Source organism: Rhinolophus sinicus, chromosome 11 (genome assembly GCF_057876585.1).
Source record: "Rhinolophus sinicus isolate RSI-liver-muscle chromosome 11, RSI-T2T, whole genome shotgun sequence".
NCBI classification, from domain to species: Eukaryota; Metazoa; Chordata; class Mammalia; order Chiroptera; family Rhinolophidae; genus Rhinolophus; species Rhinolophus sinicus.
The window spans coordinates 10,740,412-11,853,526 of NC_142511.1; the positions used below are offsets into that span (position 1 = coordinate 10,740,412).

General features: G+C 46.2%; 12 protein-coding genes, 4 long non-coding RNA genes and 3 pseudogenes across 32 annotated transcripts; 8 read left to right on the top strand and 11 right to left on the bottom strand.

The window, feature by feature from the left end:
* Positions 1-1,607: 1,607 nt before the first annotated feature.
* On the top strand, positions 1,608-44,543 carry KIAA1614 (KIAA1614 ortholog). Of its 4 annotated transcripts, none has more exons than XM_019733836.3 (10): positions 1,608-14,017; positions 15,676-16,622; positions 17,291-17,354; positions 26,020-26,166; positions 30,372-31,933; positions 33,049-33,205; positions 34,910-35,168; positions 38,069-38,196; positions 38,979-39,163; positions 43,311-44,543. In XM_019733836.3, exons 1-10 carry the CDS (start codon positions 13,968-13,970, stop codon positions 43,502-43,504), a joined length of 3,693 nt encoding a protein of 1,230 aa, XP_019589395.3. In that variant the 5' UTR covers positions 1,608-13,967; the 3' UTR covers positions 43,505-44,543. The 4 variants fall into 4 exon arrangements, 3 of the variants coding, with proteins under 3 accessions (XP_019589395.3, XP_019589472.3, XP_019589560.3); XM_019733913.3 differs by having other exon boundaries at positions 33,079-33,205; XM_019734001.3 differs by having other exon boundaries at positions 41,343-43,453.
* A 6,807-nt stretch (positions 44,544-51,350) lies between these two features.
* On the bottom strand, positions 51,351-81,784 carry STX6 (syntaxin 6). Its single transcript, XM_019734272.3, has 8 exons — positions 81,467-81,784; positions 71,242-71,411; positions 68,965-69,059; positions 66,321-66,383; positions 65,721-65,846; positions 64,451-64,557; positions 60,508-60,602; positions 51,351-56,561 (listed from the first exon to the last, which is right to left on the bottom strand). The coding sequence occupies exons 1-8, from the start codon at positions 81,499-81,501 to the stop codon at positions 56,485-56,487; spliced, it is 768 nt and encodes a 255-aa protein (XP_019589831.3). The 5' UTR covers positions 81,502-81,784; the 3' UTR covers positions 51,351-56,484.
* A 5,202-nt stretch (positions 81,785-86,986) lies between these two features.
* LOC109444414 (major histocompatibility complex class I-related gene protein) lies at positions 86,987-102,972 on the top strand. Its single transcript, XM_088801830.1, is given in 9 exon segments — positions 86,987-87,052; positions 96,613-96,771; positions 96,774-96,857; positions 97,497-97,658; positions 97,661-97,771; positions 101,266-101,541; positions 102,160-102,222; positions 102,225-102,262; positions 102,946-102,972. Coding segments are annotated over 8 exon segments (774 nt in total). The 5' UTR covers positions 86,987-87,052; positions 96,613-96,758.
* An 18,798-nt stretch (positions 102,973-121,770) lies between these two features.
* Positions 121,771-123,945, top strand: IER5 (immediate early response 5). Its single transcript, XM_019734162.3, has one exon. It carries the CDS (start codon positions 122,003-122,005, stop codon positions 122,969-122,971), a length of 969 nt encoding a protein of 322 aa, XP_019589721.3. The 5' UTR covers positions 121,771-122,002; the 3' UTR covers positions 122,972-123,945.
* An 87,358-nt stretch (positions 123,946-211,303) lies between these two features.
* CACNA1E (calcium voltage-gated channel subunit alpha1 E) lies at positions 211,304-666,384 on the top strand. 6 transcript variants are annotated; one of them, XM_088801607.1, is made up of 51 exons: positions 211,304-211,507; positions 211,774-211,869; positions 213,739-213,817; positions 326,897-327,332; positions 385,245-385,510; positions 412,342-412,448; positions 413,249-413,388; positions 469,142-469,245; positions 470,307-470,459; positions 471,613-471,794; positions 528,043-528,146; positions 576,770-576,885; positions 581,166-581,219; positions 581,833-581,922; positions 583,276-583,485; positions 584,270-584,382; positions 586,003-586,115; positions 586,459-586,590; positions 587,068-587,140; positions 588,000-588,117; positions 590,232-590,299; positions 590,982-591,079; positions 595,239-595,295; positions 596,470-597,117; positions 597,535-597,848; positions 599,883-600,045; positions 601,196-601,325; positions 601,904-601,963; positions 602,733-602,839; positions 615,504-615,600; positions 617,981-618,141; positions 618,671-618,808; positions 619,641-619,842; positions 620,643-620,807; positions 621,446-621,556; positions 625,565-625,648; positions 626,393-626,518; positions 629,562-629,627; positions 633,391-633,482; positions 634,048-634,213; positions 638,316-638,443; positions 643,086-643,182; positions 645,494-645,599; positions 646,436-646,543; positions 647,033-647,133; positions 647,390-647,496; positions 651,468-651,579; positions 654,263-654,391; positions 655,328-655,508; positions 656,381-656,571; positions 658,015-666,384. In XM_088801607.1, exons 1-51 carry the CDS (start codon positions 211,391-211,393, stop codon positions 658,558-658,560), a joined length of 7,662 nt encoding a protein of 2,553 aa, XP_088657733.1. In that variant the 5' UTR covers positions 211,304-211,390; the 3' UTR covers positions 658,561-666,384. The 6 variants fall into 6 exon arrangements, with proteins under 6 accessions (XP_088657733.1, XP_088657734.1, XP_088657738.1 ...); XM_088801608.1 differs by lacking the exon at positions 595,239-595,295; XM_088801612.1 differs by lacking the exons at positions 595,239-595,295; positions 654,263-654,391 and having other exon boundaries at positions 211,305-211,507.
* On the bottom strand, positions 387,517-394,638 carry LOC109448671 (MORF4 family-associated protein 1-like; annotated as a pseudogene).
* On the bottom strand, positions 652,255-656,378 carry LOC148756617 (uncharacterized). Its single transcript, XR_016022745.1, has 3 exons — positions 656,264-656,378; positions 655,267-655,582; positions 652,255-652,329 (listed from the first exon to the last, which is right to left on the bottom strand). It is a non-coding gene; the product is annotated as an uncharacterized LOC148756617 (long non-coding RNA).
* On the bottom strand, positions 656,475-761,637 carry LOC141569336 (uncharacterized). Its single transcript, XR_012492864.2, has 4 exons — positions 761,508-761,637; positions 757,876-758,003; positions 753,986-754,120; positions 656,475-656,597 (listed from the first exon to the last, which is right to left on the bottom strand). It is a non-coding gene; the product is annotated as an uncharacterized LOC141569336 (long non-coding RNA).
* LOC148756618 (small nucleolar RNA U3) lies at positions 731,508-731,600 on the bottom strand (annotated as a pseudogene).
* A 10,223-nt stretch (positions 761,638-771,860) lies between the features above and the next one.
* On the bottom strand, positions 771,861-780,314 carry ZNF648 (zinc finger protein 648). 2 transcript variants are annotated; one of them, XR_016022746.1, is made up of 3 exons: positions 778,873-780,314; positions 773,062-775,568; positions 771,861-772,008 (listed from the first exon to the last, which is right to left on the bottom strand). XR_016022746.1 is itself a non-coding variant. In XM_019727417.3 (2 exons), the coding sequence occupies exon 2, from the start codon at positions 775,505-775,507 to the stop codon at positions 773,909-773,911; it is 1,599 nt and encodes a 532-aa protein (XP_019582976.3). In that variant the 5' UTR covers positions 775,508-775,568; positions 778,873-780,314; the 3' UTR covers positions 772,599-773,908. The 2 variants fall into 2 exon arrangements, 1 of the variants encoding a protein (XP_019582976.3); XM_019727417.3 differs by lacking the exon at positions 771,861-772,008 and having other exon boundaries at positions 772,599-775,568.
* A 55,576-nt stretch (positions 780,315-835,890) lies between these two features.
* Positions 835,891-855,668, top strand: LOC109449188 (uncharacterized). Of its 2 annotated transcripts, none has more exons than XR_002137664.3 (3): positions 835,891-835,988; positions 843,847-844,028; positions 852,030-855,668. It is a non-coding gene; the product is annotated as an uncharacterized LOC109449188 (long non-coding RNA). The 2 variants fall into 2 exon arrangements; XR_002137668.3 differs by lacking the exon at positions 852,030-855,668 and adding an exon at positions 850,806-851,543.
* Positions 855,669-909,018: 53,350 nt separating this feature from the next.
* On the top strand, positions 909,019-940,985 carry LOC141569335 (uncharacterized). The gene is made up of 4 exons (XR_012492862.2): positions 909,019-909,144; positions 909,961-910,933; positions 938,147-938,287; positions 940,501-940,985. It is a non-coding gene; the product is annotated as an uncharacterized LOC141569335 (long non-coding RNA).
* A 14,392-nt stretch (positions 940,986-955,377) lies between these two features.
* GLUL (glutamate-ammonia ligase) lies at positions 955,378-964,546 on the bottom strand. 3 transcript variants are annotated; one of them, XM_019735502.3, is made up of 8 exons: positions 964,420-964,546; positions 963,355-963,496; positions 961,749-961,927; positions 960,267-960,428; positions 958,541-958,687; positions 958,015-958,142; positions 957,629-957,828; positions 955,378-957,085 (listed from the first exon to the last, which is right to left on the bottom strand). In XM_019735502.3, exons 3-8 carry the CDS (start codon positions 961,912-961,914, stop codon positions 956,767-956,769), a joined length of 1,122 nt encoding a protein of 373 aa, XP_019591061.1. In that variant the 5' UTR covers positions 961,915-961,927; positions 963,355-963,496; positions 964,420-964,546; the 3' UTR covers positions 955,378-956,766. The 3 variants fall into 3 exon arrangements, with proteins under 3 accessions (XP_019591061.1, XP_019590979.1, XP_074178293.1); XM_019735420.3 differs by lacking the exon at positions 963,355-963,496; XM_074322192.2 differs by lacking the exons at positions 963,355-963,496; positions 964,420-964,546 and adding an exon at positions 962,490-962,708.
* RGSL1 (regulator of G protein signaling like 1) lies at positions 964,159-1,052,858 on the top strand. Its single transcript, XM_074322193.2, has 24 exons — positions 964,159-964,270; positions 976,279-976,421; positions 1,007,432-1,007,558; positions 1,011,642-1,011,724; positions 1,013,935-1,014,009; positions 1,015,265-1,015,394; positions 1,018,231-1,018,335; positions 1,019,347-1,019,508; positions 1,020,548-1,021,515; positions 1,024,121-1,024,183; positions 1,024,616-1,024,838; positions 1,027,789-1,027,896; positions 1,030,598-1,030,703; positions 1,033,420-1,033,613; positions 1,035,017-1,035,134; positions 1,035,552-1,035,669; positions 1,038,097-1,038,226; positions 1,040,047-1,040,221; positions 1,042,891-1,043,029; positions 1,043,270-1,043,394; positions 1,045,620-1,045,735; positions 1,047,490-1,047,582; positions 1,048,632-1,048,698; positions 1,049,599-1,052,858. Exons 3-24 carry the CDS (start codon positions 1,007,537-1,007,539, stop codon positions 1,049,633-1,049,635), a joined length of 3,357 nt encoding a protein of 1,118 aa, XP_074178294.2. The 5' UTR covers positions 964,159-964,270; positions 976,279-976,421; positions 1,007,432-1,007,536; the 3' UTR covers positions 1,049,636-1,052,858.
* LOC141569351 (transmembrane epididymal protein 1A-like) lies at positions 971,499-973,056 on the bottom strand. The gene has a single exon (XM_074322252.2). It carries the CDS (start codon positions 972,504-972,506, stop codon positions 971,601-971,603), a length of 906 nt encoding a protein of 301 aa, XP_074178353.2. The 5' UTR covers positions 972,507-973,056; the 3' UTR covers positions 971,499-971,600.
* On the bottom strand, positions 980,124-982,915 carry LOC109449389 (transmembrane epididymal protein 1). The gene has a single exon (XM_074322199.2). It carries the CDS (start codon positions 981,358-981,360, stop codon positions 980,455-980,457), a length of 906 nt encoding a protein of 301 aa, XP_074178300.2. The 5' UTR covers positions 981,361-982,915; the 3' UTR covers positions 980,124-980,454.
* LOC109449451 (transmembrane epididymal protein 1-like) lies at positions 1,001,089-1,001,847 on the top strand (annotated as a pseudogene).
* Positions 1,052,859-1,055,551: 2,693 nt separating the features above from the next.
* RNASEL (ribonuclease L) lies at positions 1,055,552-1,074,736 on the bottom strand. Of its 3 annotated transcripts, none has more exons than XM_088801613.1 (8): positions 1,074,620-1,074,736; positions 1,074,084-1,074,259; positions 1,070,874-1,072,537; positions 1,064,052-1,064,137; positions 1,062,688-1,062,893; positions 1,061,893-1,062,037; positions 1,059,386-1,059,519; positions 1,055,552-1,058,720 (listed from the first exon to the last, which is right to left on the bottom strand). In XM_088801613.1, exons 3-8 carry the CDS (start codon positions 1,072,351-1,072,353, stop codon positions 1,058,582-1,058,584), a joined length of 2,190 nt encoding a protein of 729 aa, XP_088657739.1. In that variant the 5' UTR covers positions 1,072,354-1,072,537; positions 1,074,084-1,074,259; positions 1,074,620-1,074,736; the 3' UTR covers positions 1,055,552-1,058,581. The 3 variants fall into 3 exon arrangements, with proteins under 3 accessions (XP_088657739.1, XP_019591536.3, XP_019591709.3); XM_019735977.3 differs by having other exon boundaries at positions 1,074,062-1,074,259; XM_019736150.3 differs by lacking the exon at positions 1,074,084-1,074,259 and having other exon boundaries at positions 1,074,620-1,074,730.
* A 6,427-nt stretch (positions 1,074,737-1,081,163) lies between these two features.
* On the bottom strand, positions 1,081,164-1,087,287 carry RGS16 (regulator of G protein signaling 16). 3 transcript variants are annotated; one of them, XM_019736270.3, is made up of 5 exons: positions 1,086,816-1,087,287; positions 1,085,826-1,085,936; positions 1,084,743-1,084,807; positions 1,084,291-1,084,457; positions 1,081,164-1,083,050 (listed from the first exon to the last, which is right to left on the bottom strand). In XM_019736270.3, exons 1-5 carry the CDS (start codon positions 1,086,857-1,086,859, stop codon positions 1,082,829-1,082,831), a joined length of 609 nt encoding a protein of 202 aa, XP_019591829.2. In that variant the 5' UTR covers positions 1,086,860-1,087,287; the 3' UTR covers positions 1,081,164-1,082,828. The 3 variants fall into 3 exon arrangements, with proteins under 3 accessions (XP_019591829.2, XP_019591909.2, XP_088657740.1); XM_019736350.3 differs by having other exon boundaries at positions 1,082,678-1,083,050; positions 1,084,743-1,084,804; positions 1,086,816-1,086,994; XM_088801614.1 differs by lacking the exon at positions 1,086,816-1,087,287 and adding an exon at positions 1,086,256-1,086,413 and having other exon boundaries at positions 1,082,678-1,083,050; positions 1,085,826-1,085,934.
* Positions 1,087,288-1,113,115: the final 25,828 nt, after the last annotated feature.

The following is a 1,113,115-nucleotide window of genomic DNA, read 5'->3' on the forward strand; positions in this document are numbered from 1 at the left end:
TTAAGTGATATGAGAAGTTTGCCTGGGAATGGAGAGGAACCTGCTGATTGCTATGGCTCATAACGCCTTTCTTGTATGAATTGGCAGAACTCTGATACTGAGTTGCCCCTTAAAAACAACCTTCCAGAATGTATTTGCTTACGGTGGAAGAAGTGAGAGGGACAAGATGAGAGTTTCCCCTGACATGAAGAGAATCATTACACTAATTTTCATCTAAGGTATGTTTCCTTATAGCAGACCTTTGGTTTATTTTATTATTAAATCACAGCCACCTTCAGTTTTTCTATGGTGCCAGCCCCTAAGGAGGACAATCAAATAACCAGTTGTTTGCCTTGGAGTCAGTGTGTCTGCTATTTACACAGTCTCATATGCCTTCAAATTAGTTGCTTGATTAAACCTCCACCTTACCTTAGTTATTTTTATGCTCTTTCCTCTGTACCACCATCAGTCAGAGGGAAGACTTTCCACCAGAAAGATGTGGACTTCTAAGAAAGAGCAAGGATTCCTTCTCACTATCCCTTGATCGTAATCTCTGAAGTTCCTACTCACACTTCCTGATTGTCCTATTTGCAACACCAGCATGGTGGGAATAGGCTGAAAGATTGCGGGGAATCCCAAAAGAGGAATCCATCATGACATTGTTATTCTTTTGAACTGTAAAGTAAAGCTGTGAGCCACTCATGTCTGCAAAAAGAGCAGAACTCTTTAAGCTCTGTCACATTGTGAAGATTAATTTCTTGCTATTTTCCAGAGTAGCACAGAAGCTTGTATCAATGAAGAATATGTAGGAGGGGAATAGGGTGTAAAATGTATGTTTTCAAACCCTCTCCCTCAGTTCCTTCACCCCCTACCACATTGTGTTGGCCAAATGATGCTATTCTATGAAACCCTGAGCTATAGTTGTCAGAAGTAACTATGGAATGTGATTAGTCCTCTGTGGGTGCTTTTTCCCCTCTTTTTCCACCCTTGCTTCCTTACTCTCTCCACTCTGGTAAATGGAAAAGGTGACGTCAAAAAAATGATGCTTGCTTGGACTCATGTTGTATCTGTGACTATGCTGTTAGCTGTCTCCTTTTTCCTTCTTATATGGGTAGAATTCTTATGAAATGTGGAGTTCCCTTCTTGATAAGTAGGTTAAATGCACAATGTGGTACTGTTTTATAGTTTCTAGATGGTTGTATAAAGCAAAAAGTTAATGTGGTTATGTGTTTTTAAAAGAAAATAAGTGATTGGTTACAAAACTCTGTCCTTTTTTCATTATTACAAGCTCTCTCTCTCTTTTCCAACAGCTTGCTGACTCCTTTGTCACTGGCGAATGGTTTGTGTGATTGTGTTTTTCTCTCTGGGTTTCTTGGATTCCTGAACATGACTCTTCTTAGGACTAACTTGTATAAGGGTTTAGGGCAAACAAATCAAGGGTGAAATTTTTTTTAACTCTTTCACTAAATTAAATAATAATCTCCTATGGCCTTTTTTCTTTAGGTAATATATGAAGTATGGTTCTAAAGCAGTGGGATTAATGCAGCAAGTCATTTTTTGTTTTTGTTTTACTCACACAAAGAAATTTCAAGTGCTAGGTGAAATAATATATTCAGTTATATTTTGGAGAGCTGGAACCGGTTATCACTACGTATCCGTGCCCTCCCTGTGTGGGAACACTGAACTTGATGAAGAATTCCTAATTAGTTACCACTCCTTACATCTGTCTGTCTAGGAAAAAAATCATAAAACTAACTGAACCTAGGATGAATATACTTAAAATGCAAAGACACAAAATATTTGATTGACCAAAGCACAGAAGCCTTTTTATTTTAATACCACAAGCTTTATTGCTATATTTCTGTATAGACTATACCAGAATATAATGTGGAGTTTACAGATTAAATTCAAGATAAGTTGTGAATACATATGCATCACAAGATACTCAGTACCCCTTCCTATAATCTGATGATAATACATGCTCAGCGTTTGTATGACTATAGTATTTTACACTTTCCAAATATGTAGCGTCTCAGATACGTGGGTTAACAAGTCATTTCAATCTGTAAGTGACTAGACAAAAATCTAGACCAGCTGAGTGTACAATCCCAAATGATTCGCTCTGTTTATCCTTTTTAGACACGTTCAGAATCTTGGGCTGTTTTTAGTGACCTATATCTTTATATGGACGATTTTGATGAGATCTTTTTTCTAAGTCTATGAGAACAATAATGACCAATTTTATACTTTCTGATTCACTTCTTTTTCTAGTTTCCCACATCTTCCTAAGGGAATTAAGGAGTTCTGAAGTTTTAAAAATTGATTTAGTATGTATTTATTGAGTTCCTATCATTATAGGTTTATGAAGACAAGCAGGGAGAGGTGATAAAATCATTTCTAAACTACTTATCTAAAACCACGGCCTAAACCGACAGACTGTCTTTTTACTCGGTATCCACCCCAGGGTAAGCTGAATTTTCTGTCTCAAGGTAGCGATTCCTCTTTGCCTCTTCCCAGGCGGACATTATTCTTTTATAAATCCTTTTAAAAATAAAAGTATTAGATTTGTGAAGATTTATTTCTTCAGAACTTTCTATTGCCAAAAAACTGTCTTTATGCTCCATTTTATAATTCACTTACTTAGGCATGTCTTACCTGAATGGATGTGTTTTTTTTAACAACTGGGGACAGCCTCCCACACAGGAGACACTATATAATTAAGTAACACATGAGCATCAAAGTTCAACCAATGTTTACCTTTATAAAATGAAGTTTCCCCCCAAATATTAATGCATTTTATATTGACTGCATAGCTGAATGAGAATGAGGATGATAACAGCATTCCGCCTTGCTCCAACTGGGGCAGCCCTATGGCTTCTTTTCTATGTGAGTGAATAGAGTAACCAAAGTTAACGTATGATTTTTGGCAGTAGATTTGCTATGCTATTCTACTTCCTCATGGTAAGTTTGTAGGAGATAACCAAGTAACTCAAGAAATAGGTAACAAGAGAATCCAGGAGAAGCATATTAATAATATTAACTCCCAAATCCTTTGTTTGCCACTTCACTAAATTTAAAAATTATTATATATTATGTGGTTGAAGTAAACAGAAATTTGCTTATTTATGTTTTCTTTAACTCTGCCTTCTGACTAGATGAGCCAGTAAACTTAAAAACTTTAGTTAATCAGGGCTTCTGTAGCCCTTCGATGAGGAAGTATCAAAGATAGTTCAGAAACATCGGTTCACCAAAGATTATTCCTGTAACTGGGATTTAGAAATTTTTTTTTCCCCACTTCCATAGATTCTTTAGAAAACTTGAAAACCTCCCTGGCAGCCTTAGTCAATAGACTTACTGGGTAGGTTGTGGGCCCTGCTGCCAGCTATTGTGTCCATGAGGTCCTACCCTGGTTTCCTTCTGTGGCAATACCCAGTCTTGACTGGGCTGGAACTCTAATAGTAATACAATTCAAGGGAGAAAAGACACTTTTTCCCCAAATGTGCTATTTACCAAAATGTTTTAAACACCTAGTGAATGGTAGGGGCTTAATAAATATTTGTTAAGCTGAAAGGTAACTTCTAGAGCCTATCAGTAGATGAGCTGCCGAGTAAAACTTAGGAGGTAATTGGCTTTTTTGGTTGACTGGTAGAGGCTGTGCCTCTTAAGAATACTTGCTCGCTGGCAAACTGGCCAGTCTCCTCACTTTGATCCCTGTGTGAAAACTTGATTCTGATGCCCCCTCGCGATAATTAGTTGATGCTTCTTCATCTGTGGACTTTCTGTTCCCTCCCACAGAGAACAGACGTGGTCCCTCCAGGGCCAAGGAGTCACTGCTGATTCTCGTTGCCGACCACAGGGCAGGCACAGCGCACCTCCGCGTGCATATGTAGTGAGAGAAGTAACTCCCTGGTCACTGCAGTCATCACTGAACCTGGGGTTAGCACTCGGTTCTGACTGGCTCTACGGTCCACATTCTCGCTCCTTAAACAAGAAAAAACGGCAGGAAAAATAGGTTTTTAACCTGCTTAGCAATCATCTAGGAGGTGACTTGTGAATCATTGCTTCTTCTGAAAGCTATGCTTGGTCAAGATCAGAATATAACCATTTTAAAGAATCAAAAATACTATCCTCCCTCCCACAAAACAAACACACCCACACACACAAATTGTAGGTTGCTCAGTAGGCTGAGTCCCACTGATTGCTGCTTTCTGGGAATTTTGGCCTCTGCCCCCTAGGGAAGACAGCGCTTAGGACTTTTTTCTTAAACTAATAAATTAGCTCCCTAATTGACTGCTTTTCACAGGAGTCCTCTCCCTTGAGCCGTCCACCTCCCTCCCTTCCTGCCAGTTGTTAAAATCTTCACTGGTGGTGAATTGGAATGGTGTACTGGAGGGAGGCGTGCACTTGAAATGTATCAGGCATTTGATGTAAAGAGGAGACAGGCGCTATAGAGCAATGAGATTGGATGGCTATTGCTAAGTGCCATTGATGCCTACAGAGGGACAATGAACAGCTGAGGGCAAGTACCAGGCAATTGCAAGCCAGATATGGAACCAGAGGGCCTCTGGCTGCATGCAAAGAAGCTCGCATCTGCAGTGGGAGGGAAGGGAAAGTGAGGACCAAGCCCAGGACTCGAATAGAGCAGAACTTCAAAGGTAGTTAAATACCCAACCAGGGCAGGTCTGTTATGCAGGGTCAGGGCCCTGATTGGGAAAACCTGACACATCAGGTGCAACATCTGGTCAGGGTCCTCCCCCCAAAGATTTTGACTCCCCATCCCTATTCCATCCATGATGGGAGAGATGAAAGAGGCCTCTCATGTGCCAGACAAGATGTGCTCAGGGTCCTCTGTGACTCAGCCGGGTCCATGCTGGCCCTGCTAAGGGAGGATAGGGACTGTGCATCCAGGCAGCATGTGCTGATGGGACCGGGAGCGATCCCTGATGGTGATCGCAGAAAGGGGCCAGATTACAAGAGTGAATAGAAAAGAATCTTGGACAAGATACGAATTGTACACTTGAAACCTGTATTTTATTAACTAATGTCACCCCAATAAAAGTAAAAAAAAAATTTTTTGTCTTAGATGCTCCATACTGAAGAATTAGAAAAAGGTAACCCCTTTTTGGTGACTTGTAGGGTTCTACCAACCATGATTTTCACCACTGCTCTCTTGGGGGCAGAGACAAGTTTCCTGGACCCAGCCCCCAAGGCTGCTACAAAATAGAGCTGGACATTGGGGGGGGGAGCCCAAGGGGAGAAAGGGGAGTAGGAAACTAGAGAGATGATTCTGGGTGAACAGCATATTAAAGGATAAACAGCCATGAACCACACAGAGTACCTTTCAAGACATGGCTGCTTATGAAAGGGTGACGTGGGGCCCAGTGGGGCAGGACTTTGCACATATAAAATCAGAGCTTTTAAGTGCTTGACAACCCTCAGACACTGGCACTCCTAGAAGGCTTTCTAAGAAGTTGTAAGAACCCACTTTGGCCTGATACCTGGCCGCCTGGGGACTCTGAGCTCTCTGCTCTCCTCAGCTCAGTAAAGGTGGCACTCCAAACCCTGTCTCAGCCAGCTATGCTCTGAAAAGGGCCACTGTGTCACAGCTGCTTCACTATTAAACACACACTGGTGCATACAACCCCAGATGTCCCCCAGGGGCTCCTTGGGGTAGCATCTTCCCTTTGAACACCTAACCTCTCCCAGATCCCATCCACCCCTTCACTCTCCACCATCATTCTGGACCCAACCTCTTGAGTAAGTAGCTTCTCACCTTTTCATTAATAGCTGATCCTTTTATTACTTCCAAGGACTCTAAGTTTGTAAAGATTTTGTCCAACAAACCAACCACATTTATTGCATAATAATCCTTGTCCCCATGACAACCGATATTGTCATACTGAGTTGATACAGTACCAGTCAAAAGCAAAGACACTTCTGATGGTAAATGTATAATTTCCATTAGACTTCTTTAAATATTGGAAATAGCTATGCTCTCCTCCCCACGAGGTGTCTGGGAACCCCAGGTTGGGAAACTTCTGTTCTGAGGGCTAATGTTGAGTGAGTGCCAACAGTCTCTCTAGTTCTCCCTTTTCACAGGTGGGCAAACTGTGGCTGTTAGTTTTAAGGTGAATAGGCTGAATCAAATTGACAATTAGTGGAAATTGAGATTTTTTTTTTTAGAAGTCTCCCCCTTTTTTGTCTCTAACTCCTCATAGTACTAGACTTTCTAAAAAGTAAAAGAAAGCTGGGATGGGCCACTTGCACTCGAGGGAGACTCTTCTGCTTGCAGTCTGGCCCTTTCTGTGGAACCTTGGAATTTGGTATACAGCAGGCAGCTACTGTACTAGGTGGAGAGGCTTAGACTATCTCAGCAGGAAGGAGAGGGTATCTGGATCAGGTTGTCCCAAAGTGTATTCCATAGGAGATTTATTGCTACTTTGAGGGAAATGGCTTCTGTGGTCAATTACTTTTGAGAAACGCAGGGTTAAACAAAGGTATAAAGGTGTAGTTTTGTTTTCACTTCAGGATTTTCCTGAGCCTTTGAGACTCAACTTTGAGCCTAATGGCCTGCCAGGAGGATGAGATGGCACATATTATGTACCCAAACTTACTGGACCTGAATTCTCTTTTTCAAAAGAGACCTATTAATACCTCATGGGACCCTGGGGTTCTGAGGAATTCCGTTTGGGGCCTTAGTCCAGTCCACCATTTGTAGGTGAGGAAACTGAAGTCCACTGAGTGCCCGGGCTTGGTCCCACCCAGAGATATGGCCTAGCCAGAGCCGAGTCCAGTCTCCAGAGTCTAAGCCTGGACTTTTCAAATTCGAGTCTTTCCCTCCATACCTCACCCACCACATATCTTAAATTAACCCAAGAAAACTTTCCAATGGACCGCAGAAGTGGAGGGAATTCTGCTCAGAGAGAGGCTGCTTCTGAGGCTTTTTTGTGTCCTCAGCAAAACCTCCAGGCTGGTGGGGACAGGCGGGAGTGGGGACACCGGAAGCCCCACAGGACAAGGCATTGCACAGTCGGGGGGCTAGAGAGGGCCCCAGCTCCTGGAGGCCCCAGGTAATGGTTGACCTGAGGAGGTAATGGTAGATCAGCAGGAAAGCCCTGAGGGCAGCTTCCACAGTGGCAAAAGCAGGTTCACCGGGCCCTGCAGACTGGCCTCTTCCGGTGGGTGCCCTGTAAGCCCACATCTTGTGGCCTGGGCCGGTTGGAGACATTTGGTCTGCAGCTGCTGGTAGGGCTCTCAGGTACTGTCCCCACTGTGATGGGGACGATGTCTCCAGGAGGGAGAGAGGATTTGACTGCTCTTTCAGAGCTTGTCGAGAAGCATCCTCAGCCAACAGTGAGGGGTCAGCAGGGCTCCATGCTGACTTCCCCATTTGCTTGAGGCCGTGTTCAAGGGGCTGCCAACAGCAAGATAAATAGGCACTTGGCTCCCTTCCCAGAGTGGCCTCAGACACCCAGTCCGCAGGAAGGACACAAAAAAGACAAAAATGAAGAGCTGGGGCTTTCCAGTGTCATAGTGCTACCTTCCACACAGCCAAGATGTACTGTCTTTCCCCTCTGTCCAAAGCAGCTTCTGAAACTCCGAGGAGACCCTCCCCCACCCAACGCTGAGCCACTCTGCTTGGCCAGGTCAGACCTCCACTGGCACAGCCAGACCTTCTTCCCTCCCCGCCTACCCCCAAAATGTGGGAGGGACACAGTAAGCAGCTGTCTTCCATGCCCCAGGTGACCAGCCCCAGCACAAGCCTTGTTTCCCTTTGGGCATTAGCGGGGTTGAGGGGCTCTGATTGGAGAGGGAAGCATTCTTGGGGGGCACCCATCTGAGAGCTGTGGTCTGGTGGGGCCATGTGTGTGACTCTCTGAAAGGCTAGTCTCTGCTATAATTCAGACAGCAATGTGGTTGGCAGGCCTGGAGAGGGGCTGGGGCTGGGTTACTCACCAGCCTTTTAACTGTGGGCACATTTCCTAGGCGTCCTTGAGTCTTAGCTCCTTCCTCTGTGAAATTCGAACTGGAGGGTTGTTGGGGAGTGTTGAGGAGTATGAGGTGCTGCTCTAGGACAGTGTGAGACGAGTGTGTAACCCCAGTCCCTGTGGAAGGGGGAGGCGAGCGCTGTGGGGAAGGACGTACACAGCCCCGCTCCCAGCGTCAGCCTGAGTGAAGCTCCTTAGGGAGCTCCTTCCGTAAGTGAAACAGATCCACGGTCCTCATTACCCTTCTTGCACTTGATCAAGCTCGTACACAGACCTGAGCTTGACCCTCATCCAAATTAACTACTAAACAAGCATATCATCTACAAAGTATTATGCCTTTATACTCCTTTAAAATAATTATGCATTATAATCATACTCCTTTTTAATAATTATACGTTGCAGAATTTATAGATCATTGTTAAATGACTGTGGTTACACAGAGCATTCTTGTTCAGTCTCTAATTTTGAAAGGACCACCCTGGGGTTTCACCATTTTGTAATATGTTAGCTGTTAGATGTTGGATTTGACAGAGAGATTTTTATCATGTTAAGGAAGGCTCTACTTCTAGGTACATTGTTAAATTTTGTCAAATACCTTTTCAGCTTCCATTGAAATAATTGTAATTTTTAATTGAACTGTTGGTGTGAGGATTATACTAATATATTTTTTCATAGTCTCTCATATGTCTTAAGCAAATCATTAATATAATACCAAGTACTTTCTGTCTTTTCTCAAAATGAAAAATGGTCACAAAGGTGACTTTAGGTCTCAGTCATCCTCCAAGAATTTTCTCCCTGAATCTGCTCTTATTTCATAGATGAGACAATCGACTTGGGCCACGATGACAGGTTGTTGGCAGGTTCAAGGCAGGCTGTCCTCATCCCGGCGACGGCCTCCACGGAGCAGGCCTGGTCGAGTAGGAGGGAGAGTAGGAAAATATTTTCCTAATCTCAGCCATTTCTCCATGATTAGGATTATGAACTGAAAGCCTACAGTTTGTACTCGGGCATGGGAACACATGTCTAGCAGAGTCAGGGTGGATACAGGGTGAGTGGGCATCAAAGGCAGTGAAGTTGGGATCCATATCTCTGGGGAAGGTCCCTGCCTGCCAGGGGAGGGGAACGTGGTGCAGGCTGACCCTGACCTTGACCAGGTAAGAACCACACTTCTGTTTTCATTGGAACTTACTCAGTTCAGCAAGTGTGGCATAGGAGAGCACAGTGTACGTGAGTGTGTGTGTGTGTGTGTGTGTGTGTGTGTGTGTGTGTGTGTGTGTGTTGGAGTACACAGAGAAGCATAACAAGGAAGTAAGGTGGCTGCTCTCTGGAGATGCCCAGTTGTCATGTTGCCCAGCTGTCTGTATCTCTGAGATCCTCTCCCAGCCTGCTTTCCATGCTTCTCTCTCATCTTCTCTCCCCGTCCCCATCCACTTCCTCTTCTGGCAGCTATTTTACCTTCGCCAGGCTCACTCATAATTGAAGTATAAGGCCCACCCCACTATCTGTGATCAATGGCCATTTTGGAAAGAGGGACGAAGGGCAGAGGCAAAAGGGCCTGAGCATCAGGTGTAATTGGGCATCAGTCAGGGAGCCTGGGTGCTGTCCTGGCCTTGCTATGACTGACTTTCTCACAGGCCCTGGGGCAGGCCTGGCCACACTGAGAGAATGAAGCAAATCCTTTAGAAGTGACCTCGATCCTCTTAGGCATCCTCACCTGATAGGGATTTTTTTTCCCCCTTAACTTTAGCATCTGGCATTTAGTCAATACCTATTATGTGGTGGGCACATGTTAGGGGCCAGGAACAAAGCTGTGGATCAGGACACGCTCCGTGAAGTGTCACATGTTGACGGCCCAATGCGGTAGGCTCTGGCCCAGGTCAGGAGGACTGTGGAGGGTACTGGGGAAGGCTTCCCTGAGGAGGTGACATCTGAGCTGAGTGTGGACTGGCTAGTAGAAGCCAACCAAATTGGTATGTGTGTGTGGAATGAAGCAGGAGGGAAAGCCTGAGCAAAGACAAGGAGACATGAAGCAGTGGAGAGTCGAGGGAACTAGAAACAATTCAACATACGGTGGGCATGCAGGACAGGCTGTTGGGGTGGTGAGAGCTGAGGCAGAAGGGACCATGTGCCGTACAAAGGAGTTTGAGTTGTAATCCCAGGACTTGTGCTTCTCAAAACTGAGTGGGCCTCAAAATCACTAGGGAGGTTTATTAGAAAGCAGACTCCTGGGCCTTTCTCCAGCCTAAGGAATCAGAACCTCCGTGGATCCAGAGTCCGCCTTGCACCAGCGTCCCAGGGCCTCTCTAGAGGCACAGGTCAGACCAGCCCTCGCGAAGTTGTGGGAGGGCTCTGAGCAGGGGAGAGGTGGTGCCCGGGTGGCAGTCCCAGCACTCTCTGGGGCCTCTGCTGCAAAGGAATGACGAGGCCTGAGTGAAGGGCAGAGAGCAGTGTCCCCACTGGCTGCTCCTCAGACCCTGTGCCCCATGGGCAGCCGAGCAACCAGAAAATGTGGGTTTCCCACTGGACAGGCAGAGGCATGGCAGAGGTGTCCCTCCCACCCCATCCTCCCAAACCTGGCTCTGACGTGTGACCTCCAAGGACTGTTTCTCACCTATCCCTTCATCCTAAGTGAAACCTGATTTCCACATCCTACACGGCTACTTATTCAAGCTGAGTGTTCAGAGCGCTTTGTTGGAAGGTGGAGAGGTGGAGTGAGGCTTGTGTTTTCATCCAGGCTAAGTGGAAGGAGGATTCCTGGGGTGCTGAGTTTCCCTGGTTGTTCAAAGGAAGAAGAGGGCTATGTGATTGCTGCTTACCATGTATTTGTGTTCCTCCTCGATTTCTCTACAAAAGACGGCTATGAAATGAAAGGGTGTGATATGTAAGGACAGAAGGTAGTTCCCCAGCCCAGAAACATGCCATGCTTGAGGGTAGACAACCTTCTAGGGACTTCCTCTCCACAGGATAGAGTCCAAGTTTTTCACCCGGACCCCAACAGGCCCTCAGCCAGGCCACAGCACCCTGCTCTGCAGCCTCAGCCCTCCCCTTGCTTTTCCCACTTTAATTTTTTACACTTAGTAACACTGAAACCAGGCAGTTTCACACCTGGATGCCTGTGTTTATGCTAATCTCTGTCTGAAATGCCTTCTGCTACCCTTCCCCTTTGGCTAATTCCTACTCAGTCTCCAAGACCCAGCTCTCGGTGGTGATGATACGCCCTCCCACCCAGCACATACTTCAACCTAGCTGCTCCTGTGAGCTGACCAAAGCCACCACCTTATGCCCACCTCACTGGGAGCACTTATAGATAATAGGAAGCTTATGTGCCCGCCCCTCCCTGCCCCTACTTGACCAGCAGTTCCTCAAGGACAGGCTCTGTGGTATTACATTTTGTCTCCCCAGTGCCTGGCACATAGAGGAGCTCAACAGATAATTTGCTGAACCCAACAGAATTCAGATGAACAAGAAGTGCCCTCAGATGTGTGAACGTCGTGATAATGTTAACAGCAGTCTGAGAATTTGCTTCTTGGTGTTTGCAGGACAGGTGGTATGTTAAAGCCTCTGTATAGATGTGACACTACATCCTCCTAAATTAAGTGTAAAATAACAAACTTAATGAGTAAACTGAAGATGATTATTTGTGTCTCAAAAGGTTGGGGGGCAGGTTTCTTTTAAACATTAAGCCTTTGCTGGAACTTTCAGAAACTTGCCTTACAGATCATTAACTTCTGGGGGAAGGGTGGGGGCAGGAGTCACGGGAAAGCTGTCTCTAAAAGTCTGAGTCCTGAGATGCCTCTGAAAGGAGGACGCGAGGCAGGAGATCTGGGAGCCAGATAGGTCTGGGTCCAGATTCTGGCCCTCCTAGCTGGGCGGCCCCAGGCAAGTCCCTTAACCTCTCTGTGCCCCAATTTCCTTATCCCTAAAGTGGGGGAACACTATACCTACTGTACAGGGCTCTTGTAAAGATCTGAAAGAGCCTGCGTGGAGTACCTTAGCTCACAGGCAGTCCCTGATAACTGTAATAGTATTGTTGTTATTAAGTTTGATGTTACACATGGAGGAGAGGACCGATTTTACCTTGGATGGCAGGAATAAGGAAGGCAGAAAGGGCTGACTCGTAGTTTGACTATCACAGCACTTCACAATTTTTTTTTTTAACTAAAGCTTTTCATGTTGAATGGCAGAATACTGGCACATGTGAAGTGGAGTTGATATGAGGGTCTTGGACTCCAGAAGGCCTGCCACTTACTAGCTCTGTGACCTCGGGCAGATCACCTCAGTTTACTCATCTGTAGAAAGGAGTCAATAAACAGTATCCGTCTCTTAAGGTTGCCATAGGAGATAAGAGATGCAATGTGCTTAGCCCAATGTGGGTGCATAGTATGTCCTCATAAATGGAACGTGACTCTTTTACGAAGTGACCAGTACAAGTAAATAGTGCTAAGTGCCATTGGAGCAACCACTTGCTCTGGGAATATGCAGGGGGGAGGGGATGAACTGCAAGACTTTGGAGACCACCTGTCATGAGAGCTGTGGGACCTTGGCCCTGTTCTCTAACAGAGGGTTTGCCCTACATAATCTGTCAGGTTCCTAAATTAACCCAAGGCCAATCTACCACATCTCCCCAAACAGCTGCTCTCAGACCTGGGTGCTTTGGCCCTGCCCCGATGTGGGACGTTTTGCAGGGGAACTCCTACTCAGGAGGCAGGCCTCCTCTGGAAACGTCCTTGGCCTCCGCTCCGACGCTCTTTGCTCACTGCGTGGTCCTCACTGTTGCTGTGCCTGTCATCTAGACTGTGACTGTCGTGCACAAGTGCCAGTAGGAGAGCAGAAGCTTGCTGGCGACAGGAGAGAGGGATGAGCACTTTCCTTTTGTAGAGATTTCTGCAGTCTCCTGGGTCCTCATTCTCTCGTTTCCCATCCTTTGTGGGAAAATAGGTTTGGAAATAGGTGAGGCTTTGGCACCTCCCTCTGAGTGGAAAGAGAAAGAAAGCTCCATTGGTGTGGGCCACAGCTGCGAGAGACTCGCTCTGCTGCTCCTTCCTCCCAGGTCTGCAAACAGCGATAAGCTCTCTTCAGGAGTCCGAGGACCCTGAGAATCGGTCCCTATGCAGGGAGGCTGGCAACACAGGCACCAGGGTCTCCTCTTAGCAGGACAGGATGAGGGAACCCACCTCCACTCCAGGCACCCTCCAGCCTCCGGAAAGCAGAACCTAATGACCTTGACCTCGGAGGAAGCCGTACCCTAGGCTGATGGGGGCGTCCCCTCACCGAGGGCAGAAGCCTCCTCTGGAAAAGCTGTCTAAACAAAGGGCATTCCTTAGCTTCCACCCGGATAGCCGAGCCTCCCACCAGGCTCCGGGTGTAGAGTTACACGCGTTCCCGCGAAGCTCAGGAAGAACGTGCTGTTTTCTTAGCTTTTGCTCGGGTTGAGCCGCGTCCCACAGCTGCGCTCCCTGCAGCCGCCCTGGGTCTGCCACCCGCCGCGAAGGGGGTCAGTCCCGCCGAGTGCCCCGCGTCCCCGCGCAGGGCCCGGGCATCGTTCCCGAAGTCGGCCGGGGCCGTGCCTGCCCTCCCGCCCCTCTGACGTGAGTGAGGCGCTGGCTCCCTGGCCGCGGGAGAAGCAGCTCCCCGGGACTCAGGCGTCCGGCCGGCGGAGAGGGCCCGCGGCTGCAGCGGGCGCCGAGGGCGGCGAGGCCGGGCGGGGCAGGCCCGGCTGCTCCAGCCCCTTCCGCTCCCCTCCTTTCTGCGCTCCGCTCCCGCTCTCCCCATCCCTGCCCTGGAAGGCGCCCGGCTTGGCCTCTTTCCCCTTCGTGGCACAGCCGTGAACTAGCAGCCGATGCCACTGCCTTCCCCTCCCGGCCCGCTTCCCTCCTCGGACCCGGAGGGAGGCCGTGGCCGGACCCCGCCCAAGCCCGGGGCTGCCCGCTGAGCCGGGAGCAGAGCCCGGACCCCGGGCCTAGGAAGGAGAGGGGTAGAGGAGGGCTCGCCTGTCCAGGGATGGACGGGATGCAGGAGGAGGCGGCCAAAGCTGCGGGCGGCGGCCCTCAGTGAGTACCGAGGAGGCGAGGCGCCCGGCCGGCTGGCGGGGTGGCCGGGTGGCTGGGCCACGGAGCCGGGAGGGTGCGGGAGGGGGAGGCCCGCCCTTCGTGTCCATCTTCAGTTCAGCCTTTCTGAGTTTGAGCAAATACAGCCCTGGGCCGGCGCCTCCGAATCAGGCGACCCCGAGCAGCGCGGTCTGTCTCCGCAGACGGCCCCGCAGTGCCCCGGTGGAAGGCGCTCATTCCCGAAGGTCTCCCCGATGCGTTATCTCTGCGATGACTGGTCCAGCGTTTACCGGCCAGAAAGTTCTTTTCATTTAACTGAAGTCGCCCCCATTACATCCTAATCCTCTGCTCTATGAACTGAACCTTAGAAGATCAGTGAGTGGGCTGCATAGAGAAAGTCGGTACATTCTAGATTAACTGGTAGAGTAAACGATCTCGGCCTTCCAAAGAGAGTCCTTACACTTCACTGGTTTAAAGCAGATGTAACATTTTGTACTATGTGTGTATTTTACTTTATGAAATATGTACATTCCTGAAACATGTATAAATTGAATTGTAATAAACAACTATAGAGGAAGGGACTTGCCGTTTAAGAGACTTCTGTGGTGAATCTTTAGTCAATATACGAAGGGAATAATTAACGCCTAATTTGTAATTTAGGTCAATATAGATTTTTACGTTTGCAGTTTACTTCAAGGGGGACATAGCTAGAGGTATGATGTTGAGGGAGCATTTTCTCAGAGAGCAGGATAAATATTAAGACGCTGGCCTGTATGTGTGCACAGAACAACTTGATGAAGAAAATCCCGTGCGCACTGTCATTCCCTGTGAACACATTGTCAGCCCTGCCACCAAGGAGCTGTCATTCTGTCAAGTCACTTAACCTCTCTAGACAGGATATTCTCATCTACAGAATAAGGGGAATGGGGTTAAGTGAGCGCCGAGTGTTTTGGAAGAGCCCCAGCCTTGGAACGAGAAGCTTTGCAATCCAAACTGGCCTCCCCTGAGCACCTGTGTGACATAATCTCACTGTACCTCAGTTTTTCCGTCTATAAAAATGGGGATAATAATGCTCTTCTGGCCGAATTGTGTGAGGACTTTCTGAGAGAGTGTGTTAGAAAGTACTTGAGGCCTGCCTGGCGCAGAGCAGGTGCTGGTAGGGCCTGGTGACTGATTATGACACCCTTTGAGCAGAGCCCCATGCTGAAGTCCTGGGGATTGGAGGGTGAGGGTGGGGGGTCCACAAGACACCTTCCACCTGAGAGTCAGATCCTGAGCTCCTGTGTGATGTCACAGCCACCACCTGTCAGGGAAGCAAGAGGCCAGGGATTGGGAAATCTGACTTGGCTTTTCACTCTGGTCCACACTTGGCATAGGATTAGTTGTTTGACGCTGGTGCCCCTTATGTAAAATGGGGATAGAAAATTGAGAACACTACTCAGTCTTGGAAGAAAAAAATCAATAATATTTTATTTTTATCGTCCAATGATTTATACGTTTCAGAGTGTATTCACATTATCTAGAGGGTATCCCCTGCTCCATCCCCAAATTAGTCTCATCTGGACAGGCCTCAATCTGAAGGCACTTTGGGGACCCAAGAGGTTGTTGGAGCTAGCCAGGCCCTGGGATTAAGGAGCTCTCTGTTTGTTTTTCTCTTCCAGAGGGCCCAAAACAGGGAGCAGAACAGCCAGCTCCATGGAGGTGACCTCAGCTGTAGAGAGAAGTGGCACTGAGCCACAGCCCAGTAATGGACACCTCCCAAGATCCTGGCCCTGCCCTGAGGAAGACAGAACACCCAGCCTGGTGGCCCCCCAGCCTCTTAGGGCATGGGGGCTACAGCTCCAAGGCCCCTCTGTGCTGGAGTCCAAGGTCAGGGCCTTGAAGGAGAAGATGGCAGCAGGGAAACAGGGGGTGAGCCCCTGCCTCACTGCCCATGAGTGGTCATCCCCCAAAAAACCCAAATGCCGACGAGTCAAGGCGGCTGGAGCCAGGACTCCATCAGAGGTGTCTCCCCTGCCGGAAGCTGCGGGGGTCCTCCATGCTCAGAACCTGACTGACAGGCAGCTCCTCAGCAGTGTCAGTGAGGAGGAACCCGCCAGGAATGGGGGTCCCGGACCTCCCAGGCCACCTCTCCCTGGGCTCAAGTGCTGGAATGAGAAGAGCCCATGGCCTCCAGAAGCCGTGTGGACACTGCCTCACCACGAGAGGGGGCTGCTGCCAGGTCCCGGCTCTTTGCACGAGAGCCCCATCCACAGACTCACTCCAGGCTGGCCTAGGGGCCCCGGGCCTTGTAACAAGGTCACCCATACGCCCAACCCGAGGAAAGGAAGGTCACACCTTCTTTGGGATGGTCTAGGCACAGGGGGAGACCTGGATAGCTTGTCTCTGACCCCCAAAGAGGATTTTGTCCCCAGGCCAGCCCTGCTGGGAGGGCTCTGGAGAGCTGGAGACCTAGGGGCCCTGGACACGGGGGGCAGTGCCTTGCCCCTGTCAGACCGGGTGGAGAGGAACCGCCTTCTGCTGCAGGAGATGCTACTTGTTGGGGGGAAGGGGCCCCCCAAGGTGGGACTCCAAGCCTGGCCTCCATCCTGGGACAGAACTGGACCAGGTGAGGCTCACTCTGTAGGTCTGGGTGGTGGGGTAACAGGAGGAGGAAAAGGGGAGGGGGGATATGGAGGGGGGGGGTAGTAGAGGGAGGAGAGCACAGTTTATCACCAAAATCATCCAGATGTCCTCTTATGCTTGGCTTTGACATAGATTCTTTACCACCTCGCAGCCAGTCCCATCTGCAAAGACCCCCGTGACTCCCCATACCAATGGGAGGCCACCCCCTGTGCGTGGGGGTGGAGGCTACCACAGCTTCTTCCCTGTGGCTTATACCCTTCCCTAGAGTGGCTTTTTGTACCTCTTTCCAACGACATGCCCTCACCCCCCTTGGACCGCTCCCCACATACCGGCTGAGCACCCTGTCAGGTGGACTGACCTCAGGTGGAAGCACTGCTGCAATGAGCGAGTGCTCGCGCCTGAGAAGACCCCTTCTTCCCCTTCTTTCCTCCCCACCCCAAAAGCTCATTCCTCATCCCTGCCGGCCCCACAGCCCATGGCAATCACTGCCCACCTGCAGTCGCCATGACAGGCTGTGCCTCCACTTCTGGCAGGTTTATCTGGGGAGTAAAGGGCTTCTGAAGAAACCCTTCTCCTCAACATTCATTAAGTGGCAGCTGAGAGCCCAGTTTCCTGCTCTTCCCTGATCTCTGCTTCCCTTCTGGATCCTAGAGCGACCAGCAGGGGACGTGGATTGGGACTCGGGAATCTCCCTGCAGGACTCGGACCAGAACAGGTAAGAGCTCAGAGCCCACATTTTCTCTCCTGCCTTCCTCGCCATCATCCCTCCATTTACCCAGCGTCAGGAGAGTGGGAGACCTCGAGAAAGCACGAGGGCAGGCAGACCCGGAGTGGCAGACCAGTGGACAGTGGGCCAATATCAGTCATCATCCCTGAGACCACGTAGAGTACCCGTCAGTCACCCCGTGCCCTAGGGGGCCTGCCTGCTACTTGGAAAAAACAAAACACTGGGCATGAGGCAACGTGCAAAGAACATCACAAACAACCCACTCTGCATTCTTGGGAGTCGGTTCCCCTGCCCGGCCTCTGTCTCTTCATCTTGAAAGCGGGCTGAATAGTATCTGTGTGGTGACTGCACAGGACTGCATAAGGCTAAAACGAGATACTGGTTGTGAAAATCCTTAGGGAAAGTACATGAAAGCAAAGCATTTACTACACCAATTCCTTCCCCAGTCAAGGGGATGTGCTGGGGCCATGTAAGGCTCTCAGCTCCTCTGACCTCATCGTGCCATCCCACAGACTTTGCTCTAGTCCCTCTACCCATGTGCTGGGGCAGGGGGACACACTGAGGAGAAGAGCGAGCTCACAGTGGGGGTGAGCGCCACCCAGGGGCCTGAGCTGCCCCCGCTGGTGTCGCTCAGAGGCTGGCCGCAGCCTAAGTCTGTGCCGCGCTCCAGGCCCACGAGGCTAAAGGAGGTCCCAGAGCTGGGAGCAGCCCCGTTTCCCCAGCTGTGCAGTCAGGAGCGTCTCTGGTCTCTGCTGAATGCAGAGGTTGGCATGTTGCTTGTCCATTTTCAGGCCACTCCCTGCATAAATGCCACGTAGTTGGTCACAGAGCAAGGGCTGCCCAGATTTAGGTGGTTCAGCTTCTGCTCGGCAGCTGGCCCTCTGGGTAGCAGAGAGGGCCAGCTGGAGAGGGGCTGGGCTGGCTCCTTCCCCGTCGTTATGTGTGACTTGGAATCGGTGTCACTCCCTCTGCCAGGGGTCTCTTCTTCCTCCCCCATGGCCAGCACTTTCCACCTCTGCTCATGTCCCCACCCAGCCCTGCCACAGTGTGGAGGAGTGTGACACTTGTTCCTCCTTTCTCTCCTCTCCTCCTTCCCTGGGAGCCCATGGAGGAGACAGGCTTGGGCAGATGCCCCAGACACCTCGTGTCCGATGAGATGGTGGCTTTTTTCCCCACAGCTGCTTCTTCCCACCGTTGCTCCCAGGATGGGAGAGAGGCCTAGCTGCAAGATGCCGCCACCATCCCCTGGGGGTTGTGTCAAGAGGTCTCTAGTGAAAGGAGTCAAAGCTCCTGCCTGGCATTTTGGATAATAAGTAATAAAGGAGAACATCAGGCATGAGGTAGGGAGGGACTTCCCCCAGTCCTGTGAGGGGATGGCATCTGTGTAGCATCCTCAGAATGGGGATTTCTGGACAATTTTTTCATCTGGCAGGCCATCTGCAGCATTCTCACGTTCAGGCAGAGTATGGGTGGGCATGTGTAGGATGTTTAGGCCTGTATGTGTGTTGTATGATACGTATGTATATACAGTGTGATATATATAGTATGATATATATATATATATATATATATATATATATATATATATATATATATATAGTATGGTATATATAGTGTGTGTGTGTGTGTGTGTGTGTGTGTGTGTGTGTGTATATATATAGTATATATAGTATATATGTACATATGGGGGGTGAGTACATGTGTGGAGAGAGACGGGGAGAGAGAAAGTGCCTTAGTCAGCTTTACGGTTCTGCTCCCCATATATCGAGGCAGAAAGTTGACATGAGGAAAATTTTGCCCTCAGGTTTGTTTAGAAGGTCGTTCAGAGTGCCCCGTTGACCTCTCCTGCCGATTTACAGCCAGGCATGTACTGAGTAGACACCCAGAGAACATCTCTGGTGCAAGGATGAGAGAAAGGTCAACTATGTTTCCAGTTGCCCCACACAGGGCAACTCGCTTGGCATGATTCCTGAGTCTCCTGGACAGATATTAAAGTGGTCCCTAAGGGAACCCTTGTGCGCTGTTGGTGGGATTGCAAATTGGTGCAGCCACTATGGAAGACTGTGTGGAGGTTCCTCAAAGAATTAAAAATAGAACTGCCTTATGACCCAGCAATTCCACTTCTGGGTATTTGTCCAAAGAAATTCAAAATACTAATTCGAAAAAATATATGCAAGCCTATGTTTACTGCAGTGCTATTCACAATAGCCAAGATATGGAAACAAACAAAATACCCATCAATAGACAATTGGATAAAGAAATTATGGTACATTTATAAAATGGAGTATTACTCTGCCATAAAAAAAGAATGAAATCACCATTTGCAACAACATGGATGGACCTAGAGGGTATTACGCTAAGTGAAATAAGTCAGACTGAGAAAGACAAATGTCATATGATCTCACTTAGGTGTGGAATCTAAAGAACAGAATGAATGAGCAAACAAAACAGAAATAGACTCATAGATACAGAAAAAAACTGATGGTTGCTCAATGGGAGGGGCTTGGGGGACTGGGGAGAAGGTGAAGGGATTAGAAAGTACAAATTGGTAGTCATAAATTAGTCACAGGGACGTGAAATGCAGTAGGGGGGATATAATCAATAATGTAAAGATCATGTAGGGGACCCGATGGGCACTTGTATTATTGGGGAGGCCACTTCACATGGATGGTGTAGATGCCTGACCACTGCACTGTACACCTGAAGCTGAAGTAGAGTAATGTTGAATAGCAACTATAATTAAATGGTCACGGATGTAAAGTACGGTATAGGGAATATAATCAACGGTACTGTAATAGCTATGTACGATGTCAGAGGGGTAGTAGACTTGGGGGAAGGAGGATTATCACTTTGTGAAGGATGTAAATGTCTGATCATTACATTGTTTTGTACACCTGAAACTAATATAAAAAATTAAATTAATTTTTTTTTAAAAAGTGGTCCCTAAGACACAGCAGGGCTCCATCTCTGCTTTACAGGAGATGATTTATTGATACCACTTCTGTGTAGCTGAACTTCCCAAGAGACCTTTGAAATGAGGCACGTTTCTCTTAGCTCTGTCCTGCAGGAGTGCCAAAGGGCAGCAGGGTCCTGGGCTTAGTGCCTGCACTAAGTGGCATAGGACCCTGGCACCATGTTCTGAGGCTGTGGCCGTGCGTCATGATGGCCAACCTGACACGGACCGGGACTCCTTCAGGACATGCCCTGGCAGTTAGCCCCTCCGACCTTCTCAGGGTTGGAGGCATAAATCGTCCTGCTTCACACTCAGTCAAGTTTAGCATCAGTGCGGTTCAGTGTTGCAACTAAATAACCATTTTGACCAATTTACTCAACATGTATCTAATTATGTCCATAATTGTTACTGCTCTACGTGGTGATGAAACATGGTGATGAAACAAGAAGCTCATGACATGACGATGCCGGCAGAGCTAGATAGTTACTGTCTGACTGAGGGGACAGGCCCAGCTTGTTGGGGTGTAGTCACAGGGAGAGTCAACCATGGAGGTGAGACCCTCGAGATGCCAAGGGCACACCAGAAGTGCCCCAGGACCCTAAATGCTTAGGGTCACATGTAGAGGCGACCTCCCTTCCCTGGCTCCTAGGTTGTCCCCTCTACGGAGGACCAAAAGAAGACCTGGTCCTAGAGAGCCAGACATCCTGTGGCCAGTCCTTCCCGCTAGAAAACCATGCCAGCCAGCCTTGCCACATTCAAGCCATTGTTATGTGCCAAGTACTGTGCTAAATGCTGTGTCCATATTCTCATTTCAGCTCTTTTATTGTGTCTGTTTCACTGACAGAGAGACCCCTCTGGGGAGAGGTTAAGTGACTTGCCCAGCATCATACTGCTACTAAGTGTTGGAGCCAGGACTCGCACTCAGAGCTACTTGGCTCCAAGGTCTGTGCTCTCACCCTTAAGCTGCACTTCCACAAGCTGTCTCTTTGTGCCCCCACAGGCCACTCCTTGAGTTAGGGGTCTGAACTTCTGCCTCCCCCACCCTGGTGTTCTCAGATGTAGGCAAAGGAGGGTAGGTGACAGGCACCATTGGATAAGCTTGTTTTTCTCCTAAGTCACTGTTGACATGATTCATGAAACGGGGTTTTCATTTGGGGGGAGAGGATGAGGGGAGAGGTGAGCACTTCAGGGAAGGCAAAGTGGGGCCAGGGTTTTCAGTGGCCTTGTCTGTGGGTTGACGGGGAAGGGAGGCCTTAGAGACAGGGGAGGGGAGGAAAGGGAAATGCCGTCCTCAGCCCTTAGCAACCCTGTGAGCTCTCAGCCTCTTCTTATGTAAAATGGCCAGGACCAGCTTGGCCCCTTCCCTGTCTTGAGGTCATCTTGTAATCGGCTTACAGATTGCCTTAGGATCCCAAATTAACCCAGCTGGAGCGAAAAGTGTGTGGAGCCAGAGGAGCAGTCAAAGCCACGTGTACCCTGGGCCCCATACCACAAGGAAGTCAGTGCAAAAATTACTCAGGGTCATGGGGCTGCTGTGAGCACCAGGGCGACAGGCAGTCATTTCAGAGGCTGTGCTATGACCCAGCCTCTCTGGTTCAAATCAGGACCTTCTGTGTGAGGGATCTTGGGGCCACCCGAGTATCTTTGATTATTGAGCCTCCCGAGGGCTTTAATGACTTCTCTGCTGGGGGGAAATAGAGAGGAGAAGGTCGTATGTTTTATATGTGCTGTGATGAAGGAAGTTGGGAGGATTGCCTAGGTCGTTGATTTGCCCCATCCCTGTGGCAGAATCATGCCCATTTATCGATACACAGCCCAGTCTCCAGTGTACACATTTCTTCATGAGAAGAGAGGGAGCAGCAGAGAGCCCGCCTGCAGCTGCTCACACTTTGGTGGGTCCCACTTTTGGGGTCGCTGTTGGGATTGCTGCGGTCAAAACTCTCTGCCCTGAAGCAGGGCTAATAATAACGGCAATAATAATAATAAATGCTAACATTGGATTCTTACCAAATGCCCAGCTCTGTGCTAACCTCTTCTAAGGGAATCAATCTCACTTAATAACTGAGCCTTTAGTTAGCTGATGAGGAAACTGAGGCCTAACCCCGTAGTAACCTGTCAGGGTGACACAGTTGCATTCCAGAATTAGACCCTGGACAGGCTGCCCCAGAACCACTGCTCCCAGGTCTGTCCTGTCAGCGTCCTGCAGCCCTGGGAAGAAGACGCCCAAGCATCATGGAGCACATGGCCCGGAATAAAAAATTCCGGGCCTTCCTTTCCTCTTCTCCTCACTCAGGAAACTGCACACAGTATGACAGCAGGAGAGTTCTCTACTTGGTCATCAAATGGCTTGATAATATACAAAAATGGAACAAATGCTAAGCAAAAAGCTTTATATAGTATGTTCTCTACACTAGATATTTTCCCTTTACCTGCTGCATCTTGGAATCTGGGAAGTGTCAGGTCACGTTACTTTCCAAATTATTTCCTTAATTCATGTTCCTGGGATGAAAGGGTTAAATCCAGACTTGCTGGAGCTTATCGTTTTAATCCGGGTTTATAATGGCTGCAGAAAGAGGCCACTCTGTCCCATTGACCTCCCTGGCTAGGAGAGAAATGGTAATTGTCCTGACTTGAGCTCTTGACCTGCCTGAGTATGAGGGGAGCTGAGCTCAGAGCTAAGCCTGTCCCTCCACCAGGAAACTGGCTTAGCCAGGGAGACCAGAGGGGAGCGGCCCACACGCTACCCTTTGTCCTCGGGAAGCAGCTTAGGACTCCGGTAACTAGGAGGGGAGAGAGAAGGGCCGGAACACTCCTGTGCAATTCCAGTTGTCCCTAACAGTTAGGTCTTTGTAGGGTTTGCTGCTCCTCGAGGACCAAACTTCTGTGGTGTGAACCCCCCAGGGAGAGGACCTCAAAGTCCCTCACCCCACCTTGGGGAGCACCAGACTACCTAGCCAAAGGCCCAGACTCCTAGGGTACTGAGTCCTCTCCCCTATCCAATTCCTGTTGTTTACAGATGGGGAAACTGAGGCCCAGGGAGGAAAAGCACTCAGCCACTTGATCTGTATACCCTACCTGTGAGTGAATGAGTCCCAGATGTGCAAGCTTTCAAGAAAGAGTGACAAACGCTGTCTTTTCTTAGGTGGAATTGCCTTTGTCTAACCACACACTAACTGCCCCAATCCGTTCAGGAAAGTTCCAGAGGAATTGTGAAAGCTGGGATTGTGGGTTATAGTCCATGATGGGAAGGTGTTGGCTCCAGGCCTGTGTGCCCTTGGTGGACGCCAGGGTCAGATTAGACTGGAAAGGCTCCCTCACATGGAAGAGTCTAAACCCGTCTGCTGGTGGGGTTGGCGCCCCTGGGGTGGGCCAGGACGATGCAGCGATGGGAGATGGGCAGTTAAAGTGGGCCAGGCTCCTAGTCCCACAGCCCCGCACCTGCTTGAGCCTGCCTCTGGGGTGAAGGAATGCCTCCCCCGCAGGGCCCATTAGGGCCTGCCCGCTCCGGGTCCTCCATGACTCGGAGGTGCTTGCCCTGCTGACGTTGGCTGCCATCTGTGAAGGTGACTGCCACTCTCCCCCTTGCTCAGTTTGTTTACTCCAGGTGCCTACAAAGCCCTGCTTTTCTAATCAGTGGAGAAACCAGCTTTGTCTGCCAGGAACCAGAGCAGGGCAGCTGATGGGAAAACAAAAAATACCAGGTCCAAGTTGAGGGAGAGAAAGGAAACAGCAAAGCTGGAATATGGCTTAGGAACCTGGGGCAAGGCTGATCCTGGAAGCATCAGGCCAGCTGCCAGGGGCCGTCCTGCCTGCCCACCAGGTCTTGTGACAAATGCCCTCCGACAGCCGGGGAAGCACAGCTGCCACTGGAAGGCTCTGAGCGTGCGGGCGAGCAGCCAGCAGCCCCCGGCTGCAGGGGCGGCTCTCCGGGCTGGTAACCTCATTATCTCTGCTGTCGGAGCAGGAGCCCCAGGGAACACAGCTGCTCTCAGCAGCGCATTGGAGGAGCTGCCTGCTCGGGAAGCTGTGCAAAGGGAGGCCTCTCCTGCCAAAGGAGGCTTCACAGAGCAGCAGGCCTGGAGACGCATGTTCACATCGCTCCAATCGACCCTCCTGCTTCCAAAACTGTGCCTGCGCCCTGCCAGGGTTCACGGGCACAGATGGCGCCTTTATTCTAGCAGTTCTTTTTTTTTTTTTTTTTTTACCCCTTGGGCTCCAAAGCAGGGTTAGGTACAAATCATAAGAACAGGAGAGAGAGAGAGAGAGAGAGAGAGAGAGAGAGAGAGAGAGAGAGAGAGAGAGAGAGATACACGGAAGGAAGAAAGGGAGGGAGGCAGGGAGGAGGGAGGAAGGAAAAAGCCCTAGACTGCCCAGAGCTTGTCCAAGGATTTCCAAAGGCAGCCTCAGAGTTGTGCCACTCATGTCAGTCATCTGTCACCTGCACGGCCACTTTCTCAGGTGACATACTGGGTGGGTAAAGCATGGCGTTGGGCAGGTGGCAGCCTGAGATCTGGGCCCTGCTGAGTGTCTCCCTGCTGAGCTCCTCCAGTGGACCCTCCCCGGTGAGGACAGCTCAGCGTATGTGACAGTGAGGACAGGAGCAGCCAAAGAGGATGCTGAAGTCACCTCACAGAGTGTGTCTGACTCCAGCCACAAACATCTGCAGCCAGCCGGCCCTGGGACCCAGGAAGCAGCGGAAACAGGATATGGGAAGGATGCTGGAGGCAGTGGGGCGGCTGTTGCCTGCTCTGCTCTCAGTTGCTGTTCGACCTTGAGCGATGTGCCAAGCACGCCTGTCTGCTCCGGAAAACCCTCATCTGTCAAGTGGAGAGCACACCTGCCCTCGGCCAGCCTGGCTGGGAGCGCGGGCTCTGCGCAGAGAAATGTCTTGTCAGTCAGAGGCGGTGGGGCTGCTGTTACTGCTGTAACCCGCTGTGGGCTGTATGTCACTGTCTGGGAGACAGCTTTGAAAAAGGGCTGCTGTCATTTTCTGCAGCTCTGGACTGGCTGGGGAGGCAGCACACATGTAGGTGGTGAGGGCTGGTAGAGAACCCTTGTTATTATGAAAAATCAAGCCATTTGCTGACTTGGTGTGGGTTCAGCTCAATTTCTCTCGGCCCTCAATGGATGCCTGGCGGGTTTCGATTGGGAGCGAGGCAGAAAAACAGCAGGACTTATAAAAATGTCATTCCCCCAAGGGCAGGGCCCTGAGTCCTTGTTTCTGTGTGTGTGTGGGGGGGTGCAGGGTGGTGCTGGGTGAGCTTGAGTGGGTATGTGTGGGTGCAAAGAGACAGAAGGAATGAAGGAGGTGATGCGTGTAAAGACCATCTGGCTGGGCACAGGCCCAGCCCAGCAACCCAGGCCCTTTTCTCTCCCTCCCTCCAGAAAACTCCCGCTGTCTGCCCAGGGAAGGAACAATAGAATAATGTGGAGACTCCCCTACCCTTTTCTAGATCTTCCTGGGGTCTCTGCCTCTGGTCCCTGAGCAGATGTCCAAGATGGGCCAGCTCCACAGCCCTGTCCAGAGTGGCTCAGGGCCAGGCCCCAGGCCGGGTGCCCTCTGTGTGGGAGCTGGACGAGGACGGCTGCACACGCAGGGCTTTTCCTGGCACCGCCATGCCTAAGGCTGGTAAAGCCCTCCTAATCCATGTTATTTTCTACTCCCTCCCCCACCCGCTCTGGCCTGTGTGCCACCTGCAGGACCTCTGGACCCAAGCCGGAGCCCGTGCTGAGGAGCCCCAGGCATGAGGAAGGCAAGCATCTGCTGCAGCGTGCCCGCATGAAAGCCAGGACCCGGCCCCTCCGTGCCAGCCATGATATCGTGCCCACCGTGGCCCAGGGCAGCCGGTGAGTGGGGCCTGGGCCGGGCTGGCCTGGGAGGGCTGCGGCAGGGAGAGGAGATGGGACCCAGCCCAAGTGGGACGGCTCACTCCTCCCTTCTGCCTGTGTGCATGTGGTTCCCACATCAAGCACTTGCTTTAGCTCAGTGAGTGGGTCAACACACTTTACTGAGGTACTGAGCATTCGAAGGTGAATAGAACATAATCTGAGCTCCCCGGGGAGACGAGGTCACTGTCTCCAGGAAGAAAGACAGGCAAACAATCAGTACAATTCTGTGGGCCGTGGTGTAGGAGAGGGAAGAGGTACGTGCAGGCCTGGAACCCTGAGGCTCCACCTGGAAAGGACGGGGGAGGCTCGAGAGGAGGTGGCTTCTAAGCTGGGCCTTGGAGGAGATACAGATATTCGCCGGGCAGATGAGGGAGGCCAGGGTGAGCATCTGAGGCAGAAACCATGAGCAGAAGCACCATGCTCAGGAGTTCGGCCAGGCTGGAGCCTGAAGGAATGCTGGGTACATGGTGTGAAGGCCAGAGAGCTCCCTAGTGGCCGGTTGTGCGGGCCTCCAGGCCAGCTGAACAATTGGCATGTCTCCTGCAACAGCTAGTACCTACTAAAGGGTTTTCAGGGGCTGGGTAGCATGATCACATTTGTGTTTTCAGAAAGTCGTTCTGGCTGCAGGGATTGTTGCATCTGGGGGCTGGGGGCCAAGAGGAGGCTGCACCGTGGTCCTGGTGAGATGTGACACGGAGGATGGTTTGCAGATAAGAGATTGCCAAGAGCCAGAAACAAGCAGGTTTAATGAGGCAGCAGAGAAGTTGATAAGAGACTCCAGAACCAGAAGACTGGGTTTGAATTCTGGCTCTGCCACTTATTAGCTGCGTGCCTTTAGGGAAATCTCAGTGCCTCAATTGTCTCATCTGCAAAATGGAAATTATAATAGTGTCTGTATTACAGAGTTGTTGTGAGGGTTACATGAGTTAATATTGGTAAAGTGTTTAGAACAGCACCTGACATGTAGTGAGTAGTACTCTATGCATGTTACCTCTTAATATTAACTCATTTACAGTTGTCCCCCCTGATGGGCAGGAGATATTTTCCAAGATCCGCCGAGGATGCCTGAAACCTTGGATAGTACCGAACCCTACACAAACTATGCTTTTTCCTGTACTTGCATAGCTTTTCACTGAAGGAAGCACTCTGCAGCTTCTCTGGCATATCTGAATTGTCGGCATCTCTACTCTTGCCCTTGGGGGCCACTATTAAGTGAAATAAGGGGTACTTGAACACAAGTACTATGATACTACGACAGTTGATCTGATAACTGAGACAGCTACTAGACTCCTGGGTGGGTTGCATGTGCAGCGTGGAGACACTGGACAAAGAGTGGATTCAAGTCCCTAGTGGGACGGAGCGGGACGACATGAGATTTCATCTCACTACTCGGAATAGCGCGCAATTTAAAACTTATGAATTATTTATTGCTGGAATTTCCCATTTCATATTTTCAGACTGCAGTTGACCGCTGGTAACTGAAAGGACAGAAAGTCCCCACAGCTAAGGGGGAACTACTGTAATGAACTGGATGGGGACAGTGTGAGAGGGGGGCATCCAGGATGCAGCCCAGGGTTCTGACTTGGTGTCTGAAGGGTTGGTGGGGCCTTAGCCAAGGAGGGAAGCTTAGGTGCAGGGTCAGGCTTTGGAGGGGTTTGCCCAGAGAGCATCCACTAGAGATTCTTATCAGGCAGTTGGATACAAGGTCTGTAGAAGAGGAAAGAGGTCAGAACTCCAGACTTGGGCATTACCCTGATTTCACGATGCCAGAGCCATGGGTGAGGGTGAGTGCATCAGGGTGAAGAGACGGGAAAAGAACAAGTTCAAGGACATTCTGACCAGCACTTTGCATGCATGGCTGCTCTCTGATGACATCCCATCCCCACTGTTGTGCCTGTTCCATGTACGGTGTCCCGCAGAAACCACTTACACCTGGAGGTCACCACACCAGCGCTGGCACACCTGGGCCTGAGGTGGGACTGCCAGCCCACACCAAACTGCACCAGGCTCAAGCAGGACCCCCCATCTGAGTGGCTGACAAAACCCGCGGCTTCCTTCGCACGGTGGGCCTGCTGGTTTCCATCACCACCCGGCACAAGAGGGAACGAGGACTCTGAGTGGAACTGAGCCATCTGCTCTTTGATGGGAGTTGCTGAACCCACTCCTGAAAGGCAGAGGACCCGCACAGCACCTTTGAAATGACCCTGGCATGAGCAGAGGGCGGCAGCCTGCCTCAATGTCCAATGTCACTGTGACCTAAGGAAACGGCTCAGGAGACCCGATACCCTGGCTGGCAAGAAGTGCCAGACCAGGTGCCCTTTTATTTCCACATTTGGTGCCTCATCTCCCTCTGGCTGGAGGGCACTCCTTAGGAACGGGCATGGCTTCTCTGCAGCATCCTAACTGTTCTTCTCTGCACATAACGGGGCTCAGAGTCTTCAACTTCCACAGAATCCTCCTGTTCCCCTGTCAATAGGAATGTAGGTTGGGTTGGGTAGCCTCAAAATAGGCAAGCAGACCGGCCAAACAGATCTGATTGTAGACACTTACTCTTGGACACTTCCTCTTCCCTGTATCATGTCAGCAGCTCACAACAACCCCAGTCATTAACCTTAAAGTAGGTTCCCCTTTGCCAGGCTGTCCCCTGGCTGTAGAAATGCTATAGAAATGCAAGGTGACCCACTTTAGCAGCTGCTGTGTCCAGAAAAGAATTACTTTGACTTGGCAGCACTGGTGAATCCTGAGAGGGCAGAGCTGAAAATCACTGCCAGATGCTTGCTGCAGATGCTTCTAAAGGTTACGTTTGTCAGATCACCCTGGAGAGCCACGCTGAGTTAACATGGAGATGCCACACAGGCCCTGGGCCTCAGTTAGATGCAGGAGCTCCCCACCCCCATCCTCTCCAGCCTGGAGGCATCACTGCTTCCAACGAGCAGTTTGGTGAAAGGTGATGGAAGAGTGGGGGCGGCAGAGCCCTCTCCAGAGGCCTTCTTTATCCTGGGTCTGGTGGGGGTGGCTGGGGCACGCCTGAACAGACAGGCAGGCTTTTCCCAGGAGGCAAAGGGGCAGCAGGAGCTGCATTTTCTGGAAACAAATCCCCGTAGATATCGAGCAGCTCTTGGAAGCACATGCTTGTGCTGTTTGGGGGACAGGCACACCTACTCCAGGGAGGGCAGAACAAGCATGTCAGCACGATGCAGGGCCTGGGAGGTGACACCCTAAATGCCATTGTCCCCTGCCAGAGTGGCTGTGTGAAGACTGGGTCGCACTGATTGTGTGATTAGGACAGCATTGCTGCCGGAAGTGGGCCTCCAGCAAGGGGCCTTCCCACCCTTCCCATAGGGCCACTCGAGTCCAGGTTCTGAGCCAGATAGAATCCTGCCTGGGAGGGAGGAAGGCCTCAGCCTGAGAAGCTTGGCAGGGGTTGTTTGCTCACTGCTGAGGTGCCTCATTTGCTCCGCACTTGTCCTCCCAATCCTCATGGCACCTTCATGCTCTGTCCACAGCCACAGTACCTCCCAGAGCAAAGGCTGATGCCAGAATGAGGAGACTCTTCCTAGCCCAGTAATTCTCGTCCCAGCTGTGCAGGACCAGAGTGTGTGTGAGGGGCTGGGGAGTGGCAGGTACAGGAAGGGGGTGTGCAAGCTGACAAGACGAGCCCCCAGGGCATCGCTCACTGTCAGAATTGTGTCAACGAAGAGAATTAGGAACCCCGAGTGAGAGCAAGAAACCCTGGCTTCAGATCCCACACAGTCGGTCTCGCACACGCTTCCCATTAAACCTTTCCAGCAAATACAGTATTGCCACAATTCATTACCAGATGCTGTGATGGCCAGGGCACTTCCTCTCTCTCTCTCTCTCACACACACACACACACACACACCACGAGGACTTTGATGTCGTCCTTCTGTACGATCCTGAGTTTAATAATGTTTCACCTTGAATCAGGCTGAGTGGACAACGTGGCAAAGACAATAAAGACCGTCGTGATGACTTTGTTTAGCGCTGTGTCTCAGGATCAGGATGGGCTTGTAAGCTACTCGGATTTGCTGCCTGATTCCCCAGGAACCTGCCTTGGGGGTGTAGTTACTGACTGGCGTCGCCTAGGGTACCTCCCTCCCCACCTTCTACCTGTGACCTCTCTCCTCCTGTCTCCCCATCAGAGATGGCGGGAGAAGCCCAGCCCTGGACCGGAGGACGCCCTTGGCCTGCAGAGAGCAGCTCCAGAACGGAAGCACGAGTGACTCCTCCAGCGGGGAGTCCAGCAGTGGGCAGTGGCCGAAGCGGGGCCCCTCCCCGTCCCACGTCCGCTTTGAGGACGAGTCTGCCCGAGAGGCCGAGTCCCGCTACCTGGAGCGGCTGCAGCAGCGCCAGCGCCAGGTACTGAGCCCCGCGCTGCAGACGGGCGGCCAGGGTCCCCTGCGCTCCAAGCCCGAGCTTGCAGACTACATCGCCGGGGGCCTCCAGCGCAGGGATGCGAGGGAAGGGGCTCTGCACGGGCTTGTGGGCCGCCTGGACCAGAGGGCCCTCCCGGCGCCGCTGCCCACACGGGGCAGCCAGAGAACGTGCAGAGCCTGCGGCAGCTGCATCGAGGACCGACGGCCTGTCCAGGGGAAAGCAGCCCCCAACCCCAGGGTCCCCCAGGAGCGCGAGGCTGCCTCCGGGCTGGAGGGACCGTCGGCTGAGCCCCTTGGCTCCTGCGGCCTGAGCGCCCCCGTCTGGCTCCTCCCCGCCAAGCAGGGGCTCCGCACCGAGTGGCTTCGGGAGACACACGTTGGAGACTCGGTGCGCGCAGAGGAGGTAGACTCAGCCCTGGACAGCACGGACACATCGGACAGCTGCAGGACCGACAGCGAGGAGGCTGGGACCTCGCAGCCCAGCAGGGCCCGCGGCCCGGCCCGAGGCAGCAGCCCCCGTCCGCGGGGCTCCAGGCCTCGAGGAGGCCACAGATGGTCCCGGAAGGAGCCGTCCGAGAGCCCTCGGGCTCCGCACTACCTGCCTGGCGTTGATCTCAAGGAGGTTTCAGATGAGGCAAAAGAAGGCAGAGGACACACGCCTGAGGGGGCTCTGTTCCCCAGAGAAGACGCTTTCTCTCAGCCTCCTGCGCAAGGCTCTGAGAGGGCCTCCCTGGGGTCCCAGTGGCAACCAGGACCAGGAATGGGAAACCCCGGTTCTCACCCTGTGGATTCCTGGGCTCCGTTCAGGAAAGCCTGTGCCACCACCTCATTCATGAAGCTGGCGTCCCCTGGGCCAGACACACAAACCCAGGTTGTTGAAAGTCACGAGTCTCTGGAAACGGAGCCCCTGCAACAGAACCACGACAAGCTCTCTGCCCCGCATCAGGCCCAGCAGCCAGCTGCTTCCCTGTCCCCCGAAGGATGGGTGCCAACTCCTCCCTCTTCCCGGAACACCACCTCACCTGGGTCTCACCGGAAGGCAGCCCTGGCTGGGCCTCGCAGGCCAGGTGACCAGGGAGAGACTATGGACAGCCCCCCATCTCCTTCCAGAAGTGTAGTGCCCACGGCCTGCGAGCTCAGCCCCCCGCAGACCGAGTCCTGCAGCCCCCACGTCCGCCAGCCACTGCTGACCCTGTCCACCAACAACTGCAACAACAGCATACCTGGGAGGCTGCAGGAGCCCTGGGGAGGCGCCATCCATGAGGGCGGGGTGCTGCAGGGCACCCGCAGCCAGGAGCCCGAGGAGCCCCTGGACAACTGCAGAGATGGTAAGGGGCTGCCCTGGGGCTAGGGCACCAGGCACAGTAACCAGCAGGCAGAGCTCCCATGAGGAGCGTTTGGGTTATGCTCTGGCGCCTGAGCCCTCCCAGACCCCCCGGCCCTGGCAAGGATGTAGGATGTCACCTCTGCCCTTGAAAGGGGTCCTCGTATTGTGGGCAAATCCCTGATGTTGTGACAATTTGACCACTCACTCTTAGGCAGAGGTGACAGGCATGCCCCACGTGGCCTTGCCTTATTGTGCCCACAGCTCTGGCAGCCGGGGATGGGGTGGCTCAGGAGGGATCCAGGGCTTGGAAACAGTGTAGGGAGAGGGCAGAGACGACAGGCCATACGGACCTTACCGAGGGTGTGGATGCCCCCGCCTCCCCCACGTGCTGGCTACCCCTCCACGGCACACAGACACATACACTTTCCCTCTCCCTCCCTCGCTCACGTGAACCTCAAAGAAGCAGGTCCCACCCTGAGGTCGCTCCCCCTCTGCTAAGGTGTGGTTTCCTTCCCTCAGTGGCTGTAGGCTGGCTGCTAGCGGCCCCCAGCCACTTCCTGGGAGGTTTCTATTCTGAGAGCTGCTGACCTTTCTGGGCAGCCTGGCCTTCACCTCCCGGGGCCTGGAGTAGAGGCCCAGGTGAGGCTCCTCCTTTCATTATTAGCCAGGAGGTCCTGGACACGTCACCTAACCCCTCTGCACTCCAGGCTCCCCTGATGTTACCTGAGGAGAATAATAGAACCTGTCTCCTAGGAGCTCATGAAATAATCTCTGTGGAGGGTTTAAAGCATTGCGTAGTTCATCATGGATGCCCCAGGAATACAAAACTTCCCCCTGCTCCCAACTGTGTCTCGATATAGGAGGGACATAGCTTATCACAAGCAGCCCCTTCATTTCACAGACGTTTACGAATCATCTGCTGTGTACCAGGTGCTGTGCCGGGGTGATGGGGTGACAGCAGTAAGACCCCGTCACTGCTTTGTGGGTCTCACTGCTCGCTGGGGGCCTCTCCAGCTTCCTCTGGCTCTTCTGCCTCTGGATTGGACATGTTCTCTCCCCTGATCATGACCTGTGAGGCTGGGTCAGTGACACGGGAGGTCTCTGTCGTTGTGGCAGGAGGACTCCAGGACTGTCTCCCCTCCACAGATGTCGGCACCATCAGCTCTGTGGCTATCACCCTCTCCCTGGCCTCAGAGGAGCCAGAGTCCAGCCGGGAACCAGAGGGAGGTCTGCAGAGGACAGAGCTGAGTTCCCAAGGGCTTGTGTCATCCGGGTGAGTGACAAGAGCAAGCAGCAGCCCTGACTGTAGGGGGTGGGGCCCGGAGACTCTAGGTGAAGAAAGAGCCCTGTTGGAGTGGTCGCACGACTGACCTTACTGCTCCCAAATCCTCGCATGGTACCCCTATATTCCTTTCCCAACCTGTTCCTGTCTAAGGTACTTGATTATTCATGCAAACGTTTGTTGAACGGCCTCAAGCTCCAGGCGCTGTGCTGGACGCAGCTGGCCAGCCAGTCCCAGCCTCCCGATGCTCCAGGATCAGGTGATCTGTGTGTGGGGCCTTGCTCCTGGCTCTGGGCTTGGAGACCACCAGACGCTGCGGAAACAGCCCGCATTCACGTTTCCATTCTCTCGAACGCGTGCGGTCTGAGCCTGTGCTCTGGGGCCTCAAAGCCTGGGCGAGCCAGTCCCCTGGTCGGGGCTTCCTCCTGTCCACTATGCACCATTCCTGGTGACGTGGCCCAAGGTGTCACCTGCACTGAGCGCCAAGGCCCCATCTCCAGCCCTGTGTGCTCCCCAGAACTCGAGACCCCACATGTCCACTAGCGTGTCTGAGAGGACTAACTGAATTCTCCATCGCTGCTGACAAAAACTGCTTCTCCCAGCAAACACAACACTGGCCACAGCACGCTCACGCCCCAAATCTGGTGTCCTCTTGGCTGCTCTCTCTTCCTTCTCTGCGTCTCTAACCCCCTGGCCAGTCCTCTCCGGCTCCTGCATCCAGCTGTACCGCGTTTCTCCTGGTCTAAGCTGCGTCCCTTCTTTCTGTACGACTCTTAGAGGCCACGTGCCCTCTGCCCTCACTCCTGCCCCCTCCAGTTCCTTCTCCACACAGTGATGGGGTGATGGGGTGACAGCATTAAGACCCTGTCAAATGCTGTCAAAGGGATCTTTCTAAAACCTTCATTAAATGATGTCATTTCTCCTGCTTGAAACCCTTCCGTGCTTTTTCCTCTCAGAATAGACTCCAAACCTCTTCCCTCGGATCACGTGCTCCGTGTTATCGGGCCTCGGCCTGCCCGTGTGACCTCACCTGGTGCCTCCTTCCTCCTTGCTCATTACATCCAATCCTATTGGCCTGACCCTGTTATGTTCTTGAAAGCACCGGGCCTCTTCCTGCCGTAGCACTGTGGTGCCAGCTGTTCTCTCACCCTGGAATTCTCACCTCCTGGCTTGGCAGGACTGGCCTCTTCTTGCCATGCAACTCCCAGTTTAAATTTCATCTTCTCAGAGAGTCCTTTCCTGGTCAACCTGTCATTGTCTGCTTCACCCCACTCAGCAGTCACTGGTGGTTTCTCACTCTGTTTCCTAGTCTGCTGTTTATAAGCTCCCGAGGAAAAGGACCTTGTCTGTTTTGTTTACCACGTACCCTCATTGTTTGCCACATGTCCCAGTGCCTGCAAGAGGCCTGGAAGAGGTTCTCAAGAAATAGTGAATGAACAAGTGAATGAATAAATGACTGGGTGACTCCACAGTTGCGTGTGACACCAAGGGTCTTGTCTGAGCTGTTCTCCCTAAAAGCTACCCACGCAGAGTCCCACGGAAGCCCGCTCGGCCTTTCTTTCTGCAGCCTGGCTGTCACTTCCTCCACAAGACATTGGTGCTGGCCCACCTGGGGCCCACAGACCCTTAGATACAGCCTGCCTTCATCTCCCCCAGCCCTCTCCCACCCACCTCACGTCCACCCTTGCGTTTCAGAGCACTACCGGGGGTCAGTGCGAGACCCGGCCCACCCTCAGCTGCCCCTTCTGACAGGAACAAGAAAAGCAGCAGCAGCATCGCCTCCACCCTGGGGCTGAAAAAGTTCTTCTTGGCCCTGGGCCAGGGCACCCGGCCCAGGTTGGGCAAGTCCCGCAGCTGCAGTGTGGAGCAGCTGCAGTCCCCGCTGCCTGGCTCGGCTTCACACACCAGCACCCCCAAAGTGAAGAGAGCCCCATCGTTACAATACCTGCATCTGGTGAGTCCTAAGGGCCCAGCCAAGGGGTGTGTGAGGCCAGTGGTGGTGTAGCCACCATTGGAGTGAAAGGAGAAAGAAAGCACACAGGCGGCCCCCGCCCGGAGGCCAAGGTGGAGAAAAGGAGGCTGCTGGCTTCCCTATACTTCATCCCTGAGGCTTGAGTTCCCCTGGACACGGTGGGGGTAGCGGCATCCACACTTCTGTTCTTCCCCCAGCTCCCCGCGCCCGGGCTCATCTTAGATTCCTCCTTCAACTCTGCCACCTCTACCAAGACCTGGAGTCGACTACCTGGTCATTCTAGAACCTTCTTCATGGTCTCAGTGACTCAGTCTAGCACAAATCACTTCACACCTGGATTAGCTCCACGCCCCCGTGACTGGCATCCCTGCTGCTCCGAGCCCTGTCTTTTCCCCGTGGCTCCCAGAGTAGCTCCTTCTGATCAGCAAATCTGGCCTTGCCACCCCCTTACGCAACACCGGCCATTGGTCCCTCGTCACCCTCAGATAAAGTTCAGCTCACTTGGCAGTGCTGAAGGGTTTCTGTGATCCGCTTTCGTCTCTCACCACTCTCCTTCTCACACTTGACCCCAGTGATCCTTGACCTTGCAGTTCTGTAATCAGGACACACATGTCTAACTTTGAACCTTCACCTGGAATGTTTCTCCCACCTTCCCTACCTGCTAATATTGGCTCATCCATCGACACTTCAGCCATTGCCTCCTCCAGGAAGTTGCTTCCAACCCTTCCTTGGGCTCAGCTCTGGGCCCCTGCTCTGTGTTCCCATCTCATCCTGGGCTTCCCGCCTTCGTGGAACTTGCCACATGGTATTTTAATTGATTTTTGTCTGTTTCCCCTCGCTGGAATGTGAATATCTGAGGAAACACCATTGATCTTTGTGTTCCCGATATGCAGTATGATGGCGGGTATGGTAAATGTACTCAGTACACGGTGGGAAGGAGTGAAGGCAGAGCGGCCTCCCCATGTGCAATAGGACAGACCAGCAGAAGCTCACTGACTCTCAGCTAGCTTCCTGGAAACGCTGTTCTATTCCAGGTGTTTTCAGGTACTGTTTGTTCTTCTATTCCCTGCACCCCTCCCCTGGGCAGAGCGAAGTAGGTGATTATGGTTTGGGGCACTGGAGGAGAATGCAGGCTGAGTGGAAATTCCACTGGTTGTCTGGCCCAGGAACACTACCTGGGACGTGGTCAGTGCTCAGTAAGTATTTGCTGGATGGATAAACGGAAGGCCAAGCGATCATAAGCTGGGAAGGGGAGCCTAGACTGACATTGTGCTCCAGGAACCCACTTTCCTCCTGACATTAATTCGTCCCTGTGTGTCTGCGCCAGAGCACCCAGGTGCACTGCCCTCAGAGCTTTGGTCTCTGTAAACCCCTCAAGGGAAGTGACGACGACGTTAGGGTAGTAGAGGAGCGGGCAAAAAGAAGTAGGAGGCTGGCCGAGACACGGTGGGAGCAAGTGCAGGAGGACTGAGCGGTGGAAAGAAACGTTCAAGAACTGGAGAAAGAATCCGTCTCACCCAGCAGTGTTGATGACAGCTACTTCCTGTCAGACCTGTGCTGCCAGGTGTGTGTGTGTGTGTGTGTGTGTGTGTGTGTGTGTGTTTGTGTGTGTGCACGGAGAGGGTAGGCGGATGCTACAGCAGTTTGGTTTTCATTTTGCCCTCCTGAGTGGGCAGTGGCCCTGTTCTCACACACGACCTCCAGGGGTCGTGGCTCTTTGACCTTTGAACCTGCATCTGGAAGGCTCTCCTCCCCTCGCCCCTTTCCCCTTTCCCTAGGGAATGCCTGCTTGTTCTTCGGGTCTGAGTTATGCGTGACTTCTCCCAGGAAACCTTCTTAAACTCTAATACAAGTCAGCCCCTCTCCGAAGTTTCTTGATCATATGCTTTACTTCTTTGGAGCGTGGATTCCAATCATAATAAATGTCTTTAATATTTGTTTAAAAGTCTGTTTCTCCCTGCCTCCGTCTTCATCACTCCCACCTCCCACCTTCAGTGCGGCCTCCTCATTGGCTCAATTTCTAGCACACAGATCTGATCTTGTAACTCTTCTGATTAACGTCACTCAGGGGCACCTCAGGAGGCCATATGACGTTCTCCCAGGGCTGGCCCCGGCTCCAGCCCATCTCTCATCCCCTCTGCAGCCTATGACCATGAGTATGTTCCAGAACCTACCATGCTTTCTCTAGTCACTCCATGTCTTTGCATCTGCTGTTTCTTCTTCATGGGGCACCTCACCTCTGTCTTCACCTGGAGAGTTTATGCGTCAAGCCCCACTCAGGTGTCAGCTCCTCTAGTGTCCCCAAACGCCCTAAGCCAAGCGAAGTCTCTCTCTGCTTCCCTGCACCTGGTTCGCGCTTTCAGCCGAACACTTACAACTGCACTTAGGGCTTTGACCTTACCTGTGCTCACCCACCCCCATCACTGGGGGAACTCCTGAGGTACTCACGTTTTGTCTTTTCCGTCTTTTTATTCTGTGTTTTAAGGTACACACTTAGATAAAAATTTTTGAATGTAAGTGATCATAAAAGAATCACAAAATAATATTTATGATTTTAACTCTAAAATTGTAGTTATTCTATAACTTGCTTTCACTTTTTTCTTACCAAGACAATTAGATTTTCTTAATAAATGAGATAATTAGTATTATAGTACTAGTAAGTTATTTCAGCCAAAAAAAAAAAAAATGAAAGTTCAGATCACCTGTGTAGGCCCATCTAATTTGAGTAAGTTACGGAGATTCCTGTTGGACACTTTGAAGTAATGACAAAAACGCTACCACTACTTTCTTGCAGGGCCCTCAGATTCATGGTTGGGGTCAGGTCTGTCAGGCCCTTGCAGGGGGCGCTTTTCTCACCTGCAATATTGTATCTTTACCACTAGGTGTCACCCCCTCACCAACATCGAAAAGCTGCCTCCTTTCAGAACCTCCATTCTCTGCTGAGCGGCAAGGTGGACCGATCCAGCCTCTACCTGGTAGGGGAGCCAGGGGACGACAGTGCAGCTGGCAGGTAAGAGTGGACAAGTGAGCAAGTGGTTTGGAGGATAAACTCAGAGTAGACAGTGGAGCTGTAAGCTTAACTCTTTCCTGCCTCAGCTGCATGGCCCTGAGTGGGGTCCCATTCCGAGAAACGGACACCAACTTCCTGACCCTCAGGTGCCACAAGAGGCTTGGAGCCCGTACCTCAGTGCCCTTGCCCTGTGCGATTGAGCTCTGAGAAGGTGTGGCAGTGCTAGAAGGGGTAGAGTAGGAAGGTTTGGTTCCTCGGTGCCTCTACTATCTGATGACATCTTGAAATCCGAATGTTCAGAGAGCTTCTTAGCCCAGTTAAAGATCCAATTAAAGCTCCAGAGGCAGAGACCCCAAAGAGGCCCTTGACCTGTGAGCCTGCCTACAGAAACCCCGCCCTCTCTGATGAGACCCTGTAGGCTGGCTGCTCTTACCCCGGGCTCCATGGAGGGGTTTCGGGGGTCCATTAATTCCTGGAAATTTTATATAAAATCATAGCTTTCACCAGGTTCTCAGAGAGGTCTCCGCACCCAAAAAGATGAAAACCCACTGCTCTTGGGCGGGGCGGGGCGCTTCTGGTTTTGTGGCGCCGGGCTCTGAGGGACCTCCAACGGCTGTGAGGAGCAGCACCTCAGCCCTCGCAGGCTCTTCATGCTGGTTAGATGTGTGGTGCCCCGGCAGCAGCTCCGCCAGCTAAGAGGCAGCAGTCATCTTTAAGCCAAGGAGTGACTGGGGCCCAGTGCCCAGCCCTCTTCCCTCACTCTGTCCTTGGTGCCCTTGCAGGTTAGCCAAGGCCCCACCCCGGCGTGCCCTCAGCGTGGAGGATGTGGGTGCCCCCAGCCTGGCTCGCACAGTGGGCCGCGTGGTAGAGGTGTTCCCTGATGGCACAAGCCAGCTGCAGCTACAACGCTCCCCGGAGGGCACTTTTGGCTTCTGTGTGGCCTCAGGGAATGGGCGCCGGGACTCAGGTATGTCCCCTCCACTTTCTGGGCTCCTCTGTCCTGGGTCCTCAGCAAACCAGTGGTGCCTGTGGCTGTGGTCAGAGGCATGTTCTGGTCTTTGGCTGAGCAGTGGAGCTCTGGACTCGGAGAACCTCTTACTGAAAAGACTGGAGTCCTCCCCATAGGGGCTCTTTCTGGAGAGTCACAGTGTGGGGCTGCCGGAGGGGGTAGCTGCCGCAGGCTTCACTCCACTGCCGCTCTGCTGTGTGCTGACGTTCTCAGAGTCAGAATCGTGAAGGCCAGCTCTTCACTGGAGAGCGAAAGGAGATTGTTTGTGCTTGCCAGTTCTCAGAGGCGATCCCTTTGATGTGGCTGATGTGTTCAAACGGTTCCCCCCTCTAGCTGCTGAATGTGTCTGGGCACGTGGAGTGTGCCTTCCTGTCTGTGCGTCCGGGTCCCTCCCTCAGGGCTGGCTCCTGGGGGTTATGTTCACATGCATCCTGGCTCCAGCCCTGGCAGGGTCAGGGAGGGGCTCTGGGCATCCTTCTGCACTTGGCCAGATCTCAGTTGTCCTTTACCCGAGGTCTGAGCTCCAGAAACCACCTCAGGGTGAGCCCTGAAAGATGCTTCCCAGACGCAGTGACTAGGGATGGAAGACAGGTATGCTAGAGGCGAGGAAGAAGCGAGGAAGAAGAGAGAAAGGGAGAGACAGGCACAGAAGGACTAGCTCAGAAGCCTGTCCTGCTGGGCTCTGCCGAGGAGGGTGTAGCTCTATGCTCTGATCGCTGGGATCAGTTCTTTAACCCGGAAATGGATCTGCCTGCTGCCAGATTTGCAGACTGCAGCCAGCTCTTGCCTCTGTTCCCTCATTCATTATTTCAGCAAATAGATACTGAGCACCTCTAGGCGTTGCCAGTACTGGGGACACAGCAGTAAATGGAATGGACAAACCCCTGTCCTCAGGAGCACACATTCCAGTGAGGGAGACAGACTACATCTACAAAAAATATACATTTTATATGCTGTGTAATACATGGCAGTGAAAAGTGCAGAGAAACACACAAATGAAGAGCAGGGTAAGGGCCCGAGGGTAGTGACTGGGGGGCGGGGGTGCCAGTGGGGCAGCTTTTCTGAGCAGACGCTGGAGGGAGGGAGGAGCCATGTGGTGTCTGGGGGACAAGCATTCCAGACAGAGGGAACAGCCAGTGCAGTGGCCCTGAGGGGTGGCAATGAGCTCAGCCTATTGGAGGCGCTGACTGTGGGCGGGTCAAGCTGAACAGAGCGGCCAGGGGGAGAGACAGAGCTGAGCTCAGAAAGGGGCGTCACACCAAGTGAGGGGAACGGTGGGGCTGGCAGCAGAGGCCGAGGAGCTCTGATTTACACTTTTAACAGGGTCACTGGCTGCTGTGTTGAGAACAGATTCTATTGGGCTTCAGGCGGAACCAGGCAGACCAGAGTGAAAGCTATTTCAATAGTCCAGGGAGGACAAGATGTTGGTGGTTTGAACTCAGGTGGCCATGGAGATGGTGAAACACGGTTGGATTCTGGTTGACTTGGAGGTAGTTTGGACTCAGTTTACTGATAAATTTTCCATGAGTGTGAGAGGTAGAGAGGAAAAGTTTCTCCCACTTTGCACCTCAGGAGGGTACAACGTCCGTCCTCACAGGAAGATGGCATTTGTTGACATATCTTGATTACCACAAAGCACCCAACAGGTGTTAGCCACCTGCCTTTTCTTAGCTTCCTCTCTCCTTGGGTGAGGGGAATAGGCCCCCAAAGAGGCAGCATGAGGGCCTAGAGTTAGATAACATAGCACGGTTTATACTCCAGCACCTCTGCTGGCTGTGTGACCTTGAGAAAGTTACTTAGCCCCTCTGAGCCTGGCACTTTTCTTCCCTTCCCTCTTCAGAAAGAGAATGTATTTGGGGAGCAGAACTCCAGATGGGTACTTGCATGGTCTGCATCATTTGTCAGTGTGAAATCATACACAACTGGGCATGCACTCTGCCCTGCCATCCTCTCCAGAAGTCCCTTTCAACCCCTTTGCAGGCAGTGCGAGCCCCTCCCCCATCACCTGTCATGGAGTTCTGATGAGCAGGGGTCTGTAGTCGCCAAGGGCTCCTTGGTGCACTTGGGCTCTGCCCTGGCCTGCTCCCTGGGGTGCCCCTCACCTGGGTCAGTGTGAGCTCTTCCCTGTCCTGCCCAGGTGCTGTCCTGCCCCTGCTCCTGCAGCTGGCCGCTGGCTGTCACACAGAGATCCCCCTGCACGTGAAACGTGGCTGGTGCTGGTGCCTCCTTGTCACAGACTATCCTCCAGCAGCGGAGGCTTGTTTCTCCTGGGACTCAGAGGGGCTGTGAGCGGGGGCCATTCACGGTCCTTGCTAAAACATCAAGATGTTGGTGCTACTTTGCTGGCTACCACATCCAATTCTCGACAAGCATGGGAGAATGGCAGGCTTTGCCTTCTGCTTCTGACTGAAGACAACACAGAGATCATACATCCTTAACAAAGGCCACTTCCCATAGACAATAAACGCCTACAATAGCAATCTCTCTGTCATATTTTTATCATGACTTGCAGTTGTGAAGCCCACCCGAGAGTCTCCCAAAATGGCTGGCATGACATCAGTGTCTAGTCCAGCTCTGGCTGCATTCTTCTGGGTTTTCTCACCGTTCCCCACCTGCCCTTCCTGCTGTACAGTAGCCATTTTTGCAGACTCCACCACTCCCCACCTTACTTGCCCTTCCCCCCATGCCACCAATGTGCAGACAGGGCAGGCAAGCAATTCAAACACTCAGACAGAAGAGGTAGAAGATAGGGCAAGGGCTGGGAGACAAGCCTGAGCAGCTGAGATGACAGATATGTCTGGTCGGGTGGGAGACAGCCTTGCAGAAAAGGCTCAGCTTGGCGGGGAAACACAGAAAGGGCATTCGACAGCTCAGACCAGGGATGGGGAATGTGTCAAAAGATTGGATTTGCTAAACCCAGAGCTACAAGCTTCAGGTGCCTTGGAGGAGATTTCAGTGTGCTTCCAAACCAGAATTTCAGAGGGTGGGCTCTGAAAAGCTTGACTTCTGTTGGACTGAACAAAGGACCTGTGGGGTTAGGTAGACTAGAGAGATGTCTTAAATGGCTTCAAGCCAGAGACAGAAAGCAGATGAGATGCCCGTTTGGGTCCCTTCTGAGGAAGCTGATTCTAGGAAGAGGTGGAGAGTGAGGCATGGGCCGCTGCTTGTTGTGGAGGGAGCCAGCGAGCCGAGCCTGGGCTGGGGAGCAGGGAGGGTGTTAAGGCGGCACAAGCTACCCCAGTGTGTGGCCAGGAGAGGCCGGGGAACCAGCCAACCCAGCCCACAGGCCCCACAAAGCCTGTTCCATGGACGTGGGTTCCCAGAATCGGACCCAGGAAAGGAGAAGCGGGTTCTCCCCAGGATCTGTCTGCACTTTAGAGACCCAGGAATGGTCATACTGGCCAAGCAGGGCCTCCTGGGGGCAGTGGATGGGAGAGGGTGTGTGTGACAAAAAGTGAGCTACCATGACTTTGAATGTGAGGTTGGACTTGTATATTTCCTGGGTTTTTGCCCAGAGGCCTCCAAATTGCAAGTGAGGAACCATAACCGAGGAAGACGGAGGCCAGGGCTCGTCCTAGACAATACCGGGGAGCAAACCAGGTTTGGGTTGGCCCTCAGCACCCCGGGGATACCTTCCCCCCACTGCAGTGATTTGGGGGCAGCCATGGAGCTCGTTTGTGGGTGCCCCCAGCACAGTACCAGGCACATCGTAGGTCTTTTTCTCAGTTTTTAAATATTATTTTCCTCCCTATTCTGCAATCAAAACTTATCTCAGAAAAACCTAAGATTAGCTCCTTCACACTGGGTTATAATATGAGTAACAACAGCTAAAAGCGTTGTTTGCATTAAGGGCATTTTAACAGAGAAGATGGAGAAAGGAAGTTCTACCATGGAGGCGGGCACACTGTATCTATGTATAAAGCCGGTTGTGGCTGTGAGGGGGACTGATGAGGGTGTGTGTGTGTGTGTGTGTGTGTGTGTGTGTGTGTGTGCTCTGTATGAACACCTGCCCCCCCTCTCCCCCCAAAACAGCACCCACCTGGTCAGCATGGCAGACAGGCATGTCTTTACTTCATATGTTAAATTCTCCTGTTCTCCTTTGCAGGGCTCTATGTGCAGGAGATGGCGGACACGAGCACGGCCAAGCTGTACTCGGGGCTGCTGGGGGTGGGGGATGAGATCCTCGAGGTGAACGGAGCCAAGGTTGCAGGGCTGGGCTTGGCTCACGTGCAGGAGCTCCTGGCCCACGCAGAGAGCCTGTCACTCCGTGTGCTGAGGCAGAGGCCTGTCCCACGGTGACCCACAGGGGCTTTGGCCGTCACTGTCACCCCTCAGAAGCCACGAACCACCCCAGGGAGTATGACTGGGAAAGCACTGCCCAAAGCTGCTGGAAGAGCAGGGTGGCACGACGTGAACACCCTGGACTGTGGCTGGGTTTTTGTGATTGACCACCCTAAAGAGAGGGAAGGAGCCTGTGTGCGTGTCTTGTGTAAGGATGTTAATTTATGCAGAACCAGGGAAAGATATGTGGGTGTCCATGCCTGAGGTGCTGTCAGCAGCTTCCTGCACCTTTGCTGGCAGGGGCAGGAAAGATTCAGTAGATCCTTCTGTTGGTCCCTGAGCTTCGGTCGCCTCTCCCCCAAGTCCCATCCCATCCTGGTCAAGGGCTCCAGCAGCTTCCCACACTCCAGAACCAAAGAAATGCTGGGCCGTACTGGCCTGGCACCTGCCTTTTTCAGTCTCATTTCTCCCAAGTCCCATTTGACATCTTTGCTCTTTTTCCAGAAATGGGTGAAGTGTCTCCAGTAACAGCCTTACAGCCACTGACCACCCATTCCAAAACAAAAGTTAGGACATGTGGTCTGTTGTAAGAACATCTGAGAGAGGTTATCTGGTAGCCAGAATATTAAGAACTTTTTTGATATATAAGGTTGAAGGAAAAAGTGAAACAGACCAATTTCAGGGAAGGGCTGCTGTGGCCAGTGAGACTGGCCAGACAACCTCATCCCCAGCGCCCTGCCTTCGGTCTCTACCCAGCGTGAGGCTGAAGCTACCAGAGCCTGGCCTCTCTTCCTCCTGTCGAGCTTGGACACTGGGCTGTATGTAGCTCATGCCAGGCTGTGCCCAGCCACAAGCTCTCTGTGCAGACTCCCTGACAGCAGCTGTGGTGGCCGGCCGGCAGGGCAATGGCATGGCACAGGCCAGGGCGATGGGTTGTCCCACCTGGCCACTTCCTCTCTCTAGGCTTGAATACTGCCCAAAGGGTTAGGACTTTCTGTGAGTGGACGGCTGTGTGTCAGTCTTAAATTATTAAAAAGCAAAGCTGTAACTTCTTCCATCCTGAGTTTTTATATTCTGGGCTGAACGCTCACTTGACCTTCACTAATCATGAGCAGGGGCCTGGAGTGGGGGAGGAGGAGAGCAGACAAAAGCTCAGCATGGGCTGTGTTGGGCATCCCAGAGGAGAAGGCTGAGGAGGCGCCCAGGGTTGGGGTGACAGCTAGGGTAGATGCAGAAGCCTCCAGAGACAGTCCTTGGGCTGGGAGAGGAGCCCTGAGCAAAGTGCATTTATCAGCAGGAGACAGAATGGAGCTAAGGGGACTTGCATAGATGCAACTAGGGGGGTGAAGTGGGCGGTTCAGGGCTGTTTTAGAATTTGGCTGGTACAGGTTGTGGTTACACACATACACCCTTCAGAGTTGGGTTAAGATGAGTGTTGCTGCAGCTTTCAGGGAGAAAGTTACTGAAGGAGGCATGTGGCCTAAGGGAAAGGTGATGGGAAGGGCCAGCAAGCCTGTGGAGTGTGTGTAAGCGAGTGTTCTCCCATCCTAGGGTCTTATCCTCAGGAGCTCGTTAAAACCCCTCTTTACTGCCCCTGCAGGATGGGGAAGCTGGGCTGACCTGGGGTGGAGCATAAAGGAGGAATGCGGAGGTTCTAGAAAGTGAGCAGAGGGGCCAAAGCAACAAGTATTTGGGCCTTCGGGATGTGAAGAGGGTACCTGGATACCTCACAGACCAAATCATATAAATGGTCCCATATTGGAACAACAGACATGGGGAACCCCTGGTGGCTCCAGTACCCCGATTCCTGGCCTTGTGGTGTTGACCCAAGAAGTATACCTTCCAAAAAGGACTCCTTGTGGTTAACAAGGTCCAAATTCATAATCAGAGCCTAATAGCCATTGTTTACAGAGGCCTTTCACAGACAGTGCATATCAGAGAGAAGGCACAGACTCAGGTGCCAGACCTCCTGCACTGAGTTCCTGCAGTCTGAGCCAAAGCTCCTAAAGGAGTTCCTGGAATTATATTTCAACCAATGGACTGAGACCGACCCCATCCAATGGGAACTGCACAGCTATAGTCTTATTTGCATGTTCACTGGCCAATCAGAGCAGCTCCATAATGACCAATCAGAACATGCAATTCTGACCAATCAGACGTACAAACTTGGATTCCTTATTTGCATAGAAAAGGACCAATCAGAGACTGGGGAAGGGACTTTTCTATAAAAGGTGGCCTCAGCTTTATCTTAGCAGTGTACTTTTGGTTTCTATCAGAGGTTGTGTTTCTGTGGTTTGAAAACTGTTCATTTATGTAAAGTTTCTCCTTTTTCTCCACTCCTGTTGATACCAGACTGGTGGCAGCAAACTTTTGTTGACAGAAGTCATGAAGCTTGAGGGACATTTCATGTCGAAAAAGATTTTAGGGGCTAAAGGCACCCTATTTACTCTGTATAGCGAGGTCTATGTGCCTTTCCAGCCCCAGCTGGGAAGAAATGGGGATGCTGGGACGGGGACAGGACAAGGAAAGGTCTCGAAGGAGTACTGAGCTCCCAGGTGCAGGGGGCCAGGCTCTTGACACATCTCACTTAGTCCTTAGAGTAGCCCTGCCAGGCATATCCTGTTTACTGTCTATTTGAAGGAACGGAGAACCAAGTACAGCAACAATAATAGGGCATTCAGACCTGGCCTGTCTGACTCAGGGCCCGCTCTTCCTACAACAGCCCCCACGCAGGGCCAGAAAAGCCTTGCTAGAAGGGCATGGAGGGGTGAGGGGGGGATGGGAAGGGGGTAAAAGGAGGAAGGGGGTGAAGGGTGAAGGGAGGAAGGAAGGGGAAGAGGGGGAAGGGGGGTAGAGGGGGACCTGGGAGGCGCTCTGGACCGACTGTGTGAAGCAGGCCTGCCTTGCTCTGATTCCAAGGAGGCCGCAGAAGGCGCTTCTTCCTGGGGTAAAGTGATGCGGGTGGGAGGGCTTTGGTTCCCCTGGGTGTCCTTCCGACCGTCCCATGTGGTCTCTGCTCCCTGGGGAGCTGCTGACCAGGTCAGCCCTGCGTCACCACAGGACCATCAGCTCTCGCAGTACCTAGAACCAGGAGCCAGGCCATGTGCCAGGCCGCAGCTTAGGGAGATGAGAAAGACGCCTCTCCCCGACACGGCCACGGTCTACGGGAGCCGCTCAGCCGTTACCACACGGCCAGGTGTGTGCAGCACGAGAAGCTGGCACCTGGTGCACGTGGGGTGTGGAGCCTGGGCGTGGTCAGGCCTCAGCTGAGGGTGGGAGGCTTAATTAGAAGGAGGTGCGCCCACGCGGGGTTTACTAAGATGAGTGGGAACTGGCAGGATGGGGAAGGGAAAGGACGGACAGCCACAGCCAAGGAGCAGCATGTGCACAGGTGTGGCTTTTTCTGTCTCGCGTACGACCCCCAACCCCAGGGCAGTTCCATAGTATCTGCAGTTCACACGAGGAACCTAAACACTGGGCCTACACGGAACAGAAAGGGCACCGATTTGGGCCTCAGACAAGTCAATATCTTTAGGGTGACGGGGGTGGGGGGACAAATTCTGAAGGCACCTCAGAAGCGCGCGCTCCTCCCGGTCCTGGGAGGACGACACACCCCACCACGCCTGTTTTGACTCGTTTTCGGGGTCGTCTCTTCTCGTTGGCGGAGGGGCCTATGCGAGGCGAGAGCGCGTCTCCTCGGTAGGGCGGAGGGGGGGACCAAGGTCTGTCGCAGGCCATGACCAGGAGGCGACTGTGCGTGGGCAACCGCCCCGCACCCACCCGCCCTTGCTCCAGTCGCCCGCGCCGTCCGCGCTGCTGGCCTCCCGGAGGTGCCCGACGCGCCAGCCTCCCGGCCTCGGCCGCGCCCGGCCGCCTCTCGCCACGGTCTGTGGCCGCCCTCCCTCGCCTCCGTGGGGGCGGAGATGGGCCCCGCATGCCCTGCCCGCCTCTGGGACGCACAGCGGGGCACGGGCTCGGGTAGAGCCACAGCTGGTCAGGGCCTGGTGTCCGGGGCTGGGTTACCGGGAGGTTACACGCACCGCGCCCCCTGCCCCACGAGACACTTTGCTGGGCGCCACAGGCCAGGATGAAGACACCTGGCTTTGTCCTTGAGGAAGGCATGATGAGCAAGAAGGCGTAAGGCAGAGGGAACAGAGGCTGGCAACTAACGGTGACGACACCTTGGTATTTTAAAAGCTGATGGTGGAGGCGGCGCGCCCAGCGCTGTCCTGGTTGGAGCCAGAGTTGGCGAAAGGGGTGGCAGGGGAAAAGCGGGGACCAGCCTGCGTGTTGGGGGCACAGGGATGGGAACCGGGTGCGCTCAGAGTCCCGAGATCTGAATCATAATGGAGGAACCGCAGGAGCAGCTCGAATTTGGGAAATCAAGGTTAACCTGGGAATTCAGGGACGTCCGGTCGCTGCACAGTCTCCAACCCTGTTCTCACTGCTCCGCAAATGTCCCAGAGCCTGTTGGGGACCTTAAGGACGCAATCCCGAATCCTTAAGGCAACTCTGCGAGGGAGTTACCTTCACTAGGGCCGGCATCGGCATCGGGACTTGGCTTTGGTTTTCCTTCAGGGAAATGGGGTTGGCACTCCCACCTGCCCGCTGGGGGAGGGGAGAAGGACCGACAGATCACTTTCTAGAACAATGTTTCTGAACTGGAGGCTCGTGGGTCACAAACGCTATCTTGTGGGTGGAAACTAGCATTTAAAAAAACAGTGCCTACCACAAGCCAAGGGTAGGTTTTGTTTCGGGAAAGCTGCTTTCAGATGTGTGTCCAGAGTTGTAATTTAAAGAGTTGTCAATGGCCCTGCTCTGGGTGCAAAGAACTCACCCTCAGGACCAAGGGAGGGAAGGGTGGGTTGGTCTAGAGGGCGGAGTGGGGGGGGGGGAGAGGGGGCGGGGGAGAAAGCCGACTGGTCCTCCATCCCACCCCTCCGCTGGATCCACCGTCAGACCTGCGCAGGGGCCTGTGCTGCCTGCCAGAGGCTCCTGAAACCTTCCCCGCCTGGTGGCTGGTCTGTGTGCCTGCTTCTGGGGAAGAGGCATCCTTGATCCTACATCCCTGTCGCCAAAGGAAGCCCGTGTGCCAGAAGCAGACTGCCATGTGCCTGGCCTTCCCGGTCCTCCAGACTGGCCTCCAGGCAGCAGGATTCCCATGTGAGCATTTATTGGCAGGAGCTGGGTTGTTGGTTTCCTGACCCATGCATGACCCAACTCCATATAGTCCTTCATCCGTCCATTTGCTTAGCTTATTTGTATGCCTTTGCTGGCACACCCTTCCCCAGTCCACCCATGGACCCCCTGGCAGCCTTCAAAAATATTTGCAGTACCTGCCCTGAGAAGCACTCCATGACATCTGCATGCTGACTTGGGCCCCTTCTCTCAGTTCCCATAGAATCTGATGCCAAGGGCTCTTTGTTGTGGCTCTTTTCACATAGCACTGCTGTTTATCCTGCACCAAACGTGCAACAACTGGGCTTCCTGGCCCACCTGCCCAACCCATTTCCCACCCCAAATTCCCAGGCGGGTTCTGGAGCTATTCAAAATGCCCTGCTGCCAAACGGTCCCCCCCCCCCCGCCCTCTCCCATCCTCTATGAAGTTCCCCTTTTCTACAGAGCCAGAGCACCTGCTTAAATGGCAGCAGCCTTCCTTGGCAAGAAGCTGTGCCCAGCTCTCCCAGGCTGAGTTTGACCCGGTCGGAGTGCTGGACCCCGAGGAGGGGGCTGCAGGATTAGTTCTGATATCTGCCCATGGAGCCGGCCCTTAACAGCTGCCCTACCAGGCCTGGAGCGCATCCGGGGCACTCCAGTGCGTGTCGGGCTGCCTGCTGTGCCTGCCTTTGTCTTGTCCTTCTGCACTCTGGGCTCTGGCCCCAATTCAGTGTGGAGCTGCCCTTTGGGGTCTGGCAGGGTGCCTGGCACTGGGGAGAGGCCTGCCCTACCCTTGGGGAGCCCATATCCCCAGGTGGAGACAGCTATAGCTGTGGAAAGAGACAAACCAGTGTGCCAAGGGCTACAATGGGAGCGCCAGGCGGGAGACCAGATTCCACCTGGTGAGTAGAAAATCTACCCAGAAGAGCCATCCGCAGGCTCACCTCCCTCCATGCAGTTCTGTTATCTCAGAAACAAGGAATGCTGGCAGGCATGGGGGCTACAGCAGCGTCCAGATGCCACAGCTTTGGTTCTCATCCTGGGCTCCTCAGACAGTCTCCAGGCTTTCCTGAGTTTATATAATAAGGAGTTTGGCTTGCTTACTTTTTGCACATTTCCAGCCAAATAAAAGCTCCAAAACACCTTATCAGCAAAGCTGACCTGCCTGAGATCCTGGAAGATTTCTGGAACTCCAGTGGTCTTATAAGGTTTGACATGTCAAAGCCAAGGCAACTGGTGTCCATCTTTGGCACTGCTAGTCCAATGCATTACTCCACTGTGACCTTGTGCCACAGCTCTTTTGATCCCTCTTCCTCTCTTGAGCTTTATGCTACCATTTCTCTGGTTAAAAGACGACTTAGTGAAACATCTGCTTGCCACCACTGAAATCTAAATGGCATCTTTTTTCTTTGAAGAGAGGCTGCATAACGGTCCAATCAGACCCGGGTTCCAATTCTGACTACCGTTTACGAGTGGTATCCTTGGGCAAATTTCTTAATTGCTCCATGCCTCAGTTTTTAGGTATATAATGGGCCGCAACAGTATTTCCCTCATGGGGTTGTGAGAATGAAACATATATAGTGTTTTGCTCCCTATTAGGTCCCTAATGCTTGGTCAAAAACCAGCCTGGCACATCAGAGCAAATGTTAGCCAGAAGTATTGCTATTTTGCAATGAGAAACGAAACTTGAGAAATTTGCCCCTGGAAGAGTTATGGCCCCTTCCCAAAGGCCGGCCAATCTTAATGTGAGCTTTTGTGAACAGAATCAGAAAGCATTTAAGCATGTGCACAGTGAAGGGTGTGGGGAGGGAAGTCCAAGTCCAAGGTGGCTTCTGGAACCCGTCCCTCCCCCTCTGAGAGGTGTATTGGTGGGAACTTTGTGTCCAGGCTCTGCCTCTCTGCCTGTGCCTGCACCAAACAGGAGCCACCACCAAAGTGCTGGGTGTCAGCACTGTGGTAGGAGGGGCTGTGTGTCCCATCCCGTCCTAGCTGCCTATTATGACATTAGGGGGAAATGAAGCTGAGGATTTGTGAAGCACAGAGGTGCCAATTTCTGTGCCAGGCACTGGGGGCATAGGAAGTGGCTCTGCCTCTCATCAGCTGTGTGACCTTGAGAAATTACTTGTCCATTTCCTCATCTGCAGATTTGTTATTATATGAGGAAACGTCCTAGTTTCCTACAGCCAATTTAAGTATTATATATATTCCTCCAGAGTGCTAATTACAGTGCCTGGTACATCATAGAAGGAACTCAATAAGTGAGGGTGACGATGACATATGGATTAGTGAGGTCCCTGCACATAGGGATCTCCTGCTCTTTCAACTGCCAATTCAGATGGCCAGTATTCTTGTCAACACTTCAGTGAGGGGGCTCATGAAGGACTCAGTTCCTTTTGTGTTCTAGTCTCTCTGCTCCCCAGATTCCCAGTCCCAACTGAAACTCCATGCTGTACAATATTCTGAATACGTAGAATGGTTATTTGGGGATTTAAGAATCCATACGACTAGCTCAGCCAGAGAAAGCACAATTTAGCATTCAGATTTTCCTGCAGCCACAAACTTTTCCTACCCCAGGCATATGCACATGTCCATGTTTATGAGTGGGGGCAGAAGGAAGGAAGGGAGCCGTGTTTAGGTGTGGAAGGAACTAAAAACAAAAACCAACCAAACAGACTTTAAAAAAAAACAAAACCCAGGACAAAGCTCATGGTCGCTCCATTTCTCTTTAATACTGAACAGTATTATTCATACAGTTGTAACATGAGTTCAAGAGCAGAAGTAAGAAACATTACCGATAGACTTCAGGGTGTAAAAATACCACTTTTAAGGATGGCTAGTTAAGGGGTGTTTGTTTTTGTTTGTTTTTTTGGTTTTTGGTTTTTTTACACAAGTATTTTTAAAAAGTTTTCAAGTGTATGGTGTCATCAAATTTTATTTCATGTCAGGATTACAATCAAAGCTGTGGAAGCTGTTAAGTTGCAGGGACGGTTGACTGTAGCCTAAGTCCCACAATGCAGCAGCAGTGATTCTCAACCTAAAGTGGGCGACGGAATCCCCTCGAGGGCGTGGTAAACACAGCCCGCTGGCCCCACCCCAGGTCTGTGATGCAGAGTCAGGGTGGGGCCTGAGAATCTGCATTTCTAGCAAGTTCCCAGGGAATGCTGCCACCGCTGGTCCCACAGCACATTTGGGGACCCACCATCTGGAGAAGCAAGACCTATCTACCTGTAGCGAGGGCTGTAAACTTCTGGCACCAGAGCTCTGGCACTTTCCTGGGGTGGGGGGCAGCAGGGAACAGGAAGCACCATTGGGCAGTCACCCAGGCATTTTCAGTTCTAATTCTAGATCGCACGTCTTTAGTTTGTACCTTCTAGTTATTTAAAAATAAAACGCTATCAGGTTATTTATCCTTGGAAGAAAAATCTGACAGTTTAGTCCTGCTGAGTACTACCATGTATTACATATTCTATTTTTAAATTACACCAATTTCTAATTACAAATGAGCCAGGGAAAGCATATTTCCACTTACAGAAACTGAATCTATAATCACTTACAGCTTGTTTCCTTGGCCTTTTCCTGGTTTCCAGGCCACCCCTTCACCCTGGGCATTCTCCTAGCCTGGGTCAGTCAGGATGTAATCCCATGGCGCTTACAAGCAGTTCCATTAACTTAGTGGGACACCTAGCCGGCCTCTCCTCACCCTGCACAGGCGACCGGGCACAAATACTTTTTCTGAGGATTAGGACGTCTGCGTCTCCCCAAACAAACCTTAATTGCAGGGTAGCAACTGCCATTCAGTAGTGGGTCTCAGCTAAAACCTACTTTCTGCAGAGCAGGAAAGAACCACCTTGAACTTGGCCGCACCCCGGAGCTGACAGAAAGCTTGGCTGGAGTGGAGCATGGGCTGCCGCCAGGGCCAGGAAACAGCGCCCGAGACGCTTTGGTCAGCGAACAACAAAGCTGGGTGGTCTTATTTCTAACACCCTCTGAATCATTAAGTGGCTTCTGGGTTTGCAAACCATAACCTTATAAAAAGAAATGGCAAAGTACACTTTCTCACAAGGATCTGGCTGCAGTAGGCAAACCCGGTCCGAGAAAGGTTCCCGTGAAGCCCAGCAGTAGGGCGGGTCGTGGGGCGATCTAAGCACAGCTCCCATCAGCACAACCTCGAAGAAGCGCCCAATGTCCCATCAGAAGGAAAGCAGCACCAACACGTTAGCTTATGTCAGAGGGAAACAAGTTCCTTTTCTTTCTTCCTCACCTCCCAACATAGCTGTATTGTAAAGAGGCTATAATATAAAGAACTCCCAAATACGTGCAGACCACAGCAACATGACCAAGACGCCACTGTAACTTTCAGAGCTTTAGTGTCAGGGGGGGCGCAGATCGGCTATGGGGCTGTCAGTCTGTGAATCCTTCTCTCTGCTCTCGATGGACAAAGAACACTTTAAGAATAATAATACTAATAATAATATTCTTAAAATATCCAGGAGGGAAAGAAATGCCAGTGAGAGGAAGACAAAGAGGGAGAATGGAAGGTAGTGCATTCCAGACATTAGCTCTCCAGACAGTCCGAAGTTTGTCTTTACAGATTCGTCCCACGGTACGAGGTAAAGCCAAACAGTTCAGAGTCCAGAGTTGAAAAACAATGCATATTTATCACTCAGTTTTGAGATCCTGCAATGCTATGAAATTCTCTAGAAAGGTAACGGTCTCACTTTACAGACGGGAAAATTACCAAAAGAAAAATCTTGGCTCTGCCACCTCCACTTCCAGAAGGTACAGCACTTAACAGAGACAGATTTCTGTTGGAGTTTGACTGGATTTCTCTTCACAGCCCTTAATCGCACGAGGTGAGAAGGAAAGGAAGTTGCCAAGTCGTTGGCTCCCAGACCCATCAGTCTGTTTAACTCTGGCTGAAAGCAGAGAATCATGGGCAAGTGACCAAGTCTCCCCCTTCGGCTCTGGCATGTCGATCCTCATGTGACACATCACAGTGACACACACGGAGCACCAGTGATTGTCCAGTCAACACAAAGACGATTCAATAATTAGGACTGAAAACTAAGGTATTTTAGCTTTCCAGTTGGACTCCTACTCTGGCAAACTCTCTCTGGTTCATTCCCCATTCTGCCCCAAATCAGTTGATCAGTAAAATGTTCTTCCAGTAAACACAAATGGAGCTCTTTCTCCGTTACCCATCTCATTCTGCCAGTTCTTTAGAAATGATGAATATGGGATGCGGTGTGGACGACTGAAGGAGAAAAGGAGCCCAACCCTGTGACAGGGTGTGCTTCTAAGCAGCATGGGGGTGTCACCTGTGCCTGCTCCTCTGCCGTCTGTGACAGGCAGCCAAGGGACCACGCGGGTGCCCTCCAAAGCCTGGTAACATTAAGATCACTGAGGAGGAAATACTGCCTTTAGAAATAAACCTAAGCCCCTGGCTTCTTCTCTGTGACCACCCAGTGTGGGTACAACAGGCTCAGACCCCAGGATCAAGCCAGTGGGGCCAGAAGTGATGCTTGGGGTAGAGCCGGCTCTGAAGATACACTGAGAGGCCGACTATCAAAGAACAGCTCCATCGAGGCCTGGAGAGCGCAGCGACCCTACAGGGAGGAAGCACGCAGCATTTGTATTTTCAGTAACTGTTCTCTTTCTAAATATCTCCCTATTGCGTTTGAGACCGAGTCTGCCTCACAACAACCACTCTTTAGCTAAGACCTGAAGTCAGTGAGGTCAGTGTGCCGATTCTAAATATATCCAAATACTGAGTAATTAAGCCTCACGGTCACAAAACCTGGTCGCTGAAGTCAAGAGTGTATCTTACTCATCAGTGATCAGGCGGGTTCCCAACAGGCCGCCCTCCTGACACACACGACAGTTCTGCAGGGCTTAGTAAACCTAGGAATAGTGGGACAACAGCATGGCTTTTCCGTAAGGCCGTCATGTAATTCTGACACCGGCTGCCTCGCATAACATGGAGAGCATGGATGACAGTACTGAGACAAGGTCCACATTTAGTTTTAACACAGACTTGTATATTTTAATGCAAATCTAACGCCCGTCCCTGTTCTAAGTTTATAGAAGACTTATTTGAATAAGTCTCAAAACTTTGTAAAACAAATGATCTAGTACCCTATACATCTGAAGCCCTTTGTTAATAATCACTTTTTTTTTGCTAATTTGAAAAGAAATAACTTATTTATATCTCAAATAGAGTTGAATGTAAACGTGGATGTCAACCACCCTTTCAGTTTTATAAATCTACTTTTAGCTTTCATCAACAGGCAGATTTCCTTACCTACCATGATCCTAAATATGAGAAAATACCCTTCTTTAAAAAATTGTTATACACATTTATTAAAAAGTGCAATTCAAAAGTTAGCTGGGCAAGTACATCATTGCAAATTGCAAAACACAAAAAAAAAAGAAAAAAGAAAAAGGAGGGTAAAAGCCCCAAAACAAAACAAAAACCAAGGAATATACACAAAACAAGAAAAAAAAAAACTTTGAAAAATTTAGTGTGCTGAAAAGTGGACCCCAAAAGATGAGGAAATGAGAAGGCAAAGCTACAAGTCTGTCCAGATGTCGCTGTGCGTTCCACGTGCAAAGGAGATGGGTGAGGAGACAGCAGCCTGGCTGCCAGCCTCTGGCTCTGGGTTCAGCTGCTACTTCAAAATTAGGTTATTCATCAGGGAGGTTATAAAAACATCCTATACACATGGCCACGTTGGAGGCATTTGCAAAGTCACCAGGAGCTTGAACTTTAGTGTCTCAGCAACTGAAACTCAATTTGAAGCATCTGTTACTTAAATTTGGACTGGCTCAGTTATTTGAATGGATGATAAAAATCAAGTTGTCATCTTAGGGAAACAAAACAAGTTCACCTCCCTCTTCTTGCCATGTCTCACAGGGTTAAGAAAAGCCTGGTCCCAACTAGCCTTTTTTGTCACGACAGTTTCTGACTAAATGTAGTAAATGTACTAACCCCTCCCCACCCCATCCCGCCAAGACGGAGGGCCACAGGATCTTACCCCACTCAAGTGTGCCGCTCAGCAGCCATATATATAAAAATACAAGGCGCACCCCTGGGGAGGAGGCCGTAGGGCAGCCACAGGAATTCAGCCAGACCTTGTCCGCCCCGCGCTCGGCTGTGCACACATAGGGTCCTGCTGCCCTTCCTCCTTTCAATTCAAGACATGCACTGTTAGCACCCCCAAACCCCAGTGCTTTTCATTATTTTCCATGAGTTATTCTTACCACAAACAAAAATGTGCCTGGAAAAGCAATTGTATCCCTGTACTTAGCCCTGAAAAACGAACCACTGCGTTTTCTGTCACAAACTACTTCTGGGCCTTACCCCCATAATGACCAGCTCTCGGAGGATAAGGGGCGCTCCCACAAGGGGCAAGGGAGCAGACCCGGGCGCCCAGTCCCAACAGGGCTCCTCGGGACGGGACAGCAGCTGCAGTCAGAGCAGGGGGTTCTGAGCTGCGGAGGATGGGACGCAACGAGCAACAGCGAATGCTAGCCGAGTCTGCAGATTTTTCTGGATTCCTCAGAGGCCCTCCACAGGGAGAGAGGTCCAGGGAGGCAGAGCAGTGGCAAGTTGTCCTCAGAACAGGACAGGCGGTGCCAGGAGTGTGCAGTCGTCACTTCCTCTTCCCACGGGCCCCTCCGGCGCTGGAATGGAGGGGCTGCCTCCATTGTGGGGTCACAGAGAGAAAAGTCAGCGCAGGCTGTGTTTCCAGGAGACGGAGGCGAGGAGCCGGCACGGCTTGCTGCTTCTCCTCCTCCCCGGGTCCGTGTGCAGGAGGCAGCGTGTACGCGTGGCGCTGCCGTCACAGCACTAAGAAGAGGACCAGCACGACCAACAGGACTGCAAAGAGGACGGCTATGGCACACCACTGGCGCCGATCTGCAAGGCGGGACACGAGGATTAGCTCTCTCGGGACTCGACCTTCCCCAAGATACAGTCACACGAAACTGAAGCAGAAAAGGGACAGAGTGTGTAGCTGACAGGGGCAGAGAGGCCCTTGAACCTGTCCAGGCACCCGGTACTCAATGCCGCTCTGCTCTTGGCCTGCACTGCACCTGCCGCTCCCCTGGAAGCTGCCTCGTGGGAAGGATGTGCTTCCTGCCTGGCGTCTGTAAAACCCGTGGCTCTCAGCTTTCAGTGGGTACTTACTGTGTCCCTGGGAAAGACGTTGGCACTGGCGTTCCAGATCAAAGCCCACCTGCTTTAAGCTCCCTCCAACGTCAAATCATTTAATTTGACAATAATCCTATTCTGCTCACTATGGAAGGATGGAAAGGAGATGCAAGTTCCTGCTAGTCACTTCCGGAAACAACAAGCTGAGAACGCAAGCCCCAGTGATTCATTTTACACCACACCTCGTCAAGAAAGTGAGATTACTCAACCAGAAGCGTGTTGAAGTAATGTATGCAGCTTTTCTGTAAATGAAAGTGAACTGTCTTTTCTGAAACAGAAACGGTGGCTAGTCCAGCAAAATGGCTGAGAGCAAGGCCATGATCACACAGGCCCCGGGGGATCCCGGCACCAGCCCACAATCCTGACTGTGGTGGCCCTCCGACCTCTACAACGGCTGCCTCCCAGGGCTGCTGTTTGAACTAAACCACACACTCTTGGGGCACACGTGGGGTACACGATGCTGTACTCGTCAGGATGGTTCCTTAATGTGGACAGATGGAGAAAGAACAAGTGGTCTTGCCACTGATAAGTCCTGCTGTTCCCACAGAGGGTCAGACTGAAAGGAAAGAATTTCACTAGCCTATGAAAATGCTACAAATAAGAGTTCCATTTAAATAGAACTGTAAATGTAGACCGAGTCATCAGAAGTTTATTTGAAAGCCTGCAGATTTTAGCACATAATAGCTATTAAGAATCACATTATAAGAGGGTCTGAATCTATAGGAAAATCGATTGTAAAACTTTCCACAAGGCAATGCTAAGTCTACAGAACATGAACTTAAATTATTTAAATGTGCTGGAGAGCAAACTCTTAAAAGCAGCCAATAGAACGTCCACTAAATGATATAAGTGAAGCAAATACCTCCTTGGTGGTGACCACTTTGCTCTGCCTCAGGCATGCTAGAAACACACTTGCTAACTGCGAGTCAGGTAAAGACCCCAGCTCTATCCATTCCTTTTCTGAAATAGGACTATTCCAAAGTATTCCAGAGTTGGCCTATGCCAGATTCTATTTTTAATCTTGTTAACTATCACTTCCGTGGTCAAGAAAACCCTAGTATCCAACATTCTTTCATCTATTTTAAAATGTTTACAATAATTTAAAATCACTCATTGAAATTAGATATTCTTCCAGGACAAAACAATCAAGGTAATTGCTTCCTAACTACCCTATCTCCCATCTCACACCTAATTTCTGCACTTACCTCCCCCCCCCACACACACACACCCCAGGCTGCCTGCCATTTTCAAACCCAGATTTCCAATATTGAACCAGCTTTCCACTTTTTGGTTTTCCATCAGCCTCCACTAAACCCCCTCAATCACTTTCTCTTCTGCGATTGAATTAAATAGAGGTTTTCATCAAGGAAAACATCCATCACACAAGCTAGCACAACCCAGGAATGCTCTTTTAAAGCTCTTTTCCTTTGAAGTGGTTACCTTGCTTCCATGAAGCATGAACTAGGTAATAACCCCAGGGAGCTGTTACCTGAGCTGACTTCTCCCCAGAAGGGGCGGGACTAACCATAAGGGCTTTTGTGACCTCAAGTGAAAAGTCTTACTCAGTCTTTCTGCAAGATCAAGACCTGCCTCAAAGAGCAGAGGGGAACAAAGACAACTCCAGGGGTAGTTTTGTTTTCCCCTCCCCAAATATTTTTCTCCCCTAAGGTGAAAAGACGAACAATATAATTTTGGAAAGCGAGGGAAAGACAACCTTAGTGTCTACTCACAAGAATATACTTTCTTTGGGTAGGAGAAGGATGGGATGTGTGTCTCTTGTGGGTCATTCAACAAGTCAGTGTGGCATCTTGGCTGATGTCTGCCCCCGGAGCAGCCAGCCATGGGAAAGCAGAAGTCCTGTCTCTCAAGAAGGGTGCAGCATGCGTGTGTGTTCATAGGTACTACCTCATCGAACGTCAGTGTGTGTCTCGATATCCTTTCTGTACGTGCAGGCTTGATTAAAAAGCAGTGAACTTTCCCCAAAGTTACGGAGAACAGAGACAAATACAAATTGCCTTTGTCGTCAAACTGAAGCAGACACTCCCAAGCAGGAGGCGCTTAGCGATCTTTCTCTCAGGAGCAAGCAAAGATGAAAATGAAAACCACAGGCACGCTGTCCAAACTGAAGGTCCTTTCAGCCTAAATGCTCTGTTTCCTGGCTCTCTTTCCTAGACAAATATAACCAAAGTTCTTACTTTGCTCCCCAAACCTTTCTTTCGGGAAAAAGTAGAATAAAGCATAAGCAAGTTTCAGTGCTATTTATATACACTGGACGGCTTATCACAATGCTAGTTCTTTTCTAAATTATTCATACCCGGAACGCTGAGGAGTAGACACAGTGCATCTTTGTTCGCTTGGTCTTCCGCAAACAAAACTGGTGCTGAAGTAGCTACTTGACTTTGCGACTAATACATACACTAGTGAGAGGCCTGGTGTTTAAACTGGTTATATAATACTTCATTAAAGCTTTCTTCTTCTTTTCTCTCTTTTTTTTTTTTTTCCAAGCAGAGGGGTGAGGGGTGGAAAAGGAGAGAACAGAGGGAATCAGAAAGGCGACTGTGCAAACCTGTCTCTCAACGTGTCAAAGATGAACTAAGCTGGTGCCTGCTTCAGGCAATGACGGGCCTGCTAGAAGCATAGCAGGAGAGCAAGGAAGTAAGTCTAGCTATGAGCTTTCCTTTGTTTTGGGTCCTTTGCTTCTTTGGGCCATCTTCTGCCAGTCTTGCATTTGTTTTGTGTTTTTTAAACAACATGTACTAAGTACTAATACATGGGAGACACTGTTAAACAGTTGTGCATTAATTATTATTATTTCATTTAGCTCACAATGATCTCCAGAGGACGGCATCACCCTATTTATACATAAAAAAACTGAGCCTCAGAGAGTGGCTAATGTAGCCTGACTATTAAACTCCTGGAAAGCAACTGTGCACAAGTATTTAAATCTTGCCTCAAAAGGCTAAACGGTTACACTCTATAACATGTACCTGACAGGGGGAAACCAACAGAAAAATGAGGTGTCAAGAAACGGGCGTTTTCATGGGGCAGGGGGTGCTCTGGTTCACGAACACTTAAATTACCTCAAGGAGTATCTCCGTTCCTCCCTTCACCAAGCCACCCCCGCCAAGCAAAGAAAAAAAAAAAGGTACCAGATTTTCTTTGATTTAAACTATACTATTATTTCTCTTGTACTAGGGGAAGTGGTTTTAGTAATCGAAAAACTGTCACTGGAACCCATCTTCCTACATAGCAACTAATTCGGAAAATGTTACTTCATCCCCATCCTGGTGCAAATTTGCTGGAATATTCACTATGGATTTAAATGTAAACAATTTAAATTTGATCTAAAAGGGCACTTCATCTGAAATGGTAGTGGTTTTTCTTTCAATGAAGTCAGTCCAGGAGAAACAGTAACTGGCTTCTTGCTTTCATTTTAAAATAAGTTCCCTATTTGGGTGAGGAAATAGGAAAAACAAATAAAAAAGGATTTGTAACTGCAAAGAAAAGCCACCCACCACCACCAGCTGTGTGCAGTCCACACGTGGAAAAATGTGCCACAGGAAAGGGATCTGAATGGACACACCCGTGAGAGAACCCCCCGAGATTGTGTTTCCAGAATGAAGAATTCTTACACTTGAAACACCATACATACCACTGGTCATGTGAGACGCTTTTGCAAGTTTCTTCATTACGTTGTCCAGCCGAGACTGAGTGCTCTCCAACTCATGAGAGAAATCATCCAACATTCTAGAAAGAGAAGCAGATGGAGAAGGGGAGAAGGTCGCTGGTCAACTCCGAGCCTTGGCAACGCCGTGGTCGTGGAATTCAATGAGGACCTAAGCCTCGGTTTTAGCAAATGAGAGAGGCAACACTGGGATCCAAACGCCCAATTTATCATCTGGAATCCCTGGGACAAGATATGCGTTTGATTTCAGGATTACTGGCATTTTAAAAAGTACTAAGTTATATGTGCTGTATGTTAGCCAACAGCCCTAGCAAGGCCTCGGGGCAGCCCCATAATCAAACATGCTATTATTTCTGCAGAGAAACAACCATGAGCAGTCATACTTGCAGTCTATTCAGGTCAGGTTTTACTGTAACATGAGCTTGCTGCAAAGTTACATTTTTTTAAATTTATTTTTCTAGATTTCAGAATTGCAGACAAGGAAGTGTGGACCTGACTATACAACCACACAAACTCCGTGTTAGTGCAGCGCAGCAGAAAGAAGCCTACGTGAAGTCACAGCCAGGCCTTGCCACTTGCTGACCTGGCCACCGTGGACAAAGCACCCTACAGCTGCTGGCACTGGTTCCTCATCTGTGAACCCAGCTTCCCTGCCAGGTCTTCTAAGCACCAGGTAACAGACAAAGAACTTGACAGCACTATGTATGGGTGAAGAACCCACTTTCATCGAAGAGTAACCTCCTTTAAAGCACTTTGCGCTTTATCATAAACCCAGAGGCCTCCCTGATGCTGTGTGCCCCTCGTCTACACCCACAGAGAAGCCGGTATTTCTCCCTCTGAGGGAACTGGCCCCACGAGGCTCACAATATTTGCTGTCCAAGGTGCAACTAGGAAAGAAAACACCAAAAGACTCCTATTCCAAGTGTTTATTTCATGAGTCACTAAACATTCCAGACGTGTCAACCTTGGATTAACACGGTTATCCTGAGGCTAGAACGTAACCTACCGATCAGTACAGAGGTCTTACTAAACAGGCTTTATTACTCTGACAGCATCAGTGGCAGCTAGAAACTGCGTGTCTAGGTCTGGGCCCACACGAGGCACCTGACAGCCCTGCAGGATTTGGGGCAATCAGGTCTTTATTATGTCAATTAGTAAATGAACTCCATATTGACAGCTAAATGAACAAGTCTTTGTCCCTCACCTGGATTTTCACAAACACTTTTAGCTCATGGTAGACCCCGCTCGCCGGCATCTCGGCCCTGCAGCGGCAGACCTGTCCAGGCAGGACCACAGCCTGAAAACCAGAGCTACCTCGGGGCGCTGGGCAGGACTTTTCCTCCTGAAGACAAAACAGGCAGGTCGCCCAACCTCTAGGCCAAGGGTACCCACTACTCAAGTTTCTAGCCCAGATCTACCGAACTCAGCGCTGTCCTAAAGAAATATTAGGTTGGTGCAAAAGTAATGGCACTTTTTGCAATTATTTTTAACCTTTGAAACCACAATTACTTTTCCACCAACCTAATAGAAGGTGAGTCACACATGCCATTTAATACTGTCTAGTAGTCAGGTTAAAAAAAAAGGCATACATTTAATGTTTTATTTAGCCTAATATGTCCAAAATAGTATCATTTCGACATGTAATTAATGTAAAAAATCACTAATAAGCTATTTTACATTTTTTTCAAAATCTAGTGTGAATTTTACACTCAGGGCACATCTCACTTCAGACTGGCCACGCTTCACATACTCAGTGACACACGTGGCCGGTGGCTCCTGCACTGGACAGCACAGGTCTCAGTCCAAGACCCACGTTTCTTTATTTTAATGTACTTGTTATTTGTATCAGAGACACACATGTACATAGTTTAGAGAACTAAATAGTCCTACGAGGCTTTTTATTAAAAACCACAGATGTTTACCGTTCTCTCCGACAAACGCTTTCAACCCCTCACACTAGTCTCTTGGTGCTTTCTCTATTTTTTGAAGTAACCCGCTGACATCTCTGTATCCTGGTCCCGCTGACTCCCCACCGTGAAAGGCTAGGGCTTAGCTCTCCTCCCACTGCACCCCCACCTCTGTGTCCTCCCCACTTCTCTTCCCCTTCCTTCCAATACAATGGTGTCAGTTTGATGACATCAACTTTCAGGGTTCAATGTCATGAGTGAGGAAGTTGTCTTCCCAGCTGGGGTTTTTGCAGCGTGAGTCACACGGCTCCTTGGCTCTCCCCTCTGCTGCCTGAGCAGTCTACTTTCTCTGGTCTGCTGAGTCCATAACCATTCAGCTTTCTACTTTTCAGGATCTAAAGTGTTACTCTGGTTACTGTTCCTTAGTCTATGCTCGGTGTCCATAGGTTAAAGCCCTAGCAAAATCCCTTTGCTACTGTTCCAGCGGGCTTTAGAGCGGGAGTAGAAATCAGTGTGTTCAATTCACCATCTTTCCCTGCAAGTCTGCCAGGCTCTCTCTCTCTCTCATCTACCCGGGAGCTCAGGCAATTAGTCCTTTCCCATCCCCAAACTGGAATAAATTTTATTAGACAGAAACTAAATGGCACGCTCCGATTCCTGCTCCTCCAGCATCCTACCGAGGGGCCCCTACTTCCAGTCTGGCTCCAGTGGGCTCATCATCTAAACCCAAGACCGAGGGACCTTCCAAAACTGTAGGCCTGACCATGGCATTACTGCTAACAAGCCCTCCCTGGCTTCCCACCACCCTTAGAGTGAAAAGTCCGAACTCCTTCACATGGCTTCTGAGTCCTGCCCAAGCTGTGCTCTGCCTCCGTTTGACCTCTACAATGCCTCTCCCAGGCCCCATGCTCTAGACACTAACCCTTTGGTTCTATGCACCGTCTCATCTCCTCCAAGTCTTCACAGGTGCTCCTTCCTCCTCCAGGTGGACCCTCACCCTTCACATTCCTCTTCCACCCCCACTCTCACCACACCTGGTACCTTCCAACACATCCTTCCGGTTCTCAGGGACCTTGGACAAAGTTGGGTCTGCGGCTTAGGCTAAGGTAGGGCTCTCGAGGCACCAGGCACTTCCCCCATCACAGCACTCCTGCCGCTTCTCTGTCGCCATTCAGTGACTTGCATTCATTCGTATCACGTCTATTCTACCCAGTAAATGGTAATCTCTGTGGCAGAGACACTGTCTATTCTGTTTGCTCCTCTGTCGATACCCAGGGCCTCCCAGAACACATGCCTAGTTTGAATTTATAATAAATGAATGTATAACACTGAACACAGAACTGAGATGGGAGGCTTTCTAACATATCCTAGTGGGACTTCCTTACTTTTTTTCAGAAACAAAGTTGTAAAATGGTAAAGGTATTATGTGGTAGCATTTAAAAATGCTGATTTTGGTGTCATAGTTCAGAATGCTTAAGGAAAAACAAGTTAACCTAGTTATGTTTCCTTGTGTGTTTTACTTTTGATTTTTGAAGGGGAAGATTTTTTTATTAATTGGAGTTAAGTTTATAAGGTTTTCTCAGGAAGCTGAAATTTACGATGCAAAGCAAAAAGCTTTGTTCGGTGTTGTGTTGGAGTCATGGGATGAGACAGCTAAGTTAGCTCACGTCCTACTCTCTTCGGGACACGACTCCCCACAGAGGTGACACAGCCGTATCTGTTTCACATCTCCATTCACAACAACACTTCAAGTCTCTGCTCAGAGGAAGTTGTATCTGTTTTTGCAGGTGTTGGAAAAAAAAAATCATAATCATATCTCTGCCTAAACCCTGTTGAATATTTTACCTGATAATTTGCTTCTTTTGGAGAGACTAGTCTGTAAAGCAGAATAAAAATGCAGCCACAAATGAAATAGCTTTGGGGTTTACTAGTCACATAACCATCAGGCTTTTTAGGCTCCTCCCCTCAATGTCACGGCCGTGACAGGGGCGGCTGGCACTCACACGGCCTGCTCCTCCAGCTCCCCGCCGATGCGCTGGGACATGCTCTTCAGCACCCCGATGCTGCCAGACACCAGCTCCAACTGCTCATCCTGCTGTGCCACGATCAGCTGATGCCAGAGAAGGGGGGACAAGCCATTAAAACCCCTCTTACCTGGTTCCGAGCCCAGCACGCTAGCAGCTGCTGGCTTCTTTGCCAACTTGGGACAATTCGCATTCAGAAGCAAAGCCCAGAAATCAAAGGACCAGACCGCCACCTCCCAGAAAGCGCTGCTCCAAAGGCTGAATTGTCAAGCTACTGATACCTCCTGCTGGTCCCACTTGTGAACAGCCAGCGAGGCTTAAACCCACCCCGAGAGATTTACTCTGCTTGGCTGAAGTCCCACAAGGGAACAGACAAAGGCCCAAAGCACCTGTACGGTGAACACTGAGACATGGGGACGCTTGGGAAGAGGAGTCCCACCGCCAGGGTCAAGGTCTCAACCCATAACAGACTTAAATACAAGAGAGTCTGGTAAATCTCTGGACGTGGGAAAACCATGCACAGAGTCCTTTGCTCCCTCCTCAAGGACACACTGGAGGAGGCCCCGTGGCAGTAAGTTACCCCAAGGACATACTGACTGATGAATCTGCCTCCTCACTTTTCATAAAGAAGTTTGCTTGGTGAATAGCAATTTAAGCAGACAACTGGTTAAGCAGACATACAAATGGAAAAAGAACATATAAACTATATAAAATACATACATAAAACACGATATTTAAGAACCAGTAGTTGCAATGGATAGATAATCCTCAAATCCCCAAACACATTATTAGCCTCCTTTTATTAATACAACTATACATCAAAAGCAGCAACAGAATCAGCCTCACTTTCCTTCTACCCCTTCACCTCCACTAAAGCAATCATTCTTATATATAATGGAACCAACAATAATTTTCAGTGAAGAAATCAGAACTGCATTTTTCTGCAAGTTCACCTGTGTTGAACTGAACAAAAACACTGAGCATATGAGTGGAGGCCGGGAAGAGGATTCTGTTTGTTTTTAAATCAGTGACCTTGTCTATCAGTTTGGGAGGTCTGGTCTGCTTTTCCTGAGAGACCTAATCAAGCTTGGTTCTCCAGAAACAGCCGTGCTCTGGAGGTGGTTTTAGGAACCCTTTCTGTACGCAGTCACTCCGCATGCAGCCGTGGGCAGCCGCAGGGCAAGCTCTGGTCCAGCCTGCCTGGCGTCCTTCAAAGTCCCCCGGCTGGCAGACGACCCACTTTCTGTACCTGCTGCTGTGCCTGCTGCTCCTCGATGAAATGGGAGTTGGCTAACTGGAGCTCGGGGTCCAGGCGCCCGTATTTATCTGGTGGTCCAGCGCTCCAGTTCTGGCCGCCACTGTCTCCCAGCAGCGCCTGCAAGAGCGGGGCAGGGGACAGCCAGGTCAGGAGGAACCGATGGTTTCCCACTCTGAACGAGTACCCCATGACAGCGACATATAGAGTTCTCATACTGCTAATCATCTCGGTCCCCCGGGGCGGCCTTTTATGTAGTAGTGGAGGTGCCTACGTGCTATAGTTTAAGGAATGCCAGGAGGGGCACGCTGTCCCCAAGCTCTCCCAACAGGACTGACAAATAGGCTTTGTCCCATTAAAATGCAAATAAATGTCAACTTGAAATCAACAAATGCCCATCTTGTGACTGTGGTGCTGGGGCAGTCAGCAGAGAGGTGACTGGACTTTCCCCAAACCTGCCTGCCTCCTTCCAGGCTCGGCATACACAGGGCTTCTGCACAATCACACGACACACAGATGTCAGCATTTTAAAATTCCAAATATCTAACCGTGTATTTTCTTTGATAGATACCGTATGTTGAGATGTTTACGCACCTGTCTGTTTTTCCTTTCAGCTAATGCCTGCACAGATGAAGTCGACATCTGATCCTTCATGTCCTAATGAGATAAGTAGAAGACCAGAAAAGAAATGAATATCCTTAGATGAAAAAGAAAAATCATGGTTAATATTTGGCACACAAGCAAAATATGCGTAAGTTATTATTAAGTTTTTTAGCAAAAAGACAGCATTGCTTGGCTTTTTTCATTCTCGAAAATAAAGGAAATAATGAGAACACCATCCCCTTAAAAACAGGTAACCTGGATACTAAATTGAAATAGGAGCAAGGAGGAAGGGAACTAGCATTTCCTGGGAACCTGCCATAGGCCAGAAACACTGTTACATGCTTACGCACATTATCTCTGAATTTGCACGATGACTGTAAAGCTGGTGTTATCTCTACTTTACAGTCGAAGAGATTGAGATCTAGAAAGGCTAAGACACTTTCTCAAAGTTACATAGTCATAAAATGGTAATCCTTGGGTAGACTGCTCATGGGCTAGCATTGTCTTATGTGATACATGTACGAAACCAGGCACTTTACAATAATTACCATTAAATACCAGAGAAGACTTTTGAATAGTGATATAACAGGTCACTTCTTTTTGAGTTGGATTCAGTATAGGTTACTTCTAACATCAGAGTGAATTTCCAGAGTGACATCAGAAATAATTTTGCATGGAAAGAAAAATGAATGGACCCATTCCTTACTGTGAAGCCGCTTTATTAAATATAAGCCACTTTGCCTACCATCTTTAACCACAAAATGATTTGAGCTGAGTACATGATTACTGTAACACAATTTTTCTTAAAGGCTGCCAAAATACTTTATAATTTTCTGTTGGCAAGTAGACTATTTTATACATGCAAATGTTGAGGTATTAGGCTTTCAGAAACGTCTTCTAAGACCTGTGCATGACAAGCGAATGGTAGATCAGACAGTGCCACAGCTTTCGTAACCCCTACAGTGGGAAGTCTGAATAAGAACCACCTTGCTTCTACTTTCAAAGAGCCCATTCCATCCTTCGCCTCCACAGGACGTCAGCTGGACTTCATTAAAGTCAGATCAGCAAAAGCTCAGTGAGGTACTGTTCACCCTCCACTGGCAAATACTAACTGCCTCTCAAAAAGGGGTCATAGATTAAAACAAGAATGAATAAAAACCCTACGGAATTCAGTTGGATCGTATAGTATGGTTTAGATCTTAATTCTAGACTTGATTTAGAATACTTCTTTCAAAGACTGCACTTTAAAAAAACTTTACAGATATTAGAAGACAAACTTTGGATTCTACTTCCAATTATACTAACTTAACTTTCAACGTATTGACCTCTGAATTTCCATTAAAGCAACTCTAATGACGAAGGTCAAGAATATGTGCTTCACAGCAAGGCACCATTTAAATACCAACATCTACAGAAGTGTCCTTCAGAAAAATCTATTACAAAAAATAAAAAATCAAACTTCATTTGTAAAATAAATAACTGGGGAATGATTTACCTTTCCAAAAAAGATGTCACATAGCAATGGAGCTTCCTTGTCAGAATAGCTTTCTGAACTGGCTAGAAATTAGGAGTGTCTAATCCAATTCTCATTATATAGATGGGGGCAGATGAGGTCCAAAAAGGTTACTGTACCCATTAAAATGTGGGTTTATTTATAAACAATTTAGATATATGTATATAGAAAGGCACCTAATGAATAAAACAAAGAACAAGAATATTTCAAGTTCAGTGATAATCCACCACTTGAAATCTTGTCCAAAGGAAATCACATGATATAAAATCTTTGGCAAACATATCCCAAGGTTCCTGCCTAAGATGCCTCTTAAAGCCATATGTCAGCACTGATATGATCCCAAGTTTTTTTATTCAAGGAAGCTGCTTTCTAGTACATATGCTAAAGACAGCTGGTTGTTTTACATCTAGTTATGCTAATCAAACGGCTTAGCCATATAGTTTCAAAATACAAACAATACCTTAATGATACAAGATTTTACTTAAATGATATTTTCACTGAGGTTTTTAAACAATAGGTTATTATCTAGATAATTTGAGATTAACTATTTCTTCACTTCGATTGGTTTTTTTACACTCTGATAGCTGCTTGCTTGCTTGCTCTGGATACCTCCCGAAAGGCTGTCAAGCAGTTGTATATGGAAATGTCAATAACATGGGTTGCAAGAGTTCCAGAATTCAGATGGTGAAAGAGGCCGCCATCCAAACCCAGTAAGACTCACCCTTCACAATGCAAAGTGATTACAAATCCATCAAGAAACCAAATGGTTTCTACAATAGTAATTCTTCCTTTTGCCCAGAAATATAGTATACTAAGAACTAAAGAGGAAAAATGACAACTGATTTGGAGGAACGAGAGGTATAGACAAACAGGACACCACTGAAGTAACTTCCCAAAGCCAGCAGTCTATGCCCTCATTTTTGCTCTAAGAAATAAGTCTGACAACACTGAAGATAGGTTTTTTATTTTTTTCACCTAGAGGAATTCTACGTGGGAAACTGACATTTAATTCATACGAAAAAGTGGTTCCAGAGTTGACCTATTAGTTTAAAATTAAGGGAAAGAGTTCTGAGAAGTTTGCTGTTTCTTACACAAATAACACAAAGGCATCATATTCCTTACCCTGACAACTTGCCGAGTACTTGTGATGAAGGCTTTTCTTATACTCAATTCGGTGGCGTCGAGATTGAATTTTCTAGGATTGGCTTCAACTATGCGTGGGTCAAAAAGTCAAGGTAAAGCCATGTCATCATAAAAAGTCTAATAAATGATGTCACGTTAAACCATTGATTGTCTCACAGACAAACAGTAAAGTCTGGCCCAATGTGTCTGACCCACGGTCACCTTGACACTAACCATTCTCAGACTTTCTCTGCCCACAGCCATAGGCAGACCCTTGCCCCCAAGGCAGAGAGGACCTGCCAGGCTAAGAGCTCCAGCCCTGACGGGTCACTACATGCCCAGGGCGGGCTGACCGAGAGCCAGGGGCTGGGCTCTTTCAGATGCCTGCTAGCACTTCGTAGCTATTGTTTTTCTTACTCCAGATCACCTTTTCCATGACACCTTTCACAAGCCTTTTTCATTTGCCACCCCAAACCATTCCACTTATATCAAGAAGCTCGCCCTGCTTCTTAATCTAGAGAGATGGAGGCTTCCCAGGGAAGCTTCCTGACCTCACCCTCAGGGTAGTCCTGCAGCCCCATGTCAGGCGCCCACAAGGCTCTCAACTTTCCTCTCCTAGTGTGCAGTATGTATTTGTGCTATGATGGAATTAATGTCGGTTCCCCTGCCCCCAGGCCCTCTTTACCCTCCACTGTAAATTCCATGAGGGTTGGTACACTGTTTTGCTTATCATTCCAGCTTCAGTAACAAACAAAATGTCCAGCACATGGTACACTCAATAACTATTGACTAAATAGCATCTCTGAGTATCTATTAAAACTTCTGTCCTTTTTCTCTCACAATTTCTCTATTTCCCCCAATCTTTTTCTCTTCCCTCCTATCAAGGGAAAACGTAACTCCCTGGAACTGTGCTTTTTTTTTTTTTTAATTTTTATTGGGGAGTACTGGGGGACAGTGTGTTTCTCCAGGGCCTATCAGCTCCAAGTCATCCTTCAATCTAGTTGTGGAGGGCGCAGCTCAGCTCCAAGTCCAGTCACCATTTTCAATCATTAGTTGCAGGGGGCACAGTCCACCATCCCATGGAGGGAACTGAACCGGCAACCTTATTGTTGAGAGTTCGCGCTCTAACCAACTGAGCCATCTGGCTGCCCCTCCGGAAGCTCAGTGGCAGCTCGTTGTGTTCAATCTAGTTGTTGAGGGTGCTGCTCACCGGCCCTTGTGGGAATCGAACCTGCAACCCTGTTGTTCAGAGCTCACGCTATAACCAACTGAGCCATCTGGCTGCCCCCTGGAGTTGTGCTTTTGATGCCGCCCTCTAGCATATTCTGTTCCACTCATTTTAGAGAACACACTTGTCTTTGAATAATTTAAAAGGTGGCTGGCGTCATTACGATTGGTAGAAATGATGTGCTCCACACTTTAACAGAGAATCCCGTGCTGAGTATGGGGGATCCTGACAAAGTCTGGTTCGCTTGATGTTTTTATCACAATGAGAGAAAAAACAAAACAGAGCTCAGAACATGCAACCAGCATATCTTCAACCTAAAGTTTTAATTAAATGGGATTTTTCCCGTGGAAAAGGCCACGTAACGTGGCTTTTACAGTTTTCTGGTTCATCAGTCCGATCAACGGACGTATTTATTAGTAACATCGACAGCGAAACTTAGCACCACACACGTGCTTTTCCTAAATGCAGTTTCAGGGCACAGATGCCTCTCAAGTAGACACTGGCAGTGTCCCGTCCCTTCTTGAACAGGAGGAAGACAGTCTACAAAAGGAGTTTCTTTTGATCTCTCATGACCAATGTGGCACAGGGCTCTGTATGTGCCTCTGTGTGATCACAACTGCTAACACTTTCACAGACGCCCACTGCGTGTCAGGCTCCGTTCCAAGCTCTTTACCTGTTAAACTTCCAACAACCGTAGGAGCGCGGTGCTATTAGCATCCCAACTTGCTACCGGAAAGCAATCTGAAGCACAGAGCCATGTGCCTAGTCACACAGTGACCAGCGGGCCAGGACTCAACACGCAGCCTGACGAGGGCATAGCCACTGTAGGACGCTGCCTCTCCACAGCAGGGGATGCCCTGCGCTCTAGAAGAAACTGGCTGCTCTCCCTGGGCAATTCTTTTAAGTATGTCGGGGTACACATAAGAGCAACATCCGTCGATTATAAAAGGAAATGCCCGATCTATGTGTTTGAGACATCTGAATAAAAAACTCGCCCATTTCATCTGCCTGTTGGGCCCACAGGGCACAGATGCCACAGAAAAGGATATTGATGGTTTCGTCCAGGTCCTCTAGGTCCCACTCTATGCTGCGGAGGTTGTTCCTCAGCTCGTTGGTGGTCCAGTCTGTTTCCTCCCGCGTTGCCGTGGAGGGGTCCTGGAGGAGCTCCGTCCATCGCTGAAACAGCCCCTGGGCAGTGTTGACTGCTTTCTGTACTTCTCTGTGACCAAGGTGAGGGAGAGGAAACGAAGGTGAGGAAGAGGAGGACAGGTTCCCTAAACAAGTCACTACGTGACTTAAGTGAACACTTACGGGCACACACCATCCTCGGCAACCACCATTCCCACAAGTGTTGGTAAGTCTTTCTAGAAGGCTCCTCACGGACAAATATCAAAGTTCAAAACTGTAAAGTAACCATCTGAGGATTATGTTCTCAGCTGAGGTTCAGAATAAAATAGCCATTATTTAAGCAGCTATAATACCAAGTTTGTTTGGGAAAGACAAAAATCTAATTTTGTTCTGAACAGACTATGCTTGAAGAAGTTTAAGAAGCAATCCTACAAATTAACTAAAGGGCCATTAACCTTCCCACATGCTGCCATTTGGTGGGATAGTAATTTATATTCAGATGTAAAAGTCTTAATACAGCTTTTCTTGTCTTGGGGGGGGGTGTGTAAAAGGGTGGAGAAAGGGCTCCTCTCACACAGCTAGCCTTTGCGGGGTTGAGTATTTTTATTTCTGACATTTTTAAACCCAAGATCTCATTAGAAGAGTTTCAAACATTATTAACTTAACACATATCTACTTCCCTGGACTAAGCAATGCTGTGGAGCAGACTGCTGTGTTTCTTGTTTAGAGACGGGGATTGGGCCGTAAATGCTATGATGGAGGATGCTTTTAGATTAGATACAGTCACCAGGTTTTAAACACTTGCCCCCCTACCATTGGGCCAATATCCTCCATTTAAATACTATAATCTAACACGATGGCATATAAAAGCCAAAAAGGAGTCATTGTATAATCACATGGTCTCTTGTGTGCAAAGATAATAACCTCACTGCTCTCACTAAAAGATCTGCTCTGGTTCTTCTGTGATTTCTCAACCAGCTCTCCTGGGTGTTCAGGGTGTCTGCTGTCTACAGCGTCAAGACAGACTCTGCATGCATCCTATTCCTGCTGACATTTCAAGTACCAGAAGAGAAAGCACTAACAAAAATAAGGAAAGTGCCTTACAATATTCCAGTCTGCGGAATACTGATGAGAACTAAAAGGCTGAGTGTTAAACGTTTCGCTATCAGGTCCGGGCTGACTAATAAATCACTGAGCTGTACGACCAGCAATGACTCTACCAAGGGACGTTCATATCCACTTGATGGGTTAGGTAAGTCTTCTCCTGGTTTCTCTCATGTCAGCCTTTACTTTCAGCGCTAATGAGAAACTCTACTTGAGATAAATGGGAAGGACTAAGTAAGTGAGATGTAAATTTACTATCTTTACTCGTTACTGAGGTGTCTGGCTGATTTGGTGGAGAAAGGGGTACACATCTCCCCATAATACCACATACTTGGTTTATCTGTAAGTGTTTACTATCATCTATGATAACGGAAGACAGTTAAAGAGGGATCTATAGCAATATCTCATTTTAAAGAATATAAAATGTATCAACTCTGTAAATATAAATTCCTTTTTGAGAACTAAACCTAAGTTTTCAAACCTAAGAAGACACGGGCAAGGGCATATCATGTTTTCTACAACCAGTACACAAGTCTGATGCTGGAATTCAATTTTCTTAAGCAGCAATCCATACTTTTTTCCTTGTCTCTCTTTTTGGTCTCAGGGCTCTTTTGCACTCTTCAAAATTATTGACGATTCCACAGAAATTTATGTAGAAATTCAAACAGACATTTAAAAAAATTTATCAATTAATTAAAGCTATAACGAACTTACTACATGTTAACACGTTTGTGAAAAATAACTAAATAACTTCTGAAACAAAAAAAGTAGAGATCAAAGTGGAACTGTTTAACATTTTTATTTTTGCAAATCTCTCTAATATCTGGTTTAACAAAAGGCAGCCGGATGCTCATGTTTTCACATTCAGTCTGTTGACATACATTTTGGTTGAGTATATGATGAAACTCCAGCCTCATCCAGATATACAGTCGGGAGAGAGAGGAGTATTTTAATAGCTTTCGCAGATAATTGTGGATATTCTTTTTGCTACCATACCAAAATGTGACAAATGGCAGTTTATTAAAGGTTAGTTGCAATGTGGAACCTGAAACTGTAGCAAACTTTGAACTCTCATACATTACAATGTATTTTGAACGGATCTTTTACCCACATATGATTTTATAACTTCATGACTGGTCATTTGAAAATGTATCTTTCAAATGCTGACTCACTTCATTACACAATATCCAAAATCACATAATAATATCACCACCAATCTCATCAGAAAAAACTAAAGTATTGGGAATTTGTAAGGTAACATTAGTTGGTATAAGCTTTCCAAAATTCTATTTAAAAAATGGGGAGGTTCTAATGTTATCATCAGCAAAAATACTGTCAGCTGTTATCCATGAAGTGACAGGTTCATTCTCATTCATTTTTAAGAGAATATCTCAAGTATTTTTTAGATAATTTTGAGATCTGAGAACATATTCAAGTCTTAATAACCAATCTGTCAGTTATTCTTTCAAGTAAAAGTGAGATTCTGTGTGGTGAAGAAAGCGAGCTGTTTCAGCCTGCATCTCAATCTCAGAAGTGCTTTTCGTGGAAACAGCCATCTTATTTCACAATATAGCAAAAGTGCTTTATGCACGCTTTCATTTTGACACAGAATATTAAAATGTGTAGTAAGGCAGGGAGAAAACTTTCTCAAATTACATATCTGATGAAGGACATATCTAGAATATAGTAACACTCCCAAAATTTCACAAGAAAACAAGTCAATTTTAAAAAGGGCAAAAGATTTGAATAGTCACTTCACCAAAAAAGACAGAGAAATGAAAACTAAGCACACAAAAAGATGTTCAGTGTCACTGGTCATCAGGAAAATGTGAACTAAATCCACAACAAGATACCACTACATACTTCAAATGGCTTAAAAAAGAAAACAAAAAACAAAACTGAAAATGCCAAGTGCAGACCAGGTGCTGATGTCACTGGAACTCTCGAGCGTTACTGGTAGGAAAGCAAAATGGTCCAGCCATCTTGGAAAACAGTTTGGCTGTTTCTTAAAATTAAATGTACACTCACCATATAACCCAACAATCCAACTCCTAGGTGGGTAAACAGTAATTTTCCAATGACTTGTGGGGAAAAAAATTTCTCTTTGCTGCGCTACCTACAGTTATATACACTTTTGACCGTCGACCTGCGGCTGTTTCCACAACTCTCCTGGATAACACTGCCGCCAGTGACGCTGCAGGTCACAGCCGTGACCTGAACTCTTCTTCATTTTCAGTGTACTTGACACTACGGCCTTCATATCTACTTTCTTGAAACTCTCTCTTCCTTTTACGACATTGTACTCCTCTAGTTTCTACCAATTTTCTCTTTCCTCTTCCTCCATTTGGTCCCCATGTTTCTTCTTCAGTAGTCTTTTTGCAGCTTCTAGGTCCTCATCGACACACAGGTTCAAAAGATGCCTTTCTGACCCCAACTGCATTTCCAGCCCTAACCATTCACTCAGAATTAACTCCTACATTTTCAGCTGCCTATAGGACTATTCCGTTTGCCTAAAACCAAGCTAATCATATCCTCCCTACAAACAAAACAAAACAAGCAAGTATTCAGACAAAAAGACAAAGCAGGGGGAAAAATCTGCTTCCTTCTCTCACTTCCCCATTTTAGTAAATAGTGCCACTATTTTCCAACAGTCAAAACTTGTCTAGACAAGCGTCATCACTGACTCTTCCTCTTCTTTCTCACCTTGCACAACCTCTACTTAAGCTCAATCATTGGATTTGAGATCTGGAAGGAACTTTCAAGATAACTAGTCTGCACTCATTGAGCAAATAAGAGAGCTGGGGCTCAGCCACGTTGGCTTCTTGCCTCAAGTTCTTCTGACTCTGAGGACGAGGTACCATTCACCAGTAAGACCTATTCAATCCATCTTTGCTAAGGCTCCAGGCAAATCTATTTTCTTTGTGGACTCAGAAGACCTGGGTTTAAGCCCTGAAAAGTTGTGTGACCATAGGCAAGTGGATAGTAACTGCTAGTTAAAACTGCCTTCTGATTAAGAATTTACAATAGGAAACAGGTTAAATTGAAACTCCTCGGCTGGGTATTCCATGCGTCCGCTTCCCCCAAACTGGCCAGCCTTAATATCCAACCTGATTTCTCACTAAAGCAAATTCGGTTTCAGGTCACAGGTTGTCTTCCCATCCTCCCTTTTCTCATTCCTGGCTCTAGACTTCTGCTAGCTGCTTCCCTTAAGGCCCAGATTGAGCCCCCACTTGCCTCACTCAAGTGTCCTTGACCAACATTCCCTTTGCAGGGGGGTGGAAGGGGGGGCTGTCTTTCCTTTTTTCAGTCTCCAGGGTATCCCAACTCTATTCCAAAATCTTACACACAACGCATATTGTCTTTCACATACACTCTCACATGCTGCCTAATGTTCTCCAAACTAAACTACAATTTCAGGAGCCAAATATTGTATTAGGCATTCAATTCATTTAAAAGCAATGTTTGCAAAGTTGTTTTTTACAATGAACCATCTGATTCTGATTTTTTTTAAAATAGGAAATGTGATTTGACTTACATTCAATTGTACTGAACTAAAATTACTCTGCAAGTAAGGATTAATTTTTTTTCACAGTGACTATACCAATAAAAAGACTTTTCTCAACACTGTGAATCAAATGCACAATGCCTGCCTTCAAAGAGCTCATACTCTAGTGTTAAAAAGGTTGTATATACAGACAAGAGATGGATAGAGGCTACCACAAGATAACACATGCCATCTTGCTCATCTGCTTACTTATGCCATTATTTCAACACTGATCCACAGCCAAGAACCTGGGAATAAAACTCTCCTTGTTCAGCCACACAAAGCCTCCAAACCAGCAAAATATTACAGAGCCGTCCCCTTTCACGCCTTTCACCTAAAGGAGAGGCTCACTCGGTACCAACATACTCCATAGTCCAAGGCTCAAGTCTGTGGTTTTCTCAGTGGTCTGTTTGATTAGAAGTCGCACATGCTAAAGGTTTGCCAAAACAAGAAAGGGAAAACAACTATAGAGCCCAAAACTTAAAATGGATTCGCTCATCAAACAAGCACTGCATTAAGTTCCCAGATGAAAATGACACAATTCAAACACGGTATTTTTCTCCTGGCAAAATAGTCACTATTTCTTCAAATGAGAATCCCAGTATTGGCAAGGGATCAGGGAAATGGGCCCCTCACACCCTGGGGTGGGGAGTCAAGTGGAGACAGGCGTGTATTTTAGAGGGCAATCTGAAATATGCATCAGAAGCTTTGAAAATGTGCATGCCCTCTGATTGAGCAATTCTATTACAGGAATACAGGCTATGGGAAAATCAGAAACGGCAACAGAGACTTGTGACAAACAGGCTTGACACTATATTAATTGTAATACTGAAAAAATTAGAAACATCGTAAATGTCATCCTGGGTGATAAATTATATTACATTTATATGACAAAGTACAATGCAATCAGTAAAAGCCCTCCCTGCCACATTTTAAGGATATAAAATAACACAGGTGAAAAGATTATAAAACAGTATAATCCTAATTTCTAAAATGAGTATTAATATTAATAATAATACACATATATGAAAACCTTGTCCTTTCCACCTCCAAACTTATGAACTTGAAGTTTTTCTTGAAGTTTTCTTTACTAAGTGTTATTTTCTTCATTTCTAAAATGATGGTAAGAGTACTAATACCTATTTCATAAGGATTAAAAAGACTATTCCTGTTGGGTTCTTAGCACAGAGACAGATATATAATAAGAGATCAAAAATGGATTGATAGTATCATATAAAACTATTAATAGAAACAAAGATAAAAAAAGACACCAAGATTTTAACTAATTATTGGAGGATGGTGGCATTTCAACAAGTTTTTATTCTCTTTTTTATATTTTTATTTCCTAAGTTTTCTAAAATAAGCATGCCTTAATTTTAACATTATTTTAAATGTTACTCAGAAAAAAAAAAAAATAACCAATAAGACATGGTCTTTCCTTTCAACAAGGGCAGCCTATTTGGATGAAAACATAGAGAATGTTTATTGAACAATTAATATGTGCCCCAAACTGAGCTAGGCAATTTACGCATGTATTATGTATTAAATGTATTAATGCATGTAATCCTAATGACCAATAAAGTAGGCATTATTAAGCCAAGTTTGTATGTGAAAAAACGGGTTCCGAGAGGATGATTAACTTGCCAAAAATTACACCAAATAATCGATAGAACTGAGATTCCAACCTTGGATTAGCCCGATTACCCAAGCTCAGTTCTTACACCAAACCTCACCGCCTCCCAAAGTCCCATAAAAGGAAACACTGCCCCCAGAAGACACATTTTCATACTTCTCCTCACAGAACCCATGAGCACCTGCCACGCCGTGTTTGGTTCCTCTGTATGCTGCGTGTCCCTGGAATGTGAGCTCCGTAAGGACAGGGATGTTGTTTGCTCGCTCCTGTGCCCTCGGCTCTCAGTAAGTACTTTGGAATGAAGGATTCGGAAAGGAGAAATGACCTGAGCATGTCTCTGTGGCCTTAGCTGGTAGCAGTGTGATGCTCGCGGCAGAAGCTGCTTATACGAGTCCAGGTGGGAGGGGGCAAGGACATGAACTAGAGCATTAGAGAAGGTTCCAGAGAGAGCCCCGTGGTGGCACATACTGGCCACAATGACCAAGTGGTCCTGGGACTGAAGGAGAGAGGGCGGAGTCAGGAGTGAGGAGGGCTAGGAGGAGGATGCATGGGTCAGGTGTTGGTAGGGAGGAGGAAGGAGAAGAGAAGGGGCGGAGATGCACGCCACAGGGTGGGAAACAGGGAATAATGACTGGAAAAGAGAAAAACACTCAGGAGAGAGTTGGGTTAGAGTGACTGGGGAGCAGGTGTGTACACACCCAGGGAGCACGGGCGGGAATGGGGACTATCACGCTCACCCCGCGAGAACACACACAAGGATCAACTAGAGCAGCTACGCTTAAGGGATGGATGAGGGACAGAGGTGACAGCAGAGCCAGGAGGTTCAGGACGAGGTCTGAATTACACTGTAGTGGAAATACCGTGGTGAATGGCTGCGTAGAGTGGGTGCCTGGGGACTGAGAGCTTCCAGGACCGTGGTCAAGTTCACTGCACTGAGGCAGGCGCTGCTGAGCACTGAGCTGTGGGCAGGCAGAGTCCGACGAGGGAGAGGAGGGCTGACTCATGCAGGCCATGAAGTGTTTGGACTTTATTTTGTAGGGAGCTGGCAGCCACTAAGTGATGGGAAGTAGGGAAACCCTTCTTAGAGTCCAGAAAATTACTCCTGTGCTACCCACATGGAGCTGTGAAGCCACATGTGCCTACTGAACGCTGGAAATTTGCTAGTGTGACTGAAGAATTAAAACTATAATTTAAATTAAACTTTAAAAACTGATATGCAATTCAGTTACCAGAAAATATTTAAGAATGTTGGGAACAATTTGGGTATATGAAGCTACTTTTCAACTATAAGTTTAATAAATACAGATCAAGTATTTCTGATGAAAATTTCACATCCAAATTGAGATGTACTATAAGTGCAAAATATATACCAGGTTTTGAAGATGTCATACTAAAAAGTAAAGTATCTCATTACTAATCTGTATATTAATCATGTTAAAACATTTTGAACCTATTAGGTTAAAGACGACATTAAAATTAATTTCACCTATTTCTTACTGTTTAATGTGGCTACTAGGAAATGTAGAATGGCATACATGGCTCACATTATATTCTGTATAACACTGATCCAACAGAACCCAGGGCAGGGGAGAGGAAAGAGACTGGGAGCAGGAAGACCAATTAGAGACTCTGGTAAGAGTCCAGATGAGACACAGTCCTGAATTATCTGAATTCTACCCATCTTCAAAATCTGATTCAAGATTTACTACTACCTCCAAAAGCTTTTCCAATCATTACTCATCCCTAATGAGTCACCTTTCTCCAAACTCCTGGGTCACCCATCTTCTCTAGCATTCACCTCAGCACTCAATCATTTCCACTTGCTTTTGTGGCCAGTTATTTCTCAGTTTAGACTATCAGCTCCTAGGCTAAGGGCCACAGTTAGGTGTCTTTAATTTTTCTACATTGTGTGATGTGTTTTCAATACATTTAATAAACAGAGGTGCATGGCTCCTCAAGTAGTCTGTCACAGTCTGTCTGACAGACTGTATGTGGCTAAATTTACCTTTGCACAGCAGAAGATATTGAGAGTCTCATTTCCTTCATATACGTGAAGGGCAATAAAATGATGTCAAAATCAACCAAGACTCCAGGCCAATGTTCCAATACAGCAGTGATATCTAATCAGTGAGCAAGCACAGACTGTCTTGGATACTCTCAGGGAAAAAAAGAAAAAAAAAGTCCAGATGGCACAGCAATTTAGCATTTTCACAAATTCTATTAAAAATCAAGCAAACAAAATTTTTCTGATTCTCTCTGGTCTCCATGGCCAGAGATAACCTTTGCAACCTAAGCATCAAGAACTTTTCATTCAGGGGAAAAACACACAGTTTTAACATTTAAAAGTTAATCCCTAAATCGATTCTAACAAATAACACATTTTCCAGGTAGAGAGCCACATATTACTAAAAAATCTACAATTCGGCATTTTCCCACCTAAGTTAAAGGACAGTGGGGTCGAAGGGGGATCCAAGATGGTGGAGTAGATAAATGCTGTGCTTGCCCCCTTCTGTGACCACATTAAAATTACACCTAAATTATAGAACAATCAACCTGGAGAACCACCTGAAGTCTAGCTGAACAGAAGTCCTATTACTAAGGCGATAAAGAAGAAGCCATGTCAAGACTGGGGAAAAAATTAATTAAAGGTGAAGAAAAACCTTTTTAGGGAAACGTTAAGAAACTTATAAATATATTTACTGTATCGTAAATAATAAAGTATTTCACCTAAAGCACCATTTACATTTTCTAAGAACCCTTACAAAAATAAGTAAACACCCAGGTACCTGGTCAGCTTTCACCACTCCCCAAATAGGAAGTAAGCAGCACCTAGTTGAAAGCAAAGGGACCCTTTATGATTTTCAGTACTGATCATCTGGGAACTTTGTGGTTCTCAAATTTATGTTTGTTTGACATTTAAAACATAAAGTTGACAAGTGGTAACAACGTTAAGAATCCATCTTTCTTGCAGTTGTTTAATGGCTACAAAACCGATACAGTAACAAAGTGTTATTAAAGTTTCTATCGCCAAACAATCCAACAATCAAAGATGGAGTCAGGACAGCTCAAAGGGAAAAACAAGTAGGGAAACCTGTCAAATAGCCTGGATGAAATCAGGGAGTTGAAAAGAAAGCACTCATTTCCTTTAGCACTGTGGGAAAATCCCGGTGCTAATAGGAAGCCGAGGAAAGTTTAGTTTGGCTGATTTCATTTTGTTTTCCTTCCAACATCATCACTGAGTATGAACGATTGCTTTCCTCCCCTCCCATTACTCAATAAAAACTCCCCCACTGAATTGAGCTGTCTTCCGCAGCCATCCTCCCCAGCCTCCCAGATCCACAGCGCCCCAGCCTCCCAGCCTGCAAACGTGCCTGGACGCCTCCAGGCCGGTTGTGGTCCCACCAGTCTGCCGGCCAGCGCTCCCATCTCAATGGACAATGGGAGCTCACCCCCGTCAACACCAACTACAAAGCTCAGGAGGGCCATTTCCCTTTTCCTGCCCAGATGCTGTTTTCCCTCCTTCGAAGCAGGGCCTCATGCTCCACTAGAGCTGGGACCCGCGTCTCTCTACCCACCTGCAGAGCTGCTGAACTCCTCGACCCCCAAATAAGTTACACCGCAGCGCACAGGCCAAAGGGGACCCCCTCCCCAGGGGATTGGTTGGAGGCACGGATTTCACAGAGCAGGTAGGACGGGGAGGGGATGTCTCTGGACTCTTGGTCAAGGCTCTGAAGGCTAAGCCGTCCCCACCGTCCCCTCCCCAGCCTCAACTTGTCTCCCCTCCCCCTCCAGCAAGGAGAGCGGGGAGGTGCGGGCAGGCAGCATCGCCACCTCCCCCTTCAGTGGAACTCTCGGCGACACTCACCCTTTCACCACAAAGAAGGGGTCCTCCATGGACATGGCTTCCCGGCCCCCAGCCGCCTCACGCCCGCTCCACGCACCGGGCGCCCGCGCCCTCCGATCCTCCCTCCGCCCACCCGATGGGCCTCCCGCAGCCGCCGGCGCCTCAGCCTGGGGACCCCAGAGCAGCGGGCGCGCGCAGGCCGGGGTGATGCGGACCGCGGCTGGTCCAGCACTCGGTGGGATTGCAGATCGAATCCCAGACTCCGGCGCCGGCCCCCGCAGCTGCCTCCTCCCCCAGCTCCTCCCGCTGGTCCGGCCGGCCTGACCCCGCCCCCGGGGCCCACAGCCTGGGCCAACCACGAACACAGCGCGCTGCACCACTTCCGCACCCGCGCTCACGTGACCAGGACCTGCCCCCGCCCCGTCGTGGGCGGAGCCTAGGCAAGCGTCGCTCGACCCTGGAGGCGGGGCTCCGGGAGAGAGGGAGAGGGGCCAGTCTTCTCTCAACCCGCTCCTCAGGATTCAGGGGGAGGAGCCGCCTTTTCTCTCCGAGGAAGACAGGTAGGTTTTCAGGATGTGAGGTAGTACCTGAATTGCACAATCCTTAGAACTTTTCTCTACGTACTTTTAATACTTGATTTTGATAACGTATAAATCCATCTCACCCTCGACTTACAGTAAAGCGTGCTCATATACATGATCTGATTATGACAATGTTGCACAATTCCTTTAGGTCTTACTATGTGTCCAGCATCGGGATAAAGGCTGTTTATGCATTATCTCAATGTATCGTGTCGGGGCGAGGTATTATTATTCCCATTTTGTAGAAGAGAAAAGTTCAGAACGGTTTCAAGATTTCCTGTGGTCACACAGCCTGGACAGGGCAGAGCCACAGGTTCTGTCCACCTTTAACCAGACTGGTGTGTATTTTCGTTTGCTGTGTATTTTGCAAGTAATTAGTAAGGTAATTTTTTCATACAGCATATGGTGCTTCCCAGGAGAGAGCACCTTTGAGGGACAAAGAAGGGGCCACGCATGGCAACCTGCTCTCAGCTATGGTTCAAGAGCTCTTCCCAACGCATTTTGGTCAGAACAATTAGCCAACTCTTACGCTAGATGTGCTATGTGGGTTGTGAACTTCAATCGCTGATAATCACTGAGCAGTTACTGTGTGTCAGGCACTGTGCTGTTATCTCAGTTGCTCGCACAGTGAGGTAATTACTGTTAGTGTCCCCATTTTACAAATGAGAGTTCAGACTCTTGGAGGTTATGTGACTTGCCCAAGGTCACCAGTCTTTCTGGAGTTGGAAGAGTCCTCTGAGCCAGACAAACCCTGTTTGAACCAGGGTTCTATTATTCAGTTCCTCATCTATAAGAAGTGAAGAAGAATATTTACTTCATGGGCTGTTATGAAGGTTAAATGAAAATGCAGGTACACGCCCAAGGCCCCAGCGGAGTAAGGTAGTGAAATCAGGGAAACCAGTCAGGAAGCTGCTGTGCTCATCTGGTCTGAAGGGATGAGGACCAGACCAGGATGAATCTGACAGATATTTCCAAGGGAAAACAAAACAAAACACCTAGATATGATGAGAGATTGAATGGGGTTAGGGAGGAGACAGGTGTAAGTCCAGGCTTCTCGGAGACCTGGAGGACTAGTGGAGGTCAGATGTGGGGAAAAGAAACTATTGGGAGAGAACTGTTTATTAGGCTGTGGACATATTGAGATGGGGAGGTGGAAAAGGGTCATCATCTTTCATTCCTTCAACAAACACATGTAAATTGAGGGGCAGATGAGAATGGTGACTACGAGCCACACTTGGAGTCAGATTGCCTGAGTTCAAATCCCAATTCTGCTACTTCCTGTTGTGTCTTGGGCTTCCTCTCTCACTGTCCTGAAGTAGACACCATAATAGTGCCTTTTGCATAGAGTGTCATGAGGATTCAAAGAATTGATGTGTGAAAAGTGCTTAGAACAGTGCTTGGCACGCGCTGTGTGATCTTACTATGTGCTAAGTGCTAAAGACAGAGAAGAACAGCCTTGGTCCTTGCTGTGAAAGAATTCTCAGACCCGTTAGAGAAATAGGCAGTTACACACAAGGAGAGAAGGGCACAGGTTGCCATAGAAACACAAAGACAAGATACCAATTTGGGGGGGGGGGGGTTGTTTCTAAGCAATGGCTGGAGGCAGCCAGGAGACTGCATTGCAGCCTGTGGGGGAGCCACGGCAGAGGGTGATGCTGGCATGTAAGGAACAGGATGTAACAGGAGGCGCTAAGGCTGGAGTCTGACAAGGTCAGATGACCAGGGCCCTTGATTATGATGTTAAGAACTGTAGACACTCTCCTACAGATCATGGCAGCTGAGGGAATTGGCAGGGTCAGACTGGCATTTGACACTGTGGTGGCTGGGAGGTCAACTGGGAGGTCATGGTCTAGAGGAGGAGAGATGAGGGTGTCTTGAGATAGGCTCATGGCAAATAGGATGGAGAGGAGGGATGCATTTGAGAATAAGTTAAAGGCAAAGTCAGTGGACTTGGTGACTGATTGGTTCAGGGTGTTAGGGGGTTGCTGAAAGCAGAGGGAGGAAGGCTTGCAGGCCTTTCTGGAGTTGGAAGTACGTAGGTAGTTGTTAGTTCCAATCACCAGGAAAGAGAACACAGGAGGAAAATTAGATGGAGGGTGGATGTAAATTAGCTGCTAGCATATTGGTTTTCCCCACTGAACTAGAAGCTTCTGGAGGGAGGGGAGACTATGTCAATATTATTTTACCTCAATGCCTAGCATACCCTCTGGTTATCTATTCCATGAGCTTATTAGTTAAACCACAAATGAGAGGTCAGAAACACAGCAGAAGCATAGAAGATAGAGGACAGAGGCTTGGAGAATTCCCATAATAAGGGATTTGTAAAAATACCAGCAATGGACATAGTGAAGGGTTGAGATATGAAATGTGTATTGGAGGGTATGGGTGTCCCTTTCTTTAATGTCACCCTCCTTCACCCTCTCTCAACCCAAACAAGACATTGGCCTCCACTGCCCTGGGAACAGGGAAGCTATAGTTAAAATGCAAGCATCTTTTCATGGGCTTATTGACCATTTGTATATCTTCTATGGAGAAATGTCTATTGAAGTTTTTGCTCTTTTTTTAATTGGGTTGTTTCAGGTTTTGTTGTTGCTGAGTTCACCCTGCATCCTTTTTGAAATAACACTGAGTAAGGGAGAAAAGTGTTGCATAGATGTTAGATATTATACTCTTCATCATTATCTCAATCTTTTAAAAACCCTGAAATACATATGCGTGCTCTGGAATACTCCAGGAAACATTCGCTCACATTGGCTTGCACGGATCCAGCCATGGCTGTCTGCGTTTCCCAGCCCCAGCTACAGAAAGTATCCATCCACACACCTGTCCACACACACTGGTTATGTTTCCTTCACTCTCCTTGGTTGCTACCAGCACCTCTATCCTTACCCTCTACACACTGGTTTAAAATAAGGAGGAATTCTAGTCAAGTTATATATCCAACACTAGAAAATGATTAAGAGTTTATGGAATATCCATTTGATGGTCATTAGAAATGTTATTTTAAAGTATGTAATGACATGTATAGAAGATTGCAAGACAAAATTGTATATATGATATTTCAACTCTGTTCATTTTTATACATAGAAAAAATGTATTTAAAGTTTGGCATAATGAAATGTTTACTTGGATCATCAGAAATACAAAAAGTAAAAACATAAAAATAAAAAATAAGAGAAGTGAGACAGTCGTGGCCACGTATGCAAAACTACAACAAAAGTTAGCAGTTTAAAATGATTAATTTTAGAGTAAGGCAAGTTAGAAATGTATAAATGAATGGATATTGGCGAGTATTAAAAGTTAAAATGTTATTGGAATTCGGTGAAATTCTTGACGAAACAGTGAATTTGAACCAGTGTAGGAGGACAGGTATGATCTTTACGATCTCTATGAATTTGTTGGTGTGCAGGGAAGGAGCAACCACACTCTGGTGGTGAAGTAGTGAATAACAACAGTAACAATGATTGTTAATTACTACGTATGTAGCAGACATTGTGCTGAGCAACATACACACATAACCTTCAGAAGTGGCTCCAGAATTTCTACATAGGGCAGGCTTTAGAATTTAACTTAAAGTTCAGACGGCAGGACGAGGAGGCTTGAACTGAAGTTACATGGCAGACCCACTGTCTTTTCTTAAATTAGAGGTTTACTTGGGATGGCTCAAGAGGACTACTGGTGATTATGTGTATATGATAATAGTACTGTGAAATCCCAACAAGTGACAAGTCTCTTATTGCTGCAGTAACAAATTACCATAAACTTAGCGGCCTAAACAACACAAATTTATTCTCTTATAGCTCGGAGGTCAGAAGTCCAAAAGTGGGTCTCACAGGCTAAAATCAAAGTGTTGGCAGGGTTGCATGCTTTCTGGAGGCTCTCGAGAAGAAGCTGTTCCTTCTCCATCCTGTTCTAGAGGCTGTCTGCATTCCTTGGCTCCCTTCCAGCAATAGCATGACTCCCACCTTGCTTCCAAGGTCACATCTTCCCTGACTCTGACACGTTTGCCTGCCTCTTATAAGGACCTTGTGATGCAAACCCAGGTCACTGATCCAAGGCCTGCCTCATGGGCTTGCCTCCACTCATCTCTCCCACTAACCTCCACTTCCTCTTGCTTGTCTGGGCCTGTCCTCCAGCTCCCTGGACAAACTTAAGCAACTGTTTCCCAACTTGCCATGCTCTCCCAATGACAGTGTAGTTGCAGCTTGACCCCGGGGATTGCTAATTAAGCAAGCCAAGTGTATGCCTCTCGGAATCTTCGTTTAGGCCTTTTTCTTGCTCTCCTTTATTCAACAAACATTTTTGAGCTTATTGTGCTGGAGGATAGACCTAAGCTAAAAATGGCAAGACAGTCTAAGCCATAGGTGCTACGTCACATCAGTCACATGAACTATACTATTGTAGGAAGTCAGAGCAAGGAGTTCCAAATCCTGGGAACCTTGTGTGAATCTTTCTCGTGCACCCTGGGAGAAAGAAGCAAAAGCTTCTTTCCTTTTGAGCTCCACGAGGGACCAGGGGTGATTAATCTTTGTGTTCCCTGTGCCTTGCGCATAGCTGTGCTCCATAGATGTTTAAAAGTTGGGAACAGGACCACCTGAAACTAATATAATATTGTATGTCAACTATAATTGAAAAATAATTTAATAATAACTTTAAAAAAAAAAAAAGGTTGGGAACAGGGCCAAGAGACACACCAAAAAAAAAAAAAAAAAAAAAAGCAAGCAGTGTCTGAAAACAGCAATCGGTTAGAAGTTATCCTGAAAGCCAGTCAGCACTTTCGTCTCTCTCTATTCTACCTAGCAACTGCTGACACCGCGCACACCTCCTATTTTTATTGGGAGAGAGCCCTGAGCGTCGCGCAGTCGCTGAATCTCTGAAGAGCCGGAGGAGTCTAGGCTCTTGAAAGATCCGCAGGGACCCGTCGGTGTTTTGGTTAAAAGAATCTGAAAGGAAAGGACTTTAGAGGGGCTGACGGTGCTCCTGTTGCGTCTCCTTATTGTGCTAACGGTGAAGCACAGCGTTGCCCGTGAGTATCCCAAGTTCTCTTTGCTCCGAACGCCCCCGCTGAGGCGGCGTAGGGGGCAGCGCTTGTCCTAAAACGTGTGGTGAAATGTGGAAGAAGCCGGGCGGAAAAGTGTGTTTATGAAACCCGGGACTTGGTGGAGCGCCGGACTCGCTGAACAGTTGTCCCTCCGGTTCCTGCGTGTCACCCACCTTCTGAGAGGGTGGAAGCCATGCTGGGAAGACCTCCCGGTGACTTCCTCCCGTCTCAGCGTCGCTCCCTGTCTTTTCTGCTCAGACCCTTTCTTTGACTTGTGTCTCCTCTTCACGAGCGCAGTGAGTCTCGCGACGAGTTTCGGGGCCTCGCGCCGCGGCACAGAACCCCTGGGCCATGCGTTTCCTCCTCACCACGAGCCCCACCAGTAACCAAAGATCCCGGGAAGATGAAAGCGCGGTTCTGGACGCGTGGACTGGATGGAAGAGGCACCAGCTAAGCAGAGGAGACGTTCTTCGTGGCTTAGGGGCCCGTGGCACGAGGGAAGCAGTGCCTTCCGTTGCCCCCAAACCATGAGAAGGCCCGTGGCCTGGAAGCACCGGGCTACTCTGCCCGACTGCTCTTCCAGCTACGGGCTGGCATTCCTGGGGGGGCGGGGGGGGGGCAGTGTCTAGAACTCAATCTCAGCCACCCCTGTAGGCAGGGACTCGTGAAATGACAGCGAGGAGCTCTTTCAAATCATGTGTATTCATTACACAGAGGTCGGTGGATGGCCCACCGCGTGCCAGGCACTTCGGAGGATGTGACAGTGAGCAAGACAGACATTGGACCTGCTTCTACAGAAATTTAATCCAGAAAAGCCCCACCATTTAAGTCAGAAATAGGCTCAGAAAACCCAGCCCAGAGAGGTCGGCTCAGCTCACATAACAAACAGAGTCTGAATCCACACAGGCCTTCCAGCCACAGTCGAGGGCTTTCCAATGTCACCGAGCCTCTGGATGTGGCCACTGGGCACTTTGATAATGGGTAGGATGCGAAATAAGCTCAGTCAGCCTATAAAGGGTAGGGAAAGTCACTTTATGTTGATTACTCTCCTTTTGACGCCTTAGACGCCCTTTTTCTCTGTCATGTCTTGTGCCCTGGAGGATGAGTGCCACTGCTACGGACTACGTCACCCAGTCCCTCTTGCAGGCTAATTTCTACCCAGTGGGAGACACTGAAAGGAGAGAGATCAGAGAGCAAGGAGGAAAAAGAGGTCGGAGTGTTTCATCTTCCTCCTTCCCCTCTTTCTGTAATGTCTCTGGTCGTAGCCGTGTCCCTCTGTAATACAGTTTCCCTAAATAGCCCCATCTTTATGGTTCCAGCTGCCACTGGGCTTTAGCACTAGTTGCTGCTCTAATCTCTGCCACCCTAGGGGTGGTCATGGCTTCTGGGTGCCTCATGCTCCCCTTAACCTTTCCTATGCCTCTGCAAGGAGTCCCTTCTTCGGGTCTCTTCATGTGACTCATCTGGAGTGAAGGCTGTTTCCTACCAGGACCTTGAGTCAGAATTCTTGAGCACCGAGGGATGCTGACAGGGAAGGGAGCCAGGGCTATGAAAAAAGACTTCGTGTGCTTGACATTTGTGCCTCATGCTGGCCCTCAGTAGCAGCTTCTCGTTGTGGAAATGCAGGGAAGAGATACCCGCGTGTTTGGGGTCACAACTCCAGGATGTTAAAATAACTCCAATATCACTTCCAGTGTGTTGCTTTCGTCGATTCCATAACATGCAGCAGACTGCTCCTTCCTTTGTACTCCCCTAGCTCCTGTTCACAGCTTTTTCATTTCCTATTTGTAAAAATCTGTCCTTCAAGGCTCTCCTGGAAGCCAGGGAGAGATCTCTTCATTTTCCTCTTCTGCGTTTCCCCAGCACTACCTAGTGACCTGTTGGCACTTAATAAATGCCTCCTGAGTGAATTGATGTTCAAAGGTAATGTTCCTAAGAAATTGAAGTTATCTGACTGTGAGCCATAGAGAACTTAGGCAGTAAAAACGACTACAGATTTGCAGCTGTGGTTTACTGTATTGCAGAATTTGTGCAAGAAAAAAAAAGATGTTTCAGGCTTTACACCTCATCCTGTTCTTCATTCAGCCTATGTGAAACGGACTGGGTGATGTGGGTGGGTGTAATTAGGCGAGGGCCGTGCATGGGCTCCCTCTTCCATAGCCACATGTGGTTTTGTGTGTTTAATTGTGAAATAACCAAGGTCAGTTTCTTGCTATTATTCATAATTCTATGGAGGTACGAATCTGCTGTATCATTCTGCTTCACGAAGGCAGGAGTCCTTCACAAACAAGGACTGATGGTGGATCAGCCCCCAAAATTGACAACCAAGCTAGTGTGGAAAGACAGACTTCCAGATTATAGGTTTCGAAATGACCTTGAGTTCAAAGAGTTAACATGAGAAAATATGGGCATTCGTTACAGACTTTTTTAGACTTCAGTCTGTTTCCATGGAGCTGTTGCCAAGGTACATGCAGCAGAAATTTCTCCAAGACAATGTTTTACTCCCCGAAGGCCCTCTTCTTCTTGGTTGACATTGAATCTATCTAAATCTGAGAAATTCAAATAATTCGTAGATTTTCTTCTGACTGGTTGGAATATCTGTTTATTCTCACTAAAATCCATTGCCCTTAACCATCCTCTCATGCCAGAGGATTGCCAAGAACTGCGGGGAGGGGGCCTGAGTTAAAGGCCCTGTTTCCCCGAAAATAAGACCTAGCCAGACAATCAGCTCTAATGAGTCTTTTGGAGCAAAAATTAATATGACCCAGTATTGTATTGTATTATATTATATTAAATTATATTAATTATATTATAAGACCCGGTCTTATAGTAAAATAAGACCGGGTCTTATAATAATTTTTGCTCCAAAAGACGCATTAGAGCTGACTGTCCAGCTAGGTCTTATTTTCAGGAAAACATAGGATCAAGTGCATGGCTCTTTATAGACACTTGTTTTATGAAACACAAATTGAAACACATGACAAAGGACATTCTTTCTGATGTCCAAATTGATATTTATTGTGGAAAACCTTTCAAGAATGTATGAATCAAGTCACATTTTTTTTTTACAACTTCAATGAATCATTTAAAAACAATAAAATTCACAAAATTTAAACATTCTTCTAGGAAATATGAGACATATGGTCATCACTGTATACAGAGAGTACTAAGGGGGAAAAAAGAATGCCACAGCTCATTCGTTCATTCTCTAAAGCCCTGTAGTGGTCTCCTTGCTACTCCTCAAACACATGGACCTTGCACCCTCCTTGACTTGGACTTGCTTTCCTGTCTGGAAGGTTCTTCTCCCATGGCTCACTTCCTCACTTCGTTATACATCTCTGCACAAATGCCACCTTTACTGGCCCGCCTATCTAAAAGGTCAGCCCTCTTCACACTCTATCTCTTTCCACGCTTTTTCTTCACAGCCTTTATCACTCCCTGATCTTGAATTATGTATGTACCTATTGTCAGTCTTCCTGCTAGAAATTAGCCTAGAGGGCTGGGTCTTTGATGTGTTCACTGCTGCATCCCTAGCAGCTAGCACTGTGCCTACAGAAATTCAGAAAAGAATACAACTTATACAAAAGGAGACATTGGTAATCCCCAAAAGGATAGCCTCAAAAGAGTAACTAAAAAGTCCAACTGTCACATCCACACTTTGAGGCCCTCAGTGAGTTCCTGTAGTTAGGAGGTTGTTAGGAGAAGGACTGGCCATCCTTGCTGCCCATAGAACCACCCACATCACTGCATATTGGAGAAGTGTCCAAGGGTCCTCTTGACTAAAAATATCACCATCCGCCTCTCCCCCTCACTCCCATGATGCCTGAAATTCCAAAGAGTAGTTCCCAGGAACTCTAATCACTCTCACTGCATTAAGGCATCAGGCTTCTTGGGAGGCCTTGGTTATCCAATCAGGTATCATGGCCACGTGGTGGGAAGGTCTAGAGCCTGGGCCTCCAGGGACTGGGGAATCGGTGACAGTGAGTCATGTTTGACAGCAGGGGGCGGGAGAGAGCAATGGATGGGGCAAAGAGCCTGAACTAGAGTCCGAGCTGGGGATGGACCCCTACCTGAGGACCTACTGGGTAGTCTAAGGCAGAGGGGCTTCCCATCTGCGAGATCAGAGTGTGATTCCTGGCTCCTCCACTTGTGGCTTCTAAGGATGGTCTCCGGCAGTTTTCTTCATCTCTCTCTCTACCTATTTTCTGGCCGTGAAATGGGAATTTTAAAACCCACCTGAAAGGGTTGCCATGAGGAGGATATGAAACTCCTGTTTATCAAAGGCTTCACCTGGTCCCTAATACACGGTATGTGCTCAGTGAATACGCGAGCTCTCATGGGGATGATTCAGATGCTGCTGCCTTTCGTAGCTCATGGAAGGCCCAGCTTCATGGAAGCTTTGTAACCTCCTCCTTTGAGCATTTCCGGATTGCTTCACATGAGAGCAGGCTCTCTCTCCTCTCAGCTGCTGGAGCTGGCACCTCTTTGGTGGCGCTTACTGCTTGCTGCCATGTGTCACTGCACCATATTTACTGATGTTACGTGCTTTAGTTCTCCTATAATACTCTAAGTTCCTGGAAGGAAGAACTGGTGTCTGATTTGTATTTCTCTTCCTGACATTGCCTCACAATTCCTTGTACATGGTAGATACCAATAAAAATCGCCCCATGGAGAAGTGCCTGAAAACACTTTACCAATTATTTTATAACCAGCGATTTTCACTGCCTTTTGTAAAAATGGCCAACTAGTTAATCTACAGTTTAAAGGGAACATAAGTTAGGACATCACATAGCCACTGCCTCTGGTCTCAGTGCTCTGGTTGTGGTGCTCAGGCTTCCCAGCAATGGCTGTCCGAGACTATTGGGACAGGCCAGCGAATGCTCTCTGGGGAGCAGCTTGACTGGCCTGGACAGAAAACCGAATTCTAAAATGTCGATTTCAGTTCAATAAGTGGTTCCATGCTGATCATCTGTTCATGGAGAGGAAGAGAGAAACCCAATTTCATCATTATTGGAGCAAGAAGAAAGAATCAGAAGATTCTTAGATTGAAGCATGTAGAAGTCCTTCCCAGTGATTCAGCCTTTGTAGTTGTACTAGACGTCTGACCATCTGGGCAGTATATCCAGAGGGTATACACGCTCACAAGGCCTAACGTACCGTGAGCAAAAGAGGATCACAGACGTTCCCGTGTCTTTTCTGTTCTGAGTTACTGACTTAACTTCTGTCCACCAACCTCCCATCACAGCTGACGTTGTGTTTTGGAAGCCCAACTAAGGAGCAAGCGTGACTCATACCTGTGGACACACCAGATGGGTAACTGGGCCCAAGGCAAACAAAGAGGAGAGGGCTGTGACGTCCTGGAGCAGAGCCAGGCTGCAGCTGCATGAGGGGTGGACCGGGCAGGTGACCGGCAGACGGAGGCAGCCTTCGGGGGCCGAGCAGCCTGGGAAGTCAGGGCCGGCCAGTGGAGCACTGCTCCGAAACCAGGAATGCGACTGAGACTGAGGTTGAAGGAAAGGACAGTCGCCTGGACTGGGACACCATTGGCAACAGACCGTATTTTTCTCTATTTACCTCTTGTAACTCGGGATAATGCAGATTTTTATGAAGTGATAGTTTAATAAGAAAGCGAGATTACGAGAATGATAACTATGTACTGTGTGTGGCAAGAATGTCAGTGATACTTAGAATAAATCCTCCCGTTGAGCGGTAACGCTCCAAGTTCTTAACCTTTTTTTTTTTTTTTTTTTAACTTTTTGGCATCTACTAGGCATGTAGGCCCCTGACGTCATAAAAGGAACCCCAGATTCCAAGGGAAGTTCTATACCAACCCAACTTAGCTCAGGAACACAGTCTCTTTTTTGAAAATTCCTTCTTCTTTCTCGCATTCTTTGCCTGGAATTTGATTTCTCTGAGTTTTTTCCCTATGAATAACTGTGGAAGCAAGCCCTACATATTTCTTTTCCCCTCACTCCCTCCACTCCAGCCACAGGCCTTCTTGCTGCTCCTGGAACATGCCAGGCATATCCTTTCCTCAGGACCTTTGCACAGTCCCCTCTGCCTGGACTGCTGTACCCAGACACCTGCCTGCCTCCCTCACTCCCTACAGGTACTTGTTCAGAAGTCACCTTCTTGGGGAGGCCTCCCATAACCATGGCTGCTTAAAATTGTATTGTTTAGTCCTCTTTGTAGCTTCGTTTTTCTCCGTTGCCCTTTTTAAAAGACAAGTTATGTAATTCGTCTATTTTGTATTGTCTGTCTTCCTCCCTCCCTCCCATCAGAATGTAGGCTCCATAGGGCAGATATTTTATCTGCTTCGTCCGTTGTGTGCTCATGGTTTAGAACAGGGCCTGGCACAGGGGAGACACTCACATGTTTGTTGAATATACAACTGGATGTGAAGAAAGTGTGAGAACCGATGTTCGTGACTTGTTTTTCCTTTTGCCTCCATCTTTAAACAGTTGCTCACCTGCAGTGTAGCCACAAAAACCTTTCCAGGTACAGAGAAATAGGATTGCTTCAAAGTCAGTTACAAATTCAAGCATATTCCCCTTTTGCAGATTCCAGATTTCATGTAACTCAGATTTCAGCTCTGCTCTCCACTCACCAGGCGGCCCTCTAAGAAAAGTACTTTTTAAAGTATAGGTTCCAGGTTAGCTTCGCACTCATTTCACCTTGCTTATTTCATTATTTCAAAGCAGAGAAATAAAATGTTTTGCGAATAATTTAATTCACAAATATTTATAAAGGTCCTCCCATGCGCCAAGCTCCCTGTGCTAGGCCTTGCAGGAAATACAAAGGGAGAAAGTTACGTCCCAGTTGCTCAGTGCCTTAGGATGCAGAAGTGAGAAGAAGGTGACAAAGCTGAAGAGACTAGAAGGCAGAAGGTGGTACCTCTTGATTTGGGGCTAGAACTTGTGCTTCAGTCCTGGCTCCTGTCAGAAGACGCAGCACCTGTGTGGGGAGATGCCCAACCTCAGAAGCTTCCACTGTGTCGCCTCCTCACCCCTGGCCCCCTCCCCAGGAAGGGAAACGGGGAGGTAAAAGGTCAAAGCAGTGCAGAGGCGTCCTTGGGGACCTGATGCTCTGCCCAGGCCTGGGGAAGACCAGCCTCCATGTTGCTCAGAGCTGCAGCTGACATGCAGGATACCACCTCCGGGAGGGGCCCAGGAGGCTGGGGCACCTCCTCTGAACCCTGCCAAGCTGCTCCCACCCCAGCTAGAGGAGCGGGGAGCAAAGGGAGAAAAGTTCTGCTTTCACAGAACTGGTGGGATCGGGTGAAAGGGGGCTCCGCAGGCCTGGTTCGGTCTCAGAGGATCCTGTCTCCCCTAGTGGTCAAGGTGAGGGTACCTGGACTTGGGGTGGTCAGTTCTGACAGGCAGTGTCTGCACGTTACAGATTCTTTCAGAGATGGGTCCCGAGAAAAGAAAAAGATAGACAGACTTGTATGCACAAAAGCTGAACCAACTACTTTATGAGCTGATTTTTACAAGTGTGATAAATGTATTTATAAATGCAGAGGAAGGAGGGAACATCAGTAAGTGGTATTCAGCCTGGGGGCTGGGAGCCTGACACCCATCCAGGGTTCTCTGCAGTGACACGGGCCACGTGGGAAGATCGAGTGCTGGGGAGTTCACAGCTGGGACAGGGCATTGGGCTGGGCAGTCAGGCACGGCTTTGGGGCTGTGGTGTCTAGTACAGCCTTTAGACCGGCCCGAGGAGCCCCGGACATGGACGTGGACCCTCACTTTAGAGGGCCCTGCTCTGACCCTCTTACCCACATCCTTCACTGAGTGAGGAGTCCATGGGGCCAGGGGAGGTGCTCACCCTGAGACTGGAACTCGCTGCCCAGATAACTTGGGGCTTCTTGGGTTTACGAAGGCCTCTTCCTTGGGTCCACCTTCCTGAGGATGAGCCATGCTCTGCTAGGCCCGAGGAGGTGGGGGCGGGGGGGGCGGCGAGGGGCAGTGATGTGGCTGGAGCTTGAATGAGAGACCAGGGGTGTCTCATGTGGGCACGAGGCCCTTGGCAGGACTGGATGGAGCCCGGGGTGGGCAAAGAAGGGAGTGGGTCTTCGGCCCAGGGCCAGGGGATGAACAGCGGGGGACAGTGTTGTCTGTGCCACCCAATTCACGTTCAGCATGTCACAAAGTCTGAGATTTGTACATTTGAACATGGCATTCGAGGTCGTAGGAAGGACTATTTGTCAAGGTAGAAGGATAGAACATAGGTAACAGTTTGTTAGCTCGGTTTATTTCTTTTACGTGTTTGAATCCTTAGTCTTCTTGACTGGCCACGCGCATGTCAGGGCTGGTCCTGGGAGTGTCTTTGGAGATGGGGTTTGATGACTGGGAAGGACTTCGATGGGTGAGGATGGCAGCGGGTAACAGGACAGAAAGCGCGGGATGGGCGTTTGCCGACCGAGTGAGCAGTCGGGGCAGGAAGCCGGAGCTGCAGCACGACGTCTGCCTGCCAGCCCTTTGGCACAGTGTGGGGGCTCGCCTTCTCAGCCGGGCTCTGCTTCCCTGTCGGGTGTCACGTCTCCCCGTCTCCTCTGTGACACTCAGTGTGCTCCCGCCCTCCTCGGCCACTGGTTCCCAGCATGCTGCGCTCTCTTATGCCTCCTGCCGCATACATGGTTTCTGTTTGGCTGCCACCACTCCCCTTCCTATGTCCCCACCCAGCCCCTTGGCCTGCTCACCTCCTGCCTGTCCCTGAGATCTCCCCTAAGACATCTCTTCTCTGGAAAGTCTTCCCGAGGGCCCATGCCCCGTGCTCACCCCCATCAGGACATCCATCACACGGTTTTGAACCTGCCCTGTCTGTCCCCACCAGACCGTCAGCTTCTGGGATGAGCTAAGTTCACTGTGGAAGTGGCAGGGAGGGCCAAACAGGCTTGTTTCACGTTAGCTTCCTACTGACACTTAGTAACCACCACAATTCTCAGAGTGATAATTGGCCAGAATAAAAGGTAGAGAAAAGCATAGCAAGCCAGGTGGCAGAGGAGGTTTGGCATAATAGGAAAAGAACTGCGCTTTGAAAAGATGTTTTTCTCAGAAGGCCTGAATTCTTATGTGGATTCTCCCTCTGACTGACCTGGGTGTGTGTGTGTGTGTGTGTGTGTGTGTGTGTGTGCGCACACATATAGGGGTGGAGAGGGGGCCCTTATTTATCCACCCAGAGCCCTCACTGGTAAAACGGGGAGTTGGGTTATCAGTGTTTGCAAACCCGGAGGCCCAGTGAGTGGTCTGGGCCCTTCCCCCCACAGACCAGAGCAGCGCTCCCTTCTTCACGTACAAGTTGAGGTTACCTGTAAAATTTCATCCTAAGGTTTTCAAACCTGAACAAAAAAGGCTCCACGTCTCAGGCTAGAGCTGTCCAGTCCTTTCCAGCCCCTAGCTCCTAGGGTTCCGATTCTGTAAGAGGAAGCAGCTGGGGCCCAGGAGGGATGGACGTAGCTGAACACCGTGTGGGGATGAAGTGGAGGGCAGCGCAGGGTGAAGATGGTCTGTGACTCTGATCCTCCTTCTTTGCCTCCCTCCCAGGGACTCACTCTCGGAGATGTTTTCGCCTGGGCGTTTCAGATCCTGGCCATGGGATCCCTGAATTTATTTCTGTGGGGTATGTGGACTCTCCTCCCATTGCCACATACAACAGCATCTCTCGGCTGAAGGAGCCCCAGGCCCCATGGATGGCAGAGCACCTCGCCCTGACCGCTGGGAGCGGTACCCTCAGCTGCTGCGGGGCTGGCAGCACACGTTGCAGCTGCAGAGGCACTACAATCACTCAGGTGATGAACGCAGCAGCAGGCTTTCCCCCCCTCGTCCCCACCCCTAGAGCCGTCCTTGGGCGATAGCACATGGGAGCAGTTGCTCTCGGTGGCGTTGGCAAAGCCCAGACAATCTGGTGGATGGGGTTCAGTGCCTGCCATCTGCCCTGTGCAGCTTCCAAATTGTGTGTTGTCCCCAGGAGCCCTTTGTCCTGTGCTCCCCAGACCCCTACTGGGCTCTCATTCATTCAAGCTCTGACCTGGATCTTCTCCTGTCCCATCTAATGTGGCCGCCCTGGGCCTCTCTTCCTGGGGGCCAGCCTTGGTGAGATGCTCGCTTATGCATCATGATTTGTGACACTGACTGTTTCAGGGGTGGTTCTGGCTACTGCGTAGCTCCCCCTCCTCCACTGTGCTATAAAGTTTATCAATGAATCGTTCCCATTATAGGAAAGCTCCCCAAGGCAGGAATCATGTTCCTTGGCGTGCAGTAGGTGTGCCACCAATGCTCGTTGCTAGGGGATGACGTCACAGGAAGCTGCTGGAGACGGTGTTGCCCTGGTGGGCCAGTGGGGTGCTCTGTTCTGGGGCAGAGCCACACCTCCAGTCCCATCACCTGGGCACCCACCTCCACACCCCTGCTCTGTGTGTATGTTCCAGGGTTTCACACTTATCAGACGGTGACTGGCTGTGAGTTGCTGAAGGATGGAAACAGTGCGGGATTTCTGCAATGTGCGTATGACGGACAGGATTTCATTATCTTCAATAAAGATACGCTCTCCTGGACGGCTGTAGATAACGTGGCACACATCACCAAGGGGTGTGAGAGGCCAGTCAGCATGAGTTACAGTATCAGAAGAACTGGCTGGAAAACGAATGCATCGCGTGGTTGAAGAGATTCCTGGAGTGCGGGAAAGATACCCTACAAAGGACAGGTAAGGGGAAGGGAAAATACCTTTGTCCTCGCACCCTCAGCACCCTTGGTTTTATATACCTTCCTCTGCTCTAGGTTATGGTCACCCTATTCTGAAATCCTTGTTCGTTGGACTATCGTGGTCTCTCACCCCCTGTGAAAACTTTCCCTCGCTACTTTTTATCAGTGTCTTGACAAGATTCAAGAATTCCACTTGTCTTGACAGAGTGAACTACCTCCAGGCCCCCCTCCTTTTGGGGGAGCCAGTGACACAAATCCTTCCATCTCCTGTCAGTGATAGGTTGGGAACTACTTTGGGTGGTGGAACAATTCTTACAAGTTGTTTACTAAGTAAGGGCTCCTGCAACACCGGTATGCGTAAAAATCTGGACCTAACAAAGAACAAACAGAAGGTGTTTGCTAAAGGATTTATGATAAGATTTCTCTCAGTAAAAAGCTCCTGTTACACAGTAAAGATAGGATTCAATCGGTCAACTTTTAGTTAATACAGAGCTTTTTACTCATAATCTTATTCAAAATGAATGATGTGTGTATTGTGCCATGGGAACCTGCTAGACCAATGAGCCTTTTCCCACAGCAGTGGTCTTGAATGGCGGGACTTTGCAGAGCTGTGGGGCCCTTGGGAGGCATGTGGCCCACGGTCATAAATATGGAGTGTCTCTCTAAGAGCGTCAGCTTCGGGGGCAGTAACCGGAGTTTGAGCTTCACTCTCCCACTCACTAGCTGAATAGCCATCTTAATTGTAAGGTGGCGGGTAACAGAAACCTACTCAAACTGGCTTAAACACAAAGAGGGGAGCTGTTTAAAAGGCAAGAATCAGGGCAGTGTGGGGACCTGAGGAATTAAAACCAAGATTTGAATGGCTTTCTCCCAGGTGAGGACGTGGCAGCCAACACAAATCTCAAATCCTCCTAGCATCACCATTCTAGAAGAATGGGCTTCTCTCTCCCAGCTCTAGTTACAAAAAAATTTTTTTATCACAGGAGGGCTCTGGTTGGCCTCCGTTGGATCATGTGACACCTCTTGCACTAATCGTCGTGACCATCGGGATAAGTTTCTAACATTGTCCATGGGTAACAGAGTCCTGGCAAGAACTAAATGGCATACTCAAAATGGTTTAACTGAGGAGAATTCAATAACGAGATTATTTACAGAGATACAGTAAGGGTTGAGGAAACCAGTAAGGGATAGTGAAATACCTAGAGATTTGCAACAGAAGGAAGCCATTACACCCCCTAGATCTGAAGGCACTACTATTACCAGAGCCCAGCAAGGGCTGGTACCCAGGAGGAACCTTCTAACAAGAGCTGTGGCCTGGGAGAAACACAATCGCTGGCAGATCACAGTGGCTGGGGGACTGGTGGACAAGACCCAACCACTCTCTCCCTGAGTTGTACGAGTTTTTGCTGAGGATGCTTCACCCACAGGCCAGCCCCAGCCAGAAGCTGGGGGCAAGGGAGCCCTGGAGGTGGTCAGAAGAGCACAGCCTCCTGGGGCACAGAGCAGGGCTCAGAAGGTCAGAGGCTATATCTGGAGGCTAGCGAAGAGAGAATAACCAGGGCACACAGTTGGGTTATGTTTGGGTGGCAGGATTAAGATTGGTACCTCTTCACAGAAGCACCTGTTGGGGTGGGGTCGACTAATTTTCCAATACGTGGCATGTGTTTGTCAGGAGAACGGGTTCTTGTTATTAGGAAAAAAATGGGGCAAACATATGCTAGGCCAACGAAACAATGACCTTGAATAAAATAAACAAGTGTGATATGACTACCTCACAGAAACTGATGTGAAATAATATACATGCAAACTCCATGTATACTGTAGATCTCTGCTCACACATTTAATGTTATTATTGTTGCCAGACTGAAGAATGTCTGGCAGCTCAGGATCTAGGTGAAGTCTATGGCCAACTTGGGTTGCATGGGACCTTTCATCATGAGACAGTCAGGCCTGCAGAAGGGCTGTGGGAGTCTCCACTTCTCATCTGGATGAGTGGCATAGTCTTTAGCTGCAAACAGGGAAACCCCAGTTGCCTGGCCTGCTGTTCTTGGTGAATCCAGCACTAGGGAGAAGGTAGGGAACTAGCAAAAAGGTGCGATGAATTGGGATGAATTGGGATTTGAGGGTTAATAGTAATCCTGTTGATCCTCTCTGGGGTGCAGAGCTCTTTGGAAAACCGGGAAGAGGGACGTCTGGGCACCTGGGGTGTGTGAGAAGAGTGTGGGAAGTGTGACTTCCCCTTCCAAGCCTCCTCTCTCTACCATGAGTGTCCTAATGGGGTCTCCACCCTGTGGTCAAAACCCACTCCTAGGAAAGGATCTGTCAATAGGCAGATTCTCTCTCCTGGTGGCGATTACACGTGCTTTTTAACGTTGGAAAGCCTTTTTCTCCCACTCAATGTCATGCCTCAGGAAACAGAAAGGGAAGGTATTGTCGAGGTGTAGGTTATTCCCTGTATTGGGGTGGCAGACAGCACAGTGGGGGAAGGGGCTGCAGGAAGCAGCCCCCCGGGCATGACATTGGGCTCTGTGTGGCTCACGTTTGGATATGACCCGGTGTCAGCAGGAAATATTAAGAACAGCACCACGTGGGGAATGCGCAGAACGGCCAAGTGGGAGCAAGGCCACGGTGGACAATTCCTCGTCGTCACTGTGCGTGCCCATCTCTGATATGAATCTCTAGAGCCCTTTGAAGGGCGTAACCATCACATATATTTTTGTCTGATGACAATCGCTATCTCAGTCCCTTTGGGCGGCTACAACAAAATACCACAGCCTGGGTACAAACAAACAACAGAAACTTGTTTCTTGTAATTCTGGAGGCTAAAACCCAGATCACGGTACCGGCATGAGGGCTGGTCAGATGCAGGCTCTGTTCCGGATTGCAGACCGCGGACTTCTTGCTGTGTCCTCACAGGGTGGACGGGGGCTGGGGATTTTTCTGGATCCTCTTTTATAAGGCGCTAATCCCATTTTTGAGGGTTCTGCCCTCATGAGTTAAGCACTTCCCAAAGGCCCCACCTCCTAATGTCATCGCCTTTGGGGGTTCGGATGAACGTGGGGGAGGGAGGAGACAAAACCATTCAGACAAACAGCAATCACCAAAGTACCAGCCTGAGTACACAAGGCCATTCAGAACCAAAGCTGAGCTGAAATGGCTTGATATCTGTTTGCACTAGCACACAATTGGAAAAGGGAGTGTTGAGTTCTGATCTCCAATCTTTTGCTGACTTACTTCTCATAAAGAGTCACTTTCACGTTACGTAGCTCAGTTACGTGGCTCCACTCCACATTCATTATTCTCCAGCACACCGCCCTCGCAGACAGTACGTAATAAATAAGTTTGTTGTTGATGAGCCTGGGTGCTGGGCCATTCTTGGTTTCAGATGTTTCCCGCAATGAAGAAAACTGACTGGGAAACCCAGTCACCAAGTTCTAATATTTGTATGCTCAGTACATGCGATGTTTCTATTTCACTTTACATTCTTCTTCCTAGAGCCCCCACTGGTCGGAGTAAGCCGCAAAGAGACTTTTCCAGGGATTACAACTCTTTTCTGCAGAGTTTATGGCTTTTATCCCCCCGAAATTTCCATGATCTGGATGAGAAACGGTGAAGCAATCCTCCAAGAAATGGATTATGGAGACATTCTTCCCAGTGGGGACGGGACCTGTCAGACATGGGTGTCAGGTGAGCTGGAGACTCAGAGCAGTGACCTTTACTCCTGTCACGTGGAGCACTGTGACGTCCAGATGGTTCTCCTAGTCCCCCAGGGTAAGAACCGGGTGGCGCTGTCTGGGAGATGAGATCGAGGAAGGGGGGTAAGCGGCAGGCAGGGATCATGGTGTGTGTTAGAACCGGTCTGAAATCAGAGCTTCTGTCCCTTTTTGGTCTTGGGACTCCTTTATACTCATAAAAACTTTTATGCTCATGAAAATTATTGAAGACCCCCACAAAGCTTTTGTTTATGTGGGTTATATCTGCTGCTATTTACTGGATTACAAATTAAAATTTTTTTTAATTTTTTAAAGTTAAGAAAACACAAGCACCGATTCCATTCACCATCAGAGCAAAGATGTCGTCGTGTAGCCTCTAGAAAGCTCCCCTGTGCACATGTGAGAGGTTGAGATTTTTTAAGAAAAGGGCAGGGGAGGGGGATCGTGACTTAAACCTCAAGGACCCTCTGAGAATCTTAAGGACCCCGGGGGCATTCAGGCTCCACGTTGAGAACTGCTGTCCCTGTTTTAGATCATTGCCCTAATGGGGCTGTGACGTGAGAAACAGAAAGAAAATGGTGTTGGCTTCCTGATGGGCTCAGCGACAAAAGCCGCCAAAAGTTAATGCAGAAGAGGAGGAGGACCTGTGGATTTTTCCTCATGTGCTTGCTTTCAGAGTCAGGAGCTGTCCCTCTGCGGATGGAAGCTGTCCTTGGGTCCGTTGTCCTCGTGATTGCCCTGCTGGGGTCGGCATCCGAGCCTGGAGAGAAGGCCCCAAGGTGAGAGGCGCGTGGAAGGGTCCGAGGGGGCCACAGACTGTCGCTCCTATAGCTCCACACGCTTGCTTTCCTGCACCTGCCACTCCAAGCTCCATTTGGGAATGGGGTGGGCCTCACTCTGTGATCACAGAAGGACTTGGAACACCTCTCCCGCCACACAGGGAACACACACCAGGGGTAACGCTTGCAAGGAGAGTGGTCTGTTTCATAGGTGATGTGACGCTTGACATCAAGAGAGGAGTTCAACTCCTGTCCAGGTGAACTGTCCTCCTAGAAGCTGGGTCAGAGAAGACAGAGTGATCTTGATTTGTCTTTTTCCAAACTAGATCTTTATTATTCATTACTATTGACTTTTTGTTTTGCCCTTTGTTTTGAGATGGCAGTAAGTTTTCCCATTTGACAAACATTTTTCTGCCCCAATCATATGAAAGACCTTTTCCTTCTAAATTCATCTTTTAATACATGAAATGTTGAAGAGTCGACATGGAAAATAAGACTCAGGGAAAGGAGAAATGGGAGAGATATAGGGTCTTGATACCTTGGGGGTAAAATTCATTCATTCTCTAAATATGTATGAAGTACCTACTATGTTCCAGGCTGTGTACTGGACTCCGGGATGTAGCAAAGCAAAAGGCAGACGTGATCCCTGCTGTCTTGTGCGGTCATTGCCCCCCTGGATTCAGGAGGTGCTCAAGTTGATCACAGCCTAATATTGATGGGACCTAGAACACGGGTGTGAAGCCGGTGGGGGACGGGGGCTTGGAGGTAAAACCAACCCCTTTCATAGAACATCAACTCAGTGAGTTAGTAGGTCATTCTGATGTTTTCTTTATAAAGTACAGCGCTAATCCCAAGGCAATAAATGAGAGCTGCTGCCACTCCTCTCTCAAGAACAATACACACTGGGAGTTTCTGCTTTTTATCTTGTGGAGTTTGTGAATTTGAGTTAAAATTTGTCGGGTACTGAGAGAATCTTGACAAAGCAGACTAAAAGTGTCAGTGCCAGCTTCTTGGATTTTGCTGAACATTTCGTAAATTTTTTTTTTTTTTTTTTGAGCTATAAGGAAAAATGCACGTATCTGACTAAAAAGTCTTCCTTTCAGAGCAAAATGGAGTCATCTACCTTCCTACCCCAGATCAATGATTGGAGATAGCTCTTGTCCAGTTGTCATTCCTCTGGCTGCGAACCGTGGTCTCCTCTGGCCCCTGTGGACTCCAGTTCAGGGCTCAAAATTGTGCCACACCCACAACAGACCCGGATGTTACAGGATTGAGCATTTATGGCAGAAGATAGAGCCACAAAGTTTTCTTTGTTCTCTGGTTTCAAAAAGCCTGTTGGCTGTCAAGCTCCTTTGATGGACTCCTGTACCACATTTGGCTCTGAGTATAGCTTGTCTCATGACATAACTACCCTCCGTCCTATTGTCAATGATGACTTACAAATAAACAGATAACCTCCGAGCTGGAAGGAAGCTTCCAATCGAGTGCAGGAAATATCTTCTCCATGTCTTCTCCAAATGTCTTCTGCCTTTGACTTGAGCACCCAGCCTCCACTTGAGTTCTACCTGTGAAGGGCACCTCACTACATCATAAAATGGCCTTTTGCGTCTTTCATGAGAATGTTTATTATGCAAGAGCTTTGACAATCGTGGGTGCCATGACGGTGACCCAACAAACAGGTTTGGACCACCCATGAGAGTAGCCATCAAGTTTCTACAATGGCCTGTGAATGGCCAGATTATTTTACACATTTTCTGGCCTGAGAGAAAGCTTGAGTGCCCTCGTCTAAGGGCATCTCTGCCTGTAGCTTGGAATCTTGGAAATATGCCTGGTTGGATCTGTGGAAGTGATCTCATTCTTTCTGTCTTTTGTGGGAAAGTAAGAGCAATAAGTACCAGGCATATTATCACCTCCAATGGAACTAGAGAAATCTAGACCCAAGTGCAATCTTTTAATATAAAAATGACAGTATGTTTATGGCTCAGAAGAGGGTTAAATTCTAATTCCTGTTCTTCCTCTACTGCTTATTGTAGATGGGCCCTTATACCCTATGCTTGTTCTCTGCACGTTTGCACTAGGAGTAAATAAAAGCCCCACCGTGAGAGTTAACACCCCCTCGATCCTCCTCACTCTCCTCCCCCTAAAATTTTTGCTGTCATTTACCTCTTGTTTGCCTGCCATTTTTGATTCTCTACAAGAAGGTCACATCGTGCCAGAGGGCACGTGCTGATGTCTTCCATAAGTTAAATATGAGTTCAGACCCAGGACCCTAGACTCTCCTGGACATAAGATTTCTGGAAACACTCAGATGGAGGGGAGCCCATATTGTGATTCCAGGACAACTCAACAAGGCTTTCACTGTGGTCTCCTTCCCCAACAAGGTTCCTTTCTGCTTCCCCACAGTTGGCTTGGCTGAGTTAAACGAACACCAAATATGGCCACTTCCAGGAATGACTTACCACATAGCAAGAAACACCATATATGGCATTAAATGTACCTTTGTTGTAAATCGTGTTTGATTACAATAAACTCTGTCCATGTATTCTATTTCTGGCTTGTAAACCAACTGAGGACATAAGCAGGGCCACAGCTCACCAAGATGGGACATTTGTGCAAATTAGAAAATTGTTCCCTTCTTCTCGGTGGCCACTGACTTAGGTCAGGTCTCATGACTTAGCCTGCAAACCACAAAGTAGATTGCTGCCTCGTTTGCCCCCTTGGTGTGTGCAGGGCACAACGTTACATGGTAGATCTGGTCATACCATTAGAACATAGATGGAAATTGGCTATAGACTAAGATGAATGAATTGATTTGGAAGGGCGGGGTGATAGTGGGATAAAAACAGGACAACTCATTCAAAACGATAGAACTAGAAGCCCTGTTTGTATATCCAAACAGCTAAAATTATCTGAAAGGTTTCACATAATCCTATCATGGAGTTTATTTATGGCAATCTATTTTTAAATTTTTATGTCATATTACACAGTCTGTTTGCACAATGCCTTGTATGTAGTAGGAACCCGGTAAATACTTCTTGAATGAACCAGTACAGTATTTTAATTAGCTACTCCTCACGTACTGGTGCAAAAGAACAGTGTCATCTTACAGCTGAAATCATAGAGGGGAAATATCCCGTTCAGGATCATATGACATTCTAGGGGCCCAGGAGAAACACCCCAAGGACTTGTCTGAATTTTTCAAAGGTATCTGTAGCATTAACATTCTTTATTTAATACTTTATCTTGTAATTGCCGTGTTTGTGAAAGTTTCTAACTACACTCCCCCCCACCCCCCGCCACACACACACACACACACACACACACACACACACACACACGAGGGACAGGGACAAAATTCAGAGATCCTTATAAGAGGCACCGTTGTTTCTTGAAGGCTATGAGAAGACATGCTGAGAAATGAGTTCTCAGTCATGTTGGGGTCCCAAATATCTGAAACCTAGTATCTGTCTTTTTATTCTTACGGCCTATAGTGCTGTTATATAATCTGATTTTTCCCTTCTGTCGTCATTTGGGTATTTAGTTCATGAAAGGTCTTGAAATACGAATTCCATCAATTCTTGTTAATGACCTAGGAAATATGTGAAACTGCTGCTTCTAAGGAGCCCTGATCATGTATGTATTTCCTCCTCACCCCCCTCCTCCTTCGTTCTTCCCTGAATTCAGTGTTAGCTGAACCCATCAGGCAGGAGCTTCTACATTTGTCCCTTGGCAGGGATTGGGTGTGAGAGAATGTTTGGGACCAGAAGTTTCTGAGCTGGTTGGAGCTGGACTTTTGGAGCTGAGGGCCGAGAGGCAGCTGGAAGGCTGGGTTGGCCTGAAGCCCTGGCAAGCCGAGAGCGGGGCTGAGGCAAGTGCCGTGGCAGCAGCCAGACCTCTGAAGAAGCAAAACAGGTCCAGAGAGTGGGAACAACGGAGGAGAAAAACAACTTCTGAGAAAACAGCTTCTCAAATGGAAAATAAGTGCAGGGAACAGGAGGCTACAGACCAAAATGGGAAGCCACCAGAATGGAAAAGGAAGTGAAACCAAGAAAGAAATGAGACGTTCGACCTCAAGCTAAAGCAGTCTTTGCTTTTTTTTTTTTTTTTTCAACTTTTCAAGGTGTCGGTGTGGATCTAAGGTAAATCTGTTACCTGAACTGAGTGAAAGCTCTATTTTTTTTTTTTTTTTTTTCTGAGCAACATGACAGTAGCATAAATAAAGAATTCTGGGAACACATCAAGAAGACACAAACTCTAAAAGGTGACAATTCTGGGGAAATTTGGAAGGCTGGGATAATAAAAAGTAAAACATTTGGAGTCTCAGCTGCTGAATACAATCCCTTGAGGTACTTTAAAAGATCTGAAAGCCTGTACTCTGCCTCTTACTCACAAAGCTACTACAAATACATGATGTGTGGATTACACACAACAGGAAGTTGCCCAACCAGATGTGACCTCCTGGGGCTGAGTATTTGGGCGGCCCTCCCTCCACCTTACTGAATTAGTTATTGATCCCTGAGATCAAGGAGGGTTAAAGACAAAAGGAAGCTCCTCTAACCCCGTGGAGGCCTTTGCAACGGAAATTCAGATCAAATTTGAAAGATTGATAAATGTGTCCAGCGTCATGGACTTGAAATCAGTCTACATGATGACATGTGTGTAGGCCCAATGATGGAATGTTCAAGGATTGTCCCCTGCCACAAGGAGTTAGTAGTTTCTCTGTGTGTCACTGTATATACTGTATTGTCATTACAGACACAGAGTTTGTTTGCTAATAATCTGCCATGGGTAGTGGTATTCACATGAAATTCTTACGGCCTTCTTTAGTTAATCAGCCATTCATAGAATGTTCCATGAGGCCTGAGACACTGGTGCCTGGCATATAGGAGGCACTCAATACTCATATATATTGACAAAGTAACTTTCAGTAATAAATAATCTACTGTGAGCCAGACTATATAGGCAAGAGAGCCCAAGAGATATTTTGAAAATTACCAGGTGCAGAAATGGCCCAGACATATGCCTGTAAGCCTATCAATCTTCCATTGTAGAACATGATTTTAAGGAAGGTAATTTAAAATATATTTCTGTAAACTAGACCCGCGGTTTTGTGTTAACAGAAGAAATACAACTCTGACAGTGACCTTTTGTGATAATGCTGAACAACACAGGTTGGATAAAACAATAGAATGAAATGGGAGGATCTGCATATAAATATCCCATTAATGGAAGGGAGGAGGGAGAGGGAGGAGTGGGATTGCTGAGTGCTGCCTCCATCCCCACAGCTGCTGGGCTGGGCTTCCAGGACCAACAAGCATTTGGATTTTTGTGGGGTTTTTTATTTGGTTTGTTTGTTTTATAAATTTTATTGGGGAATATTGGGGAACAGTGAGTGTGTTACTCCAGGGCCCATAAGCTCCAAGTCATTGTCTTTCAATCTAGTTGTGGAGGGCGCAGCTCAGCTCCAAGTCCACTTGCCGTTTTCAATCTTTAGTTGCAGGGGGCGCAGCCCACCATCCCTTGAGGGAATTGAACCGGCAGCCTTGTTGTTGAGAGTTCATGCTCTAACCAACTGAGTCATCTGGCCGCCCCTCAGGAAGCTCAGCGGCAGCTCATTGTCTTCAGTCTAGTTGTGGAGGGTGCAGTTCACTGGCCCATGTGGGAATCGAACCGGCAACGCTGTTGTTCAGAGCTCACACTCTAACCAACTGAGCCATCCGGTAGCCCCCAACAAGCTAATGGTGACATCTAGAGACTCAAGGATATTCAGCGAGACAGAGTAAGTTCTAGTCCTCTTATTTCCTTTTGCCTTTCCCGGCTGGCTAATCCTCAGAATGAACTCCCTCTCTAAACTTGTAAATGCTTTTTGGCTCTGCTGTTCAATTGCCACTTGGCTACTGTGTTGGTGTGTATCTGTTTCTGCACAGCATATCTCTCTGGATAGACTGTAAACACTGTAAGGACACAGTTTGAATTCCATCTTCTTCACTTAGTATCAGGGTGATCTTAAGTTATTTAACTTCTTAGTCTCGGTTTATAAAAACAGGTTTGTAACTACCTGTCTCCTAGAGTTAATGTAGGAATTAAATGAGAGGCGTGTGTGTGTGTTTTCAGGGACTTATTCTTCGTGTCCCACATAATCACAGCTCCCATTTATTGAATGCTTACTATGAACTGGGCACTTTACATATATCATCTCTGTTCCTCATAACACTTTGTCAGCAGGTGTCATTATCTCCATTTCGCTGAAGCTCAGATAAGTTATGTTTTTTGACAAGGTCACAGTTAATAAGTGGTAGAGACATGATTCAAGCCCACGTCCTGCTCCATATACAGCGTGTGCTCTTTCCAGTACGCCACCCTGTCTGCACACAGTAGGCACTCGGTTGAGGCTTGATGAAAACTGTACGGTATCATCTCAACACTATGCTCTATAGTGAACCTTGGGAACAAAGGAATAAAAACAACTTGACAGTGAATCAGAAGATCGATAAAGTCCCTTATAAATTTGTGAAAGTCTGATTGTTTTTTGTTCAGCCTTTGACAGTGTAACTTTAATGCTGAATAAGGAAGGCCTGGAGGGCCAGATGAAGCCATAGGGAGTTGTCACACATTTCTGGAAATGTCAGTGAAGGCCATAGAGGAGATTCATTGCGTGTTAATTCTTGTCAGATGAGAATAGCTGATGCACAACAGGAAAATTAAAAGCACCTCACCTTGCAAACAAACTCACCCATGGTAGATCCAGGGGTAGGATTTTAGAGCTGGAGGATTATTTAGAGGTCATATAGTTAAATTCTCTCATTTTACAGATTAGAAAATTGAGGCTTGGAAAGAGTAAAATGATTTGCCAAAAGAAACCAACTGTAAACTTCATGTCTTTACATAAATATGTTCAACATCACTAGTCATTAGGAAAATGCAAGTTAAATATATGGTGATGGAAGGAGAACTGACTCTAGGTGGTGAACACACAATGGGATTTATAGATGATGTAATACAGAATTGTACACCTGAAATCTATGTAATTTTACTAACAATTGTCACCCCAATAAATTTAAAAACTAAATTATAAAAAAAAAAGAAAGAAAATGCAAGTTAAGACCACAGTGAGATATCACTGCATACTTATCAGAATTGCTAAAATAAAAAATAGCAACAACACTAAATACTGACGAGGATGTGGAGAAACTGGATCCCTCATCCATTGTTGGTGGGAACAGAGAATGGTACAGGCATTCTGGGAAAGAGTTTGGGCATTTCTTCAAAAACTATATATTTACCCAACAATTATACTCCTAGCAATTTACCACAGAGAAATGAAAAGTGTGTTCATATAAAATCTGTACAGAATTATTCATAGCAGCTTTATCTGTAATAGTCCAAAACTGGAAACAACCAAGATGTCCCTTCACACTGTGTTTCCCCGAAAATAAGACCTAACTGGACAATCAGCTCTAATGCATCTTTTGGAGCAAAAATTAATATAAGACCCGGTCTTATTTCACTATAATATAATATAATGTAATATAATATAATATAATATAAGACTGGGTATAATATAATAATAATATAATGTAAATACCGGGCATAATAGAATATAACACCGAGTCATATTAATTTTTGCTCCAAAAGACGCATTGGGGCTGATTGTCCGGCTAGGTCTTATTTTCGGGGAAACACGGTAGATGAATGGTCAAACAATAATACATCCCAGCTATGGAATACTGCTCAGAAATAAAATGGAATAAACTATATATGTAACAATTTGGATGAATCTCAAGGGCATTTGAGATTGAAAAAGCCAGTCTTGGGGTGGCTGGTTAGCTCAGTTGGTTAGAGTGTGGTGCTAATAACACCACGGTTGACGGTTTGATCCCCATATGGGCCACTGTGAGCTGCGCTCTCCTTTACAAAAAAAAAAAGGAAAAAAAAAAGCCAATCTCAAAAGGTCACATACTATATAATTCTATTTCTATAGCATTCTCAAAATAATAAAATTATAAAGCTGGAAAACAGATTAGTGGTTGCCAGGGTTAGAGATGGTTTGGGGGAAGGGGGCAAATGTGACTATAAAGAGGTGACATGAGAGAGCCCTCTATCTCGATTGCAGTGGGGGTCACACGAATCTACACATGATAAAATGACATAGAACTATACACATACCAGTTTCAGTTTTCTGATTTCGATATTATACCATAATTACGTAAGATGTAACCATGAAGGAAAGTTGGTGAAGGGTACATGGCACCTCTCTGTACTATCTTTGTGCTTTCCTGTTACTCTATAATTATTTCAAAATATATTTCAAAAAACATTGAAGGACAATGCAGCAACTCATTTCTGTTATGATAACTGGTAATTATTTGGCTTCCATGAAACTAGTTCCACGTAGAAATTGGCCAAACAATAAAATCGACGGACAGTTCCAGCTTGTTAAAATGATCTGTGCCTGTTAGAGCCACCCAAAAACTCTTTTTTAGAAAAATCCCATTTCATTTGCAATCAGTAGTTTGTAACTTACGACACTTAAGGGGAACCATTAACAGTGGAATAATCTGAAAAGTCTATTAGAATTTGATGATCTCATGTTTTAACATTACAAGTAATTTGTTTGGGGAGTATTGGGGGGGGGGCGAGCATTTCCACGGTTTCAAAGTCCCATAGAAGAAAAATGCAAGGTATCTGGTGCCTGGATCTTGCTGCCATCTTTCACAATTTGAAGATGCCTCCACCTAAGGTGAGCATCATCTACCTGTGTGACTGAAAGTTTTCGTTGCTTGGTGGTAGCCCCTCAAGGTGAGATGAATTTCAGTCTCTTTTTGCACAAGCAGGGGGCTACCACTTCATACTAAGAGTCTTCGTTTGCAATTCTAGTCAATACAACTTGATTTTGTAAAACAAGCTCCAGAAATGCCTAGGATATTAAGTGATACTGGACTGCACAGAATTGTCAGTAGAATTAATGTGCTAATGAGGCAGTAGCACAGCTTTGCTCAGGATTAACACATTCAGGAGCCAACCAATTAACTGCCCTTTCTCACACCTCCCTGGCATATTCTGTGCTCAGAATTCGGTAAAGCTGCTGGCCTAAGTAAATCTCAGCTCTCCTATGCTCTCTGTTGGTTTTGCAGGGCACGGGGAGTGGGGGCGGAGTTGGATAAATGAATGGCCTTAAAGCTAGCTGAATGCAAAATCCCGGATTGAGCTATCTTGTCTTTATACTCAGTGTTCCATACCTGTATGATCACGTATTTGCTTAGCATCGTCCCCGTCCTTTCTGGATACACACAGCCTTTCTCCCACTCCAATTTGGGGCAGAGCAGAAGCTGTGCTCTCTGGGCTGCAAGTGTTCTATTTTGCCTATTGTTCTGGCACTAGCATTGCTCCCTAATTTAATATCCCTCTATCATGCAGAGTTGTTGCCAAAGTAAAATGAATGTAAGCATCCCTGGTTCCGAAAGTCCAACATGTGAGTCAGCCACAAATGCCTTTGAAGGAGGGTCCTTTGGAAATATGGCACCACGTATATACTCCTATTCTTCTCTCTTTACTTTAAAAGCCCATCCATAGTCTCCAAACTATCTCCTTTCATCATGAGGTTTTTGCTTCTTTAAGGTGTTTCACAGAGTCAAGGGTGGGAAAGGTAATGTCGTAAAATGCTTTATATTTGTATCACTGTATACTGCTCCTCCAACCTCTTTCCTGGAAACTTCTTCCTCAAGGGAAAATAGCTGTTTTCTCTCTAAATCATGAATTCAGCAAACGTGTGCTGACTGTAACCTCGTGCGTGCCATGTACAGTGCTAGGTGCTGCAGAGGATATGTGAGGAGAAGTCTCGTTGGAAAATCAAAGTCAATCATAACACTTCTCTGTTTTGCCTATCTGTCAGAAAAAAGTTTGTCAACTGTATATTCCCTTTTCTAGAATATCAGGAGAAAAAGAGATAATGTATAAGTATTCCAAGTGTCTTCCTCTACTATCCATCCATCCATCCATCCATCCATCCATCCATCCATCCATCCATCCATCCAACACTTTAAGAGTCCTTCCAGCAGGCTGAGCACCCAGCATTTCAGTGCCTCCTTTGGACCAAGTGCTGTACTGGGCACTGAGGATACACACAGGAGACCTTCTGCTGCCCTGGGGAAGTCCCCACCCAGAGGGACACGGGAGTATGACCAGACCACCATCTAGAATGTGACTCGTAGAGTGGAAGCAGGTACACAGGACAAAAGGAGCCCAGCCCACAGTTTCTAGCAGCTGAGCTTGACTGAATTAATTCACAGAACAGATTTCTGGTTTGGATAGCTCCTTTAATACCCTCTGGGCGTATTTTCAGGGAAATTTAAAAACAGCAAAATCTAGACTCCAATTTGAGATGTGTCATCTTTGACTCCTCTGGGAACATGTTCAGTCCTTCCATTTCTCTGCCTGCCTCCTTTATCTTCAGGCTCCTGACCTTCTCCAAGGCCGGGTTGCTGGAGTGTTCCCTTTGTGTAGCGCATTGTGTGCTTTTCCTTCCCATCCACATCCCCATTCGTGACAGGAGACATTTCAGGACCCCAGAGAGCCTGGACTGGCAGAGCAAATTGACATGGGGGAGTGTGAAGGCAGCCATTCAGAGAAAAGGAAGAGGAACAGGTAAAAATGGCAGGCCAAAAGAGCAGAAAATGGGGAAGGGAAGCAAGAACGAACGAGGACAAAGCAGAGAAGAAGGGGAAAAAAGAAAAAATGATGAAGAAAAGACAACACCAGCCCTAATCAGATCTCTCCAGACCTGGTGTTGAGCAATGTCTGTACCTACGCAGGAGTCAGGTTGAAAGGGCTGGCTGCAACAGTCCTTCCAAACATGGGGTGAGGTGAGCAGAATTGCAGGAATACCAGAAGACCTGACTCATTCACTGAGCTGCATCTCAAAGAGCGATTTTGCTTCCAAATTATGAACTGAGGGGAAAAATGCCTTCCCAGCATCTATCATGTGTTGCTTTTGAAAATTATTATTTTGGAGCACGAAGCTGTTTCCTGTCTTTAAAGCCTATTATCTATTTCGCTTCCAGGTGGAGCCTGGGCTGCCTGCTAATTTAATCCCCTGGGTTTTCCCCTCTGCCTTCAAGATCTCACAGAGATGTAGGCTTCATAAAGGGGGCACCTTTGTGTCTTCTTCCCCTGAAGGTCCCCCATCTACCCTGACAGCAAAGGAGATGCTATTTTGAGAAACAGCAGCTGAGTGGGAAGGATTGTTAATTGTCAAACCCTTCCAGTTTAGTTAGATCTCATGGCAAAAAAAAAAAAAAAATAGGGCGCAAAGCCGTACCCTTTCCTTCATTCTATTTTACTCTCCCATCCATGAGAGGGGAAGGGGGTAAAGGGCTCCTGCTGCTCCTCAAGCACAGGCACACAAACTAATGTTTTTTTAAAAAATAAACCTAATTCTTCTACGCAATTGGAAACACATGACAAACATAATAATATTGGCCCCCAAACCTAGCAAAGTACAATAATTTAAAAATCATTTATAAACCTTAAAACAAACAAACCCAAACTCCCCCTCATAACAGAAAAGCTACCTCAGGGGCCCTGTGGTCCATTTGGATCATTGCCTTTATTCAACCCCCTGCAGCCCAAATGACTAAGCCGATGCCCCTCCCACCAACACCCACTGACACACTCCCACTGACACACTGGAAAACAATTCTACCGAGACTCACCACTAGGAACACTCATGGTGACACACGCTCACACCATCACAGCGTGGACAAATTCAAAATCAAACAGCGAAAGGGCCAAACTGAAAAAAGCCTCCTTGGGACTCTGCCCCACCACACTCTGAAACTTCCTAAGCATTAGGTCAGCCTTGGCTGGGGATGGGGAAAGACTGAGAAACAAAATCTTAGGCTTCTTAGAACCAAAATCTTTAAAGACAGGAATGGACAATGGCCAAAGAACATTTTATAGTTAACTACCTGTAGTTAGTTTTTCTCCCTTGACTGATTCTCATATGGAAGGATGTCTAGTCCACCATCACTTTTATTTTTAATTTATTTGGGTGACAATTGTTAGTAAAATTACATAGATTTCAGGTGTACAATTCTGTATTACATCATCTATAAATACCATTGTCTGTTCACCACCCAGAGTCAGTTCTCCTTCCATCACCATATATTTGACACCCTCACTTTTAAAGGATACTTTTTTTTTTCCAAAATGATCTTTTGGTATTTTCAGGGATTACCAAAAGGAATTATCCCTTATTCTAAGTGGAACTGGACTTGGAGAACTTTATAAATGATAGCGATGCAGGGAAGGACGTAAGCGTGCTGCCTAGTTTACAGTCATTTTTTCCTCAAAAGAGCTCAGACTGCCTTCTAAACATAAATCTGCTAATCCACACCCTAGCTCCTGGTTAAACAGCAGGTCTTTAACTTCCTTTTACACTGGAGGATGTGTCTGTATAAATACTCAGAATTTGCTTAGTCAAAATGAGCATGAAATGGGTTAGTGATTTTTTGGTTTTCAAACTGAATGAGCATTCATGTTAGAATTTAGATGAGCTATGTGGATCTAAAATGGACTTGACTGATGAATTAGAACTTGTTCTAGTAGCTATAGCAATTAGAAGGGAAGTGGGGAGACAAGGCAAGAATTTCCGATTGGCCAAATGATATATGTTGCCCCCAAATGAGGTGCTGACACCCAGTGGGGTTTTCAGGGCATCACTAACCTGAAATACGTGTTGAATCAGAACTGAGTAGGCAAGCAATTACTCAGTATTAGAATCATACATTTGTAAATAGAATAGCAGGAAAAGCAAACTATCAAAAATCAACTTGTTTTATGTGAAAAATAGCTTTTATAGGGAAATGGTAGAGCCTAGGGTCATGAATAATTATGATCTAGGGTAAGATGAAATGTATTTGCAGTGGCAGTTTGGTGAATGTGCCACTGGAATAGCTTATGTTGAGTACTTTTTTTTTATGCTCAAGTTGGCTGGGTTTGAATATTTTAGCCTCAAGAAACCCATTAGTTAATTTATTTATCAAATAGTTACTGATCCCTTGTTATGTACCTAGCAATATTCAGGGTTCTGGGTGTAGAGGAGGCAGGGTGCAAAAAAGTGTAATGTAGCATCTCCGAGAACTGTATATTGTTCCTGGAAAATGAGAACTATATCTACACAGAAGTTAAATAACATGCGACTAAATAAAATACAAAACAAAAATAAGGGTTATCAGAAGATAATGAGTGATATTGTGGTTTTAAGTAACAAAGGACTGTTAGGTTATGAAAGAGAGTGTGTGAGTCCAAGTGAGTGCTGTAAATACCAATGGCTTCTTGGAGGAAGTGGTGGTACAGAATTTGGGCAGGAGGGAGAGGGCATACTGTTGAGGAAGTAGGAGATGAGACATACACTCTTGATTAGACCTATGGGGCAGAGTTGGGGCATTTATTTTGTTCAGAGTGGGAGAAAGGTTGGAAAGATTTCCCTCGACTCGGAGAAGCATAGAATTTCAGACCTGAAATGATCCTAAAACAATCAGTCCTAGTCCACTGGTTCTGCAACGTGGCTGCATATTGTAACCACCCAAGGAGCTTGAAAGAAGTCCAATGCCTGAGTCTCACCCAGGAGATTCTGATTTAAGACATCTGGGGTGAGGCCCAGGTATCTCCATATTTAAAAGCTCTCCAGGTGATTCTAATGTGCAGCCCTGGTGTGAGGATCACGGATTTAGTCCTACTTCCTGCTTTTACAAGGTAAAGACCTCCTGCAAATCTGCCCACACGTAGCTGGTGAGGAGCCAGGCTCTGTTCAACATTCGAGGCTGTTTGTCTTTGACAGTGTGCTGTATACTGCGCAGAAGACCAGGCAGGAGGGTTGGATTTTTGCCATGAAGGTCATGGAGAACCACAGAAGGTTTTTGTGCAGGAAAACGGCACACTGAAAACAAATGGTCCTGCGACTTCCAGATGGACACCCGAATAGAAACGAATGAGTGCACCCTAGCAATGCTCGAGAATGACGCTATCCCAGTGAGTGCCGCCTCTTTGAAATTTAAGTTTACATGTTTATATTTTGAATTTAAAAGTGAGATTGCGGTACTTTCTGTGTCATCATATTCAGATAAGTAGAATTGTGTTTCTCTACTTTTGTGGTGACTTCTCAATTCTACAAAGGACTTTCTGCTGGCTAGTTAGCTCTGTATTTTTCTTTGACTTTCTCCTCAACTCCACAACTATCTAAGTGTTTTAGGTTTCCTTCTTTTTTTAACTTCCTTTTCCCTCTTCTCTAATCAAGGACATTTGTTAATTGCTCACAATATGCTCATGCATATTTATATGTCTACACCTCCCTATCCCTTTATTATCCCGAGGGCAGTGTTGTCCAATTGAAATATAATTTGATTTGCTAACAATTGTCACCCCAATAAATTTAATAATAAAAAATATAATTTGAGCCACATGTTAAAAAAAAACAGGTTAAAATTAATTTTAATGATATATTTTAGTTAACCCAGTAGATCTGAAATTTTATTATTTCAACATGTAACCATTCTAAAAATATTAATGAGATATTTTATGCTGTCTTTTTGATACTAAGTCTGAAACCTGCTATGGATTTTGCAATTACAGCGTCAATCCCAATGCTAAATTTTCAAACTTCAAAAATATGGCAGTAAAGTTGGGTTTCAGGAAAAGGAGTCTATATATCCTGTTTTCGTTTTTAGATGTGAATTAAAGGAAATTTAAAACTCAGTTCCTCAGGTGCATGAGCCACAGGGGCCTAATGGCTACTGCATTGAACAGTGCAGATCTGGGGTTTTATATGGTAGTGTTTTCTCAGTTTGTGGCTTGAGAGGGTATTAGGTCCATGTGAATGAGTCCAAGTGCTCTACTTATTGAGGAATTTGTTTTCCTTTGCAGTATTAAAGAAGGCACAGTATGACAAAGATTATTCTAAGAACCACCTAAGACTTTCTGAACCAAGACACAACATTTAGGACAAGAAGGAGGGTGGGGCTGTAATAATTTAGGAAAGGAAATGGGGAGGAGGAAAGAAGCCAGGTTTCCGTGCCCGCCCCTAGTCAAATGCTATTTGAAGATAAAGAAATTCTATAGTTGCTGAGCAGTCAAGAGGAAAGAAAGGATATAAAATGTGCCAGAACTGAGGGAGAAAAGGTTGAATGAAAAAGTGGATTTTGTGTGTTCTCAGAGGAGCAAGAGGCATATTGCTTACGTAGAATGCTAACAATGTAGTTTTATAGAGCTTTCCGCCCTAAACAATTCAGGATGTCATACAAATCACTATTCACTCACATGAGCTACTTTGACTTAAAAAAAAATTTCCAAATGTTCTAACATTGAGAGGTAGGCACAGTGCAGATGTTTTTATTTCACCCACCCCCTTCTCGCTCGTTTCTTCTCACGGAGCTATTGTGTGTATAGTCCACAGTGTGTTTGCGTTGTTCTTATATAGACTAGACTCAATTTAAGGCAATACAAGCTCTGCAACCATCTGATGATAATACTTAGCCTTCAACTAGTCATGCAAACAAGACAAAGTCAATGGCAGTGGGTAGACAGCCCTTTCCTGAGAGGAATCCCCAGGCTGGGGACCCATAGGGCCTGATTGGGAACAGCTGTGGCCAGCGCTCAGCGTCCTCATCTCCTTGTGCCCAGCGGAGAAGATGGGGGATGGACAGACAGACCAGACCCAATGGACATGCGTGGCCACTTCTTCCAGAGCACAGAGCAGTTGCTTCCTCTGTCCTTCGGACACCCCTAGTGTTTCTCATAGTGCTACTAGTTATTTTTTTCTTTTTAACTGAGAAAATCTCAAAGATTGATGACAGCAAACTCTCTCAATTACCTGCTTCCTAAAGTTTAGAAGACTGTGTTCTGTATCTTCCCACTTTTTCTGGGAGGTGGAGGTGAAGCTTGCTGACCCTAAGAGCCTAGGCCCTCCAAAGAGGAGTTCTCAAGGTTGTACTTTGTTGTCTCAGGATTAGAGGATAATAATTGTGATCACGCTCAATTTCAAGTCAGCAGATATTTATAGAGCACCTACTATGTGGTATAATAGAAAACGCATTCAAAATTCAACTGGGACTAACAGTGTACCTACTGTGTGCTTGGTACTGAGCTAGGCACTGGTATAACAATAACTAGACTTAGTAAGTGCTTGTATGGTGCTAGAGACTGTACGTATGTTTATTATTCCCATTTTACACAATAGGTGACTAGGCACAGGAATGTTGCAAAACTCAGACTGGATTTTCTTATTTCACCGAGATGTGAAATCACTTTCCAAAAGTCATATAGTAAGTAAGAGGTAGAATAAGGTAGGGGCACCTCACAGCCCTTCCCTCAAGCTTTAAATAGGTTCAGAGTTGAAACCCACCCTCTCTGCCTACCGCTGTATGACTTTAGGAAAATTACTTAAACTTTTGAAATCCTAGTTTCCTCATCTGTAAATGGATATAATGATATGTAATATTTTCAGAACTGTCTACAGATGATAAATAATGCCTGTAAAGTGACTAGCGCAGTGCCTGGCAGACAATACCATTATTAGGGATTCATAAATCCAAATGCGTAATCACTCAGTATACAGTGGTACGGCCACCCACCCCTGTTGTTAAAACATTGAAAGGCTTCCCTGCCAGTTGGCAGACCCCTTGAGTGCCCCACGTCCTGGCCATCTTGCCCCTCCTGTAGGAGCCTCCCATAACTCCTGGCCCTCTAAGGGCCTCCAGGACTCCGCTCTGATGCTTAGTGCCTGTGTTGCCCAGTTGTTAAGTATTTTCACTATCGCCTGGCTACAAATATGAGATGGACTCCTGCCTCTGTTGAGAGCACAGTTTGGGAGGGGCCCTGGGCATGACAGGGGAAAGTGAGGAGGTCAGTGATGAAAGAGACTGTTTCGCATGGTGCAGGATGGTGATACGCCCCGCCCAGATGGGTCAGGACGGCTTTATCAGTGACCGGTTTAGGTGGGTGGAGGCATCCCAGGTCATCACTAAAGCTCCTTTTGTCTCTCAGTTTTTTTCATTCTTGCCACCTCCACCGAGTTCAGGCCTTCATGACCCTTTGCCTAAACTTCCACAAGTGCTTTATGATTAAGTGGTCCTCTTTATAATTAAGTATACTGTTCTAGAATCTATTCTTTGGTTCCCTTACTCAATAACCTTTTGTAGATTCCTGTGGCCACCATCTCCTTATTGAGGCATCCACGACCCACTATCATGTAGCACCAGCCTCTGTTTTCAGCCTTTTCCACCTCCTGTAAGTGTCTGGCACACCTGCCGAATGAGATGGTCCCCACCAGGGCTCTGTTGCTCCTGCTGCTTGGAACTTGTGGGTCCTACTTCAGGGTTTTTCTGTGCCCTCCTCAAATGCAACTTCTTTCTCCCATCTCCGTTCCTCCTCCCACCCCATGCCTCTCCTCCCACCCCAAAGTTGTGTTGGGGGGTGATGTATTCTGATAACTGAAATACATTGGTAGCTTATTATATGCCAGGCTGTTCTAAGAACTTTGCATGTGTTACCTTGTTTTAGCCTCACAAAAACTCTTAAGAGGTAGCCACTGTTGTTATCTCTATTTTAAGATGAAAAAGACCAAGGCACAGAAAGGTGAAATAACTTTCCAGAGGTCACACTGCAAGTAAAATGTGGAGCTGGGATTGCAACTCAAGAAGCTTGTCTTCCAGCCTGTCCTCTTAATCAGTGGTTTTTAGTAACTAATATCTCTCAAAGAAAGAGAAAATGGAAACATTTCTCTCATGTTATTACTCAAACTACAAGGCTTGCTTTTGTAATTATTTGTGTTATTATTTCCTCTCCTTCTTTATGTGAGCTGCAAATTCCTGGAGGGAAGGAACTCTGGGTGTCATGGACCGGTGTGTCAGTCACCTTCAATAAGTTGTGGGCATAGGTGATATTTCTGAGCCATCACATCCCTTGGAGGCCTCTGATTGTGAATTGGCCATAATCAAGCCCACTTTTCACTAGTATTTCTTCTAACTAAATACGGCAAATCCTCCAATGTCATTTTCTTCAACATTGTTTCATTATAAGGTTGATGAGATGCTGTGGGAACTTAACTCTTATTTATATCAATTAGCCTGTGGTAAAATCGGTTGTGTTCTGTGTCGTGTCTATAGACTATTTGGCCAAACTCTGGTCAGGCCAACAGTTCCGAGAAAGCTGTACTTTGTTTTATGATTCAGATTGTGGCTTAGTTGTCATTTCCCTTCTGCATAATAGAGAAGATGTGTGTGTGTGTGTGTGTGTGTGTGTGTGTGTGTGTGTGTGTGTGTGTGATTTCTCCCTTTTAGAGCTGGAGAAACTAAGGTGTTCTGAGATTATTCACTCAGTTGTCAGGCAGGTCTGTGGGGGAGCTTAGGTGGGACTAACTGAAACTGACCTCTAGGAACCCAGTCGAGGACCCTGGCCAACCCTGTGGTGATTCTGCCCTAATGCCATGTCCTAAGGATCAGTGGAAAGGCTAAGTTGTTGACTGACCAGAAAATTCTGGAACACTCTTCCCCTATATTTTTACCTTGACACAAAATAAAATTATGACATCATGATGAGAGCACAGGACTTCTCTATTTGTAATTTTAGAACTTGCTCGATTTTTGTCAAGGGTGGCTGGTCAGTCCTTGTGTTGAAGAAAAAAATCATTGTGGAGAACTTGTACCACCTTTCCTCATAACCTGTGTGACAACGGTTTGTTCTAAAATCTAGAGAACACACAATAACAGATGCTGGCTTTAGTGGAACACCAGTAACTTTGTACCTAGACACGATTCCTTGATAAGCAACCCAAACTGAGAAACTTTTAGAACCACCGTTTTCTTTATTCCGTGTTAGAATTGACGGCTGCTAAGAGTGCATGTGACTCTAGGGGGCAAGGGACTCATACAACATTAATATCTGCTAAATATCTTGTAGTACTATTGTTATCCAGGGGGTTTCCCTTGCTGCATTCTGCTGTTATCTTCATTTCTGTCAGGGTTGGCCAGGAGCTTACAGGTGTGTGCAGCCTTGAAAATGGACATGCGTGTGTGTGTGTGTGTGTGTGTGTGTGTGTGTGTGTGTGTGTGTGTGTGTGTCGGGGGGAGGTGAACCAGGACAGATCCGGACTTTATTGCAGAGCAAGGTCCACCACCATACTCGGATGAAAGTCCGAATGGCTTAGCTCGCTTTGGTTCTGGCACACCAGCGCACAAACCACATTCTTTACCTACAAACAACACGGTGGCTATGCCTCCTCCCCGTCACCCGCCCTAGGAGCACAGACGCTCCACAACCCGCCGGTCCCTTGCCACATGCGTAGTCCCCTTTAAGAGTCTGCTCCGCGGGACTAACGTTCGAAAGGCTCTGGCGCCCCTCCTCGGGCTCCGATTGGCCGCGCGTAGAGCACGAGGGCGCGTTGTCCCGCCCCGGAACGGTTGGCGGCCTTTCGCGATTGGCGGGCGAGGAGCATATATAAGGCGCCGGGGGAGTGGGACTGCCCTCAGTTAGCGACCAGGCACCAGACCGGACACAAAACTGGGTAGTTACCTGTTGTGGAGGGGACGCGGAGGTCAATAAGCGCGTCACAGGAATCGTTCCTCTCCGGAGTCTTAGGGAGGATTTGTTGACGCCTCCAGCCTCCAATTTCTCTCCCTGTTTTTGGACCCTAGCCGGGGCTCAGCCCTCCTCTCCGCGCCCGCCTGTGAAGGGGCAGCAGGCAGGATGGAGTTCAAGCTGGAGGCGCACCGCATTGTCAGTATCTCCCTGGGCAAGATCTACAACTCGCGGGTCCAGCGCGGCGGCATCAAGCTGCACAAGAACCTTCTGGTCTCGCTGGTGTTGCGCAGCGCCCGCCAGGTCTACCTGAGCGACCCGTGCCCCGGCCTCTACCTGGCCGGTCCCTCAGGGACCCCGATAGCGCTGCCGCAGCTGCCCGGGGAGCCTGCAGCCGGCCCCGCCGCGGGATGGGGAGAGCCACCACCGCCGGCCGTCCCGGCCGCCTGGCAGGAGACCGAGCCGCACCCGGAACGCTCCGCGGTCCCAGACGCTCAGCGGGCGGTTGACGCGGAGCCCGCGGCTCCCGGGATCGACGCCGGGGACACTATCCTGGGCGGACAAGCGGCGGCGGGACCTGTCTGGCGCCGCGTGGAGGGACCGCGAGAGGCCGCGGCCGGAGGACCCGGGACCCCCGCTGGAGGCTCGGAAGTCTTCCCCGAGGTGGCCCGGGCGCCGCGCCACCACTGCGGCCGCCCCCCAGGAGGGGAGGACCAGCTGGGGGCGCTGGGCGCCACCCCCCGCGGTGACTGCTGCTGTGCAAAGGAAGAGGCCCCCGCGCCGCCCCCCGTCGGCCCCAGGAAGCGCGGCGCGGCAGGGGCGGGCGGCGTCGGAGGCCAGGCGGGCTGCCCCGCGCCCAGCTCGACCCCGCTGAAGAAGCCCCGCCGGGACTTGGAGGAGCCATCGGGTGGGGCGGCGCCCGAGGAGGAGGAGATGGAGACCGGGAACGTGGCTAACCTTATTAGCATCTTCGGTTCCAGCTTCTCGGGACTCCTGCGGAAAAGCCCCGGGGGCGGCCGGGAGGAAGCCGACGGAGAGGAGAGCGGTCCGGAAGCCGCTGAGCCCGGGCAGATCTGCTGCGATAAGCCGGTGCTGAGAGACATGAACCCCTGGAGCACAGCCATCGTGGCCTTCTGAGCCCTCGGTCTCCGTGCGGGCAGGAGAGTGAGCAGCTGGCGTACCGACGCGAGGGCTGGGCCTCTCCCAGCTGCGAGGACGACCCGGAGACCGTGGGCGCCCAGCGCGTTGGGGAGACTGTGGCTGCTGCCCGGCAGTGCCCGCTGCCCGTGGCCTTGGGCACCCTGCTGTGCCGGCCTCTCTCTTGGGACCCTACTTGAGACTTGGGCATGTGAGGCTTATCGGAAGAGGACGCTCGTTCACTTGTGTGTCTGTGTATGTCTGTGTTGTAAGTTTGTTTTGTGATTTAAGACTATTTTGTCCTTCTGGAATGCATCACCCCTTCCCCAGGGCTTAGGAGACTGGGGGCAGACAGGGACTTTCCTCTGCCAGCAGCCCCAAGAAGGAAGCGGCGAAAAGGGCCGGGGAGTTCCCCATGCGTTCTTGGGGCAGGAAGGGACTTTACACACACCCCTCACATGAAAGCTAGAACGGTACCAGGGCCAGGAGTGGCGTTTCCTCGCAGGATTTCCTAAGACTAGAGGGATTTAGCCTGCAGTAGAGACTTGTATTATTTCTCTCCCTCCCCACCTTTCTCTCTCACTGAAGCACCGTTTATACCCTGTGATTACTCTGGGAAAGGGGAATCTTAGCGGCCCTTGTCTTCCCCAGAGGGAAAAAAGCTTGACGGACTTCACAGAAGAGTTCAAGCTTGGAAATACGGAGTTTATAGAGAAAAGATATATTTTTAAAAGCTCTAGTTCAGAACTACTACACAGTGCTTTTAAAAAATGTTTAATGAAACAAAGTTTACAGACAGAACCCTTAAGTGGAAAGACCTTATGGTTTTGTAGATATGGTGACTCCAGTCTTTGTTGTATAAAGGTTGGGGGAGCTGACAAGGTTTTTGTACAGTATTTTCTCCTTCGTTGTATTGATTTTTGTATAAAAATGTAACTCTACGTGTCTAACACGTATTAAATATTTTGAAGCAACTTCACTGCCTCCTTGCCTGTTCATCACCTGTCTGGGTTGGGAGGGGGGTGGGAGGAGGGAGACTGTGGTCCAGGCTGGAAAATTGAAGGTGTGGTTGGTTGTTAATATCAGTCAAGCACAGACTGGGGACATTGCTGTCTTCAGTGAGTAGTATCCAGAGAGACACGTTTAAGATTTCTCCCCCAGATCAGAGGACTGCTACTAGTTACTAATGTCAGTGGCCTGCCTGTTTCTTGAAACTTGCCACTCCAGCCACCTTTTCTAAAGTCATATTAGGCCAATTTGATTTTTTTTATCAGCTCAATCTGTTGGTGTCTTACTTAATATTAAATAGCTGAAGTGCCAACTTTTGAAGCAACGTTTTGTCTCCTGCTAAACTATATAACTTGGGTCCTCTTTCAGCTTTGTTATTGAAAAAAAGCTGACATGAGGGAAACGGATGAGACTGACTCGCCCAGCTGGTCAGGTCCACCTCTGCATTCCAGTTGACTGTCAGGATAGACTTTTTCAATGTTTTTTTTTTTTTTTCTTCTGTTGTTATATCTGTAGAAAGTAAATGCATCAGTGAAAGGAAATCGCTTGTGTCAAACCAGATAAGGGAGGAGGCCCAGGAGGCTTAAGCAAACTTATTTAGCAAAACTTCCTGATTTGCTTTTGTCGTGCACATGGTGACATCAGTGTTTTGGCCATGGTGAACACTTGGGTGACGACAGCCAAATCATCTGTTTATTTCAATCCAATTACTGCACTTAAGAGAGCTTTTTGTCTAAGGCAATTGATATTCAGTATTTGAAAGTTATTCACTGATCTGTTTCAGAAGCAAATCAATTAGAGAATGGTGTCTTAAAATACGGTTGATGGTATTGGCCTATAAAGCTTATGAATAAATAGAGTGTTTGAAAGATAGGAGAAATTGAGGAGAGATTCGATAAAGTTTTAAGTAAGGCTAGGGCCCTTGAGCAAAAAGGATCAGAGGAATGGTGCTTTGGCCTTCCTGACGTCCTGATTGTATGAACTTGTCACAGCTGAGTAGACCAGTGCTTTGTTATTTCTGCAAATCTATAAGTGATTCATTAAGCATAAGGAACTTTGTGCTATACGCTCTATCGCCATAATAATATATTCATAGAATTAAACATTCTCTAATCAGGGTTTTGTTAAAATTGACTTGTTTTTCTTTCAGAGATTAGCTACTGAAGTTCTGTTACAGCCTTAAGAGATTCATTGAGAGCTGACTGCTTAACCTGAAGCAAGTGTCTAGGGCTTTAATTTTGCAAACACTTCCTGTTGCTAGAAAGTAATTGTGATGCTTGAACAGCTATCTCAGTGCATTTTTATATTTGAAAGCGAGTAACATTTGGTGTGTAGAAGAGTTGATGTGTTGTGGATGAGACGAAAGTTCCTGTTGGTCCTTGTTTTCACATTAAGACCATGGGACCATGTGTCTGCTTAATTTAGAGAATGTAAATGGACATATTTGATTGGGAGATACAACACGGTAGGAAATCAGAAAAGGTCATTATCTTATTTGTCACAGAATTGTTGCAGAAGCACTTTTGATGTAATGGTTAGAGCATGGGCTCTGGAGCCAGACTTACTGGGCTTGTATCTTGGCTCTGCCACTTATTAGCTGAGGGACCCTGGACAGATTAGTTCATCTCTCTGCACATTTTCAAATGTGAGATTGAGATAATCATACCTACTTCCTAGGATTGTGCAAATTAATGATTTAATGCCCCTAAGGTTCTTAGAAAAGTATCTCATACTTAATAAGCACTCAGTATTGTTAATGCAGAAGTGAGTTCTATGTATAAATCAGATTTATTATGGTCAAAGAATTGTGTATATTTGGAAGAAAGGAAGGGAAAGGAGAATCTACTTTTAAATGATCCAGTGAATGCTGGGTTCTTTGATTGTTCTGCTTTTCTCTGAACACTTGGCAGTCACAAAGCTTCGTTCCATCAGCCTACTTTTGCTGTTTTGTACGTCTCGCACCAACCCTGCAACTTTCCTGATTGTGTCAAACAACTCTATTTTCAGGGAGGAGCAAGCAGGAGTGAAAACACTCAAGGAGCAAAGATCTTGTTGACATACAAATGCTTTCTGTGGATGAGGAAAGAGAAAAAAAATAGCCCACAGGGTTATTTTTAGCCTGAATTGCTTGGGCATAGAATGTTTCTTAAGCCGTGTTAATTGATAGGTCGGGGAAGGAGCCTTCCCAGTGCCAGGATGGGGTTATCAGACACTCCTAAATCAGATTCAGTGTGACTAGAAATGAAGCCATAGTTTTAGTACTAACTGCTTCTTGCCCGCTCTGGTAGGGACCTCTTCTCTTGAGCAAATTAACCTTAGCTCTGGTCTGGAAAAAATGCACTTTTGACTGCCATGTGAAAACCAGATGTTTAAAGTGCTTTTCGACAAGTCATCTAAGAAGATCACTTCAATAATGAATACAGGCGATACGTTTTAGTAGTGCTTCTCCACCAGGTCGCTTTAACCCAGTCTTCCCGCTCAGAAACCAGAGGTTGTGCTCGGGGAAGGAACTCATGATGGAAAGCCTGAACTGCCTCTCTGAAGTGACTGGGTTTGCTCTAAGACACCTCATGGAGTGCTATTAACCCCTCCATTCCTGCCATTCATCACTGATTGGATTTGGGGATGAGAAAGAAGTGGAAGGGAATGGGCCACTTAACAACGTTAGGAGAATGCTTCTCCAAGTAAAGATGGGCTAAATATCAGGAAGTGAATTAATAATGACGAGACTGCTCCGTGTCGTCGCTGGATTAGTCTGAGTCTCTTACTGCAACTTGCTAGGCATGGCAGCGCAGCTCAGAGCCTGTGAGGTGAGGTCGAAAGGCTACTACCCCCTGTGACATGCAGTTTGACGGACATTTATTTCCTTATACTTTTTTTTTTTTAAGTAGAGTTAGTTCAGTTCACTGAATAACCAAAGAACTTCTGATCTCTTGCCCTAAATATTTTATTCTTGTCCTGTTTGTGAAATTTTTATTCTCCTAGGCTTGCTTTTATCCCAGCAGTCACTGAAAGAAAACGAGAATGAAAAGAAACACTGATCCAACCCTCCTGTGACTATGAAAGAAGCCATTACTATTAGGTGCAGAACTCTGATGGGGAGTGAGGTCTGCTTCCCAGGATCCCTGGCACTCTTTCCAGTAATGAGCAGTTTGTCTCTCAGCCTTTGAACCATTGTTCACATTTAAAATTCTACCCAGTGGAAAGCCTTGAGAGGAAAAATATAGTGGAAGCAGAGTTGGCTAGGAAGCACTGTGATCTTAACTTATGTCCTCAGAGTTTTGCAGACCATCCTTGAGGGTACAGTAGAGAAGGGGGTATTAGCAGAGCAGAAAGTGTAAAAGGATACCCACATCTACTGTATTTCCCCGAAATAAGACCTAGCCGGACAATCAGCTCTCATGCGTCTTTCGGAGCAAAAATTAACATAAGACCTGATATTATATTATATTATATTATATTATATTATATTATATTATATTATATTATATTATATTATATTATATTATATTATTATATTATAAAGACCTGGTCTTATAGTATAGTAAAATAAGACCGGGTCTTATATTAATTTTTGCTCCAAAAGACACATTCCAGCTGATTGTCCGGCTAGGTCTTACTTTTGGGGAAACACGGTAGAAGAATGGTTACCTCCTGATCCAAACACAGGTTTTCCCAGTGCCTTCCCCCAGTGGGAATGAGGGTTTTAAAAATAAAATTCCTCTCTAGCAATTGCTCTCTCCCAGAGGAATACAGCCCAAAGCATCTTTGCTGGACTATATCCTGGGGTTTATCTCAGACCTTTGGAATCCTACAAGCAGGGCGGGAGAAGCCTCAGGGACTGCATTCCTGAAAGGGTCTCCGTGTGTGTGTGTGTGTGTGTGTCTCTCTCTCTCTCTCTCTCTCTCTCTCTCTCTCTCTCTCTCTCTCTCTCTCTCCATCCCCTCCTCCCCCTCCCTGTCTCCCTCTCCCTCCCTCTTCCTCTCCCCTCCACCCCCTACTCTCCTGGCTAGCTATAGCCTCCACCATTGGATGCTGCCCAGTTAAGGGCAGTTGAGGGAGAGTACTGTTATCAGCTTTTGAAAGCTGAAAGAAGAGAAGTTGTCCCTAGCGCCACCGATGAGCATGTCTAGCCATGATTCTCTTGGGATTGACATAAAATAGGCCTCTGATAGTTGGTGGTAAATCTACTTGTTTTATATAATAAAGTTTTCCGGGACCTGGTCACAAGAGACTCCTATGTCTGTGATAAGCCACATCCCTAACTTAGAGCATGAAGGTGAGACTCAGCTTCCCCTCTTTTACCCATTTACTGTAGCACCAAATCAGCCCTGGTCCCCGCCCTCTGCTTTTCCCAGGCAGCCCAATCATCCTCTCAGTTTTTCTAGGACTCAGGGATGTGCCAAAAGCCATGTGTTTCACCTGTTTGTGCTTCGACCCACTCTACCACTCAAGCTTTGGGGCACGGAAGCTGCTGCAAACTTGCTTCCTCTGCAGTAAAAGAAAACCATTCTATTCCCTGCTCAAGGCACTGAACTTGTCTCTGACGTTCAGGATTTCCCTTGGCTGCTCCCCACACTTGATCCCTTTCCTGAATCCAGGATACCACCCATTAGAGTTTTGTTCCAAGTTGATCCACATCTGTTCTGCTTGGCTATTTCTTTCCAGCTGGTATCCTCCTGTCCTTTGGGGCACAGATACTCCTGCAGTGCCCTAGCTGTCTTGTCTTGCTGTCACTGTCTGTCTGGGTCTTTCTAAGCCTCCCCTCCCTCCGTGCCCTCCTGAAGACACTCACATTCATTGTTTGCCTGTGGAAGAGTGAGTGGGAATGCCACCATCCGCTAAGAAGGAGCAGAGTTGGATTTCTTGACCTTGAGACTCAGTCTCCAGAGACCATGCCTCAGAGATCAAGCCACAGCTGTGAGAGCTGGCCATCCAATCCCGGAGCCTTGCCAGATCCCCAATTCCATCATTCTAGCTGGGGGTGGGTCCGGTAGTGTCCATCGTGGAACTAGAAGCAGCTGCTGAAAACTAGCTTGGCCTGTGGCCAGATGGAGGGACGGAGAGGCAGAGCCAGGGCCGCCCAAACGTGGGCTACACAGCATTTCTGATCCCCCTTCCCTTTGCTGGAATTCCATGTGCCACTCTCTAGGACAGATAATGCATCACAGAGCTGCTCTGATGAAGAAAATTCAAAAGCCTCTTTGCCTTGTTTCCCCTCTCCAGGCTTTGATTGACTTAACAGAAACTTTTCACTGTGAGTTACCCGAAGTGGGAGTGGGGGAGGATGATAACCCACTGGAATCATGCAACAGAGGTGACCCGTAGGAAGTGAGCTAGAGGGTGTGAAGAGAGAGATACAGTGGGTGGGGGGCCGTCAACAGGAGGAATTGCCACTGAGTCCAGTTCTGTTCAAGAAGGTCTGCTGTGGGCCGAATCCACAGCAGGAGTCCCGTCCTCTTCTTTGTCCCTGGCTTGTCTCAAGCTGCACCCCAACCTCCCATTTTCTTCTGACAATTTCCCAGTTTTATTTTTGGTTTGGAAAAGGGTGAAAGCGCCTTGGCATCTGCATTTAGCAGTCTCTCTCTCTCTCTCTCTCTCTCTCGCTCGCTCGCTCGCTCGCTTACTCTCACTGTGTGACCTACTTTAGAGACTGGAGTTGCTTTTCTTTTTATGGCCATGGGAGAAATCCCTGAAAGCAAAGATTCAGTTTCAGAAGCTGAACTTCAGGTACCTGGGACACCGTGCTGAGGTTGTTATTACTCTATGATTTCTGTGGTTTTTCTCCCCCCACCCCACTCCCTCTTCAAAATGTCTTTTAAAAGGCGCTCTTCCTCTGCACTGCTGAGAGCAGCTGTAAAGATGCCTTGCGTGGGCGATTCTGGCATGGGGGCTGGCCCAGCTGTCTGCTTCCCAACCTTCCAGGCACCTGGGCATCAGGCATCTGGCCTCCTACCACGGAACAGCAACTTAAGGCTCTCGAACTCCCCTAGGAGAGAAGGGGACAGAGAGGGTGAGTCTACTACTTATCAGTCAGGAAAGAGTAAATGCAGCCCAGAGAGCAAGTAGGTTGTCTCGAATGGTCAAGTGAAGAGCAGGCAGAAGCAGTGTTAGAATTCACTGTGGACTCCGTTCCTTGAGACCATGCAGAGCAAGGGACTTGTGGACCCAAATTTGAACATATGACTCACTACTTGGAGAGTCATTCATCTCTTTTTGTTTCTATTTATAGTAAAAAAAAAAAAAAAAAAGTACCCACTTGCCTCATAATTGTGATTTGAAGAGAAATCAGTGTTTGTAAAGCAAAGCTAGAAGATATAAACAACTCAGCCCTGGGTCCTATCAATTAAGTATTTATAGGAACCTTCAGAAGGGTTTCATCAATGGGGAAAACAAAGATGCCAATAACAGGATCCTGGCCTTTAAGTCAGATAACATTCCAGATGAGATGTAAAAACAACCCAGAAAACCCCCAGAAAATCTGACAGTAGATAAGGAAGTGTGATTGAGCCCCTTGCTTCTCAAAGTGTGGTCCATGGGCCAGCAGCACGGGTCTCAGGGTGACAGCTGCCGTTTACCAGAAATACAGACTCTCAGGCCCACCCCAGACCGAGCGAATCTGCCTGTTAACGAGCTCCCCAAGTGATTTGTATGCACACTACAGTTTAAAAAGCAGATATTTCCACTGATCTCAGGGTCAAGAGTGAACCTCTCAGCTTGAGGTCACTCAAGGCCTACTTCCCTCTTGCCATTCCTTCCCTCACAGGCTGCCTCCTGTCAAACGTCAAACGTTACTATCTACAGGCTTCCGGGCCTTTTCAAATGCTACTCCCCAGGGGGCACAGCCAAGTTCAGAGGTAGTCCTTAAAGCTCAGAGTATAAACTCCAGGCAAGAGAGAAGGGCCCACGCTAAGGACCTAGTGAAAGGGGGGCCTAGACGTAGGGGCTGGAAGTAGGATGAGGACACTGTCAGCAGAACACTGTTTGTGGAGAGGTGGGCGTAGAGCCAGAGGCGATGGCCAACAGAAGCGTTGAAGAAAATAAAAACAAAGAAAATGTCATCGAACTAAAGATTGTCATCCATGAGTTTGGAGACGTTCTGGTAGAAGACGGGAGAGAAAACCCTATTATAAAGGGACTGGAGGGAAGGTGTGGAGGTTCTAGCTGTAACTCCCCCTGCTCCCCCGCCAGAAATTTGTCAAAAGGCAAAAGAGAACCAGGATGATGGTTAGAGAGGACGCTGCGTCCAACGAAAGGCCCTGTGAATGTCTCAAGGCAGAAGCAGTGGGTGCAGAAAACAGCTCTATTGAGGTGAATGGGGCTTGAATATATAAACTGCTAAGTATGGGTCTCTTATCAGAAAGAATCAACACTTTCTTTTCCTTCTCCTGTCAAATAAAAGGAGACTGGAGACACTAATAACTCACTCCAGGGACCTTGTTAGTATCAGCAGTCTGTGTTCTCTTCCTCCCTCCCAGCCCGGCAACACTCTTGCAGCTTAAACTCCGGCATCCCACTCGGCAAGGTAACTGCGGGGGTTCCCGGAGGAAAAAGGACCACTCCCCAAACCTAGTGCCGCCAGCTACTACTCTAAGAAACATCTATATTTCTGATGCTTTATCCCTTTTATATATTAGGAGTTTAAAATGTACTGGACTGCAGGCTCGTGATATGAAGAAAGCAGGATTTGGGGTTCTCAGCAGAAAACACCTACACACACACACACACACACTCGTCTGTTCTCATACGGACAGCCAGTTATGAATGAGCGTGACTTCCTGGGTAAGAGATTCTCTCTTCCTTCCCTCCCAACCAAGTCTGACCTCATCTGTCATTTTCAGTGTTACGGGGGATTAGTCTGAGGCTGAGGACCGGTGGAGACGTGTCCAACAAAGAGGCTCCGGATGCTGAGAGAAGGGGAGAGAAGCTGAGCAGCTTCAGGTCTCTTCAGGCAACTGACGAGAGGGGTTAAGGAGATGAGAGTCAGCGTGGGAGAGGGGAGAAGAGGCGTGGACGGATGGGGAAGGCAAGAGAGACAGATGTCTGTGATGATTTCAAGAGAAACACAGACTAAAATAAACTCAGAGTCAGAAAACAGGAAGAATGTGAGAAAAGGAAAAGGTAGTACAGTGTATTTGATACAACATAGCCCCGTCCAGATGGAGAACCAGCATCGTCCCCCAGCAAAGTCCTTTGGAACACAGGGGCGGGGGAATGCAAAAGAATCAGCAGCTCTGCTTAGTAGTGGGACCATTTGAAACTAAAGATCGAAGAGATTTTACAAAGCCGCACCATTACTGGACCTTCATCACAATTTTCTGAAAGGATAAGATGAGGCCCTAACTCGTTACTCTTTGCATGCCTAGACCACCCAGAGACAAAATTCAACCCAGAGCTCAAAATTCCTGCAGTCTGTTTGCTTTCTGTCCTAATTAGCTGAAGCTATTTCTAAAAACAGATCCTCTCCTCTCGCAGATTCCAGCGCAGCCCTTTCCCCACTGCTACCTGTATCCAGTACCTTCCGCTGACTTCTGTCTGCTTCTTCTACTTAAGTTCCTGCTCAGGCGCCAGGGCTGCAGACCTGTCCCCACGCACTCCATCTTGCCATCACCCCAAACACTTGCTAAAGCTTGTAGCATTACCTTCACAGTGAAGCCCATTTCCATTCCTGCTCCCCAGATCCCACTGTCACCTTCTTCCGTCTTTACTTCAAGCTCTTACTACTTTTCCTCTGTTCTCCCCTCTCCCTCAAACCTCTCTTTCCCCTAGACTTACCTTAGCTTACTCATCTTACAATCTGGTTTTGGTGATGTTATCAGTCTCCAACTCAAAAGCCTCTAATGACTCCCCATATTCTCCTCTGAACTCCTCTGCCTGCCATTCAGCCTTTCCTTCAACCATCATTTTCTGTCTGCTCTGTGCCAGGCACTGGGTACAGAGATGAGTAAGGAACTTGATGCCTGGGGGTGGGGGGTGTGTGTGTAGAGGGATAGAAAATTCATTGCAATTCATATAATACTATGGTGATAAGGGAATCTTGATGAAGGGTGCTTAACCCAGACAGAGTGTCAGGAAAGGGTTCCTGGGAAAAGGAGATTATTTCTGTACTGAGCCCCAAAAGGCAATTTGTAGAGGAAAGACATTCCAAAAAGCTAGCGCTGCACATGCAAAGACCCTGGGGCCAGAGAGCTGGTAGTATCTGGACATCTCAAATGCTTCATTCTGGTTGAAACATGGGTGCGGAGTGGAACATGACTCCGAGGATTAGGACAGGTCAGGCATGTCATGCCAGGGGGGTTGGTTTCCTGTTGCAAGATGTGGGGAAGCCAAGGAAGGCTTCTAAGCAGGGGCGGGACCCAATCAGAGTTGCGTTCAGATCCATCACTGGCTATAGAGTGGGGACTGGATTGCGAGTGGAAGACTGGAGGCAGAGTGGGGCAGGGGCCGGTCAGAGGTTGTGCAGCGATCCCAGTTAGAAGTTACTGGGCTTAATAGCAGCAGCAACACTTCTCCTTGGCCCCTAGTGTACATGCTTTGTATTGTTATTATGTACATTTTTTTTTTTTAATTTCCTTACCTCTCCCTTCCCTACCGGATTATAAATTCTTTGAAGATAAGTGCTGGACCTTAATCTTATCTATGTAGAGGCCTTTCCGTGCCAGGATCTGCATTGATATCAATTAAGCCAGAGAGAGTGAAAAAAAAAAAAAAAAAGGCGGGGGTGGGGCTGGGGGTGGGGAGGGGAGTAGCCTAGAAGCCCAAGGCAGGAGGACGCCCACAGCCAAAAGAGAGAAAGGAATGTACAGCTTCTTTCACTCTAACCCCATACTTCCTGCAGCCCAGCTGGGCTCCCACTCCAGTTTCTGAGAAGCAAATTCTGAGTCACCTCTTTCTTCCTAAATTCTCTTCCCCAAAAGCGTTTGAAGATTGTAGGGGTACTGGGGTAGGGAGGGTGGCAACACCGTCTGATTCTTGCCCCGTCTCACAACATAGACAAAGAACAGTGGTGCTGACAGTGGCCAAGCCAAGAAGAATGGAGTAGAACTCTGAGAGACTGTCGTCTGCCTCTCAGCCCTGGGACCTCATTGCCATTGAGGGTGGAACTGCACTTGGAAAAGTAGGCAGAGGGTGGGGAAATTCGCCTTGAGAAGCTAGGTGGGAGGGGGCCCGAGGGAAGGCAGCTGCCTCTCCAGCACTGAGTAGAATCTAATATTTTAAGCCACTTCTCTGGTTACCGGGCTGTCTTGTAGGTAATTGCCTGTTTACTCATTTCCAGTTTGCAGAGGCTGTTGGACTCCTGCTGCTCTGGGAGTTGTGGGCTTACTGACCCCCCCCTTCTCCCCTCACCTTCTCCATGTATTGAACCCGCTGGGAAGGAACAAAGACCAGAGTTCAAGTTCTAATGAGGTCTCCAGTGAGGTAGAAGTGATAGTCTTCATTTCGTCCCAGAGAGATGTTGAAATCCCAGAACCAGCCTTTAAATTGGCTGTCGGCTGGCCTGTGGGGTGGGGGCATGTGGGGGTGGCAGGCCCCTGAGCTGGTTTCTGGAGTGGGGCTTGAAGTGCAGGTAGCCCTAGAGGGCTCATTTCCTCCCCAACCCACAGCCCTTCCCCCAGGGAGGGCACGTGAGGGCGGCATGCGTAATAAACCCCTAAAGTCAGAGTGGATTGAAGATGTGATACACACAAGTATGCAACTTGAACTCATAAAGAAAACAGTCAGAGATACGTGAATCCTCAGCATCTGACTAATGCTCCCAAAAGGGAACAGATAAAGGCTAGTCCCTTCATTAACCAAGGTCCTTATCTGCTCTGCATTTCTATTGTGAGAGATGGTCACGTATTCAAGTGAGACTTAAATACTTTGTGCCTCTGGAGGCCTTCTGTGAAAGCATTGACACCTTGCTGGTAAAAGTCAGAGGTATGCAATCTTCTCCTAATTAAATTCTACTTATTTACAAATGGTTAGGGTTGCACTAACTCTTAGGGAACCCTCAGGTCAAACAAACAAACAGAGATATGTACTATAGAATTTCAATAGGAGACTCATGGAAGAGTTTACTGTTGCTTCTCCTTTGGGAGATTAGGTCCTGGGGGCCTCTTAGCCTTCATCTCTCTTCAAGTTCAGTTCCTCTATTTGGTCAGGGCCCTGGGGAGGCGATCAGAGCCCTTAGGCAGGAGGAAGAAGAGCAGCGTGGCCAGTGGCATCAGGAGCGGCTCTGCCTCCACTGTCACCTGCTCTCTTTCCCTCTGTTGTCACCTGCTCTCAGCATTACCTGTGAGTCTCTCAACAGTCAGGTTGTCCCAGGATTCCTCTGCCTACACCGCTTTCCCCACATACCTGCGTTGCCCGTTACTCCTTGCAGACATTTCTCCTTGTAATTATTTGTTCACCTGTTTCTTTTCCTGACCAGGCTGTGCTCTCCCCACCTCTAAATCACGTTCATCTTTCTAGCCCCATAATCTAGATCGGAACCTAGCTTGTGGTACGTACTTAGCATTTGTTGACGAGGTGTTTTCTGGGGAGACTACAGGCCATTCGCAATCAGTGTGACTTTCAGCAAGTCACCGAATCGTTCTGAGTTTTAACTTCATTTTAGAATAAATCCTGCCAATTCCAACTGACATGGTTACGAATTAAAAATGAGACAACTGTGGAAGTACTGAACAAAAAACGCCAGGTGGTGGAGGTGGTAGGAGGGGCGCTGGGCTCCAAGCAAAGACACATTTGTCTTAGTCTGTTCGGGCTGCCATAACAAAATACCACAGACTGGGTGGCTTAAACAACAGAAATTTATTTTCTCCGTTTTGGATGACGGAAGTCTGAGATTTGGGTGCTAGGCTGGCTGGGTTCGAGTGAGGGGTCTCTTCCTGGCTTGCAGATGGCTGCCTTCTCATTACATCCTCACCTGGAGGTGGTGGTGGGGAGATTTCTCTTTCCCTCTTCTTATAAAGCCACAGTCCCTATGACCTCATTTAACTTCACCTCCTAAAGACCGTATCTCTAGATACAGTCACATTGAGAGTTAGGGCTTTGGCATGAATTGGGGTGCGGGGGGGACACAACCCAGTCATAGTAATATTAAATGAGACTCAACAGCACATAGAACCCGTCAGTACTGCCCCCATGCCCTCCAACTTGCAGATCTGGCACACCCCCTGTCCCCCGTCCTTGCTCTCTGGATAACAGATTGTCTTTCTGATCCTGTGTCAACATTTATTATTTTATAACCCCCCGTCTCTTACTGGGACTTGTCTTCTGGGCTTGGGTTTTGGTGCCAACACTTGGACTGTGTGGTAGTAGAAGCTGTCCTTTAGGCTAGGAAGTAAAAAGGAAGTCCTCTGGTGTTTAAAGCCAAACAGAGTCAAGGACACAGGAGTGGCCCTGGAAAAACAATTTTTCTCTGATGGAATCTGTTGCCCCATTCTGAGAAGACTGGAAGAGGTTGTCTGTATCTTACAAGGAGAGCTGGAGGTAAAACTGGCAAAGTTTTAGGAAAGCATTTTGCAGCGGTAGTACATGAAGCCTGACTTGTATACCAATTTATAGCTGTCCCAGGAACAAAATCATTTGTGTGGCGTAGCCTATGGCTCATGAAGAATGTTTCGTACATTATCTTGTCTTCACAACAACCATTTCACAGAGGAGGAAACTTAGGCCTAAATTGCCCAGCAAGTCTCATGCCTAGGTCCCCTGACTGTGTACCCTCAAACTCTTTCCGTCATTCCAAGGTAACCCCACTAGACTGCTTCAAAGAAAACAGGGGTTTCTAACAACTAGCAGAGTCAATTCTGTGCGGTTCCCCTATGATGATAGACGAGGCTCTAGTTTTATTGCCCTATATCGGTTGCCCTATATTGCACCTTCGAAATCTTCCTCTTGGGGTTGGGGTGGGCAGTAATACCAGCATGGGCCAAGAGGGACTTTTGTTCACGGGGTGCAGTGTTCTTGGGGAGGAGGCTTCCTGGAAGGCATGACCCCAGCTCCTCAGGGCGATTCCCCCTCCAGCCCTTCTTCCCTCTAGCCCAGTGCCCCCTCGACCCACACTTTCGGGTTTCTCCCGCCCTGGGTAAGAAAGAGGGCTTTATTTTCTGGGTCCCCTCTTTCATCTGGCCGTGCGGGCTGGGACCCTCCACCAAGGTCTCCTCCCATCCAGGAGGCAGGGCAGGGTGACCTGGGGAAGATTCCCAGGGGCCGGGAGGTCAGGCCGGGCCGAGCCAGGCTCGGAGGAGACACCGCTGTGAACACCAGCGCTCAGGCGGAGCTTCCTCGCTGCTCCCGCCTTTCCGGGCTGGCTGCTGCGTGCGGCCCGCCTGAGAGCTGGCCCTGGCGGGGGCGGGGGTGGGGGCGGCCACCTCTTGAGTCGCCTCCTGAGCGCCGCGGCCACCGTTGCCAGGGTAACGGGGGGGGGCGCTCAGGTGGGGGAGGAGGCCAGGGAGGCTGGGGGCCAGCGGCCCACTTAGCGGGCGGGGCGGGGCCGGAGGGCCCTCAGCGGGCGGGCGGGGGCAGGAGTCGCTGCCTTGTCACCATGGGAACGGTGCAGCTATTTCCAAGCCCCAGGCGGTGCCAGTGGCGCGGTGCCAGGGTGCGAGGGTATTGCAGGACAGCGGCAATCTGCTGCGGCCTGGGACCTAACAATGCGCCTCTTCTGCAGCGCGGGGCTCGCCGGCAAGAGGCCCCGCTAATCAGAGAGGCCGGGGCAGCCCCCGCGCTTCGAGCCTCCTCTCAGGTCCTCGGCGGGGAACCTGTGGTCCTGGGCGCTGCCGGCTGCACGTGCTGCCCCCGCCACCACCGTCCTCAACAGACAAAGCGGGGGTGGGGAGGGCTCTCCCAGGCGCGTTGCTTTGGCGCCCCCCTTCACCCCATGGACCCTTTGATTTCTTCCCACTCTTCGTCTTCATTGCTCCCTCGTTCCACCCCTCACCTGCCTCCTGGAGTGCCTTCTCTTTTGTGTTGCCACCTCCGATTTGGCCCTCACTCCAAAGCTGCCTTAAAACACGACTTCTGTTGACCTCGCCCCTCCCCCACGCTGTCATCTCCTTTGGTAGCTTAATACATTTATTATAAGGGCGACTGCTCCCCGGCTTCTTATGTGTTTCAGCTCCCATTACCTTTTCTATTGTCTGCTCCCCTGCCTATCAGAACCTACTTTCTGTCCTAAGCCTTTCAAGATTTTCAGAAACTCTCTTGACATCTCTGCCTCTTTCCTGGTTTCCTTTCCCTCTTTTTTTTTTTCCCCTCTCAGTGGACAGCGGAAAGGAGATTACAAATGGCTACCTAGATAGAGCCCCCTTCGTATCTCGCTGCCACCACCCTTTTTTCTGCGACCCTGAGATCACATTATTTGGGTACCGTGGGTGGGGCTGTATGTGGGAGTGTGGGGGTTCTGCTGTACCCTTAGCAATCCCTTTACTTGAAAACTTAACTGAAGGAAACTCCTGGGAGGCCAGAACCCCTGATGCACCTTGAGGAGTCAACATCTCTCTTATTCCATCCCTGCTTGGCCACACTTTGCTTTGCTCACACACCATGTGTCTCTTCCTACCTCTGGACTCCCTTCACCCCTGCCCCCCGCCCCCAGCATCACATTGTTCATCCTTTTGGCACTGGCCCTAGAAGAGGAAAGGGCAGGTCCCCCACCCCAGGAAGGAAGGTGGGGCAGAGCAGCTCCTGCAGGAAGGGAAGGAAAAAGGAGGGAAGGAAGGAAGTGGCCAACAGAAGAAGGTGGAATCCGGTGGGAGGGCTTTGCATTGTTTCAACGTCTTTTCTTTTTAGCTCTGCAAAGTCAAGCCCAAGGCCATCCCAGAACCAAGGTTCTGCTGCCATGTCCCAGAACCCATGCTGGGACTGCCTGCCTGAGCCTGGAGGGGACAGTCAGAGGTGTTGATGGACATATTTAAGGGAGGTGGGCAGAGTTCAAAGTGTGCTGCAGCCTGTAAGCACTTACATTTTTAATGTTTCCACTTCCTTTTGTTTCTTTTCTGTCCAACAAAGTCAGCTTTTATTTTGCCTTTTTTCTCCCCATAGAAAGCCCCAGGGTAGAACTATGCCTCAGGTAAGAAAAATGAATCTAAACATTTCCTGAGGATCTCTGTGAATCAACTCTTATGGTGTCTGATACTTTACATTTACATGGGGCGTTATCGTTTATAAAGGTCTGCCACTTAACACTACCTCATCTCAGCCATTATCCCTGCTTGATTCCCTTGCCCCACTAACTTTAATACTCAGCCTTTCAGGGAATAAATAGTCATCAGTATCGCTCTTTGATATTCTCTCTACTCTTCCTGGCCCAGGCCCAAATTGCAGGCTCCAGGAATACAGGCAACGAAGTGTTTTGGTCTATGCTACGCCCACGGTCCAGTACCGAAGGTGCTTAGTTATAGACGAAAAGGGTTGTCGTGTGACTGTTATTTACATAGTGTATCTTTGCATCGCCATTCACTTAATATCCAAATGCCTAGAAAACTGCCAGCCAGGTTTATGGCTCTACAGGCAGCATCTTGTTCTTTGAAAGCCTCAGAATGGAAAAAAAAAAAAAAATTGATTACTGCTTTGGAAGAGCTTGTCTGAACCTTGTCTAATGTGAACCCGCTGCTGTCTGTCTTCCCGCTTCTGGACTCATTGACAGTGTCCTGAACTCTGAGGGGAGGGCCCAGGGAGAGGAGCGCCCATCCCTGTTCTCTCTGTAAGCATGGCCTCCTGGTGGTGATGTGGTACCAACACCTTTCTGATGGCCTGGGATGTGGGTGAGGGTCGGGGAAGCAGCCCAGCAACTCGGAGATCTTTCTGTGCTCCTTTTGGTTTTCCTTGCTGTCTGGTCGGGGGAGGAAAGTATGAAGGGGCAGAAACCTGTATATGGAGCTGGGACAAGTACGGGCAGAGCCATGGGGTGGGTCTTCCCTTCCTGCTGCCCTACTTACCCAGCGCTCTAGAGGGAATTTGCTACAACCTCCAATTAGCAAACCAACCTGCCAGCCAGTTGGTCCTGGGCACTTACTGAGTTAGGGTGCTTCAGGGAGCTTCGTTTCTCACAGCAAACACTAGCCCTGCCAACAGTGCTGTGGTCGTTGTGTGGAGGGGTCTTGGATCCAGGAAAGGGGAGAGGAGATTTCTGGTAAATAGTAAAAGAGCATTTTCTCATAACCTGAGATCGAGGAGCCCAGACTCCTAGAGTTCATGGTCATGGAAATGGTCAAGGAGTCCAGGATGTCAGAAACTCTGCACTGCATGTTCCTGCCCCGGGTGGAGGCCAATGGGTGACCCCCACACTCCCTTCTAACCCCAAGAGCCTGCAATTTTGAAATACACTAATGATCCTAGGCAGCGTTCAGTGAATGGCTCAGCTCTATCGGGATCCCATTCATTGATTGTGTCTTGAGTGTGTACGTTGTACTGTTGCCCTACTAGAGTGTGGGAGATTCAGAGATGTGAGTGGTGGTGCCTAAGGTCTTTGCGGAGGCCGCTGGCACTCAGAGCAAACGGAGGCCAGAAGGGTTCCAGGCCAGGGTGAGAGGTCCTGCTCCGCATCACTTCTTCATCAAAGCACAGAGGTCAGCATCCTCTTACATCATTGCCCGTGATTTGTTTCTTCCTGAGATGCTGGATTGTAAGATTTCCAGGCCTTTGATCTGTAGGAGTGGGGCAGAAATGAGAAACTGTAATGATCCAGAGAGCAGTACCGAGGGAGTGGGGCTGTGTCTGCAAGGGTCAAGGCTGGGTGAGGAGAGCGCCCACCCTGTCAGGATACCCTGGGATGGGGACAGGAGTGAGAGACCTGGGAGGAAAAGGCGGTGGAAATGAATGGGCCCCTGCAGAAGTAGGTAATGAGGTGAATCCGGAAAATCTGTCACTGAGCTCCAAGAGGAGAGCGGGAGGTTTAAGCTCTCTTGGTCTTTTTAAAAGATGAGATGAGTCTGTTAGCGGCCTGGACTTATGAAGACAGATCTGTTTTGTTGGCTCCTATCAGGAGCCTGGGATGGAGCCGGTGGTGGCTTCCCATGGCTGCTGTGAAAGACGATGACATCCTAGCACTTGGGTGGCCTGGAATCAGCTCTGGGGCCCCTCTTTCTTTCCCCATCTTTGGCAAAAGGAGTCCTGCTAAGCCCCAAGAACTCCTTCCCTGGTCAGTGCTGAGCACCCCACCCCCGCCCCAATTCGGCCTCCTCAGGAAGAATCCAGGCCTTTGTGGGGAACGCTCAGGACCTGTGAGCCAGGGAGAGCGGTAGGCTGGGGGTGGAGGTGATCACCGCAGGACAGTGAATGTCTGGGGGACAGGAGGGTCCCTCACAAGGATTCTGATTGGCTTATCTATTCAGGAGGGTAACCCAGGAGTCAGTTTAGAGTCCTTGGCATTCTCGGGATGAAAACCACTGCTTGATTGGCTATGTTTGTGTGTGTCCTGGAAGAGCCTCTAAGAATCTCAGGTCCAGAGCGTCCTTCACGGGGTCGTGTCTTGTAGCTCTGGAAGGACCTGAGTGTACGATTTGAAGGGCCTTGTGTGTATGTGTGTGTGTGGGGGGAGAGGTGAGAGGGTGGGAGGGGAAGTGGGGGTTCAGCGGGGCTCACATTCCTCTAACCAGGACTCCCACCAGCCTGCAGCTTCTGTTGGGACCTCGGTCTAGTTTGAGACATAATCTTCAGCACTCACTGGAATGCAGATGCTGCCTGTGGGTATCATGCAGCTAAGGATCACCAGCTGCTGTAAGGAGCAGCCTGTGGGTGCAGGAAAGGGCCCCCCAGCACAGGCCAGGAGCCTGGAGGAGTGGGATTTAGGACCAGGAACTTTTGTTGGGGGTAGAGACAGGTCAAGGGAGAAAAACAATCCAAACAGCAGAGCTAGCGTTAGGAGCAGCCTCTTCTGTCTGCACTTCAGGCCTGTGAGCTTTGAACTCTGAGCTGACCCAGGGCCAGGCCGCAGGCTCAAAGTGCTCAACCACCTCTGAACCCTAGGGCCTGTGGACCCGCGGCGGTGTCCTAGGTTAGCTCAGAACCCTCTCTGGGATAGGAGGATGCTGGAATGGGATTTCATTCTCCTCCGAACTTGAGCACAGGAAGGCTGCTGCTGGGAGTTTTGCTCTTGTCTACATTCAGATCATCGCGGGGTTCTTTGCTTTGAAGAACGCGTGGAAGCTAGGGGCTCAGTTTGACAAGGGCTCTGCAGGGGAATTGCATGATGCATTGGGGGCTGCAGAAAGCTCCTCTCCTGCCCAGATGATGGATGTGATGGGCCTCTGTGAGGGATGCGGCCAGATGCCGGTTGCTTTTGTGGTTTTAGCTCTTGGTGGTGGGTTCAGCTACAAAGCCCTGGTAAGTATTTCATCTCACTCCAGAGATGCCTGGTCTTCAAAAGAGCTCGTGTCTTTTCTTTTCCAGAGAGCCTTTCCTGATTACCCTGCGCCGCCCCCCTTCCCCCCCTATGTCTCAGTCTGGAGTAAGATTTCTTTGCTCTGTGCTCCAGAGAAGGGTGTGTATTTACCGTACGTATTAGAATTGCGGTACTTTTTCCCTGTGTCTTCCCGACAAGAAAACAATTTCTTCTGGGTTTTCCTAGTGCTCAGCACCGAGTTTGATATGCAGTTAGCACTTGTTTATTTGGTTAGTTGCTAATTGTCAGTGTTCCCACCTCGCACTCCCCCCTGCCCCCCCCCAGCCACTAGAATTGAAGCTCCCTATAAGAGCAAGGATGTCGCCTTCCTTGTTCACTGCCAAACCCCATAGCACATAGTAGGCCTGCAATGAACATTTGTTGAATGAATGGATAGAAGTCAAGGACTGGAATTCACATTAGGACTCTTCCCCTGAGTGCCGTGGTGATGGTTTGTCAGTCACTCACCACGTGTATGATGGCGTGGTGGGGAGCTGGGCTGGGACCAGTCCAAAGCACTGTCCTGAGGCCCCACTTCAAGTCTCTGCTGCCTGGAATCTTATTCCAGCCTCTGCTGCCATGGCCGGCTCAGTGCAAGATTCCCAGCCTCGTGCGTGTGCAACTGAGAAATACAGAGGAGTTAATACCTGTGGGCAACTGCTTCCCATTTCTGCCGCCGTGTGTCACTTTCCCAAATATAGTCCTTACCTATCAGCCTTTGTCTCAGGCTCCGCTTCTGGGGGATGCCAGGTGAAAACCACCCGGCTCCACTCTTGACTCTGCTACTTCCCAGCTCTGTCTTTGGGTCAAACCACTTAACCCTCTGCTCCTGTGGCCTCCGCTGAAAATCGGGGATCCTAAGGCCATCATGTAAAGTGTGTGCGAGTGTCTGTGTCAGTCCCTCGTAGGGCAGGCACTCGCTAGGGTGTCTTTCTTTCCCTCCCTCCGGTTTCTGTTAAAAGGCAGGTCTAGAAACTGTGCTTTGCCTTCGAGCTGGTGAGGCCTTGTGAAGAAATGTCACCGAGCATGATCTCCGCTCTGGGGGGGAAGGTCCGAGCAGAAGAGCAAAGGGTGACTAGGCCAGATGACTCAGGCATTCTTCTCTGGAGCGTTCTGTAAACATTGGTGAATGGAATTTTGCAACATGCTTGACAGGTGGGCGGCAGAAAGAGGTGAGGGGGTGGAGGCAGGGAAGAGGCCGGACATGTTCGTCAGGGGCCAGGGGAGCATGTCTGAGACGCCCCTCTGGCACATGTGCGGGCGTCTTCACTGGGCGCGTGGGGTAGTGACTTCTTAGCTTCTCTTTCTGTCCTCCACTTGCTTTCCTTGCACCATCACCTCCTCTCCCAGATGGCATCCTTTTGCTGCAGAGAAGAATCCCAGAGTTTTTCATGCTCCTCCCTCCCTCCCATCATGCTTTCCCTCCAAAATAGCTTAAATCCCAAAGCAATGAAAATTCATTTCTGGTGCTACTCTTACAGTGTACCCTGCATGCCTCCTCAGCCTACAGGTAAGGCGAGTTCTGGGCACATTAGCCCATTGGCCACTGGGAAACGCTTTGAGAAATGATTCAGGAGGGCTGGGTCAGCTTTCTTGGCATTAAGTCATTATCTCTGCGAGCTGGAAGGCCTCTGCTTCCCACCCTCCCAGGCAGTCTGCACTTCCAAGAACCATGCTCACTGATTTGCAGAGGGTCTGTTTTTCTCTCTCCTCTTGGCCTCCTGACCCCAAGGGACCAGCGGAGGGGATATTGGGGCCAGGGTGAAATGTCTGGACACCACCCGCTCCACAGAGGTGGCCCCTTCTCTCAGAGCCACTCCCCTCCAGCTCCCAAGGGACTAGATTCCTGCCCTCCCGGAAATCTGGCAGACATCTGGCCTGGCTGGGCCCTCTGAAGGAGCCCAGGAGGGGAGAGGGACAGCTGCCAGCAGAAGACAGCAGCAGCTGGGCCAGCAGAGCCCCCGCCTCCTGCCTCTCTCTTCAGCAATCCGTCTCCCACCCACCCAGCCGGCGCCCCACCAGCCCAGCGTGTCCGCTCTCTGAGCTCCTCACTGTGCCCTCCCTGAGGTCTCTGTGCCTTGCAGCCAGGTGAGCTTGGAGACCTGTGGCTCAGCCCACTCTGCCGCTCCACGGCCTGCGGCCCAGGGAGCCAAAGCTCGGAGAACATTCTCTGAAGGGAAGTCACAGAGAGTGCAGGGGAGAGGGAGAGTGAAAACAGTGAGGGAATCATCAACTACGTTGTCAGGACCTTTCATCTCTGGGATCCCATTTCCCAAATTGCCACACTTGTCCTTCCACGGGTGAATAGTCACGTGCGCACACCGTTTGCTCAGCCGCCTTTCAGTGTAGGTGGCTCCTCAGTCAAACTCCTTCCCAGCCCAGCCCTCCTCTCCTCACTGTCTGATCCTCCCCGGACTCCAGCCCCGTGTAGCGGACTGGGGCCTTCATCACGGTGGTTCTCAAAGTGTGGTTCCTGGACCAGCCACATGGCTATCATGTGGGAATTTGAAATGCAGATTCACAGGCTCGCCCAGACCTACTGAATCAGAAACTCGGGGGCTCAGCAGTCTGCCCCAAGTGGTTTTGATGTTCTCTGAAGTTTGAGAACCACTGTTTTCTCAGAGCATCTGCGAGAGTCTGAGCAGAGGAACCCTTGCCCAGAACCAGCCAGGTCTCCTGGTGAACACCCCGCATCTCGCAAAAGGTGCTGGAGGCCCCCACCACAGATGCCCCCACCAGACACGTTCAGGAGCACTCAGTGGGCACTTTTCACGGACTCTTCTCCCACCAGAAGTGGGGCTCCCCAGGAGTAGAAGTGCATAGAGATGCTGGGAGATAGGGGCAGTGTAGTAAAAAAGGGGAGAGGGCTTCTCCTCTGGATGAAGTTCAGGGAACCAGCGACTTGCCTGAGGAAGCGTGTTCACTCAGAATTAAAATGCCATTGTGGTTCTGGCTGTGTGTCCGGTCGTCTTCCCAGGCAGGGGCACCACCAGTGACAGTGTCATTTAGTTAGTTGGGTACTTCTGGGTGACAACGTCTAATTTATGGAAGCATAGAGTACGGTGGAAGGAGCACTGGGTAAAGAGTCAGGAAACATGAACACTTTTGACACATCTTTGTTGTAACTTAGGTTAACTCTTTCTGGCCTCAGTTTCTCATTGTATGTAACGAGTATAGTATCAGCTCATTTACCTGAAATCAAAGCTTTGAGGCTAGGATAAGAGCCTTGTGAAAAATTTTTGAGAAAGTTGAAAGGGTTTGGTATCTAACCCTGCAACGCCAGATTTTTTTTTTTTAAAGCTGTTTCTGTACTCTGAACCGGAAGTGCAAGGAGACTCAGAGGGCAGGTTGGTGGTGTGTCAGAAAGAACAGTTGTCGGAGTCAGGAAGCTTGGGCCCAGTTTCAGTTTTGCCATTAACCAGCACTGTGGTTGTGGGTCAGCCACTTTCTCTGGGCCTCAGTTTCCTCGTCTGTAAAATGGGAACATTATAGTAGATTATAACTAATGTCATGCCCAAATTTAACAGTCTAAGAGTCCATGACTTTGATGAGTTGGTCTTCACGGCCTGGATTCCCACGTACACTCCATGATGGTCTGGCCTTTGCCACATGGAGGGAGGGAAACCAAAGAAAACAGATGGGGCACATCAGGATATCGTTGCTAGAGCCAGGATTCGGGAGCCAGGGCATGGAGGCTGCAGACAGAAGGCAGAGCTGGAAGGCTTTCTGGTAGGGTGACAAGTCATTCTCAGAGAGACAGTTTGCTAAAAGTCTGGGTGTTGTTTTTTTTTTTTTTTTTTTATCACCCATGAAGCTTAGGGCGGCAGCTCATAAAGAAGGGAGTTCCCAAGAGAGAAGTAAGTGGGCTGGCTTTATAAGTTTCTTCTATCCTTTTTCCTCGTTGGCTTTATAACATTGGATGGAATGTCACACTGACAAAGCTAGAGACAGAGATCAGAAGGGGCTGGGATCGGGGGCTGGGGGTAGAGGGTGGGGCTTAACATTCTCAGCTTCATGTGGATTCCTCATCCTTCGCCTGACCTTGAGTGGGCCACTCCCAAGGCAGAGAGTAGGTCATTGACTTCAGGAAGGAAAAAGAACGTAGCATCCGCTCAACAGGACTAGCACCTCTGCCTCCCAAACATCATCTCTGCTTCTCTTGGGCCTGGGCCCTCCCTGCCTCCACCCAGGTCAAGGGTATGTTCCCTGAGCCCCGCTCTCATCCTTCCTTCTGCCTCTATGGGGGCCACTCACAGTTTTGAGAGCAGCTTAAGTGGCAGAACCGGTGTCACAGCGCCCTGGGGCACTCTGAGTCTATAGCTTCTACTCCTGGGAACAGCCAGAGGCTATTTCTACTCCCTTAGTCAGCACAGGGTGGGAAGGGTGAGGGCCTGGGAAAGGCCAGTGGTGTGAGCTTCTGTAGCAATTGCTCCTCTGTAAACACCCTAATAGTAGGTCTGGATTATGCTTGTCACCCCCTGATAATTACCATCTGCAGCACAATACCCCCTAGGTGGGACACACCAGCCAGCTCATCACAGCACAGGGGGCCGTGGAGTAAGCGCTGGATTGCCCAGATCTCTTCCTACAGTTGCTAGGCAACTGGGAGTTTGTGCTGAAGTGGGGATCTCATTTAGGAAAATCTCCCCAGGTCTCCCAAATCTCTGAAACCTAAATTGATTGTTCTGTAAGTGGAGGCCTTGGAGGACAGAGCTCACTTGGGAGGGTCAGAGGCTGGTCCAAGTGCAACGAGAGGCCGGGCTGGTCACCAAATGATGGGCCAAGGCAGTCCAGAGGACCGAGGGGGAGGGGGTGGGGAGGCTGGTCTGGGGGCAGCCGTTTTGCTGAAATACCATGGCTGCTCTTTAGGGCACGGGGCTCAGTTAGTGTGTGTTATGGCTGTATCTGGTTGGGGTGAGAAGCAGCTCAGGGATGTCTGCTTTGCACTGGCCAGAGAAGTCGCACAGGTGACCCAGCAGAACAAGAGATGCAGAGGGGAGGAAGGTGGGTTGGTGCTAGTTGGCTTGTTTTTGGTGTCAAGCCCCGTCGTGGTGCTCGGGAGCAGGTTCTAGTGTCCTTGGCTCCACTAGACCAGTGTTTGAGACCATGGTTGGAGGAGAAAACTCTGGGAGCTGCCGCCCTGCTTGCCAAAAGTGATGTCATTTGGGGACTGGTGAACTGAACTTTATCTATTAAAGAACCTAATGCACTGTCTCAGGAATGACTTGGGAATCTATTCCCGAGACCCTCAGCATCGTAGGCTGGAGCAGATGCAGAGTTGGGAAGGAGGAGGAGGAAGCAGCAGGCCCTTTGGCCCTGGGACGTTATTAACCTTGACCCAGCATGAGTGACACTTCTCTGTTGAGTTTTGAGTCTAACTCTGCTTTCCTGATAGAATACCCTAGCTCAGAAGCAGACACCAAACACAGTCAACATTCAACACACCTTTCTGAACCATGTACTTGACCATGCACTTGGCACAGTGCTAGGATCCAGGTGGAAATGGGGACCTAAGGGACCCAGTCCCTGCCCTCCAGGAGCTCACAGCCTCGCCAGGGAGGTGTCATGCACTACATACCTGCACTACAGCAACCAGAGGTCATTTTTCTTGCTGGGAAGGAGCCTCCCACAGCCCCGAGTCTGTGGCTTTGTCCTAAGGAGGAGGTAATACAAACCTGTTTATCTTCCCAGAGCAAGACTTCCCTGGGGGCTGCTTGTCAGAAACAGGCTCTCAGTTTGCCTGAGTCAGGCTGGTCTCTGGAATCCCGTTGGGCAGGGAGGCTGTGGGGGAGTGGGAAGAGGCAAGGCATGTACCTGGCATGGGAGCTGAGGAGGTGGACGCCAAGCGCTGCCTTCTCAGTGGCTGGCCTCCCGGCAGCCCTGACCGCAGTGCCCTCCACCTAGGGCTCCCATAAGCCAGGCTCCAGTACTGCCCTGAGGGGACGATGATGAAACGAACAAGCTGCCCACACACTCATGGTCATGGGATTTAAACACAGACATATCGATGTCATGATCACCTTCAGTTCAACCAATATTCATGGAGTTCCCACTGTGTGCCAGCTCTGGGGCTTGGTGCTTTCCCGCGGCTGTCTGGCTTACTCTCCATTCGCTCAATAATTCTGTGAAGCGGGTATCAGCCTCACTTTACAGATGAGAAAACAGAACCTGGGGGGCCCGAGTGCACAGCGACTGTCACAGACTCAGAATGGAACTCTGTGGCTTGCAGGTTCTACCGGGCCTCACTTTGCTGGCCCTCGAGAATTTCACACCCATTTTATCTAAAACCAAGTTCACTGGTATTGACTCCTTACTTCCCTAAGTAAATGGCCATTGGTCTTGGTCCTGGAAATGTGGAAGTTATCCCAGATGCCTCCCTGTCTCTCATCCCTACGTTCTGTGTGGTTCTTTTTTTTTTTTTTTTTACCATTCAAACATCTCTTGAGTCTGTTTCCTCTTTCCATTCTGGGCCACTGCTCTAATCCAGGTTCCAGTAATTTATCAGCCTGGTCAGCCCAGTGGCCTCTGCCTGGAGCCGTCCCCACTCTCTCCCACCCAACATGCTGTTGGAGAATACTGCTCTGTGACCTTTCGGGTAAATGAAAACCTGTTCTTTTGAATCAAAGGCCCTTTTGAACTGGACCTTGGTTATTTGTGTGCCATGTCTCCTCTCACGTCCTCACGCACTGTCCTGTTCCCCGGGCTCAGGTCTTGTTTGCAGCCCTCCCTATCGCCCCCCCATGTTGCTCAGGGTGGTCTTTCTTTCTGGACGACTTTTATCTCAGCCCTCTCCACTCACTGCCTCAGCTCTCATGTATGTCTTCTGACCTAAGCCGGGCTTCCTCCCTTTGTGTTAGCATTTCCAGATGTCCTGGGTGGAGTTGCCCTTCCCTGCTACCTGCCCCCAGAGTGGAGCCTGGGTCTCTGCCGACCAGAGGTGGAATTATCTGGTGCGTGACAACCCTAGTGGTGATTTGACAAATGAACAACCTTAGAAAATAGTTTTCTTTTTTCAGTGGGGGAGATACTGCAACATGCCAATTACAAAAAGAAATTTGCTAAGGCTGGATGGATATAGCGTATAGGTCTTTACTGAAAGGCACAGAGCTTTAGCCTTTGTTGAAGTATACTGCGGACTGTGCCAGGTAGGCCACGTCATGTAATCAGTAATGCTGGGACCGTGTCACAGAGCCTCGAGAGCACAGCCACAGCCATTCAGCAGTGAGCTGCCACACCTGGGGTTCAAATCCGGGCAAATCCTCTCCTCCTTCCACTGCCTCCTGTGGCCTCTCCTACTTGGAGGCAGCATTTCCAGTGTGGGGCTTATCTTTTGGCTATTTGGGGGTCTATCAGGACTGTCCCAAGGGAGGAGTTAAGGGACGGGGGACCAGGGATGACAGGATCAGTTATGTCCAGGGGGCCACACCTCAACTTCCTGGTTTTTCTGGTGTATTTTCATCACACCTCACTATGTCTCTCCTGAAGCACAATTCCTACAGTAGGATTGTCACAAAGTGGCCTGAAGGCTGAGGTCACTGCGACTCAGCATTAGGTACATATGGCAGGAGAAAGAAGATACCCTTGGAGCTGTTCATGCCCCATATGTCCCAAGGCAGCGAGTATCCCCCAGGACAATGGGGAGGGGGGAGGTACAGCCAAGCGCCGGTCTCAGAGCAGGAAGAGCTTGGCCAGCTGGAGGAGCTGCACGGGCGGGACGAGCATTTCACAGCGGTGCTGCGTCGTTTTGCACCCTCCACCTCTCACCGTGTCTGCACTGGCAGCTCAGGGTGCATGCTGGGACTGCCCCACGTGACCTTCACTATGACAGTCATCTGGAAACTGGCTACTCCCACGTTGAGGTCGTCTGGCTGCCTTGTTTGTGGCTGCTCTTCCTCCGTGCGCCCTCCCCCTCCCCCCCTCCCTTCTGCTCTTCTTCCTCCTCCTCCTTCGTTTCTCTTTTCTTCTAGAGGAGGCCTCCCTGAAGGTCTTGTGAGCCCACACATATGAGGGCAGCTCTGGGAGCCTCTTCCACGTCAGCTTACAATATTTAGTTCTCCCCATCCCCCCAGTCCGTCTATTTTCCAGAAGTTTTCATGTTGGCTCATGTTGAGCCACTGCAGAAACCCCCTTGAGAGGCCTTAAAAAATCACAGCGACTGGCACAAACCCAACATTTCTAGTCTTCCTTTACGTCCTGTGTTCCCAGTAGTTCTCCCTCCTTGGCCAAACACGTGCCTGTCTTCTTTATGTCCCAGCCCTGCTGTGCTTTCTCGCAGGGCGTGCTGGGAAATGCTGCAGGGCCGTTTCTCTGCTGTAGGGGAACCTGCCCCGGCTGCCCTCTCCTCTGGTGGTCTGCCCCTCATCTCTGAGGTCTCCTTAGCATTCATTTGTTCACCCAACAGATCATTATTGAGCACCTGCTCTGCTCAGGTGCTGTTTCAGTCATGAGGAATGCTCTGGGAAACGTGACAGAGTTCTTGAGAAGCTTATGTTGTGGGGAGGGATTGGACAAACATAAACAAACAACGAAAGCAAGAACCCCAAAGCCCCAAGCTGTATATAAATAATATATTTTCACATAGTTATAAGTGCTAAGAAGAAAACAAAATAGGAGAATACACAAGAGGAGAAGAGAAAAAATATCCAGTACAAAGCACCCAGGCTAGGAAAAAGCTTGCGGAGTGGAAAGGAGGTGGCGTGGCCACATGTAGTGGCTGAGGGGACATGAGGTGCCTGGGGAGGAGGGAGCAAGGTAGGGACTGGGTCACGTGGGGTCTTATACGCCATAGTGAGGAGTTGATTTTATTTTATACACAGTAACAGGGGAGTAACAGGACCAGCTCTTGAAAATGACCACTCTGTCTATTGTAGAAAACAGCTTTTAGGGACCAAGAATAGGAACAAGGAGACCAATTGCGGGGCCTGGTGTAGTGACTCTGGTGGAACAGTGAGGGTGGATTTGGTTGAGGGCAGCAGAGAGGGAGAGACATAAACAGATTCAAGATCCAGGGTAGAGAGGCAGCCCCCATGGAGCAGGAAATGCCCTGGGACCCAGTCCTGGGATTGACTCCTGCGTCCCCCTCCCACCAGCTGTGGCAGTGTGTAGGACTACCCTCCTTCTCAGTCCGCTCCTCTAGAAAATGAGGATAAGGGCGCTGCCCCTGCCCTTTCTCAGGTGGGGAAAGGAGGCTGACTATACCCAGCAGGGGGCCTGGGGAGCCCGGCCTCAGGCCTCAGCCCTGTTCCTCGTGATGATGGTTGAATGTACGCTACAGTGGTGGCTCCACGTTCCCAGGGTTTCCTAGAACCCACTTCTCCTCAGCTAACAGGTGAAAGAGACAGATTCTCACCCAGGCTGCTGGGACTAGGGAATTCGAAGCCAAGTCAGTGAAGGGTATCTTTGGGGAGCATCCCCTTGCAAAGTGGGGAACTGGGTTTGGCCCAGCGCCTCGGAGATGCCCAGCACTACTGGAAATGCTCTGAGGGGCTGATGGACGGCTTGGACCTAGCAGTGAGCCTGTCGCCGTCCAGAGGGGCAGCTGCTAACGGTGGCTCTGGACATGTGTGCTTTGTTGGATGAGGGAAGGAAAGCAGGGAAAGCTTTGATGGACTCACAGGTTTCCAGAAACTCTCAGTGCGGTCGTGTTTTGAGCTTTTATGGGTGGAGTAGGTCAATGTCAAGCCCTTTCCATGAAGTTCTGAGCAGAGGTTCCACCCTGGAAATCACCTGCCCCATGCTGGCTTGTCAAGTCCGTCCTGCAGCCCTGTGGGAGCCAGCTGACTCTGGGGCAGGGTGCATGGCTTTTATGAAGGCATGAATCAAAGGTCAGTGTAACGTGAGCACTTGCATGGGCTACACCCCTTTCTCTTTAGCTCTCTGAAGTCTGGACTCTGGAACCTCAGAAGGGAAGTGAAGGTGAACTCATATCGTTTGTTTACGTACGGTGTGCCCAGCAGCATGGCAAGCACCGTGGAATACTCATGACGTGCTGGTGAAGTAAACGTTATCTCCATTTTGTTTATACTAGGAAACTGAGGTGCTGAGGGGTAGAAGGATCTTTTCCCAAAGTCATGTGACGGGTCATGGGAACCCAAGTCTGCCTGCTCCACAGGCCCTGCTGTCCAGGAGAGGCGGGGTGTACACCAGAATCGCCAGAATAGGGGTGGTGGCATCTTGATTGTTAATAAAAACAAGTCCCTCGGGTGCTTGCAATGCCAGCCAGGATAGGAGGCTTCTGCTCTGGAATGTGCAGCTTCCCGGAATGTCTTAGTGGGGGCATTTGGAGCCCAAAGAGAGAGTGGGCACCCATCTTTGGAATATCACCTTAGCAAGATTTACAGAATCCTAACAGGGAAGGAAGCTTTAATCTGTGTCAGCTGGCTTTCTGGCTGTGATGGGGTGACTCACTGAACTGCTCTGAGCCTCAGTTTCCTTGTCTGTAAAATGGGGATCCAAATATTTACCCTGCAGGACTATTGAAGGATAAAGGATATTACACAACGACTTAGCATAATGCCTGGCCCCACTCATCACTGAATAAGTGGTAGCGATGAACACTGTTTGCTGCATCATCAAACTTCCTATTTGTGGGGGGAGTTGGAGGACAGTTAGCTCTTTGTGGCCCAGTCACCCATTGTTGAGACCCCTCCTTGACACAGCATGTCCCATAGAAAGAGGAGACTGCCAGCTACTTTTCCTCCCTCCTGGGAAAGCCCAGTGTCCCCACAGGCCTTTTGGGCCCCAGTCCCCGGTGCTTGAGGCTTAGACATGAAGCGATGCTTTGCTTTTCAGCTGGCGAGCGTGCCTCCCTCCCCAGGCTGGCCGGGGGCAGGCTGGGCAAGGGGAGCTGGCAGGGAGAGCTGGCCTCGTGCTGAGGAGGCTGGCCCTGTGCCCTACTCCTCTGCCAGCTGGGCGGCTGGGCTTGGCAGCAGCTTGGACTAGCTCGAAGGCCCAGCAGGGGCCTCTGTGGGGTGGCAGCCTCCCTGAACCCCTCAGCTAGCACTAGGCCATCTGGTGCCTCTGTCCCCTTTTGTATGCGTGGGGAAAGAGGGGGAGGAGAGAGAGTTCTCTGGCCAGCTTTCTTTGGAACTGATGAGAAGGAGGAGCTTGAGATAGAGAGCCACAGGGCCTCAGGATGAGGTGGAGACATTTAGGACTCAGGGGGAGAAGGGACAGAGCAAGCCTGAGCCGTGAAAGGGGGTAGGGAAGGAAGAAAGCGCTGAAGGCGTGGGCTCTGGGGTGGGGGCTTTGGCAGGGAAGACAAAAGGGAGAGAGAGCAAGAAAGAGAAAGCTGTGTGGAGAGGAAAGCTTGAGTGGTGCAGACGAGGGAATAAAATTATGCAGAAAAGAATAAAGTCCAGGAGTAGGAAAAGGTACCCGAAATATCTCCAAGTCCAATGTGTGAAATGGTTGCTGTATTTCTGTTCTAAGAAAGAGGAAGTGAGAGCGTGTGGGCTGCAGGTGAGGGGAGGGCTGGCTGAGAGAGCAGGCTGGGTTCCAGCCCAGCCCTGCCCAGCAGCTGTGAAGGTTGGGTCCCCATCAGAACTGCTACCAACCGCAGACTTTTGGAAAGGCATGTAATGGTTCGTCTCTAGGGGTGGGGAGAAAAATTGTGTTGACAAATATGCCCTTTGATGTGGTTCTCTTGGGTAGTAAAAGTGTGCATTCCTGAGGCCCTTAGGAAAGTGACTTTAAAGAATTTCATATTTGGGGATTGATAGTGGCTTTGAGGGGGCTGTCGCCTGTCAGCGGGTGGCATATGCCGCCGCCTCCAGGCAGGCCCCCGGGCAGCGCACCCCGAGTAAAGCAGACACAGAAATAACAGTGTCAAGGTGCTGCCTGTGTTTCCCTGGTCTTCCTTTGGGCTCATGCTCTACATTTGTTGAAGTCACGAAGGACACAGAGAATGGTCTGTTTTTCTCTGCTTGGGACACTACGGACTGGCCTTATGTTGGGAGCACTGCTCCCCTGGCCCTTCTGCTGGCAGACTCGTTTCTGGATTCCTCTCAGAGTTAAGCTGTCTCCCCTCCTGGGGTTCTTCCAGGCAGTGCTGCCCCATCCCCGGCCTGAGATGCTGCCCCTCTGGGTGTCCCAGAAGTCTGCCCTGTTGTCTGTGTGCAGCCTTATTAGCTCTGTCTTCTGGTCCCATCGGCAAGGTGGGACTGATCACCATCCCATTCCCGTCCTTGAAGCGGGAAGTCGGCACTGAACTAATTCATGGCTGAGGCACTGGGAGGGCACATTAGGTGGCACACAGCTAAGTGTGATTGATTTAGTGCAAATAGGTCCATTTAGCAGCAACCAGCGTGGCAGTTTTTTTCTCCCCCATTAAAGTCACTTGAAGATCATAAGTTAGTGGCTCTAGGAAGTGCTGTGCGGCTCTGGTGGTGCTGGTGGTGGTGGTGGGGTACCCAGAGTGGGGCTAGCCCTGCTCAGTGAGGAGCAAGGTGGCGATGGGGGAAGCACCCGATGTAGCAGAGGGACAGCTGAAAATGAGCAGGGCTGACAGGAGATGGCTAGTCACGTGTGTTTGCAGGTGGGCTCACAGCTACTTGGGCTGCACCTCTGGAAGAAGGAATAGACTTTGTATCAACCGCTATTTATGGAGCATCTATGATGTACTATTACAATTAGTGCTCCCAGCACCCCTGAAGGTGAGGGAACCATGGCCCGAGAGGCCAAAGGACCCTCCTACCATCATTCAGCTAGTGGAGGGCAGAGCTGCTCTTCAAACTGTGGCCAGGGGACCCTGACGGCTGGGCGCTCTCTGCAGAGCTGCACCGCCTGATGGAGAAGGCCGGGAAGGTGGGGGCGGGGCTCAGGAGCGGCTTCATGGGGCAGCTGTTGAAAGGGCTCTGTAGAAGGAGCAGGGCTCTGACATGTGAGGGGTGGTGCTTCTGAACGGAGAAGGCAGCGGGCACAGAAGCACAGGGCCCACGTGGGGACATGGGCAGAGTGCAGGAGATGGAGATGCGTCCAGGGAGGCAAGTTGGAGCCGTCTTGTGAAGTGGCAGTGCCACTGTGGGGTGTTCTGTTTTCTTCAGTAGCGAGTGGGGTCCCGTGAAAGTTTTGACGAGGAAATCGCATGGCAGGGCTGTCCTGGCAGTGGTCTGAGGGGGAAGGGAAGGCGAAGTGATAGCCGCAAGGGCCAGGGTAGAAGGCCCTGCTGTGAACAGTGGGAGCGCAGAGATGGAGAAGCGTGTGGGCCCGAGGAGGCCATGTCCTCTGGGACACTGTTGCAGGGGAAAAGGATGAGCCGGCCAGAGAGTTGGGGCCTGGGAGGAATAATAAATGACTGAAATGTTGGCTGGGAGGTTGGTGGGGGCTGTTTATAGAAAAGGGAAAAGTCACAGGCAGGAGTTGCTTTTGGGTGGGGGCGGGGATGGGAAGATTTGATGTTGACCCTGGTGAGGTCAGTTGTTGGCTGCACTTCTGGGTGGCCATAGATAATCAACCCCAAAGTCTCATCGCGAACAATCAGCTTCCTCACTCCCTCCTGAGGAGTGGAGCTCACCAGTAGGAATTCTTGGCCTGACGTTTTGTGCCTCCAGCGGCATTGGAACCCTGGATGCGGTGGGAGCTGTGTGACCCAGTCACCAGTTAGGGCTGAGGGTCAAAGACAACAACCATGCCGTCCCTGCCCCCACGTGTCTGTCCTGGAGACCTTCAGGGAGGTCACCAATGAGGAATTTCCCTAGAGGGCTGCTCCTGCAAGGGCCTCCCATCTGTTTTCCCCAGCGAAGGCTCCAGGCCTTGTGGGAGCCACAGCAGCCCCGCCTGGACACCCGAGGTGGGAGACGGAGGCTGGTAGCAGGGTGGGGGTGGGCCTGCAAGGGTGCATTTGGGCTCAAGGGGCCATGGCAATGCAGGAGGGAAGAGACAGCTTCCTTCTGCTGCCTTTACCTCCACGTGGAGGGAAGGACCAGCCACTCCTCTTCCCTCATTTCAGCCATTCGGGGCCTCTTCTCAAATGCTCCAGCTGCACCAGGAAAATAAACCTTCTGAACCCAAATTTTGGATTTAGGTTAACCCCAATTCTTAGTGAGAAGGTTAAGCTCTAGGAGGAGGCAAATTATCATATAAATAAGACCCATTCATTCATTTTTAAAAATCCAGTGAGTATGCGTCTAGTGTCTACTCAGGGTCAGATAAAGGATAATAAGCTAAAGTCCTCCGCCTACCCCTCTACAAGACAAAGGGAACGGGTTGTAGGTTTCTAAGGATGGCCAACTGTGGGAAGGTAAATATACGTGGCAAACTAATGGAAGATAGGGGCTCGTTAGTTAGAGTTTATGCCGCAGATTCCTCCATGGGCTTCTCTGGGCTGATAAGGGTCTAGAGTTGTCTCTGGTGATTAACTTCGGACCTTCCTGGTAGAGAGGGGAGGGGAAACATCTTTACAAATTTATGTCCTGCTTTTAGGCAAATAGAGGGAGGACAGAGAGCTTTTCTTGTATGTTCTTCTCAGTTGCCTTCAGCTCAAAATAGTCCTTGTGTTAAAGTGGTGTATTTTGGGATGGCGTATTCTGCTACCCTTCACTCCCCGGGCCGAAGGGCCCCCCAGCACAGAGCAGGTGCTCAGGGAGGATGAAGATGGATCCACTGAGTTTAGCCAAGATGAAGGTGACGGCGATGGCCTCATTGCAGGTGGACGTGCAATGTAGGCTGCTCTCCTGATTTGAGCGAGGAAATTGTTTCCCCAGAAGATGAGAGACTTGTCAAAGGTCACTCTTCCAACCGACAGAGTTGGCATTTCAGTCTCAATTTCAGGAATGCTGCCTTAAGTGTTTTTCTGACTTTGTGTTGGCAATCCTGGACTTTCCCGGGGGAGGAATTGGGGAAGCTGCCGTGCTAGTCGCATCTCTCCCCAAGTGTCTGTGTGCCCCCAGCCATTTTCTGCCATTTGCCTGATTTTATCGTAGGTGATTTATCTTTGGTTTTTCACCACTGACCTCTCCAAAGGCCTGCCGACAATTTCAGAGATCAGGAAGGCTCCTGCTTTATTTGTCATTCCTGCCAGGAGCCCGTTTCTTCAGAGTCTGGGTCTCCTGACCTGGCAGCCTGGGGGTGGCACGCCTTGCAGGAGGCGGCAGCCTGGGACAGGGAGTGGCAGGATTGCTAGTGACGTGTTTCTGCCCGCATGTCCCTGGACCTCTGAATGTGTGTGGTAGCAGCCCAGCCTGAGGCTGAGGGTGAGGGAGACATGCCTGGGCATGTCTGGTGGGGCAGGCTGGCCAGGCCCTCTTGCATGAAGACTGCAGAGAGCCTTGTGAGCTGCATCTGGACTCTGAGGCGTGGCAAGCAGCCTGGAAAGAACCCTTAGTTAGGGGAGGGGAGGGGATGGGAGGGGGCTACGGGGCCTAGGGAGGGGAGGGAGGAGGGCCTGATGGTGGTGGTCGTGGTGGGGATCATTTATTCGGCACTTCCTATGGGCCAGGCACTGGGCTTCAGTCCTCATTAGGTATTAGATCATTTTATCCTCAGCATAATACCTTGAGGTGAGACTTATTCCCACTGTCAGAGTTTACATTTCATAGTTTATAGATGAGGAAACTGAGGCTCATAACTCCAGTCGTCTGTGGAGCCCCCATCTGTCTGAGCTCCTACCACTGTCCTCTTTCAGACCTTCTCAGGAGCCCTTCTGGAGACATCCAGAAACACTGGGTGGGGTGTCTTGGGGTGGGGGGGCTAGAGCAGGTGTGACTCAGAACCAGACAAACATGGCTTCCGACTATTCTTGTGTCTTAGACTGGTGGGGTCTGGGAAAACTTGCGTTACCTTTATAGGTCTTTAAAAATGGAATTGTTTTCACCCTGCTGCTGAAATAACGTAATTTCTTTTAGCCTTTGCTCTGAAGAAGGTATGGTTCTCTTTAAAAGACTCGTTTAAAAATGCTTCCTGCTATGACTCCTCTGGGCCATTCTACTATGAATTGGCACAAAAACTAACAGCTTAAACCCTTCTGGGCAAAACTACAGAAGAAAATAAATCCTGGAGTGTCGGAGTTGGCCTCAAGCTGAATATGAGTAAGCAGCAGAGATAGCGATTTGTACGAAGAGGCTGATTGGTGGCCTTGTGAGGTGTGAAAAGGGGACCAGGCCCCCTCCCTCAGTGGGGTAAGGCAGAGTAACTTCCTTATGAGTTGGGCTGCCAGGCTTTATTTATGGGTCACTTGTCAGGGACTGGGAACCTCTTCCTTCGCGTTCTGAAGCTAGCCGAGAAATAAATACTCACCTAGAGCTCAGAACCTCTTATTTGTGGTGCAACAAAAGGAGAAAGCAACTTTGCTGTGATGTGCATGTAATTTTCACCATTCCTTTGTCATGACCGGGAAATGCCCCATTGGTGCTTTATGAGGGGAGCGATGATGTCATGGCCAGAAGCACAGCTTCTTTCAATTTTCAGGTTGTTAGTACTTGGCATGCCGCTGCCTCTTCCTACCCCCGCCCCTATTGGATCTTTCTAGAAGGTTTTCGGCTCTCCCCCAAATCATTTACATGTGTGTGCACACTAATGCATGCGAACACACACACACACATGCACACGCATAGAGCAGGACACCTCTGCCAGGGCCTCCCCGTCCCCCCGCAGCCTGTGTCTGAGGCACGTGCCCCACTCTTCACCTCAGTCTGTCTCTCTGACTCCCCTGGTGAGATGCTCCTTCATGCGTTTTCCTAACGTCCGGAGACAACAATATGATAAAGGTCAGTCCTACCTGCACAATATACCTCCATCCACATTGTATCTCCACCCTTCTGTTGCCTCCCATCTTCATTACCAACGCGCTGGGCATCATTCTCACAGAGACAAGGGCGGTCGCCTGGCTGGCTGCTTTACTTCCCATTCCCTCCTTGCCCCAACCCCCAGTACCATTTTCCTCACAGTAGCCGGAGGGATCTGTGAAATGTTTCATCCCTCATGTCGCCTCCCAGCTCTACCCAGATCGTGCCAGGCCTGCCTCCCACCTCCTTTCCCTTTTCTCAGCCCCCACAGCCCAGGGACTTCGGGAGGAGCGCAGGCTCACCCCTGCCTCTGGGCTTCTGCGCTTGCTTTCCCCTCAGTCTGGAATGCTTTTCCTCCCTGCTGCCTCTTCTCCTCTGGCAGGTGTCAATGTAACTGTTGGCCCCCTCCTCGGAGAAGTCTTCCTGGGACCCCGCTCTCACACAATCCTGTTTATTTCCGTGGAAGAACAAAGGGCACCATCATAGTTCTAGTCTGTGCCCACGTGTCCCTTGTACACAGTGCATCTCTCCCACCAGAATGGAGTTTCGAAACCAGGCTTCGTCCAGCCTGTGGATCGCCAGAGCCCAGAAACAATGCCCGACAGCGAAGGTGTTCACAAGGGTTTGCTGAATGAATGAATGAATGAATGAATGAATGAATGAATGAATCTAAAGTGCATTAGAAAGAGCAAGTGCAAAAATGTGCCCATGCTAGGGAAATGTTACGGAGTGTGAAGGCATTTGGGAAGGTGGACGCCACAGAAACCCACAGAATCCTTCTATGTGGGGACGGGCCCCAAAGCTGAGATCAAGACAGAGTTAGCTAATAATCAATAATCTTGAGAGCCTGGTTCTTGAGAGGAAAAAGATTTTCTACTTTGCAGAAAGATCCCTTTTCTGTATCTGGAGCAATGTTTGGGAGTCTGAGCATAAGCGATGTGTTAGGACGTCGTGCAGAGAACCGAGGGTTCAGCACAAAGGAAGCGCCTGCCCTGTAGGACAGAAGAACCCATCTGGTGCTGGGAGAAGCTTGGAGCAAGACTCAGAAGGAAGGGATGAGGCGGCAGAGAAAGATGCGATGTGCCCGCTCCCCACCCTCAGACTGGGCTGGGGAAGGGCAGGGTGGTAGAAACAGCCCAGATCCAGTGACAGGAAGTGGAAAGTAGAGGGGCCACCTCACAATCGGATCACTGGACAAAGCATCCCTTGCAGGTGTCTGTAGCAGGTACCCACGGATGGCATGGTAGAAACACTGGCAAGTTGTGTTTCTGCAGAGGGAGGGCCTGAGACAGTGGTCTTGCGTCTACATCGCCTGCACGAGGTGTGTCCAGAGCTTCCCAGGTGACCTGTGGGGGTGCATAAGGAAGCGGGAATTAAGAACCAGCATGCCTGGTGTGGGGTGACTGGGCCAGGGTGACCCCTTGGCAGTCTCAGAGCGGACATCCAGAGCTGGGGCCAGCAGGAGGCTTAGTAGGTCAGCGGTGCCAGAGAAACTGAGGCTGGGTCCGTGTAGCAGAGGGACGGCTAGATTGCCCTGGAGGACTTGTTAGGCGTTGCCTACGTGGGGAGAGATGTCCTGAGCATCCCAAACACAGCTGGACAAGGGGTGAGAGAGGGTGTGGCTTAGGCAGCACGTGGGAAAAGCACTTCAGTGTTTTCAGTTGTGATAAAATCAAAAGGAGTCCCCAGTATATGAAGACCCATAATGTAAAGGAAGGGGGTGCAGTCTGGTTCCGTTCTTCTCTGTCCGCTCAGCTCACTTTTAGAGCACTGCACTCACGCAGGGGTCACCTCTGAGACTGAACAGACAAACCAGACCCCTCTCCGAGGCGAGTAGTGAGAAACTGCCACGTGAGAGTCGGTTGGAAGGAATCTAGACATCTGGAGCAGGACAATTCAGGAGTGACATTGCTCAGGTTCTCTGTGTTCCCCAGGGCAGACTCAACATATGGACGGCACAGGGAGAGAGAGTTCAGCTTTAAACCCCAGAGAACTGTCTAGTAACTCCAAGTTGGCCTGGGGTGAATAGCAGAGAAGGTACTTCCTGAGTGGGTGTGTGCTGGCAGCAGCCAGCCAGCACGCTGTGCAGGAGACTCAGACATCTGCCTGGTCGTAGGGCTGAACCACCTTCCAAATGTCCTCCCACCTGAAGATTCTGTGAATTGCTGAATGAAATGCTAAGTTTATAATTTCTGACTCACAGGAGGTTCTTACTTTGAGTCAGAGTATCCGAGTGGAAAGATCCCAGCTCCTTGGAGGCAGGCAGACCTGGCTTCCGAGATTGGCTCTGTCACTCACTAGCTGACGGAATCCGGAGAATTTCCTTTACCTTTCTGAATCTGTTTTCTTGTCTATAAGATGGTGACACTTACCTGGCAGTCTGTGTGTGTGTGTGTGTGTGTGTGTGTGTGTGTATGTGTTAGTGGGAGCAGGGAGACTACAGGACTTTTGAGGGGCTCTACAAGAGCATGACTGCCTACTGGTTAATTTTCTTCCGAAGACCAGTTGACAGAGCATCAGGTTTAATGGAAAAATGAGCCAGACTCTGCTGTGGGGTGGACAGATTCCGGCTTGAATCCTCTTAACAGCGAAGGGAAGGGTCCCACATGGGGAGCAGGGAAGACACCTGTGACCATGCTGGGGGAGGGACAAGGGAAAGTCATCCTCTGAGTGTTATAAAGGGACACTCTGTGGCCCTGTTTCCGGGTTCCTGGCTATGGCATGAGTCTGGCTGTGTAGACACCCACCCTCTTTGGAGAAGGGTGTGGGCCAGGACAAGCCCCCCACCCCCACTGTCTGTAGTGTGGCTTCCTTCAGTTGTGAAGTGGGCCAGGTCTTCTTTTGGCCTTCCCCACCTCTGCTTCTGCATGCATCCCCCCACCCCAACTCCCTCTTACTTAATCCCCAATTCCTCTGTCACAATGTTCCCCTTAGAAACAGCCCAACTTGTTCACAAAGCGGTATCAGTGACTGAGAAAGTTAGAAGCACGACCTCTCCCAGGGACACTTGTACCTCAGCTCCAAGCCAGGTGTGACTTTCCACTGGGGGCCTCTCTGTCATGGCGTGAGAGCACGGGTGGGAGCTCCCACCGGTGTGTCTCTTTGCAAGGCTGATCTGGTCTGGGCCAGGCCTTGACCGTCTTGAGCACTGGTGGACCGCGGTAGAAAAGCAGGCCCAAAGCTTTGCCTGGGCATGGGGGCAGTGCTTCCCCTCTGCCTGCTAAGAGGAAGTGAGTGGGTCCTGCCTCGGGCCTGAAGCTGACTCAGTGATTCCTGGAAGCTGGTGATGTCACGGTGACATAGCAGTTTTTCTCCCCAGCCAAAGTCAATAAGAGAGTGAGCGATGAGTGTCTCTCATTGGCATTGAGGACTGAGGCTCTCTTAGGAATGACCAGGTCCCCTAGATCTCACAGGCCAGCCACAGAATGCCACCTACATTAATAGCTCCCTTCTCCAAATTCCCACAGCTGGCACCATCTGTCCTTACAGGCCCCCCTCCCCCCCCCCATATCCTGGGCAATCCTGATTGATTTTCAACATTTTGCCCCTTTGTTTTCCCCAGTAAACAAATTCACAAATCATAGAAAATCATCCCCGGTCTGACCACGTTTCCTGGGGCTTTGGGAACACGGAGACACCACGCTTGATCCAAAGCAGAGCGTGTGACAATGTGTATCCTTGTGTCTTTCTCTAGTGTCACATGTGCATGTCTTTTCAATAATAGTAATAGCCTCTAAGAGTAGAGAGCTGTGTCCCTTTATTTCTTTTGTCTCCTCGAGGACTCCCATGGGGCTGATGGTGTGGGAAACTAAAAACACTTTTTTTTTTGGGGGGGGGGGGAAATTCCCCATCTAGTCCTCAGACGCTGTCCCCCATTGCGTCATGGGCGGAGAGGCTCCGCAAAAGGGCCCTAGGATAGGTAAGAAGGAGGTGCCTTTTGCCTCTCACAGATGAGCCCTGTCAGAAGGTAACAGTAGTCAGTCCTGGTGTGGGTTTGGGAAAAAGCCAGGGATGCTTTCAGAAAACCACTCTCTGCTCCCTTGTTCACCAAAGACCGGCTCCCTGGGAGGCGCGTGTCAGACCCACGTGGAGTAAAATAGGTCCTTTGTCAGCGGGAGTCTGAATTCAAACGCCTCCTTTGCAGCCCTTGCAGACCCGCTCCCTCGTGTCTCCGGGGAGTCCCGACGCTGTCTTATGCTGCCCCCTGCAGGACGTTCGCGCTCCGCATGGTGGCTTTTCATCAACTAAAGTTGTCAGAGCAGCTAATAGCCCATGAACGTGGAGAAAATTAGGCTTCTCCAAGTGAACTGGGTGTTGAAAGACTGAGATAAACGATGGAGACAGTGAGAATGACTGATGGAGAGTCAAATCTGAAATGACATAGTGGGAGCGGTGGTGGAAGAGGGAACCAGTGTTTACTCCGACCATCTCATTTAAATCAAGGCTCTCCGCCACCCGAGAGGCAGGTGTTCTGAGCCCCTATTTAATGAATGATGGAGTCAAGTCTTAGGTTAACTGGCGTGCCCAAGGTTATACGGTGAGTAATTGGGGGAGCAAGGACATGAATTCAGTGACCGCAGAGCTCTGTGACACCCCCATACAGAGAGAGCAGAATCCCTTTATCTATGGTGTGAAGTCGGTTCTTGGAACGAGATTTCAACATCTTCACTAAGAGAGGTTTAGCTGTAGCCTCCGGGATGCGATTTTAGAGATGCTGAGACGCTCTCCCGACCTGAAAATATCTCCCCAGCTTGCACATCACATTGCCCGAAATTCCACTAGAGGAGAGCCGTTCCCTTGATTGACACTGGCTTGGTGGTACTTTCTTGTTAACTGAGAATATGAGTCCTAAGGGGAGTCACATGACTCCCAGCTTAATTCCACCTCAGGGATTAGCTTGTCAGATTGCTTTACCCCTGTGACGGAGACATAAGAGTGCGGGGGAAGTGGAGGACGGATGGAGGTGTCTGATTTGTTACTGGACGTCCCAGAGACGCCTCAAGCTGAAAAGGCCCCAAACTAAAGTCTTCATCCTCTCCCCCACCCAGCTCCTGTCTTTCACATCAAATGGGCCCCAAAATCTTCAGTTACCCTTCACCCCTTCATTTAATAGGTGATGAAGTCCTGTCCGGCCTGCCTCTTAAGTGGCGCTTGAATCTTTTCTGTGCACACCCCCAGTATCTGGTCTGTTCGGGCCCTCTTCAGCTTGCTCCTGGCTGCTTTCTCGCTCTGGGTCTTCCTCATTTAAGCAAACCCCAGGGCAGCAATGGAAGACAGCTTGCTAGAATGTCAGTCTGATAATGCTGCATTTCTTCTTAAGATCTTTGTCATGGCTTCAGGTGCGTAAATTCCTTGATATTTTATACAGGTCCCTCGGGACCTCATTGCTACCTCACTCTCTAGCCCCAGCGCTTTCTGTCTCTGCTCTCTACCTACCTGCCTTCATCCGCCTCCTCCATCCCATTTCCCAGCCTTACTATCTGACATTTTTCCTTTGTCATCTCGGATGTTTCTTCATGTTTCCATGCCTTTGGCCATGCTTTGTTTTTGTTAGATAGCCCTTCCCCTTCGGTGGTCAGCTGACCCCTCCTCAGGTAGGCGATGACCTTCTGTGGGCTCTCACGGAGCCATCCATGGTTTCCCCCATCCCCCCCATGAGGTCAGTTTTAATGTCTGCAGTCTCTCTCACTAAGCCTGGGTGCATAAGTGAGTGACTGAATGGATGAGTAAAGGAAGACAGCTGAAGAGTGAGCTATCCGTTGCAAAGCATGTGCTACAGTTTCGAAATGAACGTAAACCAACCGTGGCTGCATTTGCGAATGCCGCTGGGATGCACTGGTGTGTGTGTGCACATTGGTGGGCTGTGCTGGCTCTGCGTTGATACATAATTTGATGGGCCTTGAACTTCCTCACACAGGCAGAAGAGTTTCACAACATTGCCATGGAGACGAATGAGGACTCAAGCAGCAGGGTACCACTTAGGCAGTGACAGATTTTACAGGAAATGGGCTTAGATACACCTTTCTTGTCAAAAAAAATAAAAAAAATAAAAAAAATCCCCTAGCTAATGGGATGAGTGCTCCAAGGCAGAATAAAACCTTGCACCACCCTCAATGGACAAAAAGCCTCCGAAGTTAGAAAAACAGGACGTAGCAGCTCAGGAAGAAGATCAATTCTTAGCGATAGACTGAAAGACCAAAGGAGAAAGAGGATGGGGGAGCCCTGATGTGATGTTGAAGTTCCCATTATTATCAGAAAATAAACAGAGGGAGGTATTTCAAACATATAATTACATTCAAGCACATGAGGAGGGAATCCTATTATGGGAAGTGATGGAATATCACAAAGAATATTCTAGACTGGTCCTTTGGAGCATGGCAAAGTGTTAATCATTTTTACATCACTAGAACTAAAGTCTTCCAATTCTCCTTAGTTTGCCTAGAATAACCTTCCCTGTCACTCCCCGTCACAACCCCCCAAATCAGGGAATGAACCTTGACACATCACCACCGTCCGGCCCCCAGACTCCCCCATCATTCAACATTTTCAAGCTGTCCCAACAATGTCTCTTTCTGATCCAAGATCATATCCAGGAATGCATGTTGTATTGTTCTCATGCCTTGTTAGTCTTCTCCCATCTGGAGCACTTCCTCCATCTTTCCTTGTCTTTCGTATTCTCAACTCTTTTAAGAGAGTACAGACCTCTTCTTCTGTAGGACATGCCTACAGAATGGTCTGTCTGCTGTCTTCTCATGACCAGGCTTGCTGCTGTGCTTTTCTCAGCGCATTACACGGGGGTGGGCTGGGGAAAACATGATGTCAGCGCATCCCACGACGGGTGATAGTATGTGATTTTTCTATCTTTTGACCACCTTTACGCATTTGGTGATATTTATCTTGATCCTGAGTCATGCTGGTGTCTGTCAAATTTCCCCCCTGTAAGGTCACCATTTCCCCTTTTTATATTGATTGGCATTTTGCGGGGAGATATTCCTGCTCTTTATCAAACTTCTGTCTGCCAATATTGGCCCCCACTGATGTCTCCTGCTGGAGTCAACCACCATTCTGGCAGCTGCCAAATGATTGTTTTCTATTTTCATCATTCCTTCCCCTTTTATTAGTTGGCAGGCTACTGGAATAAACAGCTTTCCCATTTTGCACATTTGTCTATAAATATATATATATTCAGGAAGGACTCTTATTTGGTTCAGTAGGTTGTATTTTCTTGCTATCCTTGTGTATTTTTGTGTTTAAGTTGCTCTGGACATGGCCAGTGGTCCCTACAGGGTGATTCCTGCATCCTTCTGAGTTGTCAACACGTTTTCACTTTCTGGCACAATAATATGTCCCAGCTTCCTCATGTACTTTTCCTGCTTGCGCCTGGAATTAGCCCTTTCTCCAAAGAGCCTGCTTCCTTTCCGTGCAGGATGTATGTAGAAATCAAGATCCGGGCACTTAGTATGTTTACTGCTTACCAGGGTGTCATTGCTTCTAGGTCCCTTCAGTAGAGAGAGCTAGGAAATACGAGGCCTGACAATTAAGTTCACGAACTGTTGCACCGATGTTTCTAACCTCTTGTGATATCAGAGGGATTATTTGTTATGAATTTGTACCAACTGGGAAAACAGTTAATTAACCAAGTTGCTATTTGGAAGTGCTGAAAATGCTGCATGAAAAAGTTAGACAACCTGAACTTTTCGCCAATAATTCATGGCTCTTGCATCACGACAATGCACCAGCTCACATGGCACTGTCTGTGAAGGAGTTTTTAGCCAGTAAACAAATAACTGTATTGGAACACCCTCCCTACTCACCTGATCTGGCCCCCAGTGACTTCTTTCTTTACCCAAAGGTAAAGGAAATGTTAAAAGGGAGACATTTTGAGGACATTCAGGACATCAAGAGTAATATGACGATAGCTCTGATGGCCATTCCAGAAAAAGAGTTCCAAAATTATTTTAAAGGGTGGACTAGACGCTGGTGTCAGTGCACAGCTTCCCAAGGGGAGTACTTTGAAGGTGACCGTAGTGATATTCAGCAATGAGGTATGTAGCACTTTTTCTAGGATGAGTTCACGAACTTCATTGTCAGAGCTTGTATATGTATACATGTGTACACACACGTATGTACACACACTTAAATCTATAACTGTTTCTATATCTACCCATTTTACATATTTTTAAAACCCGTAAGTTGATACGTATACTGCCAATTCCAATCTACCTTCAGTGTTCTTTACAGCTCTGTCCCTCTTCCTATATGTAACTCCCTTCTCCAACATGGCTCTCAGTTTCCTCAATATATGTACCTATTTGCTCAATAGGTTTACTTATTTGCTTAATGTGAAAACAAAATCTCCCAATCACACCAGCCGTGCCTTTTAGCTCCACTCCCTGCCCCCACCCTGCAGCGAGCCTTGTCCTTGGGTGCTCACAGGTGCACCAGCAAAGCACCTCCCCATGGCAGCCCTCTCTCCCTGTCAGTACCCCATGGGGGCCTGATGCTGACTCTTCCATGTTGGGAAGGGAAGGGAAGGGAAGAAGTAAGAAAGGGAAGAGGAAAGGAAGAAAGAGGAAGGCTGTACAGATTGTTTTAATTTAAAGCTAAAAGAAAGGGAATGGAGACGCCATTTTTACTGAACCAGCGAGGCCTTTATCAAGTATTGATTATTAAGAAGTACAGCTCGATGCACATACGTGCATGAATTGGTAATGCATATTGTTTTAATAAATTACCCACTTATTTATGTTTGAAGTAGAATACATTGTTAACACCTCTGTTTTCACAAGTGCCATAAACCTTGCCGATGGAGTGGGGATGGGAAATATAAAATAACAGTGACAGGGTCAAAGGAATGTCCAAAGGACAATTCACAGGTGAGTACAGGCCCCAAGACAGGGACACGTCTCAGAATTTGGCAGACAGAGTTAAAAAAATAAAAATTCATCCTCTGAAGTTGAAGGCCACAAAACTCAGCCCCACATGAATGAGAATAACCGCTTGTGGGCGGAGCCATCTTGAAAGAGGAATTGGAATCGCCTACTGGATACAATCGGGGCGCTGTCCAAATCTCCATCAAGGAAACTGGAGAGCCTTCCGAAACCTGCCTGTGCGGTCATTCATTCGGTCAACACTAGTCACATGGGTGTCTGCCAGCAAAGTTATCATTTTTCTTTGGAATTGTGTGTTAGTCTGTGAAGCACTGGGGGGCACGGAATGGGAGAAAACGCTGTCCTCATTGGAGGGACACACCAGTAAGTAACCAGGCCATTTCAGTACCTGTGCTCAGTGCCTTGAGAGGAGGGAGCATTGATCGGAAGCTGATGGCTTCAGGAACATGACACTCAGATTTTTTGTAATATCAGTGCCGGCAGACTTTGGACATGACCCCAAAAGGCATGGGCAGCATCTTGGCACCAGCGTCAGCCGCACCTAGATCCATCTGGGGAGTTTTCCGGTGTTAACCGGCAGGTGCTATTTATTATGTCACAGAAAATCCTCCTAGTCTGAATGACGTAAAGTGGCGGGGGGCGGGGGAGGGGGCGGCAAAGGCCACTTTTGGAAGAGTATTCCTATGTCGTTCCTGAAAAGTCCATGCTGCTTATTACGGGTTGTTGTGGTGATAAAAGGGTTGAGTTGCTAAACTGGGGAAAATGCTGCAAAGTAGGAGGAGGGGCTTAAATATTTCAAGCATTAAAATGTTGTCACAATTATTACTTTGATCTAGGCTGTAGAAGCCATTGCATCTTATCCCATGATACTGGTGGGCAATAAAGGTTGATGTAGCTCCAAAGAATTCACCAGGCAGTCTGGGCACCAGCCTCTCTGCAAGGTTGCAGCCAAGGAACGATGGCCCCATTGCTGGTCACAGACAACCCAGGTGTGTTCTGGGAGCCAGATTTAAGGGAGGTTAGCAGTGCCACGTGCGAGAAGCAAGCATATGGAGCAGATGGAACTTGGTTTGAATTCTGCCTCCGCCATCTGTGACTTGGGGCTTCTAACGTAGCCGCTCTGAGTGTCTCTGAGCCACCGTTTCCTTATCTGTAAAATGGGGACACAACACCGGTGTCGGGATCAAAGCAGATGGTGTATGTACTTGAGTGTGTACAGGCTCTGCCTGTTGACATTAACACGCGAGACCCTGTCTCTCAGGCCATCCTGACAGCGTCAGGATGCTACAGGCCAGGTGCCCATTTCCTCATGATGTTCATTTCCTCCAGGAGGCCTCTCTGACCCCCAGAAGCCAGAGGAAACTCACTTCCAAACCATTACCTTATCACCTGCGTGGATCATATACATTCGCTTTGCTCAGTGAGCTTTCTATGTCTGTATCTGCATTTGACTTCCACCGCTGGACTGTCATCTCTTTCAGAGCAGAGGCTTTCTTCATCTTTTAGGTTCCGTTTTTGAATCTTAGCACGGTGCCTTTTTGCATGCAACGCTTGCTTGAAAAACAGCCATTGATTGCTGTTTCACCTACTTTTGTCTCCTAAAAATCGCTGCAGAATCAAGAGCTGAACTCAGCCTGCATGAGGTCGTTACTACAAAGGAACGAGTTTATTCTTTTATCTGTTTATCTAGCAGCCCTGCCATGACTCACACATCCAAATGAGGACTGCTGCCTTATAAGGAGGTGCTATGAAGATTCTAATTCCAAGGAGCATTTTTGGAACTCCTGCTTTGAATCAGTGCCAGAGTCAAGCTGGTGAATCCTCACCCCTGCTGGGAGGAGTTATTTTTGGAAACAATGAATGTCATCTTGGCCAAGGGGGTGGGTGGGTGTAAAGAAGGAGGCAACGTGGACTGATAACCAGTTAATATTTAATTGGGCATCTCCAACGTGCCAGGTACTTTACATTCACTGTCTTATTTTAATCCTAGTACCATCTCTGTGAGGCAGACGCTCTTATTATCTCCATTTTATAGACAAGGAGCCTGAGGCCCGAAGAGTGTGAAACACAGTCTGTACACGGACGCCATTGCTTTTTGTTAATTACTAAGCTAGCATCAGGGGGCAGGAAGCAGGCAGGACAGACATAACCGAGTGGCCCTTCTGCACCCCTGCAGAGATGAGGGGCGTGGTCACCTTATCTGAAGGCAACAAAGCCAAGAATGGTGACATTGGAACTGGTGGGGGTGGAGAGGGCCCAGGGAATGTAGGAACCCCCGAGGAGCTGAGAAAACCAGTGTGTTCCTGCAGCACCGGAGTGCTGGCAGCCCGAGGGCTCCTCTGGGAGATGCCGGAGAAGAGGGGAGACGACTGGCCCATGATTGGGGACCCATGAGCAGAGTGGCGATGGTCACTAGAATTCCCAATTGGAAGAATTCCTTCAACGCCTCTCTTTTTCGCTTTCTTAAAATTCACCTTTGCTGACTAGAAAAGGAGTTCAAGTTCACGGACAATAAAAATGATCTGTAAATGACCCCTCCTCCCCAGATCTCAGTCCTTGCTGAGACAAGGCCGCCAGCCGTGGAGATCAGGACACACCAGGTTATTTATAAGCACCCTCCTTCCCACACACCCACTCCCCCCACACCCTGCTTGGCTAGAGAAAGCCCTTCAGCCAGGACATTCCCTTGCAGCCTCCTCAGGCTGCTATATAAAGCCCTGCCCTTCTAGGGGCTGGAGCAGGACGTTCCTTATCTCTTTGCAGCAGGATTCTGATAATCTGCCCAGTTGGCAGGCGCTGTGCGATGTGCCTGTGGGCTCTGGCTGCTGCTATCAGGGCCTCCAGCCCCCATGTGATCGTCTTCTCTGGTCCCCGCTGAGACTTGGCCAACGATCTAACTGAAACCTTGAATATAGGAAGTTGTTTGCGCGTTTCATTAGAGGGCACTTGCCAGATAGCTGAGATGGAACTTGACGGGCTTGTGGTGGGTGACGGGTGTGTCCCCCACCTGCTGGCTCCGTGGTCAGTGTTCCCCTCCTGAAGCAGCTGTGTCTGCCCCCACTCTTTCAGCCCCTGCCCTGATTTCCCTCCCCTTTGTCTTCATTAGTGCTTGGCTCAGAATCTTCTTTATCCATATGGCTTCTGCAGGCAAAGGCCTTCCATGGCTGGTGGCCTGCTGCTTTCAGTTCCAGCATTCTGGGCTGGACTTTTCCCTAATCAAAAATCGGACTATAGCCGATGGACTTGCTCTGCCAGGAAAATCAGTTTTGCCAGGGAGGCAGAACCATCTTCTTGCTGCAAGTTGGGGCAGAGAAGAGGCAAGAGAGGCATCCTGAAAAAAAAAAAATGCATAGCTTTTCAATCAGACAGAACTAGTGTGAAATCCTAGCTCCTTCGCTTTAAGAAGAGGTGTCATCTTAAGCCAGTTACATAACCCCACTGAGGCTTCATTTTCTCATCTTTAAGATGTAGAGCGTATCCCTATCTTAGAACTCAAGCAAAAATTAAATAAGATGATATATATGGAGCACTGAAAACATATATTTGATGGTATTGTGATAGCTATTATAATTTTTGTTAATAATATTATTTATGACCATTTGGGTGGGAGAGAGGTGGTGGCTTCTTTTTTCTCTCTTAGATTCAAGATTCAACAGGGGAACTCTTGATCTTGTTAAGAAATCCATCTAGGCAAGTAGGTGCATGTTTTCATTGATATTTAAAAGTGTTTTTCAAGTTCTAAGAGAATCCTTTCAAAGCTCCTGCTGGGCCCCAAGGAGGTCATGATTCACCTTTGTATTTGCCTCGTGAGATTCAGGTCAACCTTATACAAAAAGGCAAGTCATTGTACTTACTGTTCAGACAAAATTCAGTAGCAAAACATCCCTGCTGTAAACCACAAGGGATTTCAAGATGGAATGATAATACATAAAATAACTACAACGAAAACGTTACTTATCAGAACTTAGGAGGTATAGCTAAAGCAGTCCAGAGAAAAATGTATTGTGGGATTTTATGTGTCGACTTGACTGGGTCATAGAGTGCCCAGATATTTGGTCAAACATTATTCTGGGGGTATCTGTGAGGATGTGTCTGGATATGAGATTACCATTTGAATTGGCAGACAGAACAAAGCAGACTGCCCTTTCCAATATGGGTGGGCCTCACCCAGTCTGTTGAAGGCATGAATAGAATAGAAGGTTGAGTAAGAAAGACTTCTTTCTCTTGGTCTGACCCTCTTTGAGCTGGGACGTTGTCTTCTTCTGCCTTTGGATTCAGACTTGGGCTGGTACTTACACTATTGACCCTACAGTGTGCCCTCTGCAGATCTTGGGGCTTCTCAGCCTCCATAACCATGTGTGCCCATTTCTTAGACTCAGTTTCTTTATATATCCTATTGCTTCTGTTTCTCTGGAGAACCCAGCCTAATACACAGTCTTCTCATGATTTAATAAAATAGTAAACAGGCATGAAAAAGGAAACAAGCATCTAATCGAAGTCATTAGAAAAAAGGCAGTAAACCTAAGGAAAGCAGAAGAAAAGAGCTAATTAATACACATGAAAGCAGAAACCAATGAATTAAAAAAAGTAAGTCATAAATTCAAAGTTAATTCTTTGAAAAGACAATAAGATTTACAAATTGTCAGCTGACTTTATTAAGAGAAAAGAAGGAAGGAGACACAAATAAGCAATGCTAAAGGGAAAATAACCACAGATGGAGGAAATTTTAAAAATCCTTAGAGACTATTTTACTCAACTGCATATAAATAAATTTAAAGACTTACACAGTAAAAAAATTAACCTTACCCCAAAAGAGATCTGGCCACTGTCCTTGGCACCTGGCAGGTAATCTCTAGGCCCTTGGAATGTCCTGCCTGAACGCCTTTGTTTACCCAGGGACCTCAGACCACACCAGACAGTCTAACCACGTGATTTATGAGGGCCGCTTTGGCCACACGCTATTCACCCTCTCTCTGGAGGGTCTGGAGACTAAAGGTCAGCCCCACGGGCCGTCAGTCATATCTACGTGATCAAGCCCCATTAGAAACTCTGAACACTGAGGCTCAGGTGAGCTTCCCGGGTTGCCAACTCTGTTCATATTGCTGCATATTGTAGCTAGGAAAATTCGTGGCTCCACTGGGATAGTTCAACTGCAAGCTCTGTGCTTGGAAGTTTCTAGGGCTCTGCTTGGTGCATCTCTTTCCTTGGTTAGTGTTAATCCATGTCTTTTCCCTGTAATAAACTGTAACCATAAATACCAAGTTCTGCGAGTCCTTCTAGCAAATTATTGAACCCGAGGGTGACCTGGAGAACCCCCTAACTTTGTAACATCTGATACATTGGATACTTTTCTGGGAAAATATAATTCCCCCCCAAACTGACCCCACATCTTATTCAATGTCAGTTTTGCCTTAGCCCATAAAGTTCAAAGAAATCCCAATAAAACTAACAGTTCATATGGAAAAAGAAGCTGAAAAATGAAAGGGAAACTAGCCCTATAAGATATAATGCATATTATAAAACTACAATAATTAAAAGAGTATCGGACATCTTGCAGTTGAAACAAATTAGGAAGTCCAGAAATAGACCAAAACTTATTGGGAATATAGCTTATGATAATGATGATATTTTAAATCATGGGGAAAAAAGGATGAATTATTCAATAAATGGTGTTCAGAGAACTGAGTAGCCATCTGGAAACAATTAAGTTGGATCCATACCTCACTTATATCAGGGTACATCCCAGGAGAAATCAGTGATTCAAATTATTTTAAATGCTAGAAAAAACTATGGGGATTAAAAAGTAATCTAATGACTATTTTGGAATGGGGAAGAACTTTCAAAATATGACACAAAATACAGAAGCCATAAAGAAAAAACTTCCATTGCATTGAAATTATGTATAGAATAACCAGCAAAAGCGAATCCTAAAGAGTAATGTCAAACCAGGAAAAATATAGTAGTATTCCTAGTACATAAAGACCTTTTACTAATCAATAAGAAAAATGACTAACTATATGGTAAGAAAATGGGCAAAAGCTGTGAACAGAGAGTTCACAGAAAAGGAAACACAAATGATTTATAAATATATGAAAAGACGCTTCACATTACTCACAGTAAGGGGACTTGAAAAATAAAAATACAAAGAAATAGCAGATACCATTTTCACATATGAAGTTAGCAAATATAAAAAATTTGTTTATATAGTTGTCCCCCCTTATCCCCTGGGGATGTGTTTTAAGACCCCCAGTGGATACCTGAAACTGTGATAGTATTGAATGCTATACATCCTATGTTTTTTACCTATACATACGTACCTTTCCACATAAAGGAAGCACTTGCAGGCTTCTCCTTGGCATACCCAAATTGTCAGCATCACTACTCTTATTAAGTAAAATAAGGGGTACTTGAACAAAAGCTCTGCAATACCGCGACAGTCAATCTAGTAACAGAGATAGCTACTAAGTGCCTAACGGGCAGGTTGCATACACATCATGGAGACACTGGACAAAATGATGATTCACATCCAGGGCAGGATGGAACGGGATGGCGTGAGATTTTATCACGCTACTCAGAATGACGTGTAATTTAAAACATGAATTATTAATTTCTGGGATTTTCCATTTAATGTTTTCAGACTGTAGTTGCCTGAAACCATGGAAAATGAAACCGCAGATAAGGTGGGGGGGGGACTACTGTGCACTCTGTTGGTAAATGTATGGGGAACAGAAACTCTTATATGTTGATGATGGGACTTTGAATTCGTACAATCTTTATAGATGGCAAAAAGTATGTGCATTTGTATGCACATACCTGTTGACTAGCATTCTCCTTCTAGGAATTTATCACTTTTGGACAAAATTAAGTATGCACAAGGTCATTCATTGCAGCATTGTTTGTAAGAGTAAAAGATTGGAAACTATCAAGATGTCCATCAAAAAAGGACGGTCTAAATAAATTGTGGGGTATTGAGGCAATGGAATAGTATGTGGCTCTAAAATAGATTGAGGAATCTCTTATGTGCAGACAGGGAAATGAGCCCTCCGATACATTTGAAAGTGGAAAAAAAATAATGTGCAGAACAGTGTGTGAAAAAGAGTGTGCTATCATTTCTGTAAAATGGGAAAGAAAAGAACATCCATTACAGTGAGGGCTAATATGTGTTGTTTAACCTCACCCCCATCCTAGGAGGTAGGTACTATGGTTATATCTTGTTCTGCAGGTGGGGGTGGGGACAGGGAGAGGGAGAGAAAGTGGAGGAAAGAGAAGTGCTTTCTAGACCCCACAGGGTCTGCTTTCACAGAACTTCACTGTGGTCCTTTCCCCGTGAGGCTGAGCACATGAGGAAGTGACCTGTCCCCTCCAGTGCCCTTGATCTAGGCTACCGGACTGTAGTTCTGTCCACATCAAAGGAAGAGAAAACTCCCCTCCTCCATGCCAGGAGAATTGTTAGTTTTGCCAACAAGTATGCTTCCTCTTTTCTGATTTCAGAGAAGAGCTACACTTTTCCTTCAAGGAAAGGGGAACCAGTTCTTAAAGCTGTCAGAACAGTGGGCTGTGAGGTTTACTTGTTCTGGCTGTTGAGCGGGGATGATAGGCCCCTGACCCCAGATTCAGCCTTTGTCTTACCCCGTTCTAGGCCAGTGGTTCTTAGCTGTGGTTGAACAACAGTGTCCCCTGGGAAATTTAAAAAAAAAAATCAAATCCTATTGCCCAGGTAGTAGCCAGGCTTGGGAACTACAGTGTGTATTTTCCATAAATGCCTCGTTTTTTGGGTTTCTTTTTTTTTTTATAGCTTGAAAACCCATGTCTGGCAAAAAGGTGGGTAGGTGTTCCTAATATATTGTAATGTTTAAAATGAAAGAAAGTCATCTTGGCCTAGGGGAAATGTGAGTAGGGCAAAGGGCCATCACCAGCATAAAATACTTCTGAATTAGATTGCCACCCACCTCCTCCCCTTCGAACAGTTGTTTGTACCTGGCAGAGGCCCCCTATTCTTTCCCCCAAAGGGTCAATAAAATTCCACCTGAATCTTTCTTCTTGCTTCATTGGCTCCCTGTATTTATACAGACCCAGACTATTATGTATGTGTCTTAGTCAGCTTGGGATGCTGTAACAAAATACCATGGACTAAGTGGCTTAAACAATGGACATTAATTTCTCACAGTGCTGGAGACTGGGAAGTTCAAGGGCAGGGTTCCAGCACAATGGGGTTCTGGTGAGAGCCCTCTTCCTGGTTTGCAGATGGTTGCTTTCTTATTCTGTCCTCACACGATGGAGAGAGGAAGCTCTGGTGCCTTTTCCTCTACTTACAAAGGCACTAATCCTGTCATGGAGACTTCACCCTCATAACTTCATCTAAACCTAATTATACCTCAGATGTCCCACCTCTAATTCCATCACATTGGGGATTAGGGTTTCGACATATGAATTTGGGGGAAGGGCACACACATTCAGTCTATAGCAGCATGATTGAAAAGTTTTCTTATCCTTACAAAGGAGTTAAAAATACCTAGTTCATAACCTGACTTTGAGAGCTGAGAAATATACTGCGTAGGAAATGTCCAACATAATTCCTGGCTCATTCATAGCTGGAAGTAACATATGGTCATTATTGTTATTATTGTTCAGACGTGTTGTGCTTTTCTTGTCAGTTCTAAATTTTTGTAATTGCCATTGCATTTCTTAGCAATTATTTTACCTGGGGCCCATGGACTGTAATTACTTTTAATTTTTGTATGCCTGAAAAAGTATGTATATTTTTTCTTCTGATTCTTGAATGAATAATAGTTTAGCTGGGTATAGAATTCCATATTAATTAGTAACTTTCTCTCAGTACTTTGCAAGAGTTTCTCTCATGTTTTCTGGCATCTGTTGCTGATGATGTTGCTACATCAGTTTTTCTTCCTTTTACAGGTAGTCTTATTTTCTCAGATATGATTTTTGTCTTTATTCTTACACATCTTGCAGTTTCACTATGACGTATGGGCACTAGATACATCATAGTGAAAATATAAGTTCCTGTATATCCATAGCTAGAGTTCTTAGTGAATTCTAACATTAATCAATACTGGAAAACTTCAGGTATTATCTCTTTAGACGTCACTTCCCTCTCATTTCCTCTATTCTTCCAGAATTCCTATTAGCTGTATGTTGGTGTCTGTCAGTCTACCTTCTATGCCCCTTAACTGCTCTTTTATATTTTTAAAATACATTTTCTCTCTTTGTGCTGCATTATGGGTAATTCTTCAGTACTGCTTTCTAATTAATGAATTTCTCTTCCACTGTGACTTAATAGCATTTATACAATACTGAGTTTATGTATTCCAATGCCTATGTTTTTATTTCAATTGGTTCTCTTTCATAACTTCATTTTGTTTAATTTTGCCTATTTGTTTCATAATTTATGTTTTTATATATGGTTATCATTTTTTTTTGTGTCTTTGAAGATCCTACACGTTTCATCACAGCATTTGTTACTACTTGGCATGTTACTAATACATAATTTTAAAAACTTGTCTCTTTTACTAGAATTTAAATTAATTCCAGTAGAAGTTAGAATTATAAGTTCAATTGTCTGTCTCATTCCACTAGAATGCCCTTGAGGGCAGTTACTTTGTTTTGTTTATTATTATTATATCCTTAACTAGTACTTAGAACATTATAGGTGCTTCAAATATTTGCTGGATCAATAATGAATTCTTACTTTAAAATTCAATATCCTATTGCCCTACTGTTTTCATTTCATTTGAAGTGAATTCACTTCTTGCCATTACATTTTAATCTCTCTCATGCTCACCCCCGCCCAACCTAGTGGTTTGGCAGTTGCTTCCTCTTGGCCCTCATAGCCCTCAGCTCAGAACCAGATTTCCTATCGTCAGCTTGGGTACCCATGCTGTCATAAGTTGGGGATATTGCTGATCCTGTCACTGGATCAGGGGACCAGGTTCCTTCTCATTTTGGGGTAAGAAGCTCTGTATAAGCCTCAGCCTCAGAAGCAGTTTGTTATATATTTTAAGCCGCTGCTTCTGGGATGTGGGAGTCCCACACAGTCCCAGGTTTGGGGACACCTCCTCAGTGGTATTCCCCATCTCACCACAGGAGAGAAGCTCCTCACCACCTCTGCCTATTTCCTGGCCTGGAGCCCCAGGACCCCACAGTGTCTTCCCAGCTCACAGCCTTGTGTCTCTGCTGTTCTGATTCTTGGAAATGCTGATCTTTTTGAGAAAGGCTTTGACTTTTAATTTTTGCATTTTATCTGTTATTGTTACGTGGACTTAGGGGGCCTTAAAGCAGGAATTTATAGTACCACTGTGCTGGCAAGTCCTATAATTACTATTCTTTTTGACTCCCCACCAAACCTATGATAGCACCAGGCCCACAGTGTTTACTCTTGAAAGCTGGGTATGCCGAGGTTGGAGGAAGTGCTAAAGCTGAGCTCACTCCGCCTCCTCATTTCACAGAAGAAACTGAGGCCCAGTGCCTTGCTTGGGGCCACACATTTTGTTAGTAGCAGAGCCAGGAAAGTAAACCTGACTCTGCAGCCTGGGTCTTTGAACACCTGCCTTTGAACATGATTTCTCACGTATACAATAATGCTTTCCTCTGTCTGAGCCTCACTCACAGTTTAAGGGCCAGCACAGTCCTCTGTCAGCTCTCCCTCCTCCAGAAGCGTATGGCACTTAAAAGGGAGGGAAAGTGGATCAGCTCTAATAATTACTGAGTGCCTCCCTTGTAATGGCTCTGCCTGTGGGGTCTTCTCAGTTAATGGGTGTGTGAAAGCTCACATTTTTACATGCACTACTGCCCTCTAGTGGCCACAGAGGGCATCAAATGAATGGTCTGGAATAGCAACTAGTCCCCCAAGACCAGTTTGTCTTGAACACATTAAGGTTCCCATAGTCGTTACTTCCCTGCCCTGCATTGAAACACAAATTCAAGTCCTATTTACTTGGTATTTTAATGCCAAGTATATAAGATATATATGAATATTAATTTAGCAATGATTAGTGACAAATTCCTGCTCAATTGAGCCTTACAGACTTTGTTGCCATATACTTGGAGGATGGCACTGCATTTTCCCCCAGCTGGTTTGAAATGCAGAGTAATGGAAGCTGATGAAATACTAAAAGAGAAGACACTTTCTTTAGGAACTGTCTTTAATATCCTCCTAGGCTTTATAACAGGTGGTATCTGAAGTGGTACAGACTGTTTATAAATGCAAGCCTTTAGCTCTCCGTTCAGCTAGTTGCTAGGGTACGCATTAGTTAGCAGTTGTGTTTCTTTATCAAATATAACCTTTATGCGCAAGTTGTAATAGGGAAAAGATGTTAACAAATTGAAATTTTGTAAATCAAATAATTTTGACGGCTCTGGGACCTAACTATTTAAGAAATCCTATGGCAAATTCTTTTGTAAATTGAGTTATCAGCCTCTGTTTTTTTCTTTTTAATTTTTTATTGGGAAATATTCAGGAACAATGTGTTTCTCCAGGGCCCATCAGCTCCAAGTTGTTGTCCTTCAGTCTAGTTGTGGAAGGCTCAGCTCAGCTCCAAGTCCAGTCGCCGTTTTCAATCTTAGTTGCAGGGGGCGCAGCCCACCATCCCATGCGGGAATTGAACTGGCAACCTTGTTGTTGAGAGCTCGTGCTCTAACCAACTGAACCATCCGGCCGCCCCCCTCTATCTGTTTTAAAAATTCAAGCTTTAATATATTGTCTTGCCTCAGGGGAATGAGTTTACTCATATTAAAAAGTAAAAGTGATGCAAAGAAAAGATGGCTTCTTCACTGCTCCCATCCCACCATATTTAAATAGTGGCCTGTAATCGCAATTATCCAGCAAGCAATTACACTAAGTATTAATGAAGGGACCTTAGTCAAAAAACTTTGCCCAGGGGAAGGTTCTGCCTGAGAGTCAGGGTTAATGGCCCAGCCATTGTTTTAATGGATTTTCAATGAGGTGCGAAGATGACAGGCCAATAAGGGTGAAGTTTTATGCTGCAGCTAAATAAGCACAATTAGCAGCTAACCGTTAGTACCCTGACCTTGTTTCTCTTTATTTCTTTACAGTCCCGTTGAACTCATTCCCCGAATGTCAGTTTATTGATTTATGTTTAACACAATTCGTAGAGCCTTTGTTAACTCAGAGTAAAGGTGTCCAGAAACAAAAGCAAAAGGTACAGATAACATGCACACAGCTGACCGATGGTCAAACAAAATGTGGCCTATGCACACAATGGCGTATCATTCAGCCATAAACGGACTGAAGTACTGCTACCTGCTACAATGTGGATGAACCTCAAAAGCATTGTGTCAGTGAAAGAAGTCAGGCACACAAGGCCACCATTGTATGACTCCATTTATATGACATGTCCAGAATAGGAAAATCCATGGAGACAGAGAGCCACCTTAGTTATTGCTGGGGGTTGGAGAAAGGAGAAATGAGAAGTGATGGTTTAATGAATCCAGGGTTTCCTTTTGGGGTGATAAAAATGTGCTGAAAGTAGGTAGTGTTAATGGTGGCACAGCATTGTGAATGTACTAAATGTCTGAATCCTACATTTTAGAATGGTCAATTTTATGCTATTTTACCACATACAAAACCCAGAGCCCCTGTGTTCTGTATTCAAGTGAGAGGAGACAATTAACAAGGAAGTATACAGAGGGTGCCAAAACAAGTGTACACATTTTAAGAAAGGAAAACTGTATTAAAATTGTAATACTCAATATATACCGATAACAAAAGATGAATACAAGTCCCGCTTGTCTTCTGCAATTACAAGCGGTGCTCAAAGTGGTTACCATCAGCGTCCAGACACTTCTGATGACGGCGAACGACTGCTTGAGCAACGTTGACCAAAGTGTCCACTTGTATATATATTTTTGGAACCCCCAGTATATTTAACATAGGGGCTGTGAAGACAAAGAAGACAGGCTAATGGGACAGAGAGTGACGGAAAGGTGCTATTTTTAAGGTGGTCACAGTTGGCCTTTCTGAGCAGGGTGTGAGAGAAGAAGTAAGAATGTGGCTGAAAGGAAAGCATCCAGGCCAGGAGCAGAAAGGGCCGGGCCCTGGGGCTGGGGACCTGTACGAGGTCAGCAGCCTGAGCGGCCGGCAGAGGGGCTGCAGGAGAGAGGCCGTGGAGAAGAGGCCTGAGGCTGCCAGGGAGGGCCTGTGGGCCTGGGCGTCGTGGGAACCGGGCGAGACGGGCAGAGCAGTGACGGGACAGGAGCAAGCGCAGAAACTGGAAGTCTGTGGCAATAGGGATTTCTGTGAAACAGGGTGAGGAGACTGGAAGGCTCCCTGTGGCTGTGTCAAGCAATACTGAGAGTTATACAAACGGCATCTCCTGTCTTGCTTACTGTGCAGCAGGGGCGTAATTAAGCAGAGGCGTAACTAAGGGAGGCATTTTGTTGTGCTTTTGAGCCAGGGCCCAGGTATGTTCATTTACTTATTTTTCATTCAGGTTCGTAGTGAATGATATACTGTGTTTCACACAGGTGGGTGGTCTATTGTCCCCCTGCCAGGGCTGCCTGTCCCCCTGCTTTCTTCTTCCCCATTACACTTGCTTATATTACTACCCTGCACAAATACATATCCGTCATGCTTTGTTTCTGTGTCAGCTTGGCTAGGCTATAGTAGTACCCCGTTATTCAATCAAACACTAACCTAGTGCTGCTGTGAAGGTATTTGTATGTGTGTGTGTGTGTATGTTGAAGGTATTTTGTAGATGTGGTAAACATCTACAATCAGTTGACTTTAAGTAAAGGAGGTTACTCATGGTAGCTTAGGTGGGCCTCATCTAATCAGTTGAAAGGCCTTAACTGCAAAACTGAAGTTCCCTCTGGAGGAAGAAACTGCCTCAAGTCTGCAGCCATAACTCCTGCGTGAGTCTGCAGCCCGCCGGCCTGCCCTACAGATTTCAGGCTCGCCAGTCTCCACAATCACAGGAGCCAATCCTTTGAAATAAATACATATACAGATGTATTTACATCTATGTACACATTGCCACATATACATCTCCCCCTGGTTCTGTTTGCCAGGACAACCTGACAGATACGCAGGCCCTGAGGGTGCGGTGTGGCCTGGTTCTATCATGGCTGGGTCCCCGGTGCGTAGAACAGTACGTGGCAATAGTAGGTGTTTAGTCAGCCTTGTCTAATGGACAGTTCTTCCTAATTCTTGTTCATTTGTGTGGTTGTTGGCTCAGTTTGAAAATCAAGATGGGGGGGGGGGAAAAAGAGCAAAGGGAAAAAAAGGAGCCGCACAATAGTCTTATGTGAGCTGGGGATTTCTTGGTGGGGCCCAGTGCTGGGAGCTCTGCTGCTGAATGTGTGTCTGTCTGCAGTTGAGAAAAAGCTGTGGCCGTGAAGAAAGGTTGTAAATTTAAACTCAGGTTCAGGTTCTCCTAGCAACGTGCACGCCCCAGTTGCTGGCTAGTGTAATCCAAGCCCCAGCTCTGTGCAGCTGGAGCCGTTCCTGTTACTTGGAGAACAATGACTCCTGCTTCCAGCCCTTGGAGGTGACTGTTGGGGAAGTAGGAGGGCAAACCAGGTGGGTGTTGCCTTTTGTTTCCCGAGTCATTGTTTTAAAGCAAGGTGTCTGAGGAGGAGCTGGTGAGTGGGAGGAGGAGGGAAAAAGCACAAGTCCTGACTTTTGTTTGATTAGAAACTAGTGGTTAGTGCAAAGCCTCTTATTTCACGATATGGCTCAAATGGGTTTGCAATTAGGGTCCAAGTCTGTAGGAGCTGACGAAAGAACCAGCTCCCCACCCACACGGTTTGGCTCTCAGCCTCCACAGGCCGTCTGGATCACGACATAAAGTGTGGGGGTGCATTGGGGGTGGGGCCCAGGAATGAAAAGCATCAAGCCGGCATTGGGTGGGGCCCAGAGGGGTTTGGGTTTCCAGATTTTGTGCTCATTTAATTACATTCACAGACCATCCTGGCCTTGGTCCTCTATCCAGTTATCTTGGCCATGTCAGCCTGGTTGTAAAGGAAACCGGAAGGGCCCCCCAACCCCCGCAAGCCATGGCACCCCCCGAATCCCCGCAAGCCATGGTTCTTCTCTTACTTTGTTGGCCTGGAGGGACGTTAGCCTGGAGAGGATGTTGTCGTGTGGGTGGAGGAAGGCCTGAGAACATTCCACTCCTGGTTGCCCTTTGTATGTGTGGTGTCTAATTGGTGGTAACCACGTGGTGTCACCACTTCCACATGGCAGAGAAGGAATGTGGTGCCCGCTGATCCCGGAGGGCTGGGCTGTCCGAGGAGGTGACAAAGCTGAGAGCCAAGCCCAGCTCTGACCACCTTCTTTCTCCCACATCTGCTGCCCTGGTGAGATGACACATCTGCTACAAGGTTTCAGAGGCAGTGTGTGGAACGTTGCTGTGGGCTAATTTTCTAAGAGAATGCCCTAAAGAAACTAAATTCACCTCCTCCTAGAGAAGCCTCCGCTTCAGAAGGAGTAGGTAGTAGTGGAAGAAACACTATTACGTTCATTGAAGTGATTGTATCTTCCCCTTGACATGGGGAAAGACTGTTTCTGAGCTTCCACTGAAGCAAGACGGAGATTCTGGCCGTTGGATGGGGCGGTTGGGGAAGGGGGATTTGCTCCCTCTATCCTGCTGCTGGTCTTATGGCTGGTCTAATGATAAAACAATAAAACTGACACAGACTAGTTTAACAGGAGAAAGGCCCGTTTAACAAGCGTGCATAGGAGAATCACTGTATGATGCTCAGAGCATAAAATGGGGCTCAAAGAAATGATCAAATGAGGTGCCTTTTCACTGCTTTTTAGACAAACAACTAGGTAAGAAATTGACCCGACGAAGAAAGTCCGTGCTCATTAGAAAGGAACCTAAGCAAGGATCTGACTTAGGTAGTAAACGATTAGTAAAATTAAATTAACAAGGGCTTATTTATGGAGTTGATCTTGAACAGCTCGGGTTTGAGCTGTGCGGACCCGTTATGCATGATGGTTTTCAATTGACCCGAGCAGTTCAAACCTGTGTGGTTCAAGGGTCAGGTGGCAGCTGGGAATCTTGTAGGAGGAAGAAGGGTGACTTGTCACATGGCTGGGCTGAGCGGACCACAGTCATAAGTCTGTCTCTTCCTTAGTCTGATTGCTCCTTAGCCATTTCACAGCAGGACAGCAGGTGCATTTGTTCCTGTACAGGGGATACACCTCTGCAGGTAGGCTGGGGGGCGGGGGGGGTTTGTGCAAACTGAATAGATGCCCGCGGTGGCCAGGGGGTGTCATAGGCCAAGGTAAGGTCCCATGATTCTGGGGCTCTACCTTCGAAGTCGTTCTGAGTAGAACCCTAAGTAACTGTTTTGGCTTCTTCATCCTTCAAAAGTCTTGGGGATCGTACTGTCTGTCCCACTGGTTTCCGAAAGAGCAAGCTGCCTTCTGAGTTCCGTGGCATAAAATCCTTAAGACCTTCTTGATTGTTCAAAATTCCCACACGGAACTTTCTATGTTTGGATCTCAACTGCATGTGTCCCTGCCAAAAAACAAACAAACAAACAAACAAACAAACAAACTCTTGTTTGAGTTGTTTTCAATCATCAGAACTTGAGGGTCTTACTCATTAGGTAAGTGTATTTGTGTTTGCCTGTGGTCACATGGTTACTAAAGCCATTACGGATGAGAAACTTTGAACCGTGATTGCTTTTTGTTCTTCCAAGTGCGTTCCTCAGCATTCTCTCCTTTGAGTCTCACACCTCCTCTGTGAGGGAAGTTGGGCAGGCGTTTATTTTTATGGTCTTCATTCTCCGGTAGGGATGTCCAGGCACAGGCTGCGGGGACCCAGAGCCAGGGCAGAGCTGGGACTGGAATCTGGACTTTCCTGGGTCCTGTTCCCCCGACCCACAGATAGGGAGGACGTGCTGCTCCCGGCCTCAGATCTCCAACGGGGTGATACGCTTGGCCCAGGGAAGCTGGGGATATCAGGGGACAGAAGCCTCAGCCCCCAGCCAAGACAGCCCTGCCCAGGGATCACTGCTTTCCGTACTGAATTAATTACTCCCTGTGACATAGGACCTACCAGTCCTTGTGGTGACATACTCTCTAACCATCAACCTTCCCTTCCTTTAGCCTTCTGACTCCCTTTGTTCCTGCAGAGGCTGGGGGCAGCTAGGGCCCCCTCTGAACCCCCAGGCCCTGCAGCCCGCCTCCACTGCCGATACCGCACGTCGCCACTGGGTGGCGCAGCCGCCCGCGATGTGTGGGCTTGTGTCTCAGCTCTGGTTCCACACGGCGCCTCCTGCCTTCTGCCTCTTTCGACCCCCAGTCGTGGGCAGGGCCCCTGGGAGCGCTGGGAAGAGGATGCGAAGGGAAGGCGGTACCTTCCGAGATCCTGGGGGGCCGGCCGCTCCCGGGTTATGGGGTTCAGCGGGGTTTAAAAAGGCTCGGGGTCATTTAAAGAGAGACCAAGTTGGGTGGTGTGAGATGCCGGGATGAGGAGGATGCTGGAGTCTCTTTTTCCAGGGAAATCGCGTTCGAAGGCAGGAGGAGAAAATGTCTCTGCACACTGATTGTGTGATTTGGGAGGAGGGGTCCTTATCTATTTAACACACACAGCACCTACTATATGCCAGACATTTTACAGATGTTAACTCATTTAATCTTCACAACCACCTCACACCCATATTTTACAGTTGTAGACAGTGAGGCCCGGCTTGCCCAGCTAGTAAGTGGCAGAAGAGGGTTCCACCCACGCAGTCTGGGTCCCGCAGTTTCCCTCAGGGCTGGGCATCAGTCCTCGTCCTCCCTCATAGGGTGGGAGGGTGTCAGGAAGATGAGCTGGGAGGGCGGCGGGCCTGGCCGTGGCGACTCTGTAAGTTTAACTTTGATGCCCTCCTGCTTTATTACTTATTCACTCGTTCACTCACTCATTCATGTGTTCACTCAACAAATATTGATGTAGGACTGGCTGCTCGCAGGCGTGGTCCCTGGAAATTGGGCTACAATGGTCAGCAGAACGAGTCACAGTGCTGGTCCTGGTGGAGCCAGTGGGGGAGACAGATTAATCCGTGTTAATTAATCAGAGATTAATTCGTGTTCTAGAGAAAGGAGCACCGCTCTGCCTCTTCAGCCCACCCTGTCTCCAGGCCCCACTCCATCCGCTCCCATCCCCAGGCCCACTTGCATGTTCAATGTGCCAGCTAAGAGCTGGTAGCTCAGAGCTAGGGATGGGCAGTGACTTAACTTACCTGCACAGCTTTTTGTGACTTGGAAGGTAGATCACGTCCTTTGTCTTATTCAGTCTTGTCCAGGATGGGCTGGCGTGATTGTCCTGGGGAGGCAGGCTTTTCAGAAGAGGATGCTTCAATCCAGAGCAGATTCGGGGTGAGACTGGAAAAAGTCTTTGGTTTCAGACGCGGGTTCGAATCCAGGCTGTCATCTATCTGATTTGTCATGTTTACCAATTCTGTAGTCCATCTGTTGGTGGATTTCAGGTTACCAGTGGGATGTCATTGACTGAGGAGTTGGGAAGAGAAACACAAAGTGCAAGTGGTTTGACAATCGTAATTTCAGTTTCCTCATCTGTCCAATAGGCTAACAATACCTCCCTCAAAGTGCTGGCGTGAGGATTACATGACTTACTGTTGTCCCCACCTAGCTCATTGAAATCTTAGAACTGCCTTTCTTGTTATAATTATTTGGTTTCATGTCTGTTTCTCCAGCGAACTATGAATTCCTGAAAAGTAGAGACCATGTCACATTCATCTTTGTGTCCCCAGGGTCCAGTACAGGGCCAGGCACATAGTAAGTGCTCAATAAATGGGTCCCTTTCCAGCCCTAAGGAGAGAGCATGTGGTGGGAGTGTTCTATGAATGACAGCCACTCACTCCTGCAGAGGGCCCTTCCCTGGGGTCCTCCGCTGGGCTCTGGCTCTTTCTGTGACCCTGGGTGAGTCACCCACTCCTCTACCTGGGCTTCTCTCTCAGCCTGGGGACAGCTGACCTGCTGATCCCTGCATCGCTCTGTTTGGAGGAGCCAGTAGGAATCTTCTGGATCAGAGTTCAGCTTTCCACAGTCTATGCACCCTGTGCCATCTGAAGGCCGGTTGTCTGAAGGACCACCCTGAGTGTGTCCCTTGGGCCACCTGGAGGCCCGGAGATGGAGGCTGGAGGGGCGGGGGCTGGACACAGCCATGAGGAGTTCCTTCCAGGAGGCTCCCTGGCTCCTGCCCAGCTCTCTCAACGTTTCTGAAACAGGGTGGAGGGAATGCCAAGGTGATGATGTCGCCCCCCCAAACCTAAAAATCATGCCTATACATGGGAAAAGGAGCCACGCTGGCCCTTTCCCCGGAAAGCACAAATCTATCATCAGCCTGCCCGCCCAGGCTCTGATGGGGCTGGAAAGTCTCCCATGGACGTCACTGGTGTGAGACGGGCCCTCCCCGTTCCCTGATACCTTGCTGGTTCCGGCAGCCCCCCAGCTTGGCGCTACTCACTCTGCCTCATAAGCCTGCAGCTATTTCCCATCCCCGCTTCCCCTCCTGCTTCGTAGCTGCCCCTCTGCCTCCAGGGGTGTAGCCCTGAAGTGAGGGGCTAGACAGCATGGTGAGCAGGGAAGAGAATAATGGGGAGCTGATCTCTACAGGTGGCTGTGGTAACCACGTTCTCACTGTGGTCACTGTGTACTTTTGCTCACTAGCTGTGGCTGCTCCCACACAGCTGGTCAGTGGAGCATGCAAATGCCATTCCCCAGGGCAGCCCTCCAAGCCCGGAAGATTTCTTCTTCCCAGCAGCCCACTGGGAAGAGCCCTCTCCCTCCTCTCCATTCTTCACCAGGACCCTTGGTCGGGTATCTTTGAGGGCTCTTACCCTCCGGAGACCACATTCCAGTGGTTGACAAGTCCTATGGAGTCTGCCATCACTGTTGATTGGCTGTGTCCTCTCCTCTCCATGCCCATCACCACTGATTTCCTTATCATTTCACATCTGGACTCTTACTGTGACTTCCTAACAAGGTTTCTTGTCTTCTCTTTCCCCATCCTCTATATTCAAGTACGTTTTCCATTGTAAATCTATTCGCGTATTCATTCTTTTATTCCTTTCTGCAACAAGTGCACACCAAGTCCCACTTCTGTGCCAGGCACTGTTCCAGGTACTGGGGATATGGCCATGAGCAGGACGGATGGCTCTCGAGTATCCTCGAGTGTCCCATGGCCTCCAGGGCTTCCCAGGGCCCGTGGGGTGAGGCGCAGCCCTCAGTTTGGCATTTGGAGCAGTTCAGGATGTAGCCCCTTGATTTCCATTTCCTGCCTGTGAACTCAGCTCTGGCTTGGCCAGACCCGCTGCCTTCTCCAAACACACCATCCAATTTCTTTGGTCTGGAATGCCCTCCTTTGCTTTCTCCATCTGCTTCATGGCCCCCAGCTCCAAAGTAATGGCTCCGGCCTCCTGCATTGTGCGTTTCACGTGGTTGGTGCTCCCTGAACCAGTATGGAGTCAAATGGGATCAATGGATTGGGAAAACCAAAAGATACCCAGTATTTGCAAAACTGAGTAGAGAGACCCCAAATTTAACCTGCTCAAGCCACCTGAATGAGGTTCTGGAGTGAACTCTTCGTTTTCTTTGTCCATGCTTTAATCTCAGTAGGGTTCTATTTATTAGAAATTGTTGTGGTGAGTCCTGCATAAGTGTTTGTAGTTATTGTTGTTAGAAGATGACTCGGCTGCATCCCCCCAAACCTCACAAAAGATTTAAAGTCCACGGCATGAAAAGTATGAGATGACGGTCCATAATTAAAAAAATTGGGGACACCTCCTCTCCCTACTAGTTTCAATGAAAAACACAGAGAAAATAGTATCAAACACTGTTATTAAAAGACAGGAACCAAAGAATGAGAAGTGAGGGAAGAAGGTAAAAAATACTGGAGGGTGGCCGGATGGCTCAGTTGGTCAGAATACGAGCTCTGAACAACAGGGTTGCCGGTTCGATCCCCACATGGGCCAGTGAGCTGCACCCTCCACAACTAGACTGAAGGCAACGAGCTGCCGCTGAGCTGCCAGAGGGGCAGCCGGATGGCTCAGTGGGTTAGAACATGAGCTCTCAACAACAAGGCTGCCGGTTCAGTTCCCACACGGGATGGTGGGCAGCGCCCCTGCAACTAAAGGTTGAAAATGGCGACTGGATTTGGAGCTGAGCTGTGCCCTCCACAACTAGCTTGAAGGACAATGACTTGACTTGGAGCTGATGGGCCCTGGAGAAACACACTGTTCCCCAATATTCCCTAATAAAAATAAAAAATAAAAAAGGGAAATAGCCTCTTGGGTGGGACATTTATCAGCAGATCTCAGATGCTCAAGGTTAAATACCAGCTCCACCCTCACTGACCCTCACTGATGCATGACCTTGGCTGGTTACTTACCCTTTATACCAAGTGAGACAACTTATGTGAAACCCTGAGAACCAAGTGAGACACCTTATGTGAAACCAGCGTAGAAGGGTGCCCAGGTGGTGCGTGTTCAGTGAATGTTGCTGAGACACAAGTCGAGCTCTTCATAGCAGCCCGGGGGCGGGGAGCACAGCTCATTACTCACTACAGGTCCTCAGTCCCCTAAGTGCTGTTCTGACATCCAAAAAACTCTCAAAGCCCACATCTTTTCTACTGGTTTGTAAGAAACTAATTTGGTGGCCAGCTTACAGTCTTTAGAAATCCCGTTTAGCGTACACATTCAGTTCACGTACACAGTTCTCCGCAGAACTGTTAGGCTGTTTAATCAAAAGGTGCTAAGCCCTGACCTCCCGGGGAAATTACACAGTATAAAGTATCTGCACTCTAATCGCTCAAACGTTTGAAAACTCTAAATTCTAAAATGCTTCTAGCTCCAAGGTTTTCTGATACAGGATTTCAGACATGTTGTAGGAATTTCTTCAGAAGAAATAAATGCCTTGAGTTCTGAGAGGAGTTTATCGTGGTTTTGGATTAGGAGTCGTGAGTAATATTCATTCACCCAACAAATATTTATAGCAGTTTAAGAACAGTGCAGATCTACCTTTTTTTTTCTTTCAATCACTGTGGAGTTTCTCTGAACGTCTGTGACAGCAAATGGCACAAATGTGTGTTGGTTTTTGATGAGCAAGGTCTCTGCCTTGTTTCATCACCTTTGAAAAGTCATCTAAAGAGCCATACAGTAGTCCCCCCTTATCCACAGGGGATATGTCTCAAGACCTCCAGTGGATGCTGGAAACTGTGGAAAGTACCAAACCCTATGTGTACCATGCTTTTTCTTATACATACACTCCTTCTCACTTAAAGGAAACACTTTGGGGCTTCTCTTTGGCAGACCCTAATTGCCATCATCACTACTCGTGCATTTGAGGGCCATCATTACGTAAAATAAAGGGTACTAGAACACAAGCACTGGGATACTATGACAGTCGCTTGGATAAGCGAGAAGGCTACCAAGTGACTAATGAGTAGGGAGTGTCCACAGCGTGGAGATGCCCGACAAAGGGAGAACTGACAACGCAGGTGGAAGGAGTGGGGTGACACAAAAATTCATCATGCTACTCAGAACAGTGCTCTCTTTAAAACTTATGCATGGCTTATTTCTGGAACTTTCTATTTTATATTTTCTTTTAAATTTTATTTTATTAAATTTATTGGGGTTACAATTGTTAGTAAAATTACATAGATTTCAGGTGTACAATTCTGTATTACATCATCTATAATCCCATTGTGTGTTCATCACCCAGAGTCAGTTCTCCTTCCATCACCATATTTTCGATCCCCCTTACCCTCATCTCCCACCCCCCACCCCCAAACCCCCTTACCCTCTATTTTATATTTTCAGGCTGCAGTTGACCATAGGTAATTGAAACTGTGGGTACCTGAAATTGTGGAAGGAGAAATTGTGGGTGAGGGAGGACTATGGTAGTTGAAAAATCTAGATCTTATTTAAAATCTAGATTCTCACCACAAATGAACATCACTTGGTTAGAATTGGCTCCAACATGACTGAATAAAAGCATCACCAATAATCAATATCAAAAGCAGCGTAATGGGAATAATTACAGAATAAACATCATCTCCCACCCTGGGCTGCAGTTTCCTCCTACAAAACGAAGAGAACCATAGCAGCATCTATTGAGCACTTGCTGGGTGCTGGGCAAAATTCTAAATGCTTTACATACTATTTTATGTAACTCATTTAATTTTCAGAACCACCATATAATATCCCCAATTTACAGATGAGGAAACGGAGGCATGGAGAGATTAAATAACTTGCCCACGGCTATCCAGCTAGTAAATGGTGGCTCTGAGATTTGAACCTAGGCAGTCTGGCTCCAGAGCACAGGTTCTAATAATAGTTCCTCCTCCTCCTCCTGCCTCCCCTTTCTTTTTCTTGACTGCTGAAATGCTAATTACTGATCAGTCTAACGCAGTCCTCTAAAGAGCCCCGCTCATTCATTAGTTTAGCTAACTGGAAAGTTATATAGTTTAGTTGCCTTCTTCTCTTCATCTGTCCACTATCTATCCACCCATCTATCTGCCTGTCCATTTGTCCGTCCATCCATCCATCCATCCATCCACCCACCCACCCACCCCACCCATGACCACTGCTATGTAAATAGTTACAGGGTACCACTTACCCGCTGTTAGCTTCTAACCTCTCTGAAGATCACTTCACTCACCGGTATAGGATGGCATTGCATTATGTACCTGCAGACTGCTTGTGAGTATTAAACGAGCTGTTTTATGTATAATGTCTATCCTGGAGTTCATAATACTCTATGTAGTTGTAGGAGACATAATTACATTGAAAAAAATGCTACAACTGGCACTTTAGTTTTTAAAAATGTAATTGTGCTGCATCCTGGGAGCAGATAATCCTCCAGGCGATGAGCTGACTAAGGAGCAGACATCCACTGTGGCCACCCCCCTTTTCTGATGGAGGGGGCCATCTGCCTGTCAGCTGGCAGGGATTTGGGCACAGTGGGGCGGCCTAGTCTTCTTCCCCCGCTGAGCTTGCTATTGACAAATCTGGGCAGCCTTTCTCTCGAAGGAGAGGGTAGAAGGCTTTGGAAGGGGGCTGGCCCTTCCTTCTCAAGGGAGGAGGTAGGGGGTAAAGTGTCGAGGAGAGTGGGGTGGACTGGCCCTGGTGGCAGCTGGACTATGTATTAGCTTCTCGAGAGGGTTGCAACAGCAGGGCCAAGGACAGCTTTTAGAAATTTCTAGTCTTGTGCGCTTCTGATCCTGGATGTTGTGGGGAGTGAAGGCAGATGGCTTTTTGCCAGAGAGAGTTTGGCACACGGGCTCCTGCCATCTGGGTTGTGAAAGCTGTGGATGCGTGCATGAGTATGTGCGTGCGTGCGTGTGTGCGTGTGCGTGCGTGCGTGTGTCTTTGTATGTGTGTGTCTGTTCATAGACAGACTCTCTGGCCACATGTCAGAAAGTCTCCGACTAGGGGCAGGGGACGCCTTGATCAGCTGCCTCCCCAACCACACCCCATCCTGCCGCTTTCCACACGTTAAATGTAGAACAGATTACAATTCAAAAGAAGTTGAATGTTCATACATTTGTGGCCTTACGGGTATTATCCAGGTAATAAGCTTTAAAAAGAAACAAACAGTCCATATTCCATAATAATCATCCGTGGTAGAGGAAAGACGCAAACCAAAACATAAGGCAGACAAACCCAGCCCAGGCTTCAGAAAGCAGTCACCTCCCCAGTGACCTAGGAAGGAGGCCGACATTTCTGGGTCACTCTCCACAGTCAGGGAACGGGAGGGGACGCAGTGAGCTGAAGTATTGGTCAAGAGTCTGGGATGCCCATCGTGTGGGCCCACGAGCCCACAGCCCATAGCTGAGGCTGAGCAGAAAGCCACCGAAGACACACACACAGAAGGGTGTGGGAGTGAGGGCTCGATGAAGGACCCTTCCAAGGACTCAGAGGCAGGGTCTCCCCAGGTTCTGTGTGGAGCCCACGTGGAGTATCTGGAATGTTAGCTGGAGAGGAGTGGCCTGTTGCTTCTGGAATCTGAGGAGCAGAGAGCACAGGGCAGGAATAAAAAGTCACGTTCCTGCTCTCATGAATGTCAAGGCTCATGGAGCCGTTTGACCTTGAAAGGGTAGCAGTAGAAGGAACTTGCAACTAATGAGCAAGCACTTGGTGATTACCTGGGTCCCCCGCTTCACCCTGAAGATCACGTGATTCACTCACTCCACACAGACTTGTTGAGCACTTACTTACCTGTGGCAGGGGCTACCTGAGTGCTGGAGACACCGCAGGGCACAAACAGAATCAATAATCCTGCCCTCACTGAGCCTACCTCCTGGTGGGTGACACAGATCAGAAATAAGGAAACTATGTGGCATGTCGCCTGGAGACAAGTGTCTGCAGGGAAACAAGGGACAGGAAAGGGATGTTGGGGGGAAGGTTGTACAGTTTTACTAGGAGTGGCAAATAGTATCACTGAGGAGGTGATACTCAAATGAAGATGTGGAGGAGGTAAGGGAATGAGCCTTGTGGCTATTTAGAGAAAGAGTGGGTCAGGCAGAGGGAATGGCATGTGCAATGGCCCTGGGGCAGCAAAGGCAGAGCAGAAGGTACAAAGGGAGACTGGTTGGAGGTGATACAGAATGAGGGGTGGGTTTTGCAGGACCTTGTGGGTTACTTCAAAGCCTTTGTTTTTAGCTTGATGGGGGATAGGAAGCTGTTGGATTGTTCTAGTGGAGCAGTGACTTAAGGTTTTATAGGACACTTCCCCTGGGATGTTGAGAGAATGAAATAGTGTTTGGCCCCTGAAATGGGGGTGTGATGAGATGGTTCCCAGGAGTAAGAGGGGTCCCGTCAAGGCAGATGTGAGCATGGGAACTTGCTCATAGCTGAGCCTGTCTGGTGTGAGAGGCTATTAACGTCAGGTACCTGGTAGGGAGGAAACAGCGAGATAAACACACAAATGCCCTGTGACAAAAAGAAAGAAAACGTCAGCGTGCATAATGCAATTCCATCTATGTAAAATTGCATGCGTGTGTATGTAAGAAGTGTGAGATGCGTGCAAACTGGTCATCACAAGCAGGCAGAGGTTCTATGTGGGTGACAGGTGAACCTGCCTTTCACCCCCAATACATTTCTATATGGTTAAACATTTTTTATAATAAGCAGGTATTATTTATATAACCATGAAAAAAAAAAAGCCAACAGAGCTGTTTTCATCGTGGAAGAATAAGAGAATCAGTGCGATTACTGAAGACTCTGCGATTAGTTCTGTGCATTTTATGTTCTCAGGCCCCCAAGTAACCAACTTCAAACAGGAGATAAAACTAATTGAATGCAGATGGTGGCGATGTCTTCCTCAGCTGGTCAAACAGCTAAGTTTATATTCGAACCCGCGGTTGCTTAGCTCCAGCAGGATTCATTCCAGTTTGTTCTGGGTTTGGAAAATGCACAGCTGCAGAGCAGTTCTGTCTGTGCTACGAGTTAACTAACAGCCCGTCGGCATCACTCCAAGTTCATTACCATCCAGAGGTGGTAATGAACTAGTAAGGGGAATGAATGGAGATTTAGGGCCCAATCTCACCAGGTACCTGATTAAAAGTGAAGAAGCAATAAAGGAAGAAGCAAGTGCCGCCACCCAGAAATTCTGGGCCTCAGAGCAATCCTCGGCCCCTTGCCCCTAGCCCCTTGCAAGGACAAAGTATAAAAGTCTTTCAAAAAGCAGAGCAAGAAGGAGGCAGCAGTCAGGGCCTTCCCCTCTCTGACCCCTGCTTCCTTTCAGAATCCCCTTATGTGAATAATTAACCCCACAACAGGCGGAGGAACACACCTTCAGCAAGCAGAGATTTCATGAACATTGAAAGATCTGAAGCATCATGGGATATTGTTTTAATGGTGCCCTAAACATCTCTGAGAGCCCAAAGTCTCAGGGTCTTCTACATAGGCCACTGGGACATCTGCCCAGGCCTTCGGGGGCCCCATTACCTGGCATCTCTGCACAGGGAGAGGAAGCTGGTGCCTAAAGGTGAGGGTGCCCTGGATCCCTCTGCTTGATACCTGCGGGTGGGTTACAGGTGTCCCCAAAGCAGTGGCTCTACACTGTGGGTTACCAAGGCAACACCCGCTCCTCCTGGGACAAGGGAGGACGGCAGTGCTGACAGAGTAGGAATTCATGAGCTGCCTTTCCAAAGGGATCTGGGCTAAAAATACCCCACAATTGGCACTTGCAGGGATTCAGGAGCCTCAGCCGGTGTCTGACTCCCCAGCTGTGTTCTGATGCTCCTGGGCAGATTGTGGCACTGCCTGTGGTGAGGCGGGCAGGCCCTTGAGAAATCCCATGATGACCTTCATGGTTGCCTGTGGTTGGCAGGGGTGAGGCAGGGCTGGTGTGAAGAGGAGGGCAGCTGTTTTCCTGGCAGACACCGGGCCTGCCTTATCTGGTCGCATCAGGAGGCTTTAGCTTGGTCACTTGGGGCCGCCGACCTGCAATAAAACCGCTAGTCCCTGTGGACAGGTACACAGTGCTCTCGAGACTGCCTGGCCTGCCCGCATGGCTGCTAAGGGCTGAAGAGGCCCTCGCAGGTCACTGCCTGGCCTTTGCTGACCCTGTGCTTTTCCGGCTCCTTTCCTTCCGTGCTGCAGGGACACGCATCAAGGCGGAGAAATGAGCTCAAGCCGCTGCTACTCCCAGGCTTGCAGCCTGTGTGTCTGAAGGCAGCCCACGTCTGGGGCTGCGTGTGGTAGGACAGGCGCGCTTAGGTCTGCTTCGCGGCGACTGTCCCCGTCATGCTGTGGGCGCCAGCACGTCCCGGGACTCTGACCTCTGGGAACCTAAGGATGTGCATGGCAGGCCATTGAGTACAACCTCTGTGCCCTGTCCTAGGAGGGTGACGTGGAGACGCGAGGCTGTGACTGCAGGACCCCACACCTGGTGACAGGGCCCAGACAGGGGGTAGCTTGGCCGCCAGAGGGCCTGCCCAGCTCCCCCAGACTCCACCCTCACAGCCTGTGGGTTGGTGCTCCTCAGACCTTACGGACCAAGGAGTCACCAGGGAGCTTGTTAAAATATAGGTTCTGACTCAGCGGGGCTGCATGGGGCCCGAGACTCTGCATTTCTCACAAGCTCCTGGGTGGCGCTGACGTTGCATTTCTGTCCAGCAGCAGCTATGAGTGGGAAGGCTCAAAGGCACTGGTTTTTAACCAGGGGAGCAAATAAAAATCCCTAAGAGGCACTTTATTTTATTTAGATTTTTAAAAAATTTCTCCTTCCTTCCTTCCTTCCTTCCTTCCTTCCTTCCTTCCTTCCTTTCATTAGTTTCAGCTGTACAAGGCAATGTAATAGACATTGACACCCTTCCCTCACAAAGTGATAACCCCCCAATCTGCTACCCCCCGACATCATTTATAGCTGTTACTATACCACGGACTATCTTCCCTATGCTGTACTCCACCAAATTCATTTTTAAATTGCAGTTGACCTACCGTATTATATTAGCTTCCCGTGTACCACACAGTGATTAGACATTTCTATGCCTTACAAAGTGATCACCCCAATACGTCTAGTACCCATCGGACACCGTACATGGTTCTTGCAGTGTTATTGATTCTGTTCCCTCTGCTGTACTTCACATCCCCGTCACTGTTTTTATAACTGGAAATTTGTACTTCTGAATCCTTTCCCCTTTTCCACCCAGCCCCAAATCCCCTCCCATCTGGCAACCACCAGTTTGTTCTCTGTATCTATGAGTTGGTTTCTGTTTTGTTTGTTCGTTTCTCCTGTTATCTAGATTTCACATATAAGTGTGATCATATGATATTTGTCTTTCTCTGTGTGACTTATTGCACTTAACCTAATACCCTCTAGGTCCACCCACGTTGTTGCAAATGGCAAGATCTCCTTTTTATGGCTGAGTAGTATTCCACCGTATATACTACTATTTATTTATTTATTTATTTATTTATTTATTTATTTATTTATTTTTATTAGTTTCAGGTGCACAAATATACTACCTCTTCTTTATGTTGTCATCTCTTGATGGGCACTTAGGTTGCTTCCACATCCCAGGAGGCATCTTAAAACTCCAAAGTCCTGGGCCTCGTCTGTGACCTTCTGAATCAGAATCGTCATATGGCAATACTTTGGAAAAGCTAGCAGGTGATTGGCTGCTCACCTTCGATTTGTAACCACTGCCCTTGAGCTGTCCGTGGATGGCTAGACACAGGAGAATTGCCTCCCCCAAACCAGTGTGGTCCGAACAATTCTCTATTTTCAGTAAGATGTACTCTTTGCAAATCTGGCCTCCCATCACTCATTCTTCAGCAAATATTTATTAAGTCTCTTCTGTGTTTCCATAAGGGTCCATTCTTTCTCTTCTGGCTGGACAGACAGATGGCAGATGACAGACTCTGCTTTGTGCCTCCAAGGCTGCGCAACTGAATTAGAGAACTCTCCAGTGGCTTGGGGCTGACTAGGTTGGTTTCCTTACACGGTTACAGAGCTCCTAATGTGCTCCTAATGAGCTGCCATTTACTTATGCAAATACCAGGACACAGATGCCAGGGGGATTCGGGATTAGCGGAGAGGCCCGCCTCTGCATATCACTCATGGTTTAACACGGGAGCAGCTGCCCTTTCGGACCTACCCTTGTTTTTCATCTTTAATAGCTGCTGTGCAGGCAGCGTGGCTGTGCGTGCCTAAGTGTGTATGTGTGTGAGTTAGGGGGTCTCACCATGCCACCCTGGCATGAGGGCATCTCCAGGAGCCAGAAGTCCTGGTGGGAGTCACAGACCTGTCCCTGCCCACATCTCCTTGTGCCTGGCAGAGCTCTGTGAAGCCCAGTGAGGGTGGGAGGACGGGGGCCGTTGAGCTACCTGGTATAATGAGCTTGCGAGAGCCAAGCAGTGCTGTGGGTCTCATTTCTGATCTTCAGGACAAACTTTTGGTAAAGGTTCCCTTGTATCTTGTCAGAGGACAAAAAAAAAAAAAGAGAAAAAGTTTCACTGTCTTTGTCTTCCATTCTTCCAAGAAGCATCCCTGTCACATAAGAGAAGACGCTGCTCAGTGTGTGAGGGTGTGAGTTCTCTTACTGTGTGGTTGTAGCTTTGACGCTGCCATCTTCACTGGTACGAAGAGCATCTTGGAGGGGCTGCTGACGTTTGGTGTCAGACTAGGCACTGTCCAAAGAACCGAATCGGCCTCCGTCCTCATTTCCAAGAGCTTTGGGATGCCTGCCCTCCCTGCCATCTCACGATCCTCTTTTGCTGCCCCTCTCCTTCTCCTGCAGCACCTGACTGGTTTGCTCACTGCTGACACCAGACTCTCCCTGCCTAGCGACCTGCCCCAGGTGGGAGCTGCCCACTGCCAAAGACTCACAGATGCCGCCAGGTGAGGCTCTTCATATGGCTTCTCACAGATGCCACACTTGTCACCTGCCCTTCCTGTCCCCACGTCCCCTGCCTCTGCAGGCCCTGACGCAGCCCTTTCCCTGGGGCTGAGGATTTCTCTGCTGTGAACTCAGGTAGTTTCTTTTAGGCCTCCAGCCTGGCGGGGACCAATGCACAGCATGGCATCTGGGAAAATGGGGACATGTTTTGGTCTCCAGCCCAGGAGTTGACCCCCTTCATCAGGAGTGTGTGTCTCGAGCGGGGCGAGCGGACACCTGTGTCTCCAGGGGAGAGAAGGCTGTGTGGTGTGGCGGACGGCAGGAGTGTAGCATGGTAGATGGCAGTGTGGGTTTCAGGCCCGACTCCCACGTAAGAGTCGTGAGACAGAAATCTTGTCTCATGGGCCTCCCCAAAAGGAGAGGTTGGTCTGGCCCTATCGGGCCCATCCGAATCCAAAAAAGCAAAAAACAAAAATAAAAACAAAAATCCAAAGAACCAAACAAATGAAAAACCATTTGAGCTGACATTTTGAAGTCAGAGGTTTCATATAAAAGTATGTATTTCATATAAAAGCATATAGATTTCTTCCTTCTCTAGAAAAGTGGACATATTTGGCAATGTCCCTGCCTCTTGGCAGCAGTTGGCTGGAGCCACCCCTTTCTGTGGGCTGTGTTTTGCAGTGGAGTCCACTTTGGCTGACTTCTGACACCAGGCCGTTCAGTCAATTAATTGCTTTATGTATTTGGCTCTCTAGGCACGTATGTTAGTTTCTTAGGGCTGCCACAACAAACTGACTACAAACTGAGTGGCTTAGAAACAGAAATGTATTCTGTTACGATTCTGGAGACCAGGCGTCTGAAATCAAGGTGCTGGCAGGGCCGCGCTCCCTCTGAGGGCTCTGGGGGACGATCCTTTCCTGCCTCGTCCCAGCTTCTGGTGGTTGCTGGCAATCCTTGGTGCCCCTTGGCTGTGGCTGCCTCTGCCTCCATTGGCACGTGGCCTTGTCCTTGTGTGTCTCTGTGTTTCTTTATAAGGGCACTCGTCATTGGATGAGGCCCACCCTAATCCAGTAGGATCACATCTCACCTTCATCACATCTGCAAAGATCCTGTTTCCAAATCAGGTCACATCTGAGGTTGCTGGTGGACATGAATTTTGGGGGGGCACTGTCCAACCCAGTGTCGCATGTGGGCTGGCAACCAGCTGGCTTCATGTCCTGTTTTCTTTTTGCCGGCACTTTCATGTCTTTTTTTTTTAATTTTTACCTCTCTGGATATGACAAGGTGGCACCACAGTCATTGCTCTTCTGGGTTTTTCGTTTCTGTGTGTCACTGCAGCAAAGCAGAAGCTGCCCTAGGCTGCAATGGAAATATGCTGAGAGTGAAATACACTTTTTACATTTTTTTTCCTGGGTCAGATGCAGCCCTTAGTGGCACTGTCTCTGAGCAGCCCCTTCCCCGACCTGCCCCAGAAACCAGGCCCCCTCCTCTGGGCTCCCGTAGCACCTGGGATCTACCTTTGTTCTAGCATTGAACTGCTAAATGGCAGTGAAGTATTCACAGAACTGTTTCCTCTCTTGGCTCTGAGCTCCATGAGGTGAAAGACCACGCTTTCATCCAGACCTTCAGCTAGGAACCGGGTGGCCCTGTGTAAATGTTTAGTGGGATGATGCGTTAGGGAGCTTTACCTACTCTACCTAATCGGGGGGGCAGATATGCTGCCTGCCCCCTCTTTCACGCCACCCTGGGCCCAAAGCTGCTGGTTTCCTCTCGTGATGCTCCAGCTTGTGACCCTTCTGTGGTGTACCCATCCTTATTGCGTGGATAATCGAGACGAGATGGAGATTGGAGCCCTCCCTTCCTAGGCCTTGGCAGGGCTGGGTCTGATGTTGTGTGTGTTTTGGATTTTCCTCCCCCTGACCCCCGACCTTCAATCCTATTGAACAGAAACGTTTGACTTAGTGTCAGATGGGCATATTATCTGATCTATGTCCAGAGGTTGCATGATACCAACAGTCTGCCGAATTCTGGCCGACTTCCTGTCCTTTGTCAAGGTCCTTCATCCCAGTGACACTCAGATTCCCCACCTGCTAATCCATGCTTCATTTATTAAGTTTTTTGCCCCCCCCCCCCCCCCATTAAATATCTACTGAGTTCTGCTCATGTGCCAGGTGAGGTTTCTGTTGCTAGGAATGAAGCAGTGAATGAATGAACATGGGCCTTTGTCATGGAGTATTATTTGAGTGAAGCTGTGAGAGGTGCTGTACAGTTTAAACACAGGGTGTCTGTCGGGTGGATCTGACCCAGCCGTGAGTGACCAGGGAGCCTGGTTTCCTTGGAACATGGCATCTGAGCCGTGCTTTGAAGGATAAGTAGGAGGGTGATTGGTGACGGTGGGTGGGGAGAGAGAGTGATGGGAGCAGGACAGCAGCGGGATCCATGGGAGATGTAGCATCAGCAAGGGGAGGGCGAAGGCCCCGTATCTGGAGGTTGGAGCGTGAGGGGGTGAGGCATCCGGGGACAGGCCAGGAGGCAGCAGGGGCCCGGGCACGCCAGGCCTTGCAGGCTGTGATAAAGATTGCGTGCAGTGGGAGCAGTGGGAGCGTGGAAAGCAGGGGGCTAGAGTGACATGTCCCCATGGGCACAATCAGGTGCTCTCTGGCTGCACTGTGGAGGTTAGATTGGAGGGAGCTCGAGGGAAATGAGGACAGCGGGAGGCAGCTGCTGGAATCTTCTCAAGCGAAACTTGGTGATTGCTTGGACTGAGGTGGAGGGAGTGAGGTGGGGTAAAGAAGGTAGATAAGGGTGGTGTGGAGGAGGCCAGACGGATGTGGCAGTGGGTTGGATTTGGGGGCTGAGGGAAAGGGAGGTGTCAAAAGGGTCTCTGCTCTGTACAATTGGGTGGTGGCGTCTATCACGGTGAACAACAGTGGATGGAAGCCAGGTTTGGGGGGAGACCATTACAGGGACATAACTACACCTACTGGTACTTCCTGGGACAAACGGGAAGAACATTGCTCATAAAAACCTCGGGATCTTTAGAGAAGCATCTGTGGTTAGATTCAGAGACAAGCCGCTGTAGTCTCTTCCCCTAACCTTGAGTCCACTCTGACCCTTGTAAGAAGCAATCACTAAAAAACCACTCACTGGGGGTGGGGGGGCTAATTGATCTAGCAAGGTAACAGTTAGTACCTTGGGGCATTAAAAAATACGGTGCCCATGTGTTCTGAAGGAGTTAAATGTCCCTCCTGCAAGGAGCCACTCCCTCCGTCCTTATTACAAGCACAAGTGGGCAGGAAGCAGTGGACCTCACAGGTGGGCTTCAGCCACTCCTCTGCTCTGTGAACTTGGGAGGAACTTGTTTTGAGTCTCTACTTTTGATGGTGAGGCTGGAAGGACCGCTATGAAGGAACACACCGTGTTTTATTAATGTTATTGTCACTATGGCTGCAGCTCCCTGAAGGCACCCTCTGCTGGCCCCTGCAGATAAAGAGGAGGGGGACGTTTGTGTCAGGAGTACATCACTCAGTGGGGCTGGCTGTCAGCATTGCCCCCCCCCACATATGTGGCCCCACAGCCAGATTGTTATTGCATGTGACACTATTCTTACGCAAGAATTTTGCAAATTCAGTTCCTTGAGATATTGTGCCAAATCTTTCAGCAAAATTGAAGTCTTCCACATCTGCTCTGTTCCTCTTAGTCACTAATTTCGGCAATTTGATTATAGAGAAAACCCTCTCTCTCAAAGCTTTTCTGCTCTGGCCAAGGAAACTGGTTCTGCTTGTGGTGCCCTCTCCCCTCCTTCTGAACAGGTTGTTTTTACTTCATGTTTTATTCCTGAGTTTGGAAAAATACAGCATCGATGCAAACTGCCTCTAGTTCTTTGTCGAGCAGGGCAGGGAATAAATACATTCATATACACGTACATACTTTGGGCAGCTGCTTCTGGAAAGCTCCGATACCTGCGTTTGTTTTTCTCCAAAAAAAGGGACAGGCAGAGCGTTACAGACGACGTCACTTGTTGGCACCGGTTGCCTAGCCCGGCTGTTGGAGCTGTGGTTTCTTTGGGCCTCGGTTTCCCCACTTATAAAATGGAGGCCTCTAAATTGACCTTACTGGCTCTGAAGGTCATTCATTCATTCAACAAATACCTGTTCTAGGTGTGAGGGATGCAGCCGGGAACAAACCAGATACAAACTTCTGGCTTGGAGCGACCTAAATCCCAGTGCGGCCGTTGGATGGCTCATTCATTCAGGAAATAGTGGTCGCGTCCTGCTATGTGTCAGCCACTGTACTGGGCACCGAGGAAGCAGCGGTGGGCCACGTAGAAATGGGCGCAGCTTTGAGGGAAGATGCGAGCAATCAAAGGTCCTTACTGTACTATGATGGGGTGAAGCACAGGGTGCTGGGGAGGCACAGAGTGGGGGGCCTGCCCCTGTCTGAGGGTCAGGGAAGGTCTCCTGAGCTGAGAGGAAGGGGGAAGCAGGGAGGAAGGGGGGTGCTTGGGGCCAGGGAAGAGACTTTGAGAATCTGCGAGGAACTGGGAAAGGTCTGACATGGCTGGAGCGGGGAAAGTAAAGGGCTGTGGGCTTAGAGGAAGCTGGAAATCTGGACAGGGGACAGTTTTCCGGGGCAGGTCCCCCTCAAAGTCTAGGGGCAGGGAGACCCAGGGTCTCTGGACCCTTCGGAGAGTGAAGTGGCAGACTCGAGTGGCATTCAGGGTCTTCTACAGCCAGCCCAGTTCCCCCTTCATTTACACTCAAGCCCTCCGTGTTTTCTGGGCCATTGGAACACCCTTTACATTTGGTCTCTCTGATAACCTGCTCAGCCCTAATTTCTTTATTTTAACCATTTATCTCCCCGAGGAGGTGTTTATGTCAATACCCCAGGAAAAAGACCAGACATTTGGGCAAAGAGCTGGGATTTTAACTCCGATATGACTCCGGTGCTTATCAAATATCCATGTGCCCCTAGATATGCTGGCTTCCCTTGTAATTACACTGGGGCCATGCGCCTGATTATTTCTAGTGGACCAAGAGCGGAAGTGATGGGAGCTGTTTCCACATGGAGGCGGTTAAGATGCATGTGCCTCTCTTCATCTCTCTCTTCTCTTACCTTGAAGGTTATGTGTCCATAGGACATAGTTGCAAGATAGGGAAAGGCCTCCTGACATGCACCAGGCTTTTCGTGAATGAGAAATCAATTTTTGTTATATCAAGCCTTTACAATTAAGATTAGTTTTATTAAGATTTCAGGATTTATTTGTTACTGCAGCATACCATAGACTATCCTGACTAACACGCTTTTGCCATATTAAAGCTTTTTCATGATTCAGTTTTCTTAAAAGCAAAATATTTATTTCCTATAAAATTCATACCTGTTAACCAGATGGCTTCAGACTTTCTAAAATTTGTGTTAAGAATGCCAAGCATCTCACCAGTAATTTTTCAGACACCACAGCTCCTGCCAACATTTGGTTGAACGGGTCTCTTGCTAGTTTCCTTCCTGTTCTCCAGGAACAATGTTTCATGTTACGTAAATGTCTTCCAGCCCCTGCTGGCATTTCTGACAGCTCTAGAAGAAGGGTTCTGTTTGGCAGATTCCCAGAGTGTCTTGTACATTCTTCAATCTACCCTCTCCCAGGTGAGCTGGGGCAGAGAGCATGTTGGGGCCCATGTCGCGATCTCCTCCCATGTACTCAGTAGGCTCAGAATTGAAAGGCTCAGACTCTGAGCAGACAACCAAACAGCAGCAAACAGAACTAAACAAACAGTCCTTGATAGGGTAGAGGAGGCTCTTCTCTGTGGTACCTACTGAGAAAGAATCCTGCTCCTTCTTTCTCTGTGTCCCTCTGAGGGCCCTGGGGAGATGTCAGGGTCCTGCTGAGGGGGAAGGGTCTTCTGCAGGGCTAGAGGAGCTGGTATCAAACGACAGATCCTATTCGTGCTGAAGGCAGCCTCTTGCTTGCCTCAGGGTTGGATTAGCTGGCTGACCTTAGGCAAATCACTCCAGTGTCCTGTCTGTAAAATGAAAGTGAGTGAGTGGGGGTGAGTGGGTGATGTAACACTTAGTCATTTCCCAACCACTGAACCTCAGTGATCATAGGGATGGATAATAGGGACGTGGGACACTGTCCCTCTTTGCCAGAAAAGCCCTGCTTTATTTATGTCATTTAAATGGTGGGATAATCTATGGATCTAGTAATTGATCTGTTAATTCATGCTTTGTTATGGCTGTCATGAGAGACTCCAAAAAATGAGGTGAGTGTTTTTCCTAGATCTAGAGATTTGTCAACAACGTTTGAGTTTCCTGATGAAAAAGTCATGCACAGGGAGGGCCACTCTCCCCCAACCTGTGGAGGTGGGTAATGCTGGAGGGGAGGAGAGAGAGTTCGGGGTCAGAATGATCCTTCCTGGGAGAGAGGAGCTGGCAGAGGCCAGTGAGTGGGGAGACCCGTGTCTTGTCTGCCAAGATGGTGGTGGTCAGTGCTTTTTGGAGGTCAGGGCTACGGCCTTGAGAATTGCCATGAGTGGGTCTCTGTGGTCACGTATATCTTGGTGAATGGACTCACCACAAGGGTATTTCTGTGTCTTCCTGAACAGCAGTGCCTGGGAGATAGGAGAGGGCTAGGGAGGGTGGTCTCTGTGTACGGAGCAGTGGTAGATGAGAGGGATGAGGGAAGAGCCCCCTCCCCAGGGATGGGATGGGGGAGAGGCTGCTCCAGTGACTGGCTATTATTGATGCCAGACTCCTTGGCTAGCATGACGAGTAAGACTTGGTGCCAGATCTAATGTACTTCAGAAGAATAAGGAATGTGAATGATACCGAGGCAATCCTCGGCTCTGCTTGTTTTGGCCTTCTAGAGAAGAGTTCTTTTGGAGAAAAGGGGGTTAAACATGTGCAACCCTCTGTCCTGAATGACTAAGGTACTTTCTGGAGCAGACAGTCTGTGACACTGTTTTAATGATGGCTTCAGGGTGGGAAGTGTCTCCAACTGGGGCAAATCCTCTTACTCGCCCGCTCCTTCCTGCCCCCAGCTCTGCTCTGCACCAGGGTGCACAGCTGCGGAGACTGTAGAGTTGGGGAGTCAAAAAGGGTGCTCCTCCCAGTTTGGAGCCTCGGTCACAGAACACACATGAGACTCTGGGAGCAGGAGAGCCTGATGCATGATGGGAAAACCTGGATCCCATCATGCTTGAACCTGGATAACTGGAATCGCTCAGTGAATTCATGTGGTAGACCTCCTGGGTCACCTGAACTCTCTAGCTTTGTTGCCATCACTCAAAGGCATAGCTCCTGCAAATGACATGAGCCACTGGCCCCCCTAAGGGGCTAAGCTGGGGTTCATGTGAGGGACATACACAGAACAGCAGTTACCCAAGTGCATCAATGATTTGGGGGTGTTCATGTGTCTAGTCACCTCATCAACTGTCCTCTGTGTTTCACAGGCCAGTGGGGGCCTGGCCCAGGGCCTGCTGCACAGACTTGCCGGCTTCTTCTGTTCTCTCGAACTTGCATCTAAGTCAGTCACCTGCCTGCTTGCACTCAGGGGCAGATTTACCAGGAATATATGAGGCGGAGGCTCCAAGCCCTGGGGGGTACAGGGAGCTGAGTGTCCTAAGTGGAGAGGGGAATGGCTATGTCAGTATTTCTAGTAAATTGCCTTGGTAGAAAAGGTCCTAAATCTCTAAGCCTCCAATAATAACTTGTTATTTCTTATCTTATTCAACGAATGAATTCTTCATACGTAATTTTATATGATTTTGTGTCCTTTTTTTTTTACAGACGGCACAAAAATTACGTAAGTTTCAGGCATCACAAAACCCAGCTCTGTCCCTGCTTATGCTAATTCACATGTGACTCAGGATATGTTTGCAACAATCAGTGACTAGATAGGAGTGCATCCAGGATCCCCCCATAATGCATCCTGAACTCTCCGGCCCATTTCCCCTCCGGAAACGCCTTCCCAATCTTTGTAGTGGCTCCAAAGCCCAGATCCAAGACAGCCACACCTGAAATTCTCTGTCCAGGTGCGGCCAAGTGTAGTTTTTCCCCATTTCCAATAGTTCTGGGTGTTGTCTTTACAATCCATTTAGTGAGTTCTCATATACAACCTATGATACTTCTTCTATTGTTTGTCTTGAACTGAAATTTCAGTACTTTATTCTTACTCAACTTTTTATGGGTTTTTTTGGTCCTTTCTCCCCAACTCAGTGTGTAAGCATCTTGGAGATGGACTCTTTTCACAAAAAGAACTTTGCATTTTCCACAGAGCTTGGCTCACGGTAAACTTCTCAACACATTTCTGTTGCTTGATTGGAATAAGAATACCTACAATGTTTTCAAAGTTTTAAAAATTTACTATCTCATTCAATTAAAAAAGGCGGAACAGGTAAGTATTTTCTCCGCTTTCTAGATCTGAAAAATTCATTGGAGATGTAACTCCTGTAGGAACCAGAATTAAACCATTGTTCCAAAGTAGACAATTATAAACCATTTTAGAGAGATGGTTCTATCTTATTTTTAAGTGCTTGTAAGAACGTAGAAATTTCTAGCAAGTCACCCCTTTCTAGCTGGTCCTGTTTCTCAGAAAACCTTTTCTTCTGGCTACCCTAAACCTCTTCTCCTCTGATTTAAAGTTTATTTGCATTTTCCCCACACCAGAGAAGAGATCTTTTCAAAATACTAACCATGTCAGCTTCCTGCTTAAAATTCTCCAATGAGTTTAATAAAACTCAGCATCTTCTGTGACTCCCCACCCTGTGTGAGCTGGCTCTGCCTCCTTCCCCAGCTCTTCCTGCCCTCCTCTTCTTGCATTCTGCTCTAGTCACACGGCTCTTCTTACACTTCCTAGGACATGCCAAGTGCTTTCTGCCTCAGGGCCTTTGCACATGCAATGCCTTTTGTTCCTACCGTTCCTTATCCTTGGGGTCTCTGCTTAAACATTACTCCCTCCCAAGGGCCTTTTGGACCACCCATCATGAGGAGACCACTGCTCTGTCAGCCTCTATCAGCACCATATTTATTTCCCAGACAGAATTTTTCACAGTCTAAAATAATTTTAATTACTGGCTGCTGCAGCTGTTTATGATGCGTCTTCCCCACGAGTGAGTTTTACAAGGGCAGGAACCCTGTCTGTTTTATTCACTGTCACATCATCCCTAGTCTGACTCCTACTTGTCACATGGCAGGGGTTTCATACACATTTGTCAACTGGAAGACTGAAGTATTGAATTCATTGATTTTGGCATAAAGAAGAGCTTAGCCCCTCAGAGTAGTCATGAGTCTCCCCTGAGTCTGAGAGGCTTTGGCCCAGAGGCTACCTGAGGCTGGCGCCCATTTTTGGATCACGTCAGTCACCGGCCTGGCTGACACAGCCATGCTCTTAGTCACCATACCCTGCTGCCTCTTGACCCCTGGGGTCTGAGCCTGAGTCAACAGCCTTCAAGCTGCAGGGCGATCCCAGAGTGACCACTCCACCTTTCAGTAAGGGTCTCCTGGCTCCAAATGGGAGCCAGTGGCTGCTTTCAGCTGCTGAACCCCAGAGGTCACTTTTGAGCTTTGCAATGCCACGTGGGTCCTATTCCTAGAAAACTGTGACATGGCCTCAGGACGGGTTTGGCAGCTGGTTCCACTCTTGGCACCGGCATTGCCCTGCCTTTGAAGGCCGAGAAACACTCCTCTGTGTACGGGCGTGGGGGTGAATGATTGGCTTGTGTTTTCCTGGGCTGCCCCCGTCATCTCTTGTACATCTGTTCTCCCAGAGAAGGGTCGGGGTGCCAACCCCTGACAGGCCGCTGGGTGTGAGTTTCCGTGTGTGTGAATGTGGAAAATGAGACTGCAGTGGGACCACTCCAGGGAATCTACGATCAGGGATCTGCGGAGCTCTCCTTTCCCAGAGAGAGCACGATGGGTTTAGCGATTGTTGTGTTCTTCAGCAATTCTTCTGTTCTGCAATCTCCCACTGGCCTTGTCTCCTTCCTACTGGAAGTGAATCAATCAGATCTGTGTCGGGAGAATCATGATTCCAGTCCAGTTATGGGAGGAGCGGCAGGATGGGCCTCCCAGCAGGCAGATTAGAATAGAATAAACCCCACTGGGTCTTTCTGCTCAGCTCCGACCTGTCAGCCTGGACTTTCCATCCAGGCTTCAGAAGAAGGCCTCTGGGATCCCTGGGTCAGCTGACTCGTCAGGATGGAGAGACTGGGCTCAGGCTGCTGGAAGGAGACCTGGGGTTGCCCACCGGTTCCCCAAGGCACTCTGTACTGTGGTTCTCCAACCCCACTGCACGTTAGAATCACCTAGAAGTTTTAAAACACTGAGTTTGGGGGTCACTGAGAGAAAGTTGAAGAAATTGATTATAGTCAGGATGACTGACTCATCAAAATAAGCAAAACTATAAGTCTATTTGTTTTACTATGCAGGATTTTTTAAAATACCTATACCATATCGTAAATTCTTGTTTTCATCAAAGTAAGGTATATACATGAACTTAAAAGTTAAAAAAGTATTATAAGGATTATAATGAAAGTCATCCGTCCCCATCCAACTTCTTATCTCAAATTCCCGGAGGCAACTTTTAGCTCTTTCTTCTGGTGTTTAGCCTCCATATTCCCAAATGACATTAGTATATTGTTATTTCTTGATTTTTTAAATTTGAGGCATCCTCTGTTGACTTTCTGCTAAGGTTAATGATTCTCTTTTTCATCCATGTCTCTATCCCCCTTTCAACAGACCCAGGTTTCTCCCTCCATCTTCTCCCAATAGCTATCTTATAATAAGTTTTCGTTCAATAAAAATCAGTGTCTAGATTTCCAGGCAAAATTGTTCACAGCGAAGCCATATAGTAATTATGATTACGTTTTCTTTATGATGTAACTTAGATGTCTCTTGGAATAATCACTAGCTTAGCTTTAGTTTTCTAGGTACCTCTGGCAGAGACAGCTAGCTGTGTCCCAATATCTTTTCTCCTCTGGTTCTGGAGTAAGAGAATTTTTAGGTGTACACTGAGCCACCCAGCTGAAGCTGCAGTTCCTAGTGTCCCTTTAGCTGGGGTGGTCACCTGGATTACGTTGGGCCAATAGGAGGCCAGTGATATGCTGTGGCAACATCTGCGTCATGCCCTCAAAGATAGGAATGTACCTTCCTCTTTCTCTTTCCTCATTCCTGCTGCTTAAAGTCAGGGGTGGTGGAGACAGAAGGGCCTGGCATTTTTGGCTCACTGGGAAATGTGGGAACTGTGAGCTCCCCATGGGGTTGGCTAAGGCTGTCAGACCTGCATTGCTGCCCTATTCCCTCGGCCCTTTCCCTCCCCTTCCATGGGTGTTGATCCAAGAGCCTCCCTAATGGACCTCCTGACCGGTGAACTCCGCCTCCTTCACGCCTCCCTCGTCTTAGCACCTCCCTCCTCCCTTCTTCCCCTGCCAAGGAAGACACGGCATGGGATCCCGCCGAATGGAAGGCTGTAATGGCTCCTAGCCATGGATGGCAGAAGAGAAGCAGCCTGAAAAGCACAGCAGGGCTGTACCTGAGTATATCCACTCCGCTGTCAATGAGACTTATCGCCGTTCCGCGAGGGGGAGAGGGGGAGAACAGGGACACTGTGTGAGGCAGGGTGGATGAGGGCTAACGTGGAACTCCGTGTGAAAATCCCTAGCCCAGGGCCTGGCCAGAGAAGGCCCTCAGTCCAGTGATGTGTCCTGAGGGCCTGCCCTGCATGCAGGGGGATTCACCCTCATCCTTGCTTCAAGGAGTTCAGTGTGGTTGAGCATGAGTTTTCAAATCGCAGGTGTGCAGCAACTCCGTGTGTGCACTCACTCTGAAGTCGGCCTGTGTGGGTTGAGATCCTGGCTCCGAGTGAACCCTCTGTGCCTCAGTTTCCTGTTTGTTAATGAGGTGATAACGGATAGTAGCTGCCTCGGAGAATTGGTATAAGGGCTGCATTAATGACATGCATTAATTAACACGTGTAAAGTGTTGAGAATAATGCCTGGAGTATAGGTACGTTATAAGTGTTTGATCCATCAAAAGTGGGACTGGCACTTAAAGGGCTGCCACTCAGGGTCACACCTTTTGTGTGAATGAAGGAGAGAGGGTCCTAGGCAAGCCTTCCCAGGGACCCTCGGTGGCTCGCTGAGCCAGGCTGCCTGGTGGGCCTGCACAGGGCCTCCAAGCTCCACCTTGGACCCCTGAAGTCTGGTTTCTGTGGACGGGACTTGGGAATGAGCTTTGAAATGTCCTCGGGAGATATCTAAACTAGCTATGGAACCCACCGGGAGTATTGATTTGTCGGTTCTGCCTGTGTTTAATTTTTACTTTGGTCTGTGGAGAGCAAGCGTGCATAGGTGTGTGAAGTACCTTTGTCCTCTGCCTGCTCTGACAGAATTATGGTAATGACTGGTTTGAATACGGGCTTTTGTACCAAAGCTCACTCCATTGTCAGGCCAGTGAATGAACAGAGCTCATTGTTTCTTTCTGTGCCACAATCAAGACGTAGAGCTTTCTTGCTCTCTCTCTCCCTCTGTCTCTCTCAGTAGGCGGTGAGAATACGGGAAGGAACAGCCGTTCTCCATGTGTCCTACATCCCTTTCTGAGTCAGGTAGAAATAGTTGAGGGACAGCGGTACTGACAATCACTGTTCTCGAGGGTCAGAGAGGGAAGCGGAAGGACAAGGCCTGAGCTCCGTGTGAGGAGAGCAGGAGAGCTTCTGATACCTGGGGAAAGAAGCCCCTCCTCCGAGCCCTCCAGCTTCCTGGCACGTCTTAAGGGGACGGTCAAGTTGAATAATTTAGAATCACATCTCTAGTGGGCTCCCTTTTCATCTACACCCTCCACCCCCCTCAGAACCAGGATAGATAGCTCAAAACAGAGCTGTCTGTCTGTCTGACCTTCCTTTACTGTTACGGCGAATGGGCTGATTTCCACTTATGTAACCTCTTCTCCGGTAGGTGAAATCTCATTATTCCACTGCGTGGTACCCATCACGTCCTGGTTCATGTGGAGCTACTGAGAGAAACTGGGAACATGCTATTTCTCATCATTTCCACCCAGCAAGAGAATCATAGAAAAGCAGCTACACCCAAGCGAATTACATGAGGTCCTCAGGGCTGTTATGTAACCTTCCAGAAACAGTGGAGGGGAGCGGGCCTTGCCGTTCCAACGCGTGCACCGGCCAGGACAGCGTTTCTTCCTTACTCAGCAAGTCTTGGGTGAGTAAGTTCTCTTTCAAACCCAGAGGATTCTGAGGTGCATTTGTATGCAGTCATGTGTGTTTGGGGGACTCCTAAATGGCACACGGACCAACATAGAAGCAGTTGGTTGATTTTCACATGTAAACAAGAAGGAAGGGGTTGGGAAGATGATTGTATGTAAACCCTAGACTCAACTGCCCAGGCTGTGGACCACAGGCAATTTGAACTTGAATGTTCATGCAAGAAGGGAAGTATGTGTGCAGACTTATTTCCCCATCTTGTAGGTTTATGTCAAATGGAGGACGGTCACCATTGCGGAGAGGATGCCCCCAGTGGATATAATCTACATCCTGTTCCAAAGACGCAGCGTTGCACAGTGGGTAAGTCGTGGGCTCAAGAGTTCAAATCCTGGCTCCACTACTTGCTCTCTGGGTGACCTTAGACCAGCTCTGTAACTTTTCTTAGTGGTAGTTTTCTAGTCCATGATGCAAGAATAATAATCACGTCTCTCTCACACTCTCAGAAGAGTCAGTGAAATGATGTAAGACAGGAATACCATTTGACACACAATGCGTGTGGGGGCAGAGCCCCAGAAAGTAGTTTCCAGGCTCTCGGCCTCACATAGACAGGTGCTGGCTCAGGTAGTAAATGGCCATCAACTGTGATTGCATGGCCATCAGCTGTGGCTAGTTGGCCATCAGCTGTAACCAGTGAGCCATTGGCCACTAATATAACTGCTGTGGGTACGCTAGGGAAGGAGAGGAAAGAATGGGGGCTAGCAAGAAGATGGCGGCTGGGCTGGCAAGTGTGGATGGCGGTTTGCGGACAGTGTGGATCCAGCCTCCAGTGAGAGTATAGTGCCGCCAGAGAGAATATAGTGGTATGACTCCCCCACCTATGGCTCCGTGGGTGTTCCTTTTTGGCCTCACCATATCCTGCGTTCTTGTATGGGGAGCGGGAGCAGAGACCCCGCAGGCCTCCCTGCACGACACATGGCGCAGCGAGCAGGGTCCCCCGCACGACAATGCGTATCCTGCTGTTATCACTGGAGCTGTTGCTTTTCTGGTGACTCAAGCTGACTCGTCCAGGTGGTGACTCCAGGCCCCCACCCTGGTCTGACCCAGCTTTCCAGAGGCAGAAGGAAGTCCAACGTTCCTCAAAGCCACACAAAATGCCACCTGGGTGGAGAAGGAGCTGCCCAGGCAGGAGAGTGAAGCGTGGGGAGGGCCAGGGGCGAGGGTGCCTTGAAAGCCACGGAGGGCAGACTGATGGGTGAGGACCGATCACCAGTGTCGCTGGCTGCAGAGAGGGACCTGTGCTGTCCAGGGAGAGTAGATGCGCGTGTCTGAACCTGGCAGCTGGGGTGTGATGGTGGGGGGAGCCCCGGCGGCTGGCCCCGCCCTGCTGTGAGATCTCCGAGACTCCTGTCTCGGCCTTGCTAACTGTTCCAGTTCAGTGATTTCTTCTTTTAAGTTTCTTTTACCTTCAAATGATTCTACAATGAGACAATTGACTTCCAATTGGACATTCAGTCTCAATTCAACAGGTATTTTTGAGCCCCCAGAAAACTCAAGATTCTTGCTGTGTTCAGTGCACTTTAGGAGCACACACCTGGCTGGAATCTGGGATTTGTCATCCACGCTAGTTTGAACTTGGATGAAAGATTCAGCTTTCTTGACCCTCAGTGTCCACACGTGTTCTCATAGTTAGTGGGCACTCACGGCCCCGTCAAGGTGCCAGGTGCTTTCAATGAGGTGATCTCATGGACTACAACACGCCTCGTTTTCTTGCACACTTGCGTACACTTCACAGGTGTAGCGATTTGTACAAATGGAAGGTAAGACCCTCCCCCAGCAAAACATTACGACTCGCTTTATTGCGATCCTCGCTTTATGACGGTGGTCTGGAACCAAACCTGCACTATCTCCAAGGTGGGCCTGTACTTACAGCCCTGCAAAGTGTTTACAAGTGAGGAATAGGACTTAGAGAAGTTTCGTCATTTACGGAAGGTCCCATGTCCGTGAGCCATGGAGCGGGGAGGTGAGCACGAGTCTGCTTTGCCTTCTTCATGCGGCCTCTCCATGCCCGTTGGTCACCTTCTCTATCAGCAGAAGAGGCACTGCCAGGGCCATATGTCTGTACCATAGAGCAAACCTGGTGACTTAGAGTCCGTTATCCATCTGTCTCTCCTGCTTTATGTGAGACTCTTAAAAACGGGCTGAATCTGAATGACCCTTTTGTATTCCTAGAGTCTAGCAAAGCATCTGTACACACAGAGGCTCAAGAGATGGCAGACGAGGGCCAGGCGCTGGGGATACTTAAAGGAAGGTATGTGTGATATGCATGCATTCTCTTTTTTTGTGATTGAATGTCTCTTTGCAAATACATTCTGTTAATTTAAAAATCACGGTAATTTTAATTATGGAATTTTTCAAGCATATAAATAGAAAGGTTTTGATAATGAACATCTGAGTATCTCTGACCTAACTTTATCAAATCTTAACACCTGCTATATTGCTTCAAATGAACACGCGCGCACACACAAATGCAATGCAGACCAGCAGAAAAAAGCTGTACATTCCTTTAGTTCTCATTGCCGTCCGTCTTTAGAAGTAACTGCTAATGTGAATTTGGGTTTGCTATCCCCACGCATATTCTTATACACTATTGCTACGTATCCATAAGCAATAAGTAATCTTTTTAAAACTATATAATTGTTTTCATGACGTCTGTATTCATCCTTAACTTCTTTCTTTTGCTCAAAATGATTGTTTGAGACTTAGCCATGCTGATATCAGATAGTTTTAGTTCATCCATTTTAACTGCTGTGTGTGTAGTACTTCACATCACTTTTCTAGTGTTTTTAAATAACAAAAGTAAAGGAATCCTTGCTGCATTGTTTAGATAATACAGATGCATAAAAGGAAAGTTACCCTCCCCCTCCTTTTCTGTCTCCCAAGGTAACCCATAATGATTGTTTGGTGGGTATCCTTTCACAGAGTTCTCTTGGCTCAGAAAAGCATATATACAACGTATCTCCCTCCCTCCCTCCCTCCCTCCCTCCCTCCCTCTCTCCCTCCCTCCCTCCCTCCCTCCCTCTCTCCCTCTCTCCCTCCCTCCCTCCCTCCCTCCCTCCCTCCCTCTCTCCCTCTCTCCCTCCCTCCCTCCCTCCCTCCCTCTCTCCCTTCCTTCCTCCCTCTCTTGTTCTCTTCCTGCCTTCCTCTCTTTCTTTCTGTTAACAAAGTGGGATTCTACTAAACACATTTCTCTGAGCTCTGATCTGTTCCACTTACTCTGTGCTCATTTATTGAATGAATTGTTTACCTGCCTTTCACCTGTGAGAGGTTAGGTCAGGGGCCATGCCTCTCACCAGAGACAGGGTCTCTCTGCCTTTAAGCTGGTGAGAGAAGGTCCCAGGTCCCAAGAGAGGCAGGTGGGAAAGAGGCAGAAAGGCTCAACCCGACCATGCAGGAGCATTGGGCTTTGGAGCAGGAAGGGCCTTAGCAGTCTTCTAGAACAGCAGCTCTCCACAGACGTGGGTGCGTTTAAGTTGGAGTTAGGCTACAAGAAGGAGTTTTGCTTTTGTTTTAAAACGATAACTAATAGAAGCTTTCGAATTGTCTGTTCAAAGTTCTCCCTGGAACAGCCTCATTTTCCAGGTAACCCTGGGGCATCCATGGGCTGCGTTATATATCACACACCCCTGAGAACATGATTTCAACCTGCCTCACACTCCCTGCATCACCTCTGTATTAGGATGCAGGTTTTGCTAGTGTCATAGACCGGAAGCTGGAGCTTGCGCAAATGTTCAGAAATCTTGAGAGCTGGTTGTTAAACACGGCCACCGTTAACAACGAAATCATCTGAACTTAAAAGGGAAAAATCTATATTAAAAGCAAAGGTAACAAATATGCAAAATTCTCTACTTCCTCTACTGTTCATTTTTGGGTACATTTGACTATTTTCTGTGCTTATGGTGATTTACGTCTATTGCACGTGCATGGTGGCAATGCTCTGTAACGGTGTGATACTGCAGCCCGCAGTTCTGAACTCCAGGCTCCCCTGATCTTGCTGTTCTGGCATCTCAACACCTCTATTCCATCCTGGGTCCAAGGGAGCTTGCCTGAGCTCTACCATTCTTCCTGTACCCCAGCCAGAGGAAAGGGGGAAAAGTGGAGGGAGGTCCATGCCTTCTCTTTTCAATGAATTGTTTTGAATTTGCATACGTCACTTCTGACATCTCACTGGCCACACCTAGCTGCAAAGGAGTCTGGGAATATGGCCTTCGGCTGGCTGCCATGTGCCCAGCTAAAACTGTTAACTGGAAGGAGAGAATGGACACTTCGGGGACAGCTGCCACTCTCTGTTATAACATTTCAAGGGTTCTTCTTAGCTAGTCCTGAGCCCAAACACCCTATCCCACCCTCACCCCACCTCTTCTGAAGGCCTGTTACAGGGCTTCAGGGAAGGTTCTTGCCACAGTGCACAGCTATAGACATGCTGTCTTTCAGCAAATCTTGCATCTTCAGCCTCCAGGCAGCAAGAGGAGACTCAGGGTCACGGGAGTCAGGACCATGGAAAGACCACCAACAGATAAACACTGGCTCAGGAGCCCCCTCTACTCAGGGCTGACCTGGGCTCCGGGTGGGGAGGGCATAGTGATAACAGGAAAAATGAGATCGCGCCAGCCTCAAGGACCTTCTAGTCCAGACGAAACACTTGTACCTGGAAGATCACTAATAATATCGGCAGTAACTGGTAGAGGAAGTTTCTCCCTCATTTTAAATTCTGGGCAGAGAACCAGTTTCTGTGAGCAACCGACTCATTGTTGGACCAAGCTCTTGTTTTTAGCTCTTAACGGTTACAATCAAAGTTAGGTTGACGTTAGTTAAAGATCTACATAATTGTTCTGCCTGGTAATTAGGCAGACATGGTAAGCAAGTCACATAAATGACTATAATTAGCATTATTTTTGCATAGTCAAACAAAGTTTTTAATTTTCCCTGTTACCCCAGATAGTTTATTGGTTGTCACTCGTGGCTCCAGCCATAACTAACACTTTCTGGCAGGAGGCTGCACGGGCTCTCTTCAGCCTCTGGCCTGCGCCCTGAATGGCCTCTCCTGAACGCCCCCAGCAAGCCCCCTTGGAAAGCCAGATAGCACAGTGCTCAAGTGCTTGGGCTCTGAAGTCAAAATGCCTCCACGACTCACTCCATGGCTTAAGCTGGACACCTTCGTGATTCGTTTAATCTGTTACTTCCTTAGAATTGCCTAGGACATAATAACACATGTGAGTCACCGCGAGCTCATTTACTCATTCATCTATTCATCCAAGAAGTGTAGCATCTGCTAGGAACCCAGGGCTGTTCTAGGTGCCAAGAATTAGTGGTGAACTAAACAAAGTCCTGCCCTCCATGGTTTACATTTCAGAGGAAGGAGACAGACAATGAACAAACATCGAAGTTTGTCAGGTGGTGATAAGTCTGATGAAGAAAGCAAGAGATAGTAAGGTGTAAGGCTGAGGGAGGTTGCTATTTTGGCGGGTAAGTAATCAGTCAGGATAAACTAGGTGAAACTACAGTAACGAACTACTCCCAAATCTCAGGGCTTATGTTTGCTCCTGTGACATGTCCTCTGGCAGACAGCAGGGGACTCTACTCCCCATCTTTGTCACTTTGGACCCGGGCTGACTGAGTTTTTATCCTCTGACTGTCACTGGTCATCATAGCAGGTGGAAGGGGGAATGTGATGACGTATGTGACGTATATCTGGAAGTGACATTGGCTAAAGCAAGGGGCATGCTGTACTGACATCAAGGGAAGGGACAGGGAATTTGAGGTCCCGTCTGGTGCCCGGAAGGAGAGGAAGCAGAATAGTGAGGTGCTGCATCATCTCCCTTTGCCTCCCAAGGCAGATCTGTTCTCTGTGCTTCTCCGACCTGCTCTGTTCTCTTGCGCCTCAACTCCATGGACTGGATCCCTCCAACTCCCGGCTGGATTTGGCCAAAAGGGTGCACCCGCAGGAGACCCGAGGATGGCAAAAGGGTGGGCATTTGTTCTTCCTGCACTGCCACTGTTCTGCAATGGCTGCCATCCCACAGCCACAGCTCCACCAAGCACCAGCACACCCAGGGTTCCCGCTTCCATACGGGCTCTGGTAATACCATGTCCTCGCCTTGTTCCTCCAGGACTAAGGGTAACAAAGGATGGTGCCAACCTCCCAGGGTTGCTAGTTCTCCAAATCTCTTCTTGGTTTCCCCTGTGAACACTACCTTCATGGAAAGAAGTCTTCACAGATTGTAGCTGAGTGTTCCATCTGTATCTAGCTAGGAACTCCTGACACAAGAAGTCAACATATCTGTGCCACGGAGGCCCGTCTGAGGAGATGACATCTGAAGTGCGGGAGAAAGTCAAGTGGGCATAAGAGAAGGAGGTAGAACACACAGATCTGGGGGGAGGAGGGGAGAAGGGTGCTTGGCTTGTTCAAGGAACAGGCGGTGTGGCTGGAGATAGTGAACGTGGTGGGTTGTGGGCAGTGGGGAAGCCGTGGGCGTTGTTGAGACCAGAGGGGTGGAGGCCCAGATGACATGGGATTCTTCTAGGCAATGGGAGAGACTTTGTATTTTATTCTGAGTGACACAGGAAACCACGGGAGGCTCTGAGCAGGTGAGCACATGATCTGACTTACAGTTCTAAAGAATCACTCTGATTTTAGGGACAAATCGGAGGTGAGGAGATCAGTTAGGCGGTGACTGCAGAGGGAGATGTGGTGGCTTGGCCCAAGGTGAGGACCATGGAGATGGTAAGAAGAGGCCAAATTTGGGGTATCTGTTTAAGGCAGAGATGGATGCAAGATTTGCTGACCAGTTGGATGTTGGCATGAGAGAAAAAAGAGAATTCAAGAATGACTCCAGGGTTTGGCCTGAGAGGGAAAGATTGAGGGAGGGTGTAGTTTTAGGGTGAAGGTGGGGGTAGAAGTCAAATGTTCAGTTTTGGTCATATTTAGATGAAGATACCTGTTGGGGAGCTACTGAGTTAGTGGCTGGAAGGAGAGATCAAGCTAGAAATACAAATTGGGTGGTTTCTGATGGCAGGTGGTACTTAAAGCCAAGAAATGGATGGGCTCTCCTACCGAGTGAGAGCAACAGAGAAGAGGCCCGAGGGTCAAGCGCTGGGCATGCAAACATCTAAACGTTTGGAAGATAAGCCTCCAGTGAAGGCGACTAGGAAGAACGGGCTGAAAGGGAGGAAAATTAAGTGAAGAAAGTGTTTCAAGGAGGAGGGGTGTCAACTGCATCAAATGCTGCCGGGAGACTGGGTTAGCTGAAGGCACCCTTTCTGGTCTTAGTTTGGCCCGCCTCTCCTCCAGGAAGTCTGTTCTAACCCCACAGAGTGGACTCGGGAGCCTGCAGTGTCCTCCCATCCACCCACTGCTTCTTCTCTGTATTGGAATTCTCTCCCATCACGTCGATCTCCCCCACTGTACACTGAGTTCCTTGAGGATAGGGACGGTGTCTTTCTCGTTAATGACACTGAGCTCGATGCCAGGCACTTAGTAGGGTTAATGTTAATTCACAAATTACATGAATCAATCAATGTGCTGTACACACCCAGTCCTTTCCCCACCCCCAACATACCTCACTGTCCGAGGCTCTGAATTTTATCCCCAAGAGCTGAAGTTCCCTACTTTTTGCCCCTTCCAGGGGCCTGAAGCTGCGTGGGCTCCTTTTCAGCTTTTCATTATAGTAGCTGCGTCCCCACCAACAGTCCCCTTCCTTATGATGCTGAGAGCTTCCAGGACTATTTCCTATTTCCACTGGTCGAGCAATCTGGGCACCACAGGATGGGGCTGCAGAAACATGGAGATAAAGGTGTGTAGGTTGTCTGCTCTGGTGGTGACTTATTGAAATCTGAGGGAGACCCAGAGCGGGGTGAGGAGGAGGTGAGAGGAAGAGGGAGGCAGAACTGGAGGGCAGGAGAGAGGGAGGGAGAAAAAGAAAGACCCAGAACAGGGGTAGTAGCACAGCAAGCATACAAGAGGTGATCTTGGAGAAACAAGCTTTTCATTTCCTGGCACCTCAGAAATAAGTGCTGTAGCTTCCATGTTACAAAAGGGAAACGGATGCTGAGCAGTGAACGACTTACCCAAGATTTCAGAGCTGATGGTGTGGCAGAGGGGGCCTAGACCGCACGTCTAGTGTCTCTCAGTTCAGTAGTTCAGTGCGTTTCTGCAACATAGTGGAGACTTGAGAGACAGGAATTGTGGTCTCCTTCCCCAGGCGATTATCTTCTCCTTAGTCAATGATGCCTGGAACTGCTTTAAAAGGCAATCTTTCATTCCACAGACAAGAGCGGAAAGGCTAAAATGGCTGATGATGGAGACACAGCCGTGCTGGGGATGCTTCTCCACTGAGAGATAACTGGTGGTCGTGCCCCTGGGGACAAGCAGGGAAGGGCGACATCCCAGTCTGGCTGGGAAGAAGGCAGGAAAGGCTTGAGGTGTGGCATACAAATTGAAATTGGGTTGGTAAGATGGAGGGAAGAAAACCCCACTAGCCTTCTTCTGAGTTTTGATAGAACCATCTAACTCAACCAATCACACTTGAGAAGGAAGGACGGGAGAGGGGCCCAGTTCTCATCTGACCAGTGAGAGAGGATTCTCTGAATCTTGATTTTGCTCCTAGTGGGAGACAGATGGTCACTGAGGGCGGCTCAGGTTCGTGGGGTTTGCATGTGACCAAGTAGGGTTAGAGTTGGGGTGTCCTCCTTCCTGTGACTGCTTCAGTGTTCTCCCAGACAGCAACCCCCCTGTTGGCCATGACAGAGGAGTGCGCACTGGGCCTTGTTGAGATCTGAGAAGCTGGCTGATCCTGGGTTCGGCAGTGGCCTTGGTCCTCAGACCCATGAGCTGAGCGTTCCTGGGATCGTTCCATTCTGGGCCGTTGCCAGACTCTGTCTCACCTAACTCTTTCGAACAGTGCTAATTTCCAAACCCAGTCATTTCCACAAAAAGCCTGGCAGCCTCACCTCCCTTCTTAGTGAAGGTTTAATAGCATAGTGCTGAAACAGGTCTCGTTGCTAAGCCTTCATTATTTCCACAACATATACTACAGGACTCCTACTAATATGCCGTGAAGGACTCATGTTAAATTAAATGAGCAAAGTACATTGTATTAGCCCAGGCTCTGGCTTGCGAGTGTGTGTTTGTTTACTTGTGAATTGGCCAAGTTCAATAATCTACAGCAGCCTTTTCTTCTCGTTAGTACCGAATACTGATGCTTCAGTCTTGGTCTGCCGGGGAGCCAGCCCTGGCCTAGGAGATGGGAAAGCCGACAAGCGGTCCCACCGTGCCGGCTCGGAAAGCTGTTGAGCCCCCTGGGCTGAGGTTCTCCTGGAGCCAAGGGAGCATCTTCCTCACCAGGCACCCACTTCTCGTGGATGCTGCAGGGCTACTGAAAGTGGAGACATCTAAAGAGCTCCTAAGTATACTCCCCTCTGAGAGAGCTGTGATGCAAAGATAAGAGCCTGGAAGCCCAGGGGTCTGGCAGGGCTCTACCAGAGAAACAGAGCCCATAGGAGATGTCTCTATTTCTGTCTCTCTGTCTCTATCTCTACTCTATCTATATAGAGGTATGGGGTATCTATAATGTATATAGACAGTAGTGTATGTATACAGTATATACATATGTATGTGTATACATGTAAAGCTACATTGAGTGCATGGATTTGCCTTACACAGTTGTGAGGGCTGGCGAGGCAAGTCTGAAACCCACAGGGTGGGCCACCAAGGTGGGCAGACTGGACACTCTCAGGTATGGGCTGAAGCTGCCATCATAGGCAGAATGGCTTCTTCCTCAGGGAAACCTCAGTTCTGCTCTTACGGCCTTTCAACTAATTGGATGACGCCCACTTACCTATCTCCTTTACTTAAAGTCCACTGGTTCTAGATGTTACCGCACCTGCAAAACCGCTTCACGGCAGCACCTCCTTGACTCACTTGGTACTGCAGCCGAGTTAAGCTGACACATAAAACTGACCATCACAGCTGGAATCTGGAGACGGCCATCTGGTTTAGCACTATTGCCTTTGCTTGGCTCAGCTGGATAGAAAATAAGGCTATAAAGTCCATGGGTTCAATTCAGTTTTAAGAGAAAGATTCTCTTCCAAATAGTTCCCTCCTTAACATTTTCATCAGACATAATTTCGATCCTGGCGAGGCGCCTGGCTGTGCTAGGGAGCGGAGGCACGCGTATAAAGGAGCTGCGGTTAGTCTGTGCGACAGGAGAGCTTGAAGTCTGATGGGTGAAATGAGCATGTACACAGCAAACAACATGGTGAGTGTGACAAGAGCGAGATGCGCTTGGCTTTCAGGGAGCCCAGCCCAGGAAAATCTGAGAGGAAAATCAGTACTTCCAGGAGGAGGTAATGTGTGACTGTGAATAGAAGGGCAAGGGGAAGAAAGAGTATGAAGGAAATGGGCTAGAGGGCATTCCAAGCAGAGGGAATGCCCAGCTAGGCAAAGGCACCAAGGTGAGGAATGCCACGGGGACTGCAGCAGGTCTGAGAGCCAGGAATGGGGAGACTGAGGCAGGGGAGGGGAGCGAGGCCAGGAAGGTGGCAGAGGCTGCGTTCTGAAGAGCCTCAGGGAGGAGTCTGCACCTGTCCGTCGATGGGGATGATGTCATGACCTCTGCATGGCGAAAGGGCCCCCCTGGAATCTGTGGGGAGGATGTGATTCGTGAGGCCCAGACCAGGGTGAGGAAGGCCCAGGAGAGCTGGAGACATTGAAAGTCAGGACCGGGGCACTTATTTCAGGATCCAGAGATACTTGGGAGGTGAATTCCATAGAACTGGATGGTTGGTTGGTCCTGCGGGCATGTCCAGAGAGGCAAGAAGTAGAAGACGGACCTATTGCTCCAGACGGAGAGTATGGGGAGAGGCAAAGATGTACAGGGGAAGATGGCGAGCTCAGTTGGGGATATATTGAGTTTGAGGTCTCTGAAGAACACACAGCTGCCAGCTTCACAGATAGATAGAGGGCTCGAGGAAGAGGTCTGGGCTGGGTATGGGGCGTATTAGATGTGTGGGAGCCACTAGAAATGGGTGGTAGTCCAAAGCACGGAGTAGATAAGCTTGTCTAGAAACAGCTCTGAATCAGACATTGTGTCCAATTCACAGGTGAGGAGACTGAGGCTCAGAGAGAGTGGGTAGCTTGCCCAAGTTCACACAGCTAGGACCTCCCTCCGGTTTCCGTGTCCGTCCTCAGAGCACACACCCACCATGGTGTCCATCACACTGTGTATCTATTGCCATGTACCCGTCTGCCTCCCATACCGGACTCTGAGCTCCTGAGCACCCACGTGTATCATGGTAGACGGAGTGTGGATCATGTCACTAGGTGATGCCACGTGTGTAGATGGTTGCTATGAGAGCCTATCCCCCACCTGTTAACTGATGGCTGAATTTCTATAATTCTGGTTTGATTCTTGTGGTTTAAGGTTCCTATTTTGTGAAAAAAGGCAAACACTGGTGGGAAGTATTTGTCGTGTTATCATTCTCACCTACTTAATGAATGAACCATACTAGGCTTGCACTTTCTGCAGTCAAGCAGCCCTCTCTCACAGGTCAGGGGACTAAGGCTGGGGAGGTCATGCAGCAGCTAGGTGGCAGCTCCTAGGTGGCAGAGCCTGGGCTAGAGCACAGGTCCTTTAAATTCCAGCCTGGTCTTTTCCCCTTTGCGTGATACACAGTGGGACAGCTTTGATTGGGTGGGTGAGGGGCTCCCAGCAAGGTGGGGAGGGGTCCCAGGGAAAGGGGCCTGGGCTCATCAAGCAGCACAACACCAGGGCAGGTCCTGAGGGGGTCTCCTTCACACCAAGGTGGGTTATTGTCAGAGCGAATGCCCTGTTGCCAGCCAGGGGTGTTCAGAAAATAGCCCAGGCTGTAGTTAACCAATTAGCCTAATTTAGAACCAGCATGAAAAGGGGAAAGAAAAGAGAGCAAAGAAGAGAATCCAGCCAGGAGGGAGAGAGCCACCTCCCGAGGGCTCTCTGAGAGTGTGCTGGCGCCCAGGTCCATCTGGAACTACCAGCTGCAGCCAGTATTTTGGTAACTGAAGAGCCCCACGTGTGTGAGCTGGCCTTGACCTGCCCACCTGGTCAGTGTGCCCTGCTCTGCACAGACCATTTAGGGAGATGTTAGCTACAATCCAGTGTATTTTGCACAAAGGCAAAGGGATGTGTATGGGATCCTAGAACGTTAGTTGCTATAGCAACATCTGCCTTTATGATCACCTAAATCCATTTACAGTATAAATATAGTAACGATTTGACTCTCCACCCCCGGTCCACTTGGTAGAATTAAAAACAAAAACAAAAACAAACTGTGACCAAAAAGACCCACAAACTGCAATATCACGGGGTGTGTGTGTAGAGGGGACTTTGGAGGTGGGGGGAGCAGGAAGACATTTGTGGGTGGGGTAGTTTTCACAGGGCGCAGGTTAGTGGAGATGGCTACTCTTTACCACCAACTCTGGAAAGGCAAATTCCGAGAAGCAGTGGGATAGATTTCCAAATGGAAAGTTGAGAGAAGAGGAACAAAGTAGGAGAGGTGAGAGAGAAGAGGGGCGTATTGTAATGGAAAGAATTCTGATTTGTGATCAGAAAGACCTGGACTCAAATCTTGACATCACCGCTTAACATTGGGCCACTTAATCCTCTGAGCCTCAGTTTCCTCATCTGTAAAATGGGAAAACCAGATCCCACAGCCTATTTCAGTGACCTGATCTCCTTACGTAAGCCTGAAGAGCCCATCTCTAATGTCGGGCCAGAGCTTGCCATCTGTTCACCAGCAGGAGTTTGTATCCTATACCCCAGCTCCGTCCTCTGCAGGGGAAGGTGAAAAGCGGAAGGCCAAGCAGGGGTTGCTGAGGGTGACCTTTGTGCCAGTCTGGACAAGGGGGCCAGGCCCGGGCAGGGAAAATAGGGTGTGGGAAGGAGAAAAGTCCTACCAGTGGGTGTTCCGTGGGCTTTGTGTCCCTCTGAAGACCCATTTTCTGCATGTGAAGCTATGAACCAGGATTGCGTGGGGGTGGAGAAGGAAGCCATGGGCAGCATCCAGCAGACATTTTGGGGAGCCTGCAGTGAGCCAGGCACTGGGCTGGGAACTGGGATGTGAAGATGGATGGAGACCATCTCTCTGAAGCCAGAGGGACTGCTGCTATAGAAAGGACAGACACTCTTCTCTCACACTCAGCCCCAGCCCCTGGCTCCCTGGTTCCCTAAGATGCACTGATCTTTTTCTTGGAATCTAACTAACAAAAGCAAACACATATCGACTTGCATCTTGCCAGGCACTGTGCTAAGTGCTTTACAAATATTAATTCATTTAATCCTCAAAATAATTCCATAAGGTAGGAACTAATATCATCCCACTTTGCAGATGAGTAAACTGAGGCTCAGAGTGCCATGCACAGGAGTCGTGTGGTTCCATAGATACTGGCTCTAAGGGTGAGACCCAATCTGAGACTTCCTTTTTCTGTAATTCTCATGAGAGAACCTACATAAAGCTATTAGCCTGCACCTGCTTATAGTAAGTGCTCAAAAAATGTTGGCTTTTCCTGTTGTGATCGTTGTTCTCGGGTGGAACTATTGTCAGGCCCACTGAAGTTTAACCTTTTTTGGGGGGTCTTTTTGGAAATGGCTCTCTTTGCCCTCAAAATCTTGGCCTGGGAGAACCTCTTCCCTTTGTAACCAGAGCCTCTAGAAACAAATAAATCCTATTAGGAGGGAAGTGGGAGGGGACAAGAAAGGAGCCAGGCAGCAGAACTGGCCTCTGCCACCAGTCATTGCTCAGGAGACACTGACGATAGGCAGACCTTGGTTCAAATCCTGCCTCAGGCATTACTAGCTGTGTGCCCTGGGCAAGTCACTTAAACCTTCTGAGCACTGCTTGTAGTGCTATTGTGATGACTAAATCTTGTAAGGGCCGGAAGGCTCTTCCCTCAATGCCCCCTGCATAAGAATCACTTGGTAAGTGTGGCCCCTGCCTGCGACGGTGATGACATTGATGCTGACGCTGGGAATGGTGATGATGAAGATGAGGATTTGAACTCTTCCTGCTGCCATTTCTTGTGTTCGCTGCTCCTCAGCAGGTTCCTGAATAGAGGACTGGAAAGCAGTGTGCTTGTTGTATAGGCTCTGAGAAGTCCTGCAGTGAAAGCCTCTGATTAGTTTATGTTGAACCTAAATTTTCCAAAACTTGTTTGAGCACAAACCTCTCTGAGCAGAGAACCCTGGGCTGGGAGACAGACTTGCGGCTCGTTACCCAGGAGACCATCGTCATAGCCGGTGAGGGAGCTGGGCGCTCCCATGGGGCCATAGGGCTGCATGGGCGATGGCAGTGGCTCTTCCGCCCCCTTTCTCCCACCCTGGAGGGCTGTATGGACCTGTGAGGGGTGCTGGCAGGGTTGTACCCTCTGGAGATTTTAGTAGTAGAATGACCAACTGCCCTGCTTTGCCTAAGACTTTCCAGGTTTTGGCTCTGAAAACCCTGGATCTTGGGACCCCCTTGAGTCCTCTGGGCAAACTGGGATGGTTCGATGCCCTAGTTAGTCCCTTTCTGTCCCCCCTCCATCATTTCCATGAGGCTAGACTGCTTCGTCTTAAAGGGCGTACAAGCGTAGTAAGTGGGACTACAGATGAGAGTATAAATATGCTGATAATTCAGAACACGATAACTTTGGATCCAGATGGAAACCCAACCAAATATAATACCTGGATATCCAAATAAGACGGTGAAGCCCACATGAAGGAAACAGCATCTGTGACCTTCCAGATGACCTTATTCTGCAGTGCCATGGCCCTGAAGTGTGCCATTTCAACAATCCAGCCACCAGTCCCTTTCCTGTGCTGAGAGCAAGGCTGGCTTGCCGGGCCCTGCAGGGGAGACAGCGAGGGAGCCCAGTGGGTGTCTTCCATGAAACCGGCCCTGCCAGGCTGGGGAGCAAAGGCTGGGATGAGAGCAAGCTGGAGGGGCAGAAGACACTCGTCTCTGCTGGCTGGACACTGGTGGGCCACGGGCTTCTGAAGGGAGGACTCTGCCATGTCAACACGGCAGAAACCAAGGACGTTCAGTGCCTCAGCCCATCTGCACCCCCAAACACTTGCTTAGTCCTCTTTGTAGGCACCAGGGGGACAGCTCCCTAAAAGTAGGTGCACTAGGAGCACCTATTGAAGCCTTCTTCACTCACCTGTGGAGCTGATGTGCTCTTTTCATGCCCCTTCACATCTGCCTTCACTCAATGTGTTTTGTTCAAGTTGTGTTTGAGGCACACTATGTCTTTATAGCTTGTTTTAGACTGTGGTTTGATTATCTACTGCTGCGCCCCAAAACTTGTTACGCTCAGTGTACAGACCTTTCACCTCCTCGGTTAAATTGATTCCTAACTATTTTATTGGTTTTTGAGGCTATTGTGAATGGGATTGTGTTCCTTATTTCTTTTTCAGACATTTCGTTGTTAGTGTGTAGAAATGTGATTAATTCTTAGGCAGAAATTTTTAATGGGGTAAATTAAATCATGTGTATTCTCTCTCTCTCTCTAGTCTATTTTCTCTTCACAAGGTAACACGGCAAATATCCCTTTGTTTTAGAAACAGGACAGTCATTTTTTTCGTTTTGTTTTACCCATTCTCCCCAGTCAGAAGTAGATAGTTTGCAGATTGCCAATAAAAAACAAGAAACTTTCCTTAATGGACCTTGCAAATGGCTGATGGTGGGGAGATTTTTCTCCTCAGCCTCTGCCTAGCAATGGCCTCTAATTTGTGTCTGTAAGAGTCTCAAAAACTGACTTTGGAGAGCTTCTCTTCCAGCCTGAATGTACCTCCTGAAATGAATTTTAAACAAGGATTCTTGATAGAGACTTCAGTGAAGCCATGAGTTATTTCCTCCTTTTGTTTGTCCCTTCGATCCTCTGCATAAATTATTGATGCCTAGTGTGTGTGCAGTACCTGCAATCTCCATTATTCATGAACTCCGTATTTGTGATTTCACTCGCTCGCCAAAATGTATTGTAACCCCCAAATCCAGGCTCAGGGCTCTTTCAGGGTCCTTCATGGTCATGTGTGGTACAGGGAAAATTGGAGTCCCTCACCTGGCGCATTTCCAGCGGAGGGGGAACGAGGCATCCCTCTGCCTCCTTGTTCCCTGGCTCATACTCTAAACAATCATCCTTTTCGTGGATGTCTTTAGTGCCATGTTTTTGCATTTTTCTTGGTGATTTCTTTCTTTAAAATAGCCCCAAGGGTACTGCTGAAGGGCTGCCCGGTGTTTCTAAGGCTGGGAAAAAGGCTGGGATGTGCATTAGGGAGAAAATATGTGTGTTAGATAAAGCTTTCTTCAGGCGTGAGTGACAGGGCTGTGGGGCCATGAGTTTAATGAATCAACACTATATATTGAATAGGTTGTCTTTAAAGAGAAACATGCATACCACAAGGTTATGGATTGGTTGGTTGATGAAAGAGTTGTGACCAGAATTTCTCAGGAATCCAGCCCCGAGTTTTCCCCCCGGGAGCAATGAATGGTTCAATCCTGGCGACTTCAGTGTTCACAGCAACTCGATAGAACATAAATACCAGAAATAACTGGAATTGACTGTATATCAAAGGGTAACAGTTTACCTTGGGAGATGAGAGGAACACACATAAAACAAATAAAGGAACAACCAAAAGAGTAAAAGTGGTGCAATAACCAAGGGTGGAATAATCAGGGCGGTGGGAGGAAGGCTTTGTGAAGGCCGACCATGAGTGTGGGACCGGTAGAGCAAAGAGGGTTTATGCAGGCACAGAAAGCTCTCTGTAGCAGTGATGCTTAGTCTTTTTTGGGGAGGACAGGTTGTAAGCCAATTTGTTTGAATTTGAGGGTTATTTTGAAGCTGGGGCATATGAAGAGTGTGGGGAGAAGTTATGCAGGGCCCTCACTGTAAGTCTGAGAAGGTCAGGGTTTGTTCTTTTGACTACTTGGTTTATAAAAAACACACATTTATTGAGATATAATTTGCGTAAAATAAAATACACCCCTTTTAAGTGTACGGTTTGATGAGCTTTGACAAATGTGCACACCTGAGTAAAAACCCCCACAATCAAGATATAATGCAGCTCTATGACCCCAAAGTATTTCCTCATATACCTTTGCAATCAGTACCCCCAACACTTAGGATACTAGGCCAAAAATATAGCATCAATTTACCTCTTATAGAATTTCATATAAATGAAGTCAAATAGTAAGTACTCTTATGAACTTGGCTTCTTTTGCTCAGCACAATGTTTTTGAGATTTATCCATTTTGTATGTGGTATATTGTTAATGGAATAAATCATATTGCATTTTATGAATATACCAAAATTTGCTTATCCATTCATCTGTTGTTAGACATTTAGGTTGCTTCTAGTTTTGAGCTATTATAAATAAAATTGCTATGGCCATTTGTGTAAACTCTTTTTGTGGAAATACGTTCTCATTTTTCTTGGATAAATACCTAAGAGCAGAACTGCTGGGTTATATATAAGTGTATGTTTAACCTTTTTAAGAAAGTGCCAAGTTATTTTCAAAGTGGTTAAAACATTTTATATAAACCCAGCCACCTATAAAAATTCCATTTGCTCCATATCCTCACACCTGATATGGTCAGTTTTTTGTTTTTTTTTAAATTTTGTCATTCTAATGGGTGTGCAGTGGTATCTCATTGTGGTTTTAACTTAAATTTTTGTTATGACTAATGACGATAAACATATATTCATGTATTTGGTATTTGTATATCTTATTTTGTGAGGTGCCTGTTCAAATATATTCTCATTTAAAAATTGGTTGTTTATCTTATTATCGGGTTGGAGACATTGTTTAAATATTCTGGATATTAGTCCTTTGTCACACATATGCATTGTGAATATTTTCTTGTGTCTTGCCTTTTCATTTTTGTAAGGTGTCTTTTGAAGAGAAATTTTTGTTTTTGATGAAGGCCAATTTACCAATTTTTTCTTCTGTGGTTCATGCTTTTTGTATACTCTCTAAGAAATCTTTGCGTATCCCAAGGTCACAAATATTTTCCCCTATGTTTCCTTCTAGAAATTTTATAGTTTTAGCTGTTACATTTAAGTCTATTATCCATATCAAGTTAGTTTTTTTTGTATGCTGTGAGGGAAGGAGTGAAGTTCATTGTTTTCTCTATGAATATCCAGATGTTTCAGCAGCATTTGTTGTAACAATTGTTTTTCCCCGTTGGATTCTCTTGACAATTCTCTCAAATGTGATAATTGACCCATATGTGTGAGAATTGATTTCTGGACGCTCAATTCAATTCCATTCATTTATATGTTTATACATGTACTCATACCACACTGTCTTGGTTGCTGTAGCTTTATAGTAAGTCTTGAAATCAGGTAGTGTAAGTTTTCTACCTTATTCTTTTTCGAAATTATTTTGGATATTCTAACTTCTTTGAACTTCGATATCAATTTTAGAATTAACTTGTTACATTTTACAAGAAAACCTGCTGGTATTTTCATTGCAATCCCCATTTAAATCTACATGTAGATCAATTTAGGGAGAATTAATCTTAATAATACTGAATTTTCCAGTCCACAAACATGGTATATCTCTCCAATTATTTAGGTCTACTTTAATTTATCTGAAAATGTTTTGTGTTTTGCAGTTTATAGCGTTTGCACATATTTTGTTTAAATTCTATCTAAATATTTCATGCTTTTTCATGTGCTGCTTAATGATCTTTTCAAACAACCAGTTTTTGTTTTTATGTTTTTATGGATTTTTCTCTATTTCATCTATTTTCTATGCCATTGGTTTCTGCTTTTTTTTCTTAATTTAGGTTTAATTTGCTCGTTCTTCTTGCCTCTTAAGGTGGAAGCTTGGATAATTTGTTTTAGACCTTTCTTCTCCTCTAACATAAGTGTTTAAAGCTATGGATTTTCCAACAAGCACTGCTTTAGTTGCATGCCACATATTTTGATATGTGTGTTTTCATTGTCATTCAGTTCAATATATTTAAAATTTTTTCTTATGATTTTTATTTGACCACTGGATTATTTGGAAGCATTCTGTTTAATTTCAACACATTTTGAGATTTGCCAGATCACTTTCTGTTGTTGATTTCTTCATTCTGTTGTAGTCAGAGAACATTGTAAGTTCTCTGAGTACATGATGCTGAATGGGATGGAGTATTCTGTAAATGTCAGTTAGTTCGAATTGGTTTATGTGTTGTTCAAGTTTTCTGTATTTTTATTGAATTTTTAGTCTACTTGTTTTATCAATTACTGAGAGAGGAATGCTGAAATCTCCAACTATAATTGTATTTATCTATTTCTCCTTTCACTTCTGTCTATACATTTTGCTTCCTGTATTGAAAACTCTGTTGCAAGGTGCATAACATTTACGATTGTTATGTCTTCCTGAGGAGGTGACCCTTTTATCATTATTAAATTTTGGTTCTTTAGTCTTTTATTGCTTGTTATGACATTAACATAGACACTCTAGCATTAACATAGACACTCTAGTTATCCTTTGATTAGGGTTTGCATCATATACCGTCTTAACATCTTTTTAGTTTTAACTTATCTTTGACTTCATATTTAGAATTGGTTTCTTCTAGAAATCACATGCTTGTGTTCTACTGTTTTATTCAGTCTCATTATCTCTGCCTTTTAATTGAACTGTTTAGACCATTTGCATTTAGTGTAATATAATAACGTAATCACAGGTGGGTTTACGTCTCTTTTTGTTTTCTCTTCAGATTTGTTTTAATCTGTTCTTTGTTCATAATTTGCTCTTTCTCTACCTTTTTTTGGATCGAGGATTTTGTATTATTCTATTTTCTCCCCACTAGCTATACCTCGTGTGTGTGTGTGTGTGTGTGTGTGTGTGTGTGTGTGTGTTTAATGTAGGGTTTACAATATGCATCTTTAAGTTAACATAGTCTACTTTTAAATAATATACCATTTCATGTATAATATGAGAACTTTAAAATAATATACTTCTGCATTTCCCTCTCATGTCTTTTGTGTTATTGCTGTCATAAATTTTACTTCCACGTATATTATAATACATCGTTGTTAGTTTTTAAAACATTAATTTATCTTTTAAAAAGTTAAAATATTAGAAAAGTGGTTTTTACAGATCTCTTTTCTTCTCTCTTAGTTATCAGAGAGAGGTTCATTCACCCCTCAAGGTATCTCCCCAGGGCTTTTTGATTGATTTAGGGACATTGGAAGGGAGGGCTCACAACAGAAATCAGGAACAGTGTTGGGGTTCTCTGGGACTGCTGAAGTCTTTATTCTCATATTACAGAACTTCATGTTGACATCTTCCCATGCAAATTTATTGATCAGGCACAGTGTTTCTTTTTCTAGATTGTTGAAATAGTCATTTGAATTTATAGTTGGGGCTCAAGTAGAGGGAATAGAAAGAGCATGAAAGATGTTACCTCCTTATATAATTTTGGGGCTAATGCTCAGCTATGTGAGGGAGGCATAATAAATAAAAATTAATTATTTCATCAGCAGTTGGGAAGCACTTGCCGCTAAAGGATTTTAGTCTACAGTAAGCACATGCCATGCCATGTGACCACAACTTAAGCATTAAGTGCAGTTTAGGTTATATTCATAAAAATATAGTATCTAAGTGTCTAACATGAAGAGTTTTCATTTTACTTTACATCAGCCAGTTTATGTCTAGAGTGTTTCATACCTTTTTAGGGGCCAGCTTTTAAGAGAGATATAGAAAATTGATCTCTAAAAGCATTAACTAACCAAATGGGAAAAATGAAAGGATTTGAAACCAAGTGATGTCTGAGATGGTTGAAGGAAGTCTATATGTTGCTCTTGAAGAAGAAAGGACCCAAAGGACTTGAAAACTTTCAAATATCTGGCAGGCTGTCTTGTGGATCAGGAATTAGACTAGATCTTGGTGGACCCAAGAGATGGAATTAGGAGCAACTGAAGAAAGCATCAGGGAAATCCAAGAAAGGGAGAACATCTCCACAATCAAAACTGTTTCGAGATGGATTAGCTTGTCCATTGGGGTAGTAAGGTTCCCGTCACTGGATAGATTTGATGAGCGTCTGGGGATATGTTATGGAAGCTTCCAATATCTGAAAGACAGAAGGATTATTTGATTCTATGATTTTTTTTCCCTCTATGATGAATCCTGTCACACCTGAGTGCCCTCTGAGTGGTGAGAGGTAGAGCTCGTAGGAACCAGAGGATCTTTGATGAGCTGATAAAAAGAGTGACTACCAGAGACTCCAATTCTGAGTTATATTTGAGCTACCCTTAGAAGCAGGGTGGAGGGAGGAAAAGAAAATATTCCAAGAGGGAAAACACCTTCTGTTGCTCTTGGCAAATGTTTCAAACTACACCACCAGCCTTATGCAGCCCTACAGAAGGGAGGGTGGCTACTGGTCCATTGGCCCCGATGTCTGTCTACTTCCCAAGGTGGGAGGCTGATCTTACACAACCTCTACTTTATATCTGGGAGGTGATTAGGCCCTGGGGTGGTGGGTGAAGTGAGTATAGGTCTGTTATCACTGACTGGAGACAGATTAACCCAACTCTGAAGCTGTATTTGCTATTTCCTGGCACCAGGATAGAGTCTCAGTTGTTTTTCTCCCCTTTGGCTTGTGGGGCTTTCTGGGTCTCCAGAACATATGAGTCTTATCACCAGTACATGTAAACATTCTAAAATTTGCTGCTGATGCCTTTCCTCACTTGACATTTATGCATCCATCATTCACTGCCTTTGCGGATTCTCTTTTCACATGTGCTTATATTTCCAATAAATTGTACAAATCCTGAGGTGAGGATGACACTTTTGTGTGTCTCCCATAGCACCTAGCCCAGTGCTCTTGCATAATAAAGGTGCTTATTCAAGTATTAAGGCTAAATGCCAATTTGTCAAAGTAGACCTTTTTGTAAAGGAGATGATGTTAGCTAGTTTTTATCTAGGGAAGTTGTGGACTCTTCATTATGAACATTAATCATCAAACACCAGATCTTTTCTGTTTAAAAACCCCTGTGGGTGTATTGACTGGCTTATGTAATTTGAAAATTCCTGCTGCTGGGGTAGGTGTTGGACATCTTGAGTTCTCTCCTGGCCCAGCTTTTGGGGATCGCCGTTGAGGTCTGTTTGACTGTTACAGTGAGTTTTAGGGATTCTGCTGATGATGACATGAGTCTACTCAAAGTCAACAATACACTACATGCTCTCCTATGATTTGGGCTGTTACTTCTCCCAGTAGACCACATAGAAAGATTTTCAGGAAGCCACACATGCCTGTTAAGTTCTTAACTGTCCAAAAGGAAGAGGAGTCTAGAGTAGGGCAGCTGGAGTCATTATCAAGTGCTGGCTCATGTGTGGGTTGCAGGAGGATGGTGACCCTGCGTACCACAGCTCTTTGGCCCTTTTATTTTTCTCTCTGGAAAAGGCTTCGGGGAAAGGGCAGACAGCTTGGTACCCCTTAAAGCTGAGTCTTCCCAAGCAAAAGCAAGCCATCTCAAGGTGAGGTTGTTTCTACTGCCTGGCTGAAAGGTCCTGTGTGGGGAAACCAAGGAAACCACCTTTGAAAGGCTGCATGTGGATCAAATAATAGAATCTGAAACCGTGCTGTATTTTAAAAATAACAAAACTTGGCAGGTATGGTAGCACATCGTGATTTAATTGCTTTAGGTATTAATTAAGAAAGAGAACAGGCTTTCAGGGAGGGATTTTCATGACTGTAGGAGTGTTTGAACATTATATGTGTGTATATATATACTGGGGTGCCAAAAAGATATATACACATGACTTGTATTCATCTTTTGTTATTGGTATATATTGAGTATTACAATTTTAATATAGTGTTTTTTTTTGCCTTAAAATGTGTATACATTTTTTTGCTCTCTCCCTCTCTTTCTCTCTCTCTCTCTCTATATATATAAATATAAATAAATAAATATATACATATATGCTGTAAATCATTATGAAAACTAAGAAGACAAAGAAGAAACATGGCAGACTCGTTTTACTGCCCCAGCAAAGCCTGTTGTCTGCAGTGAAGTGCCCAGGGTACCTGTGGGCAGCATTCTCGGAGGCTCAGCCTTCCCTTTTCCTTTCTCGATTCAGCTTCTTCATCTTTGTTGCCCAATTATCTTCCCTTGTGTCACTCAAATTATTTTCCCTCCTTGATACTTCACAACTGTGAAACACCAAACCATTGTCTTGTCCCTTCCTTTTAAATCATTACCGACAGACTAACCTCGCTGGCTGGCTAAGCTGTTTGATTCTGATGTCAGCTTGTCCCTTGTAGTCACCTACTCGTTATGATTGCTCTTCTCTGGGAAACTTGCAGGTTTTTATGGCAACAGCTGAAAGAGCTGTGAAGAATTGTCTCGTTGCTCCCTGTTCAGTCTCTCTTCAGTGTGCCGAGCAGCCTTGCCTCATTTTTCTTCTGTTTTTTCGTTGTTTGTTTTTGATGAGAGGAAGTGAAAAAAAAAGTGTCTAATGCTGTCCCTAATTAGCTGTGACCTTGAGGAAGTCATTGCTCAGGGTTATGATTTCTCATCTTTAAAATGATGGGATGGATTGGATTCTCTCTAAAGGTTCCTTTGGCTCTACCGTCTGTGATTCTACTCTAGCTTAGCATTCTCCACCCAGGCTCCACACCACAGGACCCCCTATGAGTGTGCAACCGATAAAAAATGGTGGCATTTCAGGGGAGGGGGAGCTTGGCCCAAGGGAGTGAAATGGCACTTGCAAAGTCCTGAGAAGCTGAGCGCTGCTGCACTGAAGAAATAATATATGAACTCATTAAAATTTCCCAGTACAATACCCTGAGCATTTTAAGGAAAGAAGCTGTATAAACCTAATACACAGATGACTCCTCTCTCATTCTCACTCGTATGCTTTCTGTAGGCTAACATGACATCTCACTGGTGTTCAAGTTTGGGATGTAGATTTTTTCATACCCTTTTTGGGTGTGCTGTTCAAGGCCCATGTTTAATTGGGCTACAAGAAGAAGGAGGAAGCGAGGCCAAAGCTAGTCTGGGGGTGAGGGGTGTGGCGCTGTGGATTGAGCAACAGCCTGGTGTTGAGCAGAGGCAGCAGATGGAACCCACTTCTCTCACTGATACCAGAGCTGTCTGAGGGGCACAGCCATGGAGAAACCAAAGGAACCTTCACAGAAGCCCAGTATGGCCACACTAAAAACGTGGTAGTACATGGCGTGCGACACAGGACTGGGGACACAAAGAATGCGAAGCACCTTTAACCTGGAAAGGAGAAGGCTTGGGAATGGCATTGGGACAGTTTCCCAATACTTAAAGGACTGGCACCTGAAAGAAGAATTAGGCTTTTTGTGTGTGTGCTTTCAGAGTACGTTATCGATGGAAATCAGACTGATTTGGGTTCAGTTTCAAGAAAGTATTCTGATAGCGTGTCAGAAATTGGAATAATAATGTTTTACATCTTTAGAGTGTCTTACAGTAACAAAAGTGCTTTTCCTACCTAATTTAACAGCACTGTGAGGTAGGTAGAGCTGCTATTATTGTTCTTCTTATTTATTACCATCATTATTACCACCAATACCATTGTTTTAAATCAGATATGAAAACGGAGAATGTATTAAATTATTTCGTTAAAGTCATGAAACTATGAAGTGGGCAAGTCCTACTCCGTTTCCCAAGTTTTTCGTTAAATTTACAAACACGCACATACCCCCAAACTACAGAATGTGTGAGGACACAAGATACCTGCTGCCGCATCTTTCGTGACGGTCAGTCTGACCACCCCACGCTCCTCTTCAAACCCTTCCCGGAATTCTTCTCCTGGAACATTAATTTTGGCTTGCTCACGCCAGGGCCCCTTTACTCGTTCTCATGGGCCTAGAACGGCCTTTTTCTAACCTTGGCGTGGATCAGCGGGTGGGCCTGGGAACCTGGGGCATAAGTGACTACTTCAGGGTCTAACGTGTGGGGCCCCACAGAGCAGCTGTGTACATCCCAAGGTGCACAGCTGGTTTCTCACAATGTCGCTATTATAGGACTTTTGGAAATGGCAACCATCCTCAAGCAGCGGGGCCTCTTTTCTTGGGCTCCCAGGGAAATTCAGCAGCGATAGGCACTCTGCGCCCTTGGCAACCTTTGGCCTGAGGAAAGGGGAAATGACAGGACAGTGGAGAAGCACGATGACGCTAAACTCTCTTTAGTGAGGAGGTGAGCCTCCTTGTTAATGATCTCCAAGGAAGAATTCCGTATCTTGCTCCCGTTCCTCGCCGTTTCTGTATTGCTTCCTTGCCAAACCCAAATATGTCTTGCTGTTATTTAGTGAGTTGATAACACTTCCTGAGCTCTCCCTCTGTGGAGAGTGGATACGGAGATAAAGAACATCCACACTCCCTGACTTGAAGGTGTACTCAGTTTCAATTTCCCCAAAGAAGAAAGAGTTCTGTAAGTTGGCCTTATGATTGGAAATGTCAAAAACGCATGAAAAGAGCTATCAAAACTGGGACACAGAAACATGGTTCCATTTGCTATACAGGAATATATTTTGTAATGCTATTTTTTTTATGTCCAGATAGAAAATACAAACAGAAAAACTATGAGCGTGTAAGAGGTTGGACAGGAGTCGGGTTTGAGCAGCAAGCCAGGGACAGCCTTCCATCTGTTAGGTGTTTTCTTCCTTTCCAACTTCTTGTTCCCACTGCAAGTTGGAGTAGCCTAGGTCTCTCCTTCCTTGTTTCTTAGATCTTCTCCCAGTTATATTCTGAGAGCCTGTCAGTCCCAATTCCTCTCACCTGTCCTAGGGGCCGTAGGGCAAACAGGTCACCTTGCAGCCTGTCTAAACAGTCCAGAAGCCTGAGAGATGGTTTTGTAGAGAAGACCTGTTTGGACACCCAATCCAGATGGCCAACGGCTGCAGGCAAGTTGCTGTGCTGAGGGCTGCTGCTGTGAAGTGGGTGACCAGGATGGGTAGTGGGTAGTGTAGTCAGGCAAGATGGGCTGTCAGCAGGATTCTGAAGGTGGTGGGGGTTTTGCTTGGGGAGCGGGGGACTAGAGGTACAAAACATTGGAGAGAGAGGGTCCAGCCAGAGTTGAGTACGAGAGGCGAGGGGGCAGGGATGATTATAATAATTCAGATGTTTAGAAGCTGAGTCCCTCTTCCCTGACCCATGCTACCTCTTCTCTTTCCTTCTTCCTCCCATCTAGAAGACACCGATAGCTTTTCATTACACTGCTCTCAGAGGGCAGATGCATGGAGCTAGAACAAAGATGTCCATTGGATTTCTGATTGAATCTTCTCAGTTGCCTAACATAAACAAGGATCTTAAAAGCTAAGGATTTACTTTTTTTTTTAATTCTAAAAAACTCAGCTTTAAATATCAAGAGCCAGAGTCTAGAGAGCTGAGATTTTAGAAAGCAGGATGACATAATTTATTTCCCACTCAAAAGGAGATAAAAATGCGACCAGCTGGGGGAATGAGGAGAACCAAAGCAAAGTGCGTGTTGCTAGAACTTAGATGCTAGAACTTAGGAGTTTCTGTGAAGGGGCTCAGCATCCCTATCCCCTGGGCTGAATTGTGGGAGACGTGGGATTGGGCATTGAAACTGTAAGTGCGTTGAAAGGAGCTCCAAGAAAAGCAGACACTTGTGCTTCTCTCTTCCTGGATTGTGGTCCAAAGACCAAGTCACCCTGCCCGCAATGTGGCCCTGGGTTGTAGAGTAGTGACACCTGGGGAAATTCTAGGTTGGCAGGTCTGAAGACACCTCCTGGAATCCCACACAATTCTGTCCTCTCTAAGGTGGTGGCAGAGGGCGTGCAAAGAGTTTCCATGGCGTCCACAATGGGGGCTGAAGTGGCTGGGAACAGCGGGTAGGTCCTAAGGAGACCAGGCTTGGGTTCTACAAGGAAGATGCAGACGGCATGTGCCTGCTGGTGAGAAGCTATAGGAGGACATGAGTGGTGAGCACCAGAGAGGCTGAGGCGTGCCTCCGTGGAGTCGGCCAGCTCCAAGATTAGGTGTTTTCCCCCAGAAACCGGAACAACACCGCCCCTCTCCCAAAGAGGAATCTCAAACATCCTCAGCAAAAATAAAATTCCAAGTGGACCAGAGATTTACATATAAAAAAATTAAACCATACAGCTTTTCAAAAAATATGGGTGAATTGCTCTATAATTTTGGAATAGGGAAAACTTTCCCAGCTATGACTTAAAACCCAGAAGTAATAAAAAAAAAAGATAAACTTTACTACATAAAAAATAAAAAAAAAAACCCAAAAAACCCTTTGCATGGCAAAAAAAAAATTACCATAAGAAAAAAGACAAATGACAAAGTAGAAAAATCTACTTGCAACCTATTCATAAACAAAGAATCAATATCCTTAACATATAAAGCCTTTCCCGTATTTACTTCCCTGCCTCGGTTTGTGTAGGAAAAGCAAAATAAAGGCTTGATTCTTTCCTTTTATTACCAGTTTTCAAAAGAATGAGTTGATTTCTAAGGATGATCATTGAAGGTTTTTTGTTGTTGTTAAAAAGCTATTATTATATGTTTGTGGATTTAAACTGAAACGCATTTCAATTGACCGTTAATTGTCCTTAAGGACAAAGTCTTTGGTGAGTAGGAGCCTAAAGTTGGCTTCTGAGTCCATTTGACTTGACTCTAGTCTTTGATAGTTTCCTTGTTTTCTGGGAATTTTGCTAGATACTGTCAAATTCTTACCCATATTGTTATATCATTTTGCCTTCTTACCAGTCTTTCAAAAGAATATGTTGTCAAACTTAAGAGTTTTACTGATCTGATTAGTGAGAGGTGGTATCTCAGTGTAATTTTCATTTGCTTTGCTCTTATTATGAGTGAGGGTGAATATCTTTTCATGTAGTTAGGGGCCATTTGTTTCTTATGAACTCTCAATTCATATCTTTATTACATGTTATATTTTTTAAAGTGTGATTGGCCTCTTCTCTATTTTTAGAAGGTCTCTGTCTATGAAGGACATTAAACATTTGTTTATGAGTAAATTGCAAATAGTTTTTCCTACTTTGTCATTTGCCGTTATTCTTTCCTTAGACTATTTTTTTTGCCATGTAAAAGTTTAAAAAATTTTTATGTAATAAAATTTATCAAGATTTTTATTGCATCTGGGCTTTAAGTCATAATTAGGAAGGTATTTTCCTACTACAAGATTATAGACAAATTCACTCTTGTTTTTTGTGTGGAATACTTCTATGGTGTATTTTTTATGTTTAAATCTCTGATCCATATGGGATTTATTCTGGAGTACCATATGAGCTATGGATCTGATCTGATCTTTTCCTATATGATTATAAAAGCATACCATTGTTTTCTCCACTGACTTGAGATGCTGTCATGACTGTATACTAAATTTTCATATCGTGTATGAAATGTTCGTATCTGGGTTATTTCCCAGATTTTATTTTCTGTTCATGTAACAATACCAAAATATCATAGAGGCTTATAGTAGAGCTGAATTCTGACAGGACCAGTCTCCTTCCCTCCACAGCATTGCTCTTCATTTTAAGATTTGTCCTAGTGATTCTTGCTTGTTTATTCTTCCAAATGAATAACTCTTCTAACTCAAGATTGAAAAAAAAAAATCTTTATTGAGATTGCATTAGACTTACAAAATATCTTATAAAAAATGGGTATCTTTAGGATACTGAGTCTTCCTATCTCAAAATATGTTATCTCGTTTCATTTGTTCACTCTATTTTTTATTCTTTCTGAATGTTTTATAGTGTTTCTCATATAGATTTGGGGCATTTCTTTTAGGTTTCAGCCTAGGTATTTTATTTTATTTTTGCTACAGTGAAATGGATCTTTTTCTTCCATTAAATTTCTAATTGCATTTCTTTGTACATGATAATTTTAGTAAACTTGCTAGTTTACTAAGTTTCCCCGTTGCTTCTTTTCAATTTTTGTGACTCTATCATATGCAAATAGAGAGTCTTACCTCTTTCATTCTAATTCTTATTCCTCTAAATGCTTTCTCTTGTCTAATTTCATTAGTTCCAAGATGAAGTTAAATAGAGGAAGAGGTAGTATTTGTTTTGTCTTGTTACTGAATTTTGCAGAAAAGCCTTTGTTTGGTATTTCCTCTTTTGTAAGATGTTGGATTTGGAATTTTTGTCTCTTGTATTCTTTTTTCTGTCTATTAGGCCAGTCTTGAAATTAGTTAATATCTCTTCTTTGCCCTTCTTTTATTTCCACTGAATCTATTTTGAACTAACGTCCTTTCACTCCCAATTAATTCCTGTAAGGTAAGCTGTGAGTTTCTTTCACATTTCACATATTCTTTCCAGCCTCCTGTTTTTTAATGGTTGTGCTATACGGACATTGTCAGAACATATAGCTCTAATGTATTCCCTTGTAACTATAATTAATCTTAGATTTATTAATAAATATACACTTAATGTTGTAAAAACTTTAATTTTCTATTTGCTACTAGTGTATAGAAGTAGTATTAATTTTTGTATATTGACCTTGTATCCTGCAACCTTGCTAAAATTCATTTATTGGTCCTAGGAAGTGTTTTATAGTTTCCTGAAGACTTTATACATAAACAACCATGTCTATTTCATGGTAGATATTCCCTACCTTTTAATTTATTACAAGCGTATTTTCCTTTACCTCCCCGAACATAGTTATACTAGTTGTTTTAAAGACCTTGTCTGAGAATTCTAACATCTGGATCGTCCCAGGGTTATTATAGGTTGTCATTTCCCTTGAGAATGGGTCACATTTTTCTGAGTCTTCTTTTGTTTAATAATTTTGGATTGTATACTGGGCATTGTGAGTGTTGTATTGTAGAGACTCTGCATTCTGTTATATTTCTCCAAGAAGTGTTTTTTTCAGTAGACATTTAACTTGATTTAGACTCAGATTGCCAATTATCATGTGTCTGTTGGATGGTGGGTCAGATCTTACTTCAGTTCTTTAGGCCATAACTGTAATCTGCTTTCAGTTTTCTCTACATATGCATTGTTCAGGGGTGAGCCAGAGACTTGGGCTCTGTTTATATAGAGAGTTTGAAATTCTCCTTTTCTTGATCTCTCCTTCTTGAGGTCCCCCTTTACATTCTAGAAATCCTGGTTGTCATGGCTTTTTCACATGGTCCTGTGGTCGAAAGATGATGGACCTTCTATCAGAATTGAAGCCACCCCCCACCAGTGTTGCTGCAACCCTGGTCTCTTTCAGGGCAAAGCTACAATACACAGGAAGCTCATTCCATCCTGGTTACTTGCTCCAACTTTTATTCTCCTCAAAATAGACCTGCCTTTGTTCAGTCTTCAGAGTTTCCAGATAATTTTTTGTTGTACTTTCCCTCAGGGTTTATGCTGTTATTTGGTTTGGTAAGCATTTACTCCTCCATAGCACAAGCAGAACTTCTTTTAGTACTTGGAAAGGCCAAAGGTGTGAAGTTCATGAGGGAATTCATCTTGGGGCAGGTCCAGCACAGATTATTTTTGGTCATCATAGTCTTTCAACAGTGATTTCTGAACTCCATCTATGGCAAAGCCTGCCTTTCCTGGGCTGAACCTGGTGGTAGGTCTCACTGCATCTCTGAAGGGGTATTTCCTGCCCCTTGTGTTCTGACGCTCATTGCTCATCGTGGACTTTGCTAGCCATGGAGCTGGATAAAATTGGGATAGTGTCAGGTGTCACACCTCCCACCCCTGAGGCTGCAGGCCAGCGCTCAGCAAGCATTGCAGCTTACAGGGTAGGTGTAGTGTCGATTGGAGCAACATCTCTTTGAATCTCCTGATTTATGAGGATGCCTCTCAGCCTGACAGTGAGATGACCGCCTCATTTCCATCAGGCAAACATCATGTCTACAGAAGCACAGGAAGTGGGGATCAAGGATGGCGCTCCATTTCTTGAGTCCTGAGAAATGCAACCACTGGATGCAGCACACATTCTGCCTTTTGTATAATGTTCATACTGTCTTATGATCTCTTTCAAGTCCCATTACTTTCATAAAGCTTTTCCTAATCGTCACTAATCTTATTCTTTTAAAATCTCTCAAAGAATGGAGTGTCTGGGGCCTTATAGTCCCCTAATAATTTCTAATAATTTATTTCTTCTAATAATTTCATATGTACACATCCTGTCTTTTCTACCAGACAGTAATACTTTTGAGGGCTAGGTCCCATTTCTTAAAAATGTATCTACCTAACATAGAACATGTTGTCAAGGAAGAGTTGAGTTGAGCTTGAACCGAGGAACCAATTTTGACAGCTCAGGGCTCTGGGTTTGCAGCAGAAAGTAACTGCTGTAAGTTTCACAATAGGTGGTCTTAAAACCATGCTGAGAACAACCATGAAGGACAGGGCAATTTTACCAGTTCGGGGCTCTGAGTATGCAGGGCTGGATATTAGGAGTGGAACTTTAAAAGAAATAAGTAAATAATAGACCTGTGTATCTGAAGATTTCAACTTAAATGGAAGGGCTTAAAAGCAAGATAAGAACTATCAAGAAAGTAAACATGGCGATTTTAACAGCCTAGAGATTTAACCAAGTTAAATCTTGGGATATGATCCTGACACTTTAATTGAAATTAAAATTTAACATCAGTAAAGTAAGGACAGAGCACTGAATAAGAGCAGTGCTTATTCTTGTCTTGTACACTAAATGGCAACTTGCCTTTTTTTTTACCCAAAAGGTTCTGTGAGCCCCAGGAGTTGCCCGAGCAGGGGGCCTTCAGATCAGCACCTATAGTTACTTTATTCTTATGCTGGTCACAAGTGGTTTTGGACATTTTGCGTCCATCAATTTGCTTCTTGACCCAACAGGATATGCTCTTTAATTTGTTTTGGCAGGAGTGCCACTAGCTTTGTTTAATCCCTGTGCTTTTTCTCCTGATCTACCTTGGGAAGAAACCTCACTGATTTCTCCCTCCTCGGAAATCCCAGCACCTATTGTTCATGCTGTGCACACAGTCAAATCATCGCATTTTTGATGCTCAGCTAGTTCAACTCACTCACGTTACACATGAGAATTACCCAGAGTGCCAGTGTGAGTTTCCCAGTGTCACACAGTAATTCGATGGCAAAACTGTGATAAGAATCTGAGCCTTCACTGACAGTGCAATATGCTTCTACCCCCATGGCACTGCCCACACTTATTATTAAAAACATATAGTAATAATAACAATAATAATGTGATACTTCGGTATAATGCTTTATTTCTAGCTTTTTAAAAGCCTGCATAATAGTCCCTTGTATGAATACACCACATTTCCTTTATTCATTTGTAACTTGAAGGATTTTAAGCAAGGATGTGATTTAGTCTGTGATTTAGAAAAGTCACTCTGGGGGTGCAGTGTCGTTTTAGAAAGGAATAGAGGGGACCAAGTGGAAGCAGGGAGACCAGCGAGAGGCTGGTGCAGGTGTTCAGGCAAGATGAGTGTGGCCTGGCCTGAGGCATGGCAGGGAATTTGGATTCCAGAGACATCCAAGAGGTGGCATTGGCTGGATTTTGGTAAAGTTGACACCATATTTGTCTTAACTATAGAAATCCAGCGGTGGCTCTGTTCTTTATGCTTTATTTATTAAATTAACTTTTAAAAACTTTGATCAAGATCATACTGATTTGGTTAGAGGGCTAACCCCTAAGATGGGTGACACTACACCAGTATCTGGTCCCTAGCATCCAGCTCTATTTTTGGATGGGAATACTTCCTAGGACTTTCCATGGCCTGGAGAGAATGTACCAACACTGTCTTCCTTTGTTATGATTCTGGGCTCACCGAGCAGCCTCCGGTGACTAATTTGGTCTTGCAGATATGCTGATAATAAGAACGAGGTATGCTGGCTACAGAATTTGAGCACATTCCTCCAGATCTCAGAAAGAACAGCCCCTGTGTAAATTAATAAACTGGCATTCCAGTTGTTCAGTCCCTGGAAACTTTGGTTTATTGTGACTTTTCCCCCCTGAGACTGGCTAATTTCGAGGGAGCTAACGAAACAAAGTTTCTGAGACTGCACAGCTGAGGCCAGATTCTAAATGGAGATGCCTCTGCTGAGCTGTGCCAGCCTCTTGGGGCCATTCTGAGACAGAAGCCAGCCTCCCTCTTGGCTATTTATGAAGATTTCTTGAACTGCAACAACTCCAAATAATCACAGCTTTCCAAAGAGTTACTTAATTGATGACTTCTGTCTTTTTATGCCAAGCTAAAATTCTTTCACAGGCTGGATTTGGTACTAACAAGGGCCAAGGACAAAGTCAGACACACACCAGACTGAGGGAGACCCTCAGGCCGTCCCAGAGAGCTATGAGACAGAGGGGATGCCTGGCTTTTAATTCAGTTTAGAGTGGACAAAAAATAATAATAATAAAAGAAAATCCTGGAGTCAATGAGATTCTTATGTTTACCAAGTCTCCAGAAATTTCATGCTTACCTACATTTAGGCTAAACAATAAATGGGCCTGTACCTGTACTGTCAACTATTGCTACAATAATGCTCCCTTATAAACCACCCCAAAACTCAGAGGCTTAAAACAATAATCATTTCTTCTGAAGGAGGAGTAGGTCAGCTGGGGTGGCTTTGCTTCAGGTTGCAGTGGCTGGGCTAGCTCTGCATCTCGTGTCCCTCCCGTTCCAGCGGGCCTAGGACCAATGGGCCAAGCAGGGCGTGTTCTCTTCACAGTGGTGGCAGAGGGGCAGCCCTAAGATGCAAGCCCATTTCACGCTACTGCTTGTGTCATGGCTGCTGGCATTCCATTGGCCAAAGCAAGTCACATGGCTGAGCCAACGTCAAAAGCTGGGAAGAGTGCCCTGCCTTCTGTGGGAGAGACCACCAAACTGCACAGCAAAGGGTGTGGATACCGGAGGGGTGTAGGACATTGAGGCCATCTGCCCCAGCCCCAGTTTGGAATTCTTGGAAACATGATGTTGCTTATGTCCCTGGGAAGGATTTTTCTGAAGATGAGAACCCTTTAAAAGAGAATGTGGTAACAGTTTAGTGGCCCCTCCAAAAGTTCAACATAGACCCTGTCTCCAAATATAGTCGCATTCTGAGATCTTGGGGGGTTAGGATTCAATATGTGAATTTCGAGAGTGGAGACAATTCAGCCCATTCCACAGGGAGATGGAGAATGTGAGTCTCATTGAAGCCTTGAATGGTTACATGGACTCTTGTTCTTCTCTTCTCTATGGGGGATAGTCCCAGCTCTGCTGTTTGCCTCCGTCATGGTCTTTTCTCCAAGAGTGTATCCAATTTCATGTCCTGTTTTGTAAGTAGTTGGATCAACATTGAAATCACACTCTATTCGTTTACATCTGATCTTTGTCTTTCCTCCTACTGATTCGTAGATATTGCCCATTTGCTTGGAGGAGGAAATTTAAAGTAGAGATGGAGGAAATAAAAGAATATAAAAGCGTATGGCTATTTGGAAAATAATTCTGATTTCTGTCTTCACTTACCATTCAGGTGTCCCCTAGCCCTTGACCTGGGTCCCTGTACCTTGAACTACCAGGCCAAAGGGTTTCTCCTATACGTAGAAAACCAGTTGGGAGCCCTAGAAACAAAGAATTGCAAGATGCTGAGGCTGAAGGAAGCCAAGAGCCTTGCTTGAGGCCATCAGGCTGGCTAACGACTGAACTGAGACAGGAAACTAGGCTTCTGTTAACCACCCAATGCAGTGAGTTTCCCTGTTCCCATCAGTGACCTGAGCCCCGCCATGTTGCTCCACTGATTACATAAAACTATTTCCTTTCTTTACTCCTTTAGGCCATCAAAGTCTGAAGAAGAGTCTGGCCATTCCTGGCCAATAGACTCCCCGCTCTGTTTGTCTTGTTCGACTCATTGAAGGAAATGAGACATTAGTACGTGATATGCATTGATGTATTTTATTTGACAAGCCAGTTTGGGCCGTTTCCCCTATATATACATGGGACCATGTCTAAGGCCACATTCCCAAGAAATTTCTTTGCACCAAATTGATATAATCCCCCTGGAAAGGGCCGTGGAAAGGGGAGGTATCACTGTTGTTGGACCCCTCTTGCAATTTCTGTGGTCTATGGTGGGCTGGGTCCTTCAATTTCATTTTCTTAGAACTTTCTGTGAATTAGTAATATGTTTTTTCTCACCCATTGTGGGGTGGTTGTCTTTCTTGAATAGGGGAGATGGGTTGCGTCTATACAATCTTGGCTGCCCAACACCCTGGTTAGTTTCATACTCTGCCAGAGTAACCTGTATGTTGAACTCAGTTTTCAATCCCCTCCTTTCAAGGGGAAGTCAGAGCAGGTTGGACTCTATTACAATGTACTTGACTTGAAACAGTAATTGAACACTGGTGGTGATGAAATTCAGACAGAGCAAACCAGTAAGTGAGTGAGCATGTAGGAGTGAGCCAGCTGCATCTGTTGAATGGTGAACCCCAAGAGTTCAATTACCCCAGTTTGCTCTATAGAAGGTAACCATGGAAACCTCATAATCCAAAGCATCACCAGTCTCCAAGCAAAACACACCCCACACACCACACACACACACACACACACACACACGCACGCACACACGCACGCACGCATGTCTCAGGCGGGCAGCGTGCCTGTGTGTATATGTGCATGTGCTCGTGTCTCGCGTGTTGTGTATGTGGGGAGTGACGCCTTGACTGTGTGTATATATCAAATGAAATTAGCATGGGCGTTCGCTGCCACATGCTTTCCGGTTCTGTTCTCAGGGGTGGTGAAAGAGCGTAGGTTTGTCCAAATGTTTGGGTGCTGCACTTGGAGCTGCTTAGAGCACGTGGGAGAGGACAAGCCTTTTCACTTAGGAGGGTATTGTGGCATGGTTGGGGCATCTGGGAGGGTGTGTAGCTTATTTTTCCCCATATCAGGTTTCTATCACACAAAAGGACTTGGATTTTTCTCCAGCTGGGAGGTATTATTCCCCTGGGATGGAAAGCTTGGCCTGGACCCATCTTGAGTTTCTCCAACAGTGTAATGTAGATTCAGGTTTAGGGGTGTCATTTTCTTGGTCTCTTCTAACTTTCTGCTTCAAACCTTCCCCTTTCTCTGAAGCGTGGTCAGCCTGCCTGTGGTGTGAGGGATATGAGAACATGGCACTTGGGGAGAGGGCGGTGAGGACAACTCATGAAAGTGCTGATGAAATGTGTCATTCAGTGCGTGCGTGATACCAAGAAGATTGTGTCATGTGGCAGATCTTTGAGGGAAGGCAGCTCCATCTGGATTAAGGATTATTGGGGGGAAAAGCTATATGAAGGCTGGGGCTTCAGATCAACATACCTGGATTTCTGAGTCATGAATGGGGACTGTACCAGGCAAACCTGTGGGACCTGTGCTTGAGGGACCCCTGCTTCATGGAAGCTCTGTGGACACACGTATGAGGGCTTGTGTGCTTTTCAGTCCTGTACCTTCCGTTTATGGAAGGTCTGAATGAAAGAGAATTCATGAGGGAGCCCTGGGAAGAAACCCTTGTCTTCTGAATTCCTGCCTTTCATTCACATTTACAGCTAAGCTTTCTAGAATGGATAGGTCCTGCTTGTCCATCAAAAGATGACAGTCAAAAGACTATTTTCTTTTTTTAAAGCAGCCGTTTCCTGGATGACAGAAATCCACATTGATGGCTCCCAACAGGGACCGGAAACACTGCCCATTGCCGCCTGGCTGCCCAGTTGATGGTCTATGTGCCCGGGCACCCCCCTTTGTGGCATGACCCTGCCTCGTCATGGCACTGCTCCCGGAGGAAAGGAGTTCCTTGATACCAGCCACTTGCCTGAGGCTCTGACACCTTGGAGGGAACTCCCATGGCTGCACGGCTGGAGTTACCTTTTGAGTTTGCTCACATGGTGCCAGAGCAACCCCAGAGATGGGGTGAAGGGGCCCACTGCTGGTGTTAGCCACTTACCCCTTTCCTGCTGGAGCCCCTCCTCAGCCCTCCAGGAGCTACTTCCCTTCTGGAGTGTCCCCACTCCTTTCAGTGTCGGAGAGGGCCCCTTGACCGTGGCTCACCACCTCTTCAAAACAGCTTGGGGAGGAGCTCTCCTTGCCTCTCTCCAGGCAGTCCAGGGCGGCTGAGACTGAATGGGCTCCTGGCGGGCTTCCACCTCCTGGGCCCCTTCTGGGGAGTGTCCTGAGGTCTTTAACAAGCAGTGATTCAGAAACCTGTGGTTTGAGGTGATTTACCCTTTCATCCAACCGCTACTTGTTAAGTGCCTTCCAAATGGCAGTCCTGGGGACACAGCCGAGAGGAGGCACTTTTTTGCCATTAGTGAGCTCACAAGCTAGTTGGGGTGCCAGTAATACAATGATATAAGGTCGAGTAGAGGCCCATGCATGGCACTGCGGGAGCTGGTAAGGGGGCCAGGCAGGCCTCTTAGAGGAGCTCACGTCTGATCTGTAACCTGAAGGAGGAGGAGGGTTATCTCGGTAAAGCGAGGTGGTGGTGGGACACTTTCCAGCAAGAAGGAATGGTGAAACCTGATGGCAAATGGTATTCATTTGAGAGAGAGAAAAATATGAGAGAGACAGAGAGACAGCGAGAGAGAGATGGAGAAACATAGGAAACAAAGAGGCAGAGAGATGAAGAGACAGAGACAGCTGGACAGAGATGAAAGGCCGAAAGGTGGAACGATGACAGAAACAGAGAACCACAGAATCATGGATTGCTAGAGCTGGAAGGAACCACCGCGAACATCCGCAAGCCCCCCATTTTACAGATACGGAAACTGAGGCAAAGAAAGGTACTTGCCGCTCACAAAAGCAGAGTCAGAAACCTAGATCTCCCGGCTTCCAGTAGGTTTGAGAGAAGAAGAGATAGAGACAGATAAGATGGGGAGAGAAGGAAGTAAGAGATGGAGCAAGAGAGCAAGGGAAAGGCAGGGTGGCTGACATTCACCGGTGTCACCCTGTCAGGATCGTCGCACCATGTGGAGTAAAAGGCAAAGTTGAGATGAAATCTGAGCTGGGTCTCTTTTCCTTCCTCCTTTGCCTTCCTCCTTTCCTCCCTCTTTCCCCTTCCAACCACATGCTGCCTACAACTAGATGTCAGGGAACTGGTTGCCATGGCTACTAAATGGCATTCAAGCAGGCTGAATTATTAAACCAGGGTCTTTCCTTTGAAGCTGGGGCTCCAGAACGGAGTCCTGTTAGGGGGTGCGGTAAGTTGCTTCCTTGCTGATCTGGCTCAAGAGAGAAGAGTGTGTGTTGAGCACTGAGCCCTCTGCCCCTGCTGGGCACAGAGGAGGCACCTCTGCTGGGTGAAGAGGTGGAGAGAGGCAGGCAGTGTGTACGGAACGGAATCCTTACCCAGCCGACTTCCCCACCTCCTCCGCCTAGAGGAAAAGGCGCTGGACCACAGCCATAGCGCACCCAAAAGGGATAAGAATCAAAACCAATATTTGTACATCTGAAAGGATACCATATTGTTCTAATTAGTTGTTACTTGTAGCCAGAGAGGCAAGAAATAAAAGGGCAGGTGTGTCCGAGGTGTCGTCCTACTTGGGCACCTGGGCTTGTGATGCCTTCCTAGCTAGGTTAAGGGACTCCGTTGTAGAACCATCTGGAGGGTGAGTATGGCCCTCTCCCAGTAGTATGAATGGGCTGTCAAGGAGAATCTTGTTTGTGGGCACAATTGTTGTTTGTTTTGCTGATGAAGGGGGGTTGAGTATGGATGCTCTTCTCTGAAGGAGATTCCAAGCCAGGAAAACCATCAGCCTTCTGGTATCCTAGCTCTTTCAACTTTTTCATCATAAAAATAGACACAAACATTGTATTGTGAATGCTCCTGCTCACAGGCTGATGGTAGAAGGGCTTCAGCGGCTGGTAACTGTGCTGCGTCTGTGTGTCCTTATGGGTGGGGTGGGGGCATGAAGAACCCATTTTGGAACGAATGGAGTCATTCTCCTTTCCTCTAACAGATTTAGTAGATTCGGAGGTTGGTTTCGTAAAGTGGGAAAATCTCTTCCACTTCCTCCCTACCTTGTGTTTCTTCTCCCTTGAGAGGAAGGCTTCTGATTCCCCAGGATTCCCTAGGATTTACCTCCCTTTGGGCAGGGCCCAAGATCTCCACAAGAGAGGCTTCCATTGCGTTCGGATGCTTGCACGGGAAAAAAATTCTTAATATAGAAGACCAGATCTGTGAGACTTTCCAAAAATCTGTCAGCCTCTGAACAACTGATATGTAGCCCTGAATTTTTTTTTTTCCTCATGCTCAGTTGGAACAGTTTTTAATGTCACGGCTAAAGGCCTGGCTTTCCAAAAGTCTAATTCATTGAGAGAACAGACTCACTTCATTTCAGGGTTGGTGATAATTTTCAGGACTGACCTAATCCTGGGGTTGAAGTTCTGGGCCTTACAGAGTGACCCTCCCAACCAGACCTTCTGGAGGTGAATGAGAACCAGCCAAGGAGTCCCCACAGTAGACTCAGAAGAAGGGGAGAGGAGCCCTTGAACTTGCGGTTACCTAGTTCCCTTCAGTGCCTGTTTTCTGAGATGTGCCAAGCTGGCGGCGAGCGGGAATACAGGGTACAAAGTTGACTAAGTAGAATCCCATAGGGAGCTCACAGCTAAGTAGGAAAGGCCCACTGTCCTCATTCAACTCTGGCAACCCCCAAAGTAAGCGCCAGAGGTCTTGGCCCCTCTGTGCCAAGCCCCTGGGGAACAAGAGTTGCCAGGAGAGAAGTCTCCCATTTCTCTTTCTGCTTCTTCCCTGCTTCTTCCTCTATTTCTCTTCTTGCCCCTTTCAATCCTACTGCCTCCTCCCCTCTCTCTCTGGGGCCCTTCTGTGCTCTGATTCTGAGCTTTTAGTGGAAGGTGGGCAGCTGTGTATAGCCACCTGGCAAAGCCCCTCTGGGGACCTACTTGGACTGAAAAGAAGGGCTGGTGGGGCCCCAGGGGTTCACCAGCAAGGGCTCTGGGAGGCATTCCTGCTGTTCTTGGGGGAAAGATGTGCAAAGAATCAGAGACACCGTGGGCGAGAGAGCACTCTAAGGGATTCAGCTCTAGAAAGCCTCGGAGATGCTAGTTGGACAGTTTTTAGGGCTGCTTTTTTGTGCTCTTGAACTGCCCTGGGGGGAACAGGGTCTCCCTTAGAGCCCTTGGATGGGCCCTGGTGACCCTCAGACAGCCTCTAGTTCCCTCCAGAGGCAGCAGAGATACTCTGCCCTGTGGCTGGGCCCCCTGTGCTTGTGCCGCGTCTGGCTCAGGGACTGGTCCCTCTTCACTTCCCCCTCTCCATGAACTTGATTCTTAAAGCCACCGACTCTTCGCCGTTTTTTCTTTAGATGTAGTCATGCTCTCCCCATCCAGGTTCCTCCTGCCCAGCGACGCAAGCGCCAGGACCCTGGAGCCGGGGTGAGGTCCACGAACAGGACCTTGGCACCCACTCCTGCTCGTAAGGTGGGATGATGTTTCCGAGTGGAAATGGCCTGTGGAAGTTTGAGGCCACTGTACTTTTTGCACAGAAACCCTGCCTTAAGTTTCTCACCCCAGGCTGTTTACTACACAGAGCCCTGCCCACAGGCGATACTGCCAACTGCCCCCTCCCCGCCCCCCCCCCCCCCCATCAGCCGGGTGCGCCCCGCCCTAGCCCGGGTGTGCACGCTCACGCCTGCCGGGCGCCCACTTGCGCGCGCTCCCCCGGCCTGGACAGCTCTTCCTCCCTCGGCTCCGATACAGCTCCAGACTCCCCATCCCCTTTGTTATACCCCCACCCCACCCCGTCTGCCCCTCTGGGGGGCACGTGTGTGAGTTCTCTTGCAGACTGTCAGAAATTTCCTTCCACTCTGTGGGCAGGAGACAGATTTTTCAAAAACTGCTTCCCTTTATTTTCCGTTTCACTCCCTTACCTCCTCCTGCCTTCCTCCCCCCTTTTTTCTTTTGACTGCTCCCTCTTTCCCCTTCAATTGCACTGTCTCGCCTCTCCCCTCGCTCGGTTTCCCTCCCCCTACATGTTTGCTCTTTTAAAATCATTCAAGGATGTCTCTGGAATACTAGCACACTCTCCCCATTCAGCCGAGCGCGGGACTCTGCATTAATTCAAGGTAAGACCGGGCTTTGGTGTTTGCAGCCCAGGAAATGGTTGCTTGCGCCTTGGTGCCCGCTGCCTGTGGGGCGGTGCTGCCTTTCCCGGGGCCTCTGCCCAGGCTCGGTCCCTGGTACTGCTACCTGTTGGGGACGGGCGGACTGTGGAGAGTCCTAGTTTGCCTGAATCTTCTTGGAATCGTCCTCTAAGCTGCTTCTTCCTCCCCAAGCGCTGCCCTTTCCTTTGCAACTTCCGTGGCAGTTTCCCTGGCGTGGGAAAGCCCTGTGCCGTTGGGTGTTTTGGGGTGTATGCGGTGTGCCCCTTGGTGGAGGGCAGCGCTGGCATCTCGTTCGTGGTCGGGCTTTTGCTCAGCCGGCAGCGGGGGGGTGGGGGGTGGGTCGTGCTCCCTGGGAGCATAGATGGATTTGGAGCAGGTGCCATCACTGGACTCTGCCAGCCTGGGGCCTCCTGCCACCCAGCAGCCAGTCCTGGAACCTGGAAGTTTTGTGGGGGGACCCCCGGAGGGAGGGCTCGCTGAGCAGGGACTGAGCCTCCAGCGAAGTTTCTGTGAAGGAAGCTGTGTGCGCTTCTGGAGGTGTCAGGGGACTGCTAGGCTGGATGTCTGTGGGTAGAGCGGGCTGCCGGCGGCCGGTGGACCGTGTCCTGGGAGAGGGCTGGGAATTGCGGCTCACAGGAGGGAGGGGTTGTGGAGAAGAAGCCAGGCTGCTTAGAGTGATTTGCTTTTAGACACGGTTTGGGTCTCCCTGCGCCAGAGCGGTTAATTGCACGTCCTTTCCCAGGCATAAACCTCCCCGCCCTCTGCGCCTGTTTGCTTTGTGCCCTTTCCCGAGAGGATGATGGGAGACTCTACCCACATCTCCCTGAGATCAAAGCTTCCACCTTGCTCTGGGGACCCAGGTGGCAGTTTGGCTACTTGTTCAAGAGGGGAAGGCTCCCTTAGGCTGGACCTGCGACTCTGTGGCCACTCAGAGCAGGGGGTTCAGCCCGACCCACATCTGGGGCATTGAAATGATTCACCTGCTGTTGCCTTTGGAGGCCATTGTGTTGGGACATTGGTTCTTACCTGCGCTGGGGGAGCAGAGCCACACCATGTCACAGACACATCACCATTCGAGGAAGGGCTGGAGGAACCAGGACGGCTTAGTGCAGAGAAGAGTTTGCATGGAAGGAAAGGGTGCTTCTGATGCTTAAATGAGAGCGTTGCTTCATCTTCACTGACAGCAGAGCCAGGGAACAGGGACTTTCTTTACTGGGGCTTAAGCCGGGGTGGACTCCAGGGGGAACTTCTGGTTGACAGTTCCAAGAGGAATCACTGGTGGAAAATATAGAACTTTCTTTTCTGCAAATGGGTGGGTCTTGTAGGATTGTGCAGCCTTCTCTAGAGCGTAGAAAAAGATGACCTTTCCTTGTTGTTTGATTCAGTTCTACTGTTCTCTCACATGCTCAGTCTCCGGCCAGCTAAGATGTTCTTACCATTTTGTAGTATTGGGTAATCATGTAATTTATTGTCCAAGCCGGGACACTTTCGAGAGTGGACTGAGACATTGGTCATAATTACACATGAACAATAGAGGCTGTCCAGACAGATAAGGATGGATGATTGTCCTAAGAGTGACTGTAGAATCAGAGGCAGGGACAGTTCACTAGGCAACGTTTGATGCTTTCATGTCATGTGTGTATTGCATCTTCTTTCCTGGCGTGGTTCTTCCTGACTCAGATCTCAAATGGATTTTATTTCGGTTCCCTCTGAGAATCCAGCTCTGAATACAAATCTCTTTCTTTTGATGAACCCCTCTTTTCCCAACTCCACCAGTCCCTCCAAAAATCCCATTCCCAGAATGGAACTTCATGCTCTGACAACAGGGATTACAAATAAAGGGTGATCTACATCTTCTTCTGTCTGTTTCTTTGTGCTCTTTATGACTCTGGGGCTCCCAGGAGGCCATTACTGCCAGGAATTGTGAGTGTTGAGTTGATGGCGGCATGATATACAGAGACCCGACCCTTGAAGTCACATGGTTGGGCTGTTGGATCACCGCTGTCAGAACTCGTGGGCTCTCCTGAGGCTGGGGATGGGGTGTGTGTGTCTTGATTTCAAACTGAGAAACTCATGTTCAAGAAGCATCCTGTTGCAGGGAAATACCTGGCTTTTACCTCCTCTCTTGTGTGAGGGAGCCCCTGGGTCTGCTAGACACCCAAGTCCTTGCAGGGCTTCAGAAACTGTAGCTACCATTTGTCGAGTCGTTACTATTTTGCAGCTACTATACCAAGCCGTTCCTTGACTTTATTGCAGTTAATTCTTATCTAACCCTATTAAGTAGGTGCCTCTTTTATAGGAAAGGAAACTGAAGCTTAGAAATATTCAGTAACTTGCTCAAGTTCACGCAGGCAGTGGGGGCCGAGTTGGGATTCAAACCCAAGGCTGGCTGACTCCCTCCCTGCAATGAGGCCTCTTTGTGCTGACGTTGAGGTGGTCAGTGTTTGGCTCACAGATTTAGTCCCACCTGTGCAGGGTCCTGGAGGTGATGGATGATTCCAGACTGGCATGGGTTGGACTGTCGTCTTGTCCACCCTGCCTGGTTCTTGACTCATATGGCCCCTGTCCCTTGTGTCAGCATTGTTCTTTCTTAGTGTCTGTGAAGTTTGGGTACGGTCAGGCACTCTCTGCCCTGCTGGAGACGTCTCTCCCGCTCCAGTGTGCTCATGATTGCCTGGGGTGGTCGGATTGTCTCAGGAAAGACAGAGCATAGGTCACCGTCTGGTTTTTAGGGTCTGTCTGTACCTTAGTCATTGAAGCCCGTGTCTGTCAGGAGTGGAGTGAGCCCAGTTGTCTCAGAGACTGACCACGGCCTCGGCGTGGAGAGCACCTCCTCATCCTTCGGTTTGCCCAGAGGTAATTTGACAGATTACTCCTATAAGGGAACCTGACCATACCCAGCTGACAGTGTCTTGGTTAGGTCCCTCAGAGCCTTTTTCCATCTTGTAGGCAAAAATAGAGTCTTAAGTAGATAATTGTAGACATTATTTCCACCTACTCATCATTCCTATTTACCCTACAGCACCATAATCAGGTAGTCTAAGAACAGCAGGCTGGGATGGGGGAAGAGGGGATGACAGCTGGGGTTGGGGGTAGATAAAAGAGCACTGGCCTGGGAGACTTAACTTCTAGCCCTGACTCAACCCCATTAAGTAGCCGTGTGACCTTGGGCAAGTCATTGAGCTCCCTGGGGCTCATTTACCTTGCCTGAAAATGGAGGTTGGGCTTCAGGGTGACTTTGCACTCTGTGCTCTGCAAATCCTAGGCAGACTACAAATTCTTTCTCTCTCACCCTCTCTGGATAGGGGGTACAGGAGCAGATGGTGCTGGTGGATTGGAGTTAGAGGGGAGGGGCCATATACTTTCTAATCAGGGTAACAAAATCTAGGGCTACTCTGATGGACACGCCTTGTCATGATGGGACTATCACTGTAGTTGCAAAAATGCAACTTGAGGTCAAGGTAGCTCTCCGTGTCTTCTGTGCTGCAGAGGGTGTCTGTGTTTGTACCTCTCTTTTGCTTCTTTTGGGAGTCCCCCACTTTCTCCTGAACCAAACGTGTACAAAGCCTTTTGCTAGGAGGAACGGGAAAGTAAGATGCCAGTGACAGGGTTCTCACTCTCAAATAATTGGTTTCTAGCTCTAAGTATAGTACTTTGAAGAAGTCTTCATTTCTTTTACCAAATTACATGATTTCTGACTACAGCATAATGGATCTGGTCTTGCTCTGATCCTTACTGGCAACAAACCACATGCAAATCACTTAACTCCTTAGGCCTCAGCTATATGAACAATACTCGGGCCCAGTACCCCATCTTTCAGAGAAGGAGCCTGGATCCAGTGGTTGCTTGAGGCCCCCTTCCATTATAAGTGCAGTGTTTATTCTATGGTTTTTGTCTCCCATCCTTTCTCTCTCTCCCTCTCTTTATTCTTTGTCTCCCCCTCTTACCTAGTCATACAAGAGAATTTTTTATTGTTTGTTTGCTGTGTTTACTGAGTAGGAATTTTATTCTTCTTACTTTGAAAAGTGGTAAAGAACATTTTATATTTCTGCCTCTTCAAAGGAAGTAAATTGAATCTCTCTTGACTTATTTGGCCCCTGAGTGATGTTTTCTTCAGTACAATGATCCTAAATACAGACAAATTTCCATGCCTTCTGTAGTTAAGGATTTTGTAATGACAAGTGAACACATACCCAACCTCTGCCTCTCTTTTTGTCACATTTCAGACTCTGGATTAATGAGTTTTTCAGTGCTGAAGTCTCAGAGTTCTGGGTACTTCCACCCCTGTGCAGGAAAGCCAGCCTGTCCACCTCAGAACCTGGATGCTGGCCCAGAGTGGCCTCCAAGGTGGTTGGAGGGGAAGGAGACTGGGCTGGGGGGCAAAGCCCCAGATGTGAGCCTCCACTCTGCTAATTAGTGGACAAATCACAGCCTCTCCTTGTGCCCCACTCCCTCCTCCTCTGCCGTCCTCTCATCCCACCCTGCTTCCTTCCACAAATGTATTCTGGTGCCTCTTCTGGGCTAGGCACAGTTTGGGTCCTGGGAATCTAGCAGTGAACAAAGCAGACAAATTTCCTACTTTTGTAAAATTTATATTCTACTGCAGGAAAAGGAGAAGGGAAGGGGAAGGGAGGGAGATGAGGAGGGAGGGGGGAGAGGATAAATAGACAAATTTGTAGGAAAAAAGTCAGACTGTGATAAATGTCACTGAGAAAAATCATATAGGGTGACGTGGCACTGATGGGGTAGCTCTTTCAGATGTCAGGGGAGACATCTGAGGAGGTGATATTCCAGCTGAAGATCAGAATGGCAAAAAACGAAATAGGGTCCAGGTCCCCAATTCTCCATGGCCACTCTGAGGAATGAGTACAATTGTACGTGAAAGTGTTTTGTAGACTATAAAATAAGGGCAGTGCATTTCATATCCCATTAGGCAAAATTCCTTGAAGGCAAGCATTGTGATTAATTAGTGTTTGCAATCTTAGTACCTAGCATGGGAGTAAATGTGGGTTGAAAAAAATTACGTATATAAAATTGGGAGCTCAGGGGAGTTTTAAGAAGTAAAATAAGATGATGTCTGTGGCAGGCCTTTTTAAAAGAAGACAACGTTCCTTCCACTCTTGCCTCTACTGGGCTTCCCTGGAGATTTCCATATGGTGTCCTAGGGAGAGTGGGGAAGGTTCCCGGGGCATCACCAGGGCAGAGAGGGATGGAGAGGGATGGGCGATTCTGAGGGAGTAGCTTCCCAAGGAAGTCCCAGGTTGCTTTGTCTTGCTTTTCATGGTCTTCTTAACCCAGAGCGGAGGCTAACCTATCTGAAATGGGGAGGAGATGCCTGCCGAAGGCTCCCTTCCTCCCTCTACCCTGGGGAGGAAGGCATCCCTTCCCCCACTTCTTTCCTCTGGCCCCACTGCCATCTCTCTCTTCTCTCCAGCCCGGGGCCTGGCTCCTCAGGTGCCCAGAAGAACTCAGTCCGTTCTGCGGGCTGTTTTCTGTGACTCTGCAGACCTGCTCCCCTCCTTGCCCCCCTCCTCCCTCCCTGAGGGTTGAGTCAATGCAGCTCACCTACTGATTCCAGTGACTCATGGCTTTTCAAACTCGCAGGTGTGAATCACTCAACTTGAGATGTCTTGGGTGACAGCTAAGGGAGAAGACTGTGTGCCTGTCCCTTCCCCTCACCTTCCCATCGCTTTAATATGCTTCCTGCAATGAGAACCTAGAGCGCTAATCCCACGGCCCTTCACAAGACCAGTTCTGGAGTAGACGGAGTGGGTCTTCACCCACGCGGTGCAGTCCTTCAGGGAGCACATCTGTCCCAAAGTGTGGTTCCTGGACCGGTAGCATTAGCATCAGCCCAGACGTCCTGAATCAGGAACAGGCTGGGACCAAAGCCTCCAGGGGAGTCTGATGCACGTTAAAGGTTGAGCACCACTGTGAGAGGCATAGATGAAGGGATGATCCAGAAAGTTGGGATTTTACATCTCCTGGAGATACAGGAGTTGTTCATCCTATTTTATAGGAGCAAACAAAAGCCTCCAGAACCCAAGATCACAGTAGGTGGTGGAGCCCGGCTTTGACTCATGTCTTGGCTCCAAATCCAGAATCACTATGAGGGTTAGACCCCTACTGAAAATGCAAATATTTCTGGACACATCTGTTAGTAACAGTGAACACCTTAGTGCTAATCGCTTTCTTGGCCGTGTACTGTACCCTTTTGAGAAGAGAATGGAAGCAACCAGATAGCTGGTGTCTTGTGGGTGCTTCCACTGCTTGGTCATCTCTCTTCTGGTTGGTTCTCTCTGGCTGGGTTCCTCCTCCCGACAGGAACTGAGTGACCGACCCTTAAATGTAGGTGCTTCCCGGTCCCAACCCTGCCCTTTTCTTATGCTACACACTCTCCCAGAGGGATTTCATCCCTTCCCCTTGCTTCAGCCGTCACCCATATGCTGATGACTCCCAGATTTGTTTTCCACCCTAGGATTCTCTTTTGAATTTCAGAATTTCTCTCCAGTTGCCAACTGGACATTTCTACTTCAACACTTCATAGTACCGCAAACTTACCTTGTTCAAAGCAGAAGCCATAATCATTTGTCAGATGTTGTCCTCTTCTCAAAGCTCTTTCAGCAGACGGCACCACCTTCCATTCAGTTGCCCAACCCCAAATCCGAGAGTCACATGACTCCCGGCATCTACATCATTCTGAGGATCGTCCCTCCTTGGTGCTGCAGAATTCTGTCCCTTCTCCCTTCCCTTACTAGCACTGCACTTACCGTCTCTCTCCTGGTCTACTGCACACTGTCTTGTCTCCCCAAATCCGTATGCTGTACTGTGGCCATAGCCATCTTTCCAAAATGGAGATGTAAGCATGGCATTCTTCTTGACATCACTCCATGGAGTTTCTTTTTATTTCAGAATAAAGTCCTTACGTCATGATGTATGACGCCTTTCATGATCTAACCCGTTACCTGCCTCTCCAGTCTTGTTTCTGGATATTTCCACTTGCCTTATCCCTATACTCTGCCGCACCGAGCTACCACAGTTACCTGGACACCGCTTCCCCTCTTGTGCCATCATACCTTCGTCCATGCTCGTTCAGCTTGGCCTGTCCTAGCCCCTCCCCACAGGGCCTGGTGCACCACTGCGTATCCTCCAAACTCAGTAACTTCTTCCGGGAAGACCTCCTTGATCCCCTTCAAGCTGTACTCGATCCTTCCCCCTTGTACTCCCTCAGTGTCTTGCGCTGCAGAGGTGTCATTGGCAGCCTCCTGCCTAGAGCGCGAAATCTTTGATCGCAGGTGTGGTATCTCTTGTCTGTGTCACCTCCGTGCTTTGTATTTAGCAGGTGATTAATAAGTTTACTGAATATTTAAACAAGTAGAGAAGCCACTCTGGAACGTTCGGCAAATCCTGGTTAGCTTTCCTTCTGTGGCGGTATCATCTTCCCTTGGATTGGGACACTGTGACTTTAACGGAGTACTCATTGTTTGCTGACTTTGAAGTGACAGCAAGAACGGATCAACTCCTCTCAGAGAAAGTGGTGAGTTGACTGAAGGCTGTGAAACCACAGAGAGAGAGAGAGAGAGAGAGAGAGATCCCACGAAGCCTGAAATGGAAGAATCCAGGCATGTTCTATATTCCTGCCAACTTTTTACCCAATCATTTTTAATTATAGAAAGTGGAAGAAGGGTTTTCTCTGATTCCCCTATATTTTTTCCTTTAAGATAAAGAGTATCTTTTAGTTATGACTGTATGCCCTTCCTGTGTTGCCTGGAACATAGTAAGTGCTAAATAAACGTTCAGGTGGGCTGTGGTTATGGCAAGAGCCATAGGAAAGGTTTTGGGTTGAGAGACTGAGGGCAGGACCCCAAATGTATGATAGGACCAAGTCATTCCCATGTCTTTGGATACCATCTTTATGCCCCAAGCTCTTCTATCGGTTGACTTTTTCTGTATAATAAGTCATCCCCAAACTCTGTAGTTGATAAAAACAAACTTGTAGTATTTCTCACGGTTCTCTGGTTGGTTGAGTGGTTTTTTGGTCCTGGACTGGCTTGGCTGGGGTTGGCTGGCCTTACATAAAGTGTATGGGTCATTGGTGGAGGCAGTGGGACCCTGGGATGGCCAGAGCCTCCCTCTTCCTGATCTCTCACCCTCAGAAAGGCTAGCCAAGGCTTGTTCACATGGTTGCAGAGGGTTTCCAGAAGCAAGAGAGAGGGCAAGCACCAATGCACAAGGCTTTTTCAATACTTTCTTTGTGTCACAGTTGCTGTTGTTCCATTGCCTGAAGCAAGTCACAGGGTCAGGCTGAGAATCAATGTGGGAAGGTCCTCCCAGGAGCAGACATAAAGATCAGATTAAATGTGCAAAGATTTAATTAGGAGAAACACCTGTAAGAGGTAATGGGGAGGGAGCCGGGAAAGGCTGGAAGAGCTATCAGAACTCCACGCAAGTCTGACCCTGAGTGGTGGACAGAGGGAAGGAAGGTTGAGTGCAAGGGTCCCAGCCTGCTCTGCCAGCTAAGGGTGCCCACAAGGCTGCCGGGAAGCCCTCGAGCCAAAGTCGCCTGTGAGAGGGTCTCGTGTCTCCCAGGAGTGGGCCACCCTTTGTGTCCCTGCCCTGGTCCGTTGGCGCAAATGCAGTACTGGATTTCAGAGCCCAGCGGCTGGGGTTCTTGGTCATTTAAGCCTCTGTAGTTAGATGCCTGCCAGGTACCTTCTCACGGCTACTCCGGGGCCATTACTCAAACCATTTCTCACAAGTGCCAAAGTTAACATTTCCAGCGCAGACGTCTCTTCTAAGATCCAGACCTCTGGATCCAACAGCTTTCTTATCGTCTCCGCTTGGCTGTCCCAGAGATATCTCAGACGTAACGTGTTCAGACTGAACTCTTTGTCTCTACCGCCAAATATGCTTCCCGTCTAGCTTTCTCTGTCTTGGTGAGGGGCACCCTCAGCCACCCAGAACTCGGGGTCACTGTTGATGCTCGCCTCTCTCCAGGCCCTCAGGGAAGCCATTAGGAAACCCTGGCAGTCTAACTGCTCGAATACTTCTCGACTCCGTGCTCTTCTCGGCAGCACGGCCACCTCCTAGGTAAGCCTCTGCCACCTCTCCTGGAGACTGGCCACAACAGCCTCCTAACTGACCTCTCCGATTCCTGTCTGGTCCCCCTCACAGCTCATGCCCCACACGGTTGCTCTCATGACCTTGAAGAATAAACGTGATCATGCCACTCACTTCTCAGCTTGAAAGCCAAGGTCCTAGCCATGGCCTGTGTGCCCTGCACGTTCTCGCCCCCACTCTTCCAGCATCAGCTCCTACATCTTTCTCCTTTGCCCACCACCCTATAGCCACGCTGGACTCCCTTGGAATGGGCCAAGCTCTTTCTCACCGCAGGGCCTTTGTATGTACTGTTCCCTCTCTGTAATTCTTCCATCCTCTAACACCCGTTTATCAGGTGAATGCCTATTCATTGCTCAGGGCTCAGCTTCAATGTCATTTCTTCAGAGAGATCTTCCCAGACAACCACCTTCTCCCACAGTCTGTCTAGTTTAGGCCTTTCCACTGCACTCTCTTATAGCATCCTGCGCTTTTAGAGAACTCAGCCCAGTTGATGTGTGTATGTGTCTATCCATGTCCCCCAGGCAGGAAGTCCCCAGGGGAGTGGGGCCATGTCCCTGTTGCTCACTGTTGTGTGCCCAAGCCCAGCCCAGCCCCAGCACCTGGCAGCAGCTCCAAAACCTGGTTGAATGGATATATGTCCAAGGGAGTGAAGGAGGTGGGGGGACTGGGTCTTGTGGGGGTTCACACCTCCCATCGCTGGCTCAGCGTAGGGAAGGGGCTGGGATGCCAGGAGGAATTGAAGCTGCTCTGCTTCTGAGAATGTCAGCTCCCCGAAGGGCCCAGACTTAGCACTGTTTCTCCCGGCACACTTCTCACCTTCCCCCTTCATCCTGTACCTTCCCCTCCCTTCACAGCCAGGCTGGGGATGCCTCCCTACCTCACAACCAAGCCCTAACGGGATAGTGCTGATGAGCTGTTCTGGGATGGGCCAGGGGAGCTGGGGCCCCTCCCGCCCTCACCCCCTGATCTGTGAGGGTCTCCCTGTCCCAGGTCTGCATTCTGCCTCCAGCCTCCTCTGACCTTTGCCCACCACCTCTCTTCGCCATGGCCACCTTCTCCCAGCCCTCTCTCTCCCCCTCTTCTCTGCCTGCCTGCCTCTAGTTCATTATGGCTGAAATTAAGGCCGAAGCATCTCAGAAATATCAAAATAGGCGTTAGGCATCCCGGTGAGGCTGGCTGCCCAGGGAGTGAGCAGAGCGGAGCACCTGGGCAGGAAGGTGCCTCGGGAACCGGGCAAACACTGCCCGAGCGTGATGCGTGGCTGCAGCATCACACTCCGTCATGCCCTCTGCCTCGGGATGGGGCAAGCCTTGCTGGCCGCCTGGAATCGTTGAAATTCTGTTGCTGGAACATAAAGCTGCCCAGGTCCCTGTGACCAGGTTCCTGGTGGGCGGGCGAGTCTGGAGGGTATCAGATGAGCCATAACCAGGCAGATGGGGGCTCAGTTCCGTGGTGCAGGGCTTGGAGCCCCAGCCCCGGGGTCAGGCAGCTTGCGGCGAGGGTCCTGGCTTTCTCATTCATTGCTGACTAGCTTTGCACAGATGCCTTATTTTCTCTGAATCTCAGCTTCCTCAAATGTGTGTAGGAGCAGCACCTACCTCACGGGATTTGTGTGGAGTTTGAATCAGTATAAGCCATCAACAAATATTAGTAGCAATGTTGACTTGTCGTGCCCGCGGCCCACCCTCTTACTCTGCTATGTTACGGCAGCTCAGAGCCTCAAGCCCAGTACGGATCCGGCAAACACTGACTAAATGAGCATATCAGACATTCGAGGGAGGTAGACAGTGCAGATTGCCTCGGATTCCACCTCCTTTCAGGCAGGGCTTTGGTGGGGATGTGAAGTTGTGGGATGTAGGGGGGTGGTGTGCCGGTTAAAAATCGGCCATTCAAACCAGTAAGGCAAACACAATTCAATTAAAAGATACAAATGACAGCACATTGTATTGCTTTACTCTGCTTTTTAAAAGTTTTCATAGCAAAATTCTCAAAACCGAAACCTGAAGTGCCAGTGAAATAATTCGCTTTGTAAACTGGAGGGCGTGAAAAATACGTGTGATATCATTCATTCTGTGGGAAGTAGCTCAGGAGATGTGCCACTTTGTTTGGCCTGTAAAGGTGGAGGATGCTTGAGGCTTGCACTGCCATAAGCCTGCCGCTGAAGACTTTTAATCCTTGCTTTCATTAATCTAGAAGCAATCTTCTATTGGGGGGGGGGGATGTAGGAGGGGCCCATAGCGACATTTGAAGGAGCCCTAATAGGTATAATTATACCCCAGACCTCAACCAAACTCTGATACATCAAAAAATTATTAAACCTCTGGTACAGTGATTCTTAACCTTTGAAGTCACAGAATCCTTTGAAAATTTGATGAAGGCTGTGGACTTGACCTGGTAAAATGCACGTTCCAAATATTCATACAGTAAATATCAGAGGGTCCTGGGGCCTCATGAAGCCCATCCTTTTTGGAGCCTGGGTGGATTACCCAGATCAAGAATATTCTCAGCATCGTGAGTCACAGGAAGACTGGGCAGAGCACAGGAGATGGAGATGCCAGGTGGAGAGGCAGGCCTGGGGTGGGCCCTCAAGTGAAGCGTCACATCTGATGTACGGGACTCACGTGGTGTGCAGACCTGCCCTCTCTGAGGGTGCCTCCTGCACCCCCCAGGGCCAGGGCTCCCTCCGCAGCTGGGGCCAGACACCATCCAGAGAGCTGGCTATGGGTCCTTATGGCCCCCTGGGAAGCTATCTGTAGTGACACAGCAGAGGCTGGTGTGGAGGATGGATGACGTCATCCCCAGCTCCTTCCAAGAGGAACTTCTGTGGAAGGGGCATGCCATCGGGCCTCAGCCTGTGCTCACGTTACTTCCCTCCCTCAAATGCCCTGTCTTCTCCTCTCTGGCCATCATCCAGGGTCTCTCCTCCCCCGGACAGCATTTGGCACCTCGCCCAGCCCGCCCCCATCACAGCTTCTGTGAACTAGAGTGTCATTATGGCCGTCACGTCCTCCGAGCCACATGTTCCCGTGCTCCTGGTCTTTTTGGTGAACTGTTCAGCTGTGGGACTTGACTGTGCAGTTAGAGGGCAGCTTCTAAAGGTCAGAGACTACACCTTCTGCCTGTGCGAGGGGCTCAGAGTGGGGAATTTAAGCAGACACCAACTGTGCTGTTTAGGAGAGCAGCCAAGAGAAGCAGTAAAGCCCCAGCGAAAACCACGGGGACTGAAGGGAGATGCTGGTGGAGGGGACCACGTTCTTAAAACTCCTGTTTCCTCCTCCCGAAATCGTTCCATTTCTCTTCTCAGGTCAGTACAGTTTCTCCAAAGAGTTGCTTGTACCTGTTGGGTCCAGATTCTCTCCCTTTATTTTTTTCTTTTCGAGTTAGCTTTTTATTAAGGAAAATTTCAAATGTATACCAATGTAGAGAGAACGGTATAACGAACCTTCAAGTACTACCACCCACCTTCAATAAATGTCAATTCATGACCCGTTTTTTTTGTTTTTTTTCACCTAAATCTCCCTTCTCTATCTCCCCACTAGATTATTTTGAAGCAAATCCTGGTCATCGTATAACTCCATCCATAAATATTTAAGTACCAGTTGCTAACAGGTAATGGATTAGAAAAATAGTCATAAGAGCATCAATACACTTGCCCAAACTAACAATAATTTCTTAATATCCTTAGATATCTAGTTGGTGTTCGAATTTCCCCAGTTGTATCATTTTTTCTTTTTTAAAGCAGTTGATTTGTGTGAATCAGAATCCAAATAAGGGTCACATGTTGTATTTGGCTGAAAGGTTTCTTAAGTCTTATTCTGTAGGTTCCTTCCCCACTTTGCTTTTGGCTTTACCGTTTATTTGTTGAAGAAACCTGGTCTTTTTTCTGTAGATTTTCCCACATTCTGGATTTTGCTGGGTTCATCCCCTTGTGTTGAATGTTTCTGTTCCCTGCACTGCCTATAAACTGGTACCCAGTTCCATCTGAATCAGATTTGATTTTTAAAATTATTTTGCAACATGACTTCCTGGGAGTCTATGTACTTCCATCAGAGGTACTTAATGTCTGGGTGTTCGGACTGAGTCTGAGTTGCTCCAGGAATTGTGTCTAAGAAGCCCCAAGCCCAAAGAACACACCAGGTGGCAGAGTGTGAGAGAGACAGGTTTATTGAGACTTCCTGACGGGGGAGAGTGTCCGGTGGTGGCTAGAGAAGAAGCAAGGCTAGATAGGTACAGAAAAACAAAGATCATTCCGTGGGAGACACCATCCTGCAGGCCTGCTCTCATGCACACAGCGTCCCAAGAAGCCGGGAGACCCTGACTGCCTCTTAGCCGATCTGCCTGTGGGCCAGGTCCCTACACTGGTGTTTTTTTCTTCTTGTGACATTAGCAGCCACTGAGGATCAGTGTTTACATCAGAGTTGGCAAATCTTTTCTATTAAGGGCCAGACAGTAACTATGTTAGTATGGGGGCCATGCAGTCGTGCTCTATCACAGTTACTCGACACTGCCTTTGCAGTGTGGAATCGGCCATAGCCAATACATGCAGGACCAGGCATGGGTGAGTTCCACTAAAACTTTATTTACAAAAGCAAGCAGGTCATGAAGAGCCCATCATTTTCTGACCCCTGCCTGAATTGTCTGTGTCCTTAGGGGCTTATAAAAGGCAGCTATTCTAATCCTGTCATTCCTTCTTCCCTAGTTAGTTGGAATAACTTCTAAAGAGAGATTTTCCCCTGCACTAGTTGGCTACCCTCATTCTTTTAGAACCCTCTTTAATGAGGCTCCCTTTGCCCCCACACCAAAAAACTGTTCTTTCGAAGACCATCAGTGACCATCCCGCTGCTAAACCCAGTGGTCAATTTTCAGTTCTGGGCTTGAGATAGTTGACCTCTCAGCAGCAGCATTTCCGGCAGCTGATCACTTCCTGCCCCTTGAAATGCTTCACCTGGCTCTCACAGCGCCCTCTGCTGGGGTTCTTCCCACCGCCTGGGAACGCCTCAGGGGCTTTTAATCTTTCCTCTTTCATCAACCTGTGTGTCTTGGATGCTCTAGACTCAGTCTTCAGACTTCTCTTCTTTATCTACAATCGCTTATCCAGGGCCCTATCTGCAAACAACTTCTAAATATAGAAATATAGAGCTAATATATGGATAGTCAATGCTATACTTAATGATATTAAATATATAGCTCTAGTCTGCTCTGTTCCCTGATCCCTATGTGGGTTTCTCCAGTTGCCCATGAGACATTTCTACATGGATTTCCAAGAGACAGGTCAAATCTTACATGTCCAAATGTGAATTCTTGATCTGCACCATAAAACCTGCTTCTTCTTCAGTCTTCCCTTTCTCAGTTAATGAAAACTTCATCTTTCTGGTAACTTAGGCCAAGAAATCTTAGCATCATCGTTGACACCTCTTTTTTCTTTCACTCCCCACATCCAACCTGTCAGCAAATCCTCCCGGCTCTGTCTTCAGAATATATCCACTTCTCACCACCTCCACGGCTGCAAATCTGGTTCCAGCTATTGTCACCTCTCTCCAGGATTGTTGTAGCAGCTGCTACTAACTGAAGCAGGTGGTCTTGCTTCTCTACTTGGAGTGAATTCTTGACCCAAGCCGCTCAAAGGACCTTTTAAAAATAAGTCGGGATATCTCAGTCTTCTGCTCAAAACCCTCCAGTAGCTTTCTGTCTCATTAAAAGTAGAAGCCAGAATCCTTATAGTGGCCTACAAGCCCCACGGGATCTGAACTCCACCCCCGCCCCTCTCTCTCTGACCTCGTGTCCTATAACTCTGCCCATGTCTCTCCCTGCTTCAGTCACACAGGCTCCATGCCGTCCCTAAGGTGCTCGGCACCCTCTTAGCCTCTGGCTCTTCGCACTTGCTGTTCCCTCTGCCTGGGTTGCCCTTCTGCAGATCTTTGTGTGGCTTGCCCCTCACCAGCTTCAGGTCTCTGCTGAAATGTCACCTTATCAGTGAGGCCTCCACTGACCGCATTACTCTTCCCTCCACCCCTGCACTCCAGGAAAGAAGAAAGTCAGGAACTCAGGTAAGATAATCCGGGCTGTCTTTCTTCTGAGACCCTTAGGGAAGCTGACTGGGTGAGACCATGTTGGGACATCTCCCTGCCCTTCCTTTGCCTCAGCCCTGACCCAGCACTGCGCTTGAAGTCTGGGCTGCAGATGAACTGCCAAGGGGGAGAGGAGGTCCTGTCTTTCCCTCTCTCTCCGTGCAGGACCCCCTGAAATTCCCCCGAGAGAGACCTCTTTCTCTTCTCCTTAAGATGTAAGCTGTCATGGGGCGGTCAGTTAACTCTGTTGTTTACAGCGCGGTGCTCTTAACAGCAAGGTTGCCGGTTCAATCCACACATAGGCCACTGTGAGCTGCGCCCTCCACAACTAGATTGAAACAACTACTGTACTTGATTTGGAGCTGATGGGTCCTGGAAAAACGCACTTAAATAAAAGTTTAAAGGAAAAAAATAAATAAATAAATATATATATATATATATATACACACACACACACACACACACACACACACACACATACATATATACATACATATATATCAGCTGTCATCATCCTCTGGGTTGATAGGCTAGCTGGGGTTCCCCAGAGCTGATGCTGTTGTGGGGTACTCTCTCTGGATTCACGGCCAGCCTTGGGGTGTCTTCTTCCAGGTCTTCACTCACGAATCCTGTTTCAGTGATTTGTACCAAGGCCAGAAGCCTGGAGCTTTCACTGGCCCAGGAAAAGGCCTCCTCTTTGGACCTTCCTACCTTTCCGTCTGTCATCCAGGGATGACCGTGCCTTGTTTCCTCTCCATTCATCCATGTGAAAATCGCGTCTGTCATTTGAATTTGAACCTGCCCCTGACATATGGAGACTTGTGGTCCTCACTGGGGGGAGTTTGGATGATGTCATGAAGCAGAGATGTCTGAGGCTGACACCGTGGAGCCTGTCCCCAGCCACTCTGTTCCCAGTCCTGTCCTCGGCCCTCACTTTATAGCGTCACAGGCTCTCTGAGCCAGATGGGGCCCAGGGACCACCTCATCTAACCCTCTGAATCTCTTCTGCAACATGTCTTGTACGTAGCTATCCAGACTACCTCCCTGCTCTTCAGGATGGCACCTTCTGTTTTCAGGACAGGTTTCATCATTAGAAAACACTTCAAACGGTCCATCTACATGAGCCTCTAGTTTTTCTTCCTGAAGGGTACTTCCATGGTGACTTCTTAAACACTTCCTTCTAAAGCGAGGGCTTGAGTGAGAATCAGTAGGGTCCTCTTTACTAATCGGTGAGGTTCTTAAAGGCAGGATCCCATCCCGTTCACCTCTGTGTTCCCAGCAGTTGGCATAGTGCCTGGATATAATAGGGGCTCAATAAATGTTTGTTAAAGACAATACTAAGTGAGGCACTCCTGCTACAGGCTCTACTCTAAGCCCTGTATGTGTCTCAAAACACCCAATATAGTAGGCAGTACTATTACTACCATTTTATGGATGAGAAAACTGAGGCTTAGAAACATTAAGTATCTTGCTAAGGTGACGTACAACGTAGCTATGAAAGGGGGTAGCAAGGACTCAAACTTAGGAGCGTTGACTCAAATTCATACATACTCTGTATATTATTTAAGGTTTCTTTTTTTTTTATTGTGGTAAAATATATACAACATAAAATTTACCGTGTTAGCCATTTGAAGTGTATAGTTTGGTGGCATGAAGAGCATTCATATTGTTGTGCAACCATAATCACTTTCCATCTTCCCAAACGAGCACTCCATAACCATTAAACAGTAACCTCCTCACCCCTCTCCCCAGCCCTTGGTAACCACCACTCTGCTTTCTGTCTGTATGAATTTGACTACTCTAAGTACCTCCTACAAGTGAAATCACACAATCTTTATCCTTTTGTGACTGGCTGATTTCATGTAGCATAATTTCTTCAAGGTTTATCCATGTTGTAGCACGTGTCAAAACTTCCTTCCTTTTTAAGGCTGAATAATCCATTTTATGTATGTACTGCATTTTGTTTATCTATTCATCCGTTGATGGACACTTGGATTGCTCCAACCTTTTGGCTATTGTGAGTAATACTGATATGAGCATGGGTGTATAAGTATGTGTTTGAATCTCTGCTTTCAGTTCTTTTGGGTATATATCCAAAATTGGAATTGCTACATCATATGGTAATTATATGTTTAAATGTTTTGAGGAACTGTGATAATGTATTTCACAGCGACTGTACAATTTTACATTCCCACCAGTAGTGTACAAGGTTCCAATTTCTCTGCATCCTTGCCAAGATTTGTTGTTTTCTGTTTTTTAAATTTTTATTAATAGCCATCCTAATGGGTATACAGTGGCATCTCATTGTGGTTTTTTATTCCCATTTCCCTAATAATTAGTGAAGTTGAGCATCTTTTCAGGTGCTTATTGATCATTTGTATATTTTCTTTGGAGAAATTTCAATTCAAGTACTTTGCCCATTTTAAAATCAGGTTGTTTGGGGGTTTTGTTGTTGAAGTTCTTTATATGGTCTGGATGTTATCAGATATATGAGTTGCAAATATTTTCACCATTCTATAGATTTCCTGTTCACTCTGTTGAGTGTCCCTTGATACACAACAGTTTTAAATTTTGATGAAGTCAAACTTACCTATTTTTTGTTGTTGTTGCCTGTGCTTTTGGTGTCATATCAAGATATCATAGCCAAATCCAATGGCATGAAGGTTTTTTCCCCTATGTTTTCTCCGAAGTGTTTTTATAGATTTAGCTCTTATGTATAGTTATTTGATCCATTTTGAGTTAGTTTTTGTATATGATGTAAGTAATGGTCTAAATTCATTCTTTTGCCTGCGGACATCCAGTTTCCCCAACATCACTTGTTAAAAATACCTTCCGTTCCGTACTGAATAGTTTGGGCACTCTGGTCAGAAATCATTTGACCATATATACAAGGGTTTATTTCTGGGCTCTTTAATCTATTTCATTGTTCTGTAGTCTGTCGTTACGCCTGTACCATACTGTTATGGTTACTGTAACTTTGTGGTAAGTTTGGAAATTTGGAAGTGTGAGACCTCTAACTTTGTTCTTTTCCAAGAATGTTTTCGCAATTTTAGGTCCCTGGAGTTTCCATATGAATTTCAAGCTTGAGTTTTCTATTTCTGCAAAAACTGTTGAGGTTTTTTTTGATAGAGACTGCATTGAATCTATGATCACTTAGAGTAGTACTGCATCTTAATAAGTCTTCCCGTCTGTGAACATGGAATGTCTTTCCATTTATTTGTAAGTTCTTTAATTTCTTTTAGTAATGTTTTATAGTTTTCAGTGTCTTTATTTTAAAAACATTTCCTTGTTTTTAAAGTTTTCCCCAACTGCCTAATTTCCCTTTTAGAAGGTAACCACTGTTACCATTTTCTCATGTATCCTTCTATTTCCATATATAAATAAAATTACTTGTATAGTGTATAGATTTTTCAAAACCAAATAGTAACATATATAACTTACTGTTCTGCACCTAGGTATTTTTCCACTTAGGAATTGGTCTTGGAGAGCCTTCCAAATCAGGACACTGAAATCTGCCACAGCCTAAAGGCTGTATACATTCCATAATTTATTTAGCTGATCCCCTTTAGATGGACATACAGGTTTTTGGTTTTAATTCTTTTGCAATATTTCACTATTATATTAATGCTTCAATAAATACACATATAAAGATGTCATTTGCACACATGAGAATATACATGAAGAAAATTTCCTAAAAGTTGAATTGTGGAGCCAAAGAGAGAGTATAAAACTTTGCACTATAGTCTCAAATTGCCTTCCATGAAACTTGTGCCAGTTTATCTAATTTTCCAGCATGGTGGCTGTTTCTTTGCATCTTTGCTATAGTGTGTTAATAAACTTTTGGGGCCCTTGATTCTCTAAAAGATTAAAAATGGTATTTTCTAGTTTCAATGCATATCTCTCTTATTGTGAGATTGAACATCTTTTAAAATACTAAGAGCCATTTATATTTTCTCTTCGGTGAATTGATTGTTCAAATCCTTTGTACACTTTCTTATTAATTTGTGTGTGAGTGTGTTTTTTTTTTTTTTAAAGAAAATTAGTCCTTTTTCTATAGTATAGATGCAGGGAATAGTTTCCTAATGTGTAGCTCACCCAATTGGTACATTTTATATAGTTGAATTTCTCAATATTTTTATTACTGTGTTTTGGTTTTATAGCATGCTAACCAAGGCCTTCACAACCACAAAAACTACACATTAAAAAAAAAGTTCTAGCACTTTTATGGCTTCATTTGTTACATTTAGATCTTTGATTCATTGATTATTTATTTTGGCATAAGACTTGAAGGAAGGAGCCTACTTATTTTTCGCCCATATTTTGTCCCAATACCATATTGAATATTCCTCTCTTCCTCAGTGATCTGAAATGCAGTATTTCTCAAACATATTTGGGTCTATTTCTACATTTTAAAATTCTGTTCTATTGATCCATTTGTCCATTCATGTGCCACAAAGTATGTTTTAATTAATGCAGTTTTATAATATTCCTTAATGTGTGGTAGGGCTAGTTATCTTTCATAACATTTTCCCCAGCATTTTCCTGGATATTCTTTATTGTTCCATGTGAACTTTAGATTAAAATTATCTAGCTCTCCCTAAAATTTATTGGTAACTTTATTGAGAACACATCCAGTTTATAAATCAATTTCAGGGAGAATTTACATCTTCATGATGTTAAATTCCTTTATTGATGAGTTTCCATTTGTTCAAGTTCTTTTGCGTCCTTATACATAGTATTTTATATTAACCATTTCTTCATACATCTTGCCTATTTCTTATCACAGTCATTCTTAGGGCTCCTCTTTGTGGCCCCAAGCCTGTGCCCGACTGGATCCTGCCTCTCCAGCTCTGCCTCTCCCAGTTGCTTCTCCATCTCCGTACACCAGTCATGTCAAAAGGCCGCAGGCTTTGCACGTGCTGTCCCGTCTCCAGCATCTTCCCCCACTCCCACCGTTCATCTGGCCATTTCTGTGCACTCATCATGTCTCACCTGGCTACGTGTTTCCCCAGGAAGCATCCCTGTGTGTCACAGCCCCCAGGACTGTGTGAGGTGCCCTCCTGTGCCCTCTCAATCCCTCTTCATGTAGCAACCCCGCAAGCAGTCATCTCACTGCTCTGTACCTCTCTCTTCTTTTTCTCCTCCTCTGTTTGCCTCAAAGCTATTTGAGGGCAGTGATGGTGTCCTGTTCACAGCGGCACCCCCAGCAGCTGGGCCCCCAGCAGCTGCCCCATACTTGTTAAGGAAAACTCGTGACAAACACCTCTAGATAAATTACTTTATCACATACCCTCCTCTTGCTCTTTCTCTTCCACCCACAAACCCTTCCTCTTGGACACTCTCCACACCAAGGCTCACTTCCGTGCTGCTCCTTCCACCAGGATCCATGGAGACCTCAGGGAGAGAAGCCCCAGGGAGCTGGGTGCCATCCCGAAGGCTTCTAAGATGTGGATACTTTTCTGCCTGTGGGTTTGGAAGGTGACCAAGGGGGAGGCAAAGGTGTTACCAGAGAAGCTGCAAGAAAGAAGGGAGAACAGAATTCAGCTCTTCTGGTGCCCTCCCAGAAAAAATGACTGAAAAATGGCCTCAGGAGAAAACTGGGTTGAAATGGTTGAAACTGCTGTTTGTCCTAGGGAGACGTCTGGAAAGGACTTCGAATGATATGATATGATATGATATATGATATGGTATGGTATGATATGATATGATGTGATATCTCCTTCCTGCCTGACCCCCTCACCTCCATTTAGTGTGAATTATAGATGAGTCATTAACTGGAAAAAGAGCCACAGAAAGTGTGCAGTAGAGGGTGGCCTTTTGTGGCCCGACAGTGGTGAGGTGTCTCGGATGACTGGGAATGTGAAGTTGTTTGAAGAACTTGTTGGCAGAGCCGCGATTCCCTCTGTGGTTTTCACCGGGCGGGTGAGCTGAGGGATTTAGCCAGACCTGAGGTCATTCTTGCAATTATGCCAAGTCTCTCCCCCTGCCACACTGCGACCTGCCATCCGTAGGTGGCCAAGGTATGATACACTGAGTTTCATCCCCATAAGAAAAAGCTAGTCCAGACCCTGGCATGGAAGGCAGTGGAGAGGGCCTGGCAGCACTTGCTATGGTGTCAGCCAGCTGCCCAGTACCCATCTCAACAGAGGTGCCTGAGCCTCGCGGTGGGTCCCCAGCATAGACTGCAGACCCAGCCGCTAGGCTCTGGTGCGTGGGGCCGGGGAGGAGCTGCCTGGCAGGGTGAGCGATTGCCTGCCATGCTGACTGACGATGATTGCCTTGGAGTGCTGGTGGCTTATTTCCTCAGAAAGCCTTCTCGTCAGAGCTCTGCAGACCCGGGGGTTGGAGTCTCTCACAGTCAGTGTAAGCCCGGGCAATAGAAAACACTGGCTGCGCACGGAATCACTTCATTTCTCCTCTTTGTTTGGCATGGCCACACGTTGAGGTGGTGGGGCAGGTGGCGGTGCCTGTGGTGAGATCAGGCCACTGAGAAGGTGACGGGCCTGCAAGAATGCCCAGGGTCTGCTGGCTTCGGAGCCTCCTTTGGGCATCTGGCTGGGTGACTGTATAGGGCCACTGTTAGAAGGTCAGCTCATGGCCTGAGAGGGGACACCCATGAACATGCTGGCAAGGATGGGCTCATCGGAAGAGAGTGGGGCTTCCCAAGAGTTGGAAGAGATACTAGATATGAGTTACCCAACACCCTCATTTTACAGATAAACCAAGGCCCAGAAAGGTCTGATGAATTACTCAAGCTTCCTTGCTTCTTAAGTTGCTCAGCCAGGGCCCAACTTAGATTTTCCTTCTAGCCAAGGGTCTCTCAGCACTTTAGAGGTTCTGACAGAGGGAAGTAGTGGGCTCCCAGGGCCCCCGAGTGCCCCTGGAGGAGGGAAAGGGGTGGTCACAGGAAGGAGGGGCTGCAGGCACCCAGAGCAAGCTTCGCCTCCCCCACAGCTGTGTCCAAGGCTGGTAGCCTTGTCACACCTCTCACGCAGGACCAGGTATTCTGTAGGGAAAGGCCATTGACATTCAGATGGGCACCTTCTCCTTCTTATCGAGAAATGACAATATCCCAGCTGAAGCCGTAAAAGGTACTTGCATAGCGGTCATTATTGGTGCTGAGCACCAGCTCACCTCAGGGTGCCAGCCCAGAGGTGGCTTCTCACCGTATGGCCAGGAACACAAAGGCCACTCTTGGCAAGAGCCCAGGGCCAGACTGGGCAGGGAAAGGAGCTGGGCTTTGCGCCCTCACCTGTTCAGGTGACTAGTAGGTGACATTTGACCACTGTTGAGATGGGCTGACTTTCTGCTGGACCACTCGTTTGGATTGCCACTATCTGGTCATCGGTACTTAAGTTGGTGGGGGTTGGAGTGTGGGAGGGAGATGGGCAGGGTCACCTTCTCCAGACACCTTCCACCATGGCAACTTGTGGTTCTAAAGTGAGCAGTTGGCACTGATCGTTGTAGTAATAGACTCAGTCCCATTCCTTGAAGTTGTTTGTTTTGGGGACAGAGGATGTTAATGCCAGTTGTGACCTAGCACTGAGCTGTCGTCTGAGCTTAGATGGAGACTAGGTGGATGGGAGAGCCTTACAGTGGAGATGAAGGGTCATACGTGGGCATGCTTGGTCACCAGAGGAAAGAGAGGGTCACATGTAACTTGACGCTTCTAAGCCTGAGGTCTGCAGATCATAGGTGAGGCGGGTCTCATCTTCCCCTCCCCCTCTAGTCCATCCTTCCCTTCACGGTTGAAGAAAACATCCGTGATCTGAGGAGCTGACTTAGAGGGTCAGTATGGATTTGCTTCATGGCAGTTCTGCCTGTCATTCCCTTAATGATGAGCCTTGATACAAGTTGCTGGGCCCCAGGTCCAATTAACCATTACCGTGCTCCTTGGAAGATGTGTGTGGTGGTGATCGAATGTGTGTGTAAGTGTCAGGTGGGCGTATTGTTGCCTCAGAGGTTTTCATACCTTCCAATGATTACTGTACACTCTCTTCTGGGAGATGCCAGCGAGATTTCCAGGAAAAGGGCTAAGTTTCCTCTTTCTCTTACGTGTCCCAGACTTCTAAGGCCACATTCTACTTTCAGCTGCTCTGTTTGTCATCTGTGCATGGAGACATTGATGTCTCCCTAAGACTTACGAAAGTACAGGGCAGTGAGACTTAGGGAGCAGCGGTAAACTCTGACCCCCTCATCTAACAGACAGGAGGCTGCAGTGAACGGACAAAGGCATATGGTCCAGCTCCCGGAGTCAGGTAGTGGTGGGAGGCAGGATGAGAACCCAGGGCCCAGCCCAGAGCTCCCGTCCAGCACTCTTCCCACCACCCACACCACTTCTCCTGTCTCCAGGGCATGTCTAGAGAGGCCTCTGAAGGTGGGCGGGGAGAGTCGAGCAGGAGTTGATGTGCTGTCATCGAGTTCCTCAGATAGCAGCATCCTTGGGGTGCTTTTGGGGACACATGGAGAGCAGGGAGGTGGCAGGCCTGGGCTGGTTGCTGTTATGGGACAGAGAGAGGGTGCAGAGAAACATCACAAGGTAGAATAAAGTTGGCCCTTGGTGCGGTCCATGCCCATTAGGTGGGGACAGAAGCACAAGTCCACTGCGGGCCTGTCTAAGGCCATGCAAGTCAACAAAACCTGGACTGGACTTGTCTCCCTGATTTCTGAGGGGCCGGAAGTGATGGAGCACTCACTGTGTGCTGGGCTGGGGCGGGGCTACCGAGGGGAATCCACGTGGAATTTGCAGTCTTGTTGGGAAAATGGGATGAAACAGTCCTGCCTCATAGGAGACAGGGTAGAGTTCAGGGCTGGCATGTGTGATATGAAAACTCCAACTGCTGGAGTTGTTCAAAGAAGGGAATGAAACACTGATATGAAAAGGGGAAGGACAGAGCAGAGACCTTGAACTAAGGCCTTGAAGATGGGTGAAAATGACAGTGAAGGTGTGAGGGCTGTCAGGTGGGGGAGCATCTTGAGCGAGAGCTCGGAGATATTGAGTGACAACGAGAAGACAGGCCTGAGTAGAAAGGATTCGTACTTGTGCACATGTGTGCGTGCATGTGTGTGCCTCGGAGTGTGGCAGATGAGGCTCCAAGAAATGTGTGTGGAACAAAGTTGGGAAAGGTGTTATCAGGACATTTGAATTCCGGTCTCTACTCTTATATATGTTGATAACAACAGCTGTCACTTCCGTCCTCTTTACCTCTGTTTCCTGGTGTGCAGTGGTTGTTCCAGACCTTATCCAGCTGTACATCGTTAAGAGAGACATTTTGGATAAAGATCCTCCACTCCTTGAGTTACTGTCTCTGCGTACTTCCCCGAGGATGACAGGCAGGGACTAAGAGGAAAGCGGGCTTTTATGATCCTGCACCCTGGCCGGGAGACTGCCTCGGAACCACCAGTATTTATTGGGAGACATTTAGTGGTGCTCGCAGGCAAACCAGAGCCTGAATTAATGCTTTAATTATCCAGGCAGTCTTCCCTAAGGCCCCATTCTCCATTGTAATTTTGGGAAACTTGTATATGTGCTATTCTTTTCATGATCTGTCATCAGTCAGGCAGGAAACACTCCCCTGGAGCCCTATGGAGGACATAAGCGATGGCTACTGGTGGGCGGGGGTGGGGGGGCTCTATCATCCAGAAGGGGAATATTCCCGGCAGCTGCTGCTACCCAAGAACAGGGGAGTCCTGTGACAGAAAGAAGAAGCAGAGGGGAGTCCTGTGACAGAAAGAAGAGGCAGAGGGGAGTCCTGCTCTCCGGGGCTTTGAGCACCCGTCCTCTTTTCTCCCTGTTTCTCTTTCCTCTTCCCTCCTCTCTCATGTCCAAGGGTGAGGAGACTCAGGTGTGTCTTCTGGCTCCATGTCTCTGGTCGAACCCCATGGCCTAACCTGAGGACTTGTGGACCTCAGCTCACCCAGAACTGAGGGAATTTAAGACTGAGTGAATCCTCACAACTGCCAGGCACCTGTGTTAACTCTGGCCCCTGGGTGCCAGAATAACGCTAGGACAACACCACTGCAGAGAGGCATTTCCAACTAGTGGAGGAGGAAACAAAGATTATCAAGAAGCATTAACCAATGAGAAAGTAAAGTGTGCCATTAAGTGGCCCAGAAAATATATGTGGACCCGGCAGTGAAGTATTAGGGCTTTTTCAATTAAGAGACAAATTCAACTCAAGCTAGCCTACAGTGAAAAATGTTCACGTAACTGGGAAGAATAGGGGTGGTCTAGCACCAGGTCCAACTAGACCGACAATTCAGACACTGCCATCCTCCATTTTCCTCTTGATGACTCGCCCTTGCTCATGTTTTCTCTTCTGCTTCTTTTCAAGTATTGACTTTATCCCTCAGTGTCACAAATACGCTTTGTTTGAGTGATGAGGAGGATGGTATTTCTTGGCTTCCTATCCTAATGTGGCAAAAAAAAAGCGCTTCTCTCTCTCAGTATCCATAAATCAAATCTTAGGGAAGGACTCTGATTGGTCCAGTTTGTGTCATACACTCACCCACTGACCAATCAGGTTATGAGAAAGAGCTACTTTGGCTGGGCCTCCATCCCATGACCAACACTATGACGGAAGGTCAGGTAGGTACTGACCCATCAAAATCACTTGACTGAGGTGAGAGGAGCAATGCCTCTAAAGAAGAGAGGGTGCTGGCCAGACAATAGCAACAGATGCCCATTGTGGGTTCCAGTGGCCCAGGTATAATGATGGTGACTTAGCTCTGAGTTGCTCTGGGGACCCAAGCAGAAGGAGGAGGAGGAAAAACTGGGCCTGAGTAATCTGTGCTGAGGGGAGTTCTCCTGGCTGGGGTCCTGAGAGGGGGCTGTGATGAACAGTTCACGCCACAGTGTCCCAAGGGGCATGATGACCTCGATTCTCATCTGGGTGCAAGAACACGTGATGAGTGGGGGCATTGCAGCAAGAGTTTCTAGGTGGTGGCCATACTCATCAGGGAGGGGTGAGTGTGGTCTGACAGCTATCTGGATTGGAGCCGGAAAGGGGCTAAAGTGAAAATCAGGAAATGGAGGCAGCCTTAAAAAATATAGAAATTCAGCAAGGGTAGAGGGAAGGCTGCCCGTCCAGAGAGCCTGTGAGGCCAACCTGGAACATAGCAATCCTTGGTCTTATGAGGGCCCTGTTCCTTGGAGCGTGAAGGCGCTGTGGTGTTCTCTGTTCCATTGAGTCTAGGCAGAGCTGAAGCTATGGTGACGGGCTGAAGGGGCTGCGGGAACTGGGGGCTGACGGGCCTTGAAGGAAGGTGGAGAGGATTCAGGGAAGTAGAGAACGGCACAGAATTAAAGAGAGCATACAAGTACAGTGGTACCTTGGTTTTCGAACATAATCCGTTCTGGAAGACCGTTGGAGTTCTGAAACGTCCAAAAACCGAGGCACGGTTTCCCCATAGAAAGTAATGCAAAATGGATTAATCTGTTCCAGACCTTTAAAATCAACCCCTAAAACTGCAAATTTAGCGTGAATTTTACTATCTAATAATACCATAGATTCATAAAATGTACAGTGTTCGTAAACCGAAATGTTCGTCAACGGAGACGTTTGAAAACTGAGGTACCGCTGTAAAGCATTCGTGAGCACAAATCTCTTTAGCCGTCCTGACTGGGTTTCGGTTTCAACAGAGTCCTCCCCTTGCCTGAAACTTGGGAATAGTCAGAAATGTCCTCCTACCTCCTTTGCCTTATATGTCCCCATATTTTCTCCATCCATAACTTCAGCAGTTCAGGGATTAATTCATTAATTCAAAAAGTACTTTGTGTCTGCCATTTATTAGGTACTGTGTTGGTGCTGAGAATGTAGAGGGAGAACAAGGCAAATACACTTCCTGCACTTTGGGAGGGAGGCAAAGAAACAAATAAAAAAAGCAAGTAAACAAACAAATAAATGAAAAGAAATATTTATAACTAGTGATAAGTCCTATGAAGGAAACAAACAGGGATCTGGCAGAGAAAAACAGGAGGGGAACTCTTTTTTGATGTGTTTTGGGGAAAGGATTCTCTAAGAGGTGACATTTAAGTTCCAGGCAGGAGCCAGCCGTTTGAAGAGCCAGAGCAGCAGACTTCCAGATCGAGGGCATGGCTGGGAGCTTTGGAATCACTGGAGGGGGACAGGGACCTGGATTCCTCACTCTTGGACAGTGATGGGATCAGTGAGCTGCTGAGTGTCAGCCTGGACCGCCTCGGGGACCCTGAAGGGCTCAGGGTCCACCCGTGTATCGTGGAACTTGGCAGGTAAAGAACAGTCTTGCCCTGGACTCTCAAGACTGAGGAAAATGGCCCCAAACTGCCTGGAGCCGCAGAACTTTAGGTTTTCACTGTGGGGAAAACGTGCTGGGCTGTTTTGTCAGTTTTCTGCAGTGGCTGTAGCAAATTACCACACACTTGGCTTAAAGCAGCAGAAATTTATTCGGTCACAGTTCTGGAGGCCAGAAGGGAGAGATCGGTTTCACTGACGGAGATCAGGTGTCAGCAGGGCTGAGCACGCTCTGGAGGCGCCAGGGGAGGATGTGTTCTGTGCCTCCTCCAGCTCCTGGGCTACTGGCATCCCCTCCCACCCCTGTCTCCTGGCCACATTGCTTTCTTCAGTGTCAAATCTCCCTCAGTCTCTCTTGTAAGGACACTTGTGGAGGCCTACCCAGATGATCCTGGATCATTTCCCATTTCAAGATCCTTAATCACATCTGCAAAGTCCCTTTTGCCGTATAAGGCAACATTTACAGGTGCTGGGGATATTAGAATGTGGCCATGTTTGGGGTCCGTTCCTTAGGCTCCCACGGATGTGTTGTAAAGGAAGGGGAGGGGCTGGGAGGGCTGGGTCCAGGTGCCAGCATCTGAAGTAGACATGCTTGGTGCCTGGTTGGAGCCCCAACGAACACTGGTAAAAATACTTGATTTTATCTCCTCCTGTGATATTTTAATTTTTCATTACATCTTAATCCTGTCATTCTCAGGAGAGGATTTGACAGCAGGAAAGAGGGATGAGAAGTTTGGGGTGGCAGACGTCCTGAGCCTTTCGGGTGTATCAACTCTTTGTGTTTTCAATAAAAAGCCTTCTGACGCGAAATAAAAGGGTGCAGAGCAGTGGGTGTGGGTGAGGAGGGTGGGGGCTTCCACTGGTATTAACATCTCTGCTGACTTCAGTTCTGACTTATTTATTGTTAGATTTTAAGAATTCATGGACTTAAATAATGACACGAGATAAGATTAAATAAGAGAATACTGTATTTCCTAGGTCTGTCAAAGAAACATTAAGGCCTCCTCCCCAGTCTTTCCAGAAATATTGAATTGCTTTGTATTATTTCTGAACTTAAACAAGAATAAATTTGAATAATTAATACGTTGGTCTCTCTTCACCGCCTCCTCCGCCACTTGTTAACATCTATATTATCTTAAGAACTAGATCAGAGACATGGCAGTGCAATTTCTAGATATCAGCTAAATTGCTGGCTTGGCTGTGCGTGGAGGTGGTGGTGTGATGGGAGGGTGATGGGTCCTTGGCTGTAAGTTCTTGGGGGAGATGCCAGTGTCTGTTCCCATTGATCTGTCTTGAGGCAGAACTCGGGTTGGTGAGCTCTGTAAAATGAAACATCCTTTCTGATCGGGGCGAGCAGGGGGGTAAGTGCAGGCAGGATGAGAGGAGCGAATGGGTTGTCCCCAGGGAGAAGTAGTGAGCCCTGCTCTGACCCAAGAAAGGGCAGGACCGGGACCCGGATTGACCCGCAATATCCCTTGCAGAGTAGTCTCTGGGATCTTCAGTCCTGCTGCCCGGGCTTCTGGACAGCGGCTGGTTATTGGCTGTGCTACTGTCTATCTTAAGCAGTTCACTGCCAGCCACACGTATTGAGAATTATGGGCTGGTTAGGTATTTGGCTTCTGATCTGCCAGTGGCTTCCTGCACTAACTTAGAAGGGCCGTCACCTCTCTGGGGTCCTGTGAGAGGCCATCATTTACATATCCCGCAAGCGTTTAACGGGAGTCCGCTATGGGTCAGACTCTGGGGACACCACATGGCGTGGTACAGGCTTGGCCCTAAGTAGCTTTTGTCTGGTGGGAGGGACAGACAAGTAACAGGCAATCATAATAGAATGGGGTACAGGTTGCTGGAGGCCTGAGTGCAAGGTCATTTGAGAACACAAAGCCTGGTCTTGAGAGTCAAGAGTGGTTTTCTGGAGGAAGATATATCTACTCTGATGTCTGAAAGATAATTTGGGATGAGCCATGTAAAAAATGGAAGAGAACATTCCAGATAGAGGGGATACCATTTGGACAAACTCTGAATTTGTTTGGGGAACCACGGGCAATTTGGCATGAAGGTAGTGTTGGGTGAGGGATGGCGGTGGGAAGAGATGGGGGTGAACCAAGTGCAGGGCCTATGGGTGGGGCAACAGGGGACCAGGTTACAAACAGCTTTAAACACAGGGGTGATGTGATCAGACTTGCACTTACTATTATTTTAGAGAAATCACTCTGGTTGTAGTGTGGAGAATGGCTTGGGGAGGGGTTAGGATTCTTTCATAGGGACAGCAGTTCAGAGGCTGTGCAGTCATCTGGACAAAAGATATTGCTGGGATGGACTAAGGTCTCAGCAGTGGGGACGGGGGACAAGATATCTGAAATATTAAAAGAGTAGAAGTGACGGGAGTTGGAGGTCATGGAGGGGGCGGGAGGAGAAGGGATAGTGGATGACATCCAGGTTTCATTTTTTGAGCAACAGGCAAAGTAATGGTCTTATTTGCTCAGGTCGGAAATAGAAGAGGTGCAACAGACTTTTCAGGAAAGATGCTGGGTTTCAGATGCTTGTGGAACATTCAAGGGGAGGTGATACTGGTCTGGAACACATGCAACAGAACAGGGCAGGAGACACAGAATTGGTTCCTCAGCACACAGATTATAACTGAAGCCGAGGTAGCCATGAGAGCTTCCAGGAATAGCAGAGTGAGAAGAGAGGAGTCCATCACTTTCCAGTCAGCTATTGCTACATAATGAATGACCTGCAGATTTAGGGGCTTAAGACAACGATTTCACAATAGTTGTGGGTCAGGAATGTTTTGTGGGTCAGGAATTTGGGCAGGGCTCAGCTGGGCAGTTCTTCTGCCCATGTGGGGTTGACCCAGGTCACGGGTTGTATTCAGCTGGCGGATGGGCTGGTCTGGAGGGTCCAAGAAGGCTTCACTCACCTTGGTGGAGATGGCTAAAAGTTCAGGCTTGGCCAGCAAGGTGGTCTCACGGTAACTGAACTTCCTACATGGACAGTCAGGATTCCCAGATTGAGTATTTCATGAGAGAGGAGTTAGTGACTGTCAATTTCTCAAGGCCTACTGCAGAAACTGGTGCTGTCTTGTTTCCAGTGCTTTTCATTGGTCAAAGCAGTCACAGAACCACCCACAGAGATTCAAGGGGTGGGGGCATCGACTCTACGTCTTGACAGGAGGAGTGTCAAATTTGTGGCCACCATACTGAGGAAGGAAGATGATAGAAGGCTGTAGGAGGCAATGCTATTATTTAGTGGCAAGGAATTTGAAGAGATTCCATGACTACTGGAGTTGATAATTAATTGCTATGCACCAGTAGTGCTTACTGGGTTGTTAAAAATGGAATAATCCCATACATAGTTGACAAATAGCCACTTCCCCGAGCTCCTGAGTATTGTCTAACTGCCCTGGCTGACTTGGTTCCACTCCTGGACACACAAATTGGAATTTCACTTTATTTGCGTGTTACTTAAATTTAATATTTATCTGCATTTCAGACTGGAAGCTGAATAAGGGCAGAAGACCTTTTAAAAAAAAAAAAAAAGCCAAAAATAGTGTATTGTAATAGTGCTTGCCACGTAGTAGGCACTCAAAGTTTAACTCAATGAATAAATGAGTGAAACCAATATCTGTTGTAGATATATCTACCATGTGCCGGGCACATCTTGGGCATAGAGAGAGACAGATCATAAACAATTATGTAGAACCTACAGTATGTCCGATGTTGCTAAGTGCTGTGGGGAATATCCAGGCAGGAGGGCAGGGAGTGCCAGGGAGGAGTTGCTGTGTAAATGGGGCTCGGAGGGAAGGTTTCATTGAGAAGGTGAAGAGCTCAGCATGGAGGATTTATCCCACTGCAAGAGTAAGTTTTCCCAAAGGTTGAGAGGGGAGAGCTGTGAGGCCACGGCTGCCTGAAAGGGTTCCGGGGAGCAGAGGGATGAATGGGTGTGATGTGGAAACGCAAGGGAGTTGGAGTCCCATGTGGAAAGAGGAAGAGGGAGGAAGGGGAAAAGGGGGATTATGCCCACGAATAAAAATGAACATGGCCAACCTCCAGCCTCGTGAGTGGCATTAATAAACAGGGTCCAGGATCTTACGATCTCCTGGGCAAGACTTCCGGGAACCCTGGCTGTGTTCAGCTGAGCAAGGTCATGGGAGAGGCCAGAGTCTGCTGGGGCCCTGCCCCCTGAGGAGAAATGAACCCCACGTGGAGAAACCCCACAGAAGAAGGGGTAAATTTCACACGATAGAATAATCCTGAGGGGAAAGAGTCCAGTGAGGTTCAAGCTGGAAGAGTCCCTGAGCTGACTGCCTGGGTCCCAGTCTGGCCTTGGGCAAGATTGTCATCCTTTCCTCGTCTGACAAATGTGGGAAAACAACAGAAACCCACCTCGCAGAGTGGAGGCGAGGGTTCCCCGAGGCTCTGTGTGCAGAGGACTTAGCCCTGGGCACCCCTTGGAGTAAGTGCTCCTTTTCTTAACACACATTAGGAAAACAATCTGGGAAGGTCTCCTTAACAGAGCGCTCTCCCCGTCAGTGCTTGTTTACAGATCAGTAACTGCTTGACAGTTCGTTCCTGGAGGACAGAGGATGTTAAAGCTGACTTGACAGAAGGCATTGCTGAGTATTCAGGCATCAGAAATGAAGGTGACGCATCTCTGAGACTTGGGGCAAACTGGTGGGACAGTGAGACTCACTTTACAAGACAGTTAATTTGCACACTACTTTCTGATCCAGAATTTCATATAATACATGCCGAATTGTTTTAAGTTGTTCATTTATCCCGTTCCTTTCTTGCAATACCCTTCTTTGGCCTTTTCATTGGCACCGTCAGGGCACCCCTCTCCGTGGTTACAAACTAACGGGCGTCGTTTTGTGCCCTTCTATCATGCTATCATTTAAAAACAGGCCCGGATAGACTGGGAACTGTGTTTCTCAGTGTCTTATGAAAATGAGATCATTGTATGTAGTTTTTCTGCATCTTGCTTTTCTGGTTTAATAATACCTCCCACAGGAACACATTGATTGGGGAAAGGAAGCATTCGTGGGGTTCAGGTAGGTCTCAGCTACTTGCAGTGCGGTCCTGTTTCATAATCCATGCAGTGGTGAGGGCTGATGGGTATTGCTTGTGAGAAGTGGGCTGAGAACCTGAGCAGACCCTACTCTGCTGAGGTCAAGGGTAACGCCTTCAGGGCAACCCGCCCACCTGTGAACCCTGCCAAAGCAGGTACAGGTAGATCTCACCTTTGCATTCCCAGGGCTTTTACCGTGCCTGGTGCCCAGTGGTAGCAGCCATGTTGAAAGTGTGTGGTTACTCTTGGCTCACTGGCCAACAGGGGACTTCCTTGGCTCATGCAGACAGATTTATCAAGGATGTCTGGGGTGTCTTGGAGGTGCTTGCGGCAGTTACTTTCTTTGAACTGTGGGAAGTGGAGCCTGGGGATACAGAGATGGAGAAGGGTGGCAGGACTCTCCAGCCACCCTATTCCCTGGCTGTGGATTTCTAGTTGTTAATGTGTCCAGGGTGATTGTGACGTCATAGATAGTTGTTCCTGTATCATCTATTTGCTCTGTATCTAACCCATACCATCTGCCTGCCCCCTTATTTACCATCGGACTTTGTGCCTGGTGCTTGGGACACAAAGCTGCATGACAGACTCTTGGCCTGACTTGGTTCCTTAAACTCTTGGTCTGACTGTCCCTAGAAGACACACGTACTCTGGACTTGGCATCGCCTGCCACCTGGGAGAAGAGAGATCCGGGCCCGGCGGTCCTCAACCTTGTTTGGACTCCTCTGCTGTTGGCTTCAGAGCCAGAGCTGCCTGGGAGGCTGTTCCAGGCTCCACTGCTGTGCTGTTCCCACCAGTGCCAGGCTCCTCCTCCTGGGGCTTGAGGGGGTGGTGGTGGTGGAGGGTTCACGTCTCTATACCTTTGACGTTCTCCCCACCCCCAAGCCCTGGTAGGAGCGCTTAGAGTATTCTTTAGCTCCAGTAGACAAAACAATTGCTTGCTCACATGGTTCTAAATATAACCAGCACATCAAAGAGGCTCAGCTAGAGGGTATGGAGAAATTGTGTTTGGGTAAATGACTGTTTATTTCTGATTATTTTACAAATAATTGGAGCCACCCTCTCCCAGGCTTCCTCTTTGCTTTTTTTTTTTCCCTTTAGCAGCAAATGTAATTGTTTCCATTGAAGCGGTTCCCCCCCACCCCCTCCCTTTCCACCTGCTGCTTCCTCGCCCACCCACTGTTTGAAAGGAGTCTCTAAGCTCCTTCTTGGATTAACCCCAACAGCTCGCTGAGCAGGAAGTGGGCTGGGGCAAAGCTCTGGGAGCCCTGGCAGAGGGGGCTGGTGCCCACTCCTCCTTTTTTGGGTTCAGAACCCCCAGGCACAGGCAGGACCCCGCATTGCCATGCTCACGCGTCCCAGTGAGGCCCTTTGGGGACTTTTAACATCCACACCACTATTTATTCCCATCTCTGTCTGAGAAAACCGAGGTAGAGACATCATTCTGACTCTTCTCAGGCCAGCAGGTGAGCAGGGCTGGTCGCTCTGCCCCTGTCCTGCGCTGCTGCAGTGACCTCTGCCGTAGGTCAGGATTCTGTTCTTGTTTCCTTATTTTTATACATTTCTCATTTTGAAATAAAAGACGCTGCCAGGCACTCTGTGTGAGCTCAGTGGAGACCAGGTGATTGCAACTCAGAGACAGGGTGGCCCGCGTGTCACCCAAAGGACAGCTGCTTCTTGCTCTGCAGGGAAATCCAGCCCCACCTAATCCATTACTGTTCACTTTGAGGCAAATAGAAGGGTGTTTGGTTTTTTCCTGGATTTCAAAGCTGTGTAGCTTAATCCCCACACAGCGGAATGGCATTTGGCATCTAGATGCCGTGAACGTCCAGTCCCCTGGGGTGCCCACCCTGGGGACACACCATCCCCGGGATTTCTTCCTCTTGGTGTTGTGAGTGAGGGCAGCAGGGAGGTCACGTCCACCCCCGTAAGGCCTGTTTTCCTGCTGCTCATTCGTGGTGAGCAGAGGAAAAAGGCTGCGAGCTCCTGACATTTGCCACAGAAGGGAGTGCTCTCACTGGCTGGCGGAAGGTTCTGTCCGTCACCAAACGGGAGGTTTGGTCATCGGCTGAGTGCAAGGGGAGCTGAGTAGAGAGGGCTGGGCATGCCGTTCAGGAGAACAGGAGCGCGCTGGCTATCAAAACAGACTGGCTGCCTCATCTGCCGCTGGTTGTCCATGTGGAGGGTGGTGCTATGCCTCCTGGGAGGTAGTCAGTGACCTGAGCGGTCTTACACTCCGCACAGTTTCAGGGGACCCGGTGGGAGTAGCCTTTCTTTTATTTAGAACGGGTGAGTTCTACCTACTACTCCTGTTCCCTGGTCAGGAACTATTTCTGGAGGCGTCACATGCAAAATCATGCTAAAGGTCACATACTCAGTTTTGTTTTGCTGCAAGATGCAACAATGGGGTTTGTAATGATTTCTGTGCCAGGATATAAAGGGACATTTGAAAGAGCATTTGGTGAAATCTTATTCAATGTGTTATCTTGGGAGCGTCTACAATTTTGCAGGAGGGATTTACTTTAGAATTAAAGTAAGAGCTTTCTTACTGTGCTGGTGATCCAAATGAACTAAGGAACATTAAAGTTTCTCCTTCCTTAGAGGTTTTTTGGGAAAGTCTAGACAGCTGCTTTTCTGCATTGGGTTGAATGTGAATATTCTGTTTTGCAGGAGGAGTTTTGGTAAGTGGGGGATCGACCATTGCAGACCTGTGTGTTAGTTCTGATTTATTCTAAACGAACTGTCATTTCACATCAACGTAAAGCAGATTTCTAGAAACCGTCCTCCCTCAGAAGTACACCCGGCATACTACATAATGTCCTTGTCACATTTCCCCCCATATGTTTCTTCTTCAAATACCAGTCTAATACATATGCCAAAAATATTCCCCACTGATAAGGTTTCCTTTTATCATTTTATCAGAACTTTTGGGAAGCAGTCATGGGACAAACAGGAATTTTGGATGGCACTGTTTCTTTGGATACAATGTCTGGCCATTCCTTGGACAGCACCCTGGGTGTGCTGGGTTTCAGTGCTGGGTTTGCGCCCCGCCTCAGCTACCTACTAACTGTTGGAATTTTTGATGCGTCGCTTACCTTTCTTGGCCTTTGTCCCTATTTGTATCATAGAGGCTCAGCCTGATGAATTCACTCAACAGGTATTTATGGAACACCAGCTACGTGCTAAACACATGGGGTGCACAGGTGGATAAGGTACTGCCCTTTACCTGGAGGGGCTCAGATGGTCTTTGTACAGAAGACAGACATACAAACAAGTACAAGGCCAAGTGGGCCACGTGCTAAGGGGCGTAGATGAGGGATGGATGAATTCTGCCCAAGACGGCCAGGAAACGACTCACGGAAGGAAGGGATATTTGTGCTAGGCTTCGAAGTAGGATTTTTTTAGTGTACAAGGGGGAAGGCAGAAAGAACAGTGTGGGGAAAGACACAGAGGCATCATGGGTGTGGGGAAGGCAGCAGTCCAGTAGGGCTAAAGTGGGAGGCGGTGCCGGGGAGGAAACCGGAAACCAGGTGAAATGGGTCTCCTAGGCCATTCTGAGGCACGGGGGCTTCCCCTCCCTCTCAGGGCCGTCTGGTTCTCACAGGCTTCAGATCTGTGCTTCTTCTTCCCATTTTGGATAAAAACCCAGAGGCTTCGGTGGTACAGGGTTTTATGGCTTCTCATGAGCTTCCCTGGCCTCTACTCAGAGATTCTTCCAAGATTAAGTTCTGCAGTGGATACTTTCTCTAGGCACAAATTTAGGTGTGCCAGAAAGGGAATTTTATTGATTTCTCTATAATTTAACTTAATTTCTATAATACATTCCAATTCTGCTAGAGGGAAAGTTGACCTCTCTGACTGTGGAGCCCTCTCCTTTCCTCAGGGCTACAGCTGAATCTGAGGTGCAGGGAGGAGCTGGCTGATATATTCATGCTGGTCGTTGCTGAAGTGGTGACATCGCTGCCCAGCCTGGCCGTTCACTGCTGAGTGCCTTTGACTTCCCCTCTCTCAACAATAAGGCTTCTTCAGGTCTGGCTGTCTCTCAGTACAAAGGAATCATAGTTGTCTTGCTGTTTCCACGACACATTAGGCCATGGGCAGCTCCACGGGCTGTCAGAACCCCCATCTCTGGTGCAGTCTTTGTGGAAAGAGAGCCTCGGCACTGCCTCAAGAAGTGAGACACAGAGGTTTATGACCCAGCAATTCCGCTCCTGGATATATTACAGGCAGACTTCATTTTATTGTGCTTCGCAGATACTGTGTGTGTGTTTTTTTTTAACTGGAGGTTTGTGGCAACCCTGCATCAAGCAAGTTTTTATCAGTGCCATTTTTCCAATAGCATTTGCTCACTTCATGCCTCTAAGTCACATTTTGGTAATTCTCACAATAGTTCCAACTATTTCATTCTTATGTTTGTTATGGTGTCTTGTGATCAGTGATGTTAGAGTTTCCTATTATAATTGTTTTTGGGGTTCCATGAACTGCGCAGACTTAATCGATAAGTGTTGTGTGTGTTATAACTGCTCTACCCACCGGCCGTCCCCCCAGCTCTCTCTCTCTCCTCAGGTCTCCCTACTCCCCAAGAACCAACAATATTGACATTAGGCCAGTTAATAACCCTACTCTAACTATTCAAGTGAAAGGAAGAGTCATTTTAACGTCTCTCATTTTAAATCAAAAACTAAAAATGATTAAGCTCAGAAAGGAAGACACATTGAACCCCGAGGGAGCCTGAAAGCTGGGCCTCTTGTGCCAAGTTGTGAACGCAAAGGAAAAGTTCTTGACGGAAATTAGAAGTGCTACTCCGGTGAACACACGAACGATAAGAAAGCAAAACAGCCTTATTGCTGATATGGAGAAAGTTTTAGTGGTCTGGATAGAAGATCAAACCAGCCACAACATTCCGTTAAGCCAGAGCCGTATCCAGAGCAGGGCCCTAACTCTCTGCAGTTCTGTGAAAGAGAAGAGGGGCATGGAAGCTGCAGAAGAAAAATGTGAAGCTGGCAGAGGGTGATTCATAAGGTTTAAGAAGCTGTCTCCACAACATAAAAGTGCCAGGTGAAGCAGCAAGTACTGATGCAGAAGCTGCAGCAAGTTATCCAGAAGATCTTATTTAGGAAATGCATTCCGTAAGGGCTACAGCTGCCATAGACAGTGATTCCTCTGATGGGTCTGGGCCGAGTACATGGAAAACCTTCTGGGAAAGATTCACCATTCTAGATGCCATGAAGAACACTCGTGATTCGTGGGAAGAGATCAAAATATCAACATGAACAGGAATTTGGGAGAAGTTGGTTCCAACCATCGTGGATGACGTTGAGGGGCTCACGACACCAGTGGAGCAAGTCACTGCAGATGTGGTAGAAACAGCATGAGAACTAGAATTAGAAATGGAACCTGAAGATGTGACTGAATTGCTGCCATCACGATAAAACTTGAACGGATGTCTGTGGCTGTGATAACTCAGAGGAGAAAAACAGGGCTGCCAGCACGGCCAAGGAAGGAAGGAGAGAATCCATGTTTGGAAGTAGTGGGGACGCAATTGTGACAGTGTCTTAGGTCACTTCCCTGGAGGCAGATCCTAACATCAAGAGTGGTATGCAAGTGATTTATTAAGGAAGCACTTGCAGGAGGAACCAGTGAAGAAGCAGGGTGAGCAGGACAGGGCAAGGAAAGCACCCAGCAAGGACGCCATTCAGGTGACATTCCCGTCTCAGCCTGGTACCTCGCGGAGTTCTGGCACATAAATGACATGGCTGACTCTGTCCAACCTCTAGGCAAGGGACCTGGGCTTTCATAGTCCCACACATTGTCTGTTGGCTGCTCCAGGGTGGGGGGCATAGACAGCAGGCATGTCTGGCTCTCTGCATGAGGGTGGCAGCGCTCTCAACAGGGTCCCAGGTGCCAGCCGCCAGAACCAAGGCACACAGAATGGAGGGTGGTGCACAGAAGCCTGGAGAGCTGCTGTTCCAAAGAGTACTGTGATGGCTCCTTCTACATCCGGGGACCCTCTGCTCCTCATGGCCAAGGCAGACTCTTAGCAAAACCTATCGTTTGTCAAAGGTCTTTGTCCTGGTGCCTGATCTGAAGGGTTGCTTATGAGACTCGCTTTGGAACTGAACTGGCACCATCTCATCTGTCCTTTTACATTTTCTTGTTCCCATCTTGGGCCTCAGGAATTTCTTTCTCACTTTGTCCCGGGGCCACCTGGACATTTATTTTTCTTGTGTGCACGGCAATCTTGAAAAGCATTTAGGAAGCTTACCCCCTCAAAGGGGTATTGAATTTGCAGCTGTAGGAAAAATTAATAAAAACTCAAAGTTTGAAGCTTTCTAGAGGAACTTGAGTTGGGTTAATAACTATGTTTAGACTTTAGAAGTGAAGATAACAGAGAGTAACTAGTTGTCTTTAACTACCTAAAAGATTGTTTCATAAGGGATGGGTAAGATAGGGGAAGTTAGCTTTTATATTTTAATTATTTTCAAATGCAGCAAATATAATTCTGTTCCCAAACCGTGAGAAACATGCCACCTGATTTGTCATTTACTCCACGTTCCTTGAAAATAATGCTTTATTTCTCATATAGCTTTCAGAGTAACCTTACCAGTCTTTTCGATAGATTGCCATGTGAAATACTTGGCAAAAAGAAAATGCATCACATATCTACCAGAATAACCGAAAAGAAGATATTTATAACTAGGTGACAAATGAAAACTATTTCCACAGAGAAACTGTGGTACAAAATTTTATTGTTGAAACGACTTCTAAAAAGTTATTAAAGACATCTAAATTAGACATAATCAAAGCAGTTGAAAATCAAAATTAGCCTGAAATTAGAATACCAGTGTGAGCGAGAAAAAGGGTGTTCGGTTGTGTAACAGAAGCGATTCAGACATCTTTATGGAGCTTTTAGTGAATGCTGCTTTTCAAATGTTACTTCTGACATTTTCCCTCCTTTGTCTTGTGAGGACAGAGGAAAGCAGATGGGGGCGGAGCCCAGGCCCAAGACGCTGATGAGAATGGCAGCGTCTTGTCCACAATTATCATTAATACAAGTGGCTACGGAACCAATTTTGAAAAATCTTTTTGCATAAAGAAAGCCAAAAAAAAAAAAGACTGTTTTTTTTTTTTTTTTTTTTTTTTTTTTTTTTAAATATCGATTTACACTGAATTTGTTTCCAACTTTCCAAGAAGGAGAGAAATGCAATATCTTAGAGGCAGCCGGTGCAAACGAGCATGGGTTTTGGAGTCAGGATGCTCCATTCCACATTTGAGGGATGGAGCTATTGAAACCCTCCCTCCCCGTGGATTCTAAAAGGAGTAAAGATGACGTATATAAAGCACTTAGCATACAGTAGGTTCTTTTTTAAAATTACTGCCAGGACTTGTGTTGATGCTGATTTACCAAGATAATGACTGTGCTAAAAGAAGCATAAGCACACACATGCTGTAGAAAGGAGAGGGTTCTTTTGTCGAAGTGACGCCACTAGTTCAGGCTGGGACATTCCTCACTTACTAACGCAGGCCTGCAAGTACACCAGTGAATAGTTGCATGTCAACATTTCAAAGCTAGTTGGCTCCAAGGTGCTTCTAGCTTGGAAATTTCCACCAATTCAAGCCTTGCACAAAATGCAGTGTGGGGGTTGAACACTGGAGAACTTACCTGGCTTGCTACCAAGTCTTTTTAATGGCAGCGTTCTTCAGTCTGTGTTTCCCGGTCTGCTGGGCCCCAGGAGAAAACGGGTGCCTGTCGTGTCATAAGCCTCACTCTGTCAATCACAGTTCCTCTCAGAGGGAAGGTAATTCTACACACACACACACACACACACACACACACACACACACACACACAGGCATTCTGGGAACTTGTGAAGCACAAAAGGCCACGTTACAACTTTCTCTCAAGTGAATCTGTTGAATGAAAGTCACCTAATAGTTCCAACACATCGGCCTCAAAGATGGGGACCTCATTGACATCCAGGAGTCAGGTGGTGTCACCATGAAACGTGACACCTAGAAAAGCCAAGGAGCCCTAGTTCCCCAGGGCCGGGAGTCCCCAGGGCCAGGCCAGACCAGCCACAGGGCACTACAGACCTGCGAAGGCCCTGGCCCCCTACTTTGATGCCATTAAGATGCCCCAGTGCCTCCTGAAACTCTAACGTCATTTGATTGGTAGAAACAGCCTTGGTAGGAAACTCAACTCTTAATGAATTCCATTTTTGCCCCTAAAACATGAGATAACTTAAAAGAAACTGGTTTTAAGTCAGTAGCGTCTCAAATAACTTTGAATAGCAAGTTTAATTTTTCCCCCACCACCCAAGGGGTTGGGGTCAATCATAAAAATGAATTTGGTTTTCAAAACAGAAAGGTATATATTTTTTACATATCTGTTGTGCACTTAATTTTTGCACCCCTCCAAATATCAAGCAATAGAGATGAAAGACATAAAAGGATGACCAGAGTGAAGGAAAAATTGTGCAGCGTAGTTAAGACCAGACAGAAAGCTGGTGCTCTCTGTACCATAAATGCCTTCACGGTGATTTTAATCATCGCAGAAGCTCTCTGAAGTCGCTACCATTATGATCCCCATTCTGCAAATGTGGATTTCAGATTTGGCTCTGAGCTTCCCTTCTCTGCAGCCAGAATAAAAAGAGAAGCACAGTTAGTCCCAGGTGTCACATTTTTATAAGGTGAAAAAAAACCGGTTGCTGTGGAGAAGGTTTCCAAACACCAAACATGGAGAAACCACAGGTACTGAGCCAAGCAATCACGATACAATGGCGTTTGTTAATTCAATCCACAAATATTTATACGTAGAATGTGCACAGGATGCTTCCGTGCCGGGTGCTAGGGATGAAATAGTGATTGAGACTCGGTCCTTGCCCTCACAGAGCTTACAGCCTCCTTGCGTCTCAGGTAGCTGTTCCCTGCAGGTTTGTCCGTCCTGGCTGGGGGCATAAACCTTCAAAGCACTTCTGGCAAAAGAGGTTCTGTTGGGGGTCCCGTAAATGTCGGTTGGCTTTGTAGCTCATCAATAGTCTTGTCTGGAATTTAAGTTTTGATAAGAGGCTCCATAAAACGGCAAAGGAATTCACTCATTGGTTCCTCAAATATTTACGAGCACTTATTTACGCCAGCTGCTATGGGAGTCGCTGAGATGAATGAGATGTAGTCAAGACTTTCTAGAATCTCACGTGACAGTGATGGTAACACATGCAGGCTGGACCCATGTCAGGTGCTATTACAGAGGTGTGAATGGAGGTTTCTGGGAATGGCTGACTCTTCCAGAGGGAGTCAAGGAGGGGTCTGCCGAGAGGAGAAACTTGAGCTGGTTCTGGAAAGATCAGGAACAACCAAAGAACAATAGCAAACACTTGCTGTGTCAGGAACTATTCTAAACACTTTATGCATATAATACATATCTGATTAACTCCTTTTAATCCCCGCAACAGCTCTCTGAAGTCAGTACTATTATGATCCCCATTTTACAAATGAGGAAACTGAGGCACAGGGAAGTTAAGCATGTGCCCTCGATCACCTCACTAGTAAGTGATGTCAGCCAATGGAGCCCCTCATTCTGTTCATCTTATTTGGGGGAAGCTCTCCTGAGACCCCAGATGAGGCTGGGTTTCCTAGCTGTGCGCCCTAATAGCAGACACTGTCTGCTTTTCCTTAGAATTCACCACGTTGTGCAATTTTGCACTGATGCTATTTGTTTATGTCTTCTTCCTGTAGACGGCAGTCTCCATGGGGGCAGAACTTGTGTGCATTTTCTTACTATTTAATTGCCAGCGCAAGATTTTGACACATATAAGGCGCAAAACAGATATTCGTTGAGTGAGTGGAGCCAGGAAAGGGCCTGCGTGGTCTGAAGAACACGTGGTGGAAACCTCAGGTGGCATGGCGGTGGGAGGGGGGTTTGGAGATATTTAGGACAAACCTACAAATGAGGCCATCTATGTGGATGGCTCTTTTGTTGTTGTTGTTTGCTTTAAAATAAACCTCGGATTACCCACCCAGGAAGTGAGCTGTTTACTCGTCTGGGCAGAGACAAGAAGTAGGGAAGGGGGTCAGACAGAGACAGTTTGCATTCTTTGATAGCATTGACCTAGCAGATGTTTCCTGAGCCAGTTTAGGGGTACAGAACCTGCAGAGATACGTTTTTATATTTTAATTCTCTTTTCTTCCCTTGTCTCTAGGAGAGGGAGGTAGAGGGGACCTCATGCTGGGAGGTGGCTTGCAGTAGCCTTCCTTTGTTCCCTCCTTTCCAACCTTTCCGGAAGGTCCCTCACAGCTTGAGGTAGGAGCGGATGGGGAGTGGCTCCCACCCCCGGCTTTCCTCTTGCTTGGTGCCGGGCTGGCAGAAGCAGGGCAGTTCCAGGCCTGTGACACCATGTCACTCTTCCTTTGCATCCTGAGCTTCTCCTGCCTCCCAGTTTCTATTTCTAGGGGAGGATGGCAGCTGAGTCTATATTTGGTGGGATGGTCTGCTTCTCTTTGGCATATTTGACTCAGTGAGTCTGCATTAATTAGACAAGTTCAAGAGCCTGGGAAGTGGCAACCGGAGTTTCCTGGCCTTTGCTTCTCCTGTAGCCCGGAGGCTGCCAGGGATAATGTAGCTGCTTGGGACCCAGTTCTTCCTGCCGTTTGCATGATGAGGAGCTCAGCTCCTCCCAGGACAAACTGGCTAAGGAAAGAATTCACTGTATGGCTTTTGCCTTGCGTGTCCCCATTAGTCCTCTGCGTCAAATTAATTTATGTGTTCCTTGAGTAAGTGCTTAGTGAGTGCCTACTAGGTACGTAGGGTCTATGACAGGTTCTAAAAAAGGAAGTAAATAAATGTCATATGAAAATCATGGACATTTGTTGCCAAGGCTGCTGAGAGAACATAGAGATTGAATGTTCTGAGAGTGGTCAGGATAGATAGGCTTTATAGGGAGGTGGAATTTGAGTCGGACACTTAAGGATGGATAGGATTTCGATTGAGGTAGATTTGGGTGGAGGCGGGGCTCTAGAGTGGGATTCCAGTTGGAGGTTATTATGTGAGCAAAGGTCAGAAGGGGTCTGGCAAATGGATCAATATTGTTGGAACAAAGAATTCATGTGATGGTAGTGGTGGTGGGAAGATGAATTTCAAGATGAGGGCTGGGAATAGAGAGTATGAGCAATTTGGGGGTTACATGGGGAGCCACAGAAGCTTTTACAGCAGGGGTGTAATAGGATAAAACTTGGATTTTAGGAAGTATCTTGTAAAAGAAGTACATATCTCCTGGAGGATAAATGAAAGGGAGGAGAAATTACAAACAAGACCAGTTCAATTCAAGTCAGTAACACCAGCTAACACCCAACGCTTACTGTGTACCAGGCATTGTTCTGTTCACTTCACATATATTAAATCCTTTAGTCTCTAAATAGGTTGTGTTTCATACCATTATCATCTCTGTGTTACAACCAAGAAAATGAATGCAGAAGAAGGTTAAGTGACTTGCCCAAGGTCATATAGCCGGTGAATTGTGGAGCCAGTATTTGTTCTCAGGCTGTCTGGCTGCAGCATTACATACTCTATAATACTACACTATGTTATACCCTCTTCCTCTATTTAATTAGCCCCAGCAATATACAAGGAACTGCTAGCAACATACAAATGTAAATAATACATACATAGCTTTGTCCTTCCTCATTTAGTGAAGAAACAATTATTTTGATAGTTCAGACGGTAATTAAATTTTTAAAAATTGAGATATAACATTGTGTAAGTCTGGGTACAACCTGTTGGTTTGATACACTTATATACCCTGTTTCCCTGAAAATAAGAACCTAGCCGGACAATCAGCTCTAATGCGTCTTCTGCAGAAAAATTAATGTAAGACCCGTTATTATTATGTTATGTTATGTTATGTTATGTTATGTTATGTTATGTTATGTTATGTTATATTATATTATATTATATTATATTATATTATATTATATTATATTATATTACCTGGTCTTATATTATAGTAAAATAAGACTGGGTCTTATATTAATTTTTGCTCCAAAAGATGCATTAGAGCTGATTGTCCCGCTAGGTCTTATTTTCGGGGAAACACGGTATTGCAATATGATTGCTACAGTTGCATTAGCTAACATCTTTATCATGTCACATATTTATCATTTCTTTTTTTGTGGGAACACTTAAGATTTAGTCTCTTAGCAACTTTGAAGTTTATAACACAGTGTTGTTGAATGTAATCACTATGCCGTGATTACATCTCCAGGACTTATTCATCTACTAGTTGTAAGTTTGTGCCCTTAACGTCCCCCCTAGGCTTCCACCCAGTCTACTCTGTTTTTACAAGTTCAGGTTTTTTGTAGATGCCACATGTAAGTGATATCATACAGTAGTTGTCCTCTGTCTTATTTCACTTCACACAGTGCCTTCAAGTTCCATCCATGTTGTCACAAATGGCAAGATTTCCTTCTTTCACTTGGCTGACTAACATTCTTATGTGTGTGTGCATACTTTGTTTTTCTTTTATCGATTCATCTGTTGAGGGACAATTGGATGTTTTCCACTTGGCTATTGTAAATAATGCTGCAGTGAACATGGGGGTGTAGATACCTTTTTAAGATAATGATTTCTTTTCCTTTGGCTAAATACCCAGAAGCGGAATTGCTGGGTCATATGTCCTATTTTTAATATTTTGAAGAACCTGCATACTGTTTTCCACAGTGGCTGCACCAATTTACATCTCCACCAACAGTGCAGGAGAGTTCCCCTTTGTCCACTTCCACACCAGCACTGGTTATTAATATTTCTTGTCTTTTTTATGATAATGGCCCCTCTGACAGGTGTGCGGTGACCTCTCATGGTGGTTTGATTTGCGTTTCCCTGATGGTTAGTGATGTTGAGTACCTTTACATGTACCTTGTTGCTCATTTGTATGTCTCCTTTGAAAAAAAATGCCTGTTCAGAGCCTCTGCCCATTTTTAAATCAGATTGTTGGTTTTCTTTCCCTCTATTGATTTGTATGAGTTCTTTGTATATTTTGGATATTAACCCCTTATCAGATATGTGATTTGAAATATTTCCTTCCATTCAGTAGGTTGCCTTTTTATGTTGTTGGTAAGTCTCCTTTGCTGGGCCAACCCATTTTCGTTTGATGTAGTCCCACTTGCTGTTGTTGCTTTTGTTGCTTCCTTCATGAATATTGATTCAAGAATCTCCACACCAGCTGTAAATGGTGGGGCAGGGGTGGAGGGCAGAAAGGAAACAGCATAAATGGAGCAGATGGGAATGCTTAGAACAGGAAGGTGTCTGTGTGATAAAACGCCTTTAGAGAATGATGAATCTGAGCCTGAGCCTGACCACCATCTTTAAAACAGTCTACGGGGAGACTGTTTTAATCTCCCTTTAGGACCATCAGTCTGACTTTATTATAGAACTCAGTTGGGAAATGAGTTTCTCATTTTAGGAATTTTTTTAGAATATAGCTGTGGCAGAAACTGGCAAGTGCTTTCTAAACCCATTTTCTCTTCTTCCTGGGCTCATATCTTGACTATATTTCCCTGCCGCTCTTCAGTTAGGTGTGGCCGTGTGCCTGAGCTCTGGCCAGAGGTATATGGGCAAAAGTGATGCATGGCACCTTCAGACCTGGCCCATAAAACCTCCTGCATCATCACGCAAGTGCTTTCTCATCTTTGCTTGCTGGCTGCATGCCAGAGACCCAGGGGAGAGCAGCGCTACCTGATAGAATTTTCTACCATGATGAAATGTTCTGTATCGCTGCTGTCTAATATGGTAGCCATGTGCTCATTGAGCATGTGAAATATAGTTAGTGTGATTGAGGAACTGAATTTTAAATTTTATTTCATTTTAATTAATTTAAATAGCCACACATAGACAGCATACCTTTAGTAGGAGGGAGTCTGGTCCCTGAGTGACTGGATGGAGCAGAGTTCTGGTCTACCTGCCTTGCATGGTGATGTGCACGAGAAATAAATATTTACCATGTTAAGACGGTGAGACAGAATATCTGTTCCATAAAATGGGGGATACCTGCGGACTCACCTACACTGAAAACCTACAGAGTGTGCATAGTGGTCAGCAACAGGGCTGGACAAACCCAATATCTAATATCAAACCCAACGATCTAGTATCATTCTTAAATGGACAATCTAATCTCCTTTCACCTCTCTTGAACATCCAGCCCTGGTCCACCCTATCTTGTTGGGGGAGGGAGGAAGGAAGCCTCGAAGCAAACTCTGCTTCCTCCCTCCACCCCCTTCCCCGCACAGGGTCGAGACTGCCCCGGGTTCTGGTTTTCCCTCCCTCCTAGCTCACCGAGTGGACTTGGGCAAGTCACCTTGCTTCTCTGGCTATTGGCTTCCTCTCCTATAAAATAGTGATTTCTGGATTTGCCTCTCTTTCTAAAATGTGTCTTTCAAATATCGACTCTTTCCTACACAGTCTGTTCCTTCTTCCTTGAAGAGATGGTCCTCAGTTTCAGGGTTCCTTCCACATTCTAGTTTCTGCCTCTGCCTCCAGCCTTAGCATGCTTTCCTGGTTTACTGCCTCCTTCCTCTTTACTAACAATTATGCTCATACCTGCTGTCATGACTGCCTCACAGCTCACTCACCACCAGCCTCTCTGGGGCAGCCTCCACCTCGACTTCTCCGCTGAGATAGCTTTTAGGATTATCATTACGATGACCCTGTTTAGCTTCAAAGAGATGGGCTCTGGGGCCGGGATGAGTCTCTCTTGTCTGGACAAAGAAAGACATGTAATTCTGTCCCATGGCTCTTCTCCCCCCTGTATAAATTCTAATTGCTTACCTCCTTCACTCCCAGGGTGTCAGGAGAATTAAGTTTGTAAATTGCCACGAATTCCTTGGGGGATAACTAGCAAGTGTACAGAATGAAAATCATTTCATAGAAAGCTGTTGAAAAATAGGCAGTGAATTGATTCACAGTCCCCGCCAATGGGCTCTGATTATGAGCTTCTCAGATGAAATATCACATTTCAGCAAGACAGGTGATGCCCGTGTTAGGCTGCTAATTGTAATAAAAAGCTTCATTTGCACTTCTGTCTATTTCTCATTCCACTGGGGTGGGGGGTGGGGGAGACAAGGCCGAGGCTATTCAAGGAGGCTTTATAAGCCTGTCCTTGAGTTGGTGATGGGAAGATAATTGTCCTGGTACTGTATAGTCAAAGCCTGACTACTCGGCGCCATTAGCGCTCAGCTATTGTTACTCAGTAATGCCATCGTTTTTCCTGTCTCCCGAGGCAGACATTTTGCATCCATCATGTTACTCACTTACCTCTTCCTTATTTTTATCTCCGTCTCTCCTCCCTTCCTTCCCCCTTTTCTCCACTCCTTTCTCCTTCTCTCGTTCCCTCCCTGCCTCTTTTCCTCCCTTCCTTTCTTTTACCAGCGTTCCTCAATCATTTTTGGTCGCCTGCTATCCTGAAGAGACTGGAGATAAGGTGGTAAATGAGGTAAACAAGGTCCCTGCCCTCATGTAACTTGCAAGCTGTGATGGGTGACAAACAACGATAACAGGAAATCTAACAAAGAGTTATTCGTTTGCTCACTCATTCAACAATAATTATGGAGAGCTTACCATGAGCCGGGCAGCATTCTCGGTACTTGGCATAGCTGATAGTGGGCTATGGTGGGCAAAATGCAGACGTCTCTGACATTGCAAATAGGAAACCTTGTCTCATCTAAGTCATCAAGAGGACTCCCAGAGAAGGGGTGCTTTGATTGAACCCTGCAAGGTGCGAAGAAATTAGTTTGGCAAAAGGGGTAGGGGCAGTGCTTCAGCTCGTAGCTGGAGGGAGCAGCTTGTGAGCAGGACAGAAAGAAGCTTGTTCGGTGTGGTTAGCGCCTATGGCGCATGGGTCAGAGGGGCAACAGGGAGTCCTGAGTCAGGCAGGGGCCATCTCACATATGGCGGTGAGTTTGCAGTTCATTCTAGGGCGTTTGAAAGATGCTGAGGGGGGTAAGGACAGTTGGGATCAGAGCTGTCCGGCAGAACTTTCTGTGGTGATGGACATTCTGCTCTGGCCAATATGGTAGCCACGGTAACCATTGTACACTCGAAGTGTGACCAGGGTGACTGAGAAACTGAATTTTCAATTTCATTGTATTTAAATGTGAATAGCCACATGTTGCTGGCAGCTGCCACATTGGACAGTGCAAATCGGTATTGTCTGCTCTTCATATCCGGAAATATAATCGAATTTCTCTGGGAAAACACCCCATGGGGCTCGGCTGTTCCTCTTACATCTCCCCAAACCCGGAGCCTGTTGTACCAATGGAATCTTTCGGTTAACTGGGTAACGGTTTTCTCCCAGTTTTTACGTGTGCTCCCCTTCTTCCTCAATGAATCTTCACGCTCTCTGAATGGTGACTGCTCTTGGCTTTTGTTTTCATCCCATGGCAGGTCGCATGTAGCCTGTGTTCACTGAATAATGTTTGTTTCGTTGATTGGCTCCTGTTTTCCTTCATGGGCTGATGGGTAGAAAGCTCAAGGATACAGGGACCAGCTTGGATCATGGGTTGCCCCAGGAGGCGTGTGTGCCCCAGTCCCCTTAGAATGCATAGGGGACATAATGTGCCCGTGAGAAACTGAACCACATGGCCTCTCTGGAAACCCTTCCAGAATCTCTCACTTGCCCATCCCTCAGACACGTCACATGCTGTGAATGCAGTGAGGTGGAGGAATTCTCTGCTTCCCCATGGAAAGGTGAGATGTCACCCCATGGTACCTTGTCGCCACTCTGAAAAACTGTTGGGCCCACTCTTCTGATGGTGACACACAACTTGCTTTCCATTCTCTTGACAGTCAAGTCACTTTCCCACTGAGGTTTACAGTTTTTGAATGACTGGAAGAAGGACTTATTTCCACGCTTATGTATTCAGCTGAGCTTGAGACAGAAAAGGAAATATGGTAATTGCTCTCAGTCGATTTGGGCATAATCAATGACCTGCCACCTTTCTAGCATCTCTGTCCCATCAGAGCCAAAGACGGTGAAGCCCCTGCCCTGAGGGAGAGCCATTCCTGAGCCCAGTTCTCTTGTGTGGCAGCAGAAGGCCCATGGGACATGGTGCCCAGGGCCAGTCTCCTCTCTCTGGAAGTGCAGTTGATGTCGCCCCATTTCCAGAGTACACGGAGACTGGAGATATGGTAATTTTAGTGCGGTAATTTTGCCCTGGCGGTGTCTTGATTCCCACTTGGGGGATTTATTTTCCTGGAATAACAGATTCTCAAATATCATTTAGTCAGTGCTTACACTTTCTCAGTGTCCCCTTTGGTTGTTGTCACCTGCAGTGACAGGGAGCTCATTACCACATGAGATTGCCCTCCCATCCTTGGGCCCTTCTGACCATTGGAACACACTTCAGTGGGCTGAGCTAAAATCTGCCCCTTTGTAGCTTTCACTCCTGGATCCTGACCTTGTCCTTGGGACCCTGTAAACCCAGCCCGATCACCCCTCATCCATGTGACCATGCCTGGATACCTGACGACAGCTGTGTCTTCCCTCCTCCAGGTAGGCTCCCAGGATTCCTTTAACAGTTTCTTGGAGGACCAGGTATCAAGCACCATGGTCGTTGACTGACCGTCTTTAGTTTCTCCCCAGAGTGGAGCACCCAGAGCTATAACCTCACAGTCCACCAGTGGCCTCAGCAGAGTGTGTAGAGTGGAGCGTTCCCCTCCCTCATTCTAGATGCTCTCCTTCATTAATACAACCTAGGGGAGCCGAGGAAAACTCTAGAGCTCCCGTCACAGCTGTCCCTTGCTATTTGCAGTGGTCATGTTCTATAGAGTCACTGTGAACCCCAAATTAGCAAAGACTGAACCTTTGCTCCCAGGGGAAATACTGGGTCCGGTTCCTATGAGCCTCTGGATACAACATTTTCATCACCCGGTCAGTACACAACCTTGTTTCTGTGTATTTCTGTTCTAAGAAACTTATGTCATACACATTGTTGATGCATTAACGTTGAAGTCGAAACAAAGCGCTGTGATTCATGCCTGAATGAAACTTACCTGACCCACGTATTTTCTCCGTAAGACACATCACACCTTCCTGTGCTCGGGAACAGCAGATGAATTTTAGCTCTAGGCGTGGGGACCATTTTAAACAGCACAATCACCAACAGAGAAGCACAACAGTGCAAAACCCGTGGCACTAAATCGACAGTGAGAAGGGCTCGTGTTTACAGGGTGAGAGCTGAAGGGAGGAGGCCCAGCATCGCCTTGTCCAGTGTCAGCTGGGAGGCCTGCGTCCGTGACTCCAATTTTTTGCCACTCGGCACATGTGCGTGGATGATCGCAAAAGGGCCTCGAGTATTGATTTTGGGGTTGCATAGGCTTTTTGGTGAGTAAGTGAATTTGCAAATAAGGAATCTGTGAATGACGAGGATCGATTGTATCATGAGCACGAGGAGGAGGTAGAGAAAAGGAGGTGACCTTTACGCAGACAGGTGGAGAGTGAGTGCTCTGGGCAGGGATGGTTTGAAGCCCCCCACGTGTGTGCCCGGTACAGGGAGGGCCAAAGAAGTGTCCTTCCCACATCGTGAGTCATACTGTTTGTCCCAGTTCCTCAGATGGACTCAGCTCCGGGAGGACACGCCTCTCGTCGCACAGTGTCTCACCCAGAGTGGGCACTTGGTGACTCGTGGCTGTTGGGGCCATGGGGTGATCTCATGCTGGTTCAGAGCAGAGGGAGCTGAGGGAGAGAATGAAATGAGACAAGGGCTGTATGTGGGACCTGCGGAGCCCTTAAAGTGAGAACACAGAGCCTAAGGTTCATTCACAAAATATGAAGAGGCAGTGGAAGCCCCTGGAGGAGGAGACTGAGGTGAGTATAGTGACAGGAGAGGCAGACTCCATGTGCTCGGATGGGATCGCTGAGAAGCAGTTCCAAGACTGCGCAGGGCTGTGATGCCCACTGTCCAGATGAGCAAAGCGCCCGGGGGGTGTAAGCTACTTGCCTGAGGGAACAGGATCAGTGATGGACCCAAGACTGCCACCGTCACTGGCCTGACCATGGGGAGAGGCTTCAGTGAATTCAGTGACAGTCAGAAGAGAGGACGCCATTTTTAAAATTTTTTTTATGAGAAGTTAGGAAAGTGGAGGAAGTAGAGAAAGCTTGTAAAAGAAGACATGCTGTTCCTGCTGTTTGACGAGGTCAGTTTATTCAGTTCCATAGGTATTTATTGAGCCTCTGTGTGTCCTTCCTGCTGGAAAGAATGGAATCACGCAGGCTGGGCAGAGAAGGAATCTGAGCCTGTGCGTTAGTGACACCTGCCCATTCACAGGGCTGTGGGTTTAATCTGAGTTGGGGAAGGACAGCAAGGGCTTCAAGTGGTTGCTGAGAGCCGCGGCTTTTGTGTCATGAGAGACCGGAACTTGGAGACTGCAGCCCAAAGCCAGTTCTGTTCTGTCTGGCCACCAGCTCAGTGCTTTGCTCTCTGGCTCCACATCTGAGAGGCCGAGGTGCTGTGGGGTCACAGAGATGAACAAGACACAGTGAGCTGCGACAAATGACAGTCCAGCAGGGGAAGGAAGTCGGATGGACAGAAAGCTATATCATTATAATACTTCCCCTCGGCCCTGTGATTGCAAAGGAGGGAGAAATTGCTTCCTACCAGAAGGGCTGCTGGGAGCTTCATGAAGAAAGAGACGGCGTCACGTGCTACTGGACTCCCAAACTGCCCCTGCCCTGATCTTCCCATCTCTGCACTTTCCATCCAGTCAGTCAGGCAAAAATCTAGGCGTCGTCACTGACTCTTCCCTTTCCCTCCTCCCCCCTCCAGTCCATCACCAGTTTGCTTAGCATCTATCTTCAGCATGGAATTCAGTCCTGTCTGTTTCATTTTTTACTCATTGCCACCACCGAAGCCCTAGCCACCACCACCTGTCGCTGGGAATGTTGAAAGAACCATAGAGGTGGTTGAAAGTTCTACCCAGCTTCCTCTGCTGTAGTAGTTTTTTGTAGCAGCTGGAGTAATTCTTCCGAAACGTAATTCAAGATCCTGCCACTCCCTTGCTCAAAAACCTTTGTGGCTTCCTGGATTAGTCAGTGAAACTACGTTAGGCATTTCAAGCAGGGCATATTCATACACGGATTTTGTTGCATAGACACAAATGTAGGATGGGAGGCACCCAGAGCAGGAAGCCACTGCCACCTCCAGGCTGGAGGGAGCCAAGCCCCGGAACGCAGAAAGTGCTCAACCACACTGGGCCCGGCCTGGTGGGAGCTGGGGCCTTGACGGGAGGGGCTGTCTGGTGGAAAGCTGCAAGGGCAAAGGAGATACCACTGTTGCCATAAAATGCCAGCTAGAGCCGAGAGAGAAGAGAGGGAGAGAGAGAGAGAGCGCGAGAGCTGGTGTCTCTTCTTATAAGGGCACTAATCCCGTTGGATCAGGTTATCCCTTCATGACCTCATCTAACCTTAATTACCCTCTGAGGACACTGTCTCCAAATATGGTCACATTGGGGGTTCAGGCTTCAACATAGGAGCTTGAGGGGGATAATTCCAGCCCATGGCAGGAGGCATACCATAGCTCCCTGGCAGAGTCTGGAGGTCCGGAGCTGAGGCCCGGTGGCCTGGTGTCAGAAATCCATTCCATGGATTGTCAATTTGATCCTGGGCTGTCTTTGTGAGGACCATTGACGCTTAGGAATCACTGTGTAGACGGAAATGGGGAGACTCTGGACCTGGAGACCCTGCCTCTCGTGGGCTGAGTCACAGATGAGCCAAGCTCATCCTGGTATTCTGAAACACCCTGCAGTGGTTGGGACACGTGTGGGGCTGGGGGCCAAGTCAGGTAGCCACAGAGCTGAGCTGTATCCTGGAAGAGGGGGCTGCAGTAAACTGTCGTCTTATGGCCTGTCTTCAGGCGCTGGCTGAAGTGTTTATGCAGACTGGGTTTGACGCCTGGGTGGAACAGAAGGCCATTGAATTTGTCTGTCCCAAAGTGCCACAGCCCAGGAACCTGGTCAGCAATTCCAGATCTCTCCCGCTCCCCCTCCCCCTCCTCTCTCTTTAGTGGAGGGACAGACCTTTCTTGGGCCAGGGGTTGGGTAAGTGAAGGGGAGCCTCTTGCTGACCCTGGGATGATAAGCACAGAATATTATTCTTAAGAGAACTCCATGGCAGATCAGCACAGAGAGTGTGAAACACAGGTATTGTGGTGCTTCCAGAACGTAGTCTCAGTGTCTTGTCTTTTGGCATTAAAGCCTCTTAGTATTTCAACCAATCTTAATCTCCTATGTTTCTCCAACTGGGATTTTTTTCCTGATACTAAGCCTTGCTGACTTTACCCTCCTTGGCTTTGCATGTAAGATTCCTGTTGGCCAAATCCTATCCATTCTTCAAGAACAGCTCAAACCTCACTTCCTCCGTGAAGCCTTCCTGGTTTCCTCCAGCCCACAAGGAGCTTTCTCTCCTCTGAATTCGTAGAAGGTTTAAAGTTGCTTGCACTAGTTGGTTAACTCGCAGCTTTTCCAAAGAGAGCTATTTCAGAGATGTCACCATGATTTGCAGGCAGGGTGGATGCCTGACCAGCGTCTGGTGAGTGGTAATTTATGCAGTTCCAAAGATCAATCAGTCACTCCTAAAAAAAAAGGAAAAAAAAGGTAAGCATGAAGAAATGTGCGTGATTAATGATTACTGGGCCCCCCACAGACAGTGCTTCAGAAATAAGAGCAATACAGTTATTGGAAGCGAATCTGAAACTGTGGCTCTTGGAGAGAAGGGAGGCCGCCCTTAATTAATGGGTACCTGGGAAAAGACAGTGGTGAGAAAGGCTGAGATGGGAGCGGGCTGAGAAAGGTTCCCAGGAGGATATTGTGTGACGTTGGCAATTCTGAAGTGTTATGTTTAGCAATGAATAATAGATGACTGATCTAGCGGCAAGTGTGGGGCTGGTTCTCCGGGAAGGTAAGGACGGGGTGTGTGTGATGATAAGGAATTTAATGTGGGCAGCTCTATCAGAAGATAGGATGTCAGTTTGTTTACCAGTCGGGATGCTGTCTGTGAGTATGAATGGATTTTCTATGTGGAGTGCTGGAGGCTTCACCAGTTGCTGCAGGCGTTTACCCATTCCATATATTTTCTTGCTGCAGTGTGGTGTATCCATTAAATATAGGCTGTGCAGGTAGGCTGCCTGGGTTCAAATCCTGGCTCTACTACTTACCAGTTTTGGTACCTTAGGAATGTTACTCTCTGTGCCTCAGTTTCCCTCATCTGTAAAATGGGGTTAATAATAGTTCCCTTCCTTACAGTATTGTTGTGAGGATTAAATGAGGTGTAATATATGTAAAACATTCAGGAGGGTCTGGCGTGTTGTAAGAGCCAATATAATGTTAGTTTTTAGTACCGTTTCGTTTTTATTACTGTTAGTGGTCAGCCTTCACCAACTTCACGGTGTCTTTAAGGCTTTGAAGATGGGACTGATGGAAGGTGGGTCCCTTTTTCTGAGGGAGGCAGTGAGCAGTCATGGGCCAGTGGGCGCTTGCCTGCCCTCAAAGATTTTTGAAGCCCTGATATTTCAAATATTTGGAAAAATGTTTGCAACTTTCAAAAAGTGAATTATCAAGAACCTTTTCCCGGCTTTGAGGGTTTGAGGGACTAGAGCTGTTTGTGTGACTGTCAGTCCCCATGTGTCACAGGTGGGATGGGTGCCTACTCCTGGGACAGGAGGAAAGATAGGGATTTTCTGCTGGTCTCCAGACAGGAACCTTAAGGGAAACCACGGAAGCATGATGGGGTGGGTTTTCTGGACCAAAGACAGGTGTTACAGGTGACTGCTGACCCCTGACCAGTCCAGGCTGCAGTGGAGGAAGAGTGTGAAGCGTGGTGGGGCGTCAGGGCCAGCCAGGCCTGCATTCACCTCGGGCCTTGGCTTTTCACCACTTCCGTGACTTTAGGAAGCCACTTAACTTCTCTGAGCCTTGGGACACGGGAGGAATAAGTAAGACGACGGATATCAAGTGTCTGACACATAGTAAGACTGAGAAATGCCAATTCCCTTTTCCTGCGTTTTGTCTTTTGTAAAATGTGGATAATAAAAAAATCTTGTGAGGCTTTGGTAATAATTATAGATAACAGTTATTCACTCAGCAAATTTTTTTTTTTTCAGTGCTGACTATACGCCAGACACTGTCTTAGGGCTTAGGGCAGATCAGCAAATAAAACAGACAAAGATAACCTGCCTTGTTATGGTTTAATTTTCAGCCAGGGGAGAGAGACAGTAAACTAACATAAATGAATAATGTTGCTAGCGTGTTCAAAGAGGTTGAGTGCTATGGAAAAAAAGAAAACCGGAAGTGGGCTAAGGAGGCTCGGGAGAGCCGGGGGGTGAGGACAGTGTGCGTATTCGATTGGATGGCCAGGATGGGTCTCGTTGACAACGTGACCTATGAGCCAAGACTTGCAAAAGACGAGGGACTCAGTCAGAATGATATTTAGGGCAAGAGCATCCCATGCAGAAGCAAGAGCAAGTACAAATGCTGTGGGAATGTGCCTGGCACGTTGCAGGAGCAGCATGGAGGTCCGTGTAGCTGGAACAGAGTCACGCGTGAATAGAAGGAGCTCAGTCAGGGAAGTCACAGGGGAGCCGGGCCGTGGCGGGCCTTGCTGGCTCTCGGGAGGCCTTTGGCTTTTACTCTAAGGGAAATGAGGATCTAATGCAGGATACGGAGCAGAGAGCAGTGATGTGTCTGCCTGTTGGAGAGACTTGTCCTGCAATCTGGCTACTCTGTCCAAAGCGGGGAGACCAGTTAGAAGGTTATTGCTGTGTCGGGGGAGAGAAGATGGTAGCTGGGGAGAAGCAACTGGGGAGAGTCAGCAGGAGTCACTGGTGACGGGACGTGGGGTAGAAGGAAGACAGGAGTCAAGGGTCCTCTGCGCAGCGAGGAGGATGGAGTTGCCAGCGATTCGGAAGCCCGGGAGGCCGCTTCGCGTGGGAATGACGAGTTCACTTTTGTCTGTTGCGCTGTGTAGTAAACATCCAGGCGGAGAAGCCACGTAGACGGTTGGTTATGAGAGTCAGGGGTTAGGGAGAGAGGTCTGGCTGAGATTGACATTCGGGAGTTGACAACCTATAGATGGTAATAATGAGAGCCGGGAAACTGGAGGAAATGAGCGTAGACATGGCAGGGAAGAGGACCAAAGGCCACGTCTGAGAGCCTCTGACTCCAAGCCGTGGGGCAGAAGCAGGAGAAAACCATCAAAGGAGGCTGAGGCAGAGGGAAAACCGAGAGAGTGTGGTATGTGGAAGCCAAATGAAGGCTGTCAAGGCGGAAGGAGTGACCGACTGTGTCAGAGAACGTGCCGGGTTAAGCGGACTCATTACCGCGTAGAAACTTACTCAGAACTCAGTAGCTTCCAGTAACGAACCGTATTATCCCACAAAGTTTCTGAGGATCAGGAATCTGGAAGGGGCTGAGTGGGGTGTTTCTGACTCACGTTCTCCTGCAAGGGTGTCGTCAGGCTGTTAGCTGGGGCTGCGGTCATCGCGAGGCTTCTCTGGGGCTGGAGAATCCTACACCGTGGCCATTCCTGCAGTTCTTAGCGGTCCGCAGTGCTTCACCATGTGGCCGTTTCCACAGGCCGACTGAGTGGCCTCAGGACATGGCAGCAGCTTCTCTCAGAGAAAGGGATCCAAGAGAAAGAGGGAGTTCAAAAGAGCACCCAACATGGTTGTCACAGCCTTTTAGACTAATTTTGGAAGTGTCATGCCGTCTGGATGCTCTTGGTTCCCCAGAGCAACCTGGGCACCACGTGGGAGGAGACCACACAGGGTGTGAATACCGGGGGGTGGGGCATGTTGGCAGTTAGCTGCCACATCAAGTAGGACAAGAAGAATTGGTCATTGGATTTAGGACAAAGCCGTGAAGAGAGACGTTTGACTCAAGTTGGTATAAGAAAAGATGGGAGGAGAGGAACCAAGATAGAGTCTAATGAGTACAGACAACCCTTTTGAAGAGTTTGAGGCAGGAGGGAGCAAGGAAATGGGGTAACTGCTGGTGAAGGAAGTGTTTTTTCTAAGCCGAGAGAAATAACACTGTGTTTCTGTATTGGTGGGAATAGTGCAATAGAGAGTGAAAAATGGATACTGCGGAAGAGAAAGAATTACTGGAGCATTGTACTAGAGCAGGTGAGAGAGATAAGAACTTGTCAGAAAGCAGGGGTGCACTTTAGATGGAGGCCTCCTGGGCTTGTCTATAGTCAGAGTCGGGAGGACGAACTGTGTGGTAGGTGGGCAGATATGATTATGGGAGTTTGTGTAGCTCCATTTTTGTCAGCCAAGTGGGAAGTAAAGTCGCCAGTCGGGCTTGTTGGATGGTAAATATCTCAAAAACTGGTGGCTTTGATACCTTTGATGATGATGGGTAACTATGGCTGCAGTAAAAGCACCATCCCCACAATTCATTTTGCTTTTAGCCAAAAGGTAGAACTTTTATTTTCATAACTTATCCAGATGGTAGAACATCTGCAAAATCATGGTACTCTTTGTGGGATACTGTAGAAACAGATCTATTTAACCCCAAATAAATCTTTTATGCTAAAACAGAGAAAATCACCTACCACGTTCTTATATAGACAAGAGGTCACAGATCTCGAGAGTTTAAGACACACACACACACACACACACACACACACACGAGAGAAAGCTTAATACTGAGAAATTATTTTCATTCATTGCTTTTTCTTCTGGGAATGGGGAGACTAGAGTCTTTTTATTTTGGGAGTAGAACATACTGTTCAGCCTACAGAAGGTGCCTGGTTCGAAAACCTCTGTACTCAACCCGGCAAATGGAATGGCTGGGACTTTTAGGGTGCTCCAGAGTCCTGAAGAGAGTCAGGCTTGCAGTGTCCAGATTAAAGAATTATAGAGCTGACCAGGCTGCACCTGCAAAAGTGCAGGGAGCTGTGGGAGCTCTCAGAATATCTACGGAAGAAGCAAGAGCGTCAGCCTCATCCCTCTGCTTCCCAGGCGCCCAGCAGGCCTCTCATTATTGAATTCTCTCTGACTAGATCTCACTGGAATAAATAGCAATTAGGACTCTGCTCTGGACCCCCAAGCAGCCCAGCCCCCTGCCTGCACCAGGAAACAGTCTCTTGAGTACACGGGACGGCTCTGGGCAGAAGGAGGACAGTGAGAGAAGCTTTTGAATGGGCCACATCTGTGATGTTAGAATCCAACTTCAGGACCCAGCACCTCTCCCTCTGCTCTCTCCTCATCATCCCTTCCCTCTGTAGCCCTGGGACCTCCAGGTGCACGCCCGGCATGCTCCCTTGGCTGTCTTGTTCTGCAGGCTGTTCTCATGGGCACGTTCCTGCTTCTCAAAAAGCCCTCACCCCATTGGCTGGGGCAGAACACAACCCTGGAGATCCTGGATGCTCTCCTAGCAACCGTCCAGAGCTGGTGGCTGCCTCATTTTTGCAGAGACAGATGCTCCTGTAATGGGAACAAATCAATTAGCCAGCCTGACGCTGATGGGCTAATGTCACCTTGTCAAGCTGGTACTTGGCTCAGGGAGACACTATTTCCTCCTCTCCTTGTTCTGGCACTCAATTTTCCACTGTTGCTTCACCCCCAGGCTTCGGGGGCTCCCGGCCACAGGATGCCTCAATGGCTGACACTTGACCTCTGTCTATTCTGAGGTCAATTGTGAAATAAAACTATTGCCATCTCAGTGTTTATGAAGACAACCGGCCCTGCCCACGTGCTTTGGCTGAGGAGAGGGGCAGCTTAATCCCCATTCCTCACACAGTCTCTGGAGTGTGAAGAACAGCTATTCTTTTTCTCCCTATTTCCTGAAAAATAAGAAAAAGACGTGATACATCTTTCAATTAGATTATTATAATAATAACAACAACAACACTCTTCCGTAAGCTTTATAGCTTAGAAAGTGCTTTCTTATTCTTTATTGAATCTTCATAATAAATCCACTGGAGACAAGGATAATTACATACATCCATTTTACAGATGAGGAAATGGAGGCCCAGAGCGGCCACTGACTTGCTCAAGGACCTTAAGCTGGTAAATATCAAAACTGGGGATAGAGAAAAGGGAAGAAGGGCCAGAGAGGCGATTCAAAGCAATGGTGAGTCTGGAGGGAAGTCCTCCCGGCAGCTGGAGCCCGGCCACGGGGAGTGCTCTCCATCCTGGGTCCTTGCTGACAGAGACCTGGTTCTCTGGCCTGTCAGCACCTCTCTGCCTACCCCACTCCCAACCTGGGTCACCTTCCACTGTGACAACTTTCCATTCTGAGCATTTCCAGGACAGATGTCTGAGCAGTGCTGCAGGACCTGCTCTAGTATTAGGGCTTTCGTGTCTTTAAGCAAAACGGAGCACCTCTGACATCTGTAGCCCCGTCCCTAAAACTCGGCCTTTCAGCTCCATCAAAGGGCAAAAGGCAATGGAGAGCCAACTAGAAACAGAACACACTTCCTCCCTTCCAGGGGGTCCTGCTGTGTAGAATGTCACTCCAGCAATTCTGTGTACACTACGACGACGACATAAATATTAGGACAAATCTCCTCAGCGGATTCTAAGTGGACCTTGCTCTTTCAGTGAATCTCCTCACTCCACCTCCCAAATCCCTTAAAGTTTCATCCTAGTATTGGGACCTATCTGCCCTCCTGGAATTGTGGGAGTTGACTTTTCCTGAAATAACCAGACTCAAAACGTATTGGCTTGCAGGAAAGTTACAATTAGTTTTTCACTGGGAAGAAAGCTCAGGGAGATGTTTTATTTTATTTTTTTTTAAAAAAGGAAAAGTGGTGAAAGAAGAAAAAGAAGAAACTGACAAATCTGTGGTCTTCTGAGTCAGTTGAGAAACCACTGAATTATTTCAGTGGAGCGCTATTCCGGCAGGAGATGCATTGATTTCTGGCTTCTCTTCATTGTTTTTATTGCTGATTACACCCTCTTTTTCTACATTGTCAGCAGGGGGCAGAGGTGATGAATTCCTTTTCCTCACAGTCCATTGATTTCTGTGTTTACACACATCGATTTCAGCTTAGAATAAGAAAGACGGTCCTAATTGAGCTATCTAAAGCTGGAATCGCTGCCTTGGGGGCAGTGAGCTCTGGTGAGTGGAGGTGTCCCCCCCAGGCTGACTGCGGGGAGTATTTAGAGCTCACTCAAAGCAGTGACTGGGAGGATGGCTTGGGTCACCTTTAATGTCCTCTGTCTTGTGTTCAACCTTAAGCTGTTGAATGACTTATTCACTTTAAGACGAGCCTACGTGTCACCAGGAGAGTGTTTCCCACGTGGTGGTATGCGAAGTGATTTTCACTGGTGACGAATTTACTGTTTAAAACAGGAAAAATGTCAAACAGCAACGAGATACCATTACACACATATTAGACCGGCCCCAAATCAACCCCGACAACACAAAATGCTGGCGAGGATGTGGAGCCACAGGAACTCTCATTCATTGTTGGTGGGAATGCAAAAGGATACAGCCATTTGGGAAGACAGTTTGGAAGTTTCTTACAAAACTAAACATACTTGTACCGTATGATGGATCCAACAATCACGCTCTTTGGGATTTACTCAAAGGAACAGAACACTTATGTCCCTACAAAAACCTGCCCAAAGATGTTTCTAGCACCTTTGTGAACAATTGCCAAAACTTGGGGAAGCAAGGTGTCGTGCGGTAGGTGTGGATAAGTATATATAAACTGTGGTACATCCAGACAGTGCAGTATTATTCAGCTGCAAGGGAATGAGCTGTCAACCCATGAAAAGACCTGGAGGAAGCCTAAATGCATATTCTGAAGTTAAAGAAGCCAATCTAAGAAGGCTGTATACTGGATGATTCCAACCATATGGCATTCTGGAAGAAGCAAAATGGTGCAGACAGACGGTAAAAAGATGGGCGGTTGCCCCGGGGTTGGTTGGGGAGAGGGAGGGCTGACCAGGGGGAATACAGGATTTTTAAGGAATTGCAAATACTCTGTACGACACTGTAATGGTGGATGTGTGTTCTTATACATTTGTCCAAACCTATAGAATGCAGGACACCTCACGTGAACTCTAATGTAAACTATGGACTTTGGGTGATAGTGACACGTCAGTGTTGTCTTATCAATTGTGACAAATGTACCTTCTGGTGGGGGGACGTTGACAGTGGGAGAGGCAATGCATGTAGAGGAGAAGGAGGTAGATGGGAGCTCCTTGTACCTTCCTCACAATTTTGCTTTGAACCTAAAACTGCTCTAAAAAATAAAGCCTTTAAAAAAAAAAACTGAAAAAATAGTAAAAATGTAATTAGCACATCAAATCATGATTTTTATGAATTCCATTGCCTAGGATGAAGCTAAGACGATCGATACCATGGCAACCCACATTAAGACTGCCCAAATTACAGGTGGGCTCCGAAGCCATGACCATGAACATTTTAAACCTTTGTTGCTGAATTCCAGCCCTGTTCCAAAGAACGGGTAATACTGATGATCCAGATAAATAATATAGACTCCTGTCTCCTGTATTTCTATGCTATATCTTACTACTCTTTTCAGTGACTCACTGAGAAGCGGGTTTGAATTTGCACAGCCACAAAACTCAGGTTATAAAAATGTAGCTTTCGTTACTTCCAGAACCGTGTTTGAATTCTGAGTCCTCAGCCACTTCCACGGGAAACAACTTGATCTTTTCAAATTCATGGTTTTTCTTAATTCCAGCCAGGGATGTTTCGTTATTTCATGGTTTGTCATTCTTTTGATTAAATATACAGTTAGCTAATATCCTGTCTCCTACCCCTTCTTCTCTGGAACTCACGTGGCCTGCCATTGGGGTGGGGTACCTGCCTGCAGACTCTCCAGGGCTGGCTACAGACTGGCTGTGGCTGGAGTGCAGACGTCCTCCCTGTGTGTGGACGTTGGTGTCTTGGACCACTGCCTCAGCTGCTGGTCCCGCTGCATGCCCTGCCAGGCCTCTAGTCTCTTGTCTCTTCTTTGCCTGAACTGGAGGCCCCTTCAGGATGGTGGCAAGATCCCCACCTCTCTCTGTAAGCAGGTGTGTGCTGATTATAAGATATCTTCCGAGATACTCCTGTACCACTGGGGACAGGAGCTTTAGGGGTGGGCCCTCTCTCTGTCTCCATTTTTCCGTGTGGCCTGTTGAGCTCGTGTTGATCAGAACACTTTGCATCTCATTCTCTGCCCAGGGTTCCAGAGAGAAAGCAGGCACACTTACTGCATTTATGTTAAAATAGCGTCCCGCTGGTCCCCTGGCCTCTTCCCCTGCCTGCTCCCCTCCAGTCTATTCTCAACACCAACAGCCAGGCAGGCTAGGGACATGACTCTGCTTCCACCCCTCCAGTGGCTTCCTGTTTCACTCAGAGCAGAAGGCAAAGGCCCCCAGGTCAGCCTTCCACAGTATACCTATGACTTCATCTCCTGCTGCTCCTGTTCTAGCCGCACTGGTCTCCTTGCTGCTCCTAGAACATGCTGGGCGTGCTCCCTCATCGGGGCCTTTGCACGGCCTTCTCTGTCGTCCCCATATCTGAATTGCTCACTCCTTCCCTTTCTCCAAATTTGCTCACATGTCACCTTCTCCATGCGGCCCACCCTCCCCAGCTCCCACCCTCTCTGCCTGGCTGACACTTACATAATATACGGTTCTCAGCTTAAATATACCACCCTCCAAGCAGCTTCCCCATTGCCCTCTGGGGTCTCCCAAAGAACCTTACTCTTTTTTCTCATTTGAGCACTTACCGTGGTGTCAGGGCAGGATCTGCTTGCTGCTCTGTTTTCTGCCCCAAACGCCTAGCACCATTCTTGGCTTCTAACAGGTGCTGGTTATAAATGTGTTGACTAAATAAATGAGTGGCTAAACGAGCGAATGACTCAGTTCATTAAATAAAGAAAAAAATCTTAAAAGATTGTTGAGAAAGTTAGCTAGAAGGCTTATAAAGCCTTTAGTATGGAACTTGGCTCACAAACAGGTAATTTATATTTATAATTTATATGCTATGGGAGGGCTTCTTGCCACAGAGCTTCCTTAGTACCTGTAATTCAACTAGTCCTAGCAAAATGGCACTGGTTTTTATATAGAAGAAGTCAGACTGAAATGCTCAGGTAATGTGCGTTGGATGGAAGGGGCAGTCCTAGATTTTAGGGTATCAAGTTTTTCTTATGAGCCGAGGCCCCTCTAATCCCACCTGCTGTGATCCCTGCCTGGCCATGGGTTGCCCACCTCCCTGGAACACTCGCACTTTAGAAGGTGCTAATGTAGTTACCTGATTTTCATTTCACCTCTGACTAAGAGCCTTTCTCAAGTTTGGGGTGAGACAAAGAAAGGCAGGATGACTCGAACTAACTTGGAGCAGGTGTCTGATACCTAGATGGTCCATCCTTTGTGATGCCCTCCACTTTGACATAATTACCTTTTTGTCCAATACAGGTAACTATGTGCCTATTTCTTACCTATAAGTTTGCAAATCCCAAAAGAATAATTGTTTTCAGACCAGTTTTAATTTCTGGAGTGAGTAGTCAAGTGGCCTCAATCGGGGGGATTTTGTTTTAGAAGATTGTGGTGAAGACAGTCAGGAATCTGGCAACAGCTGGAGAGCAGTGTCAGGACCCTGGCAGCTGGAGGGTGGGATCCCGTATAAGGCGACGGGAAAGGAGGTGGAAAGATCCCAGCACTCATTTCGCCCATTGCTGCCTGGTTTCACCCCAGAGCAGAGCCCTTGCCTGATTCTCACTGGGTGATGCCCAGATGAGAGTGGTGACCCACCCCCTTTCCCACCCCTCTGGGCTGTCCCAGAACCTGCTCTCTGGTGATTCTGGGGAGGCCGAGGACTGACGTGCCAAGCCAAGGGTGCTCTCTGTCCCCATGCAGTGCTGTGCTTAGTTAGAAAATGCCACTGACCACAGCTCTGCTTCTGCAGTGCCAGGCCTGGGGGAGGCGCCAGGTAGAACTTCGCACAGACAGGCAGGAACGTATTTCTCCACACACATGCACACTCAGTCACTGAAACATGTTGTTGGTCTTGTACTCAAGGGATGGCATCATTTGAGATCTCATGTACTTTCAAAGTACACCTTCCCAGAGAGACACTGGGTGACGGATTAGATACTGAAGTCCAGATTCTGTGTTTATCGCTTTGTGACCTGGGGTAGATTTCCATTATTAAATGAGCAAGTGACAATACTTGTGTTACAGGGTGGGTAATAGACATGAATGAATGTCTGGCCCTGAGTAAGTGTGCAATACGTGGAAGTTATTACGACCACTACTGTTGTGACATTATTACTCACTTAGAGCCCTGTGCAATGCAGTGGATGACAGCATGACATTTGGAGTCCGTCAGACCTGGCTTAGAGGCTCTCCCTCTAATGGTGTGGCCTTCACCTTGGGGAAATTACTTAACCCTTTTAAGCCTCAGTCTCCTCATTTACAAAACTGAGTTACTGATGAGATTAGGTTGGTGCAAACGTAATAGCGTTTTTTGCCATTTTTAACCCTTGAAACCACAATTACTTTTGCACCCACCTCATCGTTGTTTTGTAAGACATTTTTCAAGAATTAAATGAAACCTTAAAGGCTCTTGTGGGGGCAGAGCCCCAGAAAGTAGTTTACAGGCTCTCGGCCTCATGTGGAGGGGTGCTGGCTCGGGTAGTAGATGGCCATCAGCTGGTGCTGGTTGGCCGTCAGCTGTAGCCATTGAGCCATTAGCCACTAATATAACTGCTGCGGCTACGAAGGAGAGCCGAGGAGAGTGGAGGAGAGTGAAAGAGAGTCGTCGGTGGGTTGCAGGCAAAACGGACAGCAGGTCGCACGTCCAGTGAACCCAGCCTCCAGTGAGACCGTAGTGGTATGACTCCCCTACCTATGGCTCCGTGGGTGTTCCTTTTTGGCCTCACCATATCCTGCGTTCTTGTATGGGGAGCGGGAGCAGAGACCCCGCAGGCCTCCCTGCACGACACTCTATTGCATGAAAGACCCTTCCTACAGTATCTGGCATAAACTAAAAAATTCAGTAAATAGTAACCGTTATATTTATTGATGATGTTGGTAATGGCGGCAGTGTCTACTCCGACCGCGAAATCTTTCTGTATTATACTTAATGGCAACAATTCCTTTCCCATATAATCCAATTGTAACGTTCCCTTCCCCACGTGCACCTTCCTGCTTCCTCAATGGAATTTAACTTTATTCATTTTCGCAATATACGAAGGATTGTTAGAATTAGAATCCAAGTCTCAAGAATTTTATGCAAGACTAGTGTTACGTATAATAGATGAACTACCACCGAAAATCATACAGGAGCGTGAGGGGACTTGCCCCCCAAAACAATTCAATGGTTTTATAGGCTTGTGGAGTAGTTAAACCTTACCATGGCGTGGATGGATATGGGGGCTCCTTCAGTTCGTACGCTTTGGGGTGCAAGTAACAGAAAATCTAAGCCAAGCAAGTGGGCTTCAGCCACCAGGAGCTGCATTGTCTCATATTGCTGGTGGCCTGGAAGTGGGGTGGCTTCCATGTTGACTAAATATGGTGGCTCTACCGCCATTGCCGGTGACTCTCTTGGCTCTGCTTTGCTCCGTGTGGCAGCCACATCCTCAGGTTGGCAGTGAGGTGGTGGCAGAAGTTCCATGGTTCACATCTGTGCAGGATTGTGTCCAGAGGGAATTCCCTTAAAAGCTTTGCTTAAAAGTTGGGACACTTCTAAAAAGCCTCAGGAAGCTTTACCTCTTACGTCATTGGCCTTCCCTGGGTCATGTGCTCTTTCCTTAACTGATCCCTGGGGTTACCTCGACTGGCTCAGTCCAACTAGCATCTACCTGGAGCGGGAACCCATTGTGCAAGGGTGGGGAATGGAAAGATCTTGAAGAGGTAACCATCATGCTTGCTCCAGGTTCTCTTTTTAGCTTGTCGGAAGATGCAGGCACTTTCAGTTTGATTGTAATTGTTGGTCTCATGTTACAAGTGCTCTGCGTCATACCACACAACTCTGGGGACAGCAGATTGAGTTGCCAACATGGTACACGGTGTGTATGTATTAAGCAAAAAACCCCTCAGGTCATATTACCCCTGAAAGCGCATATTTTGTTCTCAATGAATTCTTTGGCTTGAAAAACAGGTTAATGATAACATTATTATTAATGATTATGTGGTAAAATACACAATAAATGACCTGGGGAAAAAAAGCATAAACATGAGCAGTCAGAGCACAGATAAGAGGGTGTGGGATGAAGGAAAGAGTCTGAAAGCTTTCGGAGACCTGCTATGCTTTGGAGGGGTCAATATATCCTTGTTTCATTTCCATGGGGGCCTGAGTATCCAGCTTGTAAGCCGTACTCTTTCCATGTGTTGGCGGGCTTCCTTCTAACTTCCCATGTGTTTGGCTGGACAAAGGCTGGGTTCTGAGACAGGTCTGACATCTGGCCCTGCCCATCATGAGTGGCCAGCACTGGCAGACAGATGGGGCAGGTTTCAGCATGTGGAAGGATGTCCACCACCCCAGGGGCTCACAGCTGGCTAAAATACAAGGCCCTCGAGGGCTGTAGGCTTGTCTTGCTTCCCTGGGGCCACATCGTGGAGATTTTGAATGCTAGGCTGGGGGCTTTGCACTTTGTTTCTCTAGGTGGCAACTCAGACCGGAGCTCTCAGCGCAAAGCACGGTTCCTACTTATAGCTGCAGAGTGAGGCGCTGCACATGGGGGAGTGCCTTTGAGAGCCTGCACTGGTGTGAGGATCAGAGAGGAGATTCCATCTGGCTGCACAAACGGTGTCCTCTCCCATCCATAAGTTTTCTGTGGCAGTAACTGACGCCTCTTTAAAAGATGGCCTCCAAGGAAATCAACCCAAGTACTCTTGGTCTGCATGGGTGCAAGGCATATTATCAGGCATCAGCTGGAGCTCCCAGTGCCCCTGGGATGGACACTTGAGAAGGGTGTGGCTAGAAAAGAGGCTCTCAGAGGACTTTTTTCAGCACGGTAGATTTAGCTCTCTGAGCCTGACGCTGCAGGCATCCGGACAGACACCTTTCATTGAATATGTGTGGTCTCCTGGGAGGTAGCCCCCCAGCCCTTCTCTGTGCCCGGCCAGGCAGCGGTAGCACCTCTACTCTGTTTCCACAGGGCCAAAGGGTTTTTGCATTTGTTTTCTGTCCAGCTGTAACCATCACTGATTCCTGGTGACTTCTTCCAGAGACTCTCTGAGGAAGACAATGCTTCCTTTCAGGTCCTCAGAAAAAGTCCCCACCCCTTTTCATCCTTGTCTGTTAGTCTGTTTACATCCCGGTGCTTTAGGGGAGCAGAGAGAGTAACAGAAGTACCAAATCCTGGAAAAGTCACAAATGCTCAAGGAATCTCCAGATACTCTTGTACAAGTAATTCTTGGTGTATAGTAAAAAATAAGTGCACTGAAAAACAAACAAACAAAGTAACTGTGCTGGGCCCAACCCCATGGGTTTCTTTCTGGACTCTTGTTGTGGTACCATAAAGGGTTTCCCCTGCCTTGCTCAGTCCCCAAACACAGAGTTGGAGCGCAGTAAATGTTCGTTGAGTGACTGTCTTATCCTTTCCTACGTGATGTCTGCACAGTGGTATATTAAGGCTCCCCTCCCTTATTAAGGCGTCTTCCTTCCCTTCTGTAAGTCAGGCAGGTCCTATAGAGTTTCTAAGTGGCTTCTTAAAGCAGAATAATAAAGGTGACTATTTAAGCAAATTGGAAAGTTATAAGCAAAAGCCCGTTAAAACCACTTCTACCTACTCAAGTGTAGTTGTAAGGATGTCTGCAGAAGCTAACCCTTAAAGAGTCCTCATCTGTCGCAATAGTAAGCGTAGGGTATGGGTGACTTCCTTTCTCTCTACCTCCTACCTCCTCCCCCTCTCCCCTCCCTGCACGCCTTCCTTTTATAAATGTTTATTGAATGCTTACAAGACTGGGTGCCAGGGATACAGTGGTGAATAAAGCAGGTCCGGTCTCTGCTCTCTCGTAGCTTAAGGGCTAGTGTGTGTGAGGGGGTAGTTCTGAATCAAAGGACAGTAGAGACAGATATATCTGTGATGGGAGCCTGCTATGTAATTGATTAGGACCCACCAACATTTTACATTTTTGAGGTCTTGTTTTCCAAATCACCGGGATCCTTTGGCAAATGGCTGGTTTAATCACAACCTCTGTGGTGTCTCTCTTTTCTTATGCATAAAATGTATCTGTTTATCTCTGTACACATGATGACGTGGCTAATTTTCAGCAATTGATTAATACCCCAGTAGACTGGCCAATATTCAGTGTATTTGACATATTTGTAAGTATCCGCCTTTGTGTTTACTTTTGCGATTGTGTCACAGTACAGATAGTAGTAGTGTCATGGAGATTGCAAATGCTCCTCGGTGGTGGTTTTCTCTTCTCCCAGGGCACAGGGGCCTTGCATTTCTGCTCCCTTTCAGTTAAGTAGGACCCAGTGACAGAGTTCTGGCTAATGGAATATGGGGGAAGTGACAGGTCTGGCTTCTTGACCTCTTGCAAGATCTGCCAAGCTCTTTTTTTTTTTTTTTTTTTTTTTTTGTCTCAGGGCTAGAGAGAAACACATCTAGTAGAGAACTCGGAGGCTCCAGTGTTAGCTGCTTGTGTTTGTAAATAAAGTTTTATTGAAACATAGCCACACCCCTTTGTTAATGGCTTGGCTATGCCGCTTTTACACTACAAAGGCAGAGTTGAGTATAGTAGTTCCCCCTTATCCATGGTTCTGCTTTCTGTGGTTTCAGTTACCCACAGATTCAACCACAGTCCAAATATGTTAAATGGAAAATCCCAGAAATAAACAATTCATAAGTTTTAAATTGTGCATTGCTTTGAGTAGCATGATGCAATCTTGTGCCATCTGACTCTGTCCTACCCAGGCGTGAATCATCCATTCTTTTGGCTCCAGCATGGAGGCTCTTAACCTCTACTGTTTCCTCCATATTTGTATAACTTACAGTCTCCAAGTTCTTTCCCAGATGCTATCTTATTTGATTCTTGCAGACTTGTGTAGAACAGGTTGTATTATTATTATTATTGTTGTTCACGTGAGGAAACTGACCTAAAGCAGAGAATTACCAAAGGTTACTTGACTAGCAGGTGGCAGAACTGTACCCCAAACACAGAGATTCAGAACTGTACCCCAAAACCAGATCATGGGCCCTTTCTACTCCCCAAAGGAACTCTGGCGATCTTAAGTGATCACTCCACCTTTGAGGCAGAGTGATTTCCTTGGGTCTTGGTTTACACTCAGAATGCACTAGCCTGTTGAATTGCTGTTGGACATTAGCCCATCCTTGAACCGTCACCATAACAACACAGACATAAGAAGAGGAAGGCAGGATGGGCGAAAACTGACACCAGTCAAGGGAGGTTGGAGTTTTGTGGGGCATGGAGGGGGGTGGATCAAATAGCTCATGCTGCATGTTTTCGGTAACTTCATTTCATGATCGAGACTGGAAATAGGTGAGAGGGCTGTCCTAGGGGCCTTTACATCCTAATTCACCCCAGACAATACCTCTTACCAACTAAGCACAACCTCTCAGGACTATATGCTGCTTTGGGGACAGTGTTTCTCAGGACATGATACCTACGGGGACGGGTGCTTATTAAACACATAGATTCCTAAGCCCACCAAGAGCTATTGCATGAGAATCTCTGGAGGGAGGTCCCACAAAGCAGCATTTTAAACTAGCTGTATAGGTGATTCTGACATACATTAAAGCTTGAGAACCAGAGCCTTAGGAGGTCACAGCAAATGAAAATAATGTCCAGCTTTCACTCCTCTTTTGTGGTTGGGTAGCAAGTTGATTCAGATAAGAAAAATTCCTGGAGGAATATTTTTTCTCTCTGCCCCGGGGGTGTTTCCTCCCTGAGCAGGTGGGTGAGGGCAATAAGTAGGGTCTTCCCTTTGGATGGGCAGCAAGCCCTTAACTATGTTTGTTCTCTTCTCTAGAGAATCACGTGCAGGTAGTATCTCAGCTATGTCGTATCCTATCTTAAAAATTGCTTCTCATGTGTGATTTTTCATTTCTAACAGTTGGGAATTGGGACCCTTCTTCCCTCTTCCCGCCCAGGTCAGACAGAGGGAACAAAGCCAGGATAGCTCAGGGCCCGTTTTGGGGACACTTGAGTGCCCAGCTCTCATCTCTTAGTGACCATCAGTCCCATTTCTGTCCATCGCCCAGCCTGTGCCACACGGTGGTGTATGCAGTGGAGACTCCTTCCTTCTTGCTGAACTCAAAACTTTCAGGGAATGGAGACAGTCCATTGCACAAGAGCATAAGCTTCGTGGACTCCTGGGTGCATCCATTTCTCCTAAGGTGGCCGGGGGGTGCATATATGCTGGGGAGTCAGAAAGTGAGCAGTGGGAGGGTGGGAGTGGGATGGGCATGAGCCGAACTAGAGGAGGATGCGTGTCCTAGACGTGGAGACTCACCTGCTGGGCCTGAGAGGCACAGACTGGCCAAACGGATGCGTGGGCCATTATTTCTAAAGCCATCACAGCTAGATGAATAAAACTGAAAACTCTTGGCGAGACAGCAAGGGAAACATGGTGCTAAGGTGCAAGGTCTTTCTTTGTGGAAGGATGAGGAGGAGAAGATGTAGAGGCAGGAAGGAGCATAACTATTGGCTCGTGTGTCTGTGGCAGTGCAGGGCGCCAGGATGGGGTGGCGGAGGTGAGCCCTTCCCCCGCTACTCCACGCGCCCTGACAAGCAAGGTAAGAGTTTTGATGGGGCTGCTGGCATGCGAACGTGTCACTAACCTTCTTGCCCCTCAGAACCCCCATCATTTAAAATCCTGCCCATTAGCCAAAAGTAACAAAAAGAATCAGAAGAGAGGCGGGTGGAAAGCAAGGGTTAGAGGAGTGAGCCAGGTACTCTGGGGGCTCTCATGAGCTCAGCGCCAGTGTCTCGGAGAAGCAGGACCTGCTTCCCTTCCATTAGGGACTGGGAGTGGGAGCCACAGCAGCACCTTTGCCCTCAGGAAGCTTATCACTTGGTGTGTGCACCTTTGATTCTGTTTTGTGACTCCATCCTTTCCTTTTGCCTGCCCCCCACGGGCACAGACTGAGTGACAACAGTGGGGTTCAAGAGGCGCGGTTGAAAGGGGAAAGTGTACAAAAGTTTGTAAATAAAGTTTTATCAGAACACAGTCACACACATTCATTTGTGTATTGTCTGGCTGCTTTCATGCTACAACAGCTGAATTTGAGTCGCCATGACAGAAATTGCAGGGCTTGCAAAGTCTAAAATATTTATTCTCTGGTCTTTCATAGAAAGATTTTGACAGTCCCTCTAGGTCTTGCTTTCTAGATCTAGAGTCCTTGCATGGGCATTTAAATGCTTTGCCTTGAAGTGACACACATCATTCTACTCACAACTCACTGGCCACAGCAGTCACATGACCTCACTCAACCATAGGGGACCAGGAAGTACATCCAACTGTGTCCCCAGGAGGGGCATAACCGGAATATTTGGCACACAGTACTAATGACCACCACAGCAACCTACCATGTGCTGGAAACAGTACTGGGTGCTGGATATAGAAAGATAAGACAAAACCCCTGATTCAGGGAACATTGCCATTCAAATAATGCCAGAATGGGGGGTTGGTGGGGTAAGGCTAAGTCTAGAGTGGATTCAAGTGTCCTTCCCTGGAATACGTAGACTCTGTCTTCCGTGAATTGCCCGAGATAGAAGACGTTCTCTCAGCTTGATGTCAGCCAGACCTGGGGACTGGCCGGCTTGCCAGGCAGTGGGGGAGCGACAGATTTCTCTGATGAACACTTATATCAATAATAGAAGGGTTGTTTAACAGGAATTCTTAAAGGAAAGATGAGATAATTTCATGTTTTGATATTCATAAAATTGATTCCGTTGAAATAGGAGCTCTGCCGTGCATATTATTGTGCCTGTATTTTTGGCAAAGATGTAATTCACGTTGGCACCGTGTCTGGAAAGGGGAAATCCAGTAAGGAGAGAGGAAGATCGGGTGGGCCAGGAAGCAGAGGCAAGGGGCCAGGGCCTGGTGGCCCGGTGAGAGCTGGGGGAGTGGCCCAGCAGCCTTTGCCGTGGAGGGACACGAGGGAGAGGAGGCTGCAGGAGGCAGAACCGAGCCTGCCTGAGTTTCTGGTGGTGCTGAAGCCTGCAGAGGGAGTGGGAGCAGCCCAGGGAGGGATGCACGCATGTGTGTGGTGAGGGAGAGACATTTAAACATCGTAGGAATGAAGGATAAATTTAAAATCCATCAAGCGCAGCCGAGACACAATGCCAACGTGAGGAACATGAATCACTCCTTCTAGGGACCTACCCAACTGTTAGCAGGATCTGAAATGTATTTTCTGCTGCATTTCTCCCTATCGGGCTCCCTTGTCCCAGCCCTGATGGCCAAGTGTCTAGCTAGCACTGACCAGCACGTCCCCGTGGAGGAAAGGCAGGGTCGGGTGTAGAGGTCAGCATTCTGGGAGGACCCCTCCCTGGGGTTCCCTCTCAGTGCCCAGTGTGGAGTGGGTGCTCACAAGGCACTGGGTGAGCGATTTGGATGCCAGGGCTCTTCCAAGCCCGTAGAACACATGGCACGTCTTAGAGCCATGGGTCACTAGGGGTGTGGTTGGGAACGTGGGTGGGGAGGAGACTGGGGGTTTAAGTGTTGAGATCCTGGCTGAGAGGGAGGCAGGAAGTAGGTATTTCGCAAATGTGGTAAGTTCAGTTCCCCTCAAGCCGGAAGGACTGCCCCTGACCTCAGGTTTACCATGGGAACTCCTGAATCCTTTGAGTTCCCTCCATCCTCTCTGCTCAGCCTCTCCCGTTCATCAGCCAGCCAACCCTATTTAAACCCAGCCTCAGGGTCATTTCCTCCACTCAGCCCGCCCGGCCACCCCCAGGTGGGCTGAGGGGCCCCTAATGAGCTCCTGTAGCAACACACCTACCTGAGTCATAGCATGCTATGTTGTGTGGTGGAGATAGCAGAGCTTCCTGTTTCTCCCACGCGAAGGCCGTGGACTAAATCCAGCTCACCTTGGTGTGCCCACTGCCTGGCATATGGTCAGCCCTCGGTCAGGGCAGATTGAATGAGCACTTCTTTCACACGCAAATATGGCCACATCCTCCTTGGCATGGAGAAAGGAAAACAAGCCTTGAGCTGGTAGAGGCACCCGATGTCACCAGGCCCCCCAGATCCTATGGGGATGCACACATTAGCAGAGGGGGCAGGAACCCTAAGGAGACCCACTTCTTAAGAACAGCTGGCCTATGACTGGGCCTGGGGGAGAGAGCGAGAATCAGGGCAGTGGGGTGAGTGGGGCTTCCCCTGGGGAGTTGGGACACTGGGGGGAGGGTTAGAAGGATTCCCTCACCCCAAATGGGAGAGAGCTGCCAGCTGGCTGTCCGAGGTGGGGCTGAGCACAGGCTTTGGCCTCGTCCTCTCCTGAGAGCTGCACCCTGAGACAGCTATCCCTGTTGCATATAAGTATTTCCTTAACCTCCGTCTTCTGCACTAGACTGTGAAGTTCACGGGCAAAAAAATCAATTCGACTTTGTTCAGCGCTGGGTACCCAGCCTCTGGCACCCAGCCTGGTCCATAGTGGGCGCTGCTGAGTTCTGCCATCCGTTATTGAGTTGCTCCTGTGTGCCAGTGTTGGGGTGCCGCCTGGGGCTCAGCACAGAGCGAGCCTGAAGCCTTGCCCTGGGCGGCGATGTCATTAAGTTCTCTTCTGTTTCCCTCCTGGCCTTCCCTCTCTTCCCTGCCCTCCCACCCTCCCTACACACCTCCCCCTGTAGAGCAATGTTCTGTGATGGTGCCCGAGATGCGTGGACTGAGCCCAGGCCGCAGGCTGCCGGAGCCCATGCCCTGCCCGGCTGCGGGCGGGAGCCCTGAGCCCCGGCCCGCGGGACACCGCTGCCACCACGTGCTGGCCCTGCCCGAGGAGGAGGCATGGCGGCCCCAGCAGTGCGCCCTGCTCGAGGCCGACGCCTCAGACGAGGTGGGCATGCTGCCGGCCTCCCCGCACACCGCCGCCTCCGGCTTCGACAACTTCTTCCCGGTGCAGGAGGGCGAGGGCCCCGGCTGGGAGGGCGGCTCCAGCCCCTTCCTCCCTGTGAGCCCTGAGGTGATGAAGCGGCGGCGCGGAGGCCTCATCGAGCAGCGGGACATCATCAAGGCCCACGAGGCGCACAAGATGCAGAGCACCCCGCAGGCCCGGCGCAAGGAGTGGGAGTGAGTAATGCAGGGGCGCGGGTGGGGCAGCCAGGGAGGCGTGGGAGTGGGCAAGGCCCCGCCCCGGGGCTGGGGGTGGGGTCCCACAGGAAAGGAGGGGCCCAGTGACACACGCATATGTCTAAAGAGGGGTGTGACCTTGCTAGTGAAGTCCCTGAGGTCAGGCCCAGCCACAGGTGTACGGCTGTGAAATGGGGTGAATCAAGGTTGCCTCCCACAACACGCCTAACTTACCAAGAGCCTGTGGAGAAAGAGCTGGGGTCTGTTTCCCACTCTGACTACCCTGAAAAGAGGGGCTCTGTACAACCTTGGAGAAGCCCCTAAAACCGAACCCTCTATCTCCCCTTTCCTTTGGGAATTGGGGCCGACCCTACTCTTTCTAATATCATCCTTGAGTGAATGGTACACTTTGGGGGTAAGTCTTCCAGGGGATGGAAAAGATTGACCAAGTCCTGTGGCCCCCGTGACTTCATCTCTGGTCATTTTGTGTAGAGCAACAGGATTTGTGTTTTGTCTTAGGCTGTGCCTGTTGAGAATTTGGGCTTTTGTTCCTCGGAGTCATCAATTAAAGTTCATTTACGTCTCAGTGGCCCCAGGTTTCTCCCGCACCGGAGGACTTTTTGTCCTTTGGATGCCAGTGTGCATTCTGCATATCTGCCTGTCCCGTGGTCTGTAATCGTCAAGTTGTTAGATACTATGGTGCCTTTTGATTGTGGTGGTCACGGTTTCAGTGGACATTCGGCGCGGTACAAAGGGGGGTACATTGATCTCTGGGGGTCTTATCCAATGGATGTGAATCTGGTAGTTCATTCATTCATTCAACGAACCCTGACGTGTGCTGGAATCCTGGCATTCCCCCGCACTCAACACCCCTGTTCTCCTGTTCTTCATTTCCCAGTGCTGTTGGTCTTAAAAACCTTACTAGTGCTAAGTGCCAGCGGCATTCTGAGCACCTCACCTATATTCTCATGTTCCTCCTCACCATTCCTAGGAGGCGGGTATAATGCTTATCCACATTTAACCACTGAGGCACAGAGCAGTGCGGTGCTTTCCCAAGGACACTCCTGTTACTGTGACTGGTTATCGATTCATGATTTGAACCCTGGCAGTCTGTTCTAGAATCTGCATCTTGAACCACAGTGGTGGTTATTCCGGTCCCACAGTACTTAGCCTCTTCTCTCAGCCACCCATTGAAATGCCATTGGTAGAGCACGGGCTTGGGGCCTAATTCATTCCCAGGGTGACCTAACTCGTGGTATGACCTGGAGAAGGTCACCTCCTTGTGGCTTTGAAAGCGAGTAGGAGGAAGTAGATGGCGCTCGAGTACCATGCAGCTCCGATTGTTGGTATTTCTTTATATTCAGAAGTCCTATATTTTTATGCACCTCCGTCTTGTTTACCTAAGAGGACTCTTAACAACTTGAGGGCAGAGACTGCCATGCACATTCTTTATGTCACCAGTGCCTGTTCTGTGGCCTAACTCAAGAATTCCTACAATACTCACTGAAAATCTAGCTATTTCATGACTAGCAACGTGTGAATAGCTCTTATGTCTTTCTCTAAGGGAAGCTTTTGCTAGTTTTGCTAGTTGGAGGATATGTAGGTCTAGTACCAGCCACCTGCCAGCCACCACTGTGCCTTCACCTGGGCAGGTGAATGTGGAGGTGAAACAGGGCAGACACACCAATGACCTTGGGGGCATGTCCGCCATCTTGAGTGTGGCTGAGAAGGAGTGACCAGGGAGGTAGAGGAAAGCCTATAATACAGCAACAAAGACATGAAATGAATAGAGTGTGTATCAGTCATCTGTGTGAGATGTTGCCGAGATGTCAGATAAAATGAGGATGGGGAAGGAATCGCTGGTTCTGGCAACATGGAGGTGACCTTCATGGGACCAGTGGGTGATACATTCCTGAATCGGACCCACTCCCCACGCCTCCCCAAACCCCCTACTATCGCATTATCTGGGACTCACGTTCCATCATTGGCAAAACCCTGTGTCGTGCCCCTCCCCTAGGCACCCCTTCACCTCCCTGTTCTGACTGGAACCTGCACTCCTCTGAGAAGCTGCTGGACACCAGCTGCCTCATGCCTCATGTGGCGGCTGCCTTCCCTCCCTCACGGCTTCGTACTCTTGAGCCTGTAGGTGGGGTAGGTGTCTACTTGCTTCTCATCGTTGCTTGCAGGCCGTTGTTCCTCACACCTGCCCTGAAATGTCGGCTTTGGAGCTCACGCCATGAGGCACTCCCACCTGCTACTGCTTCCCGTTGCAGCCGCCTGCAGACTCCCAGGCCACTCCCTGCCTTCCAGGGAGAGCTTAGCTCTTGGAGACAGCCTCTCCCCACGTCTTCTGCTGGCAGTTCTTGGTGGTTTCCACATCCACTTAGATGATGCTTCTTGGAACCTGGCCCCTCGGTTCCTTACCCTCTTCTCCCCAGTGATTCTGAGACCTCACCCCCATGGCTGCCTGGGCCTTGTAACTATACCGTAACCTCGGTTTCAAGCACTCCCACTGTCTGACCTCCACCTCTTTTGTCCAGTTCACTCCTTCTAGTGCTCGAGTCCCCAGGTTTTCAATCTCCCTGGCACCCACAAGACATCGATCCTATTACTTCACTGCCTCCCCCCTCAACCATATCCTTACTCCCCTTCTTATCCAATTAAATTCCATGGTAAGCACCCAAAATACTCTCCAGAGCAAAATGGCGACATTTCACTTGCGGTCACCTCCTACCCTCTCAACTCTAAGGTAGAAGGAGTCACCAGCCAAGGATAAGAATGCCGGAAGCCCCCCAAGTTGGCTTCTAGTCTACTTCACGCTTTTCCGGCATTGTAATCGCTTCCTGTTTTCACCCTCAACTTCCCTGTCCCTCTTTATTGCTCCATTATCCTGGTCTGGCAAAATGCCACCCTGTGTATATGCCACTTGCCACCGCCCTTGGCAGCTGAACATTGTTATAGAAAATCTCACAGCCACGTTGCCTGGTCTCGCTGTAAATTCATGACCCACCCCCCAAGTCAGCCCTTTGTCCTGCCCAGAAATCCTGTTACTTTTCCGCTTTCCATTCACCCTCACACTCTGTTAGACATTATGTCACACACCTTTCCCTTAACTCTCAAATCCCAGTGTCTCCTGCCAGCCTGTTCCTAGCCCCTGACCTCTCTGCCCCAGCTCACTGGCCCCCCGGATAGTCTGTGAACATGCTCAGACCACTCCCACCCCAGGACCTTTGCGTTCATTGTTCCCTCTGCCAGGAGGGCTCCTTAGACCTGCCTGGCTCCTCCCTCCCTTCATTTAGGTCTCTGCTCAGAGAGGCCATCCTGATCACCTTATATAGAAGGGCACTCCTCGCCCCATTACTCTTTTCTCTCTTTATTTTGCTTTATTTTTCATCACAGCCCTTACTGTCATTTCCTCACCACACCTACACATACACAATCATGTACAGACACTCATATATACACCTACACACATACGTATTTTGTGTGTGTGTGTGTGTGTGTGTGTATGTGTATGTCCGTCTCCCAGGACTGAAGTGTAAGCTTCTTGAAAGCAGGGACTTAGTCTTAAGAGTACAGAACAATGCCTCGTGTGTAGTTGGCTCACAGTAAATATTTGTTGACTGAACGTGGAAATAAATGCACCGAGGGGAATTGGAACTGAGACCTATTCTAGTCAGCTAGCTTCCAGGGAAAGAGGCAGCTGAGTTTCCCGGGTCAGCTGTGTGGTTGTGCAGGTTGCTGACTGCACAAGGCCCTCTAGTTGAACAGTCTGCAGAGGAAATGGGGAGTCTCTTCTCTGCCCTCCTGCAGGGCGGCTCAGGACCCTGTGTGCACTGCACAGCCTGAAGAGATAGAGCCTCCGCCTGCCTGTGTCTCTTACCTTCTGGCTTCTCTGACTTCCGTTCCGTCGTCAGCCTCCTTCTGCACGAAGGCAAGAGCAGCCTGGCCCTGACTCTGGGCACCGGTTTACTGCAGTAGAAAGGAAGGAAGGATTGTGTGTTGGCAGCCCTGCCAGCTGCTTGCTCCTCCCTCAGCTTCAGCCCCTCTGAAGGCCCTGTCCACCGCCCGCATAGCCGACAGCCCACGGCACACCGCCAGCTGTACAAATCCTGCCTCTCGGGCACCGACTCAGGACTCGGGCGATGCACGAAGCAGATTAGAAACCAACCTGGGAGGTTTCCAGCATTTGTTGCCGTTGGCTGGGTGAGCCCAATTCTGGTCAGGACGCAGGTGAGAGGGTGGGAGGAGACCTCCAGAGAAGGGTCTTTGTTTCCCTGTGGACAGACTGTTGGTAATTCAGATGAAGCAGATTGTTTTGTGTGTGTAGGAAGTCATTTCCCAAAGAACCCATTAAGAGGTTTCCTCAGGCCCAGCGTGTGGGTTATGAGGACCTCTCCGTTAACACTTACGTATTCCTTGTGTACTAACTTTTGTAACTTTAGAGAGTGGGTGTGAAACTCTTACTAATACTTTAATAGAATTCCCTCCGTCTTCCAACGTGTTTTCATATGTACTGTCTAATCTGACCCTATGAACTAGCTATTATTATTCCTATTTTACAGAAGAGAAAAATAGGCCCCAAAGTTAGAGGTGGTGCTAGGTCCAAAAGCTTATGTTCTCATAATGACTCACAGCATTTAGGGGCTTTGCATGTATTATTTACTCTAATGGAAAGTCTAAAGAATAGAAACATTTCATATGGGACTGTTACTGCATATGGATTTGGAAGAAAGGAAATTTCTGCGTAGGTCGGTACACCTTACTCTATAAAGAGGGCAGCTGTAGTTTCGTAATCAGAGTACATACTTCTCACACTATATTGTAATTGTCTATTTACACGTCTGTATGCCCCACTAGCCTGTGAAGCAGATAAATCTGTCTACTCCCCATTGCGTCTCTGTCACTCACAACATTGCCTGGCACGTAACAGACAATAGATATTTGCAGAATGAAAAAGACAATGTGATTTTACACTCGGAAACTTAGGCATGATGAGGTTACGTTAGTTGCTCACGCACCTAATGAGAGTTCCCAGCAGGCCCTCTGACCTCAGCGCCCATCTCGTGCCACTGGGACTTTCTGGCCACACGAGTATCCCCTGCAGTGACCACATAGTGCTCAGCAAATGACAGGAACTCAGTTCGTACTAGTTGGGGTTGATTCTTGCCATGCTGCCTAGAAACTGTGGGACCTGGGGCAGGTTGTAACCTCTCTGCTGGTTTACAGTGGAGTTGGGCCGTAATACTTACCGTGCAGGTCTCTTGTACATCTTGACCACATGTATTCAATCACACATGTTGGCATGGGGCCTCGCAATGCTGGTGAGCTTCAGGGTGATTCTAGGGACCCTCTGCCTGCACAGTCTCCGTAGGTGACCTCAACCAGGCCCCACGTATCTGCAGGTGACTCCCCAGTGTGGATTTCCTAAGAACCCTCGTCTCGCATAGCCAGATGCTAGCCTGGCATCGTCACACTGTGGTCCAATCAGCAGCTAACACTTCCACGGCCAAAGCCAAGGTCTTGGCCCTCTGCTGACCCAACGTGGTCCCCTCAGCCCTCCCCATCTCAGTAAGTGGCACCATCTACCCAGGTGCTTACGCCAAAGATCCTTGTTATCCTTCACGTCTTTCTTCTCCTTCCTCCCTACTTCCAATCAGTTGGCAAGCCCTGTCTACACGTCTCCTAAACATATTCCGATCTGAGCACTTTTCCATGCCTGCTGCTGCCAGTCTCTTCTAAGCCACTGTCACTTGGACCATTGCCATGGTGCCCTTAATTGGCCTCTCTCTTATATCTTTGTTTCTCTGTGATCAGGACTGTGTCTATTCATACAAAACACGGGGACATTTTAAAAAAGGTATAAACCAAGTCATGATTCTGGGACATAACCTCCCTTCGCACTCAGAGAAAAAGCTGAGCCCCCTTCCCTGGCTTGAAAAGCCTGCACCACCCAGGCTTTGGATTGCTGCTGACTTGGTGGTTATGACTCTCTCCTTTGCTCCCTACACCCCCACCCACTGGGCTCCTTTCAGGCTAGGCCCAGGCCTGCTTATGTCTCTGCCCTGGCATCTCCCTCTGCCTGGAATATTCTTTCTCCGGATCTTAACAAGGTTGGTCCATGCTTGTCATTTAGACCTCAGCTTAAATGATACCTCCGCAGAGAGGTTGCCCTTCACCCCATAGTCTAAAATAGACACCTACTAACTCTGGGTCACATCACCGTATGCAGCTGACTGCCTCCCCCAACAAGAGTGGAAGTGCCACACTGCCTTGTCCACTCCATTGCCCAGTGCTGGGAGCTGTGCCTGACAGCTAGGCTCTCCGTGAATACTTGTGCATGAATGAATGAATGAATGAATGAATGAATGAATGAATGCTCAATAAACAGTTGGTGTGGTTATAATTAGGATCTACATACTCACCCAGCCTCTGACAGCCCCTAGGCATATTGTCAGGTCTAGGCCAGGGAGCTCCGGACACCAGGGGCTCTGGGTCTAGAGCAGGGTCAGCCCCTGGGCTGTGGGTCCTCATGGGCCGTGAAAACCCAGGTTGGTTACGTTGCAGGTTGTTCGGGCACCATCCTCCTTCACACCTTTGTTCGATCATCACTGAATGATGTATTCTTTGACCTTAGGAAAAATAGTTAACCTTTCTGACCTTGTTTTCCTCCTTTGTGAGATTGCGGATTAGGACAGTAACTTTTTTGAATTGTTGTAAAGAGCCTGTAAAGCACTTCGTCCAGGGCTAGGTTGTTTGCCCCTAAAGTCTGCTTTCTCGCCTTCAGGACCCTGTCACTTGCCATCACTCTCTGCAGCAGGGCCCCAGAGGTTTGCTGAAGCCTGTGGCCCCGGGGGGTGCGGTCAGCGTGGGCATCAGCTGCGGATGTCAGTGGGCCCAGCAGTTTTCAGGTGACTCGATGCGGAAATGCACAGTGCCCAGCGCGGGGTAAAGTCAGTTCCTAAAAGCTGTTACTGTTTTCCTCATCATCTAGTCCAGGTGCCTCATGTACAGATGAGGAAACTGGCGTCCTGAGGGCTGTGTGACTGCTGCTGCTTTATATCGCCCATTCTTCTGACACGAGGTCAGCAGACGTGCTGAGGGAAAAGGCTTGGAGGGACCAGCCCTGGGGGTCCCGCTCACGTCTGTCCTATGCCTGCAGTCCTATGCCTGGGAAGTGGGGCTGGAGCAGCAGAGTGGGGAGATGCTAACTCAAGCATCCAAACAACCTTCTCACCAGCTTTCACATCCTCAGTCAACATCAGCACTAAATCCTGTAAGGAAACAAACGTCTCAACCTTGAAGCTTTCTGGCTGAGTGTTAAAAGCCACTGGGCCAATTTTTCTCTGAATTCTTGAAAGGCAACTAACCCCTTGCAGATCTAGTCAGACGGAGTGGGGACAGCATTCAACATGCTGCCACTTGCTGGCAAAATTGGATGGCATCTGGCGAAGTTCTTGGAATACCAGAATCTGGAGAAATGTCATTGCCAGAAAGTCTCATGGGAAGAATTTGTTCAGTTGAATAGAAGTGCTTTGTTGAATGATCTTGATGTTGTAATACAATTTAAATGTGTGTGCTCTTAGGAGGGGTAGGAAGTCCCTAGGTCACCACAGTTCCCAGCATTCCCTACTGCCTTAGGGTTAATTATCTTTTAGATGACCGTGCCTCAAGTTGACTTAGGCACCTGAGTTTGCAGCCCTGCGGAGTTCAACCCCTTCACTCAAAGATAAGGCATTGCAAGCTCTTAGGGTTGTCGGAGAACAGACTTGAAGAAACCCGAACATATGCCGGTGGAACACGGAAATCATGAGCTTGCAATGCAGTGTTATCACCAGCCAACAGCACGTTTGTGAACCAAGCCAAATACGGACCTGGACCATATGCCCTGCCTTCTTGGAATTCTGAGCAGACCCAGAAGACACTGAGAATCCAGACAATTGGGCTCCCCCTGGGAACGGACACAGTTCGGGTGACTTCTAGAGATTTGTTTGACGATGGGCCCTTTGGGGGCGCTTCAATACACATTCTTGAGTTTCTTCACCTGTCCTCGGGGATTCATAAAAGGGATCTCATTCTAGGTCTGGTTTCTAGTGACTGTCCTTCCCCTCACTTCAAACCTTCTGGCAGTTATATAAAAGCGTCCCCTGGAGAACTGGCTGCAGGACACCATGGTGACGGGGACGTGGGGGCTTCCTGAGCTGGTGCCTTGCCCCTCACCCCTCGCCCACTGCCTGGTGACTGTCACCTCTCTGCTTCTTCACCAAGCCACTGGATGCCCTTAGAGAAAGCAGAAGTGTTTTCACTTTCTCTCTTTTGCCAGCAGCCAGGGGTCAAGTGCTTCTCTTTTGTCCTGGTTCTTCGCTTCAAGGCCACGCCAGGAAGGAGGAGGCAGAGGAGGAGTTTGTGACTGCAGCCCGGCATCGGTGGTGATGGGCCCCCAGGTCCAGTTCATGTCTGTGCTTCCCTTTCCGGAACCGTCAGTCTTTCCTGTCCCTGTGTTGAGGGGCAGGTGAGCCAGTGTTTGCTTCCCACCCCGGCCACCTCCACTCTGCCAGCATGAGCCCTGCCGGGGTATGTTCCGAAGGAGACCGTTAAGCCCCCGGAGCATGTCAAGCTATGAAGTGATTCTTCCCGCTAAGCCATCGTCTAGAAGAAAATGGGAAAAGCGGCGCCCTCTAGTGCCAACTGCGCAATTTGTCACACTTGCCCTCGAGATAATATTTCCTGTGTTATGGTGCCTTCACGCGGTTGATTCTGTGTAACGCAGCGACCGGCTTTCATGGAAGCTTTTCCCAGGACGCTATGCAGCTGGCACGGGCTGGAGCCCCCTAGTGGTCACCCAGCATATCACAGGTAAGGACACAGCCAGCGGGTGGAAGGACCTTGCAGAGCAGGGTGAGCACCCAGGGGTTCCAGTCTCAATCCCCCTCACCGCCCTGCACTGCCTTTCCTTCCTCAAAGAACTCACCTGGACGCATGGCTGCAGATGAGCCAAGGCTGTTTTTCTCTTGGATGTGACGGGATAGATGAAGACACGTAGAAATGGAAATACTCAGGGCTGAAGCATACACACACACACACACACACACACACACACACACACCACCTACAGTTTTCCAGGCACTGTAATAAACAAGACCTTTGGAAACATCATCTCACATAATTTTTCATTCAGTGTTCAGGTGAGTGAGAAAGTGGAGGTGCAGAGAAGGAAGTGCATGGCCCCCAGCCTTGCAGCCAATCTGGCGTGACCTTCAGACTCCGTATCTGCTGTTTTCCGAGTCTGCACGTCCTCTCAGCACAGGGCACCCCTTTGCCTGCTCCCACCCGACCTGCACCCTCTTCTTCCTCCTCTCTTCTGCTGTTGGCCTCTCTCACCATCTTTCTCTTCCTCTTTGTCTCTCCAAAGCCCAAAGTGGAGGAGGCATGAATAGAGGCAGGGCCCGGCTCCTTGTTTGCCTCGCTGCCCTCGCTCCCCCCCTACCTGGGCACCTCCGTGCAGACCCTCTGTTGCACTGCACGTGGTCCAGCATCCAGCGGCCTCTCTGGTCACCTCACTGCCTACTGGTCTTAGTGATGGGAAACCTACACCACTTCCCAGATTTATAAAGCATACAAGGAGGAGTTAGGTGAATTCCCTTTCTGTTCTTAAAGAAAGAAAACACAGAAATACTTCGCACTCGGGGACAGTGCTCTTTAGTCTGGGGCAGTGTTGGCCTGACACACCTGGCTGGGGTTCCCTGGGGTCAATCCATGTTATCCCCCTCCCCCAGCTGTCATCCACTGCGGTTCCTCTCTTCCCCTTAGGTCTTACTTAAACTGGAGAAAGCCTCGTGTCTCCTTTTCCTTCTGTCGTCTGTCATGAAAATGGAATCATATTACCCATACAAAGGGTGCCAAAAAATGTACACACATTTTAAGAAAGAAAAAACTGTATTAAAATTGTAATACTCAATATATACTGATAACAGGAGATGAATACAAGTCATGTGTAGATACATTTTTTTGGCACCCCCAGTATAAGTCTGCTCTTCTTTTCCTTTAAATTAATGCCATAAATATTAATGCCATATATATGTCATGCGCGTCTTTCCTTGGCTGTTGCTGGACAGATGTCCATACGGTTTCTTTAAGGCTGCGTAATATTCCTCAGCAGGGCTGAATTGCGATGTATTCATCAGCCCCGCCAAAGGGGAGCTCCTGGTTGCTTTGTAATTACCAGCAGTGCTGCAGTGACCCTCCCTGATGGTGCTTCTGCGACGTGAGCTTTTATTTCTGGAGGACAGAGTCCTGGAAGCGGGTCGTGGAGGAGGCTTTCCCACACAGGCCCTCGCCCCTGAGGACTGGCACCTCTCTCTCCCCAACACCCCTCCGCTCATCTCGGCCTCCAATTGAAATGTGAACTTTCACAGTCTGTGTTCTCTTTCTGGCCCCACCGGAGAGGCCTCGTGAATTAATAATCTGCCAGCAGGAAACAGAGATGGAATCATTAATTGTCAGCCAGTGCGCCCATCCTCTTTGGCTTGCTAATTAGCATGCTGACAGCTTCGGTTTTATCCGGAGCCAGGGCAGTGCTTCTGGAAGCTTGTGGCTCAGCGTGTAGCATCCGGCGCAGAGCGGTGAACCCTGGAGCCTTCCTGAGTGGGGTGGGCACAGCCTTGCAAGAGGCTTGCTGAATTCAGAAGTTCTTTCGGGAACCTTGTGTGCTGCCTGGACCAGGGAGGGGAGCAGGAATGGGGGGAGCATATGTTGCTGGTGATGTGTGCTATTCTTAGGCCCAGCTGACAGGTTTGCGATTCTGTTTCTGCTACTGGTGAGTGTCACTTGCCCAGCTCTGTTGGGTGTCGTTGTCTCAGGGAGGAGTCTCCCTTCAAACCCCAGGCTCCCTCCAGGGGGAAGTGGCCCAGGAAGTTTGCCTCAACACAAATACTATTCTGATTTCTTTCATGTACTCCCAGGAGGGGTAACATTAAATCTGGCACTGGCACAGTGCCAGGCTGGTGTAGGGTTGCTCAAGAAATGTTTCTGTAAAGGAGACTACCGTCAAGAAGCTGTGTGACGTTTGCCAAGCCTCTTCACCTCTCTGGGCTCTGTTTGTAATGTGGGTGAGAGGTAGCCCTTGATTGCTGTCCGAGGCAGTGTGGACAAGTTGGGTGGAGGGAGAAGGTGGGCTGTGATGAGTCTCCACAAAGACCTCAGCTGACCTCATGGAGGGGGACTCTGAAGCTTGGATGGTCTTCCAGAGTTGTCCCGAGGTGGGGCAAAGAAGCCAGGCCTTTCTGTTCCCCCATCGAACAGTCGTTGGATGCAGACTGCCCCAGGGACATGTCATGACCTTGGTCCAAAGGTCCGGCTACAGCCAAGGCAATTCCTGAGGCGGCTGGTAGCTGTGGGCTGTGTGCCAACAGTATTCCGGCAGCTGGGGGATAGGACCTGCTGTCCTGAAGGGAGATGGGCATGTCACAGTATCTACCATACTGTTTTAGGAGCTGTTGGCCTGGTGGCTCCTGCACCACACAGAGGGAGGGCGTAGTATCCCACCATCCCGACAGCCCAGACTGGCCTCTGATAAGAACAGGGGCTGGCCAGAACCTTCTGGAACACCAGCCCAACAGAGGGTGTTCCTCTGTTGTGAGTGCTTGCCTCTCTGCTCCGAGCTTTCCCCACGCCTGTGGAGATGGTTGGAACCTCTCGGTGGAAGGACTGAGTCTTTCCTAACTTTTGCCCTCAAGGATCATGCTGGGCTTTGCCTCTCGGGCTGCCCTCAGAAGTTTCCAGCAGCACAGTTCAGTGGGAGGCAGAAGTGTTTGGAATTAGGCAGATCCGGTCTGTTACTCAGTAGCCTGGCACCTCTCTTAATCTTTCTAGGATCGAGGACCACAGTATCTCAGGGTTGTTTATGTCCATATATTTGCCTTTACCAATGAGTTTCATGCTTTCTTATCCTGGAGTGATGTGCTTAATACCATTTTCACTAATGTTTATTATTAGTGTGTGCCTTAGTCAGTTTGGGATTCTAGAACAAAGTAGAAAGCTAGATGGCTTATAAACAACAGAAATTTATTTCTCCCAGTTCTGGAGGCGGAAGTCTGAGATAAGGTGTCAGCAGGTCGGGTTCTGGGGTGGGGGGCCTCTTCTGGGTTGCAGACAGCCGACTTTTTGCTGTGCCCTCCTGGGGCAGAAAGCGAGCAAGCTGTCTTCTGGCCTCGTCTTATAAGAACACCCCGTACATGGGGGCTCTACTCTCATGATCTGATCACTTCCCAAAGGGCCCCCTCCAAACACCATCACATTAGGGGTAGGGCTACAAAATATGAATTTCAGGGGACCCAGACATTCTGTCCTGCTTTCCCCTGGCTGTGGCTGGGAAGCAGAAGAACGATTTATGCAGTGAACGACCCAGTGACCCTGCTATCCCCATTCCCAGTTTTCTTTAAAAAATACGGGTGTCTGGACTCCAACTCTGAAAGATTCACATTCGGTTGCTCTTAGGTGGAGTTTTGGCATTGATACATGTATGTATGTAGCATGTATGTATGTATCATGCATGCACGCGTGGTGCACATACACACCATACACACATGTACCACACACGCACGCATGTGTGTATTGTATATGTGTGCGTGCATGTATATAGGAATCACCGTTTCAGGTGATTCTAAAGTGCAGCCAGAGTTTAGAACTATTGGTCTAGACCTGTGGCCACAGGGTGGACGGGCACCTGTGCCCAGCCTTTGTGAGGAGCAAGTCCCTCTGTCACCTTTCCTGGGACACAGCAGATTGTCTGAGACTCCGCTGGTGACCTTCACATGTTTTTTTCTGGGGTAGACTGCTCTTCTGGGTCTTTTAGAAGGTGATCAGAACTTCTCTGAGAGGATCTGGATCTCTGTAAAATAAGGTGACACTATACAACAACTTACATCCCTTTGGCTGAGTCCCAGGCGTGTGGGGTGGGGGAGGCTCACGTGTTTGGATCAAGTTTGAATCCAGCAATGCAGAGTTGTCAGATCCTGGATAAATTACTTAGCCTTCCTGAACTTCCATTTTCTTCATCCGTGGGACAGTATGTGCCTTACAATAATCGCCTTACATTTCTAGAACATTATCTAGCTGACAAAGCACATTCACTACTTCATCAAATTTGAGCTTGGAATGACCTGGCGAGTTGTGATGGGTGAAATCAAAGGCTCAGAGCGATTAAGTGTCTTCCTCAAAATCACACAGTTGGAGCTAGGATCGACCCCACATTATCATTTGCCTCTCAACTTTGCTGAAGACACGCCTTGCGTATCTACACGACGTAAGTAAGTAGAGTCCACACGTAGCTCAGGGAGTAAGAGACAGAAAGGAATGAGGCTGCTTATACTTACCTTTCTGGGGCTTTGGCAATTTTTATGTAGACCTGGAACTGTGGTGATATTCTCCACCCCAGGAACACATGCACGTCCAACATGGTGAACAATTTTGCCTGTCATTTATTTTATTGATTTATTTCACACGCATGAAATAGGAAAATGGTAGTCCAGAGAATTATGCCTATCACTCAATTTTGCATGTAGAAATTCATGACCGTTTGCTTAAAAAAAATTCAAATTTTGCAAGTAAAACAAAAGGTCGATGTAAGCTGTGCTTAAAAGGAAATTTCAAGAGAAGATGGTGGCTTGCCTTGAATAAGGAGCCAAAATATTGGAGGGATTTTTTGACGTGGCAGACTGGATGTCATCTTTACCATCCAGTTGCTTTTGACTTGGTTTTGATGGTAACATATAATGACCCTGAACTTGAGAGATATGTAATTTCATCATTTTGAAGACATCACGACTCTTGAAGTTTCCAGAAGAGCCTCCTCCCCCCCTTCCATAGGAATTCTTTAGAGATGGTGTGTTATAAGTCAGTGAAAACCAAGGATTGACTGAATGGCACGTTGAAGACAAATACTAACAGAAATGACATTGACCTTGGGTGCTTGAAGTTACTTGCCAGAGGCTTTACTTCCATTTGTTTTTCCCTCTGCCCTGAGCCAAAAGCAATGCAACCTTTTCCGGGGCATGTGGCTTCAGGAAGGTCCCTGTCGTTGCGTTCAGACTCGCGCTTGCCAATCTGTAGGATTTTTTGGGACAAGGTTTTGGCCTTGGGGCACCTAAGATTTGGGGAAGTCCCTGCCTTTTGAAATAGTTCTCTCATAAAATCATTTCATACTGTGTGATGGACAGATACAAGATGCATTTGTGGCCTCCTGGTTTAGACATTGAGTTTGACTTTTGAGGACAGTTGCCTGAACAACAAAGTGGGGTTTTATTTTCCTCATTGCAAGAAGTCTGGAGGAGGCAGCCTGGGGCTGGTGGGGCAGTTCTGTGAGGTCCTCAGGGTCTCACCTCCCAGCCATCCTCCCTTCCCCGTACCTTGCCCTGTCCATCTCTTCCATCTGGCTGTTTTTGAGTTATAGCATTTTGAAATAAATAGGTCATCTGGTAGGTAAATTGTTTGTCTGAATTCTTTGAGATGCTGTTATAAATTAATTGAACTCGATGAGGGGGTCATGAGAACTTCTGATTTACAGCCTATGTGTCAGAAGCACAGGTGACAACCTGGATTTGTGACTGGCTTCTGAAGTGAGACTGAACCCTCAAGTTGTGGAATCTGATGCTGTCTCCAGGTGGATAGTGTCAGAACTGAGTTGAATTGTAGGACACCTTATTGGTGTCCTGGAAATTGTTGTTGGTATAGGAACAGCCCCCACCCCCCAACCTCTACACACACACACTGTCATGTTGGCTTTGGGTCCAAGAACCTAAGAAACTAACCTGGAATTTACCTCCCTTCAGGTGTTGGGGAGGGGACCAAGCCTCAAAGTATAACCCACCCTGTCATCTGTCTTCCCATTCACCTCTGTCCTGTGCCTGAGCCACTTGTAACTATTTCCCTCGCTGCTGCTACTTAGATTAAGCTCGTGAGGCCTGGTCCCTTGTGTCTTGTCTTGGCCTGGCCGTGGAGAAACCCCACTTCCCCCCACCCAATCCTCTTCGTCTGGGCTGTTTAATGTTCTCTCAGTTTTGCGTTCCATGGCCTTTAAAATCTTCAACCATTTAAAAAAATGCAATGATACAGAGTTTTTTCCCCCCCTCTCATTACAAAAGACATACTCATTGGAAACAACTGGAAAATATGGAAGAATGTAAAAATCACTCAGAATCGACTCCTTCCAATCCAAACACTGCTAACACTGGGTGTGATTTTCCCTCTGGTCTTTTTCTAAGCATTATAGATAACATACGAATGTATTTTTAATTTCTTTTTTCTTTTCCCCCAAAATCGAGCTCTTAAAGAGTATACAGTTTTCTCTTCGTTTACTTTTCATCGTATTGTGAGCATTATAGCAATATCATCAAATATTGTTTGAAAACCTGAGTTGTCACAGCTGAACGTTGAACTTCAGGGAGAGAGTTTGGTGCTATTGTGCTGGTGTCAAGCTAGGTTCTCAGGTAAACGTAGTTCCTGTCCTGCTTCTTTTTCTTCCTCCCTGAGGAGCTCTTGACCAAGGGAAATACAAATTTGAAGAGCAGTAGCCAACTGTGAAATCAGCCACTACTTTATTTTTATCTCGGTGCGCGCCTGAAATCAGCACATCCACATTTCTGCGCTTGTTGGCCTAAGGGAAACCTCCACTTGCCCCCCGTGGAATCTTAGGTGATCTGATGGCCATGGGTGTGATTTACTTACTTGGCCCTGTGTGGCTTTGGGCAGATTACTTAACCTGTGTGGATATTTCCTCATCTGTAAAATGGGGAAAACGAGTGTGCTCACCCCACAGGGTTTTGTACAGATGAAATGGGGTGAACAGTACCTGGCAGAGAGTAGATGGTCAATAAATGTTAGTTTGACCATTTCTCTGTCATTGGCCATTTATGTGGTTTATAAACCTTTGACTATTATAAACGAATTGATCAATACTCAACCAATATTTGTTGAGTACTTACTGAGTGCCAAGTATTCTTCTCAATGCTGGGAAGTGTAGGGACAGCCCTGACTAGACAGGTGTCTGAGCTCATGGTGTTAACATTTTAGTGGAGAGATATGGAAGATAAACAAGGTAAGTTCAGGGGGTGCCAAGGGCCATGAATAAAATTGAACCAGACAATGGACTGAAGGAGTGGCAACTTCAGGTAGGGGGAAGACCTTTCTGAGTGGGTGACCTGAATGGTGAGGAGGAGACCTGGGAAAGGGCAAGTTAAAAGATTCTGAAGTGGGAATGAACTTGGGGACCTCAATCAAAATTCAGAAGCAGTGAGTAAAGCGGGGCTGGGGGAGGGGTCTGGGAGAGCTTTGGAGGCCAGGGTCAGGAGTGTGGGTTTCATCGGGAAGTGGCAAGGACACCCCCTGGAGGGTTTCGAGCCAGGAGTGACACAGTCAGTGGTGTGTTGGACGTGGCTCACAGGGGCTCGTGAGAGCTGATGATGTCTGTCTCTTTCCCACTAACTGGTCAGTGGCATCACCTTGGTCATTTGAAACGGCCACGGTGAAAGTATTCACATTGCAGAAAGTTTTAGCAGAAACTACAGATCTGGGCTTTGGTTTACCAGAGAGCCAGTGGTTAAACACTTACCAGCACAGCACTGGAGCAAATCATCTAGGTTTCAAACACACTTCTTTAGCTGCTCTCTGGAGAATGAATTATAGGGAGGAGATACTGCAATGAACATTCTTGAACATATGTTTTGACTGTCATTCTGAGTCTTTCCTCAGGAGAAATTACTAGAAGTGAAATTACTGCATAAAATTATCTGATTGCTCCCCACTGAAAGTTTTCAGCAATTTATACTTCTACCAGCAATGAGACAATTTTCCTGTACCCTTTCTAATACTGATTATTAGCGAGAAAAGAAATGGAATAAAAAAGAAAAAAAACGAATTTGTTAGATGAAAAATGGTATTCTATTTGATTATTACTGATTGGATATTTATTGATCATTTGTATATCTTTTTTATTGAATTATTTATTCATGTCCTGTGCTCCATTTTTAAGTTGGGTGTTTGTATTTTTCTTATTGATTTGTTAGAACTCTTTATATATTAAAGGTATTAATTTTTCATCATTATGTTGCAAATATTTTCCTTACTTTATTTTTTACTCTTTTAATTTTTAAAAAAATACATAGAAGTGTTATATTAGTATGGAATAAGAGCTATAATGTTTCTTCCGGAGCCTTCATGTATAAAACAATTCTTTTCCATCTTGAGGCCAGAGGAATTCTCATTTATGTTTTATTTACATTTTAAAAGAAAAATATATCTTTAATGCATTTTGGTTTAAGATCTTGGCTAACAATTCAATTTCATTTTATTCTAAGTGTTTAACCAACTTTCCCAGCACTGTATATTGAATAAGTATTTGTTTCTGCACTGATTTTTAATGTTGCCAGTATCATCTATAACTTTATGTATATTAGAGTCTGTTTCTGTCTCTATTTAGTTCCAGCGATCTATTATTTCCTTATTATCATGTTCTTTTAATTTTTAGATTATAATATACTAGAATATTTGATAAGGCAAAGTCCCATTTTGTACACTTTAGAATCACTTTGCAATAATATTTAAAAAATTAGGATTTTTGTTGGGAATTGCAACAACTTTTAATTGGTTTGGTTAAAAAGGACAATGTAATACTTATTTATTCCATCTTGGAACATGGCATTTATCCAAGGCTTCTCTTACCTTTGGCAGGAAAATAGTATAATTTTCTTCCTTTATGTAAGTCCTGTTTTGACAGGATTTTTTTTCCTATATATAGTTTTTATTGCTATTATGAACTCTTTTCAGACATGTTATCAGTAATCTAGTAAGTAAATTGTTTCTCTGAGTTCTAGACAAGTTATGATTTTTTGCACATGTATGTTGAACATTTATATTGGTGTCCCATTGAAATCTCAGCTTCCGGGGCCTATAAAATCGGGGCCTGATTGGGTACCACCGGCCCCTCCAGCTCCAGTTCCTATACCTGCTATGTTCTCTCTGTCCTCTGGGCCCTCTGGCTTTCTCTTACTTCCTCTGAGACCCTCAGCTTTTTGTTTTACCACTTTGCACAGTCTGTTTCTTTTATCTGGAACTTTCCATTCTGTTCTCTCTGCAGCCAATTCCCTTTTATCCTTCAGGTCTTGGTTCATATGTCCTTTCTTCCCAGAGGACTTTTCTGGGCTCCCTGTCATTCTGTGATTACCAATTTGCAAGAACCACGGTGATTTATTGACAAGTTATTCCCACTGCCTGGGACAATATGTGTCACGCAGTGGGCTCTCAGAATATGTTCTTGGAATGAAGGGACGCGTCTGGCTAACTTGCTGAACTCTCACATTGATTCTAAGGCAGTCAAGGGAGTTCTTTTACTTGCAGTGTCCAGGGTTGGCTTATTATCTCACAAGTCCAAAAAGAGTGACAGTGGTTGATAACAAAATATTATGCAATAAAATGCCTCTAAACATTTGTTAGCCATTAAACACGACAACTGAGAATGCCCACGAATTGCACGATTCGAGGGACACTGCCAGGACCTCTCTGAGTGGTCTCCAATGGCACTTCTTCCTGCTTGTTCTAAAGCCCAGCAGACAACCCATCACCATGTCCATAGGTCGCCTTCAATCACCACAGGCTTCCCTTCCCATGACACGGCTGATATGTGCATCTAACTTCTGACACTTTGCTATTCTTTTAAAATTTCCCGCATTTGCTCTTGACCTCACCCTTTCATCTTCCTGAACTCCCAGTTTCTGTCTCTCTACCAGATCCTTTCCACCGCTGTAAACATGCTACAGACTCTCACACTTAAAAAAGCAGCCCTCCCTTGACTTTCTCCTCCTCTTTAGCCTCTGTCCCATTTCCCTGCTCTCCTCGCAGCAAAACTTCTTGGAAGAGTTGTCAGTAGTTGGCTCTACGTTCTCCTCTGCTGCGCCGTCCTCCAGGCCCTCTGTTTGCTGGAACTGCTCTTGTGAAGGTCGTTAGTGGTGTTCCTGTTACGGGGCCCCAACGTTCCTTCTCTGCCTTTATTTTATTGGACTTCTCAGAGTATTTGGTACGGCTGAGTACTCTCATTCTTGAGACCTTTACTTCTCGTGGCTTTGTGGTGGCACGCTTTTGCAGTTTCCCTCCTGTCTCTGTGGCTGTTCCTTATAGCCTCTGTGGCCTGGTCTTCTTCTCTGCTATACACCTATTGTAGGTGTGCCCCAGGGCTGGAGCCTGCCCTCTTTTCTCTCTATATACTTACCCCCTAGGATCTCACTTATTCTTATGGGTTTACATAAATCCACATGCAGGTGGCTTCCACATTTTTAGATCCAGATTTCATCTCTCCTCTGAGCTCCTGAGGCTTAAATCCAACTGCATCCTTGACACCTTAACTCAGGTGTCTAGGGGGCATCTTCAACCTAATGTGTCCAAAGCAGAACTTTCGACTTAGCTCATCTATTCCTTCCCACGTCTTCCTGCTCCACAAATGACACCACCATCAATCCCAGCTTATGCTAAACAGTTAAGGAAGGCACGTGGTGGCAGTAACAGCTACACCCCCCAAGGATGCTTTACCAGGATGTGTCCTCTCTCCAATCCCACTCTCCTTTTTTGAAGTAGATGCATCAGAATGCAACGTGTGTGGCCAGTTCTGCGTACCCACCACTCCCACTTCCTGTCCCTTCTTCTTAGGAGTTTTGGGCTCATGATGAATCTAGAGGCAGAGGCACTGAAGGCTAGCGTGGGCAGCTGAGAAGTTACGTCCTGCAAGAGAAGGCTGGCTTCCTAGTTTTGTGGGCAGTGCAACCCCTGTGCCCCTCTGTTGTGGAGCAGGAACTGTGGGCGAGGGAAGTGCATTTATGGAAGTTCATTCAGGCCAGTAGGTGTGTTCTGTTCCAATTCAGTCTCAGTTTTTTAGGAATATGCCATTTGTCTTTGTCCTTATTTATTTATTTATTTATTTATTTATTTATTTATTTATTTATGTTTTGCTCTATCATCATGGGTGCTTTGGTGGGGAGTGGGAGAATCTAAATCAAAGACTGTTAGTCAGATGGTATGTTAAGCTAGAAATATCCAGAAAAATGTAAACGTAAACAATTATGAGAAACTTTATACCCATCAGAATGGCAGCTCCCGTGTTGGCACTGATGTGGGGAGATGGAAACTTTCAAGTACTGCTGGTGAGAGCATAACTGGTACACCAGTTCTGGGAAGTATAACCATTTGGCAGATTCTAGTAAAATGGAAGCTGTGTATGACCTATGATCCAGAAACCCCATTCAGGTATGTGTGTATATGCCGAGCAGAGCATGCCAAAAAAATGTATACACATGACTGGTATTCATCTTTTTTTATCAGTATATATTGAGTATTACAATTTTAATAGTTTTGCTTTCTTAAAATGCATGTACATTTTATATATTATACACACACACACACATATATTTATTTATTCTTGGCATAAGTCAGAAAGACCACGTACAAAGAGTTCATTGTAGTATTGCTTGTAATATAGGGAGTTAACAGCAACCGAGGTGCCCATTACAAAGGGAATCGATAAGCCAAGTATGGTAAAGGCAGTTGCTGGGTGTGGAGCAGACAAGCAAGAGCCCAGATATACACACAGCAACGTGGGTAGGATTTAAAAACAGGGTGGAGTGAAAAAAAAATTAGAAACTGAATGAAATTCAGAACATAATATGACTTATGGAAATGAAAAACGCCCCCCATAACATCTCATATTTGATAAAGATTCATGAATATTTAAGATTCTGTGTTAACTGTGTCAGAGAGGGTGCCGTGCTGGAGGAGGGGATGGAAAGTGCGCATTAGGGACGAAGAGGAGAGTCATTTCAGGCGTAGGGAGTAAGAACATGTGTAATATCAAAGACAGAAAGTGCAGATTTGAAGTATTTCTCCCAGGAGTTTCAGGAGCTAAGTTTATATTTCCCAGATGAGTGGGCCTTGCCTTTGTGATGGATGGCGGTTAGGGCTGCACGTGGTCTCCTTTCTGTCCCCAAACTGCTCCAAGTAGCAGACGACATGAACCCACTAGGCACAGTAAGTCACCCTCTGGTCCAGCGGCTGAGCCCATAAGGAACCAGGGCTTCACCCACTCACCTCAGTGTCCCCAGAACCTAGCTCCGTGCCTGGCAATGATAGGCTGTCAGTACTCGTTTGCCACTTTTAATGACACTTGGCTGCTTTCCTGGTACATATGCTTGCCCTGGCAAGAGGCTTATCAAGGTGTTGCCCCTGCAGAAAGGGCAGGTCTCGCCCAAAGGGACAGTATGGCACTATCTACCAAGAGAGCGACATGTTACCTGGTCACAGGTAAGAAGCATAAAAACAGGCTTTCCTGAATGATGGGCAACTCCATCCCCACAAGGAGACAGGAGCACCTTTTCCATGTAAGAAATGTCTTTGTGGAATTTTGGTCAAATTCATCCAATCTCACAAATACAAAGGGTGCCCCAAAAATGTATACACATTTTAAGAAAAGAAAAAACAATTAAAATGGTAATACTCAATATATACCAATGACAAAAGATGACTACAAGTCCCGTTTGACTTCTGCAGTTACAAGAGGTGCTCAAAGTGGTTGCCATCAGCATCCAGACACTTCTGATGACGGCGAACTACTGCTTGAGCAACACTGACCAAAGTGTCCACTTGTATACATTTTTTTGGCACCCCCGGTATATGTTGAATACCTACTATGTGCAAGGGGACAGAAGACTAGGGGACAGTTCCAACAAGATGACCAGAATATCTAGAGTGAGTGGGAAGTAGAGCGTGGTACATGGAGTTCAAGCCTTTATGCAATAACGTGAATAATAGGAAACAATAGAATGCTTTGTACTTTTCAAAAGTACTTTCATGTCAATTATCTCTGCGTGGCTTGGCGACCACAATCTCAGGCAGTACCTGTGATCGGGTAGATGTTTTCTGTGGAGAATAGTCTGCGGCACTGGGCTACCTACTTTTTTGGATTGCATGAGTGTGTGGGGGCAAGAGGCAGCTGTTCTCCACTTCCACAGAAGGAGATGAAGGAGCCAAGACTGAGAAATTTCCATCCCTAGGAGTGAAACTTTACATTAGTGATTCCCAACCCTGCTGATTGGTTCCCCAGGGGTGTCTCGAAATTCTTCAAAGGAAATTCATTGTAATTCACTTTCATTTTTAAAATACCCACATGAGCTGCATAGCACAATGCTCTGGCCAGGGGTGGCCCAGGGGAGGTGGCAGGAAGTTGTCTGTGTGTCAAGGAAGCTGTCAATCCACCAGAGAATAATAGGGAGCTGAAACTCCCCCAAATTGGGGGAGTGATTGATCTGTGTTCACACCTGCAGGGCACGCAAAGGCAAAAGCGGGTGGTGTCGGTTACTGAAAAAATTGATGTAACTTGTTGGATGACCTGGGGGACTCCATACTCTGAACAGAATATGCCCTGACTGGGCCTGCAGCTGTGAGGATGCCCAGCTCTTCCCAGAGCCTGGAAAAGCAGGCTTCTTAGCCCCCAGGGAGTGAGTATGTCAAATCTGTGGTCCACCGTGGGGGGTGTGGCCTCATTTTACCAGGATGGTTTTTAATTGGTGAAGTTATCGCCTCAATGTTTTTAACATTTGTGTGTTGAGGCCAAATGGCGTTGCTTATTGTTTTCCTCCTCACCCTCGTCAGTAATGCCAAGTTTGCCTTGTAGCAGGTGCCTAACGCAGACTCGCAGATCCTGTGTGTTCCGGGGCTCAGAACTTAAAAGGCATAGTATTAGATGGGGAGGAACTCATTTACGACGGGGCCTCCAAGGAATTCAAGTGCCGCCTCTGCTTTCCTCTTCCTGGGTTTGCACAGGAAGTGGGATCTGTGGGCAGCTGCAAGTGTTTGGGCTGGAGGCAAACTTGTGTACACAGCAAGTAGGAAAGGGGCCAGAGACAGTGGCTGGCATGAGGAGAGCCTCTGTTTTAGGGAACATGAAGCAGCTGGGAGCCGGTGAGGGAAGAAAGGAGGAGGGCAGAGCTCGGGGAAGCTGTAATTCATCTCCTCCGACAGCTCGGAGTCAGACGTCCCCTGTCTACTCATTCACAGGTTGTGTTGGCAAGTCAGTCCGAGCATTTCAGAGCCCACATGGACCTTGGGCTTTAGCATTCGCTGTAAGTGGCTGTAAGAATAGCAGCTCTGCTTCCCGTTTTTGGGGACTCAGTGAGAGGGAGGTTGGTTTAGGGGAGAACGGCACAGGGCTTCCTCTTTGCTCCTCATCTTGTTCTTGAGTCTCCTCTTTCCAGCTGCCTCCAGAAAGCTTCCCAGTGGCCTGCCTCCCCACGTCCTCTGTGGGGAGCGGGCCAGCTGCCTGCCACCAGGTGGCGGGGGGCCTCAATGGCCTCTTCCAGCTTCAGAATCTCCTGGTTCTATAATATCGCAGAAAGCGTGTGAGGACATGGTCATAGCCTTTAGATCAACTCAGATGCCCTGAATTCTCTGTCCTTCCACATGCTTCTGGTCCCTTTCTTTCTTCCACCCCCAGGAGGTGGAGAATGTCGTAGCCAATGGACCCACCTAGTGCCGTCTCAGCCCACGTGAGAGCACACGTCTCAGTGCCGCTGTGCCCAACTGTCCCATCTGCTGGCTACTCCCTCACGGGAGCTCTGTGTCTCTGGACCTGCCCTGCTCCTAGGAGCGCCTGTCTCGTCCTAGCCCCCGGCTCATTATGCCTTTCAGCCTTTCCCTCAGCACAGAGGGGCCAGAGCAGGAAGCTCAGAGTACAGAGATGAGCTAGCCAAGCACGAAGGGGCCGCCTAGTGTAATAGGAAACACGCTGGACTTGGGTTCAAGTCCTGACTCTGGCTTTGCAAACTCTGTAAGTTTGCATGAGTCACTTGGCTTTTTAAGACTCAGTTTCTTCCTCTGCAAAACGTCTCTGCATTCTCTCCCTCATAGAACTAATATATAACATGCGTTAAAGCACTTTGCAAAAACATTAAATACTAGATGGAAGTAAGGTACAGCCTCAGGCTGCTCAACCACGGTCCCAAGCCCTGTCCTCCGTAGACACGTGGCGTTAGTTCCTGTTGTCCCAAGCATGACCTCACACTTCACAGCTTGTCTCTTTCCCACATTTCCCCCCTGGATGGAAAAATGTGCTCGTCTTGTCTCTAAGGTATTGGAGGTAACTATGAAAATGCCTCAAACATATGTTGACTCCTGGCACTTTAACACAAAGTCAGTTGCCGAGGAAAAGTACAAGGGGTGTTGCAGGTGTAGAAAGAGGCAGACAAACTGTTGCAGGAAGGACCGCCAGCCTTCTCATCCCACCACAAATCCATGAAGATGACAGATGCTGAGATGGTATGTCTGTGACAACTGTGTAAGGTGGGGATTCCCATCCCTCTTTTACAGGTTAGAAAACTGAGGTTTTGTGAGGAGACAGAGTTCACCTCCATGGCAAGTGGTGAAGCCAGGATTTGATCCCAGGTCTGTCCAACTCCAAAATCCATCCTCTGCCGTCCTCTTGGCTGTGTGTGTGTGTGATCCAGAGAGGACAGCTGTCATCCTGCTGCTCCAAAATAGCTCAGAGCAGGACTTAGCACTTTGATGAATCTGCAGAATCAATCCAGCGTCACAGCACGTTGGTGAGAAATGGAGCTTTTACTGAGACTTTCTGGGGCCCGATGAGGAAGACATTCTAGGAAAACTTTCTCAAATTCCATGAATTCCTTTTTGACATCTCCCTTCTTCTCCCTCATGCTTCTCTCTCAGCTCCATGCAAGGGTGGGCTCATCTGTTTTCTCCCACTCCTTTCCTTTGGTCCCCACTGGTGCTGAGCCCATCAGCAGATGACCCAAGGGTGACAGCTAGGAGCACCCTGGCTAGGGCCAGATAGGTGGGGCAGTGTCCCAAGTGGACAGCCAGGAAGCCCTCCATTCAGAAAGTGTATTATCGTCCCTCAACTATGCTTCCTCCCGCCCGATCTCAAATCTGGCTCTCTTCCAGAATTCTCCCTCTCGTTCTACCGTGTTGCTGTAGCCAGAATCCTAGGCGTGGTCCTTTCCTTTCTCTGCCTCTCCAGGCGGCAGGGCTTGGGAAGTCCTGTAGTTCCACCTGCAACGTCTCAGAGCATCTCCTCCTCTCCTTCTCCCCTGGCCTCCCTGTAGCTTAAGCCCCCTCTTCTAACTCTCTCCTTCTTCGTGCTCTCCCACATAAAACCGTACAGAGAAGAATCCTATTTTTAAAAATAGCATAGTCCTCTCATCCCGTGGAGGACACCAACTCCATTGGGCGAAGACTTTGATAAGTCACTTGGGGACACAGTAGAATAACTGCAGGTGCTCACTGGATGGCGCTCAGTGGACGTCAGCTCAACTAACTGCACACGCTCCACTTTGTATGCTGCCCTGTGGACGCTGGCCTGGGTGGGCAATGAATGTTTTGGAACAATGGACCCTCAAGGAACCAGGAAGACAAGCGTGACACACAGATAGCAGCTGGAGCACATTCCAAGTTAGAGATTGAAACATTGTACCATTTGACAAATCTGGTCCCAGCTTCAGCTCCCTTGATGTATTAGCAGTTCATGCAATAAGCATCATTCAGGTTCCGAAAAGGGAGACATCAGTGTAGGGAAAGCATCTTTGCATCTGGCTCCTGAATTCCCATTGGTTCAGAGAACCCTCAGCAACCCCACTTTTGGGAGATGATTGCTCTCACGGCCCACCACAGTGAACACCCCAACATTCATGGGAAGAAGAGGAATGGAAGGTGCATCTACTTTCTTCTTTCTGCGAATGACTCCCTGAGTCATCGTGGAGCCCACCTGGCAGCTTGATCTCAAGGTCAAATAGCACCCTTTTCCTAGACCGGCTCCTTCTATGTTCCCCAGCAAGGCTGGCCTCAGAGTCTGGGGCATGGGGGAGTCTTAATGTAGCTCGCTAGACTCTGGCGTTCTTTGGGGGAGTTGCAGGACTGGGAGAGGGATTCGACAGGGGCGAGTTGGGCATCTCCCAGCCTCTGGGAGGTCACCACGCAGGTGCCATCCTGTCCTTGTAGCACAGCCTAGATTGTGCCTCTGCCTGTAACAGAGGTTGAAGTGGATCCCAGCCGAAGGGCCTAGGCTTGCGTGAGGCCAAGTGTTGCATTCTGAGCATGCGAGAATACAGTGGCCCTATGGGGAAAGCCGTCATAGATGAGCTAATTAATACAGCAGACCACGGTTTGAAACAGGGTCTGTGGGCTCTCGTCAGCGCACACCGCTTGGAGTTAGTGCCGTCAGCTTCTTGTTTCTGGTGTTTGGGGGCTAATGTACTATGTGAGTATTTGGAGACATTTAATAACACGATCGAATGCCACGCTGAATTAATGTTTGCAGTTTCTTGGCTTGGGCTTTCTAAATCCAGAAGTCCTCAGTACAGAAAAGTATGAATTTATCTTGATGCCACTTCTCTCTCTGCTTGTTTCCATTATTCTTTGGTGCCTGTGCCCTTGGGGACTCTTACATCCCATCCTTTGGTTGCACAGCACATTCTGAGATCATGGGAGACACCGTGAAATGGGCCATACTAGCGACCGGGAAAGCCCTTCCACGTGGCCAGTAGGGCGGTGGCTTCTCCTGGATCATTGCGTTATTTCCGGTTACCTGTGTTTGGAATAAATGGCATCTAGTTTGTTTCCTCCCTGCAAATCACACCATTCTTCAAAGTGTTCTTTGGGAACTGTTGCTGTTGGAGCCTTTCTCGATTGCAGAAGAATCTGGGCCATTGCGTTCTAAGCTTGTGATATTCTCCTGCGTTGTAGGGTGATTTGGTGCAGCTGTACTGCCAGGGCTCTGCAGCTCTTTCCAAAGGTACCTCATTTTACTGGCAGACCTCAGGAGGGAAGGGTCTGGATTAGAACCTCAGGGGTCAAATATCGAGAGTATCCAGGCGTCTTTTAGGAGTTCTTCACCCTAAAAGAAAACCTGAGTGTTATTCCACTTGGGGATTTTTTTCCTATCAAAATAGAACTCTATAAAGAGTTAAATCTTTCTATACAGTATAATGTATTAGTTTTTCTCTTGGTGTCACAACAAATTAGCACAAATTTGCCGCTTAGAAACCCACAGATTTATGACGTTCCAATTCGGTGTGGCCGAAGTCCGGTATGGGTCTCACTGACCCGAAATCAAGGTGTCAGCAGAATGTTCCTTCTAGAGGCTTCCTGCTCACTCTGGTTGTTCATTTCTTTGCGGTGTAGGGTTGTGGTCTCCACTCTTTCGGTGGCTGTGACCTGAGGGTTGTTTCCTTCTTCCAGAAGCTACCACAGCCTCTGGTTTGTGACCTCACGCCTCCATCTTCAAAGCCAGCAATAACAGGTTGAGTCTGCCTCTTGTCCCTTCTCTCTGACCCATATTTTTTGCCCCTCTTTTGCTTTTAAGAGCTCAAGTGATTAGATCAGAAATCATGTAATTAGATAAGCGAGGCCATGAAAATCCAGGATAATCTCTCCATGTTACTGGTCAGCCGATTAGCAACTTTAATTCCACCGGCAACTTTAATTCTCTTAATTTACAGGTTCTGGGGATTAGGTTATAGATACCTTTGGGGAGGGGATATGATCCTGCTTACCAGATGTAGTTTCTTCACAAAGTCCACAGCGCATTTATTTTAGTGCTAGAGGTTCCAATGGGGAGGAGGGAAACTAACATTGAGCACCTACTGTATGCCTAACTTCATGCTAGACCTGCACATGCATTATGTACATGAGGCAAGTATGGTCCTCAGTTTGCTGATGAGTTAACTGAGATTTGGAAAAAATTAGGTCACTTGCCTAAGATCCAAAAGCTAGTAAGTGACAGAGCCATGATATGAGCCCAGGAGGACGTGACTGCAGAGTCTGAACGCTGCTCTTCCCATCACATCATATTGTTTCTCCTGGGATCTCAACCAAGAGCCTCAGAATCAATGGCTTATTTAAATATAGTCGTTGCCACTAGGTCCACTATAGTCTGCTTGAGGTGAGTTTCTGGTGGAGTGTAGACTCCCCATTTTCCACACTTGAGTCTCTGATAAGCAGCAGGACCAGTTCTATGTTACTTGAACCTGAACGAGAAAGACAGTGTTTTATGTTACTTGAACCTGAACAAGGAAGAAATGAGGAAACTCGGTCTCAGGGTCTTGGGCTGGGCCCAGCTCTAAGTCACTGAAGAGCGGCTTAATGTGGAAACAGACATCTTGTCGGCTGGTGCCCTCCCCTGAATTTTGGAAAGCTAGTGGAAGCGTTTTGTTTGCTCATCTCAACTGCCTGGGACTCTGCAGGGGTGGCCGTGGGCAAGCAGAGCCTGCCATCCCAGTGGATTGGAACTGAGGGGTCTGGGGTGGGCAATCACCTGGTCAGAACTGGAAGAACTCAGCAAGGATGAATCTTCTAGGAACTGCGGGGAGAAAGGAGACAGGGTAGGGCAGACAGGCGTGCCAGGTTTGGTGTGGCTGTTGGCTGGGCCAAAGCTGGAGGCCTCCAGTTCCGTAAAACACCCCAGTGGTGGGATATTGATTTCCTGCGCGTGCATTATCTTTGGGTCTGTGACACTTTGGAAGCTCACAGTTCAAGCCAGGGATCTTTGGTTTGTGCCTCCATTAGAAAGATACCCAGAGGCACACAGCCCCCTCCTCAAGATGCCTTCCACAGAAACAACTCAGGAGGCTCAGCTATTTCGGTCTCGTGTACACACATATGCACACTCATGTACACATTTTAAATAATGCGATCAGCTTGTGTCCTGCTTTAGTAGTCTTGTGTTATTTTTTCTGCCAGTTTTGGTGCTGTTCCGACAGCCTGGCAGGGCACCATGATTCTGTCTTTGCACGTTTATTAAAACGACTCTGACAGTTCAGGATTGCAAGTTGCTAACTTGCTTTCAGGCTCTGGCTGCTGAGGAATTTATAATGTCTCTCCTAATCTCCCTCTTAGCTTATGCATCGAGAGTCAGGAGTGTGATATGAAGTGGTGTCGGCATCTTTCTGTTTGCACCCAGGAGGGTGGGGGTCCTCAGGCAGGAGTCTGGGTCAGCGGACACTGGGACCTCTTTCTGTGGAGGACCAGTTCCTACCCACAAACCACCTGCGTGGGAAGTACTGGGCTGCGGGCTCCTTTGTTTCCTCTCAGCAAACACTGATTAAGCATCTACTTTGGACATTCAAAGACAAAAATTGATAAACCTTTCCCTCAATTAAAGAGGCAAGTACAGTAGAGTTATAAATGCTGTGGGAGGCAGGGAAGTATAGGGTATTATGGGGACACATAGGAAGGTGTCTAACCCATATAAGGTAGACAAAACAAATAGGAGCTCTTCAGGCGGGGGCGGGGCGAGGGGGGGGAGAGAGAGAGAATGTAGGAGGTTCTAGAAGTGAAGAAGAGTTCTAGGCAGAATAAATGTCATGGGCAAAACCCCAGAAGCCAGAGAGAATTAGGCAAATGAGAGTTAGAAGCAGAGATGATGGGTGGGGCTTAGAGTGCAGTACGCTTATGGAGGGGAGGTGGAGAGAGGTTAGGTTAGCTGGAACTGAAAAACTAGAAAGCGATCCATAGGCCAAGTGAAGAAATTTGTGCTTTAACCTCAGAGAAATGGAGAGCTATTGATCAATTAAAGGAGAGTCGTTACATGAACAAATTGGGCTTTACCGAGGATTGTTTGAGCTGGGATGTGGAGAACGCTTGCAGGAGGGCAGCACCAGAGTCCGGGAGACTCACTACAGTCATCTTAAGTGAAAAAAAAGCAGTAGCATTGAGTTCTGGGATGCAGAAAGTGGGTGAATTTGAGAAACATTTAGAATTGCAAAGGCCAGGACATGGTGCTTGCTTCAGTAGGCTTCAGGGAGAGGAGGTGGCAGCAAGAATTTACCCAGATTTCTGTCTTAGGCAGAATGGATGGATGCGAGAGCCATTCATTGCTATAGGGACGTAAAAGGCAGAACGGGGGTGGGAGGCGGGGGTGGAAGCGATGAGCGCAGTGCGGACGTGTTGGATGTGAGGGGGTGTGGGATAGCCAAGATGGTGTTTTACTTGCTACTGACTCATTTGGCTAGGCTGGATATTGAAGTATAAAATAGTTCTGTACTGTTGATAGAGTCGCTGCCCTGAGCAGGCCTGCTTCCACGTTCGCCTTCTACCACCTTGCTTGGCCTAACTCACCTAGTTGCTAGGACCTTCCCAAGATCTAGAAACTAAACGGATACTGCAGATAAGGTGCAGCCTAGCAGGGGGTCTGCTGTTCGGACTGGTTGGTGCCCTTGCCATACGAGTTCAATATTTTCAACATCCCCTTGGAAACAGCTGGTGTCCTGCAGGCAGTTGGTGTTAGAAAGTCAAGAGCTCAGGAGAAAGAGAGGTCATGGCTAAAGGATACACTCTTTGAGGGCATCAGCCTAAGGGCTGAAGCCTTGGAGTGGGTGAGAGTCTTCAAGAAGAGTGTACAGAATAAAAAGAGAGGGCCTGGGGCTAAGGAATTTGGACATGACCCTGCAGGCAGTGAAGAGCCAATAAAATTATTTTAAGCGGGGACACGAGGCAGCTAGTGGAACTCTCGAGACTAAGAAGGATGCCCATGTAGTCTGACGGGGTTGCCGCGTACGATCTCACTGGGGCAATAAGATACATCCTGTCCTTTGGAAAGGAAGTGGCTCGCCACATGTGATGACTAAGTAGCCAGTGAGTGGCACTGTCCCACAGTAAGGAATTCTGCCCCAACACAGCCCGGTGCCCCCAGTGGGACGGCTCTTCCTAAACTTGATGGTGGGGTCAGCTGAGGGCTTCGTCAGTCAGTTTGCCTTTGCTTGGATCCTCCATGGTAGAGCTTGCTCCTTGGGACAGAAGGACTTCTGAGTTCCCTTTCAAAGCCTAGATTCTTGAATAAGCAGGAAGGGCTCTTACTAAAAGCAATGCTTTTGTTTGGCACTTTGTGGTTTTCAAAAGCCCTTGATGTGGCTTACCTCATGTCATCGCTTCAAGCAGGTAAGTTAGAGGATATTGCAGACATAAGGAACTGAGGCTCAGAGAAGTGTGAAGTGAGCTCATAGGATATGGAGCCAGCCTTCAACTCTGGGTCTTTAGAGCCCAAACATGGCCCTTCCACAGTTCTCCAGGGGTTTGCAAACTGTGTTCCTCAGAACCCCTAAGGGACTGTGTTAGGTCACAGGTGTTGGGAAGCCTCCAGGAGGCAGGGCTCAGCTCCCAGCTGACCTCAGCCAGTCTGTCAGCACCGGTCAGCCTTCTGGATCAGCTTTCCGTGGAAGATCCTCCCAGGGAAGCCTTTCCCAGTGTGGTAAACCTGCACAACCCTGTCTTCAGGACTTCTCTAGGCAGGCCGGTCTGTAAACCCTCATCCCAAATTGGTGGTGGTTCCTTTGCTTACCACACCCAAGGCCTAGCAAGCCACTCCCTTTGTTCTCAACTTAACCATTTGGCTCTGGCCTCTTTCCTTTGCACGCGTGCTCCGTGGTGCAGGTTCTTCTCAGCAGGGTATCTGTTTGCTTTGTGTCCTCCTGCCCGCTCCTGTAGATTCCTAGCACTCCAGAGACACTTGGAGAATGAACATAAAAATTTACCAGCTTAGATTCTTTCCTGGACATGCTTTGTTGCTGACCTTGTAATCATCAGCAGGACGGTCTTAGTATCTTTAAATCTTGATGAACTTGTATTAGACACTCAGTGGCAGTGTTTTCCTGAAACCATTGCATCTCAAGCATTTCAATTTACCAATTCCCTTGCCCTCAGAAATGATATCGTGATTAAAACAATTCCTTTTCCATTAAAATATATTTTTAAAGGCTGTAGGTTGCCTTGATGCACCAGTAGGTATGAGTTAGACGGTAAAGAGAAAGGGTCCAGAGTCAAAGAAAATCGTTTTATTTTCTAATTATATAGCAATATGACAAATTAATATTTCTGTGGTTTCCATTTCTGAGAACTCCCTAGAATTTAGTGGCAACTTCCTGACTCACAATTTGCATAGCTTAGTTCTAGACTCTGTAGGGGATACAAGGATTTTAAGAAATGGTTTCTCCCCTCAAGGGAGTTTATGGTCTCAGTGTACACTTAAATAACACAAGGAAAGGGTGGATGGAGTAAGTGCTGAGACTGGCCTGAAAGTACAAGTAATCAGTCTATTTCAAGATTCCAAGTTAGAACATTGGTTTTATGACAGGTGACCTTTTTATGTCCTCCAGAATTATTGGGGTTGATGGAAGAGTCCTACTGGGCACAGAGGGCAGGGAAGGTCCAGCAAAGGAGAGCTGACCCTGATAAATCAACACCCAACTGCTGGTGTGGACTCAAGTTCTGGGCTCAAGTTTGTCTTCTGCTGGGAGAAACTCAAGATATTTCAATTGTGTGTTTTTGAAAATTGACTTGATTACCAGTCGGTCCTGATCTCTTAGCCCCTGATAGACTGGAGCTGTGGGAGACCATCAGATCCGACAATGGGACAACGCAGGCTCTGGAATCAGAGTCCCGGGTTCAAGTCTCCACTCTCCTTCCCACTTGGCTGTGTTGGTTGCTTAACTTCTGATGCCTCAGTTTCCTTACAGTGCAAAGGGCAATAGTGCCTCCCTTGCTGGGTTATTGAGGAGATGGGAGGTGACACAGGGGAAGAGCTTCGCGTAGACACTCAACAAATAGTAGCTCAGTACTTTTACTGTGAGTGTAAGGGCTTCACGGTGGGACCAAGGACCACAGGCTGTGGGGGCCGAGCACAGAAGTTACACTTCACGCTCACAGTGGTCAGGACCGCCATCTTGGATGGCAGAATGAGGGTCTCGTGATCAGGCCCCTCCTCAGAGCCTCTCAGGGACCTTGGCTGAGCCTCATAACTTTCTCTGTATATTATTCCTGTTCCTCCACTGCTCAAATGGGAGTAAACAAAAATCACAACATTCTGTATTGGAAGGGCTCTTCCAATACAATCTAAAATATATAACAGGAGAAGCAGCTGAGGCCTCAAGGAGGTGAAAGGACACCCCGAAGACAAAGAGAATTTAGCCCTGTCTTGATTCCTGACATAACGCCCCTCCTCTCCATAGTTGTTCCAAACATTGGTGACCGCTCAGATGTTTGGAAGGATTAGTTCATGCATCATGGACTAATGATCCCTTTGGCTCGGCTGCCAAATTTTGTGGATGGTCCGCACCGATTTGTCAGATTTGTCATAGATCCGTTTTCACCAGTATCATTCAAGGATTCATAGCATAAAGGTGGCAGAAAATGGTAGTGGCAATGTGCTGTCCTCTGTTTTCATTGCTTAGTTCCCTCCTTACCTTTGGTTCCTTCAGGATTTCCCTGCTCTGACCTGACATTCACTCACTCAGTATTTCGTATTCCATGTGTACAAGGCTTTGAGTACTACGGCGGACACAAAGAAATAGAAGACAGAACCTGCCCAGGAAGACCTTGCTATCTAGCATGTAGTGTAGACATACATAGCTGAAAAGTTGCATCAACAATATGGGAAAAAATAAAACTAAACAGAAATGCAAGGCACTATATGATTGTCAAGTGGGAAGTCTGTAACTGTGGCTCCCAAATGCTAATTTATGGGTTGGTGCCCGTTCATGACAACATTTTCATCGGTTTGCTGTGCAATGAGAAAAACAGGGCAAGCAGTAATTAGTGCATCAGGCTAAATTTATACATTTTATGGGATTTTCCAAGATTATATCCTTGCAACATGTTAGTGCTAAAATGCCCTTTCTTTTATCAAATGATGGGGGAGAAATAGTGGTGGTTGTTTTTGAACAGCCATGCTTACAAAACTAAAAAAGTTGGTCGCATTATTTTGGTTCCCTTTGAAATTTCACACATCCTTGAAATCCAGAAGCCAGGGAACCATAGATGTGCAAAAATGTCTGGAGTCAGGGTAGGAGCAATTATGGGGTATTCAGGGAAAGCTCCCAGGACAGAGACAAACATGGATAAGGAGGTGGAACAATAGAAGGATTGATAAAGCAGAGAAGTATGGGGAGCCTTCTCCTTGAGGGAGTAATGTGAGAAGAGCTTTGGGAGTAAGATTGGAGGGCTTATTTAGGGGAGTAAGAAAAGTTTGGAAGCTTTGTCTATTTACCTGCTATGCCCATAGAAAAATTCACCAGCCATTACCACAGTAAACACAGATCTCGGGTTCCCTTGAATTAACCAAGTCACTGTCCCCAACCACTTGCCCCAGCCTCTGAATCAATGACCCAGTCCACTGTGGTGTATTCCAGTTGTGGTCTCGCAGGCCAGTTTTTGACCTTGTCTTAATACTTACACCTGGTGAGCAGTAACTCATTCCCAGTCTGGATCTCTCGTGTCCTCCATCCTTGACCACAATTTGGAGTCATTGTTGGGTTAGACTGACCTTGCTCTTTCTGGCCTTGTCCTGAGGTGTACACCCTAGGCCATGCCCTGGAGGGTGGCACCCACACTGGCACCCACACAGCTCCTGAGGAAGGCCCAGTGAGCAACGGTGAACAGGCAGACTGAGAGAATGGAAGCAGGCTCCATAGGACACGTGACTGGATGGAGTGGGAAGAACCAGTGGCCTAAGCCTGAGTGTCTGGGGCTAGGATGGTTGCCGTTGACTAAAATGGGAAGAGAGCCTGTCTGGAGGAGGCAAGGAATTTGTTTTCAGATTGGTTGAGCCCAGGAATGGGAAGGGAGGCCGAAGCAGAAAGATCAGGTCCCTTTGGATCAAGAAGGAGTCGTGAACTTCTGGAGAGGAGAACACATCATTGCTGCAGGTCCAAATGAGCACCCGGGAGGAGGAAACTGAAGAGAGGGTAGCCTCCCATGAAGGTTGGAAATCAGTGCGGTGGGCAGGAGGCTGGGGAGCCCGTGGCGGACCAGATGAGAGAAACCACTAAGCTAGAGGTCATAAACGTGGGTCTTGGCAAAGACCCAGCCTTTCTGGACTAGAAGTCAGGTTTCACTCAAGGTGAGCAGCCTGAGGGATTTGTTCCACGAGCCTCTGTGATCTGAGGTCTTCCTTCGGCTCAAACCTCTGCCTCCTTCGCGTGGTGTCTTCCTGCCTTTCCCTGCCTCCTCCCCAGGAGGCCTTGCTTCCAGGGATTGAGTGGCTCTAGGGCACCAAGAGGGTCGGAGCCAGGGGGCGCATCATTCCTTAGCCCTCCCTCACCGTTACTAAAAGCAGTGGATCTATTTGAGCTTATTTATGTGCCTGGAGTTGAGAGCCCATGTTTTGCTTGTTTAACCAGCTACCCACGCTGCCAGGAAGGTGCTAAGCAGCAGAGATTCATAGTCACCCTCTCCCCTCTCTCTCTTTCTCACTCTCTCTCTGGTATTCTTCAATGGGAGCTAATATTTACCTGCAGCATTAGCTGCGGGGCTGTGGGATGTGACAGCTGGAGGTGGAGAAGATTCTTTTTCTCCCTTCCTCCTCCCCATGTCTTTCCCTCAAGGTTTGAAAAGGGGAAAACATTATAATTGTAATCTTCAAGACTGCCTGGTTGAGAATTCAGAGATTGCTGGGACGCGTCAGGGGGTCCCGTGTTAGCTTCTCCACTGAAAGGCAAGGAAGGAAGGTGAGTTTGGCCAGTAAATGGCTTTTGGGAGACACCCTAGAGATTGGGTCAGCCACTGAGCAGCTCGGGAAGGGGAGTCGCTGCCAGGCAAGGGACACTGCTCCTTACAGTGGGAGTGGCTCTAGAGTTGGGGACCAAAGGGCATGAATGATAGAGAGTGAGGCATTACTGGAACTGATCTTGTTTGGTGCTGGCCAGCTTGGGCAACCTGTAAGGGGAGGCCTAGCCGATTTCTCCTGGCCAGGCACATAACTGCTCCCTGTCCCTGGGAATATGTACATAAAGGCAAGTTTCCTTCAAGCTCACTGCCTGGTGCTGACTCAGCCTGAGTATTCACCTGCTCATCACCTATCAGGAGTTGAACATATATAGCAAGCGGAACAAATGTCTGAGGCCAGGAATAGGAGCAATGTCTCAGCTCAACGTGGTGTGTGAATGACAGATGCATAACTGCTGGTGTTCAAAGACCTTGATACGCTCCTGCCATGGGAAAGAAGGTTTACAGGGATGCTGGAGGAAGGGACATGCAGGGGAGATGCGGTAGGGATGAAAAGAGGCCTCAGCGTTGGGAGTGGGTGGGATGTGACCCCACGTAGATTCTGCACGCGATGTGGTCTGTCGGCATGTGTGAGCTAGCTCTTCAGCGACCCCGATGCCCCTTCTCCACTCACTCCTCTAGTTGCCTTTTCCTGCCTTTCCAGCCATTTACCAGAAAGCCCGTTTCTGTTCTTCAAACTGGTCTTGTAAGTTGCATGACATGACTTTCTCTTGCCCCAATTTGTCCTCTTGTTGCCATGGTAGCTGACGAGGGGTCTTCAGCGGTCGGGGGTGTCCTGCAGGGAGGGCAGGGAAGCAGAAGACACACACAGGTGACCCGGAGCTGACGTAGCTGAAACTCCTGATGCTGTGAGCCCCCTCTGTGAACCCCCTGCCCCCATCTCCTTGCAGTTCCCACCAAAAGCCAAAAGCCGGAGAGGAGACAGTGGTGACGTTTTTCTTTCAGGCCATTACAGAAACAGCGTGCAAGGCGTGGCCTGCCCTTTAAAGGTAGAGCGAGCTATGGAAGAGCTGATGGGATGGTGTTGGGGGAAGAGCCCAAAGGGAACAAGTTGGGCCTACTTGTCTGTCCACAACTAGGAAGACAAAGGAGGCAGTAGAGAGGCAGCCAGGATTTGGCCTGTGAAAGGCTGCTCCTAAGAAACATGCATAATCTGATGTGCTGTGGACCTCTGACCTCTGTGAGCTAGGCAGCCCCTCGCTGGAGATCTGAGCCCATGAATCCAGAAGTTTTCTTATGGACTCTTCACTTTTGAGGGGCCTGTATTTTTGGTGCATGGTATTACCACATGTTAACCCTTTCATTTTTCACTTTGGTTTTCTATTATACTTCATGGCTATTTTTCACAAGATCTATTTTAAATCATTTATTTACTCATCCATCCATCCACCCACCCACCCACCCATCCACCCATCTGTCTGTCTGTCTGTCTGTCCGTCCGTCTGTCCGTCCGTCCGTCCGTCCGTCCGTCCATCCATCCATCCACCCACCCATCCACCCATCTATTCAATAAATAATTTATTGAGTACCTACTACAATTATGAGTTCCAACTATGGGGATACAGCAGTGAACAAGATTGCCTGTCTCTGCTCTCAAGTAGTTTACATTCTTTGGAGACAGAGCAACAACAAATAAACAAGAAAATACATCTAGTAAAAAGTGGAAAATGAACATACAGTGATATCCTAGAAGGTGCTGGGTGGGTGGTCCAGGAAGGCCTCCGAGAAGGTAGCATGTAAGCAGAGGTCAGAGCACCGGGAAGTAAGCAGAGGTCAGGCACTACGGGAAGGTGAGGGAAGAGCATTCCTAGCTTAGGGAACAATGAGCTTAGGGTGTAGGCTGGAGATTCCGGAGTGTGTGTCATTAAAAGGAGGTGATCGATCCTTATAAAACATTCCTCTGAAGATACTCAGGAGGCCAGAGTCCAGCCCTTTGTTTTGAGAGGCTCAAAGCCGCATCCATCTGTGAATGAGTATGATGGTGCCCTGTGAGATAGTTTGAGATAAATGTTGTTCAATCCTTTTTATAGATGGAAGGTTCTAATACTGGCAGTTGTGCCTTCGCACTTTGCAGTCAACCTCTAAGACATTTCCCCCCTCGATGCTGTGTTCTTCACTGCTCAACTAAAATAATGCTGGCCCTTGCAGAGTAAATCACCAATCGCGAATGGTGGCTGATGTGAGCAACTCCCAAGAACCCTAGGCCCAGCCTAGATGTAATAATGTGGGGTTTTTGTTGAACGCACAAATCTATTTTATGCTTATTTTAGAAAATATGGAAAAGCACACAGAAGAAAATGTAAGTTATCCACAATCCCATCGTATACAATTAAACACTAATATTAGGTAAATATTCCTTTTAGGGTTTCTCCCCACCTCCATACATACATATGTATGTACACTCACACACACATACCTACTTACATTTTGTTATACTAAATGGGGATTATAGTGGGAACATAGTGCTTTTGTAACCTGCTTTACCGATTAATAAATATGCTGGGAGCCATTTCCTGTGTCGTTAAATATTTTACCAGGTGCTTTATTTTAGCATGTGATTTTTAATAATTATAAAATAGTCCACTATGTGACTAGATGATAATGATATGTTAACCAGTTCCTTACTGTTGTTTATTTGTACTGTGCTTTTTTATATTATAATTTACAATCCAATGGACAATTTTATAAATGCATCTTTGTGTGCAAGTTTGATGATCTCATAAGGACAGATTTTTAGGATTGGAATTATTGGGGTATAGGCCATGCATGCAGTTATGACATGAGAAGTATTGCCCCATCTCGCTCAGGAGACTTGGTATTAGTTATGCCCTGCCAGTAGTCGAGACTGGACACCTTTTTGCCAGCTCTGTCCGTTTCAATTAGTACGACTAGCTGCTGAATATTTCTTGAACACTTATTTGAATTATGATGTATTTCAAACATTTAGTACAGAAACACTTAAGAAACGTCCATATATGGTGTGATCAAAAAATACGGTGAATGTTTAAATTTTAAAAAATGTATTACAGTAAAAGACACATTGTCATGAATCCCCCTCAAAATAGTCCCCTTCACTTGGAACACACTTATCCCATCGTTCTTGCCACTTTCTGAAGCAGTTCTGGAAGTCCTCTTTCGTGAGTGTCTTTAGTTGTGCTGTTGTCATTGCCTCAATGTCCTGAATTATTTTGACTTTGGGGAAGAGCCAGAAGTCTTATGGTGCCAGATCCAGTGAATAAGATGGATGAGGACACACCATAATGTTTCCATTTGACAGAAATTGTCGTACCAGAAGCAATGTGTGACACAGAGCATTGTCATGATGGAGGATGAAGTAAAGACACTCACATAAGAGGACTTCCAGAACTGCTTCAGAAAGTGGCAAGAACAATGGGATAAGTGTGTTCGAAGAGAGGGGGAGTATTTTGAGGGGAATTAATGACAATGTGTCTTTTACTGTAATAAAATTTTTATTCAAGCATTCACCATATTTTTCGATCATACCTTGTACCCACCACCAAGATGAAATGGATCATAATATTTGCCATATTTGCTTTATCTCTCTCACATTTTAAAGAAACAAAATGTTACAGATGCATTTACGGTATATACCCTCATCCCTATCCCTTGTCCAGAAGTTACCGCTCCTCTGAAATTGGTATCTCATAAACATGTGCATTTTGTAATTTTACTGTATATGAATTTATTAGTAAAGTATGTATGTGATTTTTTGTGAGTTTTAAAGTTTTACATAAATAATATATGGAATGTGTCCTTTTGCAGCAAAGTAAACATTTATCTTTAAGATTTACCACTGTTATTACATACACACTTAGTTCATTATTTCTTTCTGCCTGAACTACATTGTATGAATACATCGCAGGTTGTTCATTTACTCCCCTTCTGAGAGGAGCTGCGTTGCTCCAATTCTTTTGCTATTATAAGCCATGCTAAAATGATCGTCCTCGTCCATGTGTCCTTGGGCACATGTGTGAGAGTTTCTCTAGGGGAGATGCCTAAAAGTGGAATTGCTGGGTTTGGGAGTGCGCATTTGCAGCTCTGCTTTCCAGAGTGACTGTGTCATCTACAGTCCCACGGTATGCAGGCTCCCATTTCTGTATCTCTTCCATGACACTTGAGGTGATCAGAATTATTAAAGTTTGACAATCTGATGGGTGGGAAATCAAATCCAGTTATTGCATTTACTGTGTTTTCCCTGATTACTAGTGAAATGGAGCATTTAACATATACATGTGTTTAAGGAGATTTCTCCTTATGTGAGTTCATATCCTTTTCCCGTATTTCTTTCAGGTAGTTTGTGTTTTTTCTTATGATTTGTGAGAGTTCTTATATACATTCTACCACGTTTTCCTGAAAATAAGACCTAGCTGGACCATAAGCTCTAATGCGTCTTTTGGAGCAAAAATTAATATAAGACCCAGTCTTATATCATATCATATATCATATATCATATCATATCATACCTGGTCTTATATTATATTAAAATAATATTGGATCTTATATTAGTTTTTGCTCCAAAAGACGCATTAGAGCTGATGGTCTGGCTAGGTCTTACTTTTGGGGAAACACTGTAGATATGATTTGTGAGTTGTAAATATCTTCTCCCTCACATAGCTTGTCTTTTTCACATTGTTTATGGTGCTTTTTGTCATACAGCGTTATTAATATTATGCGGTAAAATTTATCTGCTTTTTTCTTTATGATTTTTGTTCATTTAAAAAATTTCTTCTACATACCAAGGCAAACAAAAACAAAAACAAAATCAAATAAACAAACAAAAAGCAAACCAAGTCATTTGTACTGTTTTAACCTAAAAACGTTAGTTTTGCTTATAACATTTGTCTCTTTCAAACCTGGAATCTGGAATTATTTTTTGTGTATCCTGTAAGGTAGGCTCTAATTTTATCTTTTATACACCCTCAACCCATGATTAGTCCTTTGTTCCAGCACCATTTAGTGACTAGTCAATTTGTTTCCACTGTTTCTGGGCATCTGATTTTATTCCAGTATTCTATTCCACTATTCCAATAGTATATCCCCTTCAACCATGTCTCACTAATATAGTTTATATTTATAGCTTTGTAGTTTTGATATGTTAGGGTAAATTCTCCCCATTCCACTGCCCAGTTGTCTTGGTTATTGGTCTTTTAATCATCCATATGACATTTAGGATAAGCTTGTAATATTTCATTTTTAAAAATGAGATTGTGATTGTAACTGAATTTATAGCTTTTTCTGGGGGAGGGTCGTGATCTTTAAGCTGTTTAGTTTTTCCATCCCTGAACATGATGTATTTCATCCTATGCTTAGATCTTCTTGAAAGTCCCTTGAGAGAGTTTAAAATTTTTCTCTACATCTTTTATTGCACATCTGCTATTAGATTTGTTTTCAGGTGCCTTATACTTTTGATGCTATTGCGTGACATTTTTTATCATTGTATTTTCTGGTTCTTTGTTGTTGTTGTATCAGAACTTGTATTTTTTGTATACTGATTTCAAATCCAGTATCCTTGTCGACTTGTAGAACTCTCTTATTACTTTGAATGGTTTTTATTTTTTGTAGGCTCTTTTATATTTTGTATGTAGACAGCATCAACTGTGGATAATGACAGCTTTGTTTTTCCTTTACAATCCGTACTCCTTTTCTTTCTTTTTCTTTGCTTATTACATTGACTAGTACCTCAAGCATAATATTGAATAGAAATAGTTTTAGTGGTTGTTCTAGTCACATACCTCACTTCAAAGATGTGTCTTGACTTCGAGTCTGTACTCCCTCTGGACAATATCTTACCTCTGATTACCCTTCCCACCTAATGTGGCACTGTTGTTTAGTGATATAGCGCCACTGTGTGTGTGTGTGTGTGTGTGTGTGTGTGTGTGTGTTCACAAATCTATCTATCTATCTATCTATCTATCTATCTATCTATCTATCTATCTATCTGTCTATCTTTTACATTTGTCCCCATATTTACCATTACCTTTGGCTCATCCTGCCATTTTCTTATATGCCATTCTTCCATTTAAATTTCTGTCTTGAGGAATATTGTATATTACTTATTTCCCTTTACTTCAGTGGTAAAGTCTTCCTTATTTTTCTAAGAAAGTCTTTATTGCAACCTCAACTTTGAGTAATAATTCAGCTGAGTATTTTTAACACATGAAGATATTATTCCATTATTTTTTGGTCTCTATTGTTATAGCTAATCATCTAATTGTTGTATCGTATAGGTAATCTGTCTTTTTTCTCAGGATGCTTTTAAGATTTTCTCGTCATAATTTTAGATCTTTAAATATTTCACTAGAATATATGTAGGTTAGATTTACTTTTGTTTATCCTGCTTAGAACTCATAGAAATTATGGACTCTGAGAATTTATGTCTTTTATTAATTTTGGAAAATTTATCCTTTAGCTCTTTAAATACTGTCTCTCTCCATTATCTATTTCTAGAATTCCCATTAGGTGTAATTTGTGTCTTTTCATTCTGTCCTCCTCCTCTCTTAACTTTAATCGTATTTTCATCTCTTTATCTCTATGTGTTGTATGCTGGAAAGTTTCCTCTGATGTATCTACCTGTTCACCAATACTCTCCTTAGTTATGTCTAACCTAACAGTTAATTTATCTACTGCCTTTCATTTTCATGGTTTCATTTTTCATTGTAAGAAATTATATTTGCCACTTAAAATTTTTTCTACTGTATCCCATTATTTTCTTTCTTTATATACCTTTTCTATTATGTCAAGCTCTAGTGCTCTCTCTTGTTTATTGTATAAGATAACTTTTCCTTATAGTGGATTGTTTCCTTGTGTGATTAAAAAATTTTGATTGCAAACTCATGTCTAGAGATGTTTGCTTTTCCCATGGAAATACATTGTAGTCTATTTTGTGAGAGTAGCCTCGTTGAGTGGTTTTGTTTGGTTCTCTTTCTTGATCCAAGAAAGTTACTAAAAGTAGTTTTTACTTTTTTTCTGGCTTAAGGGTTCCTGAACCCTCCTGAATATGTAGTGTTAATACAGCTTATAAATCCATGTCGCATACACTCTTGAGCTTTGATTTCTCAGGGTTTGGCTTTTCTCATTCACTCAGAGATAGAAGCTGCCCCATTATCTCTGTTTGCTGTAGAGTTGATTTTTCTGCAGTTCAATCTTTAACTGAGGGCATTGTCCTTCAAGTGTCCCAGCTTAATGCAGAGATTTAGTTTCAGCTTCTGCTCACAATGCTCTTAAGACCTTATCTCTTGCTCTTGAATGGGCATTAAAACCCATCCATTAAATCCTCTAGGTGACCAGGACTAATTACTGCCCGTGAGACAGCTGCAGTTTTGGTTCACATGCTTAGTCCTGTGCTTTTCATTTCCTCCTAGGAATGTCTTTTTATATTTTGCAAGTTCAGCAACACATTTTTAAAAATATATTTGAAAATATATTCCTGTGCTTTATCTAGTTTTCTAGATATTTGTAGCAAGAGGATTTTCCTATTTTGCCATCATGCTAGTACTGGATCCTTGAATGACTTTTATAAAGAGAATACTCTAAAATAGGAAAGCATGAGATATTTCCTGGGGGATATACAGAGCCCCCCAAGACATATAAGTGTGATGTTAGTCAGCCTGCTGGACTGAGCACAGGGGAAGATTTGATGAAGGAAGTTGGGAGAAACCGCAGTGCATTAATGGGCGATTACTTTCTGCCCCCTTAGATGGAACACGAGTGCTTAGCTAATGGCAGTTCACTTAGAAAAGTGATCGCTGGTAGGTTTTTACCAGCAGCTCCTAAAAATATCTTGCCTGAAGTGACTGAGTCTTTTTTGGGAAATGAAAGATCAGAATCTGTAAGCAGGGAGAGGATCCTCAAATTCTAGTGAAGAGAATTCTGGAAGCCAGCGGGAGAGCCACGAAGGGTGTTGGTGAAAGGAGAAGTTGAGGGACTCAAGCTCTACTCTAGCTTTGAAAAGTAGAAGGAGAAGCAGGCGTGAGAGTGTAGAGGGTCGAGTTGATACATGACCAGGCTTTCACAAAGACGAAGCCAGCTTGCGGGAGGAAAACCTATTCTCCATGGGACCTTGTGACCATATTTCTTAGTCTCCAGAATATCAGGAGAAATGCTAGTGTCAGAGATCCAGTCGCTAAGCCTGCAGTAGGTGGTGTTGGACTGTAGTCACTCTTATGTTTTTGGCTTGAGTTCTCCCTTGAGTCTCTGCTAGAAATATGTCTCTTTTACACTGAGGTGTGGAACCCCACGTCGGGCTCTGAGGCCATTAGGAAACCAGAGGTGCAGCTCTGATTTCACTCCAGCTCCCAAAGGCTGTGACTCACTGGATATGAGAAAGAACATTCCACTGGGAGTCACTGCCTTCCTGGTGGTGATGTCCATGAATTGTGTGACCTTGAACAACTCATGTAATGGCACCAGTGGTCTCAACAGTTTTGCCCCCAAGGGACATTTTTGATTGTCACAACTAGTGGGTGCATCTGGCATCCAGTGTTAGGAGGCCAGCGATGCTGCTAAATATCCTACAGTGCACAGGAGAGCACCCTGTGACAAAGACATATTTGACTCAAAAATGTCAATAGTGCTGAGGTTGACAAACCCTGCTGTGTGTGTCTTTTCTCATCTCTAAAATGGCGGGCTTAGAAGAGGAGGTTGACGTGTGTGGCTAGATTACATAAGCTCTCTATTCAGATTACCCATCTATCTAATGCAGACCACTTCGACCCACTTGACAGCCATAGAAACATGCAGCAAATGAAATAAATTAAAAACATTCTCCACCCCACCTTCTACCAAAGAACAAAAGCTTGTACTAAAATTCTGTGAACTTTGAAGGTTCACAGTGGCCACTGAGTTTGCCTCCACGCTCTGGGTCGTTCATCTTGTCATGTTACGTAGGTCTGCAAGTTGCACTTGTACCTGCGAGATGCTAGTTGAGGACCGTCTTCCTTGAACTGAATGGACTGTCTCCCAAACAGGTATTGTCACGTCTAGCTTTTCCCATACCACCTTCTCCACATGGCACAGATCCTAAGAAGCTCATATCCTGTTTGTGTCCACTTGGCTTTGCATATACTTACCATTCATTTATTCATGCCTCAATTCATTCATTCTATAAACACACATTCAGGACCCACAGCGCATAGGCAGAGCATTAGTTGCTATGGAGGATGCAAGGATAACTAAGTCAAGTGTAGTCATGGAGAAGAGATCCATACACTGTAGTATCTGAGGCAGGGTGACGTAAGGTGCCAGAGTTTCTCAGAGGAGACAGAGAGATCATGTTTGTTATATGATCACGCAATGCTTCATAGACAAGGTATCACATAAACTGGGCTTTTAAGTCTAGTTTTTCCACAGGTGGATGTGGAGAAAGGGGGAGGGAAGGGAGAAAGAAAATGAGGAGTGAGGTGCAAGAGGAGTATGTCAAGGTGCATTTGTGGAGTGGTGAGCAGTCTGACGTCACTGAAGCAGGCAGTGAATGTTGCAAAGTAGGAGGAGATATTGCCGGGAGCACAGAGTGGTGGTGGGGCATTTTGTTCAGCCCTGGTCCTTAAAATAAGGACTCAGGTTGGATGACATTTAAGTTTGCTTTCAACCCTAAGATTATAAAAGCTCATGCTTCCATAGGTGTATTTGCTGGGCACTAGCAAACTCACGTATTCATTCCATAAATAAATGTGTTGGATGATCTTTTGCCAGACATTGTACCAGGCACAGCAGATACAGTGTAGAACAAGCTCTTGAATTTTATTGCACGGAGGGTGGGGACAGGGTCAGAGGTGGACTATGCAATGAATTGTGATAGAACCTGGAAGAAGAAGATGGGTTAGAAAGCTCTTCTCGTCTTCTGAGGAGGAGGCATGACGTTCTGAACTTGAGAGACAGGGGTGCAAACGGGAAAGAAAAAAAGACTGTGAAAGTGGAATAGAGGGGACAAGAAGTGACAGGACTTGGGCAATGGTTGGAGTCGGAGGCAGCAGGAGGAAGAATCAAAGATGCACCCAAAGCTTTGCACCTGAGTTAGGGGGAGTCTGTGACGCTGCAAACAGCATTAGAGACCTGGGCAGGAGCTGGTTTGGAGGAAAAGATGAGTTTGTTTGTAAACCAGTTGATTGAGTCACAGTGCTTTCAGGTTATCGGGGTGGAGGAGCCCAGTTGTGAATGTGGTACCAGGCTTTGAAAAGCATAGGGCCAAAGATAAGGTTTGGGCGTCTCCCAGACATTAGCTTCAGGTGCAGCCGTCTGAATGGAGGCGCTCACCCAGAGGGTGTGTGTACAAGTACATGGAGAGAAGGTAGGAAACAGGCTCCGTGCAGCGTGTACGTTTAGGAGGTGGAAGCAGGAAAGGGGAACAAGAGGAAGGGGCAGGTAGGGGGTGGGAGGAGAACAGCGGATTGGAAATGCACCTGAAGGGGGAGGAAGGGGCAGGGAGGACACTTCCTGCTGAGTCCCAGATGCAGCACGTGTATGTGTATACACACCCGAAGAGCCTCCAGGGAAACAGACTCTGGTTTCAAAAATCCTGTAGAATGTTTAGCTGGAAAAATGTTGAGCCACCTGATGATTTGGGGAGGGGGAGGGGGAGGGGAGGGGGAGGGAGAGGGGGAGGCTCTCCAGTGAGTCATCCCTCACGTGTGTTAGGAGTTGTGGGTAAAAGGTTTGCTGCTTGGTTTGTTCTGTAAGAGGTTCCTGAGGTACTACGGCAACAACAGCACTCTAGAGACTGTCGTGGCCCCTGACGGGCATTGCCACCTAAGGAAAGACGTTGGGGGACTGTGTGTGACTGATTTTGTCTGTGCATCCTGTTCATCCTGTTCTCACTAGGCTGGATGGTGGAGTGGCTGTGTGGGGATTTGTAGCTCATGTAAAACCTACAGTTTCCAGGTAAAGTGTCTTTTCATCTCTTCACTTTTCACTGTGGAGGAGGCTTTGTGCCCACGGCTTGACTCCTGCGTGACCCTCAGCTCTGCCACTCTGGGCCCTGGAAACCTTTCTTGTCCGGCCTCAGGGTTCAGGCCGCCCTGGCTTCCTCAGCTTGTCTCTCGCTGTGAGGACTGGCGGTAACATGTCACTTCTGGTATCAGGCGGGTCCAGGTTCCAAGTCTAGCTCTGCCACTTACTAGCTGTGTGGTCTTCGTATAGGGACTTAATTTCTTGATTTCAGTTGCCTCATCTGAAAAATACTTGAAGCTAAACATGCCCACCTCGGGCAATTCTCATGCAGATCAAACGACGTAACACATCCGTAGGGCTTATTAGTTAGACAACTGTTTGTTATTGTTTCTGCTTTGAAACTTTTTCTTTCATGCTTCTGCTTCAGTCTCTTTCTTCTGAACTGTTTCCAGAATTTCTTTCCCTTTACCTCACGTTTTAACAAGTAACTAATTTGAAGAAAATTATAACCTAATACCCCTTAGCCAGCCCCTGTCTGGCTCCCTGGACAAATGAAGGACCTCGCATGCCTTGATTGTCCTGGTGTAATTCTCTTCTGGAAACAGAAAGCTGTCTTTTGGCATCACCTGTAATGCCTGGTATCTATCCCTGCAAATAGATACCACGGACGTGACGTGACACTCTAAGTTTACAAAGCATTTTCACACACGTAATCTCAACATCGTTTTGGAAGTTGGGTCTTTCACCCCGGTGAGCTGGTGACTGTCTCCAGTTTTCAGACATGGGCGTGTGTGCGCGCCTGAACTTGCAGGATAGTTTCTTTTCTTTTAACACAAAAAGCTAAAGTTTCAAAGCAGGTGGGGTGTGGGTTAAACACTGTTCTAAATGGCAGGCCTGCTGTTCGTGGGGAGGGAAAGTGGCCTGAAAGTTTAAAAATAACCTGAACAGTATAGACTTCCTGTGAATTCTACAGCCCGGAGCACGGTGGGTCTGTGGGTGTCTTACCTGCTGGAGTGCAGGCAGGAAAACAACAAGTGGAGAGGCAGGAGGATTTAAATTTGCCAAATCCTTTAGTGGCACGCGTTGGCAGCAGAAGTATTCGTGAAAAAAGGAAAAAAAAACACAATGAAAGCCAGACTTCATGGCCAGGATGGATATTCTGTGGCGTAGGGATACCCTTGGATTGGGGGAACACAGAGCTTTGGAGGATAACATGGGTCTGCAATGCAGGGGACCCTCCTTTTCTGCTGCGGACCCTCATCTCCTCCCCCCCCTTCCCTCCCTTCCTGACCCCTCCAGAGTTGGCTGATAGCTTTTCCAGGTAGCCACCTGAGACTGACCCACCAGGAAGCTCAGGGATGGGGGCCTTTGGGGTAGATGCGGCTATTCATTGAAAAACAAGTCAGTGGGGTGCAAAACCACGCTCATTGTGAGGAAATTGCGGGCAGTAATATACTCTTTGGATTTTGAGAAATTTGAAGTGTGTGGAGTAGAACTCGGTGCTTCCTGGCGTGGCTCCTGCTGCCGTGGGGCCCTGCCGTGCAGACATGGGGCAGGAAGGGTGCGGGTCCGGCTTCGCATACTGGCGTGTGTTGGACCACCATGCGCTTGAGAATCTGTGGTCCCAGCTGTTGTAGCATCACTGTCGTTGTTTTTGCACGTGGGATCATCGGCTTAGGCAGGACTGAGTGTCATGTCTACAACCTAAGGACGTGCTTATTCTGAGGCCCGTCCACACCTGCTGTGGTGTCTGAACCTGTTGGAATTGCAGGAGCATCAGGAAATAAAGCGACCAGCCCCCGTCTCTCTTAACAATACAGTGCGGTGGTGAAGACAATGGGTTTGAGAGGCGAATAGACCGAAGGTTGACTTTCGGTCTGTGTCATTCACTGCCTGTCAGACCTGAAGGGAAATGATTTCGTCTCTCTCCGTCTTGCTTATCTTATTGCGAACACGGAGATTCTAATAGTACCTACCACACAGAATTAGTCTGAAAAAGAAGGAAAGTAAAGGGCTTAGCACAGTGCCTTTCACATAATAAATATTTAACACTGATTACAATTAATATTATTAACCCAACGGTTTGTGATTCTTTTGGTTTGATGCAGGACCGTTTTTTCTTTGTTTTTGTGGTCTGATTATTTTAACAAAGGGAAAATAGCATAAGAGGAGCTTTGGGTTATTATACTAATACTTCACCACTTTACATCTGGCAGAATTGTTTTTGAAGAAACAATTGATGGAGTTATTATGTGAAATGATGGAGTGACTAAATGATGGAGTTATTATGTGGAAAAAAACAAAACCCACAAAACTAAAACAACAAGTCTATAAGGAAAAGGGTTATATTGTGAGTGTGTCTATGTGTGTGCGTCCAGGGGAATGGCTTGTTAAGGGCCTGAGAGAAGGATATTTCAGAAATTCTCTCTTTCAATGGAGAATTACGTTTCCACTGTTCCCATGCTTAAATGGCACATTAGGAATATTTAGAAATCTTTAAAAGAGCTTGTAATTCTTCACATTTGAATCTACCGTATTAAGCGCATCCAAGAGCTGCCAATAGCATAGGAAGATTACTTGCACGTTTGTACACTGTCTGCCAGAACTTGAGATCAGAGCAGATTCTCGTGTGTGTCTTTGCAGATAGGCAAAAGTGTGTGTCTCTTTCACCTGTAATTTCTCCTAAGGGAAAGAGGTATGATGATGCCATTTGCTTTTTTTGTAGAGAGAGGAGATAGAAGCAATGAAGAGTAGTAGATTTTGTTTGACGCAGAATTTTATTTTTCTGTCTCGCTTCCTGTGGAGAGGGATCTGAAAGTATTCTTTGTGTGGGGGTCTGAGTGTCTCTTTTAAATAACTGATTCCCCAAATCTTATTTCAACCACAGAAGGAGATACTCCTCATAAGAGAATGAACCATGAACCCTGTAATTTAATGATTGATAAAAAGAGGTTGCAAAAGAGCCCCCCGAGTTTGAGACATCTGATCTCCTACAAGGGACGTAAGATCTTTTCTTGAAACGGAAGGAGGAACTCTCAACTCAGAAGGAACAGCTGGGAACACCTGAACCAAAGCAGAGGCTCGGAGTCAGAGCCAGAGTGTGTTAGGGGAAGGGCAGCCCCCCAGGCAGGGACCAGCTGCCTGGTGATGCCAAAACTTTTCAAAGAGTTGCAGGAGACTCATTCATCCCTTCATTGACTGTGTATTTAGTAAAGGCCTGCTATGAGGATAACATAATGCAGCCCCTGGATGTAGTCACAGGAAGGGGAAGGTAAGTCCTCTGCTTTTGAGAAGCTGACACTGCAGTTGAGGAGACAAAGCATACATAACTGAACAAAATTAAATAGGAATGTCCTGGTGACGTTATATTCACGACAACCATGGCAGTGAGTAGACAAGGTACCGTATACGTGATGCTGAAGCGCTATGAGTTTATAGGAAGTAGAGGTCGTGAAGTCGGAGAGGTGATGGAGGGCTTCCTGGAGGAGGTAGATTGCACTGAACCACACCTTGAAGGATATCTCAGAGTTAGAGAAGCAGAAAAGAGGAAGGATGTTTTTGGCTCAGTCTGTATCAGGGGCTCCGAACAAGAGTTTTGAGGTCAGAGTGGACATGGCATGTTATCGCCATGTTAACACTATGGTACTTGGGGGGATGGTGTTGGAAAGGTTGATTGAATTCAGATTGTCTTGAATTGTCAGGCTAAGGAGTTTGACTATTTTATTTTAGGCGGAGAGGAACCACTGAAGTTTAGGTATTGACAGGGTGAATGATCTCACCTGAGTGTCACCTGATGTCACCTGAGTAGATACTGGTATTTTAGGAGAGGGAACCTGCTTTGAAGGAATATTAGGAATTCACTTTCAAACACATTGAATTTGAGATGATGAAGGATCAGAGTCCATATGGAGATACCCATTACTTAATGGGCCATTTGGATCTGGAAATGAGGTAGAAGGTGAGGGTTAGAGACTAGAGGTGGACAGAAGGGTGGCAGTTGAAACTGTGGGTAAGGATATGACCCCGAAGGGAGAGAAGTCAGAGAGAGAAGATAAAGGGGTTGGGGACAGACCCGTGGATGGGGTGCTCCCACAATAAAGTGACAGGAATACGAGAAGGAAACAATGAGAAACTGGGAGGTGTGGCGATAAGGACACTAAGGGGGGATGCGACTCTGAGAAAGAGGGGAGGTCAGTGGTGCCAAAAGCTGCAGTGGTCAAGGAAGCGGAGGGCAGAAGCAGGACTGATGGAGGTGGGGCAGGGGGGCGTCTCAGTTAACTTCTGGGGAGTGGAAGCGGCAGAGCCAGTGCATGGTCTGGCCGGGTGCACATTTCAAAACTGGCCTTAAGTCCCTATCATATGGGAATGCCTTATTCACTCTGATTATTTTATACCAGGTGGGTGTAACCAGCTGCTCAGTGTGGGAGAGAGTGGGAGAGAAAGGGTGTGGTGATGGACAGGTGGTGGCTTAATCTGAATCTGCTGATGATTCCAACCCAGGGAGCCCCGTAAGAGGCAAGCCTGGTGGGTGTGGTGGATTCAAGTTCTCTTCTCTGGCACTTTAGGGACCCTGTAGGCTCCATTTCGGCTGCTTTCCCTGCTATTCGGACTTTGTCTTCAAGAGTGAAATGTGGGGAGTGGCTCAAGCGCAGCGGGTTCAGGATCCAGCCCTGGCACCTTCTCATCCTAGGCTCTGGCACCTGACACCATACCTGACACGTGGAAGGGGCTCCATTTGCTTCCTGAGCGAATGAATCAGCCAGAGCCCACCCAGGCTGAACACGCTTTGCGATGTGTGGGCTGTATTCTGTTTTCTGAGTCAAGAGGCCAAGGGGGCGGATGGATGGGCACGCTTCCATCGTTGCTCTCACCCTCAGATGCCAGGACGCCCTCCGCTCACGGCCGTCAGTCAGAGCTGCAGCTCTGCGGAGTCGTCCTGCTGCACTAGACCTTGGCCAGGGAGCAAGGCTGGACCCTGAGGGTGGGAATGGAGGTGCACAGTGACAGGGCAGGGATCCTTTGCCGTCTGCGGTTACACATTGAGCCTCCAAACTGACTCTCCCCATAAGGGTTCATGTGCATTTGGTTAAACATATCTGACTTTTGTGCCCGCTGCAAAGTGACCCATCCTTTGGAAAAGAAAGGATTGCAGTGGTCCACTTGGAGTCTGTGATCCTAGGCTCACCGGAAGAAAATACAAATGCTGACTGGCTCATCAGTCCCATGCGTCTTGCCTGCCCTCCACAGCCTGACACGCTCAGGTCACATATGTCTGAACCACGCTGCTTCTCGATGCCTCCAGGGCCTTCTCTTTTCAAGGGAGCTCGCTGAGTCCTCCTGTTTCCTGACTGCCTCCAGCTGGAGGGCTTGTTTCCCTTCTCCATTCTCCCCCGTGCTCTCTTACAGTGCACACTACACCCTTCCTTGGATTAGAGCCCTTTATAGATACGTTTTTTTTCCCTTCTCCTTATGAATTAATAAGTAAACAAACACATGTTCTCTCAGGTAACAGAGTCTTTGGGCTCTTCAGACACTGGTCTCTAACATGTATATTTTTCTGTTTTCTTTTTGCTCAGTTGTCTTTCTGACCAAGTCTCAGGTACTTACACTTCTCTGCTCCCCCATCCACCCCCTACACACCAAAGCCATCTCTGGGGCTGCACTTCCCAAGTCTGCTATCAGAAACGGAATGCTGCCAAATTTGCAGTGTTTGCTGTGTGCCGCTATGGTCCCAGCTACCACAGCTGAAATATATTTAGCAAACACTTATGTGGCACTTACTGTGTGCCAGGTATTGTTCTAAGAGCATGCCACATTAACGAATATTCATGACAGCCCTATCTATGGGGTGGGTGGGCAGGGGGTGGGGTGGTGGTATGCATTCTTAGAAACTGAACCTTCTGAGAGACTGTCTCAAGGTCATTCTTTACCTCTTCAAGGTCCAGGGTCTTGTCTATGACTGGACTCTTATGCCAGGAGAACATTATTTTGGCATGCAGCATGTAAATAGTGGCCACACCTCATAAAGAATCATGACCTTGTTATCAGGAGATCCAGCTCTGCTATTTCCGAGCTCCATGCACTTGGACAAATCCTTGACCCTCTGGGCCTCAAATAATAGGAAGTGCCTCACAGTCCAGCAGTGAAGATGCAGGGAGATAACGTTACCCTGGTTGGCACCCAGGAAATATTGAGTTGTCATAAATGGTTTCAAAAACATGTCTTAAGCAAAATTTGCAGATCTATAGTTAGTTGATAGGGCGTTGGAGCTGTGGGGTGTCTCAGGCATAGGTCTGAGAAATGCTGATTCTAGAGCTGGACATTACATAAGGATGTGAAGTCATGTTTTCACTCCAGGAAGGGATGTAAGGTATTTTGGAAGCCACCAGACTCCCAAGATGTCTGCACTGCTGTAAGGCTCCTGTACTCTGCTATGAATTTGCACATGGTCTCCTGCCAACTTTTGTCTTAAGAACCCACTCCCAAATCCTCTCTGCATTATGTTCCTTAGAGCACTGCTTTGCATAAGCATCTATTTCTTGGAAAAGCTCAAGAAAGGAAAAATAGAACAAAAGGGGCTCTGACAGCTTCAGCATAAGCGATCTGAGTGTAACTGGCAGGGTGTGGGGGAGATGAAGGAGGGGCGCTGCTGGGAGGGACACCTTTTGGATGAGGCTAGATTTGCAGACTTCTCAGTGATGGGCTAAAATCTCACGTGAAGAAGGCCCAAGGCCTGAAAGGTCTGGGGAGAGCTTTAGGAATGAGGGCATTAGGCCAAGTGCTTCTCCCGTCTCGCCACTCACGCCTGTCCATCTTAGTAAAAACTGCCATGCCCTACCTGGTCTGTGGGAGTGTGCCCACCTTGTTTTCTTCCTTTTCTAGAGGAGATGAGTCACCTCCCCTCCTGCTTGCTTTGGATGGTACACTGCTAGAGTCGAGGGGCTCCAGGGTGAAAGCTTTGATTAATCTGGGAAAGTTTTTCACTGGCTTCCTCAGATCCTTTTTGGGTTTCTAGTTTGCAGGTAACTGCTTGCACAGAAAGCATGTAGAGCAATTAGCTGTACCATCTTAACTGTGTGTGTGTGTGTGTGTGTGTGTGTGTGTGTGTGTGTGTGTGTTTTGACCTTGTGCACAGTGTATGGGGCTGCACTTTCCAAGTACTGTGAGATGAGTTAGTTGCACTGTGGTAAAATTTGGGGCTTGGACCTCAACAAAGTGTCCCAGGGGTGGGGCTGGTGACGAGGTCACCTGTTTATATAGGAATGTCTAGGCTCTGAGGTGTGGTGCCTGGGTGGTAGCTGAGCTCGCAGTGTTGTGCCCATAAGTGACCAGTAGATGGTGCTCTAATAACAGGAAAATATGGCTACTGTCCCTCCTGGGCTGGAAAGGGCTTTTTGGAAACTGGTTTCCAATTTTCGATTTGTGGGTCTTTGCGAGAACAGTGGAACTAGGGACACCAAGAGCAGAATAACCGACTAACTTCTCTTACGAAGTGCATTATGGCCAGGACGTGATCTCAGGTTGTTTCTAAGGGTCTTCCTGGATCTTCAGGGCAGTCGACCAAATACTCCTGAGACTCAGCACGGGGCCGTATAGTTTCTTCTCTTGACAATGAACAGTTTGGAATGACACTATTACTGCCCAGAAGACATGAGCTTGGGTATAAGAAAGGGCCGTAAAGTAGAAATCAGAAGAGCTGTTAAAAGTCCAAAATCTGCCTCTTATCAGATATGGACCAACTACTTAGCATTTCTGAAATTCTGCTGATTTGTCCACCAATTCAGGGTCATAATACATATGTTGTCAGGCTGACCTCAGAGGTTTGGAGTGAGGTTTGTGTAAACTGAAACTGTTAAACACACATAAGATACTGTTCAGCCATTAAAATTGTAGCCTTCGGGGGGCTGGGAGAATGGGGCACTGGAGAGCATGAAAGTTCATAGATCTCAAAGGTCTCAAGAGTTGGGCTAAAGCCAGATGGGGGATGGAATATGAACATGTGCCTTCTTTCCTTAGTTCAAGTCCATTCCCAAAGCCATTTATGCCATCCTGTTTGCCTCTGTCCTCTTGGGCTGCAAGAATCACCGTTTATAAAGCCCTACAGAGGTGCTCATATCCTTAAATGTCTTCAATATTATCCCCACCCATGCATTTGTGATCCCTGTCTCCTCAGAAGGCAGGGATGCAAGTCTCAACTCCAGTGAGTCCTCACATTTCCATCTATAATTCCGCCTTGGGGATTCAACATCTTTCCAGAATTACAGCAGCCAAAGAGAACGTAGGACATTGTAGGGATAGCAGAGGAATGAATGCTGGACCTCTGCTGAGTGGGTGACATTGAAGACACAAGTCAAGGGTTCCTGATCTTCTAAGAACCTCCTCTGGGAGGAGAAAGTTGGCAGTCCCTGCTTCCTCTGAGCATTAGCAAACAGGTCTGCCACCCTCCAGCCTGCTAAGGCCAGGGCACAAAGGGACGGGGTGAAGCCGCAGTATAAGAATGAGGTCCATCAAACATTCTTGCCAGGTAGGTTAAAGAATCTAACTTAATCCAAGAAGAGGAAACCTTTTTGTCCTCATTATTGTATCCTCAGTGATTAAAACAGTGCCTAGTGTTCAAAAATATTTGTTGAATGTTTTGAATGAATTTTGTGCTGTGGGTTAGATTCTGGTCCTACCTGAAAGCATGGCTTTGATCATTTCTGAAACCCCTTTCTAATCCTGTGTAGTTTATCGGGTTACCGAGACAGCCACTTGTGACTGGCTCTCAAGGACTAACAGGCTGATGGGACTCCATGGTTCATAGCACCACCTTCCTTTTCACTTCTGACTGGTATTCAGACGGAAAAGGGCTCTCCAATGAAGGTACGTAGAAGGCTAGAGTGAGGGAGTAATGTGAAATCGAAATACTAAGTAGAGCTGACTCACCTTGAATGGTAATTTGGCCTGAAATAGGCTCCCTTAAATCAAAAGGTCAACATGCCGTCCCCCAGGGCAGCAGTGCCCGCTGGGGTGGACATGTTCAGACCGTTCTTTCGGTTTTCCAGAACCCAGAGAATTTCCCTTCACACTTGCACATACATCCTCACACAATAGACCCTTGTCAGTGCTCACGTGGCTTGCCCACACACAGACACGTACACGTAGGAATACACGTGCCTCCCTCACTCAGGCGCTCGTCCCTTCTCACCAGTTCATTTCACACACAGACACTGCGAAGCCACACTCACCCAGGAGTTCCACGGGGAGGAGGAGGGAGAAAACCCCTTCTCTTCCACAGCTCGGGTGGGGAGGACTTGGATGGGATTGTGTGTTGGGGCCAAGGCAGGAAAAAGAGGAAGGTGTGCTGCAGCTCGTGTGGACATTGGAAGGGGCAGCTGGCACCTGTCCTCAGTCCAAACCGTTGAGTCACCTGTGGGGAAGGGCTTGTTCGCTAAACCTAGGGACTCTTTCTCTGCGGCTCGGAGTCCACCTTCCCCACTTCTGCGGCTCAGTTACTCAGTTATGGGATGAGTTTGAGGAAGTCAGTGGACCTCACTTGGGGGTAAAAGATAGGGGTGGGAGGATCCCCCTGATGGTTACAATTTTGAGAAGGGTAGTTTCAGTCCAGAGCTCACCATCTAGGGCCTGGGTATCTGGACCACCCATACAGGAATGGATGCGCCGAGTTCTGCGAGAGCCAAACCCCAGAGGCCGCCCCAGGTCGCTCGGTTTGGAGAAGGAGGGCAAAAGCTCCCGCCAGGAGCTGGCACCAACACCAGAGTGCGGAGCCCCCAAGGGGTCCTAGCGTCCCTCCCGGGCCTCTGGGGCTGCTGTAGGGAGCGGGTGCCCTACAAAACTCCCCGGGGAACGTCCGTGCAGCGTGGGAGATGCGGGGGAGTCTCGGCACTGGAGCGCGGAGCGCGAGGCGCAAAGGCTTCGACTCCCCGCTAGGGCGGCGGGCCGGGCACCACGCCGGCACCGCACTGGCATCGCCCCTCTGTGGGGACAGAAGGCGCGAGTGCGTGTGCGCGTGCGTGTGCGCCCCCGCCGCCAGGCCTCAGCTTCTGCGGAGAGTCCGCCGCGCCGCCAGCTGCGCCCGCCCCTCTCTTCTCCGCCTTACTTGGGGGAAAGGTGACTCTAACCCGGACCTTTGCAGGGGTGGCCCGCTACCCTCTGGGTCAATCAATCAATCAGCCAAACCAACCCTGCATCCCAGGAACCTCCGGCCTGGCCGGTGGGCCGGGGTCCTTCAGGCTCCATCCTTGCTCCTCCCCGCCCTGCCGGCCCCGCCCCCGCGTCCACGGGCGCCACGCGTACCTCGGCTCGGCTGGCTCTCCCCCTCCCCTCCTGTCCCTTGCCCTCCCTGTCTTCGCCCCTGTTCCGTGGAGTCTCGGGATGCCGGGGTGGAAGAGGAAGACGGAGTCGTTAGTGAGCAAGTTCGGTCCTTGGACAGCTCCGGCGACAGGCCACCGCTAGGCTCGGCTGCAACCTGTTCCTCCCTCGTCCAAGTGCTCGCCCGCTGCCCGCCCGCGCCGCTCCCGCCCTCTCCCGCCCTCTCCCCGGCGCAGCCGCGGATCGCTGTTGCGTGCTGATCCGGGGAGGCGGCCGCGGCGGCGGCCAGCGCTCCGGGCGGATGCTGGCACTCGGGCTTCGCTGCTCTCTGGATACTGCTCAGCATCTCTGCCAGACGCAGGAGCTTTGAACTCATTTGTCTCTCTCTGGTTGGATCGACTTATTTTGATATTTTGGGCGTTGCGGTTTACGCAGGAATCTCTCTATTGCTCTCCCCTCTCCCTCCCTCTCTCTCAACCTTTGGATGCGTCTGTACTGGCAGATTTAAAGACCCAAGTCTTGGCTGTGGAATTTCTTGGATGGACTTGCAGGGGGCTGGCGTTTATAAAGCATGCCACCATAACCTCGTCCTTGTGTTATTATTTTTTTGTTGAAGTTCTTTTGTTTTCACCCCCCCGCCCCCAACCAATACATCACCAAACTGTTACCTAGCGGGTCGGTTGCCTGCCTCTCTCCCAGGACTAGGTGGTGCGTCTGCCAGAAGAGGAGCTATGTTTGAAGAACAGCCTACTCCGCCCCTCTCCTCTTCAGTCCCTGAACGCCACCGCACACTGGCATTTTGAAAAAAAAAAAAAAAAATTGCCTTCAGAAACTGAGCACCCCCCCAGTCCTCTCCTCCCCCCCTTTTTCCTCCTTGAGGAATGGAGCTTCGCAGAGGTTGTATTTAGATTCAACAGTTCAGAGCGGCGGGGTCCCTGCTGCCGCCTCTCCGAAGAGCTCGCGAGGCTCCCCGGAGGGGGTGGTCCCCGCGCCCGGCTGGATGCGGCGCTGAGTCTCCGTGTGTCTTTCTGCTTGTTGCTGTGTGCGGGTGTTCGGCCGCGATCACCTTTGTGTGTCTTCTGTCTGTTTAAACTTCAGGATGGCTCGCTTCGGGGAGGCGGTGGTCGGCAGGCCGGGGTCGGGTGATGGAGACTCGGACCAGAGCAGGAACCGGCAAGGAACCCCGGTGCCGGCCTCCGGGCCGGCAGCCGCCTACAAGCAGTCGAAAGCGCAGAGGGCGCGGACTATGGCTTTGTACAACCCCATTCCCGTCCGGCAGAACTGTTTCACCGTCAACAGATCCCTGTTCATCTTCGGAGAAGATAACATTGTCAGGAAATACGCCAAGAAGCTCATCGATTGGCCATATCCTTTCTTGCCCACCATAACTCCCCTCTCCGTCTTTGCATTTCTTCGGGTAAGGGGGGAAACCGAGCATGAAATTTATCCCCCACTCCCTTCCTGGTGCCAATTTCCCCCTTTGCTGAAGTGCACGCTTTACTTCTGTGCATACAAGGGGCAAGGTTGGTGCTCTAGAAACCAGTGTGGGCACTAGTGGTTATCAAGGTAAGACTTTTGGGTTTTGATTTTTCCTGTGTGGACATCTCTGGCATCTCTGGGTGCTTGGTGGTGTGGTTTTGTCCGATTCCCAGGCCCCCAGTCCCATCACATTGAATAGGTTGCTCCTAATCAGGGCTTTCTTTCATACTCAGTCCCCCTTTTTCCTCCCTCAGAGCCACCACTTCAGCCCCCACCCCCACCCCCTCCACCGCTGGGGAGACAACTGCACTCTCTGCCTGTAGGGGAAGTCCAGGCTCCATGAGGGATTTCTCAGTTCAGAAGCTTCAAGAGTTCTGGGCCCAAACCCTGTAGACAAATTGACAAATAGATAAATAAAACAGGCGTTTGGCTGGAGACCCAGCTAACTCTGGGGACTGAGTGGAAGTTCCACTGAAAGTGCAGTGGATGAGTGTGTCAGGGGAAGCAGTCTCTAATGACACAGCCCAAGCAGCCCAGCTGGAGTTCTCCTTTCAGCCAAAGAAGAGCAGTTTACCAGGGCCGCTCCTTTCCTTAGTCCTGGGTTGGGAGCCCCTGCGTCTTAATGCGTGGCCCCCCTGAGTGCTCTCTCAGTGCCCAGGATCCAGGCAGATCTGCCAGGCCTGAATTCATCTGCTGAAGGCTGCTCAGCTGAGCCCAGAGGTGCGCAAGCAATCTGTCTGTCCCTAGCTCCCAAGGAACGGCTCTCCACGTAGAGCTGGTGGGGCGTCTCTGATGGTGGCAGTGTCAGAGTGAACGGGCATAGAAGAAGCTTCTTTGCAGGGTTAAGCAAATGCACCAAATGTAGGCTGCTGTTTCTGCATCTCACTGCCTCATTCTTCACTAGGAATTTGGGTGTCTGGCAAGATCTTTAGGAATTGAGGGTTGCTGGGGTGGTGAGGAGGATTCGTGGTAAATATGGGGGTCGCCTTGGAGACATGGGACTTTGATGCTTGTGGAGAGAGATTTCTTGGGATGGATGCACCTGCAAAGGAGGCCCCACCTCTTCTTCTCTTTCCTCCCTCCTCCCCACCCCGACCCTCCAGGTGTGCAGCACTGACACAGCTGGAGCCGGACTCAGTTCCTAGTACCAGTGAGGTGTGCAGCTGGTGCCCCTCAGGGCCTGGGCATCTCTCTGCTGCCCCCACCCCAGTCTCTGGTCCTTCCCCCTTCCTCCCTAGTTCCCTGTCTCAGCAGCCCCGCGATTGGCTGGCGCGTGGTGCTTCCAGGCAGCACCCCTCATTAGAAAAGAAGGAGCATCTCTAAGCAGATATTCTTCCTGCTGCTGCACGCATCCTCCCCCAGCCCCCCCTGTCTGGGCTTCCTCTCTCCTCCTCCCTGCACTCCCCTCCCCCGACCCGCACCGAGAGATGGGGCCCAATGGGGCCTGAGTTGAACATGCTTAGGGTGGGGGCATTGGGGAGGGGAAGGGTTCAGTCCAGCAGGCCAGACTGCCGGGGCGCTGCACAAAGCGGACAGATCTCATTGTGTTGCGTGCTGCGGCGGCAAACACTCCTCTAGTCAGGTCTCTACTGATTTCCCCACCAGGCCCCCCCTCTCCAAGCCCGCCTCTACACTAAAATTTCTCACCCAGCAGGTGCTGCTTTCCTGTGACCCTCTTTTAGGGGCGTGTTTACTCAGACAGGCTCCTTCCCTTTCCTTGTGGTAGACAAAGCCGCCCCACGGATGGCAACGTGCCTGCAGCCATCGTTGGTGCCTTGGAGGGAGCCACCCAAACTCCCCAGGCGGCCCGGGCTCCGCATCCACCGTGGTTCAGCACCTTGGGCACTTCCAGCTGGGCCCAGGCTCCGGGCTGGGATCTCAAGCACGTTTCCTACACCACGCGGTGGCTCCTGTTCAGGTTTTTCTCTTCAGCTGGAAAGACACCGCCTTCCTGCCAGAGGTTGGGAGCGCAAGGTGCACTGTGGGTTTGGACTCCGCCCTTTCCGTGTCTCAGGCCAGAATGGGCTCAAGCGTCCAGAGAGAGTCAAAGGGAGGCTAGGGAGTTGATTTCAGTATCATTCTCAGTGAGTGGGCAGTGAGCCCGTCCCAGTGGTCTCTTCTATCCCCATAGTTGGGAATTTTCGATGTGGTTCTACAGCATGTGGGCAGTGGTAACAGTGTTCAGAGAACATCTGCTAAGGTGTGTAGAGGAGCCCTGTTGGCAAATATAAAATACACTGTGTTTGCTTTTTTCTCCTGGCTGTACAACGTCATGGACTAGTATATATCCCCTCTGCTGGTGACCATGTGGAAAAATTGTGCATCTGTCTGTCCTGTGTTTTCTCCAGTACCACGTGCATCTAAGTTCCTACTCTGATTTCTCTTCCTTTCTCAACATCCAGCTTCCTGAAATACCCGGTAGGGAGGCCGTGTGAGCGGCCCTTACCAGTGAAGCTTTAGAGCTAGGCTGTCTGGGTTCCCGTCCCAGCTCCTTCACCAGTTCTGTGACCTTGAAAAGTCACTTCTATTACTCTGCGACTCAGTTTCCTTGTTGGTGAAATGAGGAAAATGATCATGAGTTACTGGGAGAATTAAATGAGTTATTAATACGTATCAAGTTGCCTAGTCACCTAGTAAACACTAGCTATTATTATTAGTGGAGTCCTTCAGAAATTTCAGTGTACCTGAAGGGGAGGCATCTTAGTTCCAGCTCTTCTACATTGTTCCCTCTTGAAGACCCCAAGGGACAAGGGACAGCACCCTCATTGCCTGGGGGTGGTGGGGGGCAGCTTGTTGAAATTTCAGAATCCCAGAGTCTCACTTCAGACTTTACGAAACCAGTATCTGCGTGTTAATACCAACCCCAGGCAATTTGTGTGCACGTTAAAGTTTGGGACGTGCTTCTCTGCTCTTTGTAAGAGGCACCTTTTTGAGAAAAGGAAGGATGTTCAGAAAACATGTCAAGACCTGCTTTGAACTGACACAGGTACATGCAGCATACCGGAGGGTTTTGATTATTTGTGTACCACGCCTTTTGGGATGTTGACATCTTTCGTTGGCTGCAGAAAAGCCCCTGGACTAGGAAAGGTAGAGTGCACCTCTGTAAGCTGTGTTGGTGGTGACGTAACACTGCGTCATACGGGTCCTTCATCAGATTGGGCCGAAAAGATCAGTTAAATGAAAGGAATGATTTAATTTATACTTGTAGGACTCTGACTTGAGCGGTGGGTGTGGTAATTTTATCCAGTTATTAATAGGAAAGGTCTAGTTCTTGGGGGAAGAGAGGCCTAAAATAACCCAGACTTGTCATGAAAGATGGTGGCACCTCAACTGCCCACTCTTTCATTTTTCTTGAAAGTTACCTCTGCATAGGCAGATAATTTTATTTTCTTACAGCCCTCCCTTCTGCAGTGGAGGCCGTAATGTAACCTTTTGGAAAAAGCTAATCCGATTTAAATCATGGTATTACATTTTATATGATTCCTCTTTTTCTTTCTTGCTCATTTAATAGATCTAACAAGAAGGTTGTCTTTTTCTCAGGGAATTGGCTGCTCTGAATGTCATCCCACGTTCCCTGTGCCATATGCTTACCAGCTCTACCCTTCTGTGCCCAGGCCTGGTTACTCCGTGGCCATACAGGGTCTCCCTCATGGTGTGTGAGATGCCCCACACTTGTTTGCCCTTTCTCAGGTGAGAGGATGGAGGGAAGAAATGGAGTGTCTGACTTGGAGCCTCTGTGCTGCTGATGGGCAGGGGAAGATTTTTCCCCCCACTGATGGCGCGGGTCATCTCAGCAGGGGAGCACATGTTTCACGTGGAAGTGAACATGGTTTAAAGTAGGAAGATCAAATGTGTTGGCAGCCACTGAGTGGAGGAGGCTCATTACAGTGCACCTGTGGCTATTTATCTGCTTTTCTCCTGCTTTGCTTGCCTGTAAATATACAGCACCTCGAGGGATAGTAGACGGTAACCCTGGCAAGTTTTCAGGTTTGATGTGGCTGTAACGGATCGTGAGTCAGAGTGCCTTGATGAGGGCCGAGGGTGACAGCTAACCAGGACGAAGCGTGTGATTATACCCTACGAGCAGGTCAGGCAGAAAGGCCTCACGTCTGCTGTGTACGTGGGCACGGATGGATGTAGACAGTGAAACACGTAGCTACTGTAACTGGCACCCAGGCTGCAGGACATAGGTCTTCATTTTCTAAGGCTGTCCCAGGACAGCCTCCAAATGGCCTGTTGGCTCTGCCCTTGACATGAAGTGTGGGTAATGTTTCCTCTGGAAACCAGGCTGTGACTTGTTGTGGGGACCGGTTGTCATTGGGGTGCAATCTGGAAAGCGACGTGGAGTGGAAGAGTTTGACAGAAGCGAATGACTGAGGGATGGCGACAAAAATACCTAGAATGTGATAGTTTTGCGTGTTGGTTTGTATGTCGTCATTGCCCCAGTGGCTTTCCCTACAGTGGGCGCAGAGCACACTGTGATTAAATGAGGAGGAAAAGAACGAGAAAGCCCTGCCTTTTATCTTCTTCGGAAAGATCCAGACTCTAGAATTATTAGCTCCACCCACAATTACTTACCTCTTTTTAGCTGTTGCTGTACAAAATGTAGGTATTTCCTCCCTCCTCCCCGCCCCCCCAAACTCTGCTGCTTTCCCTTCTTTATAGAACAGCTGGTTTCTTTCCATCTTCATAGTCTTCGTTACAATAAAGCTGAGTCAAGGTCTGCGAAGCTCTCAGAAATCTTGCAGGCCCTTTGACACTTTGTGTTCCATCAGCTGATCTGTGGCCTCCGTTTTGTCATTCGCAGGGCTGCCTGGGACATGCGGCTCCCCAGCCAAAGCCCAGCCTGGCAGCCCAGCCGGACAGAGGCAACTGAGACCATCTTACTTTGTTTATCCCTGACCACAGAGAGCTGAAAGGGGGAACCTAAATGTGACTGTGATGAATACCTTTTTATTCAAGGCGAGAGAGAGACCAATCCATCCCTTCGGTTTCTTTTTCTGCCCAGTCCTCCACCCTTTTCGTCTTCCTGCATTTCTCCGTGTCTCATTTTTAGGTTCAGCCTTTGTGAATAATTCATTATATGTGTGGGTTTTTCCTAGGATTTTTCAGAAAAAGAAGGTTATTTGTCTTCCTCTTGGATATGAGCAAGATCTCTTGCAGAGGGCCAGCCTCCCAAATCAACTTTTTCCGTGAAGTCCTCTGTTGTGCATGGGACCGGGACAGAAGAGAAAGGTAGTTGGGGGGTTGGGGAGGGGTGGGACTCTCTCTTAACGTGCTTTTCCTTGCTGTTTTTATAATGACCGCGTCCTACTCAGTCCTGTACATTCGGGTACCTATAAACATGCAGCTATGCCCCTCTATTCAGAGAACACGGTTAACTAGAAGATAGTTATGTCCCCAGGTGCTTTTCACTCTTCATCCTCTGGTCATCCTGGATCTTCAAAATGATAGATGCTGAGAGACTGAGCTAAGAAGCAGGCTCAGTAACCGCGTCTTTTCAAATTCCAGTGAGTTCACATAGGAATCTGGAGGGGGGAGCAGGCATGGAAATTAGTGTCTAACACCCCCCTTCTCCCCGCGCCCCCCACACGACTACCAGCACCACATGGCCTCTGAAACAGCCTGTGGGGGCAGAGCCCCAGAAAGCAGTTTCCAGGCTCTCGGCCTCACATAGACAGGTGCTGGCTCAGGTAGTAAATGGCCATCAACTGTGATTGCATGGCCATCAGCTGTGGCTAGTTGGCCGTCAGCTGTAACCAGTGAGCCATTGGCCACTAATATAACTGCTGTGGCTGTGCTAGCAGAGAGAAGAGAAAGAATGGGGGCTAGCAAGAAGATGGCGGCTGGGCTGGCAAGCGTGGATGGCGGTTTGCGGACAGTGTGAATCCAGCCTCCAGTGAGAGTATAGTGCCGCCAGAGAGAATATAGTGGTATGACTCCCCTACCTATGGCTCCGTGGGTGTTCCTTTTTGGCCTCACCATATCCTGCGTTCTTGTATGGGGAGCGGGAGCAGAGACCCTGCAGGCCTCCCTGCACGACAAATGGCGCAGCGAGCAGGGTCTCCCACACGACACAGCCCCTTGCAAAGAGGGATACATGGGCCAGGGACCGGTATCAACACTTCTGAAACATTCCAAGCCCACACAGAGAACTCGGGTGGGTCACCAGTCACGTTTGCAGCATCGCTTTTCATTAAGGACAGAAAGTACAACACAAAGGTATTCGGCTCCTCCGACCTCATGATCTGTCTGAGGTATTCAGTCACTTCGGGGAGGTGTCTAGGGTGTATTGGGGCCCACTGAGTGCCCCAAGTATGTTTGTTTACTTAATTTTCCATTCCCTGTATCTTTGGCCAATCTTTGGCTATGACCTCTTCACCCTATTTATGAGTCCCCTGTCCGCATCTCTGGAAAGTGAACAGCCAGAGGGTATGGTTCAGGGGGAAACGGGGGACCTCTAAAACAGCACTGAATGACTTTAAACCTTGTCAGTTATCTGCACCTGGCAGAGCAGTGGGTGCTTCTTAGGAGCTGCTTTTCTTATTGTGTTTGAATTCCAAGTTTGTAGGACTAAAGTTTGTAGTTCCACTCGTAGCATTCTAGAATATATATTTTAAAGGCCTACAATAGACCTATTTTTAAAGTAGTTCACCTGGAGGTAGGTGGGCAGGGCTTGGGACTGTAACACTGGCTGTCTCCAGTTCCAGGCCCCTGTGGCCCAGCCACGTGCGTGGGGCTTCAGGGAGAGGCCCTGCCTGGTGCCTGTGCCAAGTGTGGTTTTTTCCCCGTGGGTGGTTGATTTGAATCACTGTTGCAACTGTGCATAATTTTGAGACTTTTTTTTTTTTTTTTTTTTGCTGCATTTGGTCCTGCTGCATGTGGTTCCCCCATCTCTGGAGACTTTGGAAAGCCTGGTTCCGATGTACGCATTGGCTTTTCTAGAGGCTTGTTTCATTAAAGCCAGGGGGTGGGGTGGGGTGTCTTTATTTCTTCCTCCCCTTTCCAGGAGGGATGTAGAGGATGTGGCTGAGCAGTGGGACGCAGGTTAGAATCGACGTCAGGAACTGAGGCCAGGGAGCATTTTCTGGAATCTTCTGTGCCCAAGGTGCAGGGTGCCCTGAGTGGCCTTCGGGACCCAGAGAAGAGGCTCAGAAAACCATGACGAGGAGGAAATTAGTTGTTCCAAGCCTTTCCCACCCTTCTGCTTAGCTGTAGGTTTGAAGTTTTTTAAACTTTCTGTGCCTCTTTCTCAATTTCCACACCATTGTCTCACGGGGCTGGTCAAAGTCAAGAAGCATGAAATGGATTTTCAACAGTCACTCACTAACATCCTGGCAATTTCCAGCTGTGTGCTTTGGGGAACTATTTTGCCACTGTTCTGTCAGTGACTTTTCTTTTCAGCAGGTGATTCCACCAGCATCCAGGCTAATTCCACTTTTAATTTCTTTGTTTGAAGTCTTCCATATTCACTTGGTGCTGCTCGTTCTCAAATTTCTGTGTGTCTCAGACGCTCCTGAAGGATTGGTTAAAATACAGATTCCTGGATCCCATGCCCAGAGTTTGTTTGTTTGTTTGTTTGTTTCTTTCTTTCTTTGTTTCTTTCTTTTATTCCAAGCAAATGAATACTTTTATTAACATGGTAATTTTTTTTTTTTAAACACATGGTAGGGTTTTGACCTCAAATATTTGTCAGGTCTGCTACTCAAATAAACTTCTAGCTGGACAACTTATGAACCTTGAAGACACCTAGTCCCTGTCCACTTTCGGGTCCAATGCAGACAGTCTTTGCATTCCTTCCCCAGCCCCTCGAGGGCTTTTGCAAATGTTTCTTTCATTTTATGCCCAGAATCCCCTGAAGTGCATCAGGGTAGTCTGTCAACTTGTGTGGAATACCAAGGTCTCATCCCCTATTCCAGGTTCCGTGTCAAATGAAGCTGAGTTATGTTGTCCAAACAAAGTGACCAGACAGATTACGTCAGATCGTGTGCCACATAACATTCAATTTTGAACAAAATACACCTCTCCTCCTTGAGTCTCACATAGAAATTTAAGTCCCAAAATACAGACAATACCCCCTTCCACCCCTTCTTTTGATGCATCAGTCCTAGCCAGATCAGCTCCATTCCCCGTTCCCGGATGAAGTCTGGTCCCTTCTTCAGCTTCTTTAGCAGTGGCTGCATGGAGTCTTCTTCTAGAAGTAAAGCAGCTCCTTCAGCACCTCCAGAGCTGGAGAACTTCAATTCTGAGTCTCATGTGTCATGCGCAGATGCACAGTTCAGGGAGCTATCAGATCACACAAGAAAGAACGAAACACCTCAAAACTTAGAAATAACTAAAGCCCAGGAACAAATGTGACTGCTGTTGTAAGAGCTTACAATCTAGGCCCTAATTCTTGCACGTCAGAGCATGTCCCAAATAGAAGTGACTTCCCCAAACAAAAACATTTAGCAGTCGAAACTCACATTGAGGTCATCAACCATAGACCACAGCAAAAACGTAGTGTACGTGAGGACAGAGGACAGACAGAGGAAAAAAGAGAAAACAAAGGCTGTCTGGTTTCAGCTTCTCCAGGGTGTCCGCCAGTGTCCATCAGTGGACCAGAATCCATTGGCTGCAAACTGGCGACTCTCATTCTGGGCGATTCGCTTTTCTCTATCCGCCGGACCAGCATCGCTGTCTGTCATCTCCGCAATCTCCTTGGCTTTCTCCTCGGCTTTCTCACACCTTTTGGTCACTCTGCCCTCCACTTCGTCGTTTGGATTCTGCAGATGATTCCGAGTGCTGTCCTCCGAGGCCTCCACCTGCGCTTTGATCTGGATGAGCATATTGTCCATCTCCCACAACTTGCTCCTGTTCCCTGTATACGCTTGCCCTGCTCCCAGGTGAGAGCTGCCATATCCTCCGGCATCTCGTGGCCGACTGGAAGCGGAAACTGCTCGAAATCCTCCTCGGGCTCCAGCACTTCCACCTCCTCCAGTTCTGCCAGCGCGACGATGTCCTAGGGCCGCATTTTCCGCCGCCGCTACTCCGGAACCGCAGAGAAGAGGCAAACAAGATCCAGAGTTTCTGACTCGGTAGGACAGAAGTAGGGCCTGAGAATTTGCATTTGTCACAGGTTCGCGGGCGACACGGGTGCTGCTCGCCTTGGAGCCACACTCTGAGAACCACTGCTCTGCATTGTTTTGTTACCTGCCTGGCAGTATTTTAGAGAAAGCCAGGGGTACAGATCGCTCAGGACAGCCCCCATTCCTAAACCTCAGCAGTCTGAAGGCCTGCTGGTGACAAAAGCTGGTTCTTTGGTTCAGGAAGTGAAGCTTTGAAGTTTCCTATCAAAGTGCAGAGGATTTTGGGTGGGAAGGCATGATAAGTTACTATATGGCGTTGTTGGCTTAGAGTTAGTTCTTATTTGTTGTGGCCTTATAACTGAGACCAGGCTCTTCTGAGCACAGGTGTAGCACATGCCCCACTGAACTATGCTAGGACTTGGTGGACATTCAGTAAATGGTCATTGAATGATTTAGTTAATCAGTACTATTGATTAATAATGGGCATTGATGAAGTGCCTGTGATGAGCTTTGTGCTGCTCTGACCTGAACCTGTGGGACCAGGTGTGGCCCTAGTGGCAGGAGAGGAGGTGGCTAGGAGGTAGTGAGGGCACTGGTTGGCTGGGAAGGGATAGAAGGGTCATTTCACAGGAATTTGGAGGTTGTAAAAGACAAGCTTTCCCTACTTTGCCATCTTGCTAAGGATTGTTGCAGGTTGTGAAAAAAGTATTTGTTGTTACTTGGAATTTTGTTAAACAGAACTCTATTAATTGGCAGCCACAGGTACATAGTACAATAACAAATGAGACTTGCACCGATAGCCGCCAGGCACCACAAAACGCCTAGTGCTTTCTGAATGTCGTCAACGAATGTCCAACATGGCTTCAGTGGTGTACACGCTTTATGGTATTCAGAGCTTTCGTAAATTATAATCCATACTGATTATATGAAACAGCTCTTTATCACGTGTTTTTTTGTGTTAAATTAACCAGAGCATTCTTCTCCAGCCACACCAGGTAACAGAGGAATCGCAACCTTGTTCTAGAAATTAGTCCTTTCAAGTCTAGAAATACTGTAGAACTTGGAGACGAATCCTGGTACAATTGTCATATTGTCCGGTGGTGGTTAGAACGAAAGCATTATTTCTAAGTGGATGGATAGCTCAGTAGGTCTTAGATTTGCAGGTTCTCCAGCTAGTAAGCTGGTAAGCATCTAACTGGGTGTGTGTGTTTCTGTAGGCTAACATTGAAAATGAACAACCGGTATTTCTAAGAGAGATTTCACTAGGCATCTCAGCAAGATGTTGACAGATGATACCTTCCTGAACTTGACTGAATTATCCAACCCTTATGCCTTGAGATGTTTCCATGCTCTTTTATACTCCCATCTCCTTTCTCCTTGGTAACGGTCAGGGGATGTTTGACTTCAGACTGTTCAGTTGCAGGTTGATGGTCTTTAGGTGCTTAAGGCAATGGAACTTTAGAGTCGGGAATGGCCTGAATGACCATCTTGATGACATATAGGTGAGTCTTTTTGGAGCTGTTAGGTCCCTCCAGTACAGTGTTTATTTGCTTTCTATATTAGGAGCACAGATCCTGTTGAAATCTGATCAATGCTATGGACTCCTCTTTCCTGAAAAATACACATACAATTGTGCATTCATTTCCGGGGGTGCAGGGGGGAGGGTGGTGGTCCATGGATCACAATTTAATAACGCTGACTATGCTAGAAAATTCCCACATTCTGGTATGTTAGGATGCTGGGCTGTCAGGAATAGTGATTCCCAACCCAACATCATATCCTTTAGGTACAAGTATGACAGGAACGCCCCGTGCACGAGCTACAGAGATATGTTTGCGCTAGTGCATCCGCCCGACAGCCATGATAAAACACAGACATTCTAGCCAACCGGCGTTCACTCAGTGCAGGAACTCTTTCTGCATCACCCTGATAGCTGGCCACTGGCTTCCAGGGACAGAATGCTCTTCTGTTACTAGAAAACGTAAGGTGTAGGATGTTGAAATAGTCCTCTGTGTAGCTTTTCTATCTGCTTGTTTTCCTCCTGTTTCTGTTTTATGAAACAATACAAACCGAATCTACTTCTTGGTTGCTGAGTGGTCCTGTGGTACTGAGTAGCGCTGCTGGTGAGAATGTTTTGTCATGATGGGTATCTTTTTATCTGTGCCGTCCAATATGGTAACCACTAGTCACGAGTGGCTCTTGCGCACTTGCTATGGCGCTATTGTCACTGAGTACTAAATTTTAAATTTTATTTGATTTTAATTCATTTAAATGTAAATAGCCACATGTGGGCAGGGGCTACAGAACCGAACAACAGAAGCAGAGCGGCTAGCAATGAGTCAGAAAGCCTCCGTCCTGTCTGGGTTCTGTCATTTGTTTGCTTGGTAAGTGGGCGAGGCCTCCCGGTTTGATCTCCCGGGCTTCTCATGGTGCACTTTGCACATGGCACCAGCTGCCTCAACCACCATAATCACCTTCTGACCAGCTGTTCCAAGGAACCACTAATGCCCGCAGGCACCATCCGCTCCCAGGCCTCCATGCCTCTGCACTTACTGCTCCCTCTGTCTGGAATGTCTTCTCTCTCTCCCCCTGACTTCTGGGCTTTAAGACTGTACTCAGTGGTCAGACAAGTTTAAATGGTTTCCACTACACATTGTCTCTAGACTCTGCTGTTTAATGAGTGAGTTCTCCACCCTGAGCTCTGTGTCGTCAGTAGACGGGCTAGGCATGTGCTTTCGTTCAAGTAACTGATAAAAATACGGTTAGAATCAGGCTCATCGTCAGTGCATGGGTCATTGCTCATGGAATGTTCACCTTTTCTCAAATGTTCTGAACTGTGCTTTAGCCAATTGACATTTCTCTATTTTGTCTGTAAGAATACTGTGTGAGATAGCCTTGTCACATGCTTCGCTGAAATCAGTACATACTTTTATGACTATTTCATGTCTGTTTTCGGCTTCTTGCTTCTCTAAAATCCACTCTAGGTATCGTTTTCAGAGACTCATTGAGACAATATTTTATTGCTTTACTTGATAATAGAAGTGTCGAACCCTAGAATCTCAGGAGTTTTAGGAGCTATTAGACGTTGTCTAGCCCAGTGCTCAGTTGATAAAAGCTTTGCCCTAGAATTCAGGATTTACTGTCCCTGCTTGGGAACATTAGAGCATCATGGTTAAAAACATGGCCTTTGGATTCAACTTTTGGTACCATCTGCACCCCTTCCTAGCTGTGTACCTCAGGGGAGCTCCTTAACCTTGCTGGGCCTCAGATTCCTCAACTATAACATGGAAATAGGATTTTTACCTAAAGGGCATATCTTCCAGGATGTTTGTGAAGATCAGTGAGATAACACATGTAAAATGTTAGAACAATGTCACGTAGTAAGCTGTGAATCAATTTTAGTTGTGCGTATCGAGTTAATTCTGGATGAATCGGAATTACACCTATGCCGCTAAGTCTTCTCCTTCTAACAATACCATCTACTTTCTCCTGCCTCTTGTCAGGTTTCCAACCTGAGCACTGCCAGGCAAGGATTACATGACCTCGTGTGGGTCTTGTAACCTCTCTGAGCCTCAGAGTCTTCAGGCGTGGCCTTGGGGAGATCACTTTCTCTGCTTTGCCTTCCTTACATGACTGTTGGGAGTTTGCATCTGCTGGTGTGTGTGAAAACCCTTTGTAAGCATGTGAGACACCCATTAGTACTAGTGTTACATTGGCAGAAGTCGTAAATCTCTAACATTTACTGAGTATTGACTGGGTGGCAGGTTACTGTGCTAAATGCTTTATTGCGTTTATTCCTCATGACTGTCCCACGGAGATATGCATTCTTGTTTTCTCCGTTTCACAGTTGGCAGGATTAAGGCCTGGAGAGGTGAACTCATCTGTCTGTTTACACAGCGAGTGAGAGCTAGAGGCCTGGGTCAGAGCCTGCGCTCTCACCTGCTACAGCGAGGTCGTCTTTCCACGAGTCTTTATTTTTCTTCTCCAAGTTACTGGGTTTACATTTTTTAAAGATAAATTTCAAAACATCTACATCAGAACTCATCTTTCTTCATATGTTTCCATTACTGAAATTATAACAATATGGTCCCTAAGGACACATTGGATTTATAAACCAGAAAAAAAAATCTTCAGGCAAAATAATGATGCTGAATTTTCCCAGCAAGCTTCTGATAAAAAGAGATCAGGTATTTAAAACCATCAACCTGTAACAAACTCACTCAATTTTGTTTTTGCTGGCACGTACATGGTAGCCAGAATTTTCCGATGGCCTGATCAGTGGCATATGGCAGGACCCCTCTGGGAGTGCCAACTCGGCCTCTGGGCAGTTTTCTTCTCAGGTTGCCCACCATCTAGCTAACTATTCCCTGTCCACTCAGGTTTTTGGGTCTTTAGGGTCTCCATCTTTGTTCTGTCAGAGAAGAGAGTCCAGATTGGGATCCATGAACTGTGGAGGAAGATTCTGGAAGGTTTAGAGGGACGTGACAGGGAGGTGGGAGCCCTCCTTGGCTTGGAGCCCTTGGACATTTGCCTAATGAGCTTGGCGAAGGTCATCTTACCAGGATACTAGAGGGCATGTTACCCGAGGAAACTGGACACTAGGGTGGATGAGAATGGAGAACTAGGATGGGCCACTTCGTTTCTGCAAACCAGGCAGAAGACTCAAAAGAAATTAGGCAGTGGACTTCAAAAAAAAAAAAAAAAAAAAAAAAAAAAAATTAAAGGAACTGCCTCTTCTTTCTGCTAACTTTGGATTGTATTGGAATTTGTATTTATGAAATAACTGAGCCATATGGATGCTCAAAGATGCGTGTGTTCTTCTGGTCTGTTGAAATGAGGAGCAGTTGAAGGGTGTGGGCTGGTCTGGAGGAGGGGTGGGTGGTAACATGAGGAGGGGGCAGTTCTGGGGATTCTGGGCCTATGTAGATGCAGAGGGTCTGGGCATTTTGGCAAGATAATGCTCCCTTCTCATAGATAGTCACGTATGTATGCGTTTACTTATTCTTGAGATCTCACCGTCTGCCCCTCCTCCCCCAAGTTCTATGGGTAAGGGTGTTCCATCTTCTCTGGGTAACTTCTTTCCCTGGCGATGATTAGAGAGTAACAGACAAATGGCCACCCTGAATGTACAGGCTCAGAAACACTGAGCTCATTGCTTTCACAAACATCAGTAAACAGGCTCAAAAGAGCAAAGCAAAGGAGTAGATTCTGGGAAATGAGAACGGTCCAACCGCTGCCCACATTTCCACTGGGAAAGAGGCTGGGCTCGGAGCAACACTGAACAGTGATAAGGTTTATCATCTTGCTTTTTCTCTTACCTTCATTTATTTTTATCATATGGTTCTTACCAACATTCCACAGGGACCATGGTCCAGACCTGGAGAGTCACCCGTTCCTCAGCATGGACTCTGGAGTGGATGGAGGGACTAACCTTTAATGCCTGTTGTGGGACTGACACTCTGTAGTGTCCTTTAGAGACATATATCATTCAACCCAGGCCTGTGGTGTTCTCATTCTATAGATGATTAGCCCAGGGTCACAGGTAGATACAGTCTGACTGACTCCGTGGGCTGAGCTCTTCCCGTGGTACCTCACTGCCTCAGGTCAGACCAGGAGACCAGCAGGGTTTCTTTCTCCACAGAGCATCTCTTTAGGAGGACACTAGGAACTGCCTGCCTGTATCTAGAGCGCCCACTGGGTATGAGACTAAACCCATAGAGGAGTGAAGGATTGATAGATGTGAGAAGAGCAAAGATCTCTTACCCATCATCATGGTCATCGTGAAATGGGTCTGAGACATCTTGTTGTGTGTCATTGGGACGTGAGCTTGACCTGGAATTGGGACTCTCTGCTCTTTTGTCTTCCCTTCACCAAAAGCTCCACTGCCACGCTTCCTTTGTCACTCTGCAAAGGATCTTTGATTTGGAAATGCCAATTCTCCTTTTCCTTTTCATTAAAATGTATTAATAATTTATTGATATCATCAGCATGTGAAGTCCATTTTCTTTCTTCCAGCCCTCAAGGAAGTCTATCCTCGGTCTTCTCTTTTCCGGGCCACCCGGATGTGAGTTGTAGTGTGGAGGAGACAGCTTTAATGACTTTTTCTCGAGCTTTCACTTTGCTGAAGACTTCTGCTTTGCAGCTCATTAAGGAGATGGGGGGGGGGGGGCAGAGGGCTGCATAAAAGACTTGAGTGTCCCGATAGAGGGTGTAGGAAAAGCTTGCAATAGGTTTATGGAAAGCAGCCTTATGCTCACCCCCACGCTACCATATGAGGATTCCAGCCTTTTATTAACTATCTCTAAGAGACGTTTCTAGCCAATCCAGCTTGTCATGAAGCTCCTTAATCTTGAAAATTTAGAAATATTCCCATTGACATTAGATACTTCAAGCGTATTCCTAGGTGTCCCAGGATTTCCATCAGTGTCGCCATTAGTAGATTCGTCAAAAATGCCTTCTCTAAATTGTAATAATGGGTGTTCCTTTTTCTCCCCAGACTTCCCGTCCTATCATGTTACCTATGAGCACGACAGAATACTAGAATATTAGAGTTACAGGGACCTAAGAGAAACGCTAACCAAGCCCTCATTTATCGGTAAGAAAGCTGAGAAGCCAGAGAAGTTGAGTGATTGGCCACAGGTCTCGCAGTGACAGAGCAGAGACTAGAATTCTAGGGCTCCTGACTCTAAGTCCAGAACTCCTTTTATCACATTTCCTCTTCTTTTCTTCAATATCCTCCTTTCTCTGTTCAGTCATCTTCCTGCTAGTCTCTCATCCTCTTCTGGGGCTTCCTCACCCTTTTATTCGTTAGCAAGTACGTGGTTTGGGTATTTCTCTTGGGGTGGAGTATGAGACTGGATTTAGGGATTGTGATTAATAAGAAAGGACTTAATTAAGAAAAAGTAGGAATGGATAAAAGCAGGATAATTCAAGAGAAGCCAACCGTCACAGATGCAATGAGAATGGGAAACAGTGATTCAGAACAATAGATAACACTCTCTTTTTCTAAAAATGTTGCCAGAAAGAAGTCCTTGAGAGCTGCCGGAGAACTTTATTAAATGATAGTGCTGCATTCAACAGGCAACGCTCTTCTACCCAGCATAAAAGCAAGGTCACGGCTCAGCAGATGGGAGAATGGGTGCTCAGGCAAGCACTCATCACAGAATGCTTTCAGGACTCTTCAGCAGCCCCAAGGAAGGTCAACCTTCCAGACCCTACCCTGGAAGGGCTATGCTCTTGAGAGCAACTGAGTGGGCCTGGGATGGAGGAAGTAAACTCAAATGAAAAGATCCTTTTCTTTGTTGAACCCTCAACTCAAGCCAAGAAGCCGGGGGAGTTTATTGGGTGGCGCTGAGAACAGGTTCCCCAGTTTCTCAGGGCACAGGGCTGATAATCCAGAGAAGATTCCAGATTCTCATCCTGGCTCTGGAAAAGTCTTATTCCTCCTCTGGTTTCAATATCTGTGTCTGTAAAATGAGTGTGTTGGAATAGTTATTAGAATGCTAAGGCACCTTTCCATTCTTCCCATTGTGTCTCTGGGATTCTCGTGTCCTCAGTTATGTCACCGGACGTTGAGGACACCATTAGCTTTCATTGCCTTCCAGCATCTAAAGCAGTGTTCTTTTCCTTGGTTGTACATTTAAATCAGCCTAAGTCCTAGAAATGCTGATGCCCAGACAGTAGCTGAGACAAATCCAACTTTTTGGAGATGGATTACCTGTATCTTTAATTTTAAAAGGCTTCCCAGGTGATTCTACTGTGCAGCCAAGGCTGAGATCTGCTGGTCTTCTAGATCAGGGATGTCCAAACTTTTTTCACCAAGGGCCATGTGCGGTAAAATACACAAACAGCCGGGCCACTCACTAGAGGTGAAGTACGTATTGCCTCACCTGGTTTATTTAAGTAAACTAAATATGTTTTTGGAATTTGCTGCGGGCCAATTAAAAATGGATTGCGGCCACAGTTGGCTCACGGGCCGCAATTTGGACACCCCTGTTCTAGATGGAGAAGTGAACCTTTTACCTGATTTGTTTCTTTGGATGGTGTTTTAGTCACGGGTCCTGGCTGATTCATTTCAGCCCTCTTGCAGGGTACCGTGAAATAGCAGGAGCCCCCGGGGTTCCCAGAATTCAGCCTGAGAGAACGGGCTGATTAATTTTTATGTTTCACGGTGCTGGCAAACCACTCACCTGTGGCTGCTTCTAGCACATACCCAGCTGCACAGGTACCAGCCTCTGTAATACAGGTGATGCTTCAGATTCCATGAATGCAGGGGTAGCTCAGGAGACAAGTTGAGGCTAGGGGAGAGGACAGAATGAGTCATGCTAATCCAGGAGGCCCTCGAGCAAGTGACTGGAGACTCACTAACCTTGCTTCCTACTCATTTGTTAACTAACCCTTGGGCCTATGTGGGTTGTTCCAGCTCAACTTCTCTCTGATCCAGGAATTCCTTCCTCAGTATCCTGAGTGGTCTCCCAGAGACATGGAACTTACAGTAAGTGGTGTACTGGGACAGGCTGGTCCCAGCTCTTGGATGTCCAGTGTGTGTATCTCTGCCCACTTCCATGGGCGTTGATGTCAAGTTGGCAGGTTGACATTGCCAGGGAGAGAGTATTTACACTCCAGAAATTGGCAAATGCTGCATATCAGGGCTTTTCTCCCTTTAGAGAGGCTGGTTGTTATTTCTTAATACAACACTTAGTTTACTGCTTAACAAAACACGTAGTCCATTCACTTATGGATCCGTACAATGCTTCTCTGTGTTGCCCCAGTCTGCCTCCGGTGGGTATTCCACCCTTTGGTCTGAGTCTTACTCTCGGAATAACTTACACAGCGTCTAAGCCCCCTAGGACAAGCTAGCCCTTCGGGTATTTGAAAACAGCTCTGAGGTCACTCTTAAGTCTTCTTCCCTTCCCAAGCAGAGTGTACTTCATGCCTCAGAGTTTTCTCACGTGGCTTAGAGGCTCAGTAGGTATCTTTGAACACGGGGAATATTGCAGGTGTTCAAAGGAAAACAAGAATTCTCCCAGAAATGATCTGTGGACTCGTACAAAAGGCTTTTCATTTTCTTTGTACATTCAGAGTACCGTGTTGATCTGAAGTAAGGTATAGACTTGGGTGTGGTTGCTGATTGCAGCCCACATTCTTCTTTTCCTCAAATGCATGTGGCTGCCGGAACTCGGGATGGGCTCGAATTTATCAGAGCGTCATCAAAACACAGCGTCTGGTTTCTGAAACAGGTAATTTTCCCACCGCTGTTTTGTTTTCTTCCTGAGGCTTTCTATACCCCACCCCTCTTCTTTCTTCCCTTTTTTGTACTGTTCAATCATTTGTCTACTGATCACTAAAGCTGTGGGTTGAATGACAGCGTTTTCAGTCCGGGCTTCAGTCAGACACATACAAAGTGAGTTTGTTAAGACTTCTCCAGCTGACTATCACGGAGGTGAAAGGCGGAGGGAGGGCAGCTGCTGCTGTCCTCATGCCTCTCAGCTACCCCTCCCCAGCCTTTTGGAATTGGGGCTCGGATGAGCCTGGAACTGACCTCAGTGTGCGTTTTACCCAAGTAGCAATAATGTGAACTTGTTTTCAGTCATTTGATATCGAGGGCAGGCCCGTGGAAGCCAGATGGGAATTCCTGAAAGTTTGAATGTAGCTTTAAGCCAACATTAAAGAGTCATAATGCTAAGAATCTTTTGCTTTGAGTAACTGAGTCCGTTGAGCTCCGTAAGAGAGCAGTGGACAGTAGTGGCAGATAGAAAGCCTTCGGGGTCTCTGAGCTTTGCTGTGCTCTCTTTGTCTTTCATTCATTAGGATTTAAGTCTTTAGGAGTAGGTGTAATGGCATTACCATCTTCTTGACAGCCAGAGAGAGCGAGCGCAAGCAAGTTGCACGCGTGTGTTTGTGTGTGTGTCTGTGTGTGTGTGTGTTTGCAGGACTGCCTGTCAGATGGTGAATTTGAACAGAGGCAGCTGTTGCCATGGCGATGGCAGGTTGCATCCCACCACCATGGAAACCAAAGTTAAAAAACTGATGTTAAGGCTGGAAGTCATGTGATACATTTTTGTTTTGTTTTGCTTTAAAAAAAGAAAAGGGGTTTGGTTTTTCAGTCTGTTTTTTTTTTTTTTTTTTAAATATGAGGTTGGTGAGTGGTGAGAAAAGTTGCAGTAAAGGGAAGCAGTGAGATAATGACATGGGCCAACATGAAGTAAGCACCTCTTTTTTTTTTTTTTTTTTTTAACTTGTTAACAGAGCACTTCTCCTGTCACGGGTGGGGGAGGAGATGCAGTGTGGATTTCCAGATGTGTGGCCAGAGTTGTGCACTGGTGACTGTCACGTGGTGAAGCACAGGGGTTCCACCCTCCTGCCATTCGGTGGCCCTGCCATGTGTGGTCTGCCCTTTGCCCATCAGCCCAGGACAGAGACTGGAAACCTAACATTAAGAACTGAAAAAAGAGATGGACATGGAGGTCAGGGTGTGACTTACCCCAGATATGAGGGTGGTCCACACGTGGGTGAGTTCACGTGACTAACATTGTTTTTTAGGAAATTGAAAAATTCATCTGTAGCCCCTCAGAACCTCCAAGAATACGGTTACTCTGTGTATTCCCTCCTTTGGGTGAGTCCTGTGGGTTTCGTTTTCCTGTTAGCTCAGCCACGGGAGTGAGTACAAAGGAATCCAGAAGGAGCCCATCCAGAGCACGTCAGCTCTGGGCCGAGGCTGCTTGGGCCTCTACTTACCTCTTTCCCTGGCCTCACCTGCTGGGGCAGGGAGGAGAAGGCTTGCTGAGAGACCCTTTGGATCTCCATCTTTTTCTCTCATACTCACTCCTGCTCCCTACCAGGATCTGGAGAGAAGGTGAAATATCCTTTCAGGAAGGCGCTGGCCCCAGGCCTGTTTTGACGGAGCTGCTTTTGTTCTGTTCAGTCTGTGGAGGGTGAAATGACCTGCACTCATGGCCTGTGTGAGAATACCAGCCTCTAAGGAGGATGAGGAGACAGGGAGGGAGCACACACACTCTGTGGAAATGCTGCTGGTGCCTCGAGCTGTGTCTGGGCTTTAGGCACAAGGTCCTGTCTCTTCAATATTACTGGTCCTTCCAGGACAAATGTGTCATTGTCCCAGCCCATGCGAGGGCGATATGATCTCACCCGTATGATCTCACTGCATTTCCATCAGGGTCGGTAGGAGCTGGAGCCGGACTTCTGTGAGAGTTCAACCCCTTCTGTTCTTCGCCTTGGCCTTGGGTGTGATTAATGTCCCTTCTAATCACTGGGAGAAATTGCATCAGAGCCATCAGCTTTATAAATCCTCCTCTGGAGACTGGTGTTTGGATGTGCTTTCCATATTCCCGGGAGGTGCCGGGCCAAATGTCTTTGCTGTCTTCCCAGAGACCCATTACCATAATTTTCTTTGAAATCCTTTATTGTGGTGGGTCTCTTCAGTGTCAGCCCATGGCTGCAGCCAGCCAGCCCGCTCCCGGAGAGGCCGTGACCACTCACAGATGCTTTCCCCAAAGTTTACAGCCATAGCAGATGCTTCCAGATTGATTTAGTAGGGTAATAAAATGACTGTGCCTTTGTGTAGCACCTTACGGTTTTCAAAAGGCTTTCTTTGTCGTGTATCATTTTAGACTTTGATCCTTTTGTATTTCTAGTTTGGTTCTGTGGGGATGGATGGCGGGAGTTTTCCCTGACTTGAGTACCACGTTGGGTGGTTTTCGCAGTGAGACCGCTGGCTCTGGTTTTCCATTGCCAACTTCATTTTCTCCATTGTGTTGCAGATCGCCAGGAAATTCTGAGTCTTCTCATGTAAGAAAAGTAGCATTAAAGCTTTGGATAGCTGTATTGCACTGTCGTTCATGTTTAAAATGTCTCTTTGGCGTGGTGCTTGAGGGAGTCACACGCGAGGCAGGACTCTTTCCCTATCACTGTCTTTGAGTCGACATTCCACTTGTTAGATGATATTTATGTGCAGGTGAGGGAGGGGTGGAAAGACATGTATGAAAACACACGGCCCTCTTCTGAGACTCCTCCGGCTCTCAGAATTAGACATCCATTTGCAGGACGCTGGTGTGGAAGGGAGGGAAAGGAGACAGACGTTCTCGTAGGGAGAGTGTTCTGGGCCTGGGGTGAGGAGTGGATGTGGGTACAGGAGGCTGAGGCCTGCTTCCCCTGAGACTGTGGGCTTTTCTAGACTCCCCAGAGGTTTACAGGAAGTGCCTGAGTGGCCACAGGCTACTCCCCACAAAAGACGGTTCTCCATTAGGCCTGGGTTTGGAGAGAGAGTACAGATTTGGGTCTGCCTGCACATTCAGTGTCCTTAGTGTTCTGATGTCGCAGGTTCTGAGACCAGTCAGCTGAGAGGAGTCTAGCGGGTGTCGAGATGCATGTTTCCCCTGGAGCACCCCCGATTTGCTGCTAGAGGCCTAAGTCCTTCCCAGTCCTGTACCTGAGAGGTGGTGATAGAGCAGGCTCTGCTGGTCCAGGCAGCGGGAGGGCTCGCCTCCCAGGCCAGGCCCCCAGCACTGGATTGACAAGCAGAGCCAACACCACCACTGCAGCCCGTGGGACAGCCCTGTCCCTTTGCCCAGCTTTCTGTGCTTCAGGAAGGAAATGAACAAACGGCAGGTGTGCAGGCCAACAAGCGCTGCTCAAATTAGCTGTGTTGCTAAGGAAACAAGTCAACCACTGGAAGGAAGGCGCTTTGGGTAAAGGAGATAAATCAATAAGCGAACCTATTTTTATCATTTCCCTAATGATTGTCTTGAAGCCGCTAGACAGGGAAGGGAAAGTTGGAGTGACACAGGTCCTCATTAGTGGGCTCAGAGGGAAAGAGGAGTGAAGGGGTGTTTGGGAGGTTGCCAGGAAAGTTTATGAGTTGAGGCCCCTAGCGAGCCAGGCGACAGAGACAGGTAAGGGAGAGGAGGTGTCTTTGCAAGTTTTAAAGCACTTTCATGGCCATTTCCTCACTGGGTCCGGTCCCTTTGTTCTCTCGCGTTTGATTTCCATGACCCTCAGGTTGGGGTGGGTTTTTGTCCTGGTACGATTTTTTTTCAGAGTAAGTATAGCTCTGATTGATTTTATAATGACAAATTGTTACATGCTCATCATAACACTCAGGACATACAGGAGAAGAGAAGGAAGTGAAAATAGCCCCACTACCCCAAGAAAATTCATTCTCTTTCTAGTAAGACAGATCTTTTTCATTTGCTCCTTAAAACATTTTTTTCCCCACATTAAAGGGATCTTCTATGCGTACTGGTTTCTTTTAGGAATAGCTAATGTGTATACACAGGATACAGTGCAAAAAGTTCAACTGTCTAGACAACATGGAAAAAGTACAGGGTACCTTTTGTAAGGATACCGCTAGCTCTGGTTTCTGTGTGCTGTTCACTTATCAGTTGATTGATTGATTGAATAATTGCTTGATTAAAGAATGGTTATTGAGTACCCACTGTGTGCTGGACCCCAGGGGTGCAGAGGTGAATAAGACATGCAAAGCCCCTGCCTTCAGGCTCCCACGTTGCACTGTTCTGTTACCTCTGTATGTTTAAGATCTCAAATCACACCTCTGTCTAGCCTGTGAGGTGCATTTGCTTGACCTAGGAGCCATTATTTGAGTCCAGGCTCTTCCCTTTGGAGATGTAGTCGAGCCATTGCTCTGGGTCGCGGAGTTCTGTGGCAGGAGAAATGGGAGTGGTGCCTCTGAGTCAGCTCGCAGGGTGTAGGGGGAGCAGGACCCCCGGCCTGAGCCCGTGAGGGATGACAACCCCGTCTTGTGATGGCGCCTCAATGGAGCTGCTGTTCAAGCAGATGCCACACAATTCATTCAGGCCTGCATTGAACATTGAGTGAGCACCTACTGTGTACCAGGAGCTCTGCTAAGCACTGCTGATAGAGAGATGAGCAAAATATGGTTCCTGCTTTCAAGGCATAGTTGTTTGGGGGGAGAGAAATACGAAGAGAAATGACAAAATTGCACCATGTCAGGAGCTGTAGGGCACAGGGAGAAACCTTCACAGACGAGGTGACATATTTCACCTTGATCTTGACATCTGACCAGAAAGGAGGAGAAAGGCCAGTGTAGGAGGAAGCAGCAGCCCCAGGGGCCCACTCTTTGAGCTGTTTCCTAAAAGGGAAGTGGACAGGAGGGTAGAGTAGAGGGCTGTAAGGGAGCGTGGCTGAGGCCCAGGCAGAACGGGAGTACTTCATGCTCTCCTCTACTAAGATTTTCTCCTCCACCATCCTTTCTTCCATCTAGTCCCCCAGTCTGACTTTTCTTCTGCGTCAAAATCTCACCTCTTCACTGTCCCAGTATGAATTCATCCTGAGCTGTAGATGATTTGTGAGACTTAAAGGGATGTCCGTCTCAAGGGTGGGTGCATTCGAACAGTTTTTGGAATTGTAAGCCGGAGAATCTCTGCTCTGAATGGGTCTTTGGACATCAGACCATAGACAGAGGTTTGGGGTGGGGGAAGGACATGGGAGTGGGGTCTGCTCAAACCTGGAATTACCAAACCCTCACCTTGAGATGCTGGCCTCTAGAGCCTTAGGCAGCACCACTCATCGTGACCCCAGGAATTCTTAGCCATCCAGATACCCGGCCAGTCCCAGGATGTCTGGCTCATCAGGACCCCGGGGCCGAGAGCCTGTCTCCTGCCCTGAGCACCGGCCGTGGTGACGGCCACACCTTCCTGAGGCTAGCCCTGGCTTCCCTGGCAGGTTTCATAGATCTGCACTTGGATTTCTGGGCTGTGTGAGCTTAACGATCCCAGCAGGGAGCATATACTGAGGAAAATGCAGGTGTGCAAGTGGAGCGGGGGCAGAGGGAGGGTGCAGAGGGGCTGCAGCAGTCCACGTGGGTATTGCTGGGTGGACAGTTGCCAGGACCAGCCTTGCCTATAGGTCAGCAACTAAGAGCTCATTTACTTTTAAGTCTGTGGTTATCACTTTAAGGTTGTGAGGGGAAGAAGGCTGAAACCCCCCCAAAGCAGTCATTGACCCCAATCAGACCAATGAGCGCTCGTGATGTCTGCAGCTTGAATGAGAATGTGCGTGTCCCTAGTCCCGCTTCCCAGGTCACCTGCTGGGCTCCTTGGTCCTGCTCAGCAGCTTTCTGAGCTCGCGTGGGGTGAGGCCCACACTTTGTCCCCACTTGTTAGGAACAAAGACGGGGCGTGAGGTGGAAGGGGCAGTAGTTTCACTCCGGGCACAGCCACGAGCCCTCCTCGCCTCCACTCATGGGGACTGGCAATCAGATCTGCCCTTTGCATCAGGAAATCCCAAATATGTTCCTGTGCACATTAGTCCTAAGAGAGGTGTTCCAGCCAAAGGGTTATATGGGGAACTGAGCTGGGAATTCTATGTGCTCTTCCCAAGCCCCTTTGCGGGAGGTGGTGCTCTCTGCATGCAATAGTATTACAGGCTCCGGGAAGTCTGCTGGGAGGAAATCTGCTTCACTTTACCGAACCCTGGCTTTCCATCATTTATTTGATCGCAAGTTCCTAGAGCACTAGTATTCCATGACTTGCATTTTAGGAACACAGCCCTAAACGCCTTCAACTTCTGTTGTCATTTGTCAGTGGCTTGCAGGATGTTCTCAGTTCCCTTTCTGCACCCATCCCCTAGGGATGGCCCCAGGAAAGGGCCTGGGTTCCTGGCCCTACTTCTGCCATGCTGCCGTCTTCGTTCTACCATTTGGGTGTGGGCAATTCTGAGTGCCTGACCCCAGCCCAGGACAAGCCAGCCTATTCAGAGGGCTTATGGGATACCGGGTCCTGGAGTGGTCCGTGGTCAGTTTACACTCATTGAGAGCTTTGAATTAGAGCCCATGATGAGAGTGGGGAGAACTAATCCCCCTGTGATCTGTGGGCACTGGGGGGCCTGGGTGAGCTGCGTGGGTGGTTTGTCCTGGGAAATGGGCACACAAGCGAGGTGGGCATCTGTGGTATTTGTCTGCCGCGTGTTTCGCTCTCAGGGGCCTAGCTTGGTACCCAGAGAGACGGAAGGAAGGGGAACGGCTAGGTGGGCTGAGGGGCTGCACTCAGACGGGGACAGTGAGCAAGCAGAGCAGGGAGACGCGGCAGTGGGCTGGCTCTGAGATCCTCCGAGCCCCGTCCGGTTTTCAGACCCGATGGCTGGGCTCCACAGGGCAGCAGAGGCCACCAGAGCTGTCCTTAGGACATGGGTCCGGTGTGAGTGCTGGGGTGCGTGGGAAGGCAGGACAGCCAGTTGCTGGAGCTTGGGCAGTGACTCAGGGATGCACGGGGATGGGGGAGGAGAGGCGCTGCCAAATGAGAAAGAAAAGTCAGTCATCTCAGCCCCTGCAGCCTCCCATTCTCGCACCAGGGCCAGCTGCTGGGGCAGCGCCTATCTCTTGCACATGCCACCTCTGCCTGCACATGTCCTCGGCCCTGCCCCTCTTCAGAGATGCCCTGGATGCCCATTTGCCATTGTCCACTGGCACCAATGTCACGGTGGGAGTGGGGGGCACCAGGAGCGTGTTAGGATTGGCCCACCTGGACTCCCTGGGGAGGGCTCTGGGTGCTGCATCCTCCACAGCCAGCCTGGACATGTGGGGAGACAGGAGAGCGGTCCCTTTCCTTCCCTCCACTTGGCCAGATATACTCCTCCCCTCTCCTGCCTGGGTTCCAGAAGCTGCCAGAGCATAGGTTGCTCAGCATGACCGGGGCAACAGCTGGCTTGTGTTTGTCACAACAGTAGTTCCAGAATACAAGCATAAAATCCAACGTGCAGAGCTGCTCAGCGCAGGAGCCTGTGGTTTCCTGTCTCTGTCTTTGCTAACAGCCCCCACTCCGACTCCCCGCTGGGCTTGTGGCACAGCCTTTCTGCAGGAGTCAGGATGCTGGCACTAGAATCGTAGTCCTGTTTTTCACAAAGGCACAGGGAGCCCCCTCACCTGTCTTCAGAAAAATGCAAGAGAAAAAGAAAACCCTGAATGCATTATCCATTCATTTGTAGTTTGGTTCCTAGACGCCCCAGCGATGCTGTCCCGGATTTAGACCCATGATGTGTGTCTGTTTCCTGCGGATATAGGAGCTTTGGAGAAAATAAGGTGGGGCACACAGTAAGCTTCTCCTGGCCCCATAAAATATTTCCTGAATCGGATATTAAATTAGAAAGGAGCTCACGTGGAGAGAATTGTTCCTTTTCTGAGGGCTCTGCTACTCAGGTGAGCAGAGGTTCTAGGGGCGGCGGCTCCAGCTGTGATGCCGAGACACAGCTGGATCCTTGCTGAAGTGTCATTGTCCACAGTGGTGTGAAGACTGGGAGATACAGGAGCCCGTGGTGTCATCAGTGTCTCTTCCTCCCTTCTTCCCACTTCCATTTTCAGCCCTAGTTAATTCCCGGGCATGTCAGTGAGTTCACTAAGTACCTGGAGTGTCTACCATTCATCTATCACTGTAGTATTTCTCGGCTCCACTTTTCCTTGGCTTGGAGAAGACGCTTTGTGTTCCGAGCCCCATCAGAGATGGGTATAGTCTCCCAGGACCATCCACGGTCCTGCCTGCTGCTGCTGCGACCCCCACAGACACAGTGGGGCTGACAGTTTGTGTTTCCGTGCACAGCCACCTAGGAGGCTGCGTCCCTCTCTCTGGTGAATCTGTCCCTTAACTCCTCCTTTCCCACGCCGTTTGAGTACATGATCCTGGCCACCATCATTGCCAACTGCATCGTCTTGGCCCTGGAGCAGCATCTGCCTGAGGACGACAAGACCCCGATGTCCCGCAGACTGGTACGTGGCCGCCTCCCCCGCTCCCTTCTCCATCACCTGGTCCCCTGCCCCCCTTCCCTGCCTTGTAGTTCTGTGAGGAGTTTGTTCTTCCCTGAGGGACAAGGTGGTGACAAACCCCCTCGAGATTCATAAGGACAAGAGGACTGACCTTTTCAACTCCCACTCCTAGGAAGGTTTGAGGGCATCGCAAACACGGTGCACACACTGCACGGTCGCCCAACAAGGGGGAAGCGCAGGCACGGGGTCCATTCCCTTCCTGCGGGGACTTTTGAAGCGAGAGGAGAAAGGGAGGTGAGGGACAGAGGACGAGGGGGCTCAGAGCCTGTGCGCGTTCACGGTTATGAACTTCCTGAATGTTACGTCCCTATTCTCCTTAGAGAAATCATGTATTACCCCTCAAGAGAGCAAACAAATTGTTTAAAATTCAGATGTGTGGGGAAGCCGTTCCCACTTGTGGATGAGAGCGCTTAAGCCTCCAATGTAAGTGAAGCCCAGCCATGGCCAAGCCGTGTCCGTCAGGGTAAAGCCAGCACCATCAGTCATCTTCAGGGGGACAGTCTGGTCCTGGGTGTGACCCCACATCCACCCATTTCTGCAGCTGGTCCCCTGAGCTTCCCTTGCTCCGTGCACTTCATGAGTCCACCAGCTCTCTCACTTCCCACCTGGACAGGGGGCAGATGTCCTGGTGTCCTGTAGGAGAGAGGAAAGGTCAGAGCGGAGGGGGTGGCAAGGCGTGCCTTTGCCTGCGTCTGACGAAGCACGGTCCCCCCTGACCAGTACCTCTGCTCTTCACCCCACAGGAGAAGACAGAACCGTACTTTATTGGGATCTTTTGCTTTGAAGCTGGGATCAAAATTGTGGCCCTGGGGTTCATCTTCCATAAGGGCTCGTACCTCCGCAATGGCTGGAATGTCATGGACTTCATTGTGGTCCTCAGTGGGTGAGTTCTCGCTCTTCTGTGTGTGTATGGGGGGATGGGGTGGGGGGGGGAAGAGGAGGTGCTGTGGTGTCACGAAGCGGTTGATGCAAGGAATTCCTGGGGTGGGGAGACACAGTCTGTGCAATAGGCACTGAGGAGAAAGTTCCAGGGTAAAATTTCCCATGGGGCCGGCCCATCGGTGACCATTCGTGTGGCCTTCTGTGGAGGGCATGGAACCAAGGCCTGGCTGCTGCTGCTTCTGGTTTTTCCATCCTGTGCGTGGTTAGTGCTGAACTCACATGTCCCAGCTGGTCCTGGCCTGAGGGGCACCCCCAAATCGTGGGCCAAAAGATGCCATCAAGTGCAGTTGCCTTTCAGAGTTTGGGGAAGACCCCAACCATATTTTCTGGACTGATAACCGAGACTCGTGTTCTGACAACAGAATTTTTTATGATTTGCAGATTTATGAACACGAGGAGGCATAACATTGAATCCCATTAAAATGTTAGATAAATCATTTCTTTGGAAATTAATATAGTCATACCATATTGCAGCTGACCTCGTGTCTTAGGCAGCATATATGATGACAGTACATTTATTGAAATATCCGAAACATCTTTTCTGTTGGACGTGAATATTATGTGCCTATATTGGGACTGGTCCAATACCGTTGGCGGCATATACGATGGGCCTTGGGACTCGTGGTGATGGGCACGTCTCCCTGGATTTCTGTGGTTTTCTGTTGGTGTTTGTGTCAGGTGGCTCTTGGTGCCTGCGGGAGAGGGGAGAGCCCAGACCCTTGGGAGAGCTCGCGTCCTGCGTGGATGTGGCAGCTAGCAGTGGGGCATGGAAATTCCCTTACCCACCCGCCCATCAGACCTGTGAGGGAAAGAAGAGAGTGGACTAGCAGAGGCAGGAGGGGAGAAATGTGAGCCACCATTATGATTGACCGAAAGGAGAGGGGAGCAGAGTGGAAATTTCTTCCAGGGAATAGCCAGAGGAGTGAGAAGAGTTGGGAATGTTTGCATTTAGTCATTGTCTCGTGGCATAGGCATAATACTCATATTTTTTACCTTCACGCCAATTGTGGTTAAGTGAAAAAGTTGAAGGTGTAATGGACGGGAGTGTACAAATGGAAGCTCAGAGGCAGCCAGCCCCTCAATACAGGGAACGGATAAATAGAGATGATAAGTTATGTTTAAAAACACGTGTTGCCCTTACAGAAGAATTTTCTGCAGGTGATTGTTCTAAAAGAAAATTCTACTACTGCATTTTAAATACAAGTTGGTGTATAAAGATACAGTTTGCTCATAGCATTTCAGAAGCACAGGATCATAGGAAATGCAGCACAACCGGGTGATGATTTATTATTTTTTCCAGCTTTATTGGGGTGTGATTGACAAATAAAAATTGTATTTATTTAAGGTGTACCATGTGATGTTTAGATATGTCTATACATGGTGAATGATCACCACAGTCAAACTAATGAATATTACCTATCACGTCACCTAGTTACTGTGTGTGTGTGTGTGTGTGTGTGTGTGTGTCTGTGTGTGTGTGTGTGTGTGTGTGTGTGTGTGTGTGTGTGTGGTGATATCAGCTCTTAGCAAATTTCAAGTATAAAATGCATTGTTATTAAATATAATTGCCATGCTGTACCTTAGGTCTTCAGAACTTATTCATCTAGAGCTGAAAGTTTGTACCAAGTTTATACCCTTTGATCAGTATTTCCCCCTTTTCTCCACCTTCCAGCCCTTTTTTTCTGTTACTATAAGTTTGTCTTTTCTTTTTTGACTCCACATGTAAGTGAGATCGTACAGTCTTTGTCTTTCTTTGGCTTATTTTACTTAATATAATGTCCTCTAGGTTCATCCATGTCGTCATGAATGGCAGGATTTCCTTCTTTTTTAAGTCTGAATAATATTCTACTGTGTACGTACTGTGTACACACACACACACACACACACACACGTTATACCACATTTCTTTATTCATTTATCTGTTCCCAGACACTTAGGTTGTTTCAATATGTTGGTCACTGTGAATAATGCTGAAATGAATATGGGGGTACAGGCAAATCTTTTCATTTCAAGATAATGATTTCATTTCCTTTAGATATATACACAGAAGTAGAGTGCTGGATCATATGGTAGCTGTATTTTTAATATTTTGAGGATGCTTCATACTGTTTTCCATAGTGGCTGCACCAATTTACATTCCCACCAGCCGTGCACGAGGGTTCCCTTTTCTCCACATTCTCGCCAACACTTAATCTTTTGACCTTTTGATAATAGCTGGGTGATGTTTGCAATGTCCCTGAAATCAATAATATGTGCTATATAGTAAAAGGCCTCAATGAGAATCTGAGTCATTTAGAAATCTTGTGATTCCACCTAGAAGAAAAGTACTGAGATGTATATATATTATATGTTACGATTGTGTGAATTCTCGGTCCCCCTGAGTTTTGTATGTGTCAGATGCCGTGTGAAATTTTCAATCTCATCTATTTATTTTTATTTTAGATTACTATATGTTCATTAAAGAAAATATGGAAAATACAGAAAAGTCAAAAGAAGGAAAAAACTGGTCACTGATTAAGAAAATTTTCTGATTATTTTGTGGTATTTCCTTCTGGCCCTTTAATGCTAAGCAAGCTCTTTTTTCAATGCTTATAATTTTGCTGCCTTTTCTCAATATAGTGTGAGCACATTATATATGACTCCATATTTTGGTTAAAATCTGTAATGACGGATCAGCCGTTTATTAAATAGATACACACAGCTTACTTCTCCAGTTTTGCAATTATTTGACACTTAGGTTACTTTCTGTTTTTGGCTATTATAAATCATTATTGAAGATGCGCCAATGTACATCTTTTGGATGTCACATTTTAAGAGGCCTTGTGACAGGTTGAAGGGCCATTCTGGTGCAGGATCTGAGGACTAGGAGGTGTGAGGGAGGATGGAGGCACTGGGCCGCTTGACAGGACGAGAGAAGACAAAGGGGAGCTCAGCCCTGCCTTTGCACAAGGGTGGCTGTGCCATGTGGGTAAAGGAACAGATTGCTAAGGGTCAGTAGGGTCCTCTGGTAGCCTGGCCGGAAGGCCCTCTGTGCCCTCGCCTGCATGTGAGTGGGTGCTAGCCTGGCCTGTGAATGTGTTCCAGGGAAAAGGCACTCTTTCTTTTTTTAAATTTTTTTGGGGAACATTGGGAAACAGTGTGTTTCTCCAGGGCCCATCAACTCCAAGTCATTGTCCTTCAATCTAGTTGTGGAGGGCGCAGCTCAGCTCCAATCTTTAGTTGCAGGGGGCGCAGACCACCATCCCATGCGGAATTGAACTGGCAACCTTGCTGTTGAGAGCCAGCGCTCTAACCAATTGAGCCATCAGGCTGCCCCTCTGGAAGCTCAGCGGCAGCTCGTTGTCTTCAATCCAGTTGTGGAGGGCGCAGCTCACTGGCCTATGTGGGAATCGAACCGGCAACCCTGTTGTTCAGAGCTTGTGCTCCAACCAACTGTGCCATCCGGCCGCCCCGGGAAGAGCACTCTTGAGTTCTGCACAGGGGCCGCGGTTCTACCCCACACGAATGGATGATCAGATTTGGTCTGACATTCACACGGTGTTTCCCACCACACATCGCATCCCTTCTCAGAGGCACATTTCTGGAACATCTCTACCATCAGCCCAGGTCTCACAATAATGGCCTGATAATGGTTTAATTGGCAGCGTTTCTCTTTCTTTCTTCGTGGTACGTAACGTCATGGGGCATCGTACCACTGCTGAGGTCTCAGATGTAGTGAACTGTGTTGCGCTATCAACCCAGGGAGGCAGAGAGAGCAGACTGTAGCGCTCCATCACCTGGCGGCGCTCAGAGAGGGGACGTGCTCAGCCCAAGACCACTTGCTTCTTGACAGCAGATCTGGGAGCTGAAACTGTGCCCTTTGACCCCGGGCTGGCGCTTTCACCCCTGCCCCAGGTTTCCTGACACCCACCCCAGCAGCAGTCCCTGCTGGCAGCTCTGACTTCCCACCTCAGCCCAGGTGTCACCTCACTTTTCCTTCCTGTGCACAAGAAGAGTGACAGGCCCTGGAGCACAGCACAGAGCCTTGGGCCCAGGCTGCACAGCTGCTGAGCTGTCAGTGTGTGAGGGGAGGGGCCAAGGGGTGCTGAGGTGTCAGCTGGCTCGGAGGAAGACTTCCATCCCTGACCTTTGCTGAGATGGGGCGTGGGGGCACCTGGGCCGCCATGTTCTGCCTGCACCTCTGACCTTCTAACCTTCCGTATCCGTAGGTCTGTGAGCTGAGGAGCCGGTGGCTTGAAAGTTAATTCATGTGCATTATCATCTAATCCTCCTATTCCTGATAAGGGCATCTTGTTAGTCTCGTTTTCTCGATGAAGAAAGTGAGGTTCAGAGAGGGTCGGGTCTGTTAGGAGGTACCTGATCCAGCACTTGAGCCCACGTCCTCTGGCTCCAAGTTCCTCCTCACACTCTCCTTCTCTCATGCTGTCAGGCACCTCACAACTTGACGGGCTCCATGGGTCTATAGCCCTGTGACCGCACGTTCCTTCTTTCCCCTTGAAGCGTGTGGGATGCACTCAGGGAGGGGCACAATAGGGCAAATGCTCCCCGTGCAAAGCTGAGGCGTCACCTGGGACTGGGAGAGACCAGAGCCCACGAGTGCGTCCTAAGACTTCTCTCTAAGGGCTTGGAGAAAAACTTTCTGCTCTGTGGTTAAGAAGGCATATAGCTCAACTCTTGTGGTTTAATGCGCCATGATCAGAAGTTCCCCTTATTTCTTCATTAGTTGGCTTGTTCATTTATCCATCCATCCATCCGTTTATTCAACAGAACTTTTATGGTTGAATAGTCAAGCAACTGCTGGGCTCGAGAAACAACAAAGTTAATGTGTTCTCATTTCTTCTAAAAGACAGTGGAACTTGCCATTTTTTAACAAACTGCTAGCTTTCATAGGTTGGGATCTCACTTGTATTGGTAACACTTTAGGAGATGCTATTTCTAAACATTTGTCAGGACACCTGGAGAATTCGAAATAATTTTAAGTTGTTATTATACTCATATATTCGTCTTAATGATAAGTCATACCATAGTACCTAGAACAGACAGGCAAGTGACAGAAGAGGGCGAGCGTTCAAAGGCGCTCCCAAGCCATGGGTAAGAGCGAGGGCAAAAGTGAGGGTGAGGACCGTGCCTCTGAACCCTGGTCATCTCTGGAGCCTCAGTGCCTGGATTCTAGCGGGTACTTGATAAATGCTAATTGAATTGATTATTTGCTTCATCTCAGATTCTCGTATCACCTATGGGATACAAGACAGAGTGCTGAGGGAAGCCTGGGGCTGGGCTGAGGGCTTGCCTATTCCGAGCCCTGCCTTCCACTTGGTCTGGCTGAGCCAGGCAGTGTCTACACCCCACTCAGGGAGCTGTGAGTCGGCCCCACTTGCTCATGTTCTGATCCCTCTGTGTGGGAGCTCAGTGTCTAGGCCGTTAAGAGGTATTGGGCTTCTAGTCATGTTTGGGCTTATTTATCCAGTTGTCATTGTCACCTCTTGGGGATTGCTTCCTGGGTGATGGGTTGGGAGCAGGGTCAGGGCTGAATATTGAAGACCCAGCCTCCTAGGGGTGGCTGTGCATTGCCGGGAGGAGAGGGCTAAGGACACAGCAGCTGTGTTACATCACGTGGCATTTCCCATTTAACTGAAGCTTCCATTTATTGACCCCTGTGCCAAAGACTACTGGGCAGGTAGGACTTGGCTGGACAGCGAAGCAGAAGAGCTTTTCTGGGGGAGAGAATGCTGCGTACGAATCCTTGAAGGTGAGAGCGGGTGAGCAGGACACTTCTGGGGCTTTGGCGAGTGGAATAGTAGGAGATGAGTCTGGAGAGGTCAGCAGGGGCCAGTTTAGGCCGCGCCAAAGCCCGTGTACGTTAGCCAGAGGCTGTGGGAGGCTTTGAGCAGGGGCGGAACGACTGGTGCCAACTCTGCTCTGGGTGCTGCACCATCTTTTTTTAACCTGGAATCAACTCCAAAGTCTCTTTTATCCTGGAATCAACTCCGAGGAAAGGGCATGGGAAGGAGAGGGGAGCCGTCCCCATACTCTTAGCTGCATTGGAAGGGATGTGCGTAACCCACATGGAGAAGAAGATGACGGGTAGAGGGAACAGGGAAGAGAAAAGCCTGAGGAAACGCTGCAGAGTCGCTGGGCGCTGCCATCGCTGGGCCACAGCTTCCTGCCAGTGGCACATGCAGAGTGGTTCAGCCTGCAGCTCGTGGGCAGGACGGACGGTATCGGAAACTAAATATACAGCGATAGGTATTTTTAGAGGGTTTCTGTAAGGAGGCCACCCTAATACACAAGTTTCCCAAGCAGCTAAAGATCCAGGAAAGCACACTTTTCCACTCGGAGCACGGTCTCTGTGGTGAGGGGAATAAGGGGGGGGTGTCGGGAATGCAGCCCCGGGGCCCCCAGCCTATTTGGATCTGTGCGGTAATAGTATGATAGCACTTGGTATTTATATAGCATCTCCATGCAGTGACCCTAGCAAGATTTTACAGACCTGTCTTTTACCCGTCTCCTCTGCTCTAAGTGGGTGAAGCGAAGAGGTGGGACGCCAGGAAAGGATGGTGTGGCGGGAGGAGGCATGAGAGCTTGTCAGGAGGAGATGGGGAAACTGAGGCTGAGCGAGGCAGTCTGAGGGGCTTGGAGCTAGTCAGAGGGGCTGAGTCAGCAGGAGGAGACGAGGTCCCCTGCCCCTTCACGCTGATCTTGGGGTTGTCCACTAGGCCTTATGCCAGACCGCTTGTCCCGTTCCGTGTCCCCGCAGAGTTGGTGGCTGCTTGTCTGACAGACCTCCACGTCCTCACCGGCTTCTTATTTTTTTCTAGCTCGTCACTGGGGAACGTACCACCACTTGCAGGATCTCCTTCCATCAGAATATTTCTCTTTTGATTGCATTTCGCTTCAGATAGGTGAATGATGGGAAAGACAGAGTTAGGATGTGGGATTTTGATTCAGGAGGAAAGGTGGACTAAAGGCAAAATGTAGACCTTAAGGGTCTCTCGTTAGCTCTGTGCTAGTGACAAACCCTGTTCCTTCAGGGAGAGTCCACGTGACAAGCCCCATGGGTAGCTGACAGGCAGTTGAGCTGGGATAACTCCTTGGGTGGTCAAAGAGTTTTCTCGTATATGTTCTGTGCCTTTTGTAAATTATTAGATACATCGTTGATTCATTCATCAGACAGTTATCGAGGGCCTGCTATGTTCTAGGTGTCAGACGCTGGTGTTGGGATGGTTTCTCTTCCCGAAAGGCTTCTGCTTGTGCCCTTCACTGATCGACAGGAACTGAAACTGGAGAGAACTGAGTGGGGACCTGAACTGGCCTTGGTGTCAGCAAAGGGGAGGAAGCCAGAGGAAGTGGAGGACGTGTCAGGATCCCTGGGCGGTTTGGTTTGGAACTATTTTTCTGGCTATTCATTCATTTAGAGTGACCTAGGGAAAGAAATGACAGCAAGGTGCTTTTTTTGAAGTCAGACCATCGTCCTGGGCTTGGAGCTGCCATTTGCAGGCTGTTCAGTGTCTGTACTCTTAGTCTGTACATGACTGTATGTGAAAGTGGGCTGCAGGGGGAACTTCTGAGGCATGTTTGCCAAGTAGAGATGCATATAACAGAAGTGTCCATTCTATAGATTTACAAGGTGGAGTCGAGACTTGAAAGGACTGTTTATATTCCTATTCTGCGGGTGACATACTCACTCGCGGAGAGGTTTGTCCACTGGTGTCTGTGTTGTAAATGTCGTCCCTGGTTAAGTACACACGTGTCAGTGGGGAATGAGAAATGCACCCGTACCATTTAATGTACATCACTGAAGTCAGGAAAATAGCAGGTGTGATGGGCGCAGTGTGGGTACCAAAGGGAAGGGGTGGGGTGGGGCAGCGCCTGTGCTGAAAGGAAAGGGAGGGTGTGCTGGTCTTAAAGGGACCATGTAAAGGGAAGTTCAGGTGGGACTTACTAAAACGTAATCACTGAATGTCAGACCTGGAAGAATGATGAATGTGTCCAGCTGTCCCTTATTTATTAGCATTTAGCATGTTTAGAAACTGAGGCCCAAGTGGCTGAGTATCTTGTCCAGGGCCTCCTAGCTGGAATGTGGGGAGCTGGGGTTCGGATCCTGGTTTGGGTAACTCCAAATTCAGGTCTCGGCTACAGTTATGCTCCACTGTCTCTGGCGGTGTTAAGAAATACGTACGATGGTGTTTTTTTTTATTAGTGAGCTAGAATATATATGTGCAACTTATATACAAACAGAGTTTAATCTGTTGGACAGAATGGATTCGGGGGCCCTGGGTTCAGGTCCTGACCCTAATGTACATTCTCTCTGTGACACTACGTGATACGTACACCATCTCAGCTTTGGTCTCCTTTATGAGACCTCACTGACATAATGAAGGCTGTCACCTGCGCTAGCTACCTCGCCAGGTCTTGTGACAAGCAAATACAATAATGACAAATGCTGATGACGACGGCTCCCATTTCCCCAGGAGACTGCATGTCTTCTTTTATAAGTGGAAGCCTTCACATGCCATCCCAGCCCTTGCATACTCATGCATCGTTTTAAACATGGGAACGTAAAACAAGACAGATGTCGTCTCCAATGTACAGATGAGGAGACCAAAACTCAGAGGCAGTCACATGCTTAAGGACGAACAGTTACTAAGGGGAGGGGCCAGCATTTTAATTCTGTTTTCAGCAGTTCTCAAGTCCATGCTCTATCCACTTAATATCACAGCTGCCTCAGCAAGAGTGTTTTGAAACACAATGAAGCGAAATATGAAATCAGTGAGCAGTAATAGCTTCCCACCGGACAGTGATATTATGAAGATAAATGTTAAAATACACATAAAGCACCTGAGTGCCTTAAAAAAAGGTATATACAAATTGAAAGTATGGTTCTGTAGCCCTCATTCAGAACAGTCATTTATCTCCATAAAACGTGCAACCACAGAGACAAGTTTTATTGCAACCTTTTGCAAATCCCCCAACTGGCGAATTTAAAATTTTTCATTAGTTGTCTTTTGGTTTCAAAGTTTAGTACAAATTGAACATAGGATGTATCTTATTTCCTGTTAGTAGTTAGTGTATCTAATTTTATCAAGAGCAGTCAACTCCTTCTGCAGTTATTATCAACAACAACAAAGAAATACCAAGAGGAAAAGTTAAAACAAAGGCCTTTATTTTTTAACCTTATCAACGATGAAAATATTATGCTTTCTAGATTCCCATTGTTTTTTGTCCTCCCTTTGTTTGTCTCTGTCTTCGGGCCCCCACTTCACACAAACGTCCATGGGTCAGGGGTCTGGATGTTACAAAGGAAGCGTGAAGAGAATGGCCTTTGCCCCCAGCAGGAATGTCCGCGAGACGAGAGACTGTGCCCAGACCTCCACTCATGGCTCTGAGGAGAGCTGACAGGACAGGCTGAGCTCTGACCTGTGCCTCCTTGTCATTTCCTTCTGTCTCGGCTGCCATTCTTTTTCACGAGTCTGGGCCTTGGTGACAGAATGGTTAGGAGAGGGGCTCAAGGCCATGGCTTTTCTCCCCGGCCTCAAGCTCTGGGACAGTGACTGGGAAGCAGAGTGATGGGTGTAGCTGTTCGCCCTTCAGATGGCATTTGCGACGAAGCATGATGATTTCCGTCACTGTGGCAGTCCCACACCTCTCACCTCCTCCCCGCCACCCTTCTAGGGCCAGGTGGGTCCCTGGGGAGTTGTTCCTTAGTCCTGGACCACACGAATGGCCGTGGGGGAGCTGAAACTGAAATGGAACTGGTTTGGGGTATCTTTGCTGTTGAGTCTTAATCAAAACTCTGGGTAAGGGGAGGGATAAGCAGAATGCTGCAGCTCCCGGTTCCTGCCCACTCAGGGCTGAGCAGGCCTGGCACCCAGACCTGAAACTTTGAATTACGGGTGAGAGCAAACATAGGGAGAGTCAGGAGAAGACAGGAGGGAAGGAAGGAGAGAGGCAGCCAGTGACAACTGAAACGTGCTGTGTTCCAGACATTGTGTGACCACAAGCGACAGAGCCGTGGACAGAGGCAGTTTCCATTGTACAGCTTGCTGTCTCGCAGGGAAGACAGATCCTAAATTACACTTAAGGTTGATGTCATGTAAAGTGCTGCAAAGGAGAAGCATTAGAGAGCTCGGAGGATTTTAAATGGGGCCCCGAAACCTAATCCGAGGGGAGGAGGGTTAAGAAACTGATGTTGAGACCTGGGGACAGAGTGGCATCTGGCTAAAAAAACACACAAGAAGACAAGGGGGAAGGGGACACGATGAGGAGCGCTGAGGCGGAGGGTGGGGGGAGTGAAGGGCTGGCGATGGGCGAGGGTTCGGCAGGTCTGGGAACAGAGAGGCCAGTGGCGCCCGATGTGCGGTGACGGAGGTAACCTGAGGGAGGGTGGAGAGGGAGGCTGGGGCCACCTCATTCAGGCCTCACCGGCATCACCAAGGATGCGCAGTGGGCAGCCACTGGCTGGTCTGACACAGGAAAGTGGACAGATCTGCAGAAGATGAACGAGAAAGGTCCATGTTTGCTGAGAAGAAGAGAAAACAGCTTCATTGAGTGAGTCTGAGTCTGCTCAGAATTAGGTGCATAGACTTAACATCCTCGAAGAGTCCCTCTCATCCTCCCCGCCTCCAACACGCCCTCAGCTATAATTCTGTTTAACCTATTGGAGCTGTGCCAAACCCCGGTCTACAGACCTTATAATCCAGCCCATCACACGCTAACAGTCTGGGAGCCCTGCCTGGAGAGGGGACATGGTCCTGCCTCCTGGGGTCACACTCTGAGCATCTCCTCCTGATCCAGATAATGGGTAAGAACGGATGAGTGCGTGGGCTTTTAGTTTTGATGTTCAGCAGGGAAATTATTTTAAAACTGCTTTGGTTAGAATGTTGCTGTATGATTATTATTTTTCTGAAAGAACAATGGTCAGAAGATCAAGCTAAGCCACATGCTTGTTTATGGGACGTGTCTCTTTTCTCCTGCTCTCAAAGCCTGTGACACATCGTGAGGCTGCGCGTGGATCCTAATTGAACCCTAGTTAATAACCACCGTAAATATAACCCTTTGTGATGTGGGGGCCTCTTCCGAGGGGAACTCCAAGTGCGCTGTAATTCACCCTCTACCCACTCCTCATTCGGGAAAAGGGAATGGAGGCTTTCCTCCGGGTTCCCTTTCGGAGTAGGCGTTATGTTCTCGGCTCTAGAGACAGGTCACCCGGATGGATGCTTCCCACCTGGGCTCTGGTGGTGGACACGGGGAGGTGTTCACTGCTGAGCCTGGGCTTCCCCACTGGCCACCTGCATTGCACACCTTCCCTTTAGACGAGTGCAGTCAGCTCTTTCATGTGTGGGTTCCCCGCTCCCCGTTCTTTCTTTGTCCTCCTCTTACTCTCCCTAACCCTTCTCTGTTTTCATTTTTACCCTGGTTCAAAATAAAAGACCGGGTGAGTTGAGGTCAGGTACCATGGAGGGCCTGTGCGTGTGCGTTTGTGTGTGTGTGTGTGTGTGTGTGTGTGAGAGAGAGAGAGAGAGAGAGAGAGAGAGAGAGAGAGAGAGAGAGGAGAGAGTCACGCTAGTACTGACAGACCCCCTCTTAGATCTCTAACTACTCGAGTGACGTTGACATCCAGCCCCTCTTCTCCAACAAACAAATCCAAGTTCAGGGTGAATTCTCCTTATTGGGAACCTGGTAGCTCCAAGGTTGACCGGCTGCTACCACAAATAAAGGCCTAGGAACTTCCGTGAACTTCACCTCCCCCCAGCTGTGACTGATCTGAAACCAAACTGAAGCTAAGCACCAAAAAGTCCCCCAGGAATCCAAATTTTAGGACCACAGACAGGAAGTTAAAGCAGGAGTGTATCGTAAGAGTCACCTCGTCCTATGCCAGTGGCTTTCCATCTGTGGGCCGTGGGACTCCGGAGAGCCCTGGAGTTGCTGCTGTGGGCGTACCGCTCCGTGGCCACACCCAGCACTGGCTGTGTCCTGAATAATTTTTCCCACAAGATAATCATGTATCACCGTATTATTTTTCTTAAGTGTGTGGTTACCATTGTGATTTATAAAATATAAACACATTGAACAGCACTGTGGAGTAAATAAGGGCTTTTTTCTTCACTTAGCCTTATAACATAGTGGTGAACAGCTCGGGTTCTGTAGACAAGCAGACCTGAATTCGTATTTCTGCTCTGCTGTTTACCAGCTCTGTGGCTGGGGGCAAGTGACCCAGCTTCTGTTGGCCTCAGTGTCCTCATCTCCATAAAAACAGGAGGATAGTGGTAGATAATAACATCTATTTAGCAGAGAGGTATGAGGTTCTCCACGTATGTTAATGAAATCACCCCTTCAGTGGGGTAGAGCGGGTCCTGGATTTTGACGTTAACAAGGGAATCTCTTGGAAGGCTAAGGAATGCTGGTCCAGTGTGACCCATCGCTACCGGGGAAGGGCCCCAGAGAGGGCTTTAGGATCTGGTGTGGGCGTGGTGGGAGGTAGAAGCAAAGGTTAGAGATGGCACTTGCACTCGTGATGGGACTGGTCTGATTGGAGGAGAATCTGGCCTAGATGGGAATAGGGCAGCTAGGCACAGTGCAGTCAAGACATAACTTAGTTCTGCATTGGCTGGTCCAGTCTCTAGGAGAGGCTAAAAGGGAAGAGTGTAAGTTGGGCCAGTGACACTCAGATCTCTGTCTGAGGTCAAGTAGTCCGTGGTCAGCCTCTGGAGTCGTCGTCTGTCACCACCGATCAGAAATGGCTTCTTGGATAGCTGACTCTCGGTCAGTGGTTGCTTGCATCATCTTTCCTTGACACTGTGTGTATAAACACCCTGTCTTATTGTCCTAAAAGAAAAATCTTCTCTCTCAAGCTTTTCAGTTTGGATATAGATCTTGATTTGATTACCGCTGTTTATAAAATATCCATGTTGGCCTGGATATCACTGCTGGTTAAAACATCTGTCAAACTCCAAACTCTGCGGCCAGTAGGACAAGATCAGGAGCCAGTTTCAAAGGGAAAACCAGCTTTTCAGTTTACTGATGTCTTTTCTATCCTTGGTTTGCACAGAGAAGGTTGAGAAGTCACACGTTCAGTAACGAACTGTGTACAACTACGACCGATAACATGGCGTCAGTCACAAGTAAATGGTTGTTGTGGGTCTTCAGAAAGGATTTCTTACTGTGGCCAGAGAATTGCAGTGACCCTTGGGGATGTCAATGACATTACATGTTGCTACAGTTTACTGCATGCATTCTCTATGGTGGTTCCATAATTAGACCTATGAGAGCTGTCGTCCTCCAAGGAAAGAAGACAGTTTGGTCCCAAGTTCACGACCCTAAAGAAAGGAGTTTCAGAAAGGAGTTGCCCCGGTTAGTCCGCCTTCATAATATTTCCTATGTCCCTCTGGGAAAGGGCTCCTTCGTTCAGCAACTGGCCCTTGTCTTAGCAATGCCAGGTCGGGAGGCAGGGACAGGGAGAATGGACCGAGAGCTGGGGTTACCTAGTTAGTTATTCAGGACTGCTGACTTAACGAATAGCTGATGGTCAGGGCTGAACACTGCATTAAACATTTTAAAGGGTTTTCTCCTTTAATTCTCACAACAGCCCCATGGGCTGCAAGTGTTATTACCACCACTGAGTGAGGAAACCAGGTTTTAATTGGTTCAGTAATTTTCCCATATCACACTGCTAGTTGGTGGAGCCAGGATTCAAATGAGAGAATCCGATTACAGAGCTCATGTTTTGTGACTGTGATGCTATACTGTTTTCTTAATGTATATATCATGGAGGCTGCCTGCTCTGGATTTTTTTACCCTGGATGTATCTTAACGAACAAAGGTAAAGGGATGTGTCTAGTGGTATATCAAAGTCCATCCAGGGGAATATGAAGCTCACTATGATTTTGGTTCCTGGGAAAACGTCTTTTATTGAAAGGGATTACAAGAAAAACAGATTATTAGATTTTCTGCATCACTTTGATCTTGAAATCATTTTGGACATAGTATCTATTTAGCCCTTTAAAATAGGTTAATGTTAACACCAGGACAGCCTGGCAGAATGGGAAGAACCAAGGCTATGGAATTGCGTAGTTGTGCATCTGAAACCTGAATCTGGCTCCGTGACCGTAAGCGAGGGATGTAACCTCTTAGCCTTGGTTTCCTCATTGGGAAATTAAGGATTCAGGGTATTTGTGAATATTTTATGAGCATCATGCTACGATGTATGTAAAGCAGTTGGCACAGTGCTTTGCACATAGTAGGATTTCAATACTTTCTATTATTATTTCCGAGTTTATTGATGAGGAAAGAGAGACACAAAATGAGCAAATATATAAATGAAATAAGAGAGAGACACATTCCCCAGGGTTTCACTTATACGTGGAATCTAAAAAACAAAATAAAGAAACAAAACAGAAACAGACTCATAGAGCAAACTCATGGTCACCAGCGGGAAGGGGGTGGAGGGACGGGTGAAAATGGCGGGGTTAAGAAGTCCAAATTGCCAATTATAAAGATAGTTACGGGATGTAGTATACAGCATAGGGAATATAGTCAATAATATTGTAATAACTATGTATGAATCGGGGTGATCACTTCATAAGTTATATAAATATCTAATCACCATGTTGTACATCTGAAACTAATATAATATTGTGTATCAACTCTAATTGAAAAATAAAATTTAAAAAATGAGCAGATATGTTCCTTGAGTGACTCTAAGCCCTGCAGAAATTCTTGATATAACCCGGATGAAATCAGTGCCCCCTTATTTTGAGTCTGTTGTTACTTGCACTGGATCATTCTAGCTTCTAGAATGTACTAAATCTTAGATGGGTTTCAGGGTCCCGGAATCACTTCGTACTTGATCTGTATTCACAGCTTTTGTTTACCTGGGATATAGGTTTGAAGTTATAGTTGACTCATGATATTCACCTAATGATAACGCAGGTCTCTACCTAATAAGGCACAATGTCAGTTGGCTCTGAGCAATAACAATGCTAGGCTGATGTGTGAGGTCTTCTTTTTCTTGCCTTACCCTTTAAAAATATTGTCTTTCCAGTTCTGGTTTTAAATTTACCTACTCTAAGAAATTGATCCATTTTCTTTCCTCTCTAGTTCCGCATTTACTTCCCATCCCTTCATACTTATATAATCAAAATCTCACGAGAGTTCTGTTTTATTTGTATGGCTTTCCAATTACACATCTGAGTCTTCTTCTAAGAGAACATCAATATGTATTGTAATAAATGACTTATTTGCTTTCATTTCTTTCATCCTTGCTATTCATTAGACTTGATTATTTTTTCACTTTTCTTCTCATTTTTTTCTGCATTGATCAGAATCGTATAAATCAGTTTCTTGTAATTATCAACCAAATTATTAAATTCTTGTGGAGGAGACTCTATTTTTTTAATCTTTTTTGTTTTATTTCCCCTCCCCCATTCCTCTGTAGGCTTATAAATATGCATACATAGGAAAAGCACTACCCTTGATGCTGAATTTATCGTAGATTTTCAGTACTTATTGTATAACTGACACTTTGACAGTCAAACGCATTCAGTTCCAGTGAGACAGCGTGTGCTGTAGTGGAAAGCTCATCCAGACCGAAACTGATCAACTCCTGGTATGGGTTTGACTGTGGGCTGGTTGCTTGACCTTCCTGAGCCTCACTTTTCTGCTCTGCAGAAAGACACAGCACTACTGAGACAGGTTAGTTAGTATGATTGCGAGGTAGACAGGGAGGTCCCTAGTGGAATAAACAAAAAAAACCAGCCATATCCTGAAACTCCAGGTTCTGGAATGTCTCCTTCACTCCAGGACAGAGACATGAGATACTCCTTGAGGTTAATAAATAATCTCAAATCCCTTCTGGCCGGATGAAGGAGCAGATCTGATAGATAGGAATGGGTTGGTTCGTTAATCCCTTCAGGATGGGCAAACAGGACAACCCTGATAGATGAATTCAATTAGAAGGTTCCAGACCCCTTCTCCAAGCAGGCAAGGGACGGTATAAAAGTAAGAGCTTTTGCTTCAGTCACTGGGCTTCCCAGTTTCGCGTACCCCCACCTGCTCGGGAGCTGCAACCTCTTCTTCTGCCTCTAATAAACTATCTTCCTTTACAACCTTTTGCCTCTCCCTGGTCCGTGTTTCCTTTTTTCGGCTTCACGAGACGCTATCCCGGCCCACACCCCAAAACTGCCGGCAGATCCCACATCATCTACATCATTTGGGGACGCACAGGAAAATACTCCTTCATTTCTAGCCTCCCAGAAGGGTTGAAGAGATGGAATGGAATGGCATTTGTGAAAGTGTCTGGCCCTTTTCCCTCTCTGTTTCCCCCTGTGCCTTTCTCAGCAGCAGAAGGAGCCATGGGGCACCTGAGGCCGTTATCTATTTTCAAGCCATGGTGCTGCAGAGAAGGGAGCCCATTAAAGTTTGATAGTGCTGCTGGGAGCTACTGGCCAGAGAGGTGAGATGGGAGAGAAGAGAAAGAATAAGAAATGAGAATAAGAATAAAAAATTTGGTAGCTCTTGAAGAAAATAGGCATAGGTTCAGGGTTTATGACCTGTCCGCATGTGCCCCTGCCGGTGGATGCTGTATATTCTTGCCTGAGGTTGCATCGAAGTACCTCTGTATCTATACTTTTATCTGTATCCTCTGTACTGTATCTCATTGTAAGGGAACTCTCGGATGCCAGCGGCCTAGCAGTTGTGTTCCCTTAGCAGCTTTCTTCATCAGTGATTTCATTAAAAGGATGTAAAAACCATTTCCTTCCTTTGGAGCAACAGATCATAGCTTGTTTCTATGAACAGTTCCAGGGGTGGGTCCCTGGAAACTGCTTCAAGGGCACCTCCCTTTCCTTCTCCCCACCTCATAGCACCCCCAAACCCCGGCCCTGACCAGTTTGTCCTGTTTTTGCCAGGAGGACCCAAGCCTAACACTTAACGGGGGCTTATCTCCCCAGGTCATCAGATTAGAACACAAGGCCTGAGCCTGGATGGACATGTGAAAATGAATTTGCCCCAGAGGGACAACGGGCCAGCCCCTATGTTGTTCCTGATTCCGACTCACTACATGAGGGCAGACCCATTTCCCAACAGGGCAAGCTGAGAGTGTCTTTTCTGCATTTATATGAAGTGGGGGAGGGATGGAGGAAAGCCTGTCTGATGATTTTTGAAAGGCAACCCCCTCCAAATTTCATCGTATATTAAAAACAAAAGCAAAACAAAAAGTCAAGGATTACAAAACAGATTTGTTTGTTTGTTTGTTTGTTTTTTGAGTAAACACAAAGGGACATTCCAGATATGGTAACTGCTCATACTGTGATTTTTATGTTTTTTTCTTCCTCCTTGGTTTTTCTCTTTGAACTGGAAATTCTTTCCTATAAAGTGACACCCTCTCCAATGCCACTCTTTCTATCAGTGGTGTCAGTAGTCTGTGTGGTTACAAGGAAAAGACCTTAAAGTGTGTCAGGGATCCTGGGATCTGCTCTAGACACTGCCAGTTCCTTCTGAGGGATGACCCCAGCCGTCATTTATTTACGTGCAGCCCGGAAAGTCTAGATGGATGGACTTCAGGGAATCTTGAATTGCCTGAAATGGTATTCAAAGTTGGTATATCTGTATTTTCCCACAGGGAAATGGTTCATAGCTTTTTATCAAAGGAACCTGTGACCCACATTTTAGGACCATTCTGTTAAATGAGCTCTAAGGAACCTACAAGCTTGATAATTTACTTGGCTTTTGTTACCCTTTCCGTCATGTAGAAGTTTCTGTGATGTTTGATGTCTTCGTCAGCCCAGCACCTTTTCTACCACCTGTCCCCTGGTGTGGATGGTCATCCATGGCTCCATCTGCTACTGGAGTTCATAACTTTACTTCCTGCCTCGGGTCTACCCCTGCTGTGCTATTGAATCATTCTTTCTTCATTTCTCGGACCTGCCGACAAACTTTTCTCTCCTCTTTGATATGGAGAAGAAGCTCTTTAGCTTGGCATCCCAGCATCCCTCAGCTGAATCTGCCCCCGGCCCCCACCCCATGCCTAGCCCGTCTTGTCTCATTACTGTCCCCAAAGGCTCCTTCACCGCAGCAGGGCCAGACTCGGCGCTGCTGTCTTCGTCATCCCAAAGCTTCTTCCTATATTCCTTTACTTGCTGTCACCTGCCTTGTGCAAATGTGCCCGCCTGTTACCAATCCATGCCAGGATGTCCTGTGTGTGGGAACCAGCTCCAGACCCGATTCCTCGGGAAGACAGCCCTGCTGTGCACCTTCTCAGCTCTTAGCTGCACTTTCCCTCTATCAACGGGTACGTGTGTTCCCTCTTGCTTTTCTTGTGGCCCTCTGTCTCTAAGATGAGATTGAGGCCAGGATCATCTTCTCCTTTCCCTATTCTCCAGGGTGACTTGGGTTTTCTCAGATCCATACGCGATGCCCAGCAAATGCAGGGTGAACGAGGAGGGGACAACGAGGGTGTGTGCCTGCCTGCCCGTGGAGCTGCGTGGGGAGGAGGCTATGGAGGCCATGGATGCAGCTTAAGCCTTGTCTTCCAGTTCCACTCATGCTCTGCCCAGCTGTGTGCCCCAGCCCTGAGCCCAGGTAGCAGGAAGAAACCTGCAGACCATGACCACGCCTGAGGCCCAGTAGCGATGTGTGGGTGGATACTGGGCTCTCAGGGCAGAGAGGCTGGTGAGGTGGAAGGTGGAGAAGGGATGCCACGGGGTCGAGTGGCTTTATTAGGACTCTGGGGGAGGGCAGTGTGTTTCTCCTCTCCTGTTTCAGAGGCAGCCCATACCCCATATTAGTTATCCGAAGAACTTAGAAGAGGCTGTTTACTTTCTCTTGGTGCTTTTCTGTTGTTGTTTCTGTTTTTTTCAAAAATGAAGTATTAATACTGCCAATTGTCAGATTGGCACGGATTCCTTTGCCTTCAATCAGTTGCTCTTCCCCCTTCACCCATCTTCCTTGGACAATTAGCAAAGCGTTTGGTCTTCGTTTTGGATGAATAATTGATTCAGAAGCTTTGTGAATGATTCATGGCCCATATGGTGGGGCAACAGGGTGTGTGTGTGTGTGTGTGTGTGTGTGTGTGTGTGTGTGTGTGTGTCCAGTGCCTCATACAAAAGGTCAGAGGCTTCTCCCTGGCTCAGCGGAGGGGCTGGTGCAGACTCCCCACCCTCGGGGCAGAGCAGGTCACCCCTGGTCTTTCTGTCTGTATTCTGTCCAAGGTGAGGGGCTTGGAACTTCTTCCCTGAAAGCAAGTCCTCTCTGGGTGTCTGCATTTCAGTCCCTTCTCCATCAGAGGTTCTGCTTTTGCTCAAGTAAGTCCATGAATTGCAGTTTATCCTTTACACCAGCTATGCGCCCTCCCCCAGGTGGATGGCTAATTTGACTTTCAAAGCATTTGAGGAAAGGGCATACATTGCCTTCCTTCCTTTGCGTTAAGGTATTTCACCTTCCTAGTTAGGGGACAGTATTTTCTTAGGTAAAATCTTAATCCTAGATTCTCCTTGCTTCTACCCTAATTCAGTTTCCTTGTACATCTACTTCACTAGAGTCAGAGCACACCTGGTTACTGTTCATTTTGCAGCTCTTCTTGGTCATTGTAAACTGTTATGAGGTACTTGTGTGCATGGGACAATGGGACTGGTACCTAACTTGTAGTAGAGTCACATTCCCTCGCTATAAACCTTCTCAGTTTTAGTCATTTTGTAGGGGAAAAAAGAACAAACCTGAATATGCCCTGAGCTTTGGGAGCCAGCTAAGAAAAAATAATTTTGTTACCTGAACAGTCATCGTCTTTTCAGCAGACTCCACGTTTTGTCACAGGGAGTTGAGACAGAGGCCGTGGATGAGTAACATGCAAGGCTCTGCTGGAGATATGGCAGGGCTTTTCCCAACAGGTCATGAAGATATTCCCCTATATTTCCTAGTACACTTTCAAAATTATGTTGGTCCTATTTAGGTCCTAATCCTTCTTGAATTTATTTTTGTGTATCAAGTGAGGAATAAATATACCTATGTTTTTTCGTAGGTTCCCAACTCCGTTTAGTGAACAGTACATCTTTGCTGCTGACTTGTAATGCTGTGTGTCCATACATGCGTGGTTTGGGTTGAGGCTTTCTGTGCTATCCCATTCGTTATCATTTGTCTATTCTATTAATGACAATATTTTTATAGTGCTTTTTGGTAAGTGATAGCACAAATCATCTCCCCTCCATTTTGTCTTTAAGATTGGCTAATCTTGGGCATTACAGTTCCATGTGAATTTCGAATTCACTTGTCAAAATCATAAGATTTTTGCCTGGAAATGCAGTGTATTTATTGACTAATTTGGGAAGAGTTGACATTTTCACTATGTTGAGGCTTACCAATATCTTTTCGTTTATGTGGGATATCTTTTAGGTCTGGGAAGAGTTTTGGAGATTTCTCCATTTAGCACATCTTTTATAATATTACAGTTATTTCTATGTATCTTATAATGTTATTGCGCTTGTGAATGAATTAATAGTTTTTTGCGTTTCTAATCAAACATTGCTAGTGTATAGGAAGATTACTGTTTCTGTTTGTTGATATTGTATCCAGCAATCATGTCAAATATTTTCATTAAATAAAATAATTTATTTGCAGATTCTCTTAGGTTATCAAAATGTAGAAAAGTACACCAACTGCCAATAACTTCTTTCTTTCCAATTCACCTACTATATATGCAGAGGGTGCCAAAAAAAAGTATACACATTTTAAGAAAAGAAAACACTATTAAAATTGTAATACTCAATATATACCAATAACAAAAGATGAATACAAGTCACGTTTGACTTTTGCAATTACAAGAGGTGCTCAAAGTGGTTACCATCAGCCTCCAGACACTTCTGATTACTGCAAACTACTGCTTGAGCAACGCTGACCAAAAGTGTCCACTTGTATACATGTTTTTGGCACCCCGGTATATTTTTCTTATTGCACTAGCTAGAACTTCTGGAAAGTGTTGCAGAATGGCAGTAATAGAAGGCTTTCACATATTGTTTCTGATACTAAAGGAGATGTTTTTAAAGCTACACCATTAAGACAGGTATTTGTTATAGTGTCATGGTGGATACCCTTTATAAAGAGTAACAATTAAATTAATTTCACAAATAGCTCAATATTTTAATGTAATTTATAAACTCAAAGGATTTGGAATTTCATTCTATAGGAGGTTAAACATTGAAATTACTATGAATGCTATTGAAAATTCACTTTAAAAGTTTAATATTAACAATAAACTTATTTTTGGAGTAATGATATACATGCAATTTTGGTGCAGTATGGTGTTATTGTACTAACAGTTTTTACTAAATTGAGAATCCTACAGAATGGACACAGAATTCTTAATCACATAATTGTTAAACAAGGTCTGGTAGGTATTCTAGATATTGAAATAGAAGCAATAGGCAAATAGAACCAGTAAAGAAGAAAGGTAACAAAGAAAATTCAGAAAGTCTATCAAAAAGTAAGCAAAGAGAGAAAAGAAACAGTTAGTGAGACAAACTGAAAGTGGGATTGTGGAAGTAAGTCCTAATTTAATAGCAATCAGAACAAATATAAATAGATTAAACTTCCTTTTTCAAAGATAGAGACCCTGTGATTTTATATAATTTTTAACCATGTTTAGAATATTTAGCTAAATAAAAATGATAATGGAAAATTGAAAATAGTGAGAGTGGTAAAAGGTGCTAGAGAAATGCCAACCAAAAGAAACTGATCTAACAGTTTTTTAAAAACATTAAAATAAAAGCATTAAAGGGGATGAGGATAATTTCATTCTGATAAAAATAAAATCAGTCAAGAAGATGTAAAACTTATGAGTCTTTATGTCACATCAGCGTAAATGTCTGTTAAATATTTAAGGGTAACTACTAAAGAGATTTCCAAGTGGTTTTGAACAAAATGCAAGCAAAATTTCTTCTTTGTACAGAAGTTCAATACCATTTCAATTCTCTCTTTCTTTCTCTCTCTCTCTCATGATTACCTTTAATATTTTAACCCGTTCTACTGTTGTCTTTTCTCTGTTGTGGTTGATGACAATTCTAATATCAACCTGATTATTTCTCTATGGAAAATTAGCATTTCCCCTTATTTTTGGAGTTGTAAAATTCCACTAATATGTATCTTATATGATGGTTTTTATTTATATTTTTATTTTGCATGCCAGTTTGGGGTGGGGGGCTCTCAATCCAAAGGTTCATATCTTTATTCAAGTCTGGGAAGTACTTTACTTTTGAATTGTGTTTTCTTCCCTTCAAATTACTTCCTCTTTTTTTTTTTAAAAAAAAAAATATTGCTTTCCCTCTATTTTATCTATTCTTTATTTCTGGCATTCATTATATAAGATGTTGGGACTTTTCTATATATTCTCTACATCTTTTAACTTTGCTTTTTAAGAAACCTTTTTATTGTTCTGTGTTGATTTCTGGGAATATTGCACAGTGTCATTTTCCAGGTCTCTAATTCCGCTGGCTATTTTGCCATTCAGTCTATTTAGTCATTTTTTACTTTTTCAGTTATTGAAAATTTTCATTTGCACGATCTCTAGCTAATTTTTTTAAATGCTTGCAGTATTCTCACATTTTCCCCTAAGCTAGTAATTATATGTATTCATTTTTGTTGTGTAAGTTCTTTGATTGTTGAATTTGTTTCCTCATTGTGGTATTGAGTTTCCTCAAGCATTTGGTGATTCTTGATTGTAATGTCATCTGTCATATCTGCTTGTGTAAACAGCTTGAAGGGGCATTAGACTATGAAGCTAACAGTCTAGTGAGAGTACGGGAGGGCTGAGACCAGCTGCTAGAAGGGTCATTTTCATGGCCATTCACCTGTTCTCATGCATAGAAAGGTGCAAAAGGGCACTGCTCCATTTTCTCACCCAACTTCCATGCCCATTGCTCCCGCTTATAGCAGACAGCTCTTTATTGCTGCTTGGTCCAAGGAGGTAAGGAGGGTAAGGAGGTAAGAGTACAGTGCTTGCTTGATCTTTGTGCTACTATACCCCACTGTCACTCCATTGGTCTCACCTGGATCCCTGTGGACCCCAGTGTCCACCATCTGCAGACAGAAGCTCTCACGGCGTCAGCCCACATGTATGACAGTCGCATCCTCCTCTGGAGGCTGGGAGCTGTTGTTTCCTTTTAAAACTCAGATCGCATCTACCTTCTGGCCTGAGGCATTCATCATGATCTGTAGTCTCCCAAGGGTTTGTTGCCCTTCCTGCTTTCCAGTGAGGTTATTGTATGCATTTATAAAGGTATTTCTAGGAATTTCAGGAGAGAAGAGCCCACAGTGTGGGCGCCCATCTTAGAGAGAAGTTGGGGCGACTTCTAACCTCACTTAGCCTCAGTTTTCTCATGTTCAACATAAGAAGATGGTGGTGGTGGTGGTGGTACTTAGCTAATATTTGAAAGTATAGTATACATCAGGTATTATTCTAAGTTCACACTTTACGTGTGTGAACTCATCTAATTCCTCAACAACCCTATGATGTATGTCATTCCTGCCATTTTGTAGATGAAGAAACAGGCACAGAGTGGTTAAATAACTTACCCAAATAAGTGGTGACCTACTTCGTAGGGTTAGTTTGAGGATTATTGAATTAATACATGTAAAACAGTTAACATGGTGTTTGAAACATGAAGAGCACCAAAAAATGGCAGTTATTCTTTTTCTCAGAGCCAACAATAGAGCTGGCTGGTAACAGGAACTAATAAATATGATGAGTGGATGAAAAGACACCAACAAATCACATTCTACTTGGTCTGCAGAAGGTCGTGTAGAAGTCATTGGACAGGAAACTCTGTCCTAGTGTTTTCTTATGCAATAAAAATAACTGTGGGTTTCTGGACGTTACCCATTTGGTTCCCACCCTACCAGCTCAACATTTTAGATTTTTAGGTATTGAGTTCTTGGAACTTGAAATGATTTTAATTTTTTCTGCTTTGTCATTTGGTATGATTGCAAATAACCTAGTGAATACGTTTTAAAAAATCAGCTATTTGTAATTACTCATGTTCAGAGTATTGAAAAAGATACTGACTTTTGCTGTCAGGCAGCTTACACCCTAATTTTTATATGCATATTTAATATACACCCATTGTCTCATTGCATGAGAAAAAAATTTCACTTAGTAGTACTCTAAGTGAAATAGTTCTCTAAGTACTCTAAGTAGTACAGATAGCTCAATATTTTAATGTAATTTGAAGACCAGCATCCAGCACAGGGTCTGGTACAGAGCAGGGGTCCAATAAAGTACTGCTCGGTAAATGAGCATGTACATGTATGTAAATTAGAATGCACTTCTCTGCCTGCATTGGACCCATCGTCCAATGGAAGAGAGAGACTTGGAAGAAGTAATTGGAATGCATCACCGCAGTGATTCTCCGTAGAATGTATCCTGGGAGCGTGGAGGAAGGAGAAGGTAACTGGGGGGGAATCACAGGAGAGATGATGTTTGTGTCAGTTGGGTGTTGAAGCTGGGCCAGGGGTTGCCATGGAGAAGAAGGGACAGGACATTTAGTCATGGAAAGGGGAGGATGTCACCCAATGGAAAGCAAACTGAATTGCCAAATCCTGAGAATGTACAAAGTGAAATTTGTCCCATGATACCATGTTAATCTCAAAAGACTTCTGTCGAATTTTGAAAACAGGTCTTGCAGAAGATGATAACCATGGGTGTTCAAAAAGCAGCGTGATCACGCAGTTCTTTGCTCAAAGCCCTTCAGTGGTTTGCTGTTGGCGGCAGAGTGCAGGAGCCATTGAGGTTCCCTCCTTTCTTCACCACATGCAGCCTGCCCGTCTGCACTGGACCACTTGCATCTTGGGCTGCTTCATGCCTCCTTCCTTTTGAACATGCTCTTTTGCCTGTTGTTACACCATGTTTGCCAACCCTTTGGCTAATTCCTCATTTCCCTCCGCCTTCCTTTCCTCCCTGGCCAAAGGAAGAAATGCCGGGTTGAACCTTCACGGGAGGCGGAATCTATCCTTCCCGGCCTCTGTCTCCTTCTCCCTTCTCTAATGGTCCTTTTAAAATGACTAATGCTGCATGTGAGCCCCTGAGTCTCTTGCATCTTACAATGTCTGAGTCCTGCTAACGTCTGCCTTCCTTGAGCTGAGTAAAAGCAACCTGAAAAAAAAGGATAAGGTTTCTTCTTAGTTAATAGAAATCCTTCCTTTGAAGGCTTACCCTCTGAATATTAGATATAAAACCATTACGTTACTTAGTGGTTACAGCTTCTGTGAAAACTTCTTTTCTCCATAGAAGACAGGCCCAGCGTGTAGCCTTTGCTCTCAGTTGCCATAGGTAAGAAGTGGTGTACAGGGAGGCTGTGCCATTTTACCTGTCATTTGACCTGAGGCCTTAAGTTAAAATAGGACAAAGGTGACATTAGAAAGCAGGATATCCGATTTCAGGTCCCCAGTCTTACAGCAAATCAGGGTGTTTCCTATTCAGTCCCTGTTGGGTCTGTCTCCTTATTTATCACTACCTTCAACAGATATGCAGCTAATGCCTGCTGTTTAGCTATGATGTCCTGTTGTGCGGTGGTGACGCAGTGCATGGTTAGAACCTGTTTATGACGAAGGAGGTGGAGGCTGTTCACAAAACCCACATTAACAAAACCACTTCCTGCGTACTTTGTGGAGTTGACTTAATGTCCTGCATACGCACAGTACATGTCAGAGGTCTCAGATTGGGTGCCTTTTCATCGGGAATTTCCTGCATTCCGGTTTCCCCTGTGTTCACGACCATAGCCTCCGTACTCTAAGGGAAGTGGTGCTACGTGATTTTATATGTGGCAGTGTTTAGGCCCCGTGTGTTACACTTAGTCGTCCAGCAATGTTTGATGAATATTGAACAAGCTAATGAATGAATGGCAGCTATGAAAATGGGGAGGATTTAGGAAGGCAGGCAAATATTTCAAGAATGTTTTTAAGGTCCAAAGGGCCCTAAGACTTAACATGGTTTTAGGCAAAAAATGTACTTTCCGTTTAGAAAGGAGCTGAGGCTTTCTACTCAACATTCTATTGCCATAATAATAGCAGTTAAAGATATACCTAAAATAAGGAGGGATTTTCCAAGGAATAGAGTTTTAGGAACTAGAGGTGCTACCGTGTCTCCCCGAAAATAAGACCTAGCTGGACCGGGTCTTATATAATATAATGATAATATAATATAATATAATATAATATAATTAATATATAATGTAATATACTATAATGTAATCCGGGTCTTATATTAATTTTTGCTCCAAAAGACGCATTTGAGCTGAGGGTCCAGCTAGGTCTTATTTCTGGGGAAACATGGCGGAGTTATGAGTCTCTCATTAGATGGGGGGACAGTGAAAGGAGCAGAGGGGCAGGCTTTATAGTGCAGCAGTGGCAGGATGGTTGAGAGCACAAACAGCAGTAAATGGATGCTCATCTCCCAGATTAGTTAAGAACCGCCTAATTAGCTAATGAACAGTTCCAGTCCTGTGTTCTGCAAAGCCTGCTTTCTGGGCAAGCGGCAGTGCTTAGCAGCAGCTGCAAAAGCATGTGGACACACTAACACCAAGCAGAGGAACACACGCTGAGTTCTGACCTGCAAAGGCTGGTTTTTTTGAGTTACCCGTTCTTACAGGAATATCAGCGAGCACGTTTAGGAAGAGTAACAGCGAGGCCACAGGACGCAGTGGCCTGGACTCTGGAACTAGACTGCCGGGGTCACTTTGCAGCTCAGTCACTTACTAACAGAGTGACCCTCACCTCCTGGTCCTCAAGCCCTTGCATCATCCTCACCGTGTCCAGGCTGGTCTGCGTGACACAGCAGAGGTGAGGGTGTGACTTTTGAGCCTTGGTTGTAAAAGACTTGGCCCCTTCTGCCTTGCTCTCTTGGGTCACTTGCTCTGGGAGAAGCCAGTTGCCATGTCATAAGGACACGCAAAGAGCCCTGGGGAAGGTGACGTGCTGAGGAACTGGGCCCTCCTGCCAAAGCCACGTGAGCGAGCCATCTTGGAAATCCAGAACAGTCATGCCGTCAGGTAACTGCAGCTCCTGCTTACATCTTGACCACAAGATCATGAGAGATTCTTTGCAAGAGCCACTCAGCTAAGCCACTCTGAGATCCCTGACCCACCCACTGTATGAGATAATCAGGGCGTATTGTTGTAAGCCACTAAGCTTTGCTCTACAGCAATAAACAGCTGAAGCAAATGACTTTGTAAAGAACTAGTTTAATGGCTATTGTGATCAACAGACTCGATTTGCTGAAGAAAATGATGGCATACCCTTTTAATTTCTTCTACCGAATTCTGTTAATGTAATGTTTCCCAAAATATCTTCTATGGAACACTAATCCTGCAAGATGCTCGTTATAGAAGGGGGGGTGGTACTTATGTAATTTTAGGGAAAGCTGCACACTAGATCTCCTTTTTGGAGATCCACAATGCTCATAAACATATTGAAGGATCTGCAACGTCCTGAGGAAAGGATTTCTCAGTTAGCCCCATCTTTCCCAAACTTATATTACCAAGAAAGTTCTCTACCAAATATCACTCGGTAAAATACTGTGGCGCACCCTGTAAGAAACATTCTTCTCTAGCAGTGATTCTCAGACTTCAGCCTGCAACAGAATCACTTGGAGAGCTTGTGAAACCCAGATTGCTGGGCTCCACTCCCAGAATTTCTGAGTCAGGTGATCTGGGTAGGGCCTCGGAATTTGCGTTTCTGGTAAGATCTTTGGTGATGGTGCTGCTGCCGGTGTGTGCCTGTGTGTGAGGGGAGTGGACCCCACTTTGAGAAGCACTGTTTAATAGGGTCCCAGGCTCTTGGGTAAAAACTTCAAAGCATGAGCATGTGAATGGCCAGTGAACACAGGAAGGGATGTTCAACATCACTGGCTATGAAGGCAATGCAAATCAAAACCACCAAGAGAGACATCTTCACACCCTCTGGAGGGTCGTAATGAAGGAGAGAGACAACAGTGAGTAGTGGATAGGAATATGGAGAAACTGGCCCCCTTACACACTGTTGGTGGGAATGTAACACGATGCAGCTGCTTTGGAGGACAGTTTGTCAGTTCCTCAAAATGTTGAACAGAAGAGTTACCATATGACCCAGCTATTTCACATCTAGATATATTATTAGGAGCAATGAAAACATGTACCCATACAAAAACTTCTCCGTGAACGCCCATAACAGCTTTATTCATAGTAGCAAAACAGCGGTAACCACCCAAGTGTCGATTAGCTGGTGAATGGATGAACAAAATGTGATTCATTATCCACGAACTACTATTTGACAATGAACAGGAATGAAGTCCTGATTCATGCTGCAACATGAGTGAACCAGGAAACACATGATAAGGGACAGAAGTCTTTCACAAAAAGGCTACATGTTAAATGATTCCACTTCTGCGAAAAGTTCCCAATAGGCAAATCCATAGAAACAGAAAGTAGAATAGTGGTTACTAAGGCTGGGGGGCGTGTGGGTGGAGAGTGACGGATACTGGGTTTCTTTTTGGAGTGATGAAAATGTCTTAGAAGGAGATAGTGGGGATGGTCATACAACTCTGAATATACTAGAAACCACTGAATTGTGTGCTTTCAGTGGAAGAACTTTGTGATTGTAAACAAATTCAATAATGCTGCCATATAGAAGAATACGTGTAGCCTCTAATTCAGGATAGCAACAAAAATACAGGTATCCAATTACAGCATACACTGTAACTCTTATTATCTATAAGGTGCCAGAGGCATGCTACAAAAGATGGCAGGGGTGGGCTGATGCAAGCAGGACGTTTAGTTTAGTTACGGATTGCCCCTTAAATCTCTTTTCTCCCTCCTTTCCCCCAGGGCGATAATAAATGTTTACTGTTGTTTTATTGTGGCTCTGCATGAGCTGTGGGAGTGATGGGGAAACAGCAGCTGACCCCAGACGTTTTGGTCTTTGGAGAGAGTACAAAGCTTGCTTCGGATCTGTCATTCACGTCATTCACGCAGGGCAGTAAGTGACAGATAGCAATTGAAAGGGTTACCCTTCCCAGGATTAATTGGTTTGTGTTGGTCATTGTTGCTTGTTTTGCATTTTAAAAAGGCTTACGGTTACGTCCTAAACCAGAACCGTGTTACTATAATCATCTGGGATTCTTGTTGGAAAAGCAGAATTTGGGCCTTACCTTGAGACAGTCAGAAATTTGCATGCTAAGTGAGCACCCCGATAATTCTGGTGCAGGGGGTTCATGGACCCTGAAAAACTTTGAGCTAGAAAAATACCTAATTATATTGGGAAAGTACGTAAGTCTGCATGCCCGATACAGGCAACCCCAGGGCAGTGCTTATTCTAGGAAGGTGGGGGAGAGAACCGGCTCGGGGAGAGCCAAGCTGTTCTTCAAATGGTTTGAAGCAAATATCAGAAAATGGTTGATCACTCATGTTAAATATGGGACTGTATATATGTACATTGTGTACATTGTGTCTTTTGTTATTTTCTGAGTATCTGAAATAGCTCATAATGAGAAATATATCAGAGTATTTTATAATCTTGGAATGTTAGGTTTGGGGGTTCTTTCAGGGACCATTCCGTGTTTCCTGTAGGGCTGTGTGCCGGCACCTCTCAGCTTGGAAGCCCACGGGTGAGCCGGCCCCACCGCTGTCCGCTCCCCATAGCCTTTCCTCCTGTGCCCTGTGACTGCTCCGGGCTCCACACCAGCTCCATCAGGGCCGGGTGCAGGCACTCTGGACGCCTCAGGATAGAATTTCTCCCGACAGAACAGGAAAGAGAGGAGGGACAAGCAAACCACAGCCTGTTGGTTGGTCCCAGGAGATGGCTGGTCAGGGAGATAGGGAGGATTCCATATTTGAATCACAACAGTGTAGCTCTCCTTTTTCCTTCAAGGGTCTCCAGAAGAGAGGACGTTTTGTTTCTTGGTCTAAAGCTACCTCAGGGCCCCCCCCCCCCAATCCAATCTCTTTCTTTGCTGTTTTCTTCAGGAGTGTTCTTTCTTTGGTCCCCTTCCACAAGGTCACACACTGGTGTGCAGATGAAGTCACCACATCTTACTCCAGGGCGGCCTCCTGCAAGGGGGTGGGGACAAATCAAAGGCTACGAAGTGTGAACAGCTGTCTTCTGGGGAGAGGGTTGGGAGAGCCTGGGATGGCCTCCTCTGTGGCGAGGGGAGCTGGGGCCCTAAGTGAGCTGCACAAGAGCTGGGGAGCAGGCAGGCTGGCCTTTGAGTCTGGTCAGTGGAGAGCACACGTCCCGCAGACACGACGCTCAGTTTGAGAGGGATCTATGCCAGGGCCCTACGCCGAGTCATCAAGTTTTAAAGCAGTCTCTGGCCATTGGGGAGCCTGCCAGTGAGTGCCATCCCCAAGGGGGAAGAAGCGCTTTGGCCTGAGAATTGAGAGACTGGGTCTCTTGCCAGCTGCCTCTTTCCCTAAGGTCTGCCCCGCTGTCTGAACGCAGGGAACGTCCTCCCCTACCTGATGGAGGGCATGAGAGAGTAAGTCGGGACGCTGGGAGGACTGCTGACTTGTAATCCTGCAGTCTCTGCAAGGCCTTCCTTTTACCAGCGTCCCCCGAACCCCCAGTTTCCTGCTACCCTTGGTTTCTCTCTGTCAGCCCCCACCAGGCTTTCCCCTCTGCTTTCTATCTCAAATAGTCCCCTTTCCCCTCACAGACTCTCTCTCTTCTATGTTTGATGACTTCCAAGGTTTCTAAAGCTCCATGAGGGATTATTTGGGGTTCAGAGTAGAAGAGGGGCTCTCAATTGATAGGCCACTGCTCACTCCACCCATTCTGGGCCAAGCACTGTGGTAGCTGCTGTGGGAGACAGAATCCTCCACGTGCCCTCAGCAGAGCACCCCACCAATCCTGCCCTGCCTCTTCCTGTCAGCTGCCCATCTGTCAGGGCGTGACAAGCTGTGGGAACAGGTGTTGGGCTATTTCAGACTCTGGGGATGTGGGGTCGGGGGTTAGCCTGAGGTCAGAAGTGGTAAGGTAGGTAGGTGCTGGGCTTAGCACTTTTCCGCATTCTTCATATTTGAGTCTGTCCTTTGCGAGTAAGCGACTGTTCTTCCCTTTGCTGGCTTCTTCCCAGCCATCAGCCCACATCCGCATGCTCTCAATAAGGTGGACGATTAAATGGCTCCTTGGTTGGCTCTTCTCGTCTTCATTGCCTCCCTAGTTTCAGCCCCTTGACTGTCATGAGAATCTCCCGAAAGCCCCTTCCACAGCAAGACAACCCTGGCATGGCTGCCGGGTTCCTGCGGCCGCAGGTCTGACCCCTTCTGCATGGCCTTTGAGGCGTCCTCAGTTGGTGGTGCTGTCCCCACCCCTGCCCTCGACACTAAGCCACCCTGTTCTCTTAAACACACCTTCATGACTCACTTTCCTTCCTGCTCTTGATCTGCCCTCATCGGAAGGCCCGTCTGGCTCTCTCCTTGGTCATCCCCTGTGCATCCTCCACGCTCTCCTCTGTCATAGTAGCTTTCCTCCACGACATCAGCTGGTGCTGGTGCATTCAGACCACACTTCATTCGAATTGAACCTTGGGGATCCTTGAGTCAAGTTTCTCTCCAGAGGCCCCGGCTTGTGATACAAACCAGGTGATTTCAAGACCAGGCCTTTCATTCCTTGTCCCGTCCTCCTTCCGTCCAAAAGATGTTTTGGACATGTTCTCGCCCCCAGCTAGTTGGGATGTTGTCATCAGCAGCCGTGGAAATGCTGTGGAAGTAAAGATTTCTTATTCACTGCCTCTGCCAGGCAGTTAGCGCTCTGTTATAGTCTGATCTCACTCTCATTGTCAGTTCCACGCATGGAGCCCTTTATTACATCAGAATATAACACTGCCTGTTCACTAATTACTTTATGCACGGCAGTCAAAACTGTCCTAAATATTTTTTACAGCCCATAGCATCTTGCACAGTTCCAGGCATGGAGGAGAACTCACGGTCTGTTTGTAGATTCGTTGAGTTTCAAGGACATTTGAGCTGTTAGTTGTGATGGGGACCCGCCCACCCACCCCACTGTTGGCTTTCCCTCAGCGCTTGGCTGGAGGCTTCCCAGAGCCTCCTGGTTAGAATTAGGTACTCCCTCCCCTCTGTTCTCATGGCTCTTTATTAGCACCTTGAGCGCTACTCCGATCATGTGGACAATTATGAATAGACCTGCTTCCTCCTGCGTCTGAGCCTCTGGCAACAATAGCAAGTCTTTCTCTGTATGGCCCATGGGTTTCTTTGGCCACACAGTTTCTTGCGCATGGTTGCGCTCCATACGTGGTTTTTGAATTGAATATTATGAATAGTGACACAGTTCACACCACCTTATCCACGTGTGGTTTCTCTGCACAGCCCAGGGGCTCTTTCCACACTGCGGCCAAACCCCAGGCTGGGATGAAGGCCAGGCTAGGAGGGTTTCGGATGGTTTCCAGATGGGCAGAGATAGTTGTATGTTTCTGAATGTGTCTCTAACTGCCTCTCAAAGTCAAACGTACAATAAATGTCTTTGGTTTTATCCATCATGGTTAGTTGGCTGAGTCTCTTTCTCCATCAGCCCAGATGACGAAGAGCTGGTGTTTTTATTGTGTTCTCTGTGGCACAGAGACTAAGGCGTGTTCTCAGGTAACGGGGCACAGGCAGCATTTTCCAGGTACCCAAACCGAAAGGGTCTGGGAAGGATGTGTCTGGGGGAGACAGACAAAGAGGAATCCAACTCCGAGAGCTGGAAGGTCGAAACGCATTTTATGAGTAAAGAATCGGAGTTCCAATGAAGGAAAGGCAGCCCAAAGCCAACCCCAGGGGCGGTGAAGGAATGGGGAGAGGAGTGGCAGAAAGAGCCTGCACTGCTGGGCCGTGGCTCTGGCCAGCAGGAATGGTTGTCCTTGACACCACAGATCCTCCAGTCAGGTCACTGGGAGAAATGTCACACAACTGGGTTGTCAGGCAGTGCTTCCAAGGCATTAAGCAAGGAGCGGAAGTGAATGGATTAGAAGAGGAAGTACAGAGGATCACCGAGGGGCTAGAGAGAAGCGAGGGGTAGAGCTGAAGAGAAAGGGACCAGGGGTTTGGCTTCTGATGCAGGGTACCGCTCCTCTGTGAGAGAGGAAGTAAGAATGAGAGAAGGCCATGATGATGCCACTGGGGGTGGTGGGGGCGTGTAGATATAACAGCTCACCCCCAGGCTGCTTCCAGATTCACGTATCTCTTCTCCTTGTAATGATATTGCCTCAATTTTAGAACTTTCTGGAAACTTCTGGGGAATGAATTGTCCAAAAGGGGAGGAGGAGAAGAGGGGAAGTTACCTTTGGGTTCCCATCATATCTGCTGGAACAAGGGGCGTTGGCAGGAGCTTTGATGAGTGGAGCCCCATGGGGCTGGACATATGTCTGGTGGTGAAAGGGAGTGGATAATAATGCTTAGCTTTCCAAAAATCTCTAAGTAGATCCGTAGTCCTAAGTCAATGATAACATGGAAAGGGGGAATTGTAAAGTCCTAATTAAGATTTCATAACTGAATAACTTAAGAACCCAGGTAGTAGAGCTATAGCTTTCCAGCAATGCAGATGAGAAAGACTGGCGTCATTGTGGTTTAACTAATGTTATCTTAATTTGCATTAGTAGAAATACGGAGTCCAGAGAAAAGGCAGTAATAGCCCATGTATTCTCCCGACTTCACTCCCTATGTAATTGATGTGCTAATTGAAGGTGCCATGCTGTAGAAGGGATGCTGACCATCTGGAATGCCCTCAGAGGAGGTGGCAAAACAGTGCGGAGCCCTGGAAAGCAGAGGACCTTGCTGACAGGTGTTTTTAAGTGCTTACTAAATGGCGAACCCTGTAATACGTTTGGGGACACAAAGATGGAACACACAGCTTCTTCCTGCAGGACTCAGTATCTTGGGATATTAGAATCCAGCCGCTGCAATCAGGGTGGTAAGGGCTGTAAGCGAGGCAAGTACTAGGTGCTCAGGGAGCAGGAAAAAGGAAGCATCTAGTTCTGCTTGGAGGAGTCAGGGCAAGAGGCCGCACACAGGAGCTGTTGCGTGAGTGGAAACCTATTCAGAAAGGGTTCCTCTGCTATGTGGTGGGGCCGGGGAAGAAAGCCACAGAGAGGGACACAGAAAAGACAGAGAAGCCAGAGCAAACATGCAGCGTTTGGAGAATGGTGTGTATGCTGTGTCATGTACAGGCGCCGGTGTGTTGGGAGCATGTCGGAAGGAGGTTCCAGATGGAACCAAACAGGCAGGCGGGAACATTAGGGTCTCGGCTCCCATGATAACACGTTTGGACTTTATTGTGAAGGCAGTAGAGGGTCATTACGGGGTTTAAAGCAAGGGACTAATAGACTCCCTGATAGAGACTCGGATTCATGTCTTGGTGCATGTATGTGGGTGGGATGGTGGTTTGAGAGGGAGGGGAAGACGGAGGCCCGAGGACCAGTTAGGGGGCCATCCTTCACATGTTTTACTGTCTAGAAAAAGATGAAGGTATCAGCCTGGCCTGTGTCAGTGAGACCGGAGAGGAAGGGACAGAGGTAATTCAGGGATTTGTACAATTTGGGGGGATGAAAGGGAAGGAAGAATCAGAACTGAACCCCAGGTTTGATGGATGGGGTTCCTTCCCTGAGAGGGAACACACTGGGTGAGGAACAGTCTGAAGTGAGGGGCGAGGGCTGGGCTGTGGCTTTGGGGTGTGGAAAGCCCGGAGCTCAGCACAGGGGTCTGTGTGGACATCTGTCGTGTAGTTGGTGGTTGAAACTGTAGACCTGGGTTAGACTGACCCAGGAGAGGGGCAGGGAGAGAAGAGGCCGAGGATAGACTCCAGGGGACCATGCACTAAACAGGTATGGAAAATATGGGTGACCTGGGAGGGAGACTGAGAGGCCGCAGGCAGAGGGGGAGGCAGGTGAGTAGAGACCATTAGCAGGGAAGTGAAGGAAGCTTCCAGAAGTAGTGAATGTACGTATCTCATGGTCCAATGTGAGGAGGGACCTCACTGCTGACATTCATTGGAGGGACCTGACCTTTTCTGCTCCCTGCCCAGGAATAAGTGCCTGTTGTTTGCAGTAAGTACAGAGGCCCTGCCCTGTGCATGGAAGTGTTATCGTTCCTGACGTAGATTCCACACGTCAAGTCTGTTCTAGGTCTAGGCTCTTGTCAAAGAGTAGAGCAAGGTCCCCCTTGGCAGGTGGTCCTGAGAGGCAGAGGGGCTGGGTGGAGGGATCAGTGCCTTAATTTTTGCCAGACCATCCGAGCTCCTTGGAAGGCAAGCTTTATTTCTACGTACATAGAAGTATTATTATTATTATTATTATTATTATTATTATTATTATTACATCCTCACGCTGTGTCAGAGCCAAACCCTGGATTCCTCAATACTGTGTTTATTTCCCTCGGCTTTTGGAAGGATGGAGAAGAACGGGTTGTTTAGGTTGCTAAGTGATCATGCTTCTAAAAATAATGAAATTCCCCAGTTGTTCTCTCTCCTGTTTGTTTTGTTTTGTTGTTTTGTTTTTTGTTTTGTTTAGAGTAAGAGGATGCCAAGGTCAAGTTATGTATGGCAGGCTATGTCTCGGGGTGGCCTCAGGGCGGCCTGGTGGGGAAGGACAGGAGAAACTCCCTCTCTAGTACCTCTTACCTTACTACTTCGGGAAATTGCAGGAAAAACTAGGCCTTCTCTGCCTGAATTGAAACGCCCTGTGAGGGAGTCAGCCCCAGTGGTTGCTATAGTGATGGTGGGTGGGTGGGGGAGGTGGCGATGCAGCGTTTGGCCTGTGTGGCTGAGGTCCCCAAAGCAGGCTCCTTGGAGCTCAGGCTCCTGAAGCTGTGGGCAATTGTTTAGGATTCCAGAGGGTCACTGGCTGCGCTGTTGAAATCTTCAGACAGGCCAGCCAGTTCATCCGGTTGAGCCCTCCACTGTTGACTATGCATCTCCCAGGCCAAATGTGGGCAGGTGTTCATGGGATTAAGAACTTCACAATGACCTTGATGGCGAAGGAGTGTGTGGAAGAGAGTTGTGCACAGGGCACGGGGGTTGCGATTACAGCCTCTGAGAATTGAAAATGGCCTTTGAGATCATCTAGTTCATCAATGTCTTCAACAACATCCCTTACAGCTGGTTGCCAAGGCCCTCGTTGGACTCTCCGTCTGATGGAGAGCTCACTGCTGGGCAAGGTATACCATTCCATTGTTGGATAGCTCCTGGATCCCCTCCTGTCCTGTCTCCTCTCTTTCCCTCCCATCCCCTCTCCTCCCTTCCCCTCCTCTCCCCTTCTTTCCCTTCTCTTCCCCCATCTTTCCTGCCTTCCTCCCTCCCTGTCTGTCTTTCCGTCTTTCTTGGCAAAATCTGGCCCCTTCTAATTTGATCCACTGACTCAAGTTGTGCCGGAAAGCAGCGTAAGTCTTCATCCAAGTGACAGCCACTTGCTGCCAAACAAAACATTTGTACTTTTCTCAACTACTTCTCACCTGACATCATTTTAAGACCCCCTGTGTCACCCCCATCGCCCAGCTTTCTCAGTATGGCTCTAAGATATGACACTCAGAAGTGAACACAGTACTCCAACTGGTCTGACTCACGGAGAGTTCTTTTGGGAGATACCACACGTCTATGAACAGTCTGAGCTTATTTCTAGCCCCCTCATCGCACCATTGGCAGATATGAAGCTTGTGATTGTCAAACTCATATCTTTTACATATGAATACTGTCACTGTCCTCTAGTTTTCTCCTTTTTTTTTTTTGCTGTTGTCTGCTTAGATGACCTCTAGAGACCTCCCTATAGGTTGAAATTAGTAACATAATTACATTAGTAAGTTTTTTTTGCTGCCTATCTATCTATCTATCTATCTATCTATCTATCTATCTATCTAATCAACACTCACTGGTCTTCTGAAATGGTTGCTATTACTATCACTATTTTTCTGATGAGAAAGTAGAACCACAGAGAGTAAGTTGCCCGAGGATTCACAGGCTCTAAACACCAAAGTCAGTATTTGAATTCCATCTCTCATTCACCGATCACTATAATTTGGGCAAGAAACTCACTTAGGGGTACTCGCTACCATTCTGAGAGTGTAAGCGATTTTGTCACATGGCTTGCTGAAATCAAGTTGTACCAAATTCTTACCAGTTTTCTGATCTGTTCTTCCAATAACCTATTTGAAAAAGGAACAAGGTCAGCTTGGATGGGTTTGTTTCAAGCAATCCCATGCTAATTCCTGATGGTAAGAAGCAATGATAATAGTGACAGTAACAGCCCTCACGTTTACTGAGCCCTCACCTGTGCCAGGTACTAAGCTCAGCTGTTCCCATGCATTATTTGATCATCTTGCTTTCTCATTGCTCACAAACTATTTACTAGTGTATTGCCAAGTTCTTTGGGGGTTGACTCTGAGCTCACTGGTTATCATTCTAGAATCATCTTTTTGGAAATCAAGATACTTGCCCAGATTTCTAAGGTCTCTGATTTTATCCCCAGTTTGATGTTCTTTCAGTGCTGAGTCTAAATGAGCATTGAACTTGGGAGCCGGACACTGGGTTCAAGTCCAGTTCTACTACAGCTTTTTATCTACAGGACTGACAGAAAATCATTCAAACTTCTCGAGCTGTGGTCTCCCCATCTTTAAAATGGGGACAGTAATCCCTACGCAGAATATTTCTAGAGATTTTTTTGAGATGCTCATGTGGGAGAATGTTTATGTAAAAGTGCTTCTCAGACATCAGGGTTCCAGACGTATTTGAGCCATTGGTATTATTTAAAATGCTTAGGTATTCTCTCTTATATAATCACCTGTCTGGGTTTCACTTTTCACAGAATTTGTCCTACCCCTTGTTAGTTATTTTGTGTATTTATAATACACACAGAGGTATGGCTGGCTGTTGGTCACCACACCCAGAAAGAAGTACCCACCTGCCATCTTCCCCACTGATTTGTGCTTGAGGTGTAGACTCGTGGAAAGAGAGGGTGTCTTTTTAGAATTCTACTGTCCAGAGTACAGCTTCCCTGTCTTCTCTAATTGGCCCAAGTCCTCCAAGAAGCAAGCCACATCGATCCTAGGAGGGGGCCATATGCATTGATTTTCAGTTTCATCTTTTTCCTTCCTCCCTCCCCAGTGTCAGCAGGATGACAATTTCTTCTGGTGTTACTCGGGGAGGGAGGGTTGCATCCAGCGGGCAACCAGCCTTTCACTTCTGCGGCACCAGCAGTCTTATTTTCCTATTGGGCAAAACTAATACACAAAAGAATGGGCGAGGACTTCCACGGTGTCATGACACCAGCAGAGCCAGGGGCTGCCCTATTCCATCACTGGTATTGGCTCTTGAAAGACGTGGTCCACGGGATTGTCAGGTCTAGGAGGGCAGGACCACGGCCGTCTTGCTTGTCGTTGCTTCTTAGCTCCTCACATTGTCTGGCACCCGATGCATCTGAAATGTTAATGTATGTACATGCAGGACTGAAGGAACAAATAAATGAACAAAGAAATTCTCCATGGGAATTGTGGTTCCTGCCAGTCTGAACAACATGCAGCCCTTAAGCTTCGTGAAGAGGACACCTGGAAAGAGTTCAGCAGAATAGCTCTCTATTCTTTACATCCCTGTCTAGAAGAATGGAAATGTTCTGAGATTAGTGGAAACATGGGCCTAGACTAGCACATGGTTTTGGGGTGACTTGGGTGTGCTTGGTTCTCCAGCTACTGTCACCAGTGAAGGGCACTGCAGTAGTAAAGATGCCGGATGTGTTTTCTGCCCCCAATGCGGTCTATACTAGCGTGGTCAAGGCCATTTCCTCACTGGATGTCTGGCAACGTGGCATCAATACCCCTTATCCATCTGGGATGGGAGGGGTGCGGTAGACCTTCACACAGGGTTTACGCTAAATACGACTGATCCCATGACATTTTCATTCCACAACATTCCTGAGCGATCCTCTTGCCTCCTCACGTCCCCATATTAGCCCCGTCTAACGCAAGAGTACAAATAAGCAGCAAAAACGCAGGCTCCCTTGATGATCGCAGCAGATCTTAACTGCTGGGAGGGAGGGCACGTGTGGGCGGCAGCGGCAGGAGGTGGCGCCGCTGGTTCGTCTCCCCAGGAGAACTCATCCCCAGAGAACCCCTGTGGGCACTGGTCTTTTGATGTCCTCCTTCCCATAATAGTAGCAGCACCTTCTCCCCCGAAGAGGGGTCACCCTGAGCTGCAGATCTACTTCCCATATGTACTGCACTGGCTTGGAGGGTGTGTGGCCTCAGGCCGCATTTATGGGCTGGTGGGAAGGAGTCGGGGTTGGGGGAGGGGAGGAGGCACTGTGGTCATGTTGAGGGAAGGAAATGCTAACACCTCCAGTTCTGAGGGGTTCAGATTCCTAACTACTCGCGTGGAGACCAGAACGTGGGCAGAACTGCTGCAAAGAGGTGTGAAACCCGAGTTCGGAGGGAGAACCAGAGGCAATTTGCAAGTTCACAGCCTTTCTCACAGTTCACACAGAATCTGGAGTCCTCGCTCTCATTGCTTTTCTTTTAACCATGTCAGACATCTTGAGCTCAGCAGGCACGGGATAAGAGCAAGAGGTGTGGTGCTCCGCTCCCTAGCTCTGGGAGAAGGGACCTTGGCAGGGCTGGGGGTTGTTTGGGTGTTGGCATGCCCGCCACTCTCTTCCCTGTGACCCTTATTGCTGGCTTCTCGAAGGCCCAACCTGTTGCCCTTTAGCAGGTCTTTTCTAACAGTACCGTGCAGGGGACCCCAATGATGAGGCTGCTGAGAGGAGATGTGGGCGGGGGCAGTAGAGAGGGCTGCCCCAAAAGCCTCGGTGGTGCTCAGGCACCTCCTGATTTTTCCGTACAGCCTTCTTTCCCCCTTCTGGAACATTACACCAGCAGCTCTGACCTTGCTGCCGTCACCCTTTGGAATACAGTGACCGGCTCAATTCTTTCTGACAGCTTCAGACATTTTAATAGTCCTTCTGCTGACAGCCATGTGGAGCGGGCTCGGCCTGTCGGGGTGCTGAGTATTCTGGGAAGATGGAAATAACGACTTCGTTTTCATTCCGGTTACTGCTGCCAAGTTCACAACCTCATTACGTCACAGCAGGCCTGTGGCACAGCCGTCTCCTTGCTCCCCTGCCCAGGTGTCTCTCCTCTCGCTGACCACTCTCTCCACCCCTGCTGGACGACGACCTTGTAAAACATGGCTCTGTGCTTGTTATCCCCATGGAAGGAACACATAAATGAGGGGAGAATTCTTTTCTATGGGAACTGTGGTTCCTGCCAGTCTGGAGGAAATGGGCTCCCCGCACTCAAGAGAGGAGTGGGCAGAGCTGGCTTAGCATTTCGTGGGGAAAGGACTAAGGATACATTAAGAGAGCGGAATGGCTATGAAAGGGATGATGCCATTCTGACCCTGTTGTAACCAGAGTTTAGGGTCCCAAACAAGATTCACACTGATCCCACTTATAAACTCAGTTCTGGTTTTTGCAATGGGTACCACCTTTGAAGAGGCAGAGAGGTTCCCGATGAAATTGTCTGGAATAAATAGAATTTGGCCTAAAGAAATATGACAGGGAAATGAGAAAAGAAATAAGGTGTAAGCCTGGAGAAGAGAAAAATTCCAGGTGCATATGACACTTATCTTTGAGCACTGGAAGGACAGTCTTGCAGCTACTTTAAGAGGGGGTTACTTTGTGTAACCTGCCAAGGTCAGGGATGGGCTCTCTTGAAAGGCTGTGAGTTGCCCATCCCTTCAAGGGTCCAAACAGGCTGGAATAATCTTATCCCAGGAACACTATGCAGTGGCTTGGAGTTTGGGCTTGATGTTTTCCAAGATCGTTTCCAACTTGAACTTGATCTGGTCACTCTTTCCTGCAACGTACATTGCCATAGATTGAATGTGTGTGCCTGTCCCTTTCCCCCCAATTCATATGTTGAAATCTAATCCCCAATGTGAGGATGTTTAGAGATGGGCCTGTGGGAAGTGATTAGTTCATGGGATTAGCGCCCCTGAAAGACGAGGCCCAGAGAGCTCCCTTCACCCTTCCACCATGTGAGGACACTGAGAAGACGGCGATCTATGAACCGGGAGGCGGGCCCTTACCAGACAACGAATCTGCGGACCCCTTGATCTTAGACGTCCCAGCCTCTAGAACTGTGAGAAACACGTTTCTGTTCTTTTAGCCTCCCGGTCTTTGGTATTTTTGTTACAGCAGCCCAAACGGACTGAGACATACCTCACTCCACATTGCACTGGAAATATGGAGACCTTGCCCTCAGAGAACTCAGTCTAGTAGACACAACAGACAGGATAACGGAATTATAGGGTAGAGCATTGAGGGAAAGGGTGATATGGGAAGACTTCTCAAAGGAGGTGCCCACTGCAGTTTTGAGGGAGATGTTTTGGAGGAACAGGTTATAAACAAGGAAAGGCACATATAAAGGCACTGAAATGTGAGAACCTGTAGGAAACCATAATTAGTTCAGGTGACTTACCTCAACTTACCACGCAGAGGCATGGTAAGAGGCTGGACAACTAGATGGGGGCTAGATGCTGGCGGTATTCTGAAGTCGGCATGGAGGTATTAGAGATTTAATAATGGGAAGCTACGTCAAGGCAGACTTGAATTTTAGAAAAATTAGGAATGGTCTGGAGATGGGATTGGGGGAGAAGGGGGCGGGGAGGAAGAGAGAACCCAGACGGTATTCATGTGAAAAATGATGAGGACTTTGACAGTGGAGCTAGAGATATTAATGGAGACAAAGCTACAGGAATTGCTAGAAAACAACCTCTTGAGAAACACAGAAGAGGTGATATTGGCGTCGAGACCGGAACGATGAGAAGGGCAGCGGTGTGAAGACGTGGGACAAAGAGTTCCAGCCAAAGGGCCAGCGAAGTCCTTGCTACAGAAATAAACCTGGAATGTTCAAGACACAGAAAGGAGGTGGTGCGGCTGGATCACAGAGAACAGTGGGAATGGTAGGGGGAGATGAGACGAGAGAGGGAGGCAGGGCCCAGGTCACGCAGGGCCTCACTCATGGAAAGGCTGGGATGTTACTGTACCTGTGATGAGAAGGTAGAGCATTTAAAGCAAGTTGATGTGATTCACTCTTGAGGAGGTTCACTCTGCTGTGTGGAGAATGAACCGTAGAGAGTACATGCAGGCCAGGAGTCGGTAGGAGGCTGTGGGATTGCAGAGTGGATGTGCCCAACAGGGTACTGGATATGCGAGGGGAGAGGTCTGCCCTGGAGCTAAAGACTGGGGAGTCATTGGCGTCCAAGAGACAGTCGGAAGCTTGGTTCTCACTGAGACCCTTTAGGGAGATTGTGTGGATTTGGAAACACAAGTGGGGGACAAGTATGAAACCTTGGGGTACATTGCCTTTTTTTTTTAACTTTTATTTATTTTAAGTGTGTTTTTTCAGGACCCATCAGCTCCAAGTCAAGGAGTTGTTTCAATCTAGTTGTGGAGGGCGCAGCTCACTGTGACCCACAGCAGGATCGAACTGGCAACCTTGTTGTTAAGAGCACTGCATTCTAACCAACTGAGCTAACTGGCTGCCCCGATGGGTACATTGCTTTTAAAGGCGAGTGCAGGAAGAGGAGTAGCCAGAGGAAAAAGGGTAACTCAGAAGGAAAGGGAGGACTTTCAAAGACAGGGCACCAAATACTATAGAGTTATAAAGGTCTATAACTTGAATCCCAAGAAGTACAGATTGTATTTGGAGACCTGGAGGCCATTGGTGACCTTTAATGAGAGTCACTTTCTTAGAGCGGTGAGGGCATAAGCCACCGCCCTGGGCAAACGAGGTGGAGTTGCAAGTGCTCCGAAGCTGGACAGTGAAGTAAGGAGGGTGAAGAGGGAGCTCCTTGAGCACCCACAGAAGAGCTGCGTCCGTGGATAGAGAATAGGGCTTTGAGCACCAGGGAAGGGGAGTCCCAGCCCAGTGCTGCTGAGGGCGAGGGACGCCGGACATCAGAGGAAGGGTTGGTCTTCCATGATGCAACATGGCGACCAGCCTCACCTCTGCTCAGTCCACATGGGTCTGAGAAGGTTTTCATTGTTTTCAGTAAGGATCCAATGATTATTGGACAATTCCCTTCTGTGTTGGTCGAATTTTAGTCACATTTGAAAGTGAACAATCACAACATATCTGTGGCTTTTGATATGGTGTAAATACAAATCCCCATCCAGTTTGGTGGCCCCCGGACAGGATCATGAAGAGTGGCTTTTGTGAAGAGCGCGTGAGTTGCCTTCTCTGATGTTGATTTCAGAAGGTTAGGGAGATACTGCAGGCAACTTTGCCTTTTTAAAAAACATAGTTATGTTTTTTGTGATTATAGAAGGAATATAATCTCATTAACGAACATTTGGAAAGTAAAGATAAGCATAAAGAAAATACAAGTAACCTGTAATCCCACCACCTAAAGATAGTCAGTTATACCATTTTTGTTGTGTTTCCTTCCAGCCTTTGTTCTTTTTTACACAGTTCACATTGTTGAATTTCTATTGCACATAAAATATTTTCCCTTTAAAAATATAGTGTTTCCACCTTAAGACTGTATGATAACCTTTTCCATGTTATTAAAAGTTCTGTAGAAATAGCATTTTAAGGGTTGCACAATATTTCATTGCATGCATTGTAGTTTACCCAACCGTTCCCCTATTGTTAAAACACTAAGGACTTTCTGTGGAAAATAGTTTGGCAGTTCCTCAAAAGATTAAACTTACTATATGATCCAGCAATTCCACTTCTGGGTATATACCCAAAAGAAATGAAAGCAGAGACTTTAACAGGTATTTCTAACCTCATGTTCATAGTAGCATTATTTACAATAGGCAAAAGGTGGGAGCAGCCCGAGTGTCCATTGACTGACGAATGGATGAGCAAAATGTGCTCTATACATGCAATGCATATTATTCAGCCTTAAAGAGGAAGGAAATCCTAACATGAGAACATGTCAGGATTTCCTTCCTTTTTAAGGCTAAATTTTGTAGCACAACATGGGAACTTGCGTGACATAATCCAGTCACAAAAGGGCAAATATTGCAATTCCACTTACATGAGGTACCTAGAGTTGTCAGTTTCAGAGGCAAAGTGGAATGGTGGTTGCCAGCAGCTGGGTGCAGGGGGCCTAGGGAGTTGCTCTTTAAAGGGTACAGAATTTTAATTGGAGAAGATGAAAAAGTTCTGGAGATGGATGGTGGTGGTGGTTGCACAACAGTGTGAGTGTACTCACTGCCACAAAACTGTACACTTAAAAATGGTTAAAATGATAAATTTTATGTTAGGTATACTTTACCACAATTAAAAAAATACTAAGGAATCTTGATTTTTTTTTTCTTGAAGTCAGATTTACTGAGGTATAATTTATATACAGTAAAATCTATAATTTATATACTATATGTGTATATATACATATATGTATACTATATATGTATATATATACACACATGTATATATATATATATACACATACACATGTGTATACATATATAACGTGTATATATATATATACACACATGTACAGAGGGTGCCATAAAATGTATACACATTTTAAGAAAGGAGAACTGTATTAAAATTGTAATACTCAATATATACCGATAAAAAAAGATGAATACAAGTCACATTTGACTTCTGCAATTACAAGAGGTGCTCAAAGTGGTTACCATCAGCGTCCAGATTCTTCTGGTGACGGCGAACTACTGCTTGAGCAACGTTGACCAAAGTGTCCACTTGTATACATTTTTTTGGCACCCCTGGCATGTATACAAGTATAGTTCCGTGTTTTGACAAATGTAAAAAGCATCACCACAGTCAAGATCAAGATACACCCTATTACCTTCACTCTGAAAGTTCCCTAAGCTCCTTTCTAGACAATCCCCTCTCCCCATCCCCAGCCTCTAGCAACTACTGATCTGTTTTCTCCTTATAGTTTTGAATTTTCCTGAATATCATATAAATGGAGTAAGACAGTATGTAGCCTTTTGATTCTGGGTTCTTGCACTTAACATAATGCTTTTGAAGATTCAGCCATGTTGCTACATGTTTTAATAGTTCATTCCTTTTTATTGCTGTCTAGCACTCAATCTTACAGGTGTGTCACTATTTATTCACCATTCGAGGCACATTTAGAGTGTTTCCAGTTTGGGGCAGTTACGAATATAGCTGTGATAAATAACTGTTCTTTGCTGGGTTATATGGTAATTGCAGTGTTTAAGAAGCTGTCAAACTGTTTTCCAAAATGGCTGCTCTATTTTGTGTACCCCCAGCAAAACATAAGAGTTCCAGTTGTTCCACAGTCTTACCAGCATTTGGTATTGTCAGGCTTTTTATTGCTTTGTTTGCTTTTTGCTTTAGCCTTATAATAGTTGTGTAGTGATAACCATTGTGGTTTTAATGTCCATTTCCCTAGTGATTAATAGTGGTGCATCTTTTCCTATGTTCACTTGCCAGTCAGATCTCTTTTAGGTGAAGTGTCTGTTCACCTATTTTGACCATTTTTTAAAAAATTGGGTTGTTTGTTTTCTTATTATTTACTTATAGGTGATTTAAAAAGTTTTTGCTATCATAAAAAACACTCCAGTGAATAACATTGCATGTAAAACTTTGCCCTCCTTTTGGAATGTGTCCTTAAAACAATTTCCTAAAACTATGGCTCAAAGAGCGTGAACATCTGCAGTGTCCTTATGTATGCGTCATGTGACAGCTTTTCAAAATAGTTTTACCAATTTATTGCCTTTCTAGTGGTAGCAATTTGATAAGCAGAAAAGGCTATTGTGTTGTTTTCATTTGAATTTCTTTGACTATCATGCTATGGAACTTTTTTCATATAATTATTAAACATTCTATGTTTCTTCTTTCATGAAGGGTCAGTGATAGAGTATGTGAAGCTCAGTGCCAGGAACAGTGGCTTACAGTATTTTCATAAAATATTAACCCAGTCTCAGCCTGCTTTCTTTCATGCTTAGAGGCCACGAGCTAATTTGCATAGCTGGCAAGGTAAAAATAACTTCAGAGCTGAAAAGAAAGATTATTGCCATCGAGTTAAACTTGGACCCTGGGTGCCAGTGCTTCTGCAAGGGCAGCAGTCTTTTCGTCTAGACTCCATTATTAATACACACACTCCATTGTTCCTTATAAATGGGAAATGGTGCTCTTTTCAATTCCTTTCTGAGAAAATGGCCATGACACTCTGTTCTGCTGCTGCAAGAGTAACCTCTTGATTCTTCCAACAACTCAGCATTTTATTTATTCATGATGAAAGTAGACTCAAAACCACTTACTTTGTGCTTACATATCTCTGTCAAACAGATTTGGGTAACAATTAAAGAGTTCCTGTATATAGGCACAATTCTCGTTAATTATTAAAATGGCTTGTATTTTATTGTATTCCAAATCGGTGGTATGGGATGTGATGTGACTCAGAGGTACTAGAATGAATTTTAGTTTAATGACTCCAAAAAGTAAAAAGCATTTTGTTTTCTCTGACAAATAGCTCTGGTTCATTCGGGTGCTCTATAGACAGTAGATATTTTAGAGCAACTTTATGGCTGCCTCTTCGTCATGGACTGTAATTGTAAGTTTGTCTGCTATGCAAGTATGGGAAATTATCTGGGTATTTTTTTTTTAATACTTGTCATCTAGAGACAGATGGCATATGCCTCTTATGCAAATCAATCTCTCAGGCATTGTAGGCAGAACTAGAAAAGTAGAGCAATGGACAAATATGCTTTTTCTAAAATGTATGGATCTATGGTATGTCTGAAAGAATCATTGATTTGAGAAGGTTTTTATAAACTCAAATGGATTCTTTCTTTCAGCCAGATATTTTCTAGCCATCCCCCTGCCCCCCTCCAAAAAAAAAAAAAGAACCCCAAAAAACAACAACCCTACTCTAACAAACAATGTGAAGGTAGAGTAATTTATTATCTAAGTTTTTCTTTTCCTCTTAATTTGAAGAACCCCTTCAATCAACCCTCCATTCAGTGTTAACCTGCATGCATCAGCATCTGATGTCTTGAGAAAAGGACTCTGGCTCTCTCCAGAATCATGAATGCATATAAGTTTTCAGTCTTTCCAAAGCTGCAGGGGGAACAATGTTTCAGTATCTTAGGAATTGAGCCACTTGCTAAGGTGACATCAAGAAAAACGCTTGTGCATTTTCTAATTGCTATATGGGCTTGATGGAAGGGCCATGGTTCTGAGTTTTTCTTTGTTTTTCATGTGTCTTTCTTAGCTTTTGTCTGGCCAAAGCAGTTATATCGACTTTCACTTTGGTTTCTCATCCAGATGGGATTATCTGGACAGAACAGGCAGTGGGTCATTGTGAGTGACAGGAACCAAACGTGGACTGGTTTTAGCAAGGAGGGGCTTCTCAAGGAAGGGGTATCTCACAGAACCACCTAGTTGCAGAAATGTCGGGAAGTAGTCAGGCTTCAGGAACTGCAGGATCAGGGCACTCGCTCCAGTGGAATTCCTTTCTTCTTTCATTCCTCTTACTTCCACAGGGTCAGCTCCCTTTCTCTCTCGCACTGTGGCCAGCTTTATTCTGTAGGACACAACGTGAACAATGACAGCCCCCGAAGCCTTTCATTTCATGGCTTTAGCTGCTTCAGAAGCAATCAACCAAACTCTGGTCCTAAGTGCAAACATCCCAGGGGAGGTGCTCCCCTGTCCCTGAACCTGTTAGCTGACCAGCAGTGTCACGTAAGAGCACTGCAGTTTTTGAAAAGAACCATGGGGATGGAGAGTTGTCGTCAGAGGAAGAGGCAGTACAAACAATAGGTGGCCACTCTGGTGGATAATACAGCTGGTCTCTGTAATCTGATACTAGAGTTCACATTCTTCTAAGGAGGCCGACGTCAGGGGCTTGGCCCCACATGGATAGTTAGCTGCGTTCTGTGTCTCAGCTGGGCTCTATTCCTGATCAGCCATCTCACAAATGCTTGTTCCTGGTCCTGAGGGAGACCTGCGGAGAGAAGGTGTGTGGGTGGTAGATCAACAGGAATCCCTCACCACTACTAGAAAAACAACTCAAAGAACATGTATTTATGTTAGCAAGTTCTCATAATGTGGGATTTCCCTCTGCAGCAATTCTCCTCCTTTGCCAACTCTCTGAAGCACAGTTTTGGTAACATTCATACCATCTTGCAATCACAGGACCCCGCAAAGCTCTGCAGAAAGGCAGCTCTGTAGTTGTCCTAGAGAAGGCATTTGTCTAATATATGTGCCTTTGGGATATGTTTCTAGCGATTAGCCATTACCTTTTGTAGCTACTGAAAGCATTCCAAATTTGGAATCTAAATTTCTGGGTTTGAGTCTCAGTGTGAACACTTACTATCTCAGTGACCTTGGGCTAGCCAGTTTCTCTCCAAGCTTTAATTCTCAAACTTATAAGATGGGAGAGAATGTTATCTCGGTGGAACGGGGCTATGGAAGCTGTGAAACAACAAGGGATTTACCTTTGTATCCTCCTCCTCATCTTCATCATCACCATCGCCATCATCATCTCTTTGAACTGAGTGAAAATTGTAGTTTCTGCCCATCGCTTGGCATTTCTTTCTCCTTGCTGTGTCTGAATAAACAATCAGGGACTGTTTCGTAAAAAAGAAAGAAAACTGGTGCCACTGGTAGGCGCTTGACCTTTGTTTCCATTACACTGAGGTTAAGCAAATAAACCCTCCTGTGTCTGTTTCTTTGTTCTTGACCATTTGGAGACCATTTTCTTTTGGATTAAGGCTTCCCGTGGAGATACATTAAGGTTAAGTTTCATGCAATCCCTAAGAGATGTTTAAAGAAGAAGACAGAAGGGTTTTTTCATCAATGCTGGCAGTTCCTTAAAATTATGACTTGTGGCTGGGGTCATCCTGGCAACTTCTGCATTTCTGCCTGGCATGGGGCTGTGTGTTTTTCTCCCAGAGTGGCTAGGGACTAGGTGTGAAGCGTGCATTGTGTTTAATCGTGCTGGTGCTCAGTTTGCAGGAATTGCTCTCTGAGAGCGTCTCCTACAGCAGTGTTTCTCAACCAGGGGTGCAACCTTGACAATGCATGGAGACATTTTTGGTTGTCGTAACCTGGCGGGGATGGGATTGGAGGAGGGGTTGCTACTGGCATCTAGTAGGTAGAAGCCAGGAATGCTGCTAAACATCCTATAATGCACAGGACCCCACCTTACAACGAATAATTATCTGGTCTCAAATGACAAGGCACCCTCCTCTCCTTGATGTGACATGGTTGGATTGCTGAACTTTCTTTGGGTGGAAAAAGGGGGGTTTTAGGCCATAATTTTTCTGCTCAGAAGGCATATTTTGGGCCTATTTCATATCCACTAAGATTCTCATGAAGCTTAATGAGGAACCCCGTTTTAAATTCCAGACCGGTTTCCTTACTTTTGTTAAATACAGAACTTCCTGGAAAAGGCATGGATCTTTATTGGAAAGGAGCAACTTGATCTACCCTGCTTCCCATCTTCCTAAGACATATGAGGCTTCCTGGCCTAATATTTATTTATTTTTAAATAAATGATTGCCAGAGGGGAGGACGGGGTGGGGGGGGGATTTAAAAATGGTGTAGAGACAAAAAAAGAGAAAAAAATAGGCAAGTAAAAAAAACAAACAAACTATTGACTGTTAACTTAAACCACATCAAAGAAAATTTGCTGTATAATTAAAAAAAAAAAAAGTTTTTAATTTAGTGTTTGTGGCCTTAGAGGAAAGTCCGTGTTTCACCCTGGCCATAAATTAGCTCAGACACAAGCACAAAACACACAAAACAAACAAGCAGAAGCAACCAAAAAAACAAACCAGAAACAGCTGGCCTCATGACGGCTTTGAAGGTCGTGGGTGTGTTTGTGGTCTCTTTAAGACTGCCCATTCTGGAGGACAGAAAGATGGTGATGCTGCTTCAGGTACCAGAGATGGGAATAGAATGTGACGTCTGCAGTTCTTGGAAAAGTGCAAAACCTGTCATCACTCTGGGAGAGCACCCAGAAGTGGCATGGGGCCATGAAGGCAGCAATTCATGTCGGTCCTCCCTGTCTCCTTAGAGAGAATATCTGGGTCTTTATATCTGGGTTTTTCAAACTGTGGGTCGGCCCCGTTAGAGAGTCATGAAATCCATTGAGTTGGTTGCAGCCCATCTTAAACAAAAGATAGAAAGTAAGAGGAAATAAGAGTATATCACATATAGAAAAGACATCATATAATTATATATGTGTATGTACCCTGGCTTGCGATGTAACTGTATTTCCTACTATCGGCTATGGTCAAAAAGCGTTTGAAAATAATTTCGTACATCAACCATCTTAGGAAAGCACTGTCCCCATTTTACGGATAAGAAAACTGGCTCAGCGAGGCCGTTGCATAAGGCCGGACAGCTAGTGTGAGTAATGGGATCGGTATTTGAAAACCCCCAGTATGACTGGGGAGCTTGTGCTTCACTGTTTTACCAGAAACCTAGTTCAAGTGTCTTTTGATTGTAGACTTTCCAAAGACAGGTGGGATGCCATCTGGCTCCTGAAGTCTGGATCATATTATTTAGGCAGGGAAGTGAAGGCCAGGGAGGACCCATCCTGTGCAAGAGGGAGGCTGGAGAGTAGGAGGGGAACCCAAGAGATGTGGTAGAGGAAGGAGGTGATAGACTTTGGTGCCCCACTGGAGGTAAAATAGTCAAAGAGATGAAGGAACCACCCACCTAGGGAACGCTTTTAAGTGGACACAACACTTTGATTGACAACTCATGGAGATGATATCCTGGCTCAACTCTGTGTTGAGTTAAGGATCTGATTTAAGTTAGATCCCTGCCTGTCCCCCTCCTAGTATCCTCATGCTACGGACTGGTTAAACCACCCTTTGCTAGTGTTAATCAGCCTTTTTTGCACAGATACGAACAACTTTTCAAATGCGAATGAGGTTCTCCCTTGAGATTTTTATGGGCAGAGACAAAACGGGTAACTTCTGGAACTCAGGAGGGAATCCTGGGCCTAATGCTAACAGACCCCTGGCTTGTGTCTCTGCTCAGAAGAGAACTTATGTGTGTTCAGGGCTGGGGCAACATCTGAGACGGAGACTCTTCACCTGGTCGTTTCTGCTCAGCGCTTCAGTAGAGTTGCCAGAGTCAGCGCATACAAATGCAGGATGCCCCATTGGATTTGAATTCCAGATAAACAATAGATAATTGAAGTGTAGTATCTGTATCATGCTTCAGGGTATTTTCAGCCATGGAAATGGACAGTGAAATAGTCCCATGAAAAAAGGCTGTTAGGCCTGGATTGACAAGGTTAAGACGGAACCCCAAGGTCAGAAGGATTGCAGGGTTGGAGAATTCTTTGGATGACTGGCTTGGGAAGAGGCCATTTTGGGCCTCACGTCCGTCGTCTGTTCTGCCATGCCACCGGCGTGATGGTCGTGCCTCACCCTCGGGATCCTATCAGCCTCCATTCTCTTCTTACCTGACAACTAAAAGCAAAAACCTTGGAGGCAGGGCTGCGCCATGATCTGTCAGGAGACCGTTCTGGAACATTTGTGGTGTGTGGAGCACCGCATCCATGCTGGGTGGTCAGAGGCGCGTGTTTGCTCTCCGACCACCCGCTCTGTGGGGATCCAGTAGTAAGTAGGCACCCCTCTGTGTACAGAGCTCTCCACCAGGCTCTGTGCGCAGGGTGACAAAAGCAATGGAAAACACAGCCTCTGCTCCGAGCACATGCGTATTCCTCTTGGGGCAGCCGAGAGCGTAGGCTTTTATTAACTCAGAGTTGGCGTTACCGCCAGTGGCTTCCCTGATGTTGCGGTGTGTGTGTCTTCATGGATGCATATGTGGATATTGTGACAATCATTACCTGAGGCGTCTGGAGCCGTACACCCTGCTGGTCTTGACCGTGACCAGTGGCAAGTCTGTGGGAGGTTGTGGCGTGTGGCCTTGGAATGAAGGGAACCAAGTTCATGGCTTATTCGGGGACCAAACACTGTGGCCTTGGTATGTGCGGTAACACAGTGGAGTGAGGAACGGTATTGCTGTCCAGGACTGAGAAGACATTGCGTGCCATGATGGCTCTGATATCAGAAGAGAACAGACGTCAACTCCTGGTCTTGCCATTGATGAGCAATTTCGTTTCTCCTGAGCCTCTATTTCCTCTTCAGTGAAATGAAGACGGTAGTAATATGAGGACATTTTTGAGGATTTCATGAGATAACATTTGAAAATGCTAGGTACTAAGTACTGTGTTTGTCATTGCAGCGTTTCTCATCCTCTTAAGACTTTGTAAACTCATCTGTTAGGACACTCTTTGTGGTGAATTGTAATTATTTCATTTCTGTGACTGTCTACTTCACCGGGACTGAGGGCCGGGGACTTTCTACTGTTCACTTACCCACGCCTCCCCCCTCTGGTCTGGTGCACCCGACGCCCAGAGTTGTGCTGAGCTGTATACACTTCAGTACTTGGCTTTTGCTGGGGGGCAAGCCTTTACATTTTGAATCTTCCTCCTTCCCTCCCTCCCTCTCTCTCTCTTACTGAAGACCCAGCAGGTTCTGTCCCATGGGATCTACTTGAAAACAGGAGGCTTAGGACTCTATTGGACGATCCTTCTTAGACTAAAATGCTCAAGGAGATTTCCAGTTCACTCCTGTCCCCTCAAACAGACGTGTAGCATCTGGGTAGCATCCCAGCTGGGCGACTTGCTCTTTTCATTGGTAACTTCTAGGATTTCCGTGGTATTTCTGCCCGTTGGATCTCTGCTTCATCACATTTATTACTTTCCTCGGTGCAGTTTGATCCCCACACATACCTTGAGCACCTCTCACTTGCTACACCTTCTGTTGGGTGTGGGGGACATAGAGACGAGGAAGACAGTATGGCCACTGGAGGCAGCTCCCTGGGGAGACAGATGAGAAAACAGAATTCTCTAGGATGTGGTAAGGGCAGTGACAGTGATAGGCGTAGAATTTTATGGGCGCACAGAGCAGGGCCCTTTTCTCAGTTATCTTTTCTGCCAAGAGGCCCATTGTCCCCACTTCTAGCAGGTGTGTGGGGGGAGCCACGTTGTAATTCCTGCCCTGAAGGATGATTTGAACTCTGGGAGTTAGGAGGCAGCCAGTGACTGGTATGTATCAGCTACAGGCCCTGTTGACAGCCCTCCTGCCCTGGATGAAAGAAAATTTCCAAGGTGTGGGGTGGGCACCCGGCCACAGGCTGCATGAGCCTGGCCTGAGTTTGGTAGGGCTTGGAGGATTTGGGGAGCAGGTTGGTTTGGCCAAGGGCTGGCTCCATGAGGCCCCTGGAAAAAAATACCCTATTTTTGCTTCGCTTTTTCAGGTTAGCTTTACTTTTGTTCTCTTTCCCTTGTGAGCTTTCTTATTTCTCTGACATTTACTTCTCCACCAGTTTTCATTTCTTCTTATCTCCCTCTGTTCATCTCTGCGTTTCCTTTCACGGCTCACTCCCCTGTCCTCTCATTCTCTTTGCCTCTATCATTCCCCGCTCCCCACACACACTGGTGCCTGCTTGCCTTTAAATTTTGTTTCTTCCCCGCCCTCCATGTTCTGAAATGTTCCTTGTTCAACTCAGGGTTGGGGAGGAAATTTTCATTTGCAACAGCCCTTTTTATGTTGTGAAAGAGCATCCCATGTGTAACTGGGTATCCTAGGAAACAGAAGTCTGGTTTCTGAACGGCACAGATTCTCCCTGCTGTGTTTGTAAGACAGAACCCGGGGGACCACACTCCCCCATGTGCCCCTCAGAAGACTCAGAGCCCAGGGCTCCTTCCTCTGGTGGCAGAACCAGCGGGGCACTGATGCCATTTCTTGCCACTCTGGTTCTCTATCAGTACATCTATACTTGCCGTTTCTTTTTACCCCTCTCTCCTCTTTCCTTTATTTTTTTTTTTCCTATCACTGTCCTAATTTTCAGTCCTATGTTCGTGTTTCTCCTTGATCTCTCTTCTCTTCAGTTTTTCTTACTCCTTAGAAATTATATCACTCCCCTCCCTAATTTCACTCTGAAAGACAGAGTCGGAAGCGGTGTCAGAGACTCCCTCCCCTACGTCCCCCCTTTTCAGATGAGGGCAAGGAAGTTGGGGTTGGGAGAGAGAAGACTTGGGAAACTTGCCTCGCTCCTGAGATTCTTTGCAAGAGTAGAATTTCTTTCTGGTTCTTACTTAGAGGTTGAATTAACATAGAATTACAGAACCTTAAAGTTCAAAGACCTCTCTCTTGGTCATTTAAATAAATAAGCTTCAACCCAAGCAGCCACCCTCTTAACGTCCTAATAGATAGAGCTGTAGTCTTCCTGGGGTATTTTTAAGATTGGGAAGCAGGCCCCCATACAGGGCGGTCGTCCGCTTTGTTGTTGACCAGCTCTCCTTGTTTCAGAGTTTTTGTTCGCGATGAGGATTTCCTGGGTCTGTGTGCTTTGTACCTGTGGACTCTAGAGCTGCTCCTTAGAGGTATGCAGCGTAAACCCTTCAATCACGTTCTCTGTCGTGTACTGACGGCACTTCAGGTGCCTTCCTCAATCCTTGAAATAGTTCACAGAAGTTCTACGAAAAATAATTCAGGGAAATAAAGTATTCTTGGCACCCTCTGACTACAGAGAAAACTCAGTTTTCTGAATGGCTCATTCCTTACTAGTTCCAGCTAGCTACAATTGTCCTGGAGTGGTTCTGAGGGAGAACAGGGAACTATCCCACAGAAAGAAAACTAAAATGAGGCAAAGTTGCAAAACCCGTTTTATTAATATTTGTGTTGGATGGAACGTCTATTTTGCACATCAGAGTTCACAGAACACTCTTACTATTCCATACCATGTTGTTTTATTTTTATCACTAGGCCTTGGGACTCCCCTGTTCTGTGGGGGTCGGGTGGGGGGGGTAGCGAGGCTCATAGAGGTCAGTGACTTCCCTGAGTTACCCAGTTCTCAAGTTCACGAGTCAGGACAGGAACTCAGTTCTTTTGACTCTTGGTCTTCTGCTGTGCCTTTCATTAATAGTTAAGTGGCTTTGTCTCCAAAACATCTGCAGTGTCATGGGAGTATATGAAATAAATTATCTCCTCTAGGCAAGATATGTGGTGTTCACAAACAGGATCGTTAGGAATTTGTTTTGTTTGGGTTTATTTGTGTGTGTGTGTGTGTGTGTGTGTGTGTGTGTGTGTTTCTGTGGATATGACGGTGGAACGTGGGAAAAATTGAAGCAAATAAACCAAATCCAGGTCACATGGTGATTATGGACAATTCGAAAAATATAACTATCGCATGGGGACTAGTGAACTTAGTTCCTAATTATAAGCATCACTGTGATTGATTTGCTTGGGAAAAATCCTGAGTGTCAAGGTGGAGAAGAGTTGAATTGCTCCTTTATTATAGTCAATCCAGAGAAATTTCCTGAAGGAGATAGGAGATGGGAATCTAAGAAAATTTTGAAAAAAAATAAAAAGTGAGGGCCTTCGTTGGTTGGAAAGAAGGGGAAAGAGGTTGGCAAGGGGCAGAGAGGGGTTTTACTCACGATTTGGAGCTAGGATTCTGATATGATGGTAAGTTTTCCTTCTTTGTAAAGTGAAACCCAGATGTGGCTACACTTAATTCCACTTGGAACCACTGATGATATACCCTAGCTCAGATGTACCCACACGCAGCTGGCATTAAGTGTGTGTGTGCTTTCCAGGCTGATTCTTCCTGGGACAGGGGGAGAAACCAGACTGTGGTAACCTGGACCCTCTGTGTCTCCATCTGCAGCATCCTGGCCACCGCAGGAACCCACTTCAACACACACGTGGACCTGAGGACGCTCCGGGCCGTGCGTGTTCTGAGGCCCCTGAAGCTCGTGTCGGGGATACCGAGTGAGCACCGCCATTCTTTCTCCTCCGCCGATAGCTTTCCCGATGTGTCCTCCACTGGATCCGGGTCTAAGAGCCTTTGGGATAAACATGAACCAGTTTCTCCTGGGAGGAAGCCCTAGTGGAACTAAGGAGTGGGGCTGCAGAACGTGGCCTGGCATTTCATTTTAAAATGTAGCAGCTTCTTTTTTTCATGTTAAAACTATAATGAAAAATCTTTATAGAAAATTTGGAAAGTAAAGAAAATGACATCAAATGAAAAGCACCCGTCCTTCCACTCAGAAATAACTTTGATTAACATTAGCATATTTTTTCATTCATTTTTTCCTGTGCATTTTAATATAATTGCAGTCATACTGCATATATAGTTTTAGATCCTGTCATAAGCATTCAACTTTCCTGACATTAAAAATATTTCAAAAATGAGATTTTAAAATCTGTATTGTAGTCTGTCTTATATGGGCAATGACTAATTTAGCTATTGCTGTGTTGCTGGATGTTTAGGTTATTTCTAGGTTTTTTTTTTTCCTCACTAGAAATAGTGCTGCAACAAACATTGTTTTACTTAAATCTTATTCACATCGCTGATTATTTTCTTGGGCTAGAGTCCTAGAAGTACAATTTCTGGGTCAGAGGATGTGGTATTTTATGAACAGTGGTACTAAATGTGCTCTTGCAACAGTGGCTGGGAGAGCTGGGTCCCAGGTGGGTAAGACGACCTTGGTCCTTGCTCTCACAGGACTTCCTTTAGGAAAGAAGCCCATTCTAATCAGTTTAATTCATAAAAGGAATCCAGAGGACAACATGGGTGAAACAAATGAGGGAAGGGTAATAGGCATGTAGGTCAGGAGGAAAGGATCGACCCCCAGGGGAAGCAGTGCCGGCAAACTTTGGCTTGACATGTCCTGGTTTCTGCTTTGTGAATTGTCTCTATCACCTCAGAACCAATGGTTCTTTTTCCTGCAAGACTCACCCTTCTCCTCCTGGGAGAGAGGAAACTGAGCCTGCTCCCTCCGATGGTGCTAAGTGAGGCTCTGTCTGTCATTCTCTTCCCTCCCTTCCAGGCCTGCAGATTGTGTTGAAATCCATTATGAAGGCTATGGTGCCGCTTCTGCAAATCGGCCTCCTGCTCTTCTTTGCCATCCTGATGTTTGCTATCATTGGCTTGGAGTTCTACAGCGGGAAGCTGCACCGCGCATGCTTCACGAACAATTCAGGTAGGGTCACTGTGTCCTGCCTTCTGCTTCTCCTTTGGGTCACTGAGTTAATTTCAGGGCATTCAGAGACAGCATGGAAAAGTCTGTCCTATTCCAACCCTAGAATTAGAACCGGACACCTCCTCGTCAGCAGCCTAAAGATTGCCATTGGCCACTGACATTGCAGAGCAAATAATCTCTTAGGTTTGCAGGCAGAGGATTGTGAATAGGAGGCCTCAGCTCCCCGAGCCCATGGTAGAACCTATCAGAACGCAGGTCAAACATCATCCCTCTGAAGAAATACCCTCTGTACAATGGCCTCTTTGGCCCATGGGCCACTAAGACCCAGGAATCCAGAGTCAAGACTTGGGTCCCTTCAGATCTGTGGACACATTTGTCCTTCATGGTCCATCTCTTGACCTTCCTCTCTCTCTGCTATGACCTATGCGTAGTGTGGAAAACTGAGGGAGCCCCGAGCTTGGCTTGGCGAGGTGTTTGGGAGATTGGTGGGGTGCACAAACCCCAAATTCTTTCCTCTTTGCATCTTATTTCTTCTCAAGTTATGTAGATTGCCCTAAACCAGATGGGGATGGAGGAGAGGTTGACGAAGCCCTATTAGGCCCCCGCCTTTTTTTTTTTTAATGAAAAGAATCTTCAAAGGACACCTTCCACCTTGGATTTTTATTTTTTATTTTTGTGTTTTATTCAAGACCAGGAACTTAGGCTGGGGGAGGTGGGCGGGAAGGACTTAAGACTCACCAGAGGGACTGTAGTTTATAATTGTCCCCAAAAACCTAGAAAGAACTCAGGGTCTATCCTGGATTCTGAAGCACAGAAAATCAGTAAGTTTCTGCCTTCACTTCAGACCTTTCTGTGCGGTCCAGCCCTGTAAATTCCTGGTGCTTCAGTGAAGGTAGAGGGTGTGAGTGTGGCCTTAGGAAATCAGGAGCCACCTGGAGGGGAGGCTCTGTTTTCAGAGGAGACTGGGAAGCACTGGGTTGAACACATGGTATGTGAATTGTAGGGAGGCCAGAGAAGGGAGGGAGCCTGAGACAAAGAAGGACAAATCTTTCTGTGGGAAACAGGGTTGTGTGCTTGTGGTTTCCTGGGGTCATTTCCAGCCCTGCACTAAACACCGTGTGGTTTATCTCCCACCCTCCGAATGTGTCTGCAGGTATTCTAGAAGGATTTGACCCCCCTCATCCATGTGGCGTGCAGGGCTGCCCAGCTGGTTATGAATGCCGGGACTGGATCGGCCCCAACGATGGGATCACCCAGTTTGATAACATCCTTTTTGCTGTGCTGACTGTCTTCCAGTGTATCACCATGGAAGGGTGGACCACCGTGCTGTACAATGTGAGTAGAGCTGGCGAGGGGCGGGAGTAGGAGGGCAGAAATGTGCAACGAGGCTTCAGGCATTGTTTGGGCTGGTTAGTCTGCAGAAAGGGAGGGCTGGGGATATGTGTGCGCGTGCGTGCATGCGTGCGTGTGTGCGTACGTAGTCGACCGTGGGAAACCTTAGCAGTTTCTATCCCTGCATTGTCTGGCTTTGCTAAGAGGAAGTACACAGCTTCTTAATACAATTAGGAAATTGTATCCCACACCGGGCAGGGGAATGGCTAGTTAAATCAGATCAACCCAGCACTTACAGAGTATGTTCTGTAAGAGGTATGACGTGGTGGTGGGGTTCAGTGAAAGCTGCCAAGAGGTATAGGTTTCTTGGGTACTGTCTTCTAAGAGCTTACCATCGGTTTGGGAAGATTTTACAGTGGCTCTCAACCCTGGCTCCACATTAGAATCAGCTGGGAGCTTTAAAAATTCACACCTCTTGGGCTCCACTCCAGACAAATTAAATAGGATAGTGAGGGGTAAAGGCCTGTCATTGATTTTTTTCTAAAGCTTCCTAGCTGGTTCTAATATTCAGTTATTGTCAAGAACTGCTGCATTACAGGCTCATATGAAACATGCTTAATTGTAAGACTTGCTAGGGATGCGGGTGAAAACTTCAGATTCACAGGCCTTTTCTGTGCAGGTTTTGATTGTGTGTTGCTTTGAATAGTTGGTGAGCTGTACTTTTTACAAGTGGCCCTGGTGAGTCATGTGATCAGGCATGTTTGCGAGGTTCTGAGCGGGGGCATAAGGCGTGGCTGCCTAACTGCCTGGCAGGGACGTTAGGGGATTCCTGCACGGGGACAGACGTTAGCCAGGTGACCACTGAAGGCTCTTCCACCTCCTGGAGTCTAATTTTAACACGTTCTGAAAGGCATGGTGCAGCGTCTCAGTTCTCAAATAAGAGGGGTGTGTTGGGGGGTGGGGTGGTTTGATGCATAAGCAGCTTAGGCGGGCAAAGCCATTTGGGCAGGTTGCGCTTTGTAAACAGATACTTACATAGGTCTGTACGCTCGTATGCATCCAGCCAGCCCACCTCAAGGCAGATTCCTTTGGAATGAGCATCCCTCTTACCTGCACTCCTGCCTTACCTGCCTGCTTTCCCCTAAGGTGCCCTCTCTTTTCTTTTACCCTGATTCCATCTGCATAAAACATATTGGGTGGGGCACAGCATGGCTTACACAAAGCTCCCTTTAGAAGGAACTCTGGACATAATCTGTACTGGAGGGAAAGGAAATGCTATTTCTGAGGAGATGCTAAACCAGATGATATTGCCTGAGTAGCCAGGATTTGCCTAAAGCCTGTACAAGTACGTGCTAGCAAATGTCCATTGCTAACCTGGATGCATCCCCATACAGGGTGAGCAAGGCGGGATGGAGCTTTGCAGAAAAGAGCCACAGCTGCTACACTAAAACTCTAAAGGGCAGTGAAGAAGTCCCAAGGACCATCTCATGCCCAGCAAGCCCAGGGGTTATATGTGACCTAGAAAAACCTGGAGGACACTCTGGGATTCTCACCAGTTGTGGGGGGGTGGCAGGAAGGCAGGAAGGGAGGGAGGCAAGCTTGATGGGAGCAGTCACTCTTCATTATATGTGACAGATGTCTTGAGGCCACGCCACTCAGATTAGCCAGGTGCCTCTGGAAATTACAGCACTGGCCCCACGTGGCTGGTGTCATTTGTGGGGCTTTGGGAGTGATGTCTTTCAATTATATGTGTAGACTCACCTAAGTGTTGTGATAAATGCATTGAAAGTCTGAAAAGGGAAGTGTTGCTTTTGAAGATAAGATTTGGAAGGCGTGATCTCTTGGTCCTCCTGAGCCAAGGCTCAGATGGTACTGAGGCAGGAACACAGCTGAAGAGTCACTCGTCACTTGTATTAGTCCTCCTCCCTTCCTCCCTCCTTCCGTCCCTCTCTCCCGCCCCCTCCCTCCCTTTCTCACATCTTAAGTAAGCATTATGGCACTGTCTTCAAATTCTTATCTCTCTCTGGTTATCTATCCAACTTGGCTATGGAGGTCACATGAAGGGATAGTGACCTTTCTCCTCTCTCTAGTGTTGTGCCCTCGAGGAAGCAGGCAGGAGAAGAGGTCAAGCTGCGACCTCTGAGACCTTCCATTGCATGGGCTCCCAGGGCCCCACACGCCCTCCCCACAACTGTCAGCGTTTCAGTCATGGCACTTCAGTTTACCGAACACTTCCTGCTGCACCTGTGACAGGATCCAGGTTGAGGGAAGTGATGGAGCTGTGGGGCTGCTTTCCAGACACTGGCTGGCTGCTCATGGGCAGAATGAGCCCCTGGAAATGACATCACTTTCCAAAGCATTGGCTCCAGGGGCAGAGCGTGGAGCCAGGAGGGCCCAGGCTGAGGGGACAGTCATAATGAGGTGGATGACCACACCTCGATTCAGGAGAAGTCGCATGGAAAAGATACCCAGTTTTCAGCCAGCAGAACAAGGACAAAGTCTGGCTCCCTAGGCAGAGAGGGAGCCGGCAAAGGCTGGGCTTTGGTTGAGCGGGGCACTGGGGTGTGACGCATGACCCAGGCAGAGCTCTGTTACAGGAGGCGGACACATGTCCTGGAGGAAGCAGTGTCTGCCCTGGAGGAGCGGGTTGAGTGTAGTGGACGCCTCATGGTGTAGGGCACGGGGCGTGTGGTACATGGTGGAGTCACATCATACAAGCTTTGAATTTACCCCTATTCAAACTCGGTTGGGAGAGGCCAGAAGGTCAGGGAGAGGGAGGAAATGGTTTACATAGTACAGACTTATTTACCTACCATTCCTTTCCATGTGAAATTGGAGATGCTTAGGACCTTGGCTGAAAAGCTGCCAATCCCGGTGTTCCACGTCAGTTCTACCTGGTATTTTGTTGTTTCTTTTACTTTTAACTCATGGCTTTGTAATGCCAGAATTTTGCACATAGATGAGAACGGGTTGCACCCCATGGAATTAACGATGAGCAGCTAGTCAACTTAATATGATAAATACACGTGTGCAGGGATGTATGTTTCTGCACAGAGAGAACTCGCTCGCTCTGCCCTTATCACCACCACTAATAAGATGCATATATAACTGTTGATTTCCCTTTCTACCCCTCGTTCTGGGAAGGCCCAGTTCATCCAGCTGCTGTATTTCCTCACGTAGGCCACAGGGAAAAGGGGAGCCCCTATTTTCCAGTCCAACACCCCTTCTATCAATGGTGGCAACAAATATGTAAGAGTCATTGGTGCCAGTTATGCCTAAACCAGTAGGAGAACCCTCAGGTTTACGCTGTACGCAGACACTCAAACACGCGGACTCAGTTTAACCTTTTTATATACAATGTAAATGCTTCCTAGTGTTTACATCCCTTATCTGCTGCACAGACTCTTCCAAAATGCCTCCTGTGACCTTGCGGTGCTCTGCCATTGGTTACTGTTAACTTCCTTTGCGTGTAGTTTTTCTCATTATGATGCATTATTATTGTAAGGGGGCGGTTCCATTGTCAGGGCAACCTGGAGGCCCGTGTACCGCAGGCGCTCTCTAGCAGTACTTCAGCTCTGCTTGGTCAAACTCCAACTCTATTCTTGGCTCCCCTCCCTCTTGTGGTAGGAAAAATGCAAAGCAGTCTGTGGTTCTGCCGGCTGCTCCTTCCTGTTTTGACGGCCTTTCCAGAAGTCTCCAACTTGCAAACTCTTGCCTGTTCTTATGAGTTTCATTCATATATTTCTCCTCATCTGGGTGGGTGTTCCTTCTCACTACAACACGTTCTCCCTCCGATCAGGGCCGTTCACACTCTACAAATCTGACTGTGGGTCAGGCGTGAATCTTTGACCCTCCTCACTTGGTCTGGATGTGACTCGGAGAACTGGCTTTCTCCTGGTTCCCGTCTTATTTCTCTGTTGTCATTCTGGGTTTGTGTTGTGAGGACTAATATACAGGTTGCCAAGGTTCCCTGTCTCTGTTTGCAATTTCTCTAATCTGTGCTCTTCAAGTCCAGTATTTTTTCGTCTGTGTTTGTGAGGCTTGATCTATTTCTCTTCTCGCATGGTGTTGATAAACTTACGCAGACGCAGACATTTCTTGGAGGCGTGCTTTCTCCAGCTTGGCAGGTATGCCAGCTGAATCGGTCATGATTGCCTAGGAAGCTCTGTGCTGCTATGGTGGGAGAGATTTTTATAGACGTTACTGGCTTTTGGCAAGAAGAGGCAACTGGTAGTCTGGATGCTTTCTGAGTCTTCCCGGCTCCTCAGGAGGCCTGTGGTCTGTACCATGCCTATGGCTCCCTTTGAAGTTGCCTTCTCCCGGCTGCACATGGTCAGTGTTGGTTATGTGGTTGATAGCTACTCACTTTTGCCTTCTTGATAATTTGCTTATGGGCGTCATGCATAAGCATGTTGAAAGAATAACACCATAGCCAAGGGTTGATGAAAAACTGCCATTTCCAGCTTCCTGAAGCTTCTTGGATGCTATGGTATCTGCAGAGAATGCTTTTGGTTCTGGGGACCATGAGACTAGGGGATGTGTTTACTCATCTTTGTTTCAGTGTCCCCTCCCCCACCTCTTCCACACGCACTGGGAGCAGAACATACTCAAAACTTACTTCACAAATAGGGGGTGGGAACCTTCCACCATCTTACAGTGCTAGAACAATAAGGCGTACCCACTGACCTAGGGTCAGGTATATAGTTGGTAAAATATGTATATGTCCCTTTATCCAGAATCAGTCACGCTCTGTAATAGGCTGCTTTTGACCCTCACATTCCTGTATGCATGGCCCTGTTCTTATGTCCTTGCCGGAGTCTGGGAGCCTGTAGTACAGATGACACTTGGGAACTGATACCAGTTTCTGTTCGTCTGTGGCTTAGACACAGAGGGGCTGATAACTGGATCCCGGAAATTAGTCTGTTTCCTCTCCCATGAAGACGGAGAGGTGAAGTAGGTTGGGAGGAAGATTAAGCATTGAGTTTGCACATGAATTAAGAAACCGCGAAGTTTATTTGATGTGATGGTGTCTGAAGGGAGTTGGATAAATGAGTTCAGGGTAGAAGCCTGGACTAGAGGTAAAATTGGGGAGTTTTCAATATAGATGGTGTTTAAAGTCACGAAACTGGATAAATTATCAAGGAAGTGAGTATCGAACTCTAGGGAGAGAAGAGGTTTCAGAACTGAGTTCCAACGTTAAGATGTTGGTGAGTTGAGTTATCAGCAAGAAGACGGAGAAGGAGCAGTAGGGAGGAAAGGTGAAAACCAGGGAGTGTGGAGGCCAAGTGAAGAAAGTGCTTCAGGAAAGAGGAGATAAAGGTGATCAACCGAGTTGCCTCCGTTGGGCCATGTGTGTGACGGCTGTGAATTCAACGTCAGAGACCATTGGCAGTTTGAGTGGAGTTGGAGGGCTGAACGCCTCATTGGAGAAGATTTAAGAGAGGGTCGTCAACAGTGAGCCCTGACCATTGTGTTGAGTTTTGTTTGAAAGGGAAGCAAAGAAAATGTGGCAAGTGGGAGAAGTACTGTTCATCTGCTGATAAGAATGACCCATTCGCGATTGAAAAGCATTGCCGATGAATGAGAGGGCGGACAGTTGGTGGAGCCACCTCCTAAAGTAGGTGAGCGGGGGCAGGTTTGCCGATCAGAGCCCAGGGGGGGGGTTCTGGGCTTGCTCAGAGATCCATGCTTCATCCATAGTCCTGGAGGGAAGGTGGCAGAGGCTCGGATGCGGGCCCGTGGACACGGTGGTGGAAGGTTGTGGAAATTCTCCTCCTATCACTTCTATTTTCTCGGTGAAGTAGGAAGTAGGGTCATCAGTGGTGGGTGCGAGGAGGCAAATTCTGGAAGTTGGAGGAGAAGGTGTGTGAAATAGTTTTCTAGGAGAGTGAGGGCGTAAATAGAGGGGATTCTGATTGCCAGGCAGCATACAGGACCCACTTGGGGTTAGTGGTGATGACGTTACCATGAAAGTGGTGTGTTTCCCTCTGGTCACATTTGCCCACTGAGGTTCAGGCAGGACGTAGATGAGAGCTGGCTTTTCCCAGAGTGCTCTTACCCAGTGAGTACAGCAGAATAAGAGAGGGTCCAGAGAGTGCTCTTTGCATGACAATGGAATTTGAGATACGTAGGGAGGAAAGAGGTGGCGGAGAGACTGGAAGGGAGTGCAGTAAATGGATTATAGCCCTTTCTGAAATATTACTCTCGAATCTTCTGGAGAAATTCCATCTGTGGAATAAGTTGAGAAACCTGTCTCATCTCATTGCATAGCGGAGTTAGGAAGTGAGGCTTGAAACCAAATGTTCTGATTTCTAATTTGATGCTTGAACTGTCCCCAGTAGGAGAAGAATGAGTGTGTGAGTGAGGTGTGTGCGCCCATGTGCAGAGTAAGCTGTGACTAGAAGGTTCCACACACCTCCTGTGCCCTCCAAGACTTCACTCTTGGGCGCCTGGCCTGGTTTCAGCCCAGCTGAGAACATTACCTTGGGGAACATTTGGGGACTGACACCCACCAGGCCCGCCCACTTTCCTCACTGGCGCTGTCCTCTGTAATCTTGTTCTGCTCCTCGGAGTGTCTGACTCTTGATTAAAACGCACTGACGTTTGCATTTGCTGCTGCTGCCATCTTTGGCAGCCTGGTCTCATGTGAAGTATTTGTCCTCACTCTCAACCCGCAATGCCTTGCCCCCTGAGCGCTGCCCACTCGGTCGGGAGCCTGCTCCACGGGTCCCTTCCTGTGAAGAAACTGTGCTTTTCCTTCCTCTCTTCCTTACACTCACATTTCCCCATCCATCGCTGCTTCCACCGTGAGATTATTTGTACTCTTTTCATATCCATCTTGGTCTCTTAATAATTTGTCAAACCAGAGATGCTGTTGTGTTTGGAGTTTATTTCAAAGACACTAAGTATGCCTCCTTACCCGCTGCCTGGTTGCAAATCACGCACCAGGCCAGTGTCCAGCTCTTTTGTCTGTGTGGAGCCATCAGCTGATGCAGGGTTCCCCTCCTTTCTCTCTGCCCACTCTACTGTGCAGGTTCATTTCGGATCCATGACCAGAGGCCTTGCGTGCCTGATGTGTCACGCAACCTTAGGCTATGGTCTCTCTGTTTTGAGGCAGCACCAGGCCTTAGGACTAACGGGCAGAAATTAAGTGGGTTGGTGTGCGGGTGACTCAGTGGCTGTTTTGGGCACTTCCCACTGGATCACTCTGGTGCCCAAATCCTTATGGAATCTCAGCCAGACAGTGTTGGCACAAGGCCTGTCTCTGGCACACTGGGCAAGCAAGAGGTCTCTATTGATTTCTTCCTCAATTTATCATTCACGAGAAAAGTAACATTTACCGAGTGCTTTCTTTCAGTGTGGTCCATCTTAGAATCATCTGGGGGCAATTAGTATAATTGCAGATTCCTGGGTTCTGCCTGGGTCTGAGGAAACAGCAGCTCTAGCGGGAGGGAGAAGAAATCTGTATTTTTAACAAGCTCCCTTGTGATTCTGGGGCCACACTGAAGTGTGCGAAACACCTGTCCACGTGACCATAATTACTAGGCCTGGGGAGGGTGAGACAGTGCAAAGTGGAGAGAATACTAAAGAAAAAGCCTTCAGCCTGTCTCCCCCATAGATGGGTTTCCATGAGGTCATACTTTTTCAATATTTGTCTAACATAAAGTGGTTCACACACGGGGTGTCTCAGGGAAGAGAACCAGGCCCACTGGCATTTCCATCCTCCCGAGGGCACTTTGCCTGGCGCCTCGCTCTCCTGCCCTCTAGGTCTCACTCTCCCAGCTACCGTCCCTAGGCCACTGGCCCTTGCCCTGAGCCGGGGACTTGTCAGCTGAGATCTGTAGATGGTTTTGGTGGCTTCCACAAAATTTGTCTCAAATTTTGTTTTTAAAATATATCTTTTAACTACCATATTTCTTTGAATCCAAGATACATACCATTGATGATAAGATCTACTAAAAATTTAATAACAGCATTTCAAGGGAGGACAAAACCCTACTAAAGTCCATATGTTACATATTCATATATTCTGAGTTGAAACCTTCAGCTGTGAAGAAAGGTGTATCTTAGAATTGAGGAAGTAGAAAATTACAAAAAAACAACAACATCCCTACAAAGCCCTGATTTAAAAAATCACACATAGTCAATGTGTTACAGACTAAATTTTCACACTTGGAGACCACCCATGGTCGTGTTGGCTTAATTTCTTTTTGTGCTGACCTTGGAGTACAGCTCCCTTTACTGTCTCTGCATTCATTTGAACTTTGTGTCAATGTGCTATTGATTAGAAAGCTTGTAGTTCAGTGTTAGTCTTTTTTAAAAATTCAGGCCTGAGCTTATTTGCTCACATAAATGATATAAGTGAACACACTATTACTTCTCTGTATGATTCAGGATTTTCTCAATACTGTGAAACTAAAACAAAATACAGAAATAATCCGGGTGCCAAAGGCTGATTCAAGACTGCAATAGTCATCCATAACCCCATCTTCACATGTTTATCTTGCTACAAACAACCTCATTTTTTGAGTGATTCTATATTAAAGAAAATTTTTATATTATTAATATATATTAAATAGGTAATATACCTTTATATCAAAAGGTGTCCATTTTTGTATTCAGTTGGTGCAAAAGTAATTGCGGTTTAAAAGGTTAAGAATAATTGCAAAAACTGCAGTTACTTTTGCACCCACCTAATAAGTTATGTGCATTGATGTTCTAATGAAGATCTTGTTTAAAAAATGATTTCTAGTGCTAGAGGTGGGATAATGGGTTAGGAATCCCGGTCCCATCTTTCTTACCTGTGGGTCTTGGGCAACTTACCTCTGTTCCTTAGTTTCCTTACCTGTAAAGTGAGGATGATTATGGAACGTATCTCAAAGAGTTGTAATGAGAATTCAGTGAGATAAGGTGAATAAAGCCCTTAGCGTATTCCTGGCACATAGGAAACACAGTGGTGATATATTATTACTTAGAACATCTTGTAACGGCCGCTCACCTAGTGTAGACAAGCAAAGCATCTTCTTCTGTTGTCCCCTGTACCAATCAGACTGGTCCCTCTGCCTCTCAGCCTAACCACTTTGTACCTTCCTTCCATTTACATCTTTGCCCACCTTGCAGCCATGTTCTGTGAATTCCCTGAGCTCAGTTTTTCCTCCAAAACTATGGTGCCACCTTCTCCACAGAGCCTTCTCTGACTCCCCCTGAGAAATTCAAAAGAGAGGCGATCTTTCCTCTGGGCCCTCTCCCTAAGAACTAAATGTTAGTAGAACTCATTTGGCACTTTTCCCAGATTCCCCCGTTATGAGTTGTCTTTTAGGTGTCTCTGTTCTTTTCCATATCGAACCATCATTCTATCTTCCAGTGCCAACCACATTTCCCCAGACGTGGTTTAGTATTCAGTAAGTATCCATCACTGGACTGGTTTTACCAGATGGCTCTGTGAACCCATCCAAAGTGCCATGGCTGCCAGACTGCCCAGCTTTCTGCCTATGCGCCCGGGCTCTGTGTTCAGATGAGTGAACTGCTGTCAGGAGGGGCACTGCTGGTGCCTGACGGTGGGTTGTCACCACCATTACTGCTGTTTGCTTTTCCTGTTCCACTGCAGCTCAGCTTCCTGCTCCCTTCTCCTATGACAGACGGGGTGTGGGGTGGGGGAACCAGTGAAAAGTAGAGGGATGGTAATTTGAGTGTTTACAGAGGGTTTGGTGTAAGTAGCAGTTTGTTTCTGTGACACAGTTGGCCTCCCTACCTTGGAAACTGGCACTGAAATGCTCTTAAAGGGACCCACACTTAGGCAATCTGAGAGATGGTCAGGGTTCTGGAACAGAAGGAAGAAAAGGCATGTCCTGTCTTCTGTGATGAAACGTGACCAAGAACGGCCCCAAACTGAAGATTCACTACACACACACACACACACACACACATACACACACACACGTGCACATGCACACACACACATACACACACACCCCACACACACACACATTTGTTTCTTGACTCCCTCACTCCCTCTCTGTTGCTGAATCCACCTTTGACTTGGACGTTTGTATAAACTCCATGTTTGACCTTCGGTACTACCAGCTTGGGATCCAACACTTACACTGAGGGTGGGGACATGGCCCCTGTATTCTGCCACGAGGCCTGTCATTGCAGGCAACACACCTACCTCTGTTTTTCAGTGCCCATTAGATGAATAAATAAATGTGACTTCTCCTTAGTGACGGGGGTAATACCACCTGCTGTTCCTGCCTCAGAAGAGCCTTGTAGCAATTACATGAGCTAAAACATAGGAAAGTGCTTTGAAAAATCCACTCAGCCCTCTGGATAGGCTGAGCTTTTTATGACTGTTTGCTTCGATGAGCTGTATACTTAGAAACTCAGTTTTGCTAAGTGAGCATTTATTTTTTTCTTATTCTAAGAGAGTGTCTCAGGGGCACGTAAGGCAAATCCTCCCATCATGTTTCCTGTTCCTTGGCGTCTGTTTGCTGTAAGTCTTTGTTCGATGTACTGGGTGTCCTCAAGACAGGTGGTTTTGCTCAGAAACGTAGTGTTGTTTATGTTATGTACATATTGAAAAACCTACCTGTATTTGGTGCAAAGATGGCTTGCGAATCCCTTTAAAGTGCTCATACCTGTTCTTGCTAACTTGCATAGCCCCTGACTAACTGGTGAAATGCCGATGGTGTGTCAGGACTTTCTGTACTTTGTACATGTTAGACCAGGGACACCTGGCCTTTCTATCCAGCTGTGTCCCTGAGTGAGACGAGACTGAGCCCGTGAGAACGTTTTTTACGTCTGGCACAATGAGAGAATAACGGAAACAAACTTTTGCATGAAGCTAGATTTGTTCAACTTGAAATCGAATTGAAAATTTTTAAATGTTAATGTCCTTTCTTGGCAAAACACAAAGTTAGCCACCCTACTGCAAGCCTGTATTCTTTTATTTTTGTTTTGTGAAAATTCTCTGATCTGGTGAAAGCTAAAGCAATGTTTGGTAATACAGATGTTTATCTAGTTAATAGATTAATCTATGAATATAATTATATTGATATAAATAATTTACTTGTGACTGCACACCGCAGCTTGGTGCTTGAGTTTTCTTTTCCATTCTGGTGACATTGAGCTTTTTACATTAGTTTTAACAGGAATTAGGTTGCTTATGTGACTTGTCAGCGAACAATGAACATCTTAGAAAGCCAGCGAGGCTGGTATGGGGAATCACGTAAGGCATAGGCAGTATTAGACATTGACTTGTACTCAGAAGATTGGGTTTGAGTCCAGGCTTTATTTCTTATTGACCCCCACCCCCACTCCACAAACACCTCTGATCTTCAGCAAGTCACATGATCTCGGTGAGATCCCTTTTCCTCTTCTGTTAAATTGGAACACCAGTTCGGTACTTAGTTCATATTATGGTTGTAAGAACTAAATAAGAACGTATATGTGAAAGAGCTTTGTGCACAGAGATATGCTTTATACATTGAAGGAATTTTTAAAATACTTTAAGGTTCTGCACAGTTATGTTAGGAGGATTTCTTTAATTGCGCTCTACAATGCACATTTTCCACATAATATCTTGAAATGTGTTTTGACATATATGGTCAATGGGGGTTCCTTGGAAGAAAGGTGGCATGCATATTCAAAATATTGTTAGGATCTTTCTTTCTGCTTTGTACACAAAGCATCAGAATACCATGACCTTTTTCAACCGTTTCTTTAATGATGTAAAACAGAGCCACCACTGCCTGAGTAATTTGTGTAAAAACAGCAGATTTCTAGATGGAGCAGAAAAGGAAGGGCGTGTGGGAGATTGAATCCTTTCCCAGGGGATCCCACCTTTATCTGAATGATTGAGGTGTGCCCTACCTGCCTCTGGGGTTACTGCTAGTTACAGCTGTCTTACCGAATCAGAGAGCCTGCCCATGATTCTTTGGAAGGAAAGACAGGACCCAAGGCACATGTACACCCAGGTGATCACGCCTACCTACCTCACCGCCAGTCATCGTCACATTCAAGTTCTTGGCAGCACATGTCCCGCAAATACGGGCTGGGCGGGGCTAGTCAGCCAGGCTGGTGCATCTCGGTCTCCAGCTTCCCTTTATTCCAGGTTTCCAATCAAGGCTCTCCGTCTTCGCTTTCCTCACCTTCCCCAGGTCTCCCACTCTCCTCTCTGTGACAGGTGCCTCTTCCTTAGCAGATTGCATCAGAGTGGCATGACACAGCCCCCCAGAGAGCGTGCCACCTGAGCAAGTTGGGAGGGAATAGCGGAAAGGGACGTATGGCTACTAGCCAAGTCATCAAGGCCATGCTCCCCAGAGAGGTGGGTGTCCAGGACAGCTTCCTAGAGCCCCTCCTGGGCCAAAACATTCCGTTGCATCACGGATCCAGCAGTCTTGGTTTACCCTCTAGGGCCTGAGTCTACCCAGGAGCGTGAGCCTTGCCTGCCTTCCTGTGCTACTAGAAGCAGCTGTGACCGGTAGCACACCCAGCCTGGGAGGGGGTACTGCGGAGGGTAGTTGCCTGTATTTAGCCTGTGTGTGCATGTGTGTGACAGAGTGAGAGGGTGAGTGCATGCCTGTCTTTTGTACCCAAGTTATTTATTGCATTTGTCTTATGACTTTCGTTTAGAGCTAAGTACATTGCAGAGTAGGTTATTTACAGTGGATCTCGGGTGCCTTTAGCAAGTGGGGAAGTGGACGGTGAAGCGGGGTGAAGGTGGGAAATTGGGTTGAGGCGATTCTGAGTTAAGGGGCCAAAAGGAACAACGTGGCTCCTCCCCTCCCTTCAGTAGGGTCAGGCACAGGGTCCTCCTTTTGGAGAATCCTAAAGAGCTTTCTGTGTCCCAGGCATTTGGGAAGCAGCCACCTGTGGACATACCTTGATTTACACTTGATATAAGTAAGTAAACGAAGGCATGGCACAGTCTGCAGTGAGCTACCCCACCTGGAAAGGTCGCTCCCCCTCTTTGACGCCAAATACGCTCCCATCCCTCCCTTACGGGGCCTGGCCTTGTGCAGCCTAACAGAGCAGGCAGGTAAGGGAGAATGTCCTCTGGGCATATTGTGGCCAGTGGATCCAAATGAGGCGTTGGGGGTCTCATCTCCACGGAGTGGAGTGTCCCCAGGCACGCGCCGGTGTGTGTGCGTTTCCAGCTCCCTGCAGGCCTGGGGAGCTCTTTGTCATTTCAAGGGACACTTGGTAGATCACAATCACTCATAAATTCTCTTCTGTACAGATTTGATAAAGGGTCTTCCTTGAGTACCAGAAGTACTGTACATAATTCATAACACGAAGCGAGATGAAGTAAAAAGAGCAAGAAAGATAATAACTGAGGAATTAAAAGTTTGAAGCTTTGTCACAAGCTGGGGCGATGAGTCAGCAGCACATGTCTTGAGGGAGAGCTTTGCATAGGCTGGATTTGGGGTCAGGGCCTAGGTCTCCAAAAGAGGAGGCAGAAGGAGGGGGGATGGAGGAGATGGGGAAGGGGCGGGGAGGAAAGGGGCAGGCTGGGAGTGGGGTGAATTCTAGCTCTGTCCTGCCTCCTCCCCTCACCTCGAAGAAAGGAAATATCCCGGGGCCTTAATCATCTCGCCATCTCTCATTTCTGTCCTGGTTTAATTAAATTCCTGTTCTAATTTGGAAGAGCTTGCAAATCCTTTCCTGCTGTGGTGACCAGTCTCTTTTATGAGGCCCACCCTAGCGCTCAGAGGAGCTGTGACCTCTGTGGGGACGTGGAGTCTCTGTGGCGTTTGCAGCCAGACACAGTTCAGTAGTGAGCAGAGGTTGGATGGAGAGGGCAAAGGGGGCATCTTGCTTCCCATGGCTTCGTCAGTCAACTTGCTTCCCATGGCTTCGGTCGGCCACTTCCCCTTATACTACCTGGATGGAAGCCTTCCATTCGTGTATCTTTATGTCTTTCTCACGTGTTACCTCTCATCTCTCAGGACAAAACACACTTTGTTGCGACCTCTTTGAACATCAGGTCTTTACTCTGTGAGTTCTTTCATGACCACCTTATTTAAAATTCAACTTCCACCTTCCCAGCACTCTCTGTCCCCTTCCTGCTTTCCTTCTCTCCAGAGAACTTATCACCAGTTACCGCAGTATATTTTACACATTTATTTTATCGAAAGGCTAACTCAGCCCACTAGAATAGAAAGCTCATGAGGGCAGGAAGTTTGTCTCACTGCTCTGACCAGTCGCTGCTCAGATCAATACTGGGCACGAGATGCGTTTTAAACAAATATTTGCTGAATGAATAACTGACAGTATGAGTCCACGGGTCGGAGGGAGGTCAGTATCTGTTGCAGTGTTTACTCCCCTGGCCAATGCACCAGGCTGTCTGGTGACCAGTGCATTTGTGAGATTGTTGACTGCCATTAGGAACCTAACCTGTGCTGGAAGCCAGCTGGCCCAGAGTCATTCACCTGGGTGTCCTTAGTATTTGTGTCATTGTTAGCAAGCTGACCATCCCAGGTTTGAGGTTAGATCCATCCATAAAGGGCCTCATTGAGGTCCTTTAACAAAAGCAACAGTCATTCATTTCCTGGTCGACAGGATCCGTATTTATGTGTGAAGAGAACTATGGCATCTCTGGCTGGGGGGTGGGGAGGAGATCACAGTTCCCCAGGGAGTCCCCCTGAAGCCTTCCTCCAGGCTCCAAGCTGGAGCCACAGCAAGCCTCAGGCATAGAGTTTGAACCTGTGAGTGAATTGGAGGTAAGGGAACCTGAAAACCAAAAACGAGAGCCTACTGGCCTTAAGACTTGGGTGACCTCTTGTTTATAGCCTTGGGGCTATTTAGCGTTGTGAAAGAACCAGGGTGAGGAATCATAGCAAATATTTACAGAGCACATATTAGATGCCAAGCACTGTTCTAAGCACTTCATAGATATAAATGCACTTGATTTTTTCCCCCCCAACTACCCTTTGAGATGGGGCTACTGTGTTTCCCCCAAAATGAGACCTGGCCGGACAATCCGCTCTAATGTGTCTTTTGGATGCATTAATATAAGACCGGGTCTTATAGTATATTATATAATATATAATTATATGTTATATATTATATAAGACCCGGTCTTATATTAATGTTTGCTCCAAAAGACGCATTAGAGTTGATTGTCCAGCTAGGTCTTATATTTAGGGAAACACGGTATCATCTCCCCATTTTACAGTTGAGAAAACCAAGGCCATCTCTTCCCAGAGTCTGTGCTTTTAACCATTACGTGACAACTGTCTCAAAATGAGTGTTGCTAAAGGGCCATTTAGGAGAATAGGGAAGTTGCTTAATATGCTTATGTGTTATATTTTGATTTGTGCTATTATTGTAGGGAGTAGCTGTGTGTGAAAACTGACTATTTTACGAGGCATACACGTGTGAACACTGTAATTTTACTTCTGAGAGAGCAGGTCTCCCTCCCTCCCACTGCTCCTAGCTGGAAACTGCTCATGACACATTTTAATTTTTTTATTTTTTTTATTTTCCTAAGAGAGAATGTTCAAGTAGGCTGTCCTTTTGATGAACATCCTGGAGGGTTTGGGACACTTGAAAATTGGTCAGATGCTATTAAACATTGTTCACCTTTGATCCTCTGTACTGAGGAATTCTTAATTACCCAGGAAGGATTCTGTGGTTATTAGAGGAATCCATTTCTTGTCCCATCTTATTTTTGTCTCTGCCTGCCTGCCTTTCCATCTCTGCTGATGTGTGTTGGCTCACCATCAGGTGACCAGGACAAGAGGGCAATCAGGTCCGTAGCAGACCGCCGTGTGGCCCTCTGAAGGCAGCTCAGGCAGAAAGCAGTGGTAGAAGGAAGCCACACAACACTTAGCTGAGACGAAGGCTAGGGGTTGCCCTCTGACCTGCTCCCCTCCATGCTTTGCCCTCCCCTGTGGGTGACAGCTGGCCAGCTGGTCTCATTCAGGAAGCACTGATTGTAAGAGAGGGGCAAGGCGTCTTGTGTTTGCTGGACTCATCCTGATTTGAAAGGAAGGCCCTTGTTGACGCTCATGAATGGTGCTCAAATGTCCGGCCTTTAAGCCCCAGTACCTTTGGAAGCCTGTAGCAGCTGACTAGTCCCACCCTGACCCTGCCTCATACTGGAATCCCATCCACCGCCAGAGTGTGGGCCTCTGGGGAACCCTCCCCACTTCTGTCAGTCTTCATTTTGGGGGAGCAGCCAGGACCCTCAGACCCCACTGCCTTCTTCCAGATAGATCTGAGTTCAACACAGCACATAGAACTCCCACCCTTCCTCAAGCAGGTTTGACGTAATGTTTTGCGTGGAGAGGGGCCGCTGTGGAGTCACTTGGGCATAGGGCCGAGGTAGGCTGCACTTGCCTTGGGGTAAGACTAGGAGGTGGGGTGAGATGGAGCAGCTGGGCTTGGCCCCTGGAGACAGTGCTTACGTGTGGCCAGTGGGTTCTTTCCGCACAGCGCCAGGCCTCACACTGTAATTAGGTTCCTACTGCCACTTTCTAGTGACAAGGGCGACTCTGCTGCCAAGTCACTTGCGAGAAATTGGGTCACCTGTCACAATTCCTGTGGGACTGAGGTAGAACTGTGCTTACTGCACACCTTGCCCTACTTAAACCTCCAACTGGATCTGATGCCGCGTCTCAGCTGGAGGGAGGGGAGGAGGCTTCTCAGGGCCAGTCTGATGGCCTCGGGCTGGAGACCTGGCCCTGGGCTGCATCCTGGGACCTAGCTGGGAGTTTCTAACAGAGGTCCCAGTGACTCTTTTATCCTCATCCAATTTGTGCAACAAGGGGAGGACAGTGACCCTAACTAAACCCCTTCCGGGGTGGGAGAGATGAGAGAGGCCCCTTTTGTCATTCTGAGCATGGAGGAAGGGATGGGCGATTTTGTCTTCTCTCATTGATAGCTCTGCTCTGAGAATGGAAATGAGAACTGTCCAGAGAACGAGTGAGCGAGGGAGGAAAGGGAGAGACAAGAAAGGAATTTTGAGTGGGTGCAGCATGCCCATATACTCATGTACTTAACTAAGGAGACAATTGGGGAGGAAAAGAGAAAGAGAGCAATTAGAACAATCCGGAAAAGCGCTGAGGTGGGGGAGGAAGAGGCACAACATGGACAAAAGGCAGGACAAAGTGCTGCCGGAAGAGGCTGTGAAAGAACAGCATGTAAGGGGACAGAGAGAAGAGGAGTGAGAAATGGGCAGAAAGCAGAGGGGGTCTGGGGACGCGTGTGTGGGACTCGTGTGTGTGTGTGTGTGTGTGTGTGTGTGTGTGTGTGTGTTGCACATGGGCTCTATTTTCCAGGTGCTATGACGTTACTTCCCCTGTAAGCCTGAGCGATGCCCAAGGCAGCATTAAAACCTCAAGCCAAAACGCGTGCAAGAAAAGAATCCCTTTTATTGTGTTTCCTTTATGTGTTTGAAACAAGAATAACAATCAAAAAAGAAGCATGGGGGGGGGGGGAAGAGACAGGGCAAAGCAATCTGTCAAGGAGGTATGAAAATTTAATCAACACCAATGTTCTTCGTGGTCCAGGCTCAAGCACAGGACTTATTATCTGTCTCTGCAGCTATTTCTGTCACCTCCCAGGGGACCTCAGCAGCACTGCCACTGCCCAGAGTCTGGAAGGCAGCGCCTGGGCCTCCACCATCCTGGGCTGGGTTGTGGGTGGGGAGATGAGAGGGTCATCTCGGGAAGCTTTCAGCCTACGGAGGTTTCAGGCTTTACCTGGTAGGTGTTTATGCAGATGGAGATTGCAATGTGGGCGTTTCTCCTGATGTGCTGGGTATAAACTTCAGGTTATTTGAGCCTTTCAAACTCAGCCTTGTTACCTTCGGTATATGGATATGGGTCTGTATATCCTGTTTTCTCTCTCAGTGACATAGTGACATGTAACGCAGTCGCCCCTCCCCTCCCTCTTGAAGGTCGTGGCTTAGTGCCACTCACTGTCCTGTTTCCTTCCATCTTTCTTCTGGTTGCTCCTTCTTTGGGCCCTCATTTCTTCTCACACACTCTTTCTCTGACGGATGGAGTTGAAAGTCCCCTGACTATATGCTGATGACTCAAATTTATATTTCTCACCCATAATTCTCTTCTGAACTCCAGGCTTATATATCTAATCACGTCCTGTGAGCAACATTCCTAAATACCTCAGATTAACAGCCTTCAACTGAAGCCTTGACTCCCTCCACCACCGTCTCTTTTTCCAGTCCCCCCCCCCCAGTACAAGAGCCCCACCCCCTGTTTCCTTGTACGAGTCACAAGCCTCTGTGTCATCCTATGTCCTCCCACTGCTTCACCTTCTGGCTCCTACCAAACACCAAGTCTTACGGATGCCGCCTCCAAAATATATCCCAGTCTGTCCTCAGGTCTCCGTCTCCACTACAGTTACTCTCCTCCAGCCACCATCTTCTTTCCTTGATGACTGCGACCATCTCTTGACTCTCTTCCCAGCCTTCTCGCTTGCGCTTCTTTAATCCATTCTCTACTCTGCAGCCATAATGATTTTTCGACACTGCACATCTCCTGTGTCACTTTCCTTTTCAAACCCTGGGTTCCCGTTGCACTTGACATATAGGCAGACATCTTTCAGATGACCTGCAAGGCACGTGGCCTCTGCCAGCCTGTCTGGCCTCGGTGGTCCTTGCTTTTTGTACTGTGGCCATGCTGGCCTTTGTCAGAATCATGCACCACTACCCCAGCCCGGGCTACGCCAATCTCAGAACCCATGGACGTGCTGTTCTGCATGCACGGGACTGTCTTCCCTTGGGAGCCCCTTCCCATGCTGGTTAACTCCTACTGGTCTGTCAGATCCCAGTTGGAAGGACATACCCTCCGGAACCATGAGCATTGACCCTAAACAAAAGTCAGCTCTCCTCAGAAGTCACACTCATGACTCTATTTTCCTTTGTAGCGTGTACCACCATTGTACTTTCCCAGTCATTTGTGTAATGTTTTAGCTGATGCATGCCTCCTACTAAGTGTAAATGCCATAAGAGTAGAGCCGTGTGGTATCTACAGGAGATGGCACCCTGCCTGGCCCATTGTAGAGACTGAACAAATGAAGGAATGTCCTAAACATGCCTGGGTCTGGGGCTTTGATCAGGCACAAGGTGGGGCTGGGGCAGGATGTTCAGAAAGGTGTAAGAGTCTTTGGCCTTAAGACCCCTTCCCATCTGGCCCTATTCGGTTTGTGTATCTGTGGGATCCTGGCACACCCGATGGCTCAAACGGCCTGCGTCCTGACGACCGAATAGCTGCATGTTCTTGGCCACGACTCTCGTTCTCTAGAAGCTTCAGCTCTTTGCAAAATGCGAATGAGATTATTAATGGTAATAATACCTTGTCTATCTTTCAGGGTTGTTGTGAGGAAAAGATGAGTTCATTTATGTCAAATTCTTTGAAAACCGTAATGCTCCATAGCGTGCTGGCATTAAGTCAGGGCGTTGGGGAGTGATGAGAGATGAGCAATCACTCTCAACCACAGTGGGAAAGAAAGTTTCTTGGAGGAGGTGGGGTTTGGAATGAGGCTGCAAAGATGGTCTTGCAGGCAGGATCGTGACAGGAAACAGAAGGTACCTTCAGCTGGGCTTTGAAGAGGATTTAATGAAGGGGTATGAAGAGAAGTGGACAGGGCCAAGAAGCCATGTTGAGACCCCAGGGCCAGATACAGTGGGCCGCCATTCCCACGCCTGGTCCTGAAGGAGCAAGGCAAAGAAATGGGGACCCGAGAGCCCAGTGAGAGCTGGGAGCAGGGGAGAGGGGCTGCCAGACTGTGCCAGACAGAGGGACCCAGCCCGACCACAATTGCCACACTAAAACCAGAGGCAGTTGGGAAAGACATGCCCCCGACTGTCTCCTGCTGCTGGTGCCTCCTGTGATAAGCTAGAAGGTCAGGGCCAAGTGACCTAACGTAGCTGGAAGGTGCTGCTTCTCAGGGCACAGAGAAGGGCGGGGCCTAGATGGGGGAGGGGCAGGCGACCGGAGAGGAGAAGAGCCACACAGACGGACACAGCTTGGGAAGAGGAGGACTAGGAGCAGTGAGGATGCCCAGGTCAGGATAATGGTCTGCGCCAACGCGGAAAGGCTGGAACATATTTAGGGAGCTGCTGATGACATCAGTGGGAAAATAGGATGTAAGGGGGTAGCAACCGAGCCACGAAGGCTGTTGGTCGTCAGGCAGGCATGGTTGGGTTTTATCCTGCCCGCAGGGAAGTTGCAGATGTTTCAACCGAGAAGACCCATTCTGAAAACGCTGTTTGGAGGAATGTTTGAGGCAGAGATAAGGGAAGCGAGGAGTGATTGGCGGGCTGTGCAGTTGGGCCTGATGTGAGGGGATGGGGGCCTGGGCTGAATGAGAGCCCAGCGAGAATGGAAAGTGCTCCATGAATGCAAGGCTCATTGGGAATGGATGAGGCTGCAATGCGAAGTTGCCATCCACCAGTTATGTCTACAGGAGACCCAGGGGCACTGAAAGGCCCCCAATCCTGGCATTTCTGGGCAGGATCCCTTTGCTTGCCCCTTCCTCTCCATCCCTGCCACCGCCTCCCCCCTTCACCCCCATTCTAGTTTCATGCCAGGAGTCTTTGTGACAAGTGCTTTTCTCTTCTCTTCCTTGGGGCATCTCTGCTATAGCTGCCGGCTTATTTCTGGAGGCCTCTTCCACATTTCTGATTACTGATAGCCCATTATTACTGTAAAACTCAGGTGTGATGGACCGAGGGCTTCTGAGCCTATGGGCTGGGCTGGAGCTGCCTCCTGACTATTTCCACCCTCTTCCCCAGCCTGGACCAGGACCGGGCAGGCAGCGTTAGACTCAGGAGACAGCCACACCCAGAGAGGGGCGGGACCAGGGTCTGCAAAGGGTATCAAGCTTGGGAAGAAGAAACAGAGAGCATTTTTCTTCCCTGGCTTTTTTCTTAGCTTTCCCCAGCAGGGCCTGTTCCTACTTCTATCTGGTGCCATTCCTTTATTGTAATGCTAATTCTTACTTAACATCTGCCAGGCACAAAAGGGGCATCGGGACAAGTGGAAACAAAGTGCGATGCTGGGGGTGCTGCCTGGACTTCGGCCTCACATAAGACAAACAAGAAAATAAAGCCTCGCCCCGGAGATGAGGGCCCAGGAGAAAGAAGGGCGGTGGGGCTGGCTGGCTTCGTTTAAGGCTGTCTGGCCCCCATGTCTGTGCTTTTTTCCTTTAAAACCTCGTATTCGAGGGATGTTTGTGTTTTGTTTGTTTCCTTTATTGTTGTTTTGGTCCACGGGAAGGAAATGGAGGCCAGATATTTGGAAAGGATGGATTTTGATGGGGCGTGTTAAACAGGGAACACTTGGCCAGGGATGATGGAGCGTTTAGGAGTAATTGCCCAAGTGTGGCAGCAGAATAGAAATAGCAAGAGGAGCACAGAGTGGGCAGATGAGTGGGGCACCCTGGATTGAGTGTGGTGGGAAGGGTAGGAAGTCGGGAGGGCTTTGCTTCCGTGCTTGTGTGCAAGTTTTAAGAAAATTGCTAATGAGCCAACACAAATCACAATCATTTATTCATTGTGTCATTAGGCGCTGTTTCGCTCCTTTATGCATTATCCTACTTAATTTTCACAACAGTTCTATGAGAGAGAACTATGAGCTACAGTCTATAGTTGACAAAACAGGCTGAGAGGGAGCAGCTCACTTACGGTCACGCAGCTGGTAAGCGGCACAGGTGGTGCTCACCCTCAGGTCGCAAAACCAGGGTAGCTGAGGCGTCTGCGTGTACAACTCCTCACTGATGGGATGGACTTAGAGAAGGGTTGCCTGCACCAAGCACCTCTCCTCCCTACCCCACCACCTCCCATGTGCTTGGAGCAGGCCCAGAGAGGGCCAAGGAAGGCTGCAAAGAGCCCCATCAGTTGGGTGTGTAGAAAGCCTCTTCCTGACCCGGAGCCCATCTTCTTCCTCTAAAAGCCATATGGGAAGGTTTGCTTCCCATATTGTGCAAGAAAAGAGGGGGCCAGCTTTTTGCCTCCAGTGCTGCATTGAAGGTCTGTGTCCTGGGCAGACTTCCTGAAATCGTCCCTCTTACAGCCTCTGCACGGAAGTACCAACTGGATACTTTTCCAGCCATTCCTCTCACCCCTATTCCAAATCACAGACCAGTAACCTAAGCCTCAAGCTTGAGAAGACGCCTCCTTCCCCACGGGTGTTTGGGTAACTGGGGGATCTACAGAACATATAAGAGGCCATGTTGGGAGATACCCGAGGGCATATCTCTTTCTACAGTGCTTTCTACCTCACCAGTTCCAGAAAAGCCAGCCGCAGCAGTCAATATTGTGTACCCTTGGTTTTTAAATTTTACGTGCCAAAGAGTCTTATTTTTTCTTTGCAACAGAGGGAGAATCTCTGATCCAAACGTTGTTTCTCATACTTCAGTCATTGAAAACCTCGAAGCAGGCCTTGTGAACTTGGCCATCGAAAGTCTTATTTGTAAAGACACACACTCAGTCAGCGAGCTGGGTCAGCCCTGGCATCTGAGGCTCAAGAGAGCCCTGCTCACACTGTGGTGAGCTCCCCAACCTCTGTGGGGCATCTGAGCTCGTTCCCATGAGGTCTTTTCATGGCCAGCGCAGCCCCATGCACAGCAGCACCCAGCTTTGCTCTGGTGTCTGTGCAAACAGTGGAAAATGAGCTTTTACTACACACTAAGCGCTATGTTGAAGGCTTTAAACCCATCATCCCTCACTCTTCCAACCACTGGGTGTAACATCATTATCACTTTTTAGACGAGGGAACAGAAACTCAGAAGTTTGTGACGTACCAAGGTCACACAGTGAGTAGGTCTGTCTGACGTCTGTGCTCTTAACCTCTCCCCAGTTAGGACAGACGTGCCTCCTGCTGTCTAGTCCTTCAGGGAACAGTTCTCCTGCTAATACTCCATTTCCATATCATGAGCATCAGAGCCAGGCCTTGGAAAAATGATGACGTGTGTCTTCCAGCTGCCAGCCTTCCCTTCCTGTCCCATATAAACTTTCTGTAAAACACCCCACCCCCATCACTATAATCAATACACACTTGTCTCTTGGTATTTCCCTATCAAATTCTCCTCCATTCATTCATTCATCCATCCATCCATCCATCCATCCATCCATCCATCCATCCATTCATCAATCCATCCATCCATCCATCCATCCATCCATCCATCCATCCATCCATCCATGTCATCAACTGGCGTTTATTGCATGCTCACTGTGTACTGGGAACCATTGTGGGCACTGCTCTAAGGAACGGTGCTAATTTTAGTTACATACACTTCCCTTTGATTTTACGTCAGTGTTTTCTCTTGGAAAACAATTGCTGCTAAGGACTTAACTTCTAATGAGAAAATGGAAGGCCTTGTCAATTATGCCGGTGGCGAGATGTTTTGGGCAGGCGCTCCCCTGCTGTCAAAGCCAGACAGCTGCCTTTGTTCCTCAGGAGGAGATTGACTTGAGGTAGAGTGGTGCATTCAAGTATGATTTGGAACCACCTCCAGAGGCTCCATCTCACTGGATCTGTAGATTCAATCGGGGCACGAGGCTTTCTCACCTAGAAATCCGCCCTCAGCCCCTGGCCGCATCCCTGTAGTGGCTCCTGGGAAGAACCTGCAGGGTCACGTCTACTGCCTTGGTTATTCCCGTGTTAAATTGTCAGTTACTCAACATTGAAAGACCCGGTGGTGAGATTTTGCACTGGGCCGCTGGCTTATGTTACAATTCTTAGGTGAGGACCACTCGTCTCTGGTCATTCTACTATACAACTCTCTCTGATCACCGTTGGTGAAATTTGACCTGTGGACAAACTGTTCCCTTATTGCATACAGAGGTAAAATGAGGTATCCTTTAAAAACACAAAAATAAGGGAAATAAGACCTCCCTCTGAATGTCAGTATGGAAAGCTAAGAACAGAGAATGCTAAATCGCCTTCCTGCTGTCTCTTCCAGGACAAATCAGAGTCCTGTTAGGGGATTAACAGGTGAATGAGAGGTGGCCCCTAGAGGGGGTGCTGGCCACCTGTGGAAGCAAGGGAATGAAGACCCCCAGAGGAAGCCTAGGTAGGACCCATCCCAACATCCATAGGGAAGGTGCTCTGCCCCAGGGCTGGACTTTCAGGGCTGTCTGGGACTTTTACTCCCTGGAGGAGAATGGCTAAGACCGCTGACCTTTCCAATCATGTGACTCACTCTCCTTGCTCTGAGAAACATTTACATTACATATTGCCTCCACAGGTACCTTACCTGTGTGTTTGTGTGTGTGTGGGGGGGTGATGGGTTAACCTGAGCACACGTGGGCCCTGGGTCCTGCGTGGTTTTATGTGTCCCTGGAAAGCTTGGTTATGGTGAGTCTGACTTGAGAAACAAATCAGTTCTTGGGGCTGAGAATCAGATTTGTGAATGAACCATGCTCAGGGCCATATTTTGTAGTATATGGAATTTATTCAGGGAAATGTAACAGTGGGGACCTCCTAGCAGTCTGTCTGGCCCCCAGGCAATAGCCTATGGCAGTGTCCCTTTTCTGAGTTGATGCCACCAGCCTCTTCTTCGTGGCAGTCAGTTGGGACACTCCCATGGAGTGTAAACTCACACACAGAGATCACACTTATAACTCTTTCCTGCATAGCCACCGTCACCTACAATGCCAAGCAAGATACCTCCTCATTCACTTTTTGAGTATATGTAAAACTATCAGGTTGACTAAGGAACTTTTCCCTTAGAATATCTTATGAAGATATTCTCCTGTCTTATTTTCTACAAGTTTCATTGGTTTATTTTTCACATTTACTTTTCAGTCAACTCAGAATTGACTTTTACATAAGTTGTGAGGGGGAGTTAAGATTCCTTTTTTCCCCCCCATATGGATGTCCAATTGACCTTGCACTGTTTATTGAAAAGACTATTCTCTCTTTATTACTCACTGTCACCTTATCATAAATGAAGTGACCATATATGTATGAGTCTGTTTCTGGATTCGCTGTTGTTTCATTGTGTCTATTTGTCTTTGCACCAAATTTCACAGTTTCTTAATAATTGTAGCTTTACGATAAATTCTGATATGAGATAATGTAATTCCTCCAAATTTGTTCTCCTTTTTTAGGTCTTGGCTATTTTTTTTTCTCTTAGCATTTTCCATACATATATTTTAGAATTGTCAATTTTCATTTTAAAAAAGTCCTGCTGGAATTTTGACTGGGACTCCATTGAACCTGTAGATTATTGGGGAGAATTGACATCTTTACAATACCGAATCATTCTGTTCATAAACACAGTACGTCCCTCCATTTATTATAGCTACTTTAATTTTTCTCAGTAATGTTTTGTAGTATTCTATTCAGAGGTCTGATGCATCTCTTATTAGACAATGGTTTTGATGCTCTTGCAATTGGTATTATTTTTAAAGTTTGTTTTCTAATAGTTCCTTGCTAGTATGTCAGCATACAAATAAATTTTGTATATTGAATTCGTATCCAGCTGTCTTGCTAAATTCACTTATTTAATAGTATATCTGAAGATCCTTTTGGATTTTCTGCATATGTAATCATGCCATCTGCAAATTATGATAGTTTTCTTTTGTCCTTTCCAATTCTTATACCATTATTCTCTTTCTTATTGCACTGGTTAGTACCTCCAGTACAAATTAAATGGAAGTGGTAAAAATGGGTGTTCTTTTCTTATTCACAGTCTCAGTGGGAAAGCTTTCTGTATTTTCTCATTAAATATGATGTTTGCCATAGGCTTTCATGTATAACGTTTTTCAGGCTAAGAAAATTTTCTTCTATTCCTAAATAAGTTCTTTGTTTGTTTGTTTGTTTGTTTGTTTTTATTATGGGCAGAGGTTGAGTTTCATTATTTTTTTCTATTTATTGCATCAATCACGATTTCTCTCTATTCTTTTAATATAGTGAATTACACTGATTTTCCAGTGTTAAACTTTCAACCTTGGACTAATAGAACTTTGTCATGTTATGAATTTTCTATAACACAGGGTTTGACTTGCTGTATTCTAATTTAGGATTCCATTATCTATATTTATAACAGTGATTGGTTGGCCTGCAATTTTTCTTTTCTTGAAATGTCCTAGACAGGTTTTGATATCAAGGTTAGGTTTCCCTTATGAAACAACATATGTTTCCTATTGTTTGTAAGAATTTGTAAGCTTGAAGGATTGAAGTTGTTTCCTTATAATTCATTCATGAAGCTATCTGGGCCCAGCTGGGTTGTTTCCACCCTACCCCCACCCCAAGTTTTATTTTGGCTTTATCCACATTTGAAATTTGTTTAACAGTGGAAAAATCAATCAGTGTAGTTCACTATATTAAAAGAAGGAAGGAGAAAAATCATCATCAATGCAAACATGATCAATATAGAAAAAGAATTTAATAAAGTTCATTTTGTGATTTTTTTTCTAGTAAAAGAATTAATTTCTTTGCTAGGTGTCAGTTTAAGTTGTTCTTAAAATCATTTATCCATTGCATCTTAATTTTCAAATGTAGTTGCATAAAGTTGTTAATCATACATTTTAATCTTATTTAATGTCCATAGGATCTGTAGTGATGTCCTCTTTTTTATTTTTCATTTCTAATATTGGTAATCTCTGCCTCTCTCTTCTATTTGTTTATTTTTTGATCAGTCTTGCTAGAGGTGCATCAATTTTATTAATCTTCTCAACCAATTTTGGGTTTTGTTGATTTTTCCGTAATATAGATACGTTTTATTTTTGTTTATGTTATTATTTCATTCTAATTTTGAGGGGTTTAATATGCTATTCTGTTTCTACCTTTCTGTGCATATTTATATTGAAGGTGTGTTTTTTATAAGCAATTTTTGCCTTTTAATTGTTATCTTTAAGTGTCTGTTTTGTTCATTTTGGCAAGTTGTACCAGGAATAGAACCTGGTGCACCCCAAGTGTTACACTAGAAAACAGTGAATGGTTGAGTAAACGAGCATCCAGGTCTTTGTCAAGAACAGGAGATTGAGACAGAGATAGTCCGGGATCTGAGTTTGTCCAGTCACAAGTGAAATAATGCAACTCCCTTGGGTGCCTGGTTCTCTGGTTGCCCCTCTGACTTTGATTACCCAGCTTTCATGCTTTTCTATTTCATACTAATCCCCTTATCAAGGACTTCTGCTTTCCGTCTCCCACACCCCCATCCCACACAATTGTAGCAGTGAGAGGTTCTGCAGGCCGAAGGGTATATACCATGTTCTTTGCAACATTCCTGTAGGCCCCTCCTTTTCAGTGTTCTCCCAAGGAAAGATTGCCTCCCACACTTCTCTCTCCATTACAAAAGAGCCCAAATGACTCTGGGTATTTTAAGGGGCACAACGTTGTGACAGTGACAGAGTGATGTGGTATTAGCACAATGACTCTTTTGGGAGTGCCATTAGGGCTTTTCATGTCATCTGGGTGACTGCTGCTTTGTCCACATTTAGCTGGGTGAGCCCCAGAGCCGAGGGAGTTTATTTTCAGTGTGGGAAGAAAAGCTTCTTGGAACCTCATGGCAGCGCCTTTTTTTTTTTTTTTTTTTTTTTAAAGACTCCAAACTTAATATGGCTTTTCCCCCTGCCATACTCCAGAGGCCCAAAGCTGCAGACACTGAGTCCCTGCAAGACATTTAATTTGCCTATAGTGGTGTTTTGAGTGTTATAATGAACCAACTATGAATTGGCTGTGTGTCTGTATTTATGTGGACATGTGAAATGGGACTAGATCAGGGATGTCCAAACTGCAGCCCGCGGGCCAACTGCGGCCCATGATCCATTGTTAATTGGCCCGCAGCAAATTCCAAAAATATATTTAGTTTACTTAAATAAACCAGGTGAGGCAATACGTACTTCACCTCCAGTGAGTGGCCCGGCTGTTTGTGTATTTTACCGCATATGGCCCTTGGTGAAAACCGTTGAAAAAAGTTTGGACACCTCTGGACTAGATGAACCAGAGAGAAACGTTCTTGGGAAGAGTAGGAAGATGCCAGACAAGGGATGACAGTGGGCAAGGCAGAGAAGATTCATAGCGGTAGAAAGGATGTCAGAAAATGATCTGGTTGAATCTTCTGTCATTGGGTAGGTCAAGTACCCTCATCTATATTCATAGACAACACAGTTAATATCCAGAGATGCTTCATTACTTGGTGAAGGAGTTAAAATCTGATTCTGCTAGATTATCAATTTCAAAGATCAAAGACTATTTCGCTTGATCACCATTATCTCCCCAGCACCTATTTCAGTACCTAGCACATAGTAGGTGCTCGATAAATGTTTGTGGAATGAACATAGCTGCTGCTAGTAAAAATTTCTTCAAGGTTGCTCTTGCAGCTATTCTTCAGAGTGTGCGCTTAATCTGGTCCTGTAGTACTTAAAGATAATCAAATTTATTGAGTCATAGGTACACAGTAGTACCAGGTAAAATAACAGTAGTAACAGGCTTCAGTTTCCTAACTTAGTGTTCACCCATTAACACAGTTTTATTGAGCATCTATTACGTATCAGGCACAGGTCTGGGTAAGGGGATATGGCAGGGAGCCAACAATCCAAAGTCCTGCCTACATTCTAAACAATGTAAAAGCTAACTACATAAGTAAATAAACGCTATATGTAGTGTAATAGAAGGGGATATAATCCAAAGGGGCGTGAGCAGTTTTGGTAGGCGGACCTGATGGTACCATGTTATAAAGGCCAGTTAGGAAAGGCCTCAAAGAGAAGTGGGCTTTTAAATAAAGACCTAAAGAAAGCTAGGGATTGAGACACACGCATATCTGTGGGAACAAGCATCCTAAGAAGGAACAGCAGGTGTGAAAGCCTGAGATAGAAGATCTAGAGGTGGAGGAAGAGGGCAGAGGACCATGTGGGTGGGGCTTAACAAGAGGGCAGTGGTAGGAAATGAGGTCAGATACGGGGAGTCACGTGATGTTGGGTCCTGCAGGTCGTGAGGAGGCTTTGACTTCTGCTTGGGTGCGATTGAAACCTTTGGAGAGCTTTCGAGACAGCAGCGACATGGTTCAGGTTGCATTTTAACAAGGTCACTCTGGCTGCTGTGTTAGGAACAGACTGAACGAGAGTGAAGATGGAAGGAAAAGGGAGACCTGTTAGAAGGCTGTTGAAAAATTCGAAATCTGAAATGATGGTGGTTTAGACCAGGGTGGTCACAGTATAGTTGGTGAGAAGTCAAGTTCTGGATATCTTTGGAAGGAAAGGCTGATAGATTTGTTGATGGACCAGAAGTTGAATGTGGTGGGGTGGGGGTCAAGCGTGATTTGAAGGTGTGGGGCTTGAACAACTAATCGAATGGCACTGTCATTACTAAGATGGGGAAAATTGAGGGAGAAGCGGGCTTGTGAGGAGACTAGCAGGAACTTAGTTTTAGACATGTTACGTTTGAGATGGCTATTGGACAACCGCAGAGAAACCTGAATAGGCAGCTGGATATGACACTGGAGTTGAGAGAAGAGATTTGTGGTGAACGTATATATTTCTGGGTTATTATAGCATATAAATGGTTGTATTCCTTATTTTTATCTTGTTTATTTTTATTTACACATATGTTTATTATTCTTACAGCCTATAGATGGCCATGAAAATTAGACGAGATCAAAGCCAGTGTCATGAGATCCATTAGTATATGGCCCAGGTAGGGTTTCCTTTCTGGGGAGCCCTTGATTAGTTTCAGAACCACTAGCCAGGTTAGCTGTGCCGTGCAAATACATGTTAACTCCACAGGTGAGCCTGGTGAGAGAAGGGACGGGTCGGCTAAGCCAGCCTCACTACTGGGAAAGCAGTCTCATTTGGTGAGTCAGCCACGTCATCATCCTTGCTGTGAAGGGGAGTACATCCGGATTGCTGTGACAGATATGCAGATCAGCTCACCTGGATAATGCCAGTTTCCCATGCTGACACCCCTCTTCCACATGTTGAGACATGGGCCGACGTGTGCAGTTGAATTCATTTCTTGTTTTTCTTAGGGTTCATTCATCTCAAGGTGAGACTGAGGTTGAGTTGACAGATGGGCCAGAGAGAACCCAGATCAAAGCATGCTTAGGGCTGGTCAACAGCTGACTGCCCATGAAACTGCGAAGAGAGCTACTGTCAGCACGCTGTCAGAAGGTGTTCCCTTCCAAGGCGTCCCAAATGGATCACACTGCATTCATAGCACGGGGGTGGGTACTGGGGGGCTTGCAAAGAGGTAGAAGATTTCGAGAATTCCCTTCAGGGACTTATTATCTGGGGGACTTACATGAACGTTCAAATGATAATGCAAGAGGAAAGGTGCTAGAAGGCCAGGGCATGGAGTAGACAATGTGTGTCATGAAGGATGCAGAAATAAGAGACACTCCGCAGTGCCGTGGAGTCAGAAAGGCTCCTTTCCACAGGAGATGAGGCGTGAGCTGGCCTTTGAGCAATGGATGGACTTAAATAAGTAAAAGAAAGCTGGGGGAGGACCCCTGTGTGTGGGTAGGACATACACCGCCCTAAACACTACCATATGTATTCTAATCACGTGTATAATCAGTGGCCCCAAGACAGAAACACTGCAGAGGGAAGAGGAGCGTGGAAAAAAAACAAGGAGGCAAAACTGGGCACGAGGTGGTCATTTGTGTGATGCTCGTCAAGCATCCCTTTACTTATTCAGCAAATTCCATTGTCTGGCAGCAACAAGCAGGCCACAGAGGCAGCAGGGGCGGATTCGTGTAGGAAAGTAATGCCACATCCGTGTGGTTGGTGCTACATTATGTGAAGCCTTGGATGTCAAGCTAAGTAAGGAGTTAGAACTTTGCCCTGTGGGCAGTCAGTAGACTAGAAATTTTTTCTTAAGAAATTGAATGTTTTAAAAATAGTGTTCTAGAAAGATAGCCTGGTAGCAGTGTGCAGGCTGGCTTGGGTTATGAGGTGACTGGTGGTGGAGAAATGAAGCAAGACCATAGGCTGGGAGAAGAGTTGAGAGTGTTAAAATAATGCAGTTAGTGTTAGTGGAAAGGCATGGAACCGTTTCCAAGCTGAGAACCACAGGGTTGACTGTCTATTAGCCAAATAGGTGCTTGTTAAGTATGCACCGCGTCTACAGTTCTCTAATATATGTAAAGGAGAGACAGGAAAAAGACGTTACACAAATGGCTGTCTCCCTCAATTGCTCAAAGTCTAACTGAATATAAAATGCATGTCTACATTGCAAGTCATTCTGGCAATAAGAGAAGACAATTTAGATAAGCAGAAAGAGATATGGTAAGTAAATTTAATAATTGCCAGTGCACATAGCATTTGTGGAGCTCCGTAATGGCTTAAAACATATGAGCATATATTATCACACTTGCTTCTCACTGCAATGCTATGAGATCGGTATTATCCCAATCTTACAGTGAGGAAACCATGATGCTGAGAGGTTGAATAACCTATTAATGTCACCCAGCCTGGACGTGGCAGGGCATGGTCTCAAGCTCTTGACTGCTGATTCCAGAAATGATGCCTTTTCTTCTTCCATGCTGCCTTGTGCTGCATTTTGTGTATCTCCTCTGTAGCCATGGAGACCTGGCAGAAAGTGTAGGTAGGATTGTGTGTGTGAGAGGAGGGGATGGGACATGCTCCACTACGAGCGCTGTGTGTCATCGGGTGGGACCCCGACTCTCGCCAGAGCCCTTGCCTGTATCAAGCTTAGTTTCTCTGCAATGCATAGGTAATAGAGTGTCTGCTCACAGAGCCAGCCTTACAAGCCGTGGTGAGGGTCATGCTCAGCCCCACTAAGAGGGGCATCCAAGACACTGCTGAGCTAAGACATCCAGGATGGGGCCCTCTCAGTACCGCAGGGGCCCCTGACCTAATTACAGTGTTTGCGAGTAGCAGAGTCCCTCCTCCCTTCTCCTGGATGGTGGGTCAACAGGGATCCTGGGCGCTTATCCAGCAGATCTACCTCACTTCCATTTCTACCCTCAGCTTTTGTCTGGCGTGTCTAAGGTGAGATGCTCCATTTTCTTCCCCCACGAGTCTGCCACAATCACTTGGAACTCTCAGAAAGCCAGCTCTTGGCTTAGTAGAAAGCTGTTCTCATCCAAGGAGTCAAGGCCCCTTCATTATTGAATCTTCTCTGATTAGGAAGGCAATATTAGATTAGCTGGTAGGTATGTTCATTTTCTAGGGAAGCCAAAAACAAACAAACAAACAAACAAACAACAACAACAACAACAAAAACCACAGGCTCAGGGGGGCTTACACAACTGAAATTTATTTTCTTCCAGTTCTGGAAGCTAGGAGTCCAAGATCGAGGTGACGGCAACTGTGGTTTCTCCTGAAGCTTCTGTCCTTGGCTTGTAGATGGCCTGCTTCTTGCTGTGTCCTCATATGGTCTTTCTCTGTGTGTGTGCCTGCCTGGTGTTGTGTCATATGTCCATAGTTCCTCTTCTTTATAAGAACACCAGTCAGATTGAATCAGGGCCCACCCTTAGAGCCTGGTGGTAATGCAGTCACTTCCCTACAGGTCTTACCTCCATATACAGTCACATTCTGAGATACTGAGAGTTAGGACTTTCACATATAAATTTTGGAGAGACACAGTGCAGCCCATAACAGTGGGCAAATTCTTCCTTACTCCACACTTCCTCCTTCCGTTGTCTTCACTCCCCCACACCTTTTCGGGGAGTCCATTTGCTGGATCCAGAGGATAAAAGGGTGGGATCTGAAGTGGTTGCTTAAAACCTCTACACAATAAGTTCCTCAAGAACGAGGACCATACCTAATATTTTTTCTGCCAGAGTTTAGTAGAGAGTAGACACAGAGTAGGTTCTCAAATGTTTTCTGAATGATTAAAGGACTAGGAGACTTGTCCAAAGCAGGGCTATTTCTTTGGCTCCATAAATTTAGAAATTTCTGTTTAATCAACTGTAGTACTTAATAGACTGTTGTATAGATTTTGCAGATTATGAATTTTGAAAAAAATCAAACTGTGATCAAATACATTTTAAATTCAAACAATATGGAACGAATCCCATGTTTCTTAGATGTGTGACATACAGCAAAGGCCACTAGAGCAAAGTTAGATTCCTCCTCTGCTTTTGAACCTTGGGAAGTTACTCAGCCTCTCTCAGGACCTTTTACCATCTGCAAAATGAGCGGATGGAATCTCAGATGACAACTAGGTGTCACATTGCATGCACTTTTCAGCCGATGGATTTGGTGGCCTGGAGAAGGATTCTGAGACTATGTCCAAACCCATCTTTGAAGAGTATCTTGAATGATAAGTCATGCCTACCAAATGCATTGGAGGGGGGGAAGTGGCCTTAGTAGAAACGTTCTCTGATGTCACGCTGAGCAATAAAATTCTATGAATTCATGATTTAGAAAACACATTTCAGAAACTCGAGGGGCCCCAGAGCCATCACGAAGAACATTTGCTTGCATTGTGCTGTTGAAATGTAGGCGTGTGCTCATTGGCAGAGATTTCTGGTCAGTCAAATGCTTGGTGAGTACATAGGGAGGGACTTGATCTAAATTCTGGAAAACATGCACAGGGCATAGGACTTCCACACGTGAACTTGTTTAATTGCATTGACATGAAATGTGCAATTAGGAGGGTAATGAGAGTGGTTATCTCTTGTTGATGATTGTGGGTAATTTTCATTTTCCTGTTTATGCTTTTCTGTACTTTTCAAATGTTCATGTATTACTTTTATAACTAGAAGACCAAATTCCTATTAAAAAAATTAACATCCTAACAGGGTGCAAGAACAGTGAAAAATTTCGAAGTTCAGTTCATTTCAACAAACACTTCTCCAGATCATTCAATACATATTAGCATTTACAATATTACAGATACTGTAATTAGGAGTCAAGCCGGAGAGCTGTTCAGAGGATGTTTTAAGAAGAGAAAGCTATGCAACTAGGCCTCATGGGAAGAACGGTTGATAGAACATGGAAGGTGAGCATCGGAGGCCGAGGAAACAGCACCTGTATTTGGAAAATGTAGCGTGTTATCAATGGACTGTGAAAGGCCAAGTTTGAGTATATAGGAAGGAGCCTGCCTGGGAGTGGGGGGGAGATAAGGCTCAACAGACAGACTGGGCCAGGTCGTAGTGCTCATGGCCTGCCCCTAATCGGTGAGTGGAGTGTAGCCACTGCAGAGCTCTGAGCAGAGAAAGCCGTAATAGAGCAGAATGTTGGCAAGACTGACTGTGGATTGGAGAGAACTCATCAGGCCAGCACAGTGGTTCAGCTATAGGGGAATATTGTCAAGGCAGTTTAGAGTTGAGAAAAAGACCTTTCAAGATGGCGGGCATTTCTGTGAACACCAGGCTCCTCCCCAGTGTTCTTCATTATTACATATTAGGGAGCGTGAGCTTTAAGTTGTCACTAGCATGCTTTATCCCGTGGGTTACACTAAAGGTTGCTAAACTGTTTGGAGTTATGCTGCAGTAATTTCATTGTTTTAGTGCAATGTCGTGCCAAGCCACCCCTGCTTTCTCTGTCTAGCCCTCTTCCACCCCACGACTGACGTTTAGTTCACATTCATTTTAGGACGAAAGTGAACTAAATTATTTCTGTATTACGAAATACACATCCAAGGGCGTGAGGAATATACTGGCATGCTGTAAGCTGGAATCATGGAACTGGTTAAGTGATATGTCTTAAAAAGAAAAAAATCACCAAGTTCGATGGAGTGATGAGGTGTTGAGATGGGCTGTGTATCCTTTAGGTGGCCGGTCAATATCAGTCATCTTTGGACCCTGTCCCAAGTCAAGTGTCTTTTTATGTGTCTAGCTCTGAGCTAGCCCCGGTGACCACTGAGGTGTCTCCGGAACCTTCCATTTTTTTCTCAGATTCTTTAGCCACCCCAGGGAATGGGACACTCATTCCCAGGGAATACATGAGACCACATTGGGGAATAATCCGCATTGCACTTAGAGTGGAAGCAGGGGTTTATTTCTAAAGAAAGACTCTATCTATCTTTCCTCTATTAAAAATCTGAAATCGTTTCTCCCGGAGGCTCACTGCTGGTGGCCTTCTTTGTAGTCTCATAGTCAGTTCTAAAATATGTTGCTTCTGGAAGATGTGAGTTTGAAGTATGAATGCTATCACATGGGTCATTTTTATCATAGAGGTCTTTCAGGTGGGGTGTTGATGTCAGGATTAATGCAGAGAAAATTGGCTGCACTTAGGGTTGAATGGTAGTGATCCTCCCAAACCTCGTTAAGAGTCTGAAAAATGAATATTGAGACTTGATCCTTGACCAAACCCCTTTGTCCCAGAGTGAAACATGGTAGCTGGGGAATGGCAGCTCAGCAAGCCTGAAGCGTAGGCGGGCCTTTCTTTATGAACCAGGCATGCTCTTGAAATGTTGTGTCAATCAGCTCTTTGTAAAAAAGCTGGAATCTTTTTTCCCCCATTAACTTACCCTGTAATTTCAGCAATGTTGAACGTTCATTCCTGATTGATCTTGAGTTGGCAGTGAACTACATACACTTGGCTTTGGATTTTAGTGCTTCTTTCTTGATCTCTTGTTCTTCGCTCCCTTTCAACAGCTGCTTCAGGAACAAACGCTGTGTGTCAGGTGCAGGAATAGGTGTTGGGAATACAAATAGGGATGACAGGTAAATAATTACCAAACGAGAGGTACGTGTCATACTGAGGAGTTCTGAGGATGGCCCAGACTCAGGCCTCCAGGCTGGGCAGTGAGGGTAGGTGCACGTGTTACTAGAACTGGGTGCTGAAGGAGATAAAGCTGTAAGGAGAAGCTTTCTTGGGTAATGTCCCCCCACAGATGACCAGGATCAGAGGCATGGCTGGGATTGACTGGCTGGAAGGACTTTGGTGTAGAATAGTTTGTGTTGGGACAAGCAGTTGGCAGTTGATGGTCTTCACTTAGCCTTCTTCATGGACTGAATATTGGTGAAAAGTTATTCTCAACCTTGGTGTCCTTGATTGTTGGGAGGAGTTATTTTACTGTTATTTTTTTCTCGAGTTTTCTGTCAGATACGCTTGTGGAGTTTGTCTTATTTCAATCTGTAAGTGCAACCTATGAGACCAAAATCTTAATATTCATGAAGCAGGGCACCCCCAATAATATTGTGAAGGAAAAGAACATGAATATTTTATTTTCCAGCGGGAACTCTAATATTTGACTCAGCAACTTTTAAAAAATTATGTAGAAATTATGAACTTTTCTATGGTAAAGGACATCATAAGTGATGTCAAAACACAATTGATAGATTGAGAAAAATGACACATGAAACAAAGTTCTAATACAACTGATATACAAAGAGCCTCTACAGATTTATAAGAAAAAGAGAACCATATGGAAAAATGGACAAGGGATATGAGTAAACAGTTCTAAGAAAAGGAAATTCACATGGCCCGTAAACACCTGAAATAATGCTAATACTCAGAAAAATGCAAAGTAAAGCAATAAATAGGACTCATTTTTTTGTCCATCAGATTGGCCAACATTTAAGAGTCATCATATCCACGACCTGAGAGGCTGTGGAGGAAGAGGCATTCATGAATTTCTGATGAGCAATTCGGTGCAGCACTGCAACCTTTGGGGGAATTGATACTGAAAATACATGTTCTCTTGGACCCTGTGAGCCCATTGTTGGGACACCCACCTATTGAAATGAAAAGACCAGTTGGTAAGGATATAACACAAGGCTGAGTATTTATTTCAGCCTAGTTTTACAGCAACAGAAACAAAAGCAAACCCCAGTAGGGAGACCAGTGGAGTGCTGCGTAGCTGTGGTTCTGTGTACGTGTGTATTTTAAAGAAGTAAATCTCTGGGTTGATCCTAGAGGGACATTCCCAATGTGTTTTAATTAAGAAAAGCAAGTTGCAGAGTAACATGTATAGTAGGATCCCATTTAAACAAAAAAAAATAAAGAGCAAAATGCTATCTGTTAGTTTGTGGGTGGAGGATGGGAGTAAGATACATCCCGGGCTGTAAACACGGCACGCTGGGAATGGAGGTGAGGCGGAGCTAAAGTTTTCCTTTATGCATCTTTGGATTGCTTGACTATTACTTGTCCCTAATATTACTGCTGTTGTACTTTAAAATTTCACAAGTAAAACTGAAAAAGTACTTAAAAATTAGGAACGGATTAGGACACTTTCTGCTGCTGTCTGGCCGTACCTACTATTGTTCAAACCAGCTAAAAAGCAGGTACCTGATGCCAGGATGGTGAGTTTCCTGCATCCCCCTTGGGACTTGGCATCATTCATCGAAGAAAGTGTGATTGACACCACCTGCTACACCTGTTTTCGCCTCCCCACTTTTAGGACCTCACATTCATTCCTTCATACATTTCTTACCTTAGTTATAGTTTATGTACCTCCATTATGTACTTTCCACATATACTAGCTTTGGGTCCTGCTTTGCTCCCAAGTGTTAGTGTTGTTTTTTCCAAGTCTGACCTAATTCCTCTCAGGCCAGGCAGGCCAGCCCCTTCTGGAATTGCCCTCAGGTAGCCAGAAGGCCTGACTGGAAGGTGCTCCTTGGAGGCCTACTCTCCAAGAACAAACAAACCCAGCCTGACCCTGGCTCAGAGGGCGCGTTCATGGGCTTGGTGCCCAGGGTGGCAGGGCTGCCCGCCAGGTGCCTGATCCTCAGTTAATTAGGTGATTATGCTCGGTCCCACAGCCTGGGTTGTGTGCTAATGAGTCTGGGCTGACATTGGAGACCTCTGGCTGAGGTCGGACTGCCTCTGCAAAGAGCTCTAATATTTCAGGTCTCAGGATGACTTTCATTCTGAGAAAGGCTTGTGGGATCACTCAGGCCCTCGGCCCCCATGCCCCTCTCTGAATGTCTGTTTGTTTGTTTTGGTATAGTATTTGTTGTGCCTTTCCATTCTCCCTGACCGGATGGTAGGCTCCCTGCGGTCAGGGAGTTCCTCTGCACAGTTTGCTCCAGGCAGCTGTGTTAGAGGATTCCAGGTGGTACCTGGGGCTGTATTCCCACAGCAGGGGCCTGTCGCAGCAGGCCAGCCAGTGGGGATGGGCCTTTCAGTCCCAGGACCACCTGCCAGCCCCTCAGCAGACTGATACCCCTCAGGGGCATGTGAACCCCGAAGCTCCTGAGGGAGGAGCGGAGGGAGAGGCTGGGTCCTCCGCTTCCAGGGTCCACGCCGAAAGCTCACCTGTGAAAATGCCCATTTTAGTCCGGCTTATTGCGCGCTGCACAGGAAAGAGTTGAGGAACCCTCGGTTTGACCACTTTTTTGAATGGGCGGCTCTGGCTGTGCCCCAGGGGAATTGTCTGGTCCCCATGCCTTTCCGAGGGCCCTCATCTGGCCCCACAGCCCAGGGAGATCAGATTCAGTTCAGGTTTCATGTGGTGACAGGAATACTGCTCAGTGGATCTCAAGACCGAACCAGAACCCAGAGTTTCGGGGGATTTCTGAGTCAGTGCACGAAGCTCGGGAGACGCGTGGAGACAGCAGCCAGTCTGCCTGGGGTCCCGAGGGAAGAGCTCATGCAGTGTAGCCCCAGGGACATTAGACTGAATCAGGTTCATGTTGGACCGAGTGAGCTGATGCAGCGTTGACCCCTGCACTTTCTCCACACGACTTGCCTTTTCTCAACCTCTCCGTGCCCTGTAGCCAAAAAAGGTATCACTGAAACAGGGGTGAGCGAACCAGTTTCATGGCACTGAAAGAGTGACGTTTGTACATTTCCCCCCTTTTTTTATACCTACATTTCCAGAGGAGCTCGTTACAGAGGGTATAGCGTAACCCAAGTATCCAGGTTTGGGAATAAGGGAGCTAGTTCTATTCCAAGCACTGTCGCTGTCTTTCTGTGTCACCTTGGTAGGAGGTAGGGTGGAGGGAGAATTCTGTCGGGATTGGCTGTCCCCCGAGGAACTTATGCCTGTCTCACAGGGATGCTGGAGCATCAGGTCAGAAGCACCTGTCTTTACAGATGTGAGCTTTGTTTAATATCTAATTTTTAAAGAACAAAGAATAAGAATAGCCCGTATAACCTACTTCCCTGGTTTGATTTGTATGGCCCATTTTCACAAAGTTATTCTGTCAGAGCGATTTCCTTTTTAAGTTCGTTACTGCTGAGATTGTGTGCCCCGGTTATGAGCCATGAGTGTCAACATTGTGGAAATGGAATCTGTACCCCCAAGACCCATGCAGATTGATTTGATTCTGGGCTGAATAGAAATAGGGCCAGTACCTGTCAAATACGATTCTAGAAGATCTGCTGTCTGTAGAGTGCTTGGAGGAAACAAAGTCATTCAAGACACAATCTTTCTCCTCAAAAAATGTCCGGTCCGGCCAACAATTTTCTAAAGCTTCCAGGAGTTGCATGTACAATATCGTAGTCCTTTGAGTTTGTAGACTCGTGCTTGCTGCTATAATTCCTCTTCCTTAAGTACTCTCTAAGCTGTGGATACAGGCACACCTCTGCGATACTGTGGGTTCGGTTCCAGAACACCATTGACAAAGCTTATATTGCGGTAAAGCGAGCTGCAATCCTTTTGCTGGGGGAGAGCCGTGCCTTCCGTTTGAACAACTGCAATACGATGAGGTATGCCAGTACTATCTTAGATTGGGGCTCCTGGAAGGCAGCCCTGCACTGGAGCATTGAATGCAGGATGTTATTGGGGTGTGCTTTCGGGAGATTCCCTTGAGGGAGTGAGGAAGGCAGAGGTGAGCCGAGGAGAGACTGACCCACCCTAGCAGAGCTAGGTGCCCCCTCAGAGGTTCAAGGGCAAGTCCCAGTGAGGGGTGGTGGCTGTGAGCTGCCAGAGGTACCTGTTCCCAGTAGCCAGGGGAGGGGAGTGTTCTCCCTGGGGAGAGGAACTGGCCAAAACACATGATCTCCACGCATCTAGCGCTTCCTGCCTGCCAGGCCGTGGCTGCATTATTTCTAATCCATGCATTTTCGACATGAGGCAGCTGAGAAGCAGAAAAGCTAAGAAATTTACCTAATGTTGCACAGCTAATACTTGGTGGGCAGAGGGGTGGGGTGGGAGTTAACTCTCAGACCACGCTTCTCACTTAACCCCCATCGCGGAGCGGTACTGTGAAGGTTATTCCTGTGACACAGGATGAGGAACCGAAGCCCTGAGAGGTTATGTCATGTGTCCAGGGCCACAGAACTAATAAGAGATGAGGCCAGGATGTCCTATCAGACTATAGCACCTCACACAGATAACCTGTCCCGTGACAGAGCTACCCAGTTCTGGCTGGAATAGGGTGACGGCCCTCAGGTGACTTATAAGCCACCAGTTCTCTCCCAGCTGCATTATTGTGAACAGGATCGTGTCCTTGGTGGTGGGTAAAGGTCTCTGATGTGAGTTCAAATCCTCGCTCTGTTTTTACTACTTTGCATGAAACTTCTCTGAGCTCAGTTTCCTCGTCCATAAATTGGGGGTGATACTGACAACTTCATTGGGTCATTAGGAGGACTGGAAGAAATCTGATATGAGAAATCTCTCAGCCCATTCTTCCCCACCTCAAATGACAGGGTTCAAGGCTGCACCAGGGTTATCTGAGGGCAGGTACCCCGGACACAATGGTGGCGCATTGATTCCGCCGTTCCTCGTTTGCTTCCTTCTCTCGCGGGGAGAGGAAGTGAGACTAAGTCTTCCAGGCAGTTTGCTCTGGATGTTGACGCTGGCCTGTTCATCTAGTCATAACACAGTTTGTCTTGGAAACAAACATAGCAACAACAATTATATCTTACTTTTAGTGTCAAATTGGCGCTAACCTCGCCTTTACGAAGTTATTTCCATTGACCGTGTGGAGCATGGTGCATTTCGCTTGTCTCGGTGTCTTCCTCCTGCAGCCCCTGTGTTGCTTTTATTAGAGAAGAAGCCAATTAGCCGTGTACCTTGTCGGTGCCCTGGAAGCTCCAGCCAGGCCCAGCGAAGGGCGGTGACAATATTGTGAGTCTTCAGCTCCTCATTAGGCCTCTGCTCTCCCCCCGTCTCTGGCCTTGAATCTTCATTGAGTTCTGCTCTGATTCTCCTTCCCCACTTGGGCTCCTCTCCTGGCTTCCGATGTAATCTTGCCTTGGTCTCTGAGCCCTGCCTCATGTGCCCGCTCTGCTTCCAGCCCTGCAGCTCAGTGGGTTCCCCGCCTTCCTCTTAAGCCTTTTCTCCCAGTAAGTCCTGCAGGGCAGCCGAGCCACCCCAGCCAGGCTGTGTTAGGGTGTGAGCCGGGGTGCAGAGGGACAAACCCAGGTGCCTCTGCATTGTGTTGTTTTCATTGCCTGTCAGGACCAATTAACTCCCATCTGCCCTTAGGAAGAGGTGGCCCAGCTTGGGCCAGAGCCCGTGCAAAGGGCCTTCTCCCTTAAGCTTTTCCCTCACTGTGTTTTTCCAACTCACTGAAGCTGAAATCCTTCTGCAGGACCAGGCGTAGGTGTGCCTATTGCCTGGTCATCCTGGGGAGGGAGAAGAAGGAGGGGCTGTACCTGTTGCTATGGCAGCACCCAGCTGAGATCATGAACCCATCTCATTCCCAGGAGGTTTCAGGGTGAATCAATCTCGCCCACTCCCTTCTCCTCCCTTTCCATCTCTCCCCACATCCTTCTGTCATCTTTCCTCCTCCCAACTCAACCTCAGGCTTTCTCCTTCCTCACATCTCTCTCTCTCTCTCTTTTTTTTTTTACTCCTGGATGCATCAGCATAGCAACGGAGGCTACCCATGGCAGACTTTTTATTTTTCTTAGATCAGTAGTTCTCATACTTGAGCAAGCCTCGCCTGCAGGACTTGTTACAACACAGATTGCTGAGGGCTGACCTTTATCCCGGGAGTTCTGATCTGAAGGTCAGTGTTGGGACCCAAGAACTTGCATTTCCTAAAAAGCCCCAAATGGTACTGACACGGCAGGGCCAAGGGCCACCCTTTGAGAACCACTGTCCTAGACTGAGTTCGCCCAGTTTGAACCAGTTACTGCTAGAATATTCCTTTGCATTTTGATTCTAAATGGTTTGATTAGCTCATTCATCCATTCACACAACAGAGCACCTTTTCAAAGCACTGTCGCAGGTACTTGCTATAAAGAAACACAAAACTCTGTCCTCCAAGAGTCCACAGATTGGTACAGGAGACAGACACGTAAATATTATGTGCTGTAAATATTACAATAACCTGCAAATAATAAGAGAGATTGGGAAGTTTAGAAGTGGGCCCCAGTCTCCTCGCACAAGACAAGTAAAAGATTTAGATGAAATTAGTATAAACAGTAATGATTATTTGTCATATTTATAGTATCCCCACCCCTTTTTTAAGGGTTGAGTAAGGGGAACTGAGCTTGACCTATATGAATAATCGTATCAACATCTAATGTTTGTGGAGCATTTATTATGTTTTGTTACTGGACCAAGTAGAGTGCTGGGGTCCGACTGCTGGGGTCCGACTGCTGGGGTCCGACTGCTGGGGTCCGACTGCTGGGGTCTGACTGCTGGCTGTAGTCCTGCCTCTGTCCCTTACTATCTGTGTCACCCCAGACAGGTTACTCAGCCACTCTGGGCCTCAGTTTCCTCATTAGAGATAAAGGCTATAATACTACTGTGTTTCCCGGAAAAAAGACCTAGCAGGACAATCAGCTCAAATGCATCTTTGGAGCAAAAATTAATATAAGACCTGGTATATATTATATTATATTATATTATATTATATTATATTATATTATATTATATTATATTATATTATATTATACCTGGTCTTATAGTAAAATAAGACTGGATATTATGTTATGTTATATTATATTATATTATATTATATTATATTATATTATATTATATTATACCTGGTCTTATATTATAGTAAAATAAGACCGTGTCTTATATTAATTTTTGCTCCAAAAGACACTTAGAGCTGATTGTCTGACTAGGTCTTATTTTCGGGGAAACATGGTAGTACCTGCTTCAAGGATTCTTGAAAAGATGAAATGTGCGAATGCAGGCAAATGTACATAGTAATTGCTCCAAAAAATACTGACTCTTATTATTAATATATTGTGACCTCATACTGCAGAGCAGAGCGTTGGCCTAGAGAAATGTATACTTTTCAGACTAAATCAACTGCCAGGATTTAGCCAGGGGAATGGTTTGGGGCTGGGTCTGAACGTGGAGATTAGAGGATCCCAGAGCAGCTGGAAAAGCCCCTACGGCACCAGTCAGAGGAAACAGCCCTCTCTGTACTATCAGGGAGTGAGTTAATCCAGATAGGGAATAAGAAGACCTTGAAAGATGGCCGGGATTTTGACAGTGCATTTATTATTATTAGTAGTAGTAGTAATAGTGGATCGATGTCACTGTAGTGAATCAGTAGTGTTAGTAGGTTGGAGAGGATGAGGGGGCATTTATTGGACTGAGACTTAAAAGCATTCCCAGCAGAGAGAACATCTCTACCTCACAAAGCTTAAGAGGGCAGAACTCTCAGGCTGGATCTAGAGGCTTTTAGGCTTAGCTTTGACATTGAGAGAATCAGGGTCACCATCCCTGAGAGATTTCTTCCTCCATCACCTTCCTGCCCAAATGCCACATGGGTGGTGCCGTCCGCATTGCCTGGGTGTGTCTTAGAAATGCCCACCAGGCAAAGAGGTTGTGCTGTTGCTACTTTCCCAGAGGGGCTGCCCTGTCCACTTCTAGATGCCACCCCGTATCACTGAAAGACATGATTCTCTGTTCTTCTGAGATCAGGAAGTGTTCCCATCATCTTTTGTTGAGGCCTTACAGGTCCACCTCCATGCTGAGTGTCAGGTCTGTGTTTTTTGCCTCTCTGGGGCCCAGCCTTACAGCTGAAACTCGCAGGATGAGATGACAGAATCTACCAGTGTTGTTTTAATCCTTTCTTGAGCTCATCAGAGATAAGAGCGATATGATAGAGCCTTTCTTCTTCCGGAGAGAATTAGAGGATGAAGCCCTTTGTGACGAGATGTATCTGGGAAGGGCTTAGTAAGTGATAATCACTGATAACCCCTGTAATCATGCACTGACTCTGCCCGCTTCGTGATGAAAAAACTCTCAGACATTTAATTAACTCTTTGAGAAATCCTCTCTCTCTCATCGCCTTTTCCCTCCTGCCTTAGATTTCATCAGAGACATACATTCAGCTTATTCACTTATTCATTTATTTATTCATTCAACAAACACTCGCTGAGCACCTCCAGAGAGCTAAGTTGGGTTCAGGGACAGATACATAGACAATAAGGTCTACTCCTGGTTCTTGAGGGGTGTTGAGTCTTGTCAAGAACGACGTATAAGCAAGCAGTGAGCACAGCACAGAGTTCAGTGTCAGGGTAGCACTCGGGGCAGGGGGTGATGAGAGTGACTGACGCTGGGAAGGTTTCCTGGTGAAGGTGACATTTAATCAGCATCTTGCATAGAGATGGTGGAGGAGGTATTCCAGGCAGGCGGGGGGACAACATGAGCAGAAGCATAGAGATGTGAAAGAACGTGACATAGGAGGGAATTGTGAGAGTGGGGGGTGGCTGTGGGAGCTGGTCCACAGGGAGCAGAGGCTAGGGGATGAGCTGGAGAGGTTAGGCTGGGGTCAGTCTTGGTGGGAGGTTTGGCAAGGGCAGCCATTGCCATTGGAGGGTTTTAAGCAGGGGAGAGACAGGACAGACATGTTGGTTAGCAATGACCACTTTCCCCTGCTCTGAGGACTGAAGCCAACTGTGGCTGGGGATCACTTGTCCCACTTTACAGGATCACCCTGGCAACAGAGCGTCTGTTGCATGGCTAGCCAGGGGACTTGCTGTGACAGCCTTATGAGACATCCCAGGCAGAGAAGAAGCCACTGAGTTCAGGTGTAGACATCAAAGGCATTGGAAAGTGTCACATTTGGATAGATTGGTCAGAAACTAGCTCCTCTGCTGGCATTGCTGTTGTAAATATAGCTGGCCCTCCGTGTGCATGGGGTTTGCCTCCATAGATTCAACCAACCTCAGATAAAAAATATTCAGGGGAAAAAAATGCCAGAAAGTTCCAAAAAGCAGAACTTGAATTTGTCACGTGCCAAGAACTACAGTGAATCCATGTGAATGGAGTGATGTGTGGGCAGACCCTGCCGCGGCCTGTGTGCAAATATCGGTTATGTGCACGTACTGCGCCGCTGTATGTAAGGGACTTGAGCATCTGAGGAATTTGTATCCATGGAGGGTTCTGGAACCAGTCCTCCACATGTACTGACGGACCACTGCATCTACATTCATAGCTCTGTTCTCACATATGTTCCATGCTAAAATGACATTGTTATTTCTATCCTCCCCGCTGTATCCCCCCCAGCCCCCCAATACAAAGGGCAACACAGTGTAATATCTTGAGGTCCAACATGGGTTTGGATTGGGGATCCACACTGTCCTGACTGTGGAACCTTGGGCAAGTTTCCCTAGCCTTTCTGAGCCTGGATTTTGTTGTTTGTTTCTAACATGTCAGCTTACAGTGGCACCTGTCTTGCACATGGTTGTGAAGTTCATACATATTATGCCCCTGGGTCCGTGTCCAGCATAGAATAGATGCTTAACAAGTGGAAGCCATGATTACTTTTCCTCCTCAGTGGCGCCGGAGCCTTAGGGTATAAGTCACAGGAAAACCTTTAGAGAAAGATGTTTATAATCAGGATCTCTTAGTACTTCCAGAAATAGGTCCGACTGAGTGCACGTTGGAGCTACCATCCAACAGCATACATGCATTCTTGTATTCGTCCGCTGTCTTCCTTGATCTGAGTACATTCCAAACTAATGCCCAGCAAAGGAAGTTGTGCAAAGAATGGGAAGAGCTAAAAGGGATTCTTTCCAATTGTTCCCATATTGGGGAAACAGTGAACATTATTATTTTATTATCTGTGTTCTGTTTCAACCTTGGTATTCCCCCAAATCAATGATAATGCTCAGTGGAATGAACTTGGTGTATCATAGGCGAAAGAGGAAGAACCGAGATGGATTTCTAACAGCAGAGTGAACAAGACAGGAGAAATCAAGAGATAAGAAAAGAGAAGGGTTGAGGGGAGTGGTGGAATCAGAATCTCAGCACCAGTGTCCAGGAGAGAGGAGAAGAAGCAGACTGTGGAATGTGGGTCTGAGTGGAAAGGCACCCCACATCTGTTGTCTGATGTAAGCACCTACGCAAGGAGGAATTCCCTTCTCAGTGTCCCTGACAGATGGTCATCTGGCACAGTGAATCTCATTCTCTTTCACATCATGGCACACACAGAAAATAACATTTGTGTCACACTGGGGTAAATGGACGAGGCTGCTCACAAGTGGAGGTGACCAGCCTGGGGACTCTCGCTGTAACAGGCTCTGTCAGTGCCATCAGAGGTGGGTGAAGCGGTATCTCAGGCACGCCTGTAGCCCAGTGTGCTTGGAGAAACTCTGAACCAGCAGGACCAGAGGACAGAGCCGTACGCTGAGGTCTTTAGGTGATAAATAGGCCTGTAGGACTGGGCATTTCATTATCACCATCGTCAGTACACACGCAAATGTATTGAGCATGTTTTCCAGTGACCTGTCTTGGACTCTGAAGATGCAAAATCTTAAAAGCCATGGTTTCTTGCTTTCAAGCCACTCATACTAAGGAGTAAGAGTGCTTCCTTTGGCCACACAGTAAATGAAACGAACTGGCCTGGGGCTCCTTCAGGTAATAGCAGAGTGAACAGAGAAATGACAGATGCAATCCTTTTTGTCTTTGAGAAACATTCAAACCTAATGGGAAGGTAGGACCAATATGTGAAAGAGACACATAAAGAAGGTCCGTAAATAAGTACAAGTAAAAACCCAAGCGCAGCACTTAATGTTTTGTTTTCTATTATAGGTGTTTATACCCATGACTTTGCCTCCTTACGGACACCAGGCCCTTGAGGGCTGTTTTCCTTTCGCATTCATCTTGTGCAGAGTACACACTCAGAAGTTTGAATGAAAGTGTGTGCTACTGTGGGGTGTGCCTAAGTGCGGGGGGAGCTCTGGAGTGAAGTGGAGCGATGTGGTTAGGGGAAGCTGTGGAGCGGCTGCGCGGTGTTTTCCAGTAGGAGAGCGCTCATAGTTTGGCAGACGGAGGGGGCAGGAGAGGGAAGAAGGAAGATTCAGGGGGAGTGAGCAAATCCTAACCTGCATTTAGGCCGCCATCCAGGGTCCTCCACAACCTTCCCCTCCTTGTCTGACTCCTGCCAACAGCAACTCTTTGTGGCCTCAACATTCCCACCCCTTCCCCTCTCCTTGGACTCTCTTCCTCCACGGGTTGGCCAATCTAGATCCTCCTTCTACAAGTCCAGGTGAAGGCACGGCCCCAGGAAGTCTTCCGTGACACCTCTAGCCTCACTCCGTTCCGCATCCAATCACACAGCAGTGTTCGCAGGTCCGAACTCCATTCTCTGAACCCTTCGAAGAAATGAGAGACTTCATCAAAAAGGTCTTCCCCTTGCAGTAGCTTCCCAATGAGGTCACGAGGCGAGACTAATTATATACAAAATAGCTACAGGGAACAATTTAGTGCTCAAGCTAAGTACAGAATAGTGGTGTAGAATAGAAGGGCTGTGCAGAGTGGCCTGCGGGCCAGAAGTCCTGCGTCCTTGTTCTATTTCTGTACCAAAATAGTGGAGTACCTTTCAGCAGTCACTTAGTGTTTGACCCTGGGTTTTTCTTCCATAAAATGAGGGATTTGTACAAGATGTTGTGATTCATTTTAGCTCCATAATCTGCAAGATGAGGAATGCGAGAGTACTCATATTCGACTGAATGGAAAAATAGTGATTGGTTAGCTGGCGAGGACAGGGACCAGTGGAAAAGCAGTAAATGATGGTAGCAAGGGTTGTTCCTCGCGGACCATAGAATAGAGTGGAGCACGGAATGGTCGAAGACTTGTTGCCCTGGTATCATCAGCACAGCCTTTCTAGAACACAGCAAACCCTGCTCAAAGCCCTTCCAGTGTAGAGGATCTGTCAGCCTCGTGTACCCTTTGTCCCCGGATCTCAAAGGAAGGGTCTTCTGAGACTCATCTCGTCTGTCATTCTCTGAGCTCTTTCTGGTGCCTGACTTTCTTGAAAGAAGGTATCCAGTCTCTCATTAGCAAGCTGTGTAGAATGGGTGAGGGCGATGTGTTTTAGCTGGTCATCACAGGACGCCTCCTATTTCGTTTCCTCCTTAAGTCACTTACTTTGGCCGACCCACATCCGGTGATGTCAGAGCAACACACCTTTTCCCTGCGTCTCAGCCTAGGTGGCTCACTATCGGGTCAACTGTCCTGCTTCCCAGTGGCCTCAGGAATGTCTGTCTCCCCAGCACCCTGGGCAGCAGTTGAAGGGCAGAAGGACCCCCTCTTTGATTTGTTTTCCCTAATACTCTTTATGTTTTCTCTGACCGTAAAAACAGACCAGAAAAAACTCTTACTGCAGAAAAGTTGCACAATACAGAAAAGTATGAAAAGACTTCTTTTTAATTACTCATTTCTACCCCCCCTTACACCCCCAGTTATCATCACTGTTAACATTTTTCACTATTTTGACTAAAAAAGGATTTTCTCTTAAAATTCACACAGAACCCTGAACTATTTAAACAAACGACTCAATTTTATTTTGGGAAAATGTTAAACGTTTTATCACAGAAATTTTCAAACATACACAAAAGTAGAGAGACTAGAACATTGAGCCCCTATGGAAGCCAAACCCAGCTGCCACAGTTATGAGACCTGCAACGGATCTGTAGTCTCCATGTTGGATTTCTAGGCCAGGGCTCAGACAGGGAAGGGATGGACAAGCACCATGTATCAGTGGTATTGGAATTATTAGGATCTAACCGGAGATTTTAAGCACAGCCCTGAGCCGTGTGGGTTTTGGGGCGCTGTGTTACGTGGGCATGGTCATGGCAGACGTCCTGGTCTGATGTGGCACCGCGTATCCTCCCCCGGTTTGATATTTACTCGTGAGTCTTCTTCACAGGAGGGTGGCTGCGTCTTCCCTGACACATGCATACCCCGTGCCCGGGGGCCACCGCCCACGTCGTGATGGGGCAGTGCTGGCTCGTGATGCTGAGCTGGGCTCCTGGCCTGGACCTGCTGACCTGGTCCCGTTGGCGTCACACTGCTGCCCATGGATGAGGGTGGAAGTGCTGTCTTTCTCTGGCTCTCCTCTTTGCCAAACTGGTTGTGCTCCGATTTCCCACTGGCAAGAAAAGGGGAAGAATAGGTGACGAAAAGTCCAGTAGGAAGTTGTTCCTGGAGGTGCTTCTGAACTCAGGCACTGATGCATCTTCAGGGACAGTCATTGGTGGTCCAGGCAAGTGGGAGAAAGTGGCTCCTCGCCATCAAGTCCGAGGGCTTGGAACAACTGGAAGGTGTGTGGAGCCTGGTTCCTGGTAACTTAAAACGGACTCCTGGTGAATCTAGTTTGTGTGTGTGTGTGTGTGGGGGGGGGGGCGTAGCATGTGTGTTAGACGTGCTCAGGGATCTGAGACATAATGTCCCACTTTGCCTCCAGGACTGGCGGTTCCGTTTCTTGCTGGGTGGGAAGCAGGTGGCTGTGTTTCATTCTGAGCTCTCTGTCCTCACCCTTTCCACTGACTCCCTCACCCCACTTTCCTGCTGGGGGGCTGGGAAGACAGCTCTCATTTTCTGGATGCCAGACCCTGGTGTTGGCTTTCCTACTTTTGTTCTCCCCTCGAAGCTGCTAATAGTATTGGGAGGATGCTTTGAAGAGACCTGGGAGTAAATGACATGTGGAGAATCCAGGGTTCTCAAGAAGTTGACCCATTGTGGCTCTAGAAGGTGGCCCCAGGTCCGCTCCAGGTCACTTAGCTTGTTTGGGCCTCAGTTTCCTCTTCTGCCAAATGATGTGTTGGATAGCGTGTTCTTATAATCTTCCAAGACCATGGCTAGACCACAGGCCTTTAGTTGCCCCATGGTTGTAGGGTACATGGTACCTTGCGTCCCTATCTTAAAATGAGGGCGTGGTCAGAGGAGTACAAGTGGCTCTGCCCTTAGAAACACCACCCAACGGTGTGACTGTTGCCGGCTTTGAAGGTTGGTCAAAACCCCTATGAGAAAGAGACACAATGCTTTAAGTTAGATTTCCTATACATTGAGTTGGGGGCACAGATATTTGCGGCAATGATTTATTGAGGGACTGTTCCCAGGAGAAACTTGGAAGGATCTGAAGGAAGCAGGATAGGTCCAGGGAAAATACAGGACAAAAATGTAATTTCACAAGTCTTAGGCTTAGTCTGAGCTCACCAGCAGCTTCAGAGTGTGGATTGTATCACAGGTTGTCCCACCCCGAGGCAAAGGAGCTGGTCCATTGATGTCCCTGCACCTGTTAGTTACTGGGGATAGGTCACCCCCAACCCATGGGCAGGCATAAACTCACAGGTGAGCCAGGGGCAGACTTCTGAGAAAGATACACGTGTGAGGCCTTCGCTAACCCACATAGCTGCTAGGGGATGGGTGTACCTGCCGATGAAGGGGACCTGAGTGGGGGCAGCCCAGAATCTGCTGCATCCCGGCTGGGGACAGCTAGACAGGCAGGGGGGCTGGCAGGTGGGAAAGAGCTATTCTGAATATGACTTCCTGAGCAAATATGAGTCCTGAGCAAAGAGGGAACATGGATGGCCCAGTGTATGCAAGGAGATTTCCGAGTTGGGCCTACTTACTGATGGTTCTGGAAGTCAGGATAATGCTATTTGAGGAGGGAGAGTTGGTACCTCTCCCTCATGAGGAAGGGTCATGAGGGCAGCACGGGGCATATGTTTCAGTATAACATCCACACTGGGGTCTGGGGGCTGCTGTTGCAGAGTGGTAGGGGTTCCCAGAGGAGTTTCCCACCCTCCTTTTTCTTCTTCTGTGTCCCCACCTCTTGGCACTTCGTAAACTTAGTCTTTTCCTCCTCTCTGTTTCACCTCCACATGAACCTTTTCGCTGCCTTTCTGGCCTCTGCTGTCTCAGTCAAGGTCACGTCTTAGAGACTTATGGGGTTCTTTTCTCTGAAAGCTTCAGCAGATCCTTTCCTGACCACCTGGACATGGTCAGACACCCCTGCCCATCAGCACACTCACCGCAGTTTAGCTGTACACATATCTGTGTGCCTGTTTATTTAATGTAGGTCTTCCATTATCCTGTGTCACAAGGGCCACAACCTGAGGCTGTTTTGCTCCGTATTTATCCCCAGCGCCTAGAAAGGATCTGCCACACAGTCATTCTGTGGTTCTCAGATTTGTCAAACGTCCTGTGGCTGCAGCTCTGAGGCGTGGACTCCAGGTCCCTTGGAGCGGGGCAGGAGCCATCATACTTGGTGCTGGAATGCAGTGGGGGCTACGGGGAAGCAAGCCGGGTGGTTAAGTGCCAGATGCCCAGGCGTGTTGCCCTTGGGGAAGGTGTTAGGCAGTTGAATCGGTCTTCCACTGCTGTCCCTTTCCTTCTCCACTCTTGCCTTCTCTGGGTGTTCTTTCCCTGGGTCAGCAGAGGCCTTGCATAAATGGTTCTGCTGAGCTGGACGGCCTGGCCGTTTCAGCAGTCGAGGGTAGCTGCTCCAACCATCCCTGGACCTGAGATGGGTTGGTAATTCCAAAGATCTCTCTTTGAGATTGAGCCGTGAGGCCAGCGGTCCTCAGCTAGAAGCGGTTTTTGCCCCCGCCCCGCCGCCCCAAGATATCAGACAATTCTGGAGACACTTTTGGTTGTCACACAGGGGGCAGGGGTGTTGCCGCTGGCATCTAGTGGGTAGAAGCCAGGGATTCTGCTGATGTCCCCCACAGGACAGACCCCCACAACGAAGAATTATGCAGCCCGTGATGCCCCTGGTGCCCTGGCTGAGACACCCTGCTCTAAGGCAGCCCAGGGCTTGCCAGCAGGCGCTGCCTCCGGCCTTGGAAGCAGGTGTGGTCCAGAAATCCTTTTTTTCCCTCCGGAAAGTACCTTGGAGTCAGTATCCTAGTTCTAGTCCCAAGTAGCGCAGCCTCGCTATGCTGTCATGTGTTGTTCAGCCTCCCGGTCAGAGCTGCTCTGAAAGGCAGGTACATACTAGAGGCCCTTCTGCGTGCTTGTCATGGAGCCCTGTGGGACCTTCCTAGAGACCGCTTTCCAAAGATGGGCCCTAGCCCTACCTATACAGCCTCAGGCCAGGAGAACCATGGGACTCTTTCTTGCTATCTCCATCCCTATCTTTCTCTTCAATCCTACACCCCCACCTTCCACCAGCCCCCCCAACCCCCCGAGGTTAATGTGATAATTGCCATGCGTGCCTGTTTACGCAGGGAGTGGGTGCACTCACCTCCCATCAGGCAGGTTCCCGAAGAAACACCTTCCCACTGTATCAGGACTGGTAGCCGCTAAGCACGCCTGTGCAGGTGGGCTGCCACCCCCGACTGCTTTCTCTGTCTGTCATCACCCCATTGTGTGCACTTGTGTGTCACTCAGGGAACCAGCAGGTGAGAAAGATGGAGAGCAGCCTGCCTGCCGGTCTAGGGGCTGGGCTGCACTGTGTGGGAGGAGAGCAGCACCGGAGATTCAGAGGGCATTGCCCCCAGAGAAGTGCACTCTTCTGTAACGCCGGGCACAGGGTAGGTGTTCAGTGCATGGTGTGGAAGGAAGAGGCTGGCACCCTGTGTAGCCTTCTCTGCAGGGAGGGGTCTGGTTTACACTTAGCTGCTCCGTAGTGGAGGTCTGGGCAGGAAAGATGTCACAGCGGGACCCTCCTGGGACCAGAATCCAGTGGAACACGCTTGGAACGCTGTGCGTCTCCTTCCCCAGGGTGTTGCTCAGGGACCTTAGCATGGCTGTCCCCTGGTTCTGAAGGGAGAGTGGCTAGGGAAAATAAAGTGCCTGGTCAGAGTCACAGAAGCAGAGGGGGGTTGGTGGAGCAAGAGGGAGAGGGAGAAATTCCTCTCACAGAGGCAGCCCTCCTCTCTCTCACCTCCTGCTGTAACAGACACATGCACACGCCCCGAGAGAGAACACAGTTGCAACTCAGGTTGAACCGGACACTTTTTGCTCGGTGTTCCGGATTCTCACCTTACGTCGTGGTTCCAGGGCATTTGCTGCCTTGGGAGTTGGCGGATCGCTTTCTTCTTTGTTAATATCAGGAGACAGTTTATTGTCTCTCCTACACTGGACAATTTTAAGGTTTTAATAGTGATGAATCAGGAGGAGATGGAAGCTGTAATTAGCATCAGAAAGAGCCTTGCCCTGTCGGAGGAGGGAACTGGGGAGTCTTCTGTTTGCCCACTTCCCGCTGAGGCCTGGTGGCCTGCTCCTGCTGCAGGAGCCATTGATCCATTGACAGGCACGTGAGGTGAGGGTGAGGCCCCCTGGGGAGGAAGGATGGGAGGGGAGGAACTGAGAGGAAACCTGAGGAGGAGAAAGGTGTAGAGAGGGTGCGGCAAGTCTATTAAAAGGTGTGTGAATAATCTTGGGAGCTGTCACGCTGCTTTCTCCGGAAGAAACTTTTAAGCTGTCAGTCATCTTTGCCAGCCCCCTAGGGCACAGTGCCACCTGTGCTGGGTCCTCCTAGATTTTCTTTTTCTCTTTCTCTTCCCTTCTTCCTCGTTTGTTCATCCAGCAGGCCCTAATGCTGCAGTGGGTGACATTTATTTTTTAAGCAATTCGGATAGAGCTTCATATATTGCGAGGAGAATAACAATGATTTGGGGGGGTTATGTTTGAAACATAAGAATCATCTTATTCCAGTTGTGGTTGTTTATTGATTAATTGAGCAGCTATTTGTGCCAAACCCTTTGTTGGGTGCCAGGTACAGAAATGAGCAGGTAAGGGTTAGCTTTAATGTAGGTAGGTTAAATGCAAATGCAAACCGGTCTCCCAAAATACTGAGTAAAAAGACACTGTTCATCGTTGGTAGTTTATAGAAGAATTGGAAAGTACATTCCAGACTCTGGGCCAGTGAGAGGAATCCTTTCATCCCTGCATTTCACAGGCTATATTTCCCGATCGGTGACTGCATTTTCTTTGTGAAAGGGGTTTCATAGTCAAGGAAATGTATAAAATGATAGAATAAACAAAATCAATGTCCCTTTATCCTGGGTCGTCTCATGGGCGAGGGGGTAGTATAGTTTGCTGTGTTTCTCGAGTTTCTTTGGTAACAGAAGCCCACTTTCCACAGCACACAGGAACCTCTTACAGTTCTCTCGCAATAAGAACACAATTTGGGGAATGCGCTTTATAGCGTCTCCGACAAATAGGCCCCCAACTGAAACTGCTTTAATCCTCCTCAAACTGTAGCTCAGTCAGTCCTTGACCCAAGGACACCTGAAAGGTCACAATTTCATCGTTGCCACTGCAGACGCTAATGTTTATTGGTATCTGAGCCCTGACCTGGGTGCTGGGAGCAGACCCAGTCCTTGCTGACAAAGCACACTGGTGGAGCCGAGGGGGACTGGCTAAGCCATAGAGTGAATGAAACTTGTGGATCTGGACCACCACTGGTGAAAGAGCTGAGCTAACAAGTCTTCACAAAATGTTGCATTTGTCATCATGAATAAAGGCAGAGCTGGCTATCCAAGGATCAGTCAGTCAGTCCATCCTTCAGCTCCTGGGACGACCCAGGTCTCAACTCTCTCAGAAAAAGCATTTTCTATGTCCATTAAAACCCCTTGCATCCCTTGGCATCTAGTTCTTCTGCATATTTGAATGGGGCCGTTTTCTGTGAAGGTCTGGTCCACATCTTCCTTGCTTGCATTGAACGGACCAGTGTGGTTGACCCAAAGAGTTAGATCTTACACAGTGAGATTGGCAGGTCCCTGCCTTTGTCCCATCCAGTGCAGAAGGTGTTTGTTTTCAATTTTTATTCTGCTTTATTAGCAACCATATCTCTCTGAACAGTATAGGGCAAGACAAAAGACACACATTTGCTGAAAGAGGTTGCCTGAAAAGCTCTTTTTCATGGGAAAGAAACTGCTGTGCAGTGATATAATCTATGGACTAACCTGTTTGAATGGGAAGCAGAAAGAAGTGAGGTAATTGGGGGGAAAAAGATAGAATGTCATAGAAATCCACAGGAAGCATGAGGGCAATGAATCAAAATATATTTGCAAAATTCGGTAGTGAGATGGAGAGGAGGGAAATCTCAGGGACAGGACACACTTCGCCAAAGAAATTCTCATTTCAGTTCTTCATTTTACTAATTTAGATGTGACTTTTTGGATATAGCACTTGACTTTGATGGTCTTGTTTCTCCAGTGAATTGGGGATGATATCTTTCCAGAAATTGATTTCTTTCTTTTTTTTTTTTAAATTACAGTTTATTGGGGTGACTTAGTTACATAGGTTTCAGGTGTACAAGTCACTTACATGTGGGATATAAAACTGAAAACAACACAGGATCAAGACAAGCAAATAAAGAAAAACGCGTAGACAGAAATTGAATTTCAATCGAGTATTCCAGTTTGGATGTGGTGAGGGAAGGGGGAAGATTTCAAAGCCCTGCATATGTAACGTGCAATTCAAGGAGACTATTTGGAAAGATTTGGGGTTAATGTTATGGGGAGGGACAGTCAAGATGAAGCTTAGTTGAGAGGCTCAGATGTTAGGACTTTTCAAAAGCTTCCATACTTGCATTTCAAGGTCCTGATAAGACATCCTGCCAAGAGTCACACGTATGGTATAATTCTCCCTCAACCCCCACCATTCAAGGACCTTATATCTAACGTGTGGTATAAGAATCTGTAATATATCCACTTGTGCACTTTTCAGGTTGCTGTGTGTTAGCATTAGAGAGAGAGCAAGGGGTCATTCTTCAAGTCTAGATTTAGTCCTTGTTCTGTCCAGAGCCTTGTGGGGGCCAGGCCTGGACCAACGCTATACGATGTGACTATGATGGAAGAAAGCCAGCCAGAGCCCAGAGAGCCAGAGGTCAGGTCAAGGACTGAGCCAGATGTGGGTGATGCTAATGTCTCCCAAGCAACCCTGTCTAGGCCTTTGCCAGCATCTGTGGAATAGAATGATGGACGGAACTTCCCTTCTGTCTTTTTGAGAATTTCTCCAATGTGGAGTGTCAACGCTTAGAACTGCCATCACCCAAAGAGTAAAACCAGTGGGTTTTGCATGGTCTTGGAAAAATATTTGACTCCTCGGGGTTCAGTTCTCTCATCTGTTAAGTGAGGGTGTTTGCTATTTCCAGCTTAGGGTGTTCCGTGAGGCTGATGCAATGGATGTCCTTCACCATGTACGACACGAGCTAACCCATAGTCCCAGCAGGGTGGGAGCGGAGCCAAGGCAATGTTTTTAACTGTATTGTACTGTGCTTATTACATTATCGTGTGTGAAGCTGCAGGAATGGAGGCCGTCACCTGGCAGATGGTTTTGCTGAAGTATTAAGGAGCCGTTTTTCTTTCTTTCAGACCAACGATGCCTTAGGAGCCACGTGGAACTGGCTGTACTTCATCCCGCTCATCATCATCGGCTCCTTCTTTGTTCTCAACCTGGTCCTGGGCGTGCTTTCCGGGTAAGCCCCTCGCCGCTCTTCCTCTTCCCCTCTTTTCAACTGGGAACTGATGCCCCTGACTCACGGCAGCTTCACCCATTGAAGATTCACTAGAAAACCTTTCCTGAGCAGCCACGACATGCCGAGTGCTGTCCTAGATGCTGGGAAAGTAGTAGTGAAGCGTCGTTCTGCTCATCTGTATTATTCTTGGGAATTAAAAACTCCTTAGATCGGGTACAACGTTGAGCACAGTATCTACTGAGAGTGCATGTATCCATCCGTTCTTTCATTTGGTCACTCAACAGTCATAGACCTTTTGTGTCAAACTCTGCTGGTTGTTAGGGACATACAGTTGAATAAGATACAGGTTTTTAACCTCAAAAGATTCCGACTCTATCATGTATTGGACATCAGAGCCCCTATTTGCAGCTTGGGGCTTGGATGAGTGTATATCAGTCAGCAAGTAGTCAAAGTCCAGAGCCATGCTAAGCATTTCAAGGAGCACGTGGAATAGTAGGCCCGGTTCCTGCCTTTCAGAAGCTCACTGTTGGAGGAGAGGGCAGCACACACACTAGAACCAGGGAGTAGGAGTTCTTTTACTGACTAATATAAGACACACATAACTTGTTTGGGGGAAAGTACAAGTCTCTGTCGTCTGAAGTTATCAGAGATGGTTCCATGAAGGATTGGGATTTCGCGTGGGAAACACGAATAAAAATAAAATGTGTGTTCCCGAGCAGGGGCTCACTGCCTGATGCACTTAGAAGCCAGTACTATGGCACCAGCTTTCGAGAAAAGAAAAAGGCTCTTTATTGTGAGGTCGACCCACAAGGCGACAGGAGGCAAGGCTTGAATCTGTCTCCCTGATCCAGGGTTCAGGATACAATTTAAAGGGTGTCAGCATTGGATCTTCCTGGACAGCGGACCCTTCCCTTCTGAAGGGGTCCCGTGTTCAGGATCCCTTCACGTCCCCGTCCTTTACTTCTGTGGCGGGAGAACTTAAGGGTTCACAAGTGTTATTCTTAAGTGGTGTAACCAAGGCTTAAACTTTGCTTCCAGGTCTGGTTAGAAACAGGATAGGACCAGTTTGAGCTGGTGCTGCTGTTGCGTATGTAATAAGATAAAATAGGAAATGTGGGAGTAAACATTCCCAGGAAGGGGAGTGTTACACCATCACCAAAGAGGAAGAAGTGGGACTTGTCATGGAGCGTGAAGCGATTGTACTGCAACCAAGCTTAATCAGCGTGGACATTTCACTTTGGGAAATTAAAGGTATAGAACAGGAGGGATAAAACAGGGATAGGTTTTAGAGAGTCTTACATTTTTTCTAAGCAAAAGTGTACTAAATTCCTTTTCTGAGTAGCATAAGTTCTTCAAGTGAAAAATTTATAAGGTGATACTACTGTTTATACATGGCAGATTGAACCAAGTTGGACATCTCTTGTAACTACTAACAGGAAATAAATTTTAAGAAGGGCACAGTGACAAAAAGGACAAAAGAGGAAGTGGCAACAGATGAGAGAGGTCAACAGAATTTTTGAAGCTAGAGAGTAACTGGTACCTGATCTAGTGATGGGAGAGCTGAGGTTTACTTGCCTAGGGTAAGGAATGCCCACAGAAAAGCAAAACGATTGCCCGAAAGAGCCCTAGAAAGGCTCAGGGACTAGAGGCACCAGGTATGTCTGAGAGTTGGGGACTGGGTGATGCTAAAAACAAGATAATTGGTCAAAAGTCCTTGTAAGGAACACTTCGAAGCCCTCTCCCCAGTCCCTTAGACAGTCCTTACAGGTATCTGCCACACCCAGCCTCTACCCCAGCCAAAGTTAGAAGTCTTACTCTCTCTAGGGGTTCAATCAGAGAAGCTGGGAATGGTAACATCAGGTGCTTCTGAGAGTAGGGTTGATATGTTGTGGTAAGAACAGGGTTCCATGAAAATCCACAAACAGTTTCAGTACTCCACCTCTACTGCATGATTCTCAAACGGTAGCCATCTGACAGGACCTCATAGCATCTGTGGGGAAATGATCCATCTTAAGAGAAAAGATCTGTGTATACTGATATTTGAGGGTGACCAGAGAAATGGTTCCCACCTATCACCTTCAGTGAGACTCAAGATATTAGGTTCCTTCCTATGGGTGCTGCAACAAATTACCACAAACCCTGGCTTAAAACTGTGAGAGAGATTGTTTCTCACAGTTCTGGAGGCTAGAGGTCCAAAATTGAGCAGGGCTATACTCCCTCCAAGGGCTGTAGGGGAGAATTTGTTTTCTTCCATTTTAGCCTCTGGCAGCTCCAGGCAGTCCTTGGCTTGTGGCTGTGTCACTCCAATCTCTGCCTCCGTGATCACATTGCCTCCTTCTTTTCTGTCTAGAATCCCCCACTACCTCTTTCTTAGGAGAACACTTGTCATTAGATTTAAGGTTACCTGGATAATCCAGGTTGACCTCTTCATCTCAAGATTTTTAACTTAATTACGTCTGCAAAGGCCTTTTTTTCCAAATAAGGTAACATTTACAGGTTCCAGGAATTAGGGTATTCCAGGAATTAGGATACCTTTTTTGGGGGGAGGAGGACATTTTAACTACGTACACAGAGTTTCCCATAAGCCTTTTGTGCCTCTCTCTTAAATATGAACACACAGCTTGAGGTCATCATCATTTGAAGAAAATGTCCACCACAAAAGACAAAAACAAAATAATAAATAGAAAAAAGGAACTTGAGGGAATAGGAACAATGCAGGGAGCAGAAGATAACTTTTAAAACACGTAATTGATATCAGCAGAGATAGAAAAGAAGTAATTTTATTCACAAAGTAACAGATTGCTTATTAAAAAAACATTTAGCAGTTAAGAAGAGTTGTTGGAAATGGGTGTAAAATGATTATTATAAAATTTATGTTAATGCAAAACGAATTAATGAAAAGATGTAATAAAAATAAAAAGATAGTAAATAATTGGAATATAAAATTGAACGAAACCACCTAAAAAGTAGGACAAAAGTGAGAAAATCAGAGAATATGTCCAACATTCAATTAATAGGGGTTTCACAAAGAGAGCAGGGAAATGGAAAGGAAGAAATTAGCAAAGAAAAATACTTAAAACATTCCCAGCATCAGTAAACTCACATTTCCAGATTAAAAGATGGGTTGAGACATGTACAAGGATATTCCTTCGAGCATTGTTTTTTGGCATAAACCTGGATATCCATACCTGGGAGAGTAGGTAGGAAAACTGTTGGATGCATACCTTGACATACTATTTAGGACTTAGGAGCAACAAATACCAGGTATACATGGCAACAGGGAGTATCTTAAAAACATAGAATTTAGTAAAAACAAGAAGAAAACCGTGTGACATACTACTATTTACGTAAATTAGAAGACATGCACATATAATACAATTCATAAAGAAGCATTCAAATAAAAGTAAACATTGAATATATTGTAATGGTCGTTTGTGTGGCAGGGAGATTAGAGGTGGATATGGAGATGAAAGGGAACAAATGAATTTAATTAATAAATAATGAAAATGCCCACTGAGCGCTCAGCACAACTAATGAAAAGAGACTGCTCTAAGATAAATCATCGTGAAATTTCAGAGCATCTGGGTAAAGAGAATATTCTAAAATTTTCTGTTGGTCGGGAGGTTTAGAATATTCTAAAATCTTCTGGTGGTTGAGAATATCCTAAAATCTTTTTTACCTACAAGAATTAGGAATTAGGATGGCTTTGGGCTTCTCAAAGACAATGAAAGTTAGAAACCAGTAGAGAAGTCCCTAAAATTTTCTGAAGGAAAAAAAATTGTCCAGGAAGAATTCTGTACCTTGCTAAAATAGCTTGCGTGAGGATGGGGTAGAAATATTTTCAGACACTCTTTCTGTAGAAGATACTGGATAATGTGAATCACTAAAAATAAGGAAGTAATTGAAGAAAGAGAAGGATATGGTTCTCATGAAACAAAGGATGTAATAGAGGAGAGAGGCAAAGGGGATTCCCAGAAAGATGATGAGGGAAGTCTGGGATGACAGCCTAGAGAGCAGCACGTTCAAATTTGAGTAGGATAACAGAGAGCTCTAATGATATCTTTAAGAAAAAAATGAAATTAATATATTCCCTTATATGTATTCATAAGAGAAGGGTTTAATGGTTTTGTGAAAACCATATATATGAATATATGTGTGTTTATATATAGATGCATCATAATTTGAATTAGATACATATATATATATAAACTATGTATGAATATATAAATGTATGTATTTGTATACACATACACACCCTGATCTAAGCAATTCTACAAAATACAAAAGTGTTACCACTAAAGGAATATAAGTATAGTAAGTCCTCTGTGTAGCTCAGCTGTCAACCAAATGTACAGTGTTAACACTGGATTTTGAGATGCCCCTTATCGTGCTATAATTGCCTTGAGAGGATGGGGGAGGATACGTGTGGGGAGGGAAAGGGAATGTCAGAGACTAAAATCTTAGGTTCCACAATAAGAAAGTCCTTAAGCAATCTCTAAAATTGAAAGATAAAGAAGTAGCAGTTGTATAAGTATAATATTTAGAAAATTGGAAATGAATACCAGAAGAAACAGGTAAAAGAATTATAAGTGGTTGCCTCTGGGGAGTGAGATTCAGAGATGGGGAACGGGTGAGGCAGTGAGCTGCTATTTTTTTCATTATAAGTCTTTTTAAAAATATTTGAATTTAAAACTTAACATGCATTACTTTAAGAAAACTAGAAATTAAATTTCAAAGTAAAAAATTGCATAAACAAAAAAGTGTAGGTCAAACGTAGTCGATAATTTTGTCTCTATATGGTGCCAGGTGGGTACTAGACTTGGCACGATCAGTTTGTATGTATTTATAAATGTCTAATCACTGTGTGGTACACCTGCAACTAATATAGTATTGTGATGTATGCGAACTATAATTGGAAAAAAAATTTAAATAGTGTAGGACAGGTGGAATAGATAAGACCATTCATCTAGCACCTGTGGGAAAGGACTGGCTTTGGGAGAGGCCAGATTCAGTAGGATTAAGGAGGAAACAACCACAGCCATTCACCTATGTGGTGACTTATGAAATGGTTGTGAAGGAAAAACAGGAGACAGTGCGAAGGACTTTTTAATAGCGTGTATCTTGAGAGAGTCGAAAGGCAGTATGGGATTTCTTACATATTGACTCATTCACTGAGCATTTATTGACACCCTTCAGTCCCAAGCACTGCGCTAGAGAATTCTCTCCACATAGCCTGTACCTACAACTCCAGTGTTCTTCCTTGTGACTGCCTGTGGGAGGGGCCTGGCCACAGACTCCTTTCTTCTCCTATTTTGACTGAGGGGATAATCTTTTGTTTGCGTAATCTTATCTGATGTTCTTTATCTTTACTCATTTACTCCTAAGTGTGTCCATGTTTCAATTTAGAAAATTCAAGTCAGAGTCGTACTATTTGAAGAGCGAGGAAAGTAGATGCTGTGCTAACAAGTCCCCGGTATTCCCGAGAAGGCTCCAACGTGGGTTCAAGGTGTACGTTACCGGAGCTAGAAGTGGGGTAGTTACTTGTGTCTGACCATATCCACTCTGATGGTATCTCTGGTTTGAAATTGTACCCTTGAATTCTGCTCCGTCCTTCTCCAGATGAGAAAGCATGGCACCTTGGGAGAAGCGTGCTCCTTGGCATCTGACAGTCGTGGGTGAGAGCCTAACCCTGCCCCTTATTAGCATTGCACGTTTGGACAAGTTGCTCTGAGCCTGCTTCCTCTCTATGAAATGGGCAGAGGCCTAGCCCAGGGTCTGGCATGGAGGAGCCAGTAGCTCTTATACCCTTTGATAATGCTGATGCTCGTTTTCTCCACCAGGGTTAGGTCTGAGTGGCTGTCATCTGAGTAGCCGCCTGTGATGTTTGGTTCGAACCAGTCGTGAGGCCATCAGCTCCTCTTTGACTGGGAGATGGCCTCCTCAGGTTGGGAGATGAAACAGAACTTGCGATGGCATATGCCTCCTTAGCACTTCTGGAGAAGCTAGGAAGTGACATCAGCAGCTGGCAACAGCTGGTGTGAATGAATTCTGACATTTAAAGGAGTGTTAACAATAGGGGCCTTCCAGGCTGGGACTGAAGTATTTCAGTCCCAGTTTCTTTGTCACGGTCTGATGTGCAACACGTATGGGGAGGGGTTTCACTGGTGTCTGCAGAGGGTTCTGCAGCTGCTCATTCTGTGCACAGGGGTGGGAGGGGCCTGGGCGCTCTCTTCCGCCTGGCCTGGCACTCAGAGGGTTCTGGAGAGCATGTGGATTTCCTCCTTGGAGTGAGGGTCTGCTTGGGGGTTGCACTCAAAAGTCAGGGAAAAGGGCTCTGAAGGTTTTCTCTCCAGAGGATATGTTCCCAGTGAGCCTCAGGCTCAGTCTGAATGTTATGTACCAAGGCTTTCCTAAAGCAGAGAGAGAAGGCAGTGGAAAGAGGCACCGCTGTGTGGGGCAAGTGATGAGAAGAGTCCAGGTGAGAGGGGCCGGGCAGCCTACCCTGGCACTCATGGCCCACGGGATACCAAGTGTGGAAATGGCAGAGGCACCCATCCCGGGGCCCGAGCATTGGCAGAAGGAGGGCTGTGAGGTGTATTTGTCGGCTTCAGTGTGTTTAAAGAGGAAGTGTGGATACAAGCAGTGTAGCATTTTTACTTGTCTCAGAGGAAATGGGATTTGATGAAAACCATCAGCTCAGGCTTGAAGAGAAGCAGAGCTTCCTGTCTCCATGGAAACAAACCATGGCTGCACAAGCACATCCGGAAGTGCGTCAAGGGCTACAGGGCAGAAGGCTCACACAGACAGAAAATGACCCTGAGCTCCCCCACTACCTCTACCCACTGCTCCCAGGGCTTCTGGAATGAGGGAGGTAAGCTTGGGGAGCACTTGTACTGTCCCCAAGCAGGGCCAGGGCCAGCCAGGCCAGGGACTACTTATAGAAGCACACAGGAGCAGTGGGAAGCCTCATGTATGTTAAGCATGTCATAGTTTTCAAAGCACCTTTGCTTCCTTGATCTTATTTGCTTCTTGTAACAACTCTGTGCAGTAGGTAGACTCTGTCTTTATTTACACATGGGAAGAGATTTACAGGTGCTAATCTCCAAGTAGTTACTGGCAGAGGCAGGGCCAAAGGTCAGGGTTTCCTACTTTCTGGTGAGGTACTTATTGTAATATACGAGGTGGCCTCCATCCAAGGATACTGGCACTGAAGGTGACACAACTGGAGAAAGTCTGCCAAGAGTTAACCTGGAATATCACCTTGACAATACGGATTTGGGTGTGAGTTTTAATCTGTACACATATGGGTGTTATTCACACACACGGGTGTTCATGTGAACAACGTGACCTGGTACATACAGGTAGTAGATGCCAAGATCCACTGTCCAGGTCCTCTTGCCTAAGGACTAATGGTCAGTGGTAAACTGTTCATATTAAAAAGGGGATTCTTCTGGTTGCATCTCTTGAATGAGTGGAGTGTGTCCTAGAAAAAGCAGGACAGTAGTATGTCTTGCCACCAACTCAGTGTCTGGGTGGGTTTGACAATTCAGTGCAATTCAGCAAACGTTTATTGAGTGTGTACTATTCGCAAGACACTTTGCTAGACTCTGAGATTACAGAGATGAATAAATGAAAGAGATTGTAGATTGATTAAGGAAATCATTCAAGATACATGTAATAGAGTCTAAGTTCAAGTAGATCTAGCATTCTGGCTCTATCAGAAGCTATTTAATATTCATATATGTCACATTTCTTTAAGATTCATAAATGTCACGTATTTTGGGCACCTACTATCTTACAAGGCATAGCGCAGGATACAGAGATGAACAGGACCTAGGTTCTGTCCATGAGGAAGAGACTAACAAGTTTCCCTTCGATGTTCAACCTTGGATCGCCTACATCACCCGCCATTGCTTCCCTCTGGATATTAGAGGTAGCACTGGAGTATTCCCAGGCCTGACTTTAGTCAGAAAAAGCTGGTGGTCTTAAGAAGGAAATGATTCACGCCCCGCTCAGTGATCCAGATGAGCTCTCTGAGGGGTTGATGGATATTAGTTTGACACGTGTCTGATCTTCCTAAAGGGGCTGATATCAAAGGGGGCTGGCTAAGATAAGTGTGTGGGTGAACCACACAGTAATTGGCCAGGATTTGGACACTGGACTCAACTGGTAGCAATCTCATCATCCACTCAGCTGACAATTACTGAGCTCTTGCTGTGTGTCACCTGCTGCTAGGGGCTGCTACCCTCAAGGAGCTTGTAGTCTGGGTCAGAGACAGCACAGGGTGGACATGGAAAATAGAAGGGGGCACGGATCGGGCAGGGCCAACTCAAGAAGGGGACATTGATGCGTACCTTTGAAGAATGAGGCATGGCTAGCCAGAGGAAGGGAGGAGGGCATTCCAGCAGGTTGGTGGTCATGAAGGCATAAAAGGCCATGCTGATTGACTTGAGTGAAACACATTGTTCCGGGGAGGGGAGGAGATAAAACCAGGCACAAAGGCTCATCACAAAGGGTTCATCTATAGACTAAACTAATGAGTTTACACCTAATCCAGAAGCTCGTGGGAGGCTCTCAAGGTTTCAGCATGGAAGATGACCAGTTTGCATCAGAAGATGGTCACCCTGGAGAAGGCGTATAGAGAAGCAAGACTGGAGGCAAGGAGACACGTGAGGAGCAATAGTGACGGAGAGATGCAGTGAGGCCTGAAGGAGGACAGTGGGGAGGTGGCGGGTGGGAAGGGCCGCATCCGGGAGGTGTTGGTGGGATTGGGTCGGCATGACGTGGTGACTGTGTAGGTGTGTCTGAGTGTGTACTAGGGGTGGAAATAAGATGGAAGGCTCTTGGACTGCTTCTAGGTTTCTGACTTGAGCCACCAGGTGGCTGGTGAAGAATACAACAAGGGTTTTGAGGGAACAAGTGTAGGATTTGGACCTATTAAGTTTGAGAAAGCAAAACAACACACCTTATGCCATTTGGCTAGTTCATAGCTAATGCAGGGCTGGTTTTTAGGTTGATCTTTTTTAAGCTATAATTTGTTGAGACTGAGCTATGCACGAAACACACTGTTTCGTTGAATCCTCAAAATGACCACACAAGGCGTTACTATCTTCTGTAAATAGGGTCACTGTGACAGGGAGGTTTGGCAATTTGCCTAAGCCCACACAGCTACCGAGCAGCAGTTTCAAGTGTGCCAGTGCCAAACACCTATGCGCTTGAACACGTCCTCCAGAGTTTAAATGTCCTTTTTGGAGGGAAATGATCTGGCGTCTAGTACGGCAGAACCTGATGTTCCTGAAGGGGCCCTCGGAGGCAGCCAAGACACACTGAGCTTTCCAGTCCTGCCGGCAGAGATCTCATGTTCCACACGGTGTGATGACCAGAGTGGAGTGGATCTAGTTCCTACCTGATAGAGGGACACTTTCCCGGATGTGTTGTGTGACCAGGTGGCAGTCACATATAAAGTTATGAGAGTTTGTTGAAAGACTGCATTTCCCCAAGACACTGCTTTGTGCATCAGTTGTCAAAGTTGTGTCTTCAAGTGGGATAAAAGTTAATGTGAGATAGAAGGAACTGTAAGTGCCGTGTACTCCAGGCCCCCACGTTACCGTTGACGAAACCTGGATAGAGAGTGAGGTGCCTTCCTGAGGTTACACACAGCTATTTAGTGGCACATGTCAACCTAGGTCCTCTGGCTTCCTGTCCAGAGTGCTTTCTTCTGCACTCCGGAAGTCATCGACGAGTAAAATATCGACTCTGTAAACATATCAGCTCTGTAAACAGTATACATCTGGGTTAGAATGCTGTTTCTATCACTTGCCATCTGTATGACCTTAGGCAAATCATTTCCCATTTCTGTACCCTCAGTGACCCAATTGCAAACGAGGATACTAGTATTCACTGTGTAGGATTGTTGGGGAAACTAAATCAGATCCTGCATGTTAAGTACCTGGGAGACAGGACATACTTAGTGTGAGTCGGTAGTGGCACATTTCCTCTCTCCAGGACCACTTTTAAACCTCGGTTGGTGGGGCTAGGAAAGAACCATTCCTTTTACCTACCAAGTACCCCCATTGAGTAATTAGCATATGCTCAGGTGTTTTCAGATACCACTGGTAGTACTGACCATCGATGGCCCCCTAAAGGGAGCAGTAACAATGGACCACTGGATTGCACCCCTGTGCCCATGTCTGCCCCTTATTGAATCCTCATCCCTCACAGCCTGTTTCAACTTGGACCTCTTTCATGAGATCTTTCCAGATCCATACCATTCTGCAGTGAGGATTAAAATCTTTCTCCTACATGCTCTATTATAGAACCTATTACTCATAATAACATTATACAATTTTGTTATAGAATTTAATAATAATAATAATAATAAAGACAAGAGCTAACATTTATTGAAATCTTGTCATCTGCCTGGCATCGTGCCACATACTTCATATCTTATGCGTTTTTTAATATATGTACGTTATTTTGAATAACTTCAATAACAGTCTCATGAGTCAGGCACTGTCGTTATTCCATTTTATACACGAGGAGATGGAGGCTAAGAGAGTTTAAGAGTCTTGCCTGACGCAGCACAGCTAGAGAGCGCCGAGCTCACCTGTCTCCCGGGATGGACCGTCTTCCTCATATTGGACTGAAGAACGTCCCTGTTACCTGTTAGGTTTTGTTTTGTGCTGGAGATGGCTTTCTACGTAATCGGATTTCTCCTAACATCTTACTTAGTGTCTTGTTCGTGTGCTCAATAAGTAGACGCTGAAGTGAAGGGAAACCCAGCAACACCAGGCCTGTCTTCGGGGACCCCTACCCCCTTGTGACCTGCAGAATAGTATTGCAGAGGCCTGAGGAAGGCTGATGCTCTCAAGAGCATCATCACTTGTATTGGAGGTCCAGGGAAAAGCTCGAGAAAGGCTCTTTATTCTGTGAAGTGATGGCCCTTGCTGGCAGCTTACAGGCATTACCGACAAGCAGTTATCACACGCTGAACATTTTTTCACATGGCTATTGATTCTTTTTTTAATTGCTCATGCCCTTTGCCCATTTTCCTATTGGCATATTTAACTTTCTCATATGAACTTAGAAGATTTATTTGTATAGTTAGAAGGTTAACCCTTTCATATCATATGTGGCAAATATGTAGGGAACAATCACTTCTAAAGGATATTTAAAGCTGTCGTGCTGTTGAGAATTGTGGGCAACTAAGTTTGTTGGAAGGAGAAAAAGATGAAAATGGTTCTGTTACTTTAGAGCTCTTCTTTAGAAAGCATTTCATGTGTGTTCCTTTGTTGGATTCTCACAATGATCCTGGGAAGTGTATTATCGCTATTTAACAAATAAGGAGATTGAAGCTCAGGTGGACAAGTGACATGCCTAAGTCCTCAGTCCAGAAAGGAGGCTGTGTCCTGACCCTTAGTCAAGACCTACTAATTCCACCTTTTAAAGATTTCATGAACTGTATCCTAGGCTATAGTAATTGCTTCTTTAAATGGTCTCCGTACTCTAATCTAGCCTGCCTACATGACCAAAGCCATCTTTCCAGACTAGACATTTAATTACACAATTTGTGTACCTTCATTATTTATAATGGCTTTTAGTACCTAAATCATAGAATCATAAATCATAGAATCCATTTGTTCAGTTTTTCAACAAATAGACATTGAGCTTCTGTTGTATGTCAGATGGTGTTCTAGAAGCTGGGAATATAGCAGAGAAGAAAACAGAGTCCCGCCCTCGTGAAGCTTGGATTTTAATACAGGGAGATCTAAGACTTGTATATTCTCATTTAGGTAAAGGAATCGTTCAAATTACAAAAATGTCTATTTCCCCTAGTTTAGTCTTTAACTTTAATATAATGTGAATAAACGCAAGTATGATTTTTACTTTATAAAGTGGAAATGTATTTGAAAACACGTATATAAGAATGGCCAGGACACATCTCTTACAAAGAACAATAAGAAGCAGGGACTTTTTCTACAAGTATTAAAATATATCCTAAAGCTACAATAATTGGAATATGACAATGTGGTATGATGTAGGCGTAGGACCAGAAAGAGACTCAAATATATATATTTGAATTTACAGTATTTATGTATCTTTCCATTAGTGAAGATGAATTATTCAGTGAATGGTATTGATAGCTGGGCAGTCATTTGGAAAGAAAAAAAAATGAATTGAACCCCATCTCTCATATTTTATACTGAAATAAATTATAGGTGGAGCAAGTATACAAATTTTTAAAATTAAACCATAAAAGTATTCAAAGAGGTTATGGACATTTAAAAAATCTCCAAGGGCGACAACCTTTCTAAGCACGAGACAAATCTATAAGCCATTAAGGAAACAACTGATAAATTTTAAATTGTAGAAATAAAAATACACTGATGACCATAACTCCTTAGTAAGATCAAAAGACAGAACTTGAGTTTGTTTTGAATTTTAAATTGAGTCTGTAGAGAATTAGGGGGGGTGGTTAAAAAAGAAAAGTGTGGTTGATTAGTAATAAGACTGTCAAAAAGCTTTAGTTGTGGACAGAAAATGAGGTTTTTAAACACTGATGACTGAAATGTAAAGGGAAAACTGAGGTGAAGATTTTAGCTGGTAAAATAGTCAGGACATGGGAAGTGATTGGTTGTAATGGGTGAGGGAAGGTCATTCTACGCTAGATCCCCAGACTCGGTTGTAAACGTCTTGGAGAACGTTGGTTCCATTTACTGAGATGGACAACAAAGCGAAGAATAAAGCTCTTGTTGTGGGAGGAAGATGTGTTCAATTCCAGTCAGAGAGAATTTGAGATTCAGGAAAGTCAAACAGGTAGATAGAATCAGCCATTTTCTGTGTTTTAAGAACAGAGGGAGAAAAGAAGTGACATGCTATCCGGACTTGATAGAGAAAATGATAAAAATAGATAAGATTGTCCATGGAGGGCATGTAGAGAAGAAAGCACAGCCAGGGACAGAAGTTTCTAGAAACACTAACCATTAAAGACTAGAACATCAAGATTGGTCAAAAGAATATCTGGAAAGCCCCATGTCACAGGGGACAAAGAAATACAGGATTTCAAAAAAGAATGAGAAAATCCCAAACACTGAATGATTCATAGGGATTCTCAATACAAAGATAACTAAAAAATAGCTGTTGAAGTCGGCATTGTGGAGGACCGGGCTGGCTTAAAAAAAATTTTTTTTTTTTTAAATTATTATAGAGTTGCAGGAAGTTGCGAAAAAAAAAAAAATGTACCATTCACCTGGTTTCCTCCTATGATAACATTTTGTATAACTAGTGCAATACCAAAACCAGGAAATTGACGTTGGTACAATCCATAGAGCTTATTCAAGTTTCACCAATTTTACGTGTGTGTGTGTGTGTGTGTGTGTGTGTGTGTGGTTCCATGCCATTTTATCACAGATTTGTGTAACCATCGCCATAATCAAGGTACAGAACTGGTGCATCACAGGACTCCCTCATGCTACCCCTTTATAAATCACAACTACTTTTCACCACCCATTCCCCAGAACCCCGGCTAACCACTGATCTCTCTAATTCTATCATTTTAAGAATGTTATATTATGTTGGTGCAAAAGTAATTGCAGTTTTGGCAATTATTTTTAACCTTTTAAACTGCTGTTACCTTTGCACCAACCTAATACATGTAAAGGAATCATACTACAGTATGGAACCTTTTGAAGTGGACTTTCTTTTTTTCACTCAGCATAATTTCCTTGAAAACCATCCAGATCATTGCATGTGTCAATAGCTAATTCCTGTTTATTTCTGAATACCGTTCCATTGTACCACAATTTGTTCAATCATGCATCCCTTAGAGGACCTTTGGGTTGTTTTCAGTTTTGAACTATTACAGGTAAAGCTGCTATGAATGCTTGCGTACAAGTTTTTGTGTGAACGTAAGTTTTATTTTCTCTGAGATAAATGCCCAAGTACAATTGCTGGGTCATATGGTACTTGCATGTTTAATTTTACTCTGTTTTTCAGAGTGTCTACACTGTTTTTCATTCCCGACAACTATATATGAGAGTTCTGGTTTGTCCATAGCCTCACCAGCTAGTTTAAAAAATTAGATAATACACAACGAGCATTAATAAGGATCACAAATTTATGTTGAAATTTTGAGGCACTGTAAGTAATGTAGGGCAATTATTATTAAATAGATCCTATTTCTGTAATATTATGGAGCAGAAAATTCTCAGAAAAAAGAGGAATAACAACAAAACCCAACGTTGGATGCGTCGAAATGAACACAAAGTTAATACCATTTATTTGAACAAAGGCTTTAAAATGATGATAATCACAAGCACAGCTTCAAGTGCTAGCTTTTCTCATCATGAATTTTTGAAAGAATCTATATTACGGATCCTTGTTTTGCATAACCTCTCAAAGCTCAGCCCCACCTCAATCCTACGTTCTCTCTCCTGTAGCACCACACACTCCCCGTTCCTGGATTTCCCCGGTACACACACCTCCATTTCTGTGTTCCCTTCACCTAGAAATAACCAACCTCATCACCCCCTCCACATACCTGCCTTGTTTGACTGGGGATTCCTCTTAAGTTTCCTCCTCTGTGTTCTCCTTGCTCTATATGTAACTGTGTTTTAGAGCGCTTGTCTTATTTCATGGTTATTTGTGGAGGTCTTTGCCTCTTTTGTAGGATTTTGACAGCAGGCAGCAGTATGGTGATTTCACCTTTCTTTCCCCAGCACTTGGTGAGCCTAGATAACAGGCCTATAGTGAGCTTCCAGTAGATACCCCCTAACGAATGAATCAAGGGCCAGCTTTCAGTGTGTGGCATGTCTGTATTTGTCAGAAATGTTCCTGAGATTTTGAGCATTGTTTTCAATGGGTCTAATTCCCCCCAAAGCCCAAGTTTGATATTAGTTGAAGAGCTGAGCACAGATTACTACAGAAGAACTCCATTATTTTCCAGTGTCAGGGATGACTCTAAGAACTGTGCTTAGACCTTCTCCATTATAGGGAGAAAAAAAGGAACATTTGTCATTATCAGTCTGATGGACAAGATCCAGTGTAATCAAAGTGTTGCTATTTGAGGGGCTTTTTAATGGCTTTTTTGTGTGTGTGTTTTTTTTCTGTCGTAATTTATCCCATATGCTCATTTCACTGTAGCTTTTATGCCACAATTTTAGGCTCTTCGAGATTAGAAGTTTTTTTTTTTTTTTTTTTTTTTTTGCTTGAATCTGTGTCTGTCTCTGGTTTATGGACTCTCATACTGTTTCCCCCAAAATTAGACCTAACCAGAAAATAAGCCCTAGCATTATTTTTCAAGATGACATCCCCTGAACATGAGCCCTAATGAGTCTTTTGGAGCAAAAATTAATATAAGATCTGGTCTTATTTTAGGGGAAATTCGGTAGTAATTGATTTTACCACGTGAAAATTCATAATAGTGTTAGAGCCTCGCTTCATTCTGACCTTATAGCCCATAGTTAAGCCCTTCTAATTAGACATGTTTTCTGTGCCCTTGCAGACATGTGCACACTGAGATGGCTGAAATGATACCTTCCAATTTCCCCAGTTGATAATCACAGTCTTTACAATGTGGTTATATACTCGGTGCTTGGCATTTCTAGCTGTGTAGTTCCGATGCTATTAGAGTTCCAGGAGAATTAAAAGTTCTTTATTTTCCCCTTGGTGTCAAGTGCATCACTGCATTCTCAACACTTAATTATCATTGTATCCCAAAATATTCCTCATTTAGCAAAAATATTGAAATTACTCTTGCCTGTTGAAGAAGCAAACTCTAATGTGCTGGGAGAGTTCTGAGAAGCCGTGTTCCACAGAGAATCCAGGAAAGGAACAGCTATTGAGAACGTTTGTGGGAACTGGAGGGACCCCAAGGCCCATTCAAGGGGCCATATCACCCTTACCCATATTAAACTAAACTTGATAACTAATCTGTTTACCAGTGGACAAGTCATAAGCTAAAGTTGGCGGACCACAGGAGTTCCCTTAACCCTCACCAGAGTTGACTGGAATTGCAGTAAAATGGGATGTGACCCTTCCCCACTCCCCCCATGACCTTCTGTGCTGTACACAGAGCAATATCTTCTCCATCCTTTGGCTGCCACATAATCACATTACACTCTTCCTTTAGATCAAGGTACCTAGTGATCAAATATCATATGGCGGAGGGGGAATTATTACCAGACATTAATACCTCAGCCAGCAGGTGTCTGAGACCAAGAACTAAAGGGAGAAGACACAAGACAAATTTTAAGTAGAGGAAGTCAAGTGGAAGAAACCTTCATTTGATTGTTGATTTACATACCTTGTCAGCCAACATTGATGAAGCTCTTGTGTGTTGGGCACTCTGATAAGTGAGTTAAGATGCGATCGCTCGCTCTCATGTAGTCTGATGGCTAAGACAGAAAACACAAGTAAACGAGCACATAACACCGTATTAACGGTAAATGTTAGGAAGGAAACGGACAGGCTTTGAACAGAAGCTCTGACTCTTTGGATGAGAAGAAAGTCAGACTTGAGAGACTAGCTACCGGCCTCTGCCATTCTGCCTGGGTCTGACACTGTCAAATCTGTGATGTCCTTTCCTCAGCTCACACGACTGCTCCCTCACTGTTCCCCACAGGAGAAATGTCGTGTGTTTTTCTCTAGTGGACAGTGTCCGTTATTCAGAAGATGTCATTTCCCAACCAAGGGGGCTCCAGTAGATAACCAAGCAACAGTATCGTGAACGCGTTAATGAACGCATGTGGGGCGCCACCTGTTGCCCAGTGGTGGCGTTAAAAAGGATGCCTGTGTGTTCATCAACTAGTGGATTAAGCAGCTTCATGTTCTTCCCAGAGATCATGAGTATGATTTTATTGATATCTCCACCCTCTACGGACTATGCTTTTATTGATATCTCCACCCTCTACGGTCCCTCTGCATTCACCTATGACTAGGAAAAACAGTCTAAAACGGTCAGAGGGAACCTCAAGGCCAAGTTGTGTCCCAGATTGTCTATCTCCAGAGAGGACATGTGTTGCTCATTCAGTCACTCATTTCTGGCCCCCTTTCTCAGTGCTGTCCTCAGAAGCAGTAGCAAATAGCTGTGTCCAGGTTGGGCTGCGCTGGTCCTTTTTACAGACAAGTTAAGCAAAACGTGTCCCTTCTTTCTAGGAACGTCTTGTCCACATAGTCTTTCAGCCCTGGTTAAGAAGATTTGCTCCTGGCAAAGTTTGAGAAGTACATAGCATTTGTACTTGAGATCACTCACCTTTGCGCTCCCCAAGTTTAACATCACCCTGTCCTTTTCCCCATCGTTCTGTCGGGGGAAATGATTGGATGGACTAATTAGTTCACGTCTAGTGTTTTGGTCTGGATGTCCCTGAAAGAAAGCCCTAAGGAAAGGATTGGGTGTAGGTGGTTTATTTGGGAGGTGACCCCTGGCTGCAAAAGGGAGAGAGTGGCGAAACTGAGACAGCCATCTAAGGAACCACATAGAATGTAACTGAGAATTGTTCCACAGAGAACTGGGGAATCATATTTATATGATTCCACTAATTCCTGTCCCTCTTTGAGTGGTAACACTTGGGACTGCCTTGTCTGTGGACTGAGCAAGCTCCTAGGGGACTGGAGAGACCTCTGAGGCAGAGAAACAGCGTGATGTGGTCACTTGAGGGAGATTTCACACCTGTCAAAGTGCACGGGATCTGTCCACTTCACTGCACATCAGGTCAACTCAGAGATGGGCTGAGGGCATATGAGGTGAGCATCCACTGCTTGCTGTCCATTAAAGGAATATTTCATCCATGTTTGTTGAGCACCTACTATGTCCCAGGGACAGTTTTTCTGAGGCTAGTGTCCAGGTGATTTAAACGAAGCAGGGTGAGAACAGAACAGAGGTATGAAGTGAGGGAGGAGAGCAGGTGGTCCACCGCCCAGAATGAGGACACCCCTCACAGGACCAGGAGATACGTGCTCTGGGGATAGGGATGCTGCTTAGAAGCCATGGGCTGGGCGGGACACTCCTGTCGCCTCCTGCAAGGCCAACCAGAGTCCTGACAGCTTAGGTCAGCATGACCTTACCCCTTTCCTGCAGCCTGACGCCTCTTCCCTATCCCATTCAGCAGTAGTTCAAACCTGCCGCCCGCCCTGCAGCTCCAAGTCATTACCCATTTCTCTTCTGCCTTCTGCCATTCCATTTCCTCCCAGGGTGCCCTTGTCCTGCTCAGCCTTCCTGCCCTTTTCACCCTCTTCTCTGTGAAGTACAGTTTTCCCATTATTGTTGTTTAGTCCCCCCATCTACACAGCTAATCCTGTTAAGGGCCAATCTAAGCAGTGCTAGAGTCTGGAGCTTTTATGACTTAAGCAATTGGGGATCTCCTTATGTTACCAACAATGAATGATATAATAAGTAAGCTGAGTCGCAATTAAAATTCTCATCCATCATGTTTGATGTCACAAGAGCCTAATCTCAAACTCAATAGGTCTGTAAATTAAAAATACTGGGTCTCAGTAGCTGGAGGGTCATTCTATCTTAGAGCCTCTGGATACTGTCTCCGTAGTCTGGGTCAGACCCCCACTGTCAGTTTCACACCCCCACGCTGCCAGCACAGAATTGGTGTGTTTTCTGGCCCTGATCATCTTCCCCTCTTCCTGGTGGGAAGAGTGGCAGAGACGTGGGGCTCCCAGGAGGAAGGAGGGATGCTGTAGCATCCACGAGAGTGTGCTTGTGCTGACCGCCTCTCTCGGGTCACCTGGACCCCCGCCCAGAAAGCCAGAGCAGACGTCTTCAGGGTGCCAACCCCTTTAGCAGCTGGGTGGACCCAGCAACCATTTCACCTGTGGATGCCCCCTTCTCATGCCAGAGTACAAGCACTCCGTCCCGTGGGTGACTGAGGCAGGTGGGAGCCAGTGCCAGCCTTTCTCCGATGCCTTGCATTCAGTGTGGAAGTTCAGGCTCCCCTTTTCCCCGTTTTGCTTTCTTTTCCCTTTCTGTCTCCATCTGCTTTTTGATAGCTAAGGTTGATGTTATAATTAAACAATCAATTTAGCAAATTTTCTTTGGGGATTTCCTTTCGGCAACTGTAGCGCCTCTGATCTCCAGAAATCCCCTGTGAAGAACATCTGAAGCGTTTTCACTCTCCCTCATCTCCAGTTGTTGTTTTAAATGCTGTTTTCCAGGGCTAACTAATGATAAATAACACACACCACGGTCAGCGTTTACAGAAGCAGGAAGGACTATATCTGCTTCTCTCTGCAGGAAGAAAGAAGAAGGAAGCACGCTGAGGGCAGTTACCCAAGGCCTTGCTCCCAAACATCGTGGGGATTTTAAAGTCTAAGAATATTAATTGGAAACAGCGAGAATAGAGGCAATTTCAAATACGCAAGTAGGGGCATTAATGTGCTGAAATAGTGTGTGACAGAAATTTACCTGGTGGTGATATTGGTCTTATTTTTTCCATGTTTTGTTTCTTATGTAAAACATATTTGTGGCAGGAGATGGGAATAGGGAAAGGGGAGTTCATGGAGGGGAGAAGAGGAAGAGAATTAAACTTTGAAAATTCTGGTTGCCATGACAACGTAATGAGCTCCCAAAGTGGCATCTCTGAACTAGTTTCGCATGGGAAGGCAGGGGAGCCCAGAAGGAAGGAATTAAAATAATACAAATAATAAAACAGTGATAATGAAGCAAAGGACACTTCTGAAGAAGCTGTGAGCACTTCTTGCCACCCTCTGAGGACCTGAACTGTGACAGCCGCTTGCTCCTGGCTGACGCGGGCAGACACTGTGTGATTGCGGTTCGCGGCTAGAATGCTTTTCGCAACCTCCTGGGCTCTGGACAATGCACAACGAACAGATTCTGACAAAAGAAACTGCATTTGTGTATGAAGCGTGGTGTGGGGAGAAGGCTCTGAAAGCCAGGCTTTTTTCTTGCTCTGTTTCTCCTTCCTTTCCTCCCTCCCACCCATTCTCTTGATAGCCCAGCCTCGCTCCTTTCAGTGGGTTCCATTGTTAGCCAAGTGACGTCGTGTGCGGCTTCACTCTGACTGCCGCTGTCTAAAACATGAAGGCCCCATTTCTAGGCAGTCATCCTCACTATAAGACTCTTCTCCTTAGCCAAGTTCCCCAGAAAATAGGGGCTTTACACAAAAGAAGGCAGCACTGAGAAGCACAAAATGTGGGGGCCAAGAGGATTCATAGGTCGTGGTTTGTTGGTCTGCCATACTCAATTTGGAGATGCAGCCAAAGCATCTTGGAATTGTTTATTCTTAAAAAGTGTATTTTAATGAAAAAATCTCTTAGTATTCCCTGTCCTGATTTAAAGATTGTTCATTAGAATAGCTACGAACACTGCAATACATATTCTGCTCTCACGTAATCTTTGTGCGTCTTACAGCATTTTGAACCAATCCATGAGTTAACACACTTGTTCTTAGAATTGGGTGAATTTGGAGATCCTGCTGCCACCTTGTGCTTGCTTGATAATGGTGCCCAGTAGTCTTGTACGCTATTACATCTCGACTGCCAAGCATAGTAGCTGGCACACAATAATTAATATGCAGTATGTTTGTTGAATGAGTGAATCAATGCATGCATGCATGAATGAATGAAGGAATAGTGTTTGATTCTGGTTGAAGTATCAGGCCCTCCTTATTGTGTGTACTATGGCTCGATTCCAACCATTGGCTCTTTGACAATAATCCATGTCAAGGTCAACAGATGACATAGAGGTATGTAATGAACTAATACCCCTGAGGAGAACAGCAACTCAACTGAAATGAGCAAATCATTAAGTGAGTTCTTTGGATCAGCAAAAACTAATCTACTGATTTTCCGGCCCCTTTCAGGTATTATCCAATTAAATTATTATTATTTGCATAATATTATTTTCATATATGTTAATTTTCATATATTTTAATGTCTTTTGCATCATAATGTTTTCAAACCATTTATTAGTAAAGGGAACCTCTTTTTCTCTGGCTTCATGTTTCCATGTTGAGGAAGTTCTGGAAAACACTGAGCTTGTCTGCCCACCCTGCGTTCATTATCCTTACTGGTCATTAGTGTGCTTAGAAGAACTGGGTAGACTTCTCTGTCTCTTTCTGGGTTTTTAGAACGGCCCACCCTCCAGCTGCATGAATACCTTCCTCCCTTTTGCTCATAGCTTACAGGGACAGCACGCTATGTAGGGCAGGCCTGGGCTCGCGTGCTTGTACGATGACAGGGTGCCTCAAAATGCTGGGATAAACATTAGCGATAGAGCTAAAGCCGTGTTCTCCAGGGGCCTTATCAGAAATAAGGCGGATGTTTTTGTCTTCATCTATGTCTCCTGTATATCTTGTTTCTCTCAGTTGTTTCCGTAATCGGGAGGAGGATAAATATATTGCTCCCCACGGTGCTGTTATGCTTGATTAGAAAGTCATCTTTTCCTTTAAATGTGCACTTCTAAATGATACATACGAGGTCTGACAATTAAGTTCGCGAACTCATCCTAGAAAAAGTGCTACATACCTCATTGCTGAATATCACTACAATCACCTTCAAAGTACTCCCCTTGGGAAGCTATGCACCGACGCCAGCGCCTAGTCCACCCTTCAAAGCAATTTTGGAACTGTTTTTCTGGAATGGCCATCAGAGCTGTCGTCATGTTACCCTTGATGTCCTGAATGTCATCAAAATGTCTTCCTTTCAATGTTTTCTTTATCTTCGGGTAAAGAAAGAAGTCATTGGGGGCCAGAGCAGGTGAGTAGGGAGGGTGTTCCAATACAGATATTTGTTTACTGGCTAAAAATTCCCTCACAGACAGTGCCGTGTGAGCTGGTGCATTGTCGTGATGCAAGGGCCATGAATTGTTGGCGAAAAGTTCAAGTCCTATAATATTTTCATGCAGCCTTTTCAGCACTTCAAATAGTAAACTTGGTTAACTGTCCAGTTGGTGCTAATTCATAATGAATAATCCCTCTGACATCAAAAAAGTTTAACAACATCGTTGCAACAAGTTGGCGAACTTAATTGTCCAATCTCGAACAATCGCAGATGTGACTTTTGTCACATCCAAGGAATCTAGAAATTTTGGACCTTGATATGGAACGTCAGTTGGGAAAGAGTAGTCGCAGAACAGAAATTATCTTTATAGCACATTTGATTCATGTATGACCTTCTGATCACCAAAAATAGGAGAATGCCAAAGAAGTATGAGCACTGGTTCTTTGGGGGGCTTATTTCCTCCCCAGGAAGCTAAAACCTCCTGTCCTTTCACATTGGCCATCTCTGCAATGGGTATTCTATCATTGGGGCTTCTACCAGAAAAGCAGCTTTGTGGAAGAGGTGGGATTTGAGGTAGGAAGGGTAGCTGGAATGTAGCAAAAACTAATCTAGGGATGGCCAGGGATGGCTTGGAGTGGGGTGAGGGTGAGGGGAAGAGCAGCTTTGAGGGGAGAAGCTGTGATTTATTTGTGGGACAGAGAGGACGTTGCATTTGAGAGTGGCGCAAACAAGACTGGCTTCATTGGGTCTGGCCAGATTGTGAAGGGTCTCACAAAAGAGGGGATTGGACCTGACCCTGCAGACGGGTGAGATACTGTGCATGCTGGATAGAGGATACAGGATGACCATGCAGGGCATGGCATTTTAGGAAGATTGTCTTGTAGACTTGTCCTGTGGGCAAGGACACCTGCGTTTCTTGGTCCTTTGCCACCTCCCCAACTCTAATCTTCTGGGATCTCTGAGCTGCGTCTGCAAGAGGACATGTTACCTACTCTCAACTGTAGGCAGACACGTCTGGCCTGGGAGTTAGGTTGGGCTGGTTCTACAAGAGGACTGAGAGAACATTTTTTCCACCCAGACTGTGGCTTCAAGATTGGACATCACAATGCACATTATTTCAAAAGAAAGACATTTTATATTTTAGAAAAATAAAAAATCAGAAATAATAAAGCCCCCATTCACCTGAAAACACACCACTATGTGGGAGCAGTCGCAAAGGCCTATATGCAGTAATAGTAATAGTAATAATACAAGCTACTGCTTAGTAACTGTTTACTGCACGTCAGGGCTTCTCTTACTGTGTTTTGTTACATATTTAACATGTACGTCTCTCACAAGGACATACTGAATAGGCATCAGGATTTTAATGTGTTGGGGGTAACTACAGACTGAAACGGCAACCCTTGGTTCGAATGTTTTGGCAGCGCCTCTTCCCAAACGTGGGAGGCAGTCTTCTCATGGTGCGTCTGCAATTAGAAGGCTCAAGCTTGGATCCTAACTCTCCATTTAACCAGTTGTATGACCAGGGGCAAACTTCCAGCCCCCATAAACTTCAGGTTTCCAATTTGTAACATGGGGTCCTAATACTTCACAGAGGCTTTTTTATGTGTGTTGGTTAAATAAGATAACGAATGCAGTGAACTTAGATCAGTGCCTGGCATCTAATAGATACCCAATAACGTATAATTATTACTAAGGGCCTCCTTAATTAGCCTCCTATGGAACATAATTTTTCTGTTATCCATTGCGTCTTTGACTTGAAGCTTCGTAAGAGCCTCTAAGTAACTAAAACTATGATATACGGTGAAGGTTACACATTTTCTGCCTCCTACCTCCTTTAACACCATTGCATGGTTCATTTATTAGCACCTCAGAATAACAGCGCCCCGGGAGACAGGCAGGACAGAATCATTTAAACAGCTAGGGAATGGAGTTGTAAAAGATGGAGGAATCTGGGAAAAAAATTAGAGGGAAGTTAACCAAATGCACTGAATAAGCACAGTTTGGTAGGAAAAATGTCAGGTGTTATCTATTTAATCGTCACAACGCAGTAAAATAGACTGTATTAGAGATGGGGAAATAGGGACTAGGGCAGATTATGTCACTTGCCCAAGGAGCCCCAGGCAATAAATGGAGGGACTGGGATTTGAACTCAGGTCTCTCTTAATCTAAAGCCCATGTGCTCTGCCGGCCCACAGGAAATACGCATAACCATGGTGCCTATGGGAGGAAGGCAAATTTAGGGGGCCATGGTTCCTAGGGAAACCAGGGAGAGGTTCAGGGAATAATGCCAGAGAGCCCAGTGTAAACATGTGAAAAAGGTAAACATGTTAACAGGGGAATGGGAAGAAAGTGGAGGAAAAGTGTACTTTCACAATTTCTACTTCCGGTGTCCTGTAGGACTGGCTTGGCCTGGGGGAGACAGACTGAGCCCCTGACCACACTCCCAGGGCACATGACTCATCAGGGGTTGGGGTTCTGAGAGGGGTGGTGTCTGGGCAAAGAGTCGGCCTGACTGGGCAGTGGCCTGGGGAGCTTAGGATAGGCAGGCCGCCTGTTACTTGCCTTAGCCATGTGCAGAATCGACAAATCCATACCCAGAAAGGGACCAAAGTCAGAGTGAGGGCTGTTGTTCGACAGCTGGTCCCCGATCTAAGGGGCCAGACAGAGAACAGGAGTCAGGATACAGGCTGGAGGAACCAGTGGTAGGAGGGAGGCAGGGCATGCACATGGGCATTGAGATGGCCCTGGATGTAGTCCCCGGGCAGAGTGGGCTTTTCATGTGGTTTCTGTGTCCTTCTTGTGAAGGTGAGCTGGGCACTTTTCAAGGAGCCTAGTCTGATGGGCTGTGAAGCATGACCCTCTGACTGTCAGGCTAAAGGATGTGATATGGGGTGAGAGCACAATCCAAGGGTGTGACAACCGAATGGGCTTGAGTGAGTGAAAACTGTCGCAGTGAGAAATGTGTAGGCTGCCAACCAGCAGGGCCAAGGACAGTCCAGGAAGCCTGGGTTCCGCCAACATGCTTCTCTAACTCACGTGCAAACCAGCCCCGGCCTAGCTGACCCTCCTCCTCGGGCTCCCTGCCTCCAGAAATGAAGAGCCAAAAAAAGAAAGCCACCTGACAGTGGTTTCTACACTTTTCCAGCAAACTCCACCACACCCCTGCCCCTGTCCTCCGTTGTCCCCAGGGAATCAGGTGGCCAAATCAATAGTCTCTGTCGTGACGCTCTTTCACGTCTTTGAAGCATTTGAAAACGTTGGTGACTTCATTGAGATCTTCTCTCTTCCTGCAGGTTTCTCTTCTTCACGTCCTGTGTTTCTGACCACTCCCTCTCAGTATCAGTTAGTATAGATTAGGCTATGCTGCTGAAACAAACAAGCCTCAAAGCTCAGTAGCATAACGCAACACAAGTTTATTTTTTGCTCCAGCTGCAAGGTTAAAGTTACATATCATGGATGCCTCTCAGAGACTCAGGCTGACAATGAAATGCGTTGGCTCAGAAGTGTCACCTAACAGTTCTCACATGTCATTGGTCAGAACTAGTCACGTGGCCTTGCTTAGCGTCAAATAGGAGAAGAGCATCCTCCGGGTGCCTGGAAGTCAGACCTGGGTAGGAGCCAGGAAGTCATTTGGAACCTTATTGTCCTGCTTTTCCTGGGACGATCTCATTTACTTCCATAGCTATATGCCTTCCATGTCCTTAGGGCCCTCAGGTCCGTATCTCCAACTTTTGCCTCTCTCCACGCAAAGCCGTGTTTTCAACCGTGTGGTAGATCTGAATGAGTTTCTTCAAGTTCATCACATTGCAAAACAAATTAACTTCTTATACCCAAATCCCCACCTCCTCTCTCCACACCCACTGAGCCATCTTGGAGGCCTCGGGAATTTCTGGCTCTTATTTCCTTTTTATTCTGTGAAATGTGTACTGGTCTATCCATCCTTCTTTCTACGTTCAATGCCCTTGGTCAAGTTAGGCCAAGATTCCTGCCATAGCCTACCAAATAGTGTCCCTTCCTCATCTTCAGTCTTTGGCACAAACATAGCTATTTTCCTAAAAATAGATCTAACCGTGTTGCTCCTTTATGTAAAGACTTTTGAGAATTTCCTACGACCCACAGAATAAAGTAAATTAAGTCCTTGGGGAACGGAGGTTGTATTTGAACAGAGCCAGACAAGGATTTGAATCCAGGTCTACCACCTACTAGCTATGAGTAAGGTATTTAATCTCATTGACTCAGTTTTCCCGTTTATAAAAAGAAGGTAACGATACCTCAACAGGGTTGCTTTACTTTTTGCTCACATTACCTGTCCGTCGTCCGGTTGACTGGGGGCTCAGTGCCAAGTCATCATTGTACCTTCTCTAGAACCTGGGCTGATGGAGCAGCCACCGTCTGACCTCGTTGTCCCCCTACTCTCTCCTTGCCCACTGCACTTCAGCCACACTTTCTTGCTCTGTGGTGTGGAAGAAGATATCTCTGGAAGACTAAGAAGCGAAAGACATCCCCACATAGCATTCCCTGGCATCTCAGACTCAGCGTGTCCACTCCTGAACCCTCATTATCCCTTCCGGCAAATCCCACCACCCAGCCTGTATTTTCTCAGTGGCTGGTGTCACCATTTATTCTCTACTTACTCTTCACATCACAGTGCCCTCTTCCCTGGACACCTTTCCTGGTTTCTCCCATAGAATTGGAGCCCCTCTCTTCCCTGTTTCATCCATGTTTCATTTATAGCATCTGCCATTTTTTTTGGTTCACCTCTCCATCTCATGGGAAGATTGGATTGATGTGTGTACAGAATGGTAGTTTACACATTTTTGTGTTTTCCAGCCTAGCAAGTGGCACTTCACTCAGTGCCACTGGATAAGATTCTATGTCTGAATGATTGAGAAAAAGCCCAATTTCCACAGCCACACAAACAGGCAGTGGCTGAGTTGGCACCAAAACCTCAGACTCCTGATTTCTTATTCCCAATCACTGGCCACGGGATTTTATTCCGCATGTAATTTTTCAGTCTTTGTGTCCCATGCTTGGGTTTAAGAGACTGTTTGTTACCAGATTTTCTTCTCTAGTCTTCATTAGGTTTGCTGGTTTATTTACTTTTCCTTTGGTGATAATACCACATTCCCATTCAAGGTGGATTTTCTCCCTAAAGAGAATGGTTTTTGTTTTGTTGTTTTTTGCCTTTTTAGTATCATGCTACAGGAAATAAATCAGTTAATTCTAATTTGCAAGTTGACAGACTTTGAATTAAAGGGGTCTGTGGTTTTGGGGGCTTACTGTATTGCAAAGACTGAGTTACTCTGTATGAAAGTGTTTTACAAACTGTGACTTGGCATTCCCTTACCAGTATTATACTTACCACTATAATGTTATATTATACTCAGCACCCAGAATCATGGCTGCTGCGTAATAGATGCTGAGTGAGAATTTGATGAACAAACAAAGTCTTTTCCCCCCTCAGGTATATGTTTACAAAGAATATGTTTCTTTAACTAGCCGGGTAGCATATATAGCCCACTTTTAACTTTTCAAACTATTTTTGCATCTATTATTTCATGTTGTCCTCATAACAAGCTGTTTTGCAACCACAGACTGTACCAGCTGTTTTCTGGAGGCCTTGTTCAGGTCCCAGGGGAACTGAGCTGGCATTATGGCTGACGAGCTCAGGGCAGTCTGTTTGCCCAGCAGCCCATGCCACCAGCTTCCTTCTTGGAAATCAGTCACCTTACCGCCACTGACGTGGACTATCTTGGATGCCTTCTTTCTATTTCTGAAAGGGTCCCAGGTCTTCCTCATAATGTTTCAAATAGCCATGTTTTGGGCAGATGTTTCCAGTTGTAAGAATCCTAGCAGGAAACCCCTCTCTGGCAGATGTTCTCAGTCCCCGTCTCATTCATTCAATAAACATACACAGTTCTTCCTTAGGTGCCCAGTGCTATGTTACGGTCTCTGGAAGAAGCATGAATAGACCTTCTTTTAAGAGACTCTCTCAAACTTTGTCCAGGTGACTTCTTAGAATAATGCACCTAAATCCCATAGTTTTGTTACCCCTGTTTTCCAAAGCTTACTCATTTTGTACCCCAGTAGTTTTACATTTCACGTATAACATGGCCTCTCCTTCCTAGTCTTCTTCCCCTCCATCTGAGTTCTCTGAATTTCACTTGCTGGGAGCAATCAGATGTGACTACCATTGGGCTTCATTTGCGTTGGAACCTTAGAGTGTTCAGGCTGGCAGGGCCCTTGGAGAACATTTCACAGCTGAGGTAAAGACACCCTACCTCACAAACGGTGTTGCCTAAGACCCCGAGGTGGTGAGTGGCCGGCAGGACTGGTCTCCAGGCCCCCTGACCCCTATTCAGTGCTCTCTGTCTACGTATCCTTGTCAGATGAACCTTTTGATATTTGCCTTCCATCCTTGTTACCCCTTTCTCTTGATTTGGTGCCACGACCACAGTTTCCATCCCTCCTTAGGCCGATTGCAGAGCCTTGCAAATCAATAAGACCCCAGGTTTCCAGACAATGGCTTCGAGTCTCTGAGTGTTGGCCTCTCAGGCCGATGCGCGATGGCGTCTCCGAGTGTTGGCCTCTCAGGCTGATGCGCGATGGCTGGGAGCAAAGGAACGAGCCTGTTTTAACCTTCATTGCTATCCGGACACTACAGCTGGGATTGCCGCTGGTCGGAATTATAAGGCCCTCCTCGTCCAGTGAGGACTACTTCAGAGGACAGGCCAAGGTGACACTGCTAGCAGGGCTTTCATGTGGAGGTTTCCCCCGTATGGAGGTGTTCAGGAAGTAGGCTTGTGGGCGAGGGACAGAGAGAATTCTCAAAAGACTCTGTATCAGACTTTCTTCTGGGTCACCTCAGAGGGAGGTGGAGATCCTGGATGACCGGTGATGCTAATTTTTAGTGTTACACCTGCTGGTACTATAGGTGTTTCTTTTGTCGTCTTCTTGGCAAGAGGAATGTGATTGTGAACATGAGACAGAGGGGGAGGTTCGACAAGCTCCCCTTCTTTCACAGATTTCAAGAGAGGTGGTTGGTGGGGCACAGAAGGCAAGGGAGCCAGATGGGAGCTGAGTCCATGGAGTTATCAGGACACCAGGTGCCAGAGGAGGGAGAAGAGATGGTCCTTTCCCACCAACCTTCACAGTCTTCTACTGGAATTTTCTGTATTCCTGCCCTATACTACTCCTTTAGTAAGAGCAGTGATTCTTTATGCTCTGCAGAGTCACTCAGGGCAAGATACACAGAGGTCAGGTTTGTTACTGATTTAAATGGCCTGGGGAGGGAGGTTCCTTGTCTGGCTCCTTGTGGCTTGTCAATCCCACCCCTTAGCTGGCTGGAGATTGGCCCTTTGAGAAGGTGGTTCTGTGCACAGCTTGGGAAGAAGGCGTGTCTAAGAGTCTGTTTAAGTGACTACAAGGCAGCTGATCTGAGAGACCCAGAGGCTCTCCCTGAACTTGGTGAGGATAAAAATTAAGATGGTTTCTGACTGCTTGTATACATTCTTGAAAGAAGAGTCACGGGGGCAACTGTAAAAGAAAGCAGCCAACAGACACAGTTTCTTGAAGGCGAAGAAGAATGATTTCCTGCTCATGTTTTTAAGGTCCCTTTATTCATCTCTGACAGTACTGCATGGCTTACTGTAGTTTCCAAAACAACTTTGTGTGTATTTTATTCTTTTACCCCCACCAAAGCTTCAAGAGAATTTTCATCCCCATTTTATAAAGTATGAAACAGGCTGATGGGTGACTTCCCCAGAATCCCACAGCTAGAATCTGTCAGAGTCGGGACTGAAATCTCGCTCTTCTCCTTCTAGTTCAGTCTTTCTTTATTATTAATATTCAAGGTAACTTGACTCCCTCATAACTGGGAAGCAGTGTGTTTTCATGAATTGCAGTTCATTGATTTACAAAAACCCTTCTGTTTGAAATATTTCCTATGTACAAAAGAAAACTATATATAAGTTTTTATGTAAGTAAATAAAATGATTATCTGGGTGCTCACAGTAAAGCTTAAGAGAAAGCATCACCAATAACAGTGACCCAATGGGCAATCCCCAACTGCGTCTCTACCTGCCCCCAAGGGTCGTGTTTATTATTCTTTTGCTCCTCATTAGTTTTACCACCTATGTGTGTGTTCCTACACAATAAATCAATGAATGATATATGAATTGTAACTTCCTTATCAGGTTTCAAGAAAACCTCTGTTGGGGTTTTTATTGGAATGCTTTGTATCCTGTAGCGCATTTTAGGGAGAACAGACATTTACAGCAGTAAGTCTAGCCATGGACATGTAGATGTCGTCTTTTATTTGTGCCTTCTTTAATGTCTTTCCATATAATATCATTACTCTAAAAAGGTCTCGCACATCCTTGGTTAGATTTAGTCCTAGATACCTCATAATGTTTGTCACTAATTTATTATTTTATTACTATTATTTGTTCTAGTGTCTAGTTTCAATTGATTTTTGGATATTGATTCTTTTATTCATTGCCATTGTTATACTCTCTTAATTCTGTTAAATTGGGTGTAGATTCTTGGGGGTTTTCAACACGGAGTCAATCTTATCAGAGAATCATGGCTTTTTTATTCTTTTTTCACTTTTTCTACTTAAGCTCTCTATCAGATTTGAAATTAACATTCTATTCTGTCCTTTCAGTGGCTGAATTTTAATTTTTTTCCAGACATGCTTAAATTAATGAAATTTTTATAAATTTACTAACTTAATGCCTCCTACCATGCAATGTAAAAACTCTGTAATTCATATTAGCCTGTGTTGGCTTGTAAGCTATTATGGACCAATGTGTAGTTCTAATTTATATTTTTAACCCAACAATTTTAGGCATAATCTTTAGTATTTTAAACATAGATTTTGTTAGGTTTATTCACATGTCTACCACGTTTTTTTCTTTGTTTCTTTGTTTTTACCATTCTTCCATCTTAGACGTTTCCTTTTAGATTGTTTCCCTTTCTAAAATACATTTTTCAGAGATTCCCTTACCAGTGCAAAGTCCTTCAGTTTTAATCTGAAAATACCTTTATTTTGACTACATTCTTAAAAGTTAGTTTGTCAGAATTCATAATTCAAAGGTGACAATTATTTCATCTTAGCATTTTAAAAATATAATTCCTGTATCCTGACCTCCATCATTGCTGATGACACCTAATTGTCATTCTTTAATAAGTGATCAATTTTTTTTTCTTAGGTTCCTTTAAAAGACTTTGTCTTTGGTGTTGTGTAGTTTTACCCTAATGGTTCTAGTTAATGGATTTATTTTAATGTATCCTGCTTTTAGATGTATCATGCTTACTATATATAGTTGAGTATTTACTTAATTCTGGGAAATTTAAGTAATATCTTTCAAATATTTCCTCTCCTCGTTCTATTGCCTCTCTTTTTATGGAACTTTGACTTGACTTATTTAAGACTTTTATCCTATGCGACATTTTTACTAATCTCCCTTTCATTTTTCCTCTTTTTATTTTATTGTGGTGCATTTAAAAAAAACAAGTTCTCTGACATTTTCTTCAATGCTATCTGCTCTGCTGTGTAACTTACCTTGGAAATTTGAATTTCAAAGAAAGAGAAAAAAAACACAGATTATCAACACCAGGAATGAAAAAGGGCATTATCACTACAGATCCTACAGAAATTAGATAATAAGGGGATAGTATGAAAATTTTATGCCTATAAATTCAACAAAGATAAAATGGCAAGTTCCTTGAAAACATGAATTGCCAAAACTTATACAAGAAATCGAAAATCTTAATAAACCCATATCTATTAAAGAAATTGAATTCGTAATCTTCAACCTTCCCGCAAACAAACTCCAAGCTATGTGGCTTCACCAGTCAATTCTACCAAACATAATACCAATCCTTCATGAACTCCCTTATAACATGGAGGAGGGTAGAACATTCCCAACTCATTCGATGTGGCAAGCATAACTCCAGTGATTAAACCTGACAAATATATCATAGGGAAAGAAATTTACAGAACAATATCCATCCTGAGCATAGATGCAAAATTCCTTAACAAAATATTATCAGTCAAATCTGACAGAATATAAAGGATAATATATCATGCCTGAGTGATGTTTAATTCATGAAAGCAAGGTTGGTTTAGTAGTTGAAACTCAATCAATGTGATATGTAGTATTGACAGTAGATAAGAGAAAAAGCATATGACATCTTGATAGATGCACCAAAAGAATATATGATAATCTAAGACTCCTTTTCAATAACAACTCATAGTAAACTAATGATAGAAGGGATCTTTCTCAGTCCAATTAAAAGGTATCTGAAAAACCTACAGCTTGCATAATACTTAATGGTGAAATGTTAATCCCTTTCTCCTATGATCTGGAAATGGGCAAGAACTTTCACTTTCACCACTTTTATTCAACATTGTTCTGTAGATCTGAGCCATTTAAATAAGGCAAGAAAAAGAAAGGGAACACAAACTGGAAAGGAAGAAGTAAAACTGTTATTTTTTCACAGACAATATGATCATATATTTTGAAGCTCTAGCACTAGAATCTACAAACTACTGAATCTAATAAGCAAATTTCTTAAGCTCACAGGATTTAAGGTCAATATACAAACAATTAATTGGATTATGTAGACGTGCCGTGATTAGTTTCAATTTAAGTGGATTAAAATTAATTTAAAAATGTTCTTAACACAAAATCAAATATCTAGGAATAAATCTGACAAAAGATGTGCAAGACCTCTATACTAAAAACTACTAAACATTGCTGAAATAAAGAAGGTCTTTTAAAAAATGGAGATATATACCATCTTTATGGATTGAAAGATTTAATATCATGAAGATATCCATTATCCTTTAATCAATATATAAATTCAGTGTAATCCCCATCAAAGTTCCAGTAGGCTAATTTGGAGAAATAGGCAAGGTGATTAAAAAATTGATAATGAAAATGCAAAGACTTCAGAGAAGCCAGAACAATTTTGAAAAAGGAGAACAAAGTTACAGGACTGGCAATACTTGATTTTAAGATTTACTGTAATGCTACTGTAATTAAGACAACATGGTATTGGTGTAAGGATGGACAAATAGATGAATAGCACGGAATAGAGAGCCCCTCATGTATGTAAGTGGTTGATTTTTGAGAAATGTGCAAAGTTGCTTCAGTGGTTGAAAGGAAAGTCATTTTACTAGATCATGCTAAATCGATTGGATATTGGTATGGGGGGAAAAAGTGAATGCAGACCCGTGTCTCTCTGTAGGTAAATATTAATTTGAGAATCTCTATGAGAATTTGGGGTAGAAAGATATTTCTTCGACAGAATCTGAAAGGCACCAACAATAAAACAAGACAATTGTTAGGTTGGACTTTGTCAAAATTGAAAAAACAAAATTCTTTTCATCGAAAGACAGCATTAAGAAAACGAATGCAGATAAGCCACAGACTGGGAGAAAATATTTATATAAAAGGTATCTGCTTTTGTGGGTTTTTTAACCGTAGAGATGTTTGTTACTTCCTGTGAGCTCAGGAATGCATTCGTTAGTGTGCTTGTTCAATTTATCCAGCATCCGGGAATTTGATGTAAAAGGTATCTCCTAACACTAGAGTGTCGTTCTGCAGAAGTAGAAGTCAGTTCTTTCACTTTGCAAATTGACTGTAAAACAACAGTTTTTTGAGCGGCATCAGGTGGAAACTCAGTTATAGCGTCACAGCAACTGCCTGATTTCACACGTCAGCAGAATTGTTTAGCCAAATCCTACCTAGTGACCTCTTCAGAAGTAAAGCCTGTATTAACTAGTTTCCCGGGTAGACGGCATTATTACAGAGGAGTAGATCAAGCTGTGGAAAAAACGTCGCATGGTGTATGTTTATAGGTGTCAGCCTGCCTGTGTGGGGCTCTGGCTGTACATGTGTGCATGTGCATACGTGTGTGTGTGTGTGTGTGTGTGTGTGTGTGTGCGCGCACCTTTCCATGACTGGATGTAGCCACAAGTATGTACAGAAAATGTTTTCAGGTAAGATGTATTTTCAGTTTAGAATGAAGATTTGGGAAGGAGTAATATTTTAATTTAAACTTAGAATTCCTTGTACTATTTGGAGTCTGGAGAGTTAAAAAAAATGATCAGTGTTTATTAACAGATGACATTTACTCGCAAAAGGATATGGCTATTATTTATGCTATTGAAAATTGGTGCTTTTAGTGAAAATCCGTTTCTCTTAGCTACCATTTGATCATAAAAGGACAAGGGAAATGTCCTGCTTCCTGCCCATGAGGAGAATGTGGATTTAATGCTTCCTGTGGTTTCCTCCCCTCGACTGCACAGAGCAGGGTAGGGCAGAGACATCCCGTAGTGAGTTCGGGGGCGTTTGTGACCCTTAAGTCCTATCCCTTGGCTGAGTGCATCCCCAGGGATGAGAAGCAGAAGGGGAGACAGAAAAGGATGAAAAAGAAGACAAACAAAAAGCAGAGGATGAGGACACAGAAAGAAGAGGAAGGTGCATTGGACGGATGGGGCAAAATGACACCCATGTACTCTTCGGGGCCTCAAGTGGTGCAGGCTCCTGACTGACAGACCTCTGGACCAATTTGTGGTCAGAAGAATATTGGTCTGTCACTGCTTTGTTTTATGACCTTGAGCAGGCTTTTAAACATCCTCTGGCGTCTTTTTCAAAATGAGATGACATCATGTATTTTGTATTTTGGGGGAAATTAAATGAGATAGTGCTTATAAAACATTTAGCAGAGTTTCTGGTACATCATAAACACGAAATAAATGGTAATTAGCATGATTATCTCATTACCTCATCTTCTAGCCACAGAGAAAGAAATGGTTTTGCTCCAGACCGTCCTTCAACTACCTGGTGAAGAATCACTCGTTAGCATTCCCAGTCTCTGATCTATATTGATACTTTTGTGAAATGCAATCATCGTAAAAATAAATTATACAAAAATGAAGTAAAAAACCAAAGAGATACAAAATATAAGCCCCAATTTTTATCCTTCTACTCAGTAGCTATAAAACATCCATCAAATTGTTATAGAAGTTATAAGCACTTTCAATTTTTCAATTTCTCTGGTCATGAATTAGTAACAATGTGCAAATGGGCGTTGGCCCATGGACCGCACTTGGAGAACCACTACTCTGTGAGAAGATGTACCGATGACTCTAAGTACATAAGGGTGGACTTTGCTAAGGGAAGGCCCTTGGAAGTTCCTAGAAGTCTACTGTGGGGTGGGAGTTATGGTTTAAGCTGGCAGCTCCCTCTCTGATGCTTTCATTTGCACACATGTCCTGGCACGTTCCAAACTCTAGAAAGTCTTCTCTGAAGGAAATCCTCATCACGAAAGCTTATGCAAAATGGTTTCTTCCAAAGGTGGTAGAGTTATTCAGAAGTCGGTGAGGGGAGCAGTCACGGTTAAGAAGTAGTCAAATCGTCTTCAAGTGTTCAGTACCAGATTTTGTCAAAAGTTGTGCTTTCCTCCTTTCAGAACCTCGCTAGTATCCCTTCCTTTCTGGTGTTGATTATATTATCCTTGACCCAAATATCTGTTTTGAGTTTGTACCCCAAGGGGGCAAAAGAATAAGTCATCCACTCACAGTGCTTTGGACTTGAAGAGAACCAGCTCCTTTGGGGCGTCCACTTCGGATCCAGCTTGCATGTATTTAAGATTTACCACGTTGGCACCATCATCCATGCATGCTTTTGCCCATTGACACAACAGCTCAGTGAACTTGGTATTTTAATCAAGGTCATTTATTAGGAAATCAAGCCTCAGAGAGGTTAAATGACTTGTTCGTGGTCTGTGATTCAAAGCTATGTGTACCAAGTCTTTTTTAATATACTACGTGTTTAATGATCTTTCCTGACATCTCGTGACTTCCGTTGTGTATTTATTGTTACTGAGTCTTCATTGGAAAGCGCCTAACCTACAATAACCCTAAAGCACTCATATCTACCACATGCCAGCTTTTCAGGAGAATCTCTTTGCTTGTATATCACCTGTTTTTGTAGTATTTGTCTCCAGTAGACATTGATATTTTCAAGGAGGTCAGAATTACATTTTAACAAAGAACTTTAACTGTAAGGCAAGCTAAAGAAGTTGGTGACTTATTGGATACCCTCAATTTCAGAAAGACTTCTAAGTAAAAGATAACCATCAACTTAAGTGAGACAACAGAAGGATAAGGTCTCGGTTGCAGCAGAAAATATTTAAGCTGAATACCCTAAAGAATTTCCTGCTGTGATGATGCTTTATAGTTTTGGGGTGGTTCTGAAAGATTATATCTAGTGTCCAGGAAAAGCTGCTCAGCTTGTTTTCAGATTGGCTTGGTTGAGAATTATTTCTCGGAGGTAAAGAGACTGACCGCACTACCAGTAGATAGGATCTGCCGTGGTCCTGACTCCTAGAGGTAACCTCCAGAAGAAAGAATACATAATTCTGAATGTTCTCTTACTATTACTCATCCAGCCAACAAATACTTGTTGAGTTCTCTTAAGCACCAGGCACTATTCTGAGCACTGAGAATATAATGGTGAACATGGCAGAAAAGACCCTTTCCCCAGGAAGTTTACATTCTTGTGGAGAGACAAAACACCAAGTAGTTAAACAAGGCAATCTTTTAGCAGCAAACTATTAATACAATATAACTGGTTGTTATAGACTGTGACAGGTAGCGGGATTGTTAATTTTGATTCTGTGATCGGGGAACGCCCCCTGAAGTCAGGGAGATGGAAGAGGGTCATACCCATGTAGGATCTCATAGCCTCTAGTAAAGAGCTTGGATTTTAACAATTGGATTCTAGGAGGAGAGTCTTAAGAGGCGGCTTGTGTGATTTATTTTGCATTTAAAAAGTCACCCCTATTTTTCTTCTATGAGGGGAATAAGGACATTGGGACAAAGGTGGGGAAAAAAAGTGAGTTAGGGAGGTTCCTGCGGGCGTCTGAAGGGAGGAAGCATTCAGTCAAGAGACCGGAGTAGCCTGGACTCAGGTGATACCAGGAAAGTTGGAGAGAAGACGGTAGGACGGCCAGGCATTACTTATGGGTTGGACTGGCGGTGCAGTGAGAAAAAGGAAAGAATGGAAACTGACTCCTAGCTTGGGTGGTGTTATTGACTGGAAGAGACTAGAGGAGAAGCAGTTTGGGGGAGAAATCAAAAATTCTGGTTTGGCCATGTTACGTGTCAGATGTCTGTTTGACACCCAAGTAGCTGATATCAAGTGAACAGTTGTGGTACGTGGGTTTGGAGCGCGCTGGTGTATTGAGGCTGGGGATACACATCTGGTAGCCTTCAGCGTAGAGTTGATGCTGTTTCCATGGGCCTGTGTGAGATGACCCAGAGGGAGAATGGCTGGAGGAAAGGACCTGGCCTGGGCTCTGGGGCACACCAGTGTTTAGAGAAGCAGAGCAGATTGAGGAGAAGCAAACCAGAGAAGCCTTACAGGAGAGGCCTCTCCTGGAAGAACAAGCTAGAATCAAGACCCACACGTGTCTCCCACGCCGCTGATTCTGTGCATGCTGGACCCATATCTTCAGGACTGAGACACGGGACTTACTCCGTTAAACCTGTTCCCTCCTCTTGGTGCAAAATCTGAAACTGCTCTCCGTCCCGTGGTTGTCTCTGGTGTGGGGTACGGTTCATTCACTTAGTAAACATTGATTGAACAGCCAATCTGTGCTGGGCCTGTGGATGTTACACTGAACCAGCCAACAGCCCCTCCCCTCAGAGTTTCCAGCACAACAGGGTCACCACCCAGTAAGTGCACACATGCTGTTTATTCTAAGCCTCAGTTTTCCGTCTGAAAGTTTCGGTGCTTTCTGATATACCCTGCATATGTGGATGGATGGGTGTGTGAATGAAAACTCCTAGATGACCCCTCATGGAGCCATCTAAAAGGGGAGTGAGTGGAAAAGCGCAGTCCGCCTTTCTGAGTGGTGAGCTCACGTTTGGTGTGTTAACCTGCAGCTAGTCTCCAAACTTTCTTCCCTCCCTTCAGGATTGCCTCCTCACCGGGTTCTCTCTGGCCCCTTTTCCTTCAGATTTCTGCCCCTCTCCTCACTACCCACCATTCCCATTCTGTCCGCAGTGGGCCTTCTCTTGGCTTGTCCATCCAGAAGCTGAAGAAAGGGCTTGTTTTACCAGGGAAGGATCGTTTAATACCGAACCAGGAAGGTTTCACCTTCCTGAAAAGGAATCTTTAATGTTTAAATTATCTGGAGACACCGAACAAAGGATTCTGGGAAATGCAAAGGTTTTGCAAAGGCAAAAGGGCCCACACAGTGTTAAGTGTGATAAACTCAGTCACTCCTTTGAACTGAGCCACACCCAGCCTTAGGCACCTCCAAACCTTTAGAGGAGGGCACAATTGCTGCCGCTTCTCAGAGGAGAGCAAAAAGTATTTCTTAAAAGAACACAGCCATTTGTCCTCTGTCAAGATGCCTCTTTCGCACTGTAATTAGAGTGCCATGGGGGGTGGTTTTGGGGAAGAAAGAAGAATAGGAAATGCTCTTACTTCCCGTAGTTCATTCTTTGAGCATCACAGGGCTTTGAACCCACTGAAATATTGTGACTGAAACTTATACTATTATATGCATAACGAGACAGGAAGTGACGTGTGTGCCAGGGAGTTTGTGCCCCAGTAGTGTCTGCGTGCTGAAACAAGGTGGCATAGGCTGGTGGGTAATTAATTAAAGTCAGGTGATCAGAATTCGTTTTGTATCTTTGTGTCTTTCAGTGGTCACGTTGATTCTTTAGGCCTTTATTTTTCCAGTCTTCAAAATAGGGGTGAAAGTGTGGTCCCAGTTCCCTTCTTAAAAGGTCAAGGACAAGTGTGTGAGAACACAAACGTTTTGACGGTGTTCGTAGGACAGGCTATTTCTTGACCAGCCCTGTTCATAGGAAATCATCAAGTAGTTGGAATGAAGTAGTGCAGCTTTTAAGACCATTTGAAGAGTTTTCTTTCATTTTGAATTTTATTCGCAGCAGTAGCAAGTATAATTTCTTCATTCTATTTTACTGAAAAATCAGTTAACGTCTTTCTAGCACATGCCAGCCGGGGTGTGGTGGGGAAGGGTGATGGAGAGAGAGTCGAGGATGGTTCTGTTTCATTCGTAGCAGACAATCCGTGAAGCAGTTGGCACATCTTATACGGACAACAGAGAATTGGTGCTGTTGGACTTGCCGATCTTTAATATACGTGTCAGGATAGCCAGACTTACATACACGGCTGAACGGATTTGCCCCCTAGAAACTGCTTTTCCCAGTGTCGTCTCTCTTCCGTCTCAGTTACACTCCATCCTTCTAGCTGCTCAAGCTGAAAACCTTGGGGTCGTCTTTGACTCTTGTCTCTCTCATACTCCACATTCAGGGTGTCAGTAAGTCGTCTTAGCTCTACCTTCACAATGGATCCAGATCCCTGGTATTTCTCTGTGTCCCCACTCTTCCAGCCTGGCCAAGGCAGCCACGATCTGCATAGAACCTGGAAGGTCTCCCTGCTTCCACCCTTAGCCCTCGTCAGTCTATTCTCAACAGGACCACCAGAGACATGGCTCTGAAATCTTAAATCAGGTCGTGTGACTCCTCTGTTACAAGCCCACCAGTAGTTTCCAGATCACGCCAAGTAAAAGTCAAATCGCTGCAGGGCTTCTAAGGCCATACGTGGTCTAACTCGCCACCTCCATGGCCTGTTACCCACTCTGACCTCATCTCATCCGTTTTCCCTTTAGTCAGTCCACTCCAGCCATGTTGACCCCTTTCTGTTCTGCAAAAGCTGCTCCGATGTGCCGGCCTTACAGCTTTGCCCTCACTGCTGCCTCTCTCCTGGAATGTTCTGCCTCGGGTATCTACATGGCTCATACCATCGCATCTCATGTCATTTCTCAAGTCTGCTCAGCGAGGCCTTCCCTGGCCACTCTACCCCAAATTCCAGGCCTCTTTCCCATACTTCCTCTTCTCTGCTTTATTTTTCCCTTAGCACTTATATAACAGGCTTTATATTCCACATATTGATCTTGTTTATCGTGAGCTCCGTGGAGGCAAGGATTTTGCTTTCATGTTTGCAGCTATACTCATATTCTAAAACAATGCCAACCACATAGTAGGCACTCAGTACATTATATTTTGGAAGCAGAATGAATATATGCATATTCATTATATATATCATACTCAAATATATGAGATGTATGTAATATGCAAATATAAAATACATAGCAGATATAGAAAGGCCCTGATAATAGGTTTTGTGTATCACGATACATTCTCTGGAGTGTCAGTAATACTTAAAATACGCACTTGGAACAGTTGCTCAGTGCTCGATACTATACTTTACACTTTCCAGCTGTTTTTTAATTCAATCCTCACAACACTTTGAGACAGGTATGGTGTTTATGCCTGTTTTACAAATGAGGAAACTGAGAATCAGAGGTTAAGAATTTGCCCCAGGTCACACCCTGATGGAGCCCGAATTCAAACCCAATTTGGTCCAGTTTCAGAGCTTTTAATCATTACGCTCTAACAGTCTGGATTACACCAGACTTCAGGTTAAACTGCCAAACAGGAAACATAGTTCAGCTCTTTCATGATCCCATCTACGTTAATTCCCAGGCCTCCCCCTGCATCTGCTCAAACAAATAAATTAACAAGATTGCAATGTCAAGAAAAGCGAGAGAGAAAAAGACCATGCATTCACTGAGGGCCAAAGAATTTGCCTCTGAGTTCTCATGACAGAAAATGTCATGAAGACAGTCAGTGGCGCTGGCTTTGGAACCCAGAGATCGAAGGGATGCTGCCGTCAGCCTCACACTGCAGACCTTGCACCAACAAGCCATCTGCCCTCCGTCCCTTGGTGTCCTTGCACGTAGAAGCTGAGGCTGACAGAGTTGAATTTCCAGGCCCTCCCCACCTGGTAGCCTGTGAGACCCTAGCCTATCTCTCATTGCTTTGGGTGGAAGGTGGAGGAGAGAGGTGGGGTACAGCGCTCTGTGGAAGGCCGGTTATTTGCCTTCACTGTTTTAGGGGAAGGAATTCTGCCCCTTGGGGAGCCCTCCCAAGCTCCTGCCCTCGAAGGAAGAGTGACATAGTCTGATGCAGTGCCTGAGTTGGTACATCCCTCACCCCCTTGGTTGCCCATCCATCCTGCTTACCAGAGTCAACACTGGATGGCATTTAGTGGACTGGATACTTTATTGACACCCTAAGTCTCCTTAAATCCTTTCTGGAACAAGTCAAGGGATGCGATGTAAATAACGGGAATACAGCCGAAGTGTGTGACCTTCAGAAAGGGGGTTACCTTCTCTGGGCTGTGTTTGCAAAGCTGTCCTACCTCCCCGCCCTCCTCCTAGCTTGTTTTCCAATGAGACTGAAATTAAACCACCACCAACACACAATTGCCTATCTGCCTTCCCCCAATTTCTCTGTTCATTTTAGAACACTTAGGGTTGAAGAGGCTTTTCTGGATGTCTAACCCAAATTCCTCCCTCCTGGAGCACACCTCCTACAGGAAGACTGGCAAGGTTCCCTTGGGGGCGGGGAAGCACTTTGGCAATATGGGCTCTGAAGATTCATAGGAATATGACCATGTAGCCATTTGTGTGCTTGGCAAAGTCTGCCCACATATGCCTCCACTGTCAGCGTGCGCATGTGTGTATTCATGCCGATGTGTGTGTGATGAAGTGTACAAGTGTGTGCAGGAGTGTGAGTAAACAGATCTTTGAGTCACGCAGGCAAGCCCATCCTGGCCGGCTTTGTCTTCCTTTGGTTGCCATGACAGCAGCGAGGGCCTCCACATCAGTAAACAAAACTCCCTGTGTGCATTGAATCAGCAGGAGGGGTCTGGAGCCAAAGAGTCCTCCAACTGAGCGGTTCCTGCCAAAGCAGACCTACAAGAAGTTCTAGATCAATGCAGAAATACCTGACAAGGGGCCCTGAGACTTCACACTGACATAACATGGTCAGGAATTTCAGGTTGGGGCAAGGCTTCAGTGAACCTCACTTCGCATCCGCCAAAGGGCTAGTTACCTCATGATAAACTCTAGATATCTGAATGACCAGAACCTCTCCTATCCCCCTATGGACTGAAACCAGTCACTTGAGTTTGTCAACATACAGATTAGCCACTTAATGAATTACCTGTGGCAGTGATTCCTTCATAGGTCAAGTCTCTAAGTTTATAAAATACAAATCAATTTGACTATTAACCTAAATACGATTTGAAAGAGAACCCCGCCTTCCCCTGATACACACCTCCAGTCACACGTGGTAAATGTTTTGGGTGTTATACCTTGTTTGTGATTATCGGTTTAATTCTTGCAGTTCGTCGAATTGGATTTGAATAATACAGAATTGGCTAGTATCAAGAGTTGAATTTTACAAATTATGCCTCTCATATAAACTGGAAAATAAAAGGAGTCACAAATGTAAATTCACTATCTAGGATTAAGGAAGAAAATTGTACTTAACCGTGCAATACAAGGAGATCAGCCTCCTTCTAAGTGCCCATAACTGACATTTCGAAACCCAAACCTTTTCTACATAAGTGATGACCAGAGCCAAGGCTCATCCCTGCTCACCTCACCTTCACTTTATCTGTGTACGCGCTGTATCCTGAGGGAAACTGCAGGGTATCCTCTCAGGGGGATAAACAAGCAACCAAAAATTATGCATAACAGAACTGGATAAGAGGTAGCTACTTTGAAACACAATTTACATTTTCCCCGGTTTCATTGAGATATTATCGACATACAGCATTGTATTAGTTTAAGGTATACAGCATCATGATTTGATACATGTATATATTGTGAAATGAATAGCACATTAGGCTTGGTTAACACTTGGTTAAATCATTTTATAATTTTATATAGTTAAGAAATTTTTTTCTGGCGAGGATAAGTCTTAAGATCTGCTCTCTTAATTTCAATTATGCAGGACAGTGTTATCAACTATAATTACCATGTCGTACATTAGATCCTCAGACCTTATTCATCTTATAACTGGAAGTTTGTGCCTTTCGACCCCCTTTACCCATTTCCTCTGACAATCACCCCCACCTCTGACAATCTGTTTTCTGTTTCTATGGTTTTTTAGATTCTCTATGTAAATACGATCATACTATATTTGGCTTTCTCTGTCTGACCTATTTCATAATGCCCTCAACATCCATCCATGTTGTTACCAATGGCAGGATTTCCTTTTTTATGGCTGAATAGTGTTCTAGTGTGTGTGTGAGTGAGTGTGGCACATCTTTCTCCATTCATCCATCGATGGACATTGCTTCCATGTCTTGGCTATTGTAAATAATGCTGCCATGAACGTGGGTTGTATATATCTTTTTGAATTAGTGTTTTCATTTTCTTCAGATAAATACCCAGAGTGGAATTGCTGGATCATATGGATTTTTCATTTTTTGAGGAGTCTCCATACTATTTTCCACAGGGGCTGCATCAATCTATATTCCTACCAGCAGTGCGAGAGGGTTTCCTTCTCTCCGTATCCTCGCCAGCATTCATGTCTTGTCTTTTTGATAATAGCAATTCTAACAGGGGTGAGGGGATATCTCATTGTGGTTTTAATTTGCATTTCTCTGATGAGTAGTGATGTTTAGCACCTTTTCAAGTACCTGTAGAACATCTGTATGTCTTCTTTGGAAAAATGTCTATTCAGTTCCTCTGCCTATTTTTAATCTCATATAAAATAGATTTTTAATCATATATATATATATATATATATATATATATATATATATATATATATATATATAGCTATTGAGTTGTATGTCTTCTTTATATATTTTGTATAGTAACCCATTTATTAGATATATGATTTGCAAATATTTTCTCCCAATCTGTATGTTGCCTTTTCATTGGCTTTTTATTATTACACAGTGTCTTGTAAGAATCTAGTTGGGACACCCAGTAAATCAGATTTACTCCTGCCCCTGGTGATGAGCAGAGAATTTTCCTGCCCTTCTAGTGTCAGCACTTACTGATGAGGAAACCGAGACTGAGAGGTGACTGCCCAGGTTATTAGCAGCAGACATCACCTGGATACATAGCTCTGAGAATAGATCTGGTCGTATTTCTGCTATATCATGTGGGGATTTCTTTTGGTTCCTCTGGTTTGGCATTCTGGAGTCGCAGTGCATCCCATCTTGAGCTCTCTTACAACTGTGGGTGTGGAACCCTGGGTGGAGCAAATGAAAAGCAGCCGATTACCCATCCTCTTACTCTAAGGCACAGGCAATGCCAACAGGACTTAAGGGAAATGCACACTCATATACTGTCAGCCAAGACTGTCTCCTTTTAAACTTCCTGTTGCTTAGTCCAAGGGAACTGGATAAATGGGCATATTCGAGGGCCACTCTCTGAGGTATCTTTCAGTAGGAAGGTTGGCAGTGGATGGCTAAGGTAAGGGTCATATGCTTTATCTTTGCAAAGGCATCGTCATCTGAATAACCCCCAGGATCCTTTTGGAAAAGGACATAGTACCCAGGTGCTTAGGAAAGAGAGGGCAACCAGTGGGAGAAACATGCTTACTTTTCCTGGGTCTGGTCACATATATATACACTCACGAGACTGATGGGCATATTGAATCTAAGATTAGAATAGTCACTTACTTGGGGGAGGTAATAGAGTTGAATCTTGTTTGTCCCTGTTCTCTCCAGAATGCAATATCCATATAAATAAACGGTGATTGATATAGACACAAAAATCAAGCAGTACATCACTAGCTTGACTAAAGCTATGAATTTTATAGTAGAGCTTTATTAACCCAACACAGCAATGGATTTTTATGCTGCTCTATTAAAAGGGTAGTGCTTTTACAAACAAACAAACAAAAACACAAAACACTCCTGTTTTTATATCCTTATTTTCCTCAACCTTGGGCTGGAACGAATTCCATGTTGTGGATTTTGAATGTTGACATCTAGATGGCATAGAGGACAGCTGAGGCATGTGGAAACGGCACTTAACCTGGAACCAGAAGACATTCGTTTGAATTCCGGCTAATTGGGTGATCTTGGATAAGAACCTTTCTGAATCTCCCAGGGTTGTGGCAAATATAAGTGAAATACTTTACATGGGAGTGATGTGTAAATTTAAAATTTTCGCAAGTATGTGACATGACTATCAGGTCTTAACGTGTTATTTCCGTCGACTATGGCATCTGGAATACCAAGCCTTGCATTCGTCTTCGTCGGTCCTGTTGGAATGTGACAGGCATAGGCTCTGCTTGGCTTCGTGGAGCCTGCAGGCTAGCCAGAGCCATAAGCCATGGGCACAGACAATTAGGATGGCAAGGCAGAGAGGGAGGGAGAAGTGTCATAAAAGACATGAGTGCCAGACATCCATCCTGCCCTAGACTCCCAATGAAAAAAGAAAACAGAAAAGGGCCCCTTGATAAATAAAACAAAAGAGGCCCACACAGCCCTTCCGCTGAGGTGCGGGGGCTGCTAAGGCAGCGTCTTCACCGCTGCACATTGTTTGTCTACTTCCTTTAGCCAAGAGGCTTCTTAAAAAGACCAGGCCAGATTCGGTGGGCTCTGAGCCGTGAGCCCAGCAAAGATGCCAGGTGGGCGGAAATGGGGCCTGCAATGACAGAGGAGATGAACGACGACGCCAGCTGGCGAGAGCGAGAGCCAGGAAACGTCCAAATACACAGGGAGGTTAGCCTGGGGTTTGTCAGCCTGTCCCACCGGAAATCAAGCTACGTGGTCATTCTGGGGGCTCGACTGAGGTGACCCCCCCGCTGCCTACTTTATAGACTGATTCTATAGAGGTGTTAGTGAAGGCAAACAAAGAGAACTCAGTGGTGGCAGTGTCTAGGAGTTACCTGGCAACCGGTGCATTCCCGCAAATTCACCTGGCTCCCTTTGGGTCAGTGCAGAGATGGAGTGTGACTTCATTCAGGCCTTTGGGAATAAGGCAGAGCTTTCCGTGTGCTCACCAAGTCAGCTTGGATATTTTTAATTAAAAAAAAAAAAAAATCTACTGAATGTATACTATGTGACAGGCCTAGTCTAGTCCCGGAGAACACAAAGTGGGGAAAGACGCAGAATGTTTTCTTCAAAAGCTCATATAAAGGGGGAAACCGTCACACGAATAGCTCTCCACAACAAAGGCCTGGCTGTAAAGATGAGCTGTAAAGAGATGCAGGAGAGATAGAATGGAAACCAGGAGACTAAAGAAGAGGGGAGGGATGGGAAGGGGAAAGCTGAATGGAAGAGGTGACATTTCAACCTGACCTTGAAGAAGGATTTTGACAGACTCCGAAGAGAAGGGTTTCCAGACAGAGAAGCAGTGTGAACTCACTGCATTTTCAGGAATAGTGAGAAGTGTGCTGAGGTTGGATGGAACATGACCGAGGTGGGTGGCAGGCAGGCAAGGGGTGGATAGGGATGATGGGGGGTGAGGTTTGAAGACAAAGGTCCGACTGTGAAAGACTTTGAAGGTCACGTTAGGTGTTTGTACTTCATTCCGCAGCGGGTAGACGAGGCTGTGGACGAGGAGGGGACAGAAGAGAAAGAAGAGGGAATTTAGAAGATCTGAGCGTCATGGTCCCTTAGTAGCTGTGTGTCCTTGGACACTTGCCCCCTCAAAGGGCCTCTTAACTCCCCTGGGATTCAGTTTTTCTGAGCTGGAAAATTGCGATGTTGGTAATCTCACCGTAGGTGCCGTAGGATTCTTGGGTTTCTCTGGTCCAGCCTGTTTAAAAGTCTCCTTTTTCAAGGTCTTGCTTGAAACCTTCCTGGATTCCCCCAGGGCGTAGTTGGAAAAGTAAGACGCACACGTATGAAACAATAAAGAAAGCAGCATACAAATCTGGGCAGATGACGTGGGCATGAGGAGCTTGGGCGCTTAGAGCAGACAGGTCTGGGTTCCAATCCGGACTCCATTTCTTCAACTTGAACAAGTTCTTTAACTTTTAACTTGAAGATGAAAATACCTATTCTACCTTCTTCTCCAAGTGGTTGTAAAGATTACATGAGCAAACTGTATGAAGGCGCTTGGAAATGAGAAAGCGTTCCACAAATCTCACATGCTTATCATTTGAGGTTTGGAAGTGACCAGACCCAGTTTTAGGAAGATAACTCTAATAGCTGTGAGGGGGAGGGAATGCAGGAAAGGGAGGCAGGTGGTTGAGAGACCAGGGCGGTGCTACTGTGATAGTCCAGGCAGGAACGGACGAGGTCCTGGACCGTGGCGGGAGGATGAAGAGGGAGGGTGCGTCTAGTGCCCTTCTGCAGATAGAACCAACACGACATTGGCACTGACTGGATGGGGCAAGCGGGAAGAAAGAAGACCAAGAGCCAATGGTGAGAACGTTGGTAGATGTTGACACCACGAACCAAGCCAGCCCCTTGTTACTTTCTCATTGCTGAAATCCAGAAACAAAGGTGGGGAAAGGAGATACCCCAGGGCTTGAATTCTGTTACCTTGTCACTCACTGGCCCTGGCTCTCTTCATTTTGACTCTCTCCCGCTCCATTCCCACACAACACCTTTAGTGGACCCCGCTGACCCTGAAACCATGCCCAGGAGAGTTTCTCCTTCCAGGGTGCCTCTTCCCATGCCTCAGCCTGTCTGTGAGCATCGTAAGGTATCTGTGCTCAGGGATGAATCCTGCTCTACCTTGGCAGGAGGGCCCAAACGAGATACCTCCCCTTCCTTTGCCCAGGGGCTGGGGCACATCCCTCAGTCCCTGGCTTGTTTCCTCCTTCCTCGACATGAGTGAGTAGCTGGCAGGAACCACGGCGTGTGCCAGATTTGCTCATCCTCAAGCTGTACCTCTATATTTATGGGGAGCCCCTTGAGTAAGTGGACAGCTTCCAGGGCAGTCAGAGAGTGCCTATGCCTTGGCTCTAGGGTTGCCACACCAGCAAGGGGCATCCTAGCCTGGAAGGGTGTTTAGTGATGGGAAGGGTGTTGGGAGAGGGGATTTCTGGAGGAGACTGTCAGCAAATGAATTATTTCTTGATCCCTGTTTGCTCACCATCTCCCTCTCTGCCAGGGACCCCTCATTCCTCGTCTCTCCTATTTTTCCATGGGGCTTTAGTCTTTCCACTGTGTGTGCCACGCGGAGTGGCTCTGGTCCCCCGTGCCTGGCAGTAGACACTGTCTCCCCCTGGACCCTCTCCCTGCCTCATTATCTCCCCTCCGTGTCACCCCACCTTGCCATTATCTGTCCGCTGGGGCCAGGTGCCCTTCTCATGTTCCTCCCTTTTTTGTATTTGACCTCTGCCAGCCACCGAACACCACTTCAGGCCTTCATGGCATCCATGTCCTTGGTCTTCAGTGGCAGCCCTCACTGAGCAGCGCAGAACTCAGGACCCCTTGTGTGGTTGGAGTTCCAATCCCAGCGAGTTACTTCTCTGAGCCTCGAGTCCCCGGCAGCTAAACTGGAATTTTACTAGTGCTTACTTCGTAGGGTGGCGTGAGGATTCAGTGAGTTGATGGGGGATGAAAAAGTTCATACAGGGCTGGCACATAATCATTGGTTAGTCTACATTAATCACGGCTGTAATTAAAAGCATAAAGGGTAGCTGTGCCCTCGGAGGGCTGAGGGAACAGAACACAGCATTTTGAAACCTTAGTGTGTCGCGTGACTAAGAACGTCCCTTTCAAAATAGAGCAGGCAGAGGGTGTGAGTGCTGACTAGAATGAAACTGATCCGGAAGGCTTCCTGGGGGAGGCCGAATGGGGTGCGTTTCTGTGCAACTCTCTTTTTTTCTGTGCAACATTTTAGGGAGATCATGGTTGCAGCCTGGGACCAAGGGGAAAAGGGGTGCACGGAAGTACCTGCTCCAACACTCTCTTCTGCTTGCCTTTCTCTTAGTCACAGCACTATCTGAACTTAGTGAATCCTATTCCCCTTGCCCACAGGGAGTTTGCCAAAGAGAGAGAGCGAGTGGAGAACCGGAGAGCGTTCATGAAACTGCGGCGCCAGCAGCAGATTGAGCGGGAGCTGAATGGGTACCGCGCCTGGATAGACAGAGCGGGTAAGGCCTGGTGGGCTGGGGGAGGTTGGTGGGGGCTGCACAGACGGCAGGGACTCCCCGCTTCTCACTCCCGATACTTCCACTCAAAGGGGCAGCCTTCACAAAAGGAGAGAGAAGCTTTGGGTGTCTGATTCGCTTTCGGGGTTCCCTGCTGGTCCCACTGTCTTCCTCTGGCATCTAACAGTCCCCGTTCTTCTCCCAAACACCTTTCGTGAGGCAGGCATTTTAGCAAGGTGAACTGAGTGAAAGGTGACGTAACCCGGTCCTGGAGCTGAGTTTGGGCCAGTGACATTTTACACTTCATTCCACACATAGTTGTTGCGGGCTGACCTTTGGACCAGGCCCAGTTCAAGTACTTGGGGCATAGCCACGAGCCAAAGCTCTACTCCTGTGGGGCGCCTCTAGTTGGCGAAGGCAGCCTTGGACAAAATAATACATAAGGAACTTGTAAGGTGATAAGTACAATGGAAACATCCAGGTAGGGTTTGGGGTGTAGCAGAAGTTGCAGTTTTAAATAGGGGACTCAGGGTAGGACTATTTGGGGGAGAGCCTTGAAGGGGATGAGGGGGGCCAGCCACCGGGAGGAAGCCCAGAGTGAGGAATGCTCCACCGCCAAGGCTGTACTGCGCAGCGGCCAGGAGACCTCCAGGAGCAGAAGGGGAGTGAGGAAGGAGAGGGGGCAGGAGACAGGAGGCGGGTAGGCAGGCATACGGGGCGTGGGCAGCAGGTCAGGAAAGGCCGGCGCTGTAAGGGTGAGTGAGGCGAGAACCACGGGAGGGTTTGGAGCAGAGGTGGGACAGGCTCTGATTTAAGATTTGGAAGGAGTGTTTGGTTGCTGCGTTGACAATAGACAACAGAAGGAGCAGGCCAGAAGCAGAGAGACCAATTGTGAGGCCATCGCAGGAAGCCAGGTAACAGCTGGTGCTGAGGCCCGGGTTTTCCTATTCCCTCAGCCGTCCTCAGTTCCTCGCTCTGTGGCTTAGCATCAGGAATGATTCTTGCGCAGTCCCCTGAGCCTAGGTCCAAGCCTGTCATGATTTCATTCACCCACGGAGCCACCAGATTCAAGTTAGACTCTGGGTCAGCTGCGTACGAGGGGCAACAGTCACCCCATGTCTGCCCGTGAAAAGGCTGCCTTTGCTTCCTTACTATGGTAAAGGTTGGATTGCATTGGTGTTATATGTCTTCGTTTTCTTCCTGAGCAAAGAGTAACATTTTTTAATCAAAAAGAAATAACACGATAGCATCTTTTCTCTATCCCTGGTAGAAAGCATAGCTAGCACAAATGTGAGGTCTCCCAGGAAAAATTTGGAATATGATTTGGTGCTTAGTTGTCTGAGCTTTGCAATGACACCGTGACACTCCTTCGGATCACGAACACACAAAGCTCTCTCTCTCCGCTCTGGGTTCACTTTTGATTATCTGTCAGGGGTGAGAGAGCATGTGTGATTGAAAATGCGGCTTCAAAGCCAGATAAAAACCACACACACGCCCTCGGGAGTCTGTATTTCTTTGCCTCCTTGGGAAGTATGAGCCATGCGGCTGACTACACTTCCGTTTCACCCTTTCTCCTCGGAGGCTCTTGTGTGGGGGTGAATGTGACTATCCCCAGCCCCCTGCCTGGAATGGTAACTCAGCTTTACTGAGCACACTGGCTGCCAGGCCAGGCAGGCAGCTTGAAGTCCCAACTGTCATTGGCTTCCTGGGTGGAGGAGCCATCTGACAGATCACCCTAGCGAGTGGGCTGGCGGCAGAGCTGGGCGAGAACCCTTGTGGCTTGCTAGGTCCCCACTCAGGGTCAGGCGGCACAGAGGCGGCTCTTGGAGGCTCTGCTTTGGAAATACATGCAGAATTGCAAGGCTGCCCTTTCTTCCAGTTGGCAAAGCCAGCTCTCTCCTCCTTCTAAGAAAAAAGACGCATTGCGACGTCAACTTATGCTTCCTGGCCCTTCCCTTTACAAATGGAGCGCGAGTGAATCAGAGACATATGGGTTACATTTCCCTAGAAAGACACTCTCAAGATCGAAAGCGAACTTGGCAAAGGCACTGGGGGCGTGGGGGAAGTTTCCACACATCCAGAGCCCTGCAGTGCTTCCCAGAGGTGCCCAGCAGCAGTACACACCTCCTTCCACCGAGGGGGTCCTCAGATCGGCCCACCCCAAAGCCCAGACACTGTACATAGCAAACATGACTCTGGCCAAGGTCATTCATGTTGCTGTGAGGTACTTTAGCAAGTACCTGATTTTAAAAGGAAGCCCTCAAACATGTGCTGTTCAATGACTGTAAAACCCTTTATGTCTGCACAAAGGAGAATCCCACCAATAACACCTAACCTGTTAACTTAAGAGTTTTGCCTGAGGCGCTACTTAAATCAGAAAGCTAAACATTGTGACTTGGTACAATGGCCATCCTGCACAGTACCCTCCGAGCCTGAAAATGTCCTTCCCTGGGAAGTATGTTATATACTCTCAATTTTATATGCAGGTGGAATTGTGGTAATGACTTTACCCTCTATGGCTTGTCCTTGTACTTGTAACAAGTGCTTAAATTAAACCATCGTTTAACAGGGTCTGCTGCAGGCTTTCCCCAGCAGCTGGAATCTTCGGGAGCGATTGTTTAGGCCACTGCCGGGTCTAGTACAGGCAGAGTGGGAGTGGGTGTCAAAGCCAAATCCCCCATCAGTTCAGACAGGGGACTCTGAATCCCACCAGACATGCGCTATTTTGTTGGCGAGTTCAGAGGGATGTGAGTGAGGCTTCTGCTAACAAGTCTTGTAGAAAACAGTGCCACACCGATGGTGACGCCTCTGTAGTGTACAGGGCTGGTTTTGAGGAGGACGAGAGGAGAGTCCATGGGTTCTTGTCCAAACACCAACAACCAGATACGTCACTCCGACCAACCAGTGCTGCCGTTCTCCGACATCCATTGGGTATCCACTAGTTCAGTTCAATTCTGACACTAAATACCACCCGGAGTTAGTGCAGACTCCACAGGTGAAAGGCTCAGTCCCACAAGCCTGCCCCTCCCATCCCTGCCCTTCAGATGCCAGCCACGGGCCGGGTCACCCGTGACCTGCATTTCTGCCCAGCTGACTACAAATTCAGAGGGTTCCAGGTTTGATAATTCAGTAGAACAACTTTCAGAGCTCAGAAAAAACGAACCAGCTTATTAAAAAGGGTGCAACTCACGATTGGCCAAATGGAAGAGCTGCAAGGCAAGGAACGGGCGTGGGGTTGGGGGGCACAGAGCTGCCATGCCCTCTCCAGACATGCCACCCTCTCAGCATCTTCGTGTGTTCACCAACCCAGAAGCTCCCTGAGCCCCCGTCGTTGAGGGTTTTTATGAAGCTTCCATCCCATAGCATGATTTATTATATCATTGGCCATTGGTGGTTAAAGAATTTCTAGCCCCTCTCCCCTCCCAGGAGACGGGAAAGGGATGGTGCTGAAAGTTGTAACCCTCCAATCCTGAGGTTGTTTTTTCTGGTGACCTGCCCCCATTCTTCAGCTATCTAGGCCTCCCCCACGGTGACTCATTCATTAGCATACAATGACAGTAAATTCCAAGGATTTTCGGAGTTCTGTGCCAAGAACAGAACATGCGCAAAAACCAGTGTCACAAGGAAAAGTTCACGATGGGCCCAAGCTTCCTCAGCTCAAGCTGTGCGCAAGCAGGGCCCGATGGAGTGGTGGGGATGGGAGAAAACGAGCCCACCAGGCCTGCTCCTCTCTCTGAGGTGCTAGGCATCCACCTCGGCTTAGGCAGCAGCCTGTCCTCAAAGAAGTAGACGGGCTAGAGCCCCACACGTGGCCTCTCTCACCTCCGGAATGAGCGGGCAGATGTTATGTTGCAGATAAGAGAAACTGTGGAGGCTCCCATCACTAGAAAAGGCTTAAGGGGATAGGAAAGACAGGAACCCAAGTAGAAGAAAAAACAGAAGTGGAAAATTTTCATTCCTATCCATTTAGTAGGAGATTTTAGTTAAACATCAGTTCTTCCTTTCACGGGTATCCTGCCGAACAAGGGTATCAGCCACAGAACTGAAGTTGACTAGTCGCCCCCCAAGTGCCCCTCACGAAAGAGCTTCCTTCCGTTCTGATGTGTCTCGGGAGCTCCCCCCATGACCCTGGATGTCCTTCGGATACTGGTGCCTGCTCCAAGCTGTGAACTTTTTCCTCTCTCTCAGTGGCCCTGGCGCCAGAGATGTCCCTGAGGGATTTCCATTTTGCAAAATAATTTGACATTTACAAATAATTTACTAAACCATTTGTTTCCATATAGAGGAAGTCATGCTTGCTGAAGAAAATAAAAATTCTGGAACATCAGCCTTAGAAGGTAAGGAAGTGCTCCCACCAGCACCTGACTCCATTTGCGTTGCCCCCTCTTGCGTGTGGCAGTCACTCTTGATCAAAAGAAAGAAAAGAGGGGTGCTCTGGGATTTGAAACCAAAGTCTCTTTGTCATAAAAATCCCTCATGCTTTCAAAGGAAAGGAATTGAATCACAGGTGTAGATGCTTTTTAAAGTGATAAAAATGAAATCCAAGAGTTACTTTGTTCCAGGGTGTGTCGTTGGTAACGGGCAATGAAGTCTGTCGTGCAACCAATGGTGTATAAAGGGATGTTCTCTGAAAATCTGGGGGGATCATCTCGGGACCACTTTCATTACCAGGAAGTGGCCTCGTTTATGAAGAGCCGGCACAAGTACTTATGGAGTGCCCGTTTCTCCGCGACATGTAGATAAGCTCTGGCAGGGAGTCCAGAGCCCTTGCATTTCAGAGGTGCCACTGAGCCACATTTCTGTAGCCTTTCAAAACTTCTCTAACCCTGGCTCAGGTATTTAAAGGCAGTCACCTGTGACACAGGGGCCTCTTGCCCACGTCCTCAGTGTTGACCCCAATGATCTGGGGGTGTGTGTGTTCACTCACTGGCCTCCCCTGTCCTGGTGCAGTGCTTCGAAGGGCGACCATCAAACGGAGCCGCACGGAGGCCATGACCCGAGACTCCAGCGACGAGCATTGTGTTGATATCTCCTCCGTGGGTGAGTGCAACCTGTTAGACCTTCCACTTCCCTGAATCTTTTTGCTTGTTTGTTTGTTTTTAGCTTGAGGTATTGTCCTTAGAGCCTGTCTTTTTCTTTTTAATTTTATTGGGATGACAATGGTCAGTAAATTGCATAGGTTTCAAGTGTACAATGCTGTAATCCATCATCCATATATCACATTGTGTGCTCACCACCCAGAGGCAGTTCTCCTTCCATCACCGTACATTTGACCCTGTTTCCTGTAACTCTTTTACCACCCCCCTCCCCCCTTACCCTCTGGTAACCACTAAACTGTTGTCTGTGTCTATGAGGTTTTGTTTCTTTATTTGTTGTTTGTCTTGTTCCTTTGTTGCTTTCAATTTTCTGTTTCACGTATCCGTGAAGGCATAGCGTTCTCAACTTTTTCTGTCTGACTTACTTCACTTAGCGTAATAATCTCAAGGTCTATCCCTGTTGTCACAAATGGTCCTATTCCTTTCCTTATGGCTGAGTAATGCCTTTTGAGAAGCACCTCAAAGAGGAAGAGAATTCAAAGCATCCAAAGGGATGTCACTAGGGAAAGGTGTGGGACTCTATCTACGTGACAATGACTTATAGGAAAAAATGGACCAGGCGATGCTGTTTATATGAAACGTGGGGTAGTAGGCTAAGAATCCAACCCAGATGCTTCAAGTGGTTGATGGGTCCCGTGCTCATATATGTCTTCTCTCACCTGGCTGTGATAACGAGATATTCTTCAAAGGATTGTGAGGGTCTGTTGCTTCTAGGGACCCCCATTGGAGCACCTGCAGTCATTTGCTTAACCACAGTAGCCCCCATCTACTTCCATGTGATATCTAAACAAATTTCTACTAACAACGCTTTGCATGACTGGTGTTCAGTTGGAGTCCTCTTAGCGATTCTCACTGATGGCAGATAGTTCTTCCCCAGAAAAAGGGGAGAGTCTCACTTCATCCGTAAAGCAGAAGCAGCATACAGAGCTCACTGCTGCTTTAGGCTTCTGGTGGTAGAAAGATCATAGATACAGCCGAATGACTCCATTGCCTGAAGCAGATTTAAAAGGAAAGGCCAGAGAGAAGCCCAATCTATTACATAAACAGGATCCTATAAGGACACTGGGTATAAGCCTGGTGTTCTACCTAGGGAAGCTTTCCTAGCACTGAGCTTGTCCAGCGGAGAAACGGGGATGTCTGCTGTGGAAACCACTTAATGTGGGGATTCCGTGGGCCTGCAGTGTGGCAGTCACCTCGCCGAGGGACTCACGCCACCTACCTTGCCCTTTGAATGCCGCCTTGCCATGGAGGGTGGTCTCTTGCAGCCTCAGTCTTCCTCTTGACGTTTCCCCCATAGGCACACCTCTTGCCCGAGCCAGCATCAAAAGTGCAAAGGTGGACGGGGCCTCCTACTTCCGACACAAGGAAAGGCTTCTGCGGATCTCTGTCCGTCACATGGTTAAATCCCAGGTGTTTTACTGGATTGTGCTGAGTCTCGTGGCTCTCAACACCGCCTGTGTGGCCATCGTCCACCACAACCAGCCCCCGTGGCTCACTCACCTCCTCTGTAAGTGACCAGCGACCACTGGCTCTCAGAGGGCAGCTTGGTTGGGGTGTGAATATCAGAGAGCAAGGTGTCATGCTGGGCCTGGCCGTGGTTCTGTCCACCCAGCGTCCTCTCTCTTTGGTGTAAGGGAGGCCAGAGTTGTCCCCAAGGGGTCAGGATTATCACATGACCATTCCCAGCTGTTAATGTTGAATCAGATAAACAAATCTCTGCTGATGAGTCAAGGAGATAGTGTTACACCTGGGGTGCTGGGATGCTTTAAGCCTTCACTTAGTGTCTAAAGGAGGCTCAGTGGGGTGGGGAGTTTGGGTCACCAAAGACCGAGGAGAGAGTTCTTAGGGCAGTGACTACCTCCCACAGACCAAAAAGGGAGCTTAGAGGTCGACTCTGGGGAAGGCTGCCCCTGGGTGTGAGTGAGGCTCCAGGATGCCTTCGCTACTGGATGTGTGTGACGCAAATCCACAAATCCGGCTCTCTCATGAAAGCCATGGTGACGCCCTTTGTCTCCAGAGAGCCATCTACCGTTTAAAGGGCCATGGCCGCCGCACCTGTTGAAGGAGAGCCAAGCTGATCTGCGGGGTGTGCCTGGGGCTCCCCTGGGTTAGAGAGAATTTAGGCACCATTAGGTTTTGCCTGGCACTGACTTGCCGTGGTCACTGACGGTCCTCGCGTGTGTGGCTCCTGCTGGTGTTCAGGGCTCCCCTGGAGGTGGGGTGTTGGGCTGGGGAGTCGCAGGGGCTCACGCCATCTGTGGAGCAACTGCTTCTGCTTTTGATGCTTTCAGACTATGCAGAATTTTTGTTTCTGGGCCTCTTCCTCTTGGAGATGTCCCTGAAGATGTACGGTATGGGGCCTCGCCTGTATTTTCACTCTTCTTTCAACTGCTTTGATTTTGGGGTAAGTGCTCGCGAGCCCGCCCATCCTGCTTTGAGGGGACCGCCAGTGTGAGATAAGCAACTCACGCCCCTGCTCGCCTGAGGCGCTGACCTCAGAAATTATAAAAGGGGAGTCGATAAGACGAGCTAACAGGAGATCAGAAAGGAGTGAGTCCTTGCCACACGAGGGTTTGTTCGGTTTCTTTTTTTTAAAGCTCCATTATTTTTAATGTTTGTATTGAAGCGGAACACACACACCGTTGAAGGAACACTTACGTGTATACCTCAATGAACTTGGCAAAGCTACCCACAGCCAGGGTTTTGAACCATTTATCATCCTGAGGGGTGACTGGGAGAGAAGAACGAAAGACTTGATTCCAGAAGGTGACTCAATAAAAGAGAGAAGCTTATATATTTGTTTTGGGGGATGTTTTAGTTCAGTTTAAAATTGGGAAAAGTACCTAGATAAACCCTCATACAAACATGCCCGTGAGTCTGCACACACACTCTTATTAGAAAGTCCCACAGAGACTATTTCGCCTGGTGTCTACTTCCTCAGGAATACCGACACAGAACTGTGTGCGTTGCTAACAGTCTTCAAGTGTTGTCACCTACATTTTTGGCGTGCGCTGCTTTCGGGAACCCCGTGCACTACATTACGTGTGAGGACCCAGCCTGCGCATGTACACACGAGTGAATGCAGGACCTCGTGTGAAAGTTCACATAGCCAGTTAGCAGCAGGACTAGGTCCCAAACCTCTGGGTTCCTGAACCACTTCTCGTTCTGCCGAATCTCCTTTTTCTGCCAACCTTTCAGTTATGTGCTAATGAGTCTGAGTATTTGCCAACCTGCACTTTAACTTAGAACATATGTTTCTGGGTATGGGCAATTTTCAAGCATAGCAGCCACTGAAAGACCATTTAAACCTTAGTTTCCTTACATACATATTCTCAGCATTGCAATGAGGATTAATTTTTGTTATTTCTCGTAGTGCCATGTGTAGACTATAGTAGACAGTCAATAGATACATAATTAAAACAAAAACAAATTGAATTATTCATTTGATATTGCTGCTTCCTGTAGCAGTCAGATTCTATGCCGCTGGGTAGTGCCATCACATTGGGTTGTCTGGGACCCCAGGGACTGAAAGGTATTTAATATACGTGTGACTGAAACATTCCTGTTAGCTCTCAATTCTAGAAGAATGGGAGAATGTGGACCCTCGCTCAGATTTTTATATTGCAATGCAACCTGTATTAATTCAAATTGTGTTTCCTTTGCTTCGAGGACCACTCTTTTGCCTGTCTGCCCAAGGTGTTATAATGTAAGGACAGTTGCGGCTATCATATTTATGCAGGAGTGGTGACATAGTTTTCACGAGGACAGAACAGCAGACAGTAAACCAGTCTACAGTGGGAATGGTTAAAGTTAGCGAGGGGAGTGGAGAGCGACGTGGTAGAGTCTCATTTGTCTTTGGCCACCTTCACAAATAGGTGGTCCTGCTAGAGGAGGGTTGGGGGTGAGGGGGGAGTTTGAATTTCACCATAGCCCCATGAGAACTGTTGATTGCTGAATACCAGAATGTTTCTCTCTCCTCCTCCTCCTCTTCCTCCTCTCACTGTGGCCGGGTTTGGCTCTTTAGGTCACCGTGGGCAGTATCTTTGAAGTGGTCTGGGCCATCTTCAGACCTGGTACCTCTTTTGGAATCAGTGTCTTACGAGCTCTCCGGCTTCTAAGAATATTTAAAATAACCAAGTAAGTGATCAGAATCTGGACTCTTCTCAACCACCTTTGAGACTGGAAGCTTCTTTCTGCATCATTCGATTTCCTTGCATCTCCTACTCCCCCCACCACGCGTTCCCCTTTCCCCCCCCACCCCTCCCCCACCCCATTCTTGGGCTCCCTTCTCCTCCTCTAGAGATCAAACCACAAAAACATCAGCGATGCCAGAGCCCATGGTATATCACTGCTCCCATCTCTCCTTCCTCCGGTTATACGAGGCAGCTCATTTCGTACACCCCCAAGCCGATGTCCAGCTGGACTTGGGGACAGTTTGGTTTGCGGTATTTACCGCTGTAATGTCGCCTGGGTTTTGTAGGTACTGGGCCTCCCTGCGGAATCTGGTGGTCTCCTTGATGAGTTCCATGAAGTCCATCATCAGTTTGCTCTTCCTCCTCTTCCTCTTCATCGTCGTCTTTGCCCTCCTGGGAATGCAGCTCTTTGGAGGCAGGTAAGCACCCATGAGCTTTCATCCAAAGGAGCCTCAGAACTTCAGCCTGTGAGCGCCAGGCTCACCAATGTAATCACCATGTTACCATCTTGCTTGCTCATCTTGCTTGTCCGCTGGCCCAAATCAACCACTGAGTGTATGTGTAGAACCAGGGTCTCTGCTTTCAATCTTTTCACAGGGTACAGGGTTCTTATTCTGAGGGCCCCTCCCTCTGGCGCTGTCTCTGAAATGTCCAGCACGAGGCCCTGTAACTCAGGATCAGTCCAAATCAGTCATTACCCAGACCCGTCAAAACGCACAGTCCATCAGTAATAGTCACTAATACCATCTTTATCAATCACATGCCATGGGGAGAGCATGGGAGAGAGGGGCCTGTGGAGAAGGGGAAAGAAGGGATGGAAATGGCAAAATCTTGGGAAGGGAAAACTTGGTGTGTGAGATTTGCATTCCATTCTTCTCTCTGAATTTCCTTCTCAGGTTTAACTTTAATGATGGGACTCCCTCGGCAAACTTTGACACCTTCCCTGCAGCCATCATGACGGTATTCCAGGTATGAGGCCACCTGACAGTTAAAAAATGTCCTGTGGGGTCACTGGGCACACACTGCAAGGTGACGTCCTAGGAGAACCCCGCTTTTCCCCTCCAGGCACGTCCCAGGCCACTGGGTATGCTTGCTTATTGAGGGATCGCCACCACGATCATTCCTGGGGTTTCTGTAGCTCTGTTCTTACCGATAATAGAAGAGCTCGCTTGTGATCACCTCAGTGGCCTTCTCCCTTTGTGAGTCTGCAGAAGACATTAAGTCAGAGACATTCAGTGACATATCACATTTATGGTTTTCTGAAATCAGAAGCATCTTCTAGCCCACGTGTCCATTTCATGAAGTATCTTTTCCACCCACTCCCCTCAAAAAGAAAAACCTCTTTTAAATCATGAGGGAAAACTGAAACTCTTGGAGCTAAAGAAAAGCATTGCTTAGGCAGCGTCTGAGGCTGACCCAGGCCCAGGTTTCCTGGACTGGCGCCTGTGAGGCTCTTTCCCATAGCGCTGCTGTCTCAGGAACTGTGCCTTGGCAGCTCTGGGGACGGGTGGGGAGTGGCCAGACCAGCTGATCTGGGTGACCCCGTAGGCCGGGCAAAGCGGAGGTGGGGGAGACTCTGGACTTTCAGGACTGGAGTCTTTCCTTCTGATGCTCTTCTTCCATTTCCAATGCCTAAAATTCCCTTCTGTATCAGAAGAAAGTTGAGGATTATGCGTGGGAGTGACCTTTTTGGTTTTTTCCCCCTCGGCAGGATGGCCAAGCAAGGGGGTAGATGGGAAAGACGCGGGCCCAGACGTTCCGCTTTACACTGGCCCCGTTTTCTCAACCAGTGCAGGTCGCTGACTGGCCTGTTGTTTGCTTTGTGTAGATCCTGACCGGGGAGGACTGGAATGAGGTGATGTACAACGGGATCCGCTCCCAGGGCGGGGTCAGCTCTGGCATGTGGTCGGCCATCTACTTCATCGTGCTCACCTTGTTTGGGAACTGTATCCTTTTGCGCATGCTCCTCTGGGTGCACGCCAGCATTTCAGGGCAAGGGGAAGGGGTGGGGGCGGGACGTTGCTCTGGGTACTAAGAGAAACAGGAATCTTAGAGACTTTGTACACTAGTGTGGTAAAGAGGATACATGTAAAGATGATGGAATAGCCTCCAAATCTACAGCATACTCGGGTAATAACCTATGACGCTGTTATAGGGAATAGTTGGAGATACTATAAGCTGAGGAAAAGAAGAAAGGACTGAGATCCTGGTAGGCTGAAACAGCAGGCAGATTGTAATACTAATGAGTTAATTACACGTGAATACAGACAGAGCCCGTCACATAGGAGGGTCTCCCAGATACGACCTTGTGATTAAGGCCGACACTCCTAAGCGTATCTAACATTGGTTGCATTCGTACTATTCATGAGTCCTGTACGTACCGAGTGCTTTGCTGGCACTATTTCGTCTAATCCTTGCCTTACAAGACTTAGAAGAAATAACTTGATGAAACGCAAACAATTATTAGTAAATTGTAAAGGGAGACCAAACCAAGTTCATTTCACTCCGAAACCCATGTCTGGTCACAGGATCTACATCGAGGAAGATAAGGTTTTAATCCCAGCCACTCTGCTCACCAGCTGTGTGGCTCTGGGAAAGTCACTCAGCCTTCTGAGCTTCTGGTTTTCACATCTGAAAGGAGAATAACAATATCTTATCTCCTTTGTTAGTTGTGATAGTAAATGAGATAATTTATTTGAATGCACCTTATAAACCACCAACTTCTACAGGACCATTACATGTTTGTGGGGAGGGAGACTCGCCTTGAATTGGGATGGGTTCAATACAAAGGGAGAGCCACGTGGTGCAGACGTAGTTTTGCATTTTCTATAATCTCGCAGAGAAAAGATGCTCCTTTAGGTTTTCTGCTCTCAAACCTAATAGCAGACGATCAACTAAACATGAGAAACCCATGAGAAGAAAGCTGTGTATTGCATCATAGAAGTGGAAGGCCAGTTTGTCACAATGGCGCCAGGATTTTCCTTTTCCTCCTAGGGTGGTCAGACCTGGACCTTTGTGCTAGAACTGGTTCTTTGTTCTAGAACATACAGGTCTCAGAGACCATTGGAAAATTGGGACTTCAGAGGTTTAGCGCGGAATAGAAATGGGTTCCATAATGATCCTGTGTGCTCTGTGACATTTTGTTAAATGAAATACGGAAACCGTCCAGGATAAGAAGAATGGGACATTAGCATCCCATTATTGAGAGCTGGTCAGTGCTGAGGCTGTGGGTTCTCATTTCTTTTCGTTTTTAAGGAGGAAAGTACCACTGGTCTAGCTGGGCTCAGTTCCAGCCTCTCAGAAAGGAGAGATGATGGGGCGGCCGAATGGCTCAGTTGGTGAGAGTGTGAGCTCTAAATAACAGGGTTGCCAGTTCAGTTCCCACATGGGCTAGTGAGCTGTGCCCTCCACAACTAGATTGAAGACAATGAGCTGCCGCTGAGCCCCCCGCCACGAGGGGTGGCCGGATGGCTCAGTTGGTTAGAACGTGAGCTCTCAACAACAAGGTTGCCGGTTCAATTCCCACATAGGATGGTGGGCTGCGCCCCCTGCGACTAAAGATTGAAAACGGCGACTGGACTTGGAGCTGAGCTGCGCCCTCCACAACTTGAAAGACAACGACTTGGAGCTGATGGAGAAACAAACACCCTGTTCCCCAATATTCCCCAGTAAAAATTTAAAAAAGAAAAGAGAGATGAGCTTCTCCATTGAGCTCCCGACCTGTCTACCGGTCTTATTGTTCCATGATTCTCTACCGGGTATTGCTATGAGTAGGCATCGTAGCTCTTTAAAAGCCTCCTCATTCCATCTTGGCCCCTGGGTGGTTGGAGTCGGGTATTTCCTTGTCCTGTGCAGAGAGATGATATGTGGAAGGAGGGAAGACATACTCTCCTTCAAACAGAGTTGCGTGACATCTCCATCCCTCCTCCCACAGTCGCTGCTTATGTACCTTTTTGGGGTCGCTTCTAGTGTCCCCATCAGCACAGACACGGGATGCCTTCTCAGCCTTGCCTGCAGCCGTCTGCTCTTCTTACTGCCCACCCTTAACCCACCATCCCAGACACGCTTCTGAACGTGTTCTTGGCCATCGCCGTGGACAATCTGGCCAACGCCCAGGAGCTGACTAAGGTAAGTTCTCTGGGGACCCGATCGTTCTCTCGTGCCCTCTGGCTTTGGGAGCTCTCTCCAAAAGTCTGCGTTGTCTGGCTCAGGCCTGCCGGGAAGGCTCCTTCTGGGAGCTTCTGGGCAGTTGGAGAGCCACACATCCGTGAAGGAAGCCTGGTTCACTTTCATTGAGTTTGATGAGCCTCAGGCCAGCCTGGGTCTCTCATGGGATACAGGAAATAACAGCTTAATCACTGTGAACCCTCAGAGGGGCCCTTTACAGGATTATACCATGAAGAAGAAAGAAAACGAAGGCCCTGGATGTACCTTACAGGGAAGAGGGCATGATGGGAGGTACAGCCTCAGGGCTTTACTTCAGGGGCTCTGCCTGGAAGGGCCCTGCTCCTCAGCTCTGGCCTCTCACCTGCACAGCTGTGGGCGGCTCCATGGAGCGCTGGGGGTTGGGGTCAACTCCAACCCTGGGCAGCCTGTGGGGCAGGGAGGAGACCCGAGTCTCTGGCCATGCCAGAGCCGGGGAGGCCTGGCTTCTGGTCATCTGTGGTCCTTAAGCCAATCTAACCTCATGCTGCCTTGTTCAACCGCTTCCCTTGCTTTCCTCATCTCTAGAACTCCACCCAGGGAGAGCCATGGGAGCTCCCTCTTCTTCATGGGGTCTTGGGCACAGCCACCTCTTCTTTGTGTCTAGGATGAGCAGGAAGAAGAGGAGGCCTTCAACCAGAAACATGCACTGCAGAAGGCCAAGGAGGTCAGCCCGATGTCTGCACCCAACATGCCTTCCATGGAGTGAGTCGGCTCTCCCTACCTTACTGCCCCCCAGGCTCCTGTGCTAATAGCCCATCCATCAACTCAAAAACTTTATCGTCCGAGGGTACCTGCTCCGTGCCAGGAAATGTCCTGTGAACACAGCAACGAGGCAGACACGGTCTCTGTTCTCGTGGAGCTTTCATTTCAGCGAGTGAGATAGATAAGAAATACACATAAATAATTTTCAGCAGTGAGAGTTGCTGTCAAAGAAATAAAATGGTAATAAGGCAGAGGGACAAGAGCTGGGTGGAGTATCTTTGGGCATTCTGGGGAGGGGTTCTCAGAAGACGTGATATTTAAGCAGAGACCTCAATGTGTATAAAGCGGTCCTGTGACATTTGAAGGAAGAGCATTCCCCTGCAAGATCCGGTGTGGGTGGTGTGCAGGGAACAAAGAGGAACAGAAGGAGCCAAGGTCAGGGAGGAGGGCAGGAGCCAGCTGGGGGAGGTCCTGAAGGTCCAGGTAAAGGATTTTAGCTTTTCTTCTAATTGCAACCATGGGAGAGTTTCAAGTGAAAAGATGTATGTGACATGATTTATACTTCTAAAAGGTCACTCTGCTTTGTGGAGAATGGATTGTCGGGGCCAAGAGTGGCGGCAGGGAGACAGGAAGTTGGTTCTTAAAGTAGGTGAGAGATGACTGGGAAAAGTTTAGACCAGGGTGGTGACAGTGGAGGAGGGGAGACGGAACCCCATTCAATCTCTAATGGATTCAAAGTGATGAGGGTGGGGATGAGAAAAAAAGCAGAAACGAACATTTCTCCCAGGTTTTAAGGTATGCGGCTTAAGCACCTGGGAAGATGGTGGTGACATTTGCCATCCCCTGGAGAATGCTGGAGTTCATTTTGTGGAGCATTAAGTTTGAAATACGTATAAGACATTCACGTGGAGATGTCGAATAGGCCATTGGTTACATGAGTCTGAAGCTTAGAAGAGAGGTGTGGGTTAGAAGTAAAGACTGGGGAAGCCATTTGCACTTGGATGGTATTTAGCTGCCAGCATGGGTGAGCTGGCCCAGGGAGAGTCGAAGTGGAGAAGGGGGGAGTTGAGGACAGAGACCCAGAGCCTTCCTATGCCTCAAGGTCTGGCAGAGGAGAAACCCCAAAAGGAGACTGATGGGGCTAGCGGAGGTGGGCGAAGGAATGAGGAAGCGTGGGGTCAGAGAAGGACACTCCTTAGAAAGGAAGGAGCTGGCAGTGGAGCTAAATACTGTTGAAAGATCACGGAAGATGAGGGCAGAGAAGGGACCGTGGGGTTTGGCAAAATGAAAGCTGTTAGGAACCTTTGCAAGAGTCATTTCTGTGGCCTCTGGGAACAGAATGCAGTTAGGGTGGATTAGGGAGAGAATGGGAGGCGATGAAGTGGAGCAGTGAGGACAGAGGGTTTTGAGAGGGTTTTGAGGAACCAGCCAGGACCTGTGGTTGCTGGTAGAACCGGGGGCTGTGGGTTTGGGCCCTGTGTGGGGCTGACTATGGTGCCAGGGGAAGGTGTTGGCGGAGAGTCTGAGACGTGACTTCAGACCGTGGAGCTCCTGTTGTTGCTTCTGGGCCTGCATGATGACTGTGTGAGTGGCCCTGGGGTGTCTATGGGGAGGGTCGGAGACCCCCCAAGACATGGAGCCCTATGCTGGCACCAGACCCCGCCCTTGACTACCTGAAGCCCCTCTTTGCCCAGAGCTCGTGGGAGGGGCTCCTGAGCCTTCTCTGCCTCGCCTCACAGGGCCTTTCTAGAATTACAGGTGGGGTCCGCCCTTTTCTGCATGGCCATCATCTGGCCCCACCTTTCCAAGCTGTGAAGGCCTGAACTGTGGGCCCCTCCTCTGTGAGTGAGAAAAATAACTCCCCCCCAACCCCACCCCACGAAACAAAAATTGTTAAAGAATGATGGAGCGAGGCAGACAACTGCTTCCTCTCTAGAATGTTCTCTGGGCCTTAAGTAGATTCTACTCCACCTTCCTCCCTGAACTCATGAGTTTGGGTTGAAAATATACACACACACACAGGTATCCGAACGTGCTGCTGGGTAGGTCTGGCTGTCACTTGCGGTGGGTGGTTCTGTTTACTGAGACGAGGGGGCCTGGGGGAGGAGTGGGTTTGGATGTGAGTTGGGAAGGTGCTTAGCCCCGAGTGGAAACTCACTATTTATGGAGTGAGAGAATGAATGAAGCGCTGGTAGGCACAGGGCTGTAGGAGCTGAGCCGTGTGTGTATCGGGCACAGTGAGGGGAAGAAGGTGCCGTAACCGTCCAAGATGAGTGGAGATCCAGGTTGGGCTGTGGCACGGGCTGCGCGTTGGGTGCCGCAGGCAGGAAGTACGTCGGGGTGTGTGCACTGCTCGGGAGTGCAGACAGGACGCTGGTGTCCTCGTGCAACCAAGTGAGAATGCCGTTGTCCTCAGAGAAATATGGCAGGAGACAAACCAACAGGCCTGGGTACTAGTCCTAGTTCTGTCACTCACATGCTCTGTGACCTTGGAGAGAGAACCCCTGAGGATCCGGGAACCTCTGCTTCCCCATCTTTGAAATGGGCAGAATACCAACTGGCCTCCTGGCCCACAAGGTGACGGGGGGCTGTCTGTGAGGTCCCAGGTGCCTGGGTTGGAGACACGTGGCTGCGTCTCTGCGTGATTGTAGGAAAGAAAGTATGTCCACGATTCTGACGGGTTGTGAACTCGGGTCTCTGCGCGTGTGAGTAGAGAAGAGAAGAGGAGTTTGAAGTGTGTGTCTGATTTGTGTGGGAATTACAGATTGGGTCTCTGTTTTGCCTGGTTGTGCGTGCGTGCGTGCGTGCGTGTGTGTGTGTACACATGAGAGAGAGAATTCTTCCACGTACATACACTCACACAGCTCCCCACCTCCAGCATTTGCAATGAGATGGTGGAATATGCTTTTCCCAGTGGGTGTGCGTGCTGCCTGTCTCGAGTGTGGGCTTCTGTTTCTATGTGCGACCCATGCCTCTTGGCACTGCCGCCCCAGGTGGGCCTCCTTGCGTTGGGGCTGTCAGTGCTGACGGGTGCACACAGGAGGGGCGCCTGCAAACCTCTCCCAGTGATATATGCATCCGGCCCCTGGCTGCTCTGTGCATCTTGCCTCTGCCAGACACCGAGGGAGGCTCTGACCAGCTGGCCCTGCGTCCTCAGCCCCACCGAGTATCCGGCTCCTCTGCAGCGGCGGACATGGCCGTTGAGCAGTACTAGTTTGCCTCGCAGGTTCTCATGGGTGGATGTCTCTTTTGTCAGGAAAAGAGCAGCATTTGTCAACTTGCAGGTCCAGGCAGGGCCCATTGGGCCAGACGGGATCTGTCTGCCCAGGAACTGGGGCAGGCTCTCTCCACAGGTGTCACAGGTACACTGTCCTCCACCTGAGCGGACAGCCGCATGTTCCCGGGAGTCTTGTCTGCCTTTCGGTGGGTGATGCCCGCACCCTGCCACTCTGATCTTCCATTGACTGTGTTTGGAAGGACACAGCATGTGTGTGTGTAGAAGAGATTTTTCTCTGTGAAAGGCTAAGAAAGTTAATACTGGGCTTTACAGACTGGACCTTCCATCAGGGCATCTGGCCGGGGCCACTGAGTTGCTCAAATGCAGGGGTCACTGCTCACATCCTGGCCTATGTGGATGGTGGCCCTTCCTTTGGCCATGGGCTACTTCTGTGGCCTCGGTGGTGTGCATGCCAGAGCATTGGTTCCCTGCACGTTTTGTGAGCTTGGAATGGTCACTGGGCATCACCCCTGCGTGGCTGTGATATACAGATGCTATCCTAGATTGGACAGGGGTACGTACAGCTCCTCGCCCAACTTATAGGATTTTCAAACTAGGTCTCTGAAGGCTAGAGGTGGAAGAGTGAGTGCCGTGGGGCATGATGGTTGAGCTTCTGAAGAGTCTGCTCTATGAAATGGTAGATCCTTTGTGTCTCTGTTTGTATGCTTCAAAATCTCCATCCACGTGTTCGCACATGGCAAGGAATCTGGTCCCTCCCTCAGAGAATGGAAGGTTGGGAGTCTGCAGAGAGCCACGGGCAAGGTGGAGAATGTCTGGACACACGGGGGGCTCGGTGCCGCTCCCTGAACATCGGCTGGTGGCTGTGGGGCTGTGGCTCCGAGAGGTTGGGGTGAACTGAACCTGTTCGTTTTTCTTTCCCAGAAGAGACAGAAGGAGAAGACACCACATGTCGATGTGGGAGCCACGCAGCAGCCACCTGTATGTGTGGACCGGTTTGCGTGTTTGTGAGTGGTTCTGTGTGGGTGCGGGGACACCGTGTCATTGCCCTTGCTGCGGACAAAGTGGCTCTGGGTGTGCACGTCCGTGTGTGCCGTGGTGTGTGCGCGTGTGTTCCATGCACATGGTCTGTGGATATGCCCCTGTGTCCCTTTCAACACCTGCTTGTGTCGGTGTGTGTAAGGTATGTGACCTTGTGTGTTGCTCGCTCTTCCGTGTGGCCTGTGAGTGGGCATGTGTTGGCGTGTGTGTACTTTTCATGGAGGCAGTTGTGTACAGCCACGTGTGGGCCTCAGTGAGGGTGCGTGTGGGCACACGTGCGTGTCCCCATCACAGTCTGTAGTTGTGCACCCACAGGCAGGCGTGAGGGAAGGCGTAGGTGACTACCCTTCCGCCCGTGGGAGCCCACTCCCGTGTGCTCTCTGTGTGTGTCACGTTCCTGTGCTCCTGCTGCCCCATGAATGCTCCTCTAGGCCTGGAGCCGAAAGGCTCAACTGCGGTTTGGAGGATGAGCTGCTGGTGGGCTTTGCACACAGTCAGTCCTCTGTGGGCTGGATTCGCTGTCGTGGAAGAGACCCACAGCACTCTTGTTTTTTGAGGGCGACGCCAACACTTTTTGTCACACGGGTCTGCGTGTCCCTGTCCTCGCCCTTCAATGGTATCTGACCATTGCACTTCTGTGCCCTCGCAATCCCACGCTGCAGGCTGAAAGGGAAAGGAGAGGCACAGCAGGAGGAAAAAGGTCTCTGACCTTGAATTAGAGGCCAGTGGTGGGCACAGAGTGGGTACAATTGATGCCCTAACGGCAGACAAGGGCAGGGGAGGGGAGACCTGGTAGCCTTTGGACTCCAGCCCTGCAGGCCCTGGGGACTGGGAGCTTGGTCCTGGGCCGACCGTGCCCCACCCGCTACGGAGCAGGGTTTTGCGTGGGGAGCCCCATGGGCTGGGAGGCACCTGCTCCTGCGTGGCCCACTCTGCTCCCTGTATCTCTCTGTGCTTCCTGTCTGCAGGTCCTGGGCTCTCTCCTTTGCACCCCCGCCATGTGTCCCACCCTTTTCCTAGGGCTGCTGAGGGCTGGCCAGCCCCTCGGTGGCTGCCCTCGTGGGCCTTCAGCCGGCAGATTCTGACCATGGCCCTCACCTTTGCCCTTTGCCAGGAGGGAGCGAAGACGCCGACACCACATGTCGGTGTGGGAGCAGCGCACCAGCCAGCTGAGGAGGCACATGCAGATGTCCAGCCAGGAGGCCCTCAACAAAGAGGAGGCCCCGCCCATGAACCCCCTCAACCCCCTCAACCCCCTCAGCCCCCTGAACCCGCTCAACGCCCACCCCAGCCTCTATCGGAGACCCAGGCCCGTGGAGGGCCTGGCCCTGGGCCTGGAGAAGTGCGAGGAAGAGCGCGTCAGCCGCGGGGGGTCCCTCAAGGGGGACGCAGGGGACCTCTCAAGTGCCCTGGACAACCAGAAGAGCCCCTTGTCCCTGGGCAAGCGGGAGCCGCCGTGGCTGGCCAGGCCATGTCATGGGAACTGTGACCCGACCCAGCAGGAAGCTGGGGGAGGGGAGAGCGTGGTGACCTTCGAGGACCGGGCCAGGCACAGGCAGAGCCAGAGGCGCAGCCGGCACCGCCGTGTCAGGACGGAAGGCAAGGAGCACTCCTCCGCCTCCCGGAGCAGGTCTGCCAGCCAGGAGCGGAGCCTGGATGAGGGCGTGCCCACCGATGGGGAGAAGGACCGCGAGCCCAGGGGCGGCCACGGGGGCAAGGAGCCCCCCATCCAGGAGGAAGAGCGCGTCCAGGACTTAAGGAGGTAAATCAGCCCCAGGGAGGCCCTGGGGGCACGTAACTTGGCTGGTGACACGGATTCTTCAATCTAAGCCTTTCTGAGCCTCAGTTTCCCCTTTTGTAAGGTGGGGATGATGCCCATGCACCCTTTATAAGGCATGTGTAAATATGACAGGCAGTGAAAACCAGGGTCTGTTCTACGGCGTCTCCTGTTGGGGGTGGGTCACGGGTGGACGGATGGGAATGAGCGGTGACCACAGCCCAGGGGTCTTGGTTCCTGTCTGCCTGGCTGGGGGGTGGGGGGTGAGAGGAAGCGGATGCCCCATGCTCTCCAGGAGGGCTCCCCAGGCTCCCCTCCCCTTTCCCTCTTTCCAGGCGCATCAGCCGTTTTTGCAACAGCTTCTTAAGATCTGAACACCAGCTGTGTCCTCTCCTTTAACAGGACCAGCAGTCTGATGGTGGGCAGAGGCTCCGGGCTGGCAGGAGCCCTTGATGAGGCGGACACACCCCTCGTCCTGCCCCAGCCAGAGCTGGAAGTGGGGAAGGACATGACACTGACGGAGCAGGAGCCAGAGGGCAGCAGTGAGCAAGCCCTGCTGGGGGACGTGCCACTGGACGTGGGCAGGGTCATCAGCCAGAGTGAGCCTGACCTCTCCTGCGTCACGGCCAACACGGACAAGGCCGCCACTGAGAGCACCAGCGTCACTGTCGCCATCCCCGACGTGGACCCCTTGGTGGACTCGACCGTAGTACACAGTGAGCCCACGTTCTCTGCCCTCCTCCCCACGGCCCATCCCTCCCGGTCTAGGGGAGCGGGCGGTCGTGGCTCTAGAGTCACCCCAGTAATGCTGCGTGGAAAACCCCACCAGCAGGATGAAATCATTCTTCCAAGTACAAAATAGTGGCAGTTTTATCCCAGTTTGCAGGAAACGTAAGTTAGAAGTTTCTCACTCTGAAGTTTTGCTCATGAAAGGTCCTTAAGCCTCTGGAGCCTGTGACCACCCTGGAGTCTTCAGAGAGGTCACGTGTGATTTTGTACCCAGTTATGTAGTCGGCTGTTTGATTTCATGTAGGAATATTTGATGGCCTTTTGCAGGACTTCCAAGGTGTTCTGCCACCTGGACAAATTAGGGAACCTCCAGTGGAGCAGAGGTGGCTCTGCTCAGTGTGTGGCCTCCAAGAAACCACTGTCTCTTCAGGCCTCAGTTTGTCATCTGCAAAGTGAGAGCACTGATGCCCTCTGAGGTCTCTGTACTAACATTTATGAATCTATTACCCTTATCTACTCTTTCCTCTAGGAGCTTTTGGTCTCACTTTCTCTCACAGTTCCCTCAGGCAAGGGATATTAATCTAGAAGACCTTCAAGGGAAATGGGGCTAAAAAACACTTAACCTACACTTAACCTATTCCTGCCCTAACCCCTCCCCCAGCCCAGCCCTAACCCCACCCCTTCCTACTCTAACCCCGCCCCAGCCCTGCCCAAACCCCACCCCCCTGACCCCTTCACCCCCCAACCCCCCCACAAACCCTGCATTAATCTTACCTGCTGCTTCATGGTCACTGAATTGTAACCATAGGATTCCACCTTTGCTTTTTTTCCCTCCCTGACTTTTTCCACATCTTTCTCTTTTCACAGAACAGTCCTTTCCTCTCCCTGTTTATTTCTTCCGCGGTTCCATCTCCATTTCTTCACCTTCTCTACACTCACTATGCCAATACTGTTTGAACAAGTGACCCCTCCCATGTCCACTGCTTCTGGGGGGGTTGACTGGGGCATGTCTCAGGATCTCAAGACTCACAACTTCTTTGGGTGTCTGTTTAATTTTATACTCTGATATATAAGTGTTTCGGACCCTCTTTTATGAAAAACAACATTAAGAACGGTTGACGCTCTCTCTGTTTCCGTTCTGGGGCCAGTCCGTGGCCTTGGTCATAAGTAAGAGCAGGTTTTCAGAGGGCTTTTGGATGTTTCAGATGGCTTACCTGATGGAAAGTTCCGGAAGGGGCAGAACCTCAGAGGTTTGCTGCTTACACAAGGTTCCTGGGCACTTTGCCTCACTCTGAGAGCCTGGACCTCTTGGCCCCTTAACCCTCCTGTGACTTGCGTATGGAAACAGAGCAGCCGGCCCAAGAGCTCCACTCAATCATGGCCTCTTCATCCTCTCAATCCTGGAATGCACTCTGGACCTGTATTCGCATGAATATTGCATTCTCATCTCTACATTAATCATGACTGGGAAAAGCACAGCCAGAAGGGCAGCCGCAAACAGAGTGATGGTTTCTTAAAATCTTCCACTGAAGTGTGATTTAATTAAAAGGATATAGAACTTTGGATCGGGAACCCATACTGGCTGTATGACCTTAAGATAGGAATTTGACTTCCCTGGGCCTCAGCTTTCCCATCTGTATACTGGGAATAACAAAACATGCCACTCAGGAGGTATCGATGTGAAAATTCAATAAGTGAATACATACAAAGAATGCATATTTTAAATATAAATAAATTTTGTAAACTTTACAATAGAAACAACCATTCTATTACCCAGGGAAACATGATGCGAATGATTTATATGGCCAAAAAGGATATGCCTTGTAAAATTAGGGCACGGGTCAGGGTAGGAAGAGAGCGAGAACTGAACTCAGTGTGATCTAACAAACACCCCCGTGGTTTGCAAGGCACTTGCCTACAGGCCTTTCCCATCCTCTCCATCCCACCCCCAGTGGAGGATAAAGGGCTCCTTTCTTGCATGTGGCAAGGTTTCTGAAGATTTCATCCCGTTCCTCTTGCAGTTAGCAACAAGACTGATGGTGAAGCCAGTCCCTTGAAGGAGGCGGAGATCAAAGAGGAGGAGGAGGAGGAAGTCGAGAAGAAGAAGCAGAAGAAGGAGAAGCGTGAGACAGGCAAAGCCATGGTGCCCCACAGCTCCATGTTCATCTTCAGCACCACCAACCCGTAAGACGCCCTCCCGTCGCTCCCCCTGCCGTGCCAGGGCGGACAAGCAGGGCAGGGGGGTGGGGAGAAGGAGGGGTGAGGGGCCACAGCTCTCCCGGTAGAATATGGTCAGACGTGTGAAGCATCCAGGCTGCTCAGCAGGTGGGGTGGGTCGTGGAGTTGAGCAGCCTCTGGACGCCGTGCCCATAGTCTAAAGAATTTAAGACAGGAAAGCATGAGAAATAGCACGAGGAAAGGACCCGTCACCTATTCTTTGGTCAGTAAGTGCGGTGGGTGGGGGAGATGGAAATCTACATGATGTGTGGGACCAACTATTTCATAGGTGGACAGAGCTGAGAAATGGGGAGCTTAGACTGACCAGATCACCCACTGGTGCTCAGGAGTATTTATTGGTTACACCGCCTTCCATGTGGATTTTGAAATTGATGGGTTCCATGTTCCTCGGAGCAGAGGTAGGAGGCAGGGTGGCAGAGAAGAATCTGGAAGGTTAGATTCAGGAAAGATGGCGTTCTGAAAGAAAAGCTTTCTTGTGCCCTGCAAGTAAGCAAACCACACGCAGACCAGCATCTGAGGCTAGGATGACAGGTGGCTCTCCGTGGCCATGTGGGCAGCATTCAGGCAAGGCTCTGGGAAGGGCGGAACCCGGCCTGAGCACTGTCATGTGCCCGAATGCAGTCTAAGGAATATAATCACCTTAATCGGAATTCCTGAGACTCATGAAAACCTGTTGCTGCTTTTATGGGAATCTTAGAATCCAGGTCTGTTTTTCTGATTCTTGGTTCTGATGATTTCCTTGCTCTGCCCCAGTTCCCATACTGTGGGGGAGCAGACGGCGACGTACACTGGAGGGCGTCGTGTAGCCGTCCTGAGTGTGTGGAGCCTGCTGCTGGCTGCCCGCATGGCTCAGACGTGCTAGCGGATAATGCATCTTGGCTCTTGTACTGCAGCCTCTGACCAATCTGATTACCTTCCCCCTCTGGGGCTTTAAATCAAGGGTGGTGCCTGAGAAATTAAATTGCTCTCCCCACGGCTTCCCCTGGCCAGGGCCTGGCCGTCTGGAGGAGGCTGATGTGCGTGGGGGTGGGGAGCAAGGGATGCAGATCAGAGGATGCAGGCCAGCTCAGCAGCCTCATCCCTCCCCACCCCCCAGGATCCGCAGGGCCTGCCACTACATCGTGAATCTGCGCTATTTCGAGATGTGCATTCTCCTGGTGATTGCAGCCAGCAGCATTGCCCTGGCGGCCGAGGACCCCGTCCTGACCAACTCGGAGCGCAACAAAGTGGGTGCACGGGGACCCTTTGCCAACGTCTGTAGTGCGCCGGTACCCATTCCATCCAGGACCCTTCCCATCCCAGCATTAGAGCTTCCTGGGGAAAGGGGAAGGATCCAGAAATCACTGGGGCCCACCAGGGTTTTGAAAGGGTTCTGCAGCCTCCCGTGGGCTTGGATGTGGGGCCTGACATAGGTCATGGATGATGCGTATGAAACAGCTCAACCCCGTAAGCAGACACATCTCCTAGAGGTGGCTCGAGGGTGTGGCTCGAGTGAGGTGGGGAGGATGGGAACTGGCAAGGATTCCAGGTCCTGAGCAAGAGCTGGAGAGAGGTTTGTGGGGCAAGAAGTTAAGTTCTGGCCAAGGGGAGGGATGGGCCAGGGACTGGTCACCGGGTCACGTGGCTCCAGCAGGATCCATGGCTCCTCCCCTCCCTGCATCCACCCAGCGCTTACAGTTTTGTTCTGAGGAGGAAATGAGTGGGGGTTGGGGGATGCAGGACCATGTGTCTCTGTGGGCAAGTGGAGTGTATATGGCCTGGTGGCCACACATAACCTCTTCCCCTCCATGTGTGTGTCTTCCAGGTGCTGAGGTATTTTGACTATGTTTTCACTGGCGTGTTCACCTTTGAGATGGTTATAAAGGTAAGAATGTCTAGAGAAAACCTGGGCTTCAGGCTTTGGACCAGTCACCTGTCTGCTCCTCTAGCATAGTGCCCTTCCCCAACGCTGTCACCGACTGGCCAATGACAGAACCTCAGTGAGGCCTCTGCAGACCCCTCGTCTGGCCTCAGGGTCCTGATAAAGCCTGTCGTGGCACCTTGTGACTGCATGGATCTGTTTAGATGGGGACGGACCTGTGGATGTGGCCCCAGGAGGAGCCAGGCCCACTCTCAGGAGGCCTGGGAGCACACAGACTTGGGGACAGCACTCGTCTCCCCAACATACTCACTGGTGTGAGCCTGGATATGTGCCAAGGCAAGGGGTTAGGTGGGGTCGAGTCTTCCTGGACTGCGTCTCGTCCCAGCTGCACTCACTGCCCTCCAAGCTGTCCCCATCACCCTGACGCATTTCTCTCTCATTCCCAATCTCGTGCCTCTGAGATGTTTCCCCATTTGTATGTGGTGATGCCTGGTACTCTGCGCCGTTAATGAAGGAGGGCTGTGGCAGGCAGGGTTCTATGATAGCCGAGGAGTCTGGCTGAACCCTGGTGGCTGTGAGAAGGGGCCTCATGCTCCCCAGTGAATGTGGAGAGCGTCCGTGGGACCTGTCTTCTTGCTCTTCAGGTCCCCATGTGGGGCTGGCTGTGGAGAGCGTGGCAGTGGAGGCATTGCCATCGGGAGCCCGGCGCTCAGGGCACACGGTTGCCCGTACCCCGTGGCTCATGGGTGGCTGTCACATCCTTCTCCTACAGATGATCGACCAGGGCTTGATCCTGCAGGATGGGTCCTACTTCCGAGACCTGTGGAACATCCTAGATTTTGTGGTGGTGGTCGGTGCACTGGTGGCCTTCGCTTTGGCGTAAGTAACTCTCTTTACCTGCTGGATTACCTTCCCGCCCTTCATCCCGAGACCCTGGCCAATTTGAGGCCACCTCCAGGGCCAGCCTGAGGAAGGATTCACGCAGTGATGCTCAGGAATGAGGCCCTGGAAATCTGCTTCCCAGTGGCCCTCAGCAAAGCACCTCAGAGTCTTTCCGCTTCCGCTCACATGCCCTGAGTGATGGGCTGGTGAAGGAGGAGCCGGGAGGGTCACTAGGGAGAAGTTAAAGGCCCTGAGTTCCTCCCTTAGAGACGAGTACGTGTGGGCAGGCACTCACCTGTGTGGGCAGTGCCTCCGTGGGCTTAGGGAGGGACCCAGGGACTGACGGCTGATGTACCCTTTCATTTCGTGATGCTGTCAATCAAAGAAGCAGCTGGAAAGAAAGATGCAGAGAGGAGAGCACAGTTGGGGGTCACAGGACCCTCGGTATGGGGAGGTTCTCTGCTCATGAGCAGGGGTACCCGAGAGCTATTCCAGGGACGTGAAAACCATGTTAGTGTGTTCTACTCCAGAAAGAAAGGCTTTCCCACCCTTCCTTCATAGCATGCAGGAAGACAGTCGTAAACCCTGATTCAGGTGACTAAACCATGGTCATTACCTTTGGGGAATTGTTTTTTCCAACGTTGATCCATCTGTAGAAGGTTTTCAACCACATTCTGACATTTCCTCTGGAATCCAGCCAAAGAAAGGGCTCTCCCAGCCCTCCAGGTTGTAGCTAGGAGGTTGGCATGTCGTCAGGGCCTTTTCCAAGCTGGTGTACAGAATGCCCCAGAGGGTGAATGACAGCCTTTGGGCGCCATCTGCACCTTGTTCCACTGCCAGAGCAGTTTCACCCTTTTCCAGGTGGTGCAGTAGAATTCCCTCATGCCTGGGTAGGTGCAGGAGAGAGCCAGGTCTTCTAAGTAAGGCTGGCGGCATGGTGTGATGCAGCAAAAGGAACACCTTTGGGAGCAGCTGTTACTGATGGCAGCTACAAAAGGGAAGGGACATAAGACCTCCCCAGCTTTGACCTTCCAGGTCCAAGGGGTCAGAAAGGGATCATCTGTCCCACCTTCTCCCCCAGCACCATAAGCTTCCATCTCTGTCTATTCTGGCAGAGGAAGAAGTGGGAGTTAAGAAGGAACGTTCCTCCCATGGCCGAGGGTGGGCAGCTGTCTGTCTGTAGGAGAGACGAAAGGGCCGCAGCTGTGCTAAGAAGAAGATCTCCCAGAACCTGGAAGTGGGCCACGTCCCTTGCTGCCCCAGCCATGGGGGACCCTCCAAAGGAGAGAGCAGTTGAGTGTAGCTTGTGCCCCTGAGCTGGACTGGCGGTCAGGACAATCCCAGTGTCCCTTGTCCCCATGTGTACCAGCACGCTAACTCCATTAGAGGGAGAATCACCTGTGCCTCTCTTCACAAGAAAGCTTCTGTTAGACGTGGCTGAGCTATTCCTGAGGAAATTTCACAAAAGCGTAGATTCTCACAGCAAGATAAAAATAAAGGCGCCTCTGGCTCCAACAAGGGAACCCAGCTCCTCTAACTGCTTCTTGGAAAGAAGCATTAATGTCTGCCTTTGTCCTCAGGAGACCCACTTTTTCTGGTTAGAGATAAATATTACACTTGGGATTTTAAAAGGTCACGTCCCCTTCTCATTTGTCAATTCATTTGCATACATTGTTCACCATATTGTTCTCTCTTATTTTGATCTCAGTAAAGGAATTTGTCTCTCTTGGAAACAAAGAGACGAACCCACGCCATCTTTATGAAGAGCAGAGCTCACTGGGGGTGGCAGGGCGGAGTGGCAGGAAGGGTGTGGGTTGTGGAGACAGGCAGACCATGGTTTGAATCCCAGCCCCTCTACTTCCCAGCTTCATGTCCTGGAGCTGGTCCTGTCCCATGTGGACCCGCTTCACCTCTGCTTCTTCTCTCTGAAACGGAGAGTCGTGTGTGAACAGCACGTAGCACAGGGCCTGGCACAGAGAGCGATCCGTACGTGTTCATTCCCTTCTTTATCTTTCCGTCCTCCTATCACCACGAATTGGAGTATCAGAGCAAAGTGTGTGTTGATACAGAAGTATACACCTAGTTGAAGGTGACCGAAGGTTGGTTTCCCAGCCTTGGTGGTTACACACACACACACACACACACACCCCGGTCTGTGCCTGGTAACCGGGCAGGCGTATTGGTGCCCGTGGGGAGGGCGGTACATTTTAGGGGGAGCCTTGCATGCCTGCCCCATGTCTCCAGTCCAGCTGTCTCTCCTCAGATCCAGAACAATGACGACGGGCTGGAGGGTTGTCATCTGTCTTGTTCTTTCTTGTCCCTTTGAGAAATGGCGGTGGTGGCTTTGGTGCTGGCGGCAGGGGAGGCCTTAACAGCCCCGGAGCTGAAGCCTCTCTGTGGGTCCTCAGACCAGGTACAGTGCAGGGAACCCCAGGAATCCCCTGGTTCTGGGGTCCATGCTTATGTGATGGAGTCAGAGTTATGAGCCATCACTTGCTTTTAGTGATGTCACTTCTTGACCTCTCTATTCATTTCTCACCGAAATGTAAATGGTAGTTGCTTATCCTCCATCCACTCTCTCCTGTTACCATCCTTGTGAGCTTGCCACGCACCTTTCCTCCCCCCTTCCTCCTGCTCACGGAATAGGCTCGTCCTGTCCCCTCCTCTGGCCTTCGACACATATACTGAGGTCCAGGTAACGCGTTTTCTTGCTCATATGCCCGCGCTTCCTAACTCTCTTCTCTCCCTTTCCTCATTCAGGGCACCAGAGAATTCAGCTCTCCCATCACTTGGGTGGGGCTAGCCAGAGTCCCCCCTGCCAGCAGAGCAAGGGCCTGGTATGGGGCGACAGCAGAATAAAGCACGTGTCCCACTGTGGGGCTGTGGTCAGGGGCTCAGGCGAACAGGAAGCTAAATGTGGCTTTTTCTGAAGGCTTTTCAAGGACCTCCCTCCTTGGCGTTACAACTTTCATTGTCATATCCCATATATTTGTCCCCTAGGAAGGTCCACCATTCAGATAACCTTACTCCTGCCCTGTCTCTTCTCCTTGAAATTGAACCTTGCCCAATGGAGGTTTCTGCAAAGGCTGTTGCTAATTTGAGCAGAACTGAGGATGATTGCCATGGTAACACCTTTATGGTCGTTCCTCAGAAATCAGAGGTGACTTGGCATCCCGGCCCGCCGGAGCCTTCTGAACCCAGCCCAAGTCCCAAGAGCAGTGCCCCTAACCAAGGGGAGGGAACGGCCTCCAGCTGAATTCTCAGTCGTGTGGTCCCCTAAGCCCTTCTATGGCAGAGGCCTGCATCTGCCATCATGTATGTTTTCCATAAGCATATATGTTGTTTCTGAAGAGAAATTCTTTTCTCTGTAACTGCGTACATCAAGTGAAGGGGTCCTTTATAATGTAAACCTGACAAATTCCATTTGGGAACTTTGACTTTTGAGCAAGATGGGAGGGAGATTTTGAAATGTGGGCACACCCGGGGATAAGAACATAAATGGAAAGATACCTGCATTGCACCTTTCCTGTTCTTCCCGGTGCGCTTTTACATTATAAAGCATTTATAAGAACACTCAGGTCTCCTTGTTTAAGCCCAGTACCTGTGTAGGGAGCTGGGCAGGGTCTTGGCAGAGGTTGGGTATGGCTCTCCCTCATCCCACTGCCCTCACAATGTCCCACTTTCTGGGCCCCATGGAGACAGAGTGTTTGCCAACTATAAATGTCCCGAGTGTGCCTTTTCCTCTTTGAGGTTTCAAGAAAAGTCTGGTGAGTGACTGGATCTATGAAACCTTTCTCTTTCATCTTTTTCTTTCTGAAAAAGAAGGATTCTTCTGTTTGATAACTATTTTACACCAGAAACCATTCTTCCCAGTTTCCTCACATCCTACTACTGTCACTTCCGCCTCCCGGCCTCCTGGGTGGGAAAGCAGAGATGGTTCCAGCCTTGGCATTTTTTGGGTATCTGCACATCAGGCACGTTCCCTCACTTTGGGGCACCCCTCAGAGCCAGCTGCCCTGTAGGGAAGTCATGTGACCACTATGCCCGGTTGAGTTCATGAGCCCTCTGGGAGCCTGCACAGTGACGTAATGCTGTCTGGGCCTCGGGTTTCACGTCTTCAGTGTTCAGTGAAGGGTTTTGGGCAGGCAGGTGGCCAGGGGACAGCATCTCAGCAGGGAACGCAGGAGAGAACTGGAGCATGTGTGTAATCCTGCACTCCACCCCAGGCCCCGCACCCTCTTCACTTCCATTTTCTACAACATGTTGTTACTTGCTTAGCAGAAGTCAGGTCACCAGGTGAGCTATCCTGAGCTGAATTCTGAATAGTAAACTCCCAGCTTATAATGGCTTGTCAACACAGACAGCTTAACAGAAAAATAACTAGCGATTTTGCTCCCACTTCCTCCCCTCCTTGGGTGCGTGCATCAGTCAGACTCCTGCAGGCTCTCTGGCAGCTGGCGCCAAAGCTTCCCATTGCTCTGTGCCATTGTAGTGGGGCACGCGGTAAGGTCAGGACTCCCTGCCACGTGGGACATCTGGATTACAGCCGTACTTGGCCTTTCATTACGCGGTCCTTAGCCAGAAAGGAAAAACATGAGTCAGTCTGCCTCTTGATGCCAGAAGGAACCGGATTTCCCACATTAGCTTTTATTGCATGCTTTTCATTGAAGTATGTCACTTTCCTGACACTTGACACTGTGCCCTAGCTGCTAAGATGGATAAGGTCTTTCGAATGCGTGCCAAACCAGCCGCAGTGGCTGAGCTGGTTCGGAATTCATTCAATGAAATACACAGGCACAGACGGTTTTCGATTTGGAAGGGCCCCAACGAGCCACAGGACGTGGTGCTCTGGTTCTGGTTTTGCTTTGGGGCTTTAGGTTTGTGAAGGTGTGAACGTGCACTGTTTAGAACTGAAATGCTCGTACGTCCTCACACTCAGCAGAGCATAGCAATGATAGAACGGACATCTCACCTGACACCCGGCCGACTTCCTCCTGCATTGCACCTTTCCTGTTCCTCCCGGTGCGCTTGTGTCCAAGGCAGCCCCCTCACACCTCAAGCTTTGCCTCTGGGGCTTCTTTCTCAACAGCCCCCGTTCTTCTAGAACTGAAAGGGGAGTCTCCCAGAGGAAGCTATTTTGTAGGGGAAGAATAGAGTGGGCAAAGTCCTGCTTCATGCACAGGAGGCCCATTTACCACTGAGCTAGGCAGGCCATTCAGTTCCGCCATTCTGTGGAAGAGAAAGAAGGATAAGAATTAAATCTGGCCGTCGGGTAGCTCAGGATCTGTGGGCTGAGGATGCCGGCTGAGCAAGAATTAGAAATTTCCAGCAGTGAACAGATGGAGAGATGTTGCTCCTCGAGACTCCAGATTTAAGAGTCACCTGGAGAGGGACTCTCGGACTTTGTGCCCAGCAGGGGCACCCAAGGTGATTAATGGCCAGGACTGTGGTGTCCAGTGCCGTATTGTGCTCTCACTGCCTTGAGAGGGTCCAGGGAGGGACAAGGTGGGAGCCAGATGGCGGGAGGGAAGGAGAGAGACGTTCCCAGTGTGCCTGCTCTGGGCGTTGAGGCTCAGTATACACGTTCTTCCCTGAACACTGGAGAACGTGTTGTCTGTTGCATGAGCTGTCGGCGCGCTGGGGAGCCCCGTGTAGAACGTGCTGGTGGAGGCCTTTAGCATATGAAGGCAATGGGTGTGAATGCTCCGGTCGTTCTTCTTACTAAGAGCACACTTGGGAGACGGTTGGTTGTAAATGGGATCTCAGCCTGTGGCCACAGCACCAAGCAAAATGAAATGGTCTAATCAGAGAAAATAGGGCCCCAGCCACGTGGGAGCGAGCTCCAGATGCAAAAAGCACCGTGCACAGGAAGCCATCCTTCATAGCCGTGGCAAGAGCCCAGTCCTACAGGATTAGTAGAAACACATCACAATGCCCTCCAGATTTAAATGTAGTTCTAGAGTAATTCAGGTCAGAGAGTTCACGAGGGGACTTGGGCTGTATCAGCTCAGATCATGTGACCTGCCAGCCATCTGCTTAATCCACCCTCACAGAGGCACAGCCTAGCATTAGGAATTAGTCTCCAGCTGGGCGGTGGGGGGTGGGGGTGGGTATTGGCTGGACTTCAGCCAGTATCAAGGCCTTCTTAGAAAGATCAGCAGATGAGGGGTCTTCGGGTCTGGTTAGACTGTGAAGACGAAGAAGCAGGACACATCAGGTCACTAGACTGACCAGACTGAATCACAGAACTGCTAGGAGACAGATGCTTTGCTGTCCCCTGCTGCTTCTCACTGCGTGGACAAAAATACCTTCCAGTTAAGAGCATGGTGCTGTGTTTTGCAAAGAAAAAAGTTTGCAAAGGCAACCCTGAGCCTTGTTGAGGGAGCTTATTGAAGTTCCATGTGCAAGAAGGAAAGAATTCTGCGCTAACTAACCATTTAGCATACTGCTCTGGTCACAGAGCAAAGAAAATGGCAGAGTCACAGAAGCTTTAGGGCTCATGGGTGACCCCAGGAGATGCTGAGGTATGGTTCAGGAAGAACCATAATAATCCCCAATTGGCAGCAGCTAAGCAGTGCCAGGTCAAAGTGCTGCATTGACATTCTTCACACAAATGGATGAATAAGCCTTCCCAATAGATCCTAGAGCGTTCTCTCTCCAGAGACAAGCATTGCCAATGCACAGAGAAAAACTTCCCTCATTTCCGCAGGTTTTTAGAATTTTTAAAGTGCGTACACACTCTTTATTTCAGTTGTCACTGGACAGTCCTGTTTTATAGTTAAGCAATGGATTGCCTGAGGTTTAACTAGTTTGACACATTTGACTTGTACATAGCAAAGCCAGTTCTTAAACAATTGATATTTTTTATTTCAAGTTCAGCGCTTTCGCCATGACATTAAGCTCCTCTCTATCTGATATTGTAGTTGGTTCTAAGCCATTAACCCCTATAAACTCACAGTGGTAGCTTGGTATGGCTCTCTCCTCAGCCTACAGAGCCTTGTGTCTCCTCCTGGAGACGCGCAAGACCTACGGGCCAGAAGGAAAAGGGCATTCCAACCTCGTCCATCTTGCTGTTTCATCTGTACATTTCTCTCTCCATGAACACTCACGGACCCTAAGCTGACTAAGGATGCTCGGAGACATATCTCAGTATTTGAGCTCAGGAACGGCTGGCTTCTTTTGCTGTTTCCTTCTTTGGCTAAAACCCTCCCATGGTTCCCATCTGAAAAGGCATTGTAACATAGTAAATAAGAAAGTAGGTTTCAGAATCAGGTAAACTTAGATCTGAATCCCAGCACTGTTCATTATTAGCTGCCTTGACTCTCTGAATGTCTACACACTCACCTGTAAGTGGAAATTAAAAAGAGCGATATTTCGGTCTTGTGAGAATTAAATAAGGTAAAATATATCCAGTGTCCCATATAGTGCCAAACATTTAGTAAGGGCTTAATAAATGGTAATTATAATTGCCTACAAATAATAGTCCAGACACTTTAGCAAGGTTCCTCCCAGCATGACCCCTCCGCTCCCACCCCACACCCCACACCTTACACTCCAGCGAGCCTGTCTATTTCCCTAATGCAAGAGATTCCTTCAAACCCCCCTGTTCTCTCCTGGGCTTGTGGCAGAGGGCAGAAGGCCATTCCACTTAAAGGAGGAAAGGCTTTCCAGAACCTTGTGTCCTTGCTCTGCCCCCCCATCTAGGGAGAATCAGTTTCTAGCAGATATCAATTAGAGAGCATGTCCTTTGAGAAAAGGGGGACCTGGAAGCTGAAAAGCAAGATTATAGTGAATGAGGAGTGATTACACAAGAAAGATCTGGAGGGCAAGTTGACAACTGAGCTGGAAAATTCTCATCTTTTACTGATGAGAGAAACATGGCATTTTTTCTGGAGGGCAGCCATGAACTTACCAAATAAGTAGGAAATAAATGGAAAATTGGGTAGCCCAATTAAGTCCCGATTTAAATGGGACCCGTGCATCCTAGCCTGTGGAAATTATCCTCAAATTGTAACTTTAGAGTCAATTTTTAAGCCTGATAAAATTTCAGTAATTAGCTAGGCAGTGTAAAAAAAATTCTGATTATACGTTTATTAGCAAAGATTAGCAAAGTGTTATCAACTGATTAGTATATTTAAGGGATTTGTGAAAAGCACATGAATTCTTTCTAAACCAATGTGTCTCAAAGTGCGTGAAGAGTTTGTCCTCCTGGTTTGATAAAACGTCTTCTTTGCAGTCTTACTGACTTCAGTAATGGATTAAATAACTCTGATATGCATGGATTTGGGAAAGGTTGGTTGGCCTAGCCTATGTGTAGATTACGATACAGTTTAATTAATGGGGGCTAAATTGTTGAGACTTTTCTTGACTCTGTGGCTTTGTTATCCAGTATTCCTTTCGTTTCACATGGCAACTTTCAAATCGGTGCTGAACACAGGTTAACACAACTGAGAATGCAAGCGTGCTTTTCTGCAGCCACATAAATTCAGAGCTTTTCAGTGGCTCCACTGCAGTAAGAGACCTGTTGGGAGATGTGCAGAGCAGTGACTAATCTTTATGTCCCTTCCCTGACCCAAACCTGTGTGAGTCAGAATGGGACAAGTAGCCCCATCCCCCACAGTACACTGGAAACTACAGGCAGCCGTTAAGAGCAGCGTGTACCATCACGGAACCCGGTTTTCCAAAACAAAGGACACACACACACAGTGGTCAGAGATCCCCTTTGCTCCATAGCATGATATTCTACTAGGATCCTGGGACAAAATTAATTGTAGAGAACAAATTCTGTCCTTTATCCAGGTGTGTGGGAGAAGCAAGAATTATTGGGCCTGCTTTCATGAGATGGGTATCAGTGAGTATGAACCTCTGAGAACCCTCAGGTGCCCTGGATATTAAGGTGGAAGCCTGGAGTATGTGGCCCTTGACCACCGGCCCATCCATTGATGCCACGCTGTCCTCTCATTTTAGGAAGATTCGCCCTTAGCTTTTGCACAAGACGAATGCAGCTTGGGGAAAAGAGGGTGACCTATGTCGTTGTTTTGGTAAACTTTGCGGGCAAATGATTCCATTTTTCCCGTGGCATGTCGCTTGAAATAATACTTCCATTCGTTTGCTTGTTTACTGGAGACCTGTCTTCCCTACTAGACTAGGTAAGTTTCAAGAGGTTAGGGACCTCATTTTTGTGTGTGTCCGGCACGTGGAGAGGGTTCCTGATGTGTAATAAGGACTCCATCAATGATGCTATTATTTGAATGCATAAAGGTATGCTTGGCTGACCTACCGAAACTCATGTGAAAGACGGTGTTATAACGCAGGGGCAAGTAGTACCTCTGCCCTCTGAACATTTGGACATTATCACATGAGGTCTTGGGTTTATTCCCCAAATCCATGTTCATTTGTCATTTGCAGTGAAATTAACACAATTTTGAATATGGGATCATTTACTGAGTAAGGTGGTCATCAGATGTCTTTGTGGCATATGGTGGTGTAATATAAGTTCGTGGTACATTTAAAAACATGTTTAAGAAAAGAAAGAGTAAAGGAACCTTCACAGCAACCAGCAACGAAGAACCAAAGCCTGAATTCTAGGCACTTCTTCGTAGCAGCAGCCAGTTTACCCGAGCACTGAGGCTCACTCACCCCGCCATCTTACGCAAGGGACATCTTCCTGGGCTGCAGTTTCCTTTGCAGCTAAGTGGACTGCAGGGATTTTTTTCCAGCTCTAGAATTTGGTGAGCTGTTTGAGAGAGAGTCTACATCAAAACCTGCTGGCGCTGAGGCTTCAGGATTCAGGGCAAAAGCTCCAAGCATCATACAGACTTGGGTCCCCATCCCAGCTCACCCTGCCAAGGCCGGGCACTCATTTAACCTCTCTGAATCTCATCTGTGAAGTGGGGATAATAATACCTACACCCTAAAATTATTAGGAGGTCCAAATAAAGAATTACACTAAAACTGTTTAGCACAGAGTCTAGCCAAACATAAATATTCAGAAAGATCGCTCTCATTATTTCTACCATGTTTCCCCGAAAATAAGACCTAGCCAGACAATCAGCTCTAATGTGTCCTTTGGAACAAAAATTAATATAAGACCTGGTTTCATATTATATTATATATGACACGGTCTTACATTATAGTAAAATAAGACCGGGTCTTATATTAATTTTTGCTCCAAAAGACGCATTAGAGCTGATTGTCCAGCAAGGTCTTCTTTTTGGGGAAACACGGTATCTCAAATATTTTACATTTATTTTCTCACCCTTTTTTATTGATGCTAAGCCTCACCAATAGAGCTCAGATGATTTTCCTTCAAGCTGCACAGTATATAGCTTACAATGGACAGTTGGCCGTTGAATTTATCAAAAGTCACCTGTTTGTGCGACAGCAGGACCTTGATAGATGCGTTCCCCCATATTTCGAGGTGGTTTGATGGTGTTGGTCATTGGCACTTTTGAGAGACATCCGAGTAGCCCTCTCAGGGTGGCCACGTGACCCTCTTCTAATGCAGTCCTTCATGGGTATAAATGTGCCACGATGACTTGAAAGACCTCTCCAGAGAGATTCTTTCTGGCCCAAAGCAGGTGTATGTCCTCTAGCCGGGTTTCTTATAACTGGAAACACAAAAAGTTTGTCTGAAGATGGCTGAGGAAATGGAAGGAAAAGGCTACCTTTAGAAAAGTCCAGTGAAGCTAGGCTCCGTGGGAGAAAGTACGATACGGAGCATGCTATCCAGCGGGAGGCAGTGCCTGTAAAGGGCTTTCACCCTTTGCGGGTTGGAGAGCTGGGTGTGGAGCAGGTGGTGCGGGCCTGCCTTTCCCAAAGCGTGTGGACTGTGCAAGTGCCAAGGCTGTAAGTGGGATCTCTCGGGCCTGTGTTTCTCCATTTTCTTGTCTTTAAGGATCTATTTTCTCCATGAAGTTTCTGACTCTTCCTTCCCTCCACCCTGTCTCTCTCCTTTTTTTTTTTAACTGCTTTCTGTTTGGATCCTCCATAGGAACGCTTTGGGGTAAATATTTTTCTCAATTTTCTTTGAAAGAAAAAATACAGGGAGTGGGTTGGAGGAGGGAGAAAGCAGGGTTGGGAGGGAAGGAGCTGGCTTCTTGAGAAAGGTGTGGTGAGTTTATGTGAGTGGGTAGCTTTCACTGATATCCAAGCGAACACAAATGAGGAGTCGCAAGGCTTCTTGACTGTTCTTATTGGTGTGGATGTGGATGTGTATTTGGCTTAGAGATTCCCTTTTTCAGATAGGCCAGTAGATGAACCTAATACGGTAAAAGAGTTTAGAAAATATTCAAAGCCCCTGGATGCAGAAGACCGTATCAGTGTAATACTTTGGGGGCGTCTATATTCAGATCTAGGCTTGAATGAAAGTTACTTGTAGATCATGACCTCTAACTGTTAAGAGGGTCTTTAAATTTGCAATCTGGGCATATCCAGCATTCCCTGAATGATATTAACTGTCTTCCTACCTTGCCTTCTGTGAAAGCATAGATGGACTTTTATCTCCCTGTCCAGGGGGGTGAGGGGTGGTATGCCAGGAAGGACAGAGTGAAAAGCAGGCGGAAGCCCTTGTAGTGCCCATCGGATGTTCTGCATCCCATTTCCTTGGGTAGTTGGTGTAGTGGTCTTCTGGGCCAACGCGAGGAAAGGACCACAGCCTGAGCTCACTGTTTAGAGTCTTAGTTCCCGCCATCTGCATGTTTTACAAATTGTAGTTGTTTGAATTGAATGCAGAAATCTCAGGGGATGAGCAGGGTGGAAAGAGAAATGCAGGTTGATTTACTCATTTCATTCCTAAAAATAAGAAGAGAATGTATTTTCTCCATTAGAAGCAGACAGTTCCGAGAGGCTGCGTAGGGAGGGTCATTGGCTGTAGGGCCAGGACAAAGGTGGGCAGGGGCCGTAGTCTGGGCCTTCTCCAAGTATGCGGCTCTCTCTGCAGCTTGTGCCCAGTGCAGACCATCTGAGAAGGGAAGGGACTGCGGAAAGAGCCAGCCACACAGAGATAACTGGGGGTGAGCCAAGGTCCTGGCAAGAAGCCCACCTGCCATGTGTCTGTGGAGCAGGCAGCCCAGCACAGCAAGGGTGCAATGTCCCTGCCAGCCCTCTTCACCCCGCTCTCCCCTGAACTAATGAACTCTGCAGAGGTGACAAACGTAGAGCCAAAGAAAGGGCTAGGGAATGTCCCCTAATGCGACATGCTTTCAACCTGGGGTTACTAATCAGGCTAGCCAACATCACTGGAGAGCCTATTGCTGAAGAAGCGCCAGCCCGGGCCCAGTGGGGCTCCCCAGGGGGCTACCAGTCATGTCCCCCAGTCAGTTTGTCATCCATGCTCCCTTCGTCAGTGAGGTGATGGGCAGCAGTCCTCTGGCTCTTAGGGAGAGGAAGTGTGTAATAATGAATGCGCGTGGGCGCCTCTGGGTATGTGCCTGTGTGTTCCTCTGTGTGAGTCTACACGCGTGTGTGTGCAAACCGGGGCGTGACTGGAACATTTTCCCAAAGCACGTTTTGTGGGGTCTCCCTGAAGGAGCCTACTCCGACCCAATTTCTGGCTCCTCGCCTACCTCTTCCCTCGTCCCCTGGGGCCGTTAATGCAATTGTGTTAATGTCACTTTTATTTTTCCCCGGCCCTGCGATTTCCGGGGGCTTCTCCCGGCAGAACCAACAAGGGGCGGGACATCAAGACCATCAAGTCTCTGCGGGTTCTCCGCGTGCTGCGGCCACTGAAGACCATCAAGCGCTTGCCCAAGCTCAAGGTAACGTTGTCCAAGTTCCTCCCAACAGGTGCCCCCCTCCTGTCTTCTCTCTGTAGCGATGGTTGGCTTCCTTTTGGAAAATCACCTCTGGGAACGTTTCTTTTGTTCCCACGGGGCCGGAGCTTCTTTCCATCTGCCTGAGCTACGGGGTCTTAGCTTCAAAGAAAACTAATGAACATCCCAAGAAATCTATAAGGGGGTTTTGCCTCTTGTGTCCAGCCTCCGATGGTATTTTCTACACTCTGGTTGTGGCGTGTCATCCAGGGAGAAGCCTGTGTGACTGTCCTGGCACCGCCTGGGTCATTAAGGTGGACCCAGAACACCAAGATGGAGCAGCGGGAACCCTCTGTGTATCGTGGTCTGCACCCGAGCTCAGGCTAAGTAACCGGGGATGGTTTCTCTCCTCTTAATTCTAGAGAAGGAAAGGGTGGTCTAGCATGGACCCTTCCTAGTTTTGAGGCACACATGGGTCAGTGACTTGCCCAAGAACACAGTCATTTGGGGCAGAAGCAGAGAAGAATGGGAAAGTGAGCTAGAGTGCACTAAGTTCTTCCCGTTGCCAGGACCTGCACTTTCATAGGTAGGTTGGTTCTGCTCCCTGACAGGGCCCTCGCTGCTCGACCCCCGCTGGGCACTTTCCCTGAGCCTTCCTGCCCTCGGGGTGCACTTTATCATTCAAGTTATGTGTGGGGCAGGTTGAACCTGTCTCCCTCACACACATACTTTGCTGTTACGGAAGCTGAAGCCTCATAGGAGAAAAATTCTCTCCTGAATTCCTGTGAATGAGCGACAGCTACCACCCGAGAGGGAACAAGGGACCCCACCGCCCCACCCCACCCCCGCTTCCTAGTTCCCCTTTCTCATGGGGTTCACATAACCTCTGATATTCCCCACCAACCCCTCTACCACCATCCGCACTGGCCTCAGGACACTGCTACCCTTTCTGCGTTCTGGTCCTGCAGAGAGGTGGCAAAACCAATGAGGTGTATCAAAGTGACTGCTGGAAAGTCACTTCTCAAAGGCCCCCAACTGGCCAAGACATGGCTTCCTCTCAGGGCCCAGGGCCCTGGCCCATCTGCTTGGATTCCCAGGAGAGGTACTCATGCCCTACAGGACGTGCCCTCATGCCTGCCTTCATCCTTTTCTGTCCTGCCTTCCTTCCAGGAGAAGGTATCTCCCACAGTGTCAGGCAGTTCTGTTCGTTCCGACCCTCCGCCTATAGGGGGCGCAGCACAGGGCCTGGCCTGGGTCAGTGCCCATACACACGCATTCCTTTCTGCCCCAACCCCAGCCAGGTTTGGCGGGAAGCCTGGGCCCTAACCACTTTGTTATCTGTAGCCCAGGCTCCTGTGGTCTCATCTCCTCTGAGGTGTGTTGGGGTCCTGAGGAAAGTACAGGTGGCAAGATGAGATTAGTTAACAGACTGGAGAGGCCACCCCCAACCTTGGTTAATTCCATTTAATTAGGAAGTGCTGGCTTCTCTCTGCAGCTCCATAACCTGAGGGAAATGTAGGTGACTCTCATGATTCCACAAGGCTGCGTGTCACTCACAGTCCCTGCAGTGTTGAACTAATTAAACCAGCCGTGTTCACCCAGCGCTTTGAAGAAGCAACTGCACAAATGTGACACCACCGTGGAGCGAGACTCTGCAGTGAGCTAAACCTAAAAACCTAGAAAAGAACCTAAAAATGGCTTGAAATGTGTCAAATTCCCATGTCGGTTCTCATGGCTTAGGGTTAGAATGGCTTCTCCAGAGGGAGATCCATCGCCTTGAACTGAAGTCCAACTTCCTGATTCGGTCCATGTCCAGGAGAGGGCAGCTCTCCGTCCCTTCCCACAGCAGCTGTTGCGTCTTTGTCCCCAACCCAGACAAGAACACGTAGGTAAAGTGTTGACCATAATTGGAGCAAATGTATGAACGTATTACAAGACATCATTAAAGTGAACAAAGATGATAGTTTATTATTACTCTCTGATCCACTTACAAAGGTAAAGAGAAAAACAATATGCCGTATATAAATGAAATCTAAGAATGTCACCAAATATATGTAAGCTCTGGGACAAGTTAATGGCTAAAATGGGCTACATGACCTCAAAGATCCCTTTCTGCAACAGATTTCTGTTTCTCACTTGCTACTGCTTTGGGTTTACTGTCCGATTCAGAGCACAGGTTCCTTCCCCAGGTTTTAGGTCCTTGTAGTCATGGCCAGCTCGGAAGCCAGCTCGGAAGCCCATGAGTGTCACTTCTTATCAGGGTCATATCTCTGGAGGCACCTTCTCGGTGGGGCTGACTGGTGGTGCCGTGGCCCCACTCGGCTCTGGGCAAAAGCGCAGGCTGTGCCAGGGCCTCACGCGCCTGGGTTCTCACTTCTCTCCACAGGCTGTCTTCGACTGCGTGGTGACTTCTTTGAAAAACGTCTTCAACATACTCATTGTCTACAAGCTCTTCATGTTCATCTTCGCTGTCATCGCAGTCCAGCTTTTCAAGGGAAAGTTCTTTTATTGCACAGACAGTTCCAAGGACACGGAGAAGGAATGCATGTAAGTGCCACCGGCGCTCACCGCTCACACCTCTCCCTTTCTGCTAAAGCGTGTTCCCAGGAGGCCAATGTGACCCTCTGTAGATAGGTCTGTCCTTTCTCTCTCGCCCATCTCCGTTCCTGTCTTAGGAAAAAGGCAGTTGCTAAACTATTATCGAGCACCTCTTTGTATCACACGTGGTACATGGCATTTGACAGCTGGTTTTTCCATTTTAAATCTTCATAACAACCTTTCAACATGAGTTTTATTTGCATATCATACATGTGGAAGCTGGGGTTCAGAACGTGTAAGTTGCTCAAGGTTGCAGGGTGGCGAGTGAAAGAATTTGGAGTTAATCTTCTGTGTCTACCGGGCCCCCAATCCCATTTGTATTCCACAATAATGCACTGCCTTTAATGAAATTCCTTCTTTCTTGCATTAATTTATATGCTGGCCATTATTACCCCCACGTTAGTGAAGTCCATAGAATGTCCTCACTCTCCCATGAGCTTTAGTGAAGAGGCCCCATTTCATTTCTAACTGCTTTTAGAGGCAACTACGTCGATCATGAGAAAAACAAGATGGAGGTGAAAGGTCGGGAATGGAAGCGTCACGAGTTCCACTATGACAACATTATCTGGGCCCTGCTGACCCTCTTCACCGTCTCCACAGGGGAAGGATGGCCTCAGTGAGTGATGAGTTCGAGTCAGCATGCTTCTCTGTGAGCTGGGGTGGGGCCACGCGGTTGCCCTGAGAAGCTGATTCAAGATGAACAGCCCTTTGTTACTGTACCAGGGAGAGTAAGTGGTTGTGAGTGGGTGAGAGAGGCAGAAGAGAGGAAGAATGAAAATCCTTAAGGCAAAACTCGAGAGCGACATGACAAAGTCAGGGAAATATTTGAGACTCGATGTTTCAGCCAAGTATTGAGGAGTGGAGCAGAGCCATCTGACTGCTATAGAACAAATGAGTTTTAAACAGCTCTCTAGCCCTTACAAGAGTCGCTGGGAGCTGTTTTAAATCGATTTATACTCCAAGTTGACCCTGCACCTGAGGATTGAGGGTTAAGGATGAGTTGGTAGAACGCAGAGACACTTTCTATGATCAGACCTCTTGTAAAGAAGGTAACAAATTACAGTTGTCTTCCGCTGCCCATGGCTGTAGGGTGATTTCTCAGAGACTTGGCCATTACTAAGCCACCCCTTTTTGGTGGCAGCATACCCTACTCGGCTGCAAAATGCCAAATGGAAATCCAAGAGTCTCATGGTATTGACTCAACTATAAAATAATGTCACTCTGTTGCTTAGAAGGTGGATGCATGATGGAACAGGGGCTAGAAGAGCAGTGGGTCTGAATCTCCACCAACGTAGCTCTTATGGACCCCAAAAATAGTAATGGAAGATCTGAAAAGCCAAGGAGGTCAGATAAGATAGTAGGTGGCATGTCTCCTAATGAAGCCTTGAGCCAGAGCAGCTGCCAAGATGGCCACCCACCATCCGTGCCCCCTCGTTCTGCCCCCACAGAGTCCTACAGCACTCTGTTGATGTGACAGAGGAAGACCGAGGCCCCAGCCGCAGCAACCGCATGGAGATGTCCATCTTTTACGTGGTCTACTTTGTGGTCTTCCCTTTCTTCTTCGTGAATATCTTTGTGGCTCTCATCATCATCACCTTCCAGGAGCAAGGGGACAAGATGATGGAGGAGTGCAGCCTGGAGAAGAATGAGGTAAAACGAGTGGGCTGGAGTGTGGGACTGTCACAAGGGCCCCAGAAAGGAGACTTGGACCAGCCGTGTTAGGAAGGAAAACTGAATTTCCTTAACTCTATTAAGAATTATAGAGAGAAGATGAGAAACAATTATTCAGTCATCAAATAAACATTTTTTTGAGCATCTGCTCTGCTTGAGGCCCATGCATGAGACACAGAGAACTGGAAGGGACGTCAGTTGTCTAGAAGTGGGGGAATGTGTGCCAGAATTATAATGTGAAGACATCTGCTCACCTGGCCGCGTCCCTCTGTGGTGTGTATTTGCTCTAGGGGAAGGGAATATGGCTTTTCTTATTATTGCTTTTCTAATAAGCATAGTTCTGGCACTTTGTATGGTTCATTATTTTTATAATGGAACTGAACTAGGAGTTGTTAAGAGACTATAAGGGAAATGCAAATAAATGCTATGGGAATGCATAGAGAGAGATTTTTCCTTTGGACTGAGGGCATTAGGTAAGGGCTCCTGCCTAAATATCTCAGCCACATGCTGTGTAGCAAAAGGACATTATTAATAACCACTAAGTTCTTATCCATGTGCTGGAACCCCCCCCCCCCCCCCCAGTTCTGTGCATTCGTTCAAGGTGACATCTCCCTGTGGTTTTGACCATACAATCTCTGTCGCCATTTTTACCTCTGCTCGTGCAGTTCTCTTCGGTTTGCACAGCCCGTCTTCTCCTTCTCACCATCTGACAGAACCACCAGTGTGCAAGGTTTAGGGAACTTGGGCTGGGGCTAATGACCCCCCGTGACTTTCCACAGAGGGCGTGTATCGACTTCGCCATCAGTGCCAAGCCCCTGACCCGCTACATGCCACAGAACAGGCACACCTTCCAGTACCGCGTGTGGCACTTCGTGGTGTCGCCGTCCTTCGAGTACACCATCATGGCCATGATCGCCTTGAATACCGTCGTGCTCATGATGAAGGTGAGGGTGGTGGCCGAGGTGCTGGCGGGGGCCCAACCTCGGTGATTGTCCCCTCCCAGAGCGCTTGCGCGGACGCCCGAGACCCTGGGAAAACAGCCCACCTTCCCAGTCTGCTGCCTCCTGACCTCCTTTTCCATCGTGGAATCTCTTTTTGATCTTATCCAACAGCTCAGTCTCTGGGTTTTATGGGCAAAATGCAGTGAAACATAGCAGCCGTCTAGTAGCTCCCAAGACGGAAGGTGGTGGCGGCAGTGAGATGCAGACAAGGGTCGCTATGTCCAGGGGTAGAGGTGACCGTGGCGTTCTAAAGGAGTGTTGGAAGAGATTTGATCTTATGTAATGCTCAATGGGCAAGGAATGAACTCTGGAAAATGTTTCTGCCCTGCCCACCTTCGTCTCGAGGAAGGCTGGCTGTGTGGCTCATGAGCAGCCTTGGGGGCACGGTCTGTGTGTCCCTCTGTTTTGTTTTGTTCTGCCACACAGGGTATGCCGTCCAGTCTTCCATGTCCGTCTCTCCGACACCACGCAGCAGAGTGTCCCCCGAGGGCAGGGATGAGAGATGGCCAGCGTCGCTGACACAGAATACACCTCTCACCTTAAGGGTCTGGTTCTTTCTCTCTTCTTTTCCCTTCCTGCAGTACTACTCTGCTCCCTGTACGTATGAACTGGCCCTCAAGTATCTGAACATCGCCTTCACTGTGGTGTTCTCCCTGGAATGCGTCCTGAAGGTCATCGCGTTTGGCTTCTTGGTACGTCATGGACCCTGTCCTGCATCACCTCACGCTTGTCTGCCCTTCCTTTGGGGTGCGTCCCAGCGTTTGTCGGCAGGAGGGTGATTAGCGCGCTTCAGAAATGGTTCCTGTACCTACCCACCTGACTGTGGGCTCCTTTTGATTGCCAGTAAACTGCCGCAGAGACGAGGCGATGGGTGAGGGTGTTAGGAGAGAGGGCAAAGGAAACCCCAGCACCATACTCATCTGTCCATCAGCTCTGGTCCTGACAGATTCTGTCAGGGGTGACAATTATATTGGGTCTTGTTAGCGCTGCAGTTTATACGTCATTTGGAGTAAAACACGGATTGGACTAATAAACCTTCAGTGCTTGTTTACTGGTAAAAGGCATAACATTTCATAACTCAAATGAGGAAAGATCTGTCCCTCTTGGCCTCTAACATAGCAGGTTATAGATTTTACCAAATTATCCGTTAGTTGCATGAAGAGTAGTTTCTGCCAACAAAAGTAAATGTTTATTACTTTATTACTTAAGCTTACAAAGGCTAATGACCTTTAAAGTGTGTGTGTGTGTGTGTGTGTGTGTGTGTGTGTGTGTGTGTGTGTGTCGGGGGAGCAGGGAGACAGATAAATAGAGATAGATATGTGTGTATTCTGGAATCAGGTTTGGGGAGGGTTGGGATGAGCTTTTTGGCGTGAGTCCTCCTTTTACTTCTCAACTACTAATTATAATTGGCAGATTTTTGCATCTGCTCTCAAGAGTGTTAAGCAAATCTAGCCCTTTGCTTCAGTGCCCTGTAAACAAAATAGGCCTCTCTGCACCCCCGCCTCACTTCAGCGTATACAGGGAGACCAGTGGGATGCAGATGAAACCACTTGACAGCTGTTTCACACTTATTTAGTGTGTGAGCTACCGTTCCGAATTATGTAAGTATATGGCTTTCCCTACAAGAAGAGAAACTTCGCTTGTTATCTGAAAGAAGGGTTTGTCTGGTAGCGGCTTCATAATTGCGAGTGTTGCTTTTGCTCTCCTGATGGTTCTTTGAAAAGTCATTAATTTGATGGTTTGGGGAGGCGAGTTGAAAGGAGACCGTTGCAGGTGGCTGTTTTCTTGTTTGCTTGACTCCCTTTTGAGTGTTTTGAGGCTTGGGGGAAATAAAAGAGTAAAAAGAAACCACCACCAGCAAAGATGCCCGGATAATACAGTCCAGCCCTGAGCAAGGTGAGCTGGGTGAGGGAGAAGTGGTGCCACGCGGGGAAGTTTCCCTGTGCATATTGATTACTTGTGTGTGGTACTGACACCGTCTGTGATGCAAAACGCAGTGAAACATAGCAGCCGTCTAGTAGCTCCCAAGTCCCCCATTATGTGTCTAATTATGGTGAATGCTGGATTCATAACCACAAGCTTAAACAGATGATTCGGCCCCAAAGCCTGCCTCCTTCCCAGCCTCACCTCCATGTTTACATTCAAGGTCTAGAGGCATTTTCGTAATATAAACGGCACCACTCGTCCCTAATACATCTGTACGCTGAGAGTACTCTAGGTTTTCAGAATATCCTACTGTGTCCTGTTTTGTCAGATCTTCTCAATGACTCTGAAATAGCATGGCACATATCATCACGGTCATTATTGTTGTTCATTTAAATGAGGAAATTGACGTTCAGAAAGATTACATAGCTTTTTAAAGGTCACACAATAAGAGGCCGTAGAATTGGAAAGTGTCAGGGGAATTTGAAAAAACAAAAAGGGAGAAGGAAAAACAAGGCGCGAATGAGCATACATTGGCTGTCGATTAAGTACCAAACACTTTACGTGTTACTCATTTTAGTTTCGTAAAGTTCCCTTAGGTAGGCAGTTGTCAGGAAAATGCAGGGCTCAGGAAAATTCAATACTTCACGCCAGGTTACAGAAAGGCAGAGCCAGTGTGCAGCTCCTGGCCTGTCTGCCTTGAAAACCCACACCGTACCCACGACGAGTCTGTCCTGCATTGTTCTGCTGTCTACCACATGGTATTAGAAAGCATCCTGCTCTGGGACCCAGGCCCTCCATCTTCTCATCCTCTCTGCTATATTGAGGCCTATCCAAGAATTAGGAAGGTCACCCCACATTGAGAGCAGGGCAGCCCTGAGAATGGAGGAGTTCAGAGACTCAATTCGAAGATGTAGGTATTGTTCATGGAAAGTGCGATTGTGAAGCTGTGAGCCTCGGTTTCTCTACCTGGCAGGTACCTGTGGCTTTGGAATCAGACATGCTCTCTAAGCCTCACTTTTCTCATTCATAAAATGAAGGTAACAACAGCTGCCTTATAGCCTTAGATACGCGTTGGGTGTAGCTAATCAGGCAGTGTGCCCAAGGCATCTAAGACGTCTAGTCGTGAGTAGGTGCTCATTAAATGTAGCTTCTCTCCCTGCACGCCTCTCTCTTTACTGCATAGCTCTCCCCACTCTCCTTGCTAACCCTGCCACTCAATAGCTTATGAACGTACGAGGTATGACAATTAAGTTCACGAACTCACCCTAGAAAAGGTGCTACCTACCTCACTGCTGAATATCACTATGGTCACCTTTGAAGTACTCCCCTTGGGAAGCTATGCACCAACACCAGCGCCTAATCCACCCTTCAAAACAATTTTGAAACTCTTTCTGGAATGGCCATCAGAGCTGTCATCATATTACCGTTGATGTCCTGAATGTCATCAAAATGTCTTCCTTTATCTTCGGGTAAAGAAAGAAGTCATTGGGGGCCAGATCAGGTGAGTAGGGAGGGTGTTCCAATACAGTTATTTGTTTACTGGCTAAAAACTCCCTCATAGACAGTGTCATGTGAGCTGGTACATTGTTGTGATGCAAGAGCCATGAATTGTTGGCGAAAAGTTCAGGTCACCTAATTTTGTCACACAACCTTTCCAGCACTTCTAAATAGTAAACTTGATTAACTGTTTGTTCAGTTGGTACAAATTCGTAATGAATAATCCCTCTGATATTAAAAAAAGGTTAGAAACATCGTTGCAACAAGTTCGTGAGCTTAATTGTCAGACCTCGTAGGTATCACTCCCTACCTCTAGGCTCCATGGGAGGAATAAATGAATTGAATGAATGCCAAGGGCCAGGGCCAGCATTGGGCACACATAGGAAGGACTCACTGATGCCAGTTGTGGGGGGTACACTTCTGCAGGGCTCTGAGTCTCTTATGGGAGGTGCTGCCCACGGGCAAGCAGGTGACTTTGGGGAGACTCGGGTCCTGTTTCTTTTAAGGAATCTAGTCCAAGGTCTGCATTCACCTGAGCCCCGGAAATGGGCACATAGCCCACTCTCGCTATTAAGCAGAGTGTTATCTGGTTGGTGGGTTTTCCAGGTCCTTTTTCCTCCTTCATCTCCTTCAGCTTCCTTGTATTTTATTTCATTACACCTCCTCAAAAGGTATAGCAGAGCAGAGAAAGGAGGGAAAGAGGAAGTCCTCGTGTCGATCAGTAGTTGGTTAGAAAAGGCTCGATGGAGTTCATGGAGATTTTTGGCACATCTTTGATCTTTAGTCACGTAGGACGTCTCTGTGACTTATTGATAACTGAAAGTCAGAAGTGTATGTTTACAGGATCAACATGATACAAGATGGATAATTTAAAAAGTTATAGTTGTAGAAAACCTTAGGTTAATGTTACAGATAATTGTATTGTCTTGTAGGTGACAATGATGATCTCTCTTTTTTGGATTTTATAATGTTCTTAGCCACAAATCTCTTTCATCCATGAGCTTTTTGAGTGACACCTTCAAAATCAAGGTCTTCAACTAGTGACGGAACTGCTTCCCAAATGAGAAATTCCCAAATCAACAAAGGAGAAATAACACTTCTGGTTAGAAATAGGAAACGGAAGCCAAAGTTAGAATGAACTTGTACCTGAATGACAAGTTTTTAACCCTAAGTGACAGTGTCATGTAATGAAAGATGTCTTTCCTCCATTTTTATTTTCTTCCCTGTTTTCTTTCCCTCCTCTTTCGGATGCTCCCATGACTGAATCCACTTGGCAGAACTACTTCCGAGACACCTGGAATATCTTTGATTTCATCACCGTGATCGGCAGTATCACGGAAATCATTCTGACAGACAGTAAGGTGAATGGCTCGTAGAGTCTTATCTTTCAGCTTGGCTCTGAAGTAGCAGTAAAGAAACCCGCTGCACCTTCATTCCATTTTTAACTCATCAAACCAAATGTGTAGCCCTCCGGGTGTTCGGAGTCGGCTTCTTCACTCCTGAGCTTTCGCCAGAACGCGCAAACACTGAAGGGTACTGGCTCTCGTGGAAGCTTTGTTTCATGGGCATGACTCAAATAGCACACATCTCTGTGGATACGTGGAGTGAATAGAGGGTGCCAGGAGAGATCTGGTGTGCAAGGTGTTATGCTGGATTCTTGGAGAGACACAAAAGAGGCCCAGAATCTGTGCCCTCAAAGTCGTTAGACCTGAATAGCTCGTCCCAAAGAAGACTTGGAGAGCTCATCACAATTCTCTGTGAATATCGGAGGGCTGTCACGGGTGGAAGGGATCGTTAGATCTGCTCTGTTGGCATCTAAGTGCCAAGTTAGGGCCACAGACTAGGGGGGCCAGCTCTGTGTAATGTATGCAGTGCACCCTTCTGGGGAACTTCCATACCCTCCACCGTGGGCATAGAAGGCAGGTCTGGGAAGGCTTAGTGACATGGTCCTCACTCGCCCATCAGTTGGGGATGGGGTTAAAAGCAAGACAGGATCCACGTCCACTTTTATGATCTGAACGAGGGATAAATACGCCAATACTAGTGCTTAGATTTTCTAAATGACTATAATGTCACTAATTACATGTTTGCTTTTGTTCCACCAGCTGGTGAACACCAGTGGCTTCAACATGAGCTTCCTGAAGCTCTTTCGAGCCGCCCGCCTCATCAAGCTTCTGCGTCAGGGCTACACCATCCGTATTTTACTTTGGACCTTCGTGCAGTCCTTTAAGGTAAGAGGTACCAGCTCCTGCTCTTTGATGGTTGAGGTGGCCCTGTCATAGCAGGCAGCGCAGCCAGGTAACCTGGCGCCATTGCACAAGTCCCTTCACCTCTGGGACACTGAAGCTAGTAGACATGGCATTTGTCAGAATCATTCAATACGTATGACCGTTCTTAGTTACAGCCCAACTCGACTGGGCAGTGGTCAGCTCATGTCTGACTGGATTGAATCTCATTCTAGAAAAACATCTCAACTTGATAACTCAGTTATCTTCTCTGTCCACTGAGGCAGGGGGGCTTGTTTGACAAGCTGTGCTGCCTCCTAAGGCATCCTGAAACACCCCATGCCATCCTGTTCATATCGAGCCAGCCACCTGTAGTCGCATGCCCTCTGCATCTTCAGGGATGCGGCAGTGGCTTTATTCCACGTAACAGTTTTTCACAGGACTCCTTGAGTTGTGTTTTACAGCAAGATGACTCATACCTGTCCCCCTACGTCGTCATCATTGTGTGTCTTCTGAACCCCTGAGTGTACAGCACGCTAATGGTACCTCTGTGCCCTACCAACTAATAGGGTGTCTGGCAAGGTTAACATGGTGAGCTGCTTTTGAACAATCACATGGGAACGTACACAGGTGTATATGTGATAAATGTAAGTTAAAAATCAATACCCGAGACCCACTTTACTGGCAGACCCTTCCAGTAAAAGGAGTTTTCTAAGCATATTTCAATATCTCCAGGCTCCAGCAAATACCATCATTAGTTATTCGTAAGGTTCTGGGGACCTAAATGCTGTCCAAATGCTTACTGTTTTCCTCTTCCAAAAGAGGAGTGTTTAAAATGACTATGTTTTAAAAATAGACTTGATGATATTAAGTGATTCAAAGATGAGAAATCACAGATTTGCCTTCTTTATTTTAATTATTTGTATTTTTAAATTACAAATTAGCATAAAGAAGTGAATTTGTGGTTTCTCGTCATGTTGAAAGTGAGTTCAGCCCACACCATCGTTACTGATTTACGTCTCCATCAGGCCCTTAGTGTTTGAGATGAGACACCAGTTCTAAGGCTTTTCAGGCCCCGCGGAGCTGCCTGGACACTTTTGTCGTACCCAGAGTAATTATTTGGTGTGAGAACTCCCACAGAGGCCTTTGGAAAACCATTTTTCCAAAGCTAAATGGCGGGGGAGACATCTGAAAAACCGTAGCAAGAATGTACCATCTGAGTTTCCAGTGAATTCGGATTTAGAACTTCAAACCAGATGCTCTTAAAATCTTTTTTTAGAGGCCTGCCCAACAAGCTCCCGTTGTTCGCAAACCTCTTAAAAAATATATGTGTCAACCTGTCATATTATCATGAGTGCCAGTTCTCTGTAAAAAGGGATACTATTGAGGACAAAGAAAAAGCGTGTCAAAAATTGATGGCCATGTGGTTGGCTGATCCCCGTGAATACACAGAGAACTGTGACAACAGGTGACTCTGCCTCCAGGTGACACTCTGATAGATAGGTGTTTCCTTTTCAGAACAGAGCTGCGACACAGCTTAGAAGTCGTTTTCTCGATGTTGACACAACAAAGGCTGGTGCTGCCTAGACACAGCAGAGAGCCACATGATTTAAAAAACATGATCACTGCCTGTCCCCACCCACCCACACCCCAGCCCTGAGCACCCCCCAGTTCTCCACCAGGGACCCCTACTCAGTTCTTCCCTCTTTTCCCTTATTTTGTGTTGAAATGTATAACATGATAAGAAAGATCAGAAAGAATCTTTGGTCCTTCTAAAGTTCTAGGGGTCGGGAGAGATGAGCTAGGGATTGGCGACGTTGGGGTGCAGAAGGGAGAATACGGGCAGGAGGTCAACATGGAAGGTAGTAAAAGGTAGCAGCACCCCAGGTGGCGAGACACCTGCTCCCTTTCCGCAGAGGGAGTCTTCACAGGGCCCCTCAAAATGCAGCCATTGTGCCCAAGGTCTTGCAAGTCAGCACTTCATCAGAGAGGGGCTCTCCCCCCAACGTTCAGCTGTGTTTTCATGTTACCCTTCACCCAAGTTGCAGAAGTCTCCGAGGCCTCTTCATTCAGGGAGCTCTGTTGTTAGCTCTGCCCTGCTCGTGCAGTCTGAAAGCCTTTAATTGATCCCCTGGGATCCGTGCTGTCCACACTGTAGATACGGTAGCGACACACAATTGCACTGTCTTCCTGGGAGCTTCCTGGATGGTAAAGAAGAGGGACGTCCATGTCAGCACCGAGATGACCCCAAAAATACAGTGCCCACCCTGTCCCCAAAACCAAACTGCCCTATGTCTGTGTCCTCCCCCAGCCCCCAAGAGCAGTTTCCTGTCTTACATCTCTGTTCCTTGCCCGCCTCACCCCCATAATTGAAACGTTATCTCAAAGCGGCGCTTAGCTTGCACAGTACAGGATTTTGTGCCACCCAGCTTCGTGGCAGGGTGTGGTGGTAGCTAACACTTAAAAGATATTGGGGATATTGCGTGACTCATAGTGAAATGTCAGGAGGCTTAAACCCTGGGAAAAGGTGTTTTATCAGAAGATGAAGGAGCTTTCTAGGAACTGACAAACAACTGAGACCCCATTTGCTTTGCTTACAGATTCTCCATATGGGCTTCACGTTGAGTGAGGGCGTGGGAGGGGGTAATACAGGGATTCAGGAGACAAAGCTGGATGCTTGCTGTGTAATTTGCATCATGATTGCCCAGGTTATTAATATTCCGCATGCAAAGTGGGATGAGTCCCCGGCCCAGGAAGGTTTCCCAGTTCTCCCTGTAGATCTGGGCCACATTTCTGGGAGAGGGAATATTCTTGGCAGAAAGTAAATTACAAGCCACTCTGTGGCCAACAGCGTACATATCTGTCAGAGGACGTGGACGTCTGCAAAGTATGGCACCCCAAAACAGAGCTGCCCCAGGAAACAGTCCTAGGAATGTCTGTATAAGTCAGCCTCAGGGCAAGAGTTCCTGGACTGCCCATGAGGGCAAGTGGTCGAACCTGGGAGCTGCCTGCCTTTGAATTCATGGTCATATCTCTGCTTTCCTTCCAGGCCCTCCCCTACGTCTGCCTTTTGATCGCCATGCTTTTCTTCATCTACGCCATCATTGGGATGCAGGTGAGCTGGTGCATCAGGGGCCTGGTTGGGGACAGTTGTTGCCCAGATTATCTCTGGCTCAACAGCATGAGCAAACAGGACTGAGGGTACTTTAAAGAACCCTTCTTGCCCAGGGGCACGCTCCCAGGATCTTGTAGCAATGTGACCTTGGCACTTGCCCATGTGCTGGGCTTCCCAAGGCAGTCGCCCAGATATTCAGGGGCTTCCTGTGAGGTTGTTAGACTATGGTGCTGACGTATGACAAGCTGGACTTCTGTGGGCGTGGCAACAGAACTACAGCAAAGATGGCACCATTGTTCTTAACCTGAGGGGTCCCCCATGAGACTAAGTAGGGGGCAAGGTTCATTACGATCCATTGTTTAGAATCTCCCATATTTGAGCTTGGTCTTAAAAAAGTCATTTAGTTGTTCTCCTGTATACAGCAACACTAAATGTATCCAAGTTCATCTTGAATGGCTGAGATTTATGCCCTAAGAGGCACCATTGGGAACAACTTGTAGAGTTCCTGGCAGCATGCCCAATTCTAGGAAGACCCAAAAGCCACATTCCAGCGAATTTCTCTCAAAGGGCCATGCAGCTTGCCGGACAGTTGGGTTACCACAGCCTTTCCAGTTTTGGAATTGAGAAGTGGGTCAGGTTCCCACCTTGGATGTTTATGCAGGTAGCCAGAGGGCCACTGAGTGGAAGACGCCAAAAGATCTTTCAAAGGCAACTGTCATTTATGGTGGGTGGGCTCCTACTGAAAACAGCCAGCAGTATAGCCCACGAACCCACCCAGTCAGATACAGAGGCTTTCTGCTTGTTTAGGGGAGCCTGACTTTCTGACTTGTAGATAAAGGAGAGTAAACCCCAGCCTAGAACTTCAGGCAAGTGGCAGTCAGGCAGTTTGGCCATCTTTGGACTGCCAGCTGTCTTCTCAATGGTACCTGCTGTCTGGAGTCATTGGACACAGTTCCCAGGCTTGCTGAGTCAGCAGCCCTTTCCGTAAATAGCATCTCCGAAAGTCTCTTCTTTTGCTCTTTTGCCTGCACTTCTTCTAATCCCATTACTAGGTAGTTTGTTCGCCAAAAATACAGTAGAATGTCAAGGTCAAAAGGTGTGACTTGGTTGGGAAGGAATGCGTTCTCCTTCACAGAGGACATGTCAGTAGAGATTGAATGACGATGTCCAAGTGTGTTGAAAGCTGAATCCCAGCCAAAGTTTTAAGGTTGGCTTGGTGACTTCTAAGTTCCTTCTAACTCTCAAACATTTGATTCTAGAATTAAAATGTTCTCGAACAGCCCAATGAAATATGATTAAGTTCTTTTTTGCTTATGCATTTTTGCTTTTTCATTTTCAAGCGAAATAAACTAGAATTACACCATCTCCAGCATTAACTTGTTACTAATAGTACGGCTCATAATGCTAAAGCGTTTCGCCCTAACTTGAAGTCCTGAGTGTGCCAGACACTGTGCTAGATGGATGCTCTTACCTCCTCCCCTCCTCTCTCTCTCTGTCTCTCTCTCTGTCTCTCTCTGTCTCTCTCTCTGTCTCTCTGTCTCTCTCTCTCTCTCTCTCTCTCAGCTTGTCACTAGAAAGATTGCATCTCTAATAGTTATAACAAAGCAGAGGGATCCATGCAAACAGAAAGGCAAAGGGCAGTAGACAAAGCACTGGAAAGATATAAATAACCACAAGATGTGTCTATGAGAACTGTTATTCTGAACTTTCAGAGGCATCTTGGAAGAAGAGAGCGTGGCAGAGGAATCTGCAGATTTGGAAGGAAGGCGTAACTTGCTGAGTATGGAAAAGAGCCCTGGGCCACAGGTCCTTAGAGGTGAGGCTTTCAGCCTCAGCTCTGCCACTGACCAGCTGTGCAAGCTTGGACAGGTCACTGAACCTCTGTGGGCCTTAGCACCCTCACCAGTACAATAGAGGACTGGGATAGATAGCTTCACGGGTCCTTTCTAGTTCTAAAGCTCTGTGAGTGCAAGTGAAGATGGATTTAAATACTTTCAGTAAGTTTTCTGACGGACCTCAGTATCCCTTTTTTCTCTTCTATACCCTTTTGATGTGTGAGAGATTTTGGTTTGTGACAAGGGCTAAGTACAAAGCTAAAAAAAAAAAAAAAAGTGAAAAACATTTAAAGACCACCTTCACAATAAATATACATTTCTGGCTTGAAAATTATCTTAGAGTATATTCAGTGTATCTTCTGTTTCTTTGGCTCTTCCATACATACCTCATGCAAAATCACAGGGCCCTCCAGCTAGTTCATGATTGAATAAGGTGTTTGAGAAAATCATAATGAGGACAACTAATGATGGCTTCAAGCGTGTCCTAGGGAGGAAAAAACACTGGAAGTTTTGTGAATCTGATGAATCAGGGATAGATCGTGGATTCTGAACCAAGAGGGTGAAAATAAAGAGATGTGAACACAGGGAAGGCTATATGACAGTTTCCTCCTGGGGTGTCCAGAACTAGATTTGATCATTTGGGATTGTTTTCAATGCCACTGTTGGTCTGTTTGGAGCCCATCTGATATCTGCTGAACACATCTCACCGCTTCTTTCTTATTTCCTCCCTAGTGCTGCGTAGCTCAACCCGCTCCATTCTCCCTGAGAAACAAGTAGTGTTTGGGTTTTGAAAAACATTAGGAACAAATTCCCAAAGCAGGTGTCAGTGGGAGTTATTTGAACAAAATAACTGGAGGCAGAGATTGTTCCTCAGTTGCACATTCTGAAAACTGTGAGGGGGGAAAATGTGTTCCATTTAGCATATATTAAATAAGCTGAAACATGTTAAAGATAGGCTGAAAGTTGTCTCAAATGGCTGGAAAAGTGACCTGTATGCCTTCAGTTGTACAAACAGGGCCTCCTGAGACTAGATCCTGATCCCGGAAACATGGACGGAGAGGAAAGTGCGTACATTAGGCCCCCTTCTCATCAAAAGAGACTGTGGCTCTACCTTGGCTCCAGCCGCACTGCATCTGAGAGCTCATCATTAGTCACTGTCTGTGGATAAAGATCTCTGGGTTTTCCCTCTTTTTTTCATGTGAATTTGCATGGTGACCCCATTCTGAGCCCAGCGACCAATAGCAGATTGGTAAATTCACGCTCTAGCCAGTTCTGCCCAAATCCGTTTTCTTTTTCCTTTTCCAAGCACCCAGCCGCCCTGACTGTCGTCATCCCGCTGGCCCGGACTTTTTATGGGTGCGTTCATTCTCAGGGACTCTAGCTCACAGACATATCGACCTTCTCAAATGTGACGCTCTGGACAGGAACACATCCAGAGAAGCCAGACATGGCCTTCTCTGACCTAACCTCCTTGCAAATTCCAGGGCAGCATCTGCCCAAGCCATAAATCACATCTGTAAACACAGACATCCCGTTACTACCTGGGACAGGAAGAGAGGGGGAGCTCCTTCCCTGGCTCTGGTTATGGGGTGATGTCTTTGACAGACGGCTTGAGTACCATGGTGACAGGTACCATGGGAATAAGAAGGCCAGCCTAGGTGTGGGCGGAGCTACCTGCAGGCAGAATAACGGGCAAAGATCTTGCCTTCTGTGGTCCTCTTGGCTTCCCTGGACACTATTACTCCTGCAGATCAGGCCGAGAGCACGGGCTCCAGCGGACTCTCTGGGTTTGGGTCGTTTGCTTCAGTGTCAGGAGGAGCCGTGCCCGTGGCCTTGGGCAGCCCTGCAGGTGCATCTAATATCCATACGCTGGACACACGTCACAGCTCAGTAATGCTCGTGGCTTCCTGTTGTTTTTTCTCCTCAAGGTGTTTGGAAACATCAAATTGGATGAGGAGAGTCACATCAACCGGCACAACAACTTCCGGAGTTTCTTTGGGTCCCTCATGCTCCTCTTCAGGTACCGGGAAGCGTAACTGTACTTGTAGCTGGAGTCCCCCTGAGGGAAGCAGTCGGTCTGCTCCTCCCCCCCACCCCTCTGTCTCTTTATGCTGCTTGTTCTGCTCCTGTTGGGGTGTACAGTGCAGTGGGGGTGGAGGCGCAGAGCCTCGGCAGAACTGACCAGACGACAGTAGAACGTTTCCTCAGCTTTTCTGACTCAGTAGTTAATTTGCAAACTGCCACTTCCACACGTTCTCCTGGGCTCTGAGAGGGGGAAGGAGAGGGTAGTTTTTTGAAGAGCAAACTCCATTTAAGGGCTGAAACCTTGGCTGGCCAGGTTTATGTGGGGACTTTGAGAGTCCCACCACTATCAGCAGAGAGTCTTCGAAAAACAGAGGCGCAGTGGGGAAGGGGGCAGAACCCAAGGCAGACCTCATTGGCACTCGCCATCTCTGCATGGAAAGCACTAGAGGGAGGCTGAGTGGCTACAGAGGGAAGCTTCTGGGCCCACGGTGAGAGAAAGGGGAAGAGGAGACAGGACACGCAGACCTGCTCCTACTAACCAGCATGTCCTCCGGACTCAGGAGCGCCACAGGAGAGGCCTGGCAGGAGATCATGCTGTCGTGCCTCGGGGAGAAAGGCTGTGAGCCAGACACCACGGCCCCCTCAGGGCAGAGTGAGAATGAACGCTGCGGCACCGATCTGGCCTACGTTTACTTTGTCTCCTTCATCTTCTTCTGCTCCTTCTTGGTGAGTAGCACGGTGTTCTTTGCTCGAGCGGTGGCCCATCCCATCCCGACTCACCCCCGTGATGAACAGTCAAGACATGTTTCCTTCAGCGTCTGTTCACACGTGCCCTGCGGCCCCCGGTGAGACACCTGATTTCCTCAGGAGAGCACTTAGCGGCCAGGGTACTCCTGGGTGGGTGACTTTCCATGGTTGACAGAAGACTTTTCTGCTTCTCGGGAAGGGTTGCTGTGAGAAGGGATGGTCAGTGAACAGAACAGTGAACTTCATGTTGAGTCTGTTGTGACCTAGCGTAACTCCTTCCCCTTCTGTACCTCAGGTGTTTCATAAGTAGGGCCAAGAATATCTTCTCTCTCTTTTGGGGACTTCTGAACTGTTTAAGAAAGGTGCCTTGAATATATAAGGCGATAGCATGAATAAGAGGACAGTGATGACAGTATATAACGGAATAGATACTCTTCTCTCTTACATCGTTACGTTTGATGACAGTTGGCCAGCTTGGTAGACGTGAAAGGACGTGATTGCTTTGCGCACTAGTAAATATTGAGTAGTATCTGTGGACACACCCACTTATAAAACAGTGAGAAGCCCTAGGTGCCACCTTACTTAGTCCCTTAGGGAGAAAGCAGGAATCAGCACCCGGCACCCGGGAATCTATCCTGCATAATCAGACAAGTGGTGATAAACAGAATAATGGACGAGGAGCTACCACATTAATAAAAGGGTCCGTCTGGTGTTTCTGGCCACCCTGACGTCACTCAGCTCTGCTTTACTGCTGATGCCACTGGCTGGACAAAGATCTAAAAGTAAAGCAGTGCCACTGAAAAGAAGGTCAGTTTCATGGCCGTCCATCGAAAAGTGAGTTAATTGTCTCAGATCCAGGCGTTTCTACCTCTTGGAAAGTGATCCCGCGGGGACGTGCCATGTGTCCAGCCCTCGGGTGTGGGGAGGTGGCTTGCAGATGGACTGTTAAGGGTGACCGCCCGGCTACGGGAGCAGAGATGAACCACCTGGAGACTCGGGGGGTCCACACAGTGCTGCTCCACCTGTGGCCAAGACACCTTCCCCTTTGTGGCTTCTATAAAACCGGAGGGAAGAGGACGTGGTAATCAGAGTGTTTTTTGCGTGGTGAGCGGATTCATGTGGTTGAATACACTGCCTTCTCATGGGTGTGGAAGGTTTCTAAATGAAAACAAAACAGTATCCTGTTTAAAAACATGGAAACTGTACAATGCAAATAACTGAAAGGCAACTTGGAGTCTTGAGTTGATTCATTCCCATGTTCAGCCCATTTTTATGGAGTGGCTGTTGAAGGCTTATTCTGAGCGAGGCCTCGGGGGTAAAGCTGTCAGTGAGGCACAGTCCCTTCATCAACCTGCAGTCAAAGGGTACAAGACATGCAGGTGTCACAGCGCTAGTGACAGGTGCGAGATGGAGCCTATGGCAGGGCCTGTCGACGGCTCGGTTTCATCCTACATGGTTCAAGTGTTTAATACTAAATATTTAAAAGAAACCAAAGCTATAACTGGAAAATTAATTAAAGACTTAAATGTACTTTTAGAGTTTTGAACTGGAGGGTGCTGCATAATTCACGTTAATGTTATTTTTAAAGAGACTATATTCAGTCTGAGGTGATCTGCTTTCCTGTCTCAGCCCTACGTGAGATTGACCTTGGGCGAGTCCCACAGCTTCTCAGCTCAACCAGCCATTCTAGAACGATTGACGGATGCGCTGTGACGTGCCGGGCTGTGTGCTTGGAACAAAGACTCCAGATGGGTGTAGGAAGCACTGTGTCCCTGAAGGGCCGCCTCCCACAAAGTTAGCAGGAGCGTTCAAGCAAATAATAGGTGTGAGTGTGCACACGACACTGTAAGAGACGACGCGTGTAACGCAATGATAATACTAAGTTTTTGTTCCCGTTAATACTAGGTACCGAGAAAGGAGTATAACAGAAATGTGTGGCCACATGGACAACCTTTGTAACCCATGTAGTGACTGAATATATTCACTGTGGCTCCAGTCCCAGCGACAGAAAGAAAGGCCCGTGCTAGGATCGGCTCAGCCGCCTGGGACAAAACTCCCTGAAGAACAGTGGCTTAACCGAGGGATGTTTATTTCCCCCAAACACTGGAAGTCTGTGAAGTCTGGAGGAAGGAGCATAGGCTCGTGGTGGCGCCACAGAATGGTTAGCGCCCAGACACCATCCCTCTTTCTCCGCCATGACCTCCAGGGAGTGACCCTCATCCTCATGAGGCTAGACCCCCAGGCATCCACATACATTGTAGGCAGAGGGAGGGAAGGAGAGAAGGAGGGAGGGAAACTGGCTACTAGGATGCTGCCAGCAGTCTCTCTGTATCGCAGAGAAGACTCCAGCCAGGTCCTTCCCGCAGACTTCCTCCTGACCTGGCTACCCCGCCTGCATATCTGGCACCTCCATCCACCAGCCACTTAATCTGGGCGTCATCCACAGAGACTCTTATTTCACGCCCACCACCCATTGGTCTCTTGCAAGTGACAGCCTGGCCCATCTGGCTGAAGTAGAAAGAGATTTATAGGCACATGGTGATGAAGGGTCCTGGGGCAGGACAGCCTGAAGTGGGCTTGATCTGGGGCTCCGATGACGTCATCGGGACAGGTTTCTTTCCTATTTATAGCTCTCTTGCTCTAGACTCTTCCATGTGAGCTCTTTTCTCAAACACCCCAGTCTGTGGCTCCAGGACAACTGCAGCAGCCACTCTAGATTTCGGTCCTCGCTCATTCAAGACCAACAGGGAGGAACAACTCTTTTGTCCAGAAGAGTCAGTACCATTTGTCGGCCTTGATTGGATCACCAGTCGCTCTGGTCCAGGGGAATGGGATCCAATGATTGGTTGAGTCCTGGGTCACAGGTGGTGCCCCATTAAACATATTAACTAGGAATAGGCAAGGGGTGGGTCCCCAAGATAGCAGAAGTATGGTCCGTGGGTGCTGCAGAGCCAGGAAACAACAAAACCGTGCTGTCCACTGTGGTCATCTAGTCCTGCCAATTCTACCTCCTTTCACTCCCCTGTTCCTGCTACTGTCCTGCCACTGCCGTGGGTTAGGGGCACAGTGACACCCTCCACACAGCTGCCCAGGATTCTTTCTGAATGCAGATTTCCCTTGGTCTCTCTCCTAGTTTAACCCCCTTTAGTGGTTCCTGTTCCCTACTCCATCATCCAGCCCCAAGGTTGGCAAACGGTAGCCCACAGGCCAACCCGTTTTGCCACCTGTTTTTGTAAGGCCCTTGAGCTAACAATGGTCTCTGCATTCTTCAGTGGTTCAGAAAGAAATCAAAATAAGTATTTCAGGACGTAAAAATTACGTGAAATTCAAATCCACACTTCTTTCTGTTTCCCACCGTAACCTGCATAGGGTGCTTTCAGGGATTTTTTATTTTTTAATCTGTAACATTGGTATGTTTCAAGGTGTCACAGTCTATACTAAATACTAAATCAGTCTTTAAGAATATTCGAGTAACAACATCTAGGGAGTGTCCGCTGTGTTTAAGCAATGCGCTCGGCATGGAAATGCATCTCTAGATAAGAACTTTCTTACCCCCCTTCCCTAACACCTGGATCTCTGTTGGGAATACAGTGGGTGGACGATAAATGTTGTCGCACAAGTAAGTGGCAGAACAAGATCTCAGAATCCACGCAAGAGCCGTGCATAGCTTCAAGTGGTCACACAGTTGGCCACACGTGTGGTCAGCTCTGAGACAGCTCATCAGATCTCTTGGTGGCTCCCTTGGTGGAGCCAGGCTGGGGCAGGGAGGCTGGCAAGCAGGGTTGGTATCAGGCTTTGACTTCCTCTACCTTTGAGCCTATTGTGGCTGCTGTTCCTTCTGCTCCAGTAACAGTCAAATGGAACAGGAAGTGAAAGTCAGAAGCGAAGGTGGAGTGCTTTGTTGGGAGACAGTGGCGTAGAAACGTGAACCGACGCTTACACAATGAGACGTGTGGTACTTTAATGAAGATGTGTTGCATTCACCGGGGTCAGCTGGGCTTTCCTTAGGGCCTTCGGCCCTGAGGCCTGGTTTTCTGCTTCAGGTTTCCCCTAACTCCTTTCCTCCCACCTTGTCCTCCAGATGCTGAACCTGTTTGTGGCCGTCATCATGGACAACTTTGAGTACCTGACGCGGGACTCGTCCATCCTGGGGCCGCACCACCTGGATGAGTTTGTCCGCGTCTGGGCAGAATATGACAGAGCTGCATGGTGAGTAGGCCTCTGGGCCAGCCCAGCGGGGCCTGTATCAGGTCGCTCGAGTTCCAAGGAAGAGGGTGGCCTCGGAGCCCCCCAAATGCTTGCCCGTGACACATGGAAAGGAGCTTCTTCTTGCTCGTAGCCCATGGAAGAGGCCAGGCCCTCAGCTTGGCTCTGGGATCAAAGACTTGGCTTCTTTATCTTCCTCTCCCCTCTCGTTCCCTTTCTTTGCCGATCTCATCACACAGCCCACACCTCAGAGTGTTTGGCTTCAATCCCCAGAGGAGCGTCCAATAATCTCTGTCTTGTTTCCCTGCCCAATGTCTTGGTGGACTCCTTTGAGTCACCGAGGGTGGGGACGGTGGGGCTACGAGCGTTTTCTGGGCCAGTTGGACATCTGGCCACCATGGTCAGTGACACTAGTGTTTTGTGTCTCTCATCCCTTTCAAAAGGTACAGTTTGAGATAACTCTGAAATTATATAAAAACCCAAGTAAGTTGTTCTTCCAACTGATCCCTTAAACACTTGTGGATTTTTATTGTGTGCAACTGAGTTAAATGTCAGGAATTTGTGGGGATAACGCCCCAGGTCTTGTCCACTGTCCAATAGTTCTCAAGTGATGTTGTGCCCTCTGGGCTTTAGCGCAGGGGTTGGCAACCCTCGGAAAGCCTGTAAGAAGCGCTATCTTTCATAGGAACAGGCCATGTTGCTTCCACCTGGCACCCCTTCATAATCTGAGACTCTTGCCAAATTTATTCTTCTCTGAGGCTGTTGAACTTGGGTTACTGCTTTATGGGTTAGAACTGTGAACCAGAAGTCCCCTTCCCCTCAGGAATTAGTAATGACTTAGAGTAATGACACGGAGTTCTCTACATCCATTCCTGTTACAATGGCTGAGCGATGGCTTTTACTCTCTGGCCTTCCTTTCCAGTAGACAGGCTGCTTAGAGAGCACAGGGCGGTGTGTTAGAGGGACTCAGCCAGGCCTGCATCTGTCAGCTCCGTGGCCTGGCACAAGTCCCTTAACCACTCAGCTTCCTCCTCTGTGGAAAGGTGATAATGCTACCTACTAACCTTGAGGGCTGGTGGTGAGGATTATATTCAATCACATAGGTAACTGTTACTATAATTGACAATCACCATATGGGAAAGCAACTGGAAAGTATGCAAAATCGGTCTGGAAAACATGGATGGCCATGAGATTGGGAACCTGAGAGAGGAGAAACCAACTGCACGCAAAGGAGTTCCATGCTCACCCAGCCTCGTGCAGGTGTCTTTGGCTCTCAGAAGCCCCAGCGTCCTGTGGCTTCACATTATCTTGGGACCCAAATGCCATGTGCATTAAACATGCCTTCCCGTCCCCGACCTCCCACCCTCCCAACACACGCACTCATTCCGGCTGCTGGGAAGAAACAATTCCGTGAGGACTACTCCTGAGGCTTACATACATGAGCTTTGAAGAGAGCAGAAAGGAAAAGGAGAAGCTCTGCTGTCCGCTTTGAAATTCATAGTGTAACGTGTTCTGGTTAGAGTTTCACTGGCCTCCTTTATGAGATGAAGGGGGAAAACTAACAAAGATACAGTGAGTCAGCGTCTTCAAAAAGAAGCCTGATCCAGGCAGCAGAGACCATCAGCCTATAGACAGCAGTTCCAACCCACCAATGTCCCAGTCTCAGTAAGAAAACGTAATAGAACAAATGGTTAAAGTACCTCCTCCAAGAGTTAAGAGGCGGGAAGTACTGATGAGCTGCGATTTGGAAGAACAGGAGGAATCAACACCAGAATTAAGAAAAGGCTAGAAGGAGTGAAGCTGGGGTAGAGTCCTAGTCTCCCCATGGCTGCTGGTGAGGATGCTGCTCGGAGATGCAGACGTGTGCTTATCGTTTCCGGTGGACGCTCTGGTTCAGACCAGGATGTGTCTAGATCCTTGGCTATTGCTTTCTTGTCCTGACCCCTGACGGAGCCTATGCGTTAGCCACTGAAAATGAATCAATTGTTAATTCTATCCTTTCTCCAGTGGGAAAAAGGGGTTGGTACGATGGGTCTCATTGTTTCTGGAACTCGGACTGTTTCACACCAAGCTGCCTGTGAGCTGGGCAGTGGGAGCGGACCTGGGGAGAGGACCACTCTCTGGACACAGATCCCCGCAAGCCCCTGTCCAGTGAAGAAGAGCTTGCCCAAGTCTCAGCTCAGGAAATTTCTGCCGCAAAGAGAAGCACAGCCCTTTGCAAATTTCCTGATGCCAACTGTACTCCTTGCTAATTAGCCTAATGGGAAATTTGTCTCTCGCCATCTGCAGAGAGACGCTGACTCCCCACTACCGCCCGACAAGCAGGTCTGAGGAACGGACTCTGGTCTGTGTCTGCAAACAACAAACAGTGCTGCCATCCATTTCACGGCAGCCTGGCATCCGCTCCTGACAGCGGGCAGAGCATTTGTGAATTGGCAGTTCTTTGAGACCTAGCTCGAGCTGGGGTCTACTTTTCTACATCTGGACAGGTGTGGGCCAGATAGGTCTCTTGGGGTGCTCTTGTCATGCAGCAGTCCCCTTGGGCACTGGACGGGCTCGACTGCCTTGGAATATTGGGGGCACTGTGGTTTGCAGGGTGAGCCCTCTCTGATGCTCACTGTTCTTCGCCTCCCCTGGTGTAGCGTTGCCAGGCCCCAGGAAAGAAGCTGACCTTCCTCTTCCAGCCATACGCTTCATGGCTAAGCTGTCACTTCTTTCCCGCCTTCTCTGAGTGTCCTATTAACCCACTTCTGCTTCCTTTACAGTGGCAGGATCCCGTATAAGGATATGTACAAATTAGTGCGGGTGATCTCGCCGCCTCTGGGCCTGGGAGAGAACTGCCCCTACAGGGTGGCTTGCAAGGTTTGCCTCCCAGTCCCCAGCCGCGACTGGCGGTGGGGTGCGACGTGGAACCCCTCCTCTGTTCTGCTCCACCACCACTGTGCCACATGAGGGAACCTTCATGCTGCTTTCCTTTGAGTTTAAAGAGGTCCCAACCCTCCCAGAACCAGCAGCTGTCACATAGGAAGAAGGGCACGTTTTGGGGGGAGGACAGAAGAGTTAAGGACTCAACCATAAAGGCTGATTTGACCTCTCGCACTTTCTTCACATGCACACACTCACCCGTGCGTCTGCACACATTCTCTTTCCCCACTCCACCTTAATCTATAGATATAACCAGAGGGACCCCTCCCTCCTCCAGAGAGATGATAGAAATCTCTCATCCCGGAAAGAGCTCTGGTTTCCCTTCGCTGGAGACAGACAAGCTTCCTGTTAGCAAAACAGCGTCATCGTTCCATAAATAATGTAGCAAAGTGTGATCCTTGTCACGCCTGCCCTCCAGCTCCTGGATAGTTTGGCCAGAAGCGATGATAAAAGCTATAGGAAGGAAAGCGGATGAAAAACAAGTTAGAATTAGGGCAAGAGGTGAGAGTAGGTAAGAAAGCCCAGCTTTGGTGTGTATGGAGAATTTCATAGCTCCGAGGGGTTAGGGAGGTCACAGTAGAGGACAGAGGGCCCCTGAGCAGATTTCTCACCTCAGCGTCCTGCCATACATTGTGGAGGGAGCCCAGGGGCCTGTCATAACTGCCGAGTCACTGCTTGGTTGTGAAACCAAGGACACTTTCAGAGGCACACGGGACCTCCCTCTCCAACTGGGCCAGTCCCTGGGAACTCGGACATCCCAGTGGTCTGCCAAGCCCCCTAGATAAGGAAGGCTCTCCTGGGGCTGCAGAGGGAAGCGTGGGCCCGGCAGCTGGAAGAAGACTTAGGCCCAGGAAGATGCCGGCCTCAGCTGGCTTGAGATGGAGACGCAGTAATTCCCATACGCGGGAGGCTGAACAGCTGCCTCTGCTGAGACTCTTTAAACTTGACCCTGGTGAAACCTGCAGCCGCATGACGGGAGAGCTGGGGAGGGCCGCATGGCATGCAAGACGCTCTTCCTCCTCCTGGCTTTGTTTCTCTGTCCCCAGCATGCCATCGCCCAGGGGCATGCTGGGAAGTAAAGAGCTGTCTCCTCCACAGAGCCAGGTGGAAGCAACGGGGCGACTGCTAAGCAGACACAGCCCACCACTCACGTCGCGCCTGCTGCACACACAGCGCAGAGGGGGATACGCGGCGTTCTGCCTGTGGGTGCAGAGCAGGAGAAAGGCCTGACTTCCAGGCCGGCGCCTGGACGTTCTACCCCAAGGCCGGAGCGCCGTTTATCCGGTTTATACCAGTCTCACACAGCCCTGGGAATGGAGCACACGCTTGTGTTGTACGGGGGCCATGGCGTGGACAGAGAAGTAGGGGAATGCCCGCTCAGGAGAACGCAGGCGAGTCCCCGTGACCGAGCACACGCGAGTCAGAGGGACCACACAGGGGATGCCACCAGCGTTCTCGGGTCTGTGTGAGGCTGACATAAATCCGCACCAGGATGGAGTCCCCCGTAGGATTTGCCTTGATTAACGGGTTTCCTGTTCTTTTCCTGTTTGTCCATTTTGTTTTGTTTCTTCCTCTCCTGTTTTCCGTATGATTTTGTTTGTTTTGTTTTTGCTCTCTGGGAATGCCTGTTCTCCCCTCCTACCCGTCTGCATCCTTCTCCCCACTCCCTTTCCTCTCCCTGCCCCCGCCCCCCACCCCACTTACCGCCCCCCATGAGCAGTGGCCGCATCCATTACACTGAGATGTATGAAATGCTGACCCTCATGTCACCGCCGCTAGGCCTCGGCAAGCGATGTCCCTCCAAAGTGGCATATAAGGTAGACCACCCCTTCCTTTGTTCTGGGCTAGAGACCAGCAGAAAGCGGGAGCCAGCTGTGGGGAGGCCAGAACCCGGGAGGAAGCTGGGCTGGGGAGGCGGAGGAGGGAACGAAGGAAAAGAAACGAGGAAGCTGCCGGTCAGGAAGGTTCATGGAAGGATGACGTCCTGAAATGACACAAAGGATGGTTTGCAATACGACTCAGCGCGGGGTTTTTTTTTCTGTTGTCATTCTGTGTTTAACGACAAGTGTGTGGCTTCTTGTGAGTGGTTACCAGAAAGGAAGTGTTGAGTAGCGTGTTTGCTTTTAGAGGAGGCAGAGTGGTGGCCTGCAGTGTAGTGTATGTGGGCAAGAGGGGAGCCTAACAGCAAAACAGATATCAGAGCTTATAAAAAAAAAAAAAAAACACAACCTCCAATCAGATAAGTTAGGGAAATAATGCAAACATTCTTCTAAACATGGTTCAAGAAGAAATGTTTAGGAGAGAAGAAAACTCTTAACAAATTTCTCCCGCGACTTAGGAAGGAGCTCTGGCATGGTTCCTTCTACGTAACAGAGAAACAGAGGAACGTGACTTCTAGCCCATGACATGTGGTAAAGAATGCAGCTCCCTTTCCCCGTGGGCTGAGCTCCCCAGTTCTCTTGCCAATACAAGGGGAGGGGTGACGATGGGCCCATGTGGCATTCAGGATGTAGATTTCCCTTCTCGACATGACGGAGCTATGGGACCTGGCACTGTATTATGGGTGGATTCCCCCTGGTTTGCACAGGGCAGCATTGTCCGTTGGGAGTTACCTGCCACTCAGGTGCTCATAGCTTTGGGGCCTGCATTTTTTCCTCTACAATTAGTAATACAGTGGTGCCTCGATTTTCAAACGTCTCCGTTGATGAACATTTCGGTTTACGAACGCCGTAAATTCCATGGATCGATAGTGTCATTAGATAGTAAAATTCATGTTAAATTTGCAGTTTCAGGGGTTGACTGTCAAGGTCTGGAACGGATTAATCCATTTTGCTTCACTTTCCATGGGGAAACCGTGCTTCGGTTTTCGAATGTTTCAGAACTTGAACGGTCTTCCGGAACGGATTATGTCTGCAAAGCGAGGTAGCCTTGTAGTTACTATTAAGTCCCCTTTGGTGTGCAGACGGCCCCAGAACTCTGCAGCTTTCATTCACCAGGAATCCACCCCAGCAGTGTCGCCACTTCTCTAGAAACTTAAGGAAGTGGGAGAGAGAGGGACCTGGCTAAGACACCGTGTCTGTGGGATCACGTTAGACAAGAGGTTCCAGTGAAGTCCCGGAGATCCTGCCTTAGGAAGAGAGCCATCCCTCCCTGCTAGGCCGGGGGTTCTGCCAGAGGACCTTCTCCTGCTCCCTCCAAGTTGTGTAGCTCCAGGCAGCATCTCATTGGAACGGCCCTGTTAGGAACCCTCCTACACGGCTTAGGGGCTGGCATCCTTTCTGCTCATGACGACCACATCCAAGAGCACCAGATGGTGGCATGTGGCCCTGAGTTCTTTGAGTTCCTGGGATGAAGCTTGAGAAGAGGAGTGTGGGAGCTGGAGGAAAAGTTAAAGAGTTCCAAAAGCAAGATACTCTCTGGAAAGTGGATTTGGCCATTTCAGTTTGATCCCTTCCTTTGGGTGAGGGGAACAAGGCCTGCCCACTCTGCTCCTGCCTTGGTCACCTTGTCTCATTCTCGCTTCTCTGCTCCTCCAGCCTCCTCACCTCCACCCTGTTTGCACGCGCACCTTTTCCATCCTGCTCCACCTCATCCATCGGAGACGTTGGACTTTTGTGCATGTTCGATCATGTGCTGGCAAATTTCATCCTCTAAAGACTCAAAATGGGGGCATCAGGATGTATCTTCCAAGTCAGATAAGCAAAGCCAAACCTGCCCCTCACTGTCTTTCCATCTGAGTTTTGGGGGTGTTCGCAGGACAGGTGGAAAACCAGAGCGGCCTTGAAACAGGGAATGGAGCCACCTCCCCGAGCTGACTCCTTTCCCTGAACCATGTGTTTGAGAAATCCCTTTCCATCTCTGAGAGAGACATTCTTAGGACCCTGGCCAGCGTCCTACAGAATGATCAGCCCCCTCCCTTGGAATCTGGCATCATTCCCTGGGAAAAAAACAAAACCACAGCAAAGGAGCCTCCAGTGAGAAGTAAAGAGAGTAGGGCCTCAGGGTTGGGGAATCCGTGCCCTTCTTTTTTGTCTCCGCATTTGACCTCTGCACTTCTCTCCCCTGATCACCAGGGTTTCTTTTGATATGTTGTTTTCTCCCGCTGTTTCTGTCCCCTCTTTCACACAGAGGTTGGTCCTGATGAATATGCCAGTAGCTGAGGACATGACGGTCCACTTCACTTCCACGCTGATGGCTCTGATTCGGACAGCCCTGGACATCAAAATCGCCAAAGGTGAGCCGAGGAAGGAAAATGACTCGTGCAGGGCGGTGCCAGGCAAGAGATTGTTGCACTTTCATCCGTCTAACAATACAGTGACCTGGAAATCAAACATTAGGGTCCTAGTTTCACCCCTGAGATTCTGTGACTGTAACATGTGTCTTTTCCTCCTGGTAAAATGAATGCTCATCGCTAAGGCTCCTTTCAGCTTGAACAGTGTGTGATCCTCAGTGTCTGGAGCTTAGTAGGCATTTTAGCAATGTGTGTCTATTGAACAAATGAGTTCTAATGTCTGTTTTCCTTATGTGGCATCCTGAACGTCTGGGAAGGCTTCTGTGGCAGGTGCTAGCGTCGTGGTACTCTGTTCCCCTTGATTTCTAACTCTCATTTAGGAGAGAAGAGGTTTATTGCTTCCAGATGGGCCTCCAGCCCTTCCTGCCCTTGTCTGATCCAAATCCTTTTTAAAATCAGGTCACTCTATGGAGTCAGAGTCCCTGGAAGAATCAATGGCCCTATAATGAGGCAGGGGAGGCTCCCTGGGGGCTCTTTGCATTTTCCCCTCTGATATATGGAGCACCTGGGAGGCTTTTCCTCTAAATGAAGAAGCTGATCTTGGTCTCAGGGCCTCACATCTCTGTGGCAAGAGATCCCTGAGTCACTGAAAATGGGAGCCAACATGTGTTCTGCTTCTTCAGCAGAAAGACCCAGCATTGCAAGGTCCGTTGTCACTATGCGCCAAGCTTTCCCCTGAGAATGAGTCGCCTGCTGGTTCAGCTCCTACCCCCACCTGCTCCCTCCATCCTTGTTGTTTCTTTGTGTGTCCTGTTTATTAATAACTTACCTTCTTCCAGGGGGTGCGGACAGGCAGCAGCTAGACTCAGAGCTCCAGAAGGAGACCCTGGCCATCTGGCCTCACCTGTCCCAGAAGCTTCTGGACCTGCTCGTGCCCATGCCCAAAGGTGAGGCGTCTCTTCCTGGGTCTCCTGGTCACTGTGGGTCCAGCATGCTAAGGCCACATCTTTGGGGGGGACCCAGAGTGATCAAGGCGATAAGGGAAATGTGTTCTTTTATCCTTAGGAAACGAAAATCCCTCACTTCCTAAGTTCCTTTTGTCATTATTAACTGGGAACATTTTCTCCACATGGGTCCCTGTGGTTGCAGTGAAACTTCTTGGGTGCAAAGGTCTCTCCCTCCGCAGAATACAGTGCAGCAAACCCTCGTGCATTTTTGGAAAAGGGGGTTGTTATTAGAGACGGAAATCTAGACCCGTGGAGGTGATGCTTACTAATGTGTCATCACCCGCCTTGGGTGGAAGCTCCCTAAGGACAGATATGGGGGCCTGTTTGCTGTGTCCTCAGTGCCTGGCACATACCTGCGTTAGAGGTGTCCTCACTCTCCCCCACCTGTCTTCTCCCTGTGCCCTTCCATGCCACGTTTGTGTTTTTCAGCCTCTGACCTGACTGTGGGCAAAATCTATGCAGCCATGATGATCATGGACTACTATAAACAGAGTAAGGTGAAGAAGCAGCGACAGCAGCTGGAGGAACAGGTGAAGGTCAACGGCAGCATGGTGGGTGGGCCATGAGGGCTCCTAGAGGGCCAGGCTGTGCGTCCCTGGGGCACCGCGCCCTTCAAGGGCTTAGCAGCAGAGGTCAGGGGTCCAGGGCCCAGGAACTAGGGCCTCAGAAACCCAGTGGGTCTGAGGTCAAACAGGGTGTGAGTCACGCGCCTATTTCACCCAAGTAAATTGCATGTCCCCCCGCCGTCCTCTGAGTTCCTCTGTTCTCCTTCCACTTTCAACACAGAAAAACGCACCCATGTTCCAGCGCATGGAGCCCTCCTCTCTGCCTCAGGAGATCATCGCCAATGCCAAAGCCCTGCCTTACCTGCAGCAGGACCCCGTTTCAGGCCTGTGAGTAATGCCGAAAGGCCCGCAGCTCCCCTGCCCGCGTTCTGGCACGCGTGCCATGGTGCAGGCTCAGAATCCCTTTGCCCAGAAGCACCTACTGCATAACCCTGACTCGGAGCTGAACGGGAGTCGAGGAGACGTGTGTGTGGGCATTCAGCAGGGGTGAGAGAAAAGCAGACCGAGCATGTTTAGTGCTGTGCCAGCTTGAGAGACAGTGAGCACAGGGCATGGACAAGGGAAGGGGGTGGATATGAGCATCGCCACTTGACAAATGAAGAAACCAGAGATGTTAAACGAGTGGCCGCAAACCAGAGGGCCAGCAGGAAGCTGAACTGGAGTCTAAGTCAGTTATTTCTAGCTCCAGGGTCTTCCCGGTCCACTGTGATATGGGAAATGAACAAAAGGAATTCTTAGATCAGACAGAAAAAAAAAATCTTTATTTTCTATAGTGGCAATGGAAACAAAACTCTAATTAAGGAATTTGCCAGTTCTTCTGAGTTGCAAGCCTTGGCCCCACTTTGGCCACTCGTCATAAATGATTAGAGCGTACACATCTCATTGCAACCTTACCTTTCTATCAGCAGCAAAGCATGTACTGAGTACCCAAGGGCATGAAGACCCTCTCCCGATGTAAATGAGTTTTTGTGATTGGTTTACTCCAGCCCATCACCATAGAAACAATAATCACTGTCACACCTTCAGTAATTATCAGGGGAGTGAGACCTCTGGCAGAAAGCCCTTTAGAATCACTCACACCATTTCTTTCTGCCTGTGGTGTTGGGGACCTGTTGTTGAAAAGCATCATTTTCAGAGCTCACCGTCCAACACATCTTGAAAGAGCAGAAAAGACCCAGAGTCAGGACCAAGGCCATCGGTCATGTTTACAAATATTTAATGTGATACGGTGGTAGCGTGTGTACTCTCCTGGCGGCAGGACACAAGTAGCTATTTCTCTTCAATCTGTACAGGAAGGAGCTATGACTGCAGCTGTGGGACCATCTCACTGGAAGGGTTTACAGGGTTTTTTCAAGGGTCCTTGGCTTAGAAATGGAGGACCACCCCCATCACATACACTCTGTTTTATCCACAACAATTTGCTGTACAAATTACCTTCCCCCATAGGACCACTCCAGCTTCTCTCCCATGTTTGTTGATTCATGTCCTTGTTGATGTGACCCCCAAGCGGGCTCAGGCACTGGAGAGTCAGTAGTCAACATAATCACAGTTCCCGGAAGGCCAGGCTGTTGCGCTGCCCTGTAACTAAAGAAAGCAGGGCACCTAGTTTGAGGGTTTGGCAAGGCTTCCCCGAGGAAGCAGTATTCACGTGAGAGGCAAGCTCTTTGAGAGGTGAGAGGAAGTGTGGTAAGTGTAAGGAAGCGAAAACTAATTGGATGCTTGGAGCACAGACAGAGCTCAGGGAGGTGGCAGGTATTGTATCTGGAGAGCTGCACAGGGGCTGGGACATAGCAGCATTATGAGCAAGATACAGAAATTCAAGTTCATCCAAGGATAATGGGGTTTTATGCATTAGAGTGACGTGATCAGATTTGCACTTTTTAAAGATCATTCGTGAATCCAGTGTGGACTCGGTGGATTGGAAGGGAGCAATTCGAGAGACAAAACACCATTTAGTAAGTGAGTGTCATTGTGTGAATTATTAATAGCTGTGGCTTGGACTAACAGACAGAAATGGGGAGAGAAGGTCAGACTTGAGAGTAATGGATGGGATTTGGTGATTGGTTTGCTACATGGAATGAGGAGAGGGAGAAATCAAATATGACCCTCAGGTTTCTGGTTTGAGCCTGTGGGTGAGTGTTGGCACATTCCTGAAATGGGGACGCTGTTGGAGCAGCGGCTGCTTCCTCAGGACCAGCTGTATTTCTAGAGCTTTATGTTGTTCGAGTGGTGAACGTGAGCGACAGGGCTCTTCTCTCATTAAGGTTACTTACATCTGGTGGAAAGCCAGATATGACACAGAGTTATTAGAAAGGAAAACAAAAAGATCATTTTCAATGATTTAATTACAGTTCTAATAGGGAGAAACAAATGCAGTGTGATCTGAGTGTGTGTGCTGTAGTAGAGATTTCCTTAAGAATTTTGAAGGATGAATTCAAAATAACATAGGAAGAGTTTTCGGGGGCGGGGGAGGCTTGGGAGTTGGAGAAAAGCACTCTGGGAACAGCCTGTGTTCAAGTCTTGAAGCGGGAAGAAGCCTGGCACATTGAACAAACTACCGTGTTTCCCGAAAAGGAGACCTAGCCGGGCAATCAGCTCTAATGCGTCTTTTGGAGCAAAAATTAATATAAGATCTGGTCTTATTTTACGATAATATAAAACCGGGTCTTATATAATTAATAATAACATAATGTGATATGATATATGATACAATATAATATAATGTAATATAATATAAATATAATACCAGGTCTTATATTAATTTTTGCTCTGAAAGACGCATTAGAGCTGATTGTCTGGCTAGGTCCTGTTTTCGGGGAAACACGGTAAAAGAGTCCAGTGTGTCTGGAATTCAGGGGGAAAGTGATGCAAGCCAAGGCTGGTGAGGCGGGGACCAGATCACCAGAGAGAGCCCATGTTCAGTATTCTGGACTTGACTGTAACAACAAGAGCCCAGACAATGTTTTAAAATAAGGAGACAGTCACTCGGGGTTCAAAGCATTCAACTCTATGAGGTTTTTCAGTAATTCCCAGGGTCCTCTATACCTATTGGGGATGCTCTTTATGGGTAATTATTTTCTGTAGGACAAAAGGGGACCCATTTCTTATAGCAGCCGTGCTCATCTTGTTCCCAGTGGTTCTCAGGAGCAGGCACACTGGGGAAGACCTTGACTGACCTTTTATGTGAGTCATGTACGTATCAGATCGCCCTGCAGCAGGTGAAAATTCTGCTAAAGCCCTCCATGGGAGCAAGGGGACAGGTTGGGTGGTTCTGTTCTTTAGATCTTTCCCTGTGATCCCACTGAGTAAGATTGCACCTGTGGGTTATTTTTAAGTAACTGGCAATCCTTGCTCAGGCCTCAGGTTTCCCATTGGGGTCCTAGCAGTAGACTCAATGATGAAACAGCTTTCTCTGGAGGGGGAGACTAGCCCCACCACCACTGAGAGAGCTGCCGCCATTCACTGCCCCTCTTCCCAGGACGCTCACTCTGCATTCTTGAACAGGTCAAAGGGTCCCCTGGAGCAGTGAATGGCGGCAGCAGGCATATCTTTAGGAAGAGTGGCTGCCTCTTTGTCTCCTAACCAGCCCAGTGGTTCCCACTGGCTAAGAGTGTCTCTTATTAAACCAGTGGTTTAATAACAGACATCCTGTGACAGCTCTCCGTACCTTTCATTCAGAGCCTCTAACCACTTGGCCGCCTTTGTCCCTGCCCTCGTCCCCACAGCCATCACCCCAGAGGTGGTCACCTCCTCAACACAACCTCTGACATCTTCTGCCCAGTTTCGGGCACAGACACTTCCATAAATGTTCATGGCATTGAATTGTTTAGTTTGGCCAGGGATGTTGGCACAATAAAACCATATTCTTACTGAACGAGGAGGAACTTTTTTAAAAGACCGTGAGTGCTTAATATTTAAACAAACTGTTCAGTGTTTAAACCATGGCATTTTTCTGCCGAATGGAGACACTGAGCAGAAACAGGTTTACAATCTAGCTTTGGTCTTCCATATGGCTGAGCGTGACAAATGATGTCATTTGTCACAGATATGTTAGTCACCAGCAGAGTGATGAATGGCTCCAAATGCCGGGTGAAAACAGTGCTTTCTCTTTTCCAGTGTTTTGTTTTTGTTTTGTTTTTTAATTTTCTATTCTAGGGCCAGCACCTGTAAGTTACCAGGCTTACAAGTCAGCCAAGACTAAAGAGTGTTGCCCTGGGTGGGAAGTGGGAATGGGAGCGATGGCATGTCTGTTTCTCTCTCATGCGCGCATTACCTGTGAATTTGGCGTTGTTTTCCAGGAGCGGCCGGAGTGCATACCCTGCGATGAGTCCGCTCTCCCCCCAGGAAATATTCCAGTTGGCTTGTATGGACCCAGCCGATGACGGACAATTCCAGGAGCAGCAGTCTCTGGTGAATGAATGAGTTACATGACTTCAAAATAGTTCCCTGGTTTCCTGAGCCCGCCCACTCTCATTTTCAAATTTTCTTTCATGGCCACAATCCATCAGGAAAACCCTTTCTGATAGTCCAACCAATTACCCTGGGCGTTTCCTGCTGTGTCCCTTTCATAGCTGAGTTTCTCTGACAAATGCTTCCTCCTTTGGTTTTATAATCCCAGAGGCTCCTTATCTGCTGAAGGAATTTATGCCCTTAAGTGTCAGAAAATCTTGCCTTTGATAATGCTCTTTTAGCAAAAGCTTGGGGTATGTCTTGGAGAAACACAGGAATATCTGCCGCCCCGCTCCCCACGCCCCGCCAGCCCCAAAATGATGGCATGGGGTAGGGTAGCATGACCAGCAGTGACAGCTGTCCGCCAGGAGATGCAGAAGCCACTCTGGCTTCTACTCGGTGTGGGTGCAGGCAAATTGACCCGTTTGGTCTCAATTCTGCAAGGTCAGATAGATTCTAAGAGAGGCCTGAAATCACTTTCCTGAGCCTCAAGTGTTTCATGGGCATAGCGGCAAAATTCCTGAGACATCTATTGAGTGCAGTTTAAGCTTCAAGAAGAGAAGACAGATTGCACTTTAGGTTTTCCTGATACAAAAAGGTAAACAGTGATTCCCAAAGACAACAGACTTTACTTACCATTATTCTGAGTTCAAGAGCCACGACATCAAGTTCCCTCCCGAGCTGAGAATTCAAGTCCAAATGTTCAGTGGCCTGCAGAAAAAAAGACAAAACCCAACATTTGCAAACGTCCATAGACAGCTTGTACTGAGTTCCATGTCCATGTGCGTTTTTCTCTCCTGACCTGAGTCATCCTGAAGGGATGACGTGGACCGCATGTCTGATGGAATGGGTACCTGTCAGAGGCGGCAAAACATTTCAGTAGCTCAAGCAGATGCCTGATTGCTGAGTCAGGGGACGTGCATGGTTGTGTTGGGGAGACAGTGAGACCAGATCCCAGTGTGTGAGTGCTGAGGCGGGTAGGAACCCTTGGAGTAATTCACCTGCCTTCCTCTCTGAGGAACTGAGCTCCAAAGCCCAGAGACTACTTGGTACAGAGAGTTGGAGTCTTAAAAGGGCCTCTTGGCATTTTCTGGTGGGGAAAAAAACCCTCAATAATGTGTCCTTTCTTTCACAGGGAGATTTCTTTATCACACCGTCATTTCTGCGGGCTCCCCAGGGCTGAGCCGCAGTGCCAGGACTTTTGGATATGTGTTCATCTCATTGTCAGTACTGGTGTCTGTGATGCAATTCAGGTGTGCTACACACTCACCACTGTGTACTCCTGCCCATCCCTCGGGGGCCCCCTGCTCTCCGTCCTGAGGCGTGGCCGTGACATGTGTGTGTGTGTGTAGCCTGCAGTGTTGTTACCACATGTGTTTCGAGTCAGACCTATGTGCTATATAAAGCATGTACTGCAAACACTGTAACTTCCTCAAGTGCACACATCACGTGTCCCGGGAAGGCCGTCCTCCTACGGACACCAGAGACCGCTCAGCCAAATAGTCAAGGCTGACCTTTAGCAGTGCCCTATTCATGTACCCATGGTTTTAGGGTGCCATTTCCTAAAACATAAAACAGCCTTTTCTTTTTTTTCTGGTGTAATCTCCAAATGTCTAAGATATATCCTAGGTCTCTGTTTGATGGCCCATGAGAGCATTTGAGGCAGCTCCATTCTTTATGCAGTGACACTAGCTGTTTCTTTAGAATGTGTACATTTGCCAAACTGACATTCTTTGACCAGGAAAATAACACAATGGGTTGGACAGGACCTTAGAGATAGTCAAGCCAACCTTCTAATGCTCTAGAGTAGCACAGCCCAATACACTAGCCACTGCCGTGTGGCAGTGGAGTACCTGAAATGTGGCTAGTCCAAATGGAGATATGCAAACAGTGGAAAATACATGCCAAGGTCAAAGACTGTGGTACCAAAAACATGTAAAAATGTCTCAATTTTTTATATTGATGACATGAGCATATTTGGATAAATTGAGTTACATAAAATATATGTTTGGTTTTCATGTTTCTTTTTACTTTTTCTAAATGTAGTTACTAGGAAATTTAAGATTACATAAGCGGTTTGCATTTTATTTCTATCAGACTGTACTAGTCTAGAGCATAGCTAACAGATGGCCACACGCACCTTTTTTTTTTTTAGATGGTTTCAATCATAATGAAACTCTTAGCTAATAAAATCATGTGTCCTAAGGTCTGAGAAGATATATTTAACATCAGATATTGGTGAGTTTCCTTCGAATACTGGTTTCTATTTAATTGATAAATGGTTTCTTTAGATTGAAAGAATAAACCACACACTACCTACCAACTCTCAGAACATACACTTCACATAAGCAAAAAGTCTTACTACCAATAATGTTCATTTACAAAGCTATAAAATCTGAACCATTGCTTAGCGATAAAATCAGGCGATACTGAAGTATCTCAGTCCATGAGAGCTTTCTGTTTGGGACATCTGGTAAACCACAGATCTGCCCCTCTAGACATACATACATATAACTGAGACCTTGAAATGCAAGTCTCTCTTCTAAAAGCCATTCTTGCTATGGAGGAGTCAGAATCATCCACTGAACATGAGAAGCACTGAGGTGGAACCAAGTCCCACAAGCTTGGCTGTGTTTATTTCCAGGAGCCAGAGGTTAGTGAATTAAAAAGCGTGCAGCCCTCTAACCATGACATCTACCTTCCTCCGGACACCCAGGAGCATGCGGGATCTGGGAGGGCATCCTCTATGCCACGCCTGACCGTGGATCCCCAGGTAAAAGCAACCCCCATCTACCACATGCAGTGGCGTCCTGGGCTGCATTGAAGTGGTGGGTTATGAAAAAAACATCTGATATTTTCAGGTGAGCCTTTGACTTGCCCCACCCTTTTCCTCTAAGCAAAACCTGGCTCGTGGGCCTTCTCTGTAGAACCCACTCCTCCATAGTGTGCCTTCAATGAAGCCAGCAAGATGCCATAACCCACTCCAGATGAGCTCAATATCCTCAAGACTCAACCAGCCATGCAAAGGACTATTTTCCAGGACTTTCCCTGGGGAATTCTCCTTCCCTTTTTCCTTTCCTTGCTCCTCAAGCACATGCATAGTTACTCGCACACAGCTCTGTCAGGACTGTCTGTCCTAACCAGTGCAGGCCATGCCTCATTTCTTTGTCTGTCCTGGCTTCTTTTTTCTGTCTGTCTGTCTTACATTAAGTTTTGACAGAGACAAGAAGTTTCTGTGGATTTGTTTAAACATCTGTGGCAAAGCAAAAATGCCCAGGATGGGGCTCGGGTGGGACAGATGATAGAGTGAGAGCAATGCATTCATAGTAGCTGCTCATGACGAGCCCTCCCAAGCTCGGGCCCTGTAGAGCAGGGCTGGCAAGGGTGAAAAACAAAAGCCCTGCTTCTTTCACGGTGTAGAAATTTTGACACTTGCCCTCACCTATGTCCAAGTGCCTAAGGTTCACTGCTTGCATAGTACACTCACTCGCTTGCTTTCCTGAGCCCTGGACCAGTCCCAGTGACATAAAGACATAACATAAAGACACTTTCTGGAACAACCTACTCCAGCTAAGGTCTGAGCAAGAGGGTGCCAAGGGAGGTGATGCTCTGCAATCTTCCACAATCCCAGTCCCACTTCTTTCTTACCTTTAGACCCTTTCAGTCATTAATCCATGCCTTGTGTTCCTCTGGCGGTTCCTACTTCCAGGTGGTCACAGACTCCAGCTCCATGAGACGTTCATTTTCCACTATTCGGGATAAGCGTTCAAATTCCTCATGGCTGGAGGAATTCTCCATGGAGCGAAGCAGTGAAAACACGTACAAGTCACGTCGCCGGAGTTACCACTCTTCCCTGCGGCTGTCAGCCCATCGCCTGAACTCGGACTCAGGTAAGGAGGTCTTCTTCGCTCTTCACCTTTTGGGCTCCTGCCCTGCTAGGCCGATTCTGGCAAGGACTGAAAATCTGTGGAACAGAATTCAGAGAAGAGTTGAGGAGAGGGAAGGAAGGAAGAATGCTCCTTACCAAAGGGGTGGGGAGAAGGGTTCCATATCTGACACACGCCCTGCAACAGGCCAAAGACCACTATATTTATCACGGCGGCCGACCAGATGCCCTCCTTCCAGAGATGGGCCATAGATGTCATTAGAATTGAAGATTTTCAGATGGCTTTCTGCAGAGCCATTCCTTAGGAATGTACATATTACAAACCCACCGACTCCACTTCAACCCAAGCAGTGCTACCCGGAATGGTTTTATGTATTGGGGTTTTCTTTGGTTTTCACTAAAGAAATCGGTAAAGAAAGCAGTGACTTGCTCTGGACCACAGGGCCAGTAAGTGGCCGAACTGGGACTAGAACTGAAGGTCTCACCCTGGCATTACGTTAGCTGTGCCACAGAAGTTCATCACAACTTCTTAATTCCTTTCTACTGCTGCCATCTTCCCCCTCAAAAGTTACGCACCCCTGTTTAGGACATAGAGAATTCGTGGGCCATACTGTTGGCAAAGATGCTAAATTGTGTCTTCGCATAAACGGAAGCAGAATTGATTACATCCTGTAACGTGCGTGTCTCTCCAGTGGCAGCTTGCACACTCCCCTTATCACACAAGCTTAATTCTTTGGTGTTGCTTCCCTTTTAGATCACCTGTTGACTGACATGCGTGGAGAAGCCAGGATCTTTAGGGACCGAGGCTCGAAGACTTTCTTTTCAGCAGCCAGTGTGGGCTGAGTTGTGATCGGTTGCTTTTGTCATCTCTCATAGGCCACAAGTCCGACACCCACCGCTCAGGGGGCAGAGAGCGAGGACGATCGAAAGAGCGAAAGCATCTTCTCTCTCCCGATGTGTCCCGCTGCAACTCAGAGGAGCGAGGGACCCAGGCCGACTGGGAGTCCCCAGAGCGTCATCAGTCCAGGTCTCCCAGTGAGGGCAGGTCACAGACCCCCAACAGACAGGTGAGCATGGCGAGGAAGCCGAGCCTCTGCAGAAAGGCAGGGAAAGGTGGTCTGTTAATGTTAGGTGCAAAATGGGGGCATGCAGCACCCCACAGAACCCCGGTTCACAGAAAACAACCACCACTGTGCATAGGCTTAGCTCCTTAATGCTGTGTACTCAGAGCGATAGGAATTCATAAAACCAGATAGTCCCCCAAGAACAAGAAAGACAATGGTGGCTCATTCCACCCTGGGCCTCAGAACGCTGAGGTACAAAGTCACAATAGGTAAGTTCACAAATAGCCAGCGGTAGGAGGAGAGGATGGTATTTTAGCCAGAAAATGGCCTTGGCTCTGTGGCGTGATCCTTCGTATTAGTTGGAATGGTGGCTCACCTCGCAGCACAGCCTTCCTAAGTCAGATTGACTCGTTTACCAAGCTTCCAGCCACCCCAAGAGGTAGACCATCTGTGTCCTTCCGGCCTGTTGCTGAAACACCAGTCTGTGCCTAAGAAATAACTGCCATTCTCTGCTTTCCTCATGATGCCTCTCGGGCCAGCCCTTCCCTCTCCTCAAGGCTCTCAGCCCGGAAGGGAGACCCGCTCAACAGCAACGAGCCTGTGGGGACAGGGGGCGTAAGGGGGGGTGGGGGGGACTGGGACTTTTAGAGACCGAGGCTGTTGGGAAGTGAACTTCTAGAGCAGTGATTTTCCAGTTCTAGTGCAGAACAGAATCACCTGTGGCTTCTTAAAACCGCACGTTTATGGGACCTCAAAGATTCTGTTTCAGTAGTGAAACCCAGGATTCTGCCTTTGGAAGGACCCTTCCCCAGGAGAGTTGGAGCAGGTGGTGCATAGGTCACTCACACCTCCAGAAACTGTCCTGAAGATCCATTTACCACCACCTGGGCTCAGGGACCCTTGGGAATAGGTGAGCAGGTCAAGTAAGGCCTGAATCAGCAGCTGAGGGTGTAGAAGCTGAGTTAACCTCAGCGAGCCATGGAAAACATGGAGGCAGAAGGGGACGTGAGGGAAGGTATGTGCCATTCCCTCAGCCCCACTTCCCGACACAGCAGCTGCAGAGCCTGCGTTTACCTTCCACGTTGTTGTCTTTCTATCAATGTGCCACTTGTTACATAGACAGAGCTTCCGGGTCAGCAGCACCGGGGAGCTTGTAGGAAATGCAGAGTTTCAGGCCTCAGCTCTTCAGAGCCCATGGCCATAGCTGAACAAGACTCCCAGAAAATCATAACCGTGCTGAGTTGCCATGCCCCAGTCTCGCGGGTGTTGACTTCTCACCCTCCTATCATCCCTGTATCCCTAAGTGGATGTGACTGACAGCAGAGGGGACCCCCAGCTCAGACTCCTGCCCTAGAATTCAGACTCCCAGGGCTCTCTGTGGGCAGGGTCCCAAGTAGGGATCCTGCCACGCTCAGTCTCTCATGCCATGTCTCTCCTGCTGTCCAGGGCACGGGTTCCTTGAGTGAAAGCTCCATCCCCTCCATGTCTGACACCAGCACCCCAAGAAGAAGTCGTCGGCAGCTGCCCCCGGTCCCTCCGAAGCCTCGGCCCCTCCTTTCCTACAGCTCCCTGATCCGACATGCGGGGAGCATCTCACCCCCAGCTGATGGAAGCGAGGGCAGCTCCCCATTGACCTCCCAAGCCCTGGAGAGCAATGACGCCGCCGGCGTGCCCGAGGCGTCCAGCTCCCGGCACACGCGGCAGGGCCAGCACCCTTCCCCACAGCGCTACATCTCCGAGCCCTACCTGGCCTTGCACGAAGACTCCCACACCTCAGACTGTGGCGAGGAGGAGACGCTCACCTTCGAAGCAGCCGTGGCCACCAGCCTGGGCCGTGCCAACACCATCAGCTCAGCCCCGCCCCTGCGGCACAGCTGGCAGATGCCCAATGGGCACTATCGGCGGCGGAGGCGTGGGGGGCCGGGGCCGGGCATGATGTGTGGCGCTGTCAGCGACCTCCTGAGTGACACGGAAGAAGATGACAAATGCTAGAGGCTGCTCCCCCCTCCGATGCATGCTCTTCTCTCACACGGAGAAACCCAAGACCGAATTGGGAAGCCGGTGCGGCCCGGGGGGGAGGAAGAGGGAGGAAGAAGATGGAGGGACACCGTGCGTTATCAGAGAAGAGGAAGGAAAGGACCAAAGGCAAACCAGTCAAACCCACCACATTGCAAGATGGCCACTGCCATAGTTCTGCCTCTTTGCTGGGGAAAGAAACTACAAGAACATGGAGGGTCATTCCCATGGGAGAGGGGACGGCAGGATGGCCTGCTTCTACTGCCCCTTCCCACTTTTCTAAGAGCCGTGGAGGAATCGAGCTGGCCTGTTTCTACACCCATTGCCCTAAGAGGCCTGGAAGACTTTTGGCCTCTTTAACTGGGGAGCTATGGAGACCACAGGAGAAGAGTCTCCTTCCTCCCTCGCCAGCACCATTGTCACCAGGCCAATTGCTGCAGCCTCCCGTGCATCACCCTGTGGCTTGCTTCCCCAAAGAAGCAGAGACTCAGTCCAGGAGCACCCGATACCAAGAGGAGGGGCAGGGAGGGAGGAAAAGCTGACGTGGGGGTCAGGATGCTGTGGCGGCAGCACGGGCTGGTCTGGATGAGCAAAGCCATAGCCCGGCAGCCCACACTGTGGCGGAGAGGGTCAAAGAAGCAGAGAGCCGGTGGTGCTGGCCTGTCACCCACGCAGTAGGTGCTTTGAGTGTTAGAATAAGCTAAGGAGGTCCCCCAGGGTCCACAGATGTGCCTGGGGCTCAGGTAAGGGTGAGATTTTAAAGTCTTTACCACCCATATGGCCAGGGCACCAGCTGATGAGAATGGAGTCCGGCCTTAGTGCTGGAGCCCCGTGTCACGCCTCAGCCCCCGTGATGCTGGTCGTGGGGAGCCCTGAGGGAGGGGTCAGTGTGGCAGGGGCACTTAAGGGACTCCAGGCAGAGTCTGTGTTCCCACCAGCACAGAAGTAATTCAGTATGGGGAACAGTGCTGAGGCAGCACATACTGGCCGGAAATCAGCTCAGACTCTGGTCTAGGAGGCAGCAGGAACAGTGCTATGCCAGGGGCCCAGCCTTCCCGGCCATCCCCAGACAGGACAGCCTGTCCAAGGTGGGCCACACGTCCGCTAGTAGGAACTTCTGTGGAGGGGACAGATTGAAAGAAAAGCGGCTTTGGGGAGAGGGGCAGAGTTCACCGAGGACCTCCTGCAAGGGGGGACCCTCCGTCTGGAGCTCCTACCGCTGGTTTGTGGTTGAGGGTCAGTGTGTCAGGAAATGTTCGTAAATATACCTCAGCTTAGACCTGGGCTGATCCTTCTAGCAAAGCAGGCTCTGATGGGGCCTTGTCACATTGTGTGACAAGACTGGGCCCTGACTATTTCTTTCTCTGGGCCAGGACTATGCTTTACCCCCTCCCCAGAGTAAAAGCTGAGCAGAAGACAGCCTCAGGCTATCCCTCAAAACTCAGAAGCATTGAGAAAAAGAGCCCTTACTTGGCAAATCGGTGTTCCTTTAGTATCATTGTGCATTTGGCAGAATATCATTGTCTTTACCTGGTAGAAATGGACCGTCCCCTTAAGTCCCTCCCCAGTCCCCCAGCACCATCACAGCAGGTGGAAGGGTCCCCTGGAGAAAAGTGCCAGGCAGGGCCCTCCTTTCCCAGCCAGGAGCAGATGGGCCCGGAGGCTTCTGGGCTGAGATCACAGTGGATAAACACGTTTCTCCTCCTCCAGACCAGACTCCGCCTCTTAGGTAGGAGCAGTCTGGGGCTATTATTTTTCTTACAAAGTTTTGCTTTTTGGGTTTTTTTGGGTTTTTTTCTTCTCCCAGTTGAAATAAGGCATTGCCACATCAGCTCTGAAAAGCCAACCCTGTGGCTGCAAATTCATTTGCCATGGCCCTGCCTTCTCTTTTAGAGATTAATGGAGCCTCAGGACCCTCGGCCCACCCCCAAACCAAAGTCGTCCCAGGGCAGGAGAGCAATGAGGCAGAGAGGAAGGCCGCCCCCCGTCTCAGACCCTCTTCCATTTTCCTCTCCCACTAGGCCGTCGCTGGGCATGTGAATATGACGATACAACACCCGAGTCCTGACAGGCGTGATTGTTACATAAGACTCTGACGCTGGGCCTTGTATCCTAAAGGTTCCCTCTGCTCAGCGTCATTTCATGCCAAAGTGTTGCTATGGGCAGCCTTGTGTGCACAAAATTGCTTTCTTCCACCTTGGAAACGCAGCTTGCCCTAGGGACAGCACTACAACAGGATGGCCATTCTGAGCCAACCAGTCTATTGCTTTGTTTTGAGAAAGGGAATTGAAGTGATAACCTTGAGCCATTTCAACAGTAGGAGAAATTTGGGCTGGCAGAGCTCTTAACCGGAAATGGAATCTGCCTCCAAACAGCATTGCAAACACTAAATGTCCTGTGCCAGGAAACCGTCCTGGACACCGGAACACCTTACACACACATACATTTGAGTCCTGATTCAAGAGGCAGAAAGTAGACATGGTCCTCTGACCAATCACCTGGGTTTTTTATTCTCGTTCCAGTAAACATATGAATTCTTTTATTCAGCTTCCCTTGACCAAGAAATCAGGTTTCTCATCCCATAGCCTGCCTTTTCCTTTCTAGTAATACCGTAATACCAGAAAATAAAAGAATTTTCTGCTACGTCACAGAACTCATTATCAGAATCATCTAACAGTTTCCTTCTGCCTCTGATTAAACGTCAACTCCAACTTCCCTCGAATAGCTGGCCAGGATATTCCTTCCTGGGGAGCAGATTCTGCCTCTTCTTTTTCCCTTGAAGAGGCCCCTTTAGATCTCAAACCCTTGCTTCCATTTGGATTAAAAATCATGGCAGCAGCTTGAGAAATTCCAAGCAAACGAGGATGACTGCCTGTGTTGAGATACACAGCACGATACATTGAGAACTTACTGGAGGTCCCTTCCGAAGAATCTTGAGCTACCTGTCGAGGTTCCCATGCTAATCTCAGTCTTCAGCATCTCCTAACACAAGAGAGACTAGGAGAGTGTGTGACCCCGGACTGCCAGGCGACCTTCAGACATGAACTCTAGAGTCCAGATCATGGTTCCCTCTTACAAGGCCAGGGTCAGGAAGGAAGGGTGGTACCCTTGAGTGTCCCCCAGGCTCAACATGAGCCATTGACTCAATTGCCCGATGTGGCCTATTCATCCATTCTTCTAGCTGAAGAACCTTTTTCTATTGTGGGCTTCCCCGCTCCCCTGCGGGATACTGAGATCATTGAGACCATGTCTCCGAAGCTGAACTCCAGATGTTCTGGAGTTTGCCCTCCCGTGACTCTCAGGCCACAAGGGAAGACCCCATATTCCACAGCCCTGCCAGCATCTCTTTCCCTACACACATTCACCCCGCATAGAGCCAGTGCGATGAACCCAAGTGCCCTCTGTTCTCCATCCCAGCCCTTGTTTTGCTGCATGTTAACACTGATTCAACGCCTAAAATGGCTAGATCCATCCAATCCAGGATTATTTGCTGACATGCCTGCCTGCCTGCTTCTGCTACACTCCCTGCTATTGGAGAATGCTTCATTCTCCCGAAATATAGTTGGGAACTCAACACGTGATACCTCCCAAGATGATTCAAAATGATGTAAGGTGCAGGATTGGTGGGGTGTGGGGGGAGTATGTATGAAAAATCCACATGCTCAAGGAAAGCCCACTGCAGGGACATTAGGTCTCTCCTGGCATAAGGGAACACAATTTAATAATTTGGGTTTCTTAAAGGAAGTTCTCAATTTTTCATTACATCTTATTTGTAAAGCCTGCTCTGGATGTCTCATTTTGGGACAAACTATTTCTTTAGTGGGTCAAGCCAGGGATAAATTGAGAGATTCTTTAATTTCTCAGCCTAGTTATAATATATAAATATTACGAGGTTGTATTTAAAAAAAAAAAAAAAAAAAGCATATGTATAGCAGGAAAGGATTTTGTGAGACTTGAACGTTAAGGAACTTCCACTGCTGTTTTTGTCACCTTTATGTGTTGTGTTTTGAGACCCTCCAAGGCCTGGTATAGACTCTTCCTCACTTGCTTTTCTCACCCGTCTGTCTGTCCTTCCCTCCTGGATTCCAGGACATTGAGCACCAGCCAGGAAACTCAGGAGAGGATGTTGTGACACAAGAAAGAAGGAAGAAGTAGGCCCCTTGCCAGTGGCCGGTCAGAGCATACCGGTTTAACTCCAGATGAGAGCCCCGTAAGGAATCAGGTCCAGGTTTGGATACTATATATCCACCCTGAGACTCTTATTTTGACAAAAGCCAGATGAAATGAACTCAGGTGTCCCGACCTAACCTATCCGTGAAGTGATCAGAGGCAGTCCCACAGGACTAAGCACGGCCTGTATTAGCAACTTCATCCTTTTGATTTTTGTGGTTTCCTCCCTGAACTGCCTAGTACATCACAGCCAGGCCTAACCCCACAGAGGAGGGGCCGATGGCCTCTCTGCTGGCTGCAGTAACAGGCCCAGCTACACACTGCTGGGGTGATTTGTCAGCTGTCACCTGCTGTTTCTCACCCAGTCAGAGAAATGGACGCACCATGTTGGGGGACAAAAGACCAGGCGCAGAAACAACCATCTTTGGTTTCTGATGGCCATCTTTTCCTTCACTTGAATCCTTTCTGCTTTGACCCTCTGTGGCTTATGCATCCCAGAGAGATCACTGTAAACCAAAGATAACAGATTTACAGATTGTTCCAACCTACGCTAAGGGCCTGGAAAACTTCTCTTTAACAAAACTCAAGCCAGTTAGTTGAGACGTGGGAGTGGGACTAACAACAGTCTGATCACATTGCTGGGGAGGCTGGGGCGCCCCCAAACTGCCCTTCTCCTCCCTCCCCCCGTGCCACGCATACGGAAGGCTTGTATCTTGAGCTTCTAAATGCAAAAAGAGATTTTATAATAAGCCATGCTACCGTGTAAATACAGTATTGAGGTTTGAATCCTTATTTCTGAGGTTTGAAAGAGTTGACTAGATCACGTAAAAAGAGGTAAGGGGATTTATGTTTATGTTGGAGGGGTTGTTGAGCGCTTGGTTTTTTATGACAGACCTGTTCTAGAAGAGCAAAGAAGGATAAACGTGTGCTCTGTGGTATTTCTGAATCAGCTTCTCTTTAGGAATCAACTTTTGTCAAATTTAATGATGTGATATTTGCATCGAAAATCTAAGGTTATTCAGAACCAGCTCCAGCTCCTCTCACTGGCTTTCTTTGTCTTTCTCCTTTTGTCTAAGCCTCTGTCAGCTGTTTCTCTGTCCCTATCTCTGTCTCTTCCTCTCGGGACTTAAAATATAATCTAGATTAATGAAAAAACTGCCTGAAATTTTAGGGAAGGCCAAGGAAATAATAGAATGGATATAGGAGTTTTTCAGGACATCTTTAACCAATAAATACAAAATTTATGTCTTGATCAGAAGGTGAAAAAATTTTTAAACAGAATAGTAATCTGGTAAATGATAATTATTGGGAGTCAAAAATAAAAAAGTATGTTCCAGCTTTCCACACAAACTTATGTTTTCAGCAAGGAGTTCCCTACTTTCCCCCATTAGGAAAATGGAAACACTAATGCTTGGCTTGTTCGTGGGTGTGTCAGGTGTTTGTAAGTAAGTTAATAACTCATTGGTTAAAGCTCTTCGTTTCCACAAATTGATTTGGAAAAAACCTTCACTCCTTATATCCCATGAAGGACCTATGAAATTCTTGCCGTTGCTATGACATTTAATTTTTTAAAGAAACAATGTTTAATGAAACCTGAATCCAGGATTTGGTTTCATTTCACGTTCTGTCCTTCCTGTTTTCCCTTCCCCTTTTCTTAGCTTTCTAACAGCAATCAGATTTTTTTTTTTCTTTTTTTTCTAAATCCAGGAAGGAAGTTGAGTTTTCACACTCAGAGCTTCCCAGTACCTTCTCTTTGTGGACATGTAGGCCACTGTTAGATCAAATACCCACAAGCTAGCACTTAGGGTCTTCAGCAAGACTTCTTCTCCCACTCAGCAGTGGAAACCTGAATAAGTGTCTCTCTCTCTCTCTCTCTCTCTCTCTCTCCCTCTCTCTCTCTCTCTCTCTCTCTCTCTCTCTCTCTCTCTCTCTCTCTCTCATTCAGAGATAGTAATATCAGAGATAGGGATGGATTGCTCTCTATATTCTGGAGTCAGATCCCAGAATTTGTGCCAGGTAGTGCCAGTTTCTTCTCGGTTCACTCAGAGGAGGGCCCCAAAACCGAAAGCAAACTACATCAGTCGGAGCTGCCAAGTCCGAGTTTAACCTTATTTGGTGACTCCATTCTCCTTCCAGTCCTCTGATTTCTGAGTGGTACAAGGACCACTGCTCAGAGCAAGTCTACTAGAAATCTTCACAAGGGATGAACAGGAAAAACACACTCCAAAATTTCAAAGTGCCATTAATCAATTTTTAAAAACAAAGGAAATAAGAAAATAGGGCTAAACAATGTAATCTAACTGTCAATTAAAGCATACAGTAGTCCTGGCCTGCATTGCATTTGATAAGGAGCTATATAACATTAAGCAGATCCCAGCAGATTTAGTAAAAACATAGGTATTGAATTTTAATGGCTACCAATGGAGATAATATATTTAGCCTGCAGGCCGAACTTCAATCAGTGTTTTTCTATCCTGGTGTTTTGTGACCAAGCCAATATTTATACAAAGCCACCCTAAGTGCTGCAATTGCAGAGGAACCTTCCTTCCTTGGTGGCATTAGAGAACAGTCCAACTCCACTCAAACTGACTCCAAGATTTGGAACTCACCCAGAAAAACAAATGGAGGAGAAAAATCTAATGCACCAAGTGTGCATGGCATTTCACAGCTGGGAAAATGGGGTAGCGGCTAGGAAGGCAGCTATAGAACAATGACAGGGTGAGGTGGACAGTACCAGCCAGTCCCAGGAAGACTTAGAGGTGTGTGACCTGGGCTGCTCTTTTATACCAGCTCACAGGTCAGCTTGTCAGCTTGCTGCTGGATTCAGAGGCGTTCTTTCTGTTCATCTCACCTAGGCTGGTGGATTTAAAGGCCTCAGAGCCTTAATCCCTGAAAAACGTTTCCAGATCAGTCAGATGGAGAGAAAGGGGTTTCTTGCTTTAAAGCAGCCCGAAGACAATCTCTATGACGTTAGCAACTCTTCAGGATAGTAGTGCCAACAGTGGAGAGAGATCATCGATCTTCCCAGTGGGGAAGTGCCGCGGGGGAGGAGAGGGGCCTTGCGTGGGACGGGATGAGCGTCATCAGAACTAGATTTCAAACTCTGCAGGCGGCACCGGTACTAGCCTCAAAGAACAGCATTGCCAGAGGTAGAGGTAGACGACAGGCTGTCCAGGCCATGCTCTTTGTCCTTTGGGACCCAAGGTCAGGCCATGCCCTCCTTAGTTTGCTCTTAGAGGATGAGCATGTAAGATGAGATCAACAGGGAAACGGGTGCTCTGCCTCAGGCTGTTACAACGCTGCCACCCGCATCACAAAACACGTGTGAGTCAAGGCGCATGAGACACTTCCTTTTAGGCAGCACCCACTGTGGTGTGCCAGCCTGATGCCCCTTCAATAACAGTGTTTGAATGGCAGCCAGTGCTGGCCCACCCGGGGTATCGGTGCATCTCTCCTAAAGCCAGAGTTCAGCACTGCATGTTGACCAGGCGGATATTCTGTAATATAAATGCTCGTTTGGATCCAAAAGGAAAACCATTAAAACAAAATAAATGAAAGATGAACAACTTTAATGTTTTTTTCGGGGGGGTCAAAGAAAAGAATAAATAAAACTTTGTTGTAAAGAATGAATCAGCCTGCTGCCCCTCATTCGATTTGTTTTGTTTGTTCCCTATAACGAGAGAGAACGGGAGTGACGTTTTGCCAGGACTCGTGGGGTAAGTGGGCAGCAGGTTCTGTAGTGCGGTGCGTTGACATCTGCTCACCCAGCTAGTTATGAGGCATTCCAGAGTTTCTCAAAGTTCCAAGGACACCCAAGCCTTGAAAGACTTTCTTTTAATTCTTTTATTAAGTGCCCTTGTCTTGGAGGAAAGAAAAAAAAAATAGGCTCCAGACAAACTGATTCCTTGAAAATGTTGAGATTTTCGGATCAGAAATACATTATCTCCAGGTCTGGAGTTTAAAAGGAGGCCCCAAATCTCTTTATGGAACACGGGGCTCCAGGGCTATAAGAACGATCGCCAGCCCCCTCGCCAAAAAGTGGGGAGAGTTATGGGGCATTAGCGTAGCTGTCAATTTCAGGAAGGAGCCGACTTCCTGAGACTTGAGAGATGCTGTCCATTCTTTCCTTCTGCCTGTGTCACTCCTCATTTACTTCCTCATAACAGCTTCCTTAATAAAAGGAAAGAAGCAGTGCCTGGGTGCACTGTTCCTTCTGATTCTCCTTTCTGAGGACAACTTTCTGTCCTGCTCCCTGAGGAAACAATGTCTTCTAAGTCTCGTGTTGGGTTGATTATTTTAATCTGAATAATTATTGATTTAATAGAAACCAACATTCTAGGATAAGTCCCCCATTTCTGTAGTTCAATCAAAGATGGGTTCTCAAGCCTTAAGATAGGACTTTTTTAAGAATTACCTTATCATCAAAACCATCTAAAAATGTGGTGGGTTGTCAAATGGTCAGCGTCCTTGGAGGCTGGATTGGAAATCTCCAAGATCTTGTTCAATTCAGATTTTGTGTTGTTTTCCAATCCTAATCTCTTTCCCATAGCTTCCATCTCCATTGGAGTTGGAAAGACAGATTTGAAGACTAGTTTTCCCTAACTTCACACTTTTATGGGATGACTAATTGGTTTGTTTGGGCAAAGGTTGGTTTGTAAGGAATTTTTACAATGATTGACGTGTGTGTGTTTTTGTTTTTTCCTTCCTAATCTAGACTTGTAGGTCCATAGTATTTCCCAGGGTAATGGTACTAGGAAACACATAAAAAAATAAAAATATTATGACCTTCTCTCTGGTGTTTCTGCGTTATGATTCTGAGCATCTATTGGTTACCCTAACACAATACGTCTCTTCACCAAAATCTTGCCTCTAGGATATTACAAACTTGTCTTAATACCACATTCTTTTGCTAATTCGCAAAACCCAAACCAAGACTTCAGTTCCTTAAACACAAAATATTGGGACAAGTCACAGGTGTATGTGTCTCGAGAACACTTGAAACAGGAGGCAACAAAGAGAAGGAAGAGATTACAGGCTATAAATGCAAGTTCTGGGGTCAGACCCAACTGAATCAAATCTATACACCGCTATTCATTAACTCTGTGCCCTTGAACAAGCCACGTAACCTAAAACTTACTTTGTTCATCTTTAAAACGGGAACAATGGGAATGACTATCTCATAGTGGTCGTATAGAGTGGACAAGTTATCACATATTAAGAGAACAGCCAGTGTCTGCATCATAATAGGCATTCAATAAAAGTCAGGTGCCACCATCACTGTCATTGTCGCATAAAGTACATGCCCCAGACCCGAGGAACTGAACCCTTCAGAGGCACTTTCTAAGTGGAAGGGTGTGCCGAGTGGGTGTTGCCCTTCTGTTAGCCAAACACAGAGAACTATTTGATCCTCAGACAGGTTTCTAAGGAAAAGGAAATAAATTAGCTTTAAAAATCAACCAAATGATTATTATATATTTTTAAATAGTGTCTCTACTCTCGTCTCAGACACAAGCCCTAATTTGCTTATTCTTCACTTCTAATTTCCATATTCATTTAATCACAAAATGGGAGAAACATTAGTGAGAGATAGTAATTGTAAAAGGAGCAATAAAGTTAATGGCAGCATTAAAAATACTGTACACATATAAACAGCAATATTCAAGGCAATTTGAAATATCAAGTAACTCAAATTAATGGCGCACATAAGTGAATCATAAATTCAGCATCAATGGCCTAAGTGTTGCTCCATTTAAAGACAAACAAAATAAGAGTAACCCTTTTAAAAGACCATTCCTAGGTGGTCAGTAAAGAACTCTTGATTCATAAGATATCAGCTCTAGACAGAAATAAATGGTGCAATGCTTCACAGGGGATTGCCGGGGAAATACTCAGGACACCACTAAGGCCCAGCAGCAACATGAAATTGAGGCCAGTTATCATGAATCCATCCAGGAAGGGGACTCCCGTGTCGCAGGGTATTGCTCCCAGATGTCTGGCCTCTGCTTCTGCATGCAAGACCATATGTGTGCATAAAAATAATAACTATAGCATCCATCAGATGCTATTTAAATGATTCGATAGCGCACAGGAACCACAGAACCCAGAAAGTTAGAGCAGGAAGGCACCCAAGTATCAATTCTGGCCCAGCCTATTTCACATATGAGAGATTTGAGATCTAGAAAAACTACAGTGGATTTTCCAGAGGTCAAGGAGTCTCCTGTGAATCTGAACAGCCACAGCAGACTCCTGAGGTGGCCCCAGCAACCCTAGCACAACCTTCTAAAAAAGAAGAGGGGTGAAAACAACTGCGAAAAACCCCAGGAGGCTCTTTTGCCCGCATGTCCAGAAGACTCCTTTGAGAATCTATTGGGCACTGTTTCGCAAAGGGCACAAACAAAGCTGAGTCTTCACACGCCCCAGTACCACCCAGCGCCTTTTTATAGCCCCTGCTCAGAGATATTAGGGAAAGACCAGGCACAAAACCAAGCCCCTGTCATCAAAGGAATTCAAAGGAAGAGCTGTGACAGATCAAATTATTCAGGCCTGGAAACAAGGGACAGAATCCAGGCCCAGATCCCGGGCATGTTGGAAACACTTCCAGATCAGGTGGGTTGACTTGGATGGGAGTGGAGTGTAGATGGCTGGGACAGGGTGGAGAGAGGCAAAGGATGTCTCATATAAATATGGCTCAGTAGATATGTTGACATAAGTGATAAGGAGACGTGGGTCTTAATTCCAGCTGTGCATTGAACAGTAAATCCACCATGTTACTTAGCTTCTAACCCTTGGTTTTCCCAACTGTAGAATTAGGATAACAAGACCAGCCTTGCATAGTTGTATTTAGGATGAAAGATCTCACACACACACTCACATACACACACAGTCTCACATACACACACACACACACACACACACACACACACACACACACACACAATTTCCTGGCATGGTACCAATCACGCAGCAGGCATTCAGCAAAATCTGATTGCTATTATTATGAATCCATTCACTCATGTATTAAATGTATTTATTAATCCCATACTATGGTGCATGCACTAGGGCTTCAATAATGAACAAGCCAGGTGAAGCAGTGGCCTTGAGTTGTCCACAGCCTAATGGGAGCTACAGACAAGAAACAAACCACGTGGGACTTCTAGTCAAGATGGTGGAGTAGATAAACACTGTGCTCACCTCCTCCCACAACCATATCAAAATTACAACTAAACTGTAGAACAACCATCATTGAGAACCCCCTGAAGGCTCGCTGAACAGAAGCCCTGTAACTAAAGATACAAAGAAGCTGTGACGAGACTGCAAGGAGGGGCAGAGACAAGGAAAGTGCAGGTCCCATACCCATGGAGTGGCAGTTAAGAACTGGGAGAGATATTTTAGCTACAGAGGTCCCCTGAGCAGTGAGGGGTCCCAGCCTCTCACTGGGATCCCCAGCCTGGGGCACCAGTGCCGGGAAGAGGAAGCCCCATAACATCTGGCTGTGAAAACCAGAGGGGATTACATCTGAGTGAGATGGAGAGCTAACCATCTCTTCAGGGGCCCATGCATGGGTTTGCTTGCGCACATACTCACTGGATCCAAGCCCCAGCACAAGGGTAATGGCTCAGAAACTACCAGGGACGTACAAGGAGGAGCTGAATGGACTGGCTTCAGGGTGAGAGCTGGAGAGGCAGGATTCAGGGCAGCTCTGCCTAGGGATGGAAGCACTGGAAGGTGCCATTGTTCCTTTGTTGAGCCTTCCCCCACATCAGCTGGTGCAGTGCAGGGGGGCACCAAATCTGAGCTCTCCATTAACCTGGTTAACACCTACCCCTGTCACCCCAGCCCTGGTGATTCCCTGATGACTCACTCCACCCTACTTGCACGCATGGCCAAAGCTGCGTCCACATGCTGTTCCACAGAAGCAGCCCACCTCAGCTCATGCTACAGACTTTCTTAAAAATATTTCAGAGGTCCACAAATCCTCAACTAGCAGTGGCTGGTGTCAGTGTGCCCTGTATCTCTTGCTAAGAGATGGCAATCCTGGCACAAGTGGTGACCAATCTCAACTTGCATTATAATTCCCATCAGGTGGCCCCAAGTCTGGCATAAGCTTCAGCCAGGATTGGCTTGAAACATAGCTTCAAAGAAGCAGCCACAAGCCTAGCACAAATGGCACTGGCCTCAGCTCACCTTGTGGTGCCCACTTTAACCATTTTTATTCAACATAATATTGGAAGTTCTACCTACAGCAATCAGACAAGAAAAAAATAAAAGGCATCCAAACTGGAAAGGAAGAAGTCAAACTGTCATTATTTGTAGATGATATGATACTATATAGCAATAACCCCAAAGATTCTACCAAGAAATTATTAAAATAAATGAATTTAGTAAAGTAGCAGGATACAAAATTAATATTTCAAAATCAGTTGCATTTTTATACATCCATAGTGAGCTATCAGAAAGAGAAATTGAGAGAAAAATCCCATTTACAATTGCATCAAGAAAAATAAAATACGAAGGAATAAATTAACCAAGGAGGTAAAAGATCTGTAGTCAGAGAACAATAAAACAATGAGGACAATACAAATAAATGCAAGGATGTACTGTGCTCATAGGTAGGAATAATTAACATCGTTAAAATGCCCATAGTACGCAAAGCAATCTACAGACTCAATGCAATCACTATCAAAATACCAATATCATTTTCCACAGAATTAGAACAAATAATCCTAGAATTTATATGGAATCACAAAAGACCCCGAATAGCCAAAGTAATCTTGAGAAAGAAGAACAAAGTTGGAGTTATCATGCTACCTGATACCAAACTATACTACAAGTCTATAGTAACCAACACAGCATGGTACTAGCATAAAAACAAACACATGGGTCAATGGAACAGAACAGAAAGCCCAGAAATAAACTCAGTGAATTAATCTATGACAAAGGAGGCAAGAATATACAATGGAGTAAATACAGTCTCTTCAATAAATGGTATTGAGAAAACTGGACAGAATCACGCAGAAGAATGAAACTGGATTATTTTCGTAGACCATATACAAAAATAAACTCAAAATGGATTAAAGACTTGAATATAAGACCGAAATCATAAAACTCCTAGAAGAAAACATAGGCAGTAAACTCTTTGACATTGCACTTAGTAATATATATATATATATATATGTTGATATGTCTCCTCAGGCAAAGGAAACAAAAGAACAAATAAACAAATGGGACTACATCAAACTAAAAGATTTTTGCAAAGTGAAGAAAACCATCAACAAAACGAAAACATAATCTACTAAATAGGACAAGATATCTGTCAATGACACCTTCAGTAAGAGGTTAATATCCACAATATATAAGGAACAACTTAATACCAAAAAAAAAAAAAAAATCTGATTAAAAAATGGGCAGAGGACCTGAATAAACATTTCTCCAAGAGACATGCAAAGATGCTCAGTATCACTAATCTTCGTGGAAATGCACATTAAAACCACAATGAGATATCACCTCACTCCTGTCAGAATGGCTATCATCAATAAATCAACAAATAACAAGTGTTGGCGAGGATGTGGAGAAAAGGGAACCCTTGTGCTCTATTGGGATTGTAAATTGGAGCAGCCTCCTCAAAAAATTAAAAACAGAACTACCATATGACTCAGCAATTCCACTTCTGGGTATTTACCCAAAGAAATCCAAAACACTAATTCGAAAAGATATAGGTACCTCTATGTTCACTGCAGCATTATTCACAATAGCCAAGATATGGAAACAACCTAAGTGTCCATCGATGAATGAATGTTTGATAAAGAAGATGTGGTACATACATATAGTGGAATATTACTTAGCCATAAAGAAGAATGAAATCTTGCCATTTGCAATAACGTGGGCAGACTTAGAGGGTATTATGCTAAGTGAAATAAGTAAGACAGAGGAAGATTATGATTTCACTTACATGTGGAATCTAAAAAACAAAATAAATGAACAAACTAAACAGAAACAGACTCATAGATACAGAGAACAAATTGATGGTCGCCAGATGGGAGGCGTGTCGTGGGTATGGGTGAAAAAGGTAAAGGGATTGAGAAATACAATTGCCATTTATAAAAATAGTCATGGGGAGGTAAGAACAGCACAGTTAACATAACCAATAATATCGTAATAACTGGTGTCAGACGGGTTCTAAGCAGGGTGATCACTTTGTAAATTATATAAATATCTAATCACTATGTTTTGTACAGCTGAAACTAATATAGTGTAGCTACTGTAAATGAAAAACAAAAATAAATAAATTTGAAAAAGAAACAATTATAGGGGGGAAAAAGAAACAAACCATTGCACCATAGGGTGAGTCTTACGAAGGTGGGGAACATTCAGGGTACAATGGAAGCCCCTAGGAGCAACTTGGGGAGACAGAAGCAGCTTCCCAACATTTGAACTAGACTTGGAGAAATGACAGGGATTAGCTGGGTCACAAGGATGGAGACGAGAGTGCCAAGGAGAGGGATGGGAGAAAGCAGCTTGATGTACTGCAGTTCAAGGGCTTTGAGCGGTCAAGGGACCAGGTTGGAGCGTCAAGGGAGAGCTCACCGATCACGTTTCGAGGTGAGCCTTCATGCAACCACTGGGTTGGCAAATGGCAACAACAAGTATTAAACCACGAAAACATGAGACACAGACGTCACACGGGTAAGCCAAACTGGGTTTGCTCACCTAAGGGATAAAGAAGTCGGGACAGTCAGTAGACACCACAGAGAAGTAATAATATTCCCTAAGACATCCAGCAATACTAGCTTCTGGCCACCAAATTCCCACACTCGGTGTACTTGGCTGAAGATGACAATGTGAGTGAGTAAAGGGTCACATCAGACCCTATGGAGGCTGAACTGTCTCCTCTAGGTCCCACTCATAAATATGACACTGCAGCAGTTCTCCATGTCGGTTAATCTGGAGAAGTGCCAGGGGACGTCTCAGCTGGCACGCCTCCTCAATCTGGAAATTACACTGTGGTGGTGACAGGGCTTGTGCAAGTCAGAACCCTCAGGCTGGAGAACAGCTCTCATTTATCACTCTCAACCCCAGCCTAACACAGTCCAGGCCATGTAAACCCCTGCGTTTAGTCTGCGGCATTCAACAGGGGCATGTCTGCCCCGAGCCTCTGCAGAAGGAGCCCTCTGACTGTGTTTATCCTCCGGCTTCAGCCTGAGGACCGTGAGCAGCCAAGGAGGTGGTTTGAAGCAGAGAAATGACATGGTCTGATGTGCAAAAGCAAAGCAAACACACTGTAGCGGAAAGGAGAAGAATGAGACGCAAAAAGGGGAAATCCGCTGCCGTGGAGCAGGGCACGGGCCTGGGCTAGGACGGTAATAGCAGAGATGGAAAGAAGCGGTCAGAACGGAGAAGTCTGTTTGGGGGGAATAGACAGGATCGGATGCCTGGTTGGTGTGTCACACTGAGCTATGAATCTGGTTCCCAACAGGTGAGCGAGCCAGGTAGCTAAGATGGTGCATTTGTTTCCTTTTGCTACTACAAAAAATTATACAAACCAATGGCTTCAACAACATGAATGTATTCTCTTTTAATTCTGGAGTCCAGAAGTCCAAAATCAGCTTCACAGACTTAAAGTGAAGGTGTCCGCAGGGCTGGTTCTTTCTGGAGTCTCTGAGGGGAATTTGTTACCTTGCCTTTTCAGCTTCTCCTGGCCACATGAATTCTTTGGCTGTGGCCCCTTCCTCCATCTTCAAAGGGTATCATTCCAACCTCTGCTTCCAGCATGGCATTGCCTTCTCCAGGGTGGGGCTGCTCCTTCTTCTCTCACATAAGAAACGTTGATTACGTCAGTCTACTCAGATAACCCAGGACAGTCTCCATCTCAAGGTCTCTCTTTTTTTAATTTTCAGTTAGTTGACGTTCAGTATTATTTTATATTAGTTTCAGGTGTACAGCAGAGTGGTTAGACACTTAAATAATTTACAAAGTGATCCCCTCCATTAGTCTAGTACCCTCCTGGCACCATTTGTAGTTATTACAACATTATTATCTATATTCCCTGTGCTGTACTTTACATCCCGATGACATTTTGTAACTACTTATTTGTACTTCTTAATCCCTTCACCTTTTTCACCCATGCCCCCCCCATCCCCTTCCCATCTGGCAACCATCAGTGTGTTCTCTGTATCTATGAGTCTGTTTCTGTTTTGTCTGTTTATATTTTTCTTTAGATTCCACATATGAGATCATATAGTATTTGTCTTTCTCTGTCTGACTTATTTCACTTCGCATAATACTCTCTAGGTCCACCCATGTTATCGCAAATGGTAGGACTTCAGTTTTTTTATGGCTGAGTAATATTCCATTGTATATATGTACCATCTCTTCTTTATTCATTTGTCTATTGATGGACATTTAGGTTGCTTCCATATGTTGTATTATAAATAACATTGCAATGATCATAGGGGTTCATATATCTTTTCACATTAGTGTTTTGGATTTCTTTGGATACATACCCAGAAGTGGAATTGCTGGGTCATAAGGTAATCCTATTTTTAATTTTTTGAGGAATCTCCATACCATTTTCCATAGCGGCTGCACCAATTTGCATTCCCACCGACAGTGCACAAGGGTTCCCTTTTCTCCACATCCTCGCCAACACTTGTTTGTTGCTTTACTGATGCTAGCCATTCTGTCAGGTGTGTGATCTCTCATTGTGATTTTAATTTGCATTTCTGTGATGATTAGTGATGTTGAGCATCTTTTCATATGTCTATTGGCCATCCATCCTCTATGGAGAAACGTCTCTTCAGGTCCTCTGCCCATTTTTTAATCAGATTGTTTGTGTTTTTGGTGTTCAGTTGTATGAGTTCCTTATATAGTGTGGATATTAACCCCTCACTGGATGTATCATTGGCAGATACCTTCTCCCATCTAGTAGGTTGTGTTTTTGTTTTGTTGATGGTTTTCTTCACTGCAAAAAACCTTTTAGTTTGGTGTCGTCTCATTTGTTTACGTTTTCTGCAAAGTCGTCTTTGCCATGTAAGGTAACATTTACAGGTTCTGGGGATCAGGATGCAGACATCTTGGGGGGCCATTTTTCAGCCTACCAAAGAGGTTATCTTTCATTTATTTGAGCAATGCCAGCTCTGTATCTGTGGAAGGCAGAGGGCTTGAGCAACTCTGGTGGAGCCGCCCTGGGGTCCTCCCTGCCCAGTGGCCTGCTGCTCAGAGAGACCCAAGGGACCCTCAGTGGAATAATTTCCATGCTTCCCTTCAAGGCACACACAGCTCTGTCACTCACACCCAGCTTCTCCCCAATGTTTCTCATAGGATGAGACAAGGACCGAAAAAAATCACACCAGTGTCTCATTTTCTGATAAGAAAATCCTGTCAGAATCATAACCAGTGGTCAAGATAAATTATAGAAGCTTGATTTGTCATCAAAGCATTTTTTGCTTCATTAAAGATTAGTTCAATAGTGGTCCCTTTATGTGTTTAAAAACATGATTGAGTGTACTCTACATTGATTCATAAACCACTTTCAGGAGCACATATTAAGCATACAGTGAAATATACCTCAAATGTTTGCCTCAGGAGAAGCAAACAAGTGCCAGAGCTGAAATTGGTCCACCAATTTGACTTGAAGTCCCCACTAAAAGTATTAAAATCCCTTTGCCTGGTACTCTCTATTTCCTGGTTATTTTTCTGCCCCAGCCCTATCAACTCCCCTTTCTTATTTTCCAGGTATTTGGAAACTGTCTTTTCTTTCGCAATCACTTTTCTTTTGCTTGTAACTGTGAGACATTTAGCAAAAATGGAGGAGAGGGTCTTCACAAATAGATCGTAACTGTGAACAGTTTCAGGGAAGTTTTAAATAATTCCTGCTTCTTAGAACCAATGGAAAATGAGCCATCACGTACGGGCCTGCGAGCTTCTCAGGGGATTGGTAACCCATCACAGACAGGTAGTAAGGGGGGTGGATGAGCTAACAGGGGGTCCCAAGCATTGGCTGGGCCACTCAGCTCCTCACTGAGACAGCCTGTGGTGTGGTAGCCTTTGCATCTGGGCTCTGGGACAGAGACAGCTGCCGCTCAGGTCTCACCTGAGAGGTGGTGGCTTGAACTTTGGGCAACAGAGTTCCGAATGGCAGCTGCTCTGCCAGATTGAGGGACTAAGAGAGGGTTTTCAGGCAGCGTACATTTCCTTGAGAGAGGGATACAAAAAGGAGGGGAAGCAGAGAGGAGGAAGAGGAGGGGAAAACATATGAACACATCCAAGAGGAGAAGTATTCACACAGGAATGTACAGTTACCAAGCATCACAATCTAGTCACCAAACATGGAAGAAAGGTTCTTTCATAATTAGAAAAATCAGCGGGTTAGTCACACACTAATCGAGACCTATTTTTGCCTGAATTAGGTCAGTCTTCGTTAAATGCCTCTCTAGGAGTAGGCGGAGGTTGAACTCCCCATGGGTGGTTTGCACTGATGCAGAAGAGATGACTCACGTTCGCTGCTCTTACACGCTGCACAGATGGCTGGGAGCGGCTGCTGGAAGCCTCCCTGCCGACTCCCCCGAGACTGACAACACCGCCCTCCCACCATCCTCACTGGAAGCCAAGCGAGTGGACTGCAGAGCGGGCAACGGTGGTGTCTGAGCTCATCCTCAGCAGATCCTCATGTGGGACTCAAAGTTTCTCTGACCCTTTGCTAACAGAATGCCGGGAAATGACAGTCTCAGCTGGCTGTGGTTTTGTTTGTTGGTTTGTTTTTTGTTTTTTTAAGGAGGGCGCAGCTCACAGTGGCCCATGTGGGGATCGAACCAGCAACCTTGGTGCTACCAGCACCGCGCTCTAACCAACTGAGCTCACCGGCCGCCCCAAGCTTTGTTCTTGTGTCTGGCATAGAGGAGCTCCTGGCATCTTTGTGGACCAGTAGGTTTCTGCAGTGGAATAAATAACCACTATAACTGGGTCCTCGTGGGGTGACCAGCTTTTTCAGTTTGTCTGAAAGGCCCGCATCCTGGGAATCCCCTCAGTGCTGGGTAATCCTAGGCCATCCTAGGTCTCTTATTAAAGGGTAAGACCCAGGACCAAATCTTTACTAGCAAGATACTCCAGGTTCTCCACAGTGAGAATATGGCCCAGAGAAAAGGGATATTAGTAACCATCTGACCCAGCGGTTCTCAGGCTTGAGCGTGCATCAGAATGCCCTGGGCTGTTTACCGAAAACACAGACTCCTGGGTTTCACCCCAGAAATTCTGATCCAATAGGTCTTGGGTATTTTTGCCATTTTATAATCACGCTGGTCCAAGGACTCATGTTTGAGAAACAGATTGAATGCCAGCCCCTCATTTTATTGACAAGAAATCTGTGCTGTGTGAGGCTATACAATCTGTATCATACAGCTGATCTAATATAAAACCTCAAATAAACACTGCTTTCCCAGTCCAAAGTTATCGCCACTGACAGCAGTTTTGTACAGAGGCGAAGAACAAGAACTGTGGGGGGGAAATGGTTGGGTTTCCCCGACTCCACCACTTACTGACCTTGGGAGAATCAGTTCCATCTATAAAATGTGAACAATTGTTCCTACCTCATGTGGTTCTTATAAGAATTAAATAGATTAATATACAAAGCATTTAGAACAGAACCTGGGTCTATAATACTTCAGTGCTTGCTAATCTAATTATTGTGCATATAATTTAGTCATATATATAGTATACTAGCTTTCTACTGGGGTAACCCCTTTATGATGGCATGGGTCATGAGATTTTGTATTTGTGCATCTAACATACTAGTAGTTCAGTAAGTATTGAGAGTCTATAGTTAGAATCAAAGTCCTTATGAAGTTATTGATTATTGGGTATTTTACTCGGAAGAAAACTTAGTCTAGTCTTATTTAATGAACAAAAAGAAAAAAAAAGGAAGCCCAGGGAAGTAACTCACTCACCCAAAGTCACACAGCTATGGATGGTGAAGTTCTTGGCATAAAAACAGGGTCATCTAACTCTCATTCCAGTTTGCCAGTGTCCAGAATGGTACCCAATACATAATGCGCACAAAAAATGTTTTATTGAAAAAAAAAAGAATGATTCACTTAGAATGTACTAGACGATCTAAGAGTCACTGAGTTTCTTTAGGCTTCTTTATTGCAGCCTGCAGTGAGTCTCACATCTCAGGACATAAACATACTTTTATTTACCTAGAAAATATTTTCCTGACTATATTTTGCCTAACTTCCTATTCAACTGTGGGAAGAACTGCAGCTGGAAACGTTTCCCAACGACCCAAGTCTGCATTGAGCATCTTTCCTGTGTCTTCCCATAGCACCCTGTCATTTCCCTATTATGGCAATAGCATATCATCACACCAAATTATAATGTGTCCGTCCACTCCACTAGAATGCAAGCTATCAGGGCAGAAACTGCTCACATTGTATATTCTTCGTACGACAGGGACCCCGCTTGCAGTGGTTACATTTTCAGATGAATATTAGACACTTTGGAAGATACTGATGATTGTTTCCTAATCTTCATTCCCCCAGATTCTTTCAGTAATAGTGTTTCCTCCACCGGCACCCACCCCCACTGGTATTTTAGAAGGTCACATGACCATTAAACCAGAGAAAACATTTCCCACCAACCTTCCAGCTAGATGTGGCCAGTGACTAAATTGTCGCCAAATGAATGTAAGCTGAAGTGATATGTACAACTTCCTTAAAAGGAGATGCCTGTCATCTACTTTTTCTCTTTCCCTCTTTCTTTGGGCTGGAAGGCAGTTGCAGGGCTGGTAAACCAGACTGGAACTTATGGAGACAGAAAACACCACAAGGGCAGCTGAAGCAAGAAGACAGAAGGAACCCAAATTCGTGGTTGATCTTGTAGGATAGAACAGCCTACCTTGGACTGGCTGTCGGACTTTGAAATGTTAAGTGAAGAATATATAAACCTATAACTTGTTTGAGTCCCTCTTTTGGGAGGGGAGTCTCTGTTACAACTGCTTCAGGCCATTCCTTAACTAAAATACAAAACAAAGAGCAAGGAATCTCAACAAACCCTGAGGAAGCACTGACCACACAAGACATTTGAAATTCTAGGCAGGAACAGTACTTAAGCTATTCTGCTGGCAAAAGATAGCTACAGTCAGTGAGATTAGCTCTAGTGCCAGAGGGAAGGTTAGCGCTGTCTTCCCGGAGGCAGCTTCAGACTCCACAAGTTCAGGGCTCAGTCCCTCGAGACTGGCACCCATCCCCACCTCAGAGATCACCTGCAAGTCCCAGGTTGTTAGCTGTGCTTCTAACCAACGGGCTATAGGTCGGAGGTTCCAAAGACCCTTCTTTGGGTTTGAATAATTTGCGAGAACAGCTCACAGAACTCAGAGAAACGTTTCGCTTACTGGATCATTATGGTTTATAATAAAAGGATATAACTCAGGAACAGTGAGATGGACGAGATGCGTAAGGCAAGGTCTGGGGAAGGGTACAGAGCTTCCATGCTCTCCCAACCAGGCTATATTCTCTGACCCTCCTTGGGGTCACCAACCAGGAAGCTCTCCTAACACTCTCCTTTTAGGTTTTTACAGAGGATTCATTACAGAGGCAGGACTGATTAAGTCATTGGCCATTAGTGATCCAGCCCCTCTTCCCTCCCAGGAAACCAGGGAGTAGAACTGAAAGTTCCAAACCTTTATTCTAGGTTGGTTCCCCTGGCAACAAGCTGCCTTCCCTACATTACTTAGGGGAGTTCCAAAAGTCACCTCATTAACATAACAAAAGACACCTTTACCATTCTCCTCACTTAGGACATTCCAGAGGTTATAGTAGCTCTGAGCTAGAAACGGACAAAAACCAAATACATATTTCTTACTATAAATCACGCCCTGTATTCTACTAACATATTCCGGGAATTAGAATGTGGGCATTTTTGGAAGCCCATTATTCTGCCTACTATAAGAAGCCTATGGGTAAAAACTGTCCAGCCTCTCATAATGACTGTCTATGTTTTCTTGTAGGGCAAACATTTTTTATTTTTTATTTATGGCACTGAGTTAGGGGTTGAGGTTCATTCATTTTTCACCCATACGAATATCCAGTTGTTCCAAACCATTAAAATAATCCAAAAAGAAAACCAAAATTCCAAAATGGCTATCCTTTCTCCAGTAAATCATATTGGATCTTTGGAAAAAAAAAAAAAAAAACAACGACAACCAATTGTCTATATACATTTGGGTCTATTTCTGGAATATTTATAATATTCCATTATTGTCTATATCCAAATTTACACCATCAGCATAATGTCTTGATTAGAGTAGTTTTATAATAAATCTTGAAACTGAGTACTGCTGGTTTTCCAACTTTTTTTTTCAAAATCCTTTTGGCTGTTCTCAGTCTTTTGTATTTCCATGTAAATTTTAGAATTAGTTTGTCAATTTCCTCAACAATAGCCTGTTATAATTATAATTATGGGATTGCACTGAATCCTTTTATACATTGTTGGATTGATTTTATAAATTGTCGGGCTCAATTTGCTAATATTTTATCATGGATTGTTTACATTTACGCTCGTGATAAGTTAGTCTATATTTTCCTTTTTCTGTAATATTTTTGGAATAAGATCAATGCCCGCCCTATAAAAATAATTGAGAAGTATTCCCTCTTCCACTATTTTCTGAAAAAGTTTGCATGGGATTCATACCATGTCCTCCTTAATATACCCATTTCTTTTATATTTAGAATGAGAATCTTATAAAAAGCCTATAGTTGGGTCTTGCTGTTTTGTTTTCCTTTGTCTTTTAAAATAAAACCTGATAATTTCTGTGTTTCAATTGGGGTTGGGGTATTTGGACCATTTGTAGTCAATGTCATTCTTTATATGGTTGAATAGGAAATCTACTATCTTCCTATTTGTCTTGTCTCTTTGTTCCTCTTGACCTGTTTTCTGCCTGTTTTGGATTAAGGCCTATCTCTATCTAATCTTTTCTACTCGGGTTCTAGAGCAGACTTCGTCTTGTAATAGACAAGCCCAGCCCTACTGCTAAGCCGTGGGGTCTCCACTGAATGCCCTGGTGTGACCACTCCTCATAGTTTGAATACCTCCTCCCAGCGTATACTTCTCACCCATCTGTGGGAGCTTTAGGGATTATTCAGGTTACAATTCTCTGGGTACACTTTGACTGGCTTTGTAGAGTTTTCCTCTGTGAATATGCAGCCTGATACTCAGCAAAGACTCATGAGCATCCTTTTCCAGGTTTCTGGAGTATTTTTTCTGCTCACATCACATTTTCCTGAAATTCTACACTGCAACATCCAACCACTTTCGCTGCCTTGAACGCTAATTTTCTGATTTCTATCTCCTGACTTCACTGAGACCATTGGGCCCCTCATATCCCACATACACCCATAGTCTAGAAGTTGGCTCCAGGCAGAAATCCGAGGTGATTGAAGGACTCATCTTAAATATTTCTCTCCATTTAGCTATTAGGGGTCATGGTCCTGTACCGCCTGTGTTATAATGTCTGAAAATAGGTTGTTTCATGCTGCTATAGACTGAATATGTGTGTGCCCCCAACATTCCTATGTTGAAATGTAATGCCCAAGGGATGGTATTTGGAGGTGAGGGTTTAGGGTTTCAGTAGGTGATTAGCTCATGAGGGCAGACCCCCACAAATGGACTTAATGCTCTTACAGGAGACCTTACAGGCCTCACACACAGCTCCTGCCTCCAAGTGAGGACACAGTGAAAAGTCTGCTGTCTATGAACCAGGAAGTAGGCTTTCACCAGACACTGAATCTGTGGGTGACCTTCCAGCCTCCAGAACTGTGAGAAATAAATTCCTGTTGTTTATAAGCCGCCTAGTCTATGGCAATTTGGTACAGCAAGCTGGATGGAATAAGACACGGGCTTTGCCTAGTTTTCTAGTTGTTTTATGATGAGAGGTTTGCCTTAGTCTTCGTCATTTCATGGCTTTAAACAGAAATCCAGTCAGAGACATTTCAGTTAATCAACTACTACAGAAGAACTAGTTTGAATCTTGACTCATTCGTGTAAATAGAGAAGAAAGAACAAGCAAAGAAAATGAATTGAAAGAGTGAGTTTGCAAAATATGAGATGAGATCCCTCCTCTTCTAACCCAAATCTGATTTTGATCATCTTTAGTTTTGTTTTGAAAGTATCAAAAAGGAAACATTTAGATGTTTTAGCAAGAGTTTCCTTTCACTGGCCTCTAGATACATTTTGCAGATTCTGAAAATAATTAGGCTGAACTAGCAAGCAAAAGGGGCTTTATTCCTCGAGGGAGGTTTAGATATACGGGCCTGTAACTCCACAGATTTCAAATTAGTTACAAGCAATAAACCCTCCCTGGTGTTCCCAAAGTCCTTTCATCCTGGAGGCGGATCAGACTTCCCTGGGAGCCTGAGCCCTTAGGACAACAAAGACCCATTGACACAGCCTTGAATGTGCACCAAGGAGCATAGAAAGCAGAAACCAAACGCAATTCCCAGGTAGAATTTATAAACTAACTAAATGGATAAGTCAATAGAGCCTAACTAAAGCTGAAAATAACTTCTACTGAAAATTTTTCTTTAAAAGCCTCCATTTCTTATCATTTAGTCTGAGCTGAGAGCTATTGGGGAAACCGAGGACTATCTGTATATATCTGAACTACCCTTGCTCTCTGTCAGCCTGGAGCTGGAGTGAGTGTTTCAACAGGAAAGACTGGGTCCCCTCGATGTAAATGCTCAGCATCTTCACTCCCAAGCATATTCCCAAGCATTCTCACAAGTATTCACATTCATAAGAAACAAAAACTTTTCCTTCTAAATTTCCTTCTAAATTTCCTTCTAAATTTCCTTCTAAATTCCACAGCGTCTCTTGGGGCGCTCTTCCCTTGCTTTGATCCAACTTGCAGAGCAGCAAATGCTACTGCTGAGGAGGGATGACTTTTAGAAAACACTGTATTGTCACCTCAGAATTGTTTTCTGTGTGAAAGCCTCAAGGCAGTACATACAAGGAAAGCCCAGGTAAGGAGGGTAGATGCCTATATAGTCAAAAACACAAATGCACATGGAATAGCACTTATTGAGACCATCCTAGATTCTAGAAACTCTGTTAAGTGCTATGAGGGATCTACAGATGTGAAATAAGGCAAGGACTTTTATGTCTAAGAAAAGCTACATCTGGACTTGCTGGGCAGGACTGTATGATACCTGGGCTCCTAGCCTGAAGCAGGTGCAGGGACTGGGTGAGGCTTTAGGTGGTGCCCTAGTGAGTTTGTCCTGTGTGTGAAAGCAAAAGTGAACGACTGCTATGATGAGATAGGCCCTCTTGCAGAGGCTTGCTAGATGCCATGTTCCTCTTTTTGAGCACACAGAAGACTACATTCCCCAGTACACTTTGCAGTTAGGTTGGAACAGTAAGAATGGGTTCTGGCCAGTGGGTAAGGGGTAGCAGTGACCATGCATAGCCCCTGTACTGTCTGATAATGGGGAGACTAAATTTAAATTTACGTCAAGTTAAAAATTCAGTTTCTCAGTCGCACGATACTTCAAATTCTCAAAAGCCGCTACCATAATGGATGGTGCAGATATAACCGATTTTCTTCATCACAGACGGTTCTATTCAACAGAGCTGGTCTAGCCCTTCTGCGGTAAACTTGGCAGTCGTTTCCTAAACGAGATGAAGCTCCAAATATTGGGGAGAACGGTGACTCTATTGATCAGGATAAATGTTATCTATATAAGTGTCAATTAGAAATAATAGATGCCTCTAGTTAAACAAGTAAATGGCCAGTGGGTGAAACAGTCCTATTTGTGCCTGTAGCAGAGAGTTGGGGACAAAGGGAATAATATTTACTACTTTAATAACAATTTTATCTTCCTTAACACTGAAAAATGTGTGCATCATTCATCTGCTTATGGTACTTGCACACTGCTGTGAAAATAAACCAACAGATTATCCAGACTTCTAGATTGATTATTGCCTCAGAAATCATATTAGCACACATGAATTATGCTCACTATGAAGGGAGAGTTTGTAAATCAAAGGTAAGCCTCAAGACTTGTGGAAACAAACTCTTAATCAATGAAGTCCTAGGGTGTTTGCAAAAGTGCTTTTGGAAATATTGAATATTATCTAAATTATGATTAGGGTTGATGGCTGCCTATGTGGCTGAAGGATTCCCTGGGGGGTCAGGTGGGGTCAAAAAATTCTTTCTACCTCTGAACCAACAGAATCAAGTTAATCAGAGCATTTCTTGAAAAGATTCAGAAAGAAATGAAGTGGACTCCCCCCCCCCCAAAAAAAAAAAAAAAAAAAAAACAGAATCCACCATAATTTCCAACCTGAACATGTTATCTTTTCTGATTTGGTTTTTTGAACATTTCTCCAAAATAACCTAATGAGTAACCAGCATCGTTCATGACACTAGCTTTCTCGCTGATGATTCTGACAAGGTCAAACAGCCCAGGTTAGTCTGGAGCCACAGGCGTTGTCTATGTGTTTGTTTTTCATGTATAAGTCTATATGTATTTAAATGTTATACCCCCTTCCTTTTTAAGATTTTGCCTTTCTGCATATCTAAATTCACACAAGTTCCTACACACACACAAACACATCGCACTGGTAGCATTTTGAGGGGAAAGACAAACAGCATGTTTCTACCACTAGTATCTGTGTGACCACAGGCAAAGTCGCCTAATTTTTCAAGACCTTGTTTCACTCTCTATCCTAAAATGCACACATGAACAAAACGAGCACTGAGACCTCTTCTTATTAACTTGTGTCATTTATGACTTCCTGATAAAGGAAAACCAAATAGAAAAATATACCAAGAAATACAGCAGGGCCTCGAATAACATTGTTTCGTTCAACATCATTCTGTCATAACACTGATGAGAAGCCACGGGACTTAACTCATTTATATCAATGAGTCTACAGCAAATATAGTTTGTTACACATTGTTTTGCTGAAAGTCACAAAACTTACTGATGGCATTAAATGGGGACTTACTCAAGTCTGCTTAATATTTCATTGTCCAGTTTAATCATTTATTAGTTTTAGACAAGAATATTTGACTTATTTGTTAATGCCTATAAAGAAATTCGTAAGAACCCTTGGCTGTAAGGGCAAACCATCATACCACTAAATACCTGGGTTGATAGGCTGATTTTCTTGGCTAGATAATCCAGGATCACATTTGCTGTGATAAGGAATTTCACCAAACCAAATGCATATTTTTGTCTTACAAACTGGAAAATTGTCCTGATATTTTATCTCATGTGAGGCCACATCCATCTAACTCTGAGTCACTCTACTCTCTCAAATATCTTTCTTTCAACAGGTATATTTTAAATGCCACAAGGAAACATACGATCCTCTGAGAAAATACTTGGTCCTCATCAATGTCCCCTAACAGCCCCATGGGAAAATAATATTCAGTCAGGAGGCACGACTATAGTGTGGAAAAAGTGTCACACTGAGAAACTGAAAAACTGAATGTGAGTCCTGGTTTCCATTGAACGTAAGAACCATTTATTGAGCAATCGCTATACCCCCAAAGGTTGGGCTAGCATCTGGAAATACAATGGGGAATAAGACAAAAATAGCTGACTAATTTATTGGGAAAGATAAGCACCAAACATAATTGCAGGTGTGGTGAGCATTTCCAAGGGGGAGATGGGATCACAGAAGAGGACACTTTTACTTGGTCGAAGAGATAAGATGAAATCAGAAAATTAAGTGAGAGTTACCAAGAGAAAAATACAGGAGAATTAATCCAAACAGTGGGAAAACTATGTGTAAAGGCTTACAGACAAAAGAATCACACGTATGAGGAATTAAAGGAAGGTCAGAACAACCAGAGTTCAGAGAACAGGGGAAACCAGCCTGCGATGAAGAGCAGGACCAGAGGAGTCAGGGTGGGAAACCCTAAAATAACACTAACTAGCTGTGGTCTTGGGGAAACCTTCTCCCTTCTCTAGGCCATTGCAGCATGGGACATTGGAGTAGGACAAAAGGACCGCCTAGCTCTAAGGCGGAAAGACTCTATGACGTCTAATTATTCCACGTCCCAGAGATCCACTAGCTTAAATTAATGGGTTGAGGGGAATGCTGCTATTTGGGGTAAACCTTAGCCTGACGTCTCAAGCAGTTTTCCACTAGTCCATGAATTTTATGCCTGTCTCTGTATTACAGGGAAAAGGCACACAGACATCATCCTGTCATGCTGTGTGTGGTTTAGTCATGGAGTGGAGATCCTGAGAGTGTGAGCTCTTGGTTCGGTCCTCTGCCGACTCACCAGTCTGGGTTGATTATTACTCTTCACTTTATCGCTTCCATCTGTTCCCCTGAAACTCTCATAAGGGCACTGAAAATGCCTCTCCTAGGATAGTCATCATGATTACACTGTGTAAAATGTTGTAAGTATCTGGAATGAAAGATATGGGCAGTAGAAGTGGTTCAGCTCAGCCCAGCCAGATAAGTCACCTGAATTTCAGCAAGATGACATTTCTTGATTTTCTTCTATGCTAGGTGAAATAATCTGGCCTGGAACAAACTTCCAGTAAGCAGATTCACAGCTGGCCAGCAACAACTGCCAAGACCCCGTGCCTAGCGCAACCAGGAAAACATCTTTTTTGTTCTGCTATATTTAGAAGACCTACACAGTGTTGGGATCACAGCTCAATAAACAATTATAGAACATGTAAATTAATCAAGGTGTCTCTTGGAATGGTTTACGTTGACTCACTTTGATGGACATGCAGCAAGAACTCGTAAAAATCATCAAGGATACTAACCCACATTTCCCAAACTGGTCCAATCCCCTCCTGTTTACCCCACTCTGATTTGCTTTGTACGACTCTTGACTTCCTCGGTTTTCCAAGTTTAGTTCGGCTCAGTCATTCAACGTTAAACTTCTTCTAATGCATTTCTGTCTTTGACAATCCATTGTGGGTTCCCTACTCCAGCTCCACTGGCTTCTCACTTTGCACCAAATGCTAATATTTGACCTTTGGAATAGCACCGTGATGGAAAACTTTAATTTAGTTCTCGGGTGATACAAAACAAGCCCCTTGAGAAACCAAGGTCCATGCATTCCTTTCATTACATTGTGGCAAAATGGCTTTCTTTACTTCAAGTCGTTTAACCTAAGACTTTCCCTTGGAGAAACAGAACAAGTCTAGTTTTTTCTCGACATGAAAGTCATTCAAATACATGACAATTAGTGATTATGTTCTTCCTCAAGTTCTTCTCTAGAAACTCTTTCAATCATCCTATGGCACATTGTTTATAAACCATCTATCTTTCTGATAAATGTGAGTGCATAAAAGAGAAATTGCATGGCAAAGGCTATCAAAACCAAAGTTAAAAGGAAACTAGTAAATCAGGAGAAAATATTTGCAGGATATGTCCCAGATTAAAGCTAATATCCCTAATAATACGTAAATAATTCATACGATTTAAGTGAAGCCCAAAAGTCTGATAAAAAGCTAGGCAAGACATTGGTAGACAATTCACAAAAACATATATCAAATGGCCCTCACATATATAAGAAGCTCTTCAATCTCCCTCAATTAGATTTTATGAAAATTAAGTAATACAAATTAAATTACGCTGAGATACCATTTCTTACCCATCAGAAAGGTGAAAACTAAGAAAAAAAGACATTTTGTTTGTGACGCTATGTACACTGCTAATGGGACTATAAACTAGTAAAAATTTTTTCGAGAATTTGGGATTACATAATAAAAAGTATGTATGTATGTTGTCTATTGACCCAGCAAAAGAGTCAAAGCAATTGCTATAGGTAGTCCTTGGAATTTACCCAAAAGACACACCCCTCAGAAATATAAAAATAAACATGTACAAGATTATTCATTGCATAATAATTTGTAATTGTGCAGTATTTGAAACACCTTAAATGTAGCAAAGTGATTGAATAAACTATGTTACATCCACACAATGCAGTACTATGCGGCTGTAAAAAAGAATGAGAACATTATAGATGAACTAACATAGAGTAACTTTTAGGGTATAATGTTAGGTGAATAAAAGCAACCTCCACAAGTGCGTCTATCATATGCTACTTTGAGTGTCAGAAGGGAAAAATAAGAAAATGTACACGAATGTGATCCTTTATGAAAAAAGAAAATAAAAGGGATGAACCAGAAACTAAAAAGATTGGTTATTCAGAGACAGTGGGTAGAAACAGGATGAAAAATGGGGACATGGTAGGAGAGCCTGAGGGACTGACAGTTCTTAAGCAAACAAAATTTTTTATAGATGTGACTCAGAACTACTCGTATGTTAATATCTCACATACTCAGAGAATAGGTATATAATTAAAATGAATGATGGGGAAGGAGAACCCCCCACCCCAATGGAATATAAACAAAACAGGATGAACCAGACTCTATTCCCAATTAACACAACCACACCAAAGAGGTATGGTAGTAGATAATTAACCAATGTAACTCTAGGAAACAATAGTTTTACTACATACTCTAGAACTAGGAAAGCAAAAAAGAAAACAAACTGTAACACAAGCATCGTACTTTACAGCGTTATGGGTTGGCTAGTCTGAAACCACTTTTATGTGTATTCTATGAATCGGCAAATATATTGTGCTTATGAAAACTAGGTTGCTCTTTGTCAGAGAAAGGAGTTTTGAATCAGGAAGACTAGACATAAGCCTTGTACAGTCAGATTGAAATTGGAGGCGTCAGTACAAGTTCAAGAACATAAAAATGTATACAGAAAGATATAGAAATAGTTACAGGTGTGTTGTGTATTCACACATGCATTTCATAGCTCTGTCTGCTGAGAAGGCCTAAAAGCAATTATACCCTTATATCAATGAGCATACGTATACCTATGACCTATTTTCTAGGAAAAGTAACTGTTTCCATCAAATATCATTCTCAAGAAAGGGAACCGGGACTCCTTGAAAAAAGGGCACATTTCAAGGGAAATACAAGATAAGCCTGAAATATCTTGTGGGGTCAGAGATTAGAAAATGTGCAGAAAATCATAGGGCATCAAAAGAATGCTGGAGCCGAGTGACTAAGCTCCCGATGACCAAATCCAGAACAATCTGAGCAGCAAAAGAATCATAGGTTATAACTTAGAGACTGAAACAAAATCCACGCAGATATAAGTAAATAACTGGATAGATACCTAAATGGTGGAGAAAGGAAAGTTCTTCCTTGAATTAGACTCGAATTAGTACGTGTAGAAGGGATACTGGAAAGAGAACTACCACCATTTGGCAAACACCACAGTAACGGTTTTTCAGTCAAGAATCGTCAGAGGCATCCTACAAAATCTGTGCATTATTGATTATATTCCCCAAACTGTCTTTCATATCCCCGTGACAAGATTGCAGTTACCAATTTATGCTGTCTAATCCCTTCCCTTCTCCCTCTTCCCCACCCGCCTCCCATCCAGCAACCATCAGGTTATCCTCTATGTCTCTGAGACTATTTCTGTTTACTTTGCTCATTTATTCAGTTCTTTAGATTCTAACTACTACATTGTTTTGTACACCTGAAACTAATAATAATAATAAAAGAAAAAAAAGAATCATCAGTGGAAGTTAAAATTAGTACCGTGTTTCCCCAAAAATAAGACCTAGCCGGACACTCAGCTCTAAGGCATCTTTTGGAGCAAAAATTCATATAAGACCCGGTCTAATTTTACTATAAGATAAGACCGGGTCTTATATAATACAATATAATTTAATAATATAATATAAATATTAATATAACATAATACCAAGTCTTATATAAGACCGGGTCTTACATTAATTTTTGCTCCAAAAGACGCATTAGAGCTGATTGCCCAGCTAGGTCTTATTTTCAGGGAAACACGGTAGACAAAGTATCAGAAACAAGATATTCGCATGGTTTCAAAGTATCTCCTCATAAGATACTTATTCATCACAAAGGAACAAAAAATACAGTGGGGGAGCCTGGAAGACACCACCTTTCTCAAAGATGGTCAAAGATGTCACCAGTAATGGGACGAGTCAACATTATGTGCCACCTTCCATGATGCATTGAGAAGGACACAATATCACTTCTGTGGCATTCGTGAAAAAATGCATAACCTGAATTTAAGCATAAGGAAACTATACAAATTGAGGAAACTGTATAACTGAACACTATGCTTCAAAATGTGAAGGTCATGAAAGACGAAGGAAGATTGAGGAATGTTCCCAACTGACGATCACTACAGAGACAGCTAGCTAAACGCAATGTGTGGTCCTGGACTGGACCCTCAATCTGGAAAATGACATACCTGGAACAATTGACCACATCTGAACAAAGTCTGTAGAACACACAGAATTGTATCGATGTTCAGTTCCTGATTTTGATGTGTCCCATGGGTGTCGTGGGCTGAAGTGTGCCCCCTCCACCAAATTCATGTGTTGAAGTCCTCACTCACCCCCAATACCTCAAAATGTGACAGTTTGGTGAGAGGACCTTTAAAGAGGTGATTAAGGTAAAACGAGGCCATGAGGCCCTAATCTCACACGTCTGATGTACTGATAGGAAGAAGAGATGAGCACACGACAGCACAGACGGAGGGGTGACTATGTGAGGACAGTGAGGGTGGCATTCTGCAAGCCAAGGACAGAGGCCTCAAGAAGAAGCCAAACGTGCTGACACCTTGATTTTCGATGTCTAACTCCCAGAACTGTGAGAAAATAAATTTTCCACTGTTTATGCCATCCAGTCTGTAGTAATTTATTACGGCACCTCGAGAAAACTAATAAAACATACAATAGGATATCATTCAGCCTTAAAAAGGGAGGAAATTCTGACAGTTACGGCATGGTTAAGCTTGAGGACTTAAGTTAAATGACATAAGCCAATCACAAAAGGACAAATACTGTGTGGTTCCACCTATCTGAGGTACCAAGAGTACTCAAATCCATAGAGACAGGGAGCAGAATGGTGGTTGCCAGGGCGGGGAAGGAGAACTGGGGAGTTATTGTTTCCTAGGTACAGAGTTTCAGTTTAGCAAGATGAACAGAGTTCTGCAGATGGATGGTGGTGATGGTTCCACAATGTGAATGGACTTAACGCCACTGCATTGTACACTTAGAAGTGGCTCAAGTGGTCCATTTTAGGTTAGGTGTGTTCTACCAGAATTAAAATAAAAAAGAAGAAAATTTGGATATAGAGATGAATACACGTGGGAGAAGCCATGCGACGATGGAAGCAGAAACTGGAATGACACAGCCACAAGCCAAGGAGCAGCAAGGGTTGCTGGGAGCGCCCAGAAGCTACACAAGGCAAGGAAAGACTCTCCTGTGGAGACCTCGGGGGAGCATGACCCGCTCACACCCGTGATTTCAGATGTCTCGCCTTCAGGACTGCGAAAGAATACGTTTTTGTTGTCTTAAGCAAAGGAAGGAAGGAAGGGAGGTAGGAAGGAAAGAAAAAAAAATTTTAAAAAGAATAAAGAACATAAAAGAAAGAAAAAGGAAGCTCCTGTCTGGAGCTTCTGTGACACATAACACAACACTGTATCTAGCCAGCTGGTAATGGATTTAGGAGAGTGAACGATCATTATTTCTGGTGAATTAAGTGCTGAAAATGTGCAGGTCTGAAGTGTCAGTAAGTACATCTGCCCAAATGGCAGCCAAGTCTCATTCTTTTCCCCGGGGGAAATACACTTGTCTTTGTAAGATCACAGCCTACACGCAGCGTTCCTACAAAGAAAGGGAGAAGCAGGTAAACTTTGTCTCCCAAATGTCAATCAACAAACTGCCATATGTCCGTGCAATGAAATACCACTCAGCCATAAAAAGTAATGAACTACTGATCTAACGACATGGCTAGATCTTTAAAAATTACACCAAGTGATAGATGACAAAAGAAGAGAGCACCTACTGCTTTCGTTTCCACAAAATTTTAGGAAACGAGCCCTCACATATTGTGGCTGAAATCATATTCCTGGTTGTATGGGGGTGGGGGTTGGCGTCGCAGAAGGGCAGAACCGCAAAGGGGCAAGAGGAAATTCTGGGACTGACGAATGTGTCCGTCTTCCTAGTTGTGGTGATGGTTTTATGGGCGTAGACATATGTCAAAACTTCGGCATTGTGCATTTTAAGTAGGTTTAACTCATTGTACGTCAAACAGCAACAACTATTTTGTTGAAAAAAAGAATCTCTGGAATAGGGGTCCATGTGGACATATTTTTTTAATGTTACATAAATGAGAGGAGCAAACCACCAACTTAAAACGGAGAAAGACTGGGAGAGGAGAGGAATCGTGAGTCGCCTGGAGAGTTGAAGTGAGATGAGCTGCCCTTAAAAACCACACCTGGAGGCATCTTGTCTCCAATGCAGCTCTATGTTCAACTATCATCTCTTGCCTGAAGCCACTGGCAATGTCGTTTGGCTTCTTTTTTTTTTTTTTAGCATAATGTCTATTTTTCTTATGATCCCACTTGTAGCCGCCCAGTGTTAGTCTTTCACAGGACAGTTGCTAAAATACCTGTCCAGGCCTCATCCTTCCTCCAGACATACCCACTGCAACGGTGAGAATATGTTTACAATTGTGAAACGGCTCGATGGTTGTTTTTTGTGGTTATTAATATCTTATAAGACTATAATAGGTTATTAATATCCTATAACAATATAAGATAAGAATGTGCTTCCTCCTATTACGCATAAGGAACCCTTATCTGTAATATCAATACTACCCCACCCCACCTTCTGTGAGAAGTTAGGGACCTTGTCTGTTTGGATCACCACAATAGCCCATACCTAGGACAGCGCCCCGTACAAAGCAAGTACTCCATGGATATTGAATACCCTGTGGGCTGAATTAGTTGGCTGAAACCCAAGTGTCTGATCAGTTTCAAAACTTGATTTTTTGACAATTGCTTCTCCCAGGAAATAGAAAAATTAAGCACAGGAAAAGGCATGAAGCATACTATATTTGGATTTCAGTATGGCATTTGACATGTCATCTGACAAGGCATCTCATGGTATTCTTTTCAGGAAGAAAACAAAATATAAATTAGATGTTATTAAGATGGTCAAAGTTACTGAAACCCAAGGATGCTGATTTCCAAATTACAGAAAGTTAAGACCGGACTCTGTCTTCTCAGTCTGGTTGAACATTTTTATCTGCCTTACATACAATCTTTGTTTTATTAACCAATATAACACCAGGATCTAGAAGAGTATCTGGCATATAGTAATGGCTCAATAAATATTTGTTAAAATGAATGAATGAATGAGTGAATATAGTGACATACTTGCTGAAGTTTGGATAACAGAATTGTAATGAAAGAAATACACTGGATGACCTCTCAGCAGTGTTTGATACAATTCATAATTTCTTTCTTCTTGCGAGTTCCTCACTGGTTTCCCATCTATAATTCTAGATGTTCCGTTTCTTCTTCCTTCGTGGAGTCCTCTGCCTCTTCCAAAATTTAAATGGTTGGATTTCTTCCATTCCCAACTCTTCCTACCACCCCTGACCCTCTTCCGTGTGTTCACTTCCCATCAGTACTCTGGTGATTGCCTAATCTCTAACTCCAGCTTGAATCACACACTCAGATCAACATTCACATACTCGTGCATACTTGTCATTTCCATTGTCAACCCAAACACGGCATATGCAAAACAGAACTTATTACCCACCTTTTGTCCAAGTAAACAAACAGCAAACACAAGAAAACCCTTGTTCCTCTACCGAGATCCTCTCTCAGAGAGTATGCCAGGTGTTCATCCAAGTAGTCAAGTCAAAAATCCCAGGTATTATTTCTACCACCTCCCTCGTGTATCCCCTACGGCCAATCCTTCAACACATCTTGCCATTTCTACCTCTAAATATCTCCTTCGCCTATCCAGGTTTCTCCATCACCACTGCTAATAACATGATTTAGCTCACTACCATCTCTCACCTGGAATATTGCAACAGCCTACCTGTTCTCCCTACCTTCAACACTCTTTCTCTCTTCAGTCCATTTCTCACTTTGAAGCCAGAGTGATCTTTCTAGAGTGAAGGTCTGATGCCACTCCTCTCTTTATAGTATTCAATAGCTCCTTATTTCTTTTAGTGTGAAGTTTAAACTCCAACGTGGCTTACCTCTAGTGTCTTCTTCTCTACTGTTGCTTCTGGATCCCACACTCCTAACCTGAGCTTAGAAGAGTTTTTCTCTTCTTTGCTCAAGCTGTTTTCTTTGTGATGTCATTATTACTCTTTGCTTGACAACATCTCCATCTCTGTCACTATTCAGCCAACGTATAACTTACAATACATTACACATAATTTATAACACAATTTCTTCCACAAAGTTTTTCTTGACTACCTCACTCAGGTGGTACCCATTAGACTAATAGCTCCTGTTCATCATTGGGCTGAAAGATTCAGGAGGCCAAGGAGTATGTCCACCATATTCATTAATTTATATTCCCACCCACAGTGTACAAGGGCTCCCGTTTCTCCACATCCTCGCCGACACTTGTTATTTGTAGTCTTTTGGATAATAGCCATTCTAAATGACTGCAGGATAGCAGAAGATCATAAAAATACACTGAATGAATGAACAAGTTAAAGCGAGTCCACCTCTAAGAACACCCATCTAAGTACCAGAATTGGCTCTTATTCCAAAAACACTTTTGCACAAGCAAGTGGAGAGAAGAAGTTGCTTACAACAGTACATGTGAGAGCAACTAGGAACCATGTGACTCAGGCTGAGGCTGAGTCAATACTCTGCGCTGTGACAGCCAAAGAACTGATTCAACTTTGGCAGCGTTAACATGAGCTGCCATATTTGAAAGATGGAATTCCTTCCAATTCTGACTTTCTATAGTTATAGTACTTAGGTCTCTTTATTGAAAATACAGGATGCCTAAGAATGTGATGGAAAGCAACAGGCCTCAAATATATTTGCTGATTGATTGAGAACTTTAACAACTGATTGCGGCTGCTTTCTTAACAAAAGGCCAAATGGTTTTCTTATTCCTGTGAATGTCACATAGTTTGCATATAATTAAATACTGATCTTCTATGCTTCTCAATATCTTGGAATTTTATGGTGGAAGAGTGAGGAGGATTCTCCAAGTTGAGCAATGTGGCTTTGCCACATTCCTTTGAGAAGGTTCAAGGGTACTTAATTGCCTCTGGTCTCTCTAAATCTGTGTGAGATTCCAAACTTTATGGTCCCTGATAGCTGTAACCAATTTAAGTAAAGCTTCTCAAAGTAGAGCCTATGGCCCATTTCTTCTTCCTTTTCATTCTGAAGTTTTCTGAATGCCTCTGCATGCAAGGTGAGTATTAAAGGGGTTCAGAATATACCACCCCCAAATATGTCACTTTGGCACAAGAATTATTTTGAGGTGAAGGCAATTGAAAACCAACAGATAAAGGAAGCACTCCCTGCCTTCCCCTTATCTGCTTAACAGCTGGGCAAAAATTTCCCTTTGATAAAGGGGCCTCCCCCACCCCCAACCCCCCCAAGGAAGAGAAGATCGCTCATTCCTGGAGACGGAGAGTTGACATGGAGATGAGTTTGCACAAACAGAGCTTGCTAAAACCACACTTATCTTCCATTTGTGTCTCCCCACCCCCATATATTTCCTAGTCACTTGCTCATGAGCTATCATCTCTTGAAGCCAGAGACCGGAAGCTGACTCCAAAGAGCTTCCTAAGACCCCTTTTCTTTGTTAAAATGGGATATGAGTCCCGAGTCTACCCACTTCTTTGAGTTCCGCTTTGGTGCTATGGACTCCCACGCACATCAATATTAATAAAAATTGTTTGCCTTTTCTCCTGGTCACCTGTTTAATTCACTGGCCTGACCCTAAGAGGGCTGAAGAAACGCTTTTCTTCTCTGACAGTATGCTCAATCCTATAACTGTGCTGGGCATGCAAGAGTTCATGCAAAGCATGATCTCTGTCCGTAGAATAAGCTACATGAGACACCAGAGGACAGTGGGATATTGCATGGGGTCAGTGGTCAGTAATAGTTAAATGTGAATGAAAAGGAACTACCTTGCCTCCAAGGCTTCGTTACTGGGGATTCGCTCTAAACACAGGCTGGTTTTCTATAAGTGGAGGCATTGCTAATGAAACCGATACAGACAGTGACACACATACCTGTTCTCATTCCTTAATCTGGGCACTCCTTTTTGCCCCAAACACTTTGCAGGTCTTGGGTACGGTCTGGAGAAGAAGGGATCACAAAACTTGGGCATTGTCCCCACAGTAGCCAAGCTCATGGATCTCATGCACACGGCATTTTGAGATGAGCCACCTGTCCCATTTCGTGCACAGTAGACTTGGAGATGGACGCCCTCACTCAACACTATTTACAAGACAGTAGATAATACATTTGTTGCCTGTGAAAACGTGTTCTGTGAAATAAGACCACAGAATCCAGCTTGGTCAGTGTGATTCTGGGGACCACTGAGTGGTTGATTGGCAGACAGATTATACTAAAAAGAGCCTTTCTCCGGAAGGGTTTCTGGTATTGCTGATAGAACTTAGAACAAATTAAGGCCACTCGATAGAAATATATAACATTGGCATTGAAGCTACTTGAATGGTGTCCATTCTTTGAATGTTAACAATGGCAAAATTCACAGCATTTGTGGTCATGTGCAAAAGTGCTGTCATAGATTTTCAGTATAGTCATACAACATGATTACGTAGTTTCTGACTTTCTAGCAACAGCTCAAATTTACTGACTGCTTACTATGTGCCAGGTATGGTGCTAAGAGCTTTTACAGTCTTCTTTAATTATCGTAACAACCATGTGGGGTAAAGAACTTAATTTTTTTTTTAAAAAAAATGATGAATGATGAAAATGCCTAACATTTACTGAACAATTAGCAGTCATGACAATCAGGCTTTAAGATCCTTATCACATTTAATCCCTTTAAGTAAAATGATCTAAAACTTGGAAATAAGGCAAAAAGACCATATCATGACCTTCCACATTTACATAGTAATGTCTGACAACTTGACAGTCCTATTATGATTCTCTAAGGGCAGTAACTTTGAGTTACCATTTACTGCCGTGTTTCCCTGAAAATAAGACCTCTCTGGACAATCAGCTCTAGTGTGTCTTTTGGAGCAAAAATTAATATAAGACCTGGCATATTATACTATATTATATTATATTATATTATATTATATTATATTATATTATATTATATTATATTATACCCTGTCTTATAGTATAGTAAAATAAGACCGGGTCTTATATTAATTTTTGCTCCAAAAGACACACTAGAGCTGATTGTCCAGCTAGGTCTTATTTTCGGGGAAACACAATATTGCTCAGGTCCAAGGCTCCACGTAGTTTTTAACTGTTAGAAAATCGATATGTTACAAATGATTTTTGTCTGCTAGAAAAATGACCTCAAAGATCATGGTTCTTTTCCTTGTAGGGCATTAACCAGTTTTGTATCACACGTTGCCGTCCAATTACAGCATCTCTCTCTTCCCAACAACTCTATCTCTGTTTCTTTTATCCTTTAAGCCAGTTTGTCATCTTCCTTGCTCCATCATTAACAAGTCCAGTAAATCTTTGATGCAATCCTCACCATATAGACCTAAGAGACTTTTGTTCTCAACCTTTTGAAAACTATACTTTGACAATACACACAGTGGTTCTCTGAAGAACTTGCTCTAGTCGTTAGCCCTAAGTAAAAGTTGTGGAAACTGGGACACGGAGTCAGGACTTGCCCAAGGACACACAGAGCCAGCAATGGAGCCAAGATGCAAAGCAGGCGGTGTGACATCAGCGCTCAGACACTTAACGTCTCAGTTGTCTTCTAGCAGTTAAATAACTTCACAAAGAACAGTCTGCTCTAGTAAGTGTCAGAACTTGGTTAGTCTGATTCTGACGCCACGTGCTTCACCCCTATGTGTGGCTCTTTTGCATGTGTAGGCAGTACACGGTCTAACTGGAACGAAGGGGCTTTAAGTAAACTTTAATTCGTCTCATACCTTTTGCTAAGTCCATCAAGGTGACATCACAAGAAACCAAAATCAAAACAAGACAATGAAACAACACCCCCCAGAAAGGGGGCGCGGGGGGACAGTCCAGACACCATAAGAATGACAAGTACTTTTCCGCATCAGCTTTTTCCTTCCTTGCCAAGCCAACAAATGAGCTTGCTAATTGCCAGTTCCAAACTCTTGGTTTTGCATTCACTCTGATTTGCACTTCGATGCCATTAGGGAAATTACTGGAAAAGAATTTGGAGGATGAACCCACTGCTGGTACAAATGCCACTGAGAAAGCCACATTCACTGCTTACCAGGTGAGTCAGTGCGGGAGGTAACTTACTGGCACTTATCAAATAGAGATTTCTAGGTAGTCAGGAAACCAAATGCTTTTAAAAACTATTTTTGCTACACTCTGAATTTGGGGGTTCTGTGGGGAAGAGAGTGGAGTGGAATCCTTTTACTCTCTGTGTGTATTCTTCCCAGGCTCCATCTGACTGAGAGCGATAGGACACCTCTTAAACCAGGGTTGCTAATGAGAAAACTCGCAGGAAGGTAACCAGAGGGTATGGGGTGGGGGCGGTGGCCTCACTCTGACAAAGAGCAGCCCTCATTCCTTCATTCTGCTGATCGGGGCCACATGTCAACACAGGCCCAGTGTTACCACATTATCCCATTTACAAAATGGAAACTCAAACTTCAGATTTTTATATATAATAAGAACTCCTGCTTGGAAATGTTGGCAATTATTTCAATTTTTTAACACTGTGCCAATGAAGTAAAACATATCTGAAGCTCAAATTTAGCCCAAAGGCAACTGGCCCATAACTTCTGCTTTAAATAAACCTATTAGGGGAAAAAGTCTAGATGTATGCAGATGTTAAAAAGTAGGGCATAATTATTGCTTTAAAAGATTTATCATAGATTCCTTCAGGGAGCAAGTTCTTCTCTGTCTTTAAAATGTTACTAGGTTCAGGGCAACTTAATTTTAGATTCATTTGAGTAATACATCAATTATGTAAAATATCTTATTTGCAGAGACTACCAAATCTTGCGTGGTCCTATCCGAGTTCTTTGAATTCAGAACTATTCTAATTAAGCTTAACATTTCACTCCATCAACAGACAGGTGTAAGATGGCCATTAAGTGACAAGACATGTTCAAGGTGCTGAAAATACCAGGGTAGATGAGATCTGGTCCTGGAAGAGCTTGTGTTCACAGGAAGGTAATAAGATATATGGTCAGAGGAGTGTGGATGCCTTTAGAACTGACAGACGTGGTTTGAGGCCTGAATCTGATTATTAGCTCTATTACCGATAACTGGCTCTATTCGCCTTTCTCAGTTTCAGTTTCCTCATTTGTAAACTGAGAGAAATAAGTCCACAAGCTAAGAAGATTTCATCAGATACATGGGGAAGCAGTAGGCCAACAGTAGGTGCTCAATAGTCAACTAAGTTACATTCCTTCAAAACTCAGTCTCTTTCTCTTTTTTCATTAAGTAGAAAATTTTGTTGCCATTGACATAACCTAATTCAAACTGGCTAGACAAAAAGCAAAGCTTTCTCTCTCTCTCTCTCTCTCTCTCTCTTTTTTTTAAGAATACAAAAATAAATTATGTAAGCAAAAGAAGAGTTGAATAACCAACCACAGCAGGCACAGGGGTGCATCGGGCAGGGACGGCCTGGAATGCCATCAGGGCTCTCTCTCCCTCTCTCTCTCTGTCTTACTATCGTTCAACTTCCTCCACATGACCGTACAGATGCCACAGGCAGTGCCCAAGCTTCATATTTCATAGCTTTTACCTCCAGGGAAGGCCCATCTCTTATTTTATTGCCCGTTCGCAGAGAGCCAAGGAAGGACCGTGACAGGCTTGGCTTGGGCCAGCACCCACTGCTAAAGCAATCACCAAAGACCACGGAGGTGGCAGATGTGAACACGTGGCAGTTCCTATAACCCCAGGAGCACCTGGAACAGAAACAGCTCGAAGGAGATGGGAAGACACGATGGCCAACAATCTCAGCCGCTTGGGACTGGGTCTAAGGCACGGACAACTGGATTCCCCTCCACCAAGAACATCTACCATATGGAGAGCAGGTGATCCTAAAGAAAACGCAAGTGCTGTTGGGCAGAGGGGATGGTTTCTGGACAGTCAAGAAATGACAATTATCTACCATGTGTTTGATGTCAAATTATGACGTTCCACCTTGATAAGCTGGGCCGAGGGTTTCTGCTCTGAGCTTGTATAATTCTCCAGTTAACGTGCCTTCCAAAGGGTTCTCCCCTTACGTTCCTTACTTCAGGAGGTTCTACCTGACAAGCCCACCAGTCTTTAAGCATACAGTCTTCACCTCCTGCCTCTCCTGTGTGCATGCAATAATTATATGACATTGAAGTAGTTAGCCAACGCTTTCCCACAATCAGCTAATTATTTGATGCTCACAGTAACTACACAAGAGGAAGGATACACATTACCATCCCATTTTGTAAATGATGAAATCATTCCCAATCAGATCACAGAACTGAACAGAGATCTAAGCCTATTGTATACTTTTTACATGGACTCTCATTGTACGCTGAGGCTGAGTTGCTATTTCCACTAGGCTCAGGCATTCCTCTAAGAACTAGACTCTCCTTGGCTTTAAATCATGAACACTGAGCAAAGGACTAGATTGCAATGGCTGGCAAGGTGACCTGAGCTGTCAATGGATGGTCTCACAGTTGTCTGCTGCACCCCTGAAACCATCCCAAGCTGCAGGTTCCGAATGCTCTAGAGATGGTCCCTCTCAATGTTCCACGAGCCAGGATAATAGGCTGATTATCCCCACTTCTAACTCCGCACAGAGAAAGTATCCCCATGGGATGCCACTTCCAGGCATTTGTAAGTTTTATTGAGGTGTAATTAATGCACTATAAACTGTACACATGTACCGTGCACAGTTCGATCTTTTAGCATTTTAAACATTATCACTACAGCTAGCCATCCCTACAATCAAGAAACTGCATATATTTCAATCCCCAAAGTTTCCTCCTTCCTCTTTGCAATCCCAACCCCATGCCCGTCTCCCCATCCTTACCCCTAAGAAAGCATGGATCTTCTTCTGTCACTATATGTTAGTTCGCATTTTGTAGAATTCTATACAGATGGAATCACGTAGTATTGTACTCCTTTTTTTCCTGGCTTCTATCACTCAGCATAGTTATTTTGAGATTCATCCATATTGTGATGTGTAATAGTGGTACATTCCTTTTTATTGCTGGTAGCATTTCATTTTATGAATGTACCACAATTCGTTCATCCACTCACCTGTTGATGGACATTTCGGCTGTTTCCAGTTTGGGGCTATTGCACATTCATCTGAGATGAGCAGTGAACAAGTTGCAGTATGGACATTGGCTTTATTTCTGGGGAAAACACCTCGGAGTAGAATAGCAGGGTAGGGCAGGTGTGTGTTGAACTTCTTCCGAGACAGCTAGATTGTGTTCCAAGGTGATAACTATCCCATGTTACATTCCCAACAGCAGTGTATGAAGTTCCGGTTTGTCCACGTCTCTGGCAACACTTGGTGTGCTCAGTCTTTTCCATTTTAACCACTTTAAAAGGTGCATGGTGGCATTTCCTTTGGTTTTAATTTGCATTTCCCTAATGAGCAAAGATGTTGAGCATCTTTTCACATACTTTGAAAAGTGTGCCATCCGTATGTATCTTGGGTGAAGTGTCTGTTGTGCATCTACTCTGCCCTTTTTAATATTTGGTTTTTTTCATATTGAGTTTTGAGACTTCTTTAGATAGTCCAGGGACAAGCTTTTTATCAGATATGTGCTTTGCAAATATATTTTCCAATGTGTGGCTTTTTAAAAAATTGTCTTAATGTCTTTCAAAGAGCAGCTTTTTAAAATGTTGGCGAAGTTCAATTCATTGTTATGTCATGCGTCACACTTTTGATGCCAGGCATTTTTGAGCCTTTGGAATTTGTTTGTAACTTAAAGCAGGAAACTGCAGAGAACGGGAAGGGGGAGGTGAAGGCGGGAAGGGGATTTACTAAAATTAACCAGTGATTTGGCTGTTGCTAGCAAACCTTATTGTAAAGGATTACAATGCTTTTATTCTGTGGGACACACACACACACACACACACACAGAGCTATTTAAGCACTTTCCAGAAGAGATGAAAATAGTATTTCTGAATAGCATTTCTGTCTACTGTTGTCACATTCGGTTGGCTTTATATTATTATTATTATTATTATTATTATTATTATTATTATTGGCTCCTATGTTTTTTCTTGACACAGAAAAGGTTAGTTTGGGCTCAGAACACTTATGTCCAAGATGTGGCCCTTTGGGCATTACTAGGAGCATCCAGCCAAGATTGACTTAAGCCCTGCGTTGAGGATGGTAAGAATCCCGACATAGCCCATCTCAGGGACTTGTGGCAGTGCTGGGAGTGTGACATGTTTGTCTCTGGGAACAGCGGAACAGATGCCCTGTGGCTGGGGTGCCGTTGTAGAACCAAGGAAGTGCATGGTGTTAACACACGTGTGACCGCACGCCTGCTGGACAATGCCGCAAGGACTCAGGAGCCCTGCACTGCCCCTGCACCGCGGGGTCACCGGGTGGTGTTTCCACCCTACTCCTGACATGACCACCTGACCGCAGCCCTCCCTGGGGTGCCCCGGGACGCTCAGCAAACACACGGGCTCCCTGGCTGCGTTCCAGTCAATCACTCTGCCCTGCTCTGCTCCCTGCACACTCAGCAGTGTATTGCAGCACGTTGCAGCTTCCCGTGGGGGGTGCGGCTGCAAATGAGCAACACCATCTGAGTCCTGCTGGCAGCCAGCATAAAACTGCAGGCACGGGCTCACCAGCTGGGGTCCCGCTGCAGGGTCTGCGGCTATGGCATGGCAGGAGCAAGTGGTGTTGTGGGGTAGTCCACAAAGGGAGCACGAACGATTGCAGAGTCATCGACAGCCTGCCTGATTGTCTGGAAATGCCCAGGGACACGGTTATGTCCACTTTTTTTTTTTCTTTTTTTTTTTTTTGCAGACCAACATCCATCACACACACAGACCTTTTATTTTCCCCCTGGGGTGAAGTAGTGATGTCTGAGTGAGAATCGTTAGGCACAGGGTTTATATCACCCCCGTCTTCCTGGATTCCTGAATATATCATGGAAATGATCTGATCGAAAGAGGGTCGGGCAGAGGAAGAAAACGAATAAGACCCATATTTCTGACACTAAAATAGCTACAATGTAGCAGGCTGCTCTCTAGTGGAACCCAACTTTCTTTTTTCTTTTTTTTCCTGCCAGAAATAGTGTTGGAGCCCACAAGGTGCTCCACAGGGTCATGCTTTATCTGGTAAATTCTCTCCTAATCTCTGAGGTTTCCACCAAAATATTTCATTGAATTTGGGGAGACAGTGGGGGAAGTGTGTTTGGAAAGAAGTAACTTTGCAGGCCCTGAGAGAATCTGGGACAAGAAACCACGTGGCATGAATTTCCAGACAATTCTGGGGAAAGTGTGGCTAAAGGGCCTAAGAAAGATGTCCTGGGTGGAAGAAAGCAAGTCTTTACAGACTTGAGGAACCAAAGGAAAGATGCTGGGCTTTTGGCCACTGGGCTGCAGACCTCCCACGGTGCCCTGGAAGGAAGACTTGGAGACAGACACTCAGGGGACAGTCACTTCCATGAAGGCGTCCTGAGGGAAGGAAGGGGATAATCGCTGATGGGTGGTCCACATGGGCCAGACAATGAACCCTGGGAGAAATGTGAGCTCTGACGATCCTGCACAAACCTCATCCAAACGATAATGCTGCTCACAGGACTTCCCTTAGCTCATGCACTGACCCTAACATTCACTGAGCCGCGTCTGTCAGCCCTCTGGCAGTCACTGGGGATCCAAAGACGAATGAGATGCAGCCCCTGACTTTGAAGAGCCATGATCAAAGCAGCCCAGTGCATGAGGACAGACACCTGAATAGCAAAACTACAGTACAGTGGTCTGTAACGTATTGTTTTAGGTCCACTGTTCACTCGGTCTGAGAGGCAGTGCAGTGTTATACAAGGAGTGAGACTAGAGAAAGGAGTGGTGAATTTGGCCTGGAGGGCAAAGGAATTATCCAGGCAAAGGTGGGGAAAGCACTTTCCGGAGTTTTGAGCTACTATCTCAGAATGGGTTTTGAGCCTGGCTGTCTGAGAGGGACACCATCGCTGTTCTGCTCCGAGGGGCCCAACCTTGGAGATTCCTGAGCTTCCAAGAACCGCCAGCCTCGGAAGGAACAGGACTGTCTCCAGTCAGAGCAGACGCCCAGGCTTCCAGGAGGTAAGATTAGCTCTGATGACCCCATTCTGATTCTGCTCCCAAACTGGTAGACCATTATTTTACTCCTGAGCATCTGAGACTCATGGGGGAAATTCTAAGCGCCTCTGAAACTAAGACAGAGAACCCCGATCACTTCCACCTCTCATGTGGGGGTCAAGAATAGTTCACGCCTCACAAAATCAGAGGAGTTACTTCTTAGCCCTTTGTGGTTCTCTTAGTGGCTAATGAGCGCTAATATTTATTGAGTGTGCACTAAGGACCAAGCAGTGTTCGTAATCTTTACGTGCATAAACTCGTTCCATATATGCAGCAGGTAAACTATGTTCCCCACTTAATAGCTGAGGAGAACGAAGCACAGAAAAGACAAGGTGATCTGGTGTGGACCCCGTATCAAGGCTGTGGTGGTCTACGGTAAGAGACCCAGAATGAAGTCTGTTAAGAGAAGCTCTAGAACTCAAGATGGGAAACTGCTCAGCACATTTGAATCAGAGCTATGCACCCCGTTTGGACAAAGGCTCCTCATTTTCCAAATCTTGTGTGTGTGACACTCCCACAATTACAGGTACCGAGTAGCTAGAGGTGGCAATGCAGAGGGACAGTGAGCAAAGGACAGAGTAGCAGTCTCTCATTTCACACGGTGCAGATGCTAAGATACATCTGCTCAGCACCTACGCCACCCTTACCTGCCCTTGACCCTCAAGAGAACCTGAGAAGGCTCCTGGCAGTATAACCCACTCTGCCGCCACATACACTGTACCTCGTGGGTGTCAGTCCTTTGGGACAACGAACTCCTTTTTCACACCTTCAAGGCTTTCCTTAAGGGTCACTGAAATCAGCAAAGAGCAACTTGTTCCAGATGCCACAAATTCCCTCTAGGAGGGCTTCGCTATGGGTGGTGTTTTGCGCTCCCTGGACATCCTGTCCTGGGCCTTCAGCGTAAACAGGTGGCTCCTCGACCCGTGGGATTGCACCGCTGACTTACTGACTTCCACCCAAAGGGACCCAACTGAGGCTTCAGCAAGAGAGGGCAGTGTTCTGCTAGGTGAACATTCACAGATCAAATTCTGGCTGCTGGAATCCTTTCAGGGCTTAAAACTCCTGTAAGCGCAAGGCAATTCTCAGACACCCCTACCCCCACCCCCGCCCCTAACCACAAGAATGTCAATTCCTTCCTGGCTACCCTTGGCTTGACTCCTGTTTTCCTCTTTCTTTAGACCCAGGAAGGTGTTTTAAAATGTAGGCTTTATAATATTACTGCCAGGTAGACCAAGGCCAACAGACCAAGGCATGATCGCCATTTGAAAGACAGTTTGCTATACTCACAGCTCCAAGAAGAGAGAGCATGCCAGGCCACAGGGGGACCGCGGGGAAGCCCCAGGGTCAGTCATGAGGCAGAGGGAGAGGGGAAAACCTGAGCAAGAGGGGAAAACGTCTGGGAGGCAGGGGAAGCAGGCTTAGTATGGTCTGATTTGAATAATTTGGGCAGGCTCCAGGGCATAGGCTGTCCCTGGTTGTCTGGTACCTGACCCTGGGGTGCTTAGGGGAGGGGAAGTGTGAGAGCCAGACACAGGTGGTTGGTGGTACGGGCTCTGGATTGGTTGATTTGTATATAAAAGCCATGCTTGTAGACCAGGCCTTTACTGTCTGTAAGAACTGGCAAACCCCCAGGCCCCAGGATGTCAAAGCATGAAAAAGAACTAGCAATCATGGTTATTACAGAAGGGAGCTGGGGGGTGGGGTGGGGGGTGAGGGTCTTCTCTGCCACCTCTGTCCAGGGTCCTGCCTTAAGTGGCCTTTAACAGACTGAGGGGCTCTGACTCATTCTAGGAACACTCCATTTTCTCTGATGTGCATCTGAAAATTAAAATATCCAAATTCAGCAGTGGGTTTGGAACTCACACCTCTCTGTGTGAAGCTGGTTTTCCTGGATCAAACATAACTTCCTCTTTCCAAGAAGGATTTTGAAGTACTGCTCTCGGTACTGCTGAAAACAGGGTTATGGATCCCTAGGTCACGTATGAATAACCAACTAGTTCAGCCAGTTGTGGGGCAACTGCTGAGAAAGCAACAAAACCCAACAGCAGCCAGTCCACACCAGTCACCTCAACAGTTTCAACAAGGAGGCAAAGGCCAGTCATTCTTCACACCAGCCGTTCTCAGCCCCAGCTGAGAATTCGAATCACCAGGGCAGCTTTTACAGCACACAGTATTTGGATCCTGCAGCAGACCATTTATTTAAATCAGAATCTTTGAAGGTGTGGCCTGGGGAACAATATTTGTCCAAAATTCTCTATGTGATTCTAATGTTGAGTCAGTGTTGAAAAACCCTGTCCTCTAACTAACTGAATTATTAAACACCTTGATCACACGTCCTTAGAATGGCTGCTTCGTACCCAGTGGATGACGTAATATTACAGCTGGGTTAATTTGGAACCATCTTCATTTTAGGACATAGAGTCCTTGCCCTGAGGCCCTCAGTGCCTGTTGCTTCCTCCAAAACTGTCTGCCTTCCCTCTCATGCTGCCTTGATGGACTAACCAGACTGGACTAAAAGAATACCCTCTCGTCCCATCACCGTGTATAAACGAAAGATTGTGGGAGGCTCTGGTAGATGCCAAGAGGCATGTTTTCACTCCGGTTGCCATTCTGGTGGGAAATCGGAGACCTACCCTCCAGCCGTAAGACATGTCTCAGCTTCCGATGGAGTGTGAGTGCAATGCCAGGAAGGAACTGAGGCGCCTGACTCTAGGTCCAGATGCCTCTTTTTTGTGGGCCTTCCAGATCCAAGGCTGAGCTCTTTGCACTTTTTGCACTCCAGTTCCTGAGAGAAGCAGCAGCAGAGCTCGTCGCCCAAATCGGCTCAGTCCTGCTGCAGCTCCTGTTTCCATAGGTACCAGGAAGAGAAGACAGTGTTCCTCAAGAATCCTCAAGGTCTCCATAAAATCCTGGCAAGGGGAGGATGCTCTCCAGTGAGCTGATCCATTTCCTGACGGATGTGACTCAGGTCATCTTTGCCGTGGGGAGGTCTTCCTTTTTCAAGTGAATCGGAACCTCAGGTGTGCTCCAGTTAAAGGCCCTTTCTCCCCTTCAGAGATGACCCGATGGCCTCCAAGCGCTGCTGGGGCTGGTGGGTGGTGACAATCACCTTGACAGGACTACACTGGAGTTGGTTGCTTTGCAGATGGTTCATAAACCTGTCTGACCCTCAAGACCAGGCCCAGACTGGCTGACGCAGGCTTCAGCACGATACGGGGGAGGCAACGTCCTAACTGTGCTTATTTACAGAGGGCCTGTCTGCTCCCTGTCTCGGTTGCTCTACATAATAATGAAAACTTAATCAGCGCAGGGACTGAGACAGCCAGGTCCCTTACCATCGCAGGCCAAAGTGCTCAGATGGGCACCGCAGAGCAGCCAGGAGAAAAAAATGATCTAAACTGAATAAATTTAACCTCGGTCCAAGAGCCAGAAATTGACTACGTGAGAAACAACCGTCAGGAAGTAACGTGATGGACAGGAGTCTGCAGACCTCTGTCTTCATGGCACAGAGGTCTGGGGCCCTTAAAGCCCTTTGACGAGAGGGAGTGACTTCTCAGGCAGCACCAGAGGCCTGGCTGGGCATACATCTGGTGAAGTCTGCAGAGGAAGAGTCACCTGGGATGAGGAGACGCTGCCCTCAGGTTAGAGGAATGAGCCTGTAATGTGCCTCAGTGCTGGGCTAGGAGCTCCGCCCTCCACCCCCAGCTCTGTGGCCCAACGCTTTCACAGAGCTTCACGAAGGACCTCCACAGACACTGTCACATCCGATCTTCTCCAAACCCAGTGAGCCAGGTAAGGCTGTGTATTAGTGTCCTGGGGCTCTCCATAATGAAGGACCACAAACTAGGTGTCTTAAACAATGGACATTTTATTCTTGCACAATTCTGGGGGTCAGGAGACCAAAATCAGTATGTTGGCAGGGTTGGTTCCTTCAGAGACTCTGAGAGAGAGTCTGTTCCATGCTTTTCTACTAGCTCCTGGGGCCACTGGCAATCCCTGGCATTCCTTGGATGTCTTCACATGGCCTCTCTCTCTGGGTTTCTGCTCTGTGTCTCTGTCGCCTATTCTCTCTCTTATAGGACAACCACCCTTGGACTCGGGGCCCATCCTAATGCAGGATGATCTTGAGATTCTTACTTTAATTACATATGCAAAGACCCTTATCCAAATCAAGTCACATTCTGAGGTTCCAAGTGGACATATAAGTTGGTGGCCATTAGTCAACTCATCACAGGCTGATATTACTCTTATTACATGGATAGGGAAAGCAAGTCTCCAGGAGGTTAAACTATCCAAATCACAAAAGCTGTTGGTGAAAGTGCCAGAACTGGAAGACAGGACGTATCATCCCATATCTCTGGGGACGATGAGGCGCTAGGACTCCTAGCTACCGCTTTAGCTATAAGGACATCTCAAGTTATGTGCTGTTAATTGTAGATGAAGGAACCATCTTTAAAAATTAAAGGGTCATGTCAACATCAAATCACCTTTACATACTTTTAGTTGCCTAGCTGCTTTAAACAGAATTTCCTCCTCAATTTGTAGCTACCATGTCTGAGAATGTACCTATTTTCAGCTTATTTATTCATATTTCTGTGACAAACGTTTATGAGATGCTTATTATGTGTGAGACACTGTCCTGGGAAGCACAGATGTGACAACATATAAGACACAGCCCCAGTCTGCAGGACATTTTTCTGTCCAGTGATGAACATGGGTGTTGAACAGAGCACTGGAGTCCAAAACAAAGATGGGGGTAACAGGGAATGTTCCAAATACCAAGAAAAGACCAAGGATGGAGACACTAATGGTGCCCAAGGAATACAGAGCAAGGCCCAGGAGGTAAGTTCTTATGGAGTCAGGAAAGAAAAGCACTGTTGCCTCAGGGACATGCACAGGGGAGAGGATTCCAGATCAAGAGAATAACATATGCAAAGGTAATTCCACATGAGTAAATAGGGCTTCTGGAGGAAGGCAGAGGGCCTATTAAAGGGTTGAAAAGGTAAGCAGGGGGGCATATTTCTACTAGACTTTCATGCTAGACCTGAAGTTCAGTTTTTAGCCCAAACCACAGGGAACCAATGATGAGCTTTAAGTAGGGTGAAGTGTGTATGTAAATGGGTTTGCATTTTGAAAAGGTCCAGTAGCAGGATGGAAAATATAATACATGGGTAGAGGGCTAGTTTGGAGGCCAGGAGACCATGAAGGAGCTTTGCAATAGTCCAGTTGTCGATGTTTACAGCCTGATGGGACGTGTGGCGTTGAGGATGTCGAGGAGGCATGAACTAGAAAACCGTTTGGTGATGCCTGCCCTGAGCCCCGCCAGGCTAAGCTCCTGTCCTCTTTTGTGCTCCCACTGCATTCCTGCCATAGCATATCGCTCACATACCACAGGACATCGTATTTTTAGTCTACAAGTCTACTTCCATCATTAATCATGGGTTTCTTGAGACTGTGCCTTATTCATCTTTGTTTCCCAGAACCGAACAGAGATGTCCAATAAATACGTATTGATTGAATTTTTAATAAGGCAGAACCAACAAGAACTGGTGATCGATTAGATGTGGGGAGTGAGGGGGGAGGGGGAGACTAGAGTGACTCCACAGGCCTTGCTTGTGTGGCTGGGGAGGTGGTGCCATTGCTAGTACAGGAAAGACCAAGAAGCTTTGGTGACTGGCGTGGGCTTATTGTGGCTATTGTTTGTTCTTTGAGGAAAGATACCTCATCAGACCCACCTTGGTATTGTGGGTCAAATACTTCATAAATTTTGTTAGGTTGACTTTCCTGATGGAAGAAAACTCACCATCTAATGGCTAAACATCACTGCAGTGGGTTTCAGAAGGGAGCTCTCCCCTTCCCTGGTCCTACTCTGCCACTTTCACTCTCTGAGCTCAGAGAAGAGGTCCAGCCTCTTTGCCTGGGCAGCCATGTTTGCAAGGCCAAATGCTTCAAATGCCACCTCCTCCTGGAAGCCTTCCCTGACCTCCCAATTTGATGTAATTTCCGCTTCTGATGGTCATAGCCTTCCTCCCCCACATCCCTGCCTCTCTCATGCTACTTTCATCACTCTCCACTTTTTAGTGTATTTCAGGATGCGCATGTCCTGATTCCTTTTATAGGTTAAAACTACCAAGAGCAGGATTCATGGCAAATTCATTTCCAGCAGTACGGCGCATAGCACCATTTTCAATCATTTTGCTGCATAAATGAATGCAACTCATTAAAAGGTGAAAAGACCGATCCTGAAGACTCCTTCCAGTTTTCACATGTATTTGATAATCATTGCCTGGTCTGGGGGATGAGCCTACTCACAGGGGAAGAGGAAGAGGGTAGATTTCTGGGAGAAAAGGACTCTGCCCTTGTAAACCAGGGTATCACACAAGACATCTCAGCCATTTCCCTGATGCTCCCCCCGCCCCCACCCCACTTCCCAGCTTAGAAAATAACAGGATGAGAATCTGGCCCAACTGAGTTTGGAAAAACATTAAAGCCATTCAGGATGGGCATGTTGCTGGTTCCCTGAGCCTCTGAGAATTGCCTCGTTGACTGTTCTCCTTCTTGTCAATGAGAATGCTTCCAATTTATAGCCTACACAAGCTTCCAGTTTGGCTCGCTGGCTAATTTCAGCGTCCAATTATCCGAACAGAGTCTGAAAGGATTCCTCCGAGAGGGTTAGGGTCACATACCCCACTACCCACACCAACATCCTTGCAGGGTGCTGGCTGGAGCCCCTGAGATCAGTGAAAGGCGCCCCCTAGCGCTGCTCCTAAATCAGCGCCTATGGGGGCGGCTGGCAGCGCTGCAGGCTCCTCCCTGCTGGGAGAGCTCCCATTTGTAATCGACTAAAATACTCTGAGCTACTGTGACTCATGCCCACCTGATATTTGCCTAATTAATTCTGGCTCTGAAATTCCCGCTCTCTCTTCCCTGAAGAGGCTGCTGGGAGCTGCGGGGGAGAGGTATCCACCAGGAGCTCCAGGTGAATGGGTGGCAGAGCCAGCAAAAGGACCGGCAGGTGGGAAAGGGCTCCTCCAGGAGAGTGGTGGGCAGCTGGAGCCCGGCCAGCTCTCCAGGGAACCTGCTGGGACAGACTGACGTTTCTGATGCCGTGCGGGGGAGGCCTGGGCAAGGCAGAGGTGCAGAGGGGCCTGCGGGGCCATGCCAGAGGCTGGGGGCTGCCCTCTTGTTATTGATCCCATATTGACACATATGGCCTCCTGGTAGCTTAGCGTTGCTAGGGGCAGTTGAGGGTCTGGCATATCTCCATTGGGGGCAGGAGACAAGTGAGGAGGCCTTCTGTCTGTAGCATGACAGGTGGCCCCCGCTATTGTTTCACCTGAGGTGTTTTGATGGCGCTAGAGATGTCCAAGGACGTTAGGCCTCAGGAAGGAGTGATTTGTAAACTCTTGTATATATTAAAATAATCTAGGAAACTTGTGAAAATGTAAATCCCTAGGCTCCGCCGCTCGGATTCATGGTAGGTATTATAAGCTCCGAGGTGACTCTAACGCAAGCAGTGCTTACACCAGCTCAGACACTGCAGGAGCCAGAGCTGGACCAAATGGTTATCCTGTGGCAAGAGGTTTCCCTTCCAGAAGTAACTGAGAGCCACCTTTGATAATGCTGCTAATTTTCTCTTCCTTCTCTCTAAACTCCTGTTGTGAACCCAACACCAAATCTATCCAATTCCTTCCTCCTTGGACGCTCTCTGTGCCTGGGACATGGTGTGCTGCTAGATAAACACACATACCCCGCTGGCTGCTGGCCCTCAAAGGCACGGCCTCTAACTCCGTGGAGCTAAGACCCAGCTACCCGACTGTGTCCCCGTCACCTCACTAACCTATTTCCAAGGACAAGTTTTACATCCCTTTGCCACTTTTCCCAACTGCCCATCCCACTCTTTGCAAACAGCTTTAGCTTGCACTTCACAGAAGAATAAAGGTCCTTGGGCTAGAAATCCATTTTCTCCCACTTAGAACCGTATCTGCAAATACACCCACCCTTCCTTCTAGTCTCAGAGAAGAGATTTCAGTCACATTCCTTTATCAGTGTCTTAATTATTCCTCTCTCTCTTTCATCTTTTCTTCATTTGGCTCTTTCTCTTTAACACATATACTTGTCTCTCCGCCTTAAATTCTCCCTCAACCCTATGCCCTTCTGTCACCACTCTAGGCTTTTCTTCTTCACCAACTTACCTTTATCTCCACTTTTCAACTCCTCTATTTGTTATACCCAAACTTTCCCATTACCCTTCTGAACTTGCTCTCATCAAGACAGAAAATGATCTTCCCTTGCCAAGCACAATCGACACGTTTCTCTCCTAGTCTCACTTGGTTTCTGGGCAGCTCTAGAACCTGTTCGGATCTTCTTTCTTGAAACTGTCTTCCTCCCTCGCCACACTGCCTACTGGTTTTCTACCTTTTTCTCTGACTGCTGATTCTTTTTCCTTCCCAGAGTCCTTTCTTTCCCTGGGTTCTGTTTTCATTCCACATGCTCTTCATGGCTTCAACCACCATCCATATCCTGGTGTCTCCCAAATTTATATCCTGAGCCAGACCTGCCCACAAGCTCTGATGTATTCAGTGGGGTATAAGGTATCGCCACTGAGATGCCTAACAGAGAGCTGTAAGTCATGTCCAAAGCAGAACTTAGCATTCCTTCATCCCTGCCATTTTACACTACATTCTGTAACTTTTCCTATAATCTATAACTCTGTTTCTCTCAACTTTTCACTTATTTTTGTGTCTTGGCAAAAATGTCACCTTTTCATAGAAGGTGCTCCAACTACTTTACCTAAAATAGCAATCCTGTCCCCACCTTCCATTAAATTCTATCCCCTATCGTGTGTTTTCGTCAGACTGTACTGTTACCTAAACATTATTATTTATCGCATATATTTTATTTGCTTATTTTTGGTCTCTCCCACTTTAAGGCTCTACAAAGGTAGGGAATTTGTGTCATTCACTGCAGCATCTCCAGCGCCTAGTATGACGCCTGGCACATAGAATATTTGTTGAGGGACTGAATGAAAGCATGGTCCAATAGAATTACTCTGTGGTGCTCTGAAAATACAGGAACATGGGCTCAGCTCCACCTACTAAATCAGAATTTCTGGGGAGGGAGTCCAGGAATTAGCATATTAAAAAGCTCTCTAAGCTAGTTCTTGAAAGAACTATTTCCTAACAGGATGGATGCCACTACCACCGACCCACAGACCTGCACGTTCTCCCTAACTCGTCCTCCTCCCTTACTTGGCAGATCTGTCACAGCCACACCCTATGTCTCTCTCCCCTTGTCATCTGTCTCACCTATTTCAGTGTTTTTGACATCACTTAGATGTGGACCTCCTTTGTATTTGTCAATGTCACTACCTTCATGCCACTACCATTTTTTTTTTTGTCAATTACCTAGGGATGTTTCTAACGGATATCTCTACCTCTAGTTTTGCCCTAATGTAGTCCATTTTTCTATCCTTCCTTCTGATTGAACATTCTAAAATGCAAATAACACATCACTCCCTCCCCTGTTCAAAAAACACCTTTCATCCACCCCCTTACTGACTTTGAAATTAGGCTCAAATTCGTTATTGTGTGCTGGGTACCATATATCTCCAGTGTCAGCCTTCTGCGTGAACCTTACCTTCTCTACTCCAATCAAACCAGACAACTTGCACAATAATTTACCAACTCCCCTCATAGTTCTGCGTGTTTGGAACTGCTGCTCCTTCTGTCAGAACGCGCTGCTCCCTGCTTTTCTCCCGAGCCGACCTCATTCAGTCACACCCTCCCACTCAGGGTTGGGAACCAGCTGCAGAACCAAGCGCACGTCTAGGTCACAGCCAAATTGGAGTGGCTTCTTCTACTAAACTGTAGGTCTCATAAATGTAGGACAGTGCTTTGAGCTCTGCCACCTGAGAACCTACAGACTGGGGTGTGCTGAACCCCACTCCCCTAGCTTGGGAGAGCCAACTGGGCACACGTCTCCCCAATTCCACATTTACATTGATAGCTTGTCATCAGCCATGGTGAAGAGTATTTATACCATAGAGACTGGCAAATGCTATAAATCCGGACTTTTTCCTCAAGAGCTAGTTATTAAACATTTGCCAGCATACACTGCCCACAGGGAAACAGTCTAACACCCAGCCCATACTCTGTTCAGTCAGTGTTTGTTGGGTGAATGGATGAACACGAGTGAAGAAAAATGTTAGGAGTCAAAATTGTCTCCTTGAAATTTCCAACTTTATGTTGTTTTGTTTTGTTTTTTTGTATGACACATTGCCCAATTATTCTCTCATAAAAATATTTAAACAAAATAAATAGCTGTCCTGGTTTTCCTTCGTCTCTTATGTTTCATACTAAAATTCCTTGAACTATCCCTCAGGGCACTCACTACACTAGCGATGTCTCTGACGAGGGTTCCTTTTTTAAAAACTGTGACTCCCAGATGTGACCCAGAGCTCCAGGGAGGGCCTGACCAGTGCTGGCCACAATGGAGCCGTGGACTCCAGTACCTCGTGTGTGGTGCTTTCACTGAAGCCCACGATGGGAGTTGTGCTCACGCATAGACACACCCATGTGCATACGCCACACGTATACACACACAATTCCATCATACATTTGTGCACTAAGTGGATATTGAAACGACAGGCCCGTTTTCACATATATCCTTATTAATGTGAGCTTGTTTTGTTCCAGCCTCAGTGTTCCAACCTTTTGAGATGTTATTTAATCTTGATTCTGTCATCTCTCAATGCTTTTTTTTTTCCTGCCCTGGCATCTGGATTATGAATTATGCATCAGAGACTCTTAAGTGGGCGACAGAAGAGGAACTATGGGAAGGAAAGAAGCTAACATTCATTGATGAATGCCTTTTACGCACAAGGTATTAGGCAAAATATTTTTACTTGTTTTGCCCTCTTAAATCCTAGTAGCAACCTGCAAGGTACTACGTATTGATGGTACTATTTTAACAGATGGAGACTTCCTGATGCCTCAAGGAGTCAAAGGACTTCTCCAATGTCAAGTGGAGCTAGAATTGGAACCCTCAGAATTTGTCTGAGTCTACATTCTGGTTCTGTGTACGCCATTGCACTGCTTCTCAGAAAATATTACTAATAACTAATACCAGCATTCATGAAATGTTTTCATAGCTATTTCCTGTTAGGATGCTAGCAACTTTATGAGACAGTTTCTATACCCCACTCTCTTTTGGAGACTAATTTCTTTGGCTAAATTTGGATAATCTGCTCTGAATGACCAAGGTCTATGCTGCCTGACTACATTGTACAATGTCACATGGGTGGGCCATCGCTGTCCTCTAGCCACGACAGCAGTCATAAAACCAACACTGTCTTTGTAGCATGTGTTGGAAACTTACAAGCCAAGCTCTGTGTAAACCCTGATGTTCACGTGTCCTTAGGTAACCTTCATGACCAGCGTATATTTTTCCTATTTTCTAAGTGTGTTAACTCAGCTGCTAAGAAGAGGCCGACCTGGGACTTGCTTTCTGCACCCATGTGCTCATCCACGACCCTCCAGGGCCTTCGTCACTCAAAGGAGAATAAAAGCTCAGACCGTCTCATAGGCCACTTGGAAAATTCCTAGCTTCGTTTGACCTTTTCTCTAAGATTCTCTTGGGTTTTCAAAGGGCAACTCGGGTATTTGCAATTCAATAACATCCAGATCCATATCCAAATTTAATTTATTGTTTAAATCTATGATACGAAGGAAAATAAGCAAAGGAAGAGGAGAGATGGAAGATTTGTGTCTGTCCATTCCAGAGCTGCCATGCTTTTCCTCCCCGTGTTGCTGCTCTGGCTGTGAACGTCTAGCTCCTTCCAGCATGTGCATATCTGACGATGTCAAAACAGTCAATCATCCAGGCTCTCAAGACTACCCGGATTCTGTATCAGCCTTCTACATGTCAGTGGCCCACATAGGCCAATAGATTTCTGACAGGTTTATTCCCCCAGAAAGATGTCTAATGCCTGCCCGCTCCGAAGAAAATGGCATCTTTTTCCCCTTCACTTGTCCTCTCTTATCATCTCTCTCCTGGACAGGTTCTGCCTAAACATTGGCACCACAGTGAGTGGTGAGCTGTCATGTGGAATGACTCGTCATACTGTAGGGGGCTTTAGCTGCTAACAGGAGCCTGAGATCTTAAGAAACAACCCTTCTGAAGCCTGAATAGCCAACCACAGAAATACTGCTAAGCTTAGGTGTTTGGCCCAGACCAACTCCTTTGAGCTCTCCCCTCATTTTGTCCTTAGAGGAACATACATGGTTCACAGGTGTGCTTTTGGTAGCTCTTATCTCTGATTCGGCTGCAGAGCCTGGAACTGACTGCGCACACTGCCTGGGTTCACACCCCTCCCGGCCTCACTTGCTTCGTAACTGAGTGGACATTCAGTCACTCAGGCTGCCGCCCCAGGCTGACTTTCCACAGTCCAGATTCTCCAGTGGAAAGATCACAGTTCCAACACATTAATGCTGCTACTGGGTGACTTCTTGGTTACCAGTGTGAGTTGTGCTTCCTGATTTCCTGTCTAGTGGGAAAGAGGCAGCCTTACTGACCAACTCAGTACAAGAAGGGTGCCCTCCACCCTTCCCGTTGGCTCGAGTCCCAGCAGACACCTAACTACACCTCTGTTTATGTCATGAAAGACCCTACAAGCTGCTGGAGGCTCTTCAACCCAGCCCAGCTTTGAGTGGCTGTGCTTTCATTAGAACAAGCTAGAGAAGTGTGTTCTGGGGCCCAGGAACATTCAAGGAGGTTTGAGAGGATACAACGCTCCCTCCTGATCACACCCCACCCCCCATGTATGAGATGGGCATCAGACACACCCATCCTTCCAGGACCATGACACCACGCTTACCTTCACACATTGACAAAAACAATCCAACGTATTCCCTGTCCCAAGGCCACCACCCTTAGTTCCAGACCCTACTGCCTTGTTTTTGACGGAGGTAAGTAACCATGCCCACTGCATGTCGCAGGTTTGAAGGAAATTCCTTAGGAAAGATTAAGTCTGCAATTCCACTGTTCACCATCCCCAAGAGTAATGAAAAAGGATTTAGGAAAATAGCCTTATTTAGGGGCTTTCTGCTTCCATAACAACTGGGCCATTCCTCTCCCCACAGTTGAGTTACTTATTAAAAAAACAAAAACAAACAAACAAACATAAAAAACCCCAAAACAAACAAACAAACAAGAACACCATCCGATGTCTACTCAACTTAACATACATTCACTGAGCATTGAGGTACCTGGTTTTGAGCTAGATGTTCAGGATGTAAAATAGATAACAGGACTTCTTCACTTGAGCAACGTATGTTCCAGTAAGAAGACCCCAATTTCTTACCTAATCATGTTTTGTGTGCAAGAAGAGAAGTATGTACAGGGTTCAGATACAGAAGTGGTTCTGTAGGTCTGGGGGCAGCCAGGGAAGGTTCTATCAGAGGCCATGCTACACAGGGACTGGGAGAAACAGGAGTTGCTTCCTGTTAAAACTGGTGGACGGTACACCCATTACCTCTACTAAGTCCTGAAACACTACTAAAAATGACAATGCAGGGTTGTTGTTTTTTTAAGACTAAATCTTTAAGGACAAAGAAAACACAATAGGAAATAACACCAAAAACATTATTTTGAAGTGGAAAAGCAGAGGGTCATTTGACAGCAGACACAACAGAGCTGAGAAGGATGAAATCTTGGCTGGCAGTGGAAGAAACTGCACTGCAGAACCCCCATGAAGTTACAAGATTCCTCCAATGGTGAAGGTGAAGGTGAAAGCAGAAGGAAGGGCTGAAAGTTAGTTTAAGAAGCAATAAGACCCTCATGCCTCCTTCCCTCGACCACCCTCCACCTTCCATGTGCAGAAAACTACCCCACTCCACCCTGGCAGGAGGCTGGAGAGGGTGGGCTGTAGGAACACTGGGTTGAGAACACAAGTTACAGGGAGAGGTGCTGCTCTGAAAACAGGGGGAGTCAATGAAAGTCTGCACATAGGACTGGAAAAGCCTTCTCCACTTTACAAGCAGGACAATACACTGGGCTCATCCCCTCTAGGAAGAGAGGGAAAGCTTTTTCTCTGAAAAAACTGACTAGTCCAAGAGAAAAGACTTAAAAGCTTCCACAGCAGAACTGTCCAGCCAGGTTACCCAATGGTGAGGCTGTTTCTAGTCAATGGACCCCACCTACAAGATGGAGCTTTTCATGACCCCACTCTGAAACTAGAGAGGACAGCCCAGATGTTCGAGAAAAGCCTTTCATATTAAAGATTAAAAACAACAACAATTAAAAAAATAAGAAAGAATTTAGAAGAAAACCAAGAAAATTCAGGGACAAGAAACTTATGAAATTATATATATTTTTTCAATATCCTTAGAAAGAAGAGGAAGAATGTTATTAGTGAAACAAAACCAGGATGCTCTACAAAGAAAGGGGCGTTCACCGGACCAAAACATAAAGAACTCTTGGAAATACAAAGCATGAAGTCTCAATAAATATTTGGAAGATAAGTTGAAGAAATCTCCCAGAGAACAGAACAAAAATTACAAAAAGATATGAGTAAAAGAATAAAATCAGAGAAATAGCCCAGGAACACTAAAGAATTCCAAAAATATAGGATGGCACAAACAGAAGTTATCAAATAACTAATTCAAGAAAATTGCCCAGACTTCAAAGACATTAACTTCTGGATAATGAGCGTCAGGCAGCCAGCAATGGAAGAACAGAGACTCACTCCAAAGCCCATCACTGTAAAATTTTAGAACACCAGGGATAGGAGACCCTAAGTGTTTGCAGGAGGCCATAACAAAGGATCAGAATGCCATCCAATTTGCTGAGTTTTCTTGTCTGTGCTTCCCACTAATCCATGGGCAACAGCACTGGAAACTAGACAACATGGAGCAATGCCTTCAAAACTCTAAAGGAAAATAATTTCCAACCCAGAATTCTATACATGGCCAAACTATCGATCCAACATAAGAGCAGTGCCAACCCATTCCCAGACATGCATGTTTTCAAAAACTTAACCTCCTATACATGCTTTCTTAGGCAACTACTTCAGGACGTGGTCTCACAAAGAGAAGGAGTAAAGACAAGAAGATGGGATGCAGGAAACAAGGGGTCCGTCACAGGAGAGAGGGCGAGTCTTGTAGGACGAAGAAGAGACATCAGAAAGACAGCTGCTCAGCAGTCCTGAAGTGCACACAGTATAGATGGGGGAGAAAACGTGACCGAGAAGATGAACTTGGTGGAATAACTGATGTGTGTGAATATATGGGGAGGAAATCTACATTTATGGAAGAATGCCTACAGAGGAATTCGTGGCAGGTGAACAGACAACCCTACAAATGAAGAAACAAGACAATTGTTAACTCCAAGGAAAATTGAAAGTTGTACCAGAAAGGAAATGTAATCATGCTTTTCTACATAAGCATGCTGTGAATATAGCCATAATTATGTAAACACTGGCTAATGATCTAACAAAAAATGATGATATAAATCTATTGGGGACCGAGGAGAGGAAAATTGTGGAGGTGGGTGAGAGAGGTACTAAATCTTATCTTCCAGAGTGAGAATTCAATAGGTAATTCCCAACACTGAAAGTCAAGGTTAGTGGTAGAAATGTGGAAGTAGATGCCCAAAGAGCAACAAAAACAGTTGTGTCCTGGGAAATGGGATTGAAGGAGGGAGAACGAGAATGTCAGGCACTGCTATTTTTCATAGTAACGTTTGTAACTTTAACTTTTCCAGAATATGCATAACTTAGATGAATTTTTTTATAAAAAATAAAGAATAAGTAAGATTTCCCTGACTGAAGAGAAGAAACGGTCTTCAAGGAAGAGGAAACAATATGTACAAATACACAGACGTGTGGTACAGTGTTGTGTACTGAGAATGGCCCTGGAGTGCAGAAGAGGCTCAGGAGACACGGAGAAGGTCACGAAGGGCCATGAACAATGGGAGACATTGTTCTCCCATTGGGAAGGACCCGGACAATGGGAGAAATCTGAAATCAGACTGCTGAACCGTGGATAATGGTGGAGCTGCTGGGGTCCACAAAATGGACAAATGTAGTCTGGCTTGCAGAACGGGGAAAGAGTTTGGTGCTGCAGGATAATTCATTCATTAGGTTAAATTCTAGCGTGCACTTTCAAATGGATGGTTTTAGAGAAGCAAAGGATAAGAAGAAATCAAGATGAGTTGGTGAAGTCATGCCAGAATAATCTCTCATTGTTCCCCAGCGTGGTTATGAGACTGAGAAACCAAGAAAGAGCTATGCACATGGGGTTTCTGAAATTCAATATCTGTCTTCCTGCTGTCCCTGTGGACAAGATGAAGACCTATGGGCTAGGTGACAGTACAGTGGGATTACTACAGAACGAACAAGCAACGGAGTCTGTCATTCACTCAAGGAGAGAGAAACAAGACCAGTCCGCAAAGCTACAAAGGAGACCTGTCAACACTGCAAGTAGTTACCTTCGTTCTCAGTGATGTCTGTCCTAAATCAATATTTTTAACCACGAATTGGACTGTGTCATTTTTATCAAGTTCCCGCATGTTAGAACCTGAGAAGGTTAATATCTGGAATGGAGAGGGCAGTCTCCAAAATGATTGTGACATGCTTGATAAATGGACTGAATCTCACAATGTGAGCTTACTAAGAACAAGGTAAATTCCTCCACAGAGAGTACATGGTCCCATCATCGCCTGGCCACCAGCTCCCAGGCCAGTTTTACTTGTTCTTTAAACTCTGAATAAAGATAACTCCTTGCAGTTTTGACACAGGCCTCCTTTGCAGACTGGCCTTGCTGTTTCTGTTTGCAATGTCCTCCCTCTCCCCCCTCCACCATCTATGCCTATTCAACACAAACTCAATTGTCCAATTCAGTTCAAGTCCTCTACAAATTTCTTTCTCAGTGCAAATTCTCTTTCTACCCCAATCCCCATGGAATTTAACATCCCCTTCTTGGGGCTCCCACTGTACCCAGTTGGTGCCTATCAGAGTAGCTGTAGCACTTTCGGGCCACTTCTTCCTTTCATTAGTGAGGCAGTGTGATGAGATGTTGGTTAAGTCCCTTAACCTCTGTGTGCCTCACTTTCCCCTCTATAGAGAGAGGGTGATAATAGAGCCTACCTTATAGTGCAGTTAAGAGGATTACGTGAGTTAATACTAACGACTAGAACATAGTGTTAGCTGTTCTTTTCACACATCTGTCACTCTTACTAGCCAATGACCACCTATCATTTGCATCTCTGTATTGCAGCACTCAATGAAGTACATGGCACGTAGTAGGACACCTGCTTAAAACCCCCAGTGGCTCCCCACTGCCCACCAGGAAGAAACCCAAATTCCTCAGCCTGCCTACTATCTGTCCAGCCTCCGCTGTCCTCTCAACACCCCTCAGATCCTACACTCCAGCCCTGCAAAAGTGAACTTTTCAGTGGCCAAAATATCTCTGTCATTGATCTTCTCCAGACCTTTGCACAGGAACGTCCTGTTCCCTCTAAATATTGATGTTCTGGCTAGAGCCACAGTCACGGCTAGGCAGCCTGGAGGTGAGTGACAGAACCAAGAGGGGTATAGTCAGGCTCCCCTCTGTGTGGGCACATCAGCTGGAGCAGGACATGGGACACCCTCAACGAGCCATCAGTCTCTTCCTTCATTTGAATGGCTTCCTGCAGAGCCTATTGGAACAGTAAAGGACCCCTCACCCTATGGAGCCAATGGCCCTTAGGGACAGCTTTTGCAACATGTCCCCACCCCTCAGTTCAGACATATCCAGCTAACTAAGACTATTGTAAAATTGAATCAGCATTAACCAGACCTGGGGGTGTTGGCTGAGAACACTCTGGTTTCCCTTACATGCTAAGTGAGTCGTGAACTTGGAAGCTGCACCCCAAACCTCGCTGCTGATTTTCATAAGCTGGAAGCCCCAGTTTTTGGGTGACTTGAAAAATGTCCTTTGCATTAAGAAGAAATGCTTACATTGCCCTCTGTGTCAACTTTTAATCACCACTTTATGTAAAAACAAACAAAGAAAATACTGTGTAAGTCCTATCGCTTTCCAGGGAATCTGGGCTCCCAAAACAAGGGCCATTTCCCGATGCGGATGCTAGTGCAGGGGGTGGAATTGCAGTGCCACCTAGTGGCCACTTAATGCAGGTTCTTCTTTATATTCCTGCGCCCGTATTTTTCCTAGGGACCCTGAAAGTGACCTGTAGTCCTGTAGTATAGAAACACGTTTCCCCCACATCATTGCAGTTGCTGCCTTTTTCTTTGGTTAAACATGCATTCACCTTTTGAAGGATTAATGTTTTATGAAATTTCTTGGAGAAAAATTTTCTCAAGGTGTGGTCCAGGGACCCCCACTGTGCGGGATCCCAAGAGCTTTTTAGGGGTTCTGCAAGGTTAAAATTATTTTCATAATGCTAAGACATTATTTGCCTTTTTATTCTCATTTTTTCATGCGTGTACACTGTAGTTTTCCAGGGGTCATTTGACTCGTGACAAAGCAGAGACAGATATGAGAATTGAGCTGTCTAGTAAGCCAGATGTTAAAGTGATTTATAAAGTTACAAAAACAATGTCACTTCTTAGTTTTTGTTTTGAAAAATAATTATTTTTCTTAAAATTATATTATTTATATTAACATACAATTTGGATTATTTTAAATGAATTAATTTAAATTTCTGTTTTAATTTTGAATATGGTAAGTATTGCAAGATATTACCCACTGACATGAACAAAAGCTTTCTGGGGTCCTCTATAATTTTAAGTGTATAAGACTAGAGAACCACTGCTTTAGAGGGTTAATTGAAACATCAAGCTCTGCCCTGTTATCATTTCTGTCCTGAATGGTACACAGGGGAGATTCATGATCTTACTGATATAGAACACAAAGAAATGTGAGTATACTTTTTTCTGGGGAGGACGTATTTAGATTTCATTAGGTTTTCAAAGATATCTGTATCACTGCCCACCCCACAAAGGAACCAGTTGAAAGTGGACATAGCCTAGAAGCTAGAAGGCTTGGCCCTCTCATCCTAATCTGTCTGTGCTTGAAAAGAAGGAAGGGGTGGGCAAAAGATATATTCAGTGTTTCCATTTATTCAGAACCTCCGTCAAAACTATGGAGAAATCAGATAACTCTCCATTTTCATTACTTTACAGTTAAAGAAGCCATGTTTCGTGACTTTTAAAAGGGCCATTTATACCATGCTATGTCCACAAAAGGCTTTAACCAACTAATATGAAAAAGTGTGATCTACCGTAGAAGACTAGCTTGGATTTAAAAAGCTTTTTGTAATATTTGTCCATGCTATTGACCTTTCAAAGATCTGATTATTGGATTTATCAATTCATTGTTTATTGTTGTTTTCTATCTAGTTCATTGATTTTTGTTTTTCTTGCTTGAATGTTTTTAAATTATTAATTTTCTGTAATAATTCATTTAACACTACGAATTTTCCCTTTAAGCACCGCTTTGGCTATATCCCTTAACTTTTTATATGCTTCAATTTTAAGAAAATTCTAAATAATCTATGATTAAAGTTTTAATGTTTTATCATCCAAAAGTTGAGAGGTTTTTAAATGTTTCTTGTTTTCTTTAAAAAATACCTCATTAGGGGCCGGCCCGGTGGCTCAGGCTGTTAGAGCTCCATGCTCCTAACTCCAAAGGCTTCCGGTTCGATTCCCACATGGGCCAGTGGGCTCTCAACCACAAGGTTGCCAGTTCAATTCCTTGAGTCCCACAAGGGATGGTGGGCTCTGCCCCCTGCAACTAAGATTGAACACGGCACCTTGAGCTGAGCTGCCTCCCGGATGGCTCAGTTGGTTGGAGCACATCCTCTCAACCACAAAGGTTGTCAGTTCGATTTCTCGACTCCCGCAAGAGATGGTGGGTTGTGTCCCCTACAACTAGCAACGGCAACTGGACCTGGAACTGAGCTGCACCCTCCACAACTAAGACTGAAAGGACAACTTGAAGCTGAACGGCACTCTCCACAACTAAGATTGAAAGAACAACAACTTGACTTGGAAAAAAGTCCTGGAAGTACACACTGTTCCCCAATAAAGTCCTGTTCCCCTTCCCCAATAAAATCTTTTTAAAAAACACAAAAACCTCATTATTAATTTCTAGTTCCATAGAATTGTTATAACAACTTTACAGAGATAACTCACATGCCGTAAATTCGCCCTTTGAAAATGTACAGTTTAGTTGTTTTTAGTATATTTAGAGTTGAATAATAATTACCATGATCTAATTTTAGAAGTTTTTTCACTCCATAAAGAAGTGCTGCATCCATTAGCCCTCATTCCCCAGTCCCCCCATATCCCCCAGCCCCAGCAACCTCTACTCTATTGTCTATCTCCATCTAGTCTCTTGTTGAGGACACTTCATATAAATGGAAGCACACAATTTGTGGCCTTTTGCATCTGGTTTCTTCACTTAGCATAACCTTCTCAAGGTTCATTCATGTTGTAGAATGGATGAGTATTTCATTCCTTTTTATGGCTGAATAACATTCCACTGCAATGGATATACCACATTTAGTCTATTCGTTAGTTGATGGACATTTGGTTTGTTTCCACTTGTTGGTTATTATTTAAATTGCTGCTATGAACTCTTGTATGCAAGTTCTCTATGCATATATGTTTTTTATATATTCTTCTTTGGTATATACCTAGGAGTGAAATTGCTGGGATAGATTGTAACTATATGTTTAACAATTTAATGAACTGCCAAACCATGTCGTAAAGTAGCTGCATCATTTTATAATTCCACCAACAATTTCTCCACATCCTTGCAAACAGTCTTTCAAAAGAATTTTCGCCATCCTAGTGGGTGTGAATGGTATGTCACTGTGGTCTTGATTAACACTTCCCTAGTGACTAAAGATGCTGACTGAATCCATTGCATTTTATCAGAGACTGTGGCCAAATTTTAGAACTTGTGATATTCCTTTGCTACTTAATATGATAAATGAAATATTCTATGAATCACAGGAGAACATTTTTTTTTTTGGTAGGACATGATGGTTAGTTTTCTTTGGAGAACGCTGATACATAATGTATACATTTTTATATACATATTATTTAATTATATCCTCACTTATTTACATGTTCAATTTATTTAAAACTCAAAATATATTAAAAATATTTTACTATTATATTTCAGCTTGTTCTCATTTTTCTAACAACTTTTCTTTAAATACATTAAAGTAGTGTTATTTGGCACTTAAGGGTTTATATAGTTTCAGCTTGGAGAATTACATTCTTGTTAAAATCTTTCTCTTTGTATGAAAAGTTTTGTAAAAAATAGGTTTTGACTGATATTGATATTGCTCACCATCAATATACTATCATTGATACTGTTTTTTGTTAGTTGCACTTGCATAAAATACTTTTGTCATGTTTACCTGTAAATTTTACTGCCATTTAGCTTGAAATAAGTCTCTGATAAATAGCATACAGTTAAGTTTGGGGTTTTTTTTTCTGTTTTTACTCAATCTAAACTTTGTCTTTTAATGGAGAAATTTATCTCATTTACATTTATTTCTAAAAATTGCAAATTTGGTCTTAGTTTTGTGGTGGTCTATATTTTTTTAAAGTTTTCTTGTTATTTCTCTATTTTTAGAACTTTGATAAACTATATTTTCTCTACATTTATGATTTATAGTTTTTGAACCATATAAGCAGCTCCTAATTATATACATAAGCAGTTCATAATTAAATCATTGGTTTCCCGGAAATTTTCCAAAAGCATTCTGTTAACTTCTATTTCTTTAAAATTAGAGTAAACAACTCAGCAATATTTTTTAACTCCCCTCATTTGACACCATTTCTCTACACTTTGATCACTTGCAACATTTAGGTCTTTGTTACCGTGATCTGGGCATTTTTGATCTATAGTGCTATTGTTATGATATTTTATACTTTTAATGTTTTTAATAATCATTTAAAATTTTCATGACATTTTATGATCAGACTTAGAGCAAGTATTTAGACAGCTCGATTTTAACTGGATTAGGCCAATCATCGCTGTTCCATTCATGTCCTAATTTCCCTAATCTCTCATTCATTTGCAACACAACTTCAAGTAGTTATTAAAAGAAATACACATGAATTGGATCTTTTCTCAATCCCTAAATATCTGAGAATAACTTTGTGTTGCTGACATACAAGGAAAGAAAGCTGTGCAGAAAATTCTTAGGTTACAAAACTTTGTAGATTGTAACAGTAAATTTCAGAAAATAATAGAAGAGCAAGACCTGCCTATGTCTCTCTGCCTTCCTGTGTCATAGGAAATCGGGTTGCTCCTGTCCTCCAGGTATAGGGAGGGCACCTTTCACCTGAGGATCTCATGACCTGTTTCAGAGGAAGGTAAGAAAATCCTTCCTAGTAAAAAGAAGGGATTTGGCGGTGTTACACCAATGCAATGGTTAGTGTTACACCAGCACAAACAATTAAAATGACAATTTGATGTAAAGTGACAGTCTATAATTAAGTTTGCACGTACAAAAGCAATGACAACCACCTTGGAACTCACCAGTCTACCTGAAAACTGTAGGTAGTTTTTTTAATGTCAACTGCAGCATGCATTTAATTTGGAAAGCTAAGACTGTCTTAACGTTTAGGAAATAGCTTATATAATATCAATGGGGTGTTGATGTTGTTTATCATTTTGGCTATTTTTTTAATGTTGCAATTTAATGTTTACTTGTCCAAACATTGTCCTCAGATGAAAATCTGACAAGATTACTGAGCACAGTGTTAAAGAAATATTTAAAGCTTTTGGTACACATTGCCAAATTGCCGTCTAGAAAATTTGTCTGAATTTACAGTCCTGACCAGAAAAGAGTACATATTCCTCTTGCCAAATCTGCTTTTACCATTTTTTATGTTGTAGATCTGATGGGCGAAAATGAAATTTTATTGTTTTAATTTGCATTTATGATATCTAGTAAGTTTAAACATTTTTCATAAATTCCCTATTTTCTAGTGATTTGAAATACTACCATATATGTGAAGACTATTAATACTTTATCTGTCATATGTGTTAAAAAATATATATTCCCAGTGTCCCATTTACATTATGACTTAATCATGGTATTCTGATCACACCAGCTTTCAATCTTAAAGTAATAAAATCCATCAATCTTTCCGTTTATTCTTTTCCTTAGCTATGATCCAGCCTGATTTTTCTCCACACTGGCTCCTTTTAAGGTTTTCTCTCTATTATCAACTTTTAACAAATTTATTTTGAGGATGCCGGGTGTACTTTTCTCTGTATTTATCTTGTTTGAAGTTTATAGTATAATTAGCCATCCATATCTATGGGTTTTCCATGGGGTAAATTCAGCCAACCGTGATCAAAAATATTTGGGGGAAAAAAGTTACATTGTTGCTGACGTGTTCTGCGTAGTTAGACCTCGCATGTTGGTTATGTTGTACTGAACAGGTACAGACTTTCTTCCTTGTCATAATTCTCTGAACAATACGGTGCAACAACTCTTTCCCCAGTATTTACATTGTATTAGGTATTAAAGTAAACTGGGAGGATGTGTGTAGGTTCTATACAAATACGATGCCATTGTATATAAGGGACTTGAGCATCTATGGATTTTGGTACCTGCTGGGGGTCCTGGAACCAGTCCCCCTATGGATACTGACGGATGACTGTACTTCTATGACTGTACTTCTATGTGTAGCTCTCGATCTTTCTTCAGTTTTAGAAAATTATCAGACATGATCTCTTCAAGTATTACTTCTGCCCTCATTCTTCCTTTCATTTCCTTGGGATTCAAATTACAAGTATGTTATTCCTTTTCTTAAATTTTTTTCTGTGATTTTTTGGTCATTTTCCTTTTAACTAATTCTTACTTTGTTATCCTCTTATCTATCTTCTCTCTCTTCCATTTCAGTTGTAGCTAAACCCATTTATAGTTTTAATCAGTTGTTTTTCTAGAATTGCCATTTGATTTTTGAAATAGTTCCTAGCTTTCTGCCAAAATTCTCCCTCTTGTCTAATTCCTTCAACAGTTATAATAACTATTTTAAAGTCCATACTTACATCCCTTTTTAACTTCCCATGGATTTGTTTCTATTGTCTGTTTTTATTGTCTCTTGGTTTTCAGTCAGATCTTGTGTTTTCACACAATTGGTTGTATTTGACCAAGTGCTATTGTTAATGAAAACTTGCATAGATAGTTGAGGCTCTGGATGATATTGTCTTCCTTCAGAGACAATTTGTTTTCTTTTCATGGGCCACTAGGGTGGAGGGACTAGAAATCCCAGATCACTTACTGCCACCAGATAGTTAGATGAGGCCAAGCTAGCTTTCTCCCCCTGTGGGGGCAGATCTATTCCTAATTCACTCTTATTCCTAGGGTATAACCCCTCAGGGCCCCACAGGTTTTCAGAGCCCTGAAAACCTGGCCCTGCCCCCCCAGTTGAGTTCCAAATCCAATGTTTGTCTTGTAGCCCAATGGGTCTAAAGCCTGCTCAGCTTTTTGTTGTTTTAGCAGCTGCTGTTGAACTTGACAGCTATCTTCAGAGGTACATGAAACTCTGGGCATTTTCCTTTTGTTTCCTTTTTCTCCGAGGTCCTTAGCCCCACAAATTCTCACTGCTTTGGAAGCTATAGTGCTTTCAAACCGGTGAAATTTTCTAGATTTCCTTGTTCGTATCAGGAGAGAAAACAATCTAGTCTACCATTGCTGAAAATGTAACCCTAGCCCATTAAAAAAAATTTTTTCTTTGCTGTTAGTCTGTTTGTTGATGCCCATAGAATTATTTTTAATTAAAGACAATTTGATCAGGCTATAGCTTGGTATGGGTTTCCTCTTAAAGTTACTAATTTTGCCTAAAGCCTGAAAGCAAACAGAGGTCCTTTTTCTTTCCTCCTATACTTTGGACAATTACATTGGTTCTACTTACTCAGATATTTTGTCCAAAAATATCTATTATACCCATCTACTGAGCTCTGTTTTCTACCATTTGTATATATCACCTTGGTTAGCATGTTCCTATATTTGTCCATTTAATCTGAATTCTGAAGACCTTCCCAATTTTTCCCACTGTTTCAATTCTCTACAATGTCAATTCTGCTCTTTATGTCTATCATAATAAAATTTAAATTTGTAATATTTGTATTGCAATTTTCTTGCAAACTTCTTATATCCACTTTTAATCTCATTTTATGATTCTCAGCTTAGTGTCCCTTTGTAACTTTTTTCCTCTTTAATTCAGAGTTCACATCCTTCAACTTTTGCATGTTGAATGGTTTCTTAAAATAATCTAAATCCTGCAATATAGCATTCTCAAATGTATGCTCATCCCTTGAGTCTCCCAGATGCTGTCAGACAGTTTTTCTTTATAATTTGCATATCTGTATAACTTCTACTTGAGGAACGATTTTAAAGGTACGTACATAAAGAACACATATTTTGAATCCTAGACTTTATAAATAACTCTTAGGGTCACCATCAGAAATGAAACAAGAGCCAATGAAACAAGAATAAAATTGGGTGATTATATTGCATTCTTCAAGTTTCAATAAATTAAATGGGCCCTAAAGCTGTAATTTAACTTGTTTAAATATTTGTAATACTCAAAACTACCTTAAATGCCAGCAGTACACTTCAGTTTTGTTGTTCACCAGACATTTACTAATTTCAGGCAGTAATAAAGGAAATACATATGAAAGGACATGTATACTAATTTCATATATTAGAGGATAAACAAGGAAAAAAACGTAATAGTGGAGAAAAGTATAGCCGATTTGAAAAAGGTTTGAAGAGGGAATTGGGAATTATTTGACCCATTTCATCCAGAGAAACTATGTATAATGTTGTCAGTTGATTTATTTGAACCCAATCCCAGAAATCACCTAAATTTTATGTGAATATTAATGTGAAGATATAGGAGGAACATGCTGCATTTGATATAAGAAAATCCTTGTATAAATTCAAGGTGAGGAGAACTGACTCTGGGTGGTGAACACACAATGGGATTATAGATGATGTAATACAGAATTGTACACCTGAAATCTATGTAACTTTACTAACTTTTGTAACTCCAATAAACTTTAATTAAAATAAATAAATAAATAATAAAAAATTCAAGGTGTATTATCAACTGCTATTACTTTTAATATAATTATCCTCTTCTATGCTTCTCTTGGTCAACAAAATATGATAAAAATTATTACTATTAAAAAAAGATAAAAGTTATTAATTTCAGAGGGCCAGTGAGAAAAATTCAGAGAGGATGCTGTTAGGATTGCTGTATCCTCAGAACATAACCTATTCACAAATAAATACATTTTCCTTATACTTCTTGGTGTTCTCTTGAATGAGAAAAGCATAAAAAAGCTGGTATTTGATACTTAAAACAGAGTTTTCTCATGAATAAAATTTCTAAATTAAAGAGTCTTATTGTTTCTTCACGTTCAGAGAAACTTCTCTGGTAACAAACTATAAAGATGATTGATCCCTGAAAGTATAGTCTTGCTGTTTCTTTATGTTTAGATTTTTTTTGCCTTGCTGTCTTTTTAATTATACAAAGTTTTTCCTACATTCCTTTGATTCTCTTCTATTCCCGTCATTAGACATTATTTTGTCCATTTTAGTAAGCATCAGTGCCCCAGATTGCCAGTGAGAATGTATAAGGTAATTATAGCTCATGATTTTGGGGTGTCTACAGGTCACAAGCATGGTCAGAAAAACACACACCTGTGCATACATACACCAGCATTGCAGAGATGACTTCTTCCCTGAAAATCTTAGACGTTTCCTGCCTCAGGTTCTACATGGTCAATCCACGGGTAAGTGGCAATGAAAATCACCATGACAACTGTTACATATCTTTTCCTTGCTTCGATGGCATGAGTTTGGCAGGATGGGAAGAGATCATATGTATTGCACTTTGCACTTCCAGTTTTATAGGAATGGAGATTAGGTGGAATTTTCTTTTCTTTTTTTTTTTTAATTTCAAACCCTGACCCCTCTACCCTCTTGAAAATGTACATGAAGAGTCCTTCCCATGAGCCACTAGCATTGAGTTTTATGGCACATTTTTCTGAAGCAAATTGTCATCCATAATTGCATGTTTTGGACATTTTCACAACATAGAAAGCAGTCTTTAATTCAAAGACCTGAAATAATTTCCCTCCTGATTCTTGATCTAGTGTTTAGTAAACTGCATAGCTACTGATTAAATAGGACGGCTAAGACAGAAACAGGGCATTGCAGTAACAAAAAAGACGTCCAAGAAGGGGAATCTTCCAGGAGAGGAGGGTTACTCATCTGACCACACTCTCTGCTCTAACTCCCCTCTAAACTTGGCATGGACAATTTAGTTTGGATTTAAGCTACTGATCCCAAAGTGTCTGCTATGCCATGCTGATCTTTTTTATTTCGAATTAAAGTTAATTGGGGTGACAATTGTTGGTAAAGTTACATAGGTTTCACGTGTGCATGGAAACAACCAAAGTGTCCTTCGATAGCTGATTGGATAAAGAAGATGTGATGCATGTACACAATGGAATACGATTCGGCCATAAGAAAAGATGAAATAGTGCCATTTGCCATGCTGGTCTTTGCACGCAAAGGACTGATTCTGAGAAAGTATGACGGATCCTAAGAAAATTCCCTATCATGACTGAACCATTATTTCAACAAATATCTACTGCACAGACTATGTATCGAAGACCATGCCAGACCAAAGGCATGGGAGAAACAGTCCTGGCACCAACAGTTTTTCTTAGGCTACCAAATTGTCTTCCCAAGTGGGAATTCAAAGTAAAGTTCAGAGGACAACTAAGCAAGCCAAATGTCAAGGCCTCTGGGCTCACAGGAGTGTAAAGCTCTGAATGTCACGTGACAGCACTGGGGCCCACGGGCTCAGGAAAACATAGCCGTAACCATAGCAGACATTTAGGCAGCACTTTACAATCTATACGTCACCAAAGCTCTTGTCCCTGCATAACAATCCTTTATCCACACAGCCACTCCCCAGCAACGTGACCCTGGGCAAGTCATTTCACCTCTTAGAGACTCAGTTTCCTTGTCTGTAAGAACGAGGATAGTAAGAGTCCCTAAGGGTTGTTCAGGAAATTAAGTATAGCACTTAAAACGCAGGCACTGAAAAGATAAGGCGTCGCTGAAAGAAATGAAAGAATATTGAAATAAGTAGACATGCCACATTCATGGACTGGAATAGTCAGTGGCATTAAGATGTCAATTTGTCTCCAGATGATCTGTGTATTACGTGTAATTCCAACTAAATTGTCAGGGGTTTTTTGTAGCACTTGATAAACTAATTTTATAATTTGTATGGAAATATGTAGAATCTAGAAGAGCAAAGAAAATCTTAAACAAAGTTCAAGGACCTATTTTAAAGCTACAGTGATATAAACATAAACACAACGTGGTATTGGTGAAAGAATAAGTAGAACAACGGGAAATAGAATAGAATAGGCCTACGCAGGCATCACCATTTGATTGTGACGAAGATGCTATGACAAGTCATTGGGGGAAACAACGGTCCTTTTAATAATGGCATTGGATCAACTGGATGTCAATATGGGCAAAAGAAAGGAAGGAGGGAGGGAGGGAGGGAGGGAGGGAGGGAGGGAGGGAGGGAGGGAAGGAAGGAAGGAAGGAAGGAAGGAAGGAAGGAAGGAAGGAAGGAAGGAAGGAAGGAAGGAACTGTCTCCCTTCACCTTGCACATACATAAAAATTAATTTAAGATGAATCATAGATGTAAACATAAAATGTAAAACAATAAAATTTCTAGAAGAAAGGACATCATCACAACCCTTGGGGTAGACAAATATTCTTAGAAAGGACACAAAAATCAGTAACCATAAAAGAATGGAGCTATTAATTGGACTTTTTTAAAATTAAGAACTATTGACAGAATGAAAAGTCAAGATACAGGGAGAAGATATTTGCAAGATATATGTGAATGTATGCATGTATCTGACAACAGACTCATATCTAGAATATATCAAGAACTCTTACAAACCAGAAGACAACACAAGCAACAACATTTAAAAGGCAAAAGACCTAAATTTCAAAAAGAGGTTATCCAATTGGCCAGTAACATATGAAAAGTTGGTCAGCACTGTAAATCATCAGGGAAATGTAAATTAAAGCCGCAATGAAATACTACTGTACCCCTACCAGAATGGCTAAAATTAAGAAGACTGGTAATACCAAGTGTTAGTGAGACTACAAAGCAACTGGCACTCTCATATACTGTTGGTGAGTAAAGATTATATTACACTGGGGTTGCCAAAAAAAATGTATACACATGACGTGTATTCATCTTTTGTTATCAGTGTATATTGAATATTACAATTTTAATACAGTTTTTTCCTTTCTTAAAATGTCTATACATTTTTTTTGGCACCCTCGGTATTTATATAATCATCCTGGGAAAACACTTGTTTGTCTCTACTAAAGGTAAACATAGAAATCCAAGATCCAGAACCTTCCATCCTGGATATATGTTCAAAAGAAATAAAAACATGTCCCCAAAGACTTGCACAATAATATTTGTAGCAGCTTCATGCACAATTGTAATATCCAGAAACAATTCAAAGGGACATCAACAACAAAATGGATAAATAAAGCGTATTCATGTAATAATACAGTGCACAAGAGTAACATATCATTGCTACATGCAACATGGATGAATCTCAGACCTAGTGTTTCATGAAAAGAAACACTTTTCAGGAAAAAAGAAAGAATGCATCTTGTATGAGTCCATTTATATGAAAGTCAAGAACAAGTATAACTAATCTATTTTGACAGAGGTCAAATAGCAGTTACCTTTGTAGATTATTGATTGGAAGAGTGCTGATATGGTTCTATATTTTGATCTGGACAGTGGTTTCACTAATAAATAGATATGTGAAAATTCATTAAACTTTGCGCACTTTATTACCATGTTTCCCCGAAAATAAGACCTCGCTGGACAATTAGCTCTAATGCGTCTTTTGGAGCAAAAATTAGTATAAGACCCGGTCTTATTTTACTATAACATAAGACCGGGTCATATAATATAATATAATAAATATAATATAATATAATATAATATAATTAATATAATATAATATAATATAATAAATATAATATAATAAATTAATATAATATAATATAATATAATATAATATAATATAATATAATATAATATAATACCGGGTCTTATATTAATTTTCGCTAGGTTTCATTTTCGAGGAAATATGGTATATGTATGTATAAATATTTATATATGTATCCCATATACATACTGATTTCTGTACATATATGCATATACACATATATACTTGTGTACACACACATACACACACACACACTTTCACCAGTGCCTGGTACATTGTATGCACTCAATAAATATTATTAGCCATTTGCCTTATTAAGACTCCCTGAAATAAACAGAGACCAATGCTGTCTTACTTCAGAGATGACAGAGGCGAAGCTTGACCACACATTCACACGCTCTCCTAAGCGTACAGATCTGACCAGGGGAGGAGCTGGGGTTCGAGCTTCTCCTGTGATGCTGGATCCAGACCATGGGTGCTGCCTGCCTTGCCTCCTAGTGCTCCTTCAAGGTGCATGGAACGCACTCTCTCCGCCTCCCAGCTCCTCGGGGCATGCTTTCTACCTCACCTGCCAGGTGCTGGGAGACTTCCCAAGCTCAGGTGGGCTGACAAGGGGACGGCAGATGGGCAATCAGAGCAAGCACATGGGGCCCTGACAGGATGCCTCACAGTAACTGGTAAAGAAGTAACGATGTATTTACAACTCTGCACAAATTGCTTCTTAGAACCATGCATTACTATAGTTACTCACAATTACTAACGTGGTATATTATGGCGCAGAACACAAGGATTGGGAAATAACGGGGTTCTGTACAGAGCAGGCAAGAGATGCCCCTACTTTCTGTATCCCCAGCCCGGCAGCTGGCTGTGTTCCATGCACAGGGTAGAACAAGCAGAGGGGAACATGTCACTCTACGCTGAGATTGCATTGTGTGTCCTCATGATTCCACTTCCTGTTTCCTAAAGTCCAAGTGCGGCTATTGTTTGGTATAATCTGAAAGGATTTCATAGGTAGTCACAGGTGCTACCACAATTTGCCTGGGCAGCTCTCAGGGTCTGGAGTAATGGCATCCTAGAGGGCAGAGGGAACAGCCAATGCAAAGGCCCTGAAGCAGGAGCTGAGGGTGAGGCTGGGGCAGGTGATGGGGGCGGGGAGACTAGTAGAAACTGAGGTCAGGTGAGAGGGAGAACTTGCACCGAGCTGTGTACTGGGAAAACACAGAAAGAAAGGACCTTCGAGATCTATTATTTTCTGCCTTCAGAGCCCCAGCATTGAAAGGTGTTGGGAAGGGAGAGGAACTAGAGCTGGATGCATTGGTAAACCCTGTGGGGCACCATTGTCTAGAAACAAAACAACACCCTGGGAATGATGTGGTGAGCTCTGAACTAAGGAACAGATTTTTTTAAATATTCAGTTCCCCTCTGCAATCTTGCCCAGATCCCTGGGCCTGAGGGCACCACTGTAGGTTGGTCAAGTTTCTGTTCTTACTTAGCTTCAGCCAGAATATATTCTCTCATATTCTTTCTCTCTCTCTCATGTTCTCTCTCCCCCTCATCCCTCTCTCCCTGAATCAGGCAGAGAAGGTACAGAATTTATTTTTGCACATTTGTGGCAAGGCTGAGTTATTTTTATCTTTATGAATTATTTCCCTTTAAAAAAAAAAAAAAAATTTTCATTTTAATGAGATGTATTTCTAAGTGACTAGGGTCATACATATTTCAAGAGGTACCCTTGGGGCTATCTGAGAACCTGGGCTTGGCTGGAATGTTTCTAATTCCTCCTTGCTTCTGTTCTGGGTATGACCCCAGAAGCGGGTGGTAACTGAGCCCCCAGAGAGAATGAAGATGGAGGATGCATATCTAAGGTGGGGGAAAGCAGAGGGACTCTGCCTTCCCAGCCCTCTATTAGATTGCCTTTGTCAACTAATAACTTTGTATTAGTTAAGGTCAAACTTCCAAGGAGTCTGGGCTAGAAGACAGCAGTAATGTGTCTCTCAGTCCTCGGGCAACAATTTTTACTGGAAACTGCTGTGTGTAGACCTTGTATGAGAAAAAATGGAAAAGAGCCTCAGTTCCTTCCAGCCTGAGTCAACATTATGACATCTACCTCTTCATCATGGACACTTCCAATTATGGGCTGAAAACATGCTGATGCCCGAGCAAACCTCTGAACTTTACAAAGGAGGCTGCCTTACATAGGAAATCTGTGGAAATCGGAAATGGCTTTCTGAGGTAGGAAAAAAGAAAGGAAACAGGGAGAACAGGAAATATGAATTAAAAAAAAAATGACAACAATAGCAATAACAACAATGGCTAAATACGACTGCTAACTAGTATGTTCTCATTATGGTCTGAATATGGAGCTATGGTCCTTCCGTTTATTATCTCATTAAACCTTGCCATAACTAGAAAGCAGCTATTATTAGTATTCCCATTTTTTCACAAGAGAAAACTGAATTTTAGAGAGGCTAAGTGACAAGTTCAATTCTAAACAGCTCACGTGCACCAGAGAAGGTCTGTCTGCTCCAAGTCTTCGGAGAAAAGAGAGATAGGGGAAGAAATGGGAAAGACATTGGGACAAGCGGAGAGCTCTGTAGGTAGAAATACAGGAAGTGAGTTCTGTATTGATGATAGAAGAAGAAAGACTACAACTGGGGCTTATAAAATGAATGTCATATCAGGAATCTCCATGATGTGTGTTTTCATAGACAAATGTTATTTTTTAGCTCGTCGACAGTTGTTACATTCGTCTGCAGTTTTTTAAGCAATAGCAAGATGGTTTATAAGATAATGAAAGGTACACACTTTTCCTGGGGTGTCATCTGGTTGGAGGGCGTAAGCGCTCAGAGAGCCAGCTTTTACTTATTATCACATTTATTATTTACTTTCAGAGCGGCATAATACTTACTTATTATCTACACTACTTATGATCACACTTTCAGAGAATGCAGTGAAAGTGCCCTGACAGTTCATGAGAGCTTGTTAGACTCACCCAACCCTTCTGCATTGAAGGGGTGTGACTCTAAATCACCTCTAAGTTTCCTTCCTACCCTAACGTGTCATGATTCGCTCTTCTCTCATGTTTTATTTATTCTCTCTCGTCCATCTACCTATTCTCTCATTTATCATCATCTCTTGATGGTTCCCAAACCTAAATCATTGCAACTACAGAATTGGACACGTGTGACGCTTTAAAGAGCTAAGATCAGGTAGAACACTAGAGTACATAATACTAATGTATATTATACTAGTATTAATGTATATTATACGAATACTAATAGAGTACAGAATACTGGCCCCTTGCTTAAGCACACAAAGCAGGGCTTTAATTCTCTAATTTGGTCTGCCCCGTCTCAAGTTGGCTGTGTGTCCTGGCAGGATGCACAGTGATAGCTTCAGGGGCTACTTTTTAGAGTTGGTCAGAGGCAGATGAGTCTTCCTGGTGATATGGCTGGTAGGAGGAGGTGGCAATGGTGTTATAGCGCTAAGACATCCCTCCTACTTTTGACCTTTCTGCCTTTAACTATGTTGGGGAGCACATTGGGGGAGGTGTTTTTATTACCACCTTTTGAAGATCTTCTTGGTATTCTGACTTGGGCTGAAATTCTCAAGCACCAAAGGACTAAGTCTTAGATTAGTCTACTACTGAAGGAGAGAAATAGAACTGATTTGTACTGGAAGCGCTGTACAGACATCTATGGATAAAATGGCTTCTCTCTCTTTCCACCCTTTCTATTCTTCTTTCTGTCCTCTCTTCATCATCTTCTACTCACTCCTAGAAGTAGGGGATTATAACTCTTGAGGGCAAGAACATGTAATCTTTATACGCAGCAAGGCATCTACTTCTGTGCCTGTAACGTAGGTGCTCAGTATTTGCTTGTAGGATGGATGGATGGATGGATGGATGGATACATAGAGAATGGACAAAGAAAAGAGATTTAAAAATCTAACACTGCCACCTGCTAGCTATGTGAATTAGGCAATTTGTCATGTTTAAGCCAGAACTCCATATCTTCCAAAAGTAAAAATTTCACCCACCCCATAGTTTTTTATGAGAAGTGAATGGGATAATCTTCAAAAGACACTTAGCACAGCACCCAGTACTATTAACCTGCTCAATAAACATAACCTAGTTAAGTGAAGATAGGAATAGATGTTAAGATGGAGAGAAAGGGAATGCAAAAAGTCCATGGTGAATGAAAGTAGGATATGGGCCTTTTATTCAAGTTGGGGCTTAGAAAATCTCTGTGGGAATTCTACAGGGTAGGGTCATAAGAACCCCAAAGCTGGTACCTGGCGAAGACAGAGGAAGGAGTAAGTTGGGAGGCTGGGATCTGATCATAGGTCAGAGATTTGGGTAACCATTTAATTCTCACCAAAATAAAAAAAAATAAAAAGGACACCAACATAATCTCAGTTCAAGATCAAGGAGTCAAGTTCCTTCTTTCACAGTACAGCTGACACAAGCCCTTCATTTAGACTTCCTTTCTTCTGTTCTTGTAGGCTTTGACCTAGCAAATAGTTTTTGAATATTGGTATTGTGTCATTATAAAGGGCTTCGAGGATCAATGGGAAGCCCACAGCTGCCAGTCTAACATAGGAAGAGTTTAGAAGTTGTCACTTCTGTCCTCAAAGCAAGTGGGGGAAAAGCTGAACAAACTGAAAATTACTCGTCTTAGATCAATCAGAGAATAGAGGTCACAGGAAACTGCCACCCTGAAAACTGGAAAGACAGATGAATACAAAAAAATCACAGCTTGCCTGAAACAGAAGCTGCTATAGGAACCAGCTAGGGACATTTAAGAGTAATTAACTAATTGCTGAAGACCAAATATGGACTAGCTTGAAAGATAGAACTCTTGGGGCCCCAGTTTTGAGGGGGTCAGTTCCCATACTTGCATGAGTTTTAATCTCTAGGAGCCCTACCATTTGGGGGTGAATAGTGAAGAAAGATTCCCCTGTGCTTCTGGCATGAAGAGCTAAAGCAAACATCAAAATCAGACTCAGATATGGCAGAGATTTTGGAGTTATCAGATGGGGATTTACAAATCTATGATTCATATGTTAAGAACTCTAATGGAAAAAGTAGACAGCATATAAGAGCAGAAGGGTAATATAAGCAAAGAGATAGAAATTCCAAGAAATAATCAAAAAGAAATGCTAGAAATAAAAAGCACTGTAAAAGAAATGAAGAATGCCTTAGATGACCTCATCAGTAGACTGGACATGGCCAAGGAAAGAACCAGTGAGTCTGAAGATATGTCAATGGAAACTTCCCAAACTGACAGTAAAGAGAAAAACAATGAAAAAAAAAATGGAACAGAATTTCTAAGAACTGTGGGACAATTATAAAAGGTATAAAGTACATATAACAGGAATATCAGAAGGAGAAAAAGAAAGGAACAGAAGAAATAGTTGAATTAACAATGGCTGAAAGTTTTCCAAAACTAATGACAGACACCAAACCAGAGGGCCAAGCAGCTCAGAGAAAATCAAGCAGGATAAATACCAAAAACCTATACCTAGATATATTCACACTGCAGAAAATGATTGACAAAGAGAAAATCTTAAAACAAGGCAGAGGGGAGAAGAATCATCTTACCTATGGAGGAAGAATGATAAGAATGATATTGGACGTCTCTTCAGAAGCACACAAACAAGGGTGGAATGAAATATTTTCAGTGTTGAAAGAAGCTCATAGTCTATAAAGGGAGAAGGCACGTAAGCAAAGGATTTTAGTGTGTGTTCAATGAGAGGACGAAGGAAGAAATGTTTAACTGCTAATTAAGTCAGGCACATGATAGGAGGACAACAATACATAGAAGGAAGAAAAGGAAATATAGGCAAAAAGACTAGCTTCTTAGTTGAATAAGTTGAACTACGTTATATAAGAGCTTCATGTTCCCATTTTTATTTCCTCAAATCTTACTACTTTCTCCCCCCCATTAAAATCACCTCCATGGAACAACAAAACAGCGTTCTGCAAAGGCCTGGATTCTTATGGAGGCGACTGTGACCAAGGGGGTGCCCAGTGTTAACCAGACAAACCCACAGGGTTAGCCTTTTCACAATCAAGTCCCAGTTGTCGGGGTTTTGTAACTCTGGTAATGCTGGAGAGTTCGGTGAATTACTATGGTTGAGAATTTGAGAACTGATAAAGCAGAAGGTCAAGGTCACAAGGGATCCTGTTGAACACATGGTCTAGAGTGAGACAGGAAATAAGTGAGGTTGGGAGTGGGAGGATGGGGTGATGGAATAAGGGCCAGGTCTCAAAGGACACAGGAAAACCAGGATGGGTATGTTCAAACATCTGCTTTATTGAACATATGACTCAAATAACGTGTCCTAGGGGTAGAAGGCGAGTCTTGCTGTCTTTATACACTTATCTCTTATTGCAGTGGGGTGATTTTTGATCCTCTGGGACAGAGCCCTCCAGTGGCCATTTCTTACCTATCACATCAGACTATGGCTATTGCTTTTTTATTCTGTAAGAAATTTCTTTGGAGTATGGAAAAGAGGAAAGGAAATGATAAACATCGCCACCTCCGTGGCCATTTATCTACTGAGTGACTGTCTCGTCGCTTGGCTTGAAATCTAAATTCGCCATCTAGAAAGCCAGAAGCTTCTGAAGCACCACCAGCTCTGAGCTGGGCAGGCCACTCCAGGAAAGGACTGACCACCACGTGGCAGGAAAGGAGGACTTGAGCCCCAGGGTGTGTGGGAAGTGTGCACGGTTGGCTGCAGAAAGCTCAGCATGACAATGATGATTATTTAGGACGAATGCCGATGCTCGGGAAAGGTGAAATGACAGGTCCTACTCATGGTCATCATCTAGACGGTATAGCCCTTCCTTTCGTTAGAACAGACAACTGCCTGTGTGGTAGGAATTGAGGGGCCTCATGAGGAAATGTCACAAAATCTTAAAATAATATAACTGAGAGGGACCTTTCACGTCCTCTAGTCTAGAAATGCCCTCCCTGCATGTGTATATGTGCCCCGACCGTTGGGGCAGCCTGCGCGGCCTGGTTTATTTCCAGGTGTGCCCCACAACTACCGTTTCTATGTGTGCTATGACGTGAAAAGAGCTGGGAGCACCAATTCGTCCAGGGCCATCACTTCCTATGCGAAAACCACAATGAGGTGAAGTAGCGGGGGCAGCTGTTTTGGGCAGAGTCACCCCTATAATCCGGACTTCCCACATCTACCTCTTCACACACCATATCTTAGTTCTTCCTCCACTGGCTTGAAAGCTCCTCTGCTGGTACAGTCATTCTATTACATTAGGGCCTGGTCATTTAAGGCTTAACTTAGACCATGTCAGTTCCCTTCTTAAAGCCGAAGGCATCCCATTGCAATTATGTAGAATCCAAGCTTTATACCATGGGTGACATAGCGCCCCTTGACCCCACCCCAGCTTACCTCTCTAGACTTACCTTCTCCTTACTCACCACACTACAGCCCCACGGCCTTTTCTCCGTTCCCGGCCAAGTTGTTCCCACCTCGGGAACTCGACGCTTGCTCGTCCCTCTGCCTGGCACCCCCTTCTCCAGATCTTGCTCCTTCTCTTCCTTCAGCTGAGGCTCAAATGGCATTTGCTCAATGAAGCCGTCCCTGCTCACTCTAGCTCACCAAATCACTGTCATGCTACCTGGCTTTATTTTCTCCCTAGAATTTAACCACTATTGCAAATAGTTTTATTGGTTTGTTTGCTTGCTTCTTGTCTGTCTCTCCCGCCTGAGCATAAGCAGGAACCTTGTCTGAATTGATCCCTAGAACAAGGCCTGGCACATGGTAGGCATTTCAGTAGCTGCGTGAATTAGCGCTCTCCTAATGTTAAAATGTGAAATATCCTACGCCAGTAATATATGACGTCATTATCAGTTACGGACAGATTGTTGAGAATTTATCAGCTTCTTTCCCCAAGCACAAGTTACCTGGATTCATGACTGTCTCTAGCAGCTCAGTGGGGAAACAAGAGAATTACATAGCATTGCAGATTGGGAAAGAGGTTTTATTATGGGGAGATATTGTCAAAGAAGGCCCAGGTGAGAGGCGCGGGCTGGAAGACGGTGCAGACAGGGAGAGGACCTGAAGGGGCTGCTGGAGAGGAGTTTGCCGTCATGACCACTGTCACTCTCCTCACCGGTGGGCTCAAAGCTGAGCCCACACATAGCAGTCGTCGAGGCCGACAGAAGGAAGCTGAAAAACATCAGCACATTGGTTCCAACGTAAATGTCACCGGCTTTCAATGACATCACCTGTGTAGCACACAACACAATCCTGCCTTGACCATCACGATTCTCAACACTCTGTACCACTTGCCAAGAGGAAGGTCAGAGAACCCTTATGGAGTCTTAAAACAGAAAAATGCATTTCTAAAAACTCTGAAGCCCTGACTCTTTCTGGAGCCATTCACAGGTGAGGCTGCAGAAAGGACAATGGGAGGGGACAGTGACATGCCCAGGGAACGAGGGTGGGTGGCCCGAGATGCCCCTTTAGGAATCAAATAGGAACAATGAGAAAGGCTTGTGGAAAGGATGAACGACAACCACGACAGCTCTATTCAGGAGGGAGAAATGGATAAATCTTAGAATCACCCACAACGTTTGGGTGGGAGGCACTGAACGGACATCACTTTCAATTGGTGGCACCAGTCACAGCTGGATGGAGAGAAAAAACCAAGGCTGGATTCTCCCAAGTTTCTTATCATCTCAGATTCTGTGGGATTTCTCTTGGTTCTTTAGAAATAAGGCTGTGTCCTTCCCATCTAATTATTCTGCAGGCCTGTGGCACAGACTTACATAAGACACATATTTAAAAAAAAAAAAAAAAAAAAAAAAACAACCAGGATTTCTGGGAAGCAGATCTTAAAGGCTTTCTTTCTTTTCTTTTCTTTTCTTTTTTTTTCTAACTGCATTGCTAAATTTAGGGAAATGATTCAGAAGACACCCCCACTCCATCACACGCACACCTCTCTGTCTAGTGTTCGTGCACGGTTAGCTGTTCTTCTTGGCATTTTATTTTTTCTCTGGTTTCAGCAAAGGGCCTTGCATTTGTCCATAAAGGCTCTTTCTGTAAGAACGGTTTGTCTCCCCGCCCTCATTTTTTTTGGGGGGAGGGTGAAGTGATGACTTGGGATAACATGAATAAAATATAAAGCAGAGCATGACATCTCTTCACACGGATCAGAAATTTGGGAACCGCATGGTTCATGAGGGAAAATATGTTCCTCCACTAAAGGCCTGGGAAGGCTTGGGGTCACTCTTGACCGTCACCCGGCATCGCTCTTTGAAATGCCAAGCTCAAAACAAGCATTTGGCATCAGATTCGTGCTAGTGGTTCATCCGTTCGGTTCTTTCCCTGTTACCCGGATGCAGGGTGCTGTGGGGTGACTCCCTGTGGAAAATGCACAGTAAGGAGAAGTCTAGATTCTAATCCCAGATGTGCTACTAATAAGGCAAATGTTTCTTTTGGCCTCATTTTCCTCCTGGATAGAATGAATCATTAATAAAATGGGCTGGATCAGCCTTTCCCAAACCAGTACACAGCACTCTAGCGGAAACACACAACCGCACATTTATCACTTCTCTTAGTCACTCACCAGGTTCAGAAGTACTTTAAGTGACTCACAACTTGGTTGCTCACATTATCTTCCAAACTAATTTGGAGATGATACAGCCCCTGTACCCCTCCCTCTGTCCTCCCTCAACTTTTTAACCTCTATCTCATTGAGCCCTGATGTTTCAAGGAACCCATCTGTGTAAATCCTAAAGTAGATGACCTTGTGGATGACCTTGTAAGCTCCCTTCAGCCTGGAATTCGCTCATTTCTGCCACGGAAGGCCCACTTCTTACTAAACATGTGCCCTGCCTGCAAGCCGCTCACAGTCACAGACTATTTCGGTCCACGTGATAGAAAAGCAGGTTGCCTAATGAGCTGATGACATCACTTTGAAGGGTGAGCAGGATGTCCCACGAGGCACATCAAGTATTGTTTATAGTTTATTGGCTGATAAATAAAGAGCTTGTCCTAAGTCCTTTGTTGTTCACTTGTGAATTCAACAGAAGTATGTGGATTTGTGGTGAAATATTGATGGGAAACTGTCACTGTTTCCTCAACAAATCCCCTCAACTCTGGAGTGAGAGCTGTCTCCTGGTTCTGGGGAGAGCCAGGATCAAATGTGGCTACTACGGGATAAGACGATGGTTATCGAGGAGAACGCAGATAGTGTCAGGAGCTTCTGCCCACGAATGTCACGTTCGATGTCATGTGGGAGAAATAAAATTCAATTGAGAACAAGAAGACTCCTGTTGGACGGTGGAGCTGCTTAAAATCTGTTCCAGTGTATTTTATCAAAACATGTCTCTGATTTGGGATTCTCTCTTCTGGGCAAGACAACTGCAAATATGCCTCACGCTTTACAGAGAGTGGCGCCACCCACCAAGTCTCCATATGGCCCCGTGACTAAGGACATTTGTTATAACTCTAAAGTGGCCCCTAACGGTGCCATAGGCATAATAGTACACAGTATCAAACTATTAGTGACTTAGTGGCAAAAGCTACAGAGAAAACAAGGTGACAGAAAAGCTGCTGCTTCAGGATGCACCGATGACAGATGGCTCACCGATGGCAGATGGAACACCTAAACCGCAGCTCACCTTTAATGAATACTCAGGAAGACAGGCTTTCTTGCTCTGCTTCCAATACAGTGTTGACAGATGACATTTGATTGGGAGAACAGTAAGTGAAAATGTAAAAAAAGAAAAAAATGTGAAGAGACTGTGGGAGGGGAGGAAGATGAGGAAGGCAATTTATGAGTGACAGGACCACAAGATGCTAAAACTGAACAAATGTGAACTGAAGAGAATGTCAGGAGTGGAGATGTAGTTGGGTTCAAGTAGACTTGAAATTGAACGGCTCACTCCCCCACCCCCCATTCGTGCAGCAGCAGGAAAGACAGAACAGTGTTCCCTCAGAAGAGAGGGGGATGCTAGGGAGAGAAGTGGGAGAGAGAGAGACAGCAGCGATTGTGTGCCACTGTGCGTTTTCCTAGACTGGACAGCCCCTTGAAGACCCGTGCTGCAGGGAGCCACGCTGAATCCCCTTGGGGAAGGGGACTTGCACTTTCTAAGCAGCCTTTCTCATCTCATTTCTGTGAGTCGGATGGGCCACTAATATCCCTGCAGCTTTGCCAGCCTAATGGCTTTCAGGGAGAAATGGGACAGCCGGGAGGCCACGTTCTGCTGCTCAGAGGCTGTGCCAGCACAGTAGGCCTTCAGGTTCAAGGTCTAGAGTGCCAGGAGGCCCAACCAGTTGCTAAGCCCTAACTTCAGAACCCCTTTCAGACCACTCCCTTCTCCCTGTCTTGTTCTTCCTCTCACAACGCTTGTTTCTCTATCTTGTTGAAACCTCGTTTTTTTTTTCTCTCTTGCCTCTTGGCCCTGCTTCCTCACTGTCCCCCACCCCACACCCACAGCTCATCCCATCAGTAACTGTCTCACCAGCACGTCACACAACTTTGGGTTTTTGTCTTTATCCTGCCATCGCTCTGCAAACTTCTAACTCCAAGGAACTCTAGCCATCTTTTCATTTGTTTCTGCTTGGATTGCTGATTGTGAGAGAGAAGTCCAACCACTTCTGCTTCAGCTGAGTCCTCTGTCATCTCTTTCCCTGCAGAGGTGACTTGACATTTTCACCCCCTTCCAAACCCTTTCTTGCTCCCGCTGTCCACCCGCCCAGCTCCCATCTCAGCAGACGGCTTTACTTCTACATTGCACACAGGGTGATATACGATCAAAACCAGGCAGCTGGATCTTATTGCATGGAAGGCCCTTCCAATCAGCAGAGTACCTTGATGAACTTGGATTTGCAAAGGAAGGCTTAGACCAGCAGAGGGGAGTAGGAGGTAGGGACAGTTGTTTGGCAGAGTAGAATGAGAAAATTCTAGCATCCCAAGGATAACACAGGAAAGAAGAAGTAAAGAGATAAAAGAAGAAAAAACGGGGGGAGTCGACAAGTTGGCCAGAGTAGGACGTCCTTGGGTGATGAAGCCAGTGAGAAATCCCAGTGGGGAAAACTCAAAGGTTTTTAAGAACTAGAGTCAGGTGTGTCAAGTTGGAAGCTGTTTGTGTTGGTAGGATAAATACCTCTCCTTTGCTCCCCATGAAAACCCTGGGTCGAGTCCACTGCAAATACAAGTGCTGAGTGAGAATGTTGTTTTATAGAACGAGACATAGGCATCACAGCGCCCACAAGACATAAGAAAATCCCTCAACTGAGCCAATTCAGTGAAAGCCGTGATGGAGGCCCAGGGGAGCCCAGGGAAATGCCAGCCCCAGGAGTCTGTGAAAATCCTGGAAGGCTTTGAGACTGTCACAAAGTTTGGAATGATACTGAGGTAATTTTATCATAATTTATTGGGGGCAGAGAGGCTCTCAGTGAATGGATATCTGAATTAAACAAAAAAAACCCATAGGCCTTCAAGCACAAATTTCTTCAATTTTACCCCCATTCCTCAAACGTATCTCCAGCTCTACCTGTTTTATTTCGATCTTATTCATCTCAAAGAAGAGGCTGAAACAGTGTGACATGCTAAAAAAAAGAAGGAACCTAGGTGGCAAACAGAACTGGTTTTTGAATGTTGACTCTAATCTCACTAGCTGTGTGGCTTTGAGCCAGTTGCTTAACCTCTCTGAGCCAAGGTCAACTTTCTCATCTGTAAACTGAGGAATAAATACAGAACTTGTGGGGTTGTTAGGCTTGAAAGACATGAATTATATGAAAATAATTCCATAATCCCTGGAACACAGACGGTGCTCAGTGAATATTCGTTTTTCCTAATATCTGCTACCTTGATCCTATTCCCTCATCTTTTCTTTGAGGTTGTTCCATCAATCATTATTTTTGTATCTTTTTATTCTCTCCATATTATCACATAAATATGCTTAAAACTTACTCTTACAAGACTCGTGTTTCCTACTGCCCTGTTTCTCTTCTCCAAGGTAAAAGTCTTGATACAATCAACTAAATCACAGCTACTTCTTCAGTGCCCAGTCCCCAGTTTTCTGCCCACTGGCTCTGCTCCACGAGTCCATGAAAGTTTCTTTTTGTGGATCACCAATGATCTTCAAAATGGTCAGATCCAGAGGACGCTGTTCAGTCTCTTTTTACTCAACCTCTCAGTGACATTTGCCGCTAAGGTCACTCCCTCTTCTTTTTGAGACATGGACCGCCCCCACCTCCAACTGTAGGCCACTACTCTGTTCCTTCTCAGTGTCTTCCTTTGATGGCCTTTTAAAAGCCTGTCCCCGTCCCCCAACCAGCGTTCCACTGCCCTTTATAAATTTATACTCTATATTATCATCCCGGGACAGCTTATCCACCACCAACCCTTCACCTACCATCCATATGCTGATGACTTTAATTAATTTTCTGAGCAAGAACTCTTTCTTAAACACTATGCCCATTTTTTTCTGACAGCTTACCTCTTCAGGTCAGCAAGCATTCATTGGAGTGCATGCTATGTGCCAGAATCTTCGCCAGGGATAAAAAGAGAAATGGAACCCACCGCCCTGGAATGTCGAGGGGGTTCTTCTTGCTTAAATTAAGTCCCAGCTTCCCCAGACATTCCCAGCTCCACTAATAGGGTTATGAAGGGGAGCCCCACACTTTTAAAGCAGGGTCATTCCTCCCTGAGAGAGGTAAGATTAAACTCTGCACCAGCACTAACACCTCAGACCTCCTACATGCCACAGATGGGAGTCAAAAAGAGAGGCCCAGACACCCATGGCTCCAAATGCCAAACACTCACAGCCAGATACTCAATGCCTCTTATCAAGATCTGCCTTGAGGGGTTCACATCCAAAATATATATAGGGAACTCATGTAACCCAGAGTAGAAAACCAAATAACCTGATTTAAAGAATGGACAAAGGATCGGAATGGACATTTCTCAGAAGAAGACACACAAATGGCCAACAGGTACACAAAAAGGTACTCAACATCACTAATCATGGGGAAATGCAAATCAAAACCACAATGAGAGACAACCTCACACCTGTTAGGATGTCTATTATCACAAAGAAAAGACAGGTGATGGTGAGGATGCGGAGAAAGGGAACCCTGGTGCACTATTGGGGGAAACATCAATTGGTACCGCCCTACGGAAAACAGCTTAGAAGTTCTTCATAATTAAAAACAGAACTACCATATCACCCAACAATCCCATTTCTTGGTATATATCCAAAGGAAGTGAAATCTGGAGCTCAAAGAGATATCTGCTCTCCATGTCCACAGCACCATGATTTACAACAGCCACGGTATAGAAACAACCTAAGTGCCCATCAAGGGATGAATGGATAAAGAAAGTGTGGCCTGTATACCCAATGAAATATTGTTCAGCCACGACATAGCCTCCAGTAATGTAGGGGCTGTGTTTCCTCCCACAGCCCTCAGAAGTAAAATTATGGGGGCAAAGTTTATATTTTCATAGTGATGTAGTTGGTAGGGGGAGGGAGGAAGGATGAATTGGGCATAAGCAGCTTCTGGCTGCTAAATCTGAAGGGGGAAAATTAACCTTGTGAAATAAGAACTTCAGTAGAACTAAGGCACAATAAAACCATGGGAAACATGTAGGAAATATGTCTGAGGTTATATGTTACAATCCAGTCAATTCAAATGATAAACTTTTAAGTCCGTTCCCTTCTCCAAAACAGTCAATTTTTCATGTTTACAGTTTTGCTTGGAAAAGTAACCGAAGAGCAAAGCAATAAAAAGGTGAAATACTAATTTCTGCTGGCACCATTTGTGCCAATTTGCAGAAAACAATTCTGGAAAAGGGTTTCAATGCTGTGATTTTTCTCATCAATAAATATTTGTGAAATTGAATTACTAAATTTTAATATCTCAAGAACTGCATAAGCACCGACATAATTCTGTGAAATCTTTGCTGATATTAGAGAGAAGAGAGTGGCTAGGAGGTCACATAAATCATGCGTATTGGCTACCTTCCTCCTGTATTATATATATTTCTGTTAACCATGATGAGCAGTGTTGACATTTCCCTTTCATTTTTTTCCCCGCCCTAGATTTTTCCATTACAAAAGAGATATATCCCCAAGGAGACAAGATGCTTTTTCATTTGTTTTTTAAAAGAATCTCTTCTCTGTCCCTAAACACAATAAAGTCACAGCAACATAAGAAACATGTATAAATCCACAAGAAACAAGGGAACAAAAGAAGGAAAGTATAGCTAAGAAGATTTGGCAGTTTGGGAAGATCTCATTTCTACTGAGTTTAAATACCAGATGGAGAAGCAGTGACAGACATTGCAGAATGGAGCCAGTACAGCCCACATGCCTGCAGAGAGAAAGGTAACTTGCCTAATAGATTCCTGGAAAGGCTTAGTATCTGAGACGCAGGCACCACTGAAGAGGAGGGTAGGCGAAGGACTGGAAATCATGACTAGGGCTTGGTTGGAACCTGTGTAAGGAGCAGTTGGGTCCTCCAGCGACCCTTTCTAAAACTACACAGCCAGACGACCAACCCCTACAAAAGGTCAGAAGTTGTTGGTTCTCCAGTGAAATTGAAGAAGAGGGATTCCAGACGTGGAAACACCAGGCACTGAAACAGGGGAATTCAGTGAAAGGTCACACTTTAAACAATGAAATTCTCAATTTCCTTTCCCCACTTTGCTCCTGAAACACACTGAATGATTACAAATATTCTACAGAACAGATATACCATATTTTACTTAACCCTTCCATGACGTTTGACTTGAATGTTGTTTCCCATCTTTTGTTGTTATAAATAAGACTGTCATGAATTTCTTAATGTCTAAATTTTAATTTAGGATTATTTTCCTAGAATGAATGTTTCCTCAGGCTTATTTCCAAAACTGTGAAGATGGGAGCAAACCTGATTCATATTTTCATAATTCTTCGTAGATTTTACAAAAATCAACTTCCACGATTACGCCAATTCATAATACATCCAGACATCCATGCACACACTTTTTCACCCACACATTCACCAGCATTGTATTTTGTTATCGAAAAATTTTCTAACTCGTAAAAAAATATCTTTGCACACGTTTTTCTGTCTTTTTGTTTACAATGATTTCATTTTAATGAATTATCTGTGTATAAACTCTGCTTATTTATCTATTTAGTGCTTAGTGTTTTTCTTATTAGTTTGCATGACTTCTCCCTGTGCCAGTTACTTCCTCGCATTTTAACTTTTTAATATATTAACATTTTAGAACTCTTCATGTAATCAAATCTGTTGATCCTTTCCTTAGTAATTTGTTACTTTATAAGCACATATTTCTACAGAAAGTTGATAATCACTTAACTTCTTCTTGTTTCACTATGATTAATTTTTAGGTCTATAGTAAAATAAGTTCACTATCTAATGAGTGCCTGTGCTTCAGGCACTGGAGGTTCAAGGTGGGTAGGAGAGGTCCCTGCCCTCCACGAGTTTATAGAACCGATGCTTCCTACAATTGTTAGCACCTCTGAGCACTATCACCACGCAGAACACTTTCTTTTCTCATTGATGTTTCATGTGTCACCAATTCTTATATGTAAACATAGTCTCTATCAAAATTCCAATGGCACTTTTCACAGAAATCGAACAAGCACACCTCAAATTTATATGGAACCACAAAACACCCCAAATAGCAAAGCAATCTTGAGTATGAAAAACAAAGCTGGGGACATCACACTTCATGATTTCAAGCTCTATTAGAATGCTATAGTAATCAAAACAGCATAGTATCAGCATAAAAATAGACACATAGTTCAGTAGAATAGAAAAAAAAGAACAACCCGGAAAGAAACCCACACATACATGGTCAGTTAATTTACAACCACGGAGCTAAAGACATGCAATGGGGCAAGAATGGTCTCTTTAATAAATGGTGTTGGGAAAACCAGACAGCTTCATGCAAAAGAATAAAACTGTACCTATCTTATACCATACACAAACATCAACTCAAAAATGGACTAAAGACTTAAATGTAAGACCTGGAACTATAAAACTCCCAGAAGAAAACGTAAGTGGTAAGCAATTTAACATCAGTCTCCACACTTTTTTTGGATTTGACACCAAAGCAAAGTCAACAAAAGCAAACATAGACAGGTGGGGCTACAAACTAAAAAGCTCCTGCACGGCAAAGGAAACCATCAGGAAAATGAAAAGGCAATCTACTGAATGGGAGAAAATATTTGTACATCATATACCTGATAAGAAGATAATATCCAAAACATAAAGAACTCATACAAGTCAATAGCAACCTCCCCCCGACCCGCAAAAAAAAATCCAATTAAAAATGGGCAGAGGATCTGAATAGATATTTTTCCAAAGAAAAATACCAATGGCTAACAGGTCCATGAAAGGTACTCAACATCGTTAATTACCAGGGAAATGCAAACCAAAAACACTATATCACCTCACACCTGCCCGAGTCAACATGAAGTTAAATCTGAAGTGAATCTCATGTATTCTTGCTGCCCATTATCATAACTGTACCCACCTTGGCTTCCGTCCGTGAATGCCTGCCATGTGGCCTCTGCTTTTCCAGAATCCTAACATCCCATCGCAATGAGGGAGTCCAGCTGTGTAACCATCAGTCCTAACCCACAAAACACAGCTACTCCTGAGATTCTCAGTGATGGTGACGTCCCCCCACCAGTGCCTTCCTTACTGCCTTGCTACATGGAGGGAACAGAGATTACTCCCGAGAATTGGTCAGCAAGTGAGTGTTCTGGCCTTACACAGCAGAGCCAATCCAGCGTACCCACTCCTCGGAGCTGATGCCTTCCTCCACCATTTGCTACAGCAGTTCTTGCATTTTCACTTCACTCTGTGCAGGCCATTGCTTTTTCTAATTTTCTAAGAGCCATCCCAGTCACAATTGAGAGGGCTCTTGTAGGCTTTTGTCAGGTTATTCACTTATGGCAGTGGTGGAATGCTCCCATAGCCACAAACTTTCTCTTAACCAACTTTACAGTCTATTCCCTCTTGGTCAAACACTCTCAGCGTCCTTCCTAGATACACTCTCCCAGCTTCTTCCAATAAATTTTCTCTAAGTCTTGAGGCTCCTTCAACATATAATATCACCTCCCTCTGGGCTGGTCCAGCCCTTTTCTGATTAAGCTGTGGTCAGATTTGATGCTAGTTACGAGTCGGGTGGCCAGGAGGAAAAATGGAAGCATATGCTGAAAAGGACCCTGCACTGTTTTATAAGGTCTTATCTTAAGTCTCTTTATCGTCTTTCAGCAAGGTGGGGTAGGAGGCTCTGTCTTCAATAGTGAGAAATAGGCCACATCCTTACAGAGTTCAGGGGAATGAAAGTTCAAAGTGCAGCTATGCAGAGATATCGCTATCACAGATCTCAGGGTCACATTCTTTTCTCATTAAAGCCCCAACTTTGGCTCAAGAGACTCCCCTCGGCTGAGAACTCAGCCCTCGGCGCTTTCCACGATTGCAATTAAGTCCCGAGCCCGAGCTTCAGCTGTTTCTGCCCCCACCTCATCCTAGCTGCAGGAGTTAAGACCTTCTGACTCCCACACTTTGCTTCACGTTTTTAACCAATAAATCTGAGCCTGTAATTCTCTCTTCAACTACCCATCCAATTCCAGACACCTTATAGTTATCTCCCCCACACACCGTTCAAACGTTGAGACATTGCACCAAATAGCACGTCTTCTTCTACCTGAATCCCCCAGCTCACTGTAGATAGAAATCTTAGCAATCGCATGTGTAGCATTAATTCTCCACCTACCTCCAGGTGTTGGGTTCCCCACTGCCAGCCAGTCAGCAAGCGAGCCAATTCCAGAATTGTGTCTTCAGGGTCAGCTTCCGAAGAAGACCACCTCTGATGCCAGTGGTCTTAAGTTGGATTCCTGAGCAGCTGGGACTGAGGTGAAAACACAGTCTCCTAAGTGATTGAAGATGTACTCCCAGAACAAGAGGAGCGAACGAAGCAGAGCAGGATAGGAGTAGAAAGTTTGAAAAAGTGTGTCGTGCGGGAGACCCTGCTCGCTGCGCCATTTGTCGTGCGGGGTCTCTGCTCCCGCTCCCCACACAAGAACGCAGGATATGGTGAGGCCAAAAAGGAATATCCACGGAGCCATAGGTAGGGGAGTCATACCACTATATTCTCTCTGGCGGCACTATACTCTCACTGGAGGCTGGAGCCACACTGTCCACAAACCGCCATCCGCGCTTGCCAGCCCAGCCGCCATCTTCTTGCTAGCCCCGTTCTTTCTCTTCTCTCTGCTAGCACAGCCACAGCAGTTATATTAGTGGCCAATGGCTCACTGGTTACAGCTGACGGCCAACTAGCCACAGCTGATGGCCATGCAATCACAGTTGATGGCCATTTACTACCTGAGCCAGCACCTGTCTATGTGAGGCTGAGAGCCTGCAAACTACTTTCTGGGGCTCTGCCCCCACAAAGTGGTACCTGGGGAAAACGCATGTCTGTTTGAATCCATGGTGAGGCTGCAGTTACACCACAAAACTAAACCCAACTCGAGCTGGGGGCCAGCCTTTTGTCTCACTAAGTCTGTTCCCATCCATGGAGACGTGCCCTGTGTGGTTGCAGGCGTTGCTCCTTGGGCAAGGAGACTTCTGGTTGACGGAGGGCTCGTTTCAAGTGAAGGGGCAGCTGTGAATTGTTATCGGGCAACAGGAACAGCTGCCACTGTCTGTAAAGAGGAACAGGTGGGGCACTAAGCAGCTCCATTGCACGAACTCTAATGAGTGCACACGAGAGGCTACGTTCTTTCCCACTGACTGTCTCCTGTGAACTTCACAGCAAGTCCAGGATGGAAGTATTGAGTGGCTCCATTTTACAGATAAGGAAAATTAACTTTGAGAGTTTAAATGACTTTCTTGTGGTTACATGATGAGGGTCTGTGTTTTCAGGTGTAATAAACTTGCAGATAAACAGGAATTCCTCAGCTTACTTGTATGTATTTTCAAAATGGGTGCACACAGCACCCATTTATGTCCGTATCTTTGGAAGCTTAAAGGAGGAACTCTGGAGTTAGCCAATTGGATTCAAATCCTGAGTTTTAAGTGCTTTGCAATAAAACGGCCTCTTGAACATAATTGTGAATCTTATTCTCTAAATATTGTTGATCTCATATGTTGATTTTTTTGTGTGTGTATCTCCTCCATTACTCATAATACACAGTTAGTTGAAACATCACATTTCCCAATTCCTCTGAATGACAGCTATTAAAAAATTACTAAGAGAGTCTCCATTAAGTAATGGAAAAGCCAGAAAAACACTCTAGATATGAGATTAATAATAATTTATTTAGCTTCTGGTTGTGTGTTAAGCACTTTATATCCATTTTCTCATTATGAAGCAAGTCCTAGCATCATATCCCATAATATAGATTAAAAAAAAAAAACCTGAGACTGTGAAGTTTATTAACTTGCTCCAAATCACAGAACTAGGAAGGGTTGGGTCTGGGACTTGAACCCAAACCACCACCTGACATCAAAACTACCGTGGACATTAATGGGAAGATGGCACAGTGTAGATGGACAGAGATAGAAACCATCGGAGGTGCAGTTCTTGGTATGGGGACAGGAAATTTTCCACTTTTTCAACTCCTTTTCACATAAGCCAGACCTGAAAGCTGTGAAGGAGATGGAAAATTTCAAAAACCACTCCTTCTCCCAGCATATCACTGAGCAGGAGAACATTCCCGAGACAAGAAAGAATCATGAATAATGCGCTGCTAAAATAAAAAGTGTTTTTCTAGAAGCAGTGCCCTGAGCTGATGCAGGATTGAATGGTTCTGACCCCACAGCTTGAATGAAATCATCACATCAAGTTCTCTGGCCTAGAAGAGGATGAGGTTTCGTGGCAGGGGTGGCTATTTGTTACCATGGAAACCATGCCCGTCACTTGCCCTGGATGGTGGCCTCTGCAGAATGCTACTGAGGTTTCCCTTGCTTCCTCTCCGTCCTCACCACCTCCTACCCGCACTGAATAAATCACTCACTGAGCCCCTCTATGGTCTGTTTCCTGGGGCCATGCTTAGAAAGTATATGTAAGTACATTGAGTGTGTGTGCACACACACATCTAGGACAAAACATTTCTCAATAAATTCAAATACCTCACACCTCACACTATTAAAAGTAGAAAGAACTAGGGGGAGGTAATATTACTTCCCTGTTCAAAACTCTCCTTGGCTCTCTACGGCCTATGAGATTAAGAGCAAAACCTGCCTTAGATGGAAGCGTCCCACAGCATGGCCCCAGGTTCCCTTCTCAGCCACCTTTCCCGTGAAACCCCACCTCTCACTCGTCAGATCTGCATTTGCTCACCTGTGTGTTCCTCTCATGCGCCTCTCTCTACTGGTCTGTCCCTCAGTTTTGCCAAAATTTTATCCCTCACGTGAGTCTCAGAGAGCATGGAAATTCTATGCAAATCAAACTACAGGAAAGTATAGAAATGGTGAGTATTCCATTCTTTCCATGTATCTTATCATTTGTTGTGGATGAAACTCCAATTTAAAAATGTTCCTTAATGTTATCAAACCATCTATTTTAAGTGCACGATTTGATGGCTTTTCTCAAAGTGCACATACCTATGTAACTACCTCCCAGATCAAGCAATATAATATTACAAATTCTCAAGTAGCCTCCTCCATGACCATCCTAAAGGTTATCTGCTTCTCCAAAGGTAGCTACCAGTCTGATAGCTAATAAAATAGATTACTTTTTCATTCTTTAAAACTTTATGTAAGTAGAATCCTACAGTATGTATTCTTTTGTGTATGGCTTCTTTTAATCAATATTATGTTTGTGATATTTATTCATATTTATTACGGCATGTAGCAGTCATTTGTTCTTTGTCCTTTCTTTATAGCATCCAGTCATTAGTATTTCGTGATTTGTTTATCCATTGTACTATATTGATAGGCATTTGAATTGTTGCCAGTGGGCTAATCAGGATCTGTGCTGGGAAGTTCCTCAGCTGAGTCACATGCATTTGGTCAGTCTGTGGCGCAGACAGTGCACATACAGTGTGGCTGCAGAGTTTGGGACAGTGTACCGAGATGTAGACATACACTCATCTTTCTCCTTCAACCACCCCCTCTCTCCAAGGCTATCATGACTTGGTCTGAGAACTTTCTTGAAGGTAGGGCTACAGAATTACAAGAGTTAGTTACCAAAAATGTCTCATGGAAGTTATGTTAATAGGCCCTTAAAAACGGCCATATGGACTACCTGCCGATTTTTTTCCATCCAATTTTAATCAGGTGTTCAGGAATTTGATTCGATTTCACTCTATACTTCTCAATGCACAACTAAATTTGAAGCTTTAAGGAAAAGAAAAATTCATGTAAGACCTAGAAAGTCAAGCATTTATGTTGAAATTGAAACTTTTCATAATACAAATCAATAATCATGATTTTTACAACTTCTCCAATCTGAACCAAAATGGACAAGATTTTAGTCAGTTTGATTATTTAATATTGATTTCAGGCAATTAATTTCATTGACCCTCTTTTGACTATTGATAAAATTCACTATGTATTTATGGAAAATGTCCATTTTATTACCTTAAAATATTTTTACATAACAAATAGTTTTTAAAATTTTTACTCAGCAAATTGCAATTCATTGTGAAAATTGCAGCATACCTTCTTTCAGTCTGTCTCTTTCCCCCACTGTTCAGGTTCTGGTACCAGCTTCTGCATTTCCATTTGTTTCCACATTAGCATTGTGCCTTCATTTTAAATGTAAAAATTTGTCCATACTTCTTTTTAACCTGGAAAAATAATTTAATGCATTATAATAAAAATAATATGTGTTTCAATTTAGTTACCAATTACAATTTATATACCACCATAACCCATGCTGTCTGCATAAAATATTCAAATAAATGCATTAAGTGACATTGGTGCTTAGGAAAAAGTCATTCAAACTGGATCAAAGGTTGGCACCAACCAGATCAGTGATGTGTTCACATGTACTAGAAATGATACGCATGCCTGACACACACACTATACTACAATAATAATATCTGAGACAATATGTTAGTTAGAGTGAAATAGGAGCCTACCAAAACAATAAAGCCATGTTTAATGGGGAAATATTGTACACTGCTGCAGTTTTAAAATTAAAATTAAATAAGTTTAAAAATGTAGTTCCTCAGTTGTACATTTCAAGTGTTTAACGACCGCATGTGGCTAGGAGGAAGGCAATCTCTGCCCGATTCCTACCTTCCTATTCTCTCCTCTATCACATGTTTAGCTTTTCTCCCCTTCCCCACCGAGAAGGAATTGTTAATCCAATTAGGTTCCAAGTCACTGATTGAACCATGTTCCCAACGGTTGTTTCTTCCATTTCTTAGTGTCATGTAGATGAGTGAGTAGATTGAACCAGGGTCTGCCTCCTTGCACCTCTTCTATTTCCTTTTTCTTTATAGCTAAGAGTCTGCCTCCTCACAGCTGGCTGGCCAACTGCCCATCTTGTTATCTCTCTCTCTCTCCTTCTGATCACCTAAGTGAGTTAGTTAAATTAGGGATTCCCTCTTCACAACATGTCCTGCCATCTTGCGCTATCTTCTGTTTTTCTCATTCATGCGCTGGTTTAGACTGAATATTCATGCCATCCCCCCAAAATTCCTATGTTGGAACCTAATCTTGATGGGAAGGTACTTGGAGGTGGGGCCCTTGGAAGGTGATTAGATCCCGAGGGGGGAGGGCTCATGAATGGGATTAGTACCCTTATTAAAGAGACCACGAAGAGCTCCCTGTGAGGACACAGTCAGAGAAGTCTGTCTATGCACAAGGAAGTGGGCCCTCACCAGACATCAAATCTGCTGGCTCCTTGATCTGGGACTTCCCAACCTCCGGAACTGTGAGAAATGAATGTTTGTTGTTCATAAGCCACTCAGTCAATGGTAATCTACTGTAGCAGCCCCAATAGATGAAGACATACACCTCAGTGCAAATCCTTGGCTTGGTCTCCAACAGCACGCCATTGACTAGAAATCAGCAAGATCCCAAGATTTTTATTAGGATTTAGGGAAAGAACAGAGCTGCAGTGGCGGTTAGGATTCGCTGCCTCTCCCTACCTAGGCTTACCAGGGCACTGCGCTACATAATATTTAGTCAGGAAACTCTGATGCAAGTGAAAAAATCCAATGTATAGTATTTGGGGGGGAAAAGCAATTTATTGGCTCATATAGTCAAACTATGGTAAGGGCAGGAAGGTAGCTATTCTACCTTTGGGGAAGGTGAGAACTGAATAAATTTGCCAACTTGACTTTAGAGTTGCTCTATTACTAAATCATTCTCTCCAGCTTCTACTTATCTCCAACCCCATCATTGAAAATTAACACTCTCCCTGGCGTGTCCTGAAATATAGAAATGTGTTTATTTTGTAATTAGAAATAGACTTAATGGGGACATGATTGCTCTCTTTAAATATCGGAAGGGCTGTCATTTCTAAGATGAACTTTTTCCTATATCTCCCTCAGGCAAAAGTAAGACTTATAAGTAGACTTAACTATAGGCCAATTTGGGGTTCACTCTAGGAAAAGCATTTTTAATAACAAGAGCAGTCAGATGGTAGAATGGAATGCCTAATAAATACGTGACATGTCTATTATTCCAATTACCTGAAGTGTCTAGGAAAAGGTCAGGTGACCATCTGTATGAATGTCTTGTACTAAGTTGGTGATTGAAGAAGACAAGCTCCAAGATTCCTGTTTTCTGTTTCTAAGAATCTGTAAACTAAAAGAAAGTCAAGTGGCCCTTTATCAAAATTTTGACCTGGAGATACTTAAACCTAAGTACTTTAAATCAGACTTTCATTGATCGAGCCAATTGTCTACATACGTATTGTATCAGATGGGGTGTCAGAGTCAAAGGTTTGCAACTTACAGGTATCTTTCCTACTATCAATCAGCTTGCTCTGTGTTTATGAGATCCAACAAAGATGGAATCCCACCAAACTGTTTCTGTCATCTTATTCATCAGCTGACCATCTATTAAATGCATGTTCCAGGCATTGGTCTAAACATAGGAGACAAGAGACTCAAAATACTCACAATATCAGGGTACCTTTGGGAATTAGGGAGCTCAGTATACTGCTCACAGGAAAACCTGTGTGCGTGATTGCAGAGTTCTACAGATGGCCTTAAGTTCTTTCTTGGGCCATATTCACTGTCCATGCTTTATTCAGCTTCCTAGTTTCTCTCTAGCAAGGTGCTACAAAGAGTTTGTAGGAAGACATTGTTATCCTTCCTGACAGCGAAGGCTATACATTAGCATACCCCTCTCTTTCCAGTAATAAAGGGCCTCAAAATTGTCATGGCCCAAATTCTAGGTGAAGAAAATTAAGCTTCTTTAAAATTTGGCTTCCAGGAAAGTTTAATTTATCTGCATGATATTTGTAACTCACACTGCTTTGAAGCTGAATTTGAGATTATTCCTCTGAGTCTGTATTACAATAACTCCCCGGTTGTATTTATTATACTCAGGCGATTTGGTGATTTATTATTGAACCTCTTAGAGTTAATTATGTTTATTGCATCAGTCATCTCAGAAGGAAACTTGGGAATTGTCTTTCTTATCCTTAATTAGAAAATCATAAAATGCAATTCTGAGGACATGGGGATTGTTTTCCTTTGCTGAATAAGACTGACCCACCAAGTTTATTAAACAAAACTCTCTCTTGGTACCAGATACAAAATTTTAACTTTGGTGTTGAAACGTAAAAGGATATTCTGTTAAATAGCACCTCAGCTTTACTCCTTATCTTCTGGTTCCTTATTTTATATTTTTAAGGCCAGAAAGGTTTTTTGTTTTTGCCTTTGCTGAAAACAGACTTTTCTTGTTAAATAACAGAATTGCCTTGTAAATGATAAATGTTCTATTAGTTTGCTAGGGCTTCTATAATCAAATACCACGAGCTGGGTGGCTTAAATGACAGAAATTGATAGTCTCACAGTTCTGGAGGCTGGGTGTTGGCAGGGTTGGTCCTTCTGAGGACTGTGAAGTGGAATCTGTTACAGGCCTCCCTCCTTAGCTTGTTGAGGGCTATCTTCTCCCTATACATGTCTGACTCTGTATCCAAATTTCCCCTTTTGAAAAGAACACTAGTCATTTTGGATTAGGACCCACCCTAATGACTTCATTTTAACTTAATTCACATCTTCAAATAAAGGTCCCATTTGGAGGGACTGGGTATTAGGACTTCAATATTATCTGTTTTCGGGGGAACACAATATAACCCATAACAAATGTCAAGAAAAATGTCCTACCATGTGAGTTACTTGTCCAGCAACATTTATGATTTATTTTTTTAAAAGCTGGAGTTCTCTTTGCAATCAATTTTTCTTCTTTATTTTTTCCCCTGCATGTTAAGTGGAGAAGATAACATGGTCTCAAAATATATAATGTAAAACAGGTCAAAACCAGAGAGAAGCAGACAAGCAGATAATCATAGTGGGAGCTTTTTATACCTACCTTTTAAAGTAATTTATAGAAGAATTGGACAAAAACTTAATAAGGATATAATACCAGGTAAGAATAATCAAGACACTTGACCTACTGGATAAATCTAGAACACTCTACCCACGTACTTCAGAAAATGCTTTCTTTTCAAGCATACATGAAACAGCTACAGAAATTGACTATAACCTGGACCACAAAGCAAGTTTCATCAAAGTTCAAATAAATTAAATCATATAGACTAGATGGAATATATTCTTGATCCTGACGCAGTTAAGTGAGTCAATCATAAAAGAAAACCAGGAAATTCTCATATATTTGGAAATTTAGCACATATCCTAATAGCCCATGGTCAAAGAAGAAATCGTAACAGAATTGGAAAATATTTTGAATTGGACAATATGAAAATATTACATATGAAAATTTGTACAATTTAGCTAAAGAAATCCTTAGAAGGACATTTATAACCATAAAGGCATATAGTAGAAAAAAAGACTGAAAACTGATGAGCAAACATTCTATCCATCTAGAGAAGTTAGAAAAGGATTTAAAAATAAGTATAAGTTGAAGAAATGAAAGAGTCAAAATAAGAGTAGAAATTAATGAGATGAAAAACACATATAGAATAGAATCAACAAACCCCCTCCCCCCCAAAAAAAAACAATAATAATAAGGACTAATAAAGCCTCTGGTGAGACTTTCCAAGAAAACAAATATCCATATAAGGAATAAAAAAAGGAGACAATACTACGGTCCTGTACACATTAAAAATATAGGAAGAGGAGAACTTAAGCAACTCGTTCAGACGGAAATTCTTTTTTTTTTTTTTTTTTTTTTAAATTAAATTTATTGGGGTGACAATTGTTAGTAAAATTACATAGATTTCAGGTGTACAATTCTGTATTACATCATCTATAAATCCCATTGAGTGTTCATCACCCAGAGTCAGTTCTCCTTCCATCACCATATATTCGATCCCCCTTACCCTCATCTCCCACCCCCCACCCCCCGCCCCCCTTACCCTCTGGCAACCACTAAACTATTCAGACGGAAATTCTTAATGTCTTACACTCCCCGCTCCCCAGTTTAGAGAAACTGCCAAAATTACTGGCTAAAATGAGTAGCTTATTAGCTAGGCCTTGAAAACCTTTACGCTATAGATTTTTTTGACAGCAATAATATGGGAGCCATCTCCTAATTATTAGTGCAAATGAGGGCCACAGGAAGTTCCTACAATTACATTGTTGGGGTCCTCAAATCTCCTTTAAATTAATAGTGTCAGCTCCTTTTCCCCACTAAATGGTAATGAATTCTCCCAACAAATAGTAAAATAGACCAATTTTAAGCTTTACCATCTTTCTCTCGAGTGGAGGTGGAGTGGGTACAAGGTGCAAACAAACACGCCATTTAAAAAGCCAAATATTAGGGAAATCTAAATTAATTAGTGCTTGGATAATTCAAGTTCTTTTATTATATGGGCACAACTTGAAATATTGAACTAAGGGAGCTTAGTACTATCAAGAGCTTAGTAATTTTATAGAGAAGTTGTAATGAACGTGAACATCTGTAACTCAGAAATACACAGTTTTGTACTGTTAAAATACATTTTAAACTTTGAGAGAATTTCCAGTTTTATCCTTGCATAAATCAGGATAATAACCAATGACTTATCACCGCAGAATATTTGGGCTCAAGAAGGCAGCACTTGTGGATCTGAATGTTCCTTACTAGACTGACGTTTCCATAAAATGAAGAACACATGCTATGACAATAAGAAACATGAGTTTTCTGTTGATAAGTATTTCTGTGGAAAGCTCTGATTTAAGGTTACAGTACTTGGTGTGGCCATCAGCTGAGACATATGGAAAGTTGTAGGCACAGGTGTGACTTGTCTTGTGCTCTATGTATGGGAATTGCAATCCATCAGAGACATAAAAACTTCACATACGTTTTGCTTTTCGCAAAAAGCGAAAGGTACAGACACATTGAAAGAATAATAGAGCAAACACATGTGTCTGCCACACAGAATTAACCAATATTAACAGTTAGTCATATTTTCCTCAGATCTCTTGATCTCTTTTGATGGGACGGGTAAAGTCACAAGACTTGACAAATTAATTTTAAACTCCATATCATCTCTTTTCTGGTGCTCATCTCTCTCTCTCTCCCCAGAGGACAGCACTATTGTGAATTTGTTGTCTGCTCAGTGCTTTTGTTTTTAGGACAGATTGAAATATCCATAAAAAATACGTAGCGTTTAGTAGTGACCTTGTTGTTCTGCAACGCACTTTTTTCACTCAACATTTTCTAAAGCTATCCATGTAGCTACTTATAGCTCTATTTCATTCGTTTTAAATGCTATGTATTATCCCATCCTATGAATAAAACACAGTTTATTTATATTTTCTCTTACCGAGGAGCATTTAGAATGTTTCCAAATTTTTGCTATTACAAATCATGCTGCAGTTAATATTCTTATATATCATATATATACATACATAGCTCTCTCTCTCTCTCTCTGTTTCTCTTTCTCTCTCTGTCTCTCTCTCTCTCTTTCTCTCTCTCTCTCTCTCTCTCTCTCTCTATATATATATATATATATATATACATATATATATATATATATGTATATATATATATATATCTTCTTATGCATATTTATTTATAAATTGTATAAATGTCTTGGCATAGTAATACATACAGTGTTTCCCCAAAAATAAGACCTAACTGGAAAATAAGCCCTAGCATGATTTTTCAGGATGACATCCCCTGAACATAAGCCCTAATGCGTTTTTTTGGAGCAAAACTTAATATAAGACCCGGTCTTATTTTCGGGGAAACACGGTACTATCCAGCATAAAATGTAACATTTTTCTTAAAACATAAAATAAATAAATACAAAGTTCTATTATTTTCTTCCCACATTCCATTTGAATTGCTAGGTTATAGAATATAGACATGGCCATCTTATATTACCATCATATTAATATTATAATTTAAAATTAATATTATCATTTATCAATATAATCTACATTATTATTGTATTACTCTCCAAAGAACTGTACTAATTTGCATTCCTTCTAGCAGATTATGAGTATTTCCATTTGCCTACAACCTTACTAACACTCAATACAAAAAGTGCTTTAGACGTTTTATTTTGAAAACAGTTTCAAACCCGCAGAAAGCGTGCCAGAACAGTATAATATAATGACCTCCTGTGTAAGCATCACCTAGATTTGCTAATTATTAACAATTTGCTACATTTGCTTTCTCGCTCTTCTCTCGTCCCTCCCTCTTTCCCTTCATATGTGTTTATATCTTATTTACATAATTTTTTTCCTGAACCATTTGAAAGTAAGTTGCAGTCAGTATTCCCGTATGTAGTTCCCAAGAGCAAAGATCTTCTCCTATGGAACCACGGTACAATTATCAAATTCAGGCACTTAACACTGATAGAGACCATAAAATGTTTTTTGGTCAAAACATTTAAGTCCTACTTTCTTAACAACTGTTAAGCATATAATACAGTATTGTTAACTATAGTCACCATGCTGTACAATTAGATCCCCAGAACTTACTCATTTTACAGCTGGAAGTTTGAACCCTTTCACCAACATCTCCCAAATTCCCCTACCCATCAGCCCCTGGTAACGACAATTCTACTCCCTGTTTCTATTATTTCAACTTTTGTAGATTCCACATATACTTGGCTGTATATATTTTAAACCACCACAATTGTGAAAAATAAAAATTAAGCAACCATTATTTCTAAACCAAAAAGTGGGAGATTTGCTGCACATTCCCCGAGTGGCAGACATGCGCCTATTTCTTAGACGGGCCTCAGAGACACTTGCTTAGCAATAATAGACAATAGCCATGATCTATTCATCTTACCTGTTTTCCTGGAAAGGAAAATTGTCGCAAACCCCATGTGGGAATATTTTTCAAGGGTTTCCCATAACAGATTGTTGTAAGGATTAATCGGGATAATAAAAAGTGCTCATGAAATGGTGACTGTTATATGGTCACCAAGCTTTATTGACTCCACCTTGTAAATCTCAGGCATCTCCTCATGTTATCTGCTATCCCCACTTGTCCTTGACTTTATCGGAGCTACCCCGTAGGAACCCTGCTTCTCTCCTTTCCTCTACATCTTTGCTTTATGGGACAGGTCTGCTTTTCTGTAAATCTCTATTAGAAGCATCATTCATTCACTGAGCCAATCCACTGAGTGACGGATGCTCCTGAGATGGCGAAACTCTGAGCCAATTTGACTGAGGGTGTAGGAGTGGTTAAGGAGAAAACAAGGAAGAGAGAGATATAAAAATATTATCCAGCCATAACGGAATTTTAATTTTTCTGTCATGGTTTTACGCAGAAAGGAGAGGGCAACTGATGTTAAAAATGAGCTTCCCTCTCAATTTTAAAAACATACCCTTTTCTGGTCTGATGAAAGCCTGAGTCATTCCATCTTTGGCAATATTTTCATGGGTCATTGAATTTGTAGTTTATAGTGTAGTTCTGAGTCTAGCAATGACATCTGCTTGAGGATTCTAGCAATTAAACTGATGCTATACACAAAATTTTCTTCCAAGCAAGAAGTTTTAAGGCCTCGTTGGAAGTCCTGGGTGATCTATTGTGTTCAGGTCAAGGGTAATATAGCTATTCAATGTGAATGCATTTTGATCATAAAATTTTGTGTAAATGTGGAGTGCCAAGATTCATTGCCAATATTTTTCTGTGTACAGAATAGTCACAAAGAGCTTCTTCAGTCAGCGAGATAAAACACTCCTGGGCCTTCAAGGAACCATCACTCTTTTAGCTCGAATCCCTTCCTCCTGGCCACCTTATTGACCTTGGTTTTTCTAAGGAGCGATTAGTAGATGCCAACCCAAGCTCTGCCAAACCCATTCTTAGGTAATTCATAGGTCGTCTTCCCTGACTCGTGCCATAATGTCTGCTATGCTGTGTTTCAACCTTTATCTTCTCTTGAATTTATGGTCACTCCCGTTTAAAATACCTGTCACCAAGAATTTCAGAGTCCTCGCCTATGCCAAACAGAGGCAGTTAGTCTCGTGGTTAAGAACAGAGTCTCAGGAGCCACTAAATGGCTAAGTGTCAAATCAATATTATGCTGCTTTCCAGCTATGATATTTGGGGCCATAGAACTTGTTTGTCTCTTGATTTACTCGTCTTAAAAATGGGGATAGTAATCAGCATAGTTTTACTTTAAAATTTAAATAGTTAATATACGTGAAACACTTAACCCAGTTCCTGGCATCCTGAGTACTAGGCACATGTTAGCTATTACCGTTGTTATCTAAAGGATATGGTCACGATGATTGTGGGCTCTGGTCCACATCAGGAAAATGTATAGTAAATGGAAACTTATAAAATGAACATTTAAAAATACGAACATTTTTACTGTGTATCCACAGATTCATTTTGGCAAACCAAACTGTGGAAAGGGCACTAGTCCAGAGAGAAGCTTTAAATTCCAGCAGGAAGAAGGCCCTGCTTTGATTTTTAAGGACACAGGAGGGAAATAAGATTGTCTACTGTGATATGAACTAGGCTTATAGAAAACTAGAAAAGGAGCTCAGCATCATTGGGGCAATGAGCTGAGCCAGAATAGCCTGTATTCTAGCATTGATTCTTCTGCAAACAGAGGATGCAACTGCCTCCACTTTGGACGGACAGACTATTGGGCAGAATTTGTGCTAAGCTGCCTTGGAGCTGGTTGGCTTCTCTTATGTATTGGCTTCTGTACTCCATGCATTGTTACTTTCCAGTTGTGCACCACTGTCTGGTCCCGTGACAAGTAACTACAGTAAAGGGACTGCATTCCCCGGTAATAGTTACTCAGCATGACCCTTACAATGGATGTCAGAAAAGCCTGGTTGGGAGAATTTTCCTTAAGATGTGACTTGATTGTGTGATAGGCAGTAAAGGATTAGTAAACCTCACATCAGCCTATTCAGCATATTACATCACATCCCTTTACATTCCAGAAAGACAGTATGCGCCTCCAAAGATACCTGGCACAAGCTAATCTAGTGTTTCTGCCTATTAGCAAAAAGTATACTCACCCACTCCTCAAAGGTATGCCCACCTGGAAACCATACTAGAAACGACATTTCATCTGCAGAAATCAGATTATGGGACCGCATCAAATCCTGCTCGCTAGTTTGAGTCCACTGTATCCAAGTCAGAAGATATTCCAGTAGTTTAAGCCTATTTTCAGTCTTGTTCTGCTGTGATCTTATCCAGATAGCCTGTTTCTCTTTCTTATATTATCTGTTGACTCAGTGATAAACTTTAATCATCACCAATAGATTAGTTATATAGGTGATCCCAATTTGGCTGTGGATCAGAACACATGGAAAGCTTTAAACATTAGATTCTAAGACGTACTGTATCAATATTCAAGACTAGAATTTAGCAAGTTGGTTAACAAACAGCCCCGGTAATTTTACATGGCCATTTTATGAACTGGATTGGGGAACAACTGCCTTAAAAAATTATGGAGCCAAACTAAAATGTTTAATTAGTAAAATTGTACTAACAACCATCTTTTAAAAAGAGAATACAGGATTTCTGGTCAGGATGGTAGGGTAGGTAAACATCGTGCTCACCTCCTCTCAGGACCACATCGGTTAGAACTAAACCCCAGAACAACCATTATTGAGAATCAGCTGAAGTCTAGCTGGACCAAAGCCCTACAACAACAGGCATACAGAAGAAACCACCTCAAGACTGGTAGGAGGGGCAGAGACATGGAATGGGCTAGTTCCATATCCACATGTGAGCATTAAAAATTGGGAGGGATATCTTGGCTGTGGAGTTACCCCCCTGAGGAGCGAGGGGTCTCAGCCCCTCCCCAGCCCAGGGTTTCAGTGCAGGGGAGAGAAGTCCCCATAATGTCCAGCTGCAAAAACCAGCAGAGATTGTGGCTGAATGAGACAGAGGGTGGCTGCACTCCCAGGAGCTCCTCTTTAAGGGACCATGCATGGACTTACTCACTGATGGACTCACTTCGAGCTCCAGCACTGGGACAGTGGCTTGAAACGTGCCAGGGACATATAGGGAGGAACTGAATTGTCCAGTTTCAGGATAAGGGCTGGAGGGGCAGCTTTCTCCCAGACAGAGGAGCTGGCAGAAGCCATTGTTTCTTTGTTGAGCCCTGCCCCTCGCTGCGTGCAGACACAGGCAGACTCTGAATCTGGGTCTCCATCAAACTGCCTATCACCTTTCATCTGCCCCAACCTACTGATTCCTTGAGACCATGCCCCACCCAACTTTCAGGCACACCCAAGCCATGTCCGGTGGCTTTTCTGTATAAACAGCTTGCCTTGGCTAATGCTACGGACTTGTCTAAAATCTCTCAAAAGTTCACAAAATCCAAAAAAGCTGGATCTGGCTTCAGTGCGTTCTATACTTCTGACTGAGCAGCCCTAAGCCCCACACTAGTGACAGGTGGACTTGGTTCGTGGTTTGGCCTTTCAAGGCACCTCCAAGCCTGGTTGGCGGCCAGCTCTGATTGTTTTGTGGCTCATGCCAGGTAGCCCCAGGCAGGGAACAGACTGCTGCTGACCTTGACCGGCAGCGGGTCCCCTCCCAGGAGGCCCCTGGGCTTGCAGGCCCAGTGGCCAACTTCAGACTAGGCTGTAACATCACCTGGCCACCTTCAAGGATGACACACCCAAAGGGCAAACTGGGGAGACAGCAGAGATATGCTCTGCAGGGTCAGCCCTTGCACCACAGCTCCTCCACTGTAGTTATAGCCAGTCCTCACAACCAATCAGCTTGAGGGTCAATACCTCCCATCGCAAAGAGCAATCAAGTCTCAACTATAGCAGGAGGGCACACACAACCCAAACAAGGGACACACCTCGAGCACCCGGCTCTGGTGACCAGGGAGACTGCACCACTGGGTCCCACAGGACACCTACCACATAAGACCCCTCTACTAAGACTGGGAGGCATAGCAGCCCAACCTAATTCATAGAAACAAACACAGGAAGGCAGCCAAAATGGGGAGACAAAGAAACATGTCCCAAATCAAAGAACAGAACAAAGCTTCAAAGTAAGAACTAAACAAAACAGAGACAAGCACTCTACCAGATGCAGTTCCAAACACTGGTTATTAGGATGCTCAGGGATCTCAGGGAGAACTTCAACAAAGAGACAGAAAACATAAAAATGGACATAGAAAACATAAAAAGAACCAATCAGAAATAAAGACTACAATAACGGAAATGAAGAACACATTAGAGGGAATCAACAGATTAGACGAAGCTGAGGACTGAATCAGTGATTTAGAAGATAAAGTAGCAGAAAACACCCAATCAAGACAGCAAAAAGGAAAAAAAAATCCAAAAAAATTAGAGTTTTTTTGGAGAGTTTAAGGGACCTCTGGGACAACATGAAGCACACCAAAATTCGCATCATAGAGGTACCAGAAGGAGAAGAGAAACAGCAAGGAATTGAAAACCTATTTGAAGAAATAATGACTTAAAACTTCCCTAACCTGGTAAAGGAAATAGATATACAAGTCCAGGAAGTGCTGAAAGTCCCAAATGAAATGAACCCAAAGCGGCCCACACCAAGACTCATCATAAACTATCATTTAGACTCGAAGGGCAGATAAAGAGTTTTCCAGACAAGGAAAAGTTAAAGGTGTTCATCACCACCAAACCAGTATTACAAGGAATATTAAAGGAACTACTGTAAGACAAAAAACCACGAATAATAAAATAGCAATAACCACATATCTATCAGCAATTACTTTAAATGTAAGTGAATCAAATGCTATAATCAAAAGATAGGGTGGCTGAATTAATTAAAAAAACGAGACCCTTACGTATGCTGCCTACAACAGACTCACTTCAGATTAAAAGACACACACAGACTAAAAGTAAAGGGATGGGGAAAAGATATTTCATGAAAATGGAAAAAAAAAAAAAAAAAAAAACAAAGCTGCAGTAGCAATACTTATACCAGACAAAATAAACTTTAAAGACTATAACAAGTGAATAAGAAGGACCCAGTAATCCCACTTCTAGGTATTTATCCAAAGAAACCCAAAATTCTACTCTGAGGGGATGTGTGCATCCATATGTTCTTTGCAGTACTGTTTACAATGGCCAAGATGTGAAGGCAGCCTAGGTGTCCGTCGATCAATAATGGATAAAGAGGAGGTGGTACGTATATACAATGGAATATTGCTCAGCCAGGGAAGAGACTGGGTTTTCACCATCTCCGGAAGCATAGACAGACCTGGAGGGTATTGTGCTGAGTGAAGTATGTCAGACAGAGAAAGACAGATGCAATGTAGTTTCATTTATATGTGGAATCTGAGAACAAAATTAACAAACAAACGAAACAAACTCATAAATACAGATACTATTTTGATGGTTGCAAGACGGGAGGGAGATTGGGAATAGGTGAAAAATTGGAAGGGATTAAGAAGTAAGCACAAATTGGTTGTTACAAAGTAGTCATGGGGTTGTAGAGTGCAGCATTAGGAATATAGTCAAGAATACCATAATAACTATGTTTGGTGTCAGATGGGTACTAGATTTATTGAGGTGATAGATGGGTAAGGGGTTGGGGGACAGGGTGAAAAAATGAAGGCATTAAGAAGTACAAATTGGTAGTTACAAAACAGTCACAGGAATGTAAATTAAAGCATAGGGAACATAATCAATAATATGGTAATAACTAAGTATAGTGCCAGGTGGATACTAGATTAGCCAGGGGTATCAATTCTTAAATTATATAATGTCTAACCACTATCTGTACACCTGAAACTCATATAAAATAATATTGAATGCCAACTGTAATTGAAAAATTTAAAAGGGTGGGGAATATGAAGGGGAATAAGAGGTTCAAAAACAAATAAGTCAAGGGATTGTAATGTACAACATGGGGAATATAGTCAATATTGTGATAGCATAATACGGTGTCAGATGGTTGCTGGACTTACGGTGATCACTTCTTTAGATACATAAATGTTGAATAACTATTATGTATACCTGAAACTAATATACGTTAGTTATATTTTAATTAAAATCTTTAAAGAAAAAAGAGAACACAAAGTAAAGGGATAATAACTTCAGTCTTCAAATATTTCACTGATTGCTCAGAAATAAATATACTAACCTTTCCTCCATTTAGAGTCACAGGTTATGGTTGATTTTTATGACTTCTCTACCACTTTAGTACCTTTGCATTCAGCCAAAGTAGGACGACTCCAACTTTGATTACTCCATTATTATCATTCCTATGTTGGCCATACAGACACAGAAGCTGAAATCAAGATCATAGCACAGATAAATGATGGGGATGGACTAAGAACCCAACCCCTTGGTTCTCGTGCCAGACCGAGAATCAGCTAGCTCTGGTGTTTGAACACGCAGAGGTAGCTAAGGGACTTCACACATAAGACCTCCGGGTATGCAGTCAGAGCTCTTTACTAAGGTGACTTTGTCAAATGAGGCATGATGACGTATATTAGTTCTCTTTGGCCCCCATGTGCCAACCATGAGTATGCTACTTAGCAGGCATACCCTGGGTCCAAATAGAGTGGGACCCAAGCGAAATTCAGATTTGGCACACTTTGGTGGCAATTTTAGGAATATACTAAAGATATCTTCAAAAGGAGAGTACCATCCATTCTTGTGGAATGTCTTCTTTGACTTTAGTAAGATTAGAAGTGCCGCTTGCCCCTGTGCGTCAAGAGAACTCTGTGAAGTCCTGGATTCCTCACAGTTAAGGGCCAGAGCTAAGAACTACTGAGTTTAAACTATTAATATATAAAATCAATACATCTTGAAGAATGTCTGTTGGTGATGCAAATTTTGAATAACCTCATTAAAGAATAACTATGAGTCATATAGGTTTTCAAACCTGGTTTTAATGACTTTAAACATAGGCAAGCCAATAGGCACTTGGGCAAGGGGTATTTTATACAGAGGGTGCCAAAAAAAAATGTGTACACATTTTAAGAAAGGAAAACTGTATTAATATTGTAATAGTCAATATATACCGATAGCAAAAGATGGATACAAGTCACATTTGACTTCTGCAAGTACAAGAGGTGCTCAAAGCGGTTACCATCATCACTCAGGCACTTCTGATTATGGCGAACTATTGCTTAGGTAACATTAACCAAAGTGTCCACTTGTACATTTTTTGGCACCCCCTACCCACCCCACCCCCCAGTATTATTTGCTTCAATTGGAGCTAATGATCCTGGCAAATTTAAATGAAACTAAAAGGTTTCCTGAACGATGGTCAGTCCCTTATGGAGAAATTTTATATATCTCTCTGTAAGTAGGCAGATTCCTCTGTAAATATTACCTGCGATTTAAGCTTCCAGGGTGGGAACAGGTACAAAGGTGGCCAGAGAAAAGGCACGTGTGAATTTTGTAGGTAAGACTGGTTAGATCCAGTTACTAAGTTGCACTGTAAAGAGGAGTGGACTTCTTTAACAGATGCTAAGGTTGTTCTGAACTTCCGGAATAGCTAGTTTCTAAACATAGGACACAACCCTCTCACCCTTAAGATAAAGGTCTTCTCTACTTCAAAACCAAGATTCCTAAAGACGTTCCTGAGGGTAAAGTAATTTCAGTAGGAAAGAGAAACTCTGGCAGGGTTCGAGTCACCCCCAGGAAGGATTTGTTGCTTGGAAAAGTTTTTCATAGAGACCACTTCTGGGGTTCCTTTATTCATGTAGACACCTTTCTCTAATGAGACCATTTCTTGACGCCGTCTTCTCAGTATTTGCATATGGCGTTGGGGGCAGGACAGGGCAATCTTTGCCCTCACTGTACCCTGGGAGCCCTGCCCAGTGTCCAGCACATAATTCTACAATTTATGGTTGATTGAAATGCCCCAACCAACGAACTCAACTCTTGACCAGCTCTCACTACGTTTTCTTATCCTTTTCCAATATGACCTCTGAGATGCAAAAGAAAGACTGATAGGAAAACGCACGCGTGGTGCTAGCCCTCCAGTGACTTTTTACACAGAGATCAAACACATAAATCAAATGGGTCACCCCATGGCCGGTGACCCACTTGGAGGACAGGCTGACCAGGGCGCTAGGTGCACGGCAATACCACGTGAATCGGCTTGTCCACGGAGGAGGGTTGCAAGCAATGAGCTCGACGGTGCCTGGGTCTTCCCGAAGTTCCTAATGGAGCTCTCACTCGTCAGAGGAGGAGGGGATGGGCTCCTTCTTGCAGGTGCCATGTTTGGCGCGGTGCCGCTGGAGGTGATTGGACCGGGTGAAGGCCTGGCCACAGTCGTCGCACTGGTAGGGCCTCTCCCCGTTATGCACGCGAATGTGCTGGGCCAGCTCTGAGGCGATGCGGAAGGCCCTGCCGCACTGGGCACAGAGGAAGCCCTTCTCCCCAGAGTGGACCTGCTGGTGGCGCTTCAGGGTGGAGGAGCGCGCAAAGGCCTGGCCACACTGTGCGCAGGGAAAGGGCCTCTCGCCAGTGTGGATGCGCTGGTGGCGCGCCAGGCGCGAGGGCTGCGCGAAGGCCACGCCGCAGTCGGCGCACTTGAAGGGCCTCTGGCCGCTGTGCAGCGTCTGGTGCTCCAGCAGGTTGGAGGACTTGGTGAAGCACTTGCCGCAGGTGGGGCAGCGGAAGGGCCGCTCGCCGGAGTGCACACGCTGGTGCTCCAGCATCCGGCTGGCCACCGCGAACTCCCGGTCGCAGGCGGGGCAGCGAAAGGGCTTCTCGCCCAGGTGCGCGCGCTGGTGGCGCAGCAGCGACAGAGGCTTGTTGAAGGTCAGGCTGCACTGGGCGCACCGGAAGGGCTTGTGGTCGCCGTGCATGTTGCGCTGGTGTTTGCGCAGATCGGAAGAGCGCACGAAGGCCTTCCCGCAATCCGGGCATGGGTAGGGCTTCTCGCCGGTGTGGGTGCGGATGTGCTTGCGGTGGTCGGAGGACCAGGTGTAGGCCTTGTCGCAGAAGGGGCACTGGTAGGGCCGCTCCCCTGTGTGCAGGCGCCGGTGCTGCTGGAGCGTGCCCCGGTGGGAGTAGGCCTTCCCGCACACCTCGCATGGGTACGGCTTGGCACCTGGTGTCTGTGCGGAGCTCAGCGGGCTACTGGGCTTCTGGAAGGCCCGCCCACCCCTCAGGCACTTGTAGGGACGTGCTGCCCCCTGCCCGCCCGCGCCCACCAGGCTCTGGCCCTTCGGGCCAGTCCCAGGCTTGGGGACACACAAAGGAGAGGCGTCGCGGGACGTGTGTACACCACTTTGTGTACAGAAGGACCTCCCAGGACCAGGGAAGCTGTAGGGGACACCCGAGGGTGCCTCCAAGTTTGTCCTCAAGTCTCCACCATCACCTGCAGGTAATGAGTCCCTGGGAAATTGCATCTGATCTAACACCTTATGTGAGAGGCCAGCGGGAAGGGCACCCGGAGCTGTCGGTGCTTCGGGGGAGTCCTGGGTCGGAGTGGTATTGGATTCACCTCTTCCCTCGCTGGACCTCTTCCCAGGCATCGCCATAGGTTTCTTCCCCACGTTCCTGGTACTAAAGGAGTCAGAGAAATCTTCTTCCTCCTGGCAGGGTGGCTGCCGCCCTGGCCCGTCATCATGGTCCTGAGCCACTTGGAAGCTGCCCCTTGGATGGGCCTGGCGCTCAGGGCCACCAGTGCCCCTTTCATCTTCTGCCTCCCCACCGTCCTCATCTTCACTTTCTAAAGCCATGGTCATCTTCAGAGGCTCCTCAGGAAAGCTGGAGAGAGAAGACACCTCACCCCACCTGTCCTGGGGGTCCACCTGTGCCATGACGTTCAGGCACCTGTACCCTTGCTCCTTGTAGACAGAACGTCTGCTTGGCCCAGGAGACCTGCAAAAAGGAAAGTGTGGAGAGGAAATCACAAAGGATGTGACGGGTTCTCACTACAGATTTGGTTCCAGCTGGTAGCCACGCCCTCCACACTGCTGTGCCTCAGTGTGCCAAGAGGGGCTGGGCCCCACTGAAAAATGCACACAGGCAGCCTGAATCCCTTCAGAGGTCCCACTTGTTAGAAGACCCAAGAGACAATGCTGTCAGGGATGGCGAGGGCGGGACACTTGCTAAGTGCCAGCTGTGCCCTGCCCTGTCCAGGGGCTCAAACCCCAACTGCTAGTCTGCTGCGTGCTCTGTGCGCCTGGGAGCAGGCTCTTTCACTGTTGGGCCAGAAACGAAGTTGGAAACCAGGCTGGCTCTTACTGGAGTGCTTGTCTGCCGTCTCGTGATGGTGTCGGCTGGGGTTGTGGCACAGGCACTGGCCTGTGTGGGCCACCTCTTCCAAAGAACAAGCATTAGCCCCTGGGAGGATAGGGGTGACTCAGGAAGACCCCAGCGTGTTCCCAAGAAGATACGAGCCGCCCCTGACTGCTGAGGCAGGGCTTCTCAGGCCTTGGTGATGAAAAACCCCCAAGTGTGGGGCAGGGTCAACGTGTGCACCTGGAAGAAAGGGGTGCTCACGGAAAGCGTGCATTATCTTTGCAATATGGCTTCATCTTGAACATTCATGAGAATGTACATGCTACCTCACATTGAGCTCAAAGATGTTTTCTGTTTTACCTTCAGTATAAATGTTTAACTCCCCCTCACCCCCCGCCAAGTGTGCCATATTTATCCCATGGCCTCATGTATTCCTGGCACACCCCCACATGCCCCCAGGGGTGCATACCCTGACCTGAAAAGCATGGACTTAGGGTTCTGGCGGTGAGGTGTGATACAAGGGGGCCATTGAGTTTCATTTTCTAACTGATTTTATTTTAGCTTGAATACACGCAGACAGCCTGTGGGGTTTGGTTAATAAGGATTGTTTGTGTGAGTGATACATTTTACAGGAGTTGCTGCAGTGAGAGGCAGGATACTGAGGGTGTCTGTGCGGGGGGGGTGGGGGTGGGGGGAGCATTTCCGACCAGAGGCCTGAGTTGGCTGTGGTCTGGAAGGACCCTTCTGAGGACCCAGAGGGTGGCAGGATTAGCAGTTACTAGTATTTCCATTTTCTGGGCAGACATCAGGAGGCAGGCGATACGCTGAGCAAATCATAAGCATGATTTCACTTCTTCCTCCCAGCAGCCTTTAAGATGGATGCTGTTCCTATTATATTATTCTATCTATTTTACAGACCAGGAAACCGAGGCTTAAAGAGCTTAGTTACCGGCCGAGGGCTCACAGACAGAAGCCCTGGGGTTTCTGAGACCTGTCATGTTAAACCCCAAGCTGTGCCATCTCCCAGATGTGGCCTCCAGACTGAGGCTGCCCTGCGGCTGGGCCCTGCCCAGGAATAGCCACAACACCCTGGGGGAGAGCGCTGCATTCTGGAGCCGTCAAGGCCCCTTGTGTTTTCTGGGCCTCACCGCTGAGCGCCTCCCTGCTCCTGTTGACCTGAATTACCTGTCACAGGAGAGGGAGGCCACAACACAGGCTGCAGAGACCACTGTCTGGGGGCCGGGGGTGGCCAGGGGTCTTAGTGACTGTGTGTTTACTTTCAGAAAGTTCCTTCTCTCTTCCTGTGCCGCTTCCCCTGCCGTCTCAGAAGGGACGCAAGGAGCCAGCTCTGCACACGGTGGGGTTCCCATGTGTCCTCTTGAGGCAGGAGGCGTCCTGTTACTCTGAGCAAGATGTATTCATTCATTCAACTGATCTTTACCAAACAGTCCAAATCATGGGCTTGTGCGTCCACAAACCTCCGAGCCTTCTTCATCTGCAAGACGGAAATCCTACTCCTCCTGTCGCGTCCCGGCATCCAGTGGGCATCCAGTGACGAGTGCTCTGTTCCTGGTGCTGTTAGCATGTCCGCACCCCAGCGGGACATCTGGGAGGTGACTAAATGGACGGTCATAGCAGGTCGGTGGTCAAGGTCCACACAGTCAGCTCACGTGTGGTTGCAGCAGCCCCCATCTAATCAAACTGTTCTTCCCCCAGCGTCTTCCTGATCATAAGCCCACTGTGTGTGTGTGTGTGTGTGTGTGTGTGTGTGTGTGTGTGTGTAGTGGGAAGCAATGGGGAGAAATCCCCACTTTTTAGTCAGATCCAGAAGCCGTAGATGAAGGGACAACACAGTGGGGTTCAGAGTCTCATGTTCCTTTGTGCCCTGAGACCCAGGGATCTCTCTGACCTCTCTGCTTTATCCCCATAACATGTCAGAGTATGGCTGGCATCCCTCTTGACAGAAAACCAGATGTGACATATTTGAAGCATAGTGGTTCTTGGAGCGTGGCTCTGTGTGTGCGTGCGTGCATGCATGTGTGTGTGTGTGTGTGTGTGTGTGTGTGTGTGTGTGTGTGTACTTAGCAGAGGAGACACAGCAGTAGCCAGCTGCATATGACTTACTCAGGACAGCATGGCTGAGTGGGGACAGTGGTCCAGGCAGGGACAGCAAAACAGTGCGGGGTGTGGTTAAAACAGACCTCTTAGGCGTCTTTCTCTGGGACAACACACTGCACGTTCATACAGAACTGTTTGCCAACGCTTACCTCACCCACGCCCCATCGTGCCTCCAGCACACGTGCCCCATTCCACATCACATGGGTCTCACTCCCCTTTCTGTCGGCCCCGCGTGAGCCTCCCCAGGGTAGCACACAGCCTCCTGCCTGCTCACACCTTCTCCGAAGCTAACAGGAGATGGCCTTTGCGGCTGGGAAATCCCTCCTCTGTCTTCAGCTTCAATCCCAGTCAATACATCCTGCTTTGTTCCTTCTGTAGCTGCCACAGGCTCTCTCTTGACCACAAGAAGACTGAGAGGAGGCAGGGGCTCAGGTGGGGTTTTCTGGCAAAGGCGACCCAAATATTCCTGTCTGGAGGAGGAACGCTGGTGCCCACGGTCTGGCTGGACCCCCTGCTCTCCATATGCGCTGGCCCCCAGAGACTGTCAGAGCGCAGCCCTTTCCTGGAACTTTCTCCCACTTGCCAGCCAGGAGTGGTCCAACACAGCGTCCAGCTCACCCACCTCCTACGTGGACACTTTGCAGAAGCCTGGCTGTAGGGCTGGGGACGCCTCCCCCCACACACACACACAGACACCTCTTCCTGCTTTCCTTCCAGAGACTGTACTAGGTCTCCCCAGGGCAGCCCCCTCCCACACTCTCCTCTGCCCACAGCCTTCAGGCTTTGCTTTCCACCTCTGGCTCAGACCCAGACACATGCTTACCTGGGAAACGCAGACGACAGCCCTGGGAGGGTGGGGCGGGGGTGTGGGGGGGCCGCCCTGGCTTCTGTCACAGGCGGCCTCTCAGCAATGGGAACCTGAGTTTGGTACAAATCAGCAGAGACGCTGTCTCTGTGCCTCACACTTCTGTGTCCAGTTCAGCAGCTGCAGAGAGAGCTTCAGGAGGTGGGGCCAGTGTGAGACACTCAACCTTCCTGCCTGCCTCCCAGAGGGCAGCCTGGGAAATACAGCGGGGCTGCCCTCGCCCACTGCCTGAGCCGTCCTGCTGCTCCCCCTGCCCCCGCCTCCCCTCCTGCTGGAGCCAGCCTCCCTGGCTCCGTCCCTCCCTCCGTCCTCCTGCAGGTGGCCCTACCCCTCCTGTTCACTCTCATTCCTTCCTCTCCGCAGAGCCAGCAGTCCATCCTTCCATCCTGTCCTCATATGTCCTTCGGCCACTTGTCACATGTGTACTTCCTGGAGAAGCATACGTTTTCCCTCCCTGGGAGGCAGGACAGGGAATAGGGCCTGTGCTCCCGCCTGCCTTATTCTAGGACCCACCGTTTGCAGAGCTGCGGTTTGAGCAGAGGTGTTCCCAGAACTTTTTGACAGAGTCACTGTCTCAAAATGCCCATAACCATTTCCCTGGCATCGGGGGTGCAGGGGAATAGTTTTCTGTCCTTATTCATACAGCTACCAGACCTGCCTGGGACCGCTCTCCATCTTTCAGCATTGGTTCCCATGTAGGTTCATTTTGAAGAGAAAAAATGGCCCAGGATGTGAGACTTTGTGTCCAGAATTTGTACCCACTCAAGCCTGACATGAGTTTATTAGGGTGAATGCTCAGGATGTTAAAATAGAAAACAGGAATATAGTGCCTGTGATATACCTAGGGGGGCAAAAACTATGCTGGTTGGCAGCAGCATTCTGGGACTGGGTTTGAATCTTACCACTCACTAGCTGTGTGACCTTGGGCATGTTACTTAACCTCTCTGTGCCTTAGTTCCTCGTCTGTAAAATGAAGATCATGATGGTATCCCCATCACAGGGGTCTTGGGAGGATTAAATAAGATAATGCACAGAAAGAGCTGAGCACATAGTAGTGCCCAGAACAGTTAGCTGCCTTCATTTTTATTATTTATGCTGTTGTTGTTTCTATGGCAGACGTGGCTCACGGAGCCCCTTTTATATCCCCATGGCCTTGTGAGGGCTGCAACGCTGACACCTAACACATTTTGCTGGACAGTAATTTCCAGCTTGTGATTCAGAGAAGCAGCGTCTTCTGCCCCTTGGCGTTTTGTAGGGTGTGGCTTCAGAGGGAGGAGGCAGACAGCAGGGAAATGCCTCTGGGCCTTTGGGTCTGAAAGTCTGGAACAGGGTTCCGATCCTGCTGTCCCTGGAATAAAGTACAGAATGCTAGGATATGTGGATATGCACTGTTCAGGCTGGAGGTCCTTAGCTACCATGTGTCTCTCAAGGGGCCATGATCCAAAGAAGGTGGAGAACCATTAGTATTGGGGGGCAGGATAGAGAGAGTAGGTGCTTAAAACATCTCCCATACCAACTTCTCAGGTGGTATTGCCACCCGCCTACATCCCAGCACTGTTGTTCAGAATTTCCCAAATGGCCACATCCCACAGGCTTTGGGTTTCAGACCCTTTGGCAAGAAAGTGGCTGAATTCCTCAGTTCAGGCCATGGAGGTGAAACTGCAGCTGGGACGTGTGTGTGTCCCTCCCACTCCCAGCCTCATGACACCGGTGAACATTGATGGAGTGTTTACTTGGGCCAACAGGATGCGAACACACCACATGCCATGTCTCCATTGTTGTTCATCATATTCTGAACGAGTGGCCTCTATCAATGTTATTCCTGTTTGCAGACTGAGGCTTCTGGGGCACAGACAGCGTGTACCTTATCTCAGGTCACAGCCACACCGTCACTAGTTGTGGAGCTGTGATTCTACTCCCAGGTATCAGGTCTGTACCCTGAGCCACAAGCTGCCCAAACCCTGGGATTTCAGGTATGTTCTGACTCCACCCTCATTTCCTCCTGGAAACCCTTAGCCCCTCCCCCCAAGGCTGCAGGACCTGTGTACCTGTGCTCACTGTGGTCACTCCCAGGGAAGACCGTCTCTTCCCATAGCACAGCCGCCCAAGGAGACGGCGGTTCCCATGAGTGTCTAGCTGCTGCTGGGCAACCTAGATAGCTTGTCTGTCATCATGCTTTACTTCTACAAACCACAGCAACTGACTACCCGATGCCGCGGGACTTGCACACTAATTTCCCCTCTCTGTCTCCTATATGCTGGAGAATTCAGGGCCATCCTCAGACAGGTCTGCCCTGGGCCGGCAACGCTGTGGGGTGGCCAGGAGGAATTGTCTCTGCCTGGGCTTTGGGGAAATCTTTCCAAAAGAGATGCCTTTTGAGTTGGACCTTGAAGAGGAGTGTGAGTCTCGATACTGGCAGGAATTTCATGCCATATTCCTTGGCCCTTGCTCCGTTCCTTTTTGGAGGGGCAGCCCGGCTCTGCCTCTCTCTGCACAGGGCCCGGTGGGGTGGGGGTGGGGGTGGGGAACCTCCAGCTCTCTGGCTCCCCCTCTGGCTCGCTTGAACATTGCCACCGGGATTCTGGCTTTTGCCACCACTGCTGCAGAGCTCCTGGCTCCCCTGTCCTGGGCCACACCACCTACAGTTGCTGGCCAGGGCACAAGGGGCCTTTTCTTTCCAAGGCCCCCAACCAAACACACACGTCTTTCCTCACAGCTGTCTAGCTCGGCTGCCTGAACACAGAGGTAATTCACGGGAGACGAGGCGAGGCGTTTGAGGTTTCCGTAAAAACGCACCTCCCCTTTCCTTTTTCCAACTGCTGCACAGAACACAACCAGAGAGGCCCTCTTTCCAGAATGTTCTGGCTGTGTGAAGGCAAGGTTCTTACAGAAACTCTCTTTAGGGCTTCAGGAGTGCAACAGTGCTCTGTCTGTGTGGGTTCTCCTGGCCTGGGTGAACTGAGGACCGTCAGCCTCCTCGCCCAGCGGTGCACATGTCCACCCCTTGGAAAGGCCACGAAAACCTCAGGCAAATCGGAGGATGGGGATGAGCATGGAGGCGAACACACAAAATTGTAAGCGGTTATAAAAATATAAAGGCATACTTTGCACAGCTGTATCCCATTGCATTTGAAAACAAGGAGACAAGTTATGTCCTTGTAGGTAAAATGGGTTAAAATATATTTAAAATCTTGTATACAGAATAAAAAGGATCCACAATGTACCAGTGGCCAGGCCTCCTCAGGTAAAAATGCCACGGCTGATAGCAGCCCTCAACCTTTCAGAAACAGGCACCTGATTTCGATGGGGCACCCCAAGGTGATGAGGCGAGTAGGGGTCAGGGCGGAGGTGTGACTGCTCCAGGCCATGAGAACCCAAAGTGTCCCGGTTCAGCTTTTCGGCCAGGTGCCTCCATCTGGGAGGCTCCGGGGAGGGGAGGGAAGGTGAGAGGTGGCAGAAGCTCATCGCACTGAGATGTACAGTCATTCTTTACCAGGAGAAATGGGGTTCAGAGGCGTATTCAGCCAAAGAACAGGAACTGCAGAGGCCCTGAGTTCAGATCCTGCCTGTCATGTGTGAGGGGAGGCAAAGGAGGGCAGAGAAGCAGGAAGAGTCTCAGTTGTGTGAGGCCTTGAGATCATGTTAGGAATTGGCTTTCTTTGGAGTAAAACAAGAACTCTTCAGGGGTTTTGGGTAGACAGGAGGCGTTCATTCATTAATTTGACAAGTATTTAGTGCCTGGGACATGCCAATTACTGTTTTGGATTTCAGGGTATATCAGTGAACAAAACAGACAAACCCCACCACAAGAAACTTATAACACAAAAGGTCTATATGATAAAAGAACAAAGATTTCAAATAATGACCTCGGTTTTCACCTTAAGAAACTAGAAAAAGAAGAGCAAAGTAAACCCAAAGTAATGATAAAGATCAGAGCAGATATAAGTAAATGAGAAAACAAATACAATAGAAAAAACACACCAATAAAACCAAAAGCTGGTTCTTTGAGATTAATGGAATTGATAATCCTCTAGTCAGACTGATCAGGTTAAAAAAAAAAAAAAGAGAGAGAGAGAAAACACCAATTAATATGAAGAATTAGCAATATGACATTTCTACAGATTCTACAGCTATTGAAAGGATAATAAAAGAATACTATACCTTTCTCCCAATAAATTTGACAACTTAGAATAGACAAATTCCTTGAAAGAAACACACTACCAAAGCTTACTCAAGAAGAAATAATGGTAATGGCCTTAGATCTACTTAAGAATTCAATTTGTAGCTAGAAACCACGCAACAAAACACCAGATTCAGAGGTTAGTTCTTTGTGCCACTTCCTTTCTTGGTTGTGATCCTGGATTAGACAGGAATCTTCGGTGATAAATTCTGTAAGAACATTTTACCGAAGAAGCAATGGGAGATGACACATGCAAATTGTGACTATAACAGGTTGCAAGCTCCTTCCGATCAGGGACCAGATACGATTCCCAGGCAGGTTCCCAGGGCCTGACCGTAGAGGAGATACAGTCTACTGAACAAAGGGTCTGAGGCCAAACATCACATCTGGGAACAAGTGAGGTCCGAATGCAAGTGTCTTGTCTGCTCTCTACCTCGCACACACATAGGACCACACCTACACTGTACCTCCCCTGTCTTTTTCCCTTAAAGTCCCTATTACCCTTCCTCCACTCACCCGGACTGAAAATCTGGTGGTCAAACAGGACTTTCTCACGCTCTGTACATCTGATTAGTTACCAACTGCTGTATCATATTCTTTCCTCGTTCTCAATTTCCATTAGATAAGGCTTCATCGAATGCAAGATCTTCTAACTCCCTCCCTCCAATGGATTCATTTGTTTAATAAATATTGACTGTTTCGTAATCATTTGATGTCCATCAAATATGTCCAGTTCCCTACCTTCTTAGCTCATGGTAGGATTTTTTTCCCTTGCTCCTTGTGGGTAGTGGGGACGGACCATGGGATTGCTTCTGGCCCATGAGGTGTGAGTGTCTTTCAGACAGAGCATGTGTTTGCCTATCTGAGACTCCAAGCTCCGTCTTTCCTCTCACATGGCAACCAGCACATCCAAGATGCTGGTAGCTCCGTCATCCAGTGACTTGGATTCCTGAGTGGCATTGATGAGCAGAGAGCTTCTATGCAGCCCCACAGAGAACATGTAGCCTGTGAGAAAAAGAAACTTTCTCTTAAGCCTCCCACCCCCAAACTATAGAATCTGCTAGATGTTGATAAATGCTATGGAAAGAAAAATAGAACAGTGTTGAGGGGTGTGGAAGTGTGGGAGTAGAGTTGCAACTTGAAATGTCTGGGTGAGGTTGATCTCATTAAGATAACTTTTATGTAAAATCTTGAAGGAAGCAAGAAAGCAAGATGTACAGATATCTGGGACAGGCCAGGAGAGGCAAGAACCAGTACAAAACTCCCGAATTCGAGGCACGCCCTCGAATGTGGGGAACAAGGAGGCTGAATGGATGGATAGAGTGAGCCGGGGAGAGGAGGAGATGAGGCCATGGCCAGATCACGTCGGGTCTTGCAGGTCATGTTAAGAAGTTTGGCTTTTATCGCGAATAACGCGTTAGCCAGATGGGTCTGGCTGCTGTTTTCAGAAAGCTGAGGGGAGCCCTGGTATCTTCTAGAGGATCAGTTAGGAGGCTTTGCAGGGGTGAGAGATCTGGGTGAGAGATGACGGTGGTTTGGACCAGAATGGGCACAAAGTGTGACAAGTGGTCAACTACTGCACGTATCTTGAAGGTAGAGCTAACGTGATTTGGTTATAGATTGGATGTGGAAGTGGGAGAAAAAGTCAGGGACAACTCTGAGATTTGGGGCCCCAGCAACCAGAAGGATGGGCTTGCCCTTAAGTGAGATGGAAAGACTATGGGAAACAGATTTTAGGGGACAAGATTGGGAGTTCAGGCTTGGACAGTGTTTCCAAGTAGAAACATTGAAGAGACAACTGGATATTAGCACTGGCTTGGATCTAGGCATCTGGGTTTCAAGATGGAGATCTTGATAGAATATAAATTGTAAGAGTTCTCAGTGTGTGGATTACATTTAAAGCCACATGATTAGATGTCACCAAGAGTGTACATAGTGAGGGGGTGCAAGGACTGAGCCTTGAATGATTCAATGCAAATAAGTGGGGGAGGCGAGAGGGCTCTGCTAAAGAGATGAAGAGAACAGAAGGATTTGAAGGGACACCATAAGAATGTGATATTCTGGAAATCGAGGGAAGAAGTGGTTCAAGAAGAAGGAAGTGATCCATTATGTGAAACGCGGCTGGGAGCTCATGTTACGTGAGGACTAAGAATCGACCGTTTGATGTAGTCACGTGGGCATCCAAAGCTGATTGGAGTAGATTTAAGAGGGGAGAGGAATTGTAGACAATGCGTCTAGACAGCTCATTTGAGGCATTTCATGGTAAGAGGGAGCTGAGAGGTGGGAACAGTATGTGTGTAGGCTGAAGGAAACAACCCAGGAGAGAAGGAAAAATCGATAAGGTACGAGCGAAGGGAGTGGCTAGGATGAGGTCCCTGAGAAAGTGAGAGAGGTGGGAGCCAGTGCCCAAGCAAGGCAGTCCCTCCACAGAAACCGGAGACAAGTTAAAGGGCCAGGACATGGCTACAGGTGTGCGGGGAGATGCACAGGTGGGAGCTTGAAGAAGTCCCCTCTCTAGGGCTGCCTTTGCTCAGAGCAAAAGGAAGCAAGGTCATTGGCTGGACGGAGGGAGGGAGAGGTGGTGGGAGAGGTCTGAAGAGAAAGACGGTATGAAATATTCATCTCGGAGGGGGGCAGAGTAAATGGGTCCACGACTGCCAGGCAGCATAACAAGCCCACTCGAGGTTCGCGGTCATGAACTATAGTCCGACCAACCAGGAAGATTGTGTGCCTTCCTCCAGATGTGGTCAGCTGCATGGGTGCAAGCTCGGAGTAGGCTCGGAGCTGGAGCTCACCAGGCTTAGAGTTTCGCCAAACAAAAACCGTGAAGCAAAAGAGGGGTACTGAAGATGAGGGTGCATGAAAGGAGAAGCCATGCAAATGGTCAATCATGAAGGTTAAGCGGAGTAAGGCGGGGCGAGAGAACATGAGGGGCGAACAGGAAGAGCCAGGGGTCCCCCTGCAGTGAAGGCTTGTTGGTGATGGGATGTCAGGAGTAATGAGATGGGAAGTGGGGAGGGGGGCGGTGCTGGTCAGAGAGGGGGAGGCACTGACTTGAGATTATGGAGGGGGTGCAGTTATTATCGACCTCAGGCGTTAGTCTTTGGCCATTGGAGCGAGTATTTGAGACAGGGTAGAGGATGAGCTAATTGGAGGAGAGAAGCTCAGGGAACTGAGAAGCCGGCTCCATGGGCTGTAGCCCTAACAATGACGAGGGGGTAGTGTTGGGGAGAGAGCCATACAAGGAATGAAGGGACGTGATGGGGGTTTGTGGGAGACTGCACCAACGAGGGTTGGTGGGTGCTGCAGGCTGACAATTTGGTCTTCAAAGTTTTCAGGAGGAATGGCCTGACATAGCCAGAAGGAATGAGGAAGACACCTGCCCCACCCCGTGGTAGGAGGATGTGAGAGCAACAAGTAAGTCTGCTGGAGCACACTTCCGGGAACTGTTCTCAGAAGAGACTCAGTGTTCAGTGAGCACATAAAGGGGAAGAGAAGACGTTGACCACGTAGGATCATGTTTCTCTCCGGCTGAACAGACTTCAGTGGTTCCTGTCATGCTTAGAACCTCTCAGACATGGTACCAGGTACCAAATGCCATGCTCCCGCTCACTCCTTCTACCTTCCAGCCAGTGTCCTTAGCATGCTTTGGGGATGTGCCGCGTTCTATATCCAACCCCAGGGCCTTTGCATTTCCTGGCATGCTCTTTCTTTTCTTGAAATCGCACCTCTGCCCCCACCCCAATCCTTTAGGTCTCATGTTGAGCGTCATTTTCCTCTAGGAAACCTCGCTGAACACCCCATTTACATCAGGGCTGTGCTGGGTGGGGGGCCTGGAAGTAAAAATGACCCACATACAGTGTCTGCCCTCAAGTAATCCACAGTGTGGTGACGCGGACAAAGACATGAGCAGGTGATTTGAGAGCGTGCTAAGGGCCATGGTGGGGCAAGCCCAGAGCATGCAGGAGGGCACAAGAGAAACCCTGCCCTCAGCCATGGGCTGGCGGTAGGGACACAGAAAATGACCATCCAAGAGACCTGAAGGATGAGCAGGAGTCCACTGAGACATTGCAGGGAGCCAGGAGCCCCTCCAGGGGCTGGAGTTAGAGGGGTGAGAAAGGGGGATGCTGTGGAGATGAGGACGCTGCCAGGGCCTGTGGGACACGGGACATCCTACGCAGTTTGGGCTCCATCCTGGGGCCGTGGGGGCCCCTGAAGCGTGATTTTTACTTTTTGTTTTAGAAAGCGTGTCCTTTTGCTGAAGGACCATGAGCAGAAGCAGTACTTTATCAAAGTTGGCCCCCGTTGTGTTTGGCTCCAGAATAGTGTGAAGCTGGAGCCAGATGACCCCAACCTTCCGGGGCACCAAACAAGGCCCCGTGGGGGAACATTTGGCTAGGATCCCGGAACCACTGGAGGGACAGAATGTCTGGGACTGTCACCCACCACCCACACAGTCTGATCAACCAGCTCTGCAACAGGGACACCCTCTTCTTTTGATTCTGATGCCACGTCCTGTCCTCTGTACCTGTGACCAGAAGGAATCTGCTGTGAACCTGGTGTGCAAGAATACAGAGTTCCTTTGCTTTCTCCTTGTGCTTTCAATTTGTATTTCTCTGCCTCCAGGGCTCCATCAAGGTTCTCTAGTCCTTCCTAGGGCCACGGGGTCTGGTTCTTGGGCATTTGTCCCCATGGATTACCATGGAGACCTCTGGGGCTCTCTCAGCGTGGGGTGCACAGGTCCGCTGGCTCCGGGATGCCTCTCTGCCATTCTTGGGATCCGGAAATTCTTTGCAAGGCCGGAAGTGCAGTGCATCCTGCCACCAAGCAGCACTTCCGTCTGGCGCTCTGTTACTTCTCTGGGGGCACTGCAGGGACCCTGCTGGGAACGCTGACCTGGAGCCTTCTCCCCCTGCCGGCCATTGCTCTCTCATAGGGAGAAGGCTTCTCTGCCTCCTGCTTCCGGGTCACATTGCCTCTTCTCTCAAATGCTCTGCCTAGTACTTTTTCAACACACCTGGAGGCCCCTAACACCCAGAATCGAATTTTAGCCTCTGAAAAACTGATGTTCCTTTCTCTTAATCTTTAAATCTGCCCAGAAATTGAGGGGAAATGTTTGCATTCCATCCTTTTGGGGGCAGCAAAGAAATGGATTAAAAATAAAACGATTCAGTTTCTATGTTCAAACAGCCGGAATATTCTGTCGTTGCTAGTCCTTGTGTCTGGACTCTCCTTGCCCATTTTTCACCTGGCTTCACCTTTAGGACTCAGCTCAGACATCGCCTCAGACAGAAGTTATCCATATTCATGAATCGCCCCCACTTCTCACTCCCCCGACCTTGTTTTCCTCTGTAACAGCCAGCCCAGCCCGGGCTCCCACCAAGTGTGTGCTAAACTGACCGAATTCACGGCAAGGTGTGGGTTAGCAGGATCTGCCCAGAGAAGACGGGCTTAAATGGGAGACACCTGAAGAGACACAAGTTGGGGAGACACGTAGTTCTCAGAATCGGACCTTCAAAGGCAGAACAGTAGAGGGAGGGGCAGGGCCATGACACAGGCATCTGGAGAATGGGAGACGTTTCCAGGACTGACCAGCAGGTGGCAGCATTGCCGCATGGATGAGGGCCCCCTGCTGCAGGAGGGGCGAAGGGCACTTCTGCCCTGGAAGACGGTCCACAGGAGGCCTCTTCTAAGCCAACCTCGAAGTGTGATTTGAGGCTTGGATGCCGCTGCCCTACGTGCAGTAGGGATCTGTAGGCATTTGTGGATCCAAGTCTCTGTAATTCCAAGCCTTCTTCTAGGGGTTCTTGGATTGTTTAAAAGAAAATTTAAAAATCTCAGAGGCCTCACCTGGACCCACTGAATCAGAGTCGCCTGGATGATTCCTGGGAATTCCCAGGTGATTCTGATGTGGCCAGGCCAAATTCTCATTTGTGTGATCAGAGTCCGTAGGCCAGGCTTTCAGCCACAAAGTTGGCTTTATCCATCGGAAAACCTAGCATAGCCGGGGCCCCAGCCCACTGCTCTGCCCCTGGCACAGAACTTCACCTGGGATGGCTGAGCAGGTATCTCCAGGTGTCCAGCAGGAGATGGCCGCTGGGTCGCAACGATAAGTGGTGCCTTCCAGGAACAGCCTCCAGCTCCTCCGTGGCACATTCAGCCTTGACATGGGCTGTGTGGCCTGAACGCAGCCCACCCCATGGCTGGCGGGCCTGTAACCCAGCTGCAGGCCTCACTGACAAGTCTGCAGAAGCAGATGGGGTAGCTGAGTAGTGTGTGTTTAGTGACCAGCTCTGTCACCTCTCAGGCGGGCAGTCTTCTTGCGGACCCTCATGAAACTGAGGTACCTGGAGGGCATCCTGGGGTGGACTGGGGCACAAGTTGGCAGGGCTCTCCATGCACGGGAAGTCTGAGCCCGGGAGGCTGACTGGGGCTTTCAACCACGTCGTTGCTTCTACTTCTTCCTGCAGCCCCCCCGCCCCCCAAGTTACTGCCCACAGATGGCCCTGAGCAGAAAGCTGCCCGGTGAGTAGAGCCTGGAGCGGAGAAGCCTGAAGCAGCTGGCTGGGCGGGGACCCATCCTGGTGGCTCCCCACATATCCATCCACCATTTCCCGTCTCCATGTCTGTGTCCACTCTTTTCTTCTGCCAGAAAGTCTTCCGAGACGGGCCCCTGCCATCCAAATCCTACGTGTTTAGAAAGTCATTTTCTAGCTGCCCCTGGGAGGTCCCGTCAGGTCAATGCAGTTTTCCTCCTCTAACCCCACACCGTTTTCTCTCACTCTGACCCATGGAATCATATGAGATGGTTGCTTCGGTGCATACATCTTGTTGACTACATTGGAGGCCACTCTGAGGGATGGGGGTATCATGTGACACCCGTGCCAGGCCCTGGTGCAGGGTCTTCTGAGGATGTGGTGAAAGGAGACACACAGGAAGTGATGAAGGAAACCAGAACAGGGGGTACAGTTTTAAATATGACGAATGCATAAAGGGGAGGGAGGAGACGGTGGCAAGTTGCAGTTGACAGGGGAGCTTTCTTCGTGGTGGAAGGAATTGACCTGGGCCCTGAAGGATGAATTAGGTGACGAGGAAAGTCACCAGCAAGTTCTCAGAGTTTGCTTCTTAAGGAAAGTCAACACTGGGATGTTCTGGGTGGGATGAAAGTGGTCGATGGGTGGAGCAGGCCATTCATGAGCAGCAGTCAATTGCTGATGTCCCTGCTCAACCCCCAATAGAACTTTCTGGAGTGTGTGGAACTACCACTGAGTGAGAAGTACACAGATGGCACTCTCCTTGACCCAGTTCACACCAAGAAAGGATCGCCAAGCACAAAGCCAGAGAGAGGGCGAGAGGCAGAAATGCTGTCCGAATGGGCACAGCTTGCCCCAGACCCAGTCTTTGTGCTGAAGGCAGAGTCGTGATGGGCTGAGCCTGACAGCAGTCCAGCAAAGCCACGTCCTAAAATCGCAGAGGAAGCAGCTGGGAGGTAGAATCCGTGTCAAGCACCTGGGAAGGTCACCTGGGCTGGAGTCTGAGGACTTGTATACGCTGTGAACCGTCCTATCTTCTCTTCCCCCGCCCTCAGGGGACATGTTATGAGACTTTGGGGCTATAACTAACTCTCCTCTTCAGCAAACAGCTTGGGATCTTTGCTTAATGTGGTCAGGGTGCTTGGAGGGAGAAATGGGGAGGGCCCACAGGGAAGGTGAAAACCTGTGCTGTGCCTTCTGTGTTCCACCCTGACGGCATCACCCACACTCACAAATGCTTCCTTCTGAGTTTGCCTAAGACAAGGAAAGGTTCCAGCAGAGAGTCCCCTCTCAGCCACCCAGCCACGGCCCCGAGAGTGGCTATGCGTGCCGAGGGCAGGGTGGGGAGCCAAAAGCCCGTGTTACTGTCAGCACTCCACCCACCACAGCTTGTCTGGCCTCACCCCTGTTGTTTGGGAAAATGGCACCTCAAGGACAGAGTGTACCTTGTGTTTCCCAGGAGAACGCATCCTTTCTCTATTATCTGATGGAGCTCTGGCCAAAAAAGCACAAACGTGTATCTCCCTGCCTTTCCTTTCTTCCTCCTGAGGGCCTCACTTACCCTTTATCAGGTCACCTTGCTAAGCTCTGAAAAACAGACAAGTTGTGCCCAGGTGGGAGCAGGCTCCTCCCTGTGGCATCCTGTAAGATCTGGCGTCTGGGGCAGCCCAGGCTCTGAGCCCCAGGCTGGCTCTGGGCCACAACCCTCCTCCTTTGCCCCTGGCTGGCCTGCCGCCTCCCTGAGTCATTCAGGTAACCAGGAGGGCAACCACAGAAGGAAAACAGCCACCCTCATCGCCCCAGGCGGCTGCCCCAGCCCAGGGCAGAGTAAAGCTGGGGCATTACTTGCTGTCCATTAAAGTCAGGCCTATCCCTGGGGCAGCAGGAGGAAGCTGCGGTGGAGATGCCAGGAGGGGTGGCAGGACAAGTGTCCTGGACCTCAACGTGTGTCCCGACTTGCTGTTTCTCACAGCATCTCCTTATGACCTTTCATGAGGTAGGAACCAGGAAGAGAAGTAACGAGCTCACCACGGTGCCAGGTGGATTCCAGGAAAACTAGCACTAAGCGCATCACTGCGACTGTGCCTTTTGGTAAACAAGCCACAGCTCTGCCCTGCTGGCTCATCCCAAACACGCACAGCCCAGGGTGTTACACTCTCCCAGCCCTGCATCCACGTGGCCGATCTGCCTCTTCGTTTTAAGGCATGTAATTAGTTAATCGGTCTGTATTCCCCCTGGGAAGCCTTAGATTTCTCATCTCAGACAGCGAGCACAATGCTTGCCACCTGGTAAGCACTCTGGAAATCCTTTGAGTCGATGAATGGATGTTCAGGCTCCATCCAGCATCCAGTGGTGCTGCTAAACTTAGGGCACTGATTTGGGTAGTCAGACAGCCCTTGGGCGTGCATCCAAAAGTGAGGAGAGAGCGACTGTGGCAGAAGGTCGCATCCTCTGAATTGCTAACCTCACAAGCACAACATGCCCTTCCTCAGGTTCTCCTGCCTATTGGGGGGGTGGGCCAGCCTGGTTATGGCAGCTCATGTGCTTGGTGCTGTTTTGTCCCCTTACTGTGCCTCCTGGACAGCAAGTCCAGCACTCATTTCACTTTGAATTCCCGCCAAGAGCCTGCCCATGCCAGGTGCCCAGCAGATGCCTGTTAGATGGTGTGTGTGTTCTCTGTATCTGCGTCTGTGTGCTGCTGTCATCCATCATGGCGGCCAGGTAGCTGTTGGAGCAGGTGTGTCATACAGGGAGGCCTGCGGGAGACCCTGCTCGCTGCGCCATTTGTCGTGCGGGGCGTCTGGCGGGGTCTCTGCTCCCACTCCCCACATAAGAATGCAGGACATGATGAGGCCAAAAGGGAACACCCACGGAGCCATAGATAGGGGAGTCACACCACTATATTCTCACTGGCGGCTGGGTTGGAGACACAGGAAGCAGGAGCCACACTGTGTGCAACCTGCTGTCCACCTCTCTGCAATCTGCAACCCGCACTCCGCCACACTACGCACTTGCCAGCCACCATCTTCTTGCTAGGCCCCCATTTTACTGCTAGCGTAGCCATGGCAGTTATATTAGTGACCAACGGCTCACTGGTTACAGCTGACCGCCAACTAGCTACAGCTGATGGCCATGCAATCACAGTTGATGGCCATTTACTACCTGAGCCAACACCTTTCCACGTGAGGCCGAGAGCCTGGAAACTGCACTCCTGGCTCTGTCCCCACAAGGTGACCCACCCCTCGTATACATCCTGGGACAACAGCCCAGTTATGGCTCCTCTTCCTCACTCCCTCCCCCAACATATGCCCAGAGCCTGTTTGTGGTTCCCTGGGCTCTGCAGCCCTGGCAAACCCTTACCACACAGAGACAATATCTGTAAGATGCTCAGGTATTGGGTGGAGGAAAGGAAATACAATTCATTTTACAAAGGCTCAAGAATTTCCCAGGGAAAATAAAAACAGTTGGTGCCTCATATTTGAGCCCTGGGATTCAGAACCCACCCCTCCTCTCCTCACATTCCTTCACCAGGCCGGGGGAAATGGAGCATTGAGCCCATCACACTGACCAATAGCTTTTGGTCATGGAAGGATCTGGGAGGACCAGCACCATCTTGGGTCGTGTGTGAGAAAAATACATCTCTTTCCCTCCACACCAGGAGCTCAGATCCCCTCAGAGAAGCGCACTGGCTCTGAAGATTCTGGATTCTGACCCTGGATCTTGCACTTGGTATCCTGAGCCCAGTCGAAGCAGCGGGAACCCCCTCTGACTCAGGAACGGCCTCGTGTAAAGAGAAAGGAAATCTCCCGGCCAGCCACGGCAGACGCTCGTGGGTTTCTGCTCTATCTAGCCCTGGCTGTGAGCTTAAACGAGCACCAGCGGATGTGGCTGACACCTCACAGGTACTCCCACCACCTCCTTCCTCTAAATCCAGTGCTCTCTGCTGCTCACACAGCACCCTGCTGTGCAGAACAAGCTCATGAATGGGCCTTCTCGGCTTGGGGAGTAGGAACCATGGGCCTGCTGAGCACGAATCATATCAAGACTGGGACCCCTGAGACCTGTAACGGCGCATTGGACAGATGGTGGGAGAAGTGGAGACGTCACGACCCGTAGGATCAGACCCCAAATGACACGTGAACATGGCGTCCATGAAAACCCCATGTGGAGGCTCAAAGACTAGCTTGATTTCCATCTTGTCTGTCTAGGCCGGAAGCCCACGATCTAATCCCTTATCCTTGTAGCAAGCAGCAGGAGTAACAATCACCCAAAAAGTCCTTTTCAGCTTCAGTTGGGGGGTTTGCATGTGCCGGGGAGGAGAGCAGCTTTCTGGGCAAGAATCAGTCACGCAGCCGTGGTTACTCCTAAACGCAGGGCCGTGCACTGAGGTGGCCCTGCATGCTGCAGGTCACCTTCTGAGCAACGGGCTACACAGCTGTGGCCACACCTTGCAGTTGAGCAGGTGAGAGCCAGCTCTGCCCAGGGAGGCTGTGTCCCCCGGCCATCTGCTGTGACCCTGCTGCCCCGGGCTGCTCACAGCGTTTCGTTGTTGAGGATTGGGGCAGAGGGCAGCCCAAGTGCAGTGGGCTTGTGGACACCAGCCCTCCACACAACGTCGTGCTCCTGCTCAGAGGCCCCCGCCTCTCCCACAGAATCCCATCTCCCTGGACTTCATTCCTGGCTCCGATTCACACTCCACGCACGTAAGTGCCACTAAATGCCTCTGCAGGGGTCGGCCTCATGAGAGCCCTCAAGGTGCGTGGTTTCTTTTTCTAAATACGGAAAGGAAAACTCAGTTTGCTTAAGCAACTTGGCTAAGATCACAGAGCTAAGTGGCAGCCACGGGTCTTCTGGCTCCTGATTCAGAGTTTTGCATTACACAAAGCCACCTCCTTCTCTGAAACATGGAATGGCGGCGTGGTTCTGAGGGCTGAGGCTGTTTCTGAGTCCCTCAGCACGGAAACGAGGCAGGAAGGGAGGAAGCGAGGCATAAACAGTTCCTCCTGTGAGTCGGGCGTGGTGTAGACACACTTGTCTCCTCTGTGTGTCCTCCTTCAGTGGACAGTCATCAGTGCTTTCTGGTGACCTAATATGGTGGCCGAGACACCGGACACGGGCTCAGGGGCCGCACTACCTGGGTTAATACCTCAAGCACTGCCACAAACGCCCTGTATGATCTCAGACAAGATGTCACCTTTCTGGACCTCAGACCTCTCACCTGTAAAATGGGATTATAATAACACCACCTCATAGAGTTTGGGGACTAGCCGAGTTAATCTGTATAACGTGCTTAGAACCGTGGTTAGCACTTAATAAATGCTCAATAAGCATTTATTATTGTTAAGTAATAACAATAATGTTATGTTTGATGTTGAATACAACTTGCAAACAGAGCAAAGGTGTTACCCATTTTCCATTTCATGCAAAGAAAAAAGTAAAAAGCTGAAGCCAAACAGCCCTAGCTGCCCTCAACTCAGGTTCCCGGCCACACTGCCTGTGCGAGAGCTATGAAGCTGCCCCCGTAAGGTCCCTGGTGCTAGAGAGGTACCAGGGGACTGAGAATGGGCCTTCTAGGAACTCATCTCTCTGGTTCAGGAGTCAGCCTTCCTTGCTTGGTGGTCTCCTGACCGCAGGGCTCTGCTCTTATTCACTCATCGGTCCTGGGAAGGCTTGGGCTGTCACTGCAGCATAGAGGCCATGCAAACAGCCACTCAGTGGCCGACCAGCAGCTTCTCGCTGTCCCGGTGCAAGATGGACACACGCCTCCTTCGTGGCCTGGCCCCGAAGGCCGAATGCAAAGTTTCTTACACGGCCTGGAGCTTGTTCTCGGCTCCCTAACAGAAAGAACCAGAACATTAGCCTCCTCCATCCTCTCTTGCTCTTTACTCTCCTCTCTCTTACTAGGATCCAGGCAGCCCCTTACCCAAACCCATTGTTTAAAGAGCTGCCTCTTTCATTTCTTTTGACAGTTTTCTCTCCCAGAAGATAGAAAGCGTGAGGGAGGAAATGGACGTGGGCCTCACTGTGACAGAAAAGAATTGCTTGTGACATGGCAATGGGATGGTTGAGAGAATGTACCCATTTCCCGGTAAAGCTTGTGAAGGCCGAGGAGAGAAACCCATGCTACAGGTTCAGTGCATTTTTCAGGCTGTCATGAGAAGATTTCAACAGGCCCATAAAAAAAGCTTACATATGATTTGTTTTAGTTAAAATGATCCTGGCTCTTGTAATATACAAATTCTCAAATCTCAGTGGCTTAACAGGATAAAAGTTTACTGTATTTCCTACTCCCACAAAATCCAACCAGGAAAGGGCTCATTCAGGCATCCAGGCTGACAGATAGAGGCCCTGCCTCTTTTAACACGTGGCTTCCAGAGTCAGCTGGAGTAAAGACCCCCTGCTCACAGATGGGCAAAGGGTGCTGGGGAAAACCAGAATGCATCACTTCTACCCACATTCCATTGGCCAGAAGTCAACTACAAGCTTCCTCACTTTACACACAGCTGGGATATATAGTCGCTGCTGGAAAGCCCATCCCGGCAGAAACTCCATCCTGTAATCGGGGAACACGACTCAGGTAGAAGCAACCAACTGGGAATGAGATCTACTAAGGAGACCTCAACTGCTCCTGAGCTGAAGAAGAGTGGGAGGGATCTCAAAGGGCCATCTTACTCAACAAGGATAAATAAAACAATAGACAAAAGTGGCTACCTAGGAAACGCTCAGGTGAGCTCCGTCTCAAAAACGCGCATGTAGGAAAGAGTGGTCATTGACCCAAAACAACAGAAAAAAATAAAAGACTGGTATGGAGCTGTAAGAGTGATGTCCAGAATGCAGCATCCCCACAAAATGTTAATAAGGCCTCTTACAGCCTTGTTTGAGCAGACAAACAAAGGAGACTTAGGTCTATCCCTGGAGGTGGGAGAGGGGTGTTACTGAATGACCAAAAAAAAAAAGAAAGAAAGAAAAAAACAGTCCAGCTGGTCTGTTTCTCTGTCAACTCCTTTGTCAAAGTGAATGATTTCAAGACTGCAAAGAGCAGAAGACATTGAAATCCCCCAAGAATGAAAAGTGTGCAAGAGTGAAACGTACTCCTCAAGTCAGCCAACATATCCTGCCCCAAATGAATTACATTCCAGAATTCTGAAACAATTTTCAAGAAGGGATTATTATAGATGCAGGTGAGTAGTTAAGTACACAGCCCCTGAAGCTAAAATATCTGGGTTTGAATCTCGGCTCTGTCACTTGCTAGCTGTGGGAAAATTATCTAATCAATCTGTATCTTAGTTTTTCCACCTATTAAATGGGTAAAATAATAATACCTATTTTATAGGATTTTGGAGTGTTTAAATAAGACTCAATCTATTCTTAGCACTCAGCCTGGCACCTACTAAGTGCTCAATAACTGTTAGCAGCTGCTGCTGCTGTGGTTACTACTATTACATGGATGATAGTCTGCTGGTAGTCTATGAAACATCATGGCAATCAGAGAAAAGTCTAGAAGACAGAGATGAACAAATACATTCCAGTTTTGAAAAGAAGTGAATTTTCTAGGTGCTGCCAGATTCCAAGCAAAATTTCTGACTATTCAGCAAGTCTTATTATCTCCCTATCAGGTGCCAGGCTGTGTGCTAGGTCCTGGAAATGGAGGACGGGACAAAATAAACAGAAATCCATGCCTTGTTCAGTGTAGTAGGTCTACCAGGGGAGAAATACAATTTTTAAACGTAAGTAAATATATAATATGTCGGTTGCTGATAGGTGGTGTGGAGGAAAACAGGGCAAGAAGATGCACAATGCTCGAGAGTTTCAATGTTAAAGGTCTTTGACAGAAGAAGATATTTCAGTAAAACCTAAAACCATGTGGCTCCTGGAGAAGGAACTGCAAATACAAAGGGCCCAAGAGGGAAACGTGCCTGGTGTGTTCCTGGCACAGCACAGAGTCCAGTGTGGCTGTAATGCAGGGACTGGGGGGAATGATGGTGGAGAATGGGGCCAGAGAGATAACAGGAAGCCAGACGGGGCCGTGCCCTTGTAAGGACAGGGAGTGGTGGTACTTAGCGAGATGGCAGCCAATGACCAAAGCAGTGATGTGCTCTGATTTATGTTTTAAAAAGTTTACTCTGCTGTGTCGTAGGACTGAAGGAGGCCACTATGGAGGCAGGAAGTCTGCTCCGAGGTTCTTGTAATAAACTGGGCCGTGATGGTGGCTAGAAACACGCTGCTAGGTAACGGAGATGATGCGACATGGTCTAAGGAGTGGTCAAATTCGGATGGAAACCGTGTTGGATTTTGCTAACAGACTGAACGAGGATGAGAGAAAAAGAGAGGGTCAAGGTTAATTCCAAGGACTTGGGCCTGATCAGCTGGAATGATGGAGTGACATTAACTGCAAAGGGACAGCAACAGGAGCGCCTGGCTGAGGGGATGGGGAGATGAGGAGTTGTTCTTGGGTATGGTACATTTGAGATGCTTCCTTGGCATCCAAGAAGAGACATGTGGCAGCTGGTTGGATGTCTAAGTTTGGAGATCAGGGAAGAAGACAAGGGTAGAGAGGTATGGCCACGAGGATGCTGACATTAGCAAAGGACAGAGATTAGCTAGAAAAGAGAGGAAGTCCAATGACGGAGCCCAATGCTGAGATGTTGGGAAGGGGAGGAGAAGGTAGCACAGGGGGACCACAAAGGAGCAGCCAGTGAGCTGAGAGGTCAACCAGGAGAAGGTGGTGGGTGTCCTGGGGGCCAGTGAAGGAAGACAGGGCTTTCAGGAGGGAGAGATGGACTGTGTCCACTCCTGCTGAAAGGTCAAGTAAGACGAGGACGGAGAAATGACCATTGGGACAGTTGGTTAAAAGGACTGTCAATGGATCCTTTAAAAAGAAAGTAGTGGTAAGTAGGATTCAAGATTGCGTCACCAAGAACAGATTTTGCACGATGAAGCACATTCTTTTATTTTGGAAGTGTCCTTGGATAATGCCAGGGTTTGCCCAGATTTCAACATGGCGTTTGAAACAAACAAACAAAGATTCTTCTGGTGTTTTTGAACATGATGGCAAAATAGAGGCTTGTGAAACAGTTTTATTACTTGATTTTATAAATGGCATATTCTACCCTCTCTCCCCGTGGCTTGTTCAAAAATTTTAGCAAGGACTCAAATAAAAACATCACTAGAATGATAGTCCAATCTACAGAAGTTGCAAAGCTAGGCGATATAGAAATACATTAACAGAGCACAGGGGATCCCACAGGACTAGATGAATGGGTGGAGCTAATACCATATTTAACAGGAATGAATGGGAATTCCTGCACTTTGGTTGCAAGCTCTGAACATGTAAATATCAGATGACAGAACCAGGGTTTGGCCACAGTAGGGGAGAAAGTGGCCCCACAATTTATATTGATAGTAGCTCTGTATGAAGTGACATACTGATATACTACTGAAAGCTGTTGTCATCCCAGGCAGCCATGACAGAAGAGTGATATCTACAGTAATTCTCTTATGACATTCTGTGCGCATCGTTCAACATCTATAGTATTTTTTTCCCACTCTGGCCTCATGAATAAAGGGAGAAATTGACATAGTACGATGCATAGAGAGGAGAAAAATTGGTGCATAGAGAGGAGAAAACTTGAACCCACGAAAATGGCTGCCACCTGCTGCTCCGCCTACTTCCATGGCTTTCCTTCCCCGCCACTTCTCCATGCCACTCCCAAATAGGGTCACACCACTCACTTATTTAACGTTCTCAATGCTCTTTCTCCCATTGCCTAAGGAATAAATCCCAGACTTCCCACATTCTATCCCTGTCTCTGCAGCTGCATTTCCCTCTGTCCTCCCAGTGGGCCTGGTACCCCGGCCCCCCCTAATCCCGAAGCTGGCTCTCATTTCCTGCCTTTGCTCCCAGATTTAGTGTCTTCCTGTGGGCTCTCAAAGCACTTGTTTTTTCCCCTGTGTTGTTCTTGCCTTACCTCTCTGTGCCATTGCTGACTTTTTTCTTACCTCTATCCCAGACTAGACTGTCAGCTAGCTGAGGGCAGGGCCAGTGTTCCTTTTCTCCTTATTTTCCTACTTGGGGTGGCTCTTGCCACAAAGCAGGTACTCAGTCAATATGGGTTGAAAAAGGAAGGAAGGAAGGAAGGAAAGAAAGAAAGAAGGAAGGAAGGAGGGAAGAAGGAAGGAATCAGTGCCAGGTCCTCTGCTTAGAACATCCTCCCTTCCTGTTTGTCCAACTGGTAAATCCTTTCATCTTCCTCTGAAAATGTTCTTCCTGATGCTGCACTTCCTACAGCACTTAGCACGTGCCTTTGTGGAGCACTCAGCCATTGTACTAATGTGCCTACCTGGTTTCTCTGTCTTATTCATCTCTGGATGCCCAGGACAGTGGCTGGCCACATTCTTGTATCTGGTGTCATATCTTACAAAGAATGACTAAAGCACCTGAGAATGTATAGCCCAGAGAAAGGGGAAGTATGATTCTTTTATTAGGAGGAAAAGGAAAACTAGACAACCCCTCAGCCTTGATGTTTCAGTGGTAACTTGCTTCTAGGAGGAGTGAGGATGGGCAGCCTCTACAGCCTCTTCCCACTCTGGGCTTTGTGGCTCTGGGCTCTGGAATGCCACTTAATTGCTAGTCTTACTTCAGGCTAAGTGGTCCAAGGGAAGGGCTTAGAAGAAGTGTGGCCCCTTCTGCTTCAGGTGGAATGTGGATGAGAATAAGTAAGATGGTCACTCTCTAGGAAGCAGAGGTCAAGGGAGAAGTTTCTAATCTTCCGTGTGCCTTATGGGAAGAAGGTTCCCTAGTCCACAACCTCCCACAGACGTTGGGAGTGGTGGGGGCGGGGGGGGGGGGCTACTCTTCACTCCCTGCCCCAGTGGGGAGCCCTGGCCACTGCAGCGCAAAACCTTTGTCTCCTTGAATTTGGGGTATGGGGACTCAACCTGTGCCAATGCCACAACTGTGACCTCCTAGGAGGTCATCAGTGTGGACAGAGAAGGATCATGGTAAAGACCGACTGTCCTGTGGCCCTAAGCTGCATGGCCACTTTGGCTCTGGGGCAAGGGTTGGGGGAGGAATAGGGGGCCAGACCAACCATGTTATTGGGTTCCCTTTTCCCCTGGCTCATCTTGTTCATGAATGGGTGGAGTCCTGTGGGTACAAGCCATCTAGGACAGCCCCCTCAAAGACCCCCTTGTTCACACTTTGCCCTCCTGCCAGGCTTCTGCAGCCCTGTCGTGGAGGGACTGGTGTTTATTCTGGCCTGCAGAGTCTCTGTGGTCTTTCCTGTCTTTTTTGGCAGGTCACCCTGCAATGCCCATATGTACCTACGTATCTCTAGCCCACATGGAACATACTTTTGAGTCCCATCACCCTCCTATCTTGACACTCCGTGGGGTGAGGGAAACACCACCTTTCTGGTTGGCCAGCCTAACTCCTATACCTACTAGAGCACAGGCGTACACTAGGTTCTCAGTCACCATTTGCTGAGCTAATTAATCAATAATCTGGTCTTCCGAGATTCAAGCACTTCTACCAAACCAGCAGAATGCCTCCTGCCTAATTCCACAGGTTCAAGAAACTGAAGTCCAGATGTCCTCCCGACTCCCTTCCCCATCCCCTATGTGCTTCCAGTTCGTAAGGAATTCCAGTCTGAGCCCCCTTGGAGAACAAATCTGTGCTACAGGCAGAATTTCCTGTGAGGTCGTACGAGAGAATTTCAACATCAGCTAAACATAAACTTCCACGGTCCTTTGTGATTTCACTGTTTGGCCCTTTGGACTTGTTCCTTATTTTCCGACCTAGAAATCTCATTCTTTTATCTCTTTCCAAGATTGGTATTTTTCAGGTGAATTGGTTGGGGTGGGGTGCGGGGGTGTGGGGGGGGCGGGTGACTGTGCCTTGCGGAAAGGTCATTTCAAAAAATGGTCTTACTTTAGGGATGATGTAGGTGCCTGATCACTGCACTGTACACCTGAAGCTAAAGCCGAACAATAATGAATGTCAACTATAAATAAATAAATACATATATATATATATATATATATATATATATATATATATATATATAATTACAAGAACAGAAGTACAGCATTAGGCATAGAGACAGTGGAAATGTAACAGCTGTATGTGATGTCAGAGGGGTAGTAGATTGGGGGAGGGAAGTTATCACTTTGTGAGGGATATAAATGATAAATGTCTAACTATTACATTGTTTTGTACATGAAACTAATAAAAAAAAAAAGAGTGGTCTTTGGCAGCTCCTTATTTTTCAGATGTCTTTGCTTTTTCATCTGATTGAGTTTAAGTGTTTTTCCTAAGTGTCATTAGCCTTTTCCCCAGTTCTAAACATGTTGAGCGGCTGTGGTAAGGAGCTGAGGCATGAGAGCAGGAGATGCAGACACCAAGCCCGGTGGGCACAGGCCAGAACACGTCCACTGTGCCTGCCGCCCGCACCCCGCCCTCTGTCCTCCCCAGGTGACATGATCGCATGGAAGACAATGCCTCCACTGCCTGCTTCTGGCTTTTCGGACCCACAAAGAATATCTGGCTCCATAAACATGCACCTAGTGATTATAGGATTAACAGCCACCTGTCATAGCAGGGAAGGGAAGATGAATTACAGAACAAACATATTATCCATTAGTGGACACTTTGGGTTTAGGGCTCCAGCAAGGCTTTCCTTGTCCTAGGAGGGAATCAGTTCAGGCTGTCAGGCCTATCTCCCTCTTTCTCCTCACAGGCTGGACCTTTGATCGCAGTTGCCATGGTGAGGAGATTGTTGTAAGAAAGCAAGAGCATGATGGTGCCTGTACTTGGGAAGTGAGATGTTTATGAAAATTTACATTTTCCTCATTTTCTTGTCTCTCTGCTAGAAAGACAGAAGGGATGGGGCAAGAGAAGCCATCTCATGTTCTTTGAGCATCTATTATGTGCCAGGCATGAAGCTAGGTCCTTCTGTATGAGTCTATATTGTGTGAAATAGATACCTGTGTGTGCATTTGTACATAAAACCTTTTTTTGTTGTGAACTCACCTACCAAAGAGTGCACAAAACAAAGGCTCAATGATTTGTCCCAAAAAAAAACACCATGTAAAATCAAGAAACAGACGTTGCTAGAGCTCCAGACACAGCCCTTGCGAGCTTTCTCAATTCTTACCTCCTCCTTCCCTTCAAAGAAAAAAACTATCCTGACTTTTTTTTTGGAAATCACTTGCTTGTTTTTCTTCAGTTTTACTGCCTCATTATTAAACCTTAAACACTAAGGTTTAGTTTTTATCCTTTTATAAACTTTGTATGGATAGACTCACACCGTGTGTGTTCTTTGTATGTCTGGCTTCTTTTGCTCACGACTTTGTTCTTAAGCTTAATTCATGTTATTACTTGTGAATATTATTTATTCATGTTATTTATTGTTCATGTTATTATTTGCCTGCAATTTTTCATGTTCACGTCTTTATGACATATCATAATATGGATACATTTATTTATCCACTTATCCAATTTATTTGTCCATTCTGTTGTTGATGGACTTTTGGATTAGATCCAGTTTGGGGTTCTTATAAATAATGCTATGATGGATATTCTTGTACATGTCCTTTGGTACACATGTATTCACATTTCTGTGGGTATGGAATTTCTAGGTCATAGGTACTTGGGTAGGTAACGCCAACTAAAGTTCCTAAGCAGGTGTATGGGTTTCCGTTTTTGCATAACCTTATCAATACTTAATATTCCCAGTCTTTTGAATTTTAGTCATTCTCGTGGATGTGTAGCAGCATCTCACTGTTTGGCACTTGAATATTCTCTCTTCTGATGTGATTGTTTAAATCCCACTTTCCTATTAGGTTTTTTTTTTCTTACTGATCTGTCATAGCGTGTTACCAGATGGATCTTCTCACTGTCAGTTCAGTTTGCACAAGCCCGGAACTAAACTCAGCATCTTTCCTCTCCTTCTCTTTGCTCGCTGCCTCCGGGTGTCACTGCTTCCTCTCAGTTGCCTGTATTAGAACCCTAGTGGTCATCCCTTCTTCCATCCTACCCCAAATCACCAGTTTGATGAGGCTGTGTCGTAATTATTTCCCATATTTGTCCCTATCCGAGACATCTCCACTCTGACTGCTTTGATGTAAGCTCTTGTCACTGCTCATCTGTTGTTTAGCACGGGCCACCTAGCTGGTCTCCCCTCCATTCTCTCTGGATCATCCTCCATAGAATGATCAAACATTGACATTGCATCATTTAAAGCTCTTCTGTGCTAAAAGGTATCTATAACCTGGCCCCTGCCTACCACTCAACCTAATTTTCCACTATTCCTTTTTTGACATTTGTGGCCTAAAATGACCAAATCTATTATGCTTCTGAGCATTGCTGTTATTCCTTCTGCATCAATTTCTGTTCCTTGCCTCACTTCTTCACCTGTTTAATTTGTACTCCTTTTTCCAAAAAAAAATCCTCTTCCCCAGCTTCCCAAACTATTCCAAGTGATTCTTCAGGGGGCCCCCAAGGCAGATTCAACTATAAAACTTAATCCATCATACTGAAAGGATGGTTTTTATGTCTGTCACTTTCACTTATATGTAAGAAACTTGAAGTCACTCCAGCTTATTGGTGGCACTTAATAGGTCCTTAATAACCCCAACAGATCCTCCTTTTTTCAATTTGAAGAACTTAATTGAAGAATAATCTGTAAGATTAATCAAAATCAGAATGCATATTGTTCATCTATCTTGGTCATTTTAATAGTTGGTTTGTTATGTTGTTTCTTGAGTTTTATTTTGTCTCTTAATTTTTATACTATTAATAAGCATTGCCACTATCTTTTAAGGTCTGTTAAACATTTTTTACCTTATTAATCTCTATTTTATTATCTGAAAAGTTGATTTTTTTATATATATATAGCAAGATGGGCATAATGAGTGAGCGCATTTTTTCCTTTTAGAACCGTCACATGTTTTGATGAGTTTTTCATCCTCCCACTCCATGAAAAGAAACTGATGGTTCTTTTTTATGTGACCTATAGTATGAAGCTCCATTTATTAGTATGTCACCTTTATTAATGTTACTTTCCTCACTAGTGGGATTAAAACCTATATTGTTTAATGCCGTCATTCATTCCACATGCTAACTCATTCCTTCTATTTGTGTCCTGGAACCATTCCGAGTTCCTCAAAATAAAACTCTTCTTTCAGCAGGAAGGAGATGTTCCCTTGTTGGTTATTCCAGTTGCTGGATCAATATTCAGTCTGGTTCTCTGTGCCCTGCTATCAATCCTGGGGATCACTGTCCACCTTTTTGTCTTTGATGGAAAAATCCCAGCTTCCCTTGGCTTCTGACTGACAATAAGAGTGGTGCCTGCTTCCATGCCTGTCACTAGTGGTTTGAAGAAGCACCAAGGATAAAACGGCAGTGAATGCCTTTTACAATTGAGTTGACCTCCATTTGGCTTTATTGCTTTATTCTCTTGTAACTTATAACCTTTGAAAGGCAGCAGAAAAGTCCATTAGCTCAGTATCCGACAGTTCAGAAACTAGCAACCTTTCAGATTAATGTCGCTTCCACTGGTCTACTCCTTGTGGCAGATTGAACTTTCCAAAAATGGCCACAGCGATATTTCTCACCCCTACATGCTGTTCCAGAAACTTGTCAGTCCCCCATCAAACAGTGAAGTCTAAGTCCCCTCCCCTCAAACCTGGGTGAGTCCGGTGACTGCCTCAGGGAGTGTAACATGGCAGAAGTGACACCGAGTAACTTCTGAGATAAGATTACAGAAGGCAATCCACACTTTGAGGGAACTCGGAGTTGACTGATGAGAAGGCCACCTCCCCGGAAGCCGCATGCTGGAAAGGCCATGTGGAGACATCACATGGAGATAGAGATGCCCAAGGAATCCCAGCAGGTTCAGCCCTGTTTTGTGTCTTCCTACCAAGTGACAGAGATGTAAGTAAGGAGTCTTCAGAGGATTCGAGTTCCCATCCAGTGAGCTGCCTCAGCTGACACAAGGTCAAAAATATCCCTCCATATCTTGCCCAAATTGCATATTTATGAGCGAATGTTGTTATTCTAAACCACTAGGTTTTGAAGGTTTTTGTCATGAAGGCATGTGTAGGCAGAATACCCCTCCACCATCAGAGTTCAGACCAGAGCTCTGATTTGATGTCTTTTCTATAAAGGGGGAAATTTGAGACTCTAGATGTGCCCTTAGACTGCAGAGTGCAGTGGCGTGTCAGAGGGTTTTAAACTCTTTGTGTTGAAGCTTCTGTGTGAAAAGAACACCAGAGGTACTTTTTAGGGCCCTTTGGAGGCTGAAGAAAGAAAGAGGAATTAAAGTGGACCAGATTAAAGTGGAAGAGTAGCAAGTGACAGGCTATTCCTGGTACCTCCGTACCAGAAGGCTAGAGACCACCATTCTTTTCTGTTTCGTGCATTGCCGTCCTGATTCTCCAACAGTGTTCACTGCCCTGCAGAAAAACACAAGAGCCTTACTTTTCCTCGTGCAGGACTCTTCCCACAGAGAAGGAAGACCCATCTCTCTCTTCTCTAGGCCACTTCCTTTCATTCTAGGGCATCCGGCCTCAGATAAGAAGAAAGGTGGTGACTGTCCATGGTGATGCCTTTGCAATGCCTCCTGCTCCTGACACGCGTTGTCCCTTCAGAGGAACTCACATTTACAGGCTCCACCATTTACAATGACAGAGGCATCCTAGATCCTTAGATGATTTATCACTAGGTTTCACATATGTGTTCTAGGATATGGTATAAAGAACAGTCTGAAAAAGAAGACCACCATTTGTTCATCTCTTTACTTTAGGACCATAGAGTTGCGTGTGTGTGTTTATTCTTTTCAACAGAGCAAAGACTAAACAAGCCCTCCTTGAGGGCTTTGAGGTATTTTATCATTGACAATGTAATATGCCTTATACTGGACCCTGAAGCATGCATCTCAGAATTTTCTTCTGCATGTCACATTGAATATCTTTGTTCACTGTGGATGTGGGCACAGGCATTTTATGCGCCACTCTCCTGGAAATGGAGCCCATGGGTCAGAGAGCAGGGCCAGAGTCTAGGACATGCAGCTGGAGGGTCACTTGGGCTACTTTTCTACCCCAGATCTTCCTTCCCTCCCATATCCTCTCTCTCCACGTCCTTTTATTGTTGTGTAAGACCATGGTCTGGGATGGAGCGGAGGTAGAAAAGGAATGCCAGTGACAAGGTCCTGAGGGGGCAGGGGGATAGGCCTCAGCCTCCCATTATGCTTCAGTTACCCAGGGGGCAGCTGTGGTGAGGTGGGGAGGGAAGGCCCTGCATCTGAGCTAACCCTGTGTGCAAACACAGCGTCTGGTGTTTGGTTGCTCTGTAACCTCAAGCCAGTCCCTCAGTCACTCTTTTCTCATCGGTAGAAAGCTCACCTGCAGAGCGCGGTCGTGAAGATTGAGTGGGGTGACACATGAGAAAGGATTTTGTAAACCACAAAACACTCTGCTGATGACGGGTCACCCTTTCCTGTGGGGGCCTCGAGGAGACATAAGCAATGGTAGAAAAGCGAGTCGAAGGAGCTGCTGAAGGCTGCAATGAGGGGAGAGAGGAGAAGAGAGAAGTCCCAGAAGCAGAGGATACGTGGACCAGGGTGCCTGCCACCAGGGTCTCACGGGGCTAACTCAGCGGAGGGAGAAAAGAAAGGCTCACCTGGAGGTGCGTGTGCGCAGACGGAGGCAGCAGGCACGGCTGACAGGGGAGAACAAGGGAATAATAGCAGCCACGTGCCTGGCACTGGCTGAACGCCAGGCACTATGTGCAGGCTTCACACACTCATTCAACTCTCACAACAACTCTCCACGGCAGGTCCTAGCATCTTCATTTTATAGAGAGGAGAATGAGGTTCTCATAGGTAGAAGAAGTTTCGAAAAGTCTCACAGCCGGTAAGTGGAAGATTATGGCTTCAAATCGAGGTTTTTCAGACTCCAAAGCCCTCCCCAGCAAGCTAGAGATAAGGTTCTGTTCTGTTTTCAGGGATTTTTCTAACAAGGAAGAGAGTCAGAAGAACCCACTGTGAGGCAGTCCCCAAAGCCCACGGTTCAAAAACCAGGGTGAACAAAGAGACTGGGGGGAAGGACAAGTCAGAAGGTCTGGTGGAGTAGCAGAGAGAGGTTCGTCCCCGTGGAATGGCTCATGGGTAGGCCGGATACGTTTAAAAATGTGCAAACAAAGCTACTTCCTGCAGCCTATGTGAGGACCAGAAAGCCTTCACCTTGGGTCCACTTGTGCTCTTGTTCTTCTCTTTTCATTGTAGTTAGTCACACACCATTTAATTGTGTGGATACATTCTGAGAAATGCATCGTTAGGCAACTGCGTCATTGTGTCAACATCAGGGGATATACTCACAGAACCCTGGGTGGTGTGGCCTGCTACACACCTAGGCTGCATGGTATAGCCCATTGCTCCTCGCTGCAAGCCTGCACAGCAGGTTACTGTACAAAACAACCCGAGATGAAATCAAGCACAAGAGAAAATGATGTAATCAGGAGACGTGGTAAACACGAGTATGCAGCTGCTGCCAGCAAACACAGCATACCCTTGACAGCAAACTTTTTTTCATAAGTAGAAAGACAATACTCTAAAATAACCATAAAAATATAATATAGTAAATACACAAACAGCAGCTCAGTCGTTGATTATCATAATCAAATATCATGTACTGTCCATAATTGTATGTGCTGTACTTTATACAACTGGCAGTGCAGTGGGTTTGTCTACACCAGCGTCACCCCAAATACGTGAGTAATGTGTTGCACTCTGACCTTACAATGGCATGGAATCCTATTTTATTTGCCATAATGTCTCTTCCCATGACAACAGGGCTGCTATTCTGTAGCACAGGCTTGGGGGAAAGGCTGGGGCAGATAGAGAAAGAACGACAAATACCACTTCCGCCTTCCTTCATTTCATCACAATATTGGTCGTGTGACCAACGCGGTGAAAGGTAACGTGTAAGCCCAGAACATGGCATCCAGGGGATGCAAGTGTGGGGGAGAATGACCCCATTCTTGGACACCAAATGGTGGCTGCCTCTCTACACTGAACTCCAATGAAGAGTCAAGGCCACCTGGAAATTGCCATAGGCAGCCCAAGGGTGTGGGTGATTCTCTAAGCAGAATTGAGAGGCTCAGGGGGCCAATGATACAGCAGGAGAGGGAGGCATAGAAAGTGGTGACCAGGGAGGGAGAAAGTCCTTTCCTCCTAAGCTATAAGAGAGAAGGGGTAGGATTTCGTGTCAGAGTCTTGCGGGAGGACCGAGGTGGCAGCTGCACCTCCATGGGCATATGAGGGTACAGCACGTCCCGTCTCATAGATATAAACAGAAGTGTTCATTTGAGCCAGCCATGGGTTCTGTATGCTAGTAATCAAAGTTTATCACTCAGGCAAACAAGCCAGAAGCAAGGGCTCACATCGCTAGCATTTGGTTTTGCCTTCTCCAGAAAGACATTTTGGTCTTGGTTACCCTCTGGGTTTTTCCTCTGGTGCTCTGAGTTCTCTCTTATGCAATGCTCCCTGCACAGGCATTACATAACAGCCGGGATGGCAGGGAACACCTATACAAGAGGGCATGACAGTTAGACAATGGGCAGACAGAGGCTTCCCTGAGAAAATGGAGTCATTCATGAGCTGTGTGAGAGGCTGCTCTGTTCCCAACTTGGCTCCCTGGTAAATGAAGTGCTCTGGGGACAAAGAGGGAAACTTTACACTCTCGCAGTTTTCCCACAGTGGCAGGCTCACAGAGAAACAAGGCACTCGTTGGCTTTGAGGAGAAAAGACCACCCCATCCATAGACTTTGCCTGCTCTCCCCGATCGTGGTCTTGTGCCAAATCACAGAATCATCTCCGAGCAAGGAAACAGCAAGGCTAACTTGCTGTGGGGTCTGCCTTCTGCTTCTGGCTGTTTTCGTCACAGCCGGATGGCTTTTCATTTCTGAGTCAGCTCATGTTTTACCTCTGTGCTGGCTCACCACTTTGAAGGCAAAGAATGCTGTCAGTCAAGATGGTTACTCAGAGACAGAAATAACATCATCTCTTAAGTTGATGCGGGAAGCTGAAGTGGAGATGCTATGCAGAATCCAGGTGTGCCTTCCATGACACAGCTGGCCAGCTCACCTGTTCCGAGGGGCTCTCCAAGCCCAGGGACAGGTTGGCTATAGCTCCAGGCTTGTGTCTGAAGTCACATGCAGAAAATATTTAACTGCTGGGCCCAAGACTCTTTGCATGGGAATCTGTACTGTGACTACATGGTTTGTCTATTGCTGCCTTAACTTATACACCGCAAATGCTGAAAAGTTAACCAAAAAGTTGTGAGTGTCCTGTAGTGAGTATTTTATGTAAGACTAAATTTCAAGCCAAGAAGATACCAAAATTATAACAATCTTACATAGTAACAAAAAATGTCCAAACTCCAGCAAAGACCTATTGATCTTGGTGCAAAGCTCTTATCTAACTTATCTATTTAAAGAGATTTTTGCAGGCCACTGTAGAACCGTTTGACCCACGGCACTTTTCCTACCACTAGAAATTCTACCGTAATCCCCAGATGCTGAGTGGATCCTGCGATGGGTAAGTTATAATATTATAAGATATAAAGATCCCTGTTTATCCACTCTGGAATGCTATCTTCCTTCCAGTACCAGAGGACTCCATAGGATAAAGGAGAGAAGAGAGTCAGGGGATGTAAAATCCTTCCTGAATGATAAAAAGGCACCAATACGATCCCGTCTGGGATACATGTACACATGAAATAGATCCGGATTTGTCAGCTCAGCCTCAAACAGGCAGGCTCCAGCCTTCTGGGCACCAAACCTACGACGTTCGCAGGTGCCAACTAAAGAAGAAAACAGTGGGTTACATGCTCTAGAATCAGAGAGGTGAGCCTGGGTCCTAATTTCAAACTGTGGTTACTATGAGACCTCAAAGAAGTTACTTTTATTTTCTCAACTGAACTAATCACAATGGCCGTTATTGATATTAGGAAGATGGGCAAGGCCAGCCCAAGCAGATGTCCTGGGAGAGTGGAAGCAAGCAGGCTGAGGACACACACTCCCTGAGGCCCTTCTCCACTGAGGAGACCCTGCTCACAGCACTGTACACCCTCACCAGACAGGTGGCCATTTTTTGAGAAGATTCCTCATTAACCTGGGAAAACTTCACACGGACCAACACTGTTTCATGCCCCGTGGCTGGAAACCACCGTACAAAATGTCTGTTGCAGTTAAATCCTCCACTGGCTCTAGTTATATTCTTTAAAGAGAAACCTTTAACGTGTCCTCATTTATGCTTCAAGTATAAAAAATGCAATGTTCACCAAATTCATGTGCCTCCCCTAATGGCTTCCACTTCAGAACTTGAGAGAAGAAGCAAAAGCCTTGGAACTCACCAACTTTTTTTTGGACATTGATCATGTCCCAGGTGCCATAAATTTGAGCTACCTGTGCTCCTCACAACAGAGTGAGGGAGGGTGGTGACACAGGGCATTCAATGCTATGAGAAGGAAGGCTGGGCGCTTGTGGGAGCATGTCTCACCAGAATAGTGGCTGAGGGACACTTTCCAGAGGAGGTGTAACCTGAGCTGAATCTTAACGCTCACCTGGCTGGCCAGGTGAAGGTGTGGGGTGCAGCCAGGCAGGAGCAGAGCATGCGAGGGCACGGAAGGTAGGAGAGCCTGTGTGTTCGATAAACTGCGACAGTTCCATGTGGCTGGAGGATGGGAAGAAGCGGTGAGACGGGATATGGTGAGTGGAAACTGGAGATGTAGATATTCCCAATTAGCCCTGAGACATCATTTCTGCCTAAAGAATGCCTTCAATAGAGATATTTACTGCTTTACACATTTATCGATATTCTGAGCCTTCACGCAGCATGGAAAGCAGAGGAAGCCCATGGGGTAACCCCTCACATGTTTTCGCAGTTTCTATAATTACCCTTTTTTTTCTCTCCCATTTGAAGAGAATTCTTTAGGCGACTAATTTATGCTTCTATAACTATTTTCTGTCAACTAACCTTTGAAACTGATCTGTGTTGAAAAGGCTGTTTTTCATCAAATGGATCTAGATTACTCAATGACTAATCTGTTGACCACAGACGCTTTTCAAAAGGGCCTCACCTTTTAAGCTTAATCATTGCTACCGTTACTGGATTGTTATTATATGCCTAGCCCTGTGCTAAATGCTGTTGAAACATCTTTATTCAATCCTCACAGCAGCTCTGTGAGGGAGATATATTATTATTTCCATGTTAAGGATGAGAAAAATGACACTTGATAAAGTACGAGCTTGTACATGGGAGCCCTGGGATTCCATCTGTTTGATTCCAAAATCCCTCGCTCACCAGTTCATGCCACTGCTATTTTAAAATATTTTTGAGGAGAACGACTTAAAACAAGATGTATGGGAGTTGCTTTGCAGTGGATAGATAGCCAAGTTCTTAGACCAGAAAACATTTTTTCCTTTGCAGAAAGAAGGCAGTGATGGAGGAAATAGCCAGTGAATGTTCCAAGAAGTGATGGGGAGATCCAAGGGCAACAAAGACCATTTCTCTGTTACCTGAAAGCCTGAGTTAAGTTACTTCTCAGGAATTGTAATGCCAATTTTTGTAACACCCCCCTCCCCCAATTCTTTAAAGTATGGACTTTAGTTAATAACAATGTATCAAGCTCAGTTCATTCATTGTGACGCATATACCACGCTCATGTAAGACGTTACCCATAGGGAAAATTGGATGAGAGGTACATGGGAACTCTACTATCTTTGCAATTTTTCTGCAAATCTAAAACTGTTGTAAAAAATAAAGTTTATTTAAAATTTTTAAAGCACTCTGAATAAATACCTCATTCTCCAAAGCCACATGCACATTCCAGGAGACTTTGTATTCTTAGAAATTTCCAGAAACAATTCAGTTGCTATACCTAAGAGTATGGCCCAGATTAGACTGAGCAGTCATTGTTACGGATGTGAAGGTTAGTGCAGAAGTTCCAAGCTCTACTGAATTCAGACCCATTTATTTTCCTCGCCAAAGTTCATCGTGAAGCAGAGTGAGAGGCAAAGCTACCCTGAAGAAGAGGAATCGGACCTGAGGTTGGTTCAACAGGAAAGTAATTTATTACTTTCATGGTGCAGTTACAATGCGATACTTAGGAAAAGTAGTTATCAGGCTGTTTAGAGTTTGCTCTCTCTCCCTGCCGTGGTGCTTCCGGGTACCCTCAAAAATCTCTTCTCTTGTCAGGCTTCAGGGCCCTGCTGACTAGTCCTTCTGTGGACTGGAATCTAGAAAAGGTAGTTCCTTGTTGGTGTGAGCTTTTTCAAAATACCTGTGCAAGGAATATGAATTTGTCAGCCATCTTCCTGGGAGGAAATATCATCACCAACTACAAGGTCTGGTGCCTTGGTCATCAGGAGTGAGAAAGGGGAAGACAAGGCCCTTGGCTTGTGAGGGGCTCCCTGCAGGGTTAATAGGAAAAGAGATGGAAGCCAAGAAAGGGGCCCTGAGCCCAAGATTCCACTCCAGGTCCTCACTCCTAGGGCAATGTCACCAATGTCACCAAGGGTGCTGCACACGGGATCCATGATAAAGAAGCAAGAGGTGGACATGGTCAGACGTTCTCCAAGGCCAGAACTGGCCTCCTTGGGAGCCTGTGCTCCTAAAGTGATGTAGGAAAAATAAGGGACAGCAGTACATTCCGCGGACTTAGCAAGCTTTATGCGAGAGCACAAGGTCACACAGCCTCTGAATGACCAAGCGATAGCTCCAACCCTGTTTTATCTGACTCCAGAATTCAGACCCCTTCTGCTTGAGATTTGAGCCTCTCACGCAGGCTCTGGTCCGTGAAACGGAGAGGAATGGAAGCCCGGTGCTGAATAGATACGAACACACACACTCCTCAACGTTGTCGACACTACATAGCTTGGACCTCATTTCAGATATAATTATAACCATGCCAAGAAGTGGGAGTTAACATTTTAAAACCTCTAGTGCACTTGCTGTAGGAGCCACTGAGTAGTCCAAACCCTGTGATGCAGAAAGGAAAAAATAAAAAATAAAACACTGAGAATTCAGCTCATTAACCCAAGCCACTGACTCATCAATGAAAAACTCCCATAAGTCCACTTGGGGGGTTTAGGACTGAGGGACATGGCCAGATTCCCTAAATAGAAATAAGTGGTGCTCATCAGAGAAGTGTGGTCAGGCCCTTCCTGGCCAGAAGTTCACCTTGGGCTCCAGGAATTACTTGTTCCTCTCTGGTGTCTAAACAAAGTGAATTCTTCACTGCAGAGGGTGAAAACCAGGCACCTCCTGTGGAATGTCAAACAAAGCTTTCCAGTATGAAAATGTCTTAGTCACTTGGAAACCAGCCAAAGTAAACTCCTAGTGCCGACCCACCCAGGCCTCTGAACCGGCTGGGAAAGGAGAGGGAAATCCCAAAACAAATGTAAAAGCAGCTTGTCAGCCTGTGCTGTGGCCCTCCCCTCCCAGGGGCAGGTCTTCTCCAGGTGAGCCAGGATCTGAGGAAGGCAGTGGGTGATGAGCCCGTCCTGGACCGGCTGTCAGTGGCATCTCTGTTTGGTTCCAGGTTTGAGTGGGGCCATGGCTTATATAACAGTTTGGCAGGGGGACGCAGCCAGGCGGAAGCACGCGGGTTTCCAGCGGCTTATAATCATCTTTGATTTCTCTGTTTGCTCAGCAGCTTTTATGCAGTGGGGGAGGCAGCAGTGCAGGATTCTGACATACTATAATCTTCTGTTTCCTTCTGCAGAACAAACAGCCCCAAACAGATCCCTGTGGCCAGAGAATTAGCAACTGCCACACGGGTTGCGGGGAGGAGCTGCATAGCCCCGACCTGGCCTAAGAAGGCCGGAGACTGACCTAAAGTTAGAGACTGACCTAAAGTTAGAGACTGACCTAAAGTTGGGCCCTCATCAGGTACAAGTGAGCCTGAGGGGCTGCCGAGAGGTGGGGCAGACACCCATACTGTTTGCCCTCTTGGCTGTTAAGGCTATGGTGTCCCCCTCTGAGTATGCAGGTCACTGTCCCATGCCACGTCCATCCAGAAAGGTAGCTTTTCAGGACTTGTGTCTTGCTAACTAATGTCTCTCTCCCTATACCATCACCTCCATGTAGGTACCAGGTTGACGAGGCTGGAATCCTGGCCGTGTGGGAGCAACTAATTTAGACAGTGATATTTCACTTCATTAAGAAACACAGATTTTGAGCATTATTTGATCCTTATTTACCTGGAATTGAGTAGCCACTGCCCCCTTTAGAAGCAGCACATTCTCTCCACTGGCTGTAGTTCCCACCAGGCCAATTGTATTTCACCCAGAGGTCTCTTCCTTTCCTTATTTCACTTTTCTGGCTCTTGCAGACATCGTTAGGATAAATCTCCTGCTCTATATTAATTGTAATCATTCGATATCATAATCATCTGTTTACCTGTCTGATTCTCCCAACAGACTATGAGTTCCTTGGGCAGGGGCCCAAATGGACCGTTCCTGTATTCATTCAACAAGCTGTCTATCGAGTCCGCACCTTGGGCAGAGTGCCAGCCAAGGGCTAGTCCTTTTGTGAGGAATTTGGTGTTCACCGTGGGGCTTCCAGTGCGTGGCGCTGGGCACATGCTCTCTATGGGCCTAGATGAAATGACGAAATGACTAATTCTTCCTGGTGCCGCCTGTTGATCTTGGCAGTGTGGTTCTGTCACCAAATATGCCCTGACGAGCAGGCTTACTGATAAGGCACACCTTGTTTTGCAGCTAATTTGCATGAACTTGTATAATGTTGCCGCGCTCAGATATTTCCCTATAGTCAGGTATTTCTAATCCCCAGCTTGCATCTCTGGCCTCATATTTGCCACTCCCTGCCCTCTCCAGCCGTGCCAACGTACTTGTGTGACGTCCCTGTCCTCAGCTCACTCCTGGGACCTCCATGCCCTTACTCACACTGACCCCTCCATCCCGAATGCCCTTCATCTTGTCGTTTACTTTCCCTCCCCACCACCCCTCCTGGCCGATTCCCAGTCCTCTCACAAGACTCAGCTCAGATAACACCTTCCCAGAGCTTCCCCTGCTCCCTCTGGGCAGGGGTGGGTGCCTCTACTCTCTGTCCTCATTTTCCATGCAGCTCTTTTATGATTCTGTCTCCACCACCACCCGAAAGCCCCCTGAGGGCAGGGATTATCTCTTTTCATCTCTGAATTCTCGGGGCCATGGCCATAACATTCTAGGCAGAGAAAGCAATTCAGCTGTGCTTGTAAAGGAGACTCCAGCCTGGCCCAGGGCCTGTTCCACCACCTGTCAGTACAGTCCATTTCTACCTCCCCTTGCAGAGTCCTCACTACTGGCTGGGCATCCAACTGGATTCTTGCCTTGTACAGAGTCTAGCTGTCTGTTGACATATCATGTTCTTTCGAACTTAGCCTCAACCGTGCTGTCCAGTCCTAGAAAAACCTCTCAGACTGAATTATATACTTCCCCATTATAATCACTACCCGTGCTCTGTGTGTTTTCTGAAGCTTTCACTGTTGGAGAACATGAAATTCTTTTGCTCTTCCTATGAAAACAATGCCATCTGTTTACTAGATGGAAATTCCAGAAAGTCTCAGAAAAGCAACCAGGTTTTTGCTGCAGAACAGCTTCAAAATAGGATGCTGGGTGAGAGGCAGTTCAGGTTATGACAAAACCAACGGAGGGCTCTTAGTTCTGTGCGATTTTTCCCTCCCTTTCTTCACTCTTAGAGTTCAGAACTTTTCTCTCAGATCTGCTTCAATGGTACCTATGCCCCCATGACAATAACATCCTCTATAAATCTCACTGTGGCGACCCCAAAGGTGATGAGAGTCTCTAGGAAGCCCTGGCTCAGCCCTATGTATCAAACTCCCACAATGCACTTGTACCTACTATACACACACCTGCTGACAGGTCCCTCGGGGTCATGGAGACGCCGAGGCTTTCCTTGTGGGCCGGATGGAAAGGAGGCACATGTGCCAACCACAGCAGCAAGAAGCAAATTGAAACAAGTGGTGTGATCAAGGTCAAGCCAATTGCCGTGGAAAAGCGGGTAGGGGACAATTAATTCTGATAAGTCACCTGCCCCACCCCTTCCCTGGCGTAAGACCGTTCAGTGGTTCTCCACTGTTTTCAAGGTGAAGTCCCAGGAACTTAACAAGGCTTGAAGCAAGGCCTTCTGTGTTCTGGGTCTTGGCTGTTCCCAGCCCCCTTTGTCTCCTTCATAGCTCCCCGGACCCACACTCACACCCAGTGGTCCAGTCTCGGGGACCTACTTGTTCTCAAATGAAGCATGGTCCTTTACCACTGGACCTACACTTTTCGTTGCCTAGAATGTCTTTTTTCCACCCCAGCTATTAGATTCAACTGAAGTGTCCGGTCCTAGAAAAACCTCTGACTGTACTATGTATTTCCTCTTTGTAGCCCATTAGCCTCCTGTGCATACCTCACTTTCTTCCATTATCATTGTCTGTCTTCTCCACTAGATGGTGAGCTTCCTGGGGACACAAACTGATTTTCATCTCTATAAACCTCAGAAAATAATAAAATACAAGGAACCTAGTAGGTAGGCAATATATATCTGTTAACCATTGAAATTGCTGAGTACATAGTGTGGCAATCAGGGAAGTCTTTATGTAGGAGGGGGCAAAATTCTGAAAAATAAATTTTACTCTAATTGATGGAGAAAGGGAAAGGATATTTTGAATACAAAGAACAACTTATCTGAATATGTTTCATAGGACCCAATAAATATTTGTTGCTAGTTTGGCAGAATCTTATAAAGTTACCCCTACCCTATGATCCAGCGAACTCACTGATGTATTTACCTGAAAGAAATAAAAACATATGCCCACAAAAAGACTTGTACAAGAATCTTTTAGACAGCTTTACCCATAGCAGCCCAAAAGTGGAAACAACCAAATATCAACACGAGAATGGATAAACAAATTGTGAAATATTCACGTCTGGAATATTACACAACAATCAAAAGGAACAAACTACTAACACATGGAATAACACGGATAAATCTCCAAAACACATTGAGATAAAACAATGTGGCAGATACAAAAAGAGTGCACACTAAATGGTTCCATTTATAATGAAGTTCAAGAACAGATTGTTCCCTGTAAGGAAGCCTTAACTCAGTTCTTAAGAAACCATTTCTTGAGTACCAACTATGTCCCTGGCACTCTTTTGGGTACTGTTCTAGAAGCCCTGCAGGTGTACTAGGGGATAGATTAGAAAACAAAAGCACACAAAGATCCCAGCCCTTGTGGTCCTTAGTCTTCCAGGTCAGCTTGACAGGTTCAATGCCAAAGGATAAGCTGATATTTATCCCCACTGAAGCTGTTGACGTCCTTCAAGAGTTTGTCAATGCCAGGACCAGTGAGTGCTCACAACACTTAACCAGGTGATGTGGACTGCACTGGAATTTGGTTAGCAGCACTTTGAAAGAGTCCAACAATATTTGCCTTGCCTGGTCATACGCAGGTGCTCGGCACAAAGGGATGGACCACAATGCTTGCTTTATCTCAGCACATGGACATCAGGGACTGTGGGAAAGAATGTCCTAGAAGGAGGTCACCTCCCTGAGGCAGGACCTGTGCTGGGAATGGAATGCAGACTCTGTATAAGAGAAGGCCTGGTGGAGAAGGGCCACACACCAGGCCTGGAGGTAGATGAGACGGAGGGGCTGGCTGCATGTCTCAGTAGTTCTCAGCCAAAATCAGGCATCGAAAACAGAGTCCTTGAACATGGTAGTTCATGGGAGAAAAGGGTTGTAGCAGAAAACCCAAATTGTTCTCAAGTAGCCTGAAGAAACTAACGTGGAAGTGGCCATTTTTCATAAATATGTTCATCTAGATTGGGATAATAAAATTGATGAGTTGTGGGGGTTTTGTTTGTTTTGGTTTGGTTTTCTTTGGTCAGATTCTGAGTATAAGAAATTTGAGGATATTTAAAAAAAAAAAACACATTGCGACCATCCACTATGGACACTCTTAATAGTAAATTCCCATCGCCAAACATGCAAAAGGAAGTTTTGTGGTTCTTGGGCTCCAAGATGTGTCACTTAAGTTACTAGGCTCCTAATTTTGACAGATGATGAATGGTACAGAAACCAACAGTGTTCATCCAGTCTCAGGCAAGGAAGGGAATGTACCCAGGCCAGTTCACACCAATCTTCCAGAGACTGTGTACACATCTTATCAACCACGTCTCCATCAGCCCTCCTCACTCTGTTTATGAATGTCACGTTGGGACCAACCCTGATGAATGGGGGTAGGATGGAGGACGTGGGTCACGGGACCTGGGACAGATCACATGCAATACCTGACCTTTCTATAATTTTGATTATCTACCGAAGGTCAACATAGAAGGGCAAAATAAATGCAAGGCGGGCACCTTGGGGAGTTAAGAGAATATGAGGGTGCCGAGTGTGTGCTGGGCGAGCTGTGGGTCTTCTCACACCAGTGCTTGCAGCACCACATTGCCTCCTCCCTCACCCCTGCTTAGCAGTGATTGATGAACAGATACCACTTTTATGGGTCATGTGCCCTTTGTTATTCAAGTTTAGTTTCTAACGACCTGATTTATTTCAGTCGCTCTCTAAGTTATTGTCAGCATGATGGTTTGAAGGACAGTTTATACACCTTCTCTACTACTGAACACTAACGTGTTAGAAGTACACATTTTAAGAAAACACTGCTTCAGAATTTGAGAGATCTCTACAATAGTTAATTAATGCCAAGAATGTTTATTGCAGCTTTAAAATAGTCAAACAATAGGGGATGGGTTAATTAAATAACAGAACACCAAACAAAGGAATACAAATCAGTCATGGGAATAATGTTGTAGGTAAATATCTATTGGAATATTAAATGGAAAAACTATGAGGCTCTACAATCCAGTGTGTGTGTGTGTGTGTGTGTGTGTGTGTGTGTGTGTGTGTGTGTGCATTGCTTGTATAGTACGTATAGGACGTGTCTAGGTCTGGAAGGAAGATGAAACAAGTTGCTAACACTGGTTATCTTGAAGGGTGAGATCATCAAGTTTTAAAATGTCACTATTTTTGCTTATCTGTATTTTCTAAATATTCCACCATGAATATTGAGTTTTAGAAGACAATAGTTATTTTAAAAAGTAACTAAACATATCTTGAAAAGTTAAACTTAAAAAAATAGACTAGCAACTCATGATTCTCCCCATGAAAAACTTTAATAAGAATAGTCTTGGTTTCATTTCTTTTTGTCCTTTTTTATACCTATGTTTAGCCAATTGCATAATTAAAAGCACTTTTACTTTTACACCTTTATAAGACTTTCTGTATAAGTTAACTCCCAATATAAAATAATTCTTTGCTAGAATTGGAGCTTTACCTTCGAAGTTGGAAAATAAGGTCACTGTCAGGGAAAACAGAGGCTGGCGAGTCCATTAAGCTGCTCAGAGGTGGACAGAGACAAGTTCTTCATTGTATCTTTATAGAGAAGTACGATATATGGGCATTTGATGGAGCCACTGTATTTTGTAATCTAGGATTCAAATTTAAGATTGCAAAATGCTTCTAGCTGAGGTATATGGGATGAAAAATCCTCACGTTTTCAATTCTTCAGTCCAGATAAGGTAATTATAGTGCCTTTGCATTGAAGATTATAGGACCACATTTTCCACTTCCTACTTATACCTTCAAGGAACTGATAGAAAGATGTAGAAGTTCTGATGGAAAGATAGTCCATAAGCAGAGAACAGATTGATTTTCTTTCTTTAAGCTCTTCCCCTCAACAAAACTTTAGCAAGACCCCTTTAGCTTACCCTTATAGTCTTCAGGAAAACTATGCGGGAAGGCAGTGTGGACTCCTATGATTTGTCTTTCCATCTAAAAAGGACACGGATATGCGTTTCCATCCTTCAGTCTCACAAGTTATAGGGGGGAAAAAGAGAGTAACACAGATAGAAATAAGCCTCTGTTTTGCCACTGACTAGCCAACTAACTTTGGGGAAATCATTACTAACTGGTGTCAACCAAAATTCCCAAAGTGGTGTGAAAAAGGGGGATACTTTTTATTCAGGTGAAACAGTTTGCAAACCAGGGGAAATGCAGCCTCCAATAAGCTGAGAGTATGTTCCACCGAGACAAAGGGGAGGCTGCCTTTTATAGAGAAAGTTCCCACCCAGGTTTCCAGTTGGCATGCAAATGAAGTTTCCAAATTCATACAGCTCTGATTGATTCTAATCATGCAGTGCTGATTGGTCAGCATAGATGTAAATGAGGATATAGTTGTGCAGTTCTCATTGGACAGGGCACGTCTCAGTCCATTGGTCTAAAGGCAAAACCAGGGCTTCCCTGCAGTAGTTGACTCATATGAAGTAAACAATCAGGGCATAGTGAGGGAAGCCAGCAGTTCAGTCTGAGCTTCTGCCCAGTACATGAGGAGCCCCTGTCAGCAAACGGCTCTTAGATTCTTATTATTTATAAATTTGGGGCCCTTTGTTGACCGTGGAGAGTCCATCTTAGCAGATAGATTCCTTCTTGGTATTCACATCAAATGAATCTTTCTTCTCGGGGTCCACATTTGTAAAATGAGCCAATCTCCATCTTCCAAACCCCTCTGTTCCCTAGACAGAACACTAGAAGGCTGAGGTCACTTGCAGGCTGGTGCAGCTCTGCAGCCATTCTCATCTGATGGATTAGTGCACTCCAGACGCATAATATATGGTGTTATGAGGAGTTCTGGTGCTTGTAGGACATCTATATATATGTGGCTTCATTGAATGGCCTGTTTTCCCCCAATGGACACATATTTTCTGGCCCCCGCCAACAAACAGAATGGAGGAGAAGGCAGCAGGAAGGACAATAAACCCAAGGAAAGAAAGCTGAGAGGTCAGTCGTCATGGAAGGAGGAGTAAAGGGCATTTGGAAGCTGGAGGCCAGCTGGAAAGCAGAAAATGAACCGTGGATGGGAAGTCAACGTGGTAGGCTGAAGGGCACCATATATCTGTTGTGACTGTGTTCATCATAGTAGGCTGTTCCTTGAGATGGGAGCCTTCGCTCAGGTGTCTTAAAGAAAGTTCTGGTAATTGGTGGACTTCAGGAAGCCCATGTCATGAAACTTGTCTTCAAACAGAGTTCTTCATAGTCCCAAGGTGGATGCCCCTTGCCAATCCTAAGCACACGTGTTAGCTTGAAATCTTTCTAGAAAGCGAATTCCTGGAAGAAGTACTAGAGTTGATCAGAAGCCTTAACTCTGCTGGTCATATGCAACTCATTTACATGCAGAGATCAGAAGCCTTAACTCTGCTGGTCATATGCAACTCATTTACATCCATGAATTTCCTCACATGTGAGACGGGATGGTTAACACCACCCTGCCTCCCTCCCTAAGCGTCTGTGAGGGTGGGCTGAGAATCCGCTGCAATCAGGGCTGGCATTGCCCCGTGCGTCATCTGAAATGCTGTGCTCAGGGCAAGCGTGCATACAGGTTAAGTAACAAGCAAAGGCGATACCGCCGTCTACATCTGTCATCAAGAGATCAGGTTGCAACACATTGATCTCGTTTCAGTGCCTGTTTCTTTAAGTTGCAAGAAACAGGATCCACAGCTTCCTTTCCCTGCATTAAGCCTGCCACCCATCAGTGAGCCTTATACCACTGGGCACATGCAGCCCTCTGAGGAACCTTTGACAGCCTCTGCCAAGGTCATTACTGTTATCCTTTTTCTGCTCCATACATGAACACAGCAATCAAAGGGGCTTCTTGTGCTTCATGAGTTTCCATCACCCAGCCCTTGGGAGCACGTGTACCAGGAAGGACTGTTTGGGGTCTCGAGTGTTTATGAGTTTAGTAATTGGAAACTTGTGCTTTTTCCTGCCAAGTGTCCAAAGACATGACATTAAAGTCTTTCCATTTGGCACTGGTGACTCAGGAGGTGAGTCCTGCAGGCACGCGGGGTTAGAGCAGAGGAGTTAGAGGTCACCCTGACCCCTGCTCCTGGGGCCACCACCTCCTTGTCCAAGATCATCAGACTTGCATTTCCATGTGAATGAGCCAAGGGAAAAGAGTGTTTCTGAATTTTGTGAGTCTTTCATTCTCTTCTTTTCTTTAAAAAATTGGAGCAGAAAGTCCAGTCCTTTCAGCCTTCTTCCTTTCCCTGGAGCCCCGCTGGTGCATATTAGCGCTAATGGGGCTGTGGGCCCTGCCAACTCAAAAGCAGGAACAGAACAGGTCGGCGCTGCCTCTGGGGCCTAATGAGAGGCCTGAATGGAAATGAGGACCAAACATGCACTGAAAATATTCAGTTCTCAGTCTGTTGTCCCTCTCTTGTCCCTCACCATCTCAGTGTCCTAAGCCCAGTGCCAGCAGAAGGTGACCTGCCAAACTGATACCCCTCATAGCTTGGGGAAGGGCGCTCAAATGGGACCCAGAAGCATACTCCAAACTCATTTTCTCCCTGCTTAGCAGCTACCAAAGCAGAGGCTGAAATGCGGGGGCAAGTGGAAATGAGAACAGGGTTCACATGGCTGAGCAGAATGAAAAATCTGGGGGATAGGGAGCAGGTAGTCAGACGCAGGGTAGGGGCCTGAACACCCATCATTAGGAATTTCACGACTCTGAGCTACTGGGAACTTTTATCAGCATCTTTAGTGGAAAGAGAACAGGGGAGGGGGAGTAGCAAAGGAAACACATCCAGGGCCTGGCGCTGAGGCAGGTTAGCTGCAGGAGTGGAAGTAGCCTCGGCTCCTGAGCTTGTGAAATGGGGATGGGCTTACATGCTTTCCTGCCACCCAAGCCCATCGTGAGGGCTTCATGAGACCCTCTCTATGAAAGGACTTTGTCAGCTAGTGGCCCATCAAAGGTGAGGTATTTTCAGATGACTAAAGGTCTTTGCAGGCAAATGAATTCAATGGAAATTTGGAGGTGGTAAAGCCAACTAAGCAGCGAGGGAATGGGTGAGGTAGGCATGAGAGTGGGGGACTCCCCAAATTGTGAGGGTTCAACTCATAAAATCAACATTCAGTATTGAAAGGCGGGTTGTTCATGCTGCACTGAATGGAGCAACTTGACCGTGACTGAAGCAATATCCATGCTGTTAAACGGCTTGTTGACAAGGGTACATTGCCAGCATGCAAACCAGCAAAGAGGAGCACGTTCAGCGCTTCTCTAGAAGAGTCCAGGGGAAAAGGTGATGAGACGTTCCTGTGTGGAGACGGCTTCACTCCCTTCAGACCACACAGCTAGTTCCCTGCCTTGGCTTCATGTTCACCAAGCCCAGATCAGGTCCTGACTTTGTATGGAGATGTGCAGATCAGAGAACTTTAAAACTTTCTGTGGGGTGAGGAGAGTGGGAGATGAGGGTAAGGGGGATCAAATATATGGTGATGGAAGGAGAACTGACTCTGGGTGGTGAACACATAATGGGATTTATAGATGATGTAATACAGAATTGTACACCTGAAATCTATGTAATTTTACTAATAATTGTCACCCCAATAAATTAAAAAAAAAAAAAGCTTTCTGTAAGACCAGTTAATTTTTTTATACATCAGTATCTTATGGTTTTGATTCATAGAAATCATTTCCCTCTGGGTCCAATTTGGGACACAGACATGACTGAGGTTTAAACCTGGCTGGCTGAGGGAAGACTGAAGCTCAATATGGTAAGATCCCCGGGGATCTAGTCACTTGGATTATTTCTGGGCATGTAATTGCATCTCCTGGACTATCCCTCATCCCTCTGAATGACAACAGCTTTGATAGTCTAAAACGCTGACTTGGGCCAAGGTTGGGGCTGGAGGAATGGAAAGAGAGGGGTTTCAGAAATGCCTTGTTGATAACATAGATTTGAGTGGCGTGAAGAAGCAACAGAAGTCTCCGAGTTTTAAGGGTAGTTAATTGGGCTGGGGGTAAAGAACAATTGACAATGTTGTGAGGAGTGTCAGGTTGGTATATGGTTGGTGAAAAGTACCACGTGTGCTTTTCCTCCCTCCTGTACTCATGGAGTTGTCACTCCTCAATGCCTTCCTTTTTTCCTTCTAAGAACAGTCAAAAGCTCAGAATCCTTCTCAACCCCAAACATTCCAGGAACCACTCTAATAGGTCAGAGCTAGTACATTAGATGAAATCATGAGATATTATTTTGCCGTTGGGAGGTGAAGTAGTTACTCTTCAGATATTCATTGGCTCATTGTTGATAATAACCTTGGGCAAATTAGTTTCGACAAATTTTTTACTCAAAAAAAAAAGAGTAGTTGACCTTCTCTGATATATGAGCTCCAATAAGGACCACAATAAAATATGGAAAGCGATGACGTTCCCCAGGTGTGTGCTGTGAAAATGTTGACTTAAGCATAAGCTTCTCTGGCTAGAGAAGTAGCTTCCCAGGTAACCCAGGGGTAGGCCTGACTTGAAGTCCACACTTGGCCTTGGTATCCTGTTTCCAAACGGCTGCCTAGTTCCTATAAACTCCCCAGTTCTCTTATAAGATTTTCTTATTGTATGTGCTTGTTCCATTTCACTTGGTCAACCTTGAAGTTGAACCCAATTTTGTTTTGCTACTTTTATTCTTAGCAGACTGTTGAACCAGCTAAGACTCTTGGAACCTTTTGTTTAGTGGAACCATGATTACTCTGTCCTAGGAGCTGACCCCTCAGACCCCCATATGGTGTGCTCCTGTCAGTCTAGACCACAATCTCTCCTCTTTCCTCTAGTGACATTGCAGAACACCTCGGTGAACTACAGTGCAATAGCCACAGACCTTTTTCTATGGAATTTAAATCCCACAAGGAGATTATCGGAGAATGGAGTGGCTGAAAGATTTAATAAAATTTGGGACATTTTTTCTTCTGTTCAGCAACCCCTACAGCCATTCTAACCACAGTAGATTCAGTGACCTGCCTGCCTCTCAAGATTATGAAGCTTATCTGCCCTGAAAGCTACCACGAGGCTGGCCTCGTGTGTGGGCCAGCAGACTCTTGGGGATCTACCTGAAAATGCCCTACGAAGCACTGGGCATGAAGATGCATCTTAATTTCAGGCATATCCGGTTCTGCTAACATGGATTCGGTGACCTAAAGTTGTAAAACCCAAGCCTTGGGTATGAGAGGGTACTCTTGAGAAGTGCTGCTGTGGGCCAGGGGGTCCCGCTGTAGTAAACTTGGGTATAGTAAATGTGGGTTTAGGGAAAGGACTGAAAGAGTGTTTAGGCTTCGAGAAGGCACTATCAATGAATGAATGACCCCTTCTAGATTCCTGTGACATACGACACCTTCTTCGTTAAATAAGGGGTTCTCTTTACTAAAATAAAATGCATCACAAGAAATAAATAAAAATAGACTTTCACAGGCAGTGTGAGTTCATTGTCAGAAAATGCTGATTAATAGTAAAACTGAATATTGAAGTTGGGGTAGACGCTGCTGGAAATCGCAGCCCCGGGCATACGAAGGTTTAGTATCAGTCATCCTTTTTCTTCTTGGGGTAGGTATAATGAAAGGCTTTCAATTCTTTCTGAAAAGAAAGTAGAATGGAAAGAGAAGCATGCTAGGTTCTTAGCAACTTGCAAATCTCAACTCAATATAAGAACAGTTTCATTTCTCGAGAATCTTCTAGGTACTAAGCACATACATAGGACTAAGGTGATGTCCCTACATACTTGCTAATCCCCATAGCAATGCTGCAAGGTAGATGTTCCTGTCTGTGATTCACTTATGAGAGAAAGGATGTCCCCAAGGTCACAGAGTAAGTAAAAGGCAGAGCCAGGGTAGACCCAGGTCAGTGTGACTCCGAAGCCCTCCTCTTCACTCTCTGTCAATCCTTAGTTTAAAGAGCTCACACTGCCTTGTTGCACTGAACTCTAATATTTGCCGAATTTTGAGAATTTTGAAGCCAATCTGCTCAGCCACAGCAGCAGTCATGCATATAAGTCAGAGATTTGTATTCCAAGAAGGGAATCAACCAGGCAACACTGCTCGCCTCAGCACTGCAGTTTTAAGGTTCTTAGATGATGTGCTGTGGTCTTTCAAGGTGTTTCAATGGCTCCTGATGTCACTGAAACTGGGGACCTCATCATTGACTGTCACCCCAGGCTCCTTCTCATCCAACAAGCCTCTCTACACTTCTGCCATGTCCCCACACTGGAGCAAGTCATAACTCCTGGATCAGCTGGCACCACATACAAATCCCAGGATTGTGCAGTTGTGACTATCTCTTTATATATTTCCCTCCATCATAGTGGAATCCTGCTTGTCACCATTATGGACACGACACTGTGCTAAATGAGGACCATCTCGGACAACCTACAGTCTCTCCAAGCTAGACTCAAGAAAGCACGTCTTGGTTTCCCCCAAACACATTTGGCTATTTCTATGCACCCAAAGGGATTCATCCTCAGAAACACAGCAAGCAAGGACTCTCACCTCAGACCCCTGCACCCTCTCTGTCACCACTCTCAGTGACTGGAAGAGAGATTTTCTTTCCTTGTGGTTGGAATTCCAGGTCATATCCTGCTTTTCCCAAAACCACGGCTTAGAGTAAAACCCTCAGATCAGACCTCCAAGCTCTGCTTTTGATACGTGAAGGGAAACTTTTGAAAAACCCGGTATTTCTCAACAAACCCTGGCTTGCAAATGGAGTTCCTCTCCATGGACTCAAAAGAGTTTAATCTGAAACTGAAAGCTGGGCCATGTTTTCCTCATTCTGAGCCACTTCTAGTTGGCACGTGCGTCTGTCCCTGACTTGTCTGTTTACCTGTGACAAGTAAATACAGGAATTGAGTGTTTAGAAACTTTTGTAGAAATTCCACAGAGAAATGTTATGCCTGTTGAATTTAATAAAAACAGTATGCCTTCAAATGTTTATTTTTATTCCTAATTTCATTTTTCTAGTGATTCATTCTTTGATTATATTTTACAAAATGATGGATTGGAAAAAAATTTAAATGCCACTTAACCACAGAAAGTTTGAGAAGCTCTGTTCTATGCTATATCTGAACTTCCCCCTTAAAGAACGGCATGTTGGTGTCTAAATAGATGGAGAAGCCATGGAAAATGAGGAACTAAGTATTTCCTAAAACAAAAATACATTGGTTTACCATCTCAAATAAAAATCTTCATTATAAAGCCATTACATTAATTCTCTGGAAAGATTTTAAAAAAAAAATGTATCTCCTATTCTAAGGGGGAAAAGAGAGGACTAAGTTGTATATAATCAACAAGGTATTTCAAGCAGAGACACTGACCATTGGCCTATCTCAGTTGGGTTAGGACTAAATCCTAATGGATATAAAACTCTTGGAGAACAGTGCATTGCGAGGCCCTAAATCAATACCTGCAATTCGTCCATTGTTAGATGTATTAGCTAGGGTTCGGGTTCAATGGCAGCAAAATGGGTCTCTAAAGTACAGTGGCTTACACAAGATAAAGTCCATGTGTTTTTCATGTCTTGGTCCAGAAGTTGGTTAGTGCAAAATAAATGGGATGCCTCCTCCATCTTTACACATGGTCCCCTCACTGCCTCCAAAGGAACCCACTCATGTCTCGCTGTCTCCCAGCCAATGAAAGGGAAGAGGCACAGGGGGAGTGCATATCCAAGTAATTGCTTTAAGGGAGAGATAAGTCGTCTTTAGCTAAATGGTCAATTGTCCAGTTAAAATTATATTTCTATTAAAGATGGGGAAAACACATGTATAAGCAATCTATGACACTACAGAATCTTACTAGGCTGAAAATTTTTATAAACCTTGAGTTTTCCTGAACTTGTCAGCACCTAGTCACTCATAATTTTACACTGAGAAACCTAAATAATAATCATTCTTCCAGAGCTTTCCAAGTGAAACACACTTTGTACTGCACTTGTGATTTTCCAATTTTTTGTTTTCAAGTTTCCCCCAGGTAGTTTGATAGTATTGTGGTCATGAGATAAACAGCAAAGTTGATTCACTTTAAAGCTGTAATTTATCAGCTGATAAATTCAGGGATAGAAATCAAATCTGGACAATTGAGAGGCAATAAAGAAATCACGTCTCTAGTTTAAAAAATCTTCCTACAAAGAAAACCCTAGTCCTCGGTGCTTCACTGAAAATATTCAAGGAAGAAATAATTTCAATCCTATGTAAACTATTCCAAAGAATAATGTATAGACAGATAATGTGGGGAAGGCATCCTATGCAGGAACAGCATATACAAAGGTGCAAAGGCAGAGAGGAATACCATGAATCTGGGTAATAAGAGGTTCTGTACAGCTGGAGCTCAGGGGCCTTATTGAAGAGAAGCAGAAGATGGGGCTGGGAAGACCATCAGGCAGGAACACATCTTTCTAAGCTATGCTGAGGATGCAGAGGAATTTTATTTTGTCTGTAAATAATTAGGATCCAATTAGAAGGTCAGATCAGAACTGTATTTACCTACATGAGGGTCTGGGCTGCTAGATGGTCCTGAGATACCAATTGATATTTATGCAGGGGGGAAAAAATGTATCTATAGAATCAGATTTAATACCAACATCAATTGAAAACTTTTTGCTAATATCTTTGGAACAAAGAAGTTCCAACAACCTCTACAATTGCTTTTAAAAGGTGTCTTAATCACAAGTCTCTATAAGGTCTCGTATAAGCTTGAACTTGGGGTGGCAGATATGCCGAGCATAGGCTGCTTCACCCCCCTCCTGGGCCTGTAATATTTATGATAGTAATAGCTAATATTTACTGAATACTCTGTGCCAGATACATTGCTAAAGACTTGGCGAGAGTTATCTCAACTGATCTTCATAACAACCCTGTGAAGCAGGTGCTATAATCTACCTGCATTTTACTGATGAGAAACAAGCCTGAAAGTGATTAGGTAACTTGTACAAGGTCACTATGCTAATAAGTGGCAGAAACAGAACTTGAACTTCTGTCTCTCTGATTACAACAGCCATGCTTTTAATGACTATACAGTCCTGCCCATGGCAGACATCATTAATCAATTGTTGCACCTTTTTTTCACTCAGCCCCGACCGAGCCTCCCAACTTCTTTGAGTATAGTGCTGTAGGAAGCCAATGTAGATAGATCAGAGTTGGCACGTGAGATAGGACTAATGTCTGCACCTGGCCTTGTAAATGCAGCCTCACCTTCTGATTCAGGCCTGGAAGCCTGAACAACATCAAAACTGTCCTGCCACCATAGATTGTAATTCTACCACCTTTATCAGAGATTTTACATTAGAAGCCCTCCCTAGACTGCTTTTCCGAGCTGATCCATACCGGTCAATTTGTTGATGTGGAAAAACAAAAGGAGGAATTCAAGCTATCCACAAGCTGTCAATCTGAGTATGCTGCCTAAAGATTGCCTTTGGTGAGAAAATTGCAGAATTCCAGCAAGAGACTATGGCCTTCCTTATGTTACATGCTCCACATGTCTGGATTATTTGGATTAATGTAAAAGCTAGAAGTATTGTTGAAGATTCAGAGTTGATTTGGATTTTGGCAAAGATTAATGTATTCCTAGACATGTTCCATAACACATCAAAGGCACCTCGTCATTCCATACAAAGTGGTGAGATGTCACGTATCCAGGTTAATTTTACAGAGCCCTTCCAGACAGACAGTGCCACCTTGATGCAGCTGCCTTTCCTCTTCTCTTCAAACTGCACAACAGTCACAATTTGTCACCAAGTATTTACAATGCACAAATGGTGTGGAGGCTTGAGGTGATTCAGGAATGAACAATGGTAAGCCCAGGGCTGGAAGGAGGGGAGAAGTTTGGCTGGACCAAGCAGGGGCCTGACGCCTTGTGAAGAAAGGGAGTAGCAGGAATGACCACCCAGATTTGAGGCTGGTCCTGGAAGGAGAGCTGGGTGCATGGCCATTTCTGTCTCAGGGGTGGAACAGGTGGGTACATGAAGGAGCACATCAAAATCCAGAAGCCTGTGGGTATCAGGCAGGCAGAAGCTGATACAGGAAGATGTGCCAGCATAGGCTAGACACCCAACCAGGGAAGAGTTGGAAGGGCCTGGGCCTGGTATCAGGGGAAAATGATGACAAGAGGTAAGCACAATACCAGGCTGGTCACTCATGGTCGTTCTCCCTAAAGGGAGAGATGACGAGGGAGAATCCAACAGCAGTTAGCTCAGGTCAAATTCCCAAACATGTGGCCTGAGACAATATGTGGCATCGGGGAGGCAAGGAGAAATTTAAGCCACTTAGGGATAATTCGGGCATTCAGATCCTAAGACGATAGGTCCTAGGAGGAGTTGACAGTGAAACAAACTTTGGGACAACATGAAAGCTCAGTTCCCACAGGTTCGGAGCAATGGTTCTGAGGCATATTTCGTCTCTTCTAGGACTTTCTCAGCACCCAGGAAGGTCTATAAAGGGACCTATTTGTGTGGTGACAGGGAAGGGCATTGACATATGTCATAAACCTGTCAGTGCTATTTAAAATCTCATCTCACTTAATTATCAGAATACTTCAGAAACATTAAGCTATGACCATGGTCACAGCTAGTAGGTGATATGACCTAGATCTGAACGTGTGTGTGACTCCAAAGCCTTGGCTGTCTCTATCCCCTCAAGCTGCTTCTGGGAGGACCTGGCTACGTGCCACTGGGAAAGACAGAGGCAAGAGACACTGAAGACCAGGCAAAGGGATCTGATTATTTTATCTCAGTGGTTATCAACACTAGGTGCACATCAACATCTTCTGGGAAGGCTGAACACACACACACACACACGCACACACGCACGCACGCACGCACGCGCGCGCACACACGTCAGGACCACCCCCAGAAATTCTGGCTTAATTGCTCTGTGATGGGATCTGGGCATTGGTGTTTTTCTTTAAAAGCTCTTCTGGTGCTTCCAAGGTGAGACCAAGGCTGGGAACCATTGACTTTCCTTGTTTCTAGCCCTTTAGTGCAGTCTAACGCACTCTAGGCTGCTGGCCCATGGGACAAACTGAAAACTTAGAGCTCAATGCCTTCCTCGCCTGTACCTAACTTTTACTTCATTCTTCTCAGTCTTGGCTCTCAGGTCCTGTGCTGCCTTGGGTGGAAACACCCAGTTCCTGCGCAGGCTGTGGAACCCAACCTTTGCTCTCTGCTCTAGATAAGCAAGGGCCCGAGGAGCTGGACACAGCCAGGGTGCCCTGTCCTAGAAGCCAGTGGTGCTCTGGGAATCTCACAAAGGGATGCAGTGCATGGAAGACAGGGGAGGAGCTCAAGGGGAAAACAGAATTAAATCCAGGGAGAACATTCCAGAGAGTCATCATGAAAGCAGATCTAAGCAAGGAGAATCCGGGAAAGAGATCCAGGGAAAACAACGCATAGAGAAGAGAGAGGTTTAGAGCTGAGGTCATAGGTAGAGTCTGGAGAAATTCTCTGAGGTGGCGCTACTACCTGCAGCTACTGTTTCCTGGGAGCGTGGGATTTGGGGTGGGCGAGGTCCCCATGTGGCCTGACCTGGCCCCAGCTGTTTATCTGCCTGAGCTCAAGGTATTTGCGTGCTATCATCTTTGTGCTGCCTCACCCTCAGAAAAAAAGATTCGACTGAAAGGACAATGCAGGTGAATAAGGGGCCCTGAAGCAGAATTTCCGAGAAGATTAGCCAATAGACACATCTTGTCTCTCAGTGTGTTGGTTCACATTGCCTAAGACACTTGACCTTGCTGAATTGCTAATGAAAGCTACCGAGATCAGCTCCTTCCAGAGCTAGCTGAGAACTTAGAAGACAAATCCATACACCTCCTCTTTGCCTATTTCATCATGAGAACTGGCCTTTTGCCAGCAGCTATGAGCTGGCCAAGGCCACCTCTATCACTGGAGGACTCAGATTGGCAATGCTCTTCTCGGGGCCAGAATTCACATCGCTTCCCTGAGTTCATCGCTTCCTGCTGACTTCAGTCCTCCATAGTTCAGCCATCTCTCATTCTCAGCCCTGTTTTGAGTTAAATGGACGTTTCCTTCCCTGGAGAGGCCGGGCTATGGAGCAACAGAAGCCCTTGCGAGGTGTCTAGTTCAGTTCTTCCCAAACCTGTTTCTCATCAATGGCTTAAAAACACAGAATCTTGTGCCTCCAGAGGGACTTACTGAATAAAAGTCTCTGGGGTTTGTGCCCCAGGATCTGGTGTATTTCCTATCCAAACTGACACCTAGCTCAATTAGCCTGGACGAGGAGAACGCACCTTTTGGATACTGAATTCACAGCTGCCTTTCATACCTATAAATATTTTATACGATCTCTGATTCGGGTGCAATGCTGGTACCTAGGAAGAATCATCGCTGAGGCCTTTCTACCTCCTAAATCGTGCTTTTTTGATATTAACTCTACAGTGGAAAAATGATTAGAAACATTTAACTACCCACTTGTTGTGTCCATGCCTAAGACAGCACCTAACTACTAGGCAGTAAAGAGTAAAGGGAAGAATACTGAATTTTGCATCAGAAGATCCAGGCTCTGCGTCCACACTTTCCTCACTGTTAGCTGGATAACCCTGGGCCAACTGTGTTACCCCTCCGAACCTCAAATGTATCATAATCACCATAGAGATAATATTTATGAGGCTATTCACTATATGCTGGGTACTTCATGTAAGCACTTGACTGACGCCACTGGCTTTAATGTCCCTAAAACACCCTTCCACAGAAGAGAAACCAGGTCTCAGAAAGTCAGCCACTTTCGCTAAGTCCCCATACGAATGCTCCCCCTGGCTACTTCACAGGGTTACTATGAAATGATTGGAAGACAATGAGGCAGTAGCTGTACCATGGGCATGTTTCTCTCTCCAAAAAGTGTAAGTTACTATAGTCAAGACCTTAGTTGTCCTGCTGCTCCATTAGCCAACATTGCACCCAGCATACACGTGTTAATAGACACTAAAAGACACTGGTTGGATGAAAGTGAATAAGTGATTTTAAAAAACAAGTTACTGTTTCAATGAGGCCCTATATAAATGGAGGCCCCATGGGTCAACGTAATACATCATGTGACAAAGGCCCCACAGGTACCTGTGCTCTATATGCCCTGTGGAGATTGCGTATGATAAGCTGGCTTATTGAGCCACCTGTTCACAAGAGGTCTCTCTATAGGTCTCCTTGAAGAATCAGGAAGTAGACAGCTGGGGAGTATGTTTGGCCCCGTGTGTCTGCGCCAACTCTGCAAACTTTCAACATGTCCACCTGAACCCATGCCTCGTACCGTGTTTCCCTGAAAATAAGACCTAGCCAGACAATCAGCTCTAATGCGTCTTTTGGAGCAAAAATTAATATAAGACCTGGTCTTATATATTACTTATATATTATAGTAAAATAAGACCAGGTCTATAATATAATATAATACAATATAATAAATATAATACTGGGTCTTATATTAATTTTTGCTCCAAAAGACGCATTAGAGCTGATTTTCCAGCTAGGTCTTATTTTTGGGGAAACACGGTAACAGGCCCTGATAAGACCCCCAACACTGTGCCTTGTGCTTCTACGTAATCTCCTCCCACATCTCACCTGGCCTCCTCAGACCTGACCCTGTGCCTCCCGCCCCCTCTCTCTGACTCTTACTCTCTGTGTCCTTGGCCTGACCCTGCCTTTCTGGTTCTGAACTTGGCTGCCCTCCTGTTTTGCAAAGGGCATTTACCCTTCAGAGTACATCTGTGGCGACCGCTGTGGACAAACTCCCTTTTTACTCAAACTTGGCCTCCACGTCCATTGTCCGTAAGGCTGATCTTTCCACTACGCTTGGCCAGGCTCCGTGGAGCAATCAGACACCAGTCTGAGCCTCCTGGTCAAAACCAGGCAAAGGCTCTCCCCTGTGTTCTCAGGGAGGGCTTCCAGGTGGGCAGAGAACTCACCCTGTGCCTGGACAGAGCTGCTGTCCCTAGTCTCAGTCCCCGGACATGGACACTGATTGAGTATTGGTGGGAGGGGACAGATGAGGATGGGATACGACAATTGTGTCACTCACACAGAGTAAAACCAAACTGTCAGAAACATGTTCCAAACCTCTGGGGGGAGAGAGAGAGAAGGACCCCTCTAGAAAACTGAAAAAGTCCACCCAGGGGCAAAACTGTAAGAAACAAAGGGAGCAAGGTCTCCCTGATTTGGTGGGCCCCCAGAAAATAACACTGGAGATGACTTAGGACGACGCACCACAGTACTGACAAAAACTATGGAAATGTGGAAAGAGATAATAACGTGGGGATAAATGGCAGGGCAAGAGGACAGGTGACCTCACAAAGCTGGAGTAGGTGGCATGAGCGTAGCTGCTGTAAACCAGCTCCCCAGCCTAGTCAGCCTGGATTAGCAGTCACGGCCGCCAGGTGGCGCTAGAGGAGAGGCCGCGGGCGAATATTAGGTGACTCAGGAAGTACGAGGAGCCCGGGGGGAAGGGCGGATTTGAGGGGCTGAGGGTCCCTCAGTTCCATGGGCGGCGGCTCAGAGAAGACATGAAGACGTGCTTTGGTCTTCACTCCCCTGAATGTCCTCGCATGGGCTGGAAGCTAAGAGGGGCACTTGCTACACTGGTTTCCTAGTGGCAAAATTCCCAGCTGGCCCCTAGTTAACGTTTCAAAAGGCACTGATGTGATATTGGGGGGAAACAAACAAACAAAACAAACCCACTTGCTTCCCGTTTTCCAGTTCAGCGACAATTCCATACTGTGATCCCAAAGTCCATGACACACGCAAGAAGAGCCTAGCAGAGCGCTTTGTACGTCGTCAAGGCCCAGAAACATTGTTCTCTTTCCTCCATTCGCCCCTTTGACAGTTCGCCTCCAGCCTCCAGCCTCCAACCAGGGTTGATCTGTGCCCCTCAGAACTGAAGTGCTCTTGGCCCGGTAAAGCCTGCAGCCCCTCTGGCCACTGACCCTTTTGTCCCAGTGCCTTTGTTGTTGGATTTCTCACTGTGAGGCCTGGGCAGCTGCCTGGGGCCACCCCTGGAGCTTGGACGCTCAGCTTACAAACAGAGCATTATCCCCAGTCCTTCTTTTGCCCCCTCCCGACCCACTTACGCCAGCCCCACACCCTACCCCCAGCCATATGCCTTGCATACTCTGGCCCCCTGCCCCCCCTTCTCCAGCAATGTGTTTCTAATCTGCCCAGGAACAGTCACCAAGCTCCGCGTTCCTGCCTGGCCTAATCAGCCCCGACTCTGGGCCTCAGAGTCCCCAGGGTATGTAACCCAGAGGCTTGCACGGAGGTGGTCAGATTGCAGGGAACAGTTTGTTTTCCTCCCTGCCTCTGTTTTCCTCAAGGGCAAGGGACAGCCAGCTGAGATGTCTTTCTCTTGCTCCGCTCCTCACCCTCCCTCACACACGGTCTGCCCTCCGTGGGTGCAGGCGAGGAGGAGAGTGGGGAAGAAACATAGGGTGAGTATGCAGTTCGCTAGGAGGGAGGAGCTGCAGGCAGGTTTGTTACAGGAGTGCTAAGATTCTTGCTGCCTCTGGAAGAGTGGAGGGGAAGGCGGGACGGGAATTGGTGATTTTTGTGGACCAGTTCTGGCCAGATCTCTGAAAAAGTTTTGTTGTTGCTTTGCTGCTGCTCTCTGGTGTTTTTCCCCCTTCCCAATGCTGAGCTGTCATTTCTTAATCCAGCCAGGCTTCTGTGACCTTCTGGTTCCTCTAAGCAGCAAACACCCTGGTTTCCCAGGCCATACTACTGCTCCCTTTTCTCTCTCTCTCTCTCTCTCTCTCTCTCTCTCTCTCTCTCTCTCTCTCTCTCTCTCTCTCTCTGGCAAAGGGCAATTTTAAAAAATGAAAAAAGTGGGAATGTCAATGACAAGGTCAGGGCTGAGATGTTTAAAGGAATAATGAAGTGCAGTGCTTACTGAGCCTGGCACCTTCTTCAGCTTTAGTCTCTCCTTTCTTGTTCTTGGCAGCATTAGATAAGAAATCAGCTATGGAGCAATACCTGGAAAAAATTCACCCTCCTAGAACAGTATTAAAATAAATATTTTCAATGAAAACATGAACAGTTAAAAGTTAAAGCATGAGCATGCTGACCCTGACAAAGGACTGGAGTGCCTTCCGGCCGCATCACATTTTCACAGGAGTTGGTAACAAGGTGACTAGGAACGCCAGACGTGAGACTGACCTCCCCAAGGATCACAAAGTCAAGTGGGGGTGAGCTTGCCTTGGGGTACCCCAGTCTGAGCCTGGTGTCATCTGCTGCTACAATGGGTTCAGGCAAACCCTGGCTCATGGACCAGAGGTAGCCATTTTGTTTGTGTGGTGCTCACCGAACCTCAGCCCCAAAAGAAACCACACAGCCTTCTCCTTTGCTCCCTAACCCACTTCCTGCCTGCCTTCCTTCTGCCCCCTCCTCTATTACTGGTTAAACCTGCCCCTCAATTGCAGCCACCATCTTTCCTACCTCCTTTTACGTTTCTAGCAAAATCATCTCTGTTGGCCTATATACCATGTTTGGGGGGAAAAATGAATCAACACATAGTAGGTCTCTAAGACATGAGTGAATAAATGATACATATAATTGCAACTTTCTTTTACTGTAAATTCCTTTAGGGAAATAACTTTGATTTATCTCTATCTCACTAGAGCCCAGAACAGTTCCTAGCGCATAGTAAGTATTCAAATAGTTTCAGTTATTGAATGTTTGTCACAAAGGAGCAGAAGGAAAGCTAAAGAGGAAGAGATGAGTTTGGGTTTCATTTTTAATACCAATGTTCAAAAGTATTTAAAAGAAAAAAAAGTTCCACTACATCCAAATATTTCAGTGGATCCTTAGGACATCTCAGCTCTGGGAAGATATTCCCATTACATCTCACTCCCTTCCTGTTTCTACTTTATTCTAGAAGTTCTCCAGTTATTCGGAAAAGTTCTAAAGGCAGAGGGCTGCTGGTAGGGAGATGGGCAGAGACAAGATGTAGAAGAAAAATAAGGGATGCAGCAAAGGAACACAAGAGTACGAAAATGCTTCCCTGTCTTCCCATGCCCTGCCGGGTTGCCAGGAAGGACACTAAGACCTGTCGTCAGCCCTTGTCACCCTCACCGCTGCCGTGGCCATAAGCTCTAATGCTCAAGGAGGAGTGAAAGTTGTGATTTTTATTGTCACTATCCCAGATCGCACTTCGTTCTGACTCCATTTGATTTCTTTCAAGTCTTGACTGTTCCTGAGTGCTGGTGCTTCTTTGCAAAACAATTGAGATACGTAGACTCAGGGGAAGCTTGAAGAGGTAGGCTCTGAGGAGGGCCAGGTTAGGTTTTAGATGAAGATCAAAAGAAGTGTCTTTGATGAAGGCATCCGGGGAGGGAGGGAGGTCACTCTGGAGATGCTCCTCAAGGATGGGGGACAGAGGCCCTCACTGGGGAAACTCATCCTGGGAGGGTGGAGGCTACTCTGAGAAGTGAACTCACAGTGGTTCCGGGGGAATCCTGAGGGGCCCCAACTTCACGTTGCCAGGGAAAGTCTCACTGCTCCATCATAACCAATTTCCTTAGACATCATCAAACTCATGACAAAAGAGCTCTTAGAAGGAGAAGGAAGAGCTGATTCCAGCTCTACTGAGTTATTGCAGTTAATTTCTTTGCTCTCTGTCCACTACATTCCTTTAGAGATTCTCAGGACTGTTCCTCGCAGCCCAACTCTGAGTAAATTTTTGGTTATGGAATTCAGCCTTGAATTCAGCATTTCCAGATACGATCATTGTGGCCTCCAGTTTGGATCCTCTCTCTCAGCCAACCCATTACTCTCCTTGTTTTCCTTGACTCCTGAGAGCTGTGTGCTTTGGTACTTTTCCTTGACAAGCAATTTCAACTTTTCTCGCTTCACCCAGGCCAGCCATGGCTCCCTGTTATTTCAATCTTGGCTCAACATCACATTCATGTTTTTTTAGCCTGGCCCTGACACTCTCATAGCTGATGTATTCAGCTCTTGCCTTCAAAACCCTCAGAGCTTCAGTCCAGCCCTGGGCACAAGACAGGATTAGTCTTGTATGGATTTTTGTGCTTGACAGTTGAAGACTTTAGATACCAAAAATCAAATTCACATGTGATGTAGGCCACTCAACACTATGTGTACAAGCAGTGACAATCCTTGGGTGCGTTGCTGAATATGTTACATGCAAAACACATACCTGCTAGGACCCTTATGAAGGCAAGCTCTGACATGTTTACTGACTCCTTTGAAACCCTAAACTCAAACCATAGGAAAAGTTACCCCAAATTTGGGCCATGATCCATTTAACTCAGGCAATAGCCATAGGAGCCAACATCTGCTAGGCAACACTGGCATTCAGTTAAGTACTTCTCAAGCATTTTTTAAATTTAATATGGCTGTTCTTACAACAATCCTGTTGGATGGAAGTCATGATCACCACTTTACAGATGAATCTGGAACATAGAGAGACAAGTCATTTGTCCAAGGTCACATATTTTGCATGCTATGGACGCTCTGTCGGAAGCTCAAACCCAAGCTTTTTTTTTAAGATTTTATTGGGGAAGCGGAACAGGACTTTGTTGGGGAACAGTGTGTACTTCCAGGACTTTTATCCAAGTCAAGTTGTTGTCCTTTCAGTCTTAGTTGTGGAGGGCGCAGCTCAACTCCAGGTCCAGTTGCCGTTGCTAGTTGCAGGGGGCACAGCCCACCATCCCTTGCAGGAGTCGAACCAGCAACCTTGTGGTTGAGAAGACGCGCTCCAACCAACTGAGCCATTTGGGAGGCAGCTCAGCTCAAGGTGCCAGTTCAATCTTAGTTGCAGGGGGCAGAGCCCACCATCCCTTGAGGGACTTGAGGAATTGAACTGGCAACCTTATGGTTCAGAGCCCACTGGCCCATGTGGGAATCAAACCGGCAGCTTTCGGAGTTAGGAGCATGGAGTTCCAACCGCCTGAGCCACCGGGCCGACCCGCAAACCCGAGTTTTTAACCAACTAATTACACTCTGGGGTGAAGGCCTTTCAGGGGAGAATCATACTTTCTGCAAGGTACTAGCCACATAAGATTGGGGTTGAGCTCCCCAAACAGTGTTTAGAACTCCCGACAACCATGATGGTCTTGTTATCTATAAGTTAATTAAATTCCTCTTGAATCTTAATCTTATGTTTGCACAATGTCTTGAGGAAGTGGTTTTAATCAAATTAGTATGTACTATGTGTTTTCGTTTATTTTGAGCAAATGCTATTGTCTTCCATCTTTAAAGAGCAGTCCTTAATTTTAATACTCCAAGATTTATACATTTCAGTTTCCCCTCACAGGAACTTTTGACTTTCTTTAGATTTATTATATCATGCTATAAAGTCTCATCTTTCCAGGCCCCAAAGTCATCTTATCAGTGTTTTTGTAAGGCAGCCATCTCACACCTCCCTTGCTGACTCGATGCTCCAAGCAAACCAATAGCTCTAGGCCAAGCAAACCAACAGCTCTAGGCCGTTTCCTTTCTGTGCCTTCAATTTCCCAAGACCCTTCAAATTAAAATCCCTTCCTCATTCTCCACTTGTTCCTCACCTCCTCACAGCGAGAATCTGTACTTTCTGACTGGCGTGAAGATCACTTCCTCCTTGAAGCCTTTTTGATGCCACCCAGATGGAAGTGATTTCACACTATCGTGCAATAACCCCAGGACTACATAGCCTTGGACCTTTCACAGGGTGCTTTTCACTTCCTCTTTTGGATTTTAGCTACACTAAATATTTCATAGGTCTCCTTCTGGATTATAGCTACTTGAAGGCAAAGTCTATTACCTATTTCCCAGGGACTTGTGTTATATTAGCTACTCCCACATTGGTTCAATGAAAAAGTGACTATATCACTCAATAGTTTTGCTTGATTTCTTTTCTGGGACATTTTTATTTCTTTATCAGAATTAGAGAACTCTAACTTCTTGAAGCATTCCATGTGATAGATCCCTGTGAGTTTATACAAGCCTAAGACAATATTTCATGGTTTTTATCTTACGATCGCCAACATTTTATTGGCCCTTTAAAATTGCAGTAGCACACTGAAGTCTTCTTGGAAAGCTTGAGCCCTTTCCTGCATTAGAACTGGGAACTCTGGGCTTGCCGTCGCAAAATGGAGTGTCGCTATTTCTCTCATAAATGCATGACTTTGCTTAACTTTAATCTGAAAATACTCTACCTCACTTACAAGACGAAGATTGCACTGGGCACTCTTTCAAATTATATACCTTACGGAGACGTTATCATTTGTTTCTTGCGTCATTACTACCAGTAGAAAAAAAAAATCCCAAAATTAAAGATACCTTTTGTGGCACAAGCAATTGTCTGTAATGAGTTGGCCTGAGTTTCTGGCTCATGCTGACACACAGAACTGTCAACGATGGCAACAACTCTGATGAGAACTGGCTAAGCATTCATCCCCTGCATATCCACTGTGAACATTTTGACTAGCATTATTCAAAATACAGTGTACGCCCTATACAGCTGATGTTGTACGGAATACTGAAAGGCACACTCTGCAAGGAATTCAAAGGCCGAAGAGCTGTTTTCCAGATCCCCTTGTAGAGAGATCCGAGGGTGAGCAAAGAAGAAAAATTAATCATGATTATCCAATAGTCACTGCTGCTGTGATATTATGTTACCTAAGTGAATACTTTCTTTCAAAGAGATCATAGTTCTTGCAAAATAGGGCTTTCAACCCATTTTAATTTCTAGTCTATGTTCCTACCATAGAAAAGCAATGTTCTCTGTGTCATATAGGTCAGGATTCAAAAGCCCCTCCAGAAGCAGCAGAACTCAAAAGTTCGTGTGCATCAGGAACCTCGTAAGAGGCTTCTTGTCACAATTGCAGGCTCAGCGATCCCACCTCAGACCCACGAATTCAGCGTCTCTGGGGATGAGGCCTGTCATCTGTACTTTTTTAAATGCCCTTCTAGGATTCTGGTCAGTGGTCCTGGGACAAGACTTTGAAAAAACTTTGGAAATGGTAAAGCAGAAAGATTGAGAGGGAGTCATCCCAACATCCGGGGATACCAGAATAGAAAGGTGTTTCCTTTTCATGAGTTGGGGGTAGGGAGGGTCAACACAGGGCCCCACCTGCCCCCTGCTCAACACCAGAACCCTTATCTCGGTCAAAATGGCGTAATAGAAATGACATAGGCTGATAGAACAAGGAGACCAGGGTCCCTGTCCAACTGGCCGTGAGATTTGGGGGAGGCACTTCACCGCTCTCTTCACCCTTCGTGCCTGGACCTGATTTGCTCCACCAGCTCTATCGGCCCATGAATTCTTTCAGCAAAGGACCAGGCATTGCCTCTGGAGCATCACTGTCCAACAAAGATATAACACGAGCCACATAGATAAGTGTACATGTTCCAGTAGCCACATTTCAATAAGTGAAAAGGAACAAGTAAAATTAAAACTACATTTTATTTAACCCAATATATCTGAAATACCATCATTTCAACATGTAATCAATATTAAAAAATAAGGAGTTCTTTTATGTTCTTTTCTTCTACAGTCTTAGGAATCTGGGTATAGTTTGTACTTCAGCATCTCTCACTTCAGACTAACCACTTCTCAAGTATGAAAGAGCCATCCGTGACAGTGCAGCTGGAGAGCAAGGGTCTGCAAACGGCCCACGGGCCACGTCTGCTCTGCTGCCTGTTTCCATATGGCCCCCTAGCTAAGAATGGGTTTTGCACATTTCAAACATTGAAAAAAAAATTTTTGAAAAGAGTAAGACTTCATGGTACATGAAAATTATATGAAATTTAAATCTCAGATTGACAAAGTTGTTATTGAAACATAGCCATGCCTGTTTGTTTACATATTGTCTATGGCTGTTTTTGTGCCACAGCATTGTTGAGTAGTTGAGACAGAGACCACATGACTTGCAAAACCTAATATTTGCTACCTGGTTCATTGCAGAAAAAGTTTATGGACCCCAGAGAGGAAGCGTAAGAGCAGGGCCTGGGGGACAGGCTGCCTCTGGCCCTCGGCCATTGGCATATAAGCAGGGTTTGGCTAATGCGTGGCTTGGGCTTAGACAACTTAGCAAGCCTCAATCCAAAGAGATGGGGGGCCAGACAGTAGAGGTTTGGGGGGGCCGGCCAACAACATGGAGTACTGATGGAGATACCATGGCCGAAAGAAAAGTCAGACAGGCCTAGCACAGGGTTTGGAGCAAAGTGGGACGTACCAGGTTGCAGGATACCAAGGGTCAGGGTTGGGGGTGGCACCCCACAGAAGAAGGGGCTCTGAAGATGGATTTGGCCAACTTTAGAAGTCTGACCCATTTACCTTTGGAAGGTGGAAGGATTTGGATTTGAACCTCAACTAAAGTGAGGACACACAACAGCAGCTGTCTGTTCTTATGTGTCACTGTTTTGGCTTTAAAGTTCTGTTCTCATCTGGTGATGGCTTATTCGACCTCTTTCTGTTGCCTTGGCTTGTTTTGTGGGTGATTGAGGGGCAGGCTAGCCCAGGACCTTGAGTTTAGGGAACCTTTCCAGGACTGTAATTACCTGGGATTTAGCTCCATCAAAGGCATGTTTTGATCCATCAACTCCTCGTCCTGACCCAACCCTTTCAGTTCCTGTAAGTCACCTTTGGGTAACATAAAGATAACGTTTATTCATTTTTCTCTTTTCAACAATTGGAAAAATATGACCAGGCCTTTGGTGGGGAAAAAACCTTTCCCTGACCTCTTTGATCCATTTCCTTGTGGGTTATAAATTCCTGGTCGTATTTCTTTAATGTGGTAGCATTTTTTCGCTGTATTATTCCATAAGTACTCGGCAGCCTTTCGCCCCAATCATTTCTGCTTCCATTCATTTAAAAAAATTATTTTCAAGCACTTTCACATCCATAAGCTTATGTTACTCTGAAAAATAGTCCCGTGTTGTGGGAAGTGGACTCAGATTCAGAAACTGAAGCCCAGAGATGCCCACAGATTTGCTCCGGTTCACACAGCTGGGCGTCTACCTGAGCTCAATACCCGTCTAGTCGTCTGGCTCCTGGGCTCATGATCTTCCTGCCACATCTTACTGGTCACCTGCTATTCTTACCCTCCTCTTCCTTTGTCTCAGCATTTCTTCTTCTCGACTTATTTTCACTTTAGTCCACCTTTTTTCACCCTCCAAGTCCTCTTCCTCCCTTCCAGACACAATCAATTGATGGCTCTCGGAAGAGCCAGGCCTACGTCTGGTCCCTAAGCATCACCCCTTCCTGGACCAGTGGGGCCACATCAGGTCCTAAGAGTCTCTCTTCTCCTCTTCATGTACTTGGTCCCACATTTTGCTCCTTCCCCACAGTCTTTTGAGCCACAGCCCCCTTGATGATGTGGGAAAGAAGATGACGATTGTATGCTCTGACGGCGAGCGTACACTAGTAGTGTCCCCAGCTGAGATTCCCAGCCAGGCTTCTCTTCAGCCCCAGAGCACCCGCAGTGAGCTCCAGAGACACTGGGGATTGTTCAAAGCATTCAAAGATCGAGGTGAGTCACCTTGATTTTTTTTTTCTTAAATCACAAAATGTTAGAGTTGGAAGATACTCTCGAGATGATCTTATCCATACTTCTCATAACACATGAAGAAATGGAGGCCCAATGGGGTGTTGGACATTCAACCCCCATTCAGAAGTTTCAAGATTTGAGGATGAGCGTCATAAGATTGTGCAATGATAGCATCACTTCAGTTGTAAAGGAGTTGGGACTCGGTTTAATTTATCTTTAAGACCTTGCCAGATCTTTGTTTGCCTAGACTACTGGAATGTCATCCGATAAAATGAAAGACCAAGAAATATGAGAACCACATTGTACAAGAGCTTTCTTCTGAAACATATCTGTCTCTTATTGAACTAGGGTAGTACTTCCACACGTAGTTCTCTGTACGTCTCTGAAATGTCACCTGACAGTCATTTATTCATTCATTCATTGAACCAACATTCGTCAAGTCAGGTAATCTCTCTGTGTCAGATATTTTTCTAGATCCTAGATTCTATGTTCTAGATCACCATCTGTTTGAAGAAAGGGACAAACCAGTGGACACCATAATGTAACCTAAGGAGAAAGGCCCAGGGTACAGGGAACACCCAGGGCAGACACTCCACTCAGACCTGGGAGGTGAAGCTGGGGATTGATTAGTAGTCAGGAAAGATTTACACAAGGAAGCAAGTGACTGCCAGGTGGAATTTGGAAGGATGGGCAGAAATGAGCCTCTCTTCCATTTATCCCATAAATATTGAATGAGCACCCTATGTACCAGGCCATGTGACAGACATCCCAACTTCAGAGTTGATGGAAACATTAAAAGTCCCAGACTCATTGGCCCTCAGGGTTTAGTCAGGAGTCAGACAATAAAAAGCAAACAAATATTACAAAAGGTAACATACTAAGAAGCTAGAAGGGTGGAGACATAGAGAACAAGGAGGGGCATATGACAATGATCAAAAAAGGCTGAGGAGCTGATGCTAGATAGGATGGAAAGATAAGGAAGGAAAGCCAGGTAAGAGCTCTCCAGCCAGGGGGTCTGGATGTGCAAAGGCCCTGGGGCAGAAAACTGCCCAGTCTGTTTTATAATAGTAACTGCGAAAAGGGCTACGTATCTGCTGTAAGGAGAACATGAAAAGGAAAGAGGCATGACAGACAGACTGCTAGGGAGGAAAGCAGGGTCCGGTACCGTCAGGGTTTGGCAGGCCAAAGGGAAGATGGGCAGCAAGGATCTGCCTGTATAAAGGCCTGTGAAAATAGCTGGCAGCTGGAGGAATTGGTATGTGACCACAGTGGCCTGCAGCGTGGTGGCATGTACTCCATATATAGCACAACCTGAGTACCTAGAGGCCTGATCATTCCCAACTTGGGTCTAGCAAACCTTTCAAATAAGCTAAAACCATTGAAGGTCTCCAGGGCTCATTTACATGGAGATCATTCCAGCTTTTCTAATCAGCTGATGGAGGCAACATTTCAGAGAACAAACTGGAGCCAGCAGCTCACCCGGTGTACCAAGCTGGATGAAAATGAACTCGGCACTCCCTGTGAGAGAACTCGAAATTCAGCACTGAGAATGGCGAGGCCAGCTGGCCAGCAGGGAGACAGGCAAATGGCCAAAGGTTCATGTTTGGATGACAAGGGAAGAAAGAAGAAAATGCAAGAGAAAACAAGGCCTCTCTCTTCAAAGAGTTGGGGAACACCCTCTGCTGCCCGTCACTTCCCAGCTGGGGAGGGCAGCAGCCGCGGGACAAGGGGTCAGGAGGAAGCATTCAGTCCCGGACACCCTGCCTGCTACCAGGAGACCTGTTGGGATGGATGCCGCTTGGGCCGGATGCCGGAAAAGGGGGACACAGGATGCGGTGCCCAGGTCCCTGCAGATGCCAGGGCCTGCCCTAAAGAACTGGACGTCAGCAAACAGAAAACCATTCAGACCTTGCAGCAGGCAGGGTTTCCATGGCAACCCATGGCTCCCACCCCGCCCCCACCCCACCCCCAACCCCCCAACTCTGCAGCTCCACAGCCCTTGTCTTCCTGGACTAAACTTTCCATTGGATCACTTTGGGTAAAATGCGGGTTGGATAAGAGGTGTTGGGAGGGGGATGGACATCAAAAGGGGTGTTGAGTGTGGGAAAAAGAAATCTGGTTTTCCTATTAAGTTTGAGAATTAAAAGCCAGTGGATTTCTAGGCGGAGATAATCAGGCTGTGTTTTTTTTTTTTTTTTTTTCATTTTCTTTTTTTTTTTTTTGAGCCCAGCTTTGCTTCCAGCTCTGGCATTTGCTGAGGCTCCTTTTATAGCCAAAGCCCACTGGTCACTGCTTCCTCCTGGCCCTTCCTTAGCCATCACTCTTGCCTGCTGAAGGGATGCTCTGCTGCCCGATATTGTTCCCAAGTCTGAGCTGGCTGGAGTCCCTCTGCCCTTTCAGTGGCTGACAGATTAAAGGGAAGGGAAAGGCACCCTGGGAATGTTAAAGAAAGTCAACTCCTGGCCCCAACTCCCAGATTCAGAGTCATTAAGCCTTCAGTGGAGTCCCCAAATCAGCACTTTTCACAGTCACCCTAGTTCATGCAGGTTGGGATGGATGCTGGGCACACACTTAAAGCAACACTGATCTCAGGGATCACCTAGATTGGAATGTAGACAAGACCAGGGACTAAACAGACTTCCAAGCATATAAACCAGGATTCAGACTACAGGGTACGGATTCCTCCGCCCTTCTGGGCTGCCCAGTATCTTTCAGCATCTCTCAGCTGACACTAAAACTTTTCAAAAGAAAGAGGTTCTAGTTCTCCTAGTGAAGTGTGTGCTCAGTTCTCTCTTCCAAAGGGACGCCAGCATCTCTAAGGATGGCAGGTTCGTGTGAGGCTTGACTTAAGTAAAAGTGGGTTCACCGGTTGTTCATTTCTGATTCTAACAACCCCTATAAGACCCAGGGGAAGTCACATGAAATGAACCAGAAAATGAATCAAAATGAGCATGACCAAAAAGCTGGAGGAATTTCTCTCATGTTGGAAACAGAGGAAATGTGTGTGTCGATCTTGTTTTCCCCTCATCAGCGCTGATTAGTTTTAAGTGGGGTTGTTTTTATTTTTGTGGGCAGTGACTATCTTTTGCTCTGAGCCTTATCTGGCCTTTGGTTGCCACACCATTTAAAGCAAAGAAATTAAGGAAATCTGCCCCCCAAATTTTAATTCTTGAAACAATTGATTGGCAAGGAATACACAGTGAGAAAGAAGTGGGAAGTAAGTGACTGAATCTCTTCTCTAGAGACAAAGATGAGTGGTGACTTGTGGAGGAAGTGTGCTGGCATCCTATAGGAAAAATCAACATAATAGAGAGTTCCCTGAGTGGACCATCCACGGCTCAGTGCCCACCTGTCAGGAAACTAAGCCCTTACTTTTATATTACCCTGTATGTATAGGTTCCTAGGGGCTGGTTTCAACAAAGAGTAAGAAGGATCATGCCACATGTCTTTGTTTCCATCTAGTATTCAGCCTGGTGATAGCCATCTATTCAAACACTGAGTGTTAACTGATGGACTTTAAGAAGTGATTCTGATGGTTTTACTGCCTCAATGAGCTATCTGCAGGCTGGACATTTTCTGGACACTGCCCCCAGGATAAGAAGACAAAGAAAGAGAGATGAGTGTTTTTTCTGAGCATCGCTGTGTGCTTGCTGTATCTGTAATAACTCTCCAGGGAGACTGGCCAGTAAGAGACTTTGGAGGCATTTGCAAGACTGAGCTTGATCACAAGTTAGGCTTCCGAGTTGAAGAACTTGATAAAGGCAGTAGAGAAGAATGCTGAAGTGCATGGGCTCTGGATCCCCACTGCCTGAGTTAGAATCCGAGATCAACCATTTATTTATTAGCTGCATGACTTTGTATAAATTACGCAACCTGTCCTCATCTACAAATTGGGGGTCATAATAGAATCTGTCATAGGGTTATTGTGGGAATTGAATGACAGAATGCATGTAAAGAGTTTAGAAAATAGCACAGACCATACCGTGTTTCCCCGAAAATAAGAGCTAACTGGACCATCAGCTCTAATGCATCTTTTGGAGCAAACACTAATATAAGACCCAGTCTTATTTTAATATAATATAAGACCGGGTATGAAACAATATATTATATTATGTTATAATAATATAATAAGACCAGGTCTTATATTAATTTTTGCTCCAAAAGATTCATTAGAGCTGATTGTCCAGCTAGGTCTTACTTTCCGGGAAACATGGTATTAAGAGCTCAAGATTGTCAACTATCATTAGAAGTATTGAGTAGTGACCAGAACTAGACTGACACAAGAGCAAAGGTGAGGGACCCAGCCACAGCTCAGACCCCACAGACACACTCGGGGGGTGGGGTGGATTCTACCTGGTCTGTGTCTGCTTTCGACACCTGAATTTGTCACTGTGTCATGACAAATAATGACATCAGATACCTAAACATAAGGATTCTTTGCCCTGCTCTGGTCTCATTTCTAACGATTCCATTCTGTACAACTGTCCTGTTCACATTCTTGCTGAGCATCTAGATGGAACCTGGGTAAGTGAGGAAAACAGAGAAGCAGCACATAGCAAAATGTTTGCTCTAGAAATCACAGTTAAGTTACATTAAAGAAAATGAGGGATTTTGGATGAGAGAAACAAAGGAATCCAATCAGGAACACTTTTTCTGTTTCCCACTAACAGATGCTAAAATGCAGCCCCGATAGGGAGGCATCAGCTTGTTTTCAAAGGAGGCTGGGTCTACTCGGCGGGTAGAGACCAAAGGGAACAAATCAACAGGTTTTGAAGTTTGGCATTCTTAATAAAAAAATAAAAAATAAAAAATAAAGCATGTTGGTTTAACCTTTTAAAACTTTCAGAGTCAGCAAAAGCGACCCAGAGAAGTCAACCACCAGACAGTTTTGGCTGTGGGATTTTTGATCCACTCTGTCCAAGTCTTTTATGGACAATAATAGCTCCATAGCATTCTTCCCTCTGCTGTTGGCCCAAATGAGCATTATATGGTGAAGGCCAGGGGACAAGCATAAGTATTTTTAAAATAACATCCGAATATATACATAAAATGGAATATTATTCAGCCTTAAAAAGGAATAAAATTCTGACACGTGCTACAACTTGGATGAACCTTGAAACCATGCTAAGTGAAATAAGCCAGTCTCAAAAGAATAAATATTATAATTCCACTTATATATGAAGTACCTAAAGTAGTCCAATTCAGAGACAAAAAGTAGCACAGTGGTTAGCAGGGGCTGGCAGGAGGGGGCGAGGGGGAGTGGAGTTTCTGTTTGAGACGATGAAAAAGTTCCGGAGGTGAATGTTGGCGATGGTTGCACAACAATGTAAACATACTTCATGCCACTGAACTGGACAGTCAAAATGGTGAAAATGGTAAATGTTATCATGTACATTTTACTACAATAATAAAACAAACAAACAAACAACAGAGCATGAAGAAAAATTATGTCCAAGTACTGGATAAAGGTTCTGCTCCCCTCTGCACAAGCAGCTCTGCTCCAGCCCTACTATGTGAGGGTTGCCATTTTCCAACCTTGTAGGCAGATGTTATAGCAAATGATTTTCAGTGGATGTCATTGGAGGGATATGGAATCCGCTCTGACCTTCCGATTTGCCTCACCAGTTCTGATTCCTGCTCCTCTTGAGGGTTCCACTAAGGCAGTGGAAGGCACAGAGGAGAGGAAGGTGGCTGAACTATGGTTCATGTTCTGAATAGCACCAGGCCGCAGACTTCCTAAGAGAAATGTCGGCTCTTGGAGTCACTGGCTTTAGGCAGTTCATAAGTAAAAGCATTTCTTTCCAGCTCCTTAAATAAACAATGCATTGTTGCTTAGCAACAAGAGTTTTGGAGACAGTGGAATCGAATTTCAATTTAACATTTCTATATCTTTCAAATTATTTCAACTGCAACCCCACAAAATGAAACACATCATGACAGAGTGTGTGCATGCACGTTGATGAAGTTATGTAACAGAAACGACAGTTTCACCAAATAACACTCACCCTGAGTACATGCAGGGCACTGTAATATTTTACCTGCTCTTCTCCTGAACTCTGTTCCACTCGATTGCATTTTTTAAATGCTGGTTGTACTCCATTAAATTTGTTTCAGGACCCTCTACTGGGTCTTGGTCTGCAGTTAGAAAAATACTGTGGTGTGTCTGCTGCTCCCGCCTTTGAGTTAACACTAAATTGCTTGCTCCAGAGGACTAACCAAAGGTGAGACTCAGCTAGTGAGTCTTCGGGAAGGTCAATTTCTCTACCACCTCAGAGGGAAAGAGCCTGAGGTGGCAACACAGGAGCCAGTTGAGGAACAAGTGTGCAGGAGCCATGGGCCACGGATACAAGCTCAGCAGGAGAGCCACACGTCTTGTAAGTGCCCTTCGGCAGAAATGGTGACTGTGGCATCAGAAAGTCCACCCTTTTTGGATACCACCACAAAGAATTACCCAATCAAATCAAATCAGGGAAAAGGTAAAAGCAGGACACTCTGAAGTCTTGCTAAACATTTCAGTATGGAGAGGAGTTTACAGACTATGTGACAGTTTTTCTAGGGAAATTAAAAGTCAGGTGATGTTTGAGGGCACCTGTGGTATCTGTCACCTGGATGTTTCAGAGCCTCCGGAACCCCATTACCCATCCAGCTTCTGACTCCATCTTTCTCGCTACGTATGTGATGTAGGGAGCTGGGAAACAGAATATTGGAACCTCTTGCCTCATGTCTGTTGTTTTTGTTTTTGGTTTCTGTGGACATCAGAGAGTTCTGAAGGAAGGGAGCCCCTCTGAGGAAGTGTGTGCTGACCGGCCACTTCAATCCAGGATGAGCACAACTGACATTCGCTGAGCTCAAGGGGAAAGCACAAGTAATGTTGTGACAAGTACTGAGCGCCATGAAAACATCTATTATTTTTGGCAGATTATGTTGAAATGATTACATTTTCCAGGGCTCAGAAACGACTCTAAGAATTTACTTTCAGAAAGAAAAAAAAAGAAAGAAATGATGCCTGGCTATACAGACTCCAGAACATTCCCTAATGTGGTATCTACGTTTAAGAAAGTCACCCTACACACCTCGTTTATAGCATCCTTGGGCTTCTACCATCAAGTGTCTAACTCCCTTCTCGACCCATTTCCTCATTGATGTGCCTAATAATGTAAAAGAAGGTGGATCCCTCTGTGCTACCTCGTGGGCAATAACAAGATTGTGGCTCCAGAATATATAAGAACTCGCCACCATCAATGACCATAGGATGTGACATGGATACCAAACAGTTCAGGTTCCTATCCCCTTGAGTTTCCAGTGACAGAAAGTTAGGCTGAAACAATGTTCAAAGATCACTGTTTTCGATTTCCTCAACACATCACCCCAAGTCTCGTGGGCACTGGGCGATGGTCTTTACTCCCAAGCCCACCTCCTCCAACCACTCCAGCCCATCATGTCCATTTCCTAAGTTCCAATAAATAGATTGGCCTTACCACAGAGTTCAACAACTCATGTCTCTGTTTGTTTGTTTGTTTTGTTTGTTTGTTTGTTTGTTTTTTCATGTGGACAGTATTCCATGTGTCCACCTAGATACTGATGGTATTTTACATTTACTGAAATAAGATAATAGCATTCACAACTGGGTTCTCTTTATACTTTGTATTAGCTCCCAAAATAGCATTTATCACATGAAACAGAGGGTCCAGCTGGGGCTGGAAAACATGTTCAATTGAAGATGTATCTGGATTGGCTGCTAGCACCTCAGAATATAAAAAGTGTTGCTGCAAAGTCCCTGGAGTTTGGGAATGTCCGAGTAAAAATGGAGCATCGTCACTGGGAAATGGATCGTTCTGACTCAGGGCAATTGCTGGCTCTCAGATGCTTTGAGAGTTTCTGTCCCACTTGAATCCACATCACTGTCTCTATTGTTTGGGGATTTTAATAGTTTTTGTGGCTGTGTATGTTTATGTTTTCTTGTTCTTTTTTCTTTTTTAACAGATGGACGGTGTCTGCCAAGGAGATTTACAACCTGAGTCCGTGAAAAAGATACTGTCACCTGGTCATAGGCAGTAGGACATAGTTTCTGCAGTTTTTCCACAGGGGGATACAGCTGCCCTTGGTCTTGTCTTTCCAAAAGTCAATGACAATGAATTTTAGGGAAATAGACAATGATGCACCAGGCTCTGCTCTTTGATCTACTGACAGGCTAGAGAAGGCCTGTAGTAGGGTGGGGATGAGGGCACCTGACATGAGAAAAGAGAGAGGAACAAGTATGTCACTCTATTTCCCAAACTCACAATCTCAGCAAAGTTCTAACAGACCTGGATTTATTTTCAGGGAGAATCTGGCAGCGTATTTAAAAATGGCATTGTCCAGAAAAGATAAGAGTCATCTACCTTCTTCTCCATGGTATCCACATACCCTAATACAGGGCCTGGTACACAGTAGGTGCTCAATAAGTCACTGTATAACGAGTGAATGAAAGGTGCTCCTGCGTGGGGAGCTGACCTACTCGTCTCGGGGCACCTGCCTTTCTTCTGCTCTGTGTACACAATCTCACAGAAGGCTACTTTTCTCCTCTAAATAACCGTGCAAATTTGCATGTTGGAGAAAAATTAGTCTTCTTGCTGGCGAGAATGTCTTAGCCTTCTGACAATGAAACCAAGAAGAGACGGTGTTGAGCTGAAGCAGGAGAGAAGGGATTCAGTGCAAGGACTGTGGATACAGTGAGTGAAGCAGGCAGGAGAAGCGAGAACTTTAGGGTCCTTCTGAGTGTCTGTAAATCAGCCGAAAAGGATTTTGCCCAGGGCTCAGTCGCATTTCCATACTGATTTGGATAGTGAGCAGCTATAGAAACCTACTGCTGTGCTGACTGCTACCTTAAGCTGAGGTCAGGAAGTCTCCCTGCGAGAAAGCACAGCCTTCACTACGTGGATGAGCAAGGCAAACAAATCAGTGACGCAGCTGGTGAGTCAAAGCTGTTGTGTCTTCGCTGGAATCCTTGGCATACTACTCCTGAAGGGTATTTAATCTTTACTTCCTTTTCTTCTAAATGGAATCCACACCCAGCACTAATTGTCAGTTATGCTCCAGTGCTTGAAAAATTCATCACCTCACTTGTCTGCAATGAGGTGGGGTTTTTTCTTTTTAATTAACTTGTTCGTTCATTTTTTTCATTTTAAACCAATGGTCAAAACTGAAGTGGTAAGCCCTCCTCTGATCTCCTGACATAGGAAAAGAAAGTAAATGAGTATTAAGTCTCTGAGTTACAATCAAAGGCCATATAAGACTGGACTGCGGAAGCATGACTAGCACCCACAGAATCTTGGGTAATGTCTGGGCTGTCCCGTGGATGGTGTACCCTGCTCCGTTTGAGAGCCATACATGGGAAAAGGTATGCGGGGTTTGCCACATGGGGTGGTTGGCATACCTCAACTTGGTTAACCTGGAAGTGTATTTCCCAGAACTCCCCTCTTGCTGGTGAGAATGTCTTAGCCTTCTGACAATGAAACCAATAAGAGATGGTGTTGAGCTGAAGCAGGAGAGAAGGGATTCTGGGTTGAGTTGTACAAGAAATTTGCATGAGCTTTAGAAGCCTGAAGTGAAGCAGTGTGATGACCTGTGAAGGTCGTCATGATTAAATGTGGTGACAGATGGAGTGGTACTGGCGGATTCCAGTTTGTCCATAGCTCCACACCATGCTCATCACCCAGCTCCTGACCCTGCTGAGCAGCAGTGGCCTCGGGGTCCAGGCCCCTCACCAGGTGGTCAGCAGTGAAGGCACCATGGCCCACGGACCTCCCATGAGTTTCCCCTCGGGGTTTCACTGCCTCAGTGGGCCATGTCAGCCCTTTCTCTGGTCCTTCAACTTCCCACCTGGGTCTTCACTTGCTCTGCTGCTCCTATAGTTATGTGAGAGCTAATTTTTCATAATAAGTCCCTTGCCCTATAATGCGTAGTGGTTCTCCTTCCCTGTTTGAATCCCAGTGTGAGGGGATTGCTAATTACTAGAAGGTTCCTATTGGGAAAGGCACCACCCCTCTGCAGTGATACCAGCTGGTTTGTCAGACAAGACATGTCACTTCTCAAGCCCGATTTTCTTCACTTGTAAAAGGGAGCCGATAACAGTAGCTACCTCATGGGGTCATGATGAAGTTTCAATGACATTTTGCATGTAAAACAGCCTGGAAAACAGTAACTGCTCAATAAATTTAAAAAAAAATGTTTTCATTAGTTTCAGGTCTACAAACCAATGTACTAATTAGATATTTACGCCTCTCACAAAGTGATAACCTCCTTCCCCCAATCTATTACCCCTCTGACATCATAATATAGCTGTTGCATGCCATTGACTCTATGCAGTACTCCATATCCCATGACTATATATATTACAGCTGACATTCAATATTACTCAGCTTCAGGTGTACAGTGTGGTTAAGTGACTTCTTGCTGTCAGTGGAGAACCAGGCAGAGCACCCAGAGTTGTAGGCTGCAGAGTGTTGAACCATCGTCATAGACTGCTGTTCCTCATTCTCACAGAGCTTTCAACACATTCGAAGGATGGCAGAAAAGCCTAAAACTAACCAAACAGGGAAATGGGGCTCTAGCCGATTAGAAAACACTCTAGAAAACTCCTGCCCCCTCTCCCCCTAACCTGGGCTTTTTTCACCCAATACCCAAGCCCTTGGGGCTTTTGTGCTTCAGCAGAATGATTCCAGAGCAATGGACTACATGCCGTGCCAAATTCCTGATTTATAGAGGAGGCATGAATGAGATGCTTTTATAAAGAGTGTTTGGAGAAGGAAGCGAGAGTATGGCATTCATTCATTCAGTCATTCATTTAACATCCATTCAAACATTATGGAGCAGTCACTAAGCCAAGTCACTATGCTGATACCCAGGATACACAGAAGAGACTTGGATACTATTCTCAAAGTCTAATGCTCTAACAATTATCATCTCCTGTCACACTCTCCTTGCTGTTGGCCAAATTCCACCTCCTAGTCTGCACCATTCATCACAGCCTGACACAGCCTGCCCTGCCCGGGGGATGACCCTACAAATGCTGCTTCCCTGATGGGTGTAGGATGGTAGGGTCCCTGTGGACTGGCCAAACAATCACTCAGGAAAGAACAAGTCTCCCTTTTCCTGTTCTCCCCCACCCTTTTCAGGGAACTGTAAGAAAATAGCCAAATAATGGGCTTGGATTAGCCCCCCGGGCCCCTTAATAAATTGCTCCAACACACCCCTCTTGCATTTTAATGGAAAGAAAATAGGTGGGGTGGATCTCTTGTGCAATTTCATAATTGAATTGAGTTTAATTCTATCAAATAGATTCTAAGTTACATCATAAATAATGGTATGGGAACAGAGATCTGAGCCAAAGAGACATGAACAGCCTGTTCCTAAAAGTGAAAAATCCTGGTGTGCAAACAAACATGAACAAATAAGTAGTTAGCTCTCCAGATGCCGGGCGGCCACATCTCCCGGACAGGAAGAAGTCCTAGAAAACCGAGGCGTGGCCAGAGGCTCCAGCTGACATGAGGCATGTGTAGAAAGCCTGGCACGTAGTAGGTCCACTCTATATGTGGTTTGCAGCTGTCCTAGTTGGTGACACATGATAGTTATACAGGTTACACACTGTACGAGTGCTGGGGGTGCACAGTGTCTGGTGGCCTGTGTGATCATTTAAAAGGCAGGGCATGGCCCTGTCTGGTAAAACAAACAAATGAACAAACAAACAAACACGGTCACCAGCCAATGATGGTTTTAGTAAAAGTTACAACACATGCGTTGAACTTTTCCTGCATTTGGATCACTATGGGACGGTGAGGACGACGGTGAGCACGGAATAGCACCTGCATTTTAGTGTGTGCCTGTGTGTGCCCTGGGAGGAGGGCCAGATCCAAATGGAGTAAGTATTATGAAAGAATACATGGCATCAATCGTACAGGAAGAAAATTGACTATTCCTTGGGGAATCTAGAAAAGCTTCTTGGAAGAAAGGGAATTGAACTGAGTGTGAAGGAGGGGGCGGAATACATATTCCAAGAAAAGGGAATCCCTGAACAAAAGTAGGAATCTTTGGGGCTAGAGAGCATATTTAGAAAAGAGCCAGGAGACCCGGTAAGAGAGCTGTGAGCTGTCTCTGCACCAGGCAGCTGTGAGCGCCACGTGGCCAGGAAAGCAGACTGGGGTACGACTTCCACAAGCCCTAAGCCCGGGGATTCTATGACATTTAAAAAACACTATATTGGGCTACGTGACATTTAAAAAACACTATATTACAAAATGAGGCAAAGGAAGCCCAATCAATTTCTGACTTTGCCCATTTAGCATAGTTTGATTTTTTTTTCAAATCAAATATGAAATTCTTTTTCAAAAAAAATTAATATACAGTGATGGAAAGAGAACTGACTCTGGGTGGTGAACACACAATGTGAGATATAGGTAATGTATTACAGAATTGTACACCTGAAATCTATAACTTTACTAATAATTGTCACCCCCATAAATTTCAATTAAAAAAAAATAATCGGTGCAGAATCTCTGATTTGGGCTGAGTTAGAATACAAGAAGCTCTCCTGCAGGAAAAATGAACGGGAAACTCAGGGGATTAACCTTCATGCCTTCCGTTGGGGCAGCCCCCTGACAACTGTCCTGTACAGGGAGACCTGCGATTCCAGGCTCTTTGCAAGCAGGGGCTCTGCTGTCCCCAAGCCTCCTGGGAATCCTCTGCTGACCTTCCACATTCAGATGTTCCACTCAGCAGAGAGAGGTTATGGCACATGGCACAGGGATTCAGAAGCCAGGCCTGGACAGGGTGCACATCAGGTTCCCCCACATTCCCTGAGCCAGAGCGAGTCCCAGGGCCCCACCTGCACCACCATTGCAGAGACTGGGAGATGGGGAGGAATCCTGTCCATTCCGTCCTGTTCCTGCTGTAACAAATTACCACCAATCTAGTGGCTCAAAAACAACATAAATGGATTATCTTATAGTTCCACAGGTCAGAAGTCTGATAGGGGTCTCACAAGGCTACAATCATGGTGTCGCCAAAATTGCGTTCCTTCCAGGAGCTCTAGAGGAGAGAGAATCTGTCTTTTTACCTTTTCCAATTTCTAGATGCTACCCGCATTTCTTGGCTGGCAGCCCCCTTCCCCACCTGGAAAGCCAGCAACATGGCATCTATTATGAATTTTGGTACTTAACCTACTGGATATTGTTTTGATTCTAAGAGTCAAAGGTTATGTTTGTGTGGTGGTTGTGTTACATCTTCATATTTTCACATTTGTTGTCACATTTCCAAAAGGCAGACTGCATGTGGTGCTTGGTTGAATTTTACTTGATGTGGTTTCCTAAATTTATTTAAAACTTCACCAAAATATTATCCGACATTTCAGCCCCAAACTGAAAACGTTCCCCAAGCGCAACGATCAGGCAGACACAGCGAGGAGACGTGAATCCAAGTTTGTCAGGAAAGGAGTGAGCGCGCTTCCCTATGTTTTGATAACATGGCAACCAGGTGTCCTCCAGACCCGAGTAAGGTTTTGTTTTGTTCTTGAGACACACAATGAAATTAGAGGCAGCAAAAATCCGGGTGGAATAAGTTGGTGTAACTGTCTCATATGTCATGTCTCAGATTCCAAACGTGGGTCTGACAAAATCTCCTGGCTGATTTTCCAGGTTATGTATTAATAATCTTTAATACATAATTTAGTTAAAAAGGAAAAACATCTGTTTCATCAAATAGAAAATGCAGACAAAACCCAGTATTCTCTAATATACCTCAAGTTCAAGGTCAATATTAAATCTGCAAAAGCAGTAAATCTCCCCAAAACAGCAGCGCCTCACTGCAATGCTCTGCATTGCTGCCCAAAAGTAAATCAGAAGAATCTTTAAGTACTGAATGTGAAGAAAGATAGAGGGCACCTTGTCCCATTTAGTAAATAAAATAATTTTGTGTATATTTAATGTTTCTTTTTTCCCAAAAAACTTTTGTCCAATCAGTAAGGTGATTTAAGAAAACACAGTATTTGTAGCAATTTACTTGTGACACCTGTCTCAGAATTGATTGCAACACACTATGAAGAAGAAACATTTTCCCCTGGACTGCCAAGGTGCCTTCCATCTGGAACGCTTCATTATTCTCTGTTCCCTCAGTGGAGCCAGCTTGCATTGGTCCTTAAGAGCCACTGAGCACTTCTCTTCCCAACTTTGTGTTCAGTGACATCTCATTGGTAATTTGAAACAGCCACAGTTGGAATATTTACACCACAAAAAAATAATAAAAAAGCAAATGCTATAAATGAGGGCTTTATTTTTTATTATTTATATCCGAGAGCCACGTATCAAGTGTTTACCATCACACCACTGGCCCATGCTGACTTGAGATACCATAGTAGAGGATGTATATTGGGGGCAACCATCATTCTAACATACTGTTCGATACTATTGTTTTAGTCGCATCAAGTTCGGGATCAAGAGATATGATGTCCTATGGCTCTTAGTGGTCCCATCAACACAAATCCAATTAGATTTCTACCTGTTACTTAAGAAGAAGGGCTTTTATTGACCATTGCCTGTTTTCTTTAATATAAGGGCAGGAATCTTCTTCCCTTTTATTAATTGACGAATCACAGGAAGCTAACAACACATTGGAGGCGCTTGATAAATACTGGTTGAGTAAATGAGTAAGATTTGCCTGACGCAAGGTCACTGATCTTCCTGGTAGGTGATTTCACCAGGCTTTCCCAGTCGTTAGTGTTGCAAATTCTCCGTGGGAAAAGAGTTAAACTCCTCTCAATAACTCCCTTTTCTGCATTCTCATAGTAATTTAGAAAACACTTCTATTACATAAATGGCAATTATCTGTTATAGTCATTTTTATGATATAGTGTTTTATTATTTACATCTGTGACTCTTCCACTATAATAGCAGCTGCAAAACTCAGAGGCAATGTTTTTGCTTTGTTGTAATGTTGATTTCCTTTTTAAAAGGAGTATTTCCTTTCTTTTTATTATTTATGCTCATGGACGTGTCACATGGAAAGGATTGGTCTTTGCATATGCCCCTTAGCATAGTACAAGCCCATGTGCAACAGGTGTGCTAGCCCTTCCTTCATTCCTAGTCTTCTTCCCCGGTGTCCTCAGCCCTGGCGAGCGTTCAGGCTCAATAGATGTTTATTGAAGGAACAGTGCTGACTTTGCCTTTGAAAGCTCTGGAAGGACTTCAGCAAAGCTCAAAGGAAGAAACATTGGATTTCTTCCTAAAACTTTACGTGGTCGCTGCCTCCCACACAAACGTAGTGGCTTATAATCTTGGTCTTTGCAAGAGTCACCTGTCAAAGCAAATCTTTCTTAAAGAGCCTTCATTCAACCTAAGAATTTGTTTTGACAGAGGCTGTCTGTCTGAGAACGGCTGACCATGACCTTGGCTGTCCCATCTTGTGACTCAGGCAGAACCTGAACTCCTCTGATGTAACAAGCTGTGGGAAGTTCTGTCGAACTGACGGACAAATCTTTTACAGCACAGCCTGAGACACCCAGGCAATACATAATTGACACATTGACAATCAGGGTCAAATTAAATAGCTTTCTTTGAGTTTTACTTTCACCTCTGGCAGAGGTAATCCTGAAGAAATCCTGAAGAGGTAATCCTTGAGAAAAACATGTGTGGAGCATACTTGGGCTACTGGCTAGGGCATTACATTTCTAGTTTGCTAAAAGGCTTCAGGCTGCTGGCATAAGCACAAGTGCCACTATATTGCAACCACTATGAAATAAACAGAAAGCCACACCACAAGAGGCCAGCACACCCTGAACTGATTTTCTATGTAAACTCCCTAGGGACCCAGGGTTGCGTGAAACTCAATGGGAAAAGACAGTCCAACTCTATCGAAACCCTCTAGTATAGGAGTCTGTAATCTTTGAACTTGCCAATTGTTGCTTAAAGAATCTATCTACCATTGAGAGGCTCAAGAAAATAATTTTTCCTGATGTATGGGGTAGCTCCTTCAGGGACAGTTGGAAATCAGAGTCGTATGTCCCAGAACCCTCTGTCTCGAGCTTTGGGGCTAATTGGCCAAGACACCAGGCAACATTTTCCCAGTCAATTGAGGTGAAAGCTGAAGGAGCTTATTCAAATTGATGGAATATATACTTATGTGTGTGTTATGCATTTATCTTTGCAGTATATATCATATATTATGGATCAGAGCATCCCTGTCCCAGAGGGCAATGGAAATAATGCTGCCTCCAGTGGGAGAGAGTGGAAAACTGAGAGAAACAGTCTTTAGAATAGGCTGGAGGAACCGGAGAGGATCTTGGACCCCAGCCAAACATATAGACTCTACCCTTTTTGCCTTTTAAGAACCCAACTTTTTGCAATGCAAAGGATCTCCTTCTAAAAGTATATACAGACTCTTGGTAGCAGACTTAAGCCCATCAAACAACATATTTGTTACTACTTCCTACGTGCTCAAACATGTGTCTGGAATCATAGAGGAGACCAACTTGTACCTTGGAGCAGTGAGGAATAAGGAAGTTTTCATCTGTGTGGCTCGATTTATACGTCAACAGCCCAATCTTTCTTTGGTCCCCTTTGTCTACTTTCAGCATTCAAAGATTTTTGTAATCTGATTTCCCACTCATGCTCGACCTAGCCGCATTTCTGGCCACTTCTCTCTTAAATTCTTTTTCGGCCACTCTTGGAGCTGGTTGGTTAAGGGTGGGATCTTCAGTGAGCCGATCTGTAAGGCTTTCTAACACATCACTAGAAATCTAGGAAGGTATAGAGAACAGAATTGTCACGACTCCTCAAGGAGATGACAGTCTGTGAAGTCCTGTGATAAACTGCTAAGGGTGGGGAGTGCTAAGTAATGGTAGAAGATTTCTAAGTTGCTTCCTAAAGAGTGTGTCCACCCAACTGCAGAACTTTGTTGAACTGAGTGAGTCAGGGGCCAAGGAATTGACTTCCTTGGGACAGCTGAGAAGAGTAGCTACATGCTGCCATCAGAGAGGCCCCCTAGCTTCTTTCAGAACAAAAAAAGGAGACCAGTTAAGAGGTGTGCCTAACTATTAGCCAGCTGAGAGGAACCGGTTATTGGGCTATGGAACTCCCTGTAGTTCTCAGGATTTCCCAGGCCACCTCACACCTCTATACGTTTGACAGAGTTGCCTAGAGCCTGGTCTGTATTAGACTCCAACCTTTGTGCTCCTGACGTACATCTCTTATCATAGCACTGTGTCCTAATGAGCTGTTGGTGCATCCGATCCTTTCACTAGGCTGTTTTGTTTTGTGTGTGTTTGTTCAGTTCTCTTTTCACCTCACTTTCTGCCTTTTTCTGTCATCCCTGCCTCCATGTAAGCTTGTGAGAGATGTGGCTTCTCTTTGGAAAACTTTAAACTAGATATTCTGTGCTGTATTGTGGACAGAGGGCTAAAACTCTTCTTGAGGGGCTAGTCAGTGATCTTAAAGGCAGGGACATGGCATTTCCTCCCAGTTTTACCCCCAACCCCAGCTGTGCTCACCTGGAGTGCTTGCTAGTGAAGAGACTCCCTTCTTCTCATCCAGTAAGGACACACTCTCTTGGTCCCTATTAGAGTCCATCCACTCTGTGCCATACAGACTGTCAAGTTTTGTTAAGTATAATAAGTTAAGTATAACAAGTCAGGGATCTCAGTCTTCTATGTAATCCAGTTTTTCATGATGAGGACCCTAAGTACCATGGTAGGAATAGTGGGGAGGGGTCCGTAGCCAGCTGTGGATTTCCATCCGGGGCAACACACTGAAAAGGTAATATAGCCACCCTGTACTTTGCAGAAGGATGACATATAAACATTCCAGGTAGAGGAGGAGCCATTTAAATGTAAGAGACCCTCAGAAATGAATATTCCATGATCAGTAGTATCTAACACCACTTAGCAAGAGGATTTCTTCTTACCTAAGGAGAGTTGGTATTGAGTATTTATTAACAGCTTAGAATAATATTAAGCTTTTTCCATTCGTTGGTTTAACTAATTCTCACAAAAGCCCTTTGAGTGAGGAACCAAGACAATCCATTTTACAGGTGAGAAAACTGAGGTTCGGAGAAGTTGTTTCTTGACCAAGTAAGTGTCAGAGTCTAGATTCACCCCCGGAATGTCTATAGCTCCAAGGTTCAGGAGGTTAGCTGCCATGCTTTAGGCTACATTCCCTCACCTGAACACACTGCACGTGCTGTAGTTTGCACCTGCTCCGTGTATGTATTTGTTTCTGGCATATCCACAGGTCTTACACAAAACCCTCTGTTCAACCAGAGCCTCAGACTAACCAGACCAACATTGTCCAATGGAAACATAATGTGAGCCAAAAATGTGAGGCACACTTGTCATTTAAATTTTCCTAGTAGCCACATTTTAAAAAGTAAAAATAGATGGGCAGAATTAATGTTAATAATATATTTTATTTAATCCAATATATCCAAAGTGTTAGTATTTCAACATGAAATCATATAAAAATTATTAATGAAATAATTTACACCTTTTTTGGACAAAGCCTTTGCAATGTGGTGCGTATTTACATTTTCAACACGTTCAGACTACCCACATTTCATTTGCTCAATAGCCACCTGTGGCTGGGAGCGACCGAATTGGACATTGCCAGTCTACACCCATGAATCCCAACTCTCTTAAAAATCTTGGGGACTCTTCAGAGAACTGAAAGGAAAGAATTAGATGATGAGGAGCATGTTTCTAGTTATTTGTTTGATTTAGTCCAAGAAAAAAATAAGAGGCATTAACGCCAGAATTTCTATCTACAATGAATTAGGGGTTGACCTCGTTGCCTAAAAGCAGATGAGAAGCTGAGTGATGGAATCGACACCATTGCGTGATTTGTATCAGTTGTCCTTATGCTCTTAGAAGGTGCTGGATACAAGAAGATCAGAAAGCTCCAGACCCCCGACTAGAGGTGGCCACGAAGCCAGTTCACTGAGTGCACCCAGTAGGGCTAGCGTCACCTTCCTGCCCTTCTGACATTCACTCTCACACATGACCCAGCTTGAGAGGCAAGGAACACAAGCCAGCCTAAGTTCTGTCCTCCTCACACTGATTCAGACACCTGGAGAGCAGAATGAAACCTCAAACCTCCCCTTCCCCAGTCCCATGGAGAATCCTCTACTGAGGGGCTTGCAAAGTTTTACACACATTGGAAACCCCTGGAAGGTTTGTTGAAACTCAAGATTTCGTTTGAACTGTGCCTCGCCCCAAGAGTTTCGGATTCAGCAGGCGTGGGCTCAGGCAAGAGAATGTGCATTTCCAACAAGTCCCCAGATGATGCTGCGGCTGCAGGCCAGGGGACCGTGCTTTGAGAACGAGGGCTCAACCCTAAAGAATCAGCACGAAACTTAACAGCAAGAAGAAATCTAAGAAAAAGCAAGGCACCTTTTTGCACTCTTAATGAGACAAATATGATTTGTACATCATTGCTGCGTGCAGTTGTTTCTCCCCTGTCCTCCATTATTTTCTCTCATCCAGGAAGGGATGAAGTGATCATGATGAGGAGAGAAAAGTTTGAAAGGAAGAAATTAAGGAGGCAGGAAGGCTGGACGGAAATAGGGAGCAGCAGTGTGATAGATCAGGGTGGTGGAAAATCATGTGAAATCTGTATTCCGGAAGGAAAAGGGCAGCAAGTCCCCCTTTACTGGGCCCACCCAGTTGCCTCAGCTGGGACAGATGCACAGACTAATGGCAAGTTTGCTCCTCATTCTTTTCAACCAAATCACAAAGGCATCTCACGCAGAGATTATTTTCTCTTTGCTTTTTAAGAGGGAAAACTAGCTGAATTATGAGTGACAGGCAGGCCATAGCAAACACATCAAGAGTCTCGGATACCCCTCTGTCCAGGCTTATTCACCTCTAACATTTCAGGGCACCGAGATTTAAAAGGAGAGGTGGTGAGACTTGCTGAGTAGCAAGCAGCTGGGTATTTGGAATGCATCTCTGGAGATCCACACTGAGCCTGGCCCAGAACTTCCAAGAAAACTCAGTGGGAGGGGAGGAAAAACAGTGCAATGACATGAGACCTTGTAGGCCCGCCTCGGCCTTGCTGAAGCACCCAGAGTTTGCCTTCCAGCTGCACTGTGATGACCCAATGTTCCAGTAAACAAGGAGGGGCTGGGGTGGACAGATCTCAGATCAGGCTACCCTGGAGCTTTGAAAATAGAACACAGAGGGCCCACTGGGTGGGGCCGGAGCTGGAGGCGTTGCCTTTTTACATTTCCTGGATGAGGGAGGCACACCCACACCTCCCACCGGACACACATATACACATCCTCACTTCCAGTGGGGCTTGGACAAATTTCAAAAACTCAGATGGTCTCTTCTACAATGGTCAGAAACTGGTGACTTCCTTTAGGACATTTTCCAAGAACCCCAGAACTGGAGTGCAAATGGGACCCTGAGTTAGGTTAAGCCAGGCCACTGACTAATGGGGTCCACTCTTTAAGCAATACTTCTGCCTTCCAGAAAGACAAACAGAGCTGCAGTAGACAGCACAGTCATCCAGTCCATTTCCTCATTTGACTTCATGGTATAAAACGAGTGACTGATGATCCTGTGATTCCTTGGGCTTTCCTATCCTCCCCACACCCTCCTAGTTTCCCCTGCCCCATTTCCTTTTCACCAGCCAGCGGATAGATGGGCCTAAATAATAGTCAGAGGGGCTTAATGAAAATATGAGGAAGAGTGTCACTGCTCAGAGAATGAAATTCTGCAAGTTCCTTCTCTGAGGGTCCATTTGCCCGAGATAATTCGGGGCTTTGTAGGCCAAATATCATATGAGGTCTGACAAGTTCACGAACTTGTTGCAACGATGTTGCTAATCTTTTTTTATATCAGAGGGATTATTCATTATGCATTTGTACCAACTGGACAAACACTTAACCAAGTTTACTATTTGGAAGTGCTGAAAAGGCTGCATGAAAAAGTTAGACGACCTGAACTTTTCACCAACAATTCATGGCTCTTGCATCACAACAATGCACCAGCTCACACGACACTGTCTGTGAGGGAGTTTTTAGCCAGTAAACAAATAACTAGTGGAACACCCTCCCTACTCACCTGATCTGGCCCCCAATGACTTCTTTCTTTACCAGGAGATAAAGGAAATATTGAAAGGAAGATATTTTGATGACCTTCAGGACATCAAAGGTAATATGACGACAGCTCTGATGGCCTTTCCAGAAAAAGAGTTCCAAAATTGCTTTGAAGGGTGGACTAAGCACTGGCATCAGTGCACAGCTTCCCAAGGGGAGTACTTTGAAGGTGACCCTAGTGATATTCAGCAATGTGGTATGGAGCGCTTTTTCTAGGAAGAGTTCACAAACTTAATTGTCCAAGCGCCTATATAGTTTCCCCGTCCCGCCACACAAAGGGGTGAGTGATATTCTATATTGCATCTGATTAGGCGACCAAAGCATTTATCATCCACACTGAGACATTTCTGAGAATGAAAGCGGGTATTGTTGATCATTTATTTAGCAGGGCATATGGTCACCTGCGTGACTAGTGGTTCCATTTCCCCTCTTACATGTCGTTCCCACCTTTTTACAGTCCTGCCCTACTCGACTTTTTTTGCTATGATCGATTTGACCTTTCCCTTTACCGGTTTTGGCCTATTTTTCCTCTATTTTCTTGTAGAACAGTGATCCTCAGGCAATAATTCCATCTCTATTTTGAAGTGGGGGAAAGGCAGGTTTTAAAAATCCCCCATGTAATAAGCTGCATGACTCCTTCATTGAAACTCTGGGAAGTATGTTCCAGCAGTCTCCAGGAGCTGGTTTTCAATTCCAGACACTGGCTCCATTCTGAATTTTAGTGCCCAGTCAGTATTATCAGCTTTTACTCGCCAAATGGTCACGCCTCAATTTTTGGACAAGCAAAACGGCGTGAAACGATGGTCATGATGGCTTAAGTACTCATGGCAGGAAAAAAGCCTTTCTCATACTATTTCCTTAATAACAACGATAATAGGCTCTGCCTCCTTTTTGTCTCTGCAGTGTGCTCAAAGCATCGTGTATATTTCTAATGTTTACAGTCATGCTGCCGAGTTTCAGTCATCCTTACTTTCCCGACGGGGACTATAAATTGAGGCCAGAAAGACGAAGTGCCAAGTATTAGCCCAAACCCAGATCTACCTGGTCCCAGAGCCCATCCCATGCTCCCCCAGGCCATGTGTCTGCCTTTGCTAAACCGAACTGACCTCCTTCCCCATGGGCTGTGGGACCTTAGACCCTGTCAAGTCCACCTTCATTCCACACCCAGGCCATCCCTCAAAATCAGCCAGTCCTTCTTAGTCAGCTGACTGGCTTAGACTAACCCTTAAGGGACCCTTGGTTAGTCTTCAGAGACCCATTTTTCTTTCCCACTGTTTGTCCTTTCCCATCATGGCTGGTGATGATTTCATATTGCCACAAGCCTTACCTCTTGCGCACCAAGACTCAGGCAGCCCCAGAAACATACTGGACAGGGCAGACACATGGGGGTCTGGCAATTTAGGCTGAAGTTCAGAGAGGTCAGAAAAGCATGCACCCGGTAATAAGATGAGATAATAAAGCAATGAAATAAAAGACTTAGTGACTTAGGGTCTAAGTGGCCTTCATGAGCAAGACTGGGTACTAAGCCAGGCTTTCCCAGGCCAAACCCCTGCCAGGGCAGCACTCCATGTGGAGGTAAAGAACACATCTGCCTAGAGTTGGGAGCAAAGTGGGGAGACTAGAACAGGGCTTTAATTTCCTGGCCTTCCAAGCTCCCTTCCTCATCTCAACTGACTTACCTCTGGCCATTCTGCCAGCTCTATACATTTCTCTAGCCCTAAGTGACCATTTCTCACAATGCCTGCCCTGCTTCCTTCCCCTAAAACACAGCATGATGGATACATGAGCATGGGCTTGAAAGTCAGATGCCCCTGGGTTTGTTTCTTACTCGCTGTGTGTCTTTGGGACATTTCTGAACTTCTCTGATCCTCAATTTCTTCATCTATAAAATAGGGATAAGAAGAAGAACCTCATAGACTTGATAGGATTAAACTAAGTAAAGTTATAATTGACCTGGTACAGGGTAGGCACTCAGTAAACTGTTATTGCTGATATGACTCCTCTTGCTATTGCTTCAGGTGAGTGTACGGTTTTCCTCCAGAATTAGGTAGCCTGACAGCTACAGGAACTGGAGACACAGGGACCTTGGCGGTCATCTCGTCTACCTTCTTCATTTGGGAAGGAGCCTGAGGTTCAGAGGAAGTTAACTGGCTTGTCCAAGGTTATAGGCCTGGCTAATTCCACCCTTTAAATAAGGCAGTGAATGAAATTGAGCAGTAGAAAGAGCTTGGGCTTTGGGGTCAGACACACGCGAATTTGAATTCCACTTGCCAACTCAGAGGACTCAGACAAGTACTGACCCTGATTCTGCCCCATTTCCTCATCTGTGGCATTGGGATAAGACAGCCAGCCTCCCAAGGTAGTGGGAAGAACTAAGCTGGAGAATGTGCAGCAGGCACTTAGTGAGCACCAGATGCTGGGTTTCCCCCACGTCGTTAGAACATTCCTGAGCCTGTTAGAACAGGGCCAGCCCAGTAGAAGGAACTGAGTGCTGAGTGAAACTTAAAAACACAATGGGCTTTGCCTAAAAGTGGAAATAGGGCCTTTCAGAAATAACTTTTGCTTATCAATCCCCAAATGCCAACCTTATAGCAGAGTTTGATACATTAATCAGGCAAGAATTTTTTCTTGTGAGGCCGAGAGTAAAGATTGGGAAGATTATCTGTGGGCAGACCTAGAACCCTAAAATAAGGCAGAGTGAGGATGAGGCGAGCTGGGGGGATGGGGGTGGGGAAGGAGGTGAGTAGTCAGGGAAGATGATCCTGAGGGTTTTACACTGACCTTCTAGAAGGTCTCCCAAAACAATTTTGAAAGCACTCTGGTTTCTAGACGCAAATTATATCTTGAATTGGCAACACAAAGCAGGAGGTGGCTTTGAGATGAGTGGCCATTTCTCCGATGCAGTGGTTTTGAAATAAGAAGCATAGGCAAGTTTTGCAATGAAAAGTGAAGTCTGGTGTGGGTCTGTTCCAAGATGAACATGTAGAAGGACACGGAGACACTCGACAGCAGGCTCAGCCCCTGAATGATCCAATTACAGGTTTTGAAATGGACCCAGGGGCAGAATTTAGAAACCTAAAATGGAAAGGCCGAGGAGAAGCAATTTTGCAACCAGACAAATGACTGACTCCAAAACGTCCTCTGGGGAGAAGAGGGTTCGGAAAATGCTGTTGTAGGCAGTTTCTAAATGCCCCATGGGAGTGAGAATTTACTTTTCTAAGAATAATTAGGGTGAGGTTGATTGGGGTCTGAGAGAAGACTATTGTATCGTGCTTGCAATTCACCCAGAGGACGGAGTGACCTGTGGGATGAAAAGCACTGACAAGTGCCACCAGCAGAAGCAAAGTGTGTGGCTCTATTTCACAAACAAAAACAGCAGAGCAATCGGTTCTGAACAATGAAATTCTGAAGTACTGGACCTAGGTTTTCGTCACATTTTCTTTTTCGTGCATGGAAGAGTGAATGCATTCAAAAATATTTAGTTAATGAATTGATACCTTGGGTTGTCTTATAAGACAGGGAGTTCCCCAGCATAGGGACGGATTTGAGCCATAGTCCCTGAATGTTGACCTTCCCACCCATGCATCCTGTTTCCCACATTATGCATTCTGTTAATTAGTAGACTAGGATGCCTCACTGAAAGTCTACCCTCAAATATCAACCACTGTCAAAAACCTACCTAAGAGCTATCACATTTGTTAAGTAGTTGGTTAAGAGTCTGAGAGCCATGACATCTCTGACACCTCTATAAATAGTCTTAACATCCTACAGAATTGCTTTTACTATATTTACGATGATGATTTGTTTCTGCTTTTTATCAAAAATTGTTATGAGAACTATAAATTCTACTTCTTTGTTCATTGTGCAGTAGATCCTGAGAACCCTGTATCATCTAATACTTCCTGTTAGATAAAAAGAATGATCCCATTTTATTATTCTTCCTCTCTCTCTCTCTCTCTTTTCCTTTCTTCCTTTTTGTTTCTGTTTCTTTTTCTTTTTTTCTTTTCTTTTCTTTTTTTTTTTTTTTTTTGCCCTTCACTGTGGCTTCCAGAAAGTCTTGGCCAAGTTTTATATTTAATCTCAGTGACTGTCTTACCTCTTATGGTGGTTGGAAATTGGGTTTCTGTTTCGTAATTCTCTGTCCCCGTGTAAATCTCTTTATTTTGATAATCTGAATGTTACTGTTTCATGGGGGGAAAAGTGATTTTTTAAAAAAAGGAACATATACATAAATGCAATTAAATACACTTTTCTTATGTCCCCAAGTGCTTATCTGCTTTGGATGGTGAGCTGTGGGGACAGATCAGCCAGCGGAAAGTTAGGACAAAAGGTTTTGTCATCATTAACTTAGGTTATGTGTGATGAGCCACTTCTTACGAACCTACTCTAAATAACGCAAGCAGTGTTTTTTCTTCTTATCAGGTTTATGCTAAGAGGCGAGGAAGAGTCAGGTTCCATGAATTCTAGTGCCTCGTGGCTGCTAACTAACTTATAATCTTGGGTAGTTCCCTACCCCTTCTCATCTGCAGAAAAAAGTTGGACTAGAGAAACACTGAGTCTGCTTCCAGCTCTAACACGCTGTGGCTCTTTAGCTTCCTCTTTTTAAGGTATAGAAGAGGGGTTCCTGCCCTCAAGAAGTTTAGACTCTTTAAAGGACATAAAGTGCTTCTCATTTAGTGGATCTATATATTGAAAGTCTAAGTGTGCCAACATGACATCTGGTTGAGAGAAAAATATTCTGCCTTTTGTTTTCTTTCTTTAGGATGACGATCTAATACAATTTGAATAAAATTAGAATTTCATAATTAATCACTCTCAGCATTTTTATTTCAGGTAAAAACAAACAAAAGACCCTTATTATTTCTATTGTTGTGTATGAACATTCTTTTTAGGAAAAGTATGTCCTGTGCATATAGGATGAGAAAGGTCAGGACTTGCACAAATGAGTTCTAGCTGAGAAAATCTGTAAAGAGGATGACTTAGAATGGAAATGCGTGGTTTGAAAAGTATGTGGGGAAACATACTCCCCGACACTGATTGTAGAAGCGTAAACCTATATAAACTTTTGAAAGGAAAGATAGCAGTAAACAGCAAAAGCCTTAAAAACGTGCATTACTTATGCTTCAGCAATTTCATCCCTGAGAATTTGTCCTATGGATCATCATAACTGAAGCCAAAGGTGTCCCATAAGGTTGTCTCCCACAACTTTATAGGAATAAAAAAAGGTTAAACCCCAAAGTTCTAGAATAAGGAGATGATTTTAGGTGGCACCGGGTATAACTTTTTAATATTAGTAAAGTATTTGTTTTAACATGAACCTAAAAGATACCAGTTTTCCATGTATGATAGTAATATAAAGATTTGTTTTAAAATAAATGTAAGAAAACTCATGTAGGTGGAACGTGAGTGAGTGAACTGTGGGAAAATCCTGTGATGACAGAAATTTCTATAGTAGGCAGACCTCATCTTTAAGATCTCTAACTTCTTTCAACTTTAAGATGCTCTGATTCCATGACAATGGTTCTGTATCAATGGTAGTGGCTCACTGTCTTCGAGAAATTGAACATGTACTTGGGGAGACAGGAAACGCATTTGCAAAGATACCGAGAGGTGTAAGGCTACACGCATTAATAGCTGCCGGGTGTTCACTCTGCAACAGTCACACCAGCTCCCTTGCTCTTCCTGGGGCACCAAAGACCTTCCCCATGGTCGGTCTGATGGTGAGGAAGGTTCTTCCCCCAGACACTTGCATGGCAGCTCCTTAGAGAGGTCTTCCCTGGCCCACAGAGAGGTCCCTTGGCCACTCCTCACTCATACCCTACTCTATTGTTCATTTCTCATTTCTCTCCTCATAGAATGTAAGCTTTTAATTGAGCATAAAAGTCTGTCTTAGTCATCTCTGGAGAATATCTGGTACAAACACCCCAAGGCAAACTACGCCCAGTGTATTTAAAGAATGACAAGAAGGCCCGTGGGGCTGAAATAGAGTTGAGCAAGAAGAACCTAGCAGGAAACCCAGAGGTTTGTTGTTTTGATCAATGTGACTGGAACATAAGAGCCTGCCAAGGGCTGTCAGTCCTGCTGACTATTACCTGCTTCCACCCATCTTCATGGAGACGGAAAATACAGCACAAAGAAATTTGAGATTGCATCTCAGGTGGCTGCAAAATCATGAACAGGAAATGGGCATTTGGGGGGCACGGAGGATCATTTGGTCTCATAATCCAGTTGAAAGTAATGACCTTGAAAAGAGAGAAGGAGATATTGGAAGGGAGCTACTAGCTTCATAAACAAGCTGAAAAACAGGTTTCATTTTCCTGGACCCTGGCTTATAATAATAGAGCAATGGACTCTTGGCAAGAAACAGAATAGGAAGAGAGAGTTTGTCAGGAAGTTCAACTGATGACAAGAGCTTTACCTTAACATTTAATGAGGAAAGAGAAAACTGATAACTAGAGATGAAGGGAAGCTCAGGTGTTAAACAGAAAGAATAATAGGGGTGAAGATCCCCAGGTAATCTCAGGAGAAAACAAGAGGGAAAAGGTTTGGTGGCAAAGTACATGGCCTCAGATATGCGCTAAGCATAGATAAAAAAAGTGAAGGTGATCATTTATCTAAAAAGGAAGTCACGCTTTTATAAAAGGAAGAATTGGGCTTTTAGAAAGTGACTCAAAGCTAGAATATATTCTGTGCCATCGTTAGGGTGTGTTATCACTGGACAGGGCATCCACTGCCCAAAAGGAGCACAACTAATTGAAGGGTAGAAAGAAGGCTGAGAAAATTGCAACACGTAATAGAATTATCTACCCCTTTAGGGAAATTTGTAAAGTAGAGAATAAACACTTTTGGGTGAGGATGAAAGAATAGAGAAATGGAATGGTAAAATGATGGAAACATTTAAGGATGTAGAAGACAGTTTGCAAATATAAATTAGAAAATTAACGTCATAAGATACTTACTAGCGATAGAGAAGGGACTCTGTCTGAACATAAGGAAGACTAATACTCCAAACGCAAAGAATCTGGAAAATTCTTTCCTGCATAAACCAAAAGAAGTAATGTGAAGAAATGATGCTCTGAATTCAATCCTAATGTTCAAGGGTAATAAAAGTAATGAGAGTTGACATTTATTGAGGCCTTATCATGTTTGGTCAAAGGAACCAAAGCTTTAATTAATAATTATGAAAGTTAACATTCACTGAGTGCTCCCTGTGTGTTAAGCATTACTTCCTTTAACCCTCCCACCAGCCTAAGAAATTATCCCCATTTTACAGATGAGAAAACTGAGCATCAAAGAGGTTAAATAGTGCAAGATTACTTAGCTAGCAATAAAGGCCCTGCAAGTCTTACCCAGATCTACCTGACTCCAAAGCCCATATTGTTATCCAGGCCTCTTAAGACTGGTGAAAGGGAACCATGTGATTTTAAAGACCATATCGTTAAGGGAGAGAATTCTGGGAGAATTGAGCCACACACATTAAACCTTAGGAAAATGGGTATCATAAAATAAATAGCAGTGAGGGAATGATCCTGATTCTAAAAGACAGGACATCCCAAGGGGCTTGGAAGATTATTTAAAAATCACATTAGTATTAATATAGTCGTAAGTCATCCAACCTGCTGTGCATGTGTGTGTTATCATGCCAAAAATAATATGTGGAAATTAACAATTTGGCTGTTGAGGGCACTCGGATTTTTAAAAGATGAGCACAAAAGATGGAACAAAAGGTCCCGAAAGACCCGTGTCAGAAAAAGCTGAGACTTGCAAAAAGCCTAAGGACAACAAAGATTTTTGTTTTCGTTGTGTTCCGAGCAGGAAGAACAAGAGAAAGGCTCGGCTACCTGCTTGAGGCAGAGGGTGTAAGATTGCAAACAGGACTAAAGAGCTGGAAGCCAACGTGGGATTATTCAGAACAAGTCTCATCAAACTCTCATTTGGTTGTTTTGATAGGATTACCAAACAGGTCATGTAGCATAGCTTGATCTGGGCAAGACATTTTACCAAAGCCCTCATAATACTCGCGTGGACAAGACGGGATACCAACCAGGTGGCTTCCTCACTCACTGAGCAACTAAGCCCATAGAGGCTTGTGTGGACTGTTAGTCTGACGGCCAGGCTTGCCTCGGTGTTCTGTCCTCTTCAATACCTGAGCACGAAATTTGGCCCAAGAATACATTCTGTCACACCCACAGAGGACCTGAAGCTGGGCGGGATGGTTGATACGTACGTTAAATGACAGACTCGAGTGGCAGAAATACCTGGCAGGCTGGGGCTAGCAAGACAGAGTTTGATGCATATCTATGTAAATACTTTGCTCTCAAAAATCACTGGAACTAGTACAGGATGGAAGACGTTTGACTTTACAGTATTCACTTGAAAAGGACCTGGGAATATTAATTCACAGAAAATAAGGAATGGACACGGACAGGGCCTGCCAAAGGGCCTGCAATCTTTGGCTGTAGTCATGGAAATATGGTGTCCAAATGAAGGAAGAAAGTGTTTCACTGTCTGTAGTGTACACATTCTGTATTTGGAGTAATTTTTTTAAATCCAAAGAACAAATTATACAAAGATCTTCAACAAATAAAAGGGATCTTGATAACGAAGGTCAACTATGATATCTTGGGATCAGACGACATATTAGTGGAAGAAATGGAAATGATCAGCTTTGAAAAAATAAGAAGCTTGTAGGAACTCTGATACTGAAGAGACTCTGTACCTTGGACAGTCCTTCCTCTCACCCTCTACCACGTTGCCCAGTGTATTGCCTTCGTAGCGTGCATTGCCGTCTGAAATCCCCTTGCTTCCTTATAGTCAATTTCCCCTTCATAGAAGATAAGATTCCTGAGAGGAGGGGCCTTGCCTGGTCACTATTTTATCTACAGCACCTATAGAACAGTGCCTGACACATAGTAGACCCCAAGAGAAAGGAGCAGACCACTCTTGTGTGAGATGGGTGGGTCCAAACTGGTCTCTGGAGCCTACCTTTCTGCAGGAGATATGGGGAAGGGCAGTTATTTTGAAGGTGCTATGAGGACAAAACCCCCAAACATCTTACTATATGCAGAGGGACTTGTAGTTTAAGCCTAAAGTTTCTCCTGACCACTGCTGAGGCTTCAGCATGTCTGGATATGTGCAAAGAAACAATGGGACAGGCTAAAGAAATTTGCACCGAGTCTAAAGAACCTGCTGGGGAAAAACAACAACCTCAAGCTGTGCCCCCTGGTGGACTTCCAACCCATCTGGGCACGACTTGCGATTTGCTGGAGTAGTCAGTCAAAAATGTACTTGCTGGTGAGGACGTGGAAAAACTGGATCACTCCTACATGCTGGTGACAATGTACAATGAAACAGCCACTCTAGAAAACAGTTTGGCAATTTCTTGTCAAACTAAACACGTGACTACCCTACAACCCAGCAATTTCACCTCTGGGCATTTGTCCCCGAGAAATGAAAACGTACATCCACACAAACACCTGGAACATAGCAGTTTTGTTCATCATAGTACAAACCTGGAAACAACCCAGAAGCCCTTCAACAGGTGAATGGTTAAACCGTGGCACATCCACACCACAGAACACTACTCAGCAATAAAAAGTGATGGGCTATTAATAAACAAAATAACTTCAGTGAATCTCCAGATAATTCGGGAATGATGCTGAGTGAAAAAGGGTCAGTTTCAAAAAGCCACACATGTATGAGTCCATTTATGGAATATCCTTGAAATGACAAAATTTTAGAAGTAGAGACCAGATTAGCGGTTCTGCACCTTGACGGTGTCAATGTCAGTGTCCTGGCTGGGACATGGTGCTACACTCTTGCAAGATGCTCACAGTGGGGGAAGCTGGGTAAGTGGTACACAGGCTCTCTCCATATTATTTATGATAATGGCATATGAATCATCTCAGAAGAAAAATGTAATTTAAAAAATGACTTGCAAGTTGGGAGGGTGGGATGGAGAACGGGAGGAGGGGAATGAACACTCCAGATAAGCCTCCCGGGAAAGAACCCATCCTAGATACAGAAGTGACCTGGCACTCTGTGACTTTGACTTTCCAGGCGGTAAAATCCAAGAGAGCAGAATTATGTCCGCCTTGCAGTCCGTGCAAGGCCAAGTGTGTGAGTGAACCATGGCAAGCGGAAGTCGGGGCCAGAGCTGAGAGTGGGACGCAAAGGATCCAGCTCTCCAGGTCGCCTAACTCAGAGCTGCTTTGTTTATTCATTCGTTCATTCATTCATTCAGTCAGTCAGTCAGCATCTGCAATGTGTTAGATACCAGGGGTACAGACCTGAATAAGGCAAGGTCTCTGACCTTGAGGCACTCTCAGCAAGGAGGTGTTGCTGCAGAGAGAAGTCTCATGTCAAACAGGGAGTAAGCTGTGCTGAAGATGAGTGCAGGCACCTGCCCCAGGCTGGCTGAAGCCTCGACTCAGTGAGCTTCTCTGGCTGCCAGAGGAAGAAGTCCCACAAAGGAATCTGAATATCCCGGGACCTGTGATGACCCCACTGGACACAAGGGCAGGCAGCTGCCTTTGCAACCATGTAGATCTGGGGTTCCTAAATGATTACTTGAGAAACAGGCCACTGAATCTTTGAGGCCACTGAATCTTTGAGAGTCTCTTAACATATTAAGGAATCTAGAGGTCTTGACCTCTGGCTGAGGTAGAGAGTGGATGCCATGTTGGAACTCCAAACCCTGGGCGTGATTAGGTATTTTCTCTTCTGGGCTCCTACAGGCCTGGGCCCACAGCTCTTTCCAGCATTTCTCAGACTGCATGGTAACCATCCTCACTGTGCTGTGAGCTTCTCCAGAGAGGGACAGCAGGGTGCAGTGGTTAGACACCTGGCTTTTGGGCAGAAAGATCTAATCACATCCCAATTAGGTCCCTTAGTGACTGTGATTTTGCTGGGAGGATGGAATTAGATAACACCTGGACTTCTGGTATGACCAGTGTGTGGAGGCTGCTATTATTTTAATTTTTTCATATATATGCAAACAGTGATAGTTGTGTCTGTCAGGATTTGGTGCAGGAAACAGAAATTGGTTTATTTATATTAAGTAGGAAGGGATTTAACCAAGGAATAAGGTGCTTGCAAAGTTAGTAGAGGAGTTGAAGGAGCAGGTTCTAGGCTGGGGCCCCAGAAACAGCTCCCAAAATAACACTGAGATGACCTATCGGGGGAGTTATCACCTCTGGGGCACCTCTGGGGCTGTGCTGGGATCAAGAAGCTGAGGCCACCTCTGCTACAACCTCTGCCTCTCAATAGCCAAGAAGCTGGAGAATGGGTCTAGAGCAGCATTGCAGAAAAGCCTCACATTTCCCCAACTTTGCTTGCGAGCAAAGATGGCCAAAAAGGAAGCAGATGCTACCTGCCCCTTCTTATGCTGAGCTCATCTACTTGGAGGGAGACACTGCATCTAGAACTCTGACTGCAAAGACGTACGGAAAACACGGTGCTCAGCTTTGCAACCTCTCCACCTGAAAGGAGGCTGGAATGGAGGTGGAAGGAGCCCATCCACACAACAGCTCACGTGTTCTGACTATTGCATTCTAGGTGCCCTGCTACGAACTTCATGCCAGCTTAGCCTCACAGCAAAAAGGAGGCGAGTGCTTATTTCACCAATGAGGCAGCAGAGCCTTAAAGAAGTTGCTTTGTCCTGGATCACAGAGTAGGCGTAAGGGTGGGAGGTGAACAGGTTCTGTCTTATTCTCGAGCTCAACCTCTTAACCATTCTGTGATACTACTCATTGTATCTTGTAGGCCGAATGCAGCGTATGGCCACACCTACTCCGAGAACATTAGAGGAGCTCATTCGTCATGGGTTTACACTGAAAATTAAACCTAGAAACCTTTGGCCTAAAGTGTCTTCACTTTCTGGGTCTGACCCAGGTCAGGAAGGCAGGAGGCCGATGATGACAAACACGGAGAAGGTGTGCCCACTTGTGTGGGGTGAGGCAGAGCTGTGTGTGCAAGTCCAGCAGGGAACGGGGGCCAGAATACGGGGCGGGGGGTGGGGGGGAAGCCATTTGGTCGATTTGGGGGTATGTCACCTCTTCCTGCTTCTGGAAGATCAGAGGATGTAGATATGGATGGGCCTGATCAGAACGACTGACTGATTCACCCAAGAGATGTTTTCAACTTCCTTTTTCCTTTTCTTTTTAAATAGAGAATGAAATATGACCTCAGGGAAAAAACACACTCCTACGAATTCAAGTACTCTGGTACCTGTGATAATGGCTTCCTGAGTGTCCTGTCTCTGCTGATAACCACAGACACTTGTCCTCTGCAGAAGCAGCTGGCATGCCACACACCCAGGCACACAGTGACTATGCAGGCTTTTAAACACCTTCCATGGGAAGTGCTTTGCCCCCTCTCTCTGGACACCAAGCGCAGCCTTCGTGTGTACCTGGGAAGTCTCTGTTTTCTGGTCTCATTGCTAAGGCCTGACTCTGGAGCCCAGGATCCAGACCTGCAGGGCTGCAGTCAACACACACACACACACACACACACACACACACCACAAGTAGACACACATATATACATAAATATATGCACCACACACATAAGCACATACACAGTACACGCATACCACATACGTACACATGCTTGTACATATACACTATTTCTCAAAAAGTGCTTCACTTGGTACAACCATGTCATACAGGTTTAAAACAATGGTTATATGGCCTATGAATATAGGAGGTATGTATGCAACACAGTAAAAGAAGTGGGGAAAAGCAGCAAAAGTTGTGTACACACAAGGTAAAATCTCCGTTGAGATGGTGCATGATATTTACAGGGACAGGGAGACAATGGAAGCAACACAAATAATTGATGTCTAATCATTTCTGAATTGTCCTCTGGGAATATATTTAGTTGATCAGTAAATGTTTTCCAGTGACTGCGCTTTAGCCCCGACACACTCCACTGATTTACTTCCACAACTGGCCTCCAGCTCACCCCCTTTCCATTCTGAATGTACCTGTTGTTAGGAGACAGCCTCACAGAGCCTCTGTGGTGACAGAGCTTGATGACAGAGCATGCCACCCACTCCCTTTTGTCCTTCCAAGTTCCCTCCATGCCCAGGTCAGGAAAGCCCCACATTCTTGCCTCACAAGGAAGTCCAGGAGAGGTTTACAGACTTGAGAGAAAGCAGCAGGCCTGACGCTTTGCCTCTGTGTGCCTAGGGGGCGCTCAGGCCCAGGAATTGAAAAGGTCAGCGTTTCCCTTTGGAACCTCTAAGACCTGGTAGGGAAGAGCTGGAAATTGAAGTTAAGGGATCCACAGGTAAGAATGACGACTGGGGACTTTTGAAGAGAAGGAAGGGGAGGGTATTGTGAATAGACCGCCAAGACTTATTGTCTCATTGAAGTTCAAAGCTAAAAGGGATCATGCAGACCATCAAGTATAATCCCTTCATTTCCCAGATGCACAGAATCCAAAACCAAGGGAGTGGAGTGATGTGCTTAAAGACAAAACTAATTAGAAGCAAGCATGTAATAACAAACAGAATTCATCTCTGAGGCAGCAATTTACCATTTTCTATCTTTTTGTCCCACAGTATTATTTCACTGATTCAATGTCTTCAGGAAATTTTTCTGGATATGAGACTTTATTAGAGAAGCTAATTAAGTAAGTACATTTTATTTAAGATTTCCCCCTTTATTAGATGAATATAGAATATTACATAAAAGGCACAAATCAGTTGTTTAATATAAGCATGCCCTGCTTTAACAGAGTTCAAAACACAAAAACCCAAATTCAAAAATAAACTAATGTATGTGATTGCTTCACTACAATATGTTATCATTCAGTAGTTTCCACTACATTTTTCAACACTGAAGTTTTCAGGGGGAAAATAGAGTGTAACTCAAGAAAAAAGATAATGAATTTATGTGGAGTTTGGTATCCTGCTCCATGCACTCATGTAGGTTTTTACTACCGGTATGTTTATAAAACATCAAGAAACAGGAAAGTTACATGAATTAACAGTGGGGAACCCAAGGTCTAGTCTTACATTTGCCGCTAATTCTCAGGCCTTCCAGGAGTCTCTTGACCTTCGTTAGCTCCATGTCCCCTCTATAGAAAAACAGGGTGGGACCAGATGCCCCTATGCCTTCTTCTAAGGTTGCAAAGCCTTGTAGGAATATGATCAGACATAAGTCAGACCAACTTGAGCTGACTCATCTCTGCCTTTAACTCTTTAAGTCACTTACGTCCTAGTTCCTCTTCGGAGGGTAAAATCTGTACCATCTGCCATGCAGGGCTATTTGAACGTTAAATGAACTAATGCATACAAAGTGCCTAGACATTGCCTGCCACGTCAGAGATGCTCAGTAATTTTAGCTGTACCCCCACCCTCAACTTTGCCATTCTGTCATTTGTCATTCTTTGTAATTTTATAAAGAATTTACGGCATCCATCCGGCTTAGGGTAACATCTTGGGTACGTGGTAGTAAAGGACTTGACCTTGAGTTTCCACAGAATGAATGCCTTTTGCTACCAAAGTGAGAGGGATGGAAACCAGGCTGGATGGAGGGGCCCTGCCCTTGCCACAACTGGCAGCTTTTGGGAGCAGATTTTGGTCCCACTGTGGTTTTTCTATATTTTCTTTTTCTTTCACTCCATTGAGTTTTACCCATTTGTCCTTTACAGACGGTTTCTTTTTCTTTTCTTTTTTTTTTTTTTTTTTTTGAGATTCACTTTTTCACCTGCTTCTCCCTTCACTCATGCTGTTATTTCCTGCTTAGATCATTTTCCTCAACACCCCTCCCCTTCATCTGGCTAACCCTTCAGGGCTCAGCTTTCCTCATGGAAATTTTTCTGACCTATCACCACCCCTGCTATTTGATTTCATAGCACCCTGTGCTCTCCTTCCTAACTCTCACCATAATTACAGTTACATAATTTGTGTCGTATTAGTCTGTCTCCCTTACCAGGATGCAAGCACCAAGAAAGCAGCACCCATGTCTATTTTGTTCACTCATCTATCGCTAATACCATAGGGCTTAGCACATTTTAGGGGGTTCCATGAATAGGTGTTTAGTGGATGGATGGATAACTGAATAAAAAGTAAGTGAATAAAGAATCCCCGAAGCCAGCTGTCATCTATAAGAGCTGACTAGCTCATTAATGGAAGTTCTGTCCCTTTTTTCATTCCATATTTAGTTTCATCCTCACTCCTCTTGCAGGATTTCTTCACAGCTTCTCCTACAGCTTAAAAAAGGAGTTGATTTACTAATACCACAAACATTTCAACCAGAGTCCTGATAGATTATGATTCTAGAGAAATTTAATCTTGCGCAAACTGGTTTAAACACACATGCACAATAGCCTCTGTGTCCTGTAGCAGAGCATTTAAATCTACTATCCACATGGTTATCAAGAAAAGCAGGGTCTTTTGATGACAGAGACCATTTTAGATTCCAGTCTATTTTTCCAGTCCGACAATTCACTACTAAAGATTCTGGGTTCACCGCCTTGGGTCCCCCTTTTGCCTCTGGGATTTCTTACCGTCATTGGGCCCCCAGCGAAATAAATGAGCAGGTAGAAGCTCTTTAAAGAAAAGTGTGTGTTTAAGTCAAATCAATTCTTTCTCCTGCTGACAAAGGTCCACAGAGTTAAAAGAACACTCGAGAAAGAGATGCTGAGGAGGCGGCAGGGAGCGAGGGCTTAGCAGCGAGTGTCCCGAGTTGTAGTTCATTCCACTATCCTTATTTCTCTCTGTTTCTCGCCATAATGGGATAGTAACACATGGGCTTCTCTGCCGAGTGACAAGTAGTTTTCCTCTCCCACTCTGGGGCTGGGTCGCGACCACAGGCAGCTATGGAGGAAACATTCTCCACAGTAATGTTCTCGAACTCTGCTGTATTTGGGTTAGCCTTCAGGCTTCCTGACAATATAGCTTTGTTCTCGTTTCCTCTCGATACCTGATACAACTCTATGGCAATTGTGCCGGCAGCCATCAGTGCCCCCTTTCCCAATTCCCAGAGGTAAATTGTCATTATGAAGGAAACAATAGGCCAAGCTTAGGTGTGGAGGGTATATATTCAAGGCCGCTGTGTTTAATTTCCCTGCTTCCATGAATAGTCCTAGAGATGAATAGCTTCAAGGTTCCTGTACCTTCTGTTTCTTTTTGTCCTTGAAAGACTTCACCCTAAATAGTGCCCATTTCAGGGATTCAGACCTGCCTGGATGCGTGTGACAAAAAGGTGGGCAAGAGTCACTTTGGAAGAGATTTATGTGGCCGGAGTGGGGTTGGGGAATCTCCGAGATCAGCAGATCCCTGTCTTGGACCCAGGGAAAGAGAAGCTGCAAACTGAAGCTACAACAGTTTTCAAAGTTGGAGGAGATGCCAAAAGCACAAATCTGATGCCAGGGCAACAAAGCGTAACTGAAAGTGGGAAGGAGGAACATTCTGTCTCTTCTGTGCTAACGCTGTGACGGGCATATGAAGATCAGTGAAGTTTGTTTTATTTATTTATTTATTTATTTATTTATTTATTTATTTATTTATTTTTAATCACACTTCTCTCTGCTGCTGTTTCAGCTCACTTACTCGTGATTTGTCCTGAGCAAACCTGAAGCAATGTGTTATTGTTATTTTATATTTCTTCATGACATCTGGTCAGCCCTCAGGCTGCCCAAGGTGAAACAGCCCAGTTCATTTATTCACTGGCTCCTAAAAAGCTGAGACCAAGGTAGTTTCTGGTTATAGAACGTTCCAAAAACTCAGGAGAGGATCCAACTTTCCACACGTCATAGCATTCATTTTCAGTTATTCACCTTTATTATAATATGAATAAAGTCTGCTCAGTCCACCCTGGAGCACTCAAGAGGTAGCTTCTGACTTAGCAAAGGTGCCTATTACTTTGCTGGCTAAGGAATGGGTAACTTAAAACTTAATTTTGAAAATGCACACACCCATTTAACTTAAAAATGCACATACATTAAAAAATACACACACAATAACATGCTAGCTCTCTCCTGTGGACAATCACTGTATATACAGGGAAATTTTGATGTAGAATAAACAAATGGCGATCTGAGCCCATTTCAAGATCAGGCAGACAACCCCACTTCTCTGCACCTTGCGTCACTCTTGTGAATGGGCCTAAACACCCCCAGACACCTTGTACATTCTTTTTCTTTCCCTCTCTCTTCGCAACCCCACCCACGCACCCTTTACCCCCTTGCCTCCCTTCTTGGTGCCCACAAGAGAATGAGAGCCGGATTCTGGCCTCACATGGAGCCCTGATGTGCAAAGTCAGAGCTGTCTGCCTCAAGAGGCCGTATTGCCCACGGGGACATGGAATCTATGGAACCATCATTTCATTCTGCAGTGAGCTGGGGGGTTTAGGGGGAGGTTAATCCTTCACCCAGTTTCCCGCTAAGCTCCGTCCCCCACTCAGTGCAGCCCACGACATCCGGGATCTGCTCACATACAAAGCATCCTCTTGGGCCTGTCTATTTACATTCCTGGGCTCTGGCCTAATCCCAATGAAAAGTCAATATGAAGAATGTCTACTTCTTCCCCTCAAAAGTCTCATGGGAAAGTTTGCTACGAAAGAAGTACCAGACACTAATGGCTAGAACACACAGGGTGAGAGGAAGCCAGCAAGATGAAATGCAATCGAGTTGGAGAAAATTTCCAGAGATTAAAAACAAAAAATCTCTGATAAAGCCATCATCAAAGGATTGAGGTTCAAGTGTTGTGATGAAGACAAATAGGGAGTCATTTGCCCGTGATCCCACAGTGAATTTTAAGAGGACTCACAACCACCCCATGTCCTTCTAAAGACAGGTACTGTTGGTGGCAGGGCCTAACAGTATGTCACTGGTCAAGTTCCACCAGGCTGAGATGACGCAATGGACATGTCCCCCTGGCCATTCCCTAATCCAGGAAGACAGCTCCCAGCTTGGGAAAGAAACAGATTTATGGATCTTTTACCTCTGACCTCCCACCCAGATTCTAAAGAACTGAGATTTTTTTGTCCTATAAGCAGTTGTTTTGGTCAAAGATGTATCAACCAGTAACAGGTAGATGGAATGGCTCCCTGGAGGAGAAATCCCTAATTGGTAGAGGAAGAAGTTTTCAACTGCCAGAAGATGGGACGCAAAAGATGTGGGAGAAGCACTGAGACAAAAATAATGATACTCTTCGCCTATTTTGGGGGGGGAACAAAATGAACCTCTTTTGATGATTAATAAATCGCTCACGTTTATTTACTTTTTATTCTAATTTAAAAAAAAAAAAATTGGTCCTCACTCCTATTCCTCCGTTAAGGCTTTTTTCTCTTCCAACCAAAATAGAATTGTAGCTGCATGCTCTGAGAATCTGGGCTACTTATGTGTCCTTTTATAATGCTTTACTATGTCTGTCTTCCCCACCAAAGTGAGAACTTCCGTGTAACTGTCTCATGAGCGTTTAGCCAGTGGAAAGTGAGCAGTCGGTGAGCTGTAAGGACAAGTAATTTATGAAACTCTCCTGGGGATCAGTACGTAAGACTTCCTCACCGTCATGCTCCTTCTTTTCGGTACTCCACCCTTTGACTAACGTTGATCCCCACGGTCAGTGTTGACATCTATGGTCCATAGAGTGGAGCCCAACAAGACTGTGTGGGAGGAAGGACTTATCTGAACAAGAGACACACATGACAAAACTTCTAGTAAACTATCTAGAAAGAAGCATGCAGGGGAAGAAGGCTGTTCAAGGTTAACGAATTTGTTTGTATCACCGTCATGAATACTACTATCTCCATAACTAACTCTGTTATCATCATCACCCATTCATGTCTAGTGCTGCCTGGTTTACAAAGTGGTTTAATATTCACTCTCTCGTGCCATGTGACAAACAGCCCCCTGAGGACAGTTCTGCTGTTGAGATCTTGAGTTCTGAAATCACTGGCTTTTCCCTGGGCCTTGAAGTGGGTATTTTCATAATATAAGAATAGACACAGGAACATAAAAAGTACTATTAGATAACCTGGGAGAGAAGGACCCTTTGAGATCATTTTATCTTTGAGGGTCATTTGTCTTTGAGAGATCACCTATTTGCACTTCTCTTGTTTTGTATTTTTGGTTGCCACCGAGGTAATGATGCTAACCAAAATAAAAATAAGGACATTATTCATGAAGATTATCATAAGACTAGTACTTTCTCAAATTGTCCTTTTGTCAAACAAGAACTAAGACCCACTCTAAGCAGAACTTTTGCCAGGATTCCACCTAACGTCTGGCCCACATGTGCCCTCCAGGAGAGCCAGGATTATACTTCAGGTCTCTGGATGGCATGTCAGTTCAGACCTTGGGCCCAACAGTCCTCAAAATATCTGGATATCTCCCTTTGCCCAGTATACAGTTACCCAAATAAATAGTCATGGTTCCTTTTGGGAAAGGACTAGAGAAAGAGCCTGTTCAGTTGCCCTGGTGTTGCAGCGTCCTCCAGCTTGTTGCCTGGAGACCCAGCCACCTCATCAGACAGTGTGCTCCCGTTCTGAAGACTGGCTCATATCTAGGAGTGGTGCAAGGGATGGTGAGAGCATTGGAACGACCACCATCCTCTCATACACACTTCATCTCTCAGACATCCATCACTCACTTTTACCTGCTGAGTCAAGCTGAGTAATACCCTGGTCAGCTTCCCATCTACTTTCTCCTAGGAACTCCACGTTCTATTAACTGTTCCCATAAACTCTTTGTGGATCTTTGACTGTCACTCTGACCTTGCCAGTCTTTTTAATAATTACAACCTCTTGACTTGGGCAGTTAAGGGCTTATTACTTCAGTGTCCTATCACCCCTATTGCTAAAAGCTAGCCAAGGTCTGTAGCAATTTCTGCTAATGTCCCTTGGGCTCTCCTGAGCAACACAAGCATTCAGTGGATCCTCTGGCCACACCTAGAACATTCACTGCCACATGACAATTCCCATAGCCTTTTGGTCCCTTCCTCCATGATCTCGCACTATAATTCTGGCATTTCAATTTCACGCAATGTGGACCATTACTTTTTTTATGTTTCTAGGAGCCATCCTAGCAGCAAGTTCATACTCTGTCCTGGGATCCTTGCCAGGGTATTACCATGATGTTAAATCTTATACCTCAGGAGCTTTCTCTCACTTCCATCAACCCTTCTGTATCCAGATATTTGTTGCAGCTCCCGTGATCAAACACCTTCAGAATTTAATTATATGTGTGGTCCATGTATAAGTCACCCCTGCCACAAGACCGGGGGTCTTATTGGCATGACCAGTGGGTGAGTCAGATAACAATCTTCAACGGGCCACAATGTTTGGACCCCCCACCCCATCCTAGTCTCCTGACTGGCAGGCCCATTCCAGGCTGTCATCCACCCAGCCTCTGACAATACCCCGCTCTGCTCTTCACGTTTTCAGCCTGGGGAGGGTTCCCCTTCAGACAAGAGAAGTGGTAGAGGGAGTTTTTGGAATCCTTGGCTTAATAGGTGACAGTTGGTCTAGGGTCCATCTCTCCTTCTCATCCTTCTTCCAATTAGGTTGACCTGCCAGTCTTGCTCAAAAAAATCATCCACTGGGTTCATTAGATGCTATCTCTAAGGTAAGAGCTATGCCTGGCCACTGGTTTTTGGTGTATGTGAGAGAGAGCCAAACCATTCCAGAATTTCCAGCTTTCGGGGTGTGTACCAGAGGATCAGATGCAGCTGAAAACAAAGGAAAGGTGTTATAGTTGGGCATGTGCCTGGGTGAATTTAGATGGGTCAGAGCATTCGGCCTGGGGCCAGCCTTTCTGTATTGGCTTTAATGCAATGCTTTCAGCAAACCCTGGCAGGGAAGCCCAGCCATTTCTATAAATGGAGTTTGCTGTATCAGGAAACAACACTTGCCAAAGAAGGGTTCTTTCCTTCCTTTCTTCCTTCCTTCCTTCCTTCCTTCCTTCCTTCCTTCCTTCCTTCCTTCCTTCCGTTCTCTCTCTCTCAGTTTCTCTCTCTCTCAACTTTCAGAAGTCTGCTTGGCTTGGGACAAGCTTCTTTATCCCAGAGTTCATACTGGTGTGTGACCAGTTAGCTCCATTGCCCAGAAATGGATGAGTGGTCCGAGGGCCCCATCCTGAGTCTTCCACAGAAACCAGCTCTAATCTATGAGCCAGACCGCCCTACTTGCCTCTCAGCATCCATGACCTCATTGTCTCACAATAACAGGCCCCTTCCCCCTCCAGGACTCCATAGCAGCATCTTACCAGGAGCCAGCATGTTGTAGTGCTGGCAGAGGAAGTGCTGCTTGAGGCCTTTCACCGCCGGTACTGCTGGGCTCTCTGGGTGCTGGGAACCGTTAGAATGGAAAGTCTCTTAACTTGTAGCCCCAGGGCCACAGGCTGGAATCTAACAGTTGTGCCCTGCGGTCGTTTTGCCGGTTATGGGTGAACCTCAGACAACTGAGAATTGGGACTCTGTGCCAGGTACCTCCCCCTTAACTAGGATGCTTCTCTTTACTTCATGAGTCTGCAGAAGAAGGCTGGCAAGCGTTCAAGAACAAACCGTCTCATGAGATTTCCTGTACTTCCTGTTGTTGCTGTCGCTGTAATGGCCCAGGCCACACGTCCCCCAGAAAGCCCTTCTTGTGATAGGTCAGCACTTCTGCTGCCAGTGGTGGCAGAAGGCAGATATGAGGAGGAAAACGAAAAGGCCAAATAATGAAGAAGAAATGTACCCTCCCCTTTTTGGGGGACAGTGGAGATGGTATAGGGTATAAAAGAAAGACATGACGACTTAAAGAATTTACATGTGCGCTCATGTACGATTGGCAAAGAGGGCTTTCCATGGGTTGGAAGTCGCCCACGCCATTGTAAGACTGGCCACATGCAGCTCTGTCGGTCATTTAAATGGCAGCGTGGCACCAATCAAGAACTAACCTCCAAGTTCTTTCCCTGCTTTCCCTCAGCCTCTCTTTCCTTAAGCCCTTGTACAGTTCACTGAGAGTGACTGTCTTATATTCAAGAAGGAATCACCATGTTCAGGCCAGTAGGGAACCCTAACAGTCTTGCAGTCACCACAGGCAGATGGCCCAGATCGTCTTGGAGAGATAAGATAAAGTCTACGGTGCATCTCAATGTTCAGAAGTGTCTGCCACCCAACCAGCACTCAAATATTTATGGAGGAAGTGAATGGAGGCATTTTGGCTTGGGTTAAAATTAGAAGTAGAGAAGCATAGTTATTTTCAAGTAAAACAGACATGCTACTTTATTGCCTAGAGAATAATCTCTGGTCTTTATCTTTGCCCACCACCCTCGAGAGAACCTGTAAGTAAATCTTCCCTGCCCCACCCCACCCCTAATCACACACCCACTCCAAGTCTCACCTTTTTCTTTTCTTTTTCTTTTCTTTTTTTTTAAGATGATAATTTGAACAGGGGAGAACAGAGTGGTCACCACAATATGACAAGGCCCCTGGCTAGTATATCTTCTCTCCAAAGCCTCCTGTCTGAGTCAGCCAAAGACTAGAGATGACCAGGGGACTGTGGTCAGCTTGGGGTGGCTTTGCCCAAGCTGGAATCACCCCTGAGCCAAGGGCCTATGGAGACCACGACACTCTGGGATACCCACAGCAGTTCACGATAACTATTGAGGGAATTTCTGAGCTTTCCAGTTCCTTTTTACACTTCACTCCAGAGAGTCTGTGGAATTAATTCACATTTCTCCGGAATTCTAAGACTCATCTGTGGCCTTTTAGGTATCTTGGATCTGGAGTACATTCCCCATTTTTATCTGGACCTCTCTTACACCGCTTGAGGTAGCCCCATATACAAACTCCTGGTGGCAGCCCTCTCTCTCTTTCTCCTTTCCTTCCTAGAGAGGAGACCACAAATTACCATAGAATAGTTAAGAACTTCTTTCAGGCTCTATGTATAATTATTGAGCACCTATTCTGTGCAAGGTATCCTTTAAGGATTATGAGGAAGAGGAAGTTGTATGTCTCTTAATGGTAAGAAAGCTATAGACAAAAATAATGAAGGTAAAGCAAAATACGTAAAATTCCACTGAGGCAAAAGTAAAGTGCTGTGGGGGGTTGAGGAGCAGAAAACTGCATCTATTTGGGGAGAATCGGGAAACACATCACCAATCCTATTTCTAGTTTCAAACACTAGAGATAGAAAGAAGTTATTCCTGGTAAAAAGTACACCATGTATAATGGGATGAGGTTGGAAAACTCAGTTATGTTTTGAAAATAACCAGGAAGACAATTTGCCTAGAGTATATGAACATATGTAGAAGTCGTGATAGGTAAGACTAGAAAAAGCATCTAAAATTACTTTGGGAAGAGCTGAAAATGAGGTAGATGCGTTTGAAGTCAAAGGTCTTTCCATTCAAATCAGTAGATATGGAGCGTCCCAGAAGGTTTTTGAGTAAAGCCTTCTTTTAGGAAGAATTTGGCTTGAAAGGAGTTGAAGCCAAAGGTGGAAAAAAACATTAGGCATCTGTACCTATACAAACTAGGGCAATAGGTGTGGAGTAATAGAGAGTTTACGGGACTAGAAAGCAGGATCCTGATTCAAGAGAAAGAACAGATAGAATTTCCCTGTGGGGTCCACGGAAAGGGGCAGCAAGGAAGACTGAAGAACTTAGACTGATACCTGGGAATATGGTGGAGACCACAAACGCGGGCCAAAGGAAGACCAAGAAGAGGAAACAGTCTGAAGAGCCCAGGCCCTGCTTCCTGTTTCTCCTCTCCACCCCATCTGGGCAGCCATCTTGAGGCCACCTGTTTGTGAGGTCCAGACTCTCTGGAGAATAAGAGCCCTCTCTGTATAAGAGGCTGGAGATTTTTCACTCTCCTCTTGACCACAGTGTTTCAAGGAATTTCTGACCCAACAGACCACTCTGATCACACTTTCTGGTTCCTTAACTTCCTTAGGAAAAACTATGGAGAGACAAGTTTTCAAGTTCATCTGCCAAATGTGCCCAATAGTGTAGGCTATTTGCTCCAAGTAGTGAAAATAATCTCTACGTGCCCGTACCACAGGGACTGAACCACTCAGCCTCTTGGCATATGTAAACTTGAATTACAAACTGCGTTTTTCACACTGGGGTAAATAAGCCTCAAGGATTACTCTACTTGGGGGTCTCCTAAATCCAATGAATGAATAAAGAGGTCTCTTGCTGACATATGTCACAGTACTGAGATTACCCTGGTCTACTTCAAAGATAACAAGGTTTTGGTTTTTATTTTTAATACAGTTAATTCTAAATATTTATGGACACTGTATTTTGTAAGTTCGCCTACTCATTAAAAGGTATTTGTAACCCCAAAATCAATATTACCGGCACCGTCTTGGTCATTCACAGACATGTGCAGAGTGGAGAAAAATTTGAGTCTCAGGACATGCACGCTCCCAGCTAAGGTTGAATTAGGTGATACTCTGCCTTCTTACTGCAGATCATACTGTAAAGAAGTGTCCTTTTTGTGGTCTGTTTAGTGCCCTGTTTCTCACATTTTTTAGCTTTTTGTCAATAATTTCACTGTTTAAAATGGTCCCCAAGCTTAGTGCTGCAGTCCTTCCTGTCTGGTATTCCTGAGCCTAAGAAAGCTGTGATGTGTTTTACAGAGAAAACGCATGTGTTAGGCTTGGTTCAGGCACGAGTCACAGCGCTGTTGGTTGTGAGTTCAATGTTAACGAATCACCAATACACACTAAATAAAGCGTCTTTAAACAACACTAGGCACAAAACAAGAAGATGTATTAATTGGGTGATAAAAAATCCTTGTGACCAGAGGCTCCAACCTCCTAATCCTGTACCTCCCCTGGAGCCATGGTGTGTATTCCTCAATTATAAAGGTGTTCGCACCTTTATATGATGAAACTACTGCAAATAACGAGAGGTGACTATAGCCCCTTCCAAGCCCACAGCCACGTACTGAAATGTAATGAGCAGAAAGGCAGTCAGAGAAGCCGGCCTCTGAGTTCTGCTGGATCGATAAAAATCTATCCCGTTCTGAAGACTCCATGAAGGAGACTGTCACTACCCCCATCCCACCCCCATTGTTTACATAGGTGTGTATTGGACACCTCCATTCAGCCAAACAAAAGATTTGAAGTGACTTGCCCGAAAGACAGCATGCACCAGAACTAGGCACACGAAAAAGTGTTAGCGAGAAAGAAAAAGACACCCCGAGCTGGGCATGAGCTGGTGCCAGGAATGAAGTTAATACAAAATGCAGGATCCTAGGCGTTTACCAAAGGTTGTAAATGTGGGCTTGCACTTTGAGCAGAGGATGAGAAAGGGAAATGGGTTAAGATATCTGGCTTATGGGGTCCATAAGCTAAATATGACAGAGCAGCCCATGTGCATTTCGAAGCTCTAGCAGCTTCCTCCTCTACCTAGAAACCTGCCGCACGTGTCCTTCCAGGCCCTTGAGTCTCAGCAGGGAGCCCTCCCTGCTACCTTGCCGCACTTAGCACACTGGCCTCCCTTTGGTTGCTTGAACACACTAAAGTCAATCCTGACTCGCCACCTTTGCACCATGATTTCCCTCTTCCTAGAATGCCTTTTCCTCAGACCTTCACACGTCTGACTTGTCATTCATATCTCATCTCAAAGTCCCATCCTCGGAGAATCGGTTTCTGACTGCATAATCGAAAGTGGTCTCTCTTCCCCGACCCCAATGTGGTATTGCCTTACCCTATTGGGGTTTTGTTTGTTTGTCTCTTTGTTTGTTTGTTGTGATAGCACCTAATCACTACAAGAAATAATTTTAATTGACTTATTTGCTCATTTTTTTATTGCGTATTTCTCCCGTTATAGAAGGTCCATGAGTACAAGGACCTGGTCTGGACCTCCTAGGACAGAGTCTGGTGCTTAGTAGGAGTAAATATTTGTTGCATAATTGAGGAAAAGCTGATACTAAAACTAGGATAAAGCTTTTTCAGAAGGGTCCACATAAAAGGGACACTGAGTAATGTGATGGATATATCCTTAGCAGCAGACACTGCAAGGAGTCTCCAAGGACTGTTAATGAGTCTCAGGTCAGCTCAGAGCAGGGACAAAGGGAGCCCACCAGGAATAGTTCTATATGCACTTTCATCCAGTCCTCCTTGCTCTCTGACTGCAATCTCTCTTGCTGCAACCAAAGACCATTATGCCATCCTCAATAGATTCAAATAATGGCTAGCTGCCATCGTCTGCCCCCACCAAAAACACACTTTATAGGTGTGAAAAATTTGGAACAAGGCCCCACAAATTAATAAAAAGTTGTCATTTTTGAAAGTATTTTTTATTATTGAATAGATACAGCGACACAATTGCTAATACAAATGGATATCTTCTGAACCTATTCAGATTATTCAAACAAAACACTAGGAATTAATTCATAAACTATTATGTGTAATTTCTGTTTGCTAAAGTCACTGGCTCTAATAAGTATTAATACCCACTTCATCAAACATAAGATAGAGCTGATTGTCTCTAAGAAAGAAAAAAGGCCAGCTATTATCATTGTAAGATTCAGTTTCAGGATGTGTCTCAGAATCTGTGAAAAACTGGTAAAAGCTAACATTTAAATTCTATCACTCATTCAGCATAAAAACAAGTCCTTGCTGTGACCTGCGTCCCTTCCCATTATCCCCTTGCTCCCATCTCCCACTGATTTCCTACTCCCTCACTTGGCTCCAGTCACACTGATTGCTTTGCTGTTTCTAAATCATGCCAGGCATTCTCCTGCCTCAGGACCTTTGCACTTGCTATTTTCTCTGTCAGCAATACCTTTCCCCAGACAATATATAGTTCAGTCTCTCACTTTCTTTAGCGTTTTACTCAAAGTCCTTTTCTCAGTCCCTGGCCATGTTATCTAAAATGTCAACCCCTACCCTGGCATTTCACATACTTTTTGTCTGCTTCATCTTTTCTCTCTAGCCCTTATTGCTATCAGCCTTCCAAATCCACCTCAGAATGTGGAAAGAGAAAAGATGCCTAAGAAAATGCACTAAAAACAAAAACAAAACAGAACATCCAATAGGATTTAATATTCTGATCTGTAACTGATAAGAGAAAGAAATTCTGGCCAAAGTTAGAATAAGTCTAAGAACGAGGAAGGAAGTGACAGAAAGGATACTCATTTAGGTGAACAAGGGGGGTTTCTACTAGTATTTGAAGAGTGAGGAGACATTCCTAGATAAAAGTACAAAACCAGATTCTATGAAGGCTAATAGGAGTAGCAAAGAAAGACCATAGAGGAAAATAGCTAAAGACAGGGCATAATGTCTTTATAGAGGTCAGTAGTAATACCAGAGTTGAAGTAATAAAATAAACTGGAAATCTTCATATAAGAAGGCAAACACAGTCTTAAGGATTTTCTAGACACTTGATGGATAGTGTCTGCAGACTGTAATATGGCCATAAAAAGGTGTGCTTTTGCATATTTGCTGGACCTAGTGGACACGGCAAGTCTGATACCCATGAACTCAAGGACAGAAGCCCAAATGGCACCATTTAGGAGAAGTGTAAAGATAAGAAAAACCAGTAGTAGCAACATGGCTGGACTGAGAAAGATGCTATCCTACCTGACACAGCACAGAAAACATGGATGTGATGAGAAATTCTTTTCAATTATCTGGAAATCTGTTGCGAGTTCCTTTGTTGTCTAAAACAGAACTTCTCTAAATTTTTTTTTTTTTTTTTTTTTTTTTTGCACACAAAATTGAGGAAGTACTAAAGGAACTGCTATTCTAGACTGACTTAATTTTGATCAACAAGTAAAGAGTCATTAGGATCATAGTGATAAAGAAAATTCTTGGAATAAAAAATAACCATGATAGCTAAAACTCTCAAGGCGCAAACAAGTTAATGGTGAGTTGTCTACTCTCAATTTCTGGAGGGCAAATTAAAGTTCAGAGAAAAAGACCACTGGTCCCATGGTCAGAAGCTGATTCAACAATATCAACTGAGCACATAATCTGGACTAGACACCATTCTACAGCAAGGAATAAGGCATTGAATAACGCAAAATCCCTGTCGTTTCGGAACTCAAAGTTCAGTTGGAGGAGAGAGGAACAAAACTCAAATATAAAAATATGTAACGTCAGATAGTGGTGTTATTGAATAATAGAGCTAGCTCTTTGGAGAAATTACTGATTCTAGGACCACGGCAGGAAATATACAAGATAAGCTTAAAACATCTTGTGGTTCCAGAAAGTAAAAAAGTGCTCCAACACAAAACAAAATCCACACTAATGGGAGTCAAAGGGACACCATTTAGGAGAAGTGTAAAGATAAGAAAAACCAGTAGTAGCAACATGGCTGGACTGTTGCTACATTTTGGAGCAAAATGACCAAAACTGGAATAATTTGAACAAAATAAAGTAGTATGAAATTACAATCCTAGGTATAAAATAAATATCTATGAGTCCATACTGATATAAATAAATGACTTCATAAATAAATGGAGAAAAAACAAGTCCCCCATGCAGAAGAATTCTAAATAATTTATGTAGTTAATTCACCCTGGAGGAGGGGGAGCCTAACTCCTGACCTGGTAAGTGTAGACCCCGTAAGGGTAGACCTGCCTTCCAAAGGCACAAGACAGCATGGCGTCGTGTGTACTCTCCAGCTAGTCTGCCCACCATCTCATCCTGGCTCTTCCACATACTAGCTCCACGACCTTGGGGAAGTCCTTTAACTGTTCTCTGACAGGAATTCTTTCTCTCTAAGAGGTAGTTCATACTAGAACCTGCCTGAGAGGGGTTTTGGGAGGATGAAATGAGTTAATACATGTAAAGCACTAACATCCCTTGGTATATAATAGGTGCTGTGTAAATGTTTAGCTTTCATTATATGGAAAGCCACTGGGGGCGTTAAGCAGAAGAGTGCTAATGGCTTAAATTAATTTTTGAAGGGATCTCCCTATGTTCTCTAATGAGAATAGACTCGAGGCCAGAGAACAGCGGCTGAATCCAGAGTGACAGTGGCTTAGACCAAGGTGGTCCTCGTCAGGGTGATAAATAGCTTCCGGATAATTTTGAAAGTAAAATTGACAGGATTTCCTGATGAATTAGACATAGGGTATAAGTGAAGGGGCAGGAAACAATGACGTCTCCAAGAATTTTAGTTTGAGTAATTGAGTGAATGGCGGTACCATTTTACTGATACGGGGAACACTGAGGTGGGAGGGTTTTGTGTTTGGTTGGTTGGTTTTTGGTTGAAGGAGGTATTAAGAAATGTTAAGACAGGAAAGTTCAAGTGAAATGAGAATGTCTTAAGTCTACAACTCTAACAATATAACTACAAATGATTCCAATATTGGAAAAAGAGGACTCATCTAAAGAAACATAGATACTTTAGAGGTTTCAGTTGACTACAACGCTGTGATGTGGTTAACAGACAAATGCGGATGTGGCGAGGATTAATGGAAGTATAAAATTCCAAAGAAGGACTGCAGTAGTACCACTTAATATGGGCTCATGTCGATCCACATCTAGAGTGGTAAGTTCAGCCTCCAGACTGACAAACACACTGGATGACAACGAGACTGAGCAGCCCTGTCATATAAGCAAAAGCCGAAGGAGGCGAAGGTGCTTAGCCAAGAAAATGGCAGACTTCCAAGAGATAACTGCTGCCTTCTAAAGCTTGATAGATTGTCACTTGGTAATCAAATTGAGGTGAGTCTTTGACTTCCCTTTAGCTGCAATAAAGGTACGCTTTTCACAAAATGCCAGAAGTGTTTTTGAAGAACACAGAGAAACCATCTTAGCTGCATTCAAATGTCTGATTTTTGAAACAACTGACACAGAATAAACCTGGAACATCGAAATGTTCTTCTAACTGAATCTGAACTGTTGCTTCATTTGGTTTGAAACTGACTCCACCAATTTTCAGGCGTCCCCACCACACTAACACCACCTTCAACCACCTCCTCCTGTAACTATCTCAAGAGCTATTACAGTATAATATTTGTGCCTCACACTTAGGGGTCACATATATGTCAGCCTTTCAGATGGGATCAAGAAGCTTTAAATGAAATATTTGCTTTGACTGACCAGGAGAGGCGTACAGTACCTTTCCTAGTTTTCTATTTTATCTGTGCATGGAACAGAACATGGAATTAATGGTGTAAGATTAATATCGCTACCTCTTCATATTAATTTATATCATACGGTGCGGTGAAGGCTAGACCGAAATTTTAAGAAGAAAGAAATTATTTGGTCCTTTGCTATAATAAAAGGCTATTTAAAAAAAAGTATGATAATAAAACCCAATGAAAAGAATTTTGCAGATACTGATTTCCGTACCCTGATTATAATGAGGGCCTTAATTAGGCAGTTTCATTGGTGTGGGATGAGCCTCTAGCAGTCGGCCATTCTGCCACAAACAATAGCAGAGTTCAGGCATCCATTTATTTGTTTACTCACCAGTTCATTCATTCATCAAATATTTATTGAGTGCCTTCTATGTGCTAAACACTGTTCCAGGCAGGTGCTGGGAGTACAGCAGTGTACAAAAAAAACAAAAACAAAAATCCCTGCCATCATGCAGCTGCCATCATCATTGGGAGGGAGCAATGAGCAAAATAAATCAGTAGAAGATATAACTTGTTAGGTGAGGTGGGTTATGGAGAAAAATAAACTAAAAAGAGGGGATTAGGAAAGGCTGAGATAAAGCCCTAAAGATGAGAGAGTAAGAGAAGCCAAAAGCAGAGAGAAGAGCGGTTCAGGAAGGGGCCTGAGAGTGAGCCTGGCACATTCTGGAAACAAAGGCCAGCAAAGCTGAAGTGCAGCCACCAGTGTGAGAGGTCAGAGGGCTAACAGGAGGCCATGCTGAAGAGAACCTCGGAGGCCATTGTAAGAATGTTGACTTCTACTCTGAGTGAGACGGGGAGCTGCTGAGGGTTTTCAGCAGACAGAGGCTGATCTGCGTTACAATTTCACAGAATCCCTGCTTTCTTGAGAATCCACTGGATGGGGGGCAGGGGGAGCACACAAATGGAAGCAGAGCAGTCAGGAGGCTGCTGTCATTATCTAGGGAAGAACTCATGATGGCTTGGAGCAGGGTGACAAGTAGTTGAGGTGGGAGAAGTGATTGGGGGCTGGGCTACACTTGGAAATTAAATTCACTTCAGTTCATAGCAACTCCATCCTTCCTGGACTCTTGTCTTATTCACATCCCACAACAAAACTCTGCCACAACAGTTTTGTTGTGGGATGTGAATAAGACAAGAGTCCAGGAAGGATGGAGTTGCTATGAACTGAAGTGAAGAGGACAATAGAAGAGCAGGTTCAGAGGATGGAGGACATCAGACTCATTTTGGGGAATGCTTGGCTGAATGTCTCTAGATATCCAATGGGAGAGGAGATGCAGGCAACTGGATATTTGAATAGATCTATGCTATATAAATTGGGAAGGCTCCTCATCGCTAGAATCGTCATAGAAAGTCCTTATGTCATGAGACTAGATGAAAACACTGGGAGTGGGTGTAGGTGGGAGAGGAGGTCCACCCAGCACTGCAGCCTGCCAACCTGAGCCATCAGAGAAGGAGCAGCAGGAAGTAGGAGGAAAACCAGGAGGAGGTGGAGCCCTCCTTCCCCTCACTGCTCTCTCGCCAACTCTCATTGTATTTTTTCTTCCAGCTCTCCCTTGACCTCTCTCAGCATCGCTCTTTGGTAAATAAAGAAGTTTTCTATCAAAGTGCATGGGCCAAAATAGATATTTACCAGGCAAACACTATCCTTTTAATTGGGTGGTTCTTTTAAAAAGGCACACAGATCACTATTCAGTTCATTCGTTACAATTTGTGGATGGGCTGGAACATCCAGTTACCCAGCTCCGTGGGTTCCCTGGGCCCGCCTGCCAAGTGGTGTGAAAGATATTTTCATTATTGTTGTGGTTTCTATTGTTCGGGGAGGCTTCGGCCCCCACCCCCCACCGCACCGCTCCCACTCCCCACCCTCTGCTCCAGAGGCAATGAATGCTCACATCATTTCACTTGGGTCCAGCTGCCAGGCTGGGGAACAGATGTTGTATTGTTAACACAAAGAAGAAAACAAACAGCCCCCTCCTCTGTGTTCTCCCGCCTCCCTCTCCATCCCTCATTTTAGCCCCTTGGTGAAAATGGACAAGCAACGCTGGGGAGAGGAGAGGATGGGGCTCCAATGAGTAATGCCATCTCCCCAGCCAAGGCCGAGCCCTGACCGGAGGCACACAGAGTGCTCTCCCCGGCCCTGTTTACAGCAGACACGGGTTCTGTCAGCTGAGAGGCTGGCTCATGGCTGGTGACATGAAGATGCTCACACTGAGTGGAGCATTGAGACAAAGGAGACAATGGCCCTCTTGTGCGTGGGACCCAGTAACGAATCTACCTGCATTTGATGGGCAAAAGCCATGACCACAAGGTGACCCAGGGACAGAAGGAAATGATTCCTTGGCTGAGGTCCATCTCTGCGTGTTTGATTATTCCTCCTTTGGAAGCTTTTAAGAGATGGGGCTGGGGGTTGCTTGCTTTTCTGGAGACCACAAGCTTAGATTCTTCTGTTTGTTTGTTTGTTTGTTTGTTTGTTTGTTCTTTCACTTGTCCTGCAGACCCTTTCCTCAGGCAGTGGGTGGACTAAGCCTGGGAAGTCTAGAGTGAAGGCTAGGAGAGAAGTAGCCAGGGAGATGAGGAGGCAAGTGAGGAGAAGCGGAGCCTGCAGGACCTCCTCAGCCAGGCTAAGTCGTTGGAACGTCCCTTGAAGTTACTAAGTTGTAATGGAAAGATTTTAGGAAGGAGAGTGATACACAGAAGCAGATACACAGCTCTTGACGCTATGGGTGGGAAGGGAGAGCTAGATACAGGCTCCTGTAGCCATCGAGGCAGCAGACAGCAAAAGCCCTGAGATAGCATTCGAGTTGGCTCAACTGTGGTCAAGGAGGCAAATGGACAGGCCTTAGGAACTACCTGGGCATGGAGTGGGGTGACTGGGGACAATCAGGGGTGCGGTAAGGATTGACTTAGTAGTTCTAAGCCCTGAAAAAGGCTATACACTGTATACATCATTCAAAATACAGGTAAATATCTAGCCTTAAAATGGATGTAAGGAATTGCAAAAAAAAGTTGTTTTTTTCCCTTGGCTGGCTACCTTGATATATTTTTTTAAGCACTAAACTCTTTCAAAGTGAGTTTTTGGCACCCTGGTTTTGTTTTCTTGGTGTTTTGGACTTAGTGGATAACCCTACACTGGGAGGCAGTCTCGGAATGCCCGTGTGGGCCACGAGTTGATGGCATGCCTCTCACAAAGCACAGGGATGCAGGGAAGGGAGCAGCAGCGGGAGGCGGAAGGATGAGCTCACCCTCGGATGTGATGCGCGAGTCTGCAGGATCAATGGAGCCCGACACTGCCAGCAGGCAGCTGATTCGATGAGTCTGGAGTGGAGATGGCAGAACGGGGCGTCATCAGTACTCAGGGGGCAGAGGGGTGGGGGAGCGTCATGGGAGAGGATAGGGTCATCCAGGGTGAACGTGTGGAGGGAGACAGAAGAGGGCCTGCAAGGAAACCTGCAGAATATTGGCATTTTAGGGACTGGGCAGGAAAAGGAGCCCAATGAGGAGCATCCAGGGAGATGGAAGAAAATGCAGGACAGAGTCAAGCCCCAAAGACTAAGGAACGACGGAGTTTGAGAAACAGTAAATAATCAACAGCGTCAAGTGCTGTAGGCGGATTTGTGGCAGATAAGAGGATGTGCACGTAACATCCAAGAGGTCACTGGTGGCCTTACTATTGAGAGTGATTTCTGGGGAGTGGTCAATACGGAAGGCTGAGCGAGAAGCAACTGAGATGATAAAAGCAAGATCGTAAGTTCGCACTATTAGTAGTAGCTCTAGAGCAGGGGTGTCCAAACTTTTTTCAACATTTTTCACCAAGGGCCATGTGCGGTAAAATACACAAACAGCCGGGCCACTCACTTGAGGTGAAGTACGTATTGCCTCACCTGGTTTATTTAAGTAAACTAAATATATTTTTGGAATTTGCTGCGGGCCAATAAAAAATGGATTGCGGGCCACAGTTTGGACACCCCTGCTCTAGAGGAATAGAAGGTTGGGGGAGGGTTTTATGTAATGATAAGAAACACACTTCTATCTCATTTACTCCAAGCAAATACATAAGAGCCCACCAGTTTGGGGAACAAGAATGGGGCTTTGATACACGAGTGAGTTTTAGGGGAAGATTTCTCTTTGCATCACCTACAGGCTAGAGACTCAGCTGAGGCAGTAATTTTGTTTGGCTTGGATGTGGTGTTCTGGGAAGTTGGACGAGCGTTTATCAGGCACCTACCATGCACGCTGGTGAAAGTATGAGCAGCTGTGGGGAATTCAGAAACAAGTTCAAGGAGCTCATCACCTTATGGAAAGAGAAAGCTGGTATCAGAGGCTGCCAACCTACAGTGTGAACCACCATTGTGTTTGTTCTTACAGAGCGTAAAATCAAACTATCATTTTTTTAAAAAATCATATAAAAAGCTGGGTATCTGGTTTCTCTTAAAAACCTAGGAGGTAGATGACTCTCGACCTACATTCCTGCCAGACAGAAACTGGCAGGAGCAAATGTGAGGCTGCGGGTGACTGACAGCGCCCACTCTCCAATGCACTGCAGTCCCCAGAACTGTCTAGTAGCTGACACCCAGCAAAGACTTCATTTACACTATCTGCCGAGCACTTGGAAGGCATCTGTGTTTGTGACTAAACCTGAGGACAATCTCAGGCATGAATTACTACCTGCTAGGTTGTGTGATGCCAACAGTTATGCTGCAGGGGTTCAGGGAAAGGAGAAATCAGTCGAATTAAATCGTTGAGCAAAGCTTCTTCGCCTCGGTCTTGACAAGAAGGTAAGATAAAGATGGGTGGATGGACAAATGAGTGGACAGAGAGAGAAAAGCATCCCCTTGGGTTCAGGGATGGACTTGATGCATTTGCTCGGCAGGCCAGGGAAGGAACTGAGGCAAATACAGATCTGGCACCTGTCCTTTACAAGTTAAAAACTCCTCGTTTTCAGAGCAGGGAAAAGGCGTTTTAACTTATTCACAGACAGTGTTATCTGGCATTTATCTGTTTCCACATGACTGTCCTGTTGCAGACAGTTTCCTAATAACCGCAGTGATCATACATAGTGATATTACAAGAAGCTGCTCCCTTGAAAATCAAACACAAAGATCATACAGGAGCATTAGAATTTTATGTCTCTGCAGGTGTCCCACTTTTGCTTGGTACAATTGTATCAATTCCAATTCTGGGGGTAGTCATGATGCCCAAATAATCTCTCTTTTCATCTTTCTCAATTGGTTGTTTGCACCCATCCCCAAAGAGGGTGTTCTCCAGGCTCAATGAGCTGAAGTTCCAACCTTGCCTCTAGTGGCAAGTTTCAGACAGCATCTGAAATAACCTTAAAGGGGTAATCACTTATCAATCCTTTTGATGATTTCTCAAGTTCAAGAATGGAACAAGAAAAATTCACCCTAAGTGAAAGAGGGAAAAGCATTAAACTTTTAGCATACTAATTCATTCATTGGCCAGTTCTCAATGACCCATTTCTAATGTAGGCCTTTGCACTACATTTCCTGTCTTCTGAATGTGACCTATTGTGCATGAAAAAACCATTTGCCACCTAATGACCCTAAAATGTAGCCCACCAGCTGACAAACCGCTGTTAAACAAGAACAGACCAGAAGGAAACATCAGATACTTAAAGAAACCTTCCAACATGAAAGATGAAGATACTAACAAACAGTAATAAAAACAACCTAAAGGAAGCAGAGGCAATTCAGAAAGCAGAAAACTACCAGGAACATATTATTAGTATCATTAGCATCTTCAGAAAGATAGGAAAGAGATTCTATACATGAAACAAGAATAAAATTCAAAAACAACAACAAAGGGAACCATGAGAATGAGGAGAAGTGCTTCACTGTAAGTTTATTGTAAAGATACAATAAACTCAGTGGAATACATAAAAAAAATAAAGTTGAAGGAATCTCCCAAAAGGTACAAAAAAATGTGCAAAATTATGGACAAGAAGATTTAGAAAATCAGAGAATCAATCGAGGGAGTTATTTTTCTGACCAATAATAGTTCCAGAAATAACAAAAAGAAAAATAGAGAGGGTATTATAAAAAATGTATACACACACACACACACACACACACACACACACACACACACACACGAAACTGAAGAACACTAAGTCCCAGACTGAAAGTGCACAGTGAAGTAAAAAAGACTCACACTAAAGTATATAAACATGGAGTTTTAATAAACTAGGGATAAAAAAAAACTTCTAGGGATAAAAATAGGTTACAAAGAAATGAGGAATAAGAATAGCAGACTTCTCAACAGCAGCCCTAGAAGCCATTAGACAAAAAACAATTTTTTTGAAGGAAAATTATTTTCATCTCTTCCCAACCAAAAGTCCCAATTCAATGTGAGCATAGAACACAGACATTTTCATACAAGCAAGATGTCACAATACTTACTGCCCATGTACTCTTTTCTCAGGAATTCTTAGAGAGTGTGCCCCGACAAAATGAGGTATAAAACAAGAAAGTGGAAGGCATGAGATCCGGGAAATAGGAGATGCAACGTAAGAGAAAGATGAAGAAATTCCCGGATGAGGGAAGGTTCTACGTAGACAGGTTTGCAGTGAGTCAGGAGAGCAAGCCAAACAGGTGCTGGAGGACAGAGGCTCCTAGGGGAAGGTCTCCAGAAAGAAACGGAGCTGGACACAAAGCAGGCTTCAAGATGAATGCAAAAGTATGTCCATCCCCCACAGACACCTGCAGTGACCACATGGAAATTCACATGGAGAGGATGTTAAATGCTAGTGGGAGGAGGGGCAGCTGGATGGCTCAGTTGGTTAGAGTGTGAGCTCTGAACAACAGGGTTCCGGGTTCGATTCCAACATGGGCCAGTGAGCTGTGCCCAACAACTTGGAGCTGATGGGCCCTGGAGAAACACACTGTTCCCTCAATACTCCCCAATTTAAAAAAAAATCTTTTTGGAGAAAAAAAAAAGAATCTTTGACTCTATCAATCCCATATATAAAATGGCTTTAAATAGTGTAGGGGAATTTAGCCATAGATATAAAGGTGATTGACAAAAGAAGAAGAGGAAGAGGGAGAGGAGCGGGGGGAGGAAGAGGAAGCAGGAAATCATGAATTATCTGAAAAAAACAAAAGGTTGAATTTATAGTCCACCGCTTGGCTTAGCACAAACAGTCTTTCAGGGGTTCATAACCATCTAAACACTGAATGTTGTTTTTAATTCCTTTTGGAGGAATCAGACACATGAGAGAAAAAAAGAGTACATACAGGAGATCTAAAAACTCATCTACAGTAAAATAAAAATAATGAAAAAAAATAAGAGAAGTGAAAGAAACGTTAAAAAAATTTAGAAAATAAAAATAATGGCAAATTATTAATAAAGTGACAGCAGTAGGAGCATATTATTTTAAAATATGGATGTATATTATCACAAGAAAGGGCTGAAAGACTTGAAAGCAGTTTCCTCTGGGGAGCAGAATACGGGGGAGATGGGCGAGAGGCTATTGGACTGCTGTGTTGATAAGTGTTTTCAGCACATTTGACTTGCTTCAACAGGGCCTATGTCACTTTGATTAAAATTTAAATTAATTGACTATCAGACACAAACTGTATCCCCCAAACAGTTTTCGAGTGAGTAACTACGTACCTACCAAGCTGCATACGTGGAAAAATAACTCACTTAGATGAGTTATTATCCTTTGTGCATCTGACACGTTATCAAGCAGTTACCGACCTGGAGTCCCAGGCCCTGATGCAGAGTCACCTCTGCAGACAAACGCCTGCCCCATGTGCTCAGACACCAGCTGCTCTGCCGGTCCATATTTCAGGAAGGACAGTGGGCGAGTTCGACAAAAGAAGGTGTCCGTGTAGGATGGAGGTATTTTTACCTTCAGCTCTAGCCTGCCATGCATGCATTTACTATGGCAGAAGTCAGAATTGTCAACGGTGCTGAAATCCACAACTAGTTTTCAGCCTCGTTCAGAGAGGTCTAGACAAAGCTATACAAAATTAATTATTAATTAATTAATTAATTTTAAAAAATGAAATGTACCAAGTTGCTGAGATTTACAGTATCTCTTCTCAGCAAAATAGATCAGCTACTTAGGCTGAAAAACTGTCTTGTTCAGAGGCACGAGAATGCTTCACCCTGAAAGGGAAGTGTTAGAAAGGGCCTCAGAAATCATCCAATTCAACCGTCTCAGGAAACCCAGAGAGGCAAAAAGACTTGTCCAATCCCACCCAGCTTACTTGCATCAGAAACATATCTAGAATCCTGGATGGGACTCCATACTGCCTACCTCAGAACTGGACCGGTAGCCTCAGACACACATAGGTGTTAGAACAAGGTCAGAATACAGGTGTAACTCTGAAACTTGTGAGCCCTCCACCACCCCAAACCGCCTCGCAAAGCAACAACAATGGAAGGGGCACTGTAACATCCAAGTCCTGGCTTCCTTCTGCCTGAGCTGCCAACCTGTAAGGTTTAGACAGTCCATGCATTCAACAGTTACTAACTGAGCGGCCTCTGTGTCCTGAGGGACGTCCGAGTACAGGTGCCTGGCAGATATGTGGGTCCTGGGGTCTGAGAAGAAAGAGTTCAGATTCATCGACAGAGATGGTGATCGCTGTCACACTGAAGAATGAGATTGCCCAGGGAGAATGAGTACACTGAGGAAAGACGACACCCAAGACAAAATCCTAAGGACAGGCAGAGTGGAGGAGAAGATAAGGAGCCTACAGCTGTTTCTGAATAACTGTCTTGCACTGAGGTCTGAGACCCTCGTTGCTTGTTTTCCTCTCCAGTGTCAAACATGGGTTGCAAGCATGTGTAGCCAAAGCTTGAAGTGACAGAAGGAAGGAAGTGGCAGGATTTGAGGGTGAGCAAAGGCATGTGAGGGTCATCCTGGAGAAGTTGGTGGTACCATTTCTGGACTTCCTGCAGAAAAGTAGGCTGCTGCCCAGTCTGCCCCCATCCTAGCACTCTTGTCACTAGCACAGGGCCCAGGGGAACCTGGGGAGGGGAGGTGTTTCCTGGAAGGGTCAGTAGAAGGCCACCCACCCCTCTGCTAATGGACTTAGTCCAGGTCAGAGCCTGTGCGCTGCTCAGTCATGGAGCATAAAGGTTGGGCAAACATGCACTTTCTCCGTGCTGAGGACAAAGACCGCGGAGATTGGGATGTGACCAGAAAGGTTATCACAAGCGAAAAGCAAAGGGAAAAAGGCAACAGCATCCAGCTTTCCCGCAGTGAAGTGTATTTCTCAGAGAAATGTCGTTTTAGAAAAAAAATAGAAATTCCAAATAGGAAAGTGTTAAGTGGGCCTAGAAGTGGTGTTCGTTGATTGTTGTTAGCGTTGGATTGGCCCAAGATCCTGGAGGCGTTCTGAGCAAGGATCTCCTGATCTCCGCCCCCCCCCCCCACATGCTAATTACACTGGGACCCGACTGAAGGTCCTCCCTGGATTTCATAGCCAAAGGGAGTAGAGAGATCTGGAAAACACTGCTGTGGAGAACAAAGAGCCCACACGTTGGAGCTAGACAGCCTCTGTTTGAACCCTGACTTTAGTAATGGTGATCAACGTGACCTCATGAGAGTATGTGAAGTCCATGAGTCTCAGTTTCTTGCCCTATAAAATGGGGCTAATAGATAGCTTAAAGGATTGAACTTGATAGTATTTACAAAAAAGATACCAATAGATATCAGCTCCCCTACCTACCTACTTCCTCCTGCTCAACTTACCCTTGAGAGTCACCCTTGAGTGGGCAAAATACCACTTCATCTTGGCTTCCTCCAACTCCTTGCAAATTAGATATATTGTCCAGATCAACGATGATCTCAGCATTTTCTCTGGACCATCCGTAGGTGGGAGGCTATCATTATGTCACCAAGCTATTGCACCCCGGACATTGCACACTCTGATCAAGGGTTGTGAGCTGACATGCTTTTGTAACTCTCAGCTGTGTATCTGGTTCTTGGAGAACACATGACATTTCTAGAAGTTATTAGAGGTAGCGGAAGCTTGATGTGGTTCCTGGTCTTCTGTCCTCCCTAAATCCCCATAACGGCTCTAGTACCTCAATTAAACACAAGCCCGTCCACCCCACCCCTATGCCCCACCCACATATGGCTATGCAGCTGCTACTGGTCAGCATTGGGGAGATTTCCCTCTTTCTCTGTTGTGATTCACCAACCATGGCTACTGTCTTTTCTGGCCTCCCTCCCTGGCATAGCAGTGTTTCCTCATTGGTACTTTTTTCCCTGAAGTTCATGCCCTCAAGTACCTCAGGCAACCTGGATAAATTTAGCTCTTCTCAGAAACCTTTGCTGATTTTGTTCCATGACTGTGAAAGGTTTGGCTGCTCCCCAGAAAGAGTTTTGGGCTGGCTCCCCTCACTTGGAGGTCTCATCTGGTTCTGGTAACTGCTGTGCCACTTGCATAAGTGGTCATTTGAGTCACCTCGCAGAACAGTATTTACTTTGAGAATCAACCAGTTTGTGCTCGTGAAAGCTGAAATCCTTAATTTCAGCTTCTGACCCCTTGGAACTCCTTCCCTGTTTTTTTCCTTGCCCTAAACAACCTGTGGCTGCTCTTAGCGATCGTGGTCACTTCCCATTAGGGCCAAGAAGGAAATAATTGACCAAGGACTGATAAACTCTTCTCAGCTCTCTGCTCCAGGAGCAGGGCCTCAGCTCCCATTACCAGGATCCAGCACACTTAGCAGATGCTCATTTAATGTTTACTAATTTAAATTGTTCTAACTAAACATAAGAGAGGCTAGAATCAAACCCCCTTGGTCAGCAGCTAAACGAAAGAGAAATGTATGCAAAGCCCATTATGTGTTTAGATAGATATGCTCATTTTTTTCAAGGATCCAAAATAAGGCTCGTGGCTCATGCTGAGACTCTTATCGTTTTAATGGTTATTGACTTCTCTTTCATATAGACTAAAGCCAACCAATCAGCAAACGCCTATTGATCACCAACTTTGTGCAACTAGCTATGGGCATTTCACAAGTAAATGTCAAAGGGGAGATAAGTGATCTCCGGAATAAGAGCTATTTTAGGTAATGTGGGCAAAACATGAAAAGAATCCAACTTGGCCTCTGCCTTCCTGGAGTTCACAGACTCTGTGGGCATAGAAAACTAACCCAGCAACATAGGGAGATGAGAACCAGGGCCAAGTTGTGAGAAAAACAAAGGAACATTCTGGAGAGGTTATATGGAGGAGGGCCTTGTGTTGGGTCTTGAAGAATAGGAAGGATTGAATAGATGCAGAGGAAAGGGAAGGACTTATCAGGGGAAAAGGAGAGTGAGAATATAGGAAACAAAGACCAGACTACAAGAAAACTGGCACAGGTGTACACATGCATGGGATTTGGGGGGGTCTCTGCAAAGAGCTAGCCTTACTCCAGTGAAAGTACGTATAAGGGGAGGAGGAAATAAGCTGGGGACAGTCAGCATCAGCTGGGTCTTGAGGGCTAGGCTCAATCAACAAACCAGCTACACACATCCCAGCCCCCAACCGCATGAGCACGCTGTGGCTTAGGAAGGGGAGATTTCACCCTTGTTCCTTATAACCACTAGGTATGGCCTCTTTCCAGTCTCATATTCAACCCCGCCCCAATTTAGCTGCCCTCGCTTCGTGGAAAACCAGGTTAAAGCGTGTCTATAGAACCAAAGGAACCTACTCCAGGTCTGTGAGCCTGTTCATGCACAGACTGCACTGCGAGGGTCTCCTGCAGTTTCTGCAGCGGCAGACACTCCCGTGAGAACTCACGTGGCAGTAGCCAGGGCCACCAAAGGCTGTGGCTGCAGGAGGCAGTGAGATGCACAAACAGCTGTGCCCTGGGTAGATAAGAAGCCCACACACTCGTATTGGCATGTGAGTGGGATCAATGACCCAGGTGTCACTGTTACCCTCCTGGCAGAACCACAAAGAAGAGAGTCAGGTCTATTTTAAGACTGACCAGTCACATGAAGAAATTGCTCCTCAAAAACAGCCATTTACCAAGAAAACAAAGCTCCCTGCAAAACAAAAGGTTAGTATGCTATCCCCAGTAACTCTTTAAACCAAAGCAAACATCTAGGCAGGCATGTTTGCTTGTACAGTTCTTGCTTTCTGCCCTTGGTCACTTGATTCCCAAGGTCCCTGGTTGATTTCCTCCTCAGGATTAAGCTGAGAAAGGGCAGCTGGGAATATCAAAGGACAAGGGTCCCTGGAGGGGACGGAGGTGAGGGGCACACAGCAGTTCTCTTGTGAAATGATGGGACTTCGGTTGTTTTTGCTGTTGTTGCTGCTGTTGGGTTTTTTGTTGTTTTTGTTTTTGTTTTTCTTTCAGGAAAGTCAAGCACCTTGACCAGGCAAAACCCAAAAGAATTTATAAAGTTTAAGACCCTTCAGCAGAAAAGCGTCCCCCCCACTTACATTTAAGGATTCTGTATTAATGGATGGGAAGTACATCAAATATGGTCTATAGAGAAACTGCGCAAACTACAGGTCCAAACCATCAAGGCAACTCCAATAGCATTAAAATCCACATCAGACAGACTTCAAACACGCCGATTAGGGTGCCTGTGCATGGTGGCACTTACTGCACAATGTCACAGCAGTATGATCCCAGCTTCTCCTTGGGTCTCCCCAAGCCTTCTTTATATCTCAGCTTCTAAGATACGCGACTACACTGAACCACAGCAAGGTAGGAAATCTTTATGCGACCTGGCTTATGAAATTTACAACCTTGCTTAGGGTACCGTGTGACACATATATCCAACAGAGAAAATAATACAAGGCAAGACGTAAATACTAGAGAATAAGCGTCATTTAAAAATGCAAGGGGTGGGTGGGGACAGATCCCTGTGGATGTGGGGGGCAGATCACTGTGGCTTAGAGCACAGGATGCAAAAGACTTGGCCTATAATGGACACGGAAGTCCCTCCCCCGCTTTCCAGCACTTTCCATAATCTGGCTTCAACCTGCCTCTCAGCCTTACCTCCCAGGACCCTCCTCTATAATCCAAACAGTCTGTGCCCTACGCTCACCTTGCGCCCTGGCTGGTTTTTCACCCCTTAGCACAAGTCTTCCTTTCCTCTCTGCTTCTCCAAATGCGAACCAGTTTCAAAGTCTGGTTTACATTTCCCTGGTGCCTTGACATCTTCCCAGCCCTCAGTGAACGCCCCTGTTCTGTGTTTCCCAGCACGTCACATGCAGCACGCCTTGTCTGGATGCTTCGTTCTCCATCAGTTGTAGGCTGCCTTGCGATGGCCCTGGGTTTGTTATCTCTGCCTAGTACCTTACCTGTGAATGACCTACTTTCGCTTTGACGTCTCAGACCCCTACCTCCCTCCCCTTAGCCCAAAATGGGATATTAGCCTCAACTGCCCTATTTGTCCTTGGGTCCCTTGTTCTTATGGAGCCTCTGTATGTACATAGTAATACATTTGGTTATTTTCTCCTGTTAATCTGTCTCATGTCGGTTTGAATACAGTAGCCAGAACTTCAAAGGATAGAAGGAAATTTATTTTTCCTCCCCTACAGTGGTCCCCTTGTTTTCTGGATGGCCAAGCATGAGAGTCAGCCTTTGGGGTGCTCCAGCCCTGCTCCTGTTCCTTCACCTTTACGCTCAGTTTTCCTCTCACTCCTTTCTGACTCCCAACCATCGCAGGCCCTGCATAGTCCAGCTGCCGACCCTCAAATCTGAGAACCTTGGCCCTTTGAGGTGGGCTCACAGCTGCTATTGGCTGCCCTTCCCACTTATACTCCAATCTCCTATCTCGTGCCAGCCCCAAAGAACCCAAAATATAAGCTGTGCCTCTAGGGGACTGGACACATAGGCTATGACAGCGGCCCTTTGGGATGTGATGGCTACGATCGCCACAGAGAGGGAGCATCCATTCTGGAGTCCACGCCAGATAAAGGGCCACCCAGGGAACCAGGAAAAGAAGCCACGATATGGGTGAGTCATGTCGTCACTTCCAGGAAAACACTTCCCTTGTCTGATCCAGTTTTATTTTGGCAGAATTAAGGTTGAATCAGTTTGCTTACTTGAGCATCAAAACACATACCCACAGAGTTCTGAGTCCTGACCCAGCTGTTGTCAGGTAACTGGTTCACACTCTGTCATTGAGGAGGACGTTCTCTGGTCAAGGGGCAGGGCCTTCAAAAGGGGGTTTAAGCAGCTGCAAACAATTGCCCTATGCCCGCCTCCTACCCCCAGCCTTCCACCCCACCCCAAGCCCACAAGTCTTATCTGGAGAGCCTACCCTCAAAATAAGGGGTGTTTGATCCACCTGCCTTCCTGATAAACTTTCAGACAGAAGTGTGGGGGTGGGTTGGGGGGAGGAGAATTGCATTGAGTGGAGTTGTTAATGTCATCAATATTAATTCAAAACTAATTCCTGGATAAGAACACGGTCTTAGCCTTGGAAAGCAAATATCTAGTCATTAAATGTTGATCATTGCTTTGGAAGAAATTTTAATGTGAAAATACTCAAAAATGAATGCCAATGGAAAAAAAAAAACAGCAGTGTCAAATGGTAAATGTCATGTGTTACAGGCAGAGCTAGGGACGAAGATAGGCATTAAACAAAGAGCAAAAGGAAACATATCAAAATGCCAGGAGACGTTTTCTCTAGGTTATGGAATTAGGAGTCCTCACTGCTTTCTTTTTTTCTGTACGTTTCTGTACTGTTGAAGTTTTTTACCACAAGCACATGTGACTCTAGTCATGGTAGAGGGGAGGAATCAATTTGTAAATGATTGTCAAACGCAGGTCTCCTTGCCCCAACTCAGCCTTGTCAAGAAACCGGGATGAAAGCTGAGTGACCCAAGGACAAAGGCCTGCAGATTCACCCCATGGCCTGGCCCTCCGTTCTGTTGTCCAGCGCAGTGACCTGCAAAGGTCATTACCCTTATCTGAGGGCAGACGGTGAGTTGAAAGCCACACGGGAGCAGTAGCTCAGGCACGTAGGTCTGTAGGAACCAAGCTGGAAGGTAGGCCTGGAGGCCACCAATGGCTCCGCAGCGGTGCCCCTAACTCACCGGCACAGCTTACTTCAAACAAATTCATTAGCAAAATGGGAAAGGGAGGAGGCCATGAGTAGGAGAGGAATGAGGCCAAAGAACCAAGAAGGGGATTTCTAATAAAGAATTGAAACTGCCCTGTCCAGGAGCTGGCAGGCTTCCCAGGATCTCCGAGGGTGGGGAAGGAAGGTCTGGGAGAGAACCAAGGAGAAGAGGTGAGGTTCAAGTCAGCTCAGGGACACCCCACTCCTCCTCTGGCTCCAACCTAGTCTACTGTTTGTCAGATCTTTCAAATTCCCTTTTGTGTTGCTCTTATCTCCCTCGCCCAACCTCTAGCGCCCACCCCCGCCCCCAGCTTGATTCTATCACCCTTGAACAATCTGAGCTTGTTTCTCCAGGGACTGTGGCTCCTGCTGTAGAGAGAGGGTGACAGTCACCCCAGTTCTTGCAGAGGGAACTAGCTTGTGAGGTCAGGGAGGAAGTGGAGGGTGGTGCTAGATGGGGGTGGAGGAGAAAAGACTAGAAGAGACTTCATGTGGAGGAGAAATGCAGAAGTGCAGAGAGGTCATCTGAGCTCCCGGCCCCAAGCCACCGCCATACCCATCACACATTACTGTGGTCCAACCCGAGAGCTGCCCTCAGTGCTGGGTGCAGAGTGATGGGTGCCCAAGGGGGAGAAACTATGGGAGCAGAGGGGAAGAAAGAGCCGGAACAGAGGTGTGGTGAGTGATTCCTACAGGGGGGATTGTCCACATCTGCATTCAGCTGGCAGGGCCCTCTGGAAGCGGCAATAGGTTGACATCTGTCCTTTAGATACTAATGCCACACAGATTGCTTGACAGTAATTTAACATGCACACCCAAGAAGTATGTGTGCCTGTGTTTTGTTGGACTGAAATGTGACCCAGGCTCCTCAGGATTCATCAGATAAACCCAGCTAATGGGTTTGCTAAGAGTTTTCACTCTTCCCTAACTTGACATTTTAATCCACCCTGTGTCTCCAGAAGCTCTTAAAAGGAGAGCTGGAAAAAAATGCTTAGAGCTTTTCCAATTCCCACAGTTATTTCCCTCTTTCCACCCCACTTCGACCCTCCGAATTCTGCATTTCCTCTCAACGTACAAGCAGGGAGATGTGGTTTGCAGGTGGGTGGGTGAATGAAGAGACTTTCCTGCCAGCGCCCTGGCTCACAGGATAAGGGAGAACCACCTTAGGACTGGCTGAGACTAGGTTCCAGAGACCTTCTGCCCTGTCTACTTGATTTATTGCTTCTGTGAAGATGGTTCTGGGAAAATTGCTTATGTCACCTCCTCGACCTAAGGGAAGATCTTTGGCTGCTGAAACTGCCACTTGCCTTCCTTGTGTCCCTGCTAAGGGCTAAATGGCTCAGGAGACTTTTGTTGTTGATGTTGTCATTGGAGGTATTTAGTTTTTCCTTTGTCTTTCTCCTAATTCGGAACAGATGGAACAAGGAAATGAGAGAACAGTTCATTGACAATTCTAGAAGCCCCTTCTCTTTGGTAAATTTCAAAGGAAAAGTGGAAGTGAGTAAACAACCATTCAGTAAACAAGTATTTAATGCACACTGAGGAAGAGCTGTGATGCTCCAGTTAGTCCTGGCCCGTAGAAACAGAACGTGAGCCACGTATGGCATCTAAAATGTCTAGTAGCCACATTTATCGGGTTTGTTTTAAAAACATGATACTGGTTTATGATATTTTCTTTAACCTAATATATCCAAAACATGATCATTTCAATATGTAACAGATAGGGTAGGTAGATAGATAGAAACGAGCAGGAGAAGGGAGAGATTCAGTTCCCGTTAGAAAGCCCCTTGCTGCAGCTCCGACTTGGGCCCAGAATCCTTGCAGCTGCCCATCCGTCTAGGCTTACACATACCCCTAAAGGATGTGTTTACACATGCCCCTAAATCAAAGGGATGTGTTTACACATGCCCCTAAATCAAAGAGATGTGTTTACATATGCCCCTAAATCAAAGAAATGCATTGTGAAATGCCAGAAAAGAAAGGAAGACATCTGCTTAGCAGAGTGCATATCCTGTTTGTCAGGACCACCAACACCTTACTAGCCCAACAGGATTCCAGGGTTAGGAACACCCCAAGGGATGTGTTTACACCTGCCCCTAAATCAAAGAAATGCATTGTTAAATGCCTGAGAAGGGAGGACTAGGCACCTCAGGGGAGAAAGAGAGATAAGAGAAGGGAGAGGGGGAGGCAATTCTACCCATGGAAATAAAAGCCTTCATACATTAAAAGGCAGGGCTGCTTTTCTTTCTTGCGTCAGCCCTCTGTCCATGTCTCCAAATGTATTTGCTTTTCCTAACAAATTTCTGGCTGTCCTTTGATGCACATACTGTCTCTTGACTGAATTCTTTCTTCAGAAGATGAAGAGCTGAGGGACCAACGTCATTTCCCAGTGACATAACCAGTATAAATGTATGACTATAATATACTCAGACTAAATCTCCAAACTCTGGGTGTGTCTTTTATACTTAAAGCCCATCACAATTCAGACGAGCTGCATTTCAAGTTCTCAAGAGCAACATGGTAATGTAGTGGCTACCACTCTGGACAGCACAGCTCTAGATGGAAATGTCTCATGCCATCATACTAGTGGGAGAGTTAGAAAACACTCGTAAAGAAGAGATTAATGAAGAAGATGATTAGATTACGATAAATGCCAGAAGTGAAATAACAGCGATGAGATAGCAACTGAGGGGTAGGGATAGGCGTTTTGCTACTTTAGATGATGAAAGCCTCCGAAACCTCTCACAGAAAGCGCATGTGCGTGGGTACGCGCTACAAGAAAATAGAGCAGCCAGGTGAAAAAAAAAAAAAAATGGGATAGAGAATTGGAGGCAAAGAGAACTGTAAGAGCAAAGGCTCAAGGCATCAGAATGCTTGGCTGGGAATGTTCTCCTGTGGAGCTGGAGAACCATGACCTTGGAGGGAGGGCAGTGAGAAGATTTTGAAGAGATGAGCAGGAACCACAGCAAACAGGCTTGTAGGCTTTGGAAGAGAGCTTGATGAATATCTAGGAACAAGGGAAAACTGATGAAGAGATCTAAGACCCGTTGTAAAACATTTCTCTATTGTCTGCATGAAGAATGAATTAGAAGCAGGAGCACAAACACTAGTCGGAGGAGATGATATGCTTGACTAGGTGAGAAGTGGCAGAGGTTTGCCTAAGGTGATGATAGATGTGATTTCAGGACACGCTTTGAAGGTGGGACTGACAGACTTGCTAATAGATTGGTTACAGGGATAAGAAAGAAAGAAAAATCAAGAATGTCACCTACAAGCACATAGCTCCTTTCCCCCTTTTCCTTCCCTAGCCCCAGCTCTGGTAACCCACATCCCAAGAATTTCCAGTCTCCCCGAGACTTTAGCCACAAAACGAGTCTTCCTGAACATATGATAGGAATTTGTCTGCCGACTTTCAAGCCTGCAGATGGGTCCTTCCTCTCTGTTCACATGTGCTTATACACTCCTGAGAGATTCTGTGGGGATAGGCTTCAGGTCATCATATTCTGGCCTTAAAAATGCATTAGCTTTTAGAATTTCCTTTAGACAAATTCGCCCTCCTCCATTCCCCCATGAGAAAGTGTCAGAAAAGGAAGAGGGCCTAAACTGGAGAGAAAGTCAGGCTTTCTTCCCAGGGAGCTATTGGGAAGACTGTTTCTGGAGAGCCAGGCCCAGGATCTATGCCCACTGCTGAGACGGTGTCCTGACACAGGCTGCCCTACATTGGCCACTGTGTCCTCCCATCTCTGAAGTCCAGACAACGTTGGTCCCTGGGCTGGGGGAGCAGAGGGGAGGGATCTCCTATCTTGCACTAGGAGAGACTGAAAGCCAAACTGGATAGGGGAGTCTTTTTTCATACGTAGTTATTGTGACTCAGCCAATTCCAGGATTTCAGCTGAGACCTGTTAGGCCCTAGATTCAAGTCTTCTGGGAAAAATCATATGTTGGGGAATACTTGTTTCCAAACAGCAAAAATGCTATTAGTTCTATTTTGGTGTAGCTGCTATGTGGCATGGCTCCTCTCATCCTGGACCCCGCGGCAGGAAGAAAGGGGAGGGGTCAGGCGTTTGTCATCATCCAATCCACCCTTTTTTTGTATGTTCTGCCTGTTACCCCAGCTTACTGTCCCATCATCCCTCACTCCCTTTACCCCACACATACACGCCCAAAACCTCCCTTAGTTTTCAATCCATAACATGATTAAAATGTTTATGTGGATTTTTATACACAGTCTAGGCTTTGTGTCAAGTGTGCTAAGGCTCAACATTTGCCTCGAGTAAATAAGGAAGTGCTATGAGGAAATTCACTCATTAGGATCTTTATCATTTGTGTCATAAACTAAACCAGCACCTTTTGTTATTACAGTTGTGTTTTTAGTGTAGTGTACATAGGCTTGCCTTTCTGACTTCTTATATTGAATGCATTGTTGGTTGACATTCACCCCCACAATAAATTTTGATTCTTTCTCCAAACACTGGAACCAATTCCCACGCCAGTTTAGGCTGGCTCACCTGTTCAGTGCTGTGAGTGATTGGAATAAGGCCACTTTCTCGACACTTCTTTAGCCCCAAAGCATAGGGCATACTCTACTCAGAAATGGAGTTCTGGCTTGGAAGCTCACGAGCTCCTTACAGATTTCAGGGAATGTCACCTCCCCACCAGATCCAAGATATGAACGGATGTGAGGGAGAAATGCAGGGGAAGATGGAGGTAGGAAGACAGGTAATGGAAAAGAGAAGCCATCTGCTGAGTTCAAAGCAGTTCGGGCTCCCTTTGAACAACCAACAGGATTTCAGATCCTGACCTGGTAACCTTAACTGTACATCATCATTAACCTTTCATTATTCACCCTCCAAGCATTTCCATGATCTTCCCTACATGTTTTTTAAAATTTTCATTTACTGGTGTTTGTGTCCTCCCTTCAAAGTGTTACAGCCATGCATTCACGCTTAATTGACAGTCTGGTTTTCTCTAACTCAGAACTGGCCTTTCAATGGATGGTGTGACACTTTCCCTAGAATTAGTAAGGACTGAAAATTCTAATTAACTGACCCCACTTTCTGATAACATTGTGTGCACATATATGTGTAATCTAAGCGAGGCCATGGGATCTAATCTAGTGCCTGGAGAGCAGAGACCCAATAATCAGGTGTCATAGCTTCAAATTTCAGCTTTGCCATTGAGTTGTTAAGACTTTCAACAGGTCACCCCTTTTCTCCTGCCCACTCCCATAGGTAAATTTAGGACATTAATTCTGAAATAGCAAAACTTCCAGTTGCACAATGTCACATTGTTTGTTAAGGATTGGATACAGGGGGGTGGGGTATAAATTATTTGCATTTTTAAACAACAGATGTGCACATATGAAAAATCCACTCAACAAGGGGAAAAGAAGAAACCTGATCTGAGATAAAATTCTGAACAACATCCTCATTAGGAGAATACACAAATTTTTAAAATTCAGTGCTTCTTGGTGGTTTGACCTTCTGGGGACTTTCAGATCTTTCAGTCTTACACAAGCAGCAGCTATAATCGGCAGGGAGATTCTGCAAGGGGGAAAAGACTACATTGCTGATCTTGGCCAAAGAGACTTGCTTTTATTTCTAGAGATCTGGAATGATCCTTCCTGCCTGGGAGGCAAGGAGGAACAAAGGGTTAATCTAATCAGCCTGGCTGTGAAAAATAACCCTGTTAATGGGAAGGAGGGGCAGAGGACTTCGGGACTTAACTATATCCCTTCACCTTACAACTGAGAAGTTATCCAGAGGCTGTTTCTGGAGAGGTCTGACTTTCTCAGGAGAGGAAATTCGAATATAAAGTCCAGAGAGAAATACAAAGTCTAGTTAGATCAGTAGTTTTTAACCTGTTGATTGTTTTATTTTTCTTTCAGTCTGTCGCAAGGTGTTATTTCATGTGTTTGTTTCTCATTTGCCTCTCTCATTACTTTGTAAGTGCTGTGAGGGGATCATGTCTATTTTATTTCTATGATATTCAGTGGGCCTAGTAGAGTACGTCACATACAGTAAGCACTTGAAAGATATTTGCTTAATGAATTAATTTATTTCTTAGCCATTTTTTTAGGTCCTGGACCTCCTTTTAAAAATGGGCTGAATGTTATAAAACCTCTCTGCATTAGAAAAAAAATGTCCAAAGGATATTCCTGCTTCACCTGTGACACTCAGTATCCCTCAAAAACCCATAAACAAAATCTCTATTCTCACTGCATTCTCTAGAGGAACGGTTCTAAAGAACCCCAAACTGGGACTAGGGTCTTGTGACTCCCAGGCTAAGATGTTTGAAATCAGCCCTTGGAGATGGCTGAGAATTCTGAGTCACCTTTGGACACGTGCCCAGTAAAAGGAGACCCTCGGTGAAAGAGAACAGGAAAAAAAAAGAAAAGAAATCTAAATCTGTGACTCAGAAAACTTGAGTTGGAATCCGGCCTTTGCCTCTTCCTAGTTGCAGTATCAGAACCAGCTACTGGACCTCTCAGGGCCTTAGTTTTTCTCATGTGAATCAAGAGGTCTGGCCTGGGCTCCGGGTTCCAGATTACTAGATCAGGCCAGAGAGGCAGCTGGCAGAACTTGAAACGCAACAGGATGTTGCCATGTAGTTCACGTACGTAGTCTGTCCATAGCAATGCTCCCTCACTCACAGAAGAGAGCACACCTTATTCTGAGGCAAGAGGGATTCTAAGTAAGACATCAGGAAGAACTCTGAACCATATACTGCTTATGAAACATGAGTTGGGAATCTGGTGATAGTGGAATCTCCTTCTGAGGGTATGTCAGGGTGAGGGCTGATACTCAGCTCTCAGAATGATCTATTCACAGTATTGCCTGGAAAGGACTCATCAGGTCCGATTGCCTCCAAAATCCACTCACTCTTTTCATTCTAGGAAAAACCCTAGGCTTACCTCTGCCACAAATAAGATCATACATGCAAACTCCCTGACAATGTGTTCCAATGCTTTGGAAAAGAATATTGGTTCCCTTGAGGTGTTTTTCTTCTGGTCAGTTCTTTAATGTAAAGAAGCCTGGGAGAAAGCAACATTAGTTGAGCACCTACCTGGCAGTCCTTTCCATTTGCTATCTTGTTTAATCCTAGAGCAACTCTGCAAGGCACATTTTTTCGTACCAGTTTTATAGATAAGAAAACTGAGACTTAGAGATAACAAAGTAACTTGCTGCCAGATAACTAGGTAGTACTGTAGAATTTAAATCCGGGTCCCTCAGGCTTGGAAATTATTTTTCGCAGTAGCTAGCTGCCAATGGGGAGGAACTAAGTGGTGGCTGGTCATCTGAGGGGTTTCTGGGTAGTGCTGTATACAGCAGTTTCCTTCTGCTCATTGAGGGCTAATGTGCATCGTACATCTGGAGCGTTCTCTGCTTACTCTTTCCCCCACATTACTATCTCTGAGTATCTTCTTTAAAACAATGGACATTTTAGGCCCCAGCACTACTTGGAATTCAAACAAACATCTGAAAAAACAAAGAGATAATGAACTTGGGAAGAGATTCTCAACCTCATTAGCTATCAAGGGAAATGCAAATTGAAGTCACAGTGAGAGAACACTTCACACCCACTGACAAGGGCAAAAGTTAAAACTTCTGACAATACCCCATGTGTGGTGGGGATATTGAACAAAGGGAACTCGGGTACACCAATGGAAGAATAATATTTGTACCATCATTTTGGAAAACAACTGGCCTTATCTTGTTATGCTGAACGTGCTATAACGCCTGATTCAGCAATTAGTAACTAGAATATGTTATATCTATTCTTCTGTATGTATCAACCATTTGATTATTATTTTAAGATAAATAAATTAGAATATACTGTAGTCTACCGTTTATGTAGACACTGAGATACTGTGGGACTGAGAGGATTCCCAGAAGCCTTAGATAAAGAGGTCCCCAGGAGGGGTGACAGAAGAGGGCAACACTAAATGGCCTACAGAGGGACTAAACTCACCAACTTGGTCTCATTCATGATCGATATGGATGCCAGATAAGATACAAATAGCCAGTAATTCTGAATTTCAGATAAAACAATAGATTTTTAGGATTAAGTTGGTCCCATGCAATATTTGGGATACTTATACTAAAAGTAGTTAAACTAAAAAATGATGTTATCTATCTGGAATTCAAAAGTCCTTGGTACTCTATTTTTCTTTGCTAAATCTGACAACCCTAACATGCGTTATAAGGGAAACGTCTTTTGACCCTTAAATCAAAACCAATCATTCAGCAAATACAAGAGAACCATTTCATAGTAGTAGGATTTCCTTGCCAAGGGGGGACTAAAATACTACTGTTAAGAATCTAACGTGTGAGATGAGGCCAACTTGAGTCTGTGCCCGACTAGCTCTGCCACTTGCTAACTGTGGTCTCCAGTAAGCTACTCACTCTTTCTATGTGTTGGTCTCTTGATCTGTAAAACGAAGTGCCTACCTCATTAGGGCTGTTGAGAGTATTAAATGAGCTCAGCCCTGTATCAGACAATATCATGTGTTCATATGTGGTTCATATGAACCACTCTTACCCACACCATGTGGTTCCTTTAAAACTAAACACTAGAAGAGATTGATGGCCTCTTGGTTGCCTGGACACCACCCTCATTTCAGGGTATTCTGGACAAAATCAGAGGTAGGAGCTCCCTCCCTCCCAAGTCACTCATTGTCTGAGAGCCAGGAAGGCAGCGTAAAGGGCTATGTGACCTGCAATGTCCTCCCAACCGTAGTATTCAATGGTCTTTATGTCCTTAGCCATCTTAGGGGCCTGATGACCACGTCTCTTTGGGGCTGTAACTGAGGAGCGTGTCAATTCTATTCTATCCGGTGTGAGTCAGTCCAGTCATGGGGATTCACTTGGAGTCTGTAAACCACATATTCATATCTCTGCTCTGAAAAATGTACTTGCTCATGCTTTGTATTTCATTCATTGCTCAGGTTATTACTTTGGACAACATACATGAGTAGACGAAGACTTGGCCACGATTTGAGAAATTCCAACAGCAACACACTCTTCCACCTGCAGAACTCTCTGTCCCTTTCTGAGTCCCTTTTCCTGTTCTTGTTTCCACCGTCCCTGCCCGGTCCATCACTATCTCTACACTCTACAGTGAAGATTATTTTTATTACTGCAGTCACAGGTATAATGAAGAGTTAGTTCCTGTCATTCCATATTAACTTTAAGAATGTGGCTAACAAGTAATTGACACTTGACAACATTGCCCATCACAAGAAAGTCCACAGAATAGGACGTCCCTCTGTCACAGGATAAGGAATCAATTGTCTAGAACAGACATTGCCCTGCTCTGTGCCACTGGCTCCATAGCATCAAATGACGCGAGACTCCGAACAGGGAAATACCCCTTGGAGGAGGAATGAGCTGAGTAGTTTCTGTGTCAGCCACAGGCCTTGAATTACATGGTGACCACCCATTGTAGGAGATAACTTTTCACCGCATGGTTGAGGCCCAGAATCTGAACTTGGCTGTCATCTCATGAAATTACCCGGGGGCTTCAAGTGATGCCAGAGTCCTGGTGGGTTTCCTTGAGCCTGGTGTATTCCACACCTTACTCAGTTTCCCTTTCTCCATCACAGATGCCTCAAACTTTCTAATGTTGGAAAATTAATTTTGACTGAGTGACCAAGCATGTTTGCAATACCTTTAGTTTTGGGATAAGCAGCCTTTCTTGTGAGGCTGGTTATGTCATCCCTACCGCTCAGCCCACCCAGGGAGCCCACGAATATGACCAAGCTGACCAGGCCCCAGCACCATCCAGAGGATGCTCCAGCTTAAAGGCACCAAAAGTATCATGTCATGCCGGATGGAGCTTCAGACGGAGCTCCAGCAGAACTCGTGAAATTATTAATGCATCACAAATACTGCTCCCACATCCAGCTGGAGTAGCAGAAAGAGATAGTGCTGTAAAGTAAATAAGAATCCCGCACCAGGGCTTGGCCTTTAAGGGTTCATCTTCTTTGAGTGGGTGAGTCAGGACAATCCCTGAGGTCCTTCCTTGTTTTGACATTTTATGACATGTACCATGTCACAGAAAAGGATGCTTTCCTCTTACTCCCAGATATAGATTCTGATGGCTCCCTATTGTCACCTCTCTCAAATGAGTAATATTTTGTTACCCTTTTTCATTGAGAAAAGGAAAGAAGGGAGGGAGGGGGTGGGGGGAGGGAGGGGTGTGAAGAAAGGAGATAGGAAAAACTTTTGGAAACAAAATAAAACGAAGCCATGCATTTTGGAGTTGGTTGGTTGCTGGAGGGGGGTGAGGTGGCTTTTCTGGGAAGCAGTGGCTATATAAATGGCATCCCATCCCAGGGCCATGACCATTTGACTTCACTTGGTTATCAGATCCAATTTATTTATTCAAAGTGAAATGTGGGACCCAGACAACTCGCCAAGTGGCATCAGAGGTCTTCAATGGGTTAGCAGACGAGATACCACATTCTTGCCTTCTGCCCTCAAAAGATTGGGGCCTCTTGGCTTCTGCTTCCTCACCCAAAAACACCATCTCTAGAGTTTCACTAGAAGGACTTATGAAAATATCATCCATTAGCCCCCAAATGGGTGCTTTGTTAAAAAATAAAAGAAGACACTGAGAAGTGTTTGAAGGCAGAACCATCCTTCCAAACACAGGCCTATTTTGGTGTCTCTCCTCTTCCACCAACAGTCAGAAGTGGGAAGCAGGTTTTGCTGAGGGGCTCAGGGAGGGGTTTCCTCTTTGTTTCCATCAGACAAACTGTCCCTAAACTGCAGTGACTACAGCCACGTTAATCATTACTGGAAAATGAAGACCAAATCACTTCGCCATGGGATCTAGGCAACCAGGGGTGCAACATTCAAATCCACTTAGTTCAAAAGGATTTCCACAGGAAAATTCCACTTGATGCTCCCTAGCCCGGCACTTTCCTGGCTGCCTATCACCTACTCCCAGAGCTTCCTCCTCCTCTTCCTCCCACCCTAACTGCCCCATTAAAGAGCAGCCCAGACAGCAATTAAGGTCATACCTCCAGGCAGCTTTACATCTGGAAGGGAACAGAACTGGAACCTTCTGGATACTTCCTCTCCTGCCTGTCTGGGAATTGAGGCTGGAGGCTGCCTACTGCGCATTGTGTGAATCAGATTGTCCTCACGTGCCTGCATAAAGTTTCCATGGGGGGGGGAGGGAATTCCTCCCTTTGAAGAGAGAAGGTCCTCAAAGACAGTGCGTCTCCAAGTGCGTGTCACAGGATGTGTGTTATAAGCAAAAATGCTCTTTGCTCCTATTTCCAAAGACTGAGCTTAATCTTAAACTGATTTCTTGACTACAAGACTTCTCAGATGTGCACTGTGAGTCCCCAAAAATGGGCTATGGCTTTCAGGATCCTCTCATTTCATTTGACTATGGAACTCGTGTCATGGCATGATTTTACAGAACTAACCATGTTCTTCAAAATACACTTTGGGAAAAACTGTCTTTGAATGAAGACAAGAATTTCTCTTTTTCCTACTTTTTAACCTCTGGTTGAGATCTTTTTGGATTGTTGAAGCCAGAATTGGTGAACGCAGGTAACCATTGCCAACTGCTGAACACGATCGATACTCATTTTGGTGGCCTATGAACCACTATTTAGCTCTGCTTATTCTGGCGGCCACAGAAGGAAAGATGTGTTTATCACCAGGGCGTCCTCATTGGAAAAGCAGCCTTTTATCTCAGAAGCCCAGGTTCTCTGAGTAGAAAGAGACCTGGCCATTGTCCTGGAGCCCTTACCTTTCCCATAGTACCTTTGAGATCAGTTGTCTTGACTTCTTTTTCTCCCACTTGATCCCTCCTCCCAAGCTCCTCCCTGTGACTCGCCAACAGATGTGCTTTATGGGGTACAGATGGGGTTTGGTCTTGTGCAGTGTCCCTCAAACTATGGTCCCTGGACCAGCAGCATTAGCAGCACTTGGGCACTTGTGTCTAACGTCCCTGCCCACACATTCAGAACCAGGAATTCTGGGAGTGAAGATAGAGCAACGTTAAGTGAAAAGGCTTCCAACTGCTTCCCTTACATGCTGAAATTTGAGAACCCCCACCTTGAGAAATCCTATTTTACACTTTTCATTAATTCTACAAATATTTACTGAAAGCTGAGGCGAAAGCAGTGTGCTCCACCTTACCCAGGAGGAACTTACCAGAAGTAACTTACCCATTCATGGGGGAGCCAGCAATACAAAAGTAAGTAAACAAGACAATTAAAGATTGTTCTAAGTACAAGGAAAGAAAGAAAGAGGGGAGTAATGGAAGACATAAATGTGGGGGAATGAGTTACAGAGGTCAGTAAGGGCTTCTCTGAGTGGGTGACATCTAAGCTGAGAACTGAAGAATGAGAATGAGACATCCTGTTCAGGAGCCAGAAGAAAACTATTCAGACAGTAGGGACAGCAGTGGCAAAGCCTTCAGGAGAGAAAGAGCCTGGGTATCAGGGGACAAGAAAGCAGGCTGGGACGTAGAAATCTATTAGGGGGTTGGCTTGGTTGGCAGAGTCAGCTTGCAGTGAGATTTTGCTTTGACAGCAGTGGGAGCTCAGGAAGAAGCAGCACTTGGAGGCTGGTTTCTGTTTGGGGTGCTTTGCAAGAACCAAGGATGCATTGAGCTATCAGTTTTGTTCCTGATTCTGACTCTTAAAACAGACAAAATGCCCAAAACATAGCATTTAATTTCAGAATGGTTTCTTCTAGGAACAAACTATCTCCCTGAGTTCTTGCTATGGTGTACCGATGGTAAACGCACCTGTTCTAATACTCACTTGAGTCAAACTGAAATTTGATCATGAGGAAAGTAAGTCTGTAGGGGGAACGCCTCGCATGATGTGTTGCAAAGCCACATGAGGGAATTCAAATGACTGTCCTCCCATAACCCTTGATCTCCACCACACACACACCTTTCAGCACATGGCACCCAGGCTGCCTTTGAACTTATGTCTTATAAACTTTCCTTTCAGGTAAAGAATCCTGGGCTCTTCCTCCTCTCCTCTGGTTGTCAGTGACAAACCCTTCTCCGGGCCATGTAAGTCAGGTGTACACCTGTACTGTTCTCTGGGTGTGAGCATATGAGATTAGTTCCTAGGCCTTGGAGAGACCCTCACCCTAAAGGAGACCCAGAAGTCCTAGATGCTGTGTGATCAGAACCAGCCCACTTACAACCCCAGCACGTTTGCAAAATGCCTGTAACATATGATTCATTCATTCACTTGACCAACCTTTATCAAGGTACCTCTCATGTTCCATGGACTAGGATAGTTGCTGGGAGACCACACTAATAAGGCATGGCCCTATCACAGAAGAGTTACGTTTCAGTTAGGAGACCTGCAGTGATGTGTGCGGGAGCTGACTTGGACAGACAAAAGCTGTACAAATGCTGGTCACTGCATTTTCAGGAATTTTAAGAGGCAATTGTTAAATACAGCCATTAATTTTAAAATTACATAAACTTACAATTAAGTAAATTATATTACAAACTAAAGTGATACTCATTGCTTCCTAATTACTTATCACTTCATTTTACTATTTACTACATTTTATTAATATTATCTATGCTCTTGTGATTACTTATGTGTATTGCATCTATACGGTAAAAAAGAAAACAAAAAACTATAATACTATGCTATGTACATCTCTTTCCAACTCCTCATTGAGTGATATCACATCAAAACCTGGAATTTTCCATGGTAGAAGAATTTACACCATGGAAATTGGCAAACACTATGAATTAGTGCTTGGTTTATTGTTTTGTTGACTGTCAGACTCAAGCAATGGGAAAAATGTTCATAATGCAAATAAAAACTCAAAGTGTGTCATGTCTATAGCTACTACATTGTAAACAGCACAGAAAATTGAGGAAGTATTCTTTCAGTACTCAAAAGCTGTTACCCATTTCAGCAAAGTCATGGCCAACAAATGAAGTTCCAATAGGTCTTTATCGTTTTACTTGTTCTTATTTATTAATGTAAGACTGGCTATGAATTCAAGGTTTTGCAGAAAATCAATGAAAACATTTCATGGGAATCAATCTGGCTATGTAGAGTGCACATAAGGAGATTGTATATTATATTATTATTTATAAATTTTGTACTATCATCCTTTATATTAGTAAAATTTATAGATAGAGCTCTAGCCTTTTCTTTCCCAGGGAGAGCCAGTTAGTAACCCTTTACCAGCACGCACTGGCTTGGACACATTGCCAAAATCTGCAATATGGCATGACAAGTGCTGTGATAGTTATGTGGGTGAAGGAAAGATATGTCAGTAATTGGAGCAGTAACTTTACCTGGAGCCATTGGGCAAGACACTGAAGAGGAAGTGACTTAAGTTTTATCTTGAGGAAAGAATGAGAAGCTCTTAAATTAGGGGAAGGGAATTCCTAGGAAAGAATCCATGAAGATTATAAAACAAAGTTTTACCTAAATTTTATACCCTGCTCTGATTGTACTGTTATTGCTCTTTAAATAAATAAGGGAAATCATAACGTATATATTCTTCTATAATTTGTTTTTTTCTTCAATCAATATATTCTTGAATTTCATCTGTGTTGATGTACAATTATAGTTCATTGAATTCCACTGCTGTATAGCTTGCCATTGTATCTGCTTAGTGGTTTCTTTATTCTTCTACCATTGGTGTACGTTTGGGTTGTTTGTTTCATCTTTTCGCCACATAAAACAATGCTGCCATGAGCATTCGTACATAGGTCTTTTGTTGTATATGTGCAAGAATTGATTAGCTCTAGTGCTTGAGGATGTCCCCTCTTTTTCCAAAGTGGTTGAACAAGCACTTGACTAGAGTTTATATTGTATCACATCTTTCTCAACACTTACTATTGTCAGACTTTTTAATTTTTGCCCATCTGGTGGGTGTAAAATGGTTTTCCACTATCGACTTCATTTGCTATTTCTTTGTTTTTAGTGAAGGTGGTTATTTAGTAAATTTTCCTAACGGCCTAGCTGTTCTGGCCCTGGTGTCTAAGGGTAAGAAAGGAAATAAATGACTACATCCTTTCTCACTACAATAGAAATTGTGTGACTCACTTTATTGTGCCCAGTTGATGTATTTGCCACGTCACTGGGTATCAAAACTACCTTGATGTCCTAACCTGACTTCGGTTTTCATACAGTACTGATTCTATGGCAGGCAGTTTGAATCAGATATTTGGTAAAACAGGGAATTCCTTCAGACAGGGTCAGTCTACCTCAATGGGCTTTCAGATTTTCTCTCACCCAGGGGAGACAGAGAAGTAGGTGGTGTCATTACTTCATTCAGCATTTTCAGGGTGTATCAGACCCTGGGAATAATTAAGAATACAGCCCCTACTTTTCTAGAATTTGCATGCTAGTGGCACAAACTCGTAATGAACAGTTTACCCAATTGCCCTCCCCATATTTCCAAGTCACTTGGCCCTTCAGTCATCCAACCAGCATCACTGAGCACGCGCTCTGGACCCCGGCACCACGTGAAGGGTTGGGACTACCTCTGAGGAGTGCCACCTCCAGAAGCCTGTCTGGCAGCCTGGATACAGGCTCACTAAGGAATCCATCGTCCTTTAAGGGAGAAATTAACTGGATCACCCTTTGCTGGTAACCACCTTAAATAGCCATGTTTCCCTAACTGTAGTTGGCATGCAGTCAGAACCACTTTTCAATGCCTGTTAAAAACTCAGATTCCTGCCCCTCTCCTGAGTGAGCTAGCTACGGATTCAGCAGGTCCAAGAATCTACTCTGTCGCAAGCTCTTAGAGAATTCTGATGCCCGTGGAAGTTTGCCCTGCTCCCCTAAAGTCACACAGCTAGAGAATGTTAGAGGGCAAAGGGCATAAGTAACAATCACAAAACTGCAGATCAGTCCCCCGGCTTAGCAGGTGAAAACCCTGATGCTGCATTCCTCCTCTAAGGAAACATGCCCAGAGGGAATCTGAAGCAGTGAGCCCCACTGTGCCCACAGATCTGAGGTTTGCTCCATTGGTCAGTCATGAACTTTGCTAATAGGACGCCCTGAGGGAGATGGGCTGCCTGACCCCTCCACATGCCTCTGGATATTTGTCCAGAGAGAGGACATGCCTACTGAAACATTCCAGCCCCTAGATGGCCCATAGGGGTGGTGAATGACATCAGTTTACAAACACAGCATACTTAGAGTCCCACTGACTGCCCAATGGGATTTAGCTGCACAGCAAAATAACAAACAAAATGGATTGTAGCCACCATGCACCCAAACATGGGCAGGCTGGGAAAAGTGGCCTCCAAGAGGCCTGGGGCAAGGAGGAGCGGCTGTTACTTCCTGAGTTCCTGAGGGAGGATCCCCGGCTCTTAACAGGTGCTCCAGAAATGCAAGGTGAATGTTGAAAGGAGGATGACAAAAACTGGAAGCATTTGGGGACACAAGGCGGGGAAGAGAAGGGTCGCTCAGTATAGATTGGGTTGTCGTGTCCTCAAGAAGATCAGAACTCTTAGCCCATGCATCTTTCCACCACACCCTCCCACCCGAAGCCCCAGTTTGGCCTCCTGTGTCACAAATTGTCCCACCCCTCGACAGTGGTGCCAGCTCTAGGTTCTGATCAAGGAACGTGGGGCAAAGTCACAGAGAATGAAGGTGCGTTAACTCACATTGAACTTGATATCTGTGTTGCACTATATACTTTCAAAACATTCTTACTTTTGTTAGCGTATAACTCTGCCAGGAAAGCTCTTCCCTGGTTGACAGGACTGGCTCCTTCTCAGCTTATCAGTGGAGGCTTTTAAATAAATATCACGTCCTCCAAGTTAGTCTCTATTTCATCATTTCATTTATCTCCCTCAGAGCGCTTGTCACCATCAATAGTTATCTTATTTACCTGTTTCTGTGTTAATTGTCTCATTCTAGAATGCAGTCTCCATTAGGGCAAGGATCAGAGTTGTCTTATTTACCACCATCTCCCACCACTGGAAAGAGCCACATAATTTTTACTCATGAATAAGAATTCTAAGGCAGGTGTCACTTAGATGAGTCTCTGGGACACAAAGGGAAAAAGTGGCCTGCCTAACCCTTGACGCGTGGTTAGTGGCAAAACCTGTACTAGAATCTGAGGTCTCTGGGTCTTAGTCCATTAGTTAGCAGGATGCCAACACCTGTCCTTGTCCTGAAAAGGAAAAAACAAAAAAACAACTCAATGATATGCCCTCATGGGAGGGCAATGAGGGAGAGCCAGACACAGGACGAAGATCAGGCAAAGTGGGTTCTCTCTGTGACCAGTGTTCCCAAACGATGTCCTACTCCACGCTTGGGACCTGGCACAGAGGAGAGACGGAGTTTGGGTCCAGGTTGAGTTGACCCAGGGCACATCCTCCTGCACCATCATCGCTTCCTGCCTGAGCCTTTCTAGAACCCAGAGGTGAAGACTCTCAGGTCAGTGGAACTGACTTAGTCTGTTTGGGCTGCTTTGACAAAATATCAGATTTTGTGGTTTAAACAACAGAAATTTATTTTCTCACAGTTCTGGAGGCTAGAATTCTGAGATCAGGGTGCCAGAATGGTGGGATCCTGGTGAGGGCCCTTTTCGTGGCATGCAGATGGCTGCCTTCTTGCTGCCTCCTCACATGGCAGAGAAGAGGAGACTTTGGTCTCTTCCTTTTCTTATAAGGGCACTAGTCCCGTCATAGACTCTCTACCTTCATGAATGACCTCATCTAAACCTTCCAAGGGCCCCACCGCCTAACACCATCACTTGTGGGATTAGGGCTTCACCATATTAATTTCAGAGTAGGGGGCAAACAGAAACATTCAGTTCATTACAGGGAGCCAGAAAGTGGCAGCCCCAGGGCAAAGGAGAACCAAATGTGAACTTTCTGAGATCCTCAGCCAAAAGTGAGAAGAGGTAACAGGAAGTGAGCAGGGCGCCGAAGAATCCCACCCATGGGTTAGTTCACAACAGCCCTTGGATGGTTCCCATGGACTTCCTGGCCTTACGGGACACCATGGGGAACGAAGGCTGCTCAGCTGGACCCCATTAGCAGGCCTTGTTTTCCATCTCAGTTTGCCGCTGACCTGGTGTTGGCTAGCACGCTGCCCCAGGCTGGGAAAGAGCAGGGCACCACCTCATGCTGAGTCACCCAGCTCAGGCACCAGGGAACTTATATAACAAGACAGATTCCGCATGTTTGTACAGCGGTCTCCAAGTCCAGGGACAGGAACGAAGGAGGCAAGGCTGGGGTATCTGGCTCGCCCTCATTTCCCTCCCATGTCGTCCTAGGGACCCTGGGTCTACCTGTGCCTAGAAGTTGCTGTGGCCCCAGGGGACTATGAGCGGGCACACGATGTGGCAGGATTCCTAGGGGTTAGAGATCCAGATGAAAGAGAACAACAATATGGAACACTAAGCTTGAAATCGGTATGGCACCATTCCCTGTTCTCCATGGCAGCCTGATCTCCACAGCCAGGAAATGTTGAGCCAGTCCAAAAAGGACACAGGTGGCAAATGGGGAACTTAATAAAAATGTGAACTCCTGAACTGTGGAAGATATGTGTTCAGGGTATTGTTACAGGCACACAAGAGAGCAAAGCGGTGACATTGGACAATGTTTATCGAGTAGAGAAATAGCCTGTGGGCTAGAAAAATGTGAGTGGGCAGCTGTCTGAACTCCACTGCAAACCTCCTTTCAGTCAGGAGCCTTCAGAGATGAAAAGTAGGAGACTGGCTGTGGTAGGAGACATTCCTGAGAACTGATGGAAAGGGAATATTTTCCTTTGTAAGAACATTTTTCCACCGTAGCCCTTCAATCACTTCTATAAAAGCAGCCTCCTTGTGCCCCACCCCCTCCTCCACACACACACACACACACACACACACACACCCCTTAGGAAGATGTACGAAGGCAAGTTGTCTACAAATGAAGTGAATCATTCTTTCTCACCAAAAACTAACTATCAGTTGCTTTAGCGAAACTTTTTCTGTGCACACCCAATTTCTTGGTGTCTGGGTGCAAATGGAGTGGCCTCAAGTTGTACTATTGCAGGTCTGTGTAGAGTTCAGCTCTGTGTGGAGTGAGAGCGGAGTTAGTTACCTTCGGAGTGAGGAAGACCTGAGTTGAAACCTTGAGTCATTTACATGCCTCTCTGAGCCTCAGTTTCCTCCTCTGTAGGATGCAGTGGCCACAGTACTTAACCTCACAGTGTGTCTGTGAAGGCTTTGAAAGGACATCGAGAGTTTTGATACTCTAAATCCCTGGATAAATATTTGTTAGTGTTTTTTATCAGGATTTTTTAATGGTTAGAAAATTATGAGAGAAAGTAGGAGAAAGTGAAAAGAACATGCTTTACCATGTAGGGATAATAAAAGGGACAGCGAAAGGACAGTGTCGTTTTTATGAACAACTTTTTGGTTTGATGCACACACACATACAGAATCTGATTTAAAAACAAAAAACAACAACAAAAGACATTATAGCCAAACTCTCCAGACAAAAAAAAATACATAGTCATCACGTTTTCATACAATTCCAGGTTTAGGGATACTCGGAGGGCCCAAATAAATCTCAAAATAAAAGCCCTATAATGTAAAAGAATTCGTGCTCACAAGTCCCATGCCCGCCTCTTGGGAATCCACAGAATCCACCGAAGGCAAGGACATACCATCCCTGAAAATCTTCACCCACACAAATGTTGTCTCCTTCAGAGGACAAATACTCTAACACCATTTTCTCCTGTGTGGTTTTTTTTTTGTTCCAGAGGCCAAAGATGACTTCTGGGAACTGAATGTTGATTGTTTGCAGAGTGTAAGGCTGGAGCTGGAATGCAAGTGTCCACCTGTCCCCTGGCTGGACACACCTCTTTCCCATTGCCTGGAGGGTGTGTCCAGGACGATGGGCCCTGAGGAGCCCAGCTCCGTGCACTGTGTGACTAAGAGAACCAAGGCTGGGTACTAAAGAGGGGGTGGAGGAGAACACAGGCAATTTTCCCATCACCAAATGCTCCTGCTATCCCTTCCCTGTGGGGTGCTGCAGAGATGACACGAGGCAGTGAATTCTTCTCACTCACCAGTGACTTAGCCCTGGGCCCAAATTGGCCCTGAAAAACAGCGACCACACTCCCCAGACCTCAGAACAAAAGACTGTGAGCCTCCATCCTGAAAAATCCTTCAGAAGTGAGACTCAGGGCCCCTTTCTCCATCAATCCATGCTACTTTTTCATGCTCAGTGACTCCATAAGAAAATAACAGCTCAATGGACTAAGGCTAAGAGAAACAGACAGGGTCTGGCTAAGGGTGGGATGGGAGCAGATACTGCTGCTGCCTGCAGAGCATCCGTCATGCGCTCATTCTTCGGGCAAGGCTGGAGGGTCTTGGTTTGGCAGAGAATTGAGCTTCCTGCACTGGAAAAGTGGTCTCACTGCTTCTGCTGAGTGCCAGGTGTTTCCATGATGATTTACATCTCTAAGTCATGGCTTAAAGAGCATTTGTGAAAATGTATGTGTTCTTGTGTCTAAACAGCTCCGAAACCATTACCAACATTATTGGTTCCATTTCATCATCCATACTAGCAGAAAACAGGGGCTTAAGAAAATAGAACACAGGATTGGTAGAAACTGGAAACAAACTGGGCCATGGAATGCCATCCAGAAGGAAGGAGCTGGACGGGGGCTCTCCAGAGAGGCCTGGGGGTTTGAGCTGATGCCATGTAGTTCTTGTGGCTTTTGATGACTTGCTTCTGTCCACTTTCATTCTGGGGTCTGTGAGAATACCTTGTCACCTATTTTAAGATAAATGTCTTCCAAGCATGTCTAGTTTTAATTCTAGTTTCTCTCTTGTTACGTGGAGATTCAGAGATATCCAAACTCTGCGCTGCCACCACTGCTGCTGCCGTTGTTCCAGAGTGATGCTTTTGAACCATGTCAAAAACCCTGAAATGACTTCCCGTTTCAGTCCAGCTCAAGGTTTTCACAATGGCTGACAAGGCCCAGGAGGACCGGTGTCTCCCCCATACCACCACTTCTCTGACCCCCTCTACCATTCTCCTCTTTGCTCCCTCTGCTCCCGCTACACTGACTCCCTTGCTGCTCCTGGAACATGCAAGACATCTGCCCAGCTCTACGCCTTTGCTCTAGCAGTTTTCTCTACCTTGGTCACTGTTCCCTCAGATACGAGCTAAGTTCACCTCTTCCTACTAGGCTTTGAAATCTCCTTCTCAGTGACATCTAGTCTGACCACCTTGTCTAACAGGGCACACTCCCCTCCGACACTCCTGATCTCCTTTTCTCTGTGTTTTTTTCTTTCCGTAGCATTCAACATCTTCTAACACTAAGCATTTTGCTTATTTATTATGCTTAGGTATTGTCTACCTTCCCGTTACTAGGATATAAAATCCATGAAAGCAGGAATGTTAAGTCTGTTTTGTTCTCTTATGTATATCAAGTGCCTGGAACAATGCCTGACAGATGTATCTGCTTAATAAAATGCATGAATGAATAAATAAATGAAACAGCCAAGGGTGTGGTTTGCTCGGAGCCAGCCTCTTGGGAGCTCCTTGGGTGCTGGGTCACCACCTGCATCACGCTCCCTCTCTGGCCCCTCTCGATGCCAAGAGCTGCAAGCCTAGTGTGTACATGAGTACCGAGCACAGCCAGGCAGAGTTTGTCCCTAAGCCTCATGGATTTTCGGAAGACAAGCTGTGTCAGAAACATTCTTTCTAGGACTGCTGAGTTCAGCCCCAGCCAGAAATAGCGCCCCAGCCGTGTGCCTTCTAGCATTTCAGCACATTGCTCCTCATCCCACCGGAACAGCAGAGGAGCCTAGAGACACAACGCCAGGCCTTGAGACGGGGCTCAAAGGTAGGGAAGAGAGGAGAGTGCGACACAATCTCCCTGCCCCTGGGCACCAGCCCAGGCCCAGCTGTGTGCTAGGCTGTTCTAAAGCCTGGAATCTGAGTCAGTGGTGGCCTGGTCCCTTTAGATGGAATTCGTGACTATTGTTTACTTGGTGTTCTCAGCTTAGTCTCCGGGTACAGACGTCACATTGCCCATCTTCTGGCTGTTCCAGCATAACTAATGAAGTCAGGACTGACCGAACAAGCAAAGGCTCAACAGTCTTATCTTCTAAGCAAAATGGCACATGTCAGGGAAGTTGGCCTTCCCTCAAAACGAGAAAGCCTAAGGTGGAGGTCATCTTAACAGGGAACCCTGAACCAAACAGCTTCTCCTAAATTCAGACTAGTCTTGAAAATGCTCCCTGAGCTTGGATGCCTGAAGTATCAGTGTCTAATCAGGAAATTGCAGCCTATTGCCAGGGCTAAGAAAATAGGTAAAAGGTCAAAATTGAGGCCTTTTCCAGCCCTCAGCTTAGGATCTCAGCTCTTTCCTTCAGATTTTATTATTCTGGTGGAATGTGCAAACACAGCAACCAAGATTACCTCCCAGACTATCTACACACTGTCACTGGGTACAATGGTGTCACTGCCCCCACCCCCGGCCTTCACTGTCCTATCTCCAGGGCAGTATAAGAAGCGTGTTTTGCAGCCCTTTCTTTCTTTGTTTGCCCCTCCTCATTCTCAGCTGGTGGGTGGATATTCCTTAACCACTAAAAGTGAATGGCCTTCACATCCATCAGCTTAGAGTGCGCCAAGAATCCTCAAAACACAAGAACCTGGAACTCAGATCCTCTCTCAAGGCTTCCAGCATTCCCTTGAACTTGGTACCAAATATCCAGTGGTCCCCTCACCACGCCAACCAGCCACCAGGGCTCCCAACCCAGATGACAAAGGGACTAGTATGTACGAGGCATGGTACATAGTATGTCTTATTTGTTCCATGTAAGCCCCTTGAGATAAGCACCATTGTTTCTCACATGAGAAAACCGAGTTTGGTGGTTTGAGTGGCTTCATCAAGGTCACGCAGCTCAGAAAAGGCCCCCTCCATGGTTGCTGCCTTTTGAGGTTTTCCAGCAGATGTGTTCACTGTGTTTATGGGTATCAGGGTTGTTTCCCTTTGGGTTTCTGAAATGTTATAGAAATAGGCCTTCCAAAACAGGGAGACCATGCATGTGGCTTTCCCAGAAGAGCTCTGATATCCCATTGTCATTATTAACAGCACCCTCTTCTCACAATTGTCTTCGTTTGAACAATTCACACAGTCACCTTATTGAAAATAGACCAGGAGCAAAGGAGTGAAAATAACTATAAAAATAATTGCTCAAGGCCTCATGAAGGCTTTGATGTTCTCGGGTCTGCCCCACCCTAACTTCTCTCGCCAGCTTTGCCTCAGATGCTCCCTTCCAAACCGCTTTTTGAACAATGCCAGAGCTCTGACCCACAGGACAGGAGGAAATGAGTTTGGAAGATGCCAGAGGGTACGTACTACACCACATGACCTTTCAGTGGATCCCTGCATGCCTGTGAACAAACTAATTCTGCAGGCAGGAGACCCATGTCCTTCCAACCCTAACACATAATGGGCTGTCTCCTGTGGAGGAGAAATCTAAGAGACCACCAAGGTTTTGAATGTCCTGCTAGGGAAGAAAACAAGAATGTCTTTGACCAAAGCTTTTACTCCACATTGGAGCTTCCTCAGAAACTCTCCTCTATCACACGGTGGAATGACACTGTGGAAAGAGCAGATATTTAGAAACCAAAGATCTGAGTTTGTATCTTAGCTTGCCCACTTATTAGCTGGGTGACTTTGGGTAAGTTTCTTAACCTCTCTGAGCTTCAGCTCTCTAACTCATCTGAAAAAGTGGGTATAAGAATGTAATTTGCAATGTAGTTGCCATGTAACTGCAAAATATCAGGTGAGATTATGGGTAAAACGTCTGGCACATGAGAGATGATGATGATGATGGAGGTGAAAGTCGTCTTTCACTGAATGTAACACAGCAGTATTGATCTCTGGGCACACAAGGAACATTCCAGAGGCATAAACTGTAAATGAAATAAGCAATAAGTGCTTCTCAGACAAGAGGAAAGAGTTAAGTTATTTAACCAATTCAAACTAAACTGCGATTTTATTTGGCAACCAATATGAGCTAAGTAAGATAATGAATACTAGGGATTGTAGGGATACACGCAAATGAGTCCATGTCCTTAAGGGTCTCACAGCCAAATGGGGGGGCAGGTTAAAGGGGGACATGTGACACTACTTCACCATGATGTCAGGAAGAGTTTTAAAACACTGTTGGAGCAGAGGATGAGACAGATCAGTTTTGCTTAGGAAGTGAAGGAACCTCTTAGAAGAGTAAGCAAGTAAACGGATTGATCTTTGCTGGTAAGGAAGGATTTCTGGGCATCTGACAGCATATTTAGTTAACATTGTAGGCTGGGAAAACTCAGTTCCATTCTCCCCTCTCCAGAGAAGACAAATTGTTTCGCAAAATGGAGGATAAAGGAGACTCCTTCAGACTCCTCTGCCACTTTCTCATCTGAAGTCAGTGGCCAATTCTAAAATCAACATACATTCTAAGAGGAACAGAGACTGAAACACAGAACTTTGACACAGAAATTAATCAAGACTTGGATAAAAATTCAAGTTACATAAAAATTGTTTTAATTTCAGAGTTCACTTTGAGACATTTAAGGGAAAACAAGGCCTTGTGTCACAAAATAAATACACAAAATATGACTTATCGGAGGTAAAAAGATAAATAGTACTTGAGATCTGTCACTGCTAAGAAATATCAGCCAAGTTCACTGGCTGGAAAGAAGAATTAGTGAATTCGTTCATTAGCCTTCTGCTTCTACTTCCATCCTCAAATCTTATTTAAACTAGTAAATTGGAACTTGTTGGTTAAATAAACAATTGGCTCTGGAAAAGGACAACGAAACAGAAGCATAATTCAGTCTAATCATTCTTCTTGTTTGGATATTAGTTAGTAGGCTATGAGGTGTTTCTATGTCTGTCGATTGATATCTTGTCCATTTTTCCTCCTTTTGCTGTAAGTCAGAAGCAATAGTTCTCAAGCTGGGGAGACATTTGGCAATGGCTGGAGACAGTTTTGATTATCAAAAGGGACGTGGGGGTGGGGTGGGCTACTGGCTGGCATTTAGTGGGTAGAGACCAGGGCTGATGGTAAACATCCTACAATGCACAGGACAATGCCCCAAAGGAAAAATAGTATCCAGCCCAATATCTCAATAAGGCTGAGACTGAGAAACTCTGGAAGAAATCTGGGTAAGTTGAGAAAGGCCTCGCAAAGAAAAATGAAAGAAACAGGATTCACCAAAATATGAAAGGGTATTAGTATAGGCAGGTACTTAAAATCAAAGGTACGACAGCCACTTGAGAAAAGCAGAAGAAAGGGACTGCCCCTGGCTTCCCAGAGTGTAGCCTCCATGGTTACTGCTCAGGTCCTGCAGTGATTATATTTTTAATTAGTGAAATTAACTTTTATGAAGTTTTTTAATAATTAAAAAATAATTATACCACTTATATGTATATTTGTGTGTATATATGTATGTTTGTGTGTATCTATATATCTATACATACACATATATAGCAATTCTCTTTTTATTGAAAATTATGTTGTGAAAACAACTTAAATATCCATCCACGGAGGACTGTTAAAATAAATTATGGTATATATCTTTATATCAGAGTACCTGTATATCCATTAAAAATAATAAAGAAAAATGTATATGGAAACTTGTATTAAAAAAATGTATGTGAAAGCTGGCAGAGATTTGCTTTCAAATACTACAACAAAAATTTAAAAGTGGAAGAATAGATTAAAAATTGGCAAATTCATAATAATTGTTGAAACTGGGTGGAGGTAAGAAAGGTTAAATTTTCTATATGCTAAGTTTAAAGTCTTCTATAATAGAAAGTCAAAAGTAATCATTGGGAAGCCCTCTATGTTCTCATATGGAAATATCTTCAAGATATAAGGTAAATTAAATGACGTGAAGAACAGTGGGGGTGGGGGAGCCACATAGTAGAAAAACAGAATTTTTACATATGCGAGTATTTGAGTAAAGAATCATTCAGTGATATCCAAGAAATGAATTAAAGTGGATCCCTGGGGGCTTGGATAGAGGAGTCAGGGACTGAAAGGGTGTGTTCCTTTTTGTACTTTTGAAGGTTTAGCCATGTGAATGTATTATATATTTAAAAACTTGAATAATAAGAAATAAGAGTTTATCAGACAGAAACCAATCTGCCCTAAAAAATTTGAGACATGTTGTTCATACATACATTCTAGCCTTGAAAAGAACTCATACTGCTTTCACAAAGCTTATCCCATTTATCTTCACAAAAACCCTGAAAAATTAAAAACGGGCACGGTGTGGGAGGAAGCAGGAATTTCAGCCTGATACAGGCTGGGCACCTTGCGAGAAGCAGGAGTTGGGTTTGTTCTCCCTGGTTTGTAGGGGTAGAAAAGGACCAAAGTGTAACAATAGAGAGAGATAGGAAATGCTGTCCGTTAAGTGCATCGGCTAACACAGAAAATTGTCTAAGGAGTCCTCAGACTGTAGCAAATTCCCTATGTCATCTTCACACAAAATATTGGTGGGGCATGCAATTTAACATTTATCTAGCTTAGGCTGTGCTAGGCCCAAAAGTAGACCTGAGTTAAAAAAATAAATAAAATAAAATATAAAATAAAATAAAATACATTCTTAGATACAGCTATCTCTGTGGGGGAGGAAAGGGTTACTTGGCAATATTTTTGAAGACTTAAAATGCTTACATGCTAAAACCCAGAAATTGCACTTGATGGTAACTACATGTGCAAAAGAGGCATCTGTATAAGGGTAATCTTTGCATTCTTGTCTTGCAGTGGCCTAAGTTGGAAATGATCTATGCGTCAATGAATAGGGAGTTAGCTAAGTAAATATATTTCCATATTAGGAAATACCAGGAAGCAATTTGGGAAAAGAAGAAAAGACAACTTGGGAAAACTACATCTAATAAAAGAATAGATTGCTAAAATATATTGGAAAAAATTACATAAAGTTGAAGGATAATCCATACAATATGGTACAGGTGAAGTTTTTTTAAATACTTCATATTTTCCCTGAGTCCATATACGTATATGAAACGTATAGGAAAAGGTCTAAAGGAAAAATAGAAAGTGATACTAATGCTCAATTCCAAGGGATTGGGAAAAGGGATGGTGAAGGGAATGTGGTTGCCTAAGGGGCCGTTAGCCTTCTCTGTAACGTTTTAAATGCTTACAAGGCAAGTGAATGTATGGATGACTTGTCTAGTTAAAATAGTGCTTTTATACTTAAAAGTGGTGGAAAAGAGAAGGCAGCATCTTTGCTCAGAGGGCTCACAATCGTTTAAATGATGTGTTAGAATATGATCCAGTATGATCTGTACAGCAATTGACTAACGATAGCTAATATTTGTTGAGTTCTTATTATGTACCATGGGCTACATATTTATTAAATCCTGACCACTACCCTAAAAATGGGAATGATTATTATCCCTACTTTATAGGTGGGAAAACTGAGGCCCTGGGTGACTTGACCACAAAGCCAGTGAGTATAGAACAGGGATTTGAACACATATGTTTCTGACTCTGGAGTCTTGACTCTTAACCACTTTGCTCCATTTTCCAAGTTTAGAGAGAGCGTAGGTGGTCTATAGAGGTAGAGTTGGGACTTGGAAATATTTGTGAACTTGGTTGGGGTACTGTGGCAGGAGTCCCAGTTATGGCAGACAGGCATACCTACCTACATTACATGTCCCCTAAGAGACCCCTGACTTGGTGTTAGGTGTCAAAGTCCCTCAGTTAAAACCCTCACAGCCTCCTTTGCACATGGGGGTACAGATGACATGGTGCTGACCAATGAGATGCAAGCAGAGGTTTGCAGGAGAGCTTGTAAAGGGACAAACAGAGCTGGTAAGTGACACTTTGGTCCTTTGCCCTTCACCATTCATTCCTTTCTCTTTTCTAGAATACAGAAATAATGCTGGGAGGTGCAAAAGCCATCTTTAGACCACCAGAAGAGCCGCTTATGAAGGATGGTGGAGCAAAAACATTTAAGGAGTTTGGTACATTGATTATACGCTGGCAGCTACCTCTGATTGCTTATTGTGTGAGAAAAATGAACCTCTTTTGGGTTAAGCCCCCAGTTAGGTTCCATGCTGACAAATGCAGTCTAAGGAACACAGGGGGCTCATCCTTGGAAGAACACGGATGCCTGAAAGGCCTTGGCCTAGCCTGGCTTTGAAAATGTAGACGAATTGTTGCTCTACTTCAAGTTCCCCTGCGACTACCAGGCCCAGAGCATGTGCCAGCCACAGCTGGCTGTCAGAGCCCTTAAAGACACAGAAAACAGGGGATGGAGCGAGGGGATCCACGGGGCTTCAGATTCCCTTTAAGCAAAAACACAGGCCAGAAAGAACCAGGCAGAACAGTCAGCTCAAGTTGAATATCTGCAACTTGACTCCAGTGCTTGGGGCTATAGATCCCGTTCTACTAATAGCAGCAGCAAGTGTGACGGGGGAGGGGTGGAGCTCTGGCAGCTGTTTGTTTTGAGCCTGCCAGGGGCAGCTCCTTGAACATTTGTTTCAAACGCAGGCTAGGGAAGGAGACACTTTGGGGGTGGAAAACAGAGTTTAGGAGAAAGTAAAAGAATGGCACACACCCTTGAAATGGAGTATTGATGTCTAAACTATGAGGGTTAGACTCCCCAAGGCATCTTGGTTTTTCCCAGATAGACCAAAACGTCCCCTGATGAGGTTCCCTGAGCTTGACACCCCCTAGGCCTGAGCTCGGCCAAGGGTCAGCAAGACTAGTTAGAGTGTTTGGAAGTCAAAAGGAGGCCGAAGAAGAGACAAGAGTGGCAGCCAGGCACTGACCCTCACCGGAGAGAGCATTCTGAAAAGGAGTCAATTCGTCAGCTCCTCAGAGAGGCCAGGGAGGATGGGGATACGGCCTGGTGGCCAGGTAGTGTAGGGAGCTGGGGTGGACCATCCTTTCCTAAACTCTGCAAGTGAAAGGAAAAAATAAGGTAGTAACTTAACAATATCGTGGAGTTGAGCACAGGAGGAAGGTAGTTCTGTCTTTGCAAAAGAAGTCGCTGGTAGGACTGCAGAGGAACTGAGTGGGAATTGTAGATGGTAGGGGGTGGGGCAGCCATCCTCCTCTGCCACCCCACCTCCAGGGGGCCTACGGTCCTTTGAGCGGTTAGGGTCCTTCATTCTTTTTGGCTTTTAGGATTTCCCAGAGAATATGAACGTCAACGGGACAGTCTTCAAAATCAAAACATTTATAATGTGCAAAGACAGTTATAATGGCAGATGCTAAGTAATCCTTTAAATGGTAGAACTGGAGAGTATGTTCCAGTGATTAAAAAGAGGTCGGAAGCCTAGAAATTGGAAGTGAGAAAGGAATTTGCCTCACCTAATCCCAACCCCTTACTTTATAAAAGAGAAAGTGAAAGCGGAAGGTCAGAGAGAGAGGAAGTGAATCACCCAAGTCACACAGCTAGTTTGGGGATAATAAAAGCAAACACAGTATGTACACCCACTTTACACTCCACATGCATTAATTCATTTAATTTTCACATCAACCCTATGAGACAGATATTCTGACAGGCAAAGCAATTCACCTAAATTTACACAGAAACAGTAAGAGGCTGAGCTTGGGTTTGAACCCACATAATCTGGCTCCAGAGAGTCTGTGCTCCTAACCGCTACTTTTTATTCCTTTAATCCCCTCAGCAGCTTTTCCTCCCCTCCCCCAAGCTACCTCCTCCGTCATCCCCAACCCCCGTGCCTGCCACCTCCTTTCCACCTCAACAGAATGTCCTCACTTCATTCCCCCTCTGATGGCGGGCAGGTGAGAAGTTTGATTCCTTGGTGTGAAAAGAATGGCAGAGGAAGAATAAAGGAGAGAGGCCCACCCTGGAGTCCAGGAAGGGGCTGAGGCCTGAGCCTGCTGCCTGTGTTAAGTTCAAGGGGAGAAATGGCCTTGTCTTCCTGTCTCTTGGTTTGGAGTAGGAAACTGTAATGTGGAGTCCGTGGAGACTTGCTAAGGTGGGGGTGATAAGCCCCAGAAAACGGTATGAAAAATTTTGATCGTAGGCATTTTTCTACATCCCACCACGCTGATGTAAAAGCTGATCTAGAATGAACTAGACTTTTGGCGTTGCCCATTTCAGTATCTCCTGGGATCCTGGGAAAGACAGCTACGATGTAGAGGCAAAAGCACTGGGGCTGCAGTTAAGAGACTAGGGCTCTGCCTCTTTAACTAGCTGTGTGTCCTTAAGCAAAATACTAATTTCCTTTCTTTTCTTCTCACCAGAAGCGGGAGCCACAGATGGGCATATTGTAAACATGACGGAATGAAGAAACACAATATCCAAACAACACTGGTAACAGCACACTGGAGAATATGGGTTATTTACCATCGTGAAAGCATGGCTGAGAGCTGCAGCTCACGGCTGCTGTCCAACATCACAAGAGAATATCTTACTGCCTATTGCTAGCCCCCCAAAAGATCAAACTTCAAAACTCAAAGTACAGGCTCTAGTGAACGCGCATCGCTTTGCACCATCGTAAAGTCAAACAATGATGTCAGTGACCATCTGTACATCACTTCTTGAAGCCTCAGTATCTTTATCTGTTAAGTAACCTACCTCTCCATGGAGAAGAATTGCGAGAATCAGATGAAAACTAGCTGCAAACGCACGCACCCAGCTCTAGCTCGGTATGTCGCTGGCCCTCAGACTGTTGGTCACATCTGAATCTGAGGAAACACGCAGCCCTCCTCTCAGGGATCCCTGAGCAATGGCGAGACAGAGGGTCTTCATGGCCTCACCTGGTTGAAAGAGAGGCTTGAGTTATCTGAACTGAAGCTCATTTCCATAGCAAGCACACTGCTGCTTTTTGGTTTTTACTTTGAAATTTGTTTTTACTTAAAAATTCTATTTTGTCATAACATAAACCTTGTTAAGAAATTAATCTTAAATGCGTTCATTATAAAATACAGTCTCATTAAACATTTAGAAATGTCAGAAAAAAAATCAACCCTAGGTCTATCATTTAATGTTAACATTTAATATATTTTTTCTTCTTTTTAAGTATTTATTTATTTATTTAAGTGTGTTTTTCCAGGACCCATCAGCTCCAAGTCCAGCAGTTGTTTCAATCTAGTTGTGGAGGGCGCAGCTCACAGTGGCCCATGTGGGGATCGAACCGACAACCTTGTTGTTAAACGCACCGTGCTCTACCCAACTGAGCTAACCAGCCTCCCCCCAGTTTTTTCAATGCCTGCTTTTCTTTGTTTTGACTTTGGTAAGATGTTGATAAAAAAACTTTTTAAATTAGGTTTTGCTTGCTCATAGGACAAAATTGTAAATACAAATTATATACATAGATATCTATAGACCTATCTATAGATATCTATATATATATAGAGGGAGAGACTTTGATTTATTTGAAGGAATTGACTCACATGATTGGGGAAGTCTGGTGAGTCAGAATCTGACGGGATAGGCCAGCAGGCTGGAGATTCAAGGAAGAGTTGCCGTTTGAGCCATAGCAGAATTCCTTCTTGCTCAGGGGAAGTAATCTTTAAGGCCTTCAACAGATTAAGGCCAACCTACATCATTAAGGGTAAAATGATTTACTCAAAATCCACCAATTTAAATGTTAACCGCACCCAAAAACTCCTCCACAGAAACATTTGACCCAATATCTAAGCACGTGGTCTGGCCTAGTTGATGCAAAAAATTAACACTTTGTAAAAGCTTTTTATAAATGAAAGCTATGAGGAGCAAATGGAGCTCTGAATAAGTTGCTTCTCATGTATTAGCAGCATTTGTATAAAGCTTTGTGGAAACCATTTCAGGTACTCAACCTTGAGCAAGGTTAGCTTAACCCTAGGAGGGGTTTTTCTAGTAGTTTGTAGCAGTGTGTGTGGAGCAGATTTACTCTCTGGAGTTAGCAAGCACGCAGCTTTTGTGTAGATGATATGATGGGAATGGGGGCAAGTATTTCAGATGGAGACTGTGGTGAGGGGTTAAATCATGACTTCCTTTGGTGGGGTCACATGACTTGAAGGAACCAGGTGGGTCAATGACATCCTGACTGTACCTCTTAAGGAGATAATAAGATATTCTTCTGTGTTTCTCTAGATCAGGTCCTCTGGAAAGCCTGCCAGCCGAACTCTGATACTGACCAAGTTCCATCACCCTCGGGTGAGGCTTCAGGCGGCCAAGGCAATGAAGGAAATTAAAACTCTGGCCAGTGGAGAAAGACTTCAGGCAAAGGAGAGGATGTGAGTTAGAGCCATGAGCCCTGCTATTTCTATCTTCTCAGAGATTAACAATCTGGCTGGCAGGCATCTCTATCAAGAGAAATTAGCAGAGCATGAGAGCCAATAGGTCATATGGGTTTGACGAAGGCAGGGCTCCACCCCCGCCCCACCTCCCAACTCGTGTCATCAGCAACCTTAGTCATGCCCGGCCTAAGATAGAGGTGTCCTAGAGCCGTAGCAGGAAAGGTCAGTGGATGTAAATAGCCGTGGCATCCACAGCGACTTTCCTGGCCTGAGAAAGGAAACCCAAGCCATGAAGGATGACGTGCTGATGGCGCTCCATGGTGGCAGGGACAGAAAGGGAGTCTCACAAGCATTCGTTAGACATCGGCTTTGTTCCCGACTCATGTGCTTTGGCACGTCCACATGACGGCCTTCCTTAGTCCTGAAGGCTGTACATCATTATAACCACGTTACAGGTGATGAAACAGCTCAGCAAGATTAAGTGATTTGCCCAAAGGTGATAGGATTAGGCATCTCTCCTTCATTGACGAGGTGCCATCATAGACTTAGTGCCATGGTGCTAAAAAGTATAGGCTGTCTTTCGGAAATGTTCATAAATGCATGATTTTTTTTAAAACTCCAAACTATAGAGAAAAGCAATCAAATAATTCCCTCCTATCCATGTCTCCAATAAGTGACTACTTTCAGTACTTGTAAGCATTTCTAGGAATAGTCTATGAATATAACCATATAAGCATTTATATGTATTTATGCTAAAATACAATTCTTTTGCCCCTTAACAAGATAGCTCCAATTTCCCAATCAGTACACGCCTTCATTATTGTTAATAGCTGCATAATACAGATTATGGGCCATACTTATCTAACCCATTGGTTCCAATAATTTGCTAATATAAACAATGGGACAATGATATTTCCTGCACATGTTTTTATCCACAGATGCAAGCATATACATTCCTACCAGGAGGTTTGCTAGGACAAAAGGATTTGTGCCTTGGAAATAATGATTTGCCAAATTGCCCTCCCAAAAGGACCCCAATTGACACTTCCACTGATGTGGTCTGACAGTGATTGCATGATGCCAGAAAGCCTCAGAATCTTTCTGTGCTGTATCTGACAGAACCAGCGCCCACACCCAGGACTTCTGTTTAAGTCCAGTATTTGTTTATTTTTCCTTTTATGCAAAAGTTACCTTCTACATAGACATGGTCTAAAGGGGGTGGGAGAAAGAATTTAAATGAAATAGATAGTGTCTTTATCTTTGCAACTTAGCTCCTAGGAATAAAGAAAGCAATAGAAACATTTGACCAAATCACTGAACAACCCAGACTCCAAAGACCAGCCCCATTTTTGAGCCTCACAAGTCCAGGGCTTGCATGGAGCTACTTTAAAATGTTACTTTCTCTCCATCGGATTTCCTCAGTGCCCTCCCTGGCTGGGACTGTCTGGCTGGCAGTGTTTCACTCTGTGGGTTCAGGAAGCTTTGCCTGCCTTCCCTAAAGTCTGTTCTCCGAGAGAAAGGGACTTTGTGTCCATTCACCATACTGGTTTGCAAGATGAAGAAGGTTCCCAGAGCATTTTGTTAATTCATGCCATAAAAATAGAAGGGGAACTGCAGGAAAACACCTTCCTACAAAGACTTCTTAAATAATTCTTAAAATGATTTTACTTGGCATGGAATTCTGTGAACATGAACATCTTTACAAGTGGCATGCCCAACACGTAGTAGCAGGAAAAACTCTGCTTAGCACTTTATGGAAGTTATCTCATTACTCTTAATAATATAATGCTATGTTAATCCCATTCTACTGCTGACAAAAATTAGGCATGGAGACAAAGTAAATTGCCAAGATCCCATACTAGATAAGTAACGGGACCTGAAATTAACCTAGGCCTTCCATCTAATTCTATATCACAAACTCTTTCTAGTACATAATAAAAGTTACAATTATAAGGAATATACATAACACACAATAAAGAGATTAGCATGGTAATGTTATGCTAATTATGATACCTGTGATGAAAGAAATCCTAAAATTGATGTGACAGAATAGAGGACAGAATAGAGGGTTAAGGGAAGGCTTCTCTGAGAAGGTGACAGGTGAGCTGAGACCTATAAGAATTAGACAGCTCTGCTTGGAACTTGAAGAAGATCCTTTTTCCACTGAAGAAACAGAATACTCAAAGGTCACCATCTTAAGGGCACTCAGGTCTGAGATTAAGTTGTAAAAAAACAGGAAGTGTCTAGATCAATGCTGGGCTTAATAGACCAAAAAAAAAAAGACGCTTGAATTTCATTACAACAATGGGAAACCATTAAAAAGTTTTAAAAGAGATGGGACACAATCCAATATAGGTTTTTGAAACATTGCTCTTGCTACTGTTGGGAAAGACATTCATTAGAGCTCAGGGTTGAAGGAGAAAAAACATTTGCAAGGCAGAAGTAGAAGTACAAGTGAGAGATGACAGTCACTTGGACTAGTAATATGATGGAGATTAAAATAGAAGGATTCAAAATACATTTGTAAATAAAACACAGGATTTGCTGATGAACGAACCAGATGGGGCGAGAGCATGCTCTCAGGGAAAATTCCCCCCTACCCTTCTTTAGTTCTTATGGCTAGACTAGTTAGAAAATAAATTTGACACAAGACTGGATTAATAGGAGAAAAATCGCAATTGAATACATGCTCATGGGAGAATCACAATATGATGCTGAGATCATAAAATGAGGCTCAAAGAAATGATGGAACTAGGCATCTTTTTATACTTTTTAGACAAACAAATTTGTGAGAAATTGACAGGACAAAGAAAGTTAGTGCTCATTAGAAAAGAATCTAAGCAAGGTTTGGGCTTAGGTAGTAAATTAGTAAAGGCATTACAAGGTTTGTTTACACATGTTTTTTCAACTCCGGATTTTATAATTCTTGTGATTAGGCTGTCTCTTAGCCCTCAGGAGCAGGGAGGGCACTTTTCACAGAGAGATTTATTTCCTGCATTTAGAGATGGAGTCAGAGAGCTCCTCCACTTCTGCAGCTTCTCAGGTGATTTAATTTCAAAATAAACAACATATTATTGAAGAGGAGGAGCCAGTGAAAGAGATTGAAAAGGAGAGACCAGGTGAAATGTGGGAGGTACAGATGGGCCAAAAACTCAGAGATAGCTGAGAACCTACGTGCTCTGCAGTCATATCCAACTGGCCCTAAAGGATATCTTGGGGCTGCCTACCCTGCGCCCTGCCCCGAATGAAAAGGAAGAATCAAGATTAGTTGCTAGGTTGGGGCAACAGTGGACCAAGCCAGAGAGATGGGAAGGAAGAATCTTAGAAAAGGTACTCTGAAATAAAAGGCTCTATTGGCCATATTTAAGTTTTAGATTCCTGTTAGACAGCTAGATGGGGTTATCGAGTATGTAGTTGTATGTAGAAGTCTAGAGCTCAAGGGAGAGACCTCGCCTGGAAATAATAATCGGGACATAAAGACTGAGAGTTACTCAGGGAGAAATGTACATTAAAAAAAAGAGTCTAGGATGGAGCCCTAGAAACTCCAAAATGTAGAGGTTGGAGCCAGTCAAGGGAGAAGGAGGAGAAGCCAGTGAAAGAGATTGCAAAGGAGAGACCAGGTGAGATGTGGGAAGCACTGAGGGCCCGAGAACTCAGATATCGGAACCCAAGTGCTCTGGACTCATATACCCAGCTGGCCGTGAAGGAAAGCCTAGTCATGAAGGTGCTGGTCAAGGCAATGACATGGAAGGAGTAAGTTAGAACGACAGAGAGGCTGCCAATTGCAGGCCTGGAGTTCCAGAGAGCACAGTGCAAGGGTCAGGTGTGGGGAAGGAATAAATTGGTCCCCATTAGGGGATCTGCAGAGCAGCACAGATATGGAACACCTGTGCTAAAAAGGCTGCGGTTTGAAGCTCCAGCTGGATTGAAAAAAAATAGGGAGGGGGGCTTGATGGAATTATTGCTGGCTAATAAATCAATTCAAAGTATGGTCCAGAATACTCTTCAGGCCTCAGCAAGGAGACTAGGCTTTGCAGGAACAGGTTCCCTTGCACAGCTTGAGGTAATAGAGTCCTCACTCTCCAAGTACGGAAAATTACTCGTAATGAGTTTAAGTTGATGACCGATGGAGAAAGAACCCAGGTCCTTAGAATGCAACATCAGGGCTTTGCTCGGCACTCTGAAGCCAATAGGCATTTCTTGAACTTGGTTAGGAACAATCATCTGAGACGGTTCTTAACCGCCATACATTCTCCCTCCTCTGGAGATTATTACGTAGTGAGATCTACGGTGGGGTACCCGATTCAGGAAGTTTTGCTTTTCCCCTTACTGACTTGTGGGAAGAAAGTAGTCCTAGGAACACAGAACTCCTTAGTTTGGAATTTTAGAGCCCCTTCTTTTATCTAGTAGGGATGTTTGAGGAAAAGGTGGAGGGGAGGTGAAAGCTTCGTTTTAGCTTAATCTAACGTCTCCCTGCCAATTAAACCTAAATAACACACAACTAAGTCCTTGCCTCTTGAAAATCAAAACTTCCCTAGTCCAGGAACACACTAGTTGCATAGCAGTTGCCACTTCCAGACCTAGAAAGCGTTTTTCTGAAAAAGTAAAGAAAGTTTTCGTGTCCTTTCTTCACTTGAACCTCCTCGTCACCTACTTTTTAGGGACTTCTTGAAAATGCAATAGATTGGCTTCTAGCTCCTAGTACTTAAGATGTGAGAGGCCCAGGAAACAATCATAATGGAAAATTCAGGCTGTTTTCCTTCTTAATCATTGTAGTCCCTGTTGCAGCGCTTTCAGAATAGAATCATCATCCTTACACTTGGCTTTTAACATCACAAAGGGAAGCTATGCGGACATGACATATTCCCTTCAGAATCTTCCTCTTTTCTCCCCTCCCCACCCCAGTATAAAGTCTCTTCCCAGTCAGTGGCAATTGAAAACAATCTTGGAGATTCCACTTTGTAAGGGAGAAGAGGTAGGTGCCAGGAAGTCAAATTGCTGCCCTGACTGAGGTAGAAACAATCGGCTTCCCTGAGGTAGAAACGCCTTCCCTGAGCGAGGTAGAAAGAAATGACTTCTGAGGTAGAAACACCTTCCCTGAGCGAGGCAGAAAGAAACAGCTTCTCTGAGTGAGGGAGAAGCACCATCTCTGAGCTAGAAATGGCTTCCCTGAGGTAGAAATCTAACATGAAGCGAAGGAGCAGGGAGGAAGAACACAGATTCTAGAATAATGCTGAGGCCACGTCAGAAAAAGTTAAAAAAAAAAAATGGCTCTGTTACTCTTATAATTAGTGTAGAAAAGGTGAAACCTTATGAAGTTGAAACAGTTCGCGAACCAGCAAACGAATCCTCCCATAAAAACCAAAAGCGCGCTTCACCGAGCAAAATGGAAGCCGCCTTTTTGTTATAAAGTTCCCTCCCACCCAAGTTCCTAATTGGTCCGATTTTATGCAAATACCAAATTCAGGCAGTCCTAATTGGTCCAAATCATGCAGCTCCGATTGGTCATTATAAAGCAGTTCTGATTGGTTGGTATGGATGCAAATAAGGATAGAGTCGTGCAGTTCTGATTGGACGGGGCAGGTCACGGTCCAAAATCAAAACTGGGGCTGCCCTGCACTAGTGGTTCAGGTGCATAAACAGGCAGGTGGTAGGAGGTGAAGCTCAGAGCTCAGTCTGAGGTTCTTCCCAGTATAAAGCTTATGAGGAGCTCCTGTCAGCATGTGGCCAGTAGACTCTTACTATTTGTAAAATTGAGACTCTCAGTTGAGAAGTCCATCTCAGCAGATCCAATCCTGGGTCAAATGAATCTTTCTTCCCGGGGTCCATACTGCGTATAGGAGGAGGCATTCAGGAGAGTCAGTGCCCAATTAGGAACTGATTTCCAGCTGCCAACACAAAAGCGAAAGTTCTCTATTGCAGGAGCACGTTGCTAGGGAATGCAGACGCCAGTGTTGCTCTAACATAAGTGAGAAGAAGTAAGTCGTGTCAGGATGTCATTATCCCATATTGCTGTTATGTAAGAATGAAGTAAGTCATGTCAGGATGTCATCATTCTCCATCTGCTGTTATTGATAAGCAGTTAGCAGTCCAGCTGCTGACGGGTCCACTGGGGGCTTATCTGTAAGAACACGTGGAGAAGCAACTATGGCAAGAGGACATTTAGGCTACAAATACTGAGAGTTTGTAAGGACTATTTGAGACTTTCAGTTTGGGCGAGGGGACTCTTTCCTAACCTAAAAACTCTCCAAGGATCTTTTGGGGCATTCCCTCCTGTCTTGGCAAGGCCTGGATAGCAGAGATAAACCACAAGTGAAATCCGTGAAAGAGATCAACCTGCCTACCAACATTGGAGTCTTTGTTCCCTAGCAACGTGCTCTAGCTACAGGGCACTTTTACTTTTACACTAGCAGCTACTTTGACACCAGCAGCTGGAAATCCCTTCTGGGTTGGACACTGACTCTCCTGAGTGCCGCCTCGTATAAAAAGGTACACATCGGAGTTAATTTGGATTCTATTTCTTCACCTCCCCTTTCCTAGAACGATAGAGTGATTAATCTGTCATTTGTTTGGAGTATATTTCTTTATTATGCTTATTAACAAATGTTATCCTATGTATTATTGGCTTGTGAAATTCCCACAGCGAATCTGTGCTAAATAAATTACTGGCAAATACCAACTCAGTGACTGAGCATAACTTTTGCTGCTTCCCCAAAACAAAACAAAACGAAACAAAACAAAACAAAAACAAAACACCTATCTTTGACATCTGCTCTTGATGTCTATCCAACTTCCCAGAAGTGTTTTACAGTGGGCTGTCATCTTCTGAAACACAGAAGAAGAAAAAGGCTTCAGATCTCCAGGACCCTTTGGGACTTCCCCACGCAACAACCCCATGACTAAGGTAGTCAGCGTGACAGTGGGATGGAGGCTGGGTGAATGGAGGCAATGTCATGCTTGTTTTCTTCCCATCGGGAACACTCAGTACTACACCATGCCGGGCTGCTGCAGCCTCCAGCAGGGACACCAGTGGGCCCTGGGGTGATGTCTGCAGGCAGCTGGCACTCAGCAAGCTCCTCTGCAGATTGTAAACTAAAGGAGGCTTCCTGCCTAAGAAAAATGAGGGAAGAAGAATTTTTCCGATAGCATATCCTGTCACTAGAGGCCAAGAACACAGGCAGGAACACTGTGTGGTCAATTAAGTGGTCTTGGTCTGTCTCCACTGCCCCCTCCATTTTCTTTTTCTCTCTTCTCCTTCTCCCTTCTTGCTTTCTTTCCTTTTTTTCTCTTCATTTCTTTGATTGTTCTTTCCCTCCCCTTCTGTGGTGACCTCTGTGTTGGCTCAGCATCACTGTTCAAGATCTTAGTTACATAATACGGCTTATGAAAGCAAAATAACTCTGCTGCCTGCCATGCCAGGCTGAGCGAAACCCAGAGTAAAAAGTAAACACCTGGTGGTTGGCACTTCTTGGCTTTCTTGGCCTCTTTGCAAGGGGGACCAGCAGGAGAGGGCTTACATGTTACCAGTGTACCAAGTGTATCTAAATTTCTCTTGAGACAACTCAGGTCTTGGAGCTTCCCAATCTGTGAAGAGGCAAAGCAAGAAACAAGAACATGTCAGAGACAGGGAGGGAGTGGGTCTTGGTAAAGAGAGACTCGGTGATTATATAATGTAAGGACTTGAGCAAGAATCTTCCATTGTTTCCACTCTCTGTCACTACCTCTGGAATTCTCAGTCAGCATCTCTCCTAAAAAGTTTGCATAATTTGCATTCGTTTAGTAGCTCCTGGAAGTGTTTACTGGTTTTTTAGTGGTTGTGTAGACAAAAAGGCAGGGCCATACCAATGTTTTCAAGCTTCTAGAAGTGACTAGTAATAATCTTGTCCCCCTGGTGATGTCTCTGACTCCCAGATCCTGATTATTCAGGCAGAAATATTAATGCCGCCCCCTTAGGGGTCCTCCTGGGAATGCTGTGGAAAGAACATAGAAGCCTTTGCGGGTTTCTGGGTTTATATTACTTCGGCAAAGGATGTGTCTGTCTTTCTTAAGTAGCAGAAGAAGGACTGATCCATAAAGTCATATTTTTTTTTTTTTTTTTAAGATTAGAGAAAGTTTAGCCTAGGGTGAGGAGGGACTCAATCAAATTGTATGTATATGTCTTCTCCAGACATTTTAATCCCAGTGAAATGTGGTTATAATGACTATCAAAAGCACCTTTGATGGGAAGCAGATGTCTCACAGAGGAGCACACAGGCTCGATCTTGTAGTGGGCTAATGTGAATTCAGACGTTGCAAATGGCTTTGGAAGGCCCATTGGAGTCCACTCTGGGAACTAACTTCATCTGCGTAAACACACAGTTTGGGACTTTTTTGGTCCCTGTAGACATTGCCTCTTTCTTCTTGCCTGCTCCAGGCTCCCTGGATAGCTTCCAGAGCACCCTCCTGCTTTGGGGGCTGGAAAAAGGGAAAGAAATAACCAACATCAATCATTTTATGATTAAATATTGCTATTACTACTCATACTAAAATATTGCACATCAGTTTTCTTTCTTCCCCCAACGAAATGCTGCATTAAGATATGGCTTATCCATTTCATTCAGACTTCTCAAACATATCTGACTCTCTGAATTCAGCTGTGAACCCGGGTGACAAATATGTCATCATAAATTAGAAGAGTACTATCCTCCAAGAAAGCAAATTCAACCCTGAACAGCTTCCTTTCACTGTGGGAGATGATGGTTCACAGCACAGAATTCTAAATCTGGAAGAAATTTCAGCGATGTCCATAGTTTATCTCAGGCTGATTCTGTAAGGATGGTGTCAATTTCTATAGAAGTAAAAATCCTTTAATGCCAATAAGTCCAAGTATGTTCCCAACTGTTCCCTCCCAAGGGAAGGGAGTAATTGGAAGACTCAGCTACTTCCAGGTTATAGCAATTGGGATAATTACACCCAAATGCCCTGCATTTGGGATCAGGAAGAAGGGGCCATTTCTGGACCAGAGAATTTTGGATTCACTGCAGGAATGGGGCAGCGCATACACTAGTCATTAACATCTAAGATTAATGCTTGTGAATAAACTGTCCCTCACCCCAGAATTCTACCCACTTCCTTTAGCCAGTGATACTGGTAAGTGACCTTTCTCTGACAATTTAATTCAACAAACATTTACTGAAGTCTCACTTAAGGCACTTGGCTAAGTGCCTTAAGTGAGCTAGGCTGTAATGTGTTTATATAAAAATGTTAATAGGTTGGCAGTTTCTGGCTCATAAGCCCACCTAGAGTCTGGTGATAGGTTGTTTGCAGAGGAGAAACCCAACACATTCATTTTATGATCCGCTCTTGTAAAGGAAGTCCTGGGAAGTGGATTCTCCTACTGTACTTTCTCAACATCTCACAGATTCCTTCCCAGAGGGAGACCTGACAAGGGTTCACTTCTTCCAAAAAAAAAAAAAAAAAAATCCTCTTCCCTCCCCTCCATCACTACAATACTGTACTATATAGCATTATTTGAATAGAGTTACCAAAACAGCTCACAACATCACTTGAGGATAAGCTAGCATACATAGCAATAGGACCGGAAGTCCTATACAGCTTGGTGAGGCCAGACAGTCCTTTAGCTGTAGGAGAGGCATGAAGAGGAAGTAAGAATTTCCACTCACATGACCCCCTCATTCATAGGCTTGCACCTAAACACCAAACATAGTCCCTCGTTGGCCCTTATTTTATTAAATTCTGGGTGTATCTCGAACACCTCTTCCATTTAATATCAATAGAGCAGTATAATAGTCACACGGGAGCAGTTATTCTGCACCTTTATTGAAAGGCAGATACAGAAAGGCATCCACAAAGTTTCAATTTAGTGAGTGTGTGCCCACTGGAGGTAAGTCAGCAGATCTGCTGACTACACCACATGGTAGAGGAGTTGAGGAAGCTGAGACAAGTTGCCATGCAAGTAACTTAATCTGAAATCCATGAGAAAGGGGACAACTTGCTGGGTCCAAGGTCCTCAAAAAGCAACTCATCAAACAATAATAGGAACAGCATGGACACTTCCTTTGTAACATGGAACTAGGACACCACCCACATCTTTATATCAGAGGGGTCTGGGCAATGAATCATGGACAAATAGTCAGCAGTGCCCGAGAACCGCGTCTATAAAGCACAAGAGAGGGCAGAATTAGGAAGAGTTGGCAGTAGCACTGCCATGTTTTAACAATAATTAAAGTTTCTATGTCCTACCTTTCTGCTCTTAGTGACAGCTTCTCAGTCCAGTGAATTCTCTTTGAGTGTGTACTGCTTCTAGAAGATATTCATAAGTTCCTGTCTCCTTTATAAAATACTATATCTTTGACAAAAGATTCATGCAGAATACCTGTTTTGTGTACCTGATGAGAACATGTAAATATATGTATATGCCCAAATATATGTCTATATTGTACATATGTGTATGTGCATCTGTCTGAATATTGGAAAATCAAGTATGACATTTTTTCAAATGAGTGGTGATTGAGTTAAATAAAGGCTATAAAATGGCAGGGTTCTAATCAGTCCGAACTGTTTACAGTCACAATTTCCCTGAAGCCTCTGGAATTGCATGATGAATTGCCACTTTATATTAATTATAACTCATAAAGCAACATGAGGCTCTTGGCAGCCTGACTGCAGCCAGAGCCAACCAAGCCAGCAGTCATTAAAAGCTCAGTAAAACAGAGCTTTGCCTTAGTGACCAGCCAAACCACCAAGTTTTCAGGGGTTTGACACCACCCAATGAAGTTGTAGGCTTAGAGCTCACAAAACTGCTACTTGAAAATAATTCATTAAACAAGCGCTACAGACACGGTGACAGGTTTGGAGAGACCGTCCTGAGACAGAAGAACAGGATCCCTGCTGTCATGAAGTTGACAATCAGAAAGTTCTGTGGAGTGATGCGTTTTCTTTGGGATAGCAAGTTACTTTCCAGACTTTGCACCTCATTGGTGTAAGAGGGAAGCAGAAACTGGAATTACCTAAGTGCACCTTTAGTGAGAGGTAGTGGGCGCCCCAGCACCAAGCATTTGCTTAGGAACTGCTTTTATCGACTAAGTACCATTCTACCCAACAGCACAGATCTGGCTTGTTAAATGGCCCTAAGCATAACCATCCAAGGAACGCCCTGGAATCCTTTTAGCTCCAACATTCTTCTATCAGCTTGTGCTGCCGTTTAGCTCTTATCCAATAACTGGCAGGATGACGTTAAGGGAACTCATGTTTAAAATGGAGAACTCCTTTTGTGAATATTGGCCTCTGTCTCTTTAAGGCTGAGGCTTGGCTGTCATGCTACTTAATCTCTCACTGATAAAGTTATCATGTAACCCAGTGTCTGTTAAATGAGCTATAAAAAACACCTTAGAAATACAAGGGGATTGCACTGTGACCTGTAGGTCAAAATTAATTCTAGGTAAGAAGGCAGAGAAGGAAATACACTGGTTATTTCTATCCATATTCTGATCGTATTGATTTTGAATTCCTTTTCATGTCAGGGTTACAAGGAGAAAAAAAAAAAAAAAAAAGTGCTCAAGTTGCTGCCTCAATCTAGTGCTTGCGCCGTGCAGAAAACACCCCACCAAAAACTATAGGGCTGACCGTGAAGGGCAGACAACTTCGGCTGGGGAGAGGGGTGAAGAGCATCTGTTGAAATAAGAACCACCACCTAATTTATCAGCAAAACCAGGAAAACGCTGAGTGATAGGGGCTACTCTTAATAATCATGTTGAAACAACAGGTGCAAACCAGTAGTTAAGATGATCCTGCTTGAAAATCAAGTGATGTGAGGAGCCAACCGTCCTAGGAAAATCTAAAAATAGCTAAGACCAGAACACATCATGCACGCGCCCAAAGAAAACTGTCATTTGTATGTTTGCTGGAACAGGCCCCAGCTACCTCCAAAGTGAGAGGACACTACCTTTTCAAAACAGTAATTACTATTGCCCACAATACCTGGCAACTTAGGTTCAAATGTTGGATGAGGAAGTGCTTTTGCTAGACGTTATGTGTACAGCACCATGGAGCAGGAGGAAGCTCCTCCCCAGCCTGGTGTGGAAATGGACTAAGGAAGGGATAAGCCAGGAGAAGGTGTAAGAACTTTCAGGTAAAGGGACCAAGAGCCAGGGCACAGAGGTGCCACCATGGAGCTTTGGGGTGAATCTTAAGCAGCTCACTGGTCCTAGTGCAAGAAAAGGCATATCCAGGGCATATCTGGTTGGCTGGCCCCCAGCACATCCAGCCTGAGAAGGGTTTAACCAGGGTAGCAACGCGGTCAATATTTGATATTTAGATGAATCAGTGGCAGCTGCACAGAGGATGAAATGAAGACCAGTAGGGATAGTGAGACCAGTTAATAACACAAATACTTCAGGCAGCTATAAAATTAAGCCAGAGGGGTGTTCAAAACACTGTTATAGCACGGTAGGCCAAATATTACAGTAAGCTAGTTTCTGGAGCACAGGGGTGGTGGGATTTACACCCTAGTAAAAACTCCAGGGCTGGGATACGTCTTAACGCAGACATCCCAAATAACCCAAGTACAGGGAAGAGCTGGTTGGCAACGTGACTCCAAGGTTTTGTTTTTTTTAATTCTAAAACCAGGTAAATCTGAGCTTAGTTTGCCTCTTAAGAAAAACTCTTTGGTAGAAAAGAAGGGAATGAAATGGCACATAGGGATTTAAAAGAATCATGTGAGATCTTACGTTTGGTTGTTTCAGAGCTGCTCTGGACAGTTTGTTTATAATGAGGAGTTATCTAACTCTGAACATACTGTACGTGGCAATTAGAAGTCGTCATGGCAAGAAAAAAACCACAGCCAGCCTGCCGCAGCCAACACCAAAACAGCCAGGAACAGTAGGGAAAACATAGGGATGAAGGTGGGGTTTGCTTTTTATTATAAAAGAAAAAATAACTCCTCGGGAAATCTTAACAAAGGAAAAAAGTATTTCACACTCAGAACAGACACCAGGATACAAAATTACAAGTGTTTTGACTCCAGTCCTGTCCCCATCTCCCCAAAGAGCAGAGATGGGAAGGAGACAACTGAAGCAAACAAGCAATTCTGTAAAACAAAGACTTAAAATCCCTACAAATATGATTAAAATCCTGTTTTGCTTTTAAAAAATTTTTAATATATCAAAAGGCCTGCTTTAGTGACATGCTACTCCCACCAGAAAATAACCCCAATACCCCCTTGTCAATAACATGCTCAAGTTGACCAGCCAACTCATATTTCTACACCCCTGTGTGTACATGTGTACCTTTTAAATCAAAGCCACGGGGCTCGGGTGACTGCTGCTGCTGTTAACGTGCTTCCACCTGTTAACTGACCAATGTCCACCCCCTCCAGAAGGGTGGACAGGGCACAGAGAAACCCTTCAGTGGTAGTGAGGGAGTAACAGCTCCAAATAGCCACCTTTTCAAGCACCGCCACCCTCACCCCCATTCAAAAGGAGATCCTTGTTTCTAATCAGACAACTCCCCTCAAATTTGGCTCCCGGTGACCAGAATGGTTTTTTTCTAAAACCACACCTATCTGCACACCCATATATATCATTTTTTTGTTTTTGCATTTAAATATAAAAATACTACTCTGCTTTGTTATAAATGGAGAACCAAGCAATGAGAACTTTTTCTTCTAAGGTAGGGCTATCCATCCCAGCCTTTTATGCTGAGCTTGTCTTCAAGTGAGGGCATTCAGCTCCAGGCAAGGGAAGCACACCAGGGTAAGGGCATTTTCCTGCCTGCCTGACTCCCACCCTTTCCTCGCTCCTAATTCTCACTTTTATTAGAAAGCTGGTTATCTTTTAAGAACTGGAACTTCCCACTGAGAGAGGGGACATCTAACCTCACCTGGGAGTAAGCCTAGCTCCCCCATCCCCTTCAGCTACCTGAAGAAAAAGTCCTTCCCCTCCCTTCACAAATACTATGCTCACTGTCCGGATAGCTACGCCTATTGGACAAACACACCTGATTAAATGGAAGCAGTGGTTATGTTTCCCCACCCCACCTCCCCACTAACACACTAGAAAGCTTCAGTGATGGGGGGGAAAAGGGTGTATGTGTGTGTGAAGAAATTAAGAACCTGACCCCTCTATCCTGGCCAAAGAAAGCAAGAGATATTAACTGGGCATGAGGAATAAGAAAAAGACCTTGATGTTCCGCCCTTTGAGTTACAGCTATTATGACAATCGAGAGTGGGTGAGAGTGGGAGTGGGATGAGGAATTAGAAGGGGTTCCATGGCTGCCAGGCTAGTCCACTTAGTTTTTGTACTGGAAGGGCTCGTCGCCAGTTTCGTTGAGAAGACATGTGCGGATGAGGGCTTCTGTCACCGCAAACGGGTCACAGTTGGCAGAAGGACGACGGTCTTCAAAGTAACCCTTCTTCTCCTGGCCGACAGTCCGGGGAATGCGGATGCTGGCGCTCCGGTTGGCCACGCCGGCAGAAAAGTCGTTGATGTTGGAGGTCTCGTTGAATCCAGTCAGGCGGCGGGCATTGTCCAGGCCCCCCTTGGGATCGTAGGCTCGGATGTGGTACTGGTGCCTCTTGCTCAGTCTCTCGATGGACTCCTCAATGTACCTAGAGGCAACAGAAAAGATGGGGGTCTGACCTGCTGCCAGGAACTCTGCCCTGCAAGGGCAGAGGAGCAGGTATGGATGCAAGAATGGAGTGACTTATCTATCAGTCTTTTCCCAGTTTCCAGTTCACCTCAATATATCCCCAGGAGAGCATCATACCTTGTTACCTGTGTGTCCCAGGGCTCAGAACGGTGCGGGACACACAGTCGATAACATTTGTTGAATGAAAAGATCCTAATCAAAGACTTTCTCTGACCCATGAGCATCAATTAGGTATTGTTACTAATTTAGTTCTTTAATAAAGATTTTCCAATGCCCTTCATCTATGTCACCTTTTCGGTCACCACCCTTCCATTCTATTCCTAGAGAATTTGGGGGCACTTTTCAGACAGCAACAACATGATAGGATTAGATGACAACTTTTGAAGCCAACTGACAAGAGCTAAGGTACGAGCATCCTCATCCTAACACATCAAATCCTTGGCAAGTATTCCTGTATTCTTGCACGGTGAGTAAGCTGGCCCCAGCAGGAGAAGGTACTCACTTCAGACCGTTCTCCTCTCGCATGGCCTTGGTGCTGAAGTTGGTGTGGCAGCCGGCACCATTCCAGTTCCCAGGAATAGGCTTAGGATCAAAGGTTGCTATCACTCCAAAGTCTTCACACACTCGATGCAGGATGAAACGGGCCACCCAGAGGTGATCTCCCATGTCGATTCCTTCACAGGGTCCTACCTGGAATTCCCACTAGAGAGAACAAGAAGGGTGGCCTTTAAAATAAAGACAACTGCTCACCCCACTCCGAAGCCCTGAAGCTGGCTCCTTTCTCACCTTGTGGGTTTTGGGTTAAGGAATGGAACATCTGCAGCCCTTGTTAGCAAAAGTCCCCCACTTGCCCACAGGTGGGGAAAACGGTGGACTAGAGCCATTTACCTGGGCGGGCATGACCTCGGCGTTCGTCCCCGCGACCTTGATGCCGGCATACAAGCAGGCCCGGTAGTGAGCCTCCACGATATCCCTGCCGTAGGCTTTGTCCGTTCCCACGCCACAGTAGTATGGACCTGCAGAGGCATCAAGACGAAATGTCAAGAGGGAAATCCAGCACATCCCTTTCCACCTAAGATGCACGGCCCAAAGTGAGACATCAGAAAGCTCTTAATGCTGGCTCTCTAGAATCACTGTACCTGCCTTTACCCAGAAATGGGGCAAGACAGTGGGGCAGGGGGGCTCCTCTTAGCTGTAGCTTCAGTGGAGCCCAACGTTTTCCCTCAATGTTAATATCTAAACATCCATGTTTGGATTTGGGTAACGTGAGGGCCAGTACTATTTCAGCCAGTCTTAGGGATACTCCCACAGCTGTTTGATCCACAAGGAGTCACTGCCATCTCTGGCAAGAGAGACTTCCGTCATCAATTAATTAAGCAACTGCGATAAGTCATCTCTCACCAAGGGGACTTACCTTGAGGCCCAGGGAAGCCGTTGGAAGGCCAGCCAAAAGGGTGCCCGTCTGTGCCCATGAGAGTGTATTCCTGCTCCATTCCAAACCAGGGGTGTTGATTGCTCACCATGTCCATTATGCGTTTACAGGTATGCCTTAAGTTGGTCTCTAAAAAAAAGAATCAGCACGCCTTTAGAGACATATGGACAAATACAGTGATGGGGAGAAGGTCTTTAGAGTCTGCGCAGCTTAAGTGTTGATTATAAGCACAACTGACCCAGTGTAAAACCTTTCTGTGTCCCATCAACGTATGAGGGGAAAATGGGAGAAGCTGTAATTAAACGTATGTAGGGAGATTCCCCAAACACTTTCGTTACACCCAAGTCACATGACAGTGGATCTAGAACAGAGCAAATTTTCACCTTCTTGGCACCCTGGCCACCTCTCAAGTACCAAGGGTTAAGCACTGAAACCCTCTCTTCACACGACAGTTGCTTCTAGATGTGAGACTTATTCCACTTTCTTGGGCATTTAGAGCCAAATCTACCAATTTTTATTGAGAGAATCGTGTGTATTAGGAGCCTTACATTCCAGGTGAGAAGATTAAGTGCTGAGTTACATAGTATTGGCTGGTGGAAAAGAAAAACATTAAAACGAGATGAGCTCAACTGGAAACAATTTCCAAGCCAGAAGGGAACTTTAAAATAATACAGACTTATTACTGACTGCTTAGCTATGTCCCAGAAACCATTTTAAGGCCCTTATGTTAAAGAAAACCCACAACTGAGTGTTCATTAACAACCCTGGGGTGGGTATTACCAGTCTCCATTTTTACAAGTGAGAAAATGAGGCCCAGTGATGTTAGGAGGCTCACCCAGGTTATAGGACAAGTAGTCGAGCAGCTAGGACACTCTTGACTGTTTTGGCTACAGAGCTCACGCCCTTTACCACACTATGATACTGCCCCTTAAAACAAAGACAATTAAGAATTAAGTTCCAGAGTCACTAAGTGACTCGCCAAAAAGCCTCACTGGCAAAGTGCAGCAAGAGACTTCCCAGAAGGCAGACTTCAGCTGAGTTCAAAAAGATGAATAGCCAAGAATTAGGAGCAACAGGCAGGCCTGACTGACAAAACCCAAAGGTGCAGTTACAGCAAACCTTGAGGTAAACAGGTGTTATCAGTGAACGAAGATGCTCACATTTTAGTCAGTGGACAGACAGAGAAGAAAATAAGCTGTCTGGAATGAAGTGACAACCGATCACGTACGTAATACTGTTCTCGATTATTTGCCCATATTAAACTCACAGAACCCTCCGAACAACTTTATGAAATGGATTTTATTATTTTCCTCATTTTAAATTTGGGAAAATTGAAGTATAGGGGGTAAATAACTTCCCAAAGTTCGTAGCCAGTAAATTGCAGATCCAGAATTCAAACCCAACATTCTAACTTCAGAATCCATGTTCTTAAATCTACAGGTAGGCAGGAGGGGCTGTGTCACGGGGGACTCCACCAAGCAAACAGATTTAGAAATCAATGTCATTTTATGCAACAACGGGGGACCGTGGGAGAACGGCCCACATTACCTCTTTGAATGAGGAAGTTCAAGGTAGAGATGCCAAGTCCAATCCCCCAGACTCCTGAAATAGTATAGCCTTCCCATCCCTGATTTTGGAATACCCTCTACTTCTCGTTTACAGCACTCACGGATGAGGGTGGGAGCATCCATACCTATTCTATACGCACCTGCAGGCTTTCGGTTGTACTTGAAGACTTCACAGAACACCAGCTTGTTGGGGTCCTTGCGGAAAGGATCCCGAAACATGGCAGCAGGAACGAGATACATGTCACTGTTGGAGCCTTCAGACTGAAAAGTACTAGAGCCATCAAAATTCCACTCAGGCAACTCTGGGGTTAAGAGAGAGGGGAAAATTACGTTAAGAGGTACAGCAGTTTTCCAGGCAAGAACACAGCCCCTCACTCACCTTTTCATTTCTAAAGATCTACACTCTTTTCCAGAAAGTCAGTGAGGCATGACTGCCACTATTAATATGACATCTGACACCCTGACATCTGCATGTAGCCCTACAGTCCTGAGTTCTAACAAGATTGTTGCATCCCTTCCTTAAAAGAAATAACAACCTAGGAGTGGCGTTTCATCCCTAACTATGTCTTTCGGACACCATGGAGATAAACAGAAAGATTCTGACATCAGCAGTGAGTCGGTCATCACTTAAAATGTTGAAATAGGAGAAACAAAGACTCTCGGTTTCCTCACTAGGCCATCTGTGTTGCTCCCTTCTCTAATTCAAACCCCCACTATGTCTATGGACTATGCTAGCTTAAGCTGTATCCTTATTTTATAGATGAGGAAACAGACAACTAGCAAGATGACTTATTCAGGGATGCTCCCACATCACTTCCCACTTCCCACTATATTTTAAAGATCAGTTTCTTCCTCTCTCCAGCTGACTATGAGTCCTCCGAAGGCAGAGACCAAACTCTTACCTTGTAGCCCCAGTCCCTGTCCAATACCTGCCACATAGCAGGTGTACAATATATGCTTTATATCATGGTCATTCATTCATTCACTCAAATGTGAACGCTATTAGAAGAGGAAGCTATCCTAAAGGTGGTAGTTTTTCTATTCTGATCCCTTTCCAGAAGGAAGAGGTCTATGGCTTGTTCTAGACCAAAAAATGAAGGTCACAACTCGTGGGATAAGCAATCAGATGATTTCACAATTTCCCAAAGCGGCATCAACTGAAAACATATGATGGCTAGTCCTATTTAGAAACTACTTTAGGGTGTTAGGGTATTTGCTTTGCATCTAGAATCCCAGTGATACATGAGTCTGAAACAGTATTCAGAGTTTGTAAAGTCGGAGGTACAGTCTGGTAAGAGCAGGGGTTTTAAAACTGGGTTCCTTGAGGTGCTTTAGAGCCAACTAAGTAGGGATACCCAAAGTCAGCTCCCCTCTCCCTCCCAAACCAGACTTTTCATCTTCTGTCTTCTATATACTGGCTTACACGCAAGATTCCATTTAAATAAAGGGATCCATTGTTGCCCTGCCTTGAGGCAGTGTAGGAGCTTAATTTTGACTGAATGAAGTCTGCAAAGCCCTGCCTTAGAAAAGCTTTCCAAACAGAACAATAAAGAGGCCAAATCTAGTGGCTTGGTCTCAGGCTGCGGCCCACCCCTATGCGGCCCCCCACCTGGTCATCTCACCTTCTATACTCTTGGGCTCACTGTCCAGGGTCCGGGTCTTACAGCGCAGACCTTCTCCCGTACCGTCAATCCAGATATACATAGCTTGGACTTTATCACCCTGAGGCAGGGACATGTACACCTGCTTGATGCCTTTGTTCAATTGGGAACTCGCCGAGGTGGCCATGGTGGAAGATGTTCTAGAGAGAGAGAAAAAAAAAAAATTAAGAACACGAATTCCAAACAGATCCTCTGTAGCAATGACTCAATAAGAACGACAATGAAATCAACAGTGGGAGTGGTGACCCCTCTCTTTAGAAGTCACACACTCAAAGGTGTATTTATTTACTCTGCTTTTAGGAGCATTCAAGTTTTCTATTCTACAAAAATCTCCTTATAAGCTTCCTCAAGCTAGAATCTACATTTGTGAGGGCTAAGCTCTATTTTCTCAGTGTAGTGGAGGTAGGGGAATTGTTCTAGGGGGAAAAACCCAATCAAGAACACCAAAAAAGAAGATACAAACATTCAGAAGTTTTCGGAACAGATATGGTCTCCTAACACAAGTAAAATCTAGACACAGAAAGGCTTGGCTCTCCCCTTTGCCTTGCATCCAAATGGGCATCTCAATAAAAAACCTTTTGAAGACTCCTTCACCCCTCAGACAAAACCCCACACATTTTGCTGGTAGGATAAAACAAGTGGGCTAGCTAGAAGATTTAAAAGGCTGGTAGCTTCCTAAAAGCACTGCAGTCATCATATCACCAAGATGTAGAAATAGCTGATTCAAGTTTTCTACGATGCACGCTGCCTTAATTTCCATCAGTCAGAGGCAAAGATCCCGCTTCAGAAGGTACGTTGAGAAAGACATTCTGAGAACTTTCCAAGGAGGGAAATTCCCACTTCTAAATCAAAAAGATCTGGAGTTTCAAAAGCTGAGGCATGCTAGAAGCTGCAAGCCACCACAGAACCTCTGAAAGGCAAACTCTGAAGCCAAGAAACCAGCCTCAACCCAAGAGGAAGCGGTTCTGCCCCTTCCTCCCCCCACTCCCTCAGTGGCCCAGGGTGGCTGGAGAGGGAACACATTGTTCTCCAACAACTTGGGCAACTCTCTGAAGTACAGTGACAAAGTTTCTACGGGCAACCATCCATGTTTGCCCAGCAGAAAACATAACTGCTTCTGCTTATAACAGCCTCACCCTTCCACAAGGGGAGAGGACCTCACCTGTCTAGTCATCCTATTAGAGGAGAACAAACACCTTTGCCTACAAGCAGCTATAAGACTTGTTATGTCAAACCCCACTCCTGTCTCTGCCTATTAAGTCCAGAAGCAACAATTCCCTGATCCCTCCAGCTCCCACTTAATGCTACAACCCAGTTTCCAGCTTTCATCCCCAGCGTGTTACACCCCCAACATCCAGCCACACTTTCTCCCTTAAGACTCTTGGTTTCGGATCTTGTGCTGTTTTCCGTGAGACGAGTTGGTGCCAACAGCCTAGTTGTTTACTGTTATCAACTGGTGCCAACGCGTGCCTAGTTGACTCGGTGGGGAGAAAAATGAGATTCTGAAATTTTGGGCTGTTTCTGCAGCTGCCACCGGCTGGGCGCTCTTTCCTGCCTCTTCACTCACCCCAGCCACTGAAGGTGTTTAACTGTATCGTTGGAATTGCCCTCTTTGGCCCTTCTCTTTTTGGAGTGGGGTTCGAGCCTGTCCTCCTTGTCTGATTCTCGCTGGTCCACGCACCGGTGCTTTCGGGGCGAGGGAGACGGACCTGAAGAGGAAGACGCAGAGCGATCCGGGTCGGACCCGGACGCGCAGGAAGACGCAGATGGGTGGCTGAAGGTCTTAATCTTGATTCGAGATTTCTCTCCCGAGTTCACTGAATAGGCAATGAAGCCATAGCTGTTGGAGCAGGACTCCGAGGACCCTGATTCCAGGTCGTCTTCACGTTCTTTCACTGTCCTCTTCAAGCACTTGCGGCCCGGGGAGAATCCCCCCGCGCCGTCCCTAGGGCAGTTGGGATTATCCACTTTGAGAACAGCCCGTCGGGCCCCGGTCGGGATCTCAGGGCCTGGCCAAGGGGGCCATATACCTCCTAGGGCCTAGGCTGGGGGAGGGGGTGGGGGACGGGGGCGTCGCGGGAAGGACAGTGCGCCGCGGCCGTCTCTACCCGGCCAGAACTCTCCACTGGCCGCGCCCGCCGCCACGCTGCAACCCGGGGTCCCCATTGTTCAGTCACAGTGGCAGGCCCCCGAGACCGCGCGGCCAGAGTTGACCGCACCACTAGCCACTCGCCTCAAAAGAGGTATCTAAAAGGTCATCAAGACCACGACGATCGCCAAGGCCTGCCACCGCGAGGAAGAGGGCGCGCTCCTACCACCAGGCCACTCCATCCACCACGCACAGCACGCCACCGAGCGACCTCCAGGGGCGGCGCTTTGAGCCGCAAGCGGCCAAAAGAAGATCAAAACAAGTCCCCGCCTTCCTCAATGCCTGGCGACCGGCGCACCCCACCATCGCCAACCGAGACCCGCCGGGAACCAAGGTGGTGAAAGCCTGCGCGGGCCAAGGCGCAGACGAGGGCGGGAATGTTCCTTGGAAAGGGCCGAACTCCAAGGCCCCGCGGTGCGGCTCGGGAGGCGGCGGGGGCGGCACACGTCACCTCCGGGTGCCCTTGGCTGGCGGGCCGCTTACCTGGGAGGGCGAGCAGGCGTCAGGGCGGGCAGGCCGCGAGAGCGAGGTGCGGAAAGGACAGGAGAGGAGAGGAGAGGAGGCCGGGTGTGCTACTCAGGCGCTCCGCTCTTCTTCCATCCTCGGCTCTGCAGGGCCGCTCGCCGCCCGGCACCCTTTATCCGCGGCCGGAGCCGCCCCCGGCGCCTTGATTGGCTCCCAGCGGCCGGGAGCCAGGGTGGATCGGCTGACGCGCGCCGGGGCCCCGCAACCATTGGGCGAGCGGCCGAGCGGGCGCCGCCCGGGAGGGGGCGAGCCGGCTGGGAAAGAAAGAAAGGGAAAGGGCCGTGGGGGAGGGGCGCTGGGAGAGGGGAGGGGGCGCTGGTGGGGAGAGGAGGGGAGGGACGGAAAGGAGGCGGGCTGCGTACGGAGAGGCGATTTCCTGCAAGGAAGCACCCGGCCTCCCCGAGCTGCCGCTCGCCGCGGCGGGGCGTCCCCGCAGCCCTGACCCGGGTCTGGCAGCTCCCCAACAAACCGCCCTTGGCCTCCGCCCCTGCAGCCCTCAGGTTGAATCGTTTTGCCAAAGAGTGCTCTCTTTCAGTAGGTCTTATTGCAGACCCTACAACTCCCTGAGAAAATTCTGAGCCACGGAAACATAAATTTGCCTTTGCTTGTTAGACGACATCCCCCTCCCCCGATCCCCTTTTCTATGCTCCTGTCAAGTTGAGAGAGGCGCGGGGCGCAGGAGCCGGGCAGCTCTGGGCCTGCCTGGGCGCTGGAGGACCGCGGGCCTGCGCAGAGGGCAGCGCAGGTTGGAGGCTGCCCGGGTTAGGACTGGAAGGAAGAGCCCGCTCTCGGTGGGTTTGGGGAAGTGACCAGAAGTCCGCGATCTCACATTTATAATCAAAGTGCTGTGTATATCATCCATAGAGAGGATCCTGGGTGCTGTAGAAACAGTCGAGAGATCTGTGTGATTCCTCCTCTGTCACACCTAAAGGCAAGTCTCTCAGCCTCTCTGGGCCCAAGTTGGCTGGTCTGCAGGTAAAGGTCTTCAAAAAGAGGACCTTTAGAGTCGCCCAGGAGATTTGAAATTCTGTGTGCAAACTTCCCCAAGGGCAGCTGAAAGGAAAGGGAGGGCTTTGCATGCCCCCTTCAAAGCCCAGGGTACTTAGAAAATTTAGAATTCCTTAAGCAGATACTCTCAGGTATTGCTTTTCAGGTAATTTATTGCACCTTCTTTTTAATCTGGAAAGTGAGAATCGGTACCCCTTCCTCCTCTCAGCCTTGCTGTGAAAATGTACAAGTGAACACAATCTTGAAATAGATACTTGTCAACAGGTGCACAATAATTATTATACCAGTTCTGTTAATTATTCTGTTTTTATTCTCTGAAAACCACCTGACAGTGTCTAGCCTTTAGTGCATCTTTCAGGAGCCTCAGTATTTGAGACTTTGAGATTTTTCTGTTCGAAGACCAAGAAGTCATGCTTCCAGTGCTTTTGGAAGAGGAAGGGAGGAAATTTGTTCTTCTGGTTATTTTTTGTACCACAAATATGGAAAAGAAATGTTGCTTGTGACCACACACACATAACTTGGCTTCTTCGGTCAACATCCTTTCCCTTTCAGAGTGTGTTCTAACACTGTAGTGCTTTAAAATGACAGATGCAGTATTCAGCTCAAATGGCTTTTTGGTATGTTTCAGACAGGTGCCATTCTGGACTGGCGAAGGCACCTTACCCAGTGTAAGGGATTCCATGTTGGGTTTCAGTGCTGCGTGTTGGAGTGTTATGATGTGCTTGTTAGAAGCTAGGCTTCAGGTCAGCCAAACCTAGGTTCAAATCTGGGCTTTTCCTCCTTCCAGCTTTGTGTTGGCTTAGTTACTCAGCCACAGGAAGACTCAGTTTCCTTCCAAAATATTGTAGGGATTAATTGGGACAGCATATGCAAATGAATGAGGCTTGTACCTGGAACATAGTTTAGGAAACAGTAATATTATTATAGGCTAAGATAATATGAAGAGATTGGATTCTTTCTTTCTTTTTAGCTCAGAGACAACAGAAATTTATTTCTCATGGTTCTGGAGGCTGGAAGTCCAAGATCAAGGCGCTAGTAGATTCAGTGTCTGGTGAAGAACCACTTCTTTGTTCAGGGGTGGTGTTTCCTTGCTGTGTTCTCACATGGTGGAATGGATTCTTTCTTTCCCCATGACAACCGGTTACGGACAACTTTCTAACTCAGTGTAATGTTCCTCTCTTAGTTTTATGAGAGTGGGCTTAGACCTGGTAACTGAGTAAAGTGTCTTCATTCCATTTCTTTCTGTAAAGTCTTGAGTTTAAGTGGTTGAGGAGGGGAATTGAGGAGTGTCCTTGTTTAAAAAGATGTTGATTTCCAGCTGCCAAAAGGCCTCAGCATAAACCAGAGCCTCCTACTTACGCTTATCGCCTCCAGCACCTGAGGTAGGGATGGCAAACATACTAAACAATGGAATAGTAGAAGCAAGTGCAGTTTTTAAAGCATATGGTATATTTTGCCCTGTGAGTCCTGCTTCCCTTGTTAGGTATCTTAACCTCCTTGAGCAGCTTCTTCGTCTTGTGTCCCCCAATAGCATCCAGGGTGAGTGTTCAGTAAATGATTGTTGACCACACCGAAATGACAGCGACACCATCAAGAGAACATGTGCTTTGAGCTGCTTTTCCAAGAATGGAAATAGATTTGCTTTGATCCGTTCATGTGACCAGGGACATACTTTGTGAGGGTTAGCGACATAATATGTGACTGCAGAGTCTTTCAGGAGGGAACAAGAGGCCCTGTCCTCCTTGCCCGCCTCGCACTTACTTAAACCAACAGAAACAGGGTCCAAACGAGTCCAAAGACTGATCAGGGAAGCTTAAAAGTGTATGAGGGAAGAAGAAACAGGAAAAAAATAAAGGCCTGTAACTAATTGGTTCGCCCCCAGGAACCCAGACTGTGCTTTTGGAGAAGTTAAAAATGGAACAGCCTGTTTCATCCAGTTTGACTTTGCTGTGTCTGCTGAGCTTTGTTCTCCTTCCTTTTCTTCCCTAAATTGCCACCCACCCCCATTCCCCACCCCCTCCAGGAAAAGAACATTAGAATGCTTGAACCCATGAACCCTTCTATCTCTTGGTACACTCAGTATCAAAGCCCACAGGGGATTCTATTACACGTGCTTTGAAGTCAGGCTTTTCTAACCTAGCATAGAGTATCTATGCCCAAGGAGTGGGAGAGCAATATTACAGGTCAAGATTTTGTTCCAAATCTAAGAAATGTCCGGGGACTGAAAGCATTTCTTCAATGTTGTTCTGTTGTCTGAAATAAAGGCCTTGTCTTGGGTGGGCTTTACCTGTCAGTTCACCTCTCAGTTTCTTTCTCTCTTTTGTGAAGGACATATTCTCATTCTGTGGCCTGAAAGACCTTAATCTGGCAATCTCAGGTGCCTTCCCAGGGCTCTCATGGTTTGCCTTGCACTCCTTAGAGACAAGATATGGGGTAGGGCCCAAACAGACCCAAACGTTCAGCTATAACATGCAGTTTGGGAAATGGCGTTTTCCCCATATCTGAATGATTTCAATAGGCATTCAACAGAAAAACCCTTTCATTGGGCTAAAGAGACATAGCTGAGACCCATGCTTGAGAAATACCCTAGAAACCCAACCCCAAATTGTAAACTATTTTTGGTTTTAAATAAACCATCACCAGTTCTTTCCAAAAGAATAGACTATCATATAATCTTGAAACAGAAAGAAAACAAAAAAGAAGAAAATAAACAGCTTTGGAAGTTAATATCATTCCTCTTAAGCCAGATTTAAGGAAGAAGCTGCAGTTGACCAAGCTTTCGGAATTCACTGTACAATTAAAGCAGTCCAGCTTTTACCTCAATTCAGTATCTAACCCCGAACACAGTGACATTGTTCTTTATATCCTTTCTGATTGTTTGATATCCTTAAACTCAGGTGAGGAAATTAGAAGGTCAAGTCTCAGCTATGTTTTATTAGCCTGATTTAAGTTTTGTTGAAGGTCCCCGGAAATCACTTGACTACAGGGAATATTCCATATCCCAAACTGCACGTTGTGGCTGACGTTTTGGGTCTGTTCGAACCCTACCCTAAATCTTGTCTCCAGTAGGAAACTGCTTGCAGGGTTGGGAAGAATTAAGTTCATCTTAGCTAATAACATGGGCAAATAAGTCCTTTTGAGAAAATTAAAGCCATGCCATTCTAGAATTAGATCTTCACATTAGTCTATCTTAAAAACAAGGAAACTTGGTGCAGTATTTCCCAGCCCTAGTGTGCTTCCAAGGTGTCACTCCCTTGAGAACATTATGCTCTTTCCTTTCCTTTAGTCTCAGGCTGTGGACGATGCTGTCCTTGGTTACCACCTCTAAAACACTGAAATCCCTACTGTACCCACTTAAATAGATGGTGCAGGGGCTGGCCAGTTCACCTCTGACTCCTATATTGTGGCTTACCTAGCACCTTACATATAGTAGACGTTCAATATATTTGTGAACAACTAGATTACCAGAAACAAAACTGCTTTATGGCAGGGTTTATTTAGAAGAATCTTTGGAGATCATTTTGCATATTTAATAATCCCCTAGTTTCATTCTTTTGTGAATCGGATTTTCATACATAAAAAACTTTGTTTCTTAGTCTCAATGTATGTATGGATCTGTCTTTATTCCCTAGATCGATGGGGACATTCTTGAAGCTTATAAAAATGTTTAGGAGATTTAGCACTGCAGTCAAAAAATTATTTAGATAGGAGTGTGTTCTTTAGTTGGTACTTTTCCCAAAGATATCCTCAACTGCGTCCACGACCTTTCTTCCTCTTTCACTCCCATCCCGTTAGTTGATTTGAATCCTTGTGTATTTCACGTTCACATGCCAAATTTTAACGGGAAACAAATAGCCATGGGGTATGTTTTCTGGATACTTGGGCAATACTTATTCTGGTTCTGTATTTTTCCTGACCTCCTTTCCCCTCCCCCATTTTTAAACCGGTTCTGGAGACTTGTTTACCGGGATGGAGATAAAAGAGGCTTGGCTGGGGTGGTGTGAACCTAGTGCCCTCTGGTGGAATTTTGGGAGACTTACATCTCCCCAGAAGCTTAAGAGTGGGAAGTTGTTTTCTTGACAGGCCTTCCAGTGGAGAGAGCCTCTCTGTTATAGCTCAAATATAGTGAATTAATAACACGCAAGTTTATTACCTATACTGGGTATTTAAGAGATATTATCTTGGAGGTATCAATTGATTACCAGAAGTTTCTTTATCCTTATAAAGATAGGCCTCAAATGACTAGAAATGGGTGGCTAGCAGCATCTGTGCTTTTCCATCTTCTCCCATCAGGGTGTACCAGAGGAGAAAAGAAAGGTAATGAAAAAGCGTCTAGGAACCAAGGGTTAAAGGAGCATGGCAAGGATCAGAAAACTTGGTCACAAACAAGTCTTATCCTTAGCCCTCACTCGGCTCTGAGCCCAGAAATTTAAGACCCAGCCAGAAGTTGAGAATCTGCCAGACTTTCAGTCCCAAGGGATACTGGGGGGGGGGGGGGGGGGGGGGCGAGGGGAAGAGAGAAGGCTGGAGGGGCTGGGGGCGAAGAGGGAGAAGGGCTGGGTGGTGGACAGATGGACAGAAAGTGTGACATAGACACACTCTCTGGGGGGGCGGTCTGGAGTATTTACACCATGCTGCTTGCTTCAGCTGGGCCTTCTGGCTGACCTTTTTACTTTCTTTCTGTCTTGCCTCACACCAGCTCTAAGACTTGGGCAAGTCAACCTGCTGAGTCTGTTTTCTGAAGGTTCCTTATAGAAATTCTTGTGAGGATTAAAAAACAATTAACAGTAAATAATTCAGAAACAGAGTAGTGGATTTTGTTATCCCAAGAATGAGGAAGAGTGGACCCATGACGAACGAAGGAGATGACTGAGGCTTTAGAACGATTGGCATCTTGCAGAGTTTCACGGAACCTTGGACCTGTCTGGCAACACATTTAGAAGAAATAGGGGTAGGTGGAGATTCTGGAAGCAAATAAGCCTTTATTAAGCACCACCTGTGATACATAGTTGGCGCATACCTAGGAAATTGTGTAACTTGGATCTGGCAAAGTCCGGATCCTTTCAGAGCCTACACGTTAGGTGGTGAGGAAAGGACTCCCCAAGGGAAATGATTTCAGAAACAGAACAAAGCAAAGTGTATCAGCTGTATGAGCAAATTAACAAGGTGGGTTTAGTATAAGTGCCTAATTGTTCTGGAGAAAAGGAGTCAGTAAGAGTTCTTGGAGATGGCCTCCTTGGGAGTGCTCAGTGGGGTGGGGGTGAAGGTGGGTTTATACTGGGTACCATATACCAGGATAAAAATATGCTTGTGAATGGCTTTCTGTGAGACACAAGGGAGTGAAATTTGCAAAGACCCACATTTACTGGATAGTATCTAGTAAATTACATGTGCCAAAGTGGTGAAATAGGTAAGCTTTGGCTGAAATAGGAGTAATAAAATATGAACTTGGGGGAAGTACTGAACATGTGGAGTCCATAAACATTTCAGTTTTGAAATGTTACTATATTAAAGCATTAATAAAGACTCACTTTATTAATCTGAATTTAAAATTAAGCCAATCCTTAAAAATTTGGGGGTAGAAAAAAAACAGCATAATTTCAACCTTTATAAATCAATTATAAATTCTATTTAGGCTACTTCCACGTGGTGACACCACTTTGGTGTACCAACAGGTACCCACTTTCCTTTATCGGGATGAAACTTGAATGATTCCAGTTTTGAATTGTGAGAAATGGTTATTCCCTCAGGAAAAAGGCAATCACTTGTGCCTGTAGAAGCAGCTGGTGGCAGCATGACTGCTGGCTTCTCCTTTTCCTTTCAGAGGCCTCCCTTCTATTGCATTCTCTAACCCCATGGCTTTTCTTGCACTCTTACCCATTCCCATGGTTCTCTCCCTGCCACCCACTACACCCCTCCCATCAGCATCCCTTTCTCAGGCCCCTCTCCCCTCATCTCCTCAGCACTTAGAAGTTTAAGGACAGGACATGTACCAGCAGATGGAGACCAAATGCTCTCTTTCACAGCCATTACCTTCACTGGGGACCAAAGAGGGTACAGTGCACATGCCCGAGAGAACCCACAGGGAGGAAGACGGGGTGGACCGTGTGCCAGGCATCCTAGGCCCTGTCTCAGGGTGCGCTCTCTGAAAGGAGAAGAGCCTGCTCATCTTTCTCTGACTGCCCCACTTCCGGCAGCAATTCGTAGACGGGCCCTTCAGGGCTCATGTAATATGGAGCTTCTGTGGACCCCATCAGCTTCCAGCTGGGACTATGGCAACGATGCCAAAAGGAAGCCATGCTGTAGATTCCCAACAGGCACAAAGCATTGAGCATCACATGCCAGCAGAAGAAGGTGGTGATAAACATGATGTCGCTGATGTCATCGTCCTGCCATGGGTAGCCGGACACTGGTCTGTACAGAATAAAGCCCGCCTGCACCAGCCAGGAGCCCATCATCAGGAACAGAAAGGTCTCGATCAGTGAGAGGTGAACTGCGTCGGGAGCCCACAGCTGTATGGTCAACACCAGCATCAGCAGGAACGTCACCAAGATGAGCAGAGAATGAGTCTGTAGCTCCACCCCTGCTGAGCCCTGGACGTGTGACACCAACAGCATCAGGAGCACGTAGTAGGTCAGGGCCACGGTGCCTTTTTCTAGGAGCACACACCTCTGAGGCAGCACATTGTTGCTCATGACCTCTACGCAGCCATTGAGGGTGAGGAGGACGAACATGGTGAGGTGCTGCCACTCTTTGGGGTACATAAATCTCGGGGGCAGCTCCCTGTCCATCAGTATGATCCCTCCTTTAACGCAGCTGATCTCATAAACTACCAGGATGGAGCCAGTCACCATCTTCAGCAAACCTCTGTAGGATATTCCCCACAGCCTGGCCCATCTTCCCTTATTCCTGGGAGGACAGGAAGGATTCGGGAGACAGTCACTGACTATCACAGCTTTGGAGACCACTAGTGCCTGATACAGTCCGTATGAGACTAGGAACAGCCCCGGGTACACATGGCCGATAAAGGTTCCCATTGGACTACAGATCTGTCTAACAAGGAGAGAAGAGTGACACTCAGGCACATCCACACCTCCTGGGGCCAATTCAAGGTCTGGGCTTTGGAAAGAATTGCCTTGCACCAACTTTTATCATCTCACCCCACCCACTGCTCCCCCACAGAGAGGAAATGTTTGTTGAATCAAACCTACGCCTTTGGTGGTGTAAAGCGTCAGTGTTCCATTCCAGTCTGGTACATTGGCAACTGACTTCTGCCAAAGAAGAAAGCTGGTGACTGTGCTTTTTAGGGGCTTCCCTCTATGGTCTTGGAGGTGCTTCTGGTGACACTTGTCTGTTTCTCCCATGGCTTCCTCCCCCTTTGCTGCCCAGCACTCAGAAAAGGAGAGGAGAGAGAAGCACGGGATGGGGTGACATCCAGAGGAAGCCAGGGCACTCACAAGCCCTTGAGTATCCTTCAGTACCTCTCAAGCATAACTTTGGTCCAATGGTAAAGTTTTCTTTCTGGACACATAGATTTATAAACATCTGGATATATAACCACATCATCCATACTTATCCTCTGTCTGGCTTTTCTCTTCTTATAGACACATTCTGAAGACGATCAAGAAAGCTTTCACCTCTTCCCCTCACCTCTTCCCCTCCTTGCCCCACCCCTACTGCCACTTGAACGTCTCTACTGGGCAGGAAATAGATCCGAAAAGCTACTTTTTGATATGATTTTAGGAATGGTGGTGGTTTTGTAGTGTGTAAACCTAATTAAGCTTTAGCCCTGCTTTCCAGAATTGCCTCCCCTGTATGGAGCCAGGTTGAGTTGGCTACAAGAGAAATTTACTGGAGAATCTGAAGGTAGAAGTGAAGCACACCTAAGCACACTCTGAAGGTGTCGACGCCAAGCGCCACTGTGGCTTGTGAATTCCGTTACTGATCTGCTGGCTCACCTCCTTGGCATGACCAGCAGCCAAGCCTATCGCTCCCTTAGCTTCTCTTAGTGTGACGCGTACCAGCTTCTGCAGGTCACCTGCCACTGAAGTATGAGGTAGTGAGAGAGAGACATGGGCTCCATTTTGTCCTTATAGGTTTCGGTTTGTCTTTGCTCTTCCTTAATGTCATATACTTCTTCCTGGGTGTTGTCACATTGACCTGAAATGACCTCAGGCCCATCACATAGCAGAGGCAACAGCCTTCCATAGGCTTCTTCACTACACGTAGTAGAAGGTCTAATATCCGTAAGGCATCCATATTCCATATCACTCTGCTCCCATGTGCCATCGCTAACTGATCCAAGGGATTAAGATATACTCCTTAAAATGCAGACACTGTTGAGAAGAGTGACCAGTGAGCTGGTGTTGGCCATTTGTATTTTAATGTGAATTACCCATCAGCTTCATTTATCTATTACTCTAGTTGTGTCTAATGTTCTCCGAAGACGGAGTCCTAGGTATTGGGTAACAGCCAGCTGAGTATAAGACAGGAAGGAGGAAAACAAAGTACAGGAAATGTAAGGCATGCCCTGGGCCCACAGATGGTTCAGGAGGTACATGGAATAGGATTTTCTCTGGGAGTCCTGAGAGGAGAGGAAGTTCATCACTCAGCACCATCCAAGCTTAACATCAGTCTTCTATCTATAACATCTGTCCTCACAGTACAAGCAATGCTGTGGGGCAGAGAGGCAGCACCTGTGTGCTGGCAGCGCCCCTAGTGGAGAGGAAGAGAGGTTACATCCAGGTCACAGCGCTGGCTCTGACCCTCACTCCTATCCAAATACCTGCTGTTTCTCAAGTCTACTTAATTACAGAAAAATTAAATCACCCCCAAGGATGGCAGTAATTTAGATGCCTTCTTGCTAGTGAGAGATTTGGTGGGGCTGGGGATTTGAGTGTGAAGGGAAGTTGGAAAAACAAAGCTTAATTCTGCTTTCTGAAGGAATTTGCTTATTTCAAATTTTAATTTTAGGTGTTTTTATTCAGTTAATGTATAGGCACTGTAGAAAAATCAGATGAAATAAGCAAAAAGAACATTAAAAATCAGCTGTAATCCCCTAATATGGAGGTGACCATTGTCACCATTGAGGGATAGAAACACAGTTGAAGAAGGCAGCATGAGGAAGTGGAAAACACATTGACTGGAAGTCAGCAATATGGAGTCTAGCTCCAGTTCTCTCTTGATTTGCTGAATGGCATACCCCTTATCTGAAAAACTTGAGTGTTGAACTTTCTGTTAAAGTGAAAACAAAAGGACATGAATATTGCTACACAGAAGTGAGCATATTTATCTCCTGCCTGTTTTTCCCTTTTGGTGAATTTTCAAAACACTTGGAGAATACTGTAGCGCTCAAGGGTCAGAGGAAGGAGAATCAAAGTGGCAGATTTTGTGAGTCAGGGAAGAGAACCCCAGGGATTCTCTTTGATTCTTAGATTTGCTTTGAGAGAAGCACAGGGTCCATTTCTCCTCCAAGTTCAGCAGGGCTGGGGCAGAAAGCAAGTGATCTGCAGGCCTTGAGAGGGGCTGCGTTTGATCTCTCTTAGTGTTGCCTCTAATCCATCGAGCCTGTGGTCCCAGTGAGGTGGGAGAAGCAGAACCTACTCCAGGTCCCGCACTCATCTCCCACTTGTTCCTGGCAGCCATGAGCTGGTTGCTGGTGGCCAGAGGAGACAGAGCAGCAGCACCAACCCAACTGAAATGCGGGGTTGAAAGTGGCATGGATGAGGACAAGTAGTCCCACTTAAGGTCCCATCTGGGATGCTCAGGCCCCCACCTTGGCACCAATGCTACATTTGTTCATTGAAACATGAACATCCTGATCTTGACTTTGAAGATAGGAATCACCCATCCCAAACCAGACACTGCCCACAAGTCGCTGAGAAGGAAGCCAAAGGGGGTGAATGATTAGCAGAACTGTCAGACAGCCCCCGAGTCTGTGGACACCGATTGCCTAGAAAGTTGTTTCATGAGGAAAACTCAGTCTGACCTTGGGAGCCCATGGAGGTCCTTCAGGACCTAGTGCTCTATGGGGAGACTCCCCTCAGATCTGTCTCCCCCCCTACATTCTTGAGGGGCTCCAGGCACAGCCACTGCCACTTGTCTGGCTTGATATTCCAGAATAAGGAAGAAGGTCTTCAAAAATTCAGTAAATATGAATTCACTGACTGCTGTGAATTCTACTGAGTGCAGCAGGGCATATACAAAGTATATGACATAGTTCGTTCTTATCCTCAAAGAGCTTGCAATTTAGTTGAAGGCACACATCTCTACACACACGCACACACACACACACACACACCACAGACATTAGAGAACTATTTAGACTACCTCTGTTCCATTGAAATCAAATGTCATGTGTGTAATTTCAAATTTTATAACAGCAACATTAAAAAAGCATAGAAAGTTGAAATGAATTATGAGATATTACATTTAAACCAATATATCCAAAATGTTATTTCAACACGGTATTAATATAAAAATTGTAAATGAAGCATTTTAGATTCCTTGTTTCCTATTGAGTCTTCCAACTCCAGTATGCATTTTACACTTACAGCACGTTTCAATTCACACAAGACATATTACAGGTGCTCCATAGCTACATGTGATTAGTGGCTGCCATATTGGATTGCGTAGATTTAGACAGTATAGAATGACATGTCAAGTGACTTTTAAACTTTTAGTGAAAAGAACAGTTTATGGAGGAGGTGGATATTTGGTCAGAAAGGGTATCTAGAGAGCCACATTATAAATTTGTCAATGGCTGGGGGATTTCAGTATGATGCTTTAATTTACCTCTTTTTTGTTTAGGAAAGCCATAGTCATCATCATCAGAAAATGATTGCAACTCTCCTTACTGCAAGGCAGAAATACAGCACAGGAAGAGAGAAAGCCAGAGGCTGGGGGCTCAAGCAGAACCCCAGAGGGAGTACGTCCATGGATGTCGACACAAGGTCAGAGACAGCCCACGTGTTCATGCGTCAAACTCTTATCTCATTTCAAGTGAGGGTTACTAAGCCTTGGGGTTTGTCACTGTCTTGCCAAAAAAAAAAAAAAAAAAAAAAAAGGCTCACAAGAGATGGAAAACAACATTCTAATTTCTTAACTTGCAAGGACGTATATGCTTTGTTTCTCCTGGCACACCAGCTCATAATTTTCCTCTGAAATTTTCTATAATGTAAGCTTTATACTTCATTGTATAACCATGGCTTAGGTTTCACCATTTATATAATTGATTTCAAATACTTTTGAAATGATCACATTTCAATAGCTGCAAATTGTTCTTCTGAAAACTTTTGGCAAGGGAGAAGCAGACTCACCTTACCTCTGTCAATACCTATTTCCTAGGAAAGGACAGGGTCACAAGATGGGAAGAGTCTGTGTTCTGAAAGACCAGGTAGAAGGCCGCATACTAACTAGGAAGAATGCTGCCTTTTGACTTTATGAGTGTGGGAGAATTAACCTTCTGCTGTGTTTAGCTAAGAAGATTTAAGGGTTTATCTCTGCTCAGAATCTCACCAAGCTGAAATCAAGGTGTTGGCTAGGGCTGTGATTCTCAATCGAGCCTCGGGTCCTTTTGCAAGCTCACTGGCTGTTGACAAAATTCAGCTCCGTGCAGTTCTCGGACAGAAGCTCCCCTTTGCTTGCTGCCTGTGAGTCAGGGACGTCTCTCAGCAACTAGAAGTGGCTCGCAGTTCGTTGCCATGTGCCACCCCCTCCATAAAAAGTTCATGACATGGCTGACAAGAGTGCATCTCCCTGATGATTCACCTTCTTGTAAAGATGTCACCTGATTAGGTCAGATCCACTCAGGACAATCTCCCTTTTCACTAAGTCAAACTCAACCGATTAGTAACTAATTATATTCACTGGTGCTGCTCACACTCAAGAAGGGATTGATTATATAGATCATCTGTCTATACCAGGGGCAGGAATCTTGGGCGCCATCTTAGAATTCTGCTTACCATACCATCCGGTTCTCCTTTTCGTTCAAGTTGCAATATAATAGCGTATGTCTTTGTTTGTATCTTACTCATGATTGTATTGCCAATCCCTGCGCAGTACCTGGAAAATAGTAGCTGTTTAGGATTTCTGAATAAAATGGGTTAATCCTCTGGTCATCTTGGTTTAATTTAGAAGATCCCCTTCATTTATGACCCACATGTTTACAGATTAGTCTCCTTCATCGTATGTTCACTTTTGTGAAGTCCAGCTGTAAAAGTTTTTCTCTTGTCATTGTTCCACATATGTGGGGGTGAATTCTGTTGAAGGCTTCTGGCCTCCTGTGCAATTACTCTACTAATGTTTCGGATAGGATCCCAATAGGAAAGAGATGGCAACCCAAAGTGGAGTGGTTCAAGGAGGGCTTAATAAAGATGCTCCTTATATAGATGTGGGCAAGGTATCAGGAGACCACGAGAGATGGTTGAGTAACAGTTGGAGCTGGTACTACCTCTAGACCCCAACGGACATGGGACAGAAATTCTTGATACTGTATTAAAAGTTCTTAGCTATAGACAATAAGAATCCATTCTGGCTAGTTTAAGAGAAAGGAATTTATTAAAATATATGGGTTAGTTCCCAGAATCATTAGGAGGGCTGGAGAAAGAGGCTCCAGGTTAAGTTTGAAAGACCAGTGCCCAGAACTTCACTGTGAAAATGGGCTTAGGTTGCTGCTTCTGGCACTGACTCCAGAACTGTGGGGCAAACCAGCCTGATGAAGAAAAACAGAGGTTGCCATCTCTTGCTACATAATAGAAACCCCAGGCAGAGCCAATTTCATTCCATTGGCTTCTGAGTTGCAGTCTTAAGTGGCATGTCTAATTGGTAACATGCCTGTACCCTAGGAGCTACAAGGGAGGCCAGAGATTAAAAACAAAAATTTACCAGGAAGGCAGGACTGACAATGTGGAAACTGATCAAAATGTTGGGAGGCTGTTTCAAAGATCTTGTTAGTCTCACGTGTCCACTGCAGGTAGCGAGAAGTGGAATTGGTTGCTTGAAGGATCTATGAATTTAAATTATGGCATACGCTGCCAATCTGACTTCAAGAAAATGTAGACCAATTGACATTGCCTTTTGTATGATAATTCCTTTTTCCCTACATCTTCTCTGGCAATGGATAACATTTCTTTAATACTTTCGACAATTTTTGACAACTTGACAGTGAAAACAAAAGATCCTACTTAATTCTGCTTTTTCTCAAAATTGTTTCAGTTAGCATATATATATATGTATGTATTTGTTGTTGTTTGTTTGTTTATTAGCCATTTGTTCTTCTGTGACATAGTCACTTACTTGTAAATCTTCTGCCCATTTTTTATATTAGGTTGCTTTTTTGTTTATTAATATTTGAACATCTCTGTATATTTTGGGTATTGATTTTTTTTTTTTTTGTCTGTTACATGTTGAAAATGTTCTTCATAGTGTCTCTTTCCTCTCTTTTTCTTGTATCTTTTAGTTACGGGAAAGCTAAATAAAATGGGTAATCTTGTCAGAATTTTTTTCTTGCTCAAGAAAGTTTTTCATATCTTTCATTATAAAGCATCTTCCTTTATTTCTTTCAAACCATTTTTGTAGCCTTGTTGCTCATGTCTAATTTTTCAGTCCATCTGTAATTCTTTCTTTGTGTGTTGTATGAGGTAGAAACTAAAGGGTTCCCCCATCCCTAAAAGGGAGAGTCAGTTATTCTTCACATTAATTGAGTTGCCCCTTCTTAACATGTACTGCATTCTCACGCTACATTTCTGTATCTGGAGTCTGTATTACATTACACTATGTGGATTTATGGGCCAATGGTACTTGCTTACTCCTACACCACGATTTTAATTACTGAATATTTACAATGTATTATGAAAGCTGCTGAAGCAATTTATTCCTCATGTATAAAGGACAATGTTATATTCTCCTGGAACATGCAGAGAAAATTAGGTGACTAGGATAAGACAAACTCCCTGCTCTTAAGGAGACTACCTTTTAGCTAGTGAGACAAAACCTCCCCATGAGAAACAAACAATATGACAAAGAGTGTATCAACCGCATGGGCAAATAACAAGGCAGATTTAGATGAGTTGCTGGAATGTTCCAGATCAAAAGAGTATATGAGAAATTTTTGGAGGAAGAGTTCTTGGTGGCAGTAGTAAAAGGAGATTTAATGCCAGGTAGAAAATAACACTGTATAGTAAATATGTGCCTGGTGGTGGCTTTTTCCAAATTGTACAGAGCATCATTCGGCAAAGGCAGGAGTATAGGATACAGTAAATTAGGCTCTAGTAAATTGCTGGTGGGGCTGGTGGTGGTTAAACAAGTAGCTAAACCTAGCTTTGGCTGGATTAGAAGTCAAGAATAAGAAATGTGATAGCACTTAATGAAAATTTGGTTTATGGTACCTTGTAAACCTCTGATATAAAATTATTAATTCTCACTTTATGTGCAAAATTTGAAACAATGCTAATCTACCCAAATGAAAAAAATATATATGAGATTCTTATTACTTCAACCAGGTGGGGTAAGTGAATTGCACCTTATCTGTTTCCATGTGGGGGCGTCACTTTGGTTGGCAAACAGAAACACCTACCATTACAGTTTTGATTTATAAGAAAGAAGTCTTTATTCTTTGAGTAAAAGCCTGGAGAAGCAGCTGGTCACAGCATGACTGCTGGCTTCTCCTTTTCCTTTCAGAGGCCTCCCTTCTACTGCATTCTCTAACCCCATGGCTTTTCTTACACGCTTACCCATTCCCATGGTTCTCTCCCCCCACCTACTACACCACTCCCATCAGCATCCCTTTCTCAGGCCCCTCTCCCCTCATCTCCTCAGCACTTAGAAGTTCAAGGACAGGACATGTACCAGCAGATGGAGACCAAATGCTCTATCTCACGGCCATTACCTTCACTGGGGACCAAAGAGGGTACAGTGCACATGCCCGAGAGAACCCACAAGGAGGAAGACAGGGTGGACCGTGTGCCAGGCATCCTAGGCCCTGTCTCAGGGTGCGCTCTCTGAAAGGAGAAGAGCCTGCACATCTTTCTCTGACTGCTCCACTTCCGGCAGCAATTCGTAGACGGGCCCTTTAGGGCTCATGTAATATGGAGCTTCTGTGGACCCCGTCAGCTTCCAGCTGGGACTATGGCAACGATGCCAAAAGGAAGCCACGCTGTAGATTCCCAACAGGCACAAAGCATTGACCATCACATGCCAGCAGAAGAAGGTGGTGATAAACATGATGTCGCTGATGTCATCGTCCTGCCATGGGTAGCCGGACACTGGTCTGTACAGAATAAAGCCCGCCTGCACCAGCCAGGAGCCCATCATCAGGAACAGAAAGGTCTCGATCAGTGAGAGGTGAACTGCGTTGGGAGCCCACAGCTGTATGGTCAACACCAGCATCAGCAGGAACGTCACCAAGATGAGCAGAGAATGAGTCTGTAGCTCCACCCCTGCTGAGCCCTGGACGTGTGACACCAACAGCATCAGGAGCACGTAGTAGGTCAGGGCCACGGTGCCTTTTTCTAGGAGCACACACCTCTGAGGCAGCACGTTGTTGCTCATGACCTCTACGCAGCCATTGAGGGTGAGGAGGACGAACATGGTGAGGTGCTGCCACTCTTTGGGGTACATAAATCTCGGGGGCAGCTCCCTGCTCATGAACACCATTCCATCATCAAGACAGAAGACTACGTAAACAGTTAAGATGGAGCCAGTCACCATCTTTATCAAACCTCCATAGGATATTTTGCACAGCCTGGCCCATCTTCCTTTATTCCTAGGAGGACATGCGGGATATAGAACAGAGTCATTGACTATCATGGCCTTAAAGACCACCATTGCCTGATAGAGTCCATAAGAGAAAAGATACAGCCCCGGGTAAAAATGGCCATTGAACTTTCCCATGAAATACAGGTGTGTCTGACTAAGGAGAGAAGAACAGAACTCAGAACCTCTCTGCCCTCCTCTCTTTTGCAGACTCCTCAAGTTTTGGGCGGCCTAGACAGAGCTAACGTCTACTTCCTTTTATCATCTCCCTCTGCCCACTGCTCCCAGACAGAATGGAAAGTTCTGGATGGGAGCCGACACTGTTGATGAAGTGGGTCTCATTTTTACATTCCATTCTAGTACACTGGGAACTAACTGACTTCTGCCGAGGAAGGAAGATAACTATTTCCTGGCATGCACCTGTAAGAATGTATGTTCTCATGAGCTCTGTGTTTGGGCCTTTGAGATGTTTCATGAACATGGACATTATCCAGAAAGCAAATATATTTTTCCTGAACACAAAAATTCATCCACATTTGGGGGTGAGTTCACATATATACATATTGAGCACCTACCTGTCCACTTCATTTTTCTGTGACCACCAAGAAAGCCCTTCACCTGCCCCCAAGTCTCTTTCCACTGGACAGTAGATGAACCTGAAAAGCCACGTTATGAGATCAATTTTGGGATGTTAACGTGTAATTTCTGATTAAAATGCAGATATGTTGAGAGAAGTAGATTCAGTGGGCTAGTTATATTTAATGTGAATTAGCGTGTCAACTTTATTCTCTCTTTAGTTATTATTTGCTAGGTAGGTAGAAAGTGTTCTAAGCAGTAGATGACAACCAGTTGCCTCTGAGGGACTGTATCTAAGGCAAGAGTTTCCATTTTGAGGGGGTGGTAGAAAACAAGGTACAAGGAAGGTGAGGCATGATCTGGGCCCACAAATGCTTCTGGGTGAATTCCAGGAGGTACATGGATAGGAGTTTCTGTGGAAGTGATAATTGTGCTGAGGGGAGAGGCAGTTCATCACCCAACATGAACCGTGCTGACATCACAGTCTTCTGCATAATCACCGGTCCTCACAATACAAGCAATGCTGTGGGGCAGAGAGGCAGCATCCATATGCTGACAGCGCCCCCATTGGGGAGGAGGAGGTGTGACATCCAGGTCACAGCACTTTCTCTGCGTCCTGAGTCTCATCCACACATCTCCCTTTCCTACAGCCATTTATATTAGAAAAATTCAATCTGTTAATTCCCTTCAGAATGAAGGCCATTTCTTACCAGTAGGACAGTGTAAATTTGAGTGTGAAAAGCTTAAGATTGCTTTACAGAGGGACTTGCCTTCATTATTCCATTTTCACTTCAACTTCCCTTGCTTTTTCTTACACAAGTATGGCAGAGATTGGCTAGCAAGTCACAGTATTCATTTCTTTTTCTTCCTTTGTATGCTGATAAATTACATTTCCCACCATGCCTTATAGTGAGCTGCAGCCTTGCAACGGAGTTCTAGCCAGTGGAGTGTGAATGGAAGTGATTTCATATATTAGTTTCTGGCCTCCCGCATAAAAGTGTCCCTCACGCGCTCTTTTGTGTTATTTTCCTTTCCTCTGGCTTCATACAGGACATCACAGCTTGTTTGAAAGTCATATGTTGTTGAGGATGGAGGAACTCTAAGATGGAAGGAACAGGTTTCCTGGATTACACTGTTCAGGAACACTCACTTTGGACTATATGTGGTCAAGAAAGAAACTCTTTTTGGTTAAGCAATGGAAATTTTTACATTTGTTTATTATATCAGCTACTTCACCCAACCTAAGGCAAAACCAACACATAGCCTTTGTAGAAATGTTTGGAAAAATCTGTAAACAAAAATTTAGAGAAAAATAAGCACCTATAATTCCAAACATGACAATAACCACTATTAACATTCAGTGGTAGAACCTCAGCTTTAGGAAGACAGGGTTGTGAAATGGAAAAAAAAAAAAAAAAAAAAGACTGGAAATTGAGAGACCAGGATTCCAGTCCAAATTACCCCCTAATCACCAGAGCTTCAATTTCTCTATTATAGAAGAAAAAGAGCTTTGGCATTTGTATTCTCTAAAGAGAGAGGTGGAGGGAAGAAACAAGACGGAAGAGGAGAAAAAAGAGGAGGGAAGGGGAAAAAGAGGAGAAAGAAGGGGAACAGGAAGGGAGGAAAACAAGGGGGTTATTGCACAGAAGGGAGTGATTTTGTTACCCCACAATTTTTCCTTTTTAGCTAGTGGTCAAAATACCAAGGAAACTTCAAAGACTTAACTGCTCAGGGAACGAAGGTACAAAGGGAAGCCGTGAGTGTGACACCGTGATGGAGTAGACCATGGATGAGAAATCTCTGGTACTCTCTTTGGGGTTTGCCTTTGTTCTGGGAAACCACTGAGCTGCTCAGAGGGGAAGTGGCTGTCTGTGCAGCAAAGTCCATTGCTCACTAAGTATTTACCATCACAAAGAGTCAGTGCATGTTTCTGAGTAGCCCAGTTCTATCTAGAATGGACTGCAGGTATCAGAATGGCTGTTTGGGGTTGCTAGTAATGTTATCTCCAGCACTTAGAGCTGTGAGTCTAAGGGACACAGTCGATATTGAGGGATAAGCAGATACTACTTATCTCCTGACCACCGCCTTTATCTCCGCCTCTTGGCCATGCCTGGCAGCCATGAGCTGGTTGCTGGTGGCCAGAGGAGAGAGAGCGGCAGCACTGACCCAGCTGCCATGCGGGGTTGAAAGTGGCATGGATGAGGACAAGTAGTCCCACTTAAGGTCCCATCTGGGATGCTCAGGCCCCCACCTTGGCACCAACACTACATGTTGTTCATTGAAACATAAACATCCTGGTCTTGACTTTGAAGATAGGAATCACTCATCCCAAACCAGACACTGCCCACAAGTCGCCGAGAAGGAAGCCAAAGGGGGTGAATGATTAGCAGAACTGTCAGACAGCTCCCGAATCTGTGGACACCGATTGCCTAGAAAGTTGTTTCATGAGGAAAACTCAGTCTGACCTTGGGAGCCCATAGAGGTCCTTCAGGGCCTAGTGCTCCATGGGGAGACTCCCCTCAGACCTGTCTCCCCATCCCTACATTCTTGAGGGGCCCCAGGCACAGCCACTGCCACTTGTCTGGCTTGATATCCTAGAATAAGCAAGAATGTCCTTAGGAATTTAGTAAACATAAATTTACTAAGTTCTGTGAGATAATCTTGTCCTCACAAAGCTAACAATATAGTTAAAAGCATAGTATACACACATGAAATAGACATATATGATAATTAGAGAATTATTTTGAATTGGAGAATGTCATGTTGAGTGATGTGTAGAGTACATATTAGATTTCAATGACAGGAGTTGTTCATGGGTGAGGTTCAAGATTAGTCACAATCATCCCTAGATATGTCCCACAAAACTGCTAGTAACTCAGGGAAGGTTTTCGTGTCTGGTTCTTTCAAAAGACTTTATACCAACTGTAAAAGAATCCTTTGTTTCTTATTGTTCCAGAGCAGACATATATCGCTAAGAGTCCAGGGCTGTATTGGGATTGTAGACTGACAGGGCCAGTTAAATGCTTCTCCCACCAGGTTCTAATGCTAAGACAAGGGCACTTGTGGGAGACCCTGAGATTTGGAATGGGGAAACAGGTGACACTGAGAACTGTGAACTCCTCAACTCCATAGAACCTCCCTTTCTGCTAGAAGAAACACCTCTTCCCACCTGAGAGGAAAAGTCTTCCTCTGCATAAACACCTTTCACCTTTTGATGCCTGTACCAGGGAAAGTTCCGTCACCGGGGAGGGGATGCCAGTCTTTGTAGGACCCACTCCCACAACCCTTATTACTTGTATGTCCAAAACAAGAATGGATCCCAGTATAACCCAGACAAGTATGTACGAGACCTGGTCTGAGGTGAGAGAGGAAATTGATGCCTGAAAAGAATTACAAGACCTCATCGATCAGTATTGACAAGAGTGTGGGGAGCATGGATGTGAATGAATTCTAAAGCGAAGTGGAAGAGTTGCTTGAGCCATATGAATTTATCCATATGAATTTATTTAATTCTAAGTTTCATATGTGGCTTGAGCATCTGGGAATGGTGTAAATAGTCTGCTAGGTTGGCCAGTTGAAACCTGGACTCAATGATGGCACACAGTCAATGAAGTTGACATTTTGGAATTTCCCTGGCAAACTCTGGTGAAGCACTGCCAATAGAACTTTCTGCAAAGACAGGAATTTTTTATAATCTGCTGTCCAATACAGTAAGTTCTAGCCTGTGGCTACTGAGCACTTCAAATGTGGCCAGTGCAAGTAGGGAACTGAGTTGATAATTGTAATAAATTTAAATTTAATTAACCATACATGGCTAGTGGCCATTGTATTGAATGGCGCAGCTCTAGTGTAAGGAGTCTGAAGCTTCAGGGAATGGCAAGGAGACATACTTTTTTATCTGAGTCTACACTGGCTGCCTCCCTCAGGTTTTAATACAGGAAGTACCGTATTTTGCCATGTATAATGCACACTTTTTTGCCTAAATTTGTAAAGGAAAAATAAGGATGTGCATTATACGCGGTAGTACTAATTCCAGATCTATATAAATGTTTTTAATTCTTTTATTTATGCTTATGAGTTCAAAGTGTAACTCTAGAAATCAATAACGATATCCGTATACAACATAATTCCCTGGAATATGATAATCAGTTTTGTTGAACTTAGACAAACTTTCAATGATGAAGAGTTCTTCATCGTGAATATCGTGAATTTCTTACCGGTACATAAACTTTCTTGTACCTTGTATCTGTTCTTGTGTTTTGTAATTATTTGTTACATAAAGTTTCTTGTACCATAATATGTTAAAAAATAAATGCCGAAATTCCTTTATAATACAAAAAACAAGTACCTAAATGTAAACAAATAAAAAATTTGAATTAAAAATTAAAACAAAAGATTTTTTTTTCCTGAAAGTTTGAGCCAAAAATATGGGTGCACATTATACACGGCAAAATACGGCACTCTCGTTGTTATTCACTTTTGAGTAATTTTTTCCATTTCTATTTTTATTTTCTCTTTACCCCGAAAATCATCTAGGAGAACATCTTTTATGTTCCAAATAAATTGTATCCTTTTTCTTCTATTATCCTTTTTATGTTGATATTTTTTTCTGCTTTTTAAAAGTATGTTGTTTTCTTTCATAAATGTTCCGTGAGAAGTATTCAAATATTCCTATTAATTTTATATGACATGATTTATGAGATAGAGGTGTTATAGTCTCTAACTATGACTCCGATTTGTTCATTTCTTTTTATTTCTATCAATTTTTATTCTATGTATGTAGATGCCACGATGTTAGTGCATTTAAATTCACAGTTGTTATATCTTCTTGGTAAATTTGATGTAATAGAAAGAAGAAAATATATTTGTCCCGGTTAATTGTTAATGATTCTCATCTTTAGTGTTCTTTTATCTGATATCAGCACTATAATATCTGCTTTCGGTTATTGCTTTTGTATTATACTTTTATGCCTATGTTTTCATCTTTCTGTGCCCAGTTGTTTAAACATATGTCCTGCAATCAGCATACAGCTTGACTTTGTATTTTAACACGTTTGGAAAATCTGTGTTACTTTGACAGGGGAATTTAAGATGCTTAAATTTATTGTGATCTTTGATATATTTGGACTGATTTTTAACATTTTATTTTATGCTTCCATGTTCCCTTTTTGGCCCTGTGTCTCCAGTTCCTTTTAAAAAAATATTTCCATAGGAATGAGTAACTTCATTTACTGGAATTAAAATTTCCACCCAAACAAAGAAATGTCTGTTAGAATTGAAGGTTATGGGAACTTGAGATTGGTGACACATTGGTGAATGTAGAAACACATATACTGTGTTTCTACATGCTCCAACTTTCCTCATTCCTGGGCTCCAGCTTTGTAAAACTTTACAAACAACCCTGCCAAATCTTGGCATCTTGAATTGCCACATTGGCATGTCACACAGGCAAACTTATCCTTGGGTTCTCATAGTTTATGTGACAACCTGTGTTCTTTTGTTCCTCAAATGAATGAATTTTTATATATGAAACGTAATAAAAATCAAGGCCTTCCCTCACTGGTACCTCATTCAGAGCAACGCCATCTAATGCAACAGTTGGTCATCAGTGTGTTTTCTGCCTGCTAAGAAAGACTAGAATATTTTGAGCTATCCTAAGAAACAACAGAGTGAGGGGGCTAATAGTACAGACTCTGGAATACTCCGGTTGGAATCTCAGCTTGCTCACCTTCTGCCCCATTCAGTAGTTGTAAGAGCTGAGTCCAGTAACTTCTCTAAGCGCCATTTTCCTCATAAGCAATATGAGGTCAATAAATGTGTCACCTCAGAGGGTTACTGTGAGGATGAGAAGAGATACCCATGTGAAAACACTCAGCGTAATCCTTGGCATACAGTGAGAACTCAGGAAATGGTAGCTGATAAAGTTAACAATTATCTCAGTCCACACCCAGCACTTTAGACAAGACTTTTCACACAAATCGTGGTTTCCTTAATCCCCCCAGAAGGAGGGCTGTAGAGCTCCTTGAAGGCTTGTGATATCTCTCAGAAGAGACATAATTTACTTCTCCTGATACTCTTATCATCCCTGAAGCTGAATGTAAATGTCAGTCCATGAACTGATGTCAGGGGTTTAAACAGGTGCTACGCGTAGGGCTTTGTACTGGCAACCTTTCCCCTACTTTTGCATTTTGTCTGAAGTTCCTGCATGAAGAAGACCTGGCCTTTAATGAAATAATCAGTCCCGCGTCTTTTCATGTTTCCAATGAACGTTAATGAGCAAACAGAGAAAGATCAAGGGGGCTGTGACTAGGATTTAAGGAGACCTTGGAAGCAGAAGCCAGGATGGGGTAGGTGCCCTCCGGAGACATGCCAGTGTTTGCTTTTGATGACACTCACCCTCAGATCTTGTTCATTTGAGCTGCAAACCAGAGACTCTGGTACCAGATACCTGAGATTTCATCGTTTGCAATGTCCCTGTGTTCTTCCTTCAACAAACATGTTCAACACCTACTATGAGCAAGAAACTTGCTCTCATGCTTTTATTGTAGGCTTTGAGTAATACCAAGGTGGTTAAGACACCCGCAGTGCCATCAAGGATTTTATGTTCTGGTAGAGGCAGTAAGATGGGCACAAACAGCCACAGTCGGAGGGGGACTGAGACATGTCATAGAAGAGGTACAAAGTTCTGTCAGCTCAAGAAAGGAGCAAATTGCTTCCACCTTGGAAGGAACCAAGACTGTTGCATGCTGGGAGTTAGATCGGAGCTGCCCTTTTAAGAATAGTGGGATCTGGACGGGTAGAGATGAGCAGTGCTCTTTCCGGTGGAGCACACGGTGTGAACCCTGGCAGGGAAGTCCAGGGTATATTCTGGAAATAGCAAGTTGTACCTACCCTGTGTCTTCTATCTGTGTTTTCATGGGAAAGTCTCTTAATCAACTTGAGCTCAGTTTCCCCGTGGGGCTAGCTTTATCTATTCCTCAGAATAACTGCAAAGATGAAATGACTTGTATTATAATAGGCCAGGGTGTATAGATCATTGTATGTGATTGAAAAATGGGTGGTAGTGTCCCTCGTGCCTGTTTCTGTTTCTTCCCTTTATTCCAGGCCCTAAACTGATGCAAGCAGATTCCTAGGAACTTCTACTGGAATATAGAGTTCAAAGGCAACCAAAGGGAGTGGCAGGTCAATAGTGCTGTTTAAATAAGGAAGTGCAGGCTTGCCCCAGGCAGTTCTCAGCAGAGCCAGCTCCCTCCTGGCTTAAAAGGGCCCTCGTCAGTCCTGGACTGACTGTCCCACAGTTTCCGTCCTTGTTACAAACTCATGGATGGTGTGACCATCTTACCAAGTATCCTGTCACATCCACATTAGCAAAGAGCTCCTCTTTCAAAGACATTATCTCCACTGCTTCTCCAGTCTTCTGGTTGAAGACTCGACACAGCTCTCTCCTCAGTGCTATAACCACGCTATGTTAGGAGCTGTGGCAGCCACGAAGGTGCATTCAGCCCAATACCTGCAAACTAGGAGCTGCTAATGAACAATAACACCGTTAATAAAAGACATACCTGCAAGGCCTGACAGTAGCATTCCAACAGAATATAGGGAAATGGGAAAGCAATTCCATCTTAGGGCCTGGGACCCTTTGGAGAAGGGGCTCTGAGCTGCGGCAAATGGCACGAGCAGGGCAAAGGCATATAATTCAGACAGACTGCTTGAGACCAGACAGGTATACAAGAACGTACAGGTATGCCTGGAGATCAAGATCATATAGGCTGTGGCTATGGCAGTGGAAATTTAAAAATGCAGTATGTTTTAAAGATAAAAATTATACAACTTAAATTCTCACAATGCTTTACCGTTTGCAAAGCTCTTTTGGATACTTCACTTGACAGTTACCATAACCCATGAAATAGGCGGTGAATGTGCTCTTAATACTTGTTTAACAGATGAAATAACTATGGATCAGTGTTTTTATCTTACCAAGGAGTACTGGTCTAGCCAATGATATAACTAGGATCTGAACCCAGGGGGCCTGGTTTCAAGTTTTGTTTGTTAGTTGTTTCATGGCATTTAATCCTGTCCCTCCACACAGGTTATGAGCAGTTGAGTTCTAGAAACTATTTCATATTTTACTTCTGGAATTATGGGGGCATGTTGTGAAGATTATCTCGATTGATTGATTCAACACATGATTACATTTAGTGGGAAGACATAGGTAACAAAAGTAAGCAAGCAATGTGTGTATATGTTAGATGCTGGTAAAGACTAGAGAGAAAAATAAAGCAGAGAAAGGGAAATAAGATATGCCTGGGCTGTGAGGGGTTGCTCTTTTCGATAGTGTCATCAGTGAAGGTCTGTGTTATTGTGGTGACATTTAAACTGAGACCTGAAAGAAGTGAAGTGAGTTGGTGAGTCATGCAGATATCTGGGGAAGAGACCAGTTAAAACCATGGCAGTTATGCAGATGGGGCTTAATGATGGTGTGGAGCAGGATGAGAGAGGTGAAGATGGTGAGAAGTGGACAGAGGTTGTGTGTTTTTTTGTTTTTTGAAGGTAGTGTCACAAGGATTGAGGGATCCATGAGATGTGTGGTCTGAGAGAAAGAGAGGGATCAAAAATAACACCAAGATTTTTAGCCTGAGGAACTGGAAAAAGGAGTTTCCATTTTAATGAGATGGCAAAGGCTTCAGGAGGAAAAGGATGTGGGGGGAAGGCCAGGGGATTCTTTGGGGCACTTTTTAAAGTTTGAAATGCCTATTTGACATTTGAGTATGGATGGCAATTGGTTATACATGTCTGGGGATTGAGGAGAGAGGTTAAGACTTGAATATAGACTTGGGAGTGAGCATATAGTTTTAGTGGTTGTCAAGAACTGTGAGGGATCTGAGTTTTACGCTATTTACAAGCTAACAAGTCACCTACTGCAGCCTCATGGATGCTGGCAGAAGACGTGAGACTCTGGGGTCATAGACAGAGGCCTTTATTATTCACAGCAGTATAGCAGTAGCCAGACTACCTGCCTTTTCCTGCCATAGTTCTCTGAGTCACAGTTCCCCAGGGCAATGTGGAGCAGGCTGGAGATGCCTGCACACGCAGTGGTTACATGACAGGAAAGGAACCCTAAGCTGAGGAAACCTGAGTCTTTTGTAATGGGCAATAAGCATGCCAACCCTTTATTCTGAAGGGAACACTATCTCTGCATTGCAAGCTGTTTGCTACATAAACATACTTGAAAAGATTCCAGAATAAAGCCAGTCAGCATCTCAGCTCATGAGCAGGGCAGAAATGCAAGAGGCCACGGAGAATTGTTTCCCCACATGCTATCTATCACCCCCTAAGGAGCACTGTGGAAAATTAAAGGGCATTTATGGTTTTACAGTGATTGGGTGCTACTGTCATTTCATAGGCAGGAGCCAGGGATATTAGATATGCTGCAAGGTATGGGACAGTCTCACATAAAAAGAATTATCTCATGTCCCATACAACTTTTAATGTCCCATCTGGCATTCACTTCAATGAAAAAGCAAATTAACATTATTTGAATTATTTGAGCCTAGACTATTGCTGCTTTACAAAATACTTTTAGTTCAGCATAATATGCACTTAGTTAAGTGTATATTAAGCACAATATACACTTAATATTTAATCATTTAAATCAAAGGAACATTGTACTGTGCTATGCTCAGAATTCTATGAAAAATTACTCACCATCTGGGGGGGATTATATTGTTAGCAACAGTACCAGTTGTTTGAATTGCCGCACTTAAATCAGACTATAGTTGTAGCTGACACAATTATAGTGATTGTGTATGTGTGTGTGTGTGTGTGTGTGTGTGTGTGTGCATGTGTGTGTATTTTTTCAGCCTTTATTTCATAAGGTCAAATTCTACAACCTTTTTTGTAATTACCTAACTTATCTTAAATGCAATTTACTCATTATAAGAAAATATGATATAGTCAGATGTTTATACCAAGTACTGTTGAAATGTCAATGAAGAAGAGGATTGGAAATTGACCGTTTGATTCAGCAGCACAGAGATAAGTCATTAATGACCTTGAAAAAAGAAAAGGTTCAGTCAAAAGGTGGGGACAAGAGTCTCTTTGAAGTTGGCTCAAAAGAGCATGAAAGGACAAGGAATTGCAACATGAGCATCAACAACTCTTTTGAGAAGATATCCCACAGGGGGAGCAGAACAATAGGGTGACATGCAAATCACTGAAAACGGATGCCAAGCCCATAGAAAGGGCTCAATAAATGTTGGCCAAAGAAGGGCTTGGTGACTCATGGAGGGTGCTCAGTAAATGCTGGTCTACGGAATACAGAAGAAACGTAGGCGTCGGGGCTGGTCAGGAAGGGCTTCTGTTTTTTTAAATAAACTTATTTATTTATTTATTGAAATTATTATTCGTTTCAGGTGTACAAAACAATGTACTACCTCTCACAAAGGGATAATCCCCCTCACACAATCTGCTACCCCTCTGACATTGTGTATACTGTGTTTCCCCGAAAATGAGACCTAGCCGAACCATCAGCTCTAATGCGTCTTTTGGAGCAAAAATTAATATAAGACTCGGTATTTATATTATATTATATTATATTATATTATATTATATTATATTATATTATATTATATTATATTCTGGTCTTATATTATAGTAAAATAAGACCAGGTCTTATATGAATTTTTGCTCCAAAAGATGCATTAGAGCTGATGGTCCGGCTAGGTCTTACTTTCAGGGAAACAGGGTAACTGTTAGAATTGCATTGACTCTATTCGTTATGCTGTGCTCCACATACTGTGGCCATTTATATATATATATATATATATATATATATATATATATATATATATATATATATAAAATTATAGTTGGCATTCATTATTATTCAGCTTCAGCTTCAGGTGTAAATCAGAAACAGTCTCAGAGATATAGAGACAAAACTGAAGGTTGCTAGGTGGGAGGAGGGTGGGGATGAGGGAGAAGGTGAGGGGATTAGAAAGCACAATCGGTAACCACAAGATGGCCACGAGGATACGAAAGACATTTTGGCGCATATCATCAATAATGTTGGAAAGATTTTGTAGGGTTATCCGATGGACACTTGTCTTATTAGGGAGACCACTTCAGGGACGGTGTAGGAAGGGCTTCTTGGAGTCTTTTTTGAGTCATAAATGATGGAGTTAGAGCAGGAACACTCAGGTGAGAGGGTGTTTCAGGCAAGAACCAGGGCACAAAGATGGGGGAGGGGCGGCCTGCCCGCCAAGCTTGGGAGCTTTTGGGGGAGAAGCCAGGCTTGAATAGAGAGACAAGGCTGACAGAAGACCTCGAGTGCCAGACCGTGGCATTTATTTTGGGCCTGATGACTCAATAGGGAGCCAGAAATCTTGAGCCGGCAGAACTTATTGGGAACGTAGCATGAATTGTATTTTTCAAGCTATGTGCTGTGCTTCTGTGCCAAGTGTTGAAGTTGGGCTGGTTACAGCTCACGCTCCAGACAATCTAATGAGAAGCATATGTTTTTATACTAACTCCAACCTTCAGTTTCTTCCCTGACTTAGGACAATCATCGCAACAAAATTTGAGGGACAAAGATTAATGGGAAATCAGAACTCACGTGAGGGGTTTAAGGAGGTGAGGAGAAGGGGGCCCTCCTGAGTGAGTGCCCTGGACGCTGGCTTGAAAAGGCTGTTTCTGCAGAAAGCCAGGTAGGTACTGCTCCCTCAGCTGGCTGTTAGCAGCAGGCTGGCTTGTCAGGCAAGGGCCTTGAAGCCTTAAACACCCCTCTCCCATTTCCATGAATCAGAGTGACAAAACAGTGACCTGGCTGGATAATTTTAGAGTTGGTGTGATTCATCTTGTCACATATGGTATTGAGATTCTGACCAGGCACGGTTGGCGCATTCTGGGTACCCAGGGAAAAGAGTGGTGAGGGTGGGGCCGAGAGGGCAAGCACCAGCTTTGGCCCAGCTGGACCTGGGTTTGAATCCTGCCCTTTCATCTCCTGGCTATGTGACCTTTGACAAGTCCCCGAACCTCCATTACTTCTCTGTCAAGTGGAGATGAGGTTTGTTGTGAGGGTTCCCTTGCTATAGAGTTTGTTGTACAAGAAAAATGTTTATTATTACTGCCTTTAGTGTGTATAAATGTAATCATTCTGGCTCATCAGTAAATGGTGGTGTGAATGGAGAACTATGGGAGAGAAGCAGCAATTTGTTCCGGCTGGAATGTGACAGTTCAGCTCGTTAAGCCCCTCTTAGCCCCAGATTATTGTCCATTCTTTGGTAATCCTGTTTGTGTCACATGGTCCAAGTTATTCAGAAAGCTCTAACAGGAGATTGCAATCGTTTCTGAATTCTGTAGCTTATTAGATTATGACTCAATAGCCTTTGTGATCCTGGGGCTTTTCGTAGAGAAATTGGGCAGGTGCATAGCTAGAGGCAATGAGCAGCAAAGAAAATGTTTGTTAACTGGTCACTTTGGGCTCTATGCACACTCATAACTGGCGCTTTCTATTAGGTCATCAGCTGCTGGCTGGGATGATGGAGACACCAGGTATGTTTCCATAGGTGATAGAGCCTTGCTTCCTCTGCTCCACCATGGAAATGTTATAGTGCCAGCCACACATGGGGAGTCATAGAAATTCAACGTGGCCTGTAAGGAGGTGGGTCTGACTGGGAATGAAAGGTATTGTCCTAACAACACTGCCAGGGTGGCAAATAGGCCTTTGGTTCCTGAAGTTTGCATCCTCCTGGTCTTTCAGGAGGGTGGGCAGCTCTCTTTTTGCTCTATACATGCAGATCCTTTCTGATGATGCTCCAACTATTGAAGCAGAAGGGACCAGGATAGAGCAGCCCGGGAGCAAATCCCAGGGATTGGGACGAGCATGAGACTCGGGTTTGGCTGGGAGTAGATGCAATCACTCTTGAGCAGGACCTCAGAGGGGACAGCAGGGGTCTGATAGGATTGAATGGGAGGGAAAACGTCCTGGGACCAATGCAAGGAGCACTGGTGTCTGAGGTCGCACAGATTGAGTGTGGTGGCTTAGAGTGGCCCTCCGCCTAAAGCCTCTGCTGGTTTGAGCAGGAATTCGGCTGTGGCAGTCTCTTTACCTCACTGAGCTGCAGCACCAGAGACTGGAGTTTCCCCTCGGAAGCTGGAGGGGAGGGCTAAAATAAATAAGATGTATCCGGAAGTGTGGCAGCATCTTGAAACCATACTGGTTGCTCATCTGAGGGCAAGGCCAACAAGAAGGACAGAGAGGAAAACTAGAAATAATCTGGATTCTTGATGACTTCATTCAAGCTCTGTATTAACCAGCTCTGGGGCTGCGCTACCTCTGGAGTTCTTGTGAAGTGAGAGAATACATTTCTTACTGCTAAGCCAGTGGAATCAGTTTTCTATTTGCAGCCCAAAACATCCTAAATGATTTATTACCTGATAGATTTATGTGGAATAAATGAGGCAATTCCTATAAAGCGTTTAAACACTGTGAAATGTTAACAATTACCGTTAATAGGACACTTTATTATGGAATTATACATGACTTTCTTCTTTACTAATATGTGTCATATTTCTCCAAATATATATGAGAACATTTTTGGCCAGAACCCAACCTTCTGCTTCTTTGGTGCCCAACTCACTTGTCAAGCAAAATGCATAGTAGATATTAAATATTGATTTCATAATTTATATATATATATATGTATACATATTCCCTAAATGTAACCCCTAATGGACAATCTAACCCAGATGCCCTTGTGATTTGGGTGGAGACTGTGTCCCCAAGAAAAAATGTTTCATTTTGTTATTGGAAGGTGAATGCCAAGAGACTCTAACCTAAGTAGTTTGAAAAAGGGGAAAATGGCAGACCTTTCTAAAACTGGAAGGTACCAGAATCCCAGGCTATCGGAGCTGGAAAGGACCTGAGAATCATCTGGTGCATCTTCATTTCACAACTGAGGCCCAGAGACTTCCTCGTGGTCCCAGAGCTAGAGACCAGGCCAGGCGTGCAATGCAGGCGCCAGCCTCCTGCCTCCATCCCTTTCCTTTATTTGTCATCACGCTCTCGACTTTCTCCAGAGTCAACTTCCCTTATAACCTGAGTAGGGGGAAGCCCTCTCCCCAGAGGCTGTTTGGGCTGCTGGGAATCCATGGGAATCCATGCGAATCTGTTCCTCCTTCCTTGCAAGGTCATTCTGCCGAGCTGCTGCCAGGGACCGGGTGGCCTGGCATGAGACCTGAGACTCGGCACCCTTTGTTGGCTGCAAACATCAGCCCCTCATCTCTGAAGGGCCACTAAAGGCCAGGAGTTGGAAAGCGGCCTCTCCATGTCCACACACTGATTAGCAATTCGCGTGGAGGGCCTGTCACAAGGGTAGTGGGGGACTCCCCAAGGGGGCCAGTGCAAAGGAGAGCGTAGGACCTAGTTTGAGCGGCCCTGGCTCCGTCCATCCCAGGGAGAGATTTGGGAACTCCAGTCTGTCCCAGTCTGGCTCCGCACATGGCCTTCCCTCCCTTCCTCTCACCCCACCTGCACGTCATACACACTCACAGCTTTGTCCGGGTTATTTTCCACACCTGGATGCTCCTAGCTATTCTCATCTCAACAACCCAAAATTGTTGGCCAGTGCAGTTTAAATTTCAGTGCAAATGTTTAGCCCCCCCATCAGAATTAACCACACCCTTTTCTCTGTTCCCACCATACTTGGTCTATTAAGTCATCATAACATTTAATTCGAGATGGCTTTAGTTGGGTCTTTCCTACTAGATCAGTGCTTCTCAAACTTGAAATGCATACAAATCACCTGGAGATCTTAGTAAACCAGATTATATTACTTAGTAAACCAGAGATTCAGATTCAGATGGTCCCGCATGGGAGTCTGCATTTCTAACAAGCTCCCAGGAGATGCTGACGCTCTTGGCCTGCGGGCCACACTTTGAGTGCAAGGTACTGCTTTTGAGTCGCTTACGGGTAGTTGCCACGTCTTACTCATCTTTTTAATGCCAGCTTGTAGGACAGTGTCTGGCTGATTGTAGGTGGTGAATATTCGTACACATTCGTTGAGTTAAAACCCCCACAACTCCACATTTACCCAGGAGGAGAATGAATCTTAGAGAAGATGAACGCCTTGTCCTCGAACATCCACCTAGCAAATGGCCAAACTAGGTTTCAAACACAGGCCAGACGCCTCATTTTTTTAGTCACTGACTGACAATGTCTCTTGGGGACCAGACAAGGTGGATGTTTTACTTATTGGGCTCCCTGGCTTTTCCCTTTCCTTCCTCTGCCTTCACCGGGTCTGGGTTGCTTTATCTTCTTTCTGCTGAGTTTTCTATGTTCTCTCAGGCTTCTCAATCTCTTTTCTCTTTTACCTTTCTTTCCTTCCCTCTCCCTCCGCTATTCATCCCTCTTAGTCTTCTCCCTCCCCTGCCCTCTTCCTGCATGCCAGCCTCTCTTGGTAAACATTTCTGGGTCCTTTCTGCTTTTATAAAAATGTCGCCCCATATTCCTGGGTGAATCTGTGGTGAAACTCCTGGTGAGGGCAGGAAGATGGTGTCCAGGGGTGGCCTAATGACCAGGGTGGTGTTTCCTAGTCTAGTGCAGGAGTTTGCAAGCGTCAGGTGAAGGATGGCTTGCACTGGAATCACCAGTGGTGGGAGACAAGTATGATTCAAAATGCAGATTCCTGGGCCGCAACCCAGAGACTTTATTCAGTAGGGTCAGGGTCAAAACTTAGTGCTGTGTCATTTTGAAAAGCTCTCCTGAGATAATAATGAGGAGTAGTAAGGTACATACCTTACTGTTGGGACCTGTGCTCACAGGCCCTGTCCCTCGGGGTGAGCCAGTGCGTGGCCAAGTGGCCACAGTGGTACCAGGAGGGTGGCCTCTGGTGGAGGAGGCCTTCCTTGCAGGTCAGGGAACATTGTTTAACACCTGCTCCTTCCCTATCCTAGGTGGACAACCCTATAGTGGTATGTCTGGCCCAATAGGGGGAGCTCCTTGCTTCCGTCACATTTGGGCAAGCAGACTCTTCTGATGTGCATTCCATCTATTTTTGACTATGAGTCCCCAAACCAGAAATATGTCCATCTCTTTCATCCTTTTAAATGACACTTCCTGCTCTTACACAGTTGTCACCCCCTGTTATTGGCTGGAGAGGACTAAGAGGAAAGCAATTTTCACTCAATGCCTCTAATAGAATATGAGTTTCCTCCTTAGTTTAATTAAATTAAGTTCCAGGACTTTCCCCCATGAGCTCTGTGGGGTCTGACGGCCGCACATGCAGAATTTGGTAGAATCTTTGATGCCGTCTAGTCTACCCCACACTAATGAATCCTTTTTGCCGATTATTAAAAGACAGACATTCTTTGAAGATAAGCTCTGTGCTGCATCACCAAGCTGTTTGCCAGTATGACGCTCTGCCCTTGGTTTTACACCATGTGCCTCAATGGGGACAATTTCACCCCCAAGAGGGTGAAAAAAAATGTGATTTTAGATATTACAATGGTTTGTGGCCCTCCAAAGGGCAGTATATCTATGGTGTTAAATTTTCACGGGGGAAGGTAATAAGGGAACAACACATGCTGAAAAAGTTTCTTAGGGAGGACAGAAACTAGAAAGGGATTGAGAAACACCGGTTTATGCAAAGGAATCTGTGTCTCTCTGGCTGAGAAGTTACATGATGCCAAGTCATCCCCGTCCTTTCATTCTTCCTCTCCTGTGTCCAAGGACAAAGGAGTCAAAGATAAAATTCTCTAACTGCATAGCTCTGATCATTTGTTCCCCTCATTTAACTTTAGCTCTTAGCATTAGTGACCTTGCATCATTTGTATGTGTCTGTTCTGTCTTCATAACTAGATTATAAAGGATAGAGGATAGAATGTGATAGGATAGAGACCACACATTCATTTGATAGTCCATTTATGTATTCATTCACCCATCAATCATTCATTGAGCATCTCTCGGCCTGGGGCTAGATTCTAAAGAGACAAAGAATACAGGGTATGGTCTCCAACTTCAAAGACTTCTCAGTAAACTAAAGAATGGTGAAACAGGGTGACAAGTGTGACAATCAAGATGTATATAAGTTGCACATCTTTGGAAGGAGGCAGTGCTTGAGCTGAGCCTTGAAGGAGAAATGAGTTTCCCAGATAGAGAAAGAACGTGGAACAGGAAGACCATCGCAGACCAAACTGGAAGCTTCTGATGTGTCTGGAGACAATGGTACATGTGGGAAGGGACTGGAAATGAGGTTGAGCCAAAGCAAGAGGCATCTAAGGGCAATGGGATGCCACTAGAGAATTGATTCGCTCTCTATCGGCGGCAGTGTGGATAGGAATAGTTGAGGATTGGAACCCAGTTAAGAGATGTTACAGCGATGCAAGTTGGTGATTCCTGGACAAGGGCAGTGGGTAGGGAAGGGGAGTCCAGAGACCTAGTTGGTTCACAGGCTGTGGGGATGAGTGAAAATCGGTATCACCATCTGGAAGGGAGATTTATCACTATCTGTAAACTTAAAAAAAGAATATCTATTATTCTTAAAAAAGGGATATCTATTATATCTACTATCTATTAAAACTAAAAAAAAAAAAAAAGGAATAGTCTTATGACTCAGAAATGTCATGTATGGTTGCCTACCCTAAAGAAGAATATTTGTTTGGCATTGTTGGTTTCAAAAAGTCAGATGCACCAACATGTCCATCGATAAAGTATAGAACATTAAAAGGAGTGAGCAGCTCCTCTATGTAACAAAATGGGTCTGTCTCCAACACATTCTCTGACTGAGTGAAAAAAAGCCAGTTGTAGAATGATATATACAGTGTTGATGTCTTAAAGCACAACTCATTGTGGCATTTGGGGGAGCCCCTTTGCAATCAGCTGCCTTTCCACCTTCTTACTCCAAAGTACACTTGTCAGATATTGTCTCACTCACCCACGCAACACTTCCGCTTCCTCTTCTTATTTCTTTATTTCTTATTTCTTAACAACTTAATGTTGAGTAGATACAAAATAACATTTATAGAATGCATGTAAACTATACAGAGTTGGTATACAATCAACACTTCTTCCTGTGCTCCCCACCAACTGTAAGAACAGAAAAAACATTGTCATTATTTTCAATGTCTTGTGAGTCCCTCTCAGATCTGTCCTTCCCCTCTCAAAGGTCACCATTTTCCTGAGTTTTGTTTGTAGTGCCACATATATGTTCACGCTGTTCGCTTGTGTGTGTTTGAATTTTCCCTATATGGAATCATGCAGTGTATTATTATTTTGTGACATTCTCTTTCGAGCTACAATTATGTTTTTGAAGTGCTGTGTTTGTAGTTGTCAGAGTTCTTCAGATAAACAGAACCAGTAGGACTTATGTGATCTATTAGGAGGAAATGGTTCATGTGATTATGGAGACACAGAAGCCCCACCATCCGCTGTCTCAAGCTAGAGACCTGGTGCTATCATTGCACTCTGAGGCTAAAGACCCAAGAACCAGGGAGCTGATGGTGTAAATCCCAGTGCAAGGGCAGGAGCAGACCTGTGTCCCAGTTCAGTAGACAGGCCAGAAGAAAGAGGGTCCAATTCCTTCTTCTTATGCCTTTTGTTCCATTCAGACCCTCAATAGATTGGATGCAACCACTCATATTGGTGTGGGTAACCTACTAAATGCATCGATTCAAGTGCTAACCTCACCGATACACCCAGAAATAATGTTAAATCTGGGCTTCTCAGGAGTGAACATTTTTCTGGCAATCCTCAGAAAATTGGGCACTGTGTAGGTTTGTTTACTTGTGGCTCTTAAGCCTGTTTATACCCAGGCGAATACATTTGTACCTTGTGTTTGTATGAGGTTATATGTGAGGAATCGTCAGGGAGGCACCCTACCCTGTGTGTTCTCCATGCTTTCTCCGATTTCTTCCTTATGTTCTGTGAATTTGGGAGGGAAGTAAGAAAGGTAGCATTGTTGTCAAGGACGAGTGGGAGGAGAGGAAGGGGGGCCTGCAGCATAGTCTGTGAGGATGGCAGATGCCCAGGCATTGTGCTGGAGAATATTTCATTATTTGGTAACAGTTGGTTAGTTATCAATGAAGCAGAGCCGAAGACCAGAACGGAAACCATGACACCCACCCCACCATAAGTTTGGGTTTCCTCCAAAACCATTTCTCTTCTCTATGTGGATGCTGTGAGCTGGATAGAGGATATAAGTCGGCTTCAGGAAGCGCTCTCCACATCTAGAGCCTGAGGTAACCATTCCAGGCCTCTTGCCTCCACCTTTGGGCAGACCTACCTTCAGTTCCATGGGAGGCTTTGAGGGTCATCTGTACCCAGGCCTGTCTTTCTTCTTCTACGGACTTTATCACACACAACTCGTTTTTAGGGCCTTGATCTGCAACTGCCCCGTCCAGTCCCGACCACACCATACCTGGGCCAGGCTGAGGCAAATACACTATGTTGGGTTGGTGAAGATACTGAGCGCCTGCGTTTTGGTAGCCCAAGAGCTGTATGCCATTCATGGACAGTTAGTGCTTATTAGCAAGATATACCATCAGAGAAACTTTTGGTACCGCAAACAGTGGCAGCATCTCACTCTCTACGTGACCATCTTCCTGAGTGGGTGTGTGGATGTGGTGAGCCAGAACCTGCTGTCCCGGAGGTGTGCAGCTCTGGAGCGAGGCGCCCAAGCCTTGGGCATGTTTCTGCTTCTCACCCTGATGGTGTCTCACGTACAGGACTCAGAAGGCGTGGAACTGCAGTCTCACCTCCTGCTCAGCCAGGCCATCTTCCTGCTGACACTGGTGGTCACTGCAGAGCCGTGGGCTCCCGACACACCATAGCTTGGTGTGATGAAGGCCTTTTGTTATATGACAATAGGCTCCTGGCTGATACAGACAGGCTTTATGCTGTACAAACCTATCTCGGGCCATAAGTGGATGGATGATGACAAAAATGACATTATGTTTGTCACCACCTTCTTCTGCTGGCATGTGGCTTTCATTGCCATGTTGATGGTATGGATCTATGGCTTCTCCTTTCTGTGGTATTGTTACATTTGTTGATGTCTGAACCTGAGTGAGCCCGGAAGGGTCCCTGTCACCTGCACATTCGGGAACAGCTGGTGGAGAAATCAAGGGAGGTGGAGCAGTCAGAGGAGGAGCGGGCGACTTTCCTTCAGAGGTCCCACCTGAAACAGCAGCCTCTGCTGGGGCAGGCATGTCCCCCTCTCCCCTTCTGGCTTCTCTCAGTGTCATGTGTGGAGCAGAGTGCAGAGGAAAGCTGAATGACACACAAGAGGCGTGTGACTATGACCTTCACTCTCAGCTCCCCAGGTATTTCCCTCCCTCCCTCACGCTCCTCAACTCCAGCCAAGGCAATCTGCTCACCCAGCTCCTCTCTGCACTGCTGACTTCCCTCCAGGAGAATGTAAACTCAATGTACTATATCGCACCTTGGGGTCTTTATAAATACCCCTCATGCACCATGGAGTACCAACTAATCACGTTTAGTACATCACACACGTTTGCATGCTTTAGTGCATCCCGATGATTTACCTGTCGCAACCACCAGCCCCTCCTCCTTGCTCTTTCTAGGTCTCTTCAATACTCATCCTAAACCTGAGCTGCTATTTTGAATATATGGGACTCATAGAACAGTGACTGAGTTCTTTCTGTTGGTTATTTTATGATTTATCCAAAGACAAGTCAGATCCTTTTTTCCCCGCTTTATTGAGGTACATTTAATATACAAAACATTGCACATATTTAATGTACACCTTTTGATGAGTTTGGACCCGTGTGATACGGTGATAGCATCACCACGATCCCTAGAGACAATTTCCTCTGCAGGGGCCACTAGAACAGAGCAACACCCTGCACATAATGGGGCTCAAAAGGGCTCATCTGCTTCCAGAATGTCTGTCTCTGAGTCCCCGGGTACAGCCTGTCACGTTCTTCTATCTGGGTAGCTCAGCCCGTTGCTCTGTACACACCTCAATCAATTTCTAAGTAGTAATCTCACCCGGACTCTTTCCAGTTCTCATGTATAATAAAATCCAATGGCTTGTTTATTCCATATACTTTCTTTTTATTCATACAACTACCCCTTCAGGTTGGTGTATAGATGATAATCTAAAAGTCAAAAAGGATAGGAAGCTGGCTTAAAGTAGCTGGACATTTTGCTATGTCACGTAATGCTATAGCTGGGTGTCAAGGGAGGTAGAATTCTGGAGTGGAGTTAAATTGTGGGGGACTTGCAAAAGAAGGTCTTTGTTACCCATTCTGCTTCTCTCCCTGCTGCCCCCAGGAGATGGGAAATCTGACAGGCTTCCCTTACTCCTGGTCACGGCTGAAATATCTGGGCTTAGGACAGAGATAGGCTGGGGCAGGAATTCTAGAAGATCATCATCCCTCTAGTTCTCCTCTTGCGTCTGTTTCTTCGGAGAACTCTATGTATCCCTCTTCCTTTGATTCAGGCCCGACTCTTCCTTGTTAGTTTTCTGGTTCAAGAGTTAAGTGCAGGAGGGGTGAATTATTGTCTGGGGCCTCTACCCTCTGGTTTGGGGGGCTGGTGAGCGTTCTGAGTTATTGCAAAGGCAAGAGGTGCTTCCCCGTGTCATTTAGATGGGGCTCAGCCATGTCTCAGAACGTGGGGTGCCATGCATGTGGTGGGCGTCCAGTGTGTGACCAGCAGGCAACGCTCCATGGAAGGCTTACGCTTTGTAGCAGTGAGGCAATCAGATAGCAATGCTGCTCTTCCCTGGAGATGAGCTGTGGTCTCTGGGATGGAAATGAAATATTCCTCAGGCCCCTAATCATCTGCAGAGCTTCTAGTGTGGAGGGAGCCCACCCATTGAAAATCGTTCTGAGGTCGCAGCTGTAAAATAGTGGCATTCAGTCCCCATTTGGACTTGCTGCCTGATGGGGTCCCAGGATTCTCCAGCAATCAAGGCTCCCAGTTATCTCTTATTGGAAGAAACCCTGGCCAGCCTTCCTGGCCCTTCCCTTGCAACGTAGTCCAGATGTCTCCAGCTCTGCCTTCAGTGGGAATGTGTTTATTTGTGTAGGTAAGGGCTTGGAATTAGGAGATTCCAGGTACCCACAAGAGCCCACCCCTGTGACTCAGACACTTGCCCTGCTTCTGGTCCCTACCTACCTTGAGCTGCTCGGCCCTCGCATGCACAGTATGTACCTTGTCTGCCAACCTTGGGAAGCTGGGGCCTCCAAGCCTGTGGAGTTCAGACCCTTAGTTTAACATCTGTGCTTCACCTTGGTCCTGGTGACCAGAAGAACTCAGCGGTTTCCCCTGCAGGTTCTACTCTGTTCCTGGTTGTCCCTTCTGGGTCCCATCTCCTTGTTTCTCCCCCACAACCTTGGAGATCTTCCCAGGCCTTGCCCCGCCTTGCAACTCCCCCTTCCTGTAGACTAGTTGAACCTCCTCTATTGTCCTGAAGTTGGGGTGGTAGGGAATCTGTTTTTTTCCTACATCCTTTTTTAGCGCTATGGCAAAACTGTTTTTCTACTTCACTCAGGCCTCCTCTTTGATACTAAGAACATATTTTTTATTCTTTTAACCTAAAAATTGATAATTTTTTTGCATCTGGGGGCAATATCTTTCATTAATTAGAGGACGTTTTATGCAAGGGCAGGAAAACAAAGCCAAATATTAACATTTCAAGATATTCTCTCTCTACCAAAGGTAAAAATGGAAGTTACCAAAGCTGCTCTGACAGATCTGTCCCATTTCAGAGTACTTTTGAGGTTCTGTTAGATACTAATGAACTCAGTCTTGTAGTAAATTAATGCCTCCAGGTAGTATTATACCTCACAACATGCATCTTTCAGGTAAATTAATAAATATTAACAGGGGCCTACACAGCCACAAAGGATTATTACTGAGGCCTTGGACAGGCTTGCTGTTTAGATGACACGGCCCTTTCCGTATTCCTACTTCACAGTATGGATGAGCACTCTGATAGCAATCCTAAACTTTGAAATGTAAAAGCAGCTGAAGATAAACTGGGGGGGAAACAAAAACTAAAAAAACCACGTAGAGTTTTGGAGAGAAAGGTGTAATCTTCACTATTATCCACCAGAGGGCACCATCTCAACATGAGCCATGAAAAAGGCACTTGCTCTCTATTTGATATTGAACTACGTATTAATTTAATAGAAATGGAGGAGGGATGACGAGGAGGGCAGAAAAATACAGAAGCAAGTATTGCCCAAGCATCCAGTAAACATAATGAAGGTCTGTTTGTTTCCTGTTCAACTTAGATGTGTACACATGAATAAGTACAGGATTCAATTGATAGATACAGATTATATTTATAGATCTATATACACAGACACATATATAGAGCTATATTATACCTATGTATAGTACATATAATAGATAAATAGATAGGTAGGTAGATATGTGTGTGTATCTCAAAAACACAACAGTGTCAAAATGCCCCTTGAGCTAAAATGGTTGCTTTTTAGTAATTTTATGAAAATTATCAAAAAGCTCTTTTTAGCGCATCACGTAATAAGCAGGCAGTAAATGGTTCGTGAATGAGTAAATAAAGAATCTATTATAGGTGAAGCACAGATGAAATGTAGGTTAAATTCTGATCTGGGTTTTGGAGAATAATAAGAGTTTGTTAGAGGAGCTCAGAGCAGGCATTCTGAAATCTTATAAGTTCCTGTACTCAAAATTGCTTTATGGAAAGTTTGATCGTTTTCTTTTCATTTTGAAGGCTGAGGATTATTAATGGTCTCTTATTAATTGAGAGGGAACCTTCTGCCAACAACAACAAAAATGCGGTTGTTTGGATTATAATCAATATTCAATATATCATAGCAGACATTTAAAAAACTAATTATTGAGCTTTTAAACTTGACACATAGAATTATTGATAATGTAGCAATTTTATTTAAAGTTGTTCCACTTGTTCATTATTTTTGAATGAAATCATACATTTGATAAATCAAGTTTTCCATATTTTGTGAATTAAAATTCCTTAGACATTGGATATTATGAATTTAAGATATGATTCTTTTAAATACTTTAAATACCTAACAAGGCATATTTACAAACCTAATGAAAATTCTCGTAAGGACTTAAAATGGTGTTTGAATTAGACCTGTGTTCACATGTCAGCTCTGATGCTTACTACGTGTTGCATCAGATCCAGCACCCAATGATTTCCCAAAACTCTGGGCATCTCCCTTATCCCAATTACCCTGGAATTGGCACCAGATCTCTTTGACAAAGATTAGGAAGAAGAGTCACAATAAATACTTGCAAAAATACTGCAAGGTACTCCTAAAGGGCAAAATGCTTTTTTTTTTTTTTTTAATTTTAATTTTTTTAAAACTTTATTTAAGAGCTTCTAGGTGAGACTCAGGACTGAAAATAGGGTGAAGGACCTGATATTCTCCCATGATGGCTCATTATAGCCTCCTATTCATGTTCATTCATTCACTTAACAAATATTGATCGAGCACTTCCATGGGACAGAAACTGCTCTAGAATTTCAGGCTGTGTCACTGAATAAAATACTCAACAATCCCAGCCACCGTGGAGCTTCTATTCTCAAGTAGACTCTTAGTGGACTGTCCACACATTCTTTTTCCAAGGGACCTTGTAATGAATAGCCACAGCACAGGATGTGGATTGGGTCATCCTGATATCTACATTACCATAGCTGCTATTGTGATAGCTACATAGACTTTGTCTTTGGTAGTTAGTACCACCTCCCTTTGAAATCATGCTCGTGTTCAATGACAGCATCTTCTTTCAGCACTGTGGCTGTCCCCGCTGCTGTGTCACTACTGCTGGTACCACCAGCACTGACCATGTGTCGTCATAGACACCACTGTGTATAATCTCTCATTTCCCCTGAGCTTTCAGTCACCCTTTCAAGACGAAAAGTTCTGGGGAGGGTCTGCTTGCTGAGTCTAGGACAGGTGTCCATGTCCCTGCTGCCAGGGCAGGGAGAGGGACTGCCTGGCCCCCTCTGGCATCCATAGTTGGGAGACTCACACAATAATATTTTACCCCAAATAGGAAGGGTGGTTAGAGACACCAAGACAATATAAAACAACACAAAACCCCACTGAGGGCACTTAACCCTTACGTAATCAGTGTCCAACTCCCTCTTTGGGCTCATTTACATACATCCTATGACATTGCAAGAAGGGACCCAAATGTAGTATATCAGACCCAAAGCCTGGACTAACCAAAAACGATGGACGTATTTTTGAAGTGAACAAGAACTTAATCTTCAAGACTGTTTAAGTTAATAAAAAACGAATAACAGAAGTTAATTTCCATGTTAAAATATTCTGAACATCTTGCTACAAGTCATGCTCTGTGAGCCACTCATGCTGAGTTCCAAATTTCCAGCTTTCAACAGGTGTTGTAGGCCTTGGTAAATGGGAAATATTCTGCAAAATGTTGTCTCCTTGTCATTTATGGTTGTTCTTCATTTCTAGGACTATTTCTCTGTGGATAAGACATTTTCAGGTCTTTTCTTTGAGCTGGTCATGATAACCCATTAACTAATCCTGGCCCAGTTAACTAACACTGTATCATCTTGAGAAAAATTAAAATGGAAGACATATATAACTTCTTTCCTATAATTGCTTCTATTTTTTCTAGAGTGACTAGAAGAATGGAGGCCTGACCTGGATTAGAAAAATTTTGGTCAGAATTGGTCACAGAAAATCTCCAGTTATATATCCTATGATTTGATGAAAATATTAAATGGCTTTGTTTCTGTCTTCAGGTAAAATTCTTAGATATGTGGGATACCTTTTTTTAAATAGCTCCTTTCCGTATAGATATTGTTTATTTCTTCTTTTATAACATCTGTGGGAAAGTAAGTATAATTAAACATATAAGGATACACACAAGAAGTGGTGGGAGGAATTACAGAGAAAATTAGATTATTGTGAGGAAGTCCAAGAGATTTAAATGTTAAGTCCATTAAAATGCTCTTTTCATGTGAAAAGAAAGTTTTCATGTGATTTACTGGCATATTTGAAATGACATGGGCTCTTGAATCAAATAGGCAGGGGCGAATCTCTGCTGCATTTACTATCTTTCAGTGGAAAGGAGGTAATAGTAACTTCCATTTTGCAGGGATGAATTGAATGAGCACAAAGTATAAATACCTACTCTAATTTCATTGAAGGCACTCAGCTATTGTTTATTCTGCCCCTTTTCAAAGTCAATGGAAAATGAAGTAATCCACAGCCAACCAGAGGAAACTATCTGGGATGGAAGAGAAGGGGTGGAAAACAAAATTGGATTTTAGGTTGACTTTGCCAGCTTATCTGAAAGAAAAGTCAAGTTATTAAATATTCATTGAGTACTAGTTAACTTTCTAGAAGGATATTACCTCCAAAAGATACATTAGAAAGAAATGAACAGATCCCTCGTTTCCCAAAGCATAAAGTCAAATTAAAGAGACAGAACTTAAACTTGGGATTTATATTTGGACAACAATTATAAAGAACCTCTCAGTGCATATAAAATAGTATGGACTACGGGCCTAAGTATAGGAAGAGTCTGGTAGGTTGAAAGGGATCCAGGAGATCAGGGAATGTAAAGACTGATGGAATCTGGAACCCCTTAGAGGCGGTGTCACTGCGCATTCACAAGGAATGGGGTTCTGTTGACTGCGGGTAATTCTGCCCCAAATCAGTCACAGTGACAGGAAGAGCTCGGCAATATGAACGATGTCGGTGAGTCTGAGAGGGGGCTCGGAGGCTTTGAGCCTCCCAAACAAGGCAGACCACTCATCTTCCCAGTGAGTCATTTGGGGACACCACATGTGGCTCTTCTGTGACTCATGCCCTTTGTTTTCTTTGTCTCTTCTTGTCCCCACCTCCACCCCCACCTTATGCCGCCATATCTATGAGGATAAGATAGGACCCCGCTCATATGACAACTAAGGGCAACTAAGAGGGAGGAAGTAAAATGCAGCTCACATCATCGCGTGCCACACCTCGTTCAGGGGGAAGTCTAGTGTGAGGTTTGGGGTTATCCAAGGATTTCTTTTGTTCCCAAGTCAGTATTATTATTGTGTGGGAAGAGTGTTGAAAGCCTTCCCAACTTATTGGGAAGTTTGAAGGCAGAACAGATGGGAATGGAAAAATAGGAATGAAGAACCAGTAGGATGAGGAAAGGGAGGTAGTGGAGAGCCTTGTTCCTAGACCCCATGAAGACTCGCTCGTTAATGGCAAGCCCTGTCAGAGTTGAGCCCTTTATTACCAGCAGTGTGTGTAGCTGTGGAACACAATCAATTGGGAAATTTCTGCCAAATTCTACTTTCCTGTACTCAGATGTCTTAAACATCTTATTAAACAAATCCATGCCAGGCTCTGTGAATGACCAACCAACAAAAGCCCAAAAGGTTGAAGATCTTCTCTTGAAAGAACAATTCATTCAACATCTATAGAACTTAGACATTATATAAACCCTTTTAGTGCCTAGAGGAAGAACGATGAAAAGGCCAGGTTCCTCCTGTCATAGAGTTCAGTCTGGTGGGGAAGACAGATACATCAATGGATGAAAACAGTGACTTGTAGTTATAATGATGGGAGATGTACATGATAGTGTGGGGGAGGGGGGGAGAGTGATCAATTTTACCATTGCCGTAGATTCTACCATGCTTGGTTCCCCTTGAAGATTTTATGTAAATTGGTTCTTGATGGTTGACTAGTAATTTGTGAAGCTGACTGGGGTTGAGAGGACATTTCAGGCAGTGGAAATGCAAGAACAAAGCCATGGAGGTTGGAAATGAGAGTATATAACTTGAGTAAGAGCGGGCAGTGTCTTGGCTGGTAAACAGGAACCAGCACAGCGTGGGGTGCTGGGAAATGAGCCTGGCAGGGAACTCAAAAGCCAGATCTGGCGAAGCCTCAGGTACTGTACTAAGGCGTTTGGACTTCGATGGACCTTGAAAAGTCTTTAAAGGGTTTTTAACAATAATAGCATCAAAAGATTATGGTGGCCGTGAGTGGAGAGTGCTTGGGAAGGAAAGAGGCTGGAGCTAGGGAGGCCATTTTAAGACACTGATGTAATAGTCAGATGAGAGATGACAGAGGTCTGAGATAAGGGAGTGACTTATGGATGGGGAAGAGAGGACAGAGTCCAGAGGTGTGTAGAAGGAGAAACCACAGGAGCACAGCCCTCCGTTGCACATGGGAGTATTGGCGAGAGAGAGGACCAGAGAGAAAGAGAGGAATCAGAGACGACTTTCTGGTTTCTGGTGTAATAATCGAATGAGTTGTGGTCCCATGAACTGAACTTGGGGATACAGGAAAAGGAGCAGGTTGGAAAGAAAAAAAAAAGATCAGATCAGCTTTGAAAATGCTGAGATGAAAGTGCTGGTGGATATCTATATGGAGATGTCCCAGAGCTCCTTGGATATTTAGAACTGGAACCAAGGAAAGATGTCTGGACTAAAAAGAGATTTTGGGATCATCCATGAGGCATAAAACCAGGGAATGCTTATAATAAGAAGAGCAAAAGGCTGAGGAGGGAGACAGAAAAAAAAAAAACCAAACAGAAAAACACAGAAAAATGTATAACTATAGACAGCAGGAAAAAAAAAAGTAGATATCTGTGGAACAGACGGCAAGAACTGATATCAGCTCTGTTACAACTGTGTTTGATTGTCTGGGTTTCTATTTCTTTTACACAAAGACAGTCACCACCAGGTGTCATCAGGAAAAGTGAAGGAGACTTGCTTAGTTGGCTTAGATTATCATAATGACCTGTGAGTGGCACTTATTAGTCACATCCGACGTTTGACTAGACTGACAGATAGGACTAATGTGTAGTATTTAGGTTGCTTATTTTGTGAGTCTTTTATTATAACCCTGGGTATGTTGGGGAAATGTTGGGCCATTGATAAAACAATTAGCTTATTATTCACTAATTGAACATTGTGCTCTAAGAGCATGGAAAGTGAACTAGAGTTAACTTGCAGGCTTCACCTAGTCCCCCTGTGGTCTCCATGCTTGGCTTTGTGACATTCAACATTTATCTCCTCAGAAAAACTCAAGTAGCACAACGATCAAGCCTGAGGGGAATAAGAAATACGTTGCAGGACCAAATCAATATTCAGAAAAGCTGTTGTTGGGCTCTAATATTGGGCCCAAACCAACAAGTTGAAATCTGATCGGAATACATGTAGATGCCTGCCCTTGGTTTCTGAAAAGGGACTGCATAAATAAAGGATGATGGAATTAATAGGATAATGAAAGACTACCCAAAGCTAACCCCATTTCTGGCCACAAGAAAATACAGGCAGTAGTAGCTTGTGCTCTTCCCTGGGGAGCGTGCAGAGTGTTTGAGTTGTGGGTGCCACTCCAGCCAACAAGAGAGGAACCAGCTGGCAGGGAGGCCATGCGAGGAGTGGTTAAAGAATTGCATAGTGATTAATTAGCCTGAGGAGTTGGTGGTAAGCAAAAGGCTGTGATGTCTTTATAAATACGGGAGCGTTGTCCCACTTAGGAGGACTTAGAAGAATTCTGTCAAGCTTCAGAGGGCAGAATTTCTATAAATGGAAAGAAGAAAAAGGAAGGCAGTTCATAGTAGGAAAAATCTTTCTAAACATTGCATATCTTCATAAATGGGATGGGCCACCCTGTGAGACAGTGAGCCCCCCACAGCTGAGGGTGTGTTTGCAGAGTGATATTGCAAAGGAGAGTTCTGGAGAGGGGGAGAAATCGAGATAAATGACCCATGCTGAGATTTGGCCATGGGAAATGACCCGCTCAATTGCTTCATTTTCTCGTTCTGAGTGCAATCCTGGTTCATGAGAGTTTTTTGTGTGTTTTTTTCCCTCCTCATATAGAGATAATCAGATCTACAAATCTCATAATTCTGCTAGAGGATGAAATCTTTGCCGATTTTTTCAACACATTTCTTTCTCTCCCGGTAAGCATTCTCAGACTTAAATGTACATGTTTCATCAATAGTTGAATTGTGACTCTCACTGAGCTGAGCGCCTTTTAGAAATAAATAAATAAACTCCTCACCAAATCAAAACTATTTCAATTTGAGCAAACATGACTCTGAGTCTCCTCTAAAATCTCTAGGAACTTGCCATTATCCCAAATCCCCAGCCTCTTAAACTGCCTTTGCGGGCCCATCACCCGCTCTGCTGGGACCCAGTGCCCCACCTGGCGGGTCCACCTGGCATCCTCCCACCTCTGCACCTCTCCTTGGCAGTGTTCTTAGTTTCCACAGTTCCACCTACTAATGTTTTAACCATTTTTCTCCTTAAATCCTGTTCTCCTGAGGAATTCCTAGGTCCTCCCAATCAAGCTTACTTCTCCCTCCGTCTGTGCCCCTTAGCACTTTGCAGCTCTTGTTCTTTATGTGTGTGTCTCCCCCACTGGAGGGTGAGATCGTAAATTCCTGCTGCACAGGGACTGTGGGTTATTCAGCGTGCTCTAGCCCCTCTCACCAAGTGTTTAGCACGTAACAATTACTGAGTTATTCCCTGGAACCAAACCGATATATTTTCTCTATATATACAGCGAAAATAACCCAAAAAACATCAAAATATTCTTTAAACCCAAATCTAGACTAATCATGTATATTTTTTTATTACATCTTTGGTTATATCTTAACATGAGTGCCTTATAAATTGTGGCTCGTTTCAGGGCACCCTTTTCCATGGACTGCCACCTGTCAAAAGGTGTCATTTTCTACAACTGACGAAAAACACTCTATTATCCCACAAACACTCTTTGAGTAGTCACTTTGTGCTAGCCACTGGGTTTAGCACTGGGACACGAATATTAATGATATCATCTTTGTCCTCAAGGAACTGCCAGTCAAATACCAGAGACCGATATTTAAGAGTGACATGACAGAAGTCTCTAGCAGGTTTGGAGGGAGAGGCCACTCCTACCTGAAAGAGTCAGGGAAGGCTTCAGAGAAGAGGTGACAGAAGCCAAGTCTTGAAGGAAGACTAGGTATTTGAGAAGAGGCGCGAGAATGTGGGTAAAGAAGTAGGCGGGAAAGACTGAGGAGTTGGGTAGCAAGAGAAGCAAAAGCATTACAGATAGAACAGACCAGGTCAAGGCAGCAAGGAATCCAATCCTATGGCACTTTGGGGGAAACCGTACATAACTCTGTAAGGCTGAAGAAAACTGTGAGAGGCAGACAACTGTTGCGAGAGCAAGAAACAAGGCTGCACAGGCAGGCTAAGCCAGGCCTTGGAGAGCAGCAGGCAGGCTGCTTAGACGTTTGGATGTCATCCTGAAGGCGACAGAGAACCAATGAAGGGTTTTACATACCCTTCATGATTGGACTTTCATTTGAGGAAATTCATTTATGCAGGAGTCTGGCGGTGAGTGCGGCTGTCAGGGGACCACGGTGGAGGCAGGGAGACCCGTTAGGAGATTGTCTCAACAGTCCAAGTGGGAGGTGATAAGGATCTAATGGAAAAAGGTGATGAGGAGGAGACAAATAAGAGAGTTTTTTACAAAGCAAAATACAGGACCTTGTCACTGTTCGAATGTCGGGGAGAGGTGGTAACAAAAAGGGAGGGGACTGGGGTAACAGGCTTGAGTGCCTGGGTAGATAGTGGTGCCAGCAACATGGTCAGAAAAGGAAGGAGGAAGAGGCCTCCATGACAGAAGAGAACAGTAGCCTAGAATTATCTATCAGTGTTGGACCCACTTAATGCCCCCATAAGTAATTTGTACCCCTAATCTTCATATCCTCAGTCTTCTCTGCTTTCTCCACCTCAAGAGTGTAGACAAATCCAGAGCTATTTCTCTTTATGAAAGGGTTTTAGGCCTTTACTCTGGCTCTCTAAGTCCACGGAGAAATGAATAATGCAACACACGAAGTAAACACCTTATAATATCATCGGCTTTGGCCTTTGCACACACAGGCAAGGTAACGCCCAGGTCAGGACAGGGCAGAGCCAAATAAAATGAATCTTGCAATTTAGTCTATTTTGGGTGTTTTTAAGCAAAGCAAGTTGATTCAGTGGAATAAATTTAAGAATTGATGTCACTTGAACTAGGAAAGCCACGGAACCTTTCTTCCCCTGTGGCTGCAGATGGAACGTGACATGTTTGTGAAGGGAAGCTCTACCCCTTCAGCTGTTTCCTAGCTTTGTTTTTCAGGTCTTTGGTCAGACACCATTTTACACAGTTGAAAATGCACAGTGGAGCTTGTGGCCAGAAATACCTCATGACATGGTGAGTAAGATTCTTGAATGGCAGAGGGTTTGGGGTAGAGGAAGAGGGAGCAGAATTTGAAGTGAGATTGGGAGAGGGAGGAGGAGAGGCCCAGAGGAGGACGATGGAAGAAACTATAAACGAAGCACATAGAACAAACAGTATCAAGCCAGGTAGACATGTCTCCTTTTTGCATTTTTACCACTTGGGCAAGCAAAGCTCGTGAAATCTTCCCTTTATATTCTAATCCACAGTTAGCAAATGGGATTCATTTCTCATGCCCACTGTGACTGTTGGGTAGTAGATGCTTGGAGCATTGTGTTGAAAAGAACCCTGAGGCCACACCTAAACCAGAAAGAGTCTGGGAATGGATTGGCAACGCCTGCCATGGCGGTGGCATCGGAAGTGGCAGCCCCTGGGCCACGTAGTGATTATTTTGTCTTGTAAGGTATAGCTCAAAGTAAGATGCCACTCTGCAATTCCTAATGATTACTCGACCATTCTCCTCCAGACACTGTCTTTCTCTTTAAATGTTTCTTCCTTGTCTGTGTCCATTGATTGTCTTTCTCCTCTCCTTCTCCCCCTTCCTGTTCTCCTTGGCCACTGTGTAGACCCGAGATTTACAAATGGCTTCCACATTCCCTACCCATGTCATATGGCATCAGAAAGATCACCGTAAGCCCTGCTCACAACAAGGCTTTGTTTTTCTCTGGAATCTGGAAAGCTGAGAAAGACACTCCGCTCTGGTTCTTATATCTGGTTTCCCGTGGAGAACTCTGAAACTTAGGAATTTAATTTTTTCCCCCTCCCTTCTCTGGTGGTTTCAATCTCTCAGGGATCCATCCCATATTCTAAAGGATGTTATGTGTGGGTTTTTGTACATGTTGTGTAGTTGATGTGGGAGCCTGTGAAAAATGATGTGTGCTCACAAAGAAGCAAGTCTCATAGAGTTATCACTTGACACCACAGACCCAAACCTTTTCTGCTTCTCTTCTATGACGCAAGACTTAGGTCTTTTTAAAAAAAAATTTCGCCCAGGAGTAAGGAAGATTTTTTTTTGACAGAAGACCAATGCTGTTCTTTCCTACCAATCCATTCACTCCTTTGGGAGACTCAGCCTGTCTCCACTCCCCTTACATACTATTTTCAATCAACACGTTTCTCCTCTGGGCCAGGTCCTGTGAGTGTGAGGTTATTTACTGCCTCTTGCTCAGTTGAATTTATTAGCAGTTCAGTTCCGTTTCTGTTTTCTTTTCCTATTTTCTTTGGACTCTAGATTGCAAAGTACAAAGGATTGTTGACCTGGTTGGAAAAATACCGGTTACCTTTCTTCTGTAAAACCAACTTGTGTTTCCATTACATTCTCTGTCAGGAGCTCCTCAGTTTCGTTAATTCCCCAGAAGGAGGTAAGCATGGGGTTGTACCTGTGGAGAAATATGGGAAGCCAGGTTGCATAGCAATACAGTAAGGTACAAAGACTCGCCATCTTTGTAGCCTTAGACACGCAGGTGGTTCAGCCTGTGTTGTGTCAATAGGTGACATCTTAGGCTGAAATATTGATACCTAGATCAATAAGCAAGAGTCAGAAGGGCTGGCTATTTGTCTCATTGCAGCCAGAAATGAGAGAGTTAATGGTGGCCATAGCACCTGAGAAAATTGCCTGACACATATCCAGAATCAAACATATCGCTCCACCATCATTACTACCACCTGGTCTAAGCCACTGTCATTTCTCACCTGGCTACTGAAATCATCTCTTAGACTCCTTGCTTCTGTTCTGGTTCTGCTGCTCATAGCAGCCATGTGAGCCTTTTAAAATTTAAGTCAGATCATGCCAATACTCTGCTCACGGCCCTCAACCCCCACACCAATGGCTCCTATCTCAGTGGGAAATCCAGCACCCCTGCAATGGCCTTCAAGGTCCTAGAGACCTGGCTCCATTTCCTTTCTGACCACCTCTTCTCTACTTCCCTCTTGGCTCACTCCATTCCAGCCACACTGGCCTTCTTGACTTCCTCAGACATACTGGACACATTCCCATTCCAAGGCTTTGTACTGGCTGTTTGCCTGGAAGCCTCTTTCTCCATATATCCACATTGGCTCCCTCTCTCATCCCCTCAAATCGCTGTGAAGACCTCACCTCTTCCATGAAGCCTACCCTGATGACCCTAATGCCCACTCGTCCAACCACTGCCCTCATACTCCCAACCCCGTTTACCCTACTCTATTTTTTCACTATTTTCTATAGTGCTTATAACCTTCAACTTTACTAGATAGTGTAATTATTATGCTTATTGTTTATTGTGTGTTTTCTTCACTAGAATATTAGCTCCTTGAGGGCAGGGATTTTTGTTCTGTTTGCTGATGTATCTCAAACACTTACAATGGTACTTGACAATTAGTAGGCGTGTAATAAATATTTGTTGAAAGAATGAGTGAATAAAATTTCCGTCTAGAGTTAAATTGATAATTTGACTTTCAGCTCAACCAACCAAAGGAAACTAAATGTGTTCCGCCCAGGGAAAGTTAAGATTCAGGAGATCCCACTGAATGAAATGTGATAACAAATCACCTGCTGCTTGTCCTCCACCTGCAATATATGTGTTGGGAACATTGGATTGGCAAAATCACTGTCATGTGGGGACTGTAGAAGGCAAGAGGCCTTGGTGGGAGGGTGTTTTTCACCTGGGGATTGTACGTGTGCTTGTGGGTCCCTCGCATGTCATTTGCTGCATGTCACTAGAGAGCCCAGTGCCTAGCTTCAAAAGTACCACACTATTACATCAAACTAAAAAGTTTGTTCACAGCAAAGGAAACCAGCAATAAAACAAAAAGATATCCTATTTAATGGGAGAAGACATTTGCCAATGATACATCAGATAAGGGGTCAATATCCAAAATTCATAAAAAGCTCATACAACTCAATATAAAAAAAAAATTAAAAAATGGGCAGAGGACATGAAGCGACATTTCTCTAAAGAGGACATACATATGGCAAACAGACATATGAGAAGATGCTCAACATCACTAATCATTAGAGAAATGCAAATAAGAACGACAATGAGATACCACCTCACCCCTGTCAGACTGGCTATCATCAATAAATCAACAAACAACAAGTGTTGACGAGGATGTGGAGAAAAGGGAACCCTCATACACTGTTGGTAGGATTGCAGATTGGTGCGACCACTATGGAAAACAGTATGGAGGTTCCTCAAAAAATCAAAAATAGAACCACCTTATGACACAGAAATTCCATTCCTGGGTATTTACCCAAAGAAATCCAAAACACTAATTCGAAAAAATATGTGCACCCCTATGTTTATTACAGTGCTATTCATGATAGCCAAGATGTGGAAACAACTGAAATGCCCATCAATAGATGACTGGATAAAGAAAATGTGGTACATTTATACAATGGAGTATTACTCGGCCATAAAAAATAATGAAATCTTACTATTTGCAACAACATGGATGAACCTAGAGAATATTACATTAAATGAAATAAGGCAGACTGAGAAAGATAAATACCATATGATCTCACTTATATGTGGAATCTAAAGAACAATAAATGAATGAACAAAACAAATTAGACTCAGAGATATAGAGAAAAAAAACTGATGGTTGCTAGATGGGAGAGGGTTGGGGGATTGGGGAGAAGGTGAAGGGATTAGAAAGTACAAATTTGGTAGTCACAAAATAGTCACGGGGATGTGAAATACAGTATGGGGAATATAATCAATAACGTAAAGATTTTGTAGGGTGTCAGATGGGTACTGGACTTATCAGAGGGATCACTTCATAGATTGTGTAGATGCCTGACCACTGCATTGTACACATGAAGCTGAAGTAGAATAATGTTGAATGTCAACTATAATTAAATATATATATATATTTAATATATATATACATGGTCATGGGATGTGAAGTACAGCATAGGGAATAGAGTCGATTGTATTGTACCAGTTATATATGACGTCAGAGGGGTAGTAGATTAGGGGGGTTATCACTTTGTGAGGGGTGTAAATGTCTATTACATAGCTTTGTACACCTGAAACTAATAATAATGATGATGATGATGATGATGATAATAATAATAAAAAGTACCGCACAATCAGGACCCAACTCATCTAACTGGACACCAGTTTCCTCGCTCACACCGAGCGAATCGGGGTCTGACTGTATGCAATGCTGAGAGGTAGAGCTCACTGTCTCTCTCTTACCATGGACTTTTCCTGGCAGCCAAGATGATGAGATGGGTAAAGGCAGACCAGTGGCTCCTCCAGAAATGCATTGGCGGGGTCAGAGGGATGTGGCGCTTCTGCACCTACCTCAAGGGCACTGCAGGTGGGTTCTTAGAGTTCCTGGGGCCTTTGCAAGTTCTCAGCTTCCAGGGGCTTCCAGGGTGCCCCTGAGCATTGATTGACAGTTATGTATGTCTATGGTGAATACTATAAAAATATTTTATAATGCAATTTGGGTAGAGTCTTGAAAACTGGGATCCATAGTATAAGTTAGGGCACAAGCAGTCAGAGTCCCATTCATTCATTCATTCATTCATCATTCATTCAACAATGTTTATTGGCAGCCACTGTGCTGGTAGGTGGGGATGCAAAGGTGAACAGGAGCCCTACATCCCTGCTTCACAAAGCTGCCACGATGGTGGGGAGACAGACGAGGAACAAGTCAATAAATAAATCCCTGTAGCAAAAGGGTTGGAATGCACTGCTTTCTGTTCTGTTGGTCCCAGGGGATGAGGAGTGCGGGGAGGCCAGCAGCCGGCACTGGCTGACACTCCAGTTTGGCAACATTAAGTTTTACCCAGAGACAAGCCCGAGTTTAAGGGTGAAATCCTGGATCTCCAGGGAGCCAGTAGGGAAGAACTAGACAAACTAGCTTTCAGTTTGTCACAAAGACTTCAGCTCTGGCAAAGTTGGGACACAGAGAATGTAGGCTTTGGCACCTTTTGGCTCCAGCGTCTTTCTGCAGTTTGCTCTGGGTCCATGATCTAGGAAATGTTCTTTTTCCTCTGGTCTTTACTTCTTGGACAAAACTCAAATGTATCATGATCCATCCTCAGAGTCTGGCAGTTTCCCCTGAAGTGACAGCTTTTCCAACAACCAAAAAAGTCACAAAAGATTCCTATCCATTCTGTCCTTTCTCCCCAGGCCTCCCATCTGCCCCCACATTAGGACATTTCTGGAGACGGTGCTTTCACCCACAGGAGTGACGAATGGTGATGTTTGAGGCAGTAACTCAGGCTGCTGGGGTGAGGGGATCAGCTGCTACACTCAGGTGCAACCACTGAAGCAGCAAGGTTTGGGGTGCAGCTCTGTGCCTCCTCTGTCCGATCTGTAGGTGAAGAGCTGGTGGGTTTCTGGATCCTCACTGAGGAGATGCTGAGCATCGATGAGATGGACCTGGAACTCAGAGACCACTACCTGTCCCTCCTCCTCATGCTGAAGGCCACCCATCTTCAGGAGGGCTCGCGGGTGGCAACTCTATGCAACATGAATATCAGTAAGAACCGTACAGCGTGTCTGAGATGGGCCCCGGGGACATGGAACCAGAAACACAATCCGGTGTCTGATAGCCCTCAGTCACTTGCTTTGCAAACTGCCACCCTTTCCATCTTCTATGTATCAAGGATGCCAGTGGGAATCCCAACCCCTACCCGGGGAGGGAGGAGAGAGACCAGTTGTCCTTAGGCTGGTATGGGCCTCTTCCTGAGAGATTACTTGCCAGGGATGGTTGGCTGGATGGAATGAAGAGGAATTAGGACAAGATAATTAAACAGCTCTCCATCTTCTGGGCTTGTCTTTTGGGGAGATTTTTCTAGAAAAAAACCATAGCTCACAGGCTAATTGAAGTCCATGTAGCCTATGAACTAAGAATGTTTTTTATATTTTTAAAGGAGACTGTGCAACAGAGACTGTGGCCCATAAGGCTTAAAATATTTATTAGCTGGCCCTTTATAGCAAAGGCCTGCCGACCTCTTCTCTAGAATATCAGGTTCATCCACATTTGTTTGTTTGTTTGTTTGTTTATTATTTACTGAGGAGGCATGGCTAACCCAAACACAAATGTGTTCCAGAAGATTTGCTCTTTGGAAGCAGTCACACTCTCCTCTATTCATAGAGATCATTGAGTACTGATGACATTAAAATCAAGGCTAGTAAGGACTCCTTTATCCAGTCCAAACCCTTTCCTCCTGTCAGATCTGACCCTGAGAAATCCCAGTCAGAGCTCCCCGTGTCCTGTTCTTAAACACATTTTCTTGTGCCTTTTGCTTTTCTTTATAATCACGTTCAATAGTCTATAGAATAACTTGAAGAATCCCGTAAAATGACTTATTTCTATGGGGAAGAAGGAAAGTAATCAGAAAAGGGGGTCACTCTGTGCTGAACAAATCCTAAAAACATGTCCATGATATATTTGACCTCTTCACACCCCTGGATTGCATGAGGCATGAAGGAAATGCAATCCACAAAAACATTTGGAAGTATTAAAAAAGCCTCACCACATCATTTGCATCTTCATCTGTCTGTATTCTTTCCAGAGACCCTCCTGAACCTCACCACCTGGCATCCCAACAAGTCAACCACCAGGAGGGAGACCCTGAAAAACATGCAGAAAGTGGCTGTGTTCAAACTCCAGAGCTATTGGCTCCCCAACTTTTACACCCACGCCAAGACGACTTTAGCTAAGGAGGAGTCATGCCAGGGTCTGATGCAGGAATACGAGACTCGCCTGTGCAGTGTTTGCTGTACCCACGTAGGGGGGCTCCCTCTGAACATGAGCATCGAGAAATGCCACCACCCCCAGAAACAGTACTCGAGCAGGAAGAGCAAATGGAAGATGTGGCAGTTGATAGATCATGACTCTCGGTCTCTAGAGTTGGATACCGAGCCAGACGCCAACACTATGTCCCCCCAGGAGATGTGTCCTCAGGAGAAGGTGGTTATACAAATGGCTTCCCTGAAAGAGGCCTCTTCGAAGGACAGAATAATCGATTCCCTGGAAAAGGATATTTTCTGTGCCAGGAAGTCCGATGTGAAGATGAAAGCCAAAAGCCACCTCCACATGGAGGGCCTCTTTGAGACAAAGCTCTCTACCCACCTCAGGACTGCGACCCCCATCATCAGTCACTCCCCCCAGATGACAATCAAGAAGGCCCTCAAGCAAAACCTTTCCTTGGGGCACACCCACTGGGCCTTGTGTGCGGACATCTGTGCCGGCCGCCCCTTCCGGGACCACCTGAAGAAGCTGAATTTGAAAGTGGAGATCCGACTCCTGGACCTCTGGCAGGACCTGCACCGTTTCCTCAGAGTCCTGGTGGCTAATAAGACGAGTGGGAATGCCGTCTTTCGGCACATAATGGGCAACCGAATCTGTGAGCTCTACCTGAATGAGCAGATGGGTTCCTGCCTACCACTCAAACCCCAAACCACTGAAGGCCTGAAGGCACTGCTGCCTTTGGGGGTTATGAACCCCTGGATTCCCAGAGCCCAGAATGAGATCTGCCAGGTAGGCGATGCCTCACAAAAGTGGGTTAGTATCTGGAAGATTAGGTTAAGACTGACCCCAAATCCTATCTGGTCATTTATGCTAAGTTAACGATAGAATCATCCATATACTCCTTCACATAGTAAAGAGTTGGTTCATCTTTGAGGAGCAAGCTGTACAAATTCCCAAGAACCAGCCGAAACTCCAAAGTAGAATGGAGGTGGGGGAGTGGTCAGTATCCCCCTTTTATTCCTTCTTCAATTCCCCCTTGTGTGGAGTCTCCCAAAACCATGAACCTCAGAGTGTTCCATTGAGGGAAGTCTCAATAACTCTGTCCTAAACATTATGCATTGAAATGCAGGGTCTTCTTTTCCTAGACTAGCCATCAAGGAAATAACCGGTTGAAAAGTGTTTATTCTTATCCCAACACATTAGATAAAAGCATGAGACTATCCTGAAGCCTCGCATGAAGTAAGGCCCCTAGCTTGACTATAGTATCAAGATCTTGGCAGAAAACAAATGGCAGAGTCAAGTAATAGATGAGAGAGCCCAATAAAAGGGACTACAGACGAGGAAGTGGGCATGACAGTAGGGAAACCACATAGGACAGCGCAGATACCCCAGGGCCACTATGGGAGGGTCACCTCTTTCATTTCTAGGCCTGAGGAATTAAGGAGAGAGATTAGTTACCAGAACCAGGAGAGAAAGAGCTGTATGGAATGGAACATTGGCAGGAGCTGTAATTGTCAGTAGAAGGTTACAGCCAGTTCACAGTGATCTGGCTGGGCGGGATCGGGGGAATAGATACCCCAGGCTCACTCTATTCCTGCTTGTCCATCTTCTGTCAAGATTCCTGACTGGATCAACCCCACCAGAGATCAAGAGAACCTCTCGATGTGGTCCGTACAGGTTAATCTCCCAAGGCATGAGCAGGGTGAAGAAGGGTAGAGAGTAGATGTCAAGGGACAAGTGGATATAAACAGCAAATTATTTAGTGCATTATAATATATTTACCTTATAGAGCACATTCACACACGTTATCTCCTTGAGGTGTCTTAGCAACTCCAAGAGGCAGACAGGGTAGTGTTGTTGCTACTGTCATGCAGTTGAGGAAAATGAGACTCAGAGAGGGTAAGGGGATTAGCCCAAAGGCACACAGCAGACTAATAGAGGAACCAGGGTCAGAACCCAGGAGTACTTGGGTCTAAGTCCAACACAATTTCCATTACACCATAATTACCCAGGCTTGGACATCTGGGTGGTTTAGGACCACATCAGTCCAATGGATCCACAGCCAAAGCTCTTCTTTGCACAGTTCTTGAGTAACGGAAGCCCAAAGGCCCCTCTGTGGAGGCATTTGCGGCGAGAAGCTTAGACTGGGGCTGTGCTTCCTGGATGAGCAGATCCGCACAGCAAAGCCCCGTGCCTGGGCCTTGGTTTTCAGCAAAGATAGTGAAGGTATTTGTAGATAGGTAAGACTGGCCTCGTACGGTTTCACAGATGAAAAATCTGGGTATCATCCGTGACTTGCCTCTGCTTCACACCCATGTCTAAGCTACTGGTGAATCCTGTTGGTTCAACCTTAAAAATATATCCGGAATCTAGCATTCCTCCCCTCGCCTGTGACAACTACTCTAGTGCAAGCCAAATCGAATCTCGCCTGATTCCTGCAATGGCCGCCTCGCTGATGCATCTGGGTCTGTCCCTACCCCTCAGCAGGCTCATTTCCACGCCGGCCGCAGGGATTCTGCCAAAACACAAGTTGTGTAATTTAACTGAAAATTAGTAAAAGGAAGTCAGGGAGGACCTTGAAAACCGAAGGCTTTCTGTCTCCAGTAAAATTCAAAGTCCTCGCTAAAACTGACAAGGCCTCCACGGCCTGTCCTCCACGGCCTGTCCTCCACCTCTCCCTGTGGCTTCATCTTCAGGGTTTCCTGAACTCAAAAGAAAACTCATTTCCCTCCTCTCTGCTCCCAGAGCACTTTGTTCACACCTCTTTGGTAGCACGTGTCATCGTGCCTTTCACCATGCTAGAAAGGGGGCTCCTGGAGAACCAAGGTTGTCGCCTACGGATCTGTGTATTCCCAACTATGAGCGCAGTGGCTGGCACGTGGGAGACATTAGAACATATTTGTCAAATCAATCAATCAATCAATGACGGTGAGAGAACAGATATATAAACCTAGCTAAGCACCAACTCATAGATTTCTGTTATTGTTACTGTTGTTTGTTTGTTTGAAGGGAATGAAATATTCTTCACAAGTGGGTAAGGTCTTCATGTGGGAAATATTAAGTGGGAGATGGTTGGTTTTCAGGACCATGTTGAGAATCAAATGAGGCAGTACTTTGGAAGGGAACAAAGATGTCCTTCCGTAAACTGTTGTATTCTTCTTAAGTAAATATCAATCGCTGTTCTCTGAGATTCAAAGAGAGGTGGCTTGAGCTGCCATATTCAGAAAGGCAAGGGAACGCCCCCTGGTTGGCCATAGCTAATGTTTGCTGTGCCATTATATTTCCAAATTAGAGAATCCGGAATCCGGAGTCTACTCTCCTCCATAAAACTAGCAGGAGAGATGCAGCAAACTGAGCACCTCCCCCTGACGCTTGCGTCATCTTCGATTTTCAGATGCTCAGCCCCTGGTACGATGGGTTCCTGGATGAAGAGGACTACTGGTTTCTCAGTTTTTCAGTAGGACGGGCTTTGAGTTGGGGAGGAATCATGAGGTTGAGGGGAGAAAAGAGAGTAACTGCTCTTTCAGACGCTTTATTTGTTAAAGTAAATGAAATTTGGGGTTTTTTTTTCCCTAGAGGCAACCCGGTGGGGGGTGGGGGGGGGGAGGTTGACATGGTCCCTGAAGTTCTAAATATAAAGCTCTCAAGGAAAAAGACTCAAGGGCATACGATGACTTTGAAGACATTTCGTTCAGATAGAATTTCTCCCTCATAGAAAATGGGTTTCATTAGAAGTGGAAGGGGAATGGTGTGTCAGGGAGCAATGGTTCTGAACAAATTGAAAATGATCAGCCTACGTCGGTGTGACAGGAGGAGGTGGTGACAAAAATCTCGCCTCTGGTCTAATTCCTGTAGCAAATGTTGCTTGCCCCCCGCCCACTTCTCTTAGACTCAAACCAAGTACATCAGGACCAAATGGCATAAAAGAGAGTCTATAAGCAAAAAAGAGAACATTCTTCTTTATAAGAGGTTTGAGGAATCGCTGGAGTTAAGCCAGGGTTTGGCAAACATGGAGGAAATGGATTCTATGCAGTGGCAAAAGATCGCTACCGAGGACCTCAGGCAAGGTGGCTCTCTCTGGGTAGAAATGAAGTCTCCAGTGTTTCTGGCAGGTAAGGGCCATCGCCACCGTTTTTTTTGACCCTTACACGTAGGCAACTGAGAAAGATTAATATTTAACATTGTGTGATCATTTACTACTGTGTGTCAGCTGCATGCAACGCAAAGATGACCTCATTTGATCTTCGAAATAACCTATGAGGTAAGGCCTGAGACAGAGAGAATAAGTGACCTTCCCAAGGTCACACAGTAGGTGGCAGAGCCAGGATCTGAATCCAGACTGAGTGCAGAGGCCCCTACTGGCTGTGAAGGGAGCCAGAGCACCGAGTTTGGCCAGACTCCTGGTCACCAAAGCATCACCACAGCTGAACTGAATACTTTATTCCGTGCAGCCGATAAGCTCGTTCCACCTCACCACTCATCCCCCAAAATCGGGTCCAAAGCATTTTTGTGAATATATTTTTGACAGCTACCGTCCTCCCCCAACATAACACACCAGCCCCCCAGGCAGTGGTGAGGGGGCACAGGCTCTGCTGTCCCAGAGGTCTGGGTCATATCCTAGCTCTACTAGTGTCTGTGTAAACTTGAGCAATATATTTAATCTCTTTTTAAGCCCCAGTTTTCTCCTCTGCAAACTGGGAAAAATGACAGGCTTGTTGTGAGATGACTGGAGATCAGCTATGAAAAGCTATGAGCACAATGTTTGGCAATAGTACAAGTCCGGTAAATATTCGCCACTATTATTCTACGTGAACAAGCTAATGCTATTTGCTGACGCAGTCAGAGTAATGCCGTGTTTCTCAAACTTCAATCCACAGTAGATACATTTGACTTCAGGGCACATATACCTGTACATATGCATGTGCATATAGATCAGGGGTGTCCAAACTGCGGCCCGCGGGCCAACTGCGGCCCATGATCCATTGTTAATTGGCCCACAGCAAATTCCAAAAATATATTTAGTTGACTTAAATAAACCAGGTGAGGCAATACGTACTTCACCTCGAGTGAGTGGCCCGGCTGTTTGAGTATTTCACTGCATATGGCCCTTGGTGAAAAACGTTGAACAAAGTTTGGACACCCCTGAGAAAAATGTTTTCACAAACCAATACTTGTCCTTATTACATAAGATGATGCACTCTAATATTCTCTATTCTATTTCATTTTGTAAATGCTGGCAATGATTCCATTTCGTTTTTGACACACTATCGAGTCATGACCTACATTTTGAAAACCATGGGTAGAGTAGGAGTAGGTTAGAGCTTTGAAATTCCAGTTCCACCACTCACTGCCTCACTCTGTGAGCCCAGGCAAGTTACCGCATCTCTCTGAGCCTTGTTTCATCATCTACAGATTGGGGATAACGGCCCCTACCTTTGCAGGCCTGTTGAGGGGACTGGAGGTAAAGCAAGCACAGCAAAGCAGGTGCTCAGTAAGTAGCACTTGTTAGATTCCACTAAAAAAATGTAACACTCAACTCTTTTAAAACTTTGACGCACACGCCATATACAGAATGAGGTGCCCTGGATGCCTGCCCCTCGGAGCCATGCTTGGGCATGAGTTATTTAAATTGATCATGAACAGGCCCTCTGGTTTATGTCAGGGTTTCACCTTCTCTCTAAATTCTGAACCTCTCCCAGAAATCAAGAGAAAAGTGGAAGAAAGAGTAGCTGGTACATTTCACCACACATCCACTGGGCAACAGGCATTCCGTTGGTGGCCATGGAGTGTCAGGGATGGCCAGGAATAGTGGGAACCACCCTCCATGGAAGCACCGCCCCCCTCCGTCCAGCATACATCATGACTTTCTCCACCACTGCTCTTTCGGAACACAACTGTGCCCTTATAAAGGTGCCGCCTGTGCATTTGCCCAACCCAGGGCCCTGACTGCCAGGTAGGCGGGGGCCTATGCTCAGTCTGCACCATAGACTCACAGAGCACAGAGCATTCTAGAATGCTCTCCTCTTTCACATGGGGAAAATTTGTCCCAGGGAGGTGAAAAGACTTGCCCAAGTTTGCTCAACAAGAGAGAACTAGAACCCTGGATCCATTGCGGAAATAATCCACTGCTCTTGCAACTTACAGCCAGATGATGCCCTTGGCTGAGAGATAATAGTGGTGACAATGACAATGCTGGCATACTGGGCAGTGGACATTTGAGTGTCCACGCCCTAGCATTCCTTCTGGACTTCACCAGTATAACATCAGAAAGCGCTGGACTGCCCTGGATGGTTCCAGAACAACCATGTGTGACTGAACTTACTTGAAACCATAGAACTCCCAACCTAAATGAACATTTTCACCTTGGTAAGAGGTGAAATTGCGGCTACTCTGCTTTTATTTCCCAGTACCTGGTTAAAACTTCTCTTGCTGACAGTGTCAGCCTCACTGTCCTACCTCATTTTGGACACAAAGAAAAGCGATTCCTTCTCAATTCACCGTGCATGACTAGAAACAATGTGTGGCTATTTCTAGAAAACAGAGTTCTCTCTCAAAGGACAATTATGTGCAACTATTGATCATATTCAGATATATGAGCTGTCAATCCTGAAAGTAATTCCCAAAGACAGAGCCGAGAAGAGAAAGTTCCTTGCATCAAATTCTTTGAGGCAATAGCAGAATGCTTGAAATACATTTGCAATTCCTCCCCACAACAGATGGCTGCTTGGAAAAGGTTGATATTCATTTGGATTAGTTAGTTCTTGTGTATGTGTTAACAATCAGTGCCTTTTTCATAAGTCATACATATCTCAGTTACCTGAGTGTCCCCTCAGGCAGAAAATCTCCATGAGTCAGGTGTCCCCAAGAAGGGCTGAATCCTCGCTTGGGGTGTGGGGCATTGTATTTCCTTCAAACTTGGCCTGGGGAACTTGTCTTCCTTGTGTATAAACATTCTGTTAAAACACTACTTAACATTTCAAAGGCAACACCTTCAACAAAAGTATATGAATTTTGAACCCAGAGTGGATAATTAGAATCTCCCCGTTTTTCCCTACTTGATAGACATAGAGAAAATGACCTTTGAGGAACTCTGCTATAAATATCCAAAGATGGCCATAGAGAAGATCAGTGATGACTACAAAATATATTGTGAAAAAGCACCTAAGATAGGTAAGTGTTTGAACTCACAGAAAGATTGGCGACAGCCGGCTAAGGGAGAATCTCCAAACTCAATGGGTTATAAAGCCAAAAGAGGAACCATGCTTTGTTTGAAATGAGGAATAGTCAGACCATGCCTGTTTTCCAATCCTACAAAGCCATAGGAAGGCATCGTGAAAATGAGATGCGATTATAAAATAAGGATAATGATGAAAATTGTTCATTACTACTTTCTCACCTCGTTATTACTTGGAGGTTTTACATAATGCAAATTTGTCTTCTTTGAAGTTTCCTGGAGTCAGAGATGTGTGAAAGGAGGTTTGTTGGGGCGTGTTCTTAGGTATAACACCTGTAAGGGAAAGAGGAAAGTAGGACTGGACACACACAGGTAGACGCTGAACTGTGAGGCAGTTGCAGAAGACCTCAGCAGCTCCCAGAGGAAGCTCTAAAGCCAGGTGGCCCTCCAGTTGTCCCTCATGGAGTCAAGGGACCTTTGTACCTCCACATTGACTCTTATGGGATGTGGATGCCCCTAGGGAGGATATAACCTTGGGTAGGGCAGTGCCCTTTCATGGAGGCAACTTCCAGAATGAGTTTCAGGACTTCTTTCTTGCATTGCTGACTTGATGTACTTTGTTAGTTTTAGGAAAATTTCCGTTATTATCTCTTCAGATATTTGTCGTGCTCCGTTCAATTTCTGTCCTCCTTCTGTTAATCTTACTACACATATTTTCGACATTTCAGCCATATGCCATATGTCTCATATGCCTTAGTCTGTATTTTCTATTTTGTTCTCTTTGGCTTTTACTCCTAGTTCAGCAGTTCTCACTTCAGCTATGTATAGTTTGGCATTCTACCCATTTATTTATTCTTAATTTTCCACATTTCAGTCATTAAACTTTTTGTTTTGGGAATTTCTAGTTTTTCCTTTTTATGAAGTTCAATCTTTGTTATATTTTTTCCTCTTTTAATTCCTTAACCTATATTAATAATAGTAATTTTAAAGTTCATATTTGGATTTCCTGTGTGTATTTCAAATGTCATATTTTTTCGCCTTGGTTTTTGGTCAAATCTTTTTGAATACCATGTTATTTCAGCTTTATCTGTGAACGTTGTCGGTACAAATTTGTAGAAATCATGTGAGGCTTGGGTGATGTTTTTTCCTCCAGAGAGGGTTTCATTTTCTTCTGGCACACACTGAACTAATAGCATCCAGAGACCTTTAATGTATTTAGGGTTTGGGTTGGTTCAAAGCCAGCGTTCATTCCTTTTAATGGATGAGCTGGCTCTGGTTTTCCTTACTTTTTAGGGTCCTATTTGAAAGGCTGGGGTGCTTCTCTTTCATTGTTTTGCATTTTTGCCCTCTTCTGCCCTGAGAGTGTGCCAAATTTGCTGTATTTCTCGGTAGCAATGATCATCATTGTCAAATGCTTTGGAAGTAAAAGCAGTGCCCAAAGATTTTTTTTGCCCATTTTCTAAGTGCCTGTGGCCTTATCTTCTGTCTGACACTGCAGATGCCTCAAGGGCAGCATCAAGTATTGGTGGTACCGTTACCTTACTGGTTTTTAACTTTCTCTTTATTTAGAATCGCTGTTTTTATTTTGTTTTGTATTAATTTCTTACAGGCTTACTTCTGAGTTTAAAAGTGTGTTATTTTTTATCCAGCATTTCTAGGTGTTTTTTTATTGGGAGGTTTCTTGGGTTTCTTTTGGGTTTTTTGATGTCGAGTCTTCCATAGTCTGGATTTTATTTTTTCACCAATTTAATTGCATTTATCGAGCTCTATCGTATATTGTTTTCAATCCTTTTTGTATGCTGTCTGTTACTGAAAGTATTACCAAACCACACAAAAATTTCCTGTGGGGGTACATTCTATTTAATAAATAGTTTAGTGCATTGACTATATACCTAGGCCAGGTTCTAATTTCTGGAGGTGAAATGAGTAATATGCCATCCTCTCCCTTAATGAGTCGATAGTCTATATTTTCTTCTATAATATTAACCTCAAAAGGCTCTTCAAATAGTAAAATCCTTAGAATTTATCATTCTTCAACAGTCATGTTTTAATATATTTTTTGAAATAATCGTTTCTGAGTGGCAACAGGGAGCCAGACACCCACTCTAACTTGTGTGTGGTGTGGTCGAACACCACTTGAGAAAACTGCAGTGGAATCAGGGTCCGCAGGAAAGAGAATAGTTTTAATGAAAGCAAGAAGATGGAGGGAACTCTTAACAAAGAGGTCAAGAATCTGTGAGAGTTCGCTGATGACACAACAGGAGTTCCAGAGGGCAAGTGGGAGGGTTTAGGATGGGACAGCAGAGGTGTATCCAGGAGGACAGTCATGTGGAGGATGGTCCAGTAAAAGTGGCTGATTGGGGGATCAGCACCAAAATGACATTTGGTGTTGAAATGACAGGGAGAAATATGATGGACTCGGTTTCAGCAGTCGTCTAAGGAAGGTAGGCTGCAGGCCTAATTGCCAACAGACTTACATAGCACAGCCTGGACTGATATTAGTGTCAGGGATGAAAATCATCCCTACGTCTCTTCTTAGCATGAATGGCCAGAGATGACAGCAGTTGTGGGGACTGTGGTTTTCCCACCTGCCCTCAGCGTCTTGTAAATGTCCTTGCTACTTTGCTCCTTCTTAGTCTCTGCAATGTGCTTTGTAACATGGCGTTGCCCAACTGTGTGATTTTTTTTTCCCATTAGATTTTACAGTGAAAATTTTCAGAGAACCAAAGATGCCTTCACCCCCTGTTAGGCAAATGTCTTTGAAAAGGATTGGTGCAAGGAAGCCTTCGTTAGAACGACCCAGGTAAGACACAGGAGCTGGCCACAGCAACACCTCTTGGCCTAAGTTCTCTTTAATCTCAACATGTGTAATGCTGAACTTATTTTTCTGTGTGTAGGTTTCCATACTCTTTTCCGTATATCATACATACAGGCACAGGCATACTTTGTATTTTAAATCATTATTTAGCTTCTCGGATTGGCACCATGCAATGTATATTATACAATAACTTTTTTCCTCATAACAAACTATCATGAACATCCTTTTGTGTCAGTATGTGTGAATCTACCTCCTTCCATAGTATGGATGTAGCATGATTTAATTAACTACATCTTTTTATGGACATTCACATTATCTTTCATTTTTCATTGCTATCAATAGTCCCACAATAAAAATCTTTTTACGTGTATCCTTGCCTATTTGTGTTTTTCTGGATTCTGTGCTTCTGTAGTAGCTTCCTAATTAGGAGTAAGTAAGTTCCTTACTTCATGTTTCCCCCCTTGTAATCAATCGTAGAGTCAGCCTCTGATAAGGTTTCACTGCTCGGCAAAGATTCTGTCGCCCTTTCTTTCAGGAGTGCCCACTCCCCTTTCTTTCCATTTACCTTAGTGCTACCTCTATGTAGAAAGTTCTCCAAACGTGTGTCTTCTATGACTTCCCTCTCCTCTAAAACACTAAATCCCTAAGATACAGCACAAAGCACTTATCACATACTATTTTTTACTGTTCTTCATTTTTCAGGTATGTTTTCTACCTTCTTGACTATAATTTTCTTGTAAGCCATGCCATTCATTCAGTAATTCCTTGTTTTTATTCAGTAATTATCTATTAATGACTCACTGTATGGAAAGTTCTCTTCTAGAGGACAGAGAAATATTAGCACATACAAATTTGGTAGTCAAGGTCACTGGCAGAATATTTGCATATAGAAAGCTCCCAGAAGTATGTTTTTAGTTACCATTCATATTCATTGGGAGTGATAAGTCCTTTGTCTCTTCTAAATACTTTAGATAGGTCTTCCACCCTTTCAAGGAACTGACATTAATCCCCGAGGTTCAATCATTTATCCCTTTTGCTGTTCCAATTTGTACCACCCATCGCTTTCCACTATGTCTACAGAAATACCTATTTTCCACGTTAGTTGAGTATGAGTATCACAGAAGTCTTTTCTAAATCACATATTCACAAGATCATTAAATTCTAGAGGGAATTTGCAAGATTATATAGTCCAGTTTCATGTCTTGAGTTAAAGCCACAGTAGAATGGCCTAGATGTACCACAGTTGCAACTCTCTTAAAGCTTGTTCCTAGTCCTCATTCAATGTAACAAACAGTTATTGACTATACACTGTGTCCCAGACATTCTTTGGGTGCTAATGATACACACACAAAAATAAGACATGGTCCTTGCCTTTAATCTAATACATACTAAATAAACTACAAAGCTCACCTTTAAATACTATTGTAAAATATTAATTAATTACTATGAGAATATAGTGGAAAGAGGAAGCTTTGAGTGAGGATTCGAAAAAGTTAGAGCATCAGAAGAAGCTCTGATCGGCATGTAAGAATTCAATTGCAAAGAAATGGGAGTATTTTGTTGGTAGGGCTAAACCTTCCAAACTGGAGAAGTGACACAAAGATATAAACTCAGAAATTGAATGTGGTATTTAAAGAGCTGAAAATAGTTCGGTGGTATTAAAGTGCAGAATGCGTGGGGAGAAGGGACCTAAAGCATAACATTAGAAAGCTAGACTGAGACCAGAATAACTGAAAGAATTCTTGAGACTTGAGTGAATGATTAAGGAATTTGTATTGATTAAATGGTAATAAAGATTCATAGGGGTTGTTGGAACAGGAGTAGCAAAAATACCTATTATATGGATTTTAAAAATATTACTCTGGCAGAAAAAGCAATGGTCACATGAGGAGTCAAAAGACTCAGAGACAGAAGACAGAAATAATAGTTAGAAGGTTGTTGCAGTTTTTGGACAAGTGATCGTAAAGGCTTGAAGTAAACGGTAGGAATGGGTATATAAGATACAGATTTTGAAAACACTGAAGATGAGGAATTAGATTTCTGGAACAGTGGAGTAAGAACCTCCCAAATTGTCTCCCCATAAAAACCATGATAAAACTGGGCAAACCTGTCAAAAAATTTTAGAACTCTATAAATTATATTATCTAAAATTTCAGTTAAAAATATTATGGTACCTTACCCCCCCTACACCCCCAAAGAAAACAAGAATACCCACAGGAAAGTATGGCTCGTACACAGAGGAAAAAAAGCAGTTATTAGAAACTGTCGCCGATGTGATTCAGATATTGGACTCACTAAAGACTTCCACATAATATGTTCAATAAACTAAAGGAAACCATGTTTAAAAAATTAAAGGAAAGTATAATGACACTGAAAGACTGCCAATTGGGGGGGGTGGGTTGAATCCACAATGTAAAAAGAGTGTTTCCTTGCGGGGAAATAAACTATCCCCTTTAAAATTCCCCTTTAAAATACCTCTCTTTCTCCTCTATTGGGGTTATCCAATGATTGGACCAAGCTTAGGATGGATCCATAAAAGTTTATCTCCAAGGAAACAGAGTAATTAATTCCTTCATCTTGATCTTCACACACACGATGAAGGCCCCCAGCGTGGGAGAAGCCCTCCCCCTTGCCCTAATAGCAGCAGAGCCCATGGTCACCATCCCATTCTCTCCACCAATGATGCTGTTTTGTTTTCCAGAAACTTGGCAGAAGTCCTCCTAAATCCTCAACACTTGGAGTTTTTCAAGGAGTTCCTCAAAGAACGGAAGGCCGATAGCCCACTGCAATTCCTGATAGCCTTACAGAAGATTAGCACTGAGACCAATGAAAAGAATTACAAGTCTCTCTTTGAAAATATGATCAAGACTTTCTTCCATGGCAAAGTCTCTCCCGGTATGCATCGTCTTCTCCTGGTACTGTTGGCTTCTCCCTTGACTATCTTCTCGCGTCTGGACAAGAGCCTGTCTTAACGTGAGCCCCCTGAGAGAGCAGAACAGAGCAATGGCCACACGAGGCAGTATTGAGACAGAGATGAAGGGGGACCATGAAATAGAGAACAATACGCCCCACGTGTATTACTAGTAAAAGAAGCCGAGTGCAAGACACTTGCACTTGTATGTGAAATACGCTCCTCTATCCTCTCATTTAGCTTTACTCAACCCTGAAAATAGGAATTTATTTCATTTTTATAAGGTATGGATCAATAACTCTATTTTACAAATGACGAAGGTGAAACAGGGAGGCTAACTAACTTATCCGACTGGTGGAAGTTGAATTTAAACTCAGGTCATTTGACCTTCAAATCAACTAGACTGGAGTTAGATCAAAATTGAGCTAGCTGTGTGCAAAACTGGAGTGTCCATCACCCATCAGATATAAAGAGAGCTGTACCAGGAAGGAGAACTGTCTCCCTGAAAATCCTCATAAATTTTGTCTTGTTTTCTTGCCTAAGGTAGGAGGGTCAATCTGACCCCTGTAAATTCATCTTGGCCAGAAGCAGATGGTGCCCTAAAGTACTGACCTATCAGTCTAGAGGGAAACAAAAGGGGGTGGGCACGATTCCATCCTGGGGGTAAACACATCTGTAGCAAAGTACTGAAGACAAAACCTCCTATTTTGGCCCAGATGACCAGAGGGAGTGGTTTTTGGCTTGTGGTAAACCAAGATCAGGTTATAGATTTTATAAAAATAGAAAAAGAGCGAAAATTGGCAAATCTTTATTTGTAAGAAATATTGATTTGTTAAGTCTCGGAATATCAAGTTGTGTACATTGTTTTGAATGAGCTGGAAGAGAAAAAAGAGTATGCAGATCCTGGATAAGTTTTCAAGTCTTATGAATGAAAACAATAGTCTTTGAACACCTGGAGAGTCATAGTCTCTTTACAATCCTCATTTGTAATCTTGGATTCCCCATCTCTCCCAGCGATTTAACTTAAATCCTTTGTTCTATTGTTCTCTTCCTAAACCCAAAACTTGAAAGTGGAGCAGAAATGAATCTCTTAAACATTTCTTCCCCTTTTTACACACTTATCCTTGAAATTTCAGTGGAAGTAAACCAGGATGGTATTTGCTCTACAGATAAACTTGCATATAACATGCCAAAGATGCTTTTGAGATTGAACTAAAGGAAACCATGTGAAACAAATTGTGGCAAGCTCAGAATCTAACCAGATTGAGAATAAGGGAGTGTAAAACTCTAAAATGAAAAAAGCACAAAACAAAAACCACCAGCTGCCTCAGAAATGGTTGACAAGGAGATGATAGCGCTCTCTCTCTCTCTCTCTCATGTTTCTTAGAAGAAGTGCTGCAGTGCGATGCCCCTATTATCAAAGAAATTGGTCAGCTCCATCGTGTCAGCATGCCCTCCCTGGTAGTGCTCCAGGGCTGTGTAATGAAATCTCTGGAGGCAAAGTGGTGAGTATTGCCTGGAGAAGGCGGTAGGCCTTTCCAGAGCTGCTCACTGGCCCCCGAAAGCCACGTTATTCCAGGAGGCTCATAATTCATCCACCGAGTTTATTGCCAGAGCTTCCCGACAAAAGAAAAGCCACTTATCTTGAACCTTCTTACCTACCTACCATATATGCACACACGCGTGCACACACACACACTTCTGTTCATTTGCCTGAACAAGGAACAATACGATATTGATCAAAAAGGATAGGCTGACATTCGCAAAGGATTGAAATGGTAAGCAGGGTGTTTTTGAGTATCTCCCCATTCCCCAAGTCCCACTTCCACTTCCTCCAAAAGCCGAGCTAGGTTTGCTGGGACTGTTCCTTTTTATGTGCCAGGTGTTTGCCTTGTTTGATGCTCTTGGTCTCCTTCCGGCAGGTTTAAAGATTACCAGGCACTGTTCCCAGCTTCTTCCACTCAGGAGGCTCAGCCTGAAGCACAAGCTTTGCCCAGGAATCTCTCGAAGGCGGCAGCCACGCACTTACAGCAATCCCAGGTTGGTGAGGAAGACGGGGCCAGACAGCCATTGCCTGGCGGGCATTGTAGATCCTACAGAATCGTTAACGCTGGTAGCTTATGCAATCACCAAAACAACTACCCTTTGGGGTAGGGTTTTAAAACCCCATTGTACAAAGGAGGAGCGTGAGTCTCAGAGAAATGGTTACAGTGGGAATTTCAGGAAGTCCCTCTCTTCACTATCTGTGTGACAGGCCCAGGAGGACCAAAATGTCAGGATTTTTTTTACCGCTGAAACTTAGTTTGGAGGACATGGATGGGCCATGAAGGCAAATAGGTTTGATGAGCCTCACATATAAATTAAACTAATTTAACATGTAAATTAAACTAATTTACCTGCCCAGGCACTGGCATAATGGAACAATTTAGCCTCCATGTACCCTGGTGAGCCCCTCACTGTATGACCAAGAGCAGGCCTTGCACATGTGTCCTGCAGACAAGCAACTGTTAGAGAGAGAATGCAAAGGGTTACGAGCAGGCCATTTCTTTCTTCCACACTCATCGGTTAGCTCTCATTCTTTCTCCCATGGGAGAAGAGGAAAGGGAAGAAAGAGAAGACTGTTATTCAGGAAAGTCTTTTCATGTGACTTGAGGAAAAAAAGCCATGCTTCACTTAGATAACCCCTTGCTCAGTATGTTGTAGAGTTACTTCCCATCAGAAAAATTTGAGCCCAGCTCTGACTCTTAAGACTCTTGCTCGGGTATCTCTGATAAAAGCACTTATTATGCTCATTGGTCCCATACTCCAGATAGGGAAATGGGCTGCTCTGTCCTTTCTCCTTTTTATTTTCTCTGTGCACAAATCAACTCCATGTCAGGGTACCACGAATGATCATGTAGCATATTAAAAAAAATACTGCATCCAGAACCAGGATGCTTTGTTTTAATTTCAGGTCTCCCTGTTCTTAGGTAAGAAAAGATCAAAAGAAACCAACATGTATATAATGCCTACTTTGTGACAAGCACTGCATGAGTTCTCACATATCATCACTCACCCTCACCACCACCCAAAGGCTATTTTTTCTATCTTACACGTGGAAACATTGAGACACAGCTTAAGTAAATGGACCCAAATTGCACAATTAGGGTGAAGCTAGGCTCCCGACTCAAAGTTTCTTTTTTTTCTTTTTTCAATAAACATGTAGATTTATTTTGAATCAGTGATACACGATACAGATCGGTTTTGCAGTTTTTAATGAACTGAAATCGAAATTTCTAAATACAGCAGTGTCTGCCTGTGCAACAAATATCTTAAGGTAAAATAAGGTATTTTGATAGGACTCCATCTGCATGAACAAATCAGATGAAATACCTGGAAAAGTTTCTATATACCTTCTGCATTAAAAAACACGCCAAATTATTAGTGGCTCCAGATACTAAATTGCTAAAGGAGATGGGGCAAAGTCTGTGAGTTCTGTTGTAAGAGCTCTTCTTGCAAAATCTCACTAGTTCCATATTATATGATTTTGTTGTTAGAACAGTATTCAAAATTACAGACAATGACAGGCTTCATCAGCTACATTTTCACAAAAATTGCTATATGTGTTGACATTCAGGTGTGACAGGTAAATGTATCTGGTTAAATGACAATGATGCCACTGCAGCTAATTTTTGCCACCTTGGGAGGAGTGAAAATCCTGCATGCTTTCAAATGAATCTTATGTCTTAAAGCACTCGCTGAAAACTTCAGACTCAAAATGTCTGATCCTGAATCCAGTGGGTTTTGTCCTTCGCTACTGGCTCTCTAAAGCCGCGCTCACATTGAAGGTCGCTCTCTGTAGAATGAGACAACTAAACTAGTTGATCAACAAGCTTCTTTCTGGTTCTCAGTATTGGTTTCTCCAGGGGTCAAGAAACTGGAGAATGGTGACTGGGTATCTATGCAGAAATGGATGAAGAAACTTATAAAATGCATCTGTATGTGATGTATGAATGTCTGCATATAATGATGTTGCTTTTTTTTTAATGCTTAGAAATTGTTTTACTCATTTCCTTATTTCTTCAACATTTCAAAATCTGTCTGAGCCATTATTTCCTTCTCGTGAGTCACGCTTACCTCTACCCTCTGTTTCTTCCTGTTTTTAGCGCTCACATTCCCTCTCCCAACCACGGCATCTCAAATCTTCACTGTTGAAAGACCGTGGTACCAAGATCATTGCCAATGGCCCCAGACACGCCTGGTTGAAGCCGGAATCTTCTACCCACCAACTGCTTAATCTGGGGAAGGTTATATAAGTTCTCTGACCTGAGTTTTCCTCCCCTTTAAATTGGTGCTAAAAAGTCTTGCTTAGAAAGGAGGTGTTGTGAGGATTGCATGTAATGAATGTCAAGTTTAGGGCACAGAGTGGACTCTCAGTGGACAGCAGCTATACTAATGAATATGTCATACCCCTCCTTCTTTCCCCAGAAGAGAGGCTGGCTGAAAATGATCAGCTTCATCAAGAGCTTTTGCAAGTACCGCAGATTTGTGTCTAATGTCAATAAGCGCCAGGAATTTGAAGCATATCTTCACCAGGAATTAAACAATAACAAGGAAAGTGAGTCACTTCTCTATTTACTCCCCTTACCTGTTGCTATTTCAGTCACAAGGATTAGCCCAGATATGCAGAGCTATTGCTTTGAGCCATGACCCTGTTCGCCTGGGGTCTAGCAGGAACCCTAGGTCCTAGGTGCAAAGTCAAGTCCAGACCTGCCTAGCGAGGGTGGGACCCCTACTGGCTTCTCAGGGAACCAGAAAGGGTGGGGAATGACTAGTCTAAAGCACTGTGAGAGCTCACATTACACAAAACTCTTTCCTTATGTTGTTTGTTCAGGGCAGAGATTTATTAAATTACTTCATTCATTCATTCCAACACCCTTTTTGAGAATGTGGCAGGCACTTTGTGGGGTGCTGGGAATGCAGTAGTGAATATACAGCATAGGATCTGCCATCAAGGCACCTACAGTTTTGAGAGCAAGACAAAAGAAGTGCAAGAGATGTTACAGCCAGAGTGCTTGGGTTCGAATCTGCCCCTTTCTAACTGAAGAGCCTTTTGAAAGTGACTTTGTACCTCAGTTTCCTCATCTGTTGAATGGAAATAATAATTGTGCCTATCCCCTAGGGTTGTTGTGAGGATTAAGCAAGTTAATACATGTAAAGCGTCTTAGAATTACTCTTGGCAATAGTAAGTGCTATAGGATTAGCAAGTGTTCTTGCTGTTCCTATATGATTGTGAGGAAGGATCCCAAGTATAGTTGCAGGGAGACCCTAGTTAGTCAAGGGAGAGGATCAGGGAGGAATTCTCCCAGAAAATGACATAAAGTTGAGTTTTCAGGAACAAGCAAGTTAGGCGGGCAAAATAGGAGGGGAGTAATTTCTAGGTCTGCGTAGAACCCTAAAATAAGAAAGAGGATGGTACAATTCAGGAACTGCAGGGCCAAGTGGACTAGAGACTAATGAGACAGGGAAGTGTCTGAGACAGACCGGAGGGATCGATAGTGACAAATCGCGTCTCTCTTGATGACTTTTGAGTTATTCCAACTTTCACTTTGAGATCTCACATGTGGAATCTAAAGAACAAAATAAATAAGCAAACCAGACGCAGACTCATAGATACAGAGAACAAAATGACGGTTGCCAGAGGGGAGGGGGGTTGGGGAGCCAGGTGAAAAGGTGAGGGGATTAAGAAATACAAATTGGTAGGTACAAAATAGTCACGGATATAAAGTACAGCATAAGGAATATAGTCAACAATGTTGCAACAACTATGTATAGTGCTAGGTGGGTACTAGACTAATTGGGGGGGATCGCTGTATAAATTATATACGTCACTGTCTAACCACTCTGCTGTACATCTGAAAGTAATATAAAATAATATTGAATGTCAACTGTAACTTAAAATATATATATATATTTTTAAATGCTGTAAAACATACGTATTTTGCAATTGTCTGTTTCTACGAAATAAATGACTTAAAATTCCTTTTTTAAGGAATGGGGAAATGGTTTAAAATAGTTCAGTCGCGGTCCATTTTGCAGGTCACCTCTTCGTATTCTGTTTCTGCAGAAATGTTCGGGATTAGCATAACTACAACGAGCATTTATTTCTATTAGATAAGCACCAGGAAAACACCTTTCAATATTCAATTTTTTTTTTTTTTGGAATGTCTGTTTCCATACCATCTGAGAAGATGGCTTTTCAGCAGCCCTTCAAGTCTAAGGGAAAGGTTGAGTCCGATGGTGGGGAATCACTATTTTAATAGGCCCAAGGTGGGTCCACAGTTTCTTTTCTTCATTTTAGTTATGCCCAAGTCAAAGGCTTCAGGCTTGAGTGACCTGACCTAGCTAGATGGTAATTCCTTCCTCTTTCTCTTTCAGATATGTCTGCACCCCCAAACATACCAGGACGCCAAACCCCATGTCACTCAAATGTCGGGAGTGCAGACCAGGAGAATGGAGATATAATCCTTATAAAGCGACGCATATTTGGCCACAGGATTGTCATTGTCAATTTTGCAGTCAATGATTTATATTTCTTTTCTGAAATGGAGAAGTAAGTTCCCATCATTCCTTCCCCTTGTGGCTTTCCATGCTTAATACCTCCCAGCAAAGACTGGAGTGCCCTATAAGTGGCACAGTGATTTCTGAAAAATCTCACTGAATGCTATCATTGTATCAGTTTCCACCATTCTTTCCTTTGGGTCCTAAAAGATCTTCAGTATTCTGGAATCCCCAATATTGAAATGCACTTACTTATTTATACCCAGGAAATAGAATCCTTTTTTTCTATTTTTCATTAAGCCCTCTTAAGTAGCATCATTGGACCAAAGTTCTTTAGTTAAAGCAAAGAATTATAATAATAAAGCTTTTGTGTTTGTGCATGACATTAAACAGATATTTTAAGGTTGAAAGATATTAATGTACATTTACTCACCTGTCAAACTTTTGATGTAAAACCAAAGCCATTCCTCTAATTGGAAGTCCCATATTTTTTTTTTTTTGTATATACCAATCCCCAAAATGCTATCTACTAAAGTGGAACAAGAATGTAAAGATTACTGCAAAGCAACTTAATCCTTCTGGATTTTTATACTTGTCTTTGCAATTTTTTAAATTGCCTTGTCACACCTAACTCAACAGCAATTTTTTTAAAAAAGCAACTTGCCTTTGTAGGAACATTCCAAAGCATTCCAATTTGTTTTCACAGAAACAACAAATACCTTTCTTTCCTTATTCATATTTTGTCAATTTTCATAAGTTACAAATTACAGTAATAAGTGCCGCAGGCAAAAATATTTGGGAAGAAACATGAATAGCTCTCAGTAAATGTCTGCCCCAAGGAATTGGAGAAATGTCAGCGTGTTCTAGAGAAGGTACCACACTATATAGCGTCAACATCAGTCAGTCAGGGGCATCTGTCAGTGCATTTCGTGGAAGTGCAGACCACCTGGTAACTCAGCACATCAATTAGGGGCATTGGGTTAAGAGCCCAAGGAAGGAGTTTGCTCAGTTCCACAAACACTTACGAATTGCTGGATCATTCTCGGGCACTGGATTTGGTATTGGAGATACCAAAAACCACCAAGACATGCTCTCTGTCCTCCAAGATCCCACAGAAATGGGGGTAGCAGAAAAGACACAAATAAAATTAGGACGTGGGATGATATGTGGTATGGTGGAGTCCGGCCCAGGAAGTGCACGTAGACAACTGAGCCCTCACGTATGGCTTCTTGGGAGACAGGTAACCTAAGCTGAATTTTGAAGAATGAGTAGGGGTTAGTGAGATGTAAAAAAAGAAAATGAATGCAAGAGAGGCACGTGGGGAGCAGAAAGCAATACCAGTCAGAATGAACAGCCTCCCCTGCTGCTCCAATTCTGTCGCCATCGTCTCTACGTTCTCACTTGCCCCTACGAACCGTTCTCTGCACAGTGGTCAGACAGCCTTTCAACAGTGTCAACCTGGTAATAGCACTCTCCTGCCTAAAATGTTCCAGTGGCTTCCCATGGCCACTGGATTCAAGTCCAAACTTTCTCCGGTTGCCTAACTCGTTCTAGGAGCAGCCCTACCTGCATCTCGGAGCTCGCTTCCTGCCGCTGACCACTTGCCCCAGCTCCAGCTATGGGGCTCTGCTCCCCCTGTGCCCACTGATTTTGCACTCACTGCTGCCTTTGTGGGAAGATGCCCCTGGACTCAGGTCTTCAAATGACTGTCCTTTCTCATTGTTCCCAGTCTCAGTGCCCGCCCCCTTCCCAATTACATCAGGTCCTTTTGTTATCGTCATAGCACTACCGGTTATTTAATTGTTCACTTATTTACTTATATGTCCTCTTCCCCTCATTGATTGCAAGCTCCTGGAAAGCAGGACTCTGTTTACTTTGTTCATTGCTGAATCCCTACTCTTGGGACTGTGCCTGCACAGAGTAAACCCTTAATAAATAAATATTTGCTGATTGAATAAACGAGTGGACATACAAAACGAGCTTAATAGGAAAAGCTTGGTATCCCACTATTAGGAAGACTTTGAATGGTTAAGATTTAAAATGGCCTGAGAGAAGGGAACTGTGTACTTAAATGAAGATAAGGTATAATGGACAGATAGTTGATGGCTAGTAAAATAATATGTTGCTAGGAGACAGAGTGTAGAATGGCAGTTGCCAGGGGCTGGGGGAAGTGGAGAATGGGAGTTAGTGTTTAATGGAATTTTAGTTTGGGAAGATGAAGAAAGGTCTGGAGAGGACGTGGTTTTGATCATACAACAGTGCGGATTTACCGAAGGCTGCTGAACTACACATTTAAAAACAATGACACTGGTCAATGTTATGCCACGTATAGTTTACTACAGTGAAAATCCATGAAGAAAAGGAATGTGTGGCTTTGCAGAGAGGTGGGAATTGTGAGCAGGCCGCACAGGAGGGGAAAGAAAGAACAAGACAGCCCTTAGCCCCGGAAACTGGTGCAGGGGCCAGGATGGGTAAGGAAGGGAGGATGGGGTAAATTAGGGAGTTTGGGGTGAAGAACTACACTTGAACACACGTTTCGCATATTATCTGACATGTGCTAGGGGCTCAATTCGTATTTGCCAATAGAACAACCTGGCCCAGGATTGGGCCCTGGCTTTTTTTTTTTTTTTTTTTTTTAGGCCAGAACTAGGTCTGGGCTGGCTGCTCTCTTTAGTCACCGCTTTCATCTTTGCTGTCTTCCTACTCACTGCCTCTTTTTAGATTTAACAATTTGGTGAGTTCAGCTCATGTGCTGCAAATCAACCGGGCCTACAATGAGAATGACGTGATCCTGATGAAGGCCAAAATCAACATCATCCTGAAGCTCTTCCTGAACTCGGAGATCCCTCCAAAGCTAAGGGTAAGGGCGACGTCCGCTCCTCTCTGGCCTTGTGCCAAGAAGCATCCCCCACAAGAACCCTGAAAGCTAGTTGCCAGGTACCTCCTAAGTCCTGGGTCAGCCAGATGTCCTTTCCCTAGCAGCCCCCCAAAAGCTCCTGCCTTCTGGGGAGGGGGTGGTTTTGAAGGTCCTTGGGGGCCAAAGTGGTGTTCTGCTTTCCCTGGAGCCTCTGCCAGTGACAGGCTCCCCCTCTGTGGGTAGGTGAACATCTCGGAGTCCCACAAGGATGCCATTCTTGCTGCCATTACAGAGGGCAACCTAGATCGCAGCATCTTCCACGGGGCGATCATGTCCCTCTTCCCCGTCATCATGTACTTCTGGAAAAGGTAACTCTCCCCTCACCTGAGGACCGTGAGGTCCTTGGACTTTGTAGAGAGTTTTCTGCCTTCCTGCAGCCCTCGGTTTCACTGTTTCCAGGTCCGTGGTGTGTTGTTCCACTTATATTCCATCCTCACACTCCCACACGGAACACTCAATCTTAGGATGGAAGGCCACGTAAGACTGGGGAACAGAATGCCTGGCTCCCACCTCTCTCTCCCCCGGACTTGCTAGGAACAAAGGTGCTAGTTAGGTTTTCGTAGGTTCCCCTGCAAGGGTCCTGGTGGACCCCAGCCATTTGGGAGAAATTCTGTCAAGGCTTACGCAATGGCGCTCATGCTTAAGGAACCTCGTGGGGGCTGTGAGCCAGAGGAGGTTCGCTGTGTTATGCCTAGAGCCCATAATTACCAGTAAGGGCACAGTTGCTGGATATTTTGATTTTCAAGAGACACTTGAAATTCAGATGTTTATATCATATCTCCCAAGGTTAAAGTAGCAAATGGGGCAACTAACTCCAAACTGAAACATGGTGAGGAAACTGTCAAGGCCAAAAACCAAAAATGAAACAAAATACCTGCAGGACAAATGCAGCGGTGCCCACTGATTCCTAACCTGTCCTGTCAGCGTTTGGGCTCGGAGACTGGCCTAGGTCCTCCCAGCTGACTCATGAGGCTATTCACTCCTGCCGTCTGCTGTGGCTCTGGCTCAGACCCTCCACACGGTGAATGGCAGGACCCTGGGTAATAATGACGACAGGACGACTGGCTGAGATGGGCCCAGACCAGGCTAATGGGGGAGGTTAGATTATTACTGTGATTCCAGCTCTTGGTGGTTTCCTGCTCCCACACACACAAAAAAATTATTATTAAATAGAAGTGTAAAGGTTGCCTACCAATCACCAACCTATATTTTTAAATCCCTAAGATAATAAGTTATTTAATATAGGATTGAAAGAAATGAAAAAAAAAAATCTAAGTTCAAGATAACCGGTTGAGCCTTTTGAGCACCCAATGTTATCTAGCACTTTCTTCTAGACTTGATTCTAGTTCTGCTAACCAGATCTAAATAGAATTTCATCCTGAAACTTCCTGGAGGACCAGAAACCCCTGGGAAATACGTATATGCTGCTTCTGGCTTGAGTCACGCTCAGCTCTGTCTCATCTCTGTTTTGGAAGTGTAAGGGTCCTTCACAGAGGCTTTGAATTCTAATCCTCATGCAGCTGGTTCTTGACTTGCTCTCCTATATGTTTAGAGAGAGTTTTATATTGTGCAAACTATGTCTACATCTGTGACCGCAAATGAACCTCTCAACAACCCTATGAGTGGGTGACTCAAAGTATTATTATCCCCATTTTGTAGATGAGGAAACTGAGGTTCAGAGTTGTTAAGGGACTGGCCTAGGTAAGTGGTACCACTTCGTAAGTCGTAAAACCAGGATTAGATACCAGGTCTCTTGGTCTCTTAAGCATCATTAAGAATGAATCCATGGCATATTGGGAGGTCAGTGACAGGAGAGAGACCCAGGTCAGTGAATAGAATAGGAGAAACCAACTGTGATCTGATAGAATGCCCCTTGCGGAGGAAGAAGGAAGGCAGCAGTCAAGACCACCAGAGCCAAGGCTGGATAGAAAACAAATCCAGTCTTAGCCAAGACCAGCCTCCAAGGGGTCCAAGCCAAGGGCAGGCTGAGGGAGCAGGGGGTTAGGGACTAGGGAGGAAGAGATGGAGAGTGTGTATAACAGTGCTCAGGCTGCAGTAAGTATGCGAGTTCATGTAAGGAGCCAGGTCTACTCCAAGGAGAGGGCCGATGGGAAGGAGGTGAAGGGGTCAATGTTCTCAGTAAGGGACAGGGTGGAAACCAGAGACTGGGTCCTGAGGGGGCCAGTCAGACACGCTGGCTGCACCAAGTGGGGTTCAATAGGGAGCTCAGAGTCTGATGCTCAAGCAAGCACCCCAGGGTAGATTCTTTACAGACTCCATTCACTGGTGATTCCCGAAGGAAGCCCCAACGTACTGCCCGTGCCAGGCCCTCCCTGGAGCCATGCCTGGACAAAGAGAAGGCCACCGAAGAAGGGCTTCTGACAGGCAGCATTCTGCGGCCAGGGGCTCTCGTCTTCTCTGCTGGACACCCCACTCTCTGTGAGGGCTGGTCCGGACCCCGTTTCCCTGTACTCAGTGTTCCAGCCCCCTCAGCGGTGGTTTCTGCCTGTGACAAAAGCCATTCTTCTCACAGGTTTTGCTCCTGGAAGGCAACCCGCTCTTACTTCCAGTACAGGGGGAAGAAGTCCAAGGACAGAAAAACTCCTCCTAAGTCTGGACTGGTAAACAAGTACCCACCTTGGAACGGAGGTAAGCTCCACCACGACCCACCGCCCCATTCTCTAGCAAATGAGACTCATGAAGGGAAAGCAAGGGCCTGCAGGCCCGGCTGTAAGGCTTCCCAGAGGGTGTTTGCTGGAGCGGTGGGCATCGTACTAACTTGGCCTCAGAGAAACATTAGGTATATTTTATCTGTGGCTACCAGTGCTGGCAAAAGGGTGCCCCACCCATGGACGGCTTGCCGGCAGTACCTCCCAGGATGCCTCTGGATATGGTGGGGAAATGGAGGTGGGGACCTGCTTTATTGCTCTTTAGGAAGATCCTGCTCCAATTATCTCTCTACCATTTGAAAACCATCTGTGTTATAGTGTTAAGGGAGAAAATTAAAAAGTGGATGTAGAGTATAATTTTAATGTGGTAAATATATATATATATATATATATATATATATATATATATATATATATATATATTTTTTTTTTTTTTTTTTTTTTTTTTAATGCAACCATAGGATAAGCTTAGAAATAAAGATAAAGTGTTAATAGGATTATCTCTGGGTGATGTGGCTGTGAGAAATTTACATTATATTTACATGAAATTTATATTACTAATGTATTATTAATCATACGTTATAATGTTTATAAATGAATAAATGTGTGTTTGAGAACACATAAATGTCTTCGTAGCACAGGGCAGTTAAACCCAGGCCCTTTCCCAATACCCACACTGAGATCAGTACTTGAGCGAAAAGGAATTTAAAGAGAGGGAGGAGAGTGCATGGGGCAGTGTCTGGGGAGCGTAAGCCTGGGTCTCTGCAGAGGAAAGTTCTGGGAACCAAAGAGCACAGGTCTGTGAACCTGGGAACAGAACCAGCATCAGAATAAAACATAGAGTTAGGACAGGAGTCTTAAAAATGGCAGCTCACTGTCCCATGATGCAGCTGAGCGTTCTGTTGTGTTAGCTCATACTGGCCTGACCCTCACGTCCATGTCCCCAGATGGTCACCCCTGCCCCCACTCCATCCCTCACAAACAAAGATGCCACCCCCTTCTCGGAGCACAAATGAGGGCCCTGGAGACCTAAATCCATCTCTGGCTGTAGAGCCCAGCTCCTGCCCCTCTGAGAGGGTCCTCACCTCAGTAGGAAACAACTCACCCACCTCCCTGGCAGCAGCCACCCCTGTGATCAAGCAACATGGCTTATTATCCTTGTCTCTGACTTGTGACATGTCACATCAGCAGACTGACGTCAGCAATCTTTAAGGATGTGGGCCACAGGTGCAAGGGCTTATTTAGGAGGGAGGGGTAGGGGGAGAGGGAGGGAGCAATAAGAGGAGAAAGAGGAAAGTGGACATTCAGGGCAGACACATGATACTTGCTCCAAGGAGCAAGAAAATGCCCCTCGTGGTAGCTAAAGAACGCCCAACCTTTGGTTCATTTCCTGTGCTGAGCTCCAGGGAGGTAAAACCCCGAGTCTTTTCTGGTCTCAGAAGTTGCAAACAGGCCGCAGGACACTCTGAATTAAGAAGCCAGGCCACTCGGGTTCTAGGCCTGGAGAGTTATGTTCGTGTGTGAACTGAGGGACCTTAAGCATCTTGCTTCCCCTTCTGCAGCCTCAGACCCCTGATCTCAGATACAGAGGTTTGGATTTAGATAATATTCTTTCATTAGCATTCTGTAATCCAAGGCGTGTGGAACAGGAGCCTTCTTTGCTTACTTAGAAAGATTTATTTTGTCGAGTATTGCTGTAAGGGCTTTCAATGCTCCCCCTTCTTTCTTCCCCAGGAGACTATACCGTCTTAAGATTCACCTTGCTCAAAGGTATGGAATGGCTGCAGCCTCAACAGCGGGATGTAATAGCAAGTCCAGCCCAGAATTGTGAGTTGGAGTTGGGAACCCCACTGATATTAAAAGCCCACTACTCAATTAGAGAGTGACCTTAAGGCCAGCTTAGCCAATCTCCTTATTGGCCAGGAGGAGACTGAGATCCCCAAAACGTGAAGTGACTTGCTCAGAATCACACAGCTTGTGAATGGCAGGGATGGGGTGGAAAGCGGGTCTCCTGACTGTCTTCGCAGGGGTCGGTGCGCAGCTCTCATTAGAATAACCATATCTTCTTGATTCTCTTATAGCCCCTTGAAGGTGGGTACCTTAAACTTCTCTGTGTTTCTGCTGCCTCCTCTGCCCATTTCCAGGTGTGGTGTGTGAGATTTATTAAGAGACGATCATAATATCCCTGTTGTTAGTTTCCTCCCCCCCTCCCCCTCCCCCATGAGGGCACCTGCGGGATTGCACAGGACCTCCAACCCGTACTTCCTGCTTCCTGGAAGGTCCTGCTGCTGATCTCCTTACGCCTGTCATAAGCACTCTGGTGCTAGAACACCGTGTTGGGGACGTGTTATATCCTTTTTCTTCCCCATCTTCAGCCTCTAAGAGTCAATTCCGTTCCCTTGTTTCCTCCTGGTCGCGCCCAACAAGCCTTTCCTTTCTGTCCCCTTGTCAGCTTCTATTTCCATGTTGGGATACTCCTTCTCTGAAATACCAGCTTGCCTGGCCTGCCCATTTGCATATATCCCCTTGTGGCTTAATGCAGAGGCCATTCTGGAACATTGACCCATAGGGCCCAAACAGCCCTAAAGTCTGGTGATTCTAGCGTTCATCTGGCCTAATTTCCTTATTTTACTCCCCTGGGTCAATGGAGTTGGTGTCATGACATTTGCATCCAGACAAAATGTCTCCTAGGACAAAAATTTTACAGCATACAAACCAGGCCTCCTTCCTCTTCCTGGAGCATCTCTGTTTGACCTTCACTTTCCCAATTCCTTCCCTGAAAGCTGTCTTGGGGTGGGCCTCCCTGGGCTGGAGGTCCTCCGGTAAGTGTCTGTGCCCTGAGTTGTGATGGAGTTTTTCTCTGTATTTGTCTTTAGCTTCATCGAGCAACCTGACCCAGCTAAGACATTCCCTCTCCACTGTGCAGCTGAGTCCTGTCCCGGGGTAGGCATGAGCTGGAAGTCTCGTCTTCATCCAAGCATACAGTGGGAGAGGGGGGAGAAACTTCCCAGAGACCTAGCTCCCCCTCCTGACACTCCTGGCATATAGACCCAAGAAGTTGAGCTTGCTGCTTCCAGAGAGGCCTGTAGTCGGGGTGTTTTCTCTAGGGGTGTCCCCACCCACCTCCATTAGGACAGGCATTTTTAGGAAGTTGAAGCCCCCTGACCCACCTTCCAGTAGAACACTCTTGCTGGGGGAAGAGTGTCTCAGATGGTCTTTCATTGATGGCTTCCCTAATCCTCCAGCCTTCTGGGTCAGATGCATAAGATGGAGAAAAACGAAGAGGTATCTTTCTGCTGGGTAGGATATTGGCATTAAGAACAGAAAGGACTTGAGCCTGTCCAAACCTGATTTCAGCCTAACTCACTTCTGCACAAGCATCAAAGTAGGACTGGTGTTACGTCAGGGCTCTGGGGGAATCCTTAGGGAGTCATGGAAACTACAGCTGAGCAGGGTTGAAGAGCTGAGATCAAGGTTATAGATCACAAACTCTGTGAATGGCGGGCCTGGTTTCCTCACCAGCCATCCCCCCTTCTCAGACCTGCTGTAATTCTGAGGATTTTGGAGCTTTCCAGGCATCATTGGCCAGTGTTGATGCCTGGAAGACAAGCCAGGTACTTTGGAGCTCTTTGTAGGGAAAGGCAATGCATAGCTTCAGAAGATACAAGCTCTTGGGGGAAGAAGATGAGACTAAGAATGGGAAGGACCCTGCCCTGAAGGCAAAGGGTTTTGGTTTTGGTTGTTGCCATTCCTAACGTGAATGACAGCAACACACCAGCAGAGAGTATAACATCAGTTACCTCTTTGCCATGGTGGTAACTGACCACTACTCGCTTCCTTCAGACAAAAATTCTCCAGCACCAAAAGGGAGAAGAAGTAATCTGGTCAGGCCCCCAAGAGAGGCACGTCATCTCTCAGAAGCCTCCTAACGCTGTCAGAAGCTTTTCTGGTCAGAAATGAAATGCTCTGGTGCCATCTGCCCTGGAAAGATGAGTGGGGTGACAGCCCAGACACGGCAGGACCAGACTACAGTGGGTAAGATGTGGGTGGCAAGCATGAAGGGAACACCTCTGCCCTCCCCAATCCTGGGGGTCCTATCAGAGATGGTCTTTCCACAGTGGCCATGTCAGGAGACTTGGTTCTAGTCTTACTCTGTAACAGCATGGCCTTGAGAACCCCTGACTCAAGGTTGTGAAAGAATCCTATGACAAGTGTACGTAGATGGCATTAAACAAACTAGGAAGCAAGGTGCTCTTTTTATCAGCAGTGACAGATGGGGTCTCTTCATGTTGGGATCTCCCATTTGGACAATGACTCACATACATTGTCTCAGCAAATCCTCAGACCCCTGTGAGTCACCATGTCAGAAATTGTTTATTTTTAACCAGCTGAAGGACTGACACACACGGAAGGTAAGTGACTTTCCCAAGAATGCTAGCAGAGTTTGGACTAGAATATACCACTTCTGAATCGTTGGCTACTTCTCTCTGTGGCCACCATCTATGCAATTTTTCATGCACAAAAGGAATCATTGTTCTCTGGAGTGCCGTTCATTTGCCAATTCATAGATAAAGAGACTCTTTGGAAACATTTTTGACCTAAAAGCCTAAATTCGTGTTATAGTTTTGGAATGACTAGCCCCATTTTCTGTCCTTTGAAGAAAACCAGGAGTAAAATGATAGTCAGTCAGAATATCCTAAACGAACCCTCCACCTGAGAGAATTGAGGAGAGGTTGGTTCCCGGACTCCATGGCGTGCAGAACAAGGAAAGACTGGAAAGCTTATTGGAGAATCCTTTCAAATTTCCAGCCACCATTTCCTGCTATGCTGATGTCCTTTATTTCCTAGACTCTTCTCAAAGAATGAAAAATGTGATGTTAAGCCAGGGCTCACAATGAGGGACTCTGAGATCATGAGGGTGGGGCTGTGATTGGGACCCGTCCATCATGACCATAGAAGGTGGTGACTAGAGGAAATCTGGCTTTAAATGAGGTGTGGGGACCCTCTCAGGCCACTGGGAGAAGGCCCAGCAAGGCAAGCATTCAGCACAAGAAGGGCCCAAAAGTAGGTAGGGAGGCTAGGGTTCCAGAACGGCTTCAGCTAACTGGCGGAGCAGAGGGCATGCGACAGAATTCCAGCACCTAAAACCCAGGCAAGGAACTAGCGTGAGATGCCAGGAAAAGAGTAGAAAAGAGCCCTATTACTGGACTGGAAGGACCAAACATGAGCTTGGTCAAAAAGGAACAGGTCAAGAGCCCACATGTAGACCAGAGAGTGTGTTAGGCCAGCAACAAGGTGATTGGTGAGGATCTAGGAACATACTCAGAGTCTCGTGCCTAAACACCCTCACCTTGGACTGAGGCAAGGTGACCTACAGACTTGCCGTAGGTGGGTCCCCCTGAAGGGAAAGAAAGATCATTCAACGGACTCATTTGGAGCTGTGATCGTTGCTCCTTTCTTAGTTCTCTCTCTGCACACTCACCCTTGGATGGATTCATGGGCAGATATGCAAGCACAGTGCAAACGTGTTATTTTAAAAGCCTCGCGATACTTAATAGGACCACACTGAATAGGATAAAAGCTCTGTTCTTTTATTGAGTCTTGCTGATTTCTTCCTTTGGTTTCTTATACCATCTCACCTCAGAGATCCCAGGTCTAGGATGTTCCAACACCAGATTTAGGCTAGTGTCACCAAAACCAATCACCTATAAAATGCAGGCGGGTAATATAAATGAGGAAAGCAACCCGTGAGGGAGAAGGGCGTGGTAGAGACTGGTGAATTTGAAAACACATCTCAGAGGGGACAGCAACAGTTAGCTCCAGGCAGCCAGTCAACCCAGGGTTGCCAGAGCTGCTTACTTGGGGTAAAAAAAAAAAAAAAGGAAGGAAAAGAAGGAAGGAGGGAAGAAAGGAAGGAGGGAGGGAGGAAAAGGGGGGGAAAAAAGGGAAAAAGAAAAAACAATGAGGAAGTGAAAAAGTTCTGTAATACCATGCAGGTCAAACAAAACTTGCAATCTTTGCTTTAAGCTTTTTCTTTTCCCTTGAATTTATATTTGGGTCCTGAGTCTATCTTAGACAGAAAATACAAGAGGGGAGCAAGAGAAATCCCCACAATAGACCCATAGGGGCCACTGACATCTAAGGAAAAGACCAAGGGAGAAGGGCCGAGTAAGGAAGTCGACCGTCTCTGGTCCCTGCAGTAGTTTTCTATTGCTACTATAAACAATGACCAGAAACTGAGTGGCTTAGACTAACACAAAAATACTTACAGTTGTGAGGGTCAGAAGTCTGACCTGGGATGTATCGGGTTAATGTCAAGGTGTTGGCAGGACCACATCCCTTTCTGGAGGCTCTAGGGTGGGTCCGTTTCCTTGCTCATTCAGGTTGTTGGCGGAATTCAGTCTTTACAGTCAAAGGGCTGAGGTCTGGTTTCCTTGCCAGCTGTCAGCCTTTTTTTGCCTGATTGCAAAAAGCCTCAACTCCTTAGTGGCATATACAAGACCACTGACAATTTGCCCCATGTCTGGTTTTCCAGATTCATCGCTTACCTCTCCCTGTATTAGCAACACAATTGTCTAAAATGTCCTTCCCTTTCTTCTCCACCTGGTGATGAGACATTACAATGGAGATACCTCTTGGTTGTCTTCTCTCTCCTCTCACCCTCTCCTTTTTGTTTCTGCAACACATTTTCTCCCCACTTTGGAGATACCTGTTTGTGATGTGCCTCACCTACCAGACTATATACTTTTGTAGGGCAGAGATCGTGTCCTAGTTTTCTTGTACCTCCAACACCAACCACAGTGCCATGCAGATAAGAGTTGCCCCATAAATACACCTTGAATGCATGAGTAAATGAAGTCTGCTAGGTGCTAGGGAAAACAGAATTTGCATTGTATGCCTACTACACTGACCTTACAATCAGTTATGCTGACTTTACAGTCAATTCGAGTAGACAGTGCTGTTTACCAGAAAATCAAATCGGTCATCAATTACAATTGTGATTAGCGCAATAAAGAAGAAACAGCAAATTTTTTCGTATGAAACTCTTTTATGTTCCAATAACGCTTGACACTTTAAGAACTTTTCTTTTCTTTTTTTTTTTTTTTTTCAGGAAGCTCATACAACCCATTCAGACTAAAGAGTGCTATAGAGAGGCAGAGGAAAACAGACCAAGAGAGACAGAGAGCTCTGCCTTCCACCTTCAGGAACTTTTCCAGTTACGTATGTCAGGGAGTGACATGAAATCTCCCCTCTTTTCTACAGAAGTATGAAAAGATGTCTGTCCCTCGTGAGTGCCTCCGACTGATCCAGTGTCACCACAGAGGAGGGGTTGGATCATGTGTAGCACCTCAGGGCACCAGTTCCCATCCCTACACCTCAGCGAGGCCTGCAGGTCATTAGCTAGAATAAAGGATGTCCATATTCACAATTCCCGAGCCTCCTGTTTTCTTCTTAAAGAAAAAGGCACAGGGAAACAACATGTGGCTCCCAAAGAGTTCCTAATCTCTTGAATTTCCAATTTAAGAGATTAGTGGAAGTCATACTTCCCTTCCTGGAAGAAGACCAAGGACAAGTTGGTCTCATGCAGAGGCTCTGACATGTGGGCCCTCGCCTGACCAGGCCAAGCTGCCAAGTTTTTCCATGACACAGGCTGCTGTTAAATCCCCTCTCTACTCTTTAGTAACTCGGTAAGCATCAGCAAACGACTTAACCTGGCTGAGTCCCAACACCCTTGTGTGTGACATAGACACGAGAATATCGCACTCGTAGGGTTGTTTGGAGACTAACTTGAGACAATGTGGGCCAAGTGCATGGCACAGGGCCAGGCACAGAGTTGGGGGCGGGAACATTAGTTGCTGCCCTTCTGTCTACCTTTCCCCTAAACTTCCTAAACCATGAAGGAAGTGCCAGACCAGGTGTGGTATAGTTGAACAGTTAATTCCTGAGGAAATTCTGAACGAATGTCTCCCAACAAGATAAATGATTCATGTGTATGTGTGTGGAGGAGGGGGATAGTGGCCAGGATAGCCACACATCTATTTAATTCCTTATGTATACGTAGGGGCTGGCTGCTCTCAGAGAATGTGCTTCTAATGTTGGATGGGGTCCCAGTGAGTCAGCAGGAAGCAGAGCTCACCAGGCCAATCGGATTCAGATTAGGCCACGTGGGGGAGGGCCCAACACAGGAAAGATGGCGCCTGCCTGCCTGCCTACCACACAAGAGGACCTCTCACAGGGAAAATGGCAATAGTCCTCCCGGTCTCGCTTCAAAGCCACACACCTCAGTCTGCCCCCTGTATGTCTCTGACACCCCCTGAGTGACTGTCCTGCTGCTGGAGCCCAAGGTAAGTGCCTGCAAGTGAGAGAGTCTGTGTGCGGGCCATTTAAGAGGATGCCTTGGTTTCCCGTAGCCTTCTGTCCCACCAGGCTGGTCGGAATCCCCACTGTTTTTCACAGCCAGTTGTGGGGGCTCCTCTTCCCGGCACCAGTACTCCAGACTGGGGAGACTGGTTTGTGGCTGTGGTCCCCTGTTCCTCCGGGAACATCTGTGGCTGAGGTATCCCTCCCAATTCCCAACCAACACACAGAGGTTTAGGGCCAGCCTGTTTAGCATCTCTGCCGCTTCTACCAGGCTCCACGTGGCTTCTTTATATCCTTAGTTATAAAACTCCTGTTCAGGTAGACTTCAGACGATTCTCCAGGTTGATTGTTCTATAATTTAGTTGTAATTTTAATGTAATATTCTGCGGTTTGAATAGATATGGCAGTTATTCTTTTTGGTGTTTTCTAAGCTTCCTGGATCTATGGTTTGGTGTCTAGCATTAATTTGGGGGAAATTCCCAGTCATTATTGTGTCAAATAATTCTTTTCTTCCTTTCCTCTCTTTCTGGTTTTCCCAATAATTAATAACCTTCCAGAAATCATCCAGGCCCAGAGTTCACTGTTGAATTCTACCAAACATTTAAGGAAGAGAGTATACCAGTTCTCTACGATCTCTTTCAGAGGATAAAATCAGAGGGAATGTTTCTTAACTCATTCTATGAGGCCAGCATTACCCTAATACCAAAGCCAGGCAAAGATATAACAAGAAAAGAAAACCACATTCCTTAAATGATTGGTAGAATTCAACAGGGAATCCATCTGGGCCTATGATTTCTGTTTTGAAAGGTTATTAATTATTGATTCAATCTCTTTAGCAGATATAGACCTATTTATATTGTCTATTCTCTCATTTGCGAATATTGGCAAATTGTGTCTTTCATGTAATTGGTCCACTTTATCCAGGTTATCAAATTTGTGGCATAGAGTTGTTCATAGTATTCCTTTATTATCCTATTTATGTCCATGGGATCTATAGTGATGTCCCTTCTGTCGTTTATATTAGTAATTTGTGTTCTTTCTCTGTTTTTCTTAGCCTGGCTAGAGGTTTATTGACATTACTGATCTTTTCAAAGAACCAGCTTGTTGTTTCATTGATTTTCTCTACTGACTTTCTGTTTTCAATTTCATTGATTTCTACTCTGGTTCTTCTTATTTCTTTTTTTCTGCTTACTTTGAATTTACTTTGTTCTTTTTCTAATTTTCTATTTACTATGATTAATAGTATATGTATATAGAAGTCCCAATGATTGTTAAGATAATTATGTAACGAATGTGCATCTTTAAAACACCAGAAGTTTAATGGTAATTATTCTAAGTGTTGAGATTAAAAGGAGGCATTTATTTTCTTCTTCTTCTCTAAAATTTCCTGCAATGAACTAAAATTAAATATACACACACATACCCACCTTACACATTTCAAGCACCAACTCTGTTTTTTATTTTTAAAAGGATGAAGTTATATGCTTAAAGTAGTTCCTTGGAGTGTTATTCATATTACTAAGAAGAGGCAAACTAAACATAAGCCAAATAGAAATGTTTAAACAATCTTTGGTATCTTAACTTCATAGAACATTATACAGTCATTCAAAATAATTACCATAAATCAACATGATGTTATGTTTATAATAAGTTAAAAAAGCATTTGAATAGAGTAATACACTAGGGTATCAATTATGTGAAACTCTCCTATGCATATACACAAAATCTAATATGGAATACAGACATTTTAAAGTTTATTATCATAATGGGAGTATGGGGTTTTTTATTTCTGATACTCCCATGTTATTATTTATCCAATAATATGAATTATAACACAAATTTAGATTTCTCACAAAACAACATTAATCTTAAATTTTATTACTCATTTAAAAATGAGTTTATGTCTCAAAGTTCAAGTTTATTTTGATTCTGGTTATTTTTGACCCTTCCATTAACTAAAACACAAACAAACAAACAAACAAAATAGACACAAACAAAAAACCTAACACCTCACAAGTCTTGTTTTACTTTTGATTACTTCTCATCCAATAATATACAAGAATCCTACCTGAAATGTGGAAAAACCCTAGCCTTGCCACTAACTTTAAATAACCAACACTGTTTAGAATTACAAAGGTATTTATTAGAAGGTTTGAATTCATATATAAAAGAGATCGCAATTCCACGAGGGTGTGTGGCATCACTACCCAGCCTACTTAAAGAAGGCAACTGTACTCCAGGCATATGGGTGTACTCCAGGCAACTGAAGTCACTAGCATATGGGTGGCATTGGACAAATCACTGAACATGTCTGAATCTGTATTGTGTCTCTTAAATGGGCACTACACTCCTGATTCAGGGGTAGGGGCAGAATAAGTGCTATTCTTACTTTGGGGCTAGTAGAACTTCATGGTGGGGACCACAATTTAGTCCCTTACCTAATGTAAGTTCCTTAACTTGTGTCACCAGAGTGGAGAAGCAAATTGAGGACACAGTTCGAGCACAGTGACAAATAAACTCTGCCCTCTGGGTGCTCTTTGCTACCACGAACGCCAGCATAAAAGACACACCAGTATACACTGCCAATGTTTTGAGGGAGGGAATCTTCATAGATTATCTACTCACCAGTCTTCTGTTTTGCTCTAAAGGGCATCAGGGGAATGCCAGTCATCCAAGAAGACTAATCTGTGACTGTAGGGGTGGAGAAAGAAGCTGCTTTCAAGGCCACTGGCCTGCCCACCAGGACCTCCTGATGCTAAATTAGGTACAATGTGGGTGAGAACGTGCTTGGAGCAGGTGTTGGGAAGGTGACTTCCAGTCTAGAGCAGAAGTGGGCAGAAGTGCACTACTGAGAAAAAAGTATATCTCATATGCTAGTGACTTCAGATCCCTGGAGTACAGCTGTTGTCTTTTAAGTAGGCTGGGTGGTGATGCCACACACCCTTGTGGAATTGCAACCTCTTTCATCTGTTAATTCAAACGTTCAAATAAACACCTTTGTAATTCTAAATGGTGTTGGTTATTTAAAGTTAATAAACAAGATCAAGATAAGAAAGGAGGGAGCCAGCTTGGCATTATGTTGACAAGGATGGTGCAATGAGAGAATGCGAGTGTTCTGTGGCCTGAAAAGCACTGTGCAAAAATAATTCTTAGCCAGCTGATTCCAGTTGATATAAATGGTTGACATCGCTAGGCACTCATTACAAATCAGAAAACCAAGGCTTAATTTTAAAAGCTCACGTAAGCTTGCCACTCCTAAAACCTTAAATAAAAGCCTTAAGTTTGTTTCTTTAGTACTTTTTGATTGCATTCAGTGACACCCATTTGAAACTGCCTCCTCTTCAGGAAGTACCTAAGATATTGGTTTTTCCCAGCTGTTCCCATTACAAAGCTCCTTTTTTACCATCACAATGAGGAGAAGTGGAAAGAACATCAGACTTAATGCCAGAAAATCTGTTCAAATCAAGACAGTGGTGCTTCCTAGCTATATATCAGAGTAAGTCAACATGTCTCTAACCTTAGTCTCCTCATCTGAAAAATGAGGATAACAGCACTGACCTTAAAGGATTGTTTTGAAAACTAAGAGATAAAATATGCAGGTATAATTATAAATTACAAAGCACCATAAAAATGTACGGTAGTGTTATTACTCATATGTGAAGAAAGTTCATTTTTCAATGAATATTTACTGAACATTGCCGTACGGCAGACATTTTCCTAGGCAGTAATGATGCAAATCAAATATATATTATCCCTCGTTGAGAACTACTGCCTTAAGTTCATAGAAAATCAGCGCAGGTGGTTCTAGAAGGAAGGGAGTTTGTACCATTAGTGCTTAGACTTATACTAGTGCTCAGTAAATACTCAATGAATGAATGAATGAATGAGCCACTTGGAACCCCTTTGACAAATTCCTTTTAGAGTAATTAAGGTCTAATGTGCCCAAGTGAGAGGTAACAATAACACCACATGTATTTATACAGTGCTCTGTACAAGTTGTGTGATCTGGGGCAAGTAGTTCAAACTCTCTGAGTCTCAAGGTCATTGGTTCATAAGGAGGGATATTAACCCATCTTGCAAGATCACTGGGAGAATTACATGAGATAATTGATGTAAAACATACAGCATTAAAGGTCTAGGCTCTCACCCCTTTGGGGCAACTTACAAAAGGAATCTTAGCAGGATGCTTTCTCAGCTCCTGCCTCTTAAGCTTTTTTTTACCCATAAAAAGGGCCAGGGTAATTTGAGCATATACGTTTTTGTTGTTATAAACATGGGGAATACTGGGCATAATGCCAGAAACTGACAACCAGCGACCTAACTCATCCCTCCCAAGCAACCAGGTTAGTTAAGAGGCCCAGAGAGCTGTGATTTGCTCAGGATTATACAGCTAATAAGGACCTCCCTGAACTCAGAAGGCTCGGTCAGCACTCCAAGCTGGCCAGCCTTCCCAGTGCTGGCCCCATCATGCCATGGCTTCTTTGTGAGTTTTGGGGAAATACTTTGTGTATTCTGTGTTCTGTAGTCTCATATAGACATAGAAGACCAGATCGGGGAATGTCTTCTGCAAATACTGGGAAGGGTCTCCAATTTTCGACTTCATCCTGAAATGAAATGTAAATATGTTGGCACGCTTGCCCCAAGTTCCTCCCTCTTTATAGCATATGGCCCCCCAAGATCGCCTTGGTCCCTGGATTTCTAAAGCAGAATGAATGAGGACTTGGGAATCTGACAGAGCAAGAGTTATCTCCTGACACTTTAATTCTGTGAACTTTGGTAATGTGGTTTTGTGAACCTCAGTTTTATCATCCATAAAATGGGCATAATATGATTCCACAATCCCTTCTCTACATTTCCAAAATCTGAAACAGCCCTGGAACCTGAAAAATTTTTTTATGAGTTTGCAGCTAATGTTTTTGGCAGCAAACGCTGATTTAATTAACATGGGGCTACTTTTTAGACTTTTATAATGTTACATTCACTTTATCCAGCTGCCTGGTCCCCAGGTGTTTCTTCACACAAGGGAATCACTACCCTTCTGTTCAGTGAGACTCAGAAGAAGCTAAAAAGGAAGATGAGAGCTGGGCACATCCATCGTTCACTGTTAGACCCTTGTAATGGCCCTTTTCCAAACAGAGGGGAGGAATTACCTTTCTTTCATCAAAATAAATTTTGTTCTTCCCATCAAATAGCAGATATAAATTTATAATTGGATTTTAAAGTCATCCTCATTTCGTATATGACTTACAGGAATGAAAACAATACTTACTTTTTGTTCTTTTTTTCGTCAATGTGTTCCCCTAAATTCCGGATGAACTTTAGCAGATCACCCACGGTGTCTGTGTAGAAGTTGCCATTTTTTTCATAAAATGCATTCATTTTCTTCATAACATAGGGGATAATCTAAACAACAAAACATTACACAAAAACATGGCAGCAACACAAAATAAATCCTGGTGTAATACAAAAAAGGCAAAATACAAATTTGAATATCTATCAAAAATTACCACTCATTAAAAGAAAATAATGGGAGTAAACACTACACACCAAAATGCTAACTGTAGTTGTGTTTGGATGTGGAATTACGAGTGACTTTAAATTCGTGTATCTCTATTCCAAGTGAATTGTTTTCACGAGAAATTCAATATATAAAAACACGTTTTAGAACATCTTTGACTACGATACTAGGAAATTTGCTCAGTATACTTGACAATATTTGTATCCTTGTGGCCACCCTTCCAAATTCATATTCGATAACATTTTCTCCTGACGGAAAGCAGGCCTGGCGGCCATTGCCAAAGTGAGTGTAGTTGTCTTTTGTTTGTTTTCTTTTTAATTATATTTCCAAAGTTCCATGTTCCTCCTTGCCTCTAGGTGTCCTTGGGCAACTTCTGTCATATTAATGCCTTCCCCTTTGTAGGTGGCTCTCATATTCAGAAAGAGTTTGGGGTAAGAGCACAAGCTGCAACAGCCATAAAGCCAGAGGCTCCCTTAGGAAGAGTGATTGGACCAAGACTAGTGAAGAGCCCTGAGACTGCCCACACGTACTATGTGTGGGGCACATGTGGGAAATGCTGAGCAATGTACGTGTGGCAGCATGGGGCAGCCCATGGAAAGAAGGCAGGCGTATGCACAGGAAAACTTGGCTCTGGACCTCAGCCGCCCAAAACTGATTGTACGACAATGAAAATGGGCAAGTCACTAAAATCAACAGAAAGACAAAGTCTAAAATGGGAATCAAAAGATAAGACTTGACGTCAACCTAAATTCAATATAGGTCAATGATGTAAGGGAAAGAACCAATGAATTAGGAAACCAAAGAACGGGATTCTCTTTCCAGCTCTGCCAATCTCTGGCTTTCTGGTCCTGGGTATTTGGGGTCCCACCTCTGAACCTCAGTTTCCTCAGCATTTAAATGAGTTAGTGGACTTGACTGCGTCACAGCTTTGTGTAGTGAGTGGCTTTAGTGTATGACCTCTATAACCAGACTGCTCAACTTCAAATCCTTCTACACCCTTTACTGGCTCTGTGCCTTTGGAAAAATTGTTTGCCTGTGTCTCAGTTTGCCAAGCTGCAAAATGGAGCTAACTGTCTCAGAAGTTGTTATGAAGATTGGCCTGTCGTAACTCACATAAAGTCCTGAGAAGTATAGCTACCATACAGTCAGCACTACATAATTATTAGCTATTACTATCATCTGCTCTGGTTTCAGATTTCTCTGTTTCTACAAGTTTTAGCTGAAGCTTTATCGACACTCATTTGGCAAAGAGTCATGGCATACTTGCTCCGTGCCAGGAATAGAATAACAGACAAGACAATGGATGGTCTTTGCCCTCAAGTAAGAAAGATGGAAGCCAGCAATTATCAGTATGATGTATAATCTAGAGGCAAGGGAGGGAAGGAAAGCAAAATGAGACCCAGAAACAAAGAGGTGTGAGAGAAGCAGAGTCTTATGTCAGGCCTAAGAGAGGGAAGCTGTTAGTCTCAGTGAAAGACCTGAGAATCGTGGATTCTCCCATAGTGCTTTGCACCTGTCTCTGGGTACGCAGCATGGATCACACAGCCATCTTTTCCATGGTTCTCCAGACACCGCATGGACCATGCTGTTCTCTGCTTTATATATCCATGGTTTCACATGGGCCTAGCATATCCCTGGTACTTGACAGGTGTCTGCTAATTAATAATAATGTAAGCTCTGATACTACTGACTAGATCAAGATGGTGACTAATCTTTTATGTTCCATAAAATGTAGTTCAAGTTAGGTGGACCTTTTCTTGAACAGGAAGAGTTGGAAAGATCATCTCCTCTTCATAGTCTGTTGTCTCAGACAGAATGTAGGTATGTTATGTGGCTCATCAAAAGTGGGAAGTTCAGAGGCAGTGGAGGCCCTGGACTGAAATGCCTCACGGTGGAGCACCTCTGTTTGCTCGTGTCACAGTGGTAATGGGATTATTAGCCAGGCCCTTCTCAGAGAAGGTGTCTTGAGGAAAAGAGCCACAGAAAAGGGAAAGGGTCACAGGCTGGGACAAGGCCATCCTAAAGAGGAGTCTAGATGAGACTCTGTCAGGAGAGCGTGGACTCCAAAAGGGAGAGCAGAGACCCAAAATGGCAGAGGGGGGTGAGGAAGAGGAGGAAGAGAGGGGAAATCCCCTCTTTCACTTCTCGGCTGGGTCAGGCCAATAGTATAAAAAAAAGTTACTTAGAAAAACTATCATAAAACATTACACAGCTTCTTATTCCTGGAATAACTCCCCAACCAAAGGAAGTGTTCGTACCTTAGTAGTCCACTGGTTAAACTTTCTGGGACGTTCTGATGGTCCAGGGGGGATTTGAGGATCCAGGAGTTGGAGGATCTTGCTATTCTGTTTTCGTGTTTTGATGTCAGATTCATTCCCCACATTCCTAAGGGTCCTATAGCGACTGAGGATGAAAGAGTTATCAAGGTCTTTCCATCCTTCCCACTCTTTCTAGAAAGAGATTCTTTCCAAAATGTTAAATTTTGGGTTTTAACAAAAGTAGTAAAACCATGTCTTTAAAAAATCTGCATGATGGGAGAGACAGCCTCTCTCTCTCTCTCTCTCTCTCTCTCTCTCTCTCTCTCTCTCTCTCTCTCTCTCTCTCTCCCCCCCCCCCTCTCCTATTCTTTGGAGGAGAGAACCATAACCCAGAGAGGTTAAGTCACCCCTCCAAGGACACACAGCCAGGAAATGCCCAGCTGAGCAGCCCAGCTGAGCAGAAAGCTGATTCGCAGTCTGACTCCTGCTCTGCCCACACCACTTAACTGTGATGGCTAATTTTATTTGTTAATTGACTGACCACAGGGTGCCCAGGTTAAGCATTATTCTGGGTGTTTATAAGAGTGTTTCCAGGTGAGATTGGCATTTGAATCAGTGGAGTCGTAAAGCAGATTGCCCTCATATGTGTGTGTGTGTGTGTGTGTGTGTGTGTGTGTACATATATACATATATTGGTATAAATTTCCCTATTGTTCTGTTTCTCTAGAGATACTGACTAAAACACTCACTCTCTCCATTCTGGAAGCCTGTGATACACAGTCAAGTGTTACTTACCACTCCCAACTCCAAAAGAAAGGATGGCTCAGCAGGCCAGTCAGATGGTCCTTCACATTTTCCCCAGGGCAGAAAAGGTGATGAATGAGGTTCGCAATTTCCTCATTTGGAGAATGTCGAATCACCTCGTCATTACTTTGAGTCTTCAGCGTCTCGAAAGGGATTTCTCCTCTCTTTATCACATATAGGACCAGCAGTCCAAGGGCCTGTACAAGAGCCATCAGTCAAGCTGAAGATGCTTGTGAATTATCACTCTATTTGGGTAACCTTGGAGCGTGTGGTGCAGGCTAGGGGCAAATGGAAAATGGGCGGAATCTCAAGTTGTCCACAGGCTGGTTAAGGAGAGAAGACACAGGTCTGTACATAGAGAACTCTTCAAGGCAGTGTATGGTCCCCACAGTTTAGGTTTGTAAGGAGCAAAAGATAACCCTGGCCTAGAGTTGTCAGAACAGACTGCTTAGAGGTAGAAGGATTCGAGCTGGACCTTAAAGTAGGGGCAGAAATTAGATAAATACGAGAAAAGAAGAATGTTTTAAGCAAGTGGAGCCAGGAGCCTACCTGGGAACTGGGACTTTGGGTCGGGCCTATGTGAGGCAGGAGGTAAAGGAGCCCATCCGGGTCCAGTGGGACATAGTGATGGCCCCAGGAGTTGGGCAATGGCAGGAAGGAAAGGCCAAGAAAGAGGCCAGCATAGGAATGCCTGCATCAAGCAAGACACCAGTCAGGGGAGGAGCTGAAATCTGGAGCCGCTGAACCACAAAGGCCAGACCCAGGGATGGAGAGCTTTTGCCCATTGGATTGAAGATTAACTCTCCAGGAGACAGCTGCCCTGACAGGCTTGGAATCAGTGGGGAGCTTTGGTCTGCAGAGGCCAGGTGCTGTCTCTTCTCGGGAGAACCAGTTATTTCAGGATCTTCACCAGTTTGGCCAAGCATAGCCTCTTTCGAGCTGTGGATGGACCCCATCCCTCCCAGGTGTTTCAGAGAGCCTTAGGATCTGGCCATTTTTGGAATTTGAGTGACATGAGAAAAGAAATCCCATTTACTTTGTTCTTAGGTAGCGAATTCCTCCTGCAGGAATTTTGGAGCTGTTTTGGAGAAACCTCCTGGAGGTAATTTGAGAAAAGGTGTGGATTGCTCAATTTATTTCCATGTAAAGCTAGTGGGGAAAGAGAGAGATCCAAAGAGACACAGAAAGAGATCACAGCAGCAACCAGCTCCACACCAACCCAGGGAAATACCATTGTCTGCTGGGGAGCGAAGGCAGTGACCTCTGGGAATGTCCCCTAATTGGCCACAGGAAATAAGGTAATGAACGAAAAAGGAAGCAGAAAGATGGAAAAATAAACCGACTATCGAAATTACCTTCAGATCGCTCTTGATTTCCTCTGGCTCTCCAGCCCACTTGATGCTTTTATCAAAATCTGCCAGGCGAACAGTGTTCTTGAAATCTAAGGAATAGTTTGTAGAGGTGTGTTGAAAATCCTCATTCTCCATGTTGGGAGTAACTCGTTTAAATAATGTAACACAATGTGCAACCCATCGTCTCTAAAGAAGGCAATAATAGAGCTTATATCTGCATTGTTCTTTACTCCTCAAAACACCGGCCTGTGTGCTGTGTCATGTGACCTATTAGGCATCTGCCAACAGCAGGTATTACATTTTACTTCTTCCAGCCCGGGTTGGGGGGGTGGGAAGGCTGAGGATAAATTTAACTAGCATCCCATTCATGCAATTCCTGGAGGCAAAGAGCACAGACTTGTAACAGAGCTGTTGGCAGAGTTAAGGGTACATCCTATGACGAACCAACAAGGCTCCAAACCAAACCTGCCCACTAGCCACAGCCCACGACGACATGGTAATCAGTTATTGTGGATCTACCATGTGCTTGTGATGAGTCACTGCTTCCTTGACTCCTTCAGAATCTTTTTTCCTTGAAGGAGGCCACTGAGTCCTCAGAAAGAGGGATGCGTGGCTGAGAATGGTCAGGAACAAGATGACAGGAAGGCAAGTCAGTGATGCTTCTGGCTTGGAGGAGTCTGAGAAGGAAGGCTCGGTAGCCCCAGGTAGGATGACAGCCAGAGCAATTGTGTGCTTCTCGAACTCCTTTCACTCCGAGCTTCAATGTTGTGTGGAAACCCGGAGTTGAACAGAAAATGAACCCATTAAATGATGCACCAAGCGCTGAGTGAGGAGAAAAGGACAGTGAAGAAAGGGCACACCGTCCCAGCCCTAGGGAATTCAAAGTCTCCGGGTGAGGAGACCGATACTGAACAAATAATTACACAGGGAAACAAAGAATTAATTGTAGTTTTGAAACTGCTAGCCAGAAGCACAGAGTGCTCTAAAAATATATTACAAGAAGAACTACAGGGCTATTTGGGTGGTGAGGAGAAGTCCTCCTTAAATAAGAGACACTTAGGCAGAAAAGATGAGTATAGTTTGAGTAGGTGAACAGAGTTGAGAAGAGAGAATGGAGTCTCTCTAGGAATTCGAGACAGAAAGGAAACTGCAGAATTCCACTGTGACAAAAAGAAGGCCCAAGTGCCCAAAGAAGAGGGATGAAGTCAGAAAGTGGCCGGTAATGAGGTTGAAGGGGGAGATGGGGTGCAGATCATAAACCATAGACTGTATCAGTCATTGGAACTGATAAATTCCCTTCGCTTGTTTAAGCCACTTTGAGTGGAGTTTTCTGCTACTTAAAGGTGACGCTAATGGAACTCTTCACATCTCTTCCAACACTTGATTCCCGCCCCCACAGGCCCCAATTTTTTTATTTTTAGATTCAACAGACACTGTTACAGTGCAATGAAAAACTGTAAATACTTACACTTAGTTTCTGTACTTATATAATCACGGACTGTTCACAAACAGTGGATGGGCAGAGTTCGGACGAAATCTGCCCACTCCCCCGCTGCCAGTGAATCGAGAACCTCAGTCCTCTTGTCTTTCACTCTGCAATTCGTCCTCACCTCAGTGATATCACCTAAGACTAATATTTTTTAATGTTTATTTTAAAGAAAACAATCCATGTTTCCGTTACTTTAAAAATGAATGATTTTTCTGTTCATTCTTGCTCCTTAGAAGTCATTGTTTCCTCCCAGACTCTTTCTCTCCTCCCTGACGCATGTCCTTTAGCAGTTCTTTCACGAAGGGTCTGTGGTTAGAAAGTTTTCCTGAATCCTTGAATGCTCACCACATGTATTTTGAGTCACATGTGAACAATAACAATTTGGCTGCTGTCTCAGTCGGCTCTGGCTGCTATGACAAATTACCATAGAGTGGATGGCTCAAAGAACAGAAATCTATTATTCACAGTTCTGGGTGTGAGAAGTCCAAGATCAGGGTGTCAGCAGGGTTGGGTTCTTGGCGAGGTTCCTCTTCCTGGTTTACAGATAACCATCATCTTGCTATGTCCTACATGGTGGAAAGACAGCTAGCTAACTCTATGACATCGTCAGATAAGGGCACTAATCCTGCCAAAGCAATCTGAGAAACAAGAATACAGCTGAGGCATCACACTTCCTGATTTCAAACTATATTACAAAGCTATAGTAATCAAGGCAGTATGATACTGGCATGAAACCAGATTCATAAGCCAATGGAACAGAAATTGAGAGCCCGGAAATAAACCTACACATATACGGGTCAACTGGTATTCGACAAGAGAGCCCAGAATACTCAATGGGGAAAAGAGAGTCTCTTTAAAAACTAATGTTGGGAAAACTGGATCGTCGCATGCAAAAGAATGACACTAGGCCCGTATGTTACACCCCTCACAAAAATTAATTCAAAGTAGGTTAGAAACTTAAATATAAGACCTAAAACCACAAAACTCTCAGAAGAACACAATAAAATCTCACTGACATTGTTCTGAGCCATGATTTTTGTTTTGGATATGATACCAAAAGCACAAGCAACGAAAGCAAAAATAAACAAATGGGACTACATTAAACTAAACAGCTTCTGGATGGCCAAAGAAATGATCAATAAAATGAAAAGGCAGCCTACTAAAAGGGAGAAAATATTTGCAAGTCATGTATCTGATATGGGGTTAATATAGAAATAAAAAAAATTCATACAACTCAATAACAAACAAAAAATACTCTGATTAAAAAATGGGCAAAGGACCTGAATACACATTTTTCAGAAGAAGACATAAAAATGGCCCACAGGTACATGAAAAGGTGCTCAGCACTATTAATCATCAGGGAAATGCAAATCAAAACCACAATGTGATATCACCTCACACCTGTTAGAATGGCCATTATCAACAAGACAAGCGATAACAAGTGCTGGTGAGGATGTGGAGAAAAGGGAACCCTTGTGCACGTTGGTGGGAGTGTAAATTTGTGCAGTCACTATAGAAAACAGTATGGAATCTCAAAAAATTAAAAATAGAACTACAGCAATCCCACTTTTAGGTATGTATCTGAAGGAAATGAAATCAGTATCTTGAAGAGATATTTTCACGCCCAAATTCATTGCAGCATTATTTACAATAGTCAAGATATGGAAACAAGCTAAGTGTCTGTCAACAGCTGAATGGATAAAGAAAATGCAAATATATGTGTGTGTGTGTATATATACATATATATATATGTATATATATATATATGTATATATATGTGTGTGTGTGTGTATATATACATATACATATATATATGTGTATATATATTCAGAGGGTGCCACAAAATGCAAACACATTTTAAGAAAGAAAAAACCTGTATTAAAATTACACTGATGGTAACCACTTTGAGCACCTCTTGTCATTGCAGAAGTTAAACATGACTTGTATTTATCTTTTGTTATCGGTATATATTATTACAATTTTAATACAGTTTTTTTCTTTCTTAAAATGTGTGTACATTTTTTTGGCATCCTTTGTATATATAATGGAATATTATTCAGCCATAAAAGAGAAGGAAATCCTGCCATTTATGATAATGTGGATGAACCCTGAAGTCATTATGCTAAATATAGTAAGACAAAGATGAATCTAAAAAAACTGAACTCATAGAAACAAAGAGTAGATTGGTGGGAGTGGAGGAAATGGCTAAAGGTGGTCAAAGGGTACAAATTTCCTTATAAGTGAGTAAGTTCTGGGATCTAATGTATGGCTTGGTGACTATGAGTAACAATATTCTATTGTATATTTGAAAGTTGCTAAGAGACTAGAACTTAAATGTTCTCAACACACACACACAAAATGGTAACTGTGAGGTGATGGACATGTTAACTACCCATATTGTGTAATAATTTCACAATATATATGAATATAAAATAATCACATTGTACACCTTAAACTTACACAATGTTATGTCAATTTTATCTCAATAAATCTGAAAAAAAAAAAATTTCTTTGTGAAAAAAACGGCACCAATTCCATTCATGAGGGCTCCACCCTCTTGACATAATTGCTTCCCAAAGGCCCATCACACTGGGATTAGAGTTTCAACATATAAATTTGGGGGGAGCAGAAATACTCATTCCATTGCAGCTGTTAAATAGGTTCTTTCTCTTCAGCTCTATCTTTTTGCATCCAGGTTGCTAATGAGAAAATTCTTATGCCAATACAAATCTGGTTTCTATGTTGGTAATTTGTTTTTTTCTTGATAGCTTTTGAGTTTTTCTCTTTTTTCCCTTGATGTTTTGAAATTCCTTTAAGATGTGACTCAGTGGCTTGTTCTTTTTTCCCTTATTTATCCTCAGCTTTTACTGAGTTTTTTTTTTTTTTTTTTTTTTTTTTTTATGTGAGACCTATATCTCTCTTTAATCCTGGTACATTCTCAGCTACTTTTTTTATTTAAAGTTTATTGGGGTGACAATTGTTAGTAAAGTTACATAGATTTCAGGTGTACAATTCTGTATTACATCACCTATAAATCCCATTGTGTATTCACCACCCAGAGTCAGTTCTCCTTCCATCAACATATATTTGATCCCCCTTACCCTCATCTCCCACCCCTCTCCCCCCTTACCCTCTGGTAACCACTAAACTATTGTCTGTGTCTATGAGTTTTTGTTTCTCATTTGTTTGTCTTGTTCTTTTGTTTTTGGCTTATATACCACATATCAGTGAAATAATATGGTTCTCTGCTTTTTCTGTCTGACTTATTTCGCTTAGCATTATACTCTCAAGATCCATCCATGTTGTCACAAATGGTCCTATTTCATCTTTTTTTACCGCCAAATAGTATTCCATTGAATATATATACCACAACTTCTGTATCCATTCATCTATCGAAGGATATTTTGGTTGTTTCCATGTCTTGGCCACCATAAATAAAGCTGCAATGAACATTGGAGCACACATGTCTTTATGGATAAATGTTTTCAGATTTTTGGGGTAGATACCCAGGAGAGGGATTGCTGCGTCATATGGTAATTCTATTTTTAATTTTTTGAGGAACCTCCACACTGCCTTCCATAGCGGCTGCACCAGTTTTCTAAGCTACTTTTTTCAAATATTGCTTCAGCCTCATTCCCTGTCTTCCCACCTCCTGAATGCCTTTTAGAACTTCTGGATCTAATTCATGACTCTAATCTTTTTTTCTTTTTTTTTAATGCTTTCCATCCCTTTATGCTTTTGTTATCTCCTAGGAGAATTTCTCAGGTAAACCTTCTAGTTTATTAATTTAATGTTCAATCCAGTCTTGAGTTCTTAATATTTAAAGTTATGTTTTTTACTTCTAAATTCTTTATTTGGTTCTTTTCACAATGCTTCTCCTTGCTTCTTGGATGAAACAACATTTGTTCTCTGTTTTTACTAATTATACTTACTTTAAAGTTGGGTTGTGGTTACTCAGCATGGCAGACTAAATAAATACCCATGTCCCCATCCTGGAATCTGTGACTGTTTCTTTATACAGCACAAAAGGGGACTTTGCAGATGTGATTCAGTTAAGAATCTTGAGGTGGGAGAGATTATGCCAGGTTATCAGGATGAATCCTAACTGCAGTCACATGTATCCTTGTACAAGGGAAGCAGAGGGAGATTTGACGACAGAAAAGGCAATATGACCACAGAAGCAGAGATTAGAGTGATGCCTCCACAAGCCAAGGAATGCTAGTAACCACCCGAAGCTGGGAGAGGAAAGGAACAGAGTCTCCCCTATAGCTGTCAGAGGGAATTTGGCCCGGCTGACACCTGATTTGGGGCCAGTGGAACTGATTTCATACTTCCGGTCTCCAGAACAGTGGGAGAATACACTTCTGTTGTTTTAATCCACTAAGTTTGTGATCAGCAGCTGTAAAAACCGAACACACTCAGATCCCAGCTGTATTTCTATGTAAACCTACTTCTCTCCTCTAGGACCTTAAATACTGTTCTCTGCCTCTCCGAGATACCTGTATGCTCATTTTGTCCTGTTCCCTTACACCGAGCTTAAATCTCAGTGCATATCTGTAGGGTAGGTGTCTGCTTCTGGTTACCCCCCTAGACCTCTGTTCTCACTTGTAATATACTGACTTGTCTGTTTGACACACTGCACTTAGACCTCATAACCACATGAAGAAAGTATTATCAGGCTCAAATGAAAAAACCAAGGTTCATAGACTTAAGTGACTTGTTTGAGGTTATAAAGCTACAACGTAGCAGAACTAGGCTGCAAACTTCCCAAAAAGTACCTAAAACCAAGGCACTCTGTACTCTACCACACTGCCTCCTGGGACAATGCTCAGCTGTGCTTGTTTCCTTTAGTGTTGCTTTCATTTATTGTGGTTTTGGTTCAGACCAATAGACACCGACTTGTTCTGCCTTCTTGGGATCTGTTTCACTCTGTTACATCTTGTCCTGGCGTCCCCAATTTTACTTCAGTTGTAGCGTTAAGTTTCGCAGTAATTGCCCCCTTGTCTGAAGGAACACACCCTCAGGGTTCTCTGACTTGAAGACTACTCTAGAAATGCACATTTCTGTAGCTGGCTCCATTCTAGGCATGCCTTCATATTTGTATTTGCCAAGGGCAATGCAAGGTTAGCTGGTATTCCGTTAGCATCCACGACCTCCGAGTGGGGTAAGGGTTCTAACTGGTAGTCGAAGAGACTGCACAGTAATTGTGAATTTGTTGCATTGGTCCTTCAACTGAACAACCCACATTTACTCTAGCCCTTTCCTATCTGCAATGAAAATGCTTTCCTTTTGTCGATAAAGACCCCATACTTTCTAAGAGATGACTGGGGACTTACCTATTAAGATGTTCTGTGGCTGCAGGTCCTGGTGAGTGTATCCACACAACAGGTGTAGCTCTTCAACAGCCTTAAATATAGACGAGAGGATGTTTCGGGCAAACTTATCTTCCTCGTTTCCCACCACCTTCCCTCTGTGCTCGGCCAAGTGCTTCTCCAGTGTCTGCTCACAGAGGGATATGCACACATACAGACAGCCCCTGTGGATCTCAGTGCCATAGAATGTCACCAAGTCACTCTTTGCTCGGATGCTCTGGAGGCAGGACACTTCCTTTTGTCCATGTGTGCTATCTTCCAAGAATCGCTTCACGGCTACCTCTTGGTCATCATAGAATCCCAGGTAGATGCCCCCTTCCGACGTGTCAGCAATTTTATAATCTTTAACAATAAAGATCTTGAGTTTGCCAATCATCGGGCGGTACATCCTGTGGAGCTGTTTCAGGGCCTCTCGCCAATGGGAGCTCTGAGGTTCCCAGTCTTCAGTGGGAGGGTGAAAATCTTCTTTGGCTCCATGACGGAGAAGAAGCTTTACAAGGGGAATGTTGTGTTTGCGCCTTGCTATCGTGACAAGATCTCCACAATCTGTGCTGGCTCCCTTTTCACACAGCAACTGGGCAATATCTTTCTGTCGGAGTTCGACAGCCAACAGCAGTGCTGTTTTGCCCTCTTTGTCTGTGTCATCAATCTCTATATCTTCTTGTTCTAGAAGCATCTTCACCAAACCGATGTGCTCCTTTTCCACTGCCAGAATCAGGGGCGTCTTCCCTTTTTCTCCCCTCACGTTGACATCAGCCCCATAGTCCAGCAGAAGGCGAGTGATGACCTCCACCTTGCTGTTATCAGAGTTCCGAAAAGCACGGATCAAAGCATTTCGGCCCATGTTGTCACGGGCTTTGACATCGGCCCCCATCTCATCAAGGAGGACCTTCACCACTTCTAGATGTCCGTTTTGAGCAGCATCCATGAGTGCTGTGGCCCCTCCTTTCCTAAGCCTCTCTTGATCCTCCTTCGTCTTTCGACCCAAATTTACCTTTGCTCCTTTCTCATGTAGGAATCTTAAGGCATCAACCTTACCATAGGAAGCGGCTTCCATGAAAGCTGTAAAGCCATTCTCATCAGACTCATTGACATCTGCGCCTTTGGAAAGGAAAAGTTGGAGCAGCTCCACATTGCCCACAAGCCCAGCAATGATGAAGGGAGTGGCCCCGTTCTTCTTCCTCCGACAAGGGTCAGCTCCAAAACGAAGCAGAAGGTCTACAATGTCCTTCCTGCCGCTTTGTACTGCATTATGCAAAGGTGTCCAGCCCCCATCCTTGTCCTGGAAATTGACATCAGCCCCTCTTTCTAGCAATTCCTGGACCAGCTCAATATCTTCTTTTTTAACAGCTTTTATCAACGAATAATTATCCGCCCCTGAAGTCTTCCCATTGCTGGAGAATGTGGGTCTCTCCTGAGGGTTGTTATTGTTCTTCGTCTCCATGATGGTAAACACCACTGGTTACACCTTTTTGCCTTTCTTTGAGAAAATGAAAATTTATCTCCTTGGGACTTGATCAAAGAAACACGGAGCTCTAGAAACTCCTGTCACGATAAATAGGGATTATTTCGCTACATATTAGCAGTATGAGGAAGGACAATATTCTTGGAATCTTCTGACATTCCACCTGGTGATAAAAAAGGTACTTTGTAATTTTATAATAGTGAGAAAACATTTGATTTAGAGAAATTAATTTTCCTAGCAACTTTTTGAAAATACATCTACTTATTTATTACAGAACTGTTTTATTACAGAATATTGCTGAATATATATAAATTAAAAATAAGAAAATGATTATAATATCACTGCCCAGAAACAGACATTGTTAATATTTAGTATATTTCTATAGATTGAAAAAAACATAGCTGGGATCATGCTGTCTAAGTAACTTTGTATCTTTCTTCCTTTCATGTGATGTCATACTATAAATAATTTCCTGTTATTACTGAGTCTTTTAAAACATTTTTAATGGCTGTGTAAAATGCTATCATACAGTTGTTTAATTTCCCTATTACTGAACAGTTTTAGGAATAATTTTTAAACAAGACTTTTTTTATTATTTATTTTTTAAATTTATTGGGGTGACAATTGTTAGTAAAATTACATAGATTTCAGGTGTACAATTCTGTATTACATCATCTATAAATCCCATTGTGTGTTCACCACCCAGAGTCAGTTCTCCTTCCATCAACATATATTTGATCCCCCTTACCTTCATCTCCCACCTCCACCCCCCTTACCCTCTGGTAACCACTAAACTATTGTCTGTATCTATGAGTTTCTGTTTCTCATTAAACAAGACTTTTTAAATAAGAATTTTTAAACAATTCCTAATAACATTGCAGCAGATTTACCTTATTTTAGCTTGTTTTCTTATGCAAGACCTCATAAATGATTTCTTACGATACGTAGATTTCAAAGATTTGAATGACTGGTCAAAGGATATGATTGTTTTTAGGATTCTCAACCTATATTAATAAATTTCTTCCAATGTGATTTAAATACAGTCTGACGAGAAGTAACCTCTTAAAAAAACAAACAAACAAACAAAAAAAGCCAGAAACCCCATTTAATAAGAAAAAATGTAGCTTTGTCAATTTGCTTTTGTTATTAAACACCTTTTTCTTATTAAATACATTGAATAAGAAAAAAATGTGTCTTTGTCAAGTGTGTTCACTGGCTCCATGCACATCTTCTTTGTGCATGATCTGCTCCTAGTCAAAGTAGTTTAAAGTAGTGAAAAAGCGGAATTTAGCGTACTGAAATGGCATTGACTCAACCTGAGCAAGATCGAAGTTTGAGCCCCTGGTTGTGTGACTTCAGACCATTACTTCCTAATTGTCTAACCTTAGCTTGTTGACTCTCAACTTTGTTTCCTCAAATGGAGAACAAAACAATAAACATGGTCCCCTGTACAAAGTACATTAAAGTAGGGGGTGTGGCAAATATTAGACAGTCAATGAATGGTTGAGCTAATTATGTCCCTTTATGAAAAAAAAAGAAATGGTAACGAATTCTATTCTCCCCACCCATGTGCATAGACATACTACACAAACAGGGAACCTGGGAGTGGCAATGTAGTCCCACTGCCCTCAATCAGATCTGAGCAATTTAGATCTAATTCAAGCATCAGACAGCACCAAACCATTACCTGAATCTTTATATAACTTCACCTGCTGCAAAATTCGCAAAGCAACCGCTTTTCAGCAATCCACTCTGTCTCAAAGCCTCCAGCCTCTGAAAGGTCTAACCAACTGTGCTACATAAACACAATCACCCGGCAGTGAAATCTTTGAACCAAAGTTTTGTGTAGACAGTTCCTGTTACAGCAGCTGTGAGATGAGCCAGTCTGAATAAAGGAAGGAAAGAAAATCGAAGAAACCCTGAGTGAAATATCAGAGTAGAGAATAAAGACACCCCAGCAAAAGCACTGCAAGGAACCATCCTGGTTTCAGTTTCAGTTTCCCCATGTAACCAGAGGTCCCTGATAAACAGGGACGGCTTGAATAAACAGTATGGCTTGTGGCAGAACCATGAAGGTCTCCGGAGGGCTCAGGGCTAAAGGACCCTGGGGTGGTTCTGCCTCTCCTTCCATTCCCCAAACGCCACAGCCCCTTTCACCTCCAGATCCCCAAAGCCCAAGGAAGCCTTCCTTCAAAGAAAACGATTTCTCAAACTTCTCCAGCACCCCACCTCCTTCCCATCGTACCTGCTAACCTCCGCCGCCTCCTCCGTTAATTTTTGTCAGCGCCTAATCTTCAAATACTGTTGTCAGCAGAGAAATATTTCCTTCTGGGGACGTCACTGAGCCAGCAGGGTGGAGTCAAGAAAGGAGTGACAGGCAACACAAAGGAGGGCATGGAGAAACACGCCCACACTCAGCTTGCTGTAGCCGGTGCAGGCAGCACTTTTACGCCCCACAGAGAAAAGAGTGGCTCTTCTCTGACTGCAGATGACGGATCACGCAGCCGACCTTTCAGCCTTTCAGCGTGCAGCAGCCAGCTCCATCCTTATCACGTTTTCCCAACTCCCCTATCTTCTTGAGGGAAATTAATGGAAAGTAAACATTTATTAGGCACTGAGTAGGTGCCTGGCTCCATGCTCATGGCTTCACGAGTGACATGGCCCCAGTTAACCCCTCACAATCCTGCTGCTGATGAAACTGAGTCTCAGAGAAGCTAAGAAAGCCCCCGCACTCATCTGGGTGCCTTCAGCTTGCTGTCCTCAAAAGGGCCCTGGGTTGGCATTCTGGAGACCTCGTTCTGCAGCCAGAGCTGTTAGCTGAGTGACCTCAGGTGGGTGGTTTAATGACGTTGGGCCTCAGTTTCCTCACGTAATATGACTTCTAAGGTTCCTTTCTGCTCTAGAAGTTCTGTCCTTGACTACTTTCCTAGCTCTGAGCTGCGTACTGTGTACTGAATGCTGCTACAGAGGAAATAGTCCTGTCTTCAAAAGATGTCCATCCAGTCTCACTGGTCGACAAACTCTGAATAGGGCCAGGGATAGTGAGTGGGTCATGGTCCCATGATGTTCACCAGTGACGTGCCATCCAGACTCTGAGCCCGTATTGCCCATTATGCCCCAATGACACCCACACCTCTTTCTCCAGCCCTAACCTCCCTGCTGAGCTTCAGACCCACAAATCGTGAACATGTCCCAAACAGAGGCCATCACCTCCCCCTAACCTGCTCCTGCTCTTCCTCCATTTCCATAAACGGCACCTCCACCTGGATGCTTCTCTGCCTCCTCATCCCAATACCAAGTCTCCCGCGTCCATCTATAGAGCAATGCCTAACCTCAGACCTTGGCATTGCTTATCTCAGGAAATGGATAACTTGCCGCCTAGCCTCTAACCTAGTGCCCCACCTGCTTCATTGACTCACCATAGTTTTCAGGACAAAGGTCAATAATCCTGCACCCATGATTCATTCAATTAGCATTTATTATGTTACCAGAGACTATTCTGTATGCTTGGGATACAGTGGTTTACTGTGTCAGTTCCTCATGGAGCTTGCATCTTAGCAGGCAGAAATAGATCATAAAAAGTGCAATATATAACCTGATTCAGGTATGCTATGGTGCCTGCCTGTCCCTATGCCTCCTGGGCAGCTTCACTGCTGCCATCCAGTTCTCCATCACATCATGCTTCTTCCCTCCTCCAGGTCTCAGTGCATGCTGCTTTTGCTGCCTGAACTAATAATAATAGTAATAAGAATGATGATGATGATAGCAAACATTTATGTAGCTCTTTAGTATATCCAGGAACTGCTTTGAGCCCTTTCTATATAGATATTAAATCACGCAATCTCATCCTTATGATACAGGTACTACTTTTGACTCCATTGTACAGATGAGAAAACTGAGGCACAAAGTGATTAAGTAACTTGCCTTGTTCTAGGGATTTGGGCTATGTCACTGAACAACACAGAGAAAGATGCCTGTCTGCATCCTTGTTGGAGAAGCCAGACAATGAACAAAATAAGTAAATCACATATAATTTGTTTTATGGTTAAAAGCCGACAGAGAATACTGAAGTAGAATACGAAGGGTTGAAAGTACCAGGATGGGGACTGCAAATCAAGAGATGTATTTTCTAAGTAACTGGGACTCAAGTGCCATTATCTAGACCTAACTGCATTCCATCCCTTACCGTAGGGTCATTTTTCAGTTATTTAAATTTCAAATCTTTCTTTTCTTCATAAAGTCGTTCGAATAGCTGGACCAATTTCAAAGATTCAGTGACATAGAATTACCTTGATATCAGCACTTAATATACCCTGAACAATCTTTTCTCTTTACCTAAGAGCTTCAATTTTCCCCCCATTTTCTCCTGAGTTTTATTGAGAAATAATTGATATACATCACTGTATACGTTTAAGGTATGCAGCATAATAGTTTGATTTACATACATTGTGAAATGGTTACAATAGGTTTAGCTAACATCCATCATCTCATATAGATACAATAAAAAGAGAAGAAAAAAATGTTCTCCTTGTGATGAGAACTCTTAGGATTTACTCTCTTTAACAACTTTTCTATATATTATATAGTATTGTTAACTACAGTCGTCATGTAGTATATTACATCCTGAGTAATTATTTCTCTCATAACTAGAAGATTGTACCTTTTGACCACCTTCCTCCAATTCCCCCTGCCCCATCCCTGCCTCTAGTAACCACAAATCTGATTTCTTTATCTATGAGTTTGGTGAGTTTTGTTTGTTTTATTAGATTCCACATATAAATGAGATCATACAGTATTTGTCTTTCTCTGTCCAACTTATTTCACTGAGCATAATGCCCTCAAGGTCCATCTATCTTGTCACAAATGGTAGGACTTCCTTCTTTTCATGGCTGAATAATGGTCCGTTATACTCGCAGATACATACCACAGCTTCTTTATCCATTCATCCATCGATGGACACTGGTCTCTGTTCTGTCCTGGGATCCTGTGGGGACAGAGCCCCAGAGAGCAGTTTCCAGGCTCTTGGCCTCACATAGAAAAGTGCTGGCTCAGGTAGTAAATGGCCATCAACTGTGATTGGCTGGCCATCGGCTGTGGCTAGTTGGCCATCAGCTGTAACCAGTGAGCCATTGGCCACTAATATAACTGCTGTGGCTACAGTAGCAGAAAATGGGGGCCAGCAAGAAGATGGTGGCTGGGCTGGCAAGCGCGGATTGCAGTTAGCACGGCAGAGTGCGGGTTGCAGATTGCAGAGAAGTGGACAGCAGGTTGCACACAGTGTGGCTTCTGCTTCCTGTGTCTCCAACCCAGCTGCCAGCAAGAATATAGTGGTATGACTCCCCTACCTATGGCTCCATGGGTGTTCCTTTTTGGCCTCACCATGTCCTGCATTCTTATGTGGGGAGCGGGAGCTGAGACCCTGCCGGACGCCCACATGACAGATCCACTCCCTTCCCTCTTCCCCTGCTCACCCAATTTTCCCACCTTCAAGTAATCCTCATATGAGTCTCCTAGCTGTTCTGTGTGATGAGCAGAGAGTCCTTTGATGGGTTATAGATGTTCAATTTGTCGTAGGTTACGGAGGAGAACTCAAGAAGTCCGCCTCGCTGCCGCCATTCTTGAGTCCCTTCCAATAAATGTCCATCTCTCCACTTCTTGGATCACAACCCTATACTATGCCTCCCTAAGCCACACACAGATACACACATTGCACAGTTCCAACCAGGTACCACCCTCCTTTGGCACTCTGGCCATTGGCCCTATGCCAGGTGGTGAGAGCTGTTGGAACAAGGGGCTAGAAATGGGAATACAAATTCTGGAAACAAACACTATTTTCTCTTCCTACCCCCACCTCCACTTCTAATGCCTATCTCCGCTGAGGCCTCATTTAGCTTTCGTTAGGTTATTCAGAGAATGCGTGGAATGTGTAAGAAAGATGGATACACAACTTTCTATTGCCTCTGCGTTGTCAGGTTGTGAGGGGTGCAGCCCTCTCCTTTTATAATTCCTTTTCTAAATATATGAACAATGCATCTGTTTAAGGCTTAAAACACACACACACACACACACACACACACACACACACACACAAACACAAAAAACGAAAAAAGAAATCTTATTATAATCTCTGTACCCACTGGGCTATCTTAGCAGCCGGTATGCTAACAATTCTCAGTTTTATTAAACTTTCACATGTTTATTTAAATGAATTAATAAAACTTCAAGTTATAGCTCTTGGAAGGAGGCAAACTTGTAATGCCCTGCAAGTCAAGCCTGCCAAAGAAAAGTCGAGCATAGCCGGACATGGCCACAGGGAGGCAGCAGAGGGAGAGAAATGGGAGGGAGTGGGTGGGGCTGCCACAGTCAGGTGGAAGCAACAGTTGGAGTTGAAATTTAGGACCAGCTCACCTGAGTTTGAGTGAATACCCTCTTGATGAATGGCTCCGCTCTCGATTTCCTCATCTGAAATTCTGGACATGAATTGCTCTATTGAAACAGCTGTCCTGTACTTAAAAGACGACAAGTAGACTCGGCATCCTGGCTTTGAATTGTGATTCTTCCATTTTATTCAAAAAGTCAATAAATAGTTACTGACGGACGCCTGCTGCGTCCAAGGCCCTGTGCTAAGTACTTGGGGTCAGATGATAATAACAGCAAATATTCATGGGACATCAACATTGTGCCAAACACTTTTATTTCACTCAGTGTTTCCCTCATAGGGAATGCAATAAAGTTTCCTCATTTTACAGACAGGGGACTAAGACTTGGAGAGGCTTAGTGACTTCCCAAGGCCATGCAGCAAATGGGCCAGGCTTCCAACCCCAGCGTTCTGACCCCACAGCCAGGGCTGTGAACAGCTTGTCTGCGATCTGTTCTGTCCCATCTTATCGAGGTGGATAATACGGCTGCTGACCTTGAAGAGATCAGTTTGGTGGAAGAAAAAGAGCTGTGGAGACATCGGTTACAGTATGTGGGACAGTCAGTAAGAACCGTGTGTCTTAGAATCCCAGAAGTGGCAGCGATTAACTCTGTGTGGTGGGCGTTTGGAATGCTTCACTGCGAAGTGGTGTTTTTGCTGGATTGCGAGGAGGCATTTTGAGGAGGGCCCAACCCCTAATTAAAAAAAGAAAAAGAGGAAGAGGGTATTCCAAGCAGAGAGAACAGCATGTGCGTACAGGCCATCTGGGCAGGAGATAAGTCAGGAGAGGGGCTTGGGTCACTCAGAGCAAGCCTCGTATGTCATGGCAAGATCTGGATTTTCTCTTGTAGTCAGAGGTGAGCCAGGGAAGGGCCTTAATGCAGCCACGACATGCTCAGGTCTGCGTTTTGTGGATAAAGATTGGGCGAGCTGTGTGGAAAATGAGCTGAGGGAGGGAGAGCAGGGGAGAAGTGATTTTTATAGCCCAGGTTGGAGAGTCTAAGGACTCTTCTGAGGAAGTTTTACTGAGCCTGAGGAGAAGCAGCAGCATCTCTGTGTATCAGGCTTAAGGAAGCAGCAGGCAGTGTGGGTATCTGAGGGGAGTGAGGGTGACCTTGGTTTTGAATGTGTTAAATAGGAAGAGCCTGTGGGACATCCAGGGAGAGAAGTCTGGTAGGAAATTGGAAATGGTAATCTAAACTTCTCACCTGCTGGATTTCAAATGAATCATTAACTCAAGAGCCATTTGCTGAAGGCTTATAGATGGTAGGACCTAGGAGTAGAAAATTGGAGAAGCGGACTGCCTAATCCCAGGAGTCTGTCTTTGTCTTTTGGTCTTCCTTCACTTAACATAATGCCCTCGAGGTCAATCCATGTTATCTGGCAAATTCTGCCCTCACTCTTAAGCCAGCTGCCCTGGGCATGTTCCATCCTCTGGGAACTTTAGTTTCCTTTGTTCTCATCTTCCGTCCCATGCTGTTAAATTCAGAATCCCTCAGGTGCCACCCACAGAATCTATCACCCCCTTAGATCCGGGTTTAGCATGTGATGCCAGGCGTTTTCTACCTGACATACCTGAACTCTGGTCATTTTACTCAGACTAACAATAGGGAAGAAATAAAAGTCAATATAAGGTCAGATCTGCATATAAACAGATAATTCAACATAGAGAAGACATTTTTTAAATAGCAGTAATCAGGAAAAAATGAGAAGGATTAATAGAATAAGAAAGGAGAACAAGTAGGTGATTGGCAGAAGAACAGATTTTGACCCTTGCAAATCTACCTCCCCCCCCCCCCAATTTTCAAGCCTAGCTCACCCCTCTTACTCCCTCAGCCCATGAAATGGAACCATCTCATGTACCGAGTGGCCTCCTGTAGCTCATCTCAGAGACTTCTATGAAATTATTAAATACTAACTTGAACTCATAGGAAATTATAAAATAACTGATCCCAATAGAAAATGTCTGGCTACCTGACCAAGGGGAACCGCCCCTTGTGCTGTTGCAGCAGAATTGGGAATAGCTTGTGCTGCATCCTGGTTGAGTGGATGGACAAAGGATATGGGCTCTGAAACGATGGCGGGCTGAGCTGGGTCCAATCAACACAACACAACAACCCAACACAAGCTGGGGTTGTGTCATCAGCTAACGGAAGTCACCAATCTCAGAGGCTGCCGTGAGAACTTATCCCCTCTCTTTGGTTTTTCCCGTTATCAGCCTAACACGGGTCTTTCATCACTTATGCCTCTGCCTCTGATGGGAAATGCCCCCACCTGTCCTGTAGAATTTCTGGAGGCCAGCTCCACCACAAGACTCCACAGCAGTTCCCTTTCCCTTTTTCCCAAGCACACAGTCCTTGGAGACGAGATCTCCTATTTGGGTTTAATTTTATTTGACAAGAATATAACATGCTGAAACAGGGAAGTGGGGGTTGAGTACATCATTCACATCTTGGAAACCAGCTCCAGTTGTCAACAATAAATAAATATTTAAACAGTGAGGCATTCCTGACAGGAGGTTCCCAGCACGTTCAGAGGTAGAGCCTGGTGGAGAGAGGGAGACGGGCTGCCAGCTCCTGTTGAGATTCTCCAGTCAAGGCAAGCTAAAATTACGATCATAAATAACAACAGCAACAATACCAACACTAACAAATATAATATGCTACGAGAGCGTCACAAAATCAACAATCCGTTATACTTAAATAATTTTCTCCTGGAGGAGCTCACAGTGCAGCGAGAACAGGGGTGATTTTCCTGGGGTACAAGGGGGCTGCCTGATTCATCTACCTCCCCAGCCAGGGCTCAGTACACAAGTCCCATCTCAGAATATTTGTTTGAGGTGACAGGCAGGTTCTGGTGTCCCCTGGTCCTGCTCTTCCAAGTAGCCTCCCTCCCCAATGTCACTCCCAGCTTCTGTGGTCTGTCCAAGGGTCATTGTGGTGCTTGCCCCATCTCTCCCAACACCCCAGTAAGTGCACCTCACATCCACAGGAAGGAAACAAGGCTCCCCACCATCTTGGGCTGTCTTTTTCCCTGTTCTTATACAAAAAAATATTGGCTTGATTTAAACAGGACTTCGGGAACTGCCAAGAGACTTGTTTCTTAGGCTTGTTTGCTCCCTCTCTCCACACTGTCACACATGAAAGCTGACTCGCCCCTCACATAGAAGCTCTACATCTTTCTTCTCATGGTCCGCACATTCAAGGGCAGAACCTAACTACTAAGAGAGGGCACATCCCAGCCAGAGGCCCTCAGCAGGCCCTGCTCACAGGTGGACCCTGCTGCGAACACAGGGTCAGGGCCCACCTGCAAGGTCCCCAAGAGCACCAAGATTAATTTCACATGAGCAAGATGGCTTCTTTTCAGAGCTCTCGACAGACATGGAAAGGGGCGCAAAGGCCTGTTTTTTGAGGTATAAAAATCTCACTTAGGGCAAGCATCACATTGGTTCCCTGGTCTTGACAAGACTGAGAGGCTGGACACAGGAGCGTTAAGAAATACAAGCAAATAGGCCCTGGGGCAACCCAGAGGCAGGCGAGGTAGACAGAATGGGAGGGTCCACACTCATGTCTCTCTCCTGTACCCTGGACAGTCTGGGAATTGGGAAAACAGGATGTGATCAGTCAACTGTTCAACAGGCAAAACAGCTGATCTGTCTTCCCCTCTCATTTTCAACTTTCCCTTTATTCACAGATTTCCCAAACCACCCTAGAATATTTCTGGCCCCATCGAGAATGACAAGAGCCAATGATAACTCTTGCACCACCATTCTTTTCCCCAGCGATCTCCATACAACCGTCATCTTCACCCCTTATCCACAAGTCCTGGAGTTGGGGGCGGGAAGGACCGTCTCATGCATGAAATTCAGTCCCACAGTATCTGGAGGAGAGACTGTTTCTTCCAAAACAGGAACAGCTTTTTCTTTCACTGTCCCTTCTCGCATGCTTTGCAGAACCTGTCTCCCACACGGGGGCAGCTGCCTAAGGGCTGGGTGACTCAACCTCTTTTCCAGGCTGGTTCCTCACTGCCACAATGCTCAGGTGTGTAAAGGCTCTGCCAGGCTGCAGTCGGACGGAGAGGCATTGGTGGCCGAGGCTTGACTCGCCAGGTCCTGGTAAGCGGACGACTTCAGGAAGCGTGGGTAAGAGTCCTTTTCCATCAGTGTACGTGTCTTCCCTTGAGCCACGTCAAAGCACTTGGCCGTGGCAGCCTGCAGGTTCGTCCTGGTCAGCTCCCTGGTCTCATGGTCTATGTTAACCTGTGGGAAGGAAGGCAAGCACACAGGTGAGTGGGGGTAAGGGGAGGCAAGGCAAGAGGTCCAGAAGGCAGAGGGGGGAATGATTGGCAGGTGGGGCAGTGGAAGGACCCCCAGATTCTGAACCAGGAACCTGGGGTCTCCTGAGTCCATCATTAACTGGCTTTCAACTCTGGGCCAGTCCCCACATCTGAAATGATGGCAGACTGAGCTGGATCCCATCAACACAACAGTTTGGTAGCAGCTACTTAGAGTAAAAGCCAAAGTGCATGCTGGGCCCACATGGCCATCTGCCATCTGCCTGACCTCATGTCCTGCTCTCTCTCTCATTCTGCATGCTCCACACAGGCCCACTTGCTGGTTTGTGAGGATGACAGGTGCTCTCTGGCCTTTGTACTTTCCTTTTCCTGTGTTAGAATGTTCTTTCCTCCCATAATTCTTTCAGGTCTCTGATCACATGTCACCTTATTGGACAGCCCACCTCTCACTTCCTTTAATTAAATGGAAAGACCTCACCTCCTTGCCCCGTACTCTGGGACTCCCTTTTGTATGCTGCTGTATATTTATCAGAGGATCGGTCATCCCCTGGCATACATTTGTTTGTTTAATTGGTTACTGTCATCTTCTCCCATTAGGGTAGAGGCTTTGTTGTGTTCACTGCTCTATCCCCAAAGACTGTAACAGTGCTTGGCATGGAATTGGTGCTCAATAAGTCTTTACGGAATAATGTGGAATAAGTAAAAGTGCTCAGAGAATAAAATAGAAAATCAGATACAAAAGCAAGGTATTAGTCATCTCTCCACTAGGTGGCGCCATGTTCTTCATTAAATGCAGGCACCAGGTAATGGAGGCCTAAGGGAAGATTGAAAAATTCACTGACCACAGACCTGCCCATCTGAGGCAGGTTACGCAGGTCCCTATGATGACTTGTATCCCTAGCTGTGTAAGTGTTTTGAGCCTCTAAAAAGGGCTTAGTCTATAAAATGTGCATGGACAGAAGCCAAAACACCTGCCAAACCCTCTGACCCTACCCGGTGAGAGTGAAGGTAATGGCACCCAGGGGTGGCACGAAACCTGATTTTCCTAGGCTCCAGCCACAGAAGCCCACTCACCCCTGTGCCAAATAAGGCAACTCTGCTTCTAAACTCAGTCCTTCGCCAGCTGCCCTCCCACATCCCCAATTCTCAGTGGGGAAGGAGCAGGCAGAGTCTGGAGAATCCATGGGACATATCTGGGCTCTGACCTCTTTTGGGGCTTCGCTGCGGATGAACTCCTCAAAGATCCTGTGAGCCCGGGTGGCCAGCTTGGTAGCCGAGCGGATCTTCTTGAACTCCTCACAGGCCAGCCAGAACTCCAAGTTCTCCTCGCTGAACTCCGTCTTCAGGAAGGCATGGAAGGCAGCCACCCCATCTGGGGTTGGAGGGAAAAAGGAAGAGACAGGTCAGACTGAGAGACAACAGGGAATAAAGGAGAAAAGACAGCAATTGCAGTGAATGCCTCTATTTTTAGGGTGTAATTTTCTCGAACAAGGACCTGCCTTTGTATTCTGAATAGAGGCTGGCACACTAGGGGATCATTATTATTATTGCTACTGCTATTATTTTGCCCACGCTTTCAGCATCCCTCAGGCTGGCTCCCAAGCACATGAGCACGCATGTGCCACATCCACATACAGACACAACAGGTTGTACTCACTTTTACTGCTTAGTAGCTGGTCAAACGACTCTCTCCATCCCAGCACATCTTCTGAAAGGTTTCTGCTAAAGAAAAAAACAAAGCAGGGAGGGCAAGATTTTAGTTTAAAGAAAAGAAACAACAAACTAATGCACAGCACAAATCCTAGCCAGAACTCTGATGGGAGCTGCGTAATTCACACAAAGACTTGCTTGGTGATTACTGGAGCTGACTTTTCAAATCCTTGGTTGGGTTTAGGGGAAACTGGTGCTTTCTAGAGGACAATTCGGTCACCAGAAACCAAAGCCAGAGACCTTTTGGCCCTCAGTATAAATCTCTAAGACTGTCTCTTCACTGTCCAAAATTGTTTCTAGTCCTCTGACTCTCAGAGTGTTGTTTTGTACACTTCCCCAAGGGAATAAGTGCTTCGTGAATAAAGATTATGTCTACCCAGAAGCCCAGAACCTACTGCAGCACTGAGCCCAGTTGATGTTCAGTTTGAAAGGGCTTCTAGGCAGGGTGCATGATAGCAGAGTCATTGATTAAAAACCTCAAGTGGCCTTGGACACTGTCATAGCCCTGGTTTCATGTGCAGTGACACCTCTAGTTGGGAGAGTGGTAACTACCATGTTTCCCCGAAAATAAGACCTAGTCGGACAATCAGCTCTAATGTATCTTTTGGAGCAAAAATTAATATAAGACCCAGTATTATATTATATTATATTATATTATATTATATTATATTATACCCGGTCTTATAGTAAAGTAAGACACAGTCTTATATCAATTTTTGCTCCAAAAGACACATTAGAACTGATTGTCTGGCTAGGTCTTATTTTCGGGGAAACACGGTAGATATTCAGACCCTGGGTACACTCATCTGTTGATGGACTTAGAACCCTGGAGCCATCCACCCAGTCACCCATGAGCCAAGCAGCTATAGCAAACCAGCAAGAAGCCCCACTAAAATCTCCAGGAAGGGGTCAGTCACAAAGGTCCACCCTAGTGTGTCCTGGTTTCTCCTTGCATTTTCCTTCTCAAGACTCCTTTCCTAAATCTGGCTCTGCGTCCTCTAGGGGACCTAGGCTGGTCAGCAGGACTTACCTTTGTTTGCAGGGTTTATTGCTCCATTCAAACTTGTAAATATTCCCGTTATCAGAGCCCAGGTCTGATTTGTGAAGAAAGATCCCCAGCCGTGTCTTGAACTCTTTGGCTCTGGAAGGCAAAGCATGAACATGTAAGGATTCTCCATTTGCTTAGCCAGGGCAGAGAGGTTTATGGGGTCTCAGAAGAGGTCAGGTTGGTACCACCCAAATTCTAGCCTCGGGGGCTCCTGGAACCCCTGGCTGTTCCCAAGACCTAAACTTTGCTTCTCTCCCTAGTACTGTAAACCAAGAAACAATGCAACCAACGTTTCAGCTGTGCCCGGTAGGTCTTACACTTTGAATTTACAGCACTTCAGACATGGGCTTGTTTCCACTTAAGTCACCCTGCTCTAAATTTGTGCCTGTCGATTAGCAGAAGGCAGTTCAGCCTCCTCTAGGTTTGTCATGAATACTTCTGGAACTGTGCAGAAACTGATTCCTCATCTTTACCTTTTCCTTCCTGGCCACCAGCTCCAGCAAAGATCTGAGACAACTGAGTAGCTCCCTGGGAAGTGGGCACCTCCCTCACCTGCGGACTTAAAAAACATCTCCCTCCCTTCCCTGGGCCAGAGGAGTCGGTGCCCCTAGATCTGCGCTGTAGAATGAAAGCCAAGTGCTTAAGAAACTGGGGGAGACAGTTCTGCCGGGTGATGCCCACGTGGTCTTCAGTAGGTCCCCTGAGAAGGACTGCCATTTTTCAGAGGCTAGGGAATGACAGCAAGCAGAGGTCCATCTGTTTTCCCTTCTCCCTTCTCTTGGCCGGTGGCTTCCCTAAGACTCTAAGGGAAGCCTCTGAGCATGGGGCACCAAGTTGACCCCTGCCTCTCCACTCAGGTCATTGCCATCCCGTTATCCCTCCCACCCAGGTCCCCAAGCCTGCCACTCCACTCCCTAAAGGTTGATGGGACTTGGACTTCTTGCTCCGGGCAGCGGGACAAGCTCCTCTTACCTCTCCAGGCAGGAGGTGGGGAAGGTGGACAAGGTCCGGCACATGGCGGCGGGTGCAGTGCAGCACGTCGTGGGTAGGACCGTGGTGGGCGCCAGTGGGCACTGCGAACGCGAGGAGGCCGAGGATCGAACGCGAGGAGGCAGAGGATGAAACGCGAGGAAGCAGAGGCTCGAACGCGAAGCGACAGAGGACCGGCTGCTGCAGACGCCCTTCCCAGCGGGTTGGATTTATCAGCTGCACGCGCCGAGCTAGCGAGCCCGCGGCTTTTATTGCCTTGCAGGGAGCGGGGCGGGCTGCGCGCCGCCGACCAATGGGAAAGCGGGCCAGGGCCCTGCGGTGGCGGAGACGGGCTCCGGGAGCCTGACTAGGCTGAATGCCGGCCCCTGGCTGTACCTCCCTCCCCCTACCCGCGTGCAACTCGCACACCGGGGGGCACACGGGGCTGCTCTTCTCCAGGCGGACGCCGGCACGCGGTGGGAGAAGCGGCAGAGAAATCACGTGGAGATGAGATGCGTACACCCAGTTTAGTAGGAAAAATACCAGCCCGGCCTCTAGTCAAAGCTATTCAGCGGCTCGGGAGGATTTGCGTGGGGGGTGGAGGGTCTGTGAGGCGCACACGGTGCTGATCGCAGCCTGATTCTGAGTTTGTTCGGTTATGCAGGGCAGGAGCACAGGGTGCTACCGAGGCAAGACGGCATCGTGATTATACTGATAACTACCATTTACGGTACTCGATCGATGGCCATGGGCTAAGTAAGCTTTTTTATCATCTCATCATCACCACCATTTTATAGATGAAGACACTGAGGCAAAAAGTTAGGGACTTGCCCAAATCACAGAGTTGGAAATAGCAGACGCGTGGAGGGAGGTGGGCACTTGACTGAGCATTGACTATGTGTCAGGCACTTTTACCAAGACCCAGGTTAAAGAGCTTGCATCAAGTTACACAGTAAGTGTGGCACCAGAATTCAAATATTCAAATGTGAATTTACCATGCTTTTTCCGCCGCCCCCCCCCCCCACCAAAAAAAAAAAAATGTAGGTTCCCACCATCTCTGTAACAGACAAATGACCCTGGGTATAAGCAGCTGCAGTTCAGTGTCTTCCTCTCTTTGTCTCTCTCTTCACCTTCCCATTAAGACCTTGCCCTCAATTCCCTCTGCAATTGCTATCAAAAGGGTGCATGTGAAGTTAGGAGTGGGGAATCTAGAGTCAGATGCTGGTTTCAAATCATGACTCTGCCATTTACTGAAGGGAGGCCTTGGGCTGGTTTCTTAACCTTTCCACGCCTGGTTTCCCATCTCTAAGATGAGTTGTGAAGTCTAAATAAGATAATTCTTAGTTTTAGTTCCCAGGAAACAGGAAACTCAGTTCCTCTGAGGCAGAAATTTGCTGTGGGGAGTTCTTGGAACTGAGAGGGAGTTAAGGGAGCTGGGTATGCAACGGGTAGGATTGTCCTTGGAACTATGCCCATTGAAGCAAGGGGGCAGGCTTTTGTACTCCACGTCAACCTTTCATTGGATGCAGTTGCCCCAAGAAAATGGCCTTATGTTAAGGAAGGCAACTCTCCCTCTGTCAAGGGCAACTCATAGAGAGAGACTGCACTGTGAGCCTACAGCAGACAACATGATGGGGGATGGGTGATAAGGGCCTTGGTCCCAAAGAGGGGATCTGAGTGGCATGCCACCACACTTACAATAAATAGGCTCTAAGAACAGCACACAACATCTAGTCAGCACTCAATAAATGTTAGTGCTCAGTTTTCTCAACACAGGGACTGCCAGACAACGAGGAAAAGTAACCAGTTTTGTGTATCTCTTGGAATTAAGGTTTCTATTTTATAAAGGGACATCTGCGGTGGCTGTTCCTCAGCAAGATCTGGAAGTAAAGGGTCAGAAAAGAGAGAAACAAGAGGAGATGGGGTTCCTCACCTGAGAGCTCAGTGAGAGACCCAGAAAAGCTGGTCGAGGAAAGAAATGGAAAAACCACCGAGAGAGGAGAGGCACGGGAAGCCCGTGAGATAGTTGAGGCACTGCAAGAGCAAAAGAGGCTCAAATCAGAACAATGTGTGGGTTCCCTTGTCGAAGCAGATTCCCTCATTAAGCCAGGGCCTGCAGAAGATGACCCAGTGAGTCAAAATATACGTAATGTGCTCTGAAGAGCCTTTCCTAACCTCCAGGTTGGTTAGGGGGTTGGTTAGTGGAGCTGAGGGGCAGGCACAGCTGCAGCTCGCACATGCGCAGTGCCCCCTCCGCTGCCAGCACCCACCCTCAACCCTGTGTTGCAGACTGAGGCTGTTGTTTTCCCTTTCTCACAAGTCCCAGGCTGGTGTGGCATGGGGCAAGGAGATGGCAAGGGTTAGGAGGGGGCAATGGAAGATGTCTTTCTGAACATCTGAGTCTCAGCACAGCCCTTTGTCCCCAGACCGCCAGCTGGACGTTCTGCCAGAGGACTTTGTCACTGAGGTGAGGGGTTGTTTCACCTGGTGCTGCTCAAGCCCCAGGGCTGGCTTTTATTACACAGCTGCCAGGTGGGGGTGGGGTGTTGTTTGGGACAGCTTCACTTCAAGTGACAAAAAACGAGTTGATGGGTGGCTGGAACCCCAGTCTGGCCCTCAGTAGCACCAAGTAGGAAGGAGCCATGGCCACATGACAACAATACTAGGGATTATGCAAACACCCTCCTGAAACCTTCCTGTCCTTTCTGCTTCCCTGTGACTAGGCCAGAGGAGGTTTCTAATTTCCATTCTGCAGACCACAGCACAGCAGTGCCCAGGGCACCCTCCGTGAAGGGCTCTGAAACTGAGAACAGCTGGAACCTGTGCCCATGGATCTCCAGATTCCTGAGCCAGTGCTTGTTCCCATTCCACAAAGAAAGCAAAAGAGACGAAGGGAAGGATGCTTTGGGTACAAACAGGCAAATCCAATCTGAGGGCACGAAGCTTCCTGCTCAAGAGGAACAGTTCTCTCTGAGTTCAACTTGCCTCCTGGTTGCCATGGTTACCTACCTCTTCAGGTCCCCGGCAGAAACTTTTTGAAGTCCGCAATTGATCCAAAATTCTCTTCCCAGTTCAGGTAGGTCAGTGCAATTTCTGTGATGACTCCACAGTTGCTATAAATGACTCCAGCAAGTTGAGCTCACCTGTGACTCGAATTGGCTCTGACAGAACTCGACCTTGTTTCTAACCAGCACTCCCAGGGCAGCTGCGTTCCCTTTAATGGAGGGTGTGGAGACACAGCTCCGTGGTCTGGGTCATCTGGGATCAGCATTAAATATCCCACAACAACCCAACCATCCATGTTCTTCAGCGTCTCTGACCCTCAGCATCACCCTTTCCACCGAGGCAGAAGTCTAGATGGGACTTTTACTGAAAATGGTTAGGGGAAAGGAAAACGCTTCCTCAGGTTCTGATTTGACACAGACCATCCCCACTGTGGTCTGGATCTTCTCAATTCAATCCTCAACCTACCAATAAATACTTAGAAAGCATTTACTATGCTCCCAGGTCGGTGAGGAAACAACAACCTTTAAAGCTCTCCCTTGCCTTCACTAACCTTATGGTCCAGCGGAGGAAACAGCACGAACATGGGGAGGGAGAGGCGAAAGGGAACCATTGCCTGGCATCGTGACATGTCCAGGGAAAGGAAGAGATCAGACAGGGTCGGCAGAGTTAAGAAAGGAATGAGAGGGTCTGAGTACCATGGAACATCCTAGACACCTAGGAGGGGCCGTGCTTCATGGGTGCAGAAAGATTTAGGGATTCCTGACACAGGCGGAAGCGCGTAGGCTTGCAGGGTACACAACCGGATGCCATTTTTACGTTTAGAGACATGAAAACAGCTCATCTCCTGAGAGGGCTAGAGAGGAGGGAGAGATCACCTCCTGAGGACGTGAGACAGACAGTCTCTGGTGGCCATGTACCTGCTGGGTTTTGACAAAACTCTGGGTGCCCTCCCCTTCTGGGCAGGGGAAGTTGACCGAGTTCAGCCTGGGTGCAGGAAATGACTGTTTTCTCCTGATTATCCTGTAGGGCATCGGTACAACTCACTTTGATGGCGATACTATTTCTCTCTGGTTTCTTCACCTCCTCCCTCCCTCCCTCCCTCCCTGCTGGGCAGAGTTTTGAGGGGATGGGAGTGTGGGAGGCCTGCTTATCTCTACCCTACCGGCCTGGTGGACCCCTAGCTTCCAAGGCAGGGCTGTCTCAGTCACTGGGGGGGAGGCTGAAACACTTCAGTGGTGCCCATGGCTACTAGGATAATGTCTGGACTCCTTGGTATGGCACGGAAGGCTCTGACCACCTAATCTGAGGTCCTTCACCTCATTTCCTAAAACCCAGCCACCTCAGCAGTTAGCGGGTTACCACAGGCGCCACGCTGCCAGCACGTATAAACCTCTGAAGGCCCCTCCCCTTCCTGTACAATTCATTTTAGAAGATAGTTTCCAATAAACTAATTTTATTGATCTATATTGAGATATAACTTACATATAATGAAATGCACCGATGTCAAGTTTTGACAAATGTATACACCCATGTAACCAATCACCCTACAGAACGCTTCCGTCCTTCTAGAAACCTCCTTCATGATACTGCCTATCAAAGGCAACCACTAGTCTGAGTCCTGGAACCCTAGGGCTAGGGGTGACTCTTCTTGACTTTTTTACTTATTTTTGAGGCCGAGTTTTCCAGTGCTTTCTCATCCCTGTGCCTTGTTCTTCATAGAACTGATTTCCAGTCTCTTTCCTCTGTGACCTCCTGGAGGGCAAGGACCATTGCCTTCGTCATCTCTGTATCTTCAGCCCCTAGCACCAGGCCCGATTCAGTGTGTAGTCTGTCAGTGCTGGCCGGCTGGATGGCTTCTGTTTAAACACAAATCATAAGGCCTAACATTTATTGAACACTTACTATGTACTATGTTCTGTTCTGTGTGCTGCCTCTGGAATTATCTTTAAATTCTCACAGTTACCCCCAGATGATGGGCCCTTGCCCTCATTTTACACTTGAGTAAACTGGCACAGATTGGTTAAGTAACTTGCCAATGGTCACACAGCTAGTAAATTGTTGAGTTGGATTTTGATCTCAGATAGTCCATCTCCAGAGCCTGTGCCCCTAAGCATACGCTCTGCCAGCTTGCTGTGTGGCATTTTCTAGAACTCAGAATTTGTTCACCATGAGAAGAATGAAGCATAGCTTGGGAAATATTGGCAGGACCCTACAACTCGTCCTGCTGTCCTCTATAATTCTCGTTCCTGTATCGTCTCCCTATTCCTCTTTGCTCATGCCATTCCTCTCTCGTCATTTACATTTTCCAGTTTTTGTCTTTGCCCTTAGCTATGTGTCGTCACTGGCTCTGGACTTTTTTGTTGCTTCAGTCCCTTGTGGATACACTTCCCGAATGTGGCTGTGGAAAGCCTCTTTGTCTTCGAAATTCCCTCCCTTGGTTAATGTCTGCGTTTTCATTCATCTTTGCGGGGAAAATGCAGAGTTCAGCTGCTTTGCCCTGCCCCCCTTTCCCACTGTGCTTCGCCATCCCTCTTCACTCACAGAGGACCTGGTTCCCGTCTGGAAGGAACCCAGGGGTTGCTTCTGAGGGAGGCAGGGCTTCAACTCCCGAAGTCTTCAGGATGTGCTGGGCCCTGGGGACCTTTGCTTCCCCCATCCTCCTGGGAGCCTGACTGCTGGTAGATGGAGCCTCTGATGTTTATGTTTTTTGGCTGTTCCATGCTGGCTGTGGCCCTCCCTAGTCTCTGTGCTCTGTGTTTTGTGTTCTGTGCACACACATGGGCTTGTCTGCCTTACCCCGTACCCTAACTGGACTCCTGGATTCTCCCTGACTGCCACTGCCCAGGTCCCTGCAGCGTGCCTGTCCTGGTCCTTTCTCCTTCCCGCACCCCCTTGCTCATGCTGCCTCAGCTAACACCTGCAAACACTCCTGCCATCATATTGATGTGTTCCCTAAAGTACCGTCTAAATCAATGGCAATAAACTAGCCCCTAATACTGCCAATTTCAAGATAGGACAACTACCTAAGAACCAAGGTTTCTAAATGTCTTCCTCTTTCTCACCGGCCCTCCTCATCCCTTTCTTCACGTCATGAATGTCCTTTTTGTGAGAGCATCTCTCTTCCACTCACTAAGACTCGGTAACAAAGTTTAGCAAAATCTGGACTTTTCTCATTTAATCATTGAGAAAGTCCCTGAGAAGACACTTAGAATGAAAGATTAGAGGGAAACGGGCAGGCAAGGCCTGGGATTGGCAAAGGCCTGAAAGGTGATGTTTATAGTTCCCATTTACTGTCCTTTCAAGGCTGAGGAGGGAGCACATTTTGGTTCCGGAACTGGAAAATCAGGCAGGTACTGCATGTTGGATATGCCTCTCTCCAGGCAGGGATGAGCCCTGGAGGGAACTAATGGATGCCACCCCCTAGTAAAGGAGGATTCTGACGCCCTGGCTCCCTCTACCACATTCTCCAGCAGGCAAGCAGGAGGAAGGCACATGCTCTCAGGGCAGACTGCACACGGCCTAACTGCGTGGCAAGGGCAACAGGGATACAGGATAGGTGGAGAGGAAGCATCATTTCACTCTCAAATTGTGTGTGTATATGTGGTGGGAGGGAGAGGAGGGGAGGAGGGGGGAGGCAGGCAGGGAACTGAAAGACCCACAGAGAAGACGACAAGCAGCATTTACGTCCCAGCCCACCTGCCCTCATTTCTTGGGAAACCTCAGCACATCAGCGGACCCCTGGCTCCAGAGACCCTGGAAAGCTGCCTTTGAGAAGCGGGTGCTCGCTCCAGAAGTCTCAAATGACTTCAGGGGAGCCTGGAAGCCAGACTCTCGGTGCCTTGCACACTGTCAGGCACAGTATAGGTTCTCATTAACTACCAGGTGAGAGAGGACGGACTGTGTCCACGCTAGAGGGTGAATGTCTTTGGAGAGCCATTGTCAACTCCACCTCCCCAGACACTCACGGCTGAATTTCAACCAGACAACTTTCCGGACTTCCTGGAATTGGGTCACCACAGGCTGGATGACATGACGCAGTGACTCTTATTACGAGGCACTTCCAGAACACCCCCCCCACCATGGCTTGTGGAGTGCCCTAACACAGGCAAACTGGCACAAAACCAGGGAGGGTCTGGCAGACGTCAGTGGTGGCAGAGCTCCGCTAGAGTTGGAAATGGCACCAAACATACACAGACCCTGTGCCCCCTCTCCCTCCCTCTTCCCTCTCTGAAGGTCTTCACTAAGGAAAGTCCCAGCACTCCTCGCTCCCCTCCCCCTCTCCTAGGTATCCCACAGAGACATGTGCTAGGGAGAAGCCAGACCGAGTCTGTGTTTGGTAGTAACAGATTTCAGCCGGCTGCAGCCAGCTAACACATGGCCCTGCTCTAGACCCTGCCTCAGAGGAAGGGAAACTGCCATTTACAGAGCCCACCACAAACCGGCTGGCCATGAGCTGCCTTACAGACACCACCTCTACAGACAGGGAACCGGACAGCAGTGGGTAAGCAGGCTGCCTACAGTGACACACCCAGTAACTGGAGGTGCCAGGACTGGAACCCAGGCCTGTCTAGCGGCTCCAAACCGCTACTCGATGCCCCGTCCTCCTGCCTCTGAGCAGCTCTCCCCCTGGACCCTGGCTGCTACGTCAGGCCTTTTCTCCACACTGCCCTGGTTAGGGACTTCTAGGTGCTTCCACGGGCCCCAGAGGAGACACGGGGACTGCAGGAGCAGCGAGCCCCAGCACGTGCACATCTCACGCACGTGTAGAGACTTCAGGTCAGAGCTACAGGAGGGGCTGTTGCCATCTCCTGGGAGTTGGGGACCTGCCCTCCATGTGGTCCTCTTCCCCTCCTTTTGAGTCACTGGCCATGAACCCCGGTGATAATAGGGAGAATGGGGTGTGGGCGTGGGGAGGGCCGATGCGAGGGCACAGAGGAAAAGTGGTTTTTTGTAGGAAAACGGGGGAGGCTCGACAAAGCGCGGACAATGGCTGTGACAAGTTGTGAGGAAACGTGCCTCTTTCGATGTGCCCACAGCACCTGAACAGAGGGAGACACGTGGTTGGATGTGTGAGCAGCTGGAGGCTGGGGCTGGCCAAGGTGGGCGGAAGGGAGGAGGGCAGCGGGGGAGCCACGGGAACAGGTGGTCCTTTCACAAGCTCCCAGGCCATCAGCCCCTGTCACAGCAACTGTCCTAGAAACAGACCCAGGTGGACAGAGGGCAGCACACAGCAGGGGGTGCATGATGTTTTGCAGAGAAAGAAATGCGCTCTTCTTAATGGGCCCCACACATCTGAGCATGGGGACACACGCGGTGAGCTGTGTGACTAAGCCCTGGTCAGCCACTCCCTCTCCACCAGCTGTCTGGCTGTGCTGCTCCAAGTGAGGCCACCAGGGAACATGCTGGTTCCCAATGCCCAGGCTCCCCGAATAATAGCCAGGTTATATTTCATGAGCATTTTCTGTATTCTAAATTTATGGTTATTACCGTTCTCATCTCATTTAATCTGCACACTGACCTCTGGAGAAGGGACTCTTGCTGTTTGTGTTTTACAGATGGGGAAACTAAGGCAGGGAGCGGTTCGTTGAGGAAGGGACAGAAGGCAGAGGGACATCTGGCTCCAGCATCCATGCAGATAGCCACTCACGCTGCAGGCTGGCCCATCCCTCCACCCACTCCAGAGTTGCAGAAAGCTCATTCCTGCCTTGAGTTTCCCAGATCATCACATCCCCAGCTCAAAGAAGATTCCAGAGATGAAGGTTTACCTTCTCTTTTAGTTCCATCTGGTCTTCAGTTCCTGGGAGGGGGCAAAGGGAGCACGGGAAAAGGACTTTCAGCTTCCAAGGTGCAGTTTATGGAGGGCCAGCCTTGTTACTCTCCCTTGGCAGCTTTTGATCCTGGGGCCTGCATTCTTCATGGAAAAAGTTCCCTTCACTCTAAGAATGGTCCTTACACTTATGCAGCAACTACTAAGTCCTAGCCTGGAGTTTGGAGTTTCACACAAATGAGCTCATTTCGAGCTCCCTGCAAATTTGCTAGGTGGGCCCACCACACTCTGATTTGTCTCCCACGACCATGGCTGCTCCTTTTGTGTTCTATCTGTCCATTCAGTACAGGTGCCTGCCCAGGGCTGCGGACTTGACCTCCCTCTCTTCTTGTACTATAGCCTCTACCAGAATAAGTTGCTATTGCTTCAACCACTGTCTATATGCTAATGACCCCCCAAACCTATCTCTCTGGCCCCTGCTAGAGTTCGAGACCTATCTTTCCACCATTACGTGCCTTCATACTTGTCCAAAATGAATTCAGTATCTTGTACACACCACCACACTTGACTAAATTAATGGCATTAATTTATGTCAGTAAAACATTTATTCAGTTGCTTTTGGAAGAAATCACACTCACCATCAGTGATCTCTCACATCCATCTCTATTTCCAAATGGCCTCCAAGTCCTACCTATTCTAATCTGCTCTCTGGAATCTTCCCCCTCCATCTTCACAACCGTTGTCCTCACCCTCTCGCATCCTTGGCCCATCTTCTCCATCGCCTATTTCTTTTCCATCATACTCCAGTGCCAGATAAAGATAAATTAGAGCATGTCATCACCCTCTTAAAGCCTCCAGTCGCTCCCACCTCTCCTAGGGTCACACTGAAACTCCTCTTCGGTCATTCCAGTTCCTCCACAGTCTAGCTCCAATTAGTTGCTCCAATCTCCTCTTCTACCTGCTCCCCAATCCCTTAGCTTTGGTCATGCTCAACAACCGTTCCCCCGGACACTCAGTGTTGTTCACCCATTTGCGTTTGCATACACTGTCACTGCCATTAACTGGAATGACATTCTTCTTTAGTCTGATAAACTCCTATTCATCTGACAAAACCCTATTCAAAATCCACCTCTGTGAATGTCCTTATTTATTGCAGATGCATGCTGAAATGTTTAGGAGTGAATGTCAGGACACCCCTCACTTTCAAGTGATTCAGCTATATGCCTACATAAATGTATGTACTTGTATATATCTAGCTATTTATAGCCACCTACCTGTATGTTGAGACAGATAAAGATAATATGGCAAATGCTGACAATGGTTGAATCTAGGTGGTGGTTGTTATCATCTTTCAACTCTCTGTGCTTAAAACGTTTCAAGTTGGGGGGGCTGTGGGGGGGGAATCACCTCATCTGTGAGTTTCCTCATTGCCCCCGACAAAGCGATTACCCTCCCCAACAACACAGCACCTGACTGTTTTATCGTAATTTTGTGTTTAGCAGCTCTCTCTTCCATACATTGTAAACCTGCAAAAGCACAGTAGCTGCACATAGTAGGTACTCAATAACTTTATTTGCATGAATGAACGGTCTCTCCTGTGAGGATGAACTTGAGGAAAAATAAGCCATAGGAATACGAAATCACAGGAGTCACCGCACACCAGCCACCATAAGACAGCCACATGCTTCATTCTCCGTAAGACACATGTTCACGAGCGCAGAAAAGGCACCATGGAATGGGCGAAAGATAATAAGTGGCTATTTACTCCATGACAGAACATGCTTTAAACTCAGGAGATCTAGCCTCTGGGACTAGTTCTATGACTAACCGGCTGTGTGACCATGGGCAGTGACCAACCTCTCTGTGCCTCAGTTTTCTCACTTGCAAACAAGGAGTAATAAAATCTGTCTTAGCCAACAAATGGGGGGAAAGTGCATGAGTGTGCTCTGAGAAGTCCAAGATTTATACAAATAATGTGGTGCTATCCTCATTTTTGTTATAAAATGAGCAAGACTTTGTCCTGAACATGGCCAGTGAAGAATTCTGAGTCACTCAGTGTGGGGGGTGGGGGGTGCGGTGGAGGCACTGCTTCAATTTGATGAAGGATGGGAATTTCCACCCAGCTGGAAATAATGAGTGTGAGGTGCCTGTGGCTTGGGCAGTATTTTCGGCCCCCCCCCCCCCCCCCCCCCCGCTTTCCCTTTCCTCTGACCAAGTGACAACTGCTGGGAAACAGAACTAGGAATCTTAAAATAGAGCAGCAAATATCTGGACTCAGAGCCCCAAGCTTGGTTGCACCGTCGGTTGGCTTATGTGGCTCCCTAGTCGTCTGCATCAGAAGAGCCCAGGCAGTGGAAAAAGTAACACACTGATTCCAGAGGAAAGCAGTCATCCAGGAATGTGGTGTTTTGGTTGGCTGCCCTGCCCTAGCTGCATCCGGGTAAGATGCATTGTCCTAACGTTCAGTATCCTCTAAGGCCTGGGGCTCTCTGAAGGAGCCGCTCTTCCTGGAAGCTGTGGCAGGCCCCCTGACCCCAGCAGGCTGGGGAAAGACAGTGAGAGGCCTGGGATTGGTGCCAGCGGTGATATCCGTGCCGGAATGGTTTCAGAGCAGCTTAACTTCCCAGGCTCTGAGTGCTTAATTTGGAATGCTTATGTAGCACAAGGTGGTTTACCTGAAGCACACTTACAGACTGGGTCCTTGCTTCTGTGACCCAGCAAACCCCAAATCCAATCTGGTAAACGTTTCAGCCGGACCCTACAGAAAGGGTCCTCTCAAAGTGTGAAGGCTGACGTGATGGGACAGAGATCATAAAATCCTGAAAAACAACTGTTAACTCTCTGCGTTCAGGGAGGGAAGACAGATGGTGAACAAGTAACCTTGGTAAAATAATTGTCAACAGTAGTTAATGCAACAAAGGAAAGAGAGAGTCAAAGGGGAACTACTTTTAAGTAAGGTGGTTGGAAAGGTGTATTAACCAAGTTCCTGTTGCTAAGGGCAGAAATGGACTTTCTCTGACTTAAAGAGAAAAAAAAGTGATTGAAGGGAGTTTTGGGTAGCCCACAGAATTTTCAGGAAGTCTCAGAGCACAGACAAGAACAAAGGGAAGCTCGGCAGCCAAAAATCCCTCCAGGAAACCACACTGACAGGAGCCAACAGGTGCCTGGGGTAAAACGCCAGACGCCTGCTACACAGCCGATGCTGGAACTCCCCAGACAACCCTGCGGGCTCAGCTGCCCTGGAAACCGGATGCTGCGCCACCACTCACCCCAAAGTGGATTCTCCACAACCCCGTTTCTTCGCATCAGCATCACCAGCTTCGGACTCCAAGTCCCAGATGGGTGAACCTAATTGGCCCCCTGCTGCTTCTGATGCAAATTTCCAAGCTGTGCTGGGCAGACATGGGCAGCTGCTGCCACTGGTCTCAGTGCAGATGAATAAATATGCAGACATGCAGCCCTGAGCTTAAGGCAGGGCAGGGAGTGGGGAGGGGCACTGCCCACCCATCCACTCATTATTGAAGTGCCCCTCCCAACCCAGTAGGGCTGATGCACCCTTTTTCTTTCCCCCTGATTTCAGCCTCTGTTCCAATCAAAATCATAGTTACTAATTCTGAGGGCCTATTATACACAAATCCTTTACAGCTATCGTCTCTAAGGCTTACTACTTCCTTGCAAGGTAGTTATTCACTCTATTTTCAGAATTTCAGAGCGTTAAAGAGATTATAGATCTTGCTCGCCCAGGCGCTCCAAACTAGGAAATCGCTGAGCTCAAATTTGAACGCAGGTCTGTGATGTTGTCCGGCACACACGCTCACTGCTTCTTAAGGGGGTTGACATTCAGAAGTCTTTACGACACAGACGTGATCCCCACTTCCAAATCCCAGCCATGATACATGGGGGCAGACGGGAGACAGTAAATTCCATCTGAATGAGGACCAGTGGCTTTATAATAAGCCCTTTAGCTGCCAGTCACCTGGCCCCTATCAATACCCCAGGACTGCAGCTGCCCCAGCCCCCCCTGTAGCCGAGCTCTATGAGGCCATGTGGCAGCGTTCTCTGGTGCCTTCTAGTCAAGACAGACCCCACCAGGCCCTCTATGGGTCTACACTTCTGGGTTTACACTGCTATAGGCTAGGCTCGCTTTCATAAAATGCATGTGAGTTGCATTTGTGTGAATCAATTCTTTATACTCATTAGTTTATACCATCATTGCAGGAATCATGGTTAATCTCCAACACCACTTCAGAGCTCATTGATGACAGGGTACGGGGTACTTCCGCTTACAGTTACGTCGCCCCCTGCCTTCCCTACTTTCCCCAGCAAACAAAGATCCCCGCGTCAGTGTTTAAATGTACCAGGGAAGCTCGCCATTAATGGACTCCTGAGAGGAATGATCTTTTTTCTTTTTTTCTTCCTGTTTTCGTTTTTCCCCCTCAGATTACATGTCTATACTTAGTGGTCTAGTACGAAACCAGTACTTTAAAATGGGTCATTTGGTCAAAGAGATAGAGAAGAGAGAGGCAGTGAAAATGAATATGGATTTCTGGCCTTTCTGTTACTGGTTACTCATGGGCCACCCGGCCAGCCATTTGGAACTCCGTTTCTCTCTTTGAAATAGAGACGCATAGTCTCTTTTGTATGTTTCATGAGGCAGTCATGAGCTTTTTAACAAGGCTCTCTGGTTAAGGCCCTTTGAGATGAGCACAAAACCCTAGCATGCAGCCTGTATGCCTCTCAGGAGAGCAGAATCTCACCTGTGGGTGTGATGAAACGGCTGTGCCCCTGCTTGCTGAGTGCCCTCTCCTGGGCCACGGTTCTGTTTTCCCAAAGTGCCAGTGCCTGAGTCATTCCTAGCAAGGACGGTTGGCATCGCATCTTTTCCACTTTCCCCCCAAGGCCTAGACAACAAAACAAGCAAAATAGCTACAAGGCTGGAGACTCAATGGCTGCTGCTAAAGTATTTCCCCTGGCAGCAGGCAACTGCTGAGGCAGGAGTGACTACAACATGCAGACCTCTGGAGATTTGTCTTTTGCGTCTCTGAGACACAACTTAGCAGAACTGCTGACAATACGGTGACACATTGCCTCAGCTCTCACAGAGCCTGTCTGTGACCCGAGGAGCACCTCTGAATCCAGCTGGGCCAGTCTGGCTCCTATCTGGGAATTGTGGACCCAAGACGGAGAGAGAGAGAGAGAGAGTTCTTCCTCTCGATGTCTTTGTGTTAGGACTCGTTTGTAAGCATGAGAGCTATGGACCATTTTTGCCATGGGAACTGAGAAGCAGAAAATCAGTGCAACCAGAGCAAAGGGCACAGCGGGTGCACAGAGAGAAACAGAGGGGGGAGGAGAGGCAGGGCTTCCCGGTTCCGTAGGGCTCTGCTCACTGTTCCTCTTCCCATCCATGGGATGTCCCAGTCTTCTGGCCAAACCCCCTTTTCTTCATGATGGATTGAGTTGAACTTATGTTGCAAACCATCATTTCTTTAGTAATAGAAAGGGCCTCTCCTATTCCTCACTCTAGTCCAGGCAACAGAAAAAAAAGATGACAGTCCCTGGTCTGCTGACACATTTGGTAAGTAGAAGCTGGGAAAACCCAGAGGAATCCCTTGGGTTGCACTGAGATACACTCTGGACCCGGGCCCAGGACAGAGCCGTTCTGCCTTCCTGGGACAGACTTGGACTGTGAGATAGGATGTAAGGACAGACAGCAAAGCCTGAGGTTCTGGGGTGTGGGGGAAGGCCCGGGCATCTGTGGCTGGGGCTCATTCAAGCTTCAAGTGCAGAGACTGCTGTGGGAGGATGTGAAAGGAGAAGCTGGAGAGCACCCTTAGCCATGGCAATAGGAAGGTGACAAAGAAGTGCCAGTAGCCGCCAAGCCAAAGGTGAGCTGGAAAAGGAAGTGGCCAAGTGCGATGCCGGACAGGCCAACAAGTGGTAACCTTCCCCATCCATTGACGACCTCCTTCCTGCCATTGTATGCTAGGCAGCAAAATTTGGGGATGAGGGAACAAAGGGCAAGCTTTCAGGAACTCTGCTGTGGACGTGAGTCATGGAACACGAGTCCCTTGTGTTTCCCGGGGTGGCTGTGGCGGGGGCATCACCAATCTGCTGGGGGAAGCACCATTCAAAGCTACAATTCGAATACTCCACAGAGGCAACGATCAGAGATCACAGCTGACCTGGGGGCTGAGGGGCCAGGGCCCTTGTTCTGAGTAGACAGTAACATGTTGTACGACCTTGGACAGGTCAAGCAGCCCTTCTGTGCCTCAGTTTCCCTTATCAGTTAGATGGGGAATAATAGTGTCTGCACTACCTCACAGATTCATTGATGGGGGAAATACTGCATAAGGTATGACACCAGAAAAATGCACACGTGAGTGTAAGGAGCTAGATGATAGCAATATTAATCTGGGATGTTTTCCTTCCTGCCTAAAATTTCCTCTTTCCCTCCCTCCCCTCAAGTAAATAACTGATTCTATTCGTTCTTTTGTCAGGGAAGTGTTGTCTAGAGCAGGAAAACAGAAGGAGCGTGCAGATCTTCCTGGCTTTGCATTTCCCAGACGCTAAGCCTTAAGAAGGGTTCAGGATCGCAGATACGTAGAGGGAGGAAGGAGTTTGTGGGTTCAGAATGATGGTGTCTTGGGGACGTAGTGGAGACAACTAAGGGAACACTTCTCCCCAGGCTGTCAAACAATCCTTCAGCTCAAGTATCCCCCCCCCCCCCCACCTCCCTGCTGATTCCTCTAGCGCCTGAGGCTTTCTGGCTTTCAGGCAAAAGAACTTGCCTCTTGTCAATCAACCAACCCCCCACCCCTTCACTCTTACTCCCCTGGGCTCAGGTTTGGCTTCTGTCCTCTGCGGTAAGTCACTTGTCATTCCTCCATCTGCTCTCTGTCCCGTGTATTATGATGGGTTACAGATATTACCTAGCTTCATTGAGCTAAAGTTTATTTTACTGTTTCTTGCTCTCCTACTTACTATTTGTAAGTTGTTCTTAAAAGAAGAAGGGTACAGAAATGTCTTTATGCTGCCTTCCTGAAATTGGAAACTAGTGATTTCTTTGCTTAACATTTTTTTATTGGGACATGATTTACAAACAGCAAAACACACAGATCTTAACTGTTTTAGTTCAAGGAGTTTTGGCAAATGCACTCACCCATATAATCCACATCACTATTAAGATCTAGAATATTCTCGTCACCCCAGATAGTTCCCTTGTGTCCCTTCCCAGTTTCCTGCTACCATCCCACCCTATTTCATCTTCAACCTGGTACTTATTTTTCTTTTCTGTTCTTTTTTTTCTTCTTCTTCTTCTTTTTTTTAACCTTAGATTAGTCTGTCTGTTGTAGAACTTCACATACATGGAATCATACAGAATGTAGTGGCTTCTTTAACTCAGCATGGTTTTGAGATTCATCCATGTTGTTAATTTGTCATTCTGAGTAGTATTCTCTGTGGTATGAATTCACCATGATTTGCTTATCCATTGTCCTATTTACTCGGACTTTTGAAAGTTATTGCTTATTGTGACTACAGCTGTTATGCACATCTGTGGACATGTTTTCAGACCTGCGAGTGGAGTAGCTGGACCACAGGGTAGATACATATTAAGCTTTATAGGAAACTGTCGTACTGCTTTTCAAAGTGCTCTGTACCATTTTGCACTGACACCAGCACTGTACAAGAATTCCGGTCATTCACATCCTTGCCAGCCCTTGACGTAATCAGGAGTTTCATTTTACATTCTAGTGAGTGTGGAATGGAACCTCGCTGTGGGTTTTGATGTAATTTTTCCAAATGTACCCTAATCCCTGCAAGAGCCTCTTAGAGCTCTCAACAGGGGTCTCTTAGGACTCCATGGGGCTGTCATTTGTACTTCACAAGTGTGGCTGTTTGTGGTCCGGAGAGAATCATTCTGATGCTACATTAATAGTAGTGTGGGTTTGTGTGTTTACAGAGGCTGGTAACTGCAGCCCACGGAGAAATCGCTCCCTGGCAAGGAGAAATATTAATATGTCATTTGTGAACGTAGAAAGGAGGCCTCAGAGGTGACAAGTGAAGGATTACATAACCACTGACATCTCTGGGTAATCTAGCTGCTGGCTTCAGTGCTGTACATAAAAATAATTTGGAGGCAGAAAAGGGATACAAGAAAACGTTTTATAACTAAAATAAGAAAAAGCTCTTGGGTATCCCATGGAAGTGTTAAGGACACAAGGATATTTCAAATGCTGTTTCCACTATTTACAAAGCTGTTGGCAAACTATTTGATTGACATTTCCCTAGAGATGGATCGTGTTGACCAGGTTTTAACTTGATTTATTGGCCATTAATGTACGTTCTTTTGTGAAGGATCTACTGTTACGTCTCTTGACCAATTTTTAAAATTGATCTTGTTTGTTTTTTTATTGAGTTGTAAGAGTTCCTTACATATTCTGGGTACAAGTTTATTGTCAGATATATACGCTGAAATATCTTCTCCCTGTCTGGCTTCCCTATTTATTTCAACAATTATCATCTGATGAGCAGAAATTTTTAATTTTGCCAGAGTCTAATTTAATTTTTTCCTTGGATGCTTAGCACTTTGCGTGTCCTGAGAAATCTTTGCCTATCTCCACGCCGTGAAAGCATTTTCCAGTTTTCTTCTAGAAGCCTTATGGAATTGTTGCATTTGGAACCAGCCCCTGAGAACCCTTGAAGGGCCTCCAGGGGAAATAGCGATGTCCAACCCACGTGACCCATGACCTTCCACCTCCTTGCCCTTCAGCTTAATCATTTAATGTTTGGAGGTTTCAAACTAAAATTTCATTTAACAAAACACCCCCCCCCCCTTTTTTTTTTAAAGCTACTCCACTGAACTGTAAATTGCTTGTGAACAGAAACCACATATATATTCTTCTTTAGCTCCTCAGCTATTCACAGGGCTTGGGCACATTGTGAATACTTAATGGAAAGTTTTCATTGAAATCAGTCTAACCAAATATGGCCTGGGAAGAGGGGCTGTATTCCATTTGGCCAAATATTACATAAGATGTATTCCTGGGCTTCAAATCTGGGTCAGGCACCTATGAAGGGAGAAAGGCTCCCAGTGGGCGTGAGCTCATAGGCCTCTGCCTGCAGCAGGCTCCATAGGAAGCAGCAAGAAAAGCATCACTTTACACTTATATAACCTTCCACTATTTATAAAACACTTTCATATACCTTATCTGCAAAAAAAAAAAAAGAAAAGAAAAGAAAAAAAAAGCCCCTAAAAGTAAAAAGTCCTTTCCCTACTCACAAAGACAAGCAAATAGTCCAGAATTTCAAATACGTGGGAGGGTGGGGGAGTAAAGAGGCCGCTATATTTTCAAATAGGACAGAATTCTGCCCTTCTGAGTGACGAGAAGGACCACCAAAGGGCCCTTTTTAAGCCTTCCCGCTCCCCAAATTCCAACTGATGCTCAAAATCTCACAAAACTTTCCCCCTTCAGGAGTTTTATCTCAGTTAAATGCAAACGTGACTGGGATGCTAGGCCAACATTAGTCACCACCCTTCATTTTCCATGTGGTATGGTGGGATTAGCTGTGTGAAACGGTCAATAATGGCCTTCCTCCCAAGACTTACGACTGTGTTCTGGTCAAAATCTGCAGACACCACCCTCACCTCTGAGTTAGGCCGGCAGGTGTGACCTCAGACACAGGATGCTCATGCTTCCTGTCTGTGGCAGCCACCTCCATCCAGACGCCTGGTGTCTGCCCCGACATTTTCACTATTTATCTTGGGGTAACCCCATCTGATCTAAGAAACTGTCCCAAGTTGGTTTCACACCTAGAAAATGAATATTTGGAGACACCGCAATGGTTCGATACTATGAAGATCTTTTTTTTTTTTTTAAGTATACAAAAAGCTTAGTACCATGCCCACACATAAGGGATGTTCAGTATATCTGTTTTGGAAATAAGTAACAGATTTCCTGCTAGGCTTCTAGTCTGTCCCGCAGACCTCGACCTAATTTTGTGCTGGGCGGGGCTAAATCACCTTTCTGAGGAAAAAGGAAGGTAGCTTTTTCAGGCCAAGCTTAACGATTTTTCAAAGGCCCATGGGTTGTAAAATCACCACTACCTCCAAACCTTCCTCCCTACTTTCATCACCATTAGTTAGGGTTCTCCAGAATTACTTTATAGTGATTTTTTTTTTTTCCCTTCCAGGACTGGTTTAGTGGACTTCTTCTCTTGGTTCTATCTGACACAAAAGTTCACAACAGAGAGGGCAGTGCATGTGGTTTGTCATGTCTCTTCCAGGTATCCTGCTCCAGTGTATATGGGGCTCCAGTGGATATAAGCAAGGATGGGAATCAGGGAACTGCTTCCAACCCCATGACAAATGTCACCCATCTAGCCCAGCAATTTATCATCACTGAAACTCAAAATGATGCTTTGTTGTCAAATCTGGATTAAGCCATTGCCACTCTAGCTGGAATGAGTATACCAATCCTCCAGTGGGAAACCTGAGCTCTGGAGAGGATATGGGATTCAGAATTCAGCAGACAGTTTTTGAATGTCTACTATGTGTCAGGCAGGCATTGTATTGGTTGCGTGTGTAATTTACATTCCACATTGTATTGTACAGGTGAGGAAAGCAGGGCTCACTGAGGCTGACTCGCCCACCTACAGCCTGTGAATGGGAAGGTCAGGATGCTACCCTAGGTTTCACAGCTCCAAGTCCAAGGTTCTTTCTATTAGACCACAGAGGCCATTCCAGGTACAACCCCAGGCCACTCCCTCTAGCTTCCTCCTAGAATATTACAGGGCCCGTCAGTCTCTCTCCTCTCTGAACACCATGTGTCCATTTCACCTGAGAAGCTGCCCAGGCTCATGAGTTCTGTCTCATTCTTTTCATCTACTGATAGAATGCAGGGTAGGTAGGAAAGCAACAGTTTTTAGGGGGACACTTAACAGTCTCAAAGCTTCCCATGTTGACTGCCCCCATAGCTCTGTGACATGGAATAGATAAGCTTTATTTACTCTAGGGATGAAGAGGGGAGTAGAGGAAGGGAGGAAGGAAGTGGAAAGAAATTAATGAGGGATTTAGAATTCAGCCCTAAAGAATCAAAACATTAAGAATCCTCATTTATGGAGAGCAAGCTAAGGTCCATGGCTGGCTGGGAGAATAGAGAGATTAACTTTATTTCTTGCATACCTACTGGATGCCAGATAGAACACTAGTAGGTTGTAATGAACAGGATCTCATTAAACACAATCTTCCAATCTCTGCAAATCTATTTTTGAATGGACCTCAGTGCACAAAACTGAATTAATCTTTATAATCCTTGATACATGTCATACTATCCTTATGCTAGGGTTTTACGCATTTTTCTTTCAATTGTTTATTTTAGTGATATGATGAACAGTTTGACTCTAAGTCCAACCCAAGAAATAGAACACTGGTGGTAACTTACATCTACTCCTATGGCCCGCCCCTATCCTCCCCTTCCCCAGGACAGCCCCATCTCCTATCATTTCCTTTTTCTTTTTATTGTTTTATTGCATATATATAGGAATCTCAAAATATATTATTTATTTTGGTTATACTTGCATTTTAATAAAAGGACTAGCTTTTTTCAGCTCAACATTATTTTGCTAAGATACATTCATATGGTTACTACGATATCACTACAGGCCACTCATTTTCACACCTGTATGATATTCCATTGTGCCTCAATTTATCCATTCTTCTTCTTTTGAGGGCCTTTTGTGTGGTGTCCAGTCTTTGCTATCGCTACCAGTGCTACTAAGAACACTCCTGTGCGTGTCTTGAGATTTCTATGTATGGGAGTGGAAATGCTGGGCCTACTTTACAGAGGAGAAAACTGAGGCTCAGAGAGGTTAAGGAAACTATTCAAGGTCATACAGCTTGTCAATAACCAGATCCAGGATTTGAATCCAGAATTCTCTGAAAAACAGAAAGTGAGGGAAAAGTGGGGGGTGGGAGCAATGAGGCGTAATCAGAGTAATGCGGAAACTTTTGATTTTACCATTTTATCTTGAGATGAGAACTTCCATCTAACTGAATGTGCTGTTCTCATATGCTTTGGAGTATACTGGGCCTTGGAAGCTCCAGAGGGTGGGGAAAACCCTGGCTCTGGTTCTGGGTGAAAAGTCACTTGACACTTTAATCCCTAGAGCTGACACCTTGTTACAGAAGTGGCAAAACTTCCTGGGCTTTAGGAGCACGCTGTTCCCAGGGCACCCCGCCCCCCACCAGATGAGATGCTCCCAGACTCCGCCCCTGCCTGGCCCCACCTTCCCCCACACTCAGAGCCTCCCCTGTTGTTGCTGTGCCACCTGCCCCCGCACCCCAGACACACACACACACACACACACACACACACACACACACACACACACTCTGCATGGTGAGGCCACCCACAGAGCCATTTAATCATCCTGAGTGCAAGGCCAGCCACAGGCACAGGCAATAGGAAAAGAAAACAAGGCTTGCAGCTGTGCTGTGATGTCAGTGACAGGGCAGATGGGCATTCAAATAAAAATCAGAATTACCAGGCAAATACGCCCTCGGCAGACCAGCTGTGTACTGGCCTCAGGCTTGCAGGAGTCACAGATCTGTTATATTTAAGGAATGGCAGAGCCTATAAAACGCCTTCCCAGAGTGCCCCTGGGCACAGAGCCTGTTCCCCCCGGTAGCGGCCTCTCCCTTTCCCAAGGCCACAGACCTGCCTTTGCTTTTTCATGGAATTTGCTGAAAGCTTTAAGGGAAATTGGGGGAAAGAAAGTGGGTCTCACTTGGAAAAACTATCTAATATTGAAGCTCTATAGATAGAGGGCCAGGGGTGTCATCTGACACAGGAAGGACAGCCCAGGGTTACCTCGGGGTGCTCCTCGGGGAGCACTCAGGTGTTAACTCTGTAGCCTAGCAGTTACCTGGGCAGCAGGAGCTGCCTGCCAAGAAGCATCAGACTTGGCTCTTGCCCTTTGAGAGTTTACATTCCGGGTCAAAAGAGGGAAAAGGAACAAGAGATGAAAAGTTCAATAAATGGCTTAGCTGTCTCGTAGAAGAGGTGGTTTAAAGAGGCCTTTTTCTTTAGGAAGGCAACCCTGACACAGGAGGGGCAGAAGGTGGGGGCTAAGGGCACGCTGCTAGAGTCTGCAGTTCCGTCCTGCCATTCACCTGGAGAAACGACAGGTAACCCTTCAGAATCTCACGCAGGGCATCTCTATTAAGTGGGATAATGATGCTTGTTTCCTGGGGTCGCAGTGAGGATTAAATAAGAAAACGCTGGTAAAGCACGGTTTATAGACAGCAGCAGTCCCTACGCCAAGAACTCAGTGCTGCCATTAAGTTCTCTGCCCAAACTCGGGGATCATAGGCTGCATTACTTCCTCACCTCGCGTCTGTTTCTTTCCTCTCTTTCCTGCTTGGTGGTGAATGTGTACAACAGGGTGTTTCTTCTACAGCTTTAGAGAGAATACTTCCCTGCTCCTCTTGCCCCACCTATTCCCCTATCCATAAACACAGACCCCCAAAGGCGGTTGGCTCTGCTCTGGGGCCTGCAGCGTCCGCTGCAGGTATCCCTCGTAGAAGGGCAAGGGCAGCAGGCCGAAGCCCCAAATCTCTCTGCAGCAGCCTGGCATGGCCAGCCTCTGCCCAGCCTGCTGCTAGTCTGTCTGGCTCTGGGACAGACACTTCCTTTGGGACAGGAAAGGGGGAGCAGGGGCAGGTGCTCCTGAGACAAAAAAGATGGGACAGCTGCCAGCTGCTGAGGGGACCCTGTGCCTGGGACTTGAGGTGGGGCGGGGTGGGAACATGACAGGCGTCTGGGCCACCTCACGCACCTGTTCACGGCTCACTTCCAGAAGCTAATGGCCCTGAATGCCTTTATTCTAAGAGGCCAGGCTCCCCCGTTTCTGCTGAAAAGCGGGCTTAACCCAGGCTGGTGAGCAGGTGGCCGACAGCTGCTCCCTCGACAGAGCTAGATTGTCTCCGTGGCTGCAGAGCAGGCCCAGATGCCGCCCCTCTGCGTGAGAATGTTTCCTCCTGGCTGAGACAAGGCCCTTCACAAAGCTGCCAGCCATAGGCCATGTGCCAGTGGGTAGAGTGGGGGGGGGGTCCCTCAACTCCCCTCGCTGCCCACAGGCACTCCCCTCTCTTCTCTTGCAAATCCCTTCATCGCAGCAACTTCCACCCCTGAGTCAGGAAAGCAAACCTGTTTGCCCTCCTGCCTAATTGCCCCACACTCATCTCCCCAGATGTCAAAGGCCCTCCTCCCTGTGATTGGGGGGAGGGGGTGTTTGCCCTGACCCAGCAGGCTACTGTCTCCAGGGCTTTTGTAATTTGAATGTGATTATGATACAGACGGTCCTAGAAGACCCCTTCCCAGCTCACAGCTCACCCCTTCCTTGCCATTGCCTGGGAGACAGGCTGCCAGTCTAGGTCCTGCAGAGTTGCTGCTGGGATCAATTACAAAAGGGCCCTGATCAATTCATTTGGTTTTGAAAGACCCTGGGATTTTTTCTTTTAATTCCCAATGCAAAGTCCAGTGAATTTGTTTGCATGTTGAGTGCCGCAGGGAAAAGCCCATGTGACAAGGGAGTAATCCCTGTTATATTTACCTCATAGGGCCCCATGGAGTGGTCCTAATACCCTGGCCAGGGCAGCACCCTCCTGAATGGGAAGCACCTTGTTTTGTTTCTGGCTGACAGAGGTCCTTGTTTTCTGCAAGCACAGCTTATGTCCACCTACCCTGATAGACTTTCTCCTGCCAAGAACTCCATAATAGGTTCTGACCCCCAGAAAAGGTATAGAGACTGAGCCCTGGAAAGTCTGCAAACCAGGGCCTGGCTCTCTATTACTTACAGCCACTACTGTTTAAGTACCTACACATAGGAGCTCCTGCCCCAGGTGCTTTACCCGTGTCGTCTCTAACCCTGGCACATCCTGCCTGGAAATGTAGGGGATGATCCCCCTCTGGCTGATAAGAAGACAGGCTAGGAAAGGCTCAGCTGCTCCCCCAGGGTCACACACAGAGTATGCAACAGTGTCGGGATTCAGTCTCAAGCTGGTGCATCCAAATCCCTTGTTTTCTACCCTGCGGTGGGGAGGAAGGCCCCCCGCCCTTTCTGGCACCTGCAAGGCTGGTCTTAGTGCCTGGGGAAATGGGGCTATTTCTCCCTCCTTGGGAAGGGCCTTCCTGGAGCCTGCACCCACATGGACACGCTCACCCCATGGCAGACGGCAGGCAATGGAGCCAAAACTTGTCCCTGGGTTGAGGGAGGGGCCGTGACTCAGCCTCCCAGGGAAAAACGATGGGCTCAGAGAATGATGGCTGAGCTGTACTGTGAGAGAAGGCAGAGGACTGATGAGACTGACCGTCCTAATGGAGAGAGAGTACGAAGGGCAGGGCAGGACAGAAACAAATCCCCATAACTGCGCCTGAAGGCGAGGCCAAGGAATGACTCAGGCAGATAATTGGCTAACCCAATTTCCAGCGGGCTTTGCAGTGTTTCTTTCAGCCACAATCATTTCCCATCAGGCCTCTAGCTTTTCCAGGAGCCCAGACTTGTGAACATGCAGCCACTTACTTTCTTTGCCTCTTATTTGGTAAGTTCTAAGATCTGACATCTATCTCCCAGTCTGAAGGGCTGAGAAGGGTTAAGTTCCTGTGAGAGGTAAATTCTCAGAAGGCCCAAGTTGTAGCATTCTTGCATCCACCTGCATTCAACCCGAGTGCCTAATCTATAACAGGTGCTCAAAACACATGTGCAAATACACTAGTCTGTCCATAAATATTTAGGGACTGGAGCAGGGAACCAGGTGGACACAGTCTCTGTCCTCAGGAAAAGAGGAGACATTGATCCTGTCGTATCATTTGCTTTCAACCAAGAAGCAAGGGAGCTTTGAACGGAGCTGCTGGCTTGAGTCCTGGTGACTCCAGGGTACGAAAAGAGACCAGTTAGCACACACCGGGTGCCCACTGTGTGTCAGGCATCATGCTAAGTGTCTTCCTCGTTAACTTACTTTGTGTTCACAACAGCCTCAAATGATTGGCTTTGTTATTATTCTAATTTTACCAATGAGAAAACTGAGGCACAGGGAGGTAACCCTTTCCTAGGATCACACAGCTTGTAAGAGTTAAAGCTGGGATTTCAAACTCATTCTAGCCTCAGAGCCCAAATTGTACAGAAGAGTACTGATGAAACCCTGGCCAACGATAGTTCAAGCTTGTGGCTTTTGTCTCCATGGCTGGACGTGCCGCCACTGTGACATGGGGAGGTGGGGTCGGACTCCCCTCTGGGCTGTGGAATGAGACGTGGACAGAGAGGCAGCACCATGACAGACCCCCTCTCTTTCCCTCCAACCGTCAGGAGAACTTTGTCCCACACATCCTGACAGGGGACTGGGACAGACCCCAGCTCGGGTGTACCTACAAAAGGGGTTAACTCAGTGAACTCACTTTTGTCTCCCTCTGGCCACGGATCTGACTTTGTTGGTGTACATAATAGGACCAGAAAGGACTTTGCTTGTTTTTTCCCTCATTGACTGTGTTAATGAGATGCCCATATAAGGTTAAGTGTTTTCCATCTGGAAGAGACTTCTGCTAAGGCCAGGGAGACAGAGCTCAGACACCAAAGGCGTTCCGGACCAAGGCAGCACTGCTGAGAGGGAGTGGAGAACCAGTGAGAGGGCACTCAAAACCTGTCCCCCAGAGAAGAAGGTCAGGGGCTGGGAAGAACGTGTGAAGGTTTGTGGAGAGAGCTGCTAGTGTGCTCTGAGTCCCACCCCACCGGAGGAGGAAGGGGCGGGGTGCCTGACCCTCATCTCACTCCTAGGGAGAACGGGTATGGTGGGTCCCTTGGAGAGCCTGACACGTGTCCCCTGAGACTTGTAGACTCAGTAGACTGGCGTCTGATACCAGCCTGGAAAATCAAAACTGTGCGTAGTGGGCTGGCTTAGGATTCTGGCTGTAGAGCAAAGGCAGAGCAGATGCTGCCTTACGATTCTCTGGGCAAGTAAGGCCCAAATGTTTCCAATGGGCCCACTATGGGCCTCTTGAGACAAAGAGACTGGCATGGGGTCATCCTTGGAGCTGTCCAAGAGGGTGTCCTGGAGGGACAAACAGACTGCAGCAGAGAGAAGCTGGGGCACTACCAAGGAAGGAGCAAGCCACCTGCCAGAGTAGAAGAGTATTTATCCTTGTAGAAAGAGCTGGAGGGAATAAGGAATCCTGAAGATAGGGCCTCCTCCCAGACCCAGAGAGCCCGAGGCCTGGCCCGGAAAGCATGTGCATCAAGTATAACCCCCTTGATCCCTCACCTGGCCTCCTTTCCTGCCCTTCTTGGTCTTGGAGTGGTCAGTAACCCGGCACCCCCACCCCCACCCACCGCCACCACCACCCCTGTAAGCAATTGGGAGAAGAAGGAGCACAGCAAAGCTGGGAAGAGAGGACCCAATCCCAGTCCCTCCCCGGTGGCGTGCCACCTGTCTGCAGCAGCCCAGGCTGCCACCACGCCTTACCCAGTCCACGAAACT

Excerpts from the sequence above, each read along its gene's own strand:
- KIAA1614 (XM_019733836.3), top strand. The coding sequence starts at position 13,968 with ATGGACGGGATGCAGGAGGAGGCGGCCAAAGCTGCGGGCGGCGGCCCT. Across the intron at positions 14,018-15,675 it reads GCTGCGGGCGGCGGCCCTCA|AGGGCCCAAAACAGGGAGCA; the intron begins GTGAGTACCGAG and ends TTTCTCTTCCAG. Across the intron at positions 17,355-26,019 it reads CAGGACTCGGACCAGAACAG|GACCTCTGGACCCAAGCCGG; the intron begins GTAAGAGCTCAG and ends TGCCACCTGCAG.
- STX6 (XM_019734272.3), bottom strand. The coding sequence starts at position 81,501 with ATGTCCATGGAGGACCCCTTCTTTGTGGTGAAAGG. Across the intron at positions 71,412-81,466 it reads CCCTTCTTTGTGGTGAAAGG|AGAAGTACAGAAAGCAGTCA; the intron begins GTGAGTGTCGCC and ends CCTTGGTCACAG. Across the intron at positions 56,562-60,507 it reads AGCGTCTCACATGACCAGTG|ATCGGCGCCAGTGGTGTGCC; the intron begins GTATGTATGGTG and ends CCCGCCTTGCAG.
- IER5 (XM_019734162.3), top strand. The coding sequence starts at position 122,003 with ATGGAGTTCAAGCTGGAGGCGCACCGCATTGTCAGTATCTCCCTGGGC.
- CACNA1E (XM_088801607.1), top strand. The coding sequence starts at position 211,391 with ATGAGGTCCTCAGGGCTGTTATGTAACCTTCCAGAAACAGTGGAGGGG. Across the intron at positions 413,389-469,141 it reads TTCATTGTGGTCCTCAGTGG|CATCCTGGCCACCGCAGGAA; the intron begins GTGAGTTCTCGC and ends CTCCATCTGCAG. Across the intron at positions 643,183-645,493 it reads CCTCCAAAGTGGCATATAAG|AGGTTGGTCCTGATGAATAT; the intron begins GTAGACCACCCC and ends TCTTTCACACAG.
- ZNF648 (XM_019727417.3), bottom strand. The coding sequence starts at position 775,507 with ATGGCACAGGTGGACCCCCAGGACAGGTGGGGTGAGGTGTCTTCTCTC.
- GLUL (XM_019735420.3), bottom strand. The coding sequence starts at position 961,914 with ATGGCCACCTCGGCGAGTTCCCAATTGAACAAAGGCATCAAGCAGGTG. Across the intron at positions 958,688-960,266 it reads GTACAACCGAAAGCCTGCAG|AGACCAACTTAAGGCATACC; the intron begins GTGCGTATAGAA and ends TCTTTTTTTTAG. Across the intron at positions 957,086-957,628 it reads CGAGAGGAGAACGGTCTGAA|GTACATTGAGGAGTCCATCG; the intron begins GTGAGTACCTTC and ends TGTTGCCTCTAG.
- LOC141569351 (XM_074322252.2), bottom strand. The coding sequence starts at position 972,506 with ATGGGAACCTTTATCGGCCATGTGTACCCGGGGCTGTTCCTAGTCTCA.
- LOC109449389 (XM_074322199.2), bottom strand. The coding sequence starts at position 981,360 with ATGGGAAAGTTCAATGGCCATTTTTACCCGGGGCTGTATCTTTTCTCT.
- RGSL1 (XM_074322193.2), top strand. The coding sequence starts at position 1,007,537 with ATGGCTTTGTTTCTGTCTTCAG. Across the intron at positions 1,030,704-1,033,419 it reads CCTTCGTTAGAACGACCCAG|AAACTTGGCAGAAGTCCTCC; the intron begins GTAAGACACAGG and ends TTTGTTTTCCAG. Across the intron at positions 1,035,135-1,035,551 it reads AAATCTCTGGAGGCAAAGTG|GTTTAAAGATTACCAGGCAC; the intron begins GTGAGTATTGCC and ends TCCTTCCGGCAG.
- RNASEL (XM_088801613.1), bottom strand. The coding sequence starts at position 1,072,353 with ATGGAGACGAAGAACAATAACAACCCTCAGGAGAGACCCACATTCTCC. Across the intron at positions 1,062,894-1,064,051 it reads AAATCAAGAGCGATCTGAAG|GCCCTTGGACTGCTGGTCCT; the intron begins GTAATTTCGATA and ends GCTCTTGTACAG. Across the intron at positions 1,062,038-1,062,687 it reads TTCTTTTGGAGTTGGGAGTG|TCGCTATAGGACCCTTAGGA; the intron begins GTAAGTAACACT and ends TTTCATCCTCAG.
- RGS16 (XM_088801614.1), bottom strand. The coding sequence starts at position 1,086,310 with ATGAGGAATCAGTTTCTGCACAGTTCCAGAAGTATTCATGACAAACCT. Across the intron at positions 1,084,808-1,085,825 it reads AATAAACCCTGCAAACAAAG|CAGAAACCTTTCAGAAGATG; the intron begins GTAAGTCCTGCT and ends TTTTTTCTTTAG. Across the intron at positions 1,084,458-1,084,742 it reads CCAGCTACTAAGCAGTAAAA|ATGGGGTGGCTGCCTTCCAT; the intron begins GTGAGTACAACC and ends CTCCAACCCCAG.